At 36.6% G+C, this 1153433-nt stretch overlaps 7 protein-coding genes and 1 pseudogene across 31 annotated transcripts; 2 read left to right on the forward strand and 6 right to left on the reverse strand.

Moving 5' to 3' along the window:
• Positions 1 to 49113: 49113 nt before the first annotated feature.
• Lhfpl1 (LHFPL tetraspan subfamily member 1) lies at positions 49114 to 90966 on the forward strand. The gene is made up of 3 exons (XM_005323338.4): positions 49114 to 49815; positions 60904 to 61002; positions 89984 to 90966. The coding sequence occupies exons 1-3, from the start codon at positions 49314 to 49316 to the stop codon at positions 90163 to 90165; spliced, it is 783 nt and encodes a 260-aa protein (XP_005323395.2). The 5' UTR covers positions 49114 to 49313; the 3' UTR covers positions 90166 to 90966.
• Positions 90967 to 195845: 104879 nt separating this feature from the next.
• On the reverse strand, positions 195846 to 572570 carry Rtl4 (retrotransposon Gag like 4). Its single transcript, XM_021725250.3, has 2 exons — positions 572440 to 572570; positions 195846 to 199872 (listed from the first exon to the last, which is right to left on the reverse strand). The coding sequence occupies exon 2, from the start codon at positions 199649 to 199651 to the stop codon at positions 198752 to 198754; it is 900 nt and encodes a 299-aa protein (XP_021580925.1). The 5' UTR covers positions 199652 to 199872; positions 572440 to 572570; the 3' UTR covers positions 195846 to 198751.
• Positions 572571 to 572621: 51 nt separating this feature from the next.
• Trpc5 (transient receptor potential cation channel subfamily C member 5) lies at positions 572622 to 846345 on the forward strand. Of its 8 annotated transcripts, XM_078034364.1 has the most exons (15): positions 572715 to 573692; positions 618615 to 618652; positions 618770 to 618873; positions 641654 to 642577; positions 689413 to 689552; positions 704391 to 704789; positions 734578 to 735099; positions 787936 to 788272; positions 789600 to 789739; positions 794094 to 794416; positions 805494 to 805689; positions 833539 to 833742; positions 833984 to 834025; positions 835808 to 835897; positions 837548 to 846345. In XM_078034364.1, exons 6-15 carry the CDS (start codon positions 704412 to 704414, stop codon positions 838238 to 838240), a joined length of 2925 nt encoding a protein of 974 aa, XP_077890490.1. In that variant the 5' UTR covers positions 572715 to 573692; positions 618615 to 618652; positions 618770 to 618873; positions 641654 to 642577; positions 689413 to 689552; positions 704391 to 704411; the 3' UTR covers positions 838241 to 846345. The 8 variants fall into 8 exon arrangements, with proteins under 8 accessions (XP_077890494.1, XP_077890490.1, XP_077890491.1 ...); XM_078034365.1 differs by lacking the exon at positions 618615 to 618652; XM_078034368.1 differs by lacking the exons at positions 618615 to 618652; positions 618770 to 618873; positions 641654 to 642577 and adding an exon at positions 572622 to 572675 and having other exon boundaries at positions 573555 to 573692.
• On the reverse strand, positions 741715 to 742812 carry Trpc5os (TRPC5 opposite strand). Its single transcript, XM_040284509.2, has one exon. The coding sequence runs from the start codon at positions 742513 to 742515 to the stop codon at positions 742180 to 742182; it is 336 nt and encodes a 111-aa protein (XP_040140443.1). The 5' UTR covers positions 742516 to 742812; the 3' UTR covers positions 741715 to 742179.
• A 10524-nt stretch (positions 846346 to 856869) lies between the features above and the next one.
• On the reverse strand, positions 856870 to 928018 carry Alg13 (ALG13 UDP-N-acetylglucosaminyltransferase subunit). Of its 18 annotated transcripts, none has more exons than XM_040284440.2 (28): positions 927404 to 927693; positions 927118 to 927298; positions 926773 to 926935; positions 923756 to 923894; positions 901228 to 901597; positions 900589 to 900672; positions 898355 to 898405; positions 897588 to 897634; positions 894732 to 894804; positions 890973 to 891054; positions 890401 to 890563; positions 889412 to 889487; positions 887849 to 887957; positions 885949 to 886013; positions 885528 to 885628; positions 884431 to 884552; positions 882896 to 883142; positions 882362 to 882475; positions 882018 to 882174; positions 881050 to 881170; positions 878407 to 878439; positions 878256 to 878311; positions 875363 to 875434; positions 873948 to 874113; positions 869674 to 869844; positions 862726 to 862766; positions 860691 to 860871; positions 856870 to 857810 (listed from the first exon to the last, which is right to left on the reverse strand). In XM_040284440.2, the coding sequence occupies exons 4-28, from the start codon at positions 923824 to 923826 to the stop codon at positions 857548 to 857550; spliced, it is 3036 nt and encodes a 1011-aa protein (XP_040140374.2). In that variant the 5' UTR covers positions 923827 to 923894; positions 926773 to 926935; positions 927118 to 927298; positions 927404 to 927693; the 3' UTR covers positions 856870 to 857547. The 18 variants fall into 18 exon arrangements, with proteins under 18 accessions (XP_040140374.2, XP_077890485.1, XP_013213214.2 ...); XM_078034359.1 differs by having other exon boundaries at positions 927385 to 927693; XM_013357760.4 differs by lacking the exons at positions 927118 to 927298; positions 927404 to 927693 and adding an exon at positions 927860 to 928018 and having other exon boundaries at positions 882896 to 882974.
• A 127806-nt stretch (positions 928019 to 1055824) lies between these two features.
• On the reverse strand, positions 1055825 to 1069373 carry Sertm2 (serine rich and transmembrane domain containing 2). Its single transcript, XM_040284413.2, has 3 exons — positions 1069156 to 1069373; positions 1068885 to 1068981; positions 1055825 to 1059742 (listed from the first exon to the last, which is right to left on the reverse strand). Exon 3 carries the CDS (start codon positions 1058832 to 1058834, stop codon positions 1058562 to 1058564), a length of 273 nt encoding a protein of 90 aa, XP_040140347.1. The 5' UTR covers positions 1058835 to 1059742; positions 1068885 to 1068981; positions 1069156 to 1069373; the 3' UTR covers positions 1055825 to 1058561.
• A 6479-nt stretch (positions 1069374 to 1075852) lies between these two features.
• Positions 1075853 to 1076240, reverse strand: LOC101954629 (small ribosomal subunit protein eS25). Its single transcript, XM_040288854.2, has one exon. It carries the CDS (start codon positions 1076238 to 1076240, stop codon positions 1075863 to 1075865), a length of 378 nt encoding a protein of 125 aa, XP_040144788.1. The 3' UTR covers positions 1075853 to 1075862.
• A 1485-nt stretch (positions 1076241 to 1077725) lies between these two features.
• LOC101954906 (large ribosomal subunit protein uL6 pseudogene) lies at positions 1077726 to 1078266 on the reverse strand (annotated as a pseudogene).
• Between the last annotated feature and the right edge of the window lie 75167 nt (positions 1078267 to 1153433).

Consider the following 1153433-nt stretch of genomic DNA (forward strand, 5'->3'; position numbering starts at 1 on the left):
GTAAATTTAAAGACTACATAACTAGTTGGTTAGGGAGTCTCTGAGCTTTCAGGGTCCACAGAAGATCCCCTTGGATTATTATGTGAACTGTGATATTATTGAAATACAAAACAAAATGATAATAATAAAAACTTTCTAAACATAGAAACAACAAAAAAAGTATCCCTCAGGTTGGGTTAGTCAATACAGCAGTCACTAGCCACAAATGGCTTTTGAGCATCTGAAATATTGCCTGTTTGAATTGAGATGTAATTACGTATCAGATTTAAAGGCAGCATCTGTAGGGTTATTTTTGTTTGTTTGTTTGTTTATACATTCATCACCCAGATTTAATGATTATCAAGGTTTTGCCATATTTGTTCTTTCCTCCAATCTCTTTGCTGAAAGATTATGTTATTTTCCCACACACCACAGTTCATATCTCTAAAATCACAATTTTTTAACCATGATGCCATATTGCATCAGACAATTAAGTATCTCTGCTAGCCTTCAAAATGTCTTTTAATGGTTTCATTGAATCAGAATCCAAAGTTCAAACATTGCTTTTTTAGTTTTGTGTCCCCTTTGATAGCTCAGCTAGTACAGTGAAAGACTGTGGTGTTATGTTTGATAGCTTCCTTTCCATTGATAGTAATTTGTTTTTTGTTTTTGTTTTTTTCTTGATTAGACTTGTTTCATTTTTATCAACTTTTAGCTATATTATTTCTTCTCTATTTAATCTGTTTAATTCTACTCTTATTTTTTCCTTCCTATTACATAATTTGAAAATAATTTGATTGTTAATCTAGCTTATTTCTGATACAAGTACTTTAAGTTAAGTGTTCCTCTGAATACTTTTTCATTCCAAGAGATTCTGATATCTTCAGCATTTATTATCACTTAGTTCAAAGCAATTTTTATTTACTTTTCTTGTGCCTTCTTCTTTGACCTGTGAGATATTTATAAGCATGTCATTTAATTTTGAAGTAGTTGACACATGAGAGTGAGATTTTTTAGATCTTAAGGTGGTTGATCTCTAATGTAATAAATCATGCAGGAAACACAGTCTGTATAATTTTGAATTTTAAAAAAGTAACGAAAATGCTTTTTATATAGATCATATTGGTTACATGTGTGTGAAAACTGATCAAATTTCATACCTCAAATATGTTCAGTTTATTGTACTTCAATTTTGCCTCAATAAAGCTATTGGGAAAAAAAAGAAATCAAAGGATCTCAATAATAGTTTTTATACTGATTACAGCTACTGGTTCATGTGAAGTGCTCAAAATAAATGTTGATTACTGTTACCATTACAAGAAACTCTCAATTCTGGTCATTCCTTTTTTTTTTTTTTTTTTTTTTGATTGCCCAAACCTACGTGGCACTTTGATGCTTCTTTACCTTTGTAAATGCTGTCTCTTCTGCCTGGAATGCTGTATCTCAAATTCATCCAAATTCATCACCTATTGTACTCCTACAGATCCTTCAAGACTTAGTTCAAACAATACCTTCTTTCTGAACCCTTCCTTATTGCCAGTGGTTGGGTTCTCCTCTGTGGCACTGAGTACATATCATTATTATTGCACAAATGGTAATGTGATTACCATCTTAGTATAACTTAAGTGTCTGTTTTCTGTACTAGACTCTTCAACTTAACAGGAATAGGGGCTTCCTCTTTTTATCTCCAGAGTCCACCACATTACTTGCCACATAATAAACATTCAACAAATCTTCTCCAAACTGAAAATTGAATAATCAAACCCTCTATCTTTACAAAGAAACTGAATCCCAGGGAGGTGTTGAGATTTTTTTTTTCAGGACATTACACTTTGGATTCCATTACACCAGGAGGCCTTTGCTCCTGCATCTGAAAAGACTAACTAAAAAGTGAGCTCACAATAACTAAAAGCAGACCTTATGTTGCTATGCACCCCTTAGTTTCTCCACCTTCTGAGAAAATAATCAAACAAATCTTAAACTATTGTTGAATTAAGCATATAACCCATGTCAAAACTTCAACTAGCCTCTGGTATCAGGAGTGTGCTTTTTGCTACTTTTTCACCCTTCCTTCTCTGGCTAGACAGCAGGACTTGAAAGTGATTGTAGGCTCCAATATTGATGTGCCCTTGGTGGAAAGAATGAATGCTGTGAATCAAATGACCTTACTCTGCTGCTAACTGCCTTAGATAAGTTACTTAAACTTTTCAGCAAAGATTTTCACGTCTATTAGATGAGGGGAGGTTAGATCAGATGATGTTTAGAGTCTAACAAATTCCCCTGTGATGTGACTGGGACTATAACAGTGCTTTGATGTAGAATGAAACTCTTGTTTTGAGAGATTTCTAGAGAAAGCTAGCATACATTTCCTTTAGGAACTACTTCATTTTCTTACATCTCCAAGGTCAGCACGTGATCATGGAAATATTATCTCAGATGGGAATCGTGTTTATAGTTACAAATTACTTGCACATTTCACTATTTCAATTTTTATAACCTATGTGAGGAAAGTGTGCTGTTGTAATACCAGTTATGCAGATGATGGTGATGATGGCAAGAGCTAACATTTTATTGAGTATGCCAGATATTGTTAGAACTCTACTAGTACCACCATATTATGTTACTCTAGATGAAGATTTTAAAGCTCCAAAACATTAAATGACTTGCTCAAGTTAGTAATGACCAAACCAAAATTTGGATCCCAATTGACTTCCTCTAATTCCTGTGTTCTATACCAACCACTTATCTTCCTGTAATAGATTGTTTCACTTATTTTGCATACCACTGAAATAAAAAATGTGTAAACACCTTTTATGATAATCTTTCATAACTGAAAGCTATTGTTTATTATCTTTTGGAGTTTCTCTACTCTTTGGATGGACTACATTTCTAGTCAGAGATCTGGAGGCAGGTCACTTAAGTTCCTAACAGTTAATTTATTTTTATGTTTTTATTAGTGCATCATAGTTTTACATAATTGTGTGGCTCATTTGGCATATTCGTAAATACATGTAACATACTTTACTCTATTTCAATCCCCAGTACTTCCTCTTTCCCTACCCTCCTCTCTTCCTATGATCCCCTTCCTCTACTCTATTGGTTATCTTTCTATTAAGTTTTTTAAATTGATGTATTATAATTGTACACAAACCAAGAGCTAATTCTTTTTATTTGTTCTTTTTAAGATATACATGACATTAGAATCTATTTTGATATATTTATACAAGCATGGAATACATATTATTTGAATTAGGGCCCCAGTCTTGTGAATGTATATGATGATGAGATTCACTGTGATGTATTCATATATGTACATAGGAAAGTTAGATCAGATTCATTCCACTGTGTTCCTAACGCTTCGCCCTGCCCTTCATTCCCCTTTGTGTAATCCACTGAACTTCTATTCTTCTCCTCTCCACCTTGTTGTGTGTTAGCATCCACATATCAGAGAGAACATTTGGCCTTTGATTTCTTTGGAATTAGCTTGTTTCACTCAGCATGATAGTCTCCACTTCCATCCATTTACTAAAGGACTAATTCTTTATGTCTCTTCCCAAGTTTATATTCAACAATATCAGTTTTGTTGGGTTAAAATCAGCCACAGTGGGAGAATTTTACAGCATGGAAAGATATAAATGCTACAAATCAAGACCTGTTCTTCACATACCCCAGAGAACAAGCTGTTAAACATTTACCAACATATCCATGGTAGTTATGGATGAAAGAAAAATGTCCAAACCTTGTACTGAATACCATGGAGTAAAGAGAACACGTATGTGAGTAAAGAAAACAGCATAGGCCCACAGGAGTTTTCTTTATTTTGCAGGAAAAGTTGTTTCTTCTTTAAGATGCCTTTCTAGATACCTAGTTCTGAAAGAGAGCAGATGAAGTCAAGAATTTTTTTGTGTCAACTTATTGTTATTCTACTTTCTTTATGATCCTAAAAAGAGCAAGATGTAGACTTTGGTCCTTCATTAAAGTGACAAAGATTTTTAGATAACTTGCTTCAAGCATCTTATATTGTTTTAAAGTGACACAGCTAGTGCATTGTAATGCTTTGAGTCCTGGGTTTCTCTATTGCCCCTTCATAGCCCTTGTCATCCATCTCTGTGTCTGTGTGAGACATTATTTGGAAATATTTGCAATATTTGTTGGTTATCAGTTGTGCATGTGAACAAATTGGTACATCTTTATAAGAGCATTTTTACTATTTACAGTTTAGTCATCACAGTCCCTGTATGTCCACCTGTTATTCATACTCACATTTAAGAACTCTGTGTTCCTTATGACATTTTGTAGTTGGAGTGATCTCTGTTGTCCTCTTGAGGAAAGGGATCACGGAAGATATGATCCAGTAGAGCACAAGTGCACATTACTGACCACATAAGCACCTAACAAAGTCTAGTTGATTGAGGTATGTTTATTTTGGTGAATTGAAATTTAGGTCCCTTCAAAAATCTATTTTAGACCTATTTCTAGAAACCAAAAGCCCTGAATTCCCCAAGATAGTCTTAACTCCCAATCTCTGCTCATGATACCTTATATTATCATAACATGCACCCCATTTTTGTTTAACAAAAATACCATCCATCACTGCTTACATTGGGAATGAAACTAGGAAAAAGAACAGGTTTGGGGTTGAGACTGGGCAAATAAACTGAGAAAAACTCAAAGCTCAAGGGGAGCCTTAGGCTCTAGGTGAACACTGAAATTAATTCCAGCGATATTTGATCCTGGAAGAGAAAGCTGTGGGGTCTGGCTAATATAACTGAATGTTTTTTTTTAAAGATGAGGGGATTAAAATGTCATTGCCAAAATTACATCAGACAAAGTTTGTTTCTCAACTAGTTGTCTGATTAGTGGCAGTAAATGCTTATTTGAGGGAGGGGGAGACCACAAAAATGAATCTGAGTGATATTGGATTCTGGACAAATTAGTTGGAGGTCTAATTCATATAAGTAATCCCTTATCTGAAAAAGGAAAGGAGGAAAATGCCACTTCTAAAATCACATGAAGTGATGTTTGTTTTTAGACTAGTATTTTTGTGTTGTCTAAACTTTAGAAGTAAATGTTTATCCAAAAGAGAATGGGGACAAAGGTCAACACCAAAAGTATTTCTTATAATATACAATCCTGGACAAGTTATTTGTGGGCTCTGATCAATGTAAATTACTGCTAATTTGAAAGAAGAGGGGAAAGAGTTCTCATGCCAAAATAATTACAGTGGTATTTGTTTTCTAGACTAGTTATTTGTGTTGCCCATCCACATAATTGAATGCTTATCTGAAGAAAGAGGGAGGGGGAAGCCATCTCCAGATACATAGCAACATAAGCTGCTATAAAATTATAAACCACAGGTTTCTTGAAAAGACTATGTGCATGTGGCTGGCATTTCTTTTTGTCCCAAAGTTCAATTCTGATGATGAAAACAAGGTAAGGGCATAAGAGGGTTTCCTCCTATGAGGAAAATACTGGGGCAGGATGGATCTGAGCTATAATAGACACAAGAGGTGGAAGTATTGTCTCAGAGTGAGCAGGGTACTCCAGAAGATTGGCAGTGACCAGTTTTCATGGGTCATAGTGAAAAATAAAGTAGGCAGGAAGCTGCGGTTACAGTGGGGAGCAGACAAGAAACCTGTTGGTTGATAGGAAATTCTGACTACAATAGAGAGTGATCTGCTTTCTTATTGGAAAGGAAAGTGGACAGTTGATACTCAAGGAATCCAGACAGTGGAGGAACAGCTTATGGAGGAAAGTAAAGTGAGCAGCTGAGGAAAGGGCAGGACATTTCAGTTATTCAGGATCCATAGATCTGTTATTGAAATGGATGGAAGTATGTGAGGATAGTGGCCTGTTAACCATGGTCTTCCAGGTTAGGCAGAGATCTTGAAGGTGAACTGCTGGACTTGAGAGATAAATTCCTGTCAACTCTGGAATCCCCATCCACACCCCTAGATGAAAGCAGCAACAAAAATGGGAAGTTGAATTGAAAGCTGAAGCCTTTCTCCAGATGGGCAACACATCAAAAAGTAACATGAATTTATTCCAATGATCTTAGTGAGTTGCTAGATGGAGTTAGGAATTGCACTTCATTGTTTAGAGGAGTACTCACCAATGAGATGGCAGTTGCAATGCAGTAAAGAAGAGAATCCAGAGTGGGCTTAGGTATGCTGTGTGCTTTATGCTTTTCTCATGGTGGTAGGAAAGTAGGATTGGAACACCAATCATACCAATTAACTATTAGTAAGCATTTTCAATGAAGAATTTTTTTTCCTATTAGGAATATTTTTGCATTTATTGCTTTTCTAAAAATCACAATACTAATCATTTTGAGTACAGATATATTATTATTTCTAGGGGTGCCTTGTTGGGATCACGGCAAAAATATGGCCTGGACATTTATTATGAATGGTATTATGGTTTAGCATACTTTCTTTTAAAAAATACACTTCTTAGTTGTGCATTTCATTTTAAAGCAAGTGAAAGTTTTTCCAGTTATTTGGAGAACAATATATCATTGTATCTCCATAAATATGCTAGCAAAAAAATATTCTTAGGTATAACAGCTCTTTGGAATACCAATGATTGTATGCTTGGCTAAAACTCATATTTGGAATATTTCTTAAAGTGCTCATATATCTTAACTGGTTCCTCTTAGAGCATCTCTCATCTACAGTCAACTCATTGTGAAGAGTATTTAAACTTTATCTTTTAACTCCGTAGAAAGATAATAGTACTCAAAAAAAGAAAAAAAAGAAAGATAGTACTACTCAAAATCAATTTGTTAAAGACTCAGCGGTTCAGAGCCTGAAGAAAATCTTGATATCACTCTCATCTTCTGAGGGACAGATTTAAAGTTTTAAGAGATTTGATTAAAAGTGTAGATAGGGCAACCCTAAATCTCACTTCAATGTCAATTCTCTTTCTTTTATTCTTATGGATTGAACTTTATAGTACTGCTGGAATATCACAAACTTAAAGGTTAGTAAGATATGAAATTTCCCGACAGATTTTTTGATATTGTTGACTTTGTTCTTCTGTAGGAACTGGCAATAACCAGTTGTATAAGGGCAACTATAAGGTTGGAAACAAACTTTAGCAAGATACTAGAAATTTTCTTTTCTCTTCTTTCTCTTTTCCCTTAAACTGGGGATTGAACCCCTGGGGTGCTCTACCACTGAACTACATCTTCAGCCCTTTTTATTTATTTATTTTTTTGTTTTCAGATGGGGTCTCACTAAACTGCTGAGGCTGACCTCAAACTTGTGATCTTCCTATCTCAGTATCCAAAGTTCCTGGAATTACAAGTGTGCACCACTACATCTGGTAATACTAGAAGTTTTCTAGGTAGGGCTTTTGATGACTTTAGTCTCCTATAGATAATTGTGTTAACTGGCTGTATTTGGCTAAGTTTTTAATGCATATTGTTTTCTTAAAGAGTTTTCTGTAGTTTACTTTGTAAAAAGCACTAGCAAACTCTGCTTACAATAGTATTAATGGCACTAATGAGATTTCTTATAAACAAAAGCAAGAGAATGCGTTTTTTCTCTCTCCCATTCCCTCCCTCACTTCCTCCCTTCCTCCCTCCCTCCCTCCCTCCCTCCCTTCCTTCCTTCCTTCCTTCCTTCCTTCCTTCCTTCCTTCCTTCCTCTCTTTCTCCCTTCTGTAGAGTTCTATATACCCCTTGAGTTGACCTATATTTCCCTAAGCAACTAGATTTTTCTAGACTTGCCCAGCTATGTCCATGCTATGAAATTATGTATAACTGAACTGGATATCACTACTAACAATTTAAAAGATAATCAATGTGCAACAACACATAGCATCATAAAGGTGCTATTTAATTGTAAAATCTAATAGAAATTGGAAACCTCATAAGACAAAGGAAACACTCTTCTAACCACAGCTAGGTTAAAAAATATAATATTGCCTGACCATCTTTATCTCAACTTCTTCTGTCTCTTCAAAACTAATGGTACTGACCTTTATGGCAGTCACTTCTGTATTTTCCTTTATAATTTTATCACCCAGATTTTCATTTCTAAGCTATAGCTTATGGTTCACCCCTTCATATGTCTCTTTTTATCTAGAGAATCCTTCCTGCTTTTATTTCTTTGTAATTTATGTTGAAGAAATGGTATCTTGCCCATACTCTTGATTGTTCAATGGCATCTCTTGTTGTCATTTAATATATTGCTGTGTCCTGCATTTGCTGTAGATTGATACTTGGTTCCAAAGGTTCGATCAGATTTGCATTGATTGCTTTTTCTTTTTCTTTTCTTTTGGCTTCAAAGGTGGTGGTGTGTTCTATTTAGAGGTACATAATGTTCAATTGACTTTTTTTTTTTCTGTGACATTAGCTGACTTTAGTGACCAATGCCATCAGTCTTTAGGTTGATGATGTCTCTCTAGATGTTTCTGGTTGTTTAAAAGTTCATTCTCTAAAATAAGAAAGAACTTGAGGGAACAATGTTTCTGGAGCTATCACATGTTAATAAATTTGTCTATTTGACATTTACATTTAATCAAGCTAGGTATAAAATCTTTGGCTCATTTTCTTTCCTTAAATATATTAAATATGCTATCAGACTTCTATCAAAGTCTGATGATAAGATGATTTTCTTTGTTTTATAAGTAATTATGCCCCCATCCTTTTTTGGGTACCAGAGATTTAACCCAGGGGTACATAACCACTGAGCTGCCTCCCTAGACCTTTTTATTTTTTTATTTTCAGACAGGGTCTTTCTAAGTTCCTTAGGTCCTCACTAAGTTGCTAAGGCTGATTTGAACTCGCAGTCCTTCTGCCTCAGCCTTCTGAGCTTCTGGGAGTACAAGTGTGCATTACCATACCCAGCACTTATAGTCCTTTTGCTGAAAAATTCCCCTTTAAAGTACAGTAATTTTACTAGAATATGTCTCTGTATTGGTTGACTTACCTAGGTCAATTTCCTCTTTAACATGCAGTTTTAAATTTTATTTCAGGGATTATTTTCATAAATCATACTTTTTTGTAATTATTATTTGTCTTTCTTTTGATTGCCCCCCTTCAGGAATTGAAAGCCTATGAGAAATATAACAATTTTGAACAGCTGATCAGGTCTGCTAATGTATGAATGCATGAGGAATTGCCAGGCAGTATTGAAGAATGAACTGAGATTAAATAGCTGAAACAGTTATCAACATATTATTTGTACAAATAAGTAAAAACTGCATGTAGATATTTCTGGAATAGTTGCATTTTTTACTATTTTATTTCAAATAAAGAAAATGGGAATGTATGACTAAAGATGTCTTAATTCTTATTCATTGTCAAAAACGTTCATAGTAAATTAACAAATCAGAGAAGAAAACCTTGATAAGCCATCTGTCCCAAATTTGGTTTGGAAAAAATTCATATTTATATGTCATCAGTCAGGAAAGGCCCTTTAATTGGAAACTCTTTTATCAGTCATGTTGGCAGTGTCAGCAGGTTTCAGATGTCTCTAAAACATTATTTCTGCTAAATTTAAGACTGTAGAACTGAAGGTATTGCTTAAAAAAAAACAAGCAAAGACTCTCTGAAGTGGGACTCCTTCAGTATTTTCTACATTAATACTTAGCTTATGGTAACACTGAACAAAATTGCAATTTTAAAATATTATGTCTTTTAATTCATCTATCCTCAGAAGAATGGTAAAATTGCCCCTCACTCAAATCTCTTTTTCCTCTCTCTTAAGTTCCCCAGAATTCTGCTCTGATATTGTCAGATCTGACATAGACAATGTTTATGGAGTGATTAACTTTTTTTTTTTACCACTTTCCCTTATGCTACTGTTAGATTGAATGAAATCTAAGCAGTTAAGAAAAAAACCTGATGATTATTCCAGAAAAAAGTGTTTATCTTCACATGATTTTTCTCTGAATAGCAGTGAAGTTCAGGGAACAAAAATTCCATCCATCAATCTGAGAAAATTCTGCAGTTGACTTTAGAATCTCCTGTGAAGTTTTACTACTTCTAGCCACCCACTCCATCCTTGCTCTTCCTGTTACTACAAGACCACTCTTTCTTGATCCTCTTTCTTGCAATTCTCCAGTCAGTAGCCATTTTGTCATACTTGTTCCATTTCTTGCTTGCCTTAACTAGGGTGATGAAATGAACTGGGATTAGTCAAATAGGATCCCCTGCACCTTTTCATATTTTTTATTGTTGCAAATAGGACTTTTTTTTTTTTGAACCGGGGATTGAACTCAGGGGCACTCAACCACTGAGCCACATCCCCAGCCCTATTTCATATTTTATTTAGAGACAGGGTCTCTCTGAATTTCTTAGTGCCTTGCTTTTGCAGAGGCTGGATTTGAATTCATGATCCTCCTTTCTCAGCCTCCCCAGTCACTAGAATTACAAATGTGTGCCACTGCACCTGGCTACAAATGGGATCTTAATAGGAATATTATACCCAGTTTGTAGCCCAACAATCTCCTGAAGAGTTTCAGCCAATTTCTGTCATTATTTACTTAAGGATGTCTTTTGCTATTGTTCTAGATGGCTTCAGGATTCTGATGCTTTCATGGAGAACACTAATGTCTACAATCTTTGTTGGGTCAAGGCAACTTACCGATGCTGAGTTTCTCTTTGTGATGATACTGCAGAGACCTGCACTTAGACTACTGATACTGCACCAAAGCTATTGGCACCAATGCTGCTGATTTTTTGCTTTCAGTGTCCTAGGGAGATTTATTCAGTTTCCTGTAGCCTCCTTGCTAAAGGATTCAGACTTAATTCCCTGAGACCTAGCCTCAAATATAACCTGATATACAACATATTAAAACTCTGTCTTCCCTCTGTCCTCAAACACTGGTCTATTTGCTTAGAATCAAATTCATTCACCTTGATTCTTCTCATATTAATTTTCCCAAAAGAATCCTTAGATCCTAGTAAAATAGTCTTTCCAGCCCTACTGATTCTCCTGATCGTTCCCAAATGGTACTTAGAGCTCCTATTATTCTATTCCCCCTTCTCATCTCTCCCATTAAAATTTTTGTTGTTTTTATTGAGCCTTTCTCTACTCAATAATCAGTTTGAGTAGCTGACACTACTTCTAGCGAGGTATTACATGGTGCCAAGGCATTGGGGAGTGAGAAAGGTGGAGCCATCTGGTTCTTGTCTGTCAGTTCACATAAGTTGCTACTTGTCTTGCTACTACTGTCTCTATTGGTGACTCATGGGATCCAGAAGAGAGGTCCTTATCTGACTACTTGGGACATGGTAATCTTTCTTTTGTTTCTGTTTCACAGACACTGGTGTATTTTATGAGGTTTCTTGTGGTCATATACCGGAGACATTTCCCACAGCCATTTCCTTTCTGGGGTCATGAGGTTTCACTATCCACAGTATTAACAATAAGAATACAGGGATTTTGCTTTTGTTACCAGCTTACCTCTTTCTTTCCATTTATTTTTCTTAGCCCAAGGCTATATCCAGACTGTGTGTGGGGGAATCAATTTTTCCATCACTCACGACACCTCTGAATTAATTTAATTGAACATATTTCTCCCATGTATCTAAACTGGGGTGAGAGTAGTGTGCAGTTCCCAGGAGCAGTTTAAATAACCATTAGAAAGCCTTGGAGTTTGTGTCTAGCAGTTACTTTTTTTTTTTAAGAGAGAGAGAGAAAATGTGTGTGTGTGTGTGTGTGTGTGTGTGTGTGTGTGTGTAGAGGTAGTTCACTTTTACTCTCTTTAGCTTTGGGATTTGAACTAAATTGCAACACAAAAGTCTCATTTAAGTCTATAAATCTTCATCATTAAATGTCAAAAGTCCAGGTGGCTCCTTAACTTTATTGTCATAGGAAACATTCCTCTTACAAGTCTGCAGAGGGTGCTTTCTAACATCCTGAAATACAAGTGGACCTAATTGACGTGGGATAGATAGCCCTATGGGCCCACCCCCTCAGGGAGAGCTGACAAGATAAGAAGGAAAGCAAAATGAAGGAGTATTTGGGTCATTGTATATGAGAGTTATCATATGTTTAAGTTTCTCTCACTGATGTAATCACCAGTGAGTGTAAATAAGTTAGTAGTTAGGACGTAATTCCAGAATTCCAGAGGAGAAAACAACAGCTCCTGGGACCCAGAGATAAAAAAAGAAATATTCAGTGGTCTTGCTAGGGAGAGGTAAGGAAGGGCAAGAGAGTAGCATGGTGAAGATTACATGACAACAGACTGCTTTGACAGTATCTGATTACTATCATGGGTCACACTACATATGAGAGAGTGGTATTACTATAAAGAGACCCTTTCAATTCAACTTTGGGATTCCCTGAAATACAAATTTTATAGGAAATATGGAAATTAAAAGGCTTGGAATTTGTGGAATAGACCATATGTGTAAGAAGAAAATTTCAAGTAAGATGCAATGATCAGGAGTTGTGCATGTATAATGATACTGCAAATTTATGAAGTTTTTGTCAAAGAGACAGAAGTATAAGAAATGCCACTCAGAAGAGACAGAAAAAGTGCATTTTCTCCATTGTATGTATCCTTCCCCATCCTCCATCCCCAGCTTGGTAGATTTTCCTTTCTCTAGCATCATCTGAAGTTATGTGGTTACCTTGTGGAGAGTCACTAAACCATGTCTACCTGTGCCTATAATCTTTTAATGAAGGCTTTGGGCTAAATCAATTGACACATCCATTTGAAAAAAAAATTCAGTTTTTGCAACAAGGTCAGAAAGAACAAAATCCCGGGGGTCTCAAAGAAGCCCTTTGGCTATCATTGTTTTTTAATAAGAAGACCCACATCTGATGTGTCTTTAGGTGGTCACCCATGTGGCAGTGGGCACAGCACTCAGGTAAAATCACAGCCTTGAAGATAAATTGTTTTCAATTGTGTTTGTTCATAGGTGATTGAAACTGAAAAATGAAAATTCCAAACTTGGTAAAACATATCAGAATTATCTTGAGTTGGATAGAGGTTCTGACAAAGATACCATATGGATAAGCACTTCTTGTTTTCTTTGTGGTTTTATAATATATTTAATAAAGTCTAGTAGAATTGGATTTCCATGAGTATGATGGGTTATCCCACATTTTTCTATCCAGCATTTTTATAACAATTTCTATAGTGACCAATTTAGACTCTTTCCATGATTTGAAGATATTTTTGCAGGTAACATGCACACAGAAATACTTTAAACTAACATCCAGGAAAACAGATGGTTCAAAACCTATCATAACAGGTCAAATGACTAGTTCCCATTAATACATTGGAATCCAAAAGGCAAATGTGCATATCCTATTTATGAGTGTCATGCTTCTACGGATGTTTTCTGTTATAAAATGACCAGGTTGAGAGAATGGTCTTTTATATTTTATTTTTTATAAAATTGCATATATGTAAGGTATACAATGTGATGTCCTGATATACATGTTAAACTGATTGGGACTCAAGCTAATTACATAAACATCTCTTCACATAATTACATTTTTATGGTGAGAACTCTTTAAGATCTACTCTCTTAGCATCAGGTACAAAATATAGTATGAACTCTAGTCACTGTGTTGTATATTAGATCACCACAAATTATTCATCCTACATAAATTAAGCTTCATATTCTTTTGCCAACATCTCCATATCCTTCCCAACCTCTAGTAATCACCATTCTACTTTGTACTTCTAGAATTTGAATTGTTTAGATTTTGAATGTAAGTGAGATGATGCAATATTTTTCTTCCTGTGTCTGGCTTATTTCACATAGCGTAACACCCTCCAGGTTAATCAATGTCATCTTTATTTCATTTTTTTATGTCTGTAAAATATCATCTCTCTCTGTCTCTCTCTCTCTCTCTCTCTCTCTCTCTCTCTCTCTCTCTCTCTCTGTGTGTGTGTGTGTGTGTGTGTGTTTGTAAATATCTTTACCATTTGTTTGAGAATAAACACTCAGGTTGTTTTTCATCTTGACCTTGTGAATAGTGCTGTAATAAACATGGGTGTGCAGATGTTTCTTTGACATACTGATTTCATTTACTTTGGGTATATACTTAGTAGTAGGATTGCTGGATTGTATGATAGTTCTATTGGTAATGTTTTGAAAATCCTCCATATTGTTTTGCATAATGGCTATATTAATTTACATTCCTGTTAACAGTGTGCATATGTTCCCTTACTTCACATTCTCATCAGCGCTTGTTTTGTCTTTTTTAAGTAGCCATTTTTTATTGGAGTGAGGTGATATCTCATTCACCTGACAACTTATGATATCTACTATCATTTTCATATGTTTTTTTGGTCATTTAGATATCTTTTTTTGTTTTCCAAAAATTTTGCCCATTTTAATCAGGTTATTAGCTTTTTTGCTGTTAAGTTTTTGGAGTTTTTTTTTTTTACATATTCTGAAGATTAATCCCTTGATGGATGGGCAGTTTACAGATATTTTCTCTCATTTTGTAGGTGTCTCTTTACTCTATTGATTGTTTCCTTCACTGTGCAGATTTTTTTAGTTTAATGCAATCCCATTAGTCTATTTTTATTTTTATATTTTTTGTGTGCTTTTCTGTTGTTCTACTCTTTGTCTATTCCAGTGTCTTAAACATTTTTCCTTGTTTTCTTTTAGGAGTTTTATATTTTCAGGTCTTACATTTAAGTCATTAATCCATTTGAGTTAATTTTTGTAACTGGTGAGAGATGGGGGTCTACTTTCATTCTGTGGTCTACTGATTGATAATAAGAGTATTATGTTAGCTTTTTTGCCACTATGATCAAAATACCTGATAAGAACAACTTAGAAGAGGAAAGATTTATTTTGGCTCACAGTTTTAGAACATTCAGTCTATGATCAGTTGACTCCATGACTGAAACATCATGGTGGAAGGAGATGGTGGAGGAAAGCTGCTTAGCTCATGGAAGCCAGGAAGTAGAGAGGAAGAAAAAGAGAAACAGAGAAGATGAGGCCAGGGCCAAAATAAACCCTTCCATGGAGTGCCCCTAGTGACTTACTTCCTCCAACTAGGTCCAATTTCCTTGTAGTCCATTTGGCTACCAATGTATCATCTCATCAAATGGACTAATCTATGGATGAGGTCAGAGCCCTTATGATCCAATCATTGCCTAAAAGTCCCATCTCAGAATTATGTTGTATTAGGGAGCATGCTTTCAATATATGATATTTTGGAGTGACATCCCATATCCAAATCCAAACAGGAACCAAAGCTGTCCAATGTGGAAAGAATAGTCTTTCCATTAACATCTGGAGCTGGAACAGAATATTCATATGCAAAAAAAATGAATTTGGATTCTAATCTTACCTCATAGCATATATAAAAATTAACCAAAATGGATCAAAGGTCCAAGTGTAAGAGTTCAATGTATAACTATAGTTCTAAATAATTTTATGTTATGTAAATTATATATGAAAATACCTAGAAAACAAAAATGGTATCACTTAGACCTTGACTGTCTAATATAGCATCAACTAGTGATAGGTAGACCCTGATCAACTAAAATGCAGTTGATTGGAATTGTGATGTGGTCTAGATGCAAAATGCATACCAAATTTCAAATAAGGTAAAATATCTCCTTATATTATTTTAATGTGGATTACAAATTAAAATGATGAGATTTTTATGTATTTGTTTGAATAACAATATTATTACAAATAAGATAACTTTTTAAAAAATATGGACCAAGAAAAATTTAAACTTACACATGTAGTTCACATTGTTAATCCACCTTTATTTTTATAGGACAACACTTGTTTAGAAGGTTAATACATGAAGCTGACCACACCACAGCTTTCTTTGTTCCCTGGATACTTAACACAGGACTTTGTTTCAAGTAGCTCACAGAAAGAGGTCTGAAGAGTTGGTTAGGAATGTTGATTCCTATGGCTGTAGGTGAGCTTGAAAGAAGGAAGATAGTGGAAACTATGCTGTTTTCTAATGATAAAACATATGCAAAGAGCCTGGGAAGGCAAGATGACAATTTGTTAGTTTATTGGTTAGAATGAAAGTTTGGGAGTCCAGATTGTTAGGAATAAAACATTTATAGCCAAACAATATTTATCAACCAATGAAGAAACTCCTAGAGCTCACATATATACACCATACTTGCACAACCTAACAATGACATGTTATAGTAAAAGAAACCAATTATTTCCTTTCACTGAAACAGGGTCAGGATCAATGAAATGGTGGGCTACCATATTGAACCCTTCCAGCCATTTATACCTCAGTGCAATTGACTTCATAGAAAGATTACCTAGGATGTATTTTGATTTCACCTATGGTAGCCACCTCATAAGTTGGAAGCTTAGGTATGTAAGGGCTGTCCAGAGGAGGGTCAGTTGGTTTGACCCTTTGGAGGGTACATTGTTAAAGAAGATAAAATAGGCAGAAGTTGGTGAATGCACCTTTGTGCTTTCAAAACCCACAGTGCATCACCTTGGTAGACCACACGATTTAATGGACTATTGATGAAATAGAGGAAGAAAGCAAAAATACATTCAAAACTCTTTTAAAAAGAGCTGTTACTTAAATACTACATAATAGGTAGATGTTAGCGAAGTCATCTCTGACTTTCAGAATCACATGGCTCACTGTTGTTGACCACATAACTTAGGGGTTATTATTTAAATAACAAAAGAAAAAAAGTAATTTATAAAAATTAAACAAAAAATGAAAAAGATCAAAAAAATATTTTTGGATAGACAATAACAGGAAGGACATCACTTTTATTTGTGTTTCTAGGACATATAACAGAAAATTTATGGCTGAAGTGGCTTCTATAAGCTGGTGGTGGGTTTCACAGAAATATTAAGTATTTTAGTTATAGGAGGTGGAAGTGGAAAGGAAGGGGATAAAGCAAAAAGCTCACTTTTGTGGATAGAAATCTGAACACATATAGATTCTGCAAAGGTAAGTTTCTGGTTAAGCACATCCACTGGTTTGATTCATGTTTCAGATTAAAATATTTAAGGCGAAGATTTTGGAGCCAGTGGGTGAGAAAATCTCCAAGCCTGAAAATGGATGCTTCATATTTTCTCTAGTTTACTGCAAAGTGATATTTTAAAGATTGGAATTTCTCCCTTTACCATTAAATGAAGAAAATGAGGAAAAAAGCTTGAGAGGACTATCTCAGGGAACCATCTCTGAAGACTAGGATGTCTTTCCGTTTGAGGCTATCTCTAAAGATAAAGAAAAAAAAAAGGTTGACTATTTATTTAAAAAGGAAACAAAGCACATTTTTTAAAGAGGGAGAAACAAATAGGGTTATCACATTCAAACTTACCAGTTGTTTATACCTTAATCTTAACAAAATTTCTTTTCTTTACTTTTTCTTTTCTTTTCTTTCTTTCTTTTTTTTTTTTGATATTGGGGATTGAACTCAGGGGCATTCACCCACTAAGCCACATCCCCACCCCGATTTTGTATTTTATTTAGAGACAAGGTCTTACTGAGTTATTTTGCACCTCACTTTTGTGAGATGGGCTTTGAACTTGCAATCATCCTGCCTCAGCCGCCTAAGCTGTAAAATTTTGTTTCTTAAAGACAAGATTTTATTTTTAAAAAGCTTTTTGCTTCAAGATTCTGATATTGAGAAGAGGAGTAGGAAGAATGGTCTGAAACAGAGAAGGGTCAGCTTTGCCAGACTCAAAAGAACATAAGTTGCTGTTTTTGAAATGGCAGACAATAGAGATTCCAGGGAGGATATTTCTAGAGAGAAAACCAAAGAAGGGAATAAATCTACAATGAAAAAAGGCAATGACTCTCTTCTATTAGCCTGAAACAGAAAAAATACCCCAAAGGGTTGTCATATACAGTTCTTTCGGTCTTGTATGTCTACACTCATGTGAGAAAACTTTTGCAAATTTTTAGAGGATACAATGTATGTGTGGGTGTCTTGTGTGTGTTTCTTTTGGGGATAAAGTTGAAAGTAAAAATCCATGCAGATAGCAAGAGACAGAGGAAGGTCAAGTAAGAGATGTCTGTTGGCTCAAAACTCAGTTTTACCTCATTCAGGGGTCAGCAAGTTATTGTTAATTTATTATAGAACTCTGAGACCTTGAAGAAAGAGTCTCCAAGTTCTCCAAGTTGAAGTGATGACACACCAGGTTTTTACCTTGGCTGACCACATGTCTTAAGGGATTCTTGTCTAAATAAAGGGAGAAATCAAACATAAATTTCTAAAAGTGAAGACCCACAGAAAGTATCCTCCCATGAATAATGCTTAAGAACCATCAAACCAGGATATTTAGCACCAAGAATTAACAGAAGAATTTCTGGCTTTAAGTGCTCAAGGAAGGAGAACTGTCACGTTCACAAGAGACACTGATTCATGTGGCAATAGATGGGGTCTAAGAAAGAAGTTCAGTTAAGAAAGTGGCTACTAGTGAATCACAAAGCTAAATGTGAAGGGCCTTTTGGAAAGATAAAGCCCTTGCTTAGGGGGTGGATTGGTTAGGACCAAGGTCAGGGGAATAGTGCGTTTTCATCATAAAAGGGGAAGAATATGCATTCATGCTTTTCCTAGCTAACTACCAGGTATTCTCCTCCATTAAAAGACACCAACTCTTTCCTCTCACCAAGAAATGAAAACTAAACAAAAATGCAAGTCAAGAAAACAGGGGCCTGCCATATTCAGAAATTTTCATCATTGATTCCTTCATTTTATTATTTTAATTCCTTTTTATTTATTTTTTATTAGTTGCTCAAGACAATACAATGATCTTGACATATCATACATTTGATTCAAATAGGGTATGAATTCTCATTTTTCCACGTGTACAGATTGCAGGATCACATTGGTTATACATCCATATGTATACATACAGCAATCCTAGTGTCAGTTGTATTCTGCTGCCCTCCCTATCCCCTTCCCCTCCCCTCCCTTCACTATTCTCTACCCATTCTACTGTGACACTTATCTCTCTCTCCTTTTTTTCTTTCCTTCCCCCTCACACCATTGTATATGTATTTTGTGAACCCATGAGTGTCTCCCCCCCCCCCGTCTTCCATGCAAATCCCCTTTTCCTTCCCTTTCCCTCCCTCCTCTTTTCCTTGTTGTGTGGTAATCTTCTTCTCATTCTCTTCCTTCTTACTCTGTTTTGAGTCACCTCCCTTATATCAGAGAAGACATTCGGCATTTGTTTTTTAGGGATTGGCTAATTTCGTTTAGCATAATTTGCTCTGGTGCCATCCATTTCCCTGCAAATGTCATGATTTTGTTAATTTTTAGTGCTGAGTAATATTCCATTGTGTTTAAATGCCACATTTATTTTTATCCATTCATCTGTTAGCTTTTAGGTTTCTTTTTCCATAAGGGACAAGGTTCAGGTTAGAATGGTAGGAATAAACAGAAGGCCTAGAGGCAGAAGGTAAGTTTTGCTCGGACTGATCAAGGGGGAGTAGTGCCAAGTTCAGTCTGAATAACTGTAGCACTTAAAGCATACCCATTTATACTGTCAAGGGGAAAAATAAAACTGGTATTCTACAGCCCAATAGGGTAAATATTAATAATAATAATAATATAGTATATATCTCAAAATAACCATAAGGGATGATTTTGAATGTACTTATCATGAGAAATGATAAAAATTTAAGGTGATAGATATAATTATCCTGACTTGATTATTACACAATGTATGCATGAATCAAAATATTACATTATATCCAATAATTATGTGTAATCATTATGTATCAATTCCAAAAAGAAAATAATTTTAAAATTCCAAAAAGGCTCTAGGAACCAGTAGGTGTCATTTCAAGGGATGAAAAACATGAAGCCCACTGGTATGGGGTGTGGTGTGTTTCCAGGGCATTGTATTTATGGTTGAAGTTGTTTAGGAGGACTCAGGACAGGGTGTCAGCATCACTAAGCTTCCCAGGCTCCTAGCATGCTTTGTAGCTATTATGCTGTCCTCTGTTGCTGACAACAGAGACGGGAACTTTTGACACAGTGACAATAGAAATGAAAACAGGGCTAAAGATATGAGCACACAAGCAAAGCTTTAATTGGGGGAGTTTTACCTCAAGGAGAGGGGATACAGCATTAAGGGAAAGGAAGATCAGCTTTCTATCTGCAAAAGGGAAGGGGCAAACCTTTTATTGGGTTGCTGGGGTTTATTGGGTTACTGGGCTAGGATCTGGTTGATTATTATCTTAGTTATGGTTTTGCCAGGTGGCTCCAGAGAAAGCCTTATCATTTAAGGGGGCAATCTGGTTCTCATGATATAAATGTTTCTGCTTAGGGGATGATTTCATCATAGGATGATCTCTCTTGGAGGCCCTGCTGTTCCTGGAATCCAAGGTGACTGCAGGTATAAGGCAATGTCTAGAGACTTCTAGGCACTGCTCCTGGGGGTCTGGAATAGGATGTTGTAAAAGCTGGCATTTGAATGTCCCTGCAAATCTTGAAAATACCTGTTACTCTTTATCTTGGTATTCTCAGTCTTAAAGGTAAGTTAGGTAAATTTGGGGCTAATAAATCTTTTATTACTAGTTTTAGATGAACATTCTTTAAATAATTAACCTGGCTACATGCAGAATTAGCAAGAATCTGACCAAAGGTTTAAGGTAATAAAGGAGACAGATACAAAATGAAGGTAGAATAATCAAGTTTTAACCTGCTTTTGGTTACCAATTGGGCATCTGCATGTTCAAGCTTTTTATTTATTTTTTTAAGTTGCAGGTGGACACAATATCTTTATTTTATTTATTTATTTATATGTGGTGCTGAGGATTGAACCCAGAGCCTCACATAAGGTAGGCAAGTGCTCTACCACTGAGCTACATCCCCAGCCCCCAAGTTTATAATTGAGGCTGCAGGTAGGCCCATTTTTGTGGTACTTTTAATGACTTAGAAGGTATGAGTTAAGGAGTTTATCTGCTCTTTGTCCCTGTGGTGGTCCCTGATTATCTCATTGCCTCCTGGATTTCATTCATCTGAACATTTTATTTACACTTTGGATATAATTCCTCATCACAGTCCTCCACTGTACTTTGTCAGATAAGTTAGGACTGATTTGCATGAATCAATCAAAGGGGGAAAAGAAAGCCCCTGGCAGCCTACCCTAAGTGTGTTTGTGTGTGTCTTTTCTGGCTGTCTCACTGTTTTATAGAGGAAAAATGTCTTACTTTTAACATACTTAATAGAGCACAGAACACTCTTGTGTTTGCTGTGAGCCCACAGCATTCTGCAATGGACACTGATTGTATCTTCTATAATTTAACCCTATTATGACTCTCCCTGGAGACAGTGTCAGATTATATAGATTGAGGAATTGGACCCCCCCCAAATGTCTCCCTCAACTTCAGATGCTAATTGCATGTAGTAGGTTTCCTCCCATACTTTTGACTGACTAGTTATAAATTAGAGTTTTCATAGCCTTCTCCTTGGGTTAGATGCATTTCTTAAAGAAGCTCAGAGAATTCAGGAAAACACTTATATTTGCCCTTTTACTGCAAAGGATACATTTGAACAGCCCAATGGAAGAGATGCACAGGGCAAGGTACAGGAGAGGGATGCAAAGCTTCCATACCCTCTACATACTTCCACATGCTCAGCAACTGGAAAGTTCTTCAAATCTTGTCCTTTTGGATTTTTATGGAGACTTCATTACACAGACATGATTTCTTATGGCCACTGGCCTTTGATAATTAACTCAACTATTAGTCCCTCTTCCAGAGCTTAGGTAGGGCACTGAAAGATTCAACCTTTTCATCATGCTTTCTTTTTCCTGTGGCTAACCTCCATCTTAAAGATATCGAGCTTCTATCTTCCACCAGCCACCAGTCATCTTGTTAACATACAAAAGACAATCTTATCATTCAGAAGATTCCAAGTGTTTTAGGAGCTCTGTGCCAGGAACTAGAGGCAGAGATCAAATATATATATATATATTTAGATCATTCTCACATTCACTCTCTTTTTTCTCAACATGAAAGAGTCTTGAACCTTATCTTCTTTTCCTTCCTTGTATGCTGAATTGGTTCTTCTGATTGACCATCCTCATGTTACATTCTGCCAGCAGCTTGGAACCTTGTCAACCCTCTACCAAAGAGGTAAGATTTTTCTTGCCAATCGGTGTTATCCTATATACCATCCAGCTTCCTTTTTAGGTTTGTCTTAGCCTGTGTCCAAGGCAAGGAATCTGTTCTTCTATTCGCCAATGGGACATAAGACCTTCTTTGGAGATCTTGGGCTGGTGGACAAAATGTTAGTGAGTTTCTGGGTACTTTATACTGACTTTGGCTTTTAAGGCACTCTCACTGAAACCCAAGCCTCTTCTCAGCATCTTGACTAACAAGCTGTGGCCATGGCTATTTGTTCACTATCTAAGACTTACGTGTTAAGCCACATGGGTGTTCAGAGGGAAGAACTGCCCAGAAACAGAAAGTTGGACACAATGGTAGCAGTGAACTGTTACCTGAAGATAACATAACAGGTAGAAATTGGTGAGGTAGAAACATTTAAGGTAAGCAATGTTTCTTTCATTCACCTTCATCAACCATATAACTCATGCTCTGTTGAAGTTGAGAAAAGTAAAAAAAATACAGAAGTTTAAAAGTATAAAACTTAGTCTGGGGCTGTAGTTCAGTGGTAGAGCACTTGCCTAGCATGTGTGAGGCACTGGGTTCAATCCTCAGCACCACATAAAAATTAACAATTAAAAAACCAAAATAAAGGTTTTTGTATAACTTGTCTATGTATAACTTAAAAAAATTTAAAAAGTATAAAACTTGAAAAATACAGTAACTCTTAACTTCTCTGTGGGATAGCATCTGAAGTCCACCATTCTTTTGTGAGGTGTCAGGACACCTTTATGGTTAACTGAGTAATGGAGTGAGGTCTGGGAGATGTGTGATGAATACTTATTCTTGTCATAGTTTAAGCAGGAGGTCAGATAAAGATCTGTCTTCCAGTCAATTAAAAATCTCAAATGCACACATCTTCCTGGGAAGGTAAGTTCTTTATTCAGAGAGTCTACTGCCTATATTTGAAGTTAGGGCTTAGGGGGGAGCCGAATATTGAGATTAAAACATTTAAAGCTCCAGAATATGCAACCTTTCATAAGGAAATCTCTAGACCTCAGTAATACATGCTGCACACTTATTCTAACTAATTACATAATTCTATTGTCTGTTTTAACAATAAAAAATCCATCTTTCTGCAAAAAAGTTCAAAGAATGAATAAAAATTGAGTCATCTCCATCATACATACTTTAAATTGTGAAGTTCAAGAGCACCAAATCTATCCTGAAGAAAGTCCCTTAGCCTAAACTAGGCAGGAGAATGCACTGTTACTTCCATATTAAAGAACAGATAGAGGGTGGGGGTATGGTAGCTCAGTCATAGAGCACTTGCTTAGCATACACAAAGCCTTGTGTCCCATTTCCAGCATGGTGAATGTGGAGAAAACATCTTTTTGAAAGAATAGGTAGACATGTGTAAGAAAGCCTTTTAATTTTAGTACCTACAGGAGTTCATCTTCCCCAATTACATGAAGTACTGTTAATGGAACAAAAGAGATACTTTTAAACAACTTTCAAATCAGGGAAAAATGTGATGCTAGGCCTGGGACATCTCTCAGGAGTATTGACTGCTCTGTGGATGGGATGGAGTAGAAGAAAGGGGCTCAGACAGTCTCCTAGGAAGACCAGGTTCCTACTAGAGAGTCCACTGATTAGACCAAAAGTCAGGGTCAGTAGTGGGCCCAGTATAGTTAGCCATCAGTGAGGAAATCTTTTGACCTTTCTGATTTGTCCTGAATGCTTACTTCAGCAAAGCTGAAGAAGTTATTTTCTATGAAAAGATAACAGTAGCTTCCTCTCAGTAAAAAAGCAAAGAGGAAAGTGTTTGAACAACAAAAGTCTGTTTACTGCTAAAAACATACTAAAACAGTATTGAAATCTGCCCAAGACATTTTTCTTTCTGATGTCTTTTGATTGTTTATTTCTTGTGGTGAGTTTACTGGTGGTTTATTTTTGCTGATATAATATTTTTAATAGGATATTTTTAATTGGGAATCCCCTATCCTTTCCCAGAAAAAGAAAACAAAATAATTGACAATAAGACAAGTCAAAGGAGAGACCAGGGGTTTATACACAAGTGGTTCAATAAACCCTACATCTTATTGATTTTATATTGTATATTTAAACACCAAGTTTTATAGAAATTGTTTGGAGTAAGAATGAGAGCACTTGGATACTGGACATTTGAAATACCACAAAGAACAGAAAATTGGGTTTCATGCATTAAGAAGTAGCTGATGTTCTAAGAAATGCAAAGAAAAGCTGATGCAAGTCCCACTTAAAGGTATATGTCATCTGTGAGTTGAAAATGCCATTGCCATCTTATTTTGGGATAAAATGGAAGCTGTGAAGGAGCAGCTATTTATTTGGATAACAACCCACATTTTGATGTTTTCTAGCCAAACTCAGGCCAGATGAACTTCTGCACAATTAGCCCATTAATTAACAGGATGGCTCATGATTATTTGATGACATTCAGCTCTCTACTTTCACACAAAACTCTATTATTAGACTTATTTCTATCACAGAGATCCAAGCACAAAGCCAGCTATGGCTAACCTTCATATTTGCATTTATGGGAAGATGATTCTCTACAAAGGGTGGGAGTCAGTGAGAACTGTGGCTGGCTATGAAAGTGGGTGTGTGTCACTGGTAGAGACAGCTTCAGCAGCAAGTTGTAAGGTCATTCCCTGGCCTATGAGAGATATCCTCTCTAACAGTGCTGCAAGAGTTACCTTGAAGGGTCCCACTGGTAGAAGATCCAAGAACAAACTTAGAACCCAGTTGCTTAGGAATGGACAAAAAGGCTTACTGTAAAGTCAGAGTTAGGTTCAGAGGACCTGACTTTCAGAGAAGCTGTTTGCAGATGAGAATCAAAATTTTTTGCTTTTCCTTTTCTAGTCTCACAGAAAACTTCTAAGGCCTTAACCACAGTTAATTCTGAATTTCAAGGTCACAAGGCACTATTGGCAAAAGATGAGAAGAAGGAATCTGAAAGAGTCAGAAGTCCTCTAAGCTTTGCTGCATTTCAGTCATTATGCAATACCAGAGACCCTTGGAAAATACTTTGAGTAGTAAAGTGCCATCTCATTGGTGCTAGGTGGTCACAGAAGAATAGTGGGACATTTTAAACAAGTAACATCATGAATGTATAGACAAGACACTCTGATATACTATACATCTTGTCTGAGAAGGCTGCCTTACCCTAGATGACCACAGACCTTCTTTATTAGTCCCCTGGATTTACAGGAGCAATAATAAAATATTTTAGTATCATATTTCAAATTTCTAGATGGAACTCAATGCTCCTTCTCTCATTCTACAAAAGAAAATCAGCAACGAACCAGAAGGAAGGAATACAGTGGCAGAGGAGGGGAATAAAGGGCTCTGATGCAAATGTTAACCAAAAGAGAACAGGGGATCTATACTAACATCAGACAAAAAAGGCTTTAATCAAAAAGAGTTATAAAAGACAAGGAAGGATGTTATATAATATAAAAGGGTTAATTCACAGCAATTATATTTATTCAGCAAACTAGACCTCCTAAATACATGAAGCAACTCTGAAAGAATTAAAGGGAGAAATAGCAACACAATAACAATAGGATAATTCAATACCCCACTATCAGCAATCACACACATATAGAACAACCTTGAACAATGCTATAGAACAATTGAATCTAACAGACATATACAGAACACTTCACTCAACAACAGCTGAGTATACATTGTTCTTAAGTGTACATAAAATTGTATCTAGGATATACCCCATGTTAAGCTACAAAATGAGTCCTAAGAGATGTAAGAAGATTGGAATCTTATAAACTGTCTTTTTGGATCACAATGGAATGAAATTAGAAATCTATAGCAGAAGTAAAAACAGAAAATCATCAATATATGGAAATTAACCAACACACCAAATAACCAATAGGCCAAAGAAGAAGTCACTTAGAAAATATTTTGAAACAAATGAAAATAAAAACAGAAAATGTATTTATAGGATACAGCAAAAAATAGTGCTAAGAGGAAAATTTATAGAAAGAGGAAAGATGTCAAATCATTAATCTAAATTTATACTTCAAGAAAATAGAATAAAAATTAAATCAAATGCCAGCAAAAGGAAGGAAAAATAAAGATTGAGTAGAGATGAATGAAATGGAGAACAAAAACAAGAAAAAAGTCAACAAAGCAAAGAGATAATTTTTTGAAAAAACAATATCAATAAAACTGACAATCCCTGACCTAGAATATGAAAAAATAGTTGACTCAAGTAAATTCAGAAACAAAAGAGGAGACATTATACCTGGTGTCAGAGAAACACAAAAAAGATTATATTAGAATACTATGAGCAATGCCAACAAATTTGATAAACTCAAAGAAATGGATAGATTCCCAGAAACACATAATTTACCACAACCAAATCATAAAGAAACAGGAAGTCAAAATAGACCAATAACACGTAAGGAAACTGAATTAGTAACACAAAATCTCCTAACAACAACATCAACAAAGCCTAGGACCCATATGGCTTCTCTGGAGAATTCAAACAAAATTTAAAGAACAATTAACACCAATTTTTCCTGAAATTCTTCCAAAAAGTTAAATGATAGAGGAAACTTCTAAGCTCTTTCTATAAAGTCACCACTATCCTGATGTCAAAGCCAAGCACTTCAAGAAAAGAAAAAAAAAAAAACAGACCAATATCCCTGATAATCACTGATGCAAAAATTCTGAAGGAAATGCTAGCAAATGGATTACAATGTATCCCTAAAAGCTGTATGCACCATGGCCAAAAGTAATTTCCCAGAATGCAAAAATGGTTCAACATATGATGAATGAATCAATGTAATATACCACATTGCACAAGTGTCATGTTTTACATATGAGATGTGCTCAAAAACTCAAGTGTGAGATAATGCCCATAGGTGAATATTAGGAGGTGAAATGATCAGATTGTGAGAGACTATAACTTAATCACTGGATCAATCGACTGTTAACTGTGTCAACTGTAAGTAGGTAGGGTAAGCAAAAATAAACTTTCCTCCTTTAAGTTGTTCTTGTTAGGCACTTTGGTCACAGCAATGAAAAGGGAAACTAAATAAGAAATGAAGGAACAAAAAAAAATCACATGATCATCTCAATTGATTCAGAAAAAGCATTTGACAGCATTCAATAACCTTTCAAGACAAACAATATTCAATAAACTAGGAACATAAGGAAACTGCCTCAACATAATAAAGGCCCTGTATGAAAAACACCCACTAGCATTCATCAAACTTATTGGCGTGATGAAAGCTTTTCCTCCAATATCAGGAATATTACAAATATTATCTCTTTCACCACTACTGTTAAACATAGTAGTGGAAGTTCTAACTAGAGCAGTGTTAGAAATGATGTGTAGTAATTGAAACCCTTGTGCACTGTTGCTGGAACTGTGAACGGTGTGAACATGATGGAAAACAGTATAGCTGTTTCTAATAAATTAAAAATATATTTACTGTATGATTCAACAATCTTACATCTGAGTATATATCCAAAAGAACTGAAAACAGGATCTCCAACAAGGACTTGAAGCTGGGCATGGTGGTGCACACCTGTAATCCCAGTATCTGGGGAGGCTGAGGCAGGAGGATTGCAAGTTCAAAGTCAGCCTCAGCAACTGAGTGAGGCCTTAAGCAACTTAGCAAGACCCTGTATCTAAGGAAAACATAGAAATGGCTGGAGCTGGAGCTCAGTGGTTGAGTGCCCCTAGGTTCAATCCCTGGTACCAAAAAAAAAAAAAAAAAGGAAGGAGGATTTGCACACCCATGCACCCATATTCAAAGCAGCACCATTCATAATGGACAAATGGTGGAAGCAATTCCAGTGCCCAATGATACACACAGAGGATGGAAAACCATTCTGCCTTAAGAAGGCAGGAAATCCTGTCATCTGTTACTATATGGATAAACCTTAGGGGCACCAAGTTAAGTGAAATGAGCCAAGTACAAACTGATAAATACTTCATGATGCTATGTATATAAGGTAATCAAATTCTTAGAAACGGAAAGTACTTTGGTTGTACCTGAGACTAGAGGAAAGGGGAAGAGGGAAGTTGTTGCTTACTGAGTATAGAATTTCAGATTTGTTAAACTAAAGAATTCTGAAGATCTCTTTCACAATAATATGAGTATATACTACTGAGCTATACCCTTAAAAATGGTGAAGATTGTGGGGCTGGGGTTGTGGCTCAGTGGTAGAGTGCTTTCCTAGAATGTGTGGAGCACTAGATTTGATTCTCAGCACCACATATGAATAAATAAAATAGGTCCATCAACAACTAAAAATAAATAAACAAATAAATTGTGAAGATGGTAAATTTTATGTTATATGTTTTTTACCAAAATTAAAAATAAGTTAAAAAAAGAGTAAGGGCTGTGAGTTCTGACTGAAAGTGTGCATAGGCCTTTGATATTTATTTATTTATTTAATTTTTATTTAAATTTGTTGTAGCTATGCCTCAGTTCTCCTAGTCATCAAGAAAGGATGATAAAACAGAACCTATTGCTCAGACTTGTTGTCAACACCAAATAAAATAGCATATGTAAAATTACTTACCACAGCTATTACCAGATAGCAAGTGATTAGTGATTACTAGCTAACAAACCCTTTAGCTACAATTCTAGAGTAACAGTTTTCCTAGGATGAGGGAAAAAATGACAGCTGTAACCTTGATGTCAAACACACTCTTCCTCTCTGTTTTTATATATATATATATATATATATATATATATATATATATATATATATATATTAGTTTTAGATGAGTACAATACATTTATTTATTTATTTACATGCAGTGCTGAGGATTGAACCGAGGGCTTCACACATGCTAGATGAGTGCTCCACCACTGAGCCACAACCTCAGCACCTTCCTTTCTTCTTTTATGTACTTCTCAGTTGGGTCAAAGTAGTGGTCTTATGAAATTGTACAGACTGGATATGAAGCAGCAACTTCTTCTTTTTATCTCTGTTAATAGCTGCAACCTGCTAGTTTCTGCTTCTGTAATCATGCTTTCTGGGCCCCTATGGCAGGAACCAGAGCTGCCTGGAGATAAGGGAAGACATCAAGATTATTTGCATGAGAAAGTCTTAAAACCCAGAAGTCTGTACAATATAAAAGATACTGAGAACAAAGGGACAGTGCTTACCTTTTGGAGAGGATTCTGCTGAGCCCACACAGGTGCTCTTCTACATCCATCTCCAAGTGCTGCTTGTCTCTTATCAGTGCCATAATTTTCTATATTTTCCCATAGTTTCCATAACAGATGTTTCTGATATTCTGCCTTGTGTTCCCTAAGGCAGCCACCTATGTACCTCATAGACCAAAACTTTGTCCCTTCAGCCCACTAAATTCACCAGATAAAGAGTAAAAGGTTTTAGCATACTTTCAAATTTCTAAAAGAATCTCAGAGCTTCCTCTCCCAACTTCATAAAACAGGAATGCTCTGAGGGAGTGGGGAATTCAAAAGAGACAGAGAAGTGTGCTGTTGTGCTTAGCAGCAAATTTAAGTTGGCAGAATTTTGATGCATTTTTGAGAATTACCCATTCCTTGGGTGTCTCCTATGTGTATATGAATTATATATTAATAAAATTCTGTTTGTTTTTCTGTAGTTAACATGTCTTTTATTACATGGATCTGTTCCAAATGACATTTATGAGGGTTGAAACAAAGCTTTCCCTTTCCTACACTTCCTACTTCCCATTCAACCAGGCAGGCAATCTCTAATCTCCATAGATTTGTGTCTTCTGGACATTTTGCATAAAGGAAATTATACAGTATGTGGCCTTTTGTGTCTGACTTATATCACTTCACACAATGTTCTCAAGGTTCAGTCATGTGATAGCATAGAGCAGACCTTCATTTCTTTTTATGATTGAATAATATGTCATTGTATAGATATAACACATTTTATCTATTCTTTAGTTGATGAACATTAGGGCTGATTTTGCCTTTTAGCTATTGTGAAAATAGCTACTATGAACATTTATGCATAAGTTTTTGTTTGAAGACCTGTTTTTGGATTTTGTGGGGTATATTTCTAGAAGTAGAATTGCTGGTTCATACAGTATATGGTAACACTAACCTTTTTTTTTTCTTTGCTGTATTGGGGTTTGAACCCAGGGATGCTCTACATCCCTCAACCCCATCCTCTTCTTATTTTGTGAGGCTGGGTCTTGCTAAATTGCTGGGGGTCTCACCAAGTTGCCTTCACTGACCTCAAAATTGGGATCCTCCTGCCACCGGCTTTCAAGAAGTTGGGATTACAAGTGTGTGCCATGGCATCTGGCTATATTTAACATTGTGTGTGTGCGTGTGTGTGTGTGTTACCAGGGATTGAACCCAGGTGTGCTTAACCACTGATTCACACTTCAAGCACTTTTATTTTTTAAATTTTATTTAGAGACAGGGTCTTGATAAGTTGCTTAGGGCCTCATTTAATTTCTGAGACTGGCCTCAAACTTGTCAATCCTCCTGCTTCAGCTTCCCAAACTGAGGGGATTACAGGTGTACACCACTGAATCCAGCTATATTTAACATTTTTAAGGAATTGTCAAGTAGTTTTCCATAGTGGCTGCAGGATTTTGTAGCACCACCAGCACTGCATAACAGTTCCAAATTCTCTATTTCCTCTCCATCACTTATTTTCTGTTATTATTGTTGTTGTTGTTGTGTCTATCCTAGGGATTATAAAGTGGCATCTCATTGTAGTTTTGATTTGCATTTTCCAAATGATTAATAATTTTGAACATTTTTCCATGTGCTTATTGGTGTTTCATACAACTTCTTTGGAGAAGTATCTACTCAAGTACTTTGCCCATTTAAAAATTGAGTTGTCTTTTGGGTTTTATATATTCTATATACTAGTCCCTTATCACATATATGGTTTGCAAGTATTTCCCCTTTTTTATGGGTTGTCTTTTCACTTTCTTAGTAGTGTCATTTGATGTAAAGATTTTCAATTTTTTTTTCTCTTTCAGTATTGGGGACTGCATGCAGGTCCTCACACATGCTAAGAAAGTGTTCTACCACTGGGCTACATCTCCAGTCCCCCAAAGTTTTTAATTTTAATAAAGTCTAATTTATCTTTTCTTCTTTTTATTGCTTGTACTTTGGTGTCATGTTTAAAACACATTGCATAACCCAAGATCACAAAGATTTATGTCCATGTGGTGTAGGATTTTTATGGTATTAGCTCTTATAGTTAAGTGTTTGATTTAAATTAATTTTTGTATATGGAGTGAGATGAGGTACAGCTGGAACTTCATATTTTTGTCTATGGATATCCAGTTAATTTTAACTTGCTTTTTGTTCTTTATGTACTCCAACCATTTTGATACCCTGAGGCTTTTCATTTACTATTTCCTCTACCTGGAATTTTCTTACCTCTCTTCTTTGTATGACTGGCTCCTGATCTTTTAGGTCTCATGTCAACTATCACTGCAGAATCTCTCCTAAATACCCCATCTATTTTAAAGTTGTCCATATTCCCACTCTCACATTCAAAGTTTATTTTCCTTTAAGAACATCACTATTTAATTAATTGTTCACTTGCTTTCTTGTCTCATTTTCCTACTAGAATGTGGGCTCTGTGAGAGCTTGGACCTTGTCTATTCTTTTATCATTGTATCTCCAGTGCATGACACATCATAGGTGGTCAATCAATCATTGCAGAATGAACATAGTGGTCCCACAGGTAGTAGCAAGACTAGTAACAATGTCCTTCACATCATTTTGCAACTAAATGGATGATCAGTTCTTATGGTGTACAAGGATAGCTTTTAATTTTCTAAAATTTTCCTGTAGGTAAGCAAAGTAAGCTCTGAAAAAGGTGAAAATGACCGCTCAAGGTCAAACAGGGAGTCTTTGATTTGTAGAGCAATTCCCACAGCATTAATTTGGCTTGTGGTAGCCCACAAGAGTGAAGGAGAAAGACACAAGAGACGCATAGCTTGGAGCTGCTCAAGGCCACATCCAGGGTGCTTGAACTTGATTTTAGCCTCCCTCCCATTTCTTGAAATTTGTCTAAAATCAAGAAAGAAAACCAGGTGGTACCAGAGTTGATGGCTCTTTGCCAAGCACAGCAAGTGTCAGCTACTGAGTGGCCCCTTAGAACTCATTAAAAATGAAAAAGACTTGTTAAACAAGCTGGAAATAGAGTTGCATTTCTGAGTGAGATTGGTTTTTCACAGCTCATCCTTGGTTACCTCCAGACAATGGTTGGTCGATAAAGCACTTAAAATGGAAGTATTTTTTAACCACTCTGCCCACCCCCAACCCCCTACCCCCACATGCCCACATCCTGAGCCAGTTCTTCCTGAGCCAGCTCTTGTCCCCAAGAGGCTGTGGTGTGGGGAGAAACAGGAAGGTAAGAGGAATACTGACCAATCATTGTCTCCTTCACAAGTCCTTGTCTCTTTACTCATCCTTTAAGTGTGGGTGTTGCTCCTGCCCTTGGCCCTCATGTTTGACAAATCCTTTAGTCATATTATCTACTCGTAGTGTGGGTGTCTCCTACACATGAACTTTCAGCTCAGAACTTTCTCCTGAGCTCTAGACCCATATATGCTTACTATACATCTCTACTGAGATGCTTCACAGATGCCTTGAACCTAATAGCCAAGGTGAACCCAATCATTCACTGATCTTCATAGTCCCTCATGAAGGAGAAAGGATGGGAAGGAAGAGACACTGCTATGTGCCTTTACCCTTATCTTAAAGAATGATATCTCTGTACATATGTTTCCTAATGGTAGAAATTTAGGATTCAAACCGCATCTCTCCCTTTCCTTCATACCCATTTTGGTCCCTGCCTTCAGTTTCCATTCAACCTATCTTTTGTCTCCAAGATATTTTCTGAACACATCATTTAGTAGACCTCATTGTTCTGAGACTTTGAGAAAGCCATTTAATTTTTCTAAGCCTCCGTTCCCTGTTCTGAAAGTGGGGATTTCATAAAGTTATTGAGAAGATTACTTTACTATTCAAATTTAAGGAATGATTATTCATTAAAAGGCAAGTCCTATTGGCAAAGGTTAAGCAATATTTGCCTAGAATTCCGTGGAAATTTTTCTTTTTTTAAAAATATTTTTATTGGTGCATTGTAGTTGTACATAATGGTGGGATTTGTTGTCACATATTTGTACATACACACAACATAGCAATGCAATTTGGCCAATATCATTTCCTAGCACTTCCCCCCACATACCCCTTGGTCCCTTTCTTCTACTCTACTGACCTCCCTTTGATTTTCATGAGACACTTCCTCCAACTTTTCATTTCCTTTTTCCTTTGTAGCTTCCATATATGAGAGAAAACATGGCCCTTGACCTTCTGAGTTTGGCTTATTTTGCTTGACATAATGGTCTCAAGTTCCATCCATTTTCCTGCAAATGCCATAATTTTCTTCTTTATGGCTGAGTAAAATTCCATTGTGTACATATGCCACATCTTTATTCATACATCCATTGATGGATACCTAGGAAGGTTCCATAGTTTGGCTATTGTGAATTTTGTCCCTCAAAAATTCTTGATGATAGGCTCCTGGGAACGTATTCCAGACATAAGGCATTTTAGAATCACTGATGTGCCTATGATATCCCCAGAAAGATGAACTGCATCCCAGGAATGGGTAATACAATATTTTTGGCTGTTAATTGCTTTACTTAATGTTGTCAAGAAAACATGATTTGTATTACAAATCACTAGACAAATGTGCACTGAAGTGGTCTTAACCCAGCACCCCAACACTTACCGACAGAATAAAACTGAAATCCATTGAATAGGGTTTTTCATATTGTGTGGTCTTTGCTTTAGCAGCTGTTGCTTCATGGCATTTTGTGAGCAAGTGGTCTGGCTTGTAGTGCTGTCTCCACTGGCCAGTCACTGGCCCGATCAGATTACCACTGTGGAAAAGGCTGTTGTATATATCCTGAGCTCTACCTCTTATTTCCTGAGCATTTTTGGGTTCTCTTGTAACCCTTACTTCCCCTTCAGCCTCTAAGCTATCACTAAAAAGGAAGGCACACTCATCCTTTTAGCTTTTAGTGTCCTCTGGTGTGGTTGCCCAGGTTTTCAGAGCAGCCTGGCCAGATACACCACTCAGGGAAGCCAGAAAAGTGTAACAATATTGTAATTACCAACCTGATGTCAGGAAACAAAATATGTGTGAGTGAAGTTGCCCAATTCACAGAGCTGTGTGACTTGCTTCAAGAGATAGAGGCAAGAATAGTGATTTCTGGGTTCTGGAATGCTGCTTCTCTTGTTTCACAGAAGTTTCTAATACCCAGTTTAATTGTTCTAGGAAAAATGAACCCAGGCTATTTGGCAAATCTTTTATGCTACCAGTGGCCACTCCCACACATGATTTGACTGACTGAGAAGACAATGGTATTAGTATGAGAAAGGCTTCAAAAGATAGTGATGCCTTTGTGATAAGAGGACTGGGGTGGGAAAGAATGACAGAGGAATACTATTGATAGAGTTGGGAGACCATTTGTTCTGTCAGCTCTCTGGACCATCATTTAGCACACTGCTCTAGAAATAGAATTCTATCCAAACCTTGATTAAGTGGAGTATGAGAGTGGACTTTCTGTTCCTAGGTTAATCGTCCCATAATTAGTTCAATTATTGGGATACCTTAAATGCAGGAGCCAAAAGGGAAATGAAAACTGAAGACTGGAGGTTTTAAATGCAAGATGACAAATGAGGAAAGGAAGTTTTGAGAAAAAACTGGAGCCTGTAAATGCCAACAGTACAAAATTATGCATTTTATAAGATGATCTCCAAATATAAGCTAGATAGTATTTTAAATCAGCCAATGCCTTCCCCTTGCTCAGGTCAGAGCTGTAAACTTACTGCTATCTAAATATGTGATAAATAATTTCTAGAAAACCCTGAAATAAAGGGAAAAAAACAAGTTAATGGACACTCTTTCCTATAGCTGTTTGAATTTTCCTGGAGATATGTCTGAGCTGATAAGGTCTTAGAGGACTAGAGATGGGACAAGTACCCTCAGAAGCCTACTAGACTCTATTTACATAGCAAATTCTTTGTGTGCTATACTGAGCTCACAACAGGCTTGTCCATTACCTGCCACTGCAGTTAAAAGGAAATCTTACAATTCTCTATATCTTCCTTCTTTCTATCTCTCCTGTCCTAGCTGGTACTACTTTGTGGTTTGCCATGCCCCAACTCCACTGACCTTTCAATTTCTCAGCATGCCATGATCCTTCCTTCCTCAGAGTCTTTGAATTTGCAATCTTCTCTCAGCTTCTTCCAGCTGTTTTCTATTTTTTATCCTTTGGGGATTACTGGGATTCCATGATTGTTCCTTTTAAAGAAGATATCTCTCAGACCACTAAAGTAGAAGAAAGGGACCAGGGTGAGGGAGGAGGGGAGCGAAAGAAGAATAGAATGTAAACTTCATTATGGCAGGGTCTCTGTTTATATTCTTTTTAAAAAAAATTCCTTTAGTTATACATGAACACAATATATTTTATTTATTTATTTTTATGTGGCGCTAAGGATGGTACCCAGTGCCTCACAAGTGCGAGGCAAGTGCTCTGCCACTGAGCCGTAACCCTGGACCCCTGTTTATCTTAACTCTATGTTTTGAGAATTTATCACAGTGCCTGATGCATGTTGAGAATTAATAAATGTCTTAGTGTGTTTCTTCTGCAACAGCAAAATTCCTGAGACTGAATAATTTATGAAGAAATTAATTTTCTCACAGTTCTGGAGGCTGAGAAATTCAACATCAAGTTACTGGCAGGATTGGTTGTCTGGTGAATGCTGCTCTTTTTCCAAGATGGCCTTATTGCTGCAACTTCCAGAGGGGAAGAACACTGTGTCCTCACATGGTTGAAGCCAGAAGGACAGAAATCTGAATGCTGTGTGAAGCCTCATTTATAAGGGCATCAATACTCTTCACAATAGAAGGAGCTTCATGGCCTAATCACTTTTTAAGATCCTACCTCTTAATACTATTATATTGGCAACACCTGATTTTTCAGACAAAACACATTTAAACCAAGGCAGTAAGTAATGATCGAATGAATATTAGAAAGAGTAAGTGGTTTTCTCTCAAAACCCACTTATGGAAAATTAAAAATTAAGTGGTAACAGGATTTTTTTTACCTTTTTCAAAATGTATTTAAATTCTAATTAGTTATATATGCCAGTAGAATGCTTTTGGACACATCATGCATAAAAGGAGTATAACTTTTCATTTTTCTGGTTGTACATGATGTAGAATCACACTGGTCATGTAATCACATATGCACACAGGGTATTAATATCTGATTCATTCTACTATTGTACCTACCCCCATACTCCCTTTCTTCCCTTCACTCCCCTCTGTCTAATCCAAAGTACTTCTATTCCTCCCTAGCTGCTGTCCTTATTGTGAATTAGTATCTGCATATCAGAGAAAACATTCAGCTCTTGGATTTTTGGGATTGGATTATTTCACTTAGCATGATATACTCCAGCTCCATACATTTACCAGCAAATGCCATAATTGCATTCTTCTTATAAAGCTGAGAAATATTCCATTGTGTATATATACCACAGTTTCTTTATCCATTCATCTATTGAAAGGCACCTAGGTTGGTTTCATAGTTTAGCTATTGTGAGTTGAGCTGGGTAATAGGCCTTTTAGAAGAGTTTTATTTAATATCTTGATGGAAATTTTTCTAAATTTGTTTTAAAAGTATATTTCAATATAAATATGCATACAGAAAGATACTCAAAATAGTTATTATAATGCAATTTAATTTAACTTACTCTATGCAATTTGGACCCAAAATTTGGTACATTAGTTAAGTTTTAAAAAAGGATTTCTGGTTTATTTTCATGTGTTATAAATATAATAAAGATCCTCCTTCAAAAGCTGTTAAAGCAGGCATCAAGATCCCTGTGCAATTTATTTTTGGTTTACTTCTGAATAATATACAAATTGCACTATAAAAGTTAAAAAGTTGGTGCCCAGTAAAACATTTTGAAGTGTTTCAGTGCCAGCGACCATATTGCATAGCAGGGAAAAAGCCCATGTGTAACATGAAACAACTGTGATAGCTATCCCATTTTGATTAATATTGTATGTAGCTTATAAATCTACACAGATCCAAACTAATATACTTTGAATCTAAATTCCAGTGGTAAGCTGGAGCTAGTTTACACTATCTTGTGACATTCAATTGTGTGTATTTTTTGCCAACTCCACTTTCATTAAGTTGGTAACTTGAAACTGGCCATGGTGGGAGAAATTAAACTATGGGAATCAGTAAATGCCACAAATCTGGGCTCTCTTGTACCCCACTCTCCACTCTAAAGCCAATCATTAAACATTTACCAGTATATTGTATCACTGGTTAACATAATAAGTTCATCCTCTGAGATCAACAGGGAAATTCAACAAAAGAATTTTCAATTCTGGTCATTATATAAAAAGATATATGTTTCATTCCTAAGTTTTTAGTACAGAACTAAAACTACAGTACAGGCAAGGAGTACTTTTCTTTTCTTTCTTTTTTTTTTTAAGAGAGAGTGAGAGAGGAGAGAGAGAGAGAAAGAATTTTTAATATTTATTTTTTACTTCTCGGCAGACACAACATCTTTGTTAGTATGTGGTGCTGAGGATCGAACCCGGGCCGCACGCATGCCAGGCGAGCGCGCTACCGCTTGAGTTACATCCCCAGCCCAAGGAGTATTTTTCTATATTCAGTTTGCATGAATGACAGTTTGACAGGTCAGAGTATGTGATTTGAAATTTGTAAGCACAAACTTTTCAAAGTTCAAGGGCAATGGGATTCTACACTTGATTTTAGAATTGTAGAGTAGAATTTAGATGTAGGGTATAATTTAAGTATTCCCTGGCCAATAACTATTTTAGCATAGTTATTGGGCTAGGGTTGTGGCTCAGTGGCAGAATGGGTCCTCCTTGGAAGACTAGAACATAAATCCATAGTAAAAAGAAACTTTATAAAAACCAAAATAAGGAAGGAGCTCCCCAATTAGAAGCAGATCCAACAAAGGAGGAAAAAAAGAACTTGAAATATATTGGAAAACAACATAAACACTGGTTCAAAGGAAGGACAGAGAAATACATTTTCACAAAACCACTGAATATTTGGCCTATATAACAACTAGTGTGTTGTTAACCCACAGGCAGTAGATTTTGAAGAACCAATGTTAACTTGCACCTTAATGAAGCTGAACACAAGTGGCCTTTCTATTTATTTCACTATTTCCCCTCTTCTTCAAATTGTTTCTTCTAACAATTAACACACACACACACACACACACACACACACACACACACACATATATATATATATATATATATATTTGTATGGGTATAAACTATGAGTCAACATCTTTTTTTCCTGTAAAGAGCCACATTATAAATAAATAAATAGATAGATAAATAAATACATAAATACTTTAGGCTTGGTAGATCATAAGGTCTCTGTCATAACTACTCAACTCTGTAATTGCAGTATGAAAGCAGTCATAGACAATACATAAATTAATAAGTTGTGGTTGCATGCCAATAAAACCTTACAAAAACAGACAGCCTACTTGATTTGGCATGCACAGTCTCTGGCTTGCTGACCCATTGTCTAGACTGCAAAGTGTGGGTGTATTGACACTGCTTGAGAAATGCTACTATAGAGAGCAATGTTTGGTGAACCAGGGATGGGGATGGGACTGTGTATCAGAATTACTAGTCATTGTATCTCATTTTTGCAGAATCTCTAATTCTAGACTGTTCAAAGATAGAATTTAGGTGTTCCCTGGCCAATAACTATTTTAGCATTATTAAAAGTACTACATATGGCCCATCTCCTGAACACATTACCAGAAATATCCCCTTCTCAAATCCTTCCCACATAATATTATAAAAGCATCACTGAAGAGCAGTTTTAATTGAGAAAATATGAAGGGCCACATGATGAAATCAATTTATTTCTAAGAAAACTATTAGCTATTAAATTTTAAACAGGAGAGGATGTAGTAGTAGCTCAGTGGTAGAGTGTTTGTCTAGCATGTGTGAGGCCCTGGGTTCAATCCTCAGCACCACATAAAAATAAATAAATAGAATTAAGGTATTGTGTTCATCTACAATTAAAAAATTTAAAAAGGAAGTAAAACTTGCCCTTTAGATAATATTGTTCAGTATATACATTAAGTCTCCCTATTATTTCATTTACAGGAACTGGGGGCACAGTGAAAAGAAGTTAAAAAGAGGAAACATACGTGAATATGCCACAGTGAATTTCACCATCATGTACACCCACAAGACACTAATTTAAAAAAATTACATAAATAGCAGAAAGATGGGTAGAGTAGAGGGAAGGGAACAGAAAGAGGGAGGAAGTGGGGGAAGGGGAAGTACTGGGGACTTATTTTGAACAAATTATATTCCATGCTTTCATAATTGTATCAAAATGAATTCTAATGTTATGTATAACTAAAAAGAACTAATACAAATGCAAAAGAGGAAATTAAAAATTGCAGTATTCTTAGAGTTCCAGTGATAAAGTTCCCCAAATGACAGGTGTAGCCACTAAGTGAAAGGCAATGTTTACCAGTGCACAGAGTGAAATCAACTACTTTTCATGACTAAATTTTCATTCATCACTTACATACAGTTACTATGAGTCTGCTAATATTCACTTACTTTTCATGAAGGAGAGCCTAGCACTTCTCTTTATACAGCCCTATATCTGAAGCAGTGATTCCTAAGGGGATGGCAACTGGGAGATGATTAAAATTATCTAGGGAGCTCACACTACCAAAAGTCTGACATTCCACCCAAGAGGTCATCTCTTGTTCTCCCAGAAACTGCCTCAGTAAGCTATTATTACAGATGGGAATGTGGTTTATCAGTGCACAGAGGAAGAAAAAAAAATGTTAGAAACTGCTGATGGTAAATAGCTGGATAAACAAATGCATGCATGAATGTGAGGCTATGTCAGTGATAAAAGACAGGATGCACACTCATACCCACTGCAGGCAGGAAAAACTGTAGTAACTTCATTAAATAATTCTGATGGATATATTAAATGGCTAGTTAATTTACTCTCATTTTTTTATTATTGCCACAAAATTTTAGTAAACAGGACTGACAACTTTTATAGCCTTCTGGGAAGGCAATTGGGTCATTATAGAAGCATCAATACTTTGGATCCAGTCACATATGCTCTGTTAAGGTAAGCTATTTACCATTCTTCCTTCCAACTCATTTTGATTTGTAAAGCTAAGTTCCCTGTTGACAGGGCATCTAGAAGGGGAAATGAGATACATATGTAAAAAAATTAATACAATGTAGAAGGTGACAAATTTCCCCAAATAAATGTAGAGTATCAGGGACATTCAAAGATGGAAGAGATAACATCAGGTTGAAGTACAGCATCAGGTAAACTCCATCCATTTCCAGACCTCTTACCTGTTTTCCCAGTCAGAAAAGCAGTTACTGGTACTTTGTGATAAATTAGACACTGAGTTTCAGTAGTTCTGTCATTTAAAAAGGTATCATTTATCCCTTTCAATGTGCGCTTTTGATAATTTCTTTTTAAATGTTTTTATTAGTGTATCATAGTTATGCATTTTATTGAGGTTCATTTTGACATAATTATATATGCATATAATATAATCTGCCCCATTTCAGTCCGCAGTACATCCTCCTTCTCCCTCCCTGATCCCCTTCCTCTCTTGCACTGTCTTCCTTATATATATTTATTGATAGTTTCTTAAATGTAACTTGGCTACATCTTGGACCCTAAGATCCTTCTGTTGGAGTGTCATCCCCATCAGACAGTGTAAGTCAGTTTGGGGAAAAGACGATATTCTGTCTTGCTCCACTGAACCATGGGTTCTCTGAGTTGTTTCCATTCGTTTAGATCTGATACTGAATCTCTATGGTGAGGATGATTTAGGACTTTCAAAAAACTTAAGAAGAATTTGTGTTCCTCAGCAGGCATTTGGGCAGCAGGTGAGCAAGTGAGATAGATACACACTTCAAGCACGGTGCATAGCTACACACACACACACACACACACACACACACACACACACACACAGCTGACTTGGCAGCTGTGAAGTTGGAGGTGGGGAACTCAGTACCTGCTAAGCTAGTTTCTACTTCAAGTGCCTGCGTGTCTGAGGCTGTTTGAAGCCTCCAGCGTGGTTAGAGTTAATTCCCATTAGGTTGGACTCCGCCCCTCTCTCCCAAAGGTAAAGCAAGGTTTTCAGGCATCACTGCAAAGAGCAGCTGGGATTCCCATCCCTGTATGACAAGCTGTGAAGAGAAGTTGTTGCTCAGATCTGAACCCGAAGAGAGGGAACAAGTCAGTCAGTCTTCATGGTCAGAAGGTAAATATGCAACTTGGGCCAAATGCAATTGAAACAGCTGGATAAGAAACTGCTTTGCTCTCCCCTTGCTCAGCCCTCCTTCCCTCCTTCCTTCTTCAGGCTTCCTGTCCTTTCATCTCAAAGCTCAGAGAAGCTGTTTTCCTCCCAAGGGCAGCCTGGTGTATTTTTACTTCCTCATAGTCTGTTGTTTGCACAGAGGCTAAAAGGAACCAGAGCTGGAATCTTATTTCATATTGACAAGCATTGAGGACCTAAGGGTTAAATGCTAGCTGGTTTCCCCAGGGGAGTTGGTAACCTGAGGAGAGGAAGCTCATGTCTCTGGGAGTGGAGGAAGGGATTTTGTTCCGACTTGTCTATGAGAGTCAAAATGGATCCAGTTTCCCCTGATGTGGTAGGTTGTGGTAGGTTGATCTCTTAGACGTGTTTAATTGGGGTTATGGGACTGAAATGGGGTGATGAGGCTAAACTGAAATGCAAATGTACAGGCCAGTAGGGCTGGAAATAGAAGATAGTATTCATTTAGTAAATATTTAGCAGTTCCTACTATGTGCTGAGCATGATAATTTCCAGATGAACCTGAAGCAGTTTAACTATAAATCTATTCCTGCAAATAGTATCAGCCAAATGGTGGAAAACTAAAAGCAGAAAGAACGTAGGAATGAGGAAAAAAAACACTGATAATGTGAGTGGTCATGCAGTGAGAGTCTAAGAGGAGTGATGACTTCAAGTCTTCTCTATTACTTATGAGAGAATGGGGTCTTGTCTGGTAACAAGGGAGAGAATTGATATGTACCATGGTGTTAGGTACACCACAGACATTATTTCATTTGAACTTATGCCTCATCATCTCCATTTTATAGATGAAACTGAAACTCAGGTTTTAATTCATCCACCTCAAGTTCACATCACCTGTAAGGGGCAGAACTCAGGACCTGATCTTATATCTAATTACAAAAAATCTAGACTCTTTTCCATTAAAACAGTATTCCTCAATTAAAAGTTGCCATAAGAATCAAGTGAGTATTTTACAAAATGCAAACTCCTATAAGTTCAAATTCAGTGAATCTGGGAGGCATGGGTCATAGGGTGATTCTGATGGAGGGAGTTAGAGCCCCCACTTCGAGAAGCACTCTTTTGTTTTTCATTTATTATTTTTATTTGTTCTTTTTAGGTATACATGACAGTAGAGTGTATTTTGACATATTATACATACATGGAGTATAACTTATCCTAATTAAGATCCCATTCTTGTGGTTGTACATGATATGGAGTTTCACTGGTGGTATGTTCATACATGAACATAGGACTGCCACCTTCCAACTCCTCTGAAGTGGTTAGAGAAGCATTCAGTGCACCTTCTTCCCACACTGGCCAGATCTACTCAACGGAGATAGTCAGCTCTTGATGGTATTTTATTTCCAGCTGAGGCCACAGGGGTAAATGAACTATTGAGGAATAATAGCAGGACGAGAGCTATTAGCCTAAGGGCATTGGTCATGCTTTACTAGTTAGTGCATTGTTTTTTTAAAATACATTTTTTTAGTTGTAGATGGACAGAATACATTTATTTATTTATTTATTTGGTGCTGAGGATTGAACCCAGTGCCTCACATGTGCTATGCAAGTGCACCACCACTAAGTTACAATCCCAGCCTAGTGTGTTGTTGATAGGGCTTCACCATGTCTTGCCAGAGCAGCTGGTAGAGGGACTTTCTAACCAGCTGAGTTTCTGATGTTGGACTCTGAGCCAACCAACTTATCATGAAGGTAGGGACACAGGTAGACTGTCCACCCAGAGTAAAAACTGAGCTGAAGATCTCTAGGTGGCAAAGCAAAGGCAAATGGGAGTTTAATGAGCAGCATTTTGAAGAAAGGGAGAAGATCATGTGAAAATTTGGGAAATCATTCCTGCTCCCACTTTCCAACCTCAAACTCTAAAGAAAGAGAGTAGCCTTGAACCTGATGCAGAGGCTCATTTTATTAGCACTTTTTATATCCTTCTGGATTTTTGATTGCTTATTTGCTCCCCTCTCTCCATGTACTCTCTGCCTTCCTGCCTTTTATTTTTATTTTTTTTTAGAGGAGAGAGAGAGAGAGAGAGAGAGAGAGAGAGAGAGAGAGAGAGAGAGAGAGAGAGAGAGAGAGAGAGAGAATTTTCTTTTAATATTTATTTTTTAGTTCTTGGCGGACACAACATCTTTGTTTGTATGTGGTGCTGAGGATCGAACCCGGGTCGCACACATGCCAGGCGAGCACACTACTGCTTGAGCCACATCCCCAGCCCCACCTTCCTGCCTTTTAGTGTCTTGCTTACTTAAGAGCATCTCCACCTTGGGATGATGAGAGCAAATAAATAATTATCTAACCCAATACAGCTAGTTTTTCTAGTTTCTATCTCAGACAAAAAGAGGAAGGAAGTGGAAAGAAGGTCTGAAAGGAGGTTCAGCAAGCTTTAAAGTAATGGTCAAAAGTGGGGTCTTCCCTCATATGTGGAATCTAGAGGAGAAAAATAGGGCGGGGGGGAAAGGGATGACATGAAAGCAGAAGGGATACCATTAGGGTGGAAGGAGATAGTATGGGATGGGAGGATGGGAGATGCAGAATTAATTTTGAAATTAATCAAAGCATATATATACATACACATTTATATACTGAGGATTGAACCCAGGAGTACTGAACCACTGAGCCACATACCTAGCTTTTTTATTTTTAAATTTTGAGACAAGTTGCTAAGTTACATAGGGTCTTACTAAGTTGCTAAGGCTGGCTTTGAACTTGCAATCATCCTGCCCCAGCTTCCAAGTTGCTGGGATTACAGGAGTATGCCACTGCACCCTGGCTCAAATCATGTTTTTATGTATATGAAAATAAACAACTATTAAATCCACCATTCTGTATAGTTGAGATGCACCAATTAAAAAAGAAATGAGGTCTTCTTAGAATCATCCAGATACAAATGGAAAATAAAGCCCTTGTGTGACTACATTATGGAATGATTTCAGGCACAGGAGAACTTGGAACAACTCCCATGGTGAAGATATCCAGAGGAGGAAAATCTTCTAAGGTACACAGGTGGCAGGAAATATGGAGAGACATGTTTGGGATATGGTAGTAGATTATTTTTTAAAAAAATGTGTCTGAAATAGAAAGATCTAGAATAGTTGGGCTGCTTATATGCCCAGCTTGATATGAAGAGTGACATTGGTCAAAGGCATTTCTATGGAGTAGTACTCTTTACATACTAGATACATATGCTTGCCTATCTTGCTCACTTCCTAGAGAAGTCTCAATGTCAAGATGTATTTGTAACAGGCAATGCACTTGGGGAATGGGGACATGAGAAAGGCCTGCTCAAATTCCTTTATCAACATGAGTGCCAATAAGGTAGCTCCTCACAGACCTGTTCTAAGAAAACAGTTTTGCAGCCATGTTTTCCTCAGCAGCTGTAAGTCAGAGACTCCCTTCCTGACTACTTCCTGTTCTGATTATTTAACTCACAGGCTCTTTTGACTGGACCTTGGCACTCTTAGTAAAGAAGTGCTTTCTTTAACTCAGAATTTACACAATAAGCTCCAGTGGAAACAAAAGTTTTTTTGTTTGTTTGTTTTTGGTGGGGTCTGGGGAAGAGATGAGGTAGAGGAAGGACTTGGTTTATTTTTCTCCCCTAAGAAAAATATAAGAGCAATGTTGCCAGTTTCATTGATACTAAATGCCTACATATGAGTTAGCACAAAAGTGACAAAAACGAAAACAAAGACTTGGCCATGGGACACCACAGGAAGAGAAAGAGTGATCATTTTGGGTGAGAAAAGGCTAAAGGTAATCTACCAACAATCAGAGTCTAGAGCCCTAATATGGAGGACAATGGCCAGTTGTTCTCCATTCTATCTGAGAATCCAACAAAGGCTTTAATTTGCAGCAGAAAAGGTTTATAAACAGATATAACAAGTGATTTATCAACAGTGAGAATTGTTAAGTTACTGTGAAAATTTGTAAATGACCCTTTCCGTACTTTTTCTACTACTTTTCTTTAAAAGTAGTAGAAATGACCATTTGACATGCATGGCTTATGGCTTAGGTGGGTTTCCTACATTCTGTGGGTTGAGGTGACCATTACCTATGGGGCAGTGTTAGAATAGCTAGCATATCTTTAAAGATTAATCAACATTAGACTTTGGGAAGGACACTGAATGTAGGAGAGACTCCATGCTTCCACCCTCCGCATTACAACATTCTGACCACACTAAGTATATCTCATACAACAAACTCTTAGAAATAGGCATATGTCTAATCTAGCAAATGGATAAACTAAGGGAGAAAGACAATGTAATACCTAAAGAGAGAATCAAATGCAATTCTATCAATGCCCAGTTGGTTACTGGACCACTCAGCAAGAGAATTATGGTGAGTTCTTGGCTCCTGAAATACAGTGTGACATTTCCAGACAGGGAAGCAAAGTTATTGCATACAAGAAGCATACACAAGGAATTAGGATAGAATTAAGTGTAGCATTGTTTGTGATTTTTATTGATGTGAATCCAAAGTGACATAACCAGTTTCTAGGAATGAACTTGGACCACTTTGAAGAACTGTCATGAAGAGGATTACTTCATTACAGGTGATGGAACTAAAAGCATTTGATAAAATGCACTTCCCTGTCTAGCACATGTACACTGGAGCAGTGTGAATCTAGACCCCATATGTCCTGATGCTTTCCTACCCATCCATGGGAGAAGCCAGGCTGAAGCTTATGTGCTCAGGAAATAATGAGTGATTGAATCTCTGAAATCTATTCCTTGAACTCATAAGGTCAAGTCTATGATTCAGAAAGGTAAACATTCAGATTTTAGAGGTTTTTTCTCTCCAATGTGGAATTCCATGGTCATTTTTAACTTCTGGGGAGAAAAACTTAACAAATTTTTGGGTCAGTGATTCTCATGGATGGTTCTGGCTTACAACATCTCTAGTCCTAAATGGGATGACCATCTCATTCCAGGTTATTTGAACCTTTTCTGATTTTATCACTGAATGTCCCACATCCCAGAACATTCTTCAGTCCCAGGCACACTGGCATGGTCATTCACCCTAATCCTAAATGAAATAAGGACAATGAGGTTTGTTTTTTTTCCCCCTAAAATTGAAAGTACTTAATTTAAATTCTGAAGGGCAATGAGTTTTTTGTTGTTGTTGTTGTTTTGTTTTGTTTTACAGCTAAACACATTTCAAATGAATTTTGAAATTCATCTTTCCTACATCTTGGCTTCTGAATGCCACTTGTAAAATGAAATCTTTGTGACAGTGGTAGATAGTATAATAGTTTACTTAACAGCCTTATTTGTCACAGATGGGGTCAACCTTATATCAGAATCCTTCTGCTTTTTTCTATCATAGTCTGGGTACCACTCACTGATATATAATCACTTCCTCTGTCTTAGGTTCTCTGTTCCTCGTACTGGTTGTCACATGAGAACTTTTGATCTCAAGGTTAATGTGCATGGGGGACATATGGGGTTACTTCAGACTCCAAGTGCTAAGCTTTAAAAGCTGATACTTTTCTTCTCACGGTATGTCTGGGTAAACTGGCCTTTCTCCTACCTTCCCTATCTTCTTCTCAAATTCTTCCCCATTCTTAAATATTTTTTGAAGTTTTAAATGGGGAGTCATGGAGGCTTTTAATTATAATACTAGTGGGGTGATATATAATACTACTGGGGTAATGCTATGGGGGAAGGCTGCAGATGAAGGAGAGGTGGAAAAGTCACCTTGCTTTCTGACCCTCAGTTTACTTTCTTTGTTAATTGAGGGATAATACCCACTTTCTTACTATCCTAAGAAGATGGTTTAGCAGAGCACATGTGTTCAAAAGTGATTGTGATGATGCTGCCAGTAACTATTTATCAACTTTTTTCTCTCCTGTTCTGGCTTGGGTTTATTCATCAGGAAATGAATCCATAACAGAGGGCTGCCTGTGCTTTTCATAATCATACAAACTCCAACATAACTAGCAGGAACATTACGTCATTGTGGCCAAGGATACCTGCTTTTCTAACAGCAATTACTCAAAACAAGTTCCATTTCTCCCCCTGTTGCCTTCAATCCCTCATCACATCTTTCTCTCATTCCCTCCACTCTCAGGCACAAAGCCTTATTCCCAGGGGCCCAGCTCAGGGCACTTTCTTCCCAAACCCTAACATTCCAAAGTAAGCACCTGCAATTTACGATCTCTGCTCCCTTCCTGCACAAAACACACAGCACAAAATACATATGTATCAAGAAGGGAATTGTGGTGGGGAGAAAAAAAGAACATTATACTAAGAATTAAATAACTAGGCTCTGGTTTGGCCAGTGTACCTTGCTAGCCTTTTACCCTTGGGTAAATCACTTCCTCTCCATTTCCCCATCTGTAAAGTGATGGGAATGGGGGTTAGCATTGTGTGGTAGCAAAGTGCTGGCTTAGGAATCTGCAGATCAGGTTTCTGTTTCCGGTGTTGCTGCTTGCTAACTGTGACTGGGGAAAATCACTTCCCCCTTTACTGGTCCAAATTCACCCCATATGTAAAACAAGAAGGTTGGATTAGGTGATTCATTTAGGTCCCTGCCAGTCTGGAAATTGGATGATTCTATGAAAGGGTTTCATTAAACAAACATGAATTGTAATACCTACCCTGTGCCAGGCAGTGTTTGATGATGCTTGTGAGAGGGCTCATGTCTGAGACCTTGAGACTCTGAATATGACTGCTACTTGTTCCTGTTTAGCATCCCAAATTGGCAATGTGGCAACCCCATACTAGTTCCTGTCCATCTCCTTTTTTGGGCCTTATCACCATCTCCCCTCTCCAGCCTCACTACCTGTAACTTTTAGCAATGGTGATGAATCATGGAGATGTTTCTGAAACATACTCCACCATCTGCCTGCTGGAGACATTCACAGTGCTGTCATCAAGCTGCAGTGTGGTCTCCAGCCGCCCTAATACAGAACCTAGCCAGAAAGCAATGGCAGATTAATGGATTGGGAGGAAGTGGTGGATTTTTGATTGAAGGGTCTGTAAAAACCATTTAGGAGCTGGGCTAAGGAGACTAGATCTGGAAAATCTCTCAGCATCTTGAAGCTGAGATGACTTGTTCCAAAAAGGACCTTGAAAGGTCCTTACAACTATGTATGTCTGCTACAAGGCAGGGAATGCATAATTATGATCTGTTTGAGAGACATGAGAAACTTTCTTCACTATAGCTAGCAAACAATGAGGAGGCTTTTATTTGTAGCCAGTCTAGAGTTAAACACCACTGGTTGGAATGTTGCCTTCCATTTTGGTTGTCTGAAACGTGACTGAATGGTAGTCTCTCAGTGACTGGAATAGAGTACAAGACTGGGCTTCTATCATTTTATTCTATCCATTTCAACTTGGCTGATGTATCCCACTGAAAAGCCTACAGTAACACACTGTTAGACATCCTATCTAAGTCAAATTGATACATCTCATAGCTCCACGGTGAGGTCTCCTGCCCATCCATAAGGGACAGGTCTGTGATTCATCTTCCTTCTTCACTTTCTGAAAACAACTTTGTTCCTCACCTCTCAAGATATTGCCTGTTTCCAAGCCTGCAGATCAGCAAAGCTGTTCAGCTGGAATTCCCAGAGACTCTTGAGGCAGTTTTGTCTTCCTACAGATTCTCTTCCTACCACTAGGTCTAAGCAGTATGCCACAAGTTATAAGATGATGGATCTGGCTACATTGGGTTGGCAGAGCAGTGACTAATTCAGTTCTATGATTATTCCACTGCAGGATAGTGACTACAGAACTCTGAACCAAGCAGAAGGAAAGAAAGATGGAAAGCAGGATCCCAAAAGGACCCAAATTGTCTTTGAGAGGCTAATCTCATGCAGAAGCAAGGGCCAAGTGGCATATAAATGAACCCCAGGACTGGTCGTTTAGATGAAAAAATCAGCCTGTGGAACCTACATGCTAACTTTTCCATTTGGTATTGTGACCCAACTGATCTTCCCATCCCTGCAGAGAAACCTGAGACCATGAGGAGCAGCTTGACCTTGGTTGGGACCCTCTGGGCTTTCCTGTCCCTTGTTACTGCTCTGGCCAGTTCTACTAGTTACTTCCTGCCTTACTGGCTCTTTGGATCCCAGTTGGGGAAGCCAGTGTCATTCAGCACATTCCGGAGATGCAACTACCCTGTACGGGGAGAGGGGCACAGTCTGATTATGGTTGAAGAATGTGGGCGCTATGCCAGCTTCAGTGCCATACCAAGTCTGGCCTGGCAGATGTGCACAGTGGTAACAGGTGCTGGCTGTGCTCTGCTGCTCCTGGTGGCACTGGCTGCTGTCTTGGGCTGCTGCATGGAGGAACTCATCTCCAGAATGATGGGACGTTGCATGGGAGCAGCACAGTTTGTAGGAGGTAAGACTGTGTCCATGGGGTTGAGTAAGTAGGACAGCCTTAGGAAGGGGAATGTGGGGATTATGGCCTTATGCGAAAATCCACCCACATCTCTTCCACTTTATCTAATTCTAAGTTATGAATGGTGACTTTTTTGAAATATGTAGTCTAGGAATTCCTAAATTGCAACATACATCAGGGTTTTATTCCCAGAAAAATTGGCTAGTAGGCAGAATTGATATTTGTTGCATGGCCTTTATTTTTGCACCTGCAGGGTATCCATTTAAGAATATTATCCAGAAGTTGATCTCAAAGTAAAACAGAGTACAATAGTGGTCCCTAGAGGCCAAGAGGGGAAAGAGAAAGTGAAATAGATGGAGGTAAGATAAGTTAAAATATAGTTAGTTAGGAGGAATAAGTTCTAGTGTTCTATATCATCGTAGGGTGACTATAGTCTACAATTTATTGTATATCTTATATAGAACTTGAAGAGAAGAGTTTGAAGGCCCTCAACATAAAGAAATGTTTAAGGAGATGGAAATGCTAACTTCTCTGATTTGATCATTATATATTGTATACGTGTATCAAATTATTACACTGTACCCCATAAATGTATATAATTATTATGTGTAAAACAAAAACAAAAATAATAACAATGGACTGGGGTTGTAGCTCAGTTTTATAGCACTCTCCTAACAGGTGTAAGGCACTGTGTTCAATTCTCAGCACCACAAAAACAAAACCTAAATAAAATAAAGGTATTGTGCCCATCTATAACTAAACTACTTACCAAACAAACAAAAACAAAAAAGCAAAGCAAAAATCCTATTTCATTATGGACTTCACTGATTGGCATAGTTAAATTCACTGAAATAGAATTATTCTCAATGCAAAAAAATTATAAAGAGAATATTATTCACTTCTGTCTTCCATTGACAGCAACACATGCTCTAGTGTTCTTGTTTCAATATGAACTTGATCCTGAAGAACACTGCTTTCTGGTAGTTATCTCAGAGGACAGTGATCTGATAAATACACACACATAGGTACTAATTACTAACAGTCCTCATTAAAGAAATACATCTCTAATTAGTGAAATGCTAAGTGCCAGACACAATGTATGTGACTCCTTTATCCTTGTTGGATGGCCATTCACTAATTCTACTCAGGTTTCTCATGGCCTTGATCCACCCTACAATGTCCTTTCACTTATTCAGTTTCCTCTTAATTTTAGTGCAAATAACCTGAGACACTGGGAGTCTGGATGGGCTAGGAAAGAGCAAAATGCCATAATGGCGGACTGCAGGAAGACAATGGGAGGCAGTTAATTTAGACCATTTGAGAAGAAATCCCAAATTAGATAGATAAATATATGTGTGCATATTTGTGCTATTTTTAAGCCTAGATGGGGCACTAGGAAAAGTTCACTGATAAATTCATTGTTATTTCAGGGTTTTAGAATCATTATTTAATTCATCAACACTATCACCTGTATAAACACAACAGTATGGATGACTAGAGTCATGAAAGTTGGATTTCACCTCTATTTCTTTTACCACAGTGCTGTATGGCTCTTATGGGCAAATGATGTGACTTTTCCTGTGCTTCATTCCCCTCAAATTTATCCCCTTGAAAATTCAGTTCATATCTGAATTTTGTTTCCTTTCTCCAATGATGTCATTCAGTTAACTGGCCTTCAAGTGAGATGGTAGTGATGAGCTTAGGCACACTGATTCTCACCTGAGGATAGATTTGCATCCCCTTTCCCACGAGAGGACATCTGGTTGATTAGGCCTGGAGACTTTTTTTTTTTTTGGTACCAGTGACTGAACTCAGGGACCCTTAACTACCAAGCCATATTCCCAGCCCTATTTTATGTTTTATTTTGAGTCAGGGCTTCACTAAGTTGCTGAGGTTGGCCTCAAATTTAGAATCCTCTTGCCTCATCCTCCTGAAGTCATTGTAATTATAGGTGTGCACCATAGAGCCTAGGTTGGAGATATTCTTGGTTATTGAAATTTGGGAAGGTAGCTCTTGACATAAGTGGGTAAAGCAAAGGAACTGCTCATCATCCTATAATTCACAAGAGGAAGACACCTCTATACCTCAACAACTAAAAAGCATCCAGTCCCAAATGCTGATAGTGCCAAGACTGAGAAACCCTGGACTAAGATACCATGGTTTCCTGGCCTGCATATGTAAAGCCCCAGATTTTTCTTGTTGCACCACTTGAGGGGATGCTTTCTGGTTCTTTCTTTGAACATATTCTCATTGTAAAAATCTAAAATCTGAGTTACCGTTTTAGTTACCCTCATCTCTGAATTTTCCTACATTTTAGTCACTGATGGGTTTTCTAGCCACACTGAAAAGTTTAATTAGAACAGTTCCTTTCTTTTCCTTAAAAAACATGGTACCAAACCATCAGATGCTAATACTGATATAAGCCAATGATTTTATTTCCCTTGGGGAACTCCCTGGGTACCACATGGAGTGCCACTTTGGGAACTGAATTGGTATCACCTTTCACCTATATTCTTGGGTGTGTTATTGTTAATTGAGCACTTCTATGGAAACCTTATTTTAGCAATTGACACTTGACTGACAGGAGAGATAGAATCCTTCCCATCAAAATTATAGCCCCAGGTCCCAGCTCAGTGCCTGGCACAGAGCAGGTGTTCAGTTAACTTTAGAAAGGATGAATGTGCGGCTAAAGAAATATTTACTGTATGTTGGGATACACAGGACATGTGAGATCTGGGTTAGTTCATATACTTTTTATTTTTCCAGGCTTCTGTGTAGAGCTATTAACCCCCTGAGCTTTCTTGTCTTCTGACAAGAGAGTGACAACTTAGTCCTGCTTGCCTTTTTGAGAGTTTCCAGTTCTCAAAAGAGAAGGAGGAGAGTCTAAGGGCAGGAATCAGAAGAGCAGTAACAACAGCCTTCATCAGACTCCAAGCATTAATATCTTACTTTCTCTTGGGGACTTGACTGAAACTTTCATGGAAGAACCCTCATAGTTCTCCATATGATGCATTTTAATTGATCTTACCTCCTAGGTCTAGAAACTCAAAGGGAATTATTGAAGCAGGGACTTGGACATTCCTAGAGGATAAGTGGGACAGAAGTTTGACTGAGGGGCAGTGTCATACAGAAGAAGTCAAAATATGAATTCCATTTTCATGTCAAATGATTCTGCCATTCTATATTTCCCAAAACCCTCATGTGTAGGAACTTGGTCATGGTGTTCACATTTTGATGAGTGTCTTTTACATTCAAGATTAAAGTATCACTTGACAGTAGTCCTACAAAGGGTCAAGAACAAGGCTAGGCTACCAGGTTTATCTCAGGCAAGGGAATAATATTGGGCCAGATTGCTAGACTTCTATAGCTACCCTATCTGAAACACTGGCCAATGTTAACAGCCATCCTGCTTCTTTTTTAAAGACTGGTGGCTGTCAAGGTTATACCAAATGAAGGAATGGTGAAGACTGCTTGGATGTTCCATATTTTCTAGGATCTCCTTGGCACATGACCATTACCTATTGCTCTTCACAGATCTTGGATCTAATTTTCAGAGATGGGTTTTGCCAGTGGCAGGAAGTCAAACCTGGGCAGCATTTGAAACTCCATGGATAAAAGGCACAAGAGAAAGAGCTCTGGGGGTTAAGTTTATGCTTGTTGTTCAGATGAGGGGAATTGATTTTGTTGCTCTGGGCCTGGCTGCTTCTCGGCAGCTAGTGCATTAACCGAAATACATCAGGGGAGGAGCCAATTTGTTGCAGGTCTGGATTATCTCTGCCAGACCCCAAACCACTGAAGAACTGGAGTATCCATTAAGAACTACCTCCTCCCCCTGCCTGACTCTTGTTCCCGGGTCTGGCGGCTGCCCACAGAGATGAGTGGTGGGAAGTGGGAGAGACAGGAAGAAATAAAGGGCTGCTGGCTTGAGTCATACTCAGCAAGGTGACCTGATGGGGCCCTTGGGTCCCATTTGCTCCACCTGCAGCTGATCCAGCTGAACAAGCTTAGGGTCCAGAGAGCCTTCCACTGGGACCTTTGTGCCCTGCTCTGACCGGTGAAGGAAACATCTGGCCAGGAGATTATTTCAACACTGGGGATGCTGAGTTTTCCAACCAGATGGCTCCCCTGGTCCCTGAGAACATGGTCATTATTCACATTCCCCTGTGTATGCATATGCATGATGCTTGTGAATTATCCTCTATCTTCAGTGAGAGTTAAACCAAGAAGGAATAGGTGAGAAGTAAATATAAGGAACTTCTTGGCAGGAAAAAAGTGTAAGATCTTGGATTGGGTTACTCGAGGGAGGCCAAGAATCTTTTTAGAGCAGAAAATGTATCAAAATCATCAAGAGTGCTTAAAAGAATGTGAACTCCCTAATTTCCATTCTTATATACACAGCAACAGGTGGAAGGCTGCATGTTTGGAAAAATGTCCCCAGTGACTCTGGTATATGTGCCGTGTTTCCTTTCCCCAACCCAAAGGCAGATCACTACCCTGGATATTTTTTGTTTGTTAAGGGGACAGTATGTTACATACCCAGACAGAGAGGGATGATTTCTGTATCTAAGATCCTAATGCTACATGCTACAGGCTGAAAGAAAGTTGCCACTGGAAACAAATCACTGAAAACTTGATTTTCAAAAAGTTGCCATCTTTCTAAAATCTATAATGTTTTAACACATGTATAAATTGTGTAATTATGAAATAAGGCTAATTAGCATGTATATAACCTCAAACATTTATCATTTTTTTGTGAAGGGAGCATTCAAAATCTGCTTTTCTAGCTGTTTTGAAATATACAATGGTTATAGTTATTATACTCGTTGTTAACTATATTCACCCTGCTGTGCAACAGAATGCCAGAACTTATTCCTCTAATCTAATAATAACTTTGCACCCATTTATTACTTGTTAATTTTAAAATTTATCCTCATCAGGATGGTGGCACTTACCTGTAATTCTAGTGGCTCAGGAGGCTGGGGGCAGGAGGATCACAGGTTCCAAGCCAGCCTCAGAAACTTAACAAGGGCCTAAACAACTCAGCAAGACTCTGTCTCTAAATAAAATATAAAAATGGGCTGGGGATGTGCCTCAGTGGTTAAGCACCCATGGGTTCAATCCCTAATACAAAAAAAAAAATCCTCTTTGGAAACCATGTGTTTCCTAGAAAGCTTTCCAAAATTTTACCAAGTATTTATGTCATTTATCCTTACTATACTGAGCAAGTGGCTTTCTGTTTTAGAAATGACATTTGAGGAAGACTTACATAGCAAATTGGAACAGAGCAGAAAATATTGTCCTGAGCTTCTGACTCTCTGTTTTAAGCTTTATGCACTGGTGCTCTTGATTTTTCTTCTTTCCTTTGAGGAAGAACTCCTATCTCAGTGATTTTTGGAGTGGTTCTTGAACCACTTGTATAAGAATCACCTGTAGAGCCAGTGCAGATTCCTTAGTGTTTTGGCATAGGCTAGAGGCCTGCCAATCTACATTTTACACATCCTGATTTGATTTTGAAAATATATTATGAAATAATTCAGATGTATACATTTGCTTAGCTTAAAAAATAGAATATTGCCAATAAAGTTGAAGCCTTTTCATACTCTCATTACATTCCCTGGTCCCCATAGCAAAGGTAACTTACTGTCTCATATTTCTTATTTATCATTTCCCAACATGATTTTAGTACACACTAAAATTTGAGAAACTTTGTTCAATTTTGTTTATGGTGTTGCTTCTTTCCAGAATTCTCTTTTCTTACATCTCTGCCTATAAATAGTTACCAATCTCTCAAAGGCCGGGTTCCATGCAGTCACTCTGTGAAGCCTCCATTGATTTACTTTTGACATCTCTAGTAGGTGTGAACTCTCTGAGAGGGAATATGGAATCAAATGAATAGGGGAGGTGAGTGGAAGAGTTTCCTGGGAAGGGAAAGCTGAGATACAGTTAGAGGGAAGGTTGTAAATTTTCCAGAGTTATATTTATTTATATTGAAGTTGCTGTAAGTGCTATAAACTGAGAAAATTAATAAGAAATTAATCCACACTAGGCTTCTGTTCAGAGTAGTAAATTCAAACTACCTAATGAAAATGTTTGGAAAGGAGAATTGGCAGCCATGCAGAATAGGGAATGTGGAGATAGAAGGAGAGTGTAACAAAATGGCTGTTCACTCAACAGTTGTACTTGTGAATGGGGAGCAGGACAAAGGGGGCTGGTAATACCCAGGAAGGAAGCTAGTACTGTCCGGAGATATGGATCTGATTGAGAATGTGCACTTGGGACAGGGTTATACAACTATTAGGATATGAGAAAATAATCATTCTGGGAGCAGAGGGAAGGTTGAGGGCGCTGGAATATCTGGAGAGAGGCCTCTCAGTTCTGTCTGAGATTTTATACTTGAGGGTATATATTAGTATTAGAGTTGTTGCAAGGGTGAAGCTAAGTAAATATCCAACTCAAGTCTCTGTTTTGTCAGGGCAGAGAGTTCAAACTATAGCCACCATATTTGAGAAGGACATCTGGTACATTTTGTGATAGGTGATTCTTACAGAGGAGAGCAGGTGAGAAATGGAAACAAGATGGCAGCCCATTAGATATCTGCGCCTGTACAGTAGGAAAAGAAGTTTGTAGCACACTCTATAGAGCTTTTTTTTTTAACCTTTCTGAGAAGCAGATAAGAATAGAAAAAATGCCTAGCTGAGAATATGCACTTGGGACAGACTTCTCAAACTGTTACGGTTGGAGGGGCAATAAAATTGGGCATGAGTAATGACATGTAAGAGAAGAGTGAGCCAAAACTGCAGCTCATATGTGGCAGAACTGGATTTAAATTAGTGTTCTCTGCCACCAGAATTCCTATTCTTAACATTTTTACTGCTGCTTTTCTCAAGTGTTGTTACCAGGACTAGATGCATCAATATCATAGAGTACTTTTTTAAAAAAATATTTATTTTTCTGTTGTAATTGGACACAATACCTTTATTTTCTTTATATGTGGTGCTGAGGATCAAACCCAGGGCCCCACACGTTCTAGGCAAGCACTCTACCACTGAGCCACAACCCCAACCTCCCCGCAGAGTACTTTTAAAATGCATATTACTGGGCCATAGTTACTAAATTAAATACCTGTATTTGAAGTCCAAGTTTGTCCCTACTGTTCCAGAAGGTGGCAGAACCTGGTACTGGCAAATGACTTCCCTGTTGATAGTAGCAGCACATTTTCACAACCCCAAATTGATGAGAGGAACTGTTGGGGACAAACATAATTGAGGATGAATTATCCTGTGAGTTCATTTTTATTTTTAATGTGTCCCCCAAGGCATCATTTTCCAGCTATGATCAAATGTAATGGATTCAGCTGTCAGTTACAAGTCACATATCCCCATGAAGTATGTTTACAATCCAATGTGCTCACTTGTCTAAAAGGCAGGATGAGGGGATGGGGGTGGTGTGAGGGCAGATTGGGCAGAGTGGGGAGCTATGCACACTGGGGCAGGATGCCTGACAGAGAGTTCTGGTCTTTGGCCAGGTAGCTCCGCAAAATTGCAGGAAAATTACTTCAATGAGACATCTTTTGAACTGAGCCCTGCTCAGCTTTTGGCTTTTTAAAATCTGTTATGAAGACAGAGAAGTGAAGAACAAATTAGCACAGGGAATATAGGCAGAAACTGGGAAAGGAGCCTCAGGGAGAGACAGCTGTTGAATAATAATAAATCTTTGTTGAGTATTTTCTATATAGCAGTCACTTTATGTGCACTAATCTCATCGATTGTTGGAACAGCTATGTAAGATACAGTACTAATATTGTTTCCATTAAAAATGAGGTAACTAAGGTACAGAGAGATCAAGTAACATATCTGAAATCACACAGCCCTTAGGTGGCAGAGCAGGAATTTAAACTTAGGTCTAGGCTGACTCCAGAACCTATTCTCTTAAACCATCATGCTTTGCTGTCTTTTTGGATCTAATACCTGCAAAATGCCTCGTGTTAAGAGATAATCTTGCCCAAAGGCAGTCATTACTAGACAACCATCAATAAAAAATGGAGCCTTTAAAGGCTGATAATCTCTCTGATCAGTGAGAAAAAGTATTGCCAGTAACTGACTATATGATCTTGGGTAAATCACATTCCCTCTCAGGGCCTTAGCATCTACCTCTGTAGATCTGTAATAGGGAAGGAATAAAGTAGGTCATTACAAAGTTTCTTTTATGACTATATCAGATATCTAGGATGATCTTTTAAACACTATGGAAGTCTCTTCAGATGGCTTGCCCCTTGGGGAATGTAGGTTAAGGAAGCTGAATATTCTTTTTTTTTAATAGTTTTGTAGTTGTTGATAGACCTTTGTTTTATTTATTTATATGTGGTGTTGAGAATCGAACCCAGTGCCTCACACATGCCAGGCAAGTGCACTGCCACTGAGCCCCAGCCCAAGCCCCAGGAAGCTGAATATTCTGAAACAAATATATACATTGAGCACATAATATGTACCAGGTTCCAAGGATATAGAATCAAAAATAAATATGGCTCTTGCCTTCAAGGGATACACACTCTAATGAGGAAAACAGATTACAAGCCAATATGAAGAATATACATTACAGGGTATTTTAGTCAGTAGGCTAAGCATAGGGTGTTATGGGAACCATGATGAGGAGAATATATCAGCTAGGGCATTGGGGATGATGAGGGAATGTTTCAGGGAGGGGTTAATTTCTGACCTGATCTCTGCATGATGATGCCTGAGGAGCAAAAATACTAAAGGAGGGAGGAAGGTTCCCCCCTGCTGTGCCAAGAAAGGCACTTGGCCAACAGTAGTTCCTGCTTGAGAAGTCAGAGTTCTTGCCAGTCCTGGGGATCTGAAAGTGGAGGTTGGAAAGTAGAGCTGATGTTCTTTTATAAACTTGTGTTCTTTTCTCCTAGTCTCTGTGGGAAAGCTCAGTCTTTATTTACTCTTCCCACAAAGGGTAGACACTGTGCAGGAAAAGGCTTAGTTTCTTTTGCAGTTTTGTCTTAACCCATTGTGCATACTCTGGGCTGCCTCCTCATAGCATAGAATTTTAGTTTATCTGTGGTGAAAAACGGGGGTATTGTTTTACTGCTGCTGGACAAATTCCAAAGCCTAGAAAAATCTTTGAGCCACCAGTTTCATTTCCTGTAAAGCTATGAGACAGGCAAGAAAGCTTACTAATTTTAAGTTTTCCACTAAAGGGAATTTTAAACCTTCATTGGTCATTCTTTGCAGTTCTAAAACCTTCCTCACTATCATTTAGTTCTCTCCATTTCCCTATTTAAGCCCTGCTCACTTATATTTTAAGGTCCTCCTCTTCCTCCATGGCTTCACTAAGTAGCAAGAAAAACTGCTTGCCATGTGCACACTAACTTGGAGAGTACTTTGAGATCTTCTTCCTAAAGAACACATCCTGAGGCAAAGAGGGCTTCTGAGCTTCTTAGCATGTAGATGGAATCTACCTCAGTTTAGAAAGAGGTGCAAAGTGAAGCCAACAGTCCATGGAACAGCCTGCCTTTCACTGTGCCACTGATCACCAGAGCTGTGGAACCTATAAGAATGCTATTCAGGCATCATCCACCAAGTGCCTGAACTGTGGCAATTCTGCATCCACATTAATGGCAGGTATCCCTGTTGTGTGTTTTGGTATGGCACCCAGTATATTGGTCTTACAATTAGACCTTCTTGGTTGCAAATAGTAGAGACTCCTTGATTTGCCTCAATGAAAAGGGAGTTTATTATAACAAGGAAATAAACATTGGAAACCCATCAATAAGGGCTTTTCTTTTCTCTTTTCATGGACAATAAGAAAATTTTCCCATGGTGTGTTTAGTTCATGTCACTTTTCTATTTTAGTCTCCCCCTCTACCCATCAATTTGTTTAGCTGACCCAGAACTGATTTTCACCCATAACTTTGAATTGAATCTGGCTTTGGATTATATGATTCTACCTCTTGGTGTTTCTTTTGCCACTATCTGTTTATTAGCTCACCATCCCTATGTTTCTCAGTTAAAATTTTCAGAAATAAGAATGTGGTCCAGCTCCTCTCTTCATGCCAGACTATAATGTCACCCATTACTGACCACCCAATGAATTTGGTTGTATTTTTTCATCAGGTGCACATTCTTGACCCAATTTTCTGTGGCTAAAGGCAGAATAGTGTGATAGATTCTAAAATGTGAAAATGTAGGCAGTAAAAAAGAGCTATGGGTAAGGCAGTTGCCCTTAGAAGACAGTGTTGCCAAGCAGACCCAGATTTGTGTCTCTGGTTAGAAGAATAAGATTTCCACTAAGATACCACAGAGTTTCTCTGTAGTTTCTAAATGGCCTAAATCAAAGGGGAGTAAAGGCAAGGGGCATGATAGAAGGTACTAGAAGCCAAATAATGGAGGGATGCTTGGCTTGAAGCTGATATTATTTTTTTGAGGAAGAGGGAGTGTTTTGCCCTGATCAACAATCTTTTCAGTGTGTACGCTCTTCATAGATCTCAGTTTTTTTTAATATTTATTTTTTAGTTCTCGGTGGACACAACATCTTTGTTTGTATGTGGTGCTGAGGATCGAACCCGGGCCGCATGCATGCCAGGCGAGCGCACTACCACTTGAGCCACATCCCCAGCCCCAGATCTCAGTTTTGACTGCTAATTCTGTGTGACAAAAATTATGACCCACTTATAGCTAGTAGGGTCATAAATGACACTTAAAAAAGGTTTGATTTTAGGAAATAGTAGTGATCATTACATTGTTATTTTCTTTAAACCAGACCAACTTAGAACAGGATGGAGAAGACTTATAAGTTATTTATCAATAGTATTAACTGCAAAATATGTATTGACCTGTCTCAATTTCTAATACTACCCTTCCTTTAGGAGATGTCTCCTGAAACGTCTACTGCACTCTACCATCTATGATATGGCAAATAAATCCTTTTGAGTTGGCAGTATCAGAGGAATTTAGAGTAAAACGAGAAGAGGAAGCTCTGAATGGGGAGGCAGAATTTGAGCTGAGCTCATTCAGGGGGATAATGGGGTAACAGAAAACCTGTTGTATTTTTTTGTACCTGTTTTTATGTTTTTCTTTCCAGGACTCCTGATAAGCTCAGGCTGTGCATTATATCCTTTAGGATGGAATAGCCCGGAGATAATGCAAACATGTGGGAATGTCTCCAATCAATTTCAGTTAGGTAAGGTGGCCTGGGCAGAATGGCAGTGATGATTCATGGGAAATCTGTTTTTCTAAAGTGCTTTACCTCTTGGAGGGACCTCTTCTTGGTAGTGGTATATACCTGACTCTCTCATGCTGTTAGCTTACAGAAGGTGGTGGTTTCGCCAGACTTATCTGGCTTTGCTAACTTGTAAGAATTGACTGTAAATTCCACTTATTTAAGTGCTTTCTACACTGTTTATGAGTTTTTGCTCAGAGTTCATTGACAAGTTTTGGATAACTTTATTTAAATGGGGATTTAAAATACTTGGAGACTAATGATCTATCATCTTCTGAATAAGTCCTAGTTACTATTAATGTTTTGTTCTAGCACTATTTTCCAAATATAAATCCACAGTATCTCTTACCAATCTCCACTGAGGATATAAGAAGAGGTAATTTATTGTACATGAAGCATAAGGAACCCAGATGGTTCCTAATGGCAAAGGCTATTAAATATTAGAATAGGTGACAGATATAACACTCAATCATTTTCTGGTTTGCCAAATCTGAGTATGGCTTAGATTTACAATTATGAATTGGTAATAGATTAGCCTCTTATTGGAACACTTCAAAACATTTCCCCAAACTATCATGATGGAAGAGAGTAGGAGGAGAGATGTCTAAGTTTTCTTGAGTATTGTCAGTTATAGGAAAGGATTTGGGAACAACAGACCACCCTCTCGCACAGAATTTATGCTCTAATACTTCCCTTTCTTTCTATTGCATCAGACTGTTCTAAGTTTTGTCTCACCTGTGTTTGGGAAGGATTGGTTCTCTGTACAAACATTATATGAGGGCATTGTTGTGCAGAAGATGTGACAAGTTTGGATGCTGGGATGTTCAGTGTTCTTGACACAAGATAGGGCTGACTGGTAAATAAAATAATTCTGCCACAGGAGAAGGAATGATGAAATATTTGGGGCAGTGGTTGAAGAAATTGGAATCAAGCCACTGGTCCTGCTAATTGGGCTATGGGAACCTGAACATTTAGCCCACTTTTCCTACTTGATTATTGGACTTATACTTTTACTTATTAAAAATAATAGATTTATATGTCAAGAGCTTTGTAATGTTGTGAACAACCAATAAAAAAATAAAAAATTAAAAAAAATAATAGATTTATTGATATATATTTCACATACCATGAAATTCACCCTCTTAAAGTATGAATCAGTGATATTTAGTATATTTCCAAGGATGTGCAACCATCACCACTATCCAATTCCAGAACATTTTCATCAACACAAAACAAAACCCCTTATCAATTAGCAGTCAGTCCCCATTCCCCTCTGCCCCCATCCTCTGGCAAACACCATCAATATGGATTTACCTATTCTGGACATTTCATTTAAATGAAATCATACAATGTATTTTGTATATCTTTTTTTCACTTAGTATAAAGTTTTCAAAATTAATCCATATTGTAGCATGTGTCTATATTTCTTTTCATGAATGAATAATATTCTATGTATAGCTGGGCACAGTGGCACATGCCTGTAATCCCAGTGACTCAGAAGCATGGAGCAGGAGGATCACAAATTCAAACCCAGCCTCAGCAATATAGTCAGACCTTAAGCAACTTAGTAAGACCTTGTCACAAAATAAAAACTAAAAAGGACTGGGGACATGACTCAGTGGTGAAGCACACCCAAGTTCAATCCCTGACATAAAAAAATTAAAAATTTTGTGGTGTAACTATAACATACTTCATTTAAACATACTTGGGTTTTCCCACATTTTGGCTATTATAAATAGTATTGCTACTAATATCTTTGTGTATATTTTTATGTGGAAATACATTTTCATTTATTAAAAAGTCTATTATTTACCCTCATTGAATAGTGTTGGTATCCTTGTTGAAAACCAATTACCAATAAGTACAGAGGTTTATTATCTCACTCTTGGTTCTATTTCAATGATCCATCTATATCCCTATGCCAGTACCACACTGTCTTAATTACCATAGTTTTGTAAGTGCTGAAATTGGAAAGTGTGAGTGATCCTTCTTTTTCAAAATTCTTTTGCTATTTTGGGTTCTTTGGATTTACATGTGCTTTTTTTTTTGTTAATCTTGTCAATTTCTGCATAAAATCCAGCTGATATTTTGCTAGTGGTCAATCTGTACCTTAGTTTGAAGAGTATTGCTATTTTCTGATTTAAGTTTTCCAATCCATGAACATGAGATAACTTTCCATTTATTTAAGCCGTGTTTAGTTCCTTTTAATGATATTTTGCAGTTTTCAGAACACATTTCCATGTCTTTGGTTAAATCTATTCCTAAACATTTTATTGGATTTTAATTTTTTTATTTTTAATGACAAATAATAATTTCATATATTTATGGAGTACCACGTGATGTTATAAATCAGGTGTACATCATAAAGTGATTAAATCAGGCTAATTAACAGAATTATTTTCTTAATTTTATTTCCAGATTGCTTTTTTTAGTGAATAGAACTTCAAATTGTTTACCTTACTAAACTCTTTTATTAATTCTAATAATTTTTTTGGTGTATTCCTTAAGATTGTTTAAATAGAAACTCATATTACTTGAGAAAAGAGAAAGTTTACCTTCTTCCTCTCCACTCTGGACGCTTTTTGTTTCTTTTCCTCTCCTGATTGTCCTGGCAAGAACACCTAGGAAAATGCTAAATAATACTAGTGAGAGTAGAAATCTTTGTCTTAACCCTGGTAGTTAGTACTAACTACCCTTAAACATTGATCCCTTCAATCAAGTTTATGACAAAATTGTTCTTTTTCTTCTTCTTTTATTTATTTGTTTGTTTGGTTTTGGTTTTTGTTTTTGCAGTGCTGGGAATCAAACCCAGGAATTAATGCATGCTAGGCAAGTGCTCTACCACTGGGCTATATCACAGCCTTCTCTTTCTTCTTTTACTTGATTTTTTAGTGTCATTTTTCTTTCTGTTGCTTTCTCCTTCATTAGTTATAATCTGTCCTGTACAATATGAGATCCCCTCTCCTCAATGGACTGGATACCATGTTGTTCTGTGAATTCCTAAAAATTAAAGGACTCAATTAGGATTTAGTCTTTGGTGGACTATCTGAATTCTTTCAACTTCCAAAGTGTCTCTCATCCCTCCAGTACCTTCATTTGCTGATTATAGTTTCCAATTTCATGCCCCTATATTAGCACCTTTCTGACAGATGCTGAAAGGAGTAAAAACCCATACCATCCTTGATTCTTTTCTGGTAAGCTGCCAAAACATACATGACAGTTTCAGTTGTAACAGTTGTTCTCTTGTAAAGTGGAGGTGCCAGAAGAAGCAACAAAACAAGGGATAGAATTAAATAAATTTTTATGGTGCATTAGTAATTTCATACTTAGGAATAACCAAGCTTGGGAATGTCAAGAGTAAAAAATATGGTATTTCTCCCCAGACATTTCTTTAATGTTCTGGGTATTCTGGTAGTGCATAAGCATCCTTGAAACACCCTAGGTATTGTGTGGTTGGATGACCGAGATAGGGAAAACTTATCCTGAGTGTGTTCCTTTTTCCTTACAAGGCGGCATGTTGGACTGAAAAATCATAGGCCTTAGCATCAAGGACCTTGACTGGTATCCAAGTTATGCTACCTAAGCTGTTTCATGGGAGTAAAGTTGCTTTTTTTGTGTCTCAGTTTTCTTCTCTGTAAAATGTGATCAGTAATAATATTGGTTTCAGTATCATTGTTAGAATGGAATAATAAAAGTTGTATTATTAACTACCTAAGGCACTACAATGTTTGGCTCAAAGAAACTGGCAGCCTTTAAAAAAAAACAAAGTAATGTACAAGGAAATAGATTATGAACTGATAGCATTTACTTTGACTCTACTGTAGACTCCATACTCTATTATGTGTTCCTTATTTTGGAAAAGGGAGATGCAAAAAGCCAAAAACACATGGTGCCTTCCAGAGGAACAAAGCTCTTTACATGACTTGTTTGAAAGAGATGAGGAACTAAGAAGGAGAATAGAGACAGGCATTATAAATCAGTCAGAGGAAGTAAAATAGATTTCTCACCTTGACACTCTGTGTTATGGTTTGAATATGCGGGTGTCCACCCAAAAGCTCCTGTGTTGATGTAAGAACATTCAGAGGAGAAGAGATTGGATTACAAGAACTGTAACCTAATCAGTCCATCCTAGCTTGAATAAACTGACAGGGTGGTAGCTGTAGGTAGGTAGGGTATAGCTGGAGGAGGTGGGTCACTCGGGGTGTGCCCTGGAAGGATGGATCTCCCTCATGGCCTCTTCCCCGGTATCCCTCTCTCTACTTCCTGGCTGCCATGAGGGGAGCAGATTCCTTCCACCACACTCTTCCCCCATCATGTTTTGCCTCACCTTAGGCCCAGAGAAATGAAGTTGGCCATATATGGACTGAGACCTCTGAAACCATGAGTCAAAAATTAACTTTACATCTTTCAAGTTATTCTTTAATTTAATTTATTTTAGTTGTAGATGGACACAATACCTTTATTTTATTTTTATATGGTGCTGAGGATCGAACCCAGTGCCTTCCACATGTGAGGCAAGCGCTCTATCACTGAGCTACATCCCCAGCCCCTTCAAGTTATTCTTCTCAGGTATTTTGATCACATTGACAGAAAAGCTCACTAAACACTCTGATAAGGCTTCCTACATCCTCCAGTTTGAAGGGGTCATATTCATGTTGTCAACTACGACCCCCTATATTTCTATTCTAGTTATACTAAACCAATTGTGTTAGTCAGCTTTCCATTGTTGTGACTAATACCTCAGAAAAATAACTTGGAAGAAGAAGCATTTATTTTGGACTCATGGTTTGAGAGGTTTCAGTACATGGTCAGCTGGTTCCAATGTTTTTGGCCTGAAGTAAGACAGAAAAAAAATCATGGTAGAAGGTCCTGGTGGAGGAAAGCTGCTCAGCTTATAATAGTTGGAAAGAGTGGGGAAGGGCCAGGAAGAAGATAAACCCTTCCAGGGCAGCACCCCTGTGACCTACTTCCTCTAAGTAGGCCCTATTGCTTACAGTTTTCACCACCTCTGAGTAGTCCATTCAAATTATTGCCCATCAAATGGTTTGATCTACTGATGAGGTTACAGGCCTCATGATCTAATAATTTCCTAAAAGCTTCACCTGTGGACAGTGGTGCAATGGAGACCAAGCCTTTAAGTATATGAGCCTTTTAGGAACATTCCAGATCCAAACTGTAACATGCTATGTGTTTAAATCCTAATACGAATTATTAAAGATATAATTTATATTAAGGTACTAATCTTGATGCCTGCATTGAATTAAAAATAGCTACAAAGTCTTTGACTCTTTCTCACAGAGAGACCAAATCTTCCTCCCATCCCTGTCACCAGATCTGGACTGGCCTTTAACAACTTTAACTTAATCTAATTAAATCTAATTAGAATTCAGGTTGAGAATCTCTTATCTGAAATTCTTGGAAACAGAAGTGTTTTGATTTTTTCTTGATTTTTGGAATGTTTGCATGTATATAATGAGATATCTCTAGGTTGTAACTCAAGTCTAAAAATGAAATTCATTTATGTTCTTTATGCACTTTTTATACTTACCCTGAAAGTAATGTTTTTACAACATTTTCACTGACTTGTCACATAAGGTCAGGGGTAGAATTTTCTACTTGTTGTAACATGTTAATGGTCAAAAAGTTTGGATTCTGGAGCATGTTGGTTTTCAAATTTTTGGATTAGGGATGCTCAAACTGTTTTAGACTTATTCGAATTAGCTTCTTTAGAGAAGCTGAGTATGGTAGTTGTGATATCAAGCTTGTTCTAGGCCTACCTTCTACAGAACTTGCAGTTTCCATCTAAGTTTCTTGGAGCTCTGAGCCATCATATAAAATGTCTGACCATTCTGTTTGATACCTCATAGAAAGTTCTACAGACACCTGAAGACAGAGGAGGCTCAGCTGAGTCCACCTTTATTCCTGCCAAGGCAACAGACACACGAGTGGAGCTGTCCTGACCCTCCATACCAGCAGTCAGAATACCCCTGAATGTCCCCAGTTAATGCCTTAAACTCTATGAATTGCCCAGTTGAGCCCTGGCCAAATTTTGGCCCACAGAATCATTAGGCATGATAAAATGATTGTTGTTTTAAGCTGCTATGTTCTGGAGTAGTTTGTTATACAGCAATGAGTAACCAGAAAAACGCCCAAATTTCTTTATATATTTAAGGCTGTTATTTTTATTTTTTCTCTTTTCATATTTTAAGGCTGTTATTTTAATCAAAAGCAGTTCTCATATGTAACAAAATAAAAGAGCACATACGTCAAAGTTTAAAATGCAAATTCAGACTTTTTCGTGACCTCAACCCCATTCCCTCAAAGGACCATTAGGTTTCTTTTGTATTCTCCAGAATGTTTAATAAATATAAAAATATGAGGTTCCAACAGGGATCATAATACCCACTTAAATATCTAGCTACGTAGTATCTATACTGTTATGCACTTTGAGTTTTCACTTACCCATATCTCTTGAAGAGCTATATATGGATCTTCCTGCTATATTTTAAGCATGCTACATTTTTTTACATTTTAGAGATAGCATACGCTTCATGAGGGCAGGGATTTTTGTCTGTTTATTGCTGTCTTCCTAGTGCCTGCTTGAACAGTACCAAGTAGTAGGCACTGAATATTTGTTGAATAACTGAATTATATAAATTTAAACCACTCTTCTATTTATGCACATTTAGGCTGCTTCCAGTTATTGGCTTTTCCAAAACATATTTCAGTAAAACACCTTATGTGTATGTCTTAGCATACTAGTATATCTGGATAAGTCCCTAGGAGTAAAATTATTGGGTTAACAGTTACATATATTTTAAATTTCCAAAGGTTACTATGAATGAATTGCCTTCCAAAGAGATTATACCAAGTTATTCTCCAACCACCAGTGTGAGATTGCCCATTGTCCCTCAGACATTGTCCCTATTTGATTTGGGGGATAAGCAACATTTTTTATTTTTTTCACTTTGGTATCTTGTTTTAATCTCCATTTCAATAATTATCATATCCTTTTCATTGGTCATTTCAAACAATATATTCAATTAAAGCAGCTTAAAAGATAACTGTCTAATTTACAATTACAATTTTTAAACATTTTTTAACTCTCATCCATTTTTTCTGGGTCTACTTTAATTTTGAATCCTGGGGACACTGAACAGAATGTTTCTGAGATTTGATTTAGCATGCATTTTCTTGAAGTCAGAATCCTTCCTAGTAACTCGTCCACAACTCTCAGACAGGATAACAATCAGAGCACCCCACACTGCTTCTTGTTAAGAGGATATTTGGGTATTTGTCATCTTCCTTCATGTACATAAGGAATAATGCAAAAGGAGGGGCCAGAAAATGAAAGACCTACTTTATTCTCTTCATTCTTTTTTTTCTGTACCTGAGATAGAAAAGAATAAACATATTAACAATAATAATCAAGATGTTTTTGAGCATTTGCTATATTCCATGCATTATATCATTTAAGCCTTAATGACAGGAAGAGAGGAAATAAGGAACAAAGATCTTGAGAAGGTGGTTATTAACTTGTCCATGAGCACAGGGTTTGAACTTGACAGAATTAGAATTTGAACACAAGTTCAGGAGTCTCCATAGCCTAGCTCTTAACCATTACTTAGGTGCCATGATCCTTATGCATTAATAACTTCTATCATTTATTAACCACTCACTTATAGGAATCATGTTAATTACTTTAAAATTATTGAACAATATTTTTAAAAGATAAAATTAATACAATGAACATTCATGTGCCTATCCATTAATTAGGTAGCTACTTAATGTCACTCATTTGGTAAATTAAGAATTAATACCTTACTAATATGATTGAATCCCTTTGTATTTACTGCCCAAATTATATCTCCCTGCCTTTCCAACAGAGATAATTATTGTCTTGAATTTATAGATCTTTTGTGAATTATACATAATAGTTGGATTCATTATGCCATATTCAAACATACACATAGCATAATTTGATCAATCTTATTCCCTAGTCCTCTTTCCCTTCTCTTGCCTCCCCCTGATTTGCTTGCTCTACTGTAATGATTTCCTTTCTATTATTATACAGGTCTTAAATGTATATACTCAATATGGTGATTATGCACTGAACTTTATATTTATTATCATATTTTATTCTTGAAACAACTTTATGAGTTTGGTTGCATCTACTTGTTTTATCCTGCAAAGAAGAATAAAACCCTCATATACCTGTACTGAAAGTACAAATTAATGGTGTCATTTTAAATGAGTTGACTCCATCCTTTTTACTGCTTGGCATATTTAGCTACACATGTCTAAATAGAATGTCTGAATAAAGTGGATCTTAGTTATTATTTAGGATTTTACTGGTTCCTTATCACTCTTCCTCTTAAATATCACAAACCCAAAGCTCCTCCTGCCACCATATTTTTCTATCACAGCGTCTTTTGGGTTTCCTTTGTAGCACTAATCACAATTTGCAACTCTTTGGTTTGATTATTTGATTGCCCATCTCCCTAAAGCTCTATGCTGGCAGAGACTTCATCTATCCATTCTTAATATTCAAGCAATATTTATTGAATGAATAAATTTGGTCCAACCTCCTCAGTTTAAAGACAAGAAAACGGAGGTCTGGAAAATACTTGTTACAATCATACAGTCTGAGTTTCCTAACTCAGGCAGGTGCTCCTACTCAGGTAGAAGAGACAGGAATCACAATGGTTAACAAAACAGTGGTTTTTTCTCATGTTTCCTAATTACAATGTTGATGAGTGCTGTGAAGGAAAAGATGGAGTTATGTGAGAGAGAATAATAGAGGAGCATCTAACTTAAGTTGGGGGAAAATTGTAAGAAGGTGAGTTGTAAAAGAAACCTAAAGTGTAGATAGCCTTAACCAGAAGTGTAAGAAGAAGAGAGTTCCACACAAAGGAGCCAATGTGCTTTCAAGGCCCTAAAGTTGGCAAGCACTTTTTGTGTTGGGGAACTGTAAGGCCAGTGTCACTGGAGAAGAGTGATGTTCTCAGAGGCAGAGGCAGCAGCTAAAATTTACATGGGTTTGTATTTTATCCTAAGTACAATGGGAAGCCATTGGATTTTAAGAAGGACAGAGATAGGATATGATTTTTCTTTCAATTAAATTGATCAGAATTCTAAAATCCAAGCATCACATTTATTTTATTCTTTTTTATTTGTCCTTTTTAGGTATACATGAAGCAGAGTGTATTTTGACATATTATACATACATGGAGTGTAACTTACCATTCTTGTGGGTGCACATGATATAGAGTTTCACTGACTGTGTATTCATGTATGAACATAGGAAAGTTATGTCTAATTCATACTAATGTATTTGGGATAAAATTTATAATTTAGAGAAATTCCTCTGTTAGGATTGTGAAGTAGTGGAAACTATGGGAGTAGTGGAAAGACTGGGAAATAGAAGGCAGAAGGGAGGCTAGAGCTATGGGCTAGGCATAGAGATGATGAAGGTACAGGGGGCAGTGGAATTGAGTAAAGTAGACTGATTCAAAATACTGTTGACCCTCCACATCCACGGGTTCCACATCCAAAGATTTTACATTTGTGCGTTCAATGAACCATGGATTGAAAACATTTGGGGGGAAAAATTCACCTGTCCTGAACATGTACAAACATTTTTCTTGTCATCATTCCTCAAATAATACAACCCTTTACATAGCATTTACATTGTATTAGGTATCATAAGTAATCTACAAGTGATTTAAAATATACAGGAGGATGTTCACAAGTTGTATGCAAACACTGACATTTTATGTAAGGGATTTGAGCATCTGTGGATTTTGGTACATGTGGGTAGGGGGTTGCTGGAACCAATCCCCTGTGTATACCAAGGATCAACTATATATTGTAAAAGTGTAATCAATTAGAGAAGGTGATAAGCTAATGAGGGTAAGAGAAGAGATATCAAGAAATAAGACTAGAGGAGAAGCAACTGTGGCTGGGAATGGGAAGAGAAAGAAGGAAACTTAGTTTAGATAGGTTTTTTCAGAAATCTGTTGGAGGAATCCAAGTGGAAGTCAAGCAAGCAGTCTGGAACTCACTGAAGAGTCCCAAGGAAATTTGGAGTCCTTATTACATAGAAGATACTTAAAAGTTATGGGAATAAATGACTGTGATAATTATAATGTCCATCAGGCATTTTTCAAATATTTTGAATGTATCATCTCATTTAATCTTCACAGGAACCTAGTAAAACAGTTGCTGTTATCTTTACCTTATGATGAAGAAGATGACTTTATAGAGAGGTCCAGAGGATTTTAGCTAGGGAAATGATTTAAGTGAGAATAGAAGAAAGATCAGTCCAAGTCACAGGAAATTCCCAACATGTGAAAACTGGGCAATGATATCAAACTCCTATATGGCACTCACTATATATACAAGAAGTCATCATATCTTAGCAACAACCTACAAGGGAAGTATCATTAGCCTCTGTCTTAGTTCCTTTTGTGTTGTGATAACAAAATACCTGGCGTTGGGTAATGTATAAAGTAGAGATTTACTTGGTCATAATTCTGGTGGCTGGAAAGTTTAAACAGCATAGTGTCAGTGTCTGTATCACAACATGATGGAGAAAGTAGAAAGAGAATTGGTTATGTTATGTGGGGTCATGCATGTAAACAGAAAGCAAGAGTTGGAAGGAGTCATACTTGTTCTTTTATAACAACTTGCTCTTTTGGGAGCTAATCCATTATTGGGAGACCTGAGACTATCCTGTGAAACAGCACTAGTCCATTCCTCAGAGTGGAGCCTCATGACCTAATGACCTTCCACAAAGCCTCACTTTATTGAAGGTTCTACCACCTCAACACTGCCACACTGGGGATAAGCTTCTAGCATATGAACCCTTTGGAGAACAAACCATATTCAAATCACAGCAGTCTCATTTTATAGAAAGTAAAATCAAAGTCAAGAGAGTTTAAGTAATTTGTCTAAGCTCATTCAGCTGGTGGAATGGTAGAGCTGAGGTTCTAATCCTAAAAGTCTGACTGAGGCAGCACCATTCCACAGAAGTCTCGGCATTGTTGGAAATATTCTGTGACTTGCTGGCCAATGTGTTGCTAGCCACATGTTGTTGTTGAACAATAGAAATGTAGATGATGGCTAAGGGACTGAATTATGAATTTTAACTTGGTTAAATAAATATATAATTTATTTAACTTATTTTTTTTTTAATTTAAATGTAAGAGCCCTGGTGTGACTAGTGACTACCATAGTAGACAGCATGACTTGAGAGTCTGTGCCCTTAGCTTCTCTGCTCCTCTGTAGAGGTTTCCACTAAGGACACTCAGGAGTTTCTGGAGAGACATAAAAAGAAAATCATTTTCAGGTAACTGGGTGCAAGTGGAGAATATCATGCTAAGGGAAATAAGCCAAACCCCCAAACCAAAGGCCGAATGTTTTCTCTGATAAGTGGACGCTGAGCTATAATAAGTGTGTTTGTGTGTGTGTGGAGAAATGGAGGAGCTTTGGGTTGTCAGAGGGGAGTAAGGGGAGGGATAGCGCTGTAGGGATGGGAAGGATGGTGGAATGAGATGGACATTATTACCCTATACCCGTATGATTTCCTGGTGTGACTGCACCATCTTCAGTCAGAGGAAAGAGAAGTAGTGCTCCATTGTGTACAATGTGTCAAAATGCAGTCTACTATCATGTGTGTCTAATTAGAACAAATGAAAAGAAAAAGATGTGAGGTCACAGAAGCTGAGAAAGAAAGTATGTCAAAGAAGGTGTAGTCAATTATGTTTATGCTACTACAAGTTGCTAGATGAGGATAGAGAAGTGCCCCCTGGAGTTGTCCACACAAAGGTGACCTAGAAGAGCCATTTTACAGGTTTCGATAATGGAGATAATGTGAGATGAGGAAAAGGAAGGTAGCAGGTGTAGACAATTCTTTCAAAAAGTTTTGCTGTCTGGTTGAGGGTGTAGCTGAGTGTTAGACCAGTTGTCTAGCATGCATGAGGCCTTGGGTTTGATTCTCAGCACCAAAAAGGAAAAAAAAAAGAAAGAAATATTTTCATTGTGAAGGAGGGCAGAAAAACAGTGAGATGAAAAGGAGTTTTTACTAAAATGGCCAAATGTTTGAATGCTAATGGGAGTGATCCTGTAGTAGAGATGGATACAAAATCAAGATCCTTGAGCAAGAGAAGGTATAAGGTAAAGGAAGTTTTCTTTTGTTATAAAGAAATGTGAGAACTCCAAGTAAGAGCCTTGAACAGAGAACTCAACTGAATTTGTAATATACCTATTCAGCTTTGATGATACTTTTAAAAAATCCTTTTAAGTTAATGAACTAGAGAGAGTTCCTTTATATCAAATGACCTGTGGACAGGGGACATCCAAGTAGGCCTCATTGAGAATTCAAAGGAGTAAATACTTGTAATGAGACATATCTGTTTTCAAGCAAGCTTATACAACCATTGTGTTATCAATAGCACTTCTTAGGTAAGGTCTGTATCATCTATTAAAGAACCATATTTTAAAAATGTTCTCATAAATATAATCTAATGTGTTTCTCAAAAATTCATGTATGGTTGATGGTAAAATTCTGTTCTTATGATGAGGAAACTGAGACATTGAGAGACAAAGTAATTTATGTAAGGTCACACAGCAAGTTAAAGGCAGGACTGTGAATGGAGCCAATCTCCTATTTCACTGTCCCATATGAGCTATAGGACTGCTTTTCCCTTTTGTTGGTGAGGGTGTATCTTAAGTCATTTGAGAATTTTTTTAAAAGATACACTTTGGTTTTAAGAAACAAGTGTCTGAAATACCATAGAAAATACTCAGCTTTGCATCCTGTCTCCCCAAGCCCATCTTCACCCTCAGTTCCCTGTCAATTTTTAGTACAAAAGTGGAGTAAAACTAAATATACTGGTGGCTAAACTTGATGGCATTCTGGAAGAGGTTTCCAGTGAAATAGATATATATGGGAAATTTTAAAGTGCTTCTATATTTGACTTGTACTGATAAAGGTGTCTTAATTGTCCTGCCAAACCTGATAGCAGAGGAAAGAGAAAAATGTTTGTGTTTTATATATTCTAAAATAATATTCAGTCTACCTGGGACCTCTTTCTGATCTTCTGGAATGTCTACTTCTTATGTATGTACTCCTTATCTGTCCTCCTTCCTGAGAGAAAGAGATCATGTGTGTTTGGGGGGTGGGAGGATGAATGATTGGAGGAGAGATGGGGAAAACAAAGTTCTGAAGACAAAACCTTACAACTGCAAAAGGAATCCCCAAACTCCTTGCCCACCAAAAGTTTGAGAGCACAGATTTATTCTCATGTGTTCTAGCCTTATTACTGTCCCAGTACTTCAAGGTACCTGCCCTGAAATTACTTAACTGACTTTCTCTCTCACTTACCAGGTATTCAGTTAACAGTTTATGAAATTGACAGCTTTTCTTCTTTTCTCCATTAAAGAGGAGACTAACAATCAAATGTTTAAAACAAAAAATTAGCAAACATTAATCACAAGCTTGCCCTAAAACCTACAGTGGGAGGCACCATCCATATCTATCAGTGGCTTCCATTATAGCTATTGAGGCCCAATAAGGAGTAGTGACTTTCCCAAGGCCACACAACTAGTGATCTGAGACTAGCTTCCTGATGCTTATGAACACTATGAGTGCTGCTCCATGGCAATCTGATATTTGTTTGTTTAGTGAATCACCCATTCATTAAGAAGGAGAAAGACAGCTGGGCACGGTAGCACATGCCTGTGATCCCAGCAGCTCTGAGGCTGAGGCAGGAGGATTGCAGGTTCAAAACTACACTTAGCAATTTAGTGAGACTGTAAGCAACCTAGTGAGATCCTGATTCCACAAAAAGAAAAAAAAAGAAGAAGGAAAAAGTCAGGCAAGGGCTCCCAGCCATAGCCCTGTCAAGTAAAATTCTTTCCCCATACCTTGATTTTCTCAAGCAAATGAAAGATCAAAGCTGATTAAGTCCAATGTGAAATTGATGCATTTAACTCCACCTCCTAGCCTTCCTTCAGCAAGCCTCTAATTGTCATCAAAAGTAGTGGAAGCCAGGGAGAAAAAAAAACTCTTGGAGGAGGGCTGGGTATAGATTGCACTGTGGTAGCAGTGGGCTTTAGCATGACTATATCCTCAGATCAGTGACCTGGGTCAAATTATTCAGCACTGTGAGCTTGTTACCATATCATAGGGTTGTTGAGATGATAAAATGAGAGAATGAATTAAACACACTCAGTACAGTGTTTGGTACAAAATAACCAGTCAATAGTTGCTGTCTGTTATCATTTTTTTCTCCTGATAACCAGTTTTCTAAATGAAAACATCTCAGTACTTTCATTTTCAGAAAAAGGACCTATTGCAGCAAGAAGCCAGTCTAAATTGCATGAAGGATAAAAACACAGATTAATAGTAGAAAGACCTGTGTTCAAAATTTGTTCCCTGCCACTTACTACTTGTGTAAACCTTGGTATGCTCTTTAACCTCTATGTCTCCCTTGCTGAGGATCAGTAATATTATTTCTCCCCATGGGATTATTGAGATGATTAAGTGAAGTAATAGATACATACAAAGCACAACAGGCTGCATTAAGGGTAACTTGTTATCAGCAGGTAGTCAGGCCAGTTGTCCAGACCCTCTTTGAAGGGTTGCCCCAGGCTTGGTATCTGAGAGGGAAGGAGGGATCTGGGAGGAACCCTCGAAACTTGGCAAAGGCTTGCAATAGAGGCTACCCAAAGGCCATGTGTGTGCTCCCTGTGTTTCCTCTCCCTGAGGCTCTTTTCCTTTGCACTCCCATTGTTTCCTTTCACTCTTGCCAGTTCAAAGCCTTTTGCAGTGACTCTAGATTTGGCCTTTGTGGGTTCAGTTTCCAGGCATTTCCTGTTACCTTTCCTTTTTTGTCAGTTTCCTTCTTTAGGGACAGAATGTTTTCTTGTGTTCACCAGAGCACAGTGAGGCAAGCTTAATATATTTTCATGTCCACAGAGGGGCAGCAGAGTGTATTAGAAACAGGCCTGGCCAGGGTAACAGGACACCTGGGTTTTAATTTTCCTAAGCTTGCTTGGGCACATCACTTTGTCAGTCATCTTTGGTTTCCCTGTTTTTACAGGAGAAAGCATTGGACCAGGAGGTTGAGTAACCAGAGGCATAGATATCTTACCCAGCAACCTGTTGTGAGCTGCCTACCCTTTAGGGCAAAGCTTTCAATTTAGTTTCATATTTATCTGTTTTGTTCTTATAAAGCAGAAAAGTAGATTTCAAGTGCTTTTTTAACATGCATGTTTACATATAGGCACCTGAGAGCACATATACACTAGGAAATGGATATGTTAATTTGACTGTAGTAGTCACTTCACTATAGAAATATCAAAACATTATGTTATACACATTAGATACATACCATGTAAATGAATGAACTGATCTAAGATAGCTTCTTAAAGGAAAGGAGATGTTAAGAATCATTCATCCAATAGGAATCAAGGTTTGCCCAAGGGGATTGTCCAAAGCAATTCATTTTTGTGTGTGTGTTAGCATCTACTAGAACACTCTGATAATTCTAGAAAATTCATGGCTCAAGGGTTGCTTGATTTTTTAGTCTCCATCCAGAGGAGAAGCTGGGATAAGGTAGAGGAGGCAGGAAGGAATCAGTGAGTCAGGGAGCAAACTAAATTGACTATATCTCTGGCATACTCTTGGCAGTCTTAGAGGGAATAGTCAACTTGTAGGATGTTCTGTTGCTCTCTTACTGTTTGGATACAGACATTTATTTCACTTTTTTTGAAAATTTTTTAATATCTATTTTTTAGTTTTCGGCAGACACAACACCTTTGTTTGTATGTGGTGCTGAGGATCAAACCCGGGCCGTATGCATGCCAGGCGAGCGCACTACCGCTTGAGCCACATCCCCAGCCCCCATTTATTTCACTTTTTATACCTACTTCCCCATGACTAATGTGAAGATGGTATTACCTACCTACAGAAACTGTTTTGGGTAGGAAATAATGGAAAAGCATACAAAAAAGGACTTCATGAAATCAGTGTTCTACATGTGTACGGGGTAAGAGATTTGCAAGTTAATCTGTTAGATTTTCTCACGGATCATCTTCTCTATTCAAAATAGTGAGATAGTTAAAGTAATGAGACTGTTTACCTCCCAGGGGACATGAAGCTATTTTCATTTTGAATAGAAAAAAATTATAATAATGTTATGCACATTTCTCTCTTTCCTGAAATAGTCTGCATGAGAAAAGGGTGTTGATCGCTAAAATGCCTTACAGCTTGGTGACTCCAGAGGGAGACAGGGCTCTTACAAAGTCCTCAAAGGCAGGTCCTCTGCTTTACTTGGCTTTATTTCCCCAGTGTCTACAGAAGGCCCGGTAAGTTCACTAATTGAAATAATGAATACACAACTGTGAAGTGGTTGTCTATACATCAGATCACCACACGATGGCGGTAAAGTCAGGCAAATTTATTTGGTTCTCTGCTAGTTTCTCAGTCCTGCTTCTGACTCTCATGTGAATCACAATTTCTTTGCTTCCATGTCTTCCACTGGACTTCCTTCTGTAAACCTTCCTTACTGTTGGTTTCCTTTCCTTCCTTCACCATTTATTGTGAGTTAATTTCTCCTTTCTTCTATAGGATGAAATTGTATCTTAAGCATTTGTTTAAAAGCAGAAAAATATTTATTTTTTATTTTCATATTTTTATTGGCACATTATAATGATACATAATAGTGGATTTTGTTATTACATTTTTGTACATGCACACACTGTAACACGATTAAATTTGGTCAAAATCATTATCCAGTGTTATCCCTTTCCCTTCGCTCTCTCTTCCCCTGTATCTTTTCTCTACTTTCCTGATCTCTCTTTGATTTTCATGAGATCTTCCCCAACTTTCTTTTCTTTTTTCCTCTCTAACTTTTACATAGAAGAAAAAACATGTGAGTCTTGACTTTGTGGGTTTGGATTATTTCACTTTACATAGTGCTCTCAAGGAGCAGAACCTATTCTAATGGGGATGCTAATACTGTAGTACAGAGGTCTGGAGGTGAGGATTGACCTGCACCCAATAAGCACAAAGAGTAACTGCTATTACTATGGTTGTTATGATAGATCAGACTAATCTAGAAAGTTTATTAACACATCTGATGGGTTTCAAGACAGGGGCAAGGAGGAAAACCAGGGACAATTATAATCCTAGCATCAATTCCCTGCTTAGAGTTATAGGAGTAAATATAATGTTATGTCTGTGTTCTGTATCATATTTTTTTCAAGCCATTGTCATCAAGCCCCATCCAGGTGAATTGTGACAAATGGTGAGAAACATTTAAAAGCTATCTCCCAAGGGAAAGTCCATAGCCCTGTGTCAAGTACCGTGTAGAGTCTATTAGAATAGTCTATATATGTTGATTCCCTGTGGATTTTTCTCTAAAAGCTCAACTAGTGTGGGCTGCACATAAGAATCATTTGGGCCCTTTTCCCACAAATATGAATCTTGCACATATGGAGCAAATGCTAGAAATCTGTGTGTGTGTGTGTGTGTGTGTGTGTGTGTGTGTGTGTGTATGTATTTGGTACCAGAGATTGAACTCAGGGGCTCTTAATCGCTGAACCACATCCCCAGGCCTTTTTAAAAATTTTTGAGACAGGACCTAACTAAGTTGTAAAGGCTGGCTTCAAATTTGTAATCCTCTGGCCTCAGCCTCCCGAGTCTCTGAAATTACAGGCCTGCTCCACCACACCCAGTGAGGAATCTATATCTTAAAGCTCTCCCACACATTTTTAGGAACTGATAGACCAGTTGACAGTGTGTAGCTGAGAGAAAGAGAAGCTGAGAACTATTCATTGTTCTAGTTCTTTGCTAAGTGTTTTATATGTGTCATCTTATTTGATCCTCTGAACTATTAAGTGGCATCAGTTCCATTTTACTTATGGAGGAGCTGGAACTAAGAAAGATTAGATGACTTGCCCCAAGGTTCAGTTTATAAGTGGCAGGACATGGTTTCAAATACAGTTCCCTAGAAGTCTCACCCCAGGCTTTTCTCTTGGTACCACATTGACTTCTGAAGCTCATAGAGGCCTAGGTCAAAGCTCTATACTCTCTCACTCAGTGGGGACCTTGGTTGGATACTTCATCTGGTGGCTCAGTTCTTTCCTGTAGATAATTTTCTTGCTTCTAGTTGGGACTTAAATGTATTAAACAAATGAAAGAGGACTGAGATAATGGTTGGTAAAAGTACCTTGTGAATTGCAAGGTACTATATTCATAGATGGTATTATTTGTGGTATGTCTTATTAATCAGAGACCTGGGATTCAGGATAAGTTGCTATGGTGTATATCTGATGGCTGAGGGAGAATGGATAGAAATAGTTAATGCTTAATGCTGGAATTCCTGCAATAGGGCTAAGTCAATGGCTGGAATGAGGGAGCACTCACTCTTGAGTCTTGAAGTAGGTCAGCTTGCTGAGTCTGGCCTTCCAGCATTCTTAAGAGTTTAAGGATTATGTCAAAATGAATAACAGTCACTCAATTAGCATATTCTGGTTATTCACTGTATACAAGATGCTGAATGAGGCACTGTAAAAATGCAAAGAATTCAAGGATATAATCTTCAAGGAGCTTGTAGTTTATTTGAGGAGACATTTTTATAGCTATCTAACAAATTCAACCATAAAGATGTCAATCTAAATTTACTTCTTCATCAAAAGGAGTGAATACTGTTGAAATGGTATGACATACAAGAAAGACTCTAGACTCTTTTTCCCCTTACTATAAGTTCTTATCTGGATTACTGGAAATAGTCCTTGACTTCCTTTCTCTTCATATTCCCCCAAATGTTGCATATCACCCCCTTTACCTAACTCCCATTCCATCCAATTTCTTTGCTAGGGAGTGCACATACCTGTAATCCCAGCAATTGGGGAGGCTGAGGCAGAAAGATCACAAGTTCAAGACCAGCCTCAGCAACTTAGTGAAGCCTTAAGCAACTTAGTGAGACACTGTCCCAAAATAAAAACTAAAAAGGGCTGGACATGTGACTCAGTGGTTAAGTGCCTCTGGGTTCAATCTCCAGTGCCAAAACCAAAAAGTGCTTACTACACTGCTTGACACGTAGAAGCATTTGATTGATATTAGCTACTCTGTTCCAGTTCAAGTGGTCCTGAGAAAGTTCAAGTAGATTTAAGCAGGGAGCTATCAGGCAGATGTTAGAGGAGAGGGACCAATTTCTTAGAAGTCAAGTGCCCTAGAGAGCTCATGCTGAATCAGAGAGGTCCAGTATATGGTTAGCTGATGTTTTTAAAAATATTTTTTCAGGGACTGGGGATGTGGCTCAAGCGGTAGCGCACTCACCTGATATGCGTGTGGCCCGGGTTCGATCCTCAGCACCACATACCAACAAAGATATTGTGTCCGCCAAAAACTAAAAAATAAATATTAAAATTCTCTCTCTCTCTCTCTCTTAAAAATATTTTGTTAATTGTCAATGGATCCTTACTTTATTTGTTTATATGTGGTGCTGAGAATTGAACTCAGTGGCTTCTACATGCTTGGCAAGTGCTCTACCACTGAGCTGCAACTCCAGCCCTAGCTGTTTTTTTTTTTTTTTTAATCTGTCTCCTTGGGGAGAGTGTCATGCCTGAATTAGCTTCTCAAAATAGCTTTTTATAATCTCAACAACTGGGGAGGCTGAGGCAGGAGGATCACAAAACGCTAACTCAAAATAGCTTTTTGAGAAGCTAATTCAGGTATGACTGATGGGATGTAGAAAGGTCAACACAGGGTAACATGCAAGTTTTTCCATGGGTAGGTGGGGTCAATCTGGAGAAAGACCAAGAAGTATAATTTAAATTGGCCTGAGACATTTTAAAGTACCCAAAACAGGATAGCTATACAGGAGGTGAAATAAAGAGGAAATATAGGCAAAACCTGAGGAGAACTCAGAAGCAAATACTCAATAGTGACAGGGAAGATTTCAATAGAAGGACTCAGTTTACTTGGCAGAACTGTGCATGAGAGATAAACTCAGAAAAAATAAAGGTATCTCTGTCATGAGGACTTGACCTTTCACTCTTCACACATCTGACTTCTAGAAAGTGCCATTGTCTTCTATTATCCTACAGAGCATTGGGTGGGACCCAGATGAAGTTGGGAACCCAGAATGTCCTACGTCTGTAACAGATCTGACAGGGTTAAAACACCAGTGCCTCCTAGCAATAACGTATTTACCTGAAAAACTGAAGTTTTCAGAATTTTTTTTTTCCTTCATCTCTGCCAAGGGATCCTGGCAGGCTTCTGGAATATTCACTAGGTTCTGGGCCTCCAATCTGGGCTGCTGGTGACACTCACACCCAGGCTGGGGTGTGAGAAGAGAGCTGTTCTCATAGCTTTGGCTGTCTTTTTACTGGGGACTGTGGTGGGGGTGGTAGGGTGTTTGGCAATTGCTTTTGAATTCGTTGGCTTTGCTTTATCTTTGAAGATTATTCATCTGTTTGCTGGAACCTAGTAGAGAAAGTTCTCTGCTCATTTTGCTTGGCTTCATTAAAAATGTTTTTATGTTGCTGCCTATGGAGACCCTAAAGTCTAAAGTCATCTCTGAACAGAAGGGACCACCAGCTTCTTCCCAAACCCTGCTGCTTCTATTGTCATAAAATTCAGATCCCTGTGGCAAAAATATGCCAAATCAGCAAATAGTAATCCCCTCTCTCCCTCATCCCCCACCATACATTCCAAGTAGCAGTTTAGGAGATGTATTGTAGCCTAGTTTTATGAATTTAAATGGTGCCACAGTGATAGGAAGATCAGTTAGCTTATCTGAGCTGAATTTACGTTGAACAAAACAATACCCCCACTAGGAAGAGGTCTGGTCCCCCCACTTCTCAGTTCATATATATCATGATCTTAGTGTGCTATGTTAGCATTTTATCCCCAAGAAAAATCAACTTATAGGAAGAAAGATTTATTTTGGCTCACAGTTTCAGAGGTTTCAGTCCATTGTCAGTTTGCTCCATTATTTTGGGCCTGTGGTAAGAAAGAGCATCATGGTGGAAGGACATGAGAGATGTAAGCTTCCCAATTTACTGCAGCAGGGGAGCAGAGAGAGAGAGAGAGGATCAGGAGGAAAAGATATAATATCCAAGGGCATGTCCCCAAGGACTCACTCCCAACTAGATTCTTCCTCTTACAGTTTCTAACATCTCCCCCAAATCTATTCAGCTATGAATTACTTAATGGATTAATCCACTGATGAGGTCAGAGCCCTCATGATCAAATTACTTTCCAGAATTCCCACCTCTGAACATTGTTGTTTTGGAAATCAAGCAATCAATGCATGAATTCTGGGGAGATACTTCATATCCAAATCACAACAACTTCTAATATTCTTTTGTGTATCCCATTGACCCTCCATTAGTCTCCTTTTGTTCTTTGATCTCTACTTCTTACCTTTACTCTCTTTTTTATTGGTTATTCAAAACATTACAAAGATTGCAGAATCACATCGGTTACACATCCACATTTTTACATAATGCCATAATATTAACTGTTGTATTCTGCTAGCTTTCCTATCCTCTACTATCCCCCCCTTCCCTCCCCTCCCCTCTTCTCTTACCTTTACTCTCTACTCCATTAAATTCTAAAGTATTCCTTGGTATGTCATTGTAGCTGAGGGTCTTACTTTAAGAGCCAGTATAGACAGCCTGGTTTGATATGGAGAAAACTGTGAAGGCTACCACAGATGGCTCCCAAACAAACATCTCTGCATATCTGGAAGGTGAGGTTGAGAATGATATGTAGGTTCTCATAGGTTCTCTTATACTCTTAGGGTCACTCCTTGCCTTATATTGCCTTTATAAGATCAGAGCACATTTTGCCAACTTTCTGGTTATTGGAGTACATGAGATGCCAAAAATATGTTAATGTTAATATGATTTTTTTTGCATGATACATGAAACTTATTCCCCTTGACTCCAAGAATTCCTAGAACTTGGATCTCACCCCTGCAGAGAAATATAGACACCTTTCTACACCCTAGAACCATTCATATTCTCCAAACAGCTTTATTCTTTCTCCAACTCTGAAGCTCCAAGTTCCTTTATAATTTTTATTCCTCCCCCTCTCAGCAGCCTGTGTCCTAATGCACCAATATTCAGAGATTCTTACCACTGATCCTTGATTGCAAGCATGGTTTTCTAAGAGTTGTAGCTCTTAGAACTTGACTGTTGGCAACACCTGTGTCCAATGGGCCTTCACATATCTGACAGTTTCATTATGTCACATCTAGTCTCAGTCAGTATGGGTGGTGTTAGTTGTCATTTTTTGCTGCTGTATTTCTGCCTCCCTAACTCTTCCTCCAACTTTTCAGGGGTTTCAGGTTCCGTCATATGATTATCTAAAAGAGAAGTTTCAAGAAACTCAGAAGATAGACTTATCTCATTCTTTTTGTATGGCTTTCATATTCAACATTGCTTCCCTCTTCTTCCAAGGAGGACCCCTTTGCTTTTGATTAGTTCTCCAGCATTCTTGGCTTCTAACCTGGTATTCTGAATGAAGGTGAAGCCTGTCTGTCAGACTCTGACTGTGCTTTCAGCTCTGATGCCCACATCAATGCTAGGTCCAACCACAAGCATTAGTTTGGGGCTAACTTATCAGGAAAAATTGACAGCTGGCTAGAGAGTGGGCCCTTAAAGTTTACAGGACTGGGGTTATATGCAAAGTGGTCAGTTGAAGTGACAACCAGTGACAATTTTTCTCTAAACAGTAGAGTTATAATAATATAACCTAATGCTGAATCAAAGGAAACAGAGTCAAACTCCAAACCAATTTGATTTGCAACTTGGAAGAAAAGCAACATGTCTTGATTTAAATGTCAGGCCCACTGCTGAGTGATGATTTAATAACTTTTATGAGGAATCCTGTCACAGCAAATTCAACACTGGAATAGAGTGACTCACAGATAGGGTGTTAGAAACGATACAGAAGCACACGGAAAGGAACAGGCTTATCTCAGGACTCATCCAGAAACTTTGCATAAAGCTAATTTGCAGTTAGAACTCTTTTCTCCCTGTCTTGTCACCCAGTCATTCGCTTCACAGATATCCAGACGTGGATGTAGAGAAAACCACAGTCTGATGTCAGCTCACTGCAGTATTTTCTAAGGACACAGGCCCTTGAACAAGTCTAGAGTGGAAGTCCAGAGACTGTGCCTTCAATCCAAAGGCAAGGTAGCAATGAGTCTGGCTGTTTCTCAAGGTATTTCAATAATTCATCTGGTCCTACTGCCCGGTCTTTGGGCTCATATTTAATTACCACCACTGCCCCCTCCCCCACCATTTTCAGGGTGAGTGAGTTTAGAATCAGTGGTGTTAAAAAGAGTCCATATCCTGACTCCCAGGAAACCAGAACTTCCTCCTCAGTACTATGTAGATCTCTCTCCTTGAACTTCTATAGTTTTTCACGAAAGCTCAAGGCCAATCAGGCTTCAGTCCTGGTCTGCTTCCCAGGTCAGAAAGGAACCATGCATGGCCATTCTTAACTGAGGACATTCCATTCTGTTGGACTAATCTTTCAGTGGTCAAGGTTCATTTTGAAGGGAATTTAATGTGTAAATATCTAGTGTTTGCCTAGAGGAGAGTTGCTCAACCTGCACAATATTGACATTTTTGGCTGTATCTTTCTTTGTTGTAGGGAACAGTTTTATGTATTGTTGGATGTGCAGCAGTGTTCTTGGCTTCTGGTTAACTCTCTGTTTTCCAATCTTTTACACAGGGCTTTCAGGTTTAACCTTCCCAAATTATGCCTCTAACAAGGTAGTTCTCAAGGGAAGAAACATCCTCCTCCCCCAGGAACATTTGGCAATGATGTCAATACTTTTTCTTTTCTTTATTAAATTATCTTCTTTTTTAAAAAAGTTATTTGTTTATTCACTTATTTGTGGTGTGGGGGATGGAACCCAGGGCCAGGGCCTCATGCATGTTTAGGTAAGCACTCTATTATTGTACTACACCCCCAACCACTTTATCATTTTCCAGAAGGGGAAGAGATAATTTTCTGTGGGCATCCAGCAGGTAGAATCCAGGGTACCACACTGCACAGGGTAACTCCTTCCCATAAGTCCCCCTCCCCGTCCCAACAAAGAATTCTCCAGTCTGAGCCAGGTGTGATGGCTCACACCTATAATCCCAGCAGCTCAGGAGGCTGAGACAGGAGGATCATGAGTTCAAAGCCAGACTCAACAGCTTAGCTAGACCCCAAGCAACTCAGTGAGACTCTATGTTTAAATAAAATACTTAAAAACGGCTGGAGATGTGGCTCAGTGTCTGAAATGTCAATAGTGTCAAGGTGGAGAAAACTTGCTCTATCAAATCATCTCTTGGTCAGGAACATTCTATTGTTTCCTGTTGCTTGTGAGAAAGATGGCAAATTTATGAACCTCTCTGATGTAGATGTGGTTTATTATTTGCCAACCATTGCTTCTTTACTAAAACAATTCTGAATGATATGCTGCTTCTGAAACCTGTCATCTGCTTTCTTACTCATATAACTTCCCTCACACTAACCACTCCCTCTATCTGAGATGCCCACTTCCCACTTTTAAAGCTAAGTTTAAATGTTGTCTCCTCTATAAAGCCTTATCTGAGCCTGAATTCTCCTATCTACAAATAAGTTCTCTTTTTCTCAATATTCTTATAATCTTTTCTCATGTGTATCTTAAAGCACTTATAAATTTTAGTACAATGGAAAAATTGAATTGGAATGGGCTTTTAGAATTTCTTCAGTAAAATTTTTCCTATTTAAAGAAAAGGAAACAGACCCAGAAATGTGATGTTATTGGTTGAAGACATTGTACTTTCCCATAAAACGTAGACTATCATAATTTGTGTCCTTGACTTTGTTCTGACATTATTGAAATGGATAGCATTGAGATTTGAGCTTTGACAAAAGTCAAAGCTTCAAATGAAGCCTGGCCTTCAAAACTAAACTCTGATACTTTTAAGTAATAAGTTTCCTTTTTGACACTTACAAGTTTCCTTTCTGAAACTCACATCCCACCACCATATATGGAAATAATTATGACACTCGTGAGAATCAAATGAGATTGTGTGTTCAAAATTCTTGGCACATAGCAGTCCCTCAATAACTATTTCTCAGAAGAATATAAAGATCAACAATACTTTGCTGGCATTTCCTAAAGCACCATTAGAGACAAAGAAGAGCAGTTCTTTGCCACTGCTCCTGTATTTTCATCTTTCCATAGATAGATTCTTCTGTGGGCCATGAGATGAGTGTCCAAGCTTTCTGTGGAGTAGCTAAATACTGACAAGTGGAAAGATAGTTCTTTAAACATTTGATTTTACTTTTCCTCCCCTTTTTGCAAAGCCAATGATGTCACTTCTCTGTTCCCTTAAGTAGATAACAGGTAGTATTATGAGGAGAGAGTGGGACAAAAAATATATTTCTTCTATTTCTTGTTAGCTTCCAGAATGGAAGCATGCTGGGGCTTAGATGCTATTGAGAGGCCTAACAGATGTGTCTGTGAGAGAAAATTCAGTATGCACTTGGGGTAGCAATGGGATCACTTTGGTGTTGGCTCATAGTGTAGTGGTAGCTGATTTAGTTTACTGAGGCCTTTTTTATCCAGCTTTTTACTTAAGAATTGTCTACTCTGTCATTTTCTTCCTGCCTAGAGCTTTGGGATAATGGCATACTACGGCACTCATTCCTTTCATTTAGAAAAATAAGTCTTTCCCTGGACCCATGATGCATGTACCTACTAGAAATGTCCCTGCTACTCTAATGAGGGGATGACCTTAAAGGCAAGTGAGAAACAAAATGTGATTCCCAGTGCCTTGTCTAGACTACATTGGGAATGTGTTGAGGAGGAGGAAGTTGCTTGACAATGAGCTTATCGCAGAGGTAGTGCCTGCCTACTCTGTAATATAAGAATGGGTTTGGGTGGGAGGGGCTATAGGGAAGCCCAAAAAAGTCTATATAAATTGATTTAGGAGCTTCCTCTGTAGAGCATACAGATCAAAGGTCCAGTAGGAGAAAAATGTTTATTGGGAGGATGAGAAAACCAGTAGGGGGCAAACCACTGGATTGGGAGTAATCTGGATCCCTGCTTTTACCTCTTCTGCTTCTGAGAAATTTCCTAGAGCTATTCTTAAGCCTCATTCCAGTCTGTAAAGGGAATACAATACAGTCTACAGTCTTCCTCCCAATGATGACAGAAATTAAGGGTTTGTAAATCTCCAGAGTTTTCACTCTGTGAATCCCATAGCCATTTTACAAAAACATGGACTTTGAGTGTATGTGTGTGTGTGTGTGTGTGTGTGTGTGTGTGTGTGTGTGTGTGTGTGTTTAGGGAGAGATGCATAAGAAGGAGGATGCAGATCTATTGGCTGATGACTTCAATATGGTATTCTTCAGTCTACTCTTCCCAGAGTCTACCATGTTCATATTGAGGCCACTTTGGAGATAGTTAGATTCCTTTCTCAAAGGAGGCTGCTCTTTTAAATCTGTCCTTTCTCTGGTATATTTTCATAGTTATTGAATTTTCACCATGATTTTGAGTGGGGCCACAGGAATTTAGGGAAGTTGTATGACTATCCAGGTCTATTGGTAAAGTACTATCTCCTCAGAAAGACTAACCCTTTACACTTTCATAGGAGAGGTTAATGGACATGTTGTAGTACAGAAATGAGGATAATGATCCTATAAGAGCCTCTGATGAAGGAATTTCACTTAGGGAAGTCAGAAAAGGTTTCACAGAGAGATTAATGATTGTTCTGAGCTCTTAAGAATAATTGACTAGGGGCTGGGGTTTGTAGTTCAGTGGTAGAGCACTTTCCTAGCATGTGTGAAGCACTGGGTTCGACCCTCAGCACCACATACAAACAAATAAACAAAATAAAGGTATTATGTCCATCTACAACTAAAAATATTTTTTTAAAAAGAATGACTAAGTAAAGACAGTGATGGGAAGTATAGGTATACATGTGGACATTCAGTAAGCATTTTACAGATGAAAGATAATGTGAATAGGCCTTATGGTGGAAAGGTACATGGCACATTCTAGAAACAAATAGAATGCTACTTAACTGGTTTCACAACTTTAATTCAAAATTTAAACCAGAGTTTTGGATATTTAAAGTCTAATATGCAAGAATATCCAGCTTCAAAGTACTTTTAGGCTAGATTGCACATATTAAATTATACCCACTGGGGGAAAGCACATGAAGCATTATCAAGAAAAGAAACAATCTGGAATGGGGGAAATGACAGATGAAAATATGTGAAATCTGAATATTCCTCCTAATGTTTTGCTTCACAGCTATGTATGAGGTATATGGACAGATTCCTAGATAGCTCCTTGGTTGAGGTGACTTGAGCACACTGAAATAAATCAGGGAAGGCTTCCAGCAAATGCCAATTACTAAACAGTGTTCTATAAAAGATATGGATTAGTGAATAAGGAGAGAAGGTGTTTCTGGCAGAAGAGACAGTATGAGTGGTGACTTGGTGTGGTACAAAGACTATTTCTGAGGTGGGAGATTTGTGATAAATTAGATCTACATGAATGAAAAAGCAAAACAGCCTCACTTGGGGCCATCTCAGAGTCTTTCTATGACAAATCAACTAGTCAATTAAAATGAGAAAAATTAAGGTTCACTGGGTACAATGAGAACAGAAATAATTGCTTATTTGGTTGAACTTAACCTTTAAAAATAAATTGTCATAAATCTCAGTCTTGCCATCCTCAACTGAGTGTAGTCAGATGTAGCTTTCTGCAAGACTGTGAGAAGGTTGCTGCCTACTTCTTAGGACCTCTCTGAAATTTTATAATTGGGCACTTACCAAATTTCTGGAGTACTGTTTGCTTATGCACTTTATTTTAGCAGTTAGTTACTCTGATACTTCACAAAATAATAGCTTCAATATTCTCTGAGCTTCAACATTTTTTTTTATGATTGCTGAAAAAAAACACAAATCCTTCAAAAAAAGGAATCTACCTCTGATAAGATGGCAGCTGGTGAGGTGGACTTATGTGAGCAGATGCCCTTTCCCATTACTCTTCAAATCAAAACTCTCTCTTAGAAGCTTGGCTTTGGTTCCAATGTATACCTCCCCTCCCAAGTGTTGAAAGGCTAAATTAGGTGACAGACATGTAGAAAGAAACAAGGGATTTGATTTTGTCTGTCAAAACTCTTGATTACTCAGCATATGGCTCTTTGAAAGCAGCCCATGTGCAAAGGTATATCACTGAGGTTAAGAGTGTGAAGTTTTTGCTGGGTGTGGCAGCACATGGTTGTAATCACAGCTACTCAAGAGACTTTGGCAGGAGAATTGCAAGCTCATGGCAACCTAGCAGGACCATCTAAAAATGAAAAATTAAAAGGACTGGAGATGTGGTAGAGTACCCCAGAGCTCAATCCCCAGTACTCCTCACAAAGGTATGAAAACATGGAGTCATCATGCACCATGGCTCATATCCTGACTGCCACTTTCTAGTTGAGATATTTTTACAGTTAGCTAAATATGTGCCTTGCTTGCCTCATCTTTTGTAAAGCACAAATAATAAGAGTTCCTATATCATACATTCACTGTGATGGTCAAGGAGATATATGTGTAAACAGCTTAGCATAATCATTGTCATTAGCAGCATTGCCACACTATCATCACCAAACCACCCCCAGTTTAACCCTCTAACAGGAAAATAAAATCTTGCAGTCTCTTGCTAAAGAAGAAACCTGTAGTCAGCAAAGAAGGAAAAGAGGAAATGGGAAACCCAGTTGCATTCACTATTTCCTGTTCTCACCCTAACTATATTCTAAAGAGAATCTATGAAGACTATACTTTCAAGGATCATTTCTATAGTTTGTTACCAAGGAGAATGCATGAGAAGAAGACAACCCAAGCCTTATGTCTCTGTCTCTGTTTCCACAGGTACCTGTCGCCTTGGCTGGGCCTATTACTGTGCTGGAGGTGGAGCAGCTGCAGCCATGTTGATTTGCACCTGGCTCTCTTGCTTTGCTGGAAGAAACCCCAAGCCAGTCGTGTTGGTGGAAAGCATCATGAGGAACACCAATTCTTATGCTATGGAGCTTGACAATTGCCTAAAACCTTGAGCTTTGAAAGAAGACTGGTTGGAGAGGGTGGCAAAGGGAAGGGAAGGGAACTCTGAAAAGAAGTACTAAGACTGAGCCAGTTGGCACCCATCTGCCAATAGCATACGCTAGTGTTTGCCTGTTTTTTTTTTAACCCACCTGACATTCATTTTGTTTTTTTCCATAAGCCAGTTGGCCTGTAGCTATTTAAAAAACTCATCTAAAGTAATGATTTTCTCAAATATTAATCCAACCAAGGTATTTTACAGACCCCCAAGTCCCAAAGTTTTCCTTTAAGCAAAATAAGGAGAAGCTCTCCACCTGAAAGGTAATTGCACAATCAAGCAATCCTTCAGAATTCTGTAACTCCTGTCTTCCACTTATCTTAAAGCTTAAAAGCTGAGTAAGAATAGTTGTACAGTGAGGGATCAGGAGATGGACAGTTCATATCACTCCATTTATATGTCCCTTTCCTTGATATTTTTGCCACTGTTAAACATCTCTGGAACAATGCTGCCCAAATTGTTTTGACTTTCTCACATCTATACCTTCTGTATTTTTTCCTTTCTAGTTGTGGGGAAGCTTGGTGGGAAGGCAACTTGCAGTGGTGAAAACATTAATCAATGATGTTTGCATATAGTCTGGGACCCCTCCTGCATATATGCATTAGAATATTCATAGGAATTCATTTTGTGTTCTATTTAAGTGATTGGCATTAAAATATAGTGGCAAGTATTCCCCAATCCCTTATAGATACAGAAATGATGTTCATCAAATGTTCTGAGAAGAGACTAACATTCGTTGGGCATTCAATAAATATGAATTCAGAATAATGATGACAAGGATGTTTCTGCTGGATCCTTATTGAAATTTCTATCAGAGTTCATTATAATTGACTAGGAAATCCGCAGTATCATTTGGCCTCTGTAATCACTCCTAGCATGATACAAGTTTCTCCGCCTATTTCAATGACTGCTCATCAAATGATCTCTCCTCCATCTGGGGTGAGTTAGACATGAAAGAACACAGCCCTGATGTCACCTAGGGCTGATGTATTTTTAGCCCTGGCCTCTATCCCATCTGTGCTCAAGGCTGACTGATGGTGTAGAAGAACTTGGTGTCTCCTGGGGGCAAAATCAGTCTCACCCTCTCCCCCAACCCCAGTTAATTCAGGCCAGCTCTATCATTCCATAACTACAGTTTTAAGGACTGGGGAGGGCCTGTGACTCAAGAGGCCAGCTCATCTGTTTCTATTCTTAATCATTCCAGCTTGATTTGGGTACAGCCCTACCTCAAGGGAGAGGAATGGAAAAACTGGCTTCCTGAGTTATATTCCATCCCCCAAGGAGTCAGCATTCTTATATTGACCTTGTGTAAGTTAGCAAATTCAAATATAGTGTACTCGGGCACAGTTCATTCATTCACTTACTCATGGAGTCAGAAAATATTTCTTGAGAATTTCACTATATGCAAAAGTACAGAGGCTAAAAAGATGAAGACACAGATTCTCACCTTAAAACGTATAGTAGTGAACTAGAAAAGTGGAGAAGGGGAGGGTAAAGAATCACAGGGGGACCACGAAACCAGCTTGAGCATTGGGGGATTCATGAGAAAGATTTCTAGAAAAGACAATACTTAGGATGAGTCTGGGAGATAAATATGGGGAGTTAGTGAGCAAAGGTAAAAAGTGCACTGGACAAGGAGAAGTGTAAGCAAAGGCATGGGGACACTACGAAGATGATGATCAGGTATGAAAGGGGAGGTGACAGAAGCTGAAGCTTAAAAGGGACTCGGTTACCAGATTCTGTAGAACCTTCTACTCCAGGACAAAGAGTATAGATTTTATCCTAAAAGGCCACTCAAAGAGAAGTGATATGATCATGTTTGTGCTTTTCCAAAGACCAGTTTGGCTACAGTGATGAGAATTAAAGAGAATAGGGAGAGACTGGAGATATTTTCATAATCTAGGTGTAAATGGATCAAATTCTGAACTCAGGTATTAACTGTGGGGCTGGAGTAGATGGATGAATTTGAAAGAAAATACAGGCTGAACATCCCTAATATGAAAGTATAAAATCCAAAATGATCCAAAATCTAAAGCTATATCAGTGTCATGTCCATGCTTGGAAGGTTTCAGAACACTTCAGATTTTGGATTTTTGGATAAACGATGTTCAACCTGTAATATCTGCAAATATTGCAAAATCTGAAGGAAAAACAACTTTGAATTCTGAAACATTTTTGGTCTCAAGCATTTTGGATAAGGGATACTCAGCCTACCTGTAGGAAGTTAATTCCACAGGATTTAATATCTAAAGGACAAACACAAATGAGGGCAAGTGAAGATTTTGGGATAACGTCTCTGGTACATGGTACCTTATACCAAGATGGGGAATACAAGAGGAATAGTGCAAAGGAGGAAAGTGGTTATTGAATTCATGTCAAGTACTATCTCCCACATAGAAGTGAACTAAGTAAGGTAAGGCAAGTTGAACATACCTCACTGGAAGGGAAACAACGTGATTGGGTGTATAGCAAGCATCTCCTTTCTCTAAGAAACATGACGAAGAATTGCTGAAATAAATTGGAACTGAGTCAAGATGAATTTTTATATCATAGACACAATAATGCAACTTTGATTTATGAGAGCAGAGTATGTGGTGAATATGTGAAATGTTTGGGAAAGGGCAGATCACTTTCTTTAGATAAGGTAATTTGGCTAGGCGATCTTTCTTCTCAGACCACGGAAGCTTCTGGAATTCTAAGGGAAAGTCATACATCAGACTCCTGGCAAGAAACAGATGGTATATTCAAGGAGTTTAGCTGAGATGAGTTTAATGCAGGAGCCATTTATGGTAGTGTGCTTGGTGAAAAGGGAACCTACCAGTAATGATTAGGCTTAGAAAGACTATGAATAGTTGAACCACTCTGAATGACCCACGCCTTCCAGTCCTGAAGCAAGAGGCTCTGACCAATCACTACATTTTGTGGTGATTTGGGTGTTGTCCCAGCCCAGGAAGTAGAAGGCATGCCTTCAGGTGTAGGCATGTCACCTGTGGGGTTGAGCTACACTCACCTATTCTTTTGTAATCCCTTTGCCCTGTTTGGGATAGAATGTTCCATGGAAGCTTCCTTTGTGTGTACCCTTCTCTTCCTCTGCCTTTGGGTGCAGCCTTCCTAGTTGTCAGTCAATCTGCTGACAGCAGACATCAGAAGGCTAGATTCAATTCCCTGAAACCTGACCCCTTGCCTCATTTGAATGGCTTCTCCCTAATAAAAAAGGTCCAGCACATTCTCTCTCTCTCTCTCTCTCTCTCTCTCTCTCTCTCTCTCTCTCTCTCTCTCTCTCTCCCCTGGACCCTTAAGGTCAGAGGAGCCGTCACAGGACCCAAAGTAAAAGGCATGTCTTTCTCTTGTGTGATTATTTCATGCAGCCCAGTTCACTTGGAGTGACCCTAAGTGTTTTAGTCGTGAGAAACGTGACAAATAGTGGATAAAAAAATGTGGTATAAATGTGCATTGGAATATTACTCAGCCATAAAAAGATTGATTTTATGACATTTGTGGTAAATCGATGTATCTGGAGACTATCATGCTAAATGAACTAAGCCAGTCCCCAAAAGTCAAAGATTGAATGTTCTCTTTAGTATGCAGATGCTGACACAGAATAAGAGGGGAGGGGAAGAATAGAAGTTCATTGAATTGGACAAAGGGGACTGAAGGAAAGGGAAGGGGAATGGGAATAGGAAAGATAGTAGAATGAATTGGATGTAGCTTTCCTATGTTCATATATGTATACATGACCAGTGTAACTCCACATAATGTACAACCACAAGAATGGGATCCTGATTAGAGTAAGTTATACTCCATGTATGTATAATATGTCAAAATACACTCTACTGTTATGTATATCTAAAAAGAATAAAAAAATAAAACTAAAAATTACTATAAAGAGTGGGGAACCATCATCTTCTCTATGATGGCAGGAGAAAAAGGAAGAAACGGTATTACTGAAGCCATCAAGAGCTGTAGCTGTGTGAGAAGGGCTGCCTGATACACGTTATGGCTTTGGGTAGCAAAATATAGTCTCTACCCAAATGCCACACAGTAGTGAAGGAGAGAGAGGAATAAATACTCAAATTTCACTCTTTTCCTTTTTTTCTGATCTTCTGCATGTGTCCACCATTAGCACACCCAGGCAGATGCTAGCTGGCAAAAAGCATTTTGCTACAGTCCATTGAGGTCAGTCTCTTTTAGCACAGAGCTTGGTAGGAAAAGGCAGAGAATGGAGCTTGGGGAGACGAGGGAAAATGGAAAATAACAGCTCAAGTGTTCTTATCCCTCCTTACTACCATTGCCTTAAGAAGGGTTTTCCAAAAAGTATAGCTTTTGATGCCCTCCCTCGCTCAGATACCTAAACACACTAGGAAGCACTTATACTCTAGAGGGAAGACTAAGAAGGAGGGGGCTGATTTGAAAGAACCATTTAAAATGACTGTTACCTCACAGATAGAAGGTAGTTTGAATATTATCTCTTTCATAGGGAAAAGAGACCAGATTTAAAAGGGATTTTTTTTTCCTTGAAGAAACCAAGTCTGCAGGGGCTTATATTCAAAGAGGGACCAAGACCTATGTTCAGTTTGAATTTAAATTCCTCACTGCCTGTGTCTGGTTTCTTTCCTGCCAAGCCTTTTTATGGCATAAATGTCTGGCTAGCCTAGTTTTTTATCCCCTGTGGCCCAGAGCAGACTCTTGGAAGGTAAATATGCTTCTTCTGGCTGCTGCTGTTCAGAGAGGAAGGAGAGCCCATGGGTCAGGTAGAAGGTTGAATGAGTGAAGTGAGGGCCTCAGACACTCTGTCGTTTGTCCCAAGTTTGGCTGGCTGACATGCTCCCCACCTGTGTGTGCAGGCTGGGTGCCTAACCATGGGTCCTTTATAACTCTGGCACCACTTCCATCTTGGAGAAGGAATGATAGGTGGGATGCTATTCATTTGGCCTAACTAAGAGTTGATTGAATATTTCTTGAGAGCTCATTTAGCAGGACACTTCTTTCAGAAAAAAATACTGGAAGGGTAACAACTTCCCAGGTGGCATGACTTTGTATCTAGAAGGTTGACATTTCTATACCTTGGTGGCAAGTGTTAAGTCAGTCAGATCTGTTTTGGGTGATACCCTCTAATGTCTCCCTTGCTATCTTCCTCCAGGTGAATAGCTGCCTACATTCACTTACAACTGCTGGTGACTTCATGGCAGTGGATTCCCACTTTTTGGGAAGATGTGCCCCAAAGAAAAGTAGAAAGTGTCTGGTTTCTGGGAAATGGAGCTCTGAATTTTGTAAGAGTGGGTGTCAATAGGTAGTTTTGGCTAGAAGAGATAAGGGAACAAAGGAAGTTTCTGGAAAGCAGAGGCTTTATAAATTATCAAATAAGCTGCATTAGGAGGGAGGGTAAAGCCACTTCAGAAAAATGTAAGAACACTATATTAGTCAGCTTCTTATCACTATAATGAAATATCTGAGGCAGGCTGTATGTGAAGAGAAGAGGTTCTGGAGTGTCAAGTGTATGGTGCCTGCATTGGCTCAGATCTGGTGAGTGTCCTCTCAGTGTATTACATCACAATAGATGGCAATGGTGGCAGTACATTTGGGAGCAAAGGATTACATCTTGATATGGGAAGCCAGAGAAAGACTCAGGGATTAGGCTCCTAATCAATAAATGAGCCAAGGACATGAACAGACACTTCTCAGAAGAGGATATTCAATCAATCAACAAATATATAAAAAATGTTCTCTAGTAATTACAGAAAGCAAATCAAAACTAACTAAGATACTATCTCACTCCAGTCAGAATGGCAGCTATTATGAAGACAAACAACAATAAGTGTTGGCGAGGATGTGGGGAAAAAGGTACACTCATGCATTGCTGGTGGGACTGCAAATTGGTGCAGCCAATATCTAAAGCAGTATGGAGATTCCTTGGAAAACTGGAAATGGAGCCACCATTTGACCCAGCTATCCCTCTCCTCAGACTATACCCAAAGGACTTAAAAATAGCATACCACAGGGACACAGCCACATCAATGTTTATAGCATCACAATTCATAATAGCTAAACTGTGGAGCCAACCTAGATGTCCTTCAGTAGATGATTGGATTTAAAATATGTGGCATATATACACAATTGAATAGTACTCAGCAATAAAAGAGAATAAAATCATGACATTTACAGGCATATGGATGCAGTTGGAGAAGATAATGCTAAGTGAAGTTAGCCAATCCCGAAAAAACCAAATGCCGAATGTTTTCCCTGATATAAGGTGACTGACTCATAGTGGGGGAAGGAGGGGGAGCATGGGAGGAATAGAGGAACTCTAGATAGGGAAGAGGGGTGGAAAGGGAAGGGAGGGGACAGGGGGTTAGGTTTCTGTAATTACTAGAGAACATTTTTTATATATTTGTTGATTGATTGAATATCCTCTTCTGAGAAGCAAGAATGGTGGAATGTGATGGACATCATTATCTAAAGTACATGTATGAAGACATGAATTGATGTGAACATACTTTATATACAAACAGATATGAAAAATTGTGTTGTATATGTGTCATAAGAATTGTGATGCATTCTGCTGTCATGCATTTAAAAATAAAAGCAATTTAAAAAAATAATAGTGAATCCATTTTATTAAAGATGAAAGGTATCCCACTTGGTGACTTGAGGGGAAAGGTGTGCTATTTCTAGAATTCACAATCTTCAAGCAGACCTAGTAAAGCATTCTTGGTAGACAGAAGGTAAGAACCTTTCATAGAATCATCACAGTCCTATGTCCTTGGCTTAAAAGCATTTTCTGAGCTGGAGGGGGACTGGAGTTGAAGAATATTTAATACTGGCCTCTTCATTAGATATAGAGAGATATATTTTCAGCTTCAATTTCCTTTTTGTCTACTTATGAGATTATGCTCTCCCAGGGTTGATCTCTTCTCTAAATGCATCAAACCCCCACTGATTCCTCAAAGCTAACAGCGAATAAACAGTTTCTATGTGTGCACACAAATGATTTCAATTTTCATTATACAGAGCTGCATATATGCTAGGAGACAGAAGTAGGGGGAGACAAAATGCTTGGTTTTGAGAGCAGCACTTTTTCCCTCTAGTGAAAGGAGGCCTTCAGGGACAGTACTTGGGAGAGGGTCTCATTGAGGCCAGCTGGCATCCATATAGGCAGCACCTGGACCGTTGGCTCCCTTTCAGGTAGTGCCTGTGCTTCCTGAAGAGATGGTGGCAACCAAAGATGGGAAACAAAGTTCAAGAGGAATAAGAAATGGTAAATATGGAAGTAAATATCAGAATCATTCCACAGAAACAATGCTTCTTCCCATTGTGGCCTATTAGACTTCTATTTGGGGTCTAACAGAGTTTCTTTATGAAATATCTCTTTATATCTCAGATGATAGAACATTGTCCTTCGAAGTGACAAGGCAAAGTGAAGACAGTCCCAGCTTTGAAGACAGACAGATCAAGGTTTGAATCCCAGCTCAAACATTTCTTAGCTGTGTGTCCTCAGGAAATTACTCAATTTCTCTGAGTTTACTAAAATTTCTAAGCCAATCTCCTGTCAAAATCTCCAGCAGCTCCAGAAGGTATTCATATATTCAGTGGCCATATTCCTTCTATTTTTCACTGATTACTAGCCTAACTCTAACATAGTGATTTTTAATCCTGCTTCACATTAAACCTGGGCACCTTTCAGAAAATTTGGATGCTTTTGTCCCCCTTTGGTCAGAGTTAGAATCTCTGGAGGCCACTAGGCCATACCATCCCCATATTCAATATTGTTATCATCTGCTGAATGCCTAGTAATCTTTCATTCATTGAGAAAGAAATGGATCACTCTCTTTTTTTTTTAAAGAGAGAGTGAGAGAATTTTTTAATATTTATTTTTTAGTTTTCGGTGGACACAACATCTTTCTTTGTATGTGGTGCTAAGGATCGAACCCGGGCCGCACGCATGCCAGGCGAGCGCGCTACCACTTGAGCCACATCCCCAGCCCATGGATCACTCTCTTCTCTTCTATTATGATCATTCTGAAAACTTAAACACTGATGTGAAACATTCTTCAAACTTTGACTTCCTTACTACTAATGATATTTTTCTTCCACTCAACTTATATTGATTGCTTTCATTTTTGATGTCACAGATAAAAATGATGTCAAGTCTCCCATGCCTTTTCAACACTCTTACTCTTTCAGCTTTTCTTCTTTAAATCCATACTTTGCCTACTCTTTGATCCTATACTCCTTGCCCATTACAGAGTCATATATTTGTAATTGCCCTTTGCATAAATGTTCCTCTTTTTAGCTCTTCACTCACCCTTCCATGTATTCGTTCAACCAAGTCCTAATACAGATAAAATTTAATAATTTGCCTGCTTTGTGTTTGCTCCATGTCCCCAGCCATTGATGAAGAAAAGCAATAACTATCTTTTCCTTGCACCTTTTCTGTTTCCATCTACTCCATTGGTGAGTTCTGCTGACCTCATAGCTTATCTATACCTTGTTATCTATACCTTTGCTACTCTAAGTGTGGGATATGCTCCCAAATTGTCAGCATCTGGTGGGAATTCATTAGAAATTTGGACTCTTGGATCCTACCCCAGAATTACTGAATCTGAATTTGCAGTTTAACAAACCCTCCCTTGGAGTCCTCATGATTAGTTTGCATTAAAGTTTGAGATGCACTGATCTATACCAATGTATCTTGGCTCCAATTGCAAATCAGAATCAGCTGGATGGGCTGGGGTTGTGGCTCAGAGGTAGAGTCCTTGCCTGGCATGGGTGAGAAACTGAGTTCTGTCCTCAGCATCACATAAAGGTAAAATAAAGATATTGTGTCCACCTATAACCAAAAGATAAATGTTTTTAAAAAATCAGCTGGAGAGTTAAATCTCTACTAATTAGAGATTTAACTGGCCTAGACTAAGACTTGGACATGTTTCACTTTTTATGCTACCATGTGGTCTTAAAAATCTATTTATCTATTTATTTATTTGAGACAGGGTTTAACTGTGTTATAGCCTGGGTTAGTCTTAAACTCCTGAGTTCAAGTGATCTTCCCTCTCAGCCTCCCAAGTATTTGGGACTACAAGCGCATACCACCATGCTAAACACCATGGCTATGAATGAAAACCACTGATTAAAATACTGTGTTCATATATGAATACATGACCAGTGAAACTCCACATCATGTACAACCCAAGAATGGGATCCTCATTAGAATAATACTCCATGTATGTATAAAGTCAAAATGCACTCTACTGTCATGTATATCTAAAAAGAACAAATAAAATACTGATAATTCCCAAATTAATATCTCCAATACAAACTTTTCTGAACTCTACACTCATATGTCCAACTACCTACTCCACATCTATACTTGGGTGTTTGTGGGCTTGACAAATGTACATATCCATAACCATGATCCCAAACTTCTTCTAAACCTATTCTTAGAGTTACCCCTCAGTAAATGGCAGGATATTTACTTGGTCTCACTGCCTCCTCCTACACACCTCCCTGGGAGGCTTCTGTTGGGCTCCTGTGCCTCTGATAAATTTCTTTTTTTGGAGGGAGCTGGGAGCTTGGGATCAAATCCAGAGACTTGTACATGCCAAGCATGTAGTCTATCACTGACCTATACCCTAGCCCCTGTTAAATCTCATACATTTGAAATGTTCCAAGGTGAATTGCTCCTCTTCATATACAGAATGTCCCCCAGGGGAGCTCATCTACATGCTGATGAGGCTCTGCTTTAAACAGTCAGTTTTCTCAAATTTAACTTGTGCCAAAGGAAGTTATTAGTTTTCTCTTCCCCTCCTTCAAGTAGTTGCTCTTGCCAAAAGCTGGGAGTAATTTCTGATTCCTTTCATTCCCTTGATTCCTACCTCCAAACCATATGCAAGTCCTATCCTACTTTCAAGATATATTCTTTATCTGCCTGCTTCTCTTATCTCTATTGCTACCACCCTAAGACATTAATGATAAAATAAATTCTTAGGAAACTGGGACTCAAAGGAAACAGTCTATTCTGATAAAGGGTATCTCTCAAGCCTTCAGCAAATATCATATTAAATAATAAACTTTTAGAAGCATTTTAATTTAAATCAGAAAAAAAGGCCAGGGAAAATATTACAGTCTGCAATGGCAACTGAAAACATGAGATACCTAAGACTAAATCTTTCAAAAATGCAGAGGAAGTTCTAAAAATTATTGAAGAATGTGAGAAAAGACCAAAAAGGAGAGATAAATAAGGTTGATGAATACAAAAACTTGATAACTTAAAGCTTCTCAGTTTTCTCTAAATGATTTTATAAATTCAACAGTTCCAACAAATAATCGCTTTTTTTAGAGTTAGCTTTACATGCTAATCTTCACATTTGTATTCAGATATCAAGACATTGTAAAGCTTTACTGATTAACAAGTATGATATTGACACAGACATAAACAAATGGATGAATGGAACAGAATAGAAAATTTAGAAACAGACCTATGATTATAAGGAAAAAAGATACCAGATGAAAATTGCATTATAAACCAGTGAGAGAAGGATAGACAAATCAACAAAAGGTACTAGGAACACACTATCCATTTGGAAAATAAAGTAAAATTATAACCTTATCACAGTCCATTTATAAAAATCTCAATTCCAGATGGATTAATGACCTAAATGTGAAAATGTTCCAAAATTGAAAAGATAATATATTTATCATTTCAGGATAGAAAATAAATTATAAAAAGTCACAAATGCATAGCCTATAAATCAAAGAATGATATGTTTGACTATGTTAAAATTCCAAAGTCTGATTGATTTTTCTGCCCCCCTTGAGTTGGGAGGAGTCATGTGACTACTTCCAGCCAGTAGGTTATGAGCAGCAATGATGTGTGCTGCTTTCAAGATGGAGGATTAGTGATTTCCAATGAGAGCTCTTTCAAAGCTCTCTCTTCTTTCCCACCACGTTAACAGGCAATATTCTGTTGAAGGAGTGAGGCTGAGATGGAGAAGCACTTCCGTCTAGCCAGTGACACATATTTGCTATGGTTTTAAAATCTCAACAATGAACTCTATTATAATCAAAATAAAAGGGCAAGTTTCAGACTGGGAGAAGATATTATTAACAAAGGATTGGTATACAGAATATTTAAAAAACTATAAATCAATAAGGAAAGTATAAACAACTCAATAAAATACAGGCCAAGAATATGATCAATTAATTTACCAAATAGAAAACCTGATAGGATGCTCAATTGCCTACAACTCAGGAAAATACAAATTAAAGCAACAGTAATTCAATACAGTCATACCATTTTATATCCATCAGTTTGATAAAAATGTAAAAGTCAAATTATACCTGGAACACTAGAATAAATGCTTATTGTTATAGTATTTATATTTAATATTTAGCAAAAAATGAAGAATGCAATTTTTTAAAATATGTATAAAAGTTTATATATATATATATATATATATATATAATGTTCTTTGTATATATAATTTGTGTTTGTAGTACAAATAAGAACAACAAGCAGCAAACCCAGGAGAATGGAGAGTGTTTAGTTTTGAAGGAGGGAAATTATAGCTCTAATAGGGAGAAAAGCAACTATCCTCCCTGCTGGTTGGACTTAATTTTTATATTCCCTTTGGAGAAGAATTGGTCAATACCTAGTAAAGTTGAAGATATAGGTATATACTTTCAATCTGATAATTTCATCTCCTTGGATATGCTATGGATAAACTATAATACAACAGCATGAAAAGATGTATACAGTGATGACTGTCAATGTCACTGGTGTCTGGAATAGAAAACATAAAATATGTATCTGTAGGGAAGTACAAAAATAAATTTGATACACTATTCAGTGGAAGTTAAAATGAATAGCTTGGAGCTGCAGGTGTGAATGTATCTAAAAACCATGATGTTGAATAAGTAGTGCAACTTTCAGAATGACTTCAGGGTACACCTTTCACATAGATTTTGAAAACATACAAAATAATCCTATATATTTGCTATAGATTAGATTCAGAAAGTATTAACCCCTTCTCTAATCACCTCTATTGAAGAAATATAATTCCCTGGTCCACTGATGGCTTGGCCATGAGGTTTGCTTTGTCCAATTGAATACGTGTGTAGAACTGAGTGTGAGAGACCTGAGCCAAGGCCTTAAGAGGCAGCATATCTTCAGTTTGTTCTTCTGGGAGCTTCTGACCTCCACAGTGCATATTCACTGAAGCAGTCTCTTCAATCTCAGCCACAGAATGAAAATACATGGAGAAATGTTATTCTAGCTGAAGCATAGACCTGGAACACTAGAATAAATGCTTATTGTTATAGTATCTATATTTAATATTTAGCAAAAAATAAAGAATGCAATTTTTTAAAATATGTATAAAAGTTTATATATATATATATATATATATATATATATATATATCATGTTCTTTGTATATATAATATGTGTTTGTAGTACAAATAAGAACAACAAGGACTGGGGATGTGGCTCAAGCGGTAGCGCACTCGCCTGGCATACGTGAGGCCCGGGTTCGATCCTCAGCACCACATACAAACAAAGATGTTGTGTCCGCCGAGAACTAAAAAATAAATATTAAAAATTCTCTCTCTCCCTCCTCTCACTCTCTCTTTAAAAAAAAAAAAAAGAACAACAAACCGCAAAACCAGGAAAGTGGAGAGTTTTTAGTTTTGAAGGAGGGAAAAAATCCTATTCCTTTTTATTCTATTTTAATTATCTTCACACCCTGTGTTTACTAATTGTTTCCCTCTCCATCCCACTAAAAATATAAATTCTACAGAAGCCAATGAAGTGTTTATTTTGTTGATTGTTATGGCCCAAGTCTAGTGCACTGTCACACTGTAGGCTCTCAGTGAACATGCATTGAAGAATGAGATTGATTACTTGTTTGTAGGTAGGAACAGTGATTAATGGTTTTGCAGAGCTATGCTGAGGATTAATGCAGAGTAGATCAGAGAGCATGAATGCTGTTGACCCTGGCCTTTAGACATTCAATTATGTCAGTCTTTTTTCTTTTTCTATTCTAGATATGAAGTCTTCCTCTTGAGATTTTTTCAAAAAAGTATAGAGCATTTAAAGTGTAAATTCCATTGTTTACTGGCTGTGCAATCTTAATTATTCAATATCTCTGTGTTTCAATCTCCTGATCTGTAGACTGGGACAATGATACCTACCTCATAGGTTGATTGAGAATAGTAAATAATACAATTATATGAAGCATTAATCACAGGGCTTGACACATAGTAAATATTGAATAAATGCTGCCACTACTACTACTACTGCAAAATGGTTGCCTGTGTAGTATAAGTTCAAGAGTATTTGGAATACTGTCTTAGAAAATAGTATTTTCCATACCAGCTTGTCTTTTCCGTATCCAATTTCACAATTATGGAGTTATTTTAGTAATGTCTTGTCTACTCCAGTGGCCTCTTATTAAATTCATTGGAAATGTGTTGCCAATATTTTAGTATGATTAATTTTATGTGTTAAAATTAATTTTTGTTTGCCTCAATTCCTGGACATATGGACACCATGAGGGTTCTGGGCACAGATTTGGGAAGAGAAGAAATGAATTCCAAAGGCAATACTAGGCTATTTGTCCCTTCCGCTTAAGGATGGCTTGGTTGCAGAATTTTTCTTGGTCTCAAGAGGAGTAAACTCTACTTTCTGCTACCTCTGATGTAGGTGAGAGATTTGAAAGCTGTGAAAAGTGCTTTCTGGTAGGAGTTCCAAGTGTTCCACTTTCCTAGGACTATCTCTGTTTTATGACCACTCATCTTTCTCCTTTGATGGCAACCTGTGAAGAGAAACCAAGTTCAAACTCACTATTTAGGTACTATTGGAAAGACTTCTTTCTGTGCCAGAGAATATTATCCTTAGCTCTGTTGCTTATAAGGGTGTATTATTTATTCCACACCTCACTTTAGGGATATGTACTTAGGACTCCTTGAAGCAAACTGGGGAATAATTACAATTCATGTTCAAACATGTACAAAGATTTGTGAAAAATGTTCAAGCCTGCTAGCCCTTAAAATGGCAATATTCTTAACATATACTTTAAATATGAAATTCACTTTGTTTTAATAGTATGTTTAATTTATTCTTAATAAACTTATAGAGTTGTTTAACTTTGACCATAATCCAGTTTTAGAATATTTATGGTTGTCTTCTCAATGTATTACTTGTACCAATACACAGTATTCTTGTTGGAAATCCTAGAAAACATCTAATTTTAGCTGAATAGTTTTGTGAATACAGACCTTTCAACAAAACGGTATAAAGTGAATTTCTATAGAAGAAATGCCATCTTATCATCAAACTTTTCATGACATTAGAAATGCATTTCATGACATACATGGTAGAAATAGGGGAATCATGAAAAAGATTGAATTGGATATTTTCATAAGAAGAGGATTACAATTGGGTTAGTTATAGCTAACTGCCACAAAAAGAAAAAAAACTGATTGAAATTTTACATATCTCAATACAATGAAAGTTTATTTCAACAAGTCCAATGAAGCTTGAAGGGGTTCTCCTCTAAATAGTGACTTGGGGATTCAAACTCCCTCCATTTTGTGATACTACCATCTTCATATATAGATCCTAAGATCACAAGAGGGAAAGAGAAAGGTAGAGGGGCACCAACTCTTAACCTCCTGAGTTGAACACATCACATTCATTGGTCAGAGCTAGCTACATGACCTAATTGTAAGGAGGTTTGGGAAATGCAGGTTAATACCAGATAATTTAGTGAGCACTTCTCAGCTACAATGGTCAAGCCTCTGGTGCTTTATCCTTCTCCTTCTGCCCCTTCCTGAAGCCCGAACAATGGCTCCAACATATTAAAATCTTTTTTGGGGGAGTGAGTATTGGGGATTGAACTCAGGGGCACTCGACCACTTAGCCACATCCTCCAGCCCTATTTTGTAGTTTATTTAGAGACAGGATCTCACTGAGTTGTTTAGTGCCATGCTTTTTGCTGAGGTTGGCTTTGAACTCACAACCCTCCTGTCTTAGCCTCCTGAGGTGCTGGGATTACAGGTGTGCGCCACTGCACCTGGTTTACAATCTTATGATTCCACAATTTTCTCTTCTAGAAATTAGATTTGCTCTTGGTCATTTAAAATGTGCAGTTACTCTTTTGCAAGGAACTATTTAGTGAGCTTCTCCTTGGTATTTATCCAAAACAACTAAAGTCAGAATATTACACTGGCATAAACACATCAATGTTTATAGCAGGACAATTTATAATAACCAAGTTATGCAACCAGTCCAGATGTATATCAGTAGACGAATGGATAATGTGGCACATATACACAGTGGAGTTTTTACTCAACCATAAAGCAGTATGAAATTATGTCATATGCTGGTAAGTGGTGGAACTGGAGAACATCATGCTAACTGAAATAAGACAGACTCAGAAAGTCAAGGGTCTATTGTTTTCTGTCACACGAAGCTAGAGAGAAAAGTAAAACAGGAGTATCTCATGAAAATAGAAGGGAGATTGGTAGAGTAGAGGAAGGGGATTGAGAGGAAGGAGGGATAGGAAAAGGAGCAGTGGATAGAGCTGACCAAACTCTCCTATGTACATATATAAATATACACAATGAATTTCACCTTTATGTACATCCATAATGTACTAATTTAAAAAAAACCACAAATAAGTAGAAGGAAGCTCTATAGAGTAGAGGAATGGGAACTGGGGAGGGAGGGACAAAGGGAAAAATGAAGTCCTGAAGAGAAAATTATACACCATGCATTCATGATTATGTCAAAAGGAACCACACTGTTATGTATAATGATAATACAGTAATAAAAGTATTAAAATAAATAAAAATGTGCAGTTACACCTAGACTGCAATGCCATTATTCACAAAAAGATGACACAAGTGAACATACTTGCCCTTCAGTTTGCAAAATCCTCATCTAAGACTACTCATTTGGTTTATTGTACTGTTTGATTCAATTAATTAATTCAGTGACATTAATTCTTTGTGAAATCAGTATATTCATACCAGTAGATATCCATACACACACACACACACACACACACACACACACACACACACACACACATTTTGCAACAGGAATTGAATCCAAGGACACTTAACTACTGAGCCACATCCTCAGCCCTGTTTTTTGAAATATTTTTTATTAGAAACAAGGTCTCACTGAGTTGCCACAGGGTTTCACTAAGTTGCTGAGGCTGGCTTTGAACTCGCTATCCTTCTGCCTAAGACTTTGGAGTTGCTGGGATTACAGGTGTGCTAGATATCCATATTTTTATGAATCTTTAGTTTTACATTCATTACCTAGCTCAATAACTCACCAATTATTTTGGTCACTATTTGATCAATTTTATGTAGTGTTTGTAATAAGTTTAATGAAGGAGTCTCTTTCCCTGTCCATTAATCTCTGAAATCCTTGCCATATTCAATAATACCTTACAGTAATGTACTTAATGTGAAAGGCCCAGAAATGAAAACTGCCCAAAAGACCAGCGGACATGGGTTCCAACTCTGCCTTTGACACTAATTAATTATGTGATTTTGGTTGAGCCTGTTAACCAATCCAAGTCTCTGCTTCCTTATACAAAACAGAAAAATTACTCCCAGTTAAGATGAGAGGTAAAGTTGGCCTCTAAAGAACATGTCTGTAAGCCTCTATGCCAGGTAACTCTCCCTTTCTGTATTCCAAGGGTTTCTTCTTCTCAGAGGTCTTTGCTCATAGGGTCCTAGTTCTTCTCTCAATTTTTGTGGTGCTTCTTTCCAACAGTGTTTGTGGAAGTGATGACTCATTAGGTCTATAGCATATGCTAGAAATCTGTATTGTAATAAACACCCAAAAGATTTCGGATTATGGGTCAGGTATGGCTGCCAGATTATGTCATGCTATTATTTAGAGAGCATTGACTACACTACTAACCTGAATAAGAATCTCAGTGTTCAAGGTAAAGTCCAATAAATAAAAGTACATGAGCCCTCCCCTTCTCTCTCTGCATGGAATCACTGCCTTGCCTGGACCCTGAATGGAATTGTACTTTCCTCCCCTGGCCAACTCCCTCTGTTCTCTCTTTCATAATTAGTTCCTTTTACTACAGCCTAGTGGATTTCCAGACTTGGATATGTTGGTCAACATGGGGGGAAGAAACTCTTGATGATAAAAAAGTACCTAATAATGTGACTAATAAATATGTAAACATGAATAGTAAACTCAAGAGAATTCTCCTTTCTAATAAGTAAAATATCTTCTTTTCTTTTTTAAATTTTTTTTATTAGTTGCTCAAAACATTACAATAATTTTGACATATCATACATTTCATTCAAATGGGGTACGTAATCTTATTTTTCCACATGTACAGATTGAAGGATCACATTGGTTATACAGCCACCTTTATACATACTGCCACACTAGTGTTTAAATTTAAAATACATGATAGCTATTTTGAATCCAGTTTGTTATAGATTGAGATATAAATCTTACAGGTTTCATTGGTTCATTAAGTTTCCTTATACTAAATGCCACAACCCTGTTTTTGTTCTTTTGCTCCCAAGAATACAAAGTCCCTTTTGTCTAAACTTTGTATACTTCATTTTTACTTTCTAGGTCAGACATGCTCTCATTATTTATACAAAATTCGGACTCAGTAGCATTCCAAGATCCTGAACCAAACTTTGAACTCTTGGCATACAACTTAGGAAAGAGACCTTTCTCATTGTTATGCAAACATTCTTCCAGTTTCTGACACTAAACTTCTCCACAGATCTGTAAGCTATTTCCCAGTTGTGCTCTCTCAGCCATCATAAAGCACATGTCTATGCCATGCTTTGAGGTATGAGTCAGTAGTTGTGTAGAACATTAACTCATTAGCAACACAATTGTCTTTCTTTACTCTAAACTCTTGCCAGATTAGAATGCTTTCAATTAGCAAATTTGGAGAATTTTTGTTTTCATTTGCATTGTCATTGTTTTTACAGTATAGTTGGGAAGCTTAAAGGAGTACATGTAGGTATATACTGTAATAGGTATAAAGCACAACTCAAATATGGGGTAGAGGTATAAGGGAGAGGCATCCCATCTAATTGATCTTTCTCCAGTTGTTTTTTGAAAGAAAAAGGCTAGAACCCTCATGATGTTGAGAGCCACAGCCAAAGGGGCCCCAGCAAACTTCCAGCTGCCGGCTGATGATCCAGCTGCCAGCAAACTTCCAGTTGCCGGCTGATGATTGGCTCACAGTGGCCCCAGCAACATCTAGCTGATTGGCTCCTCTGCGGTGATGTTCATTGGGCTGTTTCCCTGCCCTTCAGACTGCCAGCTGATGATTGGCTCACAGCGGCCCCAGCAACATCTAGCTGATTGGCTCCTCCACGGAGCTGCTCATTGGGTGACTTCTTTGGCTCTGCCCACGCAACCCAGCCAATCGGCCTCAGGAGCAGGAGGATTGTGGGAGGTTGAGAGGCTGGTGTGGGGGAGAGAGGCTGGTGGAAGCCGGTGGTGGCAGTTGGGCTCTGAGGGTTTTTCCCTGGAGCTGTTTTGTTTGGCATTTGTAGTTCTAAAAATAAAGTTAGTTTCTTTTTGACAAGTGGCTCCTGATTTGTGCCAAGCCAGACTTCGGCACATACAACTTAAATTGTATATTACCATCCAATCATAATCATACTAATCTTCTGTCCCTCTTGGATTTTGAAAAAAATGCATAGCTTGTTCTTCTGTAAGTCCTCATCACAATGCATGGATATTAGCCCCTTTTCAACCTCATTCCCAGCTGTATCACTAACTCTAACCTATCCTGCTTTCATGTTTTATCTTGTGTACTATCTTCTCTTTGAATTTTTTATTTAAACTGTCAAATGGGACCATAGTCAGAAACTCGTTTGATTTCTAAATAATGGAAAAATCATGCACATTTAGATAAACAGAAGTATTTTCAAAATCAGCAGCTCAAAGAGATTTGGTGTTTCAGGTAGCTTGTGATATGTAAATGGCAGCCACACACTGTCATGCACTGTTAAACGACACTTTTTACAAAAGCCAACCAAGAAAAATGATGTCCATTCTTTTGGATGACTACAAAGGAGAATTTGTTCTCAAAGTAGTGTTCTACCAGATCTATAATTCAATCACTTCTCTCATTTTAGCTCAGGGAATATACTCATTTCTGAAATGATGGGAGTAGGATTTCTTATATTTCCAGAATCCTTACCAAAAAACGATAGGCTGGGGATAATTCTGACTATTTCTAGCTCCTGGATATGTATTGATTTGCAGACTCTCAGGTCTGCAAGTATGTGCATGGTGACAAGGGAGGGGTAAAGAATGTGTGTGACAATACCAGACCTTAAACTATACTACAGAGCAATAGTAACAAAATGGCATGGTATTGGCACCAAAGTAGACATGTAGACCAATGGTACAGAATAGAAAACATAGAGACAAACCCACATAAATACAGTTATCTCATACTAGACAAAGGCACCAAAAAAACATACATTGGAGAAAAGATAGCCTCTTCAACAAATGGTGCTAGGAAAACTGGAAATACATATGCAGCAAAATACATACACAAAACTCAACTCAAAGTGGATGAAGGACCTAGGAATTGGATCAGAGACCCTATGCTTAATAGAAGAAATAGTAGGCTCAAATCTCCACCATGTTGGATTAGACCCCAACTTCCTTAACAAGACTCCTATAGCACCAGAAATAAAATTAAGAATCAACAAATGGGGTGGATTCAAATTCAAAAGCTTCTTCTCAGCAAAAGAAACAATCAATGAGGTAAGGAGAGGGCCTACATTTTGTGAGCAAATTTTTACCAAATTTTTAACATCAGATAGAGCACTAATCTCCAGGATATATAAACAACTCAAAAAAACTTAACACACACACACCCCCATACACACACACACACACACACACACACACACACACACACACAAAACCAACCCAATCAATAAATGGGCTAAGGAGCTGAATAGACACCTCTCAGAAGAAGAAATATAATTGATCAACAAAGATATAAAAAATGTTCAACATCTCTAGTAATTAGAGAAATTCAAATCAAAATTACTCTAAGATTTCATTTCACACCAGTCAGAATGACAGTTATCAAAAATATAAGCAACAATAAGTGTTGGCGAGGATGTAGGGAAAAAGGCACACTCCAACGTTGCTGATGGGACTACAAATTTGTGCAACCACTATGGAAAGCAGTATGGAGATTCTTAGAAAACTTGGAATGGAACCATTCCATTTGACCTAGCTATCCCACTCCTTAGTCTACACCCTAAAGACTTTAAAACAGCATACTACAGCCACTTCAATGCTTATTACAGCACAATTCATAATAGCTAAACTGTGGAACCAACCTAGAAGCCCTTCAGTAGGTGAATGGATAAAGAAATTGTGGTACATATACACATGAAATATTACACAGCATTAAAAGAGAATAAAATTATGGCATTTGCAGGTAAATGGATGGAGAATATCATGCTAAGCAAAATAAACCAATCTCATAAAACCAGGGGCTGGATGTTTTCTATAAATGGATGCTAATCCACATGGGAGGAGCATGGGATAAATGGAGGAACTTTGGATAGGGCAAAGGGGAGGGGGGAAGGGGAAAAGGGGTTGGAAAGTCAGTGAAATGGGATGGACACCATTAGCCAAGGTACATGTATGACTGCATGAATGGCGTGACTCTACTTCTTGCATAACCAGAGAAGTGAAAACTTCTGCTCCATTTGTGTACAATGCGGTTTCACTATCATGTATAACTGATTAGAATAAATAAGTAAATACATACATACATAAATAGTGTGTGTGAGTACCATAGTTTTTTTTTTTGTTATTTGTGGTATGCAGAATTCTAAATATGCACCCTTTGTCCCTAGCCAAGTTCTACTCCTTAATACAATGAAACATCACTCCTGTGGTTATGTTACATCATAATGGCACAGTTGACTTTTTGAGAGGGAGATTATCCCAGCAGGTCTAATCCAATCACGTGAACCCTTAAAATCTTATTTGTGGCTGGTGGTAGACAGGGAAGACAGAGAAATTCAAAGCTCAAGAAGGGCCTAAAGTGCTGTTATGGGTTTGAATATGGAGACTATGTGAGAAAGAATGCAGGTGGCCTCTGGGAACACAGAGTGTTGCTCTGGCTGATCACCAGCAAGGAAATGGGGATTTCAGACCTGTAACTGCAAGGAACTGAATTTTTTCCACAACTAAACTCCTGAGCTTGGAATCCAGCTGACAACTTGATTTTAACCTTTTAAGACTCTGAACAGAGATTCCAGTCACACCACCCTGCACTTCTGAATTACAAAACTATGAGCTAATAAATAGGTGCTATTTTAAACCACAAGTTTGTAGTAATTTGTTAAGTAGCAATAACAAAACCAAGATATTGCTGTATTTGTCATGTCCTAAAATCACAGAGCTCCTGAAACCATAGATCATTTTATCTCCTTGGAAAAGGCCCACTGTCCCTCATGCAATGTCTTATGTCTTGTATGTATTCCAGATCTGTTAAAAAGATGACCAATATGCTCACTGAGCCAGGTGCAATTGCTCAATGTGCTCATTGGACTTGGAGTGTCATTGAGCTGCTTTTTTGGTTTATAGCTACTTTACAACTGCTTCCCTGCTGGAAGATGAGGGCCACTGAGCTAGAGCATTCAGCTTAGCTTCTCCCTCCTCCCTACAATAGACAGGAAGGGTCCCTCAGGCACACACGAGTTTAACAACCACATCGTGTGGTCTTAAATAAGCCAGGCTGAGTTCCCTCTGGGATCTGGGAGAGATGATATCAGGAATAAAAATAAACCACTAGGCACTTGCTGCCCTCATTCTTGGGCTGATGAGGAGGCAGATGATGAACTTACACTTTTAACATAATCATGAGAGTGGAAAAGGGCTTCCTCCTTTTCCAGTTCCTATCAGGGTCTTTGTCTAGAGGCTGTATTTACAGGGCTTTGCAAAACATGGCTTCCTTTGTGTTCTTAGGAGGGAGGGCATCAGTGGTGGCTGTAAGGTTTGCCCCTCCTTCCCTTCCACCTCCAATCTTCCTTCCTTTCCTCTGCTCCTTATTTCTTATTTTACTTTATTCTTGCTATCAAGCTGCTTAGTTGGGATTGTGAGAGCTCTAGAGCTGCACAGGAAAAAAAAAGACCTCTCAGAGTGAGATAAATGCCCTTTATTCTTGTTTGAGTTTCTCACTGCTTAGAGTGTAAGAGTAGAAAATAGAACAGTCTAACAGAAGCAGAGAGCAAGACCTTTTCCGTGGTGTTTGAAAAAGACTAAAAAAGGGGGCAGAAAGGAGGATGAAGTGACCCTGTTTCAGTCCCTTGGCAGTTACTCAGTCAACATTTCTGTAATGTCATGACATTTACTGCCATCTTATGTCATTAAACAGGGTATAAAGGGGTTTCAGCATAAGGGTCTATTGTGCCCAGACATTTGCTGTCTGTTCTTGGGATCCAAGAGAAACAGAAGACTTGATATTTGTCACTAAGTTTTTAATGAACCCATGTATTAAAAAAAACATGCAGAAGTTACAGATAACCCCAGGATCATACAGAAGAACTGAGGGGTATATTGCAGGGTTGAAAGAGAAGTGTAGAAGGCACGTATCTTAGTGGTGGCACATGAGAGAGGCAGAGGAAGGTTTTTTATCATATGCTTTTTGTAAGGAATGAAATTTAGTTTGGGCATCACAGGGTGAGGTTAGGATGAACATTCTTTGTGTTTAACTGTCATGATTTTCTTATTATTATGGATGCAATTGTATCCTCCAACCAAATTCATATGTTGAAATTCCAATTCCCAGTACCTCTGAATGTGAACATATTTTGGAGATAGAGCTTTAAAAGGTTGGTTAATGTTAGGTCTGGGGGTGTAGCTTAGTGGAGGAGCACTTGCTTAGCATGAGCCGGGCCCTGGGTTCAATCCTAGGGTCCACAAAAAAGAAGTTATTAATGTTAAATGAAGTCTTAAAAGTGGAGCTCTGATCCAATATGACTAATATCCTTTTAAGAAGAGGAAGAGACACCAAGGATGAATGCACACAGAGGAAAGGCCATGTGAGGTCACAGAAAAAAGATGGCCATCTGCAAGTCAAGGAGAGAGTTCTCAAGAGAAATCCAATCTGCTGACACTTTGATCTTCCATAACCGTGAACGATAAATTTCTGTTATTTAATCCCACAGTCTATAGGGGTACATTTTGGCAGCCTGAGCAAATTAATATACATGTGGAGGTAGACTATTCTCATTCTTTGGTTCTCAGTGCTGGGTGGGAGTTGCTCTATGTCACTGATTCTCATGGTCAAAGCTTTAATTGGGTTAACAGTGATGGGTGTGTCAGCACTTGGGGAGACAGGCAGATTCTGGCAGGACTCTCAGCTGGGTGACCTTCTGTAGGTCATGTTACTTATCTGGGCCATTTTGGTGTCTTCAGTGAATTAGGAAATTAATAAGAGTGACTTGCTAATGCATGGATACAAAGTTCAAGGTGGGGATCATAACAACTTTGGTAGATTTTTCAAAAATACATATGCCCTACTACTTCTTTGCTGCCTGCCCCTTAATTTATTTTGTTTTAAAATTTTTCTTGTGATGAAAACATTTAATGAGATGTAGCCTCTAAAAAAAATCTTAAAATAAGTAAAATAAGCCTGACACACAAACACAAATACTACATGACTGTAAGTATTGGGTCTCTAAAATAAACAAATTCATACAATTAAAAAAAATGGAATGGTCATTACCAGAGGATGGGGGAGAGAAATGAGGAGTTATTAATCAGCAGGCATAATTTCAATTTAGTAATAATAACAAGTTCTAGAGAATCTGGGTTCTATATTGCAGGTCATTTAAGGTCAGTAAGTTTGAAAGTCTGTTAGTCTTACATACCCATACACTCGTACTTCCTGTTTTCAATAAGCCTTTTAATCCTAGAAGGACAGTACATTTTACCTTTTGTCTGGGTAGAGACAAGAACTTCAACCATTCCACACTGCCACCATTAGATTCCATATCAGAATTCCTCTTCTGAGGTTAGAGTTGAGGGGAATCATAGTAGTGGTGAATCAGGACCCTCAAAGTGCTCAGCTATCTGAGCTTGTTCAACAGGTGAAACTTGGTCTAGGAAACATCAATGCCTTCACCTCTTATTTTATATTTATTACTAGAAAACGTATTTCTAATTCTGGAGAGGGTGGTATAGTCATGAGACTTCTTACAGACTGAGAGGAGCCCATATTCTTAGCTTTCTTTGCATTCTATGAGCTACCCATGCATTTTTTGGCTGTAGTTTTCCATTCAGACAGTCTGAATGTGGATGCATGCATATGGAACAGGGGCCTGAATATAAGAACAGTGTTTCCAGCTCATGGATAAAGACCTTGTTGCCTATCCCCAGCCACTAAGCCCTGTTACCTTTACTGACCTATTCCCAACCTCCATACTCAAATGAGCATACCTGGAGTATGGAGGCCTGGAACCCCCTGAAGCCCACACTAGAAATTCTGAATGCAGCTGAGTAAGTGGCAGAATGATTGAGCATCTCTTTCTTCTGCTTTGATGAGCCTCTAACCCAAGCAGGAGATTTATTTATGTTGTCAATGTTATTTCAGGGCTCAGAGACCAGTTGTCTACCTGGATCTTCAGCCAATCAGAGGCAGAGGCAGTGGGGGCTGGCAGGGGTAGGGTACACTGGGGATAGTACAGGTTATTTTGAGCTTATTCTTAGTGAGCAGCCTGGAGCGTCAGTGTCTGCACATGATTCAGTTTTGCCTGGTGATGGTGGCAGGAGGACACTTTGCTTCAGGTGCTTGGCGTTCAGTATTACAGAAATGAGTCATGGGAAAGGCAGTTTCCTGATGCCAATTCAGTCTCTCAGATCACTGGAGGATCAGGAGGAAGATTTCATGGAGACAGGCTGCTATGTGAACAGATGCAGAAATGCCAGTGCCCACAGGAGGGCCTGGTGCTTAAAAAGGAAAACAACCAATCTGGCACTGTAATGTGTCTGGTCTGATTTAGAGGAGCAAGAATATATGACCCTGTCACTCTCAGATCTTGTGAGGCAATACTGGCAAGAGAATGGGCAAGGGGGAGAGACTAGTAGAGAGGATGGGGAAGAGATACCCCACATCTCCATATCCTCTTCTCTGAGGAACAATGACAAAGAGCCTATATCTGTGCTAACTTAGTGCATCAAACACTAGGTGAGAGCTTACTCTGGTTCCCAAGAAATTCTTTCCCCATTGTCACCACGCTTCCAAATCCCTGGTGCATAGAATTCCTCAATAACTCCATTTTCCAGGTGTTTCCCTTTTTTAACTGCCTATAGGAAGAATTAGTGCAATGCTTGCTACATAATAAATGTTCAGCAAATTTTGAATGATTGAATGCTTAGTCTATATCAAGGTATATTTCAAAGCTCAGCTGAACCCTTTCTTTCAAATATAATCTTAATCTGAAACTCTGTGCACAGAATGGATTGAAGTAGAATACTTCTGAGTTAACACCTCTCAGTCTTCCTCTTGTTATCTCATATGGGAAAATAGTCAAAATTCAGCAATTGTTCACTAGTATCTATGATTTTCCCAGCCCTATAAGCATTCCAGAGGGCTTAAAAGCAGAGAAAAGTTTTATCACAGAGAAAACAGAGTTTAAAATGAATTATAAGATAGATAAAATCAAGATATATGAGAGAACAAAGGATTAATGGGCAGGGGAAATATTACAATGAGCTGGATTCCATCAAAAATTTAGCTTTAAGCTAGGCCTTTAAAAGAAAAGCAAGCTTTCAATGTACAGGAAGAGTGGAAGGTGCTCAGTTTGCTGTTACTGTGTATACAAAGTCATGAAAGTGGGACTGGGAATCAGGATGGAGGAAATAGAATGAAGGTGGAACAAACTATGTAAAGAGAAGATGTATGTGTATGTGTGAGTGTGTGCCTGTGCACTTGCACACATGTGCCCATAATATGTTGGAAGGAGTGGGATTTACTAGGCAGCAAGTTAGAGTCAGATGATGCTTACCTTGAAAGGCTTCCAGAATTTAGGAGCTAATAAGCTCTGGGGGAGCTACTGAGAGTACTTAAATATACGAATAGCCCAGTGAGACATATTTCTGGCAGTGACCTAGAGAACACATGCAAGGAAAAAATGAAGATCTACATGTCCATGTAAGAAGTTACTTAATTAATTCAGGGAAGAGGCCCATCTCTCTATTTTTCTGCTCAATGTGACTCAGTCCTGTTGAGTTGGGTTGGGCTAAACCAATCTAGAAAATTACTATTTGTATTTTATCATAGACTGTGTGGCCTACTCAACTATAAACCATTTTTAAAGCAAGTAACATCTTTATTGTATGGGAACTCCAGCTATACGTCTGTTTCGGGAAACTCAGCATATTTCTGATAAAATGAAGCAGCACAGGGAAGGGGTATTCTAATGACATTGTGGCTGACTAGTGGTTTGAACTAACATAGTCCTGTGGTAAGACCTCAAGTAAACATGGCATCTTTGGTGACACTCAGATTGGATGTACAATGAGTATTTGTTTTAAAGTATCAGAAGAAAATTATACATTGCAATTGTATTACAAGGACCATGGGAACATTTGCTAGACTTACAAACTCCAGACAATAGATTTCAGCAGCTCAGTCTGTGCAAAAGCAGTGAACTGCATTTGCCTCAAGAAATGTGAACAAATCTGGTGTTAATGCATTTATTCCTTCTTGTCTCTACATTGCTGCAGGCAGTCTTTACCAATTCTCAACCTGACTATGATACCTACATGTGAGGTACAATTTTAGGTGTCCTATTTAGTTTATGATATTAGGACAAGAGGTTGGGTTGATTGCAAGTAAAGGAGACAAAAAAAAAAAAACCTACAAAGGAAGCTCAGAGAGAACACATCTAGAGAGGAACATGTGACTAGCTAGGAACTTTCTTTGGACCTTGGGAATGTGATAGCTATCATTATGAGTGAATATGACTCTTTAGGAGACAAATAAGAAAAAAATAAAGAAACAAGAGGTGGGAGGCTAGGGTGGAGCCAAATATGATTAGGAGGACCAAAGGGAAATATACTTGGCCATCTGTAACTGTGGGTTCTCCATCTGTTGATTCAACCACTATTCTCTAAATAATACAGTACAATTATTTACATAGCTTTACATTGTATTAAGTATTCTAAGTAATCTAGGAATAATTTAAAGTACAGGGGAGGATTTTCATAGGTTATATGCAAATGCAATGCTATTTTATATAAGAGACCTGAGCGTCTGTGAATTTTGGTATTCTGGAGCTAGGGAGTCTGAAACTAATCCCCCACAAATACTGAGAAACAACTGTTTGTTGAGACACTTAAAATCATTCACTTTACATATGTAATTTTTTTAGTAAATGCACTATTATAGACACTAGAGAATCACCAGTGAACTCAAACATATGTGCTTCTTGAGCTTACATTCTAGTGTGAGCAGGAGGTAGTCAAGAAACAAAAGAAATAAGTAGACTTCCATGAATGGTATCAACAAGCTCTATGGCTTTTTTTATCATGTATATTCTGATTCTCAAACTTATATATCCAATCCTTATATCTCCCCAGGATTCTAAATTCATTTATCCAGCTGCCACTTAGGTCTTATTGGCTCCTCAAGTTTAATCTGACCAAATCAGAACTCTTGATATTGTGACTCTCACTGCCTTCCATCTTGATAAATGGCAGCCATATTCCTCCAGTTGTTCAGGCTAAGGCCTAAGAGTCATCCTTGATTCCTCTCATTTCCTCACTTTCCTGCCTTAATTATGTCAGAAAATCTTGTCAGTTCTACTGTCAAAATATATGCTGGATCTGACCATTCCTCATCATCTTCATGGCTACCACCTTAATTCAAACTATTATCATCTCCCACCTAAAAACTGCAAGACATTCCCAATTGATCTCTCTATATCCATTTTTTTAATCCTTCTAATCATTTTCCCACACAGAAAGCATAATGATTTTACATATTTTACATATAATGAATTCTATCACATCACTTCCCTACTTAAAAACTAATGACATGACTAAGAATTAAATGACAATAATTTTTCAAGACTACCCATATTATCTGGTCAAGATCTGGCCATAGCTTCTTTCTTTCTTTTCTGAAACTACCCAGTAGTAATAGTTTGTTTCCACATTTTTATTTGTTCTAATTAATTAGACATGATAGTAGAATGCATTTTGACACATCATACATAAATGGAGTATAACTTCTCATTCTTCTGGTTGTACATAGTGTAGAGTTACATCAGTTGTGTAATCATACATTCACATAGGGTGAATGTATGATTCACTCTACTATCCTTTCTACCCCAAGATTCCCTCCCCTCCCTTCACTCCCCTCTGTCTAATCCAAAGTAACTCGTATTCTTCCCTAGGTCCCCCTTATTGTGAATTGGCATCTGCATATCAGAGAAAACATTTGACTTTGGTTCTTTGGGACTGGCTTATTTGCTTAGCATGATATTCTCCAGCTTCATCCATTTACCAGCAAATGTTGTGGTGAGCCGTTCCTGCGGACTGTGGTCGCCATTACATGATGGCGCTGGCTCCGCTGTGGTCTGTGAAGGACAACTCCATATCAGAGAGAGTTGGCGTATTGTCAACTCCTTATCAGAGAAAGTTGGCGTGTCGTTCTCTAGCACCCTGTGAGAAGGGTCCACGTGGCAGCTTCGCATTGGGGTTCGAGGTGCTTTATTAAGGCTGGGAGGGGCATCCAATTTTTATTCCGGGGATTAGAAGAATTATTAGAAGAATGTCAAGGGCCTGAATAAACTGCTGAAAGAAGATTCCTGAGTCGCATCTTCCTTGCGGGCAAGGGGGTCGTGACAAAATGTCATAATTTCATTCTTTTTAAAGGCTGAGTAATATTTCATTGTGTATATGTACCACAGTTTCTTTATCCATTCATCTGTTGACAGGCACCTAGGTAGGTTCCATAGTTTAGCTATTGTGAGTTGAGCTGCTATAGACATTGATGTGGCTGCATCACTGTAGTATGCTGATTTTAAGTCCTTTATATATAGACTGAGGAGTGGGATATCTGGGTCAAACAGTGGTTCCATTCCAAGTTTTCTAAGCAATCTCCATACTGATTTCCATAATAGTTGCACCAATTTGCAGTCCCACCAGCAATGTATTAGTATACCCTTTTCCCCACATCCTCAACATTTATCCTTGCTTGTATTCTTGATAATTGGCATTCTGACTGGAGTAAGATGGAATCTCAGTGTAGTTTTGATTTGAATTTCTCTAATTGCTAGAGATGTTGAACATTTTTTCATGTATTTATTGGTTTTTCCATATTTTATTGGTGCATTATAGTTGTACAGAATGATGTGATTTGTTGTTATATATTCATACGTCCACATAATATAGCAATTTAATTTGACAAACAGTACTCTGGCACTTTTCCCCTCCCTCCTTGCCTTTCACCCCTTGGTCCCTTTCCTCTACTGATCTTTCTTGATTATCATGTGTTCTTCCCACCTTTCTTTTCCCATTTTCTTTCTAGCTTCTGCATATGAGTGAAAACATATGACCTTTGACCTTCTGAATTTTACTTATTTTGCTTAACTTGATGGTGTCTAGTTTCTTCCATTTTCATGCAAATGACATAATTTTGTTTTTCTTGTGGCTATATATATACATATATATATATATAAATACATATTTTTCATATATATATACACACACACATATCTATCTACATCTATCTATCTCTATATCCCATTTTCTTTATTCATACATTGATGGACACCCAGGCTGGTTCCATATTTTGGCTATTGTGAATTGTGCAGCCCCAGATTATTTCTACAACCTCTTCTATCAATATCTTTCTCTTGATCACTAAGCTTAAGGTACACTGGTATATCCTTATTTATCATTTTTATTGATGAATTATAATTATACATAATAATGGGATTCATTCTGACATAATTGTACATGCACATAACATAATTTTATCCTTTTCATTCTCTAATACCTCCACTTTTCTTCCCCTCCTCTCTTTCCCTGATATCCTTTCTATACTCTGTCTCCCTCCTATTTTTTTAAATTAGTGCATTATAATTATTCATAAAGTGGGATTCAATGTGATATATTCAGATATGCACATAGCATAATTTGGTATATTTCATTCCACATTACTTCTCCTTACACTGGTCTCATTTCTATTGGTTAAACCATCAAAACCTTTCTTCTTCTCCTGATCTTCACCATTTTTCTTCCCTTTGCCTATGGTATTTTTTCTCTGGCTCTTCACATGGTCAATCTTTCTTATTTTCCCACCACAAGCATTTCAGAGATGTTAAGCCAACTTTTACCCGAGACAATGAAATCATTAAGAAAAAGAGGGTTCACAGTTTTGGAAGTTTCAGTCCATGGTTGATTGGGTCTGTCACTTTTGGGGACCATGGTAAGGCAGCACATCATGACACAGCTCATGGCAAAGCCATATCTCATGGCCAGGATGTGAAAGAGATAGGGAGAGGAAGGTCTGGGCTCCCATTATCCTATTCAAAGGCTCATTCACAGGGGAGACCAGTGTAAGGGGAGGTAAGATGGAATGAAATCTACCAAATTATTCTATGTGCATATATGAATATACCATAATGAATTCCACTTTTATGAATAATGCACAGGACCAAAAGACTCCACTTCTTTAAGGTTCTACCACTCCCCATTAGCACTATGGACTGGTGACCAAGCCTTTAACATGTGGGCCTTTGGGAGATACTAATCAAAACCAAAGCAGAAGTATTCTCTCACTATCTAAAGTAGACCCAACTATAGTTTTCGATGGCATGTAACCCTATCATATACTCATCACAACTTGAAATTATTTCACCCATTTGTGTATATGTGTGTTTGCATGTGTATATGTTTGTTTGTATGTGTCTCTGTCTATTCCATGAGATTGTAATCACTATGAATGTACAGCCAATGTTCATTAAAATTGCCCCTGTATTTCTAGTGCTCAGTATGTTAGTTACATAATAAAATGTTTTAAATGAACTAATGAATGGGGTAGGATTCTGGAACTGGAATATAAGCACCACAAAAGTCTGAAGAGACTAAAATTATGAGGTTTCTGGGCCCCAGACCTGAATGTCAAAGACTGTTGAGTTGGGCATATGTTTTCAGGATAGGGTAAGGGACAGAGATTATTGTGATCAGGGAATATGGGTTATGAGCCAGAGCAGTAACTGAAACTGTTTTAGATCAATAAGAAAAGACTGAAAGAACACATTTAAGTCCAGAGTGAAACTGAACTTCATAACCACAGCATAGAGAGTTTTCTTCTATGGAGATGGAACACTACCTACAGAGAGGAAATATATACTTTGGCATCAGACAGACACCGTTTTGAATATCACCTCAGCCACTGACAAGCTGAGTGAATTTGTCATATTTATTTAATTTATCTACGCTTAAGTTTTCTCATTAGTAAAGTGGCTATGATAATACTAACTACTTCATGTGGGTATGTAAGAACTCTATGGGTCAGGCATGGTGGCACATGCCTGTAATCCCAGTGGCTTGGGAGGCTGAGGCAGGAGGATTGCAAGTTCAAAGCCAGCCTCAGAAATTTAGCAAGGCCTTATGCAACTCAGCAAAACCCTGTCTCTAAATAGAATATAAAAAGGGTCCTATCTCTAAATAAAATACAATAAAGGGCTGGGGATGTGGCTTAACATTTAATATATGTTTAAATGTGGAGTACTTTGAACAGAACCTAGTATATAATATGACCAGTGATGAACAAGAGGAAAAGAAAAAGAAGAGGGAGACAGAGAAGAAATGAGCCTTTACAAGTTTAAAGAGTCTAGGAATCTATCTACCAATACTATTGCCTTGGCTTGCCATGTAGGAGAAAAGTTTTTCCTTTGCTGTCACACTACAACAATCAACCCAGATCATGCCTGTGACTTCAAGAGATGTGGAAGTTCCTCCCAGTAAGGGAGTAAGGGATCAGTTACACAGTGGACACAAGCTCTAATTCACTATCCTCTAATTCAATTTGGCTCTGACACTAACCACTTGGAAATAGCAGCAAATCCCACTGATTGAAATCTCAATCCTCAAAGCTACCTGCGTTTCACACTTAGATGGCAGTAGCAAGCTCCAGGATGCTTTACCCATTTTTCTGTTTGATTGGCTGTAAGTCTGGGTTCTCAGTCTACTTGGGTTCTATTAGTTTGCTATAATGGGTCACAGTACTCAGGGAAACATGTTTACTGATTTATTATAAAGGATATTACCAAGGATACACATGAAGCAATGCACAGAAAGGTATAGAGGGAGGAGTATGGAGCTTCCATGCACTGTCTTGGTGCAACTCCCTCCACATGTTCAGTGCCTGGAAGTTCTTAGAATGCTGTCTTTTTGGATTTTTATGGAGGCTTCATTACAGAGGCATGATTGACTAAATCTTTGACCACTGTGATCAACTTAACCTTCAGCTTCTCTACCCTTTCCAGAGGTTAGGAGTAGGGCTGAAATTTCCAACCCTTTGGTTATGCCTTCATCTTTCCTGTGACTAGCTCCAATCCTGAAGCTACCTAGGGGCAGCCAACTTTAAAATGAAAAAAAAAAAACGCAAAATGCTTATCACTTTGGTGATCCCAAAGATTTTAGGAGTGTCATGCCATGAAACAAGAAGAAGAACAACTATATATAACACAGTATTATACCTGCCCACTGAGGAATGTTACTGTGATGGCCTGGGCATGATTTCATGTTCATTCCCCCAAACTTTTACCATTACTCCATGGTCACACCAAAAACTAGTCCATTCATCAGGGGAAAATAAAATCATTAAAACTAATTGCATGTCCCAGAACATAGACAATAGCATACTAGCTCAGCAATTCCATGCCATCTATCTCCACAGGGGTCACATTATTAAGAAATATTTTAGCAAGTATTTGAAGTAGAGATATATTGGATTAGCTAGAGTCACAGATGGTGCAGCAGCCAGGTAAAGATTCAACATGGCTTCTTCAAAGAACACCACACATGTGGTACTATCAAAAGAAGTCACTTTGTTTCTGAGTGGGCAGAGATAAATTCTGAAAAGTAATCATATCAGTAGTTGTTCTTAATGCACAAAATAGAAGCAGCAGTGAATTATCGATTCTAAAATTAGAAAGAAATATTTTCTATGAATATTTGTAGCTCATTATTGACTTTTGAGACTCATTATACAAGTACTAAAATATGGAATTTTATGATTACTTTGTATAATTATTCATACACAGGGAGAGCCAGATTCCCTTTAAAGTTAGTGAAAGATATGCAGGAAGAAAGAAAAACAAAATTTGTCCTCATATTTTTCAACTTTACTTGATGCAGAATTTGATATTTCAAAATGACAAGACTCATCTTTTTGCAAATGCTCTATAACATGTAACAACAATAATTTATTTACATAGTTGCATTCTTCTGGGAGCTCAAAGCATTTTTCAGGTATTATAGTTATTTCATAATGGAATCGGTAAATAGTTTTAATTTACTTTTTTAAAGATATAGAAACAGGCACAGAGTGGTTAAATCATTTACCAGCAATACTGCAATGTATTTTTTATACATTTGTCTTTTTAAGATGGTAGGCTGAGGCAGAAGGATGGCAACTTTGAGGACCAGCCTCAGTAACCTAGTGAGACCCTCAGCAACTTAGCAAAAATCTGCTTCAAAATAAAAAGGACTAGGGAATAGCTCAGTGGTAAAGTGCCCCTGATTCAATTGCCAGTACATAATGATAATCATAATAAAATGCCTTATCTCATAGTGTTTCTATAAGGGCATGTATAGGACATCTCTTGTGTGACTTTAAATTATCTAGACTTTACATCCTACTCCAGTTAATATTGTATTAATTATTTCCCTTGCAGAATTCCTCCCAATTTGCTGACTACTCTGTAGTTTTAAGAATACCTTGGGATTGAAGGTATCTTTGGGACCACCTTTAACCAATAGAATCCAGAGCTGTGGATAAATGCTTTCCACTTTTTTTCCCCAGACTGACAGCTCTGAGACATACTCCTTTAGCTTCCTCAGAAAGTCCCAATCACCCATAGAAATAGTCAACCCCAAATTTCTACATGCATTTTATTTTCCTTCTTCACCATTTCCCACTTCCCTATCCCTCTCTCCTGGCACCTGGAATTACTTCTGAAATACAGTACCTGCACCTAAGTCTTTCTTTCAGGCTTTGCTTTCAGAATAACTAAGTCCAGAAGAAAGCGACATGAAACAACATATATAAGAAAATTTGAAACCAAACCATTACTATGCTATAAAAGCTATTACTATGACTCATATATTAGTATTACTAATGACCAATTATAGCAAACATAATATTCACAAGAAGCTATTAAAGAGCTGAACCCCCAAATTGGCAGACCTTTCTGAAACCCTGGAGCAACTATAAATTAGCAATGTCCCTGGATGAGCCCAAGATTTCCCAAGGCATGTCAAACAAAGGGAGAAATTAAGAGGATCAATTTCCAGCATTACCTAAACTTCCATATGCATCAATTCTTAAGACTTATCTGCCTGAGAACATGTCTCTAGTCAGTGTGGACTACTATGGTTTCCCTTTCCCTCTTCTCCATTCACAGTTACCTGATATGCATAAAAGAAGGGCAGAATATTTATCCTGGAACTTACTATGATATATTGCATCACATCACTATTATTTAAAAACAACAGTAACATTCCCAAGAAAGAGTCCTATGTGAGCAAAGCAAAGAAAGCACTGGTGAACTTGTGGATCTCTCACTAATGGCTTTATAGCTTCTGTACATGTGCTGTTAATTTCCACACAGAGATAAAGAATGCCTCATAAAAGCATAATTTCTATTTATGTATGAGTGTTGGACAAAATGTTTCTAAAATGCTATGGAGAATATGATGTCCAGAACTTGAGAAAGCCAGTTTTATTTAATTGGATGAAAAAAAATTTCCTGCTCAACTGATATGCTGTTCTAATTACGTCAAATGAATAACAATGGGAAATACTTTTCAACAATAAAACTTAAGTACTAATCTATGTCTACATAATAATTGTCAAATGTCTTTTCCTTTTTCTACCATGAACGTTTAAAATTTTATTTTTTAATATGCATGACAGTAGAGTGTATTTTGACATATTTATACAAATATGAAGTATATCTTATTAGGTTCCCAGTCTTGTGGTTGTACATGATGTGGAGATTCATTATGGCATATTCATATTTTAAAGCACTTCTAGAAGATTTATAGTAGAAAACTAAAATGTGGCATGCAAGTATATGGGCATGTATATACTTCTGAAAGATTCATATTTATATTCCATAAGACAAATCCTAAAATGTATAATTTTGAGTTTTTAGTTTGCTTTTAACTTATTTTTGAATAGTTTTATACTCCTCTCTCATAATGAATATATGTTGTGTAAGTCAGAATTCTCCAGAGAAATAGAACCAAAAAGCTATTTAGAGATATATAGAATGAGGGGTTTTATTTATGAGAGATTGAATCATGTGATTATGGAGGCTAAGAAATTCCTTGATCTGCTGTCTGTAAGGTTGAGGTCCAGGAAGGCTGTAGTTCCAGTAGAAACCCAAAGGCCTTGCTGGGTGCAATGGCATGCTCCTGTAATCCCAGTGGCTCAAGAAACTGAGGCAGGAGGATCACTCCTTCAAAGCCAGCCTGCCAGCCTTGAAAATTTAGCAAGGCTCTCAGCAATTTAGAGAGATTCTGTCTCAAAATAAAATATAAAAAGGGTTGGGGATGCGGCTTAGTGGTCGAGTGCCCCTGAGTTCAATCCCTGGTACTAAATAGCAAAACAAAGAAACAAACAAACAAAAAACCCAAAGGCCTGGGAAATAAAAGGAGCTACTAGTGTAAATCTCAGTCTGAGACTGGTATCTTGAGAACCAAAAGCACTAATGTCTGATGGCAGAAGGTTTTTTTCCCCCAAGTTCAAATAAAGGAAGCAAAGTCACCCTTCCCTCCACTTTTTGGTTTTATTTAGGCCTGCAACTTATTTGATACACCTACCTACATTGGTGATGGTATCTTTTCTCAGACTACCAATTAAATGCCAACCTCTGGAAACTCCCTCATAGATTTATTCAGAAAAAATATATACTGGTTATCTGGGCACCACTTATAGTGGTTATACGAGTCAACTTAACATAAAATTAATCATCATGCATATCTTGGAGTACAGTCATGAAGACTAGACAAATATCCTGTTTCTCCTTAAACTTTCACCATCTAATTTAAACATTTATTTGGGATCTTCTTTGTAAAAAAAGATTAGCATGGTATTCTAATGGCAATATTGTATTTCTTTCATTCCTTCTACATTAGTAATTGAAATTCTGTAAGGAAGAACTCTCCAATCTCTATTAATTTATTTATTCAATTATGTGTTTATATAAGTGTGGACTCTCAGATATTTATTTTGTTCTGTGGGTTATAATTCAGTACTATTGTTATTTATTTTGACTCTTACATTGTCTTACCTTTCATCATTGGAATTTCTAAAAATTGGGAAATATGTTTGCATTTCAGATGGTTTAACTTATTTGCTCTCCATAAAATTGAAGAAATAGTTCAATTATTAGCCAAGTTATCATTAAAAACATTTAACACAATGATTATATAATGCTGAATTTCTTGCATATAACATAGAAGTCATTCGAAGAATTAAGTGACATTATAAGAAGAAAACTTCAATTCTTATATATTTATGTGAAAAGAGTTCTTAGTAATTTCTGTAGCAAAAGAGAAATTTAAAAACAGAAATTGAATCAACTTCAAAATTCATTCAAATTTAGCAGTTTTTAATAACATTATGCTTTTGCACATTAAGCTGTTTTTTAAAAATGTGTAGCATATTTATGTAGTCTTATCAATTATGTGCTACTCATATTTGTAATGGTAACTTATTTGAAGAGAATAAAAAAGCAATTAGAGACTGATAGCCACCAGAAAAAAGAATATTCAATGCATATAAATATGTGAGGGTTATCAGTGAAATACTTTAAGCATATTAATGTATTATAATAATCTGTGCAAAATAGAACTGAAATACAAGCTCAAGGACAAATGATATATTTTAATTTTTTCTATTGAAACTGTTTATTATTAAAATTTTAAAAGTATTATCATCATGGCAGATGATTTATCCTAGAGAATGTTCTGTGTGCACCTTGAGGGAATGTGCATTCTGCTGCTTTTGGTAAATAATTACAGATAAAATATTCTGTATTTTAATCTTTTAGATTCAGTTTAGATTCATTTAGATTCATTGTAAGCTTTTAGATTCAATTGATATTTCTTTATTGATTTTCTATGTGGAAAATCTATGCATTATTAAAAGTAGGAAACTGAAGTCCCGAAATATTATTTTCTTGGGTTTATTTCTCCCCTTCTGATCTGTCAATATTTGCTTTATATATATTTTTTGGTGTTAAGTGCATACATGTTTATAATTATTATACTTTCTTATTGAATTGACACTTATTATATGTAACCACCTTCTTTGTCCCCTGAGATAGTTTTTTAGTTAAAGTATATTTTGTCTGATGTAAGTATAGACATTCCAGCTCTCTCAGATTATTTGCATGGAGTATTCTTTTCCATCCCTTCACTTTTAGTTTATATATGTCCTTAAATTTAAGATGAATTTCTTATAGAAAACATATAACTAGGGGTTTTCATTCCCATTCAGCTACTGTATGTCTTTGATTAGGGAGTTTAATTCATTTATGTTTAACATAATATGCTGTAACAACTTGGAGAAGGGGCAACCTGGACTAGAGAAAAAAGAGAAAGCTTTTTTCTCCCCTGTTTTAATGTTTCCTCCCTTGTTTTCTTGCTCTACTGGTGTGCTATAACCAGTTCCAGAAGTCTCACAAAGGCATTCTCATTCATGGCTAATTGCTAAATTAGTATTTCTACTGGGAAAACTAGGGCTGGTAGCATTGTATTCTATCATCTTGCTGACCTTCCACATATTTTAAGTGAGTGAAGTTGGGTACCAAACCCCTGTGATAGTTTGATTCCATTGGGTACATTTAAATGGGTGATAGATGTTTTTCAATAATTCAATATTTTCAAAATGCCCTAAAAGATATCCTTTCCATCTAGTTAAACTTATTATGCAAGTTAGGTGATAGCCTAAACATGTACCAGAGAGTACATTGTTTTATAAAAGTTTTCAGGGGTTTTACAACAAAACAATCGTTACAAACAATTAGCTAAAAGTTTTCAATGCCTTCACATTAGTCATTTCAACTTCCAATTGGTCTAAATTAGTAGCGATTTGTAATCCAACCTGAGCTCAGACTTTTTCCTGGGGAGATCATGGCTATGAAAGGTCTAAGAAGCCAATGTGGCTGTTTGGGGTGGGCTATCTGGACTGCCTCACTCTAGGGCAAGTGCCCAGAGAGCCATGACTTTCAGTTGGGTCCTCTTGAGACAGCATTGTGATATTAAATATGGATGGTTTTGTTAGGCATAACTCTCTTCCCTGAAACCTTACATTCCCACTCCCTTCATCCAAACTCTGTCAACAAACCAATACTGTAAAAGGAACTACTTTTTTCAGTTCAGTGCATAAAAGTCCCTGAATGCTTCTTGTCATTGATAGCTCATCTGAGATAAAGAACAGGCTCTGCCCTCATAGGAAAACAATGATTGGCTCAGCAAGAACACATGGGTAAGATAAGTGATAGTTAGCCTTTCCAAGGATCATACCAGCAAGAGGGTACTTCTCTGATGCCAAGCTACTTCTGTTTCCCCCTTCTGCTAATAGGTCTAGTGTGTTGGGGTAGGGATGCAGTGGAAATGGATTTTTCAAACTTCTCCCCAACCCTTTTTTTTTGCAGTTAGTCAGCATGCTGCCCTGATATGTAAACATAAAATGGCCATCTTGACCAGTTTGTCAATCTGTCATTGATGGGGCTATCAAAGGAATTTCCAGAGAAGCCATTTTCTCTCTCTAGTCCTCTGTTTCATTATGGGAAAAAATAAGATAATGGACTAGGTGATTTGTAAGCATGAGCCTTCTATGGATCTTCAACTGTGGGAATCTGTAGTTTAGCTCATGAAATTGAGAAGTCAGACAGCATTTGGCCAACTTATTATTCCTCTTTCATTCTTATTGTGGCTTCTGCAGACAAGGCAGAGTGTGATGGTTTCAAGAACTAGGTTTAAGTGGTCCTAGATTCTCTATTTTTCTATCCTTGACTATGCTGCTACTAGTCAAGTGTGCTGTTACTCCCACATACAAGGAATCTAGGCTGTTCCATTTCAAGCAGCTTGCAGCCCTGTAGAAAATGGAATGAATTTATTTTTCTTTGCTTCTTAGTTCAATTTGGGAGATTTATTTTTCTACTTTACTTTTTCTGAATTATGAAAGTAATTTGTGTGCAGTCTAACAAGGAAAACAAAATAGAAAGGTATACATAAGAAAGAGTTGATATTCTTTCACTATTCTATCCCAATGAAGTTACCAGCCTTGGGTCAAAAATAGTATGTTGTAGTTTGTTTTACTTGACATTTACCTGATTACTAGTGACATTTTTTTGCATAGGCTTTCTGATAATATATAATTTTTTCTTTGGTAATGCTTCATTTCTATCTTTTGCTCAGTTTTTTATTTGACACATGTATCATTTTTAAAAGCGGACTTCTTTCTATGTCCTATATACAAGACTTTATATACCATAAGCATTGTAATTTTTTCTCAGTTGAAATTTTCCATACTCTATTACTTTTATTGAGGTACAATTTATATTAATTAATATGGACAGATCAAAAGATGGGTTTTGACAAATATGAACGCTCATAACTACCACTCTGATCAAGATATAGGACATTGATAGCACCCCAGAAGTTTCCCTTAGGCTAATATTGCCTCCAGGGTGTAACTATAGCACTCAACTTCTATTATCACAATTGAATTTAACATATTTTTGAACTTCATATAAATGGAAGACTCAACTCAGTGAATACTCTTTTCTGTGACTTATTTCCCTCAGTATGGTTTTTACCTTAATCCTTGTTTTTAGGTTTGTCAATCATTGTGTTTTAAAAATATCATGTTATATTCTGTATATATCACACATGTATATCACAATTTAGTTATCAGTCCTACTAGTCATGGATATTTGAGATGTTTGCAGTTTTGAGCCTTTATAAAAAAATGGGAATGAACATTTGCTACAAGTCTTTGGCTAGATATATGTGCTCATTCTCTAGGGTAAATATCTAGGACTTAAACTGCTGGGCCATAGGATAGGCATATGTTGTGCTTTAGCAGAGAATAACAAACAGTTTCCAAAGTAGTTGAACCAATTTACACTCTTGACAGCAACATATGTGAATTCCAGTTGTTCTACATCCTCTCCATTGCTTGGTCTTCCCAGTCATTTTTATTTTAGTTATTTGGTTGGGTGTATAAGTGTTATCTCATTATGGTTTTAATTTATCTCTGTTTATCTTTTGACTTTCTCTTTACATTTTCGTGTGTGGAAAGTCCACATTTAGGAGTTAGTGGCATTTTCCCTTTACAAGAAAAGCCAGGTTGTGAGCAATTTTGAGAAATGTAGAAACAGATTCAGAGGAAGATGCCTGGAAAGAAGAAATCCTGTCTTCCTCCACTATTTCTCACAAACTTCATCATGAAAACCTAACCATCAGCCATTAAGGACTAAAATTAAAGAATGCCTTTTTATTCCATACTGGGCACAATTCAATGTGAGTATTCTAAATCTAAACCCCTTACTGGACCTTTTTCATGGGGTGGCTTCTACATGTAGATAACATAATTTAGCTGAAGATACCTCCACTTGTTTGAGAAGTAAGAAGACTGCCTAAGGACATCCAAAGCTTCTTGGTAGGAGCTGGGTGGCTCAGTGTAAAGCAGAAATCCAAACTACTTTGTTCATAAGCTGAAATATTTTGTTCGGCTTTTATAACATTATGCTTTTAATTGAAGCCAAAATTAAAAGAAGTCAAGGGTTGGGTTTGTGGCTCAGTGGTAGAGTGCTTGCCTAGCATGTGTTCAATTCTCTGGGTTCAATTTTCAGCACCACATAAAAATAAATAAAGAAAGAAAGATTAATAAACATCTAAAAAATCAAGAATTTCACATAAAAATCATTAATAGCAATCTATAAGCAGCTGGAAATAAGGAGCAGCCTGCCCCACAGTCCTTACTACTTCTTTTTTTTCTTTTTTTTCAGTATATATTTTTTTATTGGTTGTTCACAACATTACAAAGCTCTTGACATATCATATTTCATTCTTTAGATTGAAGTGGGTTATAAACTCCCAATTTTACCCCAAATGCAGATTGCAGAATCACATCGGTTACACATCCACAATTTTACATAATGCCCTATTAGTAACTGTTGTATTCTGCTACCTTAGTTGGTCCGAGGGTTGAGGGTTATTGTTAAGTTCTTAGTACTTCTTTTTGTTCTCTGATATGAAGGCTGGCTGTCAGACTTCCTGATGTTAGAGTTGCATATTTATTTAATGTCACCTATCTTATTGCTATAGATAATTGAGTTTGTGGCCTGATATAAGGTATTGTGGAGAAAATACAACAGGCTTACCATTTTTCACACTGTTATTTACTAATTGTTTATATGAAAGAAAGAAAGAGAGGAAGGAAGGGAGAGAGAAAGTCTACCTAAGTTTACATGAAGCAAATAGGCAGAACTAGTTTTAGAAACTTTAGCAAACTGAAAGAGTTCCCTTTTTAATTTGGGAACCATATTTGCACTGTGAAACAGAGTTTTGGAAGGTCTTCTTAAAACACAGGGGACTATGGATGCCTCTGGCAGGGGAGGAGTGAGTCCAGTCTTTTTTTTTTTTTTTTAAGGCAGTTGTTTGAAAAAGATTTCATTCATTGGACTCTCAAAGTGTTTCTTCACTTTCTTGACCAAGTTAAAGCTGCCTCACCTCCCCAGTTAATAGGGAAGTTAGATGTACAAGACAGTAGAAGTGGCTGAGTGGTTCCCTTTTTAATGTAGAGTGGGAATTAAATAGTTCACTACACCAGCAGGTCACAAAGGGCATATTAAAATAAAGATCTCTGGGTCCCATCCTCAGAGACTCCATTCAGCAGATCTGGAATGGTACTTCAAAATTTGCATTTCTTGTAAGTTTCCAGGTGTTATCAATGTAGCTGGGCCAGGGTCCACATGATCAGAGCCACTGGTGAAGTTCTTAACCATTGGTGAAGGGGGGATAACTCATTAGTTTCTGCATTAATGATTTATGCTTAGAAGAGTTATAAATTATAACCCAACAGTGCTGGAGTTGTGGCTCAGCAGTAGAGCGCTTGCCTAAGCATGAGCAAGGCCCTGGGTTCGATCTTTAGCACACATAAAAATAGCTAAAAAAATAAAGGTATCATGTCCAAATACAACTAAAAAATAAATATAAAAAAATTATAACCCAATATGTTTAGTTGCATATTCTTAATATATGCTTCCTGTTGCTAATTACCCTGATTTTTTTCCCCTGCAAACAACTTAGGACTTGTAAGTATTTAATTGTGAAGTGTTTTTTTTTAAATTTTTTTTTGAGACATCAAAGCAATCAATGGAGAATTGACTCTATTGAACCTGAGATCTAAGTCCTTCATTTCTCCCTGGGAGTCAGGTCCGTAGCCAGCCATAACCCACTCCACTTTGTGATTTTTGTTGAAGCTTAGAAATTCACATGATAGGCCAGGATGTGCTGAGATTTCATGGCATTGTTTTTTTTTTTTTTTTTTTTTTCGGGGAGGGTCATCTTTTCTTTATTTACGGGGTATGGAACTCAGGTCTTTGCACATGTGAGGCAAGAACCTTGGCACTGAGCTACACCCCAGCCCTTGCATGACATTGGAAAGGACCACAGCAAGACCAAGTAGACTCTGAAAACAGATAGGGCAAATTGGGATCATGGAAAAGGTTTTTCTCTTCACTCCTTGATAAGTTTAAAGGTATATACTTAAAGTTCCAGAGAAATGGTTAAGAGCCTGTACTTAAGAGTCTCTCCCTTTCTTGGGATTTCTCTCATCTTTACTTTACCCAATCATTCTAAGATAGCCTATGCATATATTTTTGTTTGTGTGTGCATGTGTGTGTTTAAAAAATCTGTACAGATTTTTAATTTACATAAACGCTGTTATCAATCTTGCTTTGCTTATTTTCCCATTCACCTAGATGATTTTCTGATCTACACATCTTGCCAGGTGCACCTCTAACTTCAACAAGTATCCAAATCACCATGGGAAGTTAAGAAAATACAAAATTCTGGCTTTCAACTCAAGAGATTTTTATTCAGTAGGTTTGGTTAGGGCCTATGAATCTGCATTTTAAACAGCTTTACTGAAGCATAATTAACATGTCATAAAATGTGCCTGTTTTAAGTGAACAATTTAATGATATGTGCCTGGTTGTGCACTCATCACCAAGATCCAATTAAAATACTGCATTTTAACAAGATCCCTGGAGGCTTGCAACACGGCAGAGCTTCCGTCTACATTTTGGAGTGGGGGTACTGGGAATTGAATCCAGGGGTATTTACCACTGAACTACACCATAACCTGTATTTATTATTTTTTTTATTTTAAGACGGGTCCTACAAATTTCTAGGGTCATGCTAAGTTGTTGAGGCTGCTTTGAACTTATGATCCTTCTACCTCAGACTCCAGAGCCCCTGTGATTAGAGGCATGGACTACTGTACCCAGTACTCAGACTGCACTTTCAGCATTGTACATATTAAAAGTATCTGTTTGAAACCCCAAAAGACCAGACTTTTAGAGCCAGGTTCTATCTCTTCTTCTTTTTTTTTATTTCTTACATACATGACAATAGTTGAGTGCATTACATTCATAATTATCCATTCACAGCACATATGTATGAAGATATGAATTTGGGAAATATACCTTATATACAAACAGAGATATGATAAATTGTGGTATAAAGATATATTAAGAATTGTAATTCAAGAGAAAAATAAGAGAGCTCACGTATAATGGCATATACTCTATATCTTCTTAATAGATCTCCTCACAGCCCCCATCTTCCTCAATCATTTACCCCTCTTTTGCCTCACCTGTACTCCATGCTGGCCTTTTAGATGATGTTAGCTCATGTATCTCATCCCTCTCATTTACCTTTGCTCTCTCTCCTTCACCACACACACATACACACACACACACACACACACACACACACACACACACACACACTTCCGTTGGATGATGCCATCTGAGATACATATTCTAACTCATGTAGTTTCTCATCCTGTGACATACGTACTCTTAGATCTCACTTTTAAAATTTTATTTTTAAACTATGTAGAAAGATAAAATATGAAGGTGATATAAACTTCATGTCACAACACCTCATGGCATGCCAGATCAGCCAGGGAGAGTTATGTTGCTTGGCTGAGGAAGAAGCCATTTCTTCATGTGAAAGCCTTAACCAGTAAGGTTCCTGAAGAAGAGGACAGCCATGAATGTCAGTCAATCTTTACCCATCTGCAGAAGGGCAAGAAGTCTAGAATCAATATTTCAGATCTTGTAACCTCATATGTAAAGTCCTGCTTACCAAATTACAAGCAACAACACTTCATATTCCATCTGATGCCCAAGTCAGGAACCAAAAGCAAACATCTCTACTCTTGGCTTGGAGGTAAATGCCAGGATGAGCATCACTCATAGGTATATCAGACTCTGGTTGTACATGCACAATTGAAAATCATAGATGACTACAAAATGCAACTTAATAAACTGATGAAAATTATTTGGAGTGTCATATTTAAGTACGAAATTTATTGAGCATCTACATTGCACCAAGAATGTTAATTCCAAGTCATTAGTGGGTATTGTTAAATGGCAAAATAAAATACAGATATTTGACCTTGATCCTGAATCTCTGATTCAGTTGGTCTGAGGTGAAGCTTCAGGTCTTGCTGAAGGACAGGGTTGAGAATCATGGCTTTGGATTAGGTATTCTCAAACTTTTCTTGATGTCTAAACCACAGTGCAGAAATGCAAATTGCTAGTCAGGCACAATGGCACACATTGGTAATCCCAGAGGCTCAGGAACTCGAGGCAGAAGGATCACAAGTTCAAAGTCAGCCTCAGTAATTTAGTGAGGCCCTGTACAACTCAGTGAGACTTTGTCTCTAAATAAAAACCTTTTAAAAGAGCTGGGTATGTGGCTCGGTGGTTAAGCACCCCTGGGTTCGATCCCTTGTAAAAAAAGAAGAAGAAGAAGAAGGAGGAGGAGGAGGAGGAGGAGGAAATGCAAGTTGCTCTTCACAACTAATACTGGGCCCACTCATGCAAAAACTTAATAATCCAGGATGCATTTTTTTTCTGCTTTTCCTTCAATCCCCTGTTGTGGCTTGACTACCAATCCCACTCCTAGAAGTAGTTGCTGTGCAATTGGAGTTGCTCACCATTAGGAGACCCCAGAGATTCGCTGTTGGTTGAAATGCTTTTTGGCTCATAATGCTGGTATAAAACATCAGTGCAAAACTTAGACTGTGAATTTCAAAAAATTGATACATGATGGCCCTGGTAGCACACATCTATGATCCCAGCAACTCTGGAGGCTGAGGCAGAAGGATTGCAAGTTAAAGGCCAGACTCAGCAACTCAGCAAGACCTTATCTCAAAAAACAAAACAAACAAACAAAAAACCCCTGAGGATAGAGCTCAGTTGTAAGGCATCCATGGGATCAATCCCTAGTACTATAAAAAAATGTTGATACAGATGACTTGTGTGGTAGTCAGAATTCTATCATACATGGAGGGACCACATGGCAAAGAGTATGGGTGTACTTTAGTAGCTAAGAGAAGCCCCAAGCTAAAAGCCAGAAAGAAGATGGGGACCTCAGTCCTACAACCATAAGAAAGTTAATTCTGGCACAACCACATAAACTTGGAAGAGGATCCTGAGCTCCAAATGAGAATGCAGCCTAGCTGACACTTGGGTTCAGACCATGGGAGACTCTGAACAGAAAAGCCAGTCACACTGTGCCTGCATTTCTTCTGACATACAAAAGTGTGAGCCAATAAATGAGTGTTGTTTTAAGTCACCAAGTTTGTGGTAATTTGTTACATAGCATTAAAAAATGAGCATACACCTTTAAGGACAAATACTCTTAGGTAGTGTTTTTCAAATTCAAGTAGGTAATGAGAATCACATGGAAGGACTTGTTAAAATACATATTCTTGGGCTCCACTCTCAAAGAATTTGATTCAGTATGTTTGGGATGAGCCTCAGACATCAATCTATTTAACAAACTCTTCTGCTGATTCTTCTGCTGTTGGGTTGAGAATCATAATGTGAAAAGCAAACTAATCCATTGGTTTTCTCAGACTCTTAAAATGCCTCATAGATTCCTTAGAGGTAGGAAAGGTTTTATTATGAGGAAATGGGGGTAGGACTGGTGAATAATATGCTAAAACAGAGTTCTTGGGTTTTCATTTTAAATTCAATCAGAAAATGCCTCTTTAAATTTTTTTTTTTTTTTTTTGGTATGGGGATTGAACTCAGGGGCACTCGACCACTAAGCCACATCTCTATCCCTATGTTGTATTTCATTTAGAGACAGGGTTTCACCGAATTGCTTAGTGCCTTGGTTTTGCTGAGGCTGGCTTTGGACTCTCAATCCTCCTGTTTCAGCCTCCCAAATCATCGGGATTACAGGTATATGCCGCCGTGCCTGGCTAACTTTTATTTTTGAGATGCCAGTTTTACCTCTCCTTTCATTCATCTGATGAAATAAATCATATATGTAATAAATTTGCATGCAATCAGGCTTACATTAAAAATTCCTTTAAAAAAAAGTTTCCAATGTTTATAAGACATTTAAAAAGTTGTTTGTAGTATATTGTGCTGGTTATTTGCCAAGAGCTGTCTTTGGGTCAGGTACTGTGTTGTTGTGTAGTGCTGGTAGACATACATGTTGTTTACCCTCATATCCCCAGTATCTAGTACAGTGTTTGGCATATATAAGTGTTCAATAAATGGTTTTTAAATAAATGAACAAATAGTACTAGTTACACGGTGTTGTAATTATTTATTTAACTGTTTGAGTTTCCCACTAGACTTTGAGTTCATTGAGATCATAAACCATGTCTCATTCATTGCTGAATCATCAGCACCATCAAAATAAACTGATACTAGTAGGCAATTAATATGTGTTAAGTATTGTACATCCAGAAACAAAATTGAGAGTTACTATTTTCTAACCTTATACTTACTGTTAAAACCATAACATTCTCTCTAGGAAGAACAAAACATTTTTGGTGCCAGGAGACTGGTCAGAGTGTGAGTTGCAGCATCTACCTTCAGACAATACGACTAGGACCTCACCTTAGCCTCTTTGGCCTCTTTGGTGGGCTTGGTTGCCAAATCTAGACAGGAATGTACTTGGATGCTGTTTTTTTCTTAGCAAGCAGTCAAATGAGCTGGACTGTAGTTGGAACCTGAAAAAGACACTAGAAAGGCCTCTGTGCCTTCTTTCCAAATAAAAATATCACTGGGTAGGTGAAGTCTCAAATTGCCATTTCTTCATTCAGAGTAAAGTACATTAGCTAATCAGGTCCCTTTCATCTGTTACTTGGCTTTGACTTGCACTCATTGGAGAGGAATTGTAGATCCCAGTTAATTGCTACAGAGCTAAGGGGCATGTGGAGGACAATACAACCTGAGCAGAGACAGTGTGGGATTGGCAGGGAATTTGCATGGCAAGTATCAGTCCTAATGCCAAGCTGCTCATACGTCACATTTTACCAAAAGTCTGCTAGGATTCAGTCAATACGTCAGCATGACAGGACAAATATTCCAATATGAGTGCTGTCATCCAAGCTTTGACTGCCTCTGATTAGAGCTACAATGGTATAAGGTATGGTTCTGCTAACTCTATGCTTTCTCATAATTTTTACCTACAAAGGAATTTTTTCACTTTTTGCAGGTTCATATGAATCATGTCTGTAATTATAGATCAGGAAACAAAAGGCCAAGCATTATACCTCATCAGCATAGGTAACTTCTGCTCCTTATCCAGTATATGAGTCAAAATGCATGTCTTGAGCACTAATGGTGACAGAAAAGCAAAGCTATTAGAAAAAAAAAATCTGTGACTACAAAACTGGAGTCTTAAATCTGTGGTTTATTAGCCTCAGGAAAAATAACACATTTTGTTTTCAGTTTTTTCATCTGTTGAAAGGGCATAATACAACCTGCAATACCTACCTCATAAAAGTGTTTTAAGTATTAATACAGATGACAGATGGGACAGGGGTTGTGGCTCAGGGGTAGAGCATTTGCCTAGCATGTATGAGGCACTGGGTTCGATCATTAGCACTGTACAAAAGTAAATATATTCATAAATGTATTAAAAAAGATGATGGATGACAAAATCTACTAAATATGATGATCTATAAAAATAAAAAATACAGTATTGGTATTATTCATAAATTATTGTTAATATTATTAATCCAATAATAATATAATAGATTCCTCTAAGTTACTAAACAATTTCCTTCCAAAATTGGGATGATGATGACAATGATGATGATTATTATTATTATTATTTTGGTACTGGAGATTGAACCCAGGGATGCTTAACCACTGAGCCACGTCCTCAGTCCAGGATTAATATTGAAGCTAAATAATTATTAAGAGTTGTTGATTGATTTACTACAGGAATAACATAAGACTGTCTAAACTGTAAAATTTAATTTATGATCATATTTACATTGAATTTTATTTCATTATGTTCATTCTACCCACCTCTTCATTTGGCTCTTCTCTTTCCCCCTTCACTCTGAAATTCTCTACTCTAAATTTAGGTCCATGCATCCTATACAGAGAGATCAGGGAATGCATGTGTATGATTATATGTTGGTTCTTTGTAATATATGACCTAAAAAAAGAGTTGGGACTGAATATATTTTAAGCCACTCACAGAAATGAACATAATTGTAATTGCTTTTACATAGCTATACATATTTTCTTTTTCATACAAACATTTCTGAACTCAAGAAAAAAATTCAAACCACCTTGATTTGGCCCCAAATTATGGCACACCAAAGCTAGTGGAAGAATCACCTAGAACCCCTCTTTGCCTCCATTCTCTCCATATTCTGTGGTACCAAAATCTCAATGCTCTTCTATTCAAAGACTGTGAATGACTTCTTTTTGCCTTCTAAAATTCAACCCAACTAATGTTTCTGCTTGATCTCTTATTATTCCCCTATTGGCAACCTTTCTTCTAGCCAGATGGGCAGAGCATTATCTTATAGGCACATTTTTATTTTATGCCAAATTTTGCATGTTGTATCTGTCCCTTCTCCTGAAATGACAGACTGCAGATCCAAAACCCTACCTAAGTAGAAAGAATATGGGCCAGGAGATCGTAGGTCTGGATACTGGTTGTAGCTTAAGTTGCTATGTGACAATAAGCAATAAATTCACTTCTCTGAGAATCAACTTTCTTGAATTGTAATGATTGTTTTTCCAATTTGAAAAGTAAAATGGGAAATAACTGTGTAACAAAAATAATTATTTTTTCAGTGTCTTGTTGAAATACCTTCTAAATCTACAGCTAATGGTTTTACAATGGTGTTTCCCTATTGTGAGATTCTATAATGCTTCTTTTCTGAATCTGAGTATGATTAAGTATGTGCACTTAGGATTACAAGACTACTTTAGCTCCAGTCTTATCCACTCTGGCCAAGAAAAAAAGAGTAAAATCATTGTGTCCACATTCCCAGTAAAGTCCTGAGATTTGTTCTCATTTTCTCAATCACTGAATCAATAACTGTGCCTAGGGGAATGTGATACACTGTTTGGTTTAGGCCCAGATCACGTGTTCTACCTCCTAAGGTTAGGTGTGGACTGAAGTTGGAAAGGAGATCAGGATCACTGCCAAAAGAAGAGAAAATGAACCCTAGAGAGGCAAAGGTCAAATAACACTGTTCCACTGTATTTGTTCCATACTACTTTGTATAGTGGTCATTTGTGTATATGGCTTACCATCCCATTCAGTCATTTAGCACATATATTTAAGCAAATTACTATGTACCAGGCATAGTTCAAACTGTTGGGGAAGACTCAGTGCCCACCCTCATAGCTAGGAAAGTGCTCTACAGCCAAGCCATATCCCCAGCCTTGTAATTAGTTTCATAAGAAAACAAATAGGATGCTGAATAAAAGAATGAATGGGGAAGAACTTCTTTAGGTAAGATGCTTATGGAAAGTCTTTCTGAGCTGGTGATAATACAGATGAACCAATTAGGAAAAGACTGAGGGTAATGATCTTCCAGGAAATGAAAGAGAAAATATAAAGGCATTAAGGAAAGAATAAACTTAATAATTTCAATGCACAGAAAGAAGATGGGAGTAACTAGTACACAGTGAAAATTATGATCGAGAAAGAGTTGGAAGAGTCAAGTCAGAAAATGCCGAGCTTTAGCAACCATGGGAAACCCACTTGCTTGCCAATCTCTTGTGAACAAGATGGCATCTTATTTATTTCTGTAACTCACAGACCCTATTTTTTGGAGTGTGTGTATGTGTGTGTAGTTTGAAATAAGACTATGTATTTCTTATTTTAAAATCCTCAAGCAAGAGAACTGGCAATTGATTTTTTCTATTGCCTGGAAGGAAGCTACTTTGCATTCTACTTTTCTGTCATGGCCTCCAGTCTCCAAAAAAAAAAAAAAAAAAAAAAACAAGAGAGAGAGATCTCCCAGCCAAGAGATACTTGAGATACTCTGTCTCTTTCAAATTGTGTTTTGGTCTTGGGTGAGGTTAGGATCTTCAAAAGATAAAAGTCTTTGTTAAAGACAAAGTATCATTGGTGTTTTGATGTTAAGAAATGATTATTGACACAATCAAAAGAAAAAGAATGTAGCAATTTTTAAATACCCAGGGAATCATTGAAGAGAGAGCATGAGACTAGTGAATAGGTCTGGATGGCACTAGGAAAACAGGTCTAACAATTTCTTACTAGTTTGAGCAGTCTGGGTGACAGGGGTCACTTATTGCTAGTCCTTCAAAAAGTGCATTAAAAGCAGCTAAGACTCCATAAATAGTTTGGAAATGGCACAATTACCCTCAACAGAAGGAAGTTCAGTTCTGGTTAGGATACATAGAAATAGGACAGTTGGTGCCTATATGAAGTTAGGAAATTGGACTTCATAGTTTCTTAGGCATAGCCTAACATATGTTGTCTTCCATATAATTACAGCTTTAACTTTCTTTTGTATCTATGATTGGGGTTATTTTTAAGCTCTGTTTGGTGGAAAACACTGGATTTTCCCTTAACCTGGAAATTAGAGGATGACACATTTCTCCATATTGTCATTTACACATAGGTGGTTCTAAAAAGAATCTCCTGCTTTAAAATTCAGGAGTCCCTCCAACTTACAAAGGCCTTCACTTGAATTGCAATCTGTTAGCTGAGCTCCCAAAATAGAAATTAAAAATGTGATATTTGTGGTTTGCAGATTTTGGGGGCATGTGGGGAAGGGAGAAAGAAAGGAGGTAAATGGTTGTCTGTGGAGAAGAGACTCCTTTCTAGCCTCTTTGTCACTTATTGATACTGAGGAAAAATCCATATACCAAGTGATGTGGTGAGGATGTAGGTTTCTTCTGAACATTCTCTCCAATCATCCAATGTTTACTGAGTGGCTACTATGATCTTGGAAAAACCAAGTAAGCTTAATTACATTGGTGAAGGGAAGCTTACATACTCAGAGAGAAAATGGTGATGTCATATGGTTAACATAGCTAAATAAAAAGTGATGCCCTATTTGAGTCTACTTGGAAGAGTTCTATTTGTGATGAATGCTAAACAAAGACAATTCTGAACAGGCCAGTTTAGGGCTACTGGCATCTGTGCCCAGCATTTACCATGCATCTAGTCAGTGAGATATGGGGAATATACTGAAATGTTTCAGATATGTTGTCAGCATATACTGAAATGTTGTCAGCATATGTGGTTCTTTATACCAAGCTCTAACCCATGATATTTCATCAGTGGCTGTCAGATGGAAAAGGTTCTATGCAAGGTTCCGAAGATGGAGCTCTTCCAAGTATGCCCATGGAGAGGGGAAGGATGACTGCATAAGAAATGACCATGATCCTACTCAGCCATGGGAGGTTTGCAGCTGAGCTGCATACTTTATCCATTTATTTAACTTTCACTGACCTTATTATATGAAAAGCCCTTGGTGAGGCACTAAAAATGCAGAGATGGATAAGACATGCTACTGATCTTCACCCTTGCAGAACTTGCAGGTGTACCTGGGAGGGACAGTCACTTAAGCACATCATTGCAAAGCAAGATATTAGAAATTCAAAGTCCAGTGACAGTAAGAGTGGGGGAAAAGGCACAAAGACAAGAGACACTAGGGAAATCAACTGTCCGAGTATGTTGATGATTTGAGTCTGTGAAGAAAGAAATGAATCCAGTTCTGCCTTATTCACCATTGAAACTTGAGCATCTTTCAAAAACAGAAGTTAGGTAGAGAAATGATTACCCCACTGCCCTTCTCCCTGTAATGCATTCATTCATTCATCTGGCTTATTCTGTGCCAAACACTATGCAAGGTAATTGTGATATAAAATTAAATGAGATATGGTCTCTGCTCTTGAATAGCTCACAGTACAATGGGGGGGCAAGTGAACAAATACAGATCACTAAAACAGCTTTGTTAATGATGTAATGAAGGACTAATTCTGGAGATGATCTAACAGATGAAAAGATATTAATGCTCTAAATTCGGGCAGTAATGCTAAGGATGAGTATAAGTGTAAGAGGAAAAAAGGCATGGTTTGGAGTGGTTTTAGAGAATGGTGAGATGGAAAAATAAGTTGATGTTTGAAAGAATCCTAGGTTTCTAGCTTTACCGACTGGATGCTGTCATTGTATAGAGAGAAATAATTCAAAAGGAAAAAACAGTTTTGGGAAATGAGATTTAAGAGAAAATATCAAGGTTTTTTTTAAATTTTTTTTTAATTTTTTTAATTTAATTTTTTTGTTTTTTTAAATTTTTTTATTGGTTGTTCACAACATTACAAAGCTCTTGACATATCATATTTCATACATTAGATTGAAGTGGGTTATGAACTCCCAATTTTACCCCAAATGCAGATTGCAGAATCACGTCGGTTTCAAGGGTTTAATTTTAGAATTAAGTTTGATTTTTTTGTGGATATGTAGGCATGATTGCCTAATAAGCATTTAGGTACTTATGTCTGCTACTTATATAAAACATTTGAGCAAGGCATAATGATTCAGGAATCTTTAACTTGTAATCCTCAAGGCTGTAGGAATAAATGAGATAACCCAATGAGATTATTTAGCATGTTGCTGAGGAAAGAGAAATATGTAAGGGTTGAGTAAAAGAAAAGGAAAAAGCAGTGGAGGATACTAAGACAATCTTCAGATTTTTTTTTTTTTTTACAAAATGCTTTCATTCTGAAGGAAGAAATTGGATAATAGTTACAAGGATCCAGTGATTCTCTGCAACTTGAGAATCAGAATGTTGTTTGTGTGTGGTTCATGGCTTACTTTATACCCGATGACTTCATTCTTACTTCATAGATCTGTCATGATTGCCTCTGATTCCCAGTAGGAATATTATAGCTCAGAGACTGGTTGAACCCAGAAACTAGCCCTGAGAATTTTCCTGCTGGAGTTTTTTTTTCTCTGATATAAATTTGTTTCCCTTTGGAAAGTAAATACCAAAATGTGATGATGAAAAGAAGAAATCATGATTGTGATGGGGTGGGTAGAAGATTGCAAGCATAAATGGCTTGGCATACAGATGAAGTGGTTTTGTGGTGAGGAACAAAACTGGAGCTTTCTTGTCATATGGGTTAGGATATAAGCCATGTATGAGTGTGTGTGTGTGTGTGTGTGTGTGTGTGTGCGAGTATGCATGCACAGAAACATGTGTGCATTCACTCATGTTTGGTGCACATTTGCAAAGCCTGTTTCTCTTCTTTTGAATATTAGTTGAAGATTTTCCCCATTCTTTATGGATGGTTGACAGCCTGGCAGCAATCTGGACATCTGGAAAAAGTACTTTAATCATCGAAAGGCTGAGTTACACAGGTTTTAGTTGCAAAACCCCTAGTGAACATGTAAACAGTCAGAAAGGAAAGAATCACTTCATGCATTACCATCATCTTTCTGAATAATTGATTTCCCTTTAGCAAACTTGGGCCTTACCCAAGTTAAATTTTTTTTACATTGAAATTTCAGTAGAACACAATTATGTTCAGAAAATGCTGTTGGTTAAGACAAATTGTCCAAATGCAATTGTTTTAACCTATTAAGGTTTAATTTACACACAATTAAATGTTCACTATTTAAGCATTCAGTTCTGTATTAAAAATTGAATATATCTGCCAGGTACAGTGGCACACACCTTTAATCCCAGCAGTTTGGGAGGCTAAGGTAGGAGGATTCAAGTTCAAAACCAGCTCAAAGCCAGCCTCGACAACTTATTGAGAACCTAAGCAAAACCTAAGTAAAACCCTATCTCTAAATTATATATATATAAAACCACTGAGTTTTCATCCCTGGTACAAAAAAAAAAAAAGAATTGAATATACCAAAATTGGAGTCAAGTTTATCAGCTACTCTCATTTTTTTGAGAACTTTCCTACAGGGCTCCTGGGACCATTCTTCACCAGTTAAGGAATTTCTGCTGGTGAATCAATTATCTAAAAAAATAGGTTAGGATGTGCCTCTTACTTGGCCCACCATCTTCTCTGTTTGCCTGAACTACTTAAACTGGATGGGCTCAGTCATTTTGCCTCTTCATTCTGCCCACAACAGCTAGAATGCTTCTTTATAAATTGTGTATGTGGCTTGCATTATATTTCTATCACATTATATGCTTCAATATAATATAGTAATGTATTACTTGCTTTTCTCTTTTGTAGCACCTTGGGTGTTTTTCATAGTATTTAAGGCAATCTATAATTATATCCTATATGCTTTATCTTTGTATCTAGATACATCTAGCATAGTGTCTGTCACACTGGAGTTTAAAATGATTATTTGTCAATTGAAAACACTAATTCAATAATTATTTCATTAACAAATTAATCTTCTGACATTGACTCTTGCCCTCTGCCAATCTAGTCACACTCTTATGTTTAGAAGGATCTTTGAAAAACATTTAGTTGATCTTGTAACTTATCTTACCTCAAACTCCTCAGTATCTATATATTTGAATAAAGTTCAATTTTTAAATGTGACTTTCTTTTCAGGCTAGATTAAATTGCACTGTGATCACAATCTAACCCCTAATATCAATAATGATTTTTTACTGACCACTGTAATTTTCTGATGTAGGTGGGGGAAAAATGAAAGGGGACTGCTTCATACAGTTATGCAGGGGCCAGGCAGCCAAAGGCACCATTTTGTAAGTGTAACCATCTACAGTTTACATATGTTATATTTCAGAATGCACCTGTTCCTCATAAATTGTTCTCTACAGGTAACCTTTATCAACTCCTGAGAGAACTAAGCCCTAAGGCTGTAAGGCAACTGTTGTATATAACATACTCACTTCTTTGCTATGCATCTACAATGCTATTCAGCATGTACCATCTTGGAAGAATTGAAAAATAGCCATACAAATAATTTTCTGGGTCTTGTAGTTCAGGTGAGGAATATTGATTGAGAAAGACTGCAAGTCTAGGAGAGTGTGCAGCCTATGTAGGTCATGGATCTATGTCTCCTTTTAAAGTAAAGGAAACTATGACTGTTAGGTCTAGAAAAGATCTTACAGATTATCTGATTAAATGGATCTCAACTCTCAGGGCACTTCAGGATCACTTGAAGAGTTTGTTCATTCAGATTCTGATTCATTAGTTTGGCAGAGGAACCATGAATATGTATTTTTAAACAGTCCTCCCAAGTGATTTTTATGTAGCCATTTAATTGATGCTTGAGGCTTACCAGCAAGCATTTAAATATCACTTTTCTAGTCTAAACATTTCATTTTCACATTTGGAGTAGTCTTTGTCTCCTAGATGCAGGACACAATTCAGAGGAAGAAGTTTTGTGATCCAATGTCCAAGTCTATCTCCTGCAAAGCATACACTCTTACCCTTGAGTTATAAAGCCAATTCTTCCTGGGATCAGATTGAATCATAACAATGCTAGATGCTTTCCAGGTTCTTCTTGAGTTATAATATTCTGGGAAATGTCACTTTTTAAGTGAGAATTTCCATCCTAAGTGTGGAAAACCAGTGGGGCAATTGCTCTTAGGAATTATCTCTTAAAAATATGTAAGAACAGGGATAAAGCTGGCTGCAATAGAAAACACTGTGATTATGTTTGTTTCTAATGTCAAATGAACCAGAGTCATAGCAAATTGACAGAGACCATTCAGAAGTTTACTAAGACAGTTTATGCCTGTGCTCATCTCCCCAATCAGATAAAAGTTAACTGTAAAATCCAAGGTTTTAAGGTTACATTCCTTGACTTGACACCAGGCTCCCTCCCTCACCCCCTCAAGGTTATGTATTTTAAAACATGTCTAGTTCAGAACCTTATCCATGATCTGAACTTCCTTGGGCTATTGCCACATAATCTATCCATGTTTATGGATAACCTTCTAGGTTACATAGATGACAGTTCAGTGGAGATAAACTTATGTGTTTGGTTCATTTTCCCTAACTCCACTCTGTTTCACTAGTAGTTGGAGGAGAAATGTCGTTCCCTGTACATGGAAGTAAAAAAAGCATTTCCAACATAGGTCCAATGGGCAGTTTCTTCTTACAGTCCCAGCAAACCATAGCATAGAAGAGATCTATATGTGTCTGCTGCAAATTGTTTTTCCTTCAAGTTTTCCAGAACTAGAATTGAAGATGTATATGTTAATAAACTTATAAAACACATTTTACATAGTTTGTAGACCAACATTTCCCAAATTATATTTTGAGGTACACTAGTACCACAGACACTGAGAAAAATGGATTCCATTATTTAAAAAAAAAAACTTTGCTAAAGCTGCATATTTTAAATTTCATCTTGGGGATTTACTTTCATTTACTCTTATTAAAAGCTCTAAGAAGTCCTTTTGTTATGAAACTCACTTATCTTTGTTCGACCCATCATGTCACAATCATGTAAGCACAGCACATTTCCTTGAAGGAACACCTTTTGATATCCTGTGGATCACCATTTAGAAATGCTTTCAAAAGCAGAGATGTAATGAAAGGGCCTCTGGATGTCATCCAATGCAAAAGAATACCTGAATTTAGGGTTTATTTGCATTGTATACATAAAACCATTTCTGTCATTACACAGGTCAGAAAGGAAAAACAAACCTTTCATTTTTTGGAAGGGTTGCATAATTATACAGTAATGAACACTGACATTTCTAACACTTTCTTCTCAAAGTATTTTTTGAAGTAGTATGGAATAATTTTTACTAGAGTATTGCATTAGAGGTCCAAAGTCTTAGTTTTCCCACAATTTCTGCCACCAACTAATGCCCTTAAAATGATTGATAAACTTTCTTAAATATCAGTTTCTCCACTCATAAAATAAAACTAACAATAACTATTTTTTTCCACATATTGATATGGGGTTCAAACAATGAAATATACAGGTTAATTATTTCCTGGCATGGTGGAAGGGCACAAATGACAGTGGGAAAGGACTAATAAAGTGGGGGCTAGGATCAGGAGAGAAGTAGCACCATTCCAGGGTCTCCAATGATATGCATAAAGCACTATGTCATTATTGCTCCCAAAGGATTGGAAAACAAAAAACAGGACTCGAAGGCTAAGGCAGGAGGATCATGAGTTCAAAGCTAGCCTTAGCAACTTACTGAAACCTTGTCTCAAAGGAAAAAACTTTTTAAAAAAGGGCTGGGGATATGGCTCAGTGCTTGAGCACCCCCAAGTTCAATAGTTGAATACGTGGTACCCCCCCCCAAGAAACAAAAAACAAAAACCTGAGAAAAAGCTTCATTTAGAAACCAAATTTCACCAATATCTCCCATTCCTCTCCACCCACCATTTGGACAGATCAGAAAGCTTAGAGCTAAGGGCAGCTAGAGCATAGGTAAAGGAAGCACATGTTTGATATCGCAACTCAGACCTTCACCTGCCCACCTTATCCTTCAATCCTTATCTCAAGAAACAATGATGAGCAGGCTCAGCATCTATTTACAGGTACTTTGCGTTCCTCTCATCATCCTTCTCAGATTAATATTCCACATTTACCTCTTGCTTGAATTCCTTTATTATTCACATAGAATATTTTGGAAGCTAATTCCCCTTCTCATCCAAACTCTCATTGTTCAAGTGAAAACTTGCAAAGAAAGTCATAGAGATTTCTGTCCCCTCAGGTCTCTGGTAAAGATAAATGTCTGTATTGACTAGACCATGAGACTCACTCAGGCTGCCAATTCTTTTGAGTTCCTGACCTCTGGCCCTTAGTTGAAATTTTGGTCTCTGTATCCTTGATACTGTTTCCATTATGTGTTCTTGGTAACAGGACAAGAACATCTAAGATGTTTCTAAAATAATCCCCTTTCCTGCTGCCTTGTAATGATCAGCACTGTAGTATAATATTTGCTCTGACTTGTATTTTCAAAATGTTATTCAGCACACATAGGATTTAGCCTTGCTAGACATGAGCCCACAGGCTGTTTACCCTACTATACCAATTGTCTATCATGTATAATAAGGTATTCCAGATGTTAGTGGCTTACAACATCACATGATCATCACTGTATGGTGTTGAGGGGTCAGAAATCTGTGAATAGAATAGCTTTGTTTGTTGACTCATACTTTCTTCACAAATCTGCAAAGAAGGTGAGAGCAGGCCAGGGCCACAGTCACCTCTAGGCTTTCCTGGGACAGATTGCTCTTCCAAACTTTCTCAGTGATTGTTGGCAGGATTCAGCTCCTTGATATCCATAGGAGTGAAGGCCTCAGTTCCTCACTGACTGTTGGGCAGAGGATGCCCTCTGTTCTTTGCCACATGGAACTCTCCACAGAACAGTTCACAACAGGGAGATTGCTTTCATCAATGTGAGCAAGTAAAAGGAAGCAAAAGAAATGGAGTAGATAGAAAAAAGGGAAATTACAATCTTTCATAAACAAATCTGAGAAATGATACCCCTCACTTTTTTCTGTTTTCTGTTAGAAGCAAATCACTAGATCCAGGTCACAGACATGGGGAGTAACTATGTAAGGGGATGGAATGTACACAAGCATGTGAATATTGGAAGACAGAGATCACTGGAGAGGTTATGGGATCTTAGATGGTTACTTACCATAATTGTCTTATACTGGGCAAGTAGCAAATTCTGGGTTTGTGCTCCAAATCTCAAGAGAAGTTTAGTCTCACTGTCTCTTAGGACTTCTTATTTCTTTTAACCAGCAATTTTCTCTTTAGTTGAATGTATAACAAATCTTATTCATGTTGTTTCTAGATGTCTCAGGTTTTTAATATGACAAGATATTTTTATCCTTTTCTACACAAATTTTATCCTCTGGTTTTCACTTCCTTTGTGGGATTCTTTATGCCTACTTTTGATTACTTGCTCATGGAACATGTCTTACTCTCTTTACTTCTTTTGCCACCTTTTAATACTTCATCCCTGTGTGACTTTTGACTATTATTTTTTAAAATAAGTCAGATTCCTCATACTGTTGTTTAAAAATAAGAAGACATGGAATATAAAGTTTCTTCTATAGTTTCTACTCCTTTTTTCTTGATTACAAAGGAAGCATGGATTGTCAATCATCTCACTGATAGTTTTACGCCATATCAACTTTTCAACTTTCTGTACCAGAGGTAGATACAATTTCTATTCTTTAATCACAACAGACTTGTTGTTCCGCCAGGCAATAAAAAACAATCCCCAAAGGTAGTATCTTATTTGACATGAGATGGGAAGAGCTTTGTATTTAATGAAGTAGAATTAAACCAGTAGAGGAATCATCTCCAACATAACCTCTAAACTGTGAGATTAGTTTTCTATTCACCATAAATTAGGCAACCAATAATATTTATATGCTACCATAGTGGGTTCAACATTATTCTACGTTCTTGGAGTATCAGGAAGAGAAAACTTGAAAATGATAGTCACCATCAAAGATCTAATGATCTGTGTTTCCCTCATGTAGAACTTATTTGGATTAAGACCAGATACCAGACATGAATTTCAAGAACATCATGGAGATCTATAGAAGTGTGCCTTAAAATATTGATAAAATTTTATAAGAATAGGAGAAAAGAGGAGAGAATAACATGAATACAGGAGTGAAACCAAGCAAATGGTCAGATGACATTTTCCTTTTCATTTTGTCTTCACTAATATCTTCCCATTTAAAAGAAATCTACTCAATGATGGGTCACAAGTGGCTTAAATTTTCCCAGATTCTTACTGGTAGAGAAAGACCACTTTCAGTGCAAATACTGGCCAAATATGCACAGCCCTTTGTGTTAGGCTTGACACTGGGAGTCCCAACCAATAAAGTCTGGCAACTTACCCCTAACAACAAATAAAAAAGGTAATGGGTAAAAGCAGGAAAGAAACTTTAGTCAATATAGCCATGTGAGGAAGGAAAAGTGAAATAAAACATTTCAGCCCTTAATTCAGGAAACTGATATGAACTTCAGTGTTAAATACAGGAGAAAATTGGTGTTGGGGTTGTGGCTCAGTGACAGAGTAGTGCTTGCCTAGAATGTGTGAGGCACTAGGTTTGATTCTCAACACCAAATTAAAAAACAAATAAATAAAATATGAAACAAAATGAAATTAAACTCCTATCTCTCAAACTCAACTCAAAGTGGATCAAGGACCTAGGAATTAAACCAGAGACTCTGCATTTAACAGAAGAAAAAGTAAGCCGTAATCTTCATCATGTGAGATTAAGCCCCAACTTCCTTAATGAAACTCCTATAGCACAAGATTTAAAACCAAGAATTGATAAATGGGATGGATTCAAACTAAAAAGTTTTTTTTTATTAACAAAAGAAACAATCTGTGAGGTGAATAGAGAGCCTACATCCTGGGAGCAAATTTTTACCCCTCACACATCAGATAGACCACAAATCTCTAAGGTATATAAAGAACTCAAAAAGCTAAGCATCAGAAAAAAAAAACCCAGTCAATAAATGGGACAAGAACCTGAACAGACACTTCTCAGAAGATGATGTACAATCAATCAACAAATATATAAAAAATGTTCAACATCTCTAGCAATTAGAGAAATGCAAATCAAAACTACTCTAAGATATCATTTCACTCCAGTCAGAATGGCAACTATTATGAAGATAAACAACAATAAGTGTTGACGAGGATGTGGGGAAAAAGGAACATTCATACATTGCTGGTGGGACTGCAAATTGGTGCTGCCAATATTGAAAGCAGTATGGAGATTCCTTGGAAAACTGGGAATGGAACCACTATTTGACCCAGCTATCCCTCTCCTCGGTCTGTACTCAAAGGACTTAAAAACAGCATACTTCAGAGACACAGCCACAACAGTGTTTATAGCAGCACAATTCACAATAGCTAAACTATGGAGCCAACCTAGATGCCCTTCAGTAGATGAGAGTGGATATATACACAATGGAATATTACTCAGCAATAAAAGAGAATAAAATCATGGCATTTGCAGGTAAATGGATGCAGTTGGAGAAGATAAGTGAAGTGTTTTTTTTTGGGGGGGGGATTGGCTAAGTGAAGCTAGCCAATCCCAAAAAACCAAATGCCAAATGTTTTCTCTGATATAAGGAGGCTGATTCATAGTGGGGTAGGGAGGGGGTGCATGGGAGGAACAGAGGAACTCTAGATAGGGAAGAGGGGTGGGAGGGGAAGGGAGGGGGAAGGGGGTTAGCAAGGATGGTGGAATGTGATGGACATCATTATCCAAAGTACATGTATGAAGACACAAATTGTTGTCAACATACTTTATATACAACCAGAGATATGAAAAATTGTGCTCTGTATGTGTTATAAGAATTGTAATGCATTCTGCTGCCATTTATTTTTTAAAAATCAATTTAAAAATAAATAAAATAAAGGTATTGTGTTAATCTATAATTAAACATTTTTAAAATAGAGGAGAAAATTGGATAGTGGTGAAAGGTATGTATAACTAAACAATTTTGGTCAAACTGTGGTCTGGTTGATCATTATCTCAGTTCTGGTTCTGCGAGGTGGCTCCAGAGAAGTCCTTATTGCTTGCAGGGCATAATCTCCATTTGCAGCATGTTTATTTGTCAGATCCACGGTCCTGAAAAGGGGTGGTTTGACTTCCTTGAGACAACTGCTTCTGTTTAGGAGGTCAGCCTCTGTTCTTATCATGGGGTAATTGTTCCCACTTAGAAATGATGTCATCATGGGGTGATCTGTCTGCAAGACTCTGCTGTACTTGGAATCCAAGGTGACTGCAGTTTTAGACCAATGACTGGAGATTTCTAGGTGCCAATCCAGGGGTCTGGCAGTTAAATGTCCCTTAAATATAGATAATACCTTAGTTATTGAAGGGGGATAAAATAGATTAGGTAAATTTATGGCTCATAAAACATGTGTTACCTTTTTTTAAATACATTTTAGTTGTAGATGGACACTATACATTTATTTTGTTTATTTATTTTTATGAGGTGCTGAGGATTGAACCCAGTGCCTCACACATGCTAGGCATGCATTCTACCACTGAACTAAAACTGCAGCCAATGTCTTACCAGTTTTTAGATGAACCCTACTTAAATGATTAATATGCCTACCTTCAGAGCTGAACAGGAATCTGAAAACAGATAAAAAATGCAGACAGGGTTGCCAAGCTTTATCTTCCTTTTAGTTACCTATTGAGCATCTGCAGGCCCAAATGAAGAGTCAGTGCTTTTAGCAAAAACAGCCTCTAATTCTCTGTTACAAACCCATTTTTATGTTCTTTTGTTGCCATTTTCTCTAGTCTATAACTGCTTTGGATTCAATTGCTGATCGTTGGTCCAGATTTGAAAGTTGTCCCACACTTCCTCATCTGTTGCCCATCATTCTATATTCAGTTGTACTTTTCCTTTGTAAACATTCATAAGATGGTTAATCTAAACCAGACCTTATGCTAAGTACTTTAAGTGAATAAAGATAAATAAAGTGTGCCCCCTACCCTTAAGGAGTTTAACAGTCCAGAGGGGTTTGGGAACAGATAAGGCAACAACAATAGCTCTTATACAAAATAAACAGTGTCATCAGGTATGCTAAATCAATACTGTGAGGAATATTCCTTAGTTGTATATGTGGTATTTGCTTTTCAACTCTGCATTTTGTAGATCTCAATTCTGCTACATGTTTTGAAATTAAAAAGTGTGTGTGTTTGTATCTATCTGTATGTAAGTATTTTCTGTCTAGTTATTACATGGCCTCTATTCTCTCCTATTAATGAATCTTTGGAATGCCTACAATGTCTCTACATCATGAGCTGATGCCATGGACTCTGATCCATTCTCCAAAGGGTTTTCATGGTCCTTAGGCTGAAGGTGGGGTAATAGCTAAGAGAAGGCTTTTCTTGTTGGCCAGGAAGCATCCTATTGACACCACACCTTAGACTGGTGTTCAGCACACAATTGGTGGGAAGCAGCAATTAAATTGAATCTTGGCACCAATGTTCTGTCAAGCCTTCCCATGAAAAGAAGTTCCTTTCATCCTTGCAGAACTGAGAATTGAAGTCTCATCAGAATAAGTAGTTTCTTAATCCATCAAAAAGTAAACCCTTCTCTGCTGACATCTGGGTCAAAATAAAAATGTGATAAGTCAGTCAGGAGGATGCAGAGTCTGGCTGTGCTGGCCTGATAACAGTGCCATACAATAGATGGTGTGTGGCTCTGGAAAACAAGACCTGTAAATAGAGCTCACACTTGACATAATGACAATAAAAAAATTAGAATATATCCCTGTCAGGAAAATGGACCCAGCTTTCTATACATACAGTCGCCTTAAGCTAGTAAACATTACTGCACACTAGTGTATACTGAGACCCTGGCAATAACCATGATGAAAGGGAATGGCTGTAGGGTTGCAGGGGTTATGGAAATGCCTGCTCTTTGTATAATTGGAGATACGGGATATGAGTGGTCAAAGACTGGCTGGGTTATAGTTGGGTTATAGTGAAGAAAACTATTACCTGGTAAGTCAGAGTAGAGGTAACAGATACGTTTTATAATAACCTCAAGCTTTGTGATAATGGCTCTCAAAATGGGTACAGGGGATTGGTATTGGAAATATATTCAATGTTCTCTGAAAAAAAAATGCTCACTCCTGAACCCGTCTTTTATAATTAAATAAGTAAAGCCTTATAATGCAAATTTTGGGAAAAAGTCTCTTTTCCATCTATTGAGAACTATTGCTCTAGGAAAAATCCAGATCATAGGGCTAATTTAAAGAATCCTGCTTGGGTAACCTGAAGTCACCTACTTTTATCTCTTGCCTCTCCCTGATTCTGCTTCGGGTTTTGTGATCTAGGCACTTTGTTTTTTTTTTCTCTGCAACTAAGACCTCACTTCACATTTCCCTTCCAATAAATGGATCTGTATCCAGTTTCCTTGACACAAGTTCTTGGACAGATAGCTGGCCTAGAGCTCAAGTCCCTCTAAAGGATCAGTTCTCTAACTTCAGAGCACATTTAAATCAGGTGTACTCTGCAGATAAAGTATAAGACACTCAGTTACATTTGAATTTCAGATAAACAACATATAAGGTCTAGTATGAATATAGTAGGTCACATGTAATATTGGGAACATACTTGTAATGAACTTATTTGAATGTCAAATTTAATTGGACAGCTTTGTATTTTTATTTTCTAAATCTGGCAACCCAACTTAGGCATTTTTGAAAATGCAGATTCCTGGCTTCCACCTTCAGAATTCTGATTTGGCACGTCTGTGGTACACTGAGATATTAGCTAAAGAATATACTTTATAAAACCCTTATTCAACATTAGAAACCTGTTTTCAGCTCCTGCTCCTTGATACTTATAAAGCCTGAAGTCCTTCCATAAAATCATAGTCCTGAATGTGTGCCCTCTTTTATTGCAGATAACCCGGATTCCCAGCCTTTGTCTATCTATGCAGGGAAGCCAATTAGTACAGAATGGTTGTTTCCCAAAGCCCTTAGCTACAAGGAGTATAGCAAAACTGTGTGAATGATTTTGTTTTGTTTTTTAGGTACTGAGGACTGAATCCAGAGGTGCTTAACCACTGAGCCACATACCCAGCCCTTTTAAAAAATATTTTATGGGGAGACAGGGTCTCCCTGAATTGCTAAGGGCCTCCCTAAGTTGCTGAGAATGAACTCATGATGCTTCTGCCTCAGCCTCCTGAGCCACTGGGATTACAGGTGTGCACCAACACGCCTGGCAGTGCAAATGATTTTTAAACTACTCTCAACTGATAGTAATGGTAATAGCTATAACATATAGCATTTACTATGTGACAGGCACTCTTCTGAGTACTTGTACATATGTTAATGTCTTTAAGCCTCACAGTAACCCATAAAGGTAGGTACTATTATTATACCCATTTTAAAATGAAGAAAATGAAATACAGAGATTTTAAGTGACTAGCACAAGATCATACATCAAACAAGTGGCAGAGCTAAGCACTTTAATCTATTTACAATCACCTAAATCAAATACTTGATTTGGAGGCAGGGTCCATTAGCAGCCTAAACAAATTGTGAAGTTGACAGTTTGTTTTCCTTATCCCCCACCTGCCTACTGGCCACTGTTTCCCAGTCTCCAGTCATTTTTCTGTATTCTCTAATTTTTTTTCTTACATTCAAAAAATCTAACTCAGCAATCTGATTTTCTCAAGCATCAATAAAAACCCCAGGGCCAGTCTAATAAGACTCTTCTTGCTCTCAAAATTGCTAAAATAATAGCTATCTTGCTGACCAAGAGATCTGTTATATGCGTTTGTGTATGTTGACTGTGTGTCTGTGTCATGAGTGTTGGAGGCAGGGTGAGTGATGATATCCAAATATTTTCTAGGTAAATGTAGGCAGCTTCAAGAAAAGCAGATGGCCAGTTAATGCTGTTAGAGTGAATCACATCTGACAATTCTTGCAAGGGGGCTAAACAGGATGCTTGTCCCTCCCCCCAAAATAATTGGAGGTAAAATTGCCTATTGACTATAAGACCAAAACTGATTATATTAAATGGAACTATATGTATCTCTTTTCTCCTCACGGGAAACAGGCACTGACTCAGAGGAAATCTGCTCCTTTAACTGCAGATCTCTGAATGGAACACTTCCTGTCTGTGTCCTAATTAATACCTCAGTTCAGCTGAGTGTAATTGGCCTAGAATGCAGAGCTATGTTCAGTGTCTCTTGGGCTGGTTGCACACTAAGGATTCAGATGAAGCTACAGAATGTGTCAGAAGCAAGCTGAGAGCTCAAGAAATAAAGCTATTCTGGAAGGGTAGGCAGGCAGTAGAATGTTTTTGTAAGAGATAGACCTACACAAGAAATAATTGAAGCAAAGCAAGTAGATTTTGTCTTTTTCCATAAAGAGGGAGTGTTGAAAATGGTTCACTCATTCATTCATTCATTCAATCATTCATTCATCCATCCATTCAATAAAGACTTAATGTGGTTCTCCTATATGTTAACCACTATATAAGAAGCTAGTGATGCAAATATGAAAAAGAAAATGTTCTTTTTTTATATAACTTATGTGCTAATGAGGAAAGATTGGATGCAGAATCCTGTGCTTTGGATTCAGTAACATGGATTGGGTACCATAGCTTAGTGACCTAGGTCACTGTAAGTGATAACCTAGGATCACTAGAGGCCTATCGTCACTGCCTAAGGTCAAAAATAGGAGGTGAGCTAACCATCACCATTTGGATGTCCTACTCCATCATTGCTTCTGAGTCAAAACCTACTTGTGCCTCAAGGTCCACTTCCTATTTCACTCACTCCACAAAACCTTCTCCACAACAACATCTCACAACAAGATCTTCTTCTCCTGCTTCCTAAGTCTGCAGTTTTGCTCTTGGTTATGCAAGGACTTCTTTACTATTCATTTTGTGTTCTTGTCTAATATCTATTCTTACCTTGCTAGTAGAAGGGGTGAGTGAGGAGGTTGCCACTGACAGGATAAAGACAGGTTTTGCCTGATTTTTATCCATAAGGACCCAGGAAGTAAAACAAGAAGGAAAGGAAACTAGTGAAGAATGTTTTCAAATCTAACCAACTGGAAGAGAAAATAAATTATTGAAAATGAATTATTTGAGGCTCTTTAGAAGCTCACACATTTTCTGAGAAATCCAGAGAACCAAACTTGGAAGAAGTACAGTCAAAAATAGCACTCAAAATCACAGACCAGAACTGGAGATACCACTTCACACTACTACTGAGCATAAATACCTCAGTTTGAACTGTAAGAAAGACCCTGATTTGAAGAACTGGCCTGGTTCTATCACCCAGGACTTGGTAGTGCTAGGAGCTGGTGTGGCATTCATAACCATACCTTGATTTTCTCTAATTGTACATGAGTAATTTCTGAGACCATCACCATCAGAGAAGGGCACTCTGTGAGGTGATAAAATATAAACATTGCCCCAAACCAAAAGTAACAAGACATCTTTCTAACATGGCTAATATGAGTCACTATTGCTTCTTTACCAATTACAGACTTAGCCTTAGGCTAGTCTTCCCTATTTCTAGGTAAGATTTATTAAGATATCCACTCAGAATTACACCTGCTTCCCAACTGCATCTAATTCAGAGCAAGCCCAGCTTCCTTAAACCCTCCCCCAAATCACCTATCTGAAGCTCAAATCCTATAAGTTCCATCTGACATCCTCCCTGGAATGTGCATTTTCTCCTCCAAAAACAAGGGATAAATCCAACTTGTACAACTACTTCAATGTGTTCCTTGTAGTATCTGCCAATATCATTTACTGTGGGCACCAGACACTACCAGTATGACATTTTTAGGTGTTGCCTTTAAAAATTAAATGAGACCACCACTGTATTGATCAGAATGGAGTCCATATAGTATCTGCTCTTGTGTACCAGTAACTTCAATTTGAGCTCTGAGTAGGTACATTTGATTGAAGGAGTATAGATCATATGCCTATACTCTATCTGTTCGTTGAGGATTCTGGGACTCCTAATGTAAGGAATTCCCAAAACAGGAAAATGATTCAAAGTGCTGAGCAGTTCTAACAGGTATTATAGTTTCTCTACTCAGGTCCCCACGGATCACATTTATTATGAGTCTGGCGTGCCCATCCTTCATCTGCTGTGTGTAATGCTAATAAAGCTTAAATCCATAACCTTCTCTGTAGAACTGCCCTTGGGCAACTGAAGCTGCCTCATCTGGGAATTATGTTTATCCCCTATGGCAGTCCATAGCCAGTGATTAATTAGAGAAGAATAACAAAATATCTATCCTTTTATCTGGTAGGATAGACTCTTTGGGGCAATTTATATACCAAGATTTACCCTGGGATCATGCTAGATTTAACATGCAATTACATCCTTATTTAGCTTCTTTCTCTTGTTTATCCTGCTTTCTTACCCTGTTTTCCTCATTCCTCATAAGATTCTTCTGAGATCATTCTCCTAATAAACTACTTACACAAGAATCCCTTGAGGTGGAGACTTATACACTGAAAATTATAAAACGTTCATGGAATAAATTGAAAAGGACACAAATAAATTGAAAGATATCTTATGTTTATAAATAGAAAAATTTTAAAAATATGTCCATACTACTAAAAAGATATACACATGAAATGCAACATGTATCAAAATTACAATGTTATTTCTTACAGAAATAGAAAAACAATCCTAACATCATAAGGAATCACAAAAGAATGCAATAGTGAAAGTAATCTTGAGCAAAATGAAAAAATGTTGGAGGTATCACTTTCCCTGACTTTAAAACATGTTAGAAAACTGTAGTAACCAAAACAGTATTGTACTGGCATAAAAGCAGACACTCAGATCAAAGGAACAGAATAAGAGCTCAGAAATAAACCCAAATACTTATGGTCAATTGATTTTGACAAAATTGTGAAGAACACACATTGAGAAAAGCTCAATCTTTTCTATAAATCATGTTGGGAAACCTGGATATTAACACACAGAATAATGAAGTTAGGTCCTTATATCATACCACACTTCAAAATAAATTTAAAAATCAACTCAAAATGGATTGAAAACTTAAATATAATGCCTGAACCTGTAAAATTCCTGGAAGAAAAACATAGGGAAACAGCTCCATGATATTGGTCTGGGTATTGATCTTTTTTATATGAACCCAAATGCATAGAAAACAAAAGCAAAAACAGACAATTGGGACTCTATCACATGAAAAAGCTTCCACACAGCAAAGGAAACAATCAACACAGTGAAGAGACAGCTGACAGAATGGAAGAAAATATTTGCAGACCAGACATCTGATAAGGGGTTAATAACAAAATTTCTAAGGAAAACAAACAACCCAATAATAAAATGGGCAAAGGATCTAGAGACCTGTCTTAAAAGAAGACAACAAATGGCCAACATGCATATTAAAATATGCTCAACATCACTAATCAGGGGAATGCAAATTAAAACCATCAAAAAAACAAGAGATAAGTTTTGGTGAAGATGTGGAGAAACAGATATGCTTGCATATTGTTGGTGGGAAAGCAATTAGTACAGCCATTATGGAAAACAGTATCAATATAAGTTTTCCTTGAAAACTTAAAAATAGAACTACCATATGATCTAGTAATCTCACTACGGTGTGTGTCACCAGAGAAAATTAAATCCATATGACAAAGGAACATCCACCTTCCCATATTCTTTGCAGCATTATTTACAATAGCCAAGTTATGGAATCAAACTAAGTGCCCATCAACACACAAATGAATAAGGAAAATGTGATATAATACGTACAATGGAATACTACAATTCAACTTTAAAAGGGAATTCCTGCTATTTTCAACAATAGGTATGAACCCAGAGGGCATTAAGCTAAGTAAGGCAGGCACAGACAAACATTAGGCCATCTTCACTCATATGTGGATTCTAAATAAATTGAACTCATAGAAGCAGAGAGTAGAATGTTGGTTACCAGGGATTGGGGGCAGGAAGTTGGAGAGATAGTAAAATGATACAAATGTTCAGTTAGATAAGAAAAATAAGTTCAAGACATCTGTTATACAACATGTTTGGTATAGTTAAAAACAACATATAATATTCCTGAAAATTGCTAAAAGAGTAGATTTTAAGTGTTTTTACCATAAAAATATGTGAGGTAATACATATGTTTATTAAATGAATTTAGCCACTCTATAATATATGCATATTTCAAAATAACATGTACATAATAAATATGTACAATTTTTATCATTTAAAATAAATTTAATAATTTAAAAACTAATCCTCAGACAGCAGCCATAAAGAATGCCTAAAGTCTTTAGTCCACTCCTTTGGCTAACTAATATCAACATACATTCTTTTTCTACTTAACAATTCACAATAAAATTCCTTAATACAACATAATGTGACTTCTCCTGATATTAATTAAAACATGCAAAAGGGACATTGGATGCAATGCCACAGAGCTGTAATCCCAATGGCTCAGGAGGCTGAGGCAGGAGGATCATAAGTTCAAGGCCAGCCTCAGCAACTTAAAGAGGCCCTAAGCAATTTAGGAAGATCCTGCCTTAAAATAATTTTTTTAAAAAAAGGGCCTGGGGATGCAGGTCAATGCTAAAGTATTCATGGGCTTAATCCCAAGTATTGTAAAACAATAAGCAACAATAACAACAACAACAACAAAAAACTTACATTGACAACAACAAACATGTTGATTTTGCTATACTTAGAGTTTGCTAATTCCAGAATCTTTGGATGACATACATTAATCTTGATTCTACATTGATGTTCTGTAAGTAGAGACTGTTATAAAGGTCATAACTACATATAAAATGTTTGAGTGGTAGAGGGAAATAGGTCATGGCAAGGATAAAACTATAAGTATAGTGTAGTCTTTTTCTGCAACTTTTCCTGTTATTCAATCTGTTCCTTTTGCCCTCAGTCAGCACCTAAGCTGTCTATTTTCTGTAGCCATTTACCTAATAGTTCTGGAGGCAGAGAAGTCCAAGAGCACAGTGCTGGAATTTTCTCAGCTTCTAGTATGGGCCTTCTGGTTGCATTATAACATGGTGGAGGGCATCACATGGGACATAGCAAGTGTGCTAGCTTGAGTCTCACTCCTCTTATAAAATCACCATTCTGGTCATGAGGACCCCACCCACATAATCTCATTTAATCTTAATTACCTCCCAAAGGCCACACTTCCAAATACCATTAACATAAATACTTGAGGAGTAAGTTTTCAACACACAATTTTTTTTGAAGATACCTTTAAACCATAGCATATGCTAATCAAGATTCTTACCTCAGATATGACCTAAGCTTTCATTTCTAACATATTAGAGTCTTTGGTAGTCCTCCCTTACGTAAGGTTGTCCAAATCTTCCCTTTTAATTTTTATCACTGGAATGGCAATAGGAGAAGGTGTCTTGGATTCTCTGTGTCCCTGACATACATCTCTCTACTTTCACTTCAGGGCAGCAATCCCATGGCACACAATAAAGCCCTGAAACTCCTGCTTTGGTGGTCAGTCTAATGGCATAAGCAGACCAATGACATAGGTGGCTTTCTCATCTTCTAGATAACAGAAAAATTGTTGTGTTCTCTAGAGGAGGGATATCTCTCATGAGTAATGAAACCTCTAGATGAGTAGAATGATACATTTTTATAAATGGGCAATTAGATGCAATATTGAGAAGAGTCATTCCATCTCCTACCCTTGGTTTCTAAAATACTGGTTATGAAAAATATGACACTGGCTTGGTGCAGTGGTGCACACCTGTAACCCAAGTGGCTCACGAGGCTGAGGAAGAAGGATCACAAGTTCAAGACCACCCTCAACAACTTAGCAAGACCTTGTCTCAAAATAAACATAAAAAGGGTTAGGATGTAGTTTGGTTGTTGATTGTTCCTAGATTCAATCTCTGATACTAAAAACAAACCAACAAAAGATGAAGAAAAATATGACATTGTTTATGGGTCACTGGTTCATTTTATATACCATTTCCTATAGAATAATACTTCTAATTTTCAGGTGTTTACTCCTGAGTTTTCATGAGCTATTATACTACTCTTTCAGAACACTGGTTTTTGCAGTGTGTGGTAAAACATTAGTGAGTCCTGGGCTGGGGCTGTAGCTCAGTGATAGGGCACTTGCTTAGCATGTGTGAGACACTGGGTTAAATTCTTAGTACCACATAAAAATAAATAAAATAAGGGCATTCTGTTCATCTACAGCTACAAAACAAAATTTAAAAAATGATCAGTGAGTCCTGCAAGTATTAGTCCATCATCTTCCTTCTTTCTCTATAAAATGAGTTTCTTATGAGAAATACAATGGAATAAAAATAACATTCATTAAATCTATGAGGTATGGTGCCAGCAGAGGCACTGCAGGATGGAAAAGATAATCCATATCAGAGCAAGTATTATTTGTAGTGAGAATAAATGGCTTTCCCATTGACGATGAAGTATGTCTGAAGCACTTGACATGCTACTAGGTGGCTGCATGGTCTCTCTGGAGAATTGAGAACTTACTGGGGTCTTAGCATGGGCTTATGCTATTATTAGTTTGGTCACTCAGTAGGGACAATAGTTAAATTAACCTTGATAAGTAGGAGTCCATTTTTTTAATTCATGCTTACCTTCTTTATCCCCGTGGACACTATAACTCACTGAGTCAGCACTGGGGGCTGAGGGTGGACCAGGAAAAGAGACCGACTGACATATACAATTGGGACATGTTGTTCACTTATTCTTTGGGAGATTTCTCCAGTGTTGGCCTTTTGTTGAGCTATCATATAGATCAGATCATAGAAATTCTCATGAAATGGTATAAATGATAGCCCTATAAAGTTGAGGTTATATTGAAGATCAAGTATACAAAACAAAACAATAAAGGTGGGACCTCCAAACCAATGTAACATCTGGTTCAGAGATCTATACTCAGCCCCTTGGGGATGGCTCCAGGGAGCATTTGAATGATGACTAAGGTTTAGTGCATTCTTCATGAGGCTAGGCCCCAAGAAAGAGGAAGGAGGTTTGTTGACAAAAAGTAGAAAGCATTATACTTGGAATCTGAAAATCTGAATTTGACTTTTAAGCTATATGCCCATGGGTTAGAATCTCAAGGCTTAATCCCCATCCTATCGCCAGAAATAGAGTAATAGTTTCCTTTGCCAACTTGGTGGGTTTTAAGGTCTAAATGACATAACTCATTTGGAAGCATTTAATATACTATGAAGTGCCATACAAGTTTTAACCATCCAAATTATTGATGTAAAGGAATTTTGTTTTTAACTTGAAGGGAAGAAATAAGAACAAACAACACCAGATGCCATGATTTCCTTGGGGCATGGTTCAAGCCAATGGACAGGGCCCAGAATTTCTAATTCCACTAGCCCCACCAAGTGGCCAGTGGAGCTGGCAAAAGTACCATAATCTGAAAGAGTCCATGTGAAAGAAGTCTTGCAGTCTATTTCTGGCTATGCCCTTTGAGTCTCAGTAAATGGAGGAAGCAACATCTCACATGGTCTGGATTAATAACTCCTTTGATGGATGATTCTGAAAACCATGGGAGCAGATAATGAGGAGGCCACAGAGGGCTTTTATTGGCATTGGAGCCAAATGAATTCCTTTTTAAAAAGTATGAGGTTCTAAAAGAACCCCCTTCTCTTTTCTCCCTCAGGTCTTGGAATATATCTCTGAGTACAAAATGAAATGGGCAAATGATGATTCCGCTTCCTTGGATTCATGTGGATGATTAATTGAAATGATCCAAGAAATAGTGCACTTTGGGACTATGTAGATATTTAAGTAATCTACCCTCTGTGTGTACCACCTCCCTCACAAAAATTCCACATCACTATAACCTCGTGATGTAACATTAGTAGCCAGGCCATAGAACAGAAGACTCCAGAGAAAGTAGATATTAATGATCCTGGAGAAGAGAGGTTTGATCTGAGGTTTTAAAGTATGCATAGACTATTGATAGAGGTAAGAGATAAATTGCCTTTGGGTAAAACTGCTGGGTTTGCTCTTATACTGGTAATTATAAATAATCTAAGTATGCAATGCTATATTCTACATGGCTACAAACTGTGAGGGAAAAGCACTTGTTCTGGCACTTTATTAAGAATCCATGGCATGTGTTTCTCAAGGTCTTGACTCTCCAGCAGCTTGCAGTGAGACCAGCAGGTAACCTTGTCACACATCTCAGATAACAGACCAGTGCAATAGGGGCTTTTTAGCCAAAGCCCTCTGTGTTCCTAACTTCAGGATCTACTTTCTGATTCTTTGCTCCTTCTTTCCAAAATAAAGGTCACATAATGATCAAAGGGCAGAGACAATATTCATACCCAGGCTGTGAATAGTCATAGCCTGAATTTAGATGATAGCCCATTCTTTGTTTGCTGGAATTGGTGGCACTCTATGGGTTATTGGCTTCCTCTATTTTGCAAACCTCCACCCAAGCTTATCAAAAAAATTGCAGGTTATTTTTCCAAAGAGATCAGGCTCTATTACTCACATACTACCAATCCCATTCCTGTCCATCCCTTATACCCCAACCTTGAGATGGTTGCATCATTTTCTTAGACCTCTCCTGAAATTACATTTCACAGAACCAGTACCAATCATATCCAGCGAAGAGCCACTGGAGTCCAGCCATGTAGGTTTTGTGTGCAGAAGAGACAATTCTCAATTATATTTTCTTTGCTTCTAAACCCTGCATTTTAGAGAATCATGAAGCTTATGAAGTAAGCTATAGAACTCCTGGGGATTTGGCCATTAGTTGTCAGCGCTAGAAGCCTTAATGTGGTTCCATAGAGCAATGAGAGATGATGGGGATGCTGTAAGTTATTTTAAAAAATACTGTGGATTCTTTCTTGTCTTTTTCACCAAAGCTAGAGTGCAATTGCAATACACAAAAATATTTCTTCAGCAAGCACCTTGTAACCAGAAATGTACTAAACATATCAACGTTTAGGTATGAGGTATCCTCCAAAAGCTGATGTTTGAGACAATTCAAGAATTTTTAGAGATGAAATTATTGCATTATGAAAGCTGTAACATAATCAGTGGATTAATTCACTGATATGGTTTAATTGGGTGGTAACTGTAGGCAGGTAGTGTGTGCTTGAAGGAAGTTAGTCACTGGGGGCATGTATTTGGGTTTTATATTGTGCCCCTGGTAAGCAAAGCTGTGTCTCTGCTTCCTGGTTGCCATTTCCTGAACTGTTTTCCTCCACCATTACCTTTCACCATGATTTTCTGTCTCACTTTTGGTCCAGAGTTATTGAGTCAAATGTTCATGAACTGATCCTCTGAAACTGTGAACCAAAATTACCTTTTCCTCCTTATACATTGTTCTTCTCAGGCCTTTTAGTCACAGCAATGCAAAAACTGGATAAAACAAAATGTTATGAAAGATCCCAAGTCCAGGAAATGGAGTTTTCAATCTAGCTGAGAAGACATGAAACACATCTAACAGATCAGTAGAAAGCAGTTAATAATTAAGTAATACATTACATGTAATCTAGTCTCAATATGAAAGGTGCTATGAAATGTCAGGTCTAAAAAGGTGAAAAATAGTAATATTCAGCACCTTAGTGTGCAGCACATAATTCTAAGCACTTAAACATATTAATTCTTGTAATACCCTCAACAACTCTATTGAGGATGGTACTGGTTTTATCCCCATTTTAAAGGCAAGAAAACTGAGATAAAGAACAGTTGGGAAATTTGTACAAAATCACAAACTGGCAAGTGGCAGCAGTTGGATTTCAATCCAGGCAAAGTGGCTATACAACCTATCTAGTATTACCTGGTACTCTATTCTTAGTGAATGAGTTAGGATAGATTTCATAAATGGTGTTACACTGTCTTCCAGCTGTAAAGTCTACACTACAACAAGTCTTGAAAACTGGCATAGGTTTGCAAGATTGTGGCTTATATTGTAATTTCTAAATAATGCAATTACATTGGTCATAACCGGCTCTCTTTTCATTAAGTACCTACTAGATAGCTTTTTTCTGCAACACAGTGGATTGCTTTTTTGCAAAGACAGAATCATATAGTTTCAGTGTGATTAAAGCAGCATGATCTTTGGCGTTAGACAAACGTAAGTTTGAGTCCCAGATCTATAATTACCACCTTTATGACTATGGTTAGTTATTTAACATCAGAGTTAAATACAAAACCACATTGGTTTAAATCATCTATTATTTTTGTTTGTTTCTCAGCTTTGTTGAAGTACAATTGAAAAAGATGTTTATATACAAGGGGTAAATGTTGTTTTTTCATTCTGATTTAGTTTTTCATTTTTTCAGTCTTGTTAGTCATACATTGCAGCAGAATCCATTCTGATATAATTATATAAGTATGGTTTATATCTTATTTTAATTAAGATCCAATTCTTATGGATGCACATGATGGTGGGATTCACTGTGTTGTTTTCATGTGTGTACATGGGAAAATTATGCCAGATTAATTTACCATCTTTCCTTTTCATACTCTCCTCCTTTCCCTTTCACTCCCCATTGTCTAATCCACTGAACTTCTTTTTCCCCTCACCCAGCCTCCTTATTGTGGGTTAGCTTCTACATATCAGAGAAAACATTTGACCTTTGGTTTTTGGGAGCTGGGTTATTTCATTTAGCATGATAGTCTCTAGATTCATTGATTTTATGACATCTTTCAGCAAATTTGATGTTTTGATGTATATGTATATCATGAAATAGCACAATCAAGCTTATTAACTTATCCACCACTTTATGTATTTTCCTTGTTGTTTTTCTGGTAAGAACCTAAGACTTATTCTCTTAGCCAATTCAAGTTGACAACTTATTATTAACTATAGTCACCATACTTTACATTATGTGTCCAGAATATATTCATATTATAGCTTCGAATTTGTATTATATGAACAACGTTTCTCCATTTCCTTCATCTCCCTATCCCATGTAATCACCCTTCTGCTATTTCTGTTTTAGTTTTAAAGATTCCATGTATAATTGGAATCATGTGATATTTCTTTTTCTGTTTCTTTATGCAGCTATATTTCATTGAGCATTTATTAGGTTACATAATCTTTACCTGAATTAACTCACTGAACACTCATAACAAATGCATGGAATTATAACCCTAATTTTATATATACATAAACTATCCAAATCCAAATTATTAAGAAGTACTAAAGTAGGAATTCTAGTCTTGGTTTGTGATTGTGTTCTGGTATTACTTGTTATTCCTCCTCAGTTAGCACTCCATACAAAGCCATGATTTTAGCTAGATGGTTCAGGGTTAGGACTGAGGTTAAATGTCCAGAATATTAAACAGATTCTTAACTGACCTCAAATATTTGCAATTTTACTCCAATTTTACATAAATCAAAAGAGGAACACTTTTCAAAAGAACATAGAGATCTTTCTTTACTAAAGATTGTAAATTTATTGTTTAACTGTTATTCACAAGAATAAACAGGTAATAATGTAATGGAGAGAGGAAGAAAGGAAGAGTCTCAAGAAGCCACTAGCTTGATCAGATACAAGAAGAGATATTTTAAGGCTGCAGGAGTTTAAATATCATGTTATGTAAAATAGTAAGTAAATAAAAAAACAACAAAATTGTATGACAGCCAAATACTTAATTGTATAAAAAAGAAGTTGAGGGGCTGGAGCTGTATATCAGTGGTAGAACACTTTCCTCCCACATGTGAGGCACTGAGTTTGATCCTCAGCACCACACAAAAATGAGTGAATAAATAAATATATTGTGCCCATCTACAATTAAAAACATAAATAAATAAAAAACAAAAAGAACTTGATATATGATAAAGCATGCATATTGTAAATATTCAACATCTGTTTATTGTTTGAATGAATGAATAAGTGAATAAGGCACCACCAATCAATGGGGAACAGAAGAATAATATGGAAAACTTCACTTATGTGCTGAACATTTTTACACATATTATTTTTCACAAGCTTTATAATACCTCTATGAAGTAGGCATCATTTATTTTCATTTTGCAGATGAAGAAACAGAAGTCAAGAGAGGTTAAAAAAGTAGGGCCAGACTCACAGAGCTCAATCATGCCAAAGCCAGGACTGGAACTCAGGTTTATCTGATCCCACAGCCCATTTTTCTCCTACTGCATCACACTATCACAGTATAACTGCAATCACATGAACAATCCACTACACAATGAAAGCCAGCTTCAGGAAGGACACAACAAAATAGTAGTAGTGCTTGTGGTAGAGAGGTAGTGATATGGATCTCAGTTTTTGGCATTTAGCTATTGTCTATGTATATAACTAAAAAGCCTTGTTATTCACAAAGAATGAGAGACACAGAGTTATAGGACAGAGAGAAGAAAAAAACCAAGGTGATAGATAACTCTCCAAGTATTAAAAAAAATTCTCGACGACCAGGGCCATTACTCATTAAAATGTTATGTTTTAACTTTCTTATTGGAATTTCAACCTTACCTGAAATGATCAAAGATGTCCTTTAGGCTTAGATTTTTCCAGAATGGAATCCAATCTAGTGAGTCATGAAGAGAGTCTGATCTTGCTGGCCTAAACAATTTGCTTACTGCCTATAGCCAGACTAGTCTCCAGGGATCTTATTCATACTCTCTCCAAACCAGTCCAAGGTGTATATGTGTTAATTTGGCATGACAGAAAGGAAGTCTGATTAAAATGTTTGACTTTTCAATTTTCAATTTAAAAGACTTTTTTTCTTAAAAGTTTTTTCCAATTAATTTATATATATGTATTACATATAATACATATATACACATATATAATACATATATTATATATAATATACACACATATGGTATTGGGGTTCATTTTGACATAATTATACAAGCATGAAATATAATTTGCTCCAATTCAGTCCCTATACTTCCCTTTTCCTTTCCCTCATCCTTCTTTCTGTTCCTTTTCCCTCTATAGATACTTTTTTATTTATTCAGAGTTTTTAAATTTGTTCATACATAAAGGTGAAATTTACTGTGATACACACACACACAGACACACACAGACATACACACACAAATTTGCTCAGATTCTTTCCACCATCCTTCCCTTCACCCACCCTCCTCCCTCCCTTTTAATCCCCTTCCTACACTCCATTGATCACTCTTTCTGATTTTTTTAAAGAGAGAGAGAGAGACAGAGAGAGAGAGAGAGAGAGAGAGAGAGAGAGAGAGAGAGAGAGAGAGAGAGAGAGAAAATCTTTTTTGTAGATGGACACATCACAATGCCTTTATTTTTATTTGGTGCTAAGAATCAAACCCCAGTCCCGCCCATCCTAGGCGAGCACTCTACCACTGAGCCACAATTCCAGCCCCCCTGAAAAATTTTGAAGATAAAACTTCTCAAAATTAAACTATATTAACAATATCATCATCATCATCATCATCATCATCAAAATTATTATCATTATCAGCAGCAGCGTCAACATTTTGCAGGGCACGTAACAGGTTCCAGGCCCTGTGGTAATTGATTATAAGTCATTTAAACCTCACAACTCCTCCTGAAAAATAGGTGCTATTATTATCATCTCTGTTGAAAGACTAAGGAACTCACCTGAGGGTACACAATAGCTTAGCAGACAAATCCTTCACCTGATAGATATTGTATCTAAAAGGCTTTTTGTATTAAACTTGAGAGGAGGAAAAAGGCACAGGTGTATTTTCTCACCCCTTCACCTATCTGTTGCCCATAGAATTGATTTTGTCTGCAAAGTAATGGAATCCCAAAGCATGGAGATTTAAAATTTATTCTGTTGAATATTAGCTAGCACTTTTTGCCTGAAATGCCTGCACACAGTTTGTCTGGCTTTCAGAGGTGTTTTTCTATAGATGGCTTTCTCTGTATATCACGGTCTGTTTCATCTTTTGAAAGGATGAGCCATCAATCATGATCCCTACCCTTGAGGCCCCTACTATCTAGAAATATGGTAATGATGTACATGGATAGCATAATAGTTTGCACCATCATAAATGTGGAAAAAGAAAGCAGATGCAATCCTAAATCCATGAAAACAAAGAGGGAATATTTTGTATAAATTGAAGGCTCAAGGAGAGTGAGTGTGAGGAGGCTTTACTGTTTGGAGTTCAGTAGATCACCTCTTTGGAAAGATAGTGACCAAAGTGTTTTTGCTCTAAGTTTTATTGCATAGGTCAGGTCAATTGCAGGAGCCATTTGAAAAACAGGAAAGGATGGAGGAAACCTAACAAGTAAGGGTGCAAAAGAAATCTTAATACTGATCATGTGGAGAATAGGCTTGTAAGAGGAGTGGAAAGCCTGACTATGGGAGTATTTAAGGGAGAATATATATATAGCTCAGAATTCACTGTTAATCAAGAGCTTATTTTTATTAAATAGGGAAGGCAGAATAAAATAAAAAAGACATTAAGAAAGATCTCTTAAGTTGGGAGGTAAATGTGGATGTTTGATGTTTTAGAGAAGAAAGCTAACATGGTTCTTTGGACTGAATTAATCAGTTGTATTATTGTTTCTGATATCTCTCTTCACAAGAAAGGAAAAGGTAACTTCGCAAGATATCTTTGCAAGAAAGGAAAGGCTGGATATCTCTCTTTGCAAGAAAGGAAAGGCTAACTTCTTATGTTGAAAATAACTAGCAGTTATTGAATAATTTTCATGTGCACAAATCTAAGACATTTACATGGATTATTTCATGTAATCCTCAAAACAATGCCAGAAAGTACAATCCCTAACAAATGGAAAATTTGAGGCTTGTGAAGATTAAGTGACAGATCCAAGTTCACACAGATTGTAAGTGGCTGACCTTGGGGCTGTTTGACTTCAAAGCACTTTAAAGTATGCTCTCCCATACTCTCCATCTTTGACAATGCACCAGTATTTCTAACATTTACAATATGAGAAAGACTGGAGAAACTTGTATGGCTGGCAGGTAGACCAGCAGCTCTCTGATTATTTTTTTTATGAAGGATATTTGTTATTGTTTAATGAGTTCACAGTCAATTAAGTCTGGGACACACTGGCATATTATTATTATTACTACTACTACTACTACAACTACTACTACTACTACTGCTACTACTACTACTACTACTGCTACTACTACCATTACCAGGGATTTAATCTAGGTTTGCTGAACCATGAGCAAAATCTCCAGCCTTTTTTATTTTTTATTTTGAGACAGGGTCTCACTAACTTGCTTAGGGCCTCACTTGCAGGGGTGGCCTTGAATTTGCAATCCTCCTGTCTCAGCCTCCTGAGCCACTGGCATTACAGGCATGTGCCACTGTGCACAGCTAGACATATTTTTCAAATGACAAAAGTTTTCTTTACTTAAAAGTTTCCAAAGCCTTACATTAATGATTCTTATGGGTGGAATCAACTTTTTAAGAATGGACATGAACTGGGTGCAGTTGTGCTCACCTATAATCCCAGTAGTTCAAGAGGCTGAGGCAGGAGGATGGCGAGTTCAAATCCAGCCTAAGCAACTCAGCAAGGCCCTAAGCAACTTAACAAGACCCTGTCTCTAAATAAAATATAAAAATGGCTGGGGACATGGCTCAGTGGTTTCGTGCCTCTGGGTTCAATTCCCAATACAAAAAAAAAAAAAAGTTGACATGAGCAGAAGTCAAGTTATCTGGTCAATGATGTCACAAGCTCAAAATACCCCATGCAGAATACAACTTCCCACAAAAGTTGACATGCAACCTGTGAAGGGACATGCAATTCAATCAACAAGTAACTTCTCCTCCTTCCCTTCCCTATAAATTCTTCAACCAACAACTGATGGAAGAGATGAGTTGAGTTTGTTTGTTTGTTTGTTTTGTTGTTGTTGTTCCTAGCCTGGTGATTTTTACAATGAAGGTTTTTCTTTTTGCAAAAACCCAGTATTATCTTCTGTGCTGGTCAGACAGTGAGTTCTTGCTTCATAACACATCCCCTCTATTATTAAAATCCATAAATAAATCAGAATAGTGTCACCTTCCTCTTTTCACAGTGAAATTTCTTAGCTCCTTATTAGCTACAGAAGAAAATAAACAGATCCTATTTTAAATTCTTTTAAAAACCCTCTGATAAACAAGAGACTTTTGATGATTTTTGTGGCAAAATACACATAACATAAAACTTACCATTAGTGATGCTTAGTGCATTTACAATATTGTGCAACCATCATTGCTATCTGCTTCCAGAACACTTTCATGACTTCCAAAGAAAATCCCATATTCAATAAGCAGTCATTATTCCTCTTTCCACCCTCCCTCTCCCACCTGGCAATTACTAACCAGCTCTCTGTCTAAATAAATGGATTGACCTGTTCAGTGTATTTCACATAAACAGTAGCATATAACATGTGGCCTTTGCCATCTGGTTTATTTTACTAAGCATTTTGTGTTCAAGGTTCATCCATGTTTCAGCATGTGTCAGAGCTTCATTCCCTTCTGAAGCTGAATAATATTCCATAGTATATATGTGTACTGTTTTGTTCAGACATTTATTAGTTAATGGACATTTATTTGAGTTGTGAATACTTTTTGTATATTGTGAAGAGTGTTGCTATCAACAAGTGTATACAAATATTTATTTGAACACATTTTAAATTATTTAGATCATATGCTTGAAATTTATGAAATTTTATTAAATAATATTGTTTATTGTCAGAAAACTATAATTTCCTTCATCCTTTTCAAGTTGCTACTATCTGCCCAGTGGGAAATTTTAGCATATACTTTTAAGAAGGTAATTCTAAAGGCCACAACTAATAGCAATATTAAAACTATAAATAAATATCAACACCAATCTCTTCAAAATACTATCCTATTTTTAACAATTTCATAAAGCTTCTTCCCATAGTACTAACACAAACTATAAATATATGTATATATAATCTTATACCTAAAATAGTGTATCATACTTCATTTAAATTTATGTGAAGATTGAATTTCTCAAACTAGAAGCTTATAAAGTCCTTCCAATGCCAGAATTAACTCTCTTATTTCTCATATATCTTCAGATACATGTACACTATTATCTTATATAAAAAACTGAAAATAAAACTGAGTTTCAAATGTGCCTACCTTCATCACTCACCAGCTACATGACCATGGACAAGTTTTTGTTTGACTTCTCTGTATACTGGTTTCCTCATCCCTAAACTGGAGATAATAATAATTTCTATTCATTGTGTTTTGAGAGAATAAATGACTTAATGCATATGTAAGGAATGTAAAATACTCCCTATTTTAATACATTATTTGCTATTATTACATCCAACAGCTATTATTATTTAAAATCTCTGATATACAAACAACTATAATTAGCTATATTTACTAAAATAGCTATTATTATTAACAGCTACATTAATAAAGCAAATCACAATTATTATTTAACATAGCTAATAATAATTTTTTTTTAGTATTAGCAAATGTTAGCTAATATTAATAGTAGTATTTAGGGTCATTTGGATCTAAGTTCAACTCCCAGATCTGGAAAACACTAATAAATAGAAACATACCCCATGAACATGGATTAGAAGAATTAAAATTGTTTAAATATTCATAAAACCCAAAATAATTTATAGATTCATCAAAAATACATATTCAAATCATAATGGCATTCTTCACTAAAACAGGAAAAAAAAAACATATGGAAACATAAAAGACCCCTAAACAGCCAAAACAATTTTAAGAAAAGCAAAGTTGGAAGCATCACAATTCCTAATTTAAAATTATATTTCAAAGCTACAGTAATCAAAATAGTGTACTATTGGCATAAAAAACAAACACACCAACCAGTGGAACACAATGAAATGCCCAGAAATAAATCTAAACATATGTGCTGCTATGGTTTGTATATGGTATGAGTGTATCCTCAAAAGGTTAATGTGCTGGAGGCTTGGTTCTTGGTGCTGCTGAGGTGGTGGAAGGGTCTAATGGAAGGTAATTATGTTGTGAGGGGACTTCCCTCAGAAGGGATTAATGCTGATCCTGTGGAATGAGTACTCACAGGAGCAAATTATTATAAAGCAAGGCCACTCTAAACCCTTGGTCCCTTTGTATGTAATCATTTCCCTTTTTACTTCTCTACCATGTGGTAATATAGCTAGAGGGCCCTCACCAGAGGTCAAACAGATGGAGTCATCTAATCTTGAACTTTTATCTTCGCAAACCGTGAGTTAAATAAAATCATTTTCTTTACAAAGTATCCAGCATCACTATTCTGTTTTAGCAACAGAAAATTGACTAATTCATATGGTTAACTAATTTTTGACAAGAGGTGCCAAGATGGCACACTGGAGAAAGGATAGACTCTTTAACAAATGGTACTGGGAAAACCATATATCCAATTGCAAAAGAATTTTATTGGAACCTTATCTTGCACTATACACAAAAATCAATTCGAAATGAACAAAAGACCCAAATGTAAGATCAGAAACTACAAAACTCATAGAGGAGAACATATAAGAAAACTCCTGAACATTGGCCTTGGTGATGATTTTTTTTTTTTGCATATACATCAAAAACTCAGACAACAAAAGCAAAAATAAATAAATGGGAGTATATCAAACTAAAAGTTTTTATTCATAACAAAGGAAATATAACTAACAAAATGAAATGGCAGCCTACAAACTGAAAAAAGTATTTGCAAGCCATATATTTGACCAGGTATTAATGTCTAAAATCTCTAAAGAACTCATACAAATCAAGAGTACAGAAATTACTCTAGTTAAAAACTGAAGTCCATAACAGACATTCCTCCAAAGAAAACACAAAACGACTAACAGGGGTATAAAAAGGTGCTCAACATCATTAATTATTAGAGAAATGTCAAGAAAACCATTATGAGATATCACCTCACACCTGTTAGGATGGCTATTATTAGAAAAAAAATTAAATGCTGTTAAGGTTGTGGAGAAAAGGGAACTCTTGTACATTGTTGGTTGGAATATAGATTGGTACAACCATTCAGGAAAGCAGCAGGGAGGCTTCTAAAGAAAGTATAAATAGAACTACCATATGATCCAGAAATGCCTTTTCTAGTCATACTCCAAAGGGAAATTAAACGATCACTTCAACAATATTGTACTCTCATGTTCATTGCAGCATTATTTACAATAGCCAAGTGATAAAAACACTCTGAGTGCCTGGTGATAAAACAAATGAAATATATATTAGAATATTATTCATCCATAAAAATTAGATCTTTGGAAAAATGTGCTATATATGTGTAATATGGATTGTAATGCATTCTACTGTCATATATGACAAATTAGAATTAAGAAAATTAAAAAATTAGATATTGGCATTTACCACAACATGGATGAGTTCTGGAGGCTATTATGCTAAGTGGAATAAGCCATACACAAAATAAAAATATTATATGATCTTCTTATATATACAATCTAAAAAATCAAATATGTAGAAATAGAAAACAAAACAGGGTTACTTAAAGCAGGGGATGGGTTGAATAGGATTTGGGGAGATGTGGGTTAAAGGATACAAAATAGCAGATATGTAGGATGGATAAGTCTAGAGATCTAAAATGTGACACAGACAATAACATTATAAGGTATCTGGTATTTATGTTTAATGAGTACATTTTAGCTGCTCTAGCTACAAAATAAAAAGGGAAATAACTGTAACATGATGTATATGTTAATTTGCTTCACTATAGTAACCTTTTTATCATGTATAGTTATCCCCTTATTAGTCTATTTTGTGTTGCTATAATAAAATACCCGAGGCTGGGAACTTTATAAAGCAGAGTATTTAACTCACACTTTTGGAGGCTGAAAGTCCCAAATCAGAAGGACCCATTATTTGTTCTCTGGTGAGGGCATCCCTGGCTATGTCACAACATAGCAGAAAATAGATAAGGAATAGGCTGTATACATAAGGGATCATATGGCAAGACAGGAAGTCAGAGAGATTAAGGGGTCAGGTTTGCTCCTTTATAATAATTCACTTTCTTGAGAATTCACTCTGCAAGACCAGAATTAATCCCATTTGAAAGTGATGTCCAACCCCCCAGTGGCCTAATCATCTTGCACTAAGCCCCATCTTTTAAAGATTCCACCATCTCTCCATATTGCCATACTGGAACCTCCAGGGGACTTGCTCAAACCATAGCAATCCCATAAATCATGTTTTATAACTAGATATATATAATAAAATGTAGTTTTATAAAATTCCAGCTCTGTTAATTATTAACTCTTCCATGGCTTCTACTCCTTTCTGTGTCACTGTGAACTTGATGCTTATAGCACACAAACATGCACACACATGTTCACACATGTACAGGCTTCTGTGTTATATCTTTGTGACAAAGACTGGCTAATTTTTAGCTACCATCTATCATCTGTGTTCTCACATGTGGCATCCTGGTAGACTGAATTGCAGTTATATGGGGCCATGTAATCAATTGCATTAATGACTTCCTTACATCTTCATTTCCTCATATCCTGGTTGGATGCAGAAGGTCAAGTAGGTCACAGAGTTATCATGTGAGAAATTATCCACAAAACACTTGATTGGACTATGAGGTGAAGAAGAAGTAAATCTTTCACTATATCAAGTCCCTAAGATGTTGGGGTTGTTTTTTAGAGTAATTAACCGTTAAGACTAATATGATAATGCAATAATTTTTGTGTTCAATGCTTAGTTAAAATTGTCACTACCTCAGCTGAAATGCACATTTCAAATTCATTTCAAACCTAGGGTCTTCTCTCCATTTCTGTACAAATGGATACATCCAAACAAGACTGTGATGATGATGAGGCAAGTGAGACACCTAGGGCTCAAGCTTTAAGGAGGCAAAACTCAACTATCAGCCTTGTGAATATGCAGGGCTGGCTCCTAAGAGTGATGTCACCTCACTGGGCTCAGCCTCCTCCCACTCCTGCATTCCAGTGCCCATGGTGGTAATTTCACTCTGTCCTTTGCTCCATTTCCTGACACTGATGTTGAGCCTGGCAGCTTCCTGACAGCTGGCTTAGCTTCCAATTTGCTGTTACCAATAGCAAGTTAATTGACTTCTTTGAATCTCAATTTCCTCTTCTGAAAGCAAGAGTATCTGGTTCATAAGCTTCAATAAATGGTGTTGTGGATACTACCATTATTCTCAGAATTGCTAAGGTGAAGAAGTCAATTCCTCATATCTTCAGCATTCTTGCTCCTACAACTGTTTCTTTCTTGCTCCTCTGGTGATAAGAATTACATGGATATGGATCGTTAAATAAGAGCTATAACCATGAGGCCAAAAAAGATTCATTTAGAAACTTAAGCCAGTTTCAGACCTGGCCCTTACTTGTTTTGCAGACAAAGGAAGGCCATATGTTCTCCCTCTCCACCAGCTGCTGAACTGGCTGACTTGCCCCAACCTCTCCATAACCATGGTTTGCTCTGCCATGATCTCCTTGGAGGAATTCATTTACACTTTATTTTGGCTCACTGGCTGTCTCTATCTTGGAGACACATCTGTTCGGTGGTCATATATGGCCAGGAACAGTCTCCAGAGCTACCATTTTGGGACTAATGATAGGCAAGTGTAGGAAACTACCAATTCAGCACTCTCCACATACAACGTGACCTAACACATATACCTACATACATGCTCAGATACCATTGCAAAAATATAAATTCCTTAGGATTCTAGTAGAGATAGTTTTTAGTTTGACTGATCCAAATCTCCTGCTCCATACTATTATAGTTTGGATCTAGAATGTCCCTCAAACAAACTTCATGGTTGTTATAGTTTGGATCTACAATGTCCCTCAAATATCCATGTGTTAAAGGCTTATTCCATAGCTGGGGGAGCTGTTGGGAGGTGGTGGAAACTTTAGGATGTAGGGCATAGTGGCAGGAAGTAGGTCACTAGGGAGTATGCCCTGGAAGGTGTATCTTGTACCCAATATCTCTCTCTGTCCCTCTCTCTCTCTGCCCCTTTTGTGGCTGCCATAAGCTGAGCAGCTTTCCTCTGCTATGATGTTTTGCCTTGCCTTAAGCCAAAAGCAATGGAGTTAGCCAACCCTGGAATGAAGACTCCAAACTGTGAGCCAAAATAAATCTTTCCTCATTTAAGTTGACTTATGTCAGGTATTTTATCTCAGCAATGTTAAGCTGATATTAAGTGGTCTAAAGGATTGGACTTCCATTCATATAATTTTGAGTAAGGAAAGTGGAGGACTAGGAAAAGGAAAGAAAATAGGTAAAAAAAATATAATGCAAGGGGAGGGGAGGGGAGAGAGAGAGAGAGAGAGAGAGAGAGAGAGAGAGAGAGAGAGAGAGAGAGAGAGAGAGAGAGAGAGGAAGCAAAGGCAATGGTATGGTACTTTGGCCATTCAGTTATTTACCAAGTTGTGTCACCAAAGGCAAGTTTCTTAATGTCTCTGGGTCATAGCTTCCTCTTCAATAAAATAACAATAATAATAGTACCTGCCTCAGAGGGTTGTTGTGAGGATTCTGTGCCTTGTTACACATAAAGCACTTAGAGAAGTTCTTAGCATGAATAAGGGTAGCAGTTGAAGTAATACTCTTATATTCCCTTGTTTGCTCTTTTCTTCCTTTGCTGGGTCATTTGCCACCTCCTCCAGGAAGACTAACTTGATTTGACCAGTTGAAACCAATTCTTAAATTTTCCTACATCTTCATGGTACCTGTTCTTACCTGCATTGACATCTGTTTTGTACCATGCTAAAAACAAAACTATTTCCCTTTAAAGCAGTGATGCTTAATCTTATCAGCACATTAAAATCATCTTGGGAACTTTTTAAGAGTCCTGATTCAAGTTCTATGCCAGACGAATTAAATGAGAGTCTCTGGGGATGAAATCCTCACAATGATATTCTTTAAAGCTCTACAAGTGATTTTAATGTGCAGCCAAGTTTAACAGCCATGCTTTAGAGCTGCAGTTAGCAAACTCCATCCCACAGATCAAGTCCAACTCCCTCTATACTTTGTAAATAAAGTTCTATTGGCTCACTTGTTGATTATTATGTTTGGTTAATTTCATCCATATAATAAGTGGCAGGGTTGAGTATTCTGTGAAGGAGACCATATATGTGCTCAAAGCTTAAATAACTTATTATCTTACATCATAATTCTGAGTGTAGGCACCATATATAATTCATCTCTGTCTTTCCTGCATAGCACAAAGTGCTTAGCACAGCACTTTACACATAGTCGTTTAATAAGAAATTGCTCAAAGAATAGATATAAATGAGATAGATGGTCCTGTTTGCAAAATATAAATGTGAACTTTATTTTTCTAATAGTGCTGACATAGGCCAAAGTTTTAAAGAATTCCAGGCTCCTTATTGGTTGGGAAAAGATGACTAATGAGGCCATTAGAAACACAGAATCATGGAAGCTCACTTACATTGATCCCTGTACTGACTCTCAGAACAATGCACCTGCCACCTCACCACTGCCTTCTGGTTGACTTCAGTTTTAGGAACTCTCATTGGCTCCCATCTCTCCCAAGTCCATATAGTTTGAAAAACCACTTGAACTGATTGACATTTAGAGACCTTTATATATATATACACACACTATTTTCCCTCACTGATTTATCTTGTGGGATGTGTTGTTTAATTATTTATCACATTTAAAATAGAGGCTTTAGAAAAAGGGAAATCTGGGTATGAATCTTGGGTTTGTAACATTTGTCTACTATTTACTGACTCTGAGCCTGTTTCTACACTTATAAAAATGGACATAAAAGTACATACTTTATAAGGTACTTGGAGTAAATAAGATAACACCTGAAAAATACTAAGCACTATACTGGGTAAATAGTAAGTATTCCAAGGATGCTATTATTATCTTCATCACAGCTATAATAATCAACTGTTATAAGCCTCTTGAAGGCAGGCCGTGTCTTAACCATCTCTTCATCCTTACCATGCAGATATGAAACTCCACTTTACCTTTGTCTGTCTAATATGATTAAGAATGTGGTATCCCCTGAAAATGTCATGTGTTAGGCAATGCAAGAATACTCAAAGCGGAAATTACAAGATTATGAGAGCTGTAACCTCATCAGTAGATTTAAAAATGGATTAATAAATTGATTAGAAGCCAGGAACAGTGATGCATGCCTGTAATCCCAGCAAAGTGGGAGGTTAAAACAGGAGGATCAGAAATTTGGGACCAGTCTCAGCAACTTGGCTAGGTAATAAGTAACTTAGTGGGATCTTGTCTCAAAATAAAAAAAAATAAAAAGGTCTGGGGATGTAGCTCAGTGGGAAAGCCCCTCTGGGTTTAAACCACAGTACCAAAAAAAATTTTTTTATTGGATTCCTGGGTGGTAACTGTAAGCAGGAGTGATGTGGCTGGAGGAAGTAGGTCACTAGGAGCATACCTTTTGGGATTTTATCTTGTATCCCTAGCCCCTTGTGTTCCCCCTACCTCTCTCTCCCTCTCCCTCTCCCTCTCCCTCTCCCTCTCCCTCCTCCCCCTATCCCCTCCCCCTCCCCCTCTCTCTCCCTCTCCCTCCCCCTCTCTCTCCCTCTCCCTCTCCCTCTCCCTTTCCCTCTCCCTCTCTCTTTCTACTTTCTGGCTGCCATGAGCTGATTAGCTTTCATTCACCATATCCTTCAGCCATGATGTTTTTGCCTCATCTTGGGCCCAAAGCAAGGGAGTTGTCTGACCATGGAGTAATCCTTTGAAACTCTGAATCCAAAGTAAACCTTTCCTCCTCTAAGTTGTTCTAGTCAGGTATTTTGGGCATGTTAATGAAAAGCTGACCAAAATACTCTCCATGGTCTGAATCCCACAGCATCTATGTGTTAATTAAGGCCATATATCAAAAATAGGCAGTGACATATGTGGCATATATACCAGCCTTGGGGTCATGCAAAATTAATCTGTCTACATTTTCCAAGTGAACAGTAACTTTATTAAAATCCCCACCTGTGACAAATATGTAGTACACTTATTTTTGCTGGAGAAACACACTGCCACTGGGGTGGTATTTCCAAAATGCTTGTCTCAACAAGTCTAAATTGCTAAGACAGTGCTTAAATTCAAATCTTGAGGACATGAAAAAGGACAGACTTTCAGTCTTTGACAGAAAAATAGAATAAAAAAGGCATTCTAAAGCTGGCAACTGTCTTTCCTGATTCAACACTGAATTGAGGTGAGGGACTTGGAAATGTAATTGTTTATAATAATAAAATGCCATCATACAGAGGCTCCCAGCATGTCTGGACTTGACCATTTTCACTGATTTATTTAACACTGTCCTCAGAAGGATAAATGGGACAGACACCTCCATCAGTGAGAGATGGCTATGGGGCAGCATCAAAACCCTTGTCAGTTCAAAAGCAATCAGCACAAAACTTGAGATCCTGATTAAAGGTCAGGTTTATATTTATTCAAATAGAGCAAAACCCACAGAGGGCAAAGTTTATTTTCCCCAGCTCCTGCCTCCTCTTTCTGTGCCCTTTTCCTGGCCACCACCCTGATCCCAAATTGGGTGATACATTTTTAAAAAATATTTGTATTTTTTAAAATAATTAAGGTGAAGTTCACATAATATAAAAAAAGAGGTTTTCTTTCTCCCAATACTAGGGATTGAACCCAGGACTTTGTACATGTTAACCCAGCACTGAGTGACATTCCCAATCCTTTTTAAATTTTATTTTGAGATAAGGCTTTCTAAGTTGCCCAGGCTAGTCTCTATCTTGATCCTGCCAAGGTCTCCTGAGAGGCTAGAATTACAGTCATGTGACATGATGTCTTGCTAAAAAGAATTTTTTTAAAGACAATTTTATTGAGGTAAAATCGATACACAAAACTACATGTTTTTAAGTGTATATTGATGAGTGGGAACTTATGCATACAACTGTTGAAATGATCACCACAAGTATGGTAATAGATAGAGCCATTGTATCCAAAAGTTTCCTTGTGTCCCTTTGTATTAGAATAGCCCCTTAAGAAATTCTGACACTCACATTATAGTCAACCAGTCTTAAATGAATAACAAAGCTACATTCAGGAATTTGCATGTAAACAGAGATCATTAGAATCATAATAATAGAATGACATGCTTATAGAATTTTGAGAGTAGAAAAGAACATTCTGGAAAACAACATTCTTTTATCACTATCCCATTTTCTCTTGTTACAATATGTAGTGGCATGCCTTAATACATATTAATGATTTAAGGGGCTAGCAATTAAATAAAACTAAGATGAACTTTGGAAGAAACCACAAAAAAATTTTGACATAAGTTGGTATTTCTATGGTTACTGCTCAGTTTTATAACATTGTGAAGCAAAAGGGACTGTAAATAAAAATTATCTTATAAAATTGAGGTGAAGGGAATTCACTGAATGAGACTGGAAAAAAAGTTTTGCTAGATGTTTCCTTGAGGACAAATGGCAATAGGTGGTTGGTAAACAGTTCTGGCTTCATAGCATACCACCAGTGCAGTCTTGTAGAGTGCAACACTCAAAAGAGCCCTATGCTTGGTGTTGAATGGTCTGTGCTTGTTGTTTTAAAATTCTTAATTTTATCTTTCAGCTTATGTTTTATAAGCAATATCATATGGGATATTGAAGAATGTGCATATTGGTCTTACTTACAGCCTTGTTTATATGTGTTTCCTTTTCCTGTTACTGCCCCGCCTCCCTGGGAAGGGTTCTTCTATTCCCTGGTGCTGAGAGCCATAGCGAGTCCAATGACAATTTTTGCCAGAACAGAGTGGTTGAGAGGTGACACCAGCAAGCCATTGAGATGATAATGTTATGTTAAGCTGTGTATATTAGACCCCTGCTGTCCACCTCAGCCTGCTACTTTGGAGTTCTCTTGGGGATTCCTGGAGAGAGTTTCCATTGGTTGGGGAAGTGAGGAGGGATTTCCGGTTGGTGGTTCCTGGAGGAGCCATGTGGGTGGGTGGCATTTGGGAGAGTTCCCGGGGAGCGTATGTGGAGTGTGCTGGTGGAGTTCAGAAATAAAGTTTGTTCCTGCTTCAGTGGCTCGTGACTTGTGCCCAGCCAGACTGTGGCACCCTGGTACTTATAAAATTGAGGTGAAGTCACTAGATGAGTCTGAAAAAGACTTTTGCTAGATTTTTCCTTTACTGACCCAATCTAATTAATGATTACTTACTCTCTTCATTTCAAGTAGGGGCCTGCTACAGGACAGTCAGGTACAAGTGTGTGTGTCCTGCAGTGTCTCAGAGAGGGCATGCTACTCTGAGGTGGCAACTCCATGGCACATTTGACAGGAGACTTCCTGGGGGCAAACCTCTCAGCCTGCATGAGTCAGATGCCAAAAATGTCCCACTGTGAAAGTCTGCAATTCCTTAAGGGTCAATTATTCACTGTGAGTTAGGGAGGCTGTCCTCAGGGAAGAGAAGATTGACTTTTCTATCCCCACATTGGGTATAGCATATCAGGTTGATGTACAGCAGGGAAACCTCACAAGGCAGGAGTCCTCAAGCATTTTTGAAGGTTTGTAATTACTTGGCATTTAGCTGCATGTTCCAGGAAGCATGGCATTAAATAGCACACATACACACACAGACACACACAAAGCACCATGACAGGGGACTGAAGTCTTAGACAAAGACAGAGTGGATGCACTTTTTCATATCCTTCTCAATAAGGTCACCTAACAAAACTATACTCTCTCTCTCTCTCTCTCTCTCTCTCTCTCTCTATATATATATATATATATATATATATATATATATATGCACACACACACACACACATACATGTGTATATATATATACATAGACATATATACACATAAATATATACACATATACATGCATATATGTGTGTGTATATATATATATATATATATATATATATATATATATATATATATATACATAAAAATTCTGACAGGTAGAAATATGTTGCAATGAGTACCCTTGGTTTTCTCTTTTCCTCAAATATCCCAGACTAGTGTCAGAGAAACCACCAACCTGGAAACAACAGAAAACCAGTGGCAGAGATTTCTTTAAAAATTCTAATAAAAAGTCTGCTTTCTGTAGACAAAAGACTAGAAAAGGGAAGGCCTAAGATGAAAAAAATCTTTTAGATAAAGACTGTTCTACTTTAGCCAAATACTGCAGAAAAAATATGGTCCCACACCACCCATGCAAAACCTATATTGCTCTACCCTCCCCACATGCTCCACTGCTCACTTGCTAAGATGGTATCAGAGACTGCTAAATGAGGTAATGAGCCCCCATGGTGTCTACAGAGATCATGGATGGATCCTGGACTTCTACTCTAAACCAGTGCTTATAAGACATACTTCGCTCTTTCTGCTGGGGTGGTGTCAGAGAAGGCCAAGTCTAAGTCAAGAATTTTACCACTGCCCAGTTGTAATGAACTTCTTCCCTTACCCAAACTACTGAAGGCTATGTAAGAAGAAGTACAAGGCAACCCTCTCTCTACCAGCTAGGGTGCTATCAGGGTGGGATACCTGAATTCCCACATATGCCTAGCAGTAAGATGGTGCCCCTCCTCCCACAAGGTATTATTAGAGGAACCAAGTGGAAACATGTACTTTTACTCCCAACTGACTATAACTGGAAAGTGCTCCTATTTTCTGTTATTTCAGCATCAGAGAGGGCCCGCTACAACAAAAATCTTAAATAGATGTATTATTCCTAACATAATACTCAAAATGCCAATGATGCAATTTTAAAAATCACTCATTATGTCAAAAACCTGGAAAGTCACAAATTGAACAAGAAAAGACCAATCAACTGATGGCAATACCATGATGACAGAGATACTAGAATTATCTGACAACAATTTTAAAGCAGCCTTCATAAAAACACATCAATAAGCAATGAAAAGCATGCTTGAAACAAATGAAAAATTAGAAGTAGCAGAGAACGTATAAGCAAAGAAATAGAAGACATAACAAATAACCAGATGAAAATTTTAGGACAAAAATAATACAATAATCCAAATTTAAATAAGAAAAAAAACTTAGCTAAACTGGGGAATCAATCTAGATGCTCGTCCAATAGATGAATGGATAAAGAAACTGTGGTATATATGCACAATGCAATATTACTCAGCATTAGAAGAGAATAAAATTATGGCATTTGCAGGTAAATATATGGAGTTTGAGAATATCATGCTAAGTGAAGTAAGCCAAACCCAAAAAACCAAAGGCCAAATGTTTTCTTTGATAAGTGGATGCTAATCCATAATGGGAGGGAGGGAAGAATGGAGGAAGTTTGGATTGGGCAAAGGGGAATGTGAGGAGGGGAGGGGGCATGGGGTTAGGAAAGATGATGGAATGAGATAGACATCATTATACTAGGCACATGTATGATTGCATGAATGGTGTGACTACATCATGTACAACCAGAGAGATGAAAAGTTGTGCTCCATATGTGTACAATGAATAGAAATACATTCTACTGTCATCTATAACTAATTGGAATGGATAAAAAATAAAAACAGATAAATAATTGGATCATAAAATTAATTCATCAAAATTATTCCACCAAAGTTTTATTTTCTGGGGGCAAAACCCACACCACCTTCTCTGCTTAATTCCATTTCTGCAATGGTGTGTGATGCAATAAATAAATCAGCAGAAAAAAGAGGAAAAACTCAAGGGATGAGCTCAACAATACAATGGAGAACACAGAGGAAGTAATAGTGAATTAGAAGATAGAATTATCGTGATTATCCAATTTGAACAACAGAGAGAAAATAGAAGTTAAAAAGTAAACAGAGTCCCAGGAACCTGTGGGACTATGACAAAAGATATAATAACAATTTTATTGGAGTCTCAGAAAACAAAAGAAGCAGAGCTAAAAATATACATAAAAATATTTGATGAAAACTTATCAAGCTTAATAAGGGTATTGGAATAGAGATTTGAAAAGGTGAGCAACCCCAAATAGAATAAACCTAAAGAAATTAGCTCTAAAATGTATCTTAGCCTGACTTCTGAAAACTAAAGACAGAAAAAAAGATTGAAAACAGTGAGAAAGAAACGTTTACCTAAAGTGTGAAAAAAAAACAATTTAAATGACACATTTCTCATCAAAAACCAAGGAGAGAAAAGAGAACAAGATTTTTTAAATGCTTAAAGATAATAAATGTCAACCTTAAGTCCCAAAATCTCGCAAGAGTACACTTCAGCAAGGAAAGGGCGATCAAAACATTCTCAGAAGATGATGAATGATGAAAACTTGTTTTCAGCAGATCTATCTTAAAAGATGGCTAAAGGAAGTTTCTAAAACAGAAAGTGATAAAAGAAAAATCTTGAAACATCAGGAAGGAAGAAAGTTTATATCATATTGGGTAGTAAAAAAATCTTAAATTCATAGTGATAGAAAAGAGAGAAAAAAAAGAAAGAGAGAGGGATGGAGGAAAAGAGAAAGCAATAGAGACAGAGGGAGATACAAAAGACTTTTTTATTGAAAAACACCAGCTAATAAATGTAGAAGAAATCATGGAATTAGTAAGTTATCACTGCGTGTCTCCCCAGTGTAATAGCAAGTGCAAGTATACAGATCACCATTAGAGGCTAAAACCATTGGATTGAAGTATTGCTGGGAGCAGATAGTCAAAAAGTTTGAGATTATCACCTCACATTTGATTTCAACTATAAAGGAATAAAAGTACCTGTACAGTGTAGAGATCTGACAGCTCCTAACTTAGCTGTGGAATCAAACCCAGCACCCATCACTCTAGGGACAAACTGAGCTCCTAGGCCTGCTGAGACCATGCATTGGGGATTCCCAAACATCACCCATGAATTCATCTTTTTAAGAATGTTCAAGTTGAAGATAATCCTGAAGAAGCTATCAGAAAATTGCAGAGTGTAGGCTGGGGTTGTGGCTCAGTGGTAGAGGGCTTGCCTAGTATGTGTGAGGCACTAGGTAACATCCTCGGCACCACATTAAAATAAATAAATAATATAAAGGTATTGTGTCTACCTACAACTAAAATTTTTTAAAAAAGAAAATTACAGAATGTAGAATATTCTATATAATAAAACTTACCTGGCCTTTTTGAAACTATCAGCATCATGAAAAACAAACTAGCAACAAAAATAGTAGGAGGTTATTCAAAGTTAAAAGAAACTAAAGAGACTTTACAAGCCAAATGCAATTTCATTGAATCCTGAATAATAAACAAAGCTACAAAACATAATATTAAGAGGAATGGATATATTAAATTTGGACAGAATAATAAATGACACTATTGCATTAATACTAAATTTCCTGAGTAATGTGGAAAAATTTCTTTTTTAAAAAAAAGAGAATGTGAGAGAGAGAGAAAGAATTTTTTAATGTTTATTTTTTAGTTTTCGGCAGACACAACATCTTTGTTGGTATGTGGTGCTAAGGATCGAACCCGGGCCGCACGCATGCCAGGCGAGCGCGCTACCGCTTGAGCCACATCCCCAGCCCTAGAAACATTTCTTAGTCCTAAGATATGCCTATGGAAATATTTAGGGCTGAAGTGCATGATATTTCCAATTTGTGTGAGTGGGGGGTGACAGAACCAGAGAAAATAAAATATTAAAATTCATCAATCTATTTAAATCTTGTCAAGGGTTGAATTCTAAGTTCTAACTCTTTGTACCTGTGAATTTGGACTTAATTGGAGAAATAGGGTCTTTATAGATGTCATTAAGGATATTGAATTGATATCATACTGAATTTAGGGTGGGCCCTAAATCCAATGTTTAGTGTCTTTATAAGAGAAAGGAAAGTACACAGGCCCAAGGAATAAAGCCACATAAAGGGAGAGACAGAGGTGAGAGTTCTGCTGCCACAAGCCAAGTGTGCCAGGAGCCACCAGAAGTTGGAAAAAACAAATGAATATGCTCTTTCCTTAGAAGAATCCTGGCTATATCCCATCTTAATTTTGGACTTCTAGCCTTCAGAAATGTTAGAGAATAAATTTCTATTACGTTAAGCTACTAAAAAAAAAAAACCTGTAATTTGTTGCAGCAGCCTCAGAAAACTAATAGAAACATACACCAGGCTTCCACTATACTTCCTTTTTTTTTTGATTTGTTCTTTTCAGATATACATGACAGTAAAGAGCATTTTGGCATATTATACATACATAGAGTATAATTATTCTAGTTAGGATCCCATTTTTTTAAAAAATTTTCTACTCTGGGGCACTTGAACTCTGAGCCACATCCCCAGCCCTATTTTATATTTTATTTAGAAATAGGGTCTCACTGAGTTGCTTAGTGCCTTGCTTTTGCTGAGGCTGGCTTTGAACTCATGATCCTCCTGCCTCAGCCTTTTGAGCCGCTGGGAATAGGTGTGTGCCACTGTGCCCAGCAGGATCCCATTCTTGTGGTTGTACATGATGTGGAGTTTCACAGGTCGTGTATTCATATATGAACATAGGAAAAAGCATCTTCATTTGCCTTTTCCAGCTTCTGGTGGCTTCTGGCACTCTTGACTTGTGGCAGCAGAACTCTTAACCTTTGCCTCTGTCTTTACGTGAATTTATACTTTCCTTTCTCTTATAAGGACACTAGACATTGGATTTAGGGTCCACCCTAAATTCAGTATGATATTATCTCAATATCCTTAATGACATCTGACTTATTCTACTGTCTTTCTTATTTTCATCCCCCCTACACAATGAAATGTTACTCAGTCATAAAAATGAATGAAATAATGACATTTGCTGGTAAATGGATAGAACTGGAGACTATCCCAAGTCAAATAAGCCAGTTTCAAAATCAAAGGCCAAATGTTCTTTCTGATATGTGGATGTTAACACACAATAAGGGGAGGGGAGGACAGAAGTCTACCATACTTTCAAGTTTTCTGTATGTTTGAAACTTCAAAAAAAAAAGGAAACCCCCCATTACTACAGATTGAAAGAGAAACTGCAAAAGAAACAAAAGTGTTAAATTTTATTTACTTTAATGGCACTTTCCTCTGCTTGTTAAACTAGAAAATTCATATCTTCATTTTATACTGGTCCCCACAAATTATCCACCCAGCCCTGGTGTTAAAGGCACACTGGCATTTGGATGGATCATCTTAAGCTTATCTATGGTCAGTATTGGTTATTGCAGGCCTAAATATATGAAGGCAAGAGAACTCAGGAGGATAAAGGTCAAAGACTACAGCAGACCTGACAGGGGACACTGTAAGTTTAGAAGTGAATCACATATCCTCAGACATTGTTGGATTTGTTTATCATCTTCTCAAACATATTGTAAAATTTTTGCTCCTAAGACATTGCCTCCCACTACTTTTACCCCTACATGTTTTGTGGCATAGTGCTAAGGCATACAGTTAAGTGTCCAATAATTACTTGGATTGGAATTATGCTGGCTCAAGGGAGTGTGGGAAACATAGGCAACATTAGAAGAAATTTTTAGGTCTTCACCTTATCCTTCCTAGGTGCTAAAATGAAATAAAATGTGTCTCGGAAATTGAGTTCCATGACTTTGAGGGCAAAGGGAATTAAGCAGAAATGCACTTTTGGTTGGGAAAAGGGAAGACTAAATGTTTAGTTTTCATGACTTTCTGTGTCTGCATTCACTTTAAGCAAGACCACTTCTACAATAGTCCTAATGGATAAAATATGAGTCCATGGAATTGGCACTTGGACAAAAATAATCTATTTCATGTATCAAGTTATATATTCTTTCTCATTTAATATTTATGCTATTTTTCCATCATGTGTTGCATGGTGTGGGACCATGAATATTTTGATAGATTCTATAAATTTATATTCAAATTATTTGTAATACATTTTTGTCATTTATTACTTTTTTCATTTAACACTTTTTAAAGATTTGTATAAATTATGATTAATTTAGCCTTCATAACAACCCTATATAGAATAGCACAGAGAGATTAAAGAAACTGCAGAATGCCATGTGGGTAGTCAGAGTTATCCAGCATTTAAATCCATGCAGTCTGGCTCCAGGATTCTTCCCTACTAACCACCATTCTTTGATATTTCAACATGTATTTGTAAAAGTTGTAGGTGTTGGTGACAGGAAAGATACTGGGCTTCAACCTGTCTTCCAAATTCTAAGCATCTATCTCACATTTGTTTACTAAGAAATAGAAGGACATTGGGGTAGAAGGTTACAATCCTTTGAAAGCTGACTTGTCTTTACAGGTCATCCTGTATCTTCCCAGTGGGTCAAAGAAAACTTCACAAATCTAGGAGACTCTACAAAGCTTCTACTGGTAGAGAAGCGGGAACTTCTGTATTAGAGAGCTAAAAGAAGATAGAATGAATAAGACTGATGTTCTTTGTCCAATGCCATCAGTACAATGTGGGAACTTTGTTGCTGTTACTAAGCAACTAACAACTTTTTTTGCTGTCATTCCCCAAGTTGATTTAAGAGATTGGGCTAAAAATAGTGTAGTTTCAATAAGGAAAATCATTGTATCAGGACTCTTTGGATTGCAAAAGAGAGAAAATCCTGCCTAATGTACATTCCTAAAAGGATTTTATTGGCTCAAATGGTTAAAGACCTTTAGACATAGCTGGATTCAGTGATTAATGAAACCATCATCAGGATTTGATTTCTCTGTCTCTACCCTTCATTTCTTTGGGATGTCTTCACTCTTAACCAAATGGGTTCTCTTTTCTTAATCAAACAATGATTGTCAAGGGCAATCAGAGACACAACCTTCTATATCTATTCTAGTATGGAATAAAAGGAGAGCATTTTTCCGACATTCCCAAGAAAAGTGATAAAATTTATTCTACCTGGATCAGCATAGAACATAAGCCTACTGGGAAAGCAAAATGGTCAGACAAAGGCCCTGTGATGATTGACTTAAGATTAGGTCCCAGGACTGAGGCTAAGATGTAAATCAGGAAGGTGGACTGAAGTAAGGAAGAAGTTAGATATCCACATGAAAATTAGAGACCATTGCCAAAACTAGACTGTTTTCTGGGGGTAGTAAATAGCACATGTCTCCCACAATCATACTGGGCCAATCTATTAGTTTCTTGGTGTAGAAAGTATACATTCTGGTAAATGATCACAAGAGAAATTAATATATTTGGGCTACCAAAATGTTCTAGGTAAGCCTCTACAACCAAGATTACACAATTCAATCATTTCATCATGTATATGGGACTAAGTTAGAAGCAGATAGCAAGAATAGGGATAAATGATCCACTTGAAAGGACAGATATAAATAGTAGGAGGCCCCAAGAATTAGTTTAATACTTTAATATCTTACAGATTCAGGATCAGAAAACTATCTGTAAAGGACCAAGTACCAAATGTTTTTGGCTTCATGGATCTTACATGCCATAGCATGAAAGCTTTCAAAAATAATATGTAAACTAATGGGTATGATTGTGCTCCAATAAGATTCATAAAAACAACCAGTAGTCTGAACTTGTCCCACAGCTGATAGTTTGTTTACTCCTGTTGGAAATGGATAATGTATTATATAGGAATGGTCTCTGATGTTGCATGTAAATAGATTTCAGCCTGACCTCTGATACCTACTAGCTATGTCCATGGACAATTTCCATTATTACTTTAAGCCTTGGTTTCCTCATCTTCATAATAGAGATAATAATAACAAATATCTAAGAGAGTAACTGTGAGAGTTTAAAGAGAAGATGCACATAAATCAAAGGACACAATGGCTGACATATAGTAAATTGTCAATAAATAATAGCTGCTATTATTATAATTATTAGTAAGCAAACCATTGTAGGAAAACTATAAGAAAACTTTGGAGAATATTGGGAAGAAAGAAACAATGAATTTCAGTGTTGTTTAAGGCTATCCTTTTGTTAAAATATATTCCAACTATATTTTGGGGGTAATGTGGTTTATGCTAACAGTTACAATTCACAAAGGGAATTGTGGCTTTCAGGGAATAGTGTATAATGATTCTTCTCTCAAGGTATTGACCAAAACTGAAAAGGTCAAAATGTTACTAGACGTCATTTTTTTAAAAAAGAAAACATTAGCAATGAAAGACAAAATATTATCTTGTTCACACTTATTTTGTGTCCACACTTAGAATTCTGGGTAAATTTGTGATGATTGTCCTCCACTAAAAACTGAGTGGAGTTGGAGAAGGTTTATAAAGGGTGTGCTGGAGGGATGGATAAATACATGAGGCCAACTAAAAAAGATTAAAGTTGTTCAACTTGGGACAACAATTGAGAAGAACATATAGCATAGTGACAACATGACCTTTACTATCAGAGACACTTGTACTTATTGGCCAGGTCACTGACTCAGTGACCTAGTAGCTTATAACTTTGGAAAGTCATTTAAGCTCTAGTAGTTTACTTGTTTTCTCCTGTGAAATGGGACTATTAATTGTGCTTTCCTCATGGGAATATTGTGAGGATTATGAATATAAATCCACCTACTTTATCTTTGGCACATAGTAAGCACTCAGTGTCTGTTATTACTATCTGAAACTTCTAAAGTCATGTTTGAGATGATCAGTTAGTCAACTTTCTAGTACATGAGATAGTCAAAAAGGGGAGAGGTTTGTGTTGGCTCACTTTTCAGAGGTTTCAGTCTATGGTTGCTTGGCCCTATTGCCTTTGGCCCTGTGGCAAGTTAATACATCATGGCAGGAGTCCATGGCAGAAGTATGTTCATCTCATAGCCAGGAAGCAAAGAGAGAAGGAGAAAGAGGCTAGAGAATGCCCCCTATGATATAACTTCCTCCCACTGGCCCCCACCTCTCAAGGATTCCTCCACCTCCCAATAGTGCTACAATGATGGTGTCATTAACATGTGGGACTTTGGAGGATAATTATCAAAAATGAGGGAATCAGTATCAGGTCCTTTCATATCTGGAAAAAATTGAAATGGGAGAAGAATGCCTTTACATTACACACAGATGAAGTTACTGCATGTAGGGGGAAATCTTATTTAAAAGACAGGTTGTAAACTTATGATTTCTATTGCCTCATTAGGTATTACAGGCTATAAACAAATAGATTTAATAAGGGATTAATGGATAATAGAATCATTATGGATAGCAAGGGGAAACATGATGCTTGGTAGTTGTTAGTAAACTCATGGTTGATATTAAAGAAAACAAGAGTATCTCCCTATAATTTCTTCTTAGAGTCAAAATTTTGGATGAGATAGTCCCTGAAGATGATACAGTAAGGACAGTTCTCAAATTAATTAATCAATTAATTGGTACCAGGGATTGAACTCAGGCGCACTAGACTACTAAATCATATTCCCAACCCTATTTTGAATTTTATTTAGAGACAGGGTCTCACTTTTGCTGAGGATGACTTTGAACTCAGAATCCTCCTTCCTCAGCCTCTGAGCCACTGGGATTACAGACATGCACCACCACACCCGGCCAGTTCTCAAATTTAAATGGCTAAATGTCTGCTGTATGAATTAATCAGAATCTTATTTTAACCTTGATTTTTCCATGATGATAGCAGATAGCAACCATCAGAAGACTTTAAAGTTGTCCTTGTCTCCTGGTATTGTTCAACCACTGTAAACATAATCATTCAAAAAAGACTCAATAGCTTTGAAAGAGGAGCTGTAAGAGGAGCTGTAAAAATATGAAGCATTTTTGTTAAAATAAAACTTTTGTTAAAATCCTGACTCAGCAAACAAGTGCCTATCCTATTGGATAAGGCTTATACAGTGTATTTTTTTGATGTGTCAAGGAATTTTCTCCAGCCTATTAGAAACAAATGAAATGTCAGAGTCATATAAAGCACCAATTTGTTCTATGCTTCTTTTATAGACTGCTGTCTAGAATGTGACTTTCAACCATTGGCCATATGACCACCAGTTAGAGTTGTTTCTCTCTTTGGAGTGGCTATGGGAAGTAAAATTAAGTTTGGTAATCAGGAAGGGTATGAATTACAGAATTTCCCTTTTTTATCAGTAATCATAAGCCTCTGGCATCAGAAAGATATGCTTTCAGATTTTAGCTCAGACACTAGCTGCATGACTGGAGTGGATAAATTAACTGCTCTGACCCTTCATTTTATCATTTTTAAATTGAATCTATAGCACCTAACTCAAATGATTATAGTAAGCACTAAATGCTAGCAATGGATATGTAATATTTTTTAAGACACACCTTCTGTTTTTTAAATACCTTTATTTTATTTTTATTTTTATCTGGTGCTGAGGATCAAACCCAGGGCCTCACGCATGCCAGGCAAGTGCTCTACCGCTGAGCCACAACCCCAGTCCATCTTTCAGTAATATCAAATTTAAATAAGCAGTATTAAAATTAAAGCACTCAGCACAATGCCTGCTATAAAATAGTCATTCACATAGTATTAGTTCCCTTTTCCTAGATATCCACAAAGCTAAATTTTATACCCAAGAGGAAATCAATGAGTGGGAATCAAGTTCAAACAGACTCAAGAATCAAAGCCACCACCAGGAAGTACTACCAGTAATTTAGTACATGATTGCTCAATGCCATCATCATGATCAATGACAAGACATTGTGGCTTAGAGACTGAGACATATTCACTATAATATTTCTATTAACTCTACTAAGTGGTGTAGCTCACTTCTGGAAATTTTTTTTTGAAACATGGACAGTGTCTCTTGGCTTATGATAATATTGAAGCTCTATATCACTATCACTATATTCCATGGACAGATTTTTAAAAAATTCTCTTGGCCAAGTGTAACCTAAAGCTTCATAACAAGATATTGAAAAACCCATCAGTATAGAGGGCTTTACAGATGTAATATAACTTCCTGAAGCCTTCCCAGGGGCATGTGGTATTAAATTTTGCCAAGATGCTGAAAGAACTTCTGTATGTCTTAAATGTTTTATTTTGCTTCAGAGATGATTATTGTAATAGGCAAAATGTTTCTTGGTGGAGATGATATTCCAGAATTCAGTAAAGGTGGTACTTATTGTTTCTATCATCATGGATAGAAATGAGGGTAGTAACAATATGAGTTCTATGTGTTGTCATCTGGACAAAATGGAGATAATAGGAGTAAGGACAATCCTATAGTTATCTCTCTCTAATGGTGCTCTCTGATGGCTCATGCCTACAGTTATGTGTTATGTCTGTATCCATGACAGTATAATATGACAGTTGTACTGAACTATGTAGTTTTGTAAATGACAATGTTTTATGGTAGGTACTATGCTTCTGGGTATGAGTAGAGGAAAGTGAAGGAACTTAAATCATAGGTATTTCAAAATCTTATTATAGCTATAGATAAATGAGAGAAATAAAGAGGAAAGCTGTTTAATATTGAGACAAGTTTCCTAAGGAGGCCAATCTTGAGTGCACTCACTATGATTCATATTGTGGTGCATAGTGAGAACCTGTTTCAGTGTGCTCAGAGTTGATTAGAATACAAAGGATTGATGCTATTAAAACCCACAAGAAACTGATGAGTAAGCCAAACACCAATTTATTCACTTACAATGAGAATTAACTGCCAAATAGGCTAGAACACTTATGTCAGTAGGTTAGGAAATGTTCTCTCCATAACAAAGTTTATACAGAAAAGCAATTAGAATCTGATTACTTGAAGACCATCAACTCAGAGCAAATGTATTCAGGTGACCATCTTAATGGTTAAGGCCAAATTGAGTGGCCTGGTGGCTTAACAATACTGTCAGGGTGGACCTTCCAAATGGTGTGCTGGTCAATAATCTTTGAGGCTGGGGAGATTAGTGATTATGTTTTTTTCTCATTGCCTTCTTTTTCAGACTCCAAGTAGACCATTCTTTTGTTAGCAATATCTTATTCAGTCTTACAAAATAATTAGACCCTACCTTGCTGGGTGGTATCAATCATGTAGCAGATCTGTCTCTCTAAAACTACATCCTTTATTGGACATAGGGGTTCTCCAAGCCTTTGAAGTTACAGACTGCATCTGTTCTCCATGGATTCGAATTAGTTGCATTCTCAGAGCAATTAATTTAGCTATAAGTTCTGAGGATACTCCTTTGTAACTATCTTTATACTATGTAATGAGTAATTATTGTTGAATTTGATGATATAAAGTAGATGTTGTCACTATAATAAATTTTGAAGTGGTAGAATTGTTAATAGCTAGTAGGCAGAAAAGCATGATCACAGATTCCCATTAGTATGCTCAGCCTGGCTACTGGATTAAACTACATAGTGTACAAAATGCCCTTGACTTGGAATGCCTCAACAAGGGACCTCCACAAGCTCTAATCCTGCAGTTACAACTTTGGATTGATTATCTTTTCTAAGAGGTTATGAATTCTGAAGATTTCTTGGAGAAGAAGATAACGTTGTCACAAAAGGAGAGTAAAAACAGGAATTTTTTATTGTTTTATATTTATCTTTATGAGAGAGTCCACAATAAAAAAATTGTGGCCCTAAGATAAGGAAAGACTGATGATGAAACCAACTGAATGATCGTGTTGATATTTCAGGACTATATTCAGGTCAGTAAAGTAACTGACTAGAGGCCAAGGGGTTAGTCCTTTATTATCAAATTAGTGGTAATATGTCAGGATACCTCCAAGGTATTTCAGAGTCACTCAAATTTCAAACAGATCTGCCTGTTGGAGGATCTCATACCATCTCATTACTGCAGTGGGAATTTCTTGGTGTTACTGAAATATGTGCATTCAGGTTTCCTTATTGAGGGAGTTAATGGAGTAATGTGCATGTATAGAAAACTATTGATAAAGGAAACCCTCTGAAAATGCAAATAATTGTTAGCACAGTGGTTGGTGAGGCACCAATGGGTGGAAAGATCTCTTTGTTGTTCTACCAGATGAGATTAGTAACCCTAGTTGGATTTGAACACTGAAAATTTAGACTAACTCTCCAGGACAGGGCCGAAATATAATGGCACTTCATGTTCTGAGAAGATCTTGATGGTTTCTAAGAACATGTAATTAGTGACTTCAGGAGACCCATTATGATGACATACATGACACTAAGAAGCCGTGACCAAAGGCTTAGAATTTACAAGCATAAACTTATCATCACTGAATATTCTTAACATTTTATGGAGTTATGCCTTTCCAGCACAGTATTACTTTAGCTCAGAAGCATCATCTATCTATATACAGAGTTGGTATGTGCCAAGAGTACAACACAAGCAATCAAGCTTATAACTTCTTGAGTTTTGTGTACAGATGGTGTTAATGTATGTGTACTGGGATTTTTCAGATGGGATGGTTCAGAAACTTTTCTTCCATTCATTGTTTTTCATGATCCTCAATTAGATAAGTAACCCCAGAAGTGATCTGTAAGGGTAGAGACCTATAGTGCTGGACAGTGATCCTAGATAATGACCAAATTGAGGTCCTTAGAGCCAGGAATTACTGCAGAGCCTGACTCTTAGTCCTTAGGGAGATTATTTTGTCCAGGTTCTCTGTCCAAAGCAGAAATAACACTGCAGTTATAGTAACTATGTAGGAGAACTTTTTAGGTCTCATTAAATATCTTTCAGAGGTCATTATCCTAAATCATTTTTGCTTATCGGTAAGATATCCTGGAACCTCAATCTAGGATCATTAGGGAAGAGGGAGAATCCTGGGATTGTTAGGGCATGGCTAATAGAATGTACCTGCCAGAAGGGTTAGCCCATAGAAGAGACCAATAATTCCAAGCAATATTCAAATGGCCATAAAATATGATTTGTCAGTAGGTAACAGGTTCAGTTTTTTTGGCAAATAGGGGACTTTGGATGGAAACTAATTACATAAGGTGACAAAGCTGTGGTTCCAGGAAGTTTAGTTTGTGTTGAAGCTACACCCCAATCTATATGTGGAGCAGGATCCGCTTTCTAGGAGGAGAATACTGGCAAGTTATGGTGATGCAACTAAGATTTTAGGCAGAGGACCTAAACCAACAGGAAACTAGGATATAGATCAATGAGGGCAAGGGTAAAAGGCTTGGACTCAGTCATAAGCACACAAGAAATGGACTAGGCCAATAAACTCAACCTAGATCTCATCCATTGGTGGAGATGAGATTCCCAACACTTCCAGGGTTTTTTTTTTTATTGGCTCAGGATGGGCAGTGTTTTACCTGCAGACTTACAGTACTCTTGGAGGAATTGATCCAAACTATAGAAGTGCCTATGAATTGTTTTCCTCATTGTTAGATAAGGTTTGGTGAGGAGTTACTTCCAAATGAACATGATCTGGTTGATTACATTTCCAGAAGCAAAAGAGTTCATGGCTATATGTAAAGTGGCTTTGCAGTTCTCCAACTGTAGTATAGAGTTAGTGCAGGATATAAATCAGTAAGGCTGTGGGCAAGAAGGATATAAGTTGGTCATTTTGACTCTCCTGGGCTTTTCTCACTGGTGATCTGGATTATTTGTACTTGCTGGGGCTCGAGAGCGTTTGGCAAGGCAATCTCTTGTGAAGTGATCAGCCTGGTTGCAGTAGAGGCACAAATGAGTTTCTTGTTGACGGGCTCTTTTGGCTGGGGTGAGAGGTAACTGGCCTCCCCGAAGTTGTGAAGGCTCTTCCCTAGATGGTAAGCCTGTGGTACTGGAGAGAGATTGATGGTAGGTGAGGGAAGCCAAAGTTGGGAGCTGAGTCTCTGATTGTAGGAGCTCTGGCCTGTCATTATGTTTCTTATCCAACTGAATGCACTGAATGATCAGGTCAGGGAGGTTGCCCATCATATCTGCAACACTCTCTTTATCCTGGATGGGGTCAGCTAGTCCCTCTTGGAACTGATCACTCGGATTTGTTTCACTACAAGTCACATTTTGAGAAGGGTTGTCTCCTTTGTCAACCTTAGTATTCATCAAAGGGTTCAATTCTTGTTTCATGGGTTCATCAAATGACTGCTGGAAGTCATGAACAAAGCTCTCATGTTGCTTTAATATAGTACTCTGATCAGATCCGGATGTGACCCCACAACTTTCCATTTGTTGGGATAGGTAGTCAAAAACGAGCTTGTTCTGGGTACCATTAACAGAATTGGGAATCTTGAAAGCTGTTAAGTATGTAGTTACCTGAGCAAGAAACCCTGAGACACTGGCAGGATCACCATGAAATTGAGTGAGATTCTCAAGTGAGTAGGGTACAGACATCACTGGGGTAGTCAGAGGAGGCATGAGTTGGCCTCTCAGAGCAGGGTTCTCCTCAGTCAGATGCTGCATTTGTGGTTGCAGAATCAGATTCTCCCCCTGAAGAAAGGAAGGTTCTACCTGCAACGTAGGTGGTGATTCTGTGCACTTCTCCATTTTATCTCCTGGAATCAGGTGACACTGAGTATAATCTCAAGTACCAGTACTGGAGATCAATGGACATGCAATGGATTTGCTCTTTGATCCAAGAGGCAGTATCAGGAACAAGTATCCCAAGATGTTAACTATGAAAAGTCACTAGGGGAGGCTGAGTTGGAAAGATGCCAAAAATTATCTGTTACTCAATGTTGTCTCTTCTTCACGGGGAATGCCAATTTCTGCATTAAGAAGAAATATATTACCTTAGAACACATATACAATTTGGAATTAAGAAGATATATACAACAGTCATGGCAGTTTTTCTCTTCCCTCCCTTTCCTTGGGATAGAGGGGCAATTTGCCCTCACATTAAGCCTTGGTTCTAATGTGTCTTATTTTTTCACCAGAGAGTCAAAGAATTTTACAATCTAAAGTGATCTTAGAGATCATCCAGGCCAAATTTATAATTTCACAGATGAGAAAACAGACTCAGAGAAGCAAACATGTTTGCTCAAGGTCACCCAGTTAGTTAATATCAGACCTGGCATGCTCATCAGGGCTGCTGTCCAAAACACTGCTTCCTCCAGGACCACAAATGTGCTCATTTGCATATGCTGCTTGAGCGTGATGATAGTTCATGTTCCTGGCTACTCAAAATGTGATCTGGGAACAAGCAGTCTCAGCATTACCAGAAAGGTTATTAGAAGTACAGAATCTCAGGTCTCATCCAAAACCTACTGAATCAGGTTTTACACTTTAACAAGAGTTCCAAGGTGATTAGAATGTACACTGAAGTCTAAGAAGAACTGCTATAGACAGCACTTGGTCTGAATTGGAATAATCACTTGTTGGACTTCACCTATTTTTTCTGGTTATTTTGATCCTGTCTGAGATCACATTTTGTTGCTATGGAAATGATTAAGACATCATAGGCAAAAATGAATAGGTAAGATTGAGAAACTAGCAAACAAGAACTAAATATTCATAAAAGTATAAAAATCAAAATGTTCAGCATTCCTTGATAACAAGAATAAAATATCCAATAAAAGTTAAAAACAGTCCCCAAATATGTGATATATCAGTTGTGCACTTCAGTTCCTCTCTTTGCTCTTTTTGTAGCATACTATTTAAATGTGTTTAAATTACCTAGTGGGTTAAAAAAATGTGTATCATTGAAATTTTCAAAATTTGAGACTTGTTTCTCTAGGTTTTATTTGATGCCTTCTTCTCTCTAGATCAATTGAAAAAAATAATTGAAGACTGAAATAGCGTAAGATTGGAGGCTCTGGCCTCCAGAAACTCTGGCCCAAAAACTAGTGTTAATCAATTGATGTCTTTGAAGAACTCATTTGGTTCTCAGTTTCCTTTTTATCTAATGAAGATAACTATCTTTTCTGTACCAGAGTTGCTATATCAATGTGATAATAGATAGGTTCTCTGGGTTACAAAAAATGAGAAGTTTGCTTCTAAAATTATTCTAATTCAGGTTGTGAGGATTTGCCCTTATCACATATTGCCAAAATAGGGACACATATTGTCCTACCCTTCTTTTTTTTCTTTGCGTATCTCACCATTTTAGTCTCCTGATCTACTTTTCAGACATCTTCGACTTCCCATGTTCCCATCCATGAATTCATTCCTGCCATTCCAGCTAGGTATTAACCAATGATCAGATAGTAAGATATTAGTTAATAAGGGTTAATGATTGACTTTTCTCAGGGCATTCACTTTTTATTCAATCTCTAATGTATGTAAAATCAACTCAGTCCCCAAATCTATCAAGTCTGATTTATTAGGTCTGGGTAGATCCCAGGAATCTGTCCTTTAACAAGTTAGTTACGTGATTTCTGAGGGAGAGGATCCCTGTGAAAAACACTGTGTTTCAAGGATTAAAGACATATTAGTAGTGACTCAGAGAATACGGATGAGACAGGGGCATATTTGGAGATAAGATATTGGTCCTCAAGCAACATATAATGTGTGGTATCCTATTCTCCTTCTGCATGAAGCCCATAAAGAGCCACAATGTCCTTCACAATTGCTTAATTCTCCCAGCCAATAGAATGCAAGAGTTAAGCATCCAGATTTTAAAGTTGAATGGCTATGGGTCCAAATCCTGGCCTGACTAAAAGCTGTGTGACTCTGTGTAAGCTATTTAACCTCTCTGAGAACTAGTTTCTAAACTTTAAAATGAAAATGCTCATAATATCTACCTCCTAGTGTTTGTGATGATTAAACGAAATGAAAAGAAATTAGCACAGCGTCATGCAGATGGCAAGTACTCCATAAATGTTAAGTTATCATTATTCTAGGCCCATCATCTGTTATCTGTGTTTCAGAATTCAATTTTTTTCAGATTTTAGGTAACACACAGTATTACTGTTTATTATATAACACTTCCTGCAGTGTCTGGGGAAACATCCCATAATCAAGCTATTAACATTCCTGCAGGGAAAAAAAAGTCTGAATATTCATACTAAAAGGGATAAAGACTAAATTCATGTCGATTCAGGTCAAGTTTTGCTTCCAAATGAGATTTGGCACCAAATTAATGAAAAATAACCTCCAGTTTACAGAGCTTTTGGATATCAGAATTGGGATAAGAGATTGTAAACCTCTAATAAATTATCCTTTTGATTGGAAGGGTGTGACTGTAACTTTTCCTTCCCATCCATGCTTTCTTCCCTTTCCTTGTACCTTCCAAAGTTCCAGAATTTTTTGGAGGTCTCTTGTTTCTTTACAGAATTATGTATTCAAGGTGACATGGCATTTAATTTTCCTAATTATGTAGCACTGGTGAAACACTTGGTAAAATTATAAGCATTAGCTGAAATGCAAATCATACAATAGCACTATTGTCAACTGCATTTGTTTAATTCCTCAAAATTTTATCCTGCCTTATCATTTTGGAAATTATCTCTTTTTAGAGGTCAGTGACCTTTCACTACTGAATTATCTCCAGAAGATGTTAGAACAAAGTCTGTCATGTCTAGAGGATCTAGTCTTGAAGAGAAAAAGGAGAGAAATAGCTGGAACCTCAAATGCACAGGTGTAACAACTGGATTGGTGAGCTTGGATCAGATTCAACACAAAACTACATACATTTAAGCTTTTACTTAATAAGTATGTATGTGTCTTAACTACAAAGCAGCAGCAACAACAAATGAGTTTAGTCAACTATTGCATGCCTTTTTGGTGTTATGCATTCAGTTTGGCTCAAAGCCATAGTTAATAGCTTCCCTGGACACAAAACTACTTCATTTTGGAGTTCCTAGAAACCATGTTTGCAGAATGGCTTTCTATAATTTGGCTCTAGAATGTACCTGAAAGGGTCATGTGCTTTTAAAGGCTTGGTCCAATAGAATATGGTGTTATTGCAAGGTGGTGGAAAACTTTAAGACGTGGGGCCTAGTAAGAAGTCTTAGGTCATTGGGGATGAGCCCTCGAGGGGGATACTGGGACTTTTTTCTTTTTTGTGTCCTGGCTTCCATGAGGTAAGCAAGTTGCTCCAGATGGTGCTTTCTACCATGATATACCGCTTTGTCAGAGGCCTCAAAGCACTGGGGCCAACCATGAACTGAAATTTCCAAAATTATGAGCCAGAATAAATCTTTCATCTTTTAAGTTTATTATCTCAACAAAATGTATTTTGTTATAGTATCCGAAAGCTAAAACAGACTTGCAATACCCTATTATTTATAAGAAAGCTTTATGGCCTTACATTGTTTTAATTTCAAGTTATTTCTCATAACCTATTGGAGGAGGAGCTTTGACCTGGGATCATATAACCATCTAGAGCAGCTATACTTCTCACACTTGAGCTTCAGATATTCTAAGGAATGCTGTGGCCACATCACCTAAATTGAGACACAAATAACTTTCCAAGAATCAAATAAGATGAAGGCATCATAAAGATGATCTACTTCTTTCAAACCCATAGATTCTATAACTTGCCTGAGTACATAATTAAAAAATCAGTAAGGAACTGGCTATTAGTCATGTAAAATCTGTAATCTGATTCTTAGATCCATAGTCAAACTGAAACTTACTCACTGTGTACCTCCCTCACTTTCCCTATGCCTGAAGGAGACTCACTGGCTAAGATACAGCAGGCTTTGTTTACCAATTTGAAGTCTTAGTCTGGTTTCCCTGTCCATTCCCAATGCTCCCATCATTTCAAACAGAACATGCTGTTTCAAGTAAACAATTAAGGGAAGAGTGGAAAAATTCTGATCTGCAGATCCCAAATAGTCATAAAATGAGCCCTTAAAATTTGAAATGAAAGGTCTTCTCCTTCATTCATGCTCCCTGCTGTCTCTTTCATCTTTAATTCATTAAGTGCAATTCACTTAGTGCTGAACACCACTTGCAGCTGATAAGCTGACAGAGCCCAGCCCACTTAGATTCAACTTTTTCTTTGCATTGCCAGGTCCCTGTGGTGTTCAGACAACCTGCAGCCCTGCTCAAGGTGGAGAAAGCTTAATATAGAAAACTTAGTGTATATCATGTTTTGATTACAAGGAGTCTCATAACAGTCTTAGATTAGAAAGAATTCTTAACTTTACATATGAAGAATTTGAGGCTTAGGAAATGGAAAATGATTCAAGTTATGTTTAAGATTATACATGATAAGGTCTAATCCTAAGACTTTCCCAGTTAGCCTTTCTCTTTTTTTCTAAATATTGACTAGGAGTGAATGAGCCATATAGGGATTATGTACTCTATAATGTCATTCAATAATTGGTGCTCTAATGTCATTCCACAATTGGTAACATCTCATACATATACAGAACATTTTATTTCTGTCCTCTGGGTATTTTCCAACTGTTTCATTTATCTTTCCAATAAATTGTGAAGTAGATAAGGCATGTATTCAATATTACCTCTAATTGATAAATAAAAAGTTGTCTAAGGTTACACAATTATTATTTTTTAAAGAATTTAACTTTTATTTTTTATTTATTTGCTTTTATGTGGTGTTGAAGATTGAGCTGGTGCCTCACCCATACTAGGAAAATGCTCTATCACTGAGCTACAACCCCAACCTGGTCATGCAGTTATTTAGTGTTACATTTTATATTAGAATCCCCAACACTTGCATCACTGCATTCTGCACCCTAATATCACTATACTCTGGAAGTAGTTTGAAATGGATAAAATATTTAGAGAATTTAAGGGAAGAAATAATCTCTATATTTCTGTTTAATTCATGCATATGGAATATGAAAATGTGCTAGGCTGCATTGGAGCAACCACCTTTAAGACAGGAATTCACCTTTCATATGTTGTGCCCCGTGAATAATTGGGCCACAAGTTTAAGCAATAGGAGATATTCTGGGACAGGTGAAAAGATAAAAGTAAAAATCGGTAGGATTCTCTAGAAGTTCAAGCAGCAGCAGCAGCAGCAGCAGCAAGGATCCTAATTCTATACACTTATTACTAGAAGCCTTCCTTTTCATTTGCTGACATTCCTTAACCTTTGGGCATTGAGACACACACAGGGTGGCAGAATTGGGGGATTTACCAATTTCTGGCTGTATAATCTCTTTCAATTTCATTTTATTTTATTTTATTTGAATAAAGTGACCAACAATCTCTACCACAGAAAGTTGTTCATTTCATGTAAACTTTAGTGAATGCCTATTTTGTGCCAGGCACTGTTTGGACTCTAGAAAACAGTAATGAGCCCTCAAAAGGCATGGATATTCTAAAATTACTGATTTAATGTATACAAACTATATCAGTACCTGGCTCATAATGCCCATTTAATATGTGATAGCTGTTCTGCTAATAGTCTGATGTGCTACTTTTGGGCCTAGGCTCTGGAGTTAGATTTGGGTTTCAGTTCTAGTTTAGAATATTAACTCCACATATTAGCTATGAGAATTGGGTACTTTAACTTGGTCTCTCTTTAGATTTCAGACGTCTAATTTCTTCATGTATAAACTAAATAATAATTGTCATATCTTTTCTATAAGCTAGAAGGATTTTTAAAAAAATCTAGAAGGCTTCAAGTCTTCTCCCCTCTAAGGTTTAAAAACTTGGGATTGAAACAGGTGTAGGTGGATAAAAACTAAAAAGCCCTTTCGAAGAAGGTTTCTCTCAAGTTGCTTGAACTCTATCTTGAGCAAAAAGGAAGGTAAATAAAATAGCTATTGTTATAAGGCCCAGTAGCTGATGAAATTGAAAGTACAGATATTGCCTTCTAAGTACTATATCATTAATAGTATGGAAGATAGAAGGAAGCAAATTTGGAATTCCTACAAGACTGAATTTTCCAAAGTTCAGAACTTCCCAAAAATACATCATAAAACATTTTTTTAAACAAAAAGGAGGGCTTGGGTTGTGGCTCAGTGGTAGAGTACTCACCTAGCACATGCGAGGCCCTGGACTCTAGAAAACAGTTTGATCCTCAGCACCACATAAGAATAAATAAAAAATAAAGGTATTGTGTCAAATTACAACTAAAAAATAAATATTAAAAAAACCAAAAAGGAATGAGAGGAAAATCTTTATTTGTGGTAGGGACTAGTAAAGATCTCTTTCACATCCAGAGAACCCTCATGGGGATAAAGAGGTAGTCTAATTCTATGAACAACAAACATCAATAGTAAGGAAGATACAATGAAGCAGATTCAGAATTCCCACCAGATATACCTTTTTAAAGTTCAGAATCTCTTAATAATATATTTAACTTCTTATTCATTAAGAAAGAAGCTATCACTTGAGATAGGATGAACATTTCATGGGAATGTTTTGAAGTACATTCATGCATCAGGTAAAGGTTAGATGAATGTCCTCAAATGTTTCTATAACAGTGTGAAGCAGACAATATTAAAATTTTGTGACTTCAGATGTTTCCTTTCTGTATCCTGCCCTCTCATTTCTGGCTGACTTCCACTCCCTAATGCTCTAGGTCCACAAATGGCTGGAAATGCATCCCCATTAGAACACATTGAATGTTTCTCCATCCCAGAGTGTCTGAGTTGTAGTACATTCTTCCAATATAAATCTCTGCTGGTAGAATTGCAGGCAAAGCATCAGTGAGTAATATATTTTGATTAGAATTTCCTGCCTGTCACCATTCACATTACACATAGCACCTAGATGATTATATACCTACTGGCTAATAATGTAGCCTTGAGGGAAGTCAAAGAAAGAGAAATAAAAGCTTCCAAATATGGGTTGCAAAGCAGGGCAACAGATGAGAACTAACAAACTCCTTCTCAGCTTGGTTTTCACATCCACATAGACCTGACTATCAAAAATTGTCCATCTGCCAACCTTTTTTTCTATCTAACACTCTCCAGCCCTGATATGGTACTGTATGTTTTTAGAATACTGCTTACATCAACTGACAGCTTTTTTTATATACCAATCAGGAGTGATGTATCTTTTATTCATCTTCACACTTTAAGTTTCTGTCAGACTGTCAAGTCTTCCTATCTTCTGTAAGGATATGTCACTGTAGAGGAAACAGAAATGTTGTGACCTGCCACCAGGCCTCTGGGACTCAGTCTGCAGGGAGGTCCTTCAGAGTTTTTCCAGAGTAACTTGACCCTAAGAACACCATCATCCTTGTAAAAAACAATCCAAGAAAGAAGCAGGATGAAATTGCATCAAGGAAATGTTATTTTAGATCTGGAGATGAACTTATGCTATACAAATGAACAAACCATGGAATCAGTATCCATAGGGTTGGTGAAAGCACTAGTGATCAAATGGATTTAGGTTGATATACAGTGGAGGCAGTGAACTGGGTTAAGTGTTCTCAAATGCATTTGTCACCGGTAGTGCAGCTGTAAGGATTTTCTAGGTATATTGACAAATTTAATAAAAAGCAAAGAAATATCTAGCATAAGGATAGTATAATCTCAAAGCACAAAGTCTTTTTGTTTTGGTTATTCCAGGGTGATAACTAAGACCTCAAGAAGGGAAATAATGACTCTGAATGATTCTATAAAAAAGGAGTGAGGCAGTTAACTTTTTGTTACATCCAACTCTAAACCCCAGAAATTTCACATTTTCAACAGTGGTAAAGATATCATTTTGAGCTACCCTTTCAGGCTTGGTCTTCACTTCACAGAATAAAAGAATACTGAAAATCAGTCATTACCCTGATCATGTTCATACAGAAAACTGTGTTCAATTTCCTCCATAAACCCTGCCTTTGATCAGTGGCATATGTGTGTGGTCAATCTGCTGAAATGGCTGAAGAACCAGTGTGAGGTCTAGAGATATAGTTCAATGATGGAACACATGCTTAGTATACACATGCCCCTCATTTCAAACCCTAACATCAATTAATCAATTAATTAAAGGGTTGGGTGTCCAGGGTGTAATTCGGGGGGAGAGTATGTGATTGACACTGGGTTCAATTTCTACCACACACGTACACACATACACACACACACACACACACACACACACACACACAGTCAATATGAGCAATATGAGGCCATGGGAGTATGAAGAATTATAGAATGCTGATAGGTTTATTTCCCCCTTTCTGAGCTTCATATGGACATTGATTTCCCAAGAGTTCATTATTTTGAAGCTTACTACCTTCCAAAATTTTCCAAGCGCTATAGTTTGGATGTGGTTTGTCTCTGAAAGGTACATATATTGGAAGCTTGGCTCTCAGTATGGCCATGTTGAGGTGGTAGGACCTTTAAAAAGTAGGGCTTAAAGTAAGGTAATTAGGTTGTTGGGGCAGCTGCCCTTGGAAAGGATTAAATAGTTCTTATGGGATCTATATAGTTCCCTTGAGACTGGATTGTTATAAAAGAGCAGGACTGGTCCCTCCTCATGCTTTTTATCTTGCCATGTGATCTCTCCTTATCTCATATACTCTTACCATGATTCCATATTCCATAAAGTGATGTAGCCAAGAGGGTTCTCACCAGAAGACAAACAGATAGGACCCCCTCATCTTGGATTTTCAGCCTGTAAAACTGTGAACTAAGTAAACCTCTCTTCTTTATAAAGTTTCCAGCCTCAGGTATTTTGTTATAACAAGAGAAACTGGACTAATAGAGTAGGTGATTGAACTTTGCTGGGTTTAGGACTTATAATTTACTATTTCTTTCATAGACCTTACCACTTAGTGAAGGGTAACATGAAACATAAGGTTCAATTCAGTTTAATTGAATGGCTCCTCTGGATCACTCAGAAGAATGGTTAGGTAGGAACTTTTGCTCATAGCTCTGGTTAGATTATATGACACCCAGATAATCATAACTTAAAATAAGTCTACTGACAGACTGGAGAATCTTTAGAATCCAGGGTCATGACTTAAAATCAACTTATATTCAAAAAGATGAGTAGGAATTTTACAAAGACAAAAGTCATATTTTAAAACATGATAAAACATATATCTTATTGCTGAAGAGATATAGTGTTTTGTACCAGCTCATTAAACAGGGCCTGAGCCTACCCCAACAACAATGCTATAAAATATCAAACAACTAGTAGATATGAATACTGAAGAAAGGCATATAAAATCTACCACTATCAACAGGATTTATTTATAGAGTATTTATTTGGGACCTAATACTGCACTTCTTTATATGTATAATTTCATGTAATCATGAAAACAACCTAAAAAATCATTCATATCCTCATTTTACAGAAGGAGAAATTGATTCTGAAAGGTTTGTTGTTTTGTTCAAGACCCCACAGTGGGTAAGCAGCAAAACTGAGACTCAAATCTAAATCCATCTGACTCAGAGGCCCCGAGTTTATGATAAATTGTTAGAATGCTGGGTAGAGATGATCTGGTAATAAATTATGCTGGAAAAGAAAGAAGCACTAACTCCTTAATTGGGTGATCTTTTTGAGTTCCTAACTTGATCTCTGCTCTGGTTTGGATATGGTTTGTTACTCAAAAGTCTATGTGGTAGAAGCTTGGTCTTCAATCTGGCAGTGTTGAAGTAGTGGAACCTTGTGGGGCCTAATGGAAGGTATCCCTCAGGAATGGATTAATGCTGATCTCATGAGGTAGGCTCTGAGTGTCAGAGGAATAAGTTAGTTCTCATGAAAGCAGTTTGTTATAAAGTGAGGCCACATCATGTGCTTGGTCTCTTTGGCATGTGCCTATTTCTCTTTTTGATTTTCTGTCATGTTTTAACATAGCCAAAGACGTTTTCAAGAGGACACTGGCACTATGCTGTTTGTACTTTCCAGCCATCAGAAACATGAGCCAAGTAAACCTCTTTACTTTATAAGTTACACAGACTCACAACTCTTATTATAGCAACACAAAATCAATTAAGACTTTCTCTCTGCATCTCTCCATCCATTGTCTGTCATCCCATTATTCCTTGGGTTTTTTACTCCAGAACAAACTTAGGGAAAATTAGGTTGACTGAGATAGGAAAATAGGTGTAAGCTAATGGCCAACAAGATATAAAGTATGTGTGTTTGGATATAGTAAATTTAGAGTCTTTTCTGTGGCATTTGTTATTCCTCTCGATAAAATACTATTAATTGTGTAGGACACAGTTTTTTATTTATAGATGGCAAGTCTAAAGGATAGAGTATTTATCATAGAATGTCCTAAATACTAGCCTAATATTTATAATTTAATAGGCTACCTTATATCTGTCACTGACAGTCTGGGTAATTACTGTCTGCCTGAGTGTACTCAGTAGAATTAATGGCTTACTTTGGGTTGAACAGTCCATAGAGATAGAGTGAATCTTATAAAGAACAATATGCCTTGGGTTATATTTCCCATATCTGGGATTCTGGAGTAGCTATGGCATTATGTAAAAATGTGAATGTGTAACCGATGTGATTCTGCAATCTGTATTTGGGGTAAAAATGGGAGTTCATAACTCACTTGAAACTAATGTTTGAAATATGATGTGTCAAGAGCTTTGTAAGGTTTTGAACAACCAATAAAAAAAGTGAAAATTTACTCAGGAAATCCCATGATTAAAAAAAAAATCTTTATCTTCTCATAATTGGAGTAGAAGCCATTTATCAGGAGCTGCCAAGGACTTTTATAATTATTTCAGGTTTACTATTGATTTGTATAAATATACTCTTAGTACTTGTAAAATAGAACAACAAATCATATTTACTTTCAGAAGTACTGTTCTGTGTTCATGAGGAGACTGATAACTTCAAGAGATCCATTGATTTCACTAAAACGAGGATTTAGTCCGGAATTCCATGTCTATAGCTGAGAAGCTGAGGGGCTGCCACTTTAAATCATTGAGAAAAATGTTTTGTTTTTTTTTAACACAAAGAGGAAGTTGGAGGTTTATAAAAATATTTATGCCTTTTGTTCTTTTCAAATTTACATCTCTGTGAACAACAGAACTGACAAGTTTATTTTGGCCCATGGTTTCAGAGGTTTAGTCAATGGCAGGAGAACTCCATAGCTCTAAGAGTGTGGTGGAAGAAAGCAGCTGGGAACATGGCACCAGGAAGCAGAGAGAGAGTTCTGCTCAACAAGAACAAAATACAAATCTAAAAGCCATGCTCTGAGTGACTTAGTACCTCTAACCATAACTTACCTGCCTACAGTAACCACCCAGTTAATCCATATCAGTGAACAAATCCACTGACTATGTTACAGCTCTCATAATCTCATCATTTCACCTCTGAATATTCTTGCATTACTTCACATGAGCTTTTAGGGTAAAACTCATATCTAAGCCATACTGCCTGTTTATTCTACTTATTCTTCATATTTCTCATTAAACATTCCTCTTTGATAAAGAGTAAATTGAACAAAATTCATTAAGAAGAAAACTCTGGTATGATATTTATAATAAAATAACATGCAAAAGAATAAAAAGTTTGAATATGACCATTTGATAAATACCTTCTTTAAAGGGACAAAGGAGAGAAACCAAGTATGTGTGTTTATACTTAATAAACTAAAGAATTATATTCTTAGGAAAAAACAGAAATTTTAAGTCCTTGTTTATGCTTTGTCAATAGTTCTCAAGATAATATCACTTGACTCATTTTGAATTTTTTCTAGCTTCCTCCTCACCGGATTTTTCTTCAGCCTCCTTTCTGTAACCTGAACTTTGTACTGCCCTCCCACTTCCACCTCTTCTATGAATCTGAGCTCAAATTTAAGGGAAGCCAATTACTGGAGATGCATCACAGCGACAAGGGGGCTTGATAATGATCTGTTCTTTGAAATTTATTTCCTTCACCAAATATATTTTCCTACAATGGTAAAAAAATATTTCCTAACATATTAATGCTATTGCATAAAACTCAAAGAAATTAGAATAGTTATTGAACAAAAATTGTACTATAAATTGTAAACAATTACACAGAGGCTCCAAAAACATATAACTTTCTTCTTGTAAAAATAACTGAATGAATACACAGGTAAAGTTCAATCTGAGCATGTTCTAGAGAAGAATTCAAGTGTATGCAAATTATTGTGCATATAGAAAGAGGCTATATAGTGTTGGTGGTGAAGTGGTGAACTAATAACAATAATCTTCGCTAAGGGACTCACTAAACTGGTGCTGGAGAGATTCATGTTAATGCTAGTGTCCAGAAGGCAATAATAATTGTGTTTCTAAAATTCCAAACTTTGCTTAATGATTTATGTCATACATATCAGGAGCTTAGAAGTAGCTATGAAATCTTAACAGCAGATAAAATTTGGAACAAACTGAAAAGCCAAAATCTCTTCTTAAAATATAGCAGAAAAGTGAGCTCACAGGGCAAATACCCCTCAATTTAGAGAAAAGTATACCTCATCAGAACAGAAACTCGTGTGCAGAAACTTTCATAGGAGTGTTGGGTTGGAAAAACCCAAATCACAATTGACAAATTAGTGGAAGTTCACTGTGGAAAACAGAGATTAAAAACTCCAGGGGCAATTAGTTACAGGAGGGCCTCTACACTTTCATGAATTTTACTTCCAGAAGTTCTACCAGGTCATCAATGTGAATAATGGAGAAATATTTCATTGAGCTTCTTCTGTCATGGGAAGGGGAAAAGAAACCATTTTGAAGCATACTAGAACATACTGTTCTTAACAAGGCCAGCCTTCAGGAGAAACTGTTTAACCAGACTCTATCCTGCTAGGGTTATATCAGAACTTAACCCTCTTTGTTGAAGGAACAGCCCCCTTAGTTTTCCATGTTGGGGAAGATAAATATTCAACTCTAGTAACCCATAACCTTCCATATAGGGGAAGGGAAATGAACAAATATGACTCCTTTCTGCCATCTCTACCACTTAAACAAAGAACAAAAAACTGAGAAATAGTGTTCAAGTTTACAGTTCATGGACACATGCTTACCAAAACCCTAACCTCAATCATAGAACTATGGAATGCTTCCTCTGCCTCCACATATTACCATTATATTAAGTTTACCTAATATTTGTTCATTACCTAACCTCAGTTCCTTTTATCTAATATATCTTGTTGCCTTTTGACAAAAAGTTATGAGACATATTAATAGGCCCAAAATGCAATTTGATGCAGCCAAACAAGCAATCAGAACCAGAGTCAAATATAGATAGGGTGTTGAAATTATCAGAACAAAATTTAAAAAAACTATAATTAATATTCTAAGGGCTTTAATGGAAAAAATAGACAACATTCAAGAACACATGGATCATGTAAGCAGAGAGATGGAAAGTCTAAAAAAATGAATAAAACAAACTCCACATATCAAAAACACTGTAACATGCAGAAAGACAAATACCACATATTCTTACCTTTATGTGGAGGCTAAAAAAGTTGATCTCATAAAAGTACAGGGTAGAGGGGCTGGGGATATAGTTCAGTTGGTAGAGTGCCTGTCAAGCATTCACAAGGTCCTGTGTTCAATCCCCAGCACCACCAAAAAAAACGAAATAAAATAAAGTAGAGGGTACAATAATGGTTATTAGAAACCGGGAAGGGTTGAGGAGAGAGAGGATGGTTAATGTGGTGCAGTTGGATGGGAAGAATAATCTCTAATGTCTGATAACACAATAGGGTAAGTATAGTTGAATACAATTAATTGTATATTTCAAAAATAACTAGTAGAGAGGATTTTGTATGCTCCAACATAAAAAAATGATAAATTTTTGAGGTGGTGGATATGCTAATTAGCTTGATTGGATCTTTATACAATGTACACATGTATTAAAATATCACACATATAAATATGTACAATTATTATGCATCAAGAAAAAATTAAAACACTGCATCACAAAAAAGAATGGCTTTGATGGACTGATTAATGGACTAGAGAGGAAAGAATCTCTGAGCCTGATACTGTGACAATGAATACTTCCCAAATCCAAAAGCAAACATTTTTAAAACCCCAGAATAGAATATACAAAAATTGTAATTTAACCATAAACTGTATAATGTCTTAAAAGGAAAGCAGAAAAGAGAATGGAGCAGAAGTAATATTTGAAGACATAATGATTGAGAATTTCCTGAAATTAATGTCAGACATCAAATCACAGATCAAGAAATCTCAGAGAAGATCAATCAGGACCCCCCAAAGCCCTAAACCTTAAAAAATAAGATTAAAAATATTCTGAAAGAAGTAAGAGGTCAAAAATTCACATTATTTATACAGGAGCAAAGTTAAGAATTACAAAGTTAAGATTCTCAAAATGATGCTAGCAGGAGAGAGTGGGATGAAATATTTAAAGTGTTGAGACAAAATCCCCATCAACTTAGAATCTCAGTCCCTTGAAAATGATTTTTTTTAAAAAAAAATTAAGCAGAAATCCTTTCTCAAAGAAAAATTGAGTGTATGCATTGTCAATACACTTTCCTTGCAAAACCTGCTTGAAATTTGTTTTGACAGAAAGAAAATGACATTGGCCATAAACTCATATTTACATAAAGGAAGAGTGTCAAAGAAAGAATAAGTGAAGGTAAAAAAAAAAACCTAAACCTGTATTTTTGCTTAATTGACCTAGCAGAAAATAGTTTGTTCAAATAATAATAGCAACAATGTATTTGATCATGTATGCTTATGTATATATATTTGCTTATGCATGCCTATACATAAGTGAAATTAATAACAACAATCATACAAGGAATGGAGGGAAGAATTAGAAATATTTTGTTATTTTAAATTACTTACACTATCCATAAAGAGCTGTAACATTATTTGAAATTGGACTTAGATTAGGTATAAATGTACACTGCAAACTATAGAGCAACCACTAAAATGTTAATAATCTAAATGTATTTAATATGTTAAGACTGAAAAGAAAAAAAATATATAAAGTATTCAGTTAAAACCACAAAAGTCAGAAAAAGTGTGGAAGACAAATGGGGAATAAAAAAAGCATAACAAATAGAAAACAGTAATAAAGTTGATATTAATCCCTACTTTATCAATAATCACCTTAAATATCAATTGTCTAAGCCTTACATGGTGGTGCATGCTGGTAATCCAAGTGGCTCTGGAGGCTTAAGCATGAGGATAGCAAGTTCAAAGCCAGCCTCAGCAATTTAGCAAGGCCCAAAGCAACTTAGTGAGACCCAGTCTCAAAATTAAAAATTTAAAAGGGATGATGATGCAGCTCAGTGGTTGACCCCCTTGGGTTCAATCCCTGGTACAAATAAAAAAAATCAATTGTCTAAATATACAATTAAAGACAGATTATTGAGTGCAAGAAAAAATAGGCCCAACTAACTATATTTTGTCCACTAGAAGTCCACATTTGAAATCAGGACATATTTAAATATAAAGTAAAGAGATGAAGAGAGATATATCATGCTAAAACTAATTTAAAAATGGGGATTAGCTGCATTGACTTCAGACAGATTGTACTTCATAGCAAGAAAAATTAGCAGAGATAAACAGGGGCATTACATAAAAATAAAGATGGCAATATTATAAGAAGACTTGACATTCCTTGTGTGTACCTCTCCAACAATTGAGTGTTAAAATTCCTGAGACAAAATAGCTAAATCCACTATTATAGTTGAGGTTAATGCTTCTCTATCATAAATGGACAGATACAGCAGGGAGAAATCAGTAAGCACATAGTTGAACACAACAAAATCATAAGTCAGACAGATATAATTGGCATCTCTAGATAGATCACATTATGGGCGATAAAGCACACTTTAACATATTCAAATAATCAAAATCATGCAATGTTTATCCTCAAACCAAAAGAAAATTACATAAAAATGAATAACAGGAAGTAACCATAAAATCCCAAATATTGGAGGTTAAAAACACACTTCTAAATAACACATAGGCCAAAAAATAAATCTCAAGAGAAATTTGAAATGATTTTGAACTAAATGAAAATACACCTTATCAAAATCTGTGAAATGCAGCAAAAGCAGTGCTTCATGGGAAATTTACCATATTGAATGCACATATTAGAAAAAAAAGAAAAATCTAACAATATTAATCTGAACTTCAAACTTCAAAAAAATGAAAAAGAGAAAATTTAATTAAAAATAAACAGAAGAAAAGAAATAAAATTAAAACAAAAATCAATGAAAGTGAAAATAGGAAATAGACAAAAATTCATTGAATGAAACAAAAAAATCGTTATTTGAAAAGAGAAATATCTCATTAAAAAAGATATAAAAATATTAAATAAGCATATAAAGTGAGTTCGATATTATATTTTACTAGGGAATTCCAACAATTAAAACAATAGGATCCAGGTATATACCCATTAAAATGGCTAAAATCCAAAACACTAATGATACCAAATGCTGACCAGGATGGGGAGCAACAAGATTCTCATTCATTGTTGTTGGGAATGCATAATGGTAGAGCTACTTTGGAAGATAATTTCACAGATTCCTACAACACTAAATACCCTCTTACTACATGATCCAGATGGTGCCTTCCTTGGTTGCTGCCTAAAGGAGTTGAAAACTTAGGTCTACATAAAAACCTGCACAAGGATGGATATTTATAGCAACTTTATTCATAATTGTTTGAACTTGAGAAGCAACCAAGATATCCTTTACTAGATAACTGGATTAATAGACTATGCATATCAAATAATGTAATATTATTCAGCACTCAACAGAAGTAAGCTATTAAGCCATGAAAAGATGTGAAATAAACTTAAATTCACATTACTAAGTGAAAGAAGTCAATATGAAAAAGCAACATATTGTAGGATTGCAACTATATTACATTCTGGAAAAGCAAAACTAAGAAGACAGTAAAAATACCAGTGATTGCCAGGGGATTAGGCATGGAGAGGGATGAATAAGTAGAGCACACAGAATTTTTATGGCAGTGAAATTATTCTGTGTACTTTCTACAATAATGAATACATGTCGTTTTTATGCATTTGTCAAAACCAAAAAAAAAAAAAAAATCTCAACATCAAGAGTGAACCTCAATGCAAACTATGGACTTTGGGTGATAATGATGTTTCAATATAGGTCTGTTGACCATAATAAAGGTACCACTCTCATGGGGTAGGCCGAGGGTAGGGTGATTGCATGCAAATGTGGAGGTTGGGAGACAGGAAGTATATGGGAACTCTCTCAATTTTGCTACAAAACTAAAACTGCTCTAAAAATAGTGTATTGATAATCATCAGGTAAATTCGAATCAAAACTACAATGAGATATCATCTCATCCCAATTAGTGGTGCATAAATTTTTTTCAAAAAGAAAAAGATTGTGTTAGTCAGCTTTTTTGTCACTGGAACAAAATACCTGAGAAAAACAACTTAAAATTTTGGTTTACAATTTTGGAGTTTTTAATCCATGGTAGCCTGGCTCTATTCATTCTGGTCTTTGGTGTGGCAATGTGTCAAGGTGGAGAGGAGTGGCAGAGAAAAGCTGCTCACCTTTTGGGCACCTGGAAAGCAGAGAGAAGGAAAGAGGGAGGAAGGGGTTGGGGACAAGATATACCCTTTCAGGAAATGTTCCCAGTGACCTACTGCCTTTAAGTAAGCTCCCACTTCCTATAGCTTTCAACTATCTCCCAGTAGTCCATTTAATCATGAGCCCATCAATTGATTAATTTATTGATAAGATCAGAGCCTTCATGATCCAATTAACTTCCCCAAAGCTCTACCTCTGAATATCATTTCATTGGGGACTAAGACTTCAACACATGAGGCTTTGAGGGACAATTAATAGCCAAACTATAACAACAACAAAAAAAATGCTTATGAAGAACCAGAGGAAAGGAAGAACTCTTGTATACTGTTGAAGAAAATGTAAATTAGTATAGCCATTATGGAAAACAGTGCATATTTTGAGAGGTTTCTTCAAAACATTTTTTAAAAAAACTAAAATGTTAGCTAGATATGTAGCCAAGCATGAACAAATCCCCATGTGTGATCCCTAACACTGCAAAAATAAAATACAACTACCACAGGACCAGCTCTCTTCTTCTGAGTATAAAGCCAATCAAATGAAATTAACATATCAAAAAGATACTTGCACTGCCATATTTACAGAACTATTCACAATAGCCAAGAAAGGGAATCAATTGATGTTTCCACTGGGTGGAAAAATTGATAAAGCCATTAAAAACAAGGAAATCCTGTCATCTTAACAAAATGGATGGAACTGGAGGGCGTTGTGTTAAGTAAAATAAGATGAGCATGGAAAGACAAATACTGCATGTTGTCATGCATGGAAGATAAAAAAGCTGATCTCATAGAAGACAGTAAACTAGTGATTACCAGAAGTTAGGAATAGTAGGGAGCAGCTGGGATAGAGGGAGGTTGGTTAATGGGTACAAAAATACAGTTAGATTAGAAGGAATAATTCTAGTGTTTTATAGTGCAGTAGGATGATTCTAGTTTACAAAAAATTTGTTATATATTTATAAAGAATTAGAAGAGAGAAATTTGAAGTCTCCCAACACCAATAAGTAATAAATATTTAAGGAAATAGAAGAGGAAATTAATCTGATCTGATCATTAATCATTGTGTACATGCATGGAATTATCACATTGTACCCCATGTATAACAGTTTTTATGTATTAATAAATTAAAAAAATTCAGTCCTACAGAAATAAATAAATAAAGCATATGATTTTAAAAGCATATGATGTAAAAAATCCCCATCTTTATTTAATTTTTTTTCCTCTCTGCTCCATACTTTAGGAGAAAAGAAAAACAAAGCATTTGAAAGCCTCTTTCCTGGGTGAACATGATAACATTAATGCTTTTAACCTGGATCTCACATTGGGCTGTTTTATTAAATTGCTACCCAGCCTGCTTCAGATTGGTTGCAACCTTAGCAGAACTGTGCACACAGAAGATCCATGTCCTGGGCACTGATCCAAAAAGGTCATTAACTGTAACCCCAGATGTATCAGTTGCCAAAAGATTTATTTTCAACCTCCTCACACAATGATAATCAACCTTTATATTTTCAATGAGTGTTTGCAACGCCTGTGAACTTTTCTGTAACTCAAAGTCTAAAAAATAAATCAGATTGTGTGTAGCTAGACCAAAGAGAATGTCTAAATGGAAGTAATTCTGTCAAAGCCAAAGCTCCCCAAGGATATTAACAGACAGTACATATTTGCTACCTTGTAAATTGTGTATTTATTAAAGACTTTTCATCAACACCTTCCATGTTATGTCCTCGGGTTGTTATAACCTTACTTGAGCTAATTTATGTTCTTTTGCTTATAGTAAATAAATCTAAAGTATCAAGTCCGAACTGGAAAGAACTCTCCTTTTGGATTAGTGTGGCTGATTCTTATTAATCCATGAGGGGTTTTCAAAATTATTCCAGACATTGGGTGCATGAACTAAAGATTTGTTTCAGCAATTTGGGCTGAGCTTTCAGATTTGAAAAAGAAATGTGGTAGAGATGGAAAATGTGGGAAAGTCTAAATCAAGTTAAGGCCAAGTTCTGGGTTTAAGGATAATAGATAAAGGGGATATTAGATAAGTATAGCCCCCAAACCTGTGGAGAAATCCAATAAATAACTGTACTGATTTAAATTAAATAGGAATGTGAAGTGGGGGAAGATAAGTTATATTCTGTATTTTTGAAATTTTGTTTTAATTTATTCATTGGAAGACCTTTAGACCTTTTTTTTGGCAGGGGGAATTCCCAAGGATTGCACTCAGGGGCACTCAACACTGGGCCACAACCCCAGCCCTCTTTTGTATTTTATTTAGAGACATGGTCTCACTGCTTAACTCCTTGATTTTGCTGATGCTGACTTTGACCTCACAATCCTCCTGTGTCAGCCTCCCACACTGCTGGAATTACAGGTGTGCACCACCGTGCCTGGCCTGCAAGACAATTTTTAAAAAGTATATTAAGAAAGTCCTTGAGAAATCTGTTTACAGCCCTAGGAAACCAAAAGTTACACAGTTTGAAAATCACTGGGTTAGATAACCACGGCACTTTGGGGAAGCTGTGTTAGCTAGTAGACTCTAATATAATCTCTACTTCCTTTTCTATGAAAGACTGACCACTAGTTTGAGCTCATAGCTAAGGACTTGGACATCTCAGTAAGTTGCTTTGCTCTCATACTCCTGTGACCCACAGCCATTGACCATGTATTCAACATCATATTTCTAAGGTTTTTAAGGGCTTGGATGAACAAGTCAGTGGGGCAAGACCAATCTTGATCTGTGAGGCCTTCTTAAAAGTACTTATGCTTACTAAATTTATATTGTTAGTGAGAAAAATTATATTGCTGGTGGCTCAGGGATGACCATAGCAGCAATGAAAGGCAGGCCCAGGGAAGGAAGGCTTCATTGTTGAGTAGCATTGAAATCCTACAGACACACTCATTACTAGAGTTTGCTCATTTTCTCTCACCTTATAAATAATCTCTGTATCCTGGATCATAAACAGCAAATAGTTTTCATTTTGCACTACCAATATGATTTATTGGTGGTAGCTATCTCTAATGATGTATTAATAGTGAGCAATTTAAATAAACTATAGGTCAATAGAAGGATCAGTAGAGTAGAGTAAAGAGAACAGGAAAGGGATGAGGGGAGAGAAAGAGGAAGTACTAGGAACTGAATCAGAACAAATTATAGTCCATGCTTTTATAGTTTCGTCAAAATGAATTCTAATGTTATAACTAAAAAGAACCAATAAAATGCTTAAAAGTATGATTCTGAGGTTGATTTCAGATAAAAATAATTCTATGGTCAATTTGCAATATTTGCCATGGTCACAGGAATGGGGAGGGTCAGCAGCTATGCCAAGCATTTGCACCCCTTGAATGTCAATGGAGCTCCTGCAAAATATTCAGACAGTAAGGCAGCTTTACATGAAAAGAGCCAAATGAGTTAGTCTATATTGAAAATTCAATCAGTGCAAAATTTACAGAGAAGTTTATGGCTGACATCTTAAAATGGTGTCTTGTAGGTGAAGTGCTCATTGCAACAAACCTACAATTCTCTACTCTATAAATCCCATACTGACCAAATTTACATTTTTAGTTATCTTGACTTGTGGTTTTGGCCTGGTTTTTCTTGATTCTTATTTCAAGGGATTTTTGTTTTTCTTAAAACTTTTCCTCTTTAGCTCCATACAAAGACCCATTCTAAGGAGGGTATGATGGTGCATACCTGTAATCCCAGAGGCTCAGGAGGCTGAGGCAGGAGGATTGAAAGTTCAAAACCAGCCTCAGCAACTTAGAGAGATACTGTCTCTAAATAAAATATAAAAAAGGCTTGGGATGTGGCTCAGTGGTTGAGCGCCCCTGAGTTCAATCCCTGGTATCAAAAAAACTTTTTTCTCTCTCTGCTTATCATACTCATTTTTAAAAAAATGATCATGTAGTTGTTACTTTGGATCCAATATGCCATTTAAACTTTAGGTAGTTTTTGTTAGTCAAAACACCATTTATTATTCTGTTTTGAGTTACTATTGGTTTTTTCTTCTCAAATAGATTTCTAGAATTAAGGCTAAAAAGTGTAACCCACTTGAATCAAACTGTGAAATATGATATATTAAGAACTATGTAATGTTTTGAACGACCAACAATAACAAGAAAAAAAAGAAATAAAAAAAGTAAAAATAAAAATAAAATAAAGTGTGCTCTCAAATAGCTCTGTCTAGTTACAACTGTGGTAGAACTTCCTAGCAGGTTCACTGATTGTTTTTGTTTGTTTGTTTGTTTGTTTGTTTTTTTTCGTGGAGAGTTGTCTTTCATCAATTACTAACTACGTGACCCCTGGGCAAATAAATTAAATTCTCTAAGCCTCAGCTTTTTCATCCATAGAGTAGAATAATGGCTATAGGTCTTTCACAGGGCCATTAGTTAAGAGGATTAAATAAGAGAGTACAAGAAAAGCACTTAGAATCATGCCTATCTTATAGTATTTACTCTATAAACACTAATTTTGCTGGTTTATTTCTTAGGAATCTTGTTTTCCACATTGTTTGATTATGAAACACCTAAGTATTTCCACTTCCAATTGCTGATTCAAGAGAAGGTTTTTAAGAGCATTTAATAAACTATAAAACTCATAAAAATGCTGCCAGTAATAAAATTATGAATATATTAGTGAATTGGATAAATTAATTTTGAGGTTGAGCCTTGTACATATTTAATATAGTCGTTGGGTCTAAAATGTTTTTAATGCATTTATTCTGTGCATTAATTATTGAATGTATTAACCTAAAGTCAGTTACATTCATCTGCTACTTAACATGAGTACCAAAGCTTCTAGCATCTAGACTAAACACTGCTGTGGGTAATATATAAATAGAAGACTAAGTCCCTGAACTGAGAACTTATGTTGTGGAAGGCAAGATTATACACAAAAACCAATTGTGAAGAATTATAGATTGTATGGAACCAAATTCCAAACTGAAGAATATTATTAAGTATGAGTAGTAGAGAAGAATTACAGTGTGTGCTCTAGCAGGGTGCCTTTGTGACTTTTATGTCAGCTTCCAACACAGATGCTGATGGTACTTAAGCTGATAACTTTTCTGCTGTTTTAGATGTTAATATTCCATTTCTCCATTGCTGTTTAGGATTGAGATACAATGGCCTGATAAATGTTGTATATATATATTTATATATACATATATATAAATATATACATATATATATAAATATATGTATATATATACATATATATAAATATATACATATATATATAAATATATGTATATATATACATATATATAAATATATATGTATATATATATACATACATACATATAAATATATATGTATATATTTATATATACATACATACATATATACATACATGCACACACAGACATACATACACACACACACACTCACACACACAGACACAGATACACATACACACACACACACACACACAATGGCCTGATAAATGTTTGGTTTGGGTGTTAGGTGTCCCCCCAGAACTCAAGTGTGAGACAATGCAAGGAGGTTCAGAGGAGAAATGATCGGATTATGACAGCCCTAACACAATCAGTGAATTGATCCCTGATGGGATTAACTGGGTGGTGACTGGAGGCAGGTGGGGTATGGCTGGAGGAAGTGGTTAATTGGGGGTGTGGCTATGAGGTATATATTTTGTATCTGGAGTTTGAGTCTTTCTCTGATTCCTGTTGTGAGCTGCTTTCCTCTGCCACACTCTCCTGCCCTGATGTTCAGTCTCAACTAGAGCCCTGTGGAATGGAGCCAGCCTTCTATGGATTAAGACCTCTGAAATTGTGAGCCCTAAAATAAACTTTTCCTCCCCTACAGTTGTTCTTGTCAGATTCTTTATTCAGAGCAGCAAACAAACAAACAAACAAACAAACAAAAAAAGCTGACTAAAACATTCATGATAATTCAGAAGGCATTTCATGAGCCGGAAATGCATTGAGATATTAATATGCATATGGATTATCATTTGATAGGATGAGAGAAGAACTTTCTTATTTAAATTTTCCCATTGAATTTAAGGTAGTTAATTTCTTACATTTGTAAAAAAAAATATAATTTCATGTTTCTTAGTGCTTTATGTATGTTCTTTTTCTTTTTTCTCATGGTATACTATTATAAAATAGGTGGGATAGGCATTTATAATCCCCTTGTCAAATTCAGTTCTAGCCAACAAACTTTAACAAATACCTACTTTGTGCCAATTCTTGTGCTGCAAATAGAAAAAAATACATACAATAGATCTACTGCTCTTAAAAGATCCTGGTGATTACTAAACCATGTACAGCTGTTGATAGTGCAAATATGGTACTTAACACATTGTGATAAAAATGTAATTGGAATACAAATAAGGAAACTTGAATCATGTCTGAATTAAAGGAAGGGAAAAGCTTCACAGGAGTGGTGGAATTTTTGCTGGGCTCTAATGAGTGATTAGTTGTTACTCAGTAGTAAATAGAAAATGTGCAGTGTTATGTTTTGGATTTGAGGTGTGCCCCAAAAGCTCCTGTGTGAGACAATGTGAGAAGGTGTAGAGGAAAAATGTTTGGTTTAGGAGACCCTTAACCCAATCAGTGAATTAATTTCCCTCACAAGATCAACTGAGTGGTAACTAAATGTGGGTAGGGTGTGGCTGGAAAAGGTGGGTTCCTGAGGGCATGCCTTTGGGGTATATATTATATATCTTGAGAGTGGAGGCTCTCTGCTTTCTGATCATCCTATGAGCTGCTTGCCTCTTCTACACCCTTCCACCATGATGTTCTGCCTTACCTTTAGCCCTGAGGAATGGAGGAGGCTGTCTATGGACTGACACCTCTGAAACTGTGAGCCCCCGAATAAACATTTCCTCCTCTACAATTATTCTTGTTGGGTCTTTTAGTTGCAGCAGTGAAAAAGCTGACTAAAACAGGAAGTTTGTACAGAAAATAAACATAAGCAAAGGAGATGCAGGTATAGATGTTGTAGTCTGGGATAGGTGAACAGTCCTGTGGCGTCTGTGCCACACCTATCATATGTGACCAAAACTGATGGGAAACAAAGCTGGAAAGATTGGCCTGGGTTAAATTGGGAAGGACTTTCAAGGATATACTGAAAAGCCCATAATAACCACTCTTACTTTTAGCACTTCCAATGTGCCAGGAAATGTGCTATATACTTTAAGTATGCACTTTCACTTTTTTCTCACAAGGACTGCATGAGATCAGTATCATATCCATCCCATTTTAAATTTGGCTCAGAACATAAAGTGGCAGAGCCAGAATGTAAATTAGGTCTGTTCAATGCCACAGCCCATGATCTTAATCACTGTTTCTACAGCCTAACATATTGCTTTCTTTTTGGCAGGGCACCCCTTCTTCCTGCTATGTCCCACAAATACTTTCACCTATTCCCCCTTTCTGAGCTCCTTCCTTTGATTCATATTGAAGCATCTCTTGACATAACAAAATGAGTTAGAAAAAACTTCTGGTGACTACTTCCCTACTATTACAATTTCAACTGGAAGAGTGTTTCAGGAAGCATTTGGAATCGGCTATCTCTCAAGCCTTAACACTTTCAGACCCTATTGAGCAAATACACCTGCCCTTGGTTCCACAAGAGGATCCTTATATATTAGTTCATTTTGTATTACTGTAACAAAATAACAGAGGATAGATGCACTATAAGTAAAAGAGGTTATTTATCTTGTAGTTTTGAAGGCTGAAATTACAAGATCAGGTGGCCCCATCTATTTGACCTCTAGTGATGGCCCTATTTGTAACATCATATCATGGTATATGACATCATGGTGAGAGCATATGCAAGAGGGAGAGATCAGAGGGCATGACAGGAAGACAGAGACTATAGAGGGGCTAGATTTACTGTTTTTATGGCAACCCAGTCCCACAGAGACCCACAAGAATAAAATCAGCTCCTTTTTAGGTCAGTAGCCCCAAAGATCTAATCATCTCCTTCTAGGTTCTGTCCTTTAAAAGTTGCACCACCTCATGGCTGGGGTTGTTTCTCAGCGGTAGAGTGCTTGCCTAGCACATGCGAGGCCCTGGGTTCGATCCTCAGCACCACATATAAAATAAATAAAATTAAGGTATTGTTTCCAACTACAACCAAAAAATAAATATTAAAGTTGCACCACCTCTTAACATCACCACACTGGAAATCAAAGATCCAGTACATGATCCTGTAGGGGAGGCACCCTAAACATATCCAAATTCAAACTATAGTACTCACAAACTGTTTCACTGGCCCCACCTATTCCATATCCACTAAGTCAATGATATCAAGTTATGTGGATACTTCTGGAGTGAGGGGGAATAAAACAGCATTAAGCCATTTCTAAATGTTTCTTAAATTTTTGAGATTCATCAAGATCTTCAGAAGAAGAAAAAAGTCACAGCCACCTACCCACTTTCCTAATGACAGCTTAGCTCTTCCCAGAGAAGAAATTTCCCATTTCTGGGTGTGAATGTAATTTTCTGTGCTTTGAAGCCCTACCCTGTAATCTAGGGAAGCTGACATTTTCCATTCTGTAATAGGGTGAAGACATTGGTTTGATGATTTTCTTTTGCCAGAAGCGCTTTTTCTTTGATAGCATATGGTAGCCTGGGCTACATCTGTTCTGATTGCCAAGGACTTCACCATCTTCTGGGCTTATAAAGACTAAGGGTCTAAAACTAAAACTATCCCCTCTCTTGGTACAACAAGTTTTAGCACTATCAGTATTTTCATGAGAAGGGGTATGCCTGTTACCTGACTGAGACCATGGATGCCATCTGATTGTGGCCACTGATTTGTGTATACCAGAATAACATTCCCTGTATAGAATATTTTTCTGTCCCAAGTTGCTTTTTATTTTTATTTAATCTGTAAGGTAAGCAGAATAAACTCAATTGTCTTTTCATAAATGAAGACATTCAAACACAAAAATAGTATTCTTTAATGTGAAAACAATTTGGAATTGAGTCAAAATTAGAACTCAGGTTTCCTTTCAGTATTGTGCAGAGTCTACTACATCACATAGTTTGAACAAAGTTCAGGCATGTTGCTCTCCATTCCCTTCTCCAGTGTTTAGATACTATTTTTTTCTTTGTCACCTAAGAAAGAGCCTCTGAAGCTCTGAGAGTATTAGCTGAGGATGGATAGCTACATAGAGCTCACTGGATATTTAGAGAGGCCTTGGGAGTAACTGCTGCAGATTTTAGGGCACTGACTGCATGTACAAGCTCAGTGTTACTAGGCTGTTACATTTCTCCTATACCATAAAAATCAACTCATGCACTGATTTCCATGTGCCAGAGTGCTGTGTGCATTGCATGAATTATATAATTTACTCACATAACTCTATAAAATAGGTCCTACTTTTAATCTGTATTTTTCAGGCTGCTAACCACTGGAATTGACTGCCACTCCAATATTGCAATGTTAGAGAACTTCCAGGAGTGAAAAAGACTAGTATTGAGACATTGAGGCATTGATTCATCATATGTGTTTCATTCTCTAATTCTATGTCTTATGTGTATTTTTACCAGCTTTTTGAGAAATGTCACATGATATAATTCAGCAATTTAAAGTATACAATTCAATGATTTTTAGTATATTCACAACATTGTGCAACCACCACCACAACTGATTTTGAGGACTGGCCATCATTCCCCAAAGAACTGATATCTCTATTCTGATGGCATTTTGCTTTTATTTTGTTTTAATTTCATGGAAAGTGGGATTTGGCTTGATTCCATATCTTTCCTAGACAAATATTTAAAACGGACATCAAAGCCTCAAATGCTGCAAGGGCCAAACATATAACACCAAAAAATGACCAAGCATCAAGTCTAGGGGAAACTAGAACAATTCAGAAAGAACCTGCCCTTTAAAAAGGGAGCATCTGTACAACTTAATAAAGCCCTAGGTAACTCAGTGAGAGCCTGTCTCTAAATCAAATATAAAAAGGGCTGGGGATGTTACTCAGTGGTTAGTACTCCTGGGTTTAATGACTGGTACCAAATATAAATAAATAAATAAAAGATAGGGAGCAGCTGTAATTGAGTCAGGTGGGAAGGTGGGAATTGTTTTTCAAAAGTAAGCCATAAGTAGAAATTTATATGAAATTCCATGATTTTGGGATGATAGCAAATTATTTATTTATTTATTTATTTTTAAAGAGAGAGTGAGAGAGGAGAGAGAGGGAGGGAGGGAGGGAGAGAGAGAGAGAGAGAGAGAGAGAGAGAGAGAGAGAGAGAGAGAATTTTTTTAAATATTTATTTTTTAGTTCTCCGCGGACACAACATCATTGTTGGTATGTGGTGCTGAGGATCGAACCCGGGCTGCACGCATGCCAGGCGAGCACGCTACCGCTTGAGCCACATCCCCTGCCCCTAATTATTTTTTTAAAAATCTATGTAGGATAAACAATGTCTATGGGCTGAATTCAAATCCTGAATGACTAGTGGGTGTCCTCTGCATTCAAGAAATAAGGAAACCCTCTAAGTTTCAGTTTTGTTGACATTATCTTCTCCTGACACTTCCCCCATCTACCTAACTGGAATTTGAGGGTTTTGGCCTTAGAACTTTGTTCTATATATGGTTTTATCAAAGATAAGGATATGGACTAGATAACTTCTTGAGGGGCTTTCATACTGGCCTCTTTGATCTATGTCCACTTCTCTGAAAAGGGATTTGAATAGTATGTCCTTTAAGACCTCCAAAGAGAGCACAAGGAACAGTTTTATTCTAATGGGAGCTGAAACCTGATGCCCAATTCAAGATGTCCCTAGGAGTCAATCTAAAGCAAAGGGCCTCAAGCTCTTTCAGCCTTTAATTTTATCCTGATATCAAGACAATCTGGCATTTGCCACAGAGCATCCAGTGATATATGCCCTCCTCCTTTGGATGACGCTGTCCACTAGGTACTGTTGCCCACCTTTGACCATCAGGGCCAATTCTAATTTCTATGGGCTGCATTTGTATAAATGCCCACCTTAAAGGTTGTGTTAAGAATTAGAAATGGCATGCACCAAATCTCTCTGATAGTGTGTTGTCCTTGGCAGGTGCTCATTAAAAAACACAAGTACTGATTATGATTCTGCTGAGGTTTGAGAGAAAACAGAGATTTCTGTTGAGAGGAAAAAATAGCAGCATGTAGCCAGCCTGCCTTGCCAACAGTAGAAATGCTAGGTTTCTGACATACTGTAGCCCATCTGCAGAAATAAATAAATAGGCATATCTTTCATCAACCTGGGCCTTGCCTGACTCCTATATTACTTTTTTATGGTGGATATGAAAATGCATGGCTCCAATTAGAATGCTAACCAGTGCTGCAAATGCTTGGTTTGCTCAGTTCACCAGGTTGAATGAAAATTAACCTGATAATGAAAGCCCACTTGGTACATTGAAAGTGGCAAGACATATATAAGTGATATTCTTATAGATATGTGTCTCACAGGCATCAGATCTACAATAAAAGAAGCTGAAATTTTAAACAACATAGTACCTTTTACTATGATGAATGGGTTGAAATCAGAGAGAAAGGTATTATGGGTTAAATTATGTCTTCAAAAAGCTATATTGAAGTCCTAACCCCTATGAATATGATCTTGTTTTGTTGCAAGTTCTTTGCCTGTTTTGTGTTGCTGTAACAGAATACTACAGACTGGGTAATTTATAATGAATAGAAATTGATTTCTCAAAGTTCTGGTGACTAAAAAATCAAAGATTGAATATCTGCATCTGATAATTGCTTTTTGCTTTGTCTCAACATGGCAGGGGGCATCTCATGCTCTCTTGAGCACATATAAGAAAGGGTGGGAGCAAGAGAACACTCAAGAGAGAGCTCAGTTTTATAACAAAGCTGCTCCCACAATAACTAACCTACTCCTATGACAATAACTTTAATACATTCATGAGACTTGAATCTCCTAAAAAGCCCTACTCCCAATATTATCACATAGTAATTAAATGTCAATGAGTTTGGGAGTGAGCATTAGAAACAATGGTAGGGTGTTTGCAGATGTAATTAAGTTAACATGAGGTCATACTGGAGTACGATAGGCCCTCAATCCAATATGACAAGTATCCTTATAAGACAAGAAAAAAGAGACAGAGAGACAAACATAAAGGAAAGTCATCTATGTGGAAACAGATGCACAGAGGGAAGACGGCCATGTGATTGATGATGGAGGTAGAGTTTGGAGTCATCTAGTGACAAATTAGAGAATGTCAAAAATTGGCAGTAATGGCTAGAAGCTAAAAGAGAGCCTGACCCTTGATTTTCTAGCATGGAGAACTACAGGACAATAAATGTCTGTTGTTTTAAGAATTGAAGTTTGTTGGACTTTATTACAATAATGCTATGAAAAAAATACATGAGTTACAGTTGAAGGGGTGTACCCTTGAACATCAGACAATTCTTGCTTCTGCTATTTTCCAGCTCCAGCCTTACATTTAATATCTCTGATCTTCCATTTCCTCATCAATAAAATATGAAAAACATTAACTACCCATAGGATTATTAACAGCATTGACTAAAATATTTGAAGTGGAATGTGTCTATTATCGAAGAATGATGATTTTTTTCTATAATAAATGTATTTCTGGGAAGCAGTTAGGTCTAAAAATACAAGCTTCACATATACAGACCCTATGATGCAGGAATATCTAAGGTATATATACAATAGTAATTTATAAGTTATATACACACTCTTAAATATATATCCAACAGAAACACATACACTAGAGTGTTCAAAGCAACATTTCTGATAGTAAAAATTTTCATTAACATTCAAATGGAAATTTAATTGTGATATATTCATACAATGGAATGATATACAGCAATTAAAATGGGTTACCTATGACTATGCACAACAAAGAGGATAAAGATTTCAAACATAATGTTGAATAAAAGAAGCCATAAACACAACATATTTTATGATTCCAAATATGTAAAATTTTAAGTCAGGCAAAACTATTATCTACAATTAGAAATCCCAGTGGTGCTTCCCGCTGGGAGGATATAGAGATTGGGAGGGGAAACAGTGAGACATTGGAGCTTCTGGTTATATTCTATTTCTAGATAAGGTGGTTGATTATATGAGAGTATTGATTTTTAAATTTTGTCAAGCTCAATACACACATGATAAGTGCAGTTTATGTATATAGATTATATTTCAATAAAAGTTTTAAGACTATAAATATTTTAACCCTAAAATTAACTTTTTATAAACCTTATTAATTAAAAGTGAGAAAACAACAAGTTAACATTTAAATGATACCAATTTGTATAACAATACTAAATTATGAGAGTGATTGCAATTTAATATAAAGTAGTATGTACGGTATACCAGCTTTGATTATTTTAGATCTATGTTAAATTTTAGTAACTGTCTGGGTCTAGTAATTACATATCCAAAATTATGACTTGAGAAAAAATAAAATATATGTCTGAGAATAGTCAACATAGTAATATACATAATAGCTAGATCAGTGAAAACTATGCAAATATGCAACAGGAGATTTGTGATTTAATCATTATAACATACCTACATAATAAAATATTAGGCTAGGGATGGGTTTTATATCCATCCTTCAACAGAAAATGTTTGTTTTAATAACTCTTGTAAGGTGTTCATAGATAAGCCAAACCTCTCATTTTATGCTTTTTTGTTTTCATTTATAAAGAAGAAGAGAAACTTGCCTAAGTAATGTGTCTGCCCAAGCCACCTTCTGTTCATATCTAAAACAGAAGAAAAATGAGTATGAGATGAATTGGGATTGGGTCACACACTATTTCAGGTTGATGAACAATAGAACATCAGTCATCTGGTTGATAGCAAGGGTTCCAGCTTATGTAGAATATTCAATCAATAGTGCAGGAGCAGCTGGCTAGACATTTGGGAAAAAAAAATTAAAGAAAAATTGATCACTATTGTACTTCATACATCACAATAAATTCCAGGTAGAAAAGAGGATAACTGCAAAAGCAGTGAAAAATACCATGGGAACAGCCAGGCTGTGTGGCACATTCCTGTAATTCCAGCAGCTCAGAAGACTGAGGCAGGAGGATATTAAGTTCAAAGCCAGCCACAGCAACTTAGCAAAGCCCTGAGCAACTCAGCAACACCCCGTCTCAAAATAAAATATAAAAAGTGATGGGGATGTAATTTAGTGATTAAGTAACCCTGGGTTCAATCCCTGGTACCATTAAAAAAAAAGAAAAGGAACCTCCAAAAATAATTTTGAAATGGGGAAGGCCTTTCTAAGAAAGTCAAATCTCTGAAACCCTAAAGGCTAAAGACTATAAAATGCTTAAGATTTCTTCATGGAAAAAATAATAAATAACTAGGAAAAAATTGTAGACAGATACAATCTGAGCAAAAGTTTTCCAAATATGGTGAGATAAAGAAAGATCTTTTACATGCTACAAAAAAGACCACACCCAATAAAAAATGGGGAGGAAAACAAAGAAATGGCTCACAGGAAAATATAGATGGTACATGAAACCAGCTACACTTATATAGTACTTCTCATAGACTAGGATACTTGGTCTGAACTATTTACACGTTTTAGCCCTACTACAACCCTATAAAGTAGACACCAATATGATTATCAGATAAGGAAGCTGAGATAGAGAGATTAAGTGGCTTACTCAAGTTCATACAGTTGATAAATAATAGTGATGGGTTTTAACTTATATTTGATTATATATATATGCTTGTACTGTTTGAATTTTAATGTGTGTGCATGAATTATTTTTTCTTTAAAAACAATGCTAATGGCAAAGAAACTACACAGACTATCAAATTATTATAAATGGGCTAAATGAATATGTCTAGATGCAGATTTAACTAACACTTATTAGGGCATAATATATACCAAATTTTATTGTAAGCACTGTTGCAAATATCTCTTCTTTGAATTTCCCAGGTACATGAGGAGGACAGAGACTCAGTAAAGTGTTTTTTTTCTGCCCTTAGTTGAAGAGCTACAGAAAAAAAAATCCTACACTTAATTTTCCTGTCTGCTACTATGTTGGGGCAGAGTAGGCAATATAGTTTTTATAATTGTTTTAACTTTTATTTCTTTAATTCTTTTCAATGATAACAGCTGTTACAATTTATTGAGTTCCTATTATGTGCCAAATGCTGCAATATATAATTCATATTTAATTTCCACAATAACGCTATGAGATAGGCACTATTCTAACCTTTCCTTGTAGAAGAGCCATCTGAGTCTCAGACAGATTAAGTAACTTACTCGATGTCACAGTCCATGTCTGATTTACAAACCCCTGGTCATAATTTCTTACTATGATCTGAATGTGGTTTGTACCCCAGATGTTCATGTAAAGAAAACTTGGTGCCCAAAGTAACAGTATTGAGAGGTGGTAGAGCCTTTAAGAGATGGCCCCTAATAGGAGATGTTTTGGTCATTGTGGGTATCACCCTGAGGAGGAATTAATGCTTGTCTTGAAGGAGTGAATTATGTCACACTGTACTGAACTGGTTATCACAAGACCAGGTTGTTATAAAACTAATTTGGCTATACGGGCTCTCATTCTTGCTTCCTCTTTCGACATGTAACTTCTATTTTGCACATGCCTGACCACCACTCTCACCTGTGTTCCTCTAATGCCATTAACATTAATACTTGAGTGGACTACAGGATTGACATTCTGGCCAAGTGAAATAATACAGATTAGGGTGTTTTGTAAACCATGATGTCAAATACAAAGCATGTTGTTATAATAAATGCAAAGCCCTTATAATATTTGCACATAAACCTTCATATCCTTAGGGATTTTAGAGGGAAAAATCATGCCAGCTATCTCTTGAAAATATGACAAGACTAAAGTAATGTTAAATGAAACGTAGGTGTTCTGACACAAGAACAAACAGTAATGGCTTACATTTGTATAGTTAATTTTACTTTTTTCAAGCATCTTCTCATCCATTACTATCTCACTTGATCCACAAAACAATTGTATAAACTAAGTAGGAATGAACCTTTGGAAATTTCACTTTCTGCACTTTAAAAATGGGGATGAATGACTTCTTGATGCATATATAGACACTGTATATAGACTCCTAGAACCAGCTGCAAAAAAATTAGAATCACTAAGACAGGAGTACTAATTTCCTTTTGTTGCTATATCAAATTGCCACAGACTCAGTGACTTAAAAACAACACAAATTTATTATCTTATAGTACTGAAGTCACAAATGTGAAGTAGGTCTCACTGAACTAAAATCAAGGTATTGGTAGGGCTATGTTTCTTCTGGAGGCTATAGAGAATATTCTTCTTTGGCCTTTATAGCTTCTAGAAGCTGCCTAAATAGGCTCATGGATCTGTTTTCCATCTTCAAAGCTGATAATTTTATCACCCTGACCTCTATTCCTGTTATCACATCTTTTATATGATGATGAGCCTCTCCTTTCCTCTTTTACTTAAAAAGACCCATCACTTCCACCTGGATAATGCAGACCAATCTCACCTTCTTGAATCCTTAATGACGTCTGCAAACCTTTTTGCCACATCAAGTAACAATTTAAGAAATTTTGTAAATTAGGATGCAAATATTTTTGAGAGGACATTGTTTTGCCTACCTCAGGTAGGTCCCAGACCTCTTCATTTTAACATTCCCAAGGTGATTCTGATATAAGGCCCCAATTGTAGAACAGTGGTCTCTGAATTTTATGTGTTCAGAACCTTTATCTGTAAACGTGTTCAGTACTAAATAGTATAAATGTATACAGTAAAAAATATGTACAAAAATATAAGTAAAAAGAAAAAGATTGCAAAAAAAACCAACAGTATTAGTTCTAAAACTATCTTTTCATATTTCAACTCATTATCATGTGTATGTTGTGGGTTGTCCCTACTTTGGATAATGGTGCCAGAGAGTAGTCATTTAAGACTTTGTATGCTCTATGGTATCTATTGCAAGTACTTAAATCTGACATGATAGTGCAAAAACAGCCATAGACCAACATGAATGAATGGACATGGCTATGTGCCAATAAGACTTTATTTATAAAACAGATTGCAGTCTGGTTTTGACTTGCAGACTATATCATGTCAACCCCTTCTGTAGATTATTAGCTATGTCATACATTTGTAACTATTCTTTTTTTAATTGAGAGAATTAATTTCTGTTATGACATCTTATGATGGTGGGGCATTACTTTCCCAAGGCCATAGTTTGAGATATGACTGCAAGTCTTCAGAAAGTGGCAGCTGAGGATGGGAGCTGTGGTCTAATAACTGCTCCTAGGCACTGCCAGTTCATTTTGTTTCCTTTCCCTGATGTTCCTCCCCCTGCTGTGTCCTCTCCTAGATGTTCAGATGCAAAGCCAGATGGACCTAAATGATCGTGTTCTGGGAAGATAAAGAAAGCTTTGACAATTATTTCTTGGTTTTTGTTGAGTAGAAATAGTCATTCTTTTCTCCACTGAAAATAATGCTTTCCATTTTAAGCTACTTATTTCCCTATAGGTATAGATGTAATTACCAGAGAAGAAGAGTCAACAAAGATGAAAGGATTGATGGAGTTTTTAGTCATCTTCAGAGTTTAGAGGAGATATATTATGGAGTATTAGTGAGCTGATGTTCTCTCATTTTCAACTGAAGGCTTGTTGTACAATGGCTTCACACTGAATTTAAGATAGGCAGTGATATTAACAGAGTACAACAGTAGGCTCCCATTCGGGATGTGGGACCTTTATATTACTTTGCCCTGGAGGGATTCAGAAATTCTTGCTTCCAAAGTAGAATAACATCAAATCTCAAACTAAAAGAAATCACAGAATTCATTAAGTCATCTTCTCCCCTGTTGGATAATTCACTGTATCATTTGTCTGGATAGAATTTTTTTCATCATCTTTTATGATAAAGTACACAAGTCCCCACCAGCTCATAATTCTGTTGTATTCTATACTACCATTTTTACAAGATTTTTCTTTCTTACATTGAACCAAAATATATCTCCTGAAATCTCACTCCCTCCACACATTGGCCCTTGTGGTACTGCATGGAGCTATACAGAATAAGCATGATTCTCCTATTTCAAGGAAATATGTCTTCAGAAATTTGTGCTATATCTTATTTATTTTTTCTATTCCAGACTAGATTCTGTTTTTTAGCTATTTTTCATATGTAATGGTTTCCAGTCCCTTTTTAATCCTGTCTGTTTTCAAATTTATTAGTGCCCTTCTTATCATGTGGTATATATAATTGAATTAAAACTAGAATCTAATTACTAATAGCAGGTAGTGTTGAGTATTACTGTGTGTCAGATGAAGTATTCAGTACCATAAATGAATCATTTCATTTAATTATCCAGCATTCCTGTGAGATAGATGCTATTAGTGCTGAATTTTATACATGAAAAACTGAGAAACAGAAGAAAAGAGGTATTATATATTATAACACAGCTGGTAAATATTAAAAATGGAATGTGAAGCCAAGTCTGACACCAAAGCTCAAGCTTCACTTCATTTAATCTACATATCGTGATTGCCACTGATGAGAGTTTTGTTTTTTCCCCCAACCACCTGAGTATATATATAATAGCTCATATTAAGCTTGAAAGACAACAATACATACAGCAATTAAACAAATCCAAAACTTTTCCATCACATCATTGGGAAGCTAGCTGTCTCCTATCCTACACTTGAGTGATTTAATTTTTAGTTTAAATGTTAAACTTTGCTTTTATCTTCTTAGTTTTAACCAATCATTTTCATCTGCACATTAGCACAGTAACTGTTCCTTCTTTGTCACTTCAAAATTTGACAAAATTTTTCTCTATGCCATAAAAGATATTCCATAAGAACATCAGCATTGACAGGGCTCAGTATATAAGTAAGGGAAATAGCAGGGAGCAGGAGAGCTTGGTTTTAAGACAGTAAAAGAGCTTGGTTTTAAGACACCAGTTAGTGTCTCTGCGCTGGCAATTCACTTAATGCTCGCTAAATATAGTTTCTATTTTTTAATAAAAATGGTAATATTTTTTGTTCTACTTTCATAGTACAATTATTGGAAGCATGAGATAAGATAATGAATGTGAAGATGCATGACAAAGGATAAAAAGCTACACAAATTAGAGATGTAAAGTGAAAGGGACCATGATATCACTGTGTGTATCCATGGGACATTGTGAACAAAATAGTACATATACTCATGAGTACTATAAAAATTTGTGCTAGGAATGGACCAGGAAGGGCTACAGGCAGTGAAAACTGTAGCTATTATGGTTCAAGTATCACTCACATTCATCAGCTTTGGGGGCATAAACAAGTCGCTTAACTCTTTTGGATGACAGTCTTTTCATCTATTGAATGGGGTTAATAATACATGGAAATCATCTTCCACAAACTTTAATGTATTTTGAGGGTTTTTGCATGGTGCATTGAAATACAGAGGAGTCAATTAATATTAGATGTTAATAAGTCAAGAAAAATGTTATCCCTAAAGTTTTAAAAGAATATAAAATAACAAACCTGAATAAAAAATAATTCAAGAGTAGATAAGAAAGGCTGATAAAACGACTTGAAATAAAAGAAACATAAGAAAGCAAAATTAAAATATTTATATTCAAATATATCACAAAACATATCACATATAAACGGACTAAATGATCCAATTAAAATACAAAACTCATAAGATTGGATTTAAAAGAAGATAAAATTACCATAGGTTTCTTAAAAGAGACCTATCTAAATTATGACACAGGGAGGTTAAAAGTAAAAGAGTACAACAAGCATGCAAACACACCTCTCCTATAAAATGATAAGTTAGCAAACCAAAAAACACACAAAGATGTGGACTCTTTGAATAATGCTATTAATCAAATTAGCTTGTTATTTATATACCACTATACTCAACAATACATGTTTTCTATGATTTGCATATGTTTTAAATGTCCCTCAAGGCTTCCTGTGATGAAATTTATTCCCTACTGTAAAATATTAAAAGGTTGGAAATGTAATCTTACTATAGTGTTTAGAGGTGAGGCCTCAAATATATACACACACACACACACACACACACACACACACACACACACACACATACACACATACACCCCCCCACACACACACACACACAAAGAAGGAGAGTGATCAGATAGACATACACATGCATGCTCCCTGTCTCTTGCCACGTATTGCCCTACAATACCTCAGGACACTATTAGCGACTGCTAGCAGCAATAAATCCTTCACCAAATGTAGCTCTCAGACCTTGGACCTCCAAAACTGTGAGCCAAAATAAACCTCTTTCTCTATGAAGTCTTAGGAATTGCATAATAATGAAAACCAGTCTAATAAAATATTTTTTTTAAGTTTGTAAGGACCATTTTTCAAAATTGACTATATGTTGAACCACAAAAGCTAGTCTGAACTACTTCAAAAGATTAAAATCTTACAGGATATATGCTGGCCACAGTAGAAATAAATAATAACAAAAAGATGACTTTGAATGCCTCCATGTAATTAAATATTAAGAAATACACTTTTGGGGCTGGGGATATGGCTCAAGCGGTAGTGTGCTCGCCTGGCATGCGTGCGGCCTGAGTTTGATTCTCAGCACCACATATAAAGATGTTGCGTCTGCCAAAAACTAAAAAATAAATATTAAAAAATTCTCTCTCTCTCTCTTAAAAAAAGAAATACACTTTAAAATAAATGATAAATAAAACACAAAAATGAAAATTAGAAAAAATTTTAATTATGATGCTGAAATTCTATAAATTGGAAATTTGTGATGCAGATTAATTCACTCTGAGAAATGAAAAACATACATATAAATCATTACCTACATTATAATGTATATATTTAGAAAAGAGGACAGGTTGAAAATTAGTGGTCCAAGTACACATGTCATGAAAGTAGAAACACAATAGCAAATTAGGGCAAAGAAACTAGAAGAAAGAAGTTATTAAAATAACTAATAGCAAAATAAAAAATGTGTAATCAAGAGGATAAACAAAGCCAAAAGGTGGTTCTTTGAAAAGATTAACGAAATTGATATGCCCTGGTGATGTTGATCAAGAAAGAGGGAATGCAAAATTTCCTAAAGTGACCATACTTCCCTTTTCATTCTCAATGATGTTTTAGTTTGAGTGATAAATTGTGTTGTCATCCTGCAAATACTCAAAATCAGACATCTAAAAGATATATCACTGTATATCAACCTCTATAATACCTTTTCCCTCTTCCCTCCCTTCACTGAGACATGTTAATTTTACTTATTCTCTTTTTTTCATCTCCACTTCTACAACCCTAACCCAAAGGTATTAAGTATCTGTCACCTAAATTGTTGTCATAGAGCCTTCTAAATAATCTCACTGCTTCCGTGCTTGCATCCATACCATCTCTCCTCTATTTGTAATCTAAGTGATCTTTTCAAACCATAAATCAGGCTTTTGTCTCCAGGAAAGGGCTGTTGAATTTACCAAATAAAAGTACAGGATTCCCAGTTAAATTTGGGTTTCAGATAAGCAACAAACAATGTATTGGTATATGTATATCTGCCTGTGATATTTGGAAGGTAGTTGTAATTTAAAAATTGTTGTTTATATGAAATACAAATGTGACTGGAAGTTCTGTATTACATCTGCATACCCGAATCAAGGCAAAAACCATTTAATTGTCACCTTTGTTCTAAACATATACTTAAACTTGATGAAATGCCTTCCATGACCTGGCTCTTTTTTCTAAACATTTTAAGTTATCAAATGACATTTATTTTATTTATCCATATATAGTGCTAAGGATCTAACCCAGTGCTTCACACATGCTAGGCAACCACTCGATCACTGAGCCACAACCCCAGCCCCAATCTGGCTCTTAACTATCTATTATGATATGGAACTAAAAATGTCTCAAAAGAGTTCATGTGTTGTCAATGTAGGAATATTCAGAGGTGAAAAGATTAGATTATGAGAGCTATAAACTCATCAATGGATTAATTCATTTATGGATTAATAATTTCAATGGACTGCTAGGTGGTACTTGTAGACAGGTAGAGTATGACTAAAGGAAGTAAGTCATGAGGGTGTTGCCTGGACTTTATCTGTCCATATGCCCTCTCCCTCTCCCTCCCTTTCTCTTTCTCTCTCTCTCTCTCTCTCTCTCTCTCTCTCTCTCTCTCTCTCTCTCTCTCTCTTTTCTGGTTGCCACAAACTGAGCAAATTTCCTATACTATGTCATTCTGCCATGATGTTCAGTTCACCTTAGGCCCAGAAAATTGAATCAGCAGACCTTAGACTGAACCTCTAAAATCATGAGCCCAAATTAAACTTTTCCCCTTCAAAGTTGTTCTTGTCTGGAATTTTGGTCACAAAAAGCTAATACACTACCTCTACTTTTACATCACTTACAACTCATCCTCTCTTGGCTATAATTCCATCATACTGGCTTTCTGTTTTTTATATGCTTTCCTCTCTATCTGGAATATCCTCTCACTATCTATAAGGCCAATTGCATGATTAATTCTGACTCAGAATCCAGATCCTTAGGGAAGATATACCTGTCTCTCCTGTCTCAAGTTAAATCTTCTTTACATTTATAACTTCCTAGCCTAGTGTTGTTTGGAGGTAATGTCAAACCAGCCAGAACGTATATTCTTAATGAACTATTAGAAGGCATAGCCTCAATCTACTACCTCATGCAGAAAAAATTTCCCAAGTATAAGTTGCAAGTTGTCTGAATTTTTCTCAAAGAAAAACTAAACTTGTCTGTCAAAGAGAATGGTTCTATTTTATTCAATTTAAAGTGCCTATACTACAACAAATAACGTCACAGAAATTGTGTTATGTTGGTCCTGCATCTATAATTGGGAGAAGAGTCCATTCGAAGTTTGGAATGTGATTTCTCCATATCCCTGTCTTTCAGACTCCCATGTATACTGAAGATATATAATGAACAGGATTAGGACTGCCACTTTCTCCTGATGTATACTTAACAAAGGAGCTAAAGAACCAAATCAAAAAGGTTTCTTATTCTTTTCTATATGGCCCTAAAATAAGTTGCTGAAAAATCATGAATATATTTAAGTCCAAAGAAAATAATAATGCTGTCCTTTCCATGCTTAAGTAGCATGACTAACTCTTCATAGATGAGCGTTTTTTGAAGCCTGAGTTAGAAGTCACCTACAGAACCTCCACAGAAGTGTTGAATGTGCAGACATATATATTTCACCCTGACTTACCAAGTCATAATTTCTGAGGTCAAGGTCCTGGAATCTGCATCGCCTGCATGATTCAGATGAAAAATGGAGTTGAGCAACTTTTGTCAGAATTACTGTTAGAAGGAAACATCTATATAGACTATATACTTACTTAAATTCTTTAAATGTGTATTCCAGGGAAATGTCACTGAAAATCAGCAACATTCAGCTGTGACAACTGGGAACAGAAACTCCTATGGTGCAAAGCTATGACTGGAATGCTATCCTTTGCAGCAAATCTGCAATATTGCTCCATTGCCCCCTTGGAAGCAATATAGCAGATTTAGGTTAATTTAAGCATTCTGCCTTGAAACAATACAAGTTTAGTACTTTACTATTTTATTATGGAAGTTTAAATCTGCTAGTGGGCTTCTTCTACAGCAAGTGCCCAACAAACCCCTCAACTCCTTTAAGCAGAACAGAAAGACCTATGAAAGGGGTATAAACTGGAAAAAATGAAGGCTTCTAAAATGAATGTCTTTTGTGAATTTGAAATGTATTGAGAATATATTCCACTTAGAGTAGGTATTACAAATACAAACACCAACACAGATAATAAAAGTATAATAAAACAGTAAATTGGGTGGGATAAATAAAATCTCAACTATTTGGGCTTGATATGTTTTCTTACTTTTGATAGGTAAAAAAAATCATTTTCCTTTCAAATCTGATATAAAAACAACAACAGTATAAATGTGGTAATAAATGTAAATGTCAATTACCTTTAGAGCCATAAGAAATGGTGAGGATTGCAGTAAATTGGACAGCAAGGCTGCAAACAAAGAATGAACCAACTACGCTTAGTCTCAGTGCCAGGAAGATAGTGCAAATGGAAAAAAAAAACAGGGTTCCATATTAGATGATTGATTGCTTGTAGAAACAAGAGCTTTTTGTTTCCTGATATTATGATTCCTCCCAAGAAGCTAGAAATCTGAAAATTTATGGGCAGTATCCTTCATTTTTAAATACTGGTAACTAATTCTATTTTTCCAAAAAATCAAGTTCAAAAAAGATAACATTAAAAATAAATACAGCATTGATTAAGCAGATAAAAGAATAAGCTGATTTTGTCATTGAGTTGACTATTTATGACCTCTGAAATAAGGAATACTTTGGGGTTTTAACCATCAAGAGAGCTAAAACTAAAAAATAAAAATATTAGCCAGGGAATAAAACTAAGAGGTAGTCCAAGAGATGAGGTAGAGACAGATATAAGGAATGTTAGGTGAAGCAGATTGCTCACAAAAACATAATATGTCACCCTGGATGGTACATCAGATATTATATAGTTCAACCCCCTAATTTTATAGACAAAACACCTAAAATATAGAGGCTAAGTGAATTTCTCAAAGTCGAATACCAGAAAGTGTCTTGGTCTCATGATACTCAGTGTTTCCACTAGACAAAGATTTCTCTAGAGGTCATTTCAGTGAAGTTGCTAATGAACCAGTTGTGGGAAAAGAGATGTTCAATTTCTCCCAGAAATTCCAATGACCTGCCTTTATTTGTTTAGCTCTTTGTATCTGGCTACAAAGCACCTGATTTTTGGCAAAGCTTGTGATTCATATGCACAACAAACAGATTTATGTATTGTTATTTGTTTACTAAAGCCACACTGGTGGGGCAAACAAACGAAAAAGAAAATAAACAAAACCAAATCTGTGAGTATTTTGTTTTGGCAAGAAAAGGGGTGATGGTTGCAAAGTGGGGAATGCATTTATTCTAAACATATCTATATACAACCAGGAAACTGGGTTGCTTCCATTTCACTACTTCAGAAGCTGAAAAATGAGTTCTGAGTTGAACAGGGCAAAGTGTGATTTCAGAATACTTAAAATACTGTTCATATCACATACTAAGTTACTCAAAACAAATTCAAGACATTTGCTTCTGTGAAATTCTTTCACAGATCCCTATTTCCCTTCCCTTATTTAGCACACTTTCACTTCCAAGAAAGCATGATGACAATTTTTTTCTCCTTCCTTAAAGTTGTCTGGTTCTTCATATCCTGGCTGGTATCTGATTGTGTATACTAAAGGTACCATGATACATTGTATTGCTGTGTATTCCCTCTCTTCATCTTCCCTCTTCTCTCATCTTCTCTGTTGTCTCTCTTTTGTCTCTCTCTCTCTCTCTCTCTCTCTCTCTCTCTCTCTCTCTCTCTCTCTCTCTCTCTCTCTCTCTTTGCTGATGTTTATTCTGAAGCCATCAAGGTCTTAGCTTTTTAGCTTTTGTCTCCATTTTGTCACAAATATTCACTCACAGATTACCCAAGAAAGAGCTGCTAAGTTTATTAAAACATGGAGGATATGATGTCTATCAATATAGGTCTGCATTCCGAAGTCCCAACTCAGACCCAGTAATCTATGACTTTATTCTGAAACCTTAGAAATGGACAATGGTCAGAAAGCACAATGAATGTCACTATAAAATGTTAAATATAAACCATCTTAAGAATATGTTTACACATATACACTAATAATTCAACAAGAAGATGAGATAAACATCAGTTGAATGTTTTTTTTAATAAATCAATAGTTCTTGACAAATAGCACATGCTTGCAAGATACAAATAAGAGAATAGATTATTTGTATTTCCAAGAGTCTTAAATTGTATATGAGAGAAAAATTTTCCAGACATCAAATGATCAAATACCTAGCAGTCATGGGAAGAGATCAGTGTGTTCTAAAGGATCAAGCAATGATTGATATGATGCTTGAGTGATATCTTGATGGCTAGTTAGGATTTAGATGGATGAGGAAAGTACACCAAGTTAGTAAAATAGAATAGCAGGCATGAGAGAAAAGAATAATAATATGAAGAAAAGGGAAGAGATGATCAAAAAATGTGGCTGAGAATTCATATAGGTTAGTAATAGGATATATCATGGAACATAAAAGATGAGCTAAGTGTCTTAAAAGTCCAACAGAGTATTTGGTATTTAATGTGTCAGGCAACAGAGTTTTATTAAATTTCTTTCACAGGGATAGAAGTCAAAAACAATATTTAAGAAAGAATACTGTGATGGTATTACCCAATGGAGCTAGAAAAAAAGGAAGTTGTTAGGAGGCCATGGAAAATTTGAGGCAAAGACAGCTAGCTTTCAGAGAAAAGAGATGAATGTGGATGTGGATGTGTAACTGATATGATTCTGCAATCTGTGTTTGGGGTAAAAATGGGAGTTCATAATTCACTTGAAGTTTACGTATGAAATATGATATGTCAAGAGCTTTGTAATGTTTTAAACAACCAATAAAAAATATTAAAAAAAGAAAAGAGATGAAATAAAAATTAAGTTTTATGCAGACTTATATAGAATGAAAGAATATTAAGGCTATAAAAAGACTTTAGAAATTATATAATCAAGATTCTTCACTAAAAAGAGATTGAAAAGAACAAGTAAAAATGTATTGACATATCCATCCAAAGACACATGAAGCATCTTGGTGTGCATTAAAAATATTTCAACTAAGTAAATGTTGGCAAACTTGAATTCTAATAAATGTTGACTTTATAATGTGAATAGTGATTAGAATCTAGTTGTGTTATTATACCATAGTTTTACATAGCTACCATTTGGAGAAATTGGATAAAGGTTGCATGTTATCTCTCTATACTCTTATGGTTACATGGGAATTCACAATTTCTTAAAGTAAAAAATAATATAAAATGAAAGATTCATCACTTTATAGGTAAGTAAATTGAAACTAAGAAAGTAATCTAATCAGGTAGTTAGCTTCAGAACCAGAGACTAGAATCTAGGCTTTTTGTCACTTTAACAAGTATACTTTGCAATATACCAAGATGCTGAAATGAAATTAAAGCAAGACAACCAAATGAAACATCCTTCTATGTGCATCAGATGTTACAGATATTCAGACAAATGAATACTTAGTATGTCACCAAAAGAAATGCATCTGCACCTACAATGGTACATGATCCTTGAGAAGGAAAATGTAGATAAGAACAGAGATTAAAGTTGATTACACAGTGAAGACAGTAAGGAACCATGAACAGAACATCCAAGAGTTATGGGGCAGCATCAAAAGACCAAATATAAGAATTATTGGGATAGAGGAAGGTTCAGAGTTTCAAACCAAAGGAATTCACAATCTCTTTTTTTTTATTGGTTGTTCACAACATTACAAAGCTCTTGACATATCATACTTCGAACAATAGTTTCAAGTGAGTTATGAACTCCCATTTTTACCCCAAGTACAGATTGCAGAATCACATAGGTTATACATTCACATTTTTACATAATGCCATACTCATGACTGGTGTATTCTGCTACCTCTCCTATCCTCTACTATCCCCCTCCCCCCCATCTTTTCTTTCTATCCCATCTACTGTAATTCATTTCTCTCCTTATTTTTCTTCCAATTCCCCTCACAACCTCTTTTATGTAGTTTTTTATAACAATGAGGGTCTCTTTCCATTTCCATGCAATTCCACTTTTCTCTCTCTTTCCCTCCCATCTCGTGCCTCTGTTTAATGTCAATCTTTTCTTCCTGCTCTTCCTCCCTACTCTATTCTTAGTTGCTCTCATTATATCAAAGAAGACATTTGGTATTTGTTTTTTAGGGATTGGCTAGCTTCACTGAGCATAATCTGCTCTAATGCCATCCATTTCCCTGCAAATTCCATGATTTTGTCATTTTTAGTGCTGCATAGTACTCCATAGTGTATAAATGCCACATTTTTTTAATCCATTCATCCATTGAAGGGCATCTGGGTTGGTTCCACAGTCTAGCTATTGTGAATTGTGCTGCTATGAACATCGATGTGGCAGTATCCCTGTAGTACGCTCTTTTAAGGTCTTCAGGGAATAGACCAAGAAGGGCAATAACTGGGTCAAATGGTGGTTCCATTCCTAGCTTTCCCAGGAATCTCCATACTGCTTTCCAAATTGGCCGAACCAATTTGCAGTCCCACCAGCAATGTATAAGAGTACCCTTTTCCCCACATCCTCGCCAGCACTTGTTATTATTTGACTTCATAATGGCTGCCAATCTTACTGGAGTGAGATGGTATCTTAGGGTAGTTTTGATTTGCATTTCTCTGACTGCTAGAGATGGTGAGCATTTTTTCATGTATCTGTTGATTGATTGTATGTCCTCTTCTGAGAAGTGTCTGTTCAGGTCCTTGGCCCATTTGTTGATTGGGTTATTTGTTGTCTTATTGTCTAATTTTTTGAGTTCTTTGTAAACTCTGGATATTAAGGCTCTATCTGAAGTGTGGGGGGTAAAAATTTGTTCCCATGATGTAGGCTCTCGATTTACTTCTCTTATTGTTTCTCTTGCTGTGAAAAAACTTTTTAGTTTAAGTAAGTCCCATTTGTTGATTCTTGCTATTAACTCTTGTGCTATGGGTGTCCTGTTAAGGAATTTGGAGCCTGATCCCACAATATGTAGATCGTAGCCAACTTTTTCTTCTATCATACGCAGAGTCTCTGATTTGATATCAAGGTCCTTGATCCATTTTGAGCTAATTTTTGTGCATGGTGAGAGGAGGGGATTCAGTTTCATTTTGTTGCATATGGATTTCCAGTTTTCCCAACACCATTTGTTGAAAATGCTATCCTTCCTCCATTGCATGCTTTTAGCCCCTTTATCGAATATAAGATAGTTGTAACTTTGTGGATTAGTCTCTGTATCCTCTATTCTGTACCATTGGTCTACCCGCCTGTTTTGGTACCAGTACCATGCTGTTTTTGTTACTATTGCTCTGTAGTATAGTTTGAAATCTGGTATTGCTATACCACCTGATTCACACTTCCTGCTTAGAATTGCTTTTGCTATTCTGGGTCTTTTATTTTTCCATATGAATTTCATGATTGCTTTATCTATTTCTACAAGCAATGCCATTGGAATTTTGATTGGCATTGCATTAAACCTATACAGGACTTTTGGTAATAACGCCATTTTAATGATGTTAGTTCTGCCTATCCATGAACAGGGTATATCTTTCCATCTTCTAAGATCTTCTTCTACTTCTCTTTTTAGGGATCTGTAGTTTTCATTGTATAAATCTTTCACCTCTTTTGTTAGGTTGATTCCCAAGTATTTTATTTTTTTGGAGGATATTGTGAATGGAGTGGTTTTCCTTATTTCCATTTCAGAGGTTTTGTTGCTGATATACAGAAATGCCTTTGATTTGTGCGTGTTGATTTTATATCCTGCCACTTTGCTGAATTCATTTATTAGTTCTAGTAGTTTTTTTGTAGACCATTTTGGGTCTTCTAGGTATAGAATCATGTCATCTGCAAATAGTGATAATTTAAGTTCTTCCTTTCCAATTTTTATGCCTTTAATTTCTTTCGTTTGTCTAATTGCTCTGGCCAGTGTTTCGAGAACTATATTGAATAAAAGTGGTGATAGAGGGCATCCCTGTCTTGTTCCTGATTTTAAGGGGAATGCCTTCAATTTTTCTCCATTCAGAATGATGCTAGCCTGGGGCTTAGCGTAAATAGCTTTTACAATATCAAGGTAAGTTCCTGTTATCCCTAGTTTTTCTAATGTTTTGAACATAAAGGGATGCTGTACTTTGTCGAATGCTTTTTCTGCGTCTATCGAGATGATCATATGGTTCTTATCTTTAAGTCTATTGATATGGTGAATTACATTTATTGATTTCCGTATATTGAACCATCCCTGCATCCCAGGGATGAATCCTACTTGATCATGGTGCACAATTTTTTTGATGTGTCTTTGTATCCGATTCGCCAGAATTTTATTGAGGATTTTTGCATCTAGGTTCATCAGAGATATTGGTCTGTAGTTTTCTTTCTTTGATGTGTCTTTGTCTGGTTTCGGAATCAATGTGATGTTGGCCTCATAGAATGAATTTGGAAGGACTCTCTCTTTTTCTATTTCCTGGAATAACTTGAAAAGTATTGGTATTAATTCTTCTTTAAAGGTTTTGTAAAACTCCGCTGTATACCCATCCGGTCCTGGGCTTTTCTTGGTTCGTAGTCTTTTGATTACTTCTTCAATTTCATCCATTGATATTGGTCTGTTCAAATCGTGTGTGTCCTCCTGACTCAGTCTGGGCAAATCATATGTCTTAAGAAATTTATTGATGTCTTCACTATCTTCTATTTTATTGGAATATAGGTTTTCAAAATAGTTTCTAATTGTCTTCTGTATTTCTGTGGCGTCTGTTGTGATATTGCCTTTTTCATCCCTTATGTTAGTAATTTGAGTTCTCTCTCTTCTTCTCTTCGTTAGCATGGCTAAAGGTTTGTCAATCTTGTTTATTTTTTCAAAGAACCAACTTTTAGTTTTGTTAATTTTTTCGATAGTTTCTTTTGTTTCAATTTCATTGATTTCCGCTCTGATTTTAATTATTTCTTGCTTTCTGCTGCATTTGCTATTGTTTTGCTCTTCCTTTTCTAGGGCTTTGAGATGAAGTGTGAGCTCATTTATTTGTTGGTTTTTCCTTTTTTTGAGGAATGACCTCCAGGCGATGAATTTCCCTCTTAAAACTGCTTTCATTGTGTCCCATAGATTCCGATAGGTTGTGTCTGCATTTTCATTTATCTCTAAGAATTTTTTGATTTCCTCCTTTATGTCTTCTGTAACCCTTTGATCATTCAGTAACATATTGTTCATTTTCCATGTGATATTGGATTTTCCCTTCCTTCTTTTATCATTAATTTCCAGTTTCAATCCATTATGATCAGATAAAATGCATGGTATAATCTCTACCCCTTTATATTTATTGAGGGTTGCCCTATGGCATACTATATGGTCTATTTTTGAGAAGGATCCATGTGCTGCTGAGAAAAAAGTATATCCATTCGATGATGGTTGGTATATTCTATATATGTCAGTTAAGTCTAGGTTATTGATTGTGGTATTGAGGTCTATAGTTTCTTTATTCAACTTTTGCTTGGAGGATCTGTCCAATGGTGAGAGAGGTGTGTTGAAGTCACCCATAATTATTGTGTTGTGGTCTATTTGATTCTTGAACTTGAGGAGAATTTGTTTTATAAACTTCGAAGCGCCATTATTTGGTGCATAAATATTGATAATTGTTATGTCTTGTTGTTTAATGGTTCCTTTTAACAGTATATAATGTCCTTCCTTATCCCTTTGGATTAACTTAGTCTTGAAGTCGATTTTATTCGATATGAGGATGGCCACCCCTGCTTGCTTGCGAGGAGCGTGTGCGTGGTATATTTTTTCCCAACCTTTCACCTTCAGCCTGTGTATGTCTTTTCCAGTCAGGTGAGTCTCCTGGAGACAGCATATTGTTGGATTTGTTTTTTTGATCCATGTTACCAGCCTATGTCGCTTTATTGGAGTGTTTAAACCATTAATGTTTAGAGTTACTATTGATATATGGTTTGTACTTACAGCCATATTTGATTATTTATCTCACTTTTTTATTTTTATTTTTTTAATTGCGTTTGTTTCACCATGATTAGTTTTCCCCCCTCCGTCTGTCTTTACTGAGGTACTTCCCACTGTTGGCTTTGGTTATTGTTTTCCGTTTCTTCCTCATGAAGTGTTTTGCTCAAGATGCTTTGCAACACTGGTTTTCTGGCTGCAAATTCTTTTAGTTTTTTTTTATCGTGAAAGATTTTTATTTCGTTGTCGTATCTGAAGCTTAATTTTGCTGGGTACAGAATTCTTGGTTGGCATCCATTGTCTTTCAGTGTTTGAAATACGTTATTCCAGGATCTTCTCGCTTTCAGCGTCTGAGTTGAGAAGTCCGTTGTTAACCTTATTGTTTTACCCCTGAATGTAATCTTTCTCTTTTCTCTTGTAGCTTTTAATATTTTCTCTTTGTTCTGTATATTGGATATCTTCATAACAATGTGTCTTGGCGTTGGTCTACTGTGATTTTGTATGTTCGGTGTCCTGTATGCATCTACAATTTGAATATCTGTTTCCTTTTTTAATTCTGGAAAGTTTTCTGTGATTATTTCATCTAGTAGATTACTCATTCCCCTTGTTTGCATCTCTATCCCTTCCTCTATCCCAATGACTCTTAAATTTGGTTTTTTTATATTATCACATATCTCTTGTATGCTTCTCTCATGATTTTTAACCAGCCTATCTGAGATGGCTAGCCTCTTTTCCAGATGATATATTTTGTCTTCATTGTCTGATGTTCTAGCTTCTACTTGCTCCACTCTATTAATGATACTCTCATTTGAGTTTTTAATTTGGTTTATAGTTTCCTTCATTTCTAAGATTATGGTTTGATTCTTTTTTATAGTCTCTATCTCCTGATAAAGATGCTTAACTTCTTCCTTTATCTGTTTGTGTAATACATTCTCAATGTGTTCTTTCGCTGCTTGAATTTGCTGTCTTGTATCCTCTTTAAGGTTCCGTTCCATCTGTCTCAGGTGTTCCATGAGTTCTTTATATGACCATTTTTCTGGTGGTTCTATATCCTCCTGAATATTTAGGCTGCCCTGCATTGTTTGCACTCCTTTTCTTCCTTGCTTTTTCATGCTGTTCATATTGTTTCTTGTTCTGTTTGACTGCTGAGTTACTGTTTACTCCTATAAATATATTTGAAGCTTGGGAGGAAAGGTATTAGAAGGGATGGGTAGAAGTCACTAAAGAGAATAAGAGTAAGCAGGTAGAATTCAAGGAAGGGGGAATAAGAAAATTAAAAAGAGATGTAAAGACAGGAGAAAAGAAGGATAGAAAAAAATAGAAGATTAAAAGGGATTTAAAGAAAAATAATAATAGTAGAAATGGAAAATGAGATTTAAAAAATAGAATAAAATAAAATAAGATGGATTAAAAAAACATTTAAAAAGACAGCAAAAAAAAAATTTATAAATGCAGTCCTAGAGTTCGATTAACTGCTCTTCCAGTGGGTGGAGCTATGCCCACCGGGCCAAGTTTCTCCTCTCAGTAGGCGGGAGTCAATCACTGTGCAGCGGTACTTCCTCCCGGATTGGGCGGGTCTCCATTCCTGCTGTTCGCTGTGTGGGCGGGGCCTTTTGTAGAGCTGGTCAGGGGTCGTTTGCAGCACTGGGTTGGCAGGTGGAGGGTGGTCGTCTGCAGCTCCAAACCGCCAGAGGAGGTTCACAGAGTAGAGCCCTCGGGGCCGGGCAGGCAGCGCCTGCTCCCCCACTCACTGCAAGGGTGTAGGCAGCGGCTGCTTGGCGGTAGCCAGCGGCGGTTCACAGAGCTGGACTGTGGGGGCCCAAGCAGCCAAGCAGGCAGCGCCGGCTCCCATGTTCACTGCGCCGTGTGAGCAGCGGCTGGTTGAGGTTCACCAAGCCAGCCCGGGGGAGGGGGGGGGGACAGGCAGACAGCCAGCAACTGCTCCCAAGTTTGATGTTACGTGTGGGCGGTTCACAAAGCCGGGCTGCGGGGACCCAGGCAGGCCGCTCCTGCTCCTAAACTCCCTGCAGCGTGTGGGCGGTGGTCGGCTTGGGTTCACAGGGCCCGCCCGCGGGGGTCCAGGCGGGCAGCAATGGTTCTCAAGAACAATGCAGCGTGTGCCCTGCGCCGGATGGGATTCACAGAGCCAGCTCTCGGGACCCGGGCAGGTCGCTCCTGCTCCTAAACTCGCTGCCGCTTGTGGGCGGCGGTCGGCTTGGGTTCACAGGGCCCGCCCGCGGGGGTCCAGGCGGGCAGCAATGGTTCCCAAGAACAATGCAGCGTGTGCCCTGCGCCGGCTGGGATTCACAGAGCCAGCTCGCGGGGACCCAGGCAGGCAACGACCGTTCCCACGAATGCTGCAGCGTGTGGGCAGCGGTCGGCTTGGGTTCACAGAGCCCGCCCGTGGGGGTCCAGGCGGTTAGTGTCCACTCCTATGCTCACTGCAATGTGTAGGCAGCGGCCATTCGGCGGCCCCCGGCGGGACTGTGCTCCTGCTCTGGGTTGCCGAGATTCAGTATTTTGTGACAATCTGACACCTCCTATTAAACTTACTAGTTCCAGGAAGGTCTCCTTTCAGAGGAAATTTGCTTGAAGTTTCCCAGCAGGACGCATGTGGGTGTATTAATGAGTCTCTCTGATCCCCTTACCACGGAGGCATTGTATGTGCTGCCTCTTCGCTGGCAGCCATGTTCTCTCCCCCCACAATCTCTTCAATGAAATAATATCAGAAAATTTCCCAAGCATGAAGAATGAATTGGAAAATCAAATACAAGAGGCCTATAGAACAACAAATGTACACAATTACAACAGATCTACACCAAAATATAATGAAAATGCCTAGAATACACAATAAAGATAGAATTTTAAAGGCTGCAAGAGAGAAAAATTAGATTATCTATAAGGGAAGACCAATTCAGATCTCAGAATATTTTTAAACCCTGTCTCTCAAAGCTATGAGATCCTGGAACAACATATACCAAGCTCTAAAAGATAATGGATGTCAACCAAGAACCTTATATCCAGAAAAATTAAGCTTCAATATTTTTTAACTTTAAGTAAAATTTATTTTGATAGTTGATGATTTTGATCAATATACTCAGAAAATACAGAAGTCCAAAAATATATCATCTGTAATGTTCTCAGTAAATATTTTCAACTTATACATTTTACTCACAATCAAGACATCACTGTAAAAAGAACAAAGTCAACTAACACCAGTACTTCTCAAACTATTTCATAAAATAGAAAAAGAAGGAACAGTCTCAAACACATTCTATGAGGCCAATATCATTCTGATTCCAAAACCAGACAAAGACACATCAAAGAAATAAAACTTCAGATCAATATCTCTAATGAATATAGATGTGAAAATTCTCAATAAAATTCTGGATAATCAAATACAAAAATATATCAGAAAAGATAGTGCATCATGATCAAGTAGGGTTCATCCCAGGAATGCTAGTTTGGTTCAACATACAGAAATCAATAAATGTAACCCATCATATCAATAGATTCAAAGATAAAAATTATATAATCATTGCAATAGATGCTGAGAAAGCATTTGTAAAATACAGAATCTCTTCATGTTCACAATGCTAGAAAAACTAGGGATAACAGGAGCATACTTCACCATTGTAAAGACTATCTATGCTAAGCCCCAGGCCAACATCATTCTAAATGGAGAAAAATTGAAAGCATTCCCTCTAAATATTGGAACAAGATAAGGATGCTCTCTGTCACCACTTCTATTTAACATAGTTCTTGAAACTCTAGCCAGAACAATCAGACAGATGAAAGAAATTAAAGGGATATGGATAGGTAAAGAAGAACTCAAATTATCACTATTTGCAGATGATATGATTCTATACCTAGAAGACCCAGAGCATTCTACCAGAAATCTCCTAAAATAAATGAATTCAGCAAAATAGCTAGATATAAAATCAACACCCATAAAACAAAAGCATTTCTGTACATCAGTGACAAATCCACTGAGAAACTAGGAAAACCACTCCATTTAAAATAGGCTCAAAAAAAGTAAAATACTTGGAAATAAATTTAATGAAAGAGGTTAAAGACCTCTACAATGAAAACTTACAACAAACTAAAGAAAAAAATTAAAGACCTTAGAAAATGGGAAGATCTACCATGTTCTTGGATAGGCAAAATTAATATTGTCAAAATAACCATACTACAAAAAGCACTATACAGATTCAATGCAATCAAATTTCCAATGGCATTCCTTATAGAAATCGAAAAAGCAATCATGAAATTCATCTGGAAAAATAAGAAACCAAGAATATCCAAAGCAATCCTTAGCAAGAAGAGTGAAGCTGGTGCCCTTTCTATTCCAGACCTAAAACTATACCACAGAGCAATAGTAACAAAACCAGCATGGTATTGGCACTAAAATAGACCTGTAGACCAATGATACAGAATAGAGGGCACAGAGTCTAACCCACATAACTACAATTATCTTATATTAGACAAATGCACCAGAAACATGCATTGGATAAAAGATAGCCTCTTCAAACAATGGTGCTGGGAATACTGGAAATCCACATGTAACAAAATGAAATTAATCCTCTATCACTCACCATGCTCAAAACTCAAAAAGTGGATCAAGGACTTAGGAATTAAACAAATACCTTGCGCCTAATGGAAGAAAAAGTAGGAACAAATCTCCATCATGTCGGATTAGGTCCCAATTTTCTTAAAAAGAGTCCTGTAGCTCAAGAATTAAAACCAAGAATCAATAAATGGAGTGGATTCAAACTAAAAAGCTTCTTCTCAGCAAAAGAAACAATCAGTGAGGTGAATAGAGAACCTACAGAATAGGACCAAATCTTTACCACAAGTATATCAGATAGAGCACTAATCTCTAGGATATATAAAGCACTCAAAAACCTTAACACCCACCCCCCAAAAACTCACAAATAACCCAGTCAATAAATAGGCCAAGGAACTGAACAAACACTTCTCAGAAGATGATATACAATCAATAAACAAACATACACAAAAATTTTTCAACATCTCTAGCAATTAGAGAAATGCAAATCAAAACTACTCTAAGGTTCCATCTCATTCCAGTCAGAATGTCAGCTATCAAGAATACAAATAATAATAAGTGTTGGCGAGGATATTGAGGAAAAAGGCACAATCATACATTGCTGGTAGGACTGCAAATTGGAGTAGCCAATATGGAAAGTAGTATGGAGATTCCTTGGAAAACCTGGAATGGAACCACCATTTGACCCAACTATCCCACTCCTCAGTTTATACCAAAATGACTTAAAAACAGTATACTCAAGGACACAGCAATATCAATGTTTATAGCAGCACAATTCACAATAGCTAAGTTATGGAACCAACCTAGATGCCCTTCAATCGATGAATGGATAGGGAAACTTTGGTATATATACACAGTAGAACATTATGCAGCATTAAAAGAGAATAAAATCATGGCATTTGCAGGTAAATGGATGAAGTTGGAGAATATAATGCTAAGTGAAGCAAACCAATCCCAAAAAATCAAAGGTTAAATGTTTTCTTTGATATGAGGATGCTGACTCATAATGGTAATGAGGGGAGCATGGGAGAAATGGAGAAATTTTAGATAGGGCAAAGGGGATAGAAGGGAAGGAGGATGTAAGGGGGTAGGAATGATGGTGGAATGAAGTGAACATCATTACCCTAAGTATATGTATGAAGACATGAATGGTGTGAAAATACTTCATGTACAATCAGTGACTTGAAAAAATGTGCTCTATGTGTGTAATATGAAATAAATTGCATTCTGCCATTATGTATAACAAATTAGAATAAATAATGTAATAAAAAGAAACTAAACCATAAGAATAACAAATATGAAGCCAATTATAATTAATCATCACAGAATTGACCTGCTAAAGCAAGTGTAAAAGAGAAAAATCACACAAAAAAGAAATAAAGAAACACATTACTCACAGAGGAACAAAGATAAACTTGAGAGCAGGTATTTCTTTAAGAGCAAACAAACATAAAAGAACAAAGTAGAGTACTCGATTTTTAGTAGACATAGAAGAAGAAAACTGGTTGATCTATATTACTATCCTCAGAGAAAATATCTTCCAAAAATGAAGAAACTAAAAAATTTATAGTCATACAAAAGCTGAAATAATCTCTGATAGACTCACCCTATAGAAATGTAAAAGTCTTTTGAGAAAAAGCAAAATGATACCACATAGAAATAAAGTGCACAAAGAGCCTCAGGAATAGTAACAACATAAGTAAATATACTTTTTCTCATCATTTAAGTCACTTCTAAGTATAACTAATATTTTAAGCAAAAATAATAATATATTTTGGGGTTTATAACATATTTAAAAGTAGGATGTTTGACAAAATAGCACATATAGTACATAGAAGGATATTGCTGCAAGGTGCTTATACTATGTGATGTAGTATAAATCACTTATCAAAAGATTGATAAGTTTAACATGTATAGCATAGATCCTAAAAAAAAACCAACAATGGATTATAGCTAATAGAACAAAACAAAATAAAACAGAATCATGAAAAAGTATACAATCCAAAAAAAAAAAAAGCAGAAGGCAGAAAAAGTAGAAAAGAGGAACAAAAACTATATGGAAAAAACTAGAAAACAAATAGAAAGATGACATTTAAACTCAATTATTAAATAATCACTTTAAAGATTAATGGTCTAAACACCCAAATTAAAAGATTATTAGTCATAAAGAAGAATGACATGGGCTGAGGTTGTGGCTCAGTGGTAGAGCACTTGCCTAGCATGTGTGAGGCATTGGGGTTGATCCTCAGCAACACATAAAAATAAATAAAATCAAGGTATTGTGCCCAACTATAACTAAGACATTTTTAGAAAAAGAATGACGTTACGTCATTTGCTGGCAAATGAATGGAACAGGAAGACACCATGCTAACTGAATAAAACCAGGCTCAGAAAATCACGGGATGTATATTTTCTGTCATATGCATCAGCTAAACTGAAATAAGGAAAAGAAGTGGGGAGACTCCCATGAAATTAAAAGAGAGAGCATTGGATTAGAGAAAGCAGATTGGGAGAGGGAGAACACACAGGAAAAGGGAGAAATGCTGGAATGAAATTGACCAAATTATGCTATGGATATATATGAATATACCACAATGAATTTCAACTTTATGTATATCTATAAAGCACTAATTAAAAAAGAACTAAAATTAAATAGAAGGAAGACCGGTAGAGCAGAGGAAGTGGAACAGAGAGAGAAAGGAGTGGAGGGAAAGAAGAAGTACTAAGGACTGAAGTGGAACAAATTATATCCCATGCATGTATAATTATGTCAAAATGAACCACAATATTATGTATAAGTATATTAATAACAACATACATATAATAACAACTAAGATCAAAATTTAAAAATGAAAGAAAAAAGAAATCATCAGATTGGATTTTTTTAAAAAAGGCAAAAGCCAACTATACAGAGCCCATTAAAAATTCCAATTTAAATATAAAGACACAAATTGACTAAAAGTAAAATGATAGAGAAGGAAGTCACAGCTGTTATGAAAAGAAAAGAATGATAGTGTGGCTATATTAATATAAGACTATGTAGATTTTAGAATGAAGAACATAATTAGGATAAAAGTATCATTTAATAATGATAAAGTAATCAGGTCATCAACAGGACATGCTGATTCTAAATACTTATGCAATATAATAAAGCTTCAGAATACATAAATCACAAGATGATGGAAGTGCAGTGAGAACAAAAGAATACAAAAGTATAGCCAGAGATTTTAACATCCCTCTATAGAAAATTAATGAAAAACACAGACATAAAATCAGTAAGGATATAGAAGCTTTGCATAATACTAATAAATAACCTGACCAAATTAACATTCATTTTTACTCCACCCAACTAAAGCAGAACACACATTCTTTCCTAGTGCATATAAAATATTTATCAAGATAAACTATATTCTGGGCCATAAAACAAAAATGAAAAATTTTAAAGAATGCAAACCACTCAAAGCCTGTTATATGACCATATGGAATTAAGTTTGAAATCAAGCTTAATTCTCTGTAACCTAACAAATATTTGGAAAATAAACAATAAAGTTTTTTAAAACTTATAGGTCTAAGAAGATATAAAATGGATGCTAATTTGAGATGCACAAAAATGATACCATATACTAAAACTGAAGAGATGCAGCAAAAGCAGTAGATAACAGAAAATTTATTACATTAAATTCCTATATTATAAGAAAGGAATCTAATCAGTAAACTCAGCTTTCACCTTAAGGAACTAAAAAATGAAGAACAAATATGACCCAAACTAGGAAGTAGGAAATAATAGAGACCAGAGCAGAAATCTATACAATAGTAAATGATAGAGAAATAAAGTGAAACCAAAATCTGGTCCCTTAAGAATATCAATAAAAATCAGTAAACCTTCAGCCAGACTTTACAGTGAAAAAGAGGGAAAGAAGGGGAAAAGAGAACAATATACACAATATTAGGAATGAGAGAGGTTAAATCCCCAAAGGGTCTATCCGTATTTGAGAAATAACATGTGAATAAAATAAAAAAAATTATGTCACTAAATTTAATAGCATAAATGAAAGAGACTCCTTTAAAGACACAAGATGCTAATGTTTAAACAAAAAGACATAAATATCTGCATAACCCCATGATATTTAAATAAATTAAATTTATAGTTTAAAACTTTTGCACAAGGGATCTTCTGGGTCAGATGGCTTCACCAGGGAATTCTACCTACCAAATATTTTAAAAAGTCATAAAACCAATTGTACAAAAACTACTCCAGAATATTGAAGAGGCAAAAATTGTTATCTAATTAGTATATAAAGATAGCATTACTCTGACATAAAAACCATAAGGATTACCAGAAAAGACACCCATAGATCCATATTTCTCATGAACATATATGCAAAATAAACTTAATAAAGATTTAACAAATTGGATTCCACCATGTATAAATAGAACAACAAAATATGATCAAGTGGAGTTTGTTCCATGATGAAAAGATTGGCATAATATTCAGAAACCAAACAATGTAATTCACCAGCTTATCAGACCAAACAACAAAACCACATGATCATGTGGATACAAATATCACTAGGCAAACTCTAGCATGCATTCCTGATAAAAGCTATAAGCAAAGTGGGAATAGGGAAAAATAATCTAATAAGGAACATCTATGAAAAACCTACAGCTAACATCATACTTTGGTGAAAGAGTGAATGGCTTCTCCTTAAGATTATTACCTTAACAACACAAGGATGTCCAATCTTACCACTCCTATTCAACAGGATATGGGAAGATCTAGCAATATGAAATGGGATTAAAAAGGAATGCAAAGCACCTGGATTGAAAAGAAAGAGAAAATCTATTTCTGTCAGCAGGTGTTTTAGTGAGTTCTGTGTCACTGTGACCAAAAGACCTGAAAGAACAACAAAGAAGAGAAAAAATACATTTGGCTCATGGTTTCAAAGGTTCAGTCCATGGTCAAATGACTACATAGGCCTGGGCTCAAGGTCTGGCATAATATCATGACAGAAGGGCATGGTGGAGGAAAGCAGCTTAGCTAATAGCAGCCAGAAGACAGAGAGAGAGAAACCAGAGACACAGAGTCCAAGAACATGCCCCCAGTGACCTATTTCCCTGAGCACTGCTCCATCTGCCTACAGTTACCACAGTTAGTTCATTCTAACTATGAATTCATCAAATAGATTAATTCATTGATGAGTTACAGCCTTTCTTATCTATTCACTATGTAAAAGCCCCACCTCAGACCCTTGCTATATTAGAGACTATCCTTTCAAAATATGAGCTTTTCAGTGTACATTAAAGGTTCAAGCAACAGTAAGCCCTTACTTATTATCAACAATTACTTCAAATGTAAATGGACTAAATTATTCAATCAAAAGATATAGAGTAGCTAAATGGATTAATTAAAAAGGCAGTAGTCAATTATGTACTGCATATAAGCAATACATTTTACTTTTAAGGAGAGACAATCTGAAAATAAAGGGATGGAAAAAGATAGTCTAAGCATTTGGAAACAAGAAAGAGCAAGGATAGCTATATTTACATCAAACAAAATATACATTAAGTTAAAAACTTTCACAAGAGGCAAGGTCTTCAAATAATGATAAAGGTTTCAATTCATAAGGAGAATATAATAATTGTAAATATATACATGCACCCACAATCAGAGCTTGTAAAATATAAAGCAAATAGTGGTTCCATTTCTAGTTTGAGGAATCTCCATACTGCTTTCCAGAGGGATTGCACCATTTTGCACTCCCACCAGCAATGTATGAGCATTCTCATTTCTCCATATCCTCACCAACATTTGTTACTTGTATTCTTAATAATTGCTATTCTAACTGGAGAGAGATGGAATCTCAGTGTAGTTTTAATTCTTATTTCTCTAATTGCTAGAGATGTTGAACTTTTTTCATAAAAAGGATTTAAAATCAGCATACTACAGTGGCACAGCCAAATCAATGTTTATAGAAGCAAAGTTTCAATAGCTAAGCTATTGAACCAACCTAGATGATCATCAACAAATCAATGTATAAAGAAATTGTGGTATATATACACAATAGAATATTACTCAGCTATAAAGAAGAATAACTTTATGACATATGCGAGTAAATGGATAGATCTGGAGTCTATCCTGCTAAGTGAAATAAGCCAATCTCATAAAACCAAAGGTCAAATATTTTCACTGATATGTGGAAGTTAAAACACAATAAGGGTGGGGAGGGGAAGAAGAGAAGTTCAGTAGATTATCATTCATTAGGTAATGATAGGAAGTGAGGGGGTATAGAAACAGGAAAGAGTAGAATTAATCTAACATAATACTCCTATGTACATATATTTAAATACCTAAGTAAATCCCACCATCATACCACCCACAAGAATGGGATCCTAATTAGAATAAGATATATGCTTGTATAGTTTTATCAAAATACATTCTACTCTCATAGTAAATAGAAACATAAATAAAATAATTTTTTAAAAAAGCAAATATTAATAAATGTGAAGAAAATATTATATGACAATACAATAATAGTAGGAGCTATCAATATACCACTTTCAACAATGGATAAATCATTCAGGAAGAAAATCAAGAAGGAAATACTAGATTTTTGACTATGCTTTAGACTAAATGAACCTAAAAAACACAGAATGGTTTTTATTGTTGATTTTTTTTATTTTTATTTTTTGGTATTGGGAATGAACACAGGGGTGCTTAACCACTGTGCCACATTTCCAGTCCTTTTTATTTTTTATTTTGAGACAGGGTCTCACTAAGTTGCCCAGGTGCTTGCTAAGTTGCTGGGGCTAGCTTAAAGCTTGCAATCCCCCTGCCTCAGCTTCCCAAGCTGCTGTGATTACAGGCATGTGCCACCATGCCCAGCCATACAGACCTTTTGATCCAATAATATCAGAATATAAATTCTTCTCAGAAGCACTCTAAATAATTTTCAGGATAGATGATATGGTAGGTCACAAAACAAGTCTTAACAAAGCTTATAGAGTTTGAAATCATATTATTATGTTTTTAATCACAAAGGCATGCAACTAGAAATCAGAAACAGAAGGAAAATAGGGGAATTAACAAATATGTGGAAATTAAACAACTTATTGAATAACCAAAGGATCAAAGAAGGAATCTAAAGGGAAATAAATATCTTGAGGCAAATGTAATTGGAAATACATATTACAGACCCTGTGGAATGAAGCAGAAGTAATTGTAAGGGGAAATTTATAGGAGTAAACATCTACATGAAGAAAAAGAAAAATCACAATTTATCTTTATAGCATAAGAAACTAGAAACAGAAGAAAAATACACTCCACAGCTAGTAGAAGGAAGGAAATAACAAATATCAGAGCAGAAATAAATGATATATAGAAAAAAACACAATAGAAAGATAAATGTAATTAACAGTTGTTATTTTTTTGTAAAGATCAACACAATTGACAAAACTTTAGCCATACTAACTGAGAAAAAAGAAAGAAGATTGAAATAAATAAAACTAGAAGTAAAAGAGGAGACATTACAACAACACAGTGAAAATACAAAGAATGATATAAATTGACTCTTCATATGACAACAAATTTGATAACTTCGAACATGTAGGTTAACTCCTAGAAACATACAATCCACTAAGACTTAATAATGAAGAAATAGATTATCTTGAGAGATGAATAACAAATAAGGAGTTTGAATGGATAATCAAAAACATCATAATAAAGTCCAGGACTTGAGGACTTTGCTGGTGAATTCTACCAAACATTTAGTCAGCTATTTTAGTCAGCTTTCTTGCTGTTGTGAGAAAAGATTTGACCAGCACAATTGTAGGGGAGGAAAAGTTTATTTGAGGGTTCATGGCTTCAGAGTTCTTAATCCATAGAAGGTTAGCTCCATTCCTCGAGGCTGAGTTGAGGCTGAATATCAGGGTGAGAAAGTGTGGCAGAAAGAAGCAGCTCACATCAGGAAGCAGAGAAAGACTCCAGCTGCAGATACAAAATATATTCCCCATAGCCACACCCCCAATTAACCACTTCCTCTAGCCACACCCCACCTGCCTCCAGGGATTCACTGATTGGGTTAAGACTCTTATAACTCAATCATTTCTCCTCTGAACTTTCTTGCATTGTGTCACACATGAGCTTTTGGGGGACACCTTACACCCAAACCATAACACCACCTCCTTCTCAAATTCTTCCAAATAATGTAAGAGGAAAGAATTCTTCAAACTTATAAGGTTAGCATTACTCTTATACAAATACCAGAGAAGGATATCATAAAGTGGAAGGAAGAGATGGTAGGGGAAGGGAAGGGAGAGAGAGGATAGGGAGAGGAAGGGAGAGGAGAGAAGAAAATACAGACCATTATCTCTGATGAAGATGAATGCAAAACTCAATACCAGCAAACCAAATTCAACAGCACCTTAAAAGGACCAGACACCATATCAAGTGGGATTTATGCCAGGTATTCAAGGATTGTTCAGCATAAATGAAGAATAAACATCACATCATCTCAGAGATGCAGGGGAAAAAGCAAAATTTAAAATCCATTCATGATAAAATACTCAATATTCTAGGTAAAAAAGAAATATATCTCACTACAATAAAGGCTATATGTGACAACTCCACAGCTAACATCATACTCAATCATTAAATGCTGAAAACTTTTCCACTAGGATCAAAGAAAAAACTAGGACATTCACCCTCACTAGTTCTGCTCAACATAGTACTGTGAGTCCTTACAAGGGAAATTAGGTAAGAAAAATAAATAAAAGTCATACAGATAGATAAGGTAGAAGTAAAATTGTCTCTGTTTACAAGTGACATAATTTTATGCATAGAAAATGCTAAAGACTCTACTGAAAGACTGTTAGAATTACTGAACCAACTCAGTAATGCTGCAGAATGCAAAATTAACAAAAATTAGTTGTCTTTACAAAGACAAGTGCATTACAAAAAAATTAAGAAAACAACTCCTTTACAATGGCATCAAAAAGAGTGAAATGTTTAGGAATAAATTTAAACAATGAAGCAAAAGATCTGTATATTGAAAACTATCTAACATTAGTGAAAGAAACTGAAGAAAACACAATTCAGAGATTTCATTTGTCCAATAATTAATATTGTCAAAATGGCTATTCTACTCAGAGATCTACATATTCTGTGCATTCTCTGTCAAAATTCTAATGGAATTTTTCATAGAAATAAAAATTAATTCTGGGTTGGGTTGTAGCTCAGTGGCAGAGTGCTTGCCTAGAATGCATGAGGCACTGGGTTTGATCCTCAGCACCACATAAAATAAATAAATTAAATAAAGGCATTCTGTCCATCTACAACTACAAAAATATTTAAAAAAATAATAATCCTAAGATTCATATGGAACTACAAGAGATACCAATGAACTAATGTAAATTTGAGCAAGAGGAACAGAGCTTTAGGCATCATACTTTCTGATTTAAAATTACATATAAAAGGTATAATAATCAAGCCAATAATGGCACTAGCATAAAAACAGATATGTGGCTCAATTGAAGAGAATAAAAAGAGAAGAAATAAATCCATACACAGTCAACTGATCTTAAAAAAAGATGCAAAAACTGCAGAATAAAAAAGCATAGTCTCTTCAACAAATGGTGTTAGGAAAAGTGGCTATCCATTGGCAATAAAACGAAATTGGCTTGGAGTTGTGAGTCAGTGGTAGAGCATTTGCCTGGCATGTGTGAGGCCCTGGGTTCAAACCTCAGCACTGCAAATAAATAAATAAATAAATAATCCATTGATAACTAAAAAATATTTTTTAAAAATGAAATTAGGTCCTTTTCTATACTATATACAAAACTAAATTCGAAATGAATTAAATATTTTTAACATGGACCTGAAACTGTAAAACTACTAGAAAAAATAACCAGGCAAAGCTCTAAGATACTGTTCCTCATAATGACATTTTTAGATAAGAAACAAAAAGTACAGGCAACAAAACCAAAAATAAATGACTGGAGACTACATTAGACTAAATATCTTCAACCAATAAGATGAAAAAGCAACCTATTAAACCAGACAAAATATTTTCAAACCCAATATTTTATAAGGGATTAATATCCAAAATATGTAAGGAACTCTTACAACTCAGTAATAAAAAGTTAAAAAATGGACAAAGGATCTGAATAGACATTTTTCCAAAGAAGACATACAAATTGCCAAGAGGTCTATGAAAACTGTTTACCCTTACTAACATCAGGGAATGCAAATCAAAACAAAGGGAATTATCACTACAATGGCTATTATCAAGAACAAAACAAAATGTAACATGTGTTGGCCAGGGTTCTGGAAAAGGGAGCCCTTATATATTATTGTTGGGAACCTAAATTGGTACAGCCAATATGAAAAAGAGGTTCCTCAAAATTTCAAACTAGAACCAATATATGATCCATCAACTCTAACTGTTGATATATATCTAAATAAAATAAAATATATAATCACCAAGTATACATCAATATATATGATATAAATAGATAATATTACAAATAAATATATATGTCAATATCACATATGAATATTATTTATCAATAAAAATAAGAAAACCCTGCCATTTGTGGCAACATGGAAGAAACTGAAAGACATTATACTAAATAAAAAATATCCAAGCATAGTAAAACAAACATTGGATTTTCTCTTTGATATGTGGAATCCAAAAAAGGTAAACTCATAGAAGCAAAGAATGGAACAATTACTACAAAGGTTTTGGGTAGGGGAAATGGGAAGATATTCATTAAAGTTTACAATTTTTTGTTATTAGATAAATTCTGTAGGCTTAATGCACAGCATGTTGATTATAGTTAATAGTAATATATTGAAAACTTGGAATTTGATAGAAGAGTGGATTTTAAGTATACCTGCTATAAAAAGAAGAATAGTAACTATCTGAGGTGATAGATCTGTTAGCTTGATTTTGATAATTTTATATGTGATATAGATAGATTGATTTTGCCTATCTCTATAAAATAGCATATATTTTATATGCAACAATGCATATATTTACATATATATATATATATATATATAATAAAGCATCCTGTTTATATATATAACAAAGCATCATGTTATACACCTTAGATATAAGAAATTCTATTTACCAATTATACATCAATAAATCTGGAACAATAAGCATTGTCATATTCCAATAAAACTTTATTTAAAAAATAGGCATGTAGTCCATGGGCTCTAGTTAACTAGCCCATGGTGTAAACTGGAAAATACATTTTTGGCTATCCATATGTTTTGCCTCTAAGAATGCTATATTGTTTTAACAATTATTTGTTTCTGATGGTAAAGCACAACCAGCTGGTCCCTATTATGTCCGGAACATCCCTTCCCTGTGACTGGTAGTGAGCACAGTTTTATAATTGCTCTTTCAACCATCAGCCAAGCCCAAAGAAGATAATTCATCCTAAGCTTCTCAACAATGCTGGTCCCCCTTTCTCATGTGCATATTCTTTATTCCTTTGGTAAATGGAGTGTCCTCTGTGCCCTTTCAAAGAAGGACTAGTGAGTTTTTCATCCCTGTGTAGTATTCTAGATGAATACTACATCTAACATTCCTAATTATCTGGGCCTTTTAATCTTTACAGTCTTCTATTGCAGTTCTGGTCTACCTACTTAGCATAAGCCCTCACTTTCCCTAGGCTTATAAGAGCCATCCTAGCAACTTCTTAGCATTGTCTCCCAAGAAGAGTGGAGAATGCTCCTGCATCAATACATTTCTTTTATCTGAACTTGTATTCTCCTTTACCTCCACCTTAATCCAGCACTCTCATGATTCATTCCCACACATTTTCTCTGGCCCTTGCCAGGACCTATTTACTATATCTTACAGCTTTTTAGGGTATAAGTCTTTTTCTCTCTTAGGAGTTCAGTTTCTGGTTTCTAGTCTGGTGTTCAGGAGAAAAGGCAGGGGTACATCATGAAGGAATCATTTTCAATGAGACAGTTACAAAGAACTTTTTCCATATCAGAAACAAGATAGACATCCATATGTAGGGACCTTATAGAACCCCAAATAGACCTAGTCAAATAAGAAGCTCTTTAAGACATATGATAATCAAAACACCTAACATATAAAATAAGGAAGAATATTAAAAGGCACAAGAGAGAAACACCAGGTCCCATTTAGAGGAAAGCCAGTAAGGCTCACTTCTGATTTGTCAGCTCAGACATAAATTCAAGGAGGGCCTAGAATGAGATATTCCATGTCGTGTAAGAAAACAACTACCAGCCAAAGTTACTATAACTAGCAAAGCTCAGGTTCAAATTTGAGGAGGAGATAAAAACTTTCCATGACAAAAATAAACTAAGAGAATTCATTATCACCAAACCAGCACTACAAAGAATACTCAAAGATAAACTGCACACAGAGGAACTAAAAAATAATTCCCAAAGCTCCTAAGCAGAGAAAGTCTAATAGAATAATTATCCACTAAGTGAGAATCAAGACAGGATAAAATAGAACAAAAAAGTGTCAGGAAACCACAATCACATACCCCATACTACTGTTAAATGTTAACCTTCTCAACTCCCAATGAAAAGAAAAAAAAGAACTCCAAAACCAGTAGAAGACAGGAAATAATTAAGATCAGAGCTGAAAGCAATGAAGTTGAAAATAAGAAAACAATCTGTACAAGTGGAAAAATGAGAATTCACACCCCATTTGAATCAAATGTATGATATGTCAAGATCATTGTATTGTCATGAGCAACTAATAAAAAAAGAAAACAATATACAATATCAATGCAATGAAGAGTTCGTTCTTTGAAGAGATAAATAAGATTAAAAAACACTTTGACAAACTAATAACAAGGATTTAGGAGTTTCAAAGCAACAGGATCAGAGATAAAAAGGAGATATCACCACAGATCCTTTGAAATTCAATGGATTATCAATCTTATTTTGAAAATTTATAGTCTAATAAACTGGAAAATATGGAAGACATTACCCATTTCTAGACATATATGGCTTGTCTAAATTTAATCAGGAAGATATAGAAAACCTAAACAGACCAATATCAAATAATTATTTGAAACAGCAATTAAAAGCATTCCAAAAAAGAAAAACCCAGCACCTGATGAATTATCAAATCAGTTCTACCAGACCTTTACAGAAGAACTAACACCAGTCTTTCTCAAATTATTCAATAAAATTGAAAGGGAAGGAACAGTCTCAAATACATTCTATAAATCCAGTATAACCTTGATACCAAAACCAGACAGAGATGCATCAACAGAGAGAAAACCACAGACCAATATCCCTGATGAACATAGAGGCAAAAATCCTTAATAAAATTTTAGCAAACAACATTCTAATAAGCAAACTGCATGCTAATATGCCATGATCAAGTGGTTTCATTCCAGGCATGCAAGGTTGGTTGATCATATGCAAACCAATAAATGTAATTTACCACTTAAACAGAATTAAGGACAAAAATCACATGATTATCTCAATAGATTCAGAAAAAGCCTTTGATAAAATCCAAAACACATTCATGTTAAAAATTCTCTAGAGAAACTAGAGATCGAAGCAACTTACCTTACCATAGCAAAGGCCATCTATGACAAATTCCAAGGCAACATCATACTAATGGAGAAAAAGTAAAAGCATTTCTCCAAAATCAGGAACAAGACAAGGCTGTCTAATTCTCACCACTCCTATTCAATATAGTCCTCAAAAACCTTAACCAGAGCAACCAGGCAAGAAAAAGAAGTCAAAGAGATACATACAGGAAAAGTAGCAATCAAACAATCTCTGTGTACCAACAATATAATCTTATACCTAGAAGACAAAAAAGCAAACAAACAAACAAACAAAAAAACTCCACCAGAAGATTTCTAAAGCTTATAAATAGTTAGGCAAAGTATCAGGATACAAGATCAACACCCATAAATCAATAGCGTTCCTACCCTCCAATAGTGATTCAGTTGAAGAACAAATTGAGAAAACTATCCCATTCACACTGACTACAAAAAACAAAATAAGTAAAATACTTGGGAATTATTCTAATCAAGGAGATAAAAGAAAATTATAGAACACTGAAGGAAGAGGGGATGGTGTTGTGGCTCAGTACTAGAGCACTTGCTTAGCACATATGAGCCACTGGGTTGGATCCTTAGCACCACATAAAATAAATAAATAAAATAAAGGTATTGAGTCTATCTACAACTAAAAAATATTGAAAAAAAAATGAAAGCGGTTGGGGATATAGCTCAGTTGGTAGAGTTCTTGCCTCTCATGCACAAGGCCCTGAGTTCAATCCCCAGTACCAAAAAAAAAAGAAAGAAAGAAAGAAAGAAAGAAAGAAAGAAAGAAAGAAAGAAAGAAAGAAAGAAAGAAAAAAGATAAAAGAAATAGAAGAAGACATTAGAAGATAGAAAAATATCCCATGTTATTCGATAGGCAGAATCAATATTGTCAAAATTATCACACTACCAAAAACAATGTACAGATTTAATGCAATCCCCACCAAAATACCAGTAACATTATTCACAGAATTAGAGAAAACAATTTTTTAAATTCATTTGGAAGAATAAGAGACACAGAATAATCAAAGCAATACTAAGAAAAAAAAAAAAAAGCAGGAGGCATCACAATACCAGATCTGAAATCATACTACAGAGCTGCATTAACAAAAACTGCATGGCATTATTACCAAAATAGACATGAAGACCAATTGAACAGAATAAAAGACACAGAGACAAATCCACATGCCTATAGCCATCTGATACTTAACAAAGGTTCAAAATATATTTTGGATAAAAGACAGACTTTTAAACAAATGGTGTTGGAAAAATTTGGATAGCTACATGCAGAAAACTAATATTAGACCCCTATCTCCAGCCCTGCACAACACTCAAATAAAGATGACCAGAAACTTTACAACCAGTACAAGAAAACATAAGGCCAACAGTCCATCACATAGGTGCTGGCAGTGACTTCTTTAACAAGACTACTGGGCTGGGGATGTGGCTCAAGTGGTAACACGCCCACCTGGCATGCACAGGGTGCTGGGTTCGATCCTCAGCACCACATAAAAATAAAATTAAAAAAAAGATGTTGTGTCCACCAAAAACTGAAAATATTAAAAATTCTCTCTCTCTTCTCTCTCTCTTAATTTTTTTTAAAAATACAATACTACCAAAACACAAAAATTAAACACAAGAATCAATAAGTGGAATGCCATCAAACTAGAAATCTTCTGAATAGCAAAGGAAATGATTAAGAGCATGAACAGAAAGCCTACAAATTGGGAGAAAATTTTGGCCAGCCACCCCTCCAATTGGGGATTAATATCCAGAATATATAAAGAACTTAAAAAAATGTTAACACAAAATTAATAAATGGACAGAACTAAACAGAAACTACTCTAAAGAATAAACACAAATGGCCAAAAAATACATGAAAAAATGTTCAATATCTCTAATAATCAGGGAAATACAAATCAAAATTGCACTAAGATTTCATCTCACTCTAGTTATAATGGCAAAGATTAAGAACATGAATAATGATAAATACTGGTGAGGTTGTGGGGGCAAGGATATACTTGTACATTGTTGGTGGGATTGCAGACTAGTACAACCACTCTGAAAAACACTTTGGAGATTCCTCAAGAAACTATGGATGGAACCAACCATATGACTCAGCTATCCCACTCTTTGATATTTTCTCAGAAGATCTAACATTGGCATACTGAAGCAATACAGTCACCTCAATGTTTATTACAGCACAATTCACAATGGCTAAATCATGATATCAATCCAGATGCGCATCAATCTATGAATGGATTAAAAATTGTGATATATGCAAACACATACACACACAGTGGAGTTGTACTCAGCCTCAAAAAATAATGAAATTGTGACATTTGCTAGTAAATGGATGGAAATGGGGAATATGATGCTAAGTGAAATAAGCCAAACTCAGAAACTCAAACATTGAATGTTTTATCTCATATGCAGAAGCTAGAATAAAATAAAGGAAAAGGGAATGGAAAGGTAAGATCATATAAAGAACCAATCAAATATAAATTAATAGACAAGCAAAAGGAGATCTAGTAGACTGGAAGAAGGAGAATGGGAGAGGGGAGGGAGGATGAGAAGAAAAAGGGATGATTTTGTATGCATGCAAATTCCATGTATGTATGTGTTTGTCAGGATGAACCCAACTACCATGTATAACTATAAGCTCTCATAAAATAAAAATAGAAGACCTCATTAAGAGAGTAAAAAAAAACCCACAAAATAAGAGACAATATCTACATGTTGCATACAACTTTAAGAGCTCATTTGTGGGCTGGGGTTGTGGCTCAGTGTTAGAGCATTCACCTAGCATGTGCAGGACCCTGGGTTCGATCCTCAGCACCACAAAAAATAAAGGTACTGTGTCCAATTACAACTATAAATAAATAAAAATTTAAAAGGGTTCATTTGTAAGATATATAAAGAATTCCTACAAATCAATATGAAAAAGATTAAAAACTCCATAGAAAACAGGGAAAGACTAGAAAAGGACTTCACAAAAAAATAAACAAAAAGGTATAAATAAAAGTATATTCAACAGACAAATTCAAGTTATATTAAAATAAGTTACTACTATATAGTCATGAGAATGGCCAAAATAATAGCAATAAGAAATGATGCTTGTAGGTGTTGGCAAGAACTTCCACTGGAGTTCTGTATTAATATTGAATATGCATGGTTTAACAATTATTCTTCTAGGTACATATTGTGCACATGAATACACTAAGTTTATGAACAAAAAATCCATAGTAATATTATTTGAGAGTTCTGATTATGCTTAAGGTACAGGAATCCATAAGAAAAGAGGTTCCCACCTTAAGAGTGAGAAAATTTTAGACAATTTACAAAATAATTTTTCTTGAGCCTGTCAGAATCACATTCATAAGCATATCAAACAAATATTCAAAAAAGTCACAAGTGCCTCCAAGGAAAGACACAGCATGCACTTTTTCACATTTGGCAGAGCAGAGAAGTCTCCACCATGCATACAGGTAAGATGAAATGTTAAATTTCTATCAAATTTCTAAAGACAAGTAGGGTCAGTTTGGAAGAGGTAGAAGTCTGAGACATAAAAATACCTCATATTTGTATGCAAAATCTCTTCTAGGGAAGTATCCAGGTGTTGTGAGGAAGACTGAAGGCAAAGCAGGAGACTAAGAGAGGGTCTCTTCCCTTGGTGACACACTGTGTTATTGAGTGTTATTGGCATGTTAGCAAGAAGCCCGGTTGATTTCCAGGATACTTCTTTCCTACTAAGTGAAGGTTAAGTTGTTGCTAGTGGGGCAACAAATACTTTCTTCCTCGTGGCTCAGGCAAAAATCCCCTGCTTCAGTGGTAGGAGTAGAAGAAACCCTCAAGGGGAGGGGTAGAAATACTTCTTGCCCTCAGTAGTATCATACTGAAAAGAGCTCTACTTTCCATCAACATTAAAAATTATTAATAAACTGTTGTTAATAGATATCCTGTTGTTCAATAGGATATTATGTAGAAATGAAAATAAGTGGTTACTGCTACACAAAAGAACACAGATGAAACTAAGAAACATAATGTAGAACAAAAGATACCAGGTAATAGGATACAGATCATATGATTCAATTTATCTAGAAAGTAGGATAAAAGAAGAATCTATGATGTTATGAATCAGGAGAGTGGTTACCTGTGAGAAGATTTAGATATAGTGACTAGAAAGCTTAAGGGATTTCTGAAGTGCTTTAATTTTTGGCTAATTACATTGGTTTTTTCATGATGATTTAAAAAATGTACTTTTAATATATTTTATGGATATTACACTTAATAATAATAGTTTATTTATAAAAATTAAACATATTGGTTAGGAACTAGAATTAGACAAAAATTGGAGAATTAAAACTAATTTTGCCTTTTAGAAGTCCACATTTATGACTTTTATTCAAGATATTGTTGGATGTTTGCATCAGGTCAGTCAGGTAGGAGAAAGAAACAAAGAGCATTCCAACTAGAAAAGAAGTGAAATTTACACTGTTTTGCAGATGACATGATCTTACACGTAGAATCCTCCAAAGAGTTCAACAAAAAAAATGATTACAACTAAAAAAATGAATTTAGAAAAGTTGCAAGCTAAAATGTCCACACACAAAACTCAGTAGCTTTGTTACATGCCAATAGTGAAGTATCTGAAATAGAAACCAAGAAAGCAATCCTATTTACAATACATATACAATACATACATATTTACAATACATATAAAAATATAAAGGAATAAATGTAACCAAACAAGTGAAAAACCTTCTAAAATGAAAACTATAAAATATTGATAAAATAAATTGAATAGAAAAGCTATACTGTGTTCATGGATAGAAGGACCAATGTTATTTAAATGTCCATAATACCCAAAGCAACATATGGATTCAATGCAATCTCTATCAACATACCAATGCCATTCTTCAGAAAACTAGGGAAAAAATCCTAATCCACACAAATAGCCAAAGGCATCATAAACAAGGAACACACCCAAAGGTATTATATTACCAGGCTTTGAAATGTTCTACAAAGCTCCAGTAATCAAAACAGCATGGTATTGGCATTAGAAACAGACACATAGACTAATGCAACAGAATAAAGAGCCTAGAAGTTTACCCATGCATCTCAATCAACTGATTTTGGACAAAGGACCTACAAATACACACTGGAGAAAAGACAATCTTCACAATAAATAGACCAGAGAAAATTGAATATCCACATGCAGAGAAATAAAACTAGACCACTGTCTCATGCCATTTATAAAACTCAACACAAAATGGGTTGAAGACTTAAATGTAAGAGGTGAAACTATAAAACTACTAGAAGAAACATAGGCAAAGCACTTCAGGATATTGGAATAGGTGAGAGTTTTTTGGACAAGAACCCTAAAACACAGGAAACAAAAGCAAAAATAAATAATTGGGATTGCATAAAACTAAAAAGCTTCTGCACAGAAAAGAAAAACAATCAACAGAGTGAAGAGAAAACATACTAGATAGGGAAAAAAACATATGCAAGCTATATATTTGACAATGGGCTGGTATCCAGAACACATAAAGAACTAAAAAACCCAATGGCAAAGAGCAAATAACATAATTTATAAAAGGGAAATAGAATTAAATATACATTTCTCAAAAGGAGATGTCTAAAATGGCCAACAGGTATATGAAAAAAATGTTTAATGCCACTGAACATCAGGGAAATGCAAATCAAAACCATAATGCTATTACATCATCCAAGTTAGAATGGCTATCATCTAAAAGACTAAAGGTAACAAGTGCTGGCAAGGATGTGGAGAAAAGGACACTGTGTGATAAGAATGCAAATTTCTACCTGTTATAGAAAATATTATGCAGGGCCCTCAAAAATTTTTAAATGAGCTATACTATGATCCAGTACTACTAGTAGTTATTATGCAGCCAAAGTAAATGAAAGCAGCATGTCAAAGAGACATCTGCACTTCCATGTTTATTGCAGCACTATTCACAGTAGCAAAGAAATGGAAATGACATAAGCAGCATGAGTGGATAAAGAAAATGGGGTACATACAAACAATGGAGTACTATTAAGCCATAAGAGTGAAACCTTATCATTTGCAACAATATAGGTAGAAATTGGAGATCATCATGTTAAGTGAAACAAGCAGGTACAGAAAGACAAGCACCATGTAATCTTACTCATGTGGAATCTGAAAAAAAAAACCAAAACCTTGATTTTTGTAGCAGTTGAGAGTAAAATGGTGGTTAAAAGAGACCAGGGAGAGAAGGGGACAGAGAGAGGGATGGAGTGAGGTTTACCAATAGGTACTAACAGATAGGAGTAGGAGTTTGGGGCTGCAGAGCAGGATAACTCAGATAACAATAATAAACCATATATTTCAAAAAGCTAAAAGGATATTGAAAGCTTTCACTATAAATAATCAATGTTTGAGGAAACAGATATATTTACCTTGATTTAACATTGCACATTATAAATAATTGTAAACATTACACATAATCATCACCCATTATACAAATGTGTACATTTTACATTTATTTACATATTATGTATACATATATCAAAACATCACATGGTATCCTATTAATAGGTACAAATTTTATGTTTTTATGTATCTATTAAAAATAAATTTAAATGAAAAAATCCATGATTTAAAACTATACATTAGGGCTGGGGATGTGGCTCAAGCTGTAGTGCACTCGCCTGGCATGCGTGTGGCCCAGGTTCAATCCTCAGCACCACATACAAACAAAGATGTTGTGTCCGCAGAAAACTAAAAATAAATATTAAAAAATTTCTCTCTCTCTCTCTCTCTCTCTCTCTCTCTCTCTCTCTCTCTCTCTTTTAAAAAAAATAAAAAATAAATAAAACTGTACATTATGATTTTTCCCATAGGCTGTGAATTAGGAGCTGAATAATTCATGTCAAATTTTAATTTCTGACTTATACAAATTCAAAGTGCCAATTAAATGGTGTGACAGATGGATAGAGAAATGGACATTTGAGAACTATTGTGCATGAATAGGTCAATAATTTCCCTTTCCTTGTTGAAAGCAATTTGATATACATGGAACATATCTGAGAGGGAGAAATTAACCTAATGAAATGAAGTTTATATTCTAAAGCTTAAACCATTACAGAGTAGATTGAACATTTTGAAAATATTTGTCTTACTTCTATATATAAGTAGAAATTCTGCTGTTAAGATTTTGGTTTAATGTACTTTGTGGAAATCAGCATCAAGACAAGGAGAAAGTATTAGTTCACAAGTTAATGTGAATTTACAAAAAGCACTTTTTTAACCAATATTATCTTTATACTACTCTTACCAGGTACTACATCTGGAATATTGCATGCTACAGCAATAGTCTGAGGATGGACTGCATGAAAGTAAGGTTTGCGTGGTCGAGAGGTATACTTTTCTTTGTAGAGCAGTTAGTTGTAGGGTGACATTGAAAGAAGAGGTACAAACTGAAAACTGAAATGATATTCCACCTATAGATGTATTTGTATGATAAAACACTTAAGAAAATTGAGAATCTGGCAATTGATTTTCTTCAACCTTTGCCTTTATGCACTTTGGAAAGTTTTTGGGTTCCCCTAAGAGTACACACATCCCAGTTTGAAAACTGTTATCCTAGAAAGCATGCATGCATCAACACAAAGAGCCTGTTGTGTGAATTACCATTATCACAGGAGTCATAGAGCTAAGAAATCAAGATTAACTCAGGCCTTACAGACGAAGAACCAATGTAAAGTACACCTAAACAGTTTCAAGAGAATTAGGACCAATTCTGGATGCAATCCTACCTGGGAGGCAGAACAGAGAACATATGCTTCATTCCCAGCATTTACTACTTCTCTGTTCCCATTCCTCATTTAGAAATCAATAATTCCCACTCTGTGCCTGCACCCCAAAAAGAATGAAGGAGAAGAAGGATGGCCTCAAAGCAAAAGAAAGGTCATCCTTAATGATGGCAAATGCTGTGTAACAACTTTGGGTGTGGATCTTCTACTTAAAATAATACCTACCATATGAGCCTTTCAGCCTGTAATAAGCTGAAGATGACTGGAATAAGGCAAGTGCTTCTCTTCTCAGAATCCAGGGACAATGGTGCCTCCCCCTCCTTTGCAAAAAGCAAACTGACAGGTGGCAGCTTGCATTTCAAACTGCTTTTCAAAATATTTGCATATGAATTATGCAGAGAAAAAAATCTCCTTGCCCTGGTAAGAAGGGATTCTTATTCGGCTGGGATTAATAATCATTATATTAGCCTGGAGGAAATGATAAATATTTATAACAAAGTAACCTCTTCAGGTTTAAATATCACATGGAGGATTGAGCTGTTGTTGCCATGAGAGGAATGCACAATGGGAAGTAGTCCAGAGAGCTAAGACTAAAGTCCCAGACCACTTTCAGGAAGCTGCTGGGGGCAGGTCGGTTGTTGTTATGCTTGCTCTACAAAAGCAGACAGGAAGGGTTAGTCTCTGGTCAAAAGAAACAGGCCTACTACAGCCCTTAGGGATCAGTTCTTGTTTTTTTTTTTTTTTTTTTTTTTTTTTACTCCATGTGTACACCTTTACTTACTACTCTCATCTAGTCTCCTAGCTTTTATTTATTTACCCTGCACTTCTCTCCAAACATTATTCATATAACCAACTGCCTTTTTGACAAATTCACTTGGATGTTTAATATCCATCTCAAACTCACTAAGTTCAAAATGCAACCACCAATCCATGTCTCATCTCAATGTCTGCCAACATACTTCCTATGCTTAGGTACAAAACCTCAGAGGAATGTTGGAGCCATCTCTTCTCTTATAGTCACATTCAATCCATCAGAAAATCCTGTTGTCTCTGCCTTCAAAATGTATCCAGAATCTACCACGTTTTAGTCAGTTTTATCACTGCTGCAACTTAAAAAGCTGACAAGAAAAATCAGAGGGAGAAAACATGGGGACTCATGGTTTTAGAGGTCCCAGTCCCTAAACAGTTAGTTCCATTCCCTGGAGCTCAAGGTGAGGCAGTACATCATGGTAGATGAGTGGAGTGGAGGGAAGCAGCTCAAGAAATAAGGACAATGAAGCAGAGAGAGACTACACTTGCCAGATACAAAATATATACCCAAAGGCACACCCCCAATGCCCACCTCCTCTAGTCACCCCCTACCTGCCTTCAAATAGCACTGAATTAATTCCTGTCAGAGGATTGATTCACTGATTGGGTTTAGGCTCTCATAACCCAAATATTTCTCTTCTAAACCTTCTGGAATTTTCTCACACATGAGCTTTTAGAGTACACCTTACATCCAAATGATAATGACCCATTTCTTACCACATTCATTACTAGCATGCTAGTTTTGACTACCATTATTACTTGCCTCAATTACTGCAATAGGCTCCTAGGAGGTCTTCTAACTTTTATCCAGAATCAAACTAAAGCATAAATAATATTTGTTCTGCTCAGAAAACATGAGCACTTGAAACACTGCTACCATGCAGTGGGCCCTTAGTAAATATAGGTTGCTGTAGTTTGGATCTTAATTGTCATGCAAAGCCCCATGTACTAGCAGTTTAGTCCCCAAATTCCTATTCTTGGGAGGGGGTAGAAACTGAAAGGTGGGATCTAATGGGAGGTTTTCTGTTTATTGGTCATTAGGGCTGTGACCTTGAAGGGAATAGTGTAACACAAGTCTCTTCCTTTTTTCTCTTTTTTACTTTCTGCCATGGGGTGAATGGTTTTCCTCTGCCATGCACTCACTACCATGATGTACTGCCTCATCATAGATCCAAAAGCAATGCAGCTAAATGACAGTTGATTGGAACCTACAAAACTAAGAGCCTAAGTAAGTCTCTTCTTGTACAAATACCTTTATCTCAGGTGTTTGCTATAATACCAGAAAAGAGACTATCTTCTAAGTAAAACTAGATTTATCTTCCTCCTTTTTCTTTTCCATGGAATCCAGAAAGTTCTCTTTTGATCCCACTAAATATAAGAACATCATTCATTCATTCATTCATTCATCCATCCAACAATCACATATTTAATTTAATGTCTACTATGTAGCACATGAGACCTGAGATAAGGACTCCATAATATTCAGATGGTTGTAGGAGATTCTGAGGGGAAAGTTATATATACTTATATGAATGTCCTGAGTTTTAATTCCTTTTCTGTTTGGAAGACCCTGGATCGCCCAGACCTGAGGGTGAGACACACCTTCAGAAATGATATCTTAATACAAAATGGGAGCATAGCACCTGCTACCAAATTTAAGCTGTTCCTCCTCTAAAGGCAAAATAATCTAAAACATCTTGAACTAGGTTGGATATACTATGGGGTTCTCTGCCTGTGCTCTTATACATGGAACCTAAAGTTGTATAAGCAAGGTCTCTGGTATTAAGAACAATTCCTGATTTCATTCTCTTTTATTGCTGAGTAAAATTCCATTGTGTATATATGCCACATTTTTTAAATCCATTCATTCACTGGAGAGCAACTAGGTTGGCTCCAGGTTTAGCTATTGTGAAATGTGCTGTTATAAACATTGATGTGGCTGTATCCCTGTAGTATGCTGTTTTTAAGTCCTTTGGGTATAGTCCAAGGAGAAGGATAGCTGGGTCAAATGTTGGTTCCATACCCAGTTTTCCAAGGAATCTCCATACTGCTTTCCAAATTGGCTGCACCAGTTTGCAGTCCCAACAGCAGTGTACAAGTGTACCCTTTCCCCCATATCCTTGCCAACACTTATTGTTGTTTGTCTTCATAATAGCTGCTATTCTGACTGGAGTGAGATTATATCTTATAGTGGTAAAACCATGGCATTTGCATGAAAATGGATGGCGTTGGCGAAGATAATGCTAAGTAAAGTCAGACAATCCTCCCAAAAAAACAAATACTGAATGATTTCTCTGATAAAGGGAGTTGACTCATAGTGGGGTAGGGAGGGAGAGCGTGGGAGGAATAGATGAATTCTAGATAGGGAAGATGGGTGGGAGGGAAAGCAAGGGGGCAGGGGATTAGCAAGGATGGTGGAATTTGATGGTCATCATTATACAAAGTATATGTATGAAGACTTGAATTGGATGTCAACATACTTTATATACAAATAGAAATACAAAAAGTGTGGTATTTATGTGTATTAAGAATTGTAATGCAAAAAAAGAATAGCATTACCTTAGATTAGGTAGAGGAAAATGAAAGGAGGGGAAGGCAGGGGGTGTGGGGATAAGAAAGATAGTAGAATGAAACAGACATCATTACTGTATGTATGTATGTGACTGTATGACCAATGTGATTCTACAATATGTATACTCTCCACACTGTAGCTAGAGTAAATAGTTTAAATTTTAAAATGTGAGCCATGTTACTCCATAAGAACACTCTTCAGTGGTTTTCTATTTTCTTCATGGAAAATGTCCAACATCTTTTTTTGCTTTTATTATAACAGAATTTATTTAGATTATGAAAGCTTCAGAGGTTAATAAAATATTGAGATTTTTAAACATTAGAAACAGTAAGGCAGGGAGAAGCAGAGGTTAGAGGTAAAAATGAGCATTCCTATAACCTTCAGTCTGTGTGATCCTTCTTAAGGCTTAAGGGCATTCTGCTAGTTCTGTGAAGCATCACCATTGTGGCCAAAATCAGCAAACACCTTAACATGTTCTCCAGCACTTGCTCCTCTTCCTCATTTTACCAAATTGCATATGCTTTCACAAATACACCATATTCTTTTCATTTTCATTCTACTATTCTCAGTGTACCCTCTGAATAGAAGTCTTTGCCCCCATTTATTGTCTGGCTAACATACTAGCTTAGACATCATATCCTTCAAAAAGCCTTCAGTGAATGTGAATGTCCAGGTTAAGTGCCCCACCTATGTGGTCCCTTAGCATCATTTTCATTGTAATCACTTGTCCCCGTTTCTGTTTCTCCCAGTAGAATGTGATCTCCAAGATGACAGGGGCTATGTCTTAATTTTCCCTTCTATGACCATTGCCTGGTACATAGCAAAGTATTTAATTTATATTTGATGAATGAAACAGTCAATGGAAGAAACTTGGAATTTTTTTTTTTTAGTTTCAGTGTGCTTTTTACTATGACATGCTTCTTCCCCTTAAAATTAAAAGCACACAAAGAACTTGTGATAGAGGCCTATACTTAAACAGAAAATATCTAATATAATTTGAAGTTTTTCCCTGATGACTTAGTGTCATCATTAAATGCAAAGTGGTGGTTTTATGCAATGATGATTTTAGGAAATAGAAGAACAAGATCATTATTTTTCCTAGCACTCAAAAGTCCTAAACAGCTGAAATTTTCTTGAGTCTTCTTTGTTTTCTGTTTCAACTTGTATGTCATTTCTTGCAATCATCAGCATGATTGATGTTAATAACCTAGAAACAGGAGTAGGAGAACCCCATGCTCTCTGTTCCCTTTCCATTTTGCTTTTTCTAACTTGCTATATACAGGGAAAAAGAGTATCCAATTATGTTAGATTAGTATACAGAATAAAACTATATTGGCATAGGTTCATTATGGAGGGCTTCTCTTCCGATGTAAACATATGATTATTAAGGTACATAGCAGGTACTTTGACTGTTAGTAGTATCTTATACAGCTTCTCTGATTCTCAACTATGTTCCACACACAAGAAGCTGAGAACCCATGACCTGTTCACTGGAGTCATAACATGCCTCCCAGTATTTAACTATATTAGGGTTGGCCAAAGCTGCCTCAGATGAGGCCTCCAGCTTTCACATTTACCTCTTCAGGTATCACCCGAAGAAGAAAGACTGGTTATTTTTACTCTAATACCCAAAGTACACATGCAAAGAAAAAAACCATAGTTATTATTTGCAAATGCTGCTAGCACAAATATATTTGAAGTTTGCATAAGTTTGCAGAGTATGGATACAAAAAAAGGGAGGGCTGCCTTCAAAAGAAGCATTTGGCAGACAGGGGCAGATGCAAAATGTGTGTCAGACATCCTGGGAAGACAGACTAGCATATTAATGAAATAAGCTATTGAATAAACAGCTACTTAACTCCAAAGAGCAGAACAGTTGTTCAGGTGTAGAAAGTGAATTACAGAGTGAACATTCTGCCATAAACTCCAGAATACACCTTTTCTTTCCCAAGAGGCAGCTCCTGGGTAGGTAGGGGCCTGCTGTGCATTCAGAGCTTGTGAGCAGACACATGACAGTACATATATCTGGGTATATGACCTGTGCAGCATGTCAGGCCTATATATGTTGATGGTGGTGGTGATAGTGATTATGCCATTTATTACATTATCTGTTATGAACATCCTGCTTTTAGAGTACTGTCACATTCATTATTTTCTCTTTGTCAAGAGAACACCAAGATAGCAGAAATAAGTGAGTTAGTCAAGGGCCCACAGCCATAGCAAGGCCAAACTGATCTGCAATTCACACCTTATGATGCTTCTTTGATTTCTATCCAATAATATAACCTCAGCAATCACAATGTATTGCTATTATTTGTGGCCAAATGAAAGATGCCTCTCTAGATCCTCCAGGAAGCTGAAAATGCCCATGAGCTACTAAAAGATACAACTCAAAGCAGAATCATAGTTTCTAGTAGTGCTTCTAAGGTGAAGGAAAGAAGTAGAATCCAGTAGGTTCCAGATACCAACAGAGACAGGGGCTTCCCAAACAACTAGAATAGCTTAGCCAGGATTACTGTTTGGGATCAGCAGTACCATCTGCCATGAATAAGCATGGTAGAAGGACCTTAGCTTGGGTTTAGTTAGTTGGATATAGAGAGCAACAACTAAGAGAACAGAGGAAGATCTTCTGCCCATTGGATAGAGTTGAGCCCACTGGAGTTACAAAGGGAGCATAACTCCATGCTGAGAGGGGTGAAAGAAGAGCTAAGCCAAAAATGATGGGCATTCAAGTCAGAAGGGATATTAAAGGTCAAATGCTCCTATTTGTTGGTTATATTAGATATGGAAAATGACAAACCCCAAAATAGTGAGGTCTGAGAAAAGGGGAGTGAGAAAGAAAGTCTTACACTGAGAGCACTGATCATTTTCCAGAACATTCTTTCCTGGTAATAAAACAAACCTTGGAGAGGAGGTGGCCATGAAACCTAGAAAGGCAGTCTCTGGGAAGAGGCCAAATAATTAATCCTTCTCTAAACAAATCCTTTGCAGATACTAACCACTGACCCCAGACCCTTCATCCAGCCCAGAAAGATAAATCCCAGAGACTGACCACCGACCCCAGACTCCCTCCCATTTTGCTCAGTATAACAGACCCCAAATTCCTGAGTGTCCAAGCTGACACACTCATTAAGCCACCTCTCAGTATAAACTACATAAATCCAGTCCCCTCCTTTGTTCATTTTTCACCAGAAGAGTCGGTCCATCAGAACCATGACTCCATTCCTGAATAAAGACTTTTGGCTGATCTGTGAAGTCTGTGTCTGGCCTGGCCTTATTGCGCTAATGGGTTAAACAGATAACTGAAATGGAGTCCAACTCCCTTGGTAAATCTTTCTAGCTTGAGTCATGTGACCTTCCCAGGGAAGGCATAAACATCTTGAATTTAAATAACTTGTTCAATAAGTATTTCACTTTGGTGCTTTGAAGGCCCTAATCTATAATAACTGTGTCTTTCCTACCAAGCAGAATGACACTGATAATAACAAATTGAAAGTGTCTCACCCCCAAATGGGTTGATTTGGAAAGGCTGATATAAAATAATACAGCTCTTAAGATAAAGTATAAATATATTAACATGGATCTTTCACGACCTGATCTCTGAATATCTTTCCAATTCAATTCCCCCCTCCCTCTGCCTTGTACAATGTACCAATCATACTTTTATTTCAGTTCCTTAAAAGTGTCAACTTCTTTCACCTCTGGACTTTTGTGCAAGCTGTTTCTTGTGTCTGAAATTTTCATCCCACCCGCATAATGGCATATTTAAACTGAACCTTTAGGCATCAACATGAAAGGGCACTTCTCTGTGAAGTTTTCCTTGATGATACCCAAAGCTGCATTAGGCCCCTCCTCCATGCTTCTTTACACAATTACTCACCATCTTATATTCTATTACACTGATTAAAATTACAGGTAAACTTGACCTGGCTGTAAGTTCCACAAATGGCTCTCTCACTTTTGTCTACCTGTGCGTAGTCCAGTATGCTATGTATAGTAAATATTTGTTGAATTTAATTAATATCAACAAAGATTTTATCTCAGAAAACATACTGTAATAAAGCATTCATGACAGTAGGGCATTAGTCTATACAACTGAAACTCCAGTCTTTGTTTAACCTAGTTTATGTCTTTGCCTCATCTGCTGATCATTTCATTACTTATATTTCTTCATCTTGCTCTTACTTCTCAATATCATTTCTGCTCTTTATTGCTTTCCAGGTTCTAGTCTCCCCGCTTTTCCCAGCAATGTTCCATACTTTGGATCAGATCTGCATCCCCTGTACTCCTACAATAACTACTCCCATCAAAAAAAAGAACCATATTCATTCTTCATATCTCAGTGAAATATTCTATGAAAAGGTAGTTTTAAGTTACCAAGTTGTGCCAAGATGCTGATACATAATCCAATAGCTATTTGGAATTTATGATTTCCTGAAACTTTTTTTTTTTTTGATACTGGGGATTGAACTCAGGGGCACTCGACCACTGAGCTACATCCCCAGCCCTATTTTGTGTTTTATTTAGGGACAGAGTCTCACTGAGTTGCTTAGCACCTCGCTTTTTGCTGAGGTTGACTTTGAGCTCGCAATCCTCCTGTCTCAGCCTCTGAGATTACAGGCATGTGACATCGCACCCAACTTGATTTCCAGAACTATTATATATAAACATCTCAATGCTTTAATACAGAGAAATAAATTTGGGATTTTGAAAATTGAATATTTATGAATGTGTACTGATGAAAAATGGTGGATGTGTTGGGGAGGAGGGCACCTTCCAAACTACACAACAACCTAATAATGGCTTCCATGATCCCACTCAAATTACAATCTTGGCCTAGTGAATAACAGAAGAGAAAATCCAAGCCAGTCACGTTTACTTATGTGAGGAACTTTGAATCTCTGCTAAAATTAATTTTGTAGATATTGGATAAAGTGAATTTCTATTACCTATGGTCTTCCTGTTCCATTCAATTCAACAAGTCCTGACTAAGTGCTTGCCAGTGACATCCATGGTACTGAGTGACAGGAACATTTAGGTTGACACTAATGTTTGTAAAACAACAAATAATCATGCTACTATAATGATTAAATCCCTTTAATAGTCAGAAATGATTTTTCTCCCCTCCATCATTACTCATCTCCCTAAATAATCTACCCCCATTAGTGCCTCTGTCTCACCATCTGGCTGCGCATCTCACCATGGTCACCTCCTGAGTGTCCTGCTTATGGGTCAGTCCTCGAGCTGCTGAAGAGTTTGTGTTTAATATGGAAAGTGCATCATATTTATGTCAATGGTGCTGAAGGTTAATGGTGCTTCAGATAATGAGCTTTTATTTAAAAAAAAATATAGCAGCAAAAACAAGAGCATCTTAAATTAAAGGGCATTTTACAAAATGCAATTGTGCAGAGAACAATTGTCTATTTTTTACAGATAAGCTGTGCTTCAACTTCTGTCTGTTTCTTCCAAGTGGTTATAGTTTGTATGCAAAAATCAGGAGCTTGCTACTGATTGGTCCTTTTCTAGCATGTGTATAAACATAATAAGACACTCTACATTTGTGGTCAATTGAAAAACTGTAATGGACTCTTGGAGGTTATACCACACAAGAAGGGAGTTTATCTTACAGGTGACCTCACCATTTTCAAATGCATTTCCTTCTTGCCCTTGATTTAAAAGTGATAGTCCTCTAAACCTTAATTTCAATACAGATAGCACTTTCCCCTGGAGACCCTCCAAGCATTTAATAGGAAGAAATGATGATGTATCTCCTGGTTTCCCTGCAGATAGGAAGGGTCACAGAAACTTGCAGAGCTGGTCCATGTCCAAGTCTGCCTGGCATCAACTGGGTCTTTGCTGCCAATCTGCTATCCTCCCATTCTTTTTCACTGACTTCCAAGTGTTCCCATCATAAAGGCTATTTCAGAGATGATGTGTCTGCAAGTCTTAAATTCACTTCTCTCCTACATCCATCCTTCCCTAATCAGATAACTTTGCCTATTCCTTGGGAAGAGAAAAAGGGAAACTGAGGGTTGAAATGGAAGAAGGGAGGTTAGGTGTGTTGCACCAAATACATTGTGGCTTTGTTGTGCAACATTGGGAAAGATACAGCTCAGGTCTTGGAATGGTATTTCAGCATGTTAGCTACCAAGGATCTAAGATGTGATAAGATGATTACTCATTCTGATTTGTCCAAGACTGAGGAATTTCCTGAGACAGACTTTGAATGCTAAAACCAGGACAGTTCCAGGAAAACCAGGAAGGTTGGTAACCCTCAATATGGGTAAGGAACTGAGAATTCCTATTGGGGAGAAGACTGTAAAAGTGACCCAAGTCTATGTGGGCCCTTCAGCTATGTGTACTATAATAATGAAGCTTATCTAAAACTTTTCTCAACAGAAGCTTCCCCTTGTCTACCTTTGTGATCTAATTTAGGACCACTCTCCCCCTTGTTCATTCTGCTTCAACCATGCTGAGCTTTATGTTTATCTATACTGGGGTTTTTATTTTTGCCTTAAAATAGCCTTTCTCCAGAATTTCACATGGCTTTTTCCATCTCAACTCTCATGCCTTGCCTCAATGTTCACATCAAGAAAGAGATCTTCTCTGACCATTCAATGTATAGTATCCCTCTACTTTTGCCAGTTTCTATCATGTTTTCCTCTACTTCATAGTTCATAATATTATCCAAATTGATGTTATTAATCTGGTTTGCTTATTTTTTGTATGACTCTGGCACTAGAGGAAAAGTCTATTATGGCTAGAACCATGTCTTTCTTGATCATTGCTCTATCACCAGCATCCAGAAGAGTAACACAAACTCAATATTTATCTGTTGAGTGAATAAACAGATCCAAGTACTTGTGCACCACAAGACTCATGCTTTTGTTAGGGAAATTATAAAAAGTGATAGCTGAAATATTATAGCTCTCATTTCAGGATCACACCTAAGTAACTTCTAAGAAGGATATTTATATAAAAGGGATAGGAATAGGTATATGTATTGCAAATATTCTCTGGATTTTGATAGTCGGTACAGAAGGGAAAAAGGAGTCTACCCAAAGGAAGTGGTATCCATTATTGAGAGAAATATAATGTTGAAATTGGGGAATAGAGAAAGAAGGAGAATTTATTCTCCATTTCCAACTGAAGGGAAAGCCTCTTGTATTACTGCATTACCAGTTCCTGTGAAGGAATGTAAATTCATCGGATTTAAGGATAAAGCTTCCTAATAGCAGAAACTTCAATTAACCAAAATGAGACAGTATCCCTAACAGAGAAAAAGGAGTGGGGGAGGATAGAACAAGAGGCAGAAAGGTATGATGGGTTTAATAGGGTCTTAGTCACCCATTTATAAGGCCAGAATTCCTCTCATGGAAGATATTCCATGAGACTGCCTAGAGTTAGCAGAGGAATCTTTCCCCTGAAAGGAAAAGTTAGAATGTGTAGGGGTTGCATTATGAAATAGGGGAAGAGGAACAGAGAGTTCACTCTGAGGTCTATGAGGTAGTAGCAACTTATATGAGGCAGAATTTTCTAAGAGAAGGAGACAGCTGTGTAATTGGGAAAATAATCTCTCAGGCAAATTTTGGAGTGATCATGTGTAAGATTATGCATGTACTTGTGTTTAAGTGTGCTGAATGTTTTATTTCTTTCTCCCTGCCCCCGCCCCTGACTGGGGATTAAACTCAGAGGCACTCAGTCACTGAGCCACATCCCCAGCCCTATTTTGTATTTTATTTAGAGACAGGGTCTCACTGAGTTGCTTAGCACCTTGCTTTTGCTGAGGTTGGCTTTGAACTCATGATCTTCTTGCCTCAGCCTCCCAAGCTGCTGGAATTACAAGCGTGTGCCAGTGTGCCAGTGCATCTGGCTGTTTTCTTTCTTTTTTATATTCTGGCTAAATCAAAGTTGATTTGCTTTAGAAGAACTAAACATTTTACATTTTTTTCTCTTCCTTCTCTGTAACACAGAGAGTACTCTGACTTCCTAGGCCATAAATAACTCCAGGGACATTGGACTAAGACATACTATTACGAATTGAGTTTCATAACTATTTTAAATGACTCATTTTGCCTATCAGGCTTAATGAAATGCCTCTTCACAATTTTTTATAAGATAGAGGAGGAAAAATGCCACAAAACTATCAAGAGAGAAATGGAATAGTGAAATCACTTACCACAATATTCTTGTGAATATAAGGCCAAAGACAAATGTTGAAATGAGTTTAGGAAAGATAATCAAAGAACAGGAAGCAGAAATGTAGAGTAATATTGTACAATGATGGAAGAAAAACAGAAAGGTCAAAGACCTGTCAAATTAAGATTGGATATTTTATGCTTTGAAAGATTTCTTAGTACTACCCTGATCTGAGTTCTTTGGCTTGCAACAAAAGCATTGATTGACTGGGGCCTCTGTTACCTTAGGATTCTAAAACATCTTATCTGTGCCCTATTATCTTACACTTTAAAAGTCCTACAAAATCCTTTACATGACTTTATGGATCAGGGTCTTTTTTTACTTGTTGTTTTTAGATATACATGACAGTAGAGTGTATTTTGACATATTATACATACATGGAGTACAACTTATTCTAAATAAGATCCCATTCTTGTGGTTGTACATGATGTGAAGTTACATTGGTCATGTATTCACATGGGCATAGGGAAGCTATGTCTGATTCATTCTAATGTCTTTCCTATTTCCATCCCCCTACTTTTACTTCATTCTCCTTTTGTCTAATCCAATAAACTTCTATTCTTCCCCTCCCACCCTTCCATGTTTTGCTTTAGCATCCACATATCAGAGAGAACATAAATGGCATCTAACATCTGAGACCTGAAACAAACAAAACATAAATAAACCTGTAACTTCAGAAGATTCTTATGTTCCCAATCCATAACTTGATTAAAAAGGACATTGAGGGGGTGAGAGTGGAGTAAGTATTCAAAGAGGTTAAAGGAAAAAAATAATGAGTAGTAGAACTCTATGTGTAAAAGGGTAATCAGTGAGTGAAGGATGGGAAATCTGAAAGATGAAAGAATGAGGTTCAGACAGTGAGACTCAGACAAGAAAGGCTTCATGTATACAGCTTGTGTGAAAAAAGAGCCAAAACAGTGTGCTTACATAACCAATATTTCTTTCTTGCAATTGCTATTATTATGATTATTCTGCATTAAGTGTATAAAAGGGCCTCTAGGCCTTTCCATATTTCTACAAGAAATTCACTCTGATTTAGTAAATTACCACTCCCATTTGAAAAATTGTTGCTTTCAAAATGTGCATTAGTCCTAGTAGGGGCAGTATATATTGCCTGCATCAGGACATTGTGCTGTGTTGTAGTACTTGAGAAAGCAGCTTCAGAGAACCCATAAACAGGCTTCATTTAAAAAGCCTAGATTTCAGTGCTTATCACAATGGGCAGCCAGTGTTTGCTAAGAGGAACTGCCAGAAGCACCAGTTAAGTTTTTTTTTTTTTTAAAAAAAAGCTTGCTTATTAGTCCAAACGATAGGGGCATAGAAGAACAAGGAGTGTAAGAACCAGTAGGAATATATGAGAGTGATTATCCCCTTCCTTACTGCAGATCCCGGAATTACAAGGGGAGAACATGTGAAAGAAGATTTAACTTACATTGGTTGGATATTTTTATAAACTTCAAAATGTCATAATGCCCAAAATGAAGCTACCTTTATAACTGAAAGTACCTGACAAGCCACATAATCTTCCTAGGGGTCATTGTGGGGCAAGGAAGAGGTGAAAATAAAGCTATTTCCTATTAATACTCCTTCAAGCCCTGGTTGTTGCTTATAGGCAGATTTCCAGTATCTAGTCATCTTTGTTGAAAAATAAACATTTGTTATATTTAAGTAAAAGGTATAATTGTAAAGATTTGACATATGTGAACTTACTGTTTACATTAGCTAAAAAATAAGCATCTGTTGTTTTTCTCTCTAGCAGCCATACACCCTTTCTCCACCAATGATGCATTGATTACTCTTGGAGTAATTCATTCTTCCTTGGCTTTCAGTTTGTATAGTTTGGATGGGGTCAATTTCACCCCCTAAAACAAGACATGGGCACTGATTGACCTAAATGAATCAGCAAATCTCATTGCCTTGACAAAAGTGATTAGTTTACAAATGAGTACTTGACCTGATTCATGCCAATGATGAAGAGTATATAGAACAAGTACAGAAACTACTGGAAAAATTATCTCTTATCCTATATGGTATATTAAGAGTGAGAAGTATTAAATTACTGCAGCCATTTTACTACCATAAGGCAGGAGAGGTTAAAGCTACCAAGCATTCACCAAGTGAAATACAAAGATGAAGCCAGACTACAGAGTCAGTGTAGAAGAACTGAGTTGTCATGATATTGAACTGTTAGATAAATAATTTTTACCCCTGGAATTTTAAGCTCTGTGATCACCCCATATTCCCTATATTATATAAATTAATTTGATTTGGATTTTCAGTCACTTAAAGCATAGGCTGCTAATGGATAAATTAGTTGTATCGTGTTTCTTTTAAGCAAATGGGACAGTTGTTCTTGAACATGTTATATCTCCCACTTATATATGACCAGCTATTTCATAGATGTATTCTAGGACTGGTTGCAAGTGAGTTCATATAAATTAGTGGAAACTTGTTCCATAACTACAAAGAAAATGTTTTAAACACAAGGTCTATGCTTATGGCATATGAGTAGTATTGATTTTATAAATAAAATATAATTACATCTCTTATTTTGATAGCCCTGGACAAAAGGATTGGTTCAAATTATAATGCTGTCTTAGGGACTGGGATTGTGGCTTAATGGTAGAGTGCTTGCCTAGCACATATGAGGCCCTGGGTTCAATCTTTGGCACCACATAAAAATAAGTAAATAAAATAAAGGTATTAAAAAATGTTTGTCTTAAATTCTTCCTAGTGGTAGCAATCTGAGCACCTGAGGTTAGGTTATGTCAGTATTTGAAAGGCCCTTAGATAGTCTGTCTGTTACAACCATGTTAATTAACACATGGTCAAACTGAGGTCCAGAGGGAAGATTATTAGCCCAGAGAGTTTGCAGCCAAACATCACACTCTGATTATATCAGCATTGTTTGTACAGCCATATATAAGCTCCTTGCATAGATAAAATATTAGACAAGTTTCTATGAACACCACATGCTCTATGTTTTAGCCTATCTGATGCTTTCAAGGTAGATTTTGGCTTGAATACCAAATGAGGGTAAATTAGGTTGAGACATGAGTTTAATCTCTTTATGATGGTGAAGAGGATATTTATTATTTTTATTTTTGCCCACTATTCTCTTTTCTGACTAAAGAGCCCACCTCTTCCTTTTGGCTTAATCATTTTTCCCAATTCTAGAAATGGGCATATAACCCAAGATTAGTCAATATCTCCCTGGCCACAGTGATTATTTTGGAAGTAAGCAGATGATCCAACTTGTTGAATAAAATAAAATTTGGGGGCATTTATAAGAATTATTAAAAATAAGGAACTTATTTTTGTTAGACTTGTCAAGCTAGTAGAATGTAAGTTTAGAAATGCAAAATGTCTTCTTTATTACTTTGCAGGGAATAGCTTTCAGCACAAAGGAAAGCAGAGCTGAGAGAGAGAGATTTCTAAGAATATCATTTGAATTTCCTGTTCTAGTCAACCATACTCCTGAAAGTATATGTGACTTGATATATGCACCATTCTTGATTAAACTTGTGTGAAATATATACTGTGTCACCAAAGGAGTTCTGACTATGCAGCCTTTTATTTCTCACAAACTCACAGATGACACATACAATAGATATGAGTTTCTACCTATTCAAAGCCTCATTCTTTGAAATCATTCATATAATCTTAGTCCTTGATAAAGGGTAATGGTCATGTTTATGTTAGGATGAATTCATGATCCAGGAGTTACAAATCTATAAGCAAGGCTGAGATAATTATTTAAATGTAATGTCTGAAAGAATTAGCTATAGCTGCTGGGGTTGTGGCTCAGTGGTAAAACGCTTACCTAGCATGTGTGAGGCCCTGGGTTCAATCCTCAGTACCACATAAAAATTTTAAAAATAAATAAATAAATAAATTGTGTTCAACTACAACTAAAAAATAAATACTAAAAAAAATTTAAAAAGAGAATTAGCTATAAAGTCACCTAGAGTTGGGCCAGAATTTGTGCCATGGCATGTTCATTACTTATATACCAAAACTACAGAAAGACAAAGATACCATGAATTAATAGAGAAAGTACTCTGTATAGAGAAAGCAGAATATAACACATGCATACAAAGAAGGGACCATGTAGCGTGCACACGCGAGCATACACACATACACACACACACACACACACACACACACACTAAACAGAAGAGATAACTGCCTTCTTATTTTCTACACACAACATATTTCCTTCATGTCTACTAGAGCCTTCATTTTTCCTTTGATGTTTTTCATATAGTTCATCCTTGTGATTTGACCTAGCCTGAGTGGGATTCTACCCTTTGTAACTAAGTGACCCAATCCTAGCACTATGCCACAGAATAAGGTTGGTTAATTATAAATTTATCTTCATAAGAAAAATACAGCAAAAAGTAGAAGACTATGGGTTGATCTATAGCATGAATTTTGAGCATAAAATAACTGTCTGATATGCTTCAATTCCTTGACTCAGTTTGGAGCCTGAAATCTGTGGACTGGTTTACTTGTACATGGAGCTAGGGAAGATCTCCCCCACAATAGTTTATAACAATGTTTAAATTATCATCTCAATTACTCTCTGTGTACACATCAGTGAGTACTTTGCATATTAATAAATGAACTCTGTGTGTATTCAGAAGGCTACTGTGGTAGCATCAACATGAGATCCACTCCTCATTTTATGGGATCCTTCCCAGCTTATTGTAAATGGCTTAGAGGATTATGCCTGAGATTCAAGGGAAAACAGATGAGTCTTATTGTCCTACATGAGGTAAATTTAAACAGTCTGAAAATGAGTGTCCTAAAATTTGGTATTTTTCTGTTCATGGTCTATTCTCCAGCTGTATAGAATAAGCAAACCAAAATGATTCTGCCATGAAAAAACAAAACAAAACAAAACAACAACAACAACAACAAAAAAACAAACCTAGAGCTGCATGGTGTTTTAATCAGATTTTTTCACTGCCAAGAGCAAAAGACCTGAAAAGAACAATTTTAGAGGAGGAAAAGTTTATTTTGTGGTACATAGTTTCAGAAGTCCCAGTCCATAGATGGCCAAGTCCATTCCTCAGAGCTCAAGGTAATGGACAACATCATGGGGATAACATCATGGTGGAAGATTGTGATGGAGGGAAGACAGGATCATCAAGAAGCAGAGAGAGAACTCTACTCAACAAAAACAAAATATAAACTGCAAGGGCACACCCCCAGGTACCCATCTTCTCCTGCCACACCCTACCTGCTTTCAGTTACCAATTAATCCTTATCAGGAGATTGATTCACTAACTGGATTAAGGCTTTCATAATGCAACCTTCTTGCATTGTCTTACATATGAGCTAATAGGGGACACCTCACCTGCAGATGGAAAAATTAGACCACCCGGTCAAAGCAGGCAGGCACCTTCTGTGGAATTCATGTTCACCAACTAACTTAAAATTATCTTCCAGTCTGATAGACAACCCAATTAATCCCTAATATGTTCCCACCGAAGTACAGAGAAAACTAAACATCATGGAGTTCTGGCTACATCTTCCCCACTATCTATCTCTTTAATTATTTTATGAGATGGACAGTGAGGAACTTTGAAAATAACAAGCAAGTTTAATGTACAAAGGATTTTCCAATAACTCAGCTCTTGGAGAATTAGCAAGGGCCCCAAAAGGGGTATGAATGTTTCTAGTATTTCTCTTTGACTACAGAGCTTACTCATGCTTTTATTTTCCCACTCCCTTTCTAACTCAAAATACAAATGTCCTAAATATTGATATTATTTTCTAGCTTATGATTCTAATCATCTGGGTATAGAGTTGTCTTCACTTCCTCACCACTCCTTTCTCCCTCCCTTCCTTTTGTTCTTTCTCCTCTGAGCCTCACTTCCATTTCTTTGGGGAGGATGCTTTTTTGTATCATTAAAATGATGTTGTTGTCATTAAAAATGCCTACTCTGCCAAGGTTACATAAGAAATTAATAATAATTCAAAGCCTTGTTAAAATAGCTTAGAAGTAGAGAAGGGGGAAGTAAATTGTTTTTCCCTCCACTGTCAGAAAAATAAAACTCAAATTGATTTTCTCTTGTGCAGCCTTAGTTATTTCCTCTCAGATGAATAAAAGGCACAAATGGGTTTTCAGAGATGCAAGAGCAAAAGTAACAGCACCCAAGAATCATTTACTTGAAATAATGTATATGAAGTATCAGCACAGTTACTGGCATATCTAAGGAGTAAAAGGGGTTAGATTATTTGTAAAATCATCATCATCATCATCATCATCATCATCAGTCCTAAAGGCTTACATTCTCAGTTGTGGGCAAGATACCCTTGAAAACTGTCCCAAAAAGTGAAGCTCAAAGATGGTTTAGCAGGAAAATTTAAGGCCCTCTTAACTTTTAAAGTTCTTTCTCACTTATTATTTTGCTTTTCTTCTGATACAAGGCTGGATTTATAATTGTAAGATGAAAAATATAGTTTTCTAGCAATAATAATTAATGGAGTAAAATGCTACTGTGTTCAAATCATCCATTGCTATTGAAAGAAGAAAATGCTAGGGCAAAAGTTCCCCCTCTGTAAAACATAAAAGAATTTCTTTTGCAATTTTGGACAAATACAAAGATTTTCATTTGTGTCAATGAATAAACAGAACTTTTTAAGCACTGAGCAAAAATTAATAAAGAGTGCAGAACCCAACTTTACAGTATGCTGTATCTATTTTAATGAACACATGGCACTGATTATATTACATTCACATAAAATTTACAAATATTAATGCATTTAATCTTCATAACAAATCAATGACATAGGTTCAGTGATGGTATTGCCATTACCATTGTATTGTTGAGAAACCTGAGGCAAAGGGGTATGCAAATAATCCATTGTCATGAAGACAGTTTGTACTAGAGTAAATATTCAAACACAAGCAACAGTCTTTCTCCAGTCTACATCCCATCCCATAATGCTGAAGTGCCTAGCCCAGGCACCATACACCCTCAAAAGACTATTGGCCAACGATTCTTTAAATAATTCTTCTGTCCATGCTACCCTTCTTGGCATCTGGTAGCAAAAATATGCATACTTTAGTCTACTGTCCTGGTAAAGAGATAAACCTGTTAGTTCATGGTGGGCATGGAACAATTCTACAGTTGCACTCAGATGCCACAGAAGTAGCCAGAACCCTGGAAATACTTCTAGTTCAACTCTAAGATATGATCTTCCATTCTTTGCTGAGTCCCTTTACTAGTGAATTTCTACCCCACAGCACATCAAAATCTTTCCTTGAATAGACAATCACAAAAGTCAAAGGAAGATAAGAATAACATGAGACACACGAAAAGAGGGACTCATGCTCCTTCTCTAGGTAGGTAAAATTGCAAGGGAATCACAGAACAAATTTCACACACTTTACAATTCATTGTGTATAAATGTTTCAACAGAATGTAATTCTCTTTTAATAGTATAGTATTCAAAAGCATGGACTCTGGTGTCAGAATTCCTGTGTCTAAATCTCAGTGTTACTACCTACTAGTTGTGTTACCTTGAGTAAGAAATTTAAGTGATCTGTCTCAGTGTCTTCACTTCTAAAATGGGGCTATAATAATATACTAATTGGATTGATGTGAGGATTAAAGAAGGAAAATTTTGAATTTCGAATAAAAGTATCTAGCAGCAATGTTATATTATATATATATATATATTTGAATATATATATGTGTGTGTATATATATATATATATATATATATATATATATATATATATATATGTCATAGTGAAACATTACATAGAGTTCTGATCTCTCCTCCAAGTATCTCCCATAGTGTCCACCATGCTATTTATTCTGGATATCAGCTTCATTTCACGTCTAATCACCTTTAACCACTTGTTGCTAGATTTCCATCCATGATAAGACAGATAAAATGCAACAACACAATCAGGATTTGGCACATGTATAGACAGGACTTTGCTTTATGGGATCACCTTTAGGTCAGTAGCAAGGAATATAGTAAATTCAAATGCCAGATCTAACTGAAAAGTGTAGAAGTACCATTTTTTGGTGGTAACCATCAAGTCATGGTAGGTTTAGGTAACTATCAAGGAGGTAGTTATTTGGCTCATTCTTTTGGTTGTTTGCTAATTTTTGTGTAATTGTTTTTCATTTTATTTTGTGGGAAGAAAAGATAAAAGGAGACAAAAGGAATACCAGGGACTACCTAATTGATACAGAACACTAAAAACACAAACTAATATTACTCCTTTAATTTATCTTTTATTGGACAGATAATAATTGTATAGATAATAATTGGGGTACAATGTAATGTTTCAGTATACTTATATATTGTGTAGTAGTCAACTCGGGATATTATTCATCATCTCAAAACATTTATCATTTCTTTATGATGAGAATATTCAAATACACTCTACCACCTGATTTATATAATAGAATACGTTTGACTTTTAACATCCTTCAGTGTTAGAAAAGAGTAGAACTTATTCCTACTATCTGACTGTGACTTTATACCCATCAAACTATAGTGATCATATAATTCATCATGTGTGTTAGGCAGACTTTCATCACCGTGACCAAAATCCCTGATAATAACAACTTAGAAGGGGAAACAGTTTATTTTGGCTCACAGTTTCAGAGGCTTAATCCATAATTGGACCATTCCATTGCTCTGGGCCTGAGGTGATGCACACAACATCATGGCTGAAAGCATGGTTGAGGAAAGCTACTCAGCTCATGGTAGCCAGAAAGCAGAGAGAAAGAGAAGGAGTAGTCAGGGGGGGTAAGATATGTTCCCCAAGGGCATATCCATAGTGATCTACCTCCTCTGGTCATACCATATCTGCCTACCATTTCCACCCAGTAATCCATTCAAATTAATACTCCATCAAATAGATTAATCCTCTAATGAGGTTACAACTCTTATAATCTAATCTTTTCACCTCTGAACATTCCTGCATTGTCCCACCTGAGCTTTTTGGAGGACACTTCATATATAAACTATAACATCATAAATATAGGAAGAGAAATTCAAACTGCTAAATGAATCAACAAGAAATCAACCTAATGAAATCCTAACACCTGAATTAATTGTGTAGTCAAGTATAATCAGAAATAGAACATTTTAATAAAAACATAATGTCAGGATTTTAAAAACCTGGTCAATACCAGATACATACCAAATATCACTGGGCATTGGTTACTTATGTGTTCTTAGTAGGATTATATTTAGAATTCAAGAAAGTTATATCTTGATCAAAATTAAATGTCTGAAAACACTTTAATATTCCTATCTGTATGTCACATAAAATATATGGCTTAGAGTTTAATTAATGAGATATGTGAACAAAGGGATTACTACCCCAATTACCTTAATTGTGGGGAAGTAATTATGGGAGGAAAGAATATCATGGATGCCAATCTTATGAACTCAAAAGTATAAAGTTATGAAAAATATTAAATACAATTTGAACTTGAGGAAATAGTTTGAAGAATGGTTGAGGAGCTGTACAAAAGTCTTTCAGCAGGTTAGCAGCACAGGTAGGAGTCAGTCCTTCCATTAGGTTGGAGCTATCTCAATCTAGGTCAGATTCCGTGGCTTTTTATTTGATGAGTAGTGAGCCACCCAGTTATATAGCACATAGTTTTACTTTCAGTCCTTCCTAAATATTACAGTTTTTCATAAAAACAATTTCTGTCAAAGGAATTAGAAGGACTTAGAGTTCTTATTGTTCATCTCACCTCAACTGTACATTTACCAAAGTCTTTTCCTTAACTGTACATTTACCAAAAGTCTATGATGATGTGGACCACGTGATCTGCCTTTATCCAAACATATACCTTGGAAAATCTGGGAAGTATCCCAAGTCTGTGTTCTATGCTCTCCTTGTATATTTTCTCATATCCTCATATGGCCAAGTCTTTCCTGTTTTTTCAGTTCAAGTTACTCCTTCCTGATAAAGAATTTCTTGACCTTCCTGGAAGGAAGAAGTGACCTTTCCCCTCTTCTATTTCCTAAGGCACATAGTCTATTTGCAACCTTGTTTATAGTCACCATATGCCTTGATGATGATGGTAATCATGGTTGTGATAGCAAAAATTTGTAGAAGACTTCCTTGTAATTGATGTTTTACATGAATTATCTCAGTCCTCACGAATTCCAAATGAAGTAGGTCCTTTTTTTTCCCTAATTGAAGATAAAGAAACAAGCTCAGAGAAATTAAGTAACTTACTCAGAGTCACATAACTAGTAAATGGCTAAGCAAGAATTCAAGCATGTTTTTATTTGTCGCTAGCTTCCAGGTTCTTAACTACTATACCACTGTTTCTCTGAGTATAGTCCTCAGATCACAAGCATGAATATCACCCAGATGCTATGTTTTACTTCACCCTTTCTGAAGGGTAATTTCTGAGAAAGAAGCCTGGGAACCTGAATGTTTCCACCCTCTTGGTATCCACTGTAGTTTATAAGAACTATGGTACTTAAAACTACCAGTAGCAATTCCCTTGAGTTTATATAGGTTCTCATGCTCACAAAAAACTTTGACTTCCATTATGACTAGCTGGCTACTTCTAATATATGATCCTTACATGGGTTTATTTATTTTTTATTTTTTTTCTTCTTTTTTTTATTGGTTGTTCAAAACATTACAAAGCTCTTGACATATCATATTTCATACATTAGATTCAAGTGGGTTATGAACTCCCATTTTTACCCCAAATACAGATTGCAGAATCACATCAGTTACACATCCACGTTTTTACATAATGCCACATTAGTAACTGTTGTATTCTGCTACCTTTCCTATCCTCTACTATCCCCCCTCCCCTCCCCTCCCATCTTCTCTCTCTACCCCATCTACTGTCATTCATTTCTCTCCTTGTTTATTTTCCCATTCCCCTCACAACCTCTTATATGTAATTTTGTATAACAATGAGGGTCTCCCTCCATTTCCATGCAATTTCCCTTTTCTCTCCCTTTCCCTCCCACCTCATGTCTCTGTTTAATGTTAATCTTTTCTTCCTGCTCTTCCTCCCTGCTCTGTTCTTAGTTGCTCTCATTATATCAAAGAAGACATTTGGTATTTGTTTTTTAGGGATTGGCTAGCTTCACTAAGCATAATCTGTTCTAGTGCCATCCATTTCCCTGCAAATTCCATGATTTTGTCATTTTTTAGTGCTGTGTAGTACTCCATTTTGTATAAATGCCACATTTTTTTATCCATTCATCTATTGAAGGGCATCTGGGTTGGTTCCATAGTCTAGCTATTGTGATTTGTGCTGCTATGAACATAGATGTGGAAGTATCCCTGTAGTACGCTCTTTTAAGGTCTTCAGGGAATAGTCCGAGAAGGGCAATAGCTAGGTCAAATGGTGTTTCCATTCCCAGCTTTCCCAGGAATCTCCATACTGCTTTCCAAATTGGCCGCACCAGTTTGCAGTCCCACCAGCAATGTACAAGAGTACCTTTTTCCCCACATCCTCGCCAGCACTTGTTGTTGTTTGACTTCATAATGGCTGCCAATCTTACTGGAGTGAGATGGTATCTTAGGGTGGTTTTGATTTGCATTTCTCTGACTGCTAGAGATGGTGAGCATTTTTTCATGTACTTGTTGATTGATTGTATGTCCTCCTCTGAGAAGTGTCTGTTCAGGTCCCTGGCCCATTTGTTGATGGGATTATTTGTTATCTTATTGTCTAATTTTTTGAGTTCTTTGTATACTCTGGATATTAGGGCTCTATCTGAAGTGTGAGGAGTAAAAATTTGTTCCCAGGATGTAGGCTCCCTATTTACCTCTCTTATTGTTTCTCTTGCTGAGAAAAAACTTTTTAGTTTAAGTAAGTCCCATTTGTTGATTCTTGTTATTAACTCTTGTGCTATGGGTGTCCTATTAAGGAATTTGGAGCCCGACCACACAATATGTAGATCGGAGCCAACTTTTTCTTCTATCAGACGCAGAGTCTCTGATTTGATATCAAGCTCCTTGATCCACTTTGAGTTAACTTTTGTGCATGGGGAGAGGAGGGGATTCAGTTTCATTTTGTTGCATATGGATTTCCAGTTTTCCCAACACCATTTATTGAAGATGCTATCCTTCCTCCATTGCATGCTTTTAGCCCCTTTATCGAATATAAGATAGTTGTAGCTTTGTGGATTAGTCTCTGTGTCCTCTATTCTGTACCATTGGTCCACCCGCCTGTTTTGGTACCAGTACCATGCTGTTTTTGTTACTATTGCTCTGTAGTACAGTTTGAAATCTGGTATCGCTACACCTCCTGATTCACACTTCCTGCTTAGAATTGCTTTTGCTATTCTGGGTCTTTTATTTTTCCATATGAATTTCATGATTGCTTTATCTATTTCTACAAGAAATGCTGTTGGGATTTTGCTTAGCATTGCATTGAACCTATAGAGAACTTTCGATAATATCGCCATTTTGATGATGTTAGTTCTGCCTATCCATGAACAGGGTATATTTTTCCATCTTCTAAGATCTTCTTCTACTTCTCTTTTTATGTCTTGTGTCTCCTGACTACAGTCTTTCCCTACAGGATCTCTTAAAAGCGTACTTCAGATTTTTGCCCATATAAATTATGTTCACTAAGCTCACTTTTTTTTATTTTAATTGCCAAATGAATGGTGTTCGCTGCTTCAGACAGGATGCCAATTTGTTTCATATTAAAAGGGAGATATTTTCACTCCCCTAAACCATAGGTATTCTTATGACACTAATTTTAAGCACTTTTATGTCACATTCCTCCTTCCATTAAAAAGAGTGTCACAATGGTGTCACCTTTCTGTTTTCACAGAAAAAAATAGCATTGAGTCCACTACTATGACATTTTCTCCCTTTCTGTATATCCTTCCATCATCATTCATTGATTCCTTGCCACTACCTTAGGGGAAAACAATGTACTCAGAAAAGAAGCTAAAGGTAGTCATAGCCTGATGCATGCTGGGACACAAAAGGAATGATTTGTGAGATTATAAAGAGGGGGAGTATGTCTTTGGCCACAGTGATGAAACATCTAAGATGATGACTATAGGTATAATTCTTGTTAGAAATTTTTGTTTCAAATAATGTATTTTATTTAAAAAATCAACATACTCACAATAAATTAATTGTTCACCCCATTAAGACTTCTGTCAACATTCTTATAAATAGTTGTTCAGTCATTTTTTTTCTATGCAGGCGCGCGCGCGCGTGCACGCGCGCGTGTGTGTGTGTGTGTGTGTATGTGTGTGTTACACACACATTTTTGAAACAGAAAAATGCCATACACATGATTTGGGATCTTGACATTTTCTATTTAATTAAATATCTTTATACAAAATGTGATGTTTGAAAACTTTGCAAAACTATCTTGCCTTAAAACAACTGTCATTCACAGGTCAATGCTCTTTTAAAAGGAAGACAAATTGAGAAGAATCAGAACCAGTGGCTAAGTTGAACTAGTGTGCCTGTGGCTAATAATTTGACTAGAGGCCCATTGGGGACCTGATTCACCAAAGTAAGTCATAAGGATAACACTAGTTAGGAGATCAGAAGAAATAGGCCATGGTCAAAGATTCCAATTCTAGTAAGTGGCTGAGGGAAATACTCAGACAGGTCCAGATTAATTGAAGGTCCTAAATAGGTAGAGTTATAGGTCAGGGATCAATGCCCAGAAATCTAACTGTAAGTAGGATGGCAGCATAGGGTCACAGCATACAAACATAGATCTGGGTCAGGAATTCAAGGTAGAGATAAACCAAATTGGGAAATTTTGTTGGGAAACAAAATTGGACTGAACACAGTAACTAAAGATCTAGGTCAAGAAGCAGTTTAATACAACAATGTGACAAGCAGTCCTAGGAGAGGTGTTTAGATATGAGCAGTTTTAATGATGGAAAGAAGAGTTCAGTAAGAACTCTCTACAGTCCAAGGATTGCACTCAATGAATGGTGTCTTGCGTGTCCTTAGAGTTCTGACAGGTGATCACCAGAAAATGTGTACTTGCTGATTGAAAGTAACAGGACTCAGATCATTATCCCTGGGGCAATCAACAATAACTAGCAATGAATAGACAGAAGAGAAGTGCAGGAGGCTGGGATGAGGGTGGCTTATAAACAGACCATCCTTTGCATAGTAAGTATTCTTAAATTATATAAAATGGAAATTGACACTTTGATGGGTCAAAAATGAAAGCACTTTGGTTGGTTCAACTCATACAAATATCACACAAATATTTACTAAAATAGGTAGGTGTTAGGACAAGAGTACGTAGATTTGGTGAAGTATTGGAATATAGATTAATAGCAAAGTTTGATTATATGAATTACAATCATATGGCTTTACCATATAAAAAGATTACTTTCAAACCTGACATATGGTAGATTTTCAATAAATAGTATCTAATATTTTTTTTAATTGTTAATGCCAGTACTGGGCTGGTTACTATGGAACATATGAGAGAAGAATGTGCCACTGTTCCCTAAAAGAACTTACTTTTAAAGAAAAATGAAACAATGAGAGAGGAAAAGATACTCATTTTCCAGTATTTAGAACTAGGGCACCTTAGTCAGTGAGCCCAAAGGTGTTCAAAGAAGACAGGTACAGAGTGGTTTTAGCTAGAACAGATGTATTAGATAGTTTCTTGCTACTGTAACAAAATAACTGAGGCAATTAACTTATAAAGAGAAAAGGTTTCTTTAGGCTCACAGTTCTAGAGGCTCCAGACCAAGACCAAATGTCCCAATTTTCTTCAGGCCTCCAGTGAAAGTGGCTCATTATGATAGGTGCACATGAAGAAGCAAACTGCTCACATCATGAGCCAGGAAGTAAAAGAGAAAAAGATACCAGGGTCCCACAACCTTTTTAAAGGTTATGCCCCTAGTGACCTCAGGGCCTCTCTAAATGCCTGACCTCCTATTGGTTCTACCATCTCTTGGTAGTGCCACCCTAGGGACCAAAACTTTAATAATGGGCCTTTGAGAAACATTCAACATCCAGACATAGCAGGGGTTGAAGAAGGGTTATAGATAAAGTAAAAAAAAAAAAAAACAAGAATAGGAATGGTTTGGGTGCAAAACACAAGCAAATAGAAAAGGCTCTTCTAGGCACCAAGCTTCCTACCACGCCTGATCTTATTTTCCAAACAAATGTTCCTCAATACAGATTAAAATGATGATCAGGTCATCCATTTTGAAGTATGTCCTATAATACACTAGTCCTGGGATGCTTCATTTTAAAAGATTCTCATAGTCAATGTTGGAAAGTGCTACAATTTCCTCTTGGAAATTCACAATATATAATTAACATATTAAATTATCTAAAATGTCTAAAATGTCCTGTAATAAATAAAAAATAAGTTCTAACTTTGCTTATCCCAGCATTTCTCAAAACCTTGGAAACTGGGCTGGGGATGTGGCTCAGGCGGTAGCGCGCTCGCCTGGCATGCGTGCGGCCTGGGTTCGATCCTCAGCACCACATACCAACAAAGATGTTGTGTCCGCCGAGAACTAAAAAATAAATATTAAAAATTCTCTCTCTCTCTCTCTCTCTCTCTCTCTCTCTCTCTCTCTCTCTCTCTCTCTCCTCTCTCACTCTCTCTTTAAAAAAAAAAAAAACCTTGAAACTTTCTTAAGAACATACCATGATGCCAGTGTGAGACAGGACACACTAAGGATGACATCACTGTAGAAGAATAAGCAACTTAAATTCTCTATTAAGATCCCGGAAAGTGAGGGTTAATAAGAAGGGTAACAGGAGTATTGGATTTGGAGTATTAGGACCAACCACTGTTACTACAGAGAGAGAAAAAGAGAGGAAGCAGACACAAAGCTTTTTAAACAACAACCCATCTACACAGTCATGGTTGGAAAACACTGTTCTTTCTAAACCACTCCCTACTTCTTTTTTTTAAATTTTTTTATTTGTTTTAATTAGTTACACATGACAGTACAATGACCTTGACATATCATACACTTGAATCAGATTGGGTATAATTTCTCATTTTTCTGAGTGTACAGGTTGCCAAACCACATTGGTCATACAGTCATGTATATACATACAGCAATACTAGTGTCTATTTTATTCTGCTGTCCTTCCTATCCTACTTCAATTCCTTTAGCCTTGGCTATGATGCATGATATTTGATGAAGAAATACTCATTTCTTAGGTTTGATGAAGAAATACTCATTTCAGCTGGAGAGTCTAAATAGACACAAAAGTACCTTTCTTATTGAAACTCCTGATGCTGAATCTCTTTTTCTGTCTCCTTCTCTTATCACCCCTCTACTTCTGTGTGTGTGTGTGTGTGTGTGTGTGTGTGTGTGTGTGTGTGTGTGTGTGTATAGTGCTTTGTTGTGGGAGTATTTCTGAATTTGAGTCTTGGTTACTGAGAATTTGGGGCATGTCATTGGCCTTAAAGACATTTCCATAGATTCTTTTGTGTCTCTGAACAGTGTCTTGGCCATCTCTGCTGAGGATAATCCTGTTTAGACATGGACAGCTTTCTGGAAGAAGGTTTCCACTGGAGATGTTCAAGCAAAAGGTGGACAATCAGTTGACAAGATTGCAATAGAGGTAGGGATTGGTCTTTATGACTTTTAATTAGGTTGATGATTCTTAAATGTCTCTGTACATTAAAATCCTGTGGAGAGTTTGTAAAAACACCAAATGACTAGGATCCACCCTAGAGCAATATAATCAGACCCTGTGGAGGTGAGTCCCAGGCAACTTATTTTATGTATTTATTTATTTGTTTGGCACCAGGGACTGAACCCAGGGTCACCTAACCACTGGCCATATTCCCAGCCCTTTTTATTTTTTTATTTTTTTGTTTTGCTTAGGACCTCACTAAGTTGCTGAGATTGGCTCTGAACTTACAATCCTTTTCCTCAACCTCTCGAGATGCTGGCAATACAGGCATGCACCACCTGGCCTGGCCCAGGCATTTTATTGTTTAATGTTCAAACGTGATTCTAGGGCTGGGTCTGTGGCTCAGCGGTGAAGCACTGGACTCACATGTGTGAGGCCCTGGGTTCAGTCCTCAGCACCACATAAATAAAATAAAGATATTGTGACTACCTACAACTAAATTTTTTTTAAAAAAAGTGATTCTAATATGCATCCAAAGTTCAGAATAGTTGAGTTAGATGATATTTTTTAACACTTGATTAAAAGTGCTTGTTATAGGAAGGTAGACCTTATAATTCAATTATTCTATACAGCACTTATATTTAAACAGATTAGGTTTCTTTTAGTACAGAGTGATTTGAGGGACATTTCATAGATTTACTTCTATGTTTCCCCTAAATTCCCTTCCAGCTAACCACAGTGTAAGAAATTCTTGTTTGAGAGATGTGTTCTTTTATGTTAGGCCCCCAGAGTCCCCTCTTAAAATGCAAACACCCTCTAGAGAAGAAGTACATTAAAGCTATTATTAGTCACTGGCACTGTGTACTATAATGTATCAGCCTGTCACCTAACAAGGCCAGGAGGGAGTGGGGAGGATACAGGAAAAGAAACATTACTTACACAGGGAATGTGCCAAGAATTGCATCAAAAGTTTACTGTCTTCCTTCCCTGTACTCCTTTATTGCCCTCCCCTTTTAGTTTTAAGATTACTCATCTGACCCTCTACATTTGCTGCTGTGAACTAACTGTGAGTCATTTTTATGCATTTTGTTCCTGTTGGTGAAAATATATTTGGTATCCTATAAGGAACTGGAATGAGGGAGCTATTTTTGATATTAATAATTTCAGTCATGTCCTCCCCTAAACAAGCACTCAGCACAGTGAGTTATGCAGGTTATGTCTTCACAGGTCACCAAATTACCCAATTACCAAATTGATGGTGTGGTCAGTCAATTTAATAGTGAGTTTTAGCACAAAAAAGGCAATTTGTTTCCCCAGTCCCCAGTCCCAGTATGGACACCAGCTATTTGAGAGACCTGACCAAACTGACCAAAAGTTCTGGTATCATATTAATATACTCTCACTCAACTTGTTGCTTAGTCACCAACTAAGCAACTGAATAGAGATTTAATGCTTCATTTGTTTCTCAGTTCATGTAATTTATTGCAGTTAGCACAAATGCTTTAATTTTTTGATGGCTAGTTTCAGATGCACTGTGAATACTGGTAGGGTAGAGTTGATCAATATATTTCTTTTAAGGCCAGAGTCTCCTGTATCACACCTCTTTCTATCAGTAATTTTGTGAGTCACATTAGACTGTCAGTTGCCAATTGCATTTTTTTGCACATAGTCAGGTCTCAAGGATATCATATCATTTTGTCTTCTACTCCATCTGGCTACATCAGTTATTTCATATATCAGGTTTTTTTTAATTTAGTACATTTCCTGTTATAGAATGTTCAATTAGCCTTGTTTAAAATGCTTTTACTTGCTCCTTGAGAGAGGAAAAATGCTCTGTGAGCTAAAGACATCAAAAGCTTTATGAAAGCTTTTTTGTTGTTGTCCTAATGTCCTAAATGACTATTTTTCCCCTGAAGAAGATAACATCAGTACTCCCTTGGGTCTTTGTTTCAAAAATGTCCTAGCTTCACAGATATTTTAATCTACCTTCTCTGAGTACTTTTGGTTACTATCTTGATAATGCTTCTGAATATATTGACTCATTCAGTTTGCAGCCTGTTCTTCATAATCTTCATTGGATTCATAAATCAGTTTAGTGAACATTTCAATTCAACTGGTTATATGGCATCTGTTTAAGTGACTGAGCTTATCTTTTGTTTTTAATTCATGTCAATCCCTTTGTTATGTGCATAGGCATCTGTTTCTCAAGGCTAGAACTATGCTCATAGACAAAAAGGAAAGAGGAGAAATGATCTGGATAACATAGATTAAAAACACATCATCTTCAATTATTTGAGACTTTTTGATTTCTAAAGATGGCCTTCTGCCCAAATTATCCAAACAATAACTATACAGTATTTTTGAGGTGCATTTTATATATTTGTTTTTATTTATTTTTATTTTGATTCTCTCTACTATAAACCTTCATAGTCTAAGGCCATGACCTATTTTATTTAATCAGTCTCTCTTTCTCTAGTTCAGAGATAAGCAAACCATGGCACAAAGCCCAAATTCATCCTAGTTTTTGTTTTTGTAAATGAAGATTTATTAGCACACAGTCACACTCATTTGCTTACATATTGACTAATGTTACTTTTGAACAATTGTGGCAGAGTTATGTAGTTGCAATGGAGACCACATTGTTTCTTCACAGCCTAAAAAAATTACTACTTGGCTTTTCGTAACAAAACATTTGCTGGAATGCTGGATGAGGTCACACAAACCTGTAATCCCAGGGACAAGGGAGGCTGAAGCAGGAACCTTGCAAAAGTCTGAGGTCAGCCTCAACAATTTACATAGACCCTTAGCAACTTAGCAGGACCCTGTCTCAAAATAAAAGTAAAAAGAATTAAGGATATAGCTCAATGGCAAAGCACCCCTGGGTTCAACACTGAGTACAACAACAACAACAATTTTTTCTGGTACTTTCTTTTGTTTTATTCTCATTGATTGTTCATCCACTGCCACATTCACTTTTCTAAAATGCCAATTTCATCGTATCACTCTCCAACTCTCCTACAAAAAAACCCTTAAATTTGCAGTTGATATAAAGCTAGTGTGCAATATTATGGCTTTATTCTTCTCATATTTAGCATCCATGATGTGCAAGTTCTTAAATATTTTGAAAATCACCTTTTTTTGATGGTTATTCTTTTATGGAATAAAACCAAGCTCTTTAGCCTTATCATTTAAGGTCCTTTCTAATCCTCTTTTTCATTTGCCCCCTATCTGAATCATCTTTTCTGTATCTAGAACATACCTAGCTCATTCTTTATTTTTCCATGAACATAGTCATTTATTACTAAGTAATATGTACTATACATAATCATCTATGCTTTGCTTTTACACAATTGGCAGTGCAGTAGGTTTGGTGATACCAATCTCACTAGAAACGTGTAAATAGTGCATTGTGCTATGACAGGATGATAGCTCATTCTTGTCTTTGTCTCTTCCTTGTCTCTGGGATTACAGGTTTGTGTGACCTCACCCAGCATTCCAGCAAATATTTTGTTATGAAAAGCCAAGTAGGAGAGAAAGGGGGAATAGCTAGGATGGGGGAAGGAGACCCTCATCACTATACAAAATACATGTATGAAGATGTGAATTTGGTGGCAACATACCTTACATACCAATAGAGATATGATAAATGGTGGTATAAAGGTGTATTAAGAATTGTATGCAAAAAAATAAGAGATCTCATGTATAATGGCATAATTTGGTATGAACATACTTTATATACAGAATTACAAAAATTGTACTGTGAATGGATAATTATGAATGCAATGCACTCCACTATTGTCATGTATGTAAGAAATAAATTAAAAAAAGAAAAGCCAAGTAGTAAATTTTTTAGGCTCTGAAGGACAATGTGGTCTCTACTGCAACTACACAACTCTGCCACTGTTGTCCAAAAGTAGCATTAGTCGATATGTAAGCAAGAGAAGAGGCAAAGACAAGGAAGAGCTATCATACTGTCATATTCCCTAATTTGGAATAATCTGAACCCTTCTCCCTGCCTTTATGAAGATCATCTATCCCTGTCCACCTTGGATAGTCTCAGTTTATATCTGTTACCCTGATATAACTTTTAATTTTAATTGGTACATTTTAATTAAACCAAATATCATGATTCATTGTGATTTATTCATATATACACATGCTTAAGTTGGTCTCTTTCATTCCCCAGTTCTTGCCCTTTCCCTTCCTTCCTTCATTTCCTTAATCCATATCCTCTACTCTACCAGGCTAATATAATTATTATTAATGCCTCATTTCATTCTCAAAACTGTTTTAGTTTAGACAACAAATTATATGCATATCTTAACTATGAACCATATTATTCCTTCAAGGATTGCTTCAAACTCTACTGATCCAATGAAATTTTGATATCCTCAACCCATGGAGCACTTTTCCATCTTTCAGTTTCTCTTAGTATCTAGAACACTAGTAGTACTTATAGTATAAAGCCTTATACTAGGTACATATTTTTACTTTTGTAATACTGATCATCAATTAGAATAAATGTTCTCTTTAGATAGAAGCCATGCCATAAATTGTGTATCTGTTTAGTTTCTAGAAAAATCTCTTAAACACTTTAACTTATTTATGGGTATGTGTTGCTTTATTGGTTGACTTAGATATGTTTATACATAACTATCACATGGGAAATTCATCTTAGAAAGAGTTAGATTTATAAACTAAAGTGATAATAGATTAGAGAATTCTATTAATTTTTTTTAAAGGAGAGAGAGAATTTTTTAAATACTTCTTTTTGTTTTCAGTGGACACAACATCTTTATTTTATTTTTATGTGGTGCTGAGGATCGAACCCAATGCCCCGCTCATGCCAGGCAAGCGTGCTACTGCTTGAGCCACATCCCCAGCCCTCTATTGATCTTTTGCTAACATTACTGATAAGTCCTTAATTTTCAAATGATTTTTTAGGCTCATCTATTCATTTTGAGTGGTTGGACCATTTCATTGTCAGAGTGATGTAACAGAATTAATATTACAAGAGGAATCATGGAAGTGGGGTTTCTATTATTGGCTCCATCACAATCACTTAAACTCCTCATCTGTCAAAGAAATATTGTTGCACTGGATTATTTCTGACAGATAATGCCTATAATATTTAAGGAATTAATATAGTTAACAGATGATTCTACAGCATGATTTTGGATAAGTTAAATAATATATTTCATAGAACTACCTGAATTCTACCTCAGTTAATCAACTTCAAATTGATTTTTTGTCTGCCACTTTTAATTTAATTATTCCAAATGTTGTTCCAGAGATAAAGAAAAAAGTTACTTAGAGTGTGTGAAACTGTGCATAATAAACATGTATGTTCTGATAATGAACTAATCTGGTTAATTAAATTTGGAGAGAAAGAGATTCTGACAACATGGTGAACTGAATATCACACATTTCCCCCTCAACTCCCAATAACAAGCTATTTGCTATTCCTAAACTAAATGGGTACTGGTGCCTATGGCTAACTGAATACAAGAAAGGCTCTGGGTTTTGTTAAGTCCTAGAGAGAAAACTGACATAAAACTTTCTTCCTCTCTTGGATACTGTGGAAGTATATGAAGACCATCATGAGAGAACATCTAAGTGAAGGCTGTAAATTGCTAGATCTTGACTTTTATAGATCTATGATTCCTTATGAAGAGGGCTGATATTGGCCTTGCATGAGATTGCATGCGACTACTTAAAAATCCAAGACAAAATTGAATTAGTGATCCAAGTCCTTCCTATCTGAGGCAGGAGAGTAAGAGGAAAACAAGAACACATGAAGGATTCTGCCATGTGCATTGTCAGTAGTCTAGTACTCTATTTGTTTCCATAATTCTAACTTACAGGGATAGAGATCACTTTACATGCAGTGTAGGACCATTGACATATAGGACATGCCAACTACCAAATCCCAAATAACTGACAGTAGAAAGTGACAATCCCATCTCCAAATACCTAGCAGCTATAGAGAGGAAGTTAAGGCAGAATATACTGAATATGTGCTCAGTGAGATAGAACTGCTCAAAGGACAGGTGAAACTTGAATAAGAGCACTGAAGGAGATTCAAGTTCATTACAGAAAACATTTTCTGGAATAAAACATGAAACTTTTCTGTGTATTCAATTCTGCAAAGGAATTAGAATATGTACCTGTTATGATATGAATTGGCATTAGGATAGACAGACTGGAGATATGTTTTAAATGTTAAATAAGGATTCAATACACAAAAGACATACTAAATCACTGACTAGCAAACTATAGTTCACAGGTCAAGTCTGATTTGCTACCTGTTTTTGTATGACAGGTTGTGGGAGACCAACCTTACACGTGACTGAGTCACACTCCCAGCTGAGTGCTGAGGCGCTCAGTTGCAGAAATGTGGCAGAGCTTTCCCCACCCTTCTTGGGTTCGAGGGTGGGTGTCTCGTGCACGGGTGTGTCTTGCTACAGCCCCATGGGTGAAGCTATGCTCACCCGTTCCTTTGTAATATAACCCCTTGCCCTGTTTAGGATAGAATCTTCCATGGAAGTGCCTTGTGTGTGTCCCCTTCTCTTACTGTGCCCTTGGGTGTGGCCTAACCAGGTGTCAGTCAACCTGCTGACAGTGGACATCATGAAGATACTCAGCCCCCTGAAACCTGACCCCTTGCCTCATTTGAATAGCTTCTCCTCAATAAAAGGGGTCAGGGGTCAGTGCGTGCTCGCTCTCTTCCTGAGGACCCTTAAGGTCAGAGGAGCCGTCACAGTGACCCCAAAGAAAAAGGTATTTGTGTCTCTTGTGTGGTTATTTTGCGCAGCCCAGTCAGCCCAGTTTATCTGGAGTAACCCCTGAGCCTTTTAGTCGTGAGAACAGAAACCTGGCAACAGGTGAGCTAAAAATAATTTTAACATTTTTAAATGTTGGAAAATAGAAAAAGAAGAATATTTCATAACATGTGAATAGTATGTGAAATTAAAGTTAGTATTTATAAACAAGATTTTATTTGAATATAGCCATATTCACTTCTTTATATATTATCTCTGATTTATGAGTGTTACAGTTAGGACATGGAATATTCCCCAAAGTCCCATGTGTTAAAGGCTTGGTCTTCTGGTTGATGCTCTTGGAAGGTAGTGGAAATTTTTAAGAGGTGGGGCCTAGTAGGAGATTTTAGGTAACTGGACTCACTCCCCACAAAGGAGATTATGAGACAATGACCTTATTTTCACTCTCTTTGCTTCCTAGCCACCATGAAGTAAGCAGTTTGTTCTGCCATGAACTCCCTGTTGTGATCTGTGGCCTCCCCATATGGCCAATAAATTATGGACTAAAATCTTCCAAACTGTAAATCAAAGTAAACCTTTTTGTTTTATAATCTGATTGACTCAGATATTTTTACAGTGACAGAAATCAGGGATTGAAGGAACTTACCTCAATATAACAAAGGCTAAATATGACAAACCCAAATCCAGTATGACAGTGAATGGAGAAAAACTGAAAGCATTTCCCCTAAAAGCAGGAACAAAACAAGGATGTCCACTCTCACCATTTTTATCGAATATAGTAAGCACTTGAAAATTTATCCACAAATATAAATATCAAAAGTAGAAGTCAAATTATCTCCCATTTGCTGGTGACATGATCCTATATTTAGAGGATCCAAAAAACTCAACCAGAAGAATTCTAAAGCTGATAAACCAATTCATAAATGTAGCAGCAAGCAAGATCAACATACAAAATTAATAACTTTCATATACTCCAATAATCATTCTGCTGAGAAAGAAATCAGAAAATTAATTTAATTTGTAATAATAGTTAAGAATTAACCTACCCAAGGAGGAGAAAGACCTCAATAAAGAAAATTACAGAATTCTGAAGAAAAATTGAAGATACTAGAAGATGGGAAGACTTCTCGTGCACATGAATAGGCAGAATTAATATTGTTAAATTACCATATTACCCAAAGCAATCTAGAGATTTGGTACAATTTCCATCAAAATATTAATGATATTCTTCACAGAACTAGAAAACACAATCCTAAAACTTTATGTTGAAGAACAAAAGACCAATAATAGCCAAAGCAATCATGAGCAAAGCTGGAGGCTTCACAATACCTGATTTCAAACTATACTACAGAGCAATAGTAACAAAAACAGCATGGTACTGACATAAAAATAGACAAGTAGATCAGAATAGAAGGCACGAAGACAAATTCATACAGCTATAGTCATTTTGATTTTTTTGTGCCAAAAAGATATGTTGGAGAAAAAATAGCCTCTTTAACAGATGGTAACTAGTAAAACTGGATATCCATATGTAGAAGAATGAATCCAGATCCCCATCTATCTCCCTGTACAAAAATCAACTCAAAGTGGACCAAAGACATAGGATTTAGACCAGAAACTTTGTAACTGTTAGAAGAAAATATAGGGTCAATACTCCAATATAAGGCAAAGGCATCAACTTCCTGAATAGGACTCTTATAGCTCAGGAAATAATACCAAAAAAAATCAGTAAATGGGATGGAATCAAGTTAAAATGCCTCTGTACCACAAAGGAAACAAAAGAATGAAGATGTGATCTACAGAAGGAGAGAAAATCTTTTCCAGCCACCCTTGAGAAAGAGAATGAATATTAAGAATATATAAATAATTCAAAAAATTTAGCACCAAAAACAAAAACAAAAATCCCACAACTAACACAATCAGTAAATGGGTAAATGATCAAAACACACATTTCTCAAAAGAAGAACTACAAATAGCCAACAACTCCATGAAAAAAATATTCAACATCTTTAGTCATCAGGAAAATGCAAATCAAAACCTCACTGAGATTCCATCTCACTTTAGTCAGAGGACAATATTCAAGAATACAAATAACAATTTGTACTGGGATTGTGGCTCAGGGTAGAGCACTTGCCTACCATGTGTGAGGCACTGGGTTTGATTCTCAGCACCATATATAAATAAATAAAATAAAGGTCCATCAACAACTAAAAACATTTTTTAAAAAAGAATACAGGGCTGGGGTTCTGGTTCAGCAGTAGCACATATGCCTAGCACATGTGAGGCTCTGGGTTCAATCCTCAGCACCATATAAAAATAAATAAATAAAATAAAGATATTGTATCCAAATACAACTAAAAAAATATTTCATGAAAAAAAGAATACAGGGCTGGTGTTTTTGGCTCAGCAGTAGTGCAATTGCCTGGCATGTGTTAGGCACTGGGTTCGATTCTCAGTACCATATATAAGTAAATAAACAAAACAAAGGTCTATCAACAACTGAATATATATATATATATATATATATATATATATGAATAAAAATACATGCTGGTGAGGATGGAGGTGGGAAAATGGACTCTTATAACTGTTGACATTAATGTAAATTAGTACAGCCACTATTGAAATCATTATGGAGGTTCCTCAAGAAACTAAAAATAGACTGCCATATTAACCAGGTATGACATTCCTTGGTATTTACCCCAAATAACTAACATCAGCACACTATGCTGATGCCAGCACATCAAAGTTCATAGCAGCACAATTCATGATAGCAAGTTATGAATACAGTCTAGGTATTAATAAGGATGAATGAATAAAGAGAATGTTGTATACATACACAATGGAATATTATTCAGCCATAAAGAACAACATTAGGTCATTTATAGGAAAATGAATGGAATTAGAGAACATAGTGTTAAACAAAGTGAACCAGAATAAGAAAGATTGTATACACATACTTTATGTTTTCTCTCATATGTGGAAGCTAGTGGGAAAAGAGAGATGAAACAAAAGAATCTCATGAAAGCCAAAGGGAGACCACTAAGGTAGAAGAAAGGGATCAGGGGAGGGAGGAATAAATGGTAAGAGGTAGTATTGGGGAATGAATCTTATAAAATTATGTTATATTCATACACCAATATGCAACAATGAAAGTCACTATTATGTACAGCTAATATGTTCCAATAAACAAAAAAAGTTGAAAAGATAACATACTTGGGGAAAATATTTTAATGTGATAAGTTTCTAGTATCCAGAATGTATCAAAACTTTCTTAAAGACAACAGAATTAAAATTAAACAAAGAGTTTGAATAGATATTTATGCAAAGAATATATAGAAATATTTATAATTATTATATAATTATAATTTAAATATTTATAATTATTATATAATTATAAATATAATTATTATATAATTATATTTATATTATATAATTAATAATATAAAAACATACAAAACATCACTTGAACCTGAAAAAATGGGAATCAAACCCACTTGCTGTCAAAAAGATAATAGCAAGTGTTGGCTAAGATGTGGAAAAATTGTAAACCCTGTATATTGCTAGTAGATTATAATTGACAATGGTTTGGCAGCTTTGGAAAAGAGTTTTGCATTTCTCTAGGTGTTAAAATCGAGTTGCAATATGACTAATTGCATTTCTAGGTACATACTCAATAGAATTGAGAGCCATATTTTCACAAAAAAACTTGTTTACAGATATTCATAACAGCACTGTTTATAATAGCCTCAAAGTAGAATTAACACAGCATCCATCAATCAATGGATAGACTTTAAGAATTTATGCATGGGCCGGGAATGTGGCTCAATCGGTAGTGTGCTCGCCTGGCATGCGTGCAGCCCGGGTTCGATCCTCAGCACCACATACAAACAAAGATGTTGTGTCCGCTGAAAACTAAAAAATAAACATTAAAATTCTCTCTCTCTCTCTCTCTCTCTCTCTCTCTCTCTCTCTCTCTCTCTCTCTCTCTCTCTAAAAAAAAAGAATTTATGCAGGGGAATATTAGTTAGCCATAAAGTTAATATAATTCTGATATATACTACAACATGGATGAGCCTTGAAAACATTATTCTGAGTGAAAGAAACCACATAAAAGCCACATATGGTATTATTCTATAATAGATAAATCCACAGAGATAGAAAATACTTTAATGGTTGCTAGCACTTGGGATGGAGGGAGATATGGAGTCACTCATAATTGACATAGGATTTATTTATGAAGTGCTGAAGATATTCTGGACTATAGTATTGATAGATGCACAACCAGTGAATATTCTAAAAATGTCAGCATTCTATATACAGTTTTAAAGAGTTAATTTAAGTATATTTGAATTATAGGCCTATGAATGTTAACAATGAGGCAAGCAAATCTTTTCAGAAGTCTGAGATACTACATGCTATAAACCAGAGAGTATGTGAGAAAATCTATGAAAGCTAGATTCCTTTGAACAAAAGATAAACATATCTGATTATTTAAAATTCAAAATCTATGTATGATAAAATATACTATAAACAAAAATATCATTAATATAATTGTGTAATACTGATGAAAGATAGACAGTTACCATGCATAACCAAAGAATTATTTCAAATTGGAAGGAAAACGGCAAATTAATAGGTAAATAGACAAAGGTAATGAGTAATGAATTCATAGAAGAGTAAACCCAAAAGACAAATGGATAAAAAGATTCACTAGCAGTCAGGAAAATAAAATTAAAGTAAAATACTACTTTAAGTATATCAGACTGGCAAAAATTTAAGTCAAATAATACTCATATATTGCTGGTGGAAATGTGAAGTTTACAACCTTTTTATAAGGTGATCTGGAAACATTTATTGAAATAAAACAGTTTACTCAACTCAGCAATGCCATTTCTTATTGCTTATTACAGAGCAATAACAGAATATGTAGAAGTATGTTTATTTCAGCATTATTCATAGGGATAAAAATTACCCCAAATCTGAAATAAACTGAAGAATTTTCTCTATGGGAGGAAGGCTACATACTTAATAATATATCCACTTCATAGAATATTACATATGGGGAACATGATGCTAAGAGAAATAAGTCAGACTCAGAAAGTTAAAGGTTGAATGTTTTCTCTCATACATGGAAGCTAGAGCAAAACTAAGGGGAAAAATCAGGGTAGGGTGTTCCCATAAAAAATAGAAGGGAGATCAGTGAAGTAGAGAAAGAGGTTGAGGGGCAGTGAGGAGGAACAGGAAAAGGGAGGAACTCTGGAGTGAAATTGACCAAATTATGCTATGTACATGTAGGAATATACCACATGAATTCCACAATGCATAAATAGAAAGAAGACCAGCAGAGGAAGGGGAAAAATGGGAATGAAGAGAGAGGAAAAAGGGAGGTACTAGAGATTGAAATGGAGTGAATTATATTCCATTCATGCATGAATAAGTCAAAATGAACTCCACTGTTACATTTAACTATAACGCACTAATAAAAAAACATTTAAAAAGTGAATATACTAGTGCTTTTCAAGATGATTGGAGACATTTCCAGAGAGTATTTTTGTTTTGTTTTGGGTTTTTGTTTGTTTGTTCATTTGTTACCAGGGATTGAACCCAGGGTGCTTAAACACTGAGCCATATCCTTAGTCCTTTTTTTTTTTTTTTTGAGACAGGATCTAGCTAAGTTGATGAGGCTGGCCTTGAACATTTGATTCTCTTTACTCAGCCTCCTGAGTTGCTGGGATTACAGGCATGTACCACCAAGCCAGCTTCCAGAAAGTATTTTTGGTTTAGAAAAGCAAGATGCAAAAATTTCATGTGTAATATAATCACATGAAAAATCCTCAGAAGTAACATAATCACAGAAAAAATCCTCTATGAGCATGAAAAAATATGGAAGGATATATCTTAATGGTAGCATGTATTATCATGAGTTGCCCAATAGAAGGAAAAGAAGAAAGGAAAACAGAGCAAAAAAAGAGAAGGGAAAAATAAACCTGTAGATAATGATAACATCTATATAACATCCTCTCTGTAGGCATTCAGTAAATATTAGTTTTCCCTTTATTTTAATAAAAATGCTATAATGCAGGGAGGAACCTCAGATGAATCAGATGAGTGACAAAATCTACTAGTCAGTTTTAAGAAAAAAAATTATGCCTAGGAAAGCTTTCCTACTCAATTTGTGAGTATACACCTGATAAAATACCATCTAGTAAATGGTTGCCCAGCATAGGAGTAAACAAACAGGTCCAAGCAGTTCTTAGAAATCCAGGACCCTGAACATGAACAATGAAGTGGATGTTATTTTTTTTATTTTTCATTTTTTTTAAGAAAGACAGAGAGCGAGGAGAGAGAATTTTTTAATATTTATTTTTCAGTTTTTGATGGACACAACATCTTTATTTTATTTGTATGTGGTGCTGAGGATCGAACCCAGCGCCCCGAGCATGCCAGGCGAGCACATTACCGCTTGAGCCACATCCCAGTCCCAGTGGATGTTATTTTGATAGGTACCTAAGTCTCCCTCTATTTTTAAATAACTCTGTAACAACCTTTATCTTCCATGGGCTGTACTCCTGCCACTAGTCCTCTCTCTGTTTTACAAATGAAGTCAAATTATTTGCTATGCAATTAAATATGTGGAAATGCTTAAACACAGCTAAACCAGTGCTTGTGGGATTTAATTTTTCATTGATTCTAGGTTGGAGGGTGGGTGTTTTAGTCAGGTTTTGCATCTGTATGAGCTAAGGACCTAAGAAGAGCATCTTAAACAAAGAAATGTTTATTTTTGTTTCACTATTTCAGAGGCCTTTTTCCAGAGATGGCCAACTCCATAGCTCTGGGCTTGAGGTGAGGCAGAACATCAGGGCAGAAAGGTATAGGGTAGGGGAACTGATGAGGACATGGTAACTTGGAAGCAAACAGAGCACTCCACTCACCAGATACAAAATATATGCCCCACAGGCACAGCCCCAGTGACCTACCTCCTCCAGCCGCACCCTATGTACCTATAGTTCCCACCCAGTTCACCCATATTAGTGAATTATCAGTGAACCACTAACAGGTTACAGCTCTCATAATCTAGTTATCTCACCTCTGAAGATTCTTGTACTCTCACATATTAGCTTTTGGAGAACACCTCATATCCAAATCATAACAGTGGGTTAAGAAAATGAGTGTTTCATAAAATAATGTTAATGTGAATTTGATACTATGACTGAAACTTAGCAAAATTATTAGCTTTTAGATAATAAAGCCATAATTTTATTAGCTACAGAGTGAAGGAAATATTTACCTTGAACTTCAAATCCGATTCAAGTAATAGGTTTGAGTAGTTTCTACAACTCTAATCACTTCACTGTTTCTTTTTCTCTACTGCTATCATTAATCACTTTAATCTTTCTGAGTTCTCATTTTGCTCTCCAAAAAGCAAATCACTTAATAATTTTGGTAGTTTTGCTTGTTTTTTCTCACTGAATTTGAGCATAGGAAGTCATCTAGATTCTATTTCAGGCTTTGGAGACTTTTCTAAAGTGCACCAGAAATAGTCACAAAGCAAACAAACTATGTCCACTCAGTAACAACTAGAAGATTTGAACAGCTTGATCATTAAGAACCCCATACTCAATCACTAGCCTCTAGAAAGAAATTGCCTCAAAAAATGGTCATCCATCCAGCTGTATTATAGGTTTTGCTCAAGAACCATAGATCAAAACTCAAGATTGCACACATGCAAGCATGATCAGCTAAAACAAGAAGCTCAATAATAGCAATTATGTGACAGAGGAATCAAGACAGTCCTTCCAAGAAAAATATGGCACACCACCTATTCTTTAATGGCAACTACATTGTATTCCTAGTTTATGCAGATCATTCCTAGTAACCCTCATTTCAACTCAGCAAATGCTCCAATTTTAAGGCCCTCACAGATCTCTCTTTTGGTCACAAAATAATCTACTTTGGCTGCTACTAGAATCCTAACACATACTACTTCTCTCCTATTTTGAAATCCCAAATAATTTCATCAGGCTTCAATTCTAATTATTTTGGCTCTTCATTTCTACAAAGAACTTTTCAGTGAGCAAATCTAGACATAAAATTCCACATATTGTAAATAATTTGTAAGTATTCCCATAGCAAAGGAATGCTTTTCAGCAATAAAAAGAAACAAGTTAGAGATATACATGATATGAATGTATTCCAAAAACATTTTGTCAACTAAAAGAAAAAAAGACACAAAATACTATATGCTATTTAAATTTTAATTGGTGAGTTCCCAGGTGGTGGAAAGAATTGAGTGAAAAGAGGCATCAAATAAGTTCACTGGGTGATGGAAATATTTTGTGACTTAATTATGGCAGCAGTTACCTGGATTTCTCAAAATATATATAACATTTCTCAAAATATATATAACTGTACATCTAAAATTCATTTTATTTTATATAAATTATATTGCAACAAATAAAAATATAAAAGCTAAATGGAGTTTTGCTGTTTAACCTTTCTTTTACTACACGGAGAACCTTACACACAAAGGTAAGGTCACAATGTTCAGCTACTTTGGTATGTCCATCAACCTTGTCTATACTGGTAAGATTTTGAATTGTTTTTCCATTGAAGAAGCAAAACAAAGAGGAAGCAAGGAAGAGAGTGAAAAAGGGAATCGATTTCTGACTAAACAGGTACTTGCACAATGTGTGAAAAGAGTAAATTATGTCTAGGACTTCCTTATTAACAAAGGGACAAAAAAGACATTAAAAGTCACGTGTATTTTTGTAACCAACAATTAATCTACAAATGTTGGATCTGGCTATGAAGTTAGACTTGGATCTTTAATCCCATGAGAAAATCTCACATACAGGTCTGATGCATGCCTAGTGGAACCCAAGACTGCAGTATCTTTTTCCTAAGCTCCTATGTAGAAAATCTCAGTGTTGGTCTAGAGTGCTGACATTGAATAACCAAAAAGAACCAGATTATTCTCTCATCCTTTCTCTTGGGTTGATTATAGGTGTATTAAGTTCATTCAGTTTCTTATATATAGGCTGTTATGATATCTGGCTGTCAGTAATCAATAACCTAGGGCTTGAACACTTCTGAAGGAAAAGTCTCTTTTATGGATATTAAAAACCAAAGATTTTTATAAAGAATATTTAAGGTAATGGTGTCTGAATTGAGTTTGAGGTTTAATATCCCATGATATATAAAAATTTATCAATATATTTCAAGTGTCTTGAGAGGCTGGTAAATTATATATAGAAAAAGAAGTTGAAGTGTAAGTATTTCAGTGAGGAAAATATCTTAATAAAAGCTATTTGACACTATTATTTTTAATAATAATATAATAACTATATTTTTTCACTCATCAAAATTATGGTGATGAAATTAACATGAGCATATGTAAAATCCTTCAACTGTGAAAATCATTTGCTTATTCATCTAAAATATATTCAGAACCTACTATGTGCCACAGATGTTCTAGATAGCCGGGAATACATGAACAAATTAGAAATTTTATAAATCCAATGATGATAAGTGCAATGGAGAAAAAATTTAAAAGGATAGAGGGTAGGAAGTGAAAGGAGATTCTATATTGAATTATTATGGTTAAGAAAGGTCTTGCTAATGAGCTGACATTTGGCTTAAGGGGAAGAATTCCTCAGATAGAAGAGCAAGTTCTTAGTCTCTGAGATAGAGGATTGAGAAAGAATGTGAGAGGCTCTGGCATACATAGCAGAAAATAACCTGGATGGGGGCAATGGATATAAAGTAAAACACAAGTCAAAAAGTATTTTTCAATGAAAATCATTTGTAGAGGTTTGGTTGGTGACATTTTGCTTGATATACACAAGAACCCAATAAAGATTTCTAAAATACATGCTCTGTGTAATTGCAATGGGTTATGGTTTGAATCCAAAATGTCCCTCAAAAGTCATGTGCAAATGGCTGGTCACCGGAGTCTGGTGCTATTGGGAGGTGATGAAAACTTGGGAGGTAGGGTCTACTTGGCAAAGGTGGGTTACTGGAGTTGTGTTCTTGAAGGGTGTATCTCGTTTCTAGCTTTTCCTCTGTTTGTCCCTGCTTCTTGGCTTCTATAAGGGAAGCAGCTTCGCTCTACCATACCCTCCCTGTCATGATGTTTCTGTCTTGCCACAGACCTAAAAAGCAATGGATAGAGTTGACCATAGACTGAAATTTCTGATATTATATGCAAAAATAAATCTGTCTTTGTTTTAAGTTGTTTTCCCCAGGTGATTTGTTACAGTGAAGGAAAGCTAAATAATACAGCATCAATGGTCAGCTAATTCAGATACAAGAGCTCTGCCTTTTTTCAACTTCCTATGTTATTGTTGAAACAACATTCACAAATACTTGAAAATTATTCGAGACTGTTAAGAAGCAGAAGTAAACATTCAGAAGATCATGAGCTTTGGAGCTAGATAGATCTTGGAGTCCTAATTGTACAACTTACTAGCTGTGTCACCTTTGATGAGTTATTTAATGACTATGTCTCAGCTTCTTCAATTATAAGATGGATATTAAAGCTCCTTTCTCATACAGCTGAGCAGATTATATCAGATGATATATTTGAAATGTTGAGCATCATGTCTGACACAAAATAAATAGTAACTCCTTCTCATTTCTTACATATTCATAAGAATGGTATTTATTACATATCTCTTTTAAGATTTAAAAGTAGACACAGTGATTTACCTGACATCATCATATTTGATTCACTCAATAGCATAGGTCGAGGTGACAGAGTCACAGTGAGCAGCATGGACTGATAACACTCAAAATACAAAGGAAAGGGAGAACCTATGGTCAAACTATCTGGGGGAAGGATGGCTTTTCTTTTACACCTGTAAGGCAACATTGAGAAGTATAATTTTGTTTATGTTTCTGGGGATTAAACTCAGGACCTCACATGAGCTAAGCAGGAGCTATACCACTAAGCTACATCTCCAGCCCAATAATTACACATAAAAAGCAGTACTGTCCATTGTAAACCCCAACTAGAGACAAAGAATACATGTCAGTCCTATTTGGAAAAAGACAAGAGTAGCATTAATGAAGTCATTGATAATTAGCACTTTGGAATTTTTCAGGGACTATTTAGCTATGTCATTCCTATTAGCTTGAACTATATTAACTTGCTGATATTTTACTGCTTTAACCTACAAAAACTGTAATTTCATGTGGTTCAACCTAATTTATCATTACTGAATTTTAAAGGGATTTTGTTTAGTTCCTTTATTTTCATTCCTTAAAGTTTGAATCAGGAAAGGCTTAGAAATTACCTGTTTCTCCTCACTCTCCACAAAAGGGGGCATAAATAGCTTTTATTTGGTGCAAAGAATGATGAGTACCATGTGATTGTTGAACTATAATGTCATATTATTAGCCCCATTTGTATTTCATATTTGCAGCAGTATGTGGTTGAGCTCAAGTTTATCTTTTAATCTTCCCCTTGTTCTGACTGGGGACACAGAACTTTGATAGGTCTGTAATTTGGGCAAATGCTGTGCAGGAGACTAAAGAACAGCAGGAACAAATTGGTAGCATTCTGTTCACATGCTAGAAAGAGTGTAAAAAGGCAGTTTAGTTCTCTGGTTGGGAGAAATGGGAGGGAAGGATGTGAACTGTTAGCAGAAAGTACATTGCTACAACATAGAAAAATGAACAGAATGGACTTTTTCCGCTGTTGTTTAAAAGAGGGGTTAATACAGAAGGTGTACCACAGTGTTTTATGGCCTGAGATGACATTATTTAAATAATAAAATATTAAACCCCAAAGACCCCTTAGATATCTGGTTCAACCCTGCTTTATAGAGGAAGAAATGGAGACCCAGAGAAAGAAAGCAACTTTCCTAAAATCACACAGCTATTAACTACAGTCTTCAAAATGATACATGCCTAACCCTGAAAATAAATTAGTGGTGTAGGGAAACACAAAACAACAGGATTAATATGAACTTTGTTGATTCTTGCATCAACTTGACTATAGATTGGTCATTTAAAATAAACATGAATTATTCATAATTAAAGACATGTCAATTAAAATATTCAATGGGTAACACTTTAAACCTTCCATGCTGGCAAAAGAAAGACAAAAGAAATTTGGATACTGCCAAGGGTTGAAAGGGATGAGGGAAAAGAGGAAAAAACTTTCCACTGCTAGTGGAAGTCAAAGTTGTTATAGCCATTCCAGAGAGCAATTTGGCATGACTTAGTCTCAGAAGGAAAACACACAGTGTATGGCCCAGCAATTATCTTCCTGGTATGCACTGTAAAGAGATTTGTACATGGGTCCATACGGATATGTTGAAAGATGTTCCCTGTGTCTCTGCCTGAGGAGGCGGACAGTTGGTTGCCATCTGGGTGCTCATCTCAGGCGGAGTAGATGGGTAAAATGTGGTGGATATACATGCTGGAGTGTAATGCCTCAGTGTAGCATCAGGTCAGATGTATACAAAGAGCATGGGTAGTTCTTATGTACATAGTGTTAAGTGGAAAAATGTAAAATCTGAAAGGAGATATGTAATAAATACAATTCCCATAAATTAAAAATGGGAGCACATGAAACATATATTTTTGAATAATATATTTAAAAAGATACACAAAAACACATGAGTATGGTTGCATATTCTGTAAGAAATATGGAAAGCAGGAAGAGGTTAAAGGGGAATAAAATTAACATAAAAAAGAGGTAGAATGCCAGATTCACATGAATTTTTAAAAGAAAACAGTGGATTTCAAATAAATGTTCTTCTTGTGGCTGGCTTTGAACAATATTTCCAATCTTGTGGAGAGTAAAAGTGTGAGTGGATCAGGGAAGTTATAGGTTCAGTCCTCAGGATTACTTTGGCGGAAGAATCTGAGAGTTCCTGAATTATTCAGGGTTACCCTGGACTTCCTTTATGGATCAGGCCTGGTCCCCTTTCCTAACACCTCCCTCTTCAGCACTCTTTGAGGTGACGTCTGGACCTACTTTTTACTATTCCCTCTGCCACGTGACCAGCACACGAGCTTCATAAAAGAGGTTCGAAGCATAAAAAGTAACTAGTGAGTTTTAAAATTAAAGAGACACATTCTCGTTACCTTTAATGCCCAGCTCTGGAGAAGGCTTCTCCTAGCTCCCGCCTCCAGCCACTTTAATGTGATGGCTGGCAAGAGAGAACAAGCCAGGGAGTGAGCTTTTATTGGGGAACAAAAAATTCAAGGGAAAATCCCACCCAATGAAGGTCGAGGGGGATAGCATTCCAAGGTCAAGGTCAGTGATTGGTCTTCGGGTCAGTGGCCAGGCACACCTCTACACGGACAAGCCATTGCACCTGGGACAGGATGGGGAAGGCTCTGACACAGCTGTGTCTAAGCACCTGTCACCCAGCCAGGGAGGTAACTCAAATCACGTGCGAGAATGGCTTCCCACAATTCCCAAATCCAACTCCTGGTTACTTGGCTAGGAGAGATAGAACTCTCCTCCATGATTTATCCCCATTCCCTGCCAACTTCAGGAGCTCTCTCTCTCCATAGCAATGTAAGGCTTCTTCTTTCTCTGTTAATATCTTCCAGAAGAGTTTGCTCTAAGGGTAGCCACTATGTATTTATTTCTCAGTCAATAAGAGAATATGCATTATGACCAATGTGTTAGTCAGTCTTCTGTTGCTATGAAAAAATAACAGAGAAAATCAAATTAAAGGAGGAAAGATTTACTTTGTTTTATCATTTCAGAAGTGATCACTTGGCTTCATTGTTTATGGCCCTCTGATGAGGTAGAACAACATGGTGGTGAGAACAAGGTGGAGCAAAGCTGTTCACCTCATGATGAGAGAGAGCACAAGAGGAAAAAGATAGGGGACAAAATGTAATCCTTTAAAGGCATGCCCCCAGTTACCTATATTTTCCAATTAGGATGTATTTCCTGAAGTTTCTGACACTTCTCAATAGCTCCACCAGCTGGGGAGCTAGCCTTCAACACATGAGCCTTTGAAACACATTCTATATGCAAATTATAATAGTCAATGACAGTCTGTGATTGTTTTACAACTCTCCAGCTTTACAATATGAAGGACTTAAGTTAAAGTTGCAGAGCTCAGAATCTTAGGGCTTAGAATTAAGGGTCTGAGGGCATAGGAAGAAGAAACAGGGCCTCCTATATATCAAGATCATTCAAAGGGTCTTGGTCAGAGACAGAGAGTTTGTGGAAAAGTAGAAGAGCTTGAAAAGGCCTAACATTTTGTAGGAGAATGTGAGAAAAGTGGGGCTGGCATAACAGGTTCCTTGGGGGTGTTTTTAAAGAGCATATTGATGAGGAAGATAAAATAATGTTCTATGAGGCTCCAGTAAGAAAATAGATATGGAATATTTTAGTCAGCTTTTTTACTGCCAAGACAAAAAGACCTGACAAGAACAATTTTAAAGAGGAAAATTTTATTTGGGGGTTCAAGGCTTCAGAGGTCTCAGTTCATAAACAGCCGGGTCCATTCCTTGGGGCTCAAGATCAGGTAGAACATCTTAGTGGAAGACTGTGGTGGAGAAAAAGCGGCTCAGGGCATTGCACCAAGAAGCAAAGAGAAAGAGTGATCTTCCCAAGAAGGACAAAATATAAACCCCAAGGGAATGCCCCCAGGGGCCCACTCTTTCAGCCACACCCTACCTGCCCATAATTACCACGCAGTTTATTCCTATCAGGGAATTAATGCAATGATTAGGTTAAGACTCTCATAATTCAATCATTTCACCTCTAAACCTTCTTGCATTTTCTCACACATGAGCTTTTTGGGGTCACTTAATATCTAAACCATAACATGTAAGTAGGGAAAGTTTCAATCTAAATGTATCATTTAGGTATTTTCATATTTATAATTTGTTTAGTTGCTGACACTAATACAATCTCCAACAGATGTGATCTATAAATTTCTCAGAAAAAATAATCTGAAAAGTCCTTCAGGTAACCTTTATCCAGATTCCGTTTCTCATCACTACCACATCATCTACTTCTTTGACTTTGTTACCCATTTTATTGGTGCCAGTATTTCTTTTCTATCATAGTACTTATCTTCACATCCAGCACAACAGTAAAGGGAGATGAGAAGTTGTTACCAACTAGGACCAAAAATTCTCATCATTGGAATTATACATGGTATACACAGGGAATGGCACCTAACTTCAGGAAAAATGATTTTTCTGAAATTCCTTGATCAAGAACCTAGGAATTAAACCAGAGACTCTGCCTCTAATAGAAGAAAAAGTAGGCCATAATCTTCATCATGTGGGATTAGGCCCCAACTTCCTTAATAAGACTCCTATAGCACAGGAATTAAAACCAAGAATCAATAAATGGGATGGAATCAAACTAAAAAGTTTCTTCTCAGCAAAAGAAACAATCTGTGAGGTGAACAGAGAGCCTACAGCTTGGGAGCAAATTCTTATCCCTCACACATTAGTTAGAGCACTATTCTCTAGGGTATACAAAGAACTAAAAAAGCTAAACACCAAAACAACAAATAACCCCATCAACAAATAGGCCAAGGACCTGAACAGACACTTCTTAGAAGAGGATATACAATCAATCAACAAATATATGAAAAAATGTTCAGCATCTCTAGTAATTAGAGAATTGCAAATCAAAACTACTCTAAAATATCATCTCACTCCAGTCAGAATGACAGCTGTTATGAAGACAAACAACAATAAGTGTTGGTGAGGATGTGGGGAAAAAGGTACACTCATGCATTGCTGGTGGGACTGCAAATTTTTGCAGCCAATATGGAAAGCTGTATGGAGATTCCTTGGCAATCTGGGAATGGAACCACCATTTGACCCAACTATCCCTCTCCTCGGTCTGTGCTCAAAGGACTTAAAAACAGCATACTACAGAAACACAGCCACATCAATGTTTATAGCAGCACAATTCACAACAGCTAAACTGTGGAGCCAATCTAGATGCCCTTCAGTGAATGAATGGATAAAAAAATGTGGCATATATACACAATGGAATTTTACTCAGCAACAAAAGAGAATAAAATCATGGCATTTTCAGGTGAATGGTTGGCGTTGGAGAAGATAATGCCAAGTGAAGTTGGCCAATCCCAAAACACCAAGTGCCAAATGTTTTCTCTGATATAAGGAGGCTGACTCATAGTGGGGTAGGGAGAGGGAGCAAGGGAGGAATAGATGAACTCTAGATAAGGAAGAGGGGAGGGAGGAAAAGGGAGGAGGCAGGGGATTAGCAAGGATGGTGGAATGTGATGGACATAATCATCCAAAGTACATGTATGAAGACACGAATTGGGTGTCAACATACTTTATATACAAACCAAGATATGTGTAATAAGAATATATGTGTAATAAGAATTGTAACACAGAAAAAAACAAAGTACATGTATAAAGACATGAATTGGAGTGAACATATTTTATAAACAAAGATATGAAAAATTGTGCTCTATATGTGTAATAGGAATTGTAATGCATTCCGCTGTCATGTATTTTAAAAAATCAATCAAATAAAAAAGAAGGAAAAAAAGAAATTCCTTGATCAGTTTTATTCCATTTTTCCAAAATTTTAACACCCACTGCCAATATGTTGTACTGTGCTTGATGGTGGGTTTAAACCATGGAGAGGTAAATTATCTTATTTACTTGGTTCTGTTTCTTCACACCAGCTAGTGCTAAGCATGTAACTAGCATTTGTATGTATGGAGAATTTAATGAAAACCTGTAAAATGATGATGAACACAGCTTTCTCATGGAACTGTTGTGAGGATTAGGCAGTCTGTAGATAAGCTATTAGTACAGTCTAAGCTTTACACATATTTTGGTGTTGGGTATATGGGATGCCTTTAAAATTTGCCCACTTTCTTTTGATATCTCTTTCCCCTCAAAAATTCAATGCTGAGAATATTTAACTACTCATCCTCTCTAACTTTTTGTCAATTGACATCCATCTTTATAGTGTTGTCATCTGAGTGACTTTTTTTGGTTCCTAAGTATCTTAATTGCTCTTCTTCTTACTCCATCTTTGCCAGAGCAGCAGGAGAGAGAGAGAGAGAGAGAGAGAGAGAGAGAGAGAGAGAGAGAGACTCTGAGACTCTCAATTTCCTTTGTCACTTCAGAGTCACACATCATCTTTAGGATCAAGCTCCAACTTCAACCTTTGTCAGCTGAATAGCATTAGGAAAGATACTTTACTTCTGTAAAGTCCCAGTTTTCTCATGTTATACTGGAAATAATGGGACCCACCTCACAGGATGTTATGAGAACTAAATAAGATTATGTATGTGTCATGAAGTACCACACAACTGAGGTTTCCAAACATTTTACTTAGAGAATAATTACAAGAAAATTGTACATGTTTAGTATAGATTCAATGTTTGATATAGATCCTAATATTTTTGATCTGTAGTTTAGGTTAAATCTGTGAATACAGAGAGACAACGATACTGTCTTTGGAATTCTGGAAGTTGTAGTGAAGATTTCAACTGCTCTTCCATCAATATGTACATGGGACTTATGTTCCTTCATGTAACATTGTGAAACATTAGGCTTTATTCAAATTATAGGGCAAAACTTCATAAACTGGTTCAAATTGCTTTCTAAACCTACTGCTTTATTCCTTAAAGGAATGAACTCTTTTAATGTAAAAATCTTTGCAAAGTTCTCCCAGGAGTCCTAAGGTATTTTCTCCAAAATACATTAACTTCTTCTACAGCTGAAAGTCAAGTTCTGCTCCTTATTTAGCAGGATCTGTATCACTTTCAATCTGAATCTTAGATTATTAATGACAAGCTGTCATTTATCTGTTAGCACTTTACAGATACCATCTCATTTAGTTCTTATAATAACTCTGGTGCATGGGAATTATCATCCTCATTTTACAGATAAGGAAACAGGTTCAGAGAGTTGAAATGACTTTTCCAAGGTCACTCAGTATAGCCATTATTTAAATCCAATTCTGTCCAATTCCATGACCTAGTCTTTTAACTACTATACTTTGCTATCTGGAAAGAGACTAATAGATCACCTTATTCTAGGAATATAAATATTTTAATTAAGTACCAAGGAATATTGTATAACAAAAAAAGCAGCAGAGATAATTTAGAGTAGATGATTCTTACTAGAAGCAATCTTTGGCAAACCATTCATCTCTCTGAACCTTGGTTTCCTCAACTTTAAAATGAGAATGCCAATATCTGACATCAAGTTGTTTTGCATAATTAAATGTGAAAAAAATGTAACTATATAAGTGTTCAATAAGTGGAGGTCATTGTTTCTAATGTTAACATTATTGCCAAGAGAATGAATAGATATTTATAGAAGAAATAGTTCATTAGGGTGAACTAAGATAGCAGTAGTTGTGGACAAGATACCACATGTCCAATGTCAATTATTTTTACTGAGTTAAATTAACAAGAAGATTTGAGTTTGGAAGATTAGAGCAGATATTCTGAAATGAGTAAGAGGACTTTCTGAATGAACAGGGGTAGCAGAGTAGAAGAGTTTTGTTCAAGCTAAAGAAACAAAGGGATAAAAGCAGTGCACATGAAAATTGTGGAAAAAAAATCCCAGAAAGAGGATGAGTTAGGAGGCAGACCAGAGAACCTGCAGGAAGATTTTAAAAGAGAGCTCAGGAAATCCTCAATATATTAGTGGGTTAAAAAAAGCTACTTAAACTAAGTTAATCATGGTTTTTAAGGACTGTATTAGATATATTTTCTGAATGTGGTGACAGTGGTGGGGGCAGTCCTTAGTGGACTCCTCCTAAGGGACTTACAGGGGCAGCTGTTCACATATTCACTTTGTGGAAAGTTTAAATGAGGTTACTGTATCAGGATTTTCATCCAGTGTTCCCTATCTCCACCTCCAGAGATGGGATCCAGTGATTTACCTGTTTCCTTAGAGCTCATCTGAGGACAATTTTAGAAGACCAGTCAATAGCCTATGGAATACACAGGGAATCAAATGGGGAAAGAGGTTCTAGGAAGGTTGATCTTCCCTCCCAATAAACTGAAATTGGGGTAGAGAGTAGTCAAAGGTCCAACTCTTAAGTTCTTCCCTTTCTTCCCCCTCAGCACTCTTCTCTTCCCAACCTTATCATGTCCATTGCTCACCCACAGTTACCAGAGTTTCCTGTCAGATCTTCATTTACATCCATGTATAGAGTATTCCTAATGGCTTCACAGAGTATAAGGCTTCTGCAGAACAGAACTCTAAGGAGCACCATTTATATTGGAGCAACTTCCACCACAGTCTGTCAGTTCTTTAAGTTCATTTCAAGCACCTCTAGGCAGAAGTCAGTGGGAATATGCTCCAGAAAGTCAGAGATGTAGCTCAAAGTGATTTGTTGCAAGACTGGAATTTCTTCACTATCTCCCATTTTATTGTAATATATAAACATGAACTTCACATTTCATTCTATTAGAGACTGCTATGAACTGAATTATGTCCCCTTAAATTCATATATTGAAGTCATAACCCCCAAAATAATGGTATTTGGAGATGGGGCTATTAGGTGATAATTCGGATTAGATGAAGTCATGAAGGTAGAACCCTCATGATGAGATTAAAGCACTCATAAGAAAAACATCAGAGAACGTCCTCCCCTCTGCCAACATGTGAGGACACAGCAAGAAGGAAGCTATCTACAAGCCAGAAATATAACCTTCATCAGACAACTGAATTGGCCAGTACCTTGCTCTTGAACTTCCCAGACTCCAGAAATATAACATATAAAATACTATTGTTTAACCCAGTAATTTGTTATGGAGGCTCAGGTTCACTAATACCAATGCTTGCTTCAATATATAAACAATGATTTAAATCATGTTAAAGCACTTAACTTCTCTTGTCTCAAATAATGGAACAAGCATGAATACTCCAGGATGTGCCTTACTTAACTTGCCTTCAATACCCCAGAAATTGAGAATCTGAGAAGCATAGGCACACACGGCCCCCTTATCTATACTTTGCACAATCCAAATAATTTGTTTTTCAACAGGAAACATAACCTTAAGGGCACTGGGTAACAGAAGAAGATTTATTGAAATCATCTTAAGCTCCGTATATTTTCACACTATGTGCAGTGGTACACATAGTGTACTATCTACAGCATGGGCAATACCATCTCAAGTAGAGGATAGGAAAGGTAGCAGAATACAACAGTTACTATTATGGCATTATGTAAAAATGTGGATGTGTAGCCGATGTGATTCTCAATCTTTGTAATGTTTTGAATAATCAATAAAAAAAAGAAGTGAAAAAAAGTTTAGCATAGGCTAGCACATTGAATAACTAGAACAAGTCAGTCAAAATAAAACAGTTGTCCAAATCCACTCACTCATGTAGACAATTGCTATCATGTGCCAAGTAGTACACCATGTTTTGAAAGTACAGAGAGAATTCCACCAAAATGTTAAATAAGGAAATCTAACCAGAAAGACTTGTCTGATGTCCAAAAAAAGGAAAGATATCCCCTTTCTACTAAATCCGATCTGCCCTGTATTCCTTCTTACCTACATCCAGAGAAATACAATTGCTACTTATGCAATATTGTAAAGTCAAATACAGAGAAAAATAGAGGAAACTTCCCATAATAGCTAATTTTTTTTTGCAGCACTGACTGCTAAATAATGTTAACCATGTGTTTTCCTTTGAATTTTCATCCATTATGGTATTAGCAAGGTACAGCCAGAAGTAAGAGGATATTTAAAGAAAAGTTATTAAGGTCTCAACCTGGTTTTAGCTCAGAGTAGTAAGTGATTTTCCTTGGATTTCTTTCCATTAGGTAGTTGATTTGAGACCTGTTATAGGCCTCTCTTAGAGACCTCCCTAATCCAGTTCACCTAATTCTAGTCTTGGTGTTTTAGCCAAACACCCAGAAAATGATGTAGTTTTTTAAAATATATTTTTTAGTTGTACTTGGACACAATACCTTTATTTTATTCATTTATTTTTATGTGGTGCTGAGGATTGAACCCAGGGCCCTACATATACTAGGCAAGCACTCTACCACTAAGCCACAGCCACAGCCCCAAGTGATGTAATTTCTAAGCCCCACTTACCCCAGACACTCTCAAAATCTACTTATGCTTGTAACTAATAGTCTTATGGAGGGCATCCCTAATGGAGAAGAGATTGTGCAATCTTTTGGAAGTCACTTTAAGGAACCTAAGCCTCAGTTTCTTCGTCTATCATATGGGGCCAACATGACTGGTACTATCTGCTTCAAAAGAATGATACAACAGCAAATGAGTTACTCTTGTCAGTGAGTGATGAGGAAGAGGTAGATAGATGATGAAGAGGTAGATAGAGGTAGATAGAAAATTCTGAGGGGAGATGGCAAGTAGTTCTTGTTGAGAGAAGAAAAACTTAATTGAGAAGCAGAATGAATACCATGGTAAGATTAATAATGCTTAACATACTCAAGTTTAAATTAGTCGAGTCAGAGCACAATGAGGAATCACATGTGAATCATATATGAAATTCCAAGGGAAATAAGAAAATTGTGCTGAATTTGGGTAAGATAAATGGAAAGAAGGAATGGACAGAAATGAGAGAGATTTGAAAAAAAAAAATCCTGATGTTCTTATGTTTGTCCTTGTAGGGCCTTTACAACAGTTCTAAAGACTCTGAGAAGGGATTATTTCTAATTAAACAACAAAAAAAGCTGCTGTGAAGTTATTTCCTTGCATAGAAAAGACTCATCTAAGCAGACAGACATGAAAATCATGGTTATCGATACAATATGACTGGGATAATATGGGCCAGTGGACATGCACATGAGCATGGACCCCAAAATCAGAAAGTACTGGCTGTGGGTCTTTCTCAGTCACCTAGGTGACTTGGACAAATTAACTTATCTGAACTTGAGCATTCTCTACTTTCAAGTAGGCACAATAAGAGTTCTACTCATAGCATTGTTATAAGAATTAAATGAGACACTGCATGTAAATACTTGGAACAGAGCCCCACCCATGGAAATGGTTGATAAATATTAGTTATTATCAGTGATTTATTTTTAGAACCTTGGTCAATGACTGACACAGGATCCGGAGCTATTATTAACAGGAAGAACGGAGAATGGAAAGATCTAAAGCACTGGGAATTTCTGAAGATGGCAGATCCATGGGAGGAGTGCCAGTATGAAAGGACCTGGGATCTCAAGGGTGGCATATGCACATAAAGTTTCCTAACAGATGCTGAACAGAGAGAGGCAAGGCAAGGGAGACAGAAAATGTCAAGAACAAACGCCTCAGCTTTCAGGTTTTAAGCTCCTGGACAGTCATGTATACAGATGGTACTGGAACAAGCTACCTGCTGTGGCCACTGTAGAAAACCTTCTACTTTGCTCCCATGAACCTCATAAAATGTAGAGTTTCCAACAGAGTGCTAAATACTGTGGGAAGACTCTGGTCAGCTGGAACTCTGCACCCACTGCTTCTACATGATCCCAGAATCAGAGAAATTTACCAAGCAAATGCTTATGCAGCTGAGATAAGGAGCTCTTCCTCCTTCCTTTTCCTCTCCACAACTGATTATTTCCTATGGCATTTGTTTGATCCAGTTAAAAGGAAAGTATCCTAGATAAAGGCTCTGGACCCATCCTGGCTAGATTTGAAAACTAGCTTCTCCCAGTGACTTGGGCAGGTCATGAAATCTCTTCAAGGCTTGGTTTTTTTCACTTGTAAAATGAACTTCTTTACAGGATCATTGTGAGGGTTAAGTGAGATGAAATATTAAGCTCTCCTAGAACTGTCGCATGTGTGTAACTCCTATGAAAGCATAAGAGCTATGGTTATTTGATCTTCATGTGTTGTCCTTTTGACTAGCACACCATCATTTACTCCCAGGATGCAAATAGAATCTGAGCAAATGTGCTTCAAAATCAAATATTCATTGAGCAGAGTAATGCTGAGGTTTAGGGGAGGTGACTAGGTGCAGAAATTGATACACAAATGCACACCCACAATAAGTTTCTACTGGCAAATCTGTCAATCTCTCCACCCCCAAGCAACCATTGGCAAGGGCTTTCAAAAACCAGCCATAAGCTTTGAAGGAAAGCATCTTCTGTGCATTTCTTAGCTCATCCTGACCCGCAAAGCCACGACCAAGGGGGCAGTAATTCCATCAGACAGAACATGAAATTTCAGACCAGGAAGGGATGGGTCATTCCAGGTCACAGAGTGAAACTTCCTCTGAGGCCCAGAGAGGTCAAGTGGATTACTCAGAGCCCCACAGTATGCCTGTAACTGAGCTGGCAGCTGAATCCAGACCTCCTAATTCTTGTGCAGCTTCCCAAAGAAGGTAGCATGTGACAAAGTATGCAAATTTCACAATGTCCCCCTGAGAGTACAGCACTGGCTGTACAATGGCATATATTACACAGAGAATAACAATTGTGTTTCTTCTCTCTCGGCTAAGCTGTGTTTGGCAAGTTATTAGTACTGAAAAAGGTGTAGCTGTAATTTACCAAGTACTCCCCCTACACTCCATGAGCATACCATGTGTTCAGCCATTTGCTTGCATGGAGATTACTTATGTTATCAAGAATCTTCATATCCATCCAGTCTAGATCTCTGAGCTACTGACAGCTTCTAAGGGACAGGGGCCAGATTTTATATATATATATATATATATATATATATATATACACATACATACACATATTCTGTTCTCAGTAATAAAATGATTCATAAGATACTTTAGATGATAGGCAAGTGTCTTAGTAATTTGTTAATGAATGTGAAAGGGAAAAGAGGAGAGAGAAGATTTGGCTAATAGTAAAGAAGCATGAGATAAAAGGGCAGGAGGGAGTAGGAGGAAAATGGTTGGGTCAAGAAGTTTATTAATGTTTCTCATAACTCATTCTAGAACAACTTACAATATTTGCGGCATTTCTCAAAACATCTGTTGTGGAATAGTGTCCAGTGGGGCTGCTACACAGAAAAGACTTCTGGGAGCCATAAATAGTGTTGGGGTGGGAATATTCTAGTAAGGAAAAAGTTATCAGGTTACTTTATTGCTGAACAACTGGGAGTCTTTTATAAGTTGATTATATCTCCAGGAGATATTATATATAGTCTTTCCCAATATTTCTTTGACCAGGGAACATGGTCTTTGTCCTTTCATCAGAAAGATGTCTTCTTTAAAAGAAATTAATCAATAGTAAAACTAAACTCCCACTCTATGTCTACCCATGTAGATGCTTAAAAACACGACTAAAAACCAAATGCCTTTGCAGTATCTTAGGGAACAATATCCTTCCACAGACACTCATGCAGCAGACAGTAACTGGTGTCTTATAGATGGGCATCCTTGGCCACACTTCCATATGAAGTCTCCTTTGACATTGCCAATACCTTTGTCTCTGGATATCTCTGACTTTCTGGCGTGGCCTCTAAGTCACAAAAAGACGTGACTGGAGTTGTGTTCTTTATCCTCAGGCAGCCTTGCTCGGACATCAGCCACAAAAAGGTCCAGGTCCTTCACCTTGAGGATTAGGCCTGACTCCCAATCACATGACCACACTCAAATTTGAAGAAGGAATATGGTAATATTAGCTTCTATGATGACTGTAAAAGCAACAATTGGGGATGATTGTTAGTGGAAGTTAGTAGCTAGCAATTATTAGTTACTAGATGGTGTGTGTTAGTAATATTGTGATGATAGTTGTAGTTCAGGCATTCCTGCTTATTCAAAAATAAGCTATATCTTAAAATATGTGGTATATGCATTAACATAAAGTAGATGCCTATTTGATTATTATAAATGAAAAAATAACAATACATTCCCAGTCCATCCAAAAGTTCCAACCACTTATCCTATATATTACTAAAACACTCTTAAACAACTATTCATTAATCCATAAGGATTTATGAATAACATGTAATGACTTAAAATGTCAATATCTAACTATTTAATACTTAATGAACTCAATAGTTGGTATTTTTATGTTTGGTGTACAATAATTTACAATCTCAGGAGCAAATCATATTTCCTTTCTAGACTGCAATATGCATATAGTGTAAAACAACAATAAAATAATACTTTAGGGATTCTCAGGAAATAGTCCACGTGGTCCCTGGTTGATAGTGCCCTCAGGTAGAAGCAAAGACTGGAACTCAAGAAGGATAATCCTTTAGGAAACAAGTGTGGAAGTTGATAATGAAGATGTACAATGCATGTGGAACAAGGGTACCATCTTATTGGGAGAGTGGCACATTTTATATCCTTTAGGTGGAACTCCTATGCAACCCAAGTGTTTTCATGTAAGGGCTTTTAATTTGAATAGTGACTTTTGGGTAAACATTTTCTAAGTTGTTACAGTGAATGTTTAGATAGTGAGAATTCAGATAGCAAGAAATACATTTTTAGTAGCAGTAACAGTAGTAGCTCTTGTTTTCATTGATTGTCAAACTACTTAAGAACAAGGCTCTTATTTATTTTATTCATGAATGTATTCTCAGTGTCTAAGTAATAAACCTACCACAATGTAAATTTTCAATAAATATTTGCTCAATGAATGAACTTGGCACTAATTGAGTACAGAGCACTAAACAACTTATCTGCATTATCTCATTCGATCTCAACACTAAAACCCCATGATATAGATTGTGTCATTATCCCTATTTTTCAGATGGGGGGAATTTGCCCAACATTATACAGTGCATGTATCAGAACCATGAACTTATATCCCTATCTTCTTGAGTCCAAATCCAGTACTTCTAAGTACCATCTTATACATGCACCCTTTTTCTCATTTAGAAATTCAGACACCTGTTTGAGTTACATAGCCTCTAAAAGTTTTTTTATTTGTTCTTTTTAAATATACAGAGTGTATTTTGACATATTATATATACATGAAGTATAACTTATTCTAATTAGGATCCCATTCTTGTGGTTGTACATGAGGTGGAGTTTCACTGGTCATGTATTCATATATGAACATAGGAAAGTTATGTCCAATTCATTCTACTGTCTTTCCTATTCCCATCCTTCTTCATTCCCTTCATCCCCCTTTGTCTAATCCAATGAATTTCTATTCATCTATTCATCCCCCCCACCATTGTGTGTTAGTATCCACATATCAGAGAGAACATTTACTCTTTGTTTTTTTTTGGGGGGGGAGGGGCTAGCTTAACCTATAAAGCTATTTGACACCTCATATCAGGGACCTTGAAAAAACTCTCTGCATCTAAGAATTATGACTCTCTTGATCATGATTTCATGGCTACTATGAAATTAAAGCTTCAAATGTTGTGACATATTTTGTTCTACTAACATTAATTATTTACTATGTGACAATCAGGCACTGTGTCATATGGTTTTATTTTACTTCTAATTTATTGACATCTTAAACATTATTTTAGTTTACTTTCATAGCAATCTGATGAGTACGTATTGTTATAATTTCCATTTTATTTTTTTAAATATTTTTTAGTTGTCAATGGACTTTATTTTGTTTATTTATATGCAGTGCTGAGAATCAAACCCAGTGCCTCACACATGTTAGGCAAGCACTCTACCACTGAGCCACAATCCCAGCCCTATAATTCCCATTTTAAAAGTGAGGAGACAGGTTTGGAACATTCAAGAAACTTGCCTAGTCAAACATCTAGTAAGTGACAGAGTTAGAAGTTGAACCTATATGTTTCAGTTAGAGGGCATATACTCTCAGTCATTCAGCAACTAACTTTGGCTGCTGATAGACAAACCAGCCAATTTGATAAAACAGCAGATCTTACTGCTACTTTACCAAATATTGTCAGGGCCTATAGGAATTCCTCCCTCTTCTTGGCCTCTACAAATCCTACTTTCCTTCCAAACTCAATTCCCACTTCCTCTGGGAAACCTCCATTGATTCTTACTAATATAATGCTCATGGATCACTCCCTCAGCTTGACCTGTAGGCCTTGTCTGTGTGTCTTCAAGTGTTATCGGTTCTTCCTGCCCTGCACTGGTCTCTGGCTTCTCTGGCATAGCTGCCCTCCATGCTCTATCCAATTGGAATGCACATAGTGCAAGACCTAGCACTTGCTTGCTGGTTCTGGCTGGCTAGTTCTCTCCTATCTATCATAGTGCCATATATACAATAGGAATGGCTGCAGTGCCACAGAAAGGATATAGACAATCTTAAAAATTCATGTTATAATGATCTTCTAATTACTAAAGAAAATACACATAAACAAAACAGAAAAAAAAGTTGAAACTATATCATCTAACCACTTACAGAGAGAAACTTTGTTAATGGTTTAGTGTGCATCTTTTCAGACATATTCTAGGCATGTATGTTCATTTTTTTATCAATCAAAGCTTGAACTATTTGAGCCATTTTGCAACTGGCTTTTCCTGTGAAAACACATAGTAACCACTTAGCCATTGCACTGAATGTACTTTTACAGCATCATTTTTAAGAGAATGCATCATATTATGGCACAGAATAAAATTGATTTAGTGATTGAACATTTAGATTGTTTCAAATTGTTTTTTATTCAGTCAACTGGAAGCAAACTGTTATGACTAGAGGAGTAATGAAATAAAATATGGTGCAACCATTCCTTGGAATTTTATGCAGCTGTTGTTTAGCTTGATGTAGAATGTTAAGTGATGAAATGAAATGAATACCAAGATGTGTTATTAAGTAAAAAAAAGAAGAAAATTGCAAAATCATGCTGCAAAAGGGCATAGATATATTATAGATAGATGTTTATATGTGAAAAGATTTTTCTGGAAGCATACATAGATACAGAAATACCAAACTGTCAGCAATGGTTTTACCTGGAGAAGTGTGCCATAAGCAATGGGGAGGGAGGTTTTCTTTTTATTTTATTCCCTTCTGAGAAGATCAGTTACTTTATCTTGTATAATATATACACATATAAAAATGGTGATGAAATCTTTGTTACTAAATATTTATTCATATTCATGATAGGTGAGTTTTCAACATGTTGGTCAAGATAAAGCAGAGACAAGTTACACTGGCACTGATAGTTCAAGGAGGGTGCTAGAGGACACACTGTCAGGAAGAATAAACATGTCCCATCAGAAGGCCCAAGAGGCCAGCTGTACTTCCTTATAGAGATGCTAACGACTAGCTTCCCAGAGTGATATACTATCGCAGACTCCAGAGCCCAAAGGGAGTTTTTTTAAAAAAAATTAATATTTATTTTTTAATTTTCGGCAGACACAACATCTTTGTTGGTACGTGGTGCTGAGGATCGAACCCAGGCCGCACGCATGCCAGGTGAGCGCGCTACCACTTGAGCCACATCCCCAGCCCCAAAAGGGAGTTTAAAATTATATTTGTTTCATAAAATAGTTTTTAGTTACAGAGGGACACAATATGTTTATTTTGTTTATTTTTATGTGGTGCTGAGGATCGAACCCAGTGCCTTACATGTGTGAGAAAAGCGCTCTGCCACTGAACCACAACCTGAGCCCATATTTGTTTTTAATACAAATCATTAAGTTGCAAATTTATATTAATTATATAATTTTTAAATAATGATTGTATTTAAAATTGGCTCATGCAACTCTCATTTTTTAAAATTTTTATTGGTTCTTCTATTTATACATGACAATAGAGTCCATTTTGACATAATTATAAAAGCATGGAATATATTTTGTTCTACTTCAGTTTCCTGCACCTCTTCTTCCCCTCCCTTCTCCCCACCCCTTACTCTACTGTTCCTTCTGCCATTTACCCAGAATTGTTTTTTTTTTAATTAATCTCTTCTGAATGTATATGATGATGAGATTCACTGTGGTTATTCATGAATGTACATAAGGGTTTTTAGCTCCTTCTCTAAAGCAGTGAGTTTCTCACCTGTGTTATCTTAAACAATCTGCTGATAGGAACACCAAGTTTTCAATGTCTGGCTGCCATTTACTCAAAACGAACTCATCTTTATAAAAATTTAAATTGTGATAAAACACACATATCAGAAAATGCAGTACTGTAGTCATTTTAAGTGTATAGCTCCACAATTAAAAGATATTTGAGAGCTAGTGCTTTAAACATGATATTTGTTAACTTTACCAGGACATGGCATAGGTGGAAAATAATAATGTTTATATGACACGCTGAAGTTGAATGATAAGTTTGCTCTTGGCCAGAGGCAAAGACTTTCATTGACTCTATCTACATCTACCTGACTACCTGGAAGGACCAATAGCTCAACACACCTGTAACTCACTCAGGAAACATCAGTATGCTGCAACTTCCCATCTGGAAAACATAGTTCAATGGACCAAAGGAACCAACTCCAAACGTCAGAGTTAAGATAAAAATGCCAGTGTTGAATGGTCTGTCTTGAATAGCCTGTGATTAGCAAGAGTGGCTACAGAAGGTAGAATGGTGAAAAGAGTCTTAGGAATTAACTGAGGCAAAGACAACTAGAGCCCTCTTATGAACTCAATCAGAAGACAGTGCCATGGCTATCAGCCAGTATGTTTTACTGAAGGCTGCTTATTTTGGCAAGTTTGTTTAAATCAAAGAATTTCTATCATTGGTATCATGCACCTAAATGGAAGTAAAAGTCCACCTTACTTCTAGGATCTAGGTTAGAAAAGGGTCCCTGAAGAGCCTACTCCCCCCTATGGATTTGCTATAACTATGCTTAAAATTACTGGGTTCATTCAAGTCAAGAAATGTCTGCATCAAGAGTACTAAAGCAACCTATTAATTGGAGGTGTAATCATTAAGATCCAGACCACACATCCTTATGTCCAAACACTGACTCAAGTTTCTATGGAATAAGGAATAGAGGAGAAACATATAGAAATGAAATTCCCAAGAACAGTAACCCAAGAAGAGGGGTCCTAATTTTAACATTGGAGAGTTAGAGCCAGACTGACCCCTAAAGAACACAGTTCTTTGGGTTCTGTTTTAGAGGCAGAAACTTCATAGCTATGCTCAGACTTGCTTGCTTGCTTCATAATAACTAATCTTTATGAGCATTTACTATGTGCTAGACACTGTACATACTTTATTCCTCTTAATCCAGAGTGAATCCATGTAAAGTAGCGAGGACAGTATCTAAAACATAGTACACAATAAATGTCAACTAAAATGAATGAAAGTACTCTGAAGTAGATATAGCTAATATTGATAACTTAATATTTCAAGCAACTCATGTCAAGAAAGGTGAGATAACCTGCCTAAGATCATATCCAAATGGCAAAGCCAGGATGCAGTCATTTTGATTCTAAACTACTGAACTTCATTATCCCATCTATAAAACCAGCCAGCTAACCAACCAACTAACCTAGGAGCATGTTTTTAGAGACCTATTCAGTCTAAAACATTTTGAATATAGACATAATTAAGTCTCAGACTTTGTCCTCAAGAAACACAGAGAAAAGCTCAAGAGTTCTAAGCCAGGCATCATATATAAGAAGAGAATGAGTTACAGAATGAGTTACAACTGTCAAAGTTACAGTTATTTTGACAGGAGTGTCTCAAAATGTAGAATCTATTGTTTCTATGCTTTATTTCTATTATCTGAGTGAAGCAGGTCCATGAGAAATCTAATGTCAACGAATGTATGTATTGCATTATAAAAATTATTGAGGTCTACCACTGTTAGGAAGACAGACCTTGAAACCAGTAACTGCAATATGGCCTGTTCATCATGCTGTAGGTACACATAAGAGGGAATCATTAATTCCACTTGGGACTTAATAAAGAAAATAGATGTGGATAGTATAGAGGACATTACCTTCTCTTTCAATCCATTACAGCAAATGAAACAGAGCTCACTGGAGAGCAGGGAAGGGATGTCAGCACTGGAATGAGAATTAGTTGGTTGGTTGGTTGGTTGGTTGGTTGGTTGGTTAATCAGTTAGTTGTCTGCTTGTATATATGAGACAACATAGTAGGTTAGGATCAGAATGCCTGTGTCCCAGCAATGGAATAGGAAAGGGAGCAAAGCTGGACACGGTCTATCATCCCATTTCCCCTATATTCTATTTTTGGCCAAAATAATTTAGGAAGAGAAAAAGCAAAGAAAAAAAAGGCAAAAAAAAAAAAAACAGGGATTCTCAGATTCTCAAGATGAGCAAACCCAGAAATAAGGGAAAACCAGAAATTGGTGGAAGTGGGTGTATATGTAAGTGGAGGTCACAAGTGTGAGGAAGAAAGCTGGATGTAAAATAGCTAAAAGGTTCTTACTCGATTCTGCCATAACTTCTCAAATACATCTAGAAATTGTATAGTAGAAAAAAAAAGTTGGATCTGAGTCACAAATTCTGCAGGAATTAACCAGGTAGAGGAAAAACGGAGCCATTATAAGAACTAAGGCACCAGGACAACCCAGAGAATAATAGAGTTGGTACATTTCAGGTCCTTTGGCGTGGATTTAGTCTTGGGATACATGGCAAAGTGATGAGGGACTGGTAAGAGGAATCAGGAGCAATTTTAAAAAGGGAGCCATGTACTCAAAGATAAGATGTGGCAGATGCTCCAAAAAGGATTCCACTTCTCTGGAGGAAAAACAACTTTTCATCCTTTCTGCTCTCTGTAGTATGGTAGAAGATAGGTATGGAAGTAGCCAGAGATTTCATATCAATATGAATTAACATATTTCAGCAATAGCAACATATTATGAGGAGCCACTCTGAGTGATTTGCGCTTTCTGTCCTGAAGTGGAGAGGCTTTGACTGGTCGCTATATCTCGTAGTGACCTGGACATTGCTCAGGTCCAAGAAGTTTGAGGGTGTGTCTTCAGACTAGGCATGTCACTCATGGATTGAGCTATGCTAATCTGTTCTTTTGTGATATTACCCCTTTGCCCTGTTTGGGATAGAATGTTCCATGGAAATGCCCTTTGTGTGTCCCTTTCTCTTGCTCTGCCTTTGGGTGTGGCCTTCCTAGATGTCAGTCAATCTGCTGACAGCAGACATCACAAAGCTAGACTCAACCCCCTGAAATCTGACTCCTTGCCTCATTTAAATAGCTTCTCCTCAATACAAGGATTCAGCAGGCCCTTGCTCTATCTCTTTCTGCAGCCATTAAGGTAAGAGGAGCTGTCACAGGACCCCAAAGTAAAAGGTATCTCTGTCTCTTGTGTGGTTATTTCATGCATCTCAGTTCCCCTGGAGTGTTCCTGAGTGCTTTAGTTGTGAGGAACATGAAAATTTATTCTAACAATATAAAATACAACTGATTATTTTCACTTACCTGATTTTGGAATTGGGACATTTGGGTATAATCTTCATGTGCTTCAATATAAAAATGATCTATGTAAACTTCATAGTAATTAAAAAAATGCAGATTTAATGAGCTCCACCCAGACCACTTGATAAAGTTGGAGCTACAGATGATCAAGGCAGGAACGGAAATATACCCATTAAGCTCACTTTTTTCTGGGATGACCCTCACATCAGCCATGGCTGAAAGTAATTGACCATGACATGTGCAGAAGTTCATAGCACTGATTCTTTTCTCTGAAGCTTGGAGTTGTAGAGCGTATGAGGAGAAGGGACAATGGTCTGTGTGGGCTACTGGCAGGTCTCATCTGTAAGTTGTCAGTGTAGTTACTGACTTATAGGCATGGAAATGAGAGTGAGTGATAGAGTTGGAATGACCCTTTGAAGATAAGGGCTTGTTGCAACAATTTGAGAGCAGTGGGTGAAGATAAGAGAAGCAGAGTATCTATACTTCAAGTGGGAATGAAGAAAGGAAACTTATGGACAGAATCAAAAAGCACATCTCCCTGGAAGCCAGGGAGGAAAAAGAATGTTGGAAGAATGGAGAAAGCAATAGTTTCAAATGAACAGCTGAAGACTATGAGAAGAGAGATGAAAGAATGTATCATCTCTTAACCTGGAGAGGTTCAATTCAAAGTCTATGCAAGGCCAAAATCATTTTTGATGCACTTAGAAGCAATAAAGTAATCTTCAAACTGCTTTTATATTGACTTCAAAAAGTTTTCTATATTGAAACTGATTAACATACTGTATACTAATTTAATGCCCTCAACCTTAGGAGGCAGCCCTTGGAGACAAAAAAGAAAATGTGTTATAAAGTTGAATTATAAAAAAAACATGTATTTGTTGCAATATCTCATTACATTAGACAAAGGCCTGCTCAGCCAGAGGTTGGTCTTCCCTATCTTCAGTTTATGCACTATGGTGGGTCTATTAGAATGTGCATGAAAGCATTAGAAGAGGTCATCTATTATTTGGCAGTCAGACCAGGTACTGAACTTGCTAATTGCTAATGAAATGAAATTCCTAGGAAGTTAGTCATGTAAAAAATGCCAGGAAAATTACAAAGAATCTACTATGTATTTCCAGAAGTTTAAGGCTGATTCCAAGCATTGGGGTTAATGGTAATATAATATATTAAACTACCCAGCAGACACAAAGAAGATATGGGGGATAAATGGTTGATTTTTTTTTTGAGTAGCCTTAGGACAAGCTGAAAACATTTGACCCGTTACTCCTATCTCCCAAGTCTCTATGTTATAGATCTCAAGGCTGTGTAGGCTGAAGCACTCAGCAATGCGTCTAGATTAGGGTTTATAAGATCAGTGTGTCACTCATAATTGTCTATAAAATGTGTGCACATAGGTATTTATCTGGGGAGGAGAATTGGTGTTTTTTATTTGCTTCCCCGAATGGTCACAAACACTTTTAAAATGTAGAACCACTTCTAGACAGGTTTTATTTACAAAAAAAAAAATTATTTAAATGAATATTGGTTTATTTACAAACCAACGAAGTGTTCTGAGTATTAACACTTACTATTTTATTACCTATCAATCTTTTCTAGACTCTAGCCAATCAAACAGTATGCATGGAAATCTATTATGGAGGCTGAAAATTCCCAAACTGTTCAAGCTGGTAGATTTAGGGAATTTGACCAGTTTAGCATACCGTCTAAACTTCAGAACCATCACCAACTTCACTCTGAGCACTATTTCCAAGTCTAAGAACTGTGACACTGTCCTGTAAAAGCAATATACACTTATTTTTTTTAATTAGGAACTATCCCAACCCTTTTTAACCTGTTGCATAGTACACGTAATTCCACCAGATGCCCTAAGAGTTAGATGACTGGATGAAAGACTCTTATCCCATTCTTATAGATTGAAATTACAACAATTAGTAGATGATATTCAGAAAATGTTGACAGGTAATTATATCATTCCAGAAAACTCACTGTAAGTACAAGATTCATTAAAAAAAAAAAAACCTGAATGGATTATTGGACACCCCATTTTGTACAGCTTGTAGTTCAAGGACAAGAATAATGCAAGAAAAATGGGGAAGATAAGGAACATATGTCTGTTAATGGGATAAATGTTTTCAGAACTAGGTTTATATCTAGAGATGAAGGCCCTTAATCTGACTCAGCCAGCCATAGGAACAAAGATGAAAGTACTCTTAACAGAGGGAACATCTTATCACATCTATGTCCTCAGTCATTTTACCCACACGGGAGATAATGGTCATCCTTGGTGTTACCATTGAGTTACAGAGAATGGGATTCATAAAAGAATATCAAAGAGCTACCGAGGTCCAGATTAGCTTGTGCTTTGATTCTCCACAGATGCCTGCATTGCTGTTAGCAATTCTTTGGACAGAAACTTTTGTAAGCACAATAATATCAAAGATTTCCTCTCTACACAATGGATATGTTCTTGGGAAGTTAAGTGTAAATCAACGGCTAAAAGTCAATAAGTAGTGAAGAGTTGGCTCTGTCAAATGATTTGATTTTCTAGTATAGTCCTTTAAAAACCCATATGCATATAAAATATGTAATTTATATTTTCATATTTCATATTTTAATATAAGATATAGTATTTTTCTTGTTGAACAGTATATACACACACTGGGTTGAGATATTTCACCCTACACATTTAGGGGAAAATCTTTAGCTTATTTCACAATTCAACAAGAAAAATATTATTGAGTTCTTGTTAGGCTCTGAGTTTTGCAAAATAGCAATTTTCTAAAATTTCAGATCATGGAATTTTTAATTTAATTGGTTTTGTAAACTGGATCCTATATTAAATGCCTATTTAAAGGAAACCTCTAGGCAAGAAATCATCTTTTGAACATTTTAAGGGTAAGCACCCAAATTTCATGGAACTGTATATTTAGAATCATGCTTATCATGCTTATAAGAAATTAGAATCAGAAATGAATGGATACTTAATGTGGGCAACAGTCTTCAGAGGCCCTTGCTTTGCTAGTCATTATCCAGCAGCATCGTCTGTTAGAAATAGGAGGAGAGGGGCCCAAGGGAAAAAAAATGGACCACAGGCAGTTTTTCATTCTTAAATTGCAAAGAACAGAATAAAAGCCAAGGACAACTAAAGGTTTTCTGCCCTATATCTTCTTTCTTGAGTGAGAAAATAATTCTGGTCTGGGCTCCTGCCTGGTTTTCTGCTCTGGAGTGGGTGGGAGCATCAGAAGTGACAAACACCTTCAAATATTTTCAGAGTTGAACAGGCAAAAAGCTCAGAGAATACAGAAAATGCACATTCACTCTAGAGGTTATTGACAAGATTAATTACCTCATAACTGCTTTAATAAAATGACTCCAAGCATATTGAAACTATAATTATCCATAAAAATCCTAATGAATTCAATTTCTCCAGAAATCACCCTGCTGCAACTGGTGAGTGTAGGAGAAGTATGGGGGAGGAGACAATTCAGCTCTTAGGAGGGAAGGCAAGAGGAAAGAAGAGGGAGATGGTTGGTAGAACTAGAGGGTGTCTAATTAGGTCAAGTACATAGTGCTGGATGGTGTTTATTCTCTTTCATCTTGTGATGTTTCATATTAATCTATGAACCCCATTTTTATATGTCAATGTTTCTATTAAAAAGAATTCTAAACATTACTGTATCTTCTTGTTTTCTCCCTGCTACCCCACCAGTTTTGTGTTTATGTGTTTGTGTGTGTGTCTGTGTGTCCTTGCACATATGTGTACAAATATTCATTTTTCTGTATTCATGAATTTGGCTCAAATCCTCATTTCAAAATGCATAATGTAAGAGGCAATTCTTTCACCCTGGTCAAATTGGTCTTGATAAAACTGAGAAAGGAAATTTTAGTTCCCAAACTTTCTATACCCTGCTACCTATTTGGGTACTGTTTTAGTCAGCTTTTTCGCTGCTGTGACTAAAAGACCCCCCAGCACAATTGTAAAGGAGGAAAGGGTTTATTTAGGGGCTCATGGTTTCAGAGATCTCAGTCCATATACAGCCGGCTCCATCCCTCAGGGCTCGAGGTGAGGCTGAACAACATGGCAGAAGAGTGTGGTGGAGAGAAGCAGCTCACATGGTAATCAGAAAGCAGACAGAGACTCCCTCTCCAGATACAAAATATATATCCCATACCCCCACTCCCAATGAACCACTTCCTCCAGCCACACCCTCTGCCTCCAGTTACCACTCAGTTAATCCCGTCAGGGATTAATTCACTAATTAGGTTAAGGGTATAATTTCTCCTCTAAACCTTCTTGCATTGTTGCACACATGAGCTTTGGAGGGACACCACATCTAAACCATAACAAGTACCTATCCTACCCCTATGACCTCATGCTGCCTATGGAGCCTATGGATTATATAGAGCCCTTTTCTGATTCCCTTCTGTCTACAAGGACTCACTCAAAGCTGCTCCTACCTCCCTCTTCATTATGCAAAACAACCCTATCTTATCCTCTATTCCCACAAGCTTTCTCTCCCCTAGCTCTCTTACTGGAATTGTTATGACAAAGTACTGTAATTTAGACTGGAAGTCAGAATGACCCTATACCACTCAATGGTCATGTAGCTTTGAGTCAAATCACTTGATTTCCCAAAACTTCAATTTCTGAGTGTCGTTTTCCCTCTCTGAAAAAAAAATGGTTTTATAATAAAATGTGCACAATTTACTTCACAGGAGGATGCAATGTGATATAGAAGAGAATATAGTGCCATGCTTTCACTATTTTATAGCTATTATCTCAATTAAACCCTAAAACAACAATTTTTACAGAATAATGTATTATGCAAATGTTGTAAGTAGGGAAATTGAGAATTAGAAAAGGTCAGTTATGTGTCCAAAAGTTACTACCTAGTATGTATCATATTGTATTACTATGGTTTGAAATTTAATTGCTATTATGAGATATTAAGTGGGACTAGGTGGTAGTTTTAAGAGGTGATTAAGGATATACACTCACAAATGTATTTATTGAATTAATGGGTATGTTATCCAGTTTCCTATTGTTGTGACAAAATACCTGAAATAATCAGTTTAACAAAAGACAGATTTATTTTGGCTCATGGTTTCAGAGGTTTCAGTTCATAGTCATCTGGCCCTATTACTTTGGGCCTATGACAGCACAGTATAAAGGACAGAAGAATGTGCTGAGGAGGTTGATTACTGTATGGTGGCCAGAGAGAGAGAGCACAAGGGGAAGAGTTCTAGGTCCCTATATCCCCTTCAAGGTCATGCCTCCAAAAATCTAACTTCTTCTCGCTAGCCTCACCTCCTAAAGGCTTCACTACTCCCAATGGCACCACAGATATTCACTAACCATTTAACACATGAGTCTTTGGTAGATATTTAAGATCCAGGTCATAAAAATGGCTTAATGCATTCTCTGGAGAATGGGATTGTTATAAGATCTAGTTTGGCTAGGTCTTGCAAGCTTCCTGTCTTTTACCATGTAATACTCTTCACCACCTCAGAGTTTGCCAGCAAGAAGGCCACAACCTAATGTGAACCTTCACCTAGAACAGGGACTTTTGAGGCTAAATACACCTTTTCTTTTTAAAACACCCAATGTGTGGTATTGTATTATTAATAGCAAAAAAATGAGCTAGGATGTGCACGAAGCTAGGTCCACAGACTATCTCATTCCAGTGCTTTTTCTACCACATGAACTGACCTATGTAAGTAGGAATGTGCTATGTTAATGAAAAGTATCACTACTGTTCTGAACTTATTTTTGTGCTGTCAGCTTATACCATTACTTTGCAAGGTTATGCTTGCCCTTTGGTCAGGATGGTCTGTCACCTCCATCATCATCTCTCCACATGCTCATTTTTCTGACTGAAAATCTAAATCTTAAAATTCTACCTCCTTCATGAAGCCTCCCTTCCTTATTTTACACTGTATGAATAGTTTCCATCTTTAAAAACCTACAAAACTTCTCATGTTGACCAAAATATACAGCCCTGTTTGATAAACATTCTCAAATCATCCTTTAGCTACTCATCCTAACCCCTATCTCTCACCCTGCACAAAACTCAACTCAAAATGGATCAAAGATATAGACACTAGAACAGAGAGCCTGCACCTAACAGAAGAAAAAGTAGGCCCAAATCATCACCATGTTGGCTTAGGACTTGACTTCCTTAACAAGACTCCTAAAGCACAAGAAGTAAAATAAGAATCAGTAAATGGAATGGAGTCAAATGGAAAAGCTTCTTCACAGCAAAGGAAACAAACAGTAATGTGAAGAAAGAACACACAGAATGAGAAAAAAAAATTATTTACCACATACATCTCAGATAGAGCATTAATCTCAAGGATATATAAAGAACTTATCATCCAAAACAAAAAACCCAATCAATAAATGGGCTAAAGAACTGAACACTTTACAGAAGAAGAAATACTATTGATCAACAAATATATGAAAAAATGTTCAACATCTTTAGCAATTAGAGAAATGCAAATCGAAACTAAGACTTCATCCCACCCTAGTCAGAATGATAATTTTCTACCACATGAATACAAACAACAATAAATGTTAATGAGGATGTGGGGGAAAAGGTACAGTCATATATTGCTGGTAGGAATGCAAATGGTACAGCTATTATGGAAAGTGGTATGGAGATTCCTCAGAAAACTTGGAATTGAACCATTCCAAGTTTTGACCCAACTCTCCCATTCCTCAGTTTATATGCAAAAGACTGAAAATCAGCATACTACAGTGACACAGCTACATCAATGTTTATAGCAGCTCAATTCATAATAGCTAAACTATGGAACCAACCTAGATGCCGTTTAACAGATGAATAGATAAAGAAAATGCAATATATATATATATATATATATATATATATATATATATATACAAATAGTTAGATAGATAGATATGATAGAATATTATTCAGCCTTAAAGAAGAATGCAATTATGGCATTTGCCAGTAAATGGGTAGAGCTGGATAATATCATACTAAGCAAAATAATCCAATCCCCCAAACCAAAAACTGAATATTTTCACTGATATGTGGATGCTAAATCACAATGGGGGGTACTAAGGAAGAATAAGGTAACTTTATGTAGAAGAGAATGAAGGGAGGGGAGTGGGTATGGTGGAAGGAAGGAAAGTAGAATGAATCAGATATTATTATCCTATGTACATATATAACTATATGACCAGTGGGATTTCACATCACGTATAACAAGAAGAATGAGAAATTATGCTCCATTATATATGATATACTCAAGTGCATTCTGCTGTCATGTATAACTATAAAACAAATGTATACATTTAAAAAATAGTCATAGTTTTTAGTGTATATTATATTTCAGACAATAATTTCAGTAATCAAGGTGTATCTACTTTTAAAACACCACAGCTCTATAGAAAACTGTTCTCCAACATGTACACTTATTCCATATACAATCTTGATTACATATTGTTGTCTACTCATGCCCCATGCTTACATACAACACATATAGTACAGCATTGTGATTATGAATATGGCAACTAGGTCAAGTCTCTTGAGTTCTAATGTCAACATCCACTTAATGGCTATACACTTCGATAAACTACATAATCCCTCTGTGCCTTAACTTTCTCAGCTTTAACATTGGGATAATAGCCAAATGTGGTGGTACATGCCTGTAATCCCAGCAGATTGGGAGGCTGAGACATGAGGATTGCAAGCTTAAAGCCAGCCTCAGCAACTTAGCAAGGCCCTAAGCAACTCAGCAAGACCCTATCTCTAAATAAAATATAAATAAAAAGGACTGGGGATGTGGCTCAGTGGTCAAGTGCCCCTGACTTCAATCCTGGTACCAAAAAATATGGGGATAATAATATCAGTTGCCTCACTTACTTCACAGAGGTGTGGTAAAGATTAAAGATTAAATGAGTGTTCTATACAAATATGCCACTTAAAATAGAACTGTCATGAGATAAGTGTTCATTTAATATTAGCTATCATTTCATATCTGCTATATATTAGGCTTGCAGTATACATTAACTTATTTAATATGCACAAAACTATGCCACTATGCCACACAAAGTCTTATTATTATCTTCATTTCATAGATGAGTAAAATGATACCCAGAAAGATTAATATACATGCCCAAGTTATTATAGACAAAATTCAGGATGCAAATTCAACTATTCTGGCTCCAAATCAATATTTTATCCATGATAAGGTGCTTATTCTAGTTGTTTTTCTCATATATTTTTGTCTTACCAAGGATAGACTGTATGTCTTATAATACTTCTAGATGCCCTACTTTCTCCATTGTATTTCTTAGTCAGGGGCCACAAAGTTGGCTTTTAAAAACATTCATTGAATTGAAAAACATTTTTTTTAAATTTAAGCCCAGAAACTGTCACCTTCAGGTACAAGAGCATCATCTCCCTTGTTACCAAACTAACAAAAGTTTTCAGACAATAGGATCATTTCCTCCTGATCCAGTCTGTAAGCTTCTTATACCTCTCCCTTTATTTAAGCAGGCTGGATGATCCCAATTTTAAAGGATGCTGTGAGGTAAAGCTTTGGATTTAAAGGCTCTTGCAGTTTCAGTTTAAATTCTATTCACTCATTCAACAAATCTTTATTGAATACTTACTATGTTCTAGATATATCTTAAGGTATCAAGGATACAGACTTTCTATGTTGGAACTGAATTTTCTATAATAGTGTTCATGAACATGTGGATCTCTTCCCTGCAGAAGGATCTTACTTTCCAACCTCACTGAAGTCAGGGTGTGTGCATTTGACTTGTTTGGATAAAGATAATAAGACACATGTCACTCATGGCAGAAGATTTGAGAGTTTCTACACACTAAGGCACATGCTATTTTTCCTCTACTACAATAACCAGTAATATCACAGATGGTAGCTATCCACTAGCCTGGGTTCCAGAAAAAGGGTCTTATAGAGAAGAGCCTCAGTTAACCTTCAAACAGTGAAAGAAAAATGGATTTTTGCTGATTCAAGCCACTGTAATTTTTCAAGTTTTTCTTATCACAGCTCAGTCTAGCATACTCTGTACAGCATGAAAGAAGGAAAATTTTAAAAAGCTCACATTTCATTCCTTTACAACTGTTGCTATGGACTTACCAATAGCTGCCTAATTGAATAATGGAATTTATAAGGCTGAATATGGGTACGCTTGAGAGGAAATTACTACAAATCAGTTATAACTATGTTAGTGTCATATCATTAAAGTGGATAGCACCTTCCTTACAGAGTACTGATGGAAAAATAAATACAATGTACTGGTATTGTACATATCTCTCTGCATAAATCATATAAACACATAAATCAGGAATGGTAAATTTCAAGTACTTCTCAAACTAGCAACCTGGTGATCAATTTCTTATGCTGTACTATTTCTTCTGGTGCATTTCCATAACAGTAGATTTCTAATATTCTCCTTGGTAAATTATTCACTGTAATTTCTCCCAATAAATATCTGTGGTCTGCATAAGTCATCATATCTCCATGGTGGGCTGTGGTAGCCACAAGAATGCATCTTAAAGGTCTGGGAATGTGGCTCAGTAGTAGAGTGTTTGCCTAGCTGGTGTGAGGCTCTGTGTTCTACCCTAGTACAGCAGAAATAAAAAAGAGAAGTGGAAGGGAAAGGAGAAATGAGAGAAGGAGGAGGAGGAAGAGGAGGAGGAGGAGATGAAGAAGAGTATATAGATTCTTCTTAACTACAATGATTATAATTGGCCAATAGCCATAGCTGCTATACCCTAAAATCCATCACAAAATTTGCTCCATCCAAAGTTACACTTCATACAGGCTACTTCTAACCAATGTGGCAAAGATATTTAGATAAGTCCAAACTCTAGAAAATAACAGGAGTCCTCTGATGGCTGACTCCCAAAACCCTTGCCAGACTCTTCTAGAGTGCTCAGACATGTAGGATACTTCCACTGGACTTTAATTTCCTCAAAGTCAAACTTAAATAATGCTCTATGTTTATTGACCCCTTCCCCTTTCTCTTTCATGGGTGTTTTTTCTAAGAAAATCTTTGAACATTTGATCCCCACCTTGGTCTCTCTTTCTCACAGGACTTTGACTAACACAGGTCAATTTGCTGTTAGTCCTCAAGATGCCATACTTGGAGCCTAGACCTTGAAGCCAGAGATCATATCCACTCATCCCACACCTATCTCTCAAATAAATGCTCCCTCGAATGTTTCTACCTTAAGAATAGGAACTGTAAAATCTACAATGCCTAGCCCAGAGTAGGCATACAGTATATTTCTGTTGAATCAACAAGTTAATGATTGCTTCCAAGATTAAAGGTTTTGTAAACTTTCCTTTGCAGAGCCCTGTGACTCTAGAGGAGAAATTAAACATCACTTAATCCATAGAGGTGGGAAATCTTATTTTATATCCATTACCTAAAGGTCTCGTCTATGTTGAATATAAGAAATGAAATGCTATTACTCTTGGACTTATTCTGGGATTTAAGAATATTTTGCTAAGTATGTTTTTCTTGTGCTAAATCTCATTCTTTTTCTGTGCTCTATGTCACAGAAAGAAGAACATAAGCATGCTCTTTCTTATATTTATATTTACTCATTCATGTATTTATTCATCAAACCCTGAGTACTTTCCATGAACCAGATACTGTTCTAGGTGCTGTAGATACAAAGAAAAGTAAGTCTTGACCTCTGCATTCACCTAAACTTATAGCCTGGTGAGAGAAATTAAATAATCAAATGAATAAATATGTGACCATGATTTGTGACAACTGCTATGAAGGAAGTAACAAGTAACTGTAGGAGCGTGAAATAAGATTAACATAATTTCTGAGGAGCAGGAATTTAAGCAAACTCATTCTAGGGGATGATTTTTAATCCTGGATGTCATTTATTTAATTGGATTTTTGAGATGTAGTCTGTAGTCTAATTGATCCAACTAAACATTTTATTTCATCTCACATGGCTTCTCTTTTTGCAAAAAAATCTTCACCTGGGAGGATCAACAGACTCTCACAGTGCATTTGTTGTGGGGCTAAAGAGTCAAGAATGACTTGAAACAGAATGGATGGTAGTAGTGCAATTCCCTTAGTTAGGTAAAACCAGTTGGTACTACCTACAATATATATGTTGCATCCAACCACTTCTTACTGTAGTCACTCTACTACTATGTACTATAGTCCAGGCAACGAACATTTCCCCTGGACTTTTGCAATAGCACTTAAATTGGTCCCTTAAAGTTTATTCTCATTATATTGGAAATAGAGCCTTTAAAACCATCAGATTATGTCAGTCCCCTGCTCAAAACCTTTAACTTCTCCTTACACTTGGAACAAAAATTAAATTCTTCTTATAATAGCCTATAAACCCCTGTAGGATTAGGTTTCTGGAACCTGACTAACCCATTTCCTAAAACTTTTCTTCTCATATACCATTCCCCAGTTATTATGCTTTTCCTCAAACACATCAAACATTCTCACCTTAGAGTTTTTGTGCTTGTCCTTTCCCATTGTATGAAATATTATTTTCCAGATATCTGTATGATTTATTCTTTTTCTTCAGATTATTTAGGGAGACCTTCCTTAATCACCCTATCAAATAAAACATCCTTATTTCACTAACTTCTTGGCCCAGTTTGCTTTAATATACTTATTATATTTTTTAAATACTTTTAAATTTTGAAAATGGACCTTTATTTTATTTATTTATTTATATGTGATGCTGAGAATCAAACCCAGTGCCTCACACATGCTAGGCAAGCACTCTACCACTGAGCCACAACCCCAACCCCTAATAAGTGTTTTATACATAAAAATATATTAAGTATATTGGTGCTGGGGTTGTGGCTCAGTGGTAGAGTGCTTGCCTGGCATGTGTGAGGCACAGGGTTCAATTCTTAGCACCACATAAAAGTAAATATATAAAATAAAGATGTTGTATGTTTTAAAAAAAACAGTAAACTTCTTTCTTTTAAAAATATTTATTTCCCACAAATTATAAATTCCAAAGACAGATACCAAAATTGCTATTTGGTACCTACTAAACAGGAATAGGGTAGGAGAAAATAACAATTTTAGGTTTAGCTGTGTTGATTTGGAAGCAATTTGGGGATATCTAAGTGAGATGTTCAGTATGCAATTGCATAATGGAATCTGGAGTTTATATAAAGCTGGAGATAGAAATTTGAAAGTCATCAGCATAGAGATAGTAATTAAAAGTGGAAGTCATCTAGTTGAAAGAGAAGGCCTAACCCTGTTTTATGTCTAACTACATCAGACTAAATGAAATAATCTAGAAAGAAATATACAGGAAAAAAAGGCAAGGAGCCATAATTCAGTCATGGCAGTCACCAATGTAAAAGACCAGTATGATGGTCTTTAATACTGTCCATCTTTAATTCTTTTAAAGAAGTATGATGTACAATGAATACCATACATCTTTAATTCTTTTTACATCAGCTTCCTCCAATTTTCCCTTTGACTCTTGGATGTTCATTTCCAGAAAGCTTGTCATAATTTGTGAGGAGGTTTGATTTAAAAGAGGCAAATACTCTTACATATGAAAAATAAAATTCACCTTCAGAGAGTAACTTTTTCTGAATCATCTAAGGGAAAAACCATATTGAGGAAGGATTCATCTACTGAATATATGTCAGAATATTTTTATTATGGTTCATGATTTAGTTCCTTAAGAAATCTATTAAGACAATTGTTATTGAAAATTCAATTGATATTAAAACCCAGGCATATGTCACTGTAACCATGGGATCATCCTTGACCTTCACATAGTGCTTGTTTTGCCTTCTTTTTAACTATAGCACATTTGGAACAGCTTTAATGCTGAACCACCTTTCATTCTTCAGTGTCAGGAATTCAGCCATAGGCAGACACAGACATAAGTTCCCCAAAATGGATTTTCAACTTTGATAGGCAAATACGTTCTGATCACCTAACATTTATACTGAGGTTTTTTGGGGAAATGAAAGCATAAATATTAGATATTTAGCCATTTTGGCTTACATTGTAGAAGTAATGAAAAATCAGGAGACTTCAACTCTGTTGGATGCTTTGAGAAAATGTCCTTTAAATTATTCAGGGTCTATTTGTCTCCATCTAAGAGCACACAAAGTGCCAGATTAATTTTCAACAGTTAAGAATTACAGCTCTAGAGTGACTCTATGATCAGAGTGGGCAACTGAAACATGCTAAATTGATGATGCCTAGGACAATATGCCTCTTTTGTGTGAGAAGCACAATGAATTGTCAGGAATTAAACAGTGTGAGCAGAGGAGTCATAGTGGCCTGGATTCCAGGTGCTTGTGAGTCATGCCCTAAAGGAAAAAAAGGATGATGGATACCTTCCCATTATAGAATGATTACAACCTGACCAAACCAAAGATTTTTTCAGGCCACATACAACCATCCATAGGCCACAGAATGATGCTTGTACTTTTCATAGTTTAGAGAGCTTTTCCTACTATCCTGGTCTATTTTTTGTTGATATTATAAAATACTTGAGGCTATGTACTTTATAAAGAAAAGAGGTTTATTTGGCATACAATTATGTATGTTCAAGAGCATAGTGACAGCCTCTGCATGGCTCTGGTGATTATTTTCTGGATACATTACAACATAGCATATGGCATGGCAGGAGTGTGTGCAAAGAGAAGAGATCATGGAGAAACAGAAAGCCAGAGGGATTTATGGGGCAAGCTTCCTCTACTTACAACAATTCACTCTTTCAAGAATTAGGCAGAGTCCTCCAAGAACTACATTAATCCCTTCTGAGGGTGGTATCCCAGATGACTTAACTGTTTTATCCTAGGCCCCACCTCCTAAAAATTACACTACTTTAGCACTACCACACTGAGAACACATCTTCCAGCATATGAACCCTTTAGGTGACATACTCAAACCACATCCAAATCATAGTCCTTTCTGACCCCCTAAAGTTCATATAAGTAAAATAGATGTGGGTTGTTAAAGGTTACAATGATCTAAGATTTTGAGATGAGACAGCTTGTGGAGAATAAAAGAAGAAAATCCCCAGTGGCGGGAATATAACCCAGTGGTAGAATATGTGCTTAGCATTCATCAGGTCCTGGGTTCAATTGGACAAAGAAGGAAGGAAGGAAGGAAGGAAGGAAGGAAGGAAGGAAGGAAGGAAGGAAGGAAGGAAGGAAGGAAGGAAGGAAGGATTGATTCAGAAAGCAAGGGAAAGAGAGAAAAGAGTGAGATATAGAGGGAGAGAAAGGAAACAAAAGGAAAGAGAAGGAAAAAAGAAAACAATATTCCTTGTAGTAATACAACCAGTAAGTGATAAAACTGGGATTTGAACTTAAGACATATTTTTTTTCATGTATGTCAAATCAGATATTTGCATTTTTAATTTTTAAAGAACACTTCAGCATTCATCTATTGAAGGGCATCTAGGTTGGTTCCACAGTCTAGCTATTGTGAATAGTGCTGCTACGAACATGGATTTAGTTGTATCTCTATAGTACACTCTTTTAAGGTCTTCAGGGAATAGTCCGAGAAGGGCGATAGCTGGGTCAAATGGTGGTTCCATTTCCAGCTTTCCCAGGAACCTCCATACTGCTTTCCAAATTGGCCACACCAATTTGTAGTCCCACCAGCAATGTACAAGTGTACCCTTTTCCCCACATCCTTGCCAGCACTTGTTGTTGTTTGACTTCATAATGGCTGCCAATCTTACTGGAGTGAGATGGTATCTTAGGGTGGTTGTGGCATTTATACACAATGGAGTATTACTCTGCATTAAAAATGACAAAATCATAGAATTTGGAGGGAAATGGATGACATTAGAGCAGATTATGCTAAGTGAAGCTAGCCAGTCCCTAAAAAACAAATGCCAAATGTCTTCTTTGATATATGGAGAGCAACTAAGAACAGAGCAGGGAGGAAGAGCATGAGCAAAAGATTAACATTAAACAAGGATGACAAGTGGGAGGGAAAGGGAGAGAGAAGGGAAATTGCATGGAAATGGAAGGAGATCCTCATTGCTATACAAAATTACATATAAGAGGATGTGAGGGGAAAGGGAACAAAACAAGGGAGAGAAATGAATTACAGTAGATGGGGTAGAGAGAGAAGATGGGAAGGGAGGGGAGGGGGATAGTAGAGGATAGGAAGGGTAGCAGAATACAACAGTCACTAGTATGGCAATATGTAAAAATGTGGATGTGTAACGGATGTGATTCTGCAATCTGTATACGGGGTAAAAATGGGAGTTCATAACCCACTTGAATCAAATGTATGAAATATGATATGTCAAGAGCTTTGTAATGTTTTGAACAACCAATAAAAAAAGAATACTTCAGCAAATGACTTGCTCAGAAACCAGTACAATATACATTAATGTATATCCAATTAGGTAAAATATTCAAGTTAACATAAAACTTTGTAGAATCTGAGCCCTTAATAAAGTTAGTAAAGTCAAATAAAAGTATGTTGCCCTAGATTATTAAATCATCCTTGGGTGGGTTTGTTAAATAATGCTCTATATAATATTAAAAGAATATGCTTGGGCTGGGGTTGTAGCTCAGTGGTAAAGTGTTTGCCTTGCATGTTTGAGGTTCTGAGTTCATTCCTCAGCACCACATAAAAATAAAGATGCTGTGTGTTCATACATAAATAAATAAATATTTTTAGAAGAGGATATGCTGTACTCTTTTGGCCTTATTTCCAAATTTTGGATAATTTTTCTGAACAAAGCCTAGAGGAAAGAAAAGGTTGGAACTTTGTCATTCAGAATTCATTTCATTTCATTCCAAGTTCCCTATTATATGCAAGTTGTTAGCTGTTATGATTTCTCACCATCCAGAGACCCCTGATTACCATATCTAGAGAACAAATATCTAGTTTTCTGATGAGGTAGAGAAAGGTAGCCATGTAGAAGTGAGGAGTGAGGGAGAATATCTGGGGGATCTGCTTCTTAAACAGCTTTCAACCAATTCTCCTTATTATAGTTTCCAATTTATCCCTAGTTCCAGAGGTACATGGTGACACTGATTTTGATTCTTTTGGTAATTTCATAGAGCAAAACAGGGTGACTCTCAGTTTTCCTTGCTTCTGGTCTAGAATTCAACTTTCTAAGTTTTCTTAATTCAATTAACCTTGATCAATCTGCCTTCCTTCTTCCAAGGTATTATTGTTGTCTTACTTCCATTTCTCTTTATCATTATGAACTGTATTCCTCTAAAAATATTTTTATTGTAGTATAGAGGCAATTTAGGTTTGATGAGTTTTAAAATGTCAGTATTTTGGGGTCTTTCTCTTTAAAATGGTCAGATTATCTAGAGGATATGCCCCTAATCTCCTACCTGCAAGATAAAATCTAGCTGCCAACATTTTGAAAACTGAATATGGAAAGAAGACAGGAGGTTTCTGACTTCAGTATGCATATATTTACTCAATCTCCTGATTTTTGGTACAGCATTGTTGCTCTCATCTGCAGTACACCAGAAGTAAACCCAAGGAATGAGGGGAACTGTTAGAGTGAAATTAGGTGCATGTGTTCAATCCACCAGCATCTTGACCTCTAAAGTCTAATTACTGATTTCCTTTGTAGTAAAATCTACAGGGATAATTATAATGAGAAACTTTAGGTGCCTAAACTCTCAGCTTAGACAAAACCAGGTGACTGTTTCATGAAGTACTTTATTCATTTCCCCACCACAAAATATGCACAACTAGGACTGTGTTAGGTGTATGTAAAAAGCCTAGAATCAGACCTAACAGTGTTTATTGTTTGTTACTATTATCTGAAAACGAATAACCAGTTTAGTAGGTTTATGTCAATAAACTGATAATCTGCACTGCCAGACCCTTATCCTTAGTATGTTAATGTACCAATCTATTGTACTTTGCTTTTCAATGAATATTTTAAATGAATTAAATAAACTACACAGCTAAACAGTGCTCATTTTGTGTGTGAATCTTTTGGATCCATGACCTTTAGGATAGCCTGCCCTGGAGCATACTTGGAATGACCATTACATCTAGGTAATTTCCCATTCTAGGAATAGAAAAGAGGTTGTAAGGAAGATTAAATTAATTTTTAAGTGTTGACTAAGGCAAGCAGATTCCCTTACTAAAGAACAGAATGTATTTAGCACTTTTATTAAGACTAATGGAGAATTTGACTCTTTAAGAAGGATATACAGCATGCTCTATTCCCCAAACGTTTTGACAATATAACCTACACACACACACACACACACACACACACACACACACACACACACACGGAACATCTCATGAGACTAATATTCCACAGACCACACTATGGGAAAGGCTTCATTAAGAAAATAGGTACTGCCATCTTGGTGCCTTTTCAACATCAATCTTTTCATGTTTTCTTTCACTTGTGCCCTTGAGCAAAATGACTGAATTTACTGACACATTTTAGCAAAGAATGGGTGGAGGCTGTCAAAAGGTTGACTGGTCTGAATAAATGCCCTCTTTCTTTAAATTGAAAGCCAAATGTAGGGGAAACAAAATCCATGAACACAAATGAATGGAGACCTTAGAGGCTTTCTGAAGGATGACAGGAAAAGAAAATAGCGGCTAGTGAGCCAGGCTCAGAAATCAACTATTGAGGCTCCCAAAATCTCCCCAGAAGGAACAGCAGCTAAATGAACCATGCTTACTCTGGTTCTTCTTTTGACTAGTTTTTCTTTTAATACTGATTTATTTCATTTTTCTCTCCATTAATCCTGTGAGATAGCTATGAATTTTCTCCTCATTTTTCCAGTGTCATTGTTGCATAGAAAGCTGAACTATCTCACACAAGGTCACATGGTTAGCAAATTTTAGAGTTTGCATTTGAACTCCAGTTTGCTTTTCTCCATAATTTGTGCTCTGAAACACGATGTAGAATTATCTCTCAGAGAAGAAGCTGTTAAGAGAGTCTATCATAACAATTCCTGGGAAAGGACCACAGTTAACTGGAAGGCTGGTCCAACGCTGGTCTAACTGGCACACTCCCATTTTTAGTCACAACACTTCCTCTCTTGGAGGGAGGCCCAGGACTTTATTCAGTTCTGTGGCTGGTTCCCACATGTGAATTCAGTGATGGCAAGATTTTGTCTACCCAGTTCTGAGATACCTATCACACTGGGAAAAAAAAAAAAAACAGAATGAAACTAGAACAAACTGAAAAGTGAGTGGCAGATAATGGCCTAATGAAGCAGTATAATGTGATTAACTTGTAGATTTTGATGCCAAATGGCATGAGTTTGAATCCTGGCTATGCCACTTCTCAAATGTATGTATGTCCCTGATAAATTCCTTAATCTCTTTGTGTTGGCTTACTTGTCTATAAGTGGGAATAATACTAGAGTCCTTCTCACAAGGAGCTAGTAGGATTAAATGAGTGAAATGTAAAGCACTAAGAATAGGGTTTGGCTCATGATAATTACTCTATCACTCTATTTTAGTTATGATTATTATCCCAATATTAGGACATTCTTATTTGATTATGGCATTAGGAAACCACAAATTCTTTTGAAGTGCACATAAAACAGGAATCTAATCTGTTGATCAAGACCATGTGGAAAGGAAGCCCCTAAGCAAGTAATGTCAAGTGGTTAAAATCATAGTTTCTTTCCTACTGATGGGTGCCCTGTCATTTCATTCCTACTCTGTACCCCATGGATGTGATCTATGAGATTTTTCTAATGCCACCTACCTCTGTTCTTTCATGTTCCCAACTTGCTTAATGTCTGATGCTTCTTAATTTTGTATTTGTTTAGCTTGATTGACCTTTCTTACTCTGAAAGTTTGCTTTTTTTTTTACCACTTCTCTTCATTAGATTTTTTCCCCTTTAAAGCAGAAGTCTGTGTTACTGCTATTTTAAAAATACTGCCCAAGTTTTCTAATTAAGCACTGCAAATTCCCTAACGTGTTTTCAGAATGGGCTTGGAACAGACTGCTTACTTCTAAGGGGAACACACTTTCCACAGGAAATAGCAAGATATTCTCCCCTGAAATTTCCCTCCAGTGTCTCAAACTCAATGTATCTCACATTACATTTACCTTTCCCTCCAGACTAATTATCCTTCTTTCCCATTCACCTGTGATGTAGCACACTGGAATTGTTCCTCCTATGACAAGCATTTTGCACCAGAGAGAAATGGCTAAAAGGATTAAGGCCTTTAGAGTTACACTAAGCTGGATTTGAGTTATTTGCTAATGTTGTGACCTTAGACACATAACTAATTGGTATTTAACTTATCTGAGCCTCAGTTTCCTTTTCTATGAAATGTAGATAATACTAATAACTACCTTGGGGCTTTTGAGGATGAAATGAGATAAAGCATATAAATCCTTCAACACAGAGCCTAGTGCATAATAGTAACCAATATTTACTGACATTTGCCTTGTATCAGGAAATATTTTAGCACTCTCTACATGCATTTACTTATTTAAACCTCACAACAATTCTATGATATGGTCACAGTTATTATCTCCTTTTTGCAAAGAAGATTCAGGCACAGAAAGGTTAGGCTACTTGCTCCAGGTCAAAAAGCAAAAGTAGTGTTCAAGTCAAGGAAGCTTAGCTCCAGAGGCCATGCTCTTTTGTTAATCATTTCACTCTACTATCTTCCATGCAGAATGTAGTCAAAACTGTCAACACCACATTCAACACATGATGGCACTTACAGGATGCTTATGTTGTGTCAGGTTGTTGAAAGTTTGCATGCACGATGTTCATTAATCCTAAACTCCACCAAGTATGAATGTATTTCTCCATTCTATAGATAAAGAAATTAAGGATGAAAGAGATAAAGAAACTTACTCATAGTGATCCATATAGGAAATGACAGTAGAACTCTAATTCCAGACCAGTATGATTTTACTGGCATTATCATTCACCTTCCTGATAGTTATTTCCATATATGATAGGGGGAAAATGTTCCTGTTTTTCAGCTTATTGTGCTATTTTTTTTTAAAATAAACAGATGGCAATTGTCCATAGAAGCCAAAAATTGCTTCGTTAAACAAAAGCTTCTTTTGTCATGTGATTTCACCTGTGTATAGAAATGCTAAGGTGGCACACTTAGGTCAAGGATAGTGTCACTCTAATGCCCTCAACTGTAAAAATTAATTTTAGGCTCTAATTGGCTTCATGGACACAGAAAGACAAAAAATGTCTGGAAAATAGCCCTAAATACCTTAATCCTACTTAGTTGTTTCAAATTAAAATGAAGTCTATTCAAAGACTACATGTTGTGTGAAATGGCCATACTATACCATTAAGTGACCAAAGATAATATAAACTTGTCATATCATTCCTTTATGCAAAATCCTTATAGAATTAATGTCAATATGTTCAGGTTGACATTCAAGAGCCTCCACATTCACAGCTCAATATGAAACTATTTGCCAATATGAAACTCATATTCCAATCAATACTTTCTACTTTGTAAACTGCACTTTTTGCAATTCATGACTCTGATCCATGCCTATTGCTTTTCCCCTCTTCCTTGTCCATCCTCCCAGGTCCAGTTGCCTCTCAGGTGAATTCCAACTAACAATGACCCCTTTGTTTCAAATTTACAACTCAGGGTATATTTCCCTGCAGAAAAGAAAAGTTAGACATATTTTTTTCAAGGCCAGCCTACCAAGATAAGTATTTAACTTATGATATGACTGAATTATTTTAAGATATTTTCTGTAGCACCATAATTTTTAAGTTGTTTAATAATTGAAAATCCAAGGAGAGATGTTGGTTAAATGGTACAAAGTTTCAGTTGTGCAAGATGCATAAGTTCCAGAGATCTGCCATAAAATGATGAGTGTAGTCAATAATACTACATTGTAATCTTGAAATTTACTGAGAGTATATGCTAAATGTTCTCACTACACAAAAAAACGCCAACATGTTCACACTGTCAATGATTTATCTTCTTATCTTACTCCTTTCAAAAGATTGATCACAAAATTGAGCTCAGACTTTCTGCCATTTTTCAGCCATTGTTAATCTCACACTGTCTTATAAATGATTGCTCAATTCTCTAACTTTATTCTTTTGTCTCTGAAAGCCCTTCTTGTTCTTCTTAATCCCATCAGAGAGCATCAACTTGTTTCCCACTGTGCTCTTCTTATCGCTTTCCTGCAAACCTCAACTGATGCGGAGTACTGTTGTTCTATTATGGGTTTTATTCTCTCCAGGACCAAATCTTTAACAGTAGTCTCACAGCTTAGAAAGAGTGCCTCATTGATTCTGCCTGTGCTTCTTTACCTTTCATGAACTATGATCACTAATAAGCACAGGTGGACTCTGCATCACTTATCTCTATGCTACTGAAAGACTTTGAAAAAAAAAAAAAGCCCACTGCTCTTCAAATGCCCTGTCTTGACAGCCTGTGTTACAGAATTACATAATTCTTTAAGTTAAGTCTCACAAAGTCTGAGCCTGAGTATACTCCCCTTTCTCTGAGCAGAAATCTTTTCCCTCCAGGAAGCAAGCATTTTCATGCCAATGCCTAACTGCCAATTCATAAGCCTTCTGATGATCGGTGCAGGCCTGTCTAACTGTTGAGATGAGGAGACTTGGCTCGAGAAGGACAAAACTAGTGAATGAAATAGTAAGTTAATTCATTGTTGCAACTGAAATCATTACCCAAACTATGTAATTTCCCTTCTTTTCATTAAAGTTTACTTGTCAAATACTTCACTTCCTAGGGATCCTTCTTGTTAATGCTACTGTCATAAAAACTAATCTGAGGAAAGGCATTAATGACTAGTATAAAGTATCCTACTTTTCATTATGCTAATCAAAATGGTCATTTGTTTCCATGGAATTGAAAAACAGAAATCTGGATATGTGACTACATTTTTATTTGTTGTTTTTTTATTTGTTGTTTTTTTATATATGACAGTAGAGTATATTTTGACATATTATATATTCATGAAGTATATCTCATTTCAGTTAAGATACCATTATGTGGTTGCACATGCACTGGTGGAGTAGTCATATATAAACATAAGAAAGTTAAGTTTGATTCATCTACTATCTTTTCTATTCCCATCCTCCCTCCCTTCCCTTCATCACCCTTTGTCTAATCCATTGAAATTCTATTCTTCCCTCCCCACCCCTTGTTCCATGTTAGCAGAGAAAACATTCAACCTTTGGTTTTGAGCAATTGGCTTATTCCACTTAGCATAATAGTCTTAAGATCCATCCATTTACTGGCAAATGTCATAATTTCATTCTTCTTTATGTATGAGTAATATTTCATTGTGTATTTATACCACATTTTCTTTAACCACACATCTGTTGAAGGGCACCTAGGTTGGTTCTATAGCTCAGCTATTGTGCATTGAGCAGTATAAACATTGATGGGTTGGCATCACTGTACTATGATAATTTTAAGTCCTTTTGGTATAATTCAAGGAGTGGGATAACTGAGTCAAATGGTGATTCCATTGCAAGTGTTCTGAGGAATCTCCATATTGCTTTCCAGAGTGGCTGTACCAATTTGCAGTACCACCAGCAATGTATGAGTGTACCTTTTTCTCTACATCCTCGCCAACATTTATTGTTAGTTGTATTCTTTGTAGTTGTCATTCTGATTGGAGTGAGATACAAGCTCGGTGTAGTTTTAATTTTCATTTCTCTAATTGCTAGAGATGTTGAACATTTTTCATATATTTGTTGACCATTCATATTTTTTCTTCTGAGAAGTGCCTGTTCATTTCCTTTGCCCATTTATTGATTGGGGTTTTTTTAAGTTGTTTTTTTTTGTTTGTTTGTTTGTTTTTGTTTTTGTTTTCATTCTTTTAAATTTATTTATGACAGAGGAATGCATTACAATTGTTTTTTGAGTTTATTATATGTCTTAGAAATTAATCCTCTATCTGAGCTGCAGGTAGCAAAAATTTTCTCCCATTCTGTAGGCTCTGTCTTCACATTATTTATTGTTTACTGTGAAAAAGATCTTTAGTTTGATACCATCCCATTTATTGATTCTTGATTTTACTTATCATATTTTAGGAGTCTAATTGAGGAAGTTGGTTCCTAAGCTTACACAATGGAAAGTTTAGTCTACATTTTCTTGTAGTAGGTTCAGGTTCTCTGGTCTAATGCCTAGGTCCTCGATCCAGTTTAGATTATGTTTTTTGCAGGGTGAGAGACAGAGGTTCAATTTCATTTTTCTACATATGATTTCCATTTTTCCAAGCATCATTTATTGAAGAGGCTATCTTTTCTTCAATGTGTTTATAGCACCTTTGTCAAATATGAGATAATGGTTTTATGTGGATTTGTTTCTGTGTCTTCTATTCTGTACCATTGGTCTGCATGTCTGTTTTGATGCCACTACCACACTTTTTTTCTTACTATAGCTCCATAGTATAATGTTTTGTTATTATAGCTCTATAGTCTGGTATTGTGATGTCTCCTACTTCACTTTTCTCACTGATTGTTTTGGGTATTCTGGGCCTCTTATTTTTCCAAATGAATTTCATTACTACTTTTTCTATTTCTAGGAAAAATGTCATTGAAATTTTAATAGGACTTGTTTTAAATCTATATAATGTTTTGAGTAATAGGGCCATTTTGACAATATTAATTCTTCCTATCCAAGAACATGGGAAACCTTTCCATCTTCTATGGTCTTCTTCAATTTTTTACTTTATTAATTTTTGTTGTAAAGGCCTTTCACCTCTTGTTAGATTGATTCCAAAGCATTTTTTTAAATGAGATACTTTTCCTAATTTCTCTTTCAGCTGATTCATCATTGATGTATAAGAATACAATTGATTTATTGGTGTTACTTGTATATCCTGCTGGGGCTGGGGTTGTAGCTTAATAGTAGAGCACTTGCCTAGCACATGTGGGGCACTGGGTTTGATTCTCAGCATCACATAAAAATAAATAAACAAAGGTACTGTGTTCATCTATGACTAAATTTTTTAAATTTTTTATGTCCTGTTATTTTGCTGAATATGTTTATGAGTTCTAGAAGTTTTCTGGTGAGTTTTTTGGGTCTTATAAATATAGTATCACTACATTTTTTAAACTTTAAATGTTTTGTGGTCTTGCGGTATTTTAGAAAAACCTTTAATCAAGCCACTGGTAATTTTTAGAGAATTATTCAAACTAGTCATGTCACAGAATATTTCAAAATGCCTGGTAAGTAGATTTATTCTTTCACCACCCAACTCTTAATGTGAGCCCAGTGGGTGTAATTAAACTTTCTCATCTAAAGGTGGACTTTGATAAGGCTTTTCCAGAGGTCAGAGAAAGAGGACTTGATTAAAGCAGAAAAGGAAAAATGTGGGTTCTCTCTTAGGATGTTGTCAATGATTTCACTTGAAAAATATTATAAATGATATAATCTAGCATTCTAATTATCCTTCTCCATAATTGATCCTGCTTATGCCACAAAGCTATGAACAATTATGTTTTTCCCTGGAGGAAACATCACACTTCAAGACTACCACAATGTGTGGGTACAAGTAAATTGGACAATAAGAGGAAAGAAATGTGAGCTCCAGAGTTCAAATGATTATAAGTGATGCTTAGAAGATTGGTTCAGTGCACTTGATTTGAAGACAAATTGTCTTGTGAAGTGGTATCAAAGAAAGGAAACTAAGTGAAATAAATCACAGGAACAAGTTCTACATTTAGGACTTGGAGATGGGCTTTTGAGCAAAGAGATTCTGTAGATAAGCCCAGTCTTTAACCAGTATATGACTCCAAAAAAACTATTATTGAACTCTGCTAAGAGCCACAGCCAAGTTAAATCCCAACTGAAACCTTCAATTGAAAGTAGAAATAAATGACTATAAACAGTCTGGTACCTGAGAGGTACTTAATAAGTGTTAGTTCCCTCTCTTTCTTTTCCCCCATTTCAAGTGTGATTTTGAACAAGATGTTTAGAACTCGGACTGTCATAGCAAGAGGAAATTGAGTTCACCTAGCTCGTTGACTTCATTTTTTATAAGGAAACGAAAGATCAGAAAATTTTAATGTGGCTTACTAGGCTGATCTTTAAAATGGGACTGGTACTATGAGTTCCTACTTTAATATTCTGAAGAAGTCTATAATTCACTTTGTGTTATCTACTCATATCCAGATCAGGAACATGGACATCAGGTATTCCTTTTCCAGTGATTCCTTGACTTTATATTTAAATCAGCTTGATAGTTTAAACTGATAATTATCAACCTGAAGTCCATAATTTCCATGGTTATTTGCTGATAAGCTCTCAGAATGACTTAGAATATGTATAATCAAAGGCAGGCAGTCCTAATGGCCCAAAGAAAAGAAATGTTTGGGGTATGGAATTGATATAACCTGAAAATCTGCCTTCAAGTAGCAGGAGGGAATGGAGGAATATGCCTGAGGTTTGGAGCTTGAATGATTGGGGAAATCTTTATGCCATATTTGTACATTTTTGTATTTGTGTAGTACTGGGGATTGAATCCAAGACATTGAGCATGCTAAGTACATACTATACTACTGGTCCATACTCCCAGCCATTAACAAGACATTTGGAAATCTAGAACAGGAGTGAATTCACAGTGAGGTCAAGAAGATAATAAGTTCATTTTGGAGGCATGAGGTATCAGTGGAACATTCAATCAATGATGAGTGATGCCCAGTTGGAAGTGTTACAGCCAGTCTTTTTTGAATTTTTGTGTGAATATTTAATAAGGTATATTTTTCAGGTAGATAGAGCCCTGAGCATAAGTATTTGTCAGTGGTTAGACAGCCAGTATGTCTGTGTAAATAAAAAGCATCTCTTTTCCAATCTGACAAAAGCTGGTTCTAGGTTTGGTGAGCAGAGCACTAGGTGTGTTGTAGGTGTATTATAGCTCTTGTTTCCCCAACAGCTTTTGCATTTGCTCTGCCAGAAGCTAGCTGGAGATGTGGATCTGGAGTTCAGGGGAGATATCTGGGCTGGAAATAGAAATGTGAGAGTCATAAACTAATGGATGAGAGTTGAAACTTCCCAAAGAGAATATATATAAAGACAAAGAGAAATGGTCTTATAAGTTTGGGTAGTTTGAAAGTTTCAAGCGATTATCATCTACTTATTTTTCAATTCTTTCATACACTGCAGAACAAGCCATATGGATACATGGGAGAAGATCCTTCTGTGTAAAGGCAGGAAAATAAGTGGTATGTTCTAGAAAATTTCAGGAGATCACTATGGCTAGAGCAAAGTGAGCAAATGAGGTGCGAGTGGGGTAGAAAAACTGGATGGGAATCTAAAGAAGAACCTGTCATTTACAAAGATGGAATCCAAAGATAGAACTGTCATTTACTAATATGGAATCCAAGGATAGAACTGTAATTTACTAAGATAGGAAAGTAGGAAAGACTAATGAGAGAAACATGTTTGGAGATGATGATCAGGAATTTCATTTTAGAAGTATGAGTCTACAAATTAGAGAAGAGATCTGAGCTGGGAATATAAAATGGAGGTAATCATTATATAGTTAGTATTTAAAGCCATTATTGTGGATGAGATTGCCAAGGAAATTAAAACAGGGGGCCAGACACACAGGCACATGCCTATAATCCCAGATACTTGGGAGGCTACAGAGGATCATAAGTTTGAGGCCAGCCTTAACATCTTAGTGATACTATCAGCAACTCAGCAAGACCCTGTCTCAAAATTAAAATTAATTAATTAGTTAATTAAAAAGGTTGGGAATGTAGCATAGTGGTAGAGTGCCCCTGGGTTCAATCCCCAGTACCAATAGAAGAAAAAAAGGAAAAAAAAAGAAATTAGTACAGGTAGAAAAGGAGAGTGGTGAGATTGAGCCCTGGAGATCACAGATATTAGAGGACAGAGGGAGGAAAAAGAAATCAGCTAAGGAAACTGAGAATCACCAATGAGGTAGGAGAAGAACCAAGAAGAGTGAGGAGTCTCTCGGAAGTCAAGTGAAGAAAGTACTTCAGAAAACACTAATTGACCTCAGTCTATACCCAAAAGACTTAAAAACAGCATACTACAGGGACACAGCTACATCAATGTTTATAGCATCACAATTCACAATAGTTAACCAGTGGAACCAACCTAGGTGCCCTTCAGTAAATGAATGGATAAAGAAAATGTGGTATATATACATAACTGAGTATTATTCAGCATTAAAAGAGAATAAAATCATGGCATTTGCAGGTAAATGGATGGAGTTGGAGAATATAATGCTAAGTGAAGTTAGCCAATCCCAAAAAACAAATGCCAAATGTTTTCTCTGATATAAGGAGTCTGATTCATAGTGGGGTAGAGAGAGGGAGCATGAGAGGAATAGATGAACCCTAGATAGGGCAGAGGGGTGGGAGGGAAAGGGAGGGGGCATGAGGTTAGATATGATGGTGGAATATGATGATCATAATTATCCAACTTAACACAAAGCTTCATCTGTATTTTATCCAGCTCTCTAGCCTTCACCTCTATTCCTATATACTCAACCTCACAAGAGAGGGAGCCTGGATCATGTCCTCAATTCTAACCTACTTACCCCTCTGCTTCTGAGGTCATTTCTTGTGCATAGCTCAAGCTGAAGGAGAAGCAGCAGGTTGAAAGAGGAAAAGAAGGTAAAGTTAGGTTTTGGAGGAAATGAGTTTGGGATGCCTATAGGACATCTGGGTGCATTTTCAGGTTTAGGGCTCACATCAAAGCTCTATGATACAGATTTGGGAAGTTATTACTTGGGGACCAAGAGAATGGATAAGGTCAGGCAGGAAAGAAGGGAAGGATACAGGGACAGTAAATGAATGAAGGGAATGTGAGGTCTAACTACAATGCAAGACTAGGAATAAGAGGAAACTTTGCAATGGAATGATTAACTACCTATCTTACTTACTACTATTAGACAGTCAATGTTTAGGAAGCACAAATGAGCCCCACAACATTTCATTGATATTTTTACTATGCAATGAGCTGGTGGCTTTCTCACCACTTTACAAGTTTTCCTGTCCCTGAAGATCTCAAAGGACATAGTGTTCCACATGTAGTACCAGCTTGAATTACAGATGTTGGTTAAAAAGGAAAAAAATAAATTTAAGCCCCATATGCCCACAGGAACTCTCTCTCTTTCTATCTTCTTCTGAACCAAGCCCTGGCCCTAGGAGTTATTGTCCTTTCACGTTTGCATGTATTTGATTTTGCAAAGGTTTTTCATGTCTGTGAGCCACACTGAATCCCTAGAGAGCCTCTGTGAAGCAGGCAGTGTTAGGAACAAGACCTTTACTTTACAGATGAGGACCTGGAGTTCCAGGGAGGTAGATAGATTGGTGCAGAATCATCTGTATGGTTATTGGCATAGTTGCTTTTGGAACTCAGGTCCTTGGCTTCCTGGTTTGGTGTTCTGTTCCCAGCAAAGTGCTGCAAAACTAGCTATTACCTGATAGATCTGGTTGCTGCTCTGTATATACTCATGAGATCTTATCACCTGTGGCTCCAACACCTGCCCCAGCAATTGTTAAAATTCTAATGGTGCTGATAACCAGGTTCCCTAATGTTGAACTCAGACTAAAAGAATTTATTTAGTGCCTGCCATGTGATTACCACCATGGCAGTGCTTACAACATAGTCCTTATCCTCAAATAAGTAATCTGAAGGAGAAGACAAATCTTAGGCACCAAGTCCACAGGGAATTTCAAGAGCTTCTCCCTCTTCCACTAGCGAGTTTGTTACCAGTGGCAATAACACAGAGACTCCTGCATTCATCTCTCTTTTACTTCAGCCTTGGGTGAGGGGAGAGGAAAGAGATGGGAGAATTACTAGAAAGAAGTAGTGATGAAAGATGAATGAAAGAAAGGGAAAATTAGAATTTCTACTAAACACAGTCATAGGATGATGCATATGTGTTGTATACTTCATCTAAATTATATTCATTTTACACACACATACACACACATATACACACACATAATAACTTTCAATGGATGAATTTATCTAGTAAGTTGACTTTCAGCCATAGAAAGAGCTCAGAAAAGTACTATTCTTCCTCTCATAATCATCATCATCATCATCATCATCATCATCATCTGTGAGTATATTTCAAAGTTTCGGTACCTGCAGTAAGTGTGGAACTCTTTAGAGAGGAATACTCCAAATCTGAATATCACCAGAGCCCTAAAATTAAAGAAATTTCTGAGTCCTGCTTGATGATATTCTATTTCTCTACATAGTACTAAAAATTCCAAACTGTTAGTGATGTTAAATAGCTTTCTAAATATTGGTTATTACTAGCAATAGTAATAGTGATAGGTTTTCCTTTCTATTTTTCCTCATATTCTCTCCTGTTTTCCATAAATCTTACTCTGCCACCTTTCTGTCTACAGATACCTAAACCTCTTAATTCACTAAATAAATCAAGGCCATCAAGGGGGACTTTGCTGTACAGTAACTACAGTCACTATTGGCTCCTTTTCTCTAGTCCCAAAGAGTGAGCTGTCACTCCACCTGTCCAAGACCAACTCATATATTCAGATCCTAGGAACCTATTGCCTCCTCTGTTCTCAGGGACACTGTTTACAAAGTATCTCCCCTCTCTTCTTATGCTTAACCTTATTCTGTCCCACTGACTCATTTTCCACAGCATAGGAATATGCTTAGGCTCTCCCATAAAACTGTTTTTAATATAAAACCCCTCATAGCTGTCATTTTCTTGTTCTCCTTTCCTTACCAGCTAAACTATTGGAAAGGATAGTCTACATTGACCATTTTAATTTTATAATATCTCATTATTACCTCAACCTATAGAAAGTTGGCTTCAACCCTCATGATTCCACAAAAACTACTAGCCATTAAGTCACCAATCATCTTCATAATCCCAAGTTCAAAGGATCCTTTTTTATTATTTTTATATCTAAACTTTCTCTTCCATTAGATATTGTTGATTAATCCCTCATTGAACTCCTGTTTCCTTTTATATTTTAAAATATTTAATCAATGAATAAAAATTTAAAATATTCAAGATGCACAACATAATTTGATATATACATACATTATGTATTGATTATTACAATCAAAATAATCAACACTTTCATAGTCATCTGTACTTACTAATGTAGGAGGTAAGGACACTTGAAATATGCTCTTTTATCAGATTTCAAGTAAAAATACAGTATTATTAACTACAGTTACCATACTATACATTGTCTTTCCAGAAAAAAATCCATCAATAGAAAAGGAAATCCTACCATTTGCAATAAGTGGATGAAACCATAGGACATTATTCTAAAGAAAATAAACAAAGACAAATACTACATGATCTCACTTATAGGTGGCACCTAAAAAATTCAAACTTATGAATATAAAAATTTGAAAAGTGGTGGCCAAAGGTTGTGGGAATACAAAAAATGGGGAGATGTTGTGCTCTCTCCTCCTTTGACTTTGAAATCATTCTCTTTCAGTTTCTCTCTTCTTGTGGCCATCTGATGTGATTTGGATGTAAGTATCTCCCTAAAAGCTCATGTGGCAGTGCAGTAATGTTCAGAGATGAAATAATTAGATTATGAAAACTTTAACCTAATAAGTGGATCAATCCATTTGATGGATTAGTAATTTTAATAGATTAAGGTATGATAACTATGGACAGTTGCATCATGGCTGGAGGTTTGTCACTGTGGGCAAGACCTGGAAGGATTCAACTTCCCTGCAGATCCTTTCCTTTACACTAAAGCTCTGTCTGCTTCTTGTCTGCCATGAGGAAAGCAGTGTTCCTTCCCCACATCCTTCCACCATGATGTTCTGCTTCATGTTGGGGTAAAACCTATGAAATCGGTCAATCAGAGACTGAATCACTGGAACCATAACTCAAGATAAATTTTTCCTCCTCTAAGTTATTCTTGTCAGTTGTATGGGTTACAGCAATGCAAAGCTGCCTAACATACCAGTCATCGCTGCTCTTAATTCCACATCCTATTCCTCTGCTCAAATCTCAAGTTTTGTTGTCCTTTCAGACTCCCACCTTAGCCTTCACTATGTGATCACCTTTGAACCCAAGGTTTCTGAATCTCTGATTCTCCCTACTACAGAGTTTTATTCCCCACTTCATAACTGTCTTCCAAATAATCTGCCATTTCTTTGAGAGCAAAGCTCATGTCCTGTTCATTCTTATATTGTTAATGTTTTATACAGAGAGTATACAACATGGATATTCCATTAATATTTTTTCATAAATGAAATAAAGCCAATGTTTAACCACAGTGATGCTTTACCAAATTTTAAGTCCCTAAGAATCAGAGGCCAGGGCTATAATTTATGATTACATCAAGTCTGTAATTGAGACTAGATAAACTTTTAAGCTGCCCATACCTCAAAGTACAGTTGCTTATCTAGATATTCATGGATATTTTCATGCTCTTGAGGACCAAATTTGTAAAAAGAAAAATGCATTAGTACAATGTATGCAAGATAATATGTAGGTATAGCTGGATTGAGGCAAGAAAGATGGGGCTTAATTGAATGGGAAGAAAGAGGACCTTTATATGCTCATTTGCTACAGACTTGCAGATATTTATTTGCCTGGATATCAAAAGCTAGTAACACTGATGTCAAGATATGATAAAAATGGTGATTTTCTTCATTTGACTAATACTGTAATCAAGTTTGACCTTTAGGGAATATTGTCTTTAGCAGACCAAACTTTCCCCTTTCACAATCATTATCAACATTTTGTGGTAACTTTTTTTCTAGTATGCTATCCTTCCAGAAATTCAAAACCTTACTCTTACAAAACTTAACCAGCCAGTCACCCAAGTCTTCCATCTTGAATTAACAACAGATTCCTGTGTACTTAGCCCTTTACTGCAGAATAAAAGGCCTCTGTGAACTGAAGAAGGGCTGCAAATTATAGTGGGACCTTATAGGAATCCTAAATGTCATAGAACATGATGCAGTGATAAAAGCTGTACTTTCCTCCAAGACCAAGACTAATTTCCTTCATAGGCTCCTGTGAACTATAGTTGATATGCATGGATAAGTTACATACTGCAGCCACCAGCCTTAGATAAATTATTCTCCCTTCCAGTCAACCAAGAACTTCCACTCTACTATAAAAATCTCAGAACTTTCTTTCAAAAGGGAGATAAAAAATTAATTCTCTTTATCTCAACATTCATGGATTGGCCATGTCAGACCACTAAGAATGACTGGCACAGGTATTCTGAAGTAGAAAGCATTTTCCCAGCCCTCTAAAGTTATTTCTATTATAATCTAATGCTAGTCATCTTGGAAAACTTCCCAAACTTGGTGGGAGATTTCACATTATTATCTTCTCATTAAGTAAAAAAGTGTTGTGTGTGTATGGAGAAAATATAGTACTATATGGTATTTGACTAGTCAATCTGGATATATATATATATATATATATATATATATATATATATATATACATATATATATATATATGAAAAAATCTATAAGAAAAAACTTTAAGAAAAACACTAAGAATACAATTAGAATTGGGCAAACAACAGGCATGCAATTCACAGAGGATTTTTATATGAAAGCTTACCTTCACTCATATTTAAACAACACATTTTAAAAAATTACTAGATTGTTTCAGAGCCATTTTAAGTTCTCAACAAAATTGAGAGGATTGTACAGAGAGTTCCCATATACACCTGTGCCTACCCTTGAAAAGTCTTCCCCACTATGGGCCTCACCCACCAGAGTGGTGCATTTGTTACAATTGATGGACCTACACTAACACCATTATCACCAAAAAACCATATTTAACATTTCAGTCTTGGTGTTATACAGTCTATGGGGTTGGACAGATGTATAAGTGCATATAAGTATATATAATGATATACACTTGTCACTTTAATTAAATATATCTTAATAATAAATATTTCAAAATACATTCACTCAAATTTCAAAACTAAACTTTCAAAACATACAATCTCTAATTTACTTAAATGTTCCAGAAAAAGTATTAAAATCTTTATGAGCCTAGTTTAGTTTGATATCACAAGATATACATCAAAATATCTCATTGTACACCTTAAACATATTAAAATTTTGTCAATTATATCTTTCTATGGTCCAAATGTTTTCTCCATGTTAAACCATAAATTGAAACTCCCACAAATTTTTTTCCTACTCCAAATATACTGTTTGACATTCCACAAATATTTATGGAGCCTCTAATCTGTATCAGCCTCTAATCTGTATTTAGGTGGTGAAAAACAAACAAAAATTCCTGCACCTAGAGCTTACATCACACTGAATTATTAAATGTAAAGGAAAAAGTGCAGACAAGTGTGTATGATATGCTATCATTTTTATCTTTAATTGTACACTTAATTGCATAGGAAATGAGTACATTTGAAAAGATGTACAAGAAAATGGTAAAAGTTTTTCCTTCAGAAAAAGTGGATTGAGAGAGAATATCCAATGGAGGAAAATTTACTATTCATTGTTATGTTATTTTGTGAAGTTTGAATGAATATATATATATATATATATATATATATATATATATATATATAAAGTTTGAAAGCTGGTTCAAAATAAGCAAAGATGAAATTTAATGAGCAAAACAAGTTCCTATTTTTAAGTTAAAAACATTATTGCATATGTTCTGAATGAAATAAAACTCATTTAAACAGGTGTTCATATGAAAAATATCTGGGCATTTCTGTTAACTATAGACTGAAATTGAATCAGTTATGTGATGTGATTGCTAAAAAAATCTAGCAAGTAATAATATAATCTAATTATCCAGATCAAGAGAACTGATGGAGTATTACACCCATTTCATTTCTGTGTTCCTTGTCTTAAGAGAGATACTCTCTTCATCTAAAGACAGTGCCGAGGATAGAGAACTGCAGACACTGAGAAACATTAGTTTCAAAAAAGGAAGACTTAAGAAAAATAAGAGATCAAACTTTTTTTTTAACCAAAGTTACTACAAAGTAACTCAAAGACAATGAACAAGCCAAGAATCTGAGAATCTAGAAAGAGTGTGTTATAGAGGATTCATAGTTTTCATTTGAAACACAATGTGTCTTTGAGTTACTTTGCAGTAACTTTGGTTAAAAAAAAATTTGATCTCTTATTTTTCTTAACTTTTTTTTTTAACCCAGGAATGCTTAATCACTGAGCTACATCCCCAGTCCTTTTGTTTTACTTTTTATTTTTGAGACAGGTTCTTGCTAAGTTGCTTAAGGCCTTGCTATGTTGCTGAGAGTGGCCTTAAACTTTCGATCCTCCAGCTGCAGCCTCCTGAGTCACTAAGATTACAGATGTAGGCAAGCGATCTTCAAATATGTGAAAGCAAGAAGGGTTAGACTTACATTGTTCCAAATGACACTCCAAGGCCCTCTAAAATCTCAGGGATATAGGAAAGACAATTTTGGCTTCATATAAAATTGTTCTAACAATCTAGTTGTAAGGTGGGAGCACAGTGGAAGAAAAATATTTACTCTGTATTACTCTGTACAACATACTTGACTCTTTGCGTTAGTAATACTAATCTTCACAACAATCCTGTAATGAAGGTATTTATTTTCCAGAGAATACTCAATAATAACTTCCCTATATTAGAAAAAGCAAAAAGGGATTTTGGGGATGTGTGTGTGTGTGTGTGTGTGTGTGTTGTGTGTGTGTTTCTGGGGGTTGAGTCCAGACCTAATACATGCTAAACATGCTCTACCACTGAGGTATATATCACCAGCTAGGCAAGGATTTGATTCTAGTTTATAACAATTTCCTAACTCAGTCATGCAACTCTTGTCCCTCCATGCTCTTTCTAAAACACGAATCTGATCTTCTCACCTTACTTCCCTGCTTAAATGACTTAGCTCAGTTTACAAAGTGAATTTGCTTACCTCTCTATCATCACTTGTCACTAGGAACTATATTATGGCCACATCACTATTTTTAAATTATTCAAATATATAGAGAAAACACATAGTATTTCAAATGAAAACTATGGATCCTCTATAATACACTCTTTCTAGATTCTCAGTTTCTTGGCTTGTTCATTGTCTTTGAGTTACTTTGCAGTTCTTTGTAAATTGTAGGTAATTGACAGATACATAAATTATGTCCTGCCAGCAGTGATTTAATTGACTGTCCCCCAACCCCTGCAGAAAAAGTTTATTATATGCAGTTAATCTCAGTATTCCTTTACTCCATATAAAACTGTGTTCTATTTACTGTTAAACAATTTATGCCATCTGACTGGTTTGTTCTTACTATAAAAGTAAAATAAACTACTTAACATGTATTCATTTTTATGCCTGTATAAGAGTCATAACTTTTATCTCTTTTCTGAAAACATCTTAATATTTGTTGTACTCTTTTCTTTCTTGTCTATATTTTGTTTCTGGGTCTTCATATAGTCTATTTCCTCTACTTAGAACAGCTTCTTAACCCAATCTCCTTCATTCACAAAACACTGTTTTAGTCACTTTTTTTTTTTTTTGGATCGCTATGACCAAAAGACTTAATAAGAACAATGCAGAGGAGGGAGAGTTTACTTGGGGCTCACAGTTTCAGAAATTTTACTCCAAGTTTGGACAACTCCATACTTCTAGAACCAATTTGAGGCAGAACATCACAGCACAAGAGCATGGCAGAGGAAAGCATATCAGGGCATGGCAACAAGGAAGAAGAGAGAAAAAGCTCTGCTCGCCAGGGACAAAATATGTACCCCAAAGGCATGCTCTAGTGACCTACTTCTTCTATCCATATTCTACCTGCATATAGTTACCACCCACTTAATCTATATTAGTGGATTAATTCACCGATTAGGTTATAGCTCTAATAATCTAATCAATGCATTGCCTCACACATGAGCTTGTGGGGCACACCACATTCCCAAACTATAATTTATTGTTTAATGAAAACAAAAGGAAGATTAGGTTAAAAGAAAAAAAAAACTAGCTAACCCAGGTCTGCCCGATACCCAAGTGCATGATCTCTCCAATAAGTAGCTGCTTTTTACATTTTTCACACCATTCAAACAGAATTGTCTTTTTTAAAATAATGAGCTTCTTGGGCTGGAGCTGTAGCTCAGGGGTAAAGTGCTTGCCTTGCATGTGTGAGGTACTGGGTTCAATCTTCAGCACCACATACAAATAAATAAAGATATAGTGTGTCTATCTACAACTAAAAAACATTTTTAAAAAATAATGAGGCTCTTTTCACTGGAAATGTTCAAGAATAGCTGAGCTTTTCACCAATGAGGGATTCAATAAGATGAGATTGCAGCATTGGGAACATGAAAGAAAAAAAGGAGTATTCTGACATTTGTGGAAATGGCAAGAAAGACTTTATTCAAGACTATTGCAGGAGGATCAAAAGTTCAAAGCCAGCCTCAGCAACTTAGTGAGACCCTGTCTCAAAATAAAATGGGCTGGATATATGGCTCAGAGCTTATGTGCCCCTGGGTTCAATCCACAGTACCAAAAAATAAAATAAAATATTTCAGTTTAGAATACCTCCCTTGGCCCCTGTCAATAATTTTTTATTATTGTACATGTAATCTTGTATCATAATTGCTTGTCTTTTTCCATCTCTTTATATCTATGTTTTTCCAACTGCATTTCGGCTGGGCACAGTGGTACATGCCTATAATTCCAGAAACTTGGAAGGCTGAAGCAGGAGGATCACAAGTTCAAGGCTAGCCCCAGCAACTTAACAAGGCCCTAAGCAATTTAGTGAGACCCTGTTTCTAAATAAAAATTGCTGGAAATGTGTCTCAGTGGTTAAGTGCCTCTGCATTCAATCCTTAGTAATAAAAGTGGAGGGTGGGGGGCTCAACTCTGAATATAGCAAATGTAAGTGGAGACTTATTGTCAAGGAGCAGAGTGTGAGTGGGGAACACACACAATACTAAGTGGATGAATGACTACCACAAGGAAACATCAAGGGGAGCGAGATTCTTGCTAAACTGGCTTAATGGGATCCTTGATAAAGGCAAGACAAGGACTTAGAAATCAAGGGTGAGGGATGAGGAACTTGATCAGATACCAAAGACATAAGGATGACTTAGCAGGATTCTTTGCTAAGACTGGGCTTTCAAATACAAACAGTACAAGGGGTTATGCTGAGGCCTAGTTAAGAAGAGAGCTTAGAGGAATTTGAAAAAGTTTGGTCAAAAAGCAATTATTTATCAAGAGATAGGTTGTAACAGGTGATCTTTATGGGTTGTTTCCCAACTCTAAGGTCACTGAAACATAATATATTAAAGACAAAACTTGAATCATACTTCTGTGAGCAATGAAATTTAGGGAACTTGAGATAAAATGAACTCCATCTTTGTAAGTGTCCCTAGGTCCATGATACCAACTCAACTTGGTCTTTCTGGTTTATATTAATTTGCAAAGAAAATCTAGGAAGCAAAGTATAAGGATGGGTATGAATTCTAGGGTATGCCTGGGTGCTGTTCCCAATTTCTTGATACACTTTTATCTGAAGCTGCTTATTTTCATTTGCAAAAGAGAGGGAATGGAAATGAGCTTCAAAAAATGATGTGAACCCCTTGCAATGAACTCATCTTCCCAGGTAGGAATTTCCTTGACTTCTATCTGAGGAGGTATCAGAGGTAATACCTATGGCAAACAGCATAAGAAGAGTAGCCGTGTGACAAGCACAGCTAGCTAATATAACATGCTCACTAAGCACAGGGATTTCCATGTCTTATATCTCTGGAGGCAGAGTAAAATCCATTGCAGAAAAGAGGGACAGACTCTAGACTGAAAGATTCAAGTGGCTCAAAACCTTTTCATACCTATTAATCCATTAGAGTCACTCCTTTGGGCTGAAGAATTCAAACCAAAAGATTACATTTAAAATAAGACATGGGAGCAGATAACCAGTTAGCCTTCATTAGCAAGCTATATGCCTTTGATTGGAGTATTTTTCATCTCGGGCTTCAAGATCACCAAGATATAAAATGAGACTTTACACCAAGTCTCATGCAGCTCTGATTTTCTACTGTTAAGTTTTCTTTCCCAGAAGGGGATTTCTTATCAAGCAGTAAGTGATAGCTAATTAACAGGATTTGGAACAGACAAATTATAGAAGGCAGGAAAAGAGAAACATCCAGGACAGGTATCACTATATGGGTTCAAATCTGGTAGGGGCACTCTAGTCAGAGGCTTGAGCAGCTATGGGGCAGGTCCAGCAGGAAAATTTGGGAACCCATAGTTCACAGAGCACACAGCATATCAATGATAGATTTTATTTAGTTCATAATTTTTCTACTGCTAAGGCCACACCTTCCATATTCACACACATATTCATATGCATTCATACAGTCTCAGTCTCCTCTCTTCTCCTCCCAACTCCTTTTGTACATATCTTTCTCTATCTCTCCCTCCTTCTCTCTCTCTCCCTCACTCTCTCTCTTTCCCCCTCCCTCACTCCCTCCCTCCTAAGTACAGTAGTTGACAATAGGTTTTATTCATTTAGTACTCAACTTGGCATGGAAACCTATAAAGCCAACCCATGTTATAGTAGTACTTGTTAGAAGATTGATTTTATAGAAGAAAACGCTCATGATTTAGGAGGAAGTCTTTGTTTAATTGCTTCTTTTTATTTAATAAGGAGACTCCTTGTAGGTATCCTAGAACAATTTTAACCAGGCCAGGGTGGGATAGCATGATCAGATTACTTTAAAATTGGTTCATTTTAGGTCAATTTAAATTCATTCACCTAGAGATGCTTGTTTATCATTTACAATAAAGAGGGCAGCAGCTGATAGTTTGGAAAAGGTTCTGTTCAAATCATCCCCCAGAGTTCTGATGACAAAGGGCTCAGAAATGGATCTGTCTCTTTTGTTGAAATTCACCTTCCATGCATCAGTGTATCTCATTTTCATAAAGTTCAAAGGCACATTTTTATTATAATGCTCACAACTTTACAAGTAAATCCTTTGGATCAAAGTTAGATTTTTTAAAAATAAAGCAGTATTTTTGCTTTAAAAAGAAAGCTATTTTATTCTGGCTTATTTCACCAGGTATTTGAGGGATAGTGGCCAGGAGTTATGGGTGTAAACATTTTAAGAGTGGATTGCTGCCTGGCAAGACCAAAAAGAGGTCACGTCTAATCCTGTATCCTCTTTCTAATACCCACACCCACATAGACATTATATTTGATCTATGTCAGTGTGCACAATACTGAAATATAGTTGAAGATAACCTGATATAAAACATTGCTGTATCTTGTCCTAAGTTGTTTACTCTGAAACATAGTAAGGTTGTGAATATTGTAAAATTCCCTTAGTAAACCAGAAGTTTTCAAATGGCTTGATATTTTAGTCAGTTTGTTTTTGCTGCTGTGACCAAAAGACGTGACAAGAACAATTTTAAAGGTGAAAAAGTTTATTTAGGGACTCTTGGTTTCAGAGGTCTAAGTCCATAAATGGCAGGACCAAATCCATTCTTTGGGGACCAAGGTGAGTCAGAACATCATGGCAGAAGAGTGTGGCAGAGGAAAGTGGCTCAGGACATTGCAATAGGAAGCAGAGAGACTCCACTTGCCAGGGACAAAATATATACTCCAAAGTTATACCCTGAATAACCTACCTCCTCTAAGCGTACAGTTACCAAACAGGTAATCCCTATCAGGGGATTAATGCACTGATTGGGTTAATGCTCTCATAACCAAATTATTTCACTCTAAAATTTCTTGCATTGTCTCACCCATGAGCTTTTGGGGGACACCTAATATCTAAACCACAACACCTGGTGTTCAGTGTTACCTCTTCCAGGATAGAAATATGATACATACCAAAAACAAAGAATGTGTTTCATCTTTGTATACTAAACAAAGAATGAAGAAGAGGAGGGTACACAAAAAGGTGAGAATGAACAGAAGGATAGGGGAAAGATTAGAAAACAAAGAAGGATTGGGGTGTTAGTCAAAGCCCAAGAAGAAGAGATCTAACACATTATTTTTAAAAAGGAAACATTATAATATTTAATATGTTACAGTAAGTAAAAATTGACAGAATTTAATTTCTATTTAAATTTCAGCAGAGCAGACACTCCTTACATACTTCTCTTTTCTCAGTTAAGGAGTATTCTTTAAATGGAGTTGTACAGTTGAAGGCTGTGTTTTTGAGGGTTCAATGAGTTGTTATATGTAAAGGACTTAGAATAGATAGCATCAAGCATTTACTTTAGTAAGTACTCAATCCATAGCAGCTATTATTATTATTTTACTATCATTGTCATCATCATCCATCATCTACATGCTTTTGACAAGATAAAGATCTTGCATAGAGTAGCCCTCTCTTGTTTTTAATATCCATCCACAAATACTGTAAATGTCTTTTTTTTGCTCCCAAATACACACATACATAGAATCATCTCTTAATTTTTTGACCTGTGAACTAAATTAAAATAAGCTGCCAATTTGATCTTCCCCTTCTGGGGGCTCAATGTTTTCCAATCATGATAAAATCAAAACATCTTGATGACTGAGATTTTCTTTTCTTAGTCTAAATATGTTTTTTAATATTTTTAGTTGTAGATAGACACTGTACGTTTATTTTATTTATTTATTTTTATGTGGTGCTAAGGATGGAACCCAGTGCCTCACACACTCTAGGCAAGCACTCTAATACTGAGCCACAACCCCAGCTTCTAAATATGTTTGTCATGAGGCATAACCGTGCTTCTGGTTAGTCTTCCTTCTCCTGAGAGATCTGCATGCAGGTGACAAATTGCCAGTTATATCATCAAATAACTGCTCAAGCCTACATCTGCATGTAGCACTATTTTAAACACTGTATATACAATATAGTACTGCAACCTCTGTCCTGTGAACACCCTCCAACATAAATTATTTACACATTGGGTCTAATGTAACATCCATGTTTTAGTCAGTTTTTGCATCTTTGTGACCAAAATACCTAACAACAACAGCTTAGAGGAGAGAAAATTTATTTGGGACTCACGGTTTCAGAGGTCTTAGTCCATAGACTGCTGAATCCATTGCACTGTGTCCAAGATAAGGCTACACAACATGGCTAAATGACCTGGTGAAGGAATACTGTTTCACCTCATGGTGATGAGGAAGCAGGAATGGAGAGCACAAGGAAGATGTTCCCTTCCAGTGACCCACATCCTCTAGCCACATCTCACCTCATGTAAAACCATACCCACCTTTCTTCCATACAGTCACAAAGACCTGTGCCTAGGCTTAAAATTGGGTAACAGAAGTAAAATTGTGTGTCTAAGAAGATAAGACTGTTTCCTTAACTCACTTATTAACCTCACTCACTGGCTAGGCTGCATTCAAAACAGTTGAATATGCCACATTCATTTTTCTTCCCAGACACTTAAAAATGTTGAGCTCTTGTTGATGCTTTACAAATAGCAATGCAGCCTAAAAGAAATCCTTCTAGAACTTTAAAATGAGGTTTGCACCAGCAACAAATCAGCAGACAGAATAAAGTTCAAATAATGGACCACTATTGGACAGATAGCCTGCTAAAGAAGATAAACTTCATAGAAATACATTGAAGATTCTGGTTCTACCTTTTCTCCTCATTTCCTCTCCTAATGTTAGGATTCATTCTTCAAACAGCCTGGTTCTTCTAGGAGCTATAAGAATGATAGGGTGTATGAGACACTGAATTCAAAATAGGCACTCTCTTAACAGATGGTGCAGAACAGGGAGTTGAAGGGAGAAAGCTATTGTTAGGCAACATTTCAAACAACAAAAATAGGTTGTAGGGGCTTGGGGAGAAAATTTTGTTTTGGTTCAAAGCAGCAAATTACCTGGATGGCTTACACTTTCTGACAATCTAAGAATATCAAATTATCCACTGAAAATCTGGCTACCTAAGCTGCTTTTCCCAATTGCACATTATTTGTTCAACAAATTTTCTGCTCTCAAGTCTCTAAGAGGAAATTTTTAAATGCTCTTTTCACCACTAAAGAAAAGTAGATATATTTTTAAGAGACTCTAGAAAGAATCTACAGGAAGAAATATTAAATTTATCTGGAACATTCAAATTTCTCTTGAAAATAATTATAGCTATCTGTAGCAAACAGTGTCTTCCATTTACATTTATTAAGCATAGAAACCTAGATAAATCACTGTAAACTATAGTATAAAATAAACATACATTCTTTTCATCTAAGACCTTAAAGTTCTAAAGATATTTAATTCCTTTGTAGTAGATGGGGAAGAATTTTAGCCAAATCTAGTGGTATGAAACAGAATTGGCAACAAATGAAAAATATGGTAGGCTCAGTTCTGCAAGGTCAGCTTTCATTGTTGGAGAGAACCAGTTCTTCCTGTTCTTAAGAGAACTCACTTAAGTTAAGGTCAATAATATCCTCAAATATTATTTTTATGGCCCAAAGTAATCATTACAGTCCATTGAGTAGATTCCAGATTGTCTTATGGAACTGATTCATCCTATTTTGGACAGTGAAGTGGAAATAAGCGTAGTGAAAAGAACACAAGCTTTGGCATCAGACCTGGGCTTAATCCCTAGTTCAGCCATTTACTATCTATGAGATGTTGTGCAAATTAGCCTTTATAAGTTTCATTTTCCTCATCTGAAAATAGAGATCATCTTATTTACCTGCAAAAGATTGTTTTGATGAGCAAACAAAATAAAGATGCAATAAGCCTTATTATATTTCCTGGCACATTATATGTCCAAATATTATAGTTTAAAATAATGGCATATGCTACAATGTGGATGAATCTTGAAAATTATAATAGTAAATGAAAGAAGCCAGTCCCAAAAGGCCACATGTTGTGTAATTCTGTTTATGTGAAATGTCCAGTATAGGCAAATGCATAGAGATAGAAAGTTAACTTGTGGTTGCCTAGGACTACAGATGCGGAAGGGGAAGAAATGGGTAATGATTCATAATGAGTACAGGTTTCTTTAGGGAATGATGAAAATCTTGGTCCTTTCAGTGGTATATCGTAGATCATTTGTCATATGTATAGGGCTTAAATGTGTGATTTTTAAAAAAATTTTCTGTTTGTTCTGTTTCTTTTTCTCTTTCCCTTTTCAGGCCTTCTTTGGGTCACTTGAGCATTTATATCTTTTGCCTAGCTTGTGAATTTTCAGCCTCTGTTTCTTCAAATAACTTTTTCAGCCTCCACTCTTTCTTCTCTCCAAGGCTCTGATAATACAAACATTAGATTTTTGTTGTTCATTGTTCCTGAAGTTCTGTTCATTCTATTTATTCTTCAAACTATTTTTCTCTGTTACTTGTATTGAGATAAATTCCATAGTTCTATCTTTGAGTTCATTGATTCTTTCCCCTCTCATCTCCAATATACTATTACTATAGAACCTACTTAGGGAGCATTTTTTTTCAATAATTGTATTTTCAGTTTTATAATATCCCTTTGGTTCTTCTTTATATTTTCTATTTCTTTGCTGATATATATTTCACTTGTTTTAAAAGTATTTGTTATTGCTCATTGAAGCATTTTATGATTGCTACTTTAAAATCCTTATCAGATAATTCCAACATATGAGACATCTCACTGTTAATATCTGTTGATTAGCTTTTTTTTTTTAAGAGAGAGGGGAGAGAGAGAGAGAGAGAGAGAGAGAGAGAGAGAGAGAGAGAGAGAGAGAGAATTTTTAATATTTATTTATTTTTTAGTTTTCGGCAGACACAACATCTTTGTTGGTACGTGGTGCTGAGGATCGAACCTGGGCCGCACGCATGCCAGGCGAGCGCGCTACCACTTGAGCCATATCCCCAGCCCTAGCTTTTCTTATAGTTATTATGATTTTTCTGATTCTTGATACAACAATCCTGCAGACTTATATATTCACATTTAACAATGGGGAAACTGAAGTTTTAAAAAGCTAAGAAGTAGCCTCAGGTCACACAACTAAGAGGCAGAGTTAGGATTTGATTTCAGGCCTTTTTTACTCTACTACCTAAGGTCTATTCCACTATACTACTTAGCCTCCATGAAAAGTAGTTTTTGCCTTCTAGAACTCTTGATGAGTTGGTGTTATCATTTGGATCTTGAATGTTTCCCAAATGCCCACATGTTGAAGTCTTGGTCCCTTAACCTATAGAACTACTGGGAGGTGGTAGAATTTTTAAGAGGTGGCAACTAGTAGGAGGAAGTTAGGTGTCTGGGGAGTGCCCCCAAGGGTGATTATAGGGATTTTGGGATGATTATTTCTTTCTGTCTTTGCTTCCCAGCTGCCATGAGGTGAGCAGCTTCTTCTGCCATGCACTCCCACCAGGAAGTATTGCCCTGCCACAGGCCCCAAGTAATGGGGCCAAGTAACCATGGACTGAAATCTCTAAAGCAATGAGCCAAAATAAATATTTCCTCCTTTTAAATTGTGTTCAGACATTTTGTCACAGAGAAAGAAAGAAAGCTGACCAATATGAATAAAGTATCATAATTCAATGGGTATATTTTTAAATGTCTCAATGGAATGAAAAGAACACTTTTGTTTTATAGTAGCAGTTTCTTAAGAATGGATCATTATGCTGTAAGCCACCTAGAACAACATCACATAGTTCTTTAGTAAAGCATGGCTTTTAGCCTTCCCCAAGTCCCAACCTCACTGAGTCTCACTCAACATCATTTAACTCTCTGAACAAATAGCTTCTCTTTCATCAGCAAAGAATTTTGTAAGTGCCCCTTCTCTGTGCCAGGTGCTGAGCATATACTGTTGAATAAGACTCAGGCAGTGCTTAGTAATAAACTATATTTGAAAGGAAATAGAAAAGAAATGTGTACAGAATATGTACTTCCATTATAATAATGTTCAGACTAATTTCCCATTAAATGTTTGATAGGATATTAACAATTAGGCTATAAAGACTTGGAATGAAGGAAAATATGTTTTTCTCCCTTATTTTGTGCTTAAACTTGAGTAATGCAGGAGCTAGTCCCTGGAGAAATTGCCAATTTGCAATTAGTAGCCATTTGCCCCTCTGCTAAGTGAAATACTTTTCTTGTAAAGTTGCCCTTCAGAGGCCATTCAGTTTCAAGGGATATAAAGTTGAAGGTCACTGCCCTGATAATGAGGGATTTCCCAGGTCAAGAATCTGGCCCCTGCATACCCTGTGTTGTAGGAATGGAATAGTTATGTGATAATCTGATTTGCCTCCATAGGCCGTTATCTAACTGCTCCCACCCCCTGCAACAAACCATGAAAGTCTTCCCCACATGACTCTAATAGAATTTTTATAAGCAATGTAACTCTTTTTCATTCCTCTAAAATATAATCATCTTTGTAGTTGGTCTCAAACTACAAAAGAGTAGTCCTAATCAAGAGAAGAAACTGTCCTGGAATGTAGGACTATTTACAAGAGGCCATTTAGTTTGGGGGAATCTCTGGTTCCCTTTAGAAAGCTCCAGGGGGATTCCCTTTCCTTTTTGTTTCCAGCTTCTAGGAATTGCCTATTTTTCTTGGGTCATCATCTCCATTCATCTTTCAAGACAACAGTTCCATCACTCCAATCCCTGCTTCTATTATTACTTTTGAACCTCTGACCATCTCTCATGAATATGCTTGTGGCCCGTCTACATTAGCCAGAATTATGCTTCCATCACAAAATCTTTAATTTATTCACATGTGCAAAACCCCCACGTAAGGTAACATATTTGTGAGTTCCATGGATTAGGATGTGAACATCTTTGTATGGGATGAAGCATTATTCCTCCTATCACAGTACTGCTTTGCTATTGAATCCACCTCAGAGTCCTGACTCCTAATCTATACTTTGTCTTTTATGTCTTAGATTCTTGATATTGATCCTGGTTTATGCCTGAACATTTTGAATTTTTCTACCTTTGCTTTCTCTCTCTCTCTCTCTCTCTCTCTCTCTCTCTCTCTCTCCCTCTGTCTCTCTCCCTCTCCTCTCTCTCTTTTGTATGTGTGTGTGTGTGTGTGTGTGTGTGTGTGTACACACACACACACACACACATATATATATATATATATACATATGAGAGGGAGACAGAGAGGTGGGTAGGTATCGATAGAGATTATACGTATACATATATAGAGATATAGATACAGATATAGATATAGATATAGATAGATATACCCTTCAAATGAAGTACCTATTTATTTGAAGTACCTATTCATCCTAGAAGACTATAGAACAAGCACTCTACTATGTACTGTAGAAAGGGGAAAGAAAGGGCATTTAATCCTCATAACAACCTTGTGAGGTAGATACTATTATTCCCAAATTACAAATGAAAAAATTGGGACTCATAGAGGTTCCATCATTTATGTAGGTCACTCAAAAAAGAAGTGGCAAACTATATTTGATAAAATGCTGTTTGCGACATTGGATTCCCTGAATCAATTCATCAAAATTAGACAAAAATAAGCTACTGGGTGAACTGCTAAGTTCTTTCAAGCCAATCTCTTCGACTCCCTGGCATTTGGGCCAAATTTGCAGTCTCGTTTGTTTCACACTTTCCTCTTCTTTTTTATCTTTTTCCCACCCTGCCTCCAAAGCAATAGCTTTCTCTGTTGCCAAAAGCATTTGATACAGCCTGGGAATGCATGACTCCATATGAATACTTGTAAAGAGCTATTTCCACAAACATTTATAGCATTAAAATGGATCATTTCCTCAGCCTTACTCTAAGTAGACTCTTGGGAATTGAAATTTCCCATATGTTCATAATAATATTTCCCAGATTTAAACAACCAAACACAGAGTAGGAGTGAAGTCACAATCCTTGCCTTCAGAATGGTTTCTTCTTTGATGCACCCAGAAAGCCAGTCTGTTGACCTTCTAGGAGGGGTGCCAGATACTACTTTTCAGTGAGGCTTTGGCTAGATCTGGTAGAGTTCTGAATTGACAGGGTAGTTTTATTGGCACAACTAGCATTCATACATTTTTGTAACTCACAATAACCAAAAGATAATGTCCGATAGTTTGAGAAAAAAAAATGTTTTAGAACTTTGGGACTCAATTTCACTAAAATACACATATTGGTTGTGGAGGATAAGAAGTGATTTTTTTAATCTAAAAATAAAGTATCTATTCATTTCTGATTGATAACCAACTGTTGCAAATAATTCCATGAGCAGACTTTGGTGCTATGTCTTAGTTCTGTTGCCAGAAACAATTTGAGTTTTAAAAAAAAAAAGGGAAATGACCTCAATCCTGAAAACAGGCAAGTCTGAATTGTAAGCTCTAAGAGCAGAAGCACCAAACACATCTACAAAGCCAAGTCTACCCTCCCACTTGATAAATACCAGCCAAACCTCAAGCCAGGGGAAATAAAAGCAGTTGCCAGACCAGAATCATAAATGCTCTACTATTCACCTTGCCCCTTTTTTGCTCCATTAAACACCAATAAATATAGTGAAAATGTTTGACAGTGATAAATCAAGCCATTCAGGTGTCTATCTTATTGGGGCTGTGCTTTTGATCCCACCTTCTTATAGTAGGGATCCAAAATCAGATTTGTTTTAGCACAAAAAGGCACCCATCAGTCTGACTTCTCTCCAGCACTCATTTGCTCTGGCAAAGATAGAGGAAAAGAAGGAGTGAGTACAGATAGGTGGGTGGAATTCAAGGTTGACTCATGGTTTGCAGATGTTGCTCCTCAGTACATCCTGTGAAAATTGTAAAACTCATTAAGTTGACCACTAGCCCTAGAGTTGACCATAACTATGGAAATAGCTTTCTTGTATTTAAACCAAAACCCCAGATTCCAACATGGCGGCGGGCGCGGAGAGATCAACTCTCTGACCTCTTCAGCTGTGCAGGTATAGGGAGTCGTAAACAGCCTAACTCTGTTTGCTCAGGATCACTAGGCAATGCTGAGCTGACGTGGATCTGGAACGAGCAGTCTGGGCCTCTCAGAACACACACTGAACCTGGATTGGCTGAATTCAAGCTCCCGTTCGCCTGCTTCCCGCAGACAAACAGCTGTGACTCAGCACTAATCCATCCGGCTGAAACAACCGGTCAGCCCTTCTGATCCTACGGAGGTAAATGCCAACCGAGCCTTCATAGGTAGTGGCCACAGGTTTGAAACGGGGCTTGGGAGAGACAGTAAGGACCCACCCGTTGCATTGGTCACCTGGCAAAGGGAAACGAACTGTCGCCATTTGCAAGAGATACCACCATGGCAGACAACTGACGTCATCAGACTGCGGCGGAGGAGATAACTTCATTGAAACCTGCGGCTACAGGTGTGTAATTCGCTAGCCTTCCCTCTCCACACATCGGGGAAACCTTAAGGGCCAATCTCAGCTCTCCTGTAAGGAACCCTCCCAGCTCTCCCGTGAGCACGGTAGCCAGACCGAGGGAATTAGAGGTGGCACGGGACCTGCCAGCGCGGGACTACCGCTCCCACCAGTGCAGACAGCTGAGGTCTCTTGCACCAGCTACCGGGGGTGTGGCTACCAGAGGGGCAGTAAAATTCGCTGAGGATTCTCAGCCCCAAGCTCTACAAACTTAGGGTCTGAGGGAATGGCAAACTGGAAGAGTGTGCCCAGTCATTCATGACAACAGGGCTCCCGGGAGCAGCAGACCTGGTGTGTACCCAGTATTGTGGTGAGCGGCACCCGTGAGAGGGGCCTGGCTAGAGGAAAAGTGGGGAAGTGACTAGACACAAGAGGACGCCCTAGGCACCCAGGATTGGAGACTCGCCCAGTCTGGGAGGAGGAGCTGCTGCACAGTGATTGGTTTCCGTGTATTGATAGGAGAAACTTGGCCTGGTGGTCACAGCGCCACCTACTGGAAGAGAAGTTAATCAAACTCTAAGACTGCATTTATTAGTTTTTTTGTTGTTGTTGTTGTTGTTTTTTGTTGTTGTTATTGTTGTTCTTGATGTTGTTTTTTTAATTTTGATTTGGGGTTTTCTTTCAGTTTCATTTTTCTTGTTTTTTTAATTTTTTTTTACAATTTTTTTTAAATTTTTTTTTCTTCCAATTTTAATTTTTTTTTTATTATTTAAAAAAATTTTTTTTTCTTTTTTTATTTCCTATTTTTTTTCTTCTTTTGTCTTTTCATTTCTTTTCAATTATCTTATCCCCCCTTCCTTGAATTCTACCTGCTTACTCTCATTCTCTTTAGTGACTTTTTCCATTCCCTTCTAATACCTTTCCTCCCAAGCATCAAATAAATTTATAGGAGTAAACAGTAACTCAGCAGTCAAACAGAACAAGAAGTAACATGAGCAGCTTCAAAAAGCAAGGAAGAAAAGGAGTACAAACAATGCAGGACAGCCTAAATATTCAGGAGGACCTAGAGTCATCAGAAAAATGGTCATATAAAGAACTCAAGGAACACCTTAGACAGATGGAATGGAACCTTAAAGAGGATACGAGACAGCAAATTCAAGCAGCAAAAGAACACATTGAGAATGTATTACACAAACAGATAAAAGAAGAAGTTAAGCACCTTTATCAGGAGATAGAGATTATAAAAAAGAATCAAACCATAATCTTGGAAATGAAGGAAACTATAAACCAAATTAAAAACTCAATTGAGAGTATCACTAACAGAGTGGAGCAAGTAGAAACCAGAACGTCAGATAATGAAGACAAATTATTTCATCTTGAAAAGAGTCTAGCCAACTCAGAAAGGCTGGTAAAAAATCACGAGAAAAACATCCAAGAGTTATGGGATAACATAAAAAAGCCAAACTTACGAGTCATCGGGATAGAAGAAGGTACAGAGATTCAAACCAAGGGAATGAGTAACCTGCTGAATGAAATAATTACAGAAAACTTTCCAGAAATAAAAAAGGAAACAGATATACAAATTGAAGATGCATACAGGACACCGAGCACACAAAATCACAGTAGACCAACGCCAAGACACATTGTTATGAAGATATCCAATATACAGAACAAAGAGAAAATATTAAAAGCTACAAGAGAAAGGAGACAGATTACATTCAGGGGTAAACCAATAAGGTTAACAACGGATTTTTCATCACAGACACTGAAAGCAAGAAGGTCATGGAACAATGTATTTCAAACACTGAAAGACAATGGATGCCAACCAAGAATTCTGTATCCAGCAAAATTAAGCTTCAGGTATGACAACGAAATAAAAATCTTTCATGATAAACAAAAGTTAAAAGAATTTGCAGCCAGAAAACCAGCATTGCAAAGCATTTTGAGCAAAACACTACACGAGGAAGAAATGAAAAACAATAACCAAAACCATCAGAGGGAAGTGCCTCGGTAAAGACAGAGGGCGAGGGGGAAAAATAATCATGGAAAAACAAACTAATTTTTTTTTAAAAAAAAAACGATAAATAATCAAACATGGATGGAAGTACAAACCATATATCAATAGTAACTCTGAATGTTAATGGCTTAAACTCTCCAATAAAGCGACATAGGCTGATATCATGGATTAAAAAAACAAATCCAACAATATGCTGCCTCCAGGAGACACATCTGATTGGAAAAGATATACACAGGCTGAAGGTGAAAGGATGGGAAAAAATATACCACGCACACGGTCCTCGTAAGCAAGCAGGGGTGGCCATCCTCATATCGAATAAAATCGACTTCAAGACTAAGTTAATCAAAAGGGATAAAGAAGGACATTATATACTGTTAAAAGGAACCATTCACCAACAAGACATAACAATTATCAATATTTATGCACCAAATAATGGCGCTGCGACATTCATAAAACAAATTCTCCTCAAGTTCAAGAATCAAATAGACCACAACACAATAATTATGGGTGACTTCAACACACCTCTCTCACCATTGGACAGATCCTCCAAACAAAAGTTGAACAAGGAAACTATAGAACTCAATACCACAATCAATAACCTAGACTTAACTGACATATATAGAATATATGAACCATCATCAAATGGATATACATTTTTCTCAGCAGCACATGGATCCTTCTCAAAAATAGACCATATATTATGCCACAGGGCAACCCTCAGTAAATATAAAGCGGTGGAGATAATACCATGCATTTTATCTGATCATAATGGAATGAAACTGGAAATCAATGATAAAAGAAGGAAGGAATAATCCTACATCGCATGGAAAATGAACAATATGTTACTGAATGATCAATGGGTTACAGAAGACATAAAGGAGGAAATCAAAAAATTCTTAGAGATAAATGAAAATACAGACACAACATATCGGAATCTATGGGACACAATGAAAGCAGTTTTAAGAGAAAAATTCATCACCTGGTGGTCATTCCTCAAAAAAAGAAAAAACCAACAAATAAATGAGCTCACACATCATCTCAAAGCCCTAGAAAAGGAAGAGCAAAACAACAGCAAATGTAGCAGAAGGCAAGAAATAATTAAAATCAGAGCGGAAATTAATGAAATTGAAACAAAAGAAACTATTGAAAAAATTAACAAAACTAAAAGTTGGTTCTTTGAAAAAATAAATAAAATCGACAGACCTTTAGCCATGCTAACAAAGAGAAGAAGAGAGAGAACTCAAATTACTAACATACGGGATGAAAAAGGCAATATCACAACAGATGCTACAGAAATACAGAAGACAATTAGAAATTATTTTGAAAACCTATATTCCAATAAAATAGAAGATAGTGAAGACATCGATAAATTTCTTAAGTCATATGATTTGCCCAGACTGAGTCAGGAGGATACACACAATTTGAACAGACCAATATCAATGGATGAAATTGAAGAAGCCATCAAAAGACTACCTACCAAGAAAAGCCCAGGACCGGATGGGTATACAGCAGAGTTTTACAAAACCTTTAAAGAAGAATTAATACCAATACTTTTCAAGTTATTTCAGGAAATAGAAAAAGAGGGAGCTCTTCCAAATTCATTCTATGAGGCCAACATCACCCTGATTCCGAAACCAGACAAAGACTCCTCAAAGAAAGAAAACTACAGACCAATATCTCTAATGAACCTAGATGCAAAAATCCTCAATAAAATTCTGGCGAATCAAATACAAAAACACATCAAAAAAAATGTGCACCATGATCAAGTAGGATTCATCCCTGGTATGCAAGGCTGGTTCAATATACGGAAATCAATAATTGTTATTCACCACATCAATAGACTTAAAGATAAGAACCATATGATCATCTCAATAGACGCAGAGAAAGCATTCGACAAAGTACAGCATCCCTTTATGTTCAAAACACTTGAAAAACTAGGGATAACAGGAACGTACCTTGACATTGTAAAAGCTATCTATGCTAAGCCTCAGGCTAGCATCATTCTGAATGGACAAAAGTTGAAGGCATTCCCTCTAAAATCTGGAACAAGACAGGGATGCCCTCTATCACCACTTCTATTCAATATAGTTCTCGAAACACTGGCCAGAGCAATTAGACAGACGAAAGAAATTAAAGGCATAAAAATAGGAAAAGAAGAACTTAAATTATCACTATTTGCAGATGACATGATACTATACTTAGAAGACCCAAAAGGGTCTACAAAGAAACTACTAGAACTAATAAATGAATTCAGCAAAGTGGCAGGATATAAAATCAACACACATAAATCAAAGGCATTTCTGTATATCAGCGACAAAACCTCTGAAACGGAAATGAGGAAAACTACCCCATTCACAATATCCTCCAAAAAAATAAAATACTTGGGAATCAACCTAACAAAAGAGGTGAAAGATTTATACAATGAAAACTACAGAACCCTAAAAAGAGAAGTAGAAGAAGATCTTAGAAGATGGAAAAATATACCCTGTTCATGGATAGGCAGAACTAACATTATCAAAATGGCGATATTACCAAAAGTTCTCTATAGGTTTAATGCAATGCCAATCAAAATCCCAATGGCATTTCTTGTAGAAATAGATAAAGCAATCATGAAATTCATATGGAAAAATAAAAGACCCAGAATAGCAAAAGCAATTTTAAGCAGGAAGTGTGAATCAGGCGGTATAGCGATACCAGATTTCAAACTATATTACAGAGCAATAGTGACAAAAACAGCATGGTACTGGTACCAAAACAGGCGAGTGGACCAATGGTATAGAATAGAGGACACAGAGACTAATCTACAAAGTTACAACTATCTTATATTTGATAAAGGGGCTAAAAGCATGCAATGGAGGAAGGATAGCATCTTCAACAAATGGTGTTGGGAAAACTGGAAATCCATATGCAACAAAATGAAACTGAATCCCTTCCTCTCGCCATGCACTAAAGTTAACTCTAAATGGATCAAGGAGCTTGATATCAAATTAGAGACTCTGCGTCTGATAGAAGAAAAAGTTGGCTCTGATCTACATATTGTGGGGTCGGGCTCCAAATTCCTTAATAGAACACCCATAGCACAAGAGTTAATAACAAGAATCAACAAATGGGACTTACTTAAACTAAAAAGTTTTTTCTCAGCAAGAGAAACAATAAGAGAGGTAAATAGGGAGCCTACATCCTGGGAACAAATTTTTACTCCTCACACTTCAGATAGAGCCCTAATATCCAGAGTATACAAAGAACTCAAAAAATTAGACAATAAGATAACAAATAACCCAATCAACAAATGGGCCAAGGATCTGAACAGACACTTCTCAGAGGAGGACATACAATCAATCAACAAGTACATGAAAAAATGCTCACCATCTCTAGCAGTCAGAGAAATGCAAATCAAAACCACCCTAAGACACCATCTCACTCCAGTAAGATTGGCAGCCACTATGAAGTCAAACAACAACAAATGCTGGCGAGGATGTGGAGAAAAGGGTACTCTTGTACATTGTTGGTGGGACTGCAAATTGGTGCGGCCAATTTGGAAAGCAGTTTGGAGATTCCTGGGAAAGCTGGGAATGGAACCACCATTTGACCCTGCTATTGCCCTTCTCGGACTATTCCCTGAAGACCTTAAAAGAGCATGCTACAGGGATGCAGCCATATCGATGTTCATAGCAGCACAATTCACAATAGCTAGACTGTGGAACCAACCCAAATGCCCTTCAATAGATGAATGGATAAAAAAAATGTGGTATCTTTACACAATGGAGTACTATGCAGCAATAAAAAATGACAAAATCATAGAATTTGCAGGGAAATGGATGGCACTAGAGCAGATTATGCTTAGTGAAGCTAGTCAATCCCTAAAAAACAAATACCAAATGTCTTCTTTGATATAATGAGAGCAACCATGAACAGAGCAAGGAGGAAGAGCAGGAAGAAAAGACTAACATTTAACAGAGTCATGAGATGGGAGGGAAAGGGAGAGAAAAGGGAAATTGCATGGAAATGAAGGGAGACCCTCATTGCTATACAAAATTACATATAAGAGGTTGTGAGGGGAATGGGAAAATAAACAAGGAGAGTAATGAATTACAGTAGATGGGGTAGAGAGAGAAGAAGGGAGGGGAGGGGAGGGGGGATAGTACGGGATAGGAAAGGTAGCAAAATACAACAATTACTAATTGGGCATTATGTAAAACTGTGGATGTATAACCGATGTGATTCTGCAATCTGCATTTGGGGTAAAATTGGGAGTTCATAACCCACTTCAATCTAATGTATGAAATATGATATGTCAAGAGCTTTGTAATGTTGTGAACAACCAATAAAAAAAAATTTAAAAAATAAAAAAAAAAAAAATAAACCAAAACCCCAGAGGATGCCAGTCCCCAGGAATTCATAGTGTTAATAATGGTTCCACCATTGTGAGGAATACAGACTACACCTCCAAGAAATTTAATTTTTCCATATGTGCCCAGCTTTTTTTCTCAGACATACCAGTTTCTCTTTTCCTTGGCTGTGTCCTACTTGTACTGGGCTTAACAAGAACATAACAATAGATAGGGTAATAGTCTGACTTTAAAGCTACCTAAGATAAAAGGTTGTATTGGTTAGCAAGCCAACCACTTACTATTTGCTGCAGAAAGTTTTCTATTTTTGCTTTTAAGACAAATTAGTATCCATATCACCTTGTAAAATAATGTCAAAGCAATGAGGACAAGGGAATTGGTACTTATCACATGTCTACTCTGTGGCAGGGCACTATGCTGGCTATTTTATGCCTGCACATAATCCTTATTGCATATATGTGGGGAAGGTGTAATAATCAGCCTTCTATCACTATTTCAAATAGCTGAGACAATCAACTTATAAAGAGAAAAATGTTATTTTGGCTCTTAGTTTTGGAAGTTTTCATCCACAGTCTGTTAGTCCTCATTGTTTTGGGCCTGAAGTGAGGTAATGCAAAATGGTCAGAGTGTATGGGAGGGCAAAACTTCTCCTTTCATAGGCAGGGAGCAAAAGAGAGAATGGGGGATAGAAAAAGGTGTTCAATCCCAGAATTCCCTTCAAGGGCATTGTTATGGTTTGGATGTGAGGTATCTCACAAAAGCTCATGTGTGAGACAATGCAAGAATGTTCAGAGGAGAAATGATTGGGTTGTGAGAGTCTTAACCCAATCAGTGAATTAATCCCCTAAAAGGATTACCTGAGTGGTCACTGAAGTGGTGGGGTGTGGCTGGAGGGGGTGGGAATTAGGGCATGACTTTGTGGTATATATTTGTATCTGACAACTGAACTCTCTCTCTCTCTCTCTCTCTCTCTCTCTCTCTCTCTCTCTCTCTCTCTCTCTCTCTCTCTCTCCTTTCTGATCACCATGTGAGCTGCTTCCCTCTGCTACATTCTTCCTCCATGATGTTCAGCCTTACCTTCAGCCTGATTAATGGAGTCTGCTGTTAATGGATTGAGATCTCTGAAACTGTGAGCCCCAAATAAACTTTCCCTCCTTTACAGTTGTTCTAGTCAGATCTTTTAGTCACAGTGGTGAAAGCACAGGCATCCTTCCAATGGCCTAAAGACTTCTACCAGGCTCTACCTCTTGAAGGTTACACAATCTCCCAGTAGTGCCACACTAGGGACCAAGCCTTTAATACACTAACCCTTCAGGGACATTTATATTCCAAACTGTAGCAGATGATGCTATTAACCTTCTTGGATAGGGCAAAACGAATATAACAGTTCAGAAATAATAGGTGAATTCCTCAACGTCACAGAGCCAGTAAGGGATTTATATAACTCTAAAGTCAAAAGCAATGGATTATTGTTACTGTTGAGAAACTCTTCCAGTTTAAAAAAAAAAGACCTCAAAGTTCTAGAGTTGCAATAGAAAGATTTTTATAGTCCAAAACATTCCCTTTGCTGCTATTCCTTCAGTAATATGTAGCTGATGCTCTATGAGGTGTCTAAGCGCTTAGTCTATATTGAGAGTAGAAGGTCTTCTCTTTGCCTCATGGTCCTATTATGATAGGGCCCAACTTTAAAGTTTGTTAACTCTGGGCCAGAAAACGTGTCTAGGCCACTTCTGCACTCTCTCCAGCATGAAAAAGTCATATTTTAAAAGACAGTTCAACTCAGTAACAACCACAAGATAGATCACTACCAATCTTGAGGAGATGATGTTGGCTGTTTCCTTGAGCCTCCCTTCTGCCACATGCTCAACTATGCCATTGGAACCTTTGTGTAAGTTCATATTCTCCTGACAGGCACACAGTTGACGGTGACTGAGATAAATAATGGGAAGAGGAGTTGAAGCCTGTTCTCCCCTCTTTTCCCAGCAGAATGCATTTGTGTTCTTCTGAATCCAAAGGAGTGATAAAATCCTACTGCACTGTTATGACTTCTTGTTCTCAAAAGGTTAAAGACAGCTTACCTGGCTGAGCATACTTCCATTTGCCTTATGAAGAGTGGTAATTACACTGTAATATAATTCACCTCTCCCTTTCTTTAGAATCAGGTCTAAAACAGGATGAGGAGTTTTGGCCTTAGCTTAGCTCTCCTCAAGGAGTAGAAAAAGTGGGGTTTATGATAGAAAATTAATCTTTAGGAAAAGTATTTTCTCTCCTAAAATGTGTTATGAGAGTGGAGAGGCAATAAAAATCACAATGAATGTTTCAAAAAACAAAGAAAAGGGAGGGATTTTCTATGAAATTAGGAAAACCCATCCCAAACTAAAACCTGGAATGGGTTTTCCTTGGCTTTAGCTCATTGATCAAGATTAAAAAAAAGTAATAGTCATGGTTGGGGTTGTGGCTTAGTGGTGGAGCACTTGCCTAGCATGTGTGAGGTACTGGGTTCGATTCTCAGCACCACATAAAAATAAATAAATAAATAAATATCCACCAACAACTAAAAAATATATAAAAATGTAACAGTCTATAGTAAAAGTGACTAAAAATTAACTGTATTCTATACTGAGGTCACTCAGCATGAGGTCCCAAAGAGATATATTTGGATAATGGTTGACTCCCATATCAACTAGCAAGAAGCAAAGAAACAGAGGTTGTGCGCATATAATGCAAGAAACACAGAAAATAATTCTAATATTTCCAAAAGTAATTTAATAGAAATAAAAATATTTGAACAACATCTTGATATCTGTTATTTTCTCTTATCCTTACAATCCCCCTATAAAATAAACAGAGCAGGAACTCTAATTATGATTTTTCAAATGGAGAAACTAAAGCTAAAAGAGACCAAACTTCCCCACTATCACCAGAAAGGGGATCTCCTGACTTCTGTGAGGATGTCAGATATACCTCTTTATGGAGGGGATTAATGTGGCTATTTGCCTTATTTGAATATTTCTGGGCTTTATTATCCATATCTGAATCTAAGTTACTTGTTTTCTGCTCTTTGTCTTAGATAACCCATCTGGTATCCCATTGACCCATCTGAATTACAATACCGGCCAACAATACCACCTGTGCTCATCTGGCTAGGTTTCTGGATAGAGCTTGCTCTATCTTATTGCCACTCATATGTTTTATTCATCACTTTATCTCCATATAAGACTGATAGATTGCTTTTATGGAAGCAATGGCATGTAGCAGTTAAATACATATTCTCTGGAGCTAGATAATCATCCTGCTTCTATCACCTATTCCTTACAGGCCTTAGACAAGTCACACATAAACCCACTGAGACTCAGTTTCTTCATCTGTAAAATGGAGATAATAATAGTACTTACCTTATAGGCTTTTGGTGGAGATCATATGCAATAAGGCAAAGTTCTTTTACAGTAATACACATGGTACAGTAAGAAGTTAACTTCAGAACCAGAGAAAACTAGGTTTAAAGTATAGTTCTATGACTTGCAAACATGAGCAAATTGCTTTACATCTCTGTAAATCCATTTCCTCTTCTATAAAATGGATATGATGATAATACTACTCTATATGTGGTTGGTGGGAGAATTTAAAAGTATCTGACGCAGAGCCAGTATTTATAGCCACCGTGTCTGGCATGATGGCAGAAACATCATAGATATCCAGTAAATATTTATTGATTGGAACAGAATGGCCTAGCACCTCCAACAGGAGGGACATAATAAAACAAAACATCATCTCTAAAAAGAGTGAATAGGAGTGGACAACATAATTAGTGGGCTAAATTAGGATTAATGATGTTGAATGCTTATGCAAGTCCTTTTTTTCCCTGGAGGGGACACCCTTTTGGTACGAATGTCAAGCTTCACTAACTCCATAGAGGCTTTGAATGTTTGGTGTTTTGTTTCTACTAGGGAAATAGACACAAAATTTCACTGAGGTAATGATTTCACCCTCTGCCTCTGTATAGTATAGTAACTATAGTAAATAGTATATAGTAAATATACTATATATTATTTATAGTATATAGTATATTTACTATAGTAAATATAGTAACTATAGTTACTATATTTAGTATAGTAACTATAGTAAATAATACAGTATCTATAGTATAGATAACTATAGCAAATAATACAGTATCATATATTTGAAATTTGATTGGAAGGCAGATTTAAGTGTCATTTCTACAGATACAAAAAGTAACTAAGCATGTGAATGTGTTAATCAATTTGACTGAAGTAATGATTTCACTCTGTGTCTCTGTCTCTCTCTGTCTCTGTTTCTCTCTCTCTCTCTCTCTCTCTCTCTCTATATATATATATATATATATATATATATAATCATTTAATATATCATAAAATATGTGCTTTTTATCAATTAAATATTTTAAAATTTAACAAAGGGAAAACTCATCTCTTACAGACTTCACTGTGTTAAAATGTAAATGGTTTCTTTGAAGTTGTAGGTATGGCAGGAAAGAAGTCAAACCAGAGCTCTATCAAGATTTTGGGTCCCAGCCTTCACCAACTATCACTCTCCCCAGCTAGGGGTCTTCAAGGAAAAAGGATCAGGACTGACTTTCTCATTGTTACTCAAATCCGTACTTCCCGCTCAGTGATCTCCCTCAGGATCCCTGTATGTGCAGAAGAAAGAATGAGTATTGACAAAGGCTGTTGAAATACAGCTATGCAATCCCATCCCCCAGTCCCTGGGCTGTCAGCAGGTGCACTTAGGTATGTCCAAATATTGGCAAACTATTTTCTACTCTTTCTCAGTGCACACCAATCACAAGTGAAGTCACTTGATGCTTAGCAATTCAGGGAGCAGCATTAAGCATGGGATCTGAAATCAGTCAGAGGCAAGATGACAGAATCTGGGAAGTTTCTCTCCTGAGCTACAATACTCTCATTTCAGAATGACCAAATTTACTTTAAAATATATTCTAATGTTCTCTCTCACATACATCACACCCTTGTATTTAGGCACTGTGTTAATCCTTTTCCAGTCCTGGTAACCAAGCAGTCCTCATTTACCTATCTTATTCATAATTATAAACTTTATTTGCATGAATCTAACTAATACCAAATGACTGATTAACCTGAGAAATTCATTTCTGCACAAGTTAAAGCAGATAATTGTCCTTCTTCAACTCTTACACTACATATAACAACTTTCAGCAATGCTCTAGATCAAAGAACATTTGAGAAAGACTTTAGACACCACCAGGTTATGTAGAACTGGATAGCCCACAGCATGCTAACCTAAAAGCAATGGCCCTGGAGAAACCAAGTCTATGCTTGTTAACTCCAGACACATCTGGCTTTCTCCTTCCTGTGGGCCAGAGACTGAGTTGATGGATTGATATTGGCTATTTGTTTGACAACCACTCCTTGACTTTATCAATTTGCTGATTCTGGTTGTCATGCAAGTATACCACAGTGCATGAAAGTGAGTTTTGATATACTGGGATTATAGTCCAGAGGCCCCATCTCAATCCCAAACTCACCCCTTCTTATTTATTCATATGAATAAACAGAGCTCCATTTATTCATAACCCTGATGGCCAGAAAGAAGGTGAGGAAGGAGGTGTGAGTGGATATGAGGCTAGTCAGCCATTTACAGTTTGGTGGGATGTAGAAAAACATAAGACATAGCTCCTGCATGGGTTGGAAGCACTGATCATAGCTCAGGACAAGACTAAAAGTTACCAAAGAAATGATAAAATGCTGTCCTTTCACTTGGTTAGTGGATGAATTGTATTCAAGATTAACAAAGTGAAAGTTACACTGTACCCTATGCCTTTGATTTCAAATACTTGACCATGCAAAGTTTATGCAAAAATTGTTTAATATAAAACAATTATATGAATATTAATATCTACCATTTGTTAGGCACTTAGTAAACCTATTACTAATCTTCCCAATGACTCTGCAAGGTCATCTTTATCCTCATCTCACATCTATGAAAACAGAGGTTTAGAGAGGTCACTACTGAATGCTCAGCTGATCAACATCAGAGCTAGGGTTTGAGTTTATATATGTCTGACTACAAAACCTATGCTCTCATCATCATATGGTCATGCTTTCCTGCATTATTATACCCTGTTCTCTGCTTAAGGAGCATGCTTTCAATAATGATAGTTCTCAAAAATCATCCCATAGGGATGGGAAACTACACATATGTTGAGAGTGGGAAAATGACACAGGAAAGTTTGCATGTAAGAGGCTGTTAGTGATCTGGGTCTCCTGAAAGAGGAAAAATTTTTTCACAGAGCTGGAGAGCAAGAATATTCCTGAACCTTGGTATAGTGTGTACAAAGCCACAAAAAATGCAGTTGGGGGCCAGAAAGAGCTAAGTTGTATTCAATGCCCAGCCCTGTCATTTGTTACTGCCAACTTCCTATATACCTTTTCATATTCACCCATCAAGTATGTTGGTGCTAGCTTGTAGTGGCTTTTAGGAACCAACTATGCCCACATCATTTCAACTCTAAGTTCACTGACTTCACAAATAGCTTAAAATAAGCCATGGTGGAATTATTTACACCATGAAAAGTGTCATAATGCTATAGATCAGGTTTTATATTTTCATTTAGAAATATGATTGTCATTTACCAGAACAACATTGCACAAACTACCAGTTATGGGCCCAGGGAATCTGTATCTTTAAAAAAAAAACTCTACATTAATTCTGAAGCTTATTCATTGAATCCCTTGGGGCAGAGGATCTCAAACTTAGGAAGGCAATGCAATCATTGAAGGTAAGTTTGCTAATATGCATATTCCTGGATCCCTTTCCTAAAATTCTAATTTAGTGTGTCAGGAATAGAGCACAGAAACTTGTGTTTTAATAAGACCCCCCCCCCTTAGTATCTTACCATGATAGTATTGAAGGCCATCTAGGATTTGGTCTCATCTCTGGTGTACAGGCCCCACAAACCATGGAGACAGAGCAAAGTGCAGAGCTGTGAGCCTGTGCTAATCACAGACATCTGAGAATTTAAGAGAGTTGCCCAAATTTCTCACTAGCTATTCTGTGTTACCATTGATAAACTAATTGATTAAGCAGCTGGAGAGAAACCTTTCATTGTAATAAAGGTGGCAAGACAAAAAAAAAAAAAGCACAAGAACAAAATGCACAAAGTAAATGAGAGCTTACTAATTATGCAGTGTAAGTTTCACCCAGTCAACTCTTTCCCCAAGTCATGCATGTATAATGTGGCATACAAAATTACTGGAAAAATAAGAACTTAAGAGAGACCAAGACCTAGTCTTTAAAAAAGATGTGAATTTAAAGAGTGGAATGGAGAAGAAAGTGAAAAAGAGAAGTATGGTAGTTAAGTAGGCAGTCTCTGTAATCACACTGCCTGGATTTCAATCACTGTCCTACCACTTCTTAGTGGTAGACCTTAGGAAAGTTATTTAATAACTCTATGCCTCACTTTTCTTATCTATAAAATGAGGCTGTTATTAATAACTACCTACTGGTATTGTCATGAAGATTAAATGAATTAATATTTATGAAACACTTGCTTAAAACAGTGTCTGGCACATATGAAACACTATCTTTGCTTGTTAAATAATTGGCCAGTGAGAAAGGAAAATATTCCTGAGAGCTATGGGCCAGACATTATTTTTCGTTGTTTCATGTTAGACTTTGTTCACATGCTCAATGAAAATAAAGTTGGTAGGGAGTGCAGCACTGAAATTTTATCTTCCACCAAATGTGTGCTTGCCTGAGAAGCATAGTCATTATAATATTTTATATTACCAATATGAGAGACTGCCTGCCTTTAAGATGACATATGAGTGAATAAGAAGCACAAACATCCCTACTTTGTGGGTGGCTGAACTATATATTTTTGTCTGAAAGAATCTGCAAGGTTTCTAATTAAGTTCATTATTCATAACACAAATAAATGTAGTTCTCTAAGTTCATTTGATGTTGCCCAAAGTATGAAGCTGCACTATTTCACTTTGCAGACCATATCTCTTTTGGCATAATTCTTAGTCAGACTGAATGTCCCTCACTCCCTAGCAGTCTGAGTCTGCACCTTTTCTGACTGTGACAATAGGATCAATTCTGGGTTCCACAAATTCAGAGCATGTGGAGAAGCAGGCAGATGCCAATAAGACCAGAAAGCTGATTAACAGATATTCCCCACTGAGTCCAACAAGGGCAAAATAAATCTAATACTTTTGCCAACAAGGACAAAAGAGTTACTTGATTGTGGTTTCCAGGAATCATAAGGCATCAGTACATGAGGAAGATAGTATTATAAATCTCCATTGAGCAAAAAAGAGCGCCAAGTTATACTGTCAGTAACTTATATCAGGTATAATTTCCTGAAAGAAAAGGGTAATAGTGCCACAGATAATTGACAGGTGAAAAGAAAGGCAAAAGGACCTCACTTACGCAGACTTTTTAACTTGGGTCAGGGTCTGCTGAAATAGTTCCAGTGGAATCTCACCTAAAAGGATGGAAAGGAAGTAAACATTCCTTCAAGATCTCTTCCTATGAGTACAAAGACTGGAAATGCCCATAGAAATAGCTTGAAGCTACCACAGTTGTCCCTAGGGATGCACATCTGGGGATGGTGGCCCCTTTGTTGACACAAATTATATGAAAGGTGTTGTCTCAAGCACCTTAGCCACACCCAGTTTATCCTTTTGTCTTTAAACTATCTGTCTTTTAAGATAGTCATATCCAAGTTAGATTAGATTACAGCAAGGAAATAGTATCCTTTTAAGTATATAATACAAAACTTGTCTAAGGAAACTCAATGATAATTTTATCTCTGGCACGTTATCAGAGAATTATCTGTATTGTATTAGATAATGGAAAGATGCCAAAAAGCTATTTAAAATGCAAACTGATTGTGCCATCAATCAGTATTTGGTTACAAATGAATTAAAAACCTGGAAGTCTTCATATTCATAATTCCAATTGTCCTCCTTTACCAATGGTGATGAGAATTGAATACAATTAACAAGTGACAGCTTGAACAGGCAGGAAAAAAATCTCTTTGATAATAATCTCATCTCTTGAACCTTCTTCCTCTTCACTGCACCCATTTCAGGCTATTTGCAGAATGTCAGCTGAAAAAGCAATGTTCAGCATCCTGTGCATGCTTTAGCCACTGCTGAGAATTGTCAATAATTCTGTTTGCATGATACATTAACATTTGAATCATAATGTGTTCAATATGGACTGAATGAGGGTGAAAACATTAGTAGCGATTTCCCTTCCCCCATCTCCACTCCTTTTACTGACAATTGGCTTGAAAACCCAAAATAATTGTCAGTAGTATGATAGGGCCAGGAGATCTTCTTGCTAACAACATGGCAGCAGCCCCATTCAGCATTTCTTTGACTGGATCCTCATGAATGACAGGGATACCTTTACTAGTTCAGATAATACAAAAAGTGTGCTGCACTGGCTGTGGCTTTTGGAGCTAGACCTACACCTGACTCTAGCAGTCTGCTGTTCTATTTGATCTTCCAGACTTTAAAATGAATATCCTGTCCCTGATTGCATATAGATCCACTATAATAAGAGGAGTAGAAAGACAAAGAAGATTTCTGATTAAAAAAAAAACATTTAGTTCTAATCTTTAAGATACCACATGGAGAATACTTATTCCCATCATTTTTTTCTTTTCATGACCAATTCTTGTGGGTCTGGTGAACCTCTATATATTCAAAAAATGTTTAAATTCTTAACTCCTTAGAATGATCTACAGTTCCTTTTGTGAGATCTTAAAATTCACTGTTTATAAAAAAAATGGCTTGTTCCTTTGATATTATATAAAGAATTAGAAAATGAGGAGCACAGAATAAACTTGAGATAAGCTTAAGATCCTTTTTTATTTTACATTCATAATTCCTGTTATATAGGAAAAAGAGCAAGGCCCCATTTTCAACAAAAGCTCTGAAGTTCAAAGGTAACAGAACCACACAATGAAAGAAATTGATCAACCTGAAAAGCCACATTCATTTCAAGTGATGTCACATTAAGGAAACTAGATCTTCACTTTTGATACTCCATTTCTCCTTTCTGTGGTAGTAAAACTATGAATTTCCTTTACAAAAAATCCAAAGAAACAAAATTCTTGCTTTGGTCATCCTTTTCATTATTGTGACTAAAAGAACTGACAAAAGAGAAGGAAAATTCTTATTTTGGTTCACATTTTCAGAGTTCTCAGTCCCTAGATGGCCAACTTCATAGCTAAGGGATCAAGATGAGGTAGAACCTCATGGAAGAAGGGCATATGAAGGAAAGGAGCTCAGAACATGGTCATTAGGAAGGAGGGGGCACTGTGGTCACAGGGACAAAATATAAACCCAAAAGCATGATCCCAATGACCTGCCTCCTCCACTCACTCCATACCAGCTTACATTTACCACCAGTTAATCCATTCAAGTGGATTAATTCACCAATTGGGAAAGACTCTTATAACCCAATCATTTCACCTCTAAACTTCCGTGCATTATCTCACACATGAGCTTTTGAAGCACACCTCATATCTAAACAATAATATGCCCCCATCACTCTCAGTTCACTTGGCTTAAATGAGGCTGATACCATTTCCCTGCCTCTACAGAAAAGAAGATGAACTAGGCCTGGCCAAGGATGAACTTCTGTATATTAACTGAAATCACAGGCAAAACTACTCCTTTCTTGATATGGGTGCTAAGATAGTAAGATGCAAGTCTAGAGCTCTTGGTGATTATCTTTCCTAGCATTTTGGAAAATCTTGCTGAGTACAACAACTACACAGAGAAAGATGAAACCAAGAAGTAGAGTCAGATTTCTTATGACCTATTTATAACCTTGCTTGATCCTGATACAAAAAAAAAAAACAAAATAAAAACCTCACTGTACTGGTCAGCTTCATGAATTAAATTTTCTTTTTTTGTAATAGTTATTTCTTAGTTCTCGGCGGACACAATATCTTTGTTGGTACGTAGTGCTGAGGATCGAACCCGGGCCACACGCATGCCAGGCGAGCGCGCTACCGCCTGAGCCACATTCCCAGCCCATGAATTAAATTTTCTTGTAAAAATATTTTGAGTTGTTTTTCCATTACAAACAAATGAAAAAGTCCCAATTCACAAATAACCAAACCATGATACCTGCCTCAATCTGGGTAGAATTCAACTTTACTAGAGAATTTTTTTAAAAAATAGTATGCTGTGAACCCACAAGAACAAATATTTTTCAATTCAGCACATACAAGCTCATCTAGCAAAATAACTTGACCTTAATCTTAAAGAACTCTCTGTTTTATAGGATTATTTAAAAATCCAATTATGTTCTAGGAAAAGGGGACATAGCTCCTTTGAAGAGATGTATTAGTGTCAAAGTCAGACTATAAAACTGTTCTGAGAAGTTTTTAATGAGTAAAAATAACATTATGTAGAGGTGGGGGATAGAAATACTGTCATGATTTGGATATAAAGAACTACAGAGACAACTAGCAAAGGAGGTGGTGAAGTTAATGCTAAGTAACAGAGTGGGAGAAGGTGAGCAAGGAGAAGAAATTTTCTACCCTAGGTAATCCTTAGATGAATCTTCAAGAGCCAAATCAGAGCCAAAGCTACTAAGAATGTCAGAGACTCTTGACCAGTGGTCTCCAAGTTTATTGATCTTGCACAACATTACATAAAAATTTTGGAGAATATATCCAAATATATGTAAACTCACTTATCTATATATATATATGTGTTTCACTGTGATTCACTAGTATCTTGAGGTAAAATATATACTTAGGATTTAATATTATCACTAAAGGTAATGGATATTATTATTTTTTCCAAAATATTCTTGATAATTTTGTTTTGTTTTCCTTTTGGACAACTGGTTTTTCAAACTAATTAAATGACCAGAGGTTTTGCCTGATATATCAATGACTGATGAAAAGCTTATACCAGAAATAGATAACCCTACTACTTTACTGCTGCTCATTTGAACTAATATTATTAATGTCATCTCTAGGCCAAAGTTACTTTGAAAAAATATTTATTAAGCCACATGTCTCTTTTGTGAGAGTTTATTTATGATAGGAATATTATTCATGAATGCACTGATCTGGGCATATATAAACTGCAGTGCACCATATTTTTTTTGGTACTGAGGATTGAATCTAGAAGTACTTAAAAACTGAGCCTCATCCCCAGCCCTTTTTTATTTTATTTTATTTTTTTTATTTTGAGACAAGGTCTCGCTAAGTTACCTAGGGCCTTGCTAAACTGACAGGGTTGACTTTGGAAACCTTATAAACCTTAGGTGGCATTAATTCCTCTGATGTAGATAATGGATAAAGAAATCAATGCCAATTTGAGCACTAAATATATCTTTTTTGAGAGAGAAAAAGAGAGAGAGAGAAGAGAAAGAGAGAATATTTTAGTATTTATTTCGGTGAACACAACATCTTTATTTTATTTTTTTTATGGGGTGCTGAGGATCAAACCCAGCACCCCACGCATGCCAGGCAAGCGCGTTACCGCTTGAGCCACATCCCCAGCCCTACTAAATATATCTTAATTCCTTTGCTATGATGAAATGAAAATATAACTAGAATTTCTTCTGGCATTCATTTTGGAGATCATCAATCTAGAACCATCCTCAGGTCAATATATAGACATGCACCATTATAAAAGTTCTAAATACATAGACATGAACCATTATAGAAGTTCTAAGTCAAGTTTGGTTTAGTATCCACCAGATAGGTCTAATGTGTTATTAGGACCTTCCCTAGCTAGTCCTTAAAGATTGAGCACCATGTAGCATATTTAAATCCTAAATAGCACTTTAAAAGGCAAACTTCCCTTTCATTATTTGTTGACAAAAGACTTAAAGTGAAAAATCTCGTATGATTAACATAAATTTCAGACAGAGTTAATCGGTCAACCATGACTATGGCAATCTCCAGATGCTCAGGACTTCATATAATAGGTGATAGCCAAATAGTATTGATGTCTACACAATGATAGCTCTTTAAATTACAGGTAAAATATCATATCAGAAATGAATACTCATGGATTCTTGAAAAGCCAAATCCAAACTCACAACCAGAAATGATGATTTAGAAAATACTAATCATATTAAGTGTTATGTGTGAGTATTGTGGGGAGCAGCAACTAGACAGAAAAATGCGCTGAGGACTTCTACTTGATCTTCATACGAGGGATATTGAAATTGGGTATAGAGGGAATGGGAATGTTAGTCGCCATTAAGCAGCTAGTGGAAAACTGGAGAAGAAACAAAGGACAACAGTATTCATAGAGAGCAAGCCTGTGGAGAAAGGCACTTAAGTGGACTAATCATGAACTGACTCTTGACTTTGGCACCAGTTAGCTACACATGGTCTGACCTGGCAACTTGTCCAACTTGAAGCTGATGGGGACCAGGATCAAAGAGAAAAGGAAATTAAGACACTGATAGTTTAGTTCATTTCAGCCATGGAAGATGACATACATCCAGAGCTTATATTGCCTGCTTATAAAAGTTTTGTAGTTCACTTTGGTCACTACCAAAGTTACCAGCTTTACCAAGTAGCATGAACTCTGATGAACTACTGGGCAAAACTGTACTACTGGTAATATTTATTTTAGTGTCCCCCACTTTTTTTTAGTTTCTCTTGCTCCTTTTCTTTTATTCCTTATTCCTCCTATACTAGCCTAGATGTTGTTTCCAAAGGGCTAGCTCTAGCTGGCTATAAATTAACTCTCAATAAGCTATGTTGAAAATTAATGAATTGTCTAGTAATGGTTTCCAGTGTTCCAATTCCTAGACTTTTTTTCTTTTTGATTTTTTATTTTGCAAGGCACTCCTAAAGACTAGAAAGCCCTTAGAGATAAAGAAATAAAATGTTAACAAAACTTCAGGGACTATGATAGAGAATGAGAGACAGATCTCATTCAAAACTGTCAAACAATTTGAATCATACTACATAGGATCCTTTAAGGCCAACTCTGTGTTAAGCAAAGAAGTTAGGCTTTATTGTGCATATACTATTGGCAGAAAATACTACTGTCATATTTGTTCTCCTTAACTAACATTTGATTATTTATTATATACCTTAGTCTCACATGTCCTGCTATTATGATTCTCCCCATTATCAAATGAGTAAATTAAAATCCCAAGAGGGTAAAGAATTTTATGAAAGCTGGAGCATAATAATTACCACAGCTGACATTAGTACCCAGGTGGTTTCTAGGTTTCACGTTGTTGAAACTGGATTCTACCTCCTATTAGGAACTAGAGAGAAATGAAAAATAGTTGCTAGTGTTGTTGACATCAAGCCACTCATAGTGGAAAAGGCAGAGTCCTCCTTGAATTCATGAAATATTTTCCTCCTCTATTTACCTACCACCTATATTCACACACTCTATTGATTTAGGGCATCTTTAGAGATCTTACTTCCTAAGAATACCCAGGACAGTGCCTAAACCAATATTTATTATCCTTATAGGAGGGCAGGAGTACCACAGGACTCTAATATTCAGGCACACATTGCCCAGCTTCCCTACGATCCGAAGCAATGAGAACATGGTATCTGTTCTCCTCTCTCATTCTGTAATTTCCTTTAACCTACAGTAGCATTGGATAGTGCTTACTACAGGCCAAGGAATGTCAATTTCTCTAATGTTTAATGAGAGCTATTGATTTCAAGGCTCATAACATTCTGGAGAACCCTCTGTTGTCAAGAATGGATCATTAACTCTTCACACTGCTAGTAAAGGACTGTTGGATATAATTTCTCATTAAGGATGGAGAGGCCAAATACTTTGAAATAAGCAATAAGATGACCTCAATTTATGAACAGATATTAATCAGCTATTCCATCACCACTGGAAGAAATAAGGCAATTTCTCATCCTAAAAATGCTGGAGAGAACTTCTTACTCCCTCTGTACCAAAATAAACATGCTCAAGCAAACAATTTAATCCTAGGGACTTCTGAGGCAATCATACCTATTATCTTTACAAGTCTGTTAAAAACAGGGGGGGATCCAGTATTATAGGAATGCTTGTGAGGAAGCAAATGAAGCAGGGGAAGGGAAGAATTCAAACCTCAAATTTAATTCAGAATTTTAACATTACTTTCATATAAGTTTTTGTGATCAGAATGCATATATAAAATATTTTGCTTTGCTAGGGTAAGCAAAATATTCTATGGTGTCCACATCATACTAATCCCTGAAACTTTTTTCTTTAGAAATAGATTTATGGGCTGGGGATGTGGCTCAAGCAGTAGCGCGCTCGCCTGGCATGCGTGCAGCCTGGGTTTGATCCTCAGCACCACATACAAACAAAGATGTTGTGTCCCCCGAAAATTAAAAAATAAATATTAAAAATTCTCTCTCTCTCTCTCTCTCTCTCTCTCTCGTCTTTTAAAAAAAGAAATAGATTTATTATTGGGGACTTAAGGCTATGGTAACTATAAATATAAGGATCCTATGGTTAGGAGAATGGTGATGATAAATTCATGATGTTATAAAGCACTTAGAGAAACCACTCTTGTTATTTAATTGTAGTGTTAGAATATTTTATTTTGATGAGGCCAAAGAGTTCTATTTCAAGCTTCCACTTGGCTCACCAACCTCCTCTACATGCCCCTAATAGAGCTCTAGGAGATTACTGGGAACTTCTTTCCAAGCAGACTTCAGTGCTGCAGGTGTCCGAAATTGAATCTGGATTGTCCTCTCTGGAACCTCTACTCCTTGCCTTTGGTGCTGTCCCCTGAAGCTATAATCTAGAATTAAAACAAAGAATCAGCCCTTGATTATGAAAGGAAATATGTGTATTATAGATGTGTAATATCTTTATATTTTATATATATTGGTAGCTAATTTTAAAGCCCTTAAAAATATTTGGTGAGAAAATGGATCCCTTGTGTATTGCTGGTAGGAATGTAAAATGGTGTAGCCAGTGTAGAAAACAGTATGGTGGTTCCTCAAAAAATCAAATGTACAATTACTGTATGATCCAGAAATTCCACTTCTGGGAATGTACCCAAAATAAATGAAAGCAGCAACTAGAACAGATATGTGTACATCCATGTTCATAGCAACATCATTCACAATAGCCAAAAGACAGAAGCAGCACAAATGTCTATAAACAGATGGATGAATAACCAAAGCATATCTATGCAATGGAATATTATTCATCTTTAAAAAGGAATTCTGTATAAATACCACATTTTTTTTATCCATTCATCAATTGAAGGGCATCTGGGTTGGTTCCACAGTCTAGCTATTGTGAATTGTGCTGCTATGAACATCGATGTGGCAGTATTCCTGTAGCATGCTCTTTTAAGGTCTTCAGGGAATAGTCCAAGAAGGGGAATAGCTGGGTCAAATGGTGGTTCCATTCCCAGCTTTCCCAGGAATCTCCATACTGCTTTCCAAATTGGCCGCACCAATTTGCAGTCCCACCAACAATGTACAAGAGTACCCTTTTCTCCACATCCTCACCAGCACTTGTTGTTGTTTGACTTCATAGTGGCTGCCAATCTTACTGGAGTGAGATGGTATCTTAGGGTGGTTTTGATTTGCATTTCTCTGACTGCTAGAGATGGTGAGCATTTTTTCATGTACTTGTTGATTGATTGTATGTCCTCCTCTGAGAAGTGTCTGTTCAGGTCCTTGGCCCATTTGTTGATTGGGTGATTTGTTATCTTATTGTCTAATTTTTTGAGTTCTTTGTATACTCTGGATATTAGGGCTCTATCTGAAGTGTGAGGAGTAAAAATTTGTTCCCATGATGTAGGCTCCCTATTTACCTCTCTTATTGTTTCTCTTGCTGAGAAAAAACTTTTTAGTTTAAGTAAGTTCCATTTGTTGATTCTTGTTATTAACTCTTGTGCTATGGGTGTCCTATTAAGGAATTTGGAGCCCGACCCCACAATATGTAGATCGGAGCCAACTTTTTCTTCTATCAGACGCAGAGTCTCTGATTTGATATCAAGCTCCTTGATCCACTTTGAGTTAACTTTTGTGCATGGCGAGAGAAAGGGATTCAGTTTCATTTTGTTGCATATGGATTTCCAGTTCCCAACACCATTTGTTGAAGATGCTATCCTTCCTCCATTGCATGCTTTTAGCCCCTTTATCAAATATAAGATAGTTGTAACTTTGTGGATTAGTCTCTGTGTCCTCTATTCTATACCATTGGTCCACCCACCTGTTTTGGTACCAGTATCATGCTGTTTTTGTCACTATTGCTCTGTAATATAGTTTGAAATCTGGTATCGCTATACCATCTGATTCACACTTCCTGCTTAGAATTGCTTTTGCTATTCTGGGTCTTTTATTTTTCCATATGAATTTCATGATTGCTTTATCTATTTCTACAAGTAATGCCATTGGGATTTTGATTGTCATTGCATTAAACCTATAGAGAACTTTTGGTAATATTGCCATTTTGATGATGTTAGTTCTGTCTATCCATGAACAGGGTATATTTTTCCATCTTCTAAGATCTTCTTCTACTTCTCTCTTTAGGGTTCTGTAGTTTTCATTGTATAAATCTTTCACCTCTTTTGTTAGGTTGATTCCCAAGTATTTTATTTTTTTTGGAGGATATTGTGAATGGAGTGTTTTTAAAAAATGACAAAATCATGGAATTTGCAGGGAAATGGATGGCACTAGAGCAGATTATGCTTAGTGAAGCTAGTCAATCCCTAAAAAACAAATACCAAATGTCTTCTTTGATATAATGAGAGCAACTATGAACAGAGTAGGGAGGAAGAGCAGGAAAAAAAAAGATTAACTTTAAACAGAGACATGAGATGGGAGGGAAAGGGAGAGATAAGGGAAATTGCATGGAAATGAAGGGAGACCCTCATTGCTATACAAAATTACATATAAGAGGTTGTGAGGGGAATGGGAAAATAAACAAGGAGAGAAATGAATGACAGTAGATGGGGTAGAGAGAGAAGATGGGAGGGAAGGGGAGGGGGGATAGTAGAGGATAGGAAAGGTAGCAGAATACAACAGTTACTAATAGGGCATTATGTAAAAATGTGGATGTGTAACCGATGTGATTCTGCAATCTGCATTTGGGGTAAAATTGGGAGTTCATAACCCACTTCAATCTAATGTATGAAATATGATATGTCAAGAGCTTTGTAATGTTGTGAACAACCAATAAAAAAATTAAAAAAAAAGTTAAAGAAAAAAAAGGAATTCTGATACATGTTACAATATAGATGAAGTATTTCACCTCCTGTAGTCACCACTACTACCTGTCTTCATACACTCTATTGATTGAGAACCTTATACTAAGTGAAATAAACAAAGAAACTGAATAGACATTTTTCAAAAGAAGTATGCAAATAGCCAACAGGGATATGAAAATGTGCTCAAAATCACTAATCCTTCACTTAGAATGATATTCTCCAACTCCATCCATTTATCTGCAAATGCCATAGCTTTATTCTCTTTTAATGTTGAGTAATATTCCATTGTGTGTGTGTGTGTGTGTGTATACACATATCACATTTTCTTTATCCATTCTTCTAGTGAAGGGCATCTAGGTTGCTTCTGCAGTTTAGCTATTGTGAATTGAACTGCTATAAACATTGATGTGGCTGTGTTACTATAGTATGCTAATTTTAAGTCCTTTGGGTATAGACCGAGGAGTGGGATAGCTGGGTCAAATGGTGGTTCCATTCCAAGTTTTCTAAGGAATCTCCATACTACTTTCCAGATTGATTGTACCAATTTGCAGTCCCACCAGCAATGTATGAGTGTGCCATAAACAGAGTAAGCCAATCCCAAAAAAACAAAGGCCAAATGTTCTCTGATAAGTGGATACTGATCCATAATGGGGGAGGGCATGGGAAAAATGGAGAAACATTGATTGGGCAAAGTGTAGGGAGGAGTGGGGAGGGGGCATGTGGTCAGGAAAGATGGTGGAATGACATGGGCATCATTACCCTAGATAACATGTATAACTGCACATACGGTGCAATGTTACATTGTGTACAACCAGGGAAATGAAAAGTTGTGCTGCAATCATGTACAATGAATCAAAATTAATTCTACTTTCATATATACCCAATTAAAATAAATAAATTAATTAATTTTAAAAATCACTAATCCTCAGGGAAATGCAAAGCAATCAAAACCAAAATTAGACATCAATTACATTCAATAACAACAAAAGACAAGTGTTGGCCAGGATGTTGAAGAAAGGGAAACTTTGTAATTGTTGGTGAGAATGTTAATAAAGAAGCCACTATAAACAACGATGTAGAAATTTCTCAAAAAAATTAAAAATAAATTACCATATAATCTAACAATCCCATTTCTGCCTACAAATTCAGAGGAACTAAAATCAGCATCTTGAAGAGATAACTCCATGCCCATATTCACTGCAGCATTATTCATAATAACCAAGACATTGATGCAACCTACATGTCCACCAACAAGTGAATGGATAAACAAAATGTGCTATGTACATATGAGATATTGTTAGACTTTACAAAGAAGGAAATCCTATAATATGTGACAATTTGAATGAACATGGAAGGTACATGCTAAATAAAATAAGCTGGATATAGAAAGACAAATGCTACATGATACCACTTATATAACCAATTGAAGAAATTAAACTCACAGAAGCAAAGAGTAGAAGAGCAGTTTCTAGAAGTTAGGATTAGGGTGGGGGTATATGGGATGTATTAGTGTAAGGGTACAAAGTTTCTGTTATGCAACATGAGTAAGTCCATAAATAGCTCCTGTTGTCAGTAACACTACATGTTATAATTAATATTTTGCTGTGAAGACATATATTAAATGAGTATTTTTATCACAAAATAGCAAATAAATTAATAGAGTGGGATGAAATATTTGGAGGGGATTAATATGTTTATAACGTAGATTGTGGTGATGGATTCATAGGTGTAAACTTATCCTTTAATTGTTCATTTGTATGCACTAAATATGTACAGCTTTTTGTGGGCTAATCATTCTTCAATTGGTGTTTTTAAGGTAAAATGGTGGTTGTCAGAAGCTTAATAAGGGAGTCAGAGGAAGTTATTATTTAACAAGTTCAAAATTTCAGTTTGGAGAAGATAAAAACTTCCAGAGATAGATGGTGGTGTTATTGGACAACAGTACTTAATGCAATTAAACTGGAAACTTTAAAATGGTTAAAATGGTAAGAATTATGTATATTTTACTATAATTGGAAAAAATGGTGAAATCAGAAAAATAAGCCTAGAGTTTAGTTAATAGTAAAAAGTAAACAACAACAACAAAACCCTAAATGGTACCCCCCCCCCAAACAAAGACCCATGTCTATACGGCAACAAAAACTGTACCCAGCTCTAACTGTGATTGGGCCAGCACAAAGTATAGCCAACTCTATTATTTCTTTGATCTAGATGATATATTTAATAAGCACAGACTTAATTCTTCCTATAATCCTGCGAAATAAATAATACTAGCCTTTCTTTACTGAGGAACAAAGTGAAGGATAAAGAACCAATAGCATTATGTGGCTTCTAAAATTTTAATACATAGTATGAGTCCAAGATATTTTTTTCTTTCTCACAAGCATTTTCTCATTCAATAGTTTACCATTGCTTTGATTCCTTGTTCTGCTATCTACTTCATTATTTCTCTAAGCTTGAAATAAAGACATAAAAGTAAGCTATCAGATCTTCCTATAGATAACACACATTAAAAAGAACACACATTGCTGCTCATGTGACATACATATATATCTCCTCCAGGGTCATTTGGAGCCTCAAGTCAACCAATATTATGAGACACAGTGGGAGTATAAGTAAGCCTGTTCAATCTCTATTCTAAACCATCTTCCTCATTTATATATCACTGTAATTAAATATAGCTGCTCCTATGAGAATATGTTTTAATAGGGAGAGACTGTCTTGATTGAACTTGGGGAAAAAAATGTTTGACTGATCAAGTGAGGGATGCTGAAAGGTGACTAGGGAAATACCAACCCCACTGATTGACTTGCTTGTGATTTTGCCTCAGGCCCACCTGCCAATATGTTTGCACTCCAATTTTGTCACTGGAAATCCTCTCTCTGAACCTCAGCTGGATCTTCTTCCAGGTCTAGTTAATAAGATTGTAGAAATAGTACTCAAAACTTCATCCTCTGTATCTGGCAGGAAGACAGCCAAAACAATGAGAGATTCACAAAAGCATTTTAGGAGAAGAGTGACTGTAGGAAACCAGGATGTTTAGTTTTGAAAAGAGAAGGTTCAGTGCCACAAGGGGCCTTGTTCATAATGGCAATAGCAATGATTATATTAAGTGCCATGAACTGATCCAAAGACTTCATATTCATCAGTTCTTTTGATTTTTATAAAATCCCTATAAATAAGGCACTATTATATCCCAAATTTATACGTGAGCTAATTTTAGGCTAATAGAGAAAACGTTTGCACAGTGAATAGGTAGCAAAGATTAATGCATTATTTGATTATACACTCCTAATTCACCCCTATCACCAAATTCTCTTTGTTTCTTCCATGGCAATTTCCAAAGTTTGTATTTATTTTGTTTGTTCATTACCCAACTAAACTGTAAAGCAGGCAGGGAACATAAATAGTATTGTTCCACACTGTGTATCTAGTGCCTACCCTGGTACTTTTATATAACTTAGCATTCAACAAACACTTGTGAGAGGGAACCAAGGAGGAAGGAATGAACTAAAACCTAGGCAGATGTAACTTCAGGGCTCATTCTCTTAACCACTAAATTACACTATAATATTTCTGTGGGCTGCCAACACCATATTTTGGCCAACACCCTGGATCAGTCATCTAGGTTGTTCACATCAAACCCAATTTCATGTGCTATTCAAAGCAGACAAAGCAATAGCAGGTAGAGCTCCTTAGACAGTCTATTAGATGTTGTCTTACTCTCTTTGACTCTGCCCATGGTCCAATTCTAAGCAGCTTTGTTACAACTGGAACACACATTCTAACAAAACATCCTATCAGACAGGGCAGGCTTAGCAGTCTCACAAGTTTTTGAGAAGCAAATGCATCAATGTACTCTTCCTGCATTTCATCAGTCTTAATAACAAAAAATTGCCTATTTCTACCTCTGACCCTCTGTTTTAATTGGTCCTCTTTCTAAGCTCTATAGTGGTTCTGCCATGAAAAACCATTAAAATTAAAAGAACCTTTTCCTGACTAAATCCCTTCCTGCACTTCCAAGCCTTCAGTTGTCTATTTACAACTGTGCACTTCATTTCACTAAGTTCTATTTCTAGGCCACTAATATCATCTCATGCAGAGAAAGTTGTATTCAGCATTCCATGTGGTGTCATTTTCTGAAGGAGGTGAAGTCTCATCACCAATGTCTTACTATTCATTTTTACAGAGAGTTTTAGAACAGACAAACAAACTGTTTTTAAGAAAGAGCTCCCTTCTGTTCTTATCATTTCTATTTCTTGATTCTAATGGTGAAGAGTGAATGTATATTCTATGGTACTGCTCTCAAGAAAAAAAAATCCCTTTCCTTTAGGAAAAATGTGATATTCTCCAGGACTTTGTGAATTTCAAGCTCAAAGGCAAAATTTTGTTCTTAAGATTTCACAGGAGCTGAAAAATCTAAGGCCTGGTATCAAGATCTCTTTTTCTTCCTTAAATGAGATGCCCTGAAATTCATCTGAAAATTTCCACGGGGACTTAAAGAATGCAAATCAACTAAGTATGTTAACTGATTTGTGTTGCTCTCTTTGTGGCACTCCAACATTCTTAGAAAGGCTCAGCTTTAATCTAAGATGATAAAAGTCAGAGCTTTACAAACTTCAGGAAGTAATCGGCTGAATTTTAGATAATATAATGAAAATGCTGTAATATACATAAAATTCAAATATCAGTTCTGAGTGTCAATCTTCAATGTTCTTGTTATCATTGAACTAAGTCACATAGAGCTTGCTATGACTGAGTGCTATCATTCATTCAAGGTTATATTGTATTAGGTAATTTAGACATCATACAATTTATCATTAAATAAGCTCTAATATATGCCAGGCATTGTGCCATGTATTTTTTATTTATTCAGTTTTTAACTCTTACAATAACACTATAAATTAGGTACTATTACTATTCTCATAATGAGTAAGCTTGTTTTAGTCCACTTTTTTTTTTTACTGCTGCAACTAAAAGACCCCATCAGAACAGTTGTAGAGGAGGAAGAGTTTATTTGGGGGCTCACGATTTCAAAGGTCTCAGTCCATGGACAGCTGGCTCCATTCCTTTTGGCTCCAGGTGAGACTAAACATCATAGCAGAAGACTATAGTGGAGGGTGGCAGCTCACATGATGATCAAGAAGCAGAGAGAAAGACTTCATTTGCCAGATACAGAATATGTACCCCAAAGGTGTTCCAATGACCCACCTCCTAAAACCACACCCTACCCACCTTCAGTCACCACTAAGTTAATTTCATCAATGAAATAATTCACTAATCGGGTTAAGGCTCTCATAACCCAATGATTTTACCTCCATATGTTCTTGCATTGTCTCACATATGAGTTTTTGGAGAACACCTAGTATCTAAACCATAAAAAGTTGAAATACGGAGAGGTAAATAACATTCTCCATTATCACAAACTTTGTAAGTGACACAGGTAAGATTATAACAAGAGTTTCTGACTGTAAATTTCTTCTTCTTCTTAGTATTATTGTTGATTTTGGAACCAGGGATTGAATCTAGGGGCAATTAACCACTGAGCCCCATCCTGTCAGCCCTTTTTGTTTTCTGAGACAGAACCTATCTAAGCTGCTTAGGGCCTTGCTAAGTTGTTGAGGCTGGCTTGGAACTCATGATTCTCCTGCCTCAGCCTCCTAGGGTGCTGGTATTACCTAGGGTATGTGCCACCACACCTGGCCAAATCTCATATTCTTAACACCTCTACTTGATACCTTCTCAGGAAGGGTTTTAAAAAGCTAGGTGAAAAAAAAATGAGAGCAGGAAAGTATTTTGGTTGGCTTGTTTCCACAGAAAATCAATCTCCAAGAAACCAAATGTTCTAAGGTTGTTTGAGAGAAAACAGAGATTTACTCTAGTGTCTAGGAAAACATCTTTGGGGAAAAATGCCTCAAGAAGAGGATAATCTCCAGGAGAGACAGATCTACAAAGACAGAAATATATATAGGAAGAAGGAAATAGACTGCCTGCTGACAGGTATGTGGGTCTATTGAAGACAAAGAAAATGTTCTGGAAGGAGATCATGGTGATGATTACATAAGTGAATATACTAAAAACTACTGAATTAAACAGTTTAAAAGAGATAATTTTATGATATGTCATTTATATTTCAATAAAGTTGTTTAAAAACAAGAGGTGAGAATGAAATTAGAAGACTTAATAACATGTTGGCAGAAAGTTGCCTAAAATATAGGGTCACTTAAACTAAAAAGTTTTTTCTCAGCAAGAGAAACAATAAGAGAGGTAAATAGGGAGCCTACATCATGGGAACAAATCTTTCCTCCTCACACTTCAGATAGAGCCCTAATATCCAGAGTATACAAAGAACTCAAAAAATTAGACAATAAGATAAAAAATAACCCAATCAACAAATGGGCCAAGGACCTGAACAGACACTTCTCAGAGGAGGACATACAATCAATCAACAAGTACATGAAAAAATGCTCACCATCTCTAGCAGTCAGAGAAATGCAAATCAAAACCACCCTAAGACACCATCTCACTCCAGTAAGATTGGCAGCCATTATGAAGTCAAACAACAACAAGTGCTGGTGAGGATGTGGGGAAAAGGGTACTCTTGTACATTGTTGGTGGGACTGCAAATTGGTAAGGCCAATTTGGAAAGCAGTATGGAGATTCCTGGGAAAGCTGGGAATGGAACCACCATGTGACCCAGCTATTGCCCTTCTCGGTCTATTCCGTAAAGACCTAATAAGAGCATGCTACAGGGACACTGCTACATCGATGTTCATAGCAGCACAATTCACGATAGCAAGATTATGGAACCAACCCAGATGCCCTTCAATAGATGAATGGATAAAAAAAAATGTGGCATTTATACACCATGGAATATTACGCAGCACTAAAAAATGACAAAATCATGGCATTTGCAGGGAATTGGATGGCACTAGAACAGATTATGCTTAGTGAAGCTAGCCAATCCCTAAAAAACCAATACCAAATGTCTTCTTTGATATAATGAGAGCAACTATGAACTGAGCAGGGAGGAAGAGCAGGAAGAAAAGATTAACATTAAACAGAGACATGAGGTGGGAGGGAAAGGGAGAGCAAAGGGAAATTGCATGGAAATGAAGGGAGACCCTCATTGCTATACAAAATTACATATAAGAGGTTGTGAGGGGAATGGGAAAATAAACAAGGAGAGAAATGAATGACAGTAGATGGGGTAGAGAGAGAAGATGGGAGGGGAGGGGAGGGAGGATAGTAGGGGATAGGAAAGGTAGCAGAATACAACAGTTACTAATAGGGCATTATGTAAAATTGTGGATGTGTAACCGACGTGATTCTGCAATCTGCATTTGGGGTAAAAATTGGGAGTTCATAACCCACTTGAATATAATGTATGAAATATGATATGCCAAGAGCTTTGTAATGTTGTGAACAACCAATAAAAAAAAAAAGAATAGATACTGGAAGTGTTTTGTGAGCTACTCTCTGAAGAGACCAGAATCCCTATTTCCAAGTTTGCTTGGACATTTGGAATATAGTAGTACTGTCTGGTCACACTCCTGCACCTCCCTTGAGCATTTGTGTGTGGTGGATTAGTGGGGAAAGAGTACATAGTTGCACTGAAACTGTTTCCTTCAGATGCATTGCTCTTTGTTGGAATTGCATTTTTAATTCTTTTCAAAAATTTGTTCTTATTAGATATACATGTAGAATATATTTTTGACACATTGTACACAAATAGAGCATGATTTCTCATTCCTCTGGCTGAGCATGGTGCAGATTCACACCCATAGTGTAATCATACACATATTGGGGTATAATGCCCATCTCATTCCACTGTCCTTCCCATCTCACACCCCCTCTCCTCCCTAACTTCCCTTTTCACAATCCAAAGTGCCTTCATTCTTCCACCCCTCCATTATGATTTAGCATCTGCTTATCAGAGAAAACATTCAGCCTTTGTTTTTTAGGGTTTGGCTCATTTTGCTTAGCATGATATTCTCCAGCTCCATACATTTACCTGCAAATGCCATAATTTTATTCTTCTTTAAGAGAGAGTAATATTCCATTGTGTATTATACCACATTTTCTTTTTCCATTAATGTGTCAAAGGGCACCTAGGTAGGTTCCACAGCTTTGGCATTATTAATTGAGCTGCTATAAACATTGATTATATCACTGTAGTATGCTGATTTTAAGTCCTTTGGATATACATATAGGAATGGGATAACTGGGTCAAATGGTGGTTCCTTTTCAAGTTTTCTGAGGAATCTGCTTTGCACCAATTTGTAGTCCCACCAGCAATGTATTAGTGTACCTTTTTCCCCACATCCTCACCAATGCTTGTTATTGCTTATATTCTTGATACTCGCCATTCTGACTGGAGTGAGATGAAATCTTAGAATAGTTTTCATTTGCATTTCTCTAATAGCTAGAGATGTTGAACATTTTAAATATATTTGTCCATCAATTGTATTTCTTCTTCTATGAAGTATCTGTACAATTAGCCCATTTATTGATTGGGTTATTTGAGGGGGTTTTTTTGGTATTAAATTTTCTGAGTTCTTTATATATCCTGAAGATTAGTGCTGTATCTGAGGTGCGTATGGTAAAGATTTTCTCCCATCTGTAGGCTCTCTCTTCATGTTATTGAATGTTCCCTTTGCTATGAAGAAGCTTTTTAGTTTGAATCCATCCTATTTATTAATTCTTGATTTTACTTGTTGTGCTTTAAGAGTCTTGTTAAGGAAGTCAGATCCTAAGCTGACATGATGAAGATTTGGGCCTACTTTTTCTTCTATTAGTTGTGGAGTATCTGTTCTTGTGCCTGATCCACTGTGAGTTGACTTTTGTGCAGGGTGAGATAAAGAGGTTTAATTTCATTTTGATACCCAGAGACTTTCAGTTTTCTCAGCACCATTTGTTGAATAGGCTATCTTTTCTCCATTGTATGTTTTTGGCACCTTTGTCTAGTATGAGATAACCATATTTATGTGGGTGTTAGTCTGTGTGTCCTCTATTCTGTACCATTGGTCTACAAGTCTATTTTGGTGCCAATACCATGCCATTTTTGTTACTATGGCTCTGTAGTATAGTTTAAGGTCTAGGATTGTGATGCCTCCTGCTTCACTCTTCTTGCTAAGGCTTGCTTTGGGTATTCTAAGACTGTTATTTTACAAGATGAATTTCATGATTGTTTTTTGTAGTTCTATGAAGAATATCATTAGGATTTTAATAGGAATTGCATTAAATCTACACAGTGCTTTGGGTAGTATGGTCATTTGAAACATTAATTCTGCCTATCCAAGACTATGGGAGATCTTTCCATCTTCTGAGGTATTGTTCAATTTCTTTCTTTAGTGTTCTGTAGTTTTAATTGTAGCGGTCTTTCACCTCTTTTGTTAGGTTGATTCCCAAATATTTTTTGAGGCTATTATGAATGGGATAGTTTTACTTATTTCTTTTTCAGAGGTATAGAAATGTCTTTGAGTAGGCCCTAATCTCCATCACGTGAGGTTAGGCCCCAAGTTCCTTAATAAGACGCCTATAGCACAAGAATTAAAACCAAGAATCAACAAATGGGACGAATTCAAGCTAAAAGGTTGTTTTTTTTTTCTCAGCAAGAGAAATAATATGTGAGGTGAATAGGGAGCCTACAATCTGGGAACAAATTTTTACCCCTCACACATCAGATAGAGCTCTAATCTCTAGGATACGCAAACAACTCAAAAAGTTAAACAACAAAAAAACAAATAACCCAATCAATAAATGGGCCAAGGACCTGAACAGACACTTCTCGGAAGAGGGTATACAATCAATCAACAAATATACAAAAAAATGCTGACCATTGCTAGCAATCAGAGAAATGCAAATCAAAACCACCCTAAGATACCATCTCACTCCAGTAAGATTGGCAGCCAGTATGAAGTCAAACAACAACAAGTGCTGGCGAGGATGTGGGGAAAAGGGTACACTTGTACATTGTTGGTGGGACTGCAAATTGGTGCACCCAATTTGGAAAGCAGTGTGGAGATTCCTTGGAAAACTGGGAATGGAACCACCATTTGACCAAGCTATTCCTCTTCTCGGACTATACTCAAAAGACTTAAAAATGGCATACTACACCGGACACAGCCACATCAATGTTTATAGCAGCACAATTCACAATACCTAGACTGTGGAGCCAACCTAGGTGCCCTTCAAATGGATGAATGGATAAAAAATGTGGCATTTATACACAATGGAATATTACTCAGCACTAAAAATAACAAGATAATGGCATTTGCAGGAAAATGAATGGCTTTACAGCAGATAATGCTAAGTGAAGTTAGCCAATCCCTAAAAAACAAATGCCAAATGTTTTCTCTGATATAAGGGAGGTGACTCAAAATGGGGTAGAGAGGAAGAGCATGAGAAGAAAATTACTTCTATATAGGGAAGAGAGGTGGGAGGGAAAGGGAGGGAGAAGGGGAATTGTATGGAAGAGGGAAGGAGACCCCCTTTGTTATACAGAATACAGGTATGATGATGTGAGGGAAAAAAATAGAAGAACTGGGTCACATTAGATTGGGTACAGAGAAGTGATGGGAGAGGAGGGGAGAGGAAGGGGGAATGGAAGGACAGCAGAATAAAATAGACATTATTATTGCTATGGGTATATATGTGACTGCATGACCAATGTAATTCTGCAACCTGTACACTCAGAAAAATGAGAAATTATATCCCATCTGATTCAAATGTACAAAAAAGAAGATATAGTCTCTCTTGTTACTTTGGTAATTTTTTTCCTAATTTTCAACCTTCATTTGATATCCTATAGATTAAATGCTGAAATATGTACATAATTACTCTTACTATGTCTGATGTTACTTGGCAGGGGGATGGTAGGGATTCAGAAATGATATGTTGTACACAAATATGCACATATGTTCATAACAACCCAAAATGCTCACAGTTGTTATAGTGATAACAGCCTACCTCTATAAAGGTCACATGATTATAGCTTGTATTTAAAATTGTCTTTTCTAATTACGCTCTTGCTTTGCCTTAAATCTTCAAGAGTTTGATGTTTCTGGTCTGGAAATGTGATCAAAATATAAGTTCCTGGGGAATAGCTTTGCAAAAAAAAAAAAAAGAAAGAAAGAAAGAAATCTCTTTGATTTATGAGTATTGATTTTTATATCCTGTTATTTTTCTAAATTAATTTATTAGTTCTAGAAGTTTTCTGGTGGAGTTTTTGGATCTTCTAAATATATAATCATGTTATCAGCAAATAGTGATAGTTAAAGTTCTTTTCCTATTCATATCTCTTTAATTTCTTTATTTTTTTTTCAAATTGCTCTGGCTAGGGTTTCAAGGACTATGTTGATTAAAAGTGGTGAAAAAGGGTATCTCTGTCTTGTTCCAGTTTTTAGAGAAAATACTTTCATTTTTTTCTCCATTTAAAATTTTTTTAAAGAGAAAATTTTTAATTTTTTTTTTAGTTTTTTTTTTTTTTTTTTTTTTATAGTTTTCAGCGGACACAACATCTTTGTTGGTATGTGGTGCTGAGGATCAAATCCAGGCCGAACGCATGCCAGGCGAGCACGCTACCACTTGAGCCACATCCCCAGCCCCTCCATTTAGAATTATGTTGGCTTTGGGCTTAGTATAGATAGCTTTTAGAATGTTGAGGTATATTCTTATTCTCCCTAGTTTTTCTAGTGTTTTTGACATGAAGAGGTACTGTATTTTGTCAAATGTCTTTTCTGTTTATTAAGATGATATGATTCTTTTCTTTAAGTCTATTGATGTTCTGAATTACATTATTGTTTTCTTTATTGTAAACTATTCTTGCATCCATAGGATGAACCCCAATTGATCGTGGTGCTCTATCTTTTTAGTATGTTTTTTGTACATGATTTGCCAGAATTTTATTGAGAATTTTTGCATCTATGTTCATCAGGGATATTTGTCTGAAGTTTTCTTTCCTTGAAGAGTCTTTGCCTGGTTTTGTTATCAGGGGGATACTAGTCTCATAGAGCTAGTTTGTAAGGGTCCCACCTTTTCTGTTTCATGGAATGATTTGAGGAGTATTTGTGTTAATTCCTCTTTGAAGGTCCTTATAGAACTTGGTTGAGAATCCATCTGGTCCTGGGCTTTTCTTTGTTTGTAGGCTTTTGATGGTATCTTCTATTTCATTGCTTGAAAGTGATCTTTTAAAATTGTGTATGTCCTCCTGATTCAGTTTGGGTAAATAATATGTCTCTAGATTATGTCAATGTCTTCAAGATTTCCTATTTTTTTGGAGTATAAATTTTCAAAATAATTTCGAATTATCTTCTGAATTTCGGTAGTGTCCATCATGATATTTGCTTCTTCATCACAAATTTTAATAATTTGAGTTTATCTCTTTCTCTTCATTAATATAGCTAAGTATTTATCAATTTATTTTTTCAAAGAACTTTTTGTTTTGTCAATTTTTTATTGTTTCTTTTCTTTCAATTTCATTGATGTCAGCTCTTATTTTAATTATTTCCTGTCTTCTACTGTTTTTGGTGTTGATTTTTTTTTTCCCTAGGGCTTTGGGATGTCATGTTAGGTCATTTATTTGTTGACTTTTTTATTCTTTCAATGAATGAACTCAATGGTTGACATTTTTATTCCTTTATTGAATGAGCTCCATGACCTTTCCTCTTAGCACTGCCTTCATAGTGTCCCAGAGATTTTGTATATTGTATTGGTGTTCTCATTTACCTCTAAGTATTTTTTGTTTTCTCCCTGTTTTCTTTTGCTCTTGTCATTCAAAAGCATGTTGTTTAGTTCCCAGGTATTGGAGTAGCTTCTATTTTTAATTTTATCATTGATTTCTAGTTTCATTTCATTACAATCTGATAGAATGCAGGGTAGTATTTCTTTTTTCTTCTTTTTTTATATTTGCCAAGAGTTGCTTTGTGGAATAATATATGGTATATATTAGAGAAGTATCCACATGCTGCTGAGTAGAAGGTGTAAATAAACGGAGAAACTAAATCATCACTTGATGATGGATGAAACACTCTGTATGTGTCCAATAAGTCTAAATTATTGATTGGATTATTTAGTTCTATAGTTTCTTTGTTTAGTTTTTGTTTGGAAGATCTATCCAGTGGTGACAAAGATGTGTTAAAAGTCACCTAATATTATTTATTGTGGTCTATTTGATTCTTGAAATTTAGAAGTGTTTGTTTGATGTAGGTAGATACTCCATTGTTTGGGGCATATATATTTATGACTGCTATCTCTTGTTGATGTATGATTCCCTTAAGCAGTATGAAATGTCCTTCTTTATACCTTCTGACTGTGACTTGAAGTCCACTTTATCTGACATGAGGAAGGAAACCCCTGCTTGTTTATGCAGCCCATGTGAGTGATATATTTTTTCACAACCTTTCACTTTCTGTCCATGGATGTGTTGTCCTAGGTGGTGAGTCTCTTGAAGACAGCATATTTTGGGTCTTTTAAAAAAATCCAATCTGCCAGTCTATATCTTTTGATTAATGAATTTAGGTCATTAATATTCAGGGTTATTATTGAGATATGATTTGCATTCCCAGTTATTTTGGTTTATTTTTTGTTTTTACTTTGATTTAGTTTCTCCTTTGATTGACTTTTCCTTTAGTGTAGTTCCTCCATTTGCTGATTTTCATTGTTTCTCTTTTTTTTTCTTTCTTTTTGTTTTTGCTTTATTTGTCTTTTCATTTCCTCCTCATGGAATATTTTGCTGAGAATGTTCTGTAGTGCAGGCTTTCTAATTGTGAATATTGTTTATCATGGAAGTTTTTAATTTCATCTTCAAATCTGAAGCTTAGTTTTGCTGGATATAAAATTCTCGGTTAGCATCCATTTTCTTTCAGAGTTTAATATATGTTATTCCAGGACTTCTAGCATTCAGTGTCTTTAGATGGGAAATCAGCTGAGATCTGAATTGTCTTCCCAGTATATGTAATTTGATTTTTTTTCTCTCATAGCCTTTAAAATTTTATCCTTATTCTGTATGTTAGTAATTTTCCTTATAATGTGTCTTAGTGTGGGTCTGATGTAATTTTATACATTTGTGGTCCTGTATGTCTCTTGTCATGGATTTCACATTTCATTCTTTAGGACTGGGAAATTTTCTGATATTATGTCAATGAAAAGATTGTGTATTCCTTTGGTTTGTACATCCATACCTTTGTCTCTTCTGATACAACTTAAATTTGGTCTTTTCATGTTATCCCATATTTCTTGGAAGTTCTGTTCATGGTTTCTTACCATCTTCTCTGTATGGTCAACTTTATTTTCAAGAGTATATATTTTGTCTTCATTGCCCAAGGTTCTGTCTTCCAAGTGGTCTAGACTATTGGTTACACTTTCCATTGAGTTTTTAATTTGGTTTATTGTTTCCTTCATTTCAAGAATTTCTGCTTGATTCCTTTTTATAATCTCTGCCTCTTTATTGCAGTGATCTTTCACTTACTATATGTTCTATCTGATACCATCCTTTATTTTGAAGATCAGTTCAACTTCTAAATTCCTTCTAAATTCCTTCTCTGACATTTCTTCTACTGTACTCTTTACAGATTCTATTGTTGAAACATCTTGGTTTGTTTGGGATGCTTTGTTCCCTTGTTTTTCATGTTGTTTGTGTGTCTTCCTCTCTAGTGATATAGATCTGAAGTAATACATTTTCTATCCTGTGGTTATAGTGTCCCTGAAGATTTTCAATACCTTGCCTTTAAGGGGGGACAATATTAATAGCACTCAATGCAGACAATATACATCCTTAAACCAAGTATCTCCTATTAGGGTGTCTATAGTTTTATCACAATAAAGAGAAATGATGTGTTCAATTATTGTCTACAATATAAACTGTAAGTTTGCTAAAAGTGTTTACCATTTCAAATGAGGGAATATAAGTAATGTAGGGTGTGATGTTTATGAGGGAGAAGGAGAGAAGATACAGGTAAAAATTTATAGTAAGGGCAAAGGAGGGATTAATAGAGGTTGGCTATTAGCACGACGAAGTGAGAAAGAGAATCCAGGGAGACAGATAAGTGAAAGAAAAATATATACAGATTTTTTTAAAGGTAAAAATATAGGAATACACAACAAAACTGTAATATACTATTCAGACAACCCATTCCTCAATAAATTGATGCATAAAAATATTTGGATTCTAAGATGGTAGAGCAGTGAGGGGGAGAGAAAAAAAGGTAAATCTCTATGGAAAACTGACTGATTGCTTCCATTAGCTTTCAAATATTTCCTCAGTTTCCTTTTTCTGCCAATAGATGGGTTTGTCTGAAGTTTGATGATAGCTCCAATTTGGTGGATGCCAGACAGATTGGCTGGGCCAGCAGAGAGCAAAATGCCCTCACACTCTCTTCCAGCCTTCCCACCTGTTGTAGCCAGTGCCTTCCATCCCTGCACACTTGGGGACTCATTGAGTTGGAAAGAGCCTAGTTTCCTCTAGTTTCTCCAACCTGTGCTCCCTCTGGGGGACTGGCCCCAGTCTCTGACTTTCCACAAGCCTGACAGGCCCAGACTGGTCCATGCAGACCTAGCTGCAATTTGACAGACCTGGGCTTCAGGTTCCCCAGGCTCTGTCTTGTTGCAGTCCCAAGATCTCAATGCTGTTCCAACTTGCAGAGAGATCACCAGAGATGTGCTCACACAAAGGAATGACCCTGAACAGAGGCAGCCAGATGGCAGCCACTAGTACACTCAGTAGAAAGACCTCAGGTGCAATCAGACCTGCAGGTACAAAGACAATATAACTCCAGGCCCTGGCTGGTGTTCTCAGACTGAAGCAGTCACACCCTAATATGGCCTTGGTGACAGCTGTAAACCTGAGGCCCCTTGGCCCTGGACTCCCAGACTTTAGCTGATGCCCCAAGATGGCCACGGCTGTGTGTAAACAAACCTTCGGGTTCCTTGACAATGGACTTCCAGACAATGGGCAGCAGGCACTCCATGGGTGGTTTTTGGGCAAATGGTGGATGATTGGCAGGTAAAAGGAGGGTGATAGGCCAGCAAAAGGCAGGCAAATGGGCAAATAGTGGGCAGCTGGTGGTGGTCAGTGAGTAATCTGCACACAAAAGGCAGGTTATATTCTAGCAAGAGATGGGCATTAGCAGCAGATAAATGTGGGGCAAAGAGCAGGGGATCAGTGGGCAGCAAGGACTGCCTTTCAGAGACACAGATTTCCTCTGCTTGAATCCAGAGTCATGGGGCAACAAGGAATGCAGCCTTCTTCTAATTTGTCATCTTGGATCTCCCCTTCAGGTGCATTTTTGTAAACAGACTGATGCCATTTCTAGTCCAATCCTGTTTGTAAAAATCTAATTGCTGCACAATCTGGAGAGTTATGTTGCCATCACCAAGAATCCTAAAACAGTGTTCTGAGAACTGATATCAAAGGTCTTAAGGCCTATGTAGAACCCAGTACAGTCTATCAGGCTGTGATATCACATGGGGGCTTGGATATATGCCACACTTGGCAGGTTCTTTAAAGAGACTAAAAAATACCTCTTTCTCCCAAAGACTTTCAAATACAATTGAACAATCTTCTATAAGTCAGTCTCTGCCCTGAAAACAGGTTAGAATATTTATGGTTATGTCTTCACATAGTACATACCCAGAATTTCTGATAACTTGACCTGTTTTTAAGCAACTGAAAATGTCCACTTTATCAGTATCAAGACTGTTAGTGATACTTTCTCCCTTGATTAAAGTGCCAACTTAATTGATGCCATAGGTAGATGACAGCTATATTGACATTTTCAGTCTCTCAAATTGCCTCTTTAGATTGAATATTCCTAGTTCTAGGAAACATTCTTATAAAGAGCTCAGAGATCTTACAATTTTAATCTGTTACTGAGAGATAAACTATGATCAATCTGAGAACTTGATCTCAAAACCAGCAACTATTATAGAAACATTATCCCGCAAGAAAACTATATCTGAGTTTAATAGTAATTAATGAAGCCTCTCAGACCAAACGTGTCTCTTAAATTTGCAACTCCTCTTAGGTCCTGTTTCTTAATGCTGCAGAAGCCATCAACTATAAAAACAGCAATGACTTATTAAGAAACACAGGGACAACTCTATACAAATAATTATTTGGTGCCCCTTTTCATTGAACTCCACTTCAACTAATGGCAGTTTGGAATCATAACATCATTCATTAATTTCCACTGACTTTGCAGTAGATGCTTTGATTTGACCTTTGACCTCAAAGCCATGACTCCCTGTTCTTAGCAAACTGAGAGCAATGTCCTAGTCTAACATTTGTCAAAATGAGACATGTTTTCAGGCCATGCAAATCAATGGGATCAATTTATAAAAGCATCCCTTTTATCCGTTATGACTGCAAAACATTTATATATAATGAAGATAAGCTACAGGAGCAGGATCTGGTGTTATGACCCCACATTCTATTCTATTAAATCTTAAATACAATTAATCAAACTATGTTTTAGTTTTTATTTTTATTAGAGCTTTATAGTTATTCATAGTAGTTGGGTTCACCCCAGCAAACTTATAGTTGCATAGAAATCAATTTCAGTTCATAATCTCCCATTTCCCCTCTGTTTCCCTCCCATCCTCCCTCTTCTCTCTTATGAACCCAGTGCTTCACACATGCTAGGCAAGTGCTCTGCCACTGAGCCACAACCATAGCCCCTTTAATTGGTTCTTTATATTATCCCATCCTTACCTCTCCCATTCCTTTATTTTATTCTACTTTCCTCATATGAAAGAAAACATTCAACTTTTGAGTTTCTGAGTTTGGCTTATTTCACATAGCATAATATTGTCCACCTTCCATCCATTTATCAGCAAATGCCATAATTGTATTCATTTGTATGGCTGAGTAGAACTCCATTGAGTGTGTGTGTGTGTGTGTGTGTGTGTGTGTGTGTGTGTGTGTGTGATCACAGTTTCTTAATCATTCATCTATTGATGAGCATCTGGGTGTATTCCATAATTTAGCCATTGTTAATTGTGTTACTGTAGACATCAAGGTTGCTGCATTGTTGTAGTATGCCAATTTTAGATCTTTGGGGGAAATACCAAGGAACAGAATAGCTGGGTCATATGGTGGTTCAATCCCAATATTTTGAGATAATTCCATACTGCTTTACATAGTAGTTATACTAGTTCACAGTCTCACCAATAATATACAAGTGTACATTTATCCCCACAACCTAGCCAGCATTTATTCTTCATGTTCTTGATCATTGCCATTCTAACTGGAATGAGATAAATTTTTTGTATATAGCTATCCAGTTTTCCTAACACAATTTCTTATAAAGGCTGTCTTTTCTCCAAATATATATTTTTGATACCTTTGTCAAATATCAGACAACTAGAGTTATGTAGATTTGTGTCTTTGTCTTCTATTGTGTTCCCTTAGTGATAATGTCTATTTCAATTACAATACCATACTGTTCTTGTTACTACAGCTCTGTAGTATAATTTCAGATCAGATATTGTGATGCCTCCTGTTCCACCTTTCTTGCTTAGTATTGCTTTAGCTATTCTGGGTCTCTTACTCTTTCAAATGAATTTAAGAACTGTTTTTTCCTACTTCTGTGAAGAATATCATTATTGGTGTTTTTGCATTGAATCTGTCTATTGATTTTGGTAGTAAGGCCATTTTGACAATATCGATTCTGTCTATCCAAGAGCATGGGAGGTCTTTCCATCTTCTAAGGTCATCTTCCATTTATTTCTTCAGTGTTCTATAATTTTCAATATAGAGCTCTTTTACATCCTTGGTTAAATTAATTCCCAAGTATTTTCTTGAGGTTGTTGTGAATGGGATGGTTTTCCTGATTTCTTGTTCATTTGAGTCACTGTTAGCATATAGGAAGGATATTGATTTATGATTGATCTTGTATCCTGATATTTTGATAAAATCATTTATAAGCACTAGAAGTGTGCTGTTGGCGTTTCTTTGGGTCTTCTGGATATAGGATCTTATGGATGGCAAAAAGATAGTTGACTACTTCTTTTCACCAAGTTCTGGTGCTCCTGGATCTGCCTGCCTAACAGTAACTTCAGACAATGGACTTTATTAATAACTGCACAAATCTCCCGAGATTGCATATTGTAACTGTGAAATGTAATTCCAGAAAAAGCAATGTTACTGAAACTCTAAACAATAATGTAGTTATGGTATTAATGACCTAATGTAACCTATTGGTATAAATAAATGTGGCCACTTGCACAAAGAGCTACTCTGCCATCTTCCCTGCCTCTGCACCTTGACTCTATATCCTCTTTATTGTTATTTCTTTACAACTGGCAACCAACATTGGAGCATGAAAAAAATTCTCTCCTCTAAAGGCCTCCCAGTCCACAGAGAGTTTGGGACAACAAAATCTGCCTTAATAGAGACCCTTCCGGATGTTGACAGGTAACAGGGGAAGTGAGTAGCTTACTTATGCCTGGAACAGAATTTTGACTTGCATCTCTTTCATGGGCTGGTATCCATCCCTAATCAGTAGGCTATGAGTAATCTCTATCTCTATCTGATGCTGAACAATGTCATCAGGCCGAGTTTTCTCTCCTACTTGGCAAGGGTGGACTTAACTGTAAGTGACAATGATCTTACTGCCTTACTGACAGAGATAAGCTTTTGTTCTTTTTATCCAGAAGGTAGGACACTAAATTTGAAAGGCTGGGAGAAAATAGGTAAAACACTACATGAGAAGCCATGGACTTCTATTCCTGTGCTTCAAACTTGGTTTCTTTCTAGAGATGCAAATTGATAAAACCTCTATTTTTCAACCTGCCTGCTCTTCTCCTTCTGTGCCTTGCTGGCTATGGGACCCCTTTAAATCCCCCACAGCTCCCCCTACAGTGGCAGCAGAGCCTTGGCAACAACACTCTGCCCCAAGCTGTCCTGAAGCCTCCAACACACCTGACTTCTCTAATTCACTGCCATTGCCTCCATGCCCAGCTATGGCAGCCACCTCACCCCCAGCCAGATCCCAGTTAATTGAATGTTTGGGACAAGCTGTGGGGGAGGGTGAGTCTCATAACTTACCTGTCTGTCCTATTAAGATAAATTATTCTAACCAATGAAAATATGAACAGTTACCTTTTGCTGTGTTTAAAGAGTTACAACCTTATATGAAGGGGAAATGCAAGATTTAACTCTACTGTCATTGAAACAGGTTTATCAGTTACTGTAAATAGACCTAAATTAAATCTTTGTTTAAATGAGCATTCAATTACAGGGCTATTAGATACAAATACTAATATCATGGTAATAAATACTTTTATTATATGACATTATGCATGGTCTCAAGAGGCCACCCTGGTCTGGGACAAAGGAAACAAAAATAAGCAACTGTCCAAAACCCCCTGTGGCTACCATGCTCTATACTTTCCAATCCACAACAAATGATTACTTATATTTAACCATATGTGGAAACTGTTACAAGATTTGCAAGATTTAAAACAAAAAGAAAGCCTGGCCTGCTTTTTTTTCACAGTAGGCCCGGGTCCACTCCTCCACCAACCCAAGCCCAGGCTCTGATACAGGACTAACCCTTCCCACAAGCAGACTACCATGGGAGTTCAAGGCCAGTAGCCCAGATCCACCCACACCAACTTGTGCAGGAACAAGGTTCAAGGTAGGTCCAAGTTTGCCCCCCTCCAACTGGAAGCTTAAACCTAAACCACTTACATTTTGGGTCACTGCAGTCACCATCATAGCCTTCCCCACACTTTTTGACAATAGAGCCTAGAAGCAGCTGAATCTCAGAGCAGGCATCCCAAAGAGAGTGTAAGGCCCACCCTTTCATCCCCATCTCTGATAGACATTGCTTCCATCTTGGGTCACCTCAACTATTATCTTGAGTTACCTCAACTATTGCTGCTTTTAGGTGCAGTGGAATACATGACACCAGCAGGGTTTGGAAGCCCAACGTCAAGGTGAGGTACAGACAATCTATACAGGTACAACAAGAATGTAGGATAGAAACTGTAATATCTCAGACCTACATTGAAAGAAAGGAAGATACATAGACAACATGAAAAATACAAGGGAGGAAAGTGCCCCAAACAAACTAGGATACTAAAATAACAGAACACATGGACAGCAAAATTGATGAAATGTGAGAGAAGGAGTTCAGAAGGTTCATAATTAAAATTATCTGTGAGTTTAAAATGACCTAATGAGCAAATATAGGCAAAAATTGATCTCTCCAACAAAGAGATAAGAGAGTAAATACAGGTAGAAAAAGATTACTTCAAGAGAGAGAGACTCTAAAAAAAACAGTCAGAAATCCTTGAAATGAAGGATACAATAAACCAAATAAAAAACTCAATAGAAAGCATAACAGACGAGATCACTTGGAAGAAAGAAGTCAGATAATGAAGACAAGGTATACAATCTGGAAAATAAAGTTGATCACACAGTGAAAATAATAAGGAACCATGAATAGAACATCCAAGAATTATGGGACAGCATCAAAAGACCAACTCTAAGAGTTATTGGGATAGAGGAAGGCACAGAATTTCAAACCAAAGGAATGCACAATCTCTTCAAAGAGATAATATCAGAAAATTTCTCAAGCATGAAGAATGAATTGGAAAACCAAATACAAAAGGCTTACAGGACACCAAACATACAAAAATACAACAGATCTACACTAAGGCACATTATAATGAAAATGCTTAGCAAGAATAAGGATAGAATCTTAAAAGCCACAAGAGAGAGGAAGCAGATCACATATAGGAGGAGAGCAATTCGTATCCCAGCGGATTTTTCAACCCAGACCATCAAAGCCAGGAGATCATGGATCAACATATACGAAGCTCTGAAAGAAAATGGATGTCAACCAAGAATTTTATATCCAGCAAAACTAAACTTTAGATTTGATAATGGAATAAAAACCTTCCATGATAAACAAAAGTTAAAAGAATTTACAACTAGAAAGCCTGCACTACAGAACATCCTCAGCAAAATATTCCATGAAAAGGAAATGAAAAATAATAACGAAAATCATCAGAGGGAGGTATTACACTAAAGGAAAATTAATCAAAGGAGAAACAAAGTCATGTTAGATATCAAAAATAAACAAAAATGTCTGGGTATACAAATCATGACTCAATAATAACCCTGAATGTTAGTGGCCTAAACTCACCAAAAGACATAGACTAGTAGACTTGGATTAAAAAAAAAAGAGAGAGAACAATATGCTGTCTCCAAGATACTCATCTCATAGGAAAAGACATCCAGGGACTGAAGGTGAAAGGTTGGGAAAAATCATACCAGTCAATATGAACTGCAAAAGCAAGCAGGGATTTCCATCCTCATTTCAAATGAAGTAGACTTCAAGCCAAAGTAAATCAAAAAGGATAAAGAAGGACATTTTCTACTGCTGAAGGGAACCATACACCAACAAGACTTAACAATTATAAATACGTATGCCTACGTACCCCAAACAATGTAGCGTCTACATTCATCAAACTGTACCCCATCTGATTCAAATGTATGATATATCAAGATCATTGTACTGTCATATAACTAATTAAAACAAATAAAATTTTAAAAAAGAATCAATAAGTGAGATGGACTCAAACTAAAAAGTTTCTTCTCAGCAAAAGAAACAATCAGTGAGTGAATAGAGAGGCTACATCTTGGGAGCAAATCTTTACTCCTCACACATCAGATAGAGCACTAATCTCTAGGGTATATAAGGATCTCAAAAAGCTAAGCACCAAAAAAACAACAAATAACCCAATCAATAATGAGCCAAGGACCTGAACAGACACTTGTCAAAAGAGACTATACAATTAATCAACAAATACTGAAAAAATGTTCATCATCACTAGCAATTAGAGAAATGCAAATCAAAACTACTCTAAGATTTCATCTCACTCCAGTCAGAATGGCAGCTATTAAGAATACAAACAACAATAAGTGTTGGCAAGGATGTGGGGGAAAAGTACACTCATACACTGCTGGTGGGGCCGCAAATTTGTGCAGCCAATATGGAAAGCAGTATGGAGATTCCTTGTAAAATTAGGAATGGAACCACCACTTGACCTAGCTATCCCTCTCCTCAGTCTATACTTAGAAGACTTAAAAGAACACCATACTACAGAGACAAAGCCACATCAGTGTTTATAGCAGCACAATTCACAATAGCTAAACTGTGGAACCCATCTAGATGCTCTTCAGTAGATGAATGGATAAAAAAAAGTGGCATATATACACAATGGAATTTTACTCAGCAACTAAAGAGAATAAAATCATGGTATTTACAGGTAAATGGATAGAGTTAGAGAAGATAATGCTAAGTGAAGTTAGCCAATCCAAATGCCGAATGTTTTCCCTGATATAGGGAAGTTGATTCATAGTGGGGTAGGGAGGGGGAGCATGAGAGGAATAGACAAACTCTAGATAGGGCAGAGGGTTGGGAGGAGAAAGGAGGGGGCATGGGGTTAGAAATGATGGTGGAATGTGATAGACATTATTATGCAAGGTACATATATGAAGACACGAATTGGTGTGAATATACTTTGTATACAACCAGAGATATGAAAAATTGTGCTCTAATTGTATTATAAGAATTGTAATGCATTCCACTGTCATATATAAATAAAAATATTAATAAAAATAAAATAAAACATAAAGAAAAATAACTCTCCACAAAGTATGTAAGCTACAACACTATGCTTTAAGAGAATTATCTTATAATAGAAGAGAAAAAAATGGTTACAACAGTTTTACTTACCTTTTAACTTCTGCTGGATCTCCAAATTTCCTAGCCTTATATTTAAAATGTAAATTGCAGGACCTATAAGATTTAACTAAGCTTATGAAACACCAGGTAAGACAAAAGGAAAAAAGTGATTCTATTGAATCCAAACTGCTTGGCTGACTGTCTTAACTCTGTTCAGATGGCTTTCTTGACTAGTTTCTCCCTAATGTTACAGCACAGAAAGACAAAAGTAGAAACATTCTAAATGTACAAACTTTCTTTTAGAAAAAAAGTTTTTTCTTAAAATTTTCACAGGCTTATAACTGGCTCTTATCTGAGCTAAAAGTACACTCTGACCTGATAAAAAAGTTAGTATTACAGTGATGTAAGTTTTTAAATATTCTGTATAAATTGATGCGTTTTTCTGATCAGTCTTGTTTTATCTAACTATAAAGGTTTTTTACACTCTGTCATCATCCAAAGGCCAATTTCTCCAGCATTAACTCTCAAATATATTCAAATATTTATTTTAATAAGTCCTTGGGATGATATAAATATGTTTATTTTGGGAATGAGTCTGATAAGTATCAAGGACAAAAATGCTAGCTAACCTCAAACTCTTGATTTCAGTGTCCATGATACCAAGATTTCTATACATGACATTTCCAATTGTATAGGCCTGCCTTATATTTATATATAATGTACTTGATATCAAAATTGATATTTTTACAAATGAGTGCTCATAAATAAAAATTTAATTTGAAAAATGAATCCAAATAACTCAAGTAATCAAATTAAAATATAAATGTCTTTAAGGTTCTAGCTTATAGGTTTTTCTAGGTGACCAAACAATAAAGTCTTAATTTCTAAAAAATATTTAAATTATAGTATAATATCTATTACTTATTTTTTAATAACTTTATTTCATTTATTTATTTATTTTTATGTGGTGCTGAGGATCAAACTCTGGGCCTTGCATGTGTGAGGCAATTGCTTTACCACTGAGCCATAACCCTAGCCCCAATATCCATTACTTCTAAAATTTTTCTTCAACAAATCAAGGATGATTAATAGTATTAATCATGTTTTCTTATATTTTTATGTTAAAATTAAAATAAATAAAATATATATAACATAAATTGGATTAATCTTTATAATTATAGTTTCTTAAATACATAAATTAAAAATTACAAATGATGCCAAACTGATCTCTCATTTTTTCCATTGTCAAAGAAACAGAACGCTGCCTCCTTTCTTTATTTAACTCCTTCTTTACACAGGCTTTACAAAAAATTTAAAAAACATAATGGTGGATCAACTTACAATATCAAATGTACCATTGTCATTATCATTTTTGTTAAAACACCTTATATTTTTATGACATAGTTACTATTATAACCAAAAATTATATATGTATGTTAAAATAATTGTCTTATTTTTCAGGTTGTAATATTTTACCTCTTGCTGTTATGTATACTCAATTAATTACTGATGGTCATACTGAAATTTTACCCTTAACAGACATGGACATTAATGTTTTATACCTTACTTATGAAAAACTTTATATCTCCAAAATTTAAAATTCTTCCTCTACTATCAAGTTGTATTAACAAAATTTTTAGCAACAATCAATTTTCACATGCCTCACGATGGATAATTCTTTGTTATATCAGGTTCCTTAATTATATCCCTCTTCCTTAATTCCTCTTATAGATGGATTAAAGGTGTATACAGATAAAAGTAAACAAAGAGGAGTGAGTAATATCTGTCTTATTAATGATAAATAGACGACTATTATACCCTATGTCAAATCTCTCCACAGCAAGCTGAGTTAACTACCATTGTCCTGGTGCTAAAACTGTTTTATTCTACTTTAACCATTATTACAGACCTCAATATGTTTCTAAACTTGTTTCTCATATTTTTATGGTTGTGTTATCCCCTCATTTGGATTCCAATTTACTATTTTTTAGTCCTTCAAACTCTTTTACACTGTCATATGTCTCCTATCTTCTTCACTCATATATACAGCCACACCAAAATTCCTGAACCTTTGACGGAAGGTAGCGCTCACGCAGATAAAGCTATGAAATCCCTTTGTCCTTTATTTTCAGATACTGTAATATCCCATGTTTTTTCATCATAATGCTCAATTACTAATAAAAATGTTTTCCATCTCTTCTCAACATCTTATGCTATAGTCAAAAACTGTTCTCAATACATACCTCTCCAGGTTCCTATGTGGAAGTCTGTAAATCCACAAAGCCTACATTCTAATAAACTTTAGCAAATGAATGTTACCCATTTCTGTCCTTTTCATCCTTACTCCTTTCTTCATGTTTTTATTGATACTCATTCTAGGTTCATTTGGGCTAGTGCCCAAAGGTCTAATAAGGTATCCACTTTAAATTTCTCATTTATTACTTTGGTTTGCCACCATGAGCAAGCCTATTCATTTACAAATGGATAATGCCCCCTACATATACATCTCATGCTTTTACACAATTTTGTAATCAATAAAATATAATTTTAAATCATGAAATTCCTCATAATCCTACTGGACAAACTTTAGTTAAATGAGCGCATCATAATCTTAAAACTTGCCTTTTAAAATAAAAACATAAAAGGGGGATATAGCCTCTCTTATATAAATAATGCTTTAAATATTGTTGTGTTTACAGTTTATGCACTCAAGATACAATATAAAGTTAATTCTCACAATTGGTCATCTGCTTTGGATAGACATTTTTTTCCCAAACAGCCTTCACCAAAAATTTATGTAAAATATAGGGTTCCAGCAGACCCAGGATGACAAGACCCTATGCCTCTGATCACATGGGGAAAAGGATAGACTACTATGCTCACACTAACAGGTCCAGTTTGGATTACAGCTCAGTGTGTGAGACCTATCAATTATGAATAGACATCAGGGACTTCACAACTTGATCCCCATGTTTCATTTGATTGTGGATGAGGAGAATCTCACCAAACAAAAGAACAATAACTCTCCTTGAAAGAGAAGATACATTGAAAGAAGATCCCAAGATACTAGACTTCCAGTGTCTTGAGGGGATATAAAATCATTAACAGCATCAGCTCATCAGCTGTTGGCTCAAGTGGAGTTAAAATGTACTCCAAAAAACTTAGTTACTGCTTTGATTGCTAAACTCACACAAGACTCTGTAAATCCTTTGGTTTTAATAACAACGTTGTTCTGTTGTTTTACCCCAGCAATTGAAAATTCAGTACAGTCAGACTCCTTGACTTCTAAAACCCATTATAATATCTGGATTAACTTGGGTAAAATTATTATATACCTGCAAAAATGTCTCATGGTACCCATTGTTGTCTTAGCAGACTAACCATGTTCTTACCATCCCCACAGGATTTAATAGCCACCATCCTGCACAACATATCCATAAATGTCTATTTCCCTTGGTAAAAATTGTGATTATTCAGTAAACCTTCTCTCTAAGGCAAAATTTAACACTTTCCTTAGTGGATATCCCTTGACTAGCTGTTGGGGCTTCAAAAACAACTATGAAACTATCCTGTGCTATGGTAAAAAATATTAATCATACCTCTATGACAGTTAATATGCTTAATGTAGAACAAAACAACATCATCAAGCCATATTTGATAATCAGGCTGCAATTGATTTTTTGTTATTATTACATCATAAAATATGTCAGGGGGTTAATAATATATGTTATTTCAACTTAAGTGATAATAGTAATTCTATCTGAAAGGAGTTAGATTACTTTAAAGATATCATTATAAGGGTCCAAGAGATGATAGATGTTTAGACATATTGGATTGGCTAACTTCATGGCTACCCAACTTTACTTGGTTCAAACAATTATTTATAGGTGAATGTTTATTAATATTGAGTTTATTATGTTGTGCTTGCTGTTGCCAATGTTTACCCTATTTTTCCCCTGCTGACATTTAAATATATATATATATAAAATTTATATATATATATAAAATTTATATATATATAAAATTTATATATATATATAATTTATATATATATATATAAATTATATATATATAAATATAATTTATCTGAAAGGCCTTAAAAAACAAGAAAGGGAAGCTGTGGGGGGGTTGCATTTGGGACTGGGGTCCCTGATGACTTCATGGCTGTGGCATGCTTGGTGCCTGAGAAAGTTTCTGTGAAAAGGCATAGGATGCCCAGTTGCTATGGTAATGCCCTCCATGCTAGGGTCTTATCAGCTTTGACCTTATTCTCAAGCACATAACTCCTGGGAATAAAGAAACTTGCTTGCTTGATAACTATAATGTTTCACCAAGTTCTGGTGCTCCTGGATCTTCCCTCCTTACAGTAACTTCAGACAATGGACTTTCTTGAGAACTGCACAAAGCTCCTGAGATTGCGTATTGTAACTGTGGAATGTAACTGCAGAAAAAGCAACCTTACTGATACTCTAAGCAATAAGGTAGTTATGGTACTGATGACCTAATGTAACCTATTGGTATAAATAAACGTGGCTGCTTGGACAATGAGTCACTTCGCCACCTTCCCTGCTCTCTGCACCTTGTCTGTCTCCTCTTTATTATTATTTCTTTACAAATACTGTCTTTGGTGTGGTGGAGGAAATCTGGCAAAGTAAAGCTTCATAGATCAAGTATTTGATTTCTGAAGAGCTAAAGGCCATCCCATCACCACAGATGTGACTAAAGAAAGACATACTTACTCTGCCACCCCAGGAGAAGAGCACAAGCCAATAAAGACAGATTTAAAATATGCACAGGGATATCCTACTATTAACCCAGTGCAAACAACATTCAAATAATTGCAGCATAAAGGTATGCAATTTAATACCATAAAAATATTTAAGGGCTAGAGATGTAACTCAGTGATAGAGTGTTTGCCTAGTATGTGCAAGGCCCTGAATTCAAACCCCAGCACTGAAAAAAGAAGAGAGAGATAGAACTGAAATGTTCAGCTTAGCTATGTTTAATTTCATGAATAACCATGGATTTGATTAAAACTTTATTTGTACATGTATTTCCAAAAAATAATTTTATGTATCCCCCCTTCTCAAAGATAAAATACATTTATATAGTGTTAACATTTTTTCCTTAGGTATATTAAGAACTTCATTTAATGATTTCTTAGGTCATAAATAACTCTTACATAAGGTCAACCTTACTCTTACATAAGAATGTCAGTTATACAAGAACGTTTGGGGAGAGTATAATTTGTGTGCCCTTGTGAAAAAAAAAAGCTTATGTTTTGGGACTTTTATGTCAACCTAATAAAATATATCACAATAAAATACATCCCTCTGCTTTCATGTAAACTTTTGTATTGTACTGTTGTAAATGCATCTGCCTGAGGCAATTCTTCTCCCTCCTAATTATCTGGAAGCTAAGATATCAGATCCGGAAGGCTGAAAATAATAATAAATGGATACCAGCAAGGTTGAAGTATACAAGATCACTGTGGAAGAATCAATCATATTTTTATAAATAAACAATTGAAATATGGAAACTAAAATAAAAATAATGTCATTTACAATTGTTCTAATGAAATTGAAATATGAAGGTGTGCACTTAACAAGATATGTATAGTATTTACATAATGAAACAAAATGTTGATGAAAGAAATCAAAGACCTAAATGGATAGCTATACCATGCTCATGAATTGGAATGCTCAGCATAGTAAAGGTATCAGCTTTCCCCAAATCAGCCTAAGTTGGGTTTAAATTGATAGCAATTTCTATTAAAATCCTAACGCAGTTGTGTTAGACATAAATGAGCTCATTTTAAAATTTACATAAAAGACACAGAATGGCTAAAATAACTTTGGTTTAAAAAGAATAAAGTGAGCTGCCATACTGGTGCACATCTGTAATCCTTGCAGCTCAGGAGGATAAGAAAGGAGGATTGCAAGTTCAAAGCCAACCTCAACAACTTAGGCAGGCACTAAGAAACTTAGCAAGACCCTCAAGGGCTGGAGATGTGGCTCAGTGGTGAAGGATCCCTGGGTTCAATCTCTGGCACAAAAATAAATAAACAAATAAGCATAATAAAGTGAGAGAAATCACTCTATTTCATATAAAGTCTTCCTATATGGCTAAAGTTATTAATGTAGTACTGTAATACTAAAAGGGTGGATACAGATCAATGAAACAGAACCAAAAAGCTAGAAATAGATCCTTACAAATATGCCTAATTGATTTTTCACAGACAAACAAAATAATTCAATAGAGAAAAAGGAGAATTTTCATCAAATTGTGCTAGAAAACTTTAATATTCTTAGACAGAAAAATGAACCTTGACTCGAACCTCACATTTTTAAAATATTTTTTTAGTTGTTAATGGACCTTTATTTTATTTATGTATTTATATGTGATGCTGAGAATCAAACCCAGTACCTCACACATGCCAGGCAAGTACATGACTGCTGAGCCACAGCCACAGCCCCTAAACCTCTTATTTTATTTTAAAAAATATAAAAATGGATAATGGACTTGAAAGTAAAACTAAAATTGTAATATTGAAGAAAAACTTCAAGCTCTAGGACTAGGCAAAGATTTCCTAGCTGTAACAATACACAAAAGTACAATACAGAAAATAACAGTCTGATCAATTGAATTCTGTCAAAATTTAAATCTTTTGCTACAGAAAATACCCTGTAAAATGAAAATGAAAATACTAAGTTACAGATACGTAGCGGGGGATATTTGGAATCCATATGTTCAGTTAAGTACTATTATCTAGAATGTATTAAAAACTCTCAGAACTCAATAGTGAGAAAACAAAAATAAATGATCCAAGTAGAACATGGGCACAAGACGTGAAGAGACATCTCACTGAAAAGGATATACACATGAGAAGATAAACACTTGAGAAGATGTTTAATGCAATTAACCACCAACGAAATGTAAATTAAAACTTTAATGACATATTATTACATATCTTGCAGGATGGTGAAAATAAAAAATAGTGACAATAGCATATTCTGGAGAAGATCATCAGAAATGAGATGGTTCATATATTGCCACTGGAAATTGAAATACAGCCACTCTGGAAAACAGTTTGGCATACAGCCCAGAAAGAGCACTCTTCAGCATTTATTTCAGATAAAGACTTCCCAGTGGAAATAGCACTTCCCAGTGGAAATAGACTTCCCAGTGGAAATAGGCAAGACCCAAAGCACCACTGAGCCTGCTAAAGGAAAAACACATTGAAGACAGGGGGGCAAGCCACATTCCAGACAAAAGGAACCAATGTGCAAAATCCAGGAATTGAGAACATGACAGTTATTAGGGCTGTAAGAAGTTTCATTGAGAAGAGTGTCTAGTAGGGATGAATGTTTGATCAGGAAGGGCATTTGATTTCATGCTTTTCTATCTGAATTTATCCTAAGAACAAGAAGAAGCTATTGAGTACCAATCCTGGGATCAGACTGGTCACTTACTTACTAGCTTTGACTTTAGGAAAAGTATTGAATATCTCTGAGTCTCAGTGAACCTTTCCAAACTCATTCTATGAAGCTAGTATTATCTTCATATCAAAACCAGACAAAGACACATTAAGGAAAGAAAACTTCAGACCACTATCCCTAATGAACATAGATGCAAAAATTCTCAATAAAATACTGGCAAATCACATACAAAACCATATTAAAAGAATAGTGCACCACAATCAAGTGGGGTTCATTCCAGGGATGCAAAGTTGGTTCAACATATAACAATCAAAAAACATAATTCACCTCATCAATGGACTTAAAGAAAAGAATCACATGAATTTTTCTCAATAGATTCAGAAAAAACAATTGACAAAATTCAGCATTCATTCATTCTCAAAACTCTAGAAAAACTAGGGATAGTAAGAATACACTTCAACATTGTAAAAGGTATCTATACTAAGCCCAAGGCCATCATCATTTTAAATGGAGAAAAATTGAAAGCATTCCCTCTAAAAAATCAGAATAAGACAAGGATGCCCTCTTCTACCACTTCTATTCAACATACTCATTGAAACCCTAGCAGGAACAATTTGACAAAAGAAAGAAATTAAAGGAATATGGATAGAAAAAGAAGAGCTCAAACTATCCCTATTTGCCAATGACATGATTTTATATTTAGAAGACCCAAAAACCTCCACCCCAAACTTCTAGAACTCACAAATAAATTCAGCAAAGTAGCAGAGTACAAAATTAACACTCATAAATTAACTGCATTCCTACACACTAATGATGAATCAGCTAAAAAGGAAACTAGGAAAAACTATCCCATTCACAGTAGACTCAAAAAAATAAAATACAATACTTGGGAATCATTCTAATAAAAGAGATGAAAGACCTCTAAAATGAAAACTACAGAACTTTAAATAAATAAATTGATGGGCTGGGGTTGTGGCTCAGTGTTAGAGGACTTGCCTAGCATGTGTGAGGCACTGGGTTCAATTCTCATCACCACATAAAATAAATAAATAAAATAAAGGTATTGTGTCCATCTACAACTAAAAAAAATATTTAAAATAAAGAAAGAAATTGAATGACACCTCAGAAGATGGAAAGATTTTTTATGCTCTTGGATAGGCAGAATTAATATTGTCAAAATGGCCATAATACTAAAAATGTTGTACAGATCTAATGAAAATCTTATTAAAATTCCAATGACATTCTTCATAGAAATAGAAAAAGCAGACTCAAATTCACTTGGACAAATAAAGGCCCAAAATAGTCAAAGCAATCCTTAGCGAGAAAGGTGAAGCAGGAGGCATCACAAAACCAGACCTTAAATTATACTACAGAGCTATAGTAACAAAAATGACATGGAGTTGGCACTAAAACAGACATGCAGACCAATGGTGCAGAATAGAGGATACAGAGACATACCCACATAAATATAGTTATCTCACACTAGACAAAGGTGTCATAAACATACTCTGGAGAAAAGATAACTTCTTCAACAAATGGTGCTGGGAAAACTGGAAATCCATATATAGCAAAACGAAATTCAACCCCTATTTCTCACCTTGCAAGGACATAGGCCTTAGATCAGAGACCCTGTGCCTACTAGGAGGAACTGTAGGCCCAACTCTCCATCATGTCAGCTTAGAAACCAACTTCCTCAACAAGACCCCTTAAATAGAAGAAGTAAAATTAATAAATCAATAAATGGCATAGTTTCAAACTAAAAACTTCTTTACAGCAAAGGAAACAGTCAAGAATGTGAAGAGAGAGCCTACAGAATGGGAGAAAATCTTGGCCACCTGTACCTGAGATAGACCATTAAGCTACAGTATATACAAAGAACTTAACACACACACACACACACACACACACACACACAAACCCACAAATAACTCAATCAAGAAATGAGCAAGGGAACTGAACAGTCACTTCAGAGAAGAAGAAATATGAATGGTCAACAAGTACATTAAAAAATGTTCAACATGTCTAGCAATTAGAGAAATGCACATTAAAACTGCACTGAGAGTCTATCTCACTACAATCAGAATGGCAATTATCAAGAATACAAGAAACAATAAATGTTGGCAAGAATGTGGGGACAAAAGGTATACTCATATATTGCTGGTGGAACTGCAAATTGGTGCAATCACTCTGGAAACCAATTTGGAGATTCCTCAGAAAACTTGGAATGGAACCACCATTTGATTCAGTTATCCCAATCCTCAGTATATAACTAAAGGACTTAAAATCAGGATAATGCAGCAATGCAGCAACATCAACATTTATAGGATCTCAATTCACAATAGCTAAGCTATGGAACCAACCTACATGCTCTTCAACAGATGAATAGATAAAGAAAATGTGGTATATATACACAATGGAATATACTCAGTCATAAAGAAGAATGAAATTATGGCATTTACCTGTAAATGGATGGAACTGGAGACCATCATGCTAAGTGAAATAAGCTAATTCCTCCAGAAAAATAAAGGCCAAATGTTATCTCTGATATGTGGGGGTTAACCCACAATAACAAAGGTGGCAGGGAAGAATAGAAGATCATTAGATTAAACAAAGGATGATGAAAGGAAGGAAGGGAGAATGGGAATAGAAAAGAGTAGAATAAATCTAACATAACTTTCCTATATTCATATATGAATACATGACCAATGAAACTCCACATCATGGATAATCACAATCATGGGATCCTATTTAGAATAACTTATACTCCATGTATGTATAATATGTCAAAATATGCTCTACTCTCATGTATATATAAAAAGGACAAATAAAAATGAAATTGCTTAAAAATTTATATGCACACAAAAAAACCTTATGGATATTCATGGAAGTTTTATTTCTAATAGCCCTGACCCAGAAACAATTCAGATGTTCAAACCATATCATACATTCATAAAATGAAATATTATTTAGCAGTAAAAAGGAATAAGGTACTGATAGAAGCAACTGTTTGGGTGACTCTCCAGGAAATTATGCTGGGTGAAAAAAAAGCCAATCCTCAAAGGTTACATATCATATTCCTACAATAATATAACTTGTTGAAATGATAAAATTACAGAGATGTGTTCTCCACTGACTTGTTCTAGCCAAGGGTTATGGACAGGATGAAAATTACAGGTGGGAGATGAGTTTGCTTATAAAATAATAAAACAAAATCCTTGTAGTTATGGAACTGTAATGTATTGTGACTGCAGTGGTGATATATGAATGTCTCGTGTGATAAAATTACATAGAAGTAAACACACACACAAACTAAGTTTATATAAAACTGAGGACCTCTGAATATGATAGTTTGATTGTCAGCATTAATTTTCTGGTGTAATATGTTCTATAGTTCTACAAGATAACATCACTGGAGGAAACTAGGTAAAGTATGCTAGTGATATCTGTATTGTTTCTTTAACTTCAGGTAGCCACATTTATCGCCAAAAAAAGGTATTAAAATCAATGCACATTTTAGAAGGAAATAGATAATGCAATATCTATATCCAAATATGAATGCACTTCTCACACAGAAAGAGACTTTCCTACATACTCTCATTTCAGCCTAATTTTATTTTTGAGAGTTTTTTCCCCCTTATTACCTGGTTCTCATCTTTATTCTCAATAGGGTAAGTTTTTTTTTAGTCTTCCTCTCCTTCTTTCTGTGTATTATATTTGTCTGGTCCTTGACATGTTTCAAGAACACTATAGCAACTGATGAAAGGCACTTACTCTTTTAAAGATGGCTTTAGGATACAGGTGAGTGAAGAATTCCCTTTGAGGAATCTGGGCCTGGAAGCAAATATTTCATGTAAAGAAGTAAAAACAGAATGGTGGGAAAAGGAGGAGGTAAGATTCAAGTAATGGTAATAGAAGAGATCCTTCTCCATTATTCCTTTTCCTCCATTGGCTTGACATACTGTTTTTATTCCACCTCTCTTACTTATCTATCCTGCCCTTGGAAAATACAGAAGGCTGCCTTTATATTGGATGAGTTGTTGTGGGCAATGATGGTAGTTTATCAAATTGGTAGCATGTTTTCAAACCACCAAAGCCTATCAGAATCACTGCAGATTCATGAATGATAATGATGCTTCTACTTTGACTCTAGTTTGCTCCTGTTGGGATCTGATATGATTACCCAACCAACTTGTGTGCTCAAATCAACCTCAATCAGACTAGAGTGCCTGGTAACTTATCCCAGTATCTGAACTTGTGCTACTCCTAATTCCAACTCCTGATTCACTGACCAGATTCTCTCAAATCTAGACATTTTTGACCCTTTCGTTTTTGTTTCTTGGCACTAACAGCCCATGTTGAGAGGCTATGCACAGTCAAGTAGTCAAAGGCCCAACCCCTGAAGTTATACAGCAAATTGTTAATTATGTTTCCTATTTTCTAAGTAGAATGTTATGGTTTAGCTCTAAGGTGTCCCCCAAAAGGTCATGTGCGAGGCAATGCAAGAAGGTTCAGAGGTGAAATGATTGAATTATGAAAGCCTTGACCTAATTAATGAATTAATCCCCTGATAGGGATTCATTTGTTGGTAACTATAGGCAGGTAGAGAGTGGCTGGAGGAGGAGGTAGGTCATTGGGGGTGTGCCTTTGGCATATATATTTTGTATCTGTTCAATGGAATCTCTCTCTCTCTCTCTCTCTCTCTCTCTCTCTCTCTCTCTCTCTCTCTCTCTCCTTCTTGTTGGCCATATTCCCATCTACTTTCCTCCACCACACACTTATGCCATTATGTTCTGCCTCAACTAGAACCCCTAGGAATGGAGCCAGCTGTATATAGACTGAGATCTCTGAAGCCATGAGTCCCCAAATAAACTTTTCCTCCTCTACCTGTTCTTCTCAGTCTTTTGGCCACAGCAATGAAACAAAAAAGCTGATTAAAACATGGAGGAACTTGAGCAACACATTTACTTCAGTAGGCTGCAGTTTTCTCATCTGTAAAATGGGTATAATTTAAGTTACTACTTATAGGCAATGGTAATAATTTAGAGTCATGTAAAGCACTTAGAAGAGTGACTTCTCAAATAAAATGAAATATTACATGTTAAGTAATCACTACCATGCCTGATACATAGTAAATGCTGCATAGATTTTAGCTATTGTTACTACTATCATCTAGCCTTATAATTAAGAAAGAAATTATTTAGAATATAAGCACAATCTGGAAAAAAAACTTTTATGCAATGCAATTAACAACCCTTTCAGGAAAGTATTCAGAATTACTAATAAAATGTTTGAGGTATTTTCTAGTGGAGTTTGATAAGTTTAAAAGACCCTTCTGGGAAGTTAAGTTCATCCAAATGCTACTATGAGGAGTAACTCAGGTAGAAGTCAATCTTGTGACAAGCCTAATAAACTTTTATCCAAATAGACCTTTCTTGAATCTAACAATGTTATCTACTGCTCTTTCATCCCATAAAAGCTTCCAAGAAAGAACTACAAAGCAGAGAGAGAGGCTAAGGGGAGGTTAACAGATGTTTCCAAACACACCCACTCCATCCATTCTCCTTCAAGTAGCTGAAAAAAAAAAGACAAGATGTGCACATAGATGGTTCTTGTCAGTCTTTTAAGAACTTACAGGTACTTGTTTATCTCTAGGATCATATTTTCTGCCACTCTATCCTTATCTCATTCAACTCCTCCAACACTTCTGTCTCATTCTTATATAAGTAATGTGCTTTTCTGCATCAGACCTGTATATCTGCTGTTCCCTCTGCTTTTAATGCTCTACTCACTTCTGAAACTCCACTGCCCTCCTTTTGTTAACTTTTAATCATCTTTCAAGTTTTAGCACAAAGAGCACTACTTAAACCCTTAGCTTGCAATTAATATACAGATATACATTTCATAGCACTCCACAGTTCTCCATAGTAACACTCTGCACATTTTAATCACTTGCTCTGTCTCTGGCAGATATAATTAAATATCCTTAAGGGCCAAACACATAGTCAGTATTTGAAAAATGTTGGATGAATGGAAGCATAGATGGATGGGGAGAAGGGAAGATGGCTACATAGGTGCCTAGATAAGTGATTCCATGTATAAATGAATGAATGAATATAGAGCATAGAGAAGTTATTGAAAAAATATAAATATTCATAAAGCCATTGACTAATAAACAACAAAAGGACTTGAATTTATTTTACTATAATTTTCATCTTTAATAATCTCAGAAAGGAACCCAGAAGATAAATATGCCCTGATTAAAATCTGGAATTAATGGCAAAATGAGGACCAGAATCTAGGTCTCCCAGTACTAAGCCATTAATTCATTTGGACATTCACTCAAGAAATATTTACCAGGATTATATTATATGCCATATACCATTCTGGGCTCCAGGAATATATTACTAAACAAATAAGACAAAAATTCCCACCCTCATGAAGTTTATATACTAGTAAGGAGAGAAAAGCAATAAACAATATTAGTAAGTATAGTATGTGTTTGAAAGTGTTATATTCCAGGCTCTGTACTCCTGTTCCATTTATTAACACATGAATTGTTTTCTTCAGAGCATATCCCCCACCCTGTGGACTATTATAGTCCCAGAACTCCTTGGTTGCTCCATTTTCTGCCCAGTCACATCTTTTGCTTAGCCCTAATCTCCCACCATGTGCTCAAGTATCAGATTCTCTCACAAGACCTCCTGCTCTGAACTTCTCTTCCTCTGCTTCCCTGTATCATGAAAAGCACAAGGAATAGCTATTTTGAGGTTGGGAAGAGAAAAGATCATAAAAGTGATACCTGCAGAAAATAACCTGGGACTTCTGCTCCCGGAAATATACAGTAGATGTACTTTTCTCTATTTCTCCTACTAACTACAATACTGAAAATTACGTTAAAAACACATAAAAATATTATGGGGTTGGGGCTGTATCTCAGTGGCAGAGTGCTTACCTACACGTTTGAGGCACTGGATTCGATTTTCAGCACCACATAAAAATAAACAAATAAAGACATTCTGTCCATTTACAACTACAAAAAAATTTTAAAAGATTATAAAGGGTGGAGAGAAGAAAGCGTTCCAACTAAGCATCTTGGGACCCAAATAATGACTATGGAAGTATGGTCTCTGTTTTGTTTTGCCTTGTATACTTCATACCTGTTGGCAAAGAAGCCAGTAACCCAGTAATGTCAATGGTGCAGATGAAATAAGAGCAAACAAATGAGTGATCTCTCTAGTCAGAGAACATGGAAAGAAGATGCTTTACAAGAAAGAAAACATTTAGACAATACTGCTCTAGTCCAGCCATATAGCACAGGGAAGAAAATTGTACCTCACATCCCACCAAGTTGAAATGACAGCTTATATTTCTATACTCACAAAGTTGTAATGAGGTTCTACAGTGTGGTAGTAGCAGAAAAAGCCAAGTATGAAGATAAGGCTTTTATTATGAATAGCCAGGAACAAACCACACCTCTCCAGTGTCAGTAAAGACATGGTGGTGAACTTGGACTTTCACTCCACCTAAGCACTAACAAGGACCTGTCCTCCTTCCCTCTCCATCTAACAATTGTAGTATACATACTTCATTCAAGTTCCCATATACATATGCCAAGATAAACTATGTTCAAGGACATAAAACAAACCTTAACACATTTAAAAGGATTGAAACCATACATAGTACATCCTCTATTAATAATGGACTCAAACTACAACCAATAAGAGAAAGAATGGTAAATCTCTAGAAAAACAGTCTTTAAAGTACATACAAATAAATAAGCCATGGGTCAAAGGAGAAGACTCAAGGGGAAATTTTTAAATACATAGAAATGAATGAAAAGGATAATATAACAAAATTGTGGGTTGCAGCTAAATCTGTGCTATAAGGGAAATGTATAGTGATATATCCATTCATTAGAAAATAGAAAAATCGGGCTGGGGATGTGGCTCAAGCGGTAGTGCGCTTGCCTGGCATGTGTGCAGCCCGGGTTCAATCCTCAGCACCACATACAAACAAAGATGTTGTGTCCACCAAAAACTAAAAAGTAACATTAAAAAAACAATTTCTCTCTCTCTCTCTCTCTTAAAAAAAAGAAAATAGAAAAATCTCAAAATGACTCTCTCATATGTGGAAGCTAAAGAGAAATAAGAAAGAAAAGGATGGGGGGAGGCAGAATTCCATGAAAATGAAAGGAACACCAGCAGTGTAGAGGAAGTTGATTGAGGAGGTTGGGATGTGGTAGAAGAAAAGGGAGAAATGGTGGAATGAACTTGACCAAATTATGCTATGTACATGTATGAATATACCACAGTGAATTTCACCTTTAAGTGTCTCTCTAAAGCACTAATTAACAAATCTATAAATAAATAAAATAAAGACTAATAATGTACATGATGAAAACAAGGGAGGGAGGAGGGGAGGAAAAGAGTTAGTACTAAGGACTGATAAAACAAATTATATTCTATGCATGTATGATTATGACCCCAATATTATGTAAAACTATAATATACTAAAAAAGACATTAAACCCTGCCAAAAAAGAAATATCAAAGCCTAGTTGGTTTTATCAGAGAATTCTACTCAAGCAATTAGAGAATTAAATCCAACAGCAGGGTAACTAATAATAGTTTATAATAATGTTTATTAATTATTATATTAATTATAAAAATTATAGGTTATGGTGTGAAAAGTCAATAAATGTATAGAGTATGCAATAATCAAATCAGAGTAGCTAAAAGTTCCATTTCTCTAAGTTTTTAAAACATTTTTGGTTAACATAATAATATTGCACATATTCATGGCAGGCTATTTCAATACATGTATACAATATATACTAATCAAATAAAGGTAATTAACATTTCCATCTCATTACCATTACTGTGTGTTTAGAGTCCTTGAGTTTCTCCCTTCTAGTTATCAATAAAATATAAAATAGCTTTTAGTAAAATATAATCACTCCACTGTGATATAGAACATTAGAACTTATTATTTCTATGTAACTCTGGTTTTGGATTTGCATACTAATTATAGAGAATGGTGAGTTTCACTGTGGAATATTCATATATACATAAAATTTAATTTGATCAATTTTACTACCCAATACCTTTATTCCCCTTTCTTTCTCCTTCACCCTATTCTCTTTCCTTTACCTAGTCTGCCTTCCACTTTCATGATGCCTCTTTTTTCCCCCTGTTTTTTTCCTCTCTAGCTTCCACATATGAGAAAAACTTATGGTACTTTTATTTCTGAGTTTGACTTATTTTGCTCAAAATTGTGATCTATAGTTCCATCCATTTTACTTCAGATGACATAATTTCATTTCTTCTTTATGGCTTAATAAAATTCCATTGTGAATATAGCCACATTTTGTTTATCTGTTCTTCTGCTGACAAGCACTTGGGCTAGTTTAATAACTTGGCTGTTGGGAACTTTGTTTTAGTATCCATTTTCCAATCTGCCTTTATTTTTACTCCTCCTAATCCTTATGATCAACTTTTAACAGCCACATATGAGAAAGAACATGGGGTAGTTTTCTTTCTTTGTAGTTTTCCTTCTTTGTGTGAATATTTCATTCACCATAATATCCTCTAGCTCCATCCATTTTAAAGTAAATAACAGGTTTTCATTCTTCTTTATGGCTTAATAATATTCCATTGTGTACATGTACCAAATTTTCTTTATCCATTCATCAGTTGATGGACACTCAGGTTGTTTACATTTCTTGATTATTGTGAATAGTGCCACAATGAATGTGGGAGGATGGGTGTCACTTTGACATACAGATTTCATTTCCTTTGGAAATATTCCAGATGTGGGATTTCTGGATAGTGTGATAGTTTTTTTTATTAATTTTTGAGAAACATCCTCAGTGTTTTCCATAATAGCTGTACTAATTTACATTCCCTCCAATGGTATACAAGCATTCCATTTCCTCCACATCATTGCCAGCTGTTGTTATTTTTTGCCTTTTTTATAATGGACATTTTAGCTAATTGAGATAATATGGTGGTTTTGACTTGCATTTCCCAAAATGCTAATGAAATTGAGCATTTTTTCATAAAATTTGATGGTCACTATCTTCCTTTCAGCAGTATCTACTCATATTCTTTGCTGGCAATGATTTATTACATATTTTATAAACAACTAGAAGACAAGAGTTTGAAGATTCCCAACACAAAAAAATGATAAATTATTAAGGAAATTGAAATACTAACTACCCTTAATCGATTATTATACATTGTATGTATAAATATATGCCAATATGCAATCCCCCTTCCTGAGGAGAGTGGGAATCAGGAAACTGTTCATTGAGAGATATGTGTCAATCAATGTAGTTACTATGGGGCAACTTTTAAGCTCCATGAATTAGAATCTCACATGAAATACTCAAATAAAATATAAACATTGTATACCATCTAAACAATGTTGATTCTTCAATCCTCAATTCAGTGTTTCACAATAGTATTTTGAGCTAGAAAGTCTGTTTCTTTAAGTACCCAGGATTCCAAAGAAGACAACCTTAGGCTCATCCCACCCAAGCCTATATAGCTTCTTCACAAATCAAGGAGGACCTTTGAACTTGGTTGAAAATAAGGCGTGATGTAGGAATAAGTCGATTTGGTAAATACATCTAGATACCCCTTGGATTAAAAACTAGTCAACTAATTTAACATGGAAAAAAAATATGAGCAGGGATGATATTATATGACCAGCGAGCCAAGTAGATTGGCAATAAATTGCTTTTTTCTACTCTTCCTTCCCAGGAAATTCAAGGATCTCTGTGGAAATGTCTGATTGTCTTAGTCTATTTTCTGTTGCTATACAAGAACACCATAGACTAGGCAACTTATATAGAGAAGAAATTTAATTATCACTGTTGTGGAATCTGAGATGTCCAATATCAAGTTGCCAGCATATGGAGAGGGTCTTCACACTGTATCATATCAGAAGTGTAAGGAAGAATGAAGAAGACAGAGAAATGAGAGAGGGCTGAACTCATTTTTATTAGGAACCCACAATAATGAACCATTGTTGGGATAACAGCATTAATCTATTAATGAGGCAAGAGCCTTCATAGTCTAATCACCTTTTTAAGGCTCCACCTCTTTTTTAAAATATTTTTTTAGTTGCAGTTCAACACAATACCTTTATTTTTATATGGTGCTGAGGATCAATCCCAGAGTGCTCTATTGCTAAGCCAAAACCCCAGCCTAAGGCTTCACCTCTTAATACAGTTACAATGGGAATTACATTCATGTGAAGAAGCAGTGGCTACAAAGAGGTAGACATGACAAGCAGGAGAGCATGAAGGCTACAAATCACTTATATTTTTTGCAATTTTGTACTTATTGGTTCATCATCATATACCAGGCACTGGGCATGATGGCATTGACTAGGCCTGCTCCAGGTTGTCATAAAAGCCTATTCAAAGAGTGGGGGGAAAGGGCTTCTCTTTTTTGTCTAGAAGGTGAATTGTGACCCTCTAGTTCAGGAGCCTTGCAGAAGATTAGTCCATGAACACTGTAGCCTTAGCACTGAGTTATGCACTCTCAATTACCCCACCAGGGACTGACAATAGGCAAAATGATGACCTCAAAAGAGAAGAGGTCCTTCTATTAGACACAGTTTTCATTTGCAATGCCTCTGCCAATGTTTCTAAATCACTCTCAGATTCCCTCACCCCAGAAAGAAACAAACTGATATCATATGTAATTATGACTCCTCATGAGAGAGAAGATAGACAACTTGAATAGGAAAGTGTTAATAACTATTCATGAATTCCCCACATGAAAGGGAAAAATCATAACAGGCTTCTATGGCCTGCAATCTATGAGAATGAATCTCCAATTAGACTTTACCAACTCTGATCTCTCAAAGAATGAAGTAGAATCAAGCTTTGTTAGGAAGTTTGTTTCCTGGGGAGATTTTCTGGGGATTAGAGAATGTCTTTTGGGGAACTCAGACTTTTTGTAGGAATCTTCTAAGTGAAAATATTCAAGTGATTTTGTCATTGGAGCACAATGAAATTAAAATGGGAAAAATGGTTCTAAACCCAGCCAATGGCCAGAACTAGAAGGACATTTGAGGGCTGGGGATGTCACTCAGTGGTGAAGAACTTATCTAGTATATCTGAGGTTCTGGGTTCAATCCCCATTACTACCAGAAAAAGAAAAGAATTTTTTGTCTAACCATAGCCAACAGAAACAAAAAAAGTTGAATCAATAAACATTCATAGAGAACCCACTGCATACTAATCACCTTAAGAATTTCATAGACATACAAAAGAAATACAAGATGTTCATTATCTTCTGGGTTGAACTACACTAGCTATAAAAAGTAAACATGAGTAGATAGTAAAAGCCAAATCAGGAAAGGACAACTGGCCTGGAAGCCAGGAGATATCCTTTATGCTATATGATCCTCATTTTTCCCACTTGAAGCTGAGAGAATTGAACTAAATCCATAAAGGCCTTTACAACTCAAACATTTGCTTAAATATCTAAGTATATAAATATTAGAAGGGCATAATTGAATATCACATGTGAAGAGGGTTTAGGTTTATTGAAGATAAGTTTCTTTTCTAGAAGAGGCGGGTCATAAAAGTTCAATACTAGGGCCAGAGACATTTCTTCTCCAAGGATCAGTACATGCAGTCAGGAAAGTTGGTGACTCATTCTAAGACCTCCTCAGGGAAACTGGAGAGTGCAACTCCAAAGTCAACTTCAAAGTTTCCAAACTCTCCCTTTTTATTATCTGCTGTCCAAATACAGAAGGATTGGAAGATGATTGTTATCAGGGCCATTACTTTGGCAGACAGCCCAGTGTCTGCCTGGGAATGAAGACTAGTAAATACTTTGTAACATTGCTAAGGGGCAATGTTGACTTCAAGAAAAAAGGCCATAGGCAGATTGGAGGTGAGGAGAAAACAACAGAATAAGAAATGGAGATGGTCTATTATAAAAATTATGAACACACAGTTTAGGGTCTTTCATTTCTAGACTCAACTACATCTCCAGCACCTTCAGCAAAGTGTTTGAACATTTTTACAACCTCAGTTACTTCATTCATAAAATGATAACAATAATAATAATAATAATAATAATAATAATAATAATAATTCTATAGTTATATTTGAAAAAAAATAAATAAGATGTGTATAAAGGGTAGGGCATGTGCCTGACACCTCATAGATACTCAATTATTGGTAACTCCTAAGGACATACTTGAACCATTAACATAACAAAAAGACTTATCAAAGGTCAATAGCATTAACTGCTTCTAAAGCATCAATGGTTCCTAAACTCCTTTGCTTTGTGCTTAATGCCCTCCACAATTGGCCTCATCCAGACTCTTTCACATCATTAGTCTTTGAAGCCATGACTGTTCAGTTACTCTACAATTTCTAACAATGGCTAGGGTTGTATTGGCAGCTTTGTGCACTCTAGAAGATAGATTTGCTCTAGTTGTTCTTCCCCATTCATGCTATCCAGTGACACCTGAACTCACATCCCTGTGGCATGTCTGTTCCATAATCCATGGTGATTCAATCTAGATGACTGAGCATCACCTCAGCTTCCTGGTTAGAATAAAAGTTGATCTTGTTTGTCTGTCCAGATCTAACCAGCTCCTTACCAGGAAGTTGGATACCTTCAGCAATGGTGGATGTTCTTATTACAACACCAATGATTAATAACCAGGATGCCACCCCACAATACACATTGAGTGTCTCTCCTCTCATGGTGCTTGCAATCTGTCATCTAGATTTCTTGGTCCCATGATTCACAAACCCCCAGTACATTCCTGGGAGTAACATATCGGACTGTTTATATTTCAGTCAGGATCACATCAGGAAATAGAAGGTACACTTAGAGGTAGTAACTTATGAAAGTTTAATGAAGGGGCTAATTAAAGGATGTGATAAGGGTTGAGAGAAAGTAACAAAGGATGTTGAAGCACCATAAATAGCAATAGGAGAGTAGTTTTTACTACCCCTAGGTCTAAAGGGATAAGTGGAAGAAGCAGTCACTGGATCCTACAGGGAGAGAGATCCATAGTTATGGCTGTAGAAGATGATCCTACCCAACAAACAATGGTCTTTCGTGAGGGAATTCACATGCCAGCACCAACATCAACCTGGGGGAATACGTATCCCAACCTCCCTCTCCTCTCACCAGCTGTCACCATCTTGAATTGGCTATACCCAAATAAGAAGTCAAAAAGCAAAATAACTCCATTTATACATCCATAAAGGTCAGCCTCCTGGAACACACAACAGGATGCTGAAGTGTAAGGAACAGATATAGTGGGACAAATGAAAATATTCAGTACAGGATATACTTCTTTTGGAGATTATCTCAACAGGTAAAACAACTCTGCCATCTGTAGACTAATTTTGCTATCACCATTTTGTGCTGCTCCTTAGTGCCACTGATGTTCCTACTACCCTCAATGACCAGCTCCCTACCTTCCAGTTAAAGCAGAGATCAGATCTTCCAGTTAAAGCAGAGATCAGATCTTCCAGTTAAAGCAGAAACCAGATTATTATATATTATATATATTATATAATATATAATATTATGTATGTAATATATAATATATATAATATAATATATATATATATTTTCCATAACATTATAAATACTTGCTTAAAGATTGTTTTAACGAGTATTACAATTTCTCTCCTTTTTCTTCTTTAAGTCTGCCTTTTTATTCATTTAACAAATAGTTCATGACTTCCCACCATATATCAGCCAGTGTGTAGGTGGAAGTAGATGGTGTATAATGATACATAAAAACATACACATTCTCTCCACTTATGGTGCTTACAATCTAGTAGAAGATAAAATACTAATCAAGGAGTCACAATAGCAACTGTAAGAGTGAATGTCTAGTAAGTGCTTATAATATGCCACCTATTATATAGTAACTTTTGTGTCAAATTAGTTATAATCTGGGACTATGCTTCCAAAAATTCTTTTCCCTATGTGTAGAAGAAAGAAGGGTTGGCCACAGGATAAATATGCATAAAACTTGAACAGAAAAAAATGAAGGGACAGCCATTTTTAATACTGTTAAAATCATTGTGAGGCCAGATGCCATTTCAGTTCATGATCATGATTGCTAATCTGCAGGTTCATCTCATGGAGCAGGAGTTAGATCTGCAGGTCCAGTATCTCCTAAAGGATGTCCTTCTTCAGCTTCTTTGAATCCTAGGCCAGTACATGTGTAGCTCTGTGGTAAAGGGTACCAGTTTCTCCTGTAGGTTACCCACCATCAAGGCTGGAGATAATGAAAATCAAGTACAGGTTCCAAATGTCCTCATAGAATTCAGTTTATCTTCTTTGGTTCAAATTTATCTTTGCAAATGCCTCACTTCCCCTGCTGACCTTAGACTCAACATCAAATATTGAAATGAGTTTGATGGAAACAAATTAGCTCCCACAGTTGCATAATATCTAGTCACTATAATAAAATACCTTATTCTCTATCATCTATAGTGTTTCTACTTCTCTGATCAAACCTTAATTGAAATAAGGTAGGTACTCTTACTATTCCCATTTTATAGATGAGGATACTGAGGCATAGATTTCTTAATCTTAAGAAACTTGCCCAAAGTCAAACAGTTAATAAGTAGGGGAAACCAAGGATTGAATTCAAGCAATTTAGTGTGTTTGTGTGTGATTAACCATCAAGATTTAATCTGCCTGTTAACCTCAGTTTGTAATTATGCACAGTAAGGTAAATATGTACTACAAGGAAAAGAACACCACTCTATGAGAGCACAGCATATAGCACAGATGGTTGAATTAGACTATTTATCTGCCTACTTATGAATCCTACCTATCAGCTTAGAAAAAGTACATATCTTTAATGAAAGATCATATGAAGGAAGAAAAGCCTAATCTGCTTATATTTGGACAAAGGTGAAGACCACTGACACCACTATTGGGATACATTTGCTGTCTTCTCTACCAACAGAGAAAGTAACCTAAAAGGAGAATAACCATGCAGAAGTTGTTTGCAGTGCTAAACATTGATGAGGGGACAGTGTAAAATGGACCAGATTAGGAATCAAGAAACTTACTCCATAATCCTAGCTTTATCACCAATTTGCTGGATAACTCTGTATGTGTGATTTCTCCTCTCTGAGCCTTGGTTTCTCCTTCTATGATGCTGTGGTTGGACTCCATGATCTTTAAGCTTTCTTCTGAATTCTAAGATTCTATTGCTAGTGGCTTAGGAAATTGAGGTCTTCCAGGTTTTCAGAGCAGTCAAGAAAACACTTGACTAAAGACCCTAGGACTCCTAGGATATTATTTGCAGTATTAACAGAAAATAAAATAAGCTAACGTTTAGATGGTTTTGCTAAAACTCCTGAAGAGAGAGAATGGATGGTAGCTTCAGGTTTACCTGATCATAAACTAGTCTTGCAGTAACTGTGGGCTATAAATCATTTTTTTCACCAAGATCTCAAGTGAATTCTTGTGTTGCAATAAAAAAGATGAACACATTCATTTTGGAAAGTTAATCCCTTCATCCAAAATGTCTCCAGGGGAATTTTTATCAAATAGTAGAATGTGAAAGCAAATGTTTCAAGGAAACCACATGACCTTCTACCCAAAGAATGAGGAATACTTTCTGCCTTGGCCAGAAGGAAACATATGAACTAGAATTGATTTGCTCTCTTCTCTGGCAAGACAGTATAAGTGAGGTCACTAGAAATCCCATTTTAAGGAAAAATTTTGCATTTTCTTGATTTGTGGGAGTTAAATGAAATAAAGTATCTGTCCTCTTTAATACTTGTTTTTCTTTGAACAAGATATGGTTTTTTTAATTACATTTTAAAATGGTAAGAGTTTTAAAGCAAGTGGGCAGTTCAGGTATCATGGATAGTATTGTAATTTAGGCAGCCATCTCTTAAATGAAGAAAGATAACAGCTCCAGAACTAGTAAGATATCCTTAAGCCTATGAATCAGATAACCAATAAACTGAGAAAAAATGCCTTCCTTTTGTCTTTAAAGAAAATGAGGCAATTTAAAAATAATTCTCTTAGGTCCATGAAAACCAAGGTCCTAAAAGTGTATGGATGGGATGAGAGCACACTGCTTTAACCTATAAGTCAATAAGGCCTATTAACTAGTTATTTAATATAAGAGAAATGAACTGACCTCATTTAATTAGCATATGGTGGATATTTAAGGAAATAAATAGGCTTAATTAACTGCTTGAAAATAACCCTATTTCAAAAGATGCAAAATCCACAGTGGGAATTTTTATTAAGGAGAAAAGAAAATCATATGTGGGAAGTCATTTTTCACCACTGTTTTATTTCTAGTTGCTTCTCTCATTATGGTATTTGTTTAATTCATTCATTCATTCAAATATCTAGGAAGCTTGGGTGGGCTTTATATCATTTACTGAACTAAATATTTCCATATCCCATTGTCTCTTAGACTTTTAAAAGATGCATTTAGATATTGAGTGTCCTGGACTGGGACTTCATTGCCAATTTTAGAATTTTCTACTTTGCTTTGAAATTTCCTCCTTTTCTGGTTTTCTTCAAACCCACTTCTTTTAATCCAGGTTATAGGCTATCAGCAAAGTGGAAGGGATATCATGCAAGATATCATAAGATACCGTTGGCATATAAAGGAATGTTTTCAGAGTCAACACATTCTAGTGATCATATATATCACTTTAATCCACGACTAATCTGAGTCAAAATATGCCCCTTATCTTCAGCCTTTTTTAGTACTATGATCCATTTTTGTGAATTCAGGTCTGCCATATCTGACAGAAAATAAATCAGAATAAATGCCCTACACTAGCATTTGTCTTTAGCATCCCTAGTCCACTAGTGCTCGTCTGCTGCTATATTGGTTTCTTCAGCATCTAGATTATGCTCACCTAGCTCTGAGGCAGCATGCCCACCCATTATAATCATTAACTATTCCCTTACCTTGTTTGTTACTTTAGAGCACTTAGTACCTCATAGTATATTATGTATTTGTTTTCAATCTGTATAAGCCCCATGAAGACAGGGAATTTTGTATGTCTTGTCAACTCAGTACCTAGAATAGTGCCTGACACACAGTTTACTTCCCCAAATGTGTTGAGTAAATGAATGCATAATGCATGTTTGTCCTTTTTACCTTAGTTGACCCTGTTGCCCTTGACCTTCATTTGTTTAAGATCTATAGCATCTATAGCACTAAACTGATCTTCCTGTTTCTCTGCGTTCGATTGTTTACTTGCCCTAAGAGATTCTGATTGGTGAACTGGACCCATGTGTCACACAGGGAGGAAAATAGTCAAGTCAAAGAATTTTTGCTTACAAAAGCACCCGCCCACAAAACAACTTGTATATTCATTTTTCCTTGAAGCTTTTTTGTTACTATATGTAAGTATGTAAAATAGTTTTGACCTAAATATGTGATACAGACACATCACTATTTATCACAGTCCCTGTGCAGATACCCATCCTTCATTCAGACTCTGTTTAACCTTACTTGATTTATTCCCTCTCCTAGGTAATATTAGCATTTTAATAAACTATAAACTTAACTCATAATACTGAAGAACTTTGAACCACATTAATTATGGGATAAAAGAAACTTGAGACCTTTTTAGCTCTGTCAACTCATTTGATCTGACACCTTTTCTATCACTAACTCAGGTAGGCCATGCTTTAAAGAGTTTAAAAATCAAACATTAAGTACTGGGGATGTTTCCCAAAGAGAGTTCTACCCAACCAATCTTTTTTTTTTTTTTTTGCAAACTACTATAGCTATGTCCAGTAGACCAATAACACACCAAGAGGACTTTTTTTAAAATTGACAATCCAAGAGGCTCTTCACATTCTCTTTGCCCTATCTGTGTATTATATGTCAATTTTCTATGAGGTTTGTAGTCAGAGGAAAGAAACACCCTGAGAATTGCATTCCTATCTTCTCCAGAAGTGTCCTTGGCATGTGTTATATTTCCAGGAAATCAATGAAGGAGTTAGGACTGGGATGGTGGGAGCTCACAGACAAGATTATCATGGAGTGGATCTCCATGATATCTGACAATGAATCAAGAAGGGTTAGGGTGAGAGATCAAGTAAGCAGATTTTTTCCCAGAAAACTATGTATTTTGAAATAATTTTAGATTCACAGAAAAGTTACAAAGATAGTACCAAGAATTCCTATATATTCTTCAATTTCCTCTACTGTCAATATCTTATGTAACCAGGATAAGTTTATGAAAATAAGAAATTATCATTGGTACATTCTCATTAACTGAATGACTGGATTTCACAACTTTTTTCACTAATATCCTTTCACTGTTTGGGGGTCCAATCTAGGATACCACGTTGCATTTCATAGATAGTTTTTTTGGTATAATGTGAGATCTCATCAGGAACCCAAGCATAGGCCCAGGCTCATTGGAGGAAAACTACTCACAGTGTTATCTTTTTCCTGATTGCAAATGCTGCTTAGTCTGTACTGCATGGTTCAGCTGAGGGGAGCTTAGCTACATGGCAAACTCAAAGAGGATGTTGCAAGGGGAATGATACCTTTTAGGTATAGAAAACCATGAGGGAAAAGGGAGATAACATCAGGTGTCAAGTAGAAATTAGATGGACAAAAAGGAATTCAGTGGCTATTTTTCCAGAGGTTCCAAAGTCAATATTCAGAGGTATCAAGGAGGAAAAACACCAAGAATTCAATAGGACTCTAATGGTAGCAAGGGTGTGCTCAGGCATGAAAAGGGGAATAGTGACATGCTGAATTAATTCCCCATGAAGGCAGAGTTGAATAATTGAGACAAAGATTATATGGCCTGTAAAGCTTGAAATATTTACCATCTGGCTCTTTATAGAAAAAGTGATTTAGATTGACTTAACAGAAACCTAAAAGCCAGAATTATCTCTACCCAATGGAAGTGGCACAAGTATCAGCCAAAATGTGCAACCTCTGTCAGAGGCCTGGTGAATGGCTTCTACTCCAGGTCACACCTCCTGGAATTTCTCATTAAGGATGGATTGCTAAACCATGAAAAAGCTGGATGGCTATAGAAAGGTGGATATCACTCCTTACCAATGCTCTGAGAAATACATAGAAGGAAATATAAGCTATTTATATATTTTCATACATTCCTTTGACAAAACTGTGTGATCAGGATGACTTCAAATCATTAGGTTAACAATTGGACAAGAAAATAGTTTCATCATTCAAGTCATTACTGAACATTTAGTATAAGTACAATCCTGTGGGATTAAAAACAGGAGTTATACACTATGATTTTTGTGAGAAAGAAAAGGCATGCAGTCAACTACCTATAATAAATGTGCAATACAGTGGCTCAGCAGTGGAGCGCTCACCTAGCACATGCAAGGCCCTGGGTTCGACCTTTGGCACCACATAAAAATAAATTAAGGTATTGTGTTCAACTACAAGTAAAAAATAAATATTATTTTTAAAGTACAACACAGAAAGTTTCAAAACATGTAAATACCTTCATTTAGTCCCAATGCCTTCTTACTCCTAGGATGCTCTGCACTTCCTTACCCTATAGCACCCTTTCAAACTTTGCCACTGAGTCCTTTGAAACCATCGTATTAAGGTCAACAAACTCCCCAAAATGCTTATCTTTTCCCCCACAAAAACTTTTTTGCCTAACTGAATCATGGCTTTACCATACATGCCCTGCTGTCCTTTGAGCTCTCTCAAAAGCTGACAGCTCATTCTCGAACAGTTCAGAAATATTAAAACCAACATAATTACTTTCATTGTCCCCCATTTTAGCATTGAGATAACTGAGATTTAGAGAATCCAAGTTATTTGCCCAAGGTCACAAAGCCAGTGAGTGGCAGAGCTGAGTTTGGGACCCAGATGGGAATGATTGGAGCACTATGCTATCACCACACTAGACACCCTTTCAGATCCTCTGAAATCTTTCATCATCACTTGTTGCTAAAATGTAACATCTGAAAAATAGTAGATATTTTAAATTTATTATTTCAGATACTTTCCTAGAGTACCTGATGCAATCATTATGTATCTGTAGGGGCAAGAGGAATTTCACAGGGTCACTAGATGTTTTGGCAACACCTGTCACCCATCTACTCCTCATTTTTGAAGTGAAGACATAGTCACCAGCAATCTAATTATAGCCCACAACTGATTTTCACCTAATAGGACATCTATCAGAAGTCTTGTGACACTTGGAACCAGAAGTCAAAAGAACTATAACTAGAGGGGATAGATGAGATCCATCTGAGAGAATGCTGGTAACCAGCAGTGCTTTCAAATATGTCTTCCCCAGCACCCTGATGTGAAATAATAAATTTAAAATGTCTACTATCTATCTACCCTGATGTGGTGCAAATGAGGTAAAAATTGGATAATGATATATTGCTTCCTAAGCCTCAAGGCCTCAATGCTTTTGCCTCTGGTGCTATAGGTTTCATCATTTTAAACTAGGGTTCCATAGAAATATTTTCTATGCATATCATACTTTCAGTGCAGGACATTGGGAAGCACTGATGTTGAAGATGGATGTAATGGTTGGAATACAGGTTTCCCTCAAAAGATTCTGTTTATGCAGGAATATTCAGAGGTGAAATTATTAGATTCTGAAAGCTATAACCTAATCAGTGGCTGGGTGGTCATTGAAGGTGAGTGGGGTAAAAGAGGTGGGTCACAGGGAAAGTGCCCTGGAAGAGTTCATCTTCCCTGCTCCCTTTCCCCTCCCTCTCTCTGATTTCGGGCACTGTGAGTGGAGCAGCTTTCCTCCACCATGATCTTCTGCCATGATGTTGTACCTCATCCTAGACGCAGAGCAATGGAGCTAGTCAATCTTGAATTGACACGTCTGAAACCATGAACCCAAAATAAACTTTTCCTTCTGTAATTTGTTATTGTCAGGTATTTTGGTCACAGAGACAAAAAGCTAACTAACACAATAGCTAAACTGATATTCTGGCCTCCAAATATTTCACACCTTATATTCATTGTCCAACTGCTTTTCTCTTGGTCTTCTGTGATATCAGAGGCTTGGTGATTTCCAGAGGGTTTGGAAGTGTAGAGTATAGGAAGAAGTATTGAAAAAAGTAGAGTCTACCCAGAGTGAGAGAAACTGATGGCACTCAATGTGAATTGATGCCTTGCTTTTTAGAGCAATTACAGATCTCTTGATAGATCGTTTGCCCAGCATGCAAGTGAGTTGCATAAGAAGAAATAGGCCTTTTGGCAAATAAGTGAAACTTTCTGAAATATTTGCATCAGTCTGAACAACCTTAATTAGATACAGATTGATATCTGTTATTACCAAAATACAAATAAAGTGAGATAAATAGATATAAACAGAACAATATCAGGTTACATACTAAAATGTTGATTGCTTCATAAGAAGCCAAGGCATCAATGTTTGTTGCCTCTAGTTTTCTATTTTTATTTATTTGGCCTTTTCTCTATATTCTCTCTCTCTCTCTCTCTCTCTCTCTCTCTCTCTCTCTCTCTCTCTCTCTCTCTCTCTCTCTCTCTCTCTCGATACTGGGTATTAAACCCAGGGGCATGTAGCCATTGAGCTACATTCCCCAGCCCTTTTCATTTTATTTTTTATTTTGAGGCAGGCTCTCATTAAGTTGCTTAGGGCCTTGCTAAATTCCTGAGACTGGCCTCTAACTTGAAATCCTCCTGTCTCAACCTCCCAAGTTGCTAGAATTACAGGCATGCACCACCATGCCCAGTCCTGTATCTTCTCATTTATTTGAATGTTGAATATGCATTTTTCTCATAACAAAAAAAGTAGTGATGAAGCTATTCTCATTTTGGAAATCACAACCACAACAAATAAATTGCTACATAACATTAAACACTTCAAAACTTCACTTAAACTGAAATTTTCACTATCATAGTTCATTTCCTGTTACTGAATACCACTGAGAAGGTAGTTTATAAAGAAAAGATATTTATTTGCCTTATAGTTCTAGAGGCTGGAAATTCCAAGAACATGTCACCAGAATCTTTTTGATGTATTGTAACATGGCAAAGGGTATCACATGGTAAGAGCATAGGAATGTGTCAGTTCATATCTGTCCCCTTTATAAATAAAACTACCAGTTTCATCTGGGGGGGGCATATTGATGACCTTATCTAATCCTAAGTACTTCCCAAAGGCCATAACCAGTCAACATATGAATTTTTAGATTTAGTTTCCAATATAAGAATTTGGGAGACACATTCAAACCATAGCACCCACTATAAAATAGGGTTATAGCACCTTGTGGGTTGTTATAAAGACCAAAGGAATGAGTTTGGATGGTTGTGATGGCACACACCTGTAATCACAGTGGAAGAGCATGGTGGGGGAAAGCTGTACCAGTCAGAGTGCCAGAAATCAGAGTGAGGGAGGAGAAGGACAACAGAAAAAGATGAACACAATTAGAGGCAGGAGGCTGGCAAGTTTAAAGCCAGTGTCAACAAATTAGAAAGACCCTGTCTCACTGAGGATTCTGCTCAGTGATTAAGAACCCCCAGTTCTATCCCCAGTACAGGGGAGAGAGAGATTGGCAGGGGGGAGGTAAAAACGGAAAAAAAATTATTTAAAAAGCAAGTCCTCTGAAAGGAGAGTCACTCAAATAAACATGAGATTGTATCTTCAAAAAACTAAAAACAGTCGAAGCCCTTGAATTTAAGGTCAAATTATTGAGCTTCCTGTGTCTCTAGAAGTCAGGAAAAGGCAAAATATGAAACAAGTAGAATTTAGATGACTATACCCAAGGAGGAAATTTATCCAAATCCCATTAACACAATTTGCTGTGCCATTGTTTATTCCCATATTGCTTTTGCTTTTCTATTTTTCCTTTCCCTGGTGATATAAAGGAATTAATAAGCCTAACAGAATCCTCAGATATGTCACTGGATGATCTGTCTTGTGAGATATAAATCTGACATACAGATGCCAGTTTACCCTTTTTGTCACTGACTATAACGATCCAAGAATCTTAAATGGACACAAAATTTGATTCAGGTCAATATGACCTTTTGCACCTGCAAACTCATGGTCTATTTTTTGTTCTGAGAAAGTTTTTGTCTCAACTCATTACTTCCTGTCAGATACACAAAGATAAAAGCTTTCAGTGTGTTTACCTTTAAATAGGAAAAAAAGATCAAGCGATAAAGTAGAGTAGTGAAAGCCTGCCAAGCCAAAAGGAGAAAACAAGTAAGTGGTTGTAGTAGAGGAGGAATAGAGATAGTCACTCTAAACCAAAACAATTGATCAAGATTATTTAAATAGTAGTTACCATCTTTCAGACCCTGCTCTTAATACTTCACATACATCAACTCATTTAATTTCCACACAGCCATAGGAGGTAGGCACTTCTATTATCCCCCTTTGCATTTAAAGAAACTGAGGCACAGACTTACTCAGGTAATCAAGATAGTAAGTGGTAGAACCAGATGACTTGATTTTCAGGTCTTTGCCATCACTCACTCACTATGTCACCTCTTCTAGGAAACAAAATACTTTAAAGCACAGGCTTCAGTAAAACTGAATAAAAGAGAAACTGCCACATCTTCCACCAAGAATTCCTTCTCAGTTTCTCCAGGTAGTTTTTCTTTCTAAATATCCATCTTCATCCCTACTTACTTACCTCCTCTAGCCTGTGGTCATCCTCACTCACACTCATTGATACTTGGAAATTTAAAAAATATCTTTCAGCAGGGCATTATCTCCAGCAGGTCCTACATATTAACCCTTTAGCTCCGTGGCTTTTTCATTCATTTGAACTCACTGGTTCTTGTCTCCTTGGTAGTTGCCAATATACAAAAGAAATGCTATTGTCTCCTGCACACCTACTACCCTCCTTCCTCTGACCCACTCAGATCATTCAAGAACATGTTCATATTGGAAATTAAAAGGGAATTGAAACATATCAAAGAATGCACTACATCCTACATTATATTCCCAAATAGTGGACTAAGAGGCTACATTAGCACTTGGAGTTTTGTCATCGGCCTCTGAAAGACATTTCTGAATAATACAGAACCTAAGGCCATTACTAATCTGTGCTTTTGTCAAGAACACTACATCAATTACTCATCAAGACTCTTAAGAAAAGGCAGATCCTTTGGATGGATCAGCCATCCATAATGAATGCAATCATCCAGATGGTTTCAATAAGTCATTTATTCTTCAGGTTAGAAATCTCCTTAATCTCCTCCCTCCTTAAGTATGCTGTGTTTTTCTAGATGAATTGATTTTTATAAACACATGTTCAATTTCTAATGAATACATCCTCCATTAATGGCATTTAAATGAAAGGCAAAATGGCACTCCATGATAGGAAAGAAATCTTAGGGAGCCCATGACAATATGCTTGCAGAACATGCCTATACTGGGGTTAGAAGAGTATCTACAGGTACAGAAATTAAATAGTCACAGTGACAATTCATTCCATTGGTCTCTGCAAGGCCTTTTGGTTGTTACCTATCTGTGTAGGAGGAGTATATAAATACAAAGTTGAAGTAATGAAAAGTACAGCAAATATTCTAGGTCAATTATATTGAAATATAGAGAGAGAGAATATTTGAACTATTGAGCTTTGTTTGCAGGGTATAAAATGTCATACTGGTCTTGATCTAAAAGATTCAAGTTCACTCAATTTTAATTAATTCCCAAAGATTTATCAAGGATTTACTATGTGACTGGGGCTGGAAAAAGAATTGGGGTTGGTATCTCAAGGAAGGATTTAAAAATAGAAGAAATGAGGAGAAAAAGAGTGATTTCCTTCAAAGAGTGGGTCATTAGTTAGGTAAAGAAGTCACATTGACAGAAAACAGAACAGTTCATATGAATCTATAAGCAAGTATTGAATAGGATGGCATACAGACTACTGTCTTTTCTCAAAACTATATCTATGTATCTCTTTTAGCATTTGAATAGTCATAAAAATAAAGTCTTTCTTAAAATTGCTGTGTACATTTCATATAGCACTTTGGTGTTTCATTTTATTTTCTAAAAAGTTTTTTATAAAATCAATGGTGTATCTCATGATGATAGACATAGGCTATATGGGTTCTGATTCTCTGAAATGGGGATAATTTTTCTGATCCCAGTACATAACAACACACATTTTTTCCACTCTAATAAGAGATTGGGAAAAATGAGTGTAATGAGGCCAACAAAGAGGAGAAGGCACTCATGGTATGGAAAATGAGAAGTGACAGAGAAACAGAATGAGTAATGCCAGGCACAGGAATGAACATGGCCTGGAAGTGGGTAGGGGAGCCTAGCTGGAGCTGAACTTATTTACAACACTATTAGGAGACTAGGCAGGAGAAGCAGGTAAGTTTTCTAGCAGTTAGGGCTACAATATGTGATATCTTAGATACATAATATCATGGTGAGGAAATGAACTGATTGAGGAAGGCATTCTGAAGTGAGTCAGAGGGGTGAGCCTTGGAAATAATATGCATCTGTAAGGAAACAAATAGGAAACCAGGAAATAGGCTAGAATCATAATTCAGGGTTTCTAACCAATGGGAAAGAGTAGGTTGGGAACAGATTCTAAATATATTTTTAAATACAGATAGGTAGAGTAAGTAAGAAGGATGAGGCCCCTTAGATCCCCTTGACAGCAGGCATAAGCAGCAGCACTACCACAGCAATATGCCGTCATCTCCATGATCTGCTGGGCTATCAGTGGACAGTTAGTTAAAGGCTGGCAAGTGTGAGGTAAGGTCAGAAAGGAATAGAATTTACCTATTCCATCCCTAAATGATCTAAGCAGGGGACTAGGGCAGAGAAATTTGATTTACATAATCCTTTCTTCCAGAAAAAAAATGTTTGTTTGTTCTCAGTCAATAGTTCAGCAGCCACTATGAATGGCAGCAGGATGGCTACAGAGGAAAGGGCAGCTAAGGTGGAACTACCTTTTCTAGGAAGCATCCTTTCTAGAGGACATGATTGAAAATCAAGAACTGGGATACCTGTGGGGCAGTATCCCATGCACCTATCTGTCTTCCAATCAACTGCCCACAGAAGTTTTATGGTACACAAACTACAGAGACCTACTTTGAGTCTGTAGAAATCACACAAGCTTTGGAGTTAGATGGTCTATCCCGGGTCTACCCCTTACTATTCGGCTCACCATTGCCAAATCACTTTCCTCTTCTGGACTTAAGTTTCCAAAACTATAAAATTAGCCCCATTTTGCTGATGAAATAGCTGAGATTTCAAAAGGATGCATGTCATTTGTTAAAAATCCTTCTCCAAACTATTTCTCGTAACTGTGAAGAGGAACAACTAACTAGTTCCTGCATTCTCAAAGGATCATGCAGTTTCTGCCAGCTTTGAGAGGGTAGATTACACTCTATTCTGTTTAAAAAAAAACCCTACTAATTAGTGAAAGTCTGCCCTCTGCTAGGTACCTTGCATACTTCATCTCATTCAAATCTCTTCAAAACCCCATGAATGTAGGTACTATAATCTATCTCCATTTTACTATCATGGAAATTGAAGCTCAAACAGGTTCTATGTCTTTGCCAAGATCACAAAGCTAGTTCTTGAATAGGTCTGACTCCAAAGTTCATGCATGCACTTTCAATTCTAAAAACTTTCATCATTGGAAGCAGAGTTTCTGTTTGTGCAAGGAACGTCTTTATCCTCCAGCAAACGAAACATTAGGAGGACCCCACAGTAAAAGTACCTTGTGAAACAAAGAGAATGCTACTCACTATCACTCTAATAGATGTCCTTTGCATATAGTATGAAGAGACAAGATTGGACTCAGATTACAAATACAACCCATTGAGTCTGAGCTAAATGCCAGTTTACAGAACTCTAGGCCAAGCAAACTGCCTTAGAATCTCACATCAATACTTGAAAATACACAGCACTGCCATTATTATTCCCTTTTACAGAGTTAATAGTATGGAGTCTCAGGAATGTTAAGTAAAATGTTTGGATCCCAAGGTCAAAATGTTAACAGAGCCAAAATTCAAATACAGGTTTTATGACTAGATTCTACACATTTGAGGGTTTTTTTTTTTTTTACAACTCTATGCTATCCTTTGGATATATCCCGACATGGTATGGATGCTTAACAAATAATCAATGACATCTACCAGCTGGCTCCAAACCCAAAGTAGAAAACAATGCAAATGTGCTTTATGTATCTTAAAGCACTGGAATATGAAGAACAGATAAATGAAGAAAAGTGCAAAGTGTGTGCCAGGTGCTTAGTATTCATGATTTAGCATCAGCAGCATGCACCAACGTTGAGGCAGTTCTATTTTCAGATGCTGCTAAATAAATTCATCTCCTTTGCCTGGTATGACAGTAATAGTAATAAATTCTCTTGACTTTTCAAGAGAATACTCTACCCCTGTAGTATGCTCTAAAGCAAAAAATGATGATCAAAATGAGAAAAAGCAAACCCATATAGTAGGAATTCCTGAATAAACTGCATTGAGTAATGTCTCATCTACTTTACATTGCAAAGGGCATGAAGTAAATCCACGAAATTGTATGATGGAGTTAATGATAATTAGCCATAACCAAGGTCTCCTAGTGGTGTGGTGTTAAAGTCATATTTTACCCTAAGGCTTATCCTCCCCTGTATAATTTTATCTAAAGATCTCTGTACAGTTTAATTGGAACAGGTCGGGCCTGTTCAGAAATATAGTGTAGCAGAAAGTACTGTGGACAGGAGGTTTTAAACTAAACCGTATCACTAATGATGTCAGGGAAATTATTTCTCTTTTCATTAATATGGACATGTACAAGGACAAAGTCTTTTCAAATGGAAAAAGACATCTGACAGCTTTTACAGGCTTTATAATCAATCATGCAAACATTTTACTTACCACATCCACACGAAAACACAATCTATCAATGAGAAAAATGAGAAAAAAAGAGTTTTCTAGTTGTCAGAAGTAGACAACCCAATTCCTTGGAAAGCAGTTTGTTGCCTTAGAAAAGTTTTCTTCAGCCAAGATTAATTCAAAGTGAAACAAACATTTGCCACAATTTTATTGGGTTTTTTTCTTGATGTTATTGTTGTTAAATTAGGTTATTTTAGTTAACCCTGGTCTGTACACCAATACTCCCAGTGATACAACTATTTAAAATTTCTCTCCAAACACTTCTGTAAATAGCAAATGCAATTATGTTTATGTGAAGAGAACACAAAGCTATTTCTAAAAATCTACCACGTTGAAGAAAATTATAAAATTTCCTAATTATAGGGCATTACTGTGTCAAGACATTGTTTGCAAGTGGACAAGAAGATTGACCAAAATGGGGAGGGGATATGAGAGTGGATTTTTCTTGAAAATAAAAAAGGAAGAAAGAACAACAACCTGGCAGAGTCATCCTGGCAAGAACTAGGTTTGGCAGTGTGCAGTTTTTAAAAGATTAAGTGTACATGTCTAGCACAATTCTTGGTAGATAGTACATGCTGAACAAAGATAGAGGCGCTGTTGTCTCTACTATGTGTATTTGGGTTACTGCCTGTTCTCTTCTACAATAGTAGGAACTGCTCTATGTTTTCTGTTCCCTTATGCTGTTCTCTGTACCCCTCAAGAAAAAACAGAATCAAAACTCATTTACACTGAAGGGCAAGGGGTTTAATGTGCTTTATTGTCACAGAGATATTTGCATTTTGAAGAGAGGGTGTCCAAGAAAGGGGAGTGATTTTAAAAGGAATGAATTCCTTGTGGTGACACATTAAGAGCTGAGGCACTGAGCAATCAGGAAGAGATTTTTAAGTTAGGGATAGGGACCAACATTTTCCACTTAAGCAATAACAGTGACAATGCAATTGCAAGACTTCAGAGTTTACCAAGCCCCTTTGTATACACACAACATCACAACTATAAGAGACAATATCAGGCTGGGGGTGTGGCTCAGTGGTACAGAGCTAACCTAGCACATATGAGGCACTGGGTTCTATCCTCAGCACCACATATAAATAAATAAATTAAATTAAGTCATGGTGTCCATCTACAACTAAAAAGAGGCAATATCAGCCAGGTGCACCTGTAGTCCAAGCACTCAGAAGACTAAATTTGGGAGAATTAGTTAAAGCCAAGAATTTAAGACTAACCTGGACAACTTAAGATAACAGCTCAAAATTTTAAAAAAGCCAATCTCCTTTCATTTAAATGTCTTAAAGAAAACATGCTTCTTAATTTTAAATTTATTAATATTAATTTTGATGGATAAATCATAATTACACTCATCAGGTAAAGTGTAATGTTTTGGTACACATATACAATATGAAATGATTAAATCAAGCTAATTAACATATCCATTGCTTCAAGTATTCATACTTATCTTTGTATGATAAGATATTTCATATTTGCTATCTTAGTTATTTTAAAATATATAATAAATTATTTTTATTAACTACCATCACCCTGCTTTGAGAAGTGGGAAACATTTTTTAAAATTTCCCCTTGTTTATCTTTCCTCCTTCTACCTAATTAAACTTCTGAATGTGTTTCCTGAGCATGGCATCTTTTGATAACCTAATTCTCTGAGCTTTCTTTCCAGCCCCATTATAATATATACACACACAAGACACATGTCCATCAGTTCCTGTGACACATACCTTCTCTCTCCCTCCACCCTCCAATTCAGTAAACAATTTGTGCAGTCGAAATGTTCACTTTATCAAAGCTCTGCCTCTATACCACACACTCACTCAAGTATCCACATAGTGTTTTTACCACACACTAACCCTTATGTGTGATATTCACTGTTCTTCTATGGCACTCTGTACCTACTTTTACTACAGCACTTATTACCTTCATCATGATATCTGAATAAATACATGCTTTTGGAAGGTGGAGAACAATTTATCTCATTCACTTATGTGTCCCTAGCATCAAGCACATTGCCTGGCACACAGTAAGTTTAACCAAAGCTCATGAAAAAAATGAATGAGAAAATTATATGATTCCCAAGATACACTATTAAGTTAATGGCAGAGATAAGTCTAGAACCTAGAACTACTTCTAGGTGGACGGTGAGTTCCTTGAAAGTACAAACATCTCAGGCCTTAGATAGAATAGTAGAAGCACACAGTAAGTGATTAATATATGTTCCAATGAAATGGTCAACTCCACAAATACAAATTAACCTTACTAAGTTATAAACCTGTGCTTCAGGTTAACCAATATGGATAGACAAGCCATATTCAGGTTCTCTTCTAACCTTCATACCTGTTTACCCCCAAGAAACTTGCATTTTACCTGGTGGATACAGAACTAAGTTAAATGTAGCCCTAAAACAGAGGAATTATAGGAAAGTCAGCAACAGAGCAACAGAGTCTGTGGTCAGTCTTTAAAGGATGCGAGAAGGAAAGGTTCTATAAAAATTGAAGTGGGGAGACTCTGTGGAAGTAGCCCTTTATCTGGATCCTGAAGGACCGAAAATATTTCTATAAGCATAAGAAAAAGTGGCAGGGAGAGCCTTATAGGTGTGGAGAACAACAGAAGCAATGGGGTTGCTATCAAGAGAGATCACTGAGAAGATCAACCTGAGTGGAATGTATTTCATATGGGGAGAAGAGCATAGAGCTATGTAAAAGTGGATGATTAATAATCTTAAATGCCAACATAGACAATGGAAAACCAGTGGCATTTTGCATAAAGAGAAATAAAGTGAATAAATTCATCAAATGTTTACCTTACTATATTAGTCAGCTTCCCATCACTCTAACACCTGAGATAGTGCACTTACAAAGAGAAAAGATTTATTTTAGCTCACAATTTTGGAGGTTTCAGTCCATGATTGACTGGCTCTATTGTTTTGGGGCCTACAGTGAGGCAGCAAATCTTGGTGAGAATTTATGGCAGAGCAAAATCTGAAGTCCCACTGTCTCCTTCAAAGGTATAGTCCCAATGACCTGAGGATGACCTTCTAAAGGTTTCACCAGTTCCCAAAAGTGTCACCCCCGGAGCCAAGTGTTTAATATATGAACCTTTGAGGGACATTCAACATCCAAGTTATAGCAAATTTTTTAGTCAATTATTAAATAGTGTATTACTGAGCTTCTGGATTTACCTAAATCTAAATACAATGGCATCAAGAGAGACGTATTTTTCCACAAATATGGAAAGTTATACTCCATGTATGTCAAAACACATTCTACTGTCATGTATAACTAAAAAGAACAAATAAATTATTTTTTTAAAGAGAGAGGTATATTCACTATTTCTCTTCTGGGTATCTTTTGTACATGGGATCAATTTATTATCATGACAATAATTGGAGAGATGGGTGTCACATTATGGATCAGCCACTGAACTTCACAGTGACTGGATAAGCAACAGAACCTTTCTGAAACACATTTTCATATTCTCAAGCATGTCTATCCCACTCCTGGGCTCTAGTCTTGACTTACAGTGGTTCTGAAATAATAAATGAGCAAAATATTCGATTCCTGCTTATGATTAAAATTACCTAGGCAGTTGTAGTGAAGCCACTTTATAACTCTCCTTTAAAAATCTCAATAGAAGTTGTTATAATCAATGTGACAGAGACAAACACATTAAATGAGAAAATAAGCAGAGGCTACAAAAAAGGCAATTCATATAAAAAGAAATACAAGTGGTCAGTAAGCACATGGCTAAATAAAAACCTCAAAGATAATGACAGAATTCAAATTAAATCAAGAACAATATAGCATTTTCTTCTGATAAATTGGCATAAAAGATAATACTCAATGTGTCAAGAGTTCCCAGAAACATATATCCTCCATATGCTGGTCAGATTATATATTTGTGTAAACTTTTTAAGGTCAGTCTGACCAGACATTTCTTTTTTTTTATTAGTTGCTCAAGACAATACAATGATCTTGATATATCATACATTTGATTCAAATGGGTTATGAATTCTCATTTTTCCACATGTACAGATTGCAGGATCACATTGGTTATACAGCCACGTTTATACATACAGCAATACTAGTGTCTCTTGTATTCTGCTGCCCTTCCTATCCCCCCTGACTAGACATTTCAAAGGCCTTCGAAATATGCATACACTTTGACCAAGTGTTTTTGCTTCTAAAAGATGATCCTCAAGAAATTATCAGATAACAACATAAGTATTTAGCCACAAGGATATTAATCACATAATTATTTATAAAAGCAAAAACTGGAAAATTTGTATGTCCATGAATCAAAGAATGGTTAAATTATATCTTGATATGTCCATAATGGAACACTCTTCAGCCATTGAAAATGCTTTAGGAAAACATATAACAATGTGGAAAAAATGTATATGTCATTAAATGAGAAAAAATTATACAAAATAGGATCACATTAACTGACATAATTCTAATTGTGTTCATGAATGTGTGTGTGTGTGTGTGTGTGTGTGTGTGTGTATTACTATAGTTTGGATATGGTTTGTCCATCTCCCAAATTCATTAACTGGAATCTTGGTCCCTGGTATAAGAATATTGAAAGGTGGTGGAACCATTAGGAGTTGGGGCCTGTGGAAGGCCATGAAGCTCTACTTTCATAAATGTATTAAATATTGTCATTTAGAATTGTGTCAGGGCTCACAGAAGTGGATTAATTCCTGAGAGTTGGTTGTTATAAAAGATGAAGGCTGGCCCCTTTTAGTCTGTGTTTCTTATTTATTTATTTATTAGTTTTATTAGTTTTAGGTGGACACAATATCTTTATTTTATATTTATATGGTGTTGAGGATTGAATCCAGTGCCTCATGTGTGCTAGATGAACACTCTACCACTGAGCAACAACCCTAGCCCCTGTTGTGTCTTTTTTTGCCATTTGAGTTTTCTTGCACACACTCCTGCCATGTGATTTTATCTCTATGTTGTAATGCAGCCAGGGGGCCCTCTGCAGACACTGAAACCATGCTATCTGACTTTCCAGCTACTAGCATTGTGAGCCAAACAAACCTCTTTTTCCTGTATGTTACCAAGCAAGTTATTTGTTACAGCAACACAAAATGGACTAAGATATATACATAGGTAAAGATCCATACTCTATTTATAGAGATATATGTATGCATGTATATGTAGACATATGTATATATACATACAGATGCACGTAATGAGTTTCATATATGTGTGTGTGTATATATATATATATGAAGAGAATGAACAAAAAGCATATGCATTATGTTAGTAGTTATAAGGTTAAAAATATTTTTTCTTTTAGTTGTCAATGGACCTTTATCTTATTTATGATATGTGTTGCTGAAGATCAAACCCAGTGCCTCACACGTGTGAACCAAGTACACTGTCACTGAGCTACATCCCCATCCTGCAAATACTTTTTTCATCTGCCTTTTTACTAGTCTGTATTCTACATTTGGCATAATAAGCATTATTATCATATTTTTAAAGATTTAAAAAGTTATATCAGGTGTCTTTCAAGTATTTATTAAATGGCTTGATTTTGAAAAGATATTAAGAAAAGTTTCTGGTTCAGGAGGAGATTATATGATTCCTTGCTTTTATCAAAGGTAATCAGTTATCTCTCTTTCAATATGAGGGATGGAACCAAGTCATATTCAAATTGCTTTTCAAGAAATTCACCTAAGATGAAATAGGTAGGGGCCTGTGGGGCCAAACAAGTGTGGTAAAGGTAAGAGAGGTCACAAGGGCAATAGGGCCACAGGGAACTAAAGGCAGGATGCATGGCAGTCAAGAGGGTCCCACAGATCCAGAATTTAAAAGCTAAAGGCAAAATCTCAGCAGGGAGCCTGGCAAAAGTCAGTTTTTATAGATCCAGACTGGGGTGAAATATACAGGTGGGAGCATGTTCTGTATTTAATAAAAGGACCAGGAAAGAGGCTTCGAAGGCTTCGAATCAAACAAGAAGGAATAGCTAAAGAACAGAGAGCACAAGAGGGTATGAATGTTAAGGATGTCTGTGCAACACACCTCATCCCTCAACCCCCATGCATACAGGTAAAGAGATTGCAAGATGTACAAGTTGTCTTGGAAATGCAGTGCTCATTGGTATATGTATGTGAGGTAACTACTACATAAGCAAATACAGATCAGCTTTCTGTTGATATTCAACTATACTAGACCAACTAAGGTATTGACCAAATTGAGGATGGAGAAGAGAGAAGAGACAAGAGTAGAATAGATGAGATGCCTAGAGTGGTGTGAGGAGAATACAGATTTTCCAAAAGACCATAGTGTTTAGGGTGCTGCTATATAACTTTTTCTTTCAACTCCTGCCCTGAAGAAAACATCAAAATCTTACAGAATATCAGGGCTAGAACCATACTTATGGATCATTTAGCTTAACCCCCTTGATTTACATAGGACGAAATTTAGGTGTACAGAAAAATAGATATATTTAAGCCTTCACTTTAGAAGGAGAAAATGATCAAGTTCATTCAACAGCCCATGTCCTACATTTAGGGGGAAATGTCCTACATTTAGGGGGAAAGCAGAAAATAATATAAGAGGCAAACAGGTACTACTAGCCCACGTCCTACATTTAGGGGGAAACCAGAAAATATTATAAGAGGCAAACATGTACTACCACTCGAATCTAACAAATTTTAACACCCTTCCAGCTTTGCTCTAGATCATTTTTAAGAAATAAAGCTTTACATATACAATTGACACTCTCTTTGTATATTTGTCAATTTCACTCTTTTCTACTTATTCCTTCCTTCCTTCTTTCCTTCCTTCCTTCCTTCCTTCCTTCCTTCCTTCCTTCCTTCCTTCCTTCCTTTCTCTTTTTTGTGAGGGGTTACCAGGGATTGGAAATCAGGAGCACTCAACCACTGAGACACATCCCCAGCCCTATTTTGTATTTTATTTAGAGACAGGGTCTCACTGAGTTGCTTAACAACTTACTTTTGCTGAGGCTGGCTTCGAACTCGTGATCCTCCTGCCTCAATCTCCAGAGCTGCTGGCATCACAAACATGCACCACTGCACACAGCTCCCTTTGATTTTTGAAGCTCTCATTTCTACGCAATCTAATCTGTTAGTGATGCTTTTAAGTAAATTTTTAATTTGATTCATTGCATCTTTCATTTCCAGGAGTACTGATTACTTTCTTTCCAATATCTGTTTCTTTATTGAAACCGTCTTTTTATCTTCTTTATTTGCACTCTTAATTCATTCCTTATATATTTCCTACCGTCATGCCCCCTCCCTTACCCTCCCTCCCCTTTGTACATCTAAAGTTTCTCCATTCTTCCCATGCCCCCATGTCCATTGTGGATCAGCATCCACATATCAGAGAAAACATTCAACCTTTGTTTTGAGGGGATTGTCTAACTTCATTTAGCATGATATTCTCCAACTCCATTAATTTACCTGCAAACGCCATAATTTTATTCTCTTTTAATGCTGAGTAATATTCCATTGTGTATATATACCAGTTTATTTATCCATTTATCTACTGAAGGGCATCTAGGTTGGTTCCACATTTTAGCTATTGTGAATTATGCTGCTATAAATATTGATGTGGCTGTGTCCCTGTAGTATGCTGTTTTTAAGTCCTTTGGGTATAGACTGAGGAGAGGGATAGCTGGGTCAAATGGTGGTTCCATTCCCAGTTTTCCAAGGATTCTCCATACAGCTTTCCAGATTAGTTGCACCAATTTGCAGTCCCACCAGCAGTACATGAGTGTACCTTTTCCCCACATCCTTGCCAACACTTATTGTTGTTTGTATTTTTAATAGCTGCCATTCTTACTGGAGTGAGATGAAACCTTAGAGTAGTTTGGATTTGCATTTCTCTAATTGCTAGAGATGTTGAACATTTTTCATATATGTGTTGATTGATTGTATATCATCATCTGAGAAGTGCCTATCTGATGTGTGTGTGGTAAAAATTTGCTCCCATTCTAAATGCTCTTTCTTCACCTCACTGATTGTTTCTTTTGTGAAGAGAAGCTTTTCAGTTTGAATCCATCCCATTTACTGATTCTTGATATTCTTTTTTGCACCATAGGAGTATTGATCCACTTTGAGTTTTGTGCATGGTGAGAGATAGAGACTTAATTTCATTTTGCCTCATATGAATTTCCAGTTTTCCAGCACCATTTCTTGAAGAGGCTTTTCTTTCTCCAATACATGTTTTTGGTGCCTTTCTCTAGTACAAGATAACTGAATTTATGTGGGTTTGTTTCTGTGTCCTCTGTTTTCTGCCATTACTCTATAAGTCTATTTTGGTGCCTAAACCATGCCATTTTTGTTATTATTGCTCTGTTGTATAGTTTAAGGTCTGGTATAGTGGTGCCACCTTGCTAGGGATTGCTTTAGCTATTATGGATCTCTTATTTTTCCAAATGGATTTCATGATTACTTTTTATATTTCTATGAAAAACGTCATTGGAATTTTGATCAGAATTGCATTAAATTTGTATAGTACTTTTGGTACTATGGTCATTTTGACAGTATTAGTTTTGCCTCTCCAAGAACAAGGGAGATCTTTCCATTTTCTAAGGTCTTCTTTAATTTCTTTCTTTAGCATTCAGTAGTTTTCATTGTAGAGGTCATTCACCTCTTTTGTTAAGTTGATTCCCAAGGTTTTTTTTTTTTATTTTTTGAGGCTATTGTAAATGGGGTGGTTTTCCTAGTTTCACTTTCAGAGGATTTGTCACTGATGTACAGAAATGCCTTTGATTTATGGGTGTTGATTTTATATCCTGTTACTTTGCTGAATTCAGTTCTAGAGGTTTTCTAGTGGAATTGTTTGGATCCTCTAGGTATAAAATCATGTCATCAGCAAATAGTGATAGTTTGAGCTCTTCTTTTCCTATCCATATCCCTATAAATTCTTTCATCTTTTTAAATACTCTGGATAGAATTTCAAGAACTATGTTAAACAGAAGTGGTGAAAGAGAGCATCCATGTCTTTTGCCAGTTTTTAGAGGGAATGCTTTCATTTTTTTTCTCCATTTAGAATGATGTTGGCCTTGGGCTTAGCCATAGATAGCCTTTATGATGTTGAGATATGTTCCTGTTATCCTTAGTTTTTCTAGTGTTTTGAACATGAAGAGGGGCTATATTTTGTCAATTGCTTTTTCTGCATCTATTGTGATGATCATATGATTCTTATCTTTAAGTATATTGATGTGATGAATTGCATTTATTGATTTCCATATGTTGAACCAACCTTGCATCCCTGGGATGAGCCCCACTTGATTGTGGTGCAATATCTTTTGGATTTTTTTTGTATTTGATTTGCCAGAATTTTATTGAGAATTTTTGCATCTATGTTCATTACAGATATTGGTCTGAAGGTTTCTTTTTTATGTGTATTTGTCTGGTTTTGGAATTAGGGTAATAAAATGTGTTTGAAAGTGTTCCCTCTTTTTCTATTTCATGAAGTATTGGTGTTAGTTATTCTTTGAAGGTCAGCTGTGTATCCATCTGGTATTGGCTTTTCTTGATTGGTAGGCATCTGGTGGCATCTCCTATTTCATTGCTTGAGATCGATCTGTTTAACTTGTGTATATCATCCTGTTTCCGTTTGAGCACATCATATGACTCAAGAAATTTGTCAATGCCTTCAATATTTTCTATTTTACTGAAGTACAAATTTTCAAAATAATTTCTAATTATCTTCTGAATCTTAGTATCCATCATGATTTTTCCTTTTTCATAATGGATGTTAGTAATTTGAGTTTTCTTTTTTTTGAGGGGGGCAATTATTTTTTAATTGATTTTTTATATATGACAGCAGAATGCATTATAATTCATATTACACATATAGAGCACATTTTTCATATCTCTGGTTGTATATAAAGTATATTCACACCAATTTGTGTCTTTAAACATGTACTTTGGATAATAATGTCTATCACATTCCACCATCATTTCTAACCTGTGCCCCCTCCCTTCCCCTACCATCCTTCTGCCTATCTAGAATTTATCTATTTCTCCCATGCCCCCCCTCCCTACCTTAATATGAATCAGACTCCTTATATCAGGGAAAATATTCAGTGTTTGTTTTGGGGGGGATTGGCTAACTTCACTTAGCATTATCCTCTCCAACGCCATCCATTTACCTGCAAATGCCATGATTTTATTCTCTTTTACTGCTGAGTAATATTCCATTGTGTACATATATGCCACATTTTTTAACCCATTCATCTACTGAAGAACATCTAGGTTGACCAGAGACCCTGCATCTAAAAGAAGAGAAAGAAGGTCCTAATCTTCATCATGTGGGATTAGGCCTCAACTTCCTTAATAAGACTCCTATACTGCAAGAATTAAAATCAAGAATCAATAAATAGGATGGATTCAAGCTAAAAAGTTTCCTCTCAGCAAAAGAAACAATCAGTGAGGTGAATAGAAAGCCTACATCCTGGGAGTAAATTTTTACCCCTCACACATCAGATAGAGCACTAATCTCTAGGGTATAGAAAGAACTCAAATAGCTAAACACCAAAAAACAAAACAAAACAAATAACTCAATCAACAAATGGGCCAAGGACCTGAACAGACACTTCTCAGATGATGGTATACAATCAATCAACAAACATACAAAAAATGTTCAACATCTCTAGCAATTAGAGAAATGCAAATCAAAACTATTCCAACATTCATCTCATTCCAGTCAGAATGGCAGCTATTAAGAATACAAACAACAATTAGTGTTAGCGAGGATATGGGGGGAAAGGCACACTTATACATTTCTAGTGGGACTGCAAATTGGTGCAGACAATATGGAAAGCACTATGGAGATTCCTTGGAAAACTGGGAATGGAACCAGCATTTGACCCAGCTATCCATCTCCTCGGTCTATACCCAAAGGGCTTAAAAACAGCATAATACAGGGACACAGCCACGTCTATATTTATAGCAGCACAATTCATAGTAGCTAAACTGTGGAACCAACCTAGATGTCCTTCAGTAGATGAATGGATTAAAATGAGTTTTCTTTCTCCTTCTCTTCATTAACATGGCTAAGGTTTATCTTTTTTTTAAAATTTTTTCAAAGAGCCAAGTTTTTGTTTTGTCAATGTTTTAAATTGTTTCTTTTGTTTCAATTTCATTGATTTCAGCTCTTCCTATCTTCTACTGCTTTGGGGGTTGATATGTTCTTTTTCTCAGGCTTTGAGATATATTGTTAGGTCATTTATTTGCTGACTTCTTCTTCTTTTAAGGAATGAACTCCATTCAATGAACTTTTCTCTTGTACTGCCTTCATAGTGTATCAGAGATTTTGATACCTTGTATCAGTGTTCTCACTTATCTCTAAGAATTTTTTAATCTCCTCCTTGATATCTTTTGCAAACCATTGTTCATTCTATATAATATTATTTAGTCTCCAGGTGTTGGAGTAGCTTTTATTTTATAATTGATTTCTAATTTCATTCCATTATGATCTGATATAATGCAGGGTAGTATCTCTACTTTTTTGTATTTGCTAAGAGTTGTTTTGTGGCATAATATATGGTCTATTTTAGAGAAGGATCCGTGTGCTGCTGAGAAGAAAGTGCATTCATTCATTGATGGATGAAGTATTATATATATATATATATATATATATATATATATATATATATATAAAGTCTAAGTTATTGATTGAATTATTGAGTTTCTTTGTTTGGCTTTTGTTTGGAAGATATATCCAGTAGTGAAAGAGGTTTGTTAAAATCACCCAGAATTATTGTGTTGTGTTCTATTTGACTCTGGAACTTGAGAAGAGTTTGTTTGATGAATGTAGATGCTCCATTTGGGGGGCATATATATTTATAATTGTTATGTCTTGTTGATGTATGGTTCCCTTAAGCAATATGAAAAATCCTTCTTTATTCCTTTTGATTAACTTTGGCTTGAAGTCTACTTTATTTGATATGAGGGTGGAAACTCCTGCTTTTTTCTGCAGTCCATGCAAGTGGTATGTTTCTTCCCAAACTTTCACCTTCAGTCTATGGTTGTCTTTTCCTATGGGATGAGTCTCTTGAAGGCAGCGTATTATTGGGTCATTTTTAAAACTCAAATCTGCTAGTCTATGTTTTTCGATTGATGAGTTAGAGGCATTAACATTCAGGGTTACTATTGAGATGTGATTTGCATTCTGGGTCATTTTTACTCATTTTTGGTATTTAACTTGACTTGGTTTCTCTTTCCATTGGTTTTTCCTTTAGTGTACTACCTCCTTCTACTGATTTTCATTGTTGTTTTTCATTTACTCCTCATGGATCATTTTGCTGAGCATGTTCTCTAGTGCAATGTTTCTATTGTAAATTTTTTTAACTTATGTTTATCATGGAAGATTTTTAATTCATCATCAAATCTAAAGCTTAATTGTGCTGGATATAAGATTCATGGTTGACATCCATTTTCTTTCAGAGAATGGTATATGTTGTTCCAGGATCTTCTAGCTATCAGGGTCTGGGTTGAAAAATCTGCAGAGATCCTAATTGGTTTCCCTCTATATGGAATCTGATTCCTTTCTCTTGTGGCTTTTAAAATTCTATCCTTTTTCTGTTTGCTAGGCAATTTCATTATAATGTGTCTTGGTGTAGAACTGTTGTAATTTTGTACATTTTGTTCCTATAAGCCTCTTGTACTTGATTTTCCAATTCATTCTTCATGTTTGGGAAATTTTCCATTATTTTTTCATTGATGAGATTGTGTATCTCTTTGGTTTCACTCTCTGAGCCTTCCTCTATCCCAGTAACTCTTATATTTGGTCTTTTGATGTTATCCCATAATTCATGGATATACTGTCTATAGTTTCTTATCATCTTCACTGTGCATCAACTTATCTTCAAGATTGTATATTTTGTCTTCATTAACTTATGATCTGTCTTCCAAGTGATCTAGTCTGTTGGTAATGCTTTCTATTGCATTTTTTATTTTGTTTATTTTTTCCTTCATTTCAAGGATTTCTGATTTTTTTTCAGAATCTCTATCTCTTTCATGAAGTATTTTTTTGCTACCTGTATTTGCTCCCTTGTCTCTTTCTTGGTGTGATCAATGGTTGCCTCTATTTGCTCTCTTATGTCTTTGTTGGAGTGATCAATTTTTGCCTCTATTTGTTCACTTAGGTCATTATTGAATTCATAGACCATTTTAATTATGTACATTCTGAACTCTGTCTCTGACACTGCATCAACTGCACTGTTGATGGATTCTATCATTGTAGTATCTTGGTTTGTTTGGGGCACTTTCTTCCCTTGTTTTTTCATGTTGTCTATGTGTCTTCCTTTCTTTCAGTGCAGATGTGAGGTATTACAGTTTCTATCCTATCTCATATTGTCCCTGCAGTCTACCTGTATCTCACTTTGGTGTTAGACTTCTATACCTCAGCCAATGTCCCATGATAAATGCTACTGCAACTAAAGGTGGTGGTGGCAATAGCAGAGATAGCTCAAGATAGCAGTGAGGGTGTCCCAAGGTGAATGCAACCACTTTCAGAAATGGAGCTGAAAGGGTGGGCTGCTGGTACAGAGATGCAGCTACCTCTAGTCCCTATGTTGTTCCAAGGTGTAGGCTACTGTGTGGGGAGGGCTATGGTGATGGCTGCAATGTCCCAAGATGGAGGTGGGGTAGGTCTGGGTTCTGGTGTGGGTCTGCTGGTTGAAGGGGTTGGTCCTGGGACTAACTTTGGCCTTGGTTCCAGTGCAGTTTGGTGGAGGTTCTAGGCCTGGAACTGGGCTCTGGCATGGGCTGCGGGTCAATGGGATGGTCCTAAGCCTGAGGTTGGACTCCAGCATAGATCTGCCAGTGGGTGGGGTCTGGAGCTTTTTATAGTCTTTCTCTGGAATTTCATCCACTTCCATATCTGTAGGAGCCTTTGTTAGGGGATTGTGAATTTTGAGGGAAGATTTATTGCCTGTTTTTTCTTGTTTTCAGAGTTCTTAAGCTTGCACATCACTTGTGATGAATTCTGCTTCCTCTTTTATACACATGTACTTTTGTGTATAGCTATCTTTTTTATTCTGGGACTTCTCACTGTTTTTGATGTATGCGTACATGTTCAGGAGTGAGTCCTAAGGTCTTCCTCTGCTTGTTCCTAGTTGTGCCCCTCACTCATAAATGGGAGTTAAACTGATAAATCTAGATTGATGCTTTATCTCAATATTTTAAGTAAATTTATTCCTAGAATGTATTCTATTTATGTACCTTTCTATTAAAATGTCAATTTCTGTGTTTTTTATGTCCTGAATCTATAATAGTATATGTTTATGTTTTGTTGTTTCCTGGTCTAGATGTTTTTAAAATGGATGTCTATGCATATTTGAAAATTTAAAATTCACTTATTTTAATACTATTTTCTGATTACCCTGTTATTTTTACTTAATATGTAATAAATTCATTTCCTGATTATGGATTTTATTAAATATTTTTCTTAGACATAGTGTTCCTCAATTTTAAGTGTTAGTTTGTTGTCTTAAGTGGGGTAAATCAATCAGTTGTTGTTTCACCAACCCTTCCAGCCTAATAGATTTTTTAGTTGTCTGTTTCACAAATACCACCACACCCACCCTACAGTCCCTAATTAAGTGCCTTAGTACTCATGACCTGATGTGTTATTGGGCCTATTCCTTTGGTGGCATCTTCTTACTGTGGCATCCACACATAGCAGAAGGTGGAGGGGTAAAATGTACTCTCACTGTGTCCTTGCATAGCAGAAGAGTAGAAGAACAAAAGGGGGAATATGCTGGGTGAAGCCTCTTAATCTTATTCATCAGTTCACCACCTTCATGACAATCCCCTCCAAAAGGCCCCACTTCTTGATTCTGTAACACTGGTTTCAACAATAAATTTCAACAAATGATTTTTCAGGGGACACTTGGACTATATCAGCCACACAAATGAATAGGACTATGGGCTTGCCCAGGAAAGCCCTAATAAGGCCTTGCTTCCTCATCTTTACTGACCTGGAGATTCTGCATTTGCAAGCAGGAGGTAAAGGTTAAGGAAGAGATAAATGGCTAAAGGCAATCCCCAACAATCATAGAGAGCCTTTCTACAAAGTTAGAGAAATTTTTTAGTTCAATTCACCAAAGGATATTTCGGTCTTATCATTAGCTGAATACTAGGATAACTGAGCAGAGTTCACTGACCCCACAAGATAAAGAATATAGACTTTACAGAATAGGTCCTTGCAAGTCACTAAACAAAAAAACAAATAGGAAAAACAACAAAACAAATGAAAACAACAAATAATTCTGGGGGAATTTTATTTACAGATTTACCATATTATTTTAAATGTCTAATTTTCAAAAAAGTATACAATACATGCAAAGAGACAAGAAATTATACCTATACATGTGAAAAGAAGCAGTCAATAGAAATTGAAAGCACAGACATTGAATTTATAAGAAAAATACTTTAAATAAGTTATTTACAATATGTTCAAAGAACTAAAGGGATGTACGAGAATGATTCCTTAGCAGTAAAGAGAGAAATTTTTTAAAAGCCAAATAGAAATTCTGGAATTGAAAAGCACAATAATTAAAATGAGCAATTCACTAAATGGGTTTAGCATCATATTTGAAAAGATAGAAGAAAGAATTATCAAACTTGAAGACAGGTCAATTGAGATTATCTAGTCTGAGGAACAAAAATGGAAAATGATGAATAAAAACAGTCTAAGAGATCTATGGATACTATCAAGCACACCGATTTTTTTTTTATGATGAGAGTTCCAGAAGGAAAGAAAAAAAGAAAAACAAATACTTGAAGGGAAAATTATTCAAACTTCTCTAGTATGATGAAAAATCTTAATCTACATTTCTGAGAAACTCAATAACCTCCAAGTAGGATAAAATTAAAGATATCCACGCACAGACAAATCATAATCAATCTGTTGAAAGTCAAAGACAAAAAGAAAATCTTCAAGTTATGTTACCTAATTATTGCTACACATTTTTAATTTAAAATGTATGCACTAGGATTACCAAAATTATTTTATATTAAGTCAGCCAAACATAAAAATCAGAGTTTCATTTTTATGAAAATGAATATTTGTATGGGAATTTGTACTTATTTTTTTGTTATTATATTAGCCTACTGAAAGCCTGTTTGGATCTTAGATTCATAATCAAAATATTGCAGGCAAATTATCTCAGAAGGGAAAGAAAAAATTGAATAGTAAGTAAATTCAAATATAAAGAGCATGACAGAAATATCTCAACAATCAACTTTCATTTATTCAGTTTGATTAGGAAATGGCATATTTCTTAATTGATCTCTCTAGGCAACTAAAAGTTATCAGCTTCTACTATACATAGACTGCCATTTTTCAAATAATCAAGATATAATAAATAATTACATGGAAAATAGAAAATCTACAGAGAATGATCTTTTTTTTTTCTTCAGTGATTGAGCCTTATTTACAGCTTTAATGTCCCCCTGGTGAATATGATTTTTCACTATGCAGTTCTAAATATGAAATGTGTTTTAGGAACTTGGAGTGACTGCACATTTAGTCTTACCAGTGCTTGAATGTTGCTTTCCAAAAAATCAGTTCCTGTTGCCAGTTTGCTTACTTTCTCATCAAACTAGAGGGCAGAAAATGCCACATAAGTTTGTTTGTTTGACCTTTTCCATGGTTTAAACTTCAGATATACAATCAATTGTTGTACCTGGTTGTAAAGTAAGTATTCTGGAGGCAGGCAAAAGAAATTGTTATAGTTTTCTGTAAATTAAGTACTGTGGAATGATTTCAGGTAACTAGGGCAATGTTTAATAGGATTTTGCTAACAATCTTTAATGATCTCTAGGAAAATAAGTTTATCCAACTTCTTAATGTATTGTCCTTAAAGATAAGAGGATTTTGATGTAATGGAAGAATCTATCTCACATGGTTTTAAAGAACTGTGATGTTTAATGAAGTAAGATACAACAAAGACCCAAAATCATATTTTTATTTATTTAAATCTTGAGTTAAGATTAATGTAAGCATATGTGAAAAGATGTCAGAAAGTTTATAGGACACAAGAGGGACAGAAGTCATTTCTTCCAAACTTCTTTAACAAGACTGCTACTTAGCTGTGTCAATTTGGATATAGATAGTTTTTTCCCTAAATGCAGGATAGGAGGCAAGTTGCTCTCAAGATAATAAGTTTTAATTTTTGATAATTATGTAGAAGAAAGCTATGATGAGTGAAGCATGTAGTAGGTCTTGAGAATATAAGGATGAACATAAACAGAGGTCTTACTAATATGGAGGTTATAATGTAGTTAGAAATAATTATTTTTCCTCAAGTTCCCAAGTATATAACTAACTTCCATTAAGAATTCACTAAATGCCTTCCAAAGGCCATTCTAAATCTTATGTTAACTGTCAAACACTGAAATTTGGAGCCAAGAATGAAGTGACTTTTCAGCACATTCCAAGTTGCAGAATGTTGGGCAAAAATTAGAAACCCACAACAATAAACTATCCCAATTTATAGTAGTCCCCAGGGTCATAGTGCTACATCTTGCAAAGCTTTTAAGGGCAAGTATGGCCTTTTTGTTATTGTTGCTGTGGTTTTTGTTGCTCCTCTTAGTCCTGGTCTGAAGACAGCTTCTTGGTTCAACTAAAGAAGAGCATGCCCTGAGTCAGAGACCCTAACCTTACCTTGTTGTTTCTGACAGGTCCTTGAAAGTCCTGACAGAAAGAACCACTCTCCTCCCAAATTGTGTATTGTTTTGTGGATTTAGTCAACACTCAACAAGCACTAACAACTGGGTCAACATATAGGACCCACAAGGGCCACCTCCCCGGCTGATTTCTGTATAAAATTCTTTTAATAAACAGGCATGGCTGTCAACATGCAGATTTTGTGATCAGAGTAGCTATGGGGTAAAGGCTTGGAACCAAAATGCTGCAAAATTGTTTGATTAGTCATTGGACTAAAGCAGCATGAACACTTGCCAGGCTGGAGGATGAAAAGTGAGACTATAGAAATGAATTAAACTCATTTTGCTTCCAGGAGAACACCATCAAATCTTCCTTTTCCTGGTAGCTAAGGAAAGGAAATAGTAAAAAGACATATAGCATTGACATGAAATCATCAGACATCTAACTAACTTGAGTGCTGGAGAAATAGCACAAATGACTTTGTTACTGATCATTTTCTACATAATGTTGAAGTGATAAAGGAAAACTTTGGGAATGAACCAGGATACACTGAATTGTCAGTCTATACCAGATTGTGAGCTGGGGATGGAGAAAGCAGTGGAGAGGCAAGGACAATAAACATCTCCAAATAACTACCACTTATGGTTCTCCAACTCTATAAGTGCTTCATAATTGCCTTTAGCTCTGCCCTGAGCTTTTTTCATTGAATATGTGCTGAGAGGCTTAAAAATCAAGTGCCCAAATAGGGAAGCTTCCACAGAAAGAAAAGTATCCCCAATTTGAGACCATGTTCTGTGAGGCTGTGTGCTGACAACAGCAGTCCCAGGCAGCCTGGTACTGATGTATACACTTTAACTTGGTTGAGGATGATATTACTCCTTTTGGAAGATTTTTATACATGTGAGAAAATTCAGATCCCTTCATGTACCCTGACTACTCCTCACTTTCTTGACTTTATTTCAAACAGTGTGACCAGATTCCTTTCCCATGGAAGGGTGAGAGAGCAGAGGAGTTATCATGCGCCCCTGTCCCTTATATAAATCCCAATGGTTAACCCGAGAAGAGCAAAAACAAAGAGAAAATGGGTAGGTGGGAAAATAACCTCAACTAATTCCATCAGAGAAATGGTTTGTTTCCTCTCTTAGTCCTCTATGGCCCATTCATTGCCTTTATTAAAGCAAAAATCCCTGGCTGTTCTCTTAGGAAAGAACAACCATGCTGGACTTTAATAAATCCATGAATCTATGTTAATATTATCTAATATTTAACATTCTTCTGTTCATCAGTGTTTTTCTGAATAGAGATTTCATAACTTTTATCAAATTTTCAATGATCTTTCACTCTGAAAAGTTTAAAAGTCACAATCTTGCATGCCGCTAGTACCAAACATTTGTATGTTTTCCCTCTTGAGTTTCAGCATATTTAAAAGAGAAGGAGTAGTAAAAGAAAAGAAAGTGGGAGTTCTTTACAATGGCTTTGTCTGGGCAGGCAAGCAGGGTGGGTACAATCGGTTTCCACCAGGAGCAACTGTCTTGAATGGCTAAAAGTAGCTCCACTGCCTAGGTCTCTGCTGTTTGTTTTTATCTGTCTAAGATTCTTATCTTCTCCATTCCCTCTGCTCTTTGTGAAATGAGAAAAAAAAAATCTCCAATTTGAAAATTACTACCTGATTAATAAATCCATTCCAAGAACCATGTCCTTGACCTTAAGATTCCTTTACTTATTATACACCAAGATTACCCTTCATACTTAGAATTCATCCCATCTTGTTGTCTTTAATCTTTTTCATGTACCAAATTGAATTCTTTATTTCTAAAAACTACCCAGCTTGGTTTTGTCAATTTCTAAAACTTGGATACGTACATTAGTGTTGAACTGGCACCATTCCAGCTTCCCATGCACATATCCTTTGCTTCGTAGGGACAGAAAAACTGTCCTTCAAGCTTTAGAAATAGTATTCTTTTTTTCTTTGATTTTTACAATTTTATTGGTGCCTTACATAATAGTGGGATTCATTGCAACTTATTCAAACATGTACATAATATAACTCCATCAATTTCATTCTCGAGTACCTCCCTTTTCCCTCCCATCCCCATCCCCTGATCCTCCTGCTCTGCTCTACTGGTCTCTCATATGTGGAAACTACAAGAACAAAAAGAAATCATGAAAATAGAAGAGATATAGTATTCTTAAAATATCACCTTCATTTCTTTCAAATAGATGGATTAAATCCAAACTCCTTACAATGGACTATCAGATTCATGTGATTTAATCACCCCTTCATATCACTAGTTTTCTAATTTCATCCTCATATATTTTCTCCCTTGTCCACTCTGCTCTAGCCACACTGACTTCCTCACTGTTCCACAAAAACACAAGGACATTCCAGCCTCGTAATCTTTACACTTGTTGTTCCCTCTATCTAGAAATGATCTACAATAAATCTCCACATCTGGCTCTCTTGCTTTTTCCCATTCTCTAATCAAAAGTCACCTGATCAGAAAGGCCTTTCTTGCCCATTTTATTTAAAATACTAACTATCCCCCACATTAGTTGTTCAGCATATCTAATCATCTGACTATATTTATCCCCCACTAATACTCATTGAACTATAAACTCCATGAAGATAGGAAGTTTATCTGCCTTATTCTCTGCACTTTATCCTAACACCTGGCATAATGCTTAGCATTTAGTACATACTTATAATTTTTTGAGTGAGCCATGAGCAAAAAAAAATAGTGAGCTTATCTCAAAGATCCCATTGCACTTCATCTCATTGCACTTTTGGTAATGAGAAAAACTATGCACCTCACTTTCATTCCAAAGCCAGAGGAGACCTTGAAGTATAGGTTTCATTTCCAAACACTATGACCTAAATTAAAACTCCCATTATTCTTTTTGAAGTTCCCTCCTCTTTTTACACATAGCATTACTAAAAATGTGCAATTATCATGTATTCATCTGTATAAAAGGTGTTTAGCATCGTTTCCTTCCACTAGAATATAAACTCATGAGGGAAAGAACCTGGTCTGCCTTGTTCATTGCTTATATTGTCTGCGCCAAGTACACTAATTGGGACCTGATAAACTCTCAATATTCTGAATGAGTAAATAAATAAAAATACTTTTATAGAAATTAAATCTTTTTTTAACCTATGTTGTCCCACTATCTATAAAAGGGGATAGTGTTTAAAAAAATAGATAATTCCCTCTATATTGCCATTTGATGATTTGAAGTAAAGGTGGGAAACATACAGGAAAATAATTACCCAAATCATATCACTATTTTTCCTTCCATTTTGACACTGTGTGATTGCTATCCATGTGACCTCTGACCACCACCTTTGACAAAACTGGTGAACAAAAGGAGGTGGAAAAACAATGTTGTCTCATATTTGGTTTGGTAGAAGTAGAAAGAGTAGTAACACCCATTTTCTGTATTCCAGGTTTGTGAAACCAAAAGATAGGCAGTCCAGGCCCAAAAGTGTTGTTCTATATTTAACAATTTTGTCCACTGACTTGACTCTTCAAGTCACTCAAGGCTTGTTGAAACTTGATTTATTCTCATATATAGATCAGATCCATGAAAATAAACCTAAGGCATCCTCTATTGTTTTTTGGAGTGTTCATCCAATTAAATAAAGGCTTACATTTGTATAATTCTTACTTTAGCATTTTCCCCTATATGCATTATTTCACTACTCACTACTCTGACAGATGGGTCCTATGGTCCTCTGGAAAATGAGAAAGTTGTGACTTAGAAGCAACTGGGATTTGAACCTAGATTTTTAGCTCCAGATCCAATGTTCCTTCCATGACATTTTTCTGTCTGCATATTTTGACTCCAGGGAAGTGTAGCTGCTGAATGTGAACAACATGTCCCAGTTGGCTATATTTTTCCTGGTTTTTAGCACCGTCCCACGAACTCTCTTAGTACCAGGCAAACTGGGATGATTCACCACCCTAGTTGCCACTCAGAACATAGGTTTAACATCACTTACTCTCCTTTCCATTCTGTATTACTTGTATTTTAATTCAAATTCAATGTTACTAAATGAATTTGAATTGAAATATTTGTTTTCTTCTATGCTCCTATTTATCATATATAGATATGCCCTCTGCATAGACAATAAAAATTAAGAAAAAACAAGTCTATGTACAATTTGTTTATGGTAAATATAGAATCTGATGCAAATAGGCACTTAGTAAAGATAGTTTAATAATTCTGTGACAGGCAATGTGATTTATGTTCAGGAAAAAGCAATGAACTTGAGGTTTATTGGATTCTAGGTTGGAATCTACTATTCTTTGGCTACATATGAGACTCTTTCTCTCTTTTTGGACCTCAATTTCCTCATCTGAAAAGAGATATAATAATCCTTGTCCTTCCCATTAATAATGAAATGAGAGATATGTGAAAATAACCTGAAAAAGGCTGGATACATTAACAATTTTGCATTAGGTAAGAAGCTGATAAGGAGCCTAGAGTCATGGGGAATACGCAGAACAGTCTGGGTTATATCAGCTGTTTCTGTACTCAGCACTGCCCTTGAAGGCAAGCAGTGGATCATTAAAGCAGTGGAAATTAACAGATTAGCTCTGTCACAATCACATCATTTGGCCTGCACAGACACAACCTTAAGTTTACCCTCATTATGGCCATCTGAAGGCTAAAAACACAGCACAGTTTCATCCTTCTTGGAGCCTATTTACTTATTTACTAAATTTGCCAAATGTGTTCCCTGCCTCTGGGTGCAATTAGCAATAGGCAGGATGTGACATCCTGCCATTAGTACCTAGGCCACTTCTCAGATGACAGGAAACTTAGAAATAGCCTCATACTCATATTTCTAGACATTTAAAGTAAATGCAATTTAAGAAAACTAATAATATTAAAGGCCTCAAACTTACAGAACTCGTAACCCATGATTTCTTTATCCAGAGAGGAAATGACATATGTAACAAGCTCATCTCTCAGACACCCAGTTGTTTACGCAAAGGAATCTGGTGATGTGTTTGTAGCAAAGAGCCTAAGATTAAATCTGAGAAAAGAAACACATGATGAAAAGTCAGGGAAGACACATTTGTACATTAGCCTTTCAATAGGAGTTTGAGACGTTTTCCAATGCTAGGATAAGACCCGTGATGGTGTGATTGTCACAGTGGACAAAATGCTGAACAAAGGCAATGTCTTGAAGTTGGTGAAACCCCACCACCACTGCCAGGAAAAACCTGACAACAGTAAAATTATTAAATCAGCCATTGATATATTCCTACTTTCTTCTTTTTTTTAAGAGAGAGAGAGAGAGAGAGAGAGAGAGAGAGAGAGAGAGAGAGAGAGAGAGAGAGAGAGAGAGAGAGAGAATGAGAGAATTTTTTATTATTATTTTTTTTTATTATTGGCGGACACAACATCTTTGTTTGTATGTGGTGCTGAGGATCGAACCCTGGCCACATGCATGCCAGGCGAGCGTGCTACCGCTTGAGCCACATCCCCAGCCCCCTACTTTCTTCTTTATGGTCCCTAGCTACATCCTTAACCAGTGATCATTCCTCTGCTGAAGACCACCTTTCTTCTATCAGCTTCTTTGCTAATAACAGTGGCTAACTTGAGCAACAGGCTCCCAAATCAGAATCCTGTCTTTATTCTTGCTCCCTCTTTGTCTTTACACAGCCACTGGAGTGATTCTTCTAAGTTCTCCATAGCTCTCCATCTCAGTAATGGCAATGTGCTTACTTTTGCCCTAAAGATTCTTACCATCTGCCCTCCAATTCCCCTGATACCTCTTTGGCCCTATTTCCTACTATTGTTCCTCTTGTTCACTCAATTTTTGCTCTTCTGGCCCCTTTGCTACCATGCACATGCACCAGCTGTTCTCCTGCTTCAGGGTCTTTATGATTGTGGTGTACTGTCTTCTTAGAGTGCTCTTCCCCAGGTAATTGCATATCCTTCAGCCTTTTTCTCAAATGCCACCTTCTCAGTGATCCCTTCCCTAGTCTAAAACAGCTACTCTGTCACTTGAGATACTTTTGATACTTCCTGTCACCTTTTCTTGCTTTAGTTGTCTCCCTGGCACTTATCACCATGTAGCATACAATGGTCTTTTACTTTACTTTTGTCTTTTCTTTTTTCTTTGTTCTTTTATGGTACTGGGGATTGAATTCATCAGTGGTAGAGGGTGTGAGCAATAGAAAGTTCAGTGGTCCATTTTCAGAATATAATATTTAGCCATTATTAGGATGTAAGATCCAATAATAGCCATTTTCCCTTTGCCCCCCCCCCAATTTTAAAATTAGCCAATCATGTAGATTATAACCCTGAGCTCCTCCTATCAGAGCAAGGGGACAGAGCTGTGATAACAGCAGGCATACAGCCCACCCAAGTGTGCTTGCTTGCCATATTTTGTTCAGTAGCACACCTTTCTTTTTTAATTTTTATTGTTGGTTGTTCAAAACATTACATAGTTCTTAATACATCATATTTCACAGTTTGATTCAAGTGGGTTATGAACTCCCAACTTTACCCCGTATACAGATTGCTGTATCACATCAGTTACCCTTCCATTGATTGACATATTGCCTTTCTAGTGTCTGATGTATTCTGCTGTCTGTCCTATTCTCTACTATCCCCCTCCCCTCCCCTCCCCTCCCCTTTTCTCTCTCTACCCCTTCTACTGTAAATCATTTCTTCCATTTATATTATCTTGTCTTACCCCTCCTTTCCTCTTATATATCATTTTGTATAACCCTGAGGATTGCCTTCCATTTCCATGCGATTTCCCTTCTCACTCCCTTTCCCTCCCACCTCTCATCCCTGTTTAATGTAAAGTTTGCCTTTCCAAGCTACTTTTGAGCACATGTGCTTGATTCTTTATGGTGCCCAGTATTTCTAACAAGGAACACTCTACCATTGAGCTACATCCCCAGCCCTTTTTATTTTTAAATTTGAAACAGTATCTCCTTAAGTTGCTCAGGTCAGCCTCGACTTGGCAACCCTCCTGTGTCAGGTATTCAAGTAGCTGAGATTAGAGGTGTGCACCACTGCGTTCAGCTACTTTATTATTATTATTATTATTATTATTATTATTACCCTCAAAAGACTACAAGTTCCAAGAAAGTGAAGACTGTTGTTTTACAGAATGTATCCCTAGTACTTAGAAAAGGGCCTCACTCACAGAGGTGCCTATTAAATATATATTAAATAAATTAACCAGAAAATGAATAAATGAAAAAGGGTAAACTATGCTAAAAGTTAATTTCTTTCCAGGAGAAAAGAAAGAAGAGATCGCTTAACCAATGAAAATTCATGTGCTACATCTGCAGACAGGTTGAAGAGATAATGGAGCTACTCAGAGGCCAGAAGCCTGCATTCCCTACCTGCCTCACAGGTATCATCATCACCCACTCTTCACCTGAGGTACTTAATGGAAAAGACAGGTTAATAGGATGATATTTATGGCCTATTTATGGAATAGTTAAAACTACTTTAATATTTTTTATATATAAATTTAGAGTTTACTATGTAAAATCCTTATGCTAACTTATCAAGGTAGATAGCATTACCCTTATTTTATAAAACAGAAAACTAAGATTCTGAGAAATTTCACAATTTTCCAAATATCTCATAACTAGAAATATACAGAACCGGGTTTCTAACCCAGGTCAGTATCACACAAAGACTTTGTTCTCTCTGCTCTACCATCCTGCTCTAGGCAAAGCAAGGGAATGTACATTCATCCAAGGTTTTCATCCTGGCAACACTTGGCATTTGCAGTGATCATTTTCAGTTTCCAGCTACAAAAGGCCTTTGAATTGACAAAAATTGAACAGCTGCCCTGTCCCACACCCTGAAGGACATCCTAACAAGTGTCAATCTTCTCCTTTGCAAGCCATTGACTATATTTGCCTATTTCATTCCATTAGCATAGCTGACACTGGAAGACCCAAACTAGATGTACAAGGAGAAGAGGAACACATGTATTCCTCCTTGTTTATGGCATGCTAATAGACTCTGAGGAATCTCATGTCTACACCACTGTATGGAGTAAGTTCCCAGAGACAAAACATTCCACTTAATACCAAATGAGTAGGAAGCACCAGGGTCCTTTGAGATTCACCATAATTTTCTTTTCCTTCTTATAGCCACCTTCTCCTGAAATGAAGAGTCTGTTGTTCATTTGATATATGTGGGTAGAGGAAAGTATTCAGATGATGCATTAGGTAAAGACAGAAAAAAATGAGTCCACCTGTTAGAGTAAAGACACAGGTAATCAGATGATAAATGATCACACACATAGCAAAGAGTATGGCGAAGGTAGGAGGAAAGTTCAAGAAACATATACAAAGGATTCCTGACTTTTGTTGGAGGATACAGAGAAACAATTTCCCTAAAAAGATGACAAAGAATCTCTCAATTCTTTTCTTTTAATTTTTAGTTGTAGATGGACACAATACTTTTATTTTATTTATTTTATATGGTGCTGAGGATAGAACCTAGTGCCTCACACGTGCTAGGCAAGCACTCTATCACTGAACTGCAACCCCAGCTCTCTCTCAATTTTTTTAATCAACCAAATACTTCTTGACCACCCAATTTCTTCAAGATAAATAGTGTTTGGCCTTATTTACCCACATGTTTACTTGAAAGAGCAGTTTACTGAAGTGAAGTATCCATAATTCTGTTCCATATATGCCGGTGGCTCTGGGGTATGTGGTTCAGAGCTACAGAATTTCCTAATATTGGACAACAATCCTGTAATTGGTCACAAGGTGGGAGGCAGATAAAAATCTGACTTCTGGAATTCTAAAAGCCAAAGGCACATCATTGACTGGTTTTCAAACCACAGGGCAAAGAAGAGGGAAGAGGAGAGAAGCCAGTTCAGTAAATGGAACTACAAATCTTACATCCTAGCTTAAAACAGTGCACCTCTGCTGTTTCATATATTGAGTTTTAGTATCTGCATTTAAGATGAGAAGATCTTGTGGTTGAAAAAAAAAGTAAAGTAATCCATTTGTTCATTTTAGATATCAGGGGAACTGAAGCTCAAACAAGAAAATAATTTCTCCCACATCACACTGTGTGACATTTGAGTAAATGACTTTACCTCTGTAAGCCTCAGTTCCCATATCCGTGAAATGAGAAGGCAAATAGTGTATAACTCATTTGGCTATCATGAAGAATAATGCATGCAAACACTTAGCACAGTGCCTGAAAAACACCAGATATTGGTGGCGGGTATTCACCACTACTACAATTGGCACTCTGTATTTGTGGGTTCCATATCCATAGATTCAACTAACTGTGGATTGAAGATATTCAGAAAAACAACCATACTGAACAAATATAGACTTTATTGCTGTCTTTCTTCTCTGAATAATAGAGTATAAAAACAACTTAGATAGCATTTTCATTGTATTGCTAATTAAAAGTTATGTAGAAATCATTTAAAGTATACAGGAGTATATACATGGATTACATGCAAATATTATACCATTTTACATAAAGTACTTTAGCATCCTTAGATTCTGGTATCCATGGAAGCTCTAGAACCAATCACCTACAGATAATGAAAGATGAGTGTATTATGATTATGGTGATGATGCAGTTAGTTCCTGTTAGTTGTTAAAACTCAAGTTCCTGGCTTTGCAAACCAGGATTCTGTTCACTGCAATATACTGACTCATCACCCCTTTCTCCTGCATTCACTTGATTCAGTTGGGTTTCAGGGATATTCACTCACTGATTTGTCTTCTTACATTACTGACTTCTCCTTAGTTTCCTCCACTGCTTCCTCATTTCCCTGACCATTAGCTTTCCAATGGCCTCAGAGCTCAGGCTTAAGATCTCTTCTTTCTTTTATGCTCACTGTCTAGCTCACTCAGACCCATGATTTTAAATCCCCTGTATATGTTAAGGACTCACAAATGTATCGGTCTCCAATCCAGATCTCTCTCTTAGACTTAATTCATGATGCCAATCCAGGATTTCCACCTTGTTATAGACATCTCAAAATAGAAATGATTGTAGTAGAATTCCTCACTTTCTCCCAAATTTGCTTTTCCTTCTACTATTCCTCATTTCAAAAAAAAATGCACCAAACATTTTTTTAGGTGTTCAAACCAAAAATCCAGATGTCTCCTCTCTTTTCTTGACATCCCATATCCAATCCATCACCAAGTCTCATTGGCTAGGCTTCTAAAATTCATGGTATTCATAAATACTACACTTTCACCCTCTGGATTTCTATAACCTTAGTCTAAGTCATCCTTATATTTGTCCTAAATTATTGCAACAGCATCCAATCTGATCCCCCTGCATTCAATCTTGCCATCATTCTTTTTTTGAGAGAGAGAGAGAGAGAGAGAGAGAGAGAGAGAGAGAGAGAGAGAGAGTTTTTTAATATTTATTTTTAGTTTTCGGTGGACACAACATCTTTGTAAGTGGTGCTGAGGATCGAACCCGGGCCACACGCATGCCAGGCGAGCGCACTACCACTTGAGCCACATCCCCAGCCCAATCTTGCCATCATTCTTAAAGACCATTTTCTATGAAGCAACCAGAGTGATAATTGTTAAATTATTAATTAGGAAATGTTATTCTTCTAATATCTGCTTAAAACTTCCCCAAATGCCTTCTCATTGCAGTTGAAATAAAATCCAAACTCCTTACCATAGCCTACAAATCCTATATGGATTGACCCAAGACTACTGTTCCCTGGCTCTCAAACTTTTATTTTTTGTCTATCCCCTGACTTTAATTTGTTTCTCTGCTGGAAATGTGCTTCTCACAAACTCTCTTAAGCTTCTTTCTTTCTTATCATTCAGGTCTCAGTTCAGATGTCACTTCCTCAGAGAGTCTTCTAACATCCCAAAGTACACCAGCATATCTCTGCGGCACTGCCAGTGCATTCTCTATCCCTTTTTTCTTCATAACACCTATCACAACTTGAAAAGTATATTCTTGTAATATTTTTACTTTTTTACATTTTAACATCTCCCCATATGCTAGCCAATAGAATGTCAATGCCATGAGGGCAGAAACTTTACCTACTCCACTATGGTTTGCCCAGCACATAAAATAATGCCAGACAAAAAAGACCCTCAGCAAATATTGGTGGAGCACATGAATGATGAAGGAAACTTAACTGGAGACTCAACTTGTTCCCAACATTCCCTGCCTATCTCCATAAAGCCCCCTTCCCAAATGTGGTTTGCATTCTAGGTAAGATCATAGGAAGTCTGTGAAGAACTGCTCTCCACCTCACCTGCTCTCTGACAGGTTAATTAAACATCTACATAACTATCTGAAAGCATCCTTTCATAGCAAATCTGTGATTTCTGCAGTCTACAAAATATGGAAATGAAAAAGGATTCATCATGATCAAAAATATTATTTCTAACTATGGTCATAATGAACATACAACAATTAAGGTATTCCAGCTAGTGTCACTTGCTTGACACATTCCAATTAAGGAGAATGCTATAAATAATGAGGTTAAAAACATCATCTGTTGCAAACATTCTATAAAAGAGTTCCTGAACCAAACCTTTCAGGATAATAAGTTTGATGATGAATGGCTTAATGCTACTGAAATAAATTGACTTACATTTCCATAGACGGAGAAGGAGGGAAAGATTATCCTGATATAAATTCACCCCCAGCCAGCATTGAGAACCTTGAAAATAGTTCAAAATTGGGATTAAAAGATAAAATTGCTATAGGTAATATGATACAAGAAGGAAAGTTGTCCAGTGGAGAAAATAACAGTACAGGGACTTTTCATCTTCTCCCCTTATTATTCAGCTACATGGGAGAGAAGATGTGAGGAACAGAGAAAAATTTCACCTAGAATTTATAGCAAATGTATGTGGCAACATTGTATTCCCATTAGAATCACCTGGGAATATTAAAAGATACTCATGCCTAGGTTGTAATTCCAGTGATTCTGATTTGATTAATCTGTAACAAGTCCAAGGTATGAGTATGTATTTTAAGTCTCCCAGATAATTCCAGTGGGCAGTCAGGTCTGAGAACCATTTTTCACTGATTGAAATCCTAGGTAAGCAGCCTAAGTTTGTTCCCATAGCTCTATTCTCAAAGTCTTGTCACCAATACTATGGCAACAACATCAACCAGGAAACCTATTAGAAATGAAAATTTCAAGGCTCCATTTCATTTCTACTGAATCAGAAACTCCAGGCAATAATGATGCAACCTCAAGTGGGCGAACCACTGACTTAAGCAAGCAGTAACAGATTTGGCAAACACATTCACTTTGACTGTAATCAAGTTAAACCACTGGAGCTAAAAGCAGCAACTGGTGGCACTCTGACTACAAAATGAAGTATTACTATAACTGGAATTGTGTTTATAAAGACCTCAACCCGACTGAAAATGACAGCAACTTTTTAGAGTGAGCACTGAACCAAAATGTAACTAATCCAGTTAAATTCAAGGGTAGAACTAACAAGAAAGGAACCAATTTGTATTTGCAGGATTCTTTCATTTAGAAAGTACTCATACATGAGTTGATAGATATGTTAGCTAGCTTGGTTTAATCATTTCACAATCTATAAGTTTGGTAAAACATAATTTTGGACATTATAAATATATACATTTTGTAAATTATGTCATAATAAAGATGAGGGAATATACATTTTAAAAGTTCTACAAAAGTGCTTTAAAATTAGTATCATGCAACAGTATCACATAGGAAGTTTATTTAAAATGTAGATTCCTTGGTCTCACACCCAGAGTTCCTTATTAAGTAGGTCTGACATCGACCCTAGGATTTACATTTATAATAAGTTTTTAGGTGATCTTATAGAGGGCATTCTAGAAAAGGGGGTTCTCTTACCAAATATTAGGAAACACTCCTCTATATGAACTTTATCAGTTTTATCAATTAAAAATTTTTAAATTGAAAATTAATGTCAGTGGTCCACATCATAGATGAAAATGTGTGCCTTGTATATTTAATCATATGACTTTGAAAATAAAGACTTCTACTTGCATCTTTCTGGTATCTGTCTCCTGAGGAAAAAAGAACTAACAATAAACTGCCTCTCCACTGTTTTATCCACATGCAATTACAGAGTAACAACAATAATGACAAAAGCAAAACCCACACAAGCTGTGTGAAGGCTTAATGCAACTTGCCTTATATTATATATTTAATTTCTATTTTAGATGCACATATATGAAATCTATGAACACACTGCCTAAGTTCATTTGAAAGAAGTTTTAAAATGATTTTGAGTACATATCTTGGTACATAAACTTATACACAGGTCACTATTTTCTGACAGACTCATCCTAATATCATATATCCCCAGTCACAACCACTAACTATTCATTAATAGTGGTTTCATTCCAAGTTTTATGAGGAATCTCCATACTGCTTTCCATAATGGTTGCACCAGTTTGCAATGTCACCAGCAATGTATGAGTGCACCTTTTACCCCACACCCTTGCCAACATTTATTGTTGCTTATATTCTTGATAATTGCCATTATGACTGGAATGAGATGAAATTTTAGAGTAGTTTTGATTTGCATTTCTCTAATTAGTAGAGATATTGAACATTTTTTCATATATTTGCTCATCAATTGTATTTCTTCTTCTGTGAAGTGTCTGTGCATTTTGCTGTCATGTATAACTAATTAGAACAAATTAAAATTTTTAAAAAAATAAATAGTAGTAACAACACCTAAAATTTTCTCCTCTCTTGTCAGAATATGTCTGGATGTACATTAACATAAGTCATAAATGGAAGAAGAAATACTCTACTACTCAGCTTAAATAAGATATACTTCTTACATGTCAATTATACACACACACACACATTAAAACATTTTCAAACTCCATGGAGTGTTGCAGTCTCTCATTCCATCACCTGGCTGAACCCATTAGAACAAGGACAACTCAGTTATCATCTTAGAATTGGGTCACTATTTAGTCTCCTCAGAAACCTGACTTGGGGGCATGGCTAACTCAGGAAATTTCCCAGGCTCTAACCTTTTTATTTCACCCATGAGAGTGAATCAAGAAAAAAAATATGGAGGAAGAAGTAGATTGATCCAGATATTCATAATAAGAGATACTAGGAGATCTTAGGTAAACTCAAATAAAATAGTGAAAGCATTAAATTTTCCCACCCATCAGGATATGGGGATTATAGTCCCTTGGGACTACTTTTAGTGACTTTCTCTCCCCCTTGACATTGAACCTGAAAGATATTTTAATATTAGTTCAATGATATCTAGATACTGAGGGCAGGAATCTACCATGCAGTGTAGTTTGCCCTATCCTCTTCTCCACCCTTCAACCTTGAATGCCAGCCTGGAGCCAGTCCTAGTAGGCAACCCAGTGATAGTGTTGATGTTTCCTTGTCTTCAAAGTTTTCATTTGTTTTTTTTTCTCTTTTTCTCTTAAAAATTCCCATCTTTTAATTTGGCTACCTCACCCTTAGTTTCTTTTAGCTTCTTTGTTTGGTGTTGGCAAGTACAGATTACAATAGTGTATTATCAGAAGAGAATACTAAAGGCCATCTTCCCAGTTACTTGTTTCCTAAAAGTTATATGCCAAAAGACCTTCAGAAATAAATAGCATATATTCATTCCCTCCCGCTCTCCCCCCTTCCTCACTCTCTCTATTGTGCACACACAATGAGGACTAAACCCAGGGCCTTATGAATACCAAGCATGTGCTCTACCACCGAGCCACATTTTCAATCTCTATCTATTCTCTTTCTAAATACCACAAGGATTAGAGTTTCCAAATCTGTAGGTATTAAACTTTAAAGACACTTGACAACAACTACCAATTTCCAAATAATGGAACATATTAAATATAAGCCAGAGGAAAATCAAATAAACGTGTTGCTGATGCTCTCAACATGTCTCCGTTGATATTTATTTCCTTTCTTTCACTACATTACTCACATTCCCTCAAAACATCTTTACAGTGTTCCAGATTATGTATTACTTGATATACTAGGTATATCCAGACCATTTAACATATGAACCCTCCAGGTCATAGTGGCATTTAAGAATTATATAGGCTAAAAATAGCCTTTGATTCTAACAAAAATAGATATCTAGCAGTGGAATGACAGGGAACACAGCTTATATTTGTGGGCAAGGGGCTGAGAATTTACACTATAAATATGTCCTAGTTTACCCACTTGCAAGGGCAGCTCTCTTTAGCACACATAATACGATGTCTATCAATGCTTCAATGTTTCATAGATGAAGTAAAAACAAGCAAACACACACACACACACACACACACACACACACACACACGGAAAGCGATCTCTACATTCCTGATGCCTGTGTGGTGTACATATAACCTGGGCTTCTGGTAATTTATAAAGTAAGGAGTTACATATCAATGAATAAATCAACAGTATGTGCTAAGCAACTTATATCTCTACCTCTACTAGTTACTGTTGGTGAAAGATGGGTATATGAAAAATAGGAGACATGGGCTCCTACTCTAGAAGGAAACTTGTAGTGTTGGAGAGGAAAAAGATACAAGGAAAAATAGATAAGCTTGAGTGTTTGGTATTATCTTAAAGTGCTATGAAAACAATCAGGGCTTTTTTCCATGTCAGAGTCAGTTATTAAACACATAACAGCAGACTTCTACTCTAGGTAGAATGTAGTAACAGGGACCAGATTTACTCTCCTGACTAAAACAAATGAAAATAGAGAAAAATATGTGTAAAAACAATATCTGTCCTAGCTAACTACCTTCAGAAGATGTGAATGCTACAATGTAGATGAGGAAAACTCAGGAGGAGTACAGAGGAATTAATGAATTGATGAAACAGTATTAAGACTCTGGAGAGATCAAGTTTTCAGGATAGAATAACAGAGAAGAGAAAGCTGAATAAAGAAAGAACTCCAGAGTTCCTTAGAGGGTTTCCTTTGAGTATTCAGCAAATCACTTTTAAGAATGCATGTGAGGAAAATATATGAAGCTAGGAAGAGAATAAAACTGAAAGGATTAGAAATAAGAGTTACTAGTGACTGTCCCCAGTCAGCCAGACTAGAAAACTTCAAGATTCATAAACATTGAATAGAGTGCTTAGAAAGGTCATCTTTAGTAGTGGGAAATAATCAATTCTGAGCATAACTCAAGTTCTGCCTAATGAATCCCAAAAGTAAAAACTGAAAGTATCATTCTCTTTCCAAGTGATGTAACCACATCCCAAAACATAGCTCAAAAACATTTATATGAATATAAAATATAAACAGAACTTAACAAAGTAAAATACACACTATTTGATATCTAATAAACAACTACTAGGTGTGCAATCAAGCAGGAATATATGACCCATAATGAGAAAACAAAATCAATCTGCCAAAGCTGATCCATTACTGACACAGACGTTAGAATGAGCAGACCAGGACATCAAAAATTATTTTAACTGTATTCCAAATATACTAAAATTTAGATATGGCTATAGAACATATAAAGAGAACTTAATTAAATTTCTAGAGATGAAAATTATAGTGTGAGAAGAAAAATTTCACTGAATATCCATTTATGACAGACTAGATGCTGAAGAATAAGAGACTAGTGAACCTGAATAAATAGCAATAGAAACTATTCTAAACAAAACAAAAAGAGTAAGAAGGAGAGGTGAGAAATAGAGGACAAAATGTTTCCAAATTTGATGAAAATACGAAACCAGAAATTCAAGAAAAACCAAATGACAACAAGAAAATTTAAAAAATACACCAAGGTCCATTGTAATTTTTCAAAAAAGGGGGGGGTGTGCAGGGTACCAGGTATTTAATTCAGTGGAACTTGACCACTGAGTCACATTGCAGCTATATTTTGTATTTTATTTAGAGACAGGGCCTCACTGCATTGCTTAGGGCCTCGCTAAATTGTTGAGGCTAGTTTTGAATTCCAGATCCTCCTACCTCAGCCTCGTGAGCTGCTGGAATTACAGGTGTGCACAACTATGCCCAGCCCATTATAATCCAACCTTTGAAAACCATAATAAAGACAAAAATCTTTAAAAGAAGTCAGAAAGGGAGACACTTTATGACAGGAGCAAAGATAATAATAATAGTATACTCTTACTGGAAACAATGCAAGTGAGAAGACAATAGAGCATCATCCTTCCAATACTAAGAGGAAAACACTTTCAAATATCTTTCAAAAAAATGAAGAAAATGAAAATATTCTAGACAGGGATAGAAGGAGTCACACCCATATACTTCTTGGTATATGCCTAAAAGAACTGAAATTAGGGACTCAAACAGATATTTATAAATACATGTTTATAACAATAATATTCATAATAGTCAAAATGAACAAATAACACAAATGTCTATGAATGGATGAATGGTGAAAATGTATGAAATGGATAAAGGAAATGTATGAAATTGAATATTATCTGCCTTCAAAAGGAATAAAATTCTGACACATGCTACAACATGTATGAGCCCTAAGGACCTTATACTAAGTGAAATAGGCCAGTCACAAAAAGATAAATATTGCAGGATTCCACTTATATGAGGTACCTAGAATTGTCGAAAGAATTTTTTGAGTAGTGAAATTCTTAAAATAAAATAGTGCTTTCTAGGGTTAGGGAGAAAGGGGAGTGTGGATTTAGTATTTAATGGGTACATAGTTTCAGTTGAAGAAGATGAAAATATTCTAGAGAGGGATGGCAGTGATAATTACACAACACTGTGAATATCCTCAATGCTACCAAACTGTATGTGAGTGAGTATGTGTGTATATATCTATGCTATATATATGTGTGCCAAATACATATTTATCACAATAAAAATTGTAAAAGCTAAAGAGGAAATTAAAATTTCTTCAGACATGTACAAAAGCTGACACAACTCATCACTAGCAGACCCACAATACAAGCAGTTAAAGAAAGTCTGTCAGGTAGAAGAAAAAATATACTAGAAAAAAAACACAAAAGGGATACAGAACAAAGAATGCATGTGACAAATGTGAAATAAGAGGAGAGGTTTTAATTGAGCCACATCAATAAAAATATTAAATATGAATAGTTTATAAACATATCAATTTACAAGCAAGTTGAATACAGCAACAACACCCACCTATATGCTGTCTACAAGAAATATTCTTCAAACAATAAAGGATACAAATAGGGTAAATAAAAATGGTGGGAAAAGATATATTTTGTAAACACTAATCAAACTCATTTGGAGTGGTTATAATATATCAGCAAAATATTTTTAAAAAATCAGAAAAATATGAAAATGTAAAAAAGTGACCATTTCAGTTAAAAAATTGCAAAACATCTTGCATCTATTACCAATAGTTTCACTAAATTAGTGACTAAAAGGAACTGCCTCAATTCATCAACCTTATAAGAATATCAACAAAATCATAGCTAATATCATATTTAACTGTGAAAGATGATTGTTTTTTCCCCTGAGATCAGGAGCAAGAAAGGAATATTTATTGTCAACTCATATTTTTAAAAACAGGAGCTTTTAGCAACTGAAGTTAGGCAAGGAAAAACAATAAAAGTTATAAAGAAATCATTAAACTATCTTTGAGCCAGGCATGGTGATATGTACCTGTAATCTCAGCCTCTTGGGAGACTGAGGCATGGGACTGGCAAATTAGCAACTTCTTGAGATATTCTCTAAATTTTTTAAAAAAGAACTGGAGATGAAAAGCCTATCTTTTCTCCAATGTATATTTTTGGCATCTTTGTCTAATATAAGATAATTGTAATTTTGTGTGTTAGTCTCTGTGTCCTCTATTCTGTACCTTTGGTCTACCAGTCTGTTTTCATGCCAATACCATACTGTTTTTGTTACTATTGCTCTGTAGTATAGTTTAAGGTCTGGTATAGTGATGCCACCTGCTTCATTCTTCCTGCTAATGATTGCTTTAGCTATTCTGGGTCTCTTATTTTTTCAAATGAATTTCATGACTGCTTTTTCTATTTCTATGAGGAATGCCATTGGGATTTTGATTGGAATTGCATTTAATCTGTATAGTGCTTTTGGTAGTATGGTCATTTTGAGACTATTAATTCTGCCTATCCAAGAGCAAGATAGATCTTTCCATCTTCTAAGGTTTTTTTTATTTCTTTCTTTAGGGTTCTGTAGTTTTCATTGTATAGGTCTTTCACCTCTTTTGTTAAATTGATTCCCAAGTATTTTATTTTTTGAGACTATTGTAAATGGGGTAGTTTTCATCGTTTCCCTTTCAGATGATTTGTCACTGATATATAGAAATGCCTTTGATTTATGGGTGTTGATTTGTATCCTTCTACTTTGCTGAATTCATTTACTATTCTTAGAAGTTTTTTGGTGGAATTTTCTGGGTCTTCTAGGTATAGAATCATCACTCCATCTTGTTGGATTAGACCTCAATTTCCTTAATAAGACTCCTATAGCACAAAAACGAAAATCAAGAATCAATAAATGGGATGGATTCAAACTAAAAAGTTTCTTCTCAGCAAAAGAAACAATCAGTGAAGTGAATAGAGAGCCTACAGCTTGAGAGCAAATTTTTATCCCTAACACATCAGATAGAGCATTGATCTCTAGGGTATAGAAAGAACTCAAAAAACTAAACACCAAAAAAAAAAAAATAACCCAATCAATAAATGGGCCAAGGATCTGACAGACACTTCTCAGAAGATGATATACAATCAGTTAACAAATATATGAAAAAATGTTCATCATCTCTAACAATTAGATAAATGTAAATCAGAACTATTCTAAGATATCACCTCACTCCAGTCAGAATGGCAGCTATTAAGAATACAAACAACAATAAGTGTTGGTAAGGATGTGGGGAAAAAAGGCACACTCATACACTGCTGGTGGGACTGCAAATTGGTGTAGCCAATATGGAAAGCTGTATGGAGATTTCTTGGAAAAATGGGAATGGAACCACCATTTGACCCAGCTATCCCTCTCGTTGGTCTATACTCAAAGGACTTAGAAATAGCATACTATAGAGACACAGCCACATCAATGTTTATTTATAGCAGCACAATTCACAATAGCTAAACTGCAGAACCAACCTACATGCCCTTCAGTGGATGAGTGGATAAAAAAAAGAGAAAAAAAACAATCATGGCATTTGCAGGTAAATTAATGGAGTTGGAGAATACAATGCTAAGTGAAGTTAACCAATCCCTAAAAAACAAATGCTAAATGTTTTCTCTGATATAAGGAGGCTGATTCATAGTGGGGCAGGGAGGGGGAGCATGGGAGGAATAGACAAACTCTACATAGGGCAAAGGACAGGAAGGGGTAGGGAGTGGGGCATAGGGTTAGAAATGATGGTGAAATGATATGGACATCATTATCCAAAGTACATATTTAAAGACACAAAAATGGTGTGAATATACTTTGTATACAAACACATATGAAAAATTGTGGTCTATATATGTAATATGAATCATAATGCATTTTGCCATCACATATAACAAATCAGAATAAAAAGAAAGGACTGGAGATGTAATTTGGTGGTTTGGATTTAATCTCCAGTATTACACACACAGACAAACACACACACACACAATACTATCTTTTATGTAAATGATATATAAAAATATTTATGTCAGGGGCTAGGGTTGTGGCTCAGTGATAAAACACTTGTCTAGCATGTGTGAGGCCCTGGGTTGAATTCTCAGCACCACATATAAACAAATAAATAAATAAAGGTCCATTAATAACTAATAAAAATTTTTCTAAAAATTTATGTCAAAAATTTAATACAATCTACTTAAAAACAATCAGAGCTAATGAGTAGGCTTAGTCAGATTGAAGATAAAAAATACCTATGTAAAGGATTTAAATAGATTATCAATGAAAAATCATAAATAGATATAAAATAGAAATACCATTTACAATAGCCTCAAAACATTAAATACTTAATGATAAATCTCACAAAATATGTACAAGTGCTGAGCGCTAAAACTTATACAATGTTTCTGAAAGAAATTATAGAACTAAGTAATATATACTGTGCTTATGGAATATATCATTAAGATATCAATTCTCTCCCAACTGATCTATAGAATCAGTGCAAAAGCCAATCAAAATTCTAACATGGGATTGCAGTTGTAGAGAAGGAATTTATTATAGAGGGACAATACTATGCTATAAGAGTTTTATATTGTACTATGGTAGTGGTTTCACTTATATGCATTTGCCAAACCTCACAGAACTGCATCTCACAAAGAGTGAATTTTACTCTATGAAAAAAAATTTAAGTGGATAAGCATGTAAACATATTGCAATAGTCTGAATTTAGTGCTCCTCCCATGTCCCATGGAGGAATTGAATCCTCACTGTGGTAGTATTAAAAGTTGGAGACTTTAGGAGGTTATTAGGACAGATTCTTGATGAATGGGATTAGTGGCTTTATAAAAGAGGCTTTGGGAAGGCTGTTTGACTCTTCCACATTTGGAGGATACAGCAATGAAGCATCCTCTTTGAAGGAGAGAGTAATCACCAGATACTGAATATACAGGTGCCTTGATCTTAGACTTCCTATCTCCAGAATTGTAAGCCATTTTGTAATGGCATCCCCAAATGAGCCATGCCATATACTTTTCCTAGATGTATACTGATAAATACTAGAAACAGTGACAACTCAGCAGCAATGAGCACACCTACAGCCCCGGTATTCATTTCTAATGTCATTCTTTCCAATCAAAGGAACTAATGCTGCTTGGAAAACAGTCTGACTACAGCACAGGGAAAACACAAGGTGGGCCTCGAGCATTCTGTAGCACCAAAAAGTAATCTACTTTAAAACTAGATGGAGGCATGACAAAGGAATAAATGAGCTAAACTGGAAGAGCTTCAATGGACAAAACTTGAATAAGGTAACAACAAGTAAATAATGATATTATCAGATTATAACCAAAATAATAAAAAAATCTGTGAGCCAACATTGAGATAAATGACTCTACAAATAAATATATGGGAGATAATTGACAAATCTTTGATGAATAATTCAAATCAATAAATGCAGAAGAAATAGGGAATCAAAAAATAACTATTAGGGAACCACAGTAATAGTTTCTGTAGGAAAATACATCAATAAATGCTAATATTGGTGGGTAAAACGTTAAAGAGAAACAGATATTTACAAAAACTCCAATTATATTTACAAAAATATTTAAGTACTATGATGATTTTAACATATGTCCACAAATTTATAAAATACTCTAGCTTCCTGAAGATGGAGGGAAGTTAATTTTCCCCTTGAGTGTTGCATGGATTTAATGACATTATTCTTAAAGAACAGAGTTGTGGGAATAGAAAAATAGCAACTTTGCAGGGGAGAAATCCAGCAGATACCTACCACCTTACCCAAGTGTCTCAGTTGATATCATCTGTCATAAACCATTTTGATATCATGCAATCTCTGATATTATTTGATAAGAAGTGTACTTCACTTTTATTCCTCCTCAGAATAAATAACCTCAATCCAATAATGAGAAATTATCATACAAGTCCAAATTGGGGGGCAATACAAAACATTTGACCTATATACGTCAAAATTGTTAAGGTCAGGAGACACGAAAAACTGAGGAACTAAGACAGACTGGAATGACAAGTAAATGCAACGTGATATTCTTATTTGGATCCAGAAACAACAAATGTACATTAGTAAAGTCTGGAAAAATTTTTAATAAAGTCTATAATTAATACTATTGTATCAGTGATAATTTCTTATATGATTATATAATACATGAACATTAGGAGAACTTAGACAAAGTATAAACGGGAAAATTCTGTATTATATTCATAACTCTTCTGTAGCTCTAAAATTATTGTTTTAATGCTAGAAGAATCCATGCAAGATTTGTTGTAGACAAAGCCAATTCTAAAATTTGACTAGCTGATTCTAAAATTCATTTGCAAATCCAAGTGGCCTAGAATAGCCAAAATAACTTTGTGAAAGAAGAGTAAAGTTAAGAGACAAACACTGAAATTTTAAATTTTTAAAAAACTACTTTGAAGCATGATTAACATATAAAATGTTTAACATATACAACTTGGTGGGTTTGTAGATAAAGTATACATTCATGAAACCATCACCAATCCATTCCATAAAAGTATCTATCACATCCAAAAGTTTCCTCCCTATTATTATTAATTTTTTGATAAGTACATTTAACATAAGAGCTACCTTTTTTTTTAAACTGGAGATTGAACCCAGGGGCACTTAACCACTGAACCACATCCCTTGAGACTTTGCTAAATTGCCAAGGCTAAGTTTGAACTTGTGATCCTCCTGCCTCAGCCTCCTGAGTTGCTGGAATTACAGAAAAGTGACACCTCATCCAGTTTATTATTGTTACCTATAAGCAATATGCAGCATAATAAGGACTTACTGGACTTGCATGACTGAAACTTTTCACCCTTCAACTAAAAACTTCTTGGTTTTCCCTCCCCCAGGTCCTGTCAACTGCCATTCTATTCTCCATTTCTGTGAGTCTATTTTAATAAATGGTTTCATATGGTATTTGTCCTTCTGTGTCTGGAGTATTTCACTTAGCTTAATGCCCACTAGGTTCATCTTCATTGCTGCAAATGGCAGAATTTGCTTCTTTTTAGTGCTGAATAATATTTCTTTGTATGTACATGCCACATATTCATATAAAAATACAGCACATATGATTTTGTACAGTACATAATATTTGGTGATTTTAAATGTCAGTGCTTACTGGCTTATGTGTGCATAACACTATACTTTTATCATTATTTTAAGGTTTCCTCCTCCTGCTTATTAAAAAAACTTACTGTAAAATAGTATGCCATATTACTCCATCAGTGGCCTATTTCTCGTATTTATCATGTTTCTGGGCTGCATCCTTTTCTTTTATGTTTAATATTGTGTCTTTTTGTTCATCGTGGCCTCAGAAGAAATCACCTGGATCATACAGCCTGTTATGCCATATAACATAGGTATGAAGTAGGCTATGCCATCTACTTTTATGTAAGCACACTTGATGATGGTCAGACAATGATGAAATAGCCTATTGATGCTTTCTCAGAACATAGCCCATTGGTAAGTGGCACCTGGATATATACACAGAAATGGAATTGCTGGAACATATGGCAGTTCTATATTTCTTTTTTTTCTTTTTGAAGAATCTCCTCATTGTTTTCCACAATGGCTGCACTAATATACTTTCCCACTAACAAGTCACATTGTTCCCACATCCTTGCCAATACTTGTTATCTTTTATTTTATTGACAGTAGCCATTCTAACTGGTACAAAGTGATTCTTTCACTGCAGTTTTGATTTACATTTCCCTGATAATTTGTGATGATGAGAATCTTTTTCATTTACCTGCTGGTCATCTGTATGACTTCTTCAGAAAAATGTCTCTTCAGTTCTTCCCCCCAGCCACAGTACTTTTGCATTGCTAGCAGCCCAAGCCGGGGCCTAAAGCATGCTAGGCAAGCCCTCCACCACTGAGCTATACTCCTAGCCCTTTTGACCTTTTAAATAGGATTATTAGTGTTTTTTCTACTGAATTGTATGAGTTCCCTATATATTTTATCAGTTGTATGGTTTGCAAATATTATCCCCATTCTGTAGGTTACTTTTCATTTTGTTGGTTGTTTCCTTTTCTGTGCAGCTTTTTAGTTTGATATAATCCCACCTGTCTGTTTTGTTTTTGTTGCCTGTGCTTTTAGTATTCAAGAAATCACTTGCAAGATCAATGCCAACAAGACTTTCCCAGTATTTTCTTCTAGGAGTTTCATAGCTTTGGGTCTTATATTCAAAATTTTAACCCATTTTCAATTGATTATTTATTGGCCATACTGAAGATTGGACCCAGGGATTGGTGGATGCTAGGCAAGCACTCTACCACAAATCTACATAACCAGCCCTTTTTATTTATTTTAAGACGGGATCTCACAAAGTCACCCAGGCTGGAGTCAAACTTCTGATCCCCCAGCCTCAACCTCCCAAGTTGCTAGGATTATAAGCATGCACCACCACATCCAGCTGATTTTTAATTTTTGTCTACACTGTAAGATAATTGTTCAGCTTCATTTTTTGGCATGTAAATATCCAGTATTTACATGTGTATTCTTCCATTGTGTATTCTTGGCATCCCTGTTGAAGATCAACTGACTTTATATGCATGGGTCTATTTCTGTATTCAGTTCCATTGGTCTATATGTCTGTTTTTATGCCAGTATCATACTTTTTTCCTTTTTGAAATAAGGAAGCATGGTGCCTATAGTTTTATTCTTCTTGTTTTGAATTGTTTTGGATATTTGGTATTTTTTGTGGTTCCTTATGAATTTTAAGATTTTAAAAATATTTGGGATATTTTGTAGTTATATGTGAATTTTAGGATTTTTTCTATTTATATAAAAAGATGGCTGCTTGAGTATTGATGGGAATTGCATGAAATCTGTGGATCACTTTGGGTAGTGTGGAAATTTTAATAATATTAATTCTTCCAATCCATGAATAGAGGATGTCTTTCTATTTGTTTCTATCTTCATTAGTTTATGTCATCAGTGTTTTATATCTTTCAGTATACAAGTCTTTTAAGTTCTGGTTAAGTATATAAAAATTCCACAGTTAACATCATACTTAATGATGAAAAACTAAAAACTTTTTCTGTAAGATCTGGAACATGGCACAAATACACCCTATCACAGCTGATATTTAACATAGTACTGACAGTCTTACTCAGATAAAAAGAAATAAAAGACATAGAAATTGAAATGGAAAAAATGTACAGTTATCTCTGTTTCCAGATGGCATGATCTTATAAAAAAAAACCCTATGTATTTCATTAAATGATTACAACTAATAAACAAATTGAGTAAAGTTACATAATACAAATTCAACAAACAAAAATCACTCATTTGGGCCAGGGATTGTGGTTTAGTGGTAGAGTACTTGCCTAGCACCTGTGAGGCACCGAGTTTGATTCTCAGCACCATATATGAATAAATAAATAAAATAACGGTCCATTGACAACTAAAAATCATTTTAAAACATCAATTGTTTCTATGTAGTAATAAAAAACTATCTTAAAAGGAAATTAATAATCCTGTTTACAATACTAAGAAGTTAAGAAAATAATTCCATTTATAATACTGTCAAAAACAATAAAACACTCAGGAGGAAATTGAACCAAGGAGGGACCAGGATTGTGGCTCAGTGATAGAGTGCTTGCCTAGCATGCATGAGGCACTGGGTTTGATCCTCAGCACCACATAAAAATAAATAAATAAAATAAAGGTATTGTGTCCATTTACAACTAAAATATATTTTTTGAAAATTTAACTAAGGAGGCAAAATCTTGTGTACTGGAAACTACAAATTACTAAAGAAACTTTATAGAGATAAAATAACTAAAACTGTGATACTCGTGTAAGAATAGGTAAATAGATTCAATGGACCAGAATAGATATCGAGGAAGAATTACACATATATGTTCAATTGATCTATGGCAAAGATTCAAAAAAATTGGGAGTTCATAACCCACTACAATCTAATGTATGAAATATGATATGTCAAGAGCTTTGTAATGTTGTGAACAACCAATAAAAAATAAAAGAAAAGAAAAGAAATTCAGTGAAGAAATTATAATAATCTCAGTAAATGTTACTCTAAAATTTAGATACCTGTATGCCAAAAAATTAAGTTCGTATGACACAACATATAAAATCGTTAACTCAAAATTGATTATGGACTTAAATAAAAAAGCCCAAAAGTAATGCATCGGAAAAAAACATATAAGAATATTTTTAGGCAAATTTTTCTTGGATACAGTGTGAAGACAATAGTCCATCCAAAACAATTAATAAATTGGACTTCATTAAGATTATAACTTTTGTTCTGTGAAATGCACTGGTATAATAATAAAAAGACAATCTAAAGGCTTGGAGAAAATCACTATGAATCAAGTGAGATTAAATGATGTTCAAACTCAATAAGGATTTTAGCTCTTGTTTTCTCATTCAGCTTTGTTAGAAGTGTGTCTATCTGATTAGCTTTTTCAAAGAACCAGCTTTAGTTTTACAGACTTTCCCCTTTTGTTGTTGTTTATAATTTATTTTTTAAGGTCTGATCTTTATTATTGTTTTTTTTCTACATTCTTTGTTTCTTTTACAAATTTTTTTCAGGGGACACTTAATTCATTATTTTTAATCTTCCTTTTTCTATATCTACTTTTAGGGCTATAAATTTCCCCTAAGTACTGTTTTACTTGTGTCTCACAAGTTTGGATTTGTAGAGATTTTTGTCATTTCATTCTTATAAAATTCTCATTTTTAATAATTTTCCTTGAGTCATGAATTATTTAAAAATTTTAAATTTACAAATAAATGGATGATTGATGGGTCACCTTTTCATTAAGGATGTCCAATTTAATTATATTAAGGCAGATAATGTAATTATTTGATAATGAGTCTTTTTCTCTGTGGCTAGTGTATGAACACATTTTTTAACTGTTCCAGGTATTCTTGAAAATAATATGGGTTCTCTAGTGACTATGCTTAAAGTTCTATATATTTCCATTAAATGAAGTTCATTAATTTTTCTTTCAAATTTTCTACATACATATTAAATGTTGCTTATTCAATCTGTCAATTACTGAAAAAATTATAGCCTTGTATTATGATTATGAGTTCATCAATTTTGCCTTATCATTCTATCATTGTTGCTTTGTGTATTCAAAGGCCACATAAAATTCATAATTGTTTTATTTTCCGGATTTATTATTCTATCATTATATAATTATCCTCTTTTATTTAATAAAAATGAAAACTGTATTGTCTTTTTTTATTATTTTATTGGTTGTTCAAAACATTACAAAGATTGCAGAATCACATCGGTTACACATCCACATTTTTACATAATGCCATATTACTAACTGTTGTATTCTGCTACCTTTACTATCCTCTACTATCCCCCCTCCCCTCCCCTTCCATCTTCTCTCTCTACCCCATCTACTGTAATTCATTTCTCTCCTTGTTTTTTTCCCCATTCCCCTCACAACCTCTTATATGTAATTTTATATAACATCGAGGGTCTCCTTCCATTTCCATGCAATTTCTCTTTTCTCTCCCTGTCCCTCCCACCTCTCATCCCTGTTTAATGTTAATCTTTTTCTCATGCTCTTCCTCCCTGCTGTGTTCTTAGTTGCTCTCATTATATCAAAGAAGACATTTGGCATTTGTTTTTTAGGGATTGGCTAGCTTCACTTAGCATAATCTGCTCTAGTGCCATCCATTTCCCTGCAAATTCCATGATTTTGTCATTTTTTAGTGCTGCATAGTACTCCATTGTGTATTAATGCCACATTTTTTTTATCCATTCACCTATTGAAGGGCATCTGGGTTGGTTCCACAGTCTAGCTATTGTGAATTGTGAATTGTATTGTCTTATAGTTAAAAAGCTCAATTAGAACAACATTGACCTAATTTTCTAAATGGAAAAAAAATGAATAAGTACTTTGATAAAAACGACATACAGATGAGCAACAAGCATATGAAAAGATGTTCAATGGTATCGATCAATAGGTAAATGTATATAAAAACCATAATGAGATACAATGAGATACTACTACATACCTATCAGAATGCATAAAATTCAAAAATTTGAACTTACAAAGTTTGGTGAGGATGCAGAACAATTGAAACTCTTACACAATATTGTTGAAAAAGTAGAATGATTCTACTACTTTAGAAAATAATTGGCCAATTTCTTAAAATGTTAAAATTTAAGCATACAAATATGATATGGTGATTTTAATACTAGGTATTTATCCAAAAGAAATGTGAACATGTGTCCTTACAAACACTTGTATATGAATATTCATAACAACTTAATTTTGATGATAGTTAAATATTGGAAACAACTGTCCAGCCAAATGATGGATAAAAAATGTGATATATTCATACAATGAAATGCTGCTCATCAATAAAAAGGACTGAATTGTTGATATACATGATAACATGGTGGTACTTCAAAATAATTATAGTGAATTAAACCCTTCCAATGAAAAAAGGCACATATTATATGAATTCATTGACATAAACATCTAGAGAATATAAACTAGTGTATAATGACCAAAAACATTTCAGTAGCTGCCAAGGGCAGGGAAGAGATTACAAAGGGACCTGATGAAACTTCCATGGATGATGAATATGTTCATAATCTTTTTGTACTAATGGTCTCAACAAGTATACACATATGTAAAAAATTAGATATGTATAGTTTTGTATACTTTAGGTATATACATTTTATATGTCATTTATATCTCTATAAAGATGTTTTATGAAAAAAACTATGGGATTTCAGTAAAAAAAGACTCAAGATGGATCACAATATTAGGACATAGGGCCTGCCTTCCCCGTACAATGGGTATAAGAATGATCTATAGGGTTCAGATGTTTTTCTATGATCTGTATTTTCCTTGAAATGATGGAAATAAGGAAAATACCAATTTGTATGTTCAAGTCTGAATTGAATTAGTTGCACAGAACCCAATGTTTGAAAGTGTTGTAGTGGTCCAATGATTTTCTAACATTGCTCCATAGAGCATTGTAGATGCTCTGAGTTTTCCAGAGTATATGTGTATAGGTAGAGAAAAGGGATCAAATGTTGTAAGGAATTGAAAAGATAGAATTTAATGTCCCCTCCTTCATCCTGCTTTAATCAGAGCAAATCCACTTTTATCTATTTTATGTAGTGAATTGCAGAGTAATGTTTTATTTGAAAAATAAGAACACTCCATAACTAAAAAGAAAAAATTAAATCAAAGGTATAGCTCAAAGAGTTTGCTGTGACAAATTTTTCACTACTTTATTATGGTGTAGCTAAAACATTAGAGAGATTCAGAGGTCCTGTTTAGTATTCTAGTTACATCAGCTCTAGAATGAAATAGGAAGAAAAAAGTTATTGACTAAAAAAGCAGAATGAAAAAGCTAGATGATCTAATATTTTTGTAAGCCAAACCTTTGTTTAAAACTATATAGCTCAATAATTATAATAAAGAAATCACTGGGTGAACACTTACCACATGCCAGGTGCTGGGCTTATTACTTTACATATATTATCAACTTGCTAAGTTTTCACTGCCACCTGATATGATAGGATCTATTTATCATCCTGACTTTATCATCTTTATTTGTTAGACATGGAAACTCAGGAATAGAGGGATTAAGTAGTTTGTCAAAAGCACAAATTTATAAAATGGTGCAATGTATATGCTTTATTCCAAAGGACATGCTCATGAACATGAAGTTATGCTTTCTAAATTACCTGTTTTCAAAGCTTTTCTATGGATGTACATCACAGGTATGTTGGTGGCATGCAGGGATTGTGAGAAGAGGGAAGAGAGTGTTCTCACCATCACTTCATCACTTTTTCAATCCTAGTAGCTCTACTTTTATTTTTGTATACACTGGCATTCTATACAAGATTTATAATAAAACAAAGATTTTAATTCCTAAAAGTGCTTAAAGAGGTTTGAAAAGCACTAATAATGATTTAATCACTCCATGTTAGAGGGGGACAAAGGTATTACCTTTTACCTTCAATAACAATAACACAGCAAGTGAGTGGTAGTCCTCAGTCCATCATACTTTCCTCTATGCCATTATTTTCCATCATGAATCCCAAAAAGGCAACATCAAAATTTCAATGAAATACAGGAATTTTAAAAAGCAACAATTATGGGAGAATGGACAAGATGGCAAAGCAAACTAGGCAGTGAATCCTAATTTCCTCACAACATAGAAAGGAGGCAGCAAAGGAAATGTAGAATTGAGAGAATTTTATTATAAGTTTATAATTGCATTTGGGGAGACATAAAAAACAATAAAAATAATGTTTTGTGTCTTATAAGTTTGAATAGACTGAGGCTGGGCTCTGAAGTGATTATAGTGAATAGGGTTCAGTGACATCTCTTAAAGTGGTGGCGTTATAGAGATCAGCTTGGTCACATATTGATTAAAGATATCATTATCTAGGTATTCACCCAACCCAGGACTCTTAAGAGAAAGAAGTCACAAAACATCCCTTTGTTTAAAAGAAGTGAGAACTGTATCAATAGATGGGTAGACATATTAACAATATGCAAAAGCAAGGGAACACACCATCCATAACAGTCAGTAAATGCTTCAACAACTAACTTCATTGACACCACAGTTGAGAAAATGTCCAGATAAGGAATTTAGAACATTTATAGTTCAATGTTTCTATAAGCTAAAAGAAGATGTAAAAAAGTAATATCACAGAGGTAATATAGGAAGAGAAAGATCCATTTAATAAAGAGAGATTCTGAAAAAGAAAGAAGTGAATATCCTGGAAATGACTCAATAAACCAAATTAAAAATTCAATGAAAATAGCACTAATAGATTAGACCACTTTGAAAATATATTTTCAGGTTCTAAAAGACAAAATATATAATCTTGAAAACAAAGTTGACCATAAAAAATGATATTAAGAGACCATGAAAAGAATATTCAAGAAGTCAGGGGAAAATTATCCAAAGTACATGTATGAAGACACAACTTGGTGTGAATATACTTTGTATACAACCAGAGATATGAAAAATTGAGCTCTTTATGTTTAATAAGAATTGTAATGCATTCTGCTATCATACATAAATAAAAATAATAGTAAAAAAGAAATTAGGGGCAATATGTAAAGAGCAAATTTAAGATTCATTGGGATATATGAAGACTCTGAAATACAAGCTAAAGAGATGAACAATATTTTCAATGAAATAATATCAGAAAATTTTCTAAATCTTAAGAATGAGATGTAAATTCAAATACAAGAGGCATATAGTACCCCAAATACACAAAATCACAATAGATTCACTACAAGATGCATTGAATTGAAATTTCCTAACATTCAAAATAAGAATTTTTAAAGCTTCAAGAGAAAAATGACAGGTCATATTTAAAGATAAACTGATCTGGACTTCAACTGATTTCTCAACCCAAACCCTAAAAGCCAGAAAGACTTGGAATAATATATACCAAGCTTAAAAGAAAATGGATGCTAAGAATATTATACCCAGCAAAATTAAACTTCAGAATTGAAGATGAAATAAAAACTCCATGATAAAGAAAAACTAAAAGAATTAATAACTAGAAAGCCTGTACTATAAAACATACTCAATAAAATATTTCATAAAGAAGAGATAAAAAATAAAAATGAGGGCTGGAAATGTGGCTCAAGCAGTAACGCGCTCACCTGGCATGCACGGTGTGCTGGGTTCGACCCTCAGCACCACATAAAAATAAAATAAAAGATGCTGTGTCCACCAAAAACTAAAAAAATAAATATTAAAAATTCTCTCTCTCGCTCTCTCTCTCAAAAAAATAAAAAATAAAAAGTAAAAATGAAAACCAACATAGACAGGAATTACACTAGAAGAACAGTCCATTAAAGGAAATTAAAGGAATATCAAGTCTGACATAAATATTAGAAATAAATAAAAATGGCAGGAAATAAAAGTCATCTCTCAATAATAACATTGAATGTAAGCACTCTTCAATCAAAAGAAACATGTAGGGGCTGGGGATGTGGCTCAAGCGGTAGTGCACTCGCCTGGCATGCATGCGGCCCGGGTTCGATCCTCAGCACCACATACAAAACAAAGATGTTGTGTCCGCTGAAAACTAAAAAATAAATATTGAAATTCTCTCCCTCCCTCCCTCCCTCTCTCTCTCTCTCTCTCTCTCTCTCTCTCTCTCTCTCTCTCTCTCTCCCTCACTCTCTCTTTAAAAAAAAGATAATACCCAGCAATATGCCATCTACAGGAGACTCCCTCACAGGCAAAGACATCCACAGACTGAAGGTGGAACAATTGGAAAAACATACAATTCACATTGGACTCAAATAAGCAGAGATAGCTATTCTCATATCAGATAAAGTAGACTTCAAAACAAAATTAATCAGAAGAGGCACAGAAGGTCACTTCATACTGCTTAAGGGAATCATACATCAACAAGATATAATGATCATAAATATTTATGCTCCAAACAACAAAGCATCTATGTACATCAAACAAACCTTTCTCAATATTAAAAATCAAATAGTCCAAAATAAAATAATACTGGGTGACTTTAGCACACTTCTATCACCACTGAATAGATAGATCATCCAGACATAAACTAAGTAAAGATTTCAAAAAACTAAAAAATACAATTAATAATATGGACTTAAGAGACATCTGTAAAATACTTCATCCATTACTGACTAAATTCACTTTCTTCTCAGCAGCACCTGTGACATTTTCTAAAATAGACCAAATCTAAGTCATAAAGCAAATTTTAGCAAATACAAAAAATAGAGATAATACCTTGCATTCTATCAGATTATAATGGAATTAAGTTATAAATCCATAGTAATATAAAAAACAGAAACCACTATAACACTTGAAGAGTAAATAATACAGTTTTTAAAATATTTTTTTAGTTGTTGATGGACCTTTATTTTACCCATTTGGATATGGTGCTGAGAATCGAATCCGGTGCCTCACACATGCTAGGCAAGCACTTTTCCACTGAGCTACAATTGCAGCCCTAATAATACATTTTTAAGTGATGAATGGATGACAGAAGAAATCAGAGGAGAAATTTAAAAAAAAAATATTAGAAGTATATGAGAATAGTGATACAACATTAAATCTCTGGGACAGTATGAAGTCAGGCTGTTCTAAAGGCTGTAGGTAACAAAAACAAAGCCAACATTACAGTGAATGAAGAAAAATTGAAATAATTTCCTCTAAAAGGATTAACATGACAAGAATGCCCACTTCCACCAATCCTATTTAACATAGTTCTTGAAACTCTAGCCAGAGAAATCAAGCTAGAGAAGAAAAGTAAAGGGATACAAATTGGAAAAGAGCTTAAACTATCTCCATTTGCTGATGACACAATCCTATATTTTGAAGACCAAAAAAAAAAATTTCACAGAAGATTTTAGAGCTTATAAATTCATTCAGAAAAGTAGCAGGATACAAGTTGAACACTCATGAATCAATCTCATTTCTATACTCCACTGATGAGTCTGCTGGAAAAAAAAAACTTAGGAAAACTATTCAATTCACAATAGCCTCAAAAACATACTTAGGGATCAAACTAACAAAAGATGTGAAGAACCTCTACAATTAAAACTATAGACCATGAAATAAAGAAATTTAAGACATTAGAAGATGGAAAGACCTCTCATGCTCTTGAATATGAAGAATTAATGTTGTCAAATTACTACAAAAAGCACTATATAGATTTAATTCAATTTCTATTAGCGTTCAAATGATATTCTTCATTGAAATAGCAAAAGTATTCATGAAATTCATTTGGAAAAATAAGAGGCCTAGAATAGCCAAAGCAATCCTTAGTGAGAAAAGAAAAGTAGGAGGAATCACAATACCAGACATTAAATTATACTACAGAGGTATGATAACAAAAACAGCATGGTATTGGCACCAAAACAAACATGAAGACCAAAGAAACAGATTAGAAGACACAGAGATAAACCTACACAAATACAGTTATCTCATCCTAGACAAAGGTACCAAAAACATACATTGGAGAAAAGATAGCCTTTCCAACAAATGGTTCTGGGAAAACTGGAAATACATATGTAACAAAATGAAATTAAACCCTGATCTCTCATCCTACACAAAAGTAAACTCAAATGGATCAAAGACCTGGGAAGTAGACCAGAAACCCTGAAACTGCTGGTAGAAAATGTAGGCTCAACATTCCAACATATTGGTTCTGGAGCTGACTTCCTTAACAAGACTCCTAAAGCAGAAGAAGTAAAATTAAAAAATCAATAAGTGGGATGACAACAAAGCAAAAAGTTCTGCACAGCAAAGAAATGATTAAGAGCATTAAGATAGTGCCTACATAATGGGATAAAAATCTTTGCCACCTGCACCTCAGGTAAGGTGTTAATATCCAGGATATAAAAGAAATTCAAAAAAAATATAACACTAAAAAAACAAATAACCCAATCAATAAATGGGCAAAAGAACTAAACACACACTTCTCAAATGAAGAAATGAGTGGTCAACAAATATATGAAAAAAAAGTTCAATATCTCCAGCAATCAGGGAAATGAAAATTAAAACTACTTTGATAATTTCTCCAGTTAAAATTACAATTATCAAGAATATGAGATGGACATTATTACCCTAGATACATGTATGATTACCTACATACATGTATGATATCATACATACATGTATCATACATACATAAATCTGAACCATGTACAGCCAGAGGAATGAGACGTTGTTCTCTATTTGTGTAAAACGTGTCAAAATTCATTCTACTGTCATGTGTAATTGATTAGAAAAAAATTTGAAAAAAGAGAATAGAAGCAACAATAAATGTTGCTGAGGATGTGGGGGAAATGGTACACTCATACATTGTTGCTAGGACTGCAAATTGGTGCGACGACTATGGAAGTCAGTATGGAGATTCCTCAGAAAACTAGGATGGAACCATCATATGATCCAGCTATCCCACTGCTTGGTATATATCCAAAATATTTTAAATAAGCATACTATATTGACACAGCCACATCAATGTTTATAACAGCATAATTCACAATAGTAAGCTATTGAGCCAACCTAGGTGCCCTTCCACAGAAGAATAAAGAAAATGTGGTTTATATACATAATGGAATGTTATTCAGCCATAAGAAAGAATGACTTTATGACATTTGCCAGTAAATGAGTGGATCTGGAGACTATTGTGCTAAGTGAAATAAGCCAGTTTCCAAAATCCAAAGGTTGAATGTTTTCTATGATATGTAAAAATTAATCCAAAATAAGGGTGGATAAATAAATAAAGATCCATGGAGAAGATGAAGGGGAATAAAGGGAAGGAAGGAGTGATGGGATAGTTAAATGAAGTGGAATGAATGAATTTGACCTAATTTTCCTATTCACATATATGAATATACTACAGTGACTCTCATCACTATGTATAAGACACTTATTATAAAAACTGTAATATCAGAAATATCAGTAGAGTAGAGGAAAGGAAACGGTGGGGAAGGAGGAGAGGGGAAGTACTGGTGAGTGAATTAGAGAAAATTATATTCAATACTTTTATAATTATGTCAAATGAATCCAAATGTTATGCATAAATTTAAAAGAATCAATAAAAATGTAGGGATTTAATAGACTTGCACTTCATTGGAATGGATATGTACACCAATAAGCAGATTTTTAGGCCAGTACTTGAGTATAAATGTGATTATGTTCATTGTGTATGGGTTATCTAATAGGCATTTTAATGTATTAAGAACTACGTGTTATTGTTTAAAAACTGAATATAAGCAATGCCTATAAGAATGATCCTATTTTGAAATTCAGAGTGCACTATCCTCTAGGAATTAATAATAGGTCTAATATACAAATACTCAAGGCAGAAGGTTTTTTTTTCTTGACATACATTGGAGAAAAGTGGGCACTGGAGTGTACAAGAATTTAATGCTATGATGGAACTTACCCTCTTTTTCCATCCAAATCAATTACCAAATCTGAGTCTAGGTAGGAATTTAACCTTAATCTTCTTGCATAAAATTTCTTTAAGAATATGCCTTAAAATGGGAGAAAAGAAAATTACATCCAACCTTATATTAGAAAAGGAGTCATGGATGAAAGTCCTAGCAGAACCACGGTGCTAGGCTTGGTGCTTATTCTTTATCTCAGATTTTAATGTCATTCTCTTTACAGTTCCAGTTCCATATTTTAAAACTTTCATCACACATGCAAACCTCAGGACTTTCAGTGGGTCTCTATAAATGTCCTGACTTCTTATGAAAAATCTGCATGTATATGTGTGATTAAGGAGAAGGGTCTTTTACTTTCTTCAGAATTTCAAAAGGATCCATAACCCCCAAGAGATTAGGAAATTCTGGTTTGGATCTGGTTTCTGTGAGTAAACTGGGTATTAAGACTTTTGTGAGATCAGAGGGAAGTAAGCTGCCTGCTTGACCTGAAAACTCCAGGAAAAGTGAAAACTAAGACTGGAGCTTTATTTTTCTGCCTGCCTGCCTGCTTAGCTCCGTTGCAAAGCACATTAACCAAATTGAATCTTTCTAAGTAGTGGAGAGCATGAGGAGAGGTAATGAGGGGAAACAAAATCTAGGGATAATGATAGGTTATTTTGCATTGTGTTCTGTTTATGTGATGTCAAATAATCTGTTTTTCTCTTTGACCTGTTGTTTCAGTATCATATAGAGGAAGCCTGATAGAGTGGGAAAAGCATGGGCTCTAGAGACAAGCAGACCTGGATTCAAACCCAGACTCCATACTCTAGAACAAGTTACTGAACTTCTTTGGGCCTCTTTCCTCATTAATAAAAATGGGAATTTCAGGCACTACTTCATAATGTTGCTGTACAGATTAAGTGATACAAGGCAAAGTGCTTGGTAAGTAGGAAGAACATAACAGTAACATTTATTAGAATTAACAATTATCACCAAGACACCATCTTCCTCCTCTTGCTTTTTATTCCATCTACTTAATTTTCTTTGATAATGTCTCTTCATTTTACTGTTTGGCACCTTCCTTCTTCTTTGCTTCCAGACTTCTTTTGCAGTATCTTTCTACCTTTCTGTTGTTAATCTCTATCTTTCCTTCACTCACTCTTTCCTTTCCATGCTATTCACTTGTCACAAAGAAGGAAAGAGCTAACTAAGGCAAGTATAGTCAAGAGAAAGGAAAAGACATTTGTTACATCAAATTTCAAGGAATGCTAGATCTTATTATTGAAGTGCTACCGCTTTACCTGAAATCTCACATACAAACATACAATTACCTCTAAATTTACCCTGTCCCCTTGAATGGTTCAACCTCAGCCAAAATCCATGTCAGGTTTCCTATTGTACTCAGAGCTGAAAATGAGTCCCTGGGTGCCATGGAGATTTGAAGATCTCCCAAGAGCTGCTAAGCTTTTACTTAAATGAAAAGCCAAACATCCAAGCAATATTTACTCAGGGATTTGTTTTCTACATTAATTAAAATATATTACAAGCCCTCTTATCAATGGAATTGAGAGATAGATAGTTGATTAAAAGTCTCCTTTAAAGCTGAACAATAAAAAAGGGAAAAACATACTTTAGATTATGTTTTTCTAATTTAAAATATAAACATACTTGTTTCTCAATATTTTAATGCTGGACCAAGATCTATACCATTATTTTTCTTGCATAAAACTCACCCATAAGTATCTTCAATGATTTCTAGTTTCAGTTTCTTTAACATGAAGTATGAAGCATATTCAATGCAGGATTCTTTTAAGTTTTATGATCTTGTTTCCAAAACACATTTGTAATACTTTCATTTGGTTTGACAGTAATATTTTAGTGATATAGATTTACTTAGTTTTTCCAAATCATTTTGCTTAGTATTTTTGCTTTTGTTTTTAAATATATTTTATATAAAATAGGTGTATATATAAGATATAAAGGGTAAACATTAAGTGAGCATCCATGTACTCACTACAGAGTTAAGAAACATATCATTACAAATAAATCTGATAACTTGATTTGGGAACTGTGAAGAGCCTGAGATTTTACCCTATTTGCAAGCTGGCAAGTTGGCCTGCTACAAATATATGAATGCTGGCAAAAATTGATCTAGAAGTCTATCTTCATGCCAATAGCGAGCTAGCTTACAGTAGCATTATAAGTCTTGAAAATCAGCTCATGCAAGTCCTCCAACTTTGTTCTTTTTCTGAAGTTGTTTTGGCTAATCCAGTTCCTTTACATTTCTATGGAAATTTGAGAATAAGCTTGTAAATTTAAAAAAAATGGCAAGGATGAGAGAAGCTATTGGAAGTTTGACTAGGATTGTGATGAATCTATAGACAATTTAGGGGATAACTAATGTCTTAATAATCAACACATTGAGCCTTTCTTCTGATTCATAATATAATATATTTCTATTTATTTATTTCAATTTTGATGAAATTAAATCTTTCTATTGCCTATATTTTGTCATGTTCAATGTTTTATTCTAAAATTTTTAAAGATTTAGTTCTTATATTTAGGTCTGATCTATTTTGAATAAATTTTTGCATGTAATATGAGGTTGGAGTCCACATTCATTCTTTTGCATGTGTATATTCACCTGTATTAGCACTGCTTTTTGAATATACTCTATATATTGAATGATCTTGGTATTTTTGTCAAAAATCAGTCATCCCTAGATGTATGGGTTTATTTATGGTCTCTCAATTATATTACACTGGTCTATATATCTGTCCCTATGCCAGTAAAATCACTGTAGTTTTGATTGCAATAGCTTTGTAATAAGATTTAAAATTTGGGACTGTGAGTCTTCCAACATTTCCCTAATTTTTTCTTTTTCAATATTCTTATTTGTTGTTATACTGGAATTTTAACCCAGTGACCTTCTATCACTGAACTATAATTTCAGTTCTTAGTTTATTTTTTTTCCAGGAAAAATCTTGCTAAGATGCTGAAGCTGGTATTGAACTTGCAATCCTCCTGCCCTTGTCTCCTAAGTTCCTGGAGATTACAGGTGTGTGCCACTAAAACTAGCTTTTCCCTTCTTTTTAAAAGAATGTTTAAGTGAATCAAGTTTGAAGGCCAGCTTTTCAATTTCTGTAAAAAAGGCCAATGTAATTTTGACATATATTGCACTGAATCTGTAGACTGCTTTTTTGTACAGCCATTTTAAGAATACTATGTCTTCCAAATCATGAATGTGGAATTTATATCCGTTTATTTAAGTATTCAATTTCCTAAGCAATATTTTATAGTTTTCAGTATACAAGTCAACCTTAATCAAAAATTTATTCCTTCATGTTTTACTCTTTTAGATAGCATAAATTGAATTGCTTTCCAAATTACTTTTCATATTGTTTGTTGCTATTATACAGAAACACACTGATTTTTGTGTGTTGATCTTGAACCCTGAAGCTTTGTTGAATTTGTTTCTTAGATGTAGTAGTTTGTGTGTATGAGTAGGTAACAGGTTCTTTGGAATTTTCTAACAATGTGATCTTGTTATCTGCATATAGGGATAGCTTTATTTCTACATAATTTGGGTGCCTTTTACTTCATCATCTTGCCTAATTGCTCTTTTGAATATCAGTGTTCATAACTGACATCCTTGCCTTGTTCCTGATCATACAAAGAAAGTTTTCAGTTATTAATTATTGAACATAAGGTAGGCTGGGAATGTAGTTCAGCAGCAGAAGGCTTGCCTAGTACACATGCAAACCCTGATTTCAATCCCCAGTACCATGGGAAAAAAATGAATATAAGGTGAACTGTGGGTTGTCACAAATACCCTTTACCATGTTGAAGAAATTTCCCTCTACTGTTAGATTTTTAATAATTTTATCAATAATGGATGCTGGATTTTGAAAAGCATTTTTTATGCATTGAGATGAGCATGTAATTTTATCCCTGGTTAGTTTGTATATTACATTGAGTTTTCTTAGGAAAACTCCTTTGCATTCATGAGGCAAACACATTTAGCTGTGGTATATAATCCTTTAAATGTTTTGTTTAATTTAGTTTGCTATTATTTTGCTGGTTATTTCAGCATCTATGATCACAGGAAATATTGGTTCTATTTTCTTGTGGTATATTTGGCTTTTATGGGTTTTTTTTTGTTTGTTTGTTTGTTTGTTTGTTTTTTTTGGTGATACAAAAAATCAAACCCAGGGCATTGAGTGTGCTAAGCAAGTTCTCTACCACTGAGCCCTATATTTGATTTAGTATCAGGGTAATGCTGGTATCTCAGAATGAAATAGTAATGTTTCCTCCTCTTCTACTTTCTGGAAGAGTTTAACAAGGATTGTGTTAATTCTTCTTTAAATGTTTTGTAGAATTCATAATTAAAGCCATCTGTTCTTGGACTTTTCTTTTTTAAGACTTTTTGATTTTTGCTTCAATCTTTTTATGGTTTTTAAAGAACTTTTTATAGGTCTATTCAGAATTTCTATTTCTTATTGAGTCAGAAATGGTAGTTTGTGTGTTTCTAGGAATTTGTCCATTTTGTCTGTTATCTACATATAATTGTTCACAGTATTTTCTTATAATATTTTTTATTTCCCTGAGATCAGTAGTGTTATCTTCACTTTTATATCTGATCTTAGTTATTTGAAGTCTTTCTTAAATATTTGTCAGTTTTTTGGATCTTCTCAACAAATTTTGGCTTCATTAATTTTATTGGTTTTCTATACTTGTTTTATTTCTAACCAAATAGTATTTCCTTCATCTGGGAAAATAAGAGACCTAGAATAGCTGAAGCAATCTTTAGCAGGAAGAATGAAGCATATGCCATCACTATACCAGACCTTAAACTATACTACAGAGCAATAGTATCAAAAACAGCATGGTATTGGCACCAAAACAGACTGGTAGACCAATGGTACAGAATAGAGGACACAGAGACTAACCCATAAAACTACAATTATCTTATATTAGACAAAGACACCAAAAATGCATTGGAGAAAAGATAGCCTCTTTAACAAATGGTGCTGGTAAAACTGAAATCCATATGCAACAAAATGAATTTAAACCCCTATCTCTCACCATGCACAAAACTCAACTCAAAATGGATCAACAATCCAGGAATAAAACCAGAGACCCTGCATCTAATAAAAGAAAAAGTAGGCCCTAATCTCCATCATGTGGGATTAGGCCCCAACTTCCTTAATAAGACTCCTATAGCACAATAATTAAAATCAAGAATCAATAAATGGGATGGATTCAAACTAAAAAGTTTCTTTTCAGCAAAAGAAACAATCAGTGAGGTGAATAGAGAGCATATAGCTTGGGAGCAATTTTGACCCTTCACACATCAGATAGAACAAAAAGGCTAAACACCAAAAAACAAACAAAAAACCAAATAACTCAATTAATAAATGGGCCAAAGACCTGAAGAGACACTTTTCAGGATACAATATACAATCAATCAACAAATATATGAAGAAATGTTCATCATGTCTAGCAATTAGAGAAATGTAAATCAAAACATTTCTAAGATTTCATCTCACTCCAGTCAGAATGGCATCTGACAACAATAAATGTTGGCAAGGATGTAGGAAAAAAGGTACACTCATACATTGCTGGTGGGACTGCAAATTGGTGCAGCCAATATGGAAAGCAGTATGAAGATTCCTTGGAAATCTGGGAATAGAACCACCATTTGACCCAGCTCTCCCACTCCTTGGTCTATACCCATAGGGCTTAAAAACAGCATAATACAGGGACACAGTCACATCAATGTCTATAGCAGCACAATTCACAATAGCTAAATTTTGGAACCAACCAAGATGCCCTCAGTAGATGAATGGATTTTAAAAATGTAGCATTTATATACAATGGAATATTACTCAGCAATAAAAGAGAATAAAATAATAGCATTTGCAGGTAAATGGATGGAGTTGGAGATTATAATGCTAAGTGAAGTTAGCCAACCCCCCCAAAAACAAATGCTGAATGTTTTCTCTTTATACAGAGGCTGATTCATGTAGGGAGGGGGGAGCATGAGAAGAATAGATAAACTCTAGATAGGGTAGAGGGGTGAGAGATTAAGGGAGGGGGCATGGGGTTAGAAATGATGGGGGAAAGTGATGGTCATAATTATCCAAAGTACATGTATGAAGACATGAATTGGTGTGAATATACTTTGTATAAAACAAGAGATATGAAAAATTGTGCTCTATATGTGTAATATGAAATATAATGCATTCTGTTCCTATATATAAATTTTAAAAAAATTAATAAAAAATTATTTCCTCCATTCTACTACTTATGGATTCAGTTTGCAATCTTCTTTCTCTAGTTTGTTTCTGTGTAAACTTAGGATACTGATTTAAGATTTTTCTTCATTTTTAGTGTAGATAATTATAGCTATATTTTTTTCCCATCACTGCTTTTCTACACCACCTAAGATCTGATATGGTGCATTTTTGGTTTTTAGCCATTCTTTGAGGGTTAGGATGAAGGTACTTATTTTCAGGAGTACTGTGTTTGCCCTACAAAACACCTAGGTACCAGTAAATTATTATTAAATTATTTTTTTAAAACATTTTACTCTTTTACATTCATTTATTGAATTTTTTTGTCTAACCAGGTGATAAATTTTGACTTCAAATATGTGTGAGGATCAACATGTGTTAATAACTTCTTGGGGACTAGTAATCTTATCCCCATATTTTATTCATGCCAAGGCAACTTTTCATGCAGTCTTCCAAATGGGTGAAATTTATATAATGTGTTTAGTTTTGATTCACCCTTATTCCAGGATAAAGCCTAGTATGGATCACTTTTATAGAAAAAGTCTTCCACTAAACTCTATACCTTTTTGTGGGCCCTGGATAGTAACTTCTATCCCATCTGTCATTATGAGACTATCAAGTACAAAAACTGGTCACTTTGTTTCACAAATTCCTTCTGGGAAAAAAAGGGGGCTTTGAAGCTCACCTTATACCTTCCTGTTTCAGTATCAGCTTAAATTTGTGTCATGTTAATATCCAATCATAGCTGGCTTGCCTTTAATTTTTAAACAATATTTTATTCACAATTGCTAGCTCTTTGAATAGAAAGTTAGTTTAAATAAATTACCATGCCCTATTTCCTGAAATAAAAATGTTATATTATATATAGGCATATAATCTGAGAAAATCGATAGACATATCAATTTTCTTGCATATCATCTTAAAGATAATATATATGATCTTACAAATAATAGCTTCATATATCTTTTAAATCCTTGTAAGTTTCATTTCTTTATTTTATCTTACTCTTCTGGCTTGGCTAGCCTATAAACCATTAAATAGAAGTGGTGTTAGCAGGGGCTGTGGTTGGGGCTCAGTAGTAGTGCAATTTCCTGGCATGTGTGAGACAATGGGTTCAATTCTCAGCACCACATATAAATAAATAAATAAAACAAAGATCTATGAGCAATTTTAAAAAATTGAAAAAATAAGTAGTGTTAGCAGGCATTCCTGTCTTATCTCTCATTTCAAAGGGGTGCTTCTGGAATTTCAACATTAAGTATGACAATTGCATTAGGTTTTTTATCTCCTTTATCAAATTAAAGAAATGTCATTCCATGTCTAGTGTGTGTATGTGTACACACACACAAATATACATATATATGTTTATATATATTCATAGTTTCTGTGTGTTAAATTTTATTAAACGTTTTTATCATGTCTAATGAGACAATATGTTATGGTGGTGAATTATATAGATTTTCTAATATATTCATTGCTTATGTTGAGAATTCTCACAGAGGTTCTTTTCCCAAAGATTCTTTTCCAAGTAATTCTGATAAAATACTCCTACATGTCTCAATAAATTACCTTTTTAAATATTGACTGAATTGACTTACTAATTTTGAAAATATTTGTTATCAATATTAGTAAGTGAATTTGATCTCCAGTTCTGCTTCCATATATTGTTGTTCTCTGGTGTGATGGTTACATACTTTCTTCATTAAATTATTTGAGTACTCTTGCCTGTTTTTTTCTTCCCTAAAATACATTGCTTATGAATATAAAGCTATCTAGAGTTGTTGTTTTCCCCACAGGGATATTTTAAAATAAAAAATAAGCTCCTTGAATGTTATAAAAGTTAATAATTTTTTTTCTTTTTATTTAGCCACCTTTGGTAATTTACATTATCTGGAATTTTGTTCATTTCTTCTAAGTATTCAATGTTTAGCATAAAGTATTTTATAATTTTTATTAATCTCTTCTGTATCTCTTTTTAAGTTACTTATTTTATTCATTTATACAACTAAGTTTTTATAGATATAACAATTTTATTTTGTAGTCATGTTCCATTAGTTGTCATAATATTAAAATTAAATTACAGAATTACAAATGGCTTAAACAAGTTTGGGGACAAATACAACCCTATCTTGACTCATACCTCTTCACTGATGACAGCAATATTATTCTAGCTTAATAAAGAAGCACCTATTTGTTTCAAGTATTCAGTATTCCCTGAGCATCTGTCATTAGGTTTTATAGAGAGACTGGAATGTTGAGATATATATATATATTAGTGTATGTCAAATTTTCTGTCTTTATGCAGGAGGAAAAGAGTTATGCTCAGTCTGTAGTCTTTTTTGTGTTTTGGAGTAATATAAATATATATGCTCCAAACAATGGTGCAGCTATGTTCATCAAACAAACTCTTCTCAGGTTCAAGAGTCTAATAGATCACCATACAATAATCATGGGAGACTTCAACACACTTCTCTCACCAATGGACAGATCTTCCAAACAAAAGTTGAATAAGGAAACTATAGAACTCAATAACACAATTAATAATCTAGACTTAATTGACATATATAGAATATACCACCCAACATCAAGCAGTTACACTTTTTTCTCAGCAGCACATGGATGCTTCTCAAAAATAGATCATATATTATGTCACAGGGCAACTCTTAGACAATATAAAGGAGTAGAGATAATACCATGCATCTTATCTGATCATAATGGAATGAAACTGAAAATCAATGATAAAAGAAGGAAGGAAAAATCATGCATCACTTGGAGAATGAACAATAGGTTACTGAATGAACAATGAGTTATAGAAGACATCAAGGAGGAAATTTAAAAATTCTTAGAGATAAATGAAAACACAGACACAACATATCAGAAACGATGGTACACATTGAAAGCAGTTCTAAGAGGAAAATTCATTGCTTGGAGCTCATTCCTTAAAAAAAGAAAAAACCAACAAATAACTGATCTCATACTTCATCTCAAAATCCTAGAAAAAGAAGAGCAAAACAAGAGCAAAAGAAGTAGAAGGCAAGAAATAATTAAAATCAGAGCTGAAATTAATGAAATAGAAACAAAAGAAACAATTGAAAACATTGACAAAACTAAAAGTTGGTTCTTTCAAAAAATAAATAAAATCGACAGACCCTTAGCCATTCTAATGAAGAGAAGAAGAGAGAGAACTCAAATTACTAGCATAGGGGATGAAAAAGGCAATATCACAACAGACACTTCAGAAATACAGAAGATAATCAGAAATTATTTTGAATCCTTATACTCCAATAAAATAGAAGATAGTGAAGGCATCGATAAATTTCTTAAGTCATATGATCTGCCCAGATTGAGTCAGGAGGATATAGACCACCTAAACAGACCAATATCAATTGAGGAAATAGAAGAAACCATCAAAAGACTACCAACTAAGAAAAGCCCAGGACCAGATGGGTATACAGCAGAGTTTTACAAAACCTTTAAAGAGGAACTAACACCAATACTTTTCAAGCTATTTCAGGAAATAGAAAAAGAGGGAGAACTTCCAAATTCATTCTACGAGGCCAATATCACCCTGATACCTAAACCAGACAAAGACACCTCAAAGAAAGAAAACTACAGACCAATATCTCTAATGAACCTAGATACAAAAATTCTCAATAAAATTCTGGTGAAACGGATTCAAAAAACATATCAAAAAAATTGTGTACCATGATCAAGTAGGATTCATCCCTGGGATGCAAGGATGGTTCAATATACGGAAATCAATAAATGTTATTCACCACATCAATAGACTTAAAAATAAGAACCATATGATCATCTTGATAGATGCGGAAAAAGCATTCGACAAAGTACAGCATCCCTTTATGTTCAAAACTCTAGAAAAACTAGGAATAACAGGAACATACCTCAACATTGTAAAAGCAATTTATGCTAAGCCTCAGGCTAGCATCATTCTGAATGGAGAAAAATTGAAGGCATTCCCTCTAAAATCTGGAACAAGACAGGGATGCCCTCTCTCACCACTTCTGTTCAACATAGTTCTCAAAACACTGGCCAGAGTAATTAGACAGACAAAAGAAATTAAAAGCATAAAAATAGAAAAAAAAGAACTTAAATTATCACTATTTGCAGTTGACATGATTCTATACCTAGCAGACCCAAAAGGGTCTACAAAGAAATTATTAGAGCTAATAAATGAATTCAGCAAGATGGCAGGATATAAAATCAACATGCATAAATCAAAGGCATTCCTGTATATCAGCAACAAATCCTCTGAAATGGAAATGAGGACAACCACTCCATTCACAATATCCTCAAAAAAAAAAAAAATACTTGGGAATCAACCTAACAAAAGAGGTGAAAGAATGCAAGGCTGGTTCAATATACGGAAATCAATACATGCTATTCACCACATCAATAGGCTTAAAGACAAGAACCATATGATCATCTCGATAGATGCAGAAAAAGCATTTGACAAAATACAACATCCCTTTATGTTCAAAACATTAGAAAAACTAGGGATATCAGGAACTTACCTCAACATTGTAAAAGCTATATATGCTAAACCTCAGGCTAGCATCATCCTAAACGGAGAAAAACTGAAGGCATTCCCTCTAAAATCTGGAACAAGACAGGGATGTCCTCTATCACCACTTCTATTCAATTTAGTTCTCGAAGTACTAGCCAGAGCAATTAGACAGACAAAAGAAATTAAAGGCATAAAAATAGGAAAAGAAGAAATTAAATTATCGCTATTTGCAGATGACATGATAATTTACTTAACAGACCCAAAAGGATCTACAAAGAAGCTGCTAGAGTTAATAAATGAATTCAGCAAAGTGGCAGGATATAAAATCAACACGCACAAATCAAAGGCATTCCTGTATATCAGCAACAAAACCTCTGAAATGGAAATAAGGAAAACCACTCCATTCACAATATCCTCAAAGAAAATAAGATACTTGGGAATCAACCTAACAAAAGAGGTGAAAGATTTATACAATGAAAACTACAGAACCTTAAAGAGAGAGATAGAAGAAGATCTCAGAAGATGGAAAAATGTACCCTGTTCATGGATAGGCAGAACTAACATCATCAAAATGGCGATATTACCCAAAGTTCTCTACAGGTTTAATGCGATGCCAATCAGAATCCCAAAGACATTTCTTGTAGAAATAGATAAAGCAATCATGAAATTCATATGGAAAAACAAAAGACCCAGAATAGCAAAAGCAATTCTAAGCAGGAAGTGTGAATCTGGAGGTATAGCGATACCAGAGCTCAAACTGTACTACAAAGCAATAGTAACAAAAACAGCATGGTACTGGTACCAAAACAGGCAGGTGGACCAATGGTACAGAATAGAGGACACAGAGACTAATCCACAAAGTTACAACTATCTTATATTTGATAAAGGGGCTAAAAACATGCAATGGAGGAAGGATAGCATCTTCAACAAATGGTGCTGGGAAAATTGGAAATCCATATGCAACAAAATGAAATTGAATCCCTTTCTCTCGCCAGCCACAAAAGTTAACTCAAAATGGATCAAGGAGCTAGATATAAAAACAGAGACACTGCGTCTGATAGAAGGGAAAGTTGGCTACGATCTACATATTGTGGGGTCGGGCTCCAAATTCCTTAATAGAACGCCCGTAGCCCAAGAGTTAATGACAAGAATAAATAAATGGGACCTACTTAAACTAAAAAGTTTTTTCTCAGCAAGAGAAACAGTAAAAGAGGTAAATAGAGAGCCTACATCCTGGGAACAAATTTTTACCCCTCACACCTCAGATAGAGCCCTAATATCCAGAATGTACAAAGAACTCAAAAAATTAAACAATAAGATAACAAATAATCCAATCAACAAATGGGCCAAGGACCTGAACAGACACTTCTCAGAGGAGGACATACAATCAATCCACAAGCACATGAGAAAATGCTCACCATCTCTAGCAATCAGAGAAATGCAAATCAAAACCACCCTAAGATACCATTTTACTCCTGTAAGATTGGCAGCCATTATGAAGTCAAACAACAATAAGTGTTGGCGAGGATGTGGGGAAAAGGGCACACTTGTTCACTGCTGGTGGGACTGCAAAATGGTGAGGCCAATTTGGAAAGCAGTATGGAGATTCCTGGGAAAGCTGGGAATGGATCCACCATTTGACCCAGCTATTGCCCTTCTTGGACTATTCCCTGAGGACCTTAAAAGAGCACACTATACGGATACGGCCACATCAATGATTATAGCAGCACAATTCACAATAGCTAGACTGTGGAACCAACCTAGATGCCCTTCAATAGATGAGTGGATAAAAAAATTGTGGCAGCTATACACAATGGAGTATTATGCAGCACTAAGAAACGACAAAATCATAGAATTTGCAGGGAAATGGATGGCATTAGAGCAGATTATGCTAAGTGAAGCTAGCCAAGCCCTAAAAACAAATGTCAAATGTCTTCTTTGATATAAAGAGAGCCACTAAGAATAGAACAGGAAGGAAGAGCATGAGGAAAAGACTAACAGTAAACTAAGACGAATGGGGGGAGAGAAAGGAAGAGAGAAGGGAAAACATATGGAAATGGTAGGAGACCTTCAGTGATACACAAAATTATAAGAGGTTATGAGGGGCAAGGGGGTGGGGGGGAAAAAAAGGGGAGAGAATTGAACAACAGCAGAGGAGGTAGAGAGGGAAGATGGGAGGGGAGGGGAGGGGAGGGGGCATAGTAGGGGATAGGAAAGGTAGCAGAATACAACAGTCACTAATATGCCATTATGTAAAAATGTGAGTATGTAACAGAAGTGAGTCTGTATTATGTATTTGGGGAGTTCAAAACCCAATTGAGTCGAATGTATGAAAGATGATATGTCTTGAGCTCTGTAATGTTTTGAACAATCAATAAAAAAAAAAAAAAAAGAGGTGAAAGACTTATACAATGAAAACTACAGAACCCTAAAGAGAGAAATAGAAGAAGATCTTAGAAGATGAAAAAATATACCCTGTTCATGGATAGGCAGAACTAACATCATCAAAATGGCGATATTACCAAAAGTTCTCTATAGGTTTAATGCAATGCCAATCAAAATCCCAAAGGCATTTCTTGTAGAAATAGAGAAAGCAGTCATGAAATTCATATGGAAAAATAAAAGACCCAGAATAGCAAAAACAATACTAATCAGGAAGTGTGAATCAGGTGGTATAGCGATACCAGACTTCAAACTATACTACAGAGCAATAGTAACAAAAACAGCATGGTACTGGTACCAAAACAGGTGGGTGGACCAATGGTACAGAATAGACGACACAGAAACCAATCCACAAAACTACAACTATCTTATATTTGATAAAGGGGCTAAAAGCATGCAATGGAGGAAGGATAGCATCTTCAACAAATGGTGCTGGGAAAACTGGAAATCCATATGCAACAAAATGAAACTGAATCCCTTTCTCTCACCAGCCACAAAAGTTAACTCAAAATGGATTAAGGAGCTTGATATCCAATCAGAGATAGAAGAAAAAGTTGGCTATGAGCTACATACTGTGGGGTTGGGCTCCAAATTCCTCAATAGGACACCCATAGCACAAGAGTTAATAACTAGAATGAACAAATGGGACTTACTCAAACTAAAAAGTTTTTTCTCAGCAAGAGAAACAATAAGAGAGGTAAATAGGGAGCCTACATCCTGGGAACAAATTTTTACCCCTCACACCTCAGATAGAGCCCTAATATCCAGAATGTACAAAGAACTCAAAAAATTAAACAATAAGATAACAAATAATCCAATCAACAAATGGGCCAAGGACCTGAACAGACACTTCTCAGAGGAGGACATACAATCAATCCACAAGCACATGAGAAAATGCTCACCATCTCTAGCAATCAGAGAAATGCAAATCAAAACCACCCTAAGATACCATTTTACTCCTGTAAGATTGGCAGCCATTATGAAGTCAAACAACAATAAGTGTTGGCGAGGATGTGGGGAAAAGGGCACACTTGTTCACTGCTGGTGGGACTGCAAAATGGTGAGGCCAATTTGGAAAGCAGTATGGAGATTCCTGGGAAAGCTGGGAATGGATCCACCATTTGACCCAGCTATTGCCCTTCTTGGACTATTCCCTGAGGACCTTAAAAGAGCACACTATACGGATACGGCCACATCAATGATTATAGCAGCACAATTCACAATAGCTAGACTGTGGAACCAACCTAGATGCCCTTCAATAGATGAGTGGATAAAAAAATTGTGGCAGCTATACACAATGGAGTATTATGCAGCACTAAGAAACGACAAAATCATAGAATTTGCAGGGAAATGGATGGCATTAGAGCAGATTATGCTAAGTGAAGCTAGCCAAGCCCTAAAAACAAATGTCAAATGTCTTCTTTGATATAAAGAGAGCCACTAAGAATAGAACAGGAAGGAAGAGCATGAGGAAAAGACTAACAGTAAACTAAGACGAATGGGGGGAGAGAAAGGAAGAGAGAAGGGAAAACATATGGAAATGGTAGGAGACCTTCAGTGATACACAAAATTATAAGAGGTTATGAGGGGCAAGGGGGTGGGGGGAAAAAAAAGGGGAGAGAATTGAACAACAGCAGAGGAGGTAGAGAGGGAAGATGGGAGGGGAGGGGAGGGGAGGGGGCATAGTAGGGGATAGGAAAGGTAGCAGAATACAACAGTCACTAATATGCCATTATGTAAAAATGTGAGTATGTAACAGAAGTGAGTCTGTATTATGTATTTGGGGAGTTCAAAACCCAATTGAGTCGAATGTATGAAAGATGATATGTCTTGAGCTCTGTAATGTTTTGAACAATCAATAAAAAAAAAAAAAAAGAGGTGAAAGACTTATACAATGAAAACTACAGAACCCTAAAGAGAGAAATAGAAGAAGATCTTAGAAGATGAAAAAATATACCCTGTTCATGGATAGGCAGAACTAACATCATCAAAATGGCGATATTACCAAAAGTTCTCTATAGGTTTAATGCAATGCCAATCAAAATCCCAAAGGCATTTCTTGTAGAAATAGAGAAAGCAGTCATGAAATTCATATGGAAAAATAAAAGACCCAGAATAGCAAAAACAATACTAATCAGGAAGTGTGAATCAGGTGGTATAGCGATACCAGACTTCAAACTATACTACAGAGCAATAGTAACAAAAACAGCATGGTACTGGTACCAAAACAGGTGGGTGGACCAATGGTACAGAATAGACGACACAGAAACCAATCCACAAAACTACAACTATCTTATATTTGATAAAGGGGCTAAAAGCATGCAATGGAGGAAGGATAGCATCTTCAACAAATGGTGCTGGGAAAACTGGAAATCCATATGCAACAAAATGAAACTGAATCCCTTTCTCTCACCAGCCACAAAAGTTAACTCAAAATGGATTAAGGAGCTTGATATCCAATCAGAGATAGAAGAAAAAGTTGGCTATGAGCTACATACTGTGGGGTTGGGCTCCAAATTCCTCAATAGGACACCCATAGCACAAGAGTTAATAACTAGAATGAACAAATGGGACTTACTCAAACTAAAAAGTTTTTTCTCAGCAAAAGAAACAATAAGAGAGGTAAATAGGGAGCCTACATCCTGGGAACAAATTTTTACTCCTCACACTTCAGATAGAGCCCTAATATCCAGAGTATACAAAGAACTCAAAAAATTAGACATTAAGATAACAAATAACCCAATCAACAAATGGGCCAAGGACCTGAACAGACACTTCTCAAAGGAGGACATACAATCAATCAACAAGTACATGAAAAAATGCTCACCATCGCTAGCAGTCAGAGAAATGCAAATCAAAACCACCCTAAGATACCATCTCACTCCAGTAAGATTGGCAGCCATTATGAAGTCAAACAACAACAACTGCTGGCAAGGATGTGGGGAAAAGGGTACACTTGTACATTGTTGGTGGGACTGCAAATTGGTGCAGCCAATTTGGAAAGCAGTATGGAGATTTCTTGGAAAACTGGGAATGGAACCACCATTTGACCCAGCTATTCCCCTTCTCGGTCTATTCCCTAAAGACCTAAAAAGAGCATACTACAGGGACACTGCTACATCAATGTTCATAGCAGCACAATTCACAATAGCAAGACTGTGGAAGCAACCTAGATGCTTTTCAGCAAATTTAGACATAGCATAGAGTTATGAATACTGTACCTAGAAAAGCTGTTCTTCTAAAACAAAACAGAAATAAATAATTTCCCATCAAAGAAAAGTTAAGGAAGTTCATCACCATCATACCTGCATTATAAGAAGTGATGAACAGTGTTTTTTAAGCGAAAAGAAAATGATAGTGATGAGTAAAAAGAAAATGTAGAGAAGTATAAAGTACAACATTAAAGGTAGGCACATAAATTCAGAATATTCTAATATTGTAATGGTGGTGTATAAATGACATATCTTTCATATTATGGGTTTTTTTTTGTCTTTTAACCATATCTTTCATGTTATGGTTAAAAGACAAAAAAAAACAGCTATAATAATTTGCTAAAATTTATGTAAGATAGAATATGGAGTATAGAAAAAAGCAAAATTTCTCTTTTTTGTAGTGAAATTTGTTTTTATCATCTTAAAATAATCTGTTAGAACTACTAAAAGTTTTTATAAGCCTCATGGCAATCACAAAGTAAACCTATAGTAGATAAACAAAGAATAAAAAGAAAACAATCAATGTACATCATTATAGAAAATTATTCAACCACAAAGGAATACCACAAGGCAGGAAAAAAGAAACAAAAAATCTACAAACAGCACAGTGACACATGCCTGTAATCTCAGCAACTCAGGAGGCTGAAGCAGGTTGCAACTTAAGTCCAGTCTCAGCAACTCAATGGGACACTGTCTCAAAATTTAAAAATAAACCAAAAAAAAAAAACATGGATTGGGAATGTAGCTCTGTGTTTAAGCACCCTGGATTCAATCCCTGGAACCAAAAGAAAAGAATATAGAAAACAATTAACAAAATGTTAGTCAGCAGACCACGCGACCTGGAGAAGGGGCCCAGTGGCCCGCCGGCGTGATAGACAGATCACCCCAATTGGAGGAGAAGCACACCCACTGCCTGCCCCTGCAAGGGAGTCTTTGCAACTATACAAGAACAATATAAATATATAGGGGGAAAGTTCAATAACACAACAGTTTCATCAAGCAGAAAGAAATGCGAGCAGTATGAAAAGACAAGGAAAGAAAGGACCACAAGCAATGCAGGTCAACTCAACGTTAGAAGAGGTAATATCTGCAGCAGATGGAATGTCAGGTAGAGAATTCAGGATTTATATGCTTCAGATGATCTGGAGTCTCAAGGAAGACATTAGACAGCAAAATCAGACAATGAAAGATTACTTCAACAATGAATTACATAAACAAATCCAAGAAGCAAAAGATCAACTATACAGGGAGATAGAGGTTACAAAAAAACAAACAGAAATCCTAGAAATGCACGAAGCAATAAACCAACTTAGAAACTCAAATGAGAATACTACCAGCAGAGTAGAACACTTGGAAGATAGAACATCAGACAATGAAGACAAAAAATTCTTACAGATAAATGAAAACACAGACACAACATATCGGAATCTATGGGACACAATGAAAGCAGTTCTAAGAGGAAAATTCATTGCATGGAGTTCATTCCTTAAAAGAAGGAAAAGTCAGCAACTAAATGACCTCACACTATATCTCAAAGCCCTAGAAAAAGAAGAACAAATCAGTAGCAAAAGCAGTAGAAGGCAAGAAATAATTAAAATTAGAGCTGAAATTAATGAAATTGAAACAAAAGAAACATGAAAAAATTGAAAAAACTAAAAGTTGGTTCTTTGAAATAATAAATTACATTGACAGACCCTTTTCCACGCTAATGAAGACAAGGAGAAAGAGAAACCAAATTACCAGCATCTGTGATGAAAGAGGTAATATAACAATAGAAACTATAGAAATACAGAAGATAATTAGAAATTATTTTTAAAACTTATACTCTAATAAATGGAAGATAGTGAAGGCATGGATTAATTATTCACGTGATTTAAATGGTTTAATTTAAATTAGGTAAACAGCTATTAAGGATTGTTTTTAAAGGTGGTTAACAGATCTGTTTATTTACTAATTTAAATTAGGTAAACAGCTGTTAAGGATTGTTTTTAAAGGTGGTTAACAGATCTGTTTGTTTACTTTCACCTTTCCTTTTTATTATATTTAATAATTCTGTTCAGGATAATGTCTCTTTAGCATCATTGCCAGAATTCCCATGTCCATCCCAGTACCGGTGAAGACTAAGATAAAACCAAACTACAGCTTCTATGATAGCTATCACAGTAAACTGTATAAACTGATACATCAATGAATATAACTCAACAAGTAATGCTCAATCAAGGAGTCGATTTACTTTGGGAGGAAATGGACATATTGATAGACTCCTCCGCTTTGAACTGCTTGCAGAACTTGCCTGGACTATGTATCACTTGTATACATTGTGAAGCGAATTGTGGTAGTGCTGGGGTATCTTTGCTGATGGTGTCACAAGTGACGCAATTTTTCCAAAGGAGCCGTCAATTGGCTTGGTGTCATGGCATTTCTGTATCCTCCTCCCTTATGCTAGTGATGGTCTAAAATCTGGGGGCCAACAGAGGTGAGGCAAAGAACCTCACCCCCCCACTGGCACCAAGAAGATCATTACATAAAGATAAAGAGTCAATTGAGTAAAAGAAAATAACAATTACAAATGAATTTGTACCTAATATTGGGGTACCTATATAGATATTAATAAATATGAAGGGATAGACTACATCATGGTTAATGGCTTTAACACCATGCTTTCAGCAATGGGTTCATCATCCAGACAGAAAATTATTTTTAAAAAAAAACATTGGATTTAAACTACACTCTAGACGAAATGACCTACAAAAATATACAAAGCATTGCATCCAACAGCTGCTGAATACACATTCTTTTTAAGCTTCTAAGCAACTTTCTCCAGGGTAGAGTATTGTGTCCACCGAGACTAAAAAATAAATATTAAAAATTCCCTCTCTCTCTCTCTCTCTCTCTCTCTCTCTCTCTCTCTCTCTCTCTCTCTCTCTCTCTCTCTCTCTCTTAAAAAAAATAAGTTAAGCCCAATATTAACATAATAATTGGAATAATAACAGATCATAGCAGAAATAAGTTAGAGAGTTAAAAGCATAATAGAAAAAAAATCAATGAAGAATTGTGTTGTGAAAACATAAAATCACCTATCCCTTTGTTATATTAAGAAAAAAGTGGGGCTGGGGTTGTGGCTCAGCGGTAGAGTGATCGCCTCACACTTGTGGGACCCTGGGTTGGATCCTCAGCACCACATAAAAATAAAATAAGTGAAATAAAGGTATTGTATCCAAGTACAACCAAAAAATAAATAAATATTTTTTAAAAAGAGGGCTGGGGTTGTGACTCAGCGGTAGAGCACTCACTTCGAACATTCGAGGTTCTGGGTTTGATGCTCAGCACCACATAAATAAATAAAATAAAAATGCTGTGTTCAACTACAGCTTAAAATAAATAAATATTTTTAAAAAAGTCTAAAAAAAGAAAAAAAGGACTACTCAAAATGAAAAATGAAAGAGACATCACAACTAATACAGCAAAAATACAATCATAAGAATATGAATATATATATATATACCAATAAAATGGGTAATCTAGTAGAAATGGATAAATTCCTGCATGCATAAGCCTACCAAATTGAACAGCACATTGAAAAATCATTTACTATGATCACATGGGATTCATTTCAGGGATTCAAGGATGGTTCCATCTATGAAAATATATACACTATGCTGAAAGAACAAAAGGCAAAAATAATATGATCATTTCAATAGATGTAGATAAGGCATTTGACAAATTTCAACATCATTTCATAATAAAAAGTCTCAACTAAGAGTGGAAGGAATATATCTCAATATAATGAAGACCATATATGACAATACACAGCTAACATCATTCTGTGAATGAGTAAAAATTGAAAATTTTCCGTCTAAGATTAAGAACAAGGCAAGGATGCTCACTATTGCCACTTCTAATAAATAAAGTATTGTAAATCCTAACCAAAGAAATTATGCAAGAGGAAAAAAAATAAAATTCTTGAAAATTGGAAAGAAAGAAATTTAATTATTCTTGTATACAGATGCCATGATCTTATATATAGAAAACCTTAAAGATGAGATCTTATACACTGTTGGTGGTAATGAAAATTAGTAGAGTCACTATGAAAAACAGTACTGATGTTTCTCAAAAAAACTAGAAGTAGATGTATTATTTGATTCAGCTATCCCACCTCTGGAGGCATATTCAAAGAAAATGAAATCACCATGCCAAACATATATCTGCACTCACATGTTTATTGCACTGCTATTCACAATAGCTAAAATATGGAATATTTATAACTTGTTATATATTTTATGAAGCTCTGAAAGAGAGGAGTTCAAAGGCTCAAAACATACAAACATGATAAGGAGAGGGAATACTGATTACCCTGTTGGATCCCTGCATTTGAATGCATGTGTTGCACCTCTGAAGGCTGAGTTGGAGGATCACAAATTCGAGGCCAGCCCTGTCAATTTTGTGAGACTTTATCTCAAAATAAAAAATAAAAAGGGATAGGGATATAACTCAGTGGTTGAACACCCATGGGTTCAATCCCCAGTACTGAAAAAAAGTCAGCATTTACCCCATTATTGTTCAATTATGTTAATCAATTTTTTTAAAAAAAATTAAAATCTAAAATCATGTCTACAAATTTGAAAAATAGGAATAAAAAGAAAATGAATTCTAAAAACTACAAAAATCTCTTCAAACTAAACAATACATTCAGAAAATCTGAAGAATACAAAATCAACAACAAGAAAAGTAGGCTGGGTGTGGTGGTGCATGCTTATTATTCTAGCAACCTGGGAGGCTGAGGTAGGAAGATTCCAAGTTCAAGCCTCAGCAATGTAGCAAGATCCTGTCTCATATTTTTAAAAAGGACTGGGTATGTAACTTAATGATAATCTGTCTCTTGGTTCAATCTCTAGTGCCCCGATAAATAAACAAATTGTATTTCTATGAAATAAACTCTGAAAATGTATCAAGAAAATAATTTCAATTAAAGTAGCTACAAGCAGTAAACATTTTGAAATAAACTTAACCAAGATACAAGATCTCTATACTAAAATCTATAAAATATCGATGAAAAGAAACTTGAAGAAGAGACAAATAGAAAAATATCCATCTTCATGAATCGGAACAATAAATATTGTTAAAATGTCCATACTACCCAAAATGATCTATAGATTCAATATAATCCTTATCAAAATTCCAATGGCAATTTCATAGAAATAGGAAAAAAACAATTCTAATATTTACATACAGAACCACAACAGATTCATAATAACCAAAACAATCTTGACCATAAAGAACAAAGTCAGAGGCATCACATTGCAGCATATTCAAAGTATACTACAGACTATAGTAACCAAAACATCATGGAACTATCATAAAAACAGACACATATCCAAATGGAATAGAACAGAAAGCACAGATATAAATCCAAGCCTTCATAGAGTGCTGATTCTCAACAACGATGCCAAGGGCATACAAAGAGGAAATGACAGTCCTTCAATAAATGGTGTCGGTCCACCCAGATAGAATAAAACTACACTTGTGTCTCACATCAAATACCAAAATAAATTCAAAAATACACTTAAAATGGATTAAACACTAAAATTTAATGCCTGAAACTATAAAACTACTAAGAGAAAACATCCTTAAACATTGGTTTAGGCATTGATTTTTCTGGATATGAACACAAAACATAGTCAACAGAAACAAAAATAGAAAGATAGGATTACATCAAACCAAAAAGCTTCTGCACAGCAGAGGAAATAATCATCGAAGTGAGGAGATGATCTATAGAATGAAAGAAAATATTTGTAAACCATATATCTCATAAATGGTTAATATTCAGGAATACAAACATCTCAAAGGTAACAAAGCAAATAACTGGATTTAAAAATGGGCAAAAGACCTGAACAGAAATTGCTCAAAAGAAGGCATGCAGGTGGACAACAGTTATATGAAAAAATGCTCAAAATCACTAATCATCACAGAAATGCAAATGAAACCCACAATGAGATATCAACTGCCATCTACTAGAATGGATATTATCTAAAGGACAATAGGCAGGTGGTGCATGTCTGTAATTCCAGCCACTTGGGAGGCTGAGATAGAAGGATTGAAAGTTTGAGGCTGAAATTTAGAAAGACCCTGTCTCAAAAAAAAAAAAGGGGGCTGGGGATGTAGCTCAATGGTAAAGCACCCTGGCTTCCGGCCACAGTACTGGGCAGAAAAAAAAAAACAATAGGTAAGTGTGAAAAATGATGTAGAGATAATGAAATGCTTGAACATTGTTTCATTGTTTGATAAGGATGAAAATTAGTACAGCCAAAATAGTAAACAGTATGGAGGGCTCTCAAAACATCCAAAAAATATTGCACAATATGGTGACTATAGATTACAATAATGTACTGTATATTTCAAAAATCTAGAATAAAGGATTTTGAAAGTTTTTACCATAAAGAAATGATAGACATTTGAGGAGATATTTAACCTGAATTAAATGTTACTCTATATATACATGTATCAAATATTACATGGTAATCCATTAATATGTAGAACTTTCATGTATTTATGTACCAATTAAAATGAATTTTAAAATAATAAAGTTTTAAAAATGAAAAAATAAAATTACTATATGATCCATCAATTCCACTACTTGATGTAGATCCAAAACAACTTAAATCAATATGTTGAAGACATATTCACATTTCCATGCTTATTCCAGAATTATTCCTGCTAGTGTTCATCAACACATGAATATATAAACAAAATGCATATATACACAATGATATACTATTTGGACATTTAAAAAAGGAAACCTTGTCATTTTGTACATGGGAGAACCTGGAGGATATTAAACTGAAATAAGCCAGGCATAGAAAAACAAGTGCCATATGATCTCATTCATACGTAGAGTCTAAAACAGTTAATATCATAGAAGTAGAGAGTGGAATGGTGGTTACCAAAGTTTGGGGGAGAAAATGACTGGGAACATGTTTGTCAAAAGATACAAAATTTCAGTTAGATAGGAGTAATAGATTTAAGAGATTTATTGTAGAAGATAGTGACTACACTTAGTAGCAAAATATTTAATTCTTGAGAAGTGGTAGGAGATTAGATTTTAAATTCATTTCTCACCCTAAAAATGTTGACTGAGGTAATGTTAGACACACACATACATATTTCAAAGCATCATATTATACACAATAAATATATACAATTTTATCTGTCAATTATAAAACTAAAAATAAAAGATTTTCTAACAAACCATATGTGCATACTTGAAATGAGTTCTTCTAGGTGGAATATTATTTTTCCATGTACTGCTATATTCAATTGAGTATCATGGAATATTATTTTTCCATGTACTGCTATATTCAATTGAGTATCATATTATTTAAAATGTTAAATCTGTATTCATAAGTGAGATTTGTTGGGTTTTCCTTTTGGTTCTGTCTATATCAAATGTTTTTTTAAAGTTAGGTTAGTTTTATTTTAAAAATTGGGGAACATCCCTTATTTCTTGAAAAACTAAAATCCCATACAAATTATATCTTCAATGTTATAAGGAATTCACCTATGGAATTCAATGAAGTGTTATTTCTGTTTGTATTGTTTGGTTTATATTGGAAAAATTGATAGTCATTTCACAACTTTTTCATAGTTATTAATCTGCTACTTTTCTCAAGTCATTTTCTGTAATTTTCTCAGAGTTTTGATCTTATAATATTTTCTTTCTGTGTCTCTTTCCCTCTTTTTAAATCTGTTTTGTATTATATTTGAAAGGAAGTTAAATGTGATGATTTAGAACATAGGCTCTAAATTCAATCTACCTGGATTTGAATCCTTTAGTTGAAAAAATTACTTAAATTCTCAGTATATTCATTTGTAAAATAAAATCTACTTCAATAGCTACTTCAGTAGATTGTTGCATGGATCAAAATAGTTAATGTATGTAAAAGTGAAAAGCAGAACAGTGTCTATAATATATTTAGCCCTCAATTATTAAGCTTTTATGTATATAAGCTTCCAAGGACTGCCATATAAAGTACAGCAAACTGGTAAGCATAAAACACAGAAATTCATTCCTTCACAGTTGCCAGGGCCAGAAGTCTAAAATCAAAGAATCTGCAGGGCTATGCTCCCTGGAAAGGCTAGGAAAGGAGAATTCTTTGCTTTTGCATCCCTGGGGGCTCCTTGGTTTTGCTTGGTGTTATCGGGATAACTTCAATTTCTACCTTCATCTTCACATGGCTTTTATCTTTATTTCTCTCTCTCTCTCTCTCTCTCTCTCTCTCTCTCTCTCTCTCTCTCTCTCTGTGTGTGTGTGTGTGTGTGTGTGTGTACTCTGTTCTTGTAAGGACTTGGTCTTTGTATTTAGGGTACACCCATATTCACTAGAACTTATTTGAACTTAATTGTATCTGCAAAGACACAATTTTCAATAAGGTCATATTTTGAGGTTTGGGATGAAAATGAACTTGGGAGGATATTATTCAAATCATTACATTATATTACATTTCTAATGTTGTGCTTTCTTTATTATTTTCCTCTTATATTCTTGATTACTCTTGATAAAAATTTGTAACTCATTAGTCATTGTGAAAACTGGCTCCTATATTTACTTAGAAGTTTTTCTGGGTATCTACTTTCTGTTTCATTTCTTCTTTGATCTATAATAATTGCTTAATTATGCTTTCCTAATTTCCTCCATGTTTCCTCTCCTACCTTTATGATTTATTTTTCTCCTTTCTTGCTAGACAAAAATTATGTGGATTTTCATTTGAATAAAGCATTGAATGTAGTCCCTAAATGTTTACTATGTTTCATTCATCATTGTTGTTTAAATAGTATATAATTTAAGTCTTGATTTTTATCTTTGAGACAAAAATTATTTAATAGTCTAAGGTTTTTATTTTTGCATGGTTCAATTCTTTATTTCATATATATTTTTAATCTTTAACTTGTAAATGAACACAATAACATTATTCCATTTATTTATTTTTATGTGGTGCTGAGGTTCGAACCCAGTGCCTCACACAAGCACTCCACCACTGAGTCACAATCCCAGCCTTGATTTATGGTTTTTAGTGTGTAAGTTCAATGAATTATGATCAGAAACTATGAGATTTTGGCCCAAATTACTACTTTTGTAATATGTTGTTTCCATTGTGGTCTTAAATATGAGAATATTTTTTAAAGTTTCATGAACATTTAATAAAAATATGTGTTCTATGTAGAGTACAAAGTCATACATATAAATATAAGTTGAGAGTTAAATTTATCAATTATATTTTTCAGTTTATCTGTTCCCTCCCCCTCCCTCCGTGTCTCTCTCTCTCTCTCTCTCTCTCTCTCTCTCTCTCTCTCTCTCTCTCTCTCTCTCCTCTCTCTCTCTTTCTTTTTATCTATTTGATCTGTCAAAGACTACAGTAGTTATAACGCAGGGGCTGCTACTTGCCAACCCAACATCCAGCCTTATCTTTTCTTCTTAGTAACAGAGGCCTGCCTGGTTTTTCCGTAGGCATATTGCCACCCAAAATAAAAGACTACATATTCCAGCCTCCCTCGCAGCTACCATCTGACTAAGTTCTGGCTACTGTGGTGTGTGTGTGTGTGTGTGTGTGTGTGTGTGTGTGTGTGTCAGGGGAAGCTCCTCCTCTTAGTTCTTCCTACACAGAATGTAGGTAGATAGCTGGAGTTCAGAAAGCCATTTTGGGCTATACAGCAGCACAGATGCTCTTGTAATTGCAATGGAGTTACATCCAGATAAACCCATTATAAATTGAAAATATCGTAAGTCGAAGATAAATTTAACACACTTAACCTACTGAACATCAACATGGTAGCTTAGCAACCCAATGTGCTGTAGAGTTTAAGTTATTTCCCTTCATGATCACATGGCTGACAGAGAACTGTGGCTCACTGTCACTGCCCAACATTACCAGAGTAACATACTCTATATTATCAGCCCAAGAAAACATCAAAATTCAAAATTTGAAGTAAAGTTCCTACCAAATGTGTATTGCTTTCACACCATCATAAAGCTGAAAAATCATAAGTTGGACCATCATTAAGTCAAGAACCATCTGCACACAAATGATGGCAGAACAGAAAGATGTACAGCCTGAAATAATTACATCCAGGTTTCTTTTCCATAGGAAGAAATAAGCCACTATCCAGTTGAAGCCCCTGCTATTTTAGGTTTTACCTTACATGCCACCAAAACTAGTCCTAATTAATACAGGTATGATAATATTTTCCACCAGGATTATAAAGATTGACAATTTTTCCTTATACTAGGTTTTGATTTATAAACTGTTATGCTACATCATTCATGTATAAATGTTGATAACTCATGTGTTTTTTAAAGATTTTTAATATTTGTCAATAAAATAAGGTTTTTTTTCCTAATTGATACCTTGAGTCTTGCCTCTTAATGTTAATCATCAAGTATTATTATCTTTCTTATTTCTTGACAATCTTTGTTTCTAATTTTTTCTCTTCTAAATTTCACACCAATGCAATCATTTTTTGGTTCCACCACTGCACTGAAACTGCTTTTGTTACCCTTGACCTGTTTTCTTTCTTTTTTCCCCTTCCTTTTTTTTTTTTTTTTTTGTACAGAAGGACCCATGGCCTCTCTGAGTTTTAGACATGCCCCCCTGTCCTGCTACATGGCAGCAGCCCTTTCTCTCCTGGTGGGCAGTGCTTATCACTCCTTGAGGCAAAGTGGCTTCTTTCGTTATTGGCTTAGTGGCATAAAGAGCCCCACGTTTCCTGGACCATAGATTTAGACTAAGAGGAAGTTTTTTCTGAGCCCTGGGAGGCAGCATGCTGCAGTCTAAATCTACAGGCATGGGAAACACCTCCTGAAGGTCTTCAGTCTCCAAATCTTGGAAGAAGGTTACCATATGATCAGAGTTTCAGGTTCTGGTGGAAAACAGAAAATGTAAACCTCTTCTCTCCTCCTGAGTCCTCCCAGGTATCTGTCACACTCAAAATCTCACTGATCCAAGATAGTCAAATATCAGTGTGCATAGAAATTAACATCAATGTTTACAGCAGCACAATTCATAATAGCTAAACTGTGCAGCCAACCTAGATGCCCTTCAGTGGATGAATGGATAAAAAAAGTGTGGCATATATACACAATGGAATATTACTCAGCATTAAAAAAGAACAAAATCATGGCATATGCAGGTAAATGTATGGTGTTGGAGAAGATAATGCTAAGTGAAATCAGCCAATCCCCAAAAAACAAATGCCGAATGTTTTCTCTGATATAAGGAACATGACTCATAGTGGGGTAGGGAGGGAGAGCATGGGAGGAATAGATTAATTCTAGATAGGGAAGAGGGGTGGGAGGGAAAGGGAGGGGGATTAGCAAGGATGGTGGAATGTGATGTCATCATTATACAAAGTACATGTATGAAGACTTGAATTGGGTGTCAACATACCTTATGTATAAAGAGATATGAAAAACTGTGGTATATATGTGTATTGAGAATTTAATGCAAAAGAGTACATGTATAATGGCATAAATTGACGGGAACATACTTTATATACAGAGATACGAAAAATTATACTCCTGTAATAAGGATTGTAATACATTCCACTGTTGTTGTGTATTTAAAAAACTAATAAAATAAATGAAAAAGAAACTATTTGTTTTAAATGCTGCATATTGTTTGCATTGGCCATTGTTATTATTTGTTTCTCCCTAAGTTTGAGGTACTGGAAACTTTCAGGAACACTATAAGTTCACAGGGAAGAAACTTTACTACCTCAGATTCACACTGTTAGATGGGCAGACACACAAACAGCATGAAAAAGCAAGGGAACAAATCACCCCAAACAAACCAAAGTACCTCAATTACAGAATCCATGATACTATAGTGGAAGAAATATCAGAGAAAGACTCGAAAAGTTTACAGTTAAAATGATCCAAGATGTAAAAGACAATGTAAGAAGTGAAATAAGAGAAAGAATACAAGAAGTGAACTATCACTTCAATAAGGAAATTAGAGATTCTGAAAAAGAACCATTTGGAAATCTTCAAAATGAAGGAATCAATAAACCAAATTAAAAATTTAATGGAAAGCATCACAACAGACTAAACCACTTTAAAGAGAGAGAGTTTCAAACAATGAAGACAAAATATATAACCTTGAAAATACAGCTGACCATATAGAAAATATTTTAAGAGAGCATGAACAGAATTTTCAAGAAATTTGGGATAACATGAAGAGTGAGCTGTTTTCAATATTCATTTTACTTTATCTTTCTGGAACATTTCACATTCTTCTTTTTTCAAGATAGTGTTTTCTTCTGATTTTCTCTCAGACATCCAGAGCCATATTTCTGACTATCTAGGTGAATGTTCCACAGCCATATCAAAACTGAATTGTACTTGCTTCCCCCTTAAACAAGTTTCATTCATTATTCTTCACATTGGTTAATTTTGACACAGTTGAATCTGATATTATCCTTTATTATCCTTCATTCTTTGTTTTACTTCACTCTATATTTACAACTAACTACCAAATCTTGTCAATTCTGCCTTAAAAACTCTCTTCAATTATGTCACAGATAATGCTTTAGTTGAGACCCTCATTCACTTTGGTTTAGACTATTCCAACAGTTTTTATTTCCATGCCTCTAGTCTATTACTCATCCTCCATAAACCTACCAATCTCATTCTCAAAAAAAAAAAGTTTGATTGCATATTCACTTTACTTTTAAAAAAAATCTATGTTGTTTCTCTATCAAGTTCATTAATATGGTGTACAAATTCCTTGACAATCTGAAATACTCCTCCTACTTCATCTCCTGCCACACCTTCCTCAGAAACTTCCTATGCTCCAGGTACAATAGACTTCTCATACACTAGAAAAGATACTTTCTGTAAATCCTTTTCACGGCTCTGTAGTTGGACATATGTTTCCTATGGATAGAATATTGACCCTGTATTCCTTTTCTGGCATATGCCTAGACATTCTTCAAGTCCCAGTTAAAATTTCATCTCTTCTATGAAACCTTCCTTGACTTTCAGATACATAGTTTGGAATTACTCTTGCTCTTTTAGACTTCCAGTAGTTTGTCCACATTAGTGCTATATCACTAAACATGTTGTGGTAAACTTTTGCAGTTCCTATTTCCCTACTGTGAACTTTTTGAAATCAGGAACTATTTGATTTAGACTAGAATATAGCATGGTTTCTGGCTCAAAAAAAAAAAAGAACCAATATTCAAGGTCAGATTGGAGACATTATTACTGGTCCTCAAAACACGGAGCCTCTCCCAGATCATTTGCCTAAAATTCATCTTTTCCACTTTTGGCTTAAGGCACTCACAGTTGTTAAATACATTTCTAGAATGGGCCAAAAGGGCTCATAGTAATTTTTCCAGGCCTTTTTTCAAAGGATTATTTAAAAAATGCATTCTCAAAGAAAAAACACATTCAGGAGTAGGAGCTAATTGGAGAAATGGTGGGGAAAACATACATCACATTTTGTTGTCAGAGACTTTACTTCTTTTTCAATATAGTCTTGTGCTATCTTGATAGAGAACAATGGAATAACTTATTACTTTTTCAATAACAATTATGATTCTTTTGGTTGAATATATTGCCATATATTCATTCCTCCTTTCTCTCCACTGACTAGACTAAAAATTCCACAAGGACAGAGAACTTTATTTTATTCACTGATACATATCCCAATTGCTGTTTTTCTGTTAAATGAATGAGTGAATACATGAGAGTGGGGGATACGGATGGCTAAATCATTTTGGTTTTAGAGTTCCCATCCCCTTCTAGGTTCAGGGACATTGCAAATCTCTGTATCTGTTATAAAACATTTCTCGTAAAAACACACGTGAATCTCCAAGGCATCTTTCACATCTCAGACTCTGTTATTCTATTATTAGAATCACCTAATAGTGGCATCTGTTGGGAGAATTAGAGAACAAATGATTGGTACATGACCTAAATGTCAAATCATGATGACATTCTCCAGTTTTGCCCACCAAGACTGTTACTGACTTAGAGTGATGTACAATTGTCCCTTCACAGGGGATCTTCCTGGGAGTGGCTTTATCTGTTACCTTCCTATACAATATTCTTGTTTTGCTACTCAATGCAGGGTTCTCACAGTGTGGGATTAGCAGGTTTTCTCTGATTTCCTAAAAAGAATGGCTACACCACATTGTTTAATGTGGCTTTAAATGTGTGATGAAGCTCCTGTTAGGCTACTCTGCTTATAAGTCTAATGTCAGTACCAAAACAGCCTTTGAGGATACAGCTGATAAATTTTCTATCAGTTTCTTGCTCAACAAAAGTGGCTTCAGAAAAGATGGCTTTCCTACTGATGACAGAGCTGAATCTGAGTACTTCACTATTAATGTATTTAGTGTATTCTTGATTAAAATAGGTCAGAGATGATAAGAATAAAACTTCTCAAGATGACAAATGTATATAGTTGAAACCTTTATCTGTATATAATGAGAGATGGGTACCCATATTTCTATAAAGTAGGACACTATATGAAAATTGAAACTTACATAGCAATTATGATGAGCCAGGTGCTTTTCTAAGTAGTCTTTGGACATTAACTCATTTAATCTTCTTAACATGCCTACACTGTAGGAACTATTATCATATCCATTTTACAGATTAAAAAAAGGCAAAGAAGTTATGTTACTTGACAATCAACACCAGAGGTAGAGCTAGAATTCAAGATGAAGCACTTTGGCTCCAGATTCCACACAACCCATGATATTTTAAAGCTTATGCCAAACAACTAGAGGAAAACATTCCAAGATAGTGGTATAGATAACAATTTCCTGAACAAGACTCCAATAACTTGTGAAATAATAGTCAGATTTGACAAATAGGATTACAGCAAATTTTTTAAAAATGCATAGCAAATGAAACAATCAACAGAGCAAAGATACAGCCTACTGAATGGGAGAAAAATCTTGCCAGCTATAAATCTGACAGAGGATTAATGTCCAGAATATATAAAGACCTCAAAAAAGTTAACACTGAGAGAATACATAATCCAATCAATAAATGAGTTAGTAAGTTGACTGGACACTTCTCAAAATAAGTAGTACAAATGATTGATAATTATATGAAAAATGATCAATGTCTTTACCCACCAGGAAACACAAATCAAAATGACATTGAGATTCTGCCTCATCTTAGTCAGAATGGCTGTTATCAAGAAAACAAAAAATAATAAAAGCTGGCAAGGATACAGAAGATACGGAACGCTTAAACATTGTTGGTCAGAATGTAATACTAGCACAGCCACTATGGAAACCATATGGAAGGTTCTCAAAAAAAGAACTAAAAAAATAAGCTACCATATGATTTAACTAAACCACATCTGGATAGGTACCCAAAGGAATGAAATTCAGGGTACAATAGAGATATCTACATACTGTTTTCAACACTGGACGGTGATTCCAGTTTCTTTATTTGGCTGGTGGTATCATTCTCCAAATTATTTTTTACATTCTCCTGAAACCTCCAAGACCTCACACCTTGAGCCCACCCCTTCTCAACAAATAATCTCATCTCCCCTAGTACTTCACAGAAAATATAAAAAGTCGGAAGTAAACTGCTCCAGCATCGTATCATGAGACCTCAACTTATCCGAATCCACACTAATACTTTGCTCCTTTTATGTTGCAATGGAAAAGGTGTTCCTCTACCCTTTAAGGCTCCTCTCATTTTCTTTCTTTTTCTACTAGTCTGATATGGTTTAGACGTGTCTCCCAAAAGCTCATGTATGAGACAATACAAGAATGTTCTAAGATGAAATGATTAGATAATGAGAGGTACAACCTAATCAGTGGATTAATCTACTAATGAATTCACTGGACACTAACTGTAGGCAGGAAGGTTGTGGTTGGAGGAAGTAGGTCACTGGAGGTGTGCTTTTGGGGCTTATATTTTGTCCCTTATGAGCAGAGCTTTCTCTGCTTCCTGATGGTCATGTCCTGAGCAGCTTTCCTCCTCTATGCCCTTCTGCTGTGATGTTCTGCCTCACCTCCAGCCCAGTGTTATGGAGTCCACCATCTGTGGATTGCACCTCTGAAACCATGAGCCAAAATAATCCTTTTCTCCCTTAAATCGTTCTTGTCAGGTATGTTGGTCACAGTGATGAAAGGCTAACTAAAACATGGTCCCATTCTGTCAGCATTTAAACATCTCAAAGGCTATCCCATCTTAAGAAAAGGAAAAAGGAAACCTAAACATCCTTGACCCTACATGCCAACTGGCTAGTTTTCCACTTCCTTTTTTTCTGCTAAATCATTTGAACCAGCTGTCTAGGCTGTTTCCATTTCTTATCTCCACATCATTCCTTAGTCCAAGACATTCTAACTAAAATCAAGAAATAATTATACCATCCCTCTAACACCTTCCCTTAGATATCTCATTGGCATCTAAATGGCCATCATGTCATTAACTACAGTTGTCACTTTTTATACTTATTTGATGCTGTACTTCTTAGCAGCATCAAATAATGTTGATCACTCCCTCTTGAAGCAATTGTTTTTTTTTTTTACCATCCCAATCATTGCTGGAATATCATACTACTTTCATTGTTACCCTCTCTAGTGGTCTCAATCTCCTTTGATGGCCTTAACTGCCTGATCTTTAAATCTTGGAGGACTCCACAGCTCAGTCCTCTTACCTCTTCTATTTATACATTCTCCCTAGGTGATATCATTCTAACACAGGGCTTTAAATAGCATCTGTATGCCGAGAATTGCCAAATATTGTTACTGACCTTGACCTCTCTTCATATGTCTGACTCTCCAACATCTTCCCTTGGATGTCTCACATGCATCTTAAACTCTCTATATCCTAAAATTAACTCATACCATGCCAATCAATTATGCATATCCTTCAACTTCCCTACTTTAGTGAAATTGTATCACTATTCACCTACTTACTCAAACCAGAAACTAGGAAGTCATCTTTGACACATCTCTCTGCCTTACCCACCACAACACTAAAGTAAATTTAGCTAATTATATTTCTCAACTGCCTCACAATTCATCCATCTTCTCTACATCTCAAGGGTCACTGTCTTATTTGAGACCACCATTACCTCTTTCCTATATTTTTTCAGTACCCTCCTGGTTAGTCTCTCTACTTCCCTTCCAACTCATTCTTCAATAACCCCACTTTCATTAATGTATAGGATGAAATGAAAACTCCATAAGAAAATAGAGGACTTGAACAACACTATAAGCCAACTAGATGTTACAGATATGCTGGAAGATCTCAGACATATCACAGGTTCAGTTCCAGACCACTGTCTTGAAGTGAAAATCACAATGAAGCAAGTCACATAAATTTTTGTGCACATAAAAGTGATTTCATCTCAAGAAACCACTTTCTTTGTTCATCCATAAAAAGCAACTCCTTGTTCATTAAATTTTGACCATGAGATTACAGTAAAACAGTCACATTTTGAGGCGCCACTACTAATTCTAGTTCTCGTTATTTCCACCACATCTGCAGGTACTTCCTCCACTGAAGTCTACGACTATGGAAAATCGTCCATGAATGTTGGAATCAATCATTTACAAACTCCTATTAATACATCTTTATGGGGTATCACATGCTGTTTTGATACATGTATACATTGTGTAATGTTCAACTGATGGTAAATGTATCTATCTCCCCAAACATTTTTTTTTCATTTATTTATGGGAAACAACATTCAAAATCCTTTCTTCTAACTTTTTATAAAAATAGATACAGTACATTATCATTTACTTCACTTTACTGTGCAATAAAATACAAACACAAATAAGCCTATTTCTTTAATCAACAAATGCATCAAAGAAAAAAATCACAAGGAAAAACTGAAACATCTTTTAATAATGAAGATGAAAATACAACCTACCAATTTATGTAATACTGAATGAGCAAAAGCACAGGAAATATTTGTTGTAAACACATGCATTTAAAAGAACTCAAGTCAATAGCCTAACTTACATTTAAGGAAGTAGAAAAAGAACAAACTAAACCTAAAACTAGCAGAAAGAAGGGAATAATAAAGATTGGACAAGAGATACTAAAATAGATCTAAGAAAAAACATTAGAAAAAGATCAATGAAACAGAAGTTAATTCTTTGACAATATCAACAAAATTAACAAAATTCACCTAGATCAACTAAGAAAAAAATGATTCAAATTTCTGGAATCAGAAAATAAAGAAGGTACATGACTGCCAAACAGAAAAATGAAAGGAATTATAAAAGAAAATAATGAATAATTATAGACCAAGAAATTAGATGACCTAGATGGAATTCAAAAAAATCCTAGAAACATGCAAACTGTTAAAATTTGACACCAAGGCCAGGTGCTGTGTCACACACCTATAATTCCAGTGACTTGGAAGGCTGAGACAGAACGATTGCAAGTTCAAGGCCAGCCTTAGCAATTTCGCAAGGTCCTAAGCAACTTAGCAAGACCTTATCTTGAAATAAAAAGTAAACTGGGCTGAGAATGTAGCTCAGTGCTTTAGAGCCCCTGGGTTAAATTTCTAGTACCAAAACAACAACAAAAATTGACACAAGAAAAAATGTAAATTCTGAACAGACTTATAGGAAGCAAAATGATTGAATCTAATAAAAACACTTTACCCATTTAAATGCCAGGGCAAGATGGCTTCACTGCTGAATGTTTTTTTGTTTTGTTTTGTTTTTTTAATATACGCCAGGGATTCAACCCAGGGGCACTTTACAACTAAGCTACATTTCCAGTCCTTCTTATTGTTTATGTTGAAACAGGGCCTCTCTAAATTGCTTAGGGCCTTGCTAAATTGCTGAAACTGGCCTTGCACTTATGATCCCCCTGCTTCAGCTTCCCAAGTCACTGGGACTACAGGCATACACCACCATGCTGGCTTCACTGCTTAATTCTGTCAAACATTTAAAGAAGAATTAACATAAAGCCTTTCTAAACTCTTCAAGCAATTAGAATGAAAGAAAACATTTCTTAACTCATCCAATGAGGCCAGCATTACTCTGATACCAATGCCAGACCAAAACATCACAAAATGCAAAACTAGAGATTACTATCTCATTTATGAATATAAATGCAAAAATCCCCCCCAAAATACTAATAAACTAAATCCAGTAACATATTAAAAACATACATCATGACTAAATGGAATTTATCACAGGAATATAATACTACTTTAACATAAAAGGTAGTTACATCAATGTAAAACATAAATTAATAGAACAAAAGAAAAACCATGTGATCATTCCAATTGGTGCAAGAAAAACAAGATTTGACCCTTTTATGATAAAAAATGCTCAGCCACCTGGGAATGGGAATAAGCTTCTTCAACCTGATAAAAGCCATTAATGCATGATAACATCAAACTCAATAGTCAAAACCTGAGGGTTTTTTTCCCTCTAATATCAAGAACAAGATAAGGATACCTACCTTTTCACTTCAATGTAACATTGTACTAGAAATTCTAACCAGAATAATTAGGACAGAAATAAAAATAAATAGCATCCAAATTGGAAAGAAATAATTAGAATGTTCTCTTTTTGCAGATGACAATATTTTATATAGAGAAAATACTTTAAAAATTAAAAAAAACAGCTGGGTACAGTGGTGCATACCTATAATTCCAGTGGCTTGGGAGGCTGAGCCAGGAGGGTTGCAAGTTCAAGCAAGCTTCAGAAACTTAGTGAGATCTCAAGCAACTTATTTCTCAAAATAAAGAAATAAAATAAGGACTGAGGATATGGTTCAGTGATTAAGTGCCTCTGAGTTCAATCCCTGGTACAAAAAAAAATCCATAAAACAAATTTATAGCTAATGAACAAATTTGACAAAAGTTGCAGCATATAATATCAACACACAAAAATCAGTTCTGTTTCTATACACTAGAAATGAATAGTCCAAAAAGAAAATTAAGAAAACAATTTAGTTTGCAATATCATCAGAAAGAACAAAATATTTAGAAATAAATTTAACCAAGGTGGTACAAGACTCACACTGAAAACTATGAAACACTGCTGAAAGTAATCAAAGAAGACCTAAATAAAGGAAAAGATACCAGTGTCATGGATTGAACTACAACATTGTTACAATAGAAATACTTTTCAAAACTGAGTACAGGTTCAATGCAATCACTATCAAAATTCAAACAGCCTTTTCAAGGAAATGGAAATCCTGATCTTCATACTATAAGGAATAGGTGGACCCAAAATAGGCAAAACAACCTTGAAAAAAGCAACCAATATTGGAAGATTCAGACTTCCCAAATTTAAAACTTAAAAAACAAAGCTATAGTAATCAAAACAGCATGATACTGGTATGAGGCTGGAAACATAGACCAGTGGAATAAAACTGAAAGTCCAGAAATAAATACATATGTGTATAGCCAATTGACTTTTGACAAAGTGCCAAAATTATTCAATGGGGAAAGAATATTCTCTTCAACAAGTTAATCTGGGACAAGTAGATACAAGCATGCAGAAGAATGAAATTATAACTCTATCTCATACCATAAAACATAAAGTAACTCAAAACCAATCAAAGGCCTAAGTATAGAAAGCAAACCATAAAATCTATAGAACAAAATGTATGGGTAAATATTTTTTTAAAGAGAGAGAGAGAGAATTTTTTTAATATTTATTTTTTTTTTTAGTATTCGACGGACACAACATCTTCGTATGTGGTGCTGAGGATCCAACCCAGGCCGCACGCATGCCAGGCGAGCGCACTACCTCTTGAGCAATATCTCCAGCCCATGGGTAAATATTCATGACCTTGAATTATGTTATGATTTCTTAAAAGTGACCTCAAAAACAAAACAGATAAATTGGGCTTCTTCGAAATTAAATACATTTGTATATCAGAGGATGCTACCAAAAAGTAAAAGGACAATCTACAGAATGAGATTAAATATTTGTAAGTCATAAGGGTCTAGTATCCAAAACATATAAAAAACATTAAAATAAAAGGACAATCAACCAAATATTTTAAATGGGCAATGGACTTAAATAGACATTTCTCCAGAGAATATACACAATAGCTAACAAGCACATGAAAAGTTGTTCATCAGAGGCTGGGGTTGTAGCTCACTAATAGAGCACTTGCCTACCAAGTATGAGGCTGAGTCCAATACTCAGTACCAAGCACCCCCCAGAAAAGATGTTCATTATCACCAATCATTAGGGAAATTCAAATCAAAACCCCCATGAGTTACCACTTCACTACTTCATATCTACTAGGATGTCTATTAATCTTAAATATACAAGGTTTGACAAGTATGTGGAAAAATTTGAATACTTATACATTATTGACGGGAACTTACAATGATACAACTTCTATGAAAAACAGTTTGGTGATTCCTCAAACAGTTAAATATAGATAGAACTACCATATGTTTTATCAATTCCACTCCTAGGGGTATACCCAAAAGAACTGAAAAAGGGGTATTAAAATAAAAACTTGTATCCAAAATTTCATGGGCACATTATTCATAATAGCCAATGCATGAAAATAGCCCACATGTCCATCATCTTATAATGGATTAAACAAAAGTTTTAAGGCTGGGGGTATAGCTTCAATCCCCTACATTGCAAAAACAAAAGAAAACAAAATAAAAATATCATCTACCCACACAATGGACTATTATTTCTTTTAAAAAAAGGAGTGAAGTACTGATACATACTACCACTTAGAAGACCCTTGAAAATATTTTACTAGGTGGAAAAAGAAGCCAGACACAAAAGGTCATATATTGTATGATCCCATTTATATTAAATATCTACAATCGCTAAATCCATAAAGACAAAGGCGTATTGGTTGTTGTCAGTGGCTGGAAGAGGGATAAATGGAGAATGTCTAATTAATATATGCAGGATCTTTGGGGCTAATAAAGATGCTTTGGAACTAGAAAGAATTCAGACATATGAATACACTGAATGCCACTAAATGGCACAGTTTAAGATAGTTAATTTCATGTTATATGAATCACCTCAATACAAAAATTTAGGAAGGGAAGAGAAAGGAAATAAGTAATTATTGAACTACTGTTATTTATTATGCTCTGTGCTAAGCTTATACATTGTCTTATTAAATTCACTAGATATAACACTGTGTGTCATTATTCCCATTGTAGAGATAAGCAAGTCAAGGTTCATGTAACCTAATATCCATATCTAATAAAACATGGAACTGGAATTCCAACCCAGGTTTTTCTGACTCCAAAGCCTACATTCTCTACCACAAACCACTCTCCAGAAACCTCCCATTACCCTTTTCATAAGAATTTGTATCTTGGTCAAGAATAAAGCATAGTCTCCCAGCTACTCCTTCACTAAAATAAATTCTCCAGAGAAAAATATTCAAATTAGAAGTTCATTTTTGCACTAAGCCCTCTCGGATATAAAAAAATTGCCCACCCTTAAAAAGACAGAATAAACAAAGTTTTGCGGCCCTGCTCCCAGACTTCCCACATTTTACAAGACCTGACCAGAAACTGAGGTGATTTCAGTGTCCTCCAGAAGTCCTCACCCACAAACACAGCTGTCTACTCATGCTTTAAGCCACTTTACTAAGGGAGTAGAACTTTTCTTCCCACAATAGAAAAAAAAAATAGGCTGAAAACAAGCTATCCCCTTGGAGAGAGAACACATTGGTATAGTGATTAGGGCAGATCATATCATTCCATGAGGACATATTTTAGTAAGCTAGGGATGGGTCCAGAAGAGTGAAGACTACACCTGCCATTCCTAAGGTCACACAGAGTCAGTCACAGAGCATCAAGAGCAGATCAGAGTTTTTGTCACTATCATTTAACCTCAGGAAAGTCCCTTCTCAGTGGCCAATTGTTCTCTAATTCTGTGATTCTATAATTCCACTTTAAAAATTTTCTCGGCTCTAGTTCCACTTGCATTCCTATTAGTGATGAGTATAGCAGAGGCCTTACCTAATACATAAAATATGTTTCTGTTTACACTCTTTTTATTAAGATTAATCACTACTTAATTTAAGACCTTATGCCTTGATTACAGGGATTCTGTTCTGATATGAGCTTAAATGTACCTTTGAAAAATAAAACATATTTTCAATTACAGTCATTCATGGTCCCAATTCAGGCAAAACTTTTATTTAAAGAAATGATTAGCTTTGGCAAGAACATCATAATTTATGAATGTGCAAAATTTGAATGTGGTAATTGTTGTTCTCCGTGTTGGTCTTTACAAATGACATGTTGCATGGTATTGGGCTAGGAGTTATTCAAAGCAAATGAAATTGATGTAGTCCAGGCTACCCCTCCCTGGAAACTTATTTACTAGGGCAGAAGCTTACTCAGCTGATTTCAGCAAATATACCACACTTCCTTCTGCATTTTCCTTTTGCTGAATTTCTGATCAGGTTCCTACAACTTGCATTAGTGTTGTTTGACTTCCTGGGGCAGAGATAATGCTAATGCTGAGTGTTAAAAACCTACAATCACACCAAGACATTTTTTCCACACTTGACAGTATTTTAAGAATTACCTTTTCTTACATTCCATTCCATTTCCTTTGCTTTTGCCATTGTTGAGTATTTCTTTAACACATAAATACTCAGGAGCTGTTTCCTCAAAAAACAAAAATCTGCCTTCAAATTGCTCAATTTATTACAACCTCCATAATGTTGTGGTCATTTAGATGCTTGGACACATTGTTAAGGCACAAGTGCCCATATAGAAGTTACAAGAAATTCAATGTAAGGCTTTGGTAATTAACAAGACAAAGAGCAATCTCTCTAAGGCAGAACCTGAAAGAGTAAGTCACTGTTTGGGGACAAATAGGAAATAGAAGAGAGACAAAGCCAGGTTGGATTCAATCCAGAAATCGGTTATCTGTAAAAACCAGTAACTCTTTCCCTTTGGGGAAATAAAGATCATTAATTTCTTGGTATATTAAAGGCTGGAACTATTCCTTTATAGATCTTTACTACAATCAACATTCCGCTCACAGTACATGCTGGATAAGAGTTAGAGGGTGATATGGAGGTTACAATAATGATAACACTGAATTCTACCATTTGTCAAAATATAAATTTGTGAGGGCTCCTTTCTATGCCGTTCCCTCACAAATATTCCATATTTTCTAAGATTTTGTTTTTAATACCATGTCTGGACATGCCACATGGAAAGAATTAAGTCTTTTAAATGTGATACTACCTTAAATGTCAGTAGTTCTAAAGGTTGTGTGATTTTTCCACCATTTGGCCATGTGTGCAGGCATTTTTGATTATCACAACTGTGAGGGACCCGGGGGGCGGGGATTGCAGCTGGTGGATGGAGGATGGGATTGTTGCTAAACATTCTACAATGCACAAGACAGTACTCATGGCAAGGAATCATCTGGCCTAAAATGTCAATAGTATCAAGGTTGAGAAATCCTGTTTAAGGAGAATGAAATCTGGGTTCTTCATATTAGTCTCTTGACATCTATGGTTCTACACTAAATTCTGATCTACATTACTATTTACCATTATGGTCAAGGCTGGAAAAGAGAAAAAGTGTACCTGAATAACTAAGTTTTAATTCCATTTTGACAGTTAATACTAGCCTTAGTGTTTGAATAAACCAGGCCATGTGAACAACCTAGCCTAGAAGATAGGTAGATCTAGGCTTAAATTATTAAGATTGCTGCTTCCATTTTTGGCTTTGATCCACTTTTACAGACATGGTCTCTGGTTGCAATTTACTCTTTTTTAAAATTTTTTTTAGTTGTTGATGGACATTTATTTATATGCAGTACTGAGAATTGAACCCAGTGCCTCACACAGGCTAAGCAAGCACTCTCCCACTGAGCCCCAGCCCCAGCCCCTACAATCTTTCTTGAAGGGGGAGATAGACAAACATACACTCTCAGCCACCAAGTAGAAAATCAGAATATTTCCACATCTAGACAAAGATGAGCCACCCAGTCTCAAGGCTAACAAGCAACCCAGGCAAAGAAATAGGAAATCATTTTGTAGGCTTGTTCTGAAATTTGTATAGTAATGTCTGTTATTTGTATGGTGTTTTTAACTTTTGAAAAGGTTTTCCTTTATATATCCTTGATCTGATCATATTAGAGTACAGAAAGCATGTTTGAGACATTTTAGTCTTATCCACGATCCACAGAGAAAGCACCAAAATTTAGAAGCGCACATAATTCCCATAAGTTAAAGATAATTGCACTTACTTAGAGCCTTGGAAGGAAACAATTCACAAGAATAGGGCTTTCTTTCTCCCTGAGTACTAATTGCTCCTAGTTATATCCTGGGCTTGGAGTGGAAGCCCCATCTGAACTACATATTGGTCAGAGATAGGGAAATTCCCCCAAAGTCTCTACAGCTAAAATAACCTATTCACCCCTCATGTCAGATGAAGAATAGGTTTAACTACAAGATAGATCTCTCTTGTTTGTACATTAGAGTTTGGTGGGTGGTCACAATAAAATTGCCTTTGAATGGGAGAAAGGCAGAAAGTTTTCAGAATGAAGTGATTTTTTTTTCAGCTATCCCTCTGCCCAGTCTTACAAACACTTTCTGAAGTATTTAAACAGTGTGGAGAGGGAAGCTCCACCCTCAACCTGCACCCCACCCCTTTCCCGGGATCCCAACACACAAACTCACAATCCCCCAAGGTCGTACTTTTGTTTTTTTTCTAGTGCCCTGCTCCCTTACAAAAGCTTAATATTCTCCAGAATATTAGACCACCCTGGGGCTAGAGGATCTAAGGAAAACTGTCTTACTTGTTACCTCCAGGGACTTTGTCAGGCTAGCCTGGCAAAGAGAGTTGTTAGGACCCCCACTGAACATAACTAATGCCAGTTTCAGAGGAACAGCAATGGAAATATTCAGCCATTTAGGCAGGGAAGAGGATCCTGGCTTTTTCTAAAGCTGTACTCGGGTTGAAAGTGTGTGCTCAAGGCATTAAGGCGACAACGGGAAGTACAGCTGAGCTTTCCTAGAGCTCAGGATTGTTCTGAGAATGGATGGGCTGGGAGGAGGGGGGAGGAGAGGTTTTAGGTACCAGCCAGGCATCCAGAAAAACAGAGCCTCACATTTCCTTTTTTCAGAGAGAGGCAGTAAGAGAGAAAAAGACAAAGCCGAGATTTGGGCTGTGTGCTGGGCCATGAGATGCTGCCAGCTAGCGGACCTAAGCGCCTGCAGGTTGCAGGTAGAAGTCTCAAGCTTGTTATGGGGGTGGGAACATTCAACCCGTTCCAGGAGGGTTCAAGAGGGTCGGCTTTCTGGGAGCCAGAGAAGAAGGTGAGAGTGCAGGTGGAGATGTGCCTCTCATAACAAGAAGGAGTAAAGACCAAAGAGTCACGCAAGTGTCTAGTGACACCATCCTTCCCCCTCCCCCGTCCCCGACACCACTGCCAACACTAAGTAACTTAGCCTCTCATCCTACAATACCACTATCCCTTAGAGCGTCATTCTAGGCTGGGTCTTGGGAGACGACTGTTTGGTGAGAGGGTCACCTATGTAAGAATTAGGTTTCTCTGTGGGGCTGCATGCCCTAGGTTAAACTCACCCAGGAAAGGACAGAAGCCAATCACCAAGGACCCCAGGTCAGCCCCTGACAACTCAGAGCCCCACTGTTCCACTATCCCACCAGCTGCCCGACCTAACCATTGAACTCCCTTCCCCCAGGATGCCCGGTGGCTTCCTCTGCAGCCCGGCTACGACCAGCCCAGAGCCAGGGTTGAGTTAAGTGGGCAAGAGGTCACTGCCCAAAGCAAGAGGCACTCGATCCAAGGTGTAAGGTGAGATTCTGCAAGCCAGAAGTCTTTAGGCGCTCCTGTCCCCTCTACTCTCACAGGCGATCAGCCTCCCCTCTCTCCCCTCCCGTCTCTGCCACCACCCAGGGGAGGAGGAAGTCTGGGGAAGCAAACGAACGAAACAGAAAATTCCGTACCGAGAGGGGAGAAATGAGACGGTGGGACGGGGCAGCGGGGGCTGACTTGGGGCTGCGGCTGCAGCTTCCTTCCACCCCTGGCCGCGGAGCTGCAAAGAAGGCAGGAGCTGCTGCCCCTGCAGGCTGCCCCGTCCTCCCTCATTCCCTCCCCCCTTCCTCGCCTCCCCCGCCCCGCCCCGCCCGCCCCAGCTGTGAGCCAGGAGAGCCAGCCAGGCTTTGGCCAGGGGCTGGGGGAGGTGAGAGGTGCTTTTGCCAACCAGGGCTTATACCCCTCTCTCTCTCTCTCTCTCTCTCTCTCTCTCTCTCTCTCTCTCTCTCTCTCTCTCTCTCTCTCTCTCTCACACACACACACACACACACACACACACACACACACACACACCGCAACCACGACGGGTTCTCCGCAGCTCGCAACCACCCCAAAGGGAGGGAGAAAGAGAACAGCAGCAGAGGGAAGGGAAGCCAGGGGCAGAGAGAAGAGGGGGGAAGAGCTCAGGGTTGAACATTTTTGGAGCTAGGGGTGGGGAGGAGAAAGAGAGCGCGCCTCCTTGATTTTCCCCTCCCCACCCCTCTTTGCTTTTCTCTCCCCTTCGCTGTATAGCATTTTCCAGAAGCAGCAGCAGAATGGGACTGAAGCCTCTGGTCTAGAAAACGGATTTGGAGGGGTGGCAGGGGCTCCCACCAGCCGCTACCTTACAGCTAGTGCTTGAGTGTGCGTGTCAGAGTGTGAATGCGGTCCTCTCTCTCCCTCTCTTTCTCTCTCCCCCTTCGCCCGCTTCACACCACCGTGTCAGCTATCCCTGTCAGTTTCCCCGTGTCAGTTTCTTCTCTTGCTTATTGTGTTTGGCTGGCTGCGTGAAGGGACTGCGAGCATTTGGGGGGCTCACGCTGGTCCGAGAGCCCCAGGAGAAGCGAGCGAGAACACGGCAGGGGCACGGGTGGAGCAAAGAGTTTTGGGGCGCTGGTGAAGGCAAAAGGTGAGAAGGTCTGGCCAGTCGGGAACTTTGAGATAACTGAAGAGGGGAAAAGGAAACGAAGGTAGGAACCAGTACTTGTGCCTCTCTCCGCATCCCGCCCCTTTTTTCCCTGTTCTCACCCGCCCACCCACTCGGCAGCCTCCAGGCCCCCGGCTGTCCCAGGCGGCTGCTGTTTTTGCGCCGCGGAAGACCAGTCCAGGAAGGCTACCGCGGCACCTCGCGCCCTAGTCCACCGATCCCAGACTACACAGATCCGAGGAAACCACTTGGCCCGGGGTAAGTTGACAGGCGGCTTGGAGTCGTCCGCTTTGCTACCCTTGGGGCGGTGAGGAGCGGGTTTAATGAAGGTGCTGGGTTGATGTAAACTGGGAGGCGCTGGCTGGCTGACTGGCTGTGAGCTCCAGGTGGTGGGGAGCAGGGAGAGGCCAGCAACAGATTGTTTTGGGACACGGGCAAAAGAAATACAACCAGGGAGAGGGCTTTAAGGGTTCTAGGACAAAATGTTGATGGCAATGATTAAAAGCATCCTTCTCACTGCTACTGTTCTCCTAAACCAGAGCTTTGCCATACCACTGCATGGATAGTGATTTGTTCCATCCTTGGGTAGATATTAAGCTCCCCCCGAACCTGCTCCCAGGTTTCCTCAAAATGGGCAAGGGATGGGTTAGGAAAAAGGATACTTGTTTTTCAACAATATCAATCTTCAGCTGTAAAGAGCCAGGGTTCATGAGGGCTCAGGGACCAGAGCCCCTCATTTAGCTTCTTTCTGTTTTTGCATCTTTCAAACTTAAGAAAGGGCCAGATTCGTTTGCCTGGCTTCCTTAAAGAAACCAGGAAATGCAAATGGGCAGGGGCAATCACTATAGTCCAAAGTGGACAGCTCCCAAACCTCCCCCACATGCTTTGACTTGGACAAATAGCTATGATCATGTCCCACATAGGCAAGTCCTGAGCTGAATTCCCAGATCCTGATCTTTCTTCATGGTTTCTGAAAATGAGCCTGGGAGAAGGTGTTTTTTTTTCTTTTCCTTACCAACCTGGCCTATTTGGGCCATAGTTATGTACGTGGTGATAGCCAAGTGTTTAGCAAGGTTATCACTCCCTTATGAAAACCTGGCGCTGGGAAACCAGCCCAGAAGACAGATTCTCTGAACTTTACCCGAGTTTATTATATGAGTGGGAGAGACACATACTAATCAATAATGCTCCCCTTAGAGACTGTGCATGTTAGCCATGGCTTCAAATGAAGAATAATTGCTACATTCATAATGGCATCCAGACCCATTGGCCTATTGTCATATATTTATTTTCATGGCATTTAGTAAGAATGACATGTTTATATATCAGCATTCATAATTTTCTATTGTTGATCTCTTAGATTTTCTGATGATCTACAGATGAACGATGTCGTGTCTCATTTCTCATAAACTCTTAAAAAGCTGAGATTTAAATGATATCAAATAGTGCCTTTCACTCAGTCTTTAAAATATGTTTATTCTGAATTGAAAGGCATAGTAATACAATCATATAGTACCAAGTTGATTTTAAAGCAAATGTTTAGTCTGAGATAAAGGAAACGCAGGATCCATTTGTGAGGTTGAAAGAAGAACCAAATGCCACTTGAAATCTATATTTTGGTTCCAGGGAGGTGCTATTTTCATAAACTTTTAGACCATGTAACTATATATACAGTTGATCTGTGTGTGTGTGTGTAAGTGTATGTGTGTGTGTGTGTGTGTGTGTGTGTGTGTGTGTGTGTAGTTTTTAAAGGACTCCAATCAATCCTATACAATTTGGGTTCTGTGTTTCTATAGCTGAGGGGGGGGGGTCAAATTTGTGCTTCCAAAGCATCTTGGATTTTCTGTTGAACTTTCCATTTATTACTATGTTATTGAAATACAATGAATTACCTCCTTCCAACTAAGCAAATGAGAGAAACAGATTGTGCATTAGGTGAGACTGTTTACGTTTCATTGGGCAATTTGTTCTAATGCTCACTGCCGAGACACAGAGCAGAATGGGGATTACTAACGTAGGATCTGAAAAGGTGTCCATTCTCTTACTCTTTGGGGGTCAATCATGAGCATATATCTACTTAGGTTAAAATTACACTTTCCCATAGATAGCAAAGACAAGATTGCAGACAGCTAGGAAAGAAGCAACAGCTTCATGATTGGGGAAGAACTCAAAGTATCAACAGGAATGAAGCTTAAGGTGTAGTGGGTTTTTGCTGTGTTCCAGCTGATGTTGTGTGGTTGCTAAAATGGGCTGTGACCTATGGTTATTCCTAAGACAAAGAGGTGGGCAGATGCAGGAATTTGGAATCAATGTAGCCCCCAGATTCACTAATACAGACTCACCTGATTTCAGTGCATGCTTCAACATAGTTGCCTGGATCAGATGATATCTATCATCCCTTCCAACCATAAGAGCTATGATCCTATGATTCTAGTCATTGTAAAGCTAACAACTAAAACAAGAAGGACATGCAGAACCACAGTGTTTAGAGAAGGCCAGACCAGGAAATTGGAGATGCAGAAGAGAGAAAGAGAAGAGAAATAGGAGAACCAAAGATGTTTTGAAACAGATGGAAGGAAAACTATCCAGATGTTTGCTTTGACTGGGAATGGAATCGGTTCAGAAAATCAACTGAAATATGAAGTACCTTAAAATTGCCTGTGATTTGACTTGTAAACACTGAGTAAACAGTAATAGAATTCCTTAGAACCAGGGAATTGGGAACCTTGGAGTGCATTTTCAGTGTTGTCATCTCATTTCACTTTTTAGCTTATTAAATTCCAATCTATAAACCATTCAGGTGCTTAATTATCAAATGAATATTTCAAATGTGCCATGCTATTTCCCTCCAACCTGCTGCCAAATATTCTAATTTGTCTTTTGCCATGATTCCATAACCGAAGGAGAGGAACCAAAGAAGCATTTCTGTCTGCTCTCCCTCCACCAAATGTTCGTGTTTTCACATGAGGTACACTAAGCCATTCAGACAGATGCAGTCTGCTAGCTAGTGGGGGAAAAGGGAGGACAAGGCCTCTCTCCTCAAGATGCCCCAGGCCCTAAGATGCCACCAACTAATCTGGCCCAGTCATTTTCTAGGTTTCCAGGGAAGAATATGATAAAGTTTTCAGCCTGCAGACAGAATTCACGCTCCACTCTAGGCTGTAGTTGCAGCTAATTAACTGCAGATCCAGGCTAAACTGATGCTAGCCATCATTTCCAGAGCTTAGTAACTGATATATCCATATTGTCAAGCTTTCTAAAACTCATGAAGCTTTCCTCCTGTGGATGGGCCCCTCAGACTCTGTCCAGTGAGACCACAAGACCCATCCTGCCAACAAGGAATGATTCCTGAATGATTCAACCATTGTCTCATAAACATGTACATCATCCTCAACTGAGTGAGAACAGATGATTTTTTAAATTAAAAGCTGGTGAGGTTAAGCAATAATTGCAGTCACTGGGTCAAGAAAATTCTGCAAGTTCCCTACATTTAGTTTTCCTTTACCCATTGAAGAGATGGCTCTTGGATGCCAGTGCAATTACCACAGCTTTTTGACTTAGGAGAGGCAAAGAAAAAATGATGGTGAGAAAAAAGCAGGGATCTTGGCAGGGTCCAATCCCCTTTCACCTGTAGAGAACCTAAGACTCAGAGAGTAGAAATAGCTGGCCTAAATCTAGCTTGACAAAGGCAAAACCAGAATCCAAGACTGTCTGTTGCTATAGAATAAATTTTCTACAGCTCTCTGGAGATCTTGCCAATAAATTTAGAAGAATCAAAAACAAAGTTTACCAAGATCACAACCTTCTAATTCCATTTAATGTTTATATTGCATGTTTATATTACATGTTATTCCCCTACTTTGTTATTCACCTTCTCACCCACTACCTTTCTTCAATACACACACACACACACACACACACACACACACACACACACACACCACACACCTATCCTGCTAGCCAAGAAAGCATGACATATGCTGACATATGCCTACAACTAGCATGTTCAGGTGGAGGTCAGAATTAAACATGACAAAATTTTAGCTGCTCACATTTATGTAGCTAATCTGGTTTATACTGCCAATAACAAGACTCCTAGAAATCCCAGTCTCCAATGCTCCTTTGTAGTTTTGGGGAATGGAAGCTGGTGGAATACAATGACTTTGGTTCTTGTTTTCTGTACTCATTCTGAGAATCAGCACCTTTAAATGCATGTGTGTGTGCACATGCCTGTGTGTATGTGTGTTTGTATGCATGTGTGCACAAACATACACATTTCCTGAAAGATTAAAACAGAGGAAATAGAAAAGAAAGACAGATGAGTTTTATGTCAGAAATGAGAAGATGAAAAGTTTCCAGAATGGTCATTGTCATCTGCCTCTATCCTTTACTCTTGCTTAGTTTCCACTAATCCTACCACAATTTCTTTTAGGGCCTGGGGAAATAGGCCAATGCAAATATGTCTACTATAGTCCAAGGAGTTCTGGTGGCACAATAGATTAATGTGCAATGCTTATGGAACAAATGTATCTTCCAGGATGATATGAAGAACTTCCACACTGTAGGAAGGACATCACTGAATTAGAAGAGACTCTTCTAAGAGCTATCTGTAAATGCAGAATCTCAGGCCCTTCTCCAGACCTACTGAATCAGAATCTGCTTTTAATAAAGATCTCCAATGATTCATATTCATAGCAAAATCTGAAAAGCAATGGATTAGAGATTATTCAAAAAGAAGATTTGAAATTCATTTGAAAATAAACAATGACCTACAAGGGATGTAGGGACAATTCATGTGGTTTATCATATAAAAAAATAAAAATACAAACTTTTCCTATGTCTGCTTCTCTTATTAGCCAGTTTAAAGGCCTAAAGTGTAGGTAAGAGAGACGAATTCAAGAGGAATCAGAACAAAGGATTGTTCTGTTTGCCAGAAGGACTAGGGTTTGGGAACTCACACAGACCTGAGTTCAAACTCTGGCTGGGCTGGCAAATTACTAGCTATTTAAATGTGCACAAAGTACTTTGGTACTTTGCATTTGAGCCTCAGATTCCCTGTGAGTAAAATAAGATTAATAATAGTATTCATTAGCATTGAGTTGCTATGAAACATATATGAGACACTATAAGGCACTAGCATATAATGAGCAATCAATAAATAGAAAATATTATTATAATTCATGGTTTGGTCAATAATTTTAGTTTTCTAGAAAACTAGCCACTGGATGAGATATTTAAGGACACCTAGCATCTATTTCTAATTGTATGAATCACACTGGGTTTTTCACAGAGAGAGGAAAGATGCACAATAGTAAAATATATTTGAACATAGTGGAGACCCTCAAACAAATATCATTTAGAAAGAATTATAAGTGCCTCTAATAAAATCCTTCATGGAACTAAACTGAAGTCAGAAGTGGCCCTATTCTATGAGGTATGTATCAAAATTATCAAATAAATGTTGAGGAAACACACATATACATATATCTACATGCAAATGAAACAATTCAAGACTAAAATAGTATTCTAGGTTAGGAACTAAATATTACTGATTTTCTGGCCTGACAACAATCTGTAAAATGGGTGAATAGTAACTCCTACTTCATAGGATGGATGTGAAATGATTTGGGTAAAATAAATTATGTAGGTAAAAGCACAGCAATTAAACTCAATAATTTTTTTTCAATCTGGCCCAATGATCCCTAAGTCAGATCCACAGAAAGGGCAAATACGTGTGTGTGTGTGTGTGTGTGTGTGTGTGTGTGTGTGTTTGTAGTTAAGCTCCAGTGATTTTTTTTCTCCAGGAAGTAATGAGTTGCTATTAGATAAGAAATATTTTACCATGTTAACACATCATATAAAGGCCAGCTCAACAACAATTCTTAATACCTAGACTATTTGGTTATATGCCAAATATTTTGCATGCATTATAGTATTTAAGCTCTCACAACAACCCCATGAAGTAAGTATATTATTGCTCCTGCTCTACAGATGAAATGGTAGGTAAAGCTCAAAAGAATTAAGGTGAAAAAATTTAGCAACTCCTACCTTATTCCAAACCATAGTGCTTTCTACCTACTCAATTTTCTAGTCTAAAATATGATAGAGTTACAGTATTTATAAATTCCAATAACTCTATATGTTTAATATATTGTATAAATTCTAATAAAATCAATAGGCACTTGCTTCTATAAAAACTTATTGATTGGCATATGAAATCTCGGTGACCTGACTGCAAAGACACAGAGACAGACATCCAACCTCTGGGTCCCAGTCCTTTGGCATGTTTGAGAACTCTAGCTTCTATTGGAACTGAGGTTGCCTAACATGCATTGATTTTCAAGAGGATTAAATTAGTGTGGCATCCATATTCGTAGACAATATAGATTGGTAATTTCTAATATTTCTGTGATCTTCCTGAATAAACAATAGCAAATGCTGTTAATTATTGAACACCTTTGCATTAGTTTTCTATTGCTGTCATATTAAATTTTCACATACTTATTAACCTAGTATTGTCTAAGTATAAATTTAAAACAATTAAATATGAGTTTCTTATTGTTATAGTTCTCTTAGTCAAAAGTCAGACATAGTGATCACTTCGCTAAAATCAAGGTGTCAGCAGGATTGCCTTCCCTTTTGGAAGTTCTAGGGAAGAATACATTTCCTTCCTTATTCAGGTTATAGCATAATTCACTTCCTTGAAGTTGTAGGACTGAAGTCCCCTTTGCTCTGCTGGAGTCAGCTGAAAGCTGTTATTAGCTTTCAAAAATCACCTACATTCCTTAGTTCATGGTTCCACTCTTGCAACTTTGAAGACAGTGAGGACCAGTTGAATGGCTCACACACTTTGCATCTCTCTGACACTTCTACATTTGCAACTCTCTTAGTATTCCTTCTCTTCTGTTTTTTAAATTTTTATTGAAACATGGTATTTGTACATATTTATGAGGTAAAAATGTGATGTTTTTAGTCATGTATACATTGGATATTAATCAACTCAGAGTGATTAATGTAACCATCGCCTTAAACGTTTATCACTTTCTTATGGAGAGTATATTCAAAATCCTCTCTTCTATTTTGAATATATAATGCCTTATTGTTAATTATATACACCTGGTGTGTGTGTGTGTGTGTGTCTGTGTGTGTGTATGCACATGTGTAGGTGTGCACTTACAGAAAACCCAGGATAATATCCCTATTTAAAATCAGCTAATTATCAACCTTAATTCTATCTGAAAAATCTCTGTTGCCACAAAAATACAACATATTTACAAGTTATGGGGATTTTGACATATTTAAGAGGTCATATCTACCTACTATAATCTATGTAGTGGGTGCTACAAACCATGACCTTTTTTTCTGCCAGTGCTGGGGATCATCGAACTTGGGGCCTCACTCTGCTAGGCAAGCACTCTACCTCTGAACTTGATTCCCAGCACCAAATACATGATCTTAAATTAATTCCACTATAGTCTAGATGGTGTACATTATTTGCATTTAACATTTGAAATAGCATCAGACAAATTAAGCAGTATGCCTAATAATGCACAGCTAGTAAATCACAAAGGCAGAATTGGAACATAGTGCTTTCTTCCTCAAAATCTTTTATTTTCCCCCTTGGCCTACATTATACTACCTTCTCATTATCAGAAAGCTCTTTGGTTGTAATTTTTGTTTTGGCAATACCATGGCTTCACTTTCCATGGTTTCAGTTACCCACAGCGAACCTGAGTATGAAAATATTAAATGGAAAATTCCAGCAATTCATAAATTTTAAATTGTGCACCATTCTGAGTAGCATGAAGAAATCATGTGCAGTTTTCTCTGTCCTACCCAGGATGTGAATCATCCCTTTGTCTAGCATAGCTACAACATATGCACTCTCCACCTGTTAGTCACTTAGCAATTGCGGTCATCAGATCAACTGTTCTGGCATCACAGTGCTTGTGTTCAAGTCACCCTTATAGCGTAACACTGCTTCAAAGTGCCTATATCATTCATTTCACTTCATCTCATCATATAAGCATTATTCCATCTCATATCACCACAAGAAGAGGGGTGAAACAGTACAATAAAATATTTTCAGAAAGACCTATTCACGTAACTTGTATTACAATATATTTTTAATTGTTCTATTTCCTTATTAGAAATTGTTGTTAATCTCTTACTGTGCTTAATTTAGAAAATAAAATTTATCATAGGTATGTATGTATGTATGGGTGAAAAAAATAGTATATATATGGTTTGGTACTATCTATGGTTTAAGGCATCCAATAGATGTCTTGGAATATATCCCCCTATGGACAAGGGGAGACTGCTGCATTTTATTTTTTGTTTTCCTGATTTAAGATTTTAACAGGAAATTTATGTACACAGTTCAAAAGTCAATTGGATAAAAGAGTATTTAATTTTTAAAAACTTGGTCTCATGGTTTCCATATATGTGGTTGCTACCACCCTTGTCCTATTTGATTTCTTTCTCTCTAGAACTTCTAAATGAAAATATAAGCCACTAAGAATAGGTATATAGAAAGATATTCATATCATAACAAATCTTCCCACACTACAGCTGAAATACATGTTGTCCTTTTATTACACTTTTACTATAGTGCAACTTTGGAAGAACTAACAACTGCATTAAGGAACAGATATATATGGGCCAATCAGTAACCCAAACAATTGGTGACTTTGCTTTTTTAAATGTTTGTAGTCCCTTTGGCTCCATGATATTCTCCTGAATATCCTCTACATTATATAACCCCAAAGCCTTAGTATTGTTATGTATCTCATCAATTTTATCTGAACATTCCAGAGCCCTGAAATTCTAGAATACAAGAAGGGGTGAAGGAGAGAGAATGAGGAGGGGGAGAGATAGAAGAGAGAAGAAAGATAATAGAAAAAATAAAAATAAGTAGGGGGAAAGGAAAAGAAAGACAGCCACAGTGCATGGAGGTGAGAGTCTGAAAATCAATGAAATACATCTTTTGTTATTATTCCATATAGTGATAAGATTATCATATTTTGATATAAATAAGCCCAATACTTTATTTATACATAACTTTTTAAAACAATGGCAAAGCCTTCTATCTATCTTGCAAAAGAACATGGAACCTTTACATAATTATAAACATTGAAACAGAACTACCATATAGTTAGATAGCATCTTATATAGCAATAGGCATCCAAATCAAAGATGACAAGTTGGTTTAAACAAAGAATTGAGTAAAGCTGATAGTAAAAGCAGTATAGCAGAGTTAATTATTTTTATGCCTACTATAGATATTAGTCTTTAGCTATAATTTAAGAACCTCTTTTTTTCAGTGTTTCATAGAATGCAATATACATTTACCTTCTAGTAACACAAAACAGAATATGATTTATCTATTTATCTTCTTTTGTTTTTCTATCCCTTTAACCAGTGTTCTTAAACTTATTGAACTTATTGGAAATGAATTGTTAATGTATTGGGAAATCATTTTAGTAGTTCATAATATATATTATGATTATAAATATATATATATATATATATATATATATATATATTTGGTACTAGGGATCGAACTCAGAGGCACTTAACCACTGAGGTGTATCCCCAACTCATTTTTTTAGTTTATTTATTTTTAAGATAAAAAAATCTTGCTAAGTTGCTTAGGGTGTGGCTAAGTTGCTGAGGCTGGCTTTGAACTTACAATCTTTCTGCCATGGTCTGACATAACCAGTATTTTTAAATAAAACAGATTAAAAAATATGAGTCCCATTTCTTGATATTTTTATTTCAGTGATGTTTGTGTCTAAGTGTGTGTGTACACATACATGTGCATGTTTTCATGTATACTTGGCCCAATGTAAAATATTTTTCTTGCTTGCTTTATTGTGAAAAAGTTTGATTACTATTAGTTTCAAAGGTTAGAACCACTGGCCAGATGCTATATATATTCCAAAATCCTTATAAATACATGGATCTCTGCCCACACTTAACATCTTGACTTTCCTGAATGTATTTTTTATAATTATAAGGGAATTCCATGCTCCCCCTTGGCATTGCAGTCTCTATTTCTGATGTAGTAGAAATGCCTGGAAAGTTGCAAATATCCAAAGTAAAACTAAAAACTCTAATAGAATTTGAAATGCTTTCTCTCTGAGATGCATAAACACTCAGGAGATTTGTAGCATCTCAGGATTTGGACCTGAGTTTCCCAGTTGTCACTTCCATTGACATCTCACGCATACAGTGCTCTGGGGACCCCAGCCAGTGCTGAACATGGCCTGAGAGTCTACAACTTGCATAAAATATTTAACCTCAAGAACCACCAGATCTTTATGCTTTAAATTGTTCTGTCTGTTCACAACAGTGGTCATCTCCAGAAACTTTTCTTAGATTAGTGGCATTTAGTCTAATGATAAACACCAAGCAATGAATAAAGGTTGACAAGAAGATAAAAATGTAGGTTTAGGGATAAACCTAGGAAAAGGATGATGAAACACTAATGAGTGGGTAAAAATTACTTCAGGATATTGTTGTTGCAAAGAGAAGGTTTTTTCAATTGTTGTTGGACAATTATACCAAGGAAGAGAAAAAATGATAAGTCTAGTAGAGAGAGAAAAACAGAGGAGAATGTTAAGGAATAATTAAACCATTCAATCCTCCAACTGGTCATTGAGTCCCTGTTATCAATCACTTGACAAATACTCACTTAGTGCAGACTAGATGGAAGGTGCTGTGGGGCACTGAATGCCCCTCTAGGAACTTAAATATTGTCAGAAGTGAGTGAGATGACAGGAGCAAAGATGAAGAGAAATCCTGGTGTGGCTGAGTAAGATACTGTGATTGAAGCCATTCATGGAAATCTACAGAGGTATACTTCTAAGATAGATTATGGAAAGCTTAATATGACAGACTGTGGCTGCATTTAATTTAGTGAACAAAAAGGAGATACAAAAGGATTTTGAAATGAGAAATGAAATAATGATAATTAAACCATTCAATCCTCCAACTGATGAATATTCAGAAAATGGTGTGTAGGAAGGATCGATAAAGGCATACTGATTAAGAAACAATTATAGAAGTCTAGGCATGAGAAGTAGCACTGTAGTTAAGTAGAGAATCTGGGTTCAAAGCCATCTAGGTGATCTGGTTCTGCCATTCTTATGCTTAAGTTTCTCATCTATGAATAGAGGCTATTAAAAGTACTTACTTTACAGGAATGCCATGAGTTTGAACTTTAGGTTAAGGTGTACCCTACTATTGAATCTGACCTAACTTTCCTATGTATATATATAAATATACCATAGTGAATCTCCCCATTATGTATATTCACAAGACATGGATTTTTAAAAACTTTAATACCAGAAAGATCAATACAGGGGCTGGGGTTGGTGCTCAGTGGTAGAGCGTCTGCCTCGCATGTGTAAGGCACTGGGTTCGATCCTCAATACCATATAAAAATAAATAAAGATATTGTGGCCATCTACAACTAAAAAAAGAACAATCTAGTACAGGGAATGGAACAGGGGGAAGGAATTGGGGAGGGAAAAGGGAAGTGCTAAGGACTGAATTAGAGAAAATTATATTCCATGCTCTTTATAATCTTGTCAAAATGAATCCTAATGTTATATTTAACTAAAAGAACCAATACAAATGAAAAAAAAAGATGTATCCCAATACCTGGTCATGTTACCTATTGGATTCGTAATTTTTGTTATTGCCATAGAAAGAATGGAGTGTAAAAGACACAAGAAAGAAGAGTAGACATGTGGTGAGCAATTGTTTATGTGTGGTGAAGATAATTTGTATCCATGTTAAAATAAATGATGATGCCATTAGAAAATATGAAGGTGGGGTGAGAAGGGAAGATAGTAGGTTGAGATTTCAATACAATAGTAACTTTGGAGTCAGGGTGAGACATCCTAGTGAAAATGACCAGCAAAAAAAATTGAGTTGTGGGGCTGGGGTTATGGCTCAGTGGTAGAGTGCTTGCCTAGCATGTATGAGGACTGGGTTTGATTCTCAGCACCACATAAAAATAAGTAAATAAAAAAGGTCCATCAACAATTAATAAAAATATTTTTTAAAAATCTTGAGTTGTGGCACCAAAGCTCAACAGGAACGTTAGGAATTGAGGTTAAATTTTGGGAAGTCATAGACATAAGTATCCAAAATTTGACCTCTATAAAATAAACTTAAAATCCTGAAGGAAGAAATTCAGAAGAAAAGAAAACTAGACAAAGTTTAACCTGTGGTCCACATTTAGTGGAGGGAGAAGAGTCAGAAAAAGAGTGTTTGAAGGCAAAAGGAGACCTATGCAAGGCATTATAGGGAATTAACAAGAAGAACATGCCATGCTCCGTGAATTTAAGGTGCTTTTAGTCTACCTGAAATAATGCAGTTTACTGATTTGAGATAGAAAGCATTATAAGGTATCAAATATATAATAATGACATCCAATTTAAAAATGTAAGTATTAGTTTAAAATATGCATTATTTTATTGACTAGAGAAATCAGGAAGACTTCATGGGTGTTTTAGACCTCGAATGATGGATGCCATTTGGAACATTGTCAACATTGAGACATAGGTGAAAGAAGCTTTCAGAAGACACAAATAGCCATCATAGAGATAGAAGGAAAACTAGGAGTGAGTGATGGCCTCAAAATCATGAGAGAATGCCCCACATCAAAAGTGAGTGTTCATCAGTATCAGAGCTTTAGTCATTAAATTGAACAATTTTAGAGGTCCTGAATAAGGTAATGATTAGAGCATAGCCCACCAAACCACAATCCATGAAAGAAGTTGAACCCACATGCTGTTTTAGTGTGGTCTACTAGAGAAAAATGGTGTTGGGATTGTGGCTCAGTGATAGAGCACTCACCTAGCATGTGTGAGGCACTGGGTTCAATCCTCAGCACCACATAAAAATAAAATAAAGATATTATGCCCACCTATAACTAGAAAATAAACATTTTAAAAATGGTCTTTACATTTTTAAGTGCCTAAAAAAACAAAAGAATTTATTTATGGTATGAAAATTATGTGAATCTCAAATTTCAACATCCATAAATAAAGTTTTATTGGAATTCAGTCACTCTCACTTATTTACATGTTGTCTATGCGGTTTTCCTACTACAATGACAGAGCTCAGCAACAGTGTATAGGATGAAAGCATAAGATCTTCTTCTATCTAGCCCTTGATAGTATCAGTGTGCTTGCCCTTAGTTTAGAGTATGGAATCTAAGATAAAACTTCCTCAGTTTAAGTCCCAACTCTACTACTCACTAAATTTCATGACCTTGAACAAGTCACTCAAATGTTCTTCAGAGCATTATCTGTACAAAGGAGATTACCATTATCTGCATGGTGGAGATTACAATGGTACTCAGTGGTTGTTGTGACTATCAGACAGACAATTTGTGTAAAGTGACTAACATAGTTTCTGGTACATAGAACGTAATAAACATTATTGTTTTGATGCAGTAGAAATGAGTTATGGGGATAGAGTCAAATGACAATGGGTAGCAAAAGGAATTAAATATGAGGACTATACAAATAGAAACTATGCTTTTGAAATTGTTCACAGTATAGTTGAGGATGAGGGAGGAAGTAGCTCTAAAGGAGGGAAGAATTTTTATTTTTAATTAAGAGACTCAAATACATTCAAGGGCTGAGAAGGGGAGATCTGAGTAAAGATTGAGCATCTGGGAAGAAAGAAAATGGAACAACAGCCTGAGGAGGTAGGAGGAAGAAGATCAAGAGCAGAGGTGGAGAGATTAGTCTTAGAAAGGAGTAGGAACACTTCTTCCTCAAAAAATAAAATAGCATTGGACATGAATATAAGATTTGACATGAACTATAAGGAGTCCAAACCTGAAATATTCTTGACATGAGCTGAAGGAAGTCCATATCTCAAAGACCCCTTTCCCTTGTGAGATAATGGTAATCTCCTTTGTACAGATCAAATTTTTCTGTTGAGAGGCAGGAGTAGAGGGATTTGGTAGAAAACTGAACAGCACTTTCAAAAATAAGTTGGCCAGGGAGATTTGAGAGAAATATATAGAGAATGACCCTGTGGGCTTGGCAGAACTTGGAAAGTCAGAACATCAGTCAGTATAGCCATGTGACTTTCTCTAGTGGTACTCAAAAGATTGGAAGAATAAATCCTGAAAATGGAGCATTCAGTTGAGTGAGGACTTGACATTGTGTCAAAAGACTTGGGAAACAGTGCCACCACTTGCAACTATTTGACCCTAAAACAGGCTGTCTTTGGAACCACTGGCTCTGGGACCATGACCTTGTCAGTAGGCTCTGTGGCTATCTCATCTTTACCTGCCTGGTGTGTTATCTAGTTTTCACAATGGCATAGCCTCCCCAAACATTTCTAGATTTATTTTCCTGAAACCTCATTGGAACATAACAGAGACAGACAATACATTGGATAGCTCTGAAGAAGGACATAAGTTGTGACTTTAAGGAGAGGGAATAATATTGTTTAAGGAAGGAGACTAGCACTAGAGATGTTTGAGTATCTTTCAGAACACCATGAGCCCAACAATAAAATCTCTTTTAAATTGCAAGATGCAGGGTGCATGGATCCAAATAAAATGCTACAACAGTTGGTGTGTTAGTCTTGGCTCCCTTTGAGACTCCAGGGGTAAGGTCAGAAGGCTAACAGGCCAACTCCTATCTGGGCAAACTAAAGTCAGAATAGAGATAGGGAAAGGGGACCTTGCTTGAGGAGCCCAAAGATGCATGGGGAAAATGCTTTGGCTAGGAGTCAAGATGGCAAAGAAGAAACAATACTCCCCAAGTAGGGCCCATTGAGGGCCCTGGAGACTTGCAGCTCAGCTGCAAGGTCAGTTTTTAAAGCTTCTCGTTAGGCAAAGTGGGTCTCGTTAGACATTTCCCCATCTCTTCTTGGCCAGATGAGTATACATTCCACATAGAGGCTTCCAGGCCCATTTGAAGGTCTTATCAAAGGACATACAGGACCATTTTGCATTTAGATAGCCCTGCATATTCTCAGAGCACTTTCCCATCCATGATTTTTCTCCATGGTGTCAAGAGCACTACCATAGGAGTCAACACTCCTAGGCTTAAGCCCTAGCTTTGGTACTTACTAGGAGTGTGACCTTAAGCAAGACACTCAATACTCTGACTCTCAGTTTAAAAAAAAAAATTGTAAAATGAGTAAAATAGTAGTACTGTCCTACAGAGCTGTTGGGAGGATTAAATAAGTGCTTAACACCCAAACTGGCTCATGATAAATACGTACTAGCTGTCATCATTATCTAATTTAATATACAATTACCTTGAAGCATGATCTCCAACAAAATTAGGCTTGAACCCTGGCTCTGCCACTTAAAATTTGTAGGACTTTGGCAAGTCATAATCTCCCTGAGCTTATTTCCTCACCATAAGTTTAAAATAGATTTGTTAATCAAGTAAGATACTGCATGTAAACTGTATATAGCAGTCATGTATAACTAATTAAATTTAAAAATTTAATTTTTTAAAAAAACTGCATATAGTATCAGTCAAATGTTTATGCTTATTTATGTTCATTTTCCATTTTGAGAAAGCTTTACCCCTTTTTTGTTTGTTTGTTTAATTTATTTTTTAAATTTTAATTTGTTATATATGACAGCAGAATGCATTACAATTCAGATTACACATATAGTACACAATTTTTCACATCTCTGGTTGTACACGAAGTAGAGTCACACCATTCATGTCTTCATACATGTACTTAGGGTAGTGATGTCCATCTCATTAAAACAGTAAAAAGGATCAGAAAGGCAAAGGTAATTGCCCACTAGAATAATGGCAACACTGGAGTGAGACCCCAAGGCTCTCTTCTCCAGGTGGGGCTCTCCCTAGTTATACTCTATGAGAGAAGCTTGGCCCTCTACACAGAATAGAGGGCCCCATCTCCTCCCAACAGTGGGGCTATGCTGATGTGTGCTCTCTCTGATGGTTATTAACCAGAAAGGCAACAACATTGACTGGGTCCCTTGCAAACAGATGTCAGAAGACAGAACCTCATGTCCTTATCTTGCCCTGAAGCACATGAACAGTATTTGAAAATGGAGACTTCCAGGAATCTTCACGCCCCAAATGCTTTTTTGCCCCAACTAGCATTTGATATTGGTGTCTTAATCCCCATCATTCAAGTATATATTTTTTTAAAACCCTCACCCCTTGCGCAAAAGATGAACTGCCTAGGACATGAAAATAATGTGTATTTGAAGGATCAGCCATCAGCACAACAGTATGAATTGGATTATTCAGTTCCTTTACTCTGTGGAAGGGGAAATAGGGAGATTTCAGATATGGTATATACTGTTCAGGCCCCCTCTGCAGATAGAAGGCACTGGAGACACCAGGAAAGATATTATAAACAGAAAGGAGTATATAAAGGGGAAGCTATTAAGGCAGCCCATCCCTACCCTTTTTGGTGATGGAGAGCAGAGAAATCATCCCTAGAATGACAAAAAGTACATGGGTTTGGAATAAAAAGATCACAATTCCAATGTTATCAACAAGTTTCTTAACCTCTCTAAGCCTCAGTTTCTTCACCTGTAAAATGAGGTGATAGCACCGTCTATCTTACTCTATTATTTTATGGATAAAAAGAAAAACTGTGCATTAGCATGCTTATAAATCTCTGTTCATATCCAATTGATCATAAAGAACCCAGTGAACTTCTCAAAAAGGTTCAAGGATGCAAGATGACTTTGTAAAGATGGCCAGGTGAGATGAACCTGGCATGATGCCTCAGCTATTAAGTGGAGTATTTCATGCACCTGCCATGCTTCATCTCTGAGTCAGATGGCCTCCCCACTTCCCCCAAAATGGAAGAGTTTACTAGCTTTTCTTAGGGCTAGCAGTAGCTCTCGAAACAACTGTGATATATGAGCAGTTGAGGTGGGAATTGGGCAGAAGGCAAGGCACTCCTGAGACTGAATGCCTTCCTACTATTCAGCTACAGCCTGTAGATACACATGGAACCCCTGGCACTAAGCTGGGATGGCAGAGGCAATTAGGATGACCCCTCAGGAACACAGCTCTGGAATCATTAAAGCAGTAATATAATTGGTCTGCCAAAGCTGAGATGGCAGGCACACTTTCCAGCGACATTGCAAAATAGTTGTCTCAGGAAATAAATAAAGCAATATAAAAATAATTACTGAGGTTATTAGCTATTTTTCCTATCTTCTCCCTACCTCCTCCCTGACACAACTGGGCTCAGAGGCCCCACGTGGGTGATACTCAGAAGAGAGGTAACTAGGGAAGCATAGGCTGGAACCAAGAACACTGGTTGGCCATAGGTCATTGGGGGCCTGAACCCAGGCAATAGCAATAGGAATGGAAAGAAGGGAATGATATGACAGATACTTTACAGGCTACAGTTCTTGGTGATAGGATGTGGTACAATAATAAAAAAGGGGGATTCAAGGATGACTTCCAGATTTTAGATCTGGAAAACTGGATAGATGGTATCACAAAAAAAAAAAAAAACAGTTGTGAAATATGGGAAGTAGGGTATCATGAGAGTGATGATAGATTTGAGATTGGGCATATTGAGTTTGAATTATGTATGTATAGAGAGATTACATACCAGTGGTGGTATCCAGTAGTCAGTTCGACACCAAACTTAAGCTCAGGAAAGAGGAATATAAGGAGAATAGATTTGGTATTCAAAGTTGTACAAATCAGTCATTTAAACCATGTGTGTGAGTGAGATCAGTGTTACTTTAAATCATCCAGGCCATGATTTGATCCATCCTATGTTGAAAGGGAACTCTCTAAGTCTCCAGGCAAAAAGAGATGACTTATCCTTCTATGATACATTATCTAAACTTTTTCTTAGTGAGATTATTCCCAGTGCATCTTGAGATGCTTAGAAAATATCAGTTGGTGGCTTTGGATAAAGCAGAGGGGATTCTGAAGGGGTTGAGCCTAAGACTGTGATGCTTCCTTCCTATTTCTAAAGCCAGATTCCAGGCATATGTGGAGCTAGCATAGTCAGCAACAGTTTCATGGTGTTTAAATTGCAAAAGTTACTTTCTCTTCTAGTTGCTCCCTGCCCTTGTTGACTGCCTGACTACTGAGGCTCAAAACAAAGCTTGGCAGTAACCTTTCCTTTTCAGAGGAAAATAAAGATTAAGAATAAGGAAAAAGGACATTGCTATTAAATTGCTCAGTGACCTTGGGCAAGTAATTTATCTTCTGTGTTGCTTGAGATATAATGATATCTACCTGATCTACATCATAAGAAAGCTATGAGGAGCAAATGAAGTACAGAGAATGCAAATGCTTTTTTAAAATACACTGTAAGAAAAATATATTATAATTTCATGCACCAAGATTTCTCGGCTCTAGTTCCTAATCCATCATTCCTCCAATTAAAATTGGAATTTTGCTCTGCCTTCATTTACTTTCCAATATATGATGGAAGTGACCATAGAACTTTTTTATGTTTTAGTATCCAAGTGTTGGGTCCAGGCAGGGAGTATGCTGGTTTGTAGACAAACTAAATTATTTTAAATAAATTTGGAATAAGTAAACCCTTAAAAATGCTAAGCAGATTTTTATATAATACCCAATATCATTCTTTCAGTTTTTTTATATATCTTTCTCTGATATCTCTTTTACTTCAAGAAATTTATTCAACATACACTACTAAACCCAAGCCCCTGTGAGAAAAGGGAAAGAAGATCTTAGTGTATCCTTCTCTACATGTGAAAGTTCTCTTTTATTTAAATTAACAAAATAAAAATAAAGATGTTATTAGTTGTCCAGTTGTATGGAAAAAACACAGCAAACATCAAACCCTGCAATGTCTCAATGTCTATAGTTCTCAAAGGCCAAAAAATGAGTGTGAAAGACATGTATTAAAGTCAAGCAAAGAGACAATGCTGCACAGGTGAGTGAGGAAGAAGTTAAAGAATGAATAAAAGTTTTTTAGCTCCTAAATAGATTGCCTAGAAAGGTAAGCTTGAGAAGAATCAATATACTTGCAAGGAATAAAGTAACAAGAGAGTTGAATCAAGGCATAATGGAATTGATTTGTCAGAGTTTTGGTTTAGCCTGACTATAGACCAGAGTCAAACAAGGCAGTTCAGACTCTCTAGATCCCTTCAAGACTCAGAGTCCCAAGATACAATGATATGGACTTAAACAGTCAATAAAAATTATGCTCTGAGACTCATTGTTTTGCAAACTAGTCAAAAACACCATCAACACCATGCAAGAAGAAGAAACATCTCCAGGGATGCCACCACTGTCCCTTGGTCTCATGCACTACAAGTCTGAGTCATCTTACTTTCCACCTCTCCTTTGACCCATGTATGTAATCAAATCACTAGGTCCTATTCACTTTTCTTCCCCAGTTTTATTTTATCTTACTATATTTTCCCACTGTTATTACCATAGATATAGCACTCATCTGCTGCCTGAGCCTCCTCACTGGTCTAACTGCCTCTGATCTCTCCCTGTCAATCCACCCTGCATACTGTTACCAGATTCATACTCCTTTGACATGATTTTTTGCTGATAAACTTCAAATGTTTCCCCATGACCTCCAGGATAAACCTGAAACTCCTTGTCCACAGAGCCTAGGCTTTCTATTATCTGACACAAACCACATTTTCAGATGGTTTAAGTCCAACAATCATCTTTGGGAACATGACAATGCCCCCAGTGATCTAAGAACCTCCCATAAGGCCACACCTCCTGGTGGTCCATCGTAACTGCCAACAGTGCCACTCAAAGAAACAAGCCTTTAGAGCAACTAAGAACAGAGCAAGGAGGAAGAGCATGAGAAGAAGATTAACATTAAACAGAGACACGAGGTGGGAGGGAAAGGGAGAGAGAAGGGAAATTGCATGGAAATGAAAGGAGACCCTCATCATTATACAAAATTATATATAAGTGAAGGGAAAGGGGGGAAATAAGGGAGAGAAATGAATTACAGTAGATGGGGTAGAGAGAGAAGATGGGAGGGGAGGGGAGGGGGATGTAGAGGATAGGAAAGGCAGAAGAATACAACAGACACTAGTGTGGCAGTATGTAAAAACGTGCATGTGTAACCGATGTGAATCTGCAATCCGTATACAGGGTAAAATATGGGAGTTCATAACCCACTTGAATCAAATGTATGAAATATGATATGTCTAGAGCTTTGTAATGTTTTGAACAACTAATAAAAAAATAAACAAGCCTTTATTACATGGACTTTTGGAGAATGTGTTAGACAACTTTTGTCACTGTGAAAAAATACCTGAAGAAAAGAACTTAAAGGAGTAAAGGTTTATTTTGACTCAGAGTTTCAAAGGTTCTAGTCTATGGTCAGCTGGTTCCACCACTTTGGACTCAAAGTAAGGAAGAACATCATGATGAAAGACATGGCAAAGTAAAGCTACTCAACTCATGACAGCTAGGGAGCAAATAAAGGAAGGAAGGAAAGAAGTGAGGTAGAGTGGGAAGGGGAGGGACCAGGACAAGATATAGTCTTCCAGGGCACACCCCCAGTGACCTACTTCCACCAACTAAACCTGCTGAAGTCTCCACCACCTCCAATAATGCCATTGGTTATGAATTCCTTAAGGGATTGATCCATTGATAAAATGAGACCCCCTCATGATCTAATCACTTCCCCAAATCCCCACCTCTGAATATTGTTGCACTGGTGACCAAGGCTTCAACACATGAGTCTTTAGGGAATATTATATATTCACACCATAACAAGGGATACTATCCATATTCCAACCAGGTAGCCTATCAAGAATATATTTCTTGCTCTGAATTGCCTCTTTAAAGATTATCCATCTTTAAGATCCAGCTAAATTCATATGAACCAACAAATATATGTATTACATAGTGTGTATGTGTCTGTGTATGCACACACACACACACACACACACACACACACACACCTACTATGTAGCAATCATTTTAAAACCTTTGCTAGCTTTCTCAGTTTTTAATGATTGCTCCATCCTCTGAGTCCTTGGGCAGTGTCTAAAGATCACAGTTAGTCTTTTTAATTATTCCCTTATAATATTATCAGCCATTGTTTTTCGTTTAAACATTTTCTCCTCCCAAGTAGATTGTAAACTTCTTGAAAGGCTGTATTTTTGACCTCTCATTCCACCTCTGTAAATAATATATTGCCTTTCATATAATAGAAAGACAATAAATATTTTTGTATTATTTTTATAACAGAATATTTCTAGTCAGAATTCATATTGCTTTGGGAGAAAGCTACTGTCTGGCAGACTCAAAATAGTCTAAATGAAGCAGGGTAAGAGTAACATACGTTGGCTATCATAATACAATTGAATTCCACATCTAGAAGGAAAACATATTGGTGTTAATTAAATGGTGATATCCTGGAGATATGAAGAATGCCTAAAATATACAGGAAAAAGATGACAATAACTCTTAAAGGAAAAAATCAAACCACCATATCATTGAAATAAACTGTTTCCAGTTTTAGACAGAGCTAATTCAAAATTCTCAATGACTTCCAGTTAGGAATTCATTTTAGGGTTGGTTACAGATTGTGGATTAGTGTAAAGGAGAGCAAAGAGGTGTCTAGCACAATAATAATCTGCTTCTGGATTTTTTTCCTTTATTCTCTTTCTCTCCCTCTCCTACTATTTCCTCTCTGTTATGTCCTCAACTCCCACTAGACACCTCCCCCTCCCACTCCCACTCCTTGCTCCCTCCCTCTCTTGTTTTTGATGTGAGTGTGTGTTTATGTCCAAGTTCATTAGCAGCCTTGGTAAACGTTGATCTTCCTCATTGGAGAATTTAAATTAAATATGCAACCACAGTCCTGACCCAAAATGAGATGCCAGACATTCTCAGAGAGTTTGCTTTCTGATCTCTTCTGCCTCCACTTAGCTCCTCTTTTGCTTCAGCTCTGTTCCAGGTACTACTTTCATCTTAGATCTGAAGATTAATATAGTCGTCAGTTTTCCCTCCAGTGTTCTTCCTCAGACATGGCTTTGCATTCTCCCTTAGGTTCAACTTGCGCCTGGCCTCCCAGCAAAACAATCCTGTTGTAATACCTAAGGATCATCCCTAAGCACACCCCATAGAGTTTGTGCACCATGTGAAATCTGAAAGGGCTGACTGCTGGTGTTCAGTATGATACCTTCTGTCAACTCTTTTCTCTTTTTTACCACCTGTCTTATACCCTTCAGTACAAATTTTATCAAAATGAAATTGGCCATAGAGTAAACATAGCTTGGTTTCATCCAAGAAATCCTGAGGGTGTTTAATTAATAAACAGTTGTAGACCAGTTCTGACAGCCTGCAAGCTAAATTAGAAACAGAACAGGACACAGGCCACCCAGGAAGTGTTTCTCTCAATCTTGAAAGGAAGTTTCTAAGGAGGGAACAGAAAATGAAGGTCTGGAAAGAGACCATTTGTTGGAGGGTCAATAGGAAAGCTAAGATTAAGCCAGCAAGTATCTTCATCTATGAGTCCACAAAATAAGAAAACCAAAAAAGACAGGTTCTATTTTCCTTATTTCACAGGGTATCTGTGGAGATATGAGTTCAAAGAAAAAGCAAATTGCAGCTAACAAATCAACCCTTTCTTGGGAATCCAAATAGACTCTGTTGGTAGTTCTCAACCAATATATTTTTGGCCATTCATACCAATAACATGCTGGGAACTTTCACGTGGAAGTTCTTATATGTTCATATGTCCTATCAGGAAAGAAATGCTGACCTAAACCAGGGAGATCAGTCCAAATGAACATAGAAACCACAATGCACCAATGTCTTTGACAAAGGAGCTCAGATAAGATTCTTCATTTCAAATGTGTAATTGATTATACTAAATATATCCAAGTAACTTATTATACTATATATATGAATATGTCCACCCTCATGTATATCAATAATGGAAAATATTAAGTCATGGATACTCCAAAATACATATTATTATTACTCCAAACCTCACTTCTATTCATAAGGTAAATATCTTCTATTCTCGTTTCAAGTTCTGTATAGCTGCATGTGGCCCTAGATGGTCATCTGTCCCTATACTGATATATAATTTTACCACTCTGATGTTGTTTTGCAAGGTTTGAAAATGTCTGCAGGGGCCAGGCACATACATGTGTGAAATTATTGGGTAGGAGACAAGTGGGACTGGTGAGAACTATGGTGATCAGTAGAGCACCCACCTAACCCAAGGATTTAAATTCAAAATTTTTTAAACAACATGCTCACCAAAGATATGTTTCTAAGTTTCAGACTCAACTTTAGAACACCTAGTTGATGAGCCTCATCAGGACTAGAAAGGAAGAAGGGTGGAATTGTTCAGTCCCCAGTGTCTTTAAGCTTGAATATTTGTTCATTTTGTTTTTTGCATTGCAAATCAATCAGAACCCCATAAAGATCAGTTTCTAAATAAGATTCCATAAAAAATTAATTTTCTCACACCTTAATACAATTCCTCTTTTTCTCTCTCAGTGAAAAATTTCTGCTTAGTTCTCCTTTTGACTGAAACATTTCCATGAAGTTTCTTTAGTCAACTATCAGCATTGTCCATAACTATTCTCTATGAGAACTGCTCTGACATTTCGTAGAATATGAATATAATGCCCTAGCTTAGCCTTGTTATGATGAAGACACAAATGAAAATTGAGAAACAGACACTTTAGGCTGAGTTGGCACTAGGAGGAATGGGCACAGGGTTTTGAGTTATCAGAGAACTACTGATTTCTTTGTTGGGTTCTTTTCTACACCTTCCTAACCTTCCATCTCTTAAAACTCCTGCCTGATATAACTCAGAAGCTCCAGAAAACTGCTTTGCCCACTGAGTGAATACCATGAACCACACTATTTGAATGATTTTATACAAATAATCTTGAACATTTCTAAAAATGGAACCAGAGGCTTTAATAACCAAAGTGACAGTATGCAAAAAGAAGCTCTACTGCCAATGGCAACTTCAGAGATGCTTTATATGTAAAGTTTATTAGAGGGAAGAGATCATTCCATGTGTTATGCATAGAGTAGTATCAAATACATTCCGTTAATCCTGAATAACCTTCCAGAATGGCAGAATAATCTCAGTGAGATGGAGTCCATAAGTAGTAATGCAAATGTGGCTGGTGAATTGAGGTTCTCATTTCACCATAGTTGGGATTTCCTAAACATCAGTGAAGGTATTCAAGACTCAGGATTGTTGAATCAGAACCCAATGTTTTTGAGCAGGGAATTGGAAGAATAGAGTTTGCTGAAGTTTATTTTAGTGACCCTGCTCCTTGTGTTGGAGAGACAGGATGCATAGTGTGCTTAAGCTCTTGAGCCAATCTCTCTTGAGTTCTAATATCAACTCTACAGTTATCTGTGAGACCTTGGACAATTTGCATAACTTTTCTGAACCTAGTTCCTTTATTTATAAGATGGGGACAATAATATCTGCCCTACAGAGTTTCTGTGGGAATTAAATAAGAAACAGATGAAACAGTGCCTAATATATAATGAGTACTCAAAAATTAACTATTATTAATGTATTTTCATCTTAGAAGGTTTTTGTGTTGTTTTGTTACATGGAGATTAAATCCAGGGTGCTTAAGCAGTGAGCAACTTCCCCAGCCCTTTATTTTAAATTTTGAGACAGGGTCTCACTAAGTTGCTTAGGGCCTTGCTAAATTGCTGAGGCTGGCTTTGAACTTGTAATCCTCATATCTCAACTCAGCCTCCCAAGTCACTGGGATTACAGGCATGTGCCTCCATGCCCAGCTTCCTCTTAAATGTTTTTAAGGGTCATAATTGAAATCAATGTTCACTATTTAGATGTTTAAAGAGATTTTAAGCAAATCACATCTCCTCTCTGGTCTTAATTTCTTCCTTTGTAAAATGAGGTATTAGGACTAGATCATATATTTGCAAGCATTTGTGGAAGCACAATCTTTTATTCAAGATTATCTGATGCTTTTTTAACCTCAATCTTAATGTAGAGTATGATATCATGGATATGCTTCAGGTTCTCAAAGTCTCAAGACTAAGAGTGGCCCTTCCTACTCTGCCTTTCCTTGGTTCTTTAATTCTATGACATCAGAGGTATAGAATCAAAGGCTTCTGCCTCCATTTCATCTGTTCACACCAGCTGCTAGGGGACAGTAGAGCTCATCCTTTAGCCATGAATGCTACAACAAGAATATAAAAACAATGTGTTGTTTATCAATTTGTTTTTCTTTGTTCCCCATCAGAGTTGACACTGGTCAGTGGAATCACAAAGAACAGCTAGTGGGTAAAAAGGACTAAAGTTAGTGTGTTGGCTTCCTTGACATTCTGGCCTGTTAGGTGAATGCCAGGATAAGACTACTGTAAAGAGTTCAATCTAGGAGAACAGCTCCAAGCTGGGAGATGAAACTTCAGTATTATTCCTTCCTTCATTGGGTGAGGAAACTGGAGAAGTCATTCCACCTTTCTCTAGGTGAAGAAAACGAGTTTGTGTTACTGTTTCTTCTTCTCCCATAAAGGCACTGACTGAACGGAGAGAGAAATAAGATATGGCAGGGGCTAGAGAAATGACAAGCAGGGACTGGCATACATGGTCTCACTCCATTACCATCTATGGAGTGAAACTTTTCCTATTGATGGACTACTGGTCAAGTGAAGTGAGGTTACTTGGGCAGCTTGTTAAGCTAGTAGATTCCCAGTTCTCACCCAAAACCCCTGGATCTGCAATCTTCAGTAGTTGGGACTAGGAATTTGAATTTTAGCATATTCCCTTACTGATTCATTTATCCACTAAGAAATTTGCTTAATAACTATCAGTCTAACTAGTTGTCAGATTTTTTTTTAAAAAATTTAGTTGTAGATGGACATGATGACTTTATTTTATTTATTTGTTTTTATCTGGTGCTGAGGATTGAACCCAGTGCCTCACATGTGCTAGGCAAGTGCTCTACCACTGAGCTATACCTTCAGCCACTGGCAGATTTTTTAATAAAACTTGAAAGGTAAATCAGGTCTTGGAGATCTCAATTATGGATTATTTAGTTATGGGAAAAAATGGGTGTTAATTGTAGCTGGAAGCAATTGAATTGGGTAAAAAAGAAAATTTTCTGGCAAGGGTGGTTAGGCACATTGGAATGCGGAAGCAATAAATGCTATAGAAACTCTTAATACATATTTCTGTTTTTAAAATAAGGTGACTAAGTTTGGTAGTTGGAGAAAAGCCTGAATTATATGAAGCCTGAGCTACCTAAAGGGAAGCTCATATTTTTGTCTCCAGGAAAAATAATAAAAGCATAAGTGAAAATATTCCTTTAATTGTGTTCTGCACATTTATTGACTTCCTTGTACTCAAACTTTTTTAGAATTAAGAAACCTGAGGCTTAGAGAAGGGAAGTCATTTTTCTAAGGTCTAGTTAATTGGTTATAAATCATACTAAATCAGTCAATGATGAAAAGATGAAACTTAGTCGGTTTACTTGCCTATCAGCCCATATTTCCTTCTCCCCTTATTTTGTAAAGAAAACACTATTAATCCCACTATATTTATGCCTTTCAATTAGGCTTCAATGATTGTCAGCTGAAGCGGAAATTCTACACATTTAGGTAGAGCATCCAAAGGAGGGAGATCTAATGATCCTCATGAATGAAAATAAAAAGATTATAAAACCACTGTTCACCAATTTTTAGCTGCTCTGATCAAACCTTTGAGTTACTAAAGCTAGACCTCTGGTTTCACAATTATGTACAGTAAAAGACAGGAATGGAGACTTTTAAAATAACTTTGAAGCTATATGACTAAATGTGGTATTCAATTAAACATATAGTCCTATGAAGGATAACCAAACAATTAAAGTTGCCACTCTGCGGTTGGCTGTAAATGCTGTCTGTGCTGCTACCCTACTTTAGAGATGCCTGCTTGACACTGGCAAGGAGAACATAGTGCAATTAATGGTAAAAATGGCCCCTCTCTAAAAACAGAATTAGAATGAACATATGTCTTCAACCTTCTCAGGAAAAAGAGCTATAACCAGCCAATAAAATGTAGCTGCACAGGCTGCCTGGCAGAGAATTTTCATACATTGCTAAGCAGCAAAATGCATAGAATGTGTGGTGCTATGGCTGGAAAGGACCTTCCTGAGCATCTAATTCAACTCCTTTCCTTTTATAACTGAAGAAACTGAGGCTCAGAGAGTGAAAGTGATTAATTCAAGGCTACACAGCTAGATAACTGGTTATAAACCTTCCCCAAAACACACTGGTGGGAAGGTGAATCTGATTTAGTGATATGTCAGAAGTACTGAGCAGTTTTTAAAAATGCATTTCCCTTAGGAATTCTACAAAGTTTATAGAATAAATAAGTAAACATAATATTATGTATGCTGGTAATTCACAATCTTGAGCAGTCATCAGAATCACTTGAGGAGGGTTTTTAAAGTGGCTCTTCTACTTATTATGGTAATTCAGAGCCACTGTATACAGTTGTGCAAGTCACACATTGCACAAGAATTCCCACTGATGGAAGTGAATTGGGGCTCAACTTGAACCAAGGCACAGACTTGCCAAGCTACATACCTTACTGTGGGGCTATATCTCTTGGAGAAGGGAACCTTTTCCTACTTCATACATTGGGACAATATGGATTAGTGGAAGCCCTATGGGCTTGGCTCCCTCCTCTGGTAAGTATTACTGCAACTCCCTAATTTGCCTCCTGTTGATGTCCCCTAAAATCTTTGAACCCTCTCCAAGTCCTGAAAAAAGGCTCAAGTCAGTGATTGCCTCTTCTGTCTCTGGGTTGATAAAAGCCTTTCAATGGCTGATGCCATTTCCCTTCCTCCTCACTACAAACATGAAGTCGATTAATGTGATGATTTGCAAGTTCCAATTCTATTACTAAGGAAAAAAGTCTGAGCTTACTCTCCTGTGTATAAATATATATGCATATATATTTATATACATACATATGTATTTATAATTAACCCTGTAATATTTCAATAATACATTTTATACATTATAAAACAAATGCAAAAATTAAGGTTATACAGCAACATGAAATTAAACATGTTTTTATTTTTAGGATGGTATTATTTTTCTTAATTATTAATATATATTAATTGTACAAATTTATGGATTTCACTGTGACATTACTTAAATGCATATATTGTGCTTTGATATTGTTCACCCTCCCTTCTAACCTCTCTTGTCCTCTTCTCTTCTTCTAGTCCCCTTTCCCTTGCCTAATAGTCCCTCTTCCACATTCAGGTCACATATGAGAGAGAATATGCAATACCTGTCTTTCTGTGTCTAGCTTATTTTGCTTAACATGATGACCTTCAGATTCATCCATTTCTCTGCAAATGACAGGATTTCATTCTTCTTTATTGCTGAATAATACTCCATTGTGCTTATTACCATATTTTCTTTATCCATTCATCCGGCACCTAGGCTAATTTCATATCTTGAATATTGTGAACAGCATCACAGTAAACATGTGACCCACCATTCTCACTGAACAGATTAAAGGACCTCTCTCCACAGGCATTGGGTGTTTGGCAAATTCCAGAGCCACTGTGAATTTACTCCAGAGGTTTTTAAAATTGAATACTGGGGAGGGGGAGTATGGCAAATGTTCAAGCTATTGAAGATCCTACAGCATATATCTCTCAGCAAGCTTGTGTCAAGGACACTTCCTATTTTAGTCAGCTTTTTTGCTGATGTCACCAAAAGACGTGAAAAAAGAATTTGAGAAGAGGAAAAGTTTATTTGGTTTCAGAAGTCTCAGTCCATAGATGGCCGACTCCATTCCTCAGGGTTTGGTGTGAGGCAGAACAATATGGCAGAAGTATGTGGCAGCAGAAAGTAGCTGGGGACATGACACCCAGGAAGGAGAGAGAGAGAGAGAGAGAGAGAGAGAGAGAGAGAGAGAGAGAGAGAGAGAGAGAGAGAGAGAGAGAGAGAGCTCTGCTCAACAAAGACAAAATATAAACCCCAAAGCCTCATCTCCAGGGACCCACTTCCTACCAGGCTACCATTACCACCCAGTTAATTCCTATCAGGGGATTAACCCACTGATTAAGTTAAAACTCACAACCAATCATTTCACCTCTAAATCTTCTTGCATTGTCTCCTACATGAGACTTTGGGAGACACCTCACATCTAAACTATAATACTCCCCCAAGCTATGATTATCTCATGTGACCACTGCCTATCCATTCACTGCAGTAGGATGACCTTGGGGACCCTGAAATGTAATTATGTTTGTTTTTTTTTTTTTGATCCCTTGTGTACTTTAATCCCTAACAATAATATTCTTCTCAAGATGGCTCCCAGTTCTAGCACTCTGAAGGTTTGCTGACAAATGCTGTGAGTTCCTTCTCTAAAGTAAGCTTGTTATTCATACTTCAGGTCACCTATTTATTTAAGTAGTTTATGAGCAATGTGCAACCTTCTGTGCCATACTGTTACCATTTTCACCGACCCAGGTACTGGGAACCACAAGCTGGGATATTCTGCTTCTCTTGTTTTATAATTCTGACTAGTTTCTGGAATCTACCAGTTGTCATTTTTTTTGTGACATCAATTTCCAGTGTTCAACCCCAGGTGCTCACTTCCATGAGGAGCTACACATCTGTTGCTTTTTTCCCCATCCCATAGAGGAACAAAGTAGTGCTGATTGTCTCTATTCTACCATTTTGAAAATTTCAATATTTGATATAAATATATTAACAATCCCCAAATCCTTTTTGCTTTCATTAAAAAATTAACATTAAAATAATGTCTTTAGAGAGAGCAATGCAATTTAATAAGCTTTATGTTTTAAATCTTGGTTTAATCCCTTATGATACAGTAATCTGAAATCCTAAATGTAGTAATTTCAATTATTGTTATTAATGGCTGTCAAAACCCTAAAATAGTTACCTCACAAAGACTTTCAGCAAATTTTCTTTGGTCAAAATTTATTGGTTTATCAATTTGATTGTTGCTATTTTGACTTGGTGATGTGGCTAACAATTAACCCATTCTAGGAGAAACTTCTAGAAGGAAAATGACACTACCTCTGTCATTTTAAAAATCATTCTCTTGTACTTGCCCTAAGTCTCTCTTCAATCCCCAATTTATTTATAGGAAAACTGTAAACTACTTGCTCATTTGTGAATGATTAAGTTAGTTAAAACTAGGCAATATGATCTATAATTTCACATAAGCAAATTCAAACTGCAAAATGCTTTAATATGCAGAGAGTAAATATAGGTATAAGGATAACATTATCAACCCCTCCTTCTTCTAAAATTTTCATCCTGCCCTTAAGCTCCTTCCCTCATTGTTCATGGGCTAAGACTTTGTTCCTTCAATGACCCTCTGAGCTCTAGTCCTATAATCTCATAATGTCGTGTACTTTAATAATCACAGGGCAGATTACAGCAGTGGGGATGGAGATGTAGATTAGGGAGAGCTTTGCAGGGGTGGCTATATCTGAGCTGAACCTTGAATAATGGGCAAAATTTTCAAGGAGATGAAGAAAAAAAGACATCCCAGGAAGAAGTGACAATATGAGAAATGCCATAGAAACTGGACTGTTTGTGTTCACATGCTTTAACATGATATTTCCTTCCCTTGACTGTTCACCTACCTCTGCTAATAACCCACATCAATCTCTTTGAGGCTCAGATCAAAATGCATTGTCCCCAGAAGGTATTCCTCATATTCCTCTGCCCTATCCTGCTTAGTTTTTGATTCTACATCACCTCAAACTGTTGTAATTCCTTTGTTCCCTAATCAAACCTCACTATGTTAGATTAGTTGAACATTCTAACAAATTAAAAAAAGATCATATTTAAAGGATATGGAGCTTGCAATACTTTTTAAATGCATATATCCAGCTACACTCGTGACACACAAAGTATTACCAAATAGCAGCCTGGCCAGGTCTCCTCTATTAAGATTTGTGTTAAATTATGATCAGTATAACAAGTTTAGATACATCCAAGCCAATTTAATATATATGAGCGAATAGGTCACTTAAAATCAGTTTTATTAAATATCCTCAATATATAAATATATATAATATATACATATATTTATATATATATAATATAATATAATATATATTATATATAATATAATATATATTTATATATATATATATATATATATATCCTTCTCCTGTATAAGAAGACAGAAATCTGATGTCATATCTACTCCTGCATAATTTCATTTAGTCTTCACTACAACCCTGAAATTTAGGTACCAGTATCACCATTTTACAGATGAAACTGAGGTCAAAGAATCTAAGTCACATTGTTAGAAAATAACAAACTCAAATTATCTGACCTCAAACTTTCCCATACCTCTCTGCTCCATTGTCTAGGAAGGTCTCAGAAGACTTTGAAAGTTTTGCCAGTCTCCTCTTTGGTCCTTGAACTTGTCAAATGACACAATTATAAACATTTTAAAGATTTTAAAAAGAATTTTTACTTGTAGATGGACAAGTGGCCTCATTGTGTTGGGCCTCTGGTGAGGACAGCACATCATGAAGAGCATGTGGTAAAGCAAACTATTCACCTTTATTTTATTTATTTTTATATGGTGTTGAAGATCAAACATAGTGCCTCACACATGCTAGGCAAGTGGTCTACCATTGAGCTACAACCCCAACCCCTAATTTAAAGATTTCAATTGGCTTAATTTTGATATTCTAGAACCAGGCATAATTTTATTCCATAAAATAAAGTAAGTATTCTAAAGTAAGTATTCTAAATGGTAGACCACATGCTAGGCAAGTGGTCTACCATTGAGCTACAACCCCAACCCCTAATTTAAAGATTTCAATTGGCTTAATTTTGATATTCTAGAACCAGGCATAATTTTATTCCATAAAATAAAGTAAGTATTCTAAAGAGCTTAATTTTGTAAACATAGAAGTTTGGACTAAAGCAGAAACAAAGAACAAAGAGTAGATTAGTCTTTTCAAAGATACTTTCTTCGTAAGTTAGAGACAGGGAGGCAGAACAGTATAAAAATACCTGATTGGTTAATATCTGCTTACTTTAGGTTACTTTTAAAGAAGGAAATTATTGTGCCAATTGAAAAATGGTCTGTTTTAGAAATTTCATTGCCATTTCTCTCTCCTGATATCAGGGAAGGCCAAATAATGGGACAGTTTCAGTTTTGTGACATGGAACTTTAGCATGGGTGACTTCATTCTGGTTTTTAAATTGGTCTGTTGTGGCCCAGTGCAGAAACTTAGTCCAAAAACAACGGCCTCCTATAATTTTTACTTAACAAATTAATTGGTTTTTACTCTAATACTAACTTCCAAAATATATCAAATATATTATCAGCCCATTGTCCTTTCTTCAACTTGGAAAGCATAGCCAATAACTACATGAAAGGATTTTCAACATAACTAATAATTAGGGAAATGCAAGTAAAACTCACAGCATACCACCTCACAACCATTAAGTTGGCTAATGAAAATAGAAAATAAAGAATTTTAGCAAGAATGTGCAGAAATTGGAAACTTTGTGTGCTGTAGGTGCATAAAACAGTACAGTGTATTAGTCCGTTTTCAATTACTATGACAAAATACCCAAATCACTTTAATTATAAAGAAAAAAAGGATTTATTTTGACTCACAATTCTGGAGGATCCAGTCCACAATCAAGTGATCTCATTGTGTTGGGCCTCTGGTGAGGACAGCATATCATGAAGAGCATGTGGTAAAGCAAACTCTTCACCTCATGACTGGGGAACAAAAAAGAAGAAGAGGATAAGACCAGGGTCTCATAATCCCCTTTGAGGGCACACCCCCAATAACCTAAGGACCTTTCATAAGGCCCCACCTCCAAAAGGTTACACCATCTTCCAATAGTGCCACTGTGGGGATCAAGCTCTTCACGATGGTAACATGGACGTTTGGGAAATATTCACCCAAATCATAGTATATAGACATTATGAAAAAACAGTATAGCATTTCTTCAAAAGATTAAAAATAGTGCCAGAAATTCCTCTTCTAGGTATATTCCCCAAAGAATTGAAATCACCATCTTAAAGAGATATTTGTTCATCTGTGTCCATAACAAATGAACAACATATTATTCAGCCTAAAAAAGGGAAGAAATTCTGACACTACAACATGAGTGAACTTTAAGAATATTATGTTAAGTGAAATATGCCAGTCAGGATAAAACAAATCATATATAATTCCTCTTATAAGAAATACATAGAGGGGGCGCTGGGGTTGTGGCTCAGTGGTAAAGTGCTCACCTAGCACATGTGAGGCCCTGGGTTTGATCCTCAGCACCACATAAAAATAAATAAAAATAAAGGTATTGTGTTCAACTACAACTAAAAAATTTTAAAAAGAAACACATAGAGTAGCCAAATTTACAGAAAAAGAAAGTAGAATGTTGGTTGTCAGGACTTGGAGAAAAGGAGAAATGAGGAATTTTCCTTTAATAGGTATAGAATTTCAGTCCTGAAGGATAAAAAGAGCTCTAGATATTGGCTGTACAACAATATGAATGTACCGAATTTTACACCTAAAAGGGATTAATTTCATAAAATTTATATTATTGTGTATTTTAACACATTTTAAAAATGAGTTCTCCTGGCAAAACTGGCTCTGAAATCAGATAGAACAATACAGAATTTTTCTCTCATGAAGGTTGGATTTTTATTTCCACTTCTATCAACTTTTGAAGAGATAACTATTTTTTGGAAATAAAAAAAAACCCTAATCACTGCTCCCATAATATTGGAGCATGATGCAGAAGAAAGGCAGTGAATGTTGGCTTGAGAAGATATACTGTATTAGAGTCTTAGCAGGAAACAATTCACTCCTGAAAGTCAAATTCTAATAAAGAGAATGGACAAATGAATGGCAAAGCATCCAAAGACTAGTAACAGCAGCATTCCATTGTCACCCCTAGAGGTGGAGGAACAAGAAGAGGAAATACTATTAGAACCTTGAAGTGCAGGTTACCTGGCAGAAACCAGATTTGTGGCACCAAGGAAATGGCCCTAAAGCAGATTCTTCTCTGCCCTCTGCCTCAGGATACACACACACACACACACACACACACACACACACACACATACACACACACACACACACACGGGGAGGGGAGACAGAGAGATCCAGAGTATCTCTTCCCACCCTTCTCTTTTCTGAAGGAAACTCCAATGGGATATACCCAATTTGAAGCCAGCCATCAAAGTTTCTGGGCTATCTAGTTTGCTGGAGTTATCCTTTCAAAGCACAGAGCAGGATAGAAGACAGAGAATGGGTATGGGATATAGGTGTTAGGGTGGCAAATAGAATACACAACACTCTTGGGTTCTAGTCCTAGTCCTGTCACTAACCAAGTGCAACCTTATAAAAGTCAGTTCACCTATTTTTATTTTTGACCCACTAAGGAATTTTACATAGTAATACCTGTCTGTCCCCTGACAGGTGCTCTGTGAGTCTCAAATAAAATGACACATGACAGATTCCTTCTTACTCTATGAAGTATGGTTAAACATTAAAAAAAAATGATGATTCTTCCACTCTCTCCTTGGTTCTTCTCTCCTCTACTTGGGAAGGTGAGAAAATAACATGGGCAGAGTGAGAAAAAGTAAAATGGTGGGTGAGAGACCTGTGATCTCAAGCAAGTGTCTTTCACTCTGAGCATTAAATTTCACATGTATAAATATCTGAACTAGATGTTCTTATCAATGCCCCCTTCCAATTCCAAAGATTCTCTGATTGAAGAGTAGATCAGCAAGATACACACACGCACGCACGCACGCACGCACGCACACACTCCTTTCTTCTCTGCCTCAGATCATGCATATATAACCTGCCCCAAACTACTTTTTGATTTTGCTTTTGTGAAACCAACTGCAAGAACTGGGACATTAATTGTTGTGGCATCTTTTATATCATACCATATAGGAAACCTTCCCTGATATAACCACCCAAGGCAATATTGCCCGGCATGTGGCATGTGTTTCTTCAAAATATTGGAGGACAATTTAGTCCAGCCTGGAAAATCCTGGGATAAATAAAGCAAAGTAGGTACCTTTATTACAGGTTAGTCATAGTCTTTAAATATTAAAGACTTTAAAGTCACCATTTTTAATATTCTAATGTACATTGTGCTAATATACATTGAACTTCTATGAGAGGGTAGGAAAGTATATTGTGGAATTTTTAATTTGAAGTTACTTGACCAAAGTTACTTGACCATGGAACCCTCCCCCATTCTGTATCTCAAGTTCTTTGGAACATTCTGAATGGCTAAACCAAGTTTTGTATTCAGACATCCATTTTGTACATTTGTACTTCAGCCCAAAAGATAGTATATTTATACATTAGTAAAATATTTTAGGTCATAACACATGCTCTTCTAGTTCCTGCACTGGTGAGCCCTGCAATTAGTGATACTTACATATGAAATTTTTGAGGGGCAGGTGGTGGCATAATAAGGCATCATCTTTTACCCAAATCAGGAAAAAGTCCAGAATGCCTTTAAAGACCAGGCATTTTCTTGGTTTTTGGCATTATTTAGGCAAGATGAAATATGACTCTAATAATAAAAATTCACATTTGAAGAACAGTTTACACTCGCTGGGAGTTTTCATATAAACCATCACATTTCTAAACAATTAAGGTCATTATTAACCATACCCATTTTACAAATGAAAAAATAAGATTACATATCTCTTCCCAGGTCTCTCAGCAGAAGAAGGACTTGGAAGCAGTTCTATAGATTCCAATTCCAGTAATTCTTTTAATGCACTAATGTTGAAAGTGGAAAGATTCCCTCAGCTTTGTAATGATCCAAACTCATTGAATACTTTAAGCATTCCACTGCTTAACCCAGGAGGGAAAGGTGAGGGGCATTCTCTTGTACCTTGTTAACCCAGGAGGAGGGAGAAACAACCAGAGTATTTTCAAAGGTTTCCTGTTATTGCTTTTCTAATCCTCAAAGTTAACTATGCTCATTTTAGAAAGGTCAGAAGCTGCAATTAAGCAAAAAGAAGAAAGTATTAAAATACCAATAAAGACCCATAACTACCTACCCAGAAATAATTACTTTTGACACTTGGTATATAATATTCCAAATTTCTTTGTATGTTTGTTAGATTCTATGATACATTTTCTTTCATATTCTAGTGTTTTTGGAATTGTGTTGTTTTTCATTTGATGTTCACAGTTGATGTGGCACAGTGTTCTGCTCACAAACATGGCTAGGCTTATTATACTAATAATATGTCTTAAAATTATGGCATGTTAGAGTCAATGAGACATGTTATATTTTTCCCCCAAATGTTTCCAAAGTACTGGTTTAGAATCTACTTTTATAATTTATTCCTTTCTATATTTCTCAGTATGACTCTATATCAACAGGTATTTTCTATGAACAGCATGTTTAGTGGATGCAAAATTAGTGCATTGATTGGATGTACTATATTTTTTTAACCAAACACCCATTGCTAGGCATTTAAATTATTTACAACTTTTCACAATTACAAATAACACTGCATTAACAGACGGTAACTGAAGAACTGCCAGATCTAGTACTGGGTGCACAGAGCAATGAACAAAATTGACATGAACCAAAACTTCCAGGGCCTGAACAGTAAAAAAAATCAAGCAAACACTTTAAAATATATTTATACAGATTTATAAACTATGAGACATAATGAATAACAAAAACAGTCTTTCTTTAGATTAGATGATCAGGCAAGGCCTCTCTAAGGAAGATGAGGTCTAAAGGATGAGAAAAAATAGCCAGTGAGTGGAAGACTGCACCAAATTAGACTCCCCCCAAAATAGAATAAGAAATACCTATTCTCTTGCCAATATGGAATAGTTTCCTTTTTCTTAACCAATCTGTTGGGGGGTGGAAATGAACCCTCATTATTGTATTAATTAGTATTTTTAAAAATATTTATGATGATGAGTATTTATTTTTAATTTATGATATTTCTTCTCCACCAGAAGAACTCATTGATATCACAGTGTTTTCAGCTGTCATCAGATCACATCTACTCCACATAATCATAGCACCAAGCTAGGGTAATAATTCTCAAAGTATGCTCCCTCTGGAACCTTTACAGCACATGAATATCACCTGTGAACTTGTTAGAAATGCAAATTCTTAGACCCCACCCAGAATGAATCAGAAACTCTGGGGTTGGAGTTTAGTAATCTGAGTTTTAACAAGTCCTCCACGTGATTCTGATATATTGTAAAACTTGAAAATGACTTTCAAAGGGCTGCTCAATGGATATTTGTTGATTGATGTAGGCCATCTAATTAAGAGCTCCATCAAAGATACAAGTCAGAAAATATGGGCCTCAACTGAAGTGGAAAAAAAACAGAACAGTTCATTTATCCATTTATTCAATAAATATTTTTGAATACCTACTGTGCACAGAAACTATGCTATGTACTGAAGATTGAATAAGGAAATAAGACAAAAGGTCCCTGTCTTCACAAAGCTAATTATCTAATGGAGTGTTTCTTTGTCAAAGAGAATGGGATGACCAAGGAAAGTTCTAGTATGTACTACTTTAGAACTCTGAAGAGCAGGAATAATGGAAGAATGGTAATATAAGTATTTTCTAGCCAGGACAGAGGAGGTAAAAGTGTGAGGAGAGAAGTGGAAAGGCATGTCTCTTCAATTTTATTCTGACAAGTCTCTTCTACAGAGTATTCCAGAAGAGAGAGAGATTCCAGATGGGAAAAAAACCAAGGCTCTACACAGTTCTCATTATCCATGTTATTACTCTAAATTGCATCCATCGTTTCCCTTTTCTAGGCAGCTTAGTCCTGGTTTCCTTGCATTCCTGAAGTGTGCCCCAGGGATTTGTAGTTCTATGTTAATGTGATACATAAAATAGAGTCACCTTGACTTCGCATTTATCTGGCTTATGTAAGCTCTAACCTTTTGCTGCAGTGCAACAGAAATGCCAGACCCATTTTGTCTAGGCATATAAACAAACACTCTGATTCTAAATAATATATTGGGGGCCTTGGTGACTGTAAGAGCATGACAACCTGCAGGGGGTCAGGAATTAAGCTACAGATCTAAGCCTTGGCCTAGAGAGAAGCACCAGACTCTGGCTGTGCTCCTCTTCCCAGGAGAATTGCTCATTGCAATAAAAGCTTTGGAAAGAGCTCCAGAACTTTTCCTTCCAGTGGCAACAAGCCAACGAAGTCATACAGAGAAGGGGTCTAATGAGCTCACTGTCCCACCAAGTCCCATAGCCAGGAACAAGCTCTAAAATACTCTTTTCTAATCCAAAAGATATAAAACAGAAAAGGGGGCAAGGTTATTTTAGCTGCCTCTAATTTTCTCTCCACATAGAGCAGGACTTCCCAATCTCTGCACTCTTGACATTTTTGACCAGATAATTCTTTGTTGCGGGACTGTCCTGTATATTGTTAGATTTCCCACAACATCAATGGTCTTCATCTACTAAATGCCAGCATCTCCTCTCCCATTTGTGACAATCCGTAATGGATCCAGACAACACCAATGTCCTCTGGGGAAAGGGGGCAATAGCACATCAATTTGAGAACCACTGCTCTAGAAAAAAGCATTTAGAGATCCTGGATATTAACCCTGGGGAGCCATATACACTATATTTTCCAAGCCCAGTGAATCAAACCAGTCTAAAAACAGAAGTCATCATTACAGGGTTTACATAAATAATTTGAGTAGCTAATTCTCTCCCACCTATCATAAACCCTTAACTACCTCTATTGCCTTTAAACAATATTATCAGAGCAATAGTTTCAGTCTCTAAGGTTGAATTCTTGAGGGCCAAAAAATTAGGGGGTTCAAAATCAAGTTGTGAGATTACTCCTTACAAATATATGGCACTTCATATTTCACACATCTGTCATGTTGAATTCAGTTTAACATTCACTGGTTATTTTTGATGCTCCAGGGGTCCTTAATCTTCATATCACCTGTATTAGTTCCTGTGCCCACTGTGACCATTGTAGCAAATTACTACACATTTAGCAGCTTAAAACAACAGAAAGTTATTCTCTGATAGTTCAAGTGAGTATCACTGGACCAAAATCAAAGTGTCCCTTATAGCCACGTCACTCCAATCTTTGCCTCCATAGTCACATTACCTGTTTCTCTTCTGTGTTGTCAAACCTCCTTCTGTTTCCCTCTTATACGGATACATATGATCCCATTGATGGTGCACTCAATAATGCAAGGTGATCTTCCCATATAAATACATCTACAAAACAAAGAGCACCTCTTATTTGCCATATAAACTAATATTCACAGCTTCCAGGAACACAGATATTCGATTAGGGATATTATCAGCTTATCATACCATCTTTTTGAATCAAATAAAGCAAAGATAATTATTTCCACTTTATAGACGAGGAAATAGTAGCAGAACAAAGTTAAATTACTTATAAGTGATTGCATACTGACAAGTTGTAGAAGATAGAGCAGGAATCCAGGGTTCCTGACACCTCTTTTGGATTAATCATAGTTTGAAAGGATATAGACCTATTTCTGCCTCCTCCAAGAGATGCAGGCACTGTGAAGTTAGTAAAATCATGAGGCATTTGAAAGTGGATTTTGTAGATTAGGGAAGATTCTGGAAACTTCTCACACCAAGGGAATTAGGGGTGGAAAGTCACACAGAATTATCCAGGCTATTGGAATAGCACAAGAGAAATGAAAGAAGACTTAATATAGTAAGAGAAGAAAAGAAAGGAAACTGTAATCTTTTAATATTCATTGAGTCCATGACAGCATGCTGTTTCACCTGCTATTCAGCATTTCACATTGGCAACACTGAGTAGGCATATGTTATATACAATTTTACAAAGCTCCTTCACAAAATAGTCTAGATTTGATTCCCAACACCTCTGTATGGAAGAGCAATTATCATGATTCTATTTTATAGGTAAAGAAACTGAGATTGGGGGAGTTAATTGATTTTTCCCAAGCTGCTCTTCTTCTTCTTCTCCTTCTCTTCCTCCTCCTCCTCCTCCTCCTCCTCCTCCTCCTCCTCCTCCTCCTCCTCCTCCTCCTCCTCCTCCTCCTTCTTCTCTCTCTCTCTCTCTCTCTCTCTCTCTCTCTCTCTCTCTCTCTCTCTCTCTCTCTCTCTCTCTCTCTCTCTCTCTCCCCCTCCCCTATAGATGGGGATGGAACCTAAGCCTCCTGCAAGCTAGTCAAACACACTATCACAGAGCTACATTCCAGCCCTGCAAGCTGAAATAAAATCCAAACCTTCTTCTTTTATAGTGTTTTTCTCTTCTAAATATTCTCTCTCATTGAAGAATGACATACATAAATGTCTCATGAAGTTATGACCCAGGGATTCTGGGATGCTAATATAAACAATAAATGTCACTTTATATTTAGTTATGTAGTTCTACCCTCAAAAACTCAAAATACCCTCTTTATATAATTCAGATACATGAACAACAGGTGGCAGTAAGTTCCTGGGGTAAATGGCTTGAATGATCAATTTAAACTTCTTAGGTGTGATGACCTTAGACAAAATTTATGGATGCCTGGGACTTCAGAGTCTTATAAAGAATGTCGCACTTTGCTAGTCTATCTTATTTTAAGTAATATGTTCAGATGTTTTTAAAGGTCAGGCATATAAAAATCATTTCAAGAAAATAAAAGTATGTAAATTTTTGTCTAGAAATAATCCTTGATAGCTATAATTTAACTAAATCTTTATCTCATCTTCAGAATATAACTAGAATGTGCCTTTCTACTTGACTCTAAATTTTAATTTTTAAATCAAATTTCTTCCTGATTAGTACATGACTACAAGATTTCTATTTGATTTACTAACAAAACAGCCATGGGCTCTCTTCTCAAGTGGAAAGTTTTTATCCTTCCCTATTTTCTCTGGCCGCTTTTAGATAAAGGATTTTAAAAATGAGAAAAGAGTACATACAACCATTTTTTTTCTTTTGAGTTCCCTACTTTCAGCTTCTCTGCCTCTTCCCAACTGACACACTATCAAACAGCAGTGTGTTATCACTGAAAACAAAGTCCTATACTTTTTCTCTTTTTTGGCTATCTGAAAGAGGTGAGTTTTCATTCTAGTTCCTATAAAGAATAGCAACATCCCTCTTCCTAACAGCTAGTTTCAAAAGTACCTGCTAGCCTGGCATGCTGACACACACCTGTAATCCCAGAGACTTAGGAGGCTGAGGCAGGAGAATTGCAAGTTTGAAGCCAGCCTCAGCAACTTAGGGAGACCTTGTCTCGAAATAAAAATAAATAAATAAAAAGGCTAGGAATATAACTCAATGATAAAGTGCAGTGAGTTACATGGTTACATGGTTATAATGGTTCAGTTCCCAATACTAAAAAAGGGGGGACTTCCAAAAGTAGCAGCTGGCTTAGTGTAACTTGAAATTTAGATGTGGAGAATTTCCCTAGCAAATTCTTAACTACTGGCAACATCTACAGAGTGCCTTCTGCCAGAGATGGGCTCCTCTTTTCCAAGCTAAGGGATAGAACACCAAAACAGCAAATCAAACAACCCACATATGTAAGTGCTTTTTATAGTAATGTGCAATTATTGCATCAAAGATAAACTTGCACATTGTAGTAACAAATGTCCATGTTGTCAGTGAACTTTAAAGGTGAGACTATCTCAGCTTGGCACTGTGCTTGGGACTTTGATAACTCAGGAGAAATGTAAGCCACAGTTCATGCCACAAAAGATTTACAACTGACTGAGGAGATGAGATTCCTAAACTAAGCATTTCTTTACCAGTATAGTATATATATATATATATATATATATATATATATATATATATATATATATATATATATATATCTACATATTCAAGAGAGTGAATATAGTATGAAGTACAGTGAATTATAGAAGAGTTTCTAGTAGTACAAATGATTTTCTGTTTCTGGTCCTTGCTTAATTCTGAGAACTTAAAGGACAGAGCTTTTCCATTTTTAATTAATTATTTATTTATATGTGACAGCAAAATGCATTACAATTCATATTACACATATAGAGCACAATTTTCATATCTCTGGTTGTATACAAAGTATATTCACACAAATTTGTGTCTTCATACCTGTACTTTGGATAATAATGACCATCACATTCCACCATCATTTCTAGCCCCATGCCCCCTCCCTTCCCCTCACACCCCTTTGCCCTATCTAGAGTTCGTCTATTCCTCCCATGCTCCCAGTCACTATCCCACTATGAATCAGCCTTCTTATATCAGAGAAAACATTCAGCATTTTGGTTTTTTGGGATTGGCTAACTTTACTTAGCATTATCTTCTCTAACTCCATCCATTTACCTGCAAATGCCATGATTTTATTCTCTTTTATTGCTGAGTAATATTCCATTGTGTGCATTGTGTGTATATGCCACATTTTTAATCCATTCATCTACTGAAGGGGAGTTTTTCATATTTTTATTGTTGAGTTATGGTTGTACATAATTGTGGTATTTGTTGTTACATATTTGTACATGCACATGATATAACAATATAATTTGGCCAATATTCCTTCCTAGCACTTTCCCCCTCCCTCACTACCTCCCACTTTTTGTTCCCTTTTCTCTACTGATCTCCCTTTGCTTTTCATGTGATCACCCTAAACTTTCTTTCCCTTTTTCCTCTCTAGCTTCCACATATGAGAGAAAATATATGATCCTTGACCTTCTGAGTTTGACTTATTTCATTTAACTTGTTGGTCTCTAGTTCCATCCATTTTCCTGTAAATTACAAAATTTCATTTTTATTTATGACAAAATAAAACTCCATTATGTATATATACCATTTTATTTATTCATTCATACATTGATGGACACCTAGGCTGGTTCTACAGTTTGGCTACTGTGAAATAAGCTGCTGTAAACATGGGTGCATATGTATCACTGAAGTATGCTGACTTTAATTCTTTAGGATCCATATTGAGGAGTGGTATAGCTGGGTCATGTGGTGGTTCCATCTCTAATCTTTTGAAGAACCTCCATGCTGATTTCCACAGCAGTTGTGTTATTTTACAAAGGGATAGACAGATTTTATATAAGCATATATAAGAGGCAAGTATAGGTCCAGAAAAGAGAATAAACCCCAAAATTCAGGTGAGAAACAACCTGATAGGATTTCAGGTCAGGTGGAAGCTTGCCTAGAAGGAGCAGAAATTAGAGTGGAAAAATATAGCTAAATTATATTATGGATTGTCTTAAAGGCAGAGTTTGGAAAAGATGATCCATTTATAAGACTTTTAATCTGCATGGAGACTGCTCTAACAGTTAAGAATAAAGAATAAAGAGGAGGTCTAGTAAGAGAAGAACAGCCAAGTATAGGGAACTGAAGATGATTAATCTATGATATGAAAAAAAGGGAGGGACCATGACCTTGAAGGGTTAAGTCAAGGGCCAGGAGCAGAAAATCATTTGTACTACTAGAAACCCAAAGACAGTTGGAGAAGGAGAAAAAATTCTGTTTGGCATGTGAACATTGGAGGGTGATAATACATGTACAGAAGAGACAGCTGAAGATGCAGTCCCAGGTAGAGGATGAGAGTTAAAGAAAAAAAAAATTATCTTCGCCTTTTGGAGCAACTGAGAACAGCACATCAATAACATCAGAGTCCCCAGGTCCAATGTGGCACCTTCTATTTTTCATCCAAATGTTCAGCCCCATTTATCTTTCCTTCCCACAGATCCTGCATTTAATAGCTCTCACATTGTTCAGGAAACTTGATTGCAACACTGTCATTTTGTGGGTACCAGTCAGAAGGCTTATACCAAAGTCCTTGCAGAAGACAATTTTCAGATAAGATATGTACTTGTCATATCTATAGCAAGCATCTGTCAGCCTCATCATAGGCTGCACGTAGAGAATTAGTTTCTAATCCTTAACACTCCAGCTTCCCCATGTTGCTTCTCCTGAGTGGATTAAAACATGCAAATTAAGTTTAGTTTATTTGATTTGCATTTGAGTAATCACCCTACTATCCACAAAGTAGCAGATAAAACAAAAAATATTTTTCAAATTGACCAGCTTACCTAAGACCATTGAGAATGAGACAGTCAACTATAAAATACCTTTCAGCAATAAGAGGAGCCACGTTCATAAAACATGTTCATTTTTTCCCACTACAGAGCTATAGGCAATATAACCCATGAAAAAATAGATCAGAGATTCCTGTCATTTTCAAGGCACTGGTCCAGAAATCAGCAAACAAAGACTCAGCAAGATATCCTCTTTACCAGCTGAGGCAGTCAGTTGCAAGTGAAAAATTTAAAGAGACAGAAACTTCAAGGTCATGAAGAAGACTGTGTCAGCTTTTTACCCCCAAGGTTATCAGTAGAATAAAGTACCCTATCCAAGGTTTTACTTTCTGAAGTTTCAGTTACCCATGGTCAATTATAGTCCAAAGATGTTGAAAGGAAAATTTCAGAAATAAACAATTCATAACTTTTAAATTATAGCAAGATGAAATTATGTACCATCTCACTTTGTCCCATCTGAGATGTGAATCATCAATTTATCCAGTGTATCCACACTATATGCATTACCTAACTGTTAGTCACTTAGTATCTAAGTTATCAGATCTACTGTCTTATTGCCAATGTGCTTGTGTTCAAGTATTCCTTATTTTATAATAACCCCAAAGTGAAAGTGTAGTGATATTGGCAATTTGAATATGCCAAAAAGAAGCCATAAAGTGCTTCCTTTAAGTATATAGATTAAAGTACTATAAGATATTTTGGTACACGGTGTTCACATAGCTTTTTCTTACAGTATAATGTTATGATTGTTCTATTTTGGTATTATTATTGTTTATCTCTTTCTGCACATAATTTATAAATCAAACTTCATCACAAGTATTTTTGCATAGGAAAAAACATAATACATATAATACTCAGTACTATCCATGGTTTCAGATATCACTGGGGTCTTGGGATGTAGAACATATAATGGTTTAAGGGTTTGGACTAGAGAGTTTGACTGCCAGAGTTCAAATCTTAGGTTTTCCAGCTATTAGCTATGTAACCTTCTCTGTAAAATATAGAAAATAGCAATATTTTACTCACAAAGGGGATTAAATAAGTTGATATATGTAAAACACATAATACAGTATCTGACACACAATGTGTTCAGTAGATGTTATGATTATAATTTCAATTTCTTTCCAGCCTTATGATCCTGTTATCAGTCTTATAGTCATTAGCAGGTAACTATAATGCTTATAATTATTAAAAACTTTTATATAAATTATATCAATTCATATCATTGTGCCAAATGTAGCAGATGTGGTCATAATTATCCTTCTTCCTCCTTACCACCTTAGTGCATGCTGCCCCAACTCTTACTGCCAGCACCTCCATTTCTTTTGCTGAAGACTCTCTGCATACCAGAGCCTGCTTTGCCAACACATGTGGAAGAGTTAGTATGGTAAGGAACTAATTCATGGCCCTCAATCAAAAACTGAGCAGTTCTCAACTAAAGACCTGTAGGAGTTAGGGTACTCTCACCTCTCAAGTGAAGTAACTCTGAATCTGACATTTTACATTGCCTCCTAGACTGTCCACTGAAGGATAAGCTCCACTCTTTGTGGTAGCTAGTCTGATGTTCCCTTTAATACCTGCTTGCTTCCCTCTTTTATTTTTCACTACCCCATTCTTCTACCAGTATTTTTTTCAACACTCAAAAAAATTACTTAAACTTAAATCCCTGTCTCAAGGTCTATTTTTAGGGGAGCCCAAAGTAAGATTGTCTCACAAACCTGTGAGACAGGTAAGGGTAGATCTATTTTTGCAATAAGGAAACTGAGCTGTAGATCATGTAGGTAATTAATAGAAGAGCCAGGCTGAGAACCCAAGTCTCTTGGCTACCTGGATTTTTTGTTCTTTTACCAGAGTACATATCATAGCTTTTTCCAGCTATGTGCAGGCCGGTAATTCCATGTTACTTTCCTCATTGCATATCAGTTGATCTCCCAAAAGTATGCCTGGACCAGGCAGGGAAGGGTCACACTCTATCTGACATGTGTAGTTAAACTTCTCCATGCATGACATGCATATTTATAAATATTTTGTTTAAGTGTATGATTTTAAGTGTTTACATGCCTAATGAACACTGAATTACCTATCAAAGTCTATAAATGGATTGGTTTAGTTCATCAAGAGTCTACCTAAAGGCTGGGGTTGTGGTTCAGTGGTAGGGCACATGCCTAGCGTGTGTGACACTGGGTTCAATCCTCAGCACCACAAATAAATAAATAAAGTTGAAAATGTTTTTAAAATTCTAGCTAATATAGAGGTTCTGAATTAGCTGGAACTGATTTTTTAAAAGTAACACTTGGGATAATTGTTATACCAAACACAAATTAAGGTTCCTTTGATGACTCAGTGGAAAACCAGAGACCTAAAGGGCCTCAGGGTCATGTGTGTACACATCAATTCTCATTAGTTTGGAAGACCTACAAAAGAACTGAGTGCTGATGGTTTCCTGATAACTACTAAGTAATAAGAATTTATGTAAGGCACCATCATTTCAGGGCTTTCTTCAAGTTCTGTATCTCCCACCCAAAAGACAGGTACCCCATAACCCTGGGTACCATAACTAAAATGCAAGTTTGATTAAACATCTGTTAGATGTAGAGTACAAGAAGGTTCTGTCCATTGGGGTCTCTTATTTGGAGAGTCTCCCTAATTAGTGGCCACCTGGTCCCCCATGAAAGTCAGTAATTAAAGTAGCAGCACAGAAAAACTCGCCTGTGCCTGCCTTCCCTCCAAGATTCTCAGTACTCAGGTGAATGCCAAGGTCATATTGGGCTATTTTCATTTTTCATAAAAATAACTTGGGCCCAGAGGTTGGAATTAAATAAATCACTGATTGAATTAAGTAGCACACATACGACTTGCTGACATCTGAATGCCTCTCACTGAATCTGATTCAGCACAGATCTGCTGTTTTCATTGTCCCTGTTTGTTCCAGCTGATTTTAGGCTCTGTGTGCCAGTAATAGAGGTTTCCTGCAGCTTTGGGATAGATAAAATCACTGAAAAGACCCTTAGCTTTGTCAAAGTATCTGCACATGTCTTTTCCACAAAAACATGAGGGACAATTTCTGACAGTTATTCCTTATGACAATAATCAAAGGAGTGTTCTTTACACAAGCTCCCAAAGAACATCTGATGAGTTAGAAATCATATATTGCTATATTCAAACCTAGAGATGTGACCAAACCAGATATTTCCCTAAGCATGCAAAAAAAAAAAAAAAACAATAAAGAACAAGAGAGCTGAGCCCTATATCTTTTTGTCAACCTTATCACCACTATATGTAAGACCTATTGGTAAAACACTTGAATCCCATGCATCAGGTACAAGTGCTCCTGAGATCAGAAACTGGGGTTGAAGGAAAGGAGTCCAGCCCACTGATATGCTTAAACTATAGTCCTTAGCTATGGTTTTAATATATTTCTCTGAAAGAGATAAAATAATTCCTATCATTTTAGAATAGTGGATGTAAATATGAAGCACACAGTCAGCTATCTCTTTGCTTTAGAGTAATTTAAATGTTACTGTAAAAAATGACCCTTTAGTAAGCAACTCAGTGAGACCCTATCTTTAAATAAAATACAAAAATAGGCTCAGTGGTCGAGTGCCCTTGAGTTCAATCCCCTGTATGAAAAAAAAATGACCCTTTAGGGCTGGGTTTGGGGCTCAGTGATAGAGCACTTTCCTTGCACGTGTGAGGGACTGGGTTCGATTCTCAGAACCACATATAAATAAATGAATAAAATAAATATCCATCAGCCAAAATTTAAAGGACCCTTCACCTTTCCCAACCTCATTTTACATAAACAGCAACATTGCTTACCTGTAATATAGATAAGAATCAGGATGTAAGCAAAAAGGGCATCTAAGCACCAAACCCATGCATTTTAACTCATTTGCTTCCTTCAAGGTGAAGTCCTATAGGACTTGACTCAGAATCTGTACACTTGCATTTTACACATCATTCTAACCAAGTTTGCATGTTTTATTTCTGGTCTTACAAAAGATTAGAAACATCATATTAAAATCTAAACAGTGGATGATGCAACAAAGACAACAGAACACTTAGAGCAAGGGGAGAGAGAGAAACAACTAGAAAAAAGCTGACAAAATAACTCTACAGCCTGGGAACATTTAGTGTTGGAGCAAACATTCTTATAGCTATAATAGGCCCCAGGGGCATCACTGGATACAGCATGCTGAGAAGTTTAAAATCATAGCATGGACCCTGAGTCATCAAGAAAAGATGAAATTATATTCCATATATTCTGCCTAAGGAGGCAAGGAAGTGTGCAATACATGTTAGGAAACGTTCTAACCAAAGTGGTTAAATTAAAAATCATTAAAATGCAAAAAAATAAACTTAAACTTCAGAAAATTCTGCTACTCAGAAAGATTCCTTTTTCAGAGCTCCATCTGTTGCTGAGGTTTCACTCCACATCATTCTGACCTCATCCTTTACAGCCTTGGTCACCCCCTGGTAGAGGAAGATGATGAATTTGCATCTGATATTCCCTTTTAGAGTGGAAAAATACATGTATATGGGTTTACCAAGGTTTACAACTCTCAGAAGAAAGAGAAATCTTTATTTTTAGTTATTTTGTATGCTTCTAGGACATCATATAGTGTTCCTATTCTTATATCAATGGTAAATTTCCAATAAAAAACTAGTACAAGTTTTCACACCCCTAAAGTGAAGGAAACTTGCCCACAATGTATTTTTGCAGTAGAAGGTTGGTCCAATTAAATGATAACACAATTAGTGTGATTTCCCATTTGTATACTCAGCACTTAGTTTCCATTTCACCTGCAACAACTACAGCTTTGACAATTACTCTGATGGGTCCATAATCTGCATTCTCTAAAAATGCAAAAGAAACAGAAGCTACCTATGTTTATAAGGTACAGTTAAGAGATTTTGAAAAGGGTAAGGAGAATGGACCCAGAACAGAGAGAGAATTGAGATGAAGAAGAAATTGTATGGCTTAGTTCTAAGACTTACTGGAAGGACTGAAAAACTACCTCTAAAGGAGAGCAATGCTTCAAGAAAGAATTTGAGGGAGAAATTATGAATTTGAGGGAGAAATTATAAGGCCAAGATGGCCAAATAAATTTGGTATGGAATTCCCAGTAACTAAAATAGATTCCAAAGTAAGGAGCCAGTGTGAGTGAGATAGAGCAAATCTGATGAATTCTTTTTATCTACTCTTTAGTGGCAGTGGTGGATAGGGGATTTAGAGAAGCAACAGGAGTAAAGTTTAGAAGTAGCTGGCCTTTAGTGTTAAGGTAAATGAACTGTGAAAAGTGCTAAGTATGAATGAAGAGAAGATCTATTAAGTAAACTTGAATTACCAGGGGAACTACCTAGGATGGTGGAGTGTAATAGTATTTCAGAGCTGCACTTATCAAGAAAGTTTTTGTTGCATGAACAAAGAATGTTTGTAATTGTTGAGAAAGAGGGGAGAAGAAAGAACATCCCAAGAAGAGAATAAATACAAATGTAAAGCTATTTGTGGGGACACATTTTGAGGGATGATTACACTTTGGTCACTAGACATTGCAACATTGCTGGATTTACCTTCTCATTGCCTTAATCATTAGCAGAATCATTTTCACCACTCATTAAAACTCAAATGTCCATCCTTTAGGCCTAAGCCTAAGCAAGGATTTCTATGTGGGAAATATATATGGAGACCAAGGTTCTTTTTGAATTCTCTCTGTAGAGAGAAGAGTCTGCAGCAAACAGAAATGATAGCTTTCTTAAGCCAAATCTTCCAGAACAATCCTTGGATTCAATGGCCCAGATTAAACTTTGACAGTGAAAATGACATCAGCAAAATGGTAGAATAAGCAGCTTCAAATTCCCACCCCTCCACAGAAACATTGAAAAATAAGTAAAAAATGGTTGGAAACAACTTTGTCATAACTATGGAAATTTGTCAAAGATTTATAGAAAATAAGCAAGTGCTGATTCAATAAAAGGCAACTTCTACATGGAACAAAAGCTTTCCGGTATTTACTTCTGTTTTTGCCTCATCTTGTCCCAAGTTTGGCAGTGATCTTGCAGGTCACAATCCATGTTCCTTTTATTGGGCCTTGGCTACTAGTTTCAGAAGAAGCAGAGCAAACCTTACCAAAGAATTATTCGTTTGGTCTGTTCTAAACAATCTGGGAGCTCCCTGAAGGATTAATGAAAGGTACATGTTTTCATTTCACCTAACTCATCAGTCATGCAGGATATAAAAGTGGTAGATATGGCTCAAAAACATTATAAGGCAAATTAAAAAATCACGTAAAGCCTAGAAGAAGAATCTGGGGAGATAATTTATTTAGAAAAGTAAAACATTCAAAATCACCCATGTGTACTGAGGAATTTAGACAGCCATGGACATACCCAGAGCATAAAACATATTCAGAAAATACTTAGGAAGATACTAAGCTTTCACCTCTGGCTGATCTTTATGCTCAGTACAGGAAGGAAGTGAAGGCTAAGGCAGAGTTATAAATAGCCTGGCTAAGTGTGCCAGATAGAGTGAAGTGAAGAGAAGGGTTTTTTTGTTGTTTTTGTTGTTGTTGTTGTTGTTTTAAGGAAATCTCTGTAAAAACACTAGCTGAACGTAAGCTAAAGGAACAGAGACTTAACTGACCACACATGACAAGGAATATAGCACTTGCAAAATAGTTGTCTATTTTTAAATGACTTGAAAAAGTCATTTAAAAATAGACAATTATAGCCCTCCACAATCAAAAACAGCTAACCTCAGAAAAGAGGGAAAATCTGATGTCCAGAATTACCACATTATAATGTTCAAGTGTACATATTTCAATGAACATTCACAAAAGTCATACTGAGTAATAGGAAAGTATGACCAATTCATCTGGAGCGGGATAGGAACTGCTCCTGAGGAAATCCATTATTAAAAGGAAATTTTGTAGCTGTAAGCTACCCCATTAACAAAAAGAAGGAAGATTTCAAGTCAATAGTATAACTGTACATCTTTAAAAAAATAGAAAAAGAAGACTAAGTAAACTCAAAGCTAGCAGAAACAATGATAATGTTTATAAAGAAAACTGAGAACAAAAATAATAGAACCAATAAAATTAAAAGTTCTTTGGCAACATCAACATTGACAAAACTTTAACTAAACTGACAAAGAAAAATATTAAAGAAAGTGCAAATAACTAAAATTGGAAATGAAAGTGGAGTCATTACCATCAACCTTACAGAAAATACCAATGATTATAAAGAGAATGCTATGGACATTTATATGGCAACACATTAAGTAACCTAGTCAAAATGAACAAATCACTGTACACATATAAATTAATGAAACTGATTTAAAAAGAAATAAAAATACTTAACAATAAAGAGATTGAATCCATACATGAAAGAAACTTAAAAGATAAATGGGGAAAAAACTTTTCAAGAAAGAAAAGTTCAAACCTGATGGCTTCCCTAGTAAATTCTACCAAACATTTAAAGAGTGATTTAAAAAATCTTTTCTCAAATTGCTCCAAAAGTAAAGAAGGAGAGAACACACATTCACTCACTGTATAAAGTTAGCATTACCCTGATACCAAAGCAAGACACAGACATTTATAAAAGAAAACTATATAGCAATATACCTTATGGATATAGATGCAAAAATTCTCAACAAAATACTAGCAAACTGAAACCAGATTTTATTAAAAGGATTATATACTATAACCAAGTAATATTTACCCCAAGAAAAGAAGTGTGCTTCAGCATAAGAAAATCTATCAGTTGGGCTGGGGATGTGACTCAAGCGGTAGCACACTTGCCTGGCATGCACGAGGCGCTGGGTTTGATCCTCAGCACCACATAAAAATAAAAATAAACATGTTGTGTCCACCAAAAACTGAAAATTCTCTCTCTCTCTCTCTCTCTCTCTCTCTCTCTCTCTCTCTCTCTCTCTCTCTCTCTCTAAAAAAAAAAAGAAAAGAAAAATCTATCAATTTACTTGGCCATGATAACCTGACAGGAGGAGCTGGTAGGAATGATGAATAACTGCTGGGGGGAAAAAAAGAAAATCCATTAATATTGCATCAATAAAACATCATATTGAGAGAAAGAAGTAAAAATACCACATCATCATCTCAATTGATGCAAAAAAGCTAATAAATCCAGCAATTTCAGGATATAAAGTCAACATAAAAAATTGGTTACATTTCTATATACCAGTAATGAAGAATCTAAAATGGAAATTATGAAAATAATTCAGTTTGCCATAGCATTCAAGCAATTCTAATATCTAAGAATAAATTTCACCAAGGACATGAGAGATATAGACTGAGAGTTGAATAACATCATTGAAAGAATGAAAGAAAGCCATAATAAAGAGAAAGACATTGTGTATTCATGGATTACAAAACTTAATACTGTTAAGATGTGAATATTATCCAAAGGAATCTACATATTCAATGCAATCCCTATCAAAATCTCATGGACTTTTTTTCAGAAAAGTAAAATGTGATTCTAAAATTCAAATGGAACTTCAAATTGTCCCCAAGTAGCCAAAACAATTTTAAAGTTAAGCATAAAGGTAGAGGACTCACATTTCTTGATTCTAAAACTTAGTTCAAAGTCACAGTAATAAAAAACAGTGTGGTACTGGCATAAGGATAGGCATGTGGATAAATGGAATAGAATAGAGTCCCGAAATATATCCATACATCTATGGCCAATTGATTTTCAATAAAAGTGTCAAGACAATTCAATGGAAGAAAGAAAAGAAAAGAAAAGAGAGAAAGAAAGAAAGAAAGAAAGAAAGAAAGAAAGAAAGAAAGAAAGAAAGAAAGAAAGAAAGAAAGAAAGAAAGAAAGAAAGAAAGAAAAAGAAAGAAAGAAAGTCAAGTAATGCTAGGACAGCTAGATATTCACAAGCAAAAGAATCAAATTGGGCCCCTACCTCACAATGTATATGAAAATTAACTTAAAACGTGTAAATGACCTAAATATAAGAGTTAAACCATAAAACTCTTACATGAAAACTTAGGGGTAAATGTTCATGTCTTTGGATTTCACAATAGATTCTTAGATGTGACAACAAAAGCATAAAAACAACAGAAAAAAATAGATAAATTGGACTTCTTCAACATTAAAATCCTTTATGTATCAAAAGATATATTACCAAGAAAATGAAAAGACAGCATACAGAAAGGGAGAAAATATTTGCAAATCACATATCTACTAAGGGTCTGGATATATATCCAGAATATATATATATATATATATATATATGTGTGTGTGTGTGTGTGTGTGTGTGTGTGTGTGTGTATACATATATATTTGAAAATTTTTCCAATTCAATAACCAAAAATTAAAAACCCAATTAAAAATTTGTAAAGAATTTTAATAGACATTTCTCCAAAGAAAACATATGTAAAGTTTATTTAATTGCATTGGTAATTAGGGAAATGAAAATCAAAACTAGGAAACTTTTCACACCCAATAGAATTTCTTATAATTAAAAAGTGAACAATAACAAGTGTTGCTGAAGATAGGGAGAAGTCAGAACTTTTTGCATTGTTGGTAGGAATATATAATGATTCAGCTGCTATGGAATGCAGTTTGGTTATTCCCCTAAATTTAAACATAGAATTGCTATATAAACCCACAATTTCACCCTTAAAATTCTGAAGAATTGAAAACAGGGACTCAGGTAAGTATATGCATGTACATATTAATAGCACCCATATTTATAACAGTCAAAAGGTGGTAATAGTCCACTGACACATTTATTGATACAAATTGTTTTATATGTATACACAGACACACACAAGAGTTGCCAACTTCAGATGGCTCAAATTGTGATTGTTTTTTTTTTTACTTTATGATATTCTACATATTCAGTAGAAACTGAACTTCTCATTTTGAATGTTGATCTTTTCCTAGACTAGTAATATATGGTATGAAACTCTCTCACAATACTGGACGGCAGTGAAAATCTGCAGTTCTCAGCCAGCCATAAAGGGAAACAACCCATGCTCTACAGTGTAGTTCATTGATAAGCTATGCCATTCAGTAGGTTAGGAGTATTGAATGCATTTCAACTTAAGGTTTTCCAGTTTACAATGGGTTCATTGGAAGGTAACCCATCATGAGTCAAGGAGCATTTGTACAATGGAATAGTATTCAGCCATTGAAAGGAATGAAGTACAGATAAATGCTACAACATAGATGAACCCTGAAAACATATGAAGTGAAAAAAGCCAGCCATGAAAGTTTACATATTGTATGGTTGCATCCATATGAAATATCCAGACTCGATAAATCTATAAATACAGATGGCAGATTGGTGGTTGCCAAAAGCTGGAATGGAGTGAGGTGGTGAATAATAGGGGAAAATAGCTTAATGGGTAAGGGTTTTCTCTATGGTGATAGAAATGTTGTAGAACTAAATAGAAGTGATGGTTACATGACATTGTTAATGTACTAAACACCACTGAATTGATCATTTTAAAATGGTTAATTTTATGTTATGTGAATTTTTCCTTTATACTTAATAATAATAATATTAATATTAATAATATAGCTTTATGGTTATACATAGTAGTTGTGTTCATCCCAACAAACTCTTACATGCATGGAAATATACTTTGGTTCATGATCCCCCTCTTTTCCCTCCAGTCCTCCCTCCACTCTCCCTTTCTCCTTGCTCTACTCTACTAGACTTCCTTTCAATTATCAATTAATTTGTATTTGATTGGTTCTCTTTTTGTAGTTGAACACAATACCTTTACTTTATTTATTTATTTTTATGTGGTGCTGAGGATAGAACCGAGAGCCTGCCACATGCTAGGTGAGCGCTCTACCACTGAGCCACAACCCAGCCCCTTGATTTATGTAGTGTTATCCTTCCCTCCCCCTTTCCTTTATTTAATATTTTATTGGTGCATTTTGATTTTACATATATTGAGATTTAGTGTGACATAATTATACATGCAAATAGTACAATTTGGCCGATTTCATTCCCTAGTACTTCCCATTTCCCTCACCTCCTCTGTCCCCTTGATCTACTGGTCTCCTTTTTCTACTCTTTTCTTAAGATCCATTTTTTATTCTTGTTTCCTCAGTAGCTGCTGTATATGAAAGAAGATATTTCACCCTTGACTTTCTGAGTAGCTTATTTTATTTAGCATGACAGTATCCTCAGTCCACCCATTTACCAACAAATGCCATAATTTAATTCTTTCCATGACTGAGTAAAACTCCATTATGTATATATGCCACATTTTCTTTATCCATTCCTCTGTTGACAGTCACCTAAGCTGGTTTCATAACTTAGCTCTTATGAACTGTAGTGGTATAAACATTGGTATACATGTATCACTAAAGTAATGATACACTTTTTTAATTTGTTAGTGTTCAATATGTTTTAAATGCTAATATTTTAACTAGCCTACTCCCATAAACACAATTAAGAATACACAAGCTTCAATAAACTGAAACATAAATTTGCCAATTAGCAGGTGAAGGAATTGGGAGCAGTAAGGTTGAGAGGAGTGCATAGTTAAAATGAAAATAGAAACATTGTCTGACTTTGATAATCAAGAAGCCATCCCAGATGCTTGTCCTTGGTCTGACTAGAGGCAAAAGAGATACACTCAGACCTTTCATCCCGAAAAGGAATAGGAAGAAATAGGATTTAATCCTTCAGTTCTATCTCAAGGAGCTACAATTATTGCCCCTTTTTCTGGAAAATATAGTTGATTGTATTCAGAATTCTACCATAGAGGGACTTCTAGGGTAGAATTTAGAGACAACTAAGAAAGACAGATTGCCCAGCTGTCAGTTTTATATCATTGTGACAAAATATTTGAGATAATCAACTTAACAGGAGGAAAGATTTATTTGCTCAGAGTTTTGAAGGTTTCAGTCCATGGTTGGTCCCATTGCTGTGGGACCTATGACAAGGTAATACATCATGATAGGGCAGAGGAAGCTTCTTATCTTATGGCAACTGAGAAAAAATAGTAAGAAAGAGTCTGGCTTCCCACAATCTCCTTTGAGGGCACTCCCCAAAGACCTAACTATCTCCCATTAGACCTCACCACTTAGGCCCTACCACTTCTCAATAGCACCATATGTTGATGACCAAGACTTCAACACATAGGCCTTTGAGGGAAATTCATAGCACTAGTTTATCAAGACTCTTGTAGATGGCAATGACTGTGTTTATAATGGAGGCTGAATACTATAGTGGAGTAGACCTTAGATTTTAGAGCCAAAAAGGCCTGAGTTCAAATCCCAATTCTACCTGTTAAGTTGTGTGATCTCAGCCTGTTTACTTAGCAGTCTCAAACTTCAGATTCCTCTCCTGTTAAATGTGGATGTTTGGCCCTACAGGATTGTTGTAAGGATTCAGCAGGATATATATAAAATGCCAAGTACAATGAATGGCATATAGTAACTACTCAACACTAGTTGTTTTTCTTCAGTCAAATTACAGATAACTTTTCTCTCCCACTCCATCTTCCTTATGGAATAAAAAAAAACAATTAGAATTGGTTAATATGGAAGGATAATAAAACAAAGTTTTGATTACAAAAGATATCAAAACAATTGTATAACAATCCTTTTATATAGCAATGCTTTTGTATATGCACTTGTGTAGCAAAGCAATGCTTTTTCACCTGGTAAATTATCCTGCAGGAGGAAGAATAAAAACAGATTCTTCTAAGAGAGATCAGCAGAATGAGAGAAAAATAGGCTGATGGACAATTCCACTCCAGAATCCATGTCTTTTCTACTGGCTTCACAAATACCCAAGATATTCATATTCCATGGGCAAAAGGAAGCTCAGCTAATGGATAAGTCTCAATGAAATCATTTGAGTCTGGAGAGTGATGATTTTCTTATCATACTGAGTAGGCTCTAGGATTCAGAAGGCTATAGTGACTAACAATAATGTGGGTATAGATCCAGAAAGATGTTGATTCAAATCCCAAATCTTCCACTTAAAGCTACTGAGTCCTTGGGCAAGTCATTTTTCTTCTCTAAGCCTTAGAATTCTCATTTACAAGTAATAATGCTTATTTTGCAGGTTAGTTGTGTGTATTATACAACATGATACACATAAAGTGCTTAGCACAATTCCAATCACATAGTCAGTGATGGATAAATGTTCATTCCCCTTCTGCTTCTATCACAAAAACTTCTATTCAATTTTATAGAAATGAACTCCTTTTTAACATGAGATTGTTATGAAAATGAATCATTATCTCTTCCTTTATTCTCATTTGAATTATCACTTAAGGGTCCCTTATTTCAAGTTATATAAGTGCCTGTTAATATGTCTTAATTTTAAAGTTGAGACAAAAAGGTTTTGTCAGTGGAAAATATAACAAAGTTAGAAGTATCAAGTTCAGCCTCTGCTTTTCCACTAACTACCACACCATCGTTCTGGGCCTGTGTTCACATATTGTGAATGAGGAGCTTGGACTTGAGTTTCCCTTCCAGTTTCAAACTGATATTTCCAAACCCACCATATTTCATTACATAATTGTTTCAGACTAAATGTTTTTGCCAAAAATTGGGGTGCAACCAGTATGTGAAGCTTTATATAAATAAATGTGCTATGTTATTTAAAAATAATTTATTACTAAACTGTCTTTGGTGCAAGATGAGGATGCACAGAATACTCATGAATATACATTAAAATTGAATAGTCCAGATCCACACACAGCATTTCTTCATGAAGTATAGCAAGCATTTTTCTGGTCATTAAAAAAAAAGTTGACACATTTGTTGTTACTGATTTGTGCACTTTAGTCAAAATAATACACTAAAGGGAACCTACTACAGTATTACAAAGTATGGATTTAACAGGATTTAATCTTCTATGTCAGAATATTCTGTGCTTCTATCATTGTTTTCCTTATCTGATACATTGTTCTCATCACCTCTCATATAAGATGTGTTTCCCCAATAGTATAGTATCACAGTAGTCTTAACAAACTCAGCAGGTCATCTTTGGAAATATAGTGATAATGCACATTTGCTGAGATTCTAGGCTTGGAGTTCAGTTCACAGTGCACAAGGAGACAAATGTGCATTCACTGGTGAATGCACTGGTGCTGTTTACCTTTTATGTGACCTGGAAAATAGAATTATACCATGCAACGATTACATGATAAAAGGTTAGAAATCAGTTTTGGGATAGAAAAAACAAAGTGCAAGGAATATGCAGTGGTGATGATTGTGAAGTGAAATATGGTGATCCTTCAGGCTGACAGTGAAAGACAAGTCACAACTTTGGTAATAAGAAGGAAAGAGTCATGGACATGTGGATATTTGAGGGACCCTGAAAGATCAACCAATTTATTTAATATTAGAATAATTTAAGCTGAGCACCTGAGATGAAGAGCCCTACATTCCTTGTTGCATTTTCTAGGGTTTACTCTTCCTGAAAGTAAGCCTCTGAAATTCATATGCATGGACCAAATTATACAAATATCCTGGGTATATAATAGTCACTATGTTGTAGCAGAGAATCAGCATACCCTGGGATATTATGATGGGTAATTTAGTATGGAATGATTTTCAGGTATTCATTAAAAGACTGTCAGAGTTAAGGGCATATTTTTCCTACTATGAAACCTAACAAACTAAAGTTTACAGAAATACAGGGGTAAACTATTTTTTCTTAATTTTTTTTTCAGTACTAAGGAATTGAACCCAGGGTCTCACTCATGGTTAGGCAAGTACTACATGGGTAAGTTTTGACCACTATACTTTGAAAGATAATACAAAACAGAACATAAAAACTTCACAAACATTTATACATATGTGCATACACACACACACACAATTTCCTTTCCTCCCTAAAGAAATGTGGTTTATCTCTCAAATTATACCACTCATATTTGATTACAAAAATACTTAAATCATCTTCACTATGTAGATCAAGCAATCTACCAATACCATCTAAAGTAGAACTACTAGAAGGACAAAATTTAGAGAAGGTCATTAAATTCAAGTCTCAAGATCAAGTGCAAAAATGTGGTAACTGTTACCTCCATCTTGCTTGTGTAAGAAAATGGCAAAAACACCTTCAGACTATTAAACAGAGGATTAAATGCCTCCATGGGGGGAGAGATTGTCCTCTTCTTTAGCCATGTATTTTGATGTAGTACCTTTTCTACACAAGATAATATGTAATCTAGAAACTCAATGTTACATATGTTCATTACCCTTAAGAAGCTTGTAATCCAGCCAACACTCCACATACGCACATAGAAGCATAAACTATATAGGCTAGAAAGAATTCTTAGAGATCATCCAGTCTAAGGGTTCTTACACTCTTTCACAGGGTTTCACAGAAGGGCCTCAAACTGCCATTAAGAGGGATTTAGGAGAGTTGTTTACACTCTGGAGGCTCTAGGTCCATGTACTTGCTTTATTGAAAGAGACTCCTTAGACTCCTTTTCAATCCTGTTTTGCATAGTGGTGTGTGTGGGTGTGTGTGTGTGTGTGTGTGTGTGTGTGTGTGTGTGTGTGTGTGTAGTTAGTTAGATAGTTAGCTAGCTAGCAAGTTAGTAAAAAGGGTTCTATGGCCAAAACACAAATCTTGGAAACCATAGCTCTGATTTAAATGTTTTATTTCAAATATGAGAAACAGAAGCCTTGAAGGATCCAGAATCCATTCAAAGTTTTACTGTGTTTGCCAAGCCATGAAATGTTGAAGATAAGAGAATACATATTGCCTGGTGATACCTCTGCTACTGTTAAATGTCAAATAAATGCTGGAGATAAATCGTGTAGATGGGTATGCACATAGACAGACTTGAAAGGACGGGGACTGCTTTCTAGACAAGATTGGATTTGAACTGCATTAGCACCTGTTGGGAGGGTTTAAAGAGTTGGAAAGAGGGTACAGAGGTGCAGGGTCAGTCTCTGAAGCATCCAGGTATCTTTTATCTATTCCCTGCAGAAATAGTGTGTTTTGATTCATTAACAATGTTCAATAACATTGAGAAAAACACTATGGTATGTATGTGTCAGGTGAAACAGAATGAGGAATGGAACCAAAATCCATGAAGCAAAAGTTTTACTCAGAAGCACTGGAGAGGTTAGTGGTATCAACAGGAAGCAAATTGGAAGTCCACAGACAGCAGGGTATTCAACAAGTGTGTAGGGTTCAAGACAAGTATAAGCACCTGTGGGACTATGTTTTTATTAAGGTTTATAGGTATTATTACTTAAGGCTTTCCTTTGGGAGTTGTGAATTTTCTAGTTTAAAGAAAACACACGACAGGCAAAATTATTTCAAATGGCTCTAATGTTACCATTAGGTTTTATCATGGTCAATAGCTGTGTGAGCACAAGTTGTGAGTCAGTGAGATGAAGAACCAACAGACTATATTGCAAACAACCACATAGGGAAGTTTTAACTAGACCAAAGGCAATAGCTCATGACTACATTACAAACAACTTATCTCAGGTCAAAAATCAATGTCAACTCAACAGCTATATTAAGTAAATTTATGGCATGTTGCCAGTTACGTTTCTTGTTCATCAAACTTTTGATTCCCATTTTGAAAAACCTCTTCCTATTGATCCTTTTAAAATAGTTTCTATACTAGAGAATTCTACCATATAGAATTCAGCTTTTTGTGAGTCCTTATATACTGAAGTTTTTATAATTGGCATAACCAGCTAGTTTGGGAAGACAGTATTGGGGATTGAACCCAGGAGTGCTCTACCACTGAGCTACATCCCCATTCTTTTTTCCCCCAAGGGAGGATCTTGCTAAGTTGCTTAGAGCTTCATTAAATTGCTGAGGCTGTCCTCAAATTTGAGATCCTCCTGCCTCAGCCTCCTGAGTAGTTGGGATTACAAGCATGCATCTCTACATCCTATCTACTCAGCTAACCTTTGTTTTAATCTCCAATAGAAAATTTGAGATAAAATGACAAATTTTATCTCATGTACTAAAATATTATAATTTACATGGATTTGGGTTTTATTTGGCTAAACTGTTTTTATAATATTTGAGTTCCCAGTTCCTGCACATAATTCTATTGAACTATTATGACCACACAGATCATTCTCCCCAGAAAATATTATGTCATTATTTTCCATTAAAAGATACTAAAGGAAGCAAGAAATCCATGTTGACTTTGGTATGAATAGTATCAAGGACAATTTTAATAAATAGTCCTGGTTAAAAGAAAAAACATGGGAGTTCTTATCATTAGCTTTTAACAATAATTGAGTTAGTTCACTTTTTGTGGTGCTGGGAATGGAACCCAGGGCCTTGCACATTCTAATCTACCATGGAGCAACATCCCCAAGCCCCTCATTTGACATTTTTAGCATACCTATGCCACAGGTATAGAGTGAGGGTTCATTACTACTTTCACATAAAATGGGAATGAAAAAGGGGAGATGACTTACCCAAAGTCATGCCACAAATAAATTATTGAGACAGGATTACAACATTTGTTTCTTAATTTTTAACAAAGCTTCTTCTCTCCCAAATATTCCTAATTAGAAATATTTTCTCAAGTCTAATAAGACTGTTTGAAACTTTCTTTCATCTTTTCTCCTGTTCCTCATGGAGCAGTCAGGCTTTGCTGTGGAAGGGCAGATGCATTAGTCAGTGTTCTTTAGATATATTATTATAAGAAATTGACTCATGATTATGAAGGCCCAAAAGTCTCAAGACCTGCTTAATGGAGACCTAGGAGAGCTCATGGTATAGTTTCAGTCCAAGTTTGAAAGCTTGAGGACCAGGAGAGTGGTTGTATAAGTTCAAGCCCCCCAAAATGACAAGCTTCAGACCTAGGAAGAGAGAGTGTTTTAGTATGAGTCCAAAGAAAGAAAACATTTATTTTAGCTGATGTTGTCAGGCAAGAGGTGCCCTCTCTTACTCAAATGACAGGCTGTCTTTGCCTTCTATTCAGATCTTCAACTGATTGGATGAGGCCTATTCACATTAGGGAAGATAAGGTGCTTCATTCTATATACCAATTTCAAATGAAAATCATATCCACAAACACCCTCACAGACACATCCAGAATAGTGTTTGACCAATAGCCTGGGTATCTCATTGCCCAGTCAAGTTGACATATAAAATTACTCATCACAGTAGGGATGGAAAAAAAATCTCTTTCAGGGGAAATAGAACTTGAAGAATCATCAGTTCATTGTCAGACATGAAACAGCATCTCCAAGAAGGTATAGTTCACTTTTTTATTTGTTCTAATTAGTTATGCATGACAGCAGAATGCATTTTGACTCAGTATATGAAAATGGAGCACAACTTTTTGTTTCTCTAGTTGTACACAATGCAGACTCAAATCATTGATGCAATCAGAGGGAAGGTTATGGGGAATGGGAGTGGGAAAGGTGGTGGGATGAGATGGACATTATTATCCTAGGTATGGTTCATTTTTAAGATGGTATATGAATCTTATAAGCCCAGAATTTCTATAGAAAAAATTTCCAGAGATTGAAGACACCATTTCCTAACTCTATAAATGGGGCAAGGGTGTAAAATTACTAGTTATAATTGCCTTCAATCCCTTTGTAATTTTCTTTTACTTGGACCACTCCCACCTTGCATTTTCTTTTTATTAGGACTTGAGCAGGGTTAGAGCAGCAAGGGTATAAGAATATGTAGTGGGCTGGGGCTGTAGTTCATTGGTAGAGCGCCCGCCTCACACATGTGAAGCACTGGGTTCGATCCTCAGCATCAAACAAAAATAAATAAAGATATTGTGTCCAACTACAATTAAAAAAAATAAAGAATATGTAGCAAGGGAGTCATGAACTTCAGAAAACATGGAAATATAGGGCAGATTATGGAAGCAAAATACAAGAATATTTGAAAAAGAATCCAGATACATGGAGTTCATGGAAACTGTAGATTATTATAAAATAATAAATCAGATTCAGGCAAGTAAACATAGAAACTCTAGAAGCTGCAAGGCAAGGCAAGCCCAAGGAAGGGCTACATAAGCATCAGAGATAACAAGCCTTTAATACAAGATAGCTTCTCTCTCTGACAGGAAGTCTCTTAGATTTTTTCACAAGATTCTAAGACCTACTTGCCAAAATTTGACCAATTCAGGACTGACAAGGCTGCACATTCCAGAATCAGAATTTTTGTCAGAAAATTCTGCCAGGGACTATGAGAAACTCACAAGAGACTGAAGGTTGGGAACACATTTCAGTGGCAGGTGGTAGATTTGCAAAGATAAAGTGAATAAGAAAGGAGACAGGAAAGAATTTAAAAGTAACTAAGTCCTGAGATAGATAGATACATAGATAAATAGATAGATAGATAGATAGATAGATCTCCTAATCTTCAAGGACTATTTTAATAAAAGAGTTTTGCTTTATTGGAGTGGAACTCTATAAATGCTAAAAAATAAAGTGTAGAAAAATGTTAGTCTTGCTGTTAATAAAATCCATAGCAGCTAATGTTGTCCCAGAAAAATATTTACAGTAAATTTCATTGTGATTAACGTATTTTGCCTTTTTTTGAACTGGAGCCAAGCTGGAAGACCTTGCCAATATAATCTTATTTTTGTGTTTGTAAATTTGGAACTACCATAAACTTCTCTTCCTCTTATAGTTGTGCCTTTTTTTAGATTCCATACTCCCACTGCATGACACACTAAAAAGCAATATATAGGTATTTGTTATGATGCCCCATTTATAATGGTGAATGAGAGCACTTGTTCATTCACTCAACACATGTATTGAGCTTCTATTATGTGCCAGGCATTTTTCTAGACACTAGAGACATAACAGTAGGAATATTGCATGAAATTGCACTCTCTGGGCTGGGGATGTGGCTCAAGTGGTAGCGCGCTTGCCTGGCATGCGTGCGGCTCGGGTTTGATCCTCAGCACCACATACAAACAAAGATGTTGTGTACGCCAAAAACTGAAAAATAAATATTGAAATTCTCTCTCTCTCTCTCTCTCTCTCTCTCTCTCTCTCTCTCTCTCTCATTTAAAAAAAAGAAAGAAATTGCACTCTCTCAGGGCTAGGGCTATGGCTCAGTGGTAGAGCACTTGCCTAGCATGTGTGGGCACTGGGTTCAATTCTTAATGCTGAATATAAATAAATTAACAAATAAAAGTCCATTGAGAACTTTAAAACTTATGTTTAAATTTTAAAAAACTGTACTGTCTCAGGAAGCTTGTGTTCTTGTGAACTTCCCACATACTATTTGGAGGACCTGATAACTAGGACTTTGGATCTGTCCTGGTACACATATGAAGAATCAGCTTTTTATTTCAACTAGAAGATTTTTCCTATCTGCCTGAATTGTAATGGTTAATGTAACATCTAAGTCCTAGAAAATTACTCCTACTCTCCATCAAAAATGACAGAGGATTTGGATAAATAGAAATCTGAGTGTGACTTAGAATATCCAATTCTTATAGTATAAATATAGTATCTTCACCTACTAATCTTTAGTACTCTTATCTACTCCAAACTGTATACCTACAACTGACTGTTTAGGCTCCTGGATCTCTTGATGCCAGGGCATTTAGGACCCTCATTCAGAATCTACAAACATTTGTTGAATACTCATTACATGTCAGACATTTGGCACTCAGTGCTAGTCACTCATAAGATTATCCCATTTATTCCTCACACCAACTCCATGAAAAATGAAGAACAGGTATCCTTAACATCTCTTGGCTTTGTGTTTCAAAGCAATATATGTCAATGGCTTACCTCAGGTCAATAAATTAATGAATAGTCCATCTGGAATGTAAAAATTGCTCTTTTAAATCCATAATCTTTGCCCCCTAGTGTCCTAGTGGGGTATTGTCTTTCTTCAGCAGTAACCCTAAGTGCATGAAATATCTATGCCAACATAACCCACACAGTAGCCTCAGTCTTTGGAGCAGGTATATTCAATAATCTTGACTTTTAAGTGGCTATTATTCCCTTTATTTTTCTTTTGTCTATATTTTATTGGTGCATTATAATTATATAACAGTGGGATTCATTTTTAACATATTCATACTTGTACACAATATAACAATATAATTTGGTCAATATTGTTCCCAGTACTTCCCCTTTACCTCCCCTCTCCTCCCTCCCACTAGTCCTTTTTTATTTTTTAAATGGTTTATATTAGTTATATACAACATTAGGATTCATTTTGACATAATTATAATTATATTAATTTCACATAATTATAAATGCTCTAATTCAGTCCCCAACATTTCCCCTTACCCTTCCCCACTTTATTATCCCTGTTCCCTTTTCTCTACTCTAATTATTTTTCTGCTATTTACTTACATTTTTTTAATTTGGTGTCTTGGATACATGCATAATGGTGAGTTTCACTGTAGTATATTCATACATGTACATTCGAAAGTTAGGTCAGATTCATTCCAGTGTTTTCCCCTTATTCCATCCCTCCTCCCTCCCTTCGATCTCTTTCTTTTATTCCACTGATCTTTCTTGTATGTTAATGAATCCCCTCTCCATTTCTTTTCTCTCCCCACTCCGTTATTTTATACTAGCTTCTGCAAATCAGAAAACAAATTTGACCATTGATTTTCTGGTTCTGTCTTATTTCACGTAGGGTTATAATCTCCAGATCCATCCATTTACCAGCAAATGACATATACTCATTCTTCATTATGGTTAAGTAATACCATCTCTGGGCTACTATGAGTTGAGGTGCTATAAACATTGACATGGTTGCATCCCTATAGTATGCTCATTTTAGATCTTTTGGCTATATAACAAGGAGTGGGATAGCTGGGTCATATGGTGGTTATATTCCTAGTTTCTTGAGGAATCTCAGCACTTCTTTCCAGAGTAATTGTACAAATTTGCAGTTTCCCCAATAATATATGAGTGTCTCTTTTCCCCCACATCCTCACCAGCATTTATTATTATTTGTATTCTTGTTAATTGCCATTGTGACTGGAGAGGGTTAAAATCTCAACTTGGTTTTGATTTACATTTCCCTAATTGCTATAAATGTCGAACATGTTTTTTCATGTATTTGTTAGTCAATTTGTATTTCTTTTTTGAGAAGTGTCTGTTTGGTTCTTTTGCCAATCAATTTATTTATTGGGTTATTTGTTTTGTTTTTGGTGTTAAATTTTTTGAGTTCTTAATATATTCTGGATATTAATCTGAGGAACAGATAGGAAAGATCTCCTCCCATTCTATAGGCTTTCTATACATGCTTTTGTTTTGTTTGTTGTACAGAAGTTTTTTTAATTTGATGGCATTCCATTCATTGATTGGGGAGTTATTTCTTGTGTTTTAGAGGTCTTGTTAAGGAAGTTGGTACCTGTGATAACATTGTTGGAGTGTTGGGTCTACATTTTCTTCAAGAAGTTGCAGATTTTCTGTTCTAATTCCTAGGTCTTTGGTCCACTTCAATTTGAGTTTTATGCAGGGTGAAAGATAGAATTTAAATTTCATTGTGCTCTATATGGATTTCCAGTTTTCCCAGCACCAGTTATTGAAGAAGCTATCATTTCTCCAATGTATGTTTTTGGCACCTCTGTCTAGTATCAGATAACTGTATTTATGTGGGGTTTTTCTCTGTGTCTTCTAGTCTCTTCCATCAGTCTTCATGTCTGTTTTGGTGCCAATACCATGCTGTTTTTGTTACTACAGATCTGTAGTATAATTTCAAGTCTGATATTCTGATGCCACCAGCATCAGTCTTTTTGCTTAGGATTGCTTTGGCTATTCTTGGTCTCTTACTTTTCCATATGAATTTTAGTACTGTTTTTTTTCTAGTTCTATGAAGAATGTCATTGGTATTTGATGGGGATTACATTGACTCTATAACACTTTTAGTAGCATTTTGACAATATTAATTCTGTCTATCCAAAAATATAAGAGATCTTTCCATCTTCTAAGGTCTTCTTCAATTTCTTTCTTCAGTGTTTTATAGTTTTTACTATAGACATTCTTCACCTTCGTTAGATTAGTTCCCAGCTATTTTTTTTTTTTTTTGGTATTGTGAATGGGATAGTTTTCCTAATTACTTTTTCAGCAGATTTATTATTGGAGTATAAGAAAGCAATTGATTTATATATGCTGATCTTGTGTCCTGCTACTTTACTAAATTTGTTTATCAGCTCTAGAAGTCCTCTGGTGGAGTTTTTAGAATCTTCTAAATACAAAATCTTGTCATCGGCAGACTGAGATAATTTGACCTCTTCTTAGTTCCTATTTCCCTTTCCAGTTTTCATGAGATTCTCCTACCATTTTCTCTTTTTTCCCTCTATATCTTTCACATATGTAAGAAAACATACAACCATTGACTTTCTGAGTTTGATTTATTTTGAATGACATAATGCTCTTGAGTTCCAAACATTATCTGGCAAATAGAATAATTTCATTCTTCTTTGTGACTGACTAGAACTCCATTGTATGTACATAGAACATTTGTTTTATTGATTTATCCATTGATACCAAGGTTGGTTCTATAATTTGACTGTTGTGTGCTACTATGAACATGAATGTGCATGTATCACTATAGTATGATGACTTGATGTCTTTGGGATAAATACCAAGAAGTGATAATAGCCATGTCACACAGAGGTTTCATACCTAGTCTTTTCAGGAAATTCCATATTGATTTACAGAGTTGATGTACTAATTTACATTCCAGTGAATAGTGTAAAAGTGTTCCTCCCCCCCCCCACATACTCTTCAGAAATACTGAGCCACAATCCCAGCCCCTGTGGTATGATTTGAAGTTGGTATTTTTTTTTTTTTTGCTTAGAATTGCTTTGGCTATTCTGGGTGTTTTTTTCTTATCCAAATTAATTTTAGGATTGTTTTTTCTAGTTCTGTGAAGAATGTCATTGGTATTTTAATGGGAATTGCATTGAATATGTATATCACTTTTGGTAATATAGTCATTTTAATAATTTTAATTCTATCTATCTTTGAACATAGGAGGTCTTTCAATCTTCTAGTATATTCCTTAATTTCTTTATTTAGTTTTCTACAGTTTTCATTATAGTGGTTCTTCATCTCTTTTGTTAGATTTATTCCTAGAGTTTTTATTTTTTGAAGCTATTGTGAATGGAATTGCTTTACTGATTTCTTTCTCAGCATATTTATTATTAGTGTACAGGAAAGCTATTGATTTTTGTATGTTGATTTTGTATCCTGTATTTTTCTCTTTAGATTCCACATTTGCATGGACACACCAAGAGAGGCACAGAGATGATGGTGGTAGTGAGAGGATCATTCACTAGTGCATGACTGAGAATCTGAACTTCAATCCCTATTCAGTTTGGCACTGGGAAATCTTAGGTCTGAGCATTTTTCAACAGAGACAAATGCAAAAACTGGAGCAATATCAGACATCTGTGTGAATAGCAAAATTTATTAATATTCTATGTCATCATTGGACAATAGAGAAAGTCTTCAGTATTGACTTAACTACAGGAGTTAATTAGAAGCACCTATACTGACCATCTGGATGCATTTATGTGTTCTATTTCTGTTTGTTTTGTTTTCTTCTTGTTGTTCATTGCCTGCCTGTCACATTTACTGTGTGGGTTGGCATAGTGCACATCATCTGATTTTGCAAATCCAGAGGGTCTCCTGGACCATCAAGTCAATTCTCAATTATATAAAAGGATGGAGTAGAGCAGGGGTGGGGCATAGGTGACAGATAATTCTTCATAATGTAGTAGAATCAATTATTTGTTTCAAACACAGGTCCAACCAAACCTTTCTTCAAAGCTTCTAACAATAAGAAAGTAAACTGATTTTCTGCCAGTTCCTTTTATTCTCTTGTGACCCTGTGGTGGAGGTGGTAATGAGAAGGATAAAGACCTCAAAGGCCAGTAGCAAATGGAAATCATCAAGTGGCCTGAAGCATCACAAAACTAGATAAACATCCCCAGAAGAGTTGAAAATTGACTGCTGTCATGAGTGTGGAAAAGTCAGCTTCAGTCAGGTTATTGATTATTTTGTCATTGAAAAATTATCCTCAGTGCCTGAACCTGCTGGAAACATGAACAATGAAAAGAAAGCATTCTCAATAAATAAACTAAGTTGATTTGACAGGGACCTGAACAAGGCACCAGCCCAACTTCAGAGGTAAGGAACATAGGAGGCAGCTGTGCCTTTAAATTCAATCATTGACAAAATCAAATATGATCATTGCAACTCAAGCCCCAGAGATTCCATTTTTATTTTTTCTGCCTCTGCAAAAATAATACTTGCTCATCTCATCACATTGATAATGTACTGTCAGCATTAGAGAAACAAACTGTGTGCATTTTCTTTAAATTCAGGCCTAAGACTATCACTCAGGTAATATTCTTTTGGTGCCTCATTGGTTTACACTTCATTCTGTGTTCCTCATCAGATCCTTTGGGTAGCGGGATATAAAAAGTGGAATTTGAGATATAAAGGCTGTTTCCATGCAAAGCTCTCAAGATTTCTGGCCCTTCTGGGATCTTTAATGCTATCACTACTTTGTCTTAAAGGATAGAAACACATCTTTGCCCAAGTTCCTTACCCTTTAAACAGTTGTTTTAAAGAAAATTATATATATGAAAAATGAGAAATTCAGCACAATTTATGATTTAACAACCAATACATTCAATGTTAGATATGAATGAGAGAGTGAATTCAATGTTATATACAAAGTAGGTTTATTTTTCTAAAACTCAAAAATATATGTTTTTAGTCTATAACTTATTTAAGAATGCAGGTAAAGCATGAAAATATGAGAAAATTAGTTTGATAAGAGATTATAATCTTACCAAATTTCAAATGATCTGTCTTCCAGCTATTCTAACAGTCAACAGATTCCACAGGAGGAATGTGAGATGGATACATTGACCTCCCTCACAAGGCTTCCACCTTGTAGGACTCCATTTAGGCATCTGACAAATGGGAGAGTTAGTTTATGTTATCTTTAGCATGCTTTTCAATGTAAGCATTTCCTTAATTAGAGTCCTGTCCATAGGTCCCATGGCAACTTCCTCAATAGCCCTTCCTCAATAGCTCTTAAAGAATTGACTACTTCTATAGACTGTTTCTGCTCATTATTTTATTTTCACTGAAAAGATACTTGGGGTTCTATAGCAGGTAGAATTCTAAGATGAGCTCCCAAGATTCCCAGTTCCTGTGTATGCATACCTTCTCCCAGGTATTCAATCCAAAACTAATCTAGGTACTGCTAGAAAGGTATTTGCAGATGTAATTAAGGTCCCAAATCAAGAAGATCAGGTGATTATTTGGGTGGGACTAACTTAATTACTTGAGTCCTTTCAAGATACAGGGTATTCTCTGGCTGGTGAGAAAGAAGTCAGAGGAGCAAGGCTCTAACTGACTTGGAAAAAAGCAGACATTCATCTTGTGAATTACCTTTGGGGGTCATAGAGAAAGAAACTGTGGGCAGCCTCTATGAGCTGAAAGAGAACCCAAGCCCATAGCTATAAAACAATTCTCCAAACAACCCATGGAAATTAGAAGAGGCCCTGAACCCAGACAAAAAGTACAGCCCAGGCCAGACACACTTTAATTTCAGCTCAGCCAGACTCTGAGCAGAAAATCCATGCATACTGTGTGTAGACTTCTAATCTACAGAAACTCTTTAGAAACTCTAAAAAACTAACTAAATTTATGTTAGTCAAAGCCATTATGTTTGTAGTAATTTTTATGCAGCAATAAAAAATGAATACAGGTTCTTTTAGACACTAAGTCCTGGGCCCTATTGCCTCTCCCCTTTTTTTGCTTTAAATTTCCCTTGGCTTAAAAATTATTTCCTCTTCTTCAAATCACTTCTCTGAACACACATAGGAAGAATTTACAGATAATAATTTGTAAGTGGAACAACATTGCATCACTTAGCCACAGCTAGAACTTCCTGTCATTTGTGAAATTAAAGACATGAAATACACTAATGTGAATTAAATACCCAGTCACCCAGAGGAATGGAAAAATAAATCCAAAACAATGCCATTACCTTCTAGCCAAAATACCAGGGTTCGATACAAACCCAGATACATGATCAATTTCTTCATTTGGTCATTTGAAAATACTCAAGGGAGCACTACTATTTGTCATACAGCAGGGATATCACAGTGAGCAAGTCAAATAAGGTGCCTATCCTTAGGAAGCTACCAGTCTGATGTAGCATAGTCCAGTGAAAATATAATGCAAACCACATTTATCATTTTCAATTCACTACCTTCAAAAAAGTAAATATAAAACAGGTGGAATTTTTAAAATTTTAAAATTTTTAAAGTTAGTATTGTTCAGTCTCCCTCCCCCCCATATCTCTCTCTTTCTCTCTCTCTCTCTCTCTCTCTCTCTCTCACACACACACACACACACACTCACATTCACACACACACACACACACACACACACACACACACACACACAAACCTACTAAGGTGATTTTCTATAAGGTAATTGGTGTTTCTCAGGGATGCTGGGCTCATTTATCATCTCTGTTCTTTCCTGAGATCCTCTAGAGAAGAGTAGATGAATGGTAAATGCAGGGGCGACATTGCCAGTCATTCTGAGCAAATAGAATGATTTAACCATTTCCTTCCATGCCTCAATATCCCTGTCTAGTTGCCCCCCACCCCACCCCACCCCATCTTGATAAAAGATAATTAAGCTTGCACATACTGGGCAGTGTTACCTAAAACTGATTGTGATGTTCATAAGCAACTCAAAACATTCTTCTTCCTGGTCTGTTGCTCCAGATTAGGGGTGGCTTTTATTTGTTTTGTTCTGTTTTCTCCATGCCTGTGATCTCTAATTTGTTCTGTGTTTTAACAGTAAACCCATTCCTATTTAAATGGTAGAAGACAGTTCTAATTATGATACATGGAGATGGAACAAAGTCACCCAAGCCCTACAGAGACTAAATCAAGATAAACAACCTAATTATTTAACTCTTTCCTCTGCTGCTGGCTGCATCCTATTACCCCAGAGAACATTTGTTTAATTCTCCTGATGGGTTCCATTTGTCTTTCATTTGTCTTTGCAAATGGATGCTTGGCTACTTTGATATAGCTCTCCTCAATACAGCTTTGTGAGCATACACACCCTTATAGTGCTTGAAAATTGTCATGGGAATTTGGGTTTAAAAGGTTGCCTATCACAACTGTGTTTTAAGGGGTATCAGATGAAGAGAATTGTGCCCCTTCCCTGACAACAATGGTTTACACAGTGTGGTCCCTGGGTGGACAGCATCCACACCACCAAGGAACTCACTAAGAATCCAGATTCTTGACCCCATCACATTCCTCACATATCATAAATTCTAGGGAAAACCTGTGTGATTCAGGGTGACTCTGATGAATACATTCATGCCATAGTTTCAGGATCATTGCCTTATAGAATCCCTTCTAGAGTAAAGCTCAGAGTTACAGATACTCTGGACTTAAAATCAGCATACTATAGTAACACAGCCACATCAATGTTTGTAGCAGCTCAATTCACAATAGCTAAACTGTGGAACCAACCTGGATGTCCTTCAATGAGTGAATGGATAAAGAAACTGTGGTATATGTACACAATAGAATATTACTCAGAATTAAAAGATAATAAAATCATGCCAATTGCAAGTAAATGGATGGAGTTGGAGAATATCATGCTAAGCGAAATAAGCCAATCCCCAAAAATCAAAGGCTGAATGTTATCTCTGATAAGTGGGTGCTGATCTATAATGGGGTTGGGGGGCTATGGGAAAGATGGAGGAACTTTGGTTGGGCAAAGGGGGAAGGGGAGGAGGTTTGGGGGCAGGAAAGATGGTCGAATGAGTTGGACATCCCTTACCCTACTTACATGTATGACTGCATATATGGTGCTATGCTACATTGTGTACAATCAGAGAAATGAAAAGTTGTGCTGTCATTGTGTACAATGAATCAAAACATATTTTGCTGTTGTATATACTTAATTAAAATATATAAATAAATTTATTTTAAAAGTTTTAAAAAGACAAGAAGACAAAGTAAAGGGAAAAGTGGCTTTGGTTTTAACAGGGGTTCTTTCTCAAGCTTGGATGTACATTAAAATCACCCAGACAGCTCTGAAAATACCAGTTTGGATCCTACCCCCAGAGATTCTGACTCAGTTGGTCTGGCATGAGATCCAGGCATTAGTATTTTTAAAGCTACCTAGGTAATTCTAATGTGCAACCAGGTCTGAGAACCACTATTTTTAGAAATATGGAAGAGGATGTCATCTAGAGTTATCAACTGGTACATGCTGTGTACCACATATAAATAAATAAAATAAAGGTCCATTGACAACTAAAAGGCATATATATATATATATATATATATAACTACATATTCCATAAGCAGAAGTTCATTCTGCAGATTGTGTTTAGGTGATCACCAACATTGGATCAAAGGAATGCCAGAGTGACTCATGAGTAATTTGGAGGTATTACCAGTTAGACAAGGGAAGGAAAGGGAGCTATGTAATGCATTGATTACTTGCTATGTACCAAGATTTATGACAGGCCCTATGCCCACATATCCCTGAGCAGACTGATTTACTAGTAATAATCACTGTGGAGCACCCAAGGTGTTAGTCAGCTTTGCACTGCTGTGATCCAAATACCTGATAAAAACAACTTAGCTGAGGATAAGTTTATTTTTTGTCATGGTTTCAAAGGTGTCAGTTCATGGTCAATTGACTCCATTACCCTGTACCCAAGTGAAACCATGGCAAACATCATGGTTTCTGTCATTGTGTACAATGAAACATCATGGCAAAAGGTCATGGTGAAGGAGCACTGATTCTTTCACGGCATCCAGGAGGAAAGAGAGCTAGAAGAAAGGGCCACAGAGAAGATGCACCTTCCAGGGCATGCCCCAAGTAATCCATCTCCTCCAGCCATGCCTCACCTGCTGCAGTTACCACCCAGTTGGTCCATTTAAACTAGGATGGACAGAGTAGGTTGCAGCTCATTTCTCCTCTGAATATTCCCACATTAACAAAAGAGCTTTAAGGGACACCTCATGCACAACCATAAAACAAGGGGAAGAATTAGGATAAAAATTATTAGTTCATAAGAGCAGACAGAGAAAGTGCTCATCATATTCATTCATAAAGGAAAAAGTGGGAGTTGCCAACCATACATTTGGAATGGGTTAGGTACATCCCAGTTTAGATGCAGAAGACTGGACTAGATGACCTAGTATTTTTTCCAAATTTCTTGCACTTTCATATATCATACATAAATAGAGTATAATTTCTCATTTTTTTGGTTGTACATGTTGTAAAATCACATTGGTCATGCAGTAATATATTTACATAAGGTGAAAATGTCTGTTTCATTCTACTATCCCTCTAACCCCAGACCACCTCCCATCCCCTCACTCCTCTCTACCAAAGTAACTCTGTTCTTCCCTAGCCCCTCTTATTGTGAAATAGCATCTGCATATCAGAGAAAACATTTGGCCTTTGGTTTTTTGGGATTGAGTTATTTCACTTAGCATGATATTCTCCAACTCAATCCATGGCAAATGACATAATTTCATTCTTCTTTAAACCTGAATAATATTCCATCATATAAATGATATATATATTATATATCACATTTATATATCATATACATCACATTTTCTTTATTTATTCATCTGTTGAAGAGTAGGTGGGTTCCATAGTTTAGCTATTGTGAGTTGAGCTGCTGTAAACATTGATGTGGCTGCATCACTGTAGTATGCTGATTTTAAATCCTTTGGGTATAAACTGAGGAGTGGGATAGCTGAGTCAAATGGGGGTTCCATTCCAAGTTTTCTGAGGAATATACATACTGCTTTCCATAATGGTTGCATCAATTTGCATTCCCACCAGCAATGTATGAGTGTACCTTTTCCCCCACATCCTAACCAACATTTATTGTTGCTTGTATTCCTGGTAATTGCCATTCTGATTGGAGTGAGATGGAATCTTAGAGTACTTGTGATTCTTTTGCTGAGAAGAAGATTTTTAGTTTGAATCCATTCCATTTACTGATTCTTGATTTTCATTTTTGTACTTTAGGGGTCTTTTTAAGGAAGTCAGATCAGGAGATCAACATTATCATACTTATTTTATAGACTTGAAAGGAGATTTTTAGTGTGGTCCCTGGACTTTCAGAGTCAGCACCTAAGAATTTCTTAGAAATGCAAATCTTCAGAACCTATCCTAGTTCTACTGAATGAGAAACTCTGGGAGTGGAACTCCACAATTAGTGTTTTAACATTTCTCTAGGTAATCCTGATGCTTGTTCAAGTTGAGAACAACAGCTCTAGTGAGGTCATTTGATCCTCAAAGGAGGATTCTGTCTTTTCACAACCATAAGTCACTGAGAAGCCTGCTTATCTGGACCAAATTACACCATCCTCCCAATTGCACAGAAAAACACTGAGATGTGCAGGTCTTCAGTGAGGACTGGCAAGGTGGATGGTAGAAAAAACTAGAGAGTGGAGTGCTAAACCATGTCACTTGCTTGTGGTGTGACTCTAGGAAAGTCGCCTGACATTTCTGAGTCAAAATCTGGCACACAGCAGCTGCTCAGTAATATTTGATGCCTGAAAACCTAAATACAAGAATAAAAGTGCTGAAAGAAGTATGTAATGAAGCAAACAGAAGTCAGATATATCTGAGTTTGACTCCTGGCTCTGGTTTGAACTTACTTTTTAACCTTGAGCAAGGCACTACCTGCATCAGCCTCAATTTTCCCAGCTATTAATTGGGGGAGATAAATTCTGATTACCTAATCCTCTGGAGGTCTCTTGGTATCTAAATTTCTTTCATTTCAAAGTCTATGCTGTGATACTGACAGAGTATAATGACCAAGACAGTTTCTGTATATGTGGGGTCGTATAAATACAAAATCTACTAAAGCCTCAGAATATGTTCTGTATACATTATCAATTTCCAGCACCCAACAAATAAGTAGGTGGTTTAATCATTAATGTGTGGCAAGCAACCATCTGCAACAAGCTGATTAAACACTGTGCTGACCCATTTAATAATTAAGAGTTTTCCATTGTCTGAGACACAAGAAGCTGTTTGGAGTATCTGGGAAACGTTACACTCAAATTATTGGGGCAAGCTGCTTATGTTTATAAGTATTATACAGTTAGGTGAACCCCTCAATAACCCTTAAACATTAGAAAGTGAAAAGCATAGCAAATGGTGATGAAAAATCTTAAACCCAGATTATCAGGAAAGAATGCAAATAGTGGGGCTGGGGCTGTAGCTCAGTGGTAGAACGTTTGCCTAGCACATGTGAGACACTGGGTTCCATCTTCAGCACCACATAAAAATAAATGAATAGAGTTTAAAAGAGAATGCAAATAGTGAAAAGAGATAGGGCAATGGAAAGAAGCCAGATCGGCATTCAAATCCCTGCTTCACAGTAGCTGTGTGATTTTGGATACACTATTTAGCATCCCTGAGCCACAGATTCATCTGTGAAGTTGAGATAATAACACCTGCCTCATAAGGTTGTTCTGAACATTAAATAGGACAATGTACTATCTATTTGGCCCAGTATAAACATGCATATCCTCAAAAACCCCACAGAATTCATCAATGAAAGGTGATATTATTATCCTGATTTGCTTGTGCATGTAAAAGCAAAGGGAACTGTGAGATACTGGTTGCCTGCAACTTAATCAAATGAAAGAGGGTTTGACAGTTACCTGATACATACCAAGCTTTGTGCAAGATGCCATGAGGCATAACTAAGAAAATGGTAGGTGATACCATACAGAATTGCAGTATGTGACCATTTTAATAACAAATTCACCACTGTTGTGTGTTTCAAACTAAAATGTGAGTTGATGCTCCATTTCACAGAAAGTCTGATCCCTATTGAGAAATTATTGATGCATAGGAAAATAACAGCAATCCCTCTATGTTAAACCTAGTGCTAAATTGAATGTAATGCAAAATGTGAAGTACAAAGAAACAGTTGGTAGCCCTAGGGACAGCCAACACTCTCTCTTTCTGCTGAGTAACTAACTGAGATCACCATACTTTCTGAATTGCTTTTTAAAAATACCTTCATTTTGGCCACCCATCAGGCCCCATTCCCTCCTTACCCACCAGCTCACAGATATGACGGCAACAGAAATGCTTAGCCCCACCTTTAGAAGCCCTGGCATGCCAAAGCTGGTGTTGAGGAGCCCTGTTCTGCCAAGCAGAGGATCTTAGTTCAGTCAAAGTGAGGTAGAGATGGGTAACAGACTTTGATCCTTGAGATTACTTGAACCTCCCTCCAATGGAAACAGGCTGTTTCATAGAGCCAGACTTTTCCTAGAATAGGCAGCAGATTACTCTTTCAAAATCACAGTCATTATTATGTCTATAACCTTTTCATTATCAAAAAATATATGCATGTCCCACAGAGCTTTGCTTACTTCCATTATCCTTAGGGGCCTGCTGCATTTCACACCCACCAGATTAGACACATTCTGACTTGTTCAGGGACTGTCAGTTTAGGTCCTTCCATACTAGAGACAACAAAATCAACCAAAGGGATTAAAGCATACTAAATATAAGGAGAAATTGGGAATGTTTTTCTTGGCAGAAATTTCCCAAAGACAGCCCCTATCCCAGCTGATGAGCCATTCTACCATATACACAGAATCTGGCTAGTCCTTCTTTTGTCCACACAGCCTCTTCAAACTTAAAATGTCCATTTCTTACCTTTGTCAAATTGTGAAGGGCTGCATGTCCCTCCTATAGAGGATTAAGATCACTCTGTTTCCAGCCTAGTTATTCTTCATGCTTCTCCTGAAGGAAATGAGTACCTTTCTGGCTATCCCTCTCATAGGCTTGAAGTTTGGCTGCCTGGCATCTGCAGTTAAACATTTATTTAACAAACATTTATGTAACATTGCTATGGTTGGTGCATTGGAAGCTTGTGGCAATGTGAGGTGTAGTGAGACCTTTAAGAGGTGGAGCTTATTGTAAGGTGATTAAGTCTTTGAAGCATACTGCAAGGTGACTGGGTCTTCAGGGGTGCTGTACTCAGAAGGAATTGATGTGGTTCTTATGAGACCTCAGGTCTCACAAAAGGGTTGTTATAAAAAGAGCAATCCTGGCACCTCCCCTCACTCTGTCTTCCTGCTTTGCCATGTGATTTCTCCTACTGGCATGCACTCCTACCATGACACCATCCACCATTAGGCCTTCACCAGAGACTGAACAAAATATACCTGCCCAATTTTGGACTTTTAATTTCCAAAACTGTGGGCTAACTAGACCTTTTTTCTTTGTAAATTACCCAGTCTCAGGTATTTCATCATAATAACAGAAAAATGTACTAATATGCTTACCATGAGACAGGCACCATTTTAGGAACTATGTAAATATTAGTATCCTTATAACAACCTTGTGAAGTATGTGCAATTATTAAGCCCATTTTATAGATGAGGAACCTCAGGCAGGGAGAGATGTAACTTTTCCATGATCAGAGCTAGTAGTTACTCCAGAACCTGTTCTCTGAACAACTAGAATATCTTGCCTCTTGAAGTGTTACTGGTATAGCCATTTTCACCAATGTATGACTTGAGAGGCATTAAAGACTTTTGCTCTAAATATCATCCCCTTGCCTTGCTGAATCAAAATTCATACTCTACTAGCTCATCTGAAGTCCTTCCTGAATTGTGAATAAAACATAGCAGGAACAATAATGATTTTCAATGGACATAAACACCCAGTCTGAAAGAACATTGTCATATTCAAATTGGAGCAGAGTCCTAAGAGCTTGGGCCCCTAAACAGTCAAGTTGTGAAGATGAGAAACAGACTTTAGAAAAGAACTATGGATGGAAGAGCTGCCTAGGGTAGAAAGGCCTGAGGATGACCCTGACAAGGATCCCTAAGCAGCCAGTGATTTCAAGAAAGTATTGGGTATCTGGAAGGCAAGGTCTCACAAAGAGAAATAAGACTGCTTTGAATTCAGATGTCTCTCCTTCCTGATTTGGCCCCAGATCTCACCTCATAAGCTAAGCACCAACTCAAAACTAACCAGTGGCAGTAAAGTCCTCTTCTACAGTGGAAGAGAATTCAAGGTTAATAAGCAAGGCCCTTAGTGTGTGGGGAAGGTGTCCCAATTCAGAGTTGCCTTTCCCTTGACGGTGACAAAGAAATACTCCTCAGTGAAGTCTGCCCCAGAGTACTGACCCTGGAGCACCATTTGAGAGAACAAGGCAAGAGCAAAACATTCAGATCAGAAGGCTCAAGAAAGCCTTCTCATGGTCTGGATAAACCAAGATTAGTGGCTGTGGCCATGACAAGAAGATCTCCTAGGATGTCTTAAAGCCCAGACTCCCAGATGGTGATGTTGCCACATACTCAAACCACTAGACTTCTCTCATTGTGAGTAGGATTATGATTAATATCTCATTTTTTTTACTATTTGAAATGCCATGGACACTCTTATAAGTGTTTTACAAATATTAACTTATTTAGTCTTTATAATAACTTTATTAAATACCTATTATTATTCAAAAGAAAACTGGGGCAACTGGAGAATTTCCATGGGTCTCTGTTTTAGTCAGGTTTTTTTTTGCTGCTATAACTAAAAGATCTGATCAGAACAACTGTAGAAAAGGAAAGGTTTATTTGAAGGCTCACAGTTTCAGAGGTCTTAGTACATAGAAGTCCGGCTCTATTCCTCAGGGCTCAAGGTGAGACAAAACATCATAGTGGAAGAGTGTGGCAGAGGGACACCACTCACATGATGATCAGAAAGAAGAAAGAGACTCCACACTCCAGATACAAAATATATACCACATAGCTCCACCCACAATGAACCACTTCCTCCAGCCACACTGCACCTGCCTCCAGTTACCACCCAGTTAATCCCAACAGGGATTAATTTGCTGATTAGTTTAAGGATATAGCCCAATAATTTCTCCTATAAACTTTCTTGCATTGTCACACATGAGCTTTTGGGAGACACAACATCTAAATCATAACAATCTCCAAGGTCAACTTCTCGATTTTTAAAAATCAATGGGGTCCATGCAAAAGGAGATGACTTCTGTGTGAGGCTCTGTCAATCTTTTCTCCCTCATTTGGAAGTAAAGAGATTCTGAGTTCTGTGGTAATTGAAAGACCCAGCAGGTTGGAGATAAAGGTTGGAGATGAAGGAAGAGGTGGGCCAGGGCCACTTACATCAATCACCAAGGCACCCATCTTCTCACTGTGTCCAACCCTGACCTTCCTCATAAGGGGAACTAAATTATGAGTGTTCAGTTGGTAGGTTTCACCTTGTAGATTACCATTTAGAATATACTGAGACACTTCATGAAACAGAAGACAAGCAGGGAATGAGTAATAGAATAAAGAGTGGCAATTTGATAACATTCTTCTCCCTTTAAATCTCCACATTACCCAGGGAATTAGGCTATGATTGGCGGACTCCTCCATTCTGCTACTTTAATATGGAGTTGCCCTAGCACTGGTCTAAAGCATACCTTCCAGGAAGTACTGGGACTGAACCCCCTTTGACTGCCCTGGGTCCAGATTGTCCATTTCTAACAGTAACCAGAATAGAAAGCAAGGCTATCTGCTTTGGAACATTCAGACATCAAAAGTGCCTCTGTGTCCTAAGGGTTAAACTGGGGTGAACAAAGCCAAGTAAGTGCTGAGGATATAAGAAAGACTAACAGATTCATCAAGGTGATGAATCTGTTATACCATCCTATTCCTCTGTACCTGGAATGATCTTCAGGATCCACACAGACTCACAGGCACGGAGAGAGGGATAAGTAAGTTGCTGCTGTGTGCTCCCTGATTCAAGCCCATGTAGGAATTTCCTTTCTACTCTAAAGACAACAGATATCAGAAGAGTTTACTTTGCCTGCCCTGGCTCCCAGGAATAAACTTTAAATAACTATCTCTCCTCATAGGGAGGAAACAGAATGCAGAGGCAAAACAAGAGATCAAGTCACTTAAGGGACAGTATCCAGCATAAATCAATTCACATTTGTACTCTTCTGAACACGAAGTATGCAAGTGAAACGAAATAAGTTTCCAAAGTAAACTTATCAGTTTCTCTCTCAAGTTAGCTTCTCTTCCTAATCCTTCCATTCTGTCATGCAGAACTGATCTTAGACTTATCATTGAATATGGGAAGTGAAAGAGAAATGGACACTTATGAAATCCTGCTGATTCTACTTGTCCATCCTTTTCTTTCTGGCCTCTGTATCACTACCCTCATCTCCTGACCTTATTCATGCTACTCCTGCCTCCCTATTCTTCATCTTCTTGGCTGTCTTTCTGTCTCTAAGTCTGGCTTCATGGCATGCCATCCGAGCAGTGTCATGGGCACTTGCACTTGATTTAATGCCCTACTCTTACAACCTTGAAAGTCTTAGCAATTTTTGAACAAGGAGCCCTGCATTTTCCTTTTGCCCTGAGCTGCCCTTTCTCTGTCTCTCCCCATCTGAACACATTTTACATATAATCTTTATTGCCAGAGCTTGTTTGCTAATGCCAATAATAATGTCTTGATGTGTCTGTCTAATGGCTCTCAGGTGCCTCTAGAATAAAACTTAAACCGCACAGCCAGGCCTTTAAGACCCTCTATTACCACATCTCTGTGTAATCTTCCATAAACACCACCCAAATTCTACCCATTCCAGACTGGGCATGGTTTTAGAAGTAACTAACTGCAGTAGAGTTGGTTAACAGCTCATAGTTTGGAGTCACTCCTTGGTTTAGGGTCCTGGTTTAAACTAATTGGCTCTGTGGCTTTTGGCAAATTCCTTAATCTTTCTGAGCCTCAGATTTCTCATCTGTAAAAAGGGGATAACAACAGCACTTGTATCATAAGGTCAAATGAGATCATCCATACAAACAAATCTCTAAGCACAATACTCACTATTAATATTGTTGTTTGTTGTAATTGTTATGAAGCTGAGTCCCTCCAGAAGTTCCTACATCTTTATTTCAACCTAATTGGCCACACTGCTGACTATTCAGGTGCATCACAGTGACTGTCATGTCCCTCTACTTCCCTCTCATGCATGCCTCCACTACTCTCGTCTGATTGTAGATGATCATTATTTGGAAACCATTGAGCTATGTTCACCACCTCCCTCTTATCTCCCTCCGCTAGTGTGGGAGCAGCTGATGGGCCAGCAGAAGCTGCAGAGGCAGACATGGAGAGGAAGCAGTGCACTTGCCAATTAGGGCTTATGGGGAAAGCAGCTCTGAGAACCTGCATTCAGGCTCTGAGCGCCCTCCTCCCTCTGCAGAGGCTTATCCATTCTCCTGCTTTGCCTCATAGTGAGTTTTAAAGGATACACAGAGATTTCAGAGGAGCTTGGGCCAGGCAGTTGTGTCAAATGACTCTAGGATCGTCCCCTCAATCATATTAGATAAACTCCAATTTTACAGCAGAGTTTTATTCTAAACTGCTGAAGTCATTCACAAAATAGTTCAGGAAGTGGTTCATGACAAATGAAGACTAAGAACCCCCACCCCCACCCCCTGTTGGGATTTCTGCAAGGGTCTTTTGCCACATTCCAGAGAAAATGAGGAGAATAGATCTCAGCAGGGTTACTTCCTGCTCTGATTTGGATATGGGTTGTACCCTCCCCCCAACTCATGCAGGAATTTAATCTCCTAAGTAATTTGTTAAAGTATTAAAGACTCATTAAAGACTCCGGTCTTAATAAGAATAAGATATAGTCCATGCCTATATGAATATGTCAAAACAGATTCTACTGGCATGTATAACTAAAAGAATCAATAAACAATTTTTATTTTAAAAAAATGATCGTTCTATGGTGTTTAGACATGGAATCTTTGGGAAGTGATTAGGATTAGATAAAGTCATCAGGGTAGAATCCCCATGATTGAATTACTGGTGGCTTTATAAGAAGAAAGACCAGAACATACATGTGTTCCCTATCTCTCACCCTGTGTTACACTGTGCCATCTCAGGATTCTGTCAGCAGGAAGGCCATTGCCAGATGAGGACCCTAGACTTTGTACCTTCAGAATTATAAACCAAAATAAACCTCTTTCCTTTATAAAGTATCCTGCCTCTGGTGTGTCATACTAACAAAGAAGGTATGAATATCCTCCTCATTTCTTCCCATCCACTTACAAAGGTGCTTTGTCCTTCTCTTAGAAAAGGGGTACTCCACCTTAGTTTACTTTTGAATTACCTGTGGAACTTCTGAAGCATACCAGTTTGGGGGCACTCTCAAGACTAATTACAGCTGGATATCTGGGAGAGGAGCCCTGGAATTGGTAGTATCAATATGCTTCCCAGCCATTTTTAATGTGCATCCAGGGCAGAGAACCACTGGATTAGCTATAGCAGATTCTTGCCGGTCTCCTGGTATCCGTGTCATTCTCTTTCTTGAACACTTCTATATCACCTATTATTTGAAATATAAAGTTCAAGAACCCTCATTATGATCCTATTCATTTTTGCTACCAATCCTACCCATGCACCCTACCCTCTAGCCACAGCTGTTCTTTAGCAGTCCCCAGAGGCACTACCTATATTAATCTCATTAAAATTTTGCTCACACTGTTTCCTGGAACTAGAATGGCCCCTCTCCTTCACCAAAAATAGTGGTTCTCAAACATAGCCTGCATCAGGGCTTGTTAAAAATGGCTTTCTGGGCTCCACCCCAGAGTTTCTGATTCAGTAGTTCTAAAGTAGACTTGAGATTTGAGTTCCTAACAAATTTCCAAGTGATGTTGGGGCTGCTAGTCAAAACACCAAAAGTTAAGAACCACAGACCTTGAAAGATCTCATTCATTTTTTAAATATTTATTTTTTTAGTTGTAGTTGGACACAATACCTTTATTTTATTTGTTTATTTTTATGTGGTGCTGAGGATCAAACCCAGTGCCTCACACATGCTAGGCAAATGCTCTGCTGCTGAGCCACAACCCCAAGCCCAAGATCTTATTCATCTTTTAAGATCTGGCCTGCCCAAATGCTGCTGTCACTACAAAGCCTTCCCTTATGCCCCTACTTTTTTCCTTAGGTAAAACTGGACACTCATATTCTGCACTCCCATGGTGTTTTATGTGTGCCTCTGTTGATTTTACTTCGTTGTATTTCTCTCACCCCCGTTGGAGTATAAAACCATTGAAACCATTTATGTTATAATAACTTTTGTATCCACAACAATGTTCAGTGCTTCATTTCAGACTAAAAGAGTCCCATAAGTATGTCTTGAATGAAGCCATTTACTCTAACATCTGGAGGAAGCCCAAATATGTGGGCAGCCTCTGCAAACTGAACTTGAGTCTGTTAGGATAGTACCATTCTTCTGTGATTGCATAGTATAAGCAAGGCCAAGAAGCTTGTCTTCTGCTTTGCCTTGTGACTCAATAGAAGCTTCTCTCCCCTTCTTGAATTTCCAAAAGGCCTCCTTGCAACTGTAGTGCAGCTCCAGGAAGAAATGACTTTAGCAGGATATTTTCTTTGCAAAGTTATGAAAGAACAAGTTTCTTTTCAGCATCCTTCCATGTATCTTCACTCTATCCTAATTCCCACCCTCCTATTCCCAAGAAGCTGGGATTTTCATTTGGCTATTAGATGTTCAAAATGCTCCACAACCCAAAGGTTCTTGTACTCCAAACTCAGTCACTGTACTCTGCTAAGAAGCTCCGTTGGTAATATAACAACTAAATATAGCCCCATGGTTACTAAGGAAAGGAACACAGATCATGGGCTCTGGGGTCAATGAACTACTGGACTCCTGGATCCATCATTTATCTGCTGCATAACACTGGGAACTCACTGAGCTTCTCTGATGCCACATTTACTCATCTGTAATATAAGGATATCATGCATATTTGCAAGGGTATTATGAAGAATACAGAAAAATAAGGTACATAAAGGACATATCACATATCTTTCATATATTAAGTGCTCAATAAATAGTTGCTATAACAAATGCATTAAAACTTTACTATCAATACCTGGTGAAAGCTTACACAGTTATCCCCTCCATTCCTGCCTCTTAGGTTGTCTTTGCATTTTTAACAACAACCTTATCAATGAGAATCTCTGGGGAAACCCTGTGTCTTTGCTCTGTACCCAGAATGATCTTTTCAGAATATAAATTGAATCACTTTCTTCTGCTGCTTAAACTATTTCTCCTTCTTTCTTCCTTGCTTGTAAGACAGAATCCTAAATCCTTCAATGGTCTATATAGCTCTATATTCAGTAGTTCTTCACTGGGAAGTGTTTGGAAATTTAGGAACTTTCTGATTATCATAAACACCAAGGAGAGCATTTAATGGGTAAGGCAGGGACACTATACTTCTGCAAAATTATCTATGCAAACAAGCACTCTCCATCCCCATGCAGGATTACCCCACCCCCAAAGACAATGATACTCCCATTAAGAAACACCTTGTCAAAATCACTCCCTTTTCCTCCACACTCCAGCCACCCTGGGCTTGTTTATAGTCCTCCAAAGCACCTCAGACCAGCTGTTCTTTCAACTTGAAATATACGATTTTTTTTTCTGATGAGTCATTTAAGTATTACTGACCCTTCAAATCTCAGTTTAAGTAATATTTCTTCATGGAGGCCTTCATTAATTCCCTCTTACAGTATACCCTTCCTTGGAACTGTGTTCCTTTCCTTTTGAGTATTTATCACAGCTTATAATCATATACTCATCTGTGTAATTATTTGATTAATATTTGTCTCACCCATGAGATCACAATCTCCAAGAAAGCAGGCCTCACATCTGTTTTTGCTCACTGTTGCATGCACAGCACCTGGCTCAGTGCTTGAGTAGTAGCAGACCTTCATTCTCTCTCTCTCCTTGAAATGACTGCCCATCTAATTAGCCTCTAATTTATCAAGTCTTAAGGGAAATTGGGTTCCTATCACTTTGCTCTACTTTTAGGGGTCTTAGAACATCCAGCTCCCACTGAATCCCTTGAAATCAGAGGGGGAACTGGATAGAATACAAAGATTTTTTCCTACTCATTATTTTGCTTGCATTGCATCTTATTAGAATACAAGGGTTGGTCACAATGGCTATGTGTCCAGTTTTTTCCCCTGATTCCAAAATGCTACATATAGACATACTGATTGATTGCCTGCTTCCAGTACTAAAATAAATGAAGAACAGTTTAAATCATGTTGTCTGTTCATTTTGATGCTTTCAAGATAGCAGAATACCTGACTCATTTTTGGAAAATACCTTGTCAAGAGTATAACAATCTTGAAACATGGTACTATACATGGTGGAGTTCAACTCTCCAGTGAGTTCTACATTAAGAATCAAGACAATAAGCTGCTTCAGCTCAAAGTAGTTTGGAGTTTATGTGTTTGTCTTCTTAATGCCATAGTGTAGGCAATCAGAAAGAATGATAAAAAAGAGAGGTAATATATAGTGGGAAAGAAGCTGAAGAGATAAACAGAAATGAATTTCATAGGTACTGTTAAAGGGGACAGTGTGCCAATAAGTAGAGAAAATAGTGCCATGCTGCACAGAGATCTCACCCTGACAGTCTAGATGGGTCATATGCGGAGAGGCTGCATCTGTGTTTTGGAGTCACATTTGGGATGTCTACTATTTGAGAACATTTCCTGGACTTCTAGAAAGTAGCACTGAGCAGAATTTAGGGATAGAGAACAGTTGACTCATGCTTGTTTTCTTCTCACTCATCCCTAAGCCTGATGTCTGGGGCAACCAACTTGCCCCTCTTCTGCAGTGTTTTGGTTAAGATTCTAGTTAGAATCAAAGAGGTTTGGAATCTCTGCCCTGAATATTTCACCTGGGCACTTTAGTACCGCTCCTGAACTGTTAACAGTATGTGCAAAACCTTATGAGGCAGCTCTGTGAGTTCTAGTGGACTTGTGTTTTGTAAACCTAGGGAGATTTTTTCATCCTAAAGCTTATCGTGACTCATGTAATTATGTGGATTTAGTGCAGATGGGAAAACCAGAGACTTCCTAATTTTTAAATCTTCTCTATTCAGGAGCCTAAATTCACATCCCCAAGAAAATATCTATGAATCACATTTTATTTGGACTTGCAATTTCACAAACAAGTAAAGCAAAGCTTCAACAACCTTGCTAATAGTTCTTAGGATTTTTATATTTCAACCACCTGCCCCCTATAAAGGTTTTTAAAATGTTACGTTGGGCATGGTGGCACATGCCTATAATCCCAGCAACTTGAGGCCAGCCTCAGCAACTTAATGAGGCCCTAAACAATTTAGCAATACCCTATTTTTAAAAAATTAAAAAGGGCTGGAGATGTGGTGCTGGTTAAGCACCCCTGGGTTCAATCTCTGATATCCCCCCCCTGCTTTTTTAAGGCCATCATCCTTCCTGATTTTCATTTCCAAGGATTTTTGTCAATATTTTTCCTCCACCAACCCTTTGTTTTTTCATATTTTGCCAACCAAATGATTCCATCAAAGTCAAACATAAATGTGCCTAGAATATTATTACCTTAGACTATATCCTGTTCCTTAGAATAAGAAGATATTAGAGAAGGCTACATAACTATTTAAAACTATTTATTCATTCATTCAATAAATAATTATTGAAGAGACAAAATATTCCCAACACTGTTCCTGGCACTGGGAATAACAGTGAACAAAACCACAATCCTTGCCCTTTCAGAGATGAAAATTTGGTGATGTGGGACAGACAATATGTAATAATTAACAAATGTGTCAAATGGTGACAAATTGGAATGGAGAAAAATAAAGTGGAGTAAGGTGGTAAGTGAATGCTAGGGGTTGGGATGCAGTCTTATGTAGGATGATCAGGAATGGTATCTCAAAAAGCAGTGTTTGAACAGAGATCTGAAGAAGTGAGGAAATAAACTAAGGGAAGTTCTAGAAGGGGAGCATTCCTGGTCAATGGAAGGACAAGAGTGAAGCCTCTGGGGCAGGAGTGCATGCCTAGTATGTTAAAGAAATGCTAATTCTATTCCAGTGTGATGAAAACCAATAAGCAAAGGAAAAATAATAGAAAATGAAATCAAAGAGGTAGCTAAGAGCATACCAGGTTGAAAAAAAGCCCACTTCTATGAGTAAGCTGAGGAGCCAGGGTATGGTTTTGATCATAGGTGCAGCATGATGTAACTTAAGTTTTATTTATTTATTTATTTATTTATTTTGCATTACAATTCTTAATACACTTTATACCATAATTTATCATATCTCTGATTGTATATAAGGTATGTTGACACCAAATTCACATCTTCATACATGTATTTTGTATAATGATGAGAGTCTCCTTTCACCATCCATGCTATTCCCTTTCACCCTCCCTTTTGCCTCCCACCCCTATTCCCTATTTAGAGGTAATAAAAACTTAAGTTTTTAAAAGGTTATTTTGAGTGTTGTTTGAGGGAAAGATGGGAGCCATATGGGCAGGTTACTGGATACAAAGGACAAAAGCAGCCATGCAAATTAATAGGCTGTTGTAATAATTCAGGTGAAGGGAAATGGAGGCTGTTGATCAGATGGCACTAAAAATTTATCAGATTCTAGATATCTTATGCAATAAATGCAAGGTGTGAGAAAAACAGGAATTAAATATTCAATTATCCAACAAATATTGAGTACCTGTTATGAACCAGGTACTCTTTTGTGTGCTTGGGATATAGCAGTGAGCCTACCTCGGTGGAGCTTACTTTCTAACGGGATAGTAACAGCCAACATATTCGAGCACTTTCTGTATTCTAAGCACTTTTCTTTCTTAACTCATTTAACCCTCACCATTTCACAGATGAATAAATTAATGCCAAGAGAGGGTAATTAGTTCCTTGAAGTCTCACAGTTTGTCAAGCAGTAAAGGCATTTTTTAAAACCAATAAGTTCTACTTGAAAGTCTGAGACGGAACCATTCCATACCACTGCCTCTTTAGCAGGCCAGTGTTCCCACATCAAGCCCATACCTTGGGACTAGGCTGTAGCTCAGTGGCAGAGTACTTGCCTAGCATATGTGAGGCACTGGGTTCAATCCTTAGCACTGCATAAAATAAAGAAATGAAATCAAATAGTTATTTTTAAAAAGACCACATCTCAGGGTTATTTTTCATTTTTGTTCTCACATGTTTCTTATTACCGTATCCGATGGGAGATTTTCATGGAAGAATCCCAAGGCAGTTCCACTGACGAAAGCTCCCAAATTTGCCTGGTGGTATGTCAGGTTTTTAGCAGGTCTGATAAACTTCTGCCCTTTTGATTTCAACTTACCATTCTAGTGGATACTTAGAGCTAACATGTGCATGATGCTATGACACAACATTTTGTGTCAAATAACATAGGGAGTACTAGAAAGTATTTATTGGCCCAAATCATTCTATGTTCAGGATACAAATTTATGTTCAAAATCAAGCACTTTGGGGGTTGGGGATGTGGCTCACTGATAGAGTGCTAATCTGGCCTGATAAAGCCCTGGGTTCAATCCCTAGCACCAGAAAAAAAAATGATAAAGGCAAAATCAAGCATTTTCAATGGCTTGTGCAGTCATCTCTCAGTATCAGAGGAGGATTGGTTCCAAGACATTCACAGAAAATGAACTCCAACAATGCTCAAGTTCCTTTATATAAAATGGTGTAGTGATTACATATAACTTATGCACATCCTCGCACATACTTTAAATTATCTCTAGATGACTTATAATACCTAATACAACATAAAAGCTAAATAAAAAGTTGTTATACTGAATTGTCTAGGGAATAATGAGAAGGAAAATATGTACATGTTCAGTACAGCAGCAATTTTTTTTCAAATATTTTCCTCCACAGGGAATAAGGGAAAAATATTTAAATCTAAAAGTCCTTCAGCTTGAAAGCAGCTGATTTCTTTTAGTAAACATACAAAGGTAATTAATTGCCAATTACTTCAGAGAACAGACTTGTATGGTCTTCCCTCAGTATACTCCTCCTCCTCCCCCACGAAAGATACCAAAATCCTCAGATGCTCAAGCCCCTAATATAAAATGGTATAATATTTCCATATAATCATGTATACTTTAAATCACCTACAGATGAGGTATAATACTTGATACAATTTAAGTGTTTTGTAAATAGCTGTTATATTGTGTTGTTTAGAGAATAATGACAGGAAAAAATCTACCAGTTTAATACAGTTTTTTTCCCAATATTATTACTCATGTTTCTTATAGTATTAAATCAGTAATTCTTTGTGAATTTCTTTACCTGCTTTGGTACAACCTCATTCAAACATGTACCCCGTCTCTCCTAATTCATTTTATAATCTCACTGAGGTCAGGGGCTCTGATTTGCTTTCATTTTTACTTCTCAACAGTTTCCATTATGGGCATCTGCCCACTCACTTTTTTTTTTTTGCAGGGAGTGGTACTGGGAATTGAACCCAGGAGCACTTGGCCACTGAGCCACATCCCCAGGCCTTTTTAATATTTTATTTAGAGACAGAGTCTCACTGAATTGTCTAGGACCTTGTTAAATTACTGAGGCTGGCCTTGAACTTGCAATCCTGCCTCATCCTCCCAAGCCTCTGGGATTACAGGCATGTGCCACCGCACTTAGCTGCCTGCTCACTTTTGATAGAAGTGAGTTATCAAAAGAAAAGCTGAATGACTGCAATGAATAAAATGCTTAAAGAATCCGCTCATGATTCTGAATGCTTTCATCCAAAACAAGATTAATATCACTGTTGCAGGTAAAATACTAGCTGCCATTCCTTTCAAACTTAATTTGGCTCAACACTGTGCTAAGTATCCTCTCCTCATGTTATTTTTTTTTAATTCTAGAAGTCTGTATTAGGCACTGTCATCACAATCCCCATTTCCCAGACAGTAAAACAAGACTCAGAGGAGTTTCAAAACCACCTCAAAGTCACTCAGAGTAAATAACTGAGCCACAAGTCTGCAAACTCCACAGTCATTTTGCTTAACCAATGAGAATTGTCTCAATGAGTAAATGCAATTTTCAAAAATCTATATCTTCAAAATTTTAGGCCTTATTGAATTGTATACTTGAAGTACAATAAACTTTGCGTATTTAAATTGTACAACTTGGTAAATTTTGACATATGTATGTACCTATGAAACTATCATTACAATTAAGATAGATGGAAATATCCATCACCTCCAACACTTTCCATGCTTTTCTGTAAGCCCAACCGCCTACCACTTTCTGTCCCCCACCAGGAACAAAATACTTTTTTAGTGTGTATGGCTAAGCAGTTCGCAAGAGTCTCAAATGATACCAACTGTTATGGTTCAGATATGAAGTGTCTTCCAAAATCTCATGTATGAGATAATGCAAGGATTTTTAGAGGTGAAATGATTAGAATATAAGAGTTGTTACCTAATTGGTGGGTTAATCCAATAATGGATTAACTGAATGGTAACTGCACACAGAGACAGGGTGTAGCTACAGGAGGTAGGTCACAGAGGGTGTGCCTTTGAGGTTTATATTTTTTTAATTTTTGGTTGTAGGTGGACACACAATCTTTATTTCAAGGTGCTGAGGATTGAACCCAGTGCCTCATGTGTGCTAGGCGAGCACGCTACCACTGAGCCACAACCCCAGGCCCTGGGGTTTATATTTTGTCCCTGGTGAGCAGAGTTATTTCTGCTTCTTGGTGGCCATGTACTGAGCTACTTTCCTCTGCCATGCCTATCTACCATGATGTTCTGCATCACTTCAGGCCCATAGCTATGGAGTCAGCTGTCTATAGACTGAGACCTCTGAAGACATGAGTCTCAAACTTTCTCTCTTTTATGTTGTTTTTGTAAGATCTTTTGGTCACAGCAATGAAAAAGCTAACTAAAATATCAGCTCCATTCCTAACATACTGAATTCATTTGATTAATATCAATTTGCTGATCTATGAATTGAGATTCTCAATATTGAACTTCAACTTTGGGTTGACATGTAAGCTGAGTATTGTAAGAAGAATGACAATAAATTCTCTCTGAGTTAGAAAGCTAATTTAAGAAGTCAACTGGGCTGATTGATTTCTATTTTTATAGAAATAAAAGATGTGGATTATTTATCAGATAAACTGAAACCCTAGGAATCCTCATGGGCTCCTATGTATTAGGAAAAATGGGTTTGGTATTTATAAGCTTTTGAAAAATATCTATATTGCCTACTAGAGCTATTTCCAGTCTATGACAAAGGCAGCAGAGCCAGTCAGCATCTAAATTCATTTTTTACAAAAATCTTCTTTAGTATTTATTTGATGAATGTACCTTGAAGTGATAGATTGCCACCAGGTTCTTAAAAATGATGCATAGGAGCCCTAAAGGGCTTTTATTCATCAAATTGATTCATCTATCATCTTTGCACATTTCTTCATGTGTATCCTCCACCCACACATTAACCTAAGAATTTTGCTCTAAATGAGGAGTAAAACTAAGGGTGAAGAAGGATTGTATGAACATCTGGAGCCTGACAGATCACTGATTTTGGCCACTGCCATCTAGCTGTCTGATTTCATCCTTGTTTATGAAATGGGATGATAGGGAAAGAAGATTAATATGATTTAAATAGTGGGAGAATTTAAAACATTAGGATTAATCTATATGGTTCAGCTGAAATGTCAAAAGGAAAAATACTGGTCACTGTGTACTAAGGTTGACAAGGAAGCCTTCTTGAAGAAAGGACTACATATAGGCCTAAAAGACAAATTTGAAAGTATTCTAAATGAGTTGAGCCACTGGCATAGCCACTGGGTTAGAGGCAGGAGTAGGTATAGCAAATGCAATGGGCATATAGGGGAAAGGGATCTTTTGTAGCATTGGAGATATTTAACAGCTCTTATTGCTGACCTAGAAGAGAGCGGGGGAGGGAGGGGGGAGGAAAATGGTGGGGGCAAAACAATACTTGCAAATTAGTTCTTCTGTCTCTAAATGTCTGGGTCTTTTAATTTCAGACAATCCCTTGTCTACCCATCAAAGATTAAGCAGTTGTGCTTAGAGCAGCTTCTATTAGCAGCAGCAGTTAGCATAAAAGAAAAAGTAAGCATGGGGAGGAAATTCTGCAGAAAAACATTTCCTCCTAATTTTCCTGTCAAAAAGTAGACATCTTTCATGGTGGGAAATATCTAAGACAATCCAACTTCTCTGTAATAGGCCATCTGGTAGTCAAGCACTCTATTCCCTGATTCCTCCATTAAAGGCAGGACAGAGTTCATGCATGAACCCAGAAAGCAATGAATCATTTGAGAGAACTGAGGAAAATAATCTTCATTTATTTTCCATTGATTGGAGAGAGGTGGGATCTTGAATTTTTGATTGGAAATATGAAGACCCTGATGAAACTGGATCTATACAGCCCCTTAATTCTGATTAAGTGAAGAGGCCTCCTCATCCCCAGTGGGAATGACCTATCTACCTCTGTCTAAGAGGATTGATCTTGAATTTCCTAAGGAAAATGTAATGGCCTCCTCTGAGATAGTTGTATAGTGTCCTCAGGACCCACCCCATCCCTCCCTACTTTCTAGACTGATAACTGGACTCAAGTTCCAGCAGGTCCCTAAAGATGAAGTACAAAGTATGAACTATGAGGATGTACACTACAATGCAAAAGAACTACTTGAGTTTTCTAATGTGTATAGATGGAAATCCAGGGAATCCATGTGAGAATGTATATTAAAGATGTAGGATAATGATGTAAGGGACATAAAGTTAGATCGGGACAATTTTATCAATATGGGCTCACTAAGCATATATTTTGCATTTAATGTTACAGCTTATGAAGCTAGAAAAGATTCTAACAGCTTGCTTTGTTAAATGAAAAGACCCAAAGGCTCTCAGCGAGTAAATTGGAAATGCCAAACCTACCTTAGTTTAGTGCAGATAAAGAGATTTAAAAGTCTAGAGAGACTGGAATTTTTAGTGATTTTGTCATTTATGAATTCTTCTCCCATCCTTGAAAGGTCCAGAAGACATATCTTTCAACATAATTGTAAAAAATAAATTTGTGAGGGGATCCTCAGCATATTTGAGCAGTTCTGTCATTGCTTTTCTCTGTAGAATGGAATCTATATTAGGAATTGCAGGTACTGACTTGGGAATCTAAATGCAATGAGAGTAATTGGATCCCAGAGTGGCCAGGGACAAGTGCAGCACTCAGCCACCAAAGGTAACATGGGTGTGCTTATCATAAAGAAGAGTAGAGTCAAAGCAGCAATCAAAATTGTCTGACTTTTGCAAAACTAAAGCATTAACTACTTGATCATGGAGTTCCTACAAATTAAATAGATAGAAAGCCTAATAAATTGTTACTTGATCTGTGCAAGTAGAAAAGTGATAGGTCAGGGAACAACAAACTCTAATCCGAATCATAAAAACAGAGTCAATTAGTTCCCTCATTTCAGCCAATTTTCAGATCCAGAACCATTTAAATGAAGAGGAGGCCAGATATCCTTGAGAAAAGACCCCAGTCCACTGCCAAAATTTATATAATGTTAATCTTTCTTCTGTTTTTTCCCAAAGGGATTTATGACCTTTTGCCAAGGTAACTATGCACTGGGAAAAAAAGAAATGATCAGACATTTCAGAGACTACATGACTCTAGCTAAGTGGCAATAATTCTAAAGTGTATGTCCACTAGTCAGAATAGGGGCTTATGGAGGTCAAGTGATCAATGGACTTTTAGCTCAGGTGTGTATTACAAGGGCATAGTGGATTCAGGAGCCAATCTTATGGCTGTTTTCCCAGTTCCATAGTTCATAATTGGAATATATATTCTCAGCAGTTGGAAAAATCACCACGTTGCTTTCTTTACCTGTACAGAGAGGGCTATTGTGGTAGGAAAAGTCACATGTATGCCACTATAACTGTGTCTTCCTCATAAAAACAGTAAAGCAAAAGTAATATCCCATTCCTATAGGGACATCCTCGTTCAGCTTGCCCATTTGGCCTGTGCAAAAGACAGATGGATCCTGGAGAATGACAGTGGATTATTGTAAACTTAACCAGGTGGTGACTCCAATTGCAGCTGCTATACCAGATGTGATTTCATTGCTTAAGCAAATTAACACATCCCATGGTGCCTGATATGCAGCTACTGATCTTACAAATGTATTTTTCTCTATTGCTATCAATAAGGACCACCAGAAACAATTTTCTCTCAGCTGGCAAAGCCAGCAATACACCTTCATGGTCCAACCTCAGGGGTACCTCAACTACTCAACCCTGATGTTATAATTTCATTCCCAGATATTTTGATCGCCTTTCTATATCACCTTCCACAAGCTGTCAGAGATTCATTATATCAATGAAGTATACTGATTCAATATAGTGAAAAAGTAGCAATTTTCTATATCTATTTGAGACATTTGTGTATCAGATTGTAGAAAATAAATTCAACAGAAGTACAGAGGCTTTCTACTTCAGCAAAATTTCTTGGGGTCCAATGGGTATAGCATATCAAGATATCCCTTCTAAGATGAAGGATAAGTTGTTACATCCTTTCTCACAATCAAAAAACAAAGCATAATGCCTTTTGATGCTAGTGAGCCTCTTTGAATTTTTGAAAGCAACACTTCTCATTTGGGTATGTTACTCCACCCCATCATCAAGTAACCCAAAAAAGCTGCTATTTTTTAAAAAACTTATTAGTACATCATGGTTATACACAATATTGAGTTCCATTTTAATATCATTGTACAAGCATGGAATATAATTTGTTCTAATTCAGTCCCAAGTATTTCCTCATTCCCTCTCATCTTCCCTCCTCTTGTTCCTTTGCTTCTGCTCTATTTGGGACCAAGAACAAGAGACTGCTTTCAACAGTTCCAGGCTACCAGTCAACCTGCTCTGCCCTATGGGCCATACAGTCCCACAGATCCAATGGTGCTTGATGTGCCAGTGGCAAATAGAGATATTCTTTGGAGCCTTTGGCAGATCCATATGGATGAATCATAACAGAAGCCCTTAGGTTTGGAGAAAATCTCTGCCATCCTCTATAGATAACTATTCCCCTTTTGAGAAAAAGCTCTTGCCCTGCTTTTGGGACTCGGTAGAAACCGAAATGATTGACAATGGGACACCATGTTACCATACAACCAGTGCCGTACATCTTGAGATGGATGTTAATCTGTCCCAAAAAGCATGACCTTGGGTGTCACTCCACCATAAAATAAAAGTGATATATACAGATCAGACTTGAGAAGGCTCTAAAGGCTCAAGGAAGTGACATGAAGAAGGGCCCAAACATCCACTGTCCCTTCTTCTGCTATACTGTCTTCTCTCTCCGGCCTTGCTGAAGTGTTCCCAAAAATTGGACAACAGAGAAAAAGACTCAGGTCTGATTTAGATAGTTTTTCATGATAATATTTAAGCACTGTTAATTTTAGATTTATAGTATTTAGCTCTTAACGTATCAAATCAAAGAGTAAATACCATTTAAGGACTTTATTTCTGTATCTTGGGAAAGGACTAGTGCATTTTCACTTACACACAGAAAAACATTATATCATGATAGGCTATGTTATAACCTTTGTATTGTCTTTATTTTGAGATTATGATTTAAGAAGATAGCAATGGGTGACAGGTTGACAAGGGTGGACTTACAATGGTTAATTTGATGTGTCAATTTAACTGAGCCTTAGAGTACCCAGATATTTAGTGAAATATTTTTCTGGGTATACTTGGGAGGATATTTCTGAATAAGATTAACATTTGAATTGATAGACCAAGTAAAGAAAATTGCCCCTCCTAATGTGAATGTACCTCAATTCAATCAGTTGAAAGGCTGAATAGAACAAAAAGGTTGACCTTCCCATGAGTAAATTGGAGACTGCTCCTCCTTGATTACTTGAACTTGGGAATTCATTTTTTCTTGCCTTCAGACTTGAACTGAAACATTAACTCTTTGGGGATTTTAAGCCTTTTATGTTTCAGATTGAAACTTACATAATCAGTTCTGCTAGTTCTTAGGCCTTCCAAGTCAGACTAGAACAATACCACCAGCTCTCCTGGGTCTTTACCTTACCAACCACAGATGTTGGGATTTCTTCATATCCATAATTGTGTCAATACCCATAATTGTATGAGTCAATTCCTTATTATCTATGTATCTGCATCTCATTGACTCTGTGTCTCTGAAGAACCTGACTAGCACATAAATTGATTTCAAGTTCATTGATATAAATTTTATGTTGCATATAATTCACAAATAATAAATATCCATTACTCTTCACTGTAAATTCCATTGAATTCTATTGAATCTCAAGAATTCTTTCACTTTTTTTTTTTTTTTTTTTGCTTAAATCTGTATCCTTAAACAAGCCTATGGTTGTAACTGATGGAGTGTAGTTCTGACTTGAATACTGGGTGAAATTTTTGTTTAAGTTAATGAGTATTTGACCCATTTTGAGTTTGATTTTGCATATAGTTTAAACTATAGATCAAAATACATTTTTCCATAAGTAAAAATCTAATTGTTCTAGCACCTTAGTTGTAAAAGATTCTCCTTTATATATAGAATTGCCTTTGTACCTTTCTCCTTAGTCAATATATATGTAGGTATGCTTTTGGATGCTATGTTTCCATTGATCTATTTATCTCTGTTGATGCTAATACTATATTGTCTTGATTATAATACCTTTGTCAAAAGTCTTGCCATCAGATGGTATTTAACCCAATGTTGGACTTCATTTTCAAAGTTGTTCTGGCTATCTAAGGTGTTTGGATTTTCATGTAAATTTTATGATTAAATTCTCAATTTCTATACCACTCTTCAATTGGATTGAACCTATAGATTTATTTGGGGAGAATAACATCTTAATAATATTCAACATTCAGACTCATGAACATGGTTCATATCTCCATTATTCAGGCATTCTTGAATTTCAGCAATATTTTCGATTTTCAGTTTTTAGGTATTATATACATAGGTATTATATTTGTCGATGGGCCTAAGTATTTTATATATCTGATGACATTGTAAATGATATTTATACTTTATAAAAGAATTTTCTGATTGTTTATGTATATAAATATTGATTTTTATGTATTAATTTTTTATCCTGTATGCTTACCTTTCTGGCAAGTTTTAGCAATATTTTTGTAGGTATAATCAGATTTCCACATAGACTATTATCTGCAAAAAGACAGTTTTAATTCTTTTCACATATATGTGTGTGTATATATATATGTACATATATATGTATATACACACATACACATATATATATACATATATATATATATACATATATATATATACCCACCACATATGTATACACACTCATACACATTGCTTACTTTTTTCATCTAGTGCTAAAAAAAAAGTATAATATTAAATAGAAGGGGCAAGAGTAGACATCCTTGTCTTGTTCTTATCTTAGTCTGTCATTATTAAGTATGATGTTAGTTGTAGAGGCTTTTTTATTTTTTAATTGGTGCACTATAGTTATACATAATATTGGAGTTCATTTTGACATAACTATACAAGCACAGAATATAATTTGTTCTATTTCAGTCCCTAGTATTTTCTTTCCCTCCCCTAATCCTTCTCCCTGTTCCCTTTCCTTTACTCGGCTGGTCTTCCTTCTATTTATTTATAGTTTTTTTAAATTAGTGCTTAATAGATATACATAAATGTGAAATTCACCTTGGTACACTCACATTTGTACATAGGACAGCTTGGTCAACTTCATTCCACCACTCCTTTCCCTTCCCTGCCCTCTTTCCTCCCCCTTAATCCCTTTCCTCTTCTCTACTGATCTCTTATATTTTCATCAGATTCTCCCTGCTCCCCTTTTTTTTCTTTATATTGGTCTAACTTCTATGTTTGAAAAAAACATTCAACCTTAACTTCTGTGTCTACCTTATTTTATTTAGCATTATGTTCTCTGGTTCCCTTCATTTACCAGTAAATGCCACAATTTCATTCTTCTTTATAGCTGAGTAAAAATCTTTGGATATATATACCACATTTTCTTTATCCATTCATTTCCTAGTGGGCATCTGGACTAGTTGCATAACTTGGCTTTTGTGAATTGTGCTACAGTTGATGGGCCTGTACTATTATAGTATGCTGATTTCAGATCTTCTGCATATATGCTGAGGAGTGGGATAACTGGGTCATATGGTGGTTCCATTCCTAGTTTTATAAGGAATTGCCATACTGCTTTCCAGAATGATTGTATTAATTTACAGATCCATCAACAATGTATGATTGTTGTCCCACAATGTATAAGTGTTGTCCCACACTCACATCCTCACCAGCATTTATTATTACTCATATTCTTGATAAATACCATTCTGACTAGAGTAATATCAAGTATCAATGTAGTTTTGATTTGCATTTCTCTGCTAGAAATTTTGAATAATTTTTCATATATTTATGGATCATTTGTATTTCTTCCTTTGAGAAGTGTCTGCTTACTTTTTACCCATCTATTAATTGGGTTATTTGTTTTCTGATGTTAAGTTTTTTGAGTTATTTATATACTCTGGATATTAATTCCTTGTCAGAGAAGCAGGTGGCAAAGATCTTTTCCCTTTCTCTAGGCTCTCTCTTCATTCTCTTAGCCATGCTAATGAAGAGAAGGAGAAAGAAAACTCAAATTACTAACAAGCATGATTAAAAGGGAAATATCACGACAGACACTACAGAAATACAGAAGATAATTAGAAACTATTTTGAGCACTTGTACTCCAACAAAATAAAAAAATATCAAAGGCATCAACAAATTTCTAGAGTCATATAATTTGCCCAGATTGAATCAGGATGATATACATAATTTAAACAGATCAATTTCAAATGAAGAAATAGAAGATACTATCAGAAGTCTACCAACCAAGAAAAGCTCAGGACCAGGTGGATACACTGCCAAGTTCTATAAGACCTTTAAAGAAGAAGTAATACCAATACTCTTCAATTTATTTCAGGAGATAGAAAAAGAGGGAGCACATCCAAACTAATTCTATAAGGCCAATATCACCCTGATTCCAAAACCAGGCAAAGACACATCAAAGAAAGTAAAGTTTAGGCTAATATCTCTAATGAATATAGATGCAAAAATTCTCAATAAAATTCTGGCAGATCGAATACAAAAACATATCAAAAAGATCATGCACAAAAAAAGAATCGTGCACAATGATGAAGTGGGATTCATCCCAGGGATGCAAGGTTGGTTCAACATATGGAAATCAATAAATGTAATTCATCACATCAATAGACTTAAAGATAAGAATCATATGATCATCTCAATAGACACAGAAAAAGCATTTGACAAATGTAATTTGTGTTCAAAACACTAGAAAACCTAGGGATAACAGAAACATATCTCAACATCATAAAGGCTATCTATGCTAAGCCCCAGGACAATATCATTCTAAATGGAGAAAAATTGAAGGCATTCCCTCTAAAATCTGGAACAAGACAGGGATGCCCTCTTTCACCACTTCTATTTAACATAGTTCTTGAAACACTGCCCAGAGTGATTAGACAGATGAAAGAAATTAAAGGGATACAGATAGGGAAAGAAGAACTCAAATTGGCACTATTTGCCAACGATATGGAATCAGATGATTCTATACCTAGGAGACCCTAAAAGTTTCACCAGGAAACTTCTAGAACTAGTAAATGAATTCATCAAAGTAGCAGGATATAAAAGCAACACCCATAAATCAAAGGCATTTCTGTATATCAGTGATAAATCCTCAGAAATGGAAATGAGGAAAACTACCCCATTTACAATAGCATTAAAAAATAAAATACTTGGGAATCAACGTAATGAAAGAAGTGAAAGATCTATATAATGAAACTTACAGAACCATAAAGAAAGAAGTCAAAAAAGACCTTAGAAGATGGAAAGATCTACCATGCTCTTGGATAGGCAGAATTAATATTATCAAAATGACCATACTACCAAAAGCACTATAAAGATTTAATGCAATTCCAATAAAAATCCCAATTGCATTCCTCATAGAAATAGAAAAAGCAGTCATGAAATTCATCTGAAAAAATAAGAAACCCAGAATAGCTAAAACAATCCTTTGCAAGAAGAGTGAAGCAGATGGCTTCACTATACCAGACCTTAAACTATACTACAGAGCAATAGTGACAAAAAGAGCATGGTATTGGAACCAAAACAGACTGGTAGACGAATAGTACAGAATAGAGGACACAGAGATTAATATAATATAATTATATAATTAATATAATATAGATAATTATAATTATCTATATTAGACAAAGGTGCCAAAAACATACATTGGAGAAAAGACAGCCTGTTCAACAAATGGTGCTTGGAAAACTGGAAATCCATATGCAACAAAATGAAATTAAACCCTTATCCCTCACCATGCACAAAACTCAACTCAAAGTAGATCAAGGACTTAGAAATAAAAACCAGAGACTCTGCATCTAATAGAAGAAAAACTAGGCCTTAATCTCCATCATGTGGGATTAGGCCCCAACTTTTTAAATAAGACTCCTTTGGCATAAGAATTAAAATCAAGAATCAATAAATGGGATGGACTCAAACTAAAAAGTTTCTTCTCAGCAAAAGAAACAATCTGTGAGATGAACAGAGAGCCTACATCTTGGGAGAAAATTTTTACCTCTCACACATCAGATAGAGCACTAATCTGTAGGGTATATAAAGAACTCAAAAAGTTAAACACCAAAAAAAAAAAACCAAATAACCCAATCAATAAATGAGCCAAGGACCTGAACAGACATTTCTCAGATGATGATATACAATCAATCAACAAATATATGGAAAAATGTTCATCATCATCATCACTAGCAATTAGAGAAATGCAAATCAAAACCACTGTAAGATTTCATCTCACTCCAGTCAGAATGGCAGCAATTATGAAGACAAACAACAATAAGTGTTGTCAAGGATGTGGGGGAAAAGGTACACTCATACACTGCTGGTGGGACTGCAAATTGGTGCAGCCAATATGGAAAGCAGTATGGAGATTACTTGGAAAACTGGGAATGAAACCACCATTTGACCCAGCTATCCCTCTCCTCGATCTATACCCAAAGGGCTTAAAAACAGCATACTACAGGGACACAGCGACATCAATGTTTATAGCAGCACAATTCACAGTAGCTAAGCTATGGAACCAACCTAGATGCCCTTCAGTGGATGAATAGATTTTAAAAAATGTGGCATATATACACAATGGAATATTACTCAGCAATAAGAGATTTTTCAGGTAAATGGATGGAGTTAGAGAAGATAATGTTAAATGAAGTTATCCAATTCCAAATAACTAAATACCACATGTTTACTTTGATATAAGGAGGCTAAATCATAGTGGGATAGGGAGAGGGAGCATGGGAGGAATAGATGAACCCTAGGGTTGGAGGGGAAGGGAGTAGGCATGGGGTTAAAAATGATAGTGGAATGTGATGGACATTATTATCCAAAGTACAGGTATGAAGACACAGATTGGTGTGAATATACTTTGTATACAATCAGATATATGAAAAATGTGCTGTGTATGTGTAATAAGAATTGTAATGCATTCCACTGTCATATATAAATAAAACAAAAGAAACTCAAAGAAAAAAAGGAGAACTTGTGGGCTAAGTAGATCCCTGTAGGTACTGAGCTATTTTGGTCTGGGGGATGGAATGATGCAAGCAAAATTGAACTGTTCTTCCTACCCTTTGTGTGTGGGTATTCTTAGGGTTTTGTCATTGCTGTTGTTGTTGTTCCACTGTGTTGCTTCAGCTTCTTTAGGACTCCTGAGATTACCTGGTGCTATTTTAGCTCATAGCTAGCTATCTAAATGATGGGATTTATGAGAGGACAAAGGCTAGGATGGGCTTTGCCACCATTTTGCTGATGTCACTACTAGCTGTGGATTTTTTATATAGATGACCTTTATTAGAATGATGAAGTTTCCTTCTATTCCTAATTCTTTGAGTGTTTTTAATTATGAATTAATTTTTAACCGGCCAAATGCTTTTCTTAAATTTTGTAAAGTTATTGAAGTTATTCCAATTTTCACTTGCTAATATAGTGAATTATATTCATTGTTTATCACATAAAGCCAAACTATTATTGTTGTAATACACTGAATTTGGTCACGATAGATTCTGCAGTGATTCTTATTAACAGTAATTTCTGTCTTCATTCTTTTTTTGTTCTGATCAGTCTATCCAGAAGTTAATCCATATTATTATCTTCTAAAAGAACACACTTTTGTTCACATTGATTGTCTTTTTGGCTTTCTACTTCATTGATTTCTGTCCTGTTCTTTAGTATTTCATTTCTTCTGCTTCTTTTGGTTTTAAATGCTCTTTATTCTCTAGTCTCTTACAGTAGAAATTTTGGGAACTTTCTTTTTATCCAATGTAAGTGTTTAATGTTTTGAATTTTTCCCAATACTGTTTTAGTAGCAGCCCACAAATTTGTATATGTGTTTCATCTTTGTTTAGCTCAAAATAATTCTGAATTTCTCTTTTTATTTCTCCTTCGATGCATGGGTTTTTAAGAAGAGTGCTAGTTTCCAAATATTAGGGGTTTTCTCAAACATCTTTCTGTTATTCATTTCTAATTTAATTCCATTTTGGTAAGAGAACATAACTTACTTAATCTGAATCCTTTAAGATGTATTGAGAATTTTTTATAACCAAGAATATAACTTATTGTGTAAATGTTCTGTGTGAATTTGCAAATAATGTGTACTCTGCTATAGTGGAGTGGAATATTCTATAAATGTCAGTTAGGTCAAGTTGACTGTTAAGATTGCTAAGGCCTTTGGATTAATTAAATCCTCTCTCATTATGAAATGGCTTTCTTTATCCCTGGTTATGTTTTATGCTCTGAAAATCTACTTTGTATATTAACAAACCCGTTTCACCTTTCTTTTGATTAATGTTATAGTGTGGCAGATCTTTACCATCCTCTTATTTTTAGTCAATTTTACATTTTAAGTAACTTCATTGCTTGCAGGCAGCATATACTTGAGTTTTCATTTTACATAAATCTGACAGTGTCTATCAGGGAAATTTAGAGTACATACTTTTAATATGATTATTAATATGTTTATGTTTAAATATATACTCTTAATACTTTTCCTTTTTAATATTTTACTTGTTTTTTTCAATTATACATGATAGTAGAATGTATTTTGACATATCACACATACAAGGTGTATAACTTCCCATTTTTGTGATTGTTCATTATGTGGAGTTACACTGGTTACATTAGTTAGCTTTTCTGCCAGTGTGACTAAAGGACCCAACCAGAGCAACTGTAGAGGAGACAAAGTTTATTTGAGGGATCACAGTTTCAGAGGTCTTTGTCCACAGAAAGATGGCTCCATTCCTCATGGCCCAAGGTGAGGCAGAACATCATGATGGAAGATTGTGGCAGAGGGAAACAGATCACATAGTGATCAGGAAGTAGAGTGACTCCATTCTCTGGGTACAAAATATATACCCCATAGCCATGCCCCCAATGGACTATTTTCTTCAGCCACACTCCTCCTGCCTCCAGCTACCACTCAGTAAATCCTGCTAAGGATTAATTGGCTGATTAGGTTAAGGCTATAACCCAATTATTTCTCCTCCAAACCTTCTTGCATTGTCTCACATGTGAGCTGAACTATTGGGGGACATCACATCTAAACCATAACACTGGTTATGTATTCATATATGTATTTATATATGAACATAAGAAAGTTTTGTCCAATCCATTCTACTGTCTTTCCCATTCCCCTCCCTCCTCCCTTCCCTTAATTCCCCTTTGTCTAATCCTGTGACCCTCCACTCTTCCCTTCCCCCTGCCTATTGTGAGTCAGCATCCACATATAGGAGAGATATTCAGCCTTTGGTTTGGGGGGTAATGGCTTATTTGACTTAACATGATAGTTTCTAGTTGCATCCATTTACTGGCAAATGCCATAATTTCATTCTTCTTTAGCCTGAGTAATATTCCGTTATGTAGATATACCACAGTTTCTTTATCCATTCATCTTTTGAAAGGCAACTAGTTGGTTCCATAGTTTAGCTATTGTGAATTGGGCTGCTATAAACATTGATGAGGCCACATCACTATAGTATAGTAATTTTAAGTCCTTTTGGTATAGGCTGAGAAATGGGATAACTGGGTCAAATGGTGGTTCCATTCCACATTTTCTAAGGAATCTCCATGCTGCTTTTCAGAGTTTTTGCACAAATTTGCAGCATAATCCTGGAAACCCTAGCCAGTGTAATTACACAGAAGAAAGAATTAAAGGGGTATTAATAGGAAAAGAACTCAAACTATCCCTATTTGCCTATGACATGATCTATATTTACAAGACCCAAAAATTCATAAATGAATTCAGCAAAGTTGCAGGATATAAAATTAACACTCATAAATCAATTATATATATATATATATATATATATATATCAGTGATAAATCAACTGAAAGAGAAATTAGAAAACTATCCCATTCACAATAGCCTCAAAAAATTAAAATATTTTGCATTCATACTAACAAAAGAGGTGAAAGACCTCTACAATGAAAACTACAGAACTTTATAGAAAGAAATTGAAGAAGACCTTAAAAGATGGAAAGATCTCCCATGTTTTTGGATAGGCAGAATTAATATTGTCAAACTGGTCATGCTACCAAAAATGCAATTCCTATTAAAATTCCAGTGATGTATATATATAATTACATGACTGGTATGATTCTACATCATATATGACCAGAAGAATGAGAAGTTAGGGCTGGGGTAATAGCTCAATTGGTAGAATCCCTGCCTCCCAATACCACACACACAAAAAAAAAAAAGAATGAGAAGTTATACTTCATTTATACATGCTGTGTCAAAATGCATTCTACTGTTATTTATAACTAAAACAAATTTTTTAAAATTCCAATGATGTTCTTCAAAGAAATAGAAAAAGAAGTCATGAAATTCATTTGGAAAAATAAGAGGCCCAGAATAGCCAAAGCAATCCTTAGTGAGAAAAGTGAAACAGGAGGCATCACAATACCTGAATTATACTACAGAGCTGTAGGAACAAAAATGGCATGGTATTGGCACCAAAACAGACACAAAGACCAATGGCACAGAATAAAAGAAAGAAACAAACCCACATAAATACAGTTATTTCACACTAGACACTGGTGCTATAAACATACATTGGAGAAAAGATAGCCACTTCAACAAATGGTGCTGGGAAAACTGGAAATCCATATGCAACAAAATGAAATTAGACCCCTGTCTCTCACCATGCCCAAAACAACTCAAAGTGGATCAAGGAATTAGGCACTAGACAGAGACCTACTAGACGAAAAAGTAAGCCCAAATTTCCACTATATCAGCTTAGGAACCAAATTCCTCAACAAGAGTCCTAAAGCACAAGAAATAAAATCAAGAATCAATAAATGGGATGGAATCAAACTAAAAGTCTTCTTTTCATCAAAGGAAACAATCAAGAATGTGAAGAGAGAGCCTTCAGAATGGGAGAAAATCTTTGCCACCTACACCTTAGATAAGCATTAATCTATCTGCTTAATACTTTTTCAACTTGTCACATCTGTCCTTTCTTGTCTTTTCCCTATTTATGCTTATTTTCGAATTATTTTTTCCATGATTCTGATTTACCTCTTTTGTTCCCTTATTATCTCTAATTATTTGTTTTGTTTCTGTTTTTACCTTTGGACTCATAATACATGTTTTTAACTCACCACAGTCTAACATAAAGTGAAATTATACCCCTTAAAATGCAATATAGGAACAGTATACCACCATTTTTCCAGTCCCTGTCTTTGTATTATAAGTCTCAAAGGGTTTACTTTTATATGATATATCACTAAAATACATTTGTAAAAGTTTTTTTTCTTAAACAACCCATTACATTTAAAGATGCTTAAATGGGCAAAAAATAATTATATAGCCAGGTGCAGCAGTGTATGCTTATAATTCCATTTATCATGAAGTTGAGGCAGGAAGATCACCAAGTTCAAGGCCAGCCTGGACACTTAGTAAGATCTTGTCTCAAAGTAAATTCAAAAGGGCTGGTGTTAGAGCTCAGTGGTAGAGTCCTTTCCTAGTCATGTATGAGATTGTGGGTTCAATCCCCACTACTGTGGAAAAAAATGTTTATATATTATAGTTTTCCATTTTAGTCCTCATAATTCCTTTGTGTAGGTCCATATTCCTGTCTTATATTTTCTTTGGCCTGAAGGATTTCACTTAATATTTCTCATATTGTGGGTATGCTCTTCATAGAATCTTTCAGATTTTGCAATCCAGAAAATTCTTTTTTAATCATTTTTAGATACACATGACAGTAGGGTGTATTTTGACATATTTTACATACATGAGGTGCAAACCATCATAATTTGATCCCATTCTTGTGGTTGAACATGATGTAGAGTTACACTGGTCATGCATTCATATATAAGCATAAGAAAGTTATGACCAATTAATTCTACTGTCTTTCCTATTCCCCTCTCCCTCCTTTCCCTTCATTCCACTTTGTCCAATCCAATGAACTTCTATACTTCCCCCCTTACCCGCCCTTGTTATGGTTCACATCTACATATCAGAACATTCGGCCTTTGGTTTTTTGAGTTTGGCTTATTTCATTTAGCACAATATTCTCTAGTTCCATCCATTTACTGGAAAATGCCATAATTTCATTTTTCTTTAAAGTTGAGTGTATTTCCATCATGTGTATATACCACATTTTCTTTATCCATTCATCTGTAGAAGGGCACCTAGGTGGTTTCCCTAGCTTGGCTATTATGAATTAAGCTGCTATAAACATTGATGTGGCTGTGTCACTGTTGTATGCTGATTTTAAGTCTTTTGGGTATAAACCAACGAGTGGGAAACCTGGGTCAAACGGTGGATGCAGTCCAAATTTTCTGAAGAATCTCCAAACTGCTTTCCATAGTGGTTTCACCAATTTGCAGTCTCACCAGCAATGTATGAATGAAACTTTTTCCCCAAGTCCTTGCCAACATTTATTGTTACTTGTATTCTTGATAATTGCCATTCTGACTGGAGTGAGATGGAATCTCAGTGTCAATTCAGAAAATTCTTAATTTTATCTGCATTTTTGGAAGATAGTTTTCTGAATATATGATTTTCTAGGTCAATGTCTTTTTTCATTCAGTATTTAAAGACGTTGCCTCACTTCCTTATTGTTGCATTACTTCTGAGGAGAAATCCAGTACAAATTTACCCCTGTTCCTCTGAACTTAACACATTTTTTCCTCTGAATGCTTTTGAAATTTTGGCTTTAACAATAATTTTGAGCAATTTGATCCTGTTGTGTCTTGTAGTAGTTCCCTTCATCTTTATTATATTTAGCGTTCCTGGATCTGTAGGTATATATTTTTCATCAGATTTGAAAAGCATTTCAGCCATTATTTTTCAAATACTCATTATCACCTCCTTTTTTTCCTCTTCTGTTATGGGGAATTATACATAAAATGTCTCCCATGAAGCCGTGCCTATGCTTACTGTTATGCATTTTTTTCTTTTATTTCTCTATGACTCATTTATTCTTTATTGTCTGATGGCCATTAATCTCCCATGGTATATTACGTACTTCAGAGATTGTACTTCTCACCACCAAAAGTTCAATTTCAACCTTTTTTATATTTTAACTGTCTCCATTTAACTTATATTTTGAGGTTCAATTGAGGTCCAATTCATATATAACATGCATACAAACTGCCCAATTAAAGTGTGCAATTCTTGTTCTTTATTATTTTCACAGATATGTACAACAATAAATACAACAAATTTTAGAACAAGTCTTCCAACTCAAAAAGTACCCTCATAACATTGAGCTATTGCCAGCACCCCCATCTCTTTTGTCCTTAAGCAAAAAAAAAAAAATCTACATTCTATCCCTATCAATTTGCCTATTCTGAACATTTCAAAAAATGATATCACATACTATATGTTCTTTTGTGACTAGATTTTCTGACTTAGAATAATGTTTCAAGATTCACCCATGTTGGTGCATTTATCTATGCATAATTACTTTTATGGCCAATTGATATTTCATAGTACAGATATACCTACCACATCATCTTGGGTCATTTCTAGCTGTTAAGTATGATGAATAATGATATGAACATTGTGTGGAAGTTTTTGCATAGACCCATGTTTTCATTTCTTTTGGGTATATACCTAGGTGTGAAATTGCTGGATCATATTTTATATATATATATCCAAGGATTAAACCCAGGGATGCTTAAACATGGAGCCACATCCCCAGCCCTTTTTTATATATTTTATTTAGAGACAGAGTTGCTGAGTTGCTTAGGGCCTCGCTAAGTTGCTGAGGCTGTCTTTGAACTCACAATCCTCCTACTTCATTCTCCAGAGCTGTTTGAGATTACAGGCATGCTCCACCATGCCTGGCAAGTGGTTCTATTTTTAACCCCTTGAGGCACTATTAGATTGTTACCAAAGTGAATGCTCCATTTTACATCGCCAACACAGTGTATGAGTGTTCAGATTTCTCCACATCCTCATTAATACTTGCTATTTTCTAAGTTTTTAATTACAGCCATTCTAGTGGGTATGAAGTGGCTTCTCTTTGTTCTGATTTGCATTTGCCTGAAGACTAATGATGCTGAACATCTTTTCATGTGCTTATTGGCCATTTGTATATCTTCTTTGGAGAAATGTATATTCAAATCCTTTGCCCATTTTCAATTGAGTTATTTGTCTTTTTATTATTGAATTGTAAGACTTCTATATCTTCTAAATACTAACCCTTTTATCAGTTGTATGATTTGAAAATGTTTTCTCCCATTCTGTAAGTTATCTTTTCACTTTCTTGGAAGTATCATTTGAAGCACAAAAGCTTTTTATTTTACAAAATCCAATTTAATCTATTTTTACTTCTGGTATCTGTACAACAATCCTTTGATAAATTCAAGGCTACATAGATTTACCCCCATCTATTATTCCAAGAATTTCATGGTTTTAGCTCTTACATTTAGGTCTTTGACTAATTTTGCATTTACTTTTGTACTTTTGCACGTAGCTATCCAGTTATGCCATCACCATTTATTGAAAACATTCTTTTATCCCAACTGAAAGGTCTTATCACTCTTGTAAAAAATGTCAGTTGATAACAGGCATATGTGATTATCCTCATTTTGGATTTTGGTTGTTTTCTTATTGAGTTTTAAGAGTTATTTGTATATTTTGGATAATAGTCTTTATGTGTTGTATCTTTTGCAAATGTTTTCTCTAGTGCATAAATGGTCTTACTGACTTCTTGATGTCTTTCACAGAGCAGATTTTAATTTTAACAAAATCAGCTTATCAACTTTTTTTTAACAAATTTTTGGTATTGTATCTGTAAAATCATCAGTATAGCCATGAAATGTTTCCAATTTTGTAGTCCAAAAATTTTTTATTTCTTCTTAATGAGCATAAAAGAGCAAACTATAGGCCTCAAATTTCATTATTGCCCTTTGTTGTTGTTTTTGTTTTTGTGTTGCTACTATTTATTTATTCGGTGAATTTTTCAGACTAATTATATAAAATCTGCATTTTTTGTCATGTGTAGCCACTAAAGTCTCTGATCATTTATACTCATGGTCAATGATTGGAGAGAGATTTCTTTAAATGCCTTGACCTAATAATTTTTGTACCTTTTACTGAGGGGCTCTAAGTGTGCATTGGGGCAAGCCTCAGGGCTGTGGCAGACAGTAAACAATTCTGTTTCAGTCTTCCTGCTGTGTCAGAGCATCAAGTTCACTCTTAATATGAGCAGTTAGACCTTCTCAGGTCTTTTCTGAGCAAACATGCAACTACACATGTATGCATCACCTTCTAGAGTCCCAAGAAAACTTCAGAACTCTTCAAATTCCCCTGTGGACATTTCATTCCTATATTTTCCTTTTTAAGATTGTCATCCTCTTTTCCCAACTAGCATTATTGCCTCAGAAAAGCATAGTGTTAGACAATTGCCACTTTTTTAATAGACACTTCTTTAAATAGACAGCTTTCCCTCACTGGCAAAGCTCTGGAGTTAGGTGAAAATGCAGCTTTCCCAAAGATTTGCCAGATAGGTCAATAACAGTCTGGTGTAGGTCTTTGGGTAGGTCCAAACCCATTCTGTCCTCTCCAGTGGCTACAAGGATGCTGAACATTTTAGTTACTGTATTTCTAAGGTTACAACTTCTCAAAGGGACCATGAAGCTGAAGAGTAGAAATGGGACTAGGGAAAGTAAAAATGTCACAATGCTTCTTTTTCCTATCAAAATTTAGCTGTTTTTCTTGCTTATTTGGTTCTTAGATTGTTGTAACCATTTGATTAATTTCCAGAATTCCAGAAAAGTCACTTTTAACAATTTTTGCCAGCATTTTCATTGCCTTTATGAAGGATCAGATTGTGGGAAGGGGTCCTTATACCCTTACACAAGAAATGATTCCGCCATGCTTGGTGTTTTCACAGTCTTATAAATATTCTTCATATTTTGAGGAGCTACTGATCAGATATTTGGAAACAAAATCATCCTTTCCAGGCTTGATGTGCTTAAGATTTGTTAAATGGAACCAGATACTTGTTTATTCTAATGCTAATCTTTCCCACTACTAAAACAAGACCCATCTATTCAATGTTCCTTAATTTATTAAAGTTTCCCATCCATCCAGTAACAAAAGGATCTGATCCTTGTTCTGTGTGAGCAACAAGTAAGGTTCCAACCAGTCTTCAGGTTGTCTCCTTGTGTAAGTATACTGATTAGTGTTCTTTAATACCTATGGGGAACCCTATGCAGTTATTTTGGGTTCTCTTTCTATGCAATTTTCTTTCCATTAATATGTCCTGTGATCTCTAGTTGCCTCGGTTTCTTTCTTAGCTCTATCTGCTCATGGCAGCAAGTATACTAGACTCTGCCTCAGTTTCTCTCCCTGAACCATGGCCTGGAACCTTTCTGAAGTAGGAAACTTGGACAATCATAGTGTTCTCTTCACTGTTTTTTCACTTCTCAAAAATGACTATTCTTCATTGATTGATGTCCAGTGTTCTGAAAAATCATCATATTCTGTTTTATCTCATTTTTTTTTGGTTGTTTCAAGTAGAAGGTTAAACATAGTTCTTGTCAGTCCATTTTGGCCAGAGGCATAAGTGTTCTCCATCACACATGTTTTAAATTAAATCTGCATTATTAACATTCTCTCCATTACTTCTTTAAGGTTATACCATCCACAAAACACTAAACCTAACCCAGATTTAGAGCATTTGCCAATTTGCATGCTGTAAATACTCCCACCATGGCCAATTTTAAGCTACCAAAATTTACAACATTTCTACTACAGAGAATAGTATAGATAAAATAACTTCAGGAGTGTAGATTACAGTAAAATATAGTAAAATAACTAGGAAAGAATGTTTTAGAGGTTAGTTGGTTTTTAACATAATTTATTTAATTCGAAGTGATGTAATTTGATTTTTAATAGTAGCTACATTTGAAAGATCAGCTTAGAATGTTCCTGAAAATTTAACAGATTCTTAACCATCTGTATCATATCACTGCCTCTGTGCGTATCAATTAGAATTACTGTGGAAGTGTCACTATAAATCAGTATGCAAGGACCAAAATTAATCTACCTAAGGAAGTACGCGCACACTCCCTGCTCACCAAGGGCATTGTCAAAAATTGAGGGGAAAGCATTGACAAAAACACAAAGCAAATATTTGGCCACCATCTTCTCTCCAGGGGGAAAAAAAAACACACTACATTCAAAATTTTGCCATTAAAATTCATTACTGTGGACTTGAAGTCTTTTTTTTATTTCTAGGAATCACCTTTTAAAATGGCAAAATATTTCCTGTGCACAGTAATATTTTCAGCCTTTTACTCAGCTAACACCTTTATGGATATTAAACAGATAAGAAAGAACAAGTCCCTGTGTCATTGGCCCACAGGCTCTGTGTTTGGCAAAGGCAGTGGTGATAGATGTAAGAGAAAACTTTAAAAAGGGAAAGAAGAAATACTCAAATTAAAAAGTGCTTTTTTCATTGTGTTTCAGAAAGTCAGCTAATGTGTATTCACATATAGGACTCGGTTTTTAAATACTATGAAAATAATTGGTGCCTTCTATTGTGGCCTGATTATCCACTAGCAGGTCATTTGAGCTACTAGCCATTCTGTCTTACCCATCTCCTTAAGAACATTCTAATATTAGTAAAAAAAATTCAAAGAAAATGATAGCAAGTCCATCAATAAACTGCATAAATTCAAAATACCTTTACAACAGTACCCATGCCAAACATAAAAAGCTAGGAATATTCAGCAGTTTGTGAAAAAAAAGGAAAACTATAATGAGGAACCAAAAAAAAATAGGAAAAAGAATTTGCTAAAGAAAACTAGGATTGTGATGAAATTAACATTTTTGACTTGAGTTCAAAATAATATTTTGCTTAGAATTTCAAAATGAAATTATAAATAGGTGATGAATCATAGCCCATTAATGAATATGTAGAACACATACAACCTTTCAAATACCTTTGATGAAGGAGAGTGCTATGAGCCAAATGCAGCCCCTGTAATCTTGATTACCAATTTCTGTTAGAAGCTGTTAGCCCCATCTGCCAAGCAGGCAATACCAATTCCAGTCACTTACATTGGTTTTGGGGGACAGAACACTGCTCACCCTTGTTATAACCATACATAAAACATCCCCTAATCACCTAATAAGGTCTCCTCATTTCCTCCTCATCCCAAACTGGGGTAAATTCTTACTGGGTGAAGGCTAATAATTTAGATTGTATCATTCTAGAAAGAAACAGGTGGGATTGACTTGTCCTCATCTGCACAGCTTTTGAATATAAATAATAGCTCTCCATATTTCTTGATTTTTCCAAGATATGAAAATACCTAAAGTGGGGAAGGTCTCTATCACTCAAAAAAATTTGTAAGCATGGATACAACCTGGGAAAAGGCCCCAAATGCAGAATCCTCTCTGGAACTTAGATGGAACATGGTGGCTCTGTCTTCAAATACAACATAAAGTAGAGCCATAAGAAGGCAAGAGGGGTAATTTACACAAAGGCTTTTGCTTTGAATACTGTATTTCATAGACCATTCCTTCATATCTCCATTTTATACTTGTGGGGAAAAAAAAAACAAGTGAAAAAGCCTAGAGTGTGGAATCAGAAAACTTGGGTTATAATCCTGATTCTGTCACTTACTAGTATTTAACTCTCTCAGCAAATTATTGATTTCTGTGATGCTAAAAATAGTCACCTATTTTTAAAAAAGTAAATGATCATTCTGGGAGGTAGGCAAGAAAAAGTGAATGAGATACATTGAATGAGACAATGTATGTAAAAGAAATTTATAACCATAAAACTCTAAATAAGTATCAGGAACCATTAAACTAAGAAGACAACTTAAAAGCCTTCTGACTCCACAGTCACATTTTATCTGGGAGAAATAACGATCAAGAGGAACCTTTCTAATGGTAGGCATAAAATCCCAAGATAGAAGTATTAAAGCCCCACATTACACAGTATATTACAAAACTTACTTATAAAACTTAAACAACTTACACAACCGCTTATTATAAGAAGTAGTACAAGATGACTAACTATATGAATAAATAACACTTTTAAAAGGACCAAGTCACTGAAAATTGTCAAAATATGGCTCCACAAATCACTGGTGGTATTCAGGTAGTATCAAGGTGTTCTGCCAGAAAAATCAATCTGTGCAAGACATTTTTTATTTATATGGACAATTTTAGTTAATGGAAAGAATTTTATCTATTTCCATTTCTTTAGTCGCAAACTTCTCTTAATCCTTTTGTGACTGCTACCAGACATCTTTGGTGTCATCATGGCTTGCTTTTGTTCATGGTTGTATATCTGTACTTACACTTCAAACTACTGGTAAAAATTTCCTGTAGTCATACTATGGTATAAAACATACTATCCCAATCTCACCTCGAAGGGCCAGTTACCCAGAAGGGAATGTGGGGGCGGGGGCAGTTAGGACAGGAGATGCAAAACAGGACAACTGTAACCAAGGGAGAATGGGAGGCAAAAAAAAAAAAAACCTCTGAAAACAAGGCAAAATTTGCAGCCAAGAGGAACACAGTTTACATCACTATTTAATCCAGAGAACAAAGTATGGATGGGATAGGAAGTTGTGAAAAAAAACATCAGAGGAGGAGGAGAAAGAGCCAGAAGGTGAAAGGCCTGTTGAGCAGACTGTTGTATGTGTTCAAATGCCCCTCCATTTATTGGGGATTCAGTGCATATTGAGAAACTAATGCTTAAAATTTGGATTAAGCCTGTGGGAATATTTCAGGGAAGCCACAAGAGCATCCTGAATTCCAAGTAATCTTCCATCCACATTTGAGAAGTACTGAAGTTGTTATGAATGGCAGAGCCACAGGGGATCATTATAGGCAATAGATGTACTCTGGGTGTAATCTTAATTCATGAAATTGACACAATGGAGGGACATTGTCTCTTTGAAGAACATATTCATCACAGTCTCTATTAGAAGAAAGATCGTGAGCTGGTTCCTCTTATGATGAAAATCACAAAGATCACAGTGATTCATTAAGATGGCTCTGAGCAGAATGACTGCTATTTCTGGAAATCAGCACTCAAGAGGCTACAATCACAGAACTCAGGGAGTCAGAGCAACCCCATCTTTGGATCTTGTTCTGTTCTACCTTTGGAGTACAGAGTTATAATGTCAGACTGACCTCGGAGTGAAAGAAAATGGAGATTCTTTCTGGATTATCACCTATAAAAACTGAGAAATGAGCCTCAAACTTCATGTCTCTTAGGCTGATTCATCCTATTTGTCTCCTTGTAGTGAACAAATAGCTGATAAAAGAGTCCCTCATGTGGTGCTGTACCTAACTCAGTGGTCTCTAAGTACTATAAATGTTGCTAATACTTTGCAAACATTTATAATGTTAAAAAAATAGTTGACTTGGGTGCTGACATTGATTTTAGAAATCACCTTGCTTATCCCCTTAATTTACAGAAAAGGAAATGAAGACATAAAGAAGAGATAATGTGTCTTGCTTGATTTCATGCTTCGAATTAGTGGCAGAGTTGAGACTAGAATCCAGTCTTCTAATTCCCAGAAAACTATTCTTTAATTGCACCATTTTATACATAGAGGTATGTATCATTATTTTCAGTTTTCAGTTTTTTAAGCTGTGCTGTTGTAACATTTCAAGTACAAATGTTATATGTTGGGGAAGGCAAAGCAGTAGAAAATTAACCAGATTTGAAATGTGACCTTCTACAAAAAGTACAATTCTCTGGGTAATAACAAGGATGACCTGGTTTTACAGAACCCAATATGCAAAATGAGAAAGTTACAAAACAATCACATTGAAGGTGATTGTATTATAAGGGAATACTCAGCAGAACTTCTTGAGTGCATTTAAGCATTTAAGATCATTACTTGGCAGAACCTTCTGGGACAAAGAAACAAAGTTAAAATGTTAAAAAGCCACTGCCAAATGAAGACCAAAAAGGCAAAATAAGCACCTTTGAAATAATGATGGAAATCACAAAGAAATAGAGCCTCTTTGACAGAAACTCAGTTTACCCTGAAAATTTTAGGGCTCTAGTAACCAGCCTAATGAATGGCCTTTCTCAGTCATCCAGAAAACAGCACTATCACTTCCCCAGTCACTGAGGCTTAAACTTGAATATCATCTTGAGATTGTCCCTGTGTCTCATCTCCTGTGGTCTACCCATTATCAAGTCCTGTTGTTCTTCCCTTGAAATAACTCTTAAAATTTTCCTTCTCTCCCTTCTATTAGCATTCTACATGAGATTCCATTCATTTATGGTTAAAAATACAAAAAAAAAACACATTCTTTCTTACTCTGGTTCACCATTGGCACAACCATAGGAGTCACTTTATAACACACAACTTTCTTAATCTTGTCTTCTCTAAGAACCTATAGAAAGTCCCCGGTGCCTATAAGATCAAGTTCTAGCTTCTCAACTAGATCTTCAATGTTGCCAAGTGAGTGGATGCAGTTTACCTTTTCATACATTCTTCCATTTTCAAATATTGCCTGGACTTTCCCAATTCCCACCCTTGACTTCTACGCCCACCCCACATGAAAGAGAACTATCTTCTCAGCTCCCACCTCTGCCTATCTGAATCCTACCCAGCCTTAAATTTCAGCTCAGATTCTATCTCTTCCAAATACTTTCCTAATTTCCCCTCTCAATAACTCTAGGTACTCTTGATATTTACAATTTAATTTAATGACTGGGTATAGTGGCCTATGTCCGTTATTCAAGCTACATGGGAGGCTGAGGCAGGAGGATGGCAAGATCAAGGCCAGCCTCAGCGACTTAGCAAGAGCCTGTCTCAAAATTAAAAAAAAAAAAAATTAAAAGGGCCATGGGTTGTAGCTCAGTGGTAAAGAACTCTGGGTTTAATCCCCATACTGCAAAAAAAGAATGATAATTTAGTGTCAGGTACACTCAAAGCACTGATCTTGTCCTTGCTTTTTTATTTTTATTTTTTCAAAATTGAACAAATGAACAGGTAAGAATTGCTATTTAACAAAGCTATTTATACAAAGTAACAGAGGGATGAGCGAATTTTCCTATAGCCTTTGATGATTCTCTATTACTAAAGAAAATGGCAGGCCATTGGTTGAAGTGTTCCCCAATCTTCCTTCTTCACAAGATGAAAATAACATTGATTGGAAAATCTTAAATGTACTTCACCCTTGATACATTTTCCATTTTTTTTTTACTGAGGATTAAATCCTGGGGCATTTTACCACAAAGATAAGTCCCCAGCCTTATTTATTTTTTATTGAGGCAGAGTCTCACTAACTTGGTAAAGCAGGCCTCAAACTTTTGACCCCTCTTCCTCAGCCTCCTGAGTTGGTGGGAATTACAGACTTGAACAAGCATGCTTAGAACATTTTTTCCATTTCTTACAGAAGCAGAGAATCTTAGGATATATAAGAGAGTAGGAACTTTGAATCATTGATCATACATTGCACATGAGAAAAACTGAGGTTCACTTCTGTTTCCTGGGAATTCTGATGTTCTTTCCCCTTAGAAAGCCACTTGAAGTAAATTAATTTAATGCCAGGCATACTCAAGACACTGATCTCTTCATTATTTTTTTATGTGTTGAGAGCTTTAAAAACACTTCTGAGTTTTGACCCAGTAATATGATTTCTGGCAAACTATATTGGGTGAATAACCATGAATGTATGTAAATATCTTTATGTATAAAATTTCCATTGCAGGCTCACATACAGTAATGTAAATAAATGGAAGAAAACCTTAAATATCTCCAAACTGGAGACTAGCTAGACACAGTATTATAGCATACCTGACCTGACCTGACCTGATCTAATGAAATATCATGTGGCCATTTAACATGATATGTTAGCATATATTAATATGAGGTATATTGTCTCAATTTCACCTCAGAGCCATTTCCCCCAAAAGGGAAATTTGTGGTGAGAAAGGCAAAGAGTGTTGTATGGATAATTATATGTGGGAAATTCCTACAAAAATTAAGTGAAGAAAACTGATAGGAATATATGTATCGAATCATTTAAGAATGGGCCAGATGCAGAAAGTCAAGGGTCAAATGTTTTCTCTTATACGTGGAAGCTAGAGAGAAATAATGAATTATTAAAAGAGAGACCTCATGAAAATAGAAGGGAGAACAGTGGAATGAGGGGAGACAAAAAGGGGAAGAATAGCAGAATGAAATCAACAAAAGTGTGTCATGTGCATGTATTAACATATCACAATGAATTTCATCTTTATGTATAACTATAATTCACCAATTAAGCTTTTTAAAAAAGTTATAAAGAATTCATGGATAGGGGAGAATGGAATGATGTAATTTAAACCAGATGATCTTATTTTTATGAGAATGTATTCATGATTTCATGGTTTAAGAAATTTTTGTAACTCTTATTTTGAAATAATTTCATAGACATAAAAATGTTGCAAAAAGTAGTACAAAGAAGAATATCATGTACCCTTCACTGCATTTCCTAATTGTTATCACAATTTTTTTTACACAAGGAGTCCCTCTGCCCCACTTACAGTGGTTTTGCCAAGAAGCTCCTGGATTCCAAAGGACACTCATTTCTCATGACCTGTGAGAACTTGGTTGAAAGCCACTCTGAGACTAATAGTCAGATACAGGACTTTTAACCAATTACACTGCCTATTATTTGCTATAATCAGTGTCATTTCATTCTGCCTTTCCCTTGACTACTTCAAGTAACATAATGCAAAGTGATATTGAATATTGATCAATGGATTTAAACGCTCCTGTGCAGTTAAGTGACTTAAAAGAAGAAAATATAGGTTTTTCACTCATGTCTTCACCCTAGTGAAAATAAAAAGTATTGATCTAATTCATCTGCCAGTGATTCTACAGAACTCCCTGGACTTTAGAGAGTAGAAGAGCTTGAACAATAAAATCACTACATGTCAATTGTCATAAAAATACATTATGCAAATGAAGTTTCCAAATTTGAACATAGATATTACAAACTTTTTCCATAAAATTGAAAGAGTCACCTGTATTATAGATATTTTAGAGATATCATCCAGCCATCCAGCACTGTCCAACAGAACTTTCTACAGTGATTGAATGTTCTACATCTATACTATCCAACATGCTAGCCATGAGCCACATGTGGTTATTAAATGTTTAAAATGTGGCTGGTGCAACTAAGGAACTGATTTTATTTTATTTTAATTCACTTAAACTTAAATAGCCACATATGGCTAGTGGCTAATGTACCCGACAGTAGAGATCTAGATCCTTCTCCATCCTAAGTAGAAAATTTCTCTCTAGTACCCATAATCTCTTTGCATCCTCTCTGATGACCACATCTATTCCTAATAGCTCCAATTACAATTTATAATCATAGTACTCTGTTTTTGATGCACATTAGATTCACTTGGGGCACTATTGTAAAATGTCATTATAAGAAGGATGGGTGACCCAGATATGGCTATTTTTTGAAAGCTCCTCTGGTGGTTCTACTGTGCAGTCAGGGTTGGGAACCTTGAATCAATATAGATGACTCCCAATTCTGTATCTCCAGCTCTCAATGCTCAGCTCCATATACTGTCTAGATTTCTCCTGTTGATCCAACAAAATCTTCAAACACCGATATATCCAAACATGATATATTTATCTCTCATTTCCCTCTCTCACATACTTCAAATAGTAATTGCTGGACTTCTGCTATTTTGATATTTGTTTTCTGTATATTTTATACATGCTTTGTTCCCCACTTCCTTCATTACTGCCTTTTTTGCATTTAATTTGTAGTATAAAATTTTGATTCCCTTCTCATTTCCCTTTGTGTTACTTTTTAGTTATTTTCTTAGTAGTTACTCTTAAAGATACAGTTAGTATCTTTGAGTTTCTTGGATGTGTGAATTTAACTATTTCATCAAATATTGGTAGTTTAGAACCATTATTTCTTCAAATGTACTTTGTGTCCCTTTCTTCTTTTTATTTTGGGATTCCTAGCATGTATCTGTTAGTATCGAGTCTTAAAAATCTCTGAGTAAGTATAGTTCATTGCTCTTCATTCTTTCTAGTTGCTGCTCCACTGGCTCGATGTTTTTAATTGATATGTATTCAAGTTCATTGATTCTTTGATATATCTTCAAGTTCATTGATTTTGTCATCTACCTGCTCAAATATCTTGCTTGGCATGTGGCAAACAATACTGGAGAAGCTCCTCCAACTCTGAAAAAATTCCAGGGTTGGGGAGGAAAACAAAGACAACTCTCTGAACTAACCACTCTTCATGCAATAATTCAATACATATATATTGGCCAGTTGAAACATACAATCACAATTTCTTAAGGACAAGGTTCATATTGCTTTCTCAGGCAGGAGCAAGAAACCCTAGGAATGTGGACCATTCTCCCCAAGGCTTCATTGGTGGTTAGTAGCTGGTTCAGTAAAATTGCCAAAAACTCTTGCCAAATTTAACAACTTCTTTCTTGAAATGCTTCCCTAGTTATGGTAAGGTTTTTATTAAATTCCAGAGTCCAGAAAGTTGATTATGATGGCTTTTGCTAGTTTAATCAGTGTTTTAGTGGAAGGATGTGTTTTGGAAATTCTCTACTGTGCCATTTTTGGTTATGTTCTTTTAATCAGAATTTTCACAGAATGTTTTACACATTTAAACTCCCATTTAAACATCAAGCATTTTGTTTGTTTGTTTGTTTGTTTTGTTTTGGGGTCTTTTTTCCAACTCTATGTAAAACCTGAATAAGATAATTTTATAAGTTTCTATCTTAATATAGCGAAATTATATATATATATATATATATATATATATATTAGATTGAGTCTGTCTATTTTTTAACATAATATTTCCCTATCCTCTTTGGGCTTTATAACCTTCAATCACTTCTTTTATATGAGTGCTGTTTCTTTCTTGTCAAATTTTTCCCTAGGTACCTTAAGATGTTGTCATTATTATGAATTATATACTTTCCACTTTAATTTTTAAGTGGAGATGATAATTTCTAGCATAAACTTTTTAAAGTATTGATAGTTATAAAATTTTCTTGCATTCTATCACTTGACCAAAGTCTCTTGTTAATTCTAACAGATTTTTTATAAAGTTTCTTGGATATTTTATTTATACATTACCTGCGTATGAAGGTGGTTTTGAATATGTTTAAATATTTATAATATTTTCATGTCATTAGTCAGAACTTTAAAGTTAAATAATAGGAGTGATGCTAGCATCATTTTCTTGTTCTTTATTTTAATGGCAATGGGTCCAGTATTTCACAAGTTACTATGGCATTCATGATTGATTTAAGGTAAGTTTTTTTGTATAGTTAGTTTGCTTCTGTTGTAGTTTTACTTAGATTCTTTTTTTCCCTTGGGTATGGGGAATTGAACTCAGGGCACTTGACCACTGAGCCACATCCCCAGCCCTACTTTGTATTTTATTTAGAGACAGGGTCTCACTGAGTTGCTTAGGGCCTCATTGTTGTTGAGGCTGGCTTTGAACTCACGATCCTCCTGTCTCAGCCTCCCAAGCCACTGGGACTACAGGTGTATGCCACTGTGCCCAGCTTAGGTACTTAAAGTAAATGGATACTGAATTACACCAAATTATTCTATTGATATAACCATGTTTTCTTAAGTTGTTGACTTATTCATTGAATTCTATTGATAATTTCTTCTTATTTAATCATGATTACATCTTAGAATGAATCACACTTGGCCATAATGTATTATTCTTCAAAATCATTATTGTTTTTCAATTTGCTAATATTTTATTTATAATTTGGGGGATTATTTTCATGATTGAAATTGGCCTATAGTTTTGATTTGGGAATATTTTTACCAGGTTTTGGCATTAAGATATTCTAGCTCTGTAGAATTAATTGGGGAGTGTTCATTCTTTTCTATGATTTGAAATATTTTCAAAGTTAAGAAAATTGGCTGTATTTTTAAGTTCTATATACAGCTGCAATGCCATCTGATCTAAATAATTTAATTAGTAGATATTTCAAAACAATCTTAATTTCTTTTATGATTATTAGTCTGTTCAAGTTCTTTATCTATTGGTGGTTTGATTTTGATCATTTATATTTTTTAAAATGCTATCACTTAGGATGTCTTCACCTACTTTTAATTAAAAAATGACTTAAAGCAGATTAACAAAAATAGGATTATCATGTCACACAACTAGAAGCCTAGAGGTTGAACTGTTCTCAGGTTGGTTAATTAAGTGGCTTAAAAACTTTACCAAGTACCCAACTTACACTATCCTCAGCATGTAGGCTGCATCTCTTAGTTTGGCTGCCCTCATAGTTCCAAAATGAATGCCAGAGTCTTTAGGGTCACATGTAAATGCCAACATTCAGGGGCAAAAAAGAAAATGTTTCTTTTTTTATCTCTTGAATTGCAAAAAAAAAAAAAATCCTTTCCTAGAAGCCCTCTAGCACATCTCATTGGCTAGAACTGCATCAGAGACCCAAATCCACTTTAATCACTCACCAATGCAATCACATTACCAATATCAATTAGTTTTATAATAATTATGACTCTTTGCCTAAGGTGAAGGAGGTGCTTCTTGCCAGAACACATGGCTCTATGGTGGTTGTAGTATGGAGCTATGGTTATACATACAAACCAAAGAAAGGCTCTGCCAACAGAGTAATCCCCCACCCCTATCTTCATCACTATTTCTTATGATAATTTAAAACATTTATTGAGAGGCTACTATGTGCCAGGTTCTTGGAATAGAGTAGTAAATATGACTGATAAGGGATTTGCTATTATGCAGCTTACATTTGTGTTGGGAAAACTAAATGTCAAAATAATAAACAAAATATGGTCAATTCAAGTAATGTAAGTTCCTATAGAACTTATCTTGAAGAAAATATTGAATAAATCAAGCCAGGGTAATGAGATAGTGACATATGGAGGAGCTTGAAAGAGTAGTCCTCTTGGAAGGCTTTACTGAGGTGATAACATTTGATCTATAATACCTATATAATGAGAAACCAACTGGAGACCTATGGAAGAGCAAACCACATATGCAAAGGCCCTGAGATAGGCACATGCTTGACAGCTTCGAAGAACAGAAAGCTATCCAATCATCTCTTTAATACCATTGTGGTTTATATGGTAAGGCCTGTGCACATGCTATTTCCACTGTGTAGAATGATCATCCCTACATAGCCTTCACTCATCTCCAAGGTGGAGTTGAACACTTCTTCCTGTGCTCCTAATATAGATAAGAAACCTTATAACACTGCAGTACATTTAATTTATTTGGTTTTTTGAGGAAAAATGAAGTTTTATTGCTTTGCTAGCAAAGGAGAAACACAGGGGACTCCTGTCCCAGAGGCTGTGATTCTGCACATCCAGGGGAACAGAGGACTTTTAAAGAGGTAATTCAAAGGTTACATTCCATGTGTTCTCTGTCTGAGTTGTAATGATTTATTTATATTTTTTGTCTCCTGCTCTGGAACTTGCAGTTTATTGAAGGTAAGGCTATGTCATTTGATTAAGTATATTTGTGTTCCCTACTACCAAACACTCTGGGCCTGTCAAATGATAGGTACAGGACAAGTACTTATTGAATCAAAAGACTGAATATATACTATTGTTGATAGTACTATAGGCTTTATGGAGCATATAAAAGAACCTGCCTTCATTGAAGTAGTTAAGAATATAAACTCTGGAATTGGAAGCTTGCTTCCAAGTCCCCTCTACCACCTACTAGCTGCATAATCTTAAAGAATTTATTTAGCCTCTCAGTGCTTCAGTTTCCCTATCTATAAAGTAGGAGATAATAAATTAATAGTTAACTTATTATCTCACAATGAAGATTAATTTAAATACTATATATGAAGCACTTAGTACATATACCTGCACATAAGTGCTAAATATTAACTATTTATAAATTGATGAAATTGTTAGGTTGATAAAAATTTATACACACATGAAAACAAAATTCTGGAAATACATCACTATGCAGGACTCTATGCCTCCTAAACCAAGATGATATAAAATCATGACCTCAACAGTGCATTGTGGAAGGAAAGAAGGAAGGAAGGAAAGGAAGGAGTACCCACAGTGTAACTTGTGCTGGCCTGACCATTTCTAGAGCACTTTGTTTATTTCTGAGCATCAAAGTATAATAGAGATATAAACAAACCATTAGGATGCTCCAAAATCTGGAAACTACTTAATAGGAAGAACTATTGCAGAAACTAAAAATGCTAATTGTAGAGAAGGGTCTATTTGGACAAAGGAAAACATGAGAACCAACATCAAATTTTTAAAGGTTGTTATGTGGAACAAAAGAGCTTTGCTTGATATTACTGTAGAGAGCAAAAGTAGGTCCAGGGAACAAAACCTGGAACATGACCTCAGATGAACATTAAGAACATTAAGAAAATCAGCACTCACCACATAGGTGATATTGTCAAGAGAACTTTTTTGTTGGGCTAGGGATTATTTTAGATGACCTGTAAAATCCCTTGCAGGAGGTTCAATGATTGGTACTTTTCAAGGAAAGTGTAGTGTTATTATTTTAAAGTTAGGAAATTATCAACATGGCAATCTGAAAGAAGCCAAAATGTTCTGGAAATCAACACCCCATAACCTTCCTCTGAATAGGCCATCCCTGTGCCTTTGTACATGAAATTTGTACTATAGTCACACTTTGGATTGGGCAAAGTCCCTCTTCAAATGTAACTTTTTTCCTAGATAAGTTATGTCTTTAAGCTATTCAGACATTACTACCAGTTTTTTATCATAGTGCTTGGTATATAGTAAGGATCATTTACTGAATGTATTAGTTCTCAGTCATTCATACTTTAGATTGCACAGATTTTATCAGGTTCAATCTTTCTGCCTTAAAATGGCCCTGAAGAGATGGACAATTGGACAGATGAGCATGGATAACCAAGAGAAGTCACAAGGTTTCACCATTTATGCCCCAGTCCTTATGAAACACAGTATGAGCTCTGTGCAGATACCAGGTCCCTCTGAAGGTATTATTATTTTTTTTAGTTGTGAAGCCAGGCTTTTCTCCTCACAGATGAAGTTCTGTGCTGGGCAGTGATCTGGGCCAGGATTTGGCAAGACCACATTGCACCCTGGCTTTCTGCCCAGCCCATCGATTTAGCTCTTTAAATCGCATCATTTAAGCCTACAAATGTCACAGACACCATTAGACAAACTCCTCTGGCCAGCAGTGAAGGAAAGAGAGAACATGATAAGCCCTCTGAGGCAGCCTGTTGAACCATTCTTAATCTTTCATGCTTGGGGGACTACAATGGGAATGGGGTTCGCTGGCAGAATGGCATGGAATACAGGCAGGTTTTGTCTTCAGCAGTTAAGAATAAATTTCAAGGCTTGGTGGCAATGGCAGTTGAGTGAAGTCTGCCAAGTAAAATGGTAAAAGGTGATTAGAAGGAAACTTCTCAATAATACCTTCAGAGATGCCAGGAAATCTATCATTATTTCCTTATTCCCAGAATTATGGCAGAGTAGAAGTAATAGTAAGCATATGGAGAAGGGATTGATCTCAGTCTGGAATGAGGCCAAAGCTGTAAGGGTTATGTGGCTCCAACTTTGGGGACTGGAAGAGAGCAGGGAATGAGGCAAGTCACTTGACATCTACATGAATTTCATGTCAAGAGACAAAATAGGGAACTGAATTTTTGTTTCATTCTCAATGCATAGTGTAAAGGTGGACATAGCTATTTAAAAGAGATTTCCAAGGCTGAGCAGCAGGCCTCTCCTTTCCCCACCATCCTTCTAGTCAGACATCTCTTTAATTCCAAGGTCACAACAACGTTCTTAATGATGAAATCATGTTAAGATATTAGTATCTGTTGGACTGAGGGTGTGACTCAGTAGTAGACTGCTTGCCTTGCATGTGCAAGGCCTTACGTTCAATCCCTGGAACCACACATAAAAAAGATATCACTAGCTGATAGCCATATGATTTATTATTCCTTCTAGGGGTCATTTTGGAGATGTCATACATTAAAGCAAAAGAGTGACTCACTAATGGTACAATATCAGGCAAACATCTGGAGATATTTTTTCTTTCTACAGAAGGATTCAACAAAGCCTGTCATAACAGCCCACTAGAAATGAAATAGATCAGATTAATCCAAATGCAAGGGATGAAAAGTACAACTAGATTTTGAGTTGACTATATACCATCCAATTATACTTATTTCAAATCTTAAATTACCATGATTTCACTGTCGTCTCTCTTCACTACTTTAACTCATGTACATAGTGAGAATTTGACACATAGAATTCCATGAATGGTACTGCTTATTGAATTCATTATGGTAACTATCAGAGGCAATAGTAGTATAGTGCTGCTCCAGTACCTGGCACAGTGCCTGGGGCATATTAACTATTCAAAATTATAATAATTATTTTTACATCTTTATTGCCCCAGCTCTTGGCATAATGCCTGGCATAAAATAGAGCACTGCTGAGTTGCTTCCCGTTGTTCTCACTTTTCCATGGGATACATTTTTCTTCTGTTTTCCCCAATGCTGTGCCTGACTAGTATAGTCTTAGATCTTCCTGTAAGAATAGTGCTTAGCTCAGCACTATCAGTGACACCATCAGAAAAGCCACTTAGCCTTTTCTTCTATAGCAAATGGATAGCGAGTGTTTATGACCATTTTTTCAGATAGGAAAACTGAGGTTATGAGCTGTTACCTTGGAATTTTAGCTTACTGCTCACCCTTGTATCTTATTATAGCTCCCAAAATAGGACTCTGCTCCACATCCCACCCCCCCACCATTTCCCTACCAGGCCATCGTCAATCTCATCAGTTTTATTCTTACACTCTGTGGGGCCTGGAATGCCCTCATATTTTCATATTTATTCCATCCTCCAGGGATTAGCTTAAGAACTACCACCTCCATGAAATCTCTGAGACTTGCAATCCTCATTGAATCTGGTGATCGAGCCTGTTCTGAAATCACAAAGCATCAAATCAGTACCATCTAATTTAGCACTCAACTGTGCCAACTCTCCTCAGTTAGATGGTTTTGCTCATTAAACATCCATTAATTGAGTATCTGTTGTGTAGCATACCCTGTGTGAATGTTTGAGAATTCTCAAATCAAAGTAATCCTACCTTTCTATTGAAGCAGACCAGGTTCCCCACCCAAAAGACCTTTGCCATAATTAAGCTTCTCTTCTTGTCAGAAAGATTTTTACAAAAAGTGTCAAAATAATGTCAGCAGGGTTTCTGCACAGGGCATTGTGGTTTGAAGCTTCCTCTTTCTTGTAAGTACAAGGTTTGCAGACAAAAGGTATGATAGAGTTAGAATCTGCAATCAAGCTTGCTGGGCAAAAAGATATTATCTCTGTTTTCTTGGTAAAAAGTGGTAAAACCTCTGTATAGCCTAAGACTATGGGATAAAGAGTAACTGTTATGTACCCATCTACTGTCATGTAACCACACCACTGAAAATAAATCCAAAAGAATTTCCAGACTTGGGGTCCAGAGATTTTTAGCCATTCACAACTTGGACTGCTGTAGCTTATAAACCTGCTTCCTAAAAATTCCTCAGGTATCCAGCCTCTACTGTCTTACATTAGTATGGCTAAAACATAGGGTGAAATGAAGAAAGATACAGGAATATCAATGGAAGGTTGCCTCATTCTTTCTTCATATAGATACCAAGAGGCTAGGGTGTGCCAGGCACTGGATGAGGTGCAGGTGCTAGAAAAATAGGACAGATGCAATTTTTGCACTTGAGTTTTAAAGTTAATTGGACAGGAGAGATAATTATCCAGCAAGACAAAGAAGTATGTAAAGAGAAATTATGGTAAGCATTCAAAAGAAAGGAAGAGGACAGGGTACAATGGAGAGAAGAATATGAAGCAACTATTTTAGATAGGGTGGTTAGTGAAGGTTGCTGTAAGGAAGTGGTATTTTATTGAGGCCTGCAAGATGAAAAAAGCTGGAGAAGAGTGTCCCAGGCTGTGATCAAAGCTCTTGAGGGAGGAAAAAGTCTCAGCATATTGGAAGAAGATTTAAACTAGGCATGATGGCACAAATCTGTAATCCCTGAAACTTGGTGGTGGGGGAGGACTGAGGCAGTAGGAACACAAGTTTAAGGTCAGCCTCAGAAATTTAGCAAGACCCTGTCTCAAAATAAATTAATTAATTAAAAAGACTCAGTGGTAGTACCACTTGGGAATCACGTGAAAGACTCTGGGTTAAATCCCCAGAATTTTTGTAAATAAATCCCACTTTTTGTAAAAAAATCGTTCTGACCCTTTTGGTTTACAACATAGAGAGCAGTCTACAATTAGTATTGTGAAGAAGAAAAAAAAATAAGAAGTTCCATAAGGCTAAAGAGTACTGGCTAGGGGTGAGAGAGTTGCTTAAGAAGACAATGGAGAGGTAAATGCTTTGGAGAGCCAATACCTTGCAGACCTTATAAGGAATATTCATTCATCACAAAGGCAGGAGAAAACTAACCAACGAACAATAAAATGGGATTTTTTTTTCATGGATAATTTGGGGGTAAGATAGAAGGTAGACTTCAACGGGAGAAAATACAATCAGGATGATCAGTCAATTCCAAGGTCATAGCAATGCTACAGGTGAGAGATGATGAAAGCAGCTACCTGCTCTTTCCTGCCCCCTCCTGGCACCACATTGATTAGCATAGTGCTAGGCACACTGGGAGCTCTAAGTGATCAAGTAAACAAATGAAAGTTGAATTGAGTTTCTATTCAGGAGGTCACACAATCTCTTCTCCCTTTCCCCTTTTGGTTTACAACATAAAGAGCAGTCTACAATTAGTATTATTAAAGTCATTTGCTGTATAGTTGTCAATGCTTACTCTGAGTGCTGCTTTCCTTTAGCTACTGCTGAGTTACTTGAAAGTAGTGAAAGAAAATACCAGTGCTTCTCAAGAGAGCCAAACAGCACCCTGCTCTCCTGAGAACTGGATGCAAAGAGAAATTTGTCATTTAGCCCTCTTCAGGGCAAGAGGCACCTCTCATCTACAAATGCCAACTTCCCAGAAGATCACAAGGACATGAATTACAAATTCCACTTGATATAATATATGCTTCTCCCTCTGCCAAAGCAAGGATATAATTACCTGAAAGAGTGAGGTAAATGTTTGTGGAAGCTCCATGTCTTCATTTTCTCTTACATCCAGGAGATGAGACAAGGGTATCTTTATCACATTTCCATTTCCTTTTGCTGGCAAAATAGTTCTATAATGAAAAACACTGAAATAGGACCATTCTAGTTCGGCCTCGGAGGGAGCCTGGAGGACTAAGAGATGGGAAGGAAAGGGGAGCCAATCACCTAATGGATCTGAGCCTCATGTTCTCCCCTGAGATCATCATTTCCATCTTACAGGGCTAGTACAAGAAGTCAATAAGGAATGTGAGTGAATTTGATCCTGTAAATTATAAGACAAGAGCTCTATCCTGTGATTCATTCTATGCAAATGAAGGCAAAAACTGTATCTTTTTTTCTTGCCCTCACAGATAAAGTTTAAACACATTGTAGGAGCTCAGTAAATAGGTTTTTACTTAAAAATCAATTCCATTAAGAATAATCTGGCTTTAGATCTGGTACAAATAAAACAGACCATTCACTTCTCAGAATTAAATCAAACAGATTCTCAGATCTGTTAGCGCATTGGTTTGGAACAGTAGAAGGAAAAAAATCATGGATAGGCAGAGGCAGTGCATGCTTATCTTTTGCAGATGGCTTTGGCTGATTGGAGTCAATATCCCTTCCCCAGTGAGCAGCAACAAGAAACAGGATTGCAGTTAGCACTAAAACAGCATTTCAATCTAGGATGTGCATCTGGGACAGTTGCAAATGTAATCTTGAAAATTAGTACAAACCCACAGACCAAGGGCTCAAAAGGAAACTGGCCAAAGATGAGCACCAACTTTCCATCATCAACCAGCAGTATTATTATGAGTATTTTCAGGCAGCAGAAAGGAAGGAAGGAAAGAAGGAAGAATTTGTACCATGTGTTGGAAGGTTTACTCTGCCAGTTGCTTCGATAATGTACACCTCCTGTAACTCTCACAATAGTTTTACAAGGCAAGAATTATTCTCTCACATAGGACCTGGCACACAATAAGCAGTCACTAAATGATAACTGCCAGTGATATTATTAACATGAATAACCTTAGTAATAATAAGTGAAGCACAGAGGGTTTGAGTAACTTAGCCAAGGTCTCAGAGCTGACAAGTAATAGAACGGGTGTTTGCGTTCAGGTCTTTATAACCCTAAAGCCTGAGCTTTTTCTGCTGTACCCCTTAGCAAGAGGGAAAGGGTAGTGTCATTAAAACACTTTGGGATTTTTCCAACCCCTTAGCAAGGCTGCCCTCTGTAACTTGTCACCTGAGACCTTCAGATAACTAAGAATGTTTTTGGTCTTTCCCTCTCTCCTCACTCAGCTTTCTAAATTGCTATGAACCATGGCCCAGCTATACTACAAGAAGGTCAATTATTCACCATATAGAGACCGCATCCCCCTGCAAATTGTGAGGGCTGAGACGGAGCTCTCTGCCGAGGAGAAAGCCTTCCTCAATGCTGTGGAGAAGGGGGACTATGCCACTGTGAAGCAGGCACTACAAGAGGCCGAGATCTACTATAATGTCAACATCAACTGCATGGATCCTCTGGGCCGGAGTGCCCTGCTCATTGCTATTGAGAATGAGAACCTGGAGATCATGGAGCTACTGCTGAACCACAGCGTGTATGTGGGTGATGCATTACTCTATGCCATCCGCAAGGAAGTGGTGGGTGCTGTGGAGCTTCTGCTCAGCTACAGGAAGCCCAGTGGAGAGAAACAGGTAAGAGAACTCCCTACATGCTGGGAAATGGCCAGAAACAGCAGCACACAGTTCAAAGCCTTGAAACTAGGGAAGGTTAGATAGGCTGGAGTTAGGAAGCCCTATCTCAGGAATCGCTTCAGTGATCTCAGGTGGTATTCTAGAGCTATGCTGAGTTATGCTCACTTGCCTTTTCCTTTTTAATATTTGCCCATATACATTCAATACATAACAATGCAAAGTTGTGCTCTTCATTTCCAGAATATGCAAGCTCTTTCTACTTCTCCTACCCCTGCTTCTTTCTTCATTTCCTTACTCTACTCAATGGTTACATTGTAGAAAATAAGAGACCAAACACAGACCTGGCTTTCTCATTCCGACTGGCCTCTCTTCTACAGATGAGAAAGGAAACTTTGAACTTGGATGCCACTGTAGAGATACAGATGGACCTAAGCCCTCCCATATTTTCCAAGTACCTGTTCATGTGACTGCAATCCACTCATAGACGTTTGGGTTTTGCCTTGGTTATTATCATATGCTTCAAGGCACCTAGATTAGATATTCCATAGTCATCTTTGATACCTCCCTCTATCTTGCCTCCATATTTAATTCCTAAGCCCTATGCTTTCTTAATTCCCATACATATTTTCTTTTCTCTCTATCCCAGCTTCCACCACTATGACTCTATTTCCATCATCTCTCTCCTAGATGAGTGATTCTCAAAGTATAGTCCCTAGATGAGCAGCATCAACATTAACTGGGAGCTTATTTTAAAATGAAGAACCTTAATACCCCCCAGTTCAGTTCTAAAAATCACAAACTCTGGGGTTGGGTTCAGCAAGCTGTAACTTAATAAGCCCTCCAGGGAATTTTAATGCATGCTAAGGTTTGAGATCCACTGTCCTGGACTAACAAAAAATTTCTAGCTGGCCTCCCTGCATTTTCCCTTCTTTCAAGCCATCCTAAAAAAAAAATGAGCTTGGTTTATTTGTATTGAAATCTCATAATGATCCTATCATCCCTGTCCATCTTTCAACAAGTATAATATCTCCTTGAATTAGTCTACGTTCTGTTTCTGTGACAAAATACCTGAAGCTTTGTAATTTATAAAGAAAAGTATGGACAGGCACAGTGGCACACACCTGTAATCCCAGTGACTCTATAGGCTGAGGCAGGAGGAATGCAGGTTCAAAGCCAGTCTCAACAACTTAGTAAGGTCCTAAGCAACTTATGAGACCTTTTCTCAAAACACAAAATAAAAGGGACTGCGGATGTGGTTCAGTGATTAAGTGTCTCTGGATTCAATCCCTAGTACCAAAACAACAACAACAAAATGTATAACTCACAGTTTTGGTGCCATCTATTCAGCTTCTGATGAGAGTCCCCTGGGCTGCATCACATTGTGGTAGGAAAAAGAGCAATATGAGAATATATAGTGGCCTCAGCTATGCTGAATTTTGCTTACTTGCCTTTTCCTTTATAAGAACATGCTCTTTTATAACTAACTCACTCTGCAGGACCAGCATTCATTCCTTTCCAGATCAGTGCTCCCAATAACCTAATTATTTTGCACCTCTTAAAGGTTCTACTACCTCAACATCACCACACTGAGGACCAAACCTCCAGCAAAAGAAACCTTTGGCGACTAACTGCATCCATACCATAGCATTCCTTATTAGAAGAGAAACCAACCCATAAAGCCTAACACTCAGTATCCTTCATATAATAATCTTTTTTTAGTCTTGTCTTCCCCTAGTCCTTTGTAAACACCCCCCAAGTCAGACAAGTCTCTTCACTGTCTCTCTTCTTTAGGAGCTTAGAATTGGGCATATAGTAGGGACAAATAAAATACTGAATCATCAGAAATACAACACCTCAATACATTCCACAAAGTAGAGATAGTAGAAAACAAGACACTTGACTAAAGGTTTCTTGAGTAAAGGGTCTAGATGCCCTCCTACCCCATCAGCATTTAACACAGTCCTGAGAAAGTAGGGACTTTGTCTCTATTGTTCACTGCTGCATTACATCACTAGAAAAGTGCCTGGAACATCACAGGCACCTGGTAAATATTTATTTAATGAATGAGTAATATGCAACCAGCACTATACTAAGCATCTTACACTACTTACCCCATTTAATCCTCTGAGCAACTTTATTAGGTAGACACTATTATATCATCACATTTTACTATTGAGAAAAATTGAATCCCAGGATAATTAGGTCAATTTTCTGATCACAGTTAATAAATGGCAGAGGCAGGATTGTAACCCAGGAAGCCTAGCTCCTGAACTGCCCTTTAACCACTACCAATACTGCTTCCCTGGCAATCTAAATAAATCTTAGAATTCCCAGTGTTAAGAATTATGAGACAGAACAGATGAATGCAAGATGGATGAGCCCTCTGGAAAGAACAGGCCTGAAGGATCTGGATGAATAACAAAACAAAGAGGTGAATGTTTCCTACTCAATTCATTTCACCATCCCCATCAAAACTCATCTCTTTCTGTGTCCCCTTTCCCCAAATACATGTTAAGTGTTGAGTGGTTTAATGTGTTAATATTCTTGAAGACTTCTAGTGACCTTGCTCCAAAATGACCTTTTCTGTCCCCAACATCCTGCAACCCATTGGCTCTTCCCTTCGCTAGATACCAATCTCATGCCATTTTCTACCACTGGTCAGCCTCACTTGTAGAAATGCCTAGTCTCTGTAACTAGATTGTTTCCTAAATGTGAGGCATAAATTTAGTGCCCACCTGTCTCCATGCTTATCCCATAAGTATCTAAACAAGTGCCTACTAGATAATTGATGATATGTAAATATTTGCTGAGGGATATGAAGGAGTCCCTCATGAAGGATACATGAAGTATATTACCTAGAAAGCACACGACTTGCTATTAAACAAGACCTCTTTGAGCTGGGCTCGGTGGTGCATGCCTGTAATTCCAGCAACTTGGGAGGCTGAGGCAGGAAGATCTTGAGTTCAAAGCCAGCCTCAGAAGATTAGAGAGACACTTAGCAACTCACTGAGACCCTGTCTCTAAATGAAATATTTAAAAAGGCTGGGAATGTGGCTCAATGGTTAAGCACCCATGGGTTCAATCCCTGGTGCCAAAAATAAATAAACTAACAAACAAACAAACAAGACCTTTTTGGCTTTCATATTCAATCCCATTTAGACTAGTAACTGTTTGAAGAAGAGAATATATGGAAGTTTGGGGTTGGGGGAACCTAGCAATGTTGACACTAGCTAAGTTTTTAAAATAGGCCAAGTTCTTGTTCAATGGGTCCACTTTCCCCATCATTCCTGAGTGCTCTAGCAAATGATGAAGTTTTGCCAGTCAGGATGAAAGTTACCAGGTATACTTAACACTCAAGTGCAGTCTTTGCCTCTCCTGGGCAAAGACAGAACTTTAACTCAATAGGAATGAACCACTTGGGGGTGGAAAGTCAGGCATATGGAACCTGGGTAAAGCTATCTAGGGCAAGCTCTCTTTTGCCAGGACCCTTTCAGACACAGTCAATATAAGACTTTCTTTGTCCATGCTCAGATATCATACTGCATGTACAAACTCACAAAGCCATCAGGTCCATTCCCAAGTTTCTGCAGAAGGTAGCCTTCTTCTGCCCTTTTCCTGCCCTACTCCAACCCCTCCCAGCAGCCTGTGCTACATTTCATTTTCTTCCACTGCTCTGACAATCATTATGATAAGTCAGATGTCAGTAACTATAACAACAGGCTGCCACAGTGCTGGGGCTCTGTCTTTCTGGGAGATAGATACACGGTTGTTTACCTGGGAGCAATCAGGGCTATGAGTCAACCAACACAGGCCTCCTAAAGGACCTTGGATTCAGCTGGGTGGTCCACTCATAGGAAGGTACTCAAGTCGTCTACACATACAATCTAAACCACCGTCCTGTTTCACAGAGGCTCTTCCCTATCTCTCCAGAACGTTGGGTACAGCTGATCTCCCCTATTTTGGAAAAGATAAACCAATCCTCTCCTTGTCATTACTGGGCAAGAACTTGAGCCCCAGGCGAGTGGCAAGACCTCCTATGCTCTTTTTTCCCCCATCCCCCTTATGTTCCTCTGCCTCTCTAGCCTATCAAAACTACTCTCAGATGAAGATCACAGCCAGAGCATAAATGACTGACATGACTTTCAAGTATCAACACCATATGAAGACATGAATTTTTAATAGAGATCAAATATTAAAGTAAAAATGATGAGACTCTAGCAGGTAGAATTTTCTGCACCAGAGGGTGTATGTGTGTGTGTGTGTGTGTGTGTGTGTGTGTGTGTGTGTGTGTGTGTTACTTTATGGTCCTCTAGTTGCTCCAGAAATCTGATGTTTTGGGCCCACTACCTAATCACCATGGTCTATTCCTCTAGGGGTAGATTTTGGCAACCTGGAGGATTTGTGATTTCTTGGGGTAAGTAGTCTCAGAATTCAAGCTCTATGGACAACAGGAGGTCTAATGCCAGCCTATTTCTTGTCAGCAAGGGAGACTATATGAGCATTCTCAAAACCAACTCAAAATCCATTGACATGCATATATATGAAAAGTTGTAAAAATGCAGATTCCTGAGCTTCCGTGCATACCTACAGAATGAGAATCTGGGGTTTAGGCCTTAAATCAGCATTCAACAAGCTTATCTCTACCCGTTTCGAAGTAAGAGGTTCATGCACCTCTCTATTTCCTATAACTTTCATAACAAATATCCATAAAGTGAATGGCCTAAACAAAATGAATATAGTATCTCTCAGTACAGGGGGCCAGAAGTCTGAAATGAAGGTGTCAGTAGGATTGGTTCCTTCTGGAGGGAGAATTAATTCCACACCTTTCTGCTAGCTTCTGGTGGTTGCCAGCAATACCTGGCATTCCTTAGCTTATAACTGCCATCACTGTAGTCTCTATCTCCATTGTCACAGAGTTCTCATCTGTGTCTTCTGTTTCTGCATCCAAACATTCCTCTCCATTCTCTCTCTTTCTCTCTCCCTCCCTCCCTCCATCCCTCTCCCCTCTCTCACACACACATAGTACTGTATCTTATATCTCCTTGGCCCTTGAAGCACAAGCATAACTTGAAAATCCCTGGCCTAGAAGAGAAGAACAGATTCTCATTTAGAGTTTGTGCTGTTAGCCAGCTTATAACTAACAGGGTGACCTTGGACAACTCACAAGCTTTCTATAGCTCAATTTCATGTTCTGTAAAGTGAAGCTAATAATACCTAACCCCTACTGCCTGCTGTAAAGAAGAAATAAGATTAAGATATGTCAAAGTCTTTGGGGAAAAAGTTTTTGAAAATGTTAGATAGAGGTCAATGACTACTATTCCTTCAGGCTTTGTTCCTTCAATTTGACTTAGTTTGTCACATTGTGTGGAAAGACTATCCAGGAAGTGGAATTCATGACAAGGTGCTGCCAGTATAATGTGAGGGAGCAGTTAGATAGTGAGCTGGCCCAGTTTACAGATTATCTCCCTCTGCCTGACCTTGATGGCAATAGTCTCCCTTCTGCTACCAGGCAAGCTACATGACTTCAAAATCATCCTTACTTTTTCACTAGAATCTAAGGAATTTAAGCAACAGGGAGGTAGATATTCTGGCCTCTGCATCAACAGCCCACCCAAGTAATTTTCTTACTTGGCCACTTGCGTCAATGCAGGCAGGCGGAAAGAGGCTAAGCCAACCTTCTCCCCATGGCCCGCCCCTCTGGGCTCTGCCATAATTACTTATTTGCCTGTGGCAGATGGCTCCAAATTGAAATTGGTCTCACAGATGAGCTACTGAGATTAAATCTCAACAACATTGATAAGTGTTTGTGTTGAGATTATAGAAAATCAGCAACAGGACACTGCATTTACTCCTGCTTCTATCTAGCTCTTAGTCTCAGGGTGAGATTGCACAGTGTGGAGGGGGACATTAGGATCTGCAGAAAGTGACTGGAGCACAGAAAGAAGACCTAAAGAGTCTAGTCTAGAAATCCTAAGCATTCAATATGTGAGGAGAGATTACAAAATAACTCCTGCTATTTATAGGCAGCCTGCCGTGGTAGAAAGATCATTGCCTTTAGGTTCAGCCTCCTATTAGATATGTTTCCTTGAACAAGTCACTTAATCTCTCTAAATGTCAGTTTCTTACTCTGTAACTACAAATAATAATGAAATTTACTTCATTGAGTCATAGTGAGAATTAAATGAAATAATGCATGTATATCAAACTAGAACAGTCCCTGTATATGTTGATAATATTTACAACCAAGTGGAAAATAAATAAAACAGCTACAAGTTGTGTCTATCCAGAACAACGCACTGATAAGTGCTTTAGCCAATAATTAATCCATTTTAGTTCTATTCGATTTTCTAAGTATTTTTCACTATTAATCGTATGCCTCACAACAAAATTAAAAGATAATGTTAGTGACCTCAAGAAATTTATAGATTTTATGGAGAGAACAAACATGCACATGCTGTCTAGCCAGAACACCCGTCTAGGAGATAGTGATATTCATTCATCTCTTAGAAAAAAAAATATGGTTGTTTAAATTTGATCTCAAGTACATAAAGGGAGCTTTCTGCACAACATTTTGCAAGGAAGAAACCATGAACTAACCTCAAAAGCAATTCATTAAATAGAAACATATAAGTGCTTTTAGCCATGTTCCCCCTCCCTACAAATATTTGCCCTTTAGCAAATATTTGCCAGGAGTTGACGATATTGGTCTTTGACCCTCTCCTCTTTTGTCTATCCTCATCTCCAAATGACACTCCCTCCTCTTCTCTGACCTCTTATATATATGTCCAATGTTTGGATCCCATGTTTTACCAGTTGCATTGATATAAAAATTGTCATGCAAAAAATATTGCATACATTTAATGGGGATAGATTGATGAATTTGGATACATGTATACACCTATGCACCACAGAGTAATAAACAAATCCATCACCTCCAAGTTTTTTAATGCCCCTTTGCTTTGTCTGTGTCCCATTTTTATTTCATTGCTCAGCAATTCTCAAGGCTTCCATGCTACCATGCTTATCTAGGTGTCCTCCTTCTTCCCCTACCACACTGCTTCTTAGGCTTTATTTGTCAGACCCCTTATCTTTTTCTCCCATAGACCATAGATACTGGTGCTGCCCAAGCTTCTGTCACTTCTATCTTTGTAGCACAATATCTCTCATGGTTCCACAATTTATTTTTCAATTTTCAGTTAGATATAGCCCCCATCTAGATGTACTTTAAATATTAAAAATTCATAATTTCTAACAGTAATAATGATAGCAAATACTAATGGAGCATTCACTATGTGCCAGTCCCGATTCTAAGTACATAACTTGCATTATCTTATTGGATACAACCATCTTGTCATGCAGGATAATAATACCATTATCCATTTTTATAAGACATGAATAAGTTGAATAAAAAAAACTTGCAAAAGCTCACATGAGCTAGCAAGAGGACCTACTGAACCTGGGCATGGTGGCGCACACCTATAATCTCAGAAGCTCAAGAGGCTGAGGCAGGAGGATTGTGAGTTCAAAGCTGGCCTCAGCAACTTAATGAGACCTTGTCTTTAAATAAAAGGGGCTGGGATGTGGGGATGTGACTCAGTGGTAAAGCACTCCTGGATTCAGTCCCCAGTATCAATAAAAAAAAAAAAAGAGGGCCTGCAGGTATCCAAACTTATGAAGTATAGTAGCAGTCTGTGTTCTGAATCCTTGTTCTAGCCTCATTTCATGCTCCTCACTCTCCTCATGAAGTGGATCCTCTCCCAAGTAGTGGCACCATTATCCTTTCAGTTGTCTAGATTTTAAACCAAGGAGTTGTCTTTCTCTCCACCCTGTCCTCAGTATCCCATACTCAGCTGGTTACTAAGTGCTTCTGCATAACTTTGTTGAGGTGAGGCAGGAGAAATATAAACAATCAATGGCAATATAAATTCTGTTAGAGATAAGAGGAAAGTGCTGTCCATATGGGAGCATAGGTATTTGTTCCTGTCCCCGAAATTGTCTCTTATTTCCTATAGAGGAAATTTTAAACTACAGACATAGGATCAATAGTTTGAGAAAGATGGCTGGCTAACGGCCCCACAAATTATGCTGAACTATCTCTAGCCCCATACTTGATAGGATATTGAGGCCAACAGGCAAGATAGAACAAAGAACAGAGTTTCTTCTCCTATCAGCAAGAAGTTTCTGGAGTCATAAGGAAAGTCACCATAGCAAAGGTGATCCTGGGTTCAGGGACCTGCTGATAAGCCCAGACATTTTGTTGCCTCTGGCAACAATCCACAAACTCTTCTCTATTCTAAGACAAAAGTAGAGCAGAGAGAACATCACATGATTAGAAGGAGTTTGACTGAAGAAAGGTTTCCTGTTTCACCTCACTCTCAGAAGATTGTTGTTGCCTATCTATTAGTGAAGGAGGGCTATAAGCCTGATAAGAAAAAAAGTACTGAAAGAACCTTCCAAAGAGCCAAATCAGAGAACAAAGACGAAGCCTGTCCCAGCAACAGTTCACCTCTGAGACTACCACTTTTCTCTCTCCCCCCACAGGAAAGAGAGGTGATGACCTATAACAATCACTTCTGAAGCTCAAGAGCAAAATTTCTATATCCCCCTCTACTCTTCCATGACAGCTCATGGTGATCTGCTGTTTTCAGCCACCTTCAGCTTCATTATCTACAGTGGATAGAACTCTGGAGCTAAAAATGACTCACAGAGATGCTCCAATCCATCCCCTTCTCATTAAATAGGTTTTCACTCAAACCACTGGGCAGATATTATCTCTCCACCTCCCAATGTACTTGCACAGGAAAGGGCTTCAGTCCCCACCAAGAAAGCCAGTACTTAGAATAATCTGGGCTTTGTCCATCCAAGCAAAATGAGGATGTGTCACATCAAAGCAAACATGTTTTTTCTTCCACTCTCTAATTTCTTAACTCTAGATATGAGATGCGAAGTTATTCAAGTATCAGAGTCCTATATCACCAGTACCCTTATGCATACTCACTTGCTTATTTTGGAGTTTTTTTTATATAAAAGCATGTTAATTTTAAGAATTAAAACAATATAAAAGCACATAAAGGAGAACATCTCCTGTTTCCCACTCTCAAAATTAACTTCTTAGAAGTCTTTCACTACAAACATTTTATGTGAGTCCTCCTAGATATTTTATGAATATTCAGACAAATACACATAAGACTTTTCTTTATAACAAATGTTCTGCAATGTATTCTTTTCCTCTAAAAATACATTATGGCTATCTTTCCCCATGGGGACGTTCATCTATATTATTTTTAATGGCAATATTGTATCATACAAATGTGTCATAATTATTTAACCAGTCCTGTATTAAATTAGCATTCCAGTGGTTTCAAGGTTGATTGTTTTGTTGTTCTTTTCCTTTTATAAACAGCACCATAACAAAAATCCTTGTATACATGTCTTTCAACACCTGTGTAATTGTTATTTGTAAATCCCCGGTAATGGGATTATAGAATCATAGGGTATATACATTTTTTAAATTGGATCTAAATTACTAAATTGACCTCCAACTAGCATTATGTTAGAGTGCCTCTTTCTCATATCATTTTTTATCTTTCTTTTATTTATTTATTTATTTTTATGTGGTTTTGAGGCTCGAACCCAGTGCCTTGCATGTGCTAGGCAAGCACTCTACTTCTGAGCCACAACCCCAGGCTCTGTTTCTCACATCTTTGCAATCATAGTTTGAAAAAATATTTTTAAAATCTTTGTCAATCTGACAGGCAAAAAACTGCTCTCATTATTGTTTTACATTTGAATTTTTATTATAAGCAGCATTTAAATCTTTTAATATGGTAAGCCATGTGTTATTCTTCTGTGAGAAACTGCTCATATTTTTAATCCATTTTTCTACTAGAGTCTTCATATTTTCTTACTTATTTGTCTAAACTCTTTATATATTAAACTTACTAACAATTTATTCATTTTTAAATTGTTCACTCTGATTTATTAAAGAACAGTGCTTTACTCAGTTTTACAGGAAATTTAGAGCAAAAAACAAAGTTTATTGGATTCCAGGTCCTTTAACTTTTCTGCATACAAATACAAGACTGTTAAATAATGCTTAAAATATCTTAGTGTCTTTCTAGTATAAGAGTATTAACACACAATAGTCCTTTATTTTTATGTTTCCATTTTAGTGCTCAAGTATTGATACAAAGGAAAGAATGGTAATACTGCTGTTATAGCTATGGTTTGAGTTGGAAATACAGAATAGGACAAGACAAGCCCACACCTCAAGCCCAAGGGAAGTAGAAAGGAGACAGAAACAGGAAGAGGAGTTGTCTTTAGCATAGGAATGCATTCTAACAACAAGACCTTGGCAAAAATCCATTTCATCTATTGTTTTCCTTTCACTTCATTGGCAACAGAATTGCTACTTCAAAAAATAAGAGATACCAAGGGTCAAATTGTACAGGACAACATTTTGTACAGGAAAACAAATTGTACAAAAGTGAGAAAATGTGTTAGAAGTCTATAATGTCTAGTCTAACTCTCCAAATTGTCTGCATTGACTAGATAAAGAGGATAATTTCCAAAGTTCTATTTCATATGGTGCCATACAGACATGATCATCAAGATTAAGAATGTATTTGGGTTGGGCACAGTGGCACATGTCTGTAATCCCAGCAACTCAGGAGGCTGAGGCAAGAGGATTGCAAATTCAAAGCCAGCCTCAGCAATTTAGTGAGGTCCTGAGCAACTTAGCAAGACCTCATTTCAGAATAAAAATTAAAAGGGCTGAGAATGTGGTTAAGCACACTGGGTTCAATCCCCAGTACCAAAAAAAAAAAAAAAAAAAAAGAATGTATTTGGGACCCTGAGACAGTACACCAATGCCAGTGTCAAAATGGATGATCGGGTAGCCCCGTCTAACCAAAAAGATTATTACAGCCATAATGTCTTCTCCAACAGTCAATAACCTTAACAATCTCAAGGAGAGGAAGTCTTTTCTAGACTAATGCTACCAACAACCTCAATTGTCTGTTGCTCAGGAAGTTTGCAAAAAGGATAAATCAAGCTCCCCCATGTTCTAGGTGTATGAAGAGCAATTATATATTCATGGTATCTGGAAAGGACCAGGAGATGCCCTGGACAAAACCCTTTAGGCCTTGAATCATCCAGACAATCCTAGAATATGGCGTTTCTCACCACCCCTATCACCTCCATGTAGCCAAAATCACCATTACCTCTTACTTAGGCAATTATAGCAATCTCCTACCTGTTTTCACTCTTTGCCCTACGTAATCTAGTCTTTTCCCAGCAGCCTGAATCACCCTTTAAAACATAAGCCAGACATTGCAATTCTTCCCAAACACCTGCAGAGGTCCTTCCAATGCCTACAGGACCTGCATGATTTGGCCCCCTGGTGTCTCCCTGCTCTAATCTATATCTCTCCCTTGCTCAATCTGTTCCACCCATACTCACCTTTTAGAGGAATTTTTAGCCCCAGTGCCTTTGCCTGCCATGTTCCTCACCCAAGTAGCTTCATGGCTAGCTCTCTCCTGTCCTTTAGATGCCTTATCAGGCAGGCCTTCCCAGATCTTCCTTTTTTAAAAAAGCACCTCCACTGTTCCCTATCCCCTTGCTCTGCTTCAGGATTCTTCATAGCATTATCACCACCTGGGGTGTGTGTGTGTGTGTGTGTGTGTGTGTGTGTGTGTGTGTGTGTGTGTGTATTGCCTCTCTCAAGAAGCTATTTGACTTACTTTGTTGACTTTTGAATATCTAGTGCCTACATCAGTTTTCTGAAGGTGGCAGGTACCCCCTACATACTTTTTAAATGAATTAATAAGTGAAATTAATAGAATGTCAGATTTGGAAAGATTTGTTAAGTTCATCTCCTCCCCATTTTATTGATGTGAAAAAATAATGTGCAGACAAGGAAAGTGATTTTTTTCAAGCTCAATAGGGTGACTTTTATAGCAGAGCAAAAATGCACAACTTCTGATTTTCAACTATTACTTACACTACATTAACATTAGATTCTTTAGTGTCTTTGAAGCCACTCAGAATGAATTCTATGACATCCTTTAATCACTCATTCTAGAGTCTAGCACCATAAATTTTCTTCCATGCATCTAACTTAAATCCTTCATGTTCATTTCAGTTCTGAGTAGAAAAGAAAGACACTCTAAAGACACAAAAGCCTTCCTTCAATCCAATAGCCATTATTTTAAGGAACTGATAATTGCTCCAAATAAAACCCAAGGCAAGATTTCTGATCTCCATGGTGTCCTAAAAGAAAAGTCTTTCACCACATGGCAGGGATCTAGAGACACATAGTTGGAAGGCCATGTATGAAGCTGAGGTGATAATATCTTTGCCACAAGTTCAATCTGGGCAGAGAAACATTAAAAATGTCCTCTAAAAACAAGATGTATTTGTATCTAAAGAATAATACAGTTAGTTTGTAGCCAATAGCTCCTGGCATTGGAATGTAAACATTTATTCATCATACAGATGTGATTATAATTTACAGCTTCTGCTAACCAACTAGCTTTCCTGAGACTACTAAGGGAATATATAGTGGTGAGCCCTGGCTTGACCTTCATGTCATTTTTCTTCCTTCCTTATTGGGAGCCTAATTTTTTCTTCTAGCATTAAAGTCCCCTTGTTATTTTAACCAGAGACTGCCATGATTTTTAATTAGCATGTATCCATTTGTAAACCCAGAAATGGGAAAAGGTGGGCTTGCATATTCTGCTGCCAGTGCTAAGCTCTTCTGGGTAATTGCTTGTCTGATCAGAATAAAAAGTGTTCTCTGGATCCTGGGCCTTACTTGGGTGAAAATAGCAGATTTTATTTGGAGAAGCTATTCAAATAAGTAAAACTAATCTTTACTGGAAATCATTTTTTTTTTGTCATTCCTATTACTTTTTCATTTAAAGTACCCATGAGGAAGCCTGAATTACTAAAGTCAACTAAATGATTAAACTGGTATGATTATTTCCATTCCCCCAGGATCCCCCTCCCTATTTTTTTTTTTTTTTTGTACAAGGATTGATCCCAGGTGCATTCAACCACGGAGCCACATCTCCAACCCTTTCTTGTATTTTTTATTTAGAGACAGTGTCTCACTGAGTTGCTTAGGACCTCACCTTTGCTGAGGCTGGCTTTGAACTCATAATCCTCTTGCCTCAGCCTCCCAAGCTGCTGGGATTACAGTATGTACCACTGTGCCCAGCTTCATCCCATTTTATCATCAAGATTGGAGAACACAACCCAGCAGCCTGACAGAAAACTGTGAGCTAGAACTTTCAATCCTGAGGTCCTTTCTTTCAACCATGCTATAGCGCTGAGCCCAGCATCCAACAGGTTAAGTAGATGAGTACAGAGTTACCCTGTGCTTAGAAGAAATGAACTACAAGCTAGGAAAGTATTATTATGGACTAGACTAAGTGGCTATTATGGACTAGACTAAGACCTTTGGTAGGAAGGGCCCTAGTGCCAACTTTTAAATACTTCGCAATCCTGGTTTTCTCTAATAAAGCCACTTAGTCTAGTCCATAATAATACCAAAGGTAAGCATAACATTGATAAAAATAATGATTATACTGTATCTACTACTTAGCCTGGCTGTCATCTCCTTCTCCATCCCTCTCTCCTTATCCTCCTTTTTGGCCTCTTTAAGAATCTGATCTCTGATGGTGGGCTAGGGCTGTAGCTCAGCAGTAGAGTGCTCGCCTAGCACATGCGAGGCCCTAGGTTTGATCATCAGGACCACATAAAAATAAAGAAATAAAATAATGGTATTATGTTCGAATACAACTAAAAAAAAGTAAATTTTTTAACTATTTTTTAGTGTTGATGGACCTTTATTTTATTCATTTATTTATATGTGGTGCTGAGATTTGAACCCAGTGCCTCACACATGTGAGGGAAGCACTCTACTACTAAGCCACAACCCCAGCCCTAAATTTTTGTTGTTGTTGTTGTTGTTGTTGTTTTTTAAGAATCTGACCTCTCACTTTCCTAACACAAACTAGAGAACCCTGAACTTTACCTCTAAGCATGTGGCCAGATACTTCCAGAATGATCAGAGGCCTCCACCCCACACTGGCCAAGGGCATCCTTTCTTTTTAAACTAGGAGCACCACTTGATTTTCCAGGGCAATGACCTCCAGTGAGGCTACATGACTCTTGATCTAGGCTACTACCCACCAGCTTTCTTGAGAGGGTACAGCTCCTAGACAGGACAAACTATTTGCTGGTTGCCAAACCATTACTGTGCTACTGCTACCCTAAATATGACTCAGGAGGCTGAAACAGGAGGATGGTGAGTTCAAAGCCAGCTTCAACAAAAGCAAGTAACTAAGCAACTCAGTGAGACCCTGTCTCTAAATAAAATACAAAATAGGGCTGGGGATGTGTCTCAGTGGTTGAGTACCCCTGAGTTCAATCCCCAGGACCTCCCTAAAAAAGATGGAATCAATAAAGAAGAAGCAATATGTCCTTACTGCTAGATATATACTGAATCACTACTCAGGAAAGCATTTATTTAAAACTAGGGATAGAATCCAAGCTCTGTGGAGCTTTAACACCTAGCTCCATCCTTGCCCTTTTAATATTCTTATTTTGTGACAGAGTCTCGTTAAGTTGCCAAAACTGGCCTTGAACTTGTAATTCTCCTGCATCGGCCTCCCAAGTCACTGGAATTACAGGCCTACACCACCATACCCAGCAGGAAAGCATTCTTGATAAAGAATTGCATACTAGGGAAAACTATCAGGGGCTGTTGAATGGTGTATGATGAAGAAGAAGGAAATGTAGCCATCCGATATTTCAACATGATAATCACACCACAGGAGAGAAATTGAATGGCATATTATCACAGGACATATTTGGGCAAAGGTAGAATAGCTAGTAGGCAGGGGTATTATCAAGAGGGTTAAACATTTGAGACTGAACTACATCATCATTAAGGTCTCTTCTAATCCTGTGATTTTGCAATGTATATATCAACTGTGATGCATGATATGATGAACAAAGTCTAGAAGTGGAGTTCTCCAGGTGACTCCATCCTTCAGCTGTTGGGTAGCTGGAGACAATTTACTCAAACTTTCTTTAGCTTAATCTTTTACCAGTGAAAAGTAAAGGAATAACACTAAGAAATTTCAAAGGGATGTCGGGAGGAAATGAGCAATGTTTTAAAATTATTCTAACAGTACTTGATAAACCCACATTAATTAGGTATTTTGCCTGAGATACAATTGGCTTACTAGAGAGGCAAGAATACGAAGTTCCAGTTAAAAAAAAAAACGGGTATTCACTACAAGTTCATAGGCATTGATGTCAATGACACATTTCTTGCCATAAAACCTCTAAAATTCTGGAGGTTATCTGTTCATCTATAGTCTACTTAATCATAGAATCATTAGAATTATATAAAACATAGTGACAATCTGGACCATTCTTCTATCACTACAATCAATTCAAGGTGTATTATTAGCCCCTAGCCTCTGAAACAGTTAAACATCTCCATGGTAATTTTTTGGAACTGAACCTTGGCAGGGTATAAAAGAAATCCCAAAGTAATTCCCTATTAGTGTCAGTTACCCATAATTCTCAAATGTATGCCTGGGGCCCCCAGGGAGTCTTAAATTTATGAATGTGACCATAGTTGAAGCTAAGGTTCCTCCACATACACCTGACCACATTTGCTGCCCTTTTCTGACAATAGGCAAGAAATTCCTGTGTCTCTGGAGCCCTCTAAGTGCTAGGTGCTATCTTTCCCCACTTGTAACTTTTCATCTACCTTCAAGATTTTTATCCCCTATTAATTAAAAAAATAAAGAGAAAACCCAAGTAGTAATAAATATAATTTTGAACCCCAATCCCATTTAAGGCCTCCTTGGAGTCAGCCCTGGCTTGTTTTGTGCTCCTGAAAATTTGCTACAAAGTGAAAGTTTGCATTAAAACTATGAGGTGTCTGGCTATGTGTGTCTTTCAGATAGACATGGCAAGTTATTGAAAGGTCATCATTACATTTAAAATGTTTTGCCATTCCAAGTTGCAAATTTGGAGTGTGTTTGACTTCAGGGAAATAGGGAAATGGTAGCTGATATTTTCCTAATTTGGTAGTAATCATCCTTTAGAGTACCTTTCTCTGGGAAGACAGCAGCCCACATTCCTTGCCTGGAAGCATACATGGAGAAAGTGAGGCAGGAGACAGTAGCAGTAGGGTCAGAAGCCCAAAGTAGCTCTCCTTTCCCCATCCCTACCCAGAGACAACCAACTTCCTGCTCTTTTCCTTTAACATTTGGTCTGTTCTGACCAGAACAAAAGGCATTCTTTTCGAGACATACTGTTGACAATGCAGCTGCCAGCTCAAAAACTTTGTGAGGAAAAGTGATGTCACAGAAAAAGAGAGATTATAGGGGAAGAAAGTTCTTGACTTCTTCCCTCCCAGAAGGTGATAAAGGAAAAATAAATGGGTAAAATCAATACATTATAAGAATATTAGAAGACCTTTGACAGAAAAAAAATGTGTTTAGAGGGGCTGGGGTTGTGGCTCAGTGGTAGAGCACTTGCCTAGCACATGTGAGGCACTGGGTTTGATTCTCAGCACCACATTAAAAATAAATAATTAAATAAATAAAAGCATTGTGTCCATCAACAATTTTTTTAATGTGTTTAGAAATAACTTGTTTCCAATTGAATGATGTCAACATGACAGGCCTGGGTTCAACCACAAAATAACTTAAGTTACTTTTCTTGCCAACCAAAAGTTACATGTTTTTAAAATGACTTCTGTTTTATTAGTGATCAAGTAATTTAACCATGACCATTATGTACTGAAAATCAAATATTCTTTTTGGTGCTGTCCATGGTCACCAATCAGAGACTTTTTTCTTATTTTAATGTTTTAAATATTTTTTTTAGTTGTAGATGGACACAATGCCTTTATTTTATTTATTTTTATGTGGTGCTGAGGATGAAACCCAGTGCCTCACACATGCTAGATGTGTACTCCACCACTGAGCCATAACCCCAGCCCTCCCAATCAGAGACTTTTGAATCCCATTTTTCTGCTAAAGTGGAAGAAGTATTATTGATATGTGTTCCACTAAGATGTCTGTGCTAAGTGAACGTGGCTAGCATCTTGCAATTGTCAGGCTTCTTTTCTCAAAGGCTTCCCAACCCTAGGCAACTTCTGGTGCAGAGTGAGGGGTCCTGGTTGCATGGCTGTTTCTGAAAGAAGCCACTCAGAAATTTCAGATGAGGAATTCAGTCAGAAAGACCCTAAATAAAAAACTGCTCCAGAGTGCCTCCAGTAGTACCAAACACTAAACACTTCTTGTCTGCCATTAGCAAAAGTCATTATAGGTTTGTCTTACATTGGTCTAGAATATCCATAACTCATGGATTTTCCATTATGATGATTCAAGGATGCTAACTATGGTGCTGCCATGAGATGTATGCCCACTGCCTCCTTTTTAGTGTGGTTGAGAATAACTGCAACTATACCACTGAATGACAGTCTTCATAATGACCTGCCAAGTTCCCTGCCACTATAGCCCTTCAGTCCTCCAGAACCCCCACACCTCCAGAAGAAGGCAATTCCTAGGAAGTAACTCTTCCATTCATTCCTGTGAGATGACAGTCCAGATCTGGGACTAACCCCATTCCTAGATATGATGATAGCTCAGCAGTTTGGCATCAAGTAGGACAAATTTTGGTTCCTTCTAAATTTTGTATTTTGATAGCTATGTTTGAGCCCTTGCCTTATTCTTAAAAATATTTTTAGTTGTAAATGGACACAATTCCTTTATTTTATGTATTTATTTTTATGTGGTACTGAGGATTGAACCCAGTGCCTAACATGTGCTAAGCAAGCACTTTACCACTGATCTACAACTCCAGCCCTGAGTTCTTGCCTTATTGTCATGTGACCAAACCTCTCTTTTATATTCTACTTCAGAGATTCAAATTACTGCAGGTAATTTGCCCCCCCCCATGTGGACATTTGGTACTATGGTTTAAATGAGTCCCCCATATTTCATGTGTTGGAAAATTGATCCCCAACGCTAATCATATTTGAGAGGCAGGACTTTGGGGGAGATGATTGGGTCATGAAGGGATATTAATCCACGCATGGATTAATGGATTAAGGGGTTACTGTAGGAGTGACTTCCTCACCCTGTTAACCTCCACCATATTATAATGCAGCAAGAAGGCCCTAATCACATGCTGAGCAGATGTCAGCATCATTCTTGGACTTTTCAATCTCTAGATCTATGAATTAAATATTTGTTTTCTATTCATTATGAATAGTCAGTGGTATTCAGTTATAGCAACTATAAATGGACAAAGACAGAAAATTGGTACTGAGAAGTGAGGCTAATAATGAATACTTGAAAATATGGACTTGGTTCTGGAACTGGGTAATAGGCAGAGGCTGGAAGAATTTAGAGGGACTGGCTAGAAAAATTCTGAATTGCCATAAACAGAGCATTAAGAATACTGATAGGAATATGGATACTAAAGACTATTCTGATGAGGTCTCAGATGGAAATGAGGAACCAGGTATTGGAAATTGGATTAAATGCAATCCTTGTTTTATAGCAGCAAAGAATTTGGTGAATTTGTATCTATGTCCTAGGACTCTATGGAATGTAGACTTTAAAAGTAATGAACTAAGATATCTAGGAGAAGAATTTTCTCAACAGTGAAACATTCAGGCTGCAGCTTGGCTACTTTTAACTGCTTACAGTGAAATGAGAGAAAAGAAGAGATGACTTAAAATAGAACTTATAATTAAAAGGGAGACAGAGCAGAAAGATTTGGAAAAATCTCAGCCTGGCCATGTGGTGAATGAAAAAGGATTTTCAGGAAAGGAAACCAAGGGTGTAACTGAATAACTGTTTGCTCAAGAGATCAATACCAATAGAAGGGATCAAGGCAATGGGAGAAAGACAGTTCATGTAATTCAGAGATCTTTTGAGTCTGCCCCTCTCATCTGCATCAAAAGCCCAGACATATAGGAGGACAAAATGGTTTGGGCAGACAGGCCCAAGGTACCCTCCATGGGTTCATTTATTGCCTAGGACCACCTCAAGAATCTACTCCCCAAATTCTTGTGCAGCACCTTTCAGCCACTCCAACAGAGTTTCAAGCAGGCCCTGGTGTTCCTCAACCTATAGTTCTAGAAGGTCCAAGCATTAAACCTTGGCAATGTTTACATGGTGCTCAATCTGCAGATGTGCAGAATGAAAAAGCTGTGAAGTATAGAGATATTTACCTAGATTTCAAAGGATATCTCAGACAATATGGGGACCCAGGCAGGGACTTATCACAGGGATGGAGTCATTGCAGAGTCCTCACTAGAGCAATGCTGAATGTGTGAGATCAGAGGTCTCACAGAGATTTCCCAACAGGGCAATGCTTAGTGAAGTTGCAGCAGGACTGCCACGGAGGCTCCAGAACTGTGGAGCTACTGGGGTTTAACTCCAACCTGGGAAAACTCAAGTGTGGGCTGAACCCAGCAAAGTCTTGGGACTTTGAAAGGCCTTCTGGGCCCAACCACCTCACCAGTATGTTCAGAAAGTGGAATGGGAAGTCAAGGAAGAGGACTCCACAACTTTATGACTGAGTGTGGTTTTCCCTTTTGAGGTTTGGACATAGTGGGATGGGGCCAGTTACTCATTTCTTTACACCTTTTTCTCCCTTCTGTAATGGGAATGTCTATCCCATGTGTTGGGAAGTGGCTAACTATCACAAATCTACTTTAGGCCCTTTTCTTTATTCACTGCTTTTGAGAGCAATGGTGAGAATTACCCTTTCATAAATTTTCTTTTCCACTCTGAGAATCAAATAAGATAATTTTTATCACCCAAGCTCTTCTAGACCTAAACTAGGATTCCTGATGTTGACTACCATCTTTCTATTATTATAGCTATAAACTGGCTTAAAAAAATAAAGGTCCTCAACCCCTCTGTTTACACGCAATACCCGCAATACCCTCTGTCCATTCTATTCTCATTTTGCTGGTGGTATGTGTGCTCCTATCAGAATCAGCACCCACTAGGAAAATTATAATGGTTATTTATATTGAATCCCATTATACAGTTGATGATAATCTGGTTATCAAGTCTTCCCAATGGTCCTTTGTCTGCACTTGGGTTTTCAGCCCTGTCCAGAAACCTTTATCCTGCCATACAAATTTATGTTAGTCATGTGATAAACAATGACATGGAAAACTCTAAATCAGCTTCTCGCCATCATCTTTCCAGTAAAGCAATACACAAGAGAAATTCAATTTTTAAAAAATCACATGGTGACCTATAAAAATAAACCAAGAACTCTGGCTTTCTTTTTTCTGAAAATCTATTTGTATCAAACTCAACCATAGACCTACCTGGAAAGCTAACTGTATGCTCTCACTGGCAGATTAGGGCTTCATTCCTTTGTGGAATGCTAGAGGCATGTTGATCAGAACTTTACTTCTGATATTTCCCCTATCTCAATAACAACTCATACCTTCTACTTTTTTATTTTTGACTCATTACATCATATTTACAGTTTCTTGGAAGATGTCACATCTTAATTATATACAAAATGCCTTCACACAGGACTGGCACCCCAAAGGTCACTCACTTCCTTTTGTGTCATCTTTTGTCTTTCCCTTCATTTCTAATATCTACTCCAAGGCGTACCTTACTTTTGGAGTCTATAACTTCCCTCACTTATTGTAGCCCACATCTTGCAAATAAATGTATGGAGTAATTCATTTAACCCTTTATGGCCATCTAAATTTGAGAAAAGTACCTTTCCAGGTTTCCTCCAACTAGAACTCTGACAGTATAAACTCTCACAATCTATGAATCTAGCCATACATTTTTCCTCTTTAAATTTATCTTCTATCTTTCAAAAATTAAAAGCTCCCACATGATGATAAATAATGTTGTTTTCCTCTGATTTTTATTGGTACATTATAGTTGTACATATTAATGGAATTTCTTGTTACATATTCATACATGCACACAATATAACAACACAAATTGGCCAATATCACTCCCCAGCACCCCCACACACACATTTCACCCCCTGGCCCCTTTCCTCTACTGATCTCCTTTTGATTTTTAGGAGATCCACCCCCACCTTTGTTTTCCTTTTTCCTTTTTAGCTTCCACAAATGACAGAAAACATATGACCCTTAACCTTCTGAGTTTGACTTATTTTGTTTAACAAGATGATCTCTAGTTCCATCCATTTTTCTGAAAATGCCATAATTTCATTTTTTTGTGTGTGGCTGAATAAAACTCCATTGTGTATATATACACCACATTTTCTTTATCTAAAGAATGAGTTTGGGGGCTGCTAAGCCTTGAACAATACTATATAATATTTATCTGGGTTTAAGGTAGAAGATTGGTTAAAAGTGTTACTTAATAGCCAACAAAAACTGCAAAACATTCTTAAGATATGTCTATATATTTAGTGTTGTGATTTTAAGGTTTGTTTATTGATATCAATCTTATTACTGATATTTTTCTGTTCAGGAATGGGGTAGTATAGTGTTTAACAGTACAAGCTTTAAAGCCAAACTGCCTGAGTTCAAATTGTGGCTCCTGTGCTTCCTAGCTATGTGACCTTATATATAAGACACTTAACTACTCTGTGGCTGAATATTCTCAGATGTAAATGAGGATAATTATTATGCCTATAGCATAGCACCATAGTGAGGACTAAATGAGATGCTCCAGCATGGTGCCTTTCATATAGAAAGTGCTCAATAAATAACAACTATTAGTTTTATCCCTGCCACTCAGGCTAATGCTGGCCATCATTATATACCTTATTGGTTTTTATATATCAACATTAACTTTTTTATAAATCATCAAGTGGATTCTGTACCTTTAATCCTGCTATAGTTTGAATATCTAAAAGTCCATTTATTTAAAGTCTTGGTCCCTAAGGTGACATTACTGAGAGGTGCTCTGGACCTTTAGAAGATGAGACCTAGTAGGAGGTCCTTAGGTCATTGCAAGTGTACCCTCAAAAGGGTCTGTGGGGCCCCACTATCCCTCTGCTTCCTCTCTCTCTACTTCTTGGCTTGGGATGTGATCACTTGCTCCAATATATTCTCACAGCATTGCCATCTGCCACCCTTATCAGAAGCCAAACCAATGGGCTGCCCAGTCTTAGATCTGAACCTCCAAATTGTGAACTAAATAAGTATTTTCTCCTTATATGGTAATTATCTCAAATATTTCTCATTATATGGTAATTATCTCAGGTATATAAGGAGAAAAGTAGTAATGAGATTCTGAATAATACAACCTCCAAATAAGTTTTGTCCATTGTAGTCATCCAATCTAAATTTTTAATCTAAATTATTGTACACTTTGTCTTTGAAATCAACCGACATGATCCAGCAAATCCTAATACTTAAGGCTCTGTTTTTCGAGAGTCTGGGAAACATATTCTTTCTCATATGATGCCAATGGCTGCCCACAGAGTAGCTCATGCATCACCACTACTCCTTGTTGGTAGGCAGAGCAGGAAGCTGGTAATGTGACATGATTAGATGCTGGTGTTCTTCATTTCTGTGTAATACAAAGAAATGAAATTTCATTTCCAATAGTTTTTCAGACTGCTGAAAAAGGTTTAACATTGATTTTATCTGACATGTTGGGGTGGAAAGGAGAGGACCCAGCAGGTGGAAAAGCGGGATTCCAATTTCACTAAATTCAGGCACAACACAGGAGATTAATTTTCAACAAGATGCTATCGGGCCAGCTATGTGAGGAAGTGCCAATCAGAGAGGTTAGGCCTGTGAAGAGATGGCATTGTGGGTATGCATGAAGTGGCTTCTGATAAGGGTCTTCCCATTAATTACAAATGGAGGGTATAATTTCAGAAGCCTGTGATAAACTCCACCAAGGGCGCCTGCCTAAGTCTGTAACAATAGGGTTCAGAAAAATTCCAATTAGCAGATTGTATCCAGCAATGAGGCTAATAGAAATGAAAGAAGAATCATTTGGGCTAGTCCTGAGAGTAGGGAGATTAGAACATCGCCTTTCCCTCTGTGATATCTTCTGGCCATGGAATTTAGTTGAAAATGTGAGGAAGGTGACTTTATCTCACTTTCTTCTCAGAGAAGAAATGTGATGAACTCAGCTGTATGATTCTGTCCCATGCTTGTTAATATAGAAAAATCCTAAAAATATAATGCTATCTTTTCAACAAGGAGTCCTAAGGCAGATCTAGAAACAAATTCATTAGTGCCTAAATGCAAATCCCCAGAGAGAGGCAGGCAGTGTAACTTCTTTAGTGGTCATGTCCTTGGCCCACATGTTGCAAATTTTGAAATTCAGTCAAATTGGTTGATGCATCAAGTTTCTTTAGGAGTACACTTGTAGGTAATATGAACCAAATCTAATTTATCATTCTGTTGATTTCTTCCTATCTTCTTCGCTCATCTTTTTTATTTCCTTTTTTTTAAAAAAAAAAAACATGATTTTTAATCAGAAGCCTAAAACCATTCAGTTGGAGATTGAGGGAAGGTAAAACTTGGTAAGAAACAATAAAATTGAATTTTCTACCTGGCCTGAATCTGAACACAGCATGGCAGTTGTAGGATAATTTTTAAAAAACTGTTTAAATCATGATCTTTACACAAATTTAAAGTCAATTCATACCTAAGACTTTATTTAACTCATTAATTAACAAGGGAACCAGTAATCCAAAGGTTTGCAAGCCAAATCCAGGCTTTCAACTAATGTTGCAAATAAAATTTTATTGGAGAACATCCAGGCCCATTCATCTATGCATTGTCTATGGCTATTTTCGTGCTATAATGGCAGAGTTGTGTGGTCCACAAAGTCTAGAATATTTACTACTTGGCCTTTTATACAAAAAAATTGCTATGGGCCTTCAGGAAAGCTGAAATAAATTTATATATGGATACAAAATATTCAATTATCTGCAAGGCTATACTCAATTGCATTCCAGCATATAAGAAATATTTGCATTATAATGAGTGGAATTTAAAGCTCAAAAACAATCAGAGATTCGGATAAGTGAAAGGTGCATTTGATTTATCATTTCAAGTTCCCTGAATATTTAACAAAAATAAAAAATAAAAATAAAATAAATAAAACTATGGTGTACAGAACATAAACACACACACACACACACACAAATCAAAGGCATGAGGGACCCATAAAATATACTAGACAGGATCTCTGGTTTTGTTTTTGGCTCAATCTGAAGTCTTTTCCAATTTTTTCTTGATAGCTGCTAGGAGAACACTAGGTACAGAGCTATCACTAGTGAAAATGGAGTAGGAAGCAAACTATACAATGGTTTGTAAGGCCTGGGAAAGACCTTCACTATACACAAGTCCCCACCAGTTTACTTCTTGAAATTCTTGCCTTTCAACCAAGGCAAGGTGTTCTTTCTAGGTGCCACCCATTAAAATGCAAATACCCTCTGCTAGTGACAGTTCCAGATGTGGTTACCAAAAACAATTTGGTATAGTTTTTTCTTTTTTTCAGATATTAATCAGTCACCTAGGAGGGCCCAAAGATTAAGGGACCTGGATGAAAAACTGGTAAAATTTAGTGAGGTTAATTAATCTATATAGAAAGAGTCTAAAATATAAGAATAGATCATAGAAGGCACTACTGGTTAAGCCCCACAGGGTCTTGCATGAAAACACTGAGTTAACAAACAGAAGGGTGAACAACAGACCCAGATTAATTGATATTAAGTTTAGGCGATCATTAAAAAGTACACAAAAGTGCATTGGGGGCTGTGCTCTTAAAGTTTCCCATATTTTAGAGTTTTGTCCAGAGCATGGTGAACAAAACACATTGCTGTGCTAGGGAATGTGCTTTTGATTGGGATACATTTATAACACATTTGTTATAATGATAGGAACCACATTTGCTGAGAAACTAGTAAGTTCTAAACATTATGTAGATAATACACACAAAATTTCATTTCATCCTCATAAATTTGCCCAGCTGCTATTATTTTTCCCATTTAATAGACACAAAAAGTTTAGTAAATGGCAAAGCCAAGACAGGTATGCTTAAATTGCACTGTGAGAGACCTCCTCCAAATTGCTGTTAGTACAACCCCTGTTCTCTGCATGTCCTGATCATCTTCTGATTTAGATCCTATCCAAAGTGCTGTAATTACCTTATCCTCTTTAATCCAAGACATGTCATTATCTTGGATGATTTTGGCCTTTCTGCCAGTTCCTTGGCCTCTCCATCTCCTCTGACCTCCACGTCCACTGCACTTCAGTCCTCTGTGTTTGTGGCCAATCCAGAGCTGGTCATCACTCAGCGCTGCTCCACTGTGCACATCATGTCCTCCAGTGCCCTGCTTTCTGGCCAATGTCCCATCCTCCCAGTTCTCCTACTCCATCTGAACATCAAGTCCCTTTATGACTCCATTCTTTCCAGGCTTCATTTCTGCTTCTGTTCTAAAGAGGACTTCAACCTCAATGTCCCGAACTGAAGTTTTTAAAACCCTAAACCTATTCTTCCTCCTATATGCAGTTAGTGACAGCACCAACCAGGCAAGCAATCTAAAAATGCAACATCCTTGTTTTCTTCTCCTTCCTTTTCCTGATACGTCCCATGAATGTCTTAAATTTGTCCTTTCCTGTCTCTAGAAACAATGTCTAGTTTTAAGAGTCACACTCTATCTTTACTGGACTAGTAATATCTTCTAACTAGTCTTATCATCCTGAAACTCATCCAACAGTATGCTGGAGCTGGATCATACCAGCTAGTAAGAGCTGGTTGTCTGTTTCTCTTCCCAGCATGTGTTTCACGATGTCATATTGGTAGCTCAAAATTGGTATGAGGGTGGGGGGGTATTATCACCACAGAAATTGGCAAATGCCAATGATTTTCCGGTGTAGAGTTGGTTGTTAAACATTTACCATCACAGCCAGGTGCTGTGGCACACACCTGTAACCCCAGCAGCTCAGGAGGCTAAGGCAGGAGAATCACAAGTTCAAAGCCAGCCTCAGAAACAGTGAGGCACTAAGAAACTCAGTGAGACTCTGTCTCTAAATAAAATACAAAATAGGGCTGGGAATGTGGTTCAGTGGCTGAGTGCCCCTGAGTTCAATCCCCAGTACCAAAACCAAAAAAAAAAAAAAACCAAACATTTACTATCACAATTTATCATTGCCTGTTTCCCACACTCTGGCCAAACTGATCTTTGTATCATGTCACTCTCGTGTTTAAAACCTTTCAGTTGATCCCCATGACCAATGGATAACATCTAAGTCCCTTAATGACATTCAAGTTCTTTCATCATTTAGGCTTTGCTTAAATATCCAGCTTCTGTTCCCATTTCTCCTTAATCCCACAAGGGTCCCAAACTGGCTCCCTCAAGGCAAATTTGCCTCACATATATATTGTGTTTGACTTGCATACTGTCCTTAAATTTATTTATTCCAAAATTCAAAACTTTAAGAGATTCCGACCCCAAATCCTTATTTCTAACTTCTTTTGAAAAATTACAATGTGGGGCCTGTTTTGAACTTAAAAATAACAATATTCAGGAGCTGAGCAGCAGGTGCACCCTTTGAGAAGAACTCTATTGTTTAACAGTACCTATCATTCAGTCATCCAAATTATGCATATACACCCATACCTGCACCTCATATCTGTTACGTGACTGGCACCTGTTATAGACCATATCATGATGTCTAGATTATTAGCAGAAACTCTGACCCTCATTTTAGAACTTTCTTTACATCAGCTATCCTAATGATAGTCTGTAGTCCATGCTGAACCTTAGAAGGGCAAAGCAGCAGAACGATGAGAATGGAAGCAACAGAGGAGATAAAAGTAGTAGAAATCTGTGTTCTATGGATCAGAGGCTCCATAATGAAGCACTAGAATTATGAAGAATCACACTTCATTGGAACTGTCCCAAGTTTTTGAGACCTCAGGGTAGTTTTCTTATAGTGTTGAGACGTTTACCTTCTCAGCTGGACATGATGAGAAAAATCCCAAGGAAATTAGCTCATACTGACCCAAATTTGGGGAGTCATATAAAAAGGGTCAGTGTCTTAATTTTAGGAGAGGGGATTTCATTCCTTTTTGCTGAGTACCTGCTATGTGTCTAACACTGTTATGAATGCTTTAGGGGAAAAAGAGAGCAGACCAAGACTGTTCTACCATTAGGGCAGAGCTCCCAACCATATAAAAGGAGGCAAGACACAAATGTTTGAGATAATTAGAGAACAAGGTAAAGCTGCATGAGAAAAGTGATTGGGATAAAACCTAGTGCCCACAATATTTGGATAGGCAGCAAGAGATGGTCTCAAAGTTAGGAGTAGGAGCTTACAATGGCCCTTGACTGACAGAGAAATAGGGTAAGAAACAGGGGCCCCACCTGGTTATTCACACAGGGAGCAGTGAATGAGAACAGTATGGCAACCTAGGAATGACTACACTGACTGGAGGATAAAAGGCAATCTAGAAGGGAGATCCAGACACACCCTCCTCCAACACCTTTAGAGGTGACAGAGATTGAAAAAAACCGCCCCTATCCAAATAAAGGGCAGATTTCCCAGCTAGGAGCTCTTTTCTTCCTGGGCAGACTGTGACAAATTGCTCACTTACCATCTCTCCCAACTCTAGGCTTTATTCTGATTGTGTTTATGTTCATTTCCAGGCTCACTCAGACCTACTTCTTCTTTAGCCTGTAGGCTTATGTTAATTTCTGAGATTATTCTTTCCTGTGTCCAATTTACTTTATGAGCCAAGTTGCTCACTTCCTGCTGCTTTGTTTGTAGCTGCTCCTTCTAAATGTTTAACAATGTTTACTCACTGCTCCATCCTAGCAATTGATGACCAAATTGCAGCAAGCTTTCAACTATTCAGAGGCTGATGCAACCATTCCAGAGGAAGCAGGTTTCTTGCAAACTCCTCCTCCTCCACCTTTCTCCCACTCCCTGTCTTCTGGCCACTTCCCTGTTTGGGAATCCCTCATGAAAGGTGGGAGGAAGGCAAAAATGATGAGAAACAGTAACTCATTCTTTTGTCAGGTTGCCAGTAACTGTGGGTTGTTTTTTATTTTTAAGAAGTTTTAAAAGTAAAAAGAAAGAAACTATTGATTAAAACAATATAGGAATATTTTGTGAGTTTCTCAATTTCCATGCTCTGTTCTTCCCTATAAAATGGAATCATTGGAACTGTTTCATTTTCCCTTAAGTATAATAAGGTCAATTTTTCCCAATATTCTTGACTCCTATCTATGCTTTGAATACTTAGCTCCACTCTTCCATAAAGCTTCCTCTGACCTAGTCTTCCCCATACTCTAGCTCAGATCCTACCACACTAGACTCTTCTGCAAGGCTAATGATCTGCCTCAGTTTCTTTACTGGACTGAAAACAGACTGGGTTTCAAAAGACACAATTTTGGGTACTGAGGATTGAACCCAGGTGCTTTATCTTTGAGCTACATTCTCAGTCTTTTTTATTTATCTATTTTGAGACAGGGCATCACTAAGTTGCTGAGGCTGATTTTGAACTGGTGGTCCTCCTGAATCAGCCTCCTGAGACACTGGGATTACAGGCATGTGCCCCTGTGCCTGGCCCAAAGAGACATCTTAAAGTTGAAAAAAATAATTTAAGTTCATTGGTCATGTTCCACATGCTTCCCAAGAAGTGCATCTGAATAGCCTTAAAAAACTCTATACCTCTCACCTCTAACTACTACTTATACCAAATATTATATAATAAATATAATAGTCTTATCAAAGGTCCTTTAGCTATTAGTAACCCCACCACCCAAGTCTAAAGTCCTCATTTACAAAGTACTTCTTCCTGACAATGATGAATTTTCTTGAGCTTCCTAGGACCTAGAGGAAGTTGGAAGAGGCTTCTCTTCAGCCACCAAAGCTTGATTTAGTTGCAGTCTTTAAGATTATTGTCTTTACCCTTCCAAACAAGTTTATACAGCTCATTTGGAACTGATCACATACTATTATGTACTGTTACCAATTTTATGTAAGTCTGATCTACCCAACATAACTCCAGAAAGCAAGGAACAATTTCTATTTCCCCTATTCTATGTTAGACAGATCTTGGCATATTGTAATAACATAATTTAAGAACCAAACTCTAAAGTCATACACCCTGGGTTTAAATATTGGCTCAGCTACTAAAACTATGTAACTTTAGATAGTGATATAGATATAGATACATATACACACATATATGTATGTATAAATATATACAGATTCAAGTATAAATAAAATATAATATACATATAAACTTAAATATTTATTTTACTTACTTACTACTAGGGATTGAACCAAGGGGTGCTTAATCACTGAGCCACATCCTCAGCCTTTTTGTTTTTATTTTGAGATAGGGTCTTACTAAGTTGCTTAGGGTAAGTTGCTGAGGCTGACTTTGAATTTGTGATCCTCCTTCCCCAGCTTTCTAAGTCATTAGGATTATAGATGTGTGCCACCATTCTTGGCCATATATGTCATTTAATTTCTCTGAGCCTCAACTCCTCAGCTTACCTCAGAAGGTTGTTGTGATATTAAATGTGTAAATCCATGTAAAATGCTTAGAACAGTGCCTTGTCACACAGTAAGCATTCCACAGACATTAGCTACTCTGGTAAAGACAAGTGACAAGAGAATGGTAAGAGGTGACAAGAGACTCCAGTTTCTAAATTGCCATTTGATGGGCCCTATGCTCCTTCTCTCTACAAACTTTAATCCTGCCCTTCTATGCTTCTCCTTTCTCATATCTAGGTCCCCACACTGATGATGGACACCCAGTTCTCTGAGTTCACACCAGACATCACTCCCATTATGCTGGCTGCCCACACCAACAACTATGAAATCATCAAATTGCTTGTCCAAAAACGGGTCACGATCCCTCGGCCCCACCAGATCCGCTGCAACTGTGTGGAATGTGTGTCCAGTTCAGAGGTAGATAGCCTGCGCCATTCCCGCTCCAGACTGAACATTTATAAGGCTCTGGCAAGTCCCTCACTCATTGCCTTATCAAGTGAGGACCCCATCCTTACTGCCTTCCGTCTGGGCTGGGAGCTCAAGGAGCTCAGCAAGGTGGAGAATGAGTTCAAGGCAGAGTATGAAGAGCTCTCCCAGCAGTGCAAGCTCTTTGCCAAAGATCTGCTGGACCAAGCTCGTAGCTCCCGGGAACTGGAGATCATCCTCAACCATCGAGATGACCACAGTGAAGAGCTTGATCCTCAGAAGTACCATGACCTGGCCAAGCTGAAGGTGGCGATCAAATACCACCAGAAAGAGGTAAGCTTAGATCATCTCTGCTTTCAGAGAAGCTTAAGACCTACAGAGTCTGGAGAAGCAAAGCAAGAGTGAGCATTTTCATACCACTTGGAATTCTAACAGATGAATGGTTGGGATGGCTTCACAAATAGGTTCATTTAGCCAATACACAGATAGCCTCTATATATTTCTTCATAATCAGAAAAAGTAGCTATCTGGTTCTTTGATGGGAAAGCATTCATTCATTCAACAAATAGTGTTCTAGGCTCTTGGGATACAGAACACAGTCCCCAGCCCTGCCTTTTTGGAGCATACAAGCTAGAGTGAAGATTAAATGATCCAAATTATGCATATACACCCATACCTGCACCTCATTTCTGTTACCTGACTGGCACCTATCATAGACCATATCATGAAGTCTAGATTATAGCTAAAAGACCTTTGATAAGACTGCTATATTTATGAAATAAATGAGAATACTAGTATTCAGTGCATGACATAGGAAGAACTTTTTGTTTTTCCTTCTTTCCTTCCTTCTTTCCTTCCTTCCCTTCCTTCCTTCCTTCCTTTTTTTTTCTCTTTCTTTCTTTTGGTATTGGAGAATCCAGGGCCTCATAACATTAGGTGAGCATTTTTCCATTGAAGTACAACCCCAGTCCCAAGTAGTGCTTTATTATCCATTCCCATATTGTTTCCATTGCTATCTGTTATCTGATTCAAACAGTAGGTTCCTGCCAGTTGAAGGGCAAATAGCAATACCATCCCTTCATGGATCCAGGTTCTGAGGAAAATCTCAGTATCTGTTCACTTGATACCTTTCCCTCACAACAACAACAACAACAACAACAACAATTACGCAGGGTGCAGTGAAGCAAGCCTGAAATCCCAGTGACTCTGGAGGCCGAGGCAGGCGGATCACAAATTCAGAGCCAGCCTTAGCAAGTTAGCAAAGCCCTAAGCAATTTAGGGAGATCCTGTTTATAAATAAAAAAAATTAAAAGGGCTCAGTAGTTAAGCACCCCTGGGTTCAATCCCAGGTGCTAAAACAAACAAACAAACTATAAAACTATGCCTTCTAAATGGGACAAAAACAAGTGTCAGGGGCAACTTTGAAGGTAATCAAAAATGACAAAGCAGCAACATGGAGACTGAAAGGGTTATCCCAGGGAGGGGAGGTGGGAAAAGGATAGGCTTACCCCTAACTCTCTTTATCCTATTTTTGCTGTTGTCTTGCTTTAATTGAGTTTCTTAATCTTACTTTTCTCTTCTCAAAAGTGTGGATAATAACAGGAACACTTACCTCCCTGGAGAAATTTAAAGATTAAATAAAATAGGCAATGTGATTATGTATAACACAACAGTGGGCATACATTAGGGATTCCATAAATATTAGCTGCTATTTGTTTTCATTGTTACACATGGAAGACCCTTGATATATGGTCTGATTCTGTGCATTAAAATAACAGACACAGCCAAATTCCATCTTCTCTTATCCATTTCTCTCATTGACTCTGCTGATACATAGTATCAGTTATTGTGTTAAGTGCTGTACTGCAAGGTCTAATTGATTTTTCTACACTTTGGCATCTTTACTATTTCCATTAATGATGTATATTACAGCTTCAGTGTTTTTTCACTTTACATAAATTGCTACAATACTGTGAGAAAATATCAAAGGTATTTTTAGAACATGAATTGTTTCTAAGTGACAGAATGGTTAATGAGAAAAGAATAATTTTAAAGTAGATATTGCAGAATATGACTAAATTTTTCAATTTGCACTCCACTGAATAGGAGCTAAACTTGACAGTTTTAGGCTCCATCCACCCCTGAAAACTGACAAATCATTTATTGTCAGACAATGTTTCTGCAGCAATGTCATTAATTTTGTATTGTTAGATCATCTTCCAGCTATTTATTTTTTAATTTTTTTGAGAAAGAGAGAGAGAGAGAAATTTTTAATATTTATTTTTTAGTTCTCGGAGGACACAACATCTTTGTTTGTATGTGTGCTTAGGATCGAACCCTGGCCGCACGCATGCCAGGTGAGCGCACTACTGCTTGAGCCACATCCCCACCCCCAGCTATTTATTACTTGAACCCTCCTGCTCATATAATCTTTTTTTAAAAGAACTTAACCTTTATTTTATTTGTTTGTTGTTGTTTATTTTTATGTGGTGCTGAGGATCAAACCCAGGGCCTCACCTGTCCTAGGCAAGTACTCTACCACTGAGCTACAGCCCAGCCCCTCATATAATCTTCCATTGCCAGTTTTAGTTACTGCTCCACTCTGTTGACTTTCTCACTCTCATGGGGATCAGTTTTAGATATGACCATGGAATCATCCTTGGTTTCTACATTAATAGCCCTTCAAATCTCATGAAATTTTCATCATTTTTCCTCTTTGTTTTAGTTCTTTTACTGCCCTGAAATTTGCCTCCTATGTTCCTTACTTCATATTTTCTCTTATTATTGTTATTAAGAATGTCTTTATGTTACTGTGTGCTCATAGAGTACATTTTTCAGCTGTCATTATACCTGAATGTACCAAGGAGTTATATTTCTTTTTGCTTTCTTAATTCTGCAGCAGAGATTCCAATAATTTTTTCTGGGAGCCATTTGTATGTACATTAAAGTGGAAGGAGTCACATTTTTACTGTGGGAAAATATACATTATATTAAATTTGCCATTTTGACCACTTTTACATCTTAGTAGCATTAAGTACATTTACATTGTACAATCATCATTGCTAGAATTTATTTCTGAAGATACCTAAATTTGCTGAGCATGCTGGCACACACCTGTAATCCCAGTGGCTCAGGAGGTTGAGGCAGGAGGATAACAAGTTCAAAGCCAGCCTCAGCAAAAGCGAGGCGCTAAGCAAGTCAGTGAGACCCTGTCTCTAAATAAAATACAACATAGGGATAGGGATGTGGCTCAGTGGTTGAGTAACCCTAAGTTCAATCCCTGGTACCCTCCCCCAAAAAAGAACAATAAACTTTCATGGGCCACATAAACCCAAATATGACCATAGCCAAATATTTTAGAATTATTTTGAGACATATATTTTGCTCCAAACTTTCCAAGATATTTATCTTAGTAATAGCTATTGATCAATTTTAGATTAGTTTTTCTTCAAACTAAGCCTGATGAACATATTAGGCTTGGGATATCAGATATATCTTAAGGTTGGTATTTTAAAGGCATTGCTTGGGGAATATAAAACATGATTTATATTCATCAAACTATAAATTCCTTCTGAATTGCAACTTCACATTCACTAAAAACTCTGTAATTCTTCCAAGTCTGTGAATTACAGTTTTTTTTTTAAATCTGTGGTGCCATTAAGTCTCAAATGTGTTCAGTTTTGTATTTCTCACTATTCAATACATATGTCTAGTTTGAGTCTGAATATTCTCACTTCCTTGAACAAATCAGCAATATCCTTGCTTGGGGGGTATTTTTTTTAATTTTTAACTTTAATGTGCTTGGTAAGAAATACAATCCTTAGTTACTGAGCTTCCAAAAATTCAGTTTTCTGTGAGAGTTTCATTCTTAAAAGTCCCTGATCTGAAGAAGCAAACTGTTCAAAAACTATCCATAGTCTAGTCTTTGAAGAAGTGTAATGTACATATAGCTCTTAAGGACACGAACATTAATTTAAAAGGTCATGATCTTGATCATTTATTTTATCATATTATGCAGTACACTTGACTATCCATTTTTCCAGTATAAACTCTCTTTGTATGTGTGTGATGGAACTAGGCAACTAACAAAATTCCTCAAATTCCTGGAGCTATATAGTTTATGTGTGTTAACTCAACAAAGAGAAAACCATTGATGTCTTAAATGGGTCACACCCTGGGATCTGGTGAAACCCCATTCAGTTTGAAAGTTATGTGTTAGGAGCCCCCTAAACATGTTTAAAAAATAGCTGTAGATGGACACAACACCCTTATTTTATTTATTTATTTTTATGTGGGGCTGAGGATCTAGCCCAGTGTCTCATATATGCTAGACAAGCACTCTACCACTGAGCCACAACCCCAGCCCCCTGAACATATTTAAGACATTTTTTAAGATAGGAATAACAGTGGAAAGAATCTGACATCACTTTTATAAATGCATATATGAATACAGCACAGTGAATCTCAACATCATGTACAACCACAATCCTAATTAGAATAAGATATAGTCCATGTTTGTAGAAAATATTGACAAAAAATAAATTTTAAAAACACCTGTTGTGGGGCTGGGGATGTCACTCAAGCAGTAGCGCACTCGCCTGGCATGCGTGCAGCCCGGGTTCAATCCTCAGCACCACACACAAAGAAAGATGTTGTGTCCGCCGAGAACTAAAAACATAAATATTAAAATTCATTCTCTCTCTCTCTCTCTCTCTCTCTCTCTCTCTCTCTCTCTCTCTCTCTCTCTCTCTCTCTCTCCCCCTCTCTCTCTCTCTCTCTTAAAAAAAAAAACACCTGTTGTGCTGGTGAAAAAAAATAAAAAGGCCTTTATTCCCTGATAAGGCTGGTGAAGGAGTGAACTAGGATTATTTCCCAGGGCCATAATTGTTCACAAAAATGACCTCTAAAGGGGAATGGAACAACAGTGCTAAAAGAGAAACACTGTCTTTTTTTTACTTGATTGCATGATTGTTACCAGTTGGATCATGAGGTTCTATCTTTAAGGAAAGTTGGAATACTTCCTCAGTATCTATTAGGAAAAGGACAGAGCAGATGTACCACTTCTCCACTCTTTAGTGACATCCTGATGACATACTTTGATACCAAATGGGAGAAGTGAAAAAACACTCAGAATAAATGGATAGTTTCTCAATGGGTGGAGGTGTTGTGAGGGAGGTGCTTCAGGAACTCCTGCACCAGGATAAAGGACCCAAAATAAGTTCATTCACACCTTAGGTTTCAGACAGACAACAAGACTCTTAAAATTTGAGTTAAGAAACCATATTCCATAAAAATCAGACAATATTTTTCTCTAAAAATGAGATACAACACAGTTGATTTCCAAAACTGGTAGTTAAGGGATTGTCAACATTAAAAATTCAGAAGATATAGTTTCAGGGAAAGCCAATGTGTGCCAAAGCTCAAGTAAGAATAAAAGTATTAAAAATGATCAGTATTAGGCTGGGATTGTAGCTCAATGGTGGAGCACTTGTGTAGCATGTGAGGCAGTGGGTTTGATCATCAGCACCATATTTAAATAAATAAATAAAGATTCATTGACAACTAAATATATTTTTTAAAAAATGATCAGGGGGCTAAGGTTGTGGCTCAGTAGTAAAGTGCTTGCCTAGCATGTGTGAGGCATGAGTTCGATTCTCAGGACCATATTTAAGAATAAATAAAATAAAGGTATTTAAAAATGGTCAGTATTGACAGGCATGTGCTTCCAATCACAGATTTTGTTAATGAAATCTTTTATTATAGGAATCTAAAATACTAAAGTCATGTTTTATAACTGGGGGCCCCTAGTCCACTTTACACCATCGTTGTATTAAATAATACCTCAAGATATTTTTCATCATTTTTATAAGGCCTTTAAGATAAAACTATGACAAGATATAAAGAGATCAGTGGTTTTCCTTACCTCACTGAAGTGTAGTTCAGTTCTTCAGGGGTATAATGGTGATTGCCTTCAAGGATTCTTTATTACCCTTAAGAAATGGGACGTTTGAGACCAATGGATATTTGTATATGTCAGTAAAAATAACTCCCAAATAATTTGAGGAAACAGGAGCTATATTTACTTTTATTAGAGATTTTTCTGTTGTTTGTTTAGTTAGTTGGTTGTTTGGTTGGTTTTTTAAGTTTTCTGAGCATTTATATAGACAGAAGAAAAACAACCTTTAAATGTGGACTGGAGGGAGTAGAATCCCTTTATTGAAAAATAATTTTAAAAATCTAGTTGGATCATGGTGGGTTAATAATGTTCAGAGTTATATAACACCCTCAGGAACAAAATCTTAGCCTTAAATGGAATATAATTTATTATTTCATGAAGGGATTTTTCACCATTGTTTTATCCTCATTATTATTCCTACTAGAATTGAAATAGACTCCCCAAAAGAATTTAATTTAGTGAAAAAATAAGTTCCAAAGAATGAAACAAAAGCTGATTCCAAACTGTAACTTTGACATGATGTAGAATAAGGAAGTGCTAATCTCTGTACAGATGTAAAACTATTGGATGATATTTGCATGCCAAATAGACTTTCAGGCATTCTTATGCATACATTTTTCAGATACTCCTAAAAATTTCTGATTTCATATATTCCATCCCATTGTCAGACACACCAGACTTTGAAACGATATTGTTTGATTTGTTCCTTATTAGCATTGAAGGTAAGCCAATAATTGTTACAGTTATTATTTTATAAATGACAAAGGGCTATGTTCAGAGATTTGTTACAGATCATCTGACAAGCCAAAAGTAGAACTTCAGACTCTTGGTACAACATTCTCTCTGATTATATGCTACTACCTTCTGTTATATGGGGTGTGTTCATGCTAGTTTAGTAACCTTGAAATTCACTACCAGGTAATTTAAGATGACCACAGGTTCTTTGATTTGTGAATGAAAACTTTATTAGTTTAAAACTATTAAACAAGAAAACTGTTTTGACCAATAGTCATAATGACAATAAACAATTATAATCTAATTGAAATACCATCCTAAGGGATATTCCCCTTTTAATTTCCATTAATTGTAGAATAATAAAATCGGGTCCCAAGATGTGAGATAGTTGATATGTGCTTCAGTCCATTGTTAGGTTGAAGAGATTCTCTTCTTTGTTATTATTTGCTGTTATCTTCAAGAAGCCTAGTAAAACAAATACAAGTAAAGGAAAAAACACACTGCTAAAGTCAAAGATTTTTGACTAAAAACAAAGATGAGATCAGTCTTTTCCTTCTGGAAGGAAACCAAATCTTACTTGTTCTATAAGGTCTTAATAATAAAAATATGCAGAACTAGGAGAAAAATATTGCTAATGTCCAGAAAAATCAGGATGTATTTGGCAAAAAAAAAAAAAAAGATCAGTGATCAGTTCTCACATGTTGGTGAGGGCAAACTGGGTCTTATTCACTTCTTCGACCATTGTTTATATCAGAGAGTACGTCTTCACATAGCTCATCTACATCTATCATGGCTTGATCTATATCAAAGATTAGGTCTTCATCTTCTTGTAGTGAAAGTATTGATTCCAAGTCAGAGAGATCACCGAGATCTGGTAGTGAAGGTTCTTCAGGAGGAGATGCATCTGCACCAATCTGTTCTGTTCTATCATTTCGTTCTTCACAAGGAACTTGTTGTTCTTGTGAAATAGATAGTAAGAGCTCCTCAGCTATTCTTATTAACTGGGCTACACACTCAACAAGTCCACCAACTAGTATAGGAATTGACTCAGACTCCATGCTCTTCTTAACAGATAAAATATTACTAAAAACTGTAGCAAATGGACTCTCGATGACAACAAATCCTGTGGGGCTAGTAAGAGTTCTCTGGTTTGCTTAGATGATAAATTAGGATATTGATATGATTCTGATGGTGGTCAAGTATAGAATGAAGTCAATAGTACCACAGGATGTTTTGATAATGTTGATGAAATCTCCAACAAAATTTATTGTACTCTTGTTTGTACCAGTAGTGAACTGCTGATATAATGACCATCAGATAGATAGTCACAGGCAAGATTTAAAAAAGCAGCAAAGCAGATCTAATGATAGAAAAGAGAAATATAAAAATTAGTATGATTGACACTTTATCCATCCTATAGGTCCTAGCTACAGGATACCCTTATCAAGAGTTATCCATAGGGTTAAAAGAGGATCTCTAGATATTGTTCTCCTTTTGTGATAATCTAAAGACTATCTACTACCTCTTTGCCCATGGAATTTCTCATGGTTTTTATGTCTTCTTAGGGGATTTGAAAATAAAGGAAGCATAGGTACTTTGTCTCTCTCTCCTGAGTATCTCTGTTGAGAAAGGATACATCCACTCAGGGTCTTTCAATTAACTCTGTCTTTATTCACACCTTTGCATCATTGCTATTTATATTTGGAGCTACTAAGTATTTTCTGTATTTTTAATTATACATTCATTAAAATTTCCAGTTGCCCTGCATCCTAGTGGGGAGTGCATGGTAAATGAAATTCCCATATTCTCTGACTTTTGTGAAATTTTGGAGAACTGAAGGTATAACATTAGTTTCTTCTTGTTTCCCATTACTGCCGATCTTCCATATCTAGCAGCTAATTCTTCCAACTTTGTCTAAAGCCATGATTGCACTATTTTCATCTATATGTCTGGTGGACTCTGCATACTCCCTCTCCCACAGCAAGCATATACTTCTGTAAGGCAATACTCTGTGTGTGTGTGTCATGCTGGGGGTTGAACCCAGGGCCTTGTGCATGTGAAGCAATCACTCTGCCAACTGCGCCCAGTCAATACTCCTGGCCCAATATAATCTACATTCCGTGTCTGTCTGCCTTATCACTCCCATTCCTCTTTAAATGATTTTGTTGAAGATACAATAAATGTTTGGCAATATAACATATCTCATATTGCCTGCTCACTTGTTTGATTCATAGTATTTTTCACTACTTCTCTCAGCTTACCTAGTACATTTATGTCCATATGCTCTAAGGTTCTCTTAATCCATTAAATTGAACTGAGGTTTGTCTTACCCTTTACATTAAACTGAAAGGAAACTGAACTAGAATCCAAGGTTGTGTGGTCTACATTTTTTTGTGGGGGGGAGATTGTCTCCTCTCTCATTACAAATAGATAATTCTGTCTTTACATTATGATGAGCTGATGTGTGTCCTCCATAAATACTTAAATTATTTCTATTGATTTCTTTTCATATCTCCATTCACCAAATTGTTTTTCCTGTAATAGTCCAGTTCTGAAAGCAGTGTGGCTGTGATCAATGTGGCCACTTTTTCCTTCAGCATATCTATATGTTAAATTTTGGGATACTAATCCTGTAAATTGGGTTGATTTTCTTTCTCCAGCCTCAGTCAGGCTTTTCCTAGCAGAGGAGTCTTAGGTAGAAACCATCCATCTCACTCCTTTAGGATACTGCCAAGTCTGTTATTACCCAATTTCCAGAAGTTATGACCAGAGTGGGTCCTAGAAAGGCAAAGGCTTCACCTTCATCTCACTATGCTCTTTGGATGTTTACTATAGTACAGTAAATGATCAGCCAGATGGTCTATAATTTGCACATGGAGTTTAACTGGTCTGCACAGAGCCTAGTTTGACCACTCAGCTGTAAATTATTTCCAATTAGCATAAATTCTGTCAGAGCATTCCAATGTTTTTGTCCAAAATCCTACCATTTTCTGCAAAATATACACTCAATTTTTGTATTATGACACCTAAGGCTAGCTCTTATTTTCTTGTTTATTTGCTTTTCTGCCTCTCACCCTACCCTCACATAGATAGACTAAAATGTAAGTGCCATGAGATTAGGAATCTTGTCTGTTTTGTTTTATGCTCTATACCCAAGGCACTGAAAATTGCCTACCACATAGTAGATAATTAGTGAGTACCCTGAAATAAGAGAAGGAAGGGAGGGAGAGAGGCACAACCTTTAGCTCATTCATTCAGTAAACACCATCAAGCTTCAGCCATACATGGGGATACCAGTGAGTGAAATAATGAGCTAGCCCATCAGAATTCATAGTTAATAAAATGAACAGGAAAAGCATAAACAGAGGGAAAATATTCACAAAGCATGTATCTGGCAAAAAAAAAAAAAACTTTTACCCAGAATACATAAAGAATCCCTACAACTAAACAATAATATTATAACAATCCAATTTTAAAAATGGGGAAAGACTTAAACAGACATTTCACAAAGAAATAAAAATGAATGACTAACAACAACATGAAAATGTACTCAGTATAATTAGTCATAGGGAAATACAAATTAATATCACAATAAGATGCCACAATGTACTCACTAAACTAGCTAAAATCAAAGAACGACAATACCAAATGCTGACAAACATATAGATCAGCCAGAACTCTCACACACTCATGATGGAAGTATAAAATGGTATACCTCTTTAGGAAAACACCTGTCGGATTCTTAAAAAAAGCTAAGCATGCACCTATAGCCCAGCAATTCCACTTGTAGGTATTTACACAAGAGAAATGAAAATTTACAAAGAGATTTTTACAAGAATGGTTATAGAACTTTAAGTAAAACACCAAACTGGTTTCCAACAAGATGAGAAGGGGGAAAAAACGGTGGTATATTTATACAATATAACACTAATCATCAATAAAAAGAAGGGACCAGACAAGGTGGCATACACCTGTAATCCCAGAAGACAAGAGGATCCCAAGTTCAAAACCTGCCTCAGCAACTCAGTGAGGCATTAAACAACTCAGTGAGACCCCGTCTCTAAATAAAATACAAAAAAGGGCTGGGGATATGGCTCGGTGGTCAAGTGCCCCTGAGTTCAATACCTGGTATCAAAATAGCTATATAAAATGCAAAATAATCTATGGTGCAAAAAACATGAATAGTGTTTACATCTAGGAGATGTAGAGACATAAGAGAACATCCTAGAGTGATGTAATAATCATATTTTAGATATAATTGTAGGTTACACAGGAATATGCATTTGTCAAAAATCATTAGCTGGCACTCTTAAGATTCATGCATTTCCTTATATAATTTTTACTACCCCCAAAAAGAGTAACCAAGCACAATCCCCAGCCTCAAAAATATATATCAAATGAGATGACATACCCCTAATTAGTTACTATAATGTATGTTCATTTTAATGGAAAATATTATCAAAGATTATGAAACTCACTTTTATATATTAGTATATTTAATCTTCATAATAAAATAACTATGAAGTTGTGGATGGAAAAATTGAGGATCAGAGGGATTAAGTAACTTGCACATGGTAAGTAAAGATGCATAGCTGGAAGTCAGCCCAGGTCTAACTTCTGAAGTCCTATATCAGAGGGTACAAATAAGGTACCTGCAGTAGCAACTTGGTAGGGCCAGACCTGACATCTCATTCTCCTAAACAGGAACAGAACTGAGAATGTTAATCTTACTTGCTAACCTTAGAAGCAAGCTGAATTCTAAGTTGAGTTTGACTAAGGCAGGGGAACAGAGAAACCTGGATCAGTCCCCTATGGAATCCTCATCATCTTGTGACAGGGATTTTATCTGCCCTTCACCTGACCTACTGAATAGGCCTAAATACTCATTAACCATTCACCTGTGATACAGCCAAGATGGATGAGAGGGTCAAGGCTATGGCTATAAAATGATTTCTGGACTTCCACTTTCAAATAAGATGTGAGTGCTCCTGAAACATCTAAAAACATGCCCAATGGTAAATTGTAAAACTAATAGATTTAAGGATATCATTAAGGTATGAAAACAAAGGCAAACTGTTCTAAAATTTCAGAGAGTGAGCTGATAGAGGCATCTTTTTCTTCCCTGTGGCATTAGCTAATTCTGGGCACAGATTGAAAATAAGGCTTGGCTCTAAGGCAGAAGGACTCTAGGCTCTAAGGAGAGGACCTCTACTAAGGAAAAGGACAAATTAATGTAACTTTGGGTAGCTGAAATAGGCTAGCACGATGTGTTGGAAACTTGAGGGTGCAGGGCTTGTTTTTTTACCTTAAATTAGTTGATACCTTCTGGTACCTGGGTGGGAAATGTAGAATGAAATTTCCCACAATCTCCTGGTGCTTCAGAGTCAAATTCTCACTAGAGAGAGTAGCCATAAACATGCTACTGGTCTCTGCCTTAAAAGGTTTTGAAGTTAGAGGGATATAGGGGAGGCTAATGAATAAATAAGATCAAAACCACTCTCAAAAAGCACTTTAGACAAAGGGATTCTAAAACATGTAAGGATATATAAAGGGAAATATCTTGAAGAACTAAACTGGAGGACATCTGATATCAAGGTTAAGACACAGAGAGACAAATATTCCATGTTCTCTTTCATATAAAGGAACTTAAAAAAAATCAATCTGAATGTAGAACAGTGATTACTAGAGGCTGGGGAGGATAGGAAGGAGTGGGAATAAAGGAAGACTAGATAATGAGTACCAAAACTCAAGTCAGATAGAAGGTATATGTCCTGGTGTTTCACAGTAGAGTGTGATACTATAGTTTACAATAACCTAGTGTGTGTGTGTGTGTGTGTGTGTGTGTTATGAATAACTAGAAGAGAGGAGTTTGAAGTCTCCAAACATAAAGAAATGACAAGGAGAGAGAAAAGCCAATTATCCCAATTTGATCAGTGCATGCAGAATATATGTGTTGAAATGCCACAGTGCACACCACTAATGTGTGCAAAATTATTACATGTTAATCAAAAAAATTAAATTAAAAAGATAATCAAGGCTAGTTTTTGGCTATGGAAATTAAAACAGCATAGTACTGGCATAAGAAACAGACATAAATTCTGGAAAATGAAGGCAAAGTGATTTGGAAATGTAGCTATAAAATATCTACTGAACAAAACCTTTTTATCAGTCTAGATATATAAAATCAGGAGGCTATCTGAGTAGCTCATGTTTCAGTAGCCAGCAAACTTTATACAAAGCTTAAGTATATTTTCATGGATAAAACTGGGAAGAATTTTATTAAAAAAATCACTATGATTTTACTTTAAGATTTGAAAGCACTAATACCCAGAGGTATTACAAAGGTAATAATGAAAATATACATTCAAGTATATAACCTAGAGTTAGAAAACAAATATGTAATCAAACTTTTGTTTTTATATTACAAATAATTTCATTATTTAGATAATGGCTATTGATGAACAACTGATATAATTATTGATGTTTATAAGATTATATGAAAATTTCATCTTATGATTAATAAAAATATTTTAAAGCTGTAACTACAAATTAGTTACCAACAAATGTTTTAAGCAGATACAAAATTTCACAATTTATAGGATTGTGTATTAGCTCTAACAGTTGCTGTTTGCTGTTTTGTACATGCTATATTAGGGATAAAGCTTAATTTTGTAAATGAATAAATATTCAACATTTTAAAAAGTCCCTAAACAATGTAAATGTTGTTTTTGATCCTTGATAAAGAACTGAAGATTCTTTCAAACCATCCCTGGGGGAGACTGGCAAAGGTTTCCAGATTGTTAATCCTTTCACTTATTTTTTTATAGTTGTAGTTAATACTGTTAAACAAAATAAAATTCTTTGTCCAAAAAAAGCATACCAATATACATAATTTTATATTTCATGTTATTAGTTTCAATAAATTTGCTCTTTGTGACTCTTAAAAAACAGACATACATTAATAAAGCCATGTCCATTACCTCACACTAAATACTAAAATAATATAATAATAATTTGAAATGGATCATAGATCTAAATATGAAAGATTAAAAAAATTAGATCAAACCACAGGAGAAAAATCTTCATGAGCTTAGGTAGGCAAATATTTCTTATAGGACAAAAACATTAACTATGAAAGAAAATATTAATGTTTTATTTCATTAAATGAAGAACTTCCACTTATAAAAATATACCTTAAGAGGGTGAAAAGCGGGATGGGTTTGTGGTTTAGTGGTTGAGTGCTTGCCTTGCATGCATGAGGCACTGGGTTTGATCCTCAGCAACACATAAAAATAAAATAAAGATATTGTGTCCACCTATAACTAAAAAATAATAAAAAAAACAGAGTGAAAAGATCAACCAGAGTTGGAAAAATATTCCCATTATGTATCCAACAAAGAAACTTATATTCATTCTACACATACATTTTTTTTAATATTTTTAATTGTAGATGGACACAATACCTTTATTTTGTTTAGTTTTTTTAATGTGGTTCTGGGGATCAAATCCAGTACTTCACATGTGCTAGGCAAGCGCTCTACCACTGAGCCACAGCCACAGCCCTACACATATATTTTTAAACTTCTAGAAATCAATAAAATATAATGTAATTTTTTAAAAGTAGAACAAAAGAATTGAACTGACATTTCACAGAAAAGAATATCCAAATGACCTATATGCACATGAATAGTTTTTCATCACTATTACTCATCAGGGAAATGCAAATTAAAATCACAATAAGATATTTTAAAAACTCACCAGAATAGATAAAATTGAAAAACAACAACTTAAATTACTAAGCTTTGAGAACATAGAGCAACTGGAACTCTCATACATTGCTGATAAAAGTATTAATGGATATAACTACTTTGGAAAACTATTTGGCAGTATCTACTGAAAGTAAATATACCTCTATCTCATGAACCTGCTATTCTACTCAAATTAAAAGAGTACAAATATCCACCAGAATACATGTACAAAAATATCAAAAGATGAATAACAATATAGTAAAACCATTCCATTTATATGAAATTCAAGAACAGGCAAATTAATCTATAGAACAGAAATGAACAGAAGGTTACCTCTGAGTCACCTCTAGGAAGAGAGATTAGAAAGCTTTCTGGAGTACTGAGATGCCGTAGTCTGACTGGGCACAAATCACTGAAGCAGGAACAAACTTTATTTCCAAACTTCACCAGCACACTCCACACAGGCTCCCTGGGAACTCTCCCAAACGCCACCCACACGGCTCCTCCACCACACACCAACCAGAACTCCCTCCACTCGTCTGCGCACACATTCACTCTTGGAACCCTGGGAGAACTCAAGGGGAACTCCAAAGTAGCTGGAGCCGGAGGCAGCAAGAGCCGCCTATTACTGGTGTAAAAGTCTAATATACAATTGAATCAATCCAGCATCATCTTAATGGCTCGCCTCTCAACCATTACTTCTGGCAAAATGCCAGGGGCCATTCCTACTGGCTGTGGCTCTCAACACTGAGAATGTTCTGTATCTTGATATAATTCCACATATAAAAGACCAAAACAACATTAAGCTGCATCCTTAAAATCTGTGCACTTCCATATACACACACCATATGTCAAAAATTATTTATGTTTTTATTTTTTTAATTTTCAACTCTCCTTCCTATAAAACTAGTGAGGACAGGAAAACAGTGATGAAAAGTGTCATCAGATTTTATCAAGCCAGTCATCAAAGCTAATGAAAAAAATGGAATGAAGTATGAATGTATAGGGAATGATGCCTTTGGCTGGTGTGGTTATTTCATGGTAGTGCTAAGGCAAGAGGCCCGGTCTACCAGACAGTCTTTGATTGATGAGATAATCCACATCTTATAAGTAGCTCAGAAAGACAACTGGGGCAGAGACCATGCTATCCATCTGCAACTAGGATCTTTAAGCCCATTTGATTTTTATTAATCTCTCTCTCTGATGACATTTTTGTCAGCACAACTAATCAAAAGCCACCATTTTTCTTTTAGCTCAAAGTCCTATACTGCTATTTTGTACTGCTTCTAACTCAAAATCTGGCAATAAGTGTCTAACAGTAGGATAGAAAAGGAGCAAAGGAATCCAAATCCTCTGGGTCTGTGTTTATAGTTGATAAGCTTCTCTGCATCGGGCAAGGTAAATTAGTTCATATCCAAAGGGAAAAGAGGCAGTTATGTGGGAGAGATTAAAATGTGCCTTTGGTTAGTACAGGCACCCATTTTCTACTTATGAACAGGAAAATTTTTCAAAGTGCTCCCTTCTGTAGTACTACAGCACTATTTGGATATGTGCATTCAATCTGGATATTTTTTAAAATTTAAAAAACACCTCTAGATATACATAACTTCTCATTTCCTTCCCCACCTCTGAGGAAATATCAAAAGGACCTTGTCCCCAAAGGACAAATTTCATCATTTTGACAAGCTGGGGCATCTCTAGGGGAATACAGTGAACAAAGTAACAGGATTTACCCTTTAAACTCTTTGTCAAAAAGCTACAAATCTTTGCCTTAAAAAAAAACTGTGCAATAAGGCATTTGCCTGTTATAGGACCTGACATTTAAAATCCCCATGAACCATATTTAATTTATCAAGAGGAAAAGAAAAAAATGGTACAGTCAAGAGCTAAACATGGTCCTTTCCTGAAAATATATGAAAAATTCAAAACAGAAACTGAAATAAAGGGGAGTAGGGAATGTACTTATGGTCAATTTAAACCAAGTTCTAATAAATTTCTTTCCTTCTCCAAATTTACTCATTGCTGCTGAGAGAATCACAGACTCTAGCTTACCCTTCAGAACAATTTAGTTACTGCAGAAGAACCACTACTTTTGAAAATATATTTTAGTTATTTTTCTAGACATATATTTAGTTTCCTGAAAACACTATTTGAACATGAAAAACAGCTACCATCATTTGACTTGGTGGGTGGGACCCTGCACAGGATTGTCCCAGATCTTGGCTGCTATAAGACATCCCAAGACCCCAGAGAGTCTGAAAAGAGATGTAGGAATTCTAGACTTTGGGTTTTTAAATATTACCAGTGCAGAAGGTAGGGCCTAACATAAGGGAAATAAAAACAGAACTTGGAGGTAATGGAGAAAAGGTTTTATTGATTTGTTTTGTTTGTTTGTCTAATGGTGATGGGGATGGCACCAAGGGCCTCAGATATTCTAGAAAGCACTCTACCACTGAGCCACACCCCTAGCCTCACAAGAAAAGGGGTCCTATTCCCAAATCTTACCTCTGCTTTTCTTCCCAAGAGGGAAAAAGAAAAGTTGTATTTATTGGAACATAATAATATTCTCCTTTGGAGAGACAGTAAATGATACTAGTTATTACTATAACAGGATATGGTGTAAAACAGACCTATATTTGAACTATTACTCTACCACTTACTAACTGAAGGTTGCTAAATTACTCTTTGCCTCAGTTTCTTCATCTGTAAAATAATGATAGTAATAGTCATGAGAATTACCTGAGTTAATACATGCAAGAAGTTTAGAATAGTGCCTGGCATACAGTAAGCACTTAACAAATGCTAGTTAATATAATTGTGTTGGAGAAATTCTAGGATCCAGGAAACAGTGTGTGGTACATCCTGGCTACTGACCAGTGACCCCTACAAGGCAACAGAGGAGACGTCTACAGGCATTACAAAAACTGGAAGGAAGTAACAGAGATACAATTCATCTCATAGATAGAGCTAACTTTAGATGATGACTTTGAACTTGTATAAAGATGTGAGAGGCTAGATCTATCTGGCTCTAGTTCACACATGACCCTTTCAAAAGACCTAAGAGCAATCAAAGACTACAGGGCATCCTTGGGGATTAGTGAATCCTCCTAGCCTAACTCTATCACTTTGAAGCACTTCCTCACTCTAGCTCTGAGCTCTGTCAGGGCCCTAGCTACATTTCTGGGCTGGCAAAAGCTGACAACCCTGTAGGCTTATGATTGGCTATGCCTTTAATACACTGCCAACAGCACAGAGAAGGCCCTCCACTTAATCTGAGGATAATAATTTTAAGAAAACATGAACAAGTTATTCCTTAAAAACACCCCACTTAGGAAGTAATTGGCAAATTAATTGAGACAAGATAATGAAAGCCCCATTACTCTCTAACATGACCATCCAAACTAGTCCAGACTTTCAAGTCTTCCTGTGTGAATCATTTGAGCAGGAAGGGGAAGGAATATTATTCCTTTTACCCCTTACTATCCAGCCTGAACTTCAGAAACACAGCTCAGAAATCTGACAAGAGCAAGTCAAACACCACTCATGGCCTCTTCTCTTTTTCTCTGGCAAATTCCAGCTTGCCAAGAGAGACCAAGCTTCATTCATTTTATCAATTGGGAAGAAAATCAGGGATCATAGAGTTCTTCCGTCCGCCTGCAAACATACTTACTATTTGTCCGTCAAGGATAGGTCTTTCAGTTTTCAATTTCTTCAAAATGTAATCCCATAATCCCCCTCAGTAGCTCCTTCTAGTGTCTTATAATTTCCTCCTGGTAATTATATCTTCAAGCAAGTTCACATACATTAACCTACAATAATCCTGTGCAGCAAGGATTATTCATATTTTATGGTTGAGGAAGTAAAAATCCAAAGAGGATAAGTGACTTGCCAAGATTATAAACTCAGTTAATAGCAGAGCAAGGTAAGAAGCTGATTCTTCAGGCTCTCAGCCCTCTGCTTAGTCTATTATACTGTGAGGCCCTGGGTTCAATCCTCAGCACCACATAAAAATAAAATAAAGGTATTGTGTCCAACTACAACTAAAATAAAATATTTTTAAAGCTCTATTAAAAAGGAAAGTTACAAATTAAACTTTTTTTAAAAAAAAGGAAAGTTACAAAAAGTCTAGATGGACATTAAAATCATCTTAAGAACAGATGCTGACCCATGAGAATAAAAACTAAAACAAGAATACTTTGGCTTCTGCTTTCTAAATTTTCTACTTTTGACTTGTGGAATAGATTAAATTAGAGGCTTTGAGGCTGAGAAAAGATTCCTAATATCCTAAGAAGAAAAATGCTTTGCGCTTGAGTGTGGATTTCTTTTCCTTCTAAAGATTTCCTACCTCTATTTTCAAAGGTTTGTAAAAGGGCCAAAGGTCAGTGTTTTAAACATGGGTAAAGCATGAATCCCATTGTCTATATACTTGACACTCAGCAAAACACACCAGGACCACAACTCTGTCCCCTGTGTGAGAGCCCTCGTTGTATCAAACCAGCATTCTGGTCAAGTCAAAAGGTGAATGCAGTTTTCCTTGTAGAATTCCTCACATGAAGATGACTCAAACATTTATTAAGCCAGCTCTGATCTTTCTCCAAAATCCCATCCTTAGGTCTCCATTTCCTTCACATTAATTTGTGATACCTAAACTGGATCCTTAGTATTTCCTCAAAAAATCTATTCCATTTGTAGCCTTCTCCATCTCTAAGGAGATAGCAATTCTACCCTTCTAACTACTCAAGATAAAAAATCTTGGGTTTATATTTGACTATTCTTTGGCCCACAGCCAACCTGTGAGGACATCCTGTTGGTTCTGCCTCTGAAGTATATATACAATCTGACCACTTGTCTTTGTGAGACACCATTATCCACCTCTTACCTTCATTATTTCAACAGCCTCTTAACAGAATTTACTTAGCCTCACTAAAGCCTCTTCTCTACACACAGCCAGAGTGATCTCTTTAAAATGGAAGTTAGAACATGTTAGACCTCTATTTAAAACCTTTGATGATCTGGGTATGGTGGTGCACACCTGTAATCTCAGCAATTTGAGAGGCTCAGACAGGAGGATCTCAAATTCAAAGGCAGTTTTATGGGGCTGGGGATATAGTTCACTTTGTAGAGTGCTTGTCTAGCATGCACAAAGCCCTGGGTTCAATCCCCAGTACCAATAAAAGAAAAAAGAAGCCAGCCTAAGCAACTTAGCAAGACCCTGTCTCAAACAAACAAACAAAATGGGCTAGGGATGTTGCTCAGTGGTTAAGCCCCTCTGGGTTCAATCCCCAGTATTAAAATAAAATCTTTGATGACTCTCCATTTCCTTCAGAGTCAAATGCAAAGCCTTATAGTCACCTCTCTGGCCCTCCATTATATAATCCGCAACTTATTCTTCTATTTGTCCCTGCCTCCCTCTGTTTCCACCTCTCTGGACTCATTGTTATTCCTCCAGTTAACCAGGTACACTCCCTGTTTAGGTGCTTGGAATGGTCCTGACTCAGCTATATGAATACCTAAATCCCTCACCTCCATCAAACTCTTATATCTTACCTTCTCAGTGATGGCTTTGCTTATCACCTTTTAATTATTGAACCTGCCCTTCCCAAGCTGCCACTCCTGATTCTTCCTTTCTCTGCCCAACTTTTTTCATTTTTATTAGAACTTATTATTTTCTACATATTACATAGAATACTTATTTTTTTTTAAAGAGAGAGTGAGAGAGGAGAGAGAGAGAGAGAATTTTTAATATTTATTTTTTTTAGTTCTCGGCAGACACAACATCTTTGTTGGTATGTGGTGCTGAGGATCGAACCCGGGCCGCACGCATGCCAGGCGAGCGCGCTACCGCTTGAGCCACATCCCCAGCCCTGAATACTTATTTTTTATAATTGTCATTTATTTTCTGGTTTTTCTCTCTAGAATGTAAACTCCAGCAAGGGAGGGATCTTGATTTTGTCTAAGTGCAAGAACAGTGTCTAACACAGTAGGTACTTAATAGATATTTGTTGAATGAATAATAGGGTTAATACTTCCTTACATTTGTATAGCATTTTTTTTTAGGTTTTCATATCAGATCTCATGGGATTTTCAGAATTTCTGTGAGGTAATTCAAGAAAACACAGGGTTTATTTCCTCCATTTTATATTTAGGATAATCAAGCTCCAGAGAAGCAAAACAGTCTATCCAAAGTAACATAGTTAGAATGTCATAGAACCAGGAACCTGGGGTTTCTTTGGTGGTCTGTTTCCATAGCATCCAACAATATACTGCAAAGCCCCTAATCCTTGAGGAAAGGCCTTCCAAATTCTTTGCTAGGACAGCGTATCCCCTGCTTATGACATTAATCTGATATCTCAAACCTTAGTGTATTTTACCAGCAAATGGGAAAGTCATCTAAAGACCTGAGTTTATGTGGTGAATTGCCCTGTGTTTATGACTCTCAAATGGTACTCTCTCCAAGAAACATGTTTTGACTATCAGTGGAATAAATCATTTGTTTCTTTCTGACCATTTCTGCCTTACTCTTGCATTAAACATTAAACTAGTTTTCCACAGCAATATAATAAAACAGTAGGTGAAATTATAGTCCAAGAAAGCATCTGTAACCTAAATATATTTCAGTATCTTCTTGAAATGCACTATCATCTAAGCCACCAATTGCCTATGTTGAAAGCTCTACCCCACTGCCATTGCCTTATAAGAAGAGTGGAGACTGTCCTTTTAAATGTACCACCAACGAGGAACCTGGTGTCTACTTGGCAGGGGAAGAAGAAGACACTCCCTGTTTGACATACTGTTACCATTGGCATCTAATCCAGAAACTGCTGTATTCTGCAGGGGTGGCAACTATTATGTCCTCAGGAAAACATAGTGGAAAATAACAGCTATATTAATGTACAGGCTTTTTAATAGAGATGCCTGTCACCCTGGTAGGCTCACAGGAGGTGACAGCAATCCACAGCCAGGAAAAGGCATGCCAAGTCCTCAAGTACCTTCTGGCAGCTGAATACACAGTACCTATGAGGGAGACCTGGATCATTTCCCTTGACCCCAAGAATGTCATTATACTAGGGATATACTAAACTTCCCAAGAATTACTGAGTAGATAAGGTTTGTCTTCAGTGCCCTTTTCAGAACTGACCTTCCCCAGATCACAGCAAACCAAGTAGGTAAAACCCTGACTCTATTACCAAGTCAGCTCTACTGCCAGGTTCAACAAATGCTTCCTAAGAAAATGGCAAGCAATCAGTTCAATGAATAAATCTCAGACTAAAACCATAAGTGTCACATAAACACAATCTATCAAAAACTTGCTAGACTTTATGGATGCAAACATCCCTGAAACATGAGGACACATACAACCTCAGCCACAAAGGCATGTACTGAAGTATTTGGCACAGGGAAAGTAGGAAGGATGGAAGACAGAGACTTTGATTTTAAGGAGGAGAAACAGGGACACTGGAGGCAGAGACATAGGGGTTCAAATCTAAAAGTTTTCTTTTTTTAACAGATTTTTAAAAATATTATTTTAGGTGGGCACAATATCTTTATTTTTACTTTTATGTGGTGCCGAGAATCGAACCCAGTGCCTCACGCATGCTAGGGCGAGCACGCTACCACTTGAGCCACATCCCCAGCCCAAAGTTTTCTTTCTTTAACAGGTCACATAAGCATGCTGTCTGTAACTCACTTTCATGATCAGAAATAAGGATAATGATAACACCTTCATCAAGTATCATCTTTGTGATTTAGATAACTTTTTTAATTATGGGGAGATGTCCTATTGCTTTAGTTAAAAAATAAAAGCACAGTTTGAGTTCAAATACAGATTTTAAACCCTACCTCTGATACTTGCTAATAGTATGACACTGAAGAAGGCATTACTCTCTGTAAATTTGGGTTTATTCATCTATATATTGGGAATGATGATGACAACTACCTCGGATGGATACTATAACAGTCTCGTGACATAATATCAAAAATGTATTTTGTAAACCATTCACTTCCAAGGCAAAGAAAAGTTTTCTTTAAAAGATCTTGATTAGGGCAGCCAACCCAACTGGTTTGCCAGGGCCTAAGGGGTTTTCCAGGACCAAGAATTTTGAACAATAAATAAGGGAAGTGTTGAGCAAACTAGAATAAGTTGAACACCCTAGTCTTGACTAGACCTTGACTAGATCTTATCTAGGCCAAGGCCCTGAATGGTATTTAACTGGAATAACTAGGCTTTCACCAGACTGACTTGCCTTGACTCTGAGAGGGCATTAACTACTCTTAGACCTTTGCTAGGCCTTAACCAGACTCTGACTAGAATTTAACTAAGTTTAGTGTCTTCTATAACTTAAATGGAGCAAAATAGACCTTAAATAGGGTCAGGCTCTTTCTATGCCTGAAATTAGACTCTGATTAGGCCTTCTATAGACTATTTCCTGTCAAGGCATTAAGTAGGTTCTAAAAAGATGGTAACTAGGCATAGTGTATGACTAAACTTAACTGGAATCTGACTAGAACTTAAGTAGGCTTGGGCCTGCTATATCTTAACTGACTAGGCCTTAACTGAACTGTCTAGACTTTAGACTTAGGCCCTATACATGCCTTAACTAGACTATGACTACGCTTTTTTAATTTTTTTTTTTTTAGTTGTAGTTGGACACAATACCTTTGTTCCATTCATTTATTTTTATGTGGTGCTGAGGATTGAACCCAGGGCCCTGTGCATGCTAGGTGAGTGCTCTACCGTGAGCCGCAATCCCATCCCCTCTGACTAAGCTTTAACTAGGCTTTAGTCCTGGTTAGGCTTTAACTGTGCTGACTTCCTTAAGTAGTAGGACCTAAGGAGGTTTAGGCCCTGCTAAGGCCTTAAGTAAAGTCTAACCAGATCTTTACTATATTTACATCATGATTAGACCTTAACCAAGCCCAGACATGCCCTAACTAAACTCTAAACCCTCTCTACACTTAGGCCTTGGATAGGTCTTAAGTATGGATTGACTATGATTTAAATCATCTTAGGCCCTAGATAGACCTTAACTGGCTGGTTAACCTTAATTCGTATTTGGCGCTAACTTGTCTTTAACTGAGCTACAGGGGTCTTAACCAGGATTATACCCAATCTAGTCCTTAATTTAAATGAATAGGTCTTAACTGAGATGACTAAGACTTAAATATATTTAGACCCTGGCATTTTTTAACTTGTTTGTGACAGACTATACTGGACTTAGTCACTGGCTATACCTTAACTGGATTCTGACTATGCCTTCTCTAGAGTTATGCCCCAGTAAGGTATTAACTAGACTTTAACTAGATGTTAACTAGGTTTTGAACCTGGATAGGATTTAACTGAGTTCTGAGTAGGCCTAAACTGTGTTTAGATCCTAATCAAACCTTAATTGAGATGGCTGATCTTTAACAAGTCCTAGATTCTGACTAGGTTAGAATTGAACCTTGCCTAAGCTCCAGCTCAACCCTGACTAAGTTGATAAAACTTTAAGTGTGCTTCAGCCATGGCTAGGCCTTAAGAGGACTGACTAGGCCTTAATTGAGTTAACTAGGCCATAATTAACCTTAGACCCTTGGTATGCTTAGACACTGACTAGACCTTATCAAAACTTATATCCTGACTAGATTATAACTAGGGTCAGTCCCTAATTAGACCTTAATTGGCCCCTGACTGGGCCTAAACTGGATTTTGGAACAAGGCAAGCCTTAACTTGCTTCAGGATATTATTACCATTTAACTATAATCCAATGAGGCTTAAACCAAGATGAATATCCTTTAACTAGCTTAAGCCCTGGGTATATCTTAAAAAAATTTTAATTGGCTTTAACTAGCTCTAACTATTCCTCAATAAGATCAGGCCCTGGATCTACCTTAAATAGTTTCTGACTAAATCTTAAGTAGATTTAGGCCATGACCAGGCTCCAGGTAGGCCCTACCAAGATCCGACTAGACATAAACTAGGACTAGGCCATGGATTGTCCTTAACTGGACTCTAACTAGAACTAAAGTAGGCTTAGGCACTGGCCAGGTCTAATTGGGTCTTTGTCTAGACCTAAATTAGACTAAGGCATTGGCTATGCTTAAAGAATATTCTGAATGGGTTTTAACTAAGCTAACAAGCTTTCAGCTAGAATTAGACCTTGGCTATCTTAATAGGACTCTGACAGTTCTTAACTGTGACAAGGCTCTGGCTAGGCCCAATTATCCTCTGTCTACCTCAAAAGTATATTAAATTCCTTATTATGCCTTAACTGGGATGTAAGGCTTTAACTGGACTAACTAGAACTTAAGTAGGTTAAGTCTCTACCTGGGTCTTACCTAGGCCTTGGCCTTGAGTAGGCCTGAACAGGGTTTGACAAGACTTAAACTAGTTTCAGGTACTGGCTAGGCCTTAAGCGAGCTCTTACATTTAACTAGACTGAGGTCTGCCCCAGCATTAACTAAGCTTAGGCCCTGGTTCAGTCTAAACTAAACTCAATAATCTAAATGTTTTATATAACCTTCCCAGAACACATCAAGATTAAAACTAGAAATTAACTAGGCTTAGGCTATGACTAGAGTTTAACTGGGCTCTGTCTAGATCTAAACTGTCTTAGGCCCTGGTTATGGCATAATAGATTCTAATTAGATCTAAACTAGGCTTAGGAACTGGCTAGGCATTATATGGGCTCTAACTGACAATTAGACTGAGGCCCTGCCTCTACCTTAAATAGACTTATTATCTTACTTAATAATGATTAGATTCTAGCTATGTCCAAACTAAGATCTGACTAGACAAACTAGCTTTAAACACTGACTAGTGCTAAACTGACTCTGACCCATGCTAAACTGAGATCTGACTAACCCTAAACTAAGTTTAGGCCTTGACCATGCTTAAACTAGGCTCTGACAAGTATAAAACTAGGATTAGGTCCTAATTTTGACTTAACTGGGATCTTATGAACACTTAGCTATGCTTGGGTCCTGGACAGGGTTCAACTGGACCCTTAATAGACCTAACCTAGGCATAGGCTCTGACTAAGGCTAAACTGTGTTCTGACTAACACTTTTCTAGGCTTAGGTACTGCTTAGGGAATAACTGGGCTCTGACTAGACATAAACTAGGCTTAGGCCCTTGCTGTTGCTTAACTGAGCTCTGACTAGGTCTAACTCAGCTCTCACTAGACCTAAATTATCCTTAAGCACTGACTGGGGTTTAAGTGAGCCTCAACCAGACCTAATCGAGGCTTAGGTACTAACCAGCCCTTAAGTGGCCTATGACTAATTCTTACCTAGACCTAGGACTTACCCAGAACTTAACTAGACTTAATTATATCTTAATAAGGCTCAGGCCCTGACTAGAGCTCATCTGGTCTCTGTCTAGTCTTAATGTAGTCATATGCTCGGCCTAGTGCTCAGTTGACTCTAACTCAACCTAAATTAGGCTTTGGCCATTACCTGCATTTAACTAGGCATTTGTTCATCCTAAAACAGATTTAAGCCCTAACTAGAGCTTAACCAGGCTCTGACTAACAGTTAATAAGGCTAGGTACTTATTAGGGATTAAGTAGTTTCTTTTTTTTTTTTAAAGAGAGAGTGAGAGAGGGAGAGAGAATTTTTTTTTTTTTTTTTTTTTTTTTTTTTTTTTTTTTTTAGTTCTCGGCAGACACAACATCTTTGTTTGTATGTGGTGCTGAGGATCGAACCCGGGCCGCATGCATGCCAGGCGAGCATGCTGCCGCTTGAGCCACATCCCCAGCCCCGGGATTAAGTAGTTTCTAACTTGACCTAAACTAGACTTAGGCCATGGCTGTGCATTAACTGAGCTCTGACTAGACCTAAACAAGGCTTAGGTGGCTATGCCTGAAAAAAAATTCCAAAGGGGTCTTAACCCAGCTTTTAACTAGACTTATGCATTGGCTACACCTTAAAAGACTCTTAAGATTCCTTAACTATGATGAGACTCTTGCTAAGCCTGAATATGCTGTGACTAGACTTTATGTATAGGCACTAAATAGGCCTTAACTGAGCAGATTAATTGTTCTAAATAGGCATTAAGTAGGCTTAGTTTGGGGCTAGTTCTTGCCTAGCTAGACTAGGTCTTTTGTAGTCTTTGACCCTGGATAGGCCTTGATGGTGTTCTGAGAAGATCTAAATTATACTTAAGTATTGTCTAGGACTTAAGTAGACAACAGCTTAGCAAGCATTAATTATTTCTTAACTAGGCTTAGGTGCTGGCTAAGCCTTAACTGACCTTTGAATAGGACTGAACTATGTGTAGGACCTTGCTATGACTTAACTATACTCCAAATAGGACTTATCTAGGCTTAAGCTGTTGCCAAGGTTTAACTGGGCTCTGACTAGATCTAAACTAGGTCCTGGCTGTGGTTCAACAGGGCTCTAACTATAGACCTAAACTAAGCTTAGGCAATGGTGACACCCTAACTGTGCTCTAACACTTAACCAACCTCATCAACCTCAGCTAGACTTAATTTATATATATATATATATATATATATATATATATATATATATATATATATTTTTTTTTTTTTTTTGGGGCTGGGGATTGAACCTAGGGCCTCACATATGCTAGCAAGTGCTCTACCCTGAGCCACATCCCATATTCCCATATCCCCACCCAGACATAGTTATATCTTAATGAGGCTTAGTCCCTAGCTAGTCTTAATAAAGCCCTTAACAGAACTAAACTCTTTATGAACTTGCAAGTACTTAGCTGCTCTATGACTAGCACTCAAATAGGTTTATACCCTTGGCTAAGTCTTAACTGCATTCTGAGTATACCTGAAATACTGGGGTCTGACTGAACCTAAACTATATTTAGATCCTGGGTAGAGCTGAGCTAAGCTCTAACTAGACCTAAATAAGAATTAGGTACTAGCTAGGCCTCAAGTGTGCTCTAACCAACAGTAAACTAGGGTGAGTCCCTTCCTAGACCAAAACTAGACTCAATTATATCTGAACAAGGCTAGGCCCATGCTGTTTTAATTAAGATACTACTAGACCTAAACAAGGTTTATTTTCTGGATAGACTTAAACTATGCTTAGATACTGGTCTTGGCTTTACTGGGATCTATGGACCTAAAACAATCTATGTACTGGCTGAGATTTAAATGAGCTCTGAATAGACCTAAACTAGAAATAATCCCCAGCTAGCCTTTAACTTGGCTTTAATTAAACTTAAATTAGGTTTGGAATTTTACATTTTAATTTTAGGGTTTAAAATGACCTATTATTAGTCATAAACTAGGGTCTAGAGTTTAAATAGGCTCAGCCTGGATCTAAACTAGGATTAGATGCTTGCTAGAGATTACTTGTCATGGAATCCACCTAATCTTCAGGGTTAACTGGGCTCTCAGTAAATATTTTTTTTTTTGAGGGGAGTATACTAGGGATCAAACCCAGGAGCACTCTACCACCATGCTACATCTCCTGCCTCAGCCTCCTGAGTTGTTGGGATTACAGGCACACAACACTGCACCTGGCCTCACTAACTCTTAAACTTGGTTTACATATAGGGTAAGGCTTATCTGAGGTCTTAAAGACCTAAACTAGGATTAGACTCTGCCTGGGGTTTATCTATGCTCTGACTAGACCTAATCTAGCTTGGGCACTAGCTAGAATTACAGAATACTCTGAAGAGCTCTCAACATAGATAGTTAGCTTTTAACTGGTCACTACAAATTAGCAAGACTCAGACATGCCCTGACTATGTTGAGGCTTTGGCTTGAACTGTGCTCTTTCTAGATATTAACTATGTTTAGACCCTGACTATGCCTTAACTAGAATAACTAAACTTTAACTGAGCTAACTAGGCCTTATGGGTCTTATGCTTTGTGCAGCTCTTATGTGGGCTGTCTAAACCTTAATTAGGCTTAGGCTCCAGTCCTTTGCTTAATTAGGAACTGATTAGGCCTTGGCTAATTCAAATATACTCATTCTACCCCCTCAATTCCCTTGGTCAGTATCTTCCTTTACCTCACCTCCTCTGTAGTTTCAGGATGTTTTCTGGATCATAGAAAGAACAGACATGATCCCCATCTTACCCCCTGGCAGCAGGAAACATGGCCGCTCCTAGTCTCAGTTCAGCCAGCCTTACTTGTAGTGTAAAGCAGGAAGCTATCACCAAATTTACATCCCCTCAAGAAAACAAGGGATACTCTTACGTAGCACTCCCCCATTCCAGAAGTATATTTTAGTCTCACCCAGTCACCATAGTCTGTACAACTTCTTCCCAGATACTTATATTTTGTAACAAGTCTGTAACAGATATAGAAGAAAGTGTTCCCATGCACAAGAGATATATGTACAATATTTTTTCATTTGCTTCTTTAGTTCTTCTCCTTTTTGTAAAGTTTATCTCCTGCATTTCTTTGTCAAAAATATTTTTATTGACATATAATAATTCTACATATTTACAGGGTACACTGTCATAATTCAGTGCATGTATACAACATGTAATGATCATATCAAAGCATTTCTATTTTCTCAAATAATAATGAGGAATTGGCAGTTAAGAAGAGAAATAGTTGGACCAGGCATGATGGCACATGCCTGTAATCCCAGCAGCCCTGGGAGGCTGAGGCAGCAGGATCACAAGTTCAAAGCCAGCTACAGCAATTTAGCAAGGCCCTAAGCAACTCAATGAGACCCTGTCTCCAAATAAAATATTAAAAAGGGCTGTGGGGCTGGGGTTGTAACTCAGTGGTAGAGCGCTTGCCTAGCATGTGCAAGGCACTGGGTTCGATCCTCAGCACCACATATAACTAACTAAATAAATAAATAAATGTCCGCCAACAAGTAAAAAATATATTTTTAAAAAGGGGGTGCTGGAATGTAGCTCAGTGGTTAAGCACCCCTGGGTTCAATCTCCAGTACTAAAAAAAAAATAAAATTAAAAATAAAGAACAGAAATAGTTCATGTACTTATAGAATTGCAGTAAAAGGCCTTATTTAAGTTTCACAAGGCAAAACCCTAAATATTTGTAGTTCCTATGAGCTCAGTCCTACTGTGAAGAAGTAAGTATTCTAATGTATACTACTTGGCTTATTATAGAATACTATAATGCAGTAAACTCAAGAATTAAGAATGATAAATCCAGACCAGAGCATGGGCAATCATTGCTGTGTAATGATTTCACAAATTCTTAGTGATAAAAGAGTGGTAATTTGTTCCAAACCCTGACTGTATTATTTGGTTTGGAGTATTTGTATACATGCACTTTTTAGTAAAATGCATTTTTATTTCATTCATTTCTTTAATTTTTCTCCTTTTCTTTTTTGAAGTTTTTCCTCCTATGGTTTGTTTTTTGTCAATAACTATTTTAATGGCATATAATAGTTATACTTACTTAGAGTGTCATAATTCAATGCATGTATATAAGTATAATAATCAAATCAGAGAAATTAGCATTTCTATTTCCTCAAGCATTTATCATTTCTTTGTATTAGGAACCTTCAAATTGTAAAATACATTTGACTTTTTCTACATTGAGTGTTCATGTTAGCCCAACTAAAAATTTTTGTCATCTGTATCAAGTTCTAAGTTATACTTACATAAGCCTGTATAACACCTTCAAGTACAGAGTGACTCAGTATCAGCCCTGCTTGAGGAGGAAAAGATTAACATTAAACAGAGACATGAGGTGGGAGGGAAAGGGAGAGAAAAGGGAAATTGCATGGAAATGGAAGGAGACCCTCAATGATATAAAAAATTACATATAAGAGGTTGTGAGGGGAATGGGAAAAAAAACAAGGAGAGAAATGAATTACAGTAGATGGGGTAGAGAGAGAAGATGGGAAGGGAGGGGAGGGGGGATAGTAGAGGTTAGGAAAGGTAGCAGAATACAACAGTTACTAATATAGCATTATGTAAAAATGTGGATGTGTAACCGATGTGATTCTGCAATCTTTGTAATGTTTTGAACAACCAATAAAAAAAATTTTTTTTTAAAAGTATCAGCCCTGCTTGGACTAACGAAAATTTATAAGTAGCATCCAGGGAAAAGCAGCTAAGTAGTTCTACTCACAGGACAGTACATGAATTAAGTAACCATACTTTTATTATGCTGTATGCAGAAGTAGGTCAAATGGACTGATCTGAGCACCAAAACCAGGGAGTTTATGCATTCACTCATCCATTCATTACAACAATATTTATTAATAACCTGTATGCTGGTTATCATCCAGAGTACTAAATATACAATGGTAAGCTCATATAGCTAAGACCTTGACCCCACGGAGTTTTCATTCTACCAACAAAATCAGAGGGCCTGCACAACCATGAATTAAAGTCTAGATTAAAACTATCTAGGGGCTGGGATTGTGACTCAGCAGTAGAGTACTTGCCTAGCATGTGCAAGGCCCTGGGTTCAATCCTCAGCACCACATAAAAATAAATAAATAAATAAATAAATAAATAATAAAGAGATTGTGTCCAACTACAACTAAAAAATAAATATATTTTAAAAAATCTATATACTATCAATATACAAGGCAAGGTCAGATGTGATGGCCAATGCCCAAAATGACAGAATAGCTGGAGCAATTAGGAAAAGGGAAGAAAAGCTAGGCAAATAGCCATGTGTGCAGAAAGATAGTTGCAACAAATAAAAGTTGTCCTCATCACAAAACTATGGAAACAGATAGATGTTTCTCAACATTCCCACCACCACAACCACATCATTCTGGGAAATTCATTTATATTTTGGGGGGTCTTTAGTTCTTCACTCTATAAAATGAAATAGCTTACCATTTTAGGAAAAATGTAGAAAAACTGAACTAGATACAATGAATGATAAAATATTGTATTTTAGGGGATAGTATACATAGTGGATAAGAGCCACAGGCTTTGGAGTTGTACAGATCTGAGTTTGAATCTCTTGTCACCTTGTAACTACATGCTCTTATCACCTTGTAACTACATGCCCTTAGCATATGATTTAATCTTCCTGAGCTTCACATTATTTCTCTGTAAGAAGAGAATGATACTAAGAATAAGTATCTCATGGGGATAGCTGCTATAAGCTAAAATCCAAGAAAGCATGGGAAATATTTAGTTCATCAGTTAACATGCTCTGCTGAAAACCAGGAAAAAAATGAGTTAAGCCTCGCACAACCTAACTTCTTTTTATTCACATCACTCTTTGATTATCCTCAGAGTATTTAGCAGGTATTCAATAAAGAATGGTGTGCTGACTGACTGCTGGGTGCAGTGGCACAGGCTTGTAATTTCAGTGGTTCAGGGGGCTGAGACAGAAGGATCACAAGTTTGAGGCCAGCCTCAGCAATTTAGTGAGACTCTATCTCAAAATAAAAAGGGCTGGAGATGTGGCTCAGTGGTAAAGCACCCCAGGGTTCAATCCCTAGTACCAAAAAAATAAAATAAAACAAGATGTGCAGACTGGTTATTGGCCCTCACCATAGAACTACAGGAAGATTCAAGAGTGATACCAAAGAACCTCAGAAGCTGGAAAAATGTGATGTAACAGAAATACAAATTTTTCCTTATCCTGGCCCCAGTCCAGCTTAATTTATAACCACTCATTCCCTGTGACCATAGCAGAAACATCTTAACAGAAAGCACAGGCTCCATAGGGATGACACATAAAAATCTTGGGGACAAGGACTCCTGGGTTCTCTGTCTTCTCTACTGAAGCAAGGATGCCACTGTCAATTAGTGGGTAGAGGCCAGGGAACCACTGAATATTCCAAAAATCCATAGGATGTTCTCCCAGAACAAAGAATTACCAGCTCCCAAAGTCAACAGAGTTAAGTTTGAGAAAAAGTGTGCCAGAGACTCTGAATCCCTAGCAGATAACAAATACTCTTAAAGGCCTTTCTTATGGGCTCTGTGGGATATACGCCATGGTCTCTCCCCTGAGGGAGCTTACACTATAATGGGGAGACCAACAAAGCACACCAAAGCAACCAGAAAAATAAATAAGTATACCAAATAATTAATTTTTTTCTACATAATGTGGTATAGCCACTGAATACAGCAAGAAATTTTTTTTTAATTTTTGTTCTTTATACATACACATGACAGTAGAATGTGTTTTGACATATTGTACATACATGGAATATAACTTCCCATTCTTGTGGTTGTACGTGATGTGGAGTTTCCCTGGTCCGTGTATCCATATATGAACATAGGAAAGTTATGTCGGATTCATTCTACTGTCATTCCTATTCCCATCCCTTCTACTGTCTTTCCCATTCTCCTCTCCTGCTCCCTTCCCTTCATTCCCCTTGGTCTAATCCAAAGAACTTCTATTCATCCCTAACAACCCCCATCATTAAATAGCATCTGCCAGTCAGAGAAAACATTCCACCTTTGTTTCTTTGAGACTAGCTTTTTCCACTTACCAAGATAATCTCCAGTTACATCCATTTACCTACAAATGCCATAATTTCATTCTTTGTTATGGCTTTTTAAAAATTTTTATTTTAGTTTTTATACAATATAGAAAACCCCATAAAAATATAAATAATAAACACATATAATTGTGTTATACTACATAAAATATGCATTATTATATTTTATTATATAAAATTATTATTGTCTATATAAAATACAAACAATAATTATCTATATTTGTGGGGGTACAGTTTGAGTTTTTACATATGTTTAAATTGTGGAAGTGGGAGAATAGTACACATTTGAAGTTCAGAAAATCTTCAAGGAAGAATTGGATCTTGAAGATCCAAAGAAGAGCTAATGTTTGAAGGAGGCTACTACTCCTTGTACCTTGTAATTTAATTTTAGGACTCCATAGAAAATTATTTTTATTAATCATCAGAGCCAAACAACTGTCCTCAATCCTCACAGTTTTCCAATTCTCTCTCTTCTTAACTTCTATGACATCGTCATTTTATTTTAATTCTTTTTTTTTTTCTTTATGGTGGTAGGGATCAAATCTAAGGCCTCACACATACCAGGTGAACACTCTACCCCTGAGCTATATCCCCAACCCAGCCCCCTAATTCCATTTTGACCTAAGCCTCATTTGTTATACATTCAAGCTATATAGGTATGTGTACCTCTAAGTCCAGCCTGCTGCTTTTACTTATTCCCCTTTTCCTCTTAATTATTATATTCATCCATTTACATTCCTTCTCACTCCACAAGGGATTTGAGGTAGTTACAATTTCATGCCATGCATTGTCTCTTAATTATAATACCCACTCCTGAGGTTTTTTCCACCATTTTTATACAAGGAACTTCCAAACTACACCTCTGACCCTAATATTCTTCCTACACACCACAACTATCTGCCCAACACTGTCTACAGATACCTCAATCCAGCATATCCTAAATTTAAGATGATATTTTCATCCTGGTTTGCCCAAGATATTCCAAATTTTAGCACTAAAAGTTCCATGTCCTGGGAATTCTGTCAATCTCATCAAACTAGGACAAAAATTCACTGTGACTAAAATGAACTCATCAATGTCTATACCAAACCCAGTCCTACTCCTGATGTCCTGATGCTCTCCATAATTTAATAGCAGAGGTATTTTCCTTCTGCATAAACCTCAGTTCCTTTATTCATTTATTTATTTAGGTACTAGGAATTGTACCCAGAGGCACTAAATTACTCACTGAGCCACATCCCTAGCCCTCTTAACTTTTATTTTTTTTAAATTTTTTTTTATTTTGAGACAGCACCTCTCTAAATTACCTAGGGCCTCACTAAATTGCTAAGGTTGGCTTTGAGCTTACAATCCTCCTGTCTCAGCCTCTCCAGTTGCTGGAATTATTGGTGTGCACCACTGAACCGTCCTCTTCATCTTCCTCTTCCTTGTATAATTGATTGTGAAATAGTATCAATTTTAACTCCAAAATATTTATTTTACAAACACCTTTTGTCCCCCATTGCTTTAATTTAGGTCTTTATCACCTCTCACCTGGGCAGTTACAATAGTCAAAATCAGCCCCCCTGCCTCCAGCCACTCTGTTGTCCCCTTTGCCAATTCATCATCCCTGCTGCAAAGAGTAATTATTCTGAAAAACAAATCTGATCCTGCATAGGTAATGATCTCCTCATCACTATGGAAATCTCACAGACTGAACCCCAAGAACAGCATTAAACCAAGGCCCCTCAATATCTGAGCATGGCACTACACAGTATGTATAGCTTAAAATATGGTTATTATGGAGTAAAATACACTAGGTGTGTGAGTTGTGAGAGGGAAAATAAAATACAATAAAAACAACCAACATACCCTTGAGAAGTCAGTTTGTCCACACCAATTTTTCATCTTCTTGTTTCCTCAGAGAAGTGTGTAACAACCACAGTCAAGGCAAATAAGTATTGCCAGGGAATTCTGGGTAGTACAGACTAGTTACAACCTTGATATTCATCTGAAACACAATTATAAGTTATATTGCGCAGAAACTAAGATAGCATGAGACAAAATTTACTCACTTCCTTAGACTATGAGGTCTTAACTCATCTGTGACCCTACTTCCAAATTACTCCTGTTGCAAGAACCAGAGGCTTTCCATCCCAGACTGGCCAGGAAGCAAAGAATTTGCCTTGGAGATGTTTCTGCCAGTGGCAGGAAGTATGTATCCCATTTGAATAAGGAGCTGGGGGGAGGAGACTCCAAATCCAGATAATGGAGAAGGCAAGTACTTTCCCTGAGAATAGAAAAAGAGCTCATCCCTTCCTCCCTCAGCAAAACGCTCCTAGCCTCTGCAACACTAGCAAGTTGTGATTTGTTTATGAAGTAACTCACCTTGGGATGTAAAGGCTGACCTTCACAGAACACTGCAAAAATGTGGCTGCCAGAATAGCAGAGCTGTCACCAAAGGCTTGCCTTTCTACTGGTGGGAATTTTCACCACCCTGTAGAAAACTTTTTCTTCTCTCCAGGTAATTAAGATGTACTCACTTCTAAAAGAAGGCTCCCTCAGCTTGGACCCTTCCCCCCCCCTTTTTTTTTAATTCTCTGCCACATTCATTTTTTCTAGTTTTTTTTCTTTCTTTCTGTAGCTTTATAGGACATTGAAACATTTCATTTATCTTCCAAAGACCTTGCTTCTGAAACTAATTCTCCTTTCATTTTAGGTACCTCCAGAGTAAGAAACACACAGAGAGACACACACACATCCCACAAATAAATACACAGCCCTTCATTGTTTGTTTGTATATTTCTTTATTTTGGTGCTAGAGATCAAACCCAGGGCCTTTGCTGAGTTACACCCAAGACCCCCTGGACTGTTTCAAAACAACAACACCCTCCTTCTTCCTAAACCTGAGAGTTATATGCTCTGGTCTTTGCCCTAAAGAAATTTAAAGTCTAATCAGAGAGACCAACTAAGTACAGCAAAGAACAAAGATCCCAGAGTTATTTTTTTTTAAATAATTGCTACAGGAACTTGGAGAATGGGGAGGTCAGCATACACTGGAAACTTCAGGAAAACTTTGCATTTTTCAGAGTGTAATCAGAGTTCATTCAAATACAACTCAAGGAGAGGGATTTTGAAGATTTTTTTTTTAAATTCTGAACTGACAGCTGGGGATTCTTTCTCTCCCCCAATCCCTCATTGTGGTCAGGTGATATGGTTCAGACTTAAAGCATTCATTAGCTTCTTTCACAGTGAGTCCCCCGCTGTTACTCCCCCTCCAGGCCAAGACCACCTACTTCACTTTCCTGTGCTGCTAATTCGCCTACCTCTATATCCAACTCTAAACCTAACTTCTGTCTTTTTTTTTTTTTTTTGGTACCAGGTGTTGAACCCAGGGGTGCTTACCTGCAGAGCCACATCCTCAGCAGCACCAGCCCCTGCCCTTTTTATTTAGAGACAGGGTCTCATTGAGTTGCCTAGAGCCTCACTAAGATGCCAAGGCTGGCTTTGAACCTGTGATCCTCCTGCCTCAGCCTCCCAAGCTGCTGGCATTACGGGCATGCACCATAGTGCCCAGGTTAAATTTCTATCTTTTCTTTAGCAACCCAAAGCCCTAGAGAAGTGAGCAAGAATAAGAAAAAGACAAATACAGGTTATTGGTATTTAATTGAAGATTCTGTCTATTGTCATTGTTACTCCAAAAATCTTACTATCATTTGTTAAATTTTCTATGTGTCAGTCAACCATGCACAGTGCTAAGAACTTTTCCTGGATAGTATTTTATTTAATCCTGTCAACCCTAGGAGAGAGGCAATATTTGTATTCCCGTTTTACACATGAAGAAACTGAGGTAAAGAGCTATAAAAGGACTTATCCAAGAAACACACTGTCAACAAGTGGCAAAGCCAGACTTTGGCCTCATGTCTGTCTAGCTCCTAAGTCTACATAGTGTGGAGGATGGTGGATAGAGCAAGTATCAGAAAACATTTTTAGTGACAGACCAGATAACAAATATTTTAGATGTTTTAGGCCATAAGATACACTACTCTGCCACTGTAGTATAAAAGCAGCCATAGGTAACATATAAACAAATAAGTGTGGTTCTAGTCCCAAACTCCATTTACAACAGCTAAAGTTCGATAACCTCTGGATTAGAACATCAGTGGTATGTTCCAGACCTGGCTCCCACCACTTAGTTTCTTCATCTGTAGGACTGCAGGGATTCATCATGAGGATGAGTAATTAAAGGAATGAGTAAATACAAAATGCCTGGTGCATAGAAAAGTACTCAGAAAGTCATTATTTAAAGCTGACTGGGGGGGGGGGGGGCTGGGGTGTGGCTCAGTGGTAGAGCACTTGCCTAGCACATGTGAGGCACTGGATATGATCTTCAGTACCACATAAAAAATAAGCAAACAAAATAAAGCTATAAAAAAAGCAAGTGAGCTGCGGTTGTAGCTCAGTTGTAGAGCACTTGGCTAGCATGTGTGAGACCCTGGGTTTAATCCCCAGCACCACATAAAAATAAACAAAATAAAGGTAAAAAAAATTATTAAAAGAATCAACCTACCAAAGCCCCACTGGTCTTGATACTCAGCAAAAAGAACTACTCCCTCAGGATTCCAACTAATTTGATTCTCCCTTCAGCTACATGAACCATGTAAGTTTACTTTCCTGTTTTCATCATTACTTCCTTATAGTTCTTGTCAGGCCCTGAGGACTTTATCATGGAAGACAGGAGTCTGATTTTTGTCATTATTTGTTAGGTGTTTGCTTTAAGAATGATATTCTGGGAAAAAAAGAAAGGAGAGAAAGAAAGAAAAAGAATGATATTCTGGCCACTGGAGTTGTGCCTATGTTCCAAGTACCTGACACAGAGTTCCAGGTTCTCAGTGAACATTGGTGACTTAATTGAACTGGCTATGTTTGGAGTAGTTCTGCCCACATGTAATCCCAGTGACTCAGGAGGCTGAGGCAAAAGGATCAGAAGTTCAAGGCCAGCCTCAGCAACTTAGCAGGACCCTCATACTTGGTGAGACCCTATCTCAAACTAAAAAATAAAAAGAGCTGGTGATGTAGCTCAGTGGTAAAGTGCTTTTGAGTATAAGTACTGCAAAAATAATAACAGTCAGACAATTTTTTTTTTCTCAAACCCAGGACCTTTTGTGTGCTAGGCAAGTGTTCTATCACTGAGCCACATCTTCAGCCTGGAAAATAAATTCTTAAAAAAGCGCTTCTAGCATTGAGAGCCCTTTCTTTCTCCACCAGAGAGAAAGAGAATATGTCTGGGTAGACAGGAAAGGTGTAGGAGTTTGCAAGATGGCTGGGTGGATGAGGCAGTGGAAGACATACTGTTCCTGTGCTGTATTAAACACACGGGAGCTGTAGTGCATTGATTTCTCTGGGCTTCTGAAAAAGCTCAAGTAAAACTCTGAGCAAGTTTTTTGCTTTTAGTCAAAATCATATTTATGCAATCTTTCATCTCAGTTTAAAAAAAAATCCTGAGATACCTCTGTTGAGGGCCACAGCCAAGTCGGGGTGGCACCTGGCATTTTGCCAGAGGGAGTGGTTGAGAGGTGATGCCAGTGAGCCATTGAGATGATATTGGTTAAGTTAAGCTGTGTATTCAGTTGTATATAGACCTTTGCTGTCCGGCAATAGGGTGGCTCCTGCTGCCTCAGGTGCCCGCTACTTTGGAGTTCCGGTTGCATTCTTGAGAGAGTGTGCACCTGGTGGAGGGTGTGTGGGGTGCTGGTGGAGTTTAGGCAATAAAGGAGTTCCTGTTTAAACCTACAAGTGCCTCATGATGGCTCGGTTATTTTGTGCCCAGCCAGACTGTGGCATACCTCAGCTTGTCAGACAGCACCCCCACCCTTGAAAAAGCCATCCTTTCTGCAATCCTGACTTGCTTATCTTTCTCAATGAAAAATTCTCTCCTTTATCTACCAAATTGTCTTCCATCCTCTAAAATGCATCTTGCATAATAATCCAGTTATTCTTTCTGGAATTTGTTAGCATTATTTATAGGATCTGACTACAATGAGGAGCATAATAGTATGTACTTCTCCAACCAACTATACCTCCTCTACCTCACCATTTCCCTCCCTCTACCACCACCATCAATTTCCTTTCCAGAATTTCAAGCTGGTAATTAGCATAACAGAGCACACCCTCAGAATATTCAGAGGAACTCAGGATAATGGAAGCAGTGCTGCTGCAGATGCATGCAAATTGTCTAGGCATGGACTGTGTCAAATCACATAAATAGTTACGTCAATACTACATATCCAGGAAGCAACCCCATCTATCTATCTCTTCCTGATCCTCCTCCTCCTCCCCATCATCATCATCATAATCATAAAAATAGCTAATGTTTATTGAGTGCTTTTTCATTTAATCCTCACAATAATCCATGATGAAAAAATTATAATATTTGTTTTCTAGTTGCAGAGCACCGAATTAAGTCTCTTAATCTCCATAATGACGCCATGACATGAGTTACCATTATAATCCTAATTTTGCACATGGGGAAATGAAGCGCTAGAGAGACTAAGTAACTTGCCTAACATCACCCAGTCGAGATGTGGTACAACTGTAATTTCAACCCTATGTCTGTCTCTCTGACTGCAAAAACCAAGTTCCTGACCATATCACACTATCTTATTTGAAATATCTTTAGGCTTGCAGCCCAAAGATGCTATTATGCTAACACAGATATATGAGGCATGCCAGCTCCCATCCATTTGGTGTTCAGAATGTTTCAAAGCACTTTCCCACCCGTGATCCATTCAATCTTCACAGTAACCCTGTGAGAAAGAAGGGGCATCACCATTAAGCAAATAAAGACTCAAACACAAATACTTGCCCCAAGTACCACAAAACAGAGCCAAACCAATGTCAATGTTCAATATAGATGTTCCCTGATTTCTGAGGGATTATTCCTTTATAAACTCATGGTAAATTGAAAGTATCATAAGTTAAAAAAAAGGCAGTGATCAAGGGTACACACCTGTAATCCCAGCACCTGGGAAGGCTGAGGCAGGAGGACAGCAAGTTCAGTGCAAGCCTCAGCAAAAGCAAGGTGCTAAGAAACTCAGTGAGACCCTGTCTCTAAATAAAATACAAAAAAAAAAAAATAGAGCTGGGGATGTGGCTCAGTGGCCAAGTGCCCCAGAGTTTAATCCCTGGTAGCCCCTACCCCCCAAATGCATTGAAATACACATAACTTAGAAAACATTGCAGTTTAACAACACAGTACACTGTAGAGTATCCAGTTCCTCCCCTTGTGATTCTGAGGCTGACTGGGAGTTGCAACTTGCTTCCACTGACCACATCACAAGAGTATCAGACTGCATATACAGAGCTCAGGAAAAAACTGAAATTCAAAATCTGAAGTATGCTTTGTACCAAATGTCCTTTAACCTCATCATAAAGTCAAAAATCCATAAATCAAACCATTATAAGTCAGGAAACAACAACATATGTTACAGGACACATGTACAATTTATGTTTATCCCACTAATTCTAAACATTCATAGGCTTCATTGCTGATAGAATTAATGTTTGATTTTAATAGGGTTGCCAGATAAAATAAAGGACACTCAGTTACATGTGAATTTTCAGATAAACAAAGAATAATGTTTAGTACATCCCAAAATTGTAAGAGACATTATTTTTTATCTGAAATTCAAATTTAACTGGACATCCTATATTTTTATTTACTAAACTTGGCAACCCTAAACTACTGCCTCAAACCCCACTAGGAATGTTACCAACATATTATTCCTCTAAAAGCTGACAAATTTAGCATTCCAAAATATATCTGGCCCCAAGGGTTTTGAAATAGGGATTTTTGGGGTGTTTACAGTGGTGCACACCTATAATCCCAGAGACTCAGGAGGCTGAAGCAGGAGAATTGCAAGTCCATGGCCAGCCTGGACAACTTAGTGAGACTTTATCTTAAACTAAAAAAAAAGGGCTGGGGATATAAGTGTCCATGAGTTCAATCTCTAGTACTATAAATAAATAGATAGATCAGATAGATGATAGATAGATAGATAGATAGATAGATAGATAGATAGATAGATAGATAGATAGAAATGAAATAGGGATAGTGGGTCTTTGGTCCTGTAGCATTATCCCAGCACTGGGCTTGGTAATAAATGGAAACCCAACTCTGAAAGAGCAACCACATTTTAAAGAGATGCCATGGGAATTGGCTGTAACTTTGGCACTCAGCAGATTTCTCTCAGCTCTGTTCATTATCATTTGCTAGATTAATGGTTTACTGCTGTCGCTTTGTTATGTTTATTCCCCAAGGCATTTCCTTTCCAGTTTCCTGACTTAAACCGGTAGGAGTTACTGGATCGCACCCAGTTTGACTCCTTACTTGGCTTTAGTGAGTTTCCAGGCACTCCTCTTCAACTGCTTTTCTGTGTTACATCACTTGCAGGTGTCCCTTTCCTTCTAAACTCCCCTTTTGGAGTAGGAAGTAAGCTCCTCCACCCTCTGCTGCCATCTCATGTCTAGAGTAAGCCACTGTGTTCTACTTAATTCAGCTGCTCTAGCTCCTTTCCAGAGTCCACCACAAACAACAGGGGACAATTAGAACATCTGCCAGGAAAACCCATTGAGCTAGTTCTGACCATGTATGCTTGCAAATGGAAAAAAAAAATGCTTTTTAAAAAAATATTTGTTCTAAAAGTGTTTTCAGCATCTAACCTCACTTTTCTCTATTTAGTTCAAATTAGTGAGGCCTAGATCTAACTAGAAATGAGAGGTATGGCTTCCAGTTGCCTTATTTTGTGAAACTGCACCTGTGCTACCATTGATATTAGCAACCCAGCTCAGGAACAAAGTCTGCAAGCTAATTGCAACAACAGAACCAATTTATTGCAAAATGTATCAGTATACCCTGAGGAACTATGCATATCTCTGATATCTCTGCACACACCTCTCTCTCTCTCTCTCTCTCTCTCTCTCTCTCTCTCTCTCTCTCTCTCTCAAAATTCACCATGGATTAGTGATTTGATTGGGGAAATATCAAATTGGATTAGGCAGAGAATTCATGTAAAATAAAAGGGCTACTTCCAATCATAACTTCCAATCAAATTTCCAAAGCCTAAACACTTTGCCAAACCTATTTCTTTGTTTTAAATGTCTGCCACAGTGGAGGAAAATAAAGCTGTACTGTTTAATGAAAGTATAGTTCAGCAAGCTCACTGCAATGGCGAGAGAAGAAAAAGTGCTGGGACAGTTGGAAGTTTGCATTGTCACTGATTACTTTTGTGAGCATTTTTCTCCACTTCAGAGCCCAAACTTGATTGGAAACTACAAAGCATACAAAACTATATCTCAGGTCATTTCTGCTGACCTGGATTTGTGTGTGTGTGTGTGTGTGTGTGTGTGTGTGTATTTAGTTATAGGTAGACACAATGCCTATATATATATATTTGTAGTTGGACACAATAACTTTATTCTATTTATTTTTATGTGGTGCTGAGGATCAAACCCAGGGCCCCACACATGCTAGGTGTGTACTCTACTACCCCAGCCCCAGTGCATTTATTTTTATTTATTTATTTTTATGTGGTGCTAAGGATTGAACACAGTGCCTCATGGGCACTAGAGGAGCATTCTACCACTAAGCCACAACCCCAGCCCTGCTGACCTGAATTTTTAAATACACCCTTGTTCACAACCAGCCTCTCTTTTGATAAAGCTGACATATGATGCAATGAAAGTTGAGCCCATTTCAACTTGTAGCCATTCACTGAAGGAATAGGAGGTGGTTCTTTAAAGAGCAACAAAAAATACCCAAGAAAGGTTCTTACTTTCAATCTTGACATAGCTGATAAATGCTATTTCTTCCTAGTCCTCACCTTCTTTCCAAGGTGGAGGAGGACTCATCTTCACCTTTCAGTTCTTCTAGTTCTCAAAATAGACTAAAGGAAGAAGGGCTTATAGCTGTAAACACCCCTGCTTGCAGTCAGCTGCTTTCACAAACAGCCAAAGGTAACTCTGGCAAGCCCTTCAGAGAATAATAGCCCTGTTGCAGTGGGGAATTGGTTCCAGGATGCTCTGGATACTCCAGTCCCTGAATAAAATAGCCTAGTATTTTTCGTCTTATCCTATATACTTTGTTCTTTCAGTCAACCCTAGAATGCTTATAATACCAAAACAATGTAAATGCTATGTAGATAGTTCTGGTAGTTCTGGGTTGCTGTTTTTTTTGTTTGTTATTGTTGTGGGTTTGGTTGGTTGATTTGTTTTGTTTTATTTTAGTGGTAGGAATTGAACCCAAGAGTGCTTAAACCAAGAGTGCTCTACCACTGAACAATATCCCCAGCTCCCGCCCAACATCCACCGCCAACCCCCATCCCCAACCCCCATCCCCAACCCAACCCTATCTGCAAATTTGCAACCCTCCTGCCTCAGACTCCCAAACTGCTGAGATTACAAGCCAGTGCTACCCTCCCAGCTATAAATAGTTGTTACACTGTATTGTTTAGGGAATGAAATGAAAAGAAGTCTAAACATATTCAGTTCAGATACAATTAAATGATTGTTCCCTGCTTGACTGAGTCTGAGGATGCAACGGGATAACTACACTACTTTGGAAACCTCTGAACCTTAAACATGTGTCAAGGTAACCTTTCTTCCAGTTTCATGGATTGCACCTTATATAAACACCCAACAATTTGAAAATTATCTGGAAATAACCAGTTAGGTGATTCAGCGTGGAAGTAACTTGCCCAATCCTGATGTATTTTTTTTTTCTTGCTTATAGGCTTGGGGAAGGAATTAGGGTGGATTTAGGAGGAAGTTAAAAAGTTTTCTTTGCTCTGACTATGCCTGTTCCTCATGGAATTGCTGGAGCTGAATACTGTTGACTTTTTAATCTCCCCCATAACTTGGCTTACTTCTCAAGAGCCCACTCTGACCCCCAAATCCTTTGCTCCTATGAAAAGACTTCCCCTCATTTTCTACTGGGTGGAAACCCAGTCAATAACAAGGGAAGTTTCTCCCCAGCTTTTTATTTTTTTGACAATACCATACCATATAAGAACTTGTATTTTTTTAATTGGTTCTTTTTAATTTTACATGAAGCATAATCCATTTTGACATAATTTTACAAGCACGGAATATATTTTATATGAGCACTTACTTTAGAGCTTAGTGCACAGTAGGCATTCAACTATTAATTGCTGTTATTATTATTACTATTTATCCTCTTTGAGCCTCCATTTTCTTATCTGTAAAATGGCTGAGTAACAGTACCAACCTCCTAGGTTTATTAATACAGATGTGTCTTCACTTACAATAGGGTTATATTCCCATAAGCCCATGATAAATTGAATATACATTGACTACACCCAACCAACTAAACATCATAGCTTATTAACAGAGTGCACTGTAGAGTACCAGTTGTTTCCCTTGGTGACTGCATAACTGACTAGGAGCTATGACTAACTGCTGCTGCCCAGCATTACCATAGAGGATCAGGCAGCATATGTCTAGGCCAAGGAGAGATCCAAATTTTAAATTTGAAGTTCATAAGTGCATATTGTATTGGTGCCATCATAAATCGGGGACAGTCTGTACACACAAGTTGCTTTCTAATCTAAAATATCCCATGCTCTTCAGATAGAAGATTGAATGTGTCATCACTTTAAGTTTCTGCAGAGATCGGAGTATAGTTTTGGGGGCTTGGGATTGAACTCATGAAGTGTATTTCAAGTAGAATGGGGAGGGGAATAAAGATGCCTAATAAAAGTCAGAAAAATATTTAAAGACTTTCCAACAGCAGGGCATGGTGGCACATGTCTGTAATCCCAGAGGCTCAGGAGGCTGAGGCAGGAGGATTGAGAGTTGAAAGCCAGCCTCAGCAATTTAGCAAAGCCCTAAGCAACTCAGTAAGACCCTCTTTCTAAATAAACAAACAAACAAACAAACTATATATATATATATATAAAGGGGCTGAGGATGTGGCTCAGTGGTTAAGCACCTCTGGGTTCAATCTCTGGTACCAAAAAAAAAAAGGAAATAGTATTAGCATCCCAAACACAGTAAGTTCTACATTTTGTCTGTGGCTAGCATGATTACTACTAAAGAAATGCCTTGAGGACCCACAGAACTCAGGTGAAAAGAGAAGCCTTGGGTTTGTCTTAGAAAACCTTAGGGAAATGAGTTCTCTGTGGGTTATGTGCTTGAGTGGCCAGGGGAAACATTCACTGAGTAGTTGGACATTCATACCTTGATTTTAGCAGAAAGGGAAAAAGGGGTACTTTCTCACTTTGTCAAACACATTAAATGCTTAAAAATCCTTTTGATGAATGAACTGATGCATGCAAAAGTGCTTCTCCCCCTTAGATGGTATCTTATTAGCATACCATCTAATAAGAAGGTTCTAGAGAGAAGTAAGTGTAACACAAAGCAGACTCTGAAAGGTACCACAAGGAAGAAGCAAAGTTGTCTGGGTTCAAGGAGAAAGAAGAGGTCACTTCTGGCTTATGCAATCAGGGAAGGCTTCCAGAAGGAAGTGATGGTCTCTAATTTCATGATTTTCTGCAGCCTTCTCTCAGAACTCTGGAGCTTTCTGATTTTGCTCATTTCTGAATGCCGTAAATTCCCCAGAGGGCAGTGCCTCATGACAAAGTGGTGAGCTTTTCCTGAAGTTAAATGGATCCAGATTGAATGAGTGTCCTTTTATTCCATCTTTTATATCATAAAATGGTCAAAGGAGATGGAAGAGACACAGACTTTTTCATACCCTTACTTGGCAAAATAATCTCTCAATTTGGAGGGGGGTGGCTTTAACTGATCTGTGAGAGTCAACCATCTGGGAACCTGACATATTTACCATCTGTCCACTTAAGCGAGCATCTGAACACAAACACTATCGTCATGTTACTTGTTTCATGAGTTAGGCTTGTCTCCCCAAGAACTCCAGCAGGCTAGAATCACTGTGGGTCTATCTAGTAGTGACTGTCTCCCAAGTGTCACTCAAAACTGGGCTCAGAGCAGGTACTCTGAAAAGCTTGTTGAAAGATCTCTCTGCAGTCCTTGCAGTGAGCAAGTCAAATTTTGTTCTGGTTTGGGGACATTATGTGAATCAGTCATTAAAGCCTTATTAGACAGTTATAGGAACAAAAGTCACATTTGAGAGACTGGTGAGGGGCTAGGGAGATGATTCTCACTATGTGAGTGAAGTCAAAACTCTGTTAAGGTGAAATCCAAACTATTTATTTGCTAGTTTTCTAGGAGAGAAATAGGCTCTTTCCAGTAGAATTTCTATCAAGATATTCCTACAAAAGGGCAAAGAGCCTTTGAGTCCCTTCTTTTAAAACACAGCTTTAGCTGGGCCTGGGGGCACACATATGTAATCACAGCAGCTAGAGAGTGGGAGGCAAGAATACAAAGAGTTCAAAGCCAGCCTCAATTCAGCAATTTAGCTAGGCTATACACAATTTAATGAGACCCTGCCTCTAAATTAAAATATAAAAAAGGATGGTAATGTGGCTCAGAGGTTGAACACCTTGGGTTCAATCCCTGGTACTAAAAACAACAACAACAACCAACCCCCCAGCTTTATGTCAAAGGTGGAAAGGCCTTTCCAAATATTTTGTAAAGTATGGAAAAAAATATAACAGATTTACCCCTTTCTTGGGAGTATTGGAGAAATGAAGCATTATCTGTGGGTAAAGGGAGACAACTATCGTGAAAACTCCAACATATCTGTGCAGAAAATATTTGGAAAGATTGAAAAGGTGGGTCCCATACAGATCTGTCCTGGTAAACCAGGAGATTAAGATCTTTATTGGCTCTTCTATGCTCTTAGCTAACCCTCCATATCTTTCCTACCTGCTACTCAGGAGCCCTATCTAGGGTAGGTTTCATCATTTCTGGCCTTTGCCAATAGGCAAGTCTCTTAACTGGCTAATATTATATAGCCAATTTAAACTGTTAAAGGTACTTAATATTTTCATGTATTATAATTTCCCACAAACGAGTATAACTTCAGTGCCTTACCTAAAGCAATAGGAGATGTGGGCATGGTAAGGTCAAATGGGCAAGATATTAGAAAATTCATCTTACATTGCTAAGTTCACACCTTCAATGGATTGTCAGAGAGTGCATTGTTTGAGAGCTTGGTCTACAATGTCAGCCAGACTCTACCACTCACCAAGAAATGTGACCTTGGCTTCAGTCCCATTATCTATAAAATGAATGTAATACCACTATCTGCCTTTAGGGTCTTTGTGAGATGATTCATGTGAAAATCTGGTAAAGTGTCTTGCACGTTTTCAGAGCTCAATATATAATAGTTAACCTACCTATGTTAAGAGTAGTTCCTAGTTGCAATTTTCAGGAGACTTGGCTTATCAACCAGACTTTACCTCCTTCATATACTAAAGAAAGAAGAACCTTGGAAAGAGTGTCCCATGAGTGGTTCATCAGGCACAAATCTACTTATTCAAAAAAGTATTTATTCAGCATCAACCTTGTGCCAGGCATTTTGAAAAATGTTAAAAATATGATGAGGAATAAAGTTGTTCCACATCCTTGAGCAACATCCAGTCTTCTGACTGTTAAGATGCTCCCGTACTCCTCAAACTTTATTTTACTTTGTTTTGTTGTCCCTAAGTAGGAATTAGGTAAGGACTCCATCATTTTCATTGCCCCCCCCTAAATACAAGATCATTTCCCATGAAGTTAAAAAGTCATAAGGGGCCAGGTGTGGTGGTACACACTGTAAGGGACCGGCGAACTACGGAGGAAGAGACCACCAAGAGACCAACTCAAGCAACAGCAAAAGGGGGTTTATTGCAGATCCAGCGCACTGGGGCTCTGTGCTCACTCAAGAAGGGAGAGCAGCCAAGAGCCCCCAGCAGGGGTTAAGCAGTGCTTAAGTATACTTTTTGAGGAGGGCGGGGGCTTTGCATACATCAAAGCAAATCATCATGAGGCACGGGAAAATCGAACAACAACTCTCAAAACATGATTAGTACATTCATTCGGGAACAGGTCGGGCGGGAGTGATAGGTCAGTCCTAAAGCGGGGTATACATTCAAACTGATTGGTTTAGGCCCTGAGGTGCCTACGTGCTGAGTTGCACTGGGTCCAAGTTGTTAAGCAACTAAGTGGTCAGGGGGGATTCCTACACATATCTAATGGGCAGTCCTGGGAATTGTCTTAACAGCTACAGGAATTCCGGGTTTTGAGTGTAGCTTAGAAACTTAACAATACCTGGTCCTTTACATTTTAACTTCAGTTTCTTTTACTCTTTCAACACCTGTAATCCTAGTTACTTGGGAGGTTGAGGCAGAAGGATTACAAGTGAGGCTAAGGCAGGAGGATCAGCAACATAGGAAGGCTCTAAGCAATTTAGATTCTGAGTCAAAATTTTTAAAAAAGCATGAGGGGAAGCACTTCTACATTGGTGGAAGAAGGACTTCTGAACATCCACTCTTCCAAAATAGTAATATAAGACATTGGAAAAAAATTTCAAATTCAGTTTTTTCACAACTCTGGAAATTAACCAAAAGCTTACAATAGCCAGGCATGTGGTGCACGCTAGTAATCCCAGTGACTCAGGAGGCTGAGGCTCAAATTTAAAGCCAGCCTCAGCAACTTAGCAAGGCCCTGTCACAAAATGAAAAATAAAAAGGGCTGGGATGTGGTTCAGTGGGAAAGCACCTCTGGATTCAATACAGAGGTTTAATCCAAACAAGCTTTTATTCAAGAAAAACAGCTGAATTTCAGTATGAACAAGTTTTGTGGTATTTAAACTTGCCCTATTCTCATCTTCCTTTATCCAGTTCCACAGTAACATTGAAAACCAAAGCTAGGACTGGAATTGTGGCTTAGTGATAGAGCACTTGCCTGGCATGTGTGAGGCCCTGGGTTCCATCCTCAACACCATAAATAAATAAATAAATAAATAATCCATTAACAACTAAAAAATATTTTAAAAAAAGAAAGAAAAGAAAGCCAAACGCCTTAGGTTCGCAGTATCTGTGAAAAGCAACAGCCTGGCACCCAGTGGAGGGTCACAGAGTAGGTTTAGATTACCCCAAATAGACCTATCCCCAGAATTGTCATTATGTGCACTGTCAAGCAACTCCCTAGAAAATTCCATTCAAAGGACTTGTCTTTATGTGATCTGACTCAGCATCAAGGCCCTTTCCTGAGTCCTTTGTTGGAAAAAATAAGCAGCAGTGGTTTAACATCAAGGGTTAGGGTTAGGATTAGGACATATACTTATGGCAAACAATAAGCTAAACAAAAAGCAATTGAAATTCAGCAACATATTAAAAAGATTATACACCATAATCAAATGGAATATAGCCCAAGAATGTGAGGGTGATTTAGTATAATAAAGTCAATAAATATAATGCATTACATTAATGGGAGGAAGAAAAAAACACATGAACATTTCAGTTGACACATAAAAACCATTTGAAATAAAAAAAGTAAAACCATTTGAGGGCTGGGGATGTAGCCCAGTGGTACTGCACTTGCCGAGCATGTGTGAGGCACTGGCTTTCATCTCCAGCACCTCAAAACAGAAACAAAGGAAGAAAAGAAAAAGAAAAACAAATTTCATAAAATGCAACCATCTTTCATTATCAAAACATTTATAAAACTATGATTGGAAAAGAACTTCCTCAACCTGATCAAGGCCATCTACAAAAAACCTATAGCTAACATTATACTTAGTAGAGAACTACTGCAAGATTTTCTCTTAAGACCAGGAATAATACAAGGCTACTGAGTCTCACCACTTCTATTCACCATTGTACTGGAAATCCTCTAAAGCTAAATTACATAAGAAAAAAATAGAGCAGGCATCTACTTTGGAAAGTAAGAATTAAAACTATCTGTATTTACTGATGACATTATCTTACACAGAGAAAACCCTAAGGAATTGACACCAAAAAGAAACTATTAAAACTGGTAGATGAGATCAGTAAGAATGCAAGTTACAAGATCAGTATACTCAATTAATTTTAGTTTACTAACAATAATTATGGAGGGGACATTGTTTTGAACTAAGCTTCTGAACAAGACCCCAGACGAGACCAAAACAAAACAATCATTCATGGTGAATACCACATCATGAAACCAAGACTTGAAGGAAGCATACAGAAGGCAAAATACACCAAGTGTTCCTGAAATAGGAGATTCTAGTCTACTTGCATCAAAGTAATAAGGAATTTCTCTCTACTTTAACCCTTACAAGACAATAATAAGTTGAAGTAAACAGATGTTAACCAATCAACTTTTTTTTTCTTATTGTTTTGTTTCTTTGTCCCCATCTTATGAAACCAACTGTTCTCCTACTGTCTGGTGAGAGCTTTTATCTCCATTTATAGAACAGAGGCTGCCCTATTTCATGAATTGTGGATAAAAAACCAATTAGATCTATAACTAAATTTGTTGTAATGCTATCTCTTGCCAGTTTTTGTACTCCAGCAATAAACAATCGAAAACTGAATTTTAAAAACTCCATTTACAATAGTCTATAATACAATAGCATTGAAAATAGTAAAAAAAACACTAAATAAATTTAACAAAATACCTGTAAGACGTGTACACTTAAGAGCTACAAAACATTATTGGAAGAAACTAAAGACAACCAAATAAATGGAAAGATGCTCCATGTTCATAGACTAAAAGACGTAATGTTGTTCAAAGTTACACAGCTAGTTAACAGAGTCAGGAATTGAACCCATAAAATCTACAGAATCTAAAGTCTTTGTTTCTGTGTATTCTGCTAGGAATTGAACCAGGGCCTCTTCCACTGAGCTACACTCCAGCCCTAAAATCTGTGTCTTAACCACCCTATCATATTTCTCTACACACACACACACACACACACACACACACACACACACACACACACACACTGCTTATGGCTCCTCATTGCTCTTAAAATGAGTTTATTCTATTTATAGTGACCCAAGACTAGATCATTTTGATCTGTGTAACCCCTGCCTACCTCTCCAGCTTCATCTCCTGCCAATCACAGCCTTGCAGTTCAAGCTGCAGCCACCCCAAGATGGAAAGATATAGGAACAAAACATAATGGGAACACAAAGGAGGCATCCTGGATGAAATGATACCTGGGTGGAGTATTAAAGAATTATACATCTGTCTCCCTCACTAGACCAAAAGCTCCCAGTAGTTTTTCCATTGTGTTCAGGATCTGGCTTGACCCTTCAACTTTTATTTATTTTCTTGAAGTTCTCCATTCCAACCTAGGGCATAGTCTATAATGGTAAGAATAGAAAGGGGCTTCAGGATTTTTTTATGTGTGACTTGTGTGAAATGGGGATGGGAGTACATAATGCAGATCACAAACATACTTGGAGAAAATGAGATCACAGGATGAAAACATTTTAGAACTTTATTTTTCTTTTTTGTATTTGTTATAATTAGTTATACATGATAGTAGAATGCATTTTGATACATTATACATAAATGGAATATAACCTCTCATTCTTCTGGTTGTACCTGATGTAGAATTACACTGGTTGTGTAATCATATATGCACATTGGGTAATAATGTCTGATTCATTTTATTATCCTTCCTACCCCCACACACCCTCCCCTCCATTCACTCTTCTCTATCTAATCCAAAAGTACCTCTATTCTTCCCCAATCCCTCCCATTTTAAATTAGCATCCATGTATCAGAGAAAACATTAAGCCTTTGGTTCTTTGGGATTGGCTTTCTTTGCTTCGCATGATATTCTCCACTCCATCTATTTACCAGTAAATGCCATAAAACTACACTGAGATTTCATCTCACTCCAATCAGAATGGCAATTATCAAGAATACAAGCAACAATAAATGTTGGTGAGGATGTGGGGGAAAAGGTATACTCATACACTGCCAATGAGACTTCAAATTGGTGCAACCACTATGGAAAGCAATATGGAGATTCCTCAGAAAACTTGGAATGGAGCCACCATTTTAGAGCTTATTTTTGGTAGTTTCATAATAGTCAATGGCTTTAGACCCCAAACATATATAATGGCTCAAACACAATAGAATCTTCTTAGATGTGTAATGGACCAAGACAGACATTCTTGCTTAGCAGATTAGTTCTCTTCCACCTGATAATTCAGGTAATTCAGGCTAACAAAAGCCCCTAAATCACCCTGGATTACTACATTCCCTCCAAAAGGGAGGGAAACATGGAGGAGCACACATAGGAGACTTCTATGGGCCAAATCTAGAAGGATCATACATCATTTCTGCTCAGACTCCATCAGCAAGAATTTAGTTATGTGGCCACATCTTACTGCAGTAAGTAAGTTAGGTGTTTAACCTATCTCATGAGAAGCTGGAATAATCAAATACAGGCAGTATAAAATCATGGTTGATAGTTGAGCTGCCTATTGAGTCACATATCAGAAAGTAGCAGCCAGAGGGTGACTTGCAGTGCTGATGACTCCTTAATTATTAATCACTAACACTTTATAGATTGCCTTTAAGTAAAATGAGAACTGGGTTAGTATACAATATTGTAACGTTGGCCCCCAAATATTTTTTCCTCTGATGCATGTCTACACTAGAAAGGGTCACAAAATAGATGGCAAAGTAGCAATCTGATTCATCGCAGCCAGGCAAGAGATGCCCAAACAAAATGGGGAAAAAAGACAAAATCAAAAAGGGAACTCATTTTCATTTCAAAACATAGCTACAGGCATGGGCTTATTCTCTGCCAGTTTGTGTTTGCCCCAATGGAATGCACATTTGATGAGACCTCATGTAGGCGAGGAGGATGAGTAGAGATGAATCAATTTGAAATGAAATATCCTCATGATTGTCTGCTAAAAGGTATGAAGATCCCCAGGAGAATTTGTAAAACTGCTGCCCAGGCTCTATCCCACACCACCCCAGGGAGTCACATTTAGTCAGTCTGTGATAGGACCTGGAAATCTGGATTTTAATGCTCCCTGGATGATTCTGATGCAGAGCCAGTTTGGGGGAACATAATGGGAAGGAAGCATTCAAAAGCACAAACAAAATTTTTTTTCTTTTTGAAATGGGGCTCTTGCTAAGTTGCTGAGTTTGACTTTGAACTTGGATCTTCTTGCCTTCCGCCCCCTGAATGGCTGGGATTACAGTTGTGCACCACTGCACCTGGCTAGTGATTTTGTTTTAATATGTGAAAAATATAATTAATTCTAAGGAAAAATTTAGCCTCATAGCTTGACCTGTAGAACTATCTCTGGGGTTAGAACCTGGAGAACAAACCTCTCTGGGAGCACTGGTGGGAGGTGACTCTAAATCAGAGAGGTACTATGAATGTAGACTTCCTCCTGGATGTCCCAAATGCCTAACTTGTTTTCCTCTTTTCCCAGTTTGTTGCTCAGCCCAACTGCCAACAGTTGCTTGCCACCCTGTGGTATGATGGTTTCCCTGGATGGCGGCGGAAACACTGGGTAGTCAAGCTCCTGACCTGCATGACCATTGGGTTCCTGTTTCCCATGCTGTCTATAGCCTATCTGATCTCACCTAGGAGCAACCTTGGGTTGTTCATCAAGAAACCCTTTATCAAGTTCATCTGCCACACAGCGTCCTATTTGACCTTCCTCTTCATGCTTCTCCTGGCTTCTCAGCACATTGTTCGGACAGACCTCCATGTACAGGGGCCTCCTCCAACTGTTGTGGAATGGATGATATTGCCTTGGGTTCTAGGTGAGTTAAAGGGAACAGATGAGCAATGGCTAGACTGTCTTCTGATCCTGTCTAAAAAATATACTCGAACAGGTAGTCAAACTAGCTCTGAACTAGGATACCTTCCCTCTGCATTGTTGGAAGTCTGAGAAATGTGATTCCTTCTGTACCAGGCCCTTGTCACTCAATACTGTATGGTCCACCACAAGATTATCAGTATGCCCATGGGTTGCCTCTTCTAACCTAATATCTTCAAGGACAGAGAAGTGGCTGTCAGTTGGTTTAGAGGGGAAAGCCAAGTATCAGTCAGGAAAGCTAAGCAGGGCAAGTATTGATCAGTATATTCAAAGCTCTCTTCCCATTACCAGGAGGTACATGGATTCTAATGCTTTCTCACGGCCACTCCATATAATCCTAGAAGTTGTTCAGGGTCTGCATTCTATTGAGATACTACTTCCACAGTCAGGAGAAGAACCTGGAAATACACACACATCATGGTAAAAGCAGCTCTTTCAGTAGTCTCCAGGTATAATTAAATGACACTGGACTCTCCAGCACAAGGCCATCTTCTAAGCCCTTGTCCATTAAACTGGTCTCCCAAACCAGTAATATGGGGATCACCTGGGAGCTTGTTAGACATCAAAAAATCTGAGTGTTAACATGATTCCCAGGTAATTTACATGCACTTTAAAGTCTTAAAAGTACTGCCTTAGACTACAGCTGCACCTTTTTCTTTTTTCTATATTCCAAGGCTGATGAAACATCTGTGTCAGCAGGCAAAACTCCACAAAACCCTTATACAGTGAGAGGAGAAAGGAGAAAAGAGGATGCATGCTAAATTATTTGAGGCCGCAGTGCCTAGTTTCAGCCCCAGCATCTGGTAATTTGGTTCATGATCAGCTTGCTCACCTCAAAACTCATGAAGAAGTTTTCTCTTCAGTGCCTAATAGAAATCAGGGACTATGAAGTAATATTGATTTAATGAATTTATTAATAAGATTGCTCCCACTCCAATATGGGAAGAAGATAGAATTCAGAGCCCAAAATTGCAACAGCAAAAGAAAGAAATAAAGAAAATGACAGCATTCCAGTAACTATAGTAAGAATGTTAAAAGTGAGTCAGGGTAGTGCCCAGAAAAGTATGATTTATGGGCATCTCAGGAGACTGCCACCATGTTTAACAAGTCCATGACTGGGAGGTAGAGTAGGAAACAAAGAGGTAAGTGACTACTGCTCCACTTACCCCAATTTGTTCATTGATTTCATACTTATTCATTTGGGGGTGGTCCTGCTATGATGACCAGGACTTCCCTGATGTGGAAATAAACTTTTTGCCTCTATTCTTCAGGTTTCATTTGGGGGGAGATTAAGGAAATGTGGGATGGTGGATTTACTGAATACATCCATGATTGGTGGAACCTGATGGATTTTGCAATGAACTCCCTCTACTTGGCAACTATTTCTTTGAAGATTGTGGCCTATGTCAAGGTAAAATTGAATGTCTGTCATTGTTCTTAAACAATGATTTTGGTTACATCAATAAGCTTTTATTCTGGGAACATGAAGTGTTTATGGGGAAAGTAATGTTGCCACTCCAATCCATTGTGGGAAAGTCCCATATAAACAAACATTCTTTCCATAGTTTATAAACAGTGTCTGCTTAAGCAAAGAAAGTGGAGAATGAATCAAATGAATCATTAGCTTCTTAGACTCTCAAGGTAAAGGGGACTTTAGTTCTGAATGCTGAAATCTTCTCCACAATGTTCTTGCTAAGAGAATAGCCCACTGATGCTTGCATAGTGCACGGAAATTTACTGAATTCACTGTTTCCAAAAGCCTCTCTTAACCCTTGTCACTTCAATAAAAAGAGTTATATTTGTCTAATACTATTCTCCCATGCCACATCCATGGGTAATCCTTCCCTATGGGGTCATATAGAAAAAAGCTGTTGCTTCTCTATAATAGTACTTCCGGTATGAAGTCATCTCTCCCTTACCCACTGAGTCATTGCTTGCTAAACCTAAACATTCCCACTTCCCTCAACTGTTCTTCACATGACAAGTAGCAATATTCCAGAAACATCATCACAAGAGACATAGAGCTTTAATAGTCTCTGCCTCCCTCATCACTTCCACCACCAGGATAATCATTCAAGCAGTTATGAATCCAGCTTTTTGAATATCACCCAAACTGTGCCTCAATTCAGATAATGTACACAAACCACCACCACCATGTTGCTTTCCCTACCCAAGGTGCTGCTTGAATTATCCTGGAAATAAATTCATATCATATGCCTCACTTTGGGAAATCACAGGCTCTGAGTTCAAGTTTGATGTTTACTAAATAATGGGATGACTATGATCCTTCCACATTTAGTTGAACTTTTCCACCAGAAGGAGATGCTGACAATTTAGTCTCTAAGTTTGTGTAGTCAGTCATGCTTTTGGCACTAAATTTCACATTAAGAAGTTTTAGAATGAGAATATGGCTGTCCCCCAAATCTGCAACAGCTTAGTTTATTTTTATATCCCTAATATGCATTTTGCATAAATTTTAAGACCTTGGAAGCTATGCAGAGCATGAATATTGAATGCAGCCGTGAAATATTTTTGAAAGGAGCCCAAGAGTATGCCTTATACATGTGGTGATCATTTAACACATACTTACAACTTCCTTAAAAGAAAAGGTTGGTGAGGAAAATGAATCTCTGGTTAATGTGGCTGGGTGAACTCCATGTCATTCTGGCACTCTGCTGACTAAGTAACACAGTTTCCCTAAAAAAAAAAAAAAAAATTCTTCCTTTAGAAGTAGTATTTATACACATGAGAAACCATAAATTATCAATCTAGCAATTGCTAGGTTTTGTTTAAACAAAAAAAGTTTAGAATAAATAATGAAGAAAAGGATTAACATTGGGGATCTGAAAATGTGTCTATAGATGCTCAACATTAACTAATCACATAACTTATCCACCTTCATGAGTGAGGTTTATGAAGAGCTAGATGCTTCCCTACCACAAAGTATAACAGTAAATCCAGGGGCTTGGGATGTAGCTCAGTTGGTAGAGTGCTTCCCTCACATGCACAAGGCCCTGGGTTCAATCCCCAGCACCACAAAAAAAAAAAAAAAGTAAATCCAATCTACTAAACTGGTAAATGCCAGTCTCGTACTCATGAGCTAAAGCTAGATTATCATAGGCAATCCCTCTACCTCTCTGAGCCTCAGAATCTGCCTCATATATAAAATCAAATAGATTCAGGCATGGTGGTGCATGCCTATAATCCCGCGGCTTGAGAGGCTGAAGCAGGAGGATCAAGAGTTCAAAGCCAGTAACTTAGTGAGGTCTAAGCAATTCAGTGAGATGCTGTCTCTAAATAAAATATATAAAAAGGGGCTGGGGATGTGGCTCAGTGGTTAAGCACTCCTGGGATCAATCCCTGGTACCCCTTCAAAAAAAAAAAAAAAAACGACAAATAGTATTAGACCAATGGTTTTCAACCTGATAATTTTTCTATGGAATCATGTCTTCAAGCAAAAATTTACACAAAACTAAGTTTGGCTTGAGAAATGAATCTTCTGTGGCTCCCATGAAGATCATGAACCCTGGAGTTCTGTGGTGAACTATGGAGAACCCTGAGGCTCTAAAGAATACAGTTTGAAAACTACTGTAAGATCATGAGGCAGCAAACTATGGTGTGTGGGCTAAATGTGGCCAGCTGTTATGTCCATTTGTTTATATACTGTCTATGGTCACTTTAGCACTATAAGTATTAAGTAGTTGTGACAGGGACTATAAAGCCCATAAAACCAAACATTTGTAGTATCTGGCCCTTGACAGAAAACGGTTGCTGCCCTCTGTGTTAGATGAATTCTGGGTTTATTCCCTGGACTCACATGGTAAGGTATCTTTCTCAAAAGGTATATATGCAAAGTACAGATTTGCCAAGATATCCTTTTCATACTTTTGAGTGTTCTGCAAATCCAGATTCACCACCCCATGAGCAGCAGATTTCCCTGTGGTTATAGTTCTGGGCATAGAGAGAGAAAAAAAAATACCTCAAATTATAAACTATACATCTTCTAGTTCATTATTTCTAGTTTTAAAACATAGGTCTGTTTTGTTGTTAGCAAAGAGTCTTCATCTCTCACATATACCTCAAAACCTTTAAAGGCCTATCTAACATCTGTGCCATGAGATTAACTATCATGTAAGTACATTTAATAGAAATAGTGCTAGACTGAGTATCTGGAGACCTGGGATTTAGTGCTGGCTCTGCCACCAACTTTGCTGTGAAATCTTTAGCAAATGACTCTGCCTCTCTGGATTTCAATTCCTCCATTTGTAAAACAGGCATAATAACGCCTACCCCTCATAGCAATGCAGTGAGTGTTTTTTTGGAAGGAAATATATAGAAATACAAGATTTGGCCAAGAGTACATAAAACTGATTGGTTGCCTAAAAGTTTATCTGAAACAGAAGCAAAAATATGCTTTGGTTTCTTCAGTTCTTTTGACAGTGAAGAATATTGGATATACACAAATGATTTTAAAAACACCAGTTTCCTCAGTTGTTGTAACTGAAACACATTTTAGAAATGCTAACAATATAATTTGGCCCCCAATACATTTTCTCAGGAAAGCTGTTTACATGTAGTCTTGAGAAATTGTGATATTTAGATGAGAGCTCAAGGCAACACTCTTCAAATGGAATCCCAGGCAAAATCTACTTCTATCCTGAGGAAGGTGATAACTAGTTCCTTGTATTTCCATAACATCTCCCCTCTGGAGTACATATATTTTTGCATGTAGATATAGAATCACAAACATGTACACAGGCTGGGAGTAGGCATTATCCTTTTTTATGGCAAAGGTGAAAGATAGAGGCAGTTTGAGGTGACAATGCCCAAATTGAGGCTCAGATCTCATAATGAAGTTCATTTTCTTCAAGACTACTCCTCGTGTTCTAGAAGCTAGAAGCATGGAATAAGGCTGAAAATGGGCAACCAATCCTATAGATACTGGTTATTCCTTCCCTTTAATCCCCTGGTTCTTCATTTGTGCTAGAGGGATGTTCTAGCTTGTAGGGTTGTCAAAGGAACAGCAAAATACATTCATATGCCACTGTGCAGAGAAGTACTGGATTCTCTACCTGATAGGATGTCATGCTATTTGCAATAGTGTGGAATACATCAAAAACTGCTCAAAATTCAACAGAAAGCTCTCATGAAGACTCCATAAGAATGGTCCATCAGCCCCCAACTGCAGTCAGTGAGGAAGTGAGGAAGCTCTCATGAAGACTCCATAAGAATGGTCCATCAGCCCCCAACTGCAGTCAGTGAGGCTAAACACTGTATGCTGAGAAGGTTCCATGTACCTCCTGTCCTTTAATAACTGCAAGTTGTCCGTGGTGCTCAGAACCCAGTGGGGGATTAAGGAATTAGGTCTGATTCAAAATTTCATTAGGAAGCAAGGTGATTTATCCTTACTGCCCTGAGCATACCTGTGGCTCAGTTTCAGTGATACTCTGCAACAATCTGTTAATCTCAGTTAGAAAATGTCTATTGATAAACCACAGGTGGTTGCTCCAGAGGATTGCTTTGAAATTCATTCAGCTTTGTGTATATGTTGGGTGTATATTTGGATGGGAAAGAGAGGAAGACCGTGTCATGTACTAATTGAATGGAGCCAAAAGACAAATAGTTCCATGCATGGGGATTTTTGGATAAATGATGCTTAATGCATATTTTGGTGGCTTTATTTGGGTGTAAAAGAGTGGAAAGGGGAAAGTTTTATAAATGCTCATTGTATTTCTCACCTTCTGCACTTTTTTTTTTTTTTTTAGTATAATGGTTCTCGTCCGAGGGAGGAATGGGAAATGTGGCACCCGACTCTGATTGCAGAGGCTCTCTTCGCAATATCCAACATTTTAAGTTCCTTGCGTCTCATATCCCTGTTCACAGCCAACTCCCACTTAGGGCCTCTGCAGATCTCTTTGGGACGCATGCTGCTTGATATCCTCAAATTCCTCTTTATCTACTGCCTGGTATTGCTGGCTTTTGCCAATGGACTGAATCAGCTTTACTTTTATTATGAGACCAGAGCTATTGATGAGCCTAACAACTGCAAGGGGATCCGATGTGAAAAGCAGAACAACGCCTTCTCCACGTAAGACTCCCCTCCTCTCCTCTTTTGCCTTTTTTTCTGCCTTCTCCTTTTTTGTCTTATTTTCAGCCAACAGTTTCATCACTGCCTCTCAATAGTTCGAGCAAAGCTTACTGCGGATTCATCCAAATGGTCTGAGGTGGAGGGAAATCTGCCTCTCTGTACAGGCGACAGGGAGAGTGGAGTTAGGGGAAGGAATAAAGAAAAACACATATATGGGCTGCCAGGAACTAGACTTCAGAGTTAGTTCTAAACTATGTTAGTAGCATTCTGTATTTTTAAAGATTTTATGGGGGTGGAATACATAATACCTCACTCAAAAAAGTGGCCTTGCAGGCACAATGGTACTTGCCTGTAATCCCAGTGGCTCAGGAGACTGAGGCAGGAGGATCACAAGTTCAAAACCAACCTCAGCAAGTTAGTGAGACCTTAAGCAACTCAGAGAGACCCTGTCTCTTAATAAAACACAAAAAAGGGCTGGGGATATAGCTCAGTGGTTAAGTGACCCTGCTTTCCATCCCTAGTAGAAAAAAAAAAAAAGCCTCCACCAAGGAAATGAAACAGAAAGGCTATTCTTCTTATCAAGTAACCACCAAAGCTAATTTAACCATTCTGAATCATGCCTGAAGCAAGAAAGGATGTAAGTGTATCTTTTTTTCTTTTATTGGTTCTTTTTAGTTATACATGACAGTAGAATCCATTTGGATATAATTATACAAGCATGAAGTATGTCTTATTCTAATTAAGACCCCATTCTTACAGATGTTAAATTCTCTGTGGTGTCATCATATATGTACCTCTTAATGTTCCCCCTTTCACAGAAGTAAGCTAGAAAGAGAACAGGTTGTGGCAAAATTAGAGTTAGCTTACCAACTAGCTTAATTTAAGGATTTAGGTAGATGAAGAGGCACCAAGCACTGACTGGAAATGTCTTCCATTCTCACTTGGGATCCAAGAGACAGCTCATGACTCATTGTCCAGGAGTTTGCTACCTCTGGACACATGGAACTCTTGTGCCTTTTGGTCCTACTCTCAAGATCTACTTTGTGGGCACCTTCAAAACTTTAGAATGGCTTTTAATTTCTGAAAAGTTGGCATTAGGGGAAATGGATATGAGAGAAAATAAGCACATGTTAGACAATTTGTTAGGCTAGGTGCTGCCCTGGGCTGACCCCAGATTGGTGTCCCCCACCTTGTCTGTCTCCACCCCTTTTGAGGAGTGTTGGATCATCACTGATATTCATAATAATGACCCCAAGGTTCTTAGTTATTAAACTAAAATACAACTTTTCCTAATGTGTTTTGTTTTTAATGCCATGTAATCATTGTACATGCTTATGGGGCATAGTGTGATTCCTTACATGAATGCATTAATAATCAAATCAGGTATTTAGCATATCCATCACCTCATACCTTGAGCATTTCATTGTGTTGCAATATTTAAAAATCTTCTCTTCTATGGGGTTAGGGTTTTAGCTCAGTGGAAGAGCGCTTGTGTGAGGCACTAGGTTCAATTCTCAGCACCACATAAAAATAAATAAAATAAAGGTCCATTGAAAACTAAAAAATATTTTAAAAAGTCTTCTCTTCTAGCAATCTTGAAAAAGTACAGCACATCATCTGTATTTATAGTTGCCCTACTGCTCAATAACATACCAGAACTTCTCACTCCTATCTAACTGTAACTTTGTATTCCTTCATCAACTTTTCCTCACCCATTCCTCTTCCAATATATCCTCCCCAGGCTCTAATAGCCAGCATTCTACTCTCTACTTCTATGAGATTGACATTTTTTATATTCCTATCATATATGGGTGAGACCTCGCAGTATTTGTCCTTCTGGTTTATTTCACTCAACATAATGTTCTTTGAGTTCATTCACATTACCACAAATGATAGGATTCCATGTTTTTATGGCTAAATAGTATTCCATTAATTCTTTTCCTTTAACTCTGTAAAGTCAGTTCATTGAATTCAGACATTCTATAAATGTGTTCAGTAACAAAGGCTTGGAGTGAAGGATTTCTACTAAACCAAAAGTTGTACTAATTCAGAGTAAAAAAAAAAAAAAACAATCTTATCTACCCTATCCCTGTCCCTGTTTGCTTCTAGCAGCATTTCCTAAAATTGGTTGTAAAACTAAAAAAGAAAAGGACAGGTCAGTGGCATGTTGATAGACATGGAGTTTGAGATGAAATGAGTTTTGGAAATTCTGGGACAAAGTTTAAAAGGTTTTGTTACTTCAGGACTTCTCAGAGTCCTTCCACCATGAATTTACCATGTAAGGAGAAATCTTCTCAGATATATTGACTACAAAAAGAAAGCACTCTTCTCCCCCTTATTAATTTTTAAATGATCTCTCCAGGATGATGCTTCAGAGAAATGAATTTGAAAAATGTGGGCTCACTCCATTACCCATCACCATATTCATTCCTTTCCCATAGGCAATACTCCTATCTCTCTTCCCAGAACTCTGGAAAAATCTTGGATGTGACAACCAGACTTACGTGAAAAAAAAAGGAGGCCAAGAAATAATCCAATTTTATTAAGCCAACCAGGAGTGTATAATGGCAACTGATCCCTTTACTAGTGCTTCCTGACTAGGAACTGCTTCCTTTCTTGCGTTACTCTAGAGACAGAACTCACTTCAACCTATTTTTAATATAAAGAGCAACTTTGTAGTGGTTTTCGCATTTGTTCCCATCAAAGTATTCAATGGGAGGACTGGGTCCTGGCCAATTACCCTTTCATGTGAACTCTGCCAAGGAAGTTTATAAAATGCCTCCTCGCAAGTTTGTAGTGATTATTAACACCCCTGTTGCCAACTGACATTTTGCTTCCATCACTTGCCCAGCAGGGAAAATTGACAAGAATGGACACTGTCATACACGAAATTATATCTTGGGGTGTCAGATAGGAAGAAGCATTATCCTGCTGGGACCAAATCAGCAGTAGCATTACCTCAACTTTCCCTCTATCTGTTGATGTTTTTCTCCTCCATTGAGGCCTGATTCCAATTTGTTTTCTTTTAAATGCTTCAACTCAGGCATTGTAATACCTATTAAAATACTTATTATTCAGTCAGAGCATCAGAAAGACTCAGCTTTTAGAGAAGGGGAAAATAAGTTTATTTATATATCTGGTGAAAAGTTTGGTACCTGCTTATTGTCATCTTTTTCCTTATGATTCTCCGGAGATGCCATTGTTATTCTTCTGCTTTAAAAGTAAAGAAAGCCCTTTTTTCCCTAGGCATACAATTTAAGGGGAACTCATTGTCCTTGCTGACAAACATGTGACAATATTGTTGGTGACTGGAGTTCAGTATTTCATACTGGGAGTATCTGGCCTTCATCTGCTGTTGAGAGAAGCAATTAAGAAGGTATCATGAGGGCTGGGGCTGTACCTCAGTGGACAGAGCACGTGAGGCACTGGGTTCAATCCTCTGCACCACATAAAAATAAACAAAGAAAATAAAGGCATGCTGTCCATGTACCAAAAAAAAAATGTTTTTAAGAAGAAGGTATATTGAATACATGACCAGTATAACTCGACATCATGTTCAACCATAAGAATGGATCAAAATTGGAATGGGTTGCCTTCCATATATGTATAATATGTCAAAATATCTAAGAACAACAAATAAAAAATAAATCAAAATTTTAAAAAGAAGGCATCATCATTCTTAGGATACAGAACTTGAGAGAAAAAAAGGGTCAGAGTGGTAAGACACTAACTCTCCAGTCCAGGCCCTCATCTCCAGATGCCTACTGAGCACCTCTGTCCACTTGCCTGTTCCACAGGCCCCCAAGACACAAAATGTCCACAACTAAATTCCTTGTCTGAATATCACCCTAACCAATTTCCCCTTTAGCTCCTCTTCTCATTAAAAGGCCCCAGCCTGAATTCTAGGAGGTATATGGGATTCTTACCCTTTCCCTCATGAAACAAATCTAGTGTCTCACTCAGCCCTTTCAATTTACTTCTTAAATAGCTTTGAATCCATATGCACACACCTACACTTTTGAATCCAATCGCACACACCTACACTTTTTAATTCATATGCACACATATACACTTTTGAATCCATATGTACACACATACACTGTCTCGGTTCAGGCCTAAATCATCTCTCTCAAAGACTACTACAATAGCCTCTTTAACAAGTCTCCCTGCATCTAGTCTTGTCTCCCTTCCAAACAATCTCCCACTTGCTATGTGGAAGGCTCTTCCTAAATACCAGTTTCATTCTGTCAGCCCCTGGCTCCATGCCCACCAGTGTATCTGAATCTTCTTCATAAATACAGCATCTTTACCATAAGACACAGAATCTTAGAAGTCTAGACCATGCCTCTTCAGCCTTCCACTCCTCTCCTCCATAGTCAACATCTTGCTATTTCCCAACTACAAGAAAGCATGTCAGCCCTATAGGCCTTTGTATACCACATGCCATTCCCTCTGCCTGGAAAGCCAATCTTCACTTAGCCCGCTAGAAAACTTTTACACAACTTTCCAATTCTGCCAAAGTATCAAATGCTCTAAAGACTTTTTGTTTTTAGAGAGAGTGAGAGAGGAGAGAGTGTGAGAGAGAGAGAATTTTTTTTTAATATTTATTTTTTAGTTCTCGCCGGACACAACATCTTTGTTGGTATGTGGTGCTGAGGATCGAACCCGGGCCGCACGCATGCCAGGCGAGCGCGCTACCGCTTGAGCCACATCCCCAACCCTCTAAAGACTTTTCTTAACCACTCTCAGCTGTAGGCTTCTTCTGTGTCTGCCATAGTATCTTAAGCACATATCCATTAAAGTACAAAACCTGTTATGTTTTAGTCAGTTGTGTCTCTTTATTCCCACTAGACTGATACTCCTATTTGAGTCAGCTTCACATCTGCCATAAGGGGCTCTAAGACATAAAGATATTCAAAATGCCTATCAAACAGTTGAATGGAAAAATGAAGTTCGTAGAGAGCCTATCTTTTTACAGCTTTTTATTTGGAGACAATTATCGATTTACATGCAATTGTGAGAAATAATTACCTGATGTTCCCCAGTGGCAACATTTTGCATTAGTATAGTACAATATCACAACCAGGAAATAAACAATGATAAATCCAGTGACTTAATTCAGATTTTAGCAGTTTTATATGCAAGCCATTTGCAAAAACATGGATGGGTCTTAGAAATCCTATCTTTAATTGTACATGATCTACGAATGCTTCTGTCCCTCTGAGATGACTGATGTCATCTGCCCAACTCTGTCACTCTGCTGATTCACTTTGAGCTTGCTTTCAGCAAAAACCCTTGGCCTTTCTCCTACCTCTCTCATCTTGTACTTGGGCACTTGGCCCAGGAGCAAAGCACTACATTAATCCCTATTGTATTTCATCTTGTTAGTTCCAGCACAATGCTCCAAGCTGTTGAAATCTTTCTGAATCCTGACCCTGTCATCCAATTTATTAGCTATCTCTCCCAATCTTGTGTCATCTGAAAATCTAAGAAGCATGTCATTGATTTTCAATCAAAGCGTTGATAAAACTGTCAGATAGGCTTAGTCTTCACTGGGTGGGATATCAGGCAACTATTAAAATGATATATATGAGGACTGTATATAATACACAAAAAGTCTATGTATAAAATGTATAATTTTTAAAATCACAAAAATTGTATGTACTATGATTGCAGCTATGTACAACTAAATAGGAAAGTGAATAACAACTTATAAAGACAAGGAATGCCAAACAACATCAAGGTAAAAAGTTTAACAGAGGGATAAATTAACTGACATTTATGAGTGCTCAGCCACTATTGCAAATCAGGTTTACATGAATTAACACATTTAATTCTCACTACCATGTGATGAGGTAGACACTAATATTATTAAACCATTTTACAGATGAGGAAACCAGGGTCCAAAGCAGTTAAGCAGGAGGTCCCCAATAGCATAGACAATAAGTAGCAGAGTCAGAATGGCAATCCAGGCACACAGGCTCCAGTCTGCACTCTTACCCAGGAGGGTGTAAATATCAGGTTTGTAAAGTTACATAAGATTTGTTGCAATAGTCACAAATACACATAAATCTGAAGAGAACAGAGCCATGACCTAGCAGGCCCCTGCCACTTCCTTCCCAACTGTTATCATTCATTTGCAGCTACTCCTACTTAATCAGTGGTGGTTTCTCCATCCATCAATCAATCTGTATTTTTGCATCTTATTCACATGGATACAAACTTTGTCCCCAACATAGGCTGTTCTCTTTGTTCTGGTCAGAAGGTTCTTATTGTCTCCAGACCCACACATTCAGTTCATATTCTTCCAGTTACTGCTATTCAGCTGATGTTACCACTCATTTTTTCTTTCCTTGATTATATTTCTCCTGTTATCTTTGATAGATTTATTAAAAAACATTTATTTAGCAACTCTTATGTACCAGAGAAGGAGGATACTGAATAAGGTAACATCCTTATTCTTAAGAAATTCAGAGTCTGGGGCTGGGGTTGTGACTCAGTTTAGAGTGCTTGGTTCACGCGAGTGAGGCACTGGGTTATATCCTCAGCACCACCTAAAAATAAAAACAAAATAAAATAAAGGTATCCATCTACAACAAAAAAAATATTTTTAAAAAAAGAAGTTCAGAGTCTAATGGAGAACACAAATGAACAAGCTGCCATCTTTCCAATTTGCCATATGGCAAACACCATGCTTAGTGTTTTACATGCACCATCTTATGGGATAGAGGAAACCAGGCTCAAGTGTGTGGTCAAGTATGTGGACTTCAGAGTCAAAAGAGCTTGGTACAAATCCTACCTCTACAATTTCATGCCTGTGTGAGCACTCTATCCCTCAGTTTCTTATTTAAAAAGTGGATAAATAATGGTGGGTTATAATCAGATATTGTAATATATGCAAAGTTCTTAATATAATGCTTAGCATATTAAAAGTAAAATAAATATTAGTGATTTTTTTAAGAGAGAGAGAGAGAGAGAGAGAGAGAGAGAGAGAGAGAATTTTTAATATTTTTTTATTTTTTAGTTCTCGGCTGACACAACATCTTTGTTGGTATGTGGTGCTGAGGATCGAACCCGGGCCGCACCCATGCCAGGCGAGCGCGCTACCGCTTGAGCCACATCCCCAGCCCCAAATATTAGTGATTAATATTTTTTCTATCAGTACCCATTTTGGGGGATAAGGAAATTTGAACTTTAAAGAGGTTCTATAACTTTCTCACAGGCATATTGTTACTAAGGTGGAGAGGTCTAAAGTTTTCTGTTAGCTACTCCCCTCTATCTATTGCCTTTATGGTTGGATGGATACATGCCTTTATGAAATAAGACTAGTGTAGTATTGGAGCAGAGATGAGGAGCATCTAACCCAATTTTGTAATAAAGGAGTTAGGGCAGCCTTCTAGAGCATATGGAACTTCAGTTAAGACGGGAAGGTCAAACAAGGGTTGGGCTGAACGGAAGACAGGAGAGAAATAGAAGCTAGAGGTAAGAGCAGGGAAGGGCCATTTTATCCAGAGCTAGAAGCTTGTCAAAGGTACAGTGAAATGAGAAATAGCTGGATCAGGAAACTGCAGAATGGATAAGGATGAAGACAAAGGACTAGTCATGCCTTGCTCCATCTGGGTTGATGGGACTGCTGGAAGCTTTTCTCTTTCAGTTCACCCTCCAGTTTTCCTTGTTGGTCTGAATTAGGTCCAGAGGGGTTAATTCTCTCTGTACTTCTTCTAATTCCTTATCACAAAGATGAGATTTTCAATACATGTCCAGGGAGCTGCAGTTTCTATCTCCATTCTCTTGTCCCCCTCTTAGTCTGTGATCTATTTATGGATGGCACCCACCATGCAGAAGTTCCTTCTTAACCACCTGCTATGCATTTGTCTTCTATGCATTTAATACCAATTCTTCTCGAATCTTTGTATCTCCAATCTGTGCCCCTTCTTGAACTAGCAAGTTCCATATGTTTGTTTACTATCTACTAAGTAAAAATGGGTTGGTTGTTTTCTCTAAAATAATTTCCTTTAAAATTTAAATGACATTCATTTGGTATTAGAGTTCTAGAGTTTGGTCAACAAATCTTTCCATCTCTGTGATGATTTTATTATGGACCCAGCCACCAAATAATTCTACCTTCCCTCCAGGTGGAGGTCTTTTCCCTATGAATTCAACTGAGTCCAGCCACAGAGCATCCTATAGATATTCCCCTAAGAATATTCTTATCCATCTCACAGGCCAGTGCTTTATTTTACTTGGGCAGGCCTTTCAGTAGGCCAGCTTCTCCTGGTGACCAGATCACAGTGTGACATTTTGTGCATGATGGTAAAGGCATTCTTACTACCAACCACTAAAACTGAGGAATGATCTTTCCTACCACCCTTCATTCCCACCTCTTATATAATCCATAGAATCTCCCTAACTATAACTTCACCAAGTTGAGGACAAATTTTAAATGCCCAGTCTTTCACTTTTAAGGACTCAATGAAACACCTAGCAAACATTCAGGCATTAACGATTGCAGTTTTAATTGTTGTAGACATGGGTGCTGAAGGAACATAGCATTAAAATTCAGGAGAAGCAACCAATTCAGGAAGACAATACCAACATACTGACCATGGACTTGTTCTTTTTCTGGTCTTGCTTTCTGTCATGTAATCGACACTTCTTGAAGGCTTTCTGTGTTTTACATTCAACTCCCAGGAATTCTGATGCTTCAGCATGATATGTATATTTGTCACAGCTGCTTTTTGTTTTACTGAACCACAGCTGCTCCAGCTGCTATCATCCAGCTGCTGTGTTAGCTGTGTGTGCCATTACTGGCCTCCTGCCTGCCTGATTTCTAACAGACACCCCCATGTTCTAGCTGTGGCCTCCTGAAATGGACAGATTGCTGAACCCCACATCCCCCCATTTTTCAACCCTTTGTCAGGCCTGGTGATACTTTGCATAGCCTATCCCAGACTGTTTGTGTCTTCCAGAAATTCAGATCCTGTGATAGGTATGACGTGCCACATGTTCTGGTTCTTGTATCTACCCTGCTGTGACTTACTATTGATTTTCAATTATTTCATCAATTGGAAAACTTACTTGAATCAAACAAAAAGCAAATTTCTAAAAGTAGAGAGAGTATAACAGTGGTTGTCAGAGACTGAAGCAAGTAGGGAGGAGGGGTGAGGGTGAGAGATTGGTCATTAGTACAATGGTACAGTTAGGTAGGAGCAAGATGTTCTGGTGTACTATTGCACAGAACGATGGCTATAGATAGCAATAATGTACAGTATATTGCAAACTAGTTAGAAGAAGAGATTTTGAATATTTTTCCACAAAGAAATGATAAGTGGTTGAGGTGGTGGAAGATAATCATTACCCTGATTTGATCATTACCCAATGTACACATGTATCAAATCTTCCAGCCAGGTGAGGTTGATCGTACCTGTAATCTAAGTGGCTCCAGAGGCTGAGGCAGGAGGATCTTGAGCTCAAAGCCAGCCTCAGCAACTTAGCAAGGGCCTAAGAAACTTAGAAATACTCTGTCTCTCAATAAAAATATTTAAGAAGGGCTGTTTAAGGGCCCCTGGTTTCAATCCCCAGTACCGAATAAAAAATTGAAAGAGCCCCCCCCCCAGCATCAAGCCAGTGCAGAGCACAGTCTTCATTCAAGTGAACTACCCCTCAGTATGCAGCCTGTGAATACAGTTGTTGATGGGATTAGAATTTTCCCTACTTGAATCTGATTAAATAATAATAGTAATAATTAACATGTATTCTTTCATCTATTCAATAACTATTATTGAGTGCCTACAATGTAACAGGTATATAATATATCTATGTCTCTACCCTCATAAGAATTCACATTCTAGTAGAAAGGATAGAAAATAAACATTAAAACACAAAAATTCTTAATAGTATATTTATTATTAATATTATTATAATATTTAATATTATTAGTAGTAAATAATAATTTTAGGGAATTTTAGGTACTACAAAGAAAATTAAACAAAACAGTAGGATAGAGAATACTTAATGGAGCTACTTAAAGAAGAGCAACCAAGGAAAGCCTCTCTGAGGAAGTGTCATTTGAGCTGAGATCTTTTAAGAATACAGCCATGCAAAGATCTGTGGAAAGTCCTTTCCCAGAGAGAGAGATTTTTAAAAACGATTTATACTCATTGCCCCCCACCAAATAAACCCAAGAAAAAAATCCCAAAGCCTCTCAAAGTACATTGGGCTTAATAATTTAATAATCTTGATTTTTTTTTGGTACCAGGGATTGAATTCAGGGGCACTCAACCACTAAGCCACATCCCCAGCCCTATTTTATATTTTTATAATTAGAGACAGGAACTCACTGAGTTGCTTAGCACTTTGCTTTTGCTGAGGCTGGCTTTGAACTCATGATCTTTCTGCCTCAGCCTCCAAAGCTGCTGGGATTACAGGCGTGCACCACTGCATCAGGCCCAAGCAACATATTCTTTTTTTTTTTTTAATTTCTTACATACATGACAATAGTGGAGTACATTACAATCATAATTATCCATTCACAGCACAATATTTCATAACTCTGTATATAAAGTATGTTCATACCAAATTATGCCATTATACATGAGCTCTCTTATTATTTTTTTTGCATTACAATTCTTAATACACCTTTATACCACAATTTATCATATCTCTGTTTGTATATAAGATATGTTGACACCAAATTCACATCTTTATATATGTATTTTGTATAATGATGCAACATATTCTTAACCATTGCATTTACTGCCTCTATAGTAGATCACATAGTCTGAAGATGAAAGAAAGAGTTTGGTAGAAGTAGTCCTTGAAATATGCCTTGAACATGCTAAGTGTTCTGTGGAGATTGAGGGGAGGGAGATGGTATTCCAGGTAGAAAAGCAAAGTATAGGACATAGAAGTAGAAACAAATAAAGTGACGTGGCTGTGTTAGAGAAGAGACCAAAATATGTGAGATCATCTGTCTGCCTATTGCAGATCTGACAGTCCTGTTAGAGATCAACTCACATTTTCTCTCTTTTCTTACTCTTGAGAATTAACTAACCTGCTTTTTAAAAATCTCTTTTAGGCTCTTTGAAACACTTCAGTCACTCTTCTGGTCTGTATTTGGCCTTTTAAATCTCTATGTCACCAATGTGAAAGCCAGACATGAGTTCACCGAATTTGTAGGAGCTACCATGTTTGGAACATACAATGTCATCTCCCTGGTAGTGCTGCTGAACATGCTGATTGCCATGATGAACAACTCCTACCAGCTTATTGCCGTAAGTAGCTTTGCTTTATAAGGGTCTTTACTTTGGTTTCAGGAGTGTGTGACATTGGTATGAAGCCCACTACAAGCTCAATGACAGTCTGGCTGTGTATAGTGGTGCATACCTATAATCCCAGCTATTCCAGAGACTGAGGCAGGAGGACTGCAAGTTCAAGGTCAGCCTCAGCAACTTAGTGAGACCATGTCTTAAAATAAAAACTAAAATGGGCTGGGATGTAGCTTAATGGTAGAGCACTTGCCTAGCCCTGAGCTCAATCCCCAGTACTGGGTGGTGGTGGTGTGGGGGAGAGTCTGTCTGCTTCAATGAACTTACATTAGCTTTCTCAACTGTTAAATTGATTTTATTCTTTCTAAGGTAATTCTGTTTGGACTCAATATATTGAATTTTGGTAATCTATACTAGGTTGTTTTAGTTAATAGAATTTTCTTGCTGTTAAAAATATTTTAATTTTTAAAATTTATTTTCTTGCCTCAGTAAGGAAAATTGATGGTATGAGCACAACTGGCTTCCCCACTGGGCACCTCACCTCCAGGGTCAATTCAGCCAATCTAGTTCTCTAAATTGGACAGCACTATCTCCTGTCTCCTATCTTAGTGGTAAAGTGCCCCAAGTTTGATCCCCAGTACCAAAAAACAATAGTGCATAAGATTGTCTACTGGTATGCTTTAGATCCTAAGTGCTTAGGTAATCGAAAAAGAAGGGCTATATAATGGGGAAAATATTAGAAGTTTAGAAACCAGGGACTTTAATCCTGATTCTGCCATGTATAATAAAGTGACCTTGGGTAATTTATTTTCTCTTCTTGGGCTTCTTTTTTCATCCCAAAACAGTGAGGGAGTTGCAATCAATGGTCTTTAACATTCTTGCCAGTTCTGTGAGTCTGTGTGTCTGCAGATGAACGAAATAGGCTCAGTAAGGTCCTTTTTAGCTCTGAAATTCTGTTGTATTTGAAGTAGAATATAGTTTTGCTTCATTCCCTCACTTGCTTACTTCCTCTCTCTTTCATTCAAACCTAACTAAACCAAAGCCTCTGATATGATCTAAACTTACTCCTAACCTGTCTCTAGAAGGGGATGAGGGCAGGCATGCAATCTTAGGGCTTGATTTTTCCACTTCCTATGCCTGATATCCTACCCTCCACCCTTGAACAAAGATGACAATATTCATGGTAAGACATTTGTAGTTTTATCACTACATGTTTGGCAGCAGATCTTTCTTTGTGACAGTAAGAAAGGAAGAGATTTTTCTTGTCACCTCATATAGGGCAGTGGCATTTCACTCTGAGCTCAGTGACATTTTCTAGGAAGGGTGGAAATCATCAACTCCAGCTTTCCTGTCACCACCTGCTGGTAGTAGGGTTTTTTATTTTGTTTTTCTTTTTCTTTTTTTTAAAGAGAGAGAGAGAGAGACAGAGAATTTTAATTTTTATTTTTTAGTTCTCGGCGGACACAACATCTTTGTTGGTATGTGGTGCTGAGGATCGAACCCGGGCTGCACGCATGCCAGGCGAGCGCGCTACCGCTTGAGCCACATCCCCTGCCCTAGGTTTTGTTTTAATACTACCTACAGTTGTACTTCAAGAAAACTCCTTGACTCCCCTCCCCAGGGAGGGTGCCTGGAGTAGATTACATGAATTGTGTCTATGTCTATACCATCTCACACATCTGGGGTCATGGCCAACCATTCTGAAGACTACCTTCTGCTTTGGAATTTTCTGGTAGTTTTTTTTTTTTTTTTTTTTTTACCATTTGGAAATGGAACAAGCAGGATGCCAATATTCAGCAACCTGATTGCAAAAGTATCTGGAACTGCTTAAGCGGCAAAGACCAGCAAGTAGATTTTAATTTCATTTGCTATATCTCTACTTCAATAGTGAATATAATCTTTAGAAGGGCCTTTACATGAGGGAAAAGGCTACAAAAAAGGGAAATCACCAAAGACAAATTTCTCCTGCCTCTAAAGGTATCACAGGCTGACTCAGTGTAGGTAGAGACCATGCCTTACTGTCAATCTGTTCATTGCACTTTCTAGTCCACAGTTCAAGAACACTAGGTGAGATCAGTCTCTTGAAGGGTTGACCTCCTTATCAATGTTCCCAGGATTCAGAGATGCTGGTGATATAGGGCTCTGTAGCAATTGGTATTTCTATGCCAAAGAAGACTCCTCTTCTATGATGTGTAGTATTATCCTCAAGATACAGTGAAGCAGGAAATCACTCCAGGCCTATGCTCCATGTTCCCAGCCATCTTCAGTAGGTGAATCTGGCCATAGTATATATTATTAGTTATTTGCAATTAGCAGTGTTTTACTTTTCTCTTCATATCTCCCTTAAGCTACTTATTACTCTCTGTGACACTTCTTTCAGTACAACCATCTTGTCACTAATGTTATTTATGTACATGCATAAATTACATCAAACAAAGCTGCTCTTGATGCTATTTTAACCAGATTCACCCATTACAAAATATTAGGTGAGACAGATGGAGTAGTCCAAAAGTGCTCATTTATCTTAGGCCCTATTCCTATCCCCTGTCCCAACCACAAGAGACATCTCTGTTGCCTGAGATTGGTCATTACAAAATATGATGGTCTGTGATCAAGACTTATTCAGTAAGTTAATAAGAACCTTCAGAGCTGGGCACAATGGTGCACGCCTGTAATCCCAGCAACTCAGGAGGCTGAGGCAGAAGAAATGCAAGTTTGAGGCCCTAAGCAACTTAGTGAGACCTGTTTTAAAATAAAAACTAAAAAGGGCTGGGGATGTGGGTTCAATCTCCATGCCAAAAAGAAGAAAGAAAAAGAGCCTTCAGTTTCATTGGCTGCTGTGCAGCACTCACTCTAGTGCTGACAAAAAGTGAACAGCATGTGCCTCACTGAGCTCCAGCTGCTGAGTGGCTTCAGGAGAGCCCAAATACATGGGATTGGTTCGGTCATCTCCAGTGGGGTGGCAGCATCTGGAGTCATCATCTCAGATGAATGGACTTCTCTGCGGCAGAAGACAGCCTTGCAAATGAAGACAGTCATTCAAGTAAACCTAGCATTGAAAAAATAGCAGACAAGGTTAGAGAAGGCTGTTGCCCATCATCAAACTGCCAAAGAGGGCAGGTGGTCTCCCTGCCTACCCCCAGCCACCTGGGACCAACCTCCAATTCTCAAAGCACAGAGAAAAAGACAGTACTTCACATACTACACTATGAATTTTAACCCTCTAAGTAGATCTGATAACCAATTTCTATGCATTGATATGACTAACCAGATGATAAGATATTAGAAATATTTCTGTTCTAGTTGGTAAATAGCTGCCACTCCAGCTGCTCCCTATAGGACACCCCCAGACCTCTTCACTATCCAGCAAGTAAAAGGTAACGTCTGGAACAGCAGATAATATGCAGAACCCTGCTCCAGTACTGCAGCTGGCATACATTCAAATTGATTTGTTTCTTAGTCTGAATATCACTGTAGTAAGCAGAAACTTCAATCACTCCCCTTCCATTTCTCATCTAATAGTCAGGACTATGAATATGATGAAATATCACGCTTGCAATTATGTTTCATGACATGGCCAAAGGAATTTTGCAGATGTATTGTTACTAATCAGGGAGATTATCCAGGTGGGTCTAATCAAATCACATGACATGAGTCCTTTAAGAATGGTTTTCTGTAACTGATAGCCAAAAAGGATATTAGGGATCTGGGGCACAAGGAAGAGTTGATCTGCCATTGCTGTCTTGACCATGGAAAGGTCCATGTGGTAAGAAATTCAGGTGCCTCTAGAAGATGTGAGTGACCCCAATATGACAGACTGCAAAAAAAGTAGAGACCTTAGTCCTACAACTGCTCATAAATGAATCCTGTAAACATCATAAATGAACTTGGAAGCAGTTTCTTCTCTAGAGCCTTCAGATCAGAGTACAGCCACCCTGATACCTTGGTTTTAGCCTTGTGAAAACCAGTGTGACTGGAACAGAGTAAACAAAGGGAGAGAAGTAGAAGAGGAAGTCATGAAGGTAATGGGAGTAAGGGATAGATCATCTAGGCCATTATAGACCATTGTAAGGACTCCGGCTTCTACTCCTGTGAGGTATAAGGAGCCCTGGGAGGATTTTGAGCAGAAAACATATATGATCTAGCTTGCATGTTAATAAGATTTTTGTGTTGAAAAGAGGGTAGACTGAAGCAGGGTAGGGACAAAGACAGAGAAATCAATTGTGAGATCATTGAATTGACCCAAAGAAGAGCTGGTGGTGGGTTAGACCCGGTGGTTGTTATGGAAGCTATGAGAAGTGATCAGCTCTTAGATATGTTGCTAGATTAGTTGTAAGGTGTGAGTGAAATACAGGAGTCAAGGATGACACCAAGTTTTTTTGGCCAACTGGAAGGGTGGAGTTGCGCATTACTGAGATGGGAAAGAGTGGGAAAGGAGTAGGCTCAGTGCAGGGGAATAAGGGCAGAGATCCAGAATTGAGTTTTAGACTAATGAAGTTAGAGATGTCCATTAGCCATCAGAAGGAAGATGTTGAGTAGACAGTGGTCTACAAGCCTAGAGGAGCAATCCAGACTGGAGACAAAGATTTAGGAGTCACCAGTATCGGCATGGATGAGATCACTAAGGGAGCAAGTGTGGCTAGATAAGTAAAGACAGAAGGGAGACCAGTAGAGTTGAGGAATGGGAACATGGAAAGGGTGGAGGGGAGAGAATTGGGAAGTAATGGGAAATTAAATTGACCAAATTATGCTTTGTCAATATATGAATATGAGGCAGTGAATCCCACTATTAGGTATAATTATAATGCAGCAACAAAAAGAAAAAAAGTGAAGAGATGGGAAAATAAGGCCCAAGAGACACTGATATCTACAGGTTAGAAAATGAGGATAGATCACTCAGAGACTGAGAAAGAATACCCAGAGAGAGGACAAAAAGCAGGATAATGTACTATATTGTAATACTATATTCTTTTCAGTATACTAGTAAATGAGACAATCTGGCTTTGAATTGAGGTAGACTAACCCCAAGAGCCACATATAGAACTATTAAACTGTCATATTGACCCTGACCTTGAGGGTAAGAAGCATCTGAGTACCATTTTCCCCCTAGTTACATCACAACTCTAAATTGTCCAGGCTCCTTGTCCTAACAGTTTCAGAAATGAAGATTTTGTTCTAATCCCAAGAGACAAAGGGTCCACTATCTGACCTAATTTCTTCCAAGACAGAAAACACTGATGATGTACCCAGCATACCCATGTCTGTCTCAGCTCCCAAGAGCTGTTTCTTAAAAAAAACAGAAGACAGTTTCAACCCTGCCAGCTTTCAATTCCACTGAGCAGTAAATCATGAAAGCTATAATAAGTCTAAGGAATAGTATAACCTCTTTCCAGATGAAGGAGTTGCTCAATTTAAGCTGTAAGAATTTTATGACGTTGGAGTGGAGCCATTTCAGATTTTAATAAGTGTCTCTTCCCTTTGGGATGCCCTCAAGCAATCTAGATATTGATTTCCTTCATCTCAGTTTGTGCTTTTCCCTGTCGCCAAACCATTCTCTGGAATCTGATCAGGGACTGCGACTTTTCACTAAGGAGAAAGCAAACATTCAGAGCCACCAAGGTCATTTTAAAAGTGCCCCCTCCCTTGGGTAATGTAGAACCTGTGAATACCTACTGATAATCCCATTACCATTGACAACTTACATCTTCTGGCAGGTTCTATGAGAGACACAAGGGTAAGGTAAATGACATAAAGGGAAAGACACAGTTGATGCCATTAGGGAGATTAAAGTGTAGAAGAAAAAGTCTGACATGAGTAAACTAAAAATAGTTTTAAACTGTGAGTATAATTAGCAGTGATTACTGAAAGCATGGGCCCAAGAGTAGTCAGGCTGCCTGCATTGACACCTGAGTGTTACTTAGTACGGTTTTGGGTGATCTGACCTCTTTCTGCCTCATTTGATTTCTGTGTAAAATAGGGATTATAATTAGACTTTTTGCCGGTTGTGTACTCAGATCCGTTTTCTGCCCATTTCCTGTATCAAGGGAACGATATTCCCCACAATCCCTTGCCCTTTGGCTTCTGAGTAAACCAGAAGGTGGGAGGAGGGGAGAAGCTAGAACATTTGTTCCCTCTCCCCACCCTCATTTTTTGTGATGCCTCTAGCAGCAACTATGTTTTCTCTGGGACTCACCTCCAGCAACCAGTAGGCATCCCCTCCCTCCATTGCCACAGCATTTGCAGGGCAGCCCCACTTTGTCTCTAGCTTCTGCCAGAGACCCCAGTCTCTGGGTTCCGTTGACTGTTCCTCTTCCTGTTTCTTGTCCTTCAAATTCTAGGGAGAAGAGGGGCTTCCTGTTCTTGCTAACTCTGAGTTGCTTCACTGACTCCTGTTTAGTTTCCCAGCTTTTCCATCATCTATGAAACTAATTTTTGTATTATATCTTCAAGATTTGAAAGACATATAAAAGAAGAATGAAATTATGGCACTTGCAGGTAAATGAATAGTACTGGAGACTATCATGCTAAGTGAAATAAGCCAGTCCCCAAAACCCAAAGGTTGAATGTTCTCTCTGATATGCAGATGCTAACACACAATAAGTAGGGGAGTGAGGGAAGAATAGAAGTTCATTGGATCAGACAAAAGGGAATAGGAGGGGATAGGAATAGGAAAGGTAGTAGAATGAATTGGACATAACTTTCCTATGTTCATATATGAATACACGACCAGTGAAACTCCACATCATGTACAACCACAAGAATGGGATCCTGATTAGAGTAAGTTATACTCCATGTATATATAATATTACTCTACTGTCATATATATATATATATATATATATATATATATATATATATATATATATAGAGAGAGAGAGAGAGAGAGAGAGAGAGAGAACAAAATTTTTTTAAACAGATTTGAAAGATATAGAGTAATTTCTGTTCTCCCTGCTGCACCCCAACCAGTACCTATCTCACTGGATTGTTATGAAGCCCAAGTTGAACTGAGCCTTAAGGATGAGTCAAATTTGGAAAGACAGACAAGTGGGCACTGTGATTAGCTCTCGTTTCTGGCAAATAAATAGTTTGTATAATAGCAGAGATTGGCCTGGTGTCTGGGGCAGTAAGACTATAGGGGTCAGCTTCACTCCTTTTTGCCTCCCATCCTTTCATTCCCCATGAAACCATCTTTTAAAATGGCCATGAAATCCTCTTTGTCCCAACAGCAAATATGCTTAGCAGTGAGGAGAGACATGTAAAGGACTTGTATCCCTAGGAGCTAGATAATGAAGCTCAGCCCTTCCTATTAGAAAAATAATAAAAGGAGATAAAGTCTGTTTTTATAGCTTCTCCCATCTCCATTCTGGTCCCTCATGCTGGCTGTCTACCTGGGTTGGCCCAGCAACCCTGGCCAACTGCCGGACCTGGACAAGCCCTGTGTCTCCATCTTTAGGCCCAACTTAAGAGCTTAGAGCATCTCTAACACATAGAGAAATCAGTCATAATAATGGAATAAATAAGAATATTTGGCATACAGACAAGCCTTTATGAAATGCCAGACATTCAACCAAGTGCTTCCTATTATTATTGTAGCTGCCATTAATAGCTATCATCTCTTCAGCACTTATGTGCCACATACTATAAAAAAGAACTTTTTTGTGCAGATTAGCTCAGATATCTTTACATAACTAATATTAATTCCATTTTATAGGTGAGGAAACTGAGGCACAGAGATAAAATTGACTTGCTCAGGGGAACACTCTTTTTTCATATTTTATTTTCAATTAACATATATAAAGTGCACATATTAATGGGGTTCAGTGTGACATTTCAACATGTGCATACAGTGTGCACTAGTCAAATTCAGCTTCCCTTTATTCACCCTCCCTTCCCAATCTCTAGTAATTACTATTCTAAATTCAAGTCAATTTTTTTAGCTTCTACATATGAGACAGAACATGCAGTATTTGTCTGGTTTATTTTACCTAATGTGTCATCCTCTAGTTCTACCAATTTTGCTGCAAATGACAGGATTTCATTCTTCCCTTTTTTAATTTATTTTTTCAATTTTTTAAAAATTTTGTTCTTTTTAGATATACATGACAGTAGAGTGTATTTTGACATATTGTACATACATGGAGTTTAACTTATTCTAAATAGGATCCCATTCTTGTGGATATACATGATGTGGTGCTTCACTGGTCATGTATTCATTTATGAACATAAGAAAGTTATATCTGATTCATTCTACTGTCTTTTCTATTCCCATATTCTTCCCATCCCTTCATTCCCCTTTGTTTATTCCACTGAAATTCTATCCCACCCCCATGGAGATGTGTTAGTGTCTCCAGATCAGAGAGAACGTTTGACCTTTGTTTTGGGGGGATTGGCTTATTTCACTTAGCTTGTGTTTTAGCTAGCTTTTTAGCTGTTGTGACTAAAAGATCTGACCAGAAAAATTTTCAGGGAGGAAAAGTTTATGTGAGGGCTTGCGGTTTCAGAGGTCTTAGTCTATAGAAGTCTGGCTCCATTCCCCAAGGCTCCAGGTGAGGCAGAACATCATGGCAGGAGAGTGTGGTGGAAGGAAGCAGCTCACAGAGTGATCAGGAAGGAGGGAGAGAGAGAGAGAGAGAGAGAGAGAGAGAGAGAGAGAGAGACTGACTCCACTCTCTAGATAAAAAATATATACCCCATAGCCACACCCCACCTGCCTCCAGTTACCACTCAGTTAATCCCATATCAGGGATCAATTCACTGAGTTAAGTTATAACCGAATTATTTCTCCTCCGGACCTTCTTGCATTGTCTCACACGTGAGCTTTTTAAGAATGCCACATCTAAACCATAACACAGCCCAAATCTCTAGGCTCTGATGCATGCACTATACACATTCCCCACCCAATCTCAGACTTCCCTGACTTCACCCTTGCATTTGGTTGACTGACTTACTGACTGTCCCCTGTGTTCTAACCAAAGGGATCCTCTAATGAACTTTCCCCTGAGTTCTTCAAACTAAATGCCTTATTTCCAGGGCTGATATTTCCCCACTAACATGACCTGACCCACTGCCCACACACACACACACACACACACAGTAGCTCTCTTTTTCTTTAAACACCTGGTTGCACCTCAACTCTGTCCCTAATACTCCAAGCCTCTGCAAAGGAACAGTCAGGTAACCCACCACACCCGTGGAGGGTAAACAGGTCAGCTACCAAATTAATGTGTATGACAAGAACTCCTTATTTCAACTTATATGTCCTGCCTTGGGACATCTCAGCCCTTTTCTTTCCCAAGTGGCTTTTGCATGCCTAGAGCCTCCCTTGACATTATATGCACAACTGCAAGTTGACTGTCCGCCATTTGCAAATGAGGAAAATGGAGCATTCTCTCTGCAAGTGATTCAGGGAGTGCTGAAGACTGGTTTTTTTTTTTTTTTTCAGAACTCCACATTGCTTTTGGGCCTGGCCTGGCCCTCCCCCTGGTGGTTGAACAGAGAAATAGATTTCTTTTTCATTCTGCATCCATACTTGATCTTGGTTTTGCCAGTGAGCTTAGAGTGGGAGTGAGCTGGTGACCAGAGTTCTTCCCCTCAGGGTTCTCCCAGGATACTTTGGCACATCTCAGCTGAACAACAGCCTCTGCTTCCAGTAGCAGCAACAGCCTGTAATGCCTGCTGCTGCCTGTTGATGATTTGGGTGACTGACAAAGATTCAAGTGGGAATGTGAAGGAGACAAATGAAAGGGAGTGGATTTTCCTTCCCTGTGCTAAAGGGCAACCAAAGGGCAGGTGCCTGATGTACTGCTCTGTATCCCTGATTCCCTGTCCTAGTGTTCATAAGGAACATATGTAGTTGTCATGGAGACATTATCTTGGCTAACTGAAAAGGAAACATCACCAACTGGGCTGGGGATGTGGCTCAAGCAGTAGCGCGCTTGCCTGGCATGTGTGCGGCCCCGGGTTCGATCCTCAGCACCACATACAAACAAAGATGCTGTATCCGCTGAAAACTAAAAAATAAATAAATATTTAAAAAAAAAAAAGAAACATCACCAACTATGAAAATGACAGTACAACACCAAAGTCTCTCCTCATCTTCTGGCTGATGGCCTTTATTCTTTCATTCATTCACTTAATGATAAATACTACTTGGATGAATAAATGAATGAATTTAACAAATATTTATTGAAAGACTACTATGAACCACACTGTATTCTTGACTGGGGAAATAATAGGTGATAGATGAACAAGACAGACTCCAATCTCATGGAGTCTACAATTATGGAACTACAGTTACAAACTTCACTTTTGCATTTGTTTCTTTGCCTTAAGACTGCATTTAACCTTTTTTGGGGAATCCCAGAGTTCTTTGACAATCTGAATATGGACAAGAAAAATGAACATATAAGCAAACATACATAAGTTTACCAAAGTCTCAGAGGGTTCACAGACATTTTCCCACTGTCATCCAAAAATTTCTCACTTTAAAATTTTGTCCCCAGATATAATACAAATATGATTTGAACTGCTACTAGTTCACTTGTGACAATGTAAATGAGTGTGTCCAATCCCTTACTGAGATCAGGTTTTCATATGGGGCCAAGCAATAGAGATACGATGAGGGAAATACACCTGAGGAAGACTGGGGAGAGGACACCAACAAGAAAAAGAGATTGTGGGCAGCGAAAGAAAATTTCACCAACATCATAGTTTTGCAAAGAATCAGGTCTGTGCCACAGTCCCCAACACAAAGACAACTTCAGCCTTTCTATAAAATAACAATTACCAATAGGCATTCTAAAGATACAAATGTATTTCAAAAGATTTCAGAACTGAGATTCCAAAAAATTCACTCCTTGTAGAAGACCTGACATTTCTAAAGATGGTCTCTGTTCTTTTTATAAGCTACCAACAACTTTGGTGGATAAGTCAAATGAACAGGGCCCAAAGGTCATTGTTGGGGAGTGATTCCTCTTGGTTTCTGCCTTACTCCTGAAGTCCTTGTTACGAATGCCAGGCATCAGTTGATTAGAAATCAAAATGATATAAATTTTTTTAATCTCTGAGAAGCTTGAGGTTTATAAACCTAATATTAAGGATGCCTCTCTCCCTTCCTATGGTCACTGGAGCCCGGTGCCATAGCCCTGCTCAGTGTAACAAACAGAATGGGCTAGGAGGTGTCTTTTAGCTTCAACACAAAAGTCAGAATACACAGAGGAGTATCATAGGTTATAACCCCAATAGCATTACCTGCCTTTTACTTGAGATCTGACAGCAGAATCACATTATCCCAGCTGTCAAGGTAAATCTGCTATTGTTTAAAAGAGGAAATAGAGAGAAAATCTAAGAGTAAAAATCAGGAGGAAAGTAATTGTATTTATTTCTTTCTTTTGCCCTTTTCTTTCTTCACAGGATTTTACTTTTCCTCTGCTCTCTTTCCCAATTTTTCCTGGGTAATTGAACTTCTAGAGTTTCTGGATCTATAAATTTTGAGTTAATAACAAGGATCTGATGAGAAATATATTTATCACAAAGCCCTTCCTAACAAATATAACATATCAGAAATCTCCCAGAGTAAAAAACCAAAAGTATTATAGGCTTCTTCATTCATTAGGAAATCAACACCAATTATTAAAGAAGTTTGGAACTAATAGGATTAGAATTCTCTCAAATGACTTCATTCACATTCCCATTGGCCTCACCCACCCTAAAGATTCCTGGAGATAGAGTTTCCATTACCTAATGGATCTTTTAGGAGGTTATGCCTGGGGTTTTTCTCATAATACTTTATTTCATAATTTCACACAGGATATTTTATGCTGAATTTCATCCATCCTTAACAAGGACACACTTCCTATACTATCACTTAATATTCATTGGTAAATGATCAAATAAATGAATTTTTAATGCATATGGCTTTTCAGAATATTTTATAGTATGCAGACAGAGCAACTGACAAAAGCAGACAGACCTAAGCTTAGTGCCCTCTTGAACAGGGATTGGCAATTTTTCCTACAGGGTCCGGAGAGTGAATATCATGGGACTTGTGGACTGTAAGAACTGTCTAAACTACCCAATTATTCTATTGAAACACAAAAGTAGCCATAAACAAATTGGCTTGGCTGTATGCCAATAAACTTTATTTATAGGCTCTGAGATTTGCAATTCATATATTTTTGAGTGACAAAATATATTTATTTTGATTCTTTCAAGTATTTAAAATTGTAACACATTCTTAGCTTGTGGACTATACAAACCAAGTAGCAGTCCATAAATGGCCTGCAGGCCACAGTTTGCCAACTACTCTAGTTATTTCAAAATATATATTGTTCAACCTTTGTAGACTGAGGCACCATGAAAACAAGGGCTCTCCTTTAGGTTTTCTCTATATTCCCTGGTGCCTGGAAAAATAGGATACCTAGTAGGTACTCAATAAATGCTTTTTTGGTAATTGATAAGAAGTTGGGGGAAATATCTAATCTTTAGTTTGCCAAATGTTTTAAGAAATACTTGTGTGGATTTGTATCCATTGCAAGTGTTAAGTGTTTGGAAATCAATAAATTTCTATGGCAATGGGCAGAGGAATTATCTAACTGAAAGAAAATATGCCTAGATGATGGATATCATATTTATAGTTAATATTGTCCCTGGGTTTGATCCTCAGCACCTATCTCTATATATATCGTCTGTCTATCATCTGTATGTATTTATACATATATATTACTTTAATACAGTGCTTTAAGCTTTCTAAGGCACACTTGCATATGCCTTATTTGATCCTCACAATAACTCTGTGAAAGCAGATACTATTATCTGCAATTACAGATGAGGAAATTGGCTTCTCAGAATTGAGACTTGCCTGGTAAGTCTGTTCATTTGTTCATTCCTTCTTTCTACAAGAACTTGGGAGTCTACTACAGGCAAGGAATTAGCTCAGGGCAAACCCAGGTCTAGTGATTCCTAAGGTGGTTTATAGAAGAGGGAAGTGTGGCTTGGGAAGTTAAAAGTAAACTCCTGATAAATGAGACACAAAGTTAGAAGACATATGTTATGACTGAGTTATGAGACCAGTGACAGATCCACTGGGGACAGACCTATTGATTTTCCCATATCCCAAGTGATAAAAACATATCTCTCTTCTGCCCAGGCTCAGAAATGAGTCCCTGATTGGTTTAGTGCCAGTTATTTCTGAGCTCAGCAAACTACCACTCTTATTACTTTAGTGTTGCTTCTGTCCTCCTAAAGAAAAATGTTCCCCACTCCCCAAATGGAAGATACAGGCAAGCAGAATTATCTGTGAACTCAAGGGCTCAACTTACATCCTGTGAGATCCCCCCCGAAATGGTGACAAGCAGTTCACTGAGTTTCAGGACTACCACAGCCACAGGTGTTCTCAAAATTGTCCAGAGTACAACCTGCACAGCTGAAAGCAATATCTCTGCAAAGGTCACTTTTGAGGTGGAAAAAGCTGACTTTTCTGCAGAAAACATAAGCAGAAGAAAAACCTGGACAGTCATTCAAGGTTGGCTGAATGTCTAGAGGAATCTGTTCATCAAAATCTCAAAGTTGGGCCAGGTATGGTGGGGTACACCTGTAATCCCAGCAGCTCAGGAGGCTGAGGCAGAGGGATCACAAGTTCAAAGACAGCCTCAGCAACTTAGAGAGGCTCTAAAGCAACTCAGTGAGACCCTGTCTCTAAATTTTTAAAAAAAATTAATTTAAAAAAGCATACAAAAAGGGCTGGGGATGTGGCTCAGTGGCTAAGTGCCCCTAGGTTCAATCCCTAGTACAAAAAAAAAAAAATTCAAAGCCCTGTCCAGACTCTGTTTCCACAACTTTTGCAGGTACCTTCCTGACACCTGGTGCACTTCTCCAAAAGATGGTATATTTTAGTGCTTAAGAACTGAGCTCTATGGTCTGGGGCTGCAGCTCAATGGTACAGCTATAGCCTAGCATGTGTGAAGCACTGGGTTCAATCCTCATCACCACATAAGAATAAATAAAATAAAGGTATTATGTCCACCCACAACTAAAAAGAAAAAAAATTAACTGGGCTGTAGGTGGGCACAATGGTGCACACCTGATTGCAACTTCAAAGCCAGCCTCAACAACTGAACAAGGCCTTAAGCAACTCAGTGAGACCTTGTCTCTAATAAATATTAAATATTTAAATATAAATATTCAAAAGGTCTGGGGTGTGGCTCAGTGGCTAAGCACCCTTGAGTTCAATCCCGATACCAAAAAAACTGGGCTCTAGAGTCAGCCCAATCCAGATTTGAATTGTGGCCTACCAGTTTCTAGCTGTGTGTTCTAGTTGTACATTCTTACTATTAAAAGTAAATAATTTTAATGGATTCATTTCTAATTGCTTATTCTTAGGTTTTCTTGCTAGTAGGAAAGCTCAATGAGGTATACACTTTGTCTTTCACTATTGTAATCCTAGAGCCCAGTCCTAGAGTTTAGCACAAAGAAAGTATACAATCAATTTTGTAGAAAGAATTAGTTGAAGATCTAAAGGTAGATACGTAAGTGAAAGGAACATCAATAATATTACCTAATACTTTTCAAGCATATCATCCTAATTTTCATAACTGCTCATGAGACAGATTGTATTACTATTTCCATTTAATGAGTAGGGAAATAGGCTCACTGCTGAATATATCTAGATCAGCAGGAAGCATCCTTGAATTAGTGTTTCTGGAAGTGTGGCTGACAACCACCTGCATCCAAATAATCCAAAGAAGTTTGTTACACTATGTAGGTTCTTGGGCCTCTCACCCCTAGAACACCCATTCTCAGAGATCTGCATTGAGATCCAGAAATCCACATTTCAGCATGCATCTTGGGCATGTCTGATACCACTGAAGTTTGAGAATCCTGGATATAAACAAATCCTGATTAGTTCATTTGGTTTCAAAGGTCATGCTCAACCTTTCTATTCTTGCTGATTTTGCATACTGTTGCCTCTTTTGGGAAAGTTCTTTCCCTCGATCTCTGCCTAGATATGCCTTTCCAACCTCTCAAGACCTAGCTAAAATATAATCTATTCTGTAATGCTTTCTGGTCCCTATCTGCCAACAACTGAGAGTGCCCGTGAAGCAATGAGACAGGATAGTGGATGGTGGAGCCTGAGGTTGGGAGAGCTGGAATGGAACTAGAGGGTGGGGCCTAAGGTTTGCCCTGAGATTTGGCACCTGAGTATATGCACTGGAGCTGAGACTGTTACAAGGGCTGAGAGCTAGGTAAATGGTAATCAGGTTCATCACACCCAGTCCTCAAATGGGCAGAGCAGCAATTCCAACCATATAGCAAATAAAATAATGGAGGGAGATCAATAGTCATATCATGTCTGAGGATGGGCTGAGGGAAAAAGACATAATGGCCACCTACTAAACCATTTCACATGTTTAGTATGGAGGAGAACCAGCTTGTAACACCCACTAAAAGGGCTCTTGTAGTTTGGGAAGGGTTAAATGGGCTCATGGGAAATATCACTACTTACGTGCAAAGGAGTGTTGGAGGTAAAAGATGAGCAATGAATTAGAGTTGGAAAGAGAGCTCTCTTTGGAGCCCTAATATTTTTCCAACTATGGGGGCTGGAGATGTGGTTCAGTGGTACTTATGCTTGCCTAGAATGCACAAGGCCCTGGGTTGGGTCCCCAGCACCACCAAAATTATTTATTTTCCAGCTATGTTTGTGGATTTCAATTGAGGTTATTGCCAGTTCTCTACAATAGTATCAAAGTAATTCCCAGAAAGCCCCAGAATGATTAGAATGGCAATTTCTAATCACCTAGAAATAGGGAGGAGAGTAGGATTGCTATTTTGTGACAGGGATTTGACTTCTCCCTGAACATGCATGTGATAAGTTAGAGACAGGGCAATAACGGGTATGGGAGTACACTAAGAGGTTAACATCATATTTTGGAAATTCTTGTGTATTTTTTAAATAAATGGAAACAAAAAATGGAGTTAGAATTATAATATCTTTAAAATACTTATATATTTTTAAAATTGTATTTTTTGAACTGAGGCAAAACTATATTGCAATGCAGAACTTCTGGTGAACCCCAGAAATATGTTTTTTTTTAACGGTTGCCCTATATGATTCTGGTACACACTAACATTTGAGAAGCACACCCTGAATTCTGCCAGGAGAAGAAAGCATTCCAAGTGATGTAGACTTCCCTTGAGATGTCAGGAAATATGAATTTTCTTGCTTCTCTTTGGAGTATGCATGTCACAGTAATTTTTCTTGCTTTCCTATCAAAGGGAAATAAAGTTAGTTTTATATGCAAATGAAATACACAATTGCTAATTGATGTGAAGGATGCCAAAATGCCCCCCTGCCCAAAATATCCCTCCAATCAGCCTTCCCTGGGGCTGAAAACTCCTAGGAGTAGCCTTTTTCCTTAAGGGTTATTATTAGCTCTGCTCTTGCCGAGTTTGAGCCTGCCACTCTCCCTTTGCATTATGTTATAAAGTTTTCCAATTTGCTAAGCAAGATGCTTGCTGGCAGGAGATCTGAGAGAGTGCACAAGACTGTCAAAAGCTGGTAAGAAATTGGCCTTGTAGTTTGATTGCAAGGAAAATAACCTTGAGCTTGGATTTGTTGAGAATTGTGAAATTGAACAGACATGTCCATTTGACCTAGCTATGGCCATGTGCTCAGAATCTGAGCAACTCAACAGCATTTGAGGGTGTACTGTACAATCAAAGTACATTACACTGGCACTGTGAAAGAAGCTAAAACAAATCCTGGCCTTCTCTACAGGAGCTGACAGTCACAAAGGCAATACAGAGCACACAGACAATTTGAACACATTGCAAGGGTATAAGCTTTTAAAGTGTATATTATGGTACCACAAAAGTCCTAAAAGTTTTGGAAAGTTGGGAAGAAGCAGAACCACTATATCTGTGTTCGTATGGGTTATATCTTACACAAAAGCACCCTGTAAGGATGCTGATCTAGGAAAATGTTCCAATGTCATACTTAGGTAGAGAGGTTAGGACAGAGAGTAGGAGAGAGCATCACCACCAGACACTGAAAGTAAGCAATGGAAGAATATACAATGTCTGATTGGTCTATCACATAAGGGGAAAGGCTATTCCAATGCAGATGAATAAAAACCTCCTGGGTATCAGATACTTAGGCTAAGTTTTAAATAAATATAATTACAAAAGTCACACCATAATCTTGCAATTCAATTTAGAACAAGGGTTGGAAATAAAACAGATTTCTATATACCAGGTGATCTTGCTGCCCATATTGTTCACTGCTGTAATCCCAACATTCAGCAAGCAATCAACACATAATTGTTGAGTGAATAAATGTATAAATGAATACCTGCCTTATTCTTCAATAGTTCGTCCTGTTCAACCAAACCTGTCAGGTGGCCTATTATTTATGCTGTTTCAGACTCAGGTGCTACCTTTGTACTCTCATTGTGTACATCATGGTATTCCCACCATCATCACTGGATAGTCATCTCTATGTACTCAACACCTAACAGAATGCCTGGCACGTACATAGTAGGTTGCTCAAGACAGAAATCAAACACTGAATGGGTGGGTGACTAACTGATGCATCATAAATTAATGGAAGAATGCTGTTGAGACGATTTTGTTACCGCTGTTGACAGGTTCTTGCTTCCCCAGTGTTGAAGAATAACAACACCAAAGAAGCACGCTGAGGCAAGGTCAGAATAGAAATTAGAAGTTTATTAAAGGACAGCAGAAAAGACTTCTCCCGGAGGAAGAAGGGGACGGAGGAAGAAGGGGACCCAAGAGGTGGAATCCGTGGAAGTGCAGTTGTTTCCCCTTTTTATAGTTTTGGTGATGGAATGTAGGTTGGAAGGCCTGAGGGGTGGGACACAGGTGGGCCAAAGAAGTAATCTGGGCAGGAAGAACTTCATTATCACTTCTTTGAGGTGGACTTTGGCCTAGGGCCTCTTCAGGACTTCATTAACATTCCATGAATTGTCCTGTGTTTTCCCTGAGTCATTCCCAGCATGGCCTCCATTTTAGATTTCACTAGATATTAGACCCGATTTACCTAACTACACTAACTACCTAACTTTAAATCTGGCTTCAATTTCATAGTAATTCCCAATCTGATTTCACCCGAGCACCAGGAGAATGGAGTAGTAGCATGCCACAGTCTGGCTGGGCACAAATAACGAGCCACTGCTGCAGGAACAAACTTTATTTCTGAACTCCACCAGCACACTCCACACCCGCTCCCGGGAAAAATGCTGAATGCCACGCCACGTGGCTCCTCCCGGGACACACTACTCCAACAGGAAATCCCTCCTCTGGAATTCCCTCCTACCGCACTTCCCCAACCAATGGGAACTCTCCGGGAGTCCCGTGAGAGCTCCAAAGTAGCAGGCCCAGGCAGACAGCAGGGGTCTAATCTCCATTGAATGCACATCTTAACATAATCATTATCATCTCAATGGCTTGCTGGCCTCACCTTTCAACCAAAAATGCCATGTGTCATTCCTACTGGGCTATGGCTCTCAGCAGTAGCAATTGAGCTGTTTTTTAAAAGCTCAGTTAAAATTATAAGGGAGCCAGGCATGGTTGTACATGCCTGTAATCCCAGTGGCTTGGGAGGCTGAGGCAGGAGGACCTCAAATTCAAAGCCAGCCTCAGCAAAAGCGAGGCACTAAGCAACTCAGTGAGACTCTGTCTCCAAACAAAATACAAAAGAGGGCTGGAGATGTGGCTCAGTAGTCAAGTGATCCTAAGTTCAATTCCTGGTACTCAATAAACAAAAAAAGTTAAATCCATGTTCCTACAGACTTTTAGAAAATCATTTTTAAAAGGAGAGAGCTGCTTATTTTTTTTTTTTTTATTTGCAGTAGTGGAGATTGAACCCAGGAATGTTTTACCATTGAGTTACATCCCCTTTCCTTTTATTTATTTATTTTTTTATTTTGAGACAGCAAAAAAGAAGAGGGGTTGTAACTAAGCTGCTGAGGCTGGCCTTGAACTTGTAATTCCTCTACCATGGCCTCCTGAGTTGCTGGGGTGACAGATGGGCACCACCATGCCTGGCCCTGCTTATTGTTTAAAACACATACGAACAAGAAGCTAAACTCACACAGGAATTTTTTCAAATGGATCATTTCCAGATGCCAGAACGTCTAGCCATGTATGTTAGAAAATAGCTGAATATGCACAGGAGTCTTATCATCAGTCTCCCTTTCCAAACATGTCTAGAGGTCGAATTACATGTTTGAAAATGTAACTCAGTTCATTTGAAGAAATGCTTATTGAATACCTATTTCATTTCAAGAACTGTGCTGGAGAAACATAAATGTATTTCCAAGGATGGAAGATGGGCTATTATGGGGCATCAAAGGTCAAAACAAGAATTCAAGGTTTGTTCCTGGTACTATCGGCTCAGACATACAGGAGAAGGAACCTACAATTATATAGCTCTTTCTACATTCCAGGCAGGACCTTAAGAATTTGACATTGACTTCTACAACAATTCTGCGTAGTAGATATTTCCCACCATTTTTACAGTTGAGAAAACCATAACTCAGAAACTTTAATAATTGATCTGAGGTCACACAGATAATAAGTAGCAGGGCAGTATTCCAAAACCTGGTTTATTAGATTCCAGAAACCCTTGCTCATTCCACAATGATCACAATGGCATGCTGCCTCTCACTGTTTCATCCTGCTGTTACCTCCTATCCTCTGCATTCTAAATTGTCTAAACCAACCCAATTTCCCATAGCAGGATTTCAGGCCAGTGATAGTTATTTCAGACATAATTGTGTATGTGTGTACATATGTAATTTATAGATTGAAGCCATCTCAGTTCAAGGGCATTCAAACAGTTTGCTGGCATACTCTCTGATAAATTTGGAAAACATAATCTATGTATCTCCTTATATATTTGGGAGTTAACAGCTACATTTTTCATCATAAGTTTAAACAGTTGCAAAGGATGTAATTTTTGGGATATGGTAGACTGACATTTAAAATAGAACTATCCAATTATTCATTCAAATGTATCTAATAGAATCTGAATACCACAGTATTTGTTCCTCAAAATCAAGCATATGTTTAAACAATAAAGGCTAAATTCTTCTTAAGGGTAGAAAGTTTCCATCATTCTATCTTCTTCTAAAATTCTTATTTCCATCATATATTAATTCCATTAGAGTTAATTCCACTAGAATTAATTCCACGGGCTTTAATTCTAATGTTATATAATTTTTACATTTAAGGTCTTTTTGTTATTTTTTATTACATTTTCATATTTCTTTATAATAAAAGTGTGAATTGAAATTTGATTTTTATCTCTTATAGTCATGAGGTTATAAATGTTAAAACCATTCTTCTGAATTTAGTTATAATCCAATTATTAGTAGTACAAAGCTGCTCAAATGAACACAATTCCTTTATAAATCTTGATAATCACTAGATTAAAAATTATGTTTTGGGCTGGGGATGTGGCTCAAGTGGTAGCACGCTCACCTGGCATGCGTAGGGGTGCTGGGTTCGATCCTCAGCACCACATAAAAATAAAGATGTTATGTCTACTGAAAACTAAAAAATAAATATTAAAAAATTATCTCTCTTTCTCTCTCTCTCTCTCTCTAAAAAAAATTATGTTTTGATTTCAAATGTATTTTTTAAAGAAGCAAATAGGGCTTTTCTCCCAACTGGTTGTTGTATTCATGGATGAATATGGAGTAATATTCAGAAATAGGATTCAGCATCAATTTTATTCTTACTTTGCATTTTTTTAAACTAAGTGCTAAGAAACATTTCTCATATCAATAAATATATGTGAATGGATAGACTTTTATAATGCCAATGCCATTCAAATTTTGGAACCCAGAGTTACATGTTAAATAGTCATATAATGTTTTTCATGAAATAATATTTTAACAATCTATCATCTGCCAACTTGATTAGGTTCTCCTTAAATATTATTGAATGCAAAGAATTATAAACCACCTGAATTAGTAAAGAATTTATTATCCAAGATTAGAGTCATGTAATTTCTCAATTTGTAGGAAATACTTCTGAGGAAGGTGACCTCTGAGATAGACTCACATGATATCTACCTCCTGGTACTTGAGCCCTTATGCAGTGCTTTCCCCTTGAGTGTGGATTAGACCTAAGGACTCACTTCTAACAAAGAGACCACAGCAAAATTATAGAGATGTATTGTACAGCATGGTAACTACAATTAATAATAATGTACTGTATACTCAAAATTGTTAAGACAGTAGATCTTAAATGTTCTCATCACAAAAATGTAAGCAGGTGACACAATGAATGTCAGTTAGCTTAATTTAAATATATATATATGTGTATATATATATCTTATTATATATATTTTCTTGTATTAAATATATGTGCATATATATATATATCTTGTATATATGTATATAAACATCATATTGTACATAAACAAATAGAAATTTTGTCAATTATACATTTAAAAAGCTGGGAGAAACAAAAGTGATTTCTTCCCAGATTATGTTGCAAAAAGACTGGCTTTTCTCTCCCTCTCTCACTTGGAGGGAAGGCTACTACCACCACCATGTTATAAGCTTTTCTATGTAGAAGCCCACATGGCAAGAAACTTAGGAAGCCTGGTGGCCAATAGCCAGCAAGAGAACAACAACAACAAAAAAAGATGAGATGTGACCAATAGGTGACAAATAGAAATCTTAATAATTTTGTTATGGTATTGGGATTGAACTCAGGGTCACTCAACCACTGAGCCACATCCCCAGCCCTATTTTGTATTTTATTTAGAGACAGGGTCTCACTGAGCTGCTTAGCACCTTGCTTTTGCTGAGGCTGGTTTTGAACTTGCTATCCTCCTGCCTCAGCCTCCCAAGCTGCTGAGATTATAGGTGTGCACCACCAGGCCCGGCTCTCATCATCTACATTAAATACAGTTTTACCAAAACTTTAGAGCTGCAGATTTAGCAATTTATAGAAAATATCTGTCATGTAGCCTGACTAGTAAAACCAATCATCATTTTGAAACCAAATGACTACATCAGATTTATTTTCTATCTCAAAAGGATGACTTCATTTTTCAACTCATTAAATGTGTCAATACTTATCCCTATAATGACCATCTCACTTGTAAATTCAAACTCTAGGATTAATAGACATACAGAAAAGTAGAAAGAGCATGCAGGCTTGTTATAAGTTTGTCACCAAAATAAAATAAGGTAAAATAGAATGCAGTGCTATCGTTGCTTTTCTTTCACAGAATTAATTCTCCCTCAGGAGGAATGTTGGGAAATGGAGAAGTGAGGTCATTAAAAGAAAATTGTTACCATTCTTGCCAGCCCACTATAAATTATTTCAATAATCCAATATCAGCCAAACCATCCTGTCTTTAATGCCAAGCTTCACTCTTAATAGAAATACATGTAAAGCACAGTAATAGTGAAACCTACCATGGATATGTGATATGTCAATTAAAAGTGTCTTCTTAATATCATAGTGGTATGGACCTTTCTGACTGCCTTGTATAGCCTTTGGATTTCTTACTTAGAAAGATATTTTTAAATATATCAAAACTGGGCTGGGGATGTGGCTCAAGTGGTAGCACGCTTGTCTGGCATGCGTGCGGCCCAGGTTCGATCCTCAGCACCACATACAAACAACAATGTTGTGTCCACTGATAACTAAAAAATAAATATCAAAAATTATCTCTCTTTCTCTCTCCCTCTATCACTCTCTCTTAAAAAAATAATTAAAAAAATAAAATAAATATATCAAAACTATTATTTGCTTTTGCAGAAATTGACAAGCCAATCCTAAAATTCATATGGAAATATAAGGAACTCTGAATAGGAAAAAATAATTTTGAGGAAGATGAACAAATTTGGAACTTATATGTCTCAATTTACAAACTTTATATAAAGCTATAATAATTAAAACAATGCCGGACTGGGATAAAGATACACATGCAAATCAATGTATTAAAACTAAAGGTTGAAAGGAAATTTCTTTTTTTATGTTGATTGACTTTTGGTCAATGGTGCCAAGAGAGTTAAATGAGAAATACATTGTTTCAGCAAATTGTGCTGGGACAATTTGATATTCATGTGTAAAAACTAAAACTACTGCTAAAATTAAACTCTTAGGAGAAAATACAGGAGATGCTGGGAAAACTGGTTATCCACATGTAGAGGAATGAGACTAGATTCTTATCTCTCACCCTGAACAAAAGTCAACTTGAAATAGATCAAAGACCTGGGAATTAGAATAGAAACTATGCAAGTCCTTGAAGAAAACATAGGGTCAACACTCCAACATATAGGCACAGACAATGAACTTCTCAATAGGACCCCTAAAGCTCAGGAAATAATGCCAAGAATCCAAAAAAAGGGGGGAGGATGGCATCAAATTAAAAAGCTTCTGCACAGCAAAGGAAAACATTAGGAATGTGAAGAGAGAACCTACAAGAATGGAGGAAAATCTTTACTAGCTACCTTTCTGAAAGAGATTAATATCCAGAATATAGCTGGGTGAGGTGGTGCACACCTGTAATCCCAGCAACTTGGGAGGCTGAGGCAGGAGGATGGCAAGTTAGAGGCCCTCCTCAAACTTAGCACAGCACTAAGCAATTTAGTAAGACCCTGTCTCAAAGTAAAAATAAAAAGGGATGAGCATGTGGCTCAGTGTTTAGGTATCCCTGAATTCAATCCCTGGTAACAAAAAATAAACAAATAAATAAAAATTTAAATACAGACACACATACACACACATATTCAGAATATATAAAGAACTCATAAAACTCACCATCAAAAAACCAATAACCCAATTAATAAATGGGCAAATTAACAAAACAGACATTTCTCAAAAGAATAAATAGAAATGGGCAACAAATATATGAAAAAATGTTTAAAATCATTAGCAATGAGAAAAATGAAAATCAAAACTACACAGAGATTTCATCTCACTCCAGTCACAATGGCAGTCATCAAGAATGCAAACAATAAAAATGCTGGAAGGATATGGAGAAAAAGGAACACTTTTACATTGATGGTGGGATTGTAAATTAGTGCAATCACTGTAGAAGTCACTATGGAGGTTCCTCAAAAGACTAAAAATGATGAGAGCTGGGGTTGTGGCTCAGTGGTAGAGCACTTGCCTAGCACACGTGAGGCCCTAGGTTTGATCCTCAGCACCACATAAAAATAAGTAAATAAAATAAAGGTATTATGTCCACCTACAACTAAAAAATAAATACTTTTTTAAAAAAGACTAGGAATGGGGCCTGGGGATATAGCTCCATTGGTAGAATGCTCGTCTTGCATGAACAAGGCCCTGGGTTCAATCCCCAGCACCCACCCCCCCCAAGACTAGGAATGGAACTACCAAATGACCCAGCTACATCACTTCTCAGTATTTATCAAAAAGAAATAAAGTCAGCATACTATAGCAATACATGCATACCCATGTCTAATAGCAGCACAATTTGCAGTAGCCAAGCTATGGAACCAGCAGAAGTGTCCATTGATGGATGAATAGATAAAGAAATTGTGGTGTGTGTGTATATTTATATATATATATAATGGATTTCTATTCTGCCATAAAGAAAGTGAAATTATGCTATTTGCAGGAAAATGGAAGGAACTGGAGATCATTATGCTAAGCAAAATAAGCCAAACTCAGAAATATTGTGTGCATGTACAAATATGTAACAATGAATCCCACTATAATATACAATTATAATGTACCAATAAAAACATGGAAAAAAGGGAGGGAATACTTGAGGAGCAGAACTCTGACCCAGCACCTGAGAAGAGCACAGGGATTTAGATGAGCATTGTGTCTCTGTGCCAGCTGTCCTTGATCTACATTCATGCCTCAACTGGTGCCATTTTTCCGTGTTTGGAATTCATCAGTTACAATTCAGCTTTTTCAAAGTGTTTCAATTAGCATCTTAAAATCCCCCCCCCCTTTTTTTTTTTTTTTGGTACTGGGAATTGAACTCAAGGGCACTTAACCACTTAGCCACATCCCCAGCCCTTCTGATATTTTATTCAGATGTAAGGTCTCAATGAGTTACTTAGGGCCTTACTAAATTGCTGAGACTGACTTTGAACTCAAGATCCCCCTGCCTCAGCCTCCTGAGTTGCTGGGATTACAGGATTTCTTGGTAACGACTTCACACTTAATTTGGATAAATCAAAAAGATAGTCTATCAATGGTCTAGAACTGCAGCAAAGAATTTAGAAATGATTGTTTTAAAGATGAATTCTGGTTTCAGAAACAAATCAGTTCCAGGCAAATTTAAGAAACTATTTAGGGTCCTTCAACAATTAATTCAAAATGGGAACTTATATTTTTAAATAATTTTAAACTGATACAAATAAATGAATACATGTTATTGGGCAAATTTTGGAAAATGTAGAAATGAATGAAAGAAAAAATAACAGTCATTTGCAAGTCACAACCAAGAGACAACATCCCCTAATATCCTACTGTTTCCTTCCTATATGTATATATGTATCTGTTTGCATGTATGCACTATTTTAATAAAATTGTATCATATCAAACATTTAAAGAGGAGAAATATAGGAGTAAATCTTCATGGACTTTTGTTAGGCAATGGTTTCTTAGAGCATGATAACAAAAGCACAAGTGACAAAAGATAAAATGACAGAGCTACATCAAAATAAAATAAATAGAATTATAAAATTTTACTAAAATATTTACCAAAATATTTAAAATACAAATTCATGATATGGTAATATATATGCTTCTTTATTACCTTACTGGATCATAAAATCTAGCAGTGGGTCTAAATACCTAATTTCAATCTAAAAGACTTATTTTTACTTTGAAGCTAACTGTTCATTTGACCTAAAGCCATTTAGTCCCTCTTAATAATCCCACTGGCTCAGGATGCTGAGGCAGGAGGATCAGGAGTTCAAAGCCAGCCTCAGCAAAAGTGGGGCACTAAGCAACTTAGTGAGACCCTGTTTCTAAATATAATACAAAATAGGGCTGGGGATGTGGCCAGTGGTCAAGTACCCCTGAGTTCAATCCCCGGTTCACCTGCCCTAAAAAAAAGAAAAGAAGTATCTCCAATTTGTCTATTAACCGTTGGATTAACCTAGATTCTTAACCATTTATATGAGTAATATTTGAGAATATTATGAAAACCCAGAAAAATTGCAAAACACCCAATATTTTATGTACAATTTTAATAGATACATTGATTTCATTAACTTTATCCATGGAATCAGTTTTATTATGTACAATTTTAATAGATACATTGATTTCATTAACTTTATCCATGGAATCAGTTTTAAAAAGTCTTATTCTTCTGAATGTCACCCTTGAACTCAGTCTGCTAATTCTTTCTTTTTTTATACCTTTATTTAATTTTTTTATTTTTATGTAGTGCTGAGAATCAAACCCAGTGCCTTACACGTGCTAGGCAAGCACTCTACCACTGAGCCACAACCCCAGCCTAGCTAATTCTTTAATATGATAGCTAAGCACTGCTGCCTTGGAGAACAAAATAAAAACTTTTATGGAAGATTTAAAAGTCCAAGGAGCAAATTCTAAGACTCTCTGGCAGACTGAATGTTAACTCAAAAACCACTCTAAGTCAACACTGGGCTACATTGCTTTCCTTTTTTAAGATCTCATTTGCTAGTAAAGAAATTTCTTTTTCTTCATACTGCAAGGTTTTAACTAAAAAGGTGATATTGTTTCCATATTCCAGAACCCATCTTTCTCTCCAGAATATCTGTAACAATTGTTGGGGGTGGTGGTTGCCTCTGCAGATATATTTAATTTCTTTTGTCAGAACAACCAAAATATGATAACTAATTCAGGCTGCTTTCCTCCTTTATTTAACAAGAAACAGTGGGTCCAATTTAGTATCTGATAAAGTATATTCTCTCTGCCTTCAAAAGATGATCTCTGATCTTTCTGGGCTGGGGATATAGCTCAGCTGGTAGAGTGCTTGCCTCATATATACAAGGTCCTGGGTTCAATCCCCAGCACCACACACACAAAAAAAGATGATTTCTGTTATTTTATACACAACTATTAGTTCCCTATTATTGTTGTAACAAATTCCCATGAATGTGGTGGGTTTGAAACAATGCAAATTTATTACTTCATAGTTTTTGGTGTCAGATGTCTGAAATGGGTCTCAATGGACTAAAATCAGAGTATTGGTTGAACTTTCCAAAAGCTGTAGCAGAGAATCCATTTTCATGCCTTTTTCACTCTCTAGAGGCTGCCTATATTCCTTGGACTATGGTCTGTTTTCATCTTAAAGCCAGTAATGGCTATGTCTTTCTTACATTGTATTACTCTGGACACTGACTCTCTTGTCTCCCTCTTTCACTTCTGTTATTATATTTGGCCCATCTAGGTAATGTAGGATAATCTAGATAACGTAGGACTTAATTTCTACTACTACTAGTAGTAGTAGTAGTAGTAGTAGTAGTAGTAGAAGAAGAATGCTGGGGATTGAAGCCAGGGGTGCTTTACCACTGAGCTATACCCTCAGTTCTTTTTCATTTTTTAAGACAGGGTCTCACTAAGTTGCTGAGGCTGACCTCAAACTTGTGATACTTCTGCCTCAGCCTCCTAAATCACTGGTATTGTAGGTGTGCACCACTGCTCCCATTTGTGGTAAGATATATCTGTGATTGTTAGATTACTAAATATCTGTAATTTGGATTTCCAAGGTATATGCAATTTTAATTATGTAGCTACTGACAGATTGCCCTTTATAGAAGCAAGTAAAATGTGTAGGATAAGACGTGGTCGCATTTTGCAGTTTCCCATCTCAAAACCTTGACCTTCTGTCTTTCATAGGATCATGCTGATATTGAGTGGAAGTTTGCAAGGACAAAGCTCTGGATGAGTTACTTTGATGAAGGTGGCACCTTACCACCTCCTTTTAACATCATCCCCAGCCCCAAATCATTTCTCTATCTTGGTAACTGGTTCAACAATACCTTCTGCCCCAAAAGAGACCCTGATGGTAGACGAAGAAGACACAACTTGAGAAGCTTCACAGTAAGACTTTTAAAATCTATTTCTTTTTAAACAAAACTGTTTTCTCCCTTTCCTCCTGTGTGATACTCTCCATCTTAAACATCATAAAATCACTTCAACTTACTTATCTTTTGGAGATTTGTCAGGCAAGTTATGCCATGTCATTCTCCAGTTCTAATATATAGAAATATATTCAGATGGGCGGGTGGATTAGGTGCTGGGAGACTGTTGATGTAACTTCTCTGTCCATTTTCAATTATAGGAACGCCATGCTGACAGCCTGATACAAAATCAACACTATCAGGTAATGCTTCTTCATGGGGACTAAACACAGTAGTTCCTGGCCAGTTCTGTGGACTAAAAGCAAACTTCACTCTAGCTATGACTGGATTTGATGAGAGTAGGAGGCTTGGAAAAGGTGAAGTCACTCTTTAGTGTGGATTCCAAGCCCTTTAACAGCTGGATCAGCAAGGTCCATAGTATAGAAAGCTATCCTTAATCAAAATGCATTCTGCTGTCATGTATAACAAATTAGAACAAACATATTAATTAATTAATTTAAAAAAGAAAGCTATCCTTGAGATTAAGTAAAATAGGATATGTGGCTGTTCAGTCAGTCAACAAACATCTGAGACCTACTATACATCAGACATTAGGCTAAACACTAGAGATACCACTGTGGACATAAGCTTTCTACTCTTATCTAGCCAGAATTAAATACATTAAATAAATCATTATGTGAACAAAAGGCACAGAGTAATGGGAATATATAATAAATAAGGAAGATAGTACAGGACAAAACTAACCTCAATAAAGTAAAAGCTTATATGCATGTCAGAAACTTAGGTCTTTCTAAATTCCAATACAATTTTAATGAAAGAAACATATAAACACTTCTATCTCAGCAGCTAGAAGGTAAACAAGCATCCAAATATGTGAGATATCCCTTGAGAGTAGTTATTGCTGATCACAAGAAAGAGAACCCTCTCTCGCCTTCCTAATTAACAGAAACCCCAAGTAGAAAAATGTTCTGCCAGGCTTAAAGCAAATTCAGTCTTATTCTAGAAAGTCAATTCCCTAACTTTGTTCCCTTTAAGCAAAACTAAGAAAAATAGAAAATACAGAATATGGTAGGTAACCTTTCTCTCACTAATCCTGCCTCCAGCCCTTATTATTTTCACAATAATGAGTCTTAGGCAAGATTCATTGCCTTCATTTTATGTTTCATAGTCCTCACCAAAACAAGAATCAGTTGTTGGGCTTCTCAATGAGTTATTTAAGTTCTCAGAGTAGCAGAAGTAGTAAGTGTAGCATCAGCTAATTATTACTATAGGCCTTGAAATCAGCTTGAAGTAGAATTGAATTCTTATTTTGACATTCACTAGTCATGTGTTCTTGGAGGCATCAGTTAATGTCACTGAGCCTCAGTTTCCTCATGTAAAATGGGAATAATTATAAAAATTGTATTGTGAATGTTTAGTGGTGTGTATGGGGGGGGTGTTGGTTGGCATAGTGTCTGATACATTGCAATAAGTGGCCTATCCTTGTCACCATCACTAATATAAGCCATACTATGTGTGTGCCATTCCCCTGGAGGCCAAAAAGAGGCCATCCCTGTAAAGAAGAATTGGCTGGCTCTAAGAAAAATATGTTGCCTGTGTAGCAGACTTAGTGACTCTCAACTTTATAGAGAGAGAGGGGGGAAAAAAAAGTACATGTTACTAGGAGTATTAAAGTTTAATCCATCCTGAAGGGAAAAGATATCGACTGTAAGCACTCGAGGATTATTCTACTCTCATTATTGTATAAATATAAATACATGTTTACCTAACACTTGAGTAGAAATTCTTCCTTTGGAGGTGAATTTGACTTTACTGGCACAATCTGCTATCAAATTCAGATATTGAATAATTAATTTAGCCAATAGACTTAATTCATTTTTTTTCTTGCAGAAAATGTCTGGGTCCTGGGAGGATTTTGTTTGTAAAGATGGTGTAAGAATGTTCTATTTTCTATGTAGGTTTCTTATTTTATTTCTGAGAGCCTGAGAAAGAAACTGAATGCCTCATTTTTTTTTTAATTCCAGGAAGTTATCAGGAATTTAGTCAAAAGATATGTGGCTGCTATGATAAGAAATTCCAAAACAAATGAGGGGCTAACAGAAGAAAATTTTAAGGTAATCTAATCATGAAGTGGTTTAATTTCTCATTTCTTAAGTATCATTTAATCTCCAGTCTTTAAGATTCTGGTGGTGGAATTTCCCCTGCCTACAACATAGCAAAATCAGCTACAGTTCTTATTCTAAGAGAATAAGTATTGAGAGATTTTAACAATGCCTCTCACACCAGTCAGTTTTATGAACAAAAGAAATCTGTTCTATGCATTCTTTTAATAATCTGGGTATTTCTTGGTGTTACAATTGCATTACTTCAAATGATGTGGCAAAATACCAGGAGACTTAAAAGGCCTTCTTTGCCAAATACATATAAAGGTCAAAAACTCTATTATGAAATCTAAAGCCTTAAGAAACTCTACCATTAAGCACAAAAATTTTCCTATCAGAACTAGCCTAAAACAGTGATCCTCTTTTGTCCCCCAGGGCACATGTTGCAGTCTGTAGATATTTTTCGTTGTCATACTGACATCTAGTGGATAGAGATAAGGTTGCTACTAAACATCCTACCATAAACAAGATAGCCTGCCACAACAAAGAATTATCCTGCCCAACTTGTCAATAGAGCCAAGGTTGAGAAACCCTATCCTAAAACACATATACATTATATACACATATATATGTTATATAATTTTTCCTAGGTCACACAGAAAGGCTATTATCATAATCCATAGACATAAGTCATCTGTTGAGGGCCCACTATGTGCTAAGCACTCTACTAAGTGCTGGGGTACACTGGTGAGCAAGATCTAACTCATACCTAGTTTCATGGAGTGACAAACAATAATAATGTAAAGTGATAAAAGATTGAGGGTTCTGACAGGGTAAACACAGGGCACTGTAGAAACAGAGAGGAGGGACACTCAATTGGACTTTGGGAGTCAGGATAGATTTTCCAGAGGAAATGATGTTTAAGCTGAGTGTTGCAGGAGGAACTAGATAAAGGGGAGCTGAGAAAAGTGTTCAAGACAGAATGGCATAGATAACGGCCCAGAGGCAGGAGAGAATATGTTCATATGGGTGAACAGTAGAAATCTTGGGGAAGAAGAAATGAGACTGCAAAGATTGACAGGTACTAGGACTTGAAAAATCCTGTAGGCGCAAAATGGCATTTCTACTTTTTCCTAAGGTCAGTGGTAAGTTACTCACACTTTTTAAGCAACAGGATAACATGATCAGATTTAAGCTTTCAAAGATGGCTTTTAAAGAAACAACCTAACATCTAAGCAGCCAGTTAAAGAGAGGACTTGAATGAACAGGGACCCATATCTCAAAACAGCAGTCCAATCACCTGAACTTTCACTTCTCTGATTTCATTCCTTGGAATCATAATAGCTTTTTCTTCTCCAATGGTCCTTTTCTATGCAATAACCTTGAAAGCCAGTGCCCTAATCTAATACTTTGTCAGTTAACACTATTAGTCTGTTGATGTGCACCTGATGGGGAGGTTCTGAAATCAACTTCACTCACTACACAATCTTTCAAATTAATTTCTTTTTCTTGGGCTTGAATAATATAATTTTTTTCTGATATTATGTGTACTTTGTGGTTTGCTACTAGGCAAGACCTAGAACATTCCAAAGGGTATTCAATGTGCCCATTTTGAACTAAAGTTCAAGCTTTTTGGCATACATGTCTCCCCTCTTTCCCTAGGAATTAAAGCAGGACATCTCCAGCTTCAGATATGAAGTGCTTGACCTCTTAGGAAACAGAAAACACCCAAGGAGAAGCTTTTCCACAAGCAGCACTGAATTCTCTCAGAGGGATGACACCAATGATGGCTGTGGTGGGGCTCGGGCCAAATCCAAGAGCGTCTCATTCAATTTAGGCTGCAAGAAAAAGGCCTGCCATGGGCCACCTCTCATCAGAACCATGCCAAGAGCCAGTGGTTCCCAGGGGAAGTCAAAAGCTGAGTCATCAAGCAAACGCTCCTTCATGGGTCCTTCTCTCAAGAAACTGGGTCTTCTTTTCTCAAAGTTTAATGGTCATATGTCTGAACCCAGTTCAGAGCCAATGTACACAATTTCTGATGGAATCGTCCAGCAGCATTATATGTGGCAGGACATCAGATATTCTCAGATGGAGAAAGGGAAAGCAGAAGCCTGTTCTCAAAGTGAAATTAACCTCAGTGAGGTAGAATTAGGTGAAGTCCAGGGTGCTGCTCAGAGCAGTGAATGCCCTCTAGCCTGTTCCAGCTCTCTTCACTGTGCATCCAGCATCTGCTCCTCAAATTCTAAACTTTTAGACTCCTCCGAGGATGTATTTGAAACTTGGGGAGAGGCCTGTGACTTGCTCATGCACAAATGGGGTGATGGACAGGAAGAACAAGTTACAACTCGGCTCTAAGTCAAGTCCCTATCACCTGTTCTGGAACTCAAAATGAAAATTTGTAATTTCCTTATTCTCAGAGGTGACATAGAATATGACTCCCTCACTGGCCCCCTAGAAAGGAGAGTGAAACTCCTATTATTCTCACTTTTCATAGCCACATTCCCCATTTTTGTTCTTGTTTTATTATTACTATTATTTGCCTTTTTATACCTATTAACACTAAGTCCATCTCACAACCAACTGAAGGGGTGTTGCCCCTAATCAGCAGAGGTGCAGTCGGGTGCTTAACCCTTTTGCTTTGCTTTCGTTTTCTTACCCTTGCTTCCTTGAAGCTACAGGTGCCACTTTGCTACTGTTGCTGCCGCACAGATTCCTGACCTTCCTCAGGATCTCATGCCATCTCCCCACAGGGCTGAGGGATGTGGTCAGCAGTCCCCACCAGCTATCAGATAAGGCAAACCAACCTGCCTATCTTTGTTACCCTTCAGTGCTACACGCTGCCCATGCTGGTTCAATGAACAGCATCAAAGGGAGGCTGAACAGACTCCAAAGAATTGTCAGCTTGGGGTTTCTAGGTATAACTGGCCTTTTTGTTTTGTTTTGAAACACAACTTCTCAATTGTGGGGGCTGTTGAGTTTTTGTTTCTTAAAGATGTGTTAGTTTCTTAATGTGTGCCAATGAGATATTTACCCTATAGTATATGTCATATCTAATAAGTTAGGCAAATTCCTGTGTTTGTGTATTTCAGTTAACTTACTACATTTTAAAATTTGATAGTATTGAAATTAGTATTTAGGATGTATACTGTTTTTTAAAAACTTCTACTACACTCTAACCAATTATCATTACATCTCATACATTGGCAAGAAAAAAATAATTAGCTGGTATATTTATAGGGTCCTATCTACTGTTGATAGTTTTAATTATCATTGCTATCAAGGCATTTCTAAGATAAAAGCCTGGATTTAAAATATTTTTATCAGAACAATGATATCTTGCTGAGGTATTGAAATCTGAAAAAAAACCATCTTCATGTTAATTAGTTGCTTTCTGGGAAAAAAATCAACAAAACAATTTCACATCTAGATAATCTAATTCAGGTTGCAGTTTTAATATTCATTGGGGGCAGCAGAAGTGCATGTGTAAACTTATGTTAGATATAAAACATAACAACCCTAGCAGATCCATGGACCTGTGAACATGAACCAAATTCTACTGTCTTCAAAAAAGTACTCCTGGAGATTAAATTAAGAATGCATAGCCTAGAAAAGACAGGTTAGTTGTCACCCTATGCTTTTAAATGTCAATTCCAACAGGAGCCCATCTAAATTCCTGTATGTAACTTCTGGTTAAAGTAATTAAATAAGGAATTTTCAAATAATGAAAATATTTCTCCAAACTAGCTTTGAACAGTATTGTTTCTGTTGTTCAAATTGATTTCCATTGCTTTCCCAAGCATTGGGAGTGATGGTTAAACTGTTTCACATGGAAAAGAGTTAAATTAGGGAGCTAGGGCAGCAAGAGTCTTGAGATGTTGAAGAGTAAAACTCAGATCCAAGGAAATGAGATCAAGCTGTGTCAAGACCCATTTGGCAAAGGGTTGTCTCGAAATAATTCCTTGATCATATCTGAAGTGGTCATTTATTCAAATCTAACTTCTCCCCTGCTTCACTAAGTAGGATTATCATAAATGGCTCTGACATGTTTTAAAACAGGTTACTTTCAAAAAGAAAAACAAAACAGGTTAATTTCCAAAAGAAAGGTTTCTAAAGTCAAAGATTCAACTTTCCTAGTGAGGCACAGTGGTACACACCTGCAAATCCTAGTGGCTCAGGAGGCTGAAGCAGGAGGATCACAAGTTCAAAGCCAGCCTCAACAACAGTGAGGCCCTAAGCAACTGAGTGAGACCCTGTCTCTGAATAAAATACAAAATAGGGCTGGGGGTGTGGCTCAGTGGTTGAGTGTCCTGAGGCCAATTCCCAGCATGCCCCCACTCAAAGCTTCAACTTTCCAGTCAAATTCATTTGAATAACAACAGAACCCAGATTACATTCCTAACTCATACTGATGGCACTAAAGAACAAAACCAAAAACAATATATAACCCAATTTCATCAAAGAAAAAGATGTCTTTTTCACAAATATATGTATGTCTGATAAACGAGGCATAATCATTCTAGGGGTTATTTTATCATCAGAAAACAGAGTAGCCAAACATGGAGTCATGCACTAAAATATGACTTTTCTCAGTTTATATTCTAGAGAGAATATAAATATAATCACAGTAACCAACCTTGACTATTGAAACGAGTGTTATATTTCATGGGAGTATATGCCTTTCCAAATCTTCTTATTGTCCTTGTGACAGGCTTAGGACTTCACTAGTTACCTTGAAACCTCATTTATGATGGGAGTTATGCTAAACAGCTATTGCCCTAACTTCCATCTTGGTGACAACATTTTTATTAACTCTAACTTGCAGAAAGTAGAAGGGGAAAGAGTTTTGCATTCACTTCTTAACTTTCTGGATCAGCTAAAAAAAAAAACAACATATTTGGGGCTGGGGATATGGCCAGTGATAGACTGCTTACTCACCTACCATGTTTAAGGCTCTGAGCTCCACCCCCAGCAATGCCAAAAAATGTATTTAATATCAAAATACTTAAGTATGTCCTCTAACCCCAGAGAAGGTATAAGCCAACTTGAGAGTACATTTACAAGCTTAAAAGCTAAAATACAACCTGAGAGAAGAGCAATTTTATTCAAACCTTATAAAAGGGGAAATGTGTCCAGAGGATTTGTTCAAAGGCACAGAGCTAGTTAATAAACTCAAATCTTCTAAATAATAGAAACAAGACATTACAAAAATATGTATTATATATAAAATCGTAGATGTATAAATGAAATTGCCATTACAGATACCTATTTTTTTCCATTTGCCTAACATGTTGTAAACTCCAAAATTTTCACTGGCATATTTAAATGTAAAGTAAGGAACGTATCACAAAGTAAAAAAATATATAAGAATCATGTACTAATTGATTTTTTAAAAGTATTCTGTGGTTTGTTTCCATTATATCTGGCTTTAACTTTTAAAAACCTTGGATTCATTTGAGTCAGTCTCCTTGATATTAAGGTAAATATATAGTCCAAACTGTATTAGAAAGTGACCAGTGCTTAAGTATATCCTTCACTTCTAACTTTAACTCTAGTGAAGTACAAAGATGTAGGAAAGATTCTAAATTCAAAATCACTGTTTTTCAATGACAAATTTTAAAGAGAATGTAAATTCCCCAAGTTATATCTTTGTACTTAAGTGGGATTATGGAATACTTTCCAGTTCTTTCTGCCTCCCATAATCATTTATTTTACTTTGACCTAATTTAGACTTAAATTGTTCAGCTAAGTCCAAAATACCTGCCTATAATTTGACTAAAGAACTTAAAAAAAATAGGACCTCCATCTTTTTAATGGCTTAATACCTTTTTTAAAAAAAGAACTTTATAGTTCTAACAGTAGTGCAAACCTCCTCTGAACAATGCAAAAGGTATTTTAGAGAAAAATATGAAGTAATGTCTTAGCCAGAAAATATAAAAACAACTGTTTGGCATTCACACTGCATTGTGGGGAAGATTCAAAGTGGTGTTTTGACAGTTTTAGTGGCCCAGACCTTGATTTGTTAAATCATCAGGCAAAAAGGTATTTGAAGTTAGGCTGAAACTCCTTTCTGTTTAACGCTACAAAAGAAAACCTGAGCATATTATTTTGGTAATCAAGTTTTTAAAACAGTGCTAACAGATAATTTGTAGAAAGAAGTTAATTAAATGGTTCAAACCATTTAAATACCTCTTCATACACACTCCCAACTCCTGCAGCTTTGCCCAGGGTTATTTTAGATTGTTTCTTTGGCTTAAGTGCTCCAAATACCCACTTTGTATACAACTAACCTGAGTGCCCTCAAATTCTATGTGAGCCTTACTTTAGTACACAGAAATTCTATTTCAACTATACTGACAATGACCCTTTCTCAATCACCTTTCCCGAATAGATGAAGGTTTTGGCTTTCTTTACTTTTTCAGATGTTCCGAAAAGTGAGAGCCTGGTCTGTGTATGTATGTCCATACACATTGATAATTTCCAGTCTTCTGTTAAGCAGAATTTGATGCATCTGGCCTTGACCTTTCATCCCTTTTGGTGATCACTAAATCATTTTGAAAGGGAGGAGAAGCAGGGATAACTTTTCAATGGAAAGACACTTCCTGAGATATGGTGAAGTACTAAAATGAACTACCATGCTAACATCCTCTACAGGACAACTGTTATATCCAGAGTTTTCAGGATTTGCAGTTTCTGGTTTTAAGGGAAAATAATTAAGCATTTAAGTCAGAATAAAAAAGAACTTACCTGTAAAAATATACATTTTTGACCAAATAAAGTCTGCATACTTCAGACTTACTACATATTTGAGATATTAGTATTCATAATGCTGATAATGTGGCCTATGATTTTCCTTAGTATGCTACTTGATGTTCCAGAGAAGGTTGGTGGCTTTTGAGTGCTTTTACATTTAGAAAATGAATGTCTACTAAACAGAGAAGTTAATTGCAGGAACGATGCAGGCAGCAAGCTAGAGTACAATACCATCTTTAAGCTCAATATTTGTGTTCTCTCATTCTAGAGTGGATTTGTCTTGTACCTGTTAATTTATTAGATCTGCTATTTTTCTAAAGATATACTGTCATTGTTTGTGATACGTAAGAAACCTATACACATTAAGAATTATAATACAAAATTAAGCAGAATGCCCTTATGTCAAAAGCTTGTTTTCTTGTCATGTTGTGAAAGCTCTGTAGAGGCTTCCTATTACAGTATAAATTAATAGCAAGCAAAAGATAGCCCACTGCTTTTGATCATTGTAAGCAACATCTGTGTATCTGTCCTCCCTCTGTAAAGTCTTCTTTAAAACTCAAAAGTGACTCAATAGAACCCAAAAGGACTAACTGAAGAAGTAAAAACAGCCTAAAGTTTGGTGGTCATCCTACCAATTGGCAGTACATATTGTCCTTTGTCCAAGAAGCTGTAAAATGAATGCACACCCCCCCCAAAGCATTGTCCTCAGTGGCACATGAATGAATAGGTGGCAGTGTCCCTTTTATTTAAACCTAAATTAGCCAACTACTTGGAAGTAGCTAAACTGGGCTTGGTTATCTTGTCTTTTCCCATAAAGCTCAATATATCCCCAAAATATTTATTACCATTGTCTTACAACCTAGAAATCCTCTTGATAATTTCCAGTCTTTCACAACCCTTGAAACACAAGACAAAAAGGATACTTTGGATTTTTGCTAGGTTCTTGGGAGACTTAAATGGTGATAGTGAAGTGTCAAAATCTTTCTAAGTAAGGACCAGTGTGGCTAAACACTTTAAAACATAGGACTAAACCACAAATATGTTAAACTTCAAATAACCAAATTGAGATGGAGTTGCTTGATTGAAATATGTGGCTTCTAAGGAATGGGATGTGTGGCTCAGCATTAGAGAACTTGCCTAGCATATGTAAGGCTCTGAGTTCAATTCCCAGCACCCCCACCCAACCAATGTTTCAGGATTAAAATATTAACATCACCATTTTCTCCTTTAACAAAATCCAGAAATCAACAGTATGTAAAAACTAGCTCAGAATAACCTATAAATCATTTTTCAAATTTTGAGCTATATTTGAGTTGAATTTCAGAAGGCAGCAAGTTCTCACCTGGGGGCACTATATTCATAAATTCAAAACAGATACATAGGATTATATCTTGAATTGTGCAATATCACAGATTGGCTTTCATAAATAATGTACATTTTAACCAACTGGGAGGATTGATTTTTCCAAATCTTATCTAAAAAATAAAATGGGTTTGCTAAAACTCTGAAAGAGAAATAAAAGCTAAAATTGGGGGAAGGCAATATGGAAGAAATGCTAGATTATAAATCTGGTGTCAGGTTTTATCCTCATAAATTTAGAATAAGCATATAAAGTAGGTTTATAAAGTAATGCCATTTTCATAAAATTATCAGAATATATACACTTAAATGAATGTTGTCCTTCCAAGTAGTCCCCTTAAGAAGCTGTACTTATATTCTAATGATGCTGCCATTACTCACCCTATTTTGGACTTCTACTTTTTGAGAGCTTTCAAAATTCAAAGTATAATCTCTGAATATTAACTAGTAGAAATTATGACCCTTTAAGAGAATATTTTTAGAAAGTCAATGTAATTTTAGATAAATTTTAGTAAAATGCTGAGTGATCAAGCTGAGTTATTTTATGGGTTAAAAAAATACTTTAAGTGGTATTATACAATTGGCACCTTGCTGAATTTTCACAATTGTATATTCCCCTGGAACCATTACTCAATGTCAAGATAGATAATATCTGCATTATCCCCTAAAAATTCCTTACTCCCCTTCACAATCTAGACTCTAGTCTCAAAAGGTGTGTGGAGCAGTGGCAGCCATACTGAAATTAGCATACAGTCCCTCCTCAAAGATACTTTAAAGAGCAACAATATTCAGATTCAGAACTTCCAGATTTGGAATCACAATGATGTAACTCTTAAAACAACTATGTTTAAATAGGAGATACATTGGGAATTTCAATGACTTATGTTGTGAAAGAACTGAGAATTAGCTCTCCAAATCTTATTTATCTACAAAAAATGACGTTTTTAAAATGTAGAGATTGACAACTAAGCACTTAGCAGAAAGAGGAAACAGTAAAGAAAAACCTTGGGCTGGGGATGTGGCTCAAGTGGTAGCGTGCTTGCCTGGCATGCGTGCGGCCCAGGTTCGATCCTCAGCACCATATACAGACAAAAGATGTTGTGTCTGCCAAATACTAAAAAATAAATATTAAAAAATTCTCTCTCCCTCACTCTTTCTAAAAAAAAATTATTAAAAAAAAAAACCTTTATCCTCCATAGAAAAACAGAGGTGAGGATTGTGGACTCAAGACACCATGGTAACAGAAACAGTAGGAGGCAGCTTCAATGGGAGGATGGCAGTAGTTAAGTCATTTAAACATCACATGTTCAGGCTAGATGTTTCCTGTACAAGATCTATTCCTATTATTTAAAACACACTTTTACCACTTCATGGTCACACTTTATAGGGCTTCCTCTTACAATATGTATTAAACAATCTGTTTCAGTAACCAAGACAATGAAGCCTGTAGTCCAAAAAGCACAGTGATAATCCTACTTGGTATATTTGGACAGGAGAAGCAGTCGGAATGTTCAAGTGTACAGAACCACTGGAATCAGTGGAACCAGTGGCATTAAACATGAATGTTTTGAGTTCATAAGAAGAAGTCTTCTTAACACATTAGTCTGTGGTTTACTTAATGTTAAAGGAAATCCTGTAAAGATATGGGCCTTCTCCGGGACAATTCAGTTGAGGATATATACATCCATCCTTCTCAAGGGAAAATATATAAATTTGTATTCATTTCTTCTAATATAAGAATGTACACTAGAGAGAGTATTCAAGAAGACAGCAACATCTGAACTCTTCACATGATTCTATTTCTATAAGATTTCTCAAAATTGAAGTTCAAATTGAAGATGGGAAGTTTCTTCCTAGCCAAAACAGTGAATACACTTCAATGCTACAGGATGAGTTGATACCAGGAAAAGAAATTCTAGAAAAGACAGGCTATGCTTAATTCACTTTCTCAGTCTAGCTGGTAACCCATCACACATAACAAACCATAATGAAAATGTTTGTGTCAAATTTAAGGTTAAAATGGAATCTCCTGAGCTTAATTCATAAAAAGGCAAATTTCCAAAATGTGTTTGTGCAAATGGCATTTTGACTTTGCAGACTATTTTAAAAACTAAAACTTCTTTGAGTAACTATTACTTTTATTTAAATACTTTCTGTAAGAAGTGCAAAGTTAGTGTCAACTGTGTCAAAAACAATCTTGTATAATAATTTTGTGTATTTTTAGCTTCAGTATAAACAAAAATAAAGCATTTACTCCCCCCAAATGTATGGCTACTTAGATTTAAGGTGTTTTGTTCTTCTCTTTTCCAATGTAATCATTTATGGCTATTAATAAACATATATGAACAACACTGGACTTCCCACTGTAATTTAACCAGCAAAAACACTAATGGGAGAATTCTAGTCTAAAATATTTTGTTAAGTGTATAACTGAACAAATGTTATCACTCTAATTTTTATATTTCCCCATCAAAGACATGACTATTAAACAACAACTTAAATATTCACAAAGAACTATGAAAGAACTATGAGACAATTAAGTAAAAGGACCCATACAGCTATAAAGCTATAACTTAAGGGCTGAGGTTGTAATTCCATGAGAGAGCACTTGCCTGGCATGTGTAAGCTTAGTCCCAGCACCACACACACACACACATACACACACACACAAAAAAAAAATACTTAAAGCTATGGAGAGTGACATTAGGCAATCTTATAGGCCTGATCCTGTAATTTTTCTTTATTGACTTAACACATTGTATGAAAGAGGTCAGATCTACAAATCAGAAAACATAAACCAAAGTTAATCTGGTCATGATGAAACTAATGTAAACTGAGTAGATATGAGCAATACTTCAATTATTAGCTGCCATTACTTGAGATTTTTTTGTAATAGACTTTATTTAGCAAATCCTTTCCCCCAATTAATTCACATTCCTGAATTTTAGTGTCTATATTTTACTAATTAAATTTTTACCTTACCAGAAGGCTGGGGATATTACAGCTCAATTGGTAGAGTGCTTGCATAGAAAGCACATGGCCCTGGTTAATCACCAGCACCACAAAACAACAACAAAACCTTTACCTTACCAGAGACCTGGTTAGCATATCAAAACAGTTCACTTTCAGATAAATAACTCACCAGCTGATCCTGGCATAATTACTTTAAGTATAAATGAGTGAATAATATTTACATAGTAGTTAAGGACAATTTAAAATGCAGGTGTATATCTGACAAAGATTTGCAACAGGCATGTGTCAAAAACAATTTTGTACAATAATTTTGTGTAGTTTTAGCTTCAGTATGTACAAAAGCACTCCAAAAATGCAATAATGCAATTGATCTGAACATACACCCCAAAAGGAATATATATAATAAAGAAGTACATGAAAAAATGATTGGTATTAAAAAATATAAGCAGGGAAATACAAATTAAAACCACACTGTGATAACATTTACTATAAACCCACTAGAATGACTGAAATAATTCTATTCCAAGAAGAATGAAAAGAATTCTAGAAAAAATGTTCATAGGCCAGGTATGGTGGCACATGCCTGCAATCCAAACAACTGGGGCAGCTGAGGCAGGAGGATTCCAAATTTGTGTTCAGCCTAGACAATTTAGCAAGATTGGTCTCAAAAAAGGGGGGTGGGTGGGAGTAGGGGGTCTATCTTAGTGGTAAAGCACTACTGAGTTCAATCCGTAGTACGGCACAAAGAAAGGTTCATAGCAGCTTTGTTTATATCAAAACTCTGGGTCCCTCAAGATAATAAAGGATAAGCAAACTACAGGCATATCCATACTAAATAACGAAAAAAACCATACTATTGGCATGCACATGGATGAACCGCACATGCGCTGTGCTGAAATAATCCTTATCCAAAAGAGCACATTATTTATAAATTTTTTTATTGGTTGTTCAAAACATTACAAAGCTCTTGACATATCATATTTCATACATTTGATTCAAGTGGGTTATGAACTCCCATTTTTACCCCGTATACAGATTGCAGAATCACATCGGTGACACATCCACGTTTTTACATATTGCCATACTAGTGACTGTTGTATTCTGCTACCTTTCCTATCCTCTACTATCCTCCCTCCCCTCCCCTCCCATCTTCTCTCTACCCCATCTACTGTAATTCATTTCTCTCCCTTGTTTTTTTTCCCGCTTTCCCCTCACATCCTCTTATATGTAATTTTGTATAACAATGAGGGTCTCCATCCATTTCCATGCAATTTCCCTTCTCTCTCCTTGTCCCTCCCACCTCTCATCCTTGTTTAATGTTAATCTTTTTCTCATGCTCTTCCTCCCTACTGTTCTCAGTTGCTCTCCGTATATCAAAGAAGACATTTGGCATTTGTTTTTTTGGGATTGGCTAGCTTCACTTAGCATAATCTGCTCTAATGCCATCGATTTCCCTGCAAATGCCATGATTTTGTCATTTTTTAGTGCTGAGTAATACTCCATTGTGTATAAATGCCACATTTTTTTATCCATTCATCTATTGAAGGGCATCTAGGTTGATTCCACAGTCTAGCCATTGTGAATTGTGCTGCTATGAACATCGATGTAGCAGTATCCCTATAGTACCCTCTTTTAAGGTCTTCAGGGAATAGTCTTAGAAGGGGAATAGCTGGGTCAAATGGTGGTTCCATTCCCAGCTTTCCCAGGAATCTCCATACTGCTTTCCAAATTGGCTGCACCAATTTGCAGTCCCACCAGCAATGTATAAGAGTACCCTTTTCCCCACATCCTCGCCAGCACTTGTTGTTGTTTGACTTCAGAATGGCTGCCAATCTTACTGGAGTGAGATGGTATCTTAGGGTGGTTTTGATTTGCATTTCTCTGACTGCTAGAGATGGTGAGCATTTTTTCAGGTACTTGTTGATTGATTGTATGTCCTCCTCTGAGAAGTGTCTGTTCAGGTCCTTGGCCCATTTGTTGATTGGGTTATTTGTTGTCTTATTGTCTAATTTTTTGAGTTCTTTGTATACTCTGGATATTAGGGCTCTATCTGAAGTGTGAGGAGTAAAAATTTGTTCCCAGGATGTAGGCTCCCTATTTACCTCTCTTATTGTTTCTCTTGCTGAGAAAAAACTTTTTAGTTTAAGTAAGTCCCATTTGTGGATTCTTGTTTTTAACTCTTGTGCTATGGGTGTCCTATTAAGAAATTTGGAGCCCGACTCCACAATATGTAGATCGGAGCCAACTTTTTCTTCTATCAGAGGCAGAGTCTCTGATTTGATATCAAGCTCCTTGATCCATTTTGAGTTAACTTTTGTGCACGGCGAGAGAAAGGGATTCAGTTTCATTTTGTTGCATATGGATTTCCAAGCACCATTTGTTGAAGATGCTATCCTTCCTCCATTGCATGCTCTTAGCCCCTTTATCAAATATAAGATAGTTGTAATTTTGTGGATTAGTCTCTGTGTCCTCTATTCTGTACCACTGGTCCACCCGCCTGTTTTGGTACCAGTACCATGCTGTTTTGTTACTATTGCTCTGTAGTACAGTTTGAAATCTGATATCACTACACCTCCTGATTCACACTTCCTGCTTAGAATTGCTTTTGCTATTCTGGGTCTTTTATTTTTCCATATGAATTTCATGATTGCTTTATCTATTTCTACAAGAAATGTCGCTGGGATTTTGATTGGCATTGCATTAAACCTATAGAGAACTTTTGGTAATATCACCATTTTGATGATGTTAGTTCTGTCTATCCATGAACAAGGCATATTTTTCCATCTTCTAAGATCTTCTTCTATTTGTCTCTTTAGGGTTCTGTACTTTTCATTGTATAAATCTTTCACCTCTTTTGTTAGGTTGATTCCCAAGTTTTTTTTTTTTTTGAGGATATTGTGAATGGGGTGGTTTTCCTTATTTCCATTTCAGAAGATTTGTCGCTGATATACAGGAATGCCTTTGATTTATGCGTGTTGATTTTATGTCCTGCCACTTTGCTGAATTCATTTATTAGCTCTAGTAGTTTCTTTGTAGACCCTTTTGGGTCTTCTAGGTATAAGATCATGTCATCCACAAAAGACTTCCAACCAAGAAAAGCCCGGGACCACATAGGTATACAGCAGAGTTTTACAAAACCTTTAAAGAAGAGTTAATACCAATACTTTTCAAGTTATTTCAGGAAATAGGAAAAGAAGGAGCTCTTCCAAATTCATTCTATGAGGCCAACATCACCCTGATCCCGAAACCAAAGACACTTCAAAGAAAAAAAACTACAGACCAATATCTCTAATGAACCTAGATGCAAAAATCCTCAATAAAATTCTGGCGAATCAGATACAAAAGCATATCAAAAAAATTGTACACCATGATCAAGTAGGATTCATCCCTGGGATGCAAGGCTGGTTCAATATACAGAAATCAATAAACGTTATTTATGTCAATAGACTTAAAGATAAGAACCACATGATCATCTTGATAGACGCGGAAAAAGCATTTGACAAAGTACAGCATCCCTTTATGTTCAAAACACTAGAAAAACTAGGGATAACAGGAACTTACCTCAACATTGTAAAAGCTATCTATGCTAAGCCTCAGGCTAACATCATTCTAAATGGAGAAAAACTGAAGGCATTCCCTCTAAAATCTGGAACAAGACAGGGATGCCCTCTCTCACCACTTCTATTCAATATAGTTCTTGAAATACTGGCCAGAGCAATTAGACAGACAAAATAAATTAAAGGCATTAAGATAGGTATTTATAAATTTTTTAAAAGCAGAAATCTATTCTGGGGAAAATGAGAAAAAAAAATAGTGGTTCCTTGGGTTAGGGTGTAGAAGCAGGAAGTAAATGGAAAGGAGCCATGAAGGGATGTGGGGGATGATGATGGTATCTTGGTAAGGACTTATAGGTGTATGCTCTGTCACAACTCATGCATTCAACACTGAAGATTTGTGTAAAAAAGAAAAGTGTTTAACACACACCAAACTCTAGTTAACAATATGCATGATGAAAAATTTAGAAGTGAAATGTACATAGTCTGCAATTTTAAAATTCAAGAATTATTTATGGATATATAAAAAAAGAATAGTAAAATGTTAATTGTAGAATGTAGGTGGTAGATATATGTATGTTTATTGCAAAAGTCTTCCAACTTTTCTAGATGTTTAAAATTTTTTCCATAATAATGTTGGGGAAAAAATAAGCAGTTAGTAAAGAAAAAGAACTAAGTAACAAAAGCCAAATCCATGCCATGTTTTGAAAAAATCAGGAAGAGGAAAACTTCTTGGATACTTGAGGTTATTTCAGCAGAGCTAAATGAATGGAAATTTTTTTTTTTTAACTGAAGCAAGCAAAGCAACCGAATATTAAATGAATTCTTATTAAGGAAAAAATTTCACTTTGAAGTGGCTGATACATCAGAGCAAGGATTACATCTTAATGCTTTTGTACTCTAGTACTAGGGTAGAATTTTTTCCTAAAATTCTGCAAACAATTTGAAATAACCTGTATTTTATAATGTGGTAACACCTACAAGAAAGATTTGCTAATTATGTAAGGAGATTGACCACTCATATAACACTAATAAATTAATCCTAATAACCAATAATATCTGTCGAGAATAGAGCTTAACATTTTATTCACTGGCAGGTTTGAATTCATAAGAACTAATTCCATCAATATGAATATTCAACTTAATATTATAGAAATGCACCTTCCACAAAAGATTTGTTCAGTGGCAAGAACCATCTACCAGGGAAGAACAAGGGTTCAATAGTCAGGGACTTTCTGGTTTTGAAGATCCTCTCTGACATTTGTAAAGAAAAAAGTAAACTCAAAAGTGGTAGTGATTTATTAGGAAAACAATTACTGAAATAGTAAAACCTGAAATGTTCACCCACCTCAATTAGTTTCAGTTATAAAAAATATCATTTTTTTTAAGAGTGGAAAGTAGAAGCTTTATTAAAGGACAGCAGAAAAGACTTATCCCCGAAAAAGAAGGGGACCCAAAAGGCAGAATCCGTGGAAGGGGGAGCTATCATGTGTTATTAAAAGTAGTTTTTAAGCAACTTAGTGAGACCTTGTCTCAAAACAAAACAAAATAACAAAGACAACAACCACCCCCTCACACACACCCCAAAAAAAAAAAAAAAAAAAAAAAAAAAAACAGGGCTGGGGAAGTAGTTCAGTTCTGGGTACCAGAGGGAGGGAAAAAAACTTTTACACATAGCTAGTGAATATTCTTCAAAATTAGAGTTTTGAAGAACCTATTTCCTATCTTACAGGATCCCCACAAATCCCTTAATGTCTTAGCAAGGTATCTTTTGACCAAATGCAACAACCTCTCCCTAAAATGTGATCAATTTACTGTTTTTCAGGATTCAAGATGCTTCTTAAAACTTGACCACTTACTAACTTCTTAAGCAAACACCTCCTCTCCAGATGGCCAGTTACCAAGATATTTTATTATGAAAAACTTCAAACACAAAAATAGACAATAGCATAATGAACCCAGGCTTCAATGGTTATTATTCAACAGATGACACACAACTAGCTAATATTCTTTCATCTAAAAACCTCATCCCTAGATTCTTTGAAACAATTCCTAAATCAATCATTCTAATGCAGCTTTAACCACAAAATGGTTACCTAAACTCAAGATCTTTTCCTGAAGCTACATTTCCCACATGCCCCTGAAAAGTATTACAGGGAAAATTTCCTTTGATAATTGAGCTAGGAGAGTGGACAAGGATTCTAAATCAGCATGCTTCCACCGAGGCTTAATATTATATGTAGGATTGGCAGAGGACAGGTTGTCTTTTGCTATATTAGTTCTCTTAAATTCTTAGCTATTATTATAACTGGAAATAAAATGGACTAAAACAGTCTGAGATTTAGGAAAGTCTAAATGGTAGTTCATGTCCTACCCTCCCCAATGGACTATTGTTATTCATGGATATTTGAGTGTCTGGTGTTCACATTTTTTTTTAAACCACAATGATTTGTTTATACAATTTCCAAAGCTAATTAAAAGGTTATGCTTTGATTGTAGGCTCCAAGGAAATAAAAGATGTTTTAAATTCACAAGTCTCAAATTACAACAAAACAGATTCAATATTTTCATCTGCTCTTGATCAAGACATAAAGCCATAATTAGTTCTGAGAATAAATATATACAGCATAAAAATGAATTTCAATACTTTTTCCTTATAATGGAAATTATCCAGCTTTCTACATTTAGTGTGGACAGATTTATATCAGGAAGGGGATGAAAGTAAAGGATCCCAAACAAACCACAGTGCTTTTATATCTCCTGCTCCCAAAAAGTCCTAAGAGATGAAATTTGGTTACCAGTAAAGACATATTTTGTAACATCCAGGAAAACTAAAGAAGTAACATTGAAAAAAGAGTAGCCCATGACTGTTTCTGCTACATACTGATTAAAATGTCAACTTTGCATTTAATTACCAGAAAAGTTACTTGTGTGTTATCTGGCAGCTGCCTCTATTAACTATTTGCAGACTTCTGCTGCAGTACAGGTTATTCTCAACCCACAACAGGAGGCCAGAGCTCACTCCTTTATTATTACTTGGAGAAGATGTATTATGATACATGTTATAATTTGAATATGAGGTGTCTCCCTGTCGCGACCCCCTTGCCCGCAAGGAAGACGCGACTCAGGAATCTTCTTTCAGCAGCTTATTCAGGCCCTTGACATTCTTCTAATAATTCTTCTAATCCCCCTCGGATGCCCCTCCCAGCCTTAATAAAGCACCGCGAACCCCAATGCGAAGCTGCCACGTGGACCCTTCTCACAGGGTGCTAGAAAACGACACGCCAACTTTCTCTGATAAGGAGTTGACAATACGCCAACTCTCTCTGATATGGAGTTGTCCTTCACAGACCACAGCGGAGCCAGCGCCATCATGTAATGGCGACCACAGTCCGCAGGAACAGCTCACCACATCTCCCAATAGGCTCATGTGATAGACAATGCAGGAATATTCAGAAATGAAATTATTATGAGGGGCTGGGGATGTGGCTCAAGCAGTAGCGCGCTCGCCTAGCATGCGTGCGGCCCGGGTTCGATCCTCAGCACCACATACAAAGATGTTGTGTCTACTGAAAACTAAAAAATTAATATTAAAAAATTCTAAAAAAAATTATTATGAGAGCTGTAGTCTAATTGGTGGATTAATCCATTAGATGGATTAATAATTTCAAAGGCCTATGTATTCAGTGGTAACAACTATAAGCAGATTGGGTGTGACTGAAGGAAGTTGGTCTCTGAGGGCAAGCCTGTAGGGGTTTTATCTTGTCCCACAGGCTCCTCCCTGTCTCTCTCTGCTTCCTGGCTACCATGAGGTGAGCAGGATTTTTTCACCATGTCTTTCTGCCATGACGCTCTGCCTCAACTCGGGCCAAGAGTCTGCTGACCATGGACTGAACCTCTAAAGTCATGAGCACAAAATAAACTTGTTTTCCTCTGAAGTTGTCCTTGTCAGGTTTTTGTTCACAGTGAAAAAAGCTAACACAAAACTAAGCAAAGGGAATCATATGGTTTTAAAAACCATAAATACTGTAGATTCATTTGATAACAATTAGGCCAATCTAGTACACATGTTGATTTCAGAGTTAATAACAGTCATCTAATTAAATTGCATCAATAATGAAATTTTTATTTTATTAATTTTTTAAAATATGACAGTGGGATGCATTACAATTCATATTAAACCAAGAGACTCTGCGTCTAACAGAAGAAAAAATAGGCCCTAATCTTCATCATGTCAGATTAGGCCTCAACTTCCTTAATAATAGTCCTACAGTGCAAGAATTAAAATAAAAAATGGGATGGTTTGAAACTAAAAAGTCTCTTTTCAGCAAGAGAACCAATCTGTGAGGCTAGGGAGCAAACTTTTATGCCTCACCTATCACAGCACTAATCTCTAGGGCACATAAATAACCCAAAACCTTAACACCAAAAACCCAAATAACCTAATCAATAAATGGACCAAGGACCTGAACAGACACTTCTCAGAAGAGAATATACAATCAATCAACAATTATGAAAAAATGATCATCATCTCTAGCAATTAGACAAATGCAAATAAAAACTAAGATTTCATCTCACTCCTATCAGAATAGCAGTTAACATGAAGACAAACAACAGTAAGTGTTGGCAAAAAATTGGGGGGAAAAGGTATACTCATACATTGCTGGTGGAACTGCAAATTGGTGCAGACAATATAGAAAGCTGCATGGAGATTCCTTGGAAATCTGGAAATGGAACCACCATTTGACCTAGCTATCCCTCTCCTCGGCCTATACCCAAATGTCTTAAAAACAACATACTACAGGGACACAGCCACATCAATGTTTATAGCAGCACAATTCACAATAGCTAAACTGTGGAACCAACCTACATGCCCTTCAGTAGATGAACCAATAATGAAATTTAAGGCAAGGCAGCCACCTAAACCTTTGAAACAAAAACAAACAACTGGAAAATTAAGGCAGAAGTGCTCGACTCAAAATCAAATACCAGACTCACATTCTCAAGAAAGACTAAAATCTTCTAAAACACCTCTTAGACACTACTTAGTGAACCACTGACAGTTCAAAATATAAGAAATCACTTGCTACACATCAGAAATGTTAGCACATTGAAAAACATTGGGGGAGCATTTGCTCCATGCTCGTAAGCTTGACTAAAACCTTTATGCAAAACAATTTGTAGACTACACAAATTGAAAACCTACAAGATTAGCAGAGAAGCTTAAACATTAAAACATACACAGAGCAGACTGTTGTAAAGATTGGTGCCCTGTCATCCATCTTTCTTTACTAAAGTTGTCACATGCCTACTTTTAGTGCAAGGCCTAAAGATCAAGGATACAAAACCAAAAAACTCAACCAATACCATGACTGATATGAAGCAGAAACCTTTAACTAGTACACTGGCTTATTTGGGATTCAGTAATATCAATCATCATAAGAATAGGACATTGAAGACAGAATCTCTTCTTGGCAATAGATTCCACTCTAGTACTAGTGAAGCTCCTCAAGCCCTAATGCCTCAAATGGTTCTTTTTGCCTGAGGTGCGGCTTTACAGGTCAAAGACAGACCGATTCACAAGCAAAAATTAACCTTTAAAGATGATATTTGTAAATAGGTTTTGTGGCAACCAAAGAAAACTTTAAATATCTGTGAGGTAAGATATACCAAAGCATTTTGGATGAAGCAGCCCTAAGAGAAGAATTGATCAATACAGATTTTGTGGCTTTTAGACAGATGGAGGAAAGGAAAAAAGATTGATGAAATGTGTCTCACACAAAGTCAGAGAAAAGCTAGTCTTTGCAAAATAATCTAAGAACAAAAACTGGAAGATATGAAAACTATTAGAAGTATAGGACAATGAGAAAACAATTCTACATGAAAGTTCCATAGGGGAGTTAAAGATTTTTTGGAGGTTGGGTGGGGGGTTTACCAGGGATTGAACACAGGAGCACCTTAAAGCTACATCCCCAGCCATTTTTATTTTGAGACAGGGTCTCATTAAGTTGCTTAGGGCCTCACTAAGTTGCTGGGGCTGGCCTTGAACTTGTGTTCTTCCTGTCTCAGCCTCCTTATAAGCATGTACCACACCACACTGAGCTACAGATTTATTTAAAACCAGAAAAACAATTTAAAAATATACATTCCCAAGAGAACAGAACTAGACAGTATGCACTGCAATGACCTGATATTAAATAACATTTCAAGTGGCCCTGCACCTGCACCCCCCAGCCCAAACTATAATTTCACATTCTTTGCAACTAAAATGCCAGAGTAAAACATGTTGAAACAATCAAATGTCTAGTACACTTTTCACTGTCATGAAAAAAAAAAAAAAAACACTCATTTTGGTAATTTTAAATGCTCGTTTTTATTTACTGCTAACTGTGCAAAGGACACCAATTCAATACTGTGCAGTAAAACAGTTACATACATCCAATATTAAACAATAACATGAGAGAAATCTAAAGCAGAGCACCATGTGCCTTCAAAACTGATTAACATCACAGAACACAACTCAGGTCAGATTAATTCTTAAGAAACCTGAAGAGCTCTCTCATTTAATATTAAGATTTTCAGAAACAAAAACTCTTGGGTTTGCTGTTTTACTTTCTAGAAAGTCGAAATTATTCCAATTTTGAACAGTTTTGTCTGAACCAAGGTATTAATATTAATATGTATGATACTTGTACCAAGGTTAATAGTTTGTATGATTACTCCTTTTATCAATTGGCACCATCAGCTAATACAAAGGTGACAAGCTGGCTGACAGGAAAACATCTGAATACAATGAACTATGCTCAACATGGGGCTAGTTGTACATCCATCTGGATTTCCTTATTCACAGCCCAAAGTAGTATTCCTTTAGAGGAATATTTTAAATCAAAAGATAAAATAATCTTAAAGACAGATACAAGAATGATGACTTTTACCACCTACATCACTTAAACAGTAACATAAAACACTCTTTGAAAACCAAATAGCAAGAAAACGGCAGTGCAATATTCTTCATATTGCTGCATCTTACATATTCTGAGGTACATAATGAGAAGCTGAAGAAGGTGAAGCAATATAGCCAACCGGCCCAGGATTTATAGCACCATGAATTTGAGAACCACCATATGCTATACCAACTGGATGCCAGGAGGCAACATAGGAATGATCTGGCACAACAGGAAGGCAGGAATCAAAACCTGGCAAAGGAGGCTGGCCATAGGGATCTGACATTACTGGATAATAGACTGCTCCACGAGGGATAGATCCAGGGTCAATATTCAGAAAAGTACCTGAAACAAAGAATGCATATAGTATGCTTTATATACAAAAATCCACTACAGTAGATCTCCAGTTATAAATGATCTTTATAACTTTATAATTATTTTATTTATTAATTAATTTATTTTTTATACAGTGTTAAGAACCGAACCCAGTGCCTAATATGTTCTAGGCAATCACTCTGCCAATGACCTATACCCTAGCCCATAAATGGGTGGTATTAGAGGTGAAAAACTAAGAAAGTTCACAGGAACTGCAGCAGGAGCACGTCAGATATAAACAATAGTGTCTGGGGCTGGGGTTGTGGCTCAGTGGTAGTGCCCGCCCTTGCCTAGTATGTGTGAGGTACTAGGTTTGATCCTCAGCATCATATTAAAAAAATGGTATCATTTTTAAAACGACAGTGTCTAAAACAAGCTACCAAAAATTTATTCAAAACGTTTCAAATAAAAAATTATACATACATTTAAAATGTGTCAAATCTATTCTTTCTGTAGATAGTGTTCTGGGATGATTTAAGTGTCAACAAGCTAAACACATAAACATTCTCTAGCATCCTTTCAGTTCTTATAAGAAGTGGTCAATTAAATTTCCCAGCAGTTTTCCAGTATAACACGAATCATCCAAATAATCATTTTGTACCAATTTAGCAATGCAGGTGTCTGTACAGTCTGATGTATACTTAAAGGTATAATACAGAAAATCATTCTAAAAGTATCTTCTCATAAATGTTTTTTGGGATCCTAATATTATTTTACAACACTTCTGCTACTATACATCAGTTTCAGTGGAAATAGACAATGCTGCTCTGATCTTGCTACAGTGACTATACCTATGAGATACAAAGGAATCTTTAATTCCTTTGTTTATCTTAGGCTATTCTGTGAATTAAAGACTGCCACTGCCTCATGGTTTACTATAATTAAAAATGACCTTATAAAAGGTACATTGCACAAAAATGCAATGAAGAATGACATTTTTAAATAACTATAGGTCATATCACATCAACACACATAATGATAAGATTCTGAGACTAATCACATTTCAAAACCAAAAATATGCTTTATACGGGAGAGAAAAAGGAAATTAACATTCCTAATATACACCAAACAGTATATGAACACATAAGGTGTTTATTAGTTCTTAGAATCCTGATAAGTTAGATATTTTCCATGATACAGAAAATCAGGCTTAGGGAGGGTTAGGTAACTTAGAAGAGATCACAGCCACTGAGTAGCAGTGCTGGGATTTGAAACACATCTCGTAGGTTAGTTCACATCACTTCTCTACAGAAGTAGAGAAATTATTCTGATTCTGTCCAAGAAGGATAGTCCAAAGATCCTAAATCCCCCTAAAATGTCTCTTTATCTGTACTATACTCTGAGCTCACACAGCAACTATACTTATGATCTAACACAGTGGTTCTTAAACTTTTGGGTCTCAGGGACCCCTTATGCTTTTAAAAACTTGAGAACCCCAAACAGCTTTTTTATGTGGATTATAGCTATTGATATTTACTGTATTGGGAATTTAAATGAGAAAATTTTAAATTATATATGAATGTGTAGCCAACAAAAAAAATGTAAGAGTGTCATTGTTCTATACTTGTTCAAATTTCTAATGTATGGCTTAATAGATGACAGCTGGGTTCTCATATGCACTTCTGTATTTAATCTATTGCTATGTTGTCTTAGTTGAAGTATATGAAGAAGTCCGTCCTCACGCAGACATGTAGGTAGAAAAGAGAAGTCCTTTAATAACAATACTTCAGATATATAATTATAGATATTCTTTGATGCTACACCAAAACTATACTAAGGGGTAGTTTCTCAAAGATCACTGGCAATGTGCACTTTTCATACTGTTACATTAAAATTCATTGTTTTATCTTGCACCTTGGATAGCTCTTTTACAAAATGAGGCATGAGTAACATCATGAGTTAGTAATTGGGAAACTTTTACTTCACATGGTTATATTGGTCTCCCAAATATGGATATATTTCATTATACAATTTATGAAACTGCATTCACTAATAACTCCACTTATTAGCAGAGTTATAATCCCTGGAAAGCTGTTGAGCTTATGATAGCAGATCCAGGTTCTCTAATTTTTATTGGAAAGTTAGAATTTTCTTTGACAACAAATATTACCATGTTGTTTTTTCTTAAGTCATAGTCTGACTTTGTTCATTTGAGAAAATGTTGGGCAGATCAATCAAGTACAAACAGCCATAATTTGTCAGCTTCTCAAGTAAAAAGAACGTTCCATTAAAAATATGTTAGCTGGGGGCTGGGTATGTAGCTCAGCAGCAGAATGACTGCCCAGCATGTGTGAGGCCCTGAGTTCTATCTCTAGAACCTCCAAAAAAAAAAAAAAAAAAGTCAGCTAGTTCAGCTAGTAACTCAATAGCACAAGCATCTTTTCCTTACGTGAATCGGCATACTTCGTCCAGTATGCACAGTGTTTTATAAATAGTTCCCATTTTGTCACAAAGACTATTAAATACAAAAGCACAAAAAGTTAGTAAAAATAACATCTTTGACCAAAACAAGAGAAAATTAGTACTTTTGTACAAATTGTGTAGCAGTCAGAAGATACTGATCACTAGCAGAATTTGGTGCTAGTTATTTAGTTTGTGATTAGGTGCAAGCAATTTTACCCACCACTGATTTTTGCACCCTGAATGCAAATGTAATGCAATAAGACAAATAGAATCTTAGTATTGCTATTAATCCCTTGAAAGGTCCATGGACCTCAAGGGGTCCACATATACTTTCATAACTGCTGGTCTAGGTATATAGCTCCAATGAAACATCTAAAAGATTATAATTAAATTATACACAATAAAATCCCATTATCTTTCTTGCAAGCAATCCCATTACAGACTCACCATGTGTTGATGCTTCTATGTGTGTACCACTTGCTCTCCCTACCTCACTGTAAAAGTGAGGAGCAGTTTGGTCTACCAGAGAAGGTGGTTCACAATACATTGGATAATTCTCTACATAAAGCTGCTGCTGTTGCATCTGTGGCGCACAGACCATGGAGTGCCAGTAGTTGTGGTGATAGCACTGGAGCAAGAAAGGGCAACAACAAGAAGAAATTTTACTATTCCCTTTTCTTAAAGTATTTTAGTTCATCACTTTAAAAAATGTGTCCATTTCCAGGTGGGATAAGATTTGATATTTAGAAAATTTGTTCTCTTCTAGAACTAAGATTTTTGCAGTATCTCTTACCTCATATTTGGACCTACGAATTATAGAAAAGCTTGCTAAGGAAATCAGAGATATACAAAAATTTGAATACAAAGATTCAGATTCTTTTGTAGCATTATTTTAAAAAGCATTAATCACTGAACAACTTAAGTATTTAACAATAAGGTGCTGGGTGAATAAATTATTAGATGTTCATAAAGGAGTACTATACAGCAAAAAAAGTCATGCTATTAAATATTTAAACACAAAAGTTACTCATCTTAAATTAAACAATTAAAATTTTATACAGCATAATCTCTATTTTGTAACATAAAAATTAGAAAACTGTAAGAAAATGTTTCAAAATTCACAGTGGTTATATCAGGTAATGTTAGTTTTTTTATACCTCAGTATTTCCCAAATGTAATGTCATGAACATTACTATTTTTGAAAGTATTAAAGCATCTATTCTGCATTTCCTGGTATTCTCATGTTGTAAAAAGCAGGAAAATATTTTTTTTCTGAGATACAGTCTCCCTATGTTGCCTAGGCTGCCCTTGAACTCCATGGGTTCAAGTTATCCTTCCACCTCAGCTTCCTCAGTAGCTAAAACACAGGTGTGTATCATTGTGCTCATTGGGAAGAATATTTTCAAATGCCTCAGTCTTGTAGGACAGATAACAAGTTTCCACATGTGACCATAAAAAAATATAATTAAAGGACAAGTAATTTATCAATTCTTAAAACTACATTTAGGGAAAAAAGTCTCAAAGGGGGGGAAAAAACCATTATACCATTCTTAATTTAGAAGTATAATATGTATAAAGTTGTAAGGAAATCAGTGATAAAGAATATGAACTATCTGAGTATTATCCAGGAGACTATACATTATTATTGTCTGCCAAATCTTAAGATCTTTTTTCAGAAAAATATGTCCTTTCAATAAACACACCATCTTGTTGTATCAGAAATAAAGTGTGTTTTATTATGATTCCTGTATGTATATAGGTGACTGTATGACCAGTGTGATTCTGCAATCTGTACAATTAGAAAAATGAGAAACTATACCCCAATGATACAATTGTATGAACTGCCAATATCATTGTAATGTCATGTGTAGATAATAAAAAAAATAAAACAAAGTACATCTGTAAAAATAAATAAATAAATAAAGTGTTTCAGGGGAAAATGATCCCTAAAGGAATAAAATAAAAAGGAGCTCTCACCTCAAATCAGGGACACCTTCCAGTGACTTTTGTCAGTACCTACCTTTATAACCCAGCAGAGTGGTGAAAACCAGTTTTTGACAAATATGTATGAATATATGACTGCTTTTTAAAATAATTATTTAAATGTCTGAATTAGTTTTCATATAAAATAAATAGCAAAAATCTTTGAAGTAAGCTGAATAAACAATCCATTTATTTCGAGTATATAACAGTAAACTGTTGGTATATAATGTTAAATGTGAAGACTAATATATGCTGAAGTTGTGCAACTTAAGAGTTCAGTCCCCACTTTCAATTTACAAGTATTTATAATAAAAGAAACTGAACCACTGGGAGGCTAAAGTGGCAAACATGGTTAGTTATCTTCAGTGACCTGTCAGAAAACAATAAAAATCTTAGTTCTGTCACAGTGTTTTTGGTTTTTAAAGTTCAAATATCTGATTTTTCAAAACAGATATTTTGAGTATAGAATTTATGAAAGCAATTTAAACATGACACTTACCTGCAATCCCAGATTGAAATAGTACTGCAAAACTTTTGTATCTAAAATGAAAAAGTTCTAATTTAGTGATAGATTGACATAAGCAATTAGAACTATCATTTAAAAGCTTTTCTCTTTGAGCATTATTAAAGTAGATATAAATGTATTCATTTGTAGTCAACTGTAGTCAATTATAGTCCACACTGACATAACCGTCAATTCTATCTCATAATAAGTGAACATTTACCTAAGACCATTTTTCTGGTACAAGGTTTAATTACCAAATACAAATTATATTTCTATTCTTAATATTAGATAGATGCTACAGAAATGCCATTCTGTATTTAAGAAGAAACAAAGTGATAAAATTTCTCCAGACATTATAGTACTTTTATTTCACAAATGAACAAAACTAGATGTATTGAGGAAGAGAGAATGTTAGCATTCTGTGTGTTTTGCTACAATCCTGGGAACATAAACATGCTAAATATACTATTCTTGCACTCTAACTGTATCTCTAAATATATTTTTACTGTTTGACCTGACAGATAATTTCAGTTTATCCATAAAATGACATATTATTCAGCAACAGAAAAGAATGAAGTACTGATACATGCTATACAACATGGATAAACCTTGAAAACATTAAGAGAAAAAAAGCCAGGCACAAAAGACTACATATTGTTATATTACATTTACATGAAATATTACTATAATAGGCAAAGGTATGGAAACAAAAAGTAGGCAGGGCGAGGAGGAATGGGGAGCAACTACCAATGGGGGCAGAGTATCTTTTGGGGGTTAATAAGAAGTTAGAAGAATGCATGCAGAAAGAATGAATGCAATCATCACACAGAAAAGACTTAGAAATACAAAACTAGGTGCACAGAGTTCACAGAAGAATCAAAGATTGGAATGAAGTAGAGATGAGATAGTAGAAAGTCATAATTGTCGTAGTTAACCCGTTGAACTTCACAGAAACTGAAGAATCACTGAAGGGTTCTGAACTAGGAAGAGATACAAAGTGATACAGATACCAGATAATTGAGAAGCTAATTAAATTGTTCAGGGATGAAGTCATAAAGGCATGACCTAGGATGGAGACAGTGGATAATTTTTAAAACATACTAGAAAAAGGAAAATACATTTTTTAAATAAATCAGCCAAGGTTAACACACCACACAAAAATCAACTGCATTTTTTGCGTATTAGAGGGACAAAATTGGAAAATGAAAGTTTAATCTATTTACTACAACACCAAAACCTTAAATATATAGGACTATTTTTAACAAAAGATGTAAAAGATTGCTATATCAAAAATATTGTTTAAAAACCAAAGAAGGTCTAAATAGATTACTATGATATTATGGTTCATGGATTCAAAGTGGCAATAAAATGGCAATTCTCCCCAAACTGAGTAATCCCAAATTACCAAGTGTTTTAGGGAGGTAGGGAAAGATATGAGGTAAAAACTGTCAGTCAAGGGGCTGGGATTGTGGCTCAGTGGTAGAGCGCTCGCCTAGCATGAGCAGGACCCGGGTTCGATCCTCAGCACCACATAAAAAATAAAAGCATTGTGTTGTGTCCATCTACACCTAAAAAATAAATATTAAAAAAATTGTCAGTCAATTGAAAATGCAAATGAATCAGAATACCTAAAAAAGTGTTAGATAACTTACAGATAATTTATTATAAAAATTGTGTGGTACTAGCATAAGGATTGAAAAATAGATCAATTGTTCAGACACAGACCGCACTCTAAATAGTCATTCGATTTTTGGCCAAAACCAATATGAAACAATGAGGAAGGGAAATTCTTTTTCATAAAGGTACTGCTAGAATACTGAAAAGCCAGCCATAAGGTAAAAAAATAAACTGACCTCAACCTCCATCTCACACCATAAATAAAAATTAATTTGAGATAATTACAGACCTAAACACAAAACTAAAAGCACAATTTTTAGAGGAAATCATAGCAGAATATCTTGTGGGTGCACAAAAATATCTTAGGTTAAAGAAAGCAAAGTGGATTTTATTACAATTAAAACTAAGGCTCACCAAAATACACCATGAAGAAAATAGTTAAGCCAAAGAAAGGAGAAAATATTCACAAAACATACCTGACAAAAGACTAGTATTTGGAATATGTAAAGAATTTCTACAATTTAATATAATACAAGTGACAAAAATAAGATATAACAGATCCTTTATAAAAAATATGCAAATGGTCAATAAGCACATGAAAACAATACTCAAATGCAAAAAAAATCTATACAAAGACCTTATACTCTTCACAAAAATTGACTCAAAATGGATTAGAAATGTAAATTAAAAACACAAAGGTATAAAACTCCTAGGAGAAAATCTAAATGACCTGATTTGGTGACGACTTTCAGAAACAAATGGCCTGGTTAGGTGATGACTTTTCAGATACAACACCATAGGCATGATCTATAAAAGAAGTAATTGATAAAGTGAACTTCATTACAATTTAAAACATCTGTGAAAGATGCCTCAAAAGAAATGAAAAGATAAGCCACAGACTGGAAGAAAAAATATGTGCAAAAAACATATCTGAATAGATGTTATCCAAAATACACAAAATTCTTAAAATTCAACTATAACAACCTGATTTCAATATGAGCCAAAGACCTTAAAAGACACCACATCAAAAAAGATATACAGATGGCAAAAGTACACCTGAAAAGATGCTCTATATCATATGCTCTAAAGGAAATGCAAATTAATGAGATGCCATTCCACACCTATTAGAATGGCCAATATCCAGAACACTAGTAACACCAGTGCTGGTATGAATATGAAGCAGTAGGAATTCTCATTAATTGTTGGTGGGAATGCAAAAGGATAGTCACTTTTGGGCTGGGATTGTGGCTCAGCGGTAGAGCGCTCGCCTAGCATGGGCAAGACCCGGGTTCGATCCTCAGCACCACATAAAAATAAAACTGCATTGTGTTGTGTTCATGTACACATAAAAAATAAATATTAAAAAAAGAATAGTCACTTTTGGAAGATAGTTTGGCAGTTTCTTACAAAACTAAATATACTTTTACCATCTGACCCAGCAATCATGGTTCTTGGTATTTACTCAAAAGTTGAAAATACTTCCAAACAAAATGTTGCCCTAGGATGTTTAATGCGGCTTTACTTATTAATTGTCCAAACGTAGAAGCTACCAAGATATTCTTTATAGGGTAAATGGATATATAAACTGTGATAACTCCAGACAATGTGGATTATTATTCAGTGTTCAAACAAAATGAGCTAAGAAGCCATAAAAATACATGGAGGAACCTTCAATACATATCACTGAGTGAAAGAAGGCAATCTGAAAGTGTTACATTCTATATGATCACAATTATATGGCCTTCTGAAAAAAGCAATATTATGAAGACAATAAAACGATCAGTGATTGCCAGAGGTTGGGGGAGGTGGTATGATTACATGGAGCACAGAGGTGTTTTATTAGTTAAAAAACAAAAACAAAACAAAACAAAAAAGTGTGCTGGGAGCAGTGGTGCACGTCTGTAATCTCAGAGGCTCAGGAGGCTGAGACAGAAGGATAGAGACTTCAAAGCCAGCCTCAGCAAAAGCAAAGCAGTAAATAACTCTTACTGAGACCCTGTGTCTAAATAAAATATAAAATAGGGCTGGGGAGATGGCTCAGTCAGTAGTCCAGTGACCCGAATTCAATCCCCAGTAACAACAACAACAAAACCAACTTATGTGTAATACTGTAAAGGAGGAAATGTATTATATATTTGTCCAAACCAACATGTACAACAGCAAGTAAACTCTAAAGAAAACTATGAATACATCTTTGAAGGACAATAATGTGTTAATGTAGTTGCAACTATTATAACAAATGTACCAGTCTGGTGTGGGGATGTTGATAATATAGTAGGCTATGCACACTTGAAGATAGGAGGTATACGGAAAATTGCTGTACCTTCCTCTAAATTATGCTGTAAACAGAAAACTGCTCTACAAAATGGTCTGTTTTATTTTTTAAAGTAGTGAGGAGTGAACTCAGGGGTGTTCTATCACTGAGTTACATTCCTAGTCCTTTTATTATTTTTTTCTTTTAAGACAGGATCTAAGTTGACAATGTTAGCTTCCAACTTGTGATCCTCCTGCCTCATCCTCCTGTAGCTGAGATTAAAGATGTGCTCTACCATGATTGGGTGTGGAGGTTGGGGGTGGGATTAAAGTGTCCTCATTAATCACCGCAATACTTAAGATAAAAGCAAGTGACAGCACTGATGTTTGTGAGGATAAAAATTCTTGTGCTAGTGGGAGTTCAAAATAGTACAGCTTTGGAAAAATGTTTGGCAATTTCTTATAAAAGTAAACACAAATTTCTATGACCTAGCAATTCCACTGCTAGGTATTTATTCAAAGGAAATGAAAACATTTATTCACAAAGACTTGAGCAAGAAAGTCTGTCAGTCTTTATTTGTAACAGCTTCAAACTGGAAATAGCCCAGATGTAAATCAACAGGAAAATGGATCAACTTTGGAATACTGATACAATGAACTATTAATCAGCAATAAAAGAAAATGGACTATCAATATATGCAGCATGGATAAATATAAAAAACATTATGCTGAGTTTAAGAAGCTTTCTATAAATACTATATACTGTATTGATGGAATTTTAAAACGTACAAAACTAATCTATGGTAGAAAAAAATCAGAACAGTGGCTGACTGGGAAAAAATAGTGACAGGAAAGACATAAGAAAACAGTGGGATGGTAATTTTTTGGGGGGGACACTGGAGCTTGAACCCACAGGTGATTTACCACTCAGCCACATCCCCAGAATTTTAGTTATTTTTTTAATAGGGTCTTGTTAAATTGCTGAGATTGGTCTTGAATGTCCAATCCCCCTGCCTCAGCCTCTCGAGTCACTGGGATAACAGGTGTGTCACCATGCCCAACTTAATGATAATGTTTAATACCTTGAATGGGATTCAAGTAACACAGGTGCATGCATTGTTTTGATTATAATCAATGCATAATGTACATATTTATGAGGTATAACATGATATCCCATGTTGACACATGTATACATTATGTAATGATCTAATCAGGGTATTAATAAGCATATTCATCATCACAAACGTTTAACATGTCTTTGTGGTGAAACATTCAAAATATTTTCTTCTAGTTATTTTGAAATATACATTATTAACTATAGAAACCCTACTATGCAAATGGAATACCAGACTATCTAACTAATTTTGTACCCACTGACCAATCTTTACCCTATCCTCCTCTCCCCTCTACCCTTCCTAGCCTCCAATAATCACTCTTCTACTCAGTACTTCCATAAGATTAGTTTAAGATTCCAAATGAGTGAGATCAGGTGATATTTGTGTGCCTAACTTATTTCAATGAACATAATGTCCTCCAGGTTCATCCATGTTGCTACAAATGACAGGGTTTTATCCTTTCTACAGGTGAATAACATTCCATTTTGGAAATTTATACCACATGTTCTTTACCTGTTCTGGGAAGGTCTATTGATATCTATATATATTTTTTTTCAATTCATAAAGATAAGATGGAGGGTTGGGGTTGGAGCTTAGTGATAGAGTGTTTGCCAGGCATGTGTGAGGCACTAGGTTTGATTCTCAGCACCACATAAAAATAACTAAAATAAATGTTTGTCAACAACTAAAAAATTTTTTAAAAAGATGGATTAATCAATTGACAGGGAGATAAATGGAGGGCAAGATGAACAAACATGTGACAAAGCTAGATAAACATTAAAGACAGAATCTTGATGATGAATATATTACTACGCATTTGAAAATTCAACTACAAAAGCTGGGATGTGACTTAAGTGGTAAGAGTGCTTGTCTGGCATGTCTGAGACCCTGTGTTTGATCCCCACCATTCTAAAAATTAAAAAAAAAACATTCTGATGTATGCTTGAATATTTTCATAATAAAATGCTGGAAAATGAAAGTCAGCATTATGTGGTGACATCTTGGACACAGAGGGGGAAGAAAGGAGAGAGAATATAGAAATCAAGGTTTAGATATTGGGTAAATTAGATGGAAATTTAAGAAAATAAGAAGAATCAATATTTTGTGTGGCCTAGAATAAGAAAGGGAGATGAGAAATTTTATCATGGACATTTAAGTTTGAAATGGAAGTCTAAAAAGCTACAGGAAATACCCTGAAAGCAGCTAGAAAACAAGCTAAATGAAACTTTTGAGACCAATGCACAATTTGGGAATCACTACATAGACACAATGAAGTTTTAAGGTAGGAGAAAAAAAACCAGAATGGAGTTGGAGACAATTTTGATGATTGCTTTAAGGGCTAGGGAAAAACAACAGAGTAGATAAGCAGCTAGAAAAATCAAGAGAATGCCAAGCCAAAAATATAAGCAAACTGCAAATGACCAACAACTATAATTCTCCGGCAACTATAATTCTCTTGAGTAAATACTGACAAATGGAGAGGTAACAAAAAACTTCCCATGGAAAATTACTCTTTAGAAACAGGAACACATAGCTGAAATCCAAGGCAGATCAGACCCTTAAGAGCCCTATTCAAAATTCAGTTGCACTCAAGATTGCAATAATTTCATAAGCTTATGCAAAGAATGTATAAGGAAAAATTCTGATACCAACTCCTGCTTTTCAAGAAAAATAACTGAGAAAAGCAAAGCTACTCATTTGAGAAACTTCAGGATAGACAGGTTGCTACTAAAACAAACAAAAATCATCATGAGTTGTTGAAATGAACTACTCATTTATTATACAGAAGATATTCTCAGCTTTTAATTTACAATTGATCCTTTCCCTAGTCAATTACCCAGGATTATGCTCTCAAGTCAATTTCCATTTGGTTCCCCACCCCATAGGTCAACCAAAGAGAGCTCTTAAAAATTGCTCAGACATAAATAAACTTATACAAGTCTCAAAATCTATTTACCTTGAGGCAGATCACTGCCACTTGGATCACAGGAATAGGGTGGAGGTGGAGGTGGTAAGTTTGAAGCCTCCCCCATTTCAAGAGCAGAAGCAGAAAGTGGTAGTGGTGGTGGTGGAAGAGAGGACCCAGCAGCAGGAACAGAATGGTATGGATAGGATGGTGTTGCAATCACTAACAAACAAAACAAAGTGTCAGTGCACAAGAGTAACATCTTAAAAGCAATAGTTCATCTTCTGCTTTTCTTATTTCCTGAATATGATCAAAGAATTCTTAACTCATAGTTTGACTTAAAAACAAAAAGTTGGAAGGTTACTTAGCTTTATACCCAACAAAAATTTAAAGATGTTTCCAGCAATCTGTCAGTCAAAATTAACAGATGTAGAAGTTCAGAAGAGACAGATTAAACAGCACAGATTAGAGATTTCAGAGTTTTCAGTTATGTCTGAAGAATTCTACTGGTAAGCATCTGAGGAATATAGGTAACTTCAGCTTACCACAGTTTAATCTCTAAGGAGGAACAAAAATCTAAAACAAAGCAGGATATATCCAATATTTTATCCTTTCAACATTTCATGCTTGTTAAAACAGCTTAAAAACAATGCTCATTTATGACTTATAATTTTTGATATGTGAAATGAAAATATACTTAAATATTCATCCTCTATTATGATAAAGGAAAAATTATGGTTTCAACATAGCAAAAACATACATACACATGTATAATATGCCAAATTAAATTTATTCATTTTTTGATAAATGATCAATTAAACTAATTATTTTTGCCAAATTGGGAAATTCAAGTACCAAATTTCATTGCTGTATTACTGGCACTATCATTTTAGCCCTAAGAGTATAAAAGTTTCATTGCATCATTCAATAAAGGATTGAATATTTGGGTTCAAGTAGCCTGAGGTTAGTATAGGAATAATTTATGCAAGTTTATTATTTTGATAATTTAGCAAGAACTAATCCACACTGTTTTCATTCAGTGACAAATACTAATACTCATCTGTACTTTTTACAAAGCTACAGGCTAATAGTAATAAGATATTGTGTCTTAGGGTGATCTAAAACTTGATGAAACAATTTTGGGGGGTGATAAAACAATTCTGTCTTTATTGTGGTGGCAGTTATACAACTTTAGGCATTTATCAAAAACTCATAGAACTGAGCATCAAAACAAGAATTTTACTATATCTCAATTAAACAGTAAATTTTTAAAATTTGCTCAACTATTTTAGAATTTTGACATATGATTAGAAATCTCCACTTTTGGGAAAAGAATTTTATTTTCAGAATATCCCCTAATGCTCTAAATCTATGAACCAACCAAAAAATGGCTTATCCAAAAAAAAAAAAAAAAAAAACCCACCTTTATTCCTTTAAAACTAGCACTCAAAACAAACCACACCATCTCTTTAAAAAAAAAATAAAAAGCAGCATGGAGTACTCAGTTGGAAAATAGTGGCCAGTAGATAGAGGTAGTTTAATACATTCTCATAGGCCTAAATCAACAGTAAAAGAAATTTGAACGTTACTGTCTGTACAGTAAGCCCTTTAAGAAAAGGCTTTTATTTTCAATTGCTCTAGAAATGCATAAGCATGACATCCTCATACGTTGAGCTCCATAAGCTTAACAGGTATAATTCAAGGGATGGCTCCAGAAAAAGAGAAGTACTGTTTTCTGTGATATTAGTAGAAATCAGCATAGGGCATTTCGCCCATCCATGTAGCTGCAGCTGCTTCAGGACATTTCAGAAGGGAATATAAATACATCCAGTAAGGCTCCACTTCTCTAGAGATCAAAGAACAGGGCCAAGACTAAGGTATGGCGAGGTGCTCCAGCACAAAATGTAAGGGGTCACCAAAACTAATGCAAAAAAAAAATGACTGAAACATATTTGGGGTAAAATTTCAAACCTCATTCTCTATACACTATTGTGTGACAATTTTCTATGAGGGTACAAATATTCTGTGTTGTCCTATACCATAACTGCTAGCCATGTGTGGCTTTGAGCACCTAGCATGAAGCTTAAGTGACCGAAGAACTAAATATTTTATTGAATTGCAACTAATTTAAATTACCACATGTGATTGCCTTGCTTGACAGCATAGCAATAAGTTGCTGAGGCTGGACTCCAACTTGAGATCTTCCTGCCTCAGCCTCCCAAATAGAGGGGCTGGGATTATAGGCATTCCCTCTATGCCTGGCCTCGTTTTTCTACCTAGTATATATATTAGATCGGGCTCTTTATAGTTTGTCATTACTAAAATGATCGTCTTCTTTGTCTAAATCTTTCCTGAGTATTGTAGCCTCATGTGTTTTTCTAATTCTGACTTCTGTTATTCTTTAACATTCTGTAGTATTTTGTTAATTTCTTTACCTCATTTTGAAATAGACTGTTATAAAGTTTGCTGAGTTTAATTTCTGGCATACTTTTGCCATCTGCAGGGATATTCATCTTTTTCTTTTCTATCAGGGGTTGATTGAGCCCAGGGGCACTTAACCACCAAGCCATATCCCCAGACCTTTTATTTTGTGTGTGAAGGTTACCTGGGAGTGAACTCAGGCACTTGACCACTGAGCCACATCCCCAGCTCTATTCAAATTTTATTTAGAGATACGGTCTCACTGAGTTGCTTAGTGCCTTGCCTTTGAACTCATTATCCTTCCACCTTAGCCTTCTAAGCCACTGGTACTACAGGCATGTGTCACCATGCCTGGCAGGGATATTATTCTAATATTTCTTAACATATCTTTGTATACCATTTTACCTTAATGCTTTTCTTTTTTTTAGTTATATGCAAAATTAATTTTCATGAATTTTACAAGTGGGGAATAGTCTTCTGACTTCATGAAGCTCTGTTTTGTGGAGAATTCAAAATATAACTGGTTTCTAGGATTCCTTGGTTCTATCCTTCTCAATTTTAGTCTGGATCTGGTCTTTTCCCCATCATGATCAATTCTGAATCCACTCCCAGAAACTTCTCCTCAGTGAGAAACAATACCCTAAAAGGGAGCACTGCAAGGTCAGGTCTGAGGGAATAAACTGCTTTCTAAACCTTTTGATTCTTCTATCAAGTGGCTCATATACTCCCTACTATTAGAAAGATCAAATCCCTTCCCAGTTTTAGCTACTTATTCCAAATTAGCCACTCTAATTTCTTTTGGGGTTTTTCTATTCCTCAGTCTATATAACATCCTCAGTGCTTCAAGCTTCTTGCTCCCACACAAAACTGAGATTATTCAAAAGTCCTGTGCTGGTAGTTTCTTCCTACCTACTTCATTTTGAGTGTTTGTGTGGATACCATATCATCTAGTTTTGTTGCAGATTTTGTTTGTAGGTTTTTACTTGAGGACTCAGAAAAGCTATGCTGTTGTTGCCATAACCTTCTCAGAATTCTGAGAATTTTAATTTATATTAAATCATTCCCATTCCACAATTACTTCATGAATTAGTACTATCTATACTCCCAAGCACATAGATAAAAAAAGGTTTGGTAACATGACCAAAATTACACACCTAATAAGCTGCAAAACTGGGATTTTAACCTAGATTCTTAAAATCTAGAGCCTAATATTCTTTATTATGATATTTATAGGAACATAATTCATTACACAGGAATGTATTTTACAGCAAACTTTTTTAGAAATTTATCCAATAAAGTGAGAAATATAATAAAACAATTCAAAAGTTTTAGAATCTAGTACAAGTCTTCTAAGTAGTCAGTAGCATATGATAGGCACAGAATCTTACTGGAGCCAATTGAAACCCTGACTCTCAAATCTCATTGATTCCTGAATAGCATTGTTGAGGGCCATAGCGGAGTCCGGATGACACATGGCATTTTTGCCAGAAAGGAGTGGTTGAGAGGTGATGCCAGCAAGCCATTGAGATGATGATAGTTATGTTAAGCTGTGTATTCAATTGTATATTAGACCCCTGCTGTCCGCCTCCACCTGCTACTTTGGATTCTTGGGGTGTTCCTGTTGGTTGGGGAAGTGCCAGAGGAGGGATTTTCTGGTTGGTGTGTGGTGTGGGTAGGGTGAGGGAAGGCCTGCAGAGAATAAAGGACTTCCTGTTTTGAACCTACAAGGCTGTGTGGCGGCTCAGTTATTTTGTGCCCAGCCAGACTGCGGCATAGCACCACAAACTTTAAAGTTAAAATTCAAGATATTATAAAATTGTCCTATCTAATAGCTAGAATATTCATATGTACATGTTTATGAATAGGAAAAGAGCTTTCAAAGTAAGCAAACACTAAAAACCTACCTGATCTACCTCCTGTAGGTGGAGATACAAATAGAGGCTGAATAACATTCTGTGAGGAAACTGGCGAGGTATTACTAGCTTGATTAGCTGCTGTACAGTTAGATAAGACTGCAGCTGGAACATTATTGGCACAGGAAGCTGCAACTGCTGCAGAATTTCCCATCATCTGTAAGTATGAAAGAAAGTTCAGAATTCTTAACTTTGGCTTCTTTAAAAGCATTGGTTTCTTATCTGAACCTACATTATAGAAGATATTTTGTTTTGATAAAACACTGAAAAGTCAAACTTTGTATAAACCCTATATAGAAAGGTTACTTCTTTTAGAAGACACGACATTATTTTGAAAGCTTTTTAATTTTGTTTTCCTGAAAAGGTAAACAAAATGATTCAATGAAACTTCAATGAAAAATTTCCTTCAAACTCCTGTCTTCCATATACCTAGTTGCCTTCTTCCCAACCAGGTCACTTCTGTGTTTCTTGCCAATCATTCCAGAGATTTGTAATGCATATATGCATACACATTTCCCCACATAAACACTTTTTAAATATAAAAGGTGCTTTGCATTTTTTTAACTTCAAGACTTCATGAGATTGCGAGTTTTGCTGCTTAGGAAAAACTCCTCAAGAGAACAGGTTACTTTCTCACAGCATCTATTACAGGGATGAGCATGAAGAGGTAATCAATGGTAACAGACTCCTCTTAAACACCGTCCTCATTGGCAGCCTCTATTTCAGAAACTTACCACTAACTGCAGAGTGCCTGCTACCCACTCTGTTCCTCTGAAATTGCATTCAAAGTCATCTGTGGTCTCTATGGCAAACTCTAGTAGACTCTTGTTAATCTTTGTTGTTTGACCTCTTGGCAGCAAGTGACACTTGACTGTTCCTCAAAATTCTTCCCTCTTCAGAACTTCTACAATATGGAAGCATAATATGCTTTTCTTCCATTCTTGACTATTCATTTTCTATTCATTTTCTAAATTTTGTGAACAGCAGGCTCTGTTCTAATTCTCAATCTCTTCCTTTTCCCAGACAATCCTATTCACTCTTTGATTTCAACTTCCTTTCTTTATGCTGACTCTGAATTCCAGAGGACAGCCTTACATTTAAGTTTCAGTAAAATAAAGATAACTTTGTTAGGTAATTTAATATTAACTCATTCATGATGTAAGAGTTTCATGGTAAAGTACGAGTAGTTTAACATGAACACATAGAACAGTGCCTGGAATACCATAGATGTTTAATCAATTTGTTAAATGAATTTATGAATCACTGTGCCAGGTGCCACAAGATTAAAATACTATTTAAAGAAACACAAGCAGATGCTTAGAAGTATGATGAAGGTAAAGAAAGAGAAAACTAATTTCCTCTATTCAGACCATGTAAATGAATGCTGGCTAACACTAAGAGATTACCTTCTGGGGGTAGCTGTATGAGGTAACTGTATCCTGAGGAGACAAAGAACATGATCTTCTGTCCTGAAGAGACTTTAATGAATACAGAAATATAGTTGAACAAAGAGAAATCTAGAAGCCAACATATTAATAAAATATCTGCTTTGTTTCAATCTTTAAAGCTAAATGAAAGTGATATGTCCTGAAATCATTCAAGTTTTCAAGTGACTACTAAGACAATGGTCCAAAAGGTATCATTCTGGTGCCTGATTTAGGTGACTGCTATATTACTATCCTCATCACAACCAACCAGTCCTCATGGATTGAAACACCTTCTTAGTAGGTCTTTCTTGCCCTAAAAGCTTCAAACACCAATAACAGTTTTCCTAAAAGAAAGCCTTTTATCCGACTATGTAGTTTGGGACAAGGATAGGTTCAGTGCTTGTTTAGCTACATTCTAATTAAGCAGGATGTTAACAGAGTAAGGATTCAAATACTATTTCCCTGTGGCTCAAGACCTTGTTTTTGTGAAAGGAAAGATCATTTTGAAAGGCTTAGACTTATGCATAACAGATTACTGTGGCAGCAAAAATACAGCAGCAAAAAAATTACTTATAAATTTGCTTTGGATTTGGGGGCTGGGAGTGGAACCTCTCATGAGATTCAAAGCTCTAGGGGCATATGATGAATTCAGAACAAAAAGGAACATGGAAAAGTGAAATTAAAGGAACAACAAAGTGTCCCTTCCTGTCACTCATAATGATAAGATTTTTATTTACCTTTTCATTTGGATGGCTATTTCAAGAGATGGTATTGAAAGTATACTCAATATGAGAATAATAATAATGGGGTAGGGAAAACACACTATTTTTCTAACAGGGGCAAAGTAGGGGAAGGAACAAGAAAGGAAAAATAATTATGCATCAGAATTTTCTTCTAATTTCTAAGATGTATAGAAAACTTAACAGTAAAACAAAAGTTTTAGTACCTGAAGATTCCAAGGTTAAAATTAATCATAATTAGATAATAGAAAATAATTATTCCAGTTCTCTTGGGTACATGGTAGGAATGCCTTTCTAGGTTCCATCTAAAGTTAGGTATGGCCATGTGAGTTATCTGACCAATGAAATATGAGCAGAAATGTTAATAGTCAATGTTCAATTTCTGTATCTTTTATCCTGCTGAACTGTGAAAGTATGAGCCCATCACTCCAGATCTCTGAGTGACAATGATAAACAGAAGGCCATAACCATCCTGCACTGGACATATAACATTATCAAGGACAACTTTTCCTATGTGCAGTCAACTGAGTCTTTGGTGGGGGTGGGGGGGTGGAAGAGTGTTAATGCAGCAAAATCTGAAACAGAAACTGGTAAGTAGAAGTAGGGTGCTGCCATAACAAAAACCTAACTGGGAAGGAGATAATGATTGGTGAAATGAATTAGAAATGCAAATGTTAGTATTATGTTTTGACTATTATCAGCAGTTTAGCAAGGTCTTTTCAGAGATGTATGTAGGAAAAAGTTGGCAGTGTGTAGAGAGGAATGATAGTGAATAGACTAGACAGTCCTTGTATCTAGGGACTCATAAGATTGAAGAAAGCATGTTTCAACCCTAAACTATATAATATAAATGCTTTGGATGATGAAGACCAGTTAAAACTCAGTTTTGCAGCATTAAATAAAATCACTGTTAAAATCTTTGAGTGCATTAAGATGCCTCAAAGCAAGTGTTCAACTAGGGATATAATCGGTGTACTTAGACAAAACACCTCATGAAAAAGTATCCAAAGGTATGTCCCTTCCATCAATCCTTGATGAGCTCAATGTACTTGCAATCAAGTAGAAAGAACTCAAGGATAAGAAACCAAAGAATTATAGCAAATCTAAGTAGTATATCTATAAAAAATGGAATTGTTAGTATAGCTTTTGGTACCAGAAATATAGGAATCAAACAGAATCCAAATAAATTCAACTCAGAGCCAAAGAAACCATGAGCCAGGACTAAAACCATTCAAGGGAAATAAAAATCCTTGAACCCCTATCTTCTCTAAGAAGCAGGCTGAGAAAGTCACTCAGTTACTAAGGAAGGATTATCCTCCAGTGGCTACTTCAAATATGGTCAATAATAATAAATCAGAGAATAGTCCCTATGTGCAGCATGGTAGCCCTCACAATGTGTACCCATATAAATCTCAGAATTGGTACAGACCATTAACTATGTTTCTTATACTTTCCCCCTTTCTGAGTAGTAAGAACTTTACTGTAATTTTTACACTATCCCACCACTGTAAATTTGGGAGAGGGGTGTTAAACTTGGTGGTTTTGGGTTCAGGCCTCAAGATCAAGAGGAACTGTACCAAATTTTTGCCTTCCAGGCACACAGAGATTAGACTCTTTAATGAGACCTTCTGTGGTCAACAAAATTAAAAAAGAAAGTAATGCATCATCTCCAGTGAAAGCTTTAAGACCCAATGCACCATTTATCACCTTTTATTTCAAAAATAGATGGAGCATCCACAGCCTGAATACCTGAGCAAACCTTCCTATAGACCTTCACTGGATATGTAGCATAATCAGAAAGTATACTTGTTAATAATATTGGAATTTAAAGCCCATTTTGATACAAAAAATCATAATAAAATCTTCTAAATGATCATCACTACCAATGTTAGAATGTCCTCTCATACCACTTCATAAGGGATAGATCTAACCAGAATTAATTTCATAAAAGTGGTATGATGTTAGATGTATTACTTAATTTCTATGCTTCAATTTCATCTACAAAATGAGAATATAATTAATTGCCTCATAGGGCTATTCTGATTTAAATAATTTATATATAGTTCTTAGAACAGTGGCCTAATACATAGTGGATATGAGTTTATTAGTATTTGCTATTATTAAATACCTACCAAGTTTGCTGTAGACACAGTTGTGCTATATACACCTGAAGTTTCATAGTCTGGCTCTAGAGGATATAGCCAAAGGGGGGAAAAAAGTAGCATTAATTTATAGTTTGAAATTCCACCAACAATGATAAATGTCAGATTACATCTCACTGACCTGAAGGATAAAGATACTCCTCATGATATTCCCCTAAAAAAAAGGCAAGACAAAAGTGTTTACATAGGTCTTTATAGCTCAGCAGATCCAAACAGACAACACTTGCTTTTTTTTCTCTTAAGTTTTATGAATATATTTTCAAAACTAAAATGTATACATTCTTGAAAGTGATTGGAGTTTTTATAGTATTCAATAGACATTGAATCTAAGAATTAGCTACAAATAGTACAAATTTCTCTTCAAAATCCCCTTAGCTCTTAGCTAGGGTTTTTACATCTGTTTGAACGCTCTGCCCACTTTTTCCATGTAAGAGTAGTATAGTGTAGCAATCAAGAACATAACTTTATCCAGTGACTTGGGAGGCTGAGGCAGGAGGATCACAAGTTCCAAGCCAGCCTCAGCAACTTAGTGAGACTCTGTCTCAAAATTTAAAAATAAAAATAAAAAATGGGCTAGGGATATGGCTCAGTGGTTGAATATCCCTAGGTTCAATCCCTAGTACACACACACACACACACACAAAAAAAAAAAAAAACATTACTTTAGGCCACTTATTTAATCTTTGTACTTCTTTATGGTAAAAATAGGGATAAAATACCTAGTTCATATGGGTTTTGAAGAATGTTAAGTTAAATGAAAATAAATTAGCATGGTGGTGACATATATAGTTAGCACTCAAGTAGTGACTATAATATAATCGGACTATACCCCATAGTTTTCTGAGGTAGACATTAAAGAACTATCTCAAGCCTTATTTGTTTTTCAGCCTATTTCACGCAATACTTGTAAAATAATTTTCTCCTCAAAAGATGACTCAATAAAATATGAAATATTTTACTTTAAGATCACTATAACAGGGCTGGGGGTGTGGGTCAGTGGTACAGCATTTGCCTAGCATATATGAGACACTGGGTTCAGACTTCAGTACCACATAAAAATATAAACAACAAAGTTATAAAAAAATATTATAGGGCTGGGATTGTAGCTCAGTGGTAGAGTGCTCACCTAGCATGTGTGAGGCCCTGGGTTTGATCCTCAGCACCATATATAGATAAATAAATAAAGGTTAAAAAAAATCACTATAACATTGAAATGCAGAGAAAAATCAATCTTCAATTTGGCAGATTTCCACCAAATAAAACACCAGAAGTCTAAACTGGATTTGATTCTGAAACATCACTCATAAACCACACAGGCCTTCAACTCCTCTGAACAACAGGGTTTAAGGTGAGAACTAAGATTAAGTTACTACAAATGTGCCACTCCGGGTGAGAAAACTATTTAAAGCTACCCATGACAGCTAAAAGAAAAAGAGTCATCTGAATAAAAAAGCAAAATATGAGCATTCTTAAGCATATGCATGTATAAATATTTTACAGATCACTCTTGTACTAAAGATTTTGCCCTCATTCAATTCCTAGAAATATCTACTCTTATTTTCCTAAATATAAGTAGCACAAAGAATATCACAAGCAAGAAGGAACCTAATTAATATAATCAAGTCATTCAAATACCACAAACCCCAATCATCCAGAATTCTTCCAGGAGACAGATCTCACTTAATAGTAAATGGTAAAAAATAAACACAATCCACAGTGGAACGTATGTTAAGGATACAAATGTACAACTTTAGACATGGACCCATCTCTGTGAATCACAAAGGACCACATATTATATGATTCTGTTTATATGAAATTTCCAGAATAGGTGAAATCCATAGAGATAGGAAACATTACTGGTGATAGTCAAGGGCTGAGGGTTTGGTAGTAAATGAGGAGTGGGCCCTTGTGAGTATATAGATTCTATTGGGGATAATAAAAATGTCCTAAAATTAACTGTGAAGTTTGAATATAGTAAAAATCACAGAACCTTACACTTCAAAAGGGTAATTGAATGGTATATAAATTATAAAGCTGTTACAAAAAGTTATATATCTGCCATTTACCAAGGGTATGACCTTGGCCATATCATTTACCTCTGAACCTCAATTTTCTCATATATAAAACAGGAATACCACATTCCTCGGGAGGATACAGTAAGAACTACATTAAATTATAAACATAATTACTTATTAAAATGAATGGCATCATTGTGTTTATACAGATAGATTTCATTTCTATGGGTGAAGAAGTTATTTTGCAGTAGTCTTGTAAAATAAAGCTAGTCAAATGAAAAGGCTAACATACAAATGATGAGGACAACTATAAATAGCACTTTACTGGGCTGGGGCTATAGCTCAGTGGCAGAGTGCTTGCCTAGCATGCGTGAGGCACTGGGTTCAATCCTCAGCACCACATAAAAATAAATAAATTTTAAAAATAGTACCTTACTAATAAGGAATAGATATTTTCCATTCTGATAACTCACCAAATCATAACTCTAAATCAAAGACCTATGCAGAAAGCTGAAAATGATTTATAACACTACAGTGGCTTATTTAAACAGAAGTCTGTTCTTTTGAGAAATAACACCTTTTGAGGACATCTTTGAAAAACCAGCAAGCTGAGGTAAGAACTTTGAATTCTTTCAAAACAAGCTAACAGAGTAAGAACTCAAAGCCAAACCTATGATCTACTTCATAGCCTTGATGTGCTAATGCCATAAAATCATCTTTTAAAAAGTATTTGACAATAATTGACTCACCACTGTCAGTCTGAACATTGCCCTCCTCTGAATTGAAAGTCTGTTTGCCTGAGCTATGACCCCGTCTTGCAACACAGTATCCCGAAGCAGCAGGAACCATTGTAGCAGGACCTCCTTGGTTCTATACCAAAGAGAGACATATACACATGCACTTTCATTGGTCAGAAAAAAACTAGAGGGATATTTTTAAAGAAACTAACACTGTGAATTGCTGTTATAAAAAGTCTCTAAGTAAATGTTTTAAAATTGTATTTTTCAGAATAAAAATATGTGAAGTAATGATGAAGGAAACAAAATATTGGAGCTGGGGTTGCAGCTCAGTGGTAGAGTGCTTGTCTAGCATGTGTGAGGCACTGGGTTCAATTCTCAGCAACGCATATAAATAAATGAACAAAATAAAGGACCATCAATGTCTAAAAAATATTTTTAAAAAACAATATTAGCAAATATATAGGGGTAAGATTGTCTACCTCTACCCCTTATTTAATAACAACTTTTTAAAAAGTTTCATCACACATCTTTAAAAACTCTTAAGATGAGCCAGGCATGGTGGTGCATGCCTGTAATCCAGCTCGGGAGGCTGAGGCAGGAGGATTGAAAGTTCAAAGCCAGCCTTAGCAGCAGCGAGGTGCTAAGCAACTCAGTGAGTCTATGTTCCTAAATAAAATAAAATACAAAAACAGAGCTGGGGAAGCAGCTCAGTGGTTGAAAGCTCATGGTTTTGAAGAAGGGGTTTATTGTTTATAGAAAAATGTTAAAATTTATACATTTGATTTACTTTTTTTTAAAAAAGGAAAAACAAGTTTTTAAAAATACTTCTAGTTGTAGATGGATATAATCACTTTATTTTTAATGTGGTATTGAGGATTGAACCCAGTGCCTAACACATGCTAGGCAAGCAAGCACTGTTCCACAAGCCACAACCCCAACTAGTAATTAGCTTTTTAAGTGAAGCTTTGGCTACTTACAGGTACAGTTGGATAAGCAGTCTCTCCTCCTTCTTCAACTTCATAAAATGTAATAGTTTCTTCCAAGCCACTGGGTATCTGCCCATTCACTGGGACAAAGGCATACTGGCACTCCTTATTCATACAACGCATCTGGCGGTGACTACGTCTAAATGAACTTGCGTAGTTCAGAAAATAAAAAAGGGAAATGTGATAAAATATGGTAGGTAATTTGTTCATGATTTCTAAGTAACAACTAAAACATTTCAAAGTTGACATTTAAATATCAGTCCATATTATCAATGCTCAGCAATGAAACTACACTTACCCATTTTTTTCTGACTCCTAACACTTATAATACTTACCGAGATCTATAGGAGAAGTTATCATAGCTCTGGCAGCACCTTTTACCTGGGCCAGGGTAAAAACTAACTTTAGGGCCCGGCATGTTGTGCCTGTTTAGAAAGCGAGGTGAATCCCTAAAAATGAAGGGAAAGGAAAACAGAACTCTTTACTCTGACTCTTCAGTCTCTATTAAATAGAATCATCACACCTTTCTGAAAATATTCAAGAGCTTTGCTATTCTTAATATTGGTATCAGGCCTACCCAATATTAATGGATACAATATCATATCACATGGACACTCATTTTGATGGCATTCTATCTTTGAGCATCGATTCCTCTGCTTCACATTTCCTTAGACTATGAGAATGCAAATATGCAAACGGACTCATTTGACAAGAATTTAAGTATTCATCAGTTCTATGCTCTCTTTAGGCAAAGAGTATAAAAGATACTGAGACTACTAAGGAACTTTTCAATTCTATTGTAATTATGTCTAGTAATTATTTCCAAGATCTAAATAAAGACATTATCATGAAAGTCAGTTAAGTCTCACCTGGGCATCCCATATCCCCGACCTTGTCTGTGAGAGGAATTCGGAGAATGAAAATGTTCATCGGATAAACCATCGCCTCCTGTCGGTGAATAGTGAAGTGGAGGTTCGTGCCCATAACGCATCTCATGCTGAAGCCTGGGTGCAATGAGGGAACCTCCCTTGCTATACGCCATAGTCATATAAACCTCTTTCCCTCGAACTTTCTTGAACAATTTCTTCCGCTGCTTCATGTCCATCTCTGACATGGCTTTTAGGCAAAAAAGTAACAAATTTCATAACCAAAGCAAAAGGTCCAGTGTTCCCACACTGCCTTAAATTCTCAAAAGTTTTTCTTAACAAAGCAAATGGATTGCTGGGTATCATGGCACATGCCTGTATTCCCAGCAGCTCAGGAGGCTGAAGCAGGAGGATCTTGAGTTCAAAATAACCCCAGCAACTTAGTGAGAAACTCAGTGAGACCCTGTCTCTAAATAAAATACAAAAGGGCTGGAGATGTGCCTCAATGGTTAAGTGCCCCTGGGTTCAATCTCCAGTACCCCCCCCCCAAAAATAGATGGAAGGAATTTGTATTTTACATGGATGTACTAGATACTCCACTTGGAAGAGCAAAATCAACAGATAATTTCTGTATCAATAGGTATTTGAGTACCTTTAGTACAGGTAGATTCTGTCATCAAAACATTAAGTCATCCAGTCCCCTGCATCACTATTACTATTTTAAATATTTTTTTTTAGCTGTAGATGGACAAAATGCCTTTATTTATTATTTTTATGTGGTGCTGAGGATCAAACCCAGTGCCTCACACTCATAAGATGAGTGCTCTATCACTGAGCCACAATCCCAGCCCCTTATTACTGTTTTCAAAGAAAGTATGCTTAATATCTCTAGCTGCTTTTTTTTTGGGGGGGGGGGTGGTACTGGAGATTGAACCAGGGCCTCATACATGCTGGGTAAGAACTCTAAACTGAGCTATACCTCCAATCCTTTCTATTTTTTATTGTGAGACAGTCTCACTAAGCTGCCAAGGGTAGCCACAAAATTGTGATCCTCCTGCTACAGCCTCTCAAGTCACCAGGATTACAGGGATGTGCCACTCTGCCCAACTACTGGCTATTTAGGAGGTATTCTGCTCATTCTTTGAAAAATATTTTCCCCTCAAGTTTTAGAGCCTAAAATCTATACCAGCTTATGGTTATACAAAGTCCATTAGAATAGTGGTTTCTCATTCTGGGACAATTTTGTCACTTCCTTCCTCAGGATACATTTGGTAATGTCTGGAGACATTTTAGTTGTCAGAACTAGGCAGAAGTGCTACTGGCATCTAGTGAACAGAAGCTAGGGATCATCTTGCCATGCACAGGACAGACCCCTTTACACCATCCCAAAATACCAATAGTGAGGAGGTTATGAAACCCTATGCTACAACAGGACATATGATATACCTTTTAAAAAGTACAACACAGGTAAGTTAAAAAAAAAAGGGGGGGGAGGCTACAAAATGGGGGAAATAAAAGAAAACCTTAAGCGTACAAACCCATTTCTGGGACAAAGCCTCCAGATATTTTCTGGTAACCTCTTCCTTTCCGAATGGCATTCCAGGAAGAAACAGGTGTCACTTGTGTAACTGGTTTTAAGTCAGCCAGTGGAACAACATGCCTTAAAGTTAAAGATACCAACATGAAACCACTGCAACAGACTTAACTCTAATTCAGTATATAAACCCCACTCCTACTTCATTTTCAAGTATATTTTAAACCTGTTGATACTAGCTTGCCATAGGTTTGGTTGCTTTTTGTTTTTTTCCTTTTCGGTTAAAAAACCGCAGAGTAGTTTGTAAAATTTCACAGCTGTTTGTATTATCATCACTGTCTACAAAACAAACTGGTAGACAGAATTAATTCACAAATATTTGCTACCCCTCCTTAAAGGAGGATCCAATTTCCCCACTCCATTGACTTACTTTGGTCATAAAATTGTAAGATGTTTTAAGGACCAGAAACTGATCTGTCATGTTCTCACTATTTTCCCTGCCTGCGATTATGGATGTATGTGTCACAACAGAGCCTTTGTGAGCCTGGGTCTTCCTTTATTGATTCATCATGGACATGCTAAATGAGAAAAATGAACTTTATTGTTTTCAGCTGCTGAGGTTTTTTGTTTGTTAGGTCAGCATCGTTTAAAGGCTCTTAAAGTTGACTAACAGCATCACCTGGAAACTTGTTAAAAGTTCCAATTTGGGGGCTCCACCCCAGACTTACTGAATCAGAAACTAAGGGGATTGGGCTCAAATCTGTTTTCAGAAGTCCTCCAGGTAAAATTTGAAAAGGATTGGACTAGTTTATCTTGAATACTGGCAAAAACTTAGAAAACATAATTGGAAAAATGCTTTGCTATTAAAACTGTTAAAAATTCTAGTAACAAGACAATGACATGATTTGGAAACTTTTACCCATAAGTGATACCTATATTGAGATTTCACACTTCATCAATGCTTTAAAGTTCAAGATAATAAGGGCAGTACCAGATATGAATCCGGTTCTCCTACTAACATCCTCATAACTTTCAATTTAATATTATAAAAAAGCTGAATCAGGAGCCAAAGATCTTAGTAATTTAACAATTATTTCTTACTTTTCTGCCAATTCTTCAATAAATACAGTTACAGAGTTGTTCTCATTTCCAACTTCTTGAATATGAGCATTATAATATTTCCCACTTGATTCCAAGCGAACCTGAAAGACAAAAGTCATGATAATACACCTAGTTCAGTATTTATTTATAGGTCTTGCTCCTGCAATACAAAATTATCACTTGTCCACCAAACAGAATTCAATGTCTACATTTTTAAAAGAATTGACATTGACAATCTGGGACAATGAAGGAGGCACATAGAACATCATTTTATCTAATCACCACAAAAGCCTATAATTAGAATTTAACACAAACTTTTTTTTTCCTAGCATTGTGTAATAAATCTTATTTTGCTCATATTAATGACTAAAAGCACAATCTTAGAAGAATAAATCATTGATTCTTTAAAGATGAAACTAACCTGACACTTGTCTCCCAGATAATACTGTCTCCCAGCATACTCCATGTACTCAGATTTTTGAAGTTCTATTATTAAAAGAAAAAAAAAAGATTAAAACTCAACTGAACTGGTCCCTTTCCTACTTTATTTAACATTATTTAATGTCCTAATTCACTTTTGCCATGGTGCTTTTGACAATACCACTAAAAGGTAAAATCTAGGGGGAAAGTCCCCAAAAGCCATTTTATCAATCTTAATGGGTTATTCCTGTGGTAAATTTATAGCGACTTGGCCAGAACAGTTTTGTGATTTAAAACATAAGTAGGTGAACACTGGGAGTTTGTAATCTCTTTGGTCAAACACTAAAAAGGTACAATCTGAAAGTAATACTATGCAGCTTTTCCCAAAAAAAGTTTTTTGTTTTTTAAAAACAACTTACTACATTAGGACCTAGGCTTAATCTCATTCTAATTAACTACACCTAGGATCACTGAGGTTCAATGAGTTCAATGTTAAAGGCTTATGCTGAAGTCAGTATTTTAAGTTTTAGTTTGATCAATTCAGTCACAAGGAGAGAGAACCAATTACCTATTTCAAGGGTTGGAGAATTTCTGTAAAGAGCCTAAGATTAACTATTTTAGATTTCATGGGCTATACAGACTGTTAGAACTACTCAAATCTGTTGTAGACCTAATTTATGTACGATCAAATTTAAATTTTATATAAGTTTCATGTGTAGCACAATATACTGTTTTTTTCCCTGCCATTTAAAAATGTAGGGACTGGGGTTGTGGCTCAGTGGTAGAGTGCTTGCCTAGCATGTGTGAGGCACTGGGTTCGATTCTCAGAACTGCATATAAATAAATGAAATAAAGGCCCATCAACATCTAAATTTTTTTTAAATAAAATAAAAATGTAAAGACCCTCTGTATATATCCAAAGGACTTTAAAACAGCATACTACAGCAACCCTGCAACACCAATATTTATAGCAGCACAATTCACAATATCTAACATATGGAACCAATCTAGATGCCCATCAAGATGACTGTATAAAGAAAATGTGGTTCATATCCACGATGGACTATTACTCAGCAATAGAAAAGAATCACTTTATGACATTTTGCCAGAAAATGGATGGATCTAGAGACTATTATGCTAAGTGAATAAGCCAATCCCCAAAGATTAAATGTTCTGATATGTGGATGCTAACTCACAATAAGGGTGAGGGGTGTCACAGAAGTTCAGTTGATTGGACAAAGGGGAATGAAGAGAAGGGAGGGAGGATAGAATAGGAAAGACAGTAAAATGAATCTGACATATAACTTTACTGTGTACATGTATGTATATACCACAGTGAATCTGAAAATCATGTACATCTACAAGACTGGGATCCTAATAAGATATATTCCATGTTTGTTTAAATATTTCAAAATAGATTCTACTGTCATGTATAGCTAAAAAGAACAAATAACTTTTTTAAAAAAAATTTAAAAATTTAAATGCCATTCTTATTAGCTCATGAATCAAAAATAGCTGGTGAATCAGATCTGATATACAGGCCTGATCTATTCATCTTTCATTGAGGGTGGTTCTCAACTCTTTAAATTTCAGATGAACTTACTCCCAGCCACTAAAGGTTTCTGGTTCTCCTACAAGTTATCAAATATCTCCAAATATTCTTTGCACAGTTTTAAGTTCCAGCTAAGCATTAGACCCTAAAAGATCCCTCCCCAAAGATCTAACCAACTTCTAAACCAATTTGTTTCCTCTTTGAAATTTAAATCATAAAGGAATAAGATTAAAGGTACCACACTGCGTTATTTTTTCAACTGTATGATGAAATGTCTCTTATAAGAAACAAATTGAAAATTATTCTCCTGAAGCAGTAATGAGTAAGTATTCTGTTGATGTTTCATTACCTTTTCTGCTGTCCAACCAAACATCAAATTCTACATTACGATAGATTTCTGGATCCAAGGCTTTGAGCACTTTATAGGGGAAGAGCATCTTCGATGGATTTTCTGGAGACTAAAACACAAATAATCAAGCTATAGACTCACCATCCTTAGCTTATATCCTCCTTCTGTGAAGGGGGAAGCTTCATTCTTCCCTCTTCATTTCTTCTTTTTTAAAACTATGCACATTGCCTCCCTTCCCTTCTTAATTAAAACAAGAAAAAAGAAAATGAATTTCGCCATGCTTTTAATATCAGGAGTCTCACAGTTCAAATAATCTAAGTTTTAAGATGGCAAAAGGGAAATATTGTCTGGAACAGCCAACAACTCAGGACACTCATAAACCAATGCAATGTAGACCAGGATTAAAAAATTCAGTCTGGCTGGGCACAATGGCACATGCCTGTAAACCCAGTGGCTCAGCAGGGAGACAGGAGAATCGCCTGTTCAAAGCCAGCCTCAACAACAATAAAAAAAAAAAAAAAAAAAAAAAAAGAGTGAGGTGCTAAGCAACTCAGTGAGACGGTATCTCTAAATAAAATACAAAATAGGGCCAGGGGTGTGGTGGCTCAGTGATTGAATGACACCGAGTTCAATCCCTGGTACCTCCCAAACTCCCAAAATCAGTCTGACAGATGGCAAGGCTGTTAGTTGAAAATTACTATTCATGTTGGAAAAATCTAAAACTGTTTGAGAATCCAGTATTATTTAAAAGAAGTGCTACACTAAAAAGTCTCTTAAAAAAAAAAAAAACTGTTTGGGCTGGGATTGTACCTCAGTGGTAGAGTGAGTGCATGCCCTAGCATCTGTGAGGCACTGAGTTTCAGTCCTCAGCATCACATAAAAATATAGGTATTTTGTCCATAAAAAATTCAATCTGTGCTATTCAACAAATGTTATCTTGATATACAGAAATGTTTCTGTATCCTAAAAATCACATGCTAATGCCAAGTTTATTTTGGTCAACTTCTGTTAAAATTTCCAAAAGAATACCATTTTCTCCTGTTTTCATAAGATTTCATCATATTAAAAAGTGTTCCAAAATTACCAGCATCTGAGGCACACACAGATTACTGTAACAGTATATGCCCTATTTAGCAAGTCTCAACTGAAAACTTACTTGAGGCCCATAGACCATAAAATTTGTTTCTCCAAATTAAGAGACTGATTAGCACCTAGTTTCAAGAATAGAAAAGGCATAATTTTCTTCAATGAAAACAAAAACTAAACCTTAGCATCAGAAGACTGATAATATATTGTTTGTAATTTTGTTTTAGCTTAAAAAGAAAAGCTTTGTAAGTTTTTCAAATATCCAGAGTTTGTTTTCAAAACTTTTAAATTTCATAAGAATAAAAATTCAGAGAAAACACATATTTTACATTTTCAAATAGGTAGCACTTTCACACAAGAAAACATGACCAACTCCTCTCTCAGCCCCATAATAATTAGAACAGATCATCTGATCTTAATAATTTTAGGTTACATTAACTAGATTATGAAAATTCTTTGCCTTAGAAAATATCAAACCTTTGATTCTTCTGTTTCTTGATTATGGCTCTCTAGTGTATTTTCATCCTTGCAGGAGGCACCCCACTCATCAGTCCTAATTGAAAAGATTTAGAGCAAAGAGCTTTATATAAATGCAGCAGTTACTGGTCTCATGTCTAATGACTATACTACCACCTAGTGGTAAATCAGCTCAGTTCTAAAAAATGAAGCAAGTAAGTTTTCACTCAATACCCACTTTATTTTCTAAACCCCAAAGTTTTTGACTAAATTTATTTAATAACAGCTGCTTCCTCAGAAGGACATAATCTACACTCCTACTGTATACCAGAGACAGACACTGAAAAACTCCTAAAACTTCCCTTAGGCCAAGAGATTTTTCTATGAGCTAGATGTATGTGAAGCAAGCATTCAACCTCAGTTATCATTTTGAAATAATGATCCACAGCCTACCTATACCAAAATATTTGGGTGTAATTATTTTTTGAAAACTAGATTCCTAGACCCTCTGACCTCAAATTTTGTGAAGTGAAGTTAGGTCCAGGAAATTACATAATAAACACTCTGAATAATTCTTATACAATTAAAGTTTGAGAATCATATGCTAACTCTAAAGTCTCTTCCAGTAAAAAAAAAAAAAAAAAAAAAAAAGGATCATGGGCTTGGGTTGTGGCTCAGTGGTAGAGCACTTGCCTAGCACGTGCAAGGCCCAGGTTTGATCCTTAAAAATAAAGGTATTGTGTCCGACTACAACTAAAAAATATTTATTTTTTAAAAAACAGATCATGACTTGAATAGAAACCCCAAAGTCTGAACATCTTAACAACGTTTATCTTTTTAATAAAACTTCTCTCTCCTCATTAAAAGAAATGTATATCCTTAACATACATATACAGGTATGTTTGTGTACATATGTAATTTAAGTGATAAACTTGCCAGGTCCCTTCCACTTTCATATCATGATGCACAGAAACATGATTATTATGTAACAGTCCCTTTTCCATTATTACCTATCCTCAGTTGAATTCTTGTAATCAATATAGGCATTCTCACTTCCAGTCACAGCAATGTTTCTGTTCCTTTTGGAACCACTTCGAAATACCTCAACTGCAGTTTTCAATGCTTCTTCATCCACAACAAAGACATCTTTATAGAGAATTTCATACAATATAGCTGAAGAAAAAAGGACCAAAACTTCAATTGTCAAAATGTGACATTTTTATAAGTGTGAAAAGTCACAATCCAGCATACAAATTCTACAGATACCAACAAGTTTTTTTTTTGTTTTGTTTTGTTTTTTTTAAGCTGTATGTAGTGGATCCCTCAAATTAAAGACTAGCAACAGCCAGGCACAGTGGCACATGCCTGTGGCTTGGGAGACTTAGGCAGGGAATTTTCAAGTTCAAGGTCAATCTCAGCAACTTAATTAGACCCTGTATCTAAAAAAGGACTGAGGAAATCGCTCAGTGGTAAAGTGTCCCATGTTCAATCCCCAGTTAAACAAACAACAAATCCAGCAACTTAAATACTAGCAACAAATTGTGTGAAATCACACCTAAATATTTATGAAGATTTCACATACCCTGACAAATGGCTGCACTTGATTGAAATTGTTTTGAGTAGACAGAATCATAATGACCATTACTTGAAGAGCACAGAAGAATCTGAAGAAAAACACACATAACACATTACAGTTATGAAATTTACTTGATAACCAATCAGAAATTGTTTTATCAGTAATTGATAAACTAAATTAATATATTAATTTTTAAAATGACTTTAAAAAATGAAAAAGTAAATGCTAGTTATTCTTAAAAGATATTTTCTTGACCGCGACTTTTAAATGTCAAAAATAAAATCACTAATGAAGTTCCTTCCACTGTGAGCCTTGGTCATGTTCCTTTAATACACCAAATAAGTCCTGATCTGCACATTTTTAATAAGATGGTAACAATTACAAACTGAGTTACTGAAAATAACAAAATGCCTAAAAAAATTTAAAAAAAACATCCTAACTTCTATGAATAACTAGAGAAATTACATCAAATCTCAAGTTCAGATTTAGGGAGGAAAGGGACTTGATGGGATTCATTCAAAAGCTATCTACAACAGCAATATATCAATACATTATATAGGAGGAATACTGCTAGAGAAACTTTTTCATATCTCTCTTGGAAAGACACTGAGATGACTACAAAATTGAGGGGTTAACTTCTTAGCTAATTCCTTCAATCCTTGGTTTAAAAAAAAACAAAACTCAAAAGTAATGCTTGTTTCCAGGTGGCGACACATGCCTATAATCCCCGCAGCTCGGAAAGAGGAGACAAAATTCCAAGTTTGAGACCAGCCTGGGCAATTCAGACAAACCCCATAGCAAAATAAAAATGGGCTGAGCATTACCTGGCAAATTTCTAAATATACAAATCTCACCTCAGGCAATGCTCTACACAATTGTTAAATACAAAAACTAACACTCCTCTTCCTCAAACAACTCTGATTATATCACACCTTCCCTTAAAAACTTTCAATTAGGATTCACGGTTAAAAGTAGTGATGTCAACTAGCATCTGCATATTAGAGAAAATATTTGGCCTTTGGTTTTGTAGGATTGGCTTATTTCGCTTAGCATGGTATTCTCCAACTTGAACCATTTACTGGCAAATTCCATAATTTTACTCTTCTTTAAAGCTGAGTAATATCCCATTGAGAGAGAGAGAGAGAGAGAGAGAGAGAGAGAGAGAGAGAGAGAGAGAGAGAGAGAGAGAGTGTGTGTGTGTGTGTGTGTGTGTGTGTGTGTGTGTGTGTGTGTGTGTGAATCTCATTTTCTTTATCCATTCATCTATTGAGGGACACCTAGGTTGGTTCCATAGTTTAGCTACTTGAATTGAGCTGCTATAAACATTGATGTGGCTATGTCACTGTATGTTTTCTCTAATATGTGGTGCTAACTAACAAATAAGGCGGGGGGGTGGCACTAGAGAAGAACAGCATTACCTTAGATTAGGTAGAGGGAAATGATGGGAAAGGAGGGGAGGAGATGTGGGGATAGGAAAGATAGTAGAATGAAACAGTCATTATTACTGTATGTATATGTGTGACTGTATGACCAATGATTCTGCAACATGTACACTCAGAAAAATGAGAAATTATATACCATCTATGTATATCAAAGTGCATAAATGCATTCTACTGTCATGTATAACTAAATAAAACAAATTTAAAAAATAAAAAGAGTAGTGATGTCTAAAATTTACTTAAAAGTGATCAAAAATTATTACTCAGCCATAAAGAATGAAATTATGGCATTTGCCAGTAAATGAATGGAATGAGACTATCATGCTAAGTGAAATAAGCCAATCCCCCCAAAAACAAAGATACAATGTTCTCTCTGAAATGAAGATACTGTCTCACAATCGCAGGGGATGGGGGCAGTGGAGATTCACCGGATTGGACAAGGAGGCAACTGGGGGGGAAAAGTGGAGATGGGAATGGGAAAAACAGTAGAATGAATGTGACATAACTTTCTTATGTTTATATGTAAATACACAACCAAGGAAACTCCACATCATGTACAACCACAGGAATGGGAAGTTATACTCCAAGTATGTATGGTATGTCAAAATACATTCTACTGTCATGTATAACTAAAGAATTTTTAAAAATGATCAAAAAGTAAGCTGGATTGGTGAATGGATAGAGATGGATGTATGATAAAACAAGGATATTAAAATGTCAAAAGGCTTTAGGGGATGGTAGGTATATGAATGTTCACTATAAAACTCTTTCAACTTATCTGAATATTTGAAAATCTTCAAAACTTGAAAAGCTGTGTTGGAAAAAAAGCTTCAATCAACTATTTTTTAGAATGAAGAGATAAATTCTTTGGCATGGCTTTCTCCACCCCTCAATACATAACTATAACCTATCTTTTCAGCATTGACCTCCCCACAACTACTAAAGTCCCAAAGGGTCTCCTACTTCCTCCATGCCTTTGCATATGAGGTTTCCTCTGAATAGCCTATCCTTCACATTTGATGGAATCATTGTCTGAGTTCAACATGAACCCTTCTAAACCCCTCTAGCAGAGAGAAGGTCTTTTTTATTTTGTGCCACTTTATATTTATTATAAACTATCACTTGACTGTAATTAATTATTTCCATGTCTGTCTTCATAGTCCCTTAAGCCCTTGAAAGACAAAGCCTTCATTACAGTTATTTTAGTTTTAGTATCCTTAAAAGCCAAAAAAGTGGGCTGGGGTTGTGGCTCAGACATAGAGCACTCTCCTAGCAAGCGCAAGACACTGGGTGTCCATCCTCAGCACCACATAAAAATAAAATAAAGGTATTGTGTCCACCTATAATTAAAAAAAATACATATTTTTTAAAAAGCCAAAAAAGTATTTGTTCTATTCTAGGGCTTAATGTTTGCTAAACAAATTAGATAGTGGCTATTGGTAAAACAAGTTAATGTCCCATTATATATTTACCTTCAAAGTTATCTCCTACTATTCTTCTCTATTCCTAATAGCACTTAGTCCAGGTCTTTTGCCTAGATTACTGTAAAAGCATCCTTAAAATTCTTCCAGTGTCTAGTCTTTTCTTACCATCATCATAGTTAATATGTTGCATGAATTTTGCTTCATGGTATAAAATGAACTCAAATATTGGGTAGTCCTACACCCACTGATCAAATAATATAAAGGTTTTTTCCTAAAACTTTCTTGAAAGGAAACGTATAGGCTGAAAAAACAACTTATATATTGAGTGTTCTCAAACAAGAAAACTACCTCCTGCTCTTTTCCATGGGCAGTAGAACCTTATCTCAACCCTCAAGAAACTTTTAGACTATATGAGAGAAATGGTATGAATACAAATAATACAATAAATACTGGCAAAATGGCAAGGGGAACAAAAATGAAAAAAGTAACTCCAGGAGAGTTGGGGAAGTTATTAAAGGAACTGACACTTGAAGTACAAAGGAAAAGAAAGCATGAAAGCTAAATTATCTAGAAAAATTGTATAACTAAGGATGGAAGACAATGGAATTGGAAATGAGGTTTGGTACCTTGAGACACTAAATGCCTACTTTCAGAATTTGAGCCTTATTCTGTGGTCCATAAGGAATCAGTTAGGGTTTTTAGAGTAACAAGAACAGATCAGCTTAGAATAGTAGCTAAAACCACTGGGGATGACTGACAAGGAAAAGGCTGAAGGCATAGAATTTTCTCACGTACATTGTATTTTTTTCATTAATTAGGTTTAAAAAGATTATTTCTTAATATGTCATAATCCAGCAGAATTATTCAATTTCTTTTGAGTTGACATTTACTCATCTTCTTACCTTGTCTTCATAGCCATTTTCCGTGATACAAGTTGGTGGCTTTCCAGGATGGCGATAAAGAATGAAGTCCCGACTACATGGATAGAAAACAAAGACAGGTAAGATAATTTGGCATATGAAAGAGATAGTTATAAGAAAAAGGATTTGTGCTTTTAAATTGCCTACCTTATTCATATAAAATAATCCACATGTTCAGTTTGATTTTTAGGTTTTAAAATAATCCAAAAAGACTAAATGATGTTAATCCAAGGTAACCAGCTAATCACACCTAAGGTCCTATGGGTTTTCCTAAATATATCTTAATTTTGGTGAGAAGAAGTAAAGAAGACAAATTATCAAGTGTATGTATGTGAATTTCAGGAGCTCTCCTTTATTTAAAAAGTGGGGTTAAACCAGGCATGGTGGCTCACACCTGTAATCCCAGCTACTCAGGAAGCAGAGGGAGGGGGATCCCAAGTGGGAAGGTAACCTTGTCAATTTAGCAGACCCTGTGTGAACATAAAAATTAAATAAAAAGGGCTAAGGACAGGCTGGGAATGTGGCTCTGTGATAAGGTGCTTGCCTGGCAAGCTTGATGCCCTGGGTTTGATTTTCCAGCACAAAACAAAACAAAGAAGGGCTAAAGATGTCTCTCAGTGGTAGAGTGTCCCTGGGTTCATTCCTCAATACTGGAAAAAAAAAGTGGGGGTTAAGAAATTTGGGGGATAAAAGGCCAAATAATAAAACATTTCAGCTTTTACATGCCATGTGCTTTATTCAACTTTGCTTTAGTAGCTATAATTAGCCAGAGGCAATGCACACGTGAATATGCATGACTGTTCCAACAGGCTTTATGCAACTTTGAATTTCATATAATTTCCATATGCCTTGAAACATTCTTCTTTTGATTTTTAATCATTTAAAATATCTTACCATTCTTAGCTCATAAGACATACAAAATAGAAGAACAATTTAAAAGTGAACTTCTGATTTTAAAGTGACAATTAACTACTTGCCCAATGCCTTCTCTATACTTTTCACTGGATTTAATTACAAATGAGCAAGCCACAAAACACTGACTTGAACAAGTCCTCATAAGAAGAGAATTCTGTTTCTACAAAAGAATATACCATATTACCATCCTAAGAACTCTAAGAAGTCTTACACAGATCAGACAAATGAACAAGATTTCCACTAGTAACTAACATACATTATATAGCTAGTTTTCAAAACCCTACAGCATTCTTAAATGGCATTTTTTTGTAGTTTTTAAAACCAAAACAGAACTCCCAAAGGAATAGAACGGTGATTCTCAAGTTTTCCAGTACCACCAATAAGGAAACTTTTTCAAGATTTTTCTCAACTTCCACTTGAAATTGTGATAGAACAAAAGTACTGTGCATCCATGTACTCTGATGCTTTGAAAGACCACAAACTATTGGAATAGCTAAGATTTCTTTGCTCCTACCAAAATCAATTTTGAGGCTACTGAGAACAATATTGCCCCACTGAGAATGCATGAAAAAGAGGCACAAAGCTAAACACCCAAGAAATCTCCTAAGATAAATATTCTGACTTTCTATAGGAAATACCAGCAGTTTTAAAGTCCTTTATTTTTCCATTCAAATAGACAAAAATGCAGAACTGGGGATATAGCTCAGTTGGTAGAGCGCTTGCCTTGCATGCACAAAGCCCTGGGTTCAATCCCCGTAACTAAAAAAAAAAAGAAGAAGAAAAAAAATGCTAGAGCTAAGGAGAGGATTTGTAACAAGATTCTCCACTCAAAATCTACACCAAAATGACTTTGCTTGTATCTCTTCCTTATATATTATCATCAAATCTCAAATTTCCCCAATCCTAGAGAAACTTTAACAGAAAACTTGTACTCAAAAACACATAAAAAGGGATGTCACAAAAGGTGACTGGATTAAGAAAATGTGACACATCCCACACCACACGCACACACTGAAGTTCAACTCAGCTATAAAGAATGAAATTACAGCATTTGCTGCTAAATTTATGGAAATAGAGAATAATATGCTAAGTGAAATAAGCCAGAGTCAAACAAACAAAAAAAAAAAATCAAGGGTTGAATGTTTTCTCTCATATACAGAAACTAAAGCAAAATAAGGGAAAGGGTGGGGGGGGGATCAGGTTTCATAAAAACATAATGAAGATCAATAGAGTAAAAGAAGGAGCTCAAGAAGGAGGGAAGAGAAAGGGGAAGAAATTCAGAATGAATTTAACCCTATGTATGCATGTGTGTGTGTGTGTGTGTGTGTGTGTGTGTGTGTGTGTGTGTACGTATATATGTTATAGGAAATTCTACCTTTATGTAAACTTAGAAAGCACCAATCAAAAATAAATGAGGAAATGGAAGATGAGTACAGGAAGGAAAATGGGGGAGTGAGGAGAAAAGGGGACTGAACTGGAGTAAATCAAATTCCATGCATGTATGATTTTATCAAAATGATCCCAACTACTATGTACAACTATAATGCTCTAACAAAAACACACACAAAAAAAAAATTCCATTCTTGAAATGACAAAATTAGAGAAGGGACTATGGAGGAGATGAGATCAAAAGGAAAGTAAAAGTAGTTATATAGAAAATTAACATACGAGTGATAGAAACATATTCTGTATCTTGACTGCATTAACATCAATATTATGGTTATGATGCTATACTATAGTTTTTTTCCAAGATGTTACCACTTAGGGAAATTGGGAAAAGGGTATAAGATATTATTCTCTGATTTTTGTTTTTGTTTTTCATGAAAAACTTTGTGTTATGCTCTGTATGCAACTTCGTGTGAACCTGTATCTCAAAATAAAAGGCTTAATTAGAAAAAAAATAGAAAAATGGATACAACTTACTTATAAATTAGAGAAAGAGCTCTTATTTCCAGCTGGCCAGCACTTTCCTAAACATAAATAGTACAGTTTTAAAAACATTTTTGTAGCTAGGAAATAGAAGTTTTTGTAAGTGCATTTTTTTTAACTGTTTAGCATTGTTTAGATTATCTGTAGAACACAATATAACTTGTTTTGAGGATTAGATTGTTACTCATTAACACAGACTTATACTGAAATCAATGGACCTAAAGCCCTTCCTAGATATCAATAATGACAGTTAATGAAAGATTTAAAAGGCAGAATAAAAGTTAGACTAATGTAAGAAAACAAAGGTATCAGTATTTAGTAAATGAAGTTTTGGGAACAGAATAAAGGAGTTAATTTTATCACAAAAATTAATTTTAAATAAAGTATGGGTTTATAGATGTTATTCCTACACAAAAGGAAGACAACTTTAAATCCAGTTGACATAATGACCTCTTAGTAACATTAATTACCAAACTCTTCCCCCATTAATGTGAAAAGGCTTTAATGTTTCCCAACACTATCCTGTTCCCCAGTCAGTTGTGTACTCACTAGACTATGGTTAATGAGATTGTTAATACACAGTTCTCAATATTCAACACAAACCAATACATCTACCTGCCAGTTCTAAACTTTTGGACTATTTGATTCAACATAGCTATCTACTTAAGAAATATTTTGGGTCTGGCTATAGTGACAACTGAATGTTTAGGTTATGATTCCAAATAACTCTGAAAATATTAAATTCCCATATTTGATCTTACCTTGGGATCTCCCAACCGTTCCAGGTATTTCTCAAAAGATCCCTCCACATACTTCAAAAATAAAACAAACTTGACTTAACCAAATACATAGCATTACTGAAATCTGATCATATTCTGCAACATTATCCTCCAAAGGGTTTCTGTTTGTTCAGCTTAATAATTATAGTACTACATTACTAGTTTTTACACAGCACCTCAAGAAGATTTGTACATACACAAAAGTTATTTATAAGGGGAGAAAAGCTGGACTAGGAAAGTGTCTTAGGAATTGGTCCTGCCTTACCCACATACCAGTGAATTTCATCAAAGTAAGAATTTCATCAAGTAAGAATCTTTTGAAATACCAACTTAAAGTAACTTGATAATATCATTTTCATAAACCAAGAAAAGCCAATAACTGTAAGGACCTCAAGTATGATAGGAGACATGTATTTACAAAGTTAAATGGAGGAACTTCAAAGAGAATTTCATTAATTTCAAAATACAGTGACAAGGGAACTTCCAGGTGTGATGGAACCAACACAATATTATGATTGTGTTGGCAGTTACATAACTATATATGAATAAGAAAACTAAACTAGTAAAGTTAATATACCTAAAAATGAAATTGATTTATAATCAAGAAATAGATTTCTAGTTCCATGTACACAAACATCACCAGATTTAAAAAAGTAATCTTATTTTCTTTCACTTTACTTTTAAAGTTCTGAGATATACTCGACATACAACAAACCACACAATTTAAATAGTACAATCAAATTTTGACTTTTGTTTGCACCCATGGAACCATCATCATAAACTGAAATAATGAATATCTATCATTCTCCACAAGTTTCCTATATAACATCTGCAACCACTGATCTGGTTTTCTGTCTTTATAGAGTGGTTAGTATTTTATCTAAAGACAACCATACTTGTATAAAGTTTTCTTGGAAGAAGGGTATGGCTTTTCTCAGTGTAATAACTTTGAGATTCACCTTGTTAGTTTTAAAAATTTGAACACATCTTCATTACTCAAAATGTGGTCTAGGAACCAACAACAAGCATCACTTGAGTTTCTTAGAAATGCAGAAATCTCGGGCTTCAGCTCAGACCTAATGAATTGGATCTGCATTTTAACAAGATCCCCAGGTGATGAAAATGTATATAAATATTTCACACACTGCTTTACACCATGATCTTCAATTTGAATGTCGGGAACAGTCCTTTCCCAGGTGTGGAGAAGACTATAATATACTTCAAGGTAGTAAGCTTTAAAAGAAGCCTTTGCAGTATTTTAAACTTTATTGAAAACACTGTTGAGAAAATTAAGTGTAGGGCTGGGGTTGTGACTTAGTGGTAGAGCTCTCGCCTGACACGTGCAGCACGTGCCGCATGTGCCGCATGTGCCGCATGTGCAAGATTGCTGGGTTCGATTCTCTGCACCACATAAGAATAAATAAACTAAAGGTACTGTGTTCAACTACAACTGAAACATAAATATTAAAAAAAATAAGTGTAAACCTCAAACAGAAGGCAGGCAAAAACCCATAACATAACAGTCAGAAGAAAACAAATATTATAAAAGAGATAGACAATAAAAAAAAAGCCACAAGGGCATACTTCAAATCAGATCTTATCAAAACCTTTAGTTTCCTTAACAAAAATTCAAATACTACAATGTATACAAAGACAACTCCTAAACTTTCACTTAAAAATCAATTTTTAGGACTGGGGCTGTGGCTCAAGTGTTAGAATGCTTGCCTACCACATAAAAATAAGATATGTGTCCACCTAAAACTATGCACTTGCCTAGCATGCATGAGGCACTGGGTTCGATTCTCAGCACCACATACAAATAAGTGAAAAATAAAAGTCCATTAACAAAAACTTATTGAAAAAAATATCGACTTAAAAATATTAAGAGACAAACATTTGAATTATTGTTCAGAAAACAGTAGTATGGATAACACAAGACAGCAGTCAAGTTTTAACTTTTTAGGGTTTGAGATTTTTTTTAGAATGGGAGGAGGGAAAAAATAGTTTTTCTTTATTTTTAGAATAAAAAAACAACATTAATTCTGGGAGGAGGTAGCATGATAGACTATGGAAAGCCAGCCAGGAATTACATATTTGCTATTGAAACATAAGGAGATTGCATTGTTTAATTTTTGTATCTAAGAACTCAATTCTTTTATCCCACCCTACTAAATATATTACAAACAATTCTCCCTCAGGGTATGTATTCTACTTACAGACTCAAAATTTTGTTGATTTTCCTTCATATATGAAACACAAGCCTTCCTCACTTGCAGATGATGGACCTGGCTGCAAAACAACTAAAAGAAAAAAGACCAGTTTACTGCCAAAAGTCATACGAAACAGAAACTTCTAAATTAAGACTATTGACTGGACAATTAAGTTTCCCTTATTTAGGACATATGTAGAACATAGGAAATTCAGTCCTCATCATACTAAATATTTTAATCTTCAGTAAAACTGAGAAAGATGATTCTTTCATGCCCCCTTCCCCTTCCTAACCCATAAATGTTTTTTTTTTTTCCTATGTGTAAAACTTACAGGAAGTAGAGGATGCTCAGGAATGATCAAGATACATTTCAATTTTCTTTAACCCATTATCTTATCCCTCCAACATTATCAATGGGCATTTAAAAAACAGAAAATGTAGCAAAGGTACAGCGATGTATTTGGACTAATGAGCAAAGATACACACCTTTGCATTGTCTTGCACTAATAAGGAGCAGATCGCCTGGATATTTTCACTAAAAAACAGAAAATGTTTGTTTCTTTGGTAGACTACAGTTCTAGCTACAGGACCATGTCACATCTCAAAAACTGAAACTCAATAAATGGCAACACATTTTTCCGTTTACCTGCTCCGAAATAGCCCGAAAGAGGCAAGAGGCATCCTTAGCAGTCAGCTTTCGAAACAGTCCTAAGGTGCCTAAATATTCATCCATTGATACCTCATTCAAAGACTTCTGACTGGCATGCTTTTTCCATCCTTTATGCATTGTGCCCAAGGTGGTGAGGGGATAAAAGGAACAGAAGCGTGGCGAGAAGGACAAAGCAGGGTATCGGTAGAAATTGGTAGCAATAACAAGGGCTTGCTTCTGCAAGTATTCGGAAAACAACTCAAAATCTAGACATAAGGCGGCAGTTGGAATCAGCACCACAGAATCTTGGGACTTCTCAAGAGCAGGAAAAGCAAAGCGTTGGGCTTCTTCAGGATAACTTGGGGCCCTGTGAAGAGAGGAAATGCCAGTGTTCTAAGGAAGTGGGAACTTGAAAACACTAGAGGGAGAAGATAAATAGCAGAAGGGTGGGATTAACCAAATTAGCTCAGAGTTAAGAAAAGTATGCAGATGGAAAGAGTTTGCAGCTTAATTCAGGGCAGATGCTGCACGAGGCTGCACGAGGCTGCACGAGGCTGCAAAAGAAACTACAATAAGATTCAGGTGTGTAGGATGCAACCCATCAGCATTAAGATCTTTGCCTGAATTTTCAACTAGTCTCTGCCCCAAATTCCCTGCTCCCTTCCTAGATTCAGGGAAATGTGATTAAAATCTTAGTCTAGATAATAACAACAATCTGCTTAGGATATGAAAAATAAATCAACTAGCAATGCTAGAAAACCCTGATATAATTCTTGATGTGTACCTCCAAACTACTGTATAGCAGAAATAAAAAGGGAAAATGAAATGTATTCCTTAAAGATGGGAAAAAATTTAACAGAACAGTAAAAAATATTTCTCCCCCAAACTTTCTAATATAATGCATTTAGAATCTGTGGCACAATATGTGAGGTGTTGGGACATTAGAGGTATGTTTCAATGTATTAGAGTACTTTCCAGAAAGACCACTCTGGATTATGAGGAAAGCAAAACACTAAGAATCAAAGGTGAGGACTATTCACTTGTGTTATTTGATACCACTATCAGTTATCTCATTTTTCTTTAAGTGCCCAAATCCAACTCCTTTCTTAAGTGCTAAAAATAATATAGGGGCTGTGTTTATAGCTCAGGGGTATGGCACTTGATTAGCCTGCTTAATGCCCTGGGTTCAATTTCCAGCATCTCAAAAAATAATAATTTATTAAGTCAGAAGCCACAAATGCATGTCTAGCATGCGAGACGGCCCTGAGTCTAAGCCCTAGCAATGAAAAAAGGAAAAAAAAAAAGGTCAAATTCTAGCTTTGCAGAAGTTGCAACATTAAAATGGTTGCAAAATGGTTTTTCTTGTGGAAAATTAAAAATTATCAGGAATGCCCCTACAGGAAAAACATCAATAATCACTTGTAATTTAGGAATGAAATACAAATTAGCATGGTAGAAAAATCAAATAAAATCTTGACTTAACTCTTTAGCATGCCAATTTGAATTTACCTTGTGTCTTTCTTAAAGAAACCATAACAAAGGGGAAGTGATGCCTTTTGTGAAAGTTCTGAAGCATACTGTTTGAAGAAAAATTGACTTCTAAATTAAAAGGCTAATTTTTTGCACATTTTACAAATAAATATACAAATTCTTACCTATTGCATTTTAAATTAAAAATAAGATATATAAAACTTCAACTAATACAATTCATATACTTTACTTTCAGGAAAAGACCAGAAAAATTAGGACTAACACTACAAAGAGAGCTACAGGGAACAAGGAATAAAATAGCACACACAGGAAGCACTCAAATATGGTCCACTGATTTTTTACAAAGGTGCCAGGGAAATTCAATACATTGAGTATTTTCACTAAATGGTACCAGATCAATTGGTCAGTCATATACAAAAATACGACCCTAGACCTATATGAGTTGGGAGGTTGAGGCAGGAGGATCTAAAGTTCAAAGCCTGCCTCAGCAATTAACAAGGCACTAAGCAACTTAGCAAGACCATGCCTCTAAATATCAAAAAATGCTGTGTATGTGACACAGTGATTAAGCACCCCTGGGTTCAACCCCCCCCCACGTACCCCCCACAAAAAAAGGAAAATGCAAATTAAAATCACAATGGGACATCACTACACACCTACTAGAATGGTTATAATAAGTAATATAATAACAAATATTAGCAAGGATTTAGAGAAACTGGCCATACATAAAAGCCAGATACAAAAAAAATGTATGCATGATTCCAAGATATGAAAATATGCCGCAAAGCATCTATCTATAGAGATAAGAAGCAGATTGGCAGGCGAGTGAAGGCTGTTCTGGGAATAATCACTGATTGAAAGAGGCACAAAGACTTTTTTTTAGAGTGATAAAATTTTGGTTGTTTTTGTACCAGGGACTGAACCAGAAGGCTTAAACACTTGCCATAACTGCAGTGCCCCCTCCTTTTTTTTTTTTTTTTTTAAATTTTGAGACAGGGTCTCAATACATTGGTGAGGCTAGCTTCGAACTTGTGCTCCTCCTGCCTCAACCTCCAGAACGACTGCACCCACCTTGATAAAAATCTTCCAAAACGGTTTGTGGTGATATTTGCACAATTACTATATTGATTAAAATTACTGAATTGTATAGGTGGATTTTTTAAAAACAGCTTTGGGATGTCAGATACCACACAAGTCACCTACTTAAAGTACATAATTCAGTGGTTTTTCATATATTCACTTTTGCATCATCCATCACCATAATCAATTTTAGAACATTATCATCCCAAAATGAAACTCCACAACCTATTATCATCAACATCCAATCTTTCTATTCCCATTAATCCCAGGCAACCACTAGTCTACTTTCCAATGTACAGATTTACCTATTCTGGGCATTTCAAATAAATATATAATTATACAAGTCTTGTTTGACTAAATTCTTTCACTTAGCATTGACATTTTCAGGGTTCAGCCATGTTGTATTGTATTAGTTTTTCTATCCATTATATCATTAAACAATAATTTGTTCACTAGTTAATACAAACTGAAATTGTTTCTACTTTTTGGCATTTATGAATACTCCTCCTGTAAACAGTCACATAAGGTTTTACTTGCACATACTTTCAATTTCTTGGGTATATGTATAGTAGTGGAGTTCCTATATCACACAGTAATGCTATGTTTAACCATTTGAGGAACTATCAAACTGTTTTCCATAGCAGCTACACCATTTTACATTTTCAATCAGTAGTGAGAATAAGCATTTCGATTTCTCTACATTCTTACCAACACTTGTTATTATATCTCTTTTAATTATAGCCATCCTACTAAATCTGAAGTAGATTTTCACTTTGATTTGCATTCCCCTCATGGATAATGATGTTGAGCATTTTTTCATGTGCTTACCAGTCAATATATACACAAGCATTTTCTCCCCTGCTGTGCTGGAGCTCAAACCAGGGTATGTTGTATGATAGGCAAACACTCTACCACTCAGCTACATTTCCATATATACTGGCTGACAAGCACATGAAATTATGTCCAATATCATTATCCATTAGGGAAATACACATCAAAACCACAGTGAAATTCTACCTCACACCTACTAGGATGCCTGTATTCAAAAGATGGATAATGGCAAGTGTTGCTAAGAATGTAGAGAAATTAGAACCTTCATACCTTACTAGTAAGAATGTGAAATGGTGTAGCCGCTATAGAAAACTGTATGTCTTTAATACCACTACATACATCTTAGAATGACAAAAAAAATTAACTGGTAATGCCAAGTGTAGACACAGGTGTAAAACATCTGCAATTCTGTTGGTAGTGAGAATATAAAAATAATATGGTCACTATCAAAAATAGTTGAAATTAAAAAATTAAGCAGTTTCTTAAAAATTTAAGAAACTGCTTAATTTTTTAATTTCATCTTCTAGGTAGCTACTCAAAAAAGAAATGTTCACACAAGAACCTATACATGAAATGTTTATAGGGTACTTGTCCATAATGTGCTCATCTGATCCCTCAAAATTGGAAACAATCTAAACATATTTCAACGGCTGAATGCACAACGTGTCCACACAAGCGACTACTTCTCAGCATTTAAAAACTGAAACATTGATTACATGGACACATTCATATTCATTTTCTCTCTCTCTCTCTCTCTCTCCCCCCCCCCGCCCCCAAGGACTCTTGCATGCCAGAACTGTATTCCCAGCCCATGTTGAAATTGGAAGAATCCATGAAGCAGCCAGAACAATAAAAAATGATCATTAGCACTGCACATAACAGTAAGTCCTGAAGTCATGGGATAAAAAGAAGATCCTGGGGCTGGGGATGTGGCTCAACTGGTAGCGCGCTCGCCTGGAGTGCGGTGCGGCCCGGGTTCGATCCTCAGCACCACATACCAACAAAGATGTTGTGTCCACCGAGAACTAAAAAATAAAATATTAAAAATAAAAAAATTAAAAATTCTCTCTCTCTTTAAAAAAAAAAAAAAAGAAGATCCTGATTGGGGATGTAGTTCAGTTGATAGAGTACTTGCCCCATATGTACATCGCCCTGGGGTTCAATCCCCAGCACACACACACACACACACACACAAAAAAAAAAAAAACCTAAAACTTTCAGAAAGGAAAAATGGATCATGTAAAAAAGAAAAATCACTAACATGAATGCCAATAAACTTTTTAAATGGAAAACTCAGAATTAAGAAAATAATGGAATTCAAATTTGTTGGGAGCTGTGCATAGTGGCACATGCCTGTAATCCCAGCAGCTTGGGAGGTTGCAAGCTGGAGGTTCCTAAATTCAAAGCTAGCCTCAGCAATTTAGCAAGGGCCTAAGCAACTCAGCAAGCCCCTGTCTCAAATAAAATATAAAAAAGGGCTGGGAATGTGGCTCAGTAGTTAAGCACCCCTGGTTCATTTCATGGTACCAAAAAGGTAAAAAAAATTGTTGGGAAATTATTCCCAACCTTAAATTCTATACCAAGTTATCAACAAGAAGTAGAGCAAGGTGTTTACAGACAAGAAAGATTCAAGGCACTGGAGATATAGTTCAGTTGGTACAGTGCTTGCCTTGCATGCACAAGGCCCTGGGTTCAATCCCCAGCACCACAAAAGAAAGATTCAAAAACCTTACCACCCTTTCTTAGGAAAATCAATAAACAAAATGGACTGTCTTAGGAAGCTTACTAGAAGAAACTTGAAACCAAAATTAAAAAGTGAAACAAAAAGCAGGGTAGATATACAATCCTATAAACAGGAAGTTCAACACAAAACAAGCAAAAAGATCTTCCAGGATAAAAATGAAGAAGAAATTTCAGAAAGACAAGACACTCACCGGAACTAGAAAGCATGAATACTTCAAGTAAAAGGAGGGCACAGAACTACATTAAAGTCACCTCAAAATAAATAAATAGGGGCTAAGAGTATGGCTCAATGGTAGAGCACTTGTCTCGCAAAAAGCCCTGGTTTCAATCCCCAGCACTGAAAAAAAGGAATAAATATTTTAGATAACCTGATCTATTTGAATATACTACTAAGGGGAAATGTACACTTCAGTTAAAGGGTATGTAGATGTTTCTAATAGAAACCTGAACAAATTAAAAAATAAACAAAATAAGATAAAATAAAGTTTCACAGAAGTGGAATCAGTAAATATTGCATGGTTCAGATGTGAACAATATTGTTCTTAAGCAATATTAATGTCAACACTGAAAATGCATTTCACAAGAAGTGATAAAACTAGATTAGGAAAATGAAGAAAAGAGGGAAGGAGATAAAGTCTCCTTTTTGAGACCTCAATACTCCACTTTCAACAAAAATCACTCAGACAGGAAATAAATCAATGGACTTGAGCTTTCAGCAACAGCAAAATCTGGCTGTGCAGGAGGATGTTGGATTTAATTGTACATTTCAGCACTCCAGAATTCCTTAATATGTAATCCCATCAATAAAATGACTTGACCCCAGAAAAAAAAGGACTTGAATTAGACTAAGTGGTTAAGTGTTCCTGAGCTCAATCTCCAGTACCAAAACAAACAATGATAGATATTTCTGACCTAAATAATACCATAAATCAAATGGACCTAACAGACATCTATAGAATATTTCATCTGACAACAGTTAAATTCACTTTCTTCTCAGAACCTCATGGAATCTTCTACAACATAGACCATGAGGTCATGAAGCTTGTCTTAGCAAATAAAAAAAAGAATCAATAAAATCCCTTGAATGTTGTCATATTATAATGGAATGAAATTACAAAGTAATAGCAAATATAAAAACCACATAAACAGGCTGGGGTTATAGCTCAGTGGTAGAGCACTTGCCTATCATGTGTGAGGCCCTGGGTTCCATACTCAGCACCACATAAAAATAAATAAAATAAATAAAATGAATATTTTTTTCAACTAAAAAAGTATTTTTAAAAAGCACATAAACAGGGCTGGGGATGTGGCTCAAGCGGTAGCGCGCTTGCCTGGCATGCGTGCGGCCCGGGTTCGATCCTCAGCACCACATACCAACAAAGATGTTGTGTCTGCCGAGAACTAAAAAATAAATATTAAAAAAAATTCTCTCTCTCTCTCTCTCTCTCCCCCCTCTCTCACTCTCTCTTTAAAAAAAAAAAAAAAAGCACATAAACAGAGATTGAACAATACTCTTCCAAACAAGGAATATATCACAGAAGAAATGAAAAGAGAAAAAAATTCCTAAAATCAAACAAGAATAGTGATACAACCAACCAAAATCTCTGTAATAATATGAAAGTCATTCTAAGAGAAACAGTCACTTCATTAAGAGCTCACATTAAAAAACAAAAACAAAAAAAACGGCCAGGCATGGTGGTGCATGCCTGTAATCCCAGCAGCTCAGGGGGCTGAGGCATCAGGATCACAAGTTCAAAGCCAACCCTAGCAACTTAGTGAGACCCTGTCTCAAAAAAATAAAAATTAAAAAGGACCAAAGATCTATCTCAGTGGTTAATTCCCCTAGGTTCAACTCCCAGTATGAACACACACACACACAGTTCCCAAATAAACAATCTAACGCTACATCCCAAGGCCTCAGCAAAGCAGAAACAAACTAATTCCGAAACCATTTGAAGATGGGAAGTAATTAAAACCAGAGCCGAGATTAATGAAATAGAGAATTAAAAATAGAAAAGATCAATGAAACAAAGAGTTTATTCTCTGAAAACGTAAACAAGATTGATAAACCCTTTAGCCAAACTGAACAAAAAAGAGAGACACAATCAACAAAATTAGAGATTAAAAACAAGATGCTTCCAGAGACATTTCTGAAATCCAGAGGATCATTGGGGATGACTCTGAAAACGTGAATGTAAATAAACTGAAAAATATGAAGATATTAATAAATTTCTAGGCACATGACCTACCCAAATTAAACAAAGAAGATAAAGAAAAACCTAAACAGACCAATATCAGCTCAATACTGAAGCAGTAATAAAAAGAAAAAAAAGCTTTCCAACAAAGAAAAGCCCAGGACCAGATAGAGTCAGAGTTCTACAAAACCTCTAAAGAACAAATGTCAATCCTCCTCAAATTATTCCATGATATAGGGAGGAAAACTCATAAATCCATTCTATGAAGCCAGCATCACCAGATAAAGAAATAGCAAGGAAAGAAAACTAGAGACCAATATCCCTGATGAGCATATACACAAAAATCCTTCATGTTAGTAAGCTACATTCAAAAACATGTTTAAATATTGTGTATGATGATCAAGGTGGTTTCATCACAGGGATTTATGCCTGGTTCAACATATGCAAATTAATATATGAAATTCATCCCAAATAAAATTAAGAAAATTCATGTGATCAACTTAATGAGGAAAAAACCTTCCAATAAAATCCAACACTAATTCACATTAAAAACACTGAAGAAACTAGTGATAAAAGAACCTTACTTGGGGCTGGGGTTGTGGCTCAGTGGCAGAGTGCTTGCCTGGCATGTTTGAGGCACTGAGTTCGATTCTCAGCACTGCATATAAATAAATGAACAAAATAAAGATCTATCAACATCTTAAAAAAACATTTAAAAAAAGAACCTTACCTCACATCATCAAGACTATCTATATAGGACAAACACAAAGCCAAAATCATAATGAATGGAGGAAAAACTGAAAGCATTTCCTCTAAAATCAGGAACCAGACAAGGATGAACATTCTCACCACTCTTATTCAATATAGTTCTTGAAACTCTAGCTAGAGCAATCAAACAAGAAGGAAATCAAATGGACACAAATAGGTAAAGAAGTTAAATTATCTGTTTGCTAATGACATACTATCTCAAAAGATCCAAAAAACTTCCACCAGAAGTCTTCTAGAGCTGATAAATTCAGCAAAGTTGCAAGATACAATATCAACATTCATAAACCAATATTTTCTATACTTTAATAATAAATTCACTGACAAAGAAATCAGGAAAACAATTCTATTCACAATACCCTCAATAAAAATACTTGAGATTAAAGCTAAGGAGGTGAAACACCTCTACAGTAAAAATTATAAAACACTGAAAAAAAAATTGAAGAAAACCCTAAAGGATGGAAAGACCTCCCACGCCCTTGAATAGGCAGAATAATATCAAAATAGTCATATTACCAAAAGTGATCTACAGATTCAATGTGATCACCATCAAGTTACCAGAGAGTCTTCAAAGAACTAGACCAGAGTCCTAAAAAGTCCTAAAAGATGCAAAATAGGGAAAGCAACACCAAGCAATAAGAGGAACGATGAAGGCATCACATTACCCAATTTCAAATTATACTATAGAGCTACAGTAACAAAAATAGCATGGTTCTTGCATAAAAACAGACACAAAGAACTGGGGTTGTAGCTCAGTGGTACAGTGCTTGCCTAGCATGTGTGAGGTACTGGGTTAAATTCTCAGCACCACATATAAATAAATAAAATAAAGGTCCATCAACAACTAAAAATTATATATAAAAAACAACACAAAGGCCACTAGAAGACACCTAGACAAATCCACATAGATACATTTATTCAATCCTTGACAATAGTGCCAAAAACATGTTGGAGAAGATACTTTTCTACCAAATGGTGCTGGGGAAGCTAAATATCCATATGGTGGCACATGCCTATAACTTTAGCCACTTGGGAAGCTGAGGCAGAAGGATCTCAAGTTGAAGGCCTGCCTCCACAATTTAGGAAGACCCTCAGCTACTTATAGTCTAATTTTTTAAAAAAATAATGAAACTAGATCCTTGTCTCTCACCCTGCACAAAAACCAACTCAAAGTACATCAAGGGCCTAAGATTTAGACCAGAAAAACTCCAACCAATAAAAGAAAACATATGGTCAATAATCCAACATATTGGTACAGGTACAAACTTCTAAAATAAGAATCCTAAAGTTCAAGAAATAAAACCAAGAATCAATAAGTGAGATGGTATCAATTAAAAAGCTTCTGCACAGAAAAGGAGACAATTAAGGATATGAAAAGAGTTCATCTAGTTCAAGCTATTCTTCCAACAGAGGATTAATATCCAGAATACATAAAAAAAACTCAAAAAACACCAAAAAATTATAACTCCATCAACAAATAGGCAAATGAACTAAACAGACATTTCTCAAAAGAAATACAACTGGCCATCAAATATGTTAAAAATTTTAACATCCTTAGAAATCTGGGAAATGCAACTCAAAACTACATTGAGATTTCATCTCTGGCCTAGAATGGCAATCAACCAAAAATACAAAGAATAGGAGCTGGGGTTATAGCTAAATGGTAGAGCACTTGCTTAGCATGTGTGAGGCACTGGGTTCAATCCATAGCACCACATAAAAATAAACAAAATAAAGGTATTGTGTCCACCTACAATTTTATACACACACACACACACACGCGCACACACACACACACACACACAGCACAATAAATGCTGGCAAGGACATGGGGGGAAAGGTACACTTAGACATTGTTGGTGGAACTACAGATTAGAATAATCACAGAATAAACTCTATTATGTTTGTGGAAGACAATCCTTAAATTTTTATAAAACTACAAAAGATCATAAACAGCTAAAACAATCTTGAACAAAAAGAACAAATCTGGCAATACCTTCCTGCTTTCAATACGTATTATAAAGTGATTATACTTAAAATAAGATGCTAGTGGCATAAAACTGATAATTGACCAATGAAACTAGGGACAAAGCCTAAAAATGAATCCACACATTTACATTAAACTGATTTCTACAGAGGCTCAAAGAATACACAAAGGGAAAAGGATATTCTCTTCAATAAATTGTTATTAAGAAAATTGTCTATCTAGATGCATTAGAATAAAAAGAGATACTTATCTCATACCACCTACAAAAATCAACTCCAAGTGGATTAAAGATTTAAATATAACACTTGAAACTTATTATAAATCTACTAGAAGGAAATATGGGAAGAGCTCCATGACATTGGTCTGGGCAACATTTTTTAATGACCCAAAGCACAGACAAAGGCAGAAACAGACAGGTATGGCATCACACTAAAAAGGTATCTGCAAAGCAAAGGAAGCAATCGACAAAATGAAGAGACAACCCACAGAAAAGGAGAAAATATCTTGAACCATAAATCTGATTAGAGGTTAATATCTGAAGTACATAAGGAAATAAAATAATATCAAGAAAACAAATAAATGAGCAAGTGACCTTAACAGAAATTTCTCAAATGAAGGCATACAAATTGTAAACAGGTACATAAAAGATGCTCACCATCATTAATCATAAGAAAAATATAAATTTAAAGAGTGATTCCACAATTAAGTACCACTTCACATGGTTAGAATGACTTTTATTGAAAAGATGAATGAGGGGCCAGACTTGTGGCTCAGTGGTAGAGCTCTTGCCTAGCGTGAGGCACTGGATTCAATCCTCAGTACTGCATAAAAATAAACAAAAAAGTTATCATATCCACCAACAACTAAAAGAATTTAAAAAAATAGAGATGAATGATTGGGAGTCTGAGGCAGGAGAATATCAAGTGTGAGACAGGAGAATCTCAAGTTCAAAGCCAGCCTCAGCAACTTAGAGAGCCCTGCCTCAAAAAAAAGGGGGGGGGGGGCTAGAGATGTGGCTTAGTGGCTAAGTGTCCCTGAGTTCAATCCCCAGTACAAAAAACAAACAAAACCAAAAAAACTACCACTAGGGGCTGGGATTGTGCCTCAGTGGTAGAGCGCTCACCTAGCATGTACAAGGCCCTGGGTTCAATCCTCAGCACCACATAAAAATAAATAAAGTTATTGTGTCCAACTACAACTAAAAAATAAATATTAAAAAAAAAACTACCACCATATAATCCAGAAATCCCATTTCTGTCTACATCTATATAGATATATACACAAAGAAAATAGGTGTGAAAGGATTATCTGAATTTCCATATTTATTGAAGCACTATTCACAGTAATCAAGATATTAATTCAATCTTAATGTCCACAATTAGATAAATGAATAAAGAAAATGCTATATAAACAATGGAATACTACTCAGTCTTAGAAAAGGAAATCCTGTCATTTGTGATAACATGGGTGAACCTGGAAGACATTATGCTATGATGTATAAACCAGATACAGAAAGACGAATACTGCATGATTTATATATGGAATCTAAAAAAGTCGGACTCAATAAGTAGAAAGTAAAACAATGGTTACCAGAGGCTATGAGAGGTGGGGGTTTGTGGGAAAAGGGTAGCTGATAAAAGGGTACAAAGTTATAGGTAGATAGGAAAGTACAGCAGAGTGTTAGTCATTAATAATATACTGTATATTTCAATATAACTGAGTAAATCTTAAATGTCTCGCCATAAAAATTATATAACTATTGAAATGTTAATTTAATCATTGATACATGTTTGCATGTATCAAACACCATAATGCAGAATTATATACATAAATGTATACAATTATGATTTGTCCATTAAGAATATCAATTTTTCAAGTCTCCTATGTTGGAAGCCTATAAATGATATTCAAATTTAAAAAATAAAAACCAAAACCAATTTCAATACAATATTCATAAAAATATGATCACTTAAAAGAAGCAGGATTCAGAGATGGCAAAAATTGGGATATAAGACTGCTGTTTCTATTATAAGCCTTATAGAACTAGTTAAACTATTTACATGCATTACCTTAATTTAAAAATTAAATTTAAACATTTTATTGTTAGCAAAGAATAGAATAGCATAATCAACCATAATACTTATTTTACAGATAAGCAGGCTTTGAATAATTACAAGATTTGTTCAATATTTGCATCCAAACAATAACAGTACTCGAACTAAAACTATAATGTTCTGATGTTTGCATCAATTATTACAAAGAAACACACACCAAAGCAGAAAAAAAAAATGTGAACAAGGGCTCAAAGTGGTTATGGACAGGTTACATTTTCCAACTTAGTACAATAGGATTTTATTTTTAAAAGACCTGTGGGAAAATGTTACATTTCATCTTGTATATATAATAGAAAGCAATTTTCAGGGTATTTAATGTTATCCTTTGAAATATCCATTGCACTTGAAATCCCAACTGACTATTTTCTACAGCAAAGGACTTCAATCCCATACACCTCTAGAACAGTAGTTCTCAAGTGAAGGACTAGTTAAACCATGGTGCCTCTTTTCCACAGGTTATGATTTCAGCAGATCTGGCATAGATCCCAAGGATTTGCATTCCTAACAAGTTTCTAGGGGATGCTGATGCTGCTGGTCTAGGGAATGCGCTTTAAGAACTACTGCTCTAGAACTGATATGTCCCACAATTCACTAATCATTGCTCCTAAAAATAAAATTTCAAAGACAAAATTTCAATAAATAGTGCACACCATATCTTTGACATTCAAAATGCAAATTTCAAAGTTTGAGAAATGTTGCTTTAGACATTTTCTGTGATCTAAACCTAGGGTTATGGCATAATTACAAAAGATATTGCAAATTCATCAATTAGCAACTAAGTGTCTAATTAATTATTAATTGCTGTTAGCTGCTGACAAAGCAATTCACTAAATTATTAGAGAAAATTAACATATCTGACCTATCATACTAATGGGGTTCTTTAATTGTATTACTACGATTTATACAAGTTAGCTAGAAAACGTGACATATGCTTTAATTTCTCTAGAACTGTTTATTTCCTTTTTTAAGGATCAAATAAACTCTTTGTAGTACAACATGAATACTTATGGTTTTAATTCTAACATTCCATGTCTCAACACACATATTATCTGTGATGTACAAGTTATAGTGGTAACATATCCTAATGAAAAGGCAATTTAAAAATTTAGTCCTAAAAATTTATTTCAATTATTTTAGTACCCAAAAACATGGGGCCAATTGAGGAAAATAACCCTGTAGAACCTCTTACTGTTCATTACTGAAATGGCAACAGTAAACATTTTTTAAAACATTGTGAAAAAAAATTTAAAGCATTGATGGACCTTTGTTTGTTTATTTATATTTGGTGCTGAGAATTGAACCCAGTGCCTCACATATGCTAGCCAAGCACTCTACCACCTAGCCACAACCCCGGCTCCTTAAAACATTTTTTAACGACACCCTTAAAGTCTGGCATGGTGGCACATTCCTGTGATCCCAGTGTGTGGGATGCTGGGGCAGTTCCAAGGCCAGCCTCAGCAACTTCGATAGACCTAGTCTTAAAAAAGAATTAGGGATGGGGCTGGGGTTGTAGCCCAGTGGCAGAGCACTTGCCTAGCATGTATGAGACACTAGGTTTGATTCTCAGCACCACATTAAAAAATAAATTAAGGGCATGTTGTCCATCTACAACTATTTAAAAAAAAGGACTAGGGATGTAACTCAGTGGTAGAATACCCTGGGTTCAATCCCTGATATAAAACAAACAAATAATCAGCACCCTTGAACTAGAGCCTGCCACTTTTCATGGTGGACTTTCAAACAGTAAAGCAGGATTTGAAGAAAGGGAACACCAAAACACAGCTTCACATCCCTGTTCAACAAACACCTTTCTCAAGTTTTACGGAGAAAATAATGACAAAAATAAGAATGGATTTCCCAGCACTGTGATCCCAGTTCAAAAATGCAAAACAGAACAAATATTACCCAGACCAGTTGCTTTCATTCCCTTCTCTTCCCCATTTCGCCTGAAGCATCAAATATAGATTTGAAAAAAAAACAGAAAATAATACATTATATATTTATATTTAGTTATATATATCACTGACACTGAAACACTGAGGGTTGGTTTTTGTTTGATGTAAGATCAGTCTACAGACAGGGGTTTTAGGGCAAGGAGGAATACAGATCATAACCTTTTCTTTGAAGCACTCAGACTCATTCCTAGATAAACTTAAATTTTCTAACTATAACCCCAATTAGAGACTGAATATAAATTTTAAAATGGATTACAATGAAGACCCTGCTTTCTGTATCATTTAGGATTATTTACTTTGCATTCTTAGGAAATATCACTAAGCCTAGTACTAATTCTTAAAATAAAAAAAAAAGAGAAAACTATTTTAACTTTCAAACATGCCACATGATTGATGTCTTAGAAATCACCTATTAGGGAAGTTAAACTGTCATATAGAAAATTACTTAAGACACAGGATCTAAGAATGGTTTTTGCTTATAAATTTGAAGAATATATTAGCCATCTACTTCACACTGGCAGTAGAAAATAACCAGTATGTTATCCTGTATAAAAGTAGAAATGAACAATGAAAAAGAAGGAATGTATACCTTCTCACAGACATTACTCCAACAGTGATAGAGTTTAAAAAACAAGTATTTATAGATGGACACTTGACAGTAAATAATACAATGCTTCACTGGTCACCTACTCTAAAGAGCCTAATATTTATCCTAAAATAATTACTATGAATAAAATACATTCCATTCAATCCTTCTTACAATTAGAAACAGTGCTACACAAGACATTATGGGATATAGACAGTGAACTAATAGTCAAGACTATTAGTTTCAAAATGTGCCACTTGGGTACGTTTTAAACTTCAGAAATTTATGGCTTGTGTTACATTATAGAAACTGGAAATTACTAAACTTGGATGTATTTAATTGGAAGGGTTTAATTATAAAGGAGTACAATAGCTACCACCAAAACACTATCAACAATGCCTAAGAAATAATATCACAAATATCAAAGTTGGCTTCAGTCTGGAGATTTGTAACCTGGTGACTACAATTTTCCTGAAAGTCACAACAAAGTTGTATATGTGTGTAAGCACACAGAGAAGCACCAAATAAAGCTTAAAAACCATTGCCTCAAAGAATAAAACTGCAGCAGCCAAGAACAAAATCATGTCCAAAGTTATGGTGTGTCAATCAAAATAATTTTAGCAAAATTTATGAAAATAAAATTCTAGACATGAAAGACCAAGACAGACAGTCTACTATCTATACATAATGGCATATAAAGTCCTTCAAAACGTTTTTTCAAATATTGACATCAGCTGAGCATGGTGGTGCACATCTGTAATCCCAGTGGCTCAGGAGGAGGATCATGAGTTCAAAGTCAGCTTCAGCAATGGCAAATGCTAAGCAACTCAGTGAAACCCTGTCTCTAAATACAATACAAAATAGGGCTAGGGGTGTGGCTTAGTAGTTGAATGCACCCAAGTTCAATCCCCAGTACCAAAAAATAATATATATATATATATATATTATATAAAAATAAATATATATATATAATTTTTTAAATACATATATTAAATATATACATCAATGTTGAAAAGCATATTTTGCATTCCTATTTATCTATTTTTTTTTCTTGCCCACCTACAAAATTCTAAGAATTAAAAGAACAATATAAATATTATTCTATAATATTCATGTAGGGAATTACCAATCTAAAAATTAACAATAATTTGGTGGTATTCTAATTTTTCTCCACATAATCTTTTACTGGAAAATACTATAGCTACTGCTTTTCATGTACCTGATTTTTAAATATCATGTTTTGCCACAAATCCTCAACAAGCACCATTATTTGACAAATTCCATCAGAATATTTCAAAGGATCATTAATGATATTTGGGATGCTGTTCCTATAAATATTTGGCCCTATGAACTTCACCATACAGTGTGATGGACACATCTTTGGAACAAGAGAAAGACTAGATACTTAGAGTCAATAGGAAATAAATGTAAGATGACTGTTCCCTAGAACCAATATAAAATCCTACTTGAGATCAGAAAAAAAGTACTAAATACAGAAGTACATTCAACATTAATGGAGCCTAGTCCATTTCAGAAAGAGGACTCAAGAATGTATAAGACATAGTTCTTCCCCAACTAGACTATTAGAAGCTCCTCCAGAGCAAGAATCATGTCTTGAATCCTGTTGATACAGAAGTAGATTCTCAACATGTATTTGTATTACAAGACTGAATATACAAATAAATGAGCTTGAATATTTAGGAAGTAAAAAAAAAAATCTGATCAATTACCTATAAAGGGTTGGAGGTACGAGTTAAAGACTGGAGGACTGACTAAATAGGGTACCAGTAATGAAGATAAGGACCTCAGGTAATATGAAAAGAGAAATATGACTTTAGTTTGGAGCACATCATGTTTAAAGTGCTTTCAGAATTAACAAACAGGAAACTGGAAATCATTCAGCAACTCTAATCAGAGTTAGGAGATATACATATAAGACTCAATAGAAGGAGAGGCTCTAGGAGTCATGAAAATAGCAAGAAAAAAACCACAAAGCAAAGAGGATCCAAAAAAAAAAGAACCTTAAAATACAAACATTTAAGGAAAAAAATATTTTAAATAACTTGCAATCACATAAACTAGGAAAAATATCTATAAATAACCATCAGTGTGCTATAAAGTAGCAATGTAAAAACTCAAATAGGTTATATATGTATCTGTAGCCAACACACAATCTGAATATCAGGGAAGAGTCAACTGAATTCAAATATTCTGCCACAAATATTGTCTTCATTTGTCCTCACAAATCAAGGAAATATACCAGAATTCAGTTCAGTGCTTCAATTACAATTTCCAGACCTCCTTTCACCTCTAAGACATATAGATGGCATAAAACTCCCGAGTTCAATTTCCTCATCTGCAAAATGGGGCAATATCAACTATTTCATAGTGTTACTAGAAAAATTAAATGAGTATGTTAAGTATTCTGAATAGTGCTTGATATGTACTAAGTATTCAGCAAGTGTTAACTGTTATCTTCATTCAAATATGGTACAACTTTTAGAGCAAAAATTGATCACCACACAGCTATCATAATCACCTATTCCAAATCTTTCCAAAAAATTCCATATAATCTGTCCACACACCTCATCTTTCAAACTCTAAGCAGATTCAGTCACCTCTGCAAATTAACATTATGAAATCAATGGGATTTAGTGTTTACATCATAATAAAAGGCAAAAACTACCTACATTACTGTATCATTCCTGATTTTAGTCTCAATCTTTTTATATTATCCTTTGTATCTGTATGATTTACCTTTAAAGAACACATAGTAGAGCTCTAAAGGGTCTCAAGTCAAAGCTCCTGATAGTACTTTCAGATAGTGATTACTTTAAATCTTACAGTACTCTACCATCAGGTTCATTGGAAACCTTTCAGCTCTCTTTCCTCCAAACTATGTCATTGTATAAAATTCGTAATTCTCAAGGTCATCTCAAAACATTATATCACTTCCACCTTCTCCAACACCATACTTTCACCTCTGAACCTATCCATGGTATGAATTTCCCAATCGACTCTTTTGCTTCCTTATCCCTGGAATGTAAACACCTGCTAAATTAACTGCATTCTACTTTTTGACTGACTCTTAAGAACCCGAACCTATCATGTAGTGATATCAAACTTTGAGAAAAATATCAAATAGAATTTTTTCCCCCAAAAAAATCTTAGCATGGTGTGCACGGTTACCTAAATTTTCTTCATCTCCAACTGCCTTAAAGTTTTAATTCAATCTAGCATCAAACATACATAGATCCTTTTGGTAGATTCCAAAAAAAATCAGCTGCTAAGTTTCAGTTGGAAAACCCGGTTAAGTGAGATTCCTTATCAAATAAAGAACTTCTGGAAATAAACCTTCCTCAAAGGGGATGAAAGTTAACTAATAATGAGCAAACAACTATAAACAAAACAACATATTATGGTATAGTAGAAAATGAATAGAATAGGGTCTTGGAACTGCTACTAGGCAAACTAATCTCTGACCTCTTGCCTCATCTGACAAGCCATGGGAAATGAACTGGATCATCTTGATGAACACTACCAAATTAGGATTCGAAAGTATACTTTGATTTAAAACCCCACAACATAAAATTCTACAACAGTGCAGTCAGAGACATTATATACACAATGGACACCACTGACATATGCCTCTATTGAATGAAATAATGAAATCTAGGTTGTTCATTATTGCAGGGAAGTAGAAGAGATTTAGGGACCCAATGTTTGGTTGTCTGATGTATGAGTAAAAACTTTCATTCCCGATTCTCTAAGGTTAGTACTTCATGCCATAAAACAACTATAAAACTGAGTAACCAATATTGCCTTATGCCAACAACTTTTTCCTTGAACAAGAAAAACTTTAAGAGGGCCCAGAAAACACTAAGTCTCTTCCTGTATTTGAATAAGACCTTTTCTATAACATACATTAATATAGAAGTATTATGGTGCTGTGAATTCTCAACTATGTACATGTGGATTACTCACTTTTTAGATTATTCTCAGCAAAATTTTAATCGAAGCTGGCTTCCTCCTGCTACCCAGAGTACTTCTCAGCAACCACCTTTTCTACCATTAGCAAGAATTTATTTTATCATTAGCCAAAGAAAAATAATCAGAAAAATAAATCTACAAAAAACATTATTAATGCATTCCAAGTAAAATGCTTGGAACTTTGAACATTTGGCATAGTAATATAACAAGGTCTGTATATTAAATGTTCTGTTTTCATGGATAAACTTTCTATCAGAGAATTATTGGAACTTAAGAGATGATCTAATGTATCTTAAAAGGTTGAGACTACTTTCTCTAATCAGAAAGAATTTCACAATGTACCTATCTCAAGTTCTAATATGAATTTTAAAACCATATATTTAAGCCATTAAACAATAAGATCATTCAATATTCACTTGCAAGACTAATTTTATAACGACATACACTGTTCATTTCTATACTATAGTAAATGTTGAGTTACCACTGTAGAGGGTAGCCTTAAAAATTAACATAAATTCTACTAACATAAGTTCTTTTTGATTTATTATTCTCAATCCTTTAAAATTTTGACATTGAGCAAGATATTTTATCACATTACATGTTAGAGGAAAATAAAGTGAATATATTCCTTTTACTCTATTCATCAGAATAAAAGTAATCTCTCCAAACATGCTAAGTAACTTAACCATATTTTTAAGGCAATTATCAAGCTTTTTATTCCACAGAGCACATCCCAGAATGTTTTTGTTTCCTTAGATTATGAAGCTAAAGATGCCGATTGTCATGCAAAAAAAAGTGACTTATTACTGTTTCAGTTTTTACTCAAAGGAACACCAAACTATATTTATGGTTTTTGTCAGTTTCCAAATTTCATTCATTTTTTTCCCACAATACCAAATGCATTTAAGATTTTAGGACAAAAACCTGTGAATTCTCACTATATAATGAAGAGTAGGGAAATCTCAATTGCAATTAGGATTTGAACCCAAATGCAATGTTCACACCACAAAATTTCCTATATGTTCTATAAATGTAGGAAGTTTATTAGTTTATATTATTCTATAAATGTTTTATGTATTTAATTTGACTTAATCACATCAACAGGTTGGATTTATGGGTGTTTTTATGTTTTTAAAGTGATGAAAGTTTAATGTTTATTTTTTAATCCAACAACTTTATCCAAAAATGCAGAAAATTTTTCTGGCTGGCCAGGAGGATAACATTTCAGTGTTGATAAGTCCATTGACTGTAACAGCCCCGGAAGCGTGCTAAAACAAAAGAAGAAAAATATTAGGTAATGGGAGAAAATTCCATAATTCATCTGCTGCCCACTTGATGACTGACTAACTTCCAAGAATACAACAATCCTTAAACTGTAAATGTGAGTCTTAATGTACTTTAATATTATAGGTATACATACTAAGATTATTATCATAATAAAAAGAGTAGTATAAAATGTCAATATGAATTAAACAAATATTTTCTCTCAAGTCAACCGAAATAGTTCAGAACTTTTACATTATGAATAATGTGTTCACATAGGTTCATAATACTTCTTAGGACTGTGGTGTAATAAAATGAAACAATATATAAAAACAGAATAAATGATACCAAAAGTAATAACTGCGAGACAAAAAGGTAAGCTAGACCATGCATGAAGACTGTGATACAACATTTTTACAGGTAACTTACTATTGATAATATATAATTAAGCAATATACAATCACCATGCATGCTGGCAATAAGGATATGAACAATATAAAACTATTACCTCTGAAATGTATTTATATCATGTATTTATATCCTAAATTAGAACAAATATACCACCACCCAGCCTAGGTTTAGAGGAAGAAATTATTTACCTAAAATGAAAACACAACCAATTATTGATTCTTAATGCTTTCATGTGTGGGATTTTCCTGAAATTAACATAAAAAGACTTCTATAATTTTATAATAGGAGACTTGTATAGTTTCCTTTTCAGCATGAGTAAAACATCAGGATGTATTCATGAAATCAGTGCTTTCCCTTTTATAATAAACTAACAAAAAAATCAAAGCTGATTTAACATTTTGAATAAAAATACTCATCAAAAGCATCTGGGAACACTGCCTTGAATAAAGCAGTTAGGAAGATGAAAATTTGTCTTTCGGGTTGGGGATATAGCTCAGTTGGTAGAGTGCTTGCCTCACACGCAAAAGGCCCTGTGTTCCACAGCACCACAAAAACAAAGCAAAAATAATGTTAATTAATTTATGTATGATGTGTCAAAATGCATTCTACTATCATGTATAACTAATAAGAATTTTAAAAAGGGAATGCAAGGGCTGGGGAAAAAATGATGCTAATCCCTAATATCAACTACCCAAGGGAAAGTTGTGCCCATTATCTGAAGCATACATAATTTTAATTACCTTCTGACTGGCTTCTATATTACAAAGCCACTCTGACATCCTCCCTCCTCTCCATCATTAAAGGTATGATGACACCAACAATTTTACTCCTGAAACAATCAATGAATCTGTTTCCTCCCAATGAGAGCATTAATCTTTGTTTTGTTCACTGGTTGTATATATCAGCTGCCTAGAAAAAATGCCTGGCATAGAATAGGTACTCAAAGAACATTTTATGAAGTATTCACTGAGTGTGTAAGATATAGAAGCAGGAAAATTGAAAGGTTTTTATGTTCTAGCTAATTTCTTCTAGTATTCTTTATTTTAAATCCAACATCAATTTAACTATAATATAGTATAAAATACTTTAATACTTCCAATAAGAATAGGTTTTAAGTCAAACAATTGGGAATTACTGACCTGGCCCTCTGACAAGCTTCTAGTGTCAAGGAAGAACTAACACAAAACAAATCAGCAACTTTCTTCATCCTTCTATTTGATGTTGATCAGTTCTTGTTGAATTCTAATATACTTCTAGAAAATAATACTTCTCACCATAAAGTAATTCCTCTGATTAAAAAGCTCCAATGGTTTCCCATTAAACTAAGAATATAATCAGAGCTCTTACATAAACTTTCCCCTCCCAGCATCATACTACTCTCTCCCTTGCACACTATATTCATGCCACACTAACCTTCCTATTTCTCAAGCACATCAGCTTCCAAGTTCACTTCTCACTTAGGGCTTTTGCAATTGCTGTTCCTTGGTATCTATAGTTTCCCATGACTGGCTCATCCCTGTACTTAGGTCTCACCTCAAATGTCTTATACTTTGTCAAGCCTTATCTGAGGATTCTATCTCATTAGTCTTCAGCCCAACTCTATAGCATCATCCTGTCTTACTTCCCTTGTAGTGTATTTCATCATGTGAAATTCTACCACTAGAATTTAAGTACCATGAGAACATGTATCCCTACCATTTAAAACAGTGCCCACTGCATATTAGGTATAACTGAATAAATGAGTAAATACTTTTAATGTAGGGATTCCAGTGGACTCAGTAAAGTCAAAATCTTAACTGAAGAAAGCAAATGTCTTCCTGGAATACTGAAAATGTAAATAATGAACTAAAAATCAGATTCACGAAAACTTACATACCAACGAGCATATACTCATACACTCTCAAATATTTACATGCAAAGAAATGGCCACAGATCCAGAATAAAATACAACACAGATCAAAGTTAAAGGGAGATACAAATGAGAAGGTTTTATAGATAAGAAAATTAAAGTATGTTTGGTAAGTGTGAGAAGGTAAGAGGCGAAACAGACAGATGGGTTAGATAAGAACAGCTAAGGAAAATATTAGAGATCAAATAATCAGTCTCTAGTATACCTGCAGGTACAATAGAAAAGATGCCCCTCTTTGTGTAGCTTCCTTGCCAATTCCAGCTGATGATTGTTCATTAACTTTTCATTTATAACTACCACAAGTGGCTTGCCTTTTTCCAGAGTCTCCAAACAGCTTCCTGCACCTACAAAAATAAAATCTGTTAATATGATTTTGAAAAAGTTAAGGTGGTTAGAACTCTTAAGCTGAATAACTTAAATTGACAGATCATTAAACCAGATCTTTCAATTATATATCGAAAATGACAAAAATATACTTAACAGTTACTGTTAATAAACCTGAATTTAAAAAATACATTTTATTACTGCTGATGATAGTACGGCCTATGATTTAGTGCTGTTACCTGCTCTCTAGTATTACACTTGGAATGGCCTTGAATCCAAGTTAAGATTCAAGTTCAACACATTGTATGTGAAACTATACAAAAGACTCTCTATATCTTCAAGTTCTACATCCTTAGACTAGACCAATAGAACATGTAGACTTAACCACTGCTCCATTAAATATAGCATAACAACTACTCATAAGTAATTTAGACAGGACTTAAGGTATATAGGAGGATATACATAGGTTATATGTAAGTAATAGGTCATTTTATGTAAGGGACATGAGAGCATCTCAGATTTTAGTATCCTCAGGGGTTCTGGAACCAATCCCTGGTGGACACCAAGGGATAACTGTACTTCACTTCTATTCAACCACACGTAGTAAAAGCAAGACTAAAATAGTGACAGGCACAATAAAGAAAAACTCTTAATACCATTTGAGTTTACCTGTGAAGTGCCATCCTGAAGGTAGTCAAGGCTAGACCTCTATGAATGTGTGTGTATGGAAGAATTCAACTTCAACTAATTTTTAATTGTTTTCTTAGTTATACATGACAATATACTATAATTATAAAAGCATGGCATATAATTTGCTCCAATTCAGTCCCCAGTATTTCTCATTCCCCTTCCTTCTTCCCACTTCCCATTTCCTTCCCTCTACTGTTCTTTCTACTGTTTTTTTAATTAATATTTTGTGGTGGTACATAATTGTGAAATTCACTGTGGTATATTCATATATACACACAGGAAAGTTAGATTCATCCCACAGATTTTCCTTATCCCAACCCTCCTCCCTCCCTTTCATTCCCCTTTGACTATTCCTCTGATCATACTTCTATTCTTTTTGTAAACACCTCCCCCCTTATCACTCGGCATGATAGTCTCCAGTTCCATTTTTAAGCCAATGCCATAAATGTTTTTATTTATAACTAATACTCCATTGTATATACATATTTTCCTTATTCATTCAACTATTGAAGGGCATCTAGGTTGGTTCCATAGATTAGCTACTGTGACTTGTGCTGCTATAAACATTAACGTGGCCACATAACTGCAGAATGCTTGTATTAACTCCCTTGGATATATACCAAGGAATGGGATACTTGAGTCATATAGTGGTTCTATACCTAGTTTTTTGAGGAATCTCTACATTGCTTTCCAGAGTGGTTGTACTAATTACAGTCCCTAATTACATGGGGGAAAGGGGCACATATACAATAAGGTATATGTGCCCCTTTCCCCCATGTCCTCGCCAACACTGTTACTTGTATTTTTTTTTATATTTTTGGTTGTAGATAGATACCTTTTTTTTATGTGATGCTGAGGATCCAACCCAGTGCCCCACACATGCCTGGCAAGTGCTTTACTACTAAGCACCCCAGATTGTCACTTGTATTCTTGATAATTGCCATTCTGATTGGAATGAGATGGAATATCAGTGTACTTTTAATTTGCATTTCTCTTTTGTTGACCATTTGTAGTTCTTCTTCTTAAGGGTCTGTTTAGTTCCTTTACTCATTTATTGATGGGGTTGGTTTTTCTGGTATTAAGGTTTTTGAGGTCTTTGTATATCCTGGATATTAATGCCCTATTTGAGGAGATGGTGACAAAGAGAACAACTCAAAAAAGAACTTTGAAATCTAAAATCATCTAGGAGATGTGAGTAGATATACATAGGATATGTATATATCCTATGCCAGGGTAGAAGTTAAGAACAGACACCAAGCCAGGTGCAGTGGTACACACTTGTAATGTCAGAGACTCAAGAGGCTGAGAAAGGAGGATCACAAGGTGGAGGCTAGCCTGAGCAATTTAGCAAACCCTAAGAAACTTAGGGACACAGTGTCTCAAAATAAAAAGAGCTATAGCCATGTCAAAAGTTCTATTGGCTATTATGCTATACATTTTTAATTACCAATGTCACTAACATCTATTTCTAGTAACTTTTCTCTCCTCAAACTAGACTTTTTAAAATCAACCTTTCTCACAGCAGTCAAAACTGTAGTGCTACCCAAAAGCAATTCTCCTAATGTACTGAAAGTCTCATCAACAAGATCATCAAGATGGTTCTTCTAAAGAAATGACTTACACAAAGAATAAGTAGTTGTTAAAGAATATTTTTTGTCATATTGTGTGCATGTACAAATATGTAACAATAAATCCCACCCATCATGTACAACTAGAATGTACTAATAAAAATAAGGGGAAAAGAATATTTTGACTGTTATGTATTTCACACTCACACTTAATAAAAATGTGCAAAAAAAAAAAAAAAACACCTTTCAAAGCCAATTTCTCCAACACCAACCCAGCCAATGAGCAGGCTGAACAGTCCTTCAGATCTAAGCCCTAGTACTAATTTTAGGTTGATAATTCATAGCACGTCATTGAATAAATTACTTTGCTTCTTTGTGCTTAGGGTTTTTTATTGTAACGTTGTGCTACAGTAATTAATTTCCCATCCTTCTTGGCCCTAAAACACTAAATTCTGTGAGCCAAAGTTCTCAATTATTATATTCAAGTATTCAGGTAATTATCATATCCAGCTGGGCTACAGTGAATATATTCTGCATAACAATTCATTAAGTGGTTTTACTTTTGCCAGGAAAATGTTTGCATAAGTTACTTAATTACTGTTTATCAAAGACTGAATGCTGAGACTCTAAGACACTTTACCTGCGTGACTAATAACAAGATCTGCTTTCTGCAGGTCTTCTTTCAAGGACTCCTTGTACCTGTAAACATCCAGGGTAAATGACTCAGTACTGAACGGTTTCGGTACCACCGTTCCTCTACCAATTTGGAGGATAAGTCGGTTGTAACCAAGGCTCTTGATGATCTAAAACAGGAAATAAGAAAACGCGGGCGTTTTAAATTGGCTACTGTAAGAGCAGTGACAACAACAATCCCTGAGGTCGGCGTTCAGACCCGCGCACGCATTGCCAAACAGCCTGCCTGTGGCCAATTTTCCCCATCCTGAAACCAAAAGGGGAGCCCTAATCTAATTCTCAGTTCACCCACCTGATCCCGATAAAATACCAACAGGGAAAGACTTCGAAAAAGGCACTGCAAACTAGGGGGGAGGGGCAACCAAGGAACAGTCCAGTTCTCCCTCACTGCTTGGGCAGTCTAGAATGGCGAGCCCGAATGAGACGGGCAACCGACACGCCGCGCGGGCAGGGTCTCGATCCTCCAAGGGCGCCTGCAGGAAAAGACTCGGGCTGAGCGGGGCGAGGGCCGCACAACCGAAATTCCCGCACGGCGGGCTCAAAGGGCCACACCACTTGCCGTGGATCCCGGGACCCACAGGCGACCGGGAAACCAGAGGCAAGCAGACACCCTCCCGCGAAGTCAGCTCGGCGGGGGCCCCAGTTCCAAGAAACACAACCGCTGGAAAGAGGGGCGGAGGCGACTCGAAAGGGGAAAGCAGGGGAAAGCTGGGGAAAGGAGACTGGGGGGGGGGAGGAGGAGGAGAGGCCGGGGAAGGCTGCGGGAAAGGGGAAGGCTGGGGGAGAGGTGAAACCGCAAACGGAAGACGCCAAGGTGCTGGTGAGGCGAGGGAGGCCCCAGTCGGGCACTGGGGAGGAGCCAGCAAAGGGGCGGAGGCACCTGAGGTAAAGCTGCGAAGGTTTCTTTCCGAACGTTTCGGTCAGGCAAGGTTACGAAGGCTAGTAGTAAAGCTAACGGCGGCTAGCGACAAGCGAAGCTAGGCGAAGCGAAGGGAGGCGAGGCAAGCCGCCGCCGGCCTGCCTCCCCCACTCACTTGTAAGCTGTCGTGCGCCGACACACAAGCAATGAGGTCGTCAAAGCTGGTGGTCCCTACAGTAACAAACAGACACTTCATCTCGCAGATTCGAAGTCCCGAATCGCAAAGGCCGGATGTGACGTAGCAAAGCCACGCGGCCGTAGCATTCTAAGCAAATGGCGGAAGTTCGTAACAGCCTTCCTTAGGCGGTTACACTGGAGCTATGTCACCAGTAGGGTGGAGCCAGCGACTTAACGGTCTACGTGCCAGCCTAGATTCTAAATTCTTGACGTATAGGATCACGAGTCCTCCACCATGATTTGGGAAATTGCCGAATACAATTTTTTTTTCAAAAAATGGAAGTTTAGAAAAATCCGAATACTGTCCTTAAGTGTTGAGTAGGCATCCTTGTTTGGGAATCACAAATCTTTTCATGGTGTTATTTGGCAATGAAACTTTGCTCAATATGGTTACCATGAATGTGCATTTTTTTGCTCTTGCCTACCCTTTCCATTTAGGGAAAAGGGGGAAAAGCACTTAAGGTTTTCCAGGCAAATATTACCATATCCTTAAAAATGTATTCCTAAAAAGACATAAACCAGAGGGCTAGGCACGATAGCACACACCTGTGATCCCAGCTACTAGAGAGACTGAGGCAGAAGTTTGAGGCCTATCTCTGCAATTTTATTTTACAAATTAAAAAGACTGGGGAAACGGCTCAGTAGTAAAGTGCCCCTGGGCTCAATCCCCAGTACCGCCTAAATAAAATGAAATAAAAAGACATAAACCCAGAGTGGTGGTGCACACTTGTAATCCCAACTACTGTGGAAACTGAAGCAGGAGGATGGCAAGTTCAAGACAACCTGGGAAAATTAATAATACCCTATCTCAAAATATAAAAAGGGGGCAGGGGTTGGGAGTGGCTGGGGATATGTACTTTAGTGGTAAAGCACTTGCTGCACAAGACCCTGGGTTCAATCCCTAGCATGCCTGCCCCCCTCCCTCAAAGAAGTCATAAATCCCTTTGGTTCCAATTTTAACGTATGTACTACTGGCAAGCACCAAAATACATAATACATCTATTACAAAATTGTCCTTTGACTCAGGAGGAAAATATTAGTTTAAATTGTTTAAATCATTTGTATGACTCTTTATTACAGGGTACCCATTCATAATCCCTTCTTCCCCCATAGAAGGCTTTTGATCTCCTGTTTTGTAAGGACTGTTTAACTTTTTTTTCTCTAAGAAGACAAACTGGTTATAATGTGGCCAGGCACAATGAGGCTCACCTGTAATCCCAGCAACCGGGGAGGCTGAGGCAGGAGGATCACAAGTTCAAAGCCAGCCTCAGCACCTTAGTGAGGCCCTAGCAACTCCTGTCTCAAAATAAAATTTTTTAAAAAGCAAGAAAAGGAGCTAAGATTGTGGCTCAGTGATAGAGCAATTGCCTAGCAGGTGTGAAGTACTGGGTTCCATTCTCATCACCACATGAAAAAATAAACAAATAAAGTTATAAAAAATAAAATTGCTGTCTTTTAAAAAAGAAAAAAAAAAAGAAGAAAGAAAGAGCGAGGGATGTGACTCAGTGGTAAAAGGCCAAACCCATTTGTATGGACTAAACTTTCTTTTGTTAAGATAAAATTGGAAAAAAAATAAAAATACATTTTAAAAAAGATAAAATTGGAAGTACCTTGGATTTGGATAGGGTGGTGTTTTTCTTTATCCCTTTGTATAGACTTTGGTTCTTATTTTAGTTGCTCTCCTGTGAATTTTTTATGTACTTCTAGTCATTTGCTTAGGTATGCCTTTGGTTTAAAGCTTTGGTTTATATTTAGTGATAGCAATTATTTGTTTTACTCTTTTTCCAGAGTGAAAATGGAACTACAAACTCAAATGAAACACTTTATTGAAACATTTCCAAGAGAAACCACTCTAAATCCAGAATAAAGAAATCTTTTTGATTTCCATCTTAGCTAAAAATCTGCTCCCTGATATTAAAGGACAATTAAAGATAATGCAGGTTTTATATGGACAAGCCAGACCCTTGATATCACTCAGGGTATATAACACAATTCTTAAAGGAATTAAATGTAACAGTCTTTTTCTAAAAAACTGGGGAAAAAAAGACTCATTACAAATATGTATCTCTAAAAACCAAAGCCACCTATTTATCTTAGAAAACCTACAGGTATTATACAAAATAAGAATGTTAGAAAGGATACTGTCCTGCCCTTGTAAAAGAAAAATCTAAATAATGACTTAATAGGCAAATAATATCTCCCAAAAATTTTTTATGAAAACTTACAGTATTTTTCTGCCTTTAAGATATAAATTCTCTTCTACTTTGTTTTATTTTGTGGTGCTGAGGAAGGAACCCAGAGCTTTCCTATGCTAGGCAAGTTAAGTGCTCTACCACTGAGCAGTATCCACAATCCTCACTTTCAGTCTTCCTTGAAAAATTACTTCTTGGGCTGGGAATGTGGCTCAGGCAGTAGCGCGCTCGCCTGGCATGCGTTTGGCCCGGGTTCCATCCTCAGCACCTTATACAAACAAAGATGTTGTGTCCGCCGAGAACTAAAAAATAAATATTAAAAGTTCAAAAAACAATTACTTCTTTTAAAAGCAAACTTTAGGGAGAATGATTTAGAGAGAGAAAGGGAAATAAAAGAACAAAAATGCCTAAAACTATTAAACCGGATGAGAGACAATTTTTCTTAATAGGTGTATTCAGTTTAACTAAAAGTTGGTATCTAGGATATATATATATATATATATATATATATACATACATATATATATATATATATGTATGTGTGTGTATAATATATATATATATATATATTGTGAACCCTATTTTCTTTTTGGATCAAATTATCTTTAAAAATTATTGACTTTTTCATCTGTTTCATGACTTTTTAAAATGAAAACTATGAAATTTTTATTTCTGTATTTTTATGTACTCATGTGCACATGAGGGTGGTATATTGTGTCAACATGTATGTTTATATCTATACAAATATTCGCATATTGTCTACATGTATCAAATCCACAGCTCTCAAATCATTCACCCAAGTATTTTTATGTTATTTTAGTAAACTTTAGTAAATAAAAATATTATTGGTTTAATTACACAATAACACATCTATTAACATTAAATAGAAATTGTTTAAGATCTAAAAATTATGAGTTTGACTTAAAAATGAAAAAAGTATACATAAATAAGACAAGACTTAAATATATGTATATATATTTTTTAAAGAAGGAGAGAAAATTTTTTAATATTTATGTTTTAGTTTTCAATGGACACAACATCATTTATTTTATTTTATTTTTTTATGTGGTGCTGAGGATCAAACCCAGCAACTCACACATGCCAGGCGAGCGCGTTATCACTTGAGCCACATCCCCAGCCCAACTTAAATATATTTTTAACAATAAATGCTTTGAAATATGTATAATAGGTTTCACAAAACTTTTTTTTAATATTTATTTTTTCAGTGTAGATGGACACAACAAAATGCCTTTATTTTTATATGGTGCTGAGGATCGAACCCAGGCCCCGCCCGTGCTAGACATGTTGCTCTACCACTGAGCCACAATCCCAGCCCCACAAATCTTTTTGATAAATACATCTTTAGAGTTTTGTTAAGCTGAATTAAATGATGGAGATTCATCAAATATGTAGATCATTTCCAAATAATTAAAACATTAATTGCTCAATGTAGGTTTTGAGTTTATCAACTTTTGACTTCTTTTTACAAAAGAATTAAATATATTTGTGTTTGTTAAAATTTTAAAAATTAGGGGCTAGGGTTGTGGCTTAGTGGTAGATCACTTGGCTAGCACACATAAGGCACTGGGTTCTATCCTTAGCACCACATAAAAATAAAATAGAGGTATTGTGTTCGCTTACAACTAATGTGTATGTGTGTGTGTGTGTGTGTGTGTGTGTGTGTGTGTGTGTATATATATAGTATTTAAAAATTTGAAAATTATATTTTTCAGAAAACTTGCTTAAAAAGTTATAAAATGATATTAATCTGAAGAATGCTGGCCCTCAATTTTAACAATTGTTAAAATTAGTATGTGTGATAAAATTACTGAAAAATCAAGATAAAAACCCTGTATGAAAGGTATTCAGTATAAATGATGTATTTTTTAAGAAAATTTTAGAATATGAAGATGTGAGTTTTGTTAAAGGAAAAATAACTTTGTCTAACTTAGAGGGTTTTAAATTTTTTTTTTACTAGGCCTTGGGTATTCTAGGTATGCACAATACCACTGAGCAAGATCTCTAGGCCTACTTTGGAAGTTATTTAAATTTATAAGAGAATAATAAAGTGTTCTTAAAAGTTTATAAATGATAAACCTTCAAACAGGAATTTTATGTGTTTAAGTTGACCCAAAATGTGTACATTTTTCTAACAAGCTTTACACATTAATATGAAAAGTACACTGAGACAAAACTAAAATTTGGTTGTTTCCTTTATGCAAGAATTTTCTATAGTATTGATAAAAAATAACAAGTTTTTTTCAACTTTTCAGTAAATTGCAAAAAAAAAAGTGGGAAGAGAGACAAATTCTGTGTGCTACTTGCTGTCTTTATCATTATGTCCTTTGATGCTTGAGAAAATAGTCTTCTCTTCTAAAAGGGATAAGGGTTTTTGTTTGTTTTTAGTTCCCTCACTTCCTGTACTGATTGTTAAAGCCTTTCATTGTCACTCTGATTAAAGAGTACTATTATCTTACTGTGACCTATGATCCTGTTTTTAAGAGGTAGGGTCTTACTATGTTGCTCAGGCTAGCTCCAATCTCTTGGCCAGCCTCCTGCTTTAGCCTCCAAGACTACAAACACAGGGCCACTACATCCAGCTTGTAATCTTATTTTTCATCAGGTGTTTTAAAACCATTTATATTTGATAAACTCACCAAAATCAAATTCTAAATTAGATATTTTTGATCTCAAACTAACTTGGGACATTCCAGATGACCCCAGAAGTCAAAGGAGACATATTTAACTAGGTTTATTTGATATGTTAAAATGCTTCCAGAGCATTTTCACAAGAAATGATGTTTTGCCTTCTTTGAGTTATTTATATATAAATGTGTTATTAATATGTATTCCAAAATTGTATGATTCCTAGAAACCTAATATGTCTTGGTATATTTATCAGTCATAATTCTGATATTATACTTTTTGTAAATATTTTTTAGTTGTCAATGGACCTTTATTTCTTTCTTTTATTTACTTATATGTGGTGCTGAGAATCGAACCCAGTGCCTCACACATGATAGGCAAACGCTCTACCACTGAGCCACAACCCCAGCCCCTGATGTTATATTTTTGAATACCAAAAGAATAAAAAAATTTCCTTGTCTGTCATTATGGACTCTCACCAGATTTTTAACTCTGGCCATTTTAAGTTTTTGTCATCTATGGGCAATTATTATATTGTTTTCATACTTCTCTAAAAATAGTTGCAACCAGTCTAAATTGTTACTAAGAAATTCATGGAAAATGACTTTGACAAGCACTTTTGAACATAGATATCTGATGACTTTAGAATACCATTGAACTGGGTAAAAATTGCCAAAACTTTAATGAAAAACTAGACTCATAAAACCAATAGTTTCATTAATCAGAACATGAACTGACTGATGAAAATGAATTGATGAAGAGTTATGATTTTTTAAAGACATTTTGTTTAAAATATTGCTGGTTCTTTTACATTTTGTTTCCTAGTTTTAAAAAAGAAAAAAAATTCTTTTAAGCTACATATCTTAAAATAATTTAGTGACGTACACTTTTGTAAACAAATTAAATCATTTAATTTTCTCCTTACTTGATCTGCCCCCAAATTTTAAACCTATCAATGAATATTCTTGTTATGCTAGGCTCAGTGGCACATGCCTATAATCCCAGAAACTGAGGAGGCTGAAATAGGAAGCTTCCAAGTTCAACACCAGCCTTGGAAATTTAGCAAGATCCTGTCTCAGAATAAAAAACAAAAAAAGATGAAGATGAAGCTCAGTGGTGAAGTGACCCTGGTTTCAATCCCTAGTGCCAAAGTAAATAAATAAAATAAAATAAAATAAAATAAAATAAAATAAAGGGCTGGGGATGTGGCTCAGTGAGAGAGTGTCCCTGGTTTCAATTCCCAGTACCACAAAAAGAAAGAGATTAATAGATTAATAATTAACTAAAACCACCCACCCCCACCCCCCACTCCCCCAAAAGCAGCCTGATACTTTGTCTACAGGATTCCTTTACAGGGTTCCTGGCTTTGAAGTAGGTAAAAAAAATGTCACTTCTTTTTATGGTACTAGGGATTGAACACAGGATGATGTGCAAAGCTTTGTCCACAGCTCTTTTTATTTTTGAGATAGGGCCTTGTTAAGTTGATAAGTCTGACCTCAAACATGCATTATTCCTGCCTTAGGCTCCCAAGTCACTGGAATTACAGGTTTGTACCACAGAGCCCTGCTTGAACTGATTTATTCCTTGGAATAGCTGTTCAATGATCTCTCCTCACTCTTTACACTGAAAATCTTTTTTGCCTCTCTCAATTGGATCTTGCTTTCTGGCTCCTTTGTTTCCTTCACTTCTGGTTTAACCTCTCATTGTAGTAAACAAATATCATCCGGTAAATTCATGGAAAAAAGATGGTAAATATTTTGAGATCTTAAATGTGTGAAAACAACTTGTTCTAATTTTTCATCTGATTATTAACTCAACTGATATAGAATTCTAGGTTGGTGTATCATTTCCCTATTACTTTGGTAACAAATTACCACAAACTCAGGGTTCAAAACAACACAAATAGCCTGGGGTGTAGCTCAGTGTTAGAATGCGTACCTAACATGCATGAGACCCTGGGTTGTACATTCAGCACTGCAAACAAAACAACACATAGACACATATACAATTTATTATCTTTCTGTCATAAATCTAAACTCAATTTAAATGGTCTAAAATCAAGGTGGTTCCTTCTAGAAGCTCTAACGTAGAATTGTTTTCCTTGCCTGTTACAGTTTCTAGAAACTACCTACTTTCTTTCGTACATGCCCCTTCTAACATCTTCAAAGAATATTAATCCAGTCTGTGACTCAGTCTTTGCATCTCCAATACGTTTTATTTTGGCCCTTCTGCCTCCCTATTTTTAGGAACCTTGTAATAAAGACCCAGATAGTCCATGTTAATCTCCCCTTCTCAGTATCCTTAATTTAATGCCACCTACAAAATTATTTTTGCCATTTAAAAAAACATATTCATAGGTCCATGGGACATTTTTGTGGAGGGGGTCATTGTTTAGCCTATTACATTTAGAATTTATTTTTCCCTCAAAATTTGTCTCCAAGATTTTAGTATTTGGTTGAAAAGTATTGTTCCTAATATTATTTGTGATCCTTTGTATACAACATGGTTTTTTTTTCTCTCTGGAAGCTTTTACAATCTTCCCTATTCTATCTTCTGAAATTTCATTGTGATATACATTACTGGATTTCATTTTCTCTTTCATCATTCTAGGTAACTGATGAAACTTTTCAATCTGTATATTCACATCCTACAGTGCTAGGAATTAGTCTTATAGTATTTATTTAATTTCTCATTTTTATTTTCTCATTCTCCAGAACTTTTGTTGCTGATCCCTAGCTCTGCAAAGAAAAATATATAAATAGAACTATGTTAGCCTATTTTGGCCCTCCAGTACTGAGCCCTTTAATTTTCTTCTCATCTTTTTTTCTGTTTTTTACACATCATTTTCTTTTACTGTCTTGGAGATCCTCTGAATTTTAAATTTATGTTCTATTGACTTAACTTTAACCTTACATCCAGCACAGTGGCCCATACCTTTAATCCCAGAGACTCATGAGACTGAGGCAGGAGGATTGCAAGTGTGAGGCCAGCCTCAGCAACTTAGCAAGACCTTGTCTCAAAATTAAAAAAAAAAAAAAATTAAAAAGGGTTGGGCATGTGGCTCAGTGGTTGAGTGCCCCTAGATTCAATCCCTGGTATTAAATAAATTTAATATTAAATAGATAAATAAAATTTACTCTAGGGGCTGGGGATGTGGCTCAAGCGGTAGCGCGCTCGCCTGGCATGCGTGCGGCCCGGGTTCGATCCTCAGCACCACATACCAACAAAGATGTTGTGTCCACTGAGAACTAAAAAATAAATATTAAAAATTCTCTCTCTCTCTCTCCTCTCTCACTCTCTCTTAAAAAAAAATTTACTCTACAATATTTTGAGCTTTTCCTCATTCCTTGGAAGTTTTGATTTAATCAATTGTCATGCCTTCTAAGGAACAAATATCATACTTTAATACATGGAGATTACCACTAGAGTTTCATTAGAGAAAATGAGACAAAGGAAAACCAAAAATAGTGGGTAGTGATGTTTGAATCAATGGTCAAGCTATATTAAAGCATATTAGAGACTGAGCCATTTATGTTCCTTGGCATCTATCTGACTCTGAATCCCCATGGCAAGGCTATCATACGAAGGCATTTATGACACCAAAAGTCACTTTAACATTTGAAACAGCACAGGTGATGGCATAGATCTTACTTCTAAACACTTTTAGAATAAATATAACCAAATTTTATCTAGAAGAACTTTGTAGATTTTTTTAAATAGTCATATTTATTATCTTTTAAATCTGAAGCTTCTGTATACTCATTTTTCTTATACTTTAGTTATAAAGACCAGGGACTCATTCTGTACAAATCATGAAATGGATACTCAATAAATGTTTAAAGAAACACTTTCTAAAATGTGTTTTCTAAAAGTGACAGCATTGCCCACCTACCAGAAGATTCTATGCTTTTATCTATAAATTATTAGTTTTTATTTAAGAGAAAATCCACCAGATGGCAACCTCATCTTCATGTGAAACATGATGTGCAATCCTCTGCAACCCATTACAGGTTCCTTGAGGCAGATATTCCCTGATTAGTCGCTGATTTCTATAGTGATTCCAGTAAATGGATACTAGGTAGTCACTTGGGAGTGATTGTTGTAAGGTGAAGGTTGGGCAGTTGGCACTCACTTGGGAGTGATTGTTGGAAGGTGGAGGATGGGCAGTTGGCACATATTTAGCATCAAGAATGAATTTTTTTATTTTTTTAATATTTATTTTTTAGTTGGACATAATATATTTATTTATTTATTTTTATGTGGTGCTGAGGATCGAACCCAGGGCCTTGCAAGTGCTAGGCAAGAGCTCTACCTCTGAGCCACAACCCCAGCCCCAAGGATGAAATGTTTTAGTAGAATTTTTTATAAATATTGAGAGCAAAAACAAAGCATATTTCCATGTTGCCCTCTAAATACATTTCTGATTTTAAGCTAAAAAGGAATGATGGATCCCAGATTCTTCTAGTTGGTTCCCTTGTACTTAATGGCAATGTGGTAACTAGGTACTAATGCTTAAAATGCAAACTGTCTTCCCAATTTCTAAACCTGATAGTATGAAGAGTACTGTTGGGGATATTTAACATGTCCCTTATTGTTTTCTGTTTATGAACAACCTGCCCTGAGGTACTAATTAAGCAGAAGACATTATAAATGTTTAGCAAATACTTCTGTGTTTTTCCATACAAATAAATTTGTGGTCAAGGTGAAAAGTTGTTTCTGGGTTGGTTATATGAGTTCCGAAATACTAAATGTATGTGTGACAGTAAATACTCCAGAAAAATAAAATATAATAAACTTGAGATTTTTATTCCTTAATAGCTACACCTACAGTTCTAATGGCATCTGACATTTCATTAATAAATTCATTCCCAAAGTGGCATGTTTCATCTATATTAAAGGATGTCTGTGTAAGAAATTTGTTTGAATTAAATATCTATGATATTTTACAGATTACCTATTTTAAAATTTTTACTATAATTGACTTTGTTTTACATCTGTATACAGATGATCCTCAATGTATAATGGAGCCATATCCCAATAAACCCACTGTAAATTGAAAATATCATATGTTGAAAAAGCATTTAATCTACTGTACATTGTAGCTTAGCAACATAGTACTCTACAGTTTGGGTTGTTTCCCCTGATGATTGCATGGCTCATCTAGGAGTTGTGGCTCACTGTCATTGCCCAGCACCACAGGACAATGTAGGACTAAATAAATACTGTTAACCTAGGGATGCATCAAAATCAAAATTTAAACTTCAGTTTTTACTGAATGTGTATGGCTTTTTGCACCACTACAAAGTTGAAAAATTATAATTCAGACCATTATAAGTTATAAGTTGGAGACTATGTTTTCTAAAATGCATATGACTTGAGGGGCTGGGATTTTGGCTCAGAGGAAAAGTGCTCGCCTAGCATGCATGAGGCACTGAGTTTGATCCCCAGCACGACATAAAAATTAAATAAAGGTATTGTATCCACCTACAATTAAAAAATAAATATTTTTTAAAAATAAAATGCATATGGGGCTGGGGATGTGGCTCAAGCGGTAGCGCGCTTGCCTGGCATGCTTGCAGCCCAGGTTCGATCCTCAGCACCACATACCAACGAGGATGTTGTGTCCGCCGAGAACTAAAAAATAAATATTAAAATTCTCTCTCTCTCTCTCTCTCTCTCTCTCTCTCTCTCTCTCTTTAAAAAAAATAAGTAAATAAAATGCATATGACTTGAAAAATGTGGATATTCTTCTGTCTTCTGGATATTTTCAAATAACTTCATTTAGGCATATTTTGTATATAATGCAGTTCACCTGTTTCCTGTGTGCAATTCAATGGTTTTCAGTAGATTTAAATCTGGATGTTTTTTTAAAATGGCATAGTTTTGCTTCTTACATGCTGTTCCTCATTACATGACAAGTGCTCTGAATTTTGGTAGCCCATTTATCTTTGGTTCCTAATGTGCCTGCTTTTAGATGTTATTTACATAAACGAAAGTCAGAAAATCTGACTCTTTTGTGTCTAGGTTCTGTTAGTGTCAGTTTAACAATGCCCCATCCTTTAGATTGCTGTGGGAGGAATGGGACAGATTGAATCACATCACATTGCAGAGCTGGAATTTTGGCTTTATTTTCTTACTTTTTTTGTTTTGTTTTGGTTTTATACTGGAGAATGAACCCAGGGGCGCTTAACCACTAAGCCACATCCCCAGCCCTTTTTATATTTTAGAAAAAGGATCTGCTAAATTGCTTAAGGCCTCACTAAATTGCTGAGGCTGGCTTTGAACTCACAATTCTCCTGCCCCAGCCTCCTGAGCTGCTGGGATTACCGTCAAGTGCCATTGCCTCAGGCTTGGCTTCCTATTTTCAAATAATAAATCTAACCTTCAATACTGCTCACATTATTGGAGCTATCAATTATTATTTTAATACGTGCAGAACTGACATTACATTGAAACATTTCATACTACATAAAAGATTGTTCTTGCTGTTGAAGGAACTAAAAAGTAATTGAAAAAATTGATCTAAAGTAGAAAGAGGGCTTCTGAAAAGTCACTAAATTCCCTTCACATTTTCTTCTATCCCTTTCATTCCTAACTAATTTTCCTGCCACCTAGATTTCACCTTGTGGCTCAAAGTTCATATCACATCAGCAGAGGGTACCAAACATTTAAAGTACTAATACAAATGCTTCTCAAAATCTTGGCAGGGTGAGGGGCTAGATAGAAGTACTTGAAAATTGGGTGACTTTAACACATTTCTCTCACTACTGGATAGATCTTCCAAAACAAACAAACAAACAAACAAAAAAACCCTAAACAAAGAAACCCTAGAACTAAATAATATAATCAATAATTTAGACTTAATAGACATATGTAGAATATTTCATCCATCAGTGAATATACTTTTTTTGTAGCAGCACATGGATCCTTCTCTAAAATAGACCATATTTTATGCCATAAAGCAACTCTTAGCAAATACAAAAAAAAATACAGATAATACCCTGCATCCTATCAGAACTTATAGATCATAATGGAATAAAATTAGAAATCAATGATAGAATAAAAAAATAGAAGCTACTGTAACAACTGGAGACTAAATAATACAGTATTGAATGACAAATGGATAACTGAAGAAATCAGGGATGAACTAAAAAGATACATAGAGGTGAATGAGAATAATGATACAACATATTAACATCTGAGACACCATGAAGGCAGTGCTAAGAGGAAAGTTCATTGCATTGAATTCATTCATTAAAAGAATACAAAGTCAACAAATAAATGACCTAATATTACATCTTAAAGCCCTATAAAAAGAACAAATCAACACTAAAAACAGTGGAAGTCAGAAAATAATTCAAATCAGAGGTGAAATCAAGAGTTTTACTTTTATTATTATTATTATTATATTTATTCTTTTTAGTTATACATGACAGTAGAATGTATTTTGACATATCACAAATACATACAATGGAAATTAACTTCCCATTTTTGTGGTTATACATGATGGGGAGTTACACTAGTCCATGTATTCATACATGAACATAAGAAAGTCATGTCTGATTCATTCTATTGTCTTTCCTATTTTTGTCCCTTCTCCCTTCCCCTTTGTCTAATCCAAATATCCAAAGCCAACCTCAGCAACTTAGCAAGGCCATAAGCAACTTAGTGAGACCCTGTCTCAAAATAAGTTGCTTCAGACCTGGCTATGTTGCTGAAAACTGAGCTAAAGATGAAATTTTAAATAAACAAAGAACCAGAACCTAAAGATTTGGAAATTTCTCAGTATAGTCCTAAAGAATGACAAATATGAAGGGTTTGGCTGAGCTAAACTTTGATAAGGAGTTATTATAGATTGGTGGAAGCCAGGTGCTATTCATTAAAAAAATGACAGACTGACCCCAAAGGCATTCAGATTAACAGGGCTTCCATCCCTAAAACCGGCCAAGAGTGTCAAGACCTGGGGAATAGAACCATGTCAAAAGAAGGGCCTCAGGTACCCCTAGGACCTTGGCACTCACTGCCCACACTACCTCAAGTCTCTTCTCCCTGAATTCTGACACAACACTTCTCAGTCACCCCAGGTGCAACTTCACAGGGCCCAGGTGTGGTGAGGGCCACACGTGGCCCCTCTGGAGGGTGTAAGTGGTAAACCTTAGTAATGCCCTTATGGTGTCATCTCCATCAGAGAGCAAGAGGTGTGGGGGCCTGGCTTCCTCCATCTAACTTCAAAGAATGAAGCCACCTGGAGTCTCAAACACATGGGTTCCAAGCAGAGGGACAATGGAAGGGTGAGACTGCCAGAGATTACCACTAGGGCAAGGTCCAGTGGAGCCATGGGTCTCTATAATTCTGGGGTCTCTGGGGTGTTCCAGCATCCTTGGTTATACAGTGTCCTGCCTAGTGGGGACTCTGTGGTTGCCCTGCCTGCCAAGGTTTACTGTCTATGCCTTGGTCATTAATTCTTGTTTCAATTGTGTCCATGGCACCTTTAATAAGCATTCTCCCTTCATGAACTATATCTATTTCCAGACCATAAGAAATCCTGGAGGGCTGTGGTTGTGGCGCAGCAGTAGAGCGCTTGCCTAGCATGTGTGCAGTGTGGGTTCGATCCTCAGCACCACATATAATTAAAAAAATAAAATAAAGGTATTGTGTCCAACTACAACTAAAAAATATTTTAAAAGGGTGGGGGGGTTAGGGATGTGGCTCAAGTGGTAGCACGCTCGCCTGGCATGCATGGGGCCCAGGTTCGATCCTCAACACCACATACAAACAAAGATGTTGCGTCCGCCAAAAACTAAAAAAAATAAATAAATGTTAAAAAATTCTCTCTCTAAAAAAAAAGAAAAAAGAAATCCTGGAAACTCCATTCATTCAAATTGAAACATATCAAAGCACTGCCAACTCAGAAGCCTGTAGCCCAGAGTTTATTCCTAAAATATAGAGCACCTGATATAATTGTATATACAAGCCTCTGGGACTATGCTCCTTTGTTTTGGACACAAATTCCAGGCAATAGAATATGACACACCAAGAAGTAGAAACCTATTTGATAATGAGATAGAGAGGCTATCTCAATTTAGCATAATCACCAATATTAGAGTGGCAGAGTAAATTCTCCATTGGCATATAGTGCAGGAAAATTTCATAACAGTTTCATCACTGTTTTCCCCTGAGTATAAGAGCATATTTAACAGTGAAAGCATTGAGAAGTCTCCAATGGTCTTTCATAAATTATGCAACTTATGAAATATTTACATTAATCCCATGTTATCTATACAAATTTTGCTTAGGAATAGCCATGCATCTTTTGTGAATTTACAGTTCTTCCCATTCAGCCTTACAATAATGTTGAATTAATTATGAAACATGAAAAAAGTTTCCTGGGATTTTTTTTTCTATATGTAGGATCCTACCTTGGGAAGACAAAAATCAAAACAATTTGTTGAAAGAGATTAAGCAACTTAGCAAGGCACTAAGCAACTCAGTAATACCCTATCTCTAAATAAAATACAAAAAAAGGACTGGGGGATGTGGCTCAGTGGTTAAGTGTCCCTAAATTTAATCCCCAGAACAACAACAACAACAAAATCAAAAACAATACTCGGCTACATATTTTTATCAAAAAGATAATAAAATATTTGTAAATAACCATAGATAAAATAACAGGTTATTAAAAATTTCATTCTTTCATTTTTGATCTTTGTTTGCACCTTTGGATGAATGTATTGTACTTTTAAAAAATAAGTACACAGGGGCTGGGGTTGTGGCTCAGCAGCAGAGCGCTCACCTAGCACATTCGAGGCCCTGGGTTCAATCCTTAGAACCACATAAAAATAAATAAAATGAAGGTATTGTGTCCAACTACAACTAAAAAATAAATATTAAAAAAATTAAGGGATTAGGATTGTGGCTCAGCGGTAGAGTGCTTGCCTTGCACATGTGAGGCACTGGTTCCATCCTGATTACCACATAAAAATGAATACACAAAATAAAGATATTGCATCCATCTATAACTAAAAAAATTTACTAAAAAAATTAAGGACTCAACAAAGGTGTTAAAATTATTCTTGTTATATGTGAAATGTCTGCTATCAGGCATATTACACAGAAGGTAAATATAATCTCTTATAATCCTTTGCTGAGAGCTTAAAGATGAATTTGTAATTGTTTTGTTTTATTTTAAAGTAGTAACAGATTAACAGGAAATTGCAAAAATAATTGAAACAAATTATAGAGAAGTTCTGCATAGTCTTCTCCATCCTTCCCCAATATTGACAATAACAATTAACCAGGGGCTAGGGCCATTGCCCTAGTGGCAGAGTGATTGCCTAGCAAGTGTGAGGTACTGGTTTGATCCTTAACACTGCATAAAAACAAACAAACAAAATAAAAACATGCTGTCCATCCACAACTACAAAAAAAATTAAAAACAAAACAATTAACCAAATATACAACACTATCAAAACCAAAAAACTGAACCCATAGAGCTTATTCAGATTTCAACGATTATGCATGCATTTGGTGTGTTTCTATGCAACTCTTATCACATGTGTAGACCTGCACAACCACCAGAGAAAACAACATACTCAACTGTACAATCACCACAGACCCCTTCAAATTACTCAACCATAGTCACACCAATCTCCTCTCCCATAGGCAACCATGAATCTCTTCTCCATCTCTATAGTTATTCTATTTCATGAATGTTACATAAATAAAATCACGCATGACTTCTTCAGATTGGCTTTTTTTCCCTCCACTCAATTCAATGCCCTCGAGATCCATTTAAGTTGTTGCATGTATCAATAATTCATTCTTAATTTTTTCATTGTTTTTACCGCTGAGTGGTTTACTTACCCATCCACCCACTGAAGGGCATTTGGATAGTTTCCAATTTGTTATTATTATGAAGAAAGCCGCTGGGAATATTCATATACAAGTTCCTGTGTGAAAATAAGTCTTTATTTCTCTGGGATAAATTCCAAAAGTGCAATTGTCAGATCATAGGATCATATGGAAAGTCTATTTTTAGATCTGAACATAACTGGCAAAGTATTTATCCAGCGTGGCTGTATCATTGTATGTTCCTACCAGCAGTGTATGAATAATGCAGTTTCTCCACATTCTCATAAGTATTTAGAGTTAGCACCATTTTTCATTAGCCACCCCCTACACACACACCAAGGATGAAATCCTGGGGCAGGTAACAACTGAGCCCTGTCCCCAGTTGTCCCCCCCCCTTTTTTTGGTACCAAGGATTGAACCACTGACCACATACATCCCTATCCCTTTTTATCTTTATTTTGAGACAAGGTCTCACTAAACTCAGTGCTCAAGTGGCCCTGAGTTCAATCCCCAGTAACCCCCTCCCCCACCATCATGCAAAGAAACCAAAAACACTTTATCTGGGACTGAAATCCTGAAGACACCCAGTTCCATAAGGACCCCTCCACAAGGACACCCCCTCCCGCCCCCGCCCCCCCCTTACCACCAGGAAAACCCACTCCCAACAGCCTAATCCTCCCCTTCTTCATTCCCCTATATCTACCCCAGGCTGTAAACTGAAGACTTGTCTCAATTTCCTCTGGGCCAAGCTCTGCAGATTTGTCTGGAATAAACCTACATTACTGTTGAGCAGTCTATCTGGCATTGTGTCCTTCCTGCACTTCTTTCCTTACAAGTTGATGCAGAAACTTGAGGTTCCCACCAGGGACAGCCTCTCCAGGCATTCCCCTGACATCAACTAGGTCTCTCTCTTTCCCTCTCTCATTCTCCCTCCTCTCTACCCCACCCCCTGTGCAGTTCCTCTAAAGACCATTGCTAGATTTTGCACCACAAACTATTGCTGCTAGTGAGTAAACTCCCTTTGATTCCTGTGGATTCCTTTCACTTTCTGAGGATACTGTTCCCCTGACAAATCCCATCACTGGGTCAGAGAAAACCCTGCCACCACTGGGTAGCAACGACTTACTTTCTTTGGGGATGCCCAAATTGCCTGTCATTCCAAGAAACCAAAATTCTTTGTGGGCTGCCCCTTGATTTTGACTTTTCTCTGCCAGAATCCCTCGTGGCCCTCTTCAACCCATCTTGTCCAGTAGGGGTTAGACCCCATCAAGGCCTCCACAAGACACCCCCCACACACACACACTGGGGTGCCTTCTCAAACATATAGAGACCCTGGGTCTCTAAGACAGTCAAACCTGAAAGATTGGTGTTCCTTTTTAATACTGCCTGGCCCCAATATAAGCTGGACAGTAACAGTTACTGGCCAGATAATGGCACCTTTGAGTTTCAAATTCTCTGATCTTGAAAACTTTCTCCACCTCAATAACAAAGTCCAAGGTTCCCTTCTGTTACCTCAGCTCCAGGCCTTCTGTCAGAATTGCTCAGCTTTCCACATTCTTCTCTATGAAACATGCCTTCCAGTTATCCATAACTCTCCTCCCTCTGTTCCCTCTTCCTCTGATTTTTTGACTCTGTGAATGAATCACTTCCATCTCAGCCTCATAATCAACCTCCTCCTCCCTACACACATCCTCATCCACCTTCACCCCTTCATTCCTGGCCCACACTCTCTCCCCACACTCACTCCTGCAGGCTTCCCCCAACGGAGCCCTGTGCTTCCTCCAAAGTCCTCCCCTTCTGTGAAGCAACAGGAACAGAAGGCATTCCACCTGTCCATGCCCCATTTTCCCTAGGTGACCTCTCACACAAAAATATTTAGGCTCTTTTTCCTCAGATCCAACCACCTTTAGGAAGGAATTCCTACACATCATCCACTCTTATGACCTTATCTGGCATGACATTTATGTCATCCTTTCCACAACCTTTTGCCCCCTTATGAACAAATCCATCAAAACCAAGTCAAACTTGGGCGAAATTTTAACACATTTCATTATTCCTAAATCTACTGTTACAGAGCAAGACTCACCTGCAGAGTCAAAATGCCAGTTCTTTGCTATCCCCTATGAAGGATTTAAGGTGAGTGCCTCCTAATAGTAGGCAGGAGTCTAACAGAGGGGAAAGAAAAAAGGAAAGGACATTTTCAAGAGTGAAACAGAGAGTGGAAGAGAGTGGAGAGTGTGGGTCCACTCAGAAAGAAGAAGGATGATGCACCCACCTTGCCCTCCAGTTTCATTCGGGGTTCCATGGGAGTTTACAGAGTATCACACAGTGGTCAACCTCTGGACTTTTGACTGACAATAGGATTGCATTCCACTTTCAAGCCTGGGGAGGGGGGGAATTGCATTCTAAAGATCAAAAGGCGGGGCTGGGGATGTGGCTCAAGCCTGCTGCCTGGGTTCCATCCTCAGCACCACATACAAATAAAGATGCTGTGTCCGCCGATAACTAAAAAATAAATAAATAAATAAATATATATATATATATATATATAAAGATCAAAAGGCAACTCTGAGTCACCTTGGCCCCCTGGGCATTGTTCTTATAGGTTTCGAGGTGGGTGGGCTGCAGTTCTAATTATGTGGGCTTTCCAGAGAGGAGTCTGTGGGTCTACATTCCACCCTCGTGCAGACATTCAGAATTGTTTTCTGAAGAATACAACATTCTGTTGACTTAAGCTAGGGCAGGGTCAGAGAGGCTCCAGGTAAATTGCTTTCTAAATAAAGCATGTGGGAGATCAGACTACAGAATAATCCCCCAGCCCCATGCTCCTGCTGCTCATTTCTCTCTGCTACCTATCATGTCTATTCACATTCTCTTTTATAATCTGAAACAATCAGATGCTGTAAAAAAATAATGCAGTCTTTTTACCTTTATAAACAAAAACATAAGCATTACCTTATATAACCAGGTTTATTTCTTTTACTATTATTGCTGATAAGTAGCAGGCGAGCAATGGGAACAGCAGGTTAAGGAGATAAATCTATACACCAGGCCTACTGTGCTGAACCCCCATCCCTATCCACACACAAGCTTTCCTTTAAAAGAAATCTACCTAAGGTTGATCTGACCCTGCCCTGGCTTAAGGCCAGAGGATATGTTACCACTCCTCCACAACAACCAATCATCTGTGGGAGAGATGGTACAAAGAACAAAAGTTACACTACTGGAATGAACTTTATGACTTTTAGGCAGACCAGATTCTAAGACCCAAGTAGCAAGGGTGATTAGAAGCAAAGCACATCAGTCAGAAAGTCTATAAGAATAAGTTCCAGTTAGAACTGGTCAGAAAGGGCCAAGGTGACTCAGAGTTTTCTTTAGATTTTTAGCACATCATTATAATAGTAAATTTTCCCCTACATAGAATACAACTATTGTGGGCACTTGAAAATCTGATGCAATCCTGCTGTCTAGTCAAAGGTCCAGAGGTTGACTTGGACAGGACTCTGGAAAGTTCCCTAAGACCCCCCAGTAAAACTGGAGGGCAGGGGCTAGGGATACAGCCCAGTTGGTACAGTGCTTGCCTCATATGCACAAGGTCCTGGGTTCCATCCCTAGTACCACCAAAAAAAAAAAAAAAAAAAAAAAAAAAATGGAGGGTAGGATGGCACCCATCCCTCTACTCTCTTGAGAGTACCCACTTTCCTCCCTTAAGAGTTTTCCATTTTCCTTTTTAATAATTTTTTGCCTGCTGCTATGTATGACTCACTTGAAATTCTTCAGTGAAGTTTGCAAGAATCAGTGGTTGCAGACCCCCATGCTTCAGCTTTGTAGACAGATCTTATAACTCTTATGGTTTCAACCACTTGCATTAATTTTACCTTTTAATCAATGTAGTTAACTTCATTTCACAGAAAAAAAAAACTGGGAGGTAAATAACTGAGAAATGTCATGCACTAGAATTTTAGAAAACTAACAAAATTTATAAATACACCATTTTCTATGGCCACACATTTCTCTTTTACACTTTAAGATGTCCAAAAAATCCATTCACATGGCCAAGGACTTAGCCATTCTATAATGTATTCAAAAAAAGAAAAAGAAACAAATGTGTGTCAGTTTCAAATTATGCTTAGCAATCTTTTTTCAGTATTGCATTTTACTTAGATAGCCAAGAAAAATATACTTGGCCTTATACAAACTATGAGGTGCAGTTTTCTGGTAAAGCACTTTTCTTGTCTCTATTACATGAGTTGATTTGGGCATTGCCATGGACCCTCCAAAACTGTTCAAGTATAATTTTAAAATAAGTAAAATATTCATACTCAGAAAATAGAAAATGAACACATGTCAAAGATTTCAGTAAGATGTCATAACTAGACTCTTGAGGTATATGTAGTTCAGTAGTATAGTGCCTGTCTAACATGAGCAAGGACCTGGATTAGATTTCCAGCTCCACAGACCAAACAAAAAGTTGTCATTACTTGGTCAAACACCATTTGAAAACATAGAATATTGATAGGAAGACAACAATGTTGGATTAGATACAAACCGAACAATGTCCAACAAGGACATAAAACTTTGGGGGTCATTTACTCATCAGACAGAAATTGTTTAAGACTTGACAAAAAGTATGTATGCAACTTCACTAAAGTGAAGACCTTAAATAAGAGTGAATTGAATGAATTATCAATCTGGGTCCCCAGCTTAAAGCTTAGCAAATTACAGCCTGTGGGCTAATCTGGCCACTCTTATTAGTATATGGCTTATGATTGTTTTCATGCTATAATTGCAAAGTTGAGTATTTGTGACAGAGACAATATGATCCACAAAGGCAAAAATATTTATTTTTTGGCTCTTTACTCTCTGAATCCATACAGAAAAGTTTTCTAAAGACCATTATAGACAATCCTTGGGTTTCTTATGAAGTTGAAAACTTGTGACCCCATTTTTTTTGCATTATATCTATATTTGGGATATTTTCCAATACTGCTCTGATTCTGCTATGGTGGAAAGGCTATCTCCTTTTATGTTTATATATTTTGTTTTTAAATCTGTTATAACATCATAATGTAGTATTATAATCTTTCCCCTACTGGTGTAGCAGGAAATGAAGGTCAGAATGAAGTGGCACCCCCTTTCTCCACAGAAAAGTCTTAACTGGGCTTCTCCAGAAATCTTCACCATGGCTTATGTTAGGACTGTCAGCAAAAGAGTCTCTGCAAAAGAGTTCAATGTAGATAAACTTCGTATTTTCGTGCAGCCCTGTTTTACTTGGCCACTGGCCGGGAAGATACCAACACTCCAGGTGCTGGACACCCCCTTACTAGTTTCTCACAAACATGTATCCAGTATAGTAGTTTGTAGAAACGTGCAAACAAGGCCTCTGGCCTTGAGCTGGGCTTCACAGAGATGTCTACATTTTTAAGATATGTTACCAACTGGGCTCTGTGGTAACAGCTGGCAGGGGGAGGAAAGAAAGGGGACAAGAAACTCTCCCCTTCTCAGGTATTGTCCTTGAAGGGTTAACTTACCCAAAACAGTGAAAGAAAAAGCTGCTTTTATGTGAACTTCTGCAGACTGTGAACTTCTGAGGCCCTCCCCTTACATGCTGGGTATAAAACTTTGAAACTCCCTGAACTCAGGGTTCAGGGGATTAATTGATTACAGCAAAAGGTGTGCCCTCTGAACCTGGCTGCAGTCAAATAAAAGTGTTTATCCCTACAACATGAACACCAAGATTGGGATGCACAACTTTATTAGTGGCACCACAGCCCAGAGGGATAATTCACGAAGTCTGAGCCCTGAGCACCGTGAGACTTTTACTTTTATACAAAAGCAAGTTTGGGGTACATCAAGGCAAGTGAGTTAGTACAATTCTATTGGAGGGTACAAGCTTGTCAACAGCCGAGGGACTCTTAGCTCATACAGTTTAGGAACTTTTACTACACTAAGCCTAAAAGGGGATTGTTCTGTCCCCACTAATTTGTTTCCTGCTTCTGCTACTGTGGTTATTATAGGTATCTGTTAACTGCTACAAGCCTCTATGGTTAAACGTAAATAAGCAGAGCTGCTATGTGTCAGAGGGCAAAACCACAGCCTGTTAGCTCTTAAACTGCTAAAGTTACATTATTTCCTACCACACTAGATTTAAACTTATTGAAAACATCTTATTCATCTTTATATCCACTATAGCACTTAGAACAATGTCTTGCAAATAATAGCTATTGAATAAATCTATGTTAAAATGAATTATATTAAGACTAAAATGTTAATATAAAGTCTCAGGGAAGCCTGCAGTTTCATATTGCTTAGGAAGAACTGGGTGGCTGAAAGGTGGATGAAATCCTATGTAAAATTATATAAATGCAAAGTATTATAAATACTTTGGCTGAATTTTTATCTCAAAGTATATGATAATCTATCTATAATGTACCACAGTTTCTCTGTATGAGATGAATAGTACTTACCAGTTAATCTAACTATTCAGAATATTCATAGACTCAGGGTAGTTTGCATTTCATTGCCATTTTGTTTCTTTGTTTTGTGGCACTAGAGATTAAATCCAGGAGCACTCTACCACTGACTTATACCACCAGCCTGTTTTATTTTTTATTTTGAGACACTTAAATGGTAAGTGTGAGACCTCAATCTTGCCATCCTCATGCCTCAGCTTCCCAAGTAGCTGGGACTACAAGTACCTACTTAGCACTTGTTCTTTCTAAAAATTAACATATTTAGTTCATAAATGTTTATTCAGTATTGACAGTGGGAAAATTACTGCAAACTAGTTGATGTAATAATATATTATAATAAATAAAAAAATTTTGGAAATAGCCAAGCACAATGGTACATGCCTATAATCCCAGCAATTTTGGAAGACTAAGATAGAAGAATCACAAATTCCAGGTCAGCCTTAGCAACTCAGCAAAACATTGTGTCTAAATAAAAAACAAAGGGGCTGGGGCTGGGGCTCAGAAGTAGAGCATTTGCCTAGCACATGCAAGGCCCTGGATTCAATTCTCAGCACCACATAAAAAATAAAAATAAAGATGTTGTGTCCACTGAAAACTGAAAAATAAATATTAAAAAATTCTCTCTCTCTCTCTCTCTCTCTCTCTCTTTAAAAAAAAAGAATATAAGTAATGGGGCTGGGGATATGGCTCAGTGGTAGAGCACTTGCCTAGTACTTGCGAGGCCCTGGGTTCGATCTTCATCACCACATAAAAATAAATTAAAAAATAAAGGCTTTGTGTCCAACTACAACTAAAAAAATAAATATATATAGCTTAAAAAAGAATATAAGTAACAATACATGATGAAGAGGATGTGGAGAAAAAGGAACACTTTTACACTGCTGGTAGAACTGTAAATTAGCATAGCCACTATGGAAATTCATGTGTCGGTTCCACAAAAGACTAGGAATGGGCTGCTGCATGTGGTGGCCCACACCAATAATCTCAGCAACTCTGGGAGGCCAAGGCAAGAGGATCACAAGTTTAAGGCTAGTCTCAGCAACTTAGTGAGGCCCTTTCTCAAAATAAAACAAAAAGGCCTGGGATGTGGTTCAGTGGTAAAGCACTCCTGGGTTCAATCCTCAGTACCAAAAAAAAAAAAAAAAGAGCAGGACTGAGTTTCCCAAACAAGAAGCAAAATAATAATAGTAATAATAATAATAATAAATATGAAATGTACTATTTCAGCATGAGATGTTTGCCAATACATATGCATTTTTTGGTTGTATATGGAAACAATACATTTATTTTATTTATTTATTTTGATGTGGTGCTGAGAAACAAATCCAGTGCCTCACATGTGCCAGACAAGTGCTCTACCACTGAGCTACAACCCCAGTCCAAATATGCATTTTTAAAATAACTTTAAGGGGCTGGGAATGTGGCTCAGGCGGTATGTCTTGTCTGTCATGTGTGCGGCCCGGGTTCAATCCTCAGCACCACATACCAACGAAGATGTTGTGTCCGCCAAGAACTAAAAAAAAATAAATATTAAAAATTCTCTCTCTCTCTCTCTCTCTCTCTCTCTCTCTCTCTCTCTCTCTCTCTCTCTCTCTCACTCTCTCTTTAAAAAAAATAAATAAAATAACTTTAAGCACACTTAAATTATTCTACTGCTTCTTCAAGTTTACCTGAGCCTAAATTTTTTTAAAATTATTTATTTATTTATTTTTGCATTACAATTCTTAACTGAGCCTAAATTTTTATACAAAGGGTTTTTAAAATTTTTTTTTCCAAAAGGATTATTCAGTTAATGTCCGATGAATTCTTTTTAAAAAAACTACCTAAATGGGTCAATCATTTTAGATATGTAAGAATGTGATTTAGCTGACAGTTAACAATTCAACTTCAATAAAAAGCAGCTCCTAGTTTTCTCCATGGACTTTCTAACACAAATTAATACCAATTAAAGTACAATCTTTCCACTAGGGTTTGGGCCATCTTTTTTCTAATTATGGCATAAATCCCTCAATGGAAAAAAAAGAAAAAACCCTTCATCTGTTAAGAAGTAATTCCCAAGAGAAACCTTAAATCTAGAAGAACACCACTTATTATACATTTTTCAATACCTTTGCCAAAGGAGGCATGCATCAGTCATTACATGAAAATGATGGAGGATAAGGACAAGATAAACTGCATTTGAACTAAGTAAAAGCACTGCGTAGGGATGGGGCTCCATGGTAACAGCCGGCAGGGGGAGGAAAGAAAGGGGAGAGCTTGGAATGGCCATTTGACCCCTTCTCAGGTGTTGTCCTTGAAGGGTTGACTTGCCCAAAACAGTGAAGGAAAAAGTTGCTTTTATGTAAACTTCTGCAGACTGTGAACTTCTGAGCCCCTCCCCTTATATGCTGAGTATAAAACTCTGAAACTACCTGAACTCGGGGTTCAGGGGATTAATTGATTACAGCAAAAGCTGTGCCCTCTGAACCTGGCTGTAGCCAAATAAAACTGTTTCCTGCTATCTTTCCTCATCTGTCCCTACAACACTAGTGGTATCTAAATAAAGGTCTTAGTTTTTTTTAGATACATGTAACATACTTTAACTTATTATTATTTATGATTATGCACTGAGATTCTAATTGTAAATATAAATAAACAATTTTTCCAGGAGGTAAAGAGCTGATCTTGCTATAAAGTGAAGAAAAGCTACCCGATTGAAATCTACCTTTAATTCTGAAATATTCTTAGTCTCACAGAGGTCTAAGATCCATTGTTTAAGACTTGCTTTCCAATAGTTGCTAACTTCTCGCACTCAGAGAGGGACCAAACAATTTCAAAGGACCTACTAATTACTAAATACTCTTACACATTTCAATTAATGCTAACAAAAGTGGGAGGAAGACTTATTACTGCTACATAAATGAAAACAGTTCAAAGCTACAAAGGCAACATAGAAAAATAAAAGTAGACATAAACATGATTTTTCTAAATTCAACATTTTTTTTATACCAGGGATTGAAGAGGCACTTTACCACTGAGCTACATCCCCGTAACAGGGCCTTTGAGTGTTTTTTTTTTTTTTAGAGAGAGAGAGAGAGAGAGAGAGAGAGAGAGAGAGAGAGAGAGAGAGAGAGAGAGAGAGAGAATTTTTTAATATTTATTTTTCAGTACTTGGCGGACACAACATCTTTGTGTGTGGTGCTGAGGATAGAACCGGGCCGCACGCATGCCAGGAGAGCGGGCTACCGCTTGAGCCACACCCCCAGCCCTTTGAGTTTTGTCTGGAGTTGGGTCTTACTACAGCAGCTCTAATACTGAACTCCAAGACAAAATCCTGTGCTAGCTTTTGTGTCCAGCTTCCCAGTAATGGAGTCTTGCTCTCTGTTCAGCTGCCCATGTTTAGGTAAGGAATGGTAGAGGCATTTAGCTGCCTGGCTAAACAGTTCCAGCAGCTCAGTCCATATAGTCCATATTGGCCTGAGTATAGCAATCCTGGGGCTGCCTGACACCTGGTTCACTGTGATGATTCTGGGATTGGGTTAAGGCCTAGACTTAATTCCCATTTTCTCCTTCAAGCAGGAAGTCTCGGTCCCCTTGTTGGTTAAAGTTGGGAGAGAGACACCAGCAGCTCTCTCCTTCCTTCCTTCTTGAATGAATTTTTAAAAATTATACTAAACTCCCTATTGTGATCTCTTACCAGGCTTTCTAAGCTCTGAAGAATGTAGTTTGGCCTTTGAGTAACTGCTCAAACTGGTTTGTTTCTAGGGAGACAGTCGCTATAGGATTTTACTCACTTTTTTTTTTCTTTTAGCACCAGGGATTAAATCCAAAAGCACTTAACCCCTGAGCCAATCCCCAGCAAACCCTCCCCACCCCTTTTTGAGACAGGGTCTCACTAGGTTGCTTACAGCCTTGCTAAATTTCTGAGGCTGGCTTTGAACTTGTGATCCTCTGCCTCAGCTTTTGCTGGGTTTATAGGGGTGGTGCCACCATGCCTGGCCTTTTTTTCAATCTTTTTTGAGAAAAATTGAGATTCTCAAAGAATAATCAACTTAATCAAGACTGCAACTTTCTGAAAACAATGATAAACTAAAGGTATAAGCATACTAATAATTTCTGTTGATGACCGAATAAGTGTTTTTCAGCTTTTTGAGAAATGGTAAAGTCTAGGAGACAATGAGGTTTTCACTTTCAGGCTGTAAGGTACTAATGAAGGAAAACAAACAAAAGGCCCATATAACAAACACCTAGAATAAAGTATGATTGGGTAAGTCTTTTGTTTTCTTGATCCTCATAAGTTGGTGTTCAGCAATATGGTGTTGCTGTCAGCTTCATCGAGGCTGCTTTGTGTGCCTCTGCTGGCTAATGCCAGTGTTCATAAATCAGGCAGTGTTATTGTTGCTAGGGAACATTGTAGTTACCTTCTACTAACCCAATCAATTTTGAAAAAATAATCCAATAGCAAATTTCATTTGTGAGTACATGTTCTGAACATTCCAAGCTGAATAAAATCATAATAAATAATATGTAAGACATTATGATCATGACTAGTATATGTTAAAGATGTGTAAGTCTGTATTATGCAGATGCCACTCTAATTTATTAATACATTATGCTATGGTAGAGGTCAACCAGGGTCTTTTAAAATCCACGTGGTCAGCCAATTCTAATACTTTCAAGTGCTTTGCTCTTTTCCTTTGTGAGGATACATCAGCTTAGTTTAATAGGCCTGCTTTCCAAAGGGCTATTTGATTTATTTCTTTTGGCAATTCAGCTTTCAGTCTGAGTAAATAAAATAAATAAATGCTTGTATTTAAATAGCCAGATTCTCCACACCAAAATGATAAGTGGAATTCTGGATTGAGAAAAGATTTATCTTAGGGGCTGATTACTGAAGTAAATTTGAAACAATGAAGAAGATTTAACACTTTCCCCCATTATCCACTATTAGGAGGTGAAGATACAGAATCTTCATTACAAAATCAATACTCTCCCCTCTATTATGACTTGATCCTTTAGATATGATGTCTAAATGAATTTTTGCTGATGTAATTTAGGTTCTAATGAGTTGCTTTGCAGTTTAACAGAAAGAGATTATCCTGGGTAGACCTGAACTAATCAGCTGAGCCCTTTAAAAGAAGACACCAGCCAGGGGTAGTGGTGCAGGCCTGCAATCCCCAGGGGCTCAGGAGGCTGAGGAGCATGAAAAGGATAGAGAATTCAAAACCAGCCTCAGCAAAACCGAGATGCTAAGCAACTCAGAGAGACCCTGTCTCTAAATAAAATACAAAACAGTATTTTATGATGTGATGTGGCTCAGTGGTCAAGTACCCCTGAGTTCAAACCCTGGTACAAAAAAAAAAAAAAAAAAAGATATCAGGCGGCAGTAGACACATTCCTGCTTGGCTTTGAAGAGCCAAGGTGAGTTCAGCAGTTGCAAGGAAATGAACCCTGCTTACAACCACAGGATCTAGGAAGAGAACCCAGGCCTCAAAAGAGATCTCAGCCCTGGGGCAGCACTTTGATTATAATGTAGTAAGACAAATATCAGAGATCCAGCTAAATCATGCCCAGACTCCTAAGCAACTGGAATTAAATATATATGACTAAGAATAGTGAATGGTCAGCAATTATCACCAATTGAGGGGAAAATCAAATAACAACTCTAAAACACGATTAGCACATTCACTGGTGGGAACAAGTTGGGTAGGGGTGATTGGTCAGTACAAAAGGGGTATTCATTTGAACTGATTGGTTTAAGCCAAGAGGGGTGTATGTACTGAACTACATGGTTTCCCAACTTGTTATCAACCATCATAAAATACTGGGAGGGTCATCTGGCATCCCAGGTATTTCCCTGTCTCATGCTGATTGGTGGCTGCTAGGGGGCTGCTATGGATCCCCACCTAGCCTGACTGAGTCAGGAACACCTGGTGCAGCAGATCTCTCCTGTTAGTTATAGATAAACAACTTAGCAGGGTGGGAATGTGCCTAGGAGTGCTCTGTGGGTTTTTCCAAGGGCAAAGACATGTCCCTTCCTTGGACAGGCTTTGCTCTGAGATAGAGGCTGTTTTTTCAGACTCACATATATAGACAATTGACTTTTTTTTTTCTCTTTTCTTTTTTTCTGTCTTTTTTTAAGTACTGGGTACTAAACCCAGGAGCACTCTACCACTGAGCCACATATCCATCCCTTTTTATTTTGAGACAGGCTCTTGCTAAATTGCTAAGGATGGCCTCAGACTTGTGATCCTCTTGCCTCAGCCTGTTGAAGAGCTGGGATTACAGAAATGTGCCACCATACCCCACTGGACAACTGATTTTTGACATGGGGACAATAGCAGTTCAACAAAAAAGATTGTATTTTTAATAAATGCTGCTAAAACAAGTGGCTAGCCATATACAAACATAACAAAATACCTCATCTAAACCTCACATCTAAATGCATGTATGAATATATCAAAATGAATTCCACTTTTATATATAATTATAATGCACCAATTAAAAATACATAAATGGAGGGGAGGGGGGATAGGAAGGGCAGCACAATACAATAGACACTAGTATGGCCCTATGTATAAACGTGGCTGTATAACCAATGTGATCCTGCAATCTGTACACGTGGAAAAGTAAGATTAAGATTACATACCCCATTTGAATCAAATGTATGATATGTCGAGATCATTGTAATGTTTTGAGCAACTAATAAAAAAAAATTTTTTTTAAAGAATCAAAAATACATAAATGTAAGGAAGACCAATAGAGTAGAGAGGGGATGAGAGAAGGAGGAGGGCAGGGAAAGGAAAAGTACTGGGGATTTAAATGGAGCATGTCCACATGAAACTTTTTTTAACAAGGCAGTTGTGAAAATAAATTTAAAAGAGGCAAAACTAGTTTTATAATTTTGGGGTGACTGATTAAAGATACAAACAGATGGATGATTTTTGAAAGCACTGCTAGGATTTATGATAAACTCCGTAATATTTAGCTCATTATAATGAAGTCGTTCCAGAAATCAGAAATAAAAACTGTACATAGGTAATTAGCATTTTAAAGTCATCTTTTATTTCCTTTGGCCTGTCTCAGTTCTGAGACAAAGAAAGCATTGGCTCACTTGCAATTTTCCATATTTATTAAATATTTTAAATAAACCATGAATGTCACATATAGATATAAGCATCACACATTTATTAAAAGAAAACAACATTTCTGGCATATGAAAAGCCTAAGACTTCTATCTCTGAATTTTGGTTTCCTTGTAAAAACAAAACTATAGAAAATCTACATTTCAGCCAGTGCAATGGCACATGCCTATGATCCCAGCAGCTGGGTGGGGTGGGGGAGGCTGAGACAGGAGGATCCAGAATTCAAAGCCAGCCTCAGTAATGATGAGGCACTAAGCAACTCAGTGAAACCCTGTCTCTAAATAAAGCACAAAATAGGACTGGGGATGTAGCTCAGTGGTTGAGTAACCCTAAGTTCAATCCCTCATACTCCCCCAAAAAAATAAAAAATAAAAAACTACATTTCTAAGAATTCCAAATACCTATTCAATATATTTAATTTATTCATTTTTATAGTCATCTTTTGATCACCTATTTAAGTTATTTTGGTTATTGTTTTTGCCAAAAATATCCCAAGAAGCCAGGTGCAGTTGCACATGCCTGTAATCCCAGGGGCTCTTAGGAGTTCAAAGCCAGCCTCATCAACGTCTCAAGGTCTTCAGCAATTTAGCGACAGCTTGTCTCAAAATACAGACTGAAAAGAGCTGGGGATGTGGTTCAGTCTCTGGTAACAACAACAAAAGTCCAAATGTAACAGTGGTTCATTTTATGCTTTGAATACAGCCCTTGATGCTCTGCCACTGCGACTTATTTTTAAAAAGACTTGTTTCCTAATTTTTCTCCCTCTACCTCCCTAAACTCTCCCCCTCACTAACCTCAGGGAAAACAGAATTACCTCATCTAGGTCCCAGAGCAGTAGAGTTGGCCATCAGTGGATTGTTACCAGAAACTGTGAGCCAAAAGAAACTTTTCCTTTGCTGGTTGATCCTGTCAGTTCTTTTGGTGATAGCAATGAAAAGACTGAAACAGAAATTGATACTGAGAAGTGTGGTTGTTGCTGTGACTGGTCTGACTATATGGTTCAAAAGCCTTTGGAACTGGTTTATAGGTGGCAGGAATTTTGAGACATTTAAAAATACAAGCTGGAAAAGTTTTAGAATGTTGTAAGCAGAGCTTAATGGGTGATTCTGGTGAGAGCTCAGTAGACAAGAATGCTGATAAGGACTGGGGACAGTAAATACTGGATTCATAAGGATTCAGAGACGAACTCCACTGGAAATTTGACTAGAGGTCATTCATGTCGTATTTTGGCAACATTATTCCTATGTTTTGAGACTTTCTGAGACTCAATGTAAAGGTGATGGACTAATTAATCTGGTGGATGAACTTTTAAGGCAGCATAGCATTCAGGGGGTGGCATGGATACTTCTGGTGGCTTTTAGCCAAGTTTGCTATGATAATCAGGAGCAGAAAGCAAAGCAGAAAACTTTGCAAAACTTGCAGTTCGGCCAGAAATGTGAGAGTAAAATTGGGGCTAAGGAAGTTTTGGTTGTTAAAGACATTCTAGCCACTTACAGGATGTCAAATACTTTACTCAGACAACATAGAACCTCAGGAATTGACTGGACCACACCCATTTCAGGCTCAAGGATATAAAAGTAAAATCACCTTTTTTAAAAAAAATAGTTGTAGATGGATACCTTTATTTTGTTTATTTATTTTTATGTGGTGCTGAAGATTGAACCTAATGTCTCACACATGCCATGCAAGCACTCTACCACTAAGCCACAAACCCAGACCTGTAAAATCTTTGATAAGAGACTTGGGAGCACTTTGCTTGAATGAGGAACCTAGGAAGTTGTTTCGCCATGTTCAGCTGCCCAGGCACTCAGAGGCTGCTGTATCCAGGGTCCCAGGAACCTTGGCTACTGCTTGAGATGATGACAGATCTTGGAATCAACCAGGTGGTGCTGGTTCTGAAGCAAGTTAGGGTTAGGATTAGGGTAAAACAAAAATACCGCAATCTAAACTTCCCATGTGTGCAGGTATGAATATATCACAATGAATTCCACTTTTATATATAATTAAAATGCACCAATTAAAAATAAATAAATGGTAGAAAGACCAATAGAATAGAGGAAGGGGATTGGGGTAAGGAGGAGGCTTGGAGAGCTAAGCACCTGGCTCCAGGTGCACAAGGACCTGTGGGGTGGGAGATGGGGAGAACCTCATTCCTGGGACAGGGCTCTCACTCCTACATCCCAGCCTGATCCAGAACTTGTCCAGGCTTCCTGGCCTTGCAGATCTGATCATCCAGAGGGTCCCAGAAGAAATGCTGCAGGAATGCAGGATACTGGAATTAGGCAGTCATGGAGGCTTACACCAAGATTTCAAAGGAAGGCCTGGGAGATCAAAGTGTAGCAGGGTTGAAGTCCCTAGTGGTTGCCCTCCAGAGTGTGATGCATGAAGATGTATGAAGGAAGCTTAAGCTGCAGTGGAGACCTTTGAGATTCAGAGGTGCCAGTATCATGGGACATCTGTCTAGGAAAGCTGCATGAATTGAACAGAAACAAACCAAGAGGGAGGCCATATGGGCTGCAACCAGCAAGGATATAGGAGCAGAGTTATGCAAGCCTTCTAGAGAGAACATCACAATTCCATGTACCCCAGATACTGGACATGTAGTTGTTTGCCCAGCTGGATTTCATTCTTGCTTTAGTCCCATTCCTTCTTTCTAAGCCCCCTTATATCTTCTTTTTGGAATGGAAGTGTTTATTATATACCATTATGTATTTTTTATATGAAATTTGATTTTGACTTTTATAGGTGCTCATGCTCAGAGTGTCTTGAAACTCTGAGACAACTTTGGACTTGAACTTCTGGGTAATGCTAGAACTATCAAGACTATGAGAAATCTTGGAAATGGACTAGATAATATTTTGTAAATGTGAGATGGGCATGGGCCAGCAGCAGGATATTATGGTTTAGGTATGAGGTATCCCCCCAAAGTTCATGATTTAGACAATGCAAGAATTTTCAGAGGTGAAATGGTTGTATTATGAGAGCTTAAACCTAACCAGTGGGTTGATCCACTGATATGGATTAACTTGGTGGTGACTGTAGGCAGAATGGGTGTGGCTAGAGGAGAAAGGCCACTGGGGGTGTGCCTTTGGGGGTTATATTTTTCCCTTGTGAGAAGAGCTCTCTCTGCTTCTTGGTAGACATGCCTTGAGCTGCTTTCATCTATCACACCCTTTTGCCATGATTTTCTGCCTCACCTTGGGCCCGGAGAAGTAGAGCCTGCCATCTATGGATTGAGACCTCTGAAAACATGAGTCTCAAATAAACTTTTCCTTTCCTAATTGTTCCTGTCTGATCTTTTGGTCACAGTGATGAAAAAGTTGATTAAAACAGTCAGTTTTGAAGGAAGATGGAAGAAACTTCATCGTTTTAAAAGTTCCACCTCCCTCAACTTTTTAAAGACTATAAAACATGGACAAAGGCAGAAAAAAAATATTTTTGCATATTGTCCCAATGATACTATTGTATCCTTTAAGCTTAAAGTTTACAAATGATTATATTTTTTTCTTGATAAATATAAATGTCAAGTCTATGCTGTTATGATAGCCCTGATATATCATGTAAATTCCTATTACTGTCTGTGTTCTGACTAAGCATGAATCAAGGCTTTCTCTTCATTTAAATTTTCAAGAAATTTTGGCTGTACAACCTTGCCAACATTGTTATGGGCTGAATAATTAACATCGCCCCTATGTTCAATCCCCAGTATTTAATTTTATCAGTTCTGAAGGCATCTATCTAAGAACAATGGCAAAAGCAACTTAATTCTGTAGCCCATGTCAATAGCAGCTTCCATAATAAGCCAGTTCTACAGTTAGGTTTAGGGGATTTTTCTTGGAAATTTAGTCTAGGTTTTTTTCCATATTTATTGGTGATTATAATTATACATGACCATAGGATTCACTGTTACATATTTGTACATGCAAACCAAATAACAATATAGTCTACAGTTTGTCTTTTCAAATCTCTCCTAATACCCCTTATTAAATTAAGTTTAATCTTGAAACTAGTTAGAATGAATTATTTTATTTATCTCTAAGAATCCTTACCTGAAGAGTGATTGGTGTAAGACTGGTATTGTAACGGACAGAATCTATAAGGTAGTATTGGCTGAAATGAAAAGATGGATAAGTGACTATTAAAGACACACACAACCAGACATGGTGGTGCATGCCTGTAATCCCAGTTACTCAGGAGACTAAGACAGGAGGATCATGAGTTCAAAGCCAGCCTCAGCAACTTAGTGATCAGTTTAGTGAGACCCTGTCTCAAAATAAAAAATAAAAAGGGCTGGGGATGTAGCTCAGTGGTTAAGGTTCAACCTCTAGTACCAAAAAAAAAAAAAAAAAAAAAAAGACACACCTATTTCAATCCGGAAAGCTTATGACCATGGTCAAACTTTTGCCTAATGTTCTTGAAATGTAAACCAAGTATCGATTAAGGCTATAGAATTGCCAGGCACGGTGGCATACACCTGTAATTGTAATCCCAGTGGTAGCGGAGGCTAAGGCAGGAGGATCACTAGTTAAGCCAGCCTCAGCAAAAGTGAATGTGCTAAGCAACTCAGTGAGACCCTGTCAAAATGCAAAATAAGGTTGCGGGTGTGGCTCAGTAGTTGAGTGCCCCTGAGTTCTATCCCGGGTAACACCACCCCACCCCTTCCAAAAAAAAAAAAAAAAGGCTATAGGATTAAAAAAAAGTAGTAGGAATATATCCACCAATGAATGAATGGAAAAGGAAAATGTGGTATATATACATAACGAAATGTTATTCAGACATAAAAAAGAATGAAATCTTGTTGTTTGCAGCAAATGGATGGAACTGGAGATCAATATGCTAAGTGAAATAAACCAAACACCAATAAATACCACACGTTTTTACTTGTTTGTGAAAACTAAAACAGATCTTACAGAGTAATGGAGAGGAATAATGGTCACTAGAGACTGATAGAGCAGTGGTGAGAGGGGATGGAAAGATTAGGGGCACCAAAACACAGAGAGGAGGAATTCATTCTGGGTTTTGTATAGTACAACAGGGTAACTATCAGTTACAGCAATATATATTTCAAAATAACTAGAAGAATACAAAATTCTTAACACATGAAATTGATTAATGTTTGAGGAGATAGAAGGGCTTATTACTCTGATTAGATCATTATGCATTGCATACATGTATCAAAATATCATAATGTACCCCATAAAGTTATACAAATAAGTCTCAAAGAAAAAAGAAAAATAGTAGGGAATTTCAGAAGTTTACAAATTCTGGCTTTTTCTTATGGCTTTTACAAAAGTTCTGTAAAAAAGAGATGAAGTCACACTGCAGAAATGAAAGGAAATTTAAATGTACTAAAAGAGATGATTTCAGCCTTTGACCTGAAATTGAAGTTCACTGAAATTCTTGTAATTTGGACCCTTGAGGGACTGAAAAGACTAAAAGCTCTGTATTCTAATTGGAAGCCATGGATAATGATGAGAACAAAGCTACAGCCTTAGCAGGGAATAAGATTAATGTCTTACTGGACAAATTCACTGATCAAATTAATAAGTGTTTTCTTCTTGACAGAGCTTACTGTTTCAAATGTCCTGAAGGTGATCATTAAGTTAAAGGAGAAGAGGAGAAAATAGATGGGAGTGTAAAGGTAAGTTGCTAAGAGCCCCAAATTGTCAAGCTTAGAAAGTTTGTGTAGATAATGGTACTCAAAGTGTGATCCACTGAGTGACTGTCAGTTCACAACTTTTTGGCACTGATATGAAAGGAGATAAGGAGCTTGAACCAGTATGTAAATCAACTTTGAATAAGTAGTTCTAAGACATAGGTACTTTAATTATTCCCATTCTGCAAATGAGGAAACTAAGATTCAGTGATAGTAAGTTATTTGCTTAAGATCACTCAGCTAATAAGTGACAGAGCTAGACATCAAAAACAAATAGGGGGTTAGGGTTGTAGCTCAGTGGCAGAGCATTGCCTCTCATACATGAGGTCCTGGGTTAGATCCTCAGTACCACACACACAAAAAAAATTAAAAAAATAATAAAGATATTGTGTCCATATACAACTAGAAAAAAAGATTTTAATTGTGTTCATATACAACTAGAAAAAAAGATTTTAAAACAAAACAAAAACAAATGGGTCAGATTTCAGAGAGCATGTACTCCAAAGTCCTAAGTGCATATCACACTGTGTATAGTCAAGGTTCTCTAGAGGAACAGCACAAACAGGATTTTATATATAACATATAGATATATTATCATATAATATTTTATATATATATATATATATATAATTATTATTATCCCCCATCATTCCTATCAGTTTGCTGAACAACATGGCAATCTTCTCTTATAACACCTTCATGGACACAACCAGAAGTCCTTTAATCTTAGGTATTTCTTCCTCCAATCAAGTTGATAATACAGATTAAACATCATAAATCTACTCCTTGTCAACTTGAAAACCAGATATATATCTATTTAAGTCATACTTTATTTTCAAATAAACACAATAATGAAGTCATCATTCTGCCCAACATGATATAACTATCCTTCCTACAATAAAAAATTCACTAATTCCTTCAACTGTTTGGAGAGGTCTATACATATAACTCTTCCCCAAGTATCTGCATCACCAATTTCCCAATCATGTTCTTTCCAGGTCCCTGATCATCCAGCCAAATTATTGGGTACAGCCCAAGAATCAAACATATGGCTATTTTTTTTTCTTCCAAGAAAAATGTACAAGGTTCATAGTCTTAAGTTCTGCCCCTCATGGAGATTTCCCTTTACCACTGTCCTTTATAGATGTCCCAGAATGGGACAACTGTCCACTTTCAGGTGGTACCCACATAGTATGCAGAACCATCTGTAAATCAGGCCTTACTCTTCTTTTCATCTGTCATGTGATCACAGGCATTTTAGCAGAGTAAGAACTGTAGGTGTTGGGGTTGTGGCTCAGTGGTAGAGTGTTCACATATCACATATGAGGCACTGAATTCAATCCTCAGCACCACATAAAGATAAATAAAATAAAGGTATTGTGTCCATCTACAACTAAAAAAAAAGAAAGAAAAAGAAATAAGAACCATGGGCAAGTTATACTCTATGTAGGTATATCTTTATTTTATTTATTTATTTTTATGTGTTACTGAGTTGAACCCAGTGCCTCACATTTGCTAGCCAAGCGCTCTACCACTGAGCCAGAACCTCAGCCCTGGGCCCATTCTTAATGCAACTTACTCATGTTTTCAGGACCTGCCTGTGCCTGATCATCATGTGCCACTTCTGTTTGATGATGGATTGTTGCTGTGCACATCCAATATAAGGTTTGGTGGGTTATATAATACCCAGTTTATGATGGGCAGCTCAGGTTACATGGTAATGTGTGGTGGCCTGTGGTCAATCATTCAGTTCCAATTAAGGCCCAGTAGCAGGCCAAGAGCTATTTCTCAAAGGGAGAGTAGTTATCTGCAGACGATGTTAGGAACTTGCTCTGAAATTCCAATGGCATCCTCTTTCCTTAACCTATGGGAACCTTCCAAAGGCCCCAGACATCATTCCTATCTGTTATTTACACCTTAAATATCATTGGGTCTGCCCATGTTATATGGCCCAAGGACAGAACAGCCTGCACAGCAGCCCAGATCCATTGCAGAGCTTTCTCCTGTTCTGGTCCCCACTCAAAACTAGCAACCTTTAAAGTCACTCAGTAGATGGGCTGGAGTAACACACCCAAATGAGAAATATGCTGCCTCTAAAATATAAATAGGCCCACTAAGCATTGTGCTTCTTTCTTGTTTATAGAAGTGGCCAGTGGAACAACTTATTATTTTTAAAATATTTTTAGTTGTCAATGAGCCCTTATTTTATTTATTTATATGTGGTACTTAGAATTGAACCCAGTGCCTCACACATGCTAGGCAAGCACTCTACCACTGAGACTCAACCCCAGCCCAGAACAACTTATTCTTTATCTTAGAAGGGATATTCAGGCAGGCTCCACACCATCAGACTCCTAGAAGTTTTACTGAGAAGGCCTTGGAATTTCAGTGGGATTTATTTCCTGCTCCCTGATACACAAATGCTTCATTATCAAGTTCAGAGTGGTTTCTGCCTCTTTCTCAGTTGGTCGACCAACATGTCATGAATGTAATAGTTAAGTGGAAGTGAAATGTGATCAAGATCTTGGTGAACCAAGTTATGATACAGGGCCGGAGAATTCATGAGGAAATAAAGTGAAAGTGTATCATTGTCTTGCCAGCTGCAAGCAAATTGCTTCTAGTGAGCCTTATGAGTAGGTATGGAGAAAAAAAAACAGGAAGGCCACCATGACAGTTCTGGCAAGGACCAATTAGGGTCAAAAACTCTACTGCCCGGGCTGGGGATGTGGCTCAAGCAGTAGTGTGCTTGCCTGGCATGTGTGGGGCGCTGGGTTCGATCCTCAGCACCACATAAAAATAAAATAAAGATGTTGTGTCCACTGAAAACTAAAAGAAAATAAATATTGGGCTGGAGATGTGGCTCAAGCGGTAGTGCGCTCACCTAGCATGCGTGCGGCCCGGGTTCGAGCCTCAGCACTACATACAAAGATGTTGTGTCCGCCGAGAACCAAAAAATAAATATTACAAAAAAATTTTTTTTTCTCTCTCAATAAATAAATAAATAAATAAATAAATAAATAAATAAACTCTCAAAAAACAAAACAAACAAACAAAAAAAAAAAACTCTACTGCATGAAGTAGAGTTGAACACCTGATTGGTGAAGAGTACAGAAAGTTGTCCCCAGTTCTCAAGACAAATATCAAACTTGGAGACAGTATTATTTCCTTTGTGATTCTTTGCTCAGAGATGACCAATTCTCTCCTTTGAGAGTGCTCTCTGCTTCAACCTTACTCAACCTTACCCTAATCTCACTTAGCTTCCACTTTTTCTTCACTTATAATAAAATTCTCTTGCATAACTTTTAGTGTCTGACTTTAAATTTTCTTTCATCAGAACACAAGAACCAAAGATTGGAATTTCAGCTCCACACTCTCCTGTGATGCTGCCAAGTACTAAATGAATCTATCCCAATTGCACATTTGGGGACTGGAGAAATAACCATAGAATGAGTTCAGGGACCATGAGTTGGACTTTGGCGAAAACTTCATTGATTACCTGACCTCCAAAATCCCCTGGTTTTTTGTTTTTGTTTTAATATTTTTAGTTTTAGATGGACACAATACCTTTGTTACCGCCATTGACTGGTGACGAGTCCTTGCTTCCCCGAGCACGCCGAGGCAAGGTCAGAGTAGAAATTAGAAGTTTATTAAAGGACAGCAGAAAAGACTTCTCCCGAAGGAAGAAGGGGACCCAAGAGGTGGAATCCGTAAGTGCGGTTGTCTCCCCTTTTTATAGTTCTTTCAGTGATGAACTGTAGGTGGGAAGGCCCGAGGGGTGGGACACAGGTGGGGCAAAGAAGTAGTCTGAGCAGGAAGGACTTCATTAACACTTCTTTGGGATGGGCTATCTTCAAATCTGCTGGGGGCTGTTCATTAACACTTCTTTGAGGTGGACTTTGGCCTAGGGCCTTTTCCTGGACTTCATTAACATTCCATGAGTTGTCCTGCGTTTCCCAGCATCATTCTCAGCATGGCCTCCATTTTAGATTTCACTCAGTATTAGACCGGATTTACCTAACTACACTGACTACCTAACTTTAAATCTGGCTTCACCTTTATTTTACTTATATGTGGTGCTGAGGATCGAATCCAGTGCCTCACCTGAGCCAGGCAAGTGCTCCACAACTAAGCTACAACTCCAGCTCAAGCCTCTATTTTGACTAAAGGGACAAAATGACATTTTGTATCTCCAGGAATCAATGTCAATAGAGAGCCAGTGTCTAGTTCCTAAAAGATCTGATCATTGCCCTTTTCCCAGTGCACAATTACCCTGGTAAAAAGTCATAGGGCCCTTTCGAGGAAGGATAGGAGAAAGATTAAACAGTAAAACTTTTGGTACTATACCAGAGTCCTTCCTCAAGGAGACCTGTCCTCTCTTCATTTAAGGTGTTCTGGATCTATAAACTAGGAATTGGTTTAGGGTCCATGATTCTCTTCTACTATAATTTAAGGAAGGCTTTTGCACATTTGCCCTGGAATTTTTCTGCTTATATAAATCAAGTAGAAATTTGGTGGATTTCTTGTCCATTTGACTTCCAGGAAAACCGTGATTAACCAATACCATAGATCTACACAGGTCAGAACATAATGTTCATTGCTTCTCATTTGCTGTTCACTATGGTAAGTAAAACCACCTTGCCTTTGGCAGTTGAGTGCTGCTACTTGGCTCCTGATGCTCCAGGATCAAATTTGCCCCTCACATATAAGTTTCCCAATTGAGTGACTGCATTTTGCACAACAAGGCCTAGCGAGAAAAGCCATGACAGAGTTCTTCAAGGATGCTAGTGCTTCCCTCACAAATCTGTTTTTTCTAGTGTTGGTGAAAGATACTTCTTCTGGACCCTTCCCAATGTGGAGAAAGTTATACATGGAAAATTCACTCCAGCATTCCAGTCTTTCCTCTGAATCCCTTCATCAACAAAAAACCTAGGGATAACAGGCATTTCTTGCTCTTACACAGGTAGTCATCTTTTCACTCATATTTCAGCCAACCCACAAAACAAATTATTAGTACCTTTTTTAAGGCTGTGAGCTGCTACATTAAATCCAGAATCTTTGCTCAAAGAGTACATATCAATAAATTCAGCCTGGTCTAATTTTATGTTCCTTCCATTATCCCATACACTTAAAATTCATTTCCACACACATTCCCTAGACCTCTGCTAGTATGAATTAGAAAATTCAAAAATCAAACACAAACCCTCATCTTGCAATTGGTTGAATTACAGCACAAGTTTAATTCTAAGCTTCAAAGAATTTCTGCAGTTAAAGTGAGGGCAGTGCTTAGACATGCATCTAATTATAGGCCTTGAGGCAAAAGTGGGTTATGAGGGGCTAGGCTGTGGCTCAGTTGTAGAGCACTTGCTTAGCATATGTGAGACAGTGGGTTCGATCCTCAGTACCACATAAAAAATAAATAAAATAAAGGTACATCGACAACTATAACTAAAATAAATATATTTTTAAATTGGATTATGAGGGTTGGTCTGAGGAGAATCAATATTGTCATGCTCAGCAAATTCTATGGAAGGTCATTACTCTTTTCATAGGCAAGGTAGGATTAGTACTCTCGGGGAGAGCTAGAAAGGTGGAGAGGTCAATATCATAGAAGTTGGAGTAGGGATGCTTCTGCCTCCCCAGCTAAGGGTGGGTTGACACTTCCTTTGGAAAATAAACTCATCAGAACATAGAAGTTCAAAGTCCCCAGCCTCCAAAATCCTCCCATCATCTCCACAGCAATTTACAGGGTTTATTCTTTTCTAAGGACTGTCCTCACCAGTGCAGAAATCCTTTGAAGCTGAGAGTTAACTTGTGTTGTAATTCAACCAATTCCAAATGAGGGTGTGTATTTGATTTGACTACCTTAGCCCTATGACTACAAGAGAGAAGTTTCTTCTTCCAGAGTATACTGAGAAGCTTTAAAATTGGTTATGCAAATCTAGAGCTAAGAAAGTTGAATCTCTGAGCTCATCTTTCTCTTTTATTACATTGACCAGTGGAAACCAGAAGCAATCTGTCAACATCATTACATTCGTTAGTTTTCCAGAAATGTTAAAAATATCATGCATAGAGGAGCATGGTGGTGCATGCCTATAATCCCAGAGATTTAGGAGGCAGGAGAGTCCCAAGTTCAAAGCCAGACTCAGCAATTTAGCAAGGCCCTAAGCAACTCAGGGAGACCCTTGTCTCTAAATAAATAAAGTTCAGTGATTAATCACCCCTAGATTCAACCCTGCCCCTGGATTAAATCCCAGGTACAAAAAAATCATTAAATTCCTTTGCTTCTCACAAGTGATGAATTAGCATCATTAAAAGTTTTACTTTGTGTCTCTCTTTAAACAGTTCACAGCATGGATTGTCCATGCTCTCCATTCTACCAGAAGGAGAGACTTAAGCATCTTTAGGCCTAACCAATTAGACAGACAACTCCAAAAATCACAAAACCAACTAAAGGAAATTCACTTACACAATCTGGTTTCTCTAGAATCACTCCTGGTACCAAAATCAGTATTAGGGTTCTAGAGGAACAGAATCAACAGGCTATACATACAAACATGTTTATATATGTATATACATAAAAGGAGATTTATTAGATAGTCTTACAGAATCAGAATCTGGAGAGTCCCACAATGGTCATCTGCAGGCTGAAGAGCCAGGAAACCAGTAGCTGCTCAGTCCAAGAAGCTAGAGCCTCAGAATAAGTGCCAATAATATAGTTCCAGTCCAAGATGGAAGGCCTGGAATTCCCTGGAGAACCACTGGTCAATCTGCTTTGGAAGAGTGAAGGAACCAGAGTCCCATGTCCTCAGGCCATAACAGGGGCAATCCAAAGCCCCGCTGAAAAAGAATGAAGCTTCATCTGCATTGACTTCCTCCTTTTTTATCTTTTGTTTCATTCAGGCCCATAACCTGTTGAATTGTGCCATGCACATTCAGGGCGGGCCTATCCCCTCAGTTTGCTATCCCATGTGCAGTAATTTCTGAATGCACCCACATTGAAACACCCAAAAGTCTCTTAATCTTAGGTATCCAATCCAATCTTATTGACAATCCAAATTATCCATTACACACTGCTTGCTGGATTATTCCTATGCTATATCAAAGACAAAAGTCATATGTTCTTGTTAATTAATAGTTTGTGTAGTATACAGATGAAAATGCCCACTCACCTGTTTAGCAGTGAAAGAGAAAAAACATTGAGAATAGAGAGTGCAAGACTTTCAAAAAAAGGCATTGGTGGTACAAGGGATTGAACCCAGGGACATTCGACCACTGAGCTACATCCCAGGTCCTTTTTTTTGAAATTTTGAGATAATGCCTCACTTAGTTGCCCAGGCTGACCTCAAACTTGTAATCCTCCTAAATCAACTTCTTCAGTCTCTGAGAATATAGACATGAATCTCCAGACCTTAAAAGCTTATTTTATTAAATGTCCTTACTTTTCTTCCCTAGACATTTCTTCTTAGTGAATTATTCTCTTAGAAGTGTTGTTAAGGGCATGTACACTAGAACCAGATTGTCTGAGTTCAGAATCCTGGCTCCACTAGTTATTATCCATGTGGCTCAAGTTAGATTCCTTATACCCCGTTAATCAGTTTATTAGCCTTTGAATAGCTGTCAGCAAAATTTATCTATGAGGGTCTTGATATCCTGGTCACAATGGATTGATTGCTGTGGTGGTGACATAGTTTTGGTGATAAGGGGTCACAAGATAAAAACCTTGATATATCAGGACCATTCTTTTTTTAAAAATTGTTTTTAGTTGTAGATGGACACAATATCTTTGTTTTATTTATTTATTTTATGTGGTGCTGAGGACTGAACCCAGTTCCTCACGAATATAAGGCAAGCGTTCAACCACTGAACTACAACCCCAGCCCCATCGGACCATTCTTGATAAATTTACCATTAAACTAATCAGGAATAACACAATATCAAATTAAAATGAGTAAACAATAAAGAAAATAATTTACTTAATTTTACTAAGAGAAAACCTAGCAGGTAAGGCAGCTTCAGGAGTGGTTGCTTGAAAAGCCCTACAATGTCATTAGGACCTAGGTTCATAGTGATTTTTCAATTTGCTTTCCTGATTTCCTTTCACATAGTTACTGAAAGAAAAGCAAGGAACTGGGAGATGAGTGAGCGAGAAATGAAAGACAGAGACCAGGCAGAGATACACATGAGAGTTTATTTGTCAGAGCTGACAAATAAAGGCCATCTCTCTATAGGAGAGAAAGTCAAAACAGACATGGGGTTCAGGACTTTTATGGGGCAGGCTCAGGGATTAGAGCCGATCAGTTCCTAATGTGGATGGACATTAAAGATGAGGTTGGTATGAGGGAGTGGTGAGCATTTCTCAGAAATGCCCTTGGGTGGGAAAGTGTAATTTTTTCTTAAAATGGCACCTGTCACTGAAGATGGCTGTCCAGATGCTAAGCAAGGACCTTACAGTCACAAGATGGGTGCACTAGCTTCATTATCATCTATGCATCAACAATATCTAAAACCTTGGGGCTGTGGTTGTGGCTCAGTGGCAGAGCACTTGCCCAACATGTATGAGGCACTGGGTTTGATCCTCAGCACCATGTATAAATAAATAAAAAAATAAAGGTACATCAACAACTAACAATAAAAAAATAAGAAATAAAAAATCTAAAGACTAGATCAGTGCAAAAGAATGCTGCTCTTATCCCAGCTCTAGAGGCTGAGACAGGTAGATTGTGAATTTAAAGCCAGCCTCAGCAAAACAAGGCACTAAGCAACTCAGTGAGACCCCATCTCTAAATAAAATACAAAATAGGGCTGAGGATGTGGCTCAGTGGTCAAGTGCTCCTGAGTTCAATCCCTGGTACCTCCCCCAAAAAGAATGCTGCTCTTCCTTAAGACCATAAAGAGAGATCTTCTCCAGTTAACAATTTCTCTTTATTTTTCAGTGTCCAGAATTATATCACTTACCTATTCCTAAAACAAGGTATGGCAAGGAAAGTGATATTGCTAGGAATAGTTATAACTTCCACTTAAAGGTGTGGTTTTAATACAATAATTCACAGAAATAAAATTGTTTACACATTATTATGCAACACACACATATCCACACACATATGCACATATCTACATTTGTAAAACTTAAATAAAAGCATCATAAAATAACTATTCATGTGTCCACTGCACTTTGATATTATTTATAATAATCTATTTCTTTATTTTAAAAAATGTTGGTTGTGAGGACTGGGGATATGGCTCAATGGCAGTGTGCTTGCCTAGTATGTACAAGGCCCCAGGTTCAATCCCCAGCACTTCAAAAAACAAAACAAGGGCTGAGGCTGGGGCTCAGCAGTAGCGCACTTGCTTGGCATGTATTGTTGGGGTGCAGCGGAGCGGCGGAGGGGAGAAACCACACAAGAGACTCACTTCATGCAATCGCAAGGGGGAAGTTTATTGAGGATCCTGTTCCAGCGCGCTGGGACTCTGCACCCACTCAAGAAGGGAGAGCGGCTCAGAGCCCAGAGCAGAGTTCAAGCGGAGTTTAAGTACACTTTTCGGAGAGGGTGGGGGGCTTTGCATACATCAGAACAAATCATCATGAGGCGCGGGAAAATTGAACAACAATTCTGAAACATGATTAGTACATATATTGGCGGGAACAATCAGGGCAGGAGTGATTGGTGCTCCTAGGTGGGGTACACATTCAAACTGATTGGTTTGGACCCTGAATATCTACGTGACAAACTGCACAGGGTCTTGAATGCTTACGTGAGGAGTTGCACAGGACCCCAGTCCATAAATCACTAAATGGCCAGTAGGGCCTTGTCTTAACTGCCTCAGGAATTTAACCCATGCTTTGCAGTTTTAGAAGCAGGTTTACAAGCCTGGTCCTTTACACTTTAACTCAGGCTCTGCGGCTTAGAATCAGCTTGGAAATTTTACCTTTACAGTATGAGGCACTGGATTCAGCACCACGTATAAATAAATAAATGTTTATGTTTATCAATAACTAAAATAATTAAAAAACAAACAAAAAATATGAAAAATGTTGGTTGTAACTCTTCCAAAAAATTAAAAATTAGGGAACACTTCTATATTCATTTTGTGGAGCCAGCATTATCCTAATACCAAAGCCAGACAAAAATGTTAGCTGAAAACACAACTACAGACCAATGTCCTTGATGAATATTGATGTGAAAATCCTCAACAAAATATTAGCACACAAAATTCAATAGCACATTAAAAAGATTATGTGTCATGACCAAGTGAGATTTATCTTTAGGATGCAAGATTGGTTTAATATGAAAAAATCAAATAATATACCACATCAATAGAACAAAGGACAAAATCACATAATCACCTCTATTGATGCAGAAAAAAGCATATGACGAAATTCAACAACCTTTCAATTTTTAACACTTTGCAAACTGAGAAGAAAATCACCTCTATATATCAAAAGTCATAACAGCTAATATCATACTCAATAGTGAAAAGTTGAAAGATTTTTTTTTACTGTTTTAGTTATTCACTTATTCACTTAGTGCATTAAAAGCATACTTGTTCTAAATATCATATGAATAAAGGTCACCCTCTCAGCATGGTATTTGTTTTTTTAAAAAGTAGTATTACAGGAATCTTATTGATCACACAGTAGTTACAAGTATCTCAGATATAATGATGTATGCAATCTAAACAAGACAAGCTGATAGAGAACTTACACAATGTAATATATATATATATATATATATATATATATATATACATATTAAATTTATCCATGTGCACAGCATGAGAGTAGGTGGGGGGTCTCTGTAAAAGGAACCCAAGGGGCAGATATGGTCACATTACTTTTCCCCTCCATTATAGTACATGGCTATCACAGAGAATTACTCCACAGACACTAACACAAGGGCTACTGTGATCTAATATAGTCTGAATTGATGTAACAGATCTTTCTGTAACACTCCCAAGGAAAGAGAGTCAATAGCCTCCACAGGTAGCAAGAAGCACTGGTGATTTATTCTTGGTTGTATCTGAATGGTATGGAACTCTGGATGTTAATGTTTGTCAAAAGCATATGTCTACTTTGCTGTTTTCTTTACAGTTAACATGGATGTTAAGTGGGAGCATCCTGATCAGTGTCTGAACTAATCTTAAAAATGTGAAAAAATTTGCCTAACACAGTGGTGCATTCCTGCAATCCCAGCCTTTAGGGAGGCTTTTAGGCAAAAGGATTGCAAGTTCAAAGCCAGCCTCAGCAATTTACCAAGGCCCTGAGCAACTTAGTGAGACCCTGTCTCAAAATAACAAAATAAAAAATGGGCTAGGGCTGGGCGTGATGGCACATACCTGTAATCCCAGTAGTTTGGGACGCTGAGGCAGGAGGATCCTGAGTTCAAAGGCAGCCTCAGCAAAAGTGAGGTACTAAGCAACTCAATGTGACCCTGTCTCCAAATAAAATGCAAAAAAGGGCTGGGGGTGTGGCTCAGTGGTTAAGTGCCCCTGAGCTCAATCCCCAGTACCCTCTGCAAAAAAAAAAGAGCTGGGGGGCTATGGTCGTGGCTCAGTGGTCGAGCACTTGCCTAGCATGTGTGAGGCACTGGGTTCGATTTTCAGCACCGTATAAAAATAAATAATACATTTAGATGGTGCTGAAGCACCATCTAATTATCTTGATGAGACTGCTCATATTGACATGGTTAGATATGAGGAACTTAATTTTATCCAGGGTGGGTGCTGCTTCTCACCTTTGTATCATTCTGTTATCACTGGGATCTTAATGGGATGCCATATGAATCACATATCTTCTACTCTTTGTTGGAAGATGTGGAACTGCTTGAAGATCTTTAACTGGCATGGTGCTGGAGGTCCTGGGGGTGGGGAGGTGGCAAGTCTGACTGGTCATGGTGACTTCCCTTGTGTCTCCTGAAAGTTTTTTTTTTCTCTGACATCATGAACAAGACAAGGATGCCAATTTGACACTTTTTTTCAATATAGTCCTAGAAGTCCTGGCTAGAGCAACTGGGTAAGAGAAATGTTATGCAAATTGGAAAATGAAAAGTAAAATTATCTCTATTCACATATGACATGATCTTTTATGTAAACTGCTGAGCATGGTGGTGCATGCCTGTAATCCTATCAACTCCTGAGGCTGAGGAAGGAGGATGACAAGTTTGAAGTCAGCCTGGACAACTTAATAAGGCTCTGTCTCAAAATAGAAAATAAATGGGCTGGGGTTGTAGCTCAGTGGTAGAGAGCCTGCCTAGTATGTGTGAAGTACTGGGTTCCATCCTCAGCACCACATAAAAATAAATAAATAAAATAAAGATATAAAAAAATAAAAAGGGTTGGGGATGTAGCTCAGAACAACCATGAGTTCAATCCCCAGTACCACATGAAAACAAACAACCCTAAAAAGTCACAAAAATAAAAATGCATAAATCAGTTTTTTTTGTTGTTGTTGTTTGTTTGTTTTGGTACGGGGGATTGAACCCATGGGCACTCAACCACTGAACCACATCCCCAGCCCTATTTTGTATTTTATTTAGAGACAGGGTCTCACTGAGTTGCTTAGTGCCTCACTAAGTTGCTGAGGTTGGCTTTGAACTTGCCATACTCCTGCCTCAATCTCCTGAGCTGCTGGGATTACAGGCATGCACCACTGTGTCCAGCATAAATCAGTTGTTTATGTTACTAGTGAAATATCTGAAAAGGAAATTAGGAAACAAAATCACTTACAATAACACACACATAAAATCTTAGGAATAGACTAAGAAACTGAAGGACTTGTACACTAAAAACTATAAAATATTAATGAGGGTTGGGGATATAGCTTAGTTGGTAGAGAGCTTCCCTCACATGCACAAGGCCCTGGGTTCAATCCCCAGCAACACACACACACACACACACACACACACACACACACACATATTAATGGAAGAAGTTAAAGACACAAAAATAAAAGAATAAAAAGAGGGGCTGGGGATGTGGCTCAAGCAGTAGTGCGCTCGCCTGGCATGCGTGCGGCCCGGGTTCGATCCTCAGCACCACATACCAACAAAGATGTTGTGCCCACTAAAAATTAAAAAATAAATATTAAAAAAAGAATAAAAAGACATCCTGTGTTCATGAATTTGAATAGTTAATATTGTTAAAATGTTCATATTACAGTACTGGGGTTGTAGCTCAGTGGTTGAGTGCCTGCCTTGCATGTGTGAGGCACTGAGTTTAATTTTCAGCACCACATAAAAATAAATAAATAAATAAAATAAAGATGTTGTGTCCATCTACAAGTTTAAAAAAAGTCCATATTACCCAAAGTGACCTTTAGATTCAGTGCAATCTCATTTGAACTTATTTATTTATTTATTGCAGAAATAGAAAAATTCCTAAACTTCATATGGAATCTCAGAGAACACTGGATAGTCAAAAATCTTAAAAAAAACAAAAAACTGGCAAACTGATACATCTTGATTTCAAAATGTGTAGCAAAGTTACAGTAATAAAAACAATATGGTACTGACATAAAAACAGACATATAGACTACTGAAATAGAGCAGAGAGTCCAGAAACGAACTCTCACATATATGGTTGCTCTGGATTTGGATTTGGTTTGAGTGTGTCCTCCAGATGTTCATGTGCCAAATACTTAGCTCTCAGTGCGGCAATGTCAAGAGATGGTAAAACTCTTAAGAGGTGAGGTCTAGTGCCAGATGATTATGTGATTGGCAGCACTGTTGTTAGAAGGGGATAATGTAATTAACTCGGGATCCTGGTTATATCCTAAACAATGGATGGATCCTTAGGGTGGGGGTTGTAGCTCAGTGGTAGAGCGCTTGCCAAATATGTGTGAGGCACTGGGTAGGATCCTTAGCATCACATAAAAATGAATAAATGAAATAAAATTATAAAAAAAGAATGGATTGTTATAAAAAAGAGTGAGTCTTCCTGGCATTGGTGGCACAGCCTGTAATCCCAGTGGCTCAGGAGGCTGAGACAGGAGAATCATGAGTTCAAAGCCAGCTTCAGCCCTAAACAACTCAGTGAGACCCTGTCTCTAAATAAAATACAAAATAGGATGAGGACTTGGCTCAGTGGCCAAGTGCCCCTGAGTTCAGTCCCCAGTACTCAGAAAAAACAAACAACAACAACAAAAAAGAGTGAGCCTGCCCCCTAAATCTGTCTGTCTTAGTCTCACCTTTTGATTTCTTCCACACATGCTCCTTTTAAAAATGAGTAGGAGGGCTGAAGTTGTGGCTCAGTGGAGAGTGCTTGCCTAGCAAGTGTGAGAAACTGGGTTGCATCCTCAGCATCACATTAAAAAACAAATAAAATAAAGTTAAAAAATGAGTAGCCTTGGGGCTGGGGATGTGGCTCAAGGGATAGCGCGCTCGCCTGGTATGCGTGCGACCCGGGTTCGATCCTCAGCACCACATACCAACAAAGATGTTGTGTCTGCTGAGAACTAAAAAATAAATATTAAAAATTCTCTCTCTCTCTCTCTCTCCTCTCTCACTCTCTCTTTTAAAAAAAAAATGAGTAGCCATAGTAAAGTGGCAAGAGCTATATTCAAAGTATAAAGTGGGACTGGGGATGTGGCTCAAGTGGTATCGCACTCGCCTGGCATGTGTGGGCCCGGGTTTGATCCTCAGCACCACATACAAACAAAGATGTTGTGTCCGCCGAAAACTAAAAAAAAATATATATATATATATAAATATTAAAACTCTCTCTCTCTTTTAAAAAAAACAACAAAGTATAAAGTGGATCACTGTTACAGTATACAACTTAATCTGTGAAGAAGATATTCAAAAGCTTTCTTGAACCCTGCTATAGCTTCTTGGTTCTTTGTATACATAAAAGATTGATGACTAGGTTAGTAATTAATGAGAAAGGTACTCTACATTCTAACAATTAAGTTCAAAGCCTTAACTACTGTTTTCTCAATTTTAGCAGTAGCTTCTGATTAATAGCTCTTTCCCAATGCATACGTAATATACAAAATCCATTTTTTCCTAGTAATCCAAAAGCCATTTGTGAATGTTTTACGTAAATGCCATTGTTTGTATAAAGTTGTCATGATACCTATTGAGACTTGGAGGAAACTACACAATCAGTACAGAACTTTAAATACACAGAGAAGGGATAAATGTGAACAATAAAATGAAAGAAATTGTAAGGAACATATGACAAGCAAAAACTAGAAATCTAGTAAAATACATGTAAACTGTCTCTAAATAATACAAAATAGGGTGGGGACGTGGCTCAGTGGCTTAGTGGTATTTGGGGACTGACAGAATGGGGAGAATTAGGGCAAGTAGATGATTTCATCTGAACTGGGACAGAAGAATAAAGGAACAAAGAAAACTAAATATCCACATGTAAAAGAATATGATTGGACTCCTATTTTGTATCATATACAAAAATTAACTCAATATGAATTAAAAACCTAACCATAAAACTGCAAAACCCCTAGAAGAAAACATAGGGAGAAACAACATACCGTCTTATATTTGGCAATGATTTCTTGCATATGACGACAAAAACACAGTCAGAAAAAATAGATAAAAGAGGACTGCATCAAATAACAACAACAACAACAAACTTCTGTGCAGTAAAAGAATCAACAGAGTAAAAGATAACCTATGAATGGGAGAAATACTTACAAAATACTTGTGTTTGAAACTTAATCCCAAATGCAATGTGTTGAGAAGTATAACCTTATGTGAGGTGTTTAGGTCATGATGGCTCTTGTGTAACAATAGTATAAAAAGGGGTGGTGGTAAATGGATGGCAATGGAGAACATCATGCTAAGTGAAATAAGCCAAACTCAGAAACTTAAAGGTCAAATGTTTTCTCTCATATGTGGAAAGTAGAGTAAAATAAAGGAAAAGGGGAGGGAAGGATAGGATAACATAAAGAGAAAGGGAAAATCAGTAATGTAGAAAAAGGAGATTGAGAGGCAGAGTGGAGGGATAGGTAAGGGGAGGCAATGCAGAATTAATTCCTAAAAAATTATGTTATGTGCATATATAAGTATATGACAAGGAACTTCACTTTTAGGCATAGATAGACAGAACCAATAAAATATAAATTAATGGACCTAAAGGAAGTCTAGTAGAGGAAGGAGAATGGGAAAGGGGAGGGAAGACAGAAGGGGAAAAGGAGAGGGAACCGGAAGGATCATGAACTGAAATCAAATTCCATGCATTTGAACATTTGGGGTCCATCATTTCTGACTGCTGACCATTGACTATTCTTATTTAATACCACAGAGAATTTCATCTTTATGTGTATTTATAGAGCACATATTTAAAAACAATAAGTAAATAGAAGTAAAACCAGTATAATTGAAGGAGAACACATCGGAGAGAGGAGGAAAGAGAAAGAGGAAGCACTAGGGATTGAAATGGATCAAATTATATTCCATGCATGTATGATTATGTCAAAAGGAACCCCACTATTATATGTAAGTAAAATGAACTACTAATAAAAACACTTTAAAAATAACAACAACAACAAAAACCTAGAAGGCTGGGAATGTAGCTATGTGCTGAAAGTGTCCCTGGGTTCAATCCCCAGTAACAAACAACAACAACAAACAAGTCTGGAGTCTCATCTTATGAATATTATAATTCTACTAATAAGCAGTAGTTGAATTCAGTCTTTGCAGTCATCCCATTGCTAACTTTGTTGTATTTATTTATTGTCCCCCATTATATTATGAATTTCTTTAGTCTAAGGCATCTAATTACCAGGTGTGACATTCTGTTAGGAAATTAATTTGGAGGGGGAAGGAAGAGGCAACTCCAGGCTTTGACTGTCGTCACTCCATCAGTGATACATGACTTTTTTTTTTCTCTGAAGCTCAATTTTCTTTTTCTTTTTTTTTTTTTTTTTTTTTTTAAAGAGAGAGTGAGAGAGGAGAGAGAGAGAGAGAGAGAGAATTTTTTAATATTTATTTTTCAGTTCTCGGCAGACACAACATCTTTGTTGGTATGTGGTGCTGAGGATCGAACCCGGGCCACACGCATGCCAGGCGAGCACGCTACCACTTGAGCCACATCCCCAGCCCCAATTTTCTTTATCTGTAAAATGGAGATCATAATTTATTTGAAGATATTGTTGTCATGATGGAGTTATATGAAGTACCTAATATGAAGCCTAATACATGGTAGATTCTCAATAAACAGTTTCTGCTCTACCATGTTGCTTTCTTTGCAGGAGATGATGATGATGATGATGATGATGATGATGATAATGATGATGATGATTGTATTGGGGATTGAATCCAGAGGTGCTTTAGCATTTAGTTACATACTCATCCCTTTTTATTTTTTATTTCTCACTAAGTTCTCACTAAGTTCCTTAGGGTCTTGCTAAATTGCTGAGACTGGCCTTGCACTTGTGATCTTCCTGCCTTAGCCTCCTGAGTTGCTGGGACTTCAGGCATGCACCACCATGCCCAGCTCTTGCGGAAGATTTACAAATATATCCTATGCTTTATGCCTGTGTTGTTCACTTAAGAAAATAGATTCAGAATTAAAACACGAAAAAGCAATTAGTTCTTGAATTTACAGTGTTAGTAAACATTTTTAGATTACATTATAGTATGTCAAATGACAGAACCTAAAGAAAGCACCTGATAGTATAGTCCTTTTTCACTGGACTGAGGAGGAAAAAGCAGGAGAGAACTAAAGTTTTAGGGGCTGTGTGTGTGGATTCCCTGCCCAAGGAGAAATTTAAGAACTGCACATTTAGAAAGAAGTAGCTCCTAGAAGTGAGGTGCTGGGTATAATGATCAGTTCCACCTTAATTATTATAGCTCCTGCCACTTGTCCCAGACAGGCAGGCTCAGCCCATATTCTCAGAGCCATCTGGCTGCCAGGGAAGGGGAAAAAATTCCTGGACTTGAAAGCTCAATCACTCAGTATGAAGTCATCCTTCCTATCTGTCCCTTTTGGACCTAATATTCTACACCAACAAATGGGCTCTTATTCCTTATGAATAAATTATTACTTAATAACAGTTGCAGTAAGTAAATCCTCTCCAGAAAGAGTCCTCACATTAATTCTCTTTTCCATGACACTGGGCAAGGAAAGGTTCAACAGGCATATTTTTCTTTTCACATTGAATTAATTTGCTTTGAGGATTTACATCTGAGTGACTGACCACCTCCTCTGTGAACTCCTTTAAATGTTTGAACCCAGGAGTCAGAGTCAAATAGCTTTAGGTTGAAATTCTCATTTTTTCTACTATATTGTCTTGGACAAAACACTTAACCCCACTGATACTCAGATTCTTCATCTGGAAAATACAAATAATAATGTCCATTTCTAAGGGTTGCTAGGAGGGTGAGATGCTATACACTACAGTCAAACAAAGTACCTGAAACAAGGATGTTCAAGAAATGGTAGCTTTTTAAGATAATTCAGGTGAGCTGAATGTGGTAATATATGCCTATAAATCCCAGTGACATGGGAGGTTGAGTCAAGAGAATGGCAAATTCGATGCCAGTCTCAGGAACTTAGTGAGACCCTGTCTCAAAATACAAATAAATAAATAAATAAAAATGCTGGAGACATAGCTCAGTGGCAAAGAGCCCCAAGGTCCAGTCCCTAGTACAAAAAAAAAAAATCAGGTGAAATTCACATAACAAGATTAACCATTTTAAGGTACACAATTCAGTGAAATTTAGTACTTCCACATTGTTATGCTACTATCATTTCTATCTTATTCCAATACACTTTCATCAACCCCGAAGAAGACTGACTCAGGGTGGTAGCTCCTTTATAGATCAAAAATACTTTGAAGCATGTGAGCAGTAAAGCAAATGTATCACAATTAGAATAAGAAGATTACATTCTAAGGCTGATTAACTACAGCACTCCATTCATTGTTCTCTGATTTCTGGTATGATGTTATTAGTGAAAATTCAACAGAATAATACCAGTCCTGCTTGCTTTACAGGTCACCTTCAGAATTTTTCATTTCAATAAGGTCAGCCTGTAGATTTTTATAGTTTGCTTGCCCTTTCCAACCACCATCATTGCATAAAATTTCACTTAAGCACATTACTCAGCCAGGTTCTATGCCAACTTCTTGTAATACGATTTATCACTGACCTAGTCTAGGTGTTTGCTAATTCACTCAGAATTAATTGTGCACTTTAATCATTTTCATTGAACCGGTGCTCATGTGTATAGTTTTTATAACCATAAGTACTAGCTGCAGACTAATTAAAAAATTTTTCCCATCAGTTGTATAGGATGTATGACTATAAATTTTCTTTTTAATTTTTCTTCTATGACTCATAAATTGACATGGAAATCAATTTCAAAAAGGAGAAAAAGGTTTGCAAGTGATAATGGCATCCATGAAATAAATGCCTTTTTCTCTTAGGAAAATATACAGATTATACATTATGATTTGTTAAAATAGCCTGGTTATATTACACTCACAATTATTATTCTTCAATTCATCATTGTTGTTAGAGTCTTCATTTTGTATGACAATTTTTAGCTGTTTTTAGTTTTTAAAGTATAATAGAATATAAGCTTTTTGCACTCAGCTTTTTAAAAAAACTAGTGTTTAATGATGTGTTCCAATGGATGAAATATTCTTTACAAATAGAGAGAAAAGCAGTTAGTACTTTTCATAATCTATATCAAATTGCTTGTTTTGCTGGGCGTGGTGGTGCAGGCCTGTAATCCCAGCAGCTCATGAGGCAAGAGTTCGAAGCTAGCTTCTTCAAAAGCAAGGCACTAAGCAACTCAATGAGACCCTGTCTCTAAATAAAATACGAAAATTGGGCTGGAGAAGGGGGCTGGGGATATAGCTCAGTTGGTATAGTGCTTGCCTTGCATGCACTGTGTTCGACCCCTAGCACCACAAAAAAAAAAATCTGTTTTCCTTTGTATACACAATAATCATAGCAACTATAATTTTCTTCTGTTGTCTTCCAAGTTGAGATCTCCTTGGAGTTTAGTTCCAAATCAATAAAAAACAATTTTGACAATATTCATCTATAATTATTTGGACTTATCTGCAAACTTCACTGTTTTTTTTGCTCACTGAATTTTCTTTTATCTTCTGTAGAAGCCTTTGGAATTTTTTTAAATCCTTTTTTCCCTAATCCTTGATATGTTCAAAAATTTTGCTACAATACAATTTATATGTAAAACTTTTGCTTACCTTATTTAACACTTAATGATCTCACCATCTGAGGAATAATATCTTTTATCATTTCTGGGAAATTATTTTCTATTATTGGTTTATTAATTTCCTCTTTTGCCTTCTTTCTTCTCTTTCTGTTTGAAAATTCCTGCTGCATGAATGTTGAAATTCTGGATCTAAAATTCATTTCTATTATTGTTTTCTCAAAATTCCTATTTCTTCTTTCTTCTGTCCCATCCTGTGAGAAATTTTTGATATGATATTATAGCACAGTTTTTTTCTCTTCTACTACTCTGTGATAATATAATCCAATATAATATTTATATGTTTTATATATAAATTGTGTTCTTTATTTTGGTCATTATTTATTTATGTAGCCTCCAAGATCAATATAATTCATTGTTTCACATTAGCATTTTTCTTGTTTATGGGTTTGATAACCTCTCATCCTTTTGAGAATATTAATTAAACACTTTGTCCATTTTCATTTGCTACATTCACTATTTCTTCAGGTGTTAGTTTTTGTTTTTATTGATTTTGGTAAGTTTCTTACATGGTGTCTGTTGCTCAAATATTAATTGGTGCTAGGCACAGTGGCATATGCATGTAATCCCAGCGGCTCTGGAGGCTGAGACAGGAAGATCACAAGTTCAAAGCCAGCCTCAGCAACTTAGTGAGGCCCTAAGCAACTCAGGGAGACCCTGTCTCTAAATAAAATATAAAAAAGGGGCTGCAGATTTGGCTCAGTGGTTGACTGTCTCTGGGTTCAATCCTTGGTATCAAAATAACAACAATAATAACTAGTTGTTGTCTCTTGGTTGTGTGCTTATCTTTGTTTTTGTTTTTTTAGTTTATAGATGGATGCAAAACCTTTATTTTATCTTTTTTTATGTGGCACCAAAGAAGGAACTTAGTGCTTCACATGTGCTAGTCAAGTGCTCTCCCATTGAGATATTACCACAGCCCCTTGTCTTTGTTTTTGAGACTCCTTATCAGTCTGTCTATAGATATTGTTTTGTACACTAAAAAACCTTCCTCTGATTAATTGTGGGGAAAAAGAGAACATGCTACTAGATGATGTATGCCAATGGTTTGATTTCTAAATGCAGCAGCTAACTAGTTCTACTTATTCTGAGCAAAAAAGCAGTACTGAAATTTGTACACAGACTAAAGCATTGCATAAGAATCAGGCCCCAGAGGCACATTTATCTAAGATGCTCTGAATACAGCTCTCCACTAATTATGTTGAAACTCCCAATGGCTCCTTCCTTTGTACTATTGGCTCTGAGCTTGGAAATATTTAAATCATTCCTATTTTTACCATGGTCTTTACATACATTTTGGATTACTATGGCTTATTTCATTTTTGTTTTTGTAATTATAGTGGGCATGATTCTCAATCTACAAACTCATGTCTGCCAGAACCATTGCACTGTTTATTTCCTTATATATCAACTACCTAATTCTCTGAACTCTATATGTCAGATCAGGAGAGGCGGGCAGTGACCAAAGGAGGCAGATTTAAAAGGGCCGCTGAACAGGCTTTATTGAGATATCACTCCTGGGCAGAACTCGATCAGACCCACAGAGGGGACAGGGGAAGGGTCTGAGGAGAAACCGCGTGGAAACTCGACTGGACTGGACTTTTATGGGGCTGGCTTACAGCAGGAAGGGAAGGGCTTGGGACAGGAAAAGGTGTTTTTAGGGTCCCTTGCCCCCTTGGAGTTGGTCAGGGGAGTTGGCTGAACTCCAGGATTGGCCAGAGGGTCCCGCTGATTGACAGGCATTAGTCAGGAGATCTGGCTGATTGACAGGCATTTCCGATGGCATCTGATTGATGTTCCTTTCCTGCACGGGCTGCTTTGTTCTGAGTTGCCACTAAGTTGCCACCACTGACCTAACACTATACTTCTTGGTAATTGTAAGAGTGTGTGTGTGTGTGTGTGTGTGGTGTGAGGGGAAGATACAGAGAGAATTATGATTTTTTTATTGTAAATCATAGTTCTGCTCACAATGCCATATTACGTTATCAGTACCAACACAATAGCTACTTTTATCACAGCAAGTGTCACTGTATTAGTGATCACCTAACTTAGCTATTTGTAAAACTAACAGCTACATGTGGAGAGCATAGGAAAGGAGCACTAACCAAAGTTAGGATCAACATAATAAAGATTGTTTGGTGTGCCTATATGTAAAACCTATACCAGAAGGATATGAATAACAGAGCCAGTTATGCAATCAATCAGCATAACTTAGATGAGTATATTAAGATTTTCTAAGAGCTTAGAAATTATAAAGTATGAGAGTGTGCATAGCTTTATAGCACTTATTCCCACTGCAGGGCTGTATGCAGGCTGTCCACTTTTCAGAGTCTTGAATATTGTGCCCATGGCTGGATGCTCTTGAACTTGTTTTGAAAAAAGCATTTGGCCTAGAGCCCTCCACAATGATGGCCCACGGAACCACCATGAAAGGAAAGCACATTCACATGTGGAAAGCTTTTAATAAACCATCAAAAGCACTTATCCAAAGGTTCAATTACTGTGGCTTTCTACCCTTTCCTCAACCAAATATGCTTCAATGTGGTATATATTAATAGATTAGGATTCATATTAGATGATTTCTTTTTTCTCTTTTTTTAGTTATAGCTGGACATAATACCTTTATTTTATTTTATTTTATTTTTATTTTTAGGTGGTGCTGAGGATTGAACCCAGTGCCTCATGCATGCTAGGTAAGCGCTCTACCACTGAGCCTCAACTCCAGCCCCAGATGATTTCTTGTTATGTTCAGTAATCCCATAACAAATATAAATAATTTGTAAAAGCTAACTCTTCTCCAGTTTCTTTTATTATGCCAATGCCAGTGCAATAAATGCAATAGAGTTTACTATTGGTCTTAAGTATGTTCTTCTCCAGCTTTAACAACTATGCTTTGTGTACTTGATATGATTTAACTAATAGTAGTTTCATGAAATTATTGAAAACATGGGCTCAGGAGCCAAATAACTTTAGTTGTAATCCTAGTTCTGTCACCGAGTAACTGTGTTATCTAGAGCAAATTATTTAATTTCTCTATTAAGCCTATTTCTCAGTTTTATCATTTGTAAAGCAGGGATGATAATAGTTTCTAAGTTATATAAGAAGTTGTTAAAGATAAAATACCTAGAACAGTAAATACCTAGCACATATATCCTCTCAGTAATATGAAAGGCCAGATTAAAAAGGTCATACGTAGGGGCTAAGGATATAACTCAGTGGTAAAACACTTGCTTAGTATACGTGAGGCCCTTGGTTTTATTCCTAGCATTCTGAAACTATGCTATATATATTTTGAAGTTCCATTATTATGAAATGTCCAGTGTAGCAGAAAACAGATTAGTAAGTGGCTTAGGGCTAAGAGGGAATGTTTAGAGAGAAATGGGGAGTGACTGCTAATGAGTATGGGGTTCTTTTAGAAGAATGAAAATATTCTGGTTTTAGTGGTATGGTTGCACAATCTCATGGATATACTAATGACTCCAACACTCTAAAAGGAAATCTTTATTGTATATGAGTTATATTGCAAGAAAGCTGTTTTTTTTATTTGTAGATGAACACAATATCTTGTTTATTTTTATGTGGTACTAGGAATCAAACCCAGTGCCTCACAAGTGATAGGTGACCACTCTACCACTGATCCACAACCCAGCTCCAAGAAAGCTGTTTTAAAAAGTTTTTTTTTTTTTTTTTTTTTTTTTTGTTAGCAGGGTGCTGTGGCACATGCCTATAATCCCAGCGGCTCAGAAGGCTGAGGTAGGAGGATGGCAAGTTCAAAGCCAGCCTCAGAAACTTAGCGAGACTCTGTGTCAAAATAAAAAATATAAAAAGGGGATGTGGATGTGGCTCAATGGTTAAGCACCCCTGGGTTCAATCCCTGATACCAAGAAAAAAAATTGTGTTGTTTATTTGAGGTCATACTTTACCTGTAATAAATTATTTTTCATTTAAAAAATTATCTGTACTGCGCTGGGCAAAGTGGCACAAGCCTATAATCCCAGCAGTTTGAGAGGCTGAGGCAGGAGGATGGCAAGTTCAAAACCAGCAGCAGCAATGGTGAGGCACTAAGCAACTCTGAGACCCTGTCTCTAAATAAAATACAAAATAGGGCTGGCATGTGGCTCAGTGGTAGAGTGCCCATGACTTTAATCCCTAGTGCCCCCCCCCCAAATTGTGTGTGCTAACTAATAAAGGAATAATATAAAATGTATCCTTTTTTAAAAAAGTAAAGTATTGTAATTGGTTCATTTGTTCCCACATGAAAATAATTGTAGGGTTATCATGGCTAATCAATTAAACCAAAAAAAAAATGGCCAAGTCCATTGTTCTTCATTCTTCTTTTAGGGCACTGTTCTTTTACACTCTACAGTAATGGTTTCGGTCCTTATCTATTCTCCCCTACTAGGATGTGAGTACCTTCAGGAAATGGAAGAAGTCTTATCGCTTTTGTAACCCAGGCCCTAGCTCAGTCCCTGAAGCACTGTAGCCATTTATCAAATATCTGTTGACAGACTGAATGAATAAATGATGAATTATAAGCTCTATCTCAGTCAAAATTTGCAAATTTATCTGTTCTCTTTTCTTCTTTTTCAGGAATAACAATCATTGATCTTTCTTGATCACAAGAGCTCTACCAGTCATCTAAATTGACATTAAGATTACAAATGGGAAATATTAGTCTTCTAAATATCTGGAAGTAGAAATTTCTTTTATCTTCCTTTTTCAAAAGGTACACAACATATAGTATAAATGTTAAACTATTAAAGTCACTGAATATAAATTTTGAAGCTGAGAGAGAGAGAGAAATCGATCTTGTTTGGAGGTGGCAGTGGGTACTGGGAATTGAACCTGGGGATGCTTTACCACTGAGCTACATCCCAGATCTTTCCATTTTTTATTTTTTTAATTTTTTGGGGTACTGGGGATTTAACCCAGGGGAAATTTACCACTGATGTACATCCCCAGCACTTTGGTCTCATTATAGGGTTTCATGAGTTTGCTGAGAGTGGCCCTGAACTTGGATTCTCCTGCCTCAGTCTCTTGAGTTATGGAGATTACAGGCATGTGCAACTGTGCCTAGTGAAAAAGAGATCTTAACATATGTATAGTAAGAAATGTTGCATCTTAATGGGATTCTAATTTTATCACATCATGATTTAGAATAGACTAGATAGACTGCCTGGTTCTTTTTTAAAAAATATTTTTAGTTGTAGACGAACACAATACCTTAATTTTGTTTATTTAGTTTTTTTTAATGTAGTGCTGGGATCAAACCTAGTGCCTCATGTGTGCTAGGCAACCACTCCACCACTGAGCCACAACTCCCCCTCTGCCTGGTTCTTTTTGATATGATCGGAGACAAGCCATGGTTCATGCTTGCATTAGATAACTTAATCTCTCATAACAAAATATTATAATTTCTTATCTGAATGGTACAAGTCCAAAATCAAGCTGCTGGCTAATTCAGCTCCCCAGTGAGGGCTCTTTTCCTGACATTCAGACAAATTCCTTCTTCCATGTGCTCTCATGGTGGGATCATCTGTGGAGGGGTGAGGAGAGATAGAGATAGTGTAAGGGACCGGAGAACGACAGAGGAAGAGACCACCAAGAGACCGACTCATGCAACAGCAAAAGGGGGTTTATTGCAGATCCAGCGCGCTGGGGCTCCGTGCTCACTCAAGAAGAGAGAGCAGCCAAGAGCCCCGAGCAGGGGTTAAGCAGTGCTTAAGTACACTTTTTGGGGAGGGCGGGGGCTTTGCATACATCAGAGCAAATCATCATGAGGCTCGGGAAAATCGAACAACAACTCTCAAACATGATTAGTACATTCATTGGCGGGAACAGGTCGGGCGGGGGTGATAGGTCAGTCCTAAAGCGGGGTATACATTCAAACTGATTGGTTTAGGCCCTGAGGTGCCTACGTGCTGAGCTGCACTGGGTCCAAGTTGTTAAGCAACTAAGTGGTCAGGGGGGATTCCTACACATATCTAATGGGCAGTCCCGGGAATTGTCTTAACAGCTACAGGAATTTCAGGCTTTGAGTATAGTTTAGAAACTTAACAATACCTGGTCCTTTACATTTTAACTCTGGCTTTCCAGCTTAGAAACTCTACAATACCTGGTCCTTTACAATAGAGAGAGAGAGAGAGAGAGAGAGAGGCAAAGCCGGGACAGAAAGAGAGAAAGAGAGGAGACGGGAGATTGGGAACTATGATTTCTTCTTTAAGGACACTAATCCCTTCATGAGAACTCCACTCTGACAAGTTTATTTAAACCTAATTGTTTTCCAAATGCCTCATCTCCAAATAGCATCACATTTGGGGTCAGGGCTTTGACATATGAATAGGGGGCCACAATTAAATCCATAGCACTGCTATAACTGGGTTTAAAATCTAATACATTGAGAATTTGTTCATTTAGTCAATAAAGGCTACGTTGGTTTAACAACATTCTGCACTAGGTTCTGTCCTAGGCCTTAGGGGTATAGTAATAAATAGCAACTGCCAAAAATCTCTGCTTTCACAGATTTTTTTTTTTTTTTGCTCGATCACTGAGTCTCATCCCCAGCCCTATTTTGCATTTGATTTAGATACAAGCTCTCACTGAGTTGCTTAGCTCCTCGCTAAATTGCTGAGGCTGGCTTTGAACTCATGATTCTCCTGCCTCAGCCTCCCCAGCCACTGGAATTACAGACATGTGCCACTGAGCCCAGCTCACAGAACTTCTATACCTGGCTGCATCTGTTGGTTTGGTTTCTGTACCTAGGCCCTTGTTCTCAGATCTATTTCTACATCTCTTACCAGTCTGCTTCTAGGTACAGACTTGGTTATCAACTCCTTTAATGATCAGGAACTGGTACTGAAACCAGAGTTTTGAGATGAGACTAGATTCTGTAAGACTGGAAAACGCCGCACCACGCGACACAGATCACCAAAGAGGTTTTCGCTTTATTACAAAAGGCTGCGTGTTTATATAGGTCTAAGAGAGGTAACAGGGGCTGAGGTAGATAACAGGTAACCCATTTATTGGCAAGCTCTTCCATATGTCAGTTCCGGAGCCCAAGAAGTTAATTCTAATTGGGGCTAAGGCTTCCCACCAGCAGGGTTTGAACATTGGCGCCGGTGGGAATGTTTCATGCCAGTGAAAGAAACAAAGAGGGGAAAGAGGGTCGTTAGACGCCATGTTGGGGTTTTTTTCTGGGGTGCTGTGCCATTATATGTTTTCCCAACAGATTCCCTGATTTGTCAATTTTCTCTGGGTTCTTGTCTTGCAAATGTTGAAGAATAAAATCCATGGACAATTGTAACTGAAAGCTTGGTCCTTCTCCCTGATGCCAATCCAATAAAGAGGCCAAGGTTTTGAGAAAAAGGAAAAAGAAGTTTCACTGCTTTGCTAGCAAAGGAAAAACCTGTCCTAAAACTCCTGTCCTAAAGGCTGTGACACTCTCCATCAGGAGGGGCAGGGAGGTTTTAAAGAAACTCTTAGAGTGTTACATTCCAGGTGTGCTCTAGTAGAGGGTCCCAGGGTGCCCTGACTGTGTGTTAAGAATCACTAGTTAATTTGAATAATATTCACTTCCCAGATCCTCAGCAGGCATCTCCTTCCCATGGTGGGTGTGTTCAAGGGCAATTAACTAGGGGAAGAAAAGATAACACTGTCTCCCCAATCTTGTTAGGGAGGGGGAGAGGGGAGAAGAGAGGAAGAGGAAAAAAAAAAACATGTTCTTCTTAAAAAAAAAGTCTCAGACCTATGAGGGCTATAATCAGAAGATGAAGGGACCACTGTTTCAGGAAAGAGTAAACAGAGCAGGATTTATTTAAGCAAGAAGAGATAGAACTCTGGCCAAGCGGGAGAGGGCCCAAGAGCAGAGTGTGCCAGTTGAGTAATTTATATATGGTTCTGGGCAGAGCATGAAGCAAAATCTATGTAAAATAGCTATTGAAATGGCATCCTGGCTACCATCTGGGTTGACTTCCATTCTCCTTCCAGTAACTTCCATCTGGGTTCACCCCCACCCTCTGTTTTCCACCTCTGGGACAAAGGAGTTGGCTAGAGATGTTCCCACAGGTGAGCTTTAATGTCTTTTACATGAGAAATAGGCCTCATTGGTGCTCCTTAACAAGTCTATTGGTTAGCCTCAGGGTGTGGTTGAATGGGGTCCATTATCCCTGGACATTCCTGGACATTCTATTTTATCCTCATTCAGTACTATTCCATAAGAAAAGACAGTTAATTACCCCTTTGAGACAAGATTATTTCTTTTCTTGAAGGCATGATGCATAATCAGATAAGTTGACAACTAAATACTAAAGAAAAGTGTTTAGTTTTTATTTTAAAAATCTTTTCCAGGACTGGGATTGTGGCTTACTGGTACAGCACTTGCCTAGCATTTGTGAGGCACTAGGTTTGATTCTCAGCACCACATATAAAGAAAGAAAGAAAGAAAGAAAGAAAGAAAGAAAGAAAGAAAGAAAGAAAGAAAGAAAGGTCCATTGACAACTTAAAAAAAAATATATATATATATGAATGTAAGCTGCATGGAAACAGGGTCTCTTGTTTTTATTACTTTCAATCCTGTATTCCCCTTAACATGGAGACTTTTGCATATCATGAGGCTAAAACGTATGTGTAGTGGGGCAATGTATTGAAGTAAAGTGCAGAAGTCAGGAAAGAGGCCTTTAACTGAACTCTAGGAAATGAGTAGAAAACACTTAAGTGGAGAAAAAAGATGTAGAAATTCCAGAAAGGAGAGTCTGCCTTTGTAGCCATGTAGAGGTAAAAATAAACAGAAGGGTTTAATAGGATCATTAGTAGGCTGCTTCATAAAGTTGTAATAAGAATTAGAAATTATTTTAAAAAATAATAGCTACAATTTGTTGAGTGTTTTCTTTTTTAATTAATTTATTTATTTTTAAATTATTTTGTAAAAGGGGTCCGGCGGAGCGTCGGAGGAAGAGACCACACAAGAGACTTACTCCATGCAATTGGCAAAAGGGGATTTATTGGGGATCCATTCCAGCGCGCTGGGACTCCGTGCTCACTCAAGAAGGGAGAGCAGCCCAGAGCCCAGAGCAGAGGTCAAGCAGAGCTTAAGTACACTTTCTGGAGAGGGCGGTGGGCTTTGCATACATCAGAACAAATCATCATGAGGCGCGGGAAAATTGAACAACAACTCTGAGACGTGATTAGCACATTCATTGGCGGGAACATGTCGGGCGGGGGGTGATTGGTCATTCATAAGCGGGTTACACATTCAAACTGATTGGTTCAGGCCCTGTGACAAACTGCACAGGGCCCTAGGCTAAATGGCCAGTAGGGCATTGTTTTAACTATCTCAGGAATTTCAGGTTCTGGGTGTAACAGAGGAACTTAATAATACCTAATCTTTTACATTCAAGCTTTCCAGCTTAGAAACTTTACCCTTTCATTTTCTTACATACATCACAATAGAGGAGTGCATTACATTCATAATTCTTTTGCATTGCAATTCTTAATACACCTTTATACCACAATTAAAAAATCTTTTCCATATTGTGTTTGATTTATAAAACAAGTAAAAACTGATTATCTAGATGAAACTAAAAAACAAAATACTTTTAAAATAAAATGTTTCAAATATAAGAACTTTGGCTGTGTTTTCTAATTAACTAGGATTATCATATTTCTTCCCATATTTGTTACTGAACACTCCATCCTTGTCCCTGATGACTGTTGGGTGCATAGCAGGCTGAACTGTGTTGTCTGCAGGGCAGGCTGAACAGATGTTGGCTGCAAGATAGCCTACACACTCAAACCCCCCTCTATCTGGTCCTTTATCACCTGTTTGTGTCAAGTACCGCTCAAGGCTGAGCACTCAACCCCCCTTGGGCCAACAAGGCAGCTTGCAGACCCAGAGGCCCCATTAGATTTGGGCTATAAAATCTCCCTCCTGCCAGGCCCCCTTCTCTCTTGCTATCTCTCTTGCTTTCTCTGTCTCTCTCCTGCGTGTGCTTTCTCTCTCTCTCTCTCTCTCTCTCTCTCTCTCTCTTTCTCTTTCCTTCTTTCTTTTCTCTTTGTTGCATTGCTGCAATAAAGATCTTTTGGTTGCTCCGAGTGTTGTGGTCACTTTCCTTTCAATAACAATTCAATAATGAGGACATGATTTAGAGAAAAGGGAAAAAGTTTTATTGCTTTGCTATCAAAGGAGAAACACAGAGGATGCCTCAGCCTGTGATTCCACCCATCCCATCCAGGGAGAACTGGGTTTTTAAAGAGGTGAGCCAAAGGCTGCATTCCAGGAGTGCACAGCCATATGTATTGGATCATCTTCCTATAAATTTATGGGGACAAGATGTTCTAGATCAATTAGGTCTAACATTAACAAATAACATCAATTCACATGCACCCACTATTATGGCTAGACAAGGTTTTAAGAAAGAAAAAGGATTAGGAGAACAAGGACAAGGTATAGTGGCACCAATACAAATAGATCAAAAAACAGATAGACATGGATTGGGTTTTCAGGAGGGGTCACTGAGACAATAAAAATTACTTGGAAATCAGAAAGGCCAGTATGGGTTCCTCAGTGGCCCCTGACTAAAGAAAAGATACAAGCAGCCCATAACCTGGTTAAACAACAATTAGTGGAGGGACATATACAACCTTCTGTATCTCCCCATAATACTCCCATTTTTTGTCATCAAAAAGAAATCTGGTAAATGGAGATTATTGCAAGATTTAAGAGCCATTAATAATGAGATAGTTATCATGGGACCTGCTCAATCGGGGATTCCCCAATTGTCTGCTTTGCCAAAAACCTGGTATGTTTTAGTTATAGATATTAAAGATTGTTTTTTTTTTCAATTCTAATTCATCCTAAGGATAGTCTATGTTTTGCATTTACTATCCCTGTGCTGAATCATGAAGGTCCCGTTCAAAGATGTGAATGGAAAGTACTCCCTTAAGGTATGGCTAACAGCCCAACTCTATTTCAAATTTATGTTAACAAAGCAATCCAGCCACTTAGAAATCAAAATCTTGAACTACAAATATTTCACTATATGGACGATGTATTATTGGCACACAAAGATAAAAACACATTGCTAGAATGTTATGCCACACTTACAAATTTATTAAAAATTATAATCTAGAGATAGCAATAGATAAAGTACTGAAAGGGTAAAGTTTCTAAGCTGGAAGGCTTGAATTAAAATGTAAAAGATTAGGTATTATTGAGTTCCTCTGTTACACCCAGATTCCTGAGATAGTTAAGACAACACCCTACTAGCCATTTAGCCTAGGGCCCTGTGCAGTTTGTCACAGGGCCCGAACCAATCAGTTTGAATGTGTACCCCACTTAGGAATGACCAATCACCCCTGCCCGAGCTGTTCCCGCCAATGAATTTGCCAATCACGTCTCAGAGTTGTTGTTCAATTTTCCCGCACCTCATGATGATTTGTTCTGATGTATGCAAAGCCCACCGCCCTCTCCAAAAAGTGTACTTAAGCTCTGCTTGACCTCTGCTCTGGGCTCTGGGCTGCTCTCCCTTCTTGAGTGGGCACAGAGTCCCAGCGCGCTGGAATGGATCCCCAATAAATCCCCTATTGCCAATTGCATGGAGTAAGTCTCTTGTGTGGTCTCTCCCTCCGATGATCCGCCGGACTCCCCTTACAAGTACAATTAAATTTTCCAATTAATTATTTAGGAGTTCTATCATCCTCGACCATGGTCCTCAAGCACCCTTCACTGTAAGTATGGTCGAATCCATTACCAACTTGAACATGATGCCAGCAGATTGGGCTGGGGATATATGGAAGAAAAACCTCTCACATCTGAGGAAAAACTATTTGCGTCTGAGGAACAGATAGGGAGAAAGGATGGATGGATATTTCAGGAGGATAGAAAGGCTGATATAATGAATTTTTGTTCCATTTTTGTTTCATTTTGTCTTGGTTTTCTTTTGCATTATCTTAGTGAGGGGTATCTTCGTCACGGAAATATGGAATTAAAAATTAATAAGAACCAAACCGAAAGGGCATTAAGTAAAGTGCTAGAGGAAGGAGGCAGTCAGAAAAAGGAAAAAAAATTTAGAGGAGGAAGGGCTATCAGGGGAGAAATTACAACAGGAGGTTGCTACTAACCCCTTTCTATGGGGGGGGTGTGGGTGTCCAACCGACAACTCCACCTATGGAGACAACATATGCTTAGTGGCCCTCAACCCCCCCCCCCCCAGTTGATAGATGGGATCCTGAGACAGGACCTCAAAGATTAGCATGCTCTGTATTTGAGGCAGCAGGAGGGCAGCGAATTCACCATGCTTTAGATTTCAAAACAGTGAAGCAGCTGAAAGAGGCTGTAACAACCTATGGTGGCCATATGGGGAACGCCTGAGGGTAAGTGATAAGGTAAACTGCTCGCCCCTGAGGGCAGTGCGAGAGGATGGGTAACCATTTAAAGATTATTCTTTCGTTGTGTTTCTCTTTTGTTTTAAGTTGCCTGACCCTGGAGATGGGCGGGTTGAGTTCCAGTTGAGTGCTCGAAAAGCACTAAAACCATGGAATCATTTTCATTAATGTTGGTGTTGTGGTTTGAAAGAGTTCTCCAATTTTTATGTTGGAAATTTAATTTCCAAAGTCATATGTTAACAGTATTTGCTAGGTGGGACCATTGAGAAGTGATTGGGTCATGAGGGTTCTGTCCTCAGGCTTGTATTAATCCATTCATGGACTAATGAAATGATGGGTCATTTAAAAAAAATTTTTAGTTATAGATGAACACAATATATTTATTTTGTTTATTCATTTTTATGTGTTGCTGACAATCAAACCCAGTGTCTCACTTGTCAAGGCAAGCGCTCAGCCACTGAGCCACAACCCCAGCCTGAAATAATGAGTTATTGAGGGAGTGCTTTTGTTATAAAAGCAAACTCTCTATGTTATGTCATATGATGCTCTGCATCTACTTGGGAATCTGCAGAGTGTCCCCACTAGTAAGAAGGTCCTTACCAGATGAAACCCCTCAACCTTGGACTTCCCAGTCATCAGGACTATAAGAAATAAATTTATTTTCTTTATAAACTTCTCAATCTCAGGTATTCTGCTATAGTAACAGGAATCAGAAAGAGGCAGTTGGTAACAAGGAGCTTGTAGTACACTGTTCTGATTGGTCTTGCAACTGCTTTTCTAACTTCAGGGGAATAAGCATAAACAGTGATGATGAAAGAGTACTATCTCCACTGTCCTCTCAAGTCCAACTTGCTAAATCAGAGACAAACTCTTGGAACAAGTAGAAAGTATAGTACAAGTACTTCAAGTTGGTCACCATGTAAAACACACATATGATTCTCTTTTATTATCAAAGTGATGTATCTTGCTGTTTTTACTGGTTATGCAAAATCAAAGATTCTTCTTTTTGAAATATTTATTATGAAAATGTTCCAACATACAGAAAAAGTTAAAGAATTTTACAGTGAACACCCATATTCTTACTACCTGTATTCTGTAATTAACACCCATTATGCTTTATCACATATTCTTCTATCCATCCCTCTATTCATCCATCAATCTGCAAGTGAGAATTTATAGTACTTTCCACAAGCTTACTCAATGAATTAGGTGTACAAATAGACCTTCTGAATGCTATGCCCTTGCCCTATGTTCCCCTTTGAATTTAATCTCTTTCATTTGTCAAATTGAATTTAGTTTTCAAATACTGATAGCTCTGTAAAGACTAATCTTTTCTATTAAGCTCTTATCTAATTGAGGAGGATTAACATGGTTGGAAGGCTTCTGGTGGTTTATTTATTTAAATATTCTTGCAATTGCTCAGCATGTGTCCAGAAGCTCAGGTAAAGTATGATTTTCATTCATCTTAATAATAAGATATGCTTATAATAATAATTCTATTAAATGTCACTTCTCATCCCCAGACAGAGTTGATTTAATCCAGGATGGTTCTATTGCTGCCAGAACCTTTCTGTGGACAGTACATGTTAAATTAATTATAAGATTTGAAACATGATTATCTCTATTCATATTTGACTTGATCTTTGTCCTTTTTACCCTTTCATTTTTCTTTTGTACACTCCGTTCTTATTCACGTCATTGATAGTATTGAGTGTGGAAGACTTGTCAAGAGATTATCAGCATCACATCCCTAAAATATACTTATGTTATTTAACACAATGAACTTATGTTTTAAAACATGCCACATTAAAATGTACATATAAAAGTATAACACAGAGCGTGGGTATTGGGTGGGTTCTTTGTCTTGAGAATTTGAAGAATGAAATCCACGGACACAATGGTGAGAGTAAAGTAACAGGATTTGTTAGAGTAATAGAAAAAAAGAAAGCAAAGCTCTCAAAGAGGACAGTCACAAGAGAGAGATGCCTGAGAGTGGCTGTTCTCTAGCAGTTAATATGGATCTACAGGGTCAAGGAATCCAGCCCCCTATTCAATCCTGGATAAGGCACTTAGTGTCAAGGAGCACTTCATGTAGCCTTAAGTCCAATCAATTTTTTTAAATTTATTTTTTATTTTTAGTTGGACACAATAACTTTATTTATTTATTTTTATGTGGTGCTGAGGATCGAACCCAGGGCCTTGCATGTGCTAGCCTCTGATTATTTACTTTTATTCAACAAATTCTGACACTGTGGAAAGACACAAACATATTTAGTTTATGTTAGTGACATAACTGGCTCAATAGGTCACAGGAAAGCAGGGAGCTGAAACTTCAAATCTTCGTTTTTGTGCTCTGATGAAAGAAAATTGAAAGTCATACACCAAAAGTCATGCAAGAGAACTTTATTATAAGTGAAAGTGAATGAAAGTAAAGTAAAAGCAAAGTAAGGCTCAAGCAGAGAGCACTCTCAATAGAGAACATAGGGGGCTGGGGTTGTGGCTCAGTGGTAGAGCACTTGCCTAGTATGTGTGAGGCCCTGGGATCGATACTCAGCACCAAATAAAAATAAATAAATAAAGATATTGAGTCCAACTACAACTAAAAAATAAATATTAAAAAAAGAGGCATGACTAAAGTGATTCTGCAACCTGTATACTCAGAAAAATGAGATAGCCCATCTGATTCAAATGTATGATATGTCAAGGTCATTGTACTGTCATGTGTAGCTAATTAAAACAAATTTTAAAAAATTAAAATTAAAAAAAAGAGAATGTAGGCCATCTCTGAGCAAGAGGAAAAAAAAGGAGACAATGTTGTCTCCAAATTTGTTACTGTTTAATGTTTACCAGGAAAACTGGAGACCATCCTCTATACTCTTTACCAATCAGTTGTTTAACTCCTCCTATGTAGTGAAGTAGAGTTTTGACCTTAGTCATTCCTGTCATGGTGGCCATCCTATTTAGGGGGTTTCATCTATAAGCCAATTCCATGTTAATGTGGGCCCTAGGGTCAATAGTTGATCAGAAATTACCTTAGTGCACCTGTGCTACTAAAGCAATCTTCCTTCCTAGGCAAATGGAGACAGCTATAATTCTTAACTTCATATTAACCTCAGTGGACCCGGTCAAGACTTAGTCCGATTAATCCTTTTCTCTTGACATGTTTTCCCATTAGCTCCTTTGCTTCTGTTTATTTTTTTATTTATTTATTTATTTTTTTTTAATATTTATTTTTCAGTTATTGGCGGACACAACATCTTTGTTGGTATGTGGTGCTGAGGATCGAACCCGGGTCGCACACATGCCAGACGAGCGCACTACCACTTGAGCCACATCCCCAGCCCCTGTTTATTTTGTTCTACAAATTAACTACCACTCTTTGTTTTCTCATCTACTTGGAAGTAGTTTAAGAAGACCCTAAAGTAATTTAAACAGGTGTGACCTTCCCATGCATCTTACTGCTCATTGATAGTTACTACCTAACAATTACCATGTACACGAGCAGGGGGGATAAGGAAAGGAAAAATAGGGCTCACTCAATTTGAGTGATGAAAAAAATCACTCCACTTCAGGTGACAGAAATCTCATGCATAAATCTACCTCCTTTGTGATCAGGTAATATCTTCTTAAAATAGAAGAACCAGGAATAACCACCTTAAGAGACTAATCTAACTTTAAGATATATGCAGGGCACTGAGGCACTATCATTTGGGGAACCTGATTCATTGTAATTTACATTAGAGCTTTAAAACCTCTGTATGTTTCATTTAGATACTATGTAAATTTCCCAACATGGTAAAAACAGTACAGATCTGAGTTAGAAATAATGAGGTGCCATAAGAAATCAAATGCATTCTTGAAAGTGGGTGGGCAACAGGGCTGGGGTTGTGGCTCAGCGGCAGAGTGCTTGCCTCGCATGTGCGAGGCCCTGGGTTTGATCCTCAGCACCACATAAAAATAAATAAATAAAATAAAGGTATTGTGTCCAACTACAAATATATATATATATATATATATACACACACACACACACACACACACACACACACACATATATATATATATATATATATATATATATATATATATATATAGAGAGAGAGAGAGAGAGAGAGAGAGAGAGAGAGAGAGAAAGTGGGTGGGCAAGGCAAAACTTTACTTCTGCCAGAAGAGTGTGCCACCAGAACCTGGCTAGCAAGTGTGCCTGGGTAAGCAGGCCACCATTTTATATGCCTAACCTAGTTTTTTATATGCCTAATCTAATCAGGCCTTTTGCCCTGATTGGAGGACTCAGGGATACAATCTACATGATTGGCTAATTTTAAAATTGGGATGGGCAAAAGGGAAGAACTACAATTGTATTAAATTAAGGCTGAATTCTATATTCTGAAAATGTACCACTGGACTTTTTATTTCTCACAAGTGTAACATTGGTCCCCCACATCTTGCTGCTCTGCCTCTGAGGCTTCTTTTTCTCACTAACTACTGAGAAACAGTGACTTCATTTTTAAAAATAAATAACAGCAGCTTCTATCTCAAGGCCTGTCCTAAGGAAGGGGGCGTGACCCTTGTCCTTGGAAAAACCCACAGAGCACTCCTAAGCACATACCCATCCTACTGAGTTGTTTCTCTGTAAATTACAGGAGAGGTATGGGGTGCCAGGTGTCCCTGACTCAGTTAGGCTAGATGAGGACCCATAGCAACCCCCTTAGCAACCTCCAATCAGAATGAGACAGGGAAAATACCTGGGATGCCAGATGACCCTCCCAGTAGTTTATGGTGGTTGATAACATGTTAGGAAACCATGTAGTTTAGCAGGTACACCCCTTGTGGCCTAAACCAATCAGTTCAAACGAACGCCCCTCTTGTACTAACCAATCACCCCTACCCAACTTGTTCCCACCATTGAATGTGCTAATCAATGGTAAGAGTTGTTTGATTTTCCCGGGGTATGGAATGATTTGCTGTGTGATGTTGTGACGCATAAAATATCCCCCCAAAACCTGTAAAATCTCACTGAACAAAGGACCAGGACTCACTCCCTGGAACCTCTGTGTTGGGAACGGTTGTGAGTTCAGGCTCGAGCTTGCAATAAAGACTCTTGTGTGATTGCATCGGATTTGGCTCCTGGATGTCTTTTGGGATCCCATGAATCTGGCATAACACTAGCAAGTTAATTTGGACCCCCCACACCAGGGAACACCTGGAATGTAGCCTTTTTTTAAAAAAACTTGTTTAGTTGTAGAGGGACAAAATACCTTAATTTTATTTACTTATTTTTGTGTAGTGCTGAGAATAGAACCCAGTGCCTCACACGTGCTATGCAAGCTCTCTACCACTGAGCTACAACATCAGCCTCAGAATGTAGCCTTGGACCACCTCTTTAAAAACCTACTGTTCTCCCGGGTGGGGAGAATCACAGCCTCTGAGACAGGAGTCCCTTCTGTTTCTCATTTGCTAGCAAAGCAATACAACTTATTTTTCCTTTTTTCTCAAAACATTTTTCTCATTATTGGATTGGCATCAGGGACAAGGACCAAGCTTTTGGTAACAGGTGCACTAAGCAATGGACATAAAAACCATAGCAACCACTACAAATACTTAATACACTATGAGGGAGGCTCCCAGAACAAATATAAGATCTTGTCATGTGGAAAGCCCCAGGCCTTTTCCTCTTCAGGAGCTGACCCACTCCATTACACTAAATAAACTCTCATTGTGCTTATTCTTTCTCTTAAGTCTCCTTTTTAAAAAATTAAATAATATTTTAAGACTTTTTTTTTTTTGTACCGGGGATTGAACCTAGTGGTACTTAACCACTGAGCCACATCCCCAACCCTTTTTTATATTTGATATAGAGACAGGGTTTCACTGAGTCACTTTAGGACATCGCTAAATTGTGGAGGCTGGCTTTGAATTTGTAATCCTCCTCCAGAGCAGCTTCACAAACTGCTGAGATTATAGGAGTGCACCACTGCACCTGGCTCTCTTAAGACTCTTGAATGAAATCTTTCTTCTTGAAGAACTAGAGCCACATGTGGTGGCACAACCTGTCATCTCAGCAACAGGGGAGGGTGAGGCAGGATAATTGGAAGCTGGAAGCCAGCTTTAGCAACAACATAATGATGGTACCTCGGGTTATTGGCGATGAGTCCTGCTTCCTCACATGTTGAAGTTTGAATATTAGAGAAACACGTGGAGGCAAGCATATAGATAAAGCAGGGTTTATTTAAAAAGGGGTAACATAGACTTCTCCTGGGGGGAGAGAAGGGGACCATAGCTGGTATCCTGGTATCCCATGAAGTGAGGCATTCTTCCCTTTTTCTATGTCCTAGGCTTCCTTTGTTCTCCTGCTCTCTCCCCCTTATCTTTCTCCTTCCTGCTTTTGTGACTAGGCCTAGGATATGCTAGGTGGGACGTCCAAAAGGTGGGAAACTGGTGGGCTGAAGGGAGAAGGGCAGGAAGGAGTAACCAAAGACACAATAACAACCTTTTAGCTCCCTGTAGGGAGGGGCAATTCCTGGGAAAGGTTACCTTGGCAACAGGTTGGAACAAGGGTAGATTCTTGATAAGGATGGAGGAAGGGCTCCGAAGGAATTAACATTTCAATCCCTCTGAGGGAAGACTCCAACTTCCCAGACTCACTTAAAATTGGCCTCCTTGATCTGACTTGATTTACCTATCTATGCTGACTGCCTGTCCAATTCTGGCTTCAATGAGACTACTGTCTCAAAATAAAAAAATAAAGGGTTGGCAATGTAGCTCAGTGATAGAGCACCTCTGTGTTTAATTCCCATTATTAAAAAACAAAACAAAACTGAGAAGAACTAATGCCCAGTAACAAACAGTGTAACTGTTAAAATCGGAATAAACTGTATGGATTTTACCAATATCAGTTTCTTGATTTCGGTAATATTATAGTGGTGTAAGATGCTTGGTTTTGTATGACAGTCCAAACTGTTTTCCAAAGTGGCTGTGCCCATTTACATTCCCACTGCAATGTATGCATATGATATTAAATATACTTTAAATTTATTATAGGTATGCATACATTTAAAAAAATATTTTAGTTGTAGATGGGCACAACATCTTTATACTTATTTGTTATTTTTATGTGGTGCTGAGAATCGAACCCACTGCCTCACACATGCTAGGCAAGTGCTCTACCAATGAGCCACAACCCCAAACTCTGTATATATACTTTAATATATATATATAAATTATAGATGGACACAATACTTTTTGTTTGTTTATTTTTATGTGGCGCTGGGATGGAAACCAGAGTCTCATGCATGCTTGGCAAGCAGTCTACCACTGAGCCACAACCCCAGCCCTCTGTATTTATACTTTTAATTTACTTAAATGCATAAACAAAAAGAGGCATGTATAACAAGATATATATATATATATTATATATATATATATATATATATATATATATATAGAGAGAGAGAGAGAGAGAGAGAGAGAGAGAGAGAGAGAGAAGTGAACATTATCTCAATTTAACAATAATTTATTGAGTACATTCTATGACCAAGATTTTGATTAATGAAGTTGAATAAATACATTTTCAATGACCATTTATTCCATTAAAGAGAGCCTTCTTCAGAGGTTCAAATCAATATGCCATTAATCTCTCACAGTGAAATTTGCCAGCCAGTAACAGAAAGTAATTGAAATCTATCAGCTTCTTTTGAAATAGATTAATTATGATAATTATATAATATATTCTTCCCTCCACCACTCTACTAAACCACCCTTGCTAAAACCACAAAAGATGTCCTAATTTGCCAAATACAAGGCTAGTCATACTCCTTGGTAACCAATTTCTCCTTTTTAATTTACTTAAATATACTCCTTGTTAACCAGTTTCTCCTTTTTAAAAAGTTTGTGGTACCATTAAGCTACATCCCTGGCTCTTTTTATTTTTTATTTAGAGACAGGGTCTCTCTAAGTTACTGAGACTGGCCTTGAACTTGAGATCTTCTTGCCTTAGCTCACCACCTTGACAGAGAGTGGCATCTATAAGTGGGGAGGATGAAGTTAGCAGTAGCGAAATGAACCAAGGTTGGGAGGCAGGGAAGGAGGGGGGAAATGCTGGGGAGTGATATTGGCCAGATTATATTATTATATTGTGTGCATGTACAAATATGTAACAACAATCCCAACAATATGTACGACTATAATGCACCAATAAAAATGTGGTTAAGGGCTGGGGATGTGGCTCAAGCGGTAGCGCGCTCGCCTGGCATGTGTGCAGCCCAGGTTCGATCCTCAGCACCACATACAAACAAAGATGTTGTGTCCACCGAGAACTAAAAAATAAATATTAAAAATTCTCTCTCTCTCTCACTCTCTCTCTCACTCTCTCTTTAAAAAAAAATGTGGTTAAAAGAAAGATTTTGAGGTTTGGTTTAAGGTGGATCTTTCAGTTGGAGAAGGGTTTGATTATAATTGGGTAAGGATCATGATACAATAGTTTAAGCTTTATAGATCCAGAAGTCCACCATTGGACTTTTAGGACCTTCCTGATGGTTCTTTGAGGAAGTTCCTGAAGTGTGAGTGTTTTAGTCAGCTTTTTCACTGCTCTGACCAAAAACCTGACAAGAACAACTTTTTTTTTTTGGACTGGGGATTGAACCAGGGGAGCTTAACCATTGAGCAATACCTCCAGCCCTTTAAAAAATTTTAGAAACAGGATCTCACTCAGTTGCTTAGTTGCTTAGTTGCTTTGAACTCAAGATCCTTCTACCACAGCCTCCTGAGCCGCTGCAATTACAGGCATGCAGCTCCATGCAAGGCTCTGACAAGAACAAGTTTAGAGGCATAAAAGTTTATTTGGGGGCTCATGGTTTCACAGGTCTCAGTCCACATCTAGCCAGCTTCATTCCTCAGGGTTCAAAGTGAGAGCTCAAGGTGAGGCAGAAGATCATGGTGGGAGTGTAGCAGAAGGAAGTGTCTCAGGACATCACTCTAGGAAGGGAAGAGAGAGAGAGAGAGAGAGAGAGAGAGAGAGAGAGAGAGAGAGAGAGAGAGAGAGAGAGAGAGAGAGAGGAGTGAGCTCTGCTCAGGACAAATTATAAACCCCAAAGTCATGTCCCCAGGATTCACCTCCTCCAGCCACACCCTACAGCTAGGGCCCAGTTAATCCCTATCAGAAGATCTGATGTACTGATTATATTAAGACCCTCATAACCCACTCATTTATTTTTTTTTCTTTTAAAATATTTATTTTTTAGTTGTAGGTGAATGTAATACCTTTATTTCATTTTTATGTGGTGCTGTGGTTTGAACCCAGTGCCTCACGTGTGCTAGGCGAACAATCTACCACTGAGCCACAACCCCAACCACACTCCTACCACTCATTTCATCTCTACACTTTCTTGCATTGTCTCACACATGAGTTTCTGGGGACACTTCATATCTAAACCATAACAGCAAGATAAATTTATCTGCAGCTTTTATCTTTATGGGAATGAATTTCATAGAATACCAAAATTGTGTTGGGGCTAGGAGTATAGCTCAATGGTAGAACTTGTGCATCATATGCATGAGGCCCTGAGTTCAATCTCCAGCACTGAAAACAAAATTTTATGCTGATGAAGGCAGTGGAAGACTAAAGCCTTTTAAATGTAGACTATAAGCTGTGTAGGTAGTCTCAGTTTTCATCATAAAGAAGATGAGAGAATAGGAAAGGAAATTATAATATTTATGCATTAAATTAGTAATAGTGGATATTGAACAATTGATGTCCATTTATTATCATTATTTTTTGGGGGGGAAGTACTGGAGATTAAACTCAGGAACACTCGACCACTGAGCCACATGCCCAGTCATATTTTGAATTTTATTTAAAGACAGGGTTTTACTAAGTTGATTAGCACCTCGCTTTTTGCTGAGGCTGGCTTTGAACTCACAATCCTCCTACCTCAGCTTCCCAAGCCACTGGGATTACAGGCATGAGCCACCACACCCAGCTATTATCATATTCTTGTAATCTTAAGCCAAATTGGGCTTTAAAATTTTTTTATACTTGTAGATGGACAGAATGCCTTTATTTTATTATTTATTTCTATGTGGTGCTGAGGATCAAACCTAGTGTCTCACACATGCTAGGCAAGCACTGAGCTACAGCTACAGCCCACCAAATTGGGCTTTTTTAAGTGTTAGCTTTGAATATCTAGATGTTGAGGACTCTAAGTTTTCACATGTGCAAATTTGCTTCTGCATGGTAGGTTAAAATGGACAGAGGTCCTAGACTGAATTGCACCACACATTCAAACATTTATTAACAAGCAGGCACAAACAAGTCTAATAAACTGTTGTTGTTACCAGGCAGCACAGATCCTGATATAACCATCACTGTTCCAGAACATTTGGAGGTAAATTGGTAGAAAAAGAGGATTTGTTCAAAACTAGCTTTGAAAGAAGACAAAAAGACGAAAGAAACCTCATTGTTTCAAAAATTTCATCTCTGAAATCCCTAAAAATTAGCAAAACTTTTAAATGAGAAGAGGCAGGGCATTGAAAAAGGCAAGTGATATACAAATGTAGGTTTAGTTAGCCTGTAGTTAGACAGGCAGGAGTGGACAATTTCTGCTCCTATTTTCTTTGGCACCTGTCAGAGTGGGAAGTCACAGCTCCTCCAAACTCCACTCTCAGCATGAGAAAGCCATTCCCCAAATTCAGATTGTAGAAGCAAATTCAGACTTTCATTATATATTCAGGCATGTCCCTGTTCCATCTTTTTTGAAAATATTTCTTTAGATGTTGATGGACCTTTATTTTATTCATTTATTTATATGTGGTGCTGAGAATCAAATCCAATGCCTCACACCTGCTAGGCAAATGCTCTACCACTGAGCCACAATGCCAGCCCCCAGTTCCATCTTTTTGAACAATTTAACAAGCATAAAGGATTCATTCCAAAGCAAATACTCTGATGGTGCATTTACCTAAACTATTTGGATCTTGGAACAAATTCCTTTTTTATTTGTGTGGAGTTGGTGAGGGAGAGGGAGTTTCAGAAAGAAAAAGAATTTTCAATGTGACAGACAAAATATATTGAAAGTTAGAGATTATTATTTTTTTAAAGAGAGAATTTTAATATTTATTTTTTAGTTTTCGGCGGACACAACATCTTTGTTTATATGTGGTGCTGAGGATCGAACCCGGGCCACACACATGCCAGGCGAGCGCGCTACCACTTAAGCCACATCCCCAGCCCCAGTTAGAGGTTATTTTATTCAAGATACTACATTTGGAAGAAGATTCATTAAAGGACCATCTTTAAGAAAAATGGATGGGATCCTGTAGGGCATGATGTAACATGTTGGGCATGTTGCATCAGAAAAAAGGAAACCTAACTTGGGGGCTGCTACCCGCTTCCCGGTCCTGGGGCTAAGATAGCATCTGGCAATCAGCCAGAAGGTATTGTTGTGGGTGTGACGAAAAATCTTACCATCCCTAGGATAGGCTCAGAACCCTTCCACCTTCGTGGACAGCTCGGGTTTCCCATTACTGCCTGTAGGATGGGTGTACATGTGAACTCTCCCCACCCTGCTGACCTTTATCCTGATTGGCTCCTGAACATTATATTAGCTGTGTGTGTTTTCTCATTAAACTGAGATCTTGCTTTGACTGGTCTCCCTGAGGTGTGTGATTGTCCTCCTGCTTCGGGGCATGCTCTCCCCAATCTCTCCCGCAGTCCAGTAGAGAATGGGGGTGTGGGGGCAGGGCTAAAAACCCCGACAGAATCCTGGGGTTTTATGGGGACAGGTAAACAAGAAAGTCATTCACAAGACATATGGGCATCATAAGAAAGTTATACCTGGGTCTTATTGAAAGGGTAAAGTTTCTAAGCTGCAAAGCCTGAGTTAAAATGTAAAGGACTAGGTATTGTAAAGTTTCTGAACTGCACACAGAACCTGAAATTCCTGAGGCAGTTAAGACAATGCCCGGTACTGACCATTTAGTTGTTAAATAACCTAGGACCCTGTGCAGTTTGGCACGTAGGCATTCAGAGCCCAAACCAATCAGTTTGAATATACCCCCCACCTTAGGACTGACCTATCACCCTTGCCCTACCTGTTCCTGCCAATGAATGGACTAATCGTGTTTGAGAGATGTTGTTCAATTTTCCTGTGCCTTATGATGATTTGCTCTGATGTATGCAAAGCCCCCGCCCTCCCCAAAAATTGTACTTAAGCACTGCTCAACCCCTGCTCGGGGCTCTGGGCTGCTCTCCCTTCTTGAGTGAGCACGGAGCCCCAGCATGCTGGATCTGCAATAAACCCCTTTTGCTGTTGCTTGAGTCGGTCTCTTGGTGGTCTCTTCCTCCGATGTTCGCCAGACCCTTAAATTATCTGGGAATATATGAAAGCAGAGTAGTCCCTGAGGTTAGCCAGAATATAAAGGGGTGGTGGGATTTCTTTTTAAAAATTATTTTTTATTTTTTACTTATTTTTATGTGGTGCTAAGTATAGAACCCAGTGCCTCACACGTTAGGCAAGTGTTCTAGCACTGAGCAGTAGCCCCAGCCCAGGGTGGTGGTATTTCTTTCTTTTTTTTTTTAAAGAGAGAGTGAGAGAGAGAGGGGGACAGAGAGAGAGAGAATTTTAATATTTAATTATTTTTTCTTAGTTCTCGGCGGACACAACATCTTTGTTGGTATGTGGTGCTGAGGATCGAACCCGGGCCGCACGCATGCCAGGCGAGCACGCTACCGCTTGAGCCACATCCCCAGCCCAGGGTGGTGGTATTTCTTGTGTTTCTATTTTCCAGGAGCAGAGGGCTCAGATGCTCAGATAAAGTTCATGGGAATTCCTTAGAAGGTGTTAGGTCTCTGGACTCACCAGGTGTTCTTATACCCTTTTTTTGTGCAAGAGTGGAGCTGCCTTGTAGAATATCCCATAGGCTCTTTACACTGAGACACATTCCTAGCTGTATTATTTTAAATTTTATTTTTACATTTTTTGTAGTTGTAGATGGACACAATACCTTTATTTTATTTGCTTATTGCTGAGGGCCATTACCAAGTAGGAATGACGCATCGAAATTTCCTTGCCAAGCGTACCCCATGCTGCTTAGAGGACATTTGATGGGACATTGCATGCATGCTTTAATGAGGTGACCTTGCTCAAGGACCAAGGCAGATCCGGGTTTAGAGCTGATCAGGTTTGAGGAAGTAACCGGCTCCTTGAGTTTAAGGCATTGCCAGTTTAAGATAATGGGTTTTAGGGAAGTTGGCGGTTGAAGATTATTGCTGGGATTAGGGTGTTCCTGCTGCTTGTTCCCGTTGAGTTCTCGTGAGATTAAAATGGGATTTGGAGAGAGCCTCGTGGAGTAGGTGGTTTGTGCGGGAGACAGGAGAGCGCGATTGCCCCTGGACCTGTGTGGAGGTGGTGTGAGAGCTGGAATAAAGAATTGCTGCTTGAATCTACAAAGCTGTGAGTGCCTCGTGATTCTGGTGCCAAGCCGAGGCATAGACCTTGGCATTATGGTGGTCCGTACGTGGGATGTCTGAAGCTTGGGGGTAAGTGAATTTGCTCGCTCCTGAAGGAGAGCAAAAAAAAAAATGGGTGACCATTTCAAAAAACAACGTGTTCTTGTTTTGATTTATTTTGTTTTTATTTCAAGTTGCCTGTTCCTAGAACTTTCTCAGGCAAACTGGGGAAAATGGTTGACTCAAGGTTTGAATTTGTTCGCCTCTGAGGAAGAGAAATTGTTAGAGGAAGGAGGCACCCCAGTAAGACCAAGAACAGCTAGGGCATATGTTGATACTATACAAATATGTAGCCCATGGCTTTTTAAAGATGGGTTATTAAGTATATCAATGGGACCATCATGGTATCCTGTAGAAGGATTTTTCTTCAACAAGAAAGAGATGGCTAGTTCTGTTTACTATACTTGTCTAAGATCTTGGTTTTTACAGACAGCTGATTAATTTACAAAGCTAAAGTGTTAAAATATCAACCACTAAATATGAAATCAAGTACTCTTTACTTATTAAGTTCCATAAGGTAATATATTTAAATATTATGTGTGTTTTCATAAATTGGCAAATGGAAAAAAAGTTTAATATTGCTTTGGTCTGTGTCTTTGCTAAACAAGGTTACTAAGAGTTAAGATTCTATCATGTGTAATTTATATACAGAGAGTATAAGAAGTTTCAGTTGGGTTTCAATTACAGTATAATAGTAACTTAGAAAACATAAAAGTATTTCATCTTATTAAAGTGGAGTAATTTTATAAGAGTTGTTTCAGAATGTGAATTTATAAAAAGGGTTAATGGTTAAAAAAAGAGATATAAAAAGATTCAAGATGTGGAAATATATTTTAATATAAAAGGTTAAAGGTTAAATAAATGTTTCTAGATGAGATAATCTCTGTGTGGTAATGTAAAAAGTTGTAAATGCCATTTTAAAAGATTTTGAGGAAACTAGATTTACTTTATAAGCTTGAGAAAGGAAGAAAGAAGAAAAAGGTATTTGTACATGGCAGATTGAGACAAAGCTTCTCAATGGAGTAAAAAAAAAAAAAAGGCCTTTAGTTGAAGGGCAGCCATGTAAACTAACATTAAAGCGATTTAAACAGAATCTAAGCCTCGTTTAAAAGAGTGAAGCTGTAGGTGGTGAAAAGTACATTTAAAAGTACAGTATAGATGATAATCGAAAGGCTTTAAAAGGTTAAATTGAAGGTGGTCGAGATACCTTCATGGTGGAAAAAAGATTGCTTTACTCATCAAACTATTACCAAAAAGAGGGAGATGAGATAATCTTTGTGTGGTAAAGTAAAAAGTTGTAAAATGTCTAAGTAAGTTGCAAAAGGCTTTAAAAGGTTAAATTGAAGGTGGTTAAGATGCCTTCATGACGGAGAAAAAAAAATATAACCCACGAAAATGGGAAGATAATAAGATAAAAGATTTAGATAAAGAAGATTAAAAATTTGAAGTGGAAAACTTCAAAAGCAGAAGTACAGGAAGGTAAAAAGAGAGAGAGAAGATGTAGAAAGATAAAAAAGATATAGGAAGATAAAAAAGATGTAGAAAGACAAGAATTTTAAACCCACAAAATAGGAAACAAAAAGAAAACTAGGAGAGAAAAAAGCAACTAAGGGTAAATATAAAAACCTTAGAAGAAAAGTAGAAAATAGAAATAAGATAAAAAATGGTTGAAAATGTCAAGTAAAGGTATTTCAGATAGAAAATGCAAAAGGCTAAGACAACTATGGTTTAAAACCACATCAAAAAATTAAAAGGACTAAAGTAATTCTAAAAACTAAGGCAAAATGCTTTTGAAAGACTTTAATTTAAAAGGATCTTAAAGGGGTATATATCCCCCAAAGATAAACTTAAAATAACCCTTTTTTACTCTAAACTTTCTAAATTTGGATTCATCAGGACTTAATGCTGCAGAAAGACATATGTATCCAAAAAATGTACATAAGCCTAAGGTACTTTGGAAAGATATTCTAACAGGACAATGGAAAGGTCCCGACCCAGTTATTGTCTGGAGTCGGGGTTCCGTTTGTGTGTTCCCACAGGGAGAACAGCAGCCGATTTGGATTCCAGAGAGGTTAACCAAAGCAATTTCTACAGAAAAAGAAGATGATTTGACTGAAATCCATAACAGCTGAAATCCAGAGCTCCAGCTTGGCTATTCTTACATCTGCGACAGTGATTTACCACGGTGCTTTTTTCAATATCTATTTTATTATTGCATTTTTCCCACATCATAAAGTTCTATTTTATTTTTGAGCTCATACAAACCTAGGTTAATGTTTTTCTGATCAGTTTTGTTTTTTGACTGTTTTTAATTTTTTGACTGTGGAGTTTTTAAACATTGCAATGGAGATTTTACCTAGGTAAAGCTACAAGGCCGTTATTATTGTCTTGTATGTTGTATGTTATGTGTGCCCTGTTTTGTGTTGCATGTCAGTATGTGTGTATGTCCATATTTTTATATGAGGAGCGCTCATGAAAAAATGGATCCGAATTTTTTTTTTTATTCACGTGATTTAAGTGGTTTAATCTAATTAGGTAAACAGCTGTTAATGATTGTTTTCAAGGGTGGTTAATAGATCTGTTTGCTTACTATTGTTTTTAAAGGTGATTAACAGATCTGTTTGTTTACTTTCACTTTTCCTTTTCATTATATTTAATAATTCTGTTCAGGATAATGTCTCTTTAACATCATTGCCAGAATTCCCATCTCCATCCCAGTGCCGGTGAAGACAAAGAAAACCAAACTACAGCTTCTATGATAGCTACCACAGTAAACTGTATAAACTGATGCATCAATGAATATAACTCAACAAGTAATGCTCAATCAAGGACTTGATTTACTTTGGGAGGAAATGGACATATTGATAGACTCCTCCGATTTGAACTGCCTGCAGAACTTGCCTGGACTATATATCAGTTGCATGCATTGTGAACTATCGTCTGGTGCAGCGAATTGTGGTACTGCTGGCATATTTTTGCTGATGGTGTCACCAGTGATGCAATTTCCTTGCCAGCGCACCCCATGTTAATTGTGGTAATGCTGACATCTTTGCTGATGGTGTCACCAGTGATGCAATTTTTCCAAAGGAGCCGTCAATTGGCTTGGTGTCGTGGCATTTCTGTATCTTCCTCCCTTCTACTAGTGATGGTCTAAAATTTGGGGGCCAACAGAGGTGAGGCAAGAACCTCACCCCCCCACTGGCACCAAGGTTAAATTTGGGGGCCAACAGAGGTGAGGCAAGAACCTCACCCCCCCACTGGTGCTTAGGCCTATCCACAAGCATGGCTGAATGCTGGACCGGTAGTCAGCGACGGGTTGATCTGATTGCAGTGGATTCAACCTAAGACAGGGGACTGACGCCTAGAGGTCAGTTCATCCGATGACGGGTAAGAACCATATGTTGAATTGGACAACCTACCAGGCACGGTCCTAAGCCACATTGCTTGTTGTTTAATTAATCAGAAGGGGGGAGATGCTGAGGGCCATTACCAAGTAGGAATGACGCATCGAAATTTCCTTGCCAAGCGTACCCCATGCTGCTTAGAGGACATTTGATGGGACATTGCATGCATGCTTTAATGAGGTGACCTTGCTCAAGGACCAAGGCAGATCCGGGTTTAGAGCTGATCAGGTTTGAGGAAGTAACCGGCTCCTTGAGTTTAAGGCATTGCCAGTTTAAGATAATGGGTTTTAGGGAAGTTGGCGGTTGAAGATTATTGCTGGGATTAGGGTGTTCCTGCTGCTTGTTCCCGTTGAGTTCTCGTGAGATTAAAATGGGATTTGGAGAGAGCCTCGTGGAGTAGGTGGTTTGTGCGGGAGACAGGAGAGCGCGATTGCCCCTGGACCTGTGTGGAGGTGGTGTGAGAGCTGGAATAAAGAATTGCTGCTTGAATCTACAAAGCTGTGAGTGCCTCGTGATTCTGGTGCCAAGCCGAGACATTGGCCTTTGGCAGCTTATTTTTATGCAACGCTAAGAATCAAACCCAGTGCCTCACACATGCTAGGCAAATGCTCTGACACGGAGCTACAACTCTAGCCCTCAAGCTGTTTTTTTTTTTTTTTAATGTATGCTTTTAAAAAACTTTGTTTTATTTGTTTACGTGGTGCTGAGGATCGAACCCAGTACTTCACACATGCTAGGCAGGTGCTCTACCACTGAGCTACAACCCTAGCCCCCTATTTTTGTTTTTATTTTAAGACAAAGTCTTACAAAATTGATCTTGAGAACCTTCTGCCTCAGCCTCCCTAGTCACCTGGATTATAGTTGATCACCACCACATTTACGTCCCCATGCATATTTTTTTTGAACATCACTGATGAGAATTACTTTTTGGAGAAGATTATTTTAAGTAAGATGGTCAGGGTGGACACTCTGTGGTGGTCATTTTAAAGCAGAGAGTTAGAGGCTGTCTTTGCTAAAAGCAGGGGAGCTCTCTTTATGTAGGCCTGCAAATGCCCTATCTGTGCCTTCATTTTGTATTTGCATCCTTTTATTATCTTAAACTTTAGGTTGGGTCCCTGCTCAGCTCTGCGTGTAGGCATGTTAATTATTTAAGGAGTATTCATTTAATAATTGTAATACAAGATTTATTTAGCCCTAAATTTACCTAACTTTTCTCATTCCTGTTCAAGATTGAGGCTGGATTTGCAGGGATATTTGCAGCACCTCTTTCACATGCCTGGAGTGGCATCTAGAAGTCTTCAGTTATTGTTCTACACATTTCAGATCACCTCGTAATGAGACTACCTCTCTAACAGGAGTAATCATCTCATGGAAACTTCACTGGCTCCTTCAAAGATAACAGTCCTGACAGATACACTGCATCCTGAGAAGCCCCCTCAAGCAATAAGAACATCTCTGGAGCCACCTCCTCACAGAACCAGAACTTAGAATAATTAACCAGATCACAGTTTGACCAAGACTGCTTCATTATGCATACCTTTCACCCTTTCTCCAATTCTTTCTCTAATCAAACCTACAATTCATGTCAGCAATCTGAAGACAATTTTGACATATTGGATCTCACTTTGACCTCCTAACATGAATAAAATTTCTTTTTCTGCATTTTAGTATTATCTTTTCTGTTTGGTGTTTTGGGTGAATAATTGGACCTGGCCTTTTGGGACCCCCAGAGTCAGGCCTCTGGCTTAGGATTCTGGTAAAAATTTTGGGAACAAAAGCTTGAATTCACTAAGTAAGCCATGCAAAATATGACAATGGTCCACTTTACCTTTTGAATATAGCCCTTATTACTTTGAGGCTTCTTTTTATTTCTTTACTTATATTTTTGGTACTGGAGATTGAACCCAGGGGTACTTAACCACTGAGAAACATTCCCAGCCCTTCTTTTTGTATTTTATTTAGAGACAGGGTCTCACTGAGTTGCTTAGTGCTTGCCAAGTTGCTGAGGCTGACTTTGAACTCATAATCCCCCTGCTTCAGCCTCCCTAGCCTTTGGGATTATAGGTGTTTGCCACCAGGCTCGGCCTGAGGCTTATTTTTGAAAAGGACATTTTTTTTTCTCTCTTCTCCCTTTCTCCATCCCTAACAGTATTAGGGAGACAGGGTTATATTTTCTTCCCCTAGTTATCTGTTCTGGCACACACCAAACACAGGAAAGAGATGTCATCAGAAGATCTAGGAAGTAACTATCTTCCAAATTAACAACACACTATCAGGCATCAGGGCACACCCAGGAGCCCCACCCCCCACCCCCGCAATCAAGGCATACCTGGAATGTAGTCTTTGAAGAGCTTCTTTAAAAGCCCTCTGTTATCCTTTATTGGCAGAACCATAACCTCTGGTACTGGAGTCCCCTGTGCTTTGCTAGCAAAGCAGTGAACCTTTTTCTTTTTCCTCAAAATCATGTCCTCCTTATTAAATTGGCATGGAAACAAAAGGACTGAGATTTCAGTTGAACCAGAGGAGTAAAGGGAGGGACCAAGGAACTGCCCCAGCAGCTACTGAAGCCCCTTTTGCTTTGGCTTCCTTCCCTGAACTGTACGGATTGCTCCATCTTGGTCCATTTTGACAAAAAGAAAACTGAACTCAGTAAAGTCATGGCACATTGGCCATTTGGTAAGCTTATCTAGTGAACACATCAAGACCTGCTGCAGTCTGGCTGGGCACAATTCAGGAGCCACTTGTCAAAAGAAACTAACTTTATTTTTAGAACTACAAACGCCAAACAAAACAGCTCCTCAGGGAAAAAACCCTCAGAGCCCAACTGCCACCACCGGCTTCCCACAAGCCTCTCCACCTCCCATAATCCTCCTGCTCTTGAGGCCGATTGGCTGGGTTGCATGGGCGGAGCCAAAGAAGTCCCCCAATGAGCAGCTCCGCAGAGGAGCCAATCAGCTAGATGTTGCTGGGGCCGCTGTGAGCCAATCATCAGCTGGCAGCTGGAAGTTTGCTGGGGCCCCTTTGGCTGTGGCTCTCAACATCGACCCTTGATTTCTACACATCTGGTTCCCCTTTGTAGGAACATCTAGTCCCTCTTCTTGGGGAAATCTGTGGCACTGTTAGTATAGAAGTCACTGTTAAGAGGGAGTTGGGAAGTTGTGGGGGGAGGAATATTCCTCCTATCTGGTTTATTTTAAAGGGTCCCTCCCATCTGTCAGCCATGGTTTGGGGGATCCTCTCTGTCTCTGTTTTTTTTTTTTTAATTGTATCTATTACTAGTCCTTTAAGACATGGACAAAACTGCTTTGATCCTGTAAGTAGTTTCTTGGAAAAGATCTTGGCTGAATAGGTCACCTATAGACATAAACCTGTCTAAGAAAAAATAATGTTTTACTGTAACAATCTGGCCTTTGAATGGTTTCCTGAATTATTGTATAATTTGCAGTAGGAGTTGGTGTATCAAGGATAAAATAAGTGAAAGAAATTCTGAATGTATTGGCATGTATGCAATTCCATAATAAGGAGTCTGAACAGTCAAAAACTGAATTGAGGGTGCAAAAAAGTTCTCCCTCTAATGTGTGAGTGTAGCAGGACACCAGAAAAAATGATTACAATTTTTTTTAATCCACTCAACCCAGTCTGAGTACTGCTTGTCATCTTGGCCCCAGGAACCTGCAAATCATCCTGCTGTGGGTCAGGGACACTAGTCCTGGGCTAAAATAAAATGGGAAAAAAAAAAACCCAGGAAAGCTGCCTAGTCTATAGAGAAATGGGCAAAGAGGACCTGGCCTCTACCCTGCCTTCCAACCACTCTACCTGTCAGAATAAAATTGGAGGAACCTGGGGATATAGCTCAGTTGATAGAGTGCTTGCCTCATATTCACAAGGCCCTGGGTTCAATCCCTAGCACCACACACACAAAAAACTGGAGTTTGAGAACAGAGCTCAGTTCACCACTTCTGCCGGCAAATGAAATCTATGTGGGCTACAGGTCTCACTGATTCATTTCTGGGTTCTTGTCTCATGGTTTCAAAGAATTAAATTCACAGATGGAGACGAAACACAGAAATGAAATAATTTTTTTTGTGTGTGTGTGTGTGTGTAGTGCTGGGGATTGAATCCAATGCTTTGTGCATGCAAGGCAAGCACTTTACTGACTGAGCTATATCCCCAGCCCTAAAATTTGTTTTAAACAAGGGGAGAAAAGATGGAATTCCCGGTGTTGTGAGGGGAAAACTAATGGAAAGGTTTTCCATTTGAATGTACTAATCTGAGGATTTACGGCTTCTGCTTAAAGGCATTGACCAGAATCTATTTCTGAACATATGTTAAAAAGCTTTGTGGCTAATTCTTGGAATCTATGCTGTACAGGTTTTGGAAGGATACCAAGGCTATTGACTTGGGCCATGACTTTCTAATTGGCTGTGCACTTTTAGTTCTGAAGTCTGAAGTTTTCTGTAACCCCCATTTGGCTCCACCTTCATTTGCATTTTCCCAAGCTCTGGGACAAAGGAGTGGACTAGAAAACTTAATCTCACAGGGTTATCTTTACAGTTGAAAAACACCTTAAGTGGGGCCCATTGTTACCCTTGTTTACTAGTGACAAGTCCTTGCTTCCCCAATGCTGAAGTATGCACGCTGAGAAAAGTTTAGAGTGGAAAGTAGAAGCTTTATTAAAGGACAGCAGAAAGACTTCTCCCCAGAGGAAGAAGGGGACCCAAAAGGCAGAATCTGTGGAATGGGGAGGTCTTCCCTTTTGTATAGCTAAGGTCTTCTTTCAGCTTTCTCACACTCCTGTCTTTTGTTTCCCTTTATCCTGCAGTGATAGAATGCAGGTGGGAAGGCCCAAAAGGTGGGAGTTAGGTGGACTGAAGAGTAATCTGGGCAGGAAAGGCCTGGGGCAGATTTTGATCAGCATTTCTCTGTTTGTTGGGAGCTGTTTCATTAAGAGTTCCTTAGAATGAGTTCCTGGCTTTGGGAACATCAACATTTCAATTTCCCCAAGTACTGCTCTGGTTTCCTGGACCCCATTCTCTATAATGGCCTCCATTTTATTTATGTTATTCCATATTAGACCTGATTTACCTAACTACACTAACTACCTATCTATAAATCTGGCTTCACCATTATCCTCTTTGGTGAATAATTAGCCTATCTTATGGGGGTGAGGAGATGAAAGCTACCAGTCACAAGGAATGTGGCAATGGGTTCCAGTACTACTAAATTATAACCTGGAGAAAAATAGTCTCCCCCACTTTAAAAAAAATATTTTTCAGTTGTAGATGGACACAATACCTTTATTTTATTTATTTTTCATATGGTGCTAAGGATCAAACCCAGTTCCTCACACATGCTAGGCAAGCACTCTACCACTGAGCTATAACCTTATCCCTAATCTTCCCTTTTTAAGATCTGATAGGATGCCCCATTTGGCCAGGGGCACTCTGAGTGCAGCCCTTCCTGTTGCCCACAGAGCTAAAATACAAGGGCTTCCCAGAGTCCCCATGTATGCAGGTGCCTGTGTCTTGGCCTTGATAATTTCTGCATTAAAAAATGTCCAAAAATTATCTGTATGGTCAATATGACCTTCATTGGACACAGTAAAGAGTTTCTGGGTACAACTGACAGTGGGGAACTCACTTAAAGCTTAAAGTTATTTATGGCATTGTGATGATGATAAGGAAGACTGGTCAAACAACAATATTTTGTGTTCCAACCCCTTGAATACAAACTGGGAAGAAAACAAGATTAAGGCACAGTTTTTTTGTATATGTCAGTCTGATTCTTCTCCTGTAATAACATTTGTTTTTTAAATTAAATGTGCAGATAAGAACTTTATTTGCAAGTGCCTTTTAGGAAAAGAAAACAGCCTACTCTACTGGTGGGCTACTAAAAATGAGTATGTTCTTTTAGTCCAAAGTGACCTTGAAAAAGGTGATTGTTAGATCAGGATGCAAGAAAAGACCACTGACTCCAATTAAAATCAAATTAAAGCAAGCTTATTATTTTGACTGGCTGGGCTGCCTTGCCCATCAAAATTGTGGGAGCCAAGGACAGTGGGGAAGCTTCCTTGCAGCCCAGTTTTATAGCCCAAAAAGTTACACAAAGGGGGTTACAGATAACAACACTCTGAGGAGCATAACACAAGTTTACATTTTTGCTGGCCCTGGCATCAGAATTTATGGAGATCTTAGAGACTCAGAGAGGGTCGTTATCTGGCCAGGGAAGGCCAGAATTTGTGAGGTGTCACTAAGGTTTAGGAAAGGGTTGTTATCTGGTCAGGGAAAATCGGACATGGGTGAGTTCAGGGCACGGGCAGGCATTCCAATCAGCTTTACAACATCAACTAATGGCCAGGCCATACAGACATCCTAATATTTTTACAGAAAACAGAAATGAATCCTTCATAACTTGTGACTGTTATGCTCGAATTCAGGACCCCCAAAACCACCAGAGACCCAAGATCGATGTAAGCAGCAAAGAGGTGTTTATTGTGAGCTAGCTCGGTCCTCCATGCACGCACACACACAGCAACTGGTGACGCTGAGAGGCCCCGAGCCCAGGGTTTGCAGCAGTTTTATACATTCTTTGGAGAAGGCAGGGACTTCACATACATCATAGCATCCCTTAGCAAATCATTACACACTGCAGGAAAATCAAATAACAACTCTAAAACATGATTAGCACATTCACTGGTGGGAACAAGTTGGGTAGGGGTGATTGGTTGGTACAATAGGGGGATTCGTTTGAACTGGTTGGTTTAGGCCACAAGGGGTGTACTGCTGAACTACATGGTTTCCCAACATGTTATCAACCACCATAAACTACTGAAGGGTCATCTGGCATCCCAGGTATTTCCCTGTCTCATGCTGATTGGTGGTTGCTAGGGGGCTGCTATGGATCCTCACGCAGCCTGACTGAGTCAGGGACACCTGGCACAGCAGATCTCTCCTGTTATTTGTAGACAAACAACTTAGCAGGGTGGGGATCTGCTTAGGAGTGCTCTGTGGGTTTTTCCAAGGACAAAGGCCATGTCCCTTCTTTGGACAGGCTTTGCTCTGAGATAGAGGTTGGTTTTTCAGTGACAAGCTGACTTCTGATCTAAAGAGAGAACTAGGCTAGGTATATCAGTGATCAATGTTATCTTAACCAAGGTTGTGTTATTAGGAGGAAATAACTTGCCTCAGGGGTGAAAAATGACTACTTAAGATAGAGAAATTAATGGGGATTCATTCTTGAATCTATGTTCATATTTGAATACATGACCAGTATTAATTCCATATACAACCACAAGAATATGAAGTGATATTCCATGTATGTATGATATGTCAAAAAACACTCTACCAACCTAGATGCCCTTCAATAGATGAATGGATAAAAAAAAATGTGGCATTTATACACAATGGAGTATTACTCTGCATTAAGAAACGACAAAATCATAGAATTTGGAGGGAAATGGATGGCATTAGAGCAGATTATGATAAGTGAAGCTAGTCAATCGTTAAAAAACAAATACCAAATAACCCCTTTGATATAAGGGGAATAAACAAGGACAGGGTAGGGACAAAGAGCTTGAGAAGAAGATTTACATTAAACAGGGATGAGAGGTGGGAGGGAAAGGGAGTGAAAATGATATATAAGAGGAAAGGAGGGGTAAGACAAGATAATACAAATGGAAGAAATGATTTACAGTAGAAGGGGTAGAGAGAGAAAAGGGGAGGGGAGGGGAGGGGAGGGGGGATAGTAGAGAATAGGATTGACAGCAGAATACATCAGACACTAGAAAAGCAATATGTCAATCAATGGAAGGGTAACTGATGTGATACAGCAATCTGTATACGGGGTAAAGTCGGGAGTTCATAACCCACTTGAATCAAACTGTGAAAGATGATGTATTAAGAACTGTGTAATGTTTTGAACGACCAACAATACAATAAAAAAAAATACTGAAAAAAAAAACAAAAAAAAAAACCACTCTACTGTAGTGTATAACTAAAAGGAACAAATGGGGATTCATTCTCTTCTGGACAAATTTTTAAAATGTGAATTGAGTCAGCTTTTCCAGATATCCTATAATATACCTATTCTGCCTGTTAAAAAACCTCACACGGGGCTGGGGTTGTAGCTCAGTGGTACAGCACTCGCCTAGCATGTGTGAGACACTGGGTTCGATCTTCAGCACCACATAAAAATATAGTAAAGGTATTGTGTAAACCTATAACTAAAAAATAAATATTAAAAAACAATTTAAAAAACCCTCACACTAATGAGTACGAATCTGTACAAGACTTGGGATCTATAAAATATTTACTATAATGTGATGTCCATTGCTTTTAAGATTTTTTTTATTATTATTTTTATTTTTAGTTGTAGTTGGACACAATATCTTTATTTTATTTATTATTATGTGGTGCTGAGGATCAAACCCAGCTCCTTGCACGTACAAAGTGAGTGCTCTACCACTGAGCCCCAGCCCCAGCCCCAGATTTTTTTTTTTCCTTTTATTTTTTTTCCTTTATTTTTTTTAAATTCTTTTTTTTTTTTTAGAGAGAGGAGAGAGAGAGAATTTTTAATATTTATTTTTTAGTTCTCGGCAGACACAACATCTTTGTACGTGGTGCTGAGGATCGAACCCGGGCCGCACGCATGCCAGGCGAGCACGCTACCGCTTGAGCCACATCCCCAGCCCCAGATTTTCCTTTAAAAAAAATATTTGTAGTTGTTGATGAATCTTTATTTTTATTTATTTATTTATTTATTTATTTATTTATTTATTTTAAAATTTATATGTGGTGCTGAAAATTGAACCTAGTGTCTCGCACATGGGAGGCAAGCACTCTTCACTGAGCTACAAACCCAGCCCCAAGATTTTTCTTCGTCAAAGATGACTTAAAATTTAAACCAAGCTTGATTTTAATGAATAACCTAAACATATGTGACTGGAGATCTCTATACATCTGACACTAAATGTATTTGTCTGAGCCCCATCTAAATGTTCTATAAAAGTTTACAAAATGAAAGTTTATGTAGGTTTAACAAATAAGTGTTTTCTTTTATACATTGACTCTGGTGCCAAGGCCAATGTCTCGGCTTGGCACCAGAATCACGAGGCACTCACAGCTTTGTAGGTTCAAACAGCAATTCTTTATTCCCGCTCTCACACCGCCTCCACACAGGTCCAGGGGCCAACACGTTCTGCTGTCTCCCGCACAAACCACCTACTCCACGAGGCTCTCTCCAAATCCCATTTTAATCTCACGAGAACTCAACGGGAACAAGCAGCAGGAACACCCTAATCCCAGCAATAATCTTCAACTTCCAACTTCCCTAAAACCCATTATCTTAAACTGGCAACGCCTTAAACTCAAGGAGCCGGTTACTTCCTCAAACCTGATCAGCTCTAAACCCGAATCCGCCTTGGTCCTTGAGCAAGGTCACCTTATTAAAGCATGCATGCAATGTTCCATCAAATGTCCTCTAAGCAGCATGGGGTACGCTTGGCAAGGAAATTTCGATGCGTCATTCCTACTTGGTAATGGCCCTCAGCACTCTGGCATAAAAGGGCCACACTGTCATTTGAAAAAACTGGCTTATATCTGTCTGCTTTGACTAAATCTATTTCTGATCAATAACACTGTTTCCTACATGTATAAGAGATTAAAAGTTGTCCTTGATTTTTGCTATTACTGCTAAACTCTGCAAACCTATAATTACCTGTGGATTCTAAGTTTTACTGTGAAAGTTAAACCTAGTTAATATAAAGACATCTGTGTAATCGTGATGCTGTTAATGGCTTCTTGGTATACTAAATGTATTCATGTTCTTCTAGTATACAAGTTTTAAAATATAAAGCTTAGGAGGGCACTTTACCAAGCTGGTGTCCTTCAAACAAAAGTTGTCTGTAATGGTAATCTCTTAAACTTATATAGAAAGAGCAAATTTAATTAGGGATTTATTTGTGTCATTTAATGTTCTGTAATTGAATAAAGGTAACATGTTACATATATATATATATATATATAATGAACCCAGGGGCGCTCAATCACTGAGCCACATCCCCAGTCTTTTTTTTTTGTATTTTATTTAGAAACAGGCTCTTACTGAGTTGCTTATGGCTTTCCTAAATTTCTAAGGCTGGCTTTGAACCTCAGATCCTGCTGCCTCAGCCTCCCAAACTTCTGGGATTACAGGTGTGTGCCAACCTGCTCTGCTAAATATGTTTTTAAAAGTTAATGAGAGCCTGATCTTTATAAAAGTTAACATTGTGAAACATAAAAACATTTTGCCACTTTCCTACAAAAAGGGTTTGTGGGGGGAGCAGGGTGGGGGGGGAGCAGAGTGGGGGTGGGGAGGCTAGGGTTGTGGCTCATTGGTAGAACCTTGCCTAGCATATGTGAGACACTGGGTTTGATTCTTAGCACCACATATAAATACATAAAATAAAGGTCTATTGACAACTAAAAGACAAATAAATAAATAAGGGATTAGGAGCTCTCTTAGTTTGATTCCTATTTTAGATGTTGCATTGTATTGTGTTAACTGACATTCATAGAGTGTCAGGAAACAATACATAAGAATGTTGTAAAATAACACTCAAGAAAGAGGTAAAGATCAGGTTGAGAAATAAAACACTTTACCTAAGATTTGTCAAGAGCCCCACCTCATCTAAATTAAGACTCTGCCTCTCACTAGGCATCGTGGAGAAGGCCTATAATCACACCCGCTCCGGAGGCTGAGGCAAGAAAATTGCAAGTTCAAAGCCAGCCTAAGCAACTTGGTAAAACCCTGCCTCAAAATATAAAAAAGGGCTGGGGATGTGGCTCAATGCTTAAATGCCCCTGGGTTCAATCCCTGGTAAAAAATAAAAGACTCTGCCTCTCACCTTACTCTATGTTAGGATACTTCCAAATTAGGCTAGAATTAAGGTCATTTAAAGTTATTTTCAAAGGATAAATTTTTTATTTAAAGATTATTGTGATTTCAAAATTAACAGGGAATATAATATATAACTAAGTAAAGTTTTAGCTTGGAAATGTTATGGCCCATTTTTTAAAAAATATTTTTTAGTTGTAGATGGATGCAATACCTTTATTTATTTATCTTTATGTGGTGCTGAGGATTGAACCCAGTGCCTCACATGCTAGGCAAGGGCTCTACCACTGAGTCACAACCCCAGCCCCTCATGACTCATTTTTTTCCATAGAAATGGAATGTAGAAATTGACAGTGGGAGCTGAGCTGGGTGTGGTGGCGCATGCCTGTAATCCCAGCAGCTTGGGAGGCTGATGCAGGAGGATTTTGAGTTCAAAGCCAGCGTCAGCAATGGAGAGGTTCTAAGCAACTCATTGAGACCCTGTCTCTAAATAAAATACAAAATAGGGCTGGGGGATGTGGCTCAGTGGTCAAATGCCCCTGAGTTCAATCCCTGGATTAGCAAGAATGGTAGAATGAGATTGTCATCATTATACAAAGTACATTTATGAAGACTTGAATTGGGTGTCAACATACCTTATATACAAACAGAGATATGAAAAATTGTGGGGTATATGTGTATTAAGAATTATAATATAAGAAAAGTACATGTATAATGGCATAAATTGGCATGAACATTCTTTATATACAGAGTCAAGAAAAATTGTGCTCTATATGTGTAATAAGGATTGTAATGCATTCCACTGTTGTCATGTATTTTAAAAATAATAAAATCAATAAAAAAATCAACAGCAGTGAAATTTAACAGTGGTCCTGAAAGTTGAGTGACTCACCTGAGACGGAGATTCAACCAAGAGATTTTATTGGGGGGCTGCCTAAAGGAGAGGCAGAGAGAGAAGAGAAGGGGGGGGAGAGAGAGAGAGAGAGAGAGAGAGAGAGAGAGAGAGAGAGAGAGAGAACAGAGAGAACAGAGAGAAAGAAGAGACAGAGAGGAAAAGGGCAGACAGCATGAGCTCATAAGCTTTGGCTTAAGAAGGGTTGCTTAGGAGACGTGGCAGGGGCTGATTGGCAGGGTGACAGGAACTGCAAGCGGATACTGTGTCCTGTGGGGATTGGTCGAGGAAACCTTTGAATTTGGTGCTCTTGGCTTGGTGTCCTTTGGAGAGGAGGGGGAGGGGTAAGGGATTCCATGATGTTCTCTGAGAAGGGGAGTCTCCCACACACCCAACAGGTCCACTTTACCTTTTGAATATAGCCCTTGTTATTCTGAGGCTTAATTTTAAAAGGGACATTTTTTTCCTTGTCTTTTTTCCATCTTCCTCTAACACAATTAGGGAGACAGGGTTATCTTTTCTTCACCTAGTTATCTGTCCTTGAACACACAACCACCATAGGAAGGAGATATCACTAGGAAGATCTAGGAAGTGACTAACAAATTAGCAAGTGAATTTCAATACACCATCAGGGCCTACCAGGGATCCCCCTCCACCTTTTCTTCTTCCTTTTTCTCAAAAACATGTTATTCTTATTAAATTGGCATGGGGTGGGTGCCACAGTCTGGCTGGGCACAATCAGGAGCCACTTGTCAAAAGAAACAAACTTTATTTTTAGAACCACACATGCCAAACAAAACTGCTCCTCAGAAAAAACCTTTAGAGCCCAACTGCCACCACCGGCTTCCTACAAGCTTCTCAACCTCCCCCACTCCTCCTGCTCTTGAGGCAGATTGGCTGGGTCACGTGGGTGGAGCCAAAAAAGTCCCCCAATGAGCAGCTCCGTAGTCTGAAAGGGCGGGGAAACAGCCCAATGAGCATCACCGCAGAGGAGCCAATCAGCTAGAAGTTGCTGGGGCTGCTGTGAGCCAATCATCAGCTGGCAGTCTGAAAGTTTGCTGGGGCCCCTTCGGCTGTGGCTCTCAAGGGGGGGGGCAATGACTGAGTTTTCAGTAATAAAAGGGTAGTGTATACCAGTCAGAGGAACAGAAGTTATTAAGACAACAAGGCACAAATTATCATTTGGAAACAAATGAGATCACCCAAGTGAGAACAAGCAGAGGCTATCTAGTCAGAGCTTATTAGAGCACAGAAATTAGCAACCACTATTATATACAATTTTGGGGGTTAGGTGGGTACTGGGATTGAACCCAGGGACTTTACCACCAAGCTACATCCCCAGCCCTTTTAGATTTTATTTAGAGACAGGGTGTTACTAAGTTGCATAGAGCTTTGCTAAATTGCTGAAGCTGGCCTTGAACTTGGATTCTTCTGCCTCAGCCTCTTGAGATGGTAGGATTATAGGCATACTCACCATGCTTGGATATTATTTGCATAGAATGGGGAAGATTTATTGTGGGAAAAAGGGATGCTTTCAGATAATCCATAATTGGAGGCTCTGAATATGGGGAAGCTGTAGGCAGACTAACTCAAACGTGAATGGTTAGGGGTACATATATGGCCCTTTCTCTTTGGTCCTGAAGAATACAGAAAATTTGCCGCAGGACATTTCTCCTATCTACAGCTGTTTCTCCATGTGCTTTGTCCATAATAAATTGGAGCTTTTGGTATTTAAGGACCCAGGCCTCATCCAGAGGGAAGGCAGGACTGGGTCTCAGACAGAGGGAAGGCTGGAAGGGAAAATGGGAGAACACAAAAGAACTCACACCTGACTGGCACTTAATCTCTACCCTAATGGATGAGCTGATCCCAATGAAGTAAACCTTAGAAACTTTCCCCTACCTCTTCTGTTCCACCCTAATGGATCAGCTGATCCTAATAAACCCCAGGAATTACCTTTCTGCCCCACACTAAATGAGGTCTATAAAACCTAGACTCTTGGCCTGGCTCAGTTTGGTTTTTCTGCCTCAAAGTTGAGCCTCTTGGGTGTTTGATTTACTCCTCCACTGAATAATGTTGAGCCCAGGTCAGCTTCCTGCCTCTGTTCTTTGTGCTTGTATTTTTGGTACCCTGGCCCAGAATCCACCTGAATTATTAGTTACTCTTGGCTATTTGGGGTTGATTGTTGCAGAGATTATTGGTTGGTTTCCTGGAATGGTTGCTAGTGATTGTAGTCTGACTTTCTGCAAGTCTGACTTATAGTTAATAAGTTTTTGCCATTTTGGGTCTAAGTTCTGGTTTTGCATATGATCTAGCCATTGTCTGTATGTTTGGTCTCTCAAGTGTTATGTGTTTGGAGAACAGCAGGAAGAATAGTGTGGCTGGAAGGAAGGAGAAATTATTAACTGGCAGAGACTGGCAAAGAGTAGATCTGGTAGGATCTTGAAATTCATGGTCTTTGCCTCGACCCTCGCAGCATCAACAAAGGCTCTCAAGTAGGGGAGATGGGAAATGGAGAAAAACAGTGACTTTTAAAATTAATTAATTTTAATTAGGTATATATGACAGCAGAATGCATTTTGATTCATTGTACATAACTGCAGCACAACTTTTCATTTCTCTGGTTGTACATGATGTAGTTTCAGTCATACATGTACCTAGGGTCATTATGTCCAAAAAAGACCTTTTTAAGCAAAGCTATGGCCAGGTGGGACACTGCCCTCTGATGGAGAAACAGTGACCCAGAACTAGCTCTGCAAGTTTATTTTATAGGGTCTCATAATCAAGAGTTAAACTATACAGGCATTATATCTTGGTTGCTCAAGCCTTGTGAGTTATCAAGAGGCTTCTTTGTGCACTGAAAAATTATAGAGCTAGAAACATTTTTGCATCTATCCTACAGTTACAGTGCTAGGAATCTCCTGTTATTGTCCTGCTTCACCAAGGAAGGCCACTGTACTGAAACATCTGATAACTGTTAGCATCAGAGCTGAATGTCAAGGCTGTTAACATCCTTGCCTTTTGGCAAAGAATGTTTCCCAGGCTTGGCTTTTGCTGACACTTGCAGAATAGCTGATGACCAATGACAGGAGTTTATCCACTCTCCACAAGTTTATTCTTTTGTGATAGGAACCCTTTGGAGTATTCTTAGGAGGAATGTGATGTGAGCTGATTTAGTTTACCTTGGCCATTACATGAATTATAAACTATAGAGAGGTAAAAGTAGAAGCATAGAGGCCACTAAGGAGGACATTGCTGTAGTTAATGTTTCAGTTAATAGGATGGTAACTGTGGAGGTGGTAGGAAGTAATGGATTGTTTGAATCTATTAGAAGATAAAGCTGATAGAATATGTTAATGGGTTAGATGTGGGTGAAAGGGAATAGTCAAGGATATCTTCAATGTTTTCAACCTGATAAATGGTGGCACTATTAAGATGAAGATAATTTATGTGATTGTCTTTATGTCTCCTTGTCCAGCTTATATATGCTACTTGAGTATAGGGATGAAGTCTAGTCAAGTTTTGCTTCCACTGTGCTTATTAGAGGATCATATACCAGGACAATTTTTTAAAGTTCTAATTTGTCATATATGGCAGAATGCATTACAATTCATATTACTCATATAGAGCACAATTTTTCATATCTCTGGTTGTATAAAACTATTACTTGTACCATTTGTGTCTTCATACATGTACTTGGTGGAATGAAATGGATATCATTACCCTATCTTTTTTGCCCCCATACCCTCCTCCCTTCACCCCCCCCCTTTGCCCTATCTAGGGTTTGTCTAAAACTCCCATGCTCCCTCTCCCAATCCCATTATGAATCAGCCTCCTTATATCAGAGAAGACATTTAGCATGTGATTTTTGGGATTGGCTAACTTCACTTAGCATGACATTCTCCAGCTTCATCCATTTACCTGGAAATGCCATGATTTTTATTCTCTTTTATTGCTGAGTAATATTCCATTATGTATATATATACCACATTTTCTTTATCCATTCATCTATTGAAGGGCATCTAGGTTGGTTCCAGTTTAGCTATTGTGAATTGTGCTACTTTAAACATTGATGTGGCTGTGTCCCTGTAGTATGCTGTTTTTAAGTTCTTTGGGTATAGACTGAGGAGAGGGATAGCTGGGTCAAATGGTGGCTCCATTCCCAGCTTTCCAAAATATCTCCATACTGCTTTCTATATTAGCTGCACCAATTTGCAGTCCCATCAGCAATGTATGACTGTGCACTTTTCCTCACATCCTCACCAACACTTATTGTTGTTTGTGTTCTTAATAGCTGCCATTCTGACTGGAGTGAGATGAAATCTTACAGTAGTTTTGTTTTGCATTTCTCTAATTGCTAGAGATGTTGAATATTTTTTCATATATTTGTTGATTGATTGTATATCATCTTCTGAGAGGTGTCTGTTTAGTTCCTTGGCTCATTTATTGATTGGGTTATTTGTTTTCTTGGTTTAGCTTTTTGAGTTCTTTATAAACTGTAGAGATTAGTGCTATATCTGATGGGCAAGTGGTAAAAATTTGCTCCCAAGATGTAGGCTCTCTATTTACCTCACTGATTGTTTATTATTTATTTATTTATTTAAAAGGAGAAAGGGGGGGGGAGAGAGAGAGAGAGAGAGAGAGAGAATTCTTTTAATATTTATTTTTTTAGGTGAAGATGGACACAACACAATGCTTTTATTCTTTATGTGGTGCTGAGAATCGAACCCAGGTCCCGACCATGGTAGGTGAGCGCTCTACCACTGAGCCACAATCCCAGCCCCTGATTGTTTATTTTGCTGAGAAGAAGTTTTTAGTTTGAATCCATCCCATTTATTGATTCTTGATTTTAATTCTTGCACTATAGAAGTCTTATTAAGGAAGTTGGGGCCTAATCTGACATGATAGAGATTTGGGCCTACTTTTTCTTCTAGTAGGTACAGTGTCTCTGGTTTAATTCCTAAGTCCTTGGTCCACTTTGAGTTTTGTGCATGGTGAGAGATAGGGGTTTAATTTCATTTTGTTGCATATGGATTTCCAGTTTTCCCAGCAGCATTTGTTGAAGAGGCTCTTTTCTCCAATGTATGTTTTTGGTGCCCATATCTAGTATAAGATCACTGTAATTATGTGGGTTAGTCTCTGTGTCCTCTATTCTGTACCATTGGTCTCCCAGTCTGTTTTGATGCCAATACCATTCTGGTTTTGTTAGTATTAACTTATAGTATAAATTCTGGTATAGTGATGCCACCTCCTTCACTCTTCTTGCTAAGGATTGCTTTAGCTATTCTGGGTCTTTTATTTTTCCAGATGAATTTCATGACCGCTTTTTCTATTTCTATGAGGAATGTCATTGGGATTTTGATTGGAATTGAATTAAATCTGTATAGTGCTTTTGGTAGCATGGTCATTTTGACAGTATTAATTCTGCCTATCCAAGAACAAGGTAGATCTCTCCATCTCCTAAGGTCTTCTTTAATTTCTGTCTTTAGCATTCTGTAGTTTTTGTTGTAGAGATCTTTCACCTCTTTTGTTAGGTTGATTCCCAAGTATTTTATTTTTTATTTTTTGAGGCTACTGTAAATGGGGTAGTTTTCCTCATTTCCCCTTCACAGGATTTGTCACTGATATACAGAAATGCTTTTGATTTATGGGTGTTGATTTTGTATTCTGCTACTTTGCTGAATTCATTTACTAGTTCTAGAAATGATTTTTTTTAGTGGAATTTTTTTGGGTCTTCTAGGTATAGAATCATATGGTCAGCAAATAGTGCTAATTTGAGTTCTTCTTTTCCTATCTATATCCCTTTAATTTCTTTAATCTGTCTAATTACTCTGGACAGTGTTCCAAGAACTATGTTAAATAGAAGTGATGAAAGAGGGCATCCCTGTCTTATTCCAGTTTTTAGAGGGAATGCTTCCAATTTTTCTCCATTTAGAATGATGTTGGCCTGAGCCTTAGCATAGATAACTTTTATGATGTTGAGATATGTTCCTGTTATCCCTAGTTTTTCTAGTGTTTTGAACATTATTGGGTGCTGTATTTTGTTGAATGCTTCTTCCTGCATCTATTGAGATGATCATATGAGTCTATTGATATGATATTTCCATATGTTGAACCAAACTTGCATACCTGGGATGAACTCCACTTGTTTGTGGTGCATGATCTTTTTGATATGTTTTTGTATTCAATTTGCCAGAATTTTATTGAGAATTTTTGCATCTATGTTCATTAGAGATATTGGTTGGAAGTTTTATTTATTTATTTATTTTTGATGTGTCTTTGCCTGGTTTTGGAATCAGGGTGACACTGGCCTCATAGAATGAGTTTGAAAATGCTCCCTCTTTTTTTATTTCATGAAATAAATTGAAGAGTATAGGTATTAGTTCTTCTTTAAAGGTCTTGTGAGGACTCAGTTATGTATCCATCTTGTCCTGGGCTTTTCTTGGTTGGTAGGCTTCTGATGGCATCTTCTATTTCATTGAAATTGATGTGTTTTAATTGTGTATATAACCCTGGTTCAATTTGGGCAAATCTAGAAATTTGTCAATGCCTTCGAGATTTTTCTATTTTAATGGAGTACAAGTTTTCAAAATAATTTCTAATTATTTTCTGTATTATCTATTGTGATATTTCCTTTTTCATCATGTATGTTAGTAATTTGAATTTTCTGTCTCCTTCTCTTTGTTAGCATAGTTAAAGGTTTGTCAATTTTATTTGTTTGAAGAACCAACTTTTTGTCTTGCCAATTTTTTCAATTTTTTCTTTTGTTTCAATTTCATTGATTTCAGCTCTGATTTTAATTACTTCATGTCTTCTACTGCTTTTGATGTTGATTTGTTCTTCTTTTTCTAGGGCTTTGAGATGTAATGTTAGGTCATTTATTTTTTGAGTTTTTCTTCTTTTAAGGAATTAACTCCATACAACGAACTTTCCTCTTAGTACTGCCTTCAAAGTGTCCAGAGATTTTGATATGTTGTACCTTTTTCTCATTTACCTAAGAATTTTTTAATTTCCTCCTTGATGTCAAGGTGTTGGAGTAGTTTTTATTTTTTATTTTATCATTGATTTCTAATTTCATTCCATTGTGATCTGATAGAATGCAGGGTAGCATCTCTACTTTTTTGTATTTGCTTTTAGGTATAATATATGGTCTATTTTAGAGAAGGATCCATGTGCTGCTGAGAAGAAAGTGTATTCACTTGTTGAAGGATGAAATATTCTATTTATGTCAGTTAAATCTAAGTTATTGATTGTATTATTGAATTCTATAGTTTTTTTGTTCAGCTTTTGTTTGGAAGATCTATCCAGTGGTGAGAGAGGTGTGTTAACATCACCGAAGATTATTTTTTTTTTTTTTAAAGAGAGAGTGAGAGAGGGGGACAGAGAGAGAGAGAGAGAGAGAGAGAGAGAGAGAGAGAGAGAGAGAGAGAGAGTTTTAACATTTATTTATTTATTTTTCTTAGTTCTCGGCGGACACAACATCTTTGTTGGTATGTGGTGCTGCTGAGGATCGAACCCGGGCCGCACGCATGCTAGGCGAGCGCGCTACCGCTTGAGCCACATCCCCAGCCCCTACCGAAGATTATTGTGTTGTTGTCAATTTAACTCTTGAACTACAGAAGAATTTGTTTGATGAACATAAATGCTCCATTTTTGGGTGCCGATGTCTTGAGGGGCATCAGAATCAGGAGGCACCACATCTTTGTAGGTTCAAACAGCAATTCTTTATTCCCGCTCTCACACCGCCTCCACACAGGTCCAGGGGCAAACGTGTTCTGCCGTCTCCCGCACAATTCACCTACTCCACGAGGCTATCTCCAAATCCCATTTTAATCTCACGAGAACTCAACGGGAACAAGCAGCAGGAACACCCTAATCCCAGCAATAATCTTCAATCTCCAACTTCCCTAAAACCCATTATCTTAAACTGGCAACGCCTTAAACTCAAGGAGCCGGTTACTTCCTCAAACCTGATCAGCTCTAAACCCGGATCCGCCTTGGTCCTTGAGCAAGGTCACCTTATTAAAGCATGCATGCAATGTCCCATCGAATGTCCTCTAAGCAGCATGGGGTACGCTTGGCAAGGAAATTTCGATGCGTCATTCCTACTTGGTAATGGCCCTCAGCATTTGGGGGTATATATATTTATAATTGTTATGTCTTGTTGGTGTATGTTTCCCTTGAGCAGTATGAAATGTTCTTCTTTATCCCTTTTTATTAACTTTACCTTAAAGTCTACTTTATTTGATATAAGGAGAGAACCCTCTGCTTGCTTTGGCAGTCCATGTGAGTGGTATGATTTTCCCCAATGTTTCACCTTCAGACAGTGAATGTCTTTTCCTATGAGATGAGTTTCTTGGAAGCACCATATTTTTGTGTCTTTTAAAATTATTATTATTCAATAAGCTAGCCTATATATTTTTGGGGGGAGGTGCTGGAGATTGAACCCAAGGCTTTGTGTATGTGGGGCAAGCACTCTACCAACTGAGCTATATTCCCAACCCTAGCCTATTTCTATTGATTGGTGAGTTTAGGCCATTAACATTCAGTGTTATTATTGAGACATGATTTGTATTCTCAGCCATTTTTGTTATTTAACTTACCATTTTACCTTTGATTAGTTTCTCCTTTAGTTTAAAACCTTCCTTTGCTGATTTTCATTATTGTTTTTCATTTCCTCTTCATAGAATATTTTGCCAAGAATATTCTGTAGTGCAGGCTTTTGAGCTATAAATTCTCTTAACTTGTGTTTATCATGGAAGATTTTAATTTCACCATTAAATCTAAAGCTTAATTTTGCTGGATACAAGATTCTTGGTTGGCATCCATCTTTCAAAGCTTGATATATGTTGTTCCAGTATCTTCTAGCTTTCGGGGTCTGAATTGAAAAATCTGCACATAATCTAATTGATTTCTCCCTATATGTAATCTGATTCCTTTCTCTTGTGGCTTTTAATATTCTCTGCTTATTTTCTATGTTAGGCATTTTCATTATAATGTGGCTTGGTGTGGATCTGTTGTGATTTTGTACATTTGGCATCCTGTAAGCCTCTTGAACTTGGTTTTCCAATTCCTTGTTCATGTTTGGAAATTTTTCTGATATTATTTCATTGAATAGATTGTTCATTCCTTTGGTTTGGATTTCTATGCCTTCCTCTATCTTAGTAACTCTTTTTTTAAATATAGCTTTTAGTTATACATGGACTCAAATTCTTTATTTTGTTTATTTATTTTTATATGGTGCCAACAATCGAACCCAGTGCCTCACATGTGCAAGGCAAGCGCTCTGCCACTGAGCCACCACCCCAGTCCCCCAATAACTCTTAAATTTGGTCTTTTTATGCTATCTCATATTTCTTGAATGTTCTGATCCTGGTTTCTTACCATTTTCACTGTGTAGTCTACATTCTTTTCAAAATTATATATTTTGTCTTCATTGTCTGAGGTCCTGTCTTCCAAGTGGTCTACTCTGTTGGTGATGCTTTCAATTGAGCTTTTAACTTGGTTTATTGTTTATTTCATTTCAAGAATTTCTGTTTGGTTTTTCTTTAGAACTGCTATCTCCCTATTGAAGTAATATTTTACTTTCTTTATTTGCTTATGTAGCTCTTTGTCAAAATGGTCTTTTGGTGCCTGTATTTGCTCTCATCCTTTAATTCACAGAACATTTTAATTATGTACACCCTGAAATCCTTCTCTGTAATTTCATCTGTTGTGCTGGCCATAGATTCTAATAATGTGGTATCTTGATTTGTTTGGGGCACTTTCTTCCCTTATCTTTTCATGTTGTTCATGTATCCTCCCTTCTAGCACTGTGGATCTGTGGTGTTACCATTTTTTTCCCTATAGGCTTATAGTTCCCTGTAGGGTTCCAATACCTCTCCTTTGAGGGGTAGGGCAATGTTAACAGATCCCAATATAAAAATATAATGCCTAAAAACAAATAGTTGCTAATAGATGTTTATAGTTTGGTCACAATATACAGAATTGGTGAATTCAATTATTATCTACAATATAATCAGTAGGTTTATAAAAGTTTTTACAGTTTCTGGTGGTGGATAAAGAACCAGTTGTGAGGTATAGGTGATATGCTGAGGAGATAGGAGGTGAGGATATAGAGTTATTATATTTAGGAAGTGTGAAAGTGAAATCTAAAGAAGAAGGTTAGCAGGAGAATAGAGAATAGAGAGGTAGTAATTTTGGGTAGAAAAGTAAGAGGGAAGACAGTAGAGTACACATATATACTAAGAAAAATAAAAATTGTTAAAATAGTAAAAATCAGGGGAAAAAAGAAAGAATATACGACACAAGTGTAATATACTAGTCAGTTGTTTCAGACCTCAATATCCTAATTCATGCAAAGTACTTGGTTTTACACATGTTGAGGATGTGAGGGCAGTAGAGTAGAAAGGGAGAAAAAATTTAAAAAAGAAAAAAATCTCGAAGGAAGAAATGAGGATTGTTTTGGTTGGAGATTAGTATCTTTCCTGCTTCCCTTCTCATCCAGTAGATGGGGTCGTCTGTTGTTAGCTAGTGTCTCTGCCCTCAGGATGGTGAAAGTAACCAGGGAGAGAGGGTTGGTCCTAAGTGGAGGGCATCTGGAAGTGGGGTGTGGGACCCACCAGTCCCTGAAGGGAGATGGCACCTCAGGGATCACTTTTTGGGCCTACTTCTGTGATGAAAGTGCCTGGTCTTATTTCCTTATCTTGTCTGAAGATCTCCCAGTTCCTGGTCTCTGTTAGTCTCTAAACTGTGTCACACTCACCCTCTCTCTTATTGCTTCCTAATAAGGAACCATTCTCTCCAGGGCTCCTGTGTGTGGCACTTTGGGCATGTTGCACACCTGCCCCACTGAGAGCTGTTTTGTGTTGGGCAGTCACTGTGCCAGATTAGCAGCTGCTGAGGAGAGGAGGTAGTTAGAAACTGGGTACCTGGCCAGCTGGAATTCCAAACTGTGAATTTGGAATTGCATCCACTAAAGATGGTGATGAAGGTGACCAAGATGGTGGTGGCTGCTTTTAGCAGTGGGGTATCAGGTTGGGTGGGGAGAGCTGGGCAATGGCGTAGGAAGATGAGTTCAGAGAATGGGTCTGTGGTGTGCAATGTGTGGCTGTGGCTGTCGTCAGAGCCTGTATGAAGTTCCTGGGTACAGGCAGGTTATGGCGCATAGGGGAATATCTCCATTGTTGTAGAGTCCCCAAATGGAGGCAACCTGGGGAGCCCAATGTTGGTTGATGTGGGTCCACACTGGAGCAGTGGCTAGAGATCCTGTGCATGAGTAGCTGTCAGATGTCCTGTGTGGGAGCTGTGTAAGGAATGGGTGGAAAAGCTCCATAAACTCAACAAGCCAAAACAATGGTTTACCTGTCCGAGATTTTATTAGCAGGACCATAGCGTCCAGTCAGAGAGAGAAAGGGGGGGGGGGAGAGAGAGAGAGAGAGAGAGGAGAGAGAGAGAAAGAGAAAGAAGAGAAGAAAGAGAAGAGAGGGAGAGAGAGAGGGGGAGAGGAAGAGAGGTAAAGTAAGAGAGAGAGAGAGTGAGAGAGCACAAACAGGGTATTGATCTTTATGGGCTTAACGCAGGATGAGGAGGAGCAGGGTGAGTGGGCTGTTACTTCTTCATTGGCCGAGAGTTCACGCCACTTCAGGGATTGGAGGTGTGCCATTCAAAGGGATTGTAGGTGATTGTTCGCAAGGCATTCAGTGTGTCATGGACCTGAGCTCCAGGAAGAGAAGCACTCCGGACGCCATGTTTACCAACCAGCTGCATCTAGGATTTCTGCTTGGGTGGGTAGCTAAAAGTTTTTCACAGGTGCTGATGCCTATGGTCCCTCAGGCACCTGGTAGTCCTGCGTGTAGTTGGGAGACCTTCTCTGATGCTGAGACCCAGAGCCTTGCATGGGCACAGTGGCTGTGATTCCTGTGTGGAAGCAGGAATATCGCTTGCAGAGAAGCAGTGTTCTCACTTCTTGAGTTCCAGGTCACAGAGCGAAGGAGTGCTTTCTCCCTCTGGCCTGCCATCTTGGATCCATCCCTACCGGGACAGTTTTAAGTGATTCTTACTAACTCTGCTAAATAAAATGAAGAAGAGGAGGAAGAGGACAATGACAGCTGGTATTAGCTGCTGGGCATGATGGTGCACTCCTTGTACTCTCAGAAGCTGCTGAGGCAGGAGGATCTCAAGTTCAAGGCCAGTGTTAGCAATTTAGTGATGACCTAATCAAATTAAACCCTGTCTCAAGATAAAATATAAAGTGGCTTGGGGATGTAGCTCAAGGTTAAGAGTCCCTGGGTTCAATTGCTGGTACCAAAACAAAACAAAACAAACCCAAAACAAGTAGCCATAGTTTTTGTTTTGATGCTAGGCTACCAATCAGAATTACTAATTGGGGTACCTATATTCCCTTCCTTCTCCCACTCTCTTGATATCACAGTAAAAGAAATGCAGAACACCCAGCAAATCCATATTTTCCCCTAAGGGGTAAATTGGCCTGCTCATTGATATAGTGTTTGTAGGCAAAATGGCCTACATGTTATAACTAGATATAAAAGAATAAATATTTACATGTATTTGAATCCAGAGGTTAAAAAAATACTTTTCACATTTTACTTCTGGAGAAAGGAAACAGATTAATACCCATCAGAAAATTATTCTCAAATCATAGATTAGATAGAAATTTGTTAGTTACATTATTCTAAGTCATTGTCAAGTGCTCAGGTATGGAAGGTTTTCTGCTGTGATATAAATATGAATTTTATTGCTTTTAGTAAATTTGCAAATGCAATGTAAAAACACTTTCTCTTCTTATTCTACATGATATGCCTATTAATCATAGTGTTACATAGAAATACAAGGAAGCAGTAATGCTTGGTTTGTAATGGAATTTACATATGAAAAGCAAGTGATGCATATTCAATTGCTCCTGTTTCAGAGACTCATTATTATCACATTAGTCATTACTGTGTAACTACTTTGTTTTGACTGATTATGTACAGGAATCCAATATAAATGTGCATAGCTGTTATGAAGAAAGTTTCCTTCCATTAAATTCTGATGAAATAGTCATCAGTATGTTTAAATTTTGCTTTTAAAAAATTTCATATAGTTCTTTCCCTAATTACTATGTATATTTGAATGTAAGCAAGCTTCTTTTTTATCTACATTTTCATTTTTTCTACTTTTAATATTGTGCTACACTATTGAGTTTGTGACATCACCACTAAGTTCCATACAATAGTGATAATTTAATAAGTGATCAAGCATAACACATATACAAAAATAATGCATGTACAGTTTTATAAATGGTGAAGCAAAATGATAAACTCTGGTTAAAAGCAAATGGAGGGGACTAAGGTTGTAGCTCAGTGGTAGAGCATGCATGAGGCACTGGGTTCAATCCTCAGCACCACATAAAAATAAATAAATAAAAGTATTGTGTCCATCTACAACTAAAATTTTTTACCTTTATTTTACCTGAGGATCGATCCCAGTGCCTCTCACATGTTAGTTAAGTGCTCTGCCACTGAGCTACAACCTCAGCCCCCTAAAAAATTTTTTAAAAAAGCAAATGGAGCCATTCAAACCTAAATTCCTACTAGAAAATGAAAAAAGATTTATTTTTAAATAATTTTATTCTTTTTAGATATACATGGCAGTAGAGTATATTTTGACATATTATCCCTATTTTTGTATTTTATTTAGAGACAGGGTCTCACTGAGTTACTTAGCACCTCACTTTTGCTGAGGCTGGCTTTGAACTTGTAATCCCTCTACCTCAGCCTCCCAAACTGCTGGGATTACAGGTGTGCGCCCCCATGTCCAACTGGAGTATAAATTATTGTAATTAGGATCCCATTCTTGTGGTTGTACATGATGTGGAGTTTCACTGGTTGTGTATTCATATATGAACATAGGAAAGTTATGTCCAATTCATTCTACTGTCTTTCCCATTCCCATTCCTCCTCCTTTTTCTTCATTCCCTTCTGTCTAATCTAATGAACTTCTATTCTTTCCTGCCCCACGCCCACCCCCTCTGAGGTTCTGTGTTAGCATCCACATATTAGAGAACATTCTGCCTTTGAGTTTTGGGGATTGGCTTATTTTCATTTAGTATGATAGTCTCCAGTTCCATCCATTTACCTGCAAATGCCATAACTGAAAATAAAAAAAGATTTTAAAGTGGTACTAAGAGTATATTCTAGGAGGGAGCATTTGTCATATTCCATATCTATTATGATTATCTTTATTTTTCATATGTAAAGCAAAATCCCACAAATTTAGGCTCTACTAAGTATGAAATTTTCAGAATTCAACATTTGAATAGTGAATGAAAGAAAGTACATGAACTGAACAGTGTTAGTATCACATGTAGGCCATATAAGTGAAGAACCTGTTGTTAAACTAGCCTGTACTCTTTTAGAAATAACAAAATGTTTACTATATCTGTGTTTCATATATTTTTGTAACTAGTTAAGGATAATCAGGATCAACTGCATCTGGTTGTAATACAGTAGGTGGTCCTGTTCATGGAATTAGAACTTTCCCCTAAGCAAATTTAGCTGTAAGCTGTAGAGGCAGTACAGTATGAGAGTTAAGAGTATGATTTTTAGTCATGCATCACTCATCGTTTATTATTGAACATCTACTATGTACCAGGTTTTATGCTAGTCACTGGGGATATAGAGAAGAATTTCTTCCCTCAATGAGATCACATGTACACAAATGAATGAATTACAATGTAGGGATTAATGCAAGAATATGAGAAATTACAACTAGAGATCATGCAGAGAAAACAGTAATTCCTAGGGGAAAGGATCAAGGAAATTGATAGACTTGGACAACAAGGATAAGCCAAGCTATTTGGTAGGGTGAATGTCAATATACTGAAAGTTCAGTTGTGGAAGGAGCTTTCTAGGCAGTGGGAGCAGAATGTTATCTAGTTGGAGTGTATAGCGAAAGAGAAAGGAGTGGATCAAAATAGTAGGCAGGGCTGGGGTTGTGGCTCAGTGGTAGTGTAGTCATCTGGCATGTGTGAGGCACTGAGTTTGATCCTCAGCACAGCATACAAATATATAAAATACAGGTATTTTGTCCATCTACAACTAAAAAACATAAAAAAAATAGTAGGCAAAGTTGAGCACTGTGATGCATGCTTGTAATCTAAGCAATTTGGGAGGCTGAGGAAAGAAGATCGTAAATTGGAGGCCAGCCTCAGCAACTTGGTGAGACCTTCAGCTACTTTGACCTGTCTCAAAATAAAATATAAAAGGACTGAATATGTAGCTCAGTGGTAAAGCACCCCTGGGTTCAATCCCCAGTACCAATTTTTTTTTTTAAAGAGAGAGTGAGAGAGGAGAGAGAGTGAGAGAGAAAGAGAGAATTTTTAATATTTATTTTTTAGTTCTCGGGGACACAACATCTTTGTTTGTATGTGGTGCTGAGGATTGAACCTGGGCCGCACGCATGCCAGGCGAGCGCGCTACTGCTTGAGCCACATCCCCAGCCCCCAAATTTTTTTAAATTAAAAAATAATAGTAATCAAAGTGATAAAAAGTTTTATACATCAAGCTATATTTTTTTAAAAATATTTTTTAGTTGTAGATGGACACAATATCTTTATTTCTGTGTGGTGCTGAGGATTGAACCAAGTGCCTCACATATGTGAGGCAGGTGTTCTATCACTGAGCCCCAGCCCCAGCCCAATGCTATAAATTTTAATCAATGTCTGATCATCCCATACTGACACCTATGAGCAAAAAAGCTATATCCAGGGGCTGGGACTATAGCTCAGTGGCAGAGTGCTTGCCTAGCATGTGTAAGGCACTGGGTTTGATTTTCAGCACCAAATGCAAATAAAATAAAGGCATTCTGTCTATCCATCTATAACTACAAAACATTTTTGGAAAAATAAGTCACATCCATACACACAGAGCTTTCCCTTAACTTTTCAGCATCTTATTCTTAAATAGAAACAGTCAAGGATCACCAGACAAACAAGGAAAACTTCCAACATGAAAGCTGTGTGTATTTAAATTGCACAATTGCCAAGTTATTTATGTGTTCATATGTGAATATGCATATATATGAATATATTTTCATGAAACCATTCTCATAATCAGGATAGTGAACATATCTATCATCTAAAAAAATAGTTTTCTTGGGCTTTCCATTCCATCCATTTCTAAGTAAATGATCCATTTTCTGTCACTATAGATTTGCAGTTATCTACAGTTATATGTAAATAGAGTCATGAATACATACTCTTTGGTCCTGTTTCTTATGCTCAGCATAATTATTTTGGGATGCATCAATGTTATTGTACCAATAAATCATTTTTTGACTGGGCAGTGTTTCATTGTACAGATATACTACCGTTTATTTATTCATTCTCCTATTGATGGACTTTGGGGTTGTTTCCAGTTTGGGCTATTATAAATGCAGCTTTTATGAATATTCTGTACAAGTCATTGTATAGACACATTTTTCTTTTGTCTTGGGAAAATAGGAGTGGACTTGATGGATTATGTATTAATTTAAATATAATACTAAATATGTGCATATTTAACTTTATATTAAATAGTCAAATTCTTTTGGTAAAGTAGCTCTCCTAGTTTATGTACTAGTATGTTGCCAAAGCCAATGTCTCGGCTTGGCACCAGAATCACGAGGCACTCACAGCTTTGTAGGTTCAAACAGCAATTCTTTATTCCAGCTCTCACACCACCTCCACACAGGTCCAGGGGCAAACGCGTTCTCCTGTCTCCCGCACCAACCACCTACTCCACGAGGCTCTCTCCAAATCCCATTTTAATCTCACGAGAACTCAATGGGAACAAGCAGCAGGAACACCCTAATCCCAGCAATAATCTTCAACTTCCAACTTCCCTAAAACCCATTATCTTAAACTGGCAACGCCTTAAACTCAAGGAGCCGGTTACTTCCTCAAACCTGATCAGCTCTAAACCCGAATCCGCCTTGGTCCTTGAGCAAGGTCACCTTATAAGCATGCATGCAATGTTCCATCGAATGTCCTCTAAGCAGCATGGGGTACGCTTGGCAAGGAAATTTCGATGCGTCATTCCTACTTGGTAATGGCCCTCAGCAGTATGTGAGTGTTCTCGTCTCTCCCAATCATTGCTAACAGTGTGGTCAGTCTTTTTTTTTTTAATAAACTATTTTTCAAGCAGTTTTAGGTTCACAGCAAAACTGAGAATAAGGCACAAAGATATCCCATCTATCTTCTGTTCCCTTCACATGTATATCTTCCCCTGTTATCAATATCCCCACCAGAATGATACATTTTATTTTTAAAAAGATATCCAGCCATGTTTTTATATGTTTATTTATTTGTTTTTTTGATGCTGAGGATCAAAACCAGTTCCTCACACTTGCTAGTCATGTGCTCCACCACTGAGCTACAACGCCAGCCCTGACATATAATTTTCTTATATATATATATATATATATTAGCTGTAGATAGATACAATACCTTTTATTTATTTTTTATGTGGTGCTGAGGATGAAACCCAGTGTCTCACATATGCTAGACAAGTGCTCTATCACTGAGCCCACACCCAGCTCCTCATTTTCTTCTTTGTAAAAATATTTTTAGTTGTGGATGGAAATAATAGCTTTATTTTATTTATTTATTTTTTGGGTACTGAGGGTGGAACCAAGTGCCTCACATATGTTAGGCAAGTGTACTACTACTGAGCTACAATCCCAGCCCCTGATATTTCATTTTCACCCAAAGTTTATTTTAGGGTTTATTCTTTGTATTGTACCTTTTATGGGTTTGGATGAATGTGTAATGACATGTATCAGCCATTACAGTATCATTCAGAAGCATTTCACTATGTTAAATATCCTCGATGTTCTACTGGTTCCACTCACCCTCTACAACCCCTAGCCAACCACTAATCTTTTTATTGTATATGAAGTTTTACCTGTTCTAGAATGCCATATAATTGTAATCAAACAGCACATATCTGCTTTAATCTAAATGTATCCCCCAAATTCATGTGTTGAAAACTCTATCCACAATGCAAATGTTGAGAGGTGGAGACTTTTGAGATGTGTTTCAGGAATGAGGGCTCTGCTCTCATGAAGAGACTAATACCATTATAAAAAGTCTAGGAAGAGAGAGTTATGCCCCCTTTTTGTCCTTTAGTTTTTCTGCCTTTTGCCTCTTTGCTGCTAGGACACAGAATTCCTCCACTCCAGAGGATACAACGTTTAAGGTACCATCTTGGAAACAGACCAGACCTGTTATTGTTTGGATGTGAGGTGTCCCCTAAAAGCTTTTAGTGGTTCACCATTACCTTAAGCCCCAAGGAATGGAGCCTGCTGTCTATGGTTTGAGACCTCTGAAACCATAAGCCCCCAAATAAACTTTTCCACCTCTAAAATTGTCTTTTAGTCCCAGCAGTGAAAAAGATGACTAATACAAGACCCTCGTCAGACACCGAATCTGATGGTGCCTTGATCTTTTCTTCTCTGCCTATAGAACTCTAAGAAGTAGATTTCTGTTTTTAAATTACCCAGTCCCAAGTAGTTTGCTGCTGCTGCTGCTCCTCCTCCTCCTCCTCCTCCTCCTCCTCCTCCTCCTCCTCCTTCTCCTCCTCCTTCTCCTCCTTCTCCTTTTGTGATACTGGGGATTGAACTCAGGGCTTCCTACATATTCATCAAGCACTCTACCACTGATACATACTTAACCCTCTAGTTATTCTGTTGTAGCAGCATAAAACAAAGACAGAAAATGGTAACATAGAAGAACATAGAAGTGGGATGTTGCTATAGCAAACATCTGAACTGTAGATGTAACTTTGGAATTGGGTAATGGTAGAAGCTAAAGTAGTTTTAAAGGGCATGCTAGAAAAAAATATCATGATTCTGTGAATGAATTGGTAAGGGTGGTTCTGCTCAGGACTCAGAGAAAGAAGAGAGCTTTAGAGAAAATATCTGTTTAAGTGGTCATGAACAGAATGTTGGTAGAAATATGGGAAATAAAGGCCATTCTGATGAGGTCACAGATAGAAATGAAGAGCAAGACATTGAAAGTCAATGGCAAGGCCAGCATTGCTATAAAAGTGGCAAAGAGTAGGGGTGGGAAGGATGGTGGGATGAGATGGACATTATTACCCTATGTACATGTATGATTGCACAGTGTGACTCTGCATCATGTACAGCCAGAGAAATAAGAAGTTGTGCTCCATTTGGGTACAATCAGTTGAATGCATTATGCTGTCATGTAAAAGTAATTAGAACAATTTTTTTTTAAAGTGGCAAAGATCGGGCTGGGGATGTGGCTCAAGCAGTAGCGCGCTTGCCTGGCAAGCGTGCAGCCAGGGTTTGATCCTCAGCACCACATACAAAGATGTTGTGCCCACCGATAACTAAAAAATAAATATTAAAAAATTCGCTCTCTCTCTCTCTACCTCTCTCTCTCTTTAAAAAAAAGTGGCAAAGATCTTGGTTGAATTATGTCCAAATTCTAGAACTTTATAAAAGGCAAAATTTAAGAGCAATGAATTAGAATATTTGGCAGAAGAGTCTCTAAGAAGCATAGTATTCAGGGTGCTGCATGGCTTGTTTTAACTGTTTATAGTAAAATGTGAGAGAAATGACTTAAAGATGAAAAATCAAACCAGAAGCAGAATATAGATTTGTAAAATTATCAGCATGGTCATCTAAAGAACAACAACAAAAAATTGTGTTTAGGAGAGACAAGCCAAGTGACCAGTTGATAAAGAGATTAGTATGGATAGCAGGAAGGCAGATACTTTCTTTCTTTTTTTTTTTTTTTAGAGAAAGTGAGAGAGAATTTTTTAATATTTATTTTTTAGTTCTCGGCGGACACAACATCTTTGTTGGTATGTGGTGCTGAGGATCAAACCCGGGCCGCACGCATGCCAGGCGAGCGCACTACCGCTTGAGCCACATCCCCAGCCCGGCAGATACTTTCAATTAAGATAAAAAGATGATGGTCCTGGGGCTGTAGCTCAGTGGCAGAGATACTGGGTTTGATCCTTAACACCATACAAAAATAAACAAAATAAAGGCATGTTGTCCATCTACAACAACAACAAAAAAGATAAAAAGATGAAGACACTGAAGGTATTTCAGAGATTTCAAGGATGCCCCTCCTAACCCCTAGAACATTAGGCTTGCTGCCTGGGGCTGCCTTGGGTCTCTTCTCCCTGTATTCCAGTGTAGTGCTCCTCAGCTGCCCCAGATGTATCTGTCAAGCAAGCCAATAAGAAGCTTGGGCCATTATGCCAGAGGGTACAAACCATAAACCTTAGCATCCACATAAGTGCACAAAACATAAGAGCTGTGGAGGCATGACTTTCTCCACCTAGAATTCAAAGAATGCCTTAGAGAACTTCAGGGTCTTGGCAGAGACCACCTAAAGAGGTGAGGCATGGCCAGGTGCTGTGGCCATGCCTGTAATCCCAGAGACACAGGAAGCTGAGATAGGAGAATCGTGAGTTCAAAGTTAGCCTCAGCAACAGCGAGGTGCTAAGCAACTCAGCGAGAATCTGTCTCTAAATAAAATACAAAATAGGGCTGGGGATGTGGCTCAGTGGTTGAGTGCCCTTGGGTTTAATTCCTGGTACCAAAAAAAAAAAAATAGGTGGGGCCACCACCAAAAGCTTCCTCTAGGGCAATGCCAGTGGAACTGTGGGGTCAGAGCCTTTGCTGGGAATCTATAGTAGAGCAATACTTAGTGGAGCCATAGGAGCAGGACTATCCCAGAGACCTTGGAACTGTAGAGCCACCAGTGTATAGCCCCACCTTTGGAATGAGGCAGAAATGTAACCTCAGTGCATGAGAACTGAAGTGTGGCCTGTACCAGAAAAGTCCTGGGACAGGGCTGCCCAAGGCCAAGGCTTTGGTGATCTAACCCACACTTTAGTATACTCAGTAGGCAGGACATGAAATGGAAGATTATTTTCAAGTCTTAAACCTTTGGCAGGAGGTTTGTACTCTTTTGGATTTTGGACTTACTTGAGACTTGTTACTCTTATTTCCTATTCTCCCTTTTGGAATAAAAATGTCTTTCCTATTCCTATGCCACGACTGTATTTTGGGAGCACAAAACTTGTTTGATTTTACAAGCTCACAGCTGGAGGAAAATTTGCCTCAGGAAGATTTTACCTTTGAGTCTCAGCCATGTCAGATCTATAAGAGACTTTGAACTTTAGACTTTAAAAGTTGATTCTGCAATGAGTGAAGTATTTCTGTGGCTATTGGGGATAGAATGAATGTATTTTTCATGTGAGAAAGTCATGAATTTGGGGCTCTACAGGTGGAATGTTAGAGTCTGAATGTGATGGAAACTTAATCTGTAATTCAAAAGTGTTGGAAGGTGGGGTATTTTGAGAGGTATTTAAGTCATGAGGGCTCTATCATCATGAATAGATTAATACCATTATAAAAGGAATTCATGGGGAAAATATATGTATAATAAGAATTGTAATGCATTCTGCTGTCATTTATTTTAAAAAAATCAATTTAAAAAAGGAATTGATGGGACTGGGGTTGTAGCTTAGTTGTAGAGCACTTGCCTAGCATGTGTGAGGCATGAGTTCAATCCACATAAAAATAAATAAATAAAGGTATAAGAAAAAAGGGATCAATGGGGGAATTTTGGCCCCTTTTTGCCCTTCCATCTTCTGCTAGATGAGAATACAATGTTTCTCTCCTTTGAAGGATACAGTGGTCAACATGTCATTTTGGAAGTTTTCACCAGATGTCAGACCTGCCAGTGCCTTGGTCTTGGACTTTCCTGCCTCTAGAACTGTGAGAAATATATTTATGTTCTTTGTACATTACCCAAGTTCAGGTATTCTGTTATAGCAACACAAAACATTTTCAAAATTGCTTTCACTTGGGTTAGGATTGTGGCTCAGCGGTAGAGCGCTCCCTTAGCACAGGTGGGACTCGGGTTCGATTCTCAGCACCACATTAAAAAAATAAAAAGGCATTGTGTTGTGTCCATCTACAAAAAAAGATTCATTCTCTCTCTCTCTCTCTCTCTCTCTCTCTCTCTCTCTCTCTCTCTCTCTCTCTCTCTCCTTTAAAAAAATTGCTTTCACTAAGTATTATGAATTTAAATTTCTCCCATATCTTTTTATGGCTTGTTAGCTCATTTATTTTGAGTTCTAAATCCTACTCTATTATACCACAGTTCATTTATCCATTCACCTACTGAAAGATATCATGATTGCTTCTAATTTTGGCAATTTTAAATAAAACTATATAAAAACCTATTTGCAGATTTTTGTCTTCAGTTCCTTTGGAGCCAAGGAGTGCAACTGCTGGATTAAATGGTTAGAGTAGTTTAGTTTTATAATAAATGGCAAAATTTTCTTCCAAAGTGAATATACTATTTTGTATCCTCACCATCAATGAATGAGAATTCCTATTGCTTTACATCTATGCCAGCATTTGGTATTGTCTATGTTCTGGATTTGGGCCATTCTAATAGGTACATGTTTTAGTCAGCTTTTTACTGCTGTGACTAAAAGATTTGGCCAGAACAATTATAGAGGAGGAAGAGTTTATTTGGGCGCTCACTGTTTCAGAGGTATCAATCCATAGACAGCAGACTCTATTTCTCAGGGCTCAAGGTGAGGCAGGATATCATGGTGGAGTAGTGTGGCAGAGGGAAGTGGCTCATGTGAGATCAGAAAGGAGAGTGAGACTCAACTCTCCAGTTACAAAATACATACCCCATAGGCATGCCCCCAATAACCCCTCTCTTCCAGCCACACCCTACCACTTTAGTTACTACTCAGTTAATCCAATCAGGGGGCTAATTTGCTGATTGGGTTAAGACTTTCATAACCAAATCATATCTCCTGTGAACCTTCTTGCATTGTCTCACCCATGAGCTTTTGGGGAACACCTAATATCTAAACCATAATAGTATGTAGTACTATTTAATTTTAGTTTGCATTTCTGTAATGATATGTTTTAGAGTGTCTTTTCATATGCTTATTTGATATTTATATGTCTTTTTGGTGAGGTGTCTGTCAAGATCTTTGGGCCATTTTTAATTTATTTTATTTTTTAAAAAATGTTTAGTTGTTGATGGACCTTTATTTTTTATTTATTTATATGCAGTGCTGAGAATGAAACCCAGGGCCTCACACATGCCAGGCAAGTGACTATCACTAAGCCACAGCCACAGCCCTTTGGGCCATTTTTTAAATCTTTTTTTTTCTTTTTAAGAGATTTTTTTTTGAGAGAGAATTTTTTAATATTTATTTTTTAGTTTTCGGTGGACACAACATCTTTATTTTATTTCTATGTGGTGCTGAGGATCAAACCCAGCACCCTGCGCATGCCAGGTGAGCGCGCTACCGCTTGAGCCACATTCCCAGCCCAAGAGATTTTAATCAACAGATTAAAATTGTACATATTTATGGATACCATGTGGTGTTCCATACATGTATACATTATGTAATGTTCAAATAATGGTAACCATATTTATTTCTTCAAGCATTTATCATTTCTTTGTGGTTGAAAACATTCAAAATCTTTTAACCTCACTGTTTTGAAATATAGACATTATTATTGTGTATAGTCATTCTACTATGAAATAGAACATTAGAACTTATCCCTTTTTGTTGTTTTAATGTTTTTTTAAAATATATCTTGGATAACAGTCCTTTATTGGATATATTTTTTGCAAACATTTTCTCCTAGTCTGTGGCTTGTCTTTTCATTCTTTTGACAAGGCCTTTGGTAGAACAGTAATTTTTCATTGTAATCAAGTCTAGCTTATCAGTTCTTTCTTTCATGTATCATTGCTTTTGTGTTGTATCTAGGAGTTTATTGTTTTGAGTTTTACCTTGCAGCCTGTGACCTATTTCAGATTAATTTTTGTGAATGGTGTAAGTTCTGGGTCTTGAATCACTTTTTAAAAAAATGGTCAGTAGTTTTAGCACCATTTCTACCCACTTTTTAAATCAATTATTGAGACAAGGATATAGAGATTTCTATGTCTTTTCTTGTAGTTCTACCAGTTTTCTCATGTTGAAGCTCTGTTAATAAGAACATACATATTTAGGATTACTATATTCTGTTAATAAATTGATCCCATTATCATTACGGAATGACTTACATCTCATAATATTCCATACTCTGAAATCTACTTTGCCTTATATTAGTAAAGCCATTTAAGCTTTCTTTTGACTGCTGTTAATAGGCTGTATCTTTTTTTATTCTTTTACCTTTAACCTATTTGGAACTCTTTTGTTATTGGGGACTGAACCCAGGGGTACTTAACCACTGAGCCACTTCCTCAGCCGTTTTTTCCCCCAACCTTTATTTTTTCTTAAACTAATTAATTAATTAATTAATGTGGTGCTGGGGATTAAACCCATGGCCTTGTGCATGCAAGGCAAGCACTCTACCAACTGAGCTATCTCCCCAGCCCTTATGTTTTATTTTGAGACAGGGTCACACTAAATTGCTTTAGGGCCTTTCTTTTTTTTTCTTTTTTATATTTTTATTGGTTTTATTTTTCAAATACATGACAGTAGAATGCATCACAATTCTTATTACACATATAGAACTTTTTCATACCTCTGTTTGTATATAAAGTGAGTTCACACCAATTCATGTCTTCATACAAGTACTTTGGATAATGATATCTATCACATTCCACCATATTTTTTATTTTGAGACAGGGTCTTGCTAAGTTGTTAGGCTAGCCTTGAACTCGCAATTCTCCTGAGGCACTGGAATTACAGGTATGTGCCACCATACCTGGCCAATAAATAAACTTTTAAAACATTATTTTAAGAACTATTCTGCATTTCATCATTCATAACACTATATACTTATCCAATCTCTTATTTTTGGACATTTAGATCATTTGGGGTAGGAGTTCCTATTATAAATTTTTTTTTCCACAGACCATCCTTTCACTAAATATTTGCATACATTGTCACTTATTTCCTTAGCACAGATTCCTAGAAGTAGAATTGTTGCATCAGATTATGAGCATTTTTAAGGCATTTGAAACCTCCAAGAACACAAACACAGAAGATCTGACCTTGAACCCTGGCTTTTGGCATGTTGCCTAGACAAATCACTTCCTGGTGCTGAGTGTGAGCCCGGTGCTCCTTCTTCCTCTATAGTGAGAATAGGGTAGAATGTGATTAAGTAGACAAATAGAGGAAGAAGGAGCTTTAGGGCCTTTCTAAATTGCTGAGGCTGGCTTTGAACTTGTGATTGTACTGTTTCAGCCTCCCGAGTTTCTGGGATGACAGGCATATACCACTGTGCCTGGTTTGGGTCTTTATATGTAAAGTGTGTTTCTTTCAGGCACCATATAGTTGTGTCTTAACATCTAATATGGCAATCTCTGACTTTTAGTTTGGGTGTTTAGATCACTTACATTCATATTGTTGATATGGCTAGGGTGACTCTTTTATTTGTATTTTTCCCATCTAGTTTTTGTTCACTTTTTCTTCTTTGTTTGCTTTCTTTTGGATTAATAAAGTATATTTTTAATCCCATTTTATCTCCTTTGTTGACTGATTAGGTATAATGCTGTGCTTTGTTGTTTTAGTGATTGCTTTAACATCTATATACACATTTAACTTGTCACAGTATACTTTCAAGTGCAATTATACCACTTTACATATATTTCCATTTCTCCCCTTTTGGCCTTAATGCTATTATTGTCATATTATTACCTTTAATATATGTTCCAAATTCCTCAGGTCATTATTGTTTTTGTTCAAACAACATTTTAAAGAGATTGAAGGAAGAAAAATATTCATATATTTACCAATTCTTGTGATCTTCGGTTTGCTTTATAAAATTATAATTAACATTTATTAGTTGTAGAGATTAACAGGATTCATTGTTATATTTCCATACATGCTTGTTTTTTGTAAAAATCATTATTTTCAGCTAATATCATTTTTCTTCTGTGTGAAGAATGTCCTTTAACAACTCCTATAGCACAGGTCTGCTGGTGATATTTTCTTTCAGACTTTGTATATGTGACTATATTTTGTATTTGAAATCTGTATTAATTGGTGTGGAATCCTAGGTTGATAGTTTTATTTTAGTACGTTAAAGAAGTCCACTTTCTTTTCTATAACATTATTTCTGGGAAGAAATCTGACATCATTTTTATTTGTTCCTCTAGTTGTAATGGGGGCTGTCTACTTTTAAGAATTTATTTTTGTCATTGGTTTTGAGGAATTTAATTATATCTTAGTTTAGTTTTCTTATACTTGTGCTTCAAATCCATTCAACTTTTTGTATTTATAAGCTTATATTAAGCAATGCTGGAAATGCTCAGCATTTCTTCAAATATTTTCCTGTGCCCCTACCCTCTCAGAGATTCTAGCTGTTCATATATGAATCAATTTATGGTTGTCCCATGGCTCATTAATGTTCTTTTTTCTTTTCAGTATTCTTTTATACTATGTGTTCTTCTTTTTGCATAATTCATGTTGCTATGCATTTATGTCCACTTAGCTTTTTGCTTCTGATAGTGTGTTTTCATTGTTATAATTCAATTTTGGTCTTATTTTTATATTTTTTATGTTTACTTATTTAACATATGAAATACCATTATAATAATCATTTTTATGTTCTTCCATGTGAATTTTAATATCTTTCTCAGGGTCAATTTTGATTGATTTTTTTCCTCTCCATTAGGGGTCATACATCTCTGATTGTATATCCAGTAATCTTTGGATGCCAAACAGTCTGGATTTTAACTTTTTGGGTGCTAGATATATAGAGATTCTATAATTAATAATTGATTATATTTATTTTACAATACAACTATTTCTTCATCCATTTATCAGACCATCTTATTTTTGATGCATTTCAAAATAAATTGAAAATATCAACACATACTATTTTAAATACTTCATCATCCATATAATTAATTAGAGGCTAATATTTGCTTATGGCTCTTTTTGAGGTAAAATATACATATATACAAATCCATCAATCTTAGGTATAACATTTAAAGAATTTTGACAAATTAGTAGCCTGTGTAATGCTAGCCTCCACCAAGCCATAACATCTACTTATCACTGTGGGAAGTTCCTTCCTGACCATCCCTGTCCATCCCTATCCTATCCTTGTTTCCCCAAAGGAAATCACTGTTTAGGTTGTTTTTACCATAGATAAGTTTTTCTAGAGTATTACTACCAAATATAAATGCAATGTGACTGTAACAGGGTCACGTATATAATTTTAAATTTTTTGTTAGCCATATTATAAAAAGTGAAAAGAAACAGGATATGTTAATTTAATAATGTACTTTTATGTAATCCAATGTTTACTTGATTAGTATGATTTTCAACTTGATTAGTATACAAATGATGAATTAGATAGTTCACATTCTTTTTTTTCATATTTCATCTTTGAAATCCAGTGTGCAACTTATAGTACATCTCAACTCAGACTAGATAAATATGAAGTCCTCAAGAATCACCACATGTGGGCTGGGGATGTGGCTCAAGCGGTAGCGCGCTTGCCTAGCGCGCTCGCCTGGCATGCGTGCAGCCCGGGTTCGATCCTCAGCACCACATACCAACAAAGATGTTGTGTCCACTGAGAACTAAAAAATAAATATTAAAAAAAAAAAGAATCACCACATGTAACTGATAACTACTCTACTGGACTGTACATTTTTATAACTTTATATAAGTGTAATCATAAGATGTTTTCTTTGTCTAAGGCTTTTTTTACACAGCATGAATATGCTTTTTCATGAGTATGCTTTTGAGATTAATTTATGTATTTCTTCAGTAAAAGTAGATATTAAATAAAAATAAATCAAAATGGAAATAAAATGTTTAATAAGAGTAATACAGAAGATGGGAAGAAAGAAACTGAACTCAAAGAAATCTACTATGCAGTTACAAAAAAAAAAAAAACAAGATCAGATATACTGATGAACTTTACCCTTAATATTGAGTACTATAAATATCTTACTTTAAAATAAATCACTAAAATAATAGAAGTAGAAAACCTAATTTCCAAATCAGTACAGGAAATAGAACATTGAACAACATGTAGGAAAGGAAAAAAGCAAAAGAAAAACAAGGGTAATAATGAAATGATAGTAGTGATATAACAAAACCAATTGGGGGCTGGGGATGTGGCTCAGGCGGTAGCGCGCTCGCCTGGCATGCGTGCGGCCCAGGTTCGATCCTCAGCACCACATACCAACAAAGATGTTGTGTCCGCCAAAAAGTAAATATTAAAATTTTCTCTCTCTTTAAAAAAATTTACATTTGAATCTAAGTTCCTACTTTTACTAGTTTCACCATTTTTTATCTATATTTTGCCTTTGGTATGTGTATGGTCCAAAATTCCTACTGATTCTGCTTCTTTGCCTAAGTTCACATATTGTTAGTTTCTTTCTCATGGCAACAGGACATGCCCGATTCTAATCACAGCATCTAACCCTTCTTTCTTCAAGCCTAGGAATGGTAATAGCTTTCTACTGTTGCTAGTCTCTGGGTTTTTTCATTTCCTGTTGGCCCCTTAAATTTATCTACCCCTTTGTAAATAGTCCTACCATTAGTGTTACTTTACTACCCTTTTTGAGAATGCCAACTGTTTTCTTCCAGGACCATGGTAACATAGCCTCATACCTGTGTTTGATAACTCTACCTTGCTCACTGCAATCTCTCAGGACTGTCTTCCTGAACTTCCCTACATTGCTCCATTGGTTTCTGAATTCTATTGGCCCAAATTCTCTCTTATTTGTACTCCTGCTCCTAACTTTTATACATAAATCTTTGAGTCTTCTTCCCCCAAAGGACTTTGGCTCTGACTTTGGCTTTATTTTCCCTGTTCCTAGATACCTCTGGTCAATCTACCATAGTTTGAGAACCCTTAAACCTAGTCTTTTCCTTCATCCTACTTGATAAGTGGATTACCCTGCAAAAACAAGGGAAGAACATATTTAGGCATATTCTATGTTATATTAATTATTGTCATTCTTTTCCTTAGTGTACTGTACAATTCCTTCTAAATTTATGTTTCCAGTCCAAACTTTTCTCCTGAGTTCCCGAGCTATTATTCAACTGTTTCCTTCACTTCTTCATTTAGAAGTCTCTAAGAAACTAAACACATCTCAAACTGAATTTATTTCCCTCCCCCTTGACCTGATTTTCCTCCTTTGTTTTCTATCTCAGTGAAGAGAGTCACCAGATCTTTGTTCAAACCAGAAATTTGTACTTAATTCTAGACTCTTCCTTCTTATTTACTCCACTTATCCAATTTATCACCAAGTAATTCTGATTTTATCTCCTAAATCTTATCTCAAAGCTATCCATTTCTTTATCTCTACCACTACCACTTGGTGGCTGATAAGTTTAAGGCATTGTCTATTTCTTCTAAATCATTGATGTAGCCTCTCAATTAGTCTCTCTGCTTCCTTCTTCCTCTTCAGTCAATCCTCTACATTGTTGCTAGAGTTCTCTTCTGTATGTATATAATAAAGTAAAAAAATCCATAGCATTGCTCAAAATTCCCTAAATGTTCCAGTCCCTAACAATTTTTCCAGTCTTCTGGAGAATTCTTCCCCACACTCACTTTCTTCAAGTATGCTAAGTTTATTTGACTTCAGAACTTTACACATGCTGTTCTTGTTAACCTTACTCCTTTTACTTATCTACTAGATTATAGCTTAGATATCATTTCCTAATGAAGTCTTCCTTGCCAGTCTAGGGCAAGTCAGGCAGCATCCACTCCTCTTTATAAATACCCAAACACCACATACATCTATATAGCACAGTGTTCTTACTATTATCTGGGTGGTGGTGTTCATCCTACTAGGCTATAACCAACGCATTGACTGTGTGCTGAATAAATGCTTACTAAATGAATGAATGAATGAATGAATGACTTTCAGTATTTATTCAGTGTAAACTTTTAGATCGCAAACTGTAGATTCTACAGAGCCTAGCCCAGAATATTGTGTAATCTGTCTCTATTTTTCTCCTCCATGTTTGTCTGATTTAATCAACAAATACTTGGTATCAAAGTCAATTGAAGTACCTGAAATCACTCAGGTTAGTCTTCAAAATCTCGTCATCTACATTTTGTTATGTGCATTTCTTTTTCTTAACTGTATGTAGATTCATATATTTGTCTCTTTTCAAAAAGTACAACTCATTCTTTGTGGCTAGAGGAAGATTCTCTGGTCAGTAAGTCTTTCCCTTTTTATGTCATGGCATTTATTATAGAGAAAAACAGAATTACTGCATACACTTAAAACATTGTATAATTTTAAATAAGAATATTATTGTCTTTTAAGAGGAGATGTTTTCATTTCTGGGCTGGGAGAAAAGAGATAAAAATCATGCATTGAAGAATTGGCATTGACTGTAAACAGTAACTCATACATCAGAGGACTGGGATTTGCATTGTGGGTGATAATCCATCCATATTTCCGCCCATTTCTTTTATCCATGTAAATTAATGCTGTAGTATCTGCCTTGTGTAAACTTTCCCACAGTCTGGTAATGTGTCTTGCTGTAGCTATAAAGTTATTTAAGAGATGGCAGATTTGTATCTTATTTGTTTTGAACAGTTAGATATGGGGAGTTAATCACCTATAGAGCTCAACTGTTTGCAGAGCTCAGAGTGTTATAGAATCAATAACTTTGAAATAGCTATTCAGTGCTCACAAAGCAAAACCTGGTGAGAAGAGTTCTAAACTGTGAGTGCAAAGACTTGCATTGTAATCTCGAATCTGCCTCTCTGTATCTTTTGTAAAACAGACTTCATACCTCTGTTTATTAATCACAGGGTTGCTGTGAAGATCAAAGGACAAAATACAAAATGGAAGATCCATTAAAAAACATCCTACTGGGGAAAAATGGTCAAGGCTATTAGCACTTCAGACACTTGATCTCACTGTTCTCTCTGGTCACCCTCAACTGACAGATGTCAGTCATTCATTTTTTTTTTCATATCTTACTACTAAACACACAAACAAATTCACTCCTGAGGTGTCAAGTGGGTAGAGAATAAAAGCTGGGAGATTAGAGAGTAAGAAAAAATAATGAGACCTCAAAATGATAACTCCCACAAATTTGCAGTTATTACAATTTATATTGGGATGAAGACTCCAATGTAATGCTCTTTACATTCTTCAGACAATAGATATTTGTTCTTAGCAAACCAGTCAGAATTTATTGTTCAAGGATCAAAAATGACATGCTAAACATTGATGCAAATAGCATGTTTGTTTTTACACAATTATGAATCAATTTCAAACAAGTGATTTCAAACAAAAGAAACTCAATTTTTCTTTCATACAATACTTCATCTTGTTAAAAAGTTCTTATGTACAAATGCAGGTGAATAAAGCTTGTTACTAAAGATAATCCTTTAAATGTACTAAATGGACCCCTTATACCTACTTAGTAAGTATTGTGGGATCTGTAGTGGTCAAACTCAGTTATGAGTACAAAGCTTCAGATTTGGCATTAATGGAAAGGTTAGGCTGAATGAATCCATCTTTACTTGATTATCTTAATATTTGCTAATACATAATACATAAGCCTTTTACAATATACCTTGTTTTATATATCCCATCATTCTGAAACACATGCAATATAAATTTTTAGAAATTGGTTTATGTTAAAACATATTGAGAGAGCTTATTCTTTAAAGAATTCATGTGGTTAGTCTTTGTATTAGATATCTAGACATTTTGTATCTACAAAAATGTCAATTTCATATGGTTCAATATAATAAAAAGTGAAGAATATTTCTTTTTATTTTAAAACAGTACACCTACTTGTAAATAACCTACCTTTTTTTTACACCAGCTAACATGCAGTTTTGGGACAATGGGGTGGACAAGGAATTGCCAAGTCAACATTTTGGATAAAAGGATAAATTCAAATTGTGTCTACTGATTATTCTAGTTGATTCTTTGAGCAGTAATATATGTTAATTAATACCTTTGGGATGCACTATAATTTAATATAAATGGGATTTTTTCTTTATAGTAAATTTACTATTATGAAAATATTCAGTTTATTTTCCTAAAGATAAGACATGATAAGACACATCTGCTTAAATGCATTTCCATTTATGTTATCACATTAAATTGTAGGGGTTATGTTGCTATTTTAGGGTAAGCTGTGCTGTGTGTTTGGTTAATGCTTAGTAAAGATCTGGATCCCATGGGGTAGTTGTGATGAAAGAGAGTGGTTGTTTTCCAGGTGAGAAACCTGATCATAAATTAGGAATCATCATCAAGTCAGTGATTAAGAAGTAGTTTAAATCTCCTGAAATTTGGATCAGACAGGGAATAGACTTGCAGTCTGTGTGTTTTTATCACATTCAGCAACAATACATTGAGTATCTTGCTATTCACTGTTGCTGAAAGTGAAATTGGTTCCTTCATTTATCCAGCCACTGACTTCTCAACTGTAAAGTGCATTCAAATACTGGAGTGAAGGAAGACTTGTGTCCTTAAGAAGCTCTGGAGTGTATTGCCAGCCTTTGACGTCCACATAAGGCTGCCGAGAGTTAAAATGTTAAATCTTAAATTGAGTCTGGGTATTTAATAAAGGCACAACTTAAACCACCAAGATGTAATAAGAGTCACTTTGCATTTTGGAAAATATAAAGTGAAAAGGGAACTGTATGCCCAACTAAGTCTTAGCCTACCTGTTAATTTTTTTCTGAATGGTACAGAATGTAGCTGCCATTTCTTGACAGTACACAGTTGTAACAGGTGTGGTAGTTAGTCTTGCTGCTAAGTTTAGCTCTGCGTGTGGGGATTTCACACTTTACAGCCCCTTGGAGAGGGGAGCATTGGCAAATGACTGTGTATAAAAGTGGAAAGCACTTGGGAATAACACCACCAAGCTAGATTTAGATCAGAGTAAAAGGGGCCAATCTAAATTGGTTACAGACTATAGAGAGCTACATGTCTAGTGGGGGTAGCATTAACTTCACACCCATTCCCTTTCTCTCTTACCACCAGTTCCCAAGGGAACACCTTGTGAAATTTGATAACTGCCTTTTAGGTGCAAGGGAGGACTGATTTTTTTTTTTTAAGCGGGTAGAATCTAATACAGGTGTACTAGTCCTTAGGTGGCAGGAATATGACTTTCTAATTTCTATTTTGTAAACAGTACTCATCTCCTTTGGTTTTCCTTTGGAAAGTTAATTTTAAAAAATCAAATTCTCCACTACTGGCATATTAGGGCTGCTTATGAGAATGGGATTTTTGAAACCATATTTCTCCTGTAGATAATAAGTGAAACACTTCATCTTTTGGCAGGAATCAAGAAGAGAGAGCATTTTCTGGGAAAGACAAATGTGACATTTGAGGGCATTGATTTCAATAAGGATTTGTTGGAGAGAATTGTTTAGTCCTTCTCTGTGTTTTTCTAAAAAGTCTAGTGATGACTAAATAACTCTCTGAAAATTTTTCAGCAAGAAAAACCTGGAACTTAGAAAACTGGAATAATTTGTACAAAGCCCCAGTTATTTAATGACAGAAAACCAAGATCATTTCACTTATGCTTTAAAGTACAGTTGAGTTTTCTTTGCCAAAGCCGTCTTTAAACAAAGTTCGCATTTGTGTGTAACTCAATCCTAGAGTGTGACAGGGAGGGAGCAAAAGACAAAGAAACTGCACGTTTAATATAGGGTTCCTTATTATGAGAACATTTTGCCTTATTTTTCCCTTGATTTTGGGGCAGCTCATCATTCCAGATTTTAGTAATACATCTGCCATTATCTGAATTTTTTAAAGTCCAGTAATAATAATAACACAGATATAGTATGCACATTTTTTTTTCTCTCACTAGGAGAGTTCATTCACAGGAACTTCTTCCTGCAAACTTAACTCTTTAAATTCAAACAGTTTCTTTAACTCTCTTCTTCATTTGGGACAAATCTGATGGTCTAAGATGATCAAATCATTGCTCTTTTGGAAAAAGGTTAGTGGTCTCTTTTAAACTCTGACATGGTTTAGCTTTGTCAGCACAGGTAATTCTTTATGGCTGAAGTGATCAATTAAAACTTGTCCTTTTCTTGGGACACCCTTTGGGACAATCATACCTTTCAGAGGCAAATTCTCCTTATTTGCTCTTGGAGCTTCCAGCAGTCTTGTGTTTTAACGGCAGTTACATACAAATTTCTGTGGTCTGAGGTTTCTTCGAGGCCCAGGCTCTCTTTAGTAACCATGGAAACCTGCCCTCCTATCCAGCTGCCATTTCCTATATTCCTTTCAAAGAATGAGTCTTAAACCTCTTAGATATTCTACAAGCAGAGTCAAAATGAAGAAAAACATGAAGAAAACATGAACAGCTTGTTGTTACATAGGAAGTTTCATGTAGAAAAGCAAGCTTTCCTGGACATCAACATACCAGGGTTTACTGAGATCTCATCTTCATCCTGGCTTTAAGGAGTGGGGATTCGACTCTGCATCTCTACATCAGTGAATTGAGGAACACTTTCTGTGCTCTCAGAGGTGATGGGTGAGATGACATGTTTGAGTCGAAGGAGCATGGTAAAGAGCAGGATGAGGAGAATAGCCAGGAGGCTCAAGAACAAGCCCACATACATGTACAGGTTGGAATACTTGTCTGATGTGTTATCAACCTCTGTTGCCAGAGTGGGAAAATGGGCCCGTCCAGTGAGATTTCCATGGTACTTAAAGTGCACCTCCGTCATCACTCAGGTCTTGAGCCAATACCTGTTTCTATTTTATTTCTATTGCCCTTGAGGCATTCCACAGTCTCTTAGCGTGTCTCTGAATATATTGGTGATGTTCCACCAATTATGCGAACCAATCTTTCTTAGAGAGGAATCAGTACTGCACAAGCCAAAAAACAGTGATGTTCTAATTTGGCAATTGTCACACCCTAACTTCCTCCCTCCCAAGTAGATTTTTTTAATATTTATTTTTTAGTTGTAGTTAAACACCATATCTTTATTTTATTTATTTATTTTTGTGTGGTGCTGAGGATCGAACCCAGGGCCTTGCACTTGCTAGGCAAGTGCTCTATCACTGAGCCACAATCCCAGCCCCTCCCAAGTACATTTGATCAGAATTTCTTAATTTGAAAAAAATGTAAGTAAACTTTATTTATCACACTCCTATTCTTATACTGATTAAAATAAATATGGTAAAGCTGCTTTATAATACTGGTATGGGGGCAAGAATCTCTTAGAGTATTATGACTCTTACTCTGTTTTGGTAGAGGGAGAAAGGGCTCCCTTTTATCTATAGCTCATCTAAATGTGTGGACTAATTATGTGGATTTAATTTGGTTCTTCTTGAAAATTCATAAAAGATTTTTTAAATTTCTGACTCAGCATTTCTGAGTCTTGTCTTTCTTTCTGAATCTTTCCTGAGGTTGGAGATGGTCAAGTTCCTGCCCAGGTGCACAGATTGAGGATTATAAGTCTAGAAGGACATGAATTTACTATAGCTTTGTTGACATTCCTCACTGTAGGCTGTAGTGAAAGTGTTGTCAGACCTGGCAATTCTTAGATGGAGGAGGTCTCAGAGATGCTGACAGCAGTAGGTTTAGGCTCAAAAAATTTGGTTCTTAAGATTCTTCCACAGATTTATTTTCCTGAAAAAAAAAAAAAGATTTAGGTATCTAAGACAAACAGATGGCAATTTGTTTTGAACTAGAAATGAACTGATACATTGCAAAATGGTGTGCTGTAGCAAATTAGTTTAAAAATAATGAGTTTCCATAATTTTGAATGTTTTTTTTCCTATGCAGAAAATTAGCTATTAAAAGATTAACGAGCCAGGCACAGTGGTACCAGTGGCTTAGGAAGCTGAGACAGGAGGATCGCAAGTTCAAAGCCAGCCTCAGTAACAGAGAGGTGCTAAGCAACTCAGTGAGACCCTGTCTCTAAATAAAATATAAAATAGGGCTGGGGATGTGGCTCAGTTGTTGAATGTCACTGAGTTCAATCCCCATTACCCCCCCCCCCCGCAAAAAAATAAGGTTAATGAAAAAATGAGATCACTAAAAGGCAGCTAATAACTAGGGAAGATTAGGAGTTTTTCTCATACTAATTGACCATAAAATTCACCTGAAGTCCTTATTAACATATAGGCCTTGAATCCAACTTAGATTTCTGCATAATAATCATCACAGTAGATGAAGTGGCACCCCCTTTCTCCACAGAAAAGTCTTAACTGGGCTTCTCCAGAAATCTTCACTATGGCTGATTTTAGGATTGTCAGCAAAAGAGTCTCTGCAAAAGAGTCCAATGTAGATAAACTTCCTATTTTCGTGTTGCCTTGTTTACTTGGCCACTGGCCAGGAAGTTTCCAGCACTCCAGGTGCTGGACACCCCCTTACTAGTTTTTCACAAACGTATCCAGTATAGTACTTTGAAGAAATGTGCAAACAAGGCCTCTGGCCTTGAGCTGGGCTTCATAGAGATGTCTACATTTTTAAGATAAGTTACAAATGGGCTCCATGGTAACAGCTGGCAGGGGGAGGAAAGAAAAGAGAGAAGAAGCTCTCTGATTCTCAGGTGTTGTCCTTGAAAGGTAAACATGCCCAGAACAGTGAAAGAAAAAGCTGCTTTTATGTGAACTTCTGCAGACTGTGAACTTCTGAGCCCCTCTCCTTACATGCTGGGTATAAAATACTGAAACTACCTGAACTTGGGGTTCAGGAGATTGATTATAGCAAAAACTGTGCACTCTGAACCTGGATGCAGCCAAATAAAACTGTTTCCTGCTATATTCGGTGCCTTGCCTCGTTTGTTCCTACAACATGGGGACCTGGGCACCAGGTCTTGACTGTATTGATCTGGGATGAGGCCCAAGCATTAATTTTTTTAGTTTTTATTTATTTTTTCAGTATATGGGTGCTCTACCACTGTGCTACATCCCCAGCTCTTTTTATTTTTGGACAGGTTTTCAATGAGTTGCAGTGGCTGGCCTCCCATTTGAAATACTCCTGCTTTGGCCTCCTATGTAGCTGGGATTACAGGCACACATCACCATTCCAGGCAGATTGTTAATTTAAAAAATCTCCCCAAGTAACTTTAACTTATAACCAGGACTGAGAATGACAGATCTATCTTAATCAGAAAAGCCTACCATTGAAACATAGAAAACCTAAATTTAAGGATTCATTTTTCAATGTCCAGGTTCTAGTGCCAATTGTCACCTTAATGAATCATGGAATATTCAGGAATGCAGGCTTCTCCTTTTTTGTTCTCATTTATGTCTATGGGGTGAGATTATACATTTTTTTTCCCAGCATTCATAGACCACAAAGAATTGACAGAACATGTCTATTCTTAGCAAATAAATGCATCCTTCATTATTAGCCAAAACAGAACCTTGTCATTTTTGGCAAAAACCTTCCAGTGTGTAAATAAGGTCAACTATTGACTGTTGAAGTTTCTCAAAATTATTTAGTTTGCCATTCCAAACATTATTATTAAATATGGGTGACTAAAATAAACAATATAAACAACCATCACCTGTCACACTTACATGTGCAATAGTAGCAGATTGCTGACAATGTAGCCTAGTTCTGTCTCTTGTTAACATAGCCAAGGAGAGTTAGTAGAAATAGCTCCAACAATCACATTATTCTTCCTATCATCTTGAATTTTGCCCTTTCACCTAGGAGTGCTCAGCTTTAAATTTATATTTCCTAGCCAACATTACCTATATCTTCGGCAATCTGTATCTTAGTCTACTAACTTATTGTCCCTACTTCCCACTCAGAGCCATGTGGTTCACAAGAAACAAAAGCAAAGACAGAGGGTCTCTTTCTACAATCTTGGGAGCAATTATCTAAGAAACATTTTTGCCATACTTAAAGGTACATCTATTTTGATTTCTGCTTATTTGGGATCAAGGCCCAGGAACATGCATTTTAAACTCAAACTTTTTCTGGTGATTCTTTGAGCGCTGCCCTGTGAGGGCTAACTATTGTTTTATTTATTTTTTTCTCTAAACAGTCCATATAAAGAATATAGTTAATTTATTTTATTGATTGTAAGTCCTCCTTTTAAATAGTAATTAAAATAGTGTCATATGTTGAATTGTATCATGCAAGATATGCTGATGTCCTTTACCCTCAGTATCTGTGAATGTGACCTTATTTGGAAATAAGGTCTTTGCAGATGTAATCGAGTTAAAATGAGGACATTAAATTGGCCCTAATCCAACGACTATTGTCTTTATAAGAGGAGAAGATAGTCACACAGGAAGAAAGAAACAGAGATGGACTGCTGCATCTGTGGGTTGAGAAATGCCAAGGACTGCCAACAAACACCAGAGGGTAGAAGGGGCAAGGAAGGATTCTACCCTGCAGATCCAGAGTATGTGTGGCCCAGTTGATACCTTGATTTCAGACTTCTAGCCTCCAGACCTAAGAGAATAAATTTGTTGTTTCAAGCCACCTAATTTATGTAACTTTGTTATGGCAGCTCTAGGAAACGAATACACAGAATAATCACTTGAGGCCCTAGGGTTTTGAAACTTTGGAGGCAAGGTTTCTCAGTGTGGTCCCAGGGAAGTCCTTTCATCAGAATAATGCACCTGAAGGGTGTCTATTTAATGTAGATTCCCAGGCTCTGTCCTTTGCTTCCTAGGTCTGAATCTCTGGGGATAGGACCCTGAAATCTTTGCTTGTAACAAGTCATCCACTTAAGGTTTCTAAGTACACTCTTCAGGGAATGTTTTTTAGTCCTTATTGTACTTCAGTATTGCTTACTAAGCTTTTGGAAAATATATATACCAGAAATTCTGATTCATTAGGTCTGTGTGAGGGATAATCATCTGTATTACTTAAAAGCTCTACAGTTTATTTTGATAGGCAGCTAAGGCTGAGATGTATCACTTTAAAACAAAGCACTTCAAATTCAGGACTCTGACAGTCCCAAGCAGTTCACACAGAGGCATCCTTTGATCTCAGCTGCCCCCTAGGTATTAAAAATGTTGCATATATAGATGGTCTATCCGAATTGTTTTATTTCTCACCAGCTCTTCTCCCTGCAGCTCCTTTCCTAAAGAATGGTTCTAGCCCAAGCCAAACGTGATGGCACATCTGTGTAATCACAGAGGTGTAATCCCAGGGGCTCAGAGGCTGAGGCAGGAGGATCACAAGTTCAAAGCCAGCCTCAGCAATTTAGAGAGGCCCTGTCTCTAAATAAAAAATAAAGGGCTAGGGTTGTGGCTCAGTTACAGAGTACTTGCCTCCCACATATGAGGCACTGGGTTCTATCCTCAGCACCACATAAAAATAAACAAAGATATTGTATCCATGTATAACTAAAAATAAATTAAAAGGGCTGGGGATGTTGCTCAGTGGTTAAGCAACCCGGGGTTTCAATCCTCAGTACCAAAACAAAACAAAAAAAGAATGGTACTAGCCCAGAAAACTCCATGGATTTTGTGTGTGTGTGTGTGTGTGTGTGTGTGTGTTGCTGGGGATTTTTTTCACCTCTATATCTCATAAGTTACTCATTTACCTGCCTCCCAGAAGAGAAGTGGAAAGAGAAAGAAACACTGGCAATGTAAGCCAGCTGGGAAAGTCCCCTGTAGTATTATAGTATCCTTTTATTCCCCCTTGGATCTCAAATATACAGAATTGGATAAGCCATACTCCTTGACTTGCCACACATTGTCATCATTGGTAAATTCAGTTCCTCTTTTATTTGTTTACTTAATATAATGAATAGCCATAGACAAACACCTGTGAACAAACACCTACCAAATTTAAGAGTGAGAATGTCACAACTGACATACCTGCATATGCTCCCCCCATCTTGACCTCTTACCTTTCTCTCCAGAAGTGCCAAATACAGTGAATTTAATTAATCATTACTTTCCTTTTATTTATATATTCACACACACCCCATGCCTAAATGATAGTTTTAAAAGTTATGTTTATTTTTCAAAAAAGTATATCTGTGAGTATTATTCAACTTGTTCATTTTACTCTACATGCTATTACTATACTATTTATGACTATTCTAGTAGGATGAAAAAGGAATAAAGTTTTGGAAGCCCTTCAAGTCTCCTTATTGCCTTTGGACTTTATTCCACTTTATTCTCCTTAGCTTTTCGTTCAAGGCTGTCAATGCCTAGGCTGACCTTAAACTTAATTCCTTCCATTATCCTCCTTTCTAGTCAAACTATAGTAGTTGTTCTTTTTTTTTTATTGGTTCTTTTTATATACATGAAAGTAGAACCCATTTTGATATAATTATACAAGCATGGAATATATCTATTGTAATTAGGACCCCATTCTTGTACATGATGGTGAGATTCAGTCTGGTGTAATCCTATATATACATAGGAAAGTTAGGTCAGATTCATTCCACTGTCTTTCTTTTTCCTATACCTCCTCCCTTCCCTTCATTCTCATTTGTCTATTCTACTGAAGTTCTGTTCTCCCCCTACCCCCATTGTAGGTTAGCTTTTATTTATTTATTTTTTTTTTGGAGGGGGGATTGGCTTATTTCACTTAGCGTGACAGTCTCAAGATCCATAAACTTACTAGAAAATGTCATAAATTTATTATTCTTAATGGTTGAGTAAAATTCCATTGTGTATATATACCACAGTTTCTTTATCCATTCTTCTGTTAAAAGGCACATATGTTGACTCCATAGCTTAGCTATTGTGAATTGTGCTGCTATAAATATTGATGTGGATGTGTAACTGTAGAATCCTAATCTTAAATCCTTTGGATATAAGCCCACATACTTCCCTGCTTCTAAGTTTTTGGTTCAAAAGTTCCTTCCATATTCACATATATTTACATAAGGAAATGGTACCATTCTTTAGGGTTCAGTCCATGAAGCTGACTTTGATTTTCCACCCCAGTCTTAATTCCTATAATGTCTTGTATCTCTCTTAGAGAAACAACTCTTTCCCAATATTGTAGATATCCATCAGATGCATTTCCCCCTAAATACTAACTTATAAACTGCTTGAGGATATCTTTTAACATTCCATGCCCTACATAGCTGTGCTCACAGTAGCCACTTAATAATAACAGAATAAATACATGAATATGATTGAAGAAATGCACTTACCACCAATAACTAGAAAAAGAACAATCTTCTTTTATCTCTGATTTGGTTTCTAATAGAATCAGACCTTACTATCTGTGGGGCATGGTTCTAGAACCTCTAGATACTAAATTCTTAATGATGCTCAAATTCCTAATAAAAAAATGGCATAATATTTGCATATAATTTATGCACATCTTCTTGTTTGCTTTAAGTCATCTTTAGATTACTTATAATATTTAATGCAATGTAAATGCTATCTAAATATGTTATTATACTGTTTATCATCACCAAACAAAAGTCTGTACATAGTCAGTAAAGATGTAGTTTGTTTTCAAAAATTTTTCCTTCCTTTCTTTTTTGGTAATAGTGGGACTTGAACCTAGGGACTCACACATCCTAGGTGAGCACTCTGCCACTGAGCTACATCCCCAGCCTTTGTTACTTAGAAACGTGTCAGCTAGTTGTTGAGGATGGTCTTGAACTCCTCTTGCCTCAGTCTCCCTAGCTGCTAGGATTATGAATATCTACCATCATGCTAGGCTTTCTTCAAATATTTTTTTAAAACTTTTTTTTGTTGTAGGTGGATACAATACCTTTTTAATTTTTATTTAATTTATTTTTTATATAGTGCTGAGGATCAAAACCAGTGCTTTATGCATGCTAGGCAAGCACTCCATCACTGAGCCACAACCCCAGCCCCTTTCTTCAAATATTTTTGATCTGCAGTTGGTTGAATCTATGGTTGTTTGAATCTGCAGTTGCAGAACTCTTGGGTATGAAAGACTGACTGTATAACTTAGAGAAGAGCCTGGATTTCCCTTTCCCTTTTATTCTCCTCCTTTACTCCCCAGTCTCTTATTGTGTAAAGGAGAATAAATCCCTGATTGTAGTACAGAATTAAGGAATATTAAAAACTTTGCTTTTGATTTGCTATTTCAGTTACACATTTTTAGAAGAAAATTACAGGAGTTGGGTTAAATTTTATATTTAAGTTTTAGAAAGTCTAATTGTGTCTAATAGATGATTTTATAATGATTGCTAGTACATTTCTTGTCTCTTACACAATCAACCCTGAATTTTTCTTAGGTCTGAATATTTATTAAATATTTATTAGAATTAAATTAATCTTGGAGAGGTTTAGACAACAGTAATCTCACCTACAGTTGTCAATTTCTTTAAATGTTTCCTCTGAGAGTTGAGAAAACTAGTCACATAATTTCTCAAAACCTTTGTAGTTTGCAGGACACCAAACACCCTGTTTAATTCAGACAAGTCTAATCTCATTAAGGACTAAGTCCTTAATATATTTAAGGACTTTGAAATGAATGGATGAAAAGTCAGGTATTGGAGAATTCTCTTTTTTTAAATTCTGGTTCTGGATCTATTAGAACGTCTTACAAACACTTTCTAAACAGGATTGTCATGGCTTTCTTTGCTAATTAATTAATGAATTTCACAGATACTATGATTGCTCCATTAAAACCTCTGCACCATTTAGAAAAAAACCTCTATAATTTCAAAGGGAACAATAATTTGCTAGGCACATTGGCGCATGACTGTAATCCTAGCAGTTCGGGAGGTTGAGGCAGGAGGGCCACAAGTTCAAAGCCAGCCACAGCAAATTAGCAAGACTCTGTCTCAAAATAAGAAATAAGGGGCTTTGGATGTGACTTAGTGTTTAAGTATCCCTGGGTTCAATCCCTGGCACAAAAAAGGAAGAAAAATCATATTCATTCTGAGGAATGGAATTATTGTAGGAAGAACTTTATAGAATAAGTTTAGTATCCTGCAGTCTTTTCTGAAAAGCTCATAAATTAAAACTCAATTTCCAGTCTTTGTAAAAGTAATTGAAAGCTGTTGAGGGATAAGGAGAGTGAGGAATGGGGAATTAGGAAAAGAAAGGATAGGAGAAAAGGAAGAAAAGGGAGAGGAGGGAAGGAAAGAAATGTGAAAGGTGAGAAAAGAGAATGAAGGATGTGGGAGGAAATGAGTGATTATGGGGGAGAAAAGTAAGGGAACCAAAAAAGAATTGGGGAAGAAGGGAGGAAGAAAAGGAAATGGAGAGAAGTGTCTAGTGTTCAACATTAACCTGAATATCTGGTTTACTTTACTTCTAATGTAAATAAAAATACCCTTGAATGAAGTGAATGTGAATAAGAATAGTGAAAGGTTAGCAATCAGAAGTGATGGGCCCCAATTGAGGTCTTGTTCCAAAGAAGAAACCACACTAAGAGATTAACCCTTAGAAATATTAATGGCACCATCAAGGCCTATTTCAAATGTAAAAGACCTTGAGGCTCTACCCTTGGGAACTCCTCTGGCCAGCTCCTTTGTCCCAGAAGGCTGATGGGGGGGGGAATGAGGGGGTGATAGGTGGAGGTAAACCCAGTGGGAGTTATAGGAAGGATTAAAACTCAGGCTAAAGGATACAGCTGATACTTTTTCAATGCCTGTTTAACATAGATTTTGGTCCATGCTCTACCCAGAATCATATATAAACACCTAAGTTGGCACACCAACAGGGGATTTTCTGCTACCTGGCCCCCTCCCACGTGGCAGGAGTTCTATCTCTTCTCCTGTAAATAAATCCTGTACCATTTACTCATCCCTTCTGCTATAGTCTGTGTATTTTACTCTTCAAATTTGTGAGATTAAAAAACCCAGAAAGAAATTGGTGACACGGGGAATTTAGTCTCATCTCAAAACTCCAGTTTCAAATGCACCCTTAATTTTCTGTTTGCATGTTTCATCATTAACTTGGTAAATAAAACATCTGGTAACAAAAAGCTTCTTGTATTTTTAGTATGAACACTTAAATGCCAAGTCCTCAGTGATGTTTGATGTTAGCATAATATATATAACCTCACGGAAACAAAATAAAATACACTCATAGATCATGAATTTTGCTCATTTATATGACAAGAGAGTATGTGGATCTTTCTTCATCTATCAAGCCCAAGAGGGATTCCTCTGGTGAAACTCATTTCTTTCATTTTTTAAATCTTTATTTGTTCTTTTTAGATATGCATGACAGTAGAGTGTATTTTAACATATTATACATACATGGAGCATAACTTATTCAATTAGTAACAAAGTTCTGCATGGCTTCCAAAATCAGACTGACATTTATTCAACAAATCTTTATTGAGTGTCTGCCAAGTTGCAGACACTGAGCTCAGTGTAAGGGATATAGAAATAATGTGCCCTTAACCCAGTTTTGGTCCTTGAGGTGCTCCTAGTAGTTATTTTCATTTTTTATTGATAATGTGCTGAAAACAATCCACTGGTCATTTTACACATTCTGTGTGACTCCTGCCTGTATAATTCCAGAGCTGAAATCCCATCAAACAGCTAAGAAAAATGATCCGTGGAACAATTCAGAAAAGAAAGTCAAAACTATCAGTTGAAACAGCTTTCAAGAGTTAACACATTCTGTTTGTATGTATCTGCCCAGAGAGGAAGAAAAAACTAAGGGAGGTTGGAACTGTTAGAGTATCCAGTTTCATATCAGCCTATGAAAAAGCAATTTCAGCAGCAAGTGCTCCTTCAATGGCTGGAGCCATTAAGTAATAAGCTTGCACAAGTGGGAGTTGCTGTATCTTCTCCTACAGATGGTGCCTATTTGTCACACCTGCCGATAAATAAAATAATGTCGCTCACTTCACTATGAATAGCATCATTATATTTCCAAATCTCTCTTACCTTTCCTGGCTCACAATACGATTGGGGCTGGCCATTTAGGTATCCCTTCTGAAGCTTGCACCAACAGGCAACTTGTTCAGGAACATCTCTGGAGTATCTGGAAAATAGAATGAAAAAAAAAAAACCCTTGTTTTGCCAAAGAAACAGGACTATGTTCATGCAAAGCATGCTTTCTCTTTCATCTTCCTCAAGAGTCAGCCCTTTTCAGAAAAAAAAAAAAAAACAGAAAAGCACCTTCTATTAGTTACTTAAAATGCCAGTTACCACTTACAGCTTCAGAGTGCAGTTTTAGATGCCTGTTTCTCATAAGCTCCAAAGAGCAAAGAGAAATCTGGATGTATATGTGCCGACTGGAACACTTGAATGGAAGCAGCCTGGATTAGTTAAGTCCCCAGTTCCTCCTTTGCAGGCAACAGTTTACAGTATGCAGGAAAGGTAGCGATCCAGCTCCTCTCTGCCTTAGCGGTGTAGAGCCCCAGAGAGAGGGAGGAGATAAGACAGAAGCCAGAAAGCAAAGTTTGTGTAAGCCTTCCACTTTAACCCCTTCAAGGCTTCTTCATGAATCTGTAAGATCAGCTAAGGCACTCTTTCTTCATAAAAACTGCTTTATATGTCATTGAAAAGGCTCAAATCTCTTGCTCAATCTATAAGATTTTTCATTTTAGGTCTTACAGCATTATATGTTTACAATTGAAGCCAAACATGCCAGCATGTGATGATATTTAAATAAGTTCAACTTTCTAAACATAATGTATGCCTTTGTTTGTGTTTCTAGCTTTGGAAAACTTTTTTTAGGCACCAAGGTAATACACTTAATTTTTTTAAAAAATGCTAATCTCTTTTAGTTGTACACAATACCTTTGTTTTTATTTATTTATTTATTATGATATGCTAAGGATCAAACCCAGAGCCTCACATGCACTAGGCAAGTGCTCTACCACTGAGCCACAACCCCAGCCCTTAATACACTTAATTTGAATGTTTTGTAGAAATTTAACCTCAGCCCGGATTTCTGGTTGAGGGTAGAACATATAAGAACATATAAGTTTTGAAGAAAACTTATATGTTCAATTAGAAATGATGTGTCCATCTGTAGTTTAAATGCCCTTACCATCGTTTACATACTAAGAAGGAGATTAACATTTCTTGAGTGCCTACTCAGTATAAAGCATTTAGCACAAAGAACATCATTTAATGCTCACAGTAATGTTGTGTCTTGGGTATTATGACCCTCATTTTATAAATGGGGAACCGAGGTTTAGAGAGAAAGCCTGTCATGAAGTTTACTAAGCCTAGAGACAGGATTTGAAAACAAGGCACAATGATCCCAAGGTCTGTGTTCTGTTCTCTATAGCAGTGCTTTTTATTTACTTATTTATTTTTTTAAAACTCTTTTTAAAATATTTTATTTTTTAGATGTAGATGGGCACAACACAATGCCTTTATTTTTATGTGGTGCTGAGGATCGAACCCGGGTCCTGGCCATGCTAGGTGAGTGTTCTACTGCTGAGCCACAATCCCAGCCTTATAGCAGTGCTTTTTAAAAAATTTTTTTTAAATTGTCAGTGGACCTTTACTTTATTAATTTATTTACATGCAGTGCTGAGAATCGATCCCAGTGCCTCACATATGCTAGGTAAAGGCTCTACCACAGAGCTACAATCCAAGCGCCCATACATCACTGATTTTTAACCTCTATGCATCTTAGATTTCTTTGAGAGCCAAATGACAGCTAAGGACTGCCTCTCCCTCAATTCTGTGCTCCATGGCCTCCAAGTTACAAACAGCTAAATGTCCCCATGTCACTTCTCCTGTATCATTCAATCATTAGAGGATCATTCATCCAACAATACCTGGTCCTCAACAATTTTTAATACAATAACTATAGTAGGAATGGTATTAGTGAGTGTCTTGCCAATCTTTAAGAATTAAGCAGTGGGCTGGGGTTGTAGCTCATTGGTAGAGCACTTGCCTGGCACTTGTGAGACACTGGATTTGATTCTCAGCACCACATATATTAATTTAAAATATATTAATTAAAAAATAAAGGTATTGTGCCCATCTACAACTAAAAAGTTTTTAAAGGATTAATGCAGTGATTATCCCTTTGTTTCTACATTCTTAATAACTCTTGCAGTTTTGTCTCTTGTATTTCCCTCATTCCAGTGGTTACATGGGTTGAGGTGCTCCTTGAAATCTGTAATGCCTTATTAGTACCATCTGTTATCTGTTTCTCAAGTTGGAGGAGTATTGTCAAGATTCATGAATGTAAAGTATAAACCCACTATATTTTCCTTGAGGAATGATTTTACTTGAATATTGTGATAGGGAGAATATGGGTCATTTAAGGGATAATTTCAAACATACTTTATATGACAATAAACATAGATGAATTGAATGTAAATTTGCATGCATTTTTATGATTAAGCATGAAAGTTCAGAGAGATTTTGCACTTGTGGTGAGGTCTTTTGGGGCTACTCAGACTTTCCCAAGGATACATATTCACTCTCCTCTGCCATTTGGAGTATTTTGGTGGAAACTTTCCAAGATCATGGAGTAGCAGAAAGATCAGGGACTTTGAAGTTATATAGCCTCAGATTTAATCTATATTTTCTGAATTATCTTTAGAAAATCAGTTGATTTCTTTGTGACTCAGTTTGTTCATTCATAAAATAGGAAATTATAAAGGGAAGTTTATATGAGAAAATATGTCTAAAGCAGATATTATGGATGCTTAGTAAATATTGTCTCAAGTTGGTACGTGCCAAAAGAGGATGAGCTGAACATGAATCTAACTGGAGGTTTCATCAGGGGTAGTTTTCTTACCTAATTAGAAAAAAGATAAGAGTTATGTTAATAATATTTAAATTCAAGTTTCCAGGAAAGCATAATGGATGCTCTATAATAGATAAGAAATTCCAAAACTAGGTTATCATATACCAAATTTACAAGGGAAATGATCCAGAACAGTTTCCAAGAAATAAAAAAAATATATCATGGAGGGGTGTCAGAAGAGAAATTTGTAAAAACCTTTCTTTGCAGAGAGCTGGTGCCAGGCTAAGACTCCACTCTACCTTTCAAAGGAGCAATGGGTTTGGGGGACAGTACCTCCTTCATTTCAAGCCTAGTGAGAATGTATTTCACAAGACCTTGATATTTTTTCCCTGCAGTAGAGAGGTGGAAGATTGGAGTTTTACTCTATTCTGAGAAAGCAAATATGACCCTTGGCAGGAGGACAAGGTTGATTGTGTTGGGATTCCTCTGCATTCCCACTATTTGGGCAAAACAGTTCTGGGAATCAAATGGGGGCCACTTAAGAAAGAAAGCTAGGGTAGGCTCGTTCTGGACCTTATCTAATGAAGCCACTGAGAGGGGTGGAAGGATCCCAGTAACAGGAAGATACAGATAACCACTGAATTCCTAGGGGCCAGAAGAAGGAATTACCAACTTAAATAGAAATGTGTCAATCTAGGTCATTCAGATCGCAGAAGAGGGATTCTCAGTAAGACTCAGAGAGTAGGAGGCCATTCCACTAAGGAAAAATATTACCTATTTCCTTAACCTCCATTTCCCTGTTTCTGCTTCTATACTCTTGAAAATACACATAGGAGCTGGCAAGTGTGACATAAAAATGAAAACCTATCACTCCTTCTCCACAATCTATAGGCCTTAGCATAAGGAAGGAGAGGGGACTTATTTTTGAGTGAAGACTAAAAAGTTTGATTGATTTCTTCGACTAAATACCTACTGATTACTGAATCAATATTTTTTTTATCACTTAGAGTGACCTTAGAATGGTTTATTCAGAAAGACATGAATAGAAATTTCTGTGATGTGAACAAGTTTTTATCATGGGTCAGGGAAAGCTTACCCAAGTGGAGAACATTTTATTTGGACATTGGCAGACAATAATAAATTATACTTAAAAAAATACTGATTGTACTTACTAATTCATTCTTTCATTAAACAAGCATCAGAGTGTATATTATGTGCCAGCCATTGTGCTAGTGAGAAGCACAGACCTGGTTAATAACATACAGTGAAATGAAAGGCGTTTTCGCTCTCAATTTGCTTATGGTCTATGGCAGGGATCATCAAACATTTTTCTGTAAAGAGCCAGATAGTGGAGCTGGGGCTATGGCTCAGTGGTAGAGCACTTGCCTTGCACATTTGGGGCTCTGGGTTTGATCCTTAGCACCACATAAAAATAAAAGTAAATAAGATAAAAGTATTGTGTCCACCTACAACTAAAAAAGAAAAAAGGACCAGATAGTAAATATTTTGAGATATGTGGGACACATATGAACTATATATTCTTCTTTTAAAAACTAACCCTTTAAAATGTAAAAAAAAAGTAATTTTATCTTGAGAGTGGTATAATCAGAGGTCGGATTTTGCCAGTGGGTCCTAGTTTGCTGATTCGTAAATTATGGAAGAAACACAATTTTAAAAACCACCAGTTACCATATATTTACTATGATTAAAGATATATTTGGGGAGGATACACAAAAGAGCATTATCTGACTAGGAAAACAAGGCTTCTAGGAAGATGCTATGTGGATTTGAGACCTGAGGGATAAGTAGGAGTTAAGCATTAAAGGAAGTGGGTGGTATTCAAGGCAGAGGGAGTGGCCTAAACAGAGACACCACAGCTTGAGATAACTTGGTTCACTTTGGAAACTATAGAAGGAAGAAACCAAAACTTAGAGAGGTTATTTAGTTTGTTCAAGGTCATACAGCTAGAAAACTGTGGAACATAGACTCTTAATCCAGGTGTATGTGACTCCCAAACCACTAGAACATATTCTTGTCCTAGCATTAAAGCTATGTCTAAGATTCATTGCTAGTATTAGCAAATCAGCAACTGTTTGGTTCACTTTTGATTTCCTTGGGGGGTGAAATTTCTAAAAGGACTTGTGGAATTTAAAAGTAAGACCGTGAACCCATAATTTTGGGTTGGATTAGTTAGATCTCTAGTTCTTCCTTTTAAAAACAGCCCTTTCCCCCCAATAAAACTTAACACAAATTGCTTGAATTCAAGGATATTGTTTATTTCTTCTTTGTACACGTTTTTTTCCCTTTGTTTTTCGGATAGCTAAGGTCTAGCACCACTATATTGTAATTTCTTACATTGTTATTGATTTAGATACTTAGAAGGTATGGCAACTTCTGGCTTGGACTACATATGATGATTGGTCCAAATACTGTCTTCATCTTATCAATCACATTGATAAACTTAGGCAAGTGAGTTTACTCAGCAAACATTAAATCTGTCGATTTTATAATTGATTGCTTATTGGGTTTTCATTGAGGTAGCATTAAATTAGCCATGTAACAACTACTCTATAAAAACATTCACTTTAATGTCTGCCATGTACTCATGGAGTCAGCAAGAAAAGAGGTTGAAATGAGGAAGAGGGAATGGCCTTCCACTGGTTATTAACCAGGTCTGTGCTTCTCACTAAGGAAATTCTTTCAAAAATGAAAAGAGGCTGGGGTTGTGCCTCAGAGGTAGAGTGCTCACCTAACATGTGTGAGGCGCTGGGTTGGATCCTCAGTACCACATAAAAATAAATAAATAAAATAATGGTATTGTGTTCAACTACAACTAAAAAAATAAAAATTAAAAAATGTAGAATCTTGGTCTGATCCTAGACCTTCTGTATGACTGAGGCCTGAGAATATGAACTTTTATTTTCCTTGTGTCTTCTTCATCATTTATTGTATTAAAACACAACATGTTCTTTTCTTAACTTTTCTCTTTTTAAAAAATTTCATTTGTTCTTTTTATAAATATATGACTGTAGAGTGTATTTTGACATATTTGTACAAACACCGAGTATGTACTTTTAAATAAGTTCTAGTAGTAGTGTCTAATGGTATCTAATGACCTGATCGTACTAAAGAATATATCAGATATTCTTGGTCTATGTGTAGAAATTTTGCTTAAGAAGGAAGTATATAGGCTGGGATTGTAGCTCAGTGGTAGAACACATGCCTAGCATGTGTGAGGCACTGGGTTCAATTCTTAGCATGGCATATGAATAAATAAATAAAAGGTCTATCAATAACTAAAAAATATTTTTAAAAAGATGGAAGTATATAAAAGTATACTATTCTAATGTTTCAGTCTCTCATTCTGTAAAATAATCTTTTACTTCTGTATAGTTTGATCCTATCGCAGCAATGAATCTGATGTGTTTTAGTGCTCTACTCCAAGAAGTGGAAGGAATAGCAACATAAGAACTCAAGCTGTATGCAAATAAATTTATATATTTCAGTAAGTTAACACAGATTACATGAATGTATTGCTTCAATATCTCAAGATTGCAGAAGAACACAAAAGTTATAACTTTAAAATAATGAAGAAAATGAAAAAGGGGCTATTAGTGCATAAAAGTTGGGTGAAATCTAAGAAGCAGATGGAGGAATGGTAATTGATGAAACAATATGAGAGAAGCTACTGTTTAAAATATTTGAAGAGGAATGATATAGTAAGAGAAAGTCAGCTGCTATAATTTGGATAAATGTCCCCCAAAAGCCCAGGATTGAAGGCTCGGTCTGCAATGTGATGCTAGTGGACCCTAGTGGAACCTTTAGTGTAATAGGGCCTAGTGGAAGGTCCTTAGGTCATTGGGGGAATTCCCCCAGAAAGAACTGTGAGATCAAGACTGTCCTCTCTGATTCTACCTCTGGCTGAAGATGTAATCACTTACTTGCTTCAACATATGCAGCCACTGTGGCCATTTGTGTCATGAGATGATACAGGCAAGGGCAACCCTCACTGAGCTTGTGCTACGCATCATTTAGATTTCAATTTTTTGAAACTGTGAGTTGAATAAACCTCCTTTTCTTTATAAGTTATTTGCCTCAGATGCTTCATTATAGTTATGACAAGCTGACTAGTACATCAGTTTTCTTTTTTTGTTGTTTTAATAAAGTTTTATTTTTTCAAATATATAGTTGATTGGACCTGTTCATGCATTTTCACCAGCAGCTGGGGCATCTCCACCCTTGGTATTTCTGGTATAAATTACTTGAGCTCTGTGCTTTGAAACCAGTTTGATAAGTCCTTTACTGAGGAGCTCCTGAAGGGTTGCCCTGGCCAGGGAACCTTGAATCTTCAGTCTCTCAGAGACCACAGCTGGGGTAATAAGCTTATAGTTGGGAACTTCCTTACAGAGTTTGTCATAAGTAGCTTTGTCAAACAAGACTAGATTGTCAAGCTTGTCCCGAACTTTGCCTTTGGACCACTTCTTCTTTTTGGCTTTGCCCCCATATTTGTTTACTGGGTCCTTGTCTTTCTTGGCCAACTTTCCTGCATCCTTCTTCTTCTTGTCATCCTTGGGTGGCATCGTGAAGCTTGGAGAGCAGCAACAGCCACTGGAGCCTCATCAAGATGTCAGACAAAAAGGAACAATACATCAATTTTCTATACCTATATGATTTGACAAAGGAAATAAGTGAGATATAAGGCACAAAGGGGGTTGAATGAAGTTATTTTTTATACAGTGTAATCCCTCCTCCCATTGTCCTCCTCAGACTGATTAACAGAATGCTCTGTAGCCAGACTAGCCAATCCTTCATGAGCTCCAAAAAATTTCAGTGCCATTCTTTATACAAATTGACAGGTCCAAGAGAAAAATCCTTTACCCTTTTGCATTTAGGCCACCTCCATCAAAATGGCCAACTCCTTATTTATGTGTATAAAACTTCTGATCACTTTTTAATTGCTACATTATTCAATTTGAACAAAACATCAATGATCAAAATATATTTGAGGTCTGGGGTTGTAGCTCAGTGGTAGAGCACTTGCCTTGCATGTATGAGGACCTAGGTTTGATCCTCAGCACCACATAAAAGTAAATAAATAAAAATAAAGCTATTGTGTTCATCTACAGCTAAAGAATATTTTAAAAAGGACATTTGAGGAAAACTTTCAACATGAAAGAATAATAAATAGACCCTTGAGAGGTCAGGAACGATGACACATGCCTGTAATCCCAGGAGCTGAGGCAGGAGGATCACAAGTTTGAGGCCTGCCTTGGTAAATTAGCGAGGTCTTAAGCAACTTGGTGAGACCCTGTCTCAAAATAAAAAAATAAAAATGGCTGGGGATGTGGTTCAGTGGTAAGCACCCTGGGTTCAAATTTCCAGTATCCAAAAAAAAAAAAAAATCCTTGAGAAAATTAAAGATGAAAACAAAACACTATAATAGTAGATTCAGATATATTAAAAATCACATTCATATAACAAGAATAGGATATTTGGAAATCATATGAAGAAAAAAGACATGATGCAAATAAAATAAAAAAATAATTACTGACATAAAATTCAATGGAAGAAATGAGATAGAGTTGAGGAAAGAGCAAAGAAAGTAGAACAAAAAGACCAAAGGGAGGAAGATGTACTAGAAAAAATATGATACAGAGAGGGTGAGTCTTGGAGAACCAATATTTGACTAATAGAAATTCAATAAAGAGAGAACAAAAGAGAGAAATAGCAAAGAAACAATACAAGAGAAATTTCTAGAGTATATCCTCATGAAATTTTAGAACACAGAGTATAGAGATATTCTAAAGGCTTCCACAGAGAAAAATAGGTAACATACAAAGAAATCAGAATGATATTTATATCTGATTTCTCATCAGCAATGTCATAGGTAAGACAACATTGGAGCAATACTGTCAAAGCCCTGAAGAAAAGTTATTTTCTTCAATCAACACCTCTTTCCCCAATCAATAAAGAGCATACATTGCACAATTAACATATCAGAAATTGTTCTTATACTCTAGGCTCTTATTACTTAGGTGGACAACTCTTAGATCTTATTCATCAATCTACTGAACTGTTCTTTTTTCAGAGATATAGATCACATCTCAAAATTTTGTAATGTCCTTGTTTTTACATGTTGTGGCTTGCTGATTCAAAGCAGCTGAATTTGAAACAAGTTCCATGTCATTTCTTTCAAGGATCAACTCATTTTTCTGGGTTTGAGAAACTGAATAAGCAATACCTGGCCTCATCTGAACCCTGCAGGTGTATTCACCCAGGAAATTTCAGATTTAAACAGGAGCCCCACTCTCCTGAATAATGCACTGAAGGGGCAGTGAGCATACATAGACCTTATCCTGTAATAGAGCCCAGTGTAACACCTTTGATTATGTTATATACTGCAAGTGGTAGCCATTTCCTTTCTATTTCTCCACATATGTCAATGTGGAGCCTCTTCTCTTTCCAAGTAGACTGAGTTATATGTTGATGTGATTGAAGTCCCTCAGTAGGGTTCCTCTATGGCCCTTCACAATAACTGCATCTATTTTGAGTGATGTCAAGGTTATTGGAAATATTGACATTGTGACTGCAAAAAATGGTCTTCATTTTTAAAAAATGTGTGTACCACTGCACCCAGCTTACTTTGATTAGTTTTTAATTACTTTTTAAAAAATGACCTTTTTAATTCTTTTTTAAAAATTTTGTCCATTGAAGATGGTCATGAACAATGGGGTTTAGATCAGAAAACATTTAAGTAATAAGTACTCATTGAACACTTACTATGTGTCAAGAACCCTGCCAGGTGTAGTTGGGGAGCTCTGAGAGTGTTCAAAAAAGCCAACCTGTCCAAGAAAACCAACCAAACAAAAAACCCAACCAAACAAACAAATAAAATAAAACAAAATCTTAAAATACAGTGGGATAAAACTGAAAATAATTAGAGAGTAAAATTATGCCCACTAAAAAATAAAGAAGTAAGAAAGTGAAGTTTGGATTGAAATTAGGGAAGATACCAGATAGAGGTGGGGCTTGCTTATCACCTTAAGTGATAGAAAAGATGGGAAGAGGTCAAGAGAGGCAGATGCCTAAAGGAGAAAGAGTCAACATGAACAATGGTTTGGAGAAGATTGTTTTCTTCTTAGTCATGTATTATAAGGTAGAAATTTTTATATTCTCTAATATCACTGAAAAGTTCTTTCTCTTTAAATCTTCCTAATATTACAACTTTCTCTGAGTGGATTATTTTTTTGTTGTTGCTGACAGTGCAGTAAATTTTCTGTCGCTTTGCAGAATGGGAACTGCCATTTACTAAATGAGCTCTTCTCCATTCTGTGCTCCCTTGGTGCCAAGTCTTAATAAAGACAAATGGGTTTCCCCATCGTGAGGCTGCTTCCCATCTCAAGCTGATGAATATGAGACTGAGTGCTTGACCTCTTGGTTGTCAGATAATATAAAAGGCATCATCCTTATTTATTGCCATACTTTAATTACTAGGGGAAAAGTATCAATTAAGGAACAAAGGTTTTTCAAAATCATTTCAATAAAATCAGGATGTCTGAGCAAATTAAAACCTGTTTTCTATTTTCTCTTCTTTGGTGGTAAAAGGAGTGAAAGTGATGGGGTGATTGGTGTTGGTTTAGGTAAACTTAATGAAGAGGAACTCAGCATAATATTTCAAAGAAGAATGTACATGACAAAACTGTCATCATAGAGCTACCAGTCCAAGTGTTTGGGCTCAATTTGATTTGTCATCCTGGAAATCTTATATAGACATGGTGGAGTCAGTAGATTAGACTTCAGGGTGATTTCCTGGTAGTAAATCCAGAAGATAAGTTTTATTGTATAGTCTTTGATGTCCCAAACCCTTTGGAAGAAAGCATTTGCTCCCCATGTGTTGTGGGTTAACACTAAGTATGCCCCTTTCTCCCAACCCACCCCCAAATATTCTTCTTTGCTTTTTATTGCTTAAAATCTAAAATGGCATCCATTCATTCATTCCTTGGTGAAAGGCTTTTGCATCTCTGTAGAGGTGCAGTTAAATGACATCTCCAATCAATTTCTAACACTTTAATGTGAATTAGTTTTTTTCGTGTATGTGTATGCACGTGCATATGTGTGTGTGTAATGATTTTTTTAGGGGAACATCAATTCTTTTTTCCTTTTGCTTAAATTTTAATGATAAAACCCATAATGAAATTTGTTGTATGAAATAAATCACATATGTGAGAGCGTAATAACATGTCCATATTGTTTAAGGAATAATAATAAAATGAACACTTTTTACTCACTACCTAGTCTAGAATTAGATACAAACAAAATTTTGGAAGTACTTCAGTGACCCTTTCTCCTCTCCAGAAGTAACCACAACTTTAAATTTTGTGTTTGTTATCCCCTTATTTTTCTTCATGTATGTATCTCCAAAAAATGTTGTTTCAGTTTTTATACATATTCTGGATCTTTATCTATAAGAATCCACAATGTAAGTATTTTTCTGAAAATTTCTTTTTGGCTCAATGTTATGATGATAACATCAACCCATGTTGATGTGTATAGCTATGGTTTAGTCATTTTTACTGTCTAAGTATCCTATTGTGCAGATATACCATAATTTATTCAATCTCCTTTCAGATATTTTGGGTTCAAAATATTTTTATAAAATATTGTACATTTATGATTTCAAAATAAAATCTAAATAATATGGTAATTTATAAAGTGTAATTCCTGTCCACCCTTCTCTCTCTCCCTATAAAACAGCCACTATTAAAAGCTGGGGATGTGGCTCAGTGGTTAAGTGCCCCTGGATTTAATCCCTGGTACAAAAAAAAAAAGTTTAATTTCTATATTGCTGGACTTTTTCTATGCCCATGCAAGTGTGTGTGTGTGTGTGTGTGTGTGTGTGTGTGTGCATATATAAGGAACAGTATTACAAACATCATTCTGTAATTTATTTTCAACCATATATTATGAACAACATCCTTTGTCATTATATACATATTTATCTTGTTTTATAAATGCCTTTCATTTATTCCTTAGTATGTATGTAACTTAATTTATTTAACCAATAACTTATTGATGAACACCATGTTGTTCAAAATTGTTATTATAACAACAGTGCAATGATTGCCTTTATACATATACAGGTTTGCACAGAAAAGTAGAATTGTGGGGTTAAAAATATTCAAGTTTAAAAATTTTATCATTGATATAGCTAGTTACTTCCTAAACTGGGGTATTAATTTACATTTCCACCAACATTGTATTGGGATAATTATTTTCCTCATGATCCTTTCAGTATAGTAGTATAGGTGCTAATTCTAAATGCTTCCCCCCCCCACTTTCTTCTGGTTTAATTTCTAGATAAATTTGGAAAGCATAGAAAAGTATTAATATAAAAACAAAAATAGCCTGTACCCCTATTAATCACTAAAAACTATCATTACCTTTTTGATGTAGTTAACTTCTCCTCCTCCTCCTCCTCCTCCTCCTCTTCTTCTTCTTTCTTCTTTCTCTTCCTCCCCCTCCTCCTCCTCCTCCTTCTTCTTCTTCTTCTTCCCTCCCCCTCCCCCTCCCCCTCCCCCTCCCCCTCCCCCCTCCCCCTCCCCCTCCCCCTCCCCCTCCCCCTCCCCCTCCCCCTCCCCCTCCCCCTCCTCCTCCTCCTCCTCCTTCTTCTTCTTCTTCTTCTTCTTCTTCTTCTTCTTCTTCTTCTTCTTCTTCTTCTTCTTCTTCTTCTTCTTCTTCTTCTTCTTCTTCTTCTTCTTGTTTTGGTGCTGGGGATTGAACCCATGGCCTTGAACATGCAAGGCAAGCACTCTACTCTAGTTAGAAAGATTAGAAGCTAACTATGGGGCTGTATCCCCAGCCAGCCCCATAGTTAGCTTCTAATCTTCTTTTTGTATATTGAGGACCTTTGAAATTTAAGGGAGACATATCCTGAGACATTGAAAACTTCCTAAATCTCAACTATTTATATAACATAATTTACTCACAATTTTTTGCACTGAATATAGTCCACACACTTGAGTTTTCTTCCATTCAAATACTAACCAGGCTCAACCCCACTTAGCTCCTGAGATCAGACAAGATCAGGCATGGTCAGGGTGGGATAGTCATGGATACACACATTAAGCTTTCTAATCATTTTTATTCATTTGTTGTATGTAAATATAATGAACTTGTTCACATTAAAGTTCTATTCCACTATCAAATTTAAACAATTCTACATTGTTATTCATTTAAACTTCTATTTATTGGATAACATTATCTTTAACATGTTTTTTACTCTCTTCACTTCCATTACCAACAATTCCATTTGAACTTCTTTTTTTAGGCCACTTTAAAAGAAATTGAAAAGAATGACTATTTGTTTTCATTCTATTATTCATATTTTTCATTTGTCTTTGAATAATTACATGTTTTCTGGCATATTTTAACACTAGAATTGTAAATTTTTTCAGATGTCTTTGTTCTTTTGTGTATTTAGGATAGATTTTTCAAATGTCCTAGGCCTGACATAATAATAACTATTAATAATTGCCCTACTGATCTTTCAAAATAAAGAGACCACCCTGGTGTTAATCAGCACAAAAATGGATTTTAGAGTGCCAAGTTATTTTCTTTTCATTTTTTAGGGTTGGGCCTAATATGAAAATATAATCTTTAGTTATACTGTTTTTGTTACCAGGGATTTGTTTGTTTTTGTTACCAGGGATTAAACCCAGGGGCACTTAACCACTGAGCCACATCTCAACCCTGTTTTTACATGTTTTAGTTGTAGATTGACAGCATGCCTTTATTTTATTTGTGTATTTTTTTTTATGTGGTGCTGAGGATCAAACCCAGCACCTCCCACATCCAAGGCAATCGCTCTTCCACTGAGTTATAGCCCCAGCCCCTTGTTTTTTACATTTTATTTAGAGACAGGGTCTTACTGAATTGCTTAGGGCCTTGCTAAATTGCTGAGATTGGTTTTGAACTCATAATCCTCCTAACTCAGCCTCCTGAGCTGCTGAGATTATGGGTGCCACTGTGCCCAGCTCTTGTTCTTTTTTTAAAGTTTTCACAAAAATGGTATCATACTAGCCATATAATTGCATAGTTTTATTTTTAATTTGATAATCCCTGTAGTCCCAGCTACTTAGAGGCTAAGGCAAGATAAATACAAGTTCAAGGCCTGCCTAGGCCACTTAGATTTCATTTCAAACTAAAATTTAAAATGTGGCTGGGCATATAGTTCGGTGATAGAGTGCTTGGCTAGCATCCGCCAGGCCTTGGGTTTGATTCCCAGCACCTCAGCAAAAACAAAAATTCCCATAGTCATCTTTTCAATACATAGAGATTTAATAGCTGGGCAGAATTCTAAAAATGAGGTCTCATATATGCTCAAATATTACTCTATCAATGAGCATTTAGGTCTTTTTCTATTTATTTGATAATTATAAAAATAATCTATGAGTTACAGATTGTTTCAGTTTGTCTGGGACTTTACTGGTTTATAATAGAAAATTCCATGTTTCAGGAAACCCTTTAGTTCTGGGAAAAATAAGAGTGTTTGTTGTTCTACTTCTATGTCTTCCTACATCCAATTTTTACCCATTGGTACTTTTATGTCCATCACATCTTTTCCCAGAAGTCTGATTCCATTCAGACATGACACTTTGTAAGAAGTCCTATTGAAATGGGACCCAGGTTATTTCCAGAGTAAGGAATAAGGATAGGGAGTCATAAAATATAGATCTAGTCCATATTATAAGCCATAATTAAAGTCTTTTGGCATTAGACCATTAGATAAGGGGAAGAGAGAATCACAGTGTGAAGAGGTGAAGGAAAATGCAGAAGGTCCTCAATACAAATTTCGCCCTCATAATTTTACCTAGAATCAGTTCTGTGTAGAATCTTTAAGCACATAACAGTGAGCTGAAAATCTTAATATCTTTTAAGAGACCTGTCTTAATATCTTTTTTTGTTTCTAAGGACTAAGCATTTGCCTCTTTCTTATGTTTTGAGTTATATTAAAAGGCTAAATTCCAGTGTTTAACACTACCTTGAGCTACTTAGCTATTATAATGGTTGTAAAAATATGTAATATTTGTTTCAGTGATCCACAGATGTCTTCTTGGATTTTCACAAATGTTGAGTTATATTAGCATCTCTAATTAATATATTGAGCAAATAAGGTTTCAATAAGCCTATTTAACAGGGATATATACAGCTATTTCTGCCTTCTGAGATAGTGAATTTCAGAGTTAAGATTTTCAATATTGTTTGCCTCATGCTTTTAGTCTGGCAGCAATTAAGGAAGCAAGAACATTTGCCTTCCAGGACCTTGAACTCATCTGTTACTTCTAAAATAATTTCAGGGTGATTTGTTAGGTAGCACTGGTTGAATGATTAGTTTTCCTGTGGTAATTACTAATGTATTTCCTGTAAGACCTGAAGAGGGAGAGGGAGAGGGAGGTTAGAAAGGAACATTCTAGGGCTGTTCATTCCTTACAATCATTTTAGATCAAGTCTTTAGGGATTTTCTGCTTTGGAATATTGGGGAAGAATAGTAACTAATCTACCAGACTATTGTGGAATAACTATAAACTGATAAGTTTTCCTTTAGCTACCTATTTGACTCAAAGGCAGAACTGCAAAAGGCCTTGCAGACTAAAGTCCCAAATCATAGGAGAGATTCCATGGGGAGAGGTCAGGCAACCTAATGAAAAAAGAGAAAAAGATTTGGGGACTCTGGATATAGAACCTATTTCTTCTGAGTAGCTGTGGCACTTCAGAGTGTCACAGGCAATTTCTAAAGACAGTCTGACGCGTAGTTAGATTCATTCAAATTTATTTTATTAATGCTCATCACACTTCAGACACACATCCTAATTCTAAGTCCTAACTGAGTCTACACCCAAGGGTCTCAGATGCTCACCTGTGACGTGTCTTAAGCCTGGGTTGCTGGAACTTGATTAGGGCCAGATGAGTCTGGTGCAGGGGGAACAACAGTGATGGAGGTCTTGGTCTCTCTGTCCAGGTCTTGTAGTCCCACTGGCCCCCAAAAGTCTGGGGTTTTAAGTCTTAGCTTGGTTGTGCTTGTAGCTGATAACTGGGTGAAGCCTGGGGTGTACACCTGGGAGTAGACTCTTAGATCACTAACTTAAGTCTATCTAAGTTCTGCAGTTTATCTGAGTTTTGTAGTTCACATTACATCATGGGCATATTGCTTATAGTCTTTTATCTAACACACATACTAATTAATATAATCAACAGTCAATAATCCTATATATTTCTGGTACTCATATCATAGACACTAGACATGAATTTCTTGTCTGTTAGATGTGCTTAATGATACCTATTTGGCCTGGAGAGAGTATCAGGTAGTAATGAGTACAGGTCACAGAATTTAAGTACATGAGTTTGAATCTTGACTGTCATTGATTTGCTCCGGAAAGTAACTTAACTTTGAAACACTATTTCTTAATCTGACAGATGGGGTAAATAATGGCCTTGGATTCCAAGGATTGTTAGAGGATCATTATAATTCACAAGAAGTGCTTAGAACTATGTATCACATATTTTTCATCAATAGAAGCTGCTGATGTTTAAAATCACAGGCTTGGGATCCAGTTAGCCTGCATCTATATCCTGGTTCTGCCAATAAATGACCTTGGAATATTACTTAATATTATGGTTTAGATATGAGGTGTCACCCAAAAGCTCATGGGTGAGATAATTTAAGAAAGTTAAGAGGTGAAATGATTAGATTACAACAGTTATAAACTAATCAGTGGATTAACTGGAGGGTAACTGTAGGCAGGTAGGGTGTGGCTAATCCTAAGAGCATGACTTTGGGATATATATTTAGTCCCTGGTGAACCCGGGGGTTGGTCTCTCTCTCTCTCTGCTTCCTGCTGGCCATGTTCTGAACTGTTTTCCTCTTCCACACTCTACCACCATGATGCTCTGCCTTATCTTGGGCCCAGAGTTATGAAGTTGGCTGTCTATGAGACTGAGACTTCTGAAACCATGAGCCAAATGAACTTTCCCTCCTCTAATTGTTCTTGACAAGTCTTTTGGTAACAGTGATGAAAAAGCTGACTAAAACACTTAACCTCTGTGTGCCTTGAAGTTTTCATTTGCAAAATGGTGATATTAATTGTATTAGAGAGTTATATATAGTCTCTGTATATAACAGTTATTATAGGGATTCAAATGAAACGATCCACATAGATGGCATATCAAAGTTCATGGCACATTGTCAGTATTAAATAATTATTATTGTTATCCAAAATCTTGATGTAGGCCAAGCTTATATTCAGAACTTTCCTTTTTTTAGCCTTACTAACCCCTACCCTTTGGTATTAGCATTTTTTAAGGTCTATGTTTTCATCATTGTTTTTTTCTTTACCAAAACCTGTTTCCAAGCCACCACCCCCTTTTTAAAAAGAATTTGTAAGCCTTTATTCCTCTTTTTTATTTTATAACTTTATTTTATTTATTCATATGTGGTGCTGAGGATTGAACCCAGGGCCTTGCACATGTGAGATGAGCACTCTACCGCTGAGCCATAACCCCAGCTCCTCCAAGCCCCTTTTTAATGTTCCATAAAAGTTTAATTGTCCTTGAGGTTTTCAATTTAGCTGATTTGTAAACTGGAGCTAAAAGGATTTTCAGATTGAGGATTGAAGAAGAATGAAGACTAAAGATTATAGGAGGAAATCACATCACTGGAAAGTCAACCTCACATGCACTGTTTTGTATACCATAGTTATTAGAGAAAAATATTAAAGGGACAAAATTACCTGTTATACACAAACGTGTGTGTGTGTGTGTGTGTGTGTGTGTGTGTGTGTGTGCATGTGTGCATGTGTATGTTGCTGGGGATTAAACCCAGGGTCTTTTGCATGCAAGAAAAGCACTCTAGCAACTGAGCTATATCCCCAACCCTATCCACAAGACTTTGCTTACAACTTCCCATCATGGATTACAGACACTATTAAATGAGTGTTTCTGGACTGGGGTTGTAGCTCAGTGGAAGAGCACTTGCCTAGCATGTGTGAGGCACTGGCTTTGGTCCTCAGCACCACATAAAATAAATAAGTAAATAAAACAAAAGTATTGTGTCCATCTACAACTAAAAATATTTTAAAAATGAGTCTTTCCTATAAGCTGAACCTTACATCATCTTAGTGGTGCATTACAACAATCCTAGCTGGTGGATGTTATCTCCATTTTACAGTTAAAAAAAGGTATATACTTCAAGAATATAAAGTGATTTGTTCCTCTTTCATACTAAGAATCCATAAATGATAGAGCTAGGATTTCAGCCCAGATTTATCTAATTTAAAACCTACCTATCTTTCTACTTCAACATATTTAAAGAGTTTGTTCACAGAACATAATGTCACTGAATACAAATCACTTTGGGGACTCAGAGGTTTCTATGATAGCCTGACTGAAGAAGCAACAAAGACTGTTAAGCATTTTTCTTATTACAGCACATTCTAGATTGGAGAGACAGAGACAGTATCAGGTAGTTGTTATGAGTTCAGGCCACAGAACCAAGTGCATGAGTTTGAATCCTGGATGTGTCACTGATTTGATATGTGGCTTCAGCAACAGAGCTAAGAAGATTTCAGTGGTGAATACCCTGATATTCACTTTGGAATTTATGTTCCTAGAGTCCTAACTGGGCCAGGCAGTAGACTAAATTGATTCAAAGTGCTGATATAGAGGTTTAGTATTTTCAAGGATATGTCTGCAATAATGAAGAAAGGAAACACAATTGATGACTAGGTAAATTGCTCCTCCCTTGAGTCCTCCTGGACTAGAATAAGAACCAGATAAGCATAGTGCTCCTCACAACATTTTGTGTATTGGAAGTATATGGCTACTCATCTAACTTCACCTCTGGGATTCCACCTAGACAACCACTGATTATGAAGCTGGCTGATAAGATGGTGAAAGTAAAGCTCTACGTTAAAAATTTCCCCTCTTTTCTATAGAGTCAGTAAGAACAGATTTTTGAGGAACAGGTAATAGACATAGACATAAATTTTAGTGGTAGTTGGCTAACATTTTCCAAAAAGCACATGAAATTTTCCATAATATTTTTTATGGTTGGATTTTAGGAGTACATCTTGGAATGGCTTTCTGTGCTTTTCAGTACAAACATTCCTCTCTATGGAGCACAAGATAATACAAGTAATATACTTAATAATTATAATAAATATATTATAATTATTAAGTATATTACTGGCCTATAGGGGATAATGTCTTAAGAGGACTTTGTGACTCAAATGTTGTATGCTTCATCAGCAGTGAATAAGAAAAAAGAATGACTATTTATCTTTTCTTCCCAGGAAAATATCATGGAATGAGGACCATTTTGAACCAACAGCTATGGGGACTGACAGAAAGACTCCATATCATGAACAAAGAAAGTCTGTTGCCAGACTATAAGTTTCTTACAATCCAGTGGAAGAAACAAATATATAAAATGTGCAATACAAAGCAGAATAAAATGCATGCTAAACAGTTACCAGTGCTGATCAAAATGTTGTGAAAGTATAGAGGAAGGTTAAGTTAGTTGGGACTGATGAGATGAGGGATAGCTTCACAGAGTTAGCCTTTGACTTGAACCTTGAAAAAGGAGGTCAGTTTTGATCAAGAAGATGCAGGAACAATAAATATTCCAGCCTGAGGGAATCCTATAATCAAAGGTACAAATATGTTGAAGCAAATATGATTTGTTTGCTTTTTCCCTTTGACAATCATATTATTTGGCTGTGTAGTCAGAGCACGTAGTATGTGCAGTGACCTGTGCAGCGAGGCATACTGAAGTCTATTCAGGTATTGGTAACATATTATTTTTTAACCTGAGTGGTGGATACAGGAGTGGTTGTCTTATTTCTTATTATTAATCCTTAAACTACAGGTATGTTTAATCTTTCTGTGAAAAATGAAACATTTCACAATTAAAAGGAAAATAATGCTTTTGTAACTCCACTTTACATTTTCTAATAATTACTTTCTATTTGCAGAATATCCACCCAAATTCAGATCTGAGACAGGTTTTTTCCTAACTCAATGAAAATGTAAATTTTTAATTATCTTTATTTCTGTTTAATGGTTAAATCAAACTTCTGTCTTTTGTTTAGGTATGTTTGCCAATTTTCAGAATGCTAGTTTCTATAAATAGATGTTCTTGTTTACATAAAGTAACAACATAAATCACCTGTGCCTTATATTTAGCACATAATAGTTGTGTGACAGGTGCCAACTGGATAGATGCCATTTGTTAAGTGGCTGTGATGTATATCAATCTCTGCAGCTAAATCAGAGGTGGCCTATGCAAAATTGCATTTGCACCATTCAACCTTGAAACAGGCCATATGGCACAGGAAGTAATATATCAAATTTCAGAGATTACATCACATTTTGGGGAAAACACGAAGAGTGTCCAACAAACATCCTTCAGGATTAAGTTCTTGACTTGATCTTTTAGTGAGATTGGAAAAAAATACTCTTTGGTTTAGGCTGAGGACTCAGGAAGTATAATCTAAAAGCATAATGATACCTTCTCTGTGGGCATATAACGTACATGCTCTAAATCCCAGTTTCTTCTTCTGTGAATATAAAGGGCTTAACTAAGTGATGTCTAGGGTCACTTTGATACCAGCATGTTATGGTTCCATAATATGAGTAACACTTTGTTTACTCTGATTTGTTAGTGTCTTTATATGTGTTATTCCATTTGCTTTCTGTGACAACTCTCTGAAGTAGTTAGAATATGAAATTATATTCCCTACTTAAGGACAGAAAAAAAAACAAGGCTGGGAGCATGGTGGTGCCCCCAATATATGCAATTAATTTTGAGCAAATTTACTAAAAGTACAGGATAGATATCTCAGAGATAGACTAATACTAATACTTCTATTGACAGTATTATAAACACTTGATATGTTACAGAAGTAGCATTGCAAAACAGTGGGGCAAATATGAACTATTTAATAAATGGTGCCAAAACAAATGATTATCATATGGAAGAAATGAAATTGGGTGTCTCTTTCAGGCTACATATAACAATCAATTCCAGATAGTTTAGGAACCAAAATACCAAAACTTTTAGAATAAAATACAGGGAAATATTTTTATTAATATTTTCATTGCAGCAGGAAGAAAAGATTTCCTCAACATGACAAAAGGTGTAGACTATAAAAAGGAAAATATTAAATTTGACTGCATTCAATATAATAAGACAAAAACCAAGGGAATGGATTAAAAAATTAGTCAAACATATGTTGTTTTTAATTTTTAAAATTTGTTTTTTAAATATTTTTAGTTGTAGATGGACACAATATCTTTATTTATTTATTTTTATGTGGTGCTGAGGATCAAACCCAGTGCCTTACATGTGAGAGGCAGGTGCTCTATCACTGAGCTACAGCCCCAGACATTAAAATTTGTTTTAATTTGTTATATATTACAGTAGAATGCACTTTGATACATCATAGATAATGAAGTATAATTTCTTGTTCTTCTGGTTGTACAGGATGTAGAATTCTACCAGTAGTATAGGTATAGATATACATAGGATAATAATGTCTGATTCATTCTACTATCTCTCCTACTGTCATACCTCCTCCCCCTTTTACTATCTTCTACCTAATCTAAAGTAACTCTATTCTTGCACAGCACCCCCTTATTGTGAATTAACATCCACATATGAGAGAAAACATTTGGCCTTTTTTTTATGGATTGGCTTATTCCACTTAGCATGATATTCTCCAGCTTCATCCATTTACCTGTAAATGTCATCATTTCATTCTTCTTTAAGGCTGAGTAATGTTTCATTGTGTATATGTACCACGTTTTTAAAAACCAACCTAGGTTGGTTCCATAGGTTAGTTATTATGAGTTGAGCTGTTATAAATATTGATGTGGCTGCATCACTGTAACTTGCTGATTTCAAGTCCTTTGGGTATATAACTGAGAGGCAGGATAGCTGGGTCAAACAGTGGTTCCATTTCAAGTTTTCTGAGGAATCTCCATATTGCTTTCCATAAAGGTTATACCAATTTTCATTCTCACCAGCAATGTATGAATGTACCTTTTCCCCCACATCCTCACCAACATTTATTGTTGTTTGTATTCTTGATAATTGTCATTCTGTCTGGGGTGAGATGAAATCTTTGAGTAGTTTTTATTTACATTTCTATAATTGCTAAAGATATTGAACATTTTTCATATATTTGTTGAATGATTTTATTTTTTCTTTTGTGAAGTGTCTATTCAGTTCCTTAGCTCATTTACTGATTGGGTTATTTGTTTATTTTTGGTGTTAAGTTTTTTGAGTTCTTTGTATATCCTGGAAATTAATGTTCTATATGAGGTACATGTGGTAAAGATTTTCTTCCATTCTATAGGCTCTCTCTTTATGCTATTGATTGTGTCCTTTGCTGAGAAGAAGCTTTTTAGTTTGAATCCATCCCATTTATTTATCCTTGATTTTACTTCTTGCACTCTAGGAATAAAATAATATAAAAAACTAAAGACTATTACAAAAATTTCAAGGGTGAGAGAAGAGGTAGGATTCATGAGTTAGGGTTTTGGTCTCATCAAGAGAGAAAAAAGGGAGTCAAATTTATCATCTTTCTAGTGGGAAGTCTCAATGTAGATTAAAATTGATAAAACAAGAAGGGCAATTAACATAAATACACTAAACACAGAAATGTCAAAGGTCTAAAGAAAGTTGTCTGGGAGCAAGGGGCATCGACGGAACATTTTACTTATCCTATACTGCTTGAATTTTTGTTTCCTGTTTATGTCTTTCCTATGTACTAAAAATTAAATGAGCAAGAAAAAGAAATATGACTAGGATGGAGGTTTTGACCTCATTTTCTAACTAGAAGTTTCCATTTTACACGAGGGGATCAAGTTGGCAAGTCACATCTTAAGCATTGCATCTGTTAAATCTCTGGACAGTTGATTGCATTTCTGAAATAAGGCAGAACCAGGTTGGAAAGTGTTTAAATCCATCTCTCAAGTCTTCTGTTTATATGATTCATAGGAAACAGATGGCCCAGCTGTCTGTATTTAAGACAAGTGGGTGGTTCCTGGTTTGCAATCAATGAAGCAATAATTATAACAATTTTGAGTAAACTGGACCCCATAAAATGTTGTTTTAATTTGTGAATGAGACGGAGTCACTAAGAGAAGGTATACTGATTGGAGTATAATTGCACAATATTCAGGAAAGGGTCTTTAAAATTGACGCAGCTAAAAATTTCACTAAATCCCCCTGACCAATATATTGGGAAAATGAACTTTTTCCTTGAGTGTTCTCAGATACATAACCTAACTCCCTAGCCAATGTGACATTGTAGCTGTCATTTTGTTAAAAAAAACCACACATTCTCTTCTTTCCAGTCCCAGGGAAAATTGTTGTTGCTTAGAGTGTAGTGGAGTTGGCTGACTTTGAGAGCTAGGGAGGGGACCTTTATTTTTACCTTCTGATACCCCTGGCATGTTGAAAGGTTATTTGAATATTGTCAACCCTCCCTCCTGAGAATGGCCCAGAATGAGAAAGCTTTGTGCTTCTCATTGGCGAATAAATGTAGAAAAGACACGATTTTCAAGAATTAAAAGCACTGTCAAAAATAAATCTTTTTTCACTTTTTGGAGTTTTGGAACATATAAATACATTCACACCATTCTTAGTGGTGTCTTTTATTTATTGGGTGTTTAAAACATCACCCTGTTAACAGCAGTTTTAAAGGGGAGGTTACCAGCTGCTAGTGTGTGCTTAATGACTCAGTTCATTCACTATACCACTGCATATTCTAGCAGTGTCTGTATGATTGTAGCAATTTTTTGACTTTGATTAGCTACAGCTTGGTAAGATGGTCAGTGTTCTACAGGACAGATAATGGTAAGATAAGGAATTATGGAAGAATCTGTTTTTTTTCCTGGCTTTCCATCTTAGGCTGAGATTTGAGATCTCATGGAAAGAACTCCATGATGGGGACATAGAAGCTTTTCCCAGAGGAAGTTCTTAGTCCTTGAATGTAGAGTTGGAAGAGGATTTACTGCAAGGAAGCATTGAATTCCTTAGCCTGGCATTGCCTGCCAATTCTTGCATATACTCTGTGCTTAAGCCAGTGCCTCTTGGTGAACTTGAATACTCCTGGAGGCATTCAGAAGTGTGTGATGGTGGTTTTGATTGTCATAAAGCTTGAAGTACTCTATTAGCATTTATGAATGGAAACTAGGGAAGTTAAACATCTCATAATGTATAATACAAAATTGCCCCACTCAAAGGAGCATTGAAACATATTGAACCAATTCAAACAGGCAAGTTTTTTCCTAAACAGCTATATTCACATAGAATTCATCCATTTAAAGAGTATAATTCAATGATTTTTAGTAAAGAATTTATTCTTTTATACTGCCATAACTCAATTCAATTTTTGCCCATAATCATTTTGCCTATAGTCTCCTTTTCCCTCTTCAACAACTGAAAAAAGTAAAACTAAGATCCCAGTTCAAACATCATCTCTGATGCTTTCCTAAGTTGTCCCTAACAAGATTAACTTCTCTATGACAGGAGACTGCAAACTTTTTATGAAAAAGGCCAGGGAGTAAATATATTTGGTTTTGTAGGCCATAGATTTTATTGCAACAATTCTGCAATTGTAGTACAAAAGTGGCCATAGACAATAAGAAAGTGAATGAGTGTGGTTGTGTTCCAAAAAAAAACTATTCACAAAAACAGGTGGTGGACAATTTGATGATCTTCACACTAAATAATTTTTTCATACTTTAATTGAATCACTTAAAATATTATAATGCATTCAGTATTGCATATACATATATGTGTGTATATATGTACATAAAAAAGTGAATTTCTCATCACCAGAGAAAGATCTGTTTATTTGCAGTTATTTTCAGGGGTGAACAAGCCTATAAACTTCAGTAGAAAATCATTAGCATACCCTATATTCTTCATGACCAAGGCTTACTCTTGTGACATCTTACCCTGCCTCTTCACATCAGCTGTAACTGAGAAAAGGAGAAAATGTACTGATATTTAATAGATTCTCTGAGACTGCAAAACTTGAAAGTCAGAGGAGGAGTTGATGGGTCTTGAGATTTGATTATTTCTTTTGGGATAAATAACTGAGAGAGGAAACTGAGGTGGTGTAGGCTGAGACAATAATGGAAGAAAGAACTTAAGAGGAAAGGGAAGGTGGGGCATTGGATGTTCCCGTGGAAAACTCTCCAAAGTCCCAGGAAACATCCAGTGGGGACTGCTCTATCCCACTTCCCAGGCCTAGGCATTGAGAACCATCCCTGTGCGGTGCGAGACACTGTTGTAGCTGGACCAGGATCACAATATGCAAATTCAGACGCTGACACACTAACTTCAGATGGCTTTGGACCAAGAGCCACTTAAACCTTTCCTGGAATCCAGTGAATAGTTGCTCCAGAGAAAGACAGGGAAATCTCCCTTCTTAACTAAAAGTGGTAGTAGGAGCCTCCTTTTTGAAGACTATTAGATGGCGAGGACCATCTATATCCAAAAAGTAACTAGCTGGAGAATAATGTCATCTGTAGACACATGTTATTTGGGACAGGGAAAAAAAACTGCCACAGAGTTCTAATGGTAAGCTATTTGATTTTTAAAAATATATTTCTAGAACAGCATACCTTCCTTGGAGGTGCATATAGTATGATGTAGGGAGGCAGATGTATCTAGAATACTAGTACCTAGAATAATCCATTACCACATGGTAGGTATGATAATAAAGGTATACTACAAACGGTGGGTAGAGTGTGTGACTTTCAAGCAGCATATTAAAACACGGAGCATTACCACTCTTGGAAGAGAAGTAGAAGGAGGGCATTCTGTGCAGAAGGAACAACAATGGGACAAAGGCCAGAAAGTACAAAAGGTAAATTGGGCCCTTCCAATAGCATTATATGGCTGGAGCATAGGCTAGAAGATAATGAGGAAGAGAGGGAGAGCAGTGGGTATACAGGAGACAGATTGGGATCAGGTGATAATAAAGAGCTTTCTAAGTGGTTTGGCTCTTCCCCTGTGGACAAGACACAGAGAAAAAGCAGCCTGCCTTTCTGTGCTTTATTGCAGCCAGGTGCTGAGCAGCTTTCCTCTGCCATACCTTTCTGCCATCATGTTCTTTCTTATCCTGGGCCCAGAGTGATGGGGCCCACCAACCACAGACTGAACCTCTGAAGCTGGACCAAATCTGGCAGCTCCCTGCACAGACTCCTCACATGCTATTTCTGGGGTAATATGTTGACTCTTTTCCACATACACAAACTCAACATTTTCAGCCTTGAGGAGTCCAGACAAGATGGCCTTGGTGTAGGATTGCCAGCAAGTGGAGGCCTCATAGACTGTTAGGCAGTGGGCCCCAGGTCCTGCAACTTGGCCTGTATCTTGAGGCAGCATGACTAGTCTCTGTGATGATGATCCTTTCAGTGCCCTATGAGTGGAGAAGCCTCCAAAGGAGGCCGAGGGTGGCAACCATGGGTCTCAGCAACTGCAACCCAACAGGCAGATCAGGTGCCCTGGTCAACCCCACTTGACCCTCTTACTCCCCACTTCTGAACCAACCCAGAGGACCCAAGGCCACTCACAGTGTTCTGCTCTATGCATGGAGAGTATAGATGCACCCACCTTCTTTCCATTGTGTGTCTTAAGTCTATCTGGCCTGCCTGTTTGGACTGACAGCCTTTGTGGGTGCAGAAATGACAACTCTTGCTTCTAGGTTTTTCTGTGTATGGAATGGCTCAGTGGTAGACAAAACTCCCAGGAATCCTCTTGTGACCCCATTAGGAAAACAAACACCCTTGTTCTTGGACCTGAAGCCAGATGCCTGTGGCTTCTGCATGGTTCTAGTTGCCCTTACTCAAAACAGCATGCTTTTGGAGGTATTTCCAGCTCTGGCCTCCTGTTTATGGCTGCCATTTTGGCAGTTCTTGGGTCCATCAGTGTGGTAGATCTCTGTGAGCACTTTGTCCAGCCAGAGGTAATGAGAGCAGGAGGCCTGAAGGCAGCAGTCATCCCCACCATGTATCCTCTGTGCTATGCCTAGTAGTAGAGCTCAGGAGGGGCTGCATATATTGTCACAGTTCAGGTCCCTGTATTAAGAAAGTGGAAGACCATGTACACCAGGGTCTGTTTAAACCCAAATTTGATGAGGTATTGGAGAGTATTATAGGCAGAGGGGCCAGTGTGTGTGAACTCTTGTTGACTGTATTGGAAGTGTGCATGCGGGGCACTTTTACCTTTATTCTCAGGGCAATGTGAGGCAAGCTGTGTTGTGTACAGACAAGGCACCTGGTCTAAGGCTTTTCAAATTTTCCAAAAGCTGTTCCAGGCAGATGAGGAAAAGGGAAGTTGAATTCTTGTGCAGTGTCACACAGCATCAATTCAGCACTAAGGCTCAGTTCATTCCATCATCTGGAATTTCCTGGATCACAGATGGTTTAAGCCTTTGGCAGAATGGCAATATGCTAAGGACAGGCTGAAGGAGATGTTCCAGGAAGAGCTAATGAAATTGAGAATCTGGATCTCTCATATCTGAAGGTTTTTGTTTTTACTGTTGACCCACATTGACCCCTTGTCTCAAAGCCCATCTCATTTTGTACCCCATATGCTCTGAACCTCTATTAGTATGGAAAGTCAGACAGCAATCATTTTTTTAACTTCCATCTTGGAGAAGAGGAATGCACTCACTTTACTGATGATTAACCAGGGTTCCCTGGTTAATCATCAGTAAAGTGATAATCAACCTGATAATCAACCTTTTAATTAGTAAATGTATACAAAAGCCTTTATATTTAATACTTTCTCTCACTGAAGGCAAGGGTTTTTCAGGAGTCACATTAGGCAGGCACTGAAGGCACAGGAAGGTTTGACCCAGTGGTGCCTGAGTCATTCTATGATAAGCTTGTTGCATTCTGGGTATGACTGGGGTCTGCTGGAACTTGTCTGGTTTTCTCCCTGAACACTGTGGCCCCTGGTACCTTTTCTTGAGTCTATGGGGCAACATGCAGAACCTCTTCTCAGATGCAATGTAGCTCTCTCTGCCCACTTCCCAGTGAAGGAAGTTCTTAAGAACACCGCCTTTATATTCTCTTTGCTTTGTATTATCATGGCTTACTATATCCTTAGGAAGGTTCCTTCTCTCCCTAAAATGCCCCACGGAGTGGAAAGAAATGAAAGAGACTAAAAGCAAACAAAAATATATATTACCTGTTAACTAAGACCATTAAATAAGAATAGTGATAAGATATGATATTTGTATCTGCCAAGTCATCAAAATAACAATCTTCCTTAGCCACCATGATTACAAATAAAAGTGGCCTTAGCTTGAGGTTGGAGAGACAGTTACCAGGCAATACTTTGCACATAAGTTTATGGTGACCTTTGGGCAAATTTGTGGTCTGCCACAGTACTTTTTATGTGTGTGTGGTGCTGGAATTGAACCCAGGGCTTTGTACATGCAAGGCAAGCACTCTACCAACTGAGTTATATCCCCCAGCTCCAGTACTTTTTGATAGTTACTATTTGTCAATCATGAATAAGGACCCTTCCTTTGTAAACTTAATTTAAAAGAGAGAGAGAAAGTGGTATGTATATATATGTGTGTGTGTGTGTGTGTGTATATATATATAAAGAGAGAGAGAGAGAGAGAGAGAGAGAGAGAGAGAGAGATACTATTTTCAGGTGAGCATAATGTTGTTGTTTTTTTTTTTTAAATAAAATTTGAATAACTTTAAGCAGAGCTTTGACTCTCCAGTTGAGCTGTGAACCCATGACTCAAAAGTGTTTAAATGTTTTTTTTTTTAACTCATTTGGATCACTCATGTTGCCTCTAGAGGTAGTTGATATTGTGGTTTCCTGCTTAGAATAGGGAACCACTGAGTTTGGCAAATTGGTATTTTTACAAAGTATTTCTAATGGCAGTAAGAAGAGCAGAAGGAATAATAAAGGTCAGAACACCAGTCAGAATGCTATCATAGTTATTCACAAAAGAGATAATAAAGAATCCATCGAGTGATGAATGAATAAACTAAATGTGGTATATACATACAATGGAATCCTACTCAGTTCTAAAAAAGGAAGGGAATATTAACTCATGATACAAGATGTATTCTTGAAAACATGCTAAGTGAAAGAAGCTAGTCACAAAAGACCACCTATTTTTTAATATTTATTTTTTTAGTTTTAGGTGGACACAATATCTTTATTTTTATGTGGTGCTGAGAATCGAACCCAGTGCCTCACAAATGCCAGGCGAGCATGCTACCACTTGAACCACATCCCAAGCCCCCACCTATTTTTTAAAACTTTATTTTATTTGCTTGATTCTATGTGGTGCTAAGAATTGAACCCAGGGCCTCACATGTGCTAGGCAAGTGCTCTACCACTGAGCCACAACCCCAGCCCCCAAAGATCACATATTATATGATTCTACTTATATGAAATTCTATAATAAACAAATTCATAGCCAAAGAATATATTAATGGTTGGAGAGACAGTTACCAGGCAGATGTCCTTATACAAATACTTTGCACATAAGTTTATGGCCAGGACTTTGGGAAAGGGGCAATCAGAACTGACTGCTAATGTGTATAGGATTTCTTTGGGGAGAAGTAAAAATAATCTAAAATTAGATTTAACACTAGATTAATGTGTTAATTTTATAGTATATGGATTATATGTCAATAAAGCTTTTATTTTTTTAAGAGATAATATAGACCTGGACTTAAAAGTAGGGGTAAAAGACTAAATTATTGTGGGTGTATACAAAAGACACTCACAGATGTGTGAATGAAGAAAGTGAAGGCACTCTAAAGGAAGTAGAATATAACCAGCAATGACTATGAAATATGCCTGACATAGGGGCTGCAGTTGTAACTCAGTGGCAGAGTGCTTGCCTAGCACATGTGAGGCACTGAGTTCTAGCCTCAGTACCACACAAAAAATACATAAATAAAATAAAGGTATTGGGGCTGGGGATGTGGCTCAAGCGGTAGCGCGCTCGCCTGGCATGCGTGTGGCCTGGGTTCGATCCTTAGCATCACATACAAACAAAGATGTTGTGTCCGCCAAATACTAAAAAATAAATATTAAAATTCTCTCTCTCTTAAAAAAATAAATAAAAGTATTGTATCCAACTACAACAAAAAATGTTTTTTAAAAATGCCTGTTTAAGAAAATTAATTGTTAATATTATTTCTATAACCAGAGCTTCTCTCAGAACTTTCTAGATGCAGTGTTGGTTGTCATATTTACATACTGAGTGTGTTAGAGCACAGGACTTCAAATTAGGAAATTTGAATTTTACACCTTGATTTACTATATGCTATGTGAACTTGGGCAAGTCAGTTTACTTCTCTGGACCTCAATTTCCTCATCAATAAATTTGGGGAGATGACTAAAACTATAGTTTCCAACTTCTGCTATGTATCTCTTTCAAGGCCCAAAGTAGTGGGAGTATTTCTCTTTTTTTGTTCTACCAGACTCTACCAATGTCTGTTTTACATGTTGGGATCCTGAATATTATAAATTTATTGGAAAAGGAGTTCTGTAGCTAGAAAAATTTTGAAAACTATAGGAACAAATAAAGTCTCTAAGATTCCTCACAGCAAAAAGTATTTTACTATTTTTAACACTGAAGTGACTATGTTTGTGTATATCCACATATGCCCAGGTATTTATAATATACATAGACAAAAGATGAATGAAGGGACACTGGTAAACCCAAACCAAACACAAAAGCAGATAGAATAAACCTACAATAACAGCTAGGAAAGCTAAAACCCATAACAACCTAAGAATTCAGAAACTATTAAGAAAAATTACCACTTTACATGCCCCCCCCACCTCTGCAGTGGTTTCTTTTTTGTTTTATTTTGTTTTTAGTTAGGTAAAGAGCAAGAAGAAGGAGAGTTTATGTCTGTGGATTGAGATTTATAATGTAATAGCATGATAGAAATAACTATGGGGAGATATGGAATCCCTCAGTGCCCATGTTGCTTCCATCTTTTCTAAGAAAATGATGGGTAGAGTAAAAGTGAAGAAAAACAGTAGTATGATGGAATTAAAGACTGATAAATGGGTATGTACCTATTAGAGTACATAGCAACTTTAATAAGGTAAAAACTCTTGGTTTAAAAGAGATCTATATCAGGGTACCAAGAAAAATTATGCATAGCTCATTGGTGTAATGGAGTAGAAAGAACATGTTCTTTGGAGCAATGCACTTGTCTTTGAATCTTAGCAAATTGTGATCTTGGTTTATCATTGAAATGTGAGCCTCAGTTTCCTCCTCTATAAAATGGGAGTAATAATATTATATATACCTCACTAATTTGTGAAGATAAAATTACTCCGGATGAGGTTAAGGCAGTAGTTTTCAACCTTGGCTATGCCTTAAAAACCAGCATTTAAAAAATGTTTTGAACAATATGCTCCATTCCAGGGACTTTTAATAGGTCTGGTATAGGACTAGGTTGTCTATATTTAAAAAAGATATTCCTTGGATAATTCTGATTCATACATATGATTGAGAACCCTTGGATGGGTATTTTGCTCAGGTTAGAGATTAGGGTAGATAATGAGGAGGTAAAAATAGCAATTATTAATTAACAATACACACTACCGTTTCTGTTAAAGATATTAAGCAACTACATTAATCAGAATGTAAGACCTTTCCAAAGTTATTAGTCAGGCTGGGTCTTGTTTGGATATTCTGTCATTCAGTGTGATTTTGTGACACTTCGCAGTGGGCATGCCTCCCTGGAAAATGCACAGTGTGTCTTAATGTGGGGGGAGGAAGGCAGTGCTGGGGATGATGTGGAGACCCCAAAGGAAAAAGCTTGAAGAGTGTTTTCAAAACTCTAGCAGAACAGTCTTCTGCAAATCCATCATGGTTCCTCCAGGTGGAACTTCACTGCAGGATCTGTTGCTTGTTGTGTGCAGAAAATTTGCTTGTGGAACAATCCATATCCATCTTATAAGAGTGCACGTGATCCAAACACTGAATTTCACCAAGTGTTGAATTGAAAGAGCCAAGAGGACAGCATTTACTTGGTTGACTGAAGCTGACAAATATCAGGGGCTATCTAAGAGCATGTCAAAGACTCCATCCTTTTTTTTTTGTCTTAAAGTTTTCATAGATATTTTCTTTTTAGTCTTTTTTAGATATATATTATAGTAGAGTGCATTTTGACATACTATACATACATGGAGTATAACTTCCCATTTTTGTGGTTGTGTATGATGTGGAGTTTCCCTGGTTGTGTATTAATATACAAACATAGGAAAGTTATGTCCAATTTATTCTACTGTCCTTCATATTCCCATCTCCCTCCCTTCCCTTCATTCCCCTTTGTCTAATCCAATGAACTTCTTTCTTCCCTTCCCTCACTTATTGTGTGTTAGCCTCCACATATCAGAGACAACATTTGGCCTTTGTTGTTTTTTGGGGATTGATTTATTTCACTCAGCGTGAGTCTCCAGTTCTATTCATTTTCTGGCAAATGCTATAATTTCATTCTTTTTATGGATGAGTAATATTCCATCTGTATATATATATATATATATATATATATATATATATATATATCACATTTTATTTATCCATTCATCTGTGTAAGGGCACCTAGTTTGGTTATATAGCTTAGCTATTGTGAATTGAGCTGTTATAAATATTGATGTGGCTGTGTCACTGTAGTATGCTGATTTAAAATCCTTTGGGTATATAAGAAGTATATAAGTATACTAAGAAGTGGGATAATGGGGTCAAATGGTGGTTCCATTCCAAGTTTTCTGAGGAATTTCCATATTGCTTTCTAGAGCGTTTGTACCAATTTGCAGTCCCACCAGCAATGTAAGAGTAAACCTTTCTCCCTATATCCTTCCAAACATTTATTGTTATTTGTATTCTTGAAAATTTGTATTCTTGACTGGAGTGAGATGGAATCTCAGTGTAGTTTCATTTTTTTTAAAAAATTAAATTTTTAGAAATTAGAATGCATTTTGACACATTGTACACAAATGGAGCACAACTTCTTATTCTTCTGGCTGTACATGGTGCAGTCTCACCAGTATTGTAATTATACATGCATATAGGGTAATAATGTCTGTTTCGTTCTACTATCCTTCCCATCCTGACAGCACACCCCTTCTTCTCACTCCCCTCTGCACAATCCAAAGTTCATTCATTCTTCCATATGGGCCTCCCACTATGGATCAGCATCCACTTATCAGAGTGAATAATGTTAAATGTTAATAACATTCATCCTTTCGTTTTTTGGGGATTGGCTTACTTTGCTTAACATGATATTCTCTTGTTCCATCCATTTACCTGCAAATGTCATAATTTCATTTTTCTTTAAGGCTGAATAATATTCCATTGTGTATGTGTACCACATTTTCTTTATCAATTCATCTGTTGAAGGACATCTAGGTTGGTTCCATAGTTTAATTACTGTGAATTGAGATGCTATAAACATTGATGTGGTTGCATTACTACTATAGGTATGCTGATTTTAAGACCTTTGGATTTAAACCAAGGAGTGAGATAACTGGGTCAAATGGTGGTTCTATTCCAAGTTTTCTGAGAAATCTCCATACTGCTTTCCATAGGGGTTGCACCAATTTGCAGTTCCACCAGCAATGTGTAAGTATACCTTTTCCCCACATCCTCTCCAACACTTATTATTGCTTGTATTTTGATAATTGCAATTCTGACTGGTGTGTGATGGAATCTCAGTGTAGTTTTAATTTGCATTTCTCTAATTGCTAGAGATCTTGAACATTGTTTCATATATTTGTTGACCAATCATATTTCTTCTTCTATGAATTGCCTGTTCTTATTGATGGGTTATTTGTTTTGGGGGGTTAAGGTTTTTTTTAATTGTTTTTAGTTCTAGATGGACATGATACCTTTATTTATTTACTTATTTATTTATTTATTTATTTTATATGGTGCTGAGGATCGAACCCAGTGCCTTACACATGCTAGGCAAGCACTCTACCACTGAGCCACAACCCTAGCCCTGGTGTTAAGTTTTTGGAGTTCTTTATATAGCCTGGAGATTGATACTCTCTGTATCTGAGGTGCCAGGTGGCAAAGGTTTTCTGCCATTCTGTAGGGTCTCTTTTCTCATTCTTGGTTGTTTCCTTTACTTTGAAGAAGCTTTTAAATTTTGATACCATCCCATTTATTGATTCTTGATTTTTCTTATTGCACTTTAGGCAAAAACTCCATTTTGATGCTTATCATTCTCCTCTTACCTTAAGCCTTCTTAACAAGGAAATCTAAGAGCAATCATTGGCCTTTATCACACTATTTTGTCTGTGTAGCACAAAATGAGAAAGATTCCTCTGGGGGAAGTCGACTACAAAGTTCTACAGAGACTCAATAAACAACTTCCAAAGGTTTGATTTGCATTTTCTTTTAAAACCCAATGCTTGGGGCTGGGGCTATAGCTCAGTTGGTAGAGTCCTTGCCTTGCATGCACAAGATCCTGGGTTCAATCCCCAGCACCAAAAAAACAAACAGAAAACATGTAGTGCTTAATTAAATGCCTCATTCCTCTGTTGAGTAGGCTTTTGAGGTTGTACCCCCCCTACCTGGGTCATGGATGACTTTACAACTAGAATGTTGCCAAAGTAGTATGGACAAAGGAGTGTGTGATCTGAGGGGCACCAGGAAACCATAAAAAAAGTCAACCTTGCATTCAAAAAAGTCAACAAATCATTTAGTTTCACATTTTCCCAAGATTAGAAATTAATTAATTTGAAGAAAATTGATCTTTTAAAATGCAGAGTTCAGAGATCATTTAAGAGTTTTCACTCATGTCTACTTTAGTTTGAGTTAGTTCAACCACATTGTCTCCTACCACATATTTAGTTGAATCAGCATCAGAAAAAAATATATACATTTTAACAATGGATCAGGAGAATGGAAGCCTGATTTTTTTATATTTATTTTTTATTTGTAGTTGGACCCAATTCCTTTATTTTATTTTTTATTTTTTATGTGGTGCTGAGACTCAAACCCAGGACCTCGTACATGCTAGGCACATGCTCTGCCATTGAGCCACAACCCCAGCCCCCCTGGAAGCCGGATTTTAAACCTGAGGGATAAAAGAATTTTTTAGGGGTGATGAATGAAAGAATGTCCAACTAGAGACTAGCATTTGGGAGAGGATAAAATGGAGGTTGTGAGCATAAGTCTAAATTATGAAAAAAAACTAATGCAATTGTTTTCAGGGTTCACATCTGGATCTGAGTTGAGCAGTCCTTACCAGCCTTTGGCTCTATAAATAATTTTCAGGTATTGTCAGCAGAAAATACAGGAAATCAGAATGTCTCAAGTATTCACAAGAGCATCAGAGCTTTCCTTAAAGGTTAGATTACAAGGCTGCTACTAGATTTCCTTGCCTTTGACTTACTTTGATTTACTCATTCCACTGTTTCCACATGACTGTGCCTACATCCAATACCCTGGTTGCTCTGCTAAGCAACACTAGGCTTGCACAAGGGATCTGTTGCTATTTATCTTTTTCCTCCCCTACACTTTTGTTTCTTAGTTTTCCATGCTGGGGAATGAGGGATTTGCAGAGGAGAGATTTCCTATCTAGGGCCTTATCCTCTAAACTCCATTTAAATGCTCAAGTGTCCTAAAGTCCATTTCTTCTGAGTTAGGATATGGACAAAACAGCAGAGTGTTGAGTGGGAGTTACATATCAGTTTGTCCTAAATAGTTTCACTATAGGTTTTGCTAGAGGCTGAGGAATGAGTAGGAGCCAGATGGTCTATTGACTACCACTGTAAAACCCTTGATTCTCTGCTTCTAAGAGAAATTGCTATGTGTCTTTTTTATGGCTACCATTATGGAGTTACATGTCCTGATTTCCAGTATGCTCCCAACTACAGCAGCTTCAGCAATGATTTTCTTGAGACGAAGCTTTGAAAAGACTAGCAGCATGCAGAACACCTTACCAGCAATCAAACAAACACAACCTTCCCTAGAACCAGATGCTATCAAGGATCAGAATGTGTCCGAGGAGGCTGGAGACAGGAGCAGCGTAGATGTGCATATACAGCTTTGAATCTTTCCCCTAGTTTCTTCTAATAAGCAAAACCTAGGAACAGAGAGACATAGATTCCTAAGGAAAAAAAATGATGCAATGTCACTGCATTGGTTTCTCATGAAACAGTTATCCCAAGAAATCTACATGGGAGACTTCGGATCAAGCTAGCTGCCTGCAGAAATTACCTGGACTGTGATTTACCTGGACTATTTTAGATAAACAACAGCGAGACTGGAGGAGGAAGACGCCCGGTGCCAAGACAGAGCGGAGGAGGAAGTCCGGCCCCGCCCCGAGTGCTAGCCTGGAGAAAGCCCATCAAGAATCATGTATTCAGCGAAATTAAGCTTCAGGATTGAAGATGAAATAAAAATCTTCCACGACAAACAAAAGTTAAAAGAATTTGCAGCTAGAAAACCAGCTCTTTAAAACATCCTTGGCAAAACATTACAGGAAGAGGAAATGAAAAATAACAATGAAAACCAACAGCAGGAGGTAGTACAGTAAAGGAAAAACTAAGCATAGAGGAAAAACAAATCATGTTAAGTAACAAACATAACCAAATATGGCTGGAAATACAAACCATATCTCAATAGTAACCCTAAATGTTAATGGCTTAAATACACCAATCCAAAGACATAGGCGAGTAGAATGGATTAAAAAAAAAAGATCCAACAATATGCTGCCTACAGGAGACTCATCTGATAGGAAAAGACATACACAGACTGAAGGTGAAAGGTTGGGAAAAATCATATCACTCACACGGACCCCGGAAGCAAGAAGGGGTATCCATACTTATATCAAATAAAATAGACTTCAAGCCAAAGTTAATCAAAAGGGATAAACAAGGACACTACATACTGCTCAAGGGAACCATATACCAACAAGACTTGACGATCATTAATATATATGTCCCAAACAGTGGTGCAGCTATGTTCATCAAACAAACTCTTCTCAAGTTCAAGAGTCTAATAGACCACAACATAATAATCATGGGAGATTTTAACACACCTCTCTCACCACTGGACAGATCTTCCAAACAAAAGTTGAATAAAGAAACCATAGAGCTCAATAATACAATTAATAATTTAGACTTAATTGATATATACAAAGTATACCACCCAACATCAAGCGGATACACTTTCTTCTCAGCAGCACATGGATCCTTCTCAAAAATAGACCATATATTATGTCACAGGGCAAATCTTAGCAATTACAAAGGAGTTGAGATACTACCATGCATTTTATATGATCATAATGGAATGAAATTGGAAATCAATAATAAAATGAGAAAGGAAAAATCCTACATCACATGGAGATTAAACAATATGCTACTGAATGAACAAAGGGTTACAGAAGACATCAAAGAGTAAATTAAAAAATTCTTAGAGGTAAACGAAAACTCAGACACTACATATCGAAATCTCTGGGTCACTATGAAAGGAGTACTAAGAGGAAAATTCATTTCATGGAGTTCATTCCTTAAAATAAGGAAAAGCCAACAAATAAATGACCTCACACTACACCTCAAAGCCTTAGAAAAAGAAGAACAAATCAGCAGCAAATACAGTAGAAGGCAAGAAATAATTAAAATTATAGCTGAAATCAATGAAATCGAAACAAAAGAAACAATCAAAAAAATTGACAAAACTAAAAGTTGGTTCTTTGAAAAAATAAATAAGATTGATAGATCACTAGCCACGCTAACAAAGAGAAGAAGAGAGAGAACCCAAATTACTAGCTTACGGGATGAAAAAGGCAACATCACAACAGATATTTCAGAAATACAGAAGATAATTAGAAATTATTTTGAAACCCTATACTCTAATAAAATAGAAGATAGTGAAGGCATCGATAAATTCCTTAAGACATATGAACTACCCAGATTGAGTCAGGAAGATATAAACAACCTAAACAGACCAATATCAAGTGAGGAAATAGAAGAAGCCATCAAAAGACTACCAACCAAGAAAAGCCCAGGACCGGATGGATATACAGCAGAGTTTTACAAGAACATTAAAGAAGAACTAATACCAATACTCCACAATCTATTTCAGGAGATAGAAAAAGAGGGAGAACTTCCAAATTTATTCTATGAGGCCAATATCACCCTGATCCCCAAACCAGATAAAGACACCTTAAAGAAAGAAAACTACAGACCAATATCCCTAATGAATTTAGATGCAAAAATCCTCAATAAAATTCTGGCAAATCATATACAAAAACATATCAAAAAGATTGTGCACCATGATCAAGTAGGATTCATCCCTGGGATGCAAGGCTGGTTCAATATACGGAAATCAATAAACGTTATTCACCACATCAATAGACTTAAAGTAAGAACCATATGATCATCTCGATAGATGCAGAAAAAGCATTCGACAAAGTACAGCATCCCTTTATGTTCAAAACATTAGAAAAACTAGGGATAACAGGAACTTACCTCAATTATAAAAGCTATATATGCTAAGCCTCAGGCTAGCATCATTCAAAATGGAGAAAAACTGAAGGCATTCCCTCTAAAATCTGGAACAAGACAGGGATGCCCTCTCTCACCACTTCTATTCAATATAGTTCTTGAAATACTGGCCAGAGCAATTAGACAGACAAAAGAAATTAAAGGCATTAAAATAGGAAAAGAAGAACTTAAATTATCACTATTTGCGGATGATATGATCCTATACCTAGAAGACACAAAAGGGTCTACAAAGAAACTACTAGAGCTAATAAATGAATTCAGCAAAGTGGCAGGATATAAAATCAACACGCATAAATCAAAGGCATTCCTGTATATCAGCGACAAATCTTCTGAACTGGAAATGAGGAAAACCACCCCATTCACAATATCCTCAAAAAAAAAAATACTTGGGAATCAACCTAACAAAAGAGGTGAAAGATTTATACAATGAAAAGTACAGAACCCTAAAGAGACAAATAGAAGAAGATCTTAGAAGATGGAAAAATATACCCTGTTCATGGATAGGCAGAACTAACATCATCAAAATGGCGATATTACCAAAAGTTCTCTATAGGTTCAATGCAATGCCAATCACAATCCCAAAGGCATTTCTTATAGAAATAGATAAAGCAATCATGAAATTCATATGGAAAAATAAAAGACCCAGAATAGCAAAAGCAATTCTAAGCAGGAAGTGTGAATCAGGAGGTGTAGCGATACCAGATTTCAAACTGTACTACAGAGCAATAGTAACAAAACAGTATGGTACTGGTACCAAAACAGGCGGGTGGACCAATGGTATAGAATAGAGGACACAGAAACCAATCCACAAAATTACAACTATCTTATATTCGATAAAGGGGCTAAAAGCATGCAATGGAGGAAGGATAGCATCTTCAACAAATAGTGCTGGGAAAACTGGAAATCCATATGCAACAAAATGAAACTGAATCCCCTTCTCTCGCCATGCACAAAGTTTAACTCAAAATGGGTCAAGGACCTTGATATCAAATCAGAGACTATGCATCTGATAGAAGAAAAGGTTGGCTCCGATCTACATATTGTGGGGTTGGGCTCCAAATTCCTTAATAGGACACCCATAGCACAAGAGTTAATAACAAGAATCAACAAATGGGACTTACTTAAATTAAAAAGTTTTTTTTTTTTCTCAGCAAGAGAAACAATAAGAGAGGTAAATAGGGAGCCCATATCATGGGAACAAATTTTTACTCCTCACACATCAGATAGAGCTCTAATATCCAGAGTACACAAAAAACTCAAAAAATTAAACAATAAGAAATCAAATAACCCAATCAACAAATGGGCCAAAGACCTGAACAGACACTTCTCAGAGGAGGACATACAATCAATCAACAAGTACATGAAAAAATGCTCACCATTTCTAGCAGTCAGAGAAATGCAAATCAAAACCACCCTAAGATACCATCTCACTCCAGTAAGATTGGCAGCCACTATGAAGTCAAACAACAACAAGTGCTGGCGAGGATATGGGGAAAAGGGTACACTTGTACATTGCCGGTGGGACTGCAAATTGGTGCAGCCAATTTGGAAAGCAGTATGGAGATTCCTGGGAAAGCTGGGAATGGAACCACCATTTGACCCAGCTATAGCCCTTCTTGGACTATTCCCTAAAGACCTGAAAAGAGCGTACTACAGGGATACTGCCACATGGATGTTCATAGCAGCACAATTCACAATAGCTAAACTGTGGAACCAACCCAGATGCCCTTCAATAGATGAATGGATTAAAAAAATGTGGCATTTATACACCATGGAGTACTACGCAGCACTAAAAACTGACAAAATCATGGAATTTGCAGGGAAATGGATGGCACTAGAGCAGATTATGCTAAGTGAAGCTAGCCAATCCCTAAAAAACAAATGCCAAATGTCTTCTTTGATATAATGAGAGCAACTAAGAACAGAGCAGGGAGGAAGAGCAGGAGGAAAAGATTAACATTAAACAGAGATATGAGGTGGGAGGGAAAGGGAGAGAAAAGGAAAATTGCATGGAAATGAAGGGAGACCCTCATTGCTATATAAAATTACATATAAGAGGTTGTGAGGGGAATGGGGAAAAAAAAACAAGGAGAGAAATGAATTACAGTAGATGGGGTAGAGAGAGAAGATGGGAGGGGAGGGGAGGGGGGATAGTAGAGGATAGGAAAGGTAGCAGAATATAACAGTTACTAATATGGCATTATGTAAAAATGTGGATGTGTAACCGATGTGATTCTGCAATCTTTGTAATGTTTTGAACAACCAATAAAATTAAATAAATAAAAAAAGAAATCTGCATGTTTTCTGCTCAACCAAGTAAGATGGGCTTTGTATTGTGCTATGTCAAATGTATTTTAAAAGCAATTATTTATATATCTAATCAAGAAATTATAGTCTTCAGTTTATGGTGTGAAAATTTCCATTTCCATCTTGTTTCTTTGTAGAGGTGCTTACTCCAGCATCAAACAAATGCCTGACACTCCAATAATGCAAACTAAGTGGGTGGTGGCAATTTCATATACATTTGGTTATAAATGCAATTGGGTGTAGGCCCTAAGATATTTTAATATGATGCTTAATGATGGTTGACCTTTATTGAGTCTTGACTATGTGTTGGAGCACATTTCTAAGTAGTTTATTTAATCTTCACAAGAATCCTATGAATTAGGGACTGTTATTATCCCTACTTAGCAAATAAGAAGACTGATTAACAAGCAAGTAACTTGTCTAAGGTAAAATGTAGTAGCAGAGCTAGGAATTTAAGATGGGTCTGGCTTTAGAGACTATACTCCTTAACACTATGCCATGCATCCTATTATGGCACCAACCACACAGTAGGTCTTAAGAAATAGAAAATGTGCTGGGCTCTGTGATATATGTCTGTAATCCCAGCATCTTGGGAGGCTGAAGCAGAAGGATTTCAAGTTCAAGGCCAGCTTCAACAATTTAGCAAGACCCTAAGCAACTTAGTGAGACCCTGTCTCAAAATAAAAAAAGACTGATACAAAAAATGAAAAAAATAAAGAAATAGAAAATGTGACTGTGAAAAAAATTGATTTTAGAACAAAAATAAACCAGTGTTTCTAAAGCTCCTCAGAGTTAATACACCAAAAATCTGATTCCATTAATTAATTCTATCAAATAATCACATATTTGTGTTATATTTTCAACTTTAAGAAGAATTTTCTCATGTGGCTTTCATAATATTTCCCTGAGATAGAATGACTATTATCGTTCTCAGTTGTGCAATACATCAGATGAGTCCAAAGAGGTTAAATGACTTGCCCAGCATTTCATGTTCATAGCTATGAGAGAAATACTCTCCAAATTAATCAACATATTTAAAACAATCCTTATCAAAATTCTAGCTTGTAGAAGTTGATCATAACATTCAGATGGAAATGCAAAAAAAGCAGAATAGTAAGTATAGACTTGAAAAGTAACAATATTGGAAGATTCACACCTCTCAATTTGAGCTGGGTCTTGATAAGGCCAATGAACAATGTAGACACAGGAGGTAAAACACAGAAAATGCTTGTGGAGCATCAAGTAGCCTAGCAAAGCATGCAGGACTAGGATGGATATAAAGAAGAGTGATTTGAGAAAGTATGTGTTAGTAAAATGGAATTGGGTCATGGAAGACCTTGATCAACAACATAAAGTATAGAGCTAGGGCTATAGCTCAGTGACAGAGCACTTGCCTAGCATGTGTGAGGGGCTGGGTTTGATCCTCAGCACCACATAAAAATAAACAAATAAAATAAAGGCATTCTATCCATCTACAACTACAAAAAATTTCAAAAAAATTAACAATATAAAGTATTGGACTATACTGGGATGTGATGTGGGACAAAAAGACTATGGTTTTTGGAAGAAAACAGACCTGAATTCAAATCCTGGCTAAGTGGCTGAACAGGCCAGTGACCTCCAATAAGTTATTTTTTCCTAAATTCCAAAATGAGAATAAGGATATCTATCTAAATTTGGTTGTAGTGAAAATTAAATGGGATAATAATAGCCATTGGGTATTGAGAGAACTTGGTAAATTTTGGGAAAGAAGAGAGGAGATGATTAAATTTATGCATTAGACAGATACATTCATTGATTAAGGGAAAAAGAAGCTAGGTAATGAAATCGCTTAAGGCTGCTGTGCTAGTTCAAGTGAGAGGTTGTATATACTGATTCCCACAGTATAGCTATAAATGTATGCTTTATACTGATGAAAGTCCAAACAAGAATTCTAATAGACTAAGACCTTAAGGAAATTGAATCAACAAGATGTTTTACAGATAAATGGAATGGAGCAAGGAAAGAACACATCAGAAAAGATTCTGTGCTTTTGAACTTAACTGAACCTGAATTAAAAAAAAAACATATATATATATATATATATATTAGTTTTAGGTGGACACAATATCTTTATTTTATATTTATGTGGTGCTGAGGATCAAACGGAGTGCCTCACCCATGCTAGGTGAGTCCTCTATCTCTGAGCCATAACCCCAGCCCCCACCCCAAATTTCATTTTTATTTACAAGAGTTCAGAAAGTAAGGAAGCTTGCTGCAGTCTGGCTGGGCACAATTCAGGAGCCACTACTTGTCAAAAGAAACTAACTTTATTTTTAGAACTACAAATGCCAAACTAAACAGCTCCTCAGGGAAAAAACCCTCAGAGCCCAACTGCCACCACCGGCTTCCACAAGCCTCTCACCCCCACACCAGCCTCTCAACCTCCCACAATCCTCCTGCTCTTGAGGCCGATTGGCTGGGTTGCGTGGGCAGAGCCAAAGAAGTCCCCCAATGAGCAGCTCCGTGGAGGAGCCAATCAGCTAGATGTTGCTGGGGCCGCTGTGAGCCAATCATCAGCTGGCAGTCTGAAGGGCAGGGAAACAGCCCAATGAACATCACCGCAGAGGAGCCAATCAGCTAGATGTTGCTGGGGCCACTGTGAGCCAATCATCAGCCGGCAGCTGGAAGTTTGCTGGCAGCTGGATCATCAGCCGGCAGCTGGAAGTTTGCTGGCAGCTAGAAGTTTGCTGGGGCCCCTTTGGCTGTGGCTCTCAACAGAAGCTGAGTATGTTTGGAATAAGGGTAGATGAGCTAGACTTTGGGAATTCTGTGAGAAAATATTAATTTGGTGAAGGTAAAGGAGAATAGGATATTTGGAAATTAGAATGGGGGACAGGAAATACTAAGGGAGCTGTCAACTAATACTCAAAATTTCAATTAGTTATTATAACTCAGCTACATTGGAGTAATAAGAGACTTTTCTATAGTCTGGTTGAGAACATGGGAATTAATGCATGACACTAAATCTATGGGAAAAAATGTGCTCTGAGTTCCAAAACATTAAATATTTGGAACATATCTCATTTAACACTATGTTAAAATCATTGTTGTAATTTTTCTTATTCCCCAAGATTTATCCATTCCAGAAAGCTAGACGATATATAAAATACATAGATAATACTTGTTCTCTATGTGGAGGCTCCAGTAGCAGTTTAATCAGACACTGGGCTGTTGGTCTGTATGCTCTAAGGGCCCTGGCTATCCACAACTCTTGAAGGCATCATGCCAATGTACTTTGTTTGTAACAGGTGTTTATTTCCTCAGTCATGTCCCCCAGGCTCCCATCTATAGGAGACCTGTGGGTTACTAATTACGTCTACTATTCTGGGCCTCTACCTATTGCTTTATCCTAGGAAAAATTAGTTAATGGAGGGATGCTTTGATTTAGTTGTCATTCTCCAGGTTTGGGAACATGCTGGGCACAGACATTTATTACTTTTTAGGACTCATCCATACCCCAGTGTACAACATGTTCTTTTTAAAATATTTTTCAGTTGTAGGTTGACACAATACCTGTATTTTATTTTTATGTGGTGCTGAGGATTGAATCCAATGTCCCACATGTGCTAGACAAGCGCTCTACCACTAAGCCATAACCTCAGCCCACAGAATGTCTTTGTAATGCCCTATTACTACCTTCAGTTTCCCATAGTTCTGCCTTGTGAATTAGCCAACTTGCAAGTATCTCTGTTCTCTCCATGCCCTTCTTCCTGGACATTAGTTTTTGGTGCCATCTGAGAAGCTAGATGACAATTATCTGGTGATGCAGATTGCAATAAGGTTGAAAGACAAGGCAGCATTGGGCCAACATGACTGGACAAGCAGCCTTACCTCTAGAGTAGCTATTCTCCTACAGATACTTTTATCTAGTTTCCTACCTTCTTTTGCTAGTACTTCCTTCAAAACACATTCCAAGGGAGGCAAAATAGCATCAGATTTGGTAAATTTATGGGTGAAAATTTTAAGGACAACAGTCAAAACCACACTAAGATTAAAGTGATATTGTATCAGACACCAATTGCCCAAAGATAATTGTTATTCTTTGAGATTCCTATGCTTTCAACACAGTCAATAAGAAAGGTAAGGACCAGACCACTGCCCAGCTCCAGGAAGAATTCATTACTCTTTACTCTGTCAACCTTAAGTAATTTATAGCATTGAATTCTGGTTATTCTGTAATTACATATTCTATGATGAATCTCCTCTACTAGATTCTGTTTTTGATACTTCATTCAATAACTCTTCTTTGAATTACAAGTATCAAGCACAGTCACAGGCGCAAAAAGCCTACTAAGTTCAACAATACAATTACCATATATACCTATATTCTACTAAACATTGGGATATAAATTAGACATGATTCATGTCCTTAAGATGCTTATGATTTAATGATAGAGGTAGAAAAAACCCCATATTTTGATATAATATGTTAGAAACACATGAGGGACCATGGGTACATGTTGGAGGTACACTTAGCCCAACCTGTGATTCAAGGACCACTGCCTGATAGAAATGGTACATCATCCAAATGTTAAAGGAATGCTTAGAATTCAGAAGGTGAAAAAATATGGGAGAAGCTAAGTGCCGCAGTCTGGCTGGGCACAAAATCACAAGCCACCACACACCTTGTAGATTCAAACAGCAATTCTTTATTCCCGAACTCACACCGGCACTCTACAAACATGTTTTGGGGAAAATCACGTTTTTTCCGCAAAATTCACATACTCCACCAGGCTTTGAATCCCAAATACTTTCTGAATCCCACGAGAACTCAACGAGAACTCAAGGATCGGGCGTCCCTGAGGCAGCAGGATATGCCCTATTCCCAGCAGGGTACACCTTAAACCTGGAACTGCCCTAAACCCAAGGAGCGGGATACTCCCTAAAACCAGCAGGATACACCCTAAACCTGGATCCGCCCTAATCCAGTAGGATCCTCCCTAAACCGGATCCACCCTGGTCCTTGAGCAGGGTCACCTTTCTCAAACATACATGCAATGTCACTGCGAATGTCCAAGGCAAGTCCATTTCCACGAGTCCTTCCTCTAAGCAACATGGGGTACGCTGGCAAGGAAATTGTCATACCTACTTGGCTAATGGCTCTCAGCAGCTAAGTAGAGGGAACAAAATAATCAAAAGTATCAAGGTATTAATCACCATGGAGTGTGCATGTAACTAGAAGTCATCTGAATTTTTCAAGTACTGTATACAGATCCAAACATGAAGGCAAAAGATAGGGCTTAGGATTGCTAAGGAATTAAAGCTTTATCCTATAGTTAAGAATGAGCTGTTTAAAAATTGAAAGCTGTGGATTATTCATTTGTTAATTAGATTCTACATATGAGTTTGGTAGAAAATTATCTAGAGTTTTGGTCTGAAAGACTTTATTGATCAAAGATTTGGGTGTTAGAAAATTATATAAATGTATATGCATATTTTATATTATTTGTATGTGATTATATATAACTATATAGATACTTTTAAAAAATATATTTTAGTTGTTAATGGGCCTTTATTTTGTTTACTTTTGTGTAATGCTGAGGATGGAACCCAGTGCCTCACACATGCTAGGCAGGTGGTCTACCACTGAACCACAACCCCAGCCTGCTATAGCTACTTTTAAAAGATCAGAAATATGGGCAAAGATTTATATATTAGGACATTCATATAGCATTATCTACAAATGGTGATAAACTAGAAACCATTTAAATCCCTGGTGGTGGGGAAATGATTAAATGAACTAAGGTACATCCCTAAGATACAAAGTTACACTGCCATATTAAAAAGTCATATTTGGAAGTGTGGCTCATGGTATGGAAAATGTCCATGAAACACACAACAAGACTCAAAACTACAAATATAGTAATCACAATTTGAGGAAACACACACACACAACACACACACACAAAGGAAATCATAACCCTTGGGCTTAGGTTATAGAATACTTATTGTTCTTCCTTATTCTCTTCTACATATTTATAGTTTTCTACTGTGGATGTGTATTATATACATTCTATAAAAAAGATCATTACATATAATTTGAGGGCTGGGGTTATATCTCAGTGGTAGAGTGCTTGACTAGCACATGTGAAGCACTGGGTTCCATCCTCAGCACCACAGAAAAATAAATAAACAAAATAAAGATATTGTGTCCATCTATAACTAAAATTTTTTTAAAAAATATTTATTTTATAGTTGGCCACAATACCGTTATTTCACTCATTTATTTTTTACGTAGTACTGAGGTTCAAACCCAGGGTCCCGTGCATGTGAGACGAGTGCTCTACTGCTGAGCCACAACCCCAGCCCTACAATTAAAAAAAAGTTTAAATGTAATTTTAAATGGTATAAATAGTAGAAATGGGAAAAAACTACTTTAACATTCACCATTTATCATCTTTCTGACTTTTCTTTCTTTTCTCTTATTGTTCACACTCAATTAATCCATGGGAGACAGGGATCTTTTGCAGAAGCTTTTAGAAAGATTAACAGCATCAATTAAAAGGTGGGCAAATGAAGCCTGTGACGGACATTTAAAAGGAAGGACCATGGGGAAAAAATACAACAGAGATGGAATATGACCAGTTAGTAATCGTAAAATTTCCAATGGGAAGATTTGTCTCTCACTGCAGACTAAGGAATAGATTAAATTGCAGCTGAAGGGATTTAGCATTGAACTATAGCAAACACTATTGATAGTAAAGATTGTTAAACCATAACATGGTTCACTAAGAAATTATTGCTCAACAATGCAGGGTGCTTTTAAGGATAGTATTCATCTACATGTGAAGGGATAGACCAAATGACTTCACACGATACTTTTCAGCCACAAAATCCTGTGATTTCTTGTTTTAGCAGGAAAAAAAGAATGATGATTTTAGAGGGAGAATATGCACTTAGAAGTGAATGAGAGCTGGTAGACATTTGTATTTTTCATCCCTATATTCTGCTGTGTCCATCAGTAAGGGATTTGGATATAATCAGGGCATAATCAAGCATTATGTATTATCAGCACATGATGTCAAATGGAGATGTTTGTCCACAGTACAATGAATAAAACCCCAAAGCTGTTTTTCACATTAGGTCTTTACTAGCTTTTAAAATCTACCATCCCCAAGGAATTCTAAGTGACAGGATCCTGCAAACAGTGAGTCTTAAAACTGGAGCTATGGGAGACTGGCTCAAGCCCAGAGACCCATTTAGCTGATGCTATGTTCTGAAATCACCCTGCAGATCTTCTAAGTGCCAAATCTCATGCCAACTTGACTTTGCACAGTTAACAGGAATCCAAGAAGCTCATTGCAGCACCATGAGTTATTGCTGTTGTTCGGCTAGGGAATTGTTAACTGTGAGTTACACATCTCAGTGTCCCAGACAAAAACACTGAGCTCAAAGGGAGTGCTGATCTTTGAGCAGGGAAAAAGGTCAGGGACCTCAAAAGTGTTTGAGGGTAAATAGCCTCCTTGGCATAACTTCAGAGACAATAAGAATGTTCCCCTAACTTCTGAAGGATTTCAGATTTAGATTAATGGGTGATTTTAATATGGAAAAACACATTTTAAAATTCTACAATCAGAGCTAAAGCTTGCTATGCAAACACTCCTAGGAGGAGGGTGATGGCATAATTCATCTGTACTGAGGTGCATGAGTTTGCAGGCAGAAGGCTCTAATGGGGGGATTCCTGAAGTAGAGGGTACACTCTTTCTTCAGAGATGGTGGTTCAACACAGAAACAGGAAGAGGCATTCAGATGGCAGGGTGGACCTACCGTCTATCCAACCTTAGCCCAAGCATAACATTGTTGGCATCCAAGTGAACATGCTATTATGAATGAGTGCTCCTGTATGAGCATACATGGGTTCAGCCTCATTATATTTAAATATTGTGAAGAAATATTAACACTTGCTGAGCGACTAAGTATGCAAGGCATTGTATACCTGTTATCTCACTCCATCCTTACAAAGGAGTTATTATTCCCATTTTCAGAAAATAGAGGCTGAGACAGATTAAATTTTTTGCTCAAGATTTTATAACATTATGGAATCTAGAAATAAAACCCATTTGTGGATGGAGGTTGGCCCACATTTCCCACATAGATTTACAACCTCTCCAAATAATAGGAATAGTCACTGAGTTTGTGTGCATATCAAATTTGTTAATTTGTTAAGTACAATCATTTCAAAATAGCTCATGCTTTTGTGACTTCTTCTGTCCTTTATATATTCTTTATTTTCCAAGAGGCTTTGTGAAATGGAATTGGGCTGAGTCTCCCTGGAGCTCTGAGATGTCCTGCCTCTATTGCTTCAGAGTAGCCACCAGTAGGCCAATAAATGAGGCCTCTTGAAGGCACATCTAGTTTACTTATTTAAGCCCTTTCAACAGCTTCCACTTTTATCCACTTAAAGATCAACTTCCTTAATATTATCTTTACTAATCTGACCTTACCTGAACTGCCTTATGGGCTCTCCTGTGACCTTACTTCAAACACTCCTTGAGAGTCATATAGAATTTCTGGTTGGTTGTTCTCCAAATGTGTCAGGCTCATTGATAACTTCATTATCTAACAATTTTGGCCCCTCTTCCTGGAATCTCTCTTCCTATTTTTTCCACCTAGATAACTGTCACTAGATTAGTTGTTTAAGACACTAGGAATAAGGATGTTGAATTTAGTTCAAAGGCAGCAATACAAGATTTAACTACATATAGTCAAAACTGTTCTTGAAAATTTATTAAGCCATCCCCAAACACATGATACATTGTTTATTTATACAATATTGTACATAAATATGTATGTGAAAATATGCATCATTAAACACTGGAATCACTTTCAGAGTACTGCAGTGAGATGTAAAAATTGTGTAAGTAGGAACTGAGATCCCATGAGGGAATCACAAATATTTTTCTACCTTCTCATGCTCATGTAACTAGGATTCAGTCTCATTGGTAGCCTGAATCATTAAAATTATTATTTTTTCTCTCTTTTCAATGCAGATGCACCCCTGTAATGCTACCTCACCATAGCCAAAAACATCTTTGAAACTTCCTGCTTTCCTCAGGCAGTCTCGGTCTCATGGAATTCTATTCATATCTATACTACAGCACCTATCAATTCTTGTCATAATTATTTAAATGACTGTTTTCAGAATAGACTATGAGCTGCTCTAGTGGATGACCCATATCATATTCATTACTCTACCCATAGCACCTAGGACTGTTCTTTGCAAAGAGAGGGCAAGAGCATCTGAAAGCAAATTCCATGGATCAGCATCAAAGTTACTTAGGACACCACTTAAAAAGTAAATTCATGGGGGAGAAATAAGAATTATAATTTATTTTATGTAGAGATTTATTTATTTATTATTCATGCATTAAAATTTTACATAATAGTGGGGATCATTATGCCGTATTTGTACATGCTCATAAATTGATTAATCTTATTCCCCTCTACTTTCCCCATCCCACCTCTTTTTTTCCCCTGATCTTCATGCTCTACTTTATTAAGCCCTTTTCTATTTTTATTTAATTAATTTTTTTGGGGGGTGGATATCAGGGATTGAACTCAGGGGCACTGGACCACTGAGCCACATCCCCAGCCCAATTTTGTATTTTATTTAGAGATAAGGTCTCACTGAGTTGCTTAGCACCTTGCCTTTATTGAGGCTGGCTTTGAACTCATGATCTTCCTGCGTTAGCTTCCTTAGCTGCTGGGATTTCAGGTGTGCACCACTGTGCCCAGCATCTATTTTTATTATTATTATTTTAACTAGTTAATTTCAGTTATATATCATATATATATATATATATATATATATATATACACACACACACACACGTACACATAAATTCTGTATTTGTTGTGTTATTATTTGTACATGGATATAGCATAGGTTGGTAGATTTCACCCCCTAGTATGTCCTGATGCTTTCTCCTCCTCCTTCCCTCTTATTCACTTTCCTCTATTCTATTGGTATTGCTTCTATATAATTTAGTTTTTAAATATTTGGATTCAGCATTTATTGGATTAGATCCAAGAACCCTCATTTTCATGTACTTCCCAGGTGATATTTTTGCAAATGAAATATTGTGGCTTCTTCTAATGTTTTCTCTATCCACTCCCTGTGCCCATAGACCTGTTGAGGTAGTATGAAATATGGAGAAGTCTCAGAACTGAGATGCAGGGAAGTAGTGTAGGCACTGGTATGGGACATCTGGAAAAAGTTTGAAAGGATGGCTTCAATTTTACATGGAATCTTTGTATTTGGGTCTCTGCACTTATGTTGAGGTTGCTAAAAGATCAGTGAAGTGGAAGTAGTGAACATTGTGATTGACTTCCCAGGACTCATTCCATCCCTCTCCCATTGAATTACAGCAATGCAAGTTGGGGAATTGGTTTCACCTTAAGGGATGAGCCTGATTGGTCTGAGGATAAATCCATCTCTTTTGCCAGCTATGGTTCAGATACCCAAAATCCCTGAAATTCAAGGAAAGGCTTATTGAAATTTATTGGAAAACTATCCTTGCACTTAGGCTCTTCCTCTGGTTGTGAGAAAGAAGGTATGTGGTTTGGATTGCTGTTGAGAACTTATGACCATAAGAATCTAGCCTTAGATGACAGCTAATGTTCTGGATACAGAGTATAGTGTTGAAAACTTATATTGAGTTCATTGATATTATTGTGCAATCATCACCACTATCCATCTCTAGAAGTTTTTCATCTTCAACAACTGAAACTCTGTACCTATTACATTATAATTCCTCCACTTTCCCATCCTTTAGTCCCTAGCAACCACCATTTTACTTTCTGTCTCTATGAATTTGATTACATTAGTTACCTCACATAATAGGAATAATATAGAATTTTTCCTTTTGTGACTGGCTTATTTCACTTAGCATACTGTCTTCAAGGCCCATTCATGTTGTAGCATGTGTCAAAGTTTCCTTCCTTTTCAAGGTCAAATAATATTCTATCTTATGGCTACACAACAGTTTTTTATTCCTGTTTTATTTTGTTTGTTTTTGCGATAACAGGATCTCTTCATCTTTTGATGGGTACTTGGGTTGCATCTACCTTTTGGTTATTGTGGATAATGTTGCTATGTACATGTATACAAATATCTGTTCAAAGGGTGGGGATATAGATTAGTGGTAAAGAGCTTGACTAGCATGGAAGGACTTAATCCTTAGTACCACACACATAAAATACACTCATGTTCTTGCTTGCAATTCTTTTCAGTATATACCCACAAGTGGGATTACTTGATCATATGGTAATTCTATTTCTAATTTTTAAAAGAATTTATAATACCATATACCATTTTTTACTATTTTACATTTTCATCAACAGTGCACAATGATTCTGAATTCTCCACCTCTTTATCAACTCTTATTTTCTTTTTAATAATGGAAATCATGATGGGTATAAGGTGGTTATTGCATTGTGGTTTTGATTTGCATTTCCCTAATAACTAGTGATATTAAGCACATTTTCATGTGCTTATTGGCCATTTGTATATTTTCTTTGGAGAAATCTTTGTTTAAGTGCTTTGCCCATTTTTTTATTATTTTTATTGGTTCAAATTATCTATATATGACATTAGGATATATTTTGACATAATTATAAATACATGGAATATAATTTGCTCCAGTTCAATCTGCAGTACTTACCCTAACCCTCCCTTTCCTCCCTCCCCCTGTTCCCTTTCTTGTACTGATCTTTCTGCTAGTTATTTACATTTTTAAAAAAATTAGTGTCTTGACTTTGTCCATTTTAAAATCAGGATGTATGGTTTTGTTTTTGTTGAGGTATAATTGATGACTTTTTGTTATATATATATATATATATATATATATATATATATATATATATATATATATATATTAGGTTGAGGATGAACTTTTATTTTTATTTATTTATATGTGGTGTTGAGGATCAAACCCAGTGCCTCACACATGCACATGCTAGGCAAGCACTCTACCACTAAGCTAGAGCCTCAGTTCTGATGATATTTTTAAATTATTGAATTAAGGAACCCTAACCTTGGACTCTCAGGTGTGTAAACCAATGAACTGCCAATGAAATAATAATAGCCTGCCAATGATTCCATGTTCTGAGTCCTGAAATCTGTGAATATATTCTCTTATATGGCAAAGGGAACTCTGTAGATGTGATGAAGGGTCCTAAGATGGGAAAGAGAATCCAGGAAGGCCCATTTTAATCACAATGCTCTTTAAACAGGGAAGAAGCAGGGCCATAATTAGAGAAATAGATATAATAATAGAAGCAGAGATATTAGAGTGATGCAGAACCATGAGCCAAGGATTGTGGGTAGCTTCAAGAAGCTTCAAAGGGCAAGGAATTAGATTTCTTCCCGAGCCTTCAGAAGAAATAATACAACTCTTGAGACACTCTGATTTTAGTACTTAAAGACCTAATTCAGACTTATAATCATTATACTGTTAAGATAATAAATGTGTTGTCATAAGTCTCTAAGTTTATGTTAATTTGTTACAGCAGCAATGTAAACAAATATAAGCCCTTTTGATTTGAGTTTTCTGTTATTTATAGCCAAGAACATTCTAATTGATACATCAAATAAACTAATAACACAATGGTCAATCCCAGATTTTCAGAGAATTTTAAGTACGTAGCAATCATATTTAGGGAGGCAGATAATAGGTACTTATTTCATGACAAGGACTAGCTGATGTACACTATGGTTAGAACAACTAGACTAGCATTCATTAAATGTTTGATTGATTAATACATAAATGATATTTTATATAATTTGTTATTGTTGTTTAATATTTCCCCTTTTTTGAATGATTCTTTGGTACTGACCAGTGCATCCACTCACTGGGCTTTGGCTTGGCATGTGTGTTTAAGGCTGAATATGCATAGCAGTTGATTGTTGCCCCAGAGGCCTGTTTCTTAAACTGGGTTCTTCTGAAAACTCAATCTTGCCTCCCCCAGGGACCTTTTCCTTCTCTGTTATTTGTTATTATATCACTAGGTTGAACTAAGCACCCAAACAACAGATCTTTCTCATTAGATCTCAGGGGACAGGAATCTAGTTTGCTTACCTTGGACCCTTCTGCCCCAAGTCCCCAAATAACCAATGAAGCATATGATGTTGAAGTTTCCTAATTCCTAGTTCCTGATTCAATCTTGGATGGGCAGAAGTTCTTGCCTTAAAACAAACAGAAAACACTCCTTCCTGATATTTAGAATTGATAGTAAAACTAGATTTCCTGTCTTTATTCTCAGATGACAGTATGGGGAATTAGAGAGTAGTGCTGAAAAGATTGTGAAAGACCCTGTGGATTACTCTAAAGGGGGAAGAATATTTTTTTCTGTAAAATACGTCTGCAAGCCCTACGCCTAAAAGTAAAGCTGTTTCCCAGAATAAAAATTTCCATTAATCAAGTATCTATTTCCCAAGGATGAGCTCCAAACAACTCTAGACAGAGTCATCTTTCTGTCTAGGCTATCAGATGATCTCAGTTGTTGATTATTCATGCACTTAGTTTCTCCTCAACCTCCCCAGGCTATAGGATTTTTTGATTTTTCACAACAGGTAAGCAGTCCTACTGAAGCTGAACTATCAGCCTCGATCATTGCCACTCTGATCTCAAGAATCATAAGAAACTGAATGTTTCTGTGAAAACACAGCTGTTTAACTCCTACTGTCAGGGCTCAAGAGGTGAACCAACCTGTGCATGTAGGTTTGCTCCATTTCACATCCTTCATAAATTAACTTCCACTGTAGAACTTTACTTTGGGCTTGCACTCTGGAGAAAGACAGGTCTGGGTTCAAATTTGGCTCTCTCACAATACTACTCAAAGGTAATTTTGAGTGTGTTTAACCATTCTAAGCCTCAGTTTTATCATCCGCAAGATAGGGATAATCATTTCTACCTTACAGGTTGTTTTAAGCATTAAATGAGATCATGTATCTAAAAATGCTCAGTAAGTAATAAAAGAATTGAATGATGATTGTAGTGGCTAGTTGGGGGTCAAGTTCTTACCCTATAATGCTCTAGACTTGGATGATGAAATCATCATTCCTGGTTAAAATCTTAAAATCAACTCTTGACCCCCCCAAAAAAGTCTCAAAACTACAGCTTTAATTCTACAATAAGAAAGCACAGATCTTGCTCTATGATATTTTACAATCTCATTTCTTTCAATTCTGCTAAGTGTGATTTATGATAGATTGTCTTAAGGAGCCAGCAGCTTCTCTGCAGCAAAGAAAACATTAAGTCTAATAGATATCAGGTTACTGATCAATGTATCAAATCATTAATCCTACTGTTCAATGTGGAAAAATAGACATTTCATTTGAATTGTGTTATCTCTTCTTACTCCAGTGATTCTCAGGGCTAACTCAACTTGGCTGGATGAACAAGTGGTCCCTACCTCTCCCATTGCTCCATGTGTTTTGCCATGTCACTTTCTTTTCATGGGACCATTAAGGCTCAGGGAGAATATGAATCTGTCCATGCTTAACCTACTAACTATAGAAAGCAAGATCAGGGTCTATTATGTTCCACTTTCAGTTTGGTAAACTAATATCAGTTTCCTAACTCAAAAGACATACCTGGGGTCATATAAGTGATCAGTACAGTAGGGGAGAGCAAGGTAGTAGCTGAAATTCTCTGGCAGTCTCTCCCCACAGACACACCAAGTTGCACAGTTCTTCATACACCAAATGATCAATACAAGAGCTAAGGAAATCAGGTGAGAGATTATAGTGATTGCTTTTTGTATAACGAGTAGCCAAGATGCAGAATAGCTTGCATCTCTCAGCCCCCAACTTCAAACAGACCAGTGCAAAGAGGTGCCTCCTATTTGGGGGAAGGAGAGAAAATTAAGACCATGTCCTACACTGGAAATCCAGTACCAGGTCTGCCATAGTGGAACCTAGTGCTGGGCAAATAACCTCTACCTCTGGGCCAATACTTGTAGACTAAGTCACAGGAACCATGTCAGACCCTGCGGTCTCCACCCCTCTTCCTCCAACCTTATGCAGCAGAGTGGAGAACAGGGCTTCATATGCTGGAAGTCAGGGCATGAAAGCTAGCACAAGGTTTTGGTTCAGAGCCCAGTGCAGGGCCTGCCATGAAGCCGAGCACCAAATAGAAACTGAAGGCCCCAAATGCAGACCAGGGCTCAGAGAGCCTCTAGACCATCAGACCTATGTACTTGTGGGACAGACCTGAGTGTCAACTGCATCAGTTTCAACCTTGGACTGGGGTTGGTGGCCACAGTGAAGATCTTGGGTTTTGTCTATTCATGGTGACTCTGTTCATAGCCAGGCAGAATCTAGCAGTGTCTGACCACAGGACGGTAACTGTGCATGAGACATCTGATCCTACTGGCCTCAGGGACAGCCTTGTGGGTCAGACTACTGTGAATATTTTTGAGTATTTGGGACAAACATGGGTTTGCCCTCTAGTGCTAAAAAAAATGTCAACACACCAAAGACAGGCTCCTGAAAAACCCAGACCTGGCCACCATCTAGTGCTGAAACAGCAGAAATGACTACAGGCTCAGAGAAAATATAAACCCTGCTTAGAATTTCTGGAAAGGCATAAAGCAAGCCAGACTACCAAGACTGGATTAAATACTTGATCCTTCAATGCCCAGATGACACTGCATGCCAACAAGCATCAAGAACTTTCAGGAAACCATGACATCACCCAGTAATCAAAGTATGGCACCAGGAAGTAATCAGTATGGGAGTAGTCTCAGAGATTTAAAACAGCTGTTTTAAGGAAACTCAATGAGCTTGAAGAACACACACAATATTCTAACAAAGAAATCCCTGAGATGGAAAATATACTCAACAAAATGAAAAATGCAATTGTAGGCATCAATAGTGTAACAGATCAAATAGAAGAAAGAATTAGTGAACTCAAAACAGGTTGGAGAGTAAAGAGAAAAATAATGAATAAAAATAAAGAAAGCTTACAGAAACTTGGGAGAGTATAAAAAGAGCAAATATTCAGTTTATGGGGGTTCAAGGACTTGAGAATGCCAAAGCAATAGAACATTCACTCAGAGAAATAACAAAACTTTCCAAACCTAGACAAGGACACAAATAGCCATGTACAGGAAAGTCAGAGGTCATCAGTCAAATTTTACTCAACCAAGTTGTCCCCAAGATGTTTTATAATAAAGCTCTTACAGTTGAAAGAAGATATTCAAGGCTGTAAGAGAAGAGAAACAAATAATATATTCTTCTGACATCCCACTTATCAGAAGAAACCCTATAGGTCAGGAGAGAGCAGCATGAGATTTTCACAGAACTTAAGGAAAAAAAATTCAACTGAGATTACTATACTAAGGAAAGTGATCCTTTAGAAATGAAGGAGAGATAAAGACTTTCCTAGACAAATAAATGCTGATAGAATATATCTACACCAGACTTGTTCTACAAGAAATGCTAAATGGGCATGGTGGTGCATGCCTGCAATCCTAGTGATTCAAGAGGCTGATGCAGGAGGATTGCTAGTTCAAGGCCAGCCAGTAATATAGTGAGACCCTGTCTCAAAATAAATAAAAAGGACTGGGGATGTAGTTCAGTGGTAAAGTGCCTCTAAGTTTGATCCCCAATCAAACAAACAAACAATGCTAAAGGATGTTCTTTAGATGTTAATGAGTAAGAAGAAAGCAGAAGAAGGCATAAAATTTATTGGTAAGAATAATTATACAAAAATTCAGAATGCTCTAATATTGTAGTAATGGTATCTAAACTATTTATATCTTTAGTATGAAGATTGAAAAAATGATTAAAAATAATGACTATATCAATATGTTTGTTAAGAACATATATATTAATGTTCTTAAGGAAATATAGAAAGGAAATATAAAAAGATGTAAAATGGGATATCAAATTTTAAAATGTTGGGAGGAATGGGGGGCTGGGGATGTGGCTCAAGTGGTAGCGCGCTCGCCTGGCATGCGTGCAGCCCAGGTTCGATCCTCAGCACCACATACCAACAAAGATGTTGTGTCTGCCGAGAACTAAAAAATAAATATTAAAAAAATTCTCTCTCTCTCTCCCTCTCTCCTCTCTCACTTTCTCTAAACAAAACAAAACAAAACAAAATGTTGGGAGGAATGGAATGAAACTGGAGAATTTTCTTGTATTTTATTGTTCTTTTCATCTTTCTCTGTTATTATCCTTATGATCATGTTGAGTTGCTATCATTTCAAAATAGCTTTTCATAATAAAAGGACTTTTTTGTCTCTTGGTAGCCATAAGCAAAAATCTATAGTAGGCATACCAGAAATATTATGAAGGAATCAAAATACACAACTAGAGTTATTCACTTAACCAACAAGGAAGACTATAAGGAGAGAGAAAGAAAGGATCTAAAGCAAAACTAGAAAACAAGTTACATAATGGTTGGAGTAATTACTTATCTACCAATAATTATTTTGTTTTCTTTTTAAAAATTTTTTATAGTTTTCATGGAACTTTGTTTTATTCATTTTTTATATGCAGTGCTGAGAATCAAAACCAGTGCCTTACATATGCTAGGTAAATGTTCTACCACTGTGACACAACCCCAGCCCCAATTATTTTGAACATAAGTCAATTTAATTGTACAATTAAAAAGCAGAGTGGCTGAATGGAAAAAAGAAAAACAAGATCCTATTATATGCTGCTTAAAAGAAACTCACTTTACCTTTGAAGACACACAAAGTAAAAGTGAAGAGATGGAATAAGATATTCCATGCACATGGACCCCAATGAAACTAAGGAATAGTCATACTACTATCATATACAATATTTTAAAAATAAAAAACAGCAAAACAAGATAAAGAAGGTCATTATATAATGAAAAAGGTATTAATTCAGCAAAAGGAAATAACAATTCTAAATATATATGCACCCAAAATCACAGCACCCAATTATATCAAGCGAGTATTAATATAACTTAAGGGAGATATATACTTCAATACAATAATTGAGGCATTGACACCCTGCTTTTAGCAATGTACAGATCATTTAAACAGAAAATCAACAAAGAAACATCAGAGTTAAATTGTATTCTAGACCAAATGGACTTAACAATAATCTATAAAACATTATATCTAACAGCAGCTGAATACACATTTTTCTCGTCAGCATATGGAATATTCTCTGGTATAGATAATATGAAAGTCTAGAAAATAAGTCTCAACAAAAAAAAATGAAATCATATTGATCCTATTTTCTGACCACAATGCAATAAAGCTAGCAATCAACAAAAGAAAAACTTTTGAAATTATAGAAATACATGGAAATTAAACATTTTACATTTGAGCAACCAATGAATCAAGGAAGAAATCAGGACATTTCTTGAAACAAATAGAAATGGAGACACAACACATCCAAGCCTATGAGATAAAGTAAAAGCAGTACTAACAGGGGAAGTTGATGGCAAACAATGCCTACATCAAAAACAGTAGAAAGATCTTAGATAAACAACCCATCACTGCAACTCAAGGAACTAGACAAACAAGAACTAGATCCAAAATTAGTAGAAGAAAAGAAACAATAAAGATCAGAGCAGAAATAAATGAAACAGAGACAAAAGAAAACAAAAACAACAAGAAAGGTCAAGGAGGTAAAAGAGGCTGTTCTTTAAAAATATAAGCAAAATAGACAAACCCTTCCCTTGACTAAGAAAATAGAAGGCTTAAAATCAGACAAGAAAAGGAAAACATTACAACTGACACCACAGAAATGCAAAAGATCATTAGAGATTCTTACAAACAACTATTTGCTAAGGACTAATTCCCCGACACATATACTTTACTAAGACTGAATCATGAATAAACAGAAAACCTGAGCACACCAATAACAAGAAAGAGGATTGCATCAGAAACCAAAAGCAAAACCTAAAAAACTTCCCATCAAAGAAAAGTCCAGAGCCAAATGGCTTCATTGCTGAATTCTACCAAACATTTAAGAACAACTAATATCAAATCCCCTTGTTACTCCCAAGATAGAAAAAAAAGAGAAATCCTTGCAAACACATCTTATAAAGCCAACATTATCCTAATACCAAAACCAGAAAAGGACACACATATACAAAACCTACAGACCAATATCCTTGAAGAACATGGTTACAAAATCTTCAACAAAATACTAGCAAATCAAATCATATAGCACATCAAAAAGGTTATTTACCATGATCAAGTGGTATTCATCCCAGAGATGCAAGAATAGTTTAGTATGTGCAAATGAATAAACATGATATACCATATCTGGGGTTCAGTGGCAGAGCACATGCAAAGCACTGGGTTCGATCCTTAGCACTGCATAAAAAGAAACAAAAAAAACTTAATTCATTCTGCTATCATATATAAGAAATTATAATTTTAAAATGAGGGACTAGGGTTGTGGCTCAGCAGCAGAGCACTGCCTAGCATGAGTGAGGGCCTGGGTTTGACCCCCAACATCACATAAAAATAAATAAATAAAGATATTGTGTCCAACTACAACTAAAAAATATTTAAAAAATGAGAAAATAACAACAAAAAAGGAATGATATACCATATCAACATAATGAATCTCAGAAACCATATGGTTCTCTCAATGCAGAAAAAGGCATTCAATAAAATTCAAACTCCTTCATAATAAAAATACTGAACAAATTAGGGATATAAGGAATGTACTTGACATAATAAAGGCCATTTATAAATAACTGGTAGCATTATACTGAATGGTGGAAAGCTAAAAGCTTTACATCTAAGATATGGAACAAGGCAGGAATGCCCACTTTCATAACTTTTATTCAACATAGTATGTGCCAGAGAAATTAGGCAAGAGAAATACAAGTCATCTGAATTGAAAAAGAAGAAGTCAAAGTGTGATTGTTTATAGATGATGTAATCTTATATTTAGAGAAGCTCAAAACTGTACTAAAAAAAACCTGTTAGAACTAATAAATGAGTTCAGCAAAGTTGCAGGATACAAAATCAACATCTAAAAATCTATTGCTATATACCAGTAATAAATTACCTGAAATAGAAACAAAGAAGCAATCTACTTAGAATGACTACAACCACCACCACCAAGGAAGTACTTAGTTATAAATTAAACAAAAGAAGTGAAAGATTTCTGCAATGAAAATTATAAAACATTGATGAAAGAAGTTAAAGAGGACACAAAATGTGGAAAGACATCTCGTGTTAATGGATGAGAAGAATCAATATTATTAAAATGTCCATAACACCCAAAATGATTTATATAATCAGTTTCAATCTCTATCAAAGCACTAATGGCATTCCTCATAGAACTAGAAAAAATAATTCTAAAATTATATTGAATCACAAGCCCCTCAAATAGCCAGTCATTTTGAGCAAAAAGATTGCAGCAGGAAGCATTATGCTACCTGATTTCAAAATGTATTCCAAAGCTGTAGTAATCAATATAGCATGATATTGACATTAAAACACATGGAACACAACAGAGAGCCTAGAAGTAAACCCATGCATTTACATACTCATGATTTTTGAATAGATGGTGCTGGGAAAACTGGATATTCACATGAAGACAATGAAGCTATACTCCTGTCTCCCAGTCACAAAGTTCAACTCAAAATAGATTAAAGACTTAAATGTTATAACTGAAGCTTTGAAACCACTACAAGAAAACTGAGGGGAGCTGGGAATGGTGGCATATACCTATAATTCCAGCAACTAGGGAGGGTGAGGCAGGAGGATCTTGAGTTCAAAGTCAGCCTCAGCTACTAGGCAAATCAGCCAGACCCTGTTTCTGAATAAAATATTAAAAAGGGATGGGGATGTGGTTCAGTGGTTACATGCCCCCTAGGTTCAATCTTTGGTATTAAAAAAAATCTACAAGTGAATAATAGAAAGATCAGAAAGATCAGTAGAATAGAGGGAAGGGAAGTAGGGAAGGAGGTGGGAAGGGAAAGGGGAAGTACTGGGGTCTGAAATGGAGCAAAATATATTTCATGCTTTTATAATTATGTCAAGATGAATCCTAATGTTATGTATAACTAAAAAAACTAATAAAACTTTAAAAAGAGGGGAAAAGTCAGGCACTGTGGCACATACCTATAATCCCAGTGGTTTGGGAGGCTGAAGCAGGAGGATCATAAGTTTCAAAGCCAGACTCAGCAACTTAGCAAACCCTAAGCAACTCAGCAAAATAAAATATAAAAGGGTTGGGGTTATGGCTCAGTGATTAAGTGCCCCTGGGTTCCATCCTTGGTACTAAAAAAAGGAAGGGGGAGGGGGAATAATAAACATTCCATTGGCAATAGTTTCTTCACATGACCACAATTAGTCACAAGAAAGTCTGGGGAATGTACTCTTCACCTAAGTGGCCATGTGCCCAGATAATAATCTTTTTACTTTGAATAAAGGGGAGAGTGGATATAAATGAAAAATGAACAGTCCTGAGCAAAAGGCTAGGTCATCACAAGTGTCCTCATTCATGTAAAGGAAAAAAAAATAACATCTTTAAACTTTTTTTATGTCTTAGAGTTTTCAGGAGAAAAGGATTAACCTCTTTGTCTTCTGACCATAAACACCCCTGGACAGCCACTAAAACAGGATTGACACTCAGCAGATCTGTCCCAATAAGGCTGTTTCAGTTGTTAAATTCTTGGAATCCTTTCACACTGCTGGTAAGTAGATACTGCTCTAAGACCTCTCACCTGTTAGTTGATCTATCCCTCACCTCATTCTGCTCTATACTTCCCTTGATCCAGCATCTAAAGAGTTAAGACCTGGCCCAGCAATTGGCTTTGAAACCTGGCTCCAGAGATAAGCCATTGTCTATTCTAATTGATTACTGCAGGTCAGTACAGGTGGTAACTCATTTTGACTATCACTCCTACACTAAAAATGGAAGGATGCTCCAGCAGGAGGTCAACTTGAGATTTTTCAGTTGCTTGATCACACACACCTTACCTAGTGTTAGCAAACAGCTCACAAACCTGGCTGACACTGCGTCTGTTTTGGTTTTTCTATTCCTAAAATGTGACAGTTTCTTTATGTAATTAAGACAGGATGTTGACAAGGAAAGGAAATAGTGATATTACTAACCAGATATAAATGTATAATAGTAAGGAATTTCATCATGACTCTAGTCAAAGAGAAAATTTAAGAAAGACTATTCCATAAAGGGAACAAAAGGAACCATTAAATGAGGTTTAAAATGACACAGTGTGGATTAGGGCTGGCAAAAAGAAGAGGCCATGTCCTACAAGAAAATGTAATGAAAACAAGAACAAAGCTAGATGGAGTCTCTAGGTAGCAATACTAGCATCTTAAAAGGCAGAATTATAAATGAGTGTATTCCCTCATCCAGGCAGAGAGGCTTGATGACTGGCCTCCTCTCTGTTATTTCCCAGGGGAACACCAAACATACAGTATGTGTGGAGACTCAAAATAATGTCATAATGCTAATCACACCCAATGCACACTTTGCCCCATAAATATTCAGTCTGCCTTTGTGTTCCCAAGGAAGCACAGCAAGAAAACGAGGCTCAGACAAGTGAGTTTCTTAATCTTTCCAAGCCTTGACAATTTTCATTTGTAAAACAAGATAACTCAACCTGCCTTTCATGATGGTTGTGAGGTTTAAAATGAGAAAATTCACAAATGTATCCTGTGGCCCTGGTAAATGGTAGATGCTCAGAAATTTTCAGTTTCTTCCTTGTAAGTTACTGGACATTTGTATGTCACTGGTTACTATCAAGAATAAGAATTTAAGCTCAGCACAGACCTTCTACCTAATTTCTCATACTCAATCTTTCTAAAAAAGAAGTCTTAATATTATTAAAGTGTCTATTCTATAAAATTCAACTCCAGATCATTCTACTCTACCTGTCATCTCTGCTCCTTCCTCGCGACTGCAGTACTCTGTTGTAGATAACCACATTAGCATGCTCATTGGTGCTGTATGATCTACAGACCCAACTGAATTCTTTTTTTTTTTGTAGTTGTAGATGGACAGAATGTCTTTATTTTATTTATTTTTATGTGATGCTAAGGATCGAATCCAGTGCCTCACATGAGCTAGGCAAGTGCTCTGCCACTGAACTACAGCCCCAGCCTCCAACTGAATTCTTTTTCTTTATTGGTTGTTCAAAACATTACAAAGCTCTTGACATATCATATTTCATACATTAGATTAAAGTCCAACTGAATTCTTAACATGAAACCACCCTTTAATAGGTCCAGTTTTCCCAGCAGTCTTTCATTTTCCACACCCTTTTAACCATTGCTAATCTCAGCCTCACTGTCCTCCTTTCTCCATCACAAAGCATCTGGTTTCCTACTCACTAAGAAAACAGATTAAGCACTGCCTGTGAGTTTATCTGTACCCCTCCTTTAACTCTTTATCTTTTGATTTGATAGGAAAGGAATCCTGCTATTTGTTAAGACTTAATCATACTACCTGTACATGAATAAATTCCATCCAATCCCATTCTCTTTTTGGTGACTTCAGACTTTCTCTCTCCTTCCCTCTATGTCTATATCATCTATATCCATATCTATATCTACATATTAGCTCCTTCTCATTAGAATTTTAAGCAGATTCAAATGTGTACTATCTTTTTAAAAAACTCCACAATTGATACTTTGTTCCACTGTAGCCTCTGCCTTTTCTTTTACAGATATGCTCCCTGAAAGAAGCTCCTATTCATTCCTTAGCCATTTAGTCTTCTATGTCTAACATTCCAATTTCCAATATAAGATGCTAGTATTGATACCTAGAGACTCCATCTAGCTTTGCTCTTGTTTTCCTTGTGTTAGATCCAAAAGATATATTTTTTAATTTTGTTCATTGATTTATTTATTCTTTCACTGCAGTGTGATAAAAAAAAAGGAATAGAAAAGTAGGGACTAGGGTGAGGGTAATGTAGCTCAATGGTATCAGCACTGCAAAAAAATAAAGATAAGTTAAAAAGAAGGTGCTATTATTGTCTTCATTTTATGGATGAGGAAAATGAGGTTTATCAAGGGTAAGAAATTTACCCAGACCTAGTAGGTATCCAAGATTATATAGCTACCAAGTGGCAGAGCTAGGACTGGAACCTGGAACTATCTCCTGTTCTTCTTATACCTCATAGATTATTATTCCTAGAAGGACTTGTGAAATTTTTCCTATACCATTTGCTACCCACTGGGATGGAGAGCAACACAAGATTAGACTAGTTATCATAAATAAATAAGATGTCCTAAATAAATAAATGTGGGTGTCATATTTTTGTACTATGTAGTATATGTTATTAATCATACAAAAAGAGGAAATAGACATCTTTAGTATTTTTTTAGTTAAAAAAATTTTTTTATTACTTCTAATCAGTTATACATGACAGCAGAAAGCTCTTTGATTCACTGTACATAAATGGAGTAGAATTTTTCACTTCTCTGTTTGTACATGAAGTAGAGGCACACCATTCATGCAATCATACATGTACCTAGGATAATGATGTCCATTTCATTTCACTATCTTTCCTACTTGCATTTCCCCTGCCCCCTCCCCTTCACTGCATCCAAACTTCCTCCACTCATCCCATGTCCCCCATTATGGGTTAGCATCCACTTATCAGAGAAAACATTTGGCCCCTGGTTTTCTGGGATTGGCTTATTTCACTTAGTATGGTATTTTCCAACTCCATCTGTTTGCTTGTGAATGCCTTAATTCTATTCTCTTTTAATGCTGAGTAATATTTTATTGTGTATATATACCACAGTTTCTTTATTCATTCATCTGTTGAAGGGTATCAAGGTTGGTTCCACAGTTTAGCTATTTGAATTTTGCTGTTATAAATATTGAAGTGGCTGCATCACTGTAGTATGCTGTTTTTAGGCCCTTTGGGTATAGACCAAGGAGTGAAATAGCTGGGTCAAATGGTGGTTCCATTCCAAGTTTTCTAAGGAATCTCCATACTGATTTCCAGATTGGTTGCACCAACCAGCAATGTATGAGTGTGCCTTTTCCCCCACATCCTCGCCAACATTTATTGGTGTTTGCATTCTTGACAACTGTCATTCTGACTGGAGTGAAATTAAATCTTAGATTATTTTTTATTTGCATTTCTGTAATTTCTAGAGACGTTGAACATTTTTTCATATATTAATCAATTGTACATCGTCTTCTAGGAAGTGTCTGTTCATCTCCTTAGCCCATTTATTGAATGGGTTGTTTGATTTTTTTGGTGTTAAGTTTTTTGGGTTCTTTATATATCCTGGAGATTAGTGCTGTGACATGTGTGTGACAAAAATTTGCTCCCAAAATATTTCACCTCATTGTTTCTTTTGCTGAGAAGAAGCTTTTTGTTTAAATCCATCCCATTTATTGATTCTTGATTTTATTTCTTGTGCTTTAGGAGTCTTGTTAAAGAAGTTGGGGCCTAATCCAACATGATGGAGATTTGGGCCTACTTTTTCTTCTAATAGGCGCAAGGTCTCTGGTCTAATTCCCAGGTTCTTGATCCACTTTGAGTTGAGTTTTGTGCATGGTGAGGGATAAGGATTTAGTTTCATTTTGCTGCATATGGATTTCCAGTTTTTCCAGCACCATTTGTTGAAGAGGCTACCTTTTTCCCAGTGTATTTTTTTGGTGCCTTTGTCTAGTATGAGATAATTGTATTTATGTGGGTTGTCTCTGTGTCTTCTATTCTGTACCATTGGTGTATATGTCTATTTTGATGCCAATACCATGCCATTTTGTTACTATACCTTTGTAGTATAGTTTAAGGTCTGGTATGGTGATGCCTCCTGCTTCTCTCTTCTTGCTAAGAATTACCTTGGATATTCTGGGTTTCTTATTTTTTCAAATGCATTTCATGATTGGCTTTTCTAGTTCTATGAAGAATGTTGTTGGGATTTTAATTGCAATCACATTGAATCAATATAGTGCTTTGGGTAGTATGGCCATTTAAAATTTTTGTTTTAGTTGTAGATGGACATAATATATTTATTTACTTATTTTTATGTGGTGCTGAGGATCAAACCCAGTGCCGCACATGTGCAAGGCAGGTGCTCTACCACTGAGCTACAGCACCAGCCCAGTAGGGCCATTTTGACAATATTAATTCTGCCTATCCAAGAGCATGGGAGATCTTTCCATCTTTAAAAGTCTTCTTCAATTTCTTTCTTTAGTGTTCTGTAATTTCATTGTAAAGGTCCTTTACCACTTTTGTTAAATTGATTCTCAAGTATTTTATTTTTTTTTTTTGAGGCTATTGTGAATGGGTTAGTTTTCCTAATGTCTCTTCCAGAGGATTCATTACTGATGTATAGAAATGCATTTGACCTATGAATATTGATTTTATATCCTGCTACTTTGCTGAATTCATTTATTAATTCTATAAGTTTTCTGGTGGAATTTTTTGAATCCTCTAAGTATAGAATCATGTCATCTTCAAATAATGATAGTTTGAGTTTTTCTTTTCCTATTCATATTCCCTTAATTTCTTTTGTCTGTCTAATTGCTCTGGCTAGAGTTTCCAGGACTGTGTTGGATAGAAGTGGTAAAAAAAGGGGCATCCCTGTCTTGTTTCAGTTTTTAGAGGGAATGCTTTCAATTTTTCTCCATTTAGAATTATGTTGGCTTTGGACTTAGCATAGATGGCTTTTACAATGTTGAGATATATTCCCACTGTCCCTAGTTTTTTCTAGTATTTTGAACTTGAAAGGGTGCTGCATTTTATCAAATGCTATCTCTGCTTCAATTGATATAATCATATGATTCATATCTTTAATGTGATATGATGTGATTAATTATGTTTATTGATGTGATGAATTATGTTTATTGATTTCTGTATGTTGAACCAACCTTTCATCCCTGGAATGAACCTCACATGACCATGGTGCACTATTTTTTTCATATGTTTTTGTATGCTATTTGCCAAAAATTTATTGAGAATTTTTGCATCTATGTTCATCAGGGATATTGGTCTGAAATTTTCTTTCCTTGATGTGTTGTTGTCTGGTTTTGGTATCATGATGATATTAGCCTCATAGAATGAGTTTGGAAGGGTTCCTTCCTTTTCTAATACATGGAATAAATTTCAGCAGTATTGGTGTTAATTCTTCTTTGTATGTCTTATAGAACTCCACTGAGAATCCATCTGGTCCTAGGCTTTTCTTTGTTGGTAGGCTTTTGATGATGTCTTCTATTTCCTTGGTTGAAATTGATCTATTTAAATTGTGTATCTCCTCTTGATTCAGTTTGGGTAGATCATATGCCTCTAGAAATTTGCTGGTGTCTTTGAGGTTTTCTATTTTATTGGAATATAAATTTTCAAAATAGTTTCTAATTGTCTTCTGTATTTCAATAGTGTCTATCATGATATTTCCTTTTCATCACAAATTTTAGTAGTTTGACTTTTCTGTTTCCTTCTTTTCATTGGGGTGGCTAAGGGATTATCAATTTTATTTATTTTTTCAAAGAACCAGCTTTTTGTTTTGTCAATTTTTTGAATTGTTATTTTGTTTCAGTTTCATTGATTTTCAGCCTTGATTTTAATTATTTCCTGTCTTCTACCACTTTTGGTGTGATTTGTTCTTCTTTTTCTAGGGTTTTGAGATATAATGCCAGGTTGTTTATTTGTTGACATTTTATTCTTTGAATGAATGAGCTCAATGCAATGAACTTTCCCCTTAGCATTGCCTTCATAGTGTCCCAGAGATTTTGGTACGTTGTATTGGAGTTGTCATTTACCTCCAAGAATTTTTTATCTCTGTCCTAAGGTCTTCTGTTATCCATGCATAATTCAATAGCATATCATTTATTCTTCAGGTGTTGGAGTAGCTTCTATTTTTTAATCTTATCATTGGTTTCTAATTTCATTCCATTATGGTCTGATAGAATGCAGGGTAGTATCTCTATTTTTTTTGGTACTTGCTAAGACTTGCTTTGTGGCATGACATATGGTCTATGTTGGAGAAGGATCCATGTGCTGCTGAGAAAAAATGTATTAGCTTGTTGATGGATAGAGTATTTTATATATGTCTGTTAAATCTAAATTATTGATTGTTTTATTGAGTTCTATAGTTTCTTTGTTTAGTTTTTGTTTGGAGGATCTATCCAGTGGCGAAAGAGGTGTGTTAAAATCACCCAATATTATTATGTTGTGGTCCATTTGATTTTTGTAGTTGGGAAAGGTTTGTTTGATATTCTAGATGATCCATTCTCAAGGTAGTGAGTTTGAATGGATGAGTTGAAAGACTTGGCTTTACTGCTATAATGATCCTATCTTTGATTTTTACTTAGTTTTAAAAACATTGTTGCATTATTATTTAATCTAATTGTATAATTAATCGAAATTGCAACTCATTCCAATTTTTAAGAGGAAGGTCATGCATGCCTCCACAATCAGTTCTACACTGTTATGTTTGAACCATATTGTTAATTTTACATTATGATGGGGAAGTCTGAAATTTACATATAAAGCTTCAAATTACAAACTGGAAGCAGTTTTTAAAACTCTTTGGAAAGTGTTCATATTAAAGATAAAGCCATTTTTAATTTTTTCTTTCTATCTCTCTTTTTTTTTTTGCTTTTTATTATTACTCCATTGTGTATACATATGAAATTTTAAAAAATCCATTCATCTGTTGAGGGGCACCTGGGCTGGTTCCATAATTTGACTATTGTGAATTTTGCTGCTATAAACACTGATGTGGCTGCATCCTTATAGTTTGCTGAATTTAGATTTTTTGAATATATACTGAGGAGTAGGATAACTGGGTCATCTGGTGTTTCCATTCCTAGTCTTTTAAGGAATCTCCATACTGCTTACCAGAGTGGTTGCACCAACTTGCAGTCTCACCAGCAATGTATGAGTATACCTTTATCCTCACATCCTTGCCAACATTTATTGTTACTTGTATTCTTGATAATTACCATTCTGACTGGAGTGAGATGAAATCTTAGTATAGTTTTGATTTTCATTTCCCTGATTGATGGAGATGTTGAATTCTTTTATATATTTATTGGCCATGTGTATTTCTTATTTTTTTCGGAAGTGTCTATTTAGTTCTTTTGCCCATTTATTGTGTTATTTGTTTTTTTGATGTGAATTTTTGGAGTTCGTTATATATTCTGTGTATTAATCCCCTATCTGAGGATTAGGTGACAAAGATTTTCTCCCACTCTGTGGACTTTCTCTTCATACTCATGTTTCCTTTCCTGTGCAGAAGCTTTAATTTGATACCATCCCACTTATTTATTTTTAATTTTATTTCTTATGCTTTAGGAATCTTCTTAAAGAAGTTTGTGCCTATGCCAATACTTTGGAGTGTTGGGCCTACATTTTCTTCTAGTAGTTCCAGAGTTTCTGGTCTAATTCTTAGGTCTTTTATCCAGTTTGAGTTGACTTTTCTGCAGGGTGAGTGATAGGGATCAAGTTATATTCCTCTACAAATGAATATCCAGTATTCTCGACATCATTTGTTATTAAAAAGGCTATCTTTTCTTCAATTTATGTTTTGCCACTTTTGTCAAGTGTCAAATGACTGTATCTATGTGGATTGGTCTCTGTGTCTTCCATTCTATTCTATTTGTCTTCATGTTTGTTTTGGTGCCAATATTATGCTGTGAAATTCATTTAATGGTAACTTATTTTAAGTTACAATATACCAGGTTGCTGCTAAACTTTAAAAAGTTAGTCACTAAATATATGGACCTTGGGGCTGAGGCTGTGGCTCAGTGGTAGACTGCTTACCTAGCATGTGGGAGGCACTGGGTTTGATTCTCAGCACCACATATAAATAAATGAATAAAATAAAGGCCCATACATATAAAAATATTTTTAAAAATAAATATATAGACCTTGAACTGGCTTCAATTCCTAAAAAAATAGATATCTACTAATAATCACTTAGGGAATCATAATTCCCTTCACTTCAAAAGACTAATCCATAGTTTGTTGTGTTTCCTGTAAAGTAAGAATTGGGTAACCTATAGCTTTCTATGGGTTATGAACAATGATAACAGTGGGTTCAACTGACTATTCTACAACTATGCTAATATTTTATTAACTCAAAAGCACTTTACAAGAATATACAAGTATAGCTTCCAAATAGGAATGTTATACCTACACTTGGTACCAAGCTCATAAATTCAAGTATGCAAGGAAAAACAGGCTTTTAAGCTAAACAATAATTTGTAACCAAAACTTTAATCTCAAGTATTCTTATAAAATATACTATAGTATTCACTTTCAAAACACATGTACTAAAATTGGAATAATATAGAGAAGATTAGCCTGGCTCCTAAAATAAATAAATAAATAGATACATATATACAAGTGACATCAAGAAAAAGAATCTTGCACAGTAACTCAAAAGTTCATCTTACAATGTACCCTTAATGTAGCAGGATATTGGTATTGCAAAATTTCAAATTTACAAATAAAGAATGTTACATATAGTTATGTATTTACATATAGCAATCATATAAAGAATTTATAACGAAAGGAAAATTAAACTTTCCTGAAACTTACTATGTTGTATACTAACTAAGTAACCTCTGCCTAGGTTGCTGCTAAACTTTAAAAAGTTAGTCACTAAATATATGGACCTTGGGGCTGAGGCTGTGGCTCAGTGGTAGAGTGCTTACCACTGAGTTAAATTTTTTTTCAAAAATGTGTAAAGACTAGTTAAATTTTTTTCAAAAATGTGTAATATACTTTAATTGTGCAGCTTTTATCTTTACTTGCTGCTTTTAAAGACTGTTCTTCTATAGTCACCTATATCAGGAACAAAGAAAAGTAAATCTGAGTTCAATTTTTGCCACTTTTGTTTTTATGATATTAAAATATCACACTTTTGCTTGGCAGAAATTTGAGGTTTGTTTTCAGTCTGTGCAAGACTAAAGTTCAAAACCAATTAAATTTGCTCAAGGGAACATTGTAAAGTAACAATTCTTGGTGTTATATGCCTCAGATGATCCATTTCACACCTCACAGAATTACATCTTTATTATGAGTATCACTGTTGCAAGAGTCAAACGAATTTGAAGAGCTTAAACATCTTAAAATGCACCAAGCTTATGAAGTCTCAAACAAAACTTGAAATATGTGTAATACTCCTGTCAAATGAAGTTCTTTCCTGTACACCACTTCTCTTGCATACTGGTGTTTAATTTCATTTCATTTCACCTACATCATCTATAAGACTTAGAGGATAGTGAGGCTGGCAGTTTCTCTCCAGAGACAGTAATCTTGCTCTTCTCCCATCTTTAGAAAGGGACATGTTCCAGCTGCAAGTGGAGCTTCTCCTTGGAGATCTGCAGCAAGGCAGAGGATTCCTTCTATGATTATCATCTCCTGATGACCCTGAGTGGCAGGTGGGACATGATTTCAATTTTTTTCTTCATTATTTGATAGTTCCACTCTTATGCAATAGGTACATAGTGCCTTTTCATCTAGCTGTTTCACTGCATTGACTACACCTCAGGGCTCTTCAAATTCAACAAAAGCAAAGCCAGCAGGGTTTGTAGCAACCCACACACTTTTGAGTAGTCCAAAGTAGCCAAATACCTGTTATGATTCAGTCTTATTGCCATTGTTTCCAAGATTACCTATATAAACCTTACAGTATAATGGACAGCAAAAATGATGCATATTGAAATCTGGGGTTAGAAGTGTGGAGACTGAAATCCACTCCCTCAAATGGGTCTTTCTGCTTCTTCCTACTTTGCTCCCCCAGGTGCTCTCACCTAGTATTAAAGAAAGGACCTGCTTTAAACCACCTTTATGGCCATAGAAAATTTGCCAGCATCTCAGAAGTTGTGTTTTCAATGGATATTCTAGTTCTTGTACAGATTACATAATTATGATGAGGACAGATTATGATTTCAAAGCCCATATGTAAATTCATTAATTTTGTTAACTTTTAAATATTATATAAGCATAAGATTGTTTTTAAAGGTTCACTGAGTCTGAAAATGTTGATCCATTCTGATTTTTTTTAAACTTCTTAGTCTACCTTTTATATAATGATGCCCTCTGCTGTTGTTTTTTATTATCTACTTCAGATCAGATGGTTCATATCATCATTCTATTTCAGACTATTTGAGTTGGAATGATACATTCATCAGTTGATATACATTTGGGTTGTTTCCATTATTGGCTATTATGAATAATGTTTCTATGAACATTCATGTACACATTTTTGTGAACACAGGCTTCATTTTTCTTAGATATATATTTCAGAGTGAAATTTCTGGGTCATATGGTAATTCTATGTATAACTATTTTAGTAAATGCCAAGCTATTTTTCAAAGAGATTGAATCACTTTGTTTCTACCAGCAATGTGTGAAAGTTAAATATTCTCCACATTTTTGTCAATGTTTGTTGTTTCTGGTTTTTAATTTTTTTTATTAGAGCCATCCTAGGGATATGAAATGGTCTCTCTCTCTCTCTCTCTCTCTCTCTCTCTCTCTCTCTCTCTCTCTCTCTCTCTCTCTTTCTCTCTCTCGTACCAGGGAGATTGAAATAAGTTGCTAAGGCTGGCTTTGAACTTGTGATCCTCTTCCTCAGCCTCCTGAGCAGCTGGGATTGCAGGTGTGTGACACCAGGCCCAGTAATATCTAACTTAGATTTTGATTTGCATCTCCCTAATGATTAGCGTTATGAATATCTTTTCAGCTACTTATCAGCCATTTGTGTAACTTTGTGTAGAAACTCTTTTCTAATCCTGTGCTCCCTTTCATTGAATAATTTGCCTTTTTATTATTTTATTTATTGGTTATTTTTAGTTATATGATAGTAGAATCCATTTTGATCAAATTATATAAACATGGAATATATCTTATTCTAATTAGGACCCCATTGTGCGTGGACATAATGGTGAGATTCATTAAGTATTTTCTTGCATGTACATAGGAAAGTTATGTCAGATTAATTCCACTGTCTTTATTTTTCCTATCCCCCTCTCTTCCTTCATTCTCCTTTGTTTAATCCACTGAACTTCTCTCCCCACCCCTTATTGCGGGTTAGCTTCCACATATCAGGAAAAATATTCAACCTTTGGTTTTTTGGGATTGCCTTATTTCACTTAGCATGATAGTCTCTAGATCCATCCATTTACTGGCAAATATCGTAAAGTCATTCTTCTTTATGGATGAGTACTATTACATTGTGTATATATATGACAACTTCTTTATCCATTTATCTGTTGAAGGGCACCTAGGTTGTTTCCATGACTTAGCTATTGTGAATTGAGCTACTATAAACATTGATGTGGCTGCATCACTGTGGTATGCTGACTTAAAATCCTTTGAATATATGCCGAGGAGTGGGATAACTGGGTCAAATGGTGGTAGCATTTCTAGTTTATGGAGGAATCTCCATACTGTTTTCCAGAGTGGTTTCACTAATTTATAGTCCCACCAACAATGTATAAGTCTTCCTTTTCCAATATTTATTGTTATTTGTATTCTTGATAGTTGCCATTCTGACTGGAGTGAGATGAAATCTCAGTGTAGTTGTAATTTGCATTTCTTTAATTGATGGAGATTTTGAACCTTTTTTATATATTAGTTGACTATTTGCATTTCTTCTTTTGAGAATGTCTGTCTAGTTCCTTTGCCCATTTATTGATTGTGTTATTTGATTTTTTATTTTAAGCCTTTTGAGTTCTTTGTATATCCTGGAAGTTAATACTTTATTTGAGTTGCAGCTGGCAAAGATTTTCTCCCCTTGTGTAGGCTTGCCCTTGATTGTTTCCTTTGCTGTGAAGAAGCTTTCTAGTTTGAGGCCATCCCATTTATTTGTCTTTTTATTGTTGAGTGGTAAAATCTCATCACTTTGGATGTAATTACCTTGCAGATGTACAATTTTTAAGTATTTCTCCCATTCCATGGCTTCCTTCCCTTTTTTACTTTAATGATGGTATCCTTTGGAGCACAAAAGTTTTTAATTTTTAAAATTGAGGTGAAAGTCACATAACAAAAAATTAACCTTGTTAAATGAACAATTTAGTGGCATTTAGTACATTTAAAATGCTCTCTAACCATGATCTCTATCTAGTTCCAAAATATTTTCATCATCCCAGAAGGAAATTCCATACTCATTAAGCAATTATTCCCATTCCTTCATTCCTTCAGCCCCTAGCAACCACCATTTCATGTTCTGTCTCAGTGGATTTGCCTGTTCTGAATATTCCAAGTAAATGTAATCATGCAAGATGTGACCTTTTGTGTCTGGTTTCTTTCACTTACTAAAATGTTTTCAAGGCTGTTGCACATGTCTTCATATTTCATTCCTTTGGATAACTGAATAAATAGGGAAATGTGAGTCCTCTAACTTTGTTCTTTTTTAAGATTGTTTCAGCTACTTGAGGCCCCTCAAAGTTCCATACTAACTTCAACATCTGCTTTTCCATTTCTCTGAAAAAGACAATGGACTTTTGATAGGGATTGCATTGAATCTATAGGTTGCTTTGGATAGTATTGTCATATTAACAATATTAAGCCCAATCCTTGAAAGCAGGATGTCTTTCTAATTTATTAGTTATTTTTTATCTTCTTCCAGCAATGATTTCAATTTTTAGTCTATAAGTCTTCCACCTCCTTGGTAAAAGTACTTAATTATTACTTATTATTTTGAGTGCTATAGTAAATGAAATTCTTTCCTTAACTTATTTTTGGGATTTTTTTTATTGCCAATGCATAGAAACATGACTGATTTTTATTTGTAGATCTTTAACCCTGTAACTTTGCTGAATTTGTTTGTAAGTTCCAGGAGGGTTTTGTGGGTTCTACTGAATGTTCTATATATAGAATCATATCATCTTGCAAATAGAGATGGTTTTGTTTTTCCCTTTCCAATTTGAGTGACTTATTTATTTTTTGCTTAATTGACCTGACTAGAACTTCTAGTACAATGTTGAATTGCAGTAGCAAAAGTGGGCATCCTTGTCTTGCTCTTTATTTTCAGGGAATATTTCCATTTTTCTTTTTCATTTTTGAGTACAATATTGGCTATCAGTTTCTCATAAATATTCTTTATCATGCCAAAGGAGATCCCCTATATTATTAGTTTGTTGAAAATTTTTATCAAGAAAATGTGATTAAACTTTGCCAAATTGCTTTTCCTGCCTTAATGGAAATCATTAAATAGCTTTATTCCTCCTTCTGTTAATTTGCTATATTAAATTGATTAATTTTCTTATGCTAAAACATCATTGCATTCTTGGGATAAATTTCATTTGCTTATGGTATACCTTTTAACATGCAATTGGATTTGTTTTGCTGGTATTTTGTTGAGAATATTTGTATCTATACTCACATGGGATATTTATCTGTAGTTTTCTTGTGATACCTTTGTATAGCTTTGGTATCAGGGTAAAAGTGATCTCATAGAATGTTGTTTTCTTCTCTTCTATTTTTTAGAAGAGCTTAAGAAAGATTGGTATTAATTCTTCTTTAAACATTTGGTAAAATTCACAAGTGAAGCCTTCTGTTACTGGAATTTTCTTTGTTGGGAGTTTTAAAAATATTATTAATGATTTGGCCTTTTAAATTATTATGTGTTTATGATTTTCTATTTTTTCTTGATTCACTTTTGGTAATTTGTATGTTTCTAGAAATTTGTCAATTTTATCTGGGTATGTAATTTTTGAATACCAAACAAGTTTTGATAGAGATCAAGTTTTCTTCTTTTTCTCGTGTTGCTTACTCTTTTATTATCATATCTAAGAAGACTTTGCCAAACTCAAGGTAGTGAGATTGACTGTCATGTTTTCCTTCAAGAATTTTATAGTTTTAGCTCATTTGTTTATGTCTATAATCCATTTAATCTGTTAAATTTTTGTATATGGTATGAGATAATGGTTGAATCTCATTGTTTATCCTTGCATCAAATTACCCAATTATGGGGCTGAGGATATAGTTTGGATGGTAGAGATCTTGCCTCACATGCATAAGGCCCTAGGTTCAATCCCCAGAACCACACACACACACACACACACACACACACACACACACACACACAATTACCCAATTGTTTCTGGGTCATTTTAGAAACTATTATGATTTTAATGTCCATCAGTACACCAAACTTGGTATAGACTTAAGCATCAGGGCAGGGTTATTACAGGGAGAGTTTTAGTTTAGTGTCAGGTTGGAGGAGAGGGAAGTGCAGCTGTCTGGAAAAGGCCTTACTTGTTGGGCAATTGAGAACAAAGCAGGACATTTTTTTCAGCTTTTTAAATAGCTTTTCTTTTTAGTTATACATGACAGTTGAATATATTATACATACATATTATATATATAAGGAGTATAACTTATTCTAATTAGGATCCTATTCTTGTGGATGTACATGATGTTGAGTTACACTGGTTGTGTATTCATATATGAACATAGGAAAGTTATGTCTGATTCAGTCTACTGTCTTTTCTTGCCTTCATTCCCCTTTGTCTAACCTATTGAACTTCTATACCCACCCTCTTATTGTGTATTAGTATCTGCATATCAGAGAGTACATTTGGCCTTTAGTTTTTGGGGATTGGCTATTTCAATTAGCATTATAGTCTCCATTCATTTACTGGCAAATGCCATAATTTCATTCTTCTTTATTCATTTATCTGTTGAAGGCCACCTAGGTTGGTTCCATAGCTTAGCTCTTGTGAATTGAACTTCTCTAAACATTGATGTGGTGATGTCACTATAATATGCTTATTTTAAGTACTTTGGGTAATGCAAAAGAGTGGGATAACTGGATGAAATGGTTGTTACATTCCAAGTTTTCTGAGGAATCTCCATACTACTTTCCAGAGTGGTAAGGCAGAACATATTGACATGTTCCTTAGGCTTCAATCTAAGCCAGAGGACAGAAAGCTGGTGCTTGTCTTCATTTAAGTATTTATAGTGCTCCATGTTCCTATCTAACTGCTTGAGGTTTATCTAACATGAGGTAACTGGGATGAGCTGATGTCTGGGCTGCTCATAGTTCTAAGTGCATAACCTTTTCTCCTCTCATTCAATCCTTTTGGACTCTTCCCTTATGCTTTTCAAAGTGGCTACAAATAATGTGGGGGATCATCTAAGATTCTATAGTTGGTAGTGGTGGTGGAGATGGTGGTGGAGGCAGTACTAGGAAGCAGTAGTAGTAGAGATAAGAAGAAGAGATGGGAAGAAATAAGGATGTGCTTGGCAGGACATGTGGAAGAAGAAATAGGGGAAATAGAAATGAACAAGAAGGGCATTCAAAAACTCAGCAGTGAGGCTTTAGCTTTTTAGCTTTTTCAGGGAGGAGTGATAGAACAGCACTTCAGGCATGCAACATCTGGCTATGACATCAGTCAAATTGGAGAAAAGTCAGAGGGGTAGGGAAGGTAAAAGAGAGCACTCAGAAACAGTAATAGAAGAAAAACAAAAAATAAGAAACTTCTATTTCACTGTAGAGAATATTCAAGAATTTTGAACATAGGTGGGGGACAGTTTCTTTCTTTCCTCCAGCAAACATTGCTTAATTCTCTTGGGGCTTAATCTCTACACTGTAGGCTTTTCTAGAAGACCCAAAACAACTCTAATAATATTAACTCAATATAGAAGCTGAGAAAAGTGTAATTTGTCCCTGCCCAGCTAACATGGGCAGTTTTTAAGGTACTGTGACTGGTTTGTGAAGAGCAATTGAAGAGGGTGAATTTCAGCTGCATTATTCAAACTTAACTCTGGGGGTCAGTATGGTAGAGTTGAAAGATCACAAGCATCATAGCCAGACATGAGTCCAAATCTTGATTCTGCCACTTTATTCCTTGTGTGCTTTTGGACAAGTTAGTTACCCTCTCTAAGACTTGACATTTCTCCCTCCAAAATGCTTATTATAAGTACTTCCTAGGGTTTTTGTGAGAATCAAATGAGAATGTCACCAAAATAGCCTGCACAATGTCTAAGTACTCAGTATATCCCAATTCCTTCCCTCAGTCTCTGATCCCTCACTGCATTCTAGATACAAACTAAAATTGTCTATTGTTTTTAAAGGTATTGATTTAATAATTTTACTTCCAATTTTTCTTAAAAGGAAACAACCCAGAGAAAAAATATTTTGTGATCAAGGATGATCACTGTGTCTCTTAATTATTTTAATATTAAAAATATTCTGAGCACCCTCCAAAAATATTCTTTTACTAAAAGAATAGTGTTAACAAAAATGACATCTATGAATACTTTTAATAGTATAATGACAAGTTTACAATCTAGCATTAGAGAAATACAATTTATAAACAAACTTCTATGTACCACTATATTTTTTGAATATATGTATTTTTTGTCAATGAACCTTTTTTAAAAATTTATTTACATTTGGCGCTGAGAATCAAATCCAGTGCCTCACACATGCTAGGCAAGTGCTCTTCCAGTGAGCCACAGCCCCAGACCCATGTACGCTATCTTATTTTAATTCTAATGAAAAATATATGTAGAAATAATACAGAAGTGAAATATATCAAAGTATTAATTATGGTTGTCTTTGGGTGGAGGGTTATGAGTGACTTTTAACTTTTTTCCTACCATTCATACAACCTTTTTTAAATTTTTTTTTTTTTTAGTTGTAGATGGGCACAATATTTATTTATTTATTTATTTATTTATTTAATGTGGTGCTAAGGATCGAACCCAGTGCCACACACATGCCAGACGAGTGCTCTACCACTGAGCCACAAACCCAGCCCCTCATACAACATTTTTATAGTGAAAAATAAAATTTAATTGAAGAATAATTTCTTTGTTTTCTTCTCCATTTTTTTTGTCCTGAGATTGAACTCAAGCATGCTTAACCACTGAGCTACATCTCCAGCCCTTTTTATGTTTTATTTTGAAACAGGTTCTCACTAAGTTGCTTAGGGCCTTGCTAAATTGGTAAGATTGGCTTTGAACTTGTGGTCCTTCTGCCTCAGCCTTCCAAGTCACTGGGATTACTGGCATGTGCCACCACTCCTGGCTTAATTGCAGAATAATTTCTAAGAATCTTTTAAGGAATACTCTACAGCAGCAAGAGTGATCTAAAACCACATGCAGCAATATAGATGAATTTCACAAGCATAATATTGAGTAAAAGTAAACAGATTAAAAAGTATACATAGCAAAAACTTTACTTTGTACTAAGTACAAAAAAGCAAAGATAATCTATACTATCATTAGGGTAGTGGTAACTTGGAGGAGAGGTGACTAGCAACTTTTATATTTGGCTTCTTTTGCCCAATATTGTGTTTATGAAATGCATTATTTTTAGGGGATTGGAGGGAGGTTTGTAGTGACTGAAAAAGGACTCAAAGGGTCTTCTGTGATTCGGAAATGTTTTTTTTTTATGATCTGTATGCTAGGTGTGCTCAGTTTGTGAAAATTTATCACCTTTATGAATGCTATATTTCATATGTGTGTGTTATACTTCAATAAAAATTAGCAATAAGATAGAAAATGAACCAGAGTATCACAAATCATCATTGATGTTCTAGTCTGAGGAAGGAGTCCTTAGAACGAAAAACCCTCCAAAAACAAAACTTGTTTTTTCCACAAGATGGCAGCATTAGTTGCTTACAAATCAAATTCTGAGGTTCTTCCACACAAACATTTTAGGAACCGAATATTTGGTATATTGTTTTAGTAGAAAGAAGACAGCTTGTGGATTTTGTAGTCTGACCTTCTCTTATTTTCCAGATGAAAAACAATGCTATTGAAGGAGGATGTGCTCAAGGACACATCACTAGGGGACAATCTCAGCTGAAAACTCAGGTTTCTGGGCTATCACTTGCTCTATCACACTTAAAAAACAAAACAAAACAAAACACTCATATTTTCATCTTTAATTCCTTCCTATCATGCTTTGGAAATAGAAGATTTGACAAGAAGAAGTGCCCCTTCTTTTATAACTGCAGAAAATAGATGTCTCAGACGGAATAGAAAATACATGACTAGAATTGGCAGTATTGACATGCTGCAGTGTAAAATTTCCTTATATGGGCTTTTAAAAATATTGTATGGCCAATTCTGCCTGAGCTAGCTTAGGCTTCTACTTCCTTCAGTGTGAAGGATAAACCAGATGACCTTTCCTCTCTCTCTCTCTCTCTCTCTCTCTCTCTGTTTCTCTCCTATCCCTCTCTTTCTCTTTTTGGTCAATCCATATTTAGTTGTGTAACTTTGTTTTTAATTTTTTCTTAGGCAAGAAGCATCAAAGTCAGTTTTTAAAAAATCAAGTATCTGTTATGCACAAGGAAGGCATAGTACAAATTTACCAAGGAGACTCCTGAAGGTCTGAGTTACAAGGTGAGGGGGTCAGCATTAGCCTGTTATTTCCCTCACCTCTGTTCTCTTTCTAAAATGATGACAAAGGAATTTGAATCTGAGTCTCTTCAAAAGAACTGATAAACATCCCCTGGCATCACTCATATTTCATAATGATCAAGTTCACTCCTACCACTAATAAGAACATAACTGTCAGCCTGCCCTGCATCCCACTGAGTTCATACTTAAGCTTTCCTGACTTCTACCTTTGGTCCTGCTTCTTGTCAACATCAAGCATAAAGTACACAAGAAAGAAAAGCTTATCAGAGGGAAGCCTCAGGTTACGTTGACTCTTGGTCAAAGGGAAGGTTGTGGTTGATTTATTTTTCCGAGTAACTAAGAGATAGCCAGAAAAGGCACTGTTTCAGCCCTTGTGGCTGAAAATCTTTTTAACATATATGACTCTTTTCTGTACTAGGAAGTAAGAAAACATGGAGAACATGGTCAGTGCAGATGTTTTCATGGTATTAGTTATTATCTTGCTCATAAATGACCATATTCTAGGGCTGGAAATCATAACTAGAATATGAAAACTTTGAAAGTAGCTCAATTCTTCATTGTATAATGATGGAAATGAGGGCCTGTGATAGATATGAACTCTCTAAAACTTCTTCTGAAATTTGGAAGAAAAATAATCTTGCTTAATTTAAAAGAACTGGCTAGCTTAAATAGAAGGTATAAGTTTCCCTGTTCCTCAACTACTTTTCCAAGTACCAGCCAGAACTTTACAGAGAAAGTAAAGGACTGAAGCAATTTTCTGAATCATTTGGACTAAAACCCCATTGCATAGCTATAGCCTTTAAATATATGTGGTGTGGCTATAAAGTAATGTGACCAGTTTCCACAAACCACACAAGAAAACTGGGCATACTATTATATATTCATACAGCATGCTCTGGATTTTCCATGAATGCAGGGGACAGGAAATCCAGAAATAACCCCAAACTTGTTTTGAAACCAATTTCTACCTCCACCTTCAACAAACCTTTTGCAAAAGGCCAGTAAAGAGAAGCAAAATTGACTTATTCATGCCATCACAGTTGTTCTTATCTTTTCTCTTGTGCCTGTTTATTTCATCACTCTTGGTGCTAATACCAAGGAAAATGGCAACAAGGTCAAAAGGAAGGAGGATTATATGGTGATGATAATGAAAAGTGGCCTACTTACAGGATAAAAGATTAAAAAAACAGAATACTTGAAGTAAAAGAGGGTTTATTGGCCTCTCTCCTTTAAAAAAACTTTTTATTTTTAAATATATATATTTTTAGTTGTCAATGGGCCTTTTTATTTTATTTGTTTATATGTGATGCTGAGAATTGAACTGAGTGTCTCATTCATGCTAGGCAAGCCCTCTACCACTGAGCCACAACCTCAACCCCTTTCTCCCCCTTAATGCCCAATAACCTTGCTACTCAAGATGGGGTTCAAGTCCCAGGGGCACTGGCATCATTTGAAAACTTGTTACAAATGCAAACTATCACCCCCCCCATGGTATATCTTAAAAAGAGATAATGAAATTATCATGTACAAGAGAAAAGATAAGAAGTGTGATAACATGATTAAACCAATTTCACTTCTCCTTAATGTCCATTTACAAAAGACCCCCAAGTGAATTGTGTGCATGCTGAAGTTTGTGAGACACTTATGTAGAGTATATAAGAATAATTCTAAAGTGGAACTTGGAAAATCAGGTTTCTCTCCATGCTTCTGCCACTTAGTGGTTTAATAAATTTATCCAAACCACTTCCCTTTTCTGAGCTTCAGTTTTCTCATGAATAAAATGAGCAGATTTTACCCAAAGATCTATGAGCATGTTTGTGACCAAAGTTCTGGAAATATAATTAACAGTGGACATTTGATTTTGGATGCTTCCTTGAAAAGAGCTTTATTTTCATCAGATTAGTGAAATTTATGATTGAAACCCAGGTGATAATATCTTAGCTTCTTTGTCCATTTCCTTTTTGTTTGCCCCATTGGTTTGGCCCTTCCAAGGATTCTAGGATGGGGTGGCCATAGCTATCACTATTCTCAGTTTTTCAGATGGAGCCTACCTGAAGCAACAAGAAAAGATAGCAGTACTGACAATGGAAAAGAGCCAGCATCTGCAGCTTTTCCCCTGGAGCTGGAGCAGAGGTAAATGTAGAGGTAAATTCTCAGGAGACAGAGAAATAAGGATGGCTTCAGAAGCTGACCCTAGTATACCTGGCACTTTCTCTTCACAAGAACACTAAGGAGCATTAATTTTATCCTTAGTATTTATTTTACTCTTCCTGTTCTTCCATCTCTGGGTTCAGGTCAAGTTGACCATACCACCTCTTTGTGTTTGGGCACAGCCTTATTTTTAAAAATGAGCTAAAGTGAGGCAGAAGAGAAGTATTACCAGAAAGCTAGGGTCCTGTTCTATAAGAAGAAGTGGCTATTGTATCTTGTGTGTATATTTCTCTCACTCTGAAGAGATAAACGAGCTTTCCCCCTACTTTTTCAGTACAGAACTTCTGGTCACCAAAATGTGCATGAAGATTTCTCCCTACCAACAACCAGTCTTCAGTGGATACCAACTGGGTATACCATACTTTAATTCAATTCTGACAATATCTACTGGGATATATAATCAAATCACAAAGGATGAGGGCTCAATCCCACAGATTGCCTCACTTCATTTCAGACACCAGTTAAAAATAGTAGTTTTTCCCCTCTAACTTTTCACTGACTATAAATTGGGAGTTTCCACTATCCACCCTTTGGAGTCAAATAACTTTCTGCTGTGACTCAGAATTCATGGAAACACTCTGGTGATGTTTGCTGGTATATTACATTAATATAGGACATAAAATGTATACAGATGACTGACCAGATGAAGAGATACATAGGGCATGGTCTGAAAGGGTTCTGAGTGCAGGAGGTTCAGTCTATATAGTGTTAGGGGTGTGCCACCCTCCTGACAGATGGGTTTGCCAACTAGGATACTCTCTAAACTCTGGCCTATGTTTCTTTTTTTAATTCATTATGTTGACATAATTCATTATATCATTGTTCATTGAGGATTAACTCAAACATCAGCTCTTTTCTCCTTCTAGGAGATTGGGAGGTGGAGCTGAAAGTTCCAATTTTCTCATTATGGTTGGTTCCTGTGGCAACCTGTGCCCCCACCTCTGTATCCAGTGGCTATGTAGGAATCCTGAAATTATCAGTCAACTCACTAGCATACAAAAAGAAACTTATCATTTTTATTCCAAAGGGTTTAGGAGATTTGGGCCTGACTTTAGTCAGAGATCAAATGTATATTTCTTTTTAGATATAATATCTCACCCATGAACCTTAATTAACCATCTGCGGATATTAAAGACCTGTTGCATTGACAATTACTGAATAAATAACTGCCTTAACCTTAGTGGCACAACAGTAATTTCATTATGCTCATGGATTTTGAGGTTCAGAAATTTGTTCAGAGCTTGGCCAGGTGATTATTTTGTTACTTATGGTGTCAACTGTGATTACTCAGGGGTATTTAAATGATGTATAGGATAGTCTGGAAGATT

The sequence above is a fragment of the Ictidomys tridecemlineatus genome, chromosome X, assembly GCF_052094955.1.
Source record: "Ictidomys tridecemlineatus isolate mIctTri1 chromosome X, mIctTri1.hap1, whole genome shotgun sequence".
In the NCBI taxonomy this organism is placed as follows: Eukaryota; Metazoa; Chordata; class Mammalia; order Rodentia; family Sciuridae; genus Ictidomys; species Ictidomys tridecemlineatus.

Coding starts and splice junctions, on each gene's coding strand:
- Lhfpl1 (XM_005323338.4), top strand. CDS start 49,314: ATGAACCCCAGGACTGGTCGTTTAGATGAAAAAATCAGCCTGTGGAAC. Junction 49,816..60,903: donor AGCAGCACAGTTTGTAGGAG/GTAAGACTGTGT, acceptor TTTTCTTTCCAG/GACTCCTGATAAGCTCAGGC. Junction 61,003..89,983: donor CTCCAATCAATTTCAGTTAG/GTAAGGTGGCCT, acceptor CTGTTTCCACAG/GTACCTGTCGCCTTGGCTGG.
- Rtl4 (XM_021725250.3), bottom strand. CDS start 199,651: ATGGAGAAGTGCACAGAATCACCACCTACGTTGCAGGTAGAACCTTCC.
- Trpc5 (XM_078034368.1), top strand. CDS start 704,412: ATGGCCCAGCTATACTACAAGAAGGTCAATTATTCACCATATAGAGAC. Junction 788,273..789,599: donor GATATTGCCTTGGGTTCTAG/GTGAGTTAAAGG, acceptor TCTATTCTTCAG/GTTTCATTTGGGGGGAGATT. Junction 833,743..833,983: donor ACAACTTGAGAAGCTTCACA/GTAAGACTTTTA, acceptor TTTCAATTATAG/GAACGCCATGCTGACAGCCT.
- Trpc5os (XM_040284509.2), bottom strand. CDS start 742,515: ATGGAGTCTGAGTCAATTCCTATACTAGTTGGTGGACTTGTTGAGTGT.
- Alg13 (XM_013357757.4), bottom strand. CDS start 927,940: ATGAAGTGTCTGTTTGTTACTGTAGGGACCACCAGCTTTGACGACCTC. Junction 890,564..890,972: donor AAGTGCAGCCATTTGTCAGG/GTATGTGAAATC, acceptor TTTTTTCTTCAG/CTATATTGTATGAAATTCTC. Junction 889,488..890,400: donor AAGAATTCAACTGAGGATAG/GTAATAATGGAA, acceptor CTTTTCAATTAG/GACTGATGAGTGGGGTGCCT.
- Sertm2 (XM_040284413.2), bottom strand. CDS start 1,058,834: ATGACGGAGGTGCACTTTAAGTACCATGGAAATCTCACTGGACGGGCC.
- LOC101954629 (XM_040288854.2), bottom strand. CDS start 1,076,240: ATGCCACCCAAGGATGACAAGAAGAAGAAGGATGCAGGAAAGTTGGCC.